Raw genomic sequence first — 1,153,433 nt, 5'->3', positions numbered from 1 at the left:
GCTATCTGTATGCACATGGAAATATCTACACCGCTATCTGTTTGAACATGGAAATATCTAAACCGCTATCTGCATGAAAATGGAAATATCTACACATCTATCTGCATATACATGGAAATATCTACACAGCTATCTCTTTACACGTGGAAATAACTACAGCGCTATCTGTATGAACATGGAAATATCTTCACCGCCATCTGTATGAACATGGATATATCTACACAGCCATCTGTATGAACATGGAAATATCTACACCGCTATCTGTATGAACATGGAAATATCTACACCGCTATCTGTATGAACATGGAAATATCTTCACCGCCATCTGTATGAACATGGATATGTCTACACATCCATCTGGATGAACATGGAAAAATCTACACCGCGATCTGTATGAACATGGGAATATCTACACCGCTATCTGTGTAAACATGCATACACCTCCACCGCTATCTCTATAAACATGGAAATATCTACACCGCTATCTGTATGAACATGGAAATATCTACACCGCTATCTGTTTGAACATGGAAATATCTAAACCGCTATCTGCATGAAAATGGAAATATCTACACAGCTATCTGCGTATACATGGAAATATCTACACAGCTATCTGTGTAAACATGCATAGATCTTCACCGCTATCTGTATAAACATGGAAATATCTACACCGCTATCTGTATGAACATGGAAATATCTTCACCGCCATCTGTATGAACATGGATATATCTACACAGCCATCTGGATGAACATGGAAATATCTACACCGCTATCTGTATGAAGATGGAAATATCTACACCGCTATCTGTGTAAACATGCATACATCTTCACCGCTATCTGTATAAACATGGAAATAACTACACCGCTATCTGTATGAACATGGAAATATCTACACCGCCATCTGTATGAACCTGGAAATATCTGCACCGCTATCTGTATGAACATATAAATATCTACACCGCCATCTGTATGAACATATAAATATCTACGCCGCCATCTATATTAAGAAGGAAATATCTAAACCGCTATCTGTATAAACATGGAAATATCTACAACGCTACCTGTATAAACATGGAAATAGCTACACCGCTATCTGTATGAACATGGATATATCTACACAGCCATCTGGATGAACATGGAAATATCTACACCGCTATCTGTGTAAACATGCATAAAACTTCACCGCTATCTGTATAAACATGGAAATATCAACACCGCTATCTTTATGAACATGGAAATATCTACACCGCTATCTGTATGAACATGGAAATATCTACACCGCTATCTGTATGAACATGGATATAACTACACAGCCACCTGGATGAACATGGAAATATCTACACCGCTATCTGTATGAACATGGAAATATCTACACCGCAATCTGTTTGAACATGGAAATATCTACACCGCTATCTGCATGAAAATGGAAATATCTACACTGCTATCTGCATATACACTTAAATACCAACACAGCTATCTCTTTACACATGGAAATAACTACACCGCTATCTCTATAAACATACAAATATCTACACCGCCATCTGTATGAACATGGAAATATCTGCACCGCCATCTGTATGAACATATAAATATCTACACCGCCATCTATATTAAGATGGAGATATCTACACCGCTATCTGTAAAAACTTGGAAATATCTACACTGCTATCTGTATAAACATGGAAATATCTACACCGCAGTCTGTATAAACATGGAAATATCCACACCGCTACCTGTATAAACATGGAAATATCAGCACCGCTATCTGTATGAACATGGAAATATCTACACCGCTATCTCAACATGGAAATATCTACACCACTATCTGCATGAAAATGGAAATATCTACACAGCTATCTGCATATACATGGAAATATCTACGCAGCTATCTCTTTACACATGGAAATAACTACACCGCTATCTCTATAAACATGGAAATATCTACACCGCCATCTGTATGAACATGGAGATATCGGCAACGCCATCTGTATGAACATATAAATATCTACACGGCCATCTGCATTAAGAAGGAGATATCTACACCGCTATCTGTATAAACATGGAAATATTTACACCGCTATCTGTATAAACATGGAAATATCTACACCGCTATCTGTATAAACATGGAAATATCTACACCGCTACCTGTACAAACATGGAAATATCAGCACCGCTATCGGTATGAACATGGAAATATCTACACCGCTATCTGTATGAACATGGAAATAGCTACACCGCTATCTGTATGAACATGGAAATATCTTCAACGCCATCTGTATGAACATGGATATATCTACACAGCCATCTGTATGAACATGGAAATATCTACACCGCTATCTGTATGAACATGGAAATATCTACACCGCTATCTGTATGAACATGGAAATATCTTCACCGCCATCTGTATCAACATGGATATGTCTACACATCCATCTGGATGAACATGGAAAAATCTACACCGCGATCTGTATGAACATGGGAATATCTACACCGCTATCTGTGTAAACATGCATACACCTCCACCGCTATCTCTATAAACATGGAAATATCTACACCGCTATCTGTATGAACATGGAAATATCTACACCGCTATCTGTTTGAACATGGAAATATCTAAACCGCTATCTGCATGAAAATGGAAATATCTACACAGCTATCTGCGTATACATGGAAATATCTACACAGCTATCTGTGTAAACATGCATAGATCTTCACCGCTATCTGTATAAACATGGAAATATCTACACCGCTATCTGTATGAACATGGAAATATCTTCACCGCCATCTGTATGAACATGGATATATCTACACAGCCATCTGGATGAACATGGAAATATCTACACCGCTATCTGTATGAAGATGGAAATATCTACACCGCTATCTGTGTAAACATGCATACATCTTCACCGCTATCTGTATAAACATGGAAATAACTACACCGCTATCTGTATGAACATGGAAATATCTACACCGCCATCTGTATGAACCTGGAAATATCTGCACCGCTATCTGTATGAACATATAAATATCTACACCGCCATCTGTATGAAAATATAAATATCTACGCCGCCATCTATATTAAGAAGGAAATATCTAAACCGCTATCTGTATAAACATGGAAATATCTACAACGCTACCTGTATAAACATGGAAATATCAGAACCGCTATCTGAATGAACATGGAAATTTCTACACCGCTATCTGTATGAACATGGAAATAGCTACACCGCTATCTGTATGAACATGGATATATCTACACAGCCATCTGGATGAACATGGAAATATCTACACCGCTATCTGTGTAAACATGCATAAAACTTCACCGCTATCTGTATAAACATGGAAATATCTACACCGCTATCTTTATGAACATGGAAATATCTACACCGCTATCTGTATGAACATGGAAATATCTACACCGCTATCTGTTTGAACATGGAAATATCTACACCACTATCTGCATGAAAATGGAAATATCTACACTGCTATCTTCATATACATTTAAATATGTACACTGCTATCTCTTTACACATGGAAATAACTACACCGTTACCTGTATGAACATGGAAATATCTACACCGCCATCTGTATGAACTTGGAAATATCTGCACCACCATCTGTATGAACATATAAATATCTACACCGCCATCTGTATTAAGATAGAGATATCTCCACTGCTATTTGTATAAACATGGAAATATCTACACCGCTATCTGTATAAACATGGAAATATCTACACCGCTATCTGTATAAACATGGAAATATCTACACCACTACCTGTATAAACATGGAAATATCAGCACCGCTATCTATATGAACATGGAAATATCTTCACCGATATCTGTATGAACATGGAAATATCTACACCGCTATCTGTATGAACATGGAAATATCTACACCGCTATCTGTATGAATATGGAAATATCTACACCGCTATCTGTTTGAACATGGAAATATCTATACCGCTGTCTGCATGAAAATGGAAATATCTACACAGCTATCTGCATATACATGGAAATATCTACACAGCTATCTCTTTACACATGGAAATAACTACACCGCTATCTCTATAAACATGGAAATATCTACACCGCCATCTGTATGAACATGGAAATATCTGCACCGCCATCTGTATGAACATATAAATATCTACACCGCCATCTGTATTAAGAAGGAGATATCTACACCGCTATCTGTATAAAGATGGAAATACCTACACCGCTATCTGTATGAACATGGAAATATCTACACAGCTATCTCTATAAACATGGAAATATCTACACCGCTACCTGTATAAACATGGAAATATCAGCACCGCTATTGGTATGAACATGGAAATATCTACACCGCTATCTGTATGAACATGGATATATCTACACCGCTATCTGTATGAACCTGGAAATATCTTTACCGCCCTCTGTATGAACATGGATATATCTACACAGCCATCTGTATGAACATGGAAATATCTACACCGCTATCTGTATGAACATGGAAATATCTACACCGCTATCTCTTTAAACATGGAAATATCTACACCGCAATCTGTATAAACATGGATATATCTACACCTCTACCTGTATAAACATGGAAATATCAGCACCGCTATCTGTATGAACATGGAAATATCTACACCGCTATCTGAACATGGAAATATCTACACCGCTATCTGCATGAAAATGCAAATATCTACACAACTATCTGCATATACATGGAAATATCTATACAGCTATCTCTTTACACATGGAAATAACTACACCGCTATCTCTATAAACATGGAAATATCTACTCCGCCATCTGTATGAACATGGAAATATCGGCACCTCCATCTGTATGAACATGGAAATATCTACACCGCTACCTGTATGAACATGGAAATATCTTCACCGCCATCTGTATGAACATGGATATGTCTACACATCCACCTGGTTTAACATGGAAAAATCTACACCGCGATCTGTATGAACATGGGAATATCTACACCGCTATCTGTGTAAACATGCATACAACTTCACCGCTATCTGTATAAACATGGAAATATCTACACCGCTATCTGTATGAACATGGAAATATCTACACCGCTATCTGTTTGAACATGGAAATATCTAAACCGCTATCTGCATGAAAATGGAAATATCTACACATCTATCTGCATATACATGGAAATATCTACACAGCTATCTCTTTACACGTGGAAATAACTACAGCGCTATCTGTATGAACATGGAAATATCTTCACCGCCATCTGTATGAACATGGATATATCTACACAGCCATCTGTATGAACATGGAAATATCTACACCGCTATCTGTATGAACATGGAAATATCTACACCGCTATCTGTATGAACATGGAAATATCTTCACCGCCATCTGTATGAACATGGATATGTCTACACATCCATCTGGATGAACATGGAAAAATCTACACCGCGATCTGTATGAACATGAGAATATCTACTCCGCTATCTGTGTAAACATGCATACACCTCCACCGCTATCTCTATAAACATGGAAATATCTACACCGCTATCTGTATGAACATGGAAATATCTACACCGCTATCTGTTTGAACATGGAAATATCTAAACCGCTATCTGCATGAAAATGGAAATATCTACACAGCTATCTGCGTATACATGGAAATATCTACACAGCTATCTGTGTAAACATGCATAGATCTTCACCGCTATCTGTATAAACATGGAAATATCTACACCGCTATCTGTATGAACATGGAAATATCTTCACCGCCATCTGTATGAACATGGATATATCTACACAGCCATCTGGATGAACATGGAAATATCTACACCGCTATCTGTATGAAGATGGAAATATCTACACCGCTATCTGTGTAAACATGCATACATCTTCACCGCTATCTGTATAAACATGGAAATAACTACACCGCTATCTGTATGAACATGGAAATATCTACACCGCCATCTGTATGAACCTGGAAATATCTGCACCGCTATCTGTATGAACATATAAATATCTACACCGCCATCTGTATGAACATATAAATATCTACGCCGCCATCTATATTAAGAAGGAAATATCTAAACCGCTATCTGTATAAACATGGAAATATCTACAACGCTACCTGTATAAACATGGAAATAGCTACACCGCTATCTGTATGAACATGGATATATCTACACAGCCATCTGGATGAACATGGAAATATCTACACCGCTATCTGTGTAAACATGCATAAAACTTCACCGCTATCTGTATAAACATGGAAATATCTACACCGCTATCTTTATGAACATGGAAATATCTACACCGCTATCTGTATGAACATGGAAATATCTACACCGCTATCTGTTTGAACATGGAAATATCTACACCACTATCTGCATGAAAATGGAAATATCTACACTGCTATCTTCATATACATTTAAATATGTACACTGCTATCTCTTTACACATGGAAATAACTACACCGTTACCTGTATGAACATGGAAATATCTACACCGCCATCTGTATGAACTTGGAAATATCTGCACCGCCATCTGTATGAACATATAAATATCTACACCGCCATCTGTATTAAGATAGAGATATCTCCACTGCTATTTGTATAAACATGGAAATATCTACACCGCTATCTGTATAAACATGGAAATATCTACACCGCTATCTGTATAAACATGGAAATATCTACACCACTACCTGTATAAACATGGAAATATCAGCACCGCTATCTATATGAACATGGAAATATCTTCACCGATATCTGTATGAACATGGAAATATCTACACCGCTATCTGTATGAACATGGAAATACATACACCGCTATCTGTATGAACATGGAAATATCTACACCGCTATCTGTTTGAACATGGAAATATCTATACCGCTGTCTGCATGAAAATGGAAATATCTACACAGCTATCTGCATATACATGGAAATATCTACACAGCTATCTCTTTACACATGGAAATAACTACACCGCTATCTCTATAAACATGGAAATATCTACACCGCCATCTCTATAAACATGGAAATATCTACACCGCCATCTGTATGAACATGGAAATATCTGCACCGCCATCTGTATGAACATATAAATATCTACACCGCCATCTGTATTAAGAAGGAGATATCTACACCGCTATCTGTATAAAGATGGAAATACCTACACCGCTATCTGTATGAACATGGAAATATCTACACAGCTATCTCTATAAACATGGAAATATCTACACCGCTACCTGTATAAACATGGAAATATCAGCACCGCTATTGGTATGAACATGGAAATATCTACACCGCTATCTGTATGAACATGGATATATCTACACCGCTATCTGTATGAACCTGGAAATATCTTTACCGCCCTCTGTATGAACATGGATATATCTACACAGCCATCTGTATGAACATGGAAATATCTACACCGCTATCTGTATGAACATGGAAATATCTACACCGCTATCTCTTTAAACATGGAAATATCTACACCGCAATCTGTATAAACATGGATATATCTACACCTCTACCTGTATAAACATGGAAATATCAGCACCGCTATCTGTATGAACATGGAAATATCTACACCGCTATCTGAACATGGAAATATCTACACCGCTATCTGCATGAAAATGGAAATATCTACACAACTATCTGCATATACATGGAAATATCTATACAGCTATCTCTTTACACATGGAAATAACTACACCGCTATCTCTATAAACATGGAAATATCTACACCGCCATCTGTATGAACATGGAAATATTGGCACCTCCATCTGTATGAACATGGAAATATCTACACCGCTACCTGTATGAACATGGAAATATCTTCACAGCCATCTGTATGAACATGGATATGTCTACACATCCACCTGGTTTAACATGGAAAAATCTACACCGCGATCTGTATGAACATGGGAATATCTACACCTCTATCTGTGTAAACATGCATACAACTTCACCGCTATCTGTATAAACATGGAAATATCTACACCGCTATCTGTATGAACATGGAAATATCTACACCGCTATCTGTTTGAACATGGAAATATCTAAACCGCTATCTGCATGAAAATGGAAATATCTACACATCTATCTGCATATACATGGAAATATCTACACAGCTATCTCTTTACACGTGGAAATAACTACAGCGCTATCTGTATGAACATGGAAATATCTTCACCGCCATCTGTATGAACATGGATATATCTACACAGCCATCTGTATGAACATGGAAATATCTACACCGCTATCTGTATGAACATGGAAATATCTACACCGCTATCTGTATGAACATGGAAATATCTTCACCGCCATCTGTATGAACATGGATATGTCTACACATCCATCTGGATGAACATGGAAAAATCTACACCGCGATCTGTATGAACATGGGAATATCTACACCGCTATCTGTGTAAACATGCATACACCTCCACCGCTATCTCTATAAACATGGAAATATCTACACCGCTATCTGTATGAACATGGAAATATCTACACCGCTATCTGTTTGAACATGGAAATATCTAAACCGCTATCTGCATGAAAATGGAAATATCTACACAGCTATCTGCGTATACATGGAAATATCTACACAGCTATCTGTGTAAACATGCATAGATCTTCACCGCTATCTGTATAAACATGGAAATATCTACACCGCTATCTGTATGAACATGGAAATATCTTCACCGCCATCTGTATGAACATGGATATATCTACACAGCCATCTGGATGAACATGGAAATATCTACACCGCTATCTGTATGAAGATGGAAATATCTACACCGCTATCTGTGTAAACATGCATACATCTTCACCGCTATCTGTATAAACATGGAAATAACTACACCGCTATCTGTATGAACATGGAAATATCTACACCGCCATCTGTATGAACCTGGAAATATCTGCACCGCTATCTGTATGAACATATAAATATCTACACCGCCATCTGTATGAACATATAAATATCTACGCCGCCATCTATATTAAGAAGGAAATATCTAAACCGCTATCTGTATAAACATGGAAATATCTACAACGCTACCTGTATAAACATGGAAATATCAGAACCGCTATCTGAATGAACATGGAAATTTCTACACCGCTATCTGTATGAACATGGAAATAGCTACACCGCTATCTGTATGAACATGGATATATCTACACAGCCATCTGGATGAACATGGAAATATCTACACCGCTATCTGTGTAAACATGCATAAAACTTCACCGCTATCTGTATAAACATGGAAATATCTACACCGCTATCTTTATGAACATGGAAATATCTACACCGCTATCTGTATGAACATGGAAATATCTACACCGCTATCTGTTTGAACATGGAAATATCTACACCACTATTTGCATGAAAATGGAAATATCTACACTGCTATCTTCATATACATTTAAATATGTACACTGCTATCTCTTTACACATGGAAATAACTACACCGTTACCTGTATGAACATGGAAATATCTACACCGCCATCTGTATGAACTTGGAAATATCTGCACCGCCATCTGTATGAACATATAAATATCTACACCGCCATCTGTATTAAGATAGAGATATCTCCACTGCTATTTGTATAAACATGGAAATATCTACACCGCTATCTGTATAAACATGGAAATATCTACACCGCTATCTGTATAAACATGGAAATATCTACACCACTACCTGTATAAACATGGAAATATCAGCACCGCTATCTATATGAACATGGAAATATCTTCACCGATATCTGTATGAACATGGAAATATATACACCGCTATCTGTATGAACATGGAAATATCTACACCACTATCTGTATGAACATGGAAATATCTACACCGCTATCTGTTTGAACATGGAAATATCTATACCGCTGTCTGCATGAAAATGGAAATATCTACACAGCTATCTGCATATACATGGAAATATCTACACAGCTATCTATTTACACATGGAAATAACTACACCGCTATCTCTATAAACATGGAAATATCTACACCGCCATCTGTATGAACATGGAAATATCTGCACCGCCATCTGTATGAACATATAAATATCTACACCGCCATCTGTATTAAGAAGGAGATATCTACACCGCTATCTGTATAAAGATGGAAATACCTACACCGCTATCTGTATGAACATGGAAATATCTACACAGCTATCTCTATAAACATGGAAATATCTACACCGCTACCTGTATAAACATGGAAATATCAGCACCGCTATTGGTATGAACATGGAAATATCTACACCGCTATCTGTATGAACATGGATATATCTACACCGCTATCTGTATGAACCTGGAAATATCTTTACCGCCCTCTGTATGAACATGGATATATCTACACAGCCATCTGTATGAACATGGAAATATCTACACCGCTATCTGTATGAACATGGAAATATCTACACCGCTATCTCTTTAAACATGGAAATATCTACACCGCAATCTGTATAAACATGGATATATCTACACCTCTACCTGTATAAACATGGAAATATCAGCACCGCTATCTGTATGAACATGGAAATATCTACACCGCTATCTGAACATGGAAATATCTACACCGCTATCTGCATGAAAATGGAAATATCTACACAACTATCTGCATATACATGGAAATATCTATACAGCTATCTCTTTACACATGGAAATAACTACACCGCTATCTCTATAAACATGGAAATATCTACACCGCCATCTGTATGAACATGGAAATATCGGCACCTCCATCTGTATGAACATGGAAATATCTACACCGCTACCTGTATGAACATGGAAATATCTTCACCGCCATCTGTATGAACATGGATATGTCTACACATCCATCTGGTTTAACATGGAAAAATCTACACCGCGATCTGTATGAACATGGGAATATCTACACCGCTATCTGTGTAAACATGCATACAACTTCACCGCTATCTGTATAAACATGGAAATATCTACACCGCTATCTGTATGAACATGGAAATATCTACACCGCTATCTGTTTGAACATGGAAATATCTAAACCGCTATCTGCATGAAAATGGAAATATCTACACATCTATCTGCATATACATGGAAATATCTACACAGCTATCTCTTTACACGTGGAAATAACTAAAGCGCTATCTGTATGAACATGGAAATATCTTCACCGCCATCTGTATGAACATGGATATATCTACACAGCCATCTGGATGAACATGGAAATATCTACACTGCTCTCTGTATGAAGAAGAAAAATATCTACAACGCTATCTGTGTAAACATACATACATCTTCACCGCTATCAATATAAGCATGGAAATATCTACACTGCTCTCTGTATGAACATGGAAATATCTCCACCGCAATCTGTTTGGACATGGAAATATCTACACCACTATCTGCATGAAAATGGAAATATCTACACAGCGATCTGCATATACATGGAAATATCTACAAAGCTATCTCTTTACACATGGAAATAACTACAGCGCTATCTCTATAAACATACAAATATCTACACCGCCATCTGTATGAACATGGAAATATCTGCACCGCCATCTGTATGAACATATAAATATCTACACCGCCATCTATATTAAGATGGCGATATCTACACTGCTATCTGTATAAACTTGGAGATATCTACACCGCTATCTGTATAAACATGGAAATATCAACACCGCAATCTGTATAAACATGGAAATATCTACACCGCTACCTGTATAAACATGGAAATATCAGCACCGCTATCTGTATGAACATGGAAATATCTACACCGCTATCTGAACATGGAAATATCTACACCGCTATCTGAACATGGAAATATCTACACCGCTATCTGCATGAAAATGGAAATATCTACACAGCTATCTGCATATACATGGAAATATCTATGCAGCTATCTCTTTACACATGGAAATAACTACACCGCTATCTCTATAAACATGGAAATATCTACACAGCCATCTGTATGAACATGGAAATATCAGCACCGCCATCTGTATGAACATGGAAATATCTACACCGCTATCTGTATGAACATTCAAATATCTTCACCGCCATCTGTATGAACATGGATATGTCTACACATCCATCTGGATGAACATGGAAAAATATACACCGCTATCCGTATGAACATGGGAATATCTACACCGCTATCTGTATAAACATGGAAATATCTACACCTCTATCTGTATACACATGGAAATATCTACACCACTACCTGTATAAAAATGGAAATATCAGCACCGCTATCTATATGAACATGGAAATATCTACACCGCTATCTCTATAAACATGGAAATATCTACACCGCTATCTGTATGAACATGGAAATATCTGCACCACCATCTGTATGAACATATAAATATCTACACCGCCATCTGTATTAAGAAGGAGATATCTACACCGCTACCTGTATAAACATGGAAATATCAGCACCGCTATCGGTATGAACATGGAAATATCTACACCGCCATCTGTATGAACATGGAAATAGCTACACCGCTATCTGTATGAACATGGAAATATCTTCAACGCCATCTGTATGAACATGGATATATCTACACAGCCATCTGTATGAACATGGAAATATCTACACCGCTATCTGTATGAACATTGAAATATCTACACCGCTATCTGTATGAACATGGAAATATCTTCACCGCCATCTGTATGAACATGGATATGTCTACACATCCATCTGGATGAACATGGAAAAATCTACACCGTGATCTGTATGAACAAGGGAATATCTTCTCCGCTATCTGTGTAAACATTCATACACCTTCACCGCTATCTGTATAAACATGGAAATATCTACACCGCTATCTGTATGAACATGGAAATATCTACACCGCTATGTGTTTGAACATGGAAATATCTAAACCGCTATCTGCATGAAAATGGAATTATCTACACAGCAATCTGCATATACATGGAAATATCTACACAGCTATCTCTTTACACATGGAAATAACTACACCGCTATCTGTATGAACATGGAAATATCTTCACCGCCATCTGTATGAACATGGATATATCTACACAGCCATCTGGATGAACATGGAATTATCTACACCGCTATCTGTATGTAGATGGAAATATCTACACCGCTATCTGTGTAAACATGCATTCATCTTCACCGCTATCTGTATAAACATGGAAATATCTACACTGCTATCTGTATGAAAATGGAAATATCTACACCGCTATCTGTTTGAACATGGTAATATCTACACCGCTATCTGCATGAAAATGGAAATATCTACACTGCTATCTGCATATACATTTAAATATCTACACAGCTATCTCTTTACACATGGAAATACCTACACCGCTATCTGTATGAACATGGAAATATCTACACCGCCATCTGTATGAACATGGAAATATCTGCACCGCCATCTGTATGAACATATAAATATCTACACTGCCATCTGTATTAAGATGGAGATATCTACACTGCTATCTGTATAAACATGGAAATATCTACACCGCCATCTGTATGAACATATAAATATCTACACCGCCATCTGTATTAAGAAGGAAATATCTAAACCCCTATCTGAATAAACATGGAAATATCTACACCGCTGCCTGTATAAACATGGAAATATCAGCACCGCTATCTGTATGAACATGGAAATATCTACACCGCTATCTGTATGAACATGGAAATAGCTACACCGCTATCTGTATGAACATGGAAATAGCTACACCGCTATCTGTATGAACATGGAAATATCTACACCGCTATCTGTTTGAACATGGAAATATCTAAACCGCTATCTGCATGAAAATGGAAATATCTACACATCTATCTGCATATACATGGAAATATCTACACAGCTATCTCTTTACACGTGGAAATAACTAAAGCGCTATCTGTATGAACATGGAAATATCTTCACCGCCATCTGTATGAACATGGATATATCTACACAGCCATCTGGATGAACATGGAAATATCTACACTGCTCTCTGTATGAAGAAGAAAAATATCTACAACGCTATCTGTGTAAACATACATACATCTTCACCGCTATCAATATAAACATGGAAATATCTACACTGCTCTCTGTATGAACATGGAAATATCTCCACCGCAATCTGTTTGAACATGGAAATATCTACACCACTATCTGCATGTAAATGGAAATATCTACACAGCGATCTGCATATACATGGAAATATCTACAAAGCTATCTCTTTACACATGGAAATAACTACAGCGCTATCTCTATAAACATACAAATATCTACACCGCCATCTGTATGAACATGGAAATATCTGCACCGCCATCTGTATGAACATATAAATATCTACACCGCCATCTATATTAAGATGGCGATATCTACACTGCTATCTGTATAAACTTGGAGATATCTACACCGCTATCTGTATAAACATGGAAATATCAACACCGCAATCTGTATAAACATGGAAATATCTACACCGCTACCTGTATAAACATGGAAATATCAGCACCGCTATCTGTATGAACATGGAAATATCTACACCGCTATCTGAACATGGAAATATCTACACCGCTATCTGAACATGGAAATATCTACACCGCTATCTGCATGAAAATGGAAATATCTACACAGCTATCTGCATATACATGGAAATATCTATGCAGCTATCTCTTTACACATGGAAATAACTACACCGCTATCTCTATAAACATGGAAATATCTACACAGCCATCTGTATGAACATGGAAATATCAGCACCGCCATCTGTATGAACATGGAAATATCTACACCGCTATCTGTATGAACATTCAAATATCTTCACCGCCATCTGTATGAACATGGATATGTCTACACATCCATCTGGATGAACATGGAAAAATATACACCGCTATCTGTATGAACATGGGAATATCTACACCGCTATCTGTATAAACATGGAAATATCTACACCTCTATCTGTATACACATGGAAATATCTACACCACTACCTGTATAAAAATGGAAATATCAGCACCGCTATCTATATGAACATGGAAATATCTACACCGCTATCTCTATAAACATGGAAATATCTACACCGCTATCTGTATGAACATGGAAATATCTGCACCACCATCTGTATGAACATATAAATATCTACACCGCCATCTGTATTAAGAAGGAGATATCTACACCGCTACCTGTATAAACATGGAAATATCAGCACCGCTATCGGTATGAACATGGAAATATCTACACCGCCATCTGTATGAACATGGAAATAGCTACACCGCTATCTGTATGAACATGGAAATATCTTCAACGCCATCTGTATGAACATGGATATATCTACACAGCCATCTGTATGAACATGGAAATATCTACACCGCTATCTGTATGAACATTGAAATATCTACACCGCTATCTGTATGAACATGGAAATATCTTCACCGCCATCTGTATGAACATGGATATGTCTACACATCCATCTGGATGAACATGGAAAAATCTACACCGTGATCTGTATGAACAAGGGAATATCTTCTCCGCTATCTGTGTAAACATTCATACACCTTCACCGCTATCTGTATAAACATGGAAATATCTACACCGCTATCTGTATGAACATGGAAATATCTACACCGCTATGTGTTTGAACATGGAAATATCTAAACCGCTATCTGCATGAAAATGGAATTATCTACACAGCAATCTGCATATACATGGAAATATCTACACAGCTATCTCTTTACACATGGAAATAACTACACCGCTATCTGTATGAACATGGAAATATCTTCACCGCCATCTGTATGAACATGGATATATCTACACAGCCATCTGGATGAACATGGAATTATCTACACCGCTATCTGTATGTAGATGGAAATATCTACACCGCTATCTGTGTAAACATGCATTCATCTTCACCGCTATCTGTATAAACATGGAAATATCTACACTGCTATCTGTATGAAAATGGAAATATCTACACCGCTATCTGTTTGAACATGGTAATATCTACACCGCTATCTGCATGAAAATGGAAATATCTACACTGCTATCTGCATATACATTTAAATATCTACACAGCTATCTCTTTACACATGGAAATACCTACACCGCTATCTGTATGAACATGGAAATATCTACACCGCCATCTGTATGAACATGGAAATATCTGCACCGCCATCTGTATGAACATATAAATATCTACACTGCCATCTGTATTAAGATGGAGATATCTACACTGCTATCTGTATAAACATGGAAATATCTACACCGCCATCTGTATGAACATATAAATATCTACACCGCCATCTGTATGAAGAAGGAAATATCTAAACCCCTATCTGAATAAACATGGAAATATCTACACCGCTGCCTGTATAAACATGGAAATATCAGCACCGCTATCTGTATGAACATGGAAATATCTACACCGCTATCTGTATGAACATGGAAATAGCTACACCGCTATCTGTATGAACATGGAAATAGCTACACCGCTATCTGTATGAACATGGATATATCTACAGAGCCATCTGGATGAACATGGAAATATCTACACAGCTATCTGTATGAACATGGAAATATATACACCGCTATCTGTGTAAACATGCATACATCTTCACCGCTATCTGTATAAACATGGAAATATCTACACCGCTATCTTTATAAACATGGAAATATCTACACCGCTATCTGTATAAACATGGAAATTTCTAAACCGCTACCTGTATAAACATGGAAATATCAGCACCGCTATCGGTAGGAACATGGAAATATCTACACCGCTATCTGTACGAACATGGAAATATCTACACCGCTGTCTATATGAACATGGAAATAGCTACATCGCTGTCTGTATGAACATGGAAATATCTACACCACTATCTGTATGAACATGGAAATATCTACACCGCTATCTGTATGAACATGGATATATCTACACAGCAATCTGGATGAACATGGAAATATCTACACCGCTATCTGTATGAACATGGAGATATCTACACCGCTATCTGTGTAAACATGCATACATCTTCACCGCTATCTGTATAAACATGGAAATATCTACACCGCTATCTGTATGAACATGGAAATAGCTACACCGCTATCTGTATGAACATGGAAATATCTACACCGCTATCTGTATGAACATGGATATATCTACACAGCCATCTGGATGAACATGGAAATATCTACAGCGCTATCTGTGTAAACTTGCATACATCTTCACCGCTATCTGTATAAACATGGAAATATCTACACCGCTATCTGTATGAACATGGAAATATCTACACCGCTATCTGTATGAACATGGAAATATCTACACCGCTATCTGAACATGGAAATATCTACACCGCTATCTGTATGAAGATGGAAATATCTAAAACCCTATCTGTGTAAACATGCACACATCTTCACCGCCATCTATATAAACATGGAAATATCTACACTGCTATCTGTATGAACGTGGAAATATCTAAACCGCTATCTGTTTGAACATGGAAATATCTACACCGCTATCTGCATGAAAATGGAAATATCTACACAGCTATCTGCATATACATGGAAATATCTACACAGCTATCTCTTTACACATGGAAATAACTACACCGTTATCTGTATGAACATGGAAATATCTACACCGCCATGTGTATGAACATGGAAATATCTGCACCGCCATCTGTATGAAAATATAAATATCTACACCGCCATCTGTATTAAGATAGAGATAACTACACTGCTATCTGTATAAACATGGAAATATCTACACCGCTATCTGTATAAACATGGAAATATCTACACCGCTATCTGTATATACATGGAATTATCTACACCACTACCTGTATAAAAATGGAAATATCAGCACCGCTATCTATATGAACATGGAAATATCTACACCGCTATCTGTATGAACATGGAAATATCTACACCGCTATCAATATGAACATGAAAATATCTACACCGCTATCTGTATGAACATGGAAATATCTACACCGCTCTCTGTTTGAACATGGAAATATCTACACCGCTGTCTGCATGAAAATGGAAATATCTACACAGCTATCTGCATATACATGGAAATAACTACACAGCTATCTCTTTACACATGGAAATAACCACACCGCTATCTCTATAAACATGGAAATATCTACACCGCCATCTGTATGAACATGGAAATACCTGCACCACCATCTGTATGAACATATAAATATCTACACCGCCATCTGTATTAAGAAGGAGATATCTACACCACTACCTGTATAAACATGGAAATATCAGCACCGCTATCGGTATGAACATGGAAATATCTACACCGCCATCTGTATGAACATGGAAATAGCTACACCGCTATCTGTATGAACATGGAAATATCTTCAACGCCTTCTGTATGAACATGGATATATCTACACAGCCATCTGTATGAACATAGAAATATCTACACCGCTATCTGTTTGAACATGGAAATATCTAAACCGCTATCTGCATGAAAATGGAAATATCTACACATCTATCTGCATATACATGGAAATATCTACACAGCTATCTCTTTACACGTGGAAATAACTACAGCGCTATCTGTATGAACATGGAAATATCTTCACCGCCATCTGTATGAACATGGATATATCTACACAGCCATCTGGATTAACATGGAAATATCTACACTGCTCTCTGAATGAAGAAGAAAAATATCTACTACGCTATCTGTGTAAACATACATACATCTTCACCGCTATCAATATAAACATGGAAATATCTACACTGCTATCTGTATGAACATGGAAATATCTCCACCGCAATCTGTTTGAACATGGAAATATCTACACCACTATCTGCATGAAAATGGAAATATCTACACAGCGATCTGCATATACATGGAAATATCTACAAAGCTATCTCTTTACACATGGAAATAACTACAGCGCTATCTCTATAAACATACAAATATCTACACCGCCATCTGTATGAACATGGAAATATCTGCACCGCCATCTGTATGAACATATAAATATCTACACCGCCATCTATATTAAGATGGCGATATCTACACTGCTATCTGTATAAACTTGGAAATATCTACACCGCTATCTGTATAAACATGGAAATATCAACACCGCAATCTGTATAAACATGGAAATATCTACACCGCTACCTGTATAAACATGGAAATATCAGCACCGCTATCTGTATGAACATGGAAATATCTACACCGCTATCTGAACATGGAAATATCTACACCGCTATCTGAACATGGAAATATCTACACCGCTATCTGCATGAAAATGGAAATATCTACACAGCTATCTGCATATACATGGAAATATCTATGCAGCTATCTCTTTACACATGGAAATAACTACACCGCTATCTCTATAAACATGGAAATATCTACACAGCCATCTGTATGAACATGGAAATATCAGCACCGCCATCTGTATGAACATGGAAATATCTACACCGCTATCTGTATGAACATTCAATTATCTTCACCGCCATCTGTATGAACATGGATATGTCCACACATCCATCTGGATGAACATGGAAAAATCTACACCGCTATCTGTATGAACATGGGAATATCTACACCGCTATCTGTATAAACATGGAAATATCTACACCGCTATCTGTATATACATGGAAATATCTACACCACTACCTGTATAAAAATGGAAATATCAGCACCGCTATCTATATGAACATGGAAATATCTACACCGCTATCTCTATAAACATGGAAATATCTACACCGCCATCTGTATGAACATGGAAATATCTGCACCACCATCTGTATGAACATATAAATATCTACACCGCCATCTGTATTAAGAAGGAGATATCTACACCGCTGCCTGTATAAACATGGAAATATCAGCACCGCTATCGGTATGAACATGGAAATATCTACACCGCCATCTGTATGAACATGGAAATAGCTACACCGCTATCTGTATGAACATGGAAATATCTTCAACGCCGTCTGTATGAACATGGATATATCTACACAGCCATCTGTATGAACATGGAAATATCTACACCGCTATCTGTATGAACATGGAAATATCTACACCGCTATCTGTATGAACATGGAAATATCTTCACCGCCATCTGTATGAACATGGATATGTCTACACATCTATCTGGATGAACATGGAAAAATCTACACCGTGATCTGTATGAACAAGGGAATATCTTCTCCGCTATCTGTGTAAACATTCATACACCTTCACCGCTATCTGTATAAACATGGAAATATCTACACCGCTATCTGTATGAACATGGAAATATCTACACCGCTATCTGTTTGAACATGGAAATATCTAAACCGCTATCTGCATGAAAATGGAATTATCTACACAGCAATCTGCATATACATGGAAATATCTACACAGCTATCTCTTTACACATGGAAATAACTACACCGCTATCTGTATGAACATGGAAATATCTTCACCGCCATCTGTATGAACATGGATATATCTACACAGCCATCTGGATGAACATGGAATTATCTACACCGCTATCTGTATGTAGATGGAAATATCTACACCGCTATCTGTGTAAACATGCATTCATCTTCACCGCTATCTGTATAAACATGGAAATATCTACACTGCTATCTGTATGAAAATGGAAATATCTACACCGCTATCTGTTTGAACATGGAAATATCTACACCGCCATCTGCATGAAAATGGAAATATCCACACAGCGATCTGCATATACATGGAAATATCTACAAAGCTATCTCTTTACACATGGAAATAACTACAGCGCTATCTCTATAAACATACAAATATCTACACCGCCATCTGTATGAACATGGAAATATCTGCAATGCCATCTGTATGAACATATAAATATATACACCGCCATCTATATTAAGATGGAGATATCTACACCGCTATCTACATGAAAATGGAAATATCTACACTGCTATCTGCATATACATTTAAATATCTACACAGCTATCTCTTTACACATGGAAATAACTACACCGTTATCTGTATGAACATGGAAATATCTACACCGCCATCTGTATGAACATGGAAATATCTGCACCGCCATCTGTATGAAAATATAAATATCTACACCGCCATCTGTATTAAGATAGAGATAACTACACTGCTATCTGTATAAACATGGAAATATCTACACCGCTATCTGTATAAACATGGAAATATCTACACCGCTATCTGTATATACATGGATATATCTACACCACTACCTGTATAAAAATGGAAATATCAGCACCGCTATCTATATGAACATGGAAATATCTACACCGCTATCTGTATGAACATGGAAATATCTACACCGCTATCCATATGAACATGAAAATATCTACACCGCTATCTGTATGAACATGGAAATATCTACACCGCTATCTGTTTGAACATGGAAATATCTACACCGCTGTCTGCATGAAAATGGAAATACCTACACAGCTATCTGCATATACATGGAAATATCTACACAGCTATCTCTTTACACATGGAAATAACTACACCGCTATCTCTATAAACATGGAAATATCTACACCGCCATCTGTATGAACATGGAAATATCTGCACCGCCATCTGTATGAACATATAAATATCTACACCGCCATCTGTATTAAGAAGGAGATATCTACTCCGCTATCTGTATAAAGATGGAAATATCTACACCGCTATCTGTATGAACATGGAAATATCTACACAGCTATCTCTATAAACATGGAAATATCTACACCGCTACCTGTATAAACATGGAAATATCAGCACCGCTATTGGTATGAACATGGAAATATCTACACCGCTATCTGTATGAACATGGATATATCTACACCGCTATCTGTATGAACATGGAAATATCTTTACCGCCCTGTGTATGAACATGGATATATCTACACAGCCATCTGTATGAACATGGAAATATCTACACCGCTATCTGTATGAACATGGAAATATCTACACCGCTATCTCTTTAAACATGGAAATATCTACACCGCAATCTGTATAAACATGGATATATCTACACCTCTACCTGTATAAACATGGAAATATCAGCACCGCTATCTGTATGAACATGGAAATATCTACACCGCTATCTGAACATGGAAATATCTACACCGCTATCTGCATGAAAATGGAAATATCTACACAACTATCTGCATATACATGGAAATATCTATACAGATATCTCTTTACACATGGAAATAACTACACCGCTATCTCTATAAACATGGAAATATCTAGACGGCCATCTGTATGAACATGGAAATATCGGCACCGCCATCTGTATGAACATGGAAATATCTACACCGCTACCTGTATGAACATGGAAATATCTTCACCGCCATCTGTATGAACATGGATATGTCTACACATCCATCTGGTTTCACATGGAAAAATCTACACCGCGATCTGTATGAACATGGGAATATATACACCGCTATCTGAGTAAACATGCATACAACTTCACCGCTATCTGTATAAACATGGAAATATCTACACTGCTATCTGTATGAACATGGAAATATCTACACCGCTATCTGTTTGAACATGGAAATATCTAAACCGCTATCTGCATGAAAATGGAAATATCTACACATCTATCTGCATATACATGGAAATATCTACACAGCTATCTCTTTACACGTGGAAATAACTACAGCGCTATCTGTATGAACATGGAAATATCTTCACCGCCATCTGTGTGAACATGGATATATCTACACAGCCATCTGGATGAACATGGAAATATCTACACTGCTCTCTGTATGAAGAAGAAAAATATCTACAACGCTATCTGTGTAAACATACATGCATCTTCACCGCTATCAATATAAACATGGAAATATCTACACTGCTATCTGTATGAACATGGAAATATCTCCACTGCAATCTGTTTGAACATGGAAATATCTACACCACTATCTGCATGAAAATGGAAATATCTACACTGCTATCTGCATATACATGGAAATATCTACAAAGCTATCTCTTTACACATGGAAATAACTACAGCGCTATCTCTATAAACATACAAATATCTACACCGCCATCTGTATGAACATGGAAATATCTGCACCGCCATCTGTATGAACATATAAATATCTACACCGCCATCTATATTAAGATGGCGATATCTACACTGCTATCTGTATAAACTTGGAAATATCTACACCGCTATCTGTATAAACATGGAAATATCAACACCGCAATCTGTATAAACATGGAAATATCTACACCGCTACCTGTATAAACATGGAAATATCAGCACCGCTATCTGTATGAACATGGAAATATCTACACCACTATCTGAAAATGGAAATATCTACACCGCTATCTGCATGAAAATGGAAATATCTACACAGCTATCTGCATATACATGGAAATATCTATGCAGCTATCTCTTTACACATGGAAATAACTACACCGCTATCTCTATAAACATGGAAATATCTACACAGCCATCTGTATGAACATGGAAATATCAGCACCGCCATCTGTATGAACATGGAAATATCTACACCGCTATCTGTATGAACATTCAAATATCTTCACCGCCATCTGTATGAACATGGATATGTCTACACATCCATCTGGATGAACATGGAAAAATCTACACCGCGATCTGTATGAACATGGGAATATCTACACCGCTATCTGTGTAAACATGCATACACCTTCACCGCTATCTGTATAAACATGGAAATATCTACACCGCTATCTGTATGAACATGGAAATATCTACACTGCTATCTGTTTGAACATGGAAATTTCTAAACCGCTATCTGCATGAAAATGGAAATATCTACACATCTATCTGCATATACATGGAAATATCTACACAGCTATGTCTTTACACATGGAAATAACTACAGCGCTATCTCTATAAACATACAAATATCTACACCGCCATCTGTATGAACATGGAAATATCTGCAATGCCATCTGTATGAACATATAAATATATACACCGCCATCTGTATTAAGATGGAGATATCTACACCGCTATCTACATGAAAATGGAAATATCTACACTGCTATCTGCATATACATTTAAATATCTACACAGCTATCTCTTTACACATGGAAATAACTACACCGTTATGTGTATGAACATGGAAATATCTACACCGCCATCTGTATGAACATGGAAATATCTGCACCGCCATCTGTATGAAAATATAAATATCTACACCGCCATCTGTATTAAGATAGAGATAACTACACTGCTATCTGTATAAACATGGAAATATCTACACCGCTATCTGTATAAACATGGAAATATCTACACCGCTATCTGTATATACATGGAAATATCTACACCACTACCTGTATAAAAATGGAAATATCAGCACCGCTATCTATATGAACATGGAAATATCTACACCGCTATCTGTATGAACATGGAAATATCTACACCGCTATCCATATGAACATGAAAATATCTACACCGCTATCTGTATGAACATGGAAATATCTACACCGCTATCTGTTTGAACATGGAAATATCTACACCGCTGTCTGCATGAAAATGGAAATATCTACACAGCTATCTGCATATACATGGAAATAACTACACAGCTATCTCTTTACACATGGAAATAACCACACCGCTATCTCTATAAACATGGAAATATCTACACCGCCATCTGTATAAACATGGAAATATCTGCACCACCATCTGTATGAACATATAAATATCTACACCGCCATCTGTATTAAGAAGGAGATATCTACACCGCTACCTGTAAAAACATGGAAATATCAGCACCGATATCGGTATGAACATGGAAATATCTACATCGCCATCTGTATGAACATGGAAATAGCTACACCGCTATCTGTATGAACATGGAAATATCTTCAACGCCATCTGTATTAACATGGATATATCTACACAGCCATCTGTATGAACATGGAAATATCTACACCGCTATCTGTATGAACATGGAAATATCTACACCGCTATCTGTATGAACATGGAAATATCTTCACCGCCATCTGTATGAACATGGATATGTCTACACATCCATCTGGATGAACATGGAAAAATCTACACCGTGATCTGTATGAACAAGGGAATATCTTCTCCGCTATCTGTGTAAACATTCATACACCTTCACCGCTATCTGTATAAACATGGAAATATCTACACCGCTATCTGTATGAACATGGAAATATCTACACCGCTATCTGTTTGAACATGGAAATATCTAAACCGCTATCTGCATGAAAATGGAATTATCTACACAGCAATCTGCATATACATGGAAATATCTACACAGCTATCTCTTTACACGTGGAAATAACTACACCGCTATCTGTATGAACATGGAAATATCTTCACCGCCATCTGTATGAACATGGATATATCTACACAGCCATCTGGATGAACATGGAATTATCTACACCGCTATCTGTATGTAGATGGAAATATCTACACCGCTATCTGTGTAAACATGCATTCATCTTCACCGCTATCTGTATAAACATGGAAATATCTACACTGCTATCTGTATGAAAATGGAAATATCTACACCGCTATCTGTATGAACATGGAAATATCTACACCGCTATCTGCATGAAAATGGAAATATCCACACAGCGATCTGCATATACATGGAAATATCTACAAAGCTATCTCTTTACACATGAAAATATCTACAGCGCTATCTCTATAAACATACAAATATCTACACCGCCATCTGTATGAACACGGAAATATCTGCAATGCCATCTGTATGAACATATAAATATATACACCGCCATCTATATTAAGATGGAGATATCTACACCGCTATCTACATGAAAATGGAAATATCTACACTGCTATCTGCATATACATTTAAATATCTACACAGCTATCTCTTTACACATGGAAATAACTACACCGTTATCTGTATGAACATGGAAATATCTACACCGCCATCTGTATGAACATGGAAATATCTACACCGCCATCTGTATGAAAATATAAATATCTACACCGCCATCTTTATTAAGATAGAGATAACTACACTGCTATCTGTATAAACATGGAAATATCTACACCGCTATCTGTATAAACATGGAAATATCTACAACGCTATCTGTATATACATGGAAATATCTACACCACTACCTGTATAAAAATGGAAATATCAGCACCGCTATCTATATGAACATGGAAATATCTACACCGCTATCTGTATGAACATGGAAATATCTACACCGCTATCCATATGAACATGAAAATATCTACACCGCTATCTGTATGAACATGGAAATATCTACATAGCTATCTGTTTGAACATGGAAATATCTACACCGCTGTCTGCATGAAAATGGAAATATCTACACAGATATCTGCATATACATGGAAATAACTACACAGCTATCTCTTTACACATGGAAATAACCACACCGCTATCTCTATAAACATGGAAATATCTACACCGCCATCTGTATGAACATGGAAATATCTGCACCACCATCTGTATGAACATATAAATATCTACACCGCCATCTGTATTAAGAAGGAGTTATCTACACCGCTACCTGTATAAACATGGAAATATCAGCACCGCTATCGGTATGAACATGGAAATATCTACACCGCCATCTGTATGAACATGGAAATAGCTACACCGCTATCTGTATAAACATGGAAATATCTACACCGCTATCTGTATATACATGGAAATATCTACACCACTACCTGTATAAAAATGGAAATATCAGCACCGCTATCTATATGAACATGGAAATATCTACACCGCTATCTGTATGAACATGGAAATATCTACACCGCTATCCATATGAACATGAAAATATCTACACCGCTATCTGTATGAACATGGAAATATCTACACCGCTATCTGTTTGAACATGGAAATATCTACACCGCTGTCTGCATGAAAATGGAAATATCTACACAGCTATCTGCATATACATGGAAATATCTACACAGCTATCTCTTTACACATGGAAATAACTACACCGCTATCTCTATAAACATGGAAATATCTACACCGCCATCTGTATGAACATGGAAATATCTGCACCGCCATCTGTATGAACATATAAATATCTACACCGCCATCTGTATTAAGAAGGAGATATCTACACCGCTATCTGTATAAAGATGGAAATATCTACACAGCTATCTCTATAAACATGGAAATATCTACACCGCTACCTGTATAAACATGGAAATATCAGCACCGCTATTGGTATGAACATGGAAATATCTACACCGCTATCTGTATGAACATGGATATATCTACACCGCTATCTGTATGAACATGGAAATATCTTTACCGCCCTGTGTATGAACATGGATATATCTACACAGCAATCTGTATGAACACGGAAATATCTACACCGCTATCTATATGGACATGGAAATATCTACACCGCTATCCCTTTAAACGTGGAAATATCTACACCGCAATCTGTATAAACATGGATATATCTACACCTCTACCTGTATAAACATGGAAATATCAGCACCGCTATCTGTATGAACATGGAAATATCTACACCGCTATCTGAACATGGAAATATCTACACCGCTATCTGCATGAAAATGGAAATATCTACACAACTATCTGCATATACATGGAAATATCTATACAGCTATCTCTTTACACATGGAAATAACTACACCGCTATATCTATAAACATGGAAATATCTACACCGCCATCTGTATGAACATGGAAATATCTGCACCGCCATCTGTATGAACATATAAATATCTACACCGCCATCTGTATTAAGAAGGAAATATCTAAACCGCTATCTGTATAAACATGGAAATATCTACACCGCTGCCTGTATAAACATGGAAATATCAGCACCGATCTCGGTACGAAAATGGAGATATCTACACCGCAATCTGTATGAACATGGAAATAGCTACACAGCTATCTGTATGAACATGGAAATAGCTACACCGTTATCTGTATGAACATGGAAATAGCTACACCGCTATCTGTAAGAACATGGAAATATCTACACCACTATCTGTATGAACATGGATATATCTACACAGCCATCTGGATGAACATGGAAATATCTACACCGCTATCTGTATGAACATGGAAATATCTACACCACTATCTGTATGAACATGGATATATCTACACAGCCATCTGGATGAACATGGAAATATCTACACCGCTATCTGTCTAAACATGCATACATCTTCACCACTATCTGTATAAACATGGAAATATCTACACCGCTATCTGTATGAACATGGAAATATCTACACCGCTATCTGTATGAACATGGAAATATCTACACTGCTATCTGTTTGAACATGGAAATATCTACACCGCTATCTGCATGAAAATGGAAATATCTACACTGCTATCTGCATATACATTTAAATATCTACACAGCTATCTCTTTATACATGGAAATAACTACACCGTTATCTGTATGAACATGGAAATATCTACACCGCCATCTGTATGAACATGGAAATATCTGCACCGCCATCTGTATGAAAATATAAATATCTACACCGCCATCTGTATTAAGATAGAGATAACTACACTGCTATCTGTATAAACATGGAAATATCTACACCGCTATCTGTATAAACATGGAAATATCTACACCGCTATCTGTATATACATGGAAATATCTACACCACTACCTGTATAAAAATGGAAATATCAGCACCGCTATCTATATGAACATGGAAATATCTACACCGCTATCTGTATGAACATGGAAATATCTACACCGCTATCCATATGAACATGAAAATATCTACACCGCTATCTGTATGAACATGGAAATATCTACATAGCTATCTGTTTGAACATGGAAATATCTACACAGCTATCTGCATGAAAATGGAAATATCTACACAGCTATCTGCATATACATGGAAATAACTACACATCTATCTCTTTACACATGGAAATAACCACACCGCTATCTCTATAAACATGGAAATATCTACACCGCCATCTGTATGAACATGGAAATATCTGCCCCACCATCTGTATGAACATATAAATATCTACACCGCCATCTGTATTAAGAAGGAGATATCTACACCGCTACCTGTATAAACATGGAAATATCAGCACCGCTATCGGTATGAACATGGAAATATCTACACCGCCATCTGTATGAACATGGAAATATCTACACCGCTATCTGGATGAACATGGAAATATCTACACCGCTATCCATATGAACCTGAAAATATCTACACCGCTATCTGTATGAACATGGAAATATCTACACCGCTATCTGTTTGAACATGGAAATATCTACACAGCTATCTCTTTACACATGGAAATAACTACACTGCTATCTCTATAAACATGGAAATATCTACACCGCCATCTGTATGAACATGGAAATATCTGCACCGCCATCTGTATGAACATATAAATATCTACACCGCCATCTGTATTAAGAAGGAGATATCTACACCGCTATCTGTATAAAGATGGAAATATCTACACCGCTATCTGTATGAACATGGAAATATCTACACAGCTATCTCTATAAACATGGAAATATCTACACCGCTACCTGTACAAACATGGAAATATCAGCACCGCTATTGGTATGAACATGGAAATATCTACACTGCTATCTGTATGAACATGGATATATCTACACCGCCATCTGTATGAACATGGAAATATCTGCACCGCCATCTGTATGAACATATAAATATCTACACCGCCATCTATATTAAGATGGCGATATCTACACTGCTATCTGTATAAACTTGGAAATATCTACACCGCTATCTGTATAAACATGGAAATATCAACACCGCAATCTGTATAAACATGGAAATATCTACACCGCTACCTGTATAAACATGGAAATATCAGCACCGCTATCTGTATGAACATGGAAATATCTACACCGCTATCTGAACATGGAAATATCTACATCGCTATCTGCATGAAAATGGAAATATCTACACAGCTATCTGCATATACATGGAAATATCTATGCAGCTATCTCTTTACACATGGAAATAACTACACCGCTATCTCTATAAACATGGAAATATCTACACAGCCATCTGTATGAACATGGAAATATCAGCACCGCCATCTGTATGAACATGGAAATATCTACACCGCTATCTGTATGAACATTCAAATATCTTCACCGCCATCTGTATGAACATGGATATGTCTACACATCCATCTGGATGAACATGGAAAAATCTACACCGCGATCTGTATGAACATGGGAATATCTACACCGCTATCTGTGTAAACATGCATACACCTTCACCGCTATCTGTATAAACATGGAAATATCTACACCGCTATCTGTATGAACATGGAAATATCTACACCGCTATCTGTTTGAACATGGAAATATCTAAACCGCTATCTGCATGAAAATGGAAATATCTACACATCTATCTGCATATAGATGGAAATATCTACACAGCTATCTCTTTACACATGGAAATAACTACAGCGCTATCTCAATAAACATACAAATATCTACACCGCCTTCTGTATGAACATGGAAATATCTGCAATGCCATCTGTATGAACATATAAATATATACACCGCCATCTATATTAAGATGGAGATATCTACACCGCTATCTACATGAAAATGGAAATATCTACACTGCTATCTGCATATACATTTAAATATCTACACAGCTATCTCTTTACATATGGAAATAACTACACCATTATCTGTATGAACATGGAAATATCTACACCGCCATCTGTATGAACATGGAAATATCTGCACCGCCATCTGTATGAAAATATAAATATCTACACCGCCATCTGTATTAAGATAGAGATAACTACACTGCTATCTGTATAAACATGGAAATATCTACACCGCTATCTGTATGAACATGGAAATGTCTACACCGCTATCTGTTTGAACATGGAAATATCTACACCGCTGTCTGCATGAAAATGGAAATATCTACACAGCTATCTGCATATACATGGAAATAACTACACAGCTATCTCTTTACACATGGAAATAACCACACCGCTATCTCTATAAACATGGAAATATCTACACCGCCATCTGTATGAACATGGAAATATCTGCACCACCATCTGTATGAACATATAAATATCTACACCGCCATCTGTATTAAGAAGGAGATATCTACACCGCTACCTGTATAAACATGGAAATATCAGCACCGCTATCGGTATGAACATGGAAATATCTACACCGCCATCTGTATGAACATGGAAATAGCTACACCGCTATCTGTATGAACATGGAAATATCTTCAACGCCATCTGTATGAACATGGAATTATCTACACCGCTATCTGTATGAACATGGAAATATCTTCACCGCCATCTGTATGAACATGGATATGTCTACACATCCATCTGGATGAACATGGAAAAATCTACACCGTGATCTGTATGAACAAGGGAATATCTTCTCCGCTATCTGTGTAAACATTCATACACCTCCACCGCTATCTGTATGAACATGGAAATATCTACACCGCTATCTGTTTGAACATGGAAATATCTAAACCGCTATCTGCATGAAAATGGAATTATCTACACAGCAATCTGTATATACATGGAAATATCTACACAGCTATCTCTTTACACATGGAAATAACTACACCACTACCTGTATGAACATGGAAATATCTTCACCGCCATCTGTATGAACATGGATATATCTACACAGCCATCTGGATGAACATGGAATTATCTACACCGCTATCTGTATGTAAATGGAAATATCTACACCGCTATCTGTGTAAACATGCATTCATCTTCACCGTTATCTGTATAAACATGGAAATATCTACACCGCTATCTGTTTGAACATGGAATTATCTACTCCGCTGTCTGCATGAAAATGGAAATATCTACACAGCTATCTGCATATACAAGGAAATATCTACACAGCTATCTCTTTACACATGGAAATAACCACACCGCTATCTCTATAAACATGGAAATAACTACACCGCCATCTGTGTGAACATGGAAATATCTGCACCGCCATCTGTATGAACATATAAATATCTACACCGCCATCTGTATTAAGAAGGAGATATCCACACCGCTATCTGTATAAACCTGGAAATATCTACACCGCTATCTGTATAAACAGGGAAATATCTACACCGCTATCTGTATAAACATGGAAATATCTACACCGCTACCTGTATAAACATGGAAATATCAGCACCGCTATCTGTATGAACATGGAAATATCTACACCGCTATATGAACATGGAAATATGTACACCGCTATCTGCATGAAAATGGAAATATCTACACAGCTATCTGCATATACATGGAAATATCTACGCAGCTATCTCTTTACACATGGAAATAACTACACCGCTATCTCTATAAACATGGAAATATCTACACCGCCATCAGTATGAACATGGAAATATCGGCACCGCCATCTGTATGAACATATAAATATCTACACCACCATCTGCATTAAGAAGGAGATATCTACACCGCTATCTGTATAAACATGGAAATATTTACACTGCTATCTGTATAAACATGGAAATATCTACACCGCTATCTGAATAAACATGGAAATATCTACACCGCTACCTGTATAAACATGGAAATATCATCACCGCTATCGGTATGAACATGGAAATATCTACACCGATATCTGTATGAACATGGAAATAGCTACACCGCTATCTGTATGAACATGGAAATATCTTCAACGCCATCTGTATGAACATGGATATATCTACACAGCCATCTGTATGAACATGGAAATATCTACACCGCTATCTGTATGAACATGGAAATATCTACACCGCTATCTGTACGATCATGGAAATATCTTCACCGACATCTGTATGAACATGGATATTTCTACACATCCATCTGGATGAACATGGAAAAATCTACACCGTGATCTGTATGAACATGGGAATATCTACACCGCTATTTGTGTAAACATGCATACATCTTCACCGCTATCTGTATAAACATGGAAATATCTACACTGCTATCTGTATGAAAATGGAAATATCTACACCGCTATCTGTTTGAACATGGAAATATCTACACCGCTATCTGCATGAAAATGGAAATATCTACACAGCGATCTGCATATACATGGAAATATCTACAATGCTATCTCTTTACACATGGAAATAACTACAGCGCTATCTCTATAAACATACAAATATCTTCACCGCCATCTGTATGAACATGGAAATATCTGCAATGCCATCTGTATGAACATATAAATATCTACACTGCCATCTATAATGAGATGGAGATATCTACACCGCTATCTACATGAAAATGGAAATATCTACACTGCTATCTGCATATACATTTAAATATCTACACAGCTATCTCTTTACACATGGAAGTAACTACACCGTTATCTGTATGAACATGGAGATATCTACACCGCCATCTGTATGAACATGGAAATATCTGCACCGCCATCTGTATGAAAATATAAATATCTACACCGCCATCTGTATAAAGATAGAGATATCTCCACTGCTATCTGTATAAACATGGAAAAATCTACACCGCTATCTGTATGAACATGGAAATATCTACACCGCTATCTGTATGAACATGGAAATATGTACAACGCTATCTGTATGAACATGGAAATATCTACACCGCTATCTGTTTGAACATGGAAATATCTACAACGCTACCTGTATAAACATTTAAATATCAGCACCGCTATCTGTATGAACATGGAAATATCTACACCGCTATCTGTATGAACATGGAAATAGCTACACCTCTATCTGTATGAACATGGAAATATCTTCAACGCCATCTGTATGAACATGGATATATCTACACAGCCATCTGTATGAACATGGAAATATCTACACAGCTATCTGTATGAACATGGAAATATCTACACCGATATCTGTATGAACATGGAAATATCTTCACCGCCATCTGTATGAACATGGATATGTCTACACATCCATCTGGATGAACATGGAAAAATCTACACCGTGATCTGTATGAACATGGGAATATCTACACCGCTATCTGTACGAACATGGAAATATCTACACCGCTATTTGTTTGAACATGGAAATATCTAAACCGCTATCTGCATGAAAATGGATATATCTACACAGCTATCTGCATATACATGGAAATATCTACACAGCTATCTCTTTACACATGGAAATAACTACACCGCTATCTGAATGAACATGGAAATATCTTCACCGCCATCTGTATGAACATGGATATATCTACACAGCAGTCTGGATGAACATGGAAATATCTACACCGCTATCTGTATGAACATGGAAATATCTACACCGCTATCTGTATGAACATGGATATATCTACACCGCTATCTGTATAAACATAGAAATACCTACACCGCTATCTGTATAAACATAGAAATACCTACACCGCTATCTGTATAAACATGGAAATATCAGCACCGCTATCTGTATAAACTTGGAAATATCTACACCGCTATCTGTATAAACATAGAAATACCTACACCGCTATCTGTATAAACATGGAAATATCAGCACCGCTCACTGTATGAACATGGAAATATCAGCCCCTCTATCTGTATGAACAATGAAGTATCTACACCGCTATCTCTATGAACATGGAAATATCTACACCGCTATCTGTTTGAACATGGAAATATCTATACCACTATCTGCATGAAAATGGAAATACATACACAGCTATCTGCATATACATGGAAATATCTACACAGCTATCTCTTTACACATGGAAATAACGACACCGCTATCTGTATGAACATGGAATTATCTTCACCGCCATCTGTAGGAAGATGGATATACCTACACAGCCATCTGGATGAACATGGAAATATCTACACAGCTATCTGTTTGAACATGGAAATATCTACACCGCTATCTGTGTAAACATGCATACATCTTCACCGCTATCTCTATAAACATGGAAATATCTACACTGCTATCTGTATGAACATGGAAATATCTACACCGCTATCTGTTTGAACATGGAAATATCTACACCGCTATCTGCATGAAAATGGAAATATCTACACAGCGATCTGCATATACATGGAAACATCTACACAGCTATCTCTTTTCACATGGAAATAACTACAGCTCTATCTCTATAAACATACAAATATCTACACCGCCATCTGTATGAACATGGAAATATCTGCAATGCCATCTGTATGAACATATAAATATCTACACCGCCTTCTATATTAAGATGGAGATATCTACACCGCTATCTACATAAAAATGGAAATATCTACACTGCTCTCTGCATATACATTTAAATATCTACGCAGCTATCTCTTTACACATGGAAATAACTACACCGTTATCTGTATGAACATGGAGATATCTACACCGCTACCTGTATAAACAAGGAAATAGCACCGCTATCTGTTTGAACATGGAAATAACAGCCCCTCTATCTGTATGAACATGGAGATATCTACACCGCTATCTGTATGAACATGGAAATATCTTCACTGCCATCTGTATGAAGATGGATATAACTACAGAGCCATCTGGAAGAACATGGAAATATCTACACTCCTATCTGTATGAACATGGAAATAGCTACACCGCTATCTGTATGAACATGGAAATATCTTCACCGCCATCTGTATGAACATGGATATACCTACACAGCCATCTGGATGAACATGGATATATCTGCACCACTATCTGTATGAACATGGAAATAGCTACACCGCTATCTGTATGAACATGGAAATATCTACACAGCCATCTGTATGAACATGGAAATATCTACACCGCTATCTGCATGAACATGGAAATAGCTACACCGCTATCTGTATGAACATCGAAATATCTACACAGCCATCTGGATGAACATGGAAATATCTACTCCGCTATCTGTGTAAACATGCATAGATCTTCACCGCCTTCTGTATAAACATGGAAATATCTACACCGCTATCTGTATGAACATGGAAATATCTACACCGCTATCTGTTTGAACATGGAAATATCTACACCGCTATCTGCATGAAAATGGAAATATCTACACTGCTATCTGCATATACATGGAAATATCTACAGAGCTATCTCTTTACACATGGAAATAACTACACAGCTATCTGTATGAACATGGAAATATCTACACCGCCATCTGTATGAACATATAAATATCTACACCACCATCTGTGTTAAGATGGAGATATCTACACTTCTATCTGTATAAACATGGAAATATCTACACCGCTATCTGTATAATCATGGAAATATCTACACAGCTATCTGTATAAACATGGAAATATCTACACCGCTATCTGTATAAACATGGAAATATCAGCACCGCTATCTGTATGAACATGGAAATATCTACACCGCTATCTGTATGAACATGGAAATATATACACCGCTATCTGAACTTGGAAATATCTACACCGCTGTCTGCATGAAAATGGAAATATCTACACAGCTATCTGCATATACATGGAAATATCTAGACAGCTATCTCTTTACACATGGAAATAACTACACCGCTATCTCTATAAACATGGAAATATCTACACCGCCATCTGTATGAACATGGAAATATCCGCACCGCCATCTGTATGAACATATAAATATCTACACTGCCATCTGTATTAATAAGGAGATATCTACACCGCTATCTGTATAAACATGGAAATATCTACACCGCTATCTGCATAAACATGGAAATATCTACACCGCTATCTGTATAAACATGGAAATATCTACAACGCTCCCTGTATAAACATGGAAATATCAGCACTGCTATCTGTATGAACATGGAAATATATACACAGCTATCTGTATGAACATGGAAATATCTACACTGCTATCTGTATGCACATGGAAATATCTACACCGCTATCTGTACTAACATGGAAATATCTAAACCGTTATCTGCATGAAAATAGAAATATCCACACAGCTATCTGCATATACATGGAAATATCTACAAAGCTATCTGTTTACACATGGAAATAACTACACCGCTATCTCTATAAACACGGAAATATCTACACCGCCATCTGTATGAACATGGAAATATCTGCACCGCCATCTGTATAAACATATAAATATCTACACCGCCATCTGTATTATGATGGAGATATCTACACCGCTATCTGTATAAACTTGGAAATATCTACACCGCTATCTGTATAAACATAGAAATACCTACACCGCTATCTGTATAAACATGGAAATATCAGCACCGCTCACTGTATGAACATGGAAATATCAGCCCCTCTATCTGTATGAACAATGAAGTATCTACACCGCTATCTCTATGAACATGGAAATATCTACACCGCTATCTGTTTGAACATGGAAACATCTATACCACTATCTGCATGAAAATGGAAATAAATACACAGCTATCTGCATATACATGGAAATATCTACACAACTATCTCTTTACACATGGAAATATCGACACCGCTATCTGTATGAACATGGAAATATCTTCACCGCCATCTGTAGGAACATGGATATATCTACACAGCCATCTGGATGAACATGGAAATATCTACACAGCTATCTGTATGAACATGGAAATATCTACACCGCTATCTGTTTGAACATGGAAATATCTACACCGCTATCTGCATGAAAATGGAAATATCTACAAAGCTATCTGCATATACATGGAAACATCTACACAGCTATCTCTTTACACGTGGAAATAACTAAACCGCTAAATCTATAAACATGGAAATATCTACACCGCCATCTGTATGAACATGGAAATATCTGCACCACCATCTGTATGAACATATAAATATCTACACCGCCATCTGTATTAAGAAGGAAATATCTAAACCGCTATCTGTATGAACATTGAAATATCTACACCGCTATCTGTATGAACATGGAAATATCTACACCACTATCTGTGTAAACATGCATATATCTTCACCGCTATCTGTATAAACATGGAAATATCTACAACGCTATCTGTATGAACATGGAAATATCTACACCGCTATCTGTACGAACATGGAAATATCTAAACCGCTATCTTCATGAAAATAGAAATATCTACACAGCTATCTGCATATACATGGAAATATCTACAAAGCTATCTCTTTGCACATGGAAATAACTACACCGCTATCTCTATAAACACGGAAATATCTACACTGCCTTCTGTACGAACATGGAAATATCTGCACCGCCATCTGTGTAAACATATAAATATCTACACCGCCATCTGTATTTTGATGGAGATAACTACACCGCTATCTGTATAAACTTGGAAATATCTACACCGCTATCTGTATAAACATGGAAATACCTACACCGCTATCTGTATAAACATGGAAATACCTACACCGCAACCTGTATAAACATGGAAATATCAGCACCGCTATCTGTATGAACATGGAAATATCTACACCGCTATCTCTATGAACATGGAAATATCTACACCGCTATCTGTATGAACATGGAAATAGCTACACCGCTATCTGTATGAACGTGGAAATATCTACACCACTATCTGTAGGAACATGGAAATATCTACACCGCTATCAGCATGAACATGGATATATCTACACAGCCATCTGGATGAACATGGAAATATCTACACCGCTATCTGTATGAACATGGAAATATCTACACCACTATCTGTGAAAACATGCATACATCTTCACCGCTATCTGTATAAACATGGAAATATCTACACCGCTATCTGTATGAACATGGAAATATCTACACCGCTATCTGTTTGAGAATGGAAATATCCACACCGCTATCTGTGTAAACATGCATACATCTTCACCGCTATCTGTATAAACATGGAAATATCTACACCGCTATCTGTATGAACATGGAAATACCTACACCGCAATCTGTTTGAAGATGGAAATATATACACCGCTATCTGCATGAAAATGGAAATATCTACACAGCTATCTGCATGAAAATGGAAATATCTACACAGCTATCTGCATATAGATGGAAATATCTACACAGCTATCTCTTTAAACATGTAAATAACTTCACCGCTATCTGTATGAACATGGAAATATCTACACCGCCATCTATATGAACATGGAAATATCTGCACCGCCATCTGTATGAACATATAAATATCTACACTGCCATCTGTATTAAGATGGGGATATCTACACCGCTATCTGAATAAACATGGAAATATCTACACCGCTATCTGTTTGAACATGTAAATATCTACACCGCTATCTGCATGAAAATGGAAATATCTACAAAGCTATCTGCATATACATGGAAATATCTACACAGCTATCTCTTTACACATGGAAATAACTACACCGCTATATCTATAAACATGGAAATATCTACACCGCCATCTGTATGAACATGGAAATATCTGCACCGCCATCTGTATGAACATATAAATATCTACACCGCCATCTGTATTAAGAAGGAAATATCTAAACCTCTATCTGTATAAACATGGAAATATCTACACCGCTGCCTGTATAAACATGGAAATATCAGCACCGATCTCGGTATGAAAATGGAGATATCTACACCGCAATCTGTATGAACATGGAAATAGCTACACAGCTATCTGTATGAACATGGAAATAGCTACACCGTTATCTGTATGAACATGGAAATAGCTACACCGCTATCTGTAAGAACATGGAAATATCTACACCGCTATCTGTATGAACATGGATATATCTACACAGCCATCTGGATGAACATGGAAATATCTACACCGCTATCTGTATGAACATGGAAATATCTACACCACTATCTGTATGAACATGGATATATCTACACAGCCATCTGGATGAACATGGAAATATCTACACCGCTATCTGTCTAAACATGCATACAACTTCACCACTATCTGTATAAACATGGAAATATCTACACCGCTATCTGTATGAACATGCAAATATCTACACCGCCATCTGTATGAACATGGAAATATCTACACTGCTATCTGTTTGAACATGGAAATATCTACACCGCTATCTGCATGAAAATGGAAATATCAACACTGCTATCTGCATATACATTTAAATATCTACACAGCTATCTCTTTACACATGGAAATAACTACACCGATATCGGTATGAACATGGACATATCTACACTGGAATCCGTATGAACATGGAAATATCTGCACCGCCATCTGTATGAACATATAAATATCTACACCGCCATCTGTATTAAGATGGAGATATCTATACTGCTATCTGTATAAACATGGAAATATCTACACCGCCATCTGTATGAACATATAAATATCTACACTGCCATCTGTATTAAGAAGGAAATATCTAAACCGCTATCTGTATAAACATGGAAATATCTACACCGCTGCCTGTACAAACATGGAAATATCAGCACCACTTTCTGTATGAACATGGAAATATCTACACCGCAATCTGTATGAACATCGATATATCTACACAGCCATCTGGATGAACATGGAAATATCTACACCGCTATCTGAATGAACATGGAAATATCTACACCGCTATCTGTGTAAACATGCAGAAATCTTCACCGCTATCAGTATAAACATGGAAATATATACACCGCTATCTGTATGAACATGGAAATAGCTACACAGCTATCTGTATGAACATGGAAATATCTACACCGCTATCTATATGAACATGGATATATCTACACAGCCATCTGGATGAACATGGAAATATGTACACCGCTATCTGTGTAAACATGCGTAGATATTCACCGCTATCTGCATAAACATGGAAATATCTACACCGCTATCTGTATGAACATGGAAATATCTGCACCGCTATCTGTATGAACATGGAAATATCTACACAACTACCTGTATGAACATGGAAATATCTACACCGCTATTTGTATGAACATGGATATATCTACACAGCCATGTGGATGAACACGGAAATATCTACAGCACTATCTGTATGAACATGGAAATATCTACACCGCTATCTGTGTAAATATGCATACATCTTCACCGCAATCTGTATAAAGATGGAAATATCAACACCGCTCTCTGTATGAACATGGAAATATCTACACCGCTATCTATTTGAACATGGAAATATCTACACCGCTATCTGCATGAAAATGTAAATATCTACACAGCTATCTGCATATACATTTAAATATCTACACAGCTATCTCTTTCCACATGGAAATAACTACACCGCTATCTGTATGAACATGGAAATATCTTCACCGCCATCTGTATGAACATGGAAATAGCTGCACCGACATCTGTATGAACATATACATATCTACACGGCCATCTGTATTAAGATGGAGATATCTACACCGATATTTGTATAAACATGGAAATATCTACACCGCTATCTGTATAAACATGGCAATATCTACACCGCTATCTGTATAAACATGGAAATATCTACACCGCTACCTGTATAAACATGGAAATATCAGCACCGCTGTCTGTTTGAACATGGAAATATCAGCCCCTCTATGTGTATGAACATGGAGATATCTACACCGCTATCTGTATGAACATGGAAATATCTAGACCGCTATCTGAATGAACATGGAAATACCCTCACCGCCATCTGTATGAACTTGGATATATCTACACAGCCATCTGGATGAACATGGATATATCTACACAGCCCTCTGGATGAACTTGGAAATATCCACACCGCTATCTGTTTAAACATGCATACATCTTCACCGCTATCTGTATAAACATGGAAATATCTACACCGCTATCTGTATGAACATGGAAATATCTACACCGCTATCTGTTTGAAGATGGAAATATATACACCGCTATCTGCACGAAAATGGAAATATCTACACAGCTATCTGCATGAAAATGGAAATATCTACACAGCTATCTGCATATACATGGAAATATCTACACAGCTATCTCTTTACACATGTAAATAACTACACCGCTATCTGTATGAACATGGAAATATCTACACCGCCATCTGTATGAACTTGGAAATATCTGCACCGCCATCTGTATGAACATATAGATATCTACACTGCCATCTGTATTAAAATGGAGATATCTACACCGCTATCTGAATAAACATGGAAATATCTACACCGCTATCTGTATAAACATGGAAATATCAGCACCGCTATCTGTATGAACATGGAAATAGCAGCCCCTCTATCTGTACGAACGTGGAGATATCTACACCGCCATCTGTATGAACATGGATATATCTACACAGCCATCTGGAGGAACATGGAAATATCTACACCGCTATCTGTATGAACATGGAAATAGCTACACCGCTATCTGTATGAACATGGAAATATCTACACCGCTATCTGTATGAACATGGAAATATCTACACCGCTATCTGTATGAACAAGGAAATATCTTCACCGCCATCTGTACGAACATGGATATATCTACAGAGCCATCTGGATGAACATGGAAATATCTACACCGCCATCTGTATGAACATATAAATATCTACAACGCCATCTGTATTAAGATGGAGATATGTACACCGCTATCTGTATAAACCTGGAAATATCTACACCGCTATCTATATAAACATGGAAATATCTACACCTCTATCTGGAAAAACATGGAAATTTCTACACCGCTACCTGTATAAACATGGAAATATCAGCACCGCTATCTGTAGGACGATGGAGATATCTACACCGCCATCTGTATGAACATGGATATATCTACACATCCATCCGGAGGAACATGGAAATATCTACAACGCTATCTGTACGAACATGGAAATATCTACACCGCTATCTGTATGAACATGGAAATAGCTACACCGCAATCTGTATGAACATGGAAATATCTACACCACTATCTGAATGAACATGGAAATATCTACACCGCTATCTGTATGAACATGGATATATCTACACAGCCATATGGATGAACATGGAAATATCTACACCGCCATCTGTATGAACATATAAATAAACCGCCATCTGTATTAAGAAGGAAATATCTAAACCGCTTTCTGTATAAACATGGAAATATCTACACCGCTGCCTGTATAAACATGTAAATATCAGCACCGCTATCTGTATGAACATGGAAATATCTACACCGCTATCTGTAGGAACATAGATATATCTACACAGCCATGTGGATGAACATGGAAATATCTTCACCGCTATCTGTGTAAACAGGCATACATCTTCACCGCTATCGGTATAAACAAGGAAATATCTACACTGCTATCTGTATGAACATGGAAATATCTACTCCGCTATCTGTATGAACATGGAAATATCTACACCGCTATCTGCATGAAAATGGATATATCTACACTGCTATCTGCATATACAAGGAAATATCTACAAAGCTATCTCTTTACACATGGAAATAACTACACCGCTATCTGTATGAACATGGAAATAACCACACCACCATCTGTATGAACATGGAAATATCTGCAGCGCCATCTGTATGAACATATAAATATCTACACCGCCATCTGTATTAAGATGGAGATATCTACACTGCTATCTGTATAAACATGGAAATATCTACACCGCTATCTGAATAAACATGGAAATATCTACACCGCTATCTGTATAAACGTGGAAATATCTACACCGCTACCTGTATAAACATGGAAATATCAGCACCAATATATGTATGAACATGGAAATATCTACACCGCTATCTGTATGAACATGGAAGTATCTACACCGCTATCTTTATGAACATGGAAATATCTACACCGCTATCTGTACGAACATGGAAATACCTAAACCGCTATCTTAATGAAAATGGAAATATCTACACAGCTATCTGCATATTCATGGAAATATCTACACAGCTATCTCTTTACACATGGAAATAACTACACCGCTATCTGTATGAACATGGAAATATCTGCACCGCCATCTGTATGAACACATAAATATCTACACCGCCATCTGTATTAAGATGGAGATAACTACACCGCTATCTGTATAAACATGGAAATATCTACACCGCTATCTGTATAAACATGGAAATATCTACACCGCTATCTGTATGAACATGGAAATATCTACACCGCTATCTGTATGAACATGGAAATAGCTACACCGCTATCTGTATGAACATGGATATATCTACACAGCCATCTGGATGAACATGGAAATATCTACACCGCTATCTGTGTAAACATGCATAGATCTTCACCGCTATCTGTATAAACATGGAAATATCTAAACCGCTATTTGTATGAACATGGAAATATCTACACCGCTATCTGTATGAACATGGAAATATCTACACTGCTATCTGTTTGAACATGGAAATATCTACACCGCTATCTGCATGAAAATGGAAATATCTACACTGCTATCTGTATATACATTTAAATATCTACACAGCTATCTCTTTACACATGGAAATAACTACACCGCTATCTGTATGAACATGGAAATATCTACACCGCTATCTGTATGAACATGGAAATATCTGCACCGCCATCTGTATAAACATATAAATATTTACAACGCCATCTGTATTAAGATGGAGTTATCTACACTGCTATCTGTATAAATATGGAAATATCTACACCGCTTTCTGAATAAACATGGAAATATCTACACCGCTATCTGTATAAACATGGAAATATCTACACCACTACCTGTATAAACATGGAAATATCAGCACCGCTATCTGTATGAACATGGAAATATCTACACCGCCATCTGTATGAACACGGAAATATCTACACCACTATCTGTTTGAACATGGAAATATCTACACCGCTATCTGTATGAACACGGAAATATCTACACCGCTATCTGTTTGAACATGGAAACAACTAAACCGCTATCTGCATGAAAATGGAAATATATACACAGCTATCTGCATATACATGGAAAAACCTTCACAGCTATCTCTTTACACATGGAAATAACTACACCGCTATCTGTATGAACATGGAAATATCTTCACCGCCATCTGTATGAACATGGATATATCTACACAGCCATCTGGATGAACATGGAAATATCTACACCGCTATCTGTATAAACATGCATACATCTTCACCGCTATCTGTATAAACATGGAAATATCGACACTGCTATCTGTATGAACATGGAAATATCTACACCGCTATCTGTTTGAACATGGAAATATCTACACCGCTATCTGCATGAAAATGGAAATATGTACACAGCGATCTGCATATACAAGGATATATCTACAAAGCTATCTCTTTACACATGGAAATAAGTTCAGCGCTATCTCTATAAACATGGAAATAGCTACACTGCCATCTGTATGAACATGGAAATATCTGCACCGCCATCTGTATGAACATTTAAATATCTACACCGCCATCTATATTAAGATGGAGATATCTACACCGCTATCTGTATAAACTTGGAAATATCTACACCGCTATCTGTATAAACATGGAAATATCTACACCGCAATCTGTATAAACATGGAAATATCTACACCGCTACCTGTATAAACATGGAAATATCAGCCCCGCTATCTGTAAGAACATGGAAATATCTACACCGCTATATCTATGAACATGGAAATATCTACACCGCTATCTGTATGAACATGGAAATATCTACACCGCTATCTGTATGAACATGGGAATATCTACACCGCTATCTGTATGAACATGGATATATCTACAGAGCCCTCTGGATGAACATGGAAATATCCACACCGCTATCTGTGTAAACATGCATACATCTTCACCGCTATCTGTAGAAACATGGAAATATCTACACCGCTATCTGTATGAACATGGAAATATCAACACCGCTATCTGTTTGAAGATGGAAATATCTACACAGCTATCTGCATATACATGGAAATATCTACACAGCTATCTCTTTACACATGGAAATAACTACACCACTATCTGTATGAACATGGAAATATCTACACCGCTATCTGTATGAACATGGAAATATCTACACCGCTATCTGTATGAACATGGAAATATCTACAAAGCTATCTGAATGAACATGGTAATATCTACACCGCTATCTGTTTGAACATGTACATATCTACACCACTATCTGCATGAAATTGGAAATATCTACAAAGCTATCTCCATATACAATGAAATATCTACACAGCTATCTCTTTACACATGGAAATAACTACACCACTATATCTATAAACATGGAAATATCTACACCGCCATCTGTATGAACATGGAAATATCTGCACCGCCATCTGTATGAACATATAAATATCTACACCGCCATCTGTATTAAGAAGGAAATATCTAAACCGCTATCTGTATAAACATGGAAATATCTACACCGCTATCTGTATGAACATGGAAATATCTACACCGCTATCTGTATGAACATATAAATATCTACACCGCCATCTGTATTAAGAAGGAAATATCTAAATCGCTATCTGTATAAACCTGGAAATATCTACACCGCTATCTGTATAAACATGGAAATATCAGCACCGCTATCTGTATGAACATGGAAATATCTACACCGCTATCTGTATGAAGATGGAAATATCTACACTGCTATCTGTATGAACATGGAAATAGCTACACCGTTATCTGTATGAACATGGAAATAGCTACACCGCTATCTGTATGAACATGGATATATCTACACAGCCATCTGGATGAACATGGAAATATCTACACCGCTATCTGTGTAAACATGCATAGATCTTCACCGCTATCTGTATAAACATGGAAATATCTACACCGCTATCTGTATGAACATGGAAATATCTACACCGCTATCTGAATGAACATGTAAATATCTACACTGCTGTCTGTTTGAACATGGAAATATCTACACCGCTATCTGCATGAAAATGGAAATATCTACACTGCTATCTGTATACACATTTAAATATCTACCCAGCTATCTCTTTACACATGGAAATAACTACACCGCTATCTGTATGAACATGGAAATAACTACAAAGCTATCTGTATGAACATGGAAATATCTGCACCGCCATCTGTATGAACATATAAATATCTACACGACCATCTGTATTAAGATGGGGTTATCTACACTGCTATCTGTATAAACATGGAAATATCTACACCGCTATCTGTATAAACATGGAAATATCTACACCGCTATCTGTATAAACATGGAAATATCTACACCGCTATCTGTATAAACATGGAAATATCTACACCACTACCTGTATAAACATGGAAAAATCAGCACCGCTATCTGTATGAACCTGGAAATATCTACACCGCCATCTGTATGAACATGGAATTATCTACACCGCTATCTGTATGAAGATGGAAATATCTACACCGCTATCTGTATGAACATGGAAATATCTACACCGCTATCTGTTTGAACATGGAAATATCTACACCGTTGTCTGCATGAAAATGGAAATATCTACACAGCAATCTGCATATACATGGAAATATCTACACAGCTATCTCTTAACACATGGAAATAACTACACCGCTATCTCTATAAACATAGAAATATCTACACCACCATCTGTATGAACATGGAAATATCTGCACCGCCATCTGTATGAACATATAAATATCTACACCGCCATCTGTATTAAGAAGGAAATATCTAAACCGCTATCTGTATGAACACTGAAATATCTACACCGCTATCTGTATGAACATGGAAATATCTACACCGCTATCTGTGTAAACATGCATACATCTTCACCGCTATCTGTATAAACATGGAAATGTCTACAAGGCTATCTTTATGAACATGGAAATATCTACACCGCTATCTGTACGAACATGGAAATACCTAAACCGCTATCTTCATGAAAATGGAAATATCTACACAGCTATCTGCATATACATGGAAATATCTACACAGCTATCTCTTTACACATGGAAATAACTACACCGCTATCTGTATGAACATGGAAATATCTGCACCGCCATCTGTATGAACACATAAATATCTACACCGCCATCTGTATAAAGATGGAGATAACTACACCGATATCTGTATAAACATGGAAATATCTACACCGCTATCTGTATAAACATGGAAATATCTACACCGCTATCTGTATGAACATGGAAATATCTACACCGCTATCTGTATGAACATGGAAATAGTTACACCGCTATCTGTATGAACATGGATATATCTACACAGCCATCTGGATGAACATGGAAATATCTACACCGCTATCTGTGTAAACATGCATAGATCTTCACCGCTATCTGTATAAACATGGAAATATCTACACCGCTATCTGTATGAACATGGAAATATCTACACCGCTATCTGTATGAACATGGAAATATCTACACTGCTATCTGTTTGAACATGGAAATATCTACACCGCTATCTGTATAAACTTGGAAATATCTACACCGCTATCTGTATAAACATAGAAATACCTACACCGCTATCTGTATAAACATGGAAATATCAGCACCGCTCACTGTATGAACATGGAAATATCAGCCCCTCTATCTGTATGAACAATGAAGTATCTACACCGCTATCTCTATGAACATGGAAATATCTACACCGCTATCTGTTTGAACATGGAAACATCTATACCACTATCTGCATGAAAATGGAAATAAATACACAGCTATCTGCATATACATGGAAATATCTACACAACTATCTCTTTACACATGGAAATATCGACACCGCTATCTGTATGAACATGGAAATATCTTCACCGCCATCTGTAGGAACATGGATATATCTACACAGCCATCTGGATGAACATGGAAATATCTACACAGCTATCTGTATGAACATGGAAATATCTACACCGCTATCTGTTTGAACATGGAAATATCTACACCGCTATCTGCATGAAAATGGAAATATCTACAAAGCTATCTGCATATACATGGAAACATCTACACAGCTATCTCTTTACACGTGGAAATAACTAAACCGCTAAATCTATAAACATGGAAATATCTACACCGCCATCTGTATGAACATGGAAATATCTGCACCACCATCTGTATGAACATATAAATATCTACACCGCCATCTGTATTAAGAAGGAAATATCTAAACCGCTATCTGTATGAACATTGAAATATCTACACCGCTATCTGTATGAACATGGAAATATCTACACCACTATCTGTGTAAACATGCATATATCTTCACCGCTATCTGTATAAACATGGAAATATCTACAACGCTATCTGTATGAACATGGAAATATCTACACCGCTATCTGTACGAACATGGAAATATCTAAACCGCTATCTTCATGAAAATAGAAATATCTACACAGCTATCTGCATATACATGGAAATATCTACAAAGCTATCTCTTTGCACATGGAAATAACTACACCGCTATCTCTATAAACACGGAAATATCTACACTGCCTTCTGTACGAACATGGAAATATCTGCACCGCCATCTGTGTAAACATATAAATATCTACACCGCCATCTGTATTTTGATGGAGATAACTACACCGCTATCTGTATAAACTTGGAAATATCTACACCGCTATCTGTATAAACATGGAAATACCTACACCGCTATCTGTATAAACATGGAAATACCTACACCGCAACCTGTATAAACATGGAAATATCAGCACCGCTATCTGTATGAACATGGAAATATCTACACCGCTATCTCTATGAACATGGAAATATCTACACCGCTATCTGTATGAACATGGAAATAGCTACACCGCTATCTGTATGAACGTGGAAATATCTACACCACTATCTGTAGGAACATGGAAATATCTACACCGCTATCAGCATGAACATGGATATATCTACACAGCCATCTGGATGAACATGGAAATATCTACACCGCTATCTGTATGAACATGGAAATATCTACACCACTATCTGTGAAAACATGCATACATCTTCACCGCTATCTGTATAAACATGGAAATATCTACACCGCTATCTGTATGAACATGGAAATATCTACACCGCTATCTGTTTGAGAATGGAAATATCCACACCGCTATCTGTGTAAACATGCATACATCTTCACCGCTATCTGTATAAACATGGAAATATCTACACCGCTATCTGTATGAACATGGAAATACCTACACCGCAATCTGTTTGAAGATGGAAATATATACACCGCTATCTGCATGAAAATGGAAATATCTACACAGCTATCTGCATGAAAATGGAAATATCTACACAGCTATCTGCATATAGATGGAAATATCTACACAGCTATCTCTTTAAACATGTAAATAACTTCACCGCTATCTGTATGAACATGGAAATATCTACACCGCCATCTATATGAACATGGAAATATCTGCACCGCCATCTGTATGAACATATAAATATCTACACTGCCATCTGTATTAAGATGGGGATATCTACACCGCTATCTGAATAAACATGGAAATATCTACACCGCTATCTGTTTGAACATGTAAATATCTACACCGCTATCTGCATGAAAATGGAAATATCTACAAAGCTATCTGCATATACATGGAAATATCTACACAGCTATCTCTTTACACATGGAAATAACTACACCGCTATATCTATAAACATGGAAATATCTACACCGCCATCTGTATGAACATGGAAATATCTGCACCGCCATCTGTATGAACATATAAATATCTACACCGCCATCTGTATTAAGAAGGAAATATCTAAACCTCTATCTGTATAAACATGGAAATATCTACACCGCTGCCTGTATAAACATGGAAATATCAGCACCGATCTCGGTATGAAAATGGAGATATCTACACCGCAATCTGTATGAACATGGAAATAGCTACACAGCTATCTGTATGAACATGGAAATAGCTACACCGTTATCTGTATGAACATGGAAATAGCTACACCGCTATCTGTAAGAACATGGAAATATCTACACCGCTATCTGTATGAACATGGATATATCTACACAGCCATCTGGATGAACATGGAAATATCTACACCGCTATCTGTATGAACATGGAAATATCTACACCACTATCTGTATGAACATGGATATATCTACACAGCCATCTGGATGAACATGGAAATATCTACACCGCTATCTGTCTAAACATGCATACAACTTCACCACTATCTGTATAAACATGGAAATATCTACACCGCTATCTGTATGAACATGCAAATATCTACACCGCCATCTGTATGAACATGGAAATATCTACACTGCTATCTGTTTGAACATGGAAATATCTACACCGCTATCTGCATGAAAATGGAAATATCAACACTGCTATCTGCATATACATTTAAATATCTACACAGCTATCTCTTTACACATGGAAATAACTACACCGATATCGGTATGAACATGGACATATCTACACTGGAATCCGTATGAACATGGAAATATCTGCACCGCCATCTGTATGAACATATAAATATCTACACCGCCATCTGTATTAAGATGGAGATATCTATACTGCTATCTGTATAAACATGGAAATATCTACACCGCCATCTGTATGAACATATAAATATCTACACTGCCATCTGTATTAAGAAGGAAATATCTAAACCGCTATCTGTATAAACATGGAAATATCTACACCGCTGCCTGTACAAACATGGAAATATCAGCACCACTTTCTGTATGAACATGGAAATATCTACACCGCAATCTGTATGAACATCGATATATCTACACAGCCATCTGGATGAACATGGAAATATCTACACCGCTATCTGAATGAACATGGAAATATCTACACCGCTATCTGTGTAAACATGCAGAAATCTTCACCGCTATCAGTATAAACATGGAAATATATACACCGCTATCTGTATGAACATGGAAATAGCTACACAGCTATCTGTATGAACATGGAAATATCTACACCGCTATCTATATGAACATGGATATATCTACACAGCCATCTGGATGAACATGGAAATATGTACACCGCTATCTGTGTAAACATGCGTAGATATTCACCGCTATCTGCATAAACATGGAAATATCTACACCGCTATCTGTATGAACATGGAAATATCTGCACCGCTATCTGTATGAACATGGAAATATCTACACAACTACCTGTATGAACATGGAAATATCTACACCGCTATTTGTATGAACATGGATATATCTACACAGCCATGTGGATGAACACGGAAATATCTACAGCACTATCTGTATGAACATGGAAATATCTACACCGCTATCTGTGTAAATATGCATACATCTTCACCGCAATCTGTATAAAGATGGAAATATCAACACCGCTCTCTGTATGAACATGGAAATATCTACACCGCTATCTATTTGAACATGGAAATATCTACACCGCTATCTGCATGAAAATGTAAATATCTACACAGCTATCTGCATATACATTTAAATATCTACACAGCTATCTCTTTCCACATGGAAATAACTACACCGCTATCTGTATGAACATGGAAATATCTTCACCGCCATCTGTATGAACATGGAAATAGCTGCACCGACATCTGTATGAACATATACATATCTACACGGCCATCTGTATTAAGATGGAGATATCTACACCGATATTTGTATAAACATGGAAATATCTACACCGCTATCTGTATAAACATGGCAATATCTACACCGCTATCTGTATAAACATGGAAATATCTACACCGCTACCTGTATAAACATGGAAATATCAGCACCGCTGTCTGTTTGAACATGGAAATATCAGCCCCTCTATGTGTATGAACATGGAGATATCTACACCGCTATCTGTATGAACATGGAAATATCTAGACCGCTATCTGAATGAACATGGAAATACCCTCACCGCCATCTGTATGAACTTGGATATATCTACACAGCCATCTGGATGAACATGGATATATCTACACAGCCCTCTGGATGAACTTGGAAATATCCACACCGCTATCTGTTTAAACATGCATACATCTTCACCGCTATCTGTATAAACATGGAAATATCTACACCGCTATCTGTATGAACATGGAAATATCTACACCGCTATCTGTTTGAAGATGGAAATATATACACCGCTATCTGCACGAAAATGGAAATATCTACACAGCTATCTGCATGAAAATGGAAATATCTACACAGCTATCTGCATATACATGGAAATATCTACACAGCTATCTCTTTACACATGTAAATAACTACACCGCTATCTGTATGAACATGGAAATATCTACACCGCCATCTGTATGAACTTGGAAATATCTGCACCGCCATCTGTATGAACATATAGATATCTACACTGCCATCTGTATTAAAATGGAGATATCTACACCGCTATCTGAATAAACATGGAAATATCTACACCGCTATCTGTATAAACATGGAAATATCAGCACCGCTATCTGTATGAACATGGAAATAGCAGCCCCTCTATCTGTACGAACGTGGAGATATCTACACCGCCATCTGTATGAACATGGATATATCTACACAGCCATCTGGAGGAACATGGAAATATCTACACCGCTATCTGTATGAACATGGAAATAGCTACACCGCTATCTGTATGAACATGGAAATATCTACACCGCTATCTGTATGAACATGGAAATATCTACACCGCTATCTGTATGAACAAGGAAATATCTTCACCGCCATCTGTACGAACATGGATATATCTACAGAGCCATCTGGATGAACATGGAAATATCTACACCGCCATCTGTATGAACATATAAATATCTACAACGCCATCTGTATTAAGATGGAGATATGTACACCGCTATCTGTATAAACCTGGAAATATCTACACCGCTATCTATATAAACATGGAAATATCTACACCTCTATCTGGAAAAACATGGAAATTTCTACACCGCTACCTGTATAAACATGGAAATATCAGCACCGCTATCTGTAGGACGATGGAGATATCTACACCGCCATCTGTATGAACATGGATATATCTACACATCCATCCGGAGGAACATGGAAATATCTACAACGCTATCTGTACGAACATGGAAATATCTACACCGCTATCTGTATGAACATGGAAATAGCTACACCGCAATCTGTATGAACATGGAAATATCTACACCACTATCTGAATGAACATGGAAATATCTACACCGCTATCTGTATGAACATGGATATATCTACACAGCCATATGGATGAACATGGAAATATCTACACCGCCATCTGTATGAACATATAAATAAACCGCCATCTGTATTAAGAAGGAAATATCTAAACCGCTTTCTGTATAAACATGGAAATATCTACACCGCTGCCTGTATAAACATGTAAATATCAGCACCGCTATCTGTATGAACATGGAAATATCTACACCGCTATCTGTAGGAACATAGATATATCTACACAGCCATGTGGATGAACATGGAAATATCTTCACCGCTATCTGTGTAAACAGGCATACATCTTCACCGCTATCTGTATAAACAAGGAAATATCTACACTGCTATCTGTATGAACATGGAAATATCTACTCCGCTATCTGTATGAACATGGAAATATCTACACCGCTATCTGCATGAAAATGGATATATCTACACTGCTATCTGCATATACAAGGAAATATCTACAAAGCTATCTCTTTACACATGGAAATAACTACACCGCTATCTGTATGAACATGGAAATAACCACACCACCATCTGTATGAACATGGAAATATCTGCAGCGCCATCTGTATGAACATATAAATATCTACACCGCCATCTGTATTAAGATGGAGATATCTACACTGCTATCTGTATAAACATGGAAATATCTACACCGCTATCTGAATAAACATGGAAATATCTACACCGCTATCTGTATAAACGTGGAAATATCTACACCGCTACCTGTATAAACATGGAAATATCAGCACCAATATATGTATGAACATGGAAATATCTACACCGCTATCTGTATGAACATGGAAGTATCTACACCGCTATCTTTATGAACATGGAAATATCTACACCGCTATCTGTACGAACATGGAAATACCTAAACCGCTATCTTAATGAAAATGGAAATATCTACACAGCTATCTGCATATTCATGGAAATATCTACACAGCTATCTCTTTACACATGGAAATAACTACACCGCTATCTGTATGAACATGGAAATATCTGCACCGCCATCTGTATGAACACATAAATATCTACACCGCCATCTGTATTAAGATGGAGATAACTACACCGCTATCTGTATAAACATGGAAATATCTACACCGCTATCTGTATAAACATGGAAATATCTACACCGCTATCTGTATGAACATGGAAATATCTACACCGCTATCTGTATGAACATGGAAATAGCTACACCGCTATCTGTATGAACATGGATATATCTACACAGCCATCTGGATGAACATGGAAATATCTACACCGCTATCTGTGTAAACATGCATAGATCTTCACCGCTATCTGTATAAACATGGAAATATCTAAACCGCTATTTGTATGAACATGGAAATATCTACACCGCTATCTGTATGAACATGGAAATATCTACACTGCTATCTGTTTGAACATGGAAATATCTACACCGCTATCTGCATGAAAATGGAAATATCTACACTGCTATCTGTATATACATTTAAATATCTACACAGCTATCTCTTTACACATGGAAATAACTACACCGCTATCTGTATGAACATGGAAATATCTACACCGCTATCTGTATGAACATGGAAATATCTGCACCGCCATCTGTATAAACATATAAATATTTACAACGCCATCTGTATTAAGATGGAGTTATCTACACTGCTATCTGTATAAATATGGAAATATCTACACCGCTTTCTGAATAAACATGGAAATATCTACACCGCTATCTGTATAAACATGGAAATATCTACACCACTACCTGTATAAACATGGAAATATCAGCACCGCTATCTGTATGAACATGGAAATATCTACACCGCCATCTGTATGAACACGGAAATATCTACACCACTATCTGTTTGAACATGGAAATATCTACACCGCTATCTGTATGAACACGGAAATATCTACACCGCTATCTGTTTGAACATGGAAACAACTAAACCGCTATCTGCATGAAAATGGAAATATATACACAGCTATCTGCATATACATGGAAAAACCTTCACAGCTATCTCTTTACACATGGAAATAACTACACCGCTATCTGTATGAACATGGAAATATCTTCACCGCCATCTGTATGAACATGGATATATCTACACAGCCATCTGGATGAACATGGAAATATCTACACCGCTATCTGTATAAACATGCATACATCTTCACCGCTATCTGTATAAACATGGAAATATCGACACTGCTATCTGTATGAACATGGAAATATCTACACCGCTATCTGTTTGAACATGGAAATATCTACACCGCTATCTGCATGAAAATGGAAATATGTACACAGCGATCTGCATATACAAGGATATATCTACAAAGCTATCTCTTTACACATGGAAATAAGTTCAGCGCTATCTCTATAAACATGGAAATAGCTACACTGCCATCTGTATGAACATGGAAATATCTGCACCGCCATCTGTATGAACATTTAAATATCTACACCGCCATCTATATTAAGATGGAGATATCTACACCGCTATCTGTATAAACTTGGAAATATCTACACCGCTATCTGTATAAACATGGAAATATCTACACCGCAATCTGTATAAACATGGAAATATCTACACCGCTACCTGTATAAACATGGAAATATCAGCCCCGCTATCTGTAAGAACATGGAAATATCTACACCGCTATATCTATGAACATGGAAATATCTACACCGCTATCTGTATGAACATGGAAATATCTACACCGCTATCTGTATGAACATGGGAATATCTACACCGCTATCTGTATGAACATGGATATATCTACAGAGCCCTCTGGATGAACATGGAAATATCCACACCGCTATCTGTGTAAACATGCATACATCTTCACCGCTATCTGTAGAAACATGGAAATATCTACACCGCTATCTGTATGAACATGGAAATATCAACACCGCTATCTGTTTGAAGATGGAAATATCTACACAGCTATCTGCATATACATGGAAATATCTACACAGCTATCTCTTTACACATGGAAATAACTACACCACTATCTGTATGAACATGGAAATATCTACACCGCTATCTGTATGAACATGGAAATATCTACACCGCTATCTGTATGAACATGGAAATATCTACAAAGCTATCTGAATGAACATGGTAATATCTACACCGCTATCTGTTTGAACATGTACATATCTACACCACTATCTGCATGAAATTGGAAATATCTACAAAGCTATCTCCATATACAATGAAATATCTACACAGCTATCTCTTTACACATGGAAATAACTACACCACTATATCTATAAACATGGAAATATCTACACCGCCATCTGTATGAACATGGAAATATCTGCACCGCCATCTGTATGAACATATAAATATCTACACCGCCATCTGTATTAAGAAGGAAATATCTAAACCGCTATCTGTATAAACATGGAAATATCTACACCGCTATCTGTATGAACATGGAAATATCTACACCGCTATCTGTATGAACATATAAATATCTACACCGCCATCTGTATTAAGAAGGAAATATCTAAATCGCTATCTGTATAAACCTGGAAATATCTACACCGCTATCTGTATAAACATGGAAATATCAGCACCGCTATCTGTATGAACATGGAAATATCTACACCGCTATCTGTATGAAGATGGAAATATCTACACTGCTATCTGTATGAACATGGAAATAGCTACACCGTTATCTGTATGAACATGGAAATAGCTACACCGCTATCTGTATGAACATGGATATATCTACACAGCCATCTGGATGAACATGGAAATATCTACACCGCTATCTGTGTAAACATGCATAGATCTTCACCGCTATCTGTATAAACATGGAAATATCTACACCGCTATCTGTATGAACATGGAAATATCTACACCGCTATCTGAATGAACATGTAAATATCTACACTGCTGTCTGTTTGAACATGGAAATATCTACACCGCTATCTGCATGAAAATGGAAATATCTACACTGCTATCTGTATACACATTTAAATATCTACCCAGCTATCTCTTTACACATGGAAATAACTACACCGCTATCTGTATGAACATGGAAATAACTACAAAGCTATCTGTATGAACATGGAAATATCTGCACCGCCATCTGTATGAACATATAAATATCTACACGACCATCTGTATTAAGATGGGGTTATCTACACTGCTATCTGTATAAACATGGAAATATCTACACCGCTATCTGTATAAACATGGAAATATCTACACCGCTATCTGTATAAACATGGAAATATCTACACCGCTATCTGTATAAACATGGAAATATCTACACCACTACCTGTATAAACATGGAAAAATCAGCACCGCTATCTGTATGAACCTGGAAATATCTACACCGCCATCTGTATGAACATGGAATTATCTACACCGCTATCTGTATGAAGATGGAAATATCTACACCGCTATCTGTATGAACATGGAAATATCTACACCGCTATCTGTTTGAACATGGAAATATCTACACCGTTGTCTGCATGAAAATGGAAATATCTACACAGCAATCTGCATATACATGGAAATATCTACACAGCTATCTCTTAACACATGGAAATAACTACACCGCTATCTCTATAAACATAGAAATATCTACACCACCATCTGTATGAACATGGAAATATCTGCACCGCCATCTGTATGAACATATAAATATCTACACCGCCATCTGTATTAAGAAGGAAATATCTAAACCGCTATCTGTATGAACACTGAAATATCTACACCGCTATCTGTATGAACATGGAAATATCTACACCGCTATCTGTGTAAACATGCATACATCTTCACCGCTATCTGTATAAACATGGAAATGTCTACAAGGCTATCTTTATGAACATGGAAATATCTACACCGCTATCTGTACGAACATGGAAATACCTAAACCGCTATCTTCATGAAAATGGAAATATCTACACAGCTATCTGCATATACATGGAAATATCTACACAGCTATCTCTTTACACATGGAAATAACTACACCGCTATCTGTATGAACATGGAAATATCTGCACCGCCATCTGTATGAACACATAAATATCTACACCGCCATCTGTATAAAGATGGAGATAACTACACCGATATCTGTATAAACATGGAAATATCTACACCGCTATCTGTATAAACATGGAAATATCTACACCGCTATCTGTATGAACATGGAAATATCTACACCGCTATCTGTATGAACATGGAAATAGTTACACCGCTATCTGTATGAACATGGATATATCTACACAGCCATCTGGATGAACATGGAAATATCTACACCGCTATCTGTGTAAACATGCATAGATCTTCACCGCTATCTGTATAAACATGGAAATATCTACACCGCTATCTGTATGAACATGGAAATATCTACACCGCTATCTGTATGAACATGGAAATATCTACACTGCTATCTGTTTGAACATGGAAATATCTACACCGCTATCTGCATGAAAATGGAAATATCTACACTGCTATCTGTATATACATTTAAATATCTACACAGCTATCTCTTTACACATGGAAATAACTACACCGCTATCTGTATGAACATGGAAATATCTACACCGCTATCTGTATGAACATGGAAATATCTGCACCGCCATCTGTATAAACATATAAATATTTACAACGCCATCTGTATTAAGATGGAGTTATCTACACTGCTATCTGTATAAACATGGAAATATCTACACCGCTTTCTGAATAAACATGGAAATATCTACACCGCTATCTGTATAAACATGGAAATATCTACACCACCACCTGTATAAACATGGAAATATCAGCACCACTATCTGTATGAACATGGAAATATCTACACCGCCATCTGTATGAACACGGAAATATCTACACCACTATCTGTTTGAACATGGAAATATCTACACCGCTATCTGTTTGAACACGGAAATATCTACACCGCTATCTGTTTGAACATGGAAACATCTAAACCGCTATCTGCATGAAAATGGAAATATATACACAGCTATCTGCATATACATGGAAAAACCTTCACAGCTATCTCTTTACACATGGAAATAACTACACCGCTATCTGTATGAACATGGAAATATCTTCACCGCCATCTGTATGAACATGGATATATCTACACAGCCATCTGGATGAACATGGAAATATCTACACCGCTATCTGTATAAACATGCATACATCTTCACCGCTATCTGTATAAACATGGAAATATCGACACTGCTATCTGTATGAACATGGAAATATCTACACCGCTATCTGTTTGAACATGGAAATATCTACACCGCTATCTGCATGAAAATGGAAATATGTACACAGCGATCTGCATATACAAGGATATATCTACAAAGCTATCTCTTTACACATGGAAATAAGTTCAGCGCTATCTCTATAAACATGGAAATAGCTACACCGCCATCTGTATGAACATGGAAATATCTGCACCGCCATCTGTATGAACATTTAAATATCTACACCGCCATCTATATTAAGATGGAGATATCTACACCGCTATCTGTATAAACTTGGAAATATCTACACCGCTATCTGTATAAACATGGAAATATCTACACCGCAATCTGTATAAACATGGAAATATCTACACCGCTACCTGTATAAACATGGAAATATCAGCCCCGCTATCTGTAAGAACATGGAAATATCTACACCGCTATATCTATGAACATGGAAATATCTACACCGCTATCTGTATGAACATGGAAATACCTACACCGCTATCTGTATGAACATGGGAATATCTACACCGCTATCTGTATGAACATGGATATATCTACAGAGCCCTCTGGATGAACATGGAAATATCCACACCGCTATCTGTGTAAACATGCATACATCTTCACCGCTATCTGTAGAAACATGGAAATATCTACACCGCTATCTGTATGAACATGGAAATATCAACACCGCTATCTGTTTGAAGATGGAAATATCTACACAGCTATCTGCATATACATGGAAATATCTACACAGCTATCTCTTTACACATGGAAATAACTACACCACTATCTGTATGAACATGGAAATATCTACACCGCTATCTGTATGAACATGGAAATATCTACACCGCTATCTGTATGAACATGGAAATATCTACAAAGCTATCTGAATGAACATGGTAATATCTACACCGCTATCTGTTTGAACATGTACATATCTACACCACTATCTGCATGAAATTGGAAATATCTACAAAGCTATCTCCATATACAATGAAATATCTACACAGCTATCTCTTTACACATGGAAATAACTACACCACTATATCTATAAACATGGAAATATCTACACCGCCATCTGTATGAACATGGAAATATCTGCACCGCCATCTGTATGAACATATAAATATCTACACCGCCATCTGTATTAAGAAGGAAATATCTAAACCGCTATCTGGATGAACATGGAAATATCTACACCGCTATCTGTATGAACATGGAAATATCTACACCGCTATCTGTATGAACATGGATATATCTACACAGCCATCTGGATGAACATGGAAATATCTACACCGCTATCTGTGTAAACATGCATAGATCTTCACCACTATCTGTATAAACATGGAAATATCTACACCGCAATCTGTATGAACATGGAAATATCTACACCGCTATCTGTATGAACATGGAAATATCTACACCGCTATCTGTTTGAACATGGAAATATCAACACCGCTATCTGCATGAAAATGGAAATATCTACATTGCTATCTGCATATACATTTAAATATCTACACAGCTATCTCTTTACACATGGAAATAACTACACCGCTATCTGTATGAACATGGAAATATCTACACCGCCATCTGTATGAACATGGAAATATCTGCACCGCCATCTGTATGAACATATAAATATCTACACCGCCATCTGTATTAAGATGGAGATATCTACACTGCTATCTGTATAAACATGGAAATATCTGCACCGCCATCTGTACGAACATGTAGATATCTACACCGCCATCTGCATTAAGAAGGAAATATCTAAACCGCTATCAGTATAAACATGGAAATATCTACACCGCTGCCTGTATAAATATGGAAATATCAGAACCGCTATCTGTATGAACATGGAAATACCTACACCGCTATCTGTATGAACATGGAAATAGCTACACTGCTATCTGCATGAACATGGAAATAGCTACACTGCTATCTGTATGAACATGGATATATCTACAGATCCATCTGGATGAACATGGAAATATCTACACAGCTATCTGTATGAACATGGAAATATATACACCGCTATCTGTGTAAACATGCATACATCCTCACCGCTATCTGTATAAACATGGAAATATCTACACCGCTATCTGTATAAACATGGAAATATCTACACCGCCATCTGTACGAACATATAAATATCTACACCGCCATCTGTATTAAGAAGGAAATATCTAAACCGCTATCTGAATATACATGGAAATATCTACACCGCTGCCTGTATAAACATGGAAATATCAGCACCGCTATCTGTATGAACATGGAAATATCTACACCGCTATCTGTACGAACATGGAAATATCTAAACCGCTATCTGCATGAAAATGGAAATATCTACACAGCTATCTGCATATACATTTAAATATCTACACAGCTATCTCTTTACACATGGAAATAACTACACCGCTATCTGTATGAACATGGAAATATCTGCACCGCCATCTGTATGAACACATAAATATCTACACCGCCATCTGTATTAAGATGGAGATACCTACACCGCTATCTGTATAAACATGGAAATATCTACACCGCTATCTGTATAAACATGGAAATATCTACACCGCTGTCTGTATAAACATGGAAATATCAGCACCGCTATCTGTATGAACATGGAAATAACAGCCCCTCTATCTGTATGAACATGGAAGTATCTACACCGCTATCTGTATGAACATGGAAATATCTACACCGCTATCTGTATGAACACGGAAATATCTACACCGCTATCTGTTTGAACATGGAACTATCTTCACCGCTATCTGTATGAACACGGAAATATCTACACCGCTATCTGTTTGAACATGGAAATATCTAAACCGATATCTGCATGAAAATGGAAATATATACACAGCTATCTGCATATACATGGAAAAATCTACACAGCTATCTCTTTACACATGGAAATAACTTCACCGCTATCTGTATGAACATGGAAATATCTTCACCGCCATCTGTATGAACATGGATATATCTACACAGCCATCTGGATGAACATGGAAATATCTACACCGCTATCTGTATGAACATGGAAATATCTACACCCCTATCTGTGTAAACATGCATACATCTTCACCGCTATCTGTATAAACATGGAAATATCAACACTGCTATCTGTATTAACATGGAAATATGTACACCGCTATCTGTTTGAACATGGAAATATCTACACCGCTATCTGCATGAAAATGGAAATATCTACACAGCGATCTGTATATACAAGGATATATCTACAAAGCTATCTCTTTACACATGGAAATAAGTACAGCGCTATCTCTATAAATATGGAAATAGCTACACCGCCATCTGTATGAACATGGAAATATCTGCACCGCCATCTGTATGAACATTTAAATATCTACACCGCCATCTACATTAAGATGGAGATATCTACACCGCTATCTGTCTAAACTTGGAAATATCTACACCGCTATCTGTATAAACATGGAAATATCTACACCGCAATCTGTATAAACATGGAAATATCTACACCGCTACCTGTATAAACATGGAAATATCAGCACCGCTATCTGTATGAACATGGAAATATCTACACCGCTATCTCTATGAACATGGAAATATCTACACCGCTATCTGTATGAACATGGAAATATCTACACCGCTATCTGTATGAACATGGGAATATCTACACCGCTGTCTGTATGAACATGGATATATCTACAGAGCCCTCTGGATGAACATGGAAATATCCACACAGCTATCTGTGTAAACATGCATACATCTTCACCGCTATCTGTAGAAACATGGAAATATCTACACCGCTATCTGTATGAACATGGAAATATCTAAACCGCTATCTGTTTGAAGATGGAAATATCTACACAGCTATCTGCATATACATGGAAATATCTACACAGCTATCTCTTTACACATGGAAATAACTACACCTCTATCTGTATGAACATGGAAATATCTACACCGCTATCAGTATGAACATGGAAATATCTACACCGCTATCTGTATGAACATGGAAATATCTACAAAGCTATCTGAATGAACATGGAAATATCTGCACCGCCATCTGTATGAACATATAAATATCTACACAGCCATCTGTATTAAGAAGGAAATATCTAAACCGCTATCAGTATAAACATGGAAATATCTACACCGCTATCTGTATGAACATGGAAATATCTACACCGCTATCTGTATGAACATAGAAATAGCTACACCGTTATCTGTATGAACATGGAAATAGCTACACCGCTCTCTGTATGAACATGGATATATCTACACAGCCATCTGGATGAACATGGAAATATCTACACCGCTATCTGTATGAACATGGAAATATCTACACCGCTATCTGTATGAACATGGATACATCTACACAGCCATCTGGATGAACATGGAAATATCTACACCGCTATCTGTGTAAACATGCATAGATCTTCACCACTATCTGTATCAACATGGAAATATCTACACCGCTATCTGTATGAACATGGAAATATCTACACCGCTATCTGTATGAACATGGAAATATCTACACCGCTATCTGTTTGAACATGGAAATATCTACACCGCTATCTTCATGAAAATGGAAATATCTATACTGCTATCTGCATATACATTTAAATATCTACACAGCTATCTCTTTACACATGGAAATAACTACACCGCTATCTGTATGAACATGGAAATATCTACACCGCCATCTGTATGAACATGGAAATATCTGCACCGCCATCTGTATGAACATATAAATATCTACACCGCCATCTGTATTAAGATGGAGATATCTACACTGCTATCTGTATAAACATGGAAATATCTGCACCGCCATCTGTACGAACATGTAAATATCTACACCGCGATCTGTATTAAGAAGGAAATATCTAAACCGCTATCTGTATAAACATGGAAATATCTACACCCGCTGCCTGTATAAACATGGAAATATCAGAACCGCTATCTGTATGAACATGGAAATACCTACACCACTATCTGTATGAACATGGAAATAGCTACACCGCTATCTGCATGAACATGGAAATAGCTACACCGCTATCTGTATGAACATGGATATATCTACAGAGCCATCTGGATGAACATGGAAATATCTACACCGCTATCTGTGTAAACATGCATAGATCTTCACCACTATCTGTATAAACATGGAAATATCTGCACCGCTATCTGTATGAACATGGAAATATCTACACCGCTATCTGTTTGAACATGGAAATATCTACACCGCTATCTGCATGAAAATGGAAATATCTACACAGCGATCTGCATATACAAGGATATATCTAAAAAGCTATCTCTTTACACATGGAAATAAGTTCAGTGCTATCTCTATAAACATGGAAATAGCTACACCGCCATCTGTATGAACATGGAAATATCTGCACCGCCATCTGTATGAACATTTAAATATCTACACCGCCATCTATATTAAGATGGAGATATCTACAACGCTATCTGTATAAACTTGGAAATATCTACACCGCCATCTGTATGAACATGGAAATATCTGCACCGCCATCTGTATGAACATATAAATATCTACACCGCCATCTGTATTAAGATGGAGATATCTACACTGCTATCTGTATAAACATGGAAATATATACAACGCCATCTGTACGAACATATAAATATCTACACCGCCATCTGTATTAAGAAGGAAATATCTAAACCGCTATATGAATAAACATGGAAATATCTACACCGCTGCCTGTATAAACATGGAAATATCAGCACCGCTATCTGTATGAACATGGAAATATCTACACCGCTATCTGTACGAACATGGAAATATCTAAACCGCTATCTGCATGAAAATGGAAATATCTACACAGCTATCTGCATATACATGGAAATATCTACACAGCTATCTCTTTACACATGGAAATAACTACACCGCTATCTGTATGAACATGGAAATATCTGCACCGCCATCTGTATGAACACATAAATTTCTACACAGCCATCTGTATTAAGATGGAGATACCTACACCGCTATGTGTATAAACATGGAAATATCTACACCGCTATCTGTATAAACATGGAAATATCTACACCGCTATCTGTATAAACATGGAAATATCAGCACCGCTATCTGTATGAACATGGAAATATCAGCCCCTCTATCTGTATGAACATGGAAGTATCTACACCGCTATCTGTATGAACATGGAAATATCTACACCGCCATCTGTATGAACATGGAAATATCTGCACCGCCATCTGTATGAACATATAAATATCTACACCGCCATCTGTATTAAGATGGAGATATCTACACTGCTATCTGTATCAACATGGAAGTATCTGCACCGCCATCTGTACGAACATGTAAATATCTACACAGCCATCTGTATTAAGAAGGAATTATCTAAACCGCTATCTGTATAAACATGGAAATATCTACACCGCTGCCTGTATAAACATGGAAATATCAGCACCGCTATCTGTATGAACATGGAAATATCTACACCGCTATCTGTATGAACATGGAAGTAGCTACACCGCTATCTGTATGAACATGGAAATAGCTACACCGCTATCTGTATGAACATGGATATATCTACAGAGCCATCTGGATGAACATGGAAATATCTACACAGCTATCTGTATGAACATGGAAATATGTACACCGCTATCTGTGTAAAAATGCATACATCTTCACCGCTATCTGTATAAACATGGAAATATCTACACCGCTATCTGTATGAACATGGAAATATCTACACCGCTATCTGTATAAACATGGAAATTTCTACACCGCTACCTGTATAAACATGGAAATATCAGCACCTCTATCGGTAGGAACATGGAAATATCTACACCGCTATCTGTACGAACATGGAAATATCTACACCGCTATCTGTACGAACATGGAAATATCTACACCGCTATCTGTATGAACATGGAAATAGCTACACCGCTATCTCTATGATCATGGTAATATCTACACCACTATCTGTATGAACATGGAAATATCTACACCGCTATCTGTACGAACATGGATATATCTACACAGCCACCTGGATGAACATGGAAATATCTACACCGCTATCTGTATGAACATGGAAATATCTACACCGCTATCTGTATGAACATGGAAATATCTTCACCGCCATCTGTATGAACATGGATATATCTTCACAGCCATCTGGATGAACATGGAAATATCTACACCGCTAACAGTATGTAGATGGAATTATCTACACCGCTATCTGTGTAAACATGCATACATCTTCACCGCTATCTGTATAAACATGGAAATATCTACACTGCTATGTGTATGAAAATGGAAATATCTACACCGCTATCTGTTTGAACATGGAAATATCTACACCGCTATCTGCATGAAAATGGAAATATCTACACAGCGATCTGCATATACTTGGAAATATTTACAAAGCTATCTCTTTACACATGGAAATAACTACAGCGCTATCTCTATAAACATACAAATATCTAACCGCCATCTGTATGAACATGGAAATATCTGCAATGCCATCTGTATGAACATATAAATATATACACCGCCATCTATATTAAGATGGAGATATCTAAACCGCTATCTACATGAAAATGGAAATATCTACACTGCTATCTGCATATACATTTAAATATCTACACAGCTATCTCTTTACACCTGGAAATAACTACACCGTTATCTGTATGAACATGGAAATATCAACACCGCCATCTGTATGAACATGGAAATATCTGCACCGCCATCTGTATGAAAATAAAAATATCTAAACCGCCATCTGTATTAAGATAGAGATATCTACACTGCTATCTGTATAAACATGGAAATATCTACACCACTATCTGTATAAACATGGAAATATCTACACCGCTATCTGTATGAACATGGAAATATCTACACCGCTATCCGTATGAACATGAAAATATCTACACCGCTATCTGTATGAACATGGAGATATCTACACCGCTATCTGTTTGAACATGGAATTATCTACTCCGCTGTCTGCATGAAAATGGAAATATCTACACAGCTACCTGCATACACATGGAAATATCTACACAGCTATTTCTTTACACATGGAAATAACCACACCGCTATCTCTATAAACATGGAAATATCTACACCGCCATCTCTATGAACATGGAAATATCTGCACCGCCATCTGTATGAACATATAAATATCTACACCGCCATCTGTATTAAGAAGGAGATATCTACACCGCTATCTGTATAAACCTGGAAATATCTACACCGCTATCTGTATAAACATGGAAATATCTACACCGCTATCTGTATAAACATGGAAATATCTACACCGCTACCTGTATAAACATGGAAATATCAGCACCGCTATCGGTATGAACATGGAAATATCTACACCGATATCTGTATGAACATGGATATATCTACACCGCTATCTGTATGAACATGGAAATATCTTTACCGCCATCTGTATGAACATGGATATATCTACACAGCCATCTGTATGAACATGGAAATATCTACACCGCTATCTGTATGAACATGGAAATATCTACACAGCTATCTGTACGAACATGGAAATATCTTCACCGCCATCTGTATAAAAATGGATATGGCTACACAGCCATCTGGATGAACATGGAAATATCTACACCGCTATCTGTTTGAACATGGAAATATCTAAACCGCTATCTGCATGAAAATGGAAATATCTACACAGTTATCTGCATATACATGGAAATATCTACACAGCTATCACTTTAAACGTGGAAATAACTACACCGCTATCTGTATGAACATGGAAATATCTTCACCGCCATCTGTATGAGCATGGATATATCTACACAGCCATCTGGATGAACATGGAAATATCTACACAGCTATCTGTATGAAGATGGAAATATCTACAACGCTATCTGTGCAAACATGCATACATCTTCACCGCTATCTATATAAACACGGAAATATCTACACTGCTATCTGTATGAACATGGAAATATCTACACCGCTATCTGAACATGGAAATATCTACACCGCTATCTGCATGAAAATGGAAATATCTAAACAGCTATCTGCATATACATGGAAATATCCACAAAGCTATCTCTTTACACATGGAAATAACTACAACGCTATCTCTATAAACATAGAAATATCTACACCGCCATCTGTATGAACATGGAAATATCTGCACCGCCATCTGTATGAACATATAAATATCTACACGGCAATCTATATTAAGATGTAGATATCTACACCGCTATCTGTATAAACTTGGAAATATCTACACCGCTATCTGTATAAACATGGAAATATCTACACCGCTATCTGTATAAACATGGAAATATCTACACCGCTACCTGTATAAACATGGAAATATCAGCACCGCTATCTGTATGAACATGGAAATATCTACACCGCTATATGAACATGGAAATATCTACACCGCTATCTGCATGAAAATGGAAATATCTACACAGCTATCTGCATATATATGGAAATATCTACGCAGCTATCTCTTTACACATGGAAATAACTACACCGCTATCTCTATAAACATGCAAATATCTACACCGCCATCAGTATGAACATGGAAATATCGGCACCGCCATCTGTATGAACATATAAATATCTACACCACCATCTGCATTAAGAAGGAGATATCTACACCGCTATCTGTATAAACATGGAAATATTTACACTGCTATCTGTATAAACATGGAAATATCTACACCGCTATCTGAATAAACATGGAAATATCTACACCGCTACCTGTATAAACTTGGAAATATCAGCACCGCTATCGGTATGAACATGGAAATATCTACACCGCTATCTGTATGAACATGGAAATAGCTACACCGCCATCTGTATGAACATGGAAATATCTTCAACGCCATCTGTATGAACATGGATATATCTACACAGCCATCTGTATGAACATGGAAATATCTACACCGCTATCTGTATGAACATGGAAATATCTACACCGCTATCTGTATGAACATGGAAATATCTTCACCGCCATCTGTATGAACATGGATATTTCTACACATCCATCTGGATGAACATGGAAAAATCTACACCGTGATCTGTTTGAACATGGGAATATCTACACCGCTATTTGTGTAAACATGCATACATCTTCACCGCTATCTGTATAAACATGGAAATACCTACACTGCTATCTGTATGAAAATGGAAATATCTACACCGCTATCTGTTTGAACAATGAAATATCTACACCGCTATCTGCATGAAAATGGAAATATCTACACAGCGATCTGCATATACATGGAAATATCTACAAAGCTATCTCTTTACACATGGAAATAACTACAGCGCTATCTCTATAAACATACAAATATCTTCACCGCCATCTGTATGAACATGGAAATATCTGCAATGCCATCTGTATGAACATATAAATATCTACACCGCCATCTATACTAAGATGGAGATATCTAAACCGCTATCTACATGAAAATGGAAATATCTACACTGCTATCTGCATATACATTTAAATATCTACAGAGCTATCTCTTTACACATGGAAATAACTACACCGTTATCTGTATGAACATGGAGATATCTACACCGCCATCTGTATGAACATGGAAATATCTGCACCGCCATCTGTATGAAAATATAAATATCTACACCTCCATCTGTATTAAGATAGAGATATCTCCACTGCTATCTGTATAAACACGGAAATATCTACACCGCTATCTGTATAAACATGGAAATATCTACACCGCTATCTGTATATACATGGAAATATCTACACCACTACCTGTATAAACATGGAAATATCAGCACCGCTATCTCTATAAACATGGAAATATCTACACCGCCATCAGTATGAGCATGGAAATATCGGCACCGACATCTGTATGAACATATAAATATCTACACCACCATCTGCATTAAGGAGATATCTACACCGCTACCTGTATAAACATGGAAATATCAGCACCGCTATCTTTATGAACATGGAAATATCTACACCGCTATCTGTATGAACATGGAAATAGCTACACCTCTATCTGTATGAACATCGAAATATCTTCAACGCCATCTGTATGAACATGGATATAACTACAAAGCCATCTGTATGAACATGGAAATATCTACACCGCTATCTGTATGAACATGGAAATATCTACACCGATATCTGTATGAACATGGAAATATCTTCACCGCCATCTGTATGAACATGGATATGTCTACACATCCATCTGGATGAACATGGAAAAATCTACACCGTGATCTGTATGAACATGGGAATATCTACACCGCTATCTGTATGAACATGGAAATATCTACACCGCTATCTGTTTGAACATGGAAATATCTAAACCGCTATCTGTATGAACATGGAAATATCTACACCGCTATCCGTATGAACATGAAAATATCTACACCGCTATCTGTATGAACATGGAAATATCTACACCGCTATCTGTTTGAACATGGAATTATCTACTCCGCTGTCTGCATGAAAATGGAAATATCTACACAGCTACCTGCATATACATGGAAATATCTACACAGCTATCTCTATACACATGGAAATAACCACACCGCTATCTCTATAAACATGGAAATATCTACACCTCCATCTGTATGAACATGGAAATATCTGCACCGCCATCTGTATGAACATATAAATATCTACACCGCCATCTGTATTAAGAAGGAGATATCTACACCGCTATCTGTATAAACCTGGAAATATCTACACCGCTATCTGTATAAACATGGAAATATCTACACCGCTATCTGTATAAACATGGAAATATCTACACCGCTACCTGTATAAACATGGAAATATCAGCACCGCTATCGGTATGAACATGGAAATATCTACACCGATATCTGTATGAACATGGATATATCTACACCGCTATCTGTATGAACATGGAAATATCTTTACCGCAATGTGTATGAACATGGATATATCTACACAGCCATCTGTATGAACATGGAAATATCTACACCGCTATCTGTATGAACATGGAAATATCTAAACCGCTATCTGTATGAACATGGAAATATCTACACCGCTATCCGTATGAACATGAAAATATCTACACCGCTATCTGTATGAACATGGAAATATCTACACCGCTATCTGTTTGAACATGGAATTATCTACTCCGCTGTCTGCATGAAAATGGAAATATCTACACAGCTACCTGCATATACATGGAAATATCTACACAGCTATCTCTTTACACATGGAAATAACCACACCGCTATCTCTATAAACATGGAAATATCTACACCGCCATCTGTATGAACATGGAAATATCTGCACCGCCATCTGTATGAACATATAAATATCTACACCGACATCTGTATTAAGAAGGAGATATCTACACCGCTATCTGTATAAACCTGGAAATATCTACACCGCTATCTGTATAAACATGGAAATATCTACACCGCTATCTGTATAAACATGGAAATATCTACACCGCTACCTGTATAAACATGGAAATATAAGCACCGCTATCGGTATGAACATGGAAATATCTACACCGATATCTGTATGAACATGGATATATCTACACCGCTATCTGTATGAACATGGAAATATCTTTACCGCAATGTGTATGAACATGGATATATCTACACAGCCATCTGTATGAACATGGAAATACCTACACCGCTATCTGTATGAACATGGAAATATCTACACAGCTATCTGTACGAACATGGAAATATCTTCACCGCCATCTGTATGAAAATGGATATGGCTACACAGCCATCTGGATGAACATGGAAATATCTACACCGCGATCTGTATGAACATGGAAATATCTCCACCGCTATCTGTGTAAACTTGCATACACCTTCACCGCTATCTGTATAACCATGGAAATATCTACACCGCTATCTGTATGAACATGGAAATATCTACACCGCTATCTGTTTGAACATGGAAATATCTAAACCGCTATCTGCATGAAAATGGAAATATCTACACAGTTATCTGCATATACATGGAAATATCTACACAGCTATCTCTTTAAACTTGGAAATAACTACACCGCTATCTGTATGAACATGGAAATATCTTCACCGCCATCTGTATGAGCATGGATATATCTACACAGCCATCTGGATGAACATGGAAATATCTACACAGCTATCTGTATGAAGATGGAAATATCTACAACGCTATCTGTGCAAAGATGCATACATCTTCACCGCTATCTATATAAACACGGAAATATCTACACTGCTATCTGTATGAACATGGAAATATCTACACCGCTATCTGAACATGGAAATATCTACACCGCTATCTGCATGAAAATGGAAATATCTAAACAGCTATCTGCATATACATGGAAATATCTACAAAGCTCTCTCTTTACACATGGAAATAACTACAGCGCTATCTCTATAAACATAGAAATATCTACACCGCCATCTGTATGAACATGGAAATATCTGCACCGCCATCTGTATGAACATATAAATATCTACACCGCAATCTATATTAAGATGGAGATATCTACACCGCTATCTGTATAAACTTGGAAATATCTACACCGCTATCTGTATAAACATGGAAATATCTACACCGCTATCTGTATAAACATCGAAATATCTACACCGCTACCTGTATAAACATGGAAATATCTACACTGCTATCTGTATGAACTTGGAAATATCTACACCGCTATCTGTTTGAACAAGGAAATATCTACACCGCTATCTGCATGAAAATGGAAATATCTACAAAGCGATCTGCATATACATGGAAATACCTACAAAGCTATCACTTTACACATGGAAATAACTACAGCGCTATCTCTATAAACATACAAATACCTACACCGCTATCTGTATGAACATGGAAATATCTACACCGCCATGTGTATGAACATGGAAATATCAGCACCGCCATCTGTATGAACCTATAAATATCTACACCGCCATCTGTATTAAGATGGAGATATCTACACCGCTATCTGTATAAACATGGAAATATCTACACGGCTATCTGTATAAACATGGAAAAATCTACACCGCTATCTGTATAAACATGGAAATATCTACACCGCTACCAGTATAAACATGGAAATATCTTCACCGCTATCTTTATGAACATGGAAATATCAACACCGCTATCTGTATGAACATGGAAATATCTACACCGCTATCTGTATGAACATGGATATATCTAAACAGCCCTCTGGATGAACATGGAAATATCCAAACCGCTATCTGTGTAAACATGCATACACCTTCACCGCTATCTGAATAAACACGGAAATATCTACACCGCTATCTGTATGAACATGGAAATATCTACACCGCTATCTGTTTGAAGATGGAAATATATACACCGCTACCTGCATGAAAATGGAAATATCTTCACAGCTATCTGCATATACATGGCAATATCTTATCAGCTATAACTTTACACATGGAAATAACTACACCGTTATCTGTATGAACATGGAAATATCTACACCGCCATCTGCATGAATATGGAAATATCTGCACCGCCATCTGTATGAAAATATAAATATCTACACCGCCATCTGTATTAAGAAGGAGATATCTACACTGCTATCTGTATAAAGATGGAGATATCTACACGGCTATCTGTATAAACTTGGAAATATCTACACCGCTATCTGTATAAACATGGAAATATCTACACCGCAATCTGTATAAACATGGAAATATCTACACCGCTACCTGTATAAACATGGAAAAATCAGCACCGCTATCTGTATGAACATGGAAATATCTACACAGCTATCTGAACATGGAAATATCTACACCGCTATCTGCATGAAAATGGAAATATCTACACAGCTATCTGCATATACATGGAAATATCTATGCAGCTATCTCTTTACACATGGAAATAACTACACCGCTATCTCTATAAACATGGAAATATCTACACCGCCATCTGTAGGAACATGGAAATATCGGCACCGCCATCTGTAAGAACATATAAATATCTACACCGCCATCTGCATTAAGAAGGAGATATCTACACCGCTATCTGTATAAACATGGAAATATCTACACCGCTATCTGTATAAACATGGAAATAACTACACCGCTATCTGTATGAACATGGAAATATCTTCACCGCCATCTGTATGAACATGGATATATCTACACAGCCATCTGGATGAACATGGAAATATCTACACCGCTATCTGTATGAAGATGGAAATATCTACACCGCTATCTGTGTAAACATGCATACATCTTCACCGCTATCTGTATAAACATGGAAATATCTACACCGCTATCTGTATGAAAATGGAAATATCTAAACTGCTATCTGTTTGAACATGGAAATATCTACACCGCTATCTGCATGAAAATGGAAATATCTACACAGTGATCTGCATATACATGGAAATATCTACAAAGCTATCTCTTTACACATGGAAATAACTACAGCGCTATCTCTATAAACATACAAATATCTACACCGCCATCTGTATGAACATGGAAATATCTGCAATGCCATCTGTATGAACATATAAATATCTACACCGCCATCTATATTAAGATGGAGATATCTACAACGCTATCTGCATGAAAATGGAAATATCTACACTGCTATCTGCATATACATTTAAATATCTACACAGCTATCTCTTTTCACATGGAAATAACTACACCGTTATCTGTATGAACATGGAAATATCTACACCGCCATCTGTATGAACATGGAAATATCTTCACCGCCATCTGTATGAACATGGATATATCTACACAGCCATCTGTATGAACATGGAAATATCTACACCGCTATCTGTATGAACATGGAAATATCTTCACCGCTATCTGTATGAACATGGAAATATCTTCACCGCCATCTGTGTAAACATGCATACACCTTCACCGCTATCTGTATAACCATGGAAATATCTACACCGCTATCTGTATGAACATGGAAATATCTACACCGCTATCTGTTTGAACATGGAAATATCTTAACCGCTATCTGCATGAAAATGGAAATATCTACACAGCTATCTGAATGTACATGGAAATATCTACACAGCTATCTCTTCACACGTGGAAATAATTACACCGCTATCTGTATGAACATGGAAATATCTTCACCGCCATCTCTATGAACATGGATATATCTACACAGCCATCTGGATGAACATGGAAATATCTACACCGCTATCTGTATGAAGATGGAAATATCTACAATGCTATCTGTGTAAACATGCATACATCTTCACCGCTATCTATATAAACATGGAAATATCTACACTGATATCTGTATGAACTTGGAAATATCTACACCGTTACCTGTTTGAACAAGGAAATATCTACACCGCTATCTGCATGAAAATGGAAATATCTACACAGCGATCTGCATATACATGGAAATACCTACAAAGCTATCACTTTACACATGGAAATAACTACAGCGCTATCTCTATAAACATACAAATACCTACACCGCCATCTGTATGAACATGGAAATATCTGCACCGCCATCTATATGAACATATAAATAACTACACCGCCATCTATATTAAGATGGAGATATCTACACCGCTTTCTGTATAAACATGGAAATATCTACACCGCTATCTGTATAAACATGGAAATATCTACACCGCTACCTGTATAAACATGGAAATATCAGCACCGCTATCTCTATGAACATGGAAATATCTACACCGCTATCTGTATGAACATGGAAATATCTACATCGCAGTCTGTATGAACATGGAAATATCTACACCGCTATCTGTATGAACATGGAAATATCTACACCGCTATCTGTTTGAAGATGGAAATATATACACCGCTATTTGCATGAAAATTTAAATTTCTACACAGCTATCTGCATATACATGGCAATATCCACACAGCTATCTCTTTACCCATGGAAATAACTACAACGCTAGCTGTATGAACATGGAAATATCTACACCACCATCTGAATGAACATGGAAATATCTGCACCGCCATCTGTATGAACATATAAATATCTACACCGCCATCTGTATTAAAATGGAGATATCTACACCGCTATCTGTATAAACATGGAAATATCTACACCGCTATCTGTATAAACATGGAAATATCTACACCGCTATCTGTATAAACATGGAAATATCAGCACCTCTATCTGTATGATGATGGAAATATCTACACCGCTATCTTTATGAACATGGAAATATCTACACCGCTATCTGTATGAACATGGAAATGTCAACAAAGCTATCTGAATGAACATGGAAATATCTACACCGCTATCTCTTTGAACATGTAAATATCTACACCGCTATCTGCATGAAAATGGAAATATCTACAAAGCTATCAGCATATACATGGAAATATCTACAAAACTATCTCTTTACACATGGAAATAACTACACCGCTATATCTATAAACATGGAAATATCTACACCGCCATCTGTATGAACATGGAAATATCTGCACCCCTATCGGTATGAACATGGAAATATCTACACCGCTATCTGTATGAACATGGAAATAGCTACAACGCTATCTGTATGAACATGGAAATATCTTCAACGCCATCTGTATGAACATGGATATATCTACACAGCCATCTGTATGAACATGGAAATATCTACACCGCTATCTGTATGAACATGGAAATATCTTCACCGCTATCTGTATGAACATGGAAATATCTTCACAGCCATCTGTATGAACATGGATATGTCTACACATCCATCTGCATGAACATGGAAAAATCTACACCGCGATCTGTATGAACATGGGAATATCTACACCTCTATCTGTGTAAACATGCATACACCTTCACCGCTATCTGTATAAACATGGAAATATCTACACCGCTATCTGTATGAACATGGAAATATCTACACCGCTATCTGTTTGAACATGGAAATATCTAAACCGCTATCTGCATGAAAATGGAAATATCTACACAGCTATCTGCATATACATGGAAATATCTACACAGCTATCTCTTTACACATGGAAATAACTACACCGCTATCTGTATGAACATGGAAATATCTTCACCGCCATCTGTATGAACATGGATATATCTACACAGCCATCTGGATGAACATGGAAATATCTACACCGCTATCTGTATGAAGATGGAAATATCTACACCGCTATCAGTGTAAACATGCATACACCTTCACCGCTATAAGTATAAACATGGAAATATCTACACCGCTATCTGTATGAAAATGGAAATATCTAAACTGCTATCTGTTTGAACATGGAAATATCTACACCGCTATCTGCATGAAAATGGAAATATCTACACAGCGATCTGCATATACATGGAAATATCTACAAAGCTATCTCTTTACACATGGAAATAACTACAGCGCTATCTCTATAAACATACAAATATCTACACCGCCATCTGTATGAACATGGAAATATCTGCAATGCCATCTGTATGAACATATAAATATCTACACCGCCATCTATATTAAGATGGAGGTATCTACACCGCTATCTGCATGAAAATGGAAATATCTACACTGCTATCTGCATATACATTTAAATATCTACACAGCTATCTCTTTTCACATGGAAATAACTACACCGTTATCTGTATGAACATGGAAATATCTACACCGCCATCTGTATGAACATGGAAATATCTTCACCGCCATCTGTATGAACATGGATATATCTACACAGCCATCTGTATGAACATGGAAATATCTACACCGCTATCTGTATGAACATGGAAATATCTTCACCGCCATCTGTGTAAACATGCATACACCTTCACCGCTATCTGTATAACCATGGAAATATCTACACCGCTATCTGTATGAACATGGAAATATCTACACCGCTATCTGTTTGAACATGGAAATATCTTAACCGCTATCTGCATGAAAATGGAAATATCTACACAGCTATCTGAATGTACATGGAAATATCTACACAGCTATCTCTTCACACGTGGAAATAATTACACCGCTATCTGTATGAACATGGAAATATCTTCACCGCCATCTGTATGAATATGGATATATCTACACAGCCATCTGGATGAACATGGAAATATCTACACCGCTATCTGTATGAAGATGGAAATATCTACAATGCTATCTGTGTAAACATGCATACATCTTCACCGCTATCTATATAAACATGGAAATATCTACACTGCTATCTGTACGAACTTGGAAATATCTACAGCGCTATCTGTTTGAACAAGGAAATATCTACACCGCTATCTGCATGAAAATGGAAATATCTACACAGCGATCTGCATATACATGGAAATACCTACAAAGCTATCACTTTACACATGGAAATAACTACAGCGCTATCGCTATAAACATACAAATACCTACACCGCCATCTGTATGAACATGGAAATATCTGCACCGCCATCTATATGAACATATAAATAACTACACCGCCATCTATATTAAGATGGAGATATCTACACCGCTTTCTGTATAAACATGGAAATATCTACACCGCTATCTGTATAAACATGGAAATATCTACACCGCAATCTGTATAAACATGGAAATATCTACACCGCTACCTGTATAAACATGGAAAAATCAGCACCGCTATCTGTATGAACATGGAAATATCTACACCGCTATCTGAACATGGAAATATCTACACCACTATCTGCATGAAAATGGAAATATCTACACAGCTATCTGCATATACATGGAAATATCTATGCAGCTATCTCTTTACACATGGAAATAACTACACCGCTATCTCTATAAACATGGAAATATCTACACCGCCATCTGTAGGAACATGGAAATATCGGCACCGCCATCTGTAAGAACATATAAATATCTACACCGCCATCTGCATTAAGAAGGAGATATCTACACCGCTATCTGTATAAACATGGAAATATCTACACCGCTAACTGTATAAACATGGAAATATCTACACCGCTATCTGTATAAACATGGAAATATCTACACCGCTACCTGTATAAACATGGAAATATCAGCACCCCTATCGGTATGAACATGGAAATATCTACACCGCTATCTGTATGAACATGGAAATAGCTACACCGCTATCTGTATGAACATGGAAATATCTTCAACGCCATCTGTATGAACATGGATATATCTACACAGCCATCTGTATGAACATGGAAATATCTACACCGCTATCTGTATGAACTTGGAAATATCTACACCGCTATCTGTATGAACATGGAAATATCTTCACAGCCATCTGTATGAACATGGATATGTCTACACATCCATCTGGATGAACATGGAAAAATCTACACCGCGATCTGTATGAACATGGGAATATCTACACCGCTATCTGTTTGAACATGGAAATATCTAAACCGCTATCTGCATGAAAATGGAAATATCTACACAGCTATCTGCATATACATGGAAATATCTACACAGCTATCTCTTTACACATGGAAATAACTACACCGCTATCTGTATGAACATGGAAATATCTTCACCGCCATCTGTATGAACATGGATATATCTACACAGCCATCTGGATGAACATGGAAATATCTACACCGCTATCTGTATGAAGATGGAAATATCTACACCGCTATCTGTGTAAACATGCATACACCTTCACCGCTATCTGTATAAACATGGAAATATCTACACCGCTATCTGTATGAACATGGAAATATCTACACCGCTATCTGTTTGAACATGGAAATACCTAAACCGCTATCTGCATGAAAATGGAAATATCTACACAGCTATCTGCATATACATGGAAATATCTACACAGCTATCTCTTTACACATGGAAATAACTACACCGCTATCTGTATGAACATGGAAATATCTTCACCGCCATCTGTATGAACATGGATATATCTACACAGCCATCTGGATGAACATGGAAATATCTACACCGCTATCTGTATGAAGATGGAAATATCTACACCGCTATCTGTGTAAACATGCATACATCTTCACCGCAATCTGTATAAACATGGAAATATCTACACCGCTATCTGTATGAAAATGGAAATATCTAAACTGCTATCTGTTTGAACATGGAAATATCTACACCGCTATCTGCATGAAAATGGAAATATCTACACAGCGATCTGCATATACATGGAAATATCTACAAAGCTATCTCTTTACACATGGAAATAACTACAGCGCTATCTCTATAAACATACAAATATCTACACCGCCATCTGTATGAACATGGAAATATCTGCAATGCCATCTGTATGAACATATAAATATCTACACCGCCATCTATATTAAGATGGAGATATCTACAACGCTATCTGCATGAAAATGGAAATATCTACACTGCTATCTGCATATACATTTAAATATCTACACAGCTATCTCTTTTCACATGGAAATAACTACACCGTTATCTGTATGAACATGGAAATATCTACACCGCCATCTGTATGAACATGGAAATATCTTCACCGCCATCTGTATGAACATGGATATATCTACACAGCCATCTGTATGAACATGGAAATATCTACACCGCTATCTGTATGAACATGGAAATATCTACACCGCTATCTGTATGAACATGGAAATATCTTCACCGCCATCTGTGTAAACATGCATACACCTTCACCGCTATCTGTATAACCATGGAAATATCTACACCGCTATCTGTATGAACATGGAAATATCTACACCGCTATCTGTTTGAACATGGAAATATCTTAACCGCTATCTGCATGAAAATGGAAATATCTACACAGCTATCTGAATGTACATGGAAATATCTACACAGCTATCTCTTCACACGTGGAAATAATTACACCGCTATCTGTATGAACATGGAAATACCTTCACCGCCATCTGTATGAACCTGGATATATCTACACAGCCATCTGGATGAACATGGAAATATCTACACCGCTATCTGTATGAAGATGGAAATATCTACAATGCTATCTGTGTAAACATGCATACATCTTCACCGCTATCTATATAAACATGGAAATATCTACACTGCTATCTGTATGAACTTGGAAATATCTACACCGCTACCTGTTTAAACAAGGAAATATCTACACCGCTATCTGCATGAAAATGGAAATATCTACACAGCGATCTGCATATACATGGAAATACCTACAAAGCTATAACTTTACACATGGAAATAACTACAGCCCTATCTCTATAAACATATAAATAACTACACCGCCATCTGTATGAACATGGAAATATCTGCACCGCCATCTATATGAACATATAAATAACTACACCGCCATCTATATTAAGATGGAGATATCTACACCGCTTTCTGTATAAACATGGAAATATCTACACCGCTATCTGTATAAACATGGAAATATCTACACCGCTACCTGTATAAACATGGAAATATCAGCACCGCTATCTTTATGAACATGGAAATATCTACACCGCTATCTGTATGAACATGGAAATATCTACACCGCAGTCTGTATGAACATGGAAATATCTACACCGCTATCTGTATGAACATGGAAATATCTACACCGCTATCTGTTTGAAGTTGGAAATATATACACCGCTATTTGCATGAAAATGGAAATTTCTACACAGCTATCTGCATATACATGGAAATATCCACACAGCTATCTCTTTACACATGGAAATAACTACAACGCTAGCTGTATGAACATGGAAATATCTACACCACCATCTGAATGAACATGGAAATATCTGCACCGCCATCTGTATGAACATATAAATATCTACACCGCCATCTGTATTAAAATGGAGATATCTACACCGCTATCTGTATAAACATGGAAATATCTACACCGCTATCTGTATAAACATGGAAATATCTACACCGCTATCTGTATAAACATGGAAATATCAGCACCTCTATCTGTATGATGATGGAAATATCTACACCGCTATCTTTATGAACATGGAAATATCTACACCGCTATCTGTATGAACATGGAAATGTCAACAAAGCTATCTGAATGAACATGGAAATTTCTACACCGCTATCTCTTTGAACATGTAAATATCTACACCGCTATCTGCATGAAAATGGAAATATCTACAAAGCTATCAGCATATACATGGAAATATCTACAAAGCTATCTCTTTACACATGGAAATAACTACACCGCTATATCTATAAACATGGAAATATCTACACCGCCATCTGTATGAACATGGAAATATCTGCACCCCTATCGGTATGAACATGGAAATATCTACACCGCTATCTGTATGAACATGGAAATAGCTACAACGCTATCTGTATGAACATGGAAATATCTTCAACGCCATCTGTATGAACATGGATATATCTACACAGCCATCTGTATGAACATGGAAATATCTACACCGCTATCTGTATGAACATGGAAATATCTACACCGCTATCTGTATGAACATGGAAATATCTTCACAGCCATCTGTATGAACATGGATATGTCTACACATCCATCTGGATGAACATGGAAAAATCTACACCGCGATCTGTATGAACATGGGAATATCTACACCTCTATCTGTGTAAACATGCATACACCTTCACCGCTATCTGTATAAACATGGAAATATCTACACCGCTATCTGTATGAACATGGAAATATCTACACCGCTATCTGTTTGAACATGGAAATATCTAAACCGCTATCTGCATGAAAATGGAAATATCTACACAGCTATCTGCATATACATGGAAATATCTACACAGCTATCTCTTTACACATGGAAATAACTACACCGCTATCTGTATGAACATGGAAATATCTTCACCGCCATCTGTATGAACATGGATATATCTACACAGCCATCTGGATGAACATGGAAATATCTACACCGCTATCTGTATGAAGATGGAAATATCTACACCGCTATCAGTGTAAACATGCATACATCTTCACCGCTATCTGTATAAACATGGAAATATCTACACCGCTATCTGAATGAAAATGGAAATATCTAAACTGCTATCTGTTTGAACATGGAAATATCTACACCGCTATCTGCATGAAAATGGAAATATCTACACAGCGATCTGCATATACATGGAAATATCTACAAAGCTATCTCTTTACACATGGAAATAACTACAGCGCTATCTCTATAAACATACAAATATCTACACCGCCATCTGTATGAACATGGAAATATCAGCAATGCCATCTGTATGAACATATAAATATCTACACCGCCATCTATATTAAGATGGAGATATCTACACCGCTATCTGCATGAAAATGGAAATATCTACACTGCTATCTGCATATACATTTAAATATCTACACAGCTATCTCATTTCACATGGAAATAACTACACCGTTATCTGTATGAACATGGAAATATCTACACCGCCATCTGTATGAACATGGAAATATCTTCACCGCCATCTGTATGAACATGGATATATCTACACAGCCATCTGTATGAACATGGAAATATCTACACCGCTATCTGTATGAACATGGAAATATCTACACCGCTATCTGTATGAACATGGAAATATCTTCACCGCCATCTGTGTAAACATGCATACACCTTCACCGCTATCTGTATAACCATGGAAATATCTACACCGCTATCTGTATGAACATGGAAATATCTTAACCGCTATCTGCATGAAAATGGAAATATTTACACAGCTATCTGAATGTACATGGAAATATCTACACAGCTATCTCTTCACACGTGGAAATAATTACACCGCTATCTGTATGAACATGGAAATATCTTCACCGCCATCTGTATGAACATGGATATATCTACACAGCCATCTGGATGAACATGGAAATATCTACACCGCTATCTGTATGAAGATGGAAATATCTACAATGCTATCTGTGTAAACATGCATACATCTTCACCGCTATCTATATAAACATGGAAATATCTACACTGCTATCTGTATGAACTTGGAAATATCTACACCGCTATCTGTTTGAACAAGGAAATATCTACACCGCTATCTGCATGAAAATGGAAATATCTACACAGCGATCTGCATATACATGGAAATATCTACACAGCTATCTCTTTACACATGGAAATAACTACACCAGTATATCTATAAACATGGAAATATCTACACCGCCATCAGTATGAACATGGAAATATCTACACCGCTATCTGTAAGAACATGGAAATATCTACACCGCTATCTGTGTAAACATGCATACATCTTCACAGCTATCTGTATAAACATGGAAATATCTACAACGCTATCTGTATGAACATGGAAATATCTACACCGCTATCTGTTTGAACATGGAAATATCTTAACCGCTATCTGCATGAAAATAGAAATATCTACACAGCTATCTGCATATACATGGAAATACCTACAAAGATATCACTTTACACATGGAAATAACCACACCGCTATCTCTATAAACATACAAATACCTACACCGCCATCTGTATGAACATGGAAATATCTGCACCGCCATCTATATGAACATATAAATAACTACACCGCCATCTATATTAAGATGGAGATATCTACACCGCTTTCTGTATAAACTTGGAAATATCTACACCGCTATCTGTATAAACATGGAAATATCTACACTGCAATCTGTATAAACATGGAAAAATCTACACCGCTACCTGTATAAACATGGAATATCAGCACCGCTATCTGTATGAACATGGAAATATCTACACCGCTATCTCTATGAACATGGAAATTTCTACACCACTATCTATATGAACATGGAAATAGCTGCACCGCTATCTGTATGAACATGGAAATATCTACACCACTACCTGTATGAACATGGAAATATCTACACCGCTATCTGTATGAACATGGATATATCTACACAGCCATCTGGATGAACACGGAAATATCTAAACCGCTATCCGTATGAACACGGAAATATCTACACCGCTATCTGTGTAAATATGCATACACCTTCACCGCAATCTGTATAAACATGCAAATATCTACACCGCTATCTGAACATGGAAATATCTACACCGCTATCTGTATAAACATGGAAATATCTACACCGCTACCTGTATAAACATGGAAATATCAGCACCGCTATCTGTATGAACATGGAAATATCAGCCGCTCTATCTCTATGAACTTGGAAATTACTACACCGCCGTCTGTATGAACATGGAAATATCTACACCGCTATCTGTATGAACATGGAAATATCTTCACCGCCATCTGTATGAACATGGATATATCTACTCAGCCATCTGGATGAACATGGAAATATCTACAACGCTATCAGTACGAACATGGAAATATCTACACCGCTATCTGTGTAAACATGTATACATCTTCAACGCTATCTGCATGAAAATGGAAATATCTACACAGCTATCTGCATATACATGGAAATATCTACAAAGCTATCTCTTTACACATGGAAATAACTACACTGCTATCTCTATAAACATGGAAATATCTACACCGCCATCTGAATGAACATGGAAATATCTGCACCACCATCTGTATGAACATATAAATATCTACACCGCCATCTGTATTAAGAAGGAGATATCTACACCGCTACCTGTATAAACATGGAAATATCAGCACCGCTATCGGTATGAACATGGAAATATCTACACTACCATCTGTAAGAACATGGAAATAGCTACACCGCTATCTGTATGAAAATGAAAATATCCACACACAACACTGCTATCTGTATAAACATGGAAATATCTACACCGCTACCTGTATAAACATGGAAATATCTACACCGCTACCTGTATAAACATGGAAATATCAGCACCACTATCTGTATGAACATGGAAATATCTACACCGCTATCTGTATGAACATGGAAATATCTACACCGCAGTCTGTATGAACATGGAAATATCTACACCGCTATCTGTATGCACATGGAAATATCTACTCCGCTATCAGTTTGAAGATGGAAATATATACACCGCTATCTGCATGAAAATGGAAATATCAACACAGCTATCTGCATATACATGGAAATATCCACACAGCTATCTCTTTACACATGGAAATAACTACAACGCTAGCTGTATGAACCTGGAAATATCTACACCACCATCTGTATGAACATGGAAATATCTGCACCGCCATCTGTATGAACATATAAATATCTACACCGCCATCTGTATTAAGATGGAGATATCTACACCGCTATCTGAATAAACATGGAAATATCTACACCGCTATCTGTATAAACATGGAAATATCTACACCGCTATCTGTATAAACATGGAAATATCAGCACCGCTAACTGTATGAAGATGGAAATATCTACACCGCTATCTTTATGAACATGGAAATATCTGCACCGCTATCTGTATGAACATGGAAATGTCTACAACGCTATATGAATGAACATGGAAATATCTACACCGCTATCTGTTTGAACATGTAAATATCTACACCGCAATCTGTATGAACATGGAAATATCTACACAGCTAACTGTATGAACTTGGAAATATCTACACCGCTATCTGTATGAATATGGAAATATCTACACCGCTATCTGTACGAACATGGAAATATATACACCGCTATCTGTATGAACATGCAAATATCTACACAGGTATCTGTATATCAATGGAAATATCTACACTGCTATCTCTATAAACATGGAAATATCTACACTGCCATCTGTATAAACATGGAAATATCTACACCGCCACCTGTAGGAACATGGAAATATCTGCACGGACATCAGTATGAACATATACATATCTAGACGGCCATCTGTATTAAGATGGAGATATCTTCACCGCAATCTGTATAAGCATGGAAATATCAACACCGCTATCTGTATAAACATGGAAATATCTACACCGCTATCTGTATAAACATGGATATATCTACACCGCTACCTGTATAAACAAGGAAATATCAGCACCGCTATCTGTTTGAACATGGAAATATCAGCCCCTCTATCTCTATGAACATGGAGATATCAACACCGCTATCTGTATGAACATGGAAATATCTTCACTGCCATCTGTATGAACATGGATATATCTACAAAGCCATCTGGATGAACAGGGAAATACCTACACCGCTATCTGTATGAACATGGAAATACCTTCACCGCCATCTGTATGAACATGGATATATCTACACAGCCATCTGGATTAACATGGAAATATCTACACCGCTATCTGTATGAACATGGAAATAGCTACACCGCTATCTGTATGAACATGGAAATATCTACACCGCTATCTGTGTAAACATGCATACATCTTCACCGCTATCTCTATAAACATGGAAATATCTACACCGCTATCTGTATGAACATGGAAATATCTACACCGCTATCTGTTTGAACATGGAAATATCTACACCGCTATCTGCATGAAAATGGAAATATCTACACAGCTATCTGCATATACATGGAAATATCTTCAAAGCTATCTCTTTACACATGGAAATAACTACACGGCTATCTCTATAAACATGGAAATATCTACACCGCCATCTGTATGAACATGGAAATATCTGCACCGCCATCTGTATTAACATACAAATATCTACACCGCCGTCTGTATTAAGATGGAGATATCTACACCGCTATCTGTATAAACATGGAAATATCTACACTGCTATCTGTTTGAACATGGAAATATCTACACCGATATCTGTATGAACATGGAAATATCTTCACCGCCATCTGTATAAACATAGATATATCTACACAGCCATCTGGATGAACATGGAAATATCAGCACCGCTGTCTCTATGAACATGGAAATATCTACACCGCTATCTGTATGAACATATAAATATCTACACCGCCATCTATATTAAGATGGAGATATCTACACCGCTATCTGCATGAAAATGGAAATATCTACACTGCTATCTGCGTATACATTTAAATATCTACACAGCTATCTCTTTACACATGGAAATAACTACACCGTTATCTGTATGAACATGGAAATATCTACACCGCCATCTGTATGAACATGGAAATATCTTCACCGCCATCTGTATGAACATGGATATATCTACACAGCCATCTGTATGAACATGGAAATATCTACACCGCTATCTGTATGAACATGGAAATATCTTCACCGCCATCTGTGTAAAAACGCATACACCTTCACCGCTATCCGTTTAACCATGGAAATATCTACACCGCTATCTGTATGAACATGGAAATATCTACACCGCTATCTGTATAAACATGGAAATATCTACACCGCTATCTGTATAAACATGGAAATATCTACACCGCTACCTGTATAAACATGGAAATACCTACACCGCTATCTGTATGAACATGGAAATAGCTACACCGCTATCTGTATGAACATGGAAATATCTACACCACTATCTGTATGAACATGAAAATATCTACACCGCTATTTGTATGAATATGGAAATATCTACACCGCTATCTGTTTGAACGTGGAAATATCTACACCGCTATCTGCATGAAAATTGAAATATCTACACAGCGATCTGCATATACATGGAAATATCTACAAAGCTATCTCTTTACACATGGAAATAACTACACCGCTATCTCTATAAACATGGAAATATCTACACCGCCATCTGTATGAACATGGAAATATCTGCAACGCCATCTGTATGAACATATAAATATCTACACCACCATCTATATTAAGATGGAGATATCTACACCGCTATCTGTATAAACTTGGAAATATCTACACCGCTATCTGTATAAACATGGAAATATCTACACCGCAATCTGTATAAACATGGAAATATCTACACCGCTACTTGTATAAACATGGAAATATCAGCACCGCTATCTGTATGAACATGGTAATATCTACACCGCTATCTCTATGAACATGGAAATTTCTACACCGCTATCTGTATGAACATGGAAATAGCTACACCGCTATCTGTATGAACATGGAAATATCTACACCACTACCTGTATGAACATGGAAATATCTACACTGCTATCTGTATGAACATGGATATACCTACACTGCCATCTGGATGAACACGGAAATATCTACACCGCTATCTGTATGAACATGGAAATATCTACACCGCTATCTGTGTAAATATGCATATATCTTCACCGCAATCTGTATAAACATGGAAATATCTACACCGCTATCTGTTTCAACATGGAAATTTCTACACCGCTATCTGTTTCAACATGGAAATATCTACACCGCTGTCTGCATGAAAATGGAAATAACTACACAGCTATCTGCATATACATGGAAATATCTACTCAGCTATCTCTTTACACATGGAAATAACTACACCGCTATCTCTATAAACATGGAAATATCTACACTGGAATCTGTATGAACATGGAAATATCTGCACCGCCATCTGTATGAACATATAAATATCTACACCGCCATCTGTATTAAGAAGGAGATATCTACACCACTATTTGTATAAACATGGAAATATCTACACCGCTATCTGTATAAACATAGAAATATCTACACAGCTATCTGTATAAACATGGAAATATCTACACCGCTACCTGTAAAAACATGGAAATATCAGCACAGCTAACGGTATGAACATGTAAATATGTACACCGCTATCTGTATGAACATGTAAATATCTACACCGCTATCTGTATGAACATGGAAATAACTTCACAGCCATCTGTATGAACATGCATATATCAACACAGCCATCTGTATGAACATGGAAATTTCTACACCGCTATCTGTATGAACATGGAAATATCTACACCGCTATCTCTATGAACATGGAAATATCTTCACCGCCATCTGTATGAACATGGATATGTCTACACAGCCATCTGGATGAACATGGAAATATCTACACCGCTATCTGTATGAACATGGAAATATCTACACCGCTATCTGTTTGAACATGGAAATATCTAAACCGCTATCTGCATGAAAATAGAATTATCTACACAGCTATCTGCATATACATGGAAATATCTACAAAGCTATCTCTTTACACAAGGATATAACTACACCGCTATCTCTATAAACACGGAAATATCTACACCGCCATCTGTATGAACATGGAAATATCTCCACCGGCATCTGTATGAACATATAAATATCTACACCGCCATCTGTATTAAGAATGGAGATATCTACACCGCTCTCTGTATAAACACGGAAATATCTACACCGCTACCTGTATAAACATGGAAATATCAGCACCGCTATCTGTATGAACATGGAAATGTCTACACCGCTATCTCTATGAACATGGAAATACCTACACCGCTATCTGTATGAACATGGAAATAGCTACACTGCTATCTGTATGAACATGGAAATATCTACACCACTATCTGTAGGAACATGGAAATATCTACACCGCTATCTGTATGAACATGGATATATCTACACAGCCATCTGGATGAACATGGAAATATCTACACCGCTATCTGCATGAACATGGAAATATCTACACCGCTATCTGTGTAAAGAAGCATACATCTTCACCGCAATCTGTATAAGCATGGAAATATCAACACCGCTTTCTGTATGAACGTGGAAATATCTACACCTCTATCTGTTTGAACATGGAAATATCTAAACCGCTTTGAGCATGAAAATGGAAATATCTACACAGCTATCTGCATATACATGGAAATATCTACACAGCTATCTCTTTACACATGGAAATAACTACACCGCTATCTCTATAAACATGGAAATATCTACACCGCCATCTGTATGAACATGGAAATAACTGCACCGCCATCTGTATGAACATATAAATATCTACACCGCCATCTGTATTAAGATGGAGATATCTACACCGCTATCTGTATAAACATGGAAATATTTACACCGCTATCTGTATAAACCTGGAAATATCTACACCGCTATCTCTATAAACATGGAAATATCAGCACCGCTATCTGTATGAACATGGAAATATCAGCCCCTCTATCTGTATGAACACGGAAGTATCTACACCGATATCACTATGAACATGGAAATATCTACACCGCTATCTGTTTGAACATGGAAATATCTACACCGCTACCTGTATAAACATGGAAATATAAGCACCGCTATCTGCATATACATGGAAATATCTACACAGCTATCTCTTTACACATGGAAATCACTACACCACTATCTGTATGAACATGGAAATATCTTCACTGCCATCTGTATGAAGATGGATATATCTACACAGCCATCTGGATGAACATGGAAATATCTACACAGCTATCGGTATAAACATGGAAATATCTACACCGCTATCTGTATAAACATGGAAATATCTACACCGCTACCTGTATAAACATGGAAATATAAGCACGGCTATCTGTATGAACATGGAAATATCTACACCGCTATCTGTTTGAACATGGATATATCTACACCGCTATCTGTATGAACATGGAAATAGCTACACCGCTATCTGTATGAACATGGAAATATCTACAGCACTATCTGTATGAACATGGAAATATCTACACCGCTATCTGTATGAACATGGATATATCTACACAGCCATCTGGATTAACATGGAAATATCTTCACCGCTATCTGTATGAACATGGAAATATCTGCACCGCTATCTGTGTAAACATGCATACATCTTCACCGCTATCTGTATGAACATGGAAATATCTACACCACTATCTGTATGAACATGGAAATATCTACACCGCTATCTGTATGAACATGGAAATATCTTCACCGCCATCTGTATGAACATGGATGTATCTACACAGCCATATGGATGAACATGGAAATATCTACACCGCTATGTGCATGAACATGGAAATAGCCACACCGCCATCTGTATGAACATGGAAATATCTGCACCGCCATCTGTATGAACATATACATATCTACACCGCCATCTGTATTAAGGTGGAGATATCTACACCGCTATCTGTATAAACCTGGAAATAACTACACCGCTATCTGTATAAACATGGAAATATCCACACCGCTATCTGTTTAAACATGGAAATATCTACACCGCTATCTGTACGAACATGGAAATATCTTCACCGCTATCTGTATGAACATGGAAGTAGCTACACCGCTATCGGTATGAACATGGAAATATCTACAACACTATCTGGACATGGATATATCTACACCGCTATCTGTATGAACATGGATATATCTACACAGCCTTCTGGATGAACATTTAAATATCTACACCGCTATCTCTATGAACATGGAAATCTCTACACGGCTATCTGTGTAAACTTGCATACAACTTCACCCCTATCTGTATAAACATGGAAAAATCTACACCGCTATCTGTATGAACATGGAAATATCTACACCGCTATCTGTTTGAACATGGAAATATCTAAACCACTATCTGCATGAAAATGGAAATATCTACACAGCTATCTGCATATACATGGAAATATCTACACAGCTATCTGTTTACACATGGAAATATCTACACCGCTATCTGTATGAACATGGAAATATCTGCACCGCCATCTGTATGAACATATAAATATCTACACCGCCAACTGTATTAAGATGGAGATATCTACACCACTCTCTGTATAAACACGGAAATATCTACACCGCTACCGGTATAAACATGGAAATATCAGCACCGCTATTTGTATGAACATGGAAATGTCTACACCGCTATCTCTATGAACATGGAAATACCTACACCGCTATCTGTATGAACATGGAAATAGCTACACCGCTATCTGTATGAACATGGAAATATCTACACCACTATCTGTAGGAACATGGAAATATCTACACCGCTCTCTGTATGAACATGGATATATCTACACAGCCATCTGGATGAACATGGAAATATCTACACCGCTATCTGCTTGAACATGGAAATATCTACACCACTATCTGTGTAAAGAAGCATACATCTTCACCGCAATCTGTATAAGCATGGAAATATCAACACCGCTTTCTGTATGAACGTGGAAATATCTACACTGCTATCTGTTTGAACATGGAAATATCTAAACCGCTTTGAGCATGAAAATGGAAATATCTACACAGCTATCTGCATATACATGGAAATATCTACACAGCTATCTCTTTACACATGGAAATAACTACACCGCTATCTCTATAAACATGGAAATATCTACACCGCCATCTGTATGAACATGGAAATAACTGCACCGCCATCTGTATGAACATATAAATATCTACACCGCCATCTGTATTAAGATGGAGATATCTACACCGCTATCTGTATAAACATGGAAATATTTACACCGCTATCTGTATAAACCTGGAAATATCTACACCGCTATCTGTATAAACATGGAAATATCAGCACCGCTATCTTTATGAACATGGAAATATCAGCCCCTCTATCTGTATGAACATGGAAGTATCTACACCGATATCACTATGAACATGGAAATATCTACACCGCTATCTGTTTGAACATGGAAATATCTAAACCGCTATCTGCATGAAAATGGAAATATATACACAGCTATCTGCATATACATGGAAATATCTACACAGCTATCTCTTTACACATGGAAATCACTACACAACTATCTGTATGAACATGGAAATATCTTCACTGCCATCTGTATGAAGATGGATATATCTACACAGCCATCTGGATGAACATGGTAATATGTATACCGCTATCTGCATGGCCATGGAAATATCTACACCGCTATCTGTGTAAACATGCATACATCTTCACCGCTATCTGTATAAACATGGAAATATCTACACTGCTATCTGTATGAACGTGGAAATATCTACACCGCTATCTGTTTGAACATGGAAATATCTACACCGCTATCTGCATGAAAACGTAAATATCTACACAGCGATCTGCATTTACATGGAAATATCTACAAAGCTATCCCTTTACACATGGAAATAACTACAGCGCCATCTCTATAAACATGGAAATAGCTAAACCGCTATCTGTATGAACATGGAAATATCTACACCACTATCTGTATGAACATGGAAATATCTACACCGCTATCTGTATGAACATGGAAATATCTTCACCGCCATCTGTATGAACATGGATATATCTACACAGCCATCTGGATGAACATGGAAATATCTACACCGCTATCGGTATAAACATGGAAATATCTACACCGCTATCTGTATAAACATGGAAATATCTACACCGCTACCTGTATAAACATGGAAATATAAGCACCGCTATCTGTATGAACATGGAAATATCTACACCGCTATCTGTTTGAACATGGAAATATCTACACCGCTATCTGTATGAACATGGAAATAGCTACAACGCTATCTGTATGAACATGGAAATATCTACAGCACTATCTGTATGAACATGGAAATATCTACACCGCTATCTGTATGAACATGGATATATCTACACCGCCATCTGTATTTAGATGGAGCTATCTACACTGCTATCTGTATTAACCTGGAAATATCTACCCCGCTATCTGGATTAACACGGAAATATCTACACCACTATCAGTATGAACATGGAAATATCTACACCGCTATCTGTATGAACATGGAAATATCTTCACCGCCATCTGTATGAACATGGATGTATCTACACAGCCATATGGATGAACATGGAAATATCTACACCGCTATGTGCATGAACATGGAAATAGCCACACCGCCATCTGTATGAACATGGAAATATCTGCACCGCCATCTGTATGAACATATACATATCTACACTGCCATCTGTATTAAGGTGGAGATATCTACACCGCTATCTGTATAAACCTGGAAATAACTACACCGCTATCTGTATAAACATGGAAATATCCACACCGCTATCTTTATGAACATGGAAATATCTACACAGCTATCTGTACGAACATGGAAATATCTACACCACTATCTGTATGAACATGGAAGTAGCTACACCGCTATCTGTATGAACATGGAAATATCTACAACACTATCTGTATGGACATGGAAATATCTACACCGCTATCTGTATGAACATGGATATATCTACACAGCCTTCTGGATGAACATTTAAATATCTACACCGCTATCTCTATGAACACGGAAATATCTACACGGCTATCTGTGTAAACTTGAATACAACTTCACCCCTATCTGTATAAACATGGAAAAATCTACACCACTATCTGTATGAACATGGAAATATCTACACCGCTATCTGTTTGAACATGGAAATATCTAAACCACTATCTGCATGAAAATGGAAATATCTACACAGCTATCTGCATATACATGGAAATATCTACACAGCTATCTCTTTACACATGGAAATAACTACACCGCTATCTCTATAAACATGGAAATATCTACACCGCCATCTGTATGAACATGGAAATATCTGCACCGCCATCTGTATGAACATATAAATATCTACACAGCCAACTGTATTAAGATGGAGATATCTACACCGCTATCTGTATAAACACGGAAATATCTACACCGCTACCTTTATAAACATGGAAACATCAGCACTGCTATCTGTATGAACATGGAAATGTCTACACCGCTATCTCTATGAACATGGAAATACCTACACCGCTATCTGTATGAACATGGAAATAGCTACACCGCTATCTGTATGAACATGGAAATATCTACACCACTATCTGTAGGAACATGGAAATATCTACACCGCTATCTGTATGAACATGGATATATCTACACAGCCATCTGGATGAACATGGAAATATCTACACCGCTATCTGCATGAACATGGAAATATCTACACCACTATCTGTGTAAAGAAGCATACATCTTCACCGCAATCTGTATAAGCATGGAAATATCAACACCGCTTTCTGTATGAACGTGGAAATATCTACACCGCTATCTGTTTGAACATGGAAATATCTAAACCGCTTTGAGCATGAAAATGGAAATATCTACACAGCTATCTGCATATACATGGAAATATCTACACAGCTATCTCTTTACACATGGAAATAACTACACCGCTATCTCTATAAACATGGAAATATCTACACCGCCATCTGTATGAACATGGAAATAACTGCACCGCCATCTGTATGAACATATAAATATCTACACCGCCATCTGTATTAAGATGGAGATATCTACACCGCTATCTGTATAAACATGGAAATATTTACACCGCTATCTGTATAAACCTGGAAATATCTACACCGCTATCTGTATAAACATGGAAATATCAGCACCGCTATCTGTATGAACATGGAAATATCAGCCCCTCTATCTGTATGAACATGGAAGTATCTACACCGCTATCACTATGAACATGGAAATATCTACACCGCTATCTGTTTGAACATGGAAATATCTAAACCGCTATCTGCATGAAAATGGAAATATATACACAGCTATCTGCATATACATGGAAATATCTACACAGCTATCTCTTTACACATGGAAATCACTACACCACTATCTGTATGAACATGGAAATATCTTCACTGCCATCTGTATGAAGATGGATATATCTACACAGCCATCTGGATGAACATGGTAATATGTATACCGCTATCTGCATGACCATGGAAATATCTACACTGCTATCTGTGTAAACATGCATACATCTTCACCGCTATCTGTATAAACATGGAAATATCTACACTGCTATCTGTATGAACGTGGAAATATCTACACCACTATCTGTTTGAACATGGAAATATCTACACCGCTATCTGCATGAAAACGTAAATATCTACACAGCGATCTGCATTTACATGGAAATATCTACAAAGCTATCCCTTTACACATGGAAATAACTACAGCGCCATCTCTATAAACATGGAAATAGCTACACCGCTATCTGTATGAACATGGAAATATCTACACCACTATCTGTATGAACATGGAAATATCTACACCGCTATCTGTATGAACATGGAAATATCTTCACCGCCATCTGTATGAACATGGATATATCTACACAGCCATCTGGATGAACATGGAAATATCTACACCGCTATCGGTATAAACATGGAAATATCTACACCACTATTTGTATAAACATGGAAATATCTACACCGCTACCTGTATAAACATGGAAATATAAGCACCGCTATCTGTATGAACATGGAAATATCTACACCGCTATCTGTTTGAACATGGAAATATCTACACCGCTATCTGTATGAACATGGAAATAGATACACCGCTATCTGTATGAACATGGAAATATCTACAGCACTATCTGTATGAACATGGAAATATCTACACCGCTATCTGTATGAACATGGATATATCTACACAGCCATCTGGATTAACATGGAAATATCTACACCGCTATCTGTATGAACATGGAAATATCTACACCGCTATCTGTGTAAACATGCATACATCTTCACCGCTATCTGTATGAACATGGAAATATCTGCACCACTATCTGTATGAACATGGAAATATCTACACCGCTATCTGTATGAACATGGAAATATCTTCAACGCCATCTGTATGAACATGGATGTATCTACACAGCCATATGGATGAACATGGAAATATCTACACCGCTATGTGCATGAACATGGAAATAGCCACACCGCCATCTGTATGAACATGGAAATATCTGCACCGCCATCTGTATGAACATGGAAATATCTGCACCGCCATCTGTATGAACATATACTTATCTACACCGCCATCTGTATTAAGGTGGAGATATCTACACCGCTATCTGTATAAACCTGGAAATAACTACACCACTATCTGTATAAACATGGAAATATCCACACCGCTATCTGTATGAACATGGAAATACCTACACCGCTATCTGTACGAACATGGAAATATCTACACCGCTATCTGTATGAACATGGAAGTAGCTACACCGCTATCAGTATGAACATGGAAATATCTACAACACTATCTGTATGGACATGGAAATATCTAAACCGCTATCTGTATGAACATGGATATATCTACACAGCCTTCTGGATGAACATTTAAATATCTACACTGCTATCTCTATGAAGATGGAAATATCTACAAGGCTATCTGTGTAAACTTGCATACAACTTCACCCCTATCTGTATAAACATGGAAAAATCTACACCACTATCTGTATGAACATGGAAATATCTACACCGCTATCTGTTTGAACATGGAAATATCTAAACCACTATCTGCATGAAAATGGAAATATCTACACAGCTATCTGCATATACATGGAAATATCTACACAGCTATCTCTTTACACATGGAAATAACTACATCGCTATCTCTATAAACATGGAAATATCTACACCACCATCTGTATGAACATGGAAATATCTGCACCGCCATCTGTATGAACATATAAATATCTACACCGCCAACTGTATTAAGATGGAGATATCTACACCGCTATCTGTATAAACATGGAAATATCTACACCGCTATCTGTATAAACATGGAAATATCTACACCGCTATCTGTATAAACATGGAAATATGTACATCGCTATCTGTATGAACATACAAATATCTACACCGCCATCTGTATTTAGATGGAGATATCTACACTGCTATCTGTATAAACCTGGAAATATCTACACCGCTATCTGGATTAACATGGAAATATCTACACCACTATCTGTATGAACATGGAAATATCTACACCGCTATGTGCATGAACATGGAAATAGCCACACCGCCATCTGTATGAACATGGAAATATCTGCACCGCCATCTGTATGAACATATACATATCTACACCGCCATCTGTATTAAGGTGGAGATATCTACACCGCTATCTGTATAAACCTGGAAATAACTACACCGCTATCTGTATAAACATGGAAATATCCACACCGCTATCTTTATGAACATGGAAATATCTACACAGCTATCTGTACGAACATGGAAATATCTACACCACTATCTGTATGAACATGGAAGTAGCTACACCGCTATCTGTATGAACATGGAAATATCTACAACACTATCTGTATGGACATGGAAATATCTACACCGCTATCTGTATGAACATGGATATATCTACACAGCCTTCTGGATGAACATTTAAATATCTACACCGCTATCTCTATGAACACGGAAATATCTACACGGCTATCTGTGTAAACTTGAATACAACTTCACCCCTATCTGTATAAACATGGAAAAATCTACACCACTATCTGTATGAACATGGAAATATCTACACCGCTATCTGTTTGAACATGGAAATATCTAAACCACTATCTGCATGAAAATGGAAATATCTACACAGCTATCTGCATATACATGGAAATATCTACACAGCTATCTCTTTACACATGGAAATAACTACACCGCTATCTCTATAAACATGTAAATATCTACACCGCCATCTGTATGAACATGGAAATATCTGCACCGCCATCTGTATGAAGATATAAATATCTACACAGCCAACTGTATTAAGATGGAGATATCTACACCGCTATCTGTATAAACGCGGAAATATCTACACCGCTACCTTTATAAACATGGAAACATCAGCACTGCTATCTGTATGAACATGGAAATGTCTACACCGCTATCTGTATGAACATGGAAATATCTACACCGCTATCTGTGTAAATATGCATATATCTTCACCGCAATCTGTATAAACATGGAAATATCTACACCGCTATCTGTTTCAACATGGAAATTTCTACACCGCTATCTGTTTCAACATGGAAATATCTACACCGCTGTCTGCATGAAAATGGAAATAACTACACAGCTATCTGCATATACATGGAAATATCTACTCAGCTATCTCTTTACACATGGAAATAACTACACCGCTATCTCTATAAACATGGAAATATCTACACTGGAATCTGTATGAACATGGAAATATCTGCACCGCCATCTGTATGAACATATAAATATCTACACCGCCATCTGTATTAAGAAGGAGATATCTACACCACTATTTGTATAAACATGGAAATATCTACACCGCTATCTGTATAAACATAGAAATATCTACACAGCTATCTGTATAAACATGGAAATATCTACACCGCTACCTGTAAAAACATGGAAATATCAGCACAGCTAACGGTATGAACATGTAAATATGTACACCGCTATCTGTATGAACATGTAAATATCTACACCGCTATCTGTATGAACATGGAAATAACTTCACAGCCATCTGTATGAACATGCATATATCAACACAGCCATCTGTATGAACATGGAAATTTCTACACCGCTATCTGTATGAACATGGAAATATCTACACCGCTATCTCTATGAACATGGAAATATCTTCACCGCCATCTGTATGAACATGGATATGTCTACACAGCCATCTGGATGAACATGGAAATATCTACACCGCTATCTGTATGAACATGGAAATATCTACACCGCTATCTGTTTGAACATGGAAATATCTAAACCGCTATCTGCATGAAAATAGAATTATCTACACAGCTATCTGCATATACATGGAAATATCTACAAAGCTATCTCTTTACACAAGGATATAACTACACCGCTATCTCTATAAACACGGAAATATCTACACCGCCATCTGTATGAACATGGAAATATCTCCACCGGCATCTGTATGAACATATAAATATCTACACCGCCATCTGTATTAAGAATGGAGATATCTACACCGCTCTCTGTATAAACACGGAAATATCTACACCGCTACCTGTATAAACATGGAAATATCAGCACCGCTATCTGTATGAACATGGAAATGTCTACACCGCTATCTCTATGAACATGGAAATACCTACACCGCTATCTGTATGAACATGGAAATAGCTACACTGCTATCTGTATGAACATGGAAATATCTACACCACTATCTGTAGGAACATGGAAATATCTACACCGCTATCTGTATGAACATGGATATATCTACACAGCCATCTGGATGAACATGGAAATATCTACACCGCTATCTGCATGAACATGGAAATATCTACACCGCTATCTGTGTAAAGAAGCATACATCTTCACCGCAATCTGTATAAGCATGGAAATATCAACACCGCTTTCTGTATGAACGTGGAAATATCTACACCTCTATCTGTTTGAACATGGAAATATCTAAACCGCTTTGAGCATGAAAATGGAAATATCTACACAGCTATCTGCATATACATGGAAATATCTACACAGCTATCTCTTTACACATGGAAATAACTACACCGCTATCTCTATAAACATGGAAATATCTACACCGCCATCTGTATGAACATGGAAATAACTGCACCGCCATCTGTATGAACATATAAATATCTACACCGCCATCTGTATTAAGATGGAGATATCTACACCGCTATCTGTATAAACATGGAAATATTTACACCGCTATCTGTATAAACCTGGAAATATCTACACCGCTATCTCTATAAACATGGAAATATCAGCACCGCTATCTGTATGAACATGGAAATATCAGCCCCTCTATCTGTATGAACACGGAAGTATCTACACCGATATCACTATGAACATGGAAATATCTACACCGCTATCTGTTTGAACATGGAAATATCTACACCGCTACCTGTATAAACATGGAAATATAAGCACCGCTATCTGCATATACATGGAAATATCTACACAGCTATCTCTTTACACATGGAAATCACTACACCACTATCTGTATGAACATGGAAATATCTTCACTGCCATCTGTATGAAGATGGATATATCTACACAGCCATCTGGATGAACATGGAAATATCTACACAGCTATCGGTATAAACATGGAAATATCTACACCGCTATCTGTATAAACATGGAAATATCTACACCGCTACCTGTATAAACATGGAAATATAAGCACGGCTATCTGTATGAACATGGAAATATCTACACCGCTATCTGTTTGAACATGGATATATCTACACCGCTATCTGTATGAACATGGAAATAGCTACACCGCTATCTGTATGAACATGGAAATATCTACAGCACTATCTGTATGAACATGGAAATATCTACACCGCTATCTGTATGAACATGGATATATCTACACAGCCATCTGGATTAACATGGAAATATCTTCACCGCTATCTGTATGAACATGGAAATATCTGCACCGCTATCTGTGTAAACATGCATACATCTTCACCGCTATCTGTATGAACATGGAAATATCTACACCACTATCTGTATGAACATGGAAATATCTACACCGCTATCTGTATGAACATGGAAATATCTTCACCGCCATCTGTATGAACATGGATGTATCTACACAGCCATATGGATGAACATGGAAATATCTACACCGCTATGTGCATGAACATGGAAATAGCCACACCGCCATCTGTATGAACATGGAAATATCTGCACCGCCATCTGTATGAACATATACATATCTACACCGCCATCTGTATTAAGGTGGAGATATCTACACCGCTATCTGTATAAACCTGGAAATAACTACACCGCTATCTGTATAAACATGGAAATATCCACACCGCTATCTGTTTGAACATGGAAATATCTACACCGCTATCTGTACGAACATGGAAATATCTTCACCGCTATCTGTATGAACATGGAAGTAGCTACACCGCTATCTGTATGAACATGGAAATATCTACAACACTATCTGGACATGGATATATCTACACCGCTATCTGTATGAACATGGATATATCTACACAGCCTTCTGGATGAACATTTAAATATCTACAACGCTATCTCTATGAACATGGAAATCTCTACACGGCTATCTGTGTAAACTTGCATACAACTTCACCCCTATCTGTATAAACATGGAAAAATCTACACCGCTATCTGTATGAACATGGAAATATCTACACCGCTATCTGTTTGAACATGGAAATATCTAAACCACTATCTGCATGAAAATGGAAATATCTACACAGCTATCTGCATATACATGGAAATATCTACACAGCTATCTGTTTACACATGGAAATATCTACACCGCTATCTGTATGAACATGGAAATATCTGCACCGCCATCTGTATGAACATATAAATATCTACACCGCCAACTGTATTAAGATGGAGATATCTACACCACTCTCTGTATAAACACGGAAATATCTACACCGCTACCGGTATAAACATGGAAATATCAGCACCGCTATTTGTATGAACATGGAAATGTCTACACCGCTATCTCTATGAACATGGAAATACCTACACCGCTATCTGTATGAACATGGAAATAGCTACACCGCTATCTGTATGAACATGGAAATATCTACACCACTATCTGTAGGAACATGGAAATATCTACACCGCTCTCTGTATGAACATGGATATATCTACACAGCCATCTGGATGAACATGGAAATATCTACACCGCTATCTGCTTGAACATGGAAATATCTACACCACTATCTGTGTAAAGAAGCATACATCTTCACCGCAATCTGTATAAGCATGGAAATATCAACACCGCTTTCTGTATGAACGTGGAAATATCTACACTGCTATCTGTTTGAACATGGAAATATCTAAACCGCTTTGAGCATGAAAATGGAAATATCTACACAGCTATCTGCATATACATGGAAATATCTACACAGCTATCTCTTTACACATGGAAATAACTACACCGCTATCTCTATAAACATGGAAATATCTACACCGCCATCTGTATGAACATGGAAATAACTGCACCGCCATCTGTATGAACATATAAATATCTACACCGCCATCTGTATTAAGATGGAGATATCTACACCGCTATCTGTATAAACATGGAAATATTTACACCGCTATCTGTATAAACCTGGAAATATCTACACCGCTATCTGTATAAACATGGAAATATCAGCACCGCTATCTGTATGAACATGGAAATATCAGCCCCTCTATCTGTATGAACATGGAAGTATCTACACCGATATCACTATGAACATGGAAATATCTACACCGCTATCTGTTTGAACATGGAAATATCTAAACCGCTATCTGCATGAAAATGGAAATATATACACAGCTATCTGCATATACATGGAAATATCTACACAGCTATCTCTTTACACATGGAAATCACTACACAACTATCTGTATGAACATGGAAATATCTTCACTGCCATCTGTATGAAGATGGATATATCTACACAGCCATCTGGATGAACATGGTAATATGTATACCGCTATCTGCATGGCCATGGAAATATCTACACCGCTATCTGTGTAAACATGCATACATCTTCACCGCTATCTGTATAAACATGGAAATATCTACACTGCTATCTGTATGAACGTGGAAATATCTACACCGCTATCTGTTTGAACATGGAAATATCTACACCGCTATCTGCATGAAAACGTAAATATCTACACAGCGATCTGCATTTACATGGAAATATCTACAAAGCTATCCCTTTACACATGGAAATAACTACAGCGCCATCTCTATAAACATGGAAATAGCTAAACCGCTATCTGTATGAACATGGAAATATCTACACCACTATCTGTATGAACATGGAAATATCTACACCGCTATCTGTATGAACATGGAAATATCTTCACCGCCATCTGTATGAACATGGATATATCTACACAGCCATCTGGATGAACATGGAAATATCTACACCGCTATCGGTATAAACATGGAAATATCTACACCGCTATCTGTATAAACATGGAAATATCTACACCGCTACCTGTATAAACATGGAAATATAAGCACCGCTATCTGTATGAACATGGAAATATCTACACCGCTATCTGTTTGAACATGGAAATATCTACACCGCTATCTGTATGAACATGGAAATAGCTACAACGCTATCTGTATGAACATGGAAATATCTACAGCACTATCTGTATGAACATGGAAATATCTACACCGCTATCTGTATGAACATGGATATATCTACACCGCCATCTGTATTTAGATGGAGCTATCTACACTGCTATCTGTATTAACCTGGAAATATCTACACCGCTATCTGGATTAACACGGAAATATCTACACCACTATCAGTATGAACATGGAAATATCTACACCGCTATCTGTATGAACATGGAAATATCTTCACCGCCATCTGTATGAACATGGATGTATCTACACAGCCATATGGATGAACATGGAAATATCTACACCGCTATGTGCATGAACATGGAAATAGCCACACCGCCATCTGTATGAACATGGAAATATCTGCACCGCCATCTGTATGAACATATACATATCTACACCGCCATCTGTATTAAGGTGGAGATATCTACACCGCTATCTGTATAAACCTGGAAATAACTACACCGCTATCTGTATAAACATGGAAATATCCACACCGCTATCTTTATGAACATGGAAATATCTACACAGCTATCTGTACGAACATGGAAATATCTACACCACTATCTGTATGAACATGGAAGTAGCTACACCGCTATCTGTATGAACATGGAAATATCTACAACACTATCTGTATGGACATGGAAATATCTACACCGCTATCTGTATGAACATGGATATATCTACACAGCCTTCTGGATGAACATTTAAATATCTACACCGCTATCTCTATGAACACGGAAATATCTACACGGCTATCTGTGTAAACTTGAATACAACTTCACCCCTATCTGTATAAACATGGAAAAATCTACACCACTATCTGTATGAACATGGAAATATCTACACCGCTATCTGTTTGAACATGGAAATATCTAAACCACTATCTGCATGAAAATGGAAATATCTACACAGCTATCTGCATATACATGGAAATATCTACACAGCTATCTCTTTACACATGGAAATAACTACACCGCTATCTCTATAAACATGGAAATATCTACACCGCCATCTGTATGAACATGGAAATATCTGCACCGCCATCTGTATGAACATATAAATATCTACACAGCCAACTGTATTAAGATGGAGATATCTACACCGCTATCTGTATAAACACGGAAATATCTACACCGCTACCTTTATAAACATGGAAACATCAGCACTGCTATCTGTATGAACATGGAAATGTCTACACCGCTATCTCTATGAACATGGAAATACCTACACCGCTATCTGTATGAACATGGAAATAGCTACACCGCTATCTGTATGAACATGGAAATATCTACACCACTATCTGTAGGAACATGGAAATATCTACACCGCTATCTGTATGAACATGGATATATCTACACAGCCATCTGGATGAACATGGAAATATCTACACCGCTATCTGCATGAACATGGAAATATCTACACCACTATCTGTGTAAAGAAGCATACATCTTCACCGCAATCTGTATAAGCATGGAAATATCAACACCGCTTTCTGTATGAACGTGGAAATATCTACACCGCTATCTGTTTGAACATGGAAATATCTAAACCGCTTTGAGCATGAAAATGGAAATATCTACACAGCTATCTGCATATACATGGAAATATCTACACAGCTATCTCTTTACACATGGAAATAACTACACCGCTATCTCTATAAACATGGAAATATCTACACCGCCATCTGTATGAACATGGAAATAACTGCACCGCCATCTGTATGAACATATAAATATCTACACCGCCATCTGTATTAAGATGGAGATATCTACACCGCTATCTGTATAAACATGGAAATATTTACACCGCTATCTGTATAAACCTGGAAATATCTACACCGCTATCTGTATAAACATGGAAATATCAGCACCGCTATCTGTATGAACATGGAAATATCAGCCCCTCTATCTGTATGAACATGGAAGTATCTACACCGCTATCACTATGAACATGGAAATATCTACACCGCTATCTGTTTGAACATGGAAATATCTAAACCGCTATCTGCATGAAAATGGAAATATATACACAGCTATCTGCATATACATGGAAATATCTACACAGCTATCTCTTTACACATGGAAATCACTACACCACTATCTGTATGAACATGGAAATATCTTCACTGCCATCTGTATGAAGATGGATATATCTACACAGCCATCTGGATGAACATGGTAATATGTATACCGCTATCTGCATGACCATGGAAATATCTACACTGCTATCTGTGTAAACATGCATACATCTTCACCGCTATCTGTATAAACATGGAAATATCTACACTGCTATCTGTATGAACGTGGAAATATCTACACCACTATCTGTTTGAACATGGAAATATCTACACCGCTATCTGCATGAAAACGTAAATATCTACACAGCGATCTGCATTTACATGGAAATATCTACAAAGCTATCCCTTTACACATGGAAATAACTACAGCGCCATCTCTATAAACATGGAAATAGCTACACCGCTATCTGTATGAACATGGAAATATCTACAGCACTATCTGTATGAACATGGAAATATCTACACCGCTATCTGTATGAACATGGAAATATCTTCACCGCCATCTGTATGAACATGGATATATCTACACAGCCATCTGGATGAACATGGAAATATCTACACCGCTATCGGTATAAACATGGAAATATCTACACCACTATTTGTATAAACATGGAAATATCTACACCGCTACCTGTATAAACATGGAAATATAAGCACCGCTATCTGTATGAACATGGAAATATCTACACCGCTATCTGTTTGAACATGGAAATATCTACACCGCTATCTGTATGAACATGGAAATAGATACACCGCTATCTGTATGAACATGGAAATATCTACAGCACTATCTGTATGAACATGGAAATATCTACACCGCTATCTGTATGAACATGGATATATCTACACAGCCATCTGGATTAACATGGAAATATCTACACCGCTATCTGTATGAACATGGAAATATCTACACCGCTATCTGTGTAAACATGCATACATCTTCACCGCTATCTGTATGAACATGGAAATATCTGCACCACTATCTGTATGAACATGGAAATATCTACACCGCTATCTGTATGAACATGGAAATATCTTCAACGCCATCTGTATGAACATGGATGTATCTACACAGCCATATGGATGAACATGGAAATATCTACACCGCTATGTGCATGAACATGGAAATAGCCACACCGCCATCTGTATGAACATGGAAATATCTGCACCGCCATCTGTATGAACATGGAAATATCTGCACCGCCATCTGTATGAACATATACTTATCTACACCGCCATCTGTATTAAGGTGGAGATATCTACACCGCTATCTGTATAAACCTGGAAATAACTACACCACTATCTGTATAAACATGGAAATATCCACACCGCTATCTGTATGAACATGGAAATACCTACACCGCTATCTGTACGAACATGGAAATATCTACACCGCTATCTGTATGAACATGGAAGTAGCTACACCGCTATCTGTATGAACATGGAAATATCTACAACACTATCTGTATGGACATGGAAATATCTAAACCGCTATCTGTATGAACATGGATATATCTACACAGCCTTCTGGATGAACATTTAAATATCTACACTGCTATCTCTATGAAGATGGAAATATCTACAAGGCTATCTGTGTAAACTTGCATACAACTTCACCCCTATCTGTATAAACATGGAAAAATCTACACCACTATCTGTATGAACATGGAAATATCTACACCGCTATCTGTTTGAACATGGAAATATCTAAACCACTATCTGCATGAAAATGGAAATATCTACACAGCTATCTGCATATACATGGAAATATCTACACAGCTATCTCTTTACACATGGAAATAACTACATCGCTATCTCTATAAACATGGAAATATCTACACCACAATCTGTATGAACATGGAAATATCTGCACCGCCATCTGTATGAACATATAAATATCTACACCGCCAACTGTATTAAGATGGAGATATCTACACCGCTATCTGTATAAACATGGAAATATCTACACCGCTATCTGTATAAACATGGAAATATCTACACCGCTATCTGTATAAACATGGAAATATGTACATCGCTATCTGTATGAACATACAAATATCTACACCGCCATCTGTATTTAGATGGAGATATCTACACTGCTATCTGTATAAACCTGGAAATATCTACACCGCTATCTGGATTAACATGGAAATATCTACACCACTATCTGTATGAACATGGAAATATCTACACCGCTATGTGCATGAACATGGAAATAGCCACACCGCCATCTGTATGAACATGGAAATATCTGCACCGCCATCTGTATGAACATATACATATCTACACCGCCATCTGTATTAAGGTGGAGATATCTACACCGCTATCTGTATAAACCTGGAAATAACTACACCGCTATCTGTATAAACATGGAAATATCCACACCGCTATCTTTATGAACATGGAAATATCTACACAGCTATCTGTACGAACATGGAAATATCTACACCACTATCTGTATGAACATGGAAGTAGCTACACCGCTATCTGTATGAACATGGAAATATCTACAACACTATCTGTATGGACATGGAAATATCTACACCGCTATCTGTATGAACATGGATATATCTACACAGCCTTCTGGATGAACATTTAAATATCTACACCGCTATCTCTATGAACACGGAAATATCTACACGGCTATCTGTGTAAACTTGAATACAACTTCACCCCTATCTGTATAAACATGGAAAAATCTACACCACTATCTGTATGAACATGGAAATATCTACACCGCTATCTGTTTGAACATGGAAATATCTAAACCACTATCTGCATGAAAATGGAAATATCTACACAGCTATCTGCATATACATGGAAATATCTACACAGCTATCTCTTTACACATGGAAATAACTACACCGCTATCTCTATAAACATGTAAATATCTACACCGCCATCTGTATGAACATGGAAATATCTGCACCGCCATCTGTATGAACATATAAATATCTACACAGCCAACTGTATTAAGATGGAGATATCTACACCGCTATCTGTATAAACGCGGAAATATCTACACCGCTACCTTTATAAACATGGAAACATCAGCACTGCTATCTGTATGAACATGGAAATGTCTACACCGCTATCTCTATGAACATGGAAATACCTACACCGCTATCTGTATGAACATGGAAATAGCTACACCGCTATCTGTATGAACATGGAAATATCTACACCACTATCTGTAGGAACATGGAAATATCTACACCGCTATCTGTATGAACATGGATATATCTACACAGCCATCTGGATGAACATGGAAATATCTACACCGCTATCTGCATGAACATGGAAATATCTACACCACTATCTGTGTAAAGAAGCATACATCTTCACCGCAATCTGTATAAGCATGGAAATATCAACACCGCTTTCTGTATGAACGTGGAAATATCTACACCGCTATCTGTTTGAACATGGAAATATCTAAACCGCTTTGAGCATGAAAATGGAAATATCTACACAGCTATCTGCATATACATGGAAATATCTACACTGCTATCTCTTTACACATGGAAATAACTACACCGCTATCTCTATTAACATGGAAATATCTACACCGCCATCTGTATGAACATGGAAATAACTGCACCGCCATCTGTATGAACATATAAATATCTACACCGCCATCTGTATTAAGATGGAGATATCTACACCGCTATCTGTATAAACATGGAAATATTTACACCGCTATCTGTATAAACCTGGAAATATCTACACCGCTATCTGTATAAACATGGAAATATCAGCACCGCTATCTGTATGAACATGGAAATATCAGCCCCTCTATCTGTATGAACATGGAAGTATCTACACCGCTATCACTATGAACATGGAAATATCTACACCGCTATCTGTTTGAACATGGAAATATCTAAACCGCTATCTGCATGAAAATGGAAATATATAAACAGCTATCTGCATATACATGGAAATATCTACACAGCTATCTCTTTACACATGGAAATCACTACACCACTATCTGTATGAACATGGAAATACCTTCACTGCCATCTGTATGAAGATGGATATATCTACACAGCCATCTGGATGAACATGGTAATATGTATACCGCTATCTGCATGACCATGGAAATATCTACACTGCTATCTGTGTAAACATGCATACATCTTCACCGCTATCTGTATAAACATGGAAATATCTACACTGCTATCTGTATGAACGTGGAAATATCTACACCAATATCTGTTTGAACATGGAAATATCTACACCGCTATCTGCATGAAAACGTAAATATCTACACAGCGATCTGCATTTACATGGAAATATCTACAAAGCTATCCCTTTACACATGGAAATAACTACAGCGCCATCTCTATAAACATGGAAATAGCTACACCGCTATCTGTATGAACATGGAAATATCTACACCACTATCTGTATGAACATGGAAATATCTACACCGCTATCTGTATGAACATGGAAATATTTTCACCGCCATCTGTATGAACATGGATATATCTACACAGCCATCTGGATGAACATGGAAATATCTACACCGCTATCGGTATAAACATGGAAATATCTACACCACTATTTGTATAAACATGGAAATATCTACACCGCTACCTGTATAAACATGGAAATATAAGCACCGCTATCTGTATGAACATGGAAATATCTACAGCACTATCTGTATGAACATGGAAATATCTACACCGCTATCTGTATGAACATGGATATATCTACACAGCCATCTGGATTAACATGGAAATATCTACACCGCTATCTGTATGAACATGGAAATATCTACACCGCTATCTGTGTAAACATGCATACATCTTCACCGCTATCTGTATGAACATGGAAATATCTGCACCACTATCTGTATGAACATGGAAATATCTACACCGCTATCTGTATGAACATGGAAATATCTTCACCGCCATCTGTATGAACATGGATGTATCTACACAGCCATATGGATGAACATGGAAATATCTACACCGCTATGTGCATGAACATGGAAATAGCCACACCGCCATCTGTATGAACATGGAAATATCTGCACCGCCATCTGTATGAACATGGAAATATCTGCACCGCCATCTGTATGAACATATACTTATCTACACCGCCATCTGTATTAAGGTGGAGATATCTACACCGCTATCTGTATAAACCTGGAAATAACTACACCACTATCTGTATAAACATGGAAATATCCACACCGCTATCTGTATGAACATGGAAATACCTACACCGCTATCTGTACGAACATGGAAATATCTACACCGCTATCTGTATGAACATGGAAGTAGCTACACCGCTATCTGTATGAACATGGAAATATCTACAACACTATCTGTATGGACATGGAAATATCTAAACAGCTATCTGTATGAACATGGATATATCTACACAGCCTTCTGGATGAACATTTAAATATCTACACTGCTATCTCTATGAAGATGGAAATATCTACAAGGCTATCTGTGTAAACTTGCATACAACTTCACCCCTATCTGTATAAACATGGAAAAATCTACACCACTATCTGTATGAACATGGAAATATCTACACCGCTATCTGTTTGAACATGGAAATATCTAAACCACTATCTGCATGAAAATGGAAATATCTACACAGCTATCTGCATATACATGGAAATATCTACACAGCTATCTCTTTACACATGGAAATAACTACATCGCTATCTCTATAAACATGGAAATATCTACACCGCCATCTGTATGAACATGGAAATATCTGCACCGCCATCTGTATGAACATATAAATATCTACACCGCCAACTGTATTAAGATGGAGATATCTACACCGCTATCTGTATAAACATGGAAATATCTACACCGCTATCTGTATAAACATGGAAATATCTACACCGCTATCTGTATAAACATGGAAATATGTACATCGCTATCTGTATGAACATACAAATATCTACACCGCCATCTGTATTTAGATGGAGATATCTACACTGCTATCTGTATAAACCTGGAAATATCTACACCGCTATCTGGATTAACATGGAAATATCTACACCACTATCTGTATGAACATGGAAATATCTACACCGCTATGTGCATGAACATGGAAATATCTTCACCGCCATCTGTTTGAACATGGATATATCTACACAGCCATCTGGATGAACATGGAAATATCTACACCGCTATCGGTATAAACATGGAAATATCTACACCGCTATCTGTATAAACATGGAAATATCTACACCGCTACCTGGATAAACATGGAAATATAAGCACCGCTATCTGTATGAACATGGAAATATCTACACCGCTATGTGCATGAACATGGAAATAGCCACACCGCCATCTGTATGAACATGGAAATATCTGCACCACCATCTGTATGAACATATACATATCTACACCGCCATCTGTATTAAGGTGGAGATATCTACACTGCTATCTGTATAAACCTGGAAATAACTACACCGCTATCTGTATAAACATGGAAATATCCACACCGCTATCTGTATGAACATGGAAATATCTACACCGCTCTCTGTACGAACATGGAAATATCTACACCGCTATCTGTGTAAACATGTATACATCTTCACCGCTATCTGTATGAACATGGAAATATCTACACCACTATTTGTATGAACATGGAAATATCTACACCGCTATCTGTATGAACATGGAAATACCTTCACCGCCATCTGTATGAACATGGATATATCTACACAGCCATATGGATGAACATGGAAATATCTACACCGCTATGTGCATGAACATGGAAATAGCTACACCGCTATCTGTATGAACATGGAAATAGCCACACCGCCATCTGTATGAACATGGAAATATCTGCACCGCCATCTGTATGAACATATGCATATCTACACCGCCATCTGTATTAAGATGGAGATATCTACACCGCTATCTGTATAAACCTGGAAATAACTACACCGCTATCTGTATAAACATGGAAATATCCACACCGCTATCTGTATGAACATGGAAATATCTACACCGCTATCTGTCCTAACATGGAAATATCTACACCGCTATCTGTATGAACATGGAAGTAGCTACACCGATATCTGTATGAACATGGAAATATCTACAACACTATCTGTATGGACATGGAAATATCTACAGCGCTATCTGTATGAACATGGATATATCTACACAGCCTTCTGGATGAACATTTAAATATCTACACCGCTATCTCTATGAACATGGAAATATCTACACCGCTATCTGTGTAAACTTGCATACAACTTCACCCCTATGTGTATAAACATGGAAATATCTACACCGCTATCTGTATGAACATGGAAATATCTACACCGCTATCTGTTTGAACATGGAAATATCTAAACCACTATCTGCATGAAAATGGAAATATCTACACAGCTATCTGCATATACATGGAAATATGTACACAGCTATCTTTTTACACATGGAAATAACTACACCGCTATCTCTATAAACATGGAAACATCTACACCGCCATCTGTATGAACATGGAAATATCTGCACCGCCATCTGTATTAACATATAAATATCTACACCGCCAACTGTATTAAGATGGAGATATCTACACCGCTATCTGTATAAACATGGAAATATCTACACCGCTATCTGTATAAACATGGAAATATCTACACCGCTATCTGTATAAACATGGAAATATCAGCACCGCTATCTGTATGAACATGGAAATAACATCCACTCTATCTGTATGAACATGGAAGTATCTACACCGCTATCTCTATGAACATGGAAATATCTACACCGCTATCTGTGTAAACTTGCATACAACTTCACCGCTATCTGTATAAACATGGAAATATGTACATCGCTATCTGTATGAACATGGAAATATCTACTCCGCCATCTGTATGAACATGGAAATATCTGCACCGCCATCAGTATTAACATACAAATATCTACACCGCCGTCTGTATTTAGATGGAGATATCTACACTGCTATCTGTATAAACCTGGAAATATCTACACCGCTATCTGTATAAACATGGAAATATCTACACCGCCATCTGTATGAACGTGGAAATGTCTAAACCGCCATCTGTATAAACATGTAAATATCTACACCCCCCTCTGTAGGAACATGGAAATATCTACAATGCTATCTGCTTAAACATTGAAATATCTACTCCGCTATCTGCCTAAAAGTGGAAATATCTACACCGCTATCTGCATAAACTTGGAAATATCTACACCGCTGTCTGTGTAAACATGGAAATATCTAAACCACAAACTGTAGGAACATGGAAATATCTACACGACTTTCTCCATAAACATGGAAATATCTACACCGCTATCTGTATAAACATGGAAATATCTACAAAGCCATCTGTAGGAACATGTAAATATCTACACCACTCTCTCTATAAACATGGAAATATCTACACTGCTATCTGTATAAACATGGAAATATCTACACCGCTATCTGTGTAAACATGGAAAGATCTACACCGCTATCTCTGAAAACATGGAAAGATCTACACCATTATGTGTATAAAGACGTAAATATCTACACCGCTATCTGTATAAACATGGAAATATCTACACAGCTATCTGTATGAACATGGAAATATCTACACCGCTATCTGTATAAACATGGAAATATCTACACAGCCATCTGTAGGAACATGTAAATATCTACCCCACTATCTCTATAAACATGGAAATATCTACACTGCTATCTGTATAAATATGGAAATATCTACACCGCTATCTGTGTAAACATGGAAATATCTACACCGCTATCTGTATGAACATGGATATATCTACACAGCCATCTGGATTAACATGGAAATATCTACACCGCTATCTGTATGAACATGGAAATATCTACACCGCTATCTGTGTAAACATGCATACATCTTCACCGCTATCTGTATGAACATGGAAATATCTGCACCACTATCTGTATGAACATGGAAATATCTACACCGCTATCTGTATGAACATGGAAATATCTTCACCGCCATCTGTATGAACATGGATATATCTACACAGCCATATGGATGAACATGGAAATATCTACACCGCTATGTGCATGAACATGGAAATAGCCACACCGCCATCTGTATGAACATGGAAATATCTGCACCGCCATCTGTATGAACATGGAAATATCTGCACCGCCATCTGTATGAACATATACTTATCTACACCGCCATCTGTATTAAGGTGGAGATATCTACACCGCTATCTGTATAAACCTGGAAATAACTACACCACTATCTGTATAAACATGGAAATATCCACACCGCTATCTGTATGAACATGGAAATACCTACACCGCTATCTGTACGAACATGGAAATATCTACACCGCTATCTGTATGAACATGGAAGTAGCTACACCGCTATCTGTATGAACATGGAAATATCTACAACACTATCTGTATGGACATGGAAATATCTAAACAGCTATCTGTATGAACATGGATATATCTACACAGCCTTCTGGATGAACATTTAAATATCTACACTGCTATCTCTATGAAGATGGAAATATCTACAAGGCTATCTGTGTAAACTTGCATACAACTTCACCCCTATCTGTATAAACATGGAAAAATCTACACCACTATCTGTATGAACATGGAAATATCTACACCGCTATCTGTTTGAACATGGAAATATCTAAACCACTATCTGCATGAAAATGGAAATATCTACACAGCTATCTGCATATACATGGAAATATCTACACAGCTATCTCTTTACACATGGAAATAACTACATCGCTATCTCTATAAACATGGAAATATCTACACCGCCATCTGTATGAACATGGAAATATCTGCACCGCCATCTGTATGAACATATAAATATCTACACCGCCAACTGTATTAAGATGGAGATATCTACACCGCTATCTGTATAAACATGGAAATATCTACACCGCTATCTGTATAAACATGGAAATATCTACACCGCTATCTGTATAAACATGGAAATATGTACATCGCTATCTGTATGAACATACAAATATCTACACCGCCATCTGTATTTAGATGGAGATATCTACACTGCTATCTGTATAAACCTGGAAATATCTACACCGCTATCTGGATTAACATGGAAATATCTACACCACTATCTGTATGAACATGGAAATATCTACACCGCTATGTGCATGAACATGGAAATATCTTCACCGCCATCTGTTTGAACATGGATATATCTACACAGCCATCTGGATGAACATGGAAATATCTACACCGCTATCGGTATAAACATGGAAATATCTACACCGCTATCTGTATAAACATGGAAATATCTACACCGCTACCTGGATAAACATGGAAATATAAGCACCGCTATCTGTATGAACATGGAAATATCTACACCGCTATGTGCATGAACATGGAAATAGCCACACCGCCATCTGTATGAACATGGAAATATCTGCACCACCATCTGTATGAACATATACATATCTACACCGCCATCTGTATTAAGGTGGAGATATCTACACTGCTATCTGTATAAACCTGGAAATAACTACACCGCTATCTGTATAAACATGGAAATATCCACACCGCTATCTGTATGAACATGGAAATATCTACACCGCTCTCTGTACGAACATGGAAATATCTACACCGCTATCTGTGTAAACATGTATACATCTTCACCGCTATCTGTATGAACATGGAAATATCTACACCACTATTTGTATGAACATGGAAATATCTACACCGCTATCTGTATGAACATGGAAATACCTTCACCGCCATCTGTATGAACATGGATATATCTACACAGCCATATGGATGAACATGGAAATATCTACACCGCTATGTGCATGAACATGGAAATAGCTACACCGCTATCTGTATGAACATGGAAATAGCCACACCGCCATCTGTATGAACATGGAAATATCTGCACCGCCATCTGTATGAACATATGCATATCTACACCGCCATCTGTATTAAGATGGAGATATCTACACCGCTATCTGTATAAACCTGGAAATAACTACACCGCTATCTGTATAAACATGGAAATATCCACACCGCTATCTGTATGAACATGGAAATATCTACACCGCTATCTGTCCTAACATGGAAATATCTACACCGCTATCTGTATGAACATGGAAGTAGCTACACCGATATCTGTATGAACATGGAAATATCTACAACACTATCTGTATGGACATGGAAATATCTACAGCGCTATCTGTATGAACATGGATATATCTACACAGCCTTCTGGATGAACATTTAAATATCTACACCGCTATCTCTATGAACATGGAAATATCTACACCGCTATCTGTGTAAACTTGCATACAACTTCACCCCTATGTGTATAAACATGGAAATATCTACACCGCTATCTGTATGAACATGGAAATATCTACACCGCTATCTGTTTGAACATGGAAATATCTAAACCACTATCTGCATGAAAATGGAAATATCTACACAGCTATCTGCATATACATGGAAATATGTACACAGCTATCTTTTTACACATGGAAATAACTACACCGCTATCTCTATAAACATGGAAACATCTACACCGCCATCTGTATGAACATGGAAATATCTGCACCGCCATCTGTATTAACATATAAATATCTACACCGCCAACTGTATTAAGATGGAGATATCTACACCGCTATCTGTATAAACATGGAAATATCTACACCGCTATCTGTATAAACATGGAAATATCTACACCGCTATCTGTATAAACATGGAAATATCAGCACCGCTATCTGTATGAACATGGAAATAACATCCACTCTATCTGTATGAACATGGAAGTATCTACACCGCTATCTCTATGAACATGGAAATATCTACACCGCTATCTGTGTAAACTTGCATACAACTTCACCGCTATCTGTATAAACATGGAAATATGTACATCGCTATCTGTATGAACATGGAAATATCTACTCCGCCATCTGTATGAACATGGAAATATCTGCACCGCCATCAGTATTAACATACAAATATCTACACCGCCGTCTGTATTTAGATGGAGATATCTACACTGCTATCTGTATAAACCTGGAAATATCTACACCGCTATCTGTATAAACATGGAAATATCTACACCGCCATCTGTATGAACGTGGAAATGTCTAAACCGCCATCTGTATAAACATGTAAATATCTACACCCCCCTCTGTAGGAACATGGAAATATCTACAATGCTATCTGCTTAAACATTGAAATATCTACTCCGCTATCTGCCTAAAAGTGGAAATATCTACACCGCTATCTGCATAAACTTGGAAATATCTACACCGCTGTCTGTGTAAACATGGAAATATCTAAACCACAAACTGTAGGAACATGGAAATATCTACACGACTTTCTCCATAAACATGGAAATATCTACACCGCTATCTGTATAAACATGGAAATATCTACAAAGCCATCTGTAGGAACATGTAAATATCTACACCACTCTCTCTATAAACATGGAAATATCTACACTGCTATCTGTATAAACATGGAAATATCTACACCGCTATCTGTGTAAACATGGAAAGATCTACACCGCTATCTCTGAAAACATGGAAAGATCTACACCATTATGTGTATAAAGACGTAAATATCTACACCGCTATCTGTATAAACATGGAAATATCTACACAGCTATCTGTATGAACATGGAAATATCTACACCGCTATCTGTATAAACATGGAAATATCTACACAGCCATCTGTAGGAACATGTAAATATCTACCCCACTATCTCTATAAACATGGAAATATCTACACTGCTATCTGTATAAATATGGAAATATCTACACCGCTATCTGTGTAAACATGGAAAGATCTACACCGCTATCTCTGAAAACATGGAAAGATCTACAGCATTATGTGTATAAAGACGTAAATATCTACACTGCTATCTGTATAATCATGGAAATATCTACGCAGCCATCTGTAGGAACATGTAAATATCTACACAGTTATCTGTATACACATGGAAATATCTACACCGCTATCTGTATAAACATGGAAATATCTACACCGCTATCTGTGTAAACATGGAAATATCTACACCGCTATCTGTGTAAACATGGAAATATCTACACCACTATCTGTGTAAACATGGAAATATCTACACCGCTATCTGTACAAACATGGAAATATCTACACAGCCATCTGTAGGAATATGTAAATATCTACACCGTTATCTGTATACACATGGAATTATCTACACCGCTATCTGTATGAACATGGAAATATCTACACCGCTATCTGTGTAAACATGGAAATATCTACACCGATATCTGTGTAAACATGGAAATATCTACACCGCTATCTCTGTAAACATGGAAATATCTACAGAGTCATCTGTATACATCTGTATAAACATGGAAATATCTACACCATTATCTGTGTAAACATGGAAATATCTACACCGCTACCTGGATAAACATGGAAATATAAGCACCGCTATCTGTATGAACATGGAAATATCTACACAGCCATCTGGATGAACATGGAAATATCTACACCGCTATCTGTATGAACATGGAAATATCCACACCGCTATCTGTATGAACATGGAAATATCTACATCGCTATCTGTACGAACATGGAAATATCTACACCGCTATCTGTATGAACATGGATATATCTACACAGCCATCTGGATGAACATGGAAATATCTACACCGCTATCTGTACGAACATGGAAATATCTACACCGCTATCTGTGTAAACATGCATACATCTTCACCGCTATCTGTATGAACATGGAAATATCTACACCACTATTTGTATGAACATGGAAATATCTACACCGCTATCTGTATGAACATGGAAATATCTTCACCGCCATCTGTATGAACATGATTATATCTACACAGCCATATGGATGAACATGGAAATATCTACACCGCTATGTGCATGAACATGGAAATAGCTACACCGCTATCTGTATGAACATGGAAATAGCCACACCGCCATCTGTATGAACATGGAAATATCTGCCCCGCCGTCTGTATGAACATATGCATATCTACACCGCCATCTGTATTAAGATGGAGATATCTACACCTCTATCTGTATAAACCTGGAAATAACTACACCGCTATCTGTATAAACATGGAAATATCCACACCGCTATCTGTATGAACATGGAAATATCTACACCGCTATCTGTCCGAACATGGAAATATCTACACCGCTATCTGTATGAACATGGAAGTAGCTACACCGCTATCTGTATGAACATGGAAATATCTACACCACTATCTGTATGGACATGGAAATATCTACAGCGCTATCTGTATGAACATGGATATATCTACACAGCCTTCTGGATGAACATTTAAATATCTACACCGCTATCTCTATGAACATGGAAATATCTACACCGCTATCTGTGTAAACTTGCATACAACTTCACCCCTATGTGTATAAACATGGAAATATCTACACCGCTATCTGTATGAACATGGAAATATCTACACCGCAATCTGTTTGAACATGGAAATATCTAAACCACTCTCTGCATGAAAATGGAAATATCTACACAGCTATCTGCATATAAATGGAAATATCTACACAGCTATCTCTTTACACATGGAAATAACTACACCGCTATCTCTATAAACATGGAAATATCTACACCGCCATGTGTATGAACATGGAAATATCTGCACCGCCATCTGTATGAACATATAAATATCTACACCGCCAACTGTATTAAGATGGAGATATCTACACCGCTATCTGTATAAACATGGAAATATCTACACCGCTATCTGTATAAACATGGAAATATCTACACCGCTATCTGTATAAACATGGAAATATCAGCACCGCTATCTGTATGAACATGGAAATAACATCCCCTCTATCTGTATGAACATGGAATTATCTACACCGCTATCTCTATGAACATGGAAATATCTACACCGCTATCTGTGTAAACTTGCATACAACTTCACAGCTATCTGTATAAACATGGAAATATGTACATCGCTATCTGTATGAACATGGAAATATCTACTCCGCCATCTGTATGAACATGGAAATATCTGCACCGCCATCAGTATTAACATACAAATATCTACACCGCCATCTGTATTTAGATGGAGATATCTACACTGCTATCTGTATAAACCTGGAAATATCTACACCGCTATCTGTATAAACATGGAAATATCTACACCGCCATCTGTATGAACGTGGAAGTGTCTAAACCGCCATCTCTATAAACATGTAAATATCTACACCCCCCTCTGTAGGAACATGGAAATATCTACAACGCTATCTGCTTAAACATTGAAATATCTACTCCGCTATCTGCCTAAAAGTGGAAATATCTACACCGCTATCTGCATAAACTTGGAAATATCTACACCGCTGTCTGTGTAAACATGGAAATATCTAAACCACAAACTGTAGGAACATGGAAATATCTACACGACTTTCTCCATAAACATGGAAATATCTACACCGCTATCTGTATAAACATGGAAATATCTACAAAGCCATCTGTAGGAACATGTAAATATCTACACCATTATCTCTATAAACATGGAAATATCTACACTGCTATCTGTATAAACATGGAAATATCTACACCGCTATCTGTGTAAACATGGAAAGATCTACACCACTATCTCTGAAAACATGGAAAGATCTACGCCATTATGTGTATAAAGACGTAAATATCTACACCGCTATCTGTATAAACATGGAAATATCTACACAGCTATCTGTATGAACATGGAAATATCTACACCGCTATCTGTACAAACATGGAAATATCTACACAGCCATCTGTAGGAATATGTAAATATCTACACCGTTATCTGTATACACATGGAATTATCTACACCGCTATCTGTATGAACATGGAAATATCTACACCGCTATCTGTGTAAACATGGAAATATCTACACCGATATCTGTGTAAACATGGAAATATCTACACCGCTATCTCTGTAAACATGGAAATATCTACAGAGTCATCTGTATACATCTGTATAAACATGGAAATATCTACACCATTATCTGTGTAAACATGGAAATATCTACACCGTTATCTGTGTAAACATGAAAATATCTACATCGCTATCTCTAAAAACATGGAAAGACCTACACCATTATGTGTATAGAGACGGAAATATCTACACCGCTATCTGTATAAACATGGAAATATCTACACCGCCATCTGTATGAACGTGGAAATGTCTAAACCGCCATCTCTATAAACATGTAAATATCTACACCCCCCTCTGTAGGAACATGGAAATATCTTCAACGCTATCTGCTTAAACATTGAAATATCTACACCGCTATCTGCCTAAAAGTGGAAATATCTACACCGCTATCTGCATAAACTTGGAAATATCTACACCGCTGTCTGTGTAATCATGGAAATATCTAAACCAAAAACTGTAGGAACACGGAAATATCTACACGACTATCTCCATAAACATGGAAATATCTACACCGCTATCTGTATAAACATGGAAATATCTACACAGCCATCTATAGGAACATGTAAATATCTACACCACTATCTCTATAAACATGGAAATATCTACACTGCTATCTGTATAAACATGGAAATATCTACACCGCTATCTGTGTAAACATGGAAAGATCTACACCGCTATCTCTGAAAACATGGAAAGATCTACACCATTATGTGTATAAAGACGTAAATATCTACACCGCTATCTGTATAAACATGGAAATATCTACACAGCTATCTGTATGAACATGGAAATATCTACACCGCTATCTGTATAAACATGGAAATTTCTACACAGCCATCTGTAGGAACATGTAAATATCTACACCACTATCTCTATAAACATGGAAATAACTACACTGCTATCTGTATAAATATGGAAATATCTACACCGCTATCTGTGTAAACATGGAAAGATCTACACCGCTATCTCTGAAAACATGTAAAGATCTACTGCATTATGTGTATAAAGACGTAAATATCTGCACTGCTATCTGTATAAACATGGAAATATCTACGCAGCCATCTGTAGGAACATGTAAATATCTACACAGTTGTCTGTATACACATGGAATTATCTACACCACTATCTGTATGAACATGGAAATATCTACACCGCTATCTGTGTAAACATGGAAATATCTACACCGCTATCTGTGTAAACATGGAGATATCTGCACCGCTATCTCTATAAACATGGAAATATCCACACAGCCATCTATATAAAGATGGAAATATCTACACTACGCTCTGTATAAACCTGGAAATATCTACACTGATATCTCTATAAACATGGAAACATCTACACCGCTATCTCTATAAACATGGAATTATCTACACCGCTATCTGTGTAAACATGGAAATATCTACACCGCTGTCTGTGTAAACATGGAAATACCTACACCGCTATATCTATAAACATGGAAATATCTACACCGCCATCTGTATGGGTATGGAAATATCTACACCGCCATCTGTATAAACATGGAAATATCTACACCGTTATCTGTGTACACATGGAATTATCTACACCGCTGTCTGTATAAACATGGACATATCTACAATGCTATCTGCGTAAACATGGAAATATCCTCACCGCTATCTCTATATACATGCAAATACCTACACCGCTATCTGTGTAAACATGGAAATATCTACACCGATATCTCTGTAAACTTGGAAATATCTACAGCGCTATCTCTGTAAAGATGGAAATATCTACAGAGTCTTCTGTATAAACATGGAAATATCTACACCGCTATCTGTGTAAACATGGAATTATCTACACCGCTATCTCTAAAAACATGGAAAGATCTACACCATTATGTGTATAAAGACGGAAATATCTACACCGCTATCTGTATAAACATGGAAATATCTACACCGCCATCTGTATGAACGTGGAAATGTCTAAACCGCCTTCTCTATAAACATGTAAATATCTACACCGCCCTCTGTAGGAACATGGAAATATCTACAACGCTATCTGTTTAAACATTGAAATATCTACACCGCTATCTGCCTAAAAGTGGAAATATCTACACCGCTATCTGCATAAACTTGGAAATACCTACACCGCTATCTGTGTACACATGGAAATATCTACACCACCAACTGTAGGAACATGAAAATATCTACACCGCCAACTCTATAAACATTGAAATATCTACACCGCTATCTGTATAAACATGGAAATATCTACACCGCTATCTGTGTAAACATGGAAATATCTACACCGCCTTCTGTGTAAACATGGAAATATCTACACCGCCATATCTATAAACATGGACATATCTTCAACTCCATCTGTATGAACATGGAATTATCTACACTGCCATCTGTATGAACATGGATACATCTACACCGCTATCTGTATAAACATGGAAATATCTACACCGCCATTGGTAGGAAAATGAAAATATCTACACCGCCATCTGTATGAACAGGGAACTATGTACACCACCATCTGTATCAACATGAAAATGCCTACACCGCCATCTGTATCACAATGGAAATATCTGCACCGCCATCTCTATAACAATGGAAATTTCTAAACCGCCGTCTGTATGGAAATGGAAAAATCTACACCACCATCTGTATAAAGGTGGAAATATCTACACCGCTATCTGTGTGAACATGGAAATATCTACAATGCTATCTGTAAAAACATGGAAATATCTACACCACCATCTGTATAAACATGGAAATATCTACACCGCCATCTGTAGAAACATGGAAATATCTACACCGCCATCTCTATAAACATGGAAATATCTACACAGCTATCTGTATAAACATTTAAATATCTACACCGCCATCTCTATAAACATAGAAATATCTACACCGCCATCTGTATGAACATGGAAATATGTACACCGCCATCTGTATAAATGTGGAAATATCTACACCGCTATCTGTATGAACATGGCAATATGTATACCGCTACCTGTATTAACATGGAAATATCTACACTGCTATCTGTATAAACATGGAAATATCTACACCGCTGTCTCTATAAACATGGAAATATGTGCGCCGCTATCTCTATAAATATAGAAATATATACAGCTCTGTCTCTATAAACATGGAAATATCTACAATGCTATCTGTATAAACATGGAAATATCTACACCGCTATCTGTATAAACATGGAAATATCTACACCGCTATCTCTATAAACATGGATATATCTACACCACTATCTCTATAAACATGGAAATATCTACACCACTATCTGTATGAACATGGAAATATCCACACCGCTATCTGTATAGACATGGAAGTATCTACACCGGTAACTGTATAAACATGGAAATATCTACACCGCTATCGGTATAAATGTCTGTATTTGCTCTTAATTTATACCCAAGGCTGGGATGTTTCATATGATAAAAAGACCAAATACAGAAATAGACTATATTTGGTCTGGCAATTGATCTCTGCAATAATCAAACCTCAAAGACATTCAAACCTGAAATCTAAGCTACATGTTAAATAGCTTGGTTTTTAGGTTGCACGTTGCTGTGTATGCTGGCTTCATAGAAAATGCAAGTAGCAATGGCCATTTTTTAATAGTCATTAGCCTTGAAGCTCTCCTACTTTTGAATCACATAGAAATAGAAATCAAATCTCACTAGATTTTTTTTTTTGAAACAGGGTCTGGCTTGGTTGCCCAGGCTGAAGAGCAGGGCATGATCTTGGCTCACACCTCTGCCTCTCGGACTCAAGCCATCCTCCCACCTCAGCCTTGGAGTAGCTGGGACCACAGGCATGTGCCACCATATCCAGCTAATATTTTTATTTTTGTACAAATGGGGTTTGTCATCTTTCCCAGGCAGGCCTCAAACTCCAAGACTCAAGCAATACACCTGCCTTGAATTCCCAAAGTACTGGGTTTACAGGCGACAGCCACTACGCCCAGCAACTAAACTTCTAAAAATCAATTTTACATAAAATTATCTAAGCGTGCAAGGAAAGATAAGAAGCCTAAGGAACCAGTGAGCTGAAGAATAAATGCAGTTTAAATCATACATGTAAACAACATGATGTGATGTGGTAGGAATCATCTAACATGCTTTAAAGCATGAGTAAAAGGTCTTTACTTAGAAAACTGGATCTTAGTTTAGGATATCTTTAGATAAGAGTATGAAAAGTCATATCATATTGATAAGTAAAGTGCTTCCTTTGGCTAATTTTAAGGATAGGACATTTACTTTCATATAATTCATAGGAATCTTAGACTTAAAAATAAAATTTCCCTTCTCAAATCCTTACTTTTATACTTTTTTGCATTTCTTTCACTTTTGTGTTAATGGCCTATGTCTCAACATATTCTATTAAGCCTTCTGGAAACACATACTTTGTTTCCAGCCTCTTCAGAGAACCATCACTCCAATTCCTAGGCTTCTGAAGAAGCAGACCCAAGCTTATAATTATTACATATTTCCAAATCTAGGTGACCAACAAAAATTGATACTTTTCCCATCATACCTTTAAGTTAATAATCAGGTGTATGCTGAGAGGTAAAGACCCAAGAGTGTTGGTTGTCTAATTGTGCAGCTGTATAAACAAATCTTAATGCTTGAAAATATTCAAAGGTTATTCTCACGTTGATTTTGGTAACTATGTGTAACAACATGAAAAGAAAAAAAAAATCAAAGAATTACGTCTGAGGATAATACACAATCTCTAAGGGTAAGAAGAGCAACAAAAATTCTGCTTCAATTACCACTGAAATAATATATTTATCCTGTAAAATCTATGGTGGCTGGTTGTAAAAATTAGGCATTAGCAAACTGATAAAGACTTTTTAATGAAAACATTATGAAACATAGTTTTTAAAAAGTTAAATACACCCACACCAGTTTTTCACATTCTTTGGGCTGCTTTAATGCTGCCATTAAATAATTGATTTAGTTGTGACATAGATCCTATGTTCCATGGAGTCTACCATTCATAAAGATGCAATGTAAGGTAACAAAAATATAAATTGTGTGTGTGGGGAGGAGAAGTCAAGAGTATTTTTATGTGACAGAAGTTAATTTGTTATCAGTGTAAAATAGTCTGTTACAAATACCGGACTCTGTATGTTAGTTTCACTAACCAGAAAGAAAGAAATTACAGCAGATACACACACACACACCAAAAAAGGGAAAAGAAACAAAGCTTAGCACCACAGAAAACCACCAAACTAGAGGGATAAACAATAAGAAAGGAAGAAGTGAACAAGTAATCTAAAAAACAACTAATGAAATGGTAGAAGGAAGTCCTAATTTATCAATAATAAACTTCAATAGAAGTGGATTAAACTCTACTTAAAAGATATAAAGTGGATGAATGGATTCGGATAGCAAAACCCACCTATGTGCTGCCTACATGATACTTACCTCACTATTAAAGACAAATAGACTGAAAGTGAAGAGATGGAAAAATATATTTTATGCAAACAAATGAAAAGCAAGCAGGAGTAGCCACAGTCATGTCATATTTTAAAAGGCTTTAAATAAAAAAAACTATATAAAAAAAGAATGTCACTGTATAATGAAATGATAAAAGGCCCAATTCAATAAGAGGACATAACATATATATTACTTAGGTGTAACTATATATGTACCCAACACCAGAACAACCAGATATATAAAGCAAATATTAGATTTAAAGGTAGAGATAGACTGCAATACAATATTAGTAGGAAATTTCAACACTCCACTTTAAAAATGGACAGATTCTATGAAGAGAAAATCAACCAAAAAATGACAGACTCAAACTATACCATAGACCAAATGGACCTAGCAGGTAAAGAAGATCTCACCTGATATGGTTTGGCTGTATATCCCCACCCAAATCTCATCTTGATTATAGCTCCCATAATTCATACATGTTGTGGGAGGGAACCAGTGGGAGATAATTGAATCATGGGGGTGGTTCCCCCATACTGTTCTTGTGGTAGTGAATACGTCTAACAAGATCTGAGGTTTTATAAGGGGGAACCCTTTCACTTGGTTCTCAATTCTATTTTGTTTGCTACCATGTAAGATGTGTCTTTCGCCTTCCATCATGATTGGGAGACCTCCCCAGCCACGTGGAACTATGAGTCCACTAAACCTCTTTTTCTCTGTAAATTACCCAGTCTCGGGTATGTCTTTATCAGCAGTATGAAAACAGACTAATACATCATCCAACAGCTGCAGAATACAAATTATTCTCAACTGTACACCAAACATTCTCTAGGACCAATCATACATTATGACACATAATAAGTCTTAACAAACTTAAGAAGACAGATATCATATGAAGTATCTTTTCTGATTCCAGGGATATAAAGCCAGAAATCAACAACAGGAAAGCCCTTGGAAATTTTATAAAAACATGGAAATTAAATAGCACGCACCCAAGAAATCAATAGGTCTCATTAAGACATTAATAGGAAAATTTCAAAAGTCACTGAGACAAGTAAGAATGAAAATCCAACATACCCAAACCTATGGAACGTAGCAAAAGCAGTTCTAAGAGGGAAATTTATAGCAATAAAAGCCTACACCAAAAAAGAAGAAAGATTTTCAAATCACAAAGCAAAATTATACACTTCAAGTAACTAGAACATCAAAAACAAACTAAACCCAAAATTGGTAGAAGGAAGGAAATAATAAAGCTCACAGCAGATATAAATGAAACGGACACTAAAAAATATTTCAAAAGATAAATAAGACAAAGTGTAAAGGTAAAACTGAGAAACCTTTAGCTAAACTAAGACAAAAGGAGAGAAAATTCAAATAAATAAAAGATGAAAAAGGAGACATTACAACTGATACACCACAGAAATAGAAGGGATTGTAAGACATTACTCATAACTATATGCCAACAAATTTGATAGTGTAGAATAAAATGAATAAATTTCTGCACACATACAACTACCCAGATTAAATTGTGAGGAAATATAACATCTGAACACATCAATAATGAGTTTGGAAATTGAATCAATAATAAAACATCTTCCATCAAAACAACAACAACAACAACCAACACCCAGGACCTGATGTCTTCACTGCTGAATTCTACCAAACAGTTAAAGAATAACTACCAATTCTCCACAAACTTTTCCACAAAAGTAATGAGGAAGGAATACTTCCATACTCATCTTATGAGGCTCGCAATATCCTGATTCTAAAACCAGACAAAGACACGCACAAAATGAAAATAACAGGCCAATATTCCTGAAGAACATAGATACAAAAATTCTCAACAAGATACAAGTGAACTGACTTCGACAGCACACTAAAAAGAGTATTCACTATAATCAAGTGGGGTTCATCCCAGGGATGAAAGGATGGCTTAACATGCACAAATCAGTAAATATGATACACCACCACAATAGAAAGAAGAACAAAAACCATGTGATCATTTCAACAGATGCAAAAAGAACACTTGACAAAAGTCAACATTCCTTTATGATAAAAACTGTCAAGAAAGTAGGTATAGGAGTGTACCTCAACGCAGTAAAGGCCATAGGTGACAAACCCACAGCTAACATCTTATTTATGGTGAATAGTTAAATGCTTTTCCTCTTTGATGTGGAGGAAGACAAGGATGTCAACTTCTACCACTTCTATTTAGCATAGTACTGGAGGTCAGAGCCAGAGCAATTAGACAAAAGAAATAAATAAGAGGGATCCAAACTGGAAAGAAGGAAGTCAGATTGTTTCTGTTTGTAGAAAATGTGATCTCACATACATATGTATACATCTATATATATGATCATATAGATATATATGATCTCTCTCTCTTTAGGGTTCTTTCTATATATACTTATATAGAGTGAGAACCCTAAAGACTTGACCAAAAACTACTAGAAATCATAAATAAATTCAGTAAAGTTGTAGTATACAAAATCAACACAGAAAATTCAGTGGTGTTTCTATACACTAATAGTGAACTATCTGAAAAAGTCATCAAGAAAGGAATTCCATTTACAATAGCTACCAAGAAATCTGCAGATAAATTTAATCAAGGTCGTGAAAGATCTCTACAACGAAAACTATAACACACTGATGGAAAAATTTACGATCCACAAAAAATGGACACTATATACTCATGGAATGGAAGAACTGATACTATTGAAATGACCATACTAACAAAATGTCCTACAGATTCAATGCAATCCCTATCAAAATACCAATGAAATTCTTCACAGAAATAGAAAAAAATACCCTAAAATTTGTATGAAACCAGAAAAGACCCCAAATAACCAAAGCAATCCTGTGCAAAAATAACAAAGCTGGAGGCACCACACTACCTGACTTCAAAATATACTACAAAGCCATAGTAAGCAAAACAGCATGGCACTGCCATAAAGCAAACACATAGACCAATGGAAGAGAATATACAGCTCAGAAATAAATTCTCATACCTAAAGTCAACTGATTTTCCAAAAAGGAGTCAAGAGCACACACAGGGGTAAAGACAGTCTCTTCATTAAATGGTACTGAGAAGATTGGATATCTACATGTGGGATAATGAAATTAGACCCCTATCTTTTACCTTATACAAAAATCAACTCAAATGCGATTAAAGACCTAAAGGTAAGATTGAAAACTATGAAAAACTACTAGAAGATAACATGTGGGAAATTCTCTATAACTTTGGGTTCTACAAGGATTTTTTAAATGAGACGTCAAAAGCACAGGCAACAAAAGCAAAAAGAGATAAATGGGGTTTCATCAAACTAAAATGCTTTTGCACAGCAAAGGAAACTTAACAGAGTGAAAAAACAACTTACAGAATGGGATACAATATTTGCAAACTATACATCTGCTAAGGAGTTAATGCCCAGATTATATAACAAACTTAAACAACTCAACAGCAAAAACATAAATAACTTATTTAAAAATGGGCAAAACTGGGAGGCTGAGGCAGGCGGATTGCCTGAGGTCAGGAGTTTGAGACCAGCCTGACCAATATGGTGAAATCATTTCTCTACTAAAAATACAAAAATTTAGCCAAACATGATGGCGTGTGCCTGTAACCCCAGCTACTCAGCAGGCTGAGGCAGGCGAATTGCTTGAACCAGGGAGATGGAGGTTGCCGTGAGCCCCGATTGCACCACTGCACTCCAGCTTGGGCAAGAGAGCAAGACTCCTTCGCAAAAAAAAAAAAAAAAAAAAGGACAAAATAAACTAAAAGAAATGCCACAAGAGAAAATATAGAAAGGGTCAAGACGAATATATAATAAAATCATGTTCAACATCACTAACCATCAGGGAAATGCAAATCAAAACCGCAATGAGATACCAGTTCACCCATTAGAATGGCTATTAGCAAAAAGGTAAAAGATAACAAGAGTTGGCAAGGAAGTGGAGAAAACGGAACACTTACGCACTGTTGATGGGGTTGTAAACTAGTACAACCATTAAGCAAAACTTTATGGAAGTTCGCTAAAAAATAAAAAAAAAAAAAAAAAAACAATCATTCGATCACATAACCCAGCAATCCCACTACTGGGTATATATCCATAGGAAATGAAATCATTGTGTTTGAAAAATATCTGCACTCTTATGTTTACTGTAGCACTATTTCTAATAATCAGATATGGAATCAACCTATGTGTATAAAAACAAACAAGTGAATTATATATATATAATATATATTATGTATATTATATATAATACATATTATGTATATTATATATAATATATTATGTATAATATATAATATATTATATATTAATATATTATTAATATTAATGTATTATATATTAATATTAATAATATTAATAAATAATAATAATTATTAATTAATAATAATTAATAATAATTAATAATTAATAATAATTAATAATAATTAATAATTAATAATAATTAATATTAATATTAATTATTATTAATATATAATATATATTATATGTATAATATACATTATATATTATGTATATTTTATATATAATACATATTATGTATATTATATACATAATATATATTATGTGTATTATAATATATATAATGTATAATGTATATAATATACGTTATGTATATTATATATAATATACATTATGTATGTTATGTATATTATATATTACATATAATATATATATATTATTATATATAATTATATATAATTATAATTATAATTATATATAATTTTATGTGTAATTATAATTATGCATAAAATTAATTATAATTATATATAATTTTATGTGTAATTATAATTACACATACAATTATATATGTATATATATATATATATATATGGACACACACACAATGAAATACTATTCAGCCATAAAAAAAGAATGAAATTCTGCCAGTTGCAACAACATGGATGACCCTGTAGGATACAATGTTAAGTGAAATAAGCCAGACACAGAAAGCAAATACCGCATGATCTCGCTCATATGTGGAATCTTAAAAAAAAAAATGTTAATAGAGAAGTAGAGTAGAATAGTGGTTACCAAACAGTGAGGAAGAAGTGGGGAGGGCAAAATGGAGATAGATTGGTTAACAGTTATGAAATCACAATTATATAGGAAGAATAAGTTGTAGTGTTCTTTGCAAAGCAGGGTGACTATAGTTAAAAGTAAAGTATTGTATATTACAAAGTATCTAGAAGAAAGGATTTTGAAATTTCTTATTAAAAAGAAATGATGAATGCATGAGGTAATTAATACACTAACTATCCTTATTGGATCATTAGACAACATACATATTCATTGAAACATCAAATTGTATCCTATAAATCTATATAATTACAATGTGAAAATTTTTTAAAAATAAATTAATGAATTAAATAACAATTTTAAAATGTTCTCAATCACCAATGCAAAGTTTAGGAGCTTTGTTCTTGACTCAGCCTTAAGACTCAAAACTAATGTGTTAGAAATATTTGTAGATCCTCTCAATTTTGAAAGAATCCTAGCTAAACTACTGAAATATAAAATATATTCTATGTAATATGCTCTTAGGTATATTCTTAGGTGAACTCTGCTTTTAGATGAAGCTTATAAAAATGAAAAACGTATCTGAAATAAAATTTTAAAGTATTTGGAAAATTACAGCTTAATCTCTTAAAGACAAATTTTCTATACAGTAACCTTTTTATGTGCTTTTGAAATGGGGTATACAATTATTTTCCCTGATGTGAGACAAAATATAGAATGTTGGCATTTTATCTAAGAAGTTAACTTAGGAAGAAAGAGTGAGAGGCAGAGGAATGAGGGAAGAAAGGAAGGCTGATGATGGGATACCTTATCAAGTTGCCTAATGCTGTATTGGAACCTAATAGGCCTTCTAAGGAGTTTTATTACATAATGCAAGACTCCTCAATCTGGGAGGAGGAAAGGGCTTTATTTTTGAGTGGTCACAGGTTGCCCCATGGGCATAAACTCTACCAAGCTGCTAGGTTACACCTACATGAGCATCCCACCTGCTTAAGTAAGAGCAGCCACAAACTGTGGGCCATTCCAGGTAAGTGTCATATCACACCTGCACCAACTAGTCAAAGCCTGGGTCAAAGCCTGTGCAGAACTGATCGCTACAGCAGAGGCTAAAATAAGAAATGGGGCTAAGAGAGTGAAAAGCAGTGCCCATATGTATCCAAAAACAGGTTGAAGATATCTTTAGGAAGGAACAGATAATTTTTTTTATTCATACAATAACAGATGCATATGAACTCCTCGACTAGTCACCCATTCCTGTCAGCCCTTGGGCTTCATAACTAAATCATTCTTCCTTTGTAATCCAGTCCCACATTTTCAGCTATCTCTATATGTTTATTATCTTAAATATTTCTTTGCTCTATACTCTTCCCCTAGTCTTCAACCAATTTCTTTCTTTATTGTCCCAACCCACAGACTGTTATTTCCACTTCGATGTCCCATAGAAGCTTCAAGGGTTTGAAATACCTAAAAAAACAACTCATCTTTCTCCCTAAAACTCCCTCTCCTTCTCCCACTTCAAAATTTCAACTAATGGCTCCCCCTGTTATTCCCACCAGAATCCTGAATGATCCCTGTTTCCCCTCATTCACTCCATACATGTAAATCTCATTAACGTTACTTTCTAGATATTTCATGAATCCTTTCCATTCATTCTGTACTAGAAAGTGTTCCCAGTTTAGACCCTGGTGGTTGGTGGCCTCTTACCTAGGCGCGCTCTCTCTCTCTCTCTCTCTCTCTCTCTCTCTGTGGGTGTGGGTGTGGGTGTGTGTGTCCTGAGAATTTATTTACTTCTGGTTTTTGTTTGTTTTTTAGTATCCAGAATCTACAGGGAACTTAAATCAATTAGAAAAAAAAATAACCCAATTAAAAAATGGGCAAAGGACATGAACAAACACTTCTCAAAAGAACACATACAAATGGCCAACAAATACACGAAAAAAAATGCTTAGAATCACTAATCATCAGAAAAATGCAAATCAAAACACAATGAGATACCATTTCATACCGGTTGGAATGGCTATTATTAAAAAGTCAAAATACAACAGATGCCAGCAGGGCTGTAGACAAGAGGAAGTGTCTGTATATTTTTAGCTATAGCCCTACTTCAAACGTGTCCCCATTACAGCCAAAAGAGCGGCCTATCTAAAGGACTGTTCTGATCAGCTCACTTACCTGACTGAAACCTTCAGTGACTCCCATGGCCTGCAGGTCAATGCACTAATTCATGACTATAACATCTGAGATATCCTTGATCTGGCTACTGGTCTAGCCCTCTCTGACTCACGCTTTATAAACCATGCATTCTGGAACTTTTTAGTTGTTTCCCACATCAGCATGCTACTTCCCATCCATGTAGATTTGCAGAGACCTCCTCATCTTTTTAATTCCCAGTTCCCACTCTCAACATGGGCCATCTGCTACCCACACTTCAAAACCTAAGCAAAACAACACCTTCCGTGACACCTCCATGCTGAGTCAGATGCCATCCCCTTTGTATTGCAGTTCTTTGCTTGTGTGCCTTTGTCTCACTTTGTTCTCTTTAAAATAAACTCCATGAGGACAATGATCACCTGCTATTTGTGTTAATATCTGCACCTAGTGGCATAGTGTCTGGAGTATAGTAGGATCTATTTTCAAGGAAAAAAAGATTATATCTATACCAATAGACATGAATTAGCGCTTTTTTTTTAAAGATAAGCTCCCTTTGAACTAAGTCAATGTTTACAAGAAGAGTTATACTAAAAAGTTCACTTTTGCTGCTTATGTTTCATTTATTTCAGGCAATTAATTCATTGTTATTGGTAAATCGATACTTTTTATTGATACTGAAAAGAGAGAAATAAACTAATGACTATCTCTGTTAGAGTAGATTTGTTCATATCTATCAGTAAAATGTTAATTATCTGAAAGTCAATAATAAAACATAAACTGTGATCTTAAATGTTTTTTAGGGGCTCAAAAATAATTAGAATTCGTGTCAGCATATAAAAAAAGATCAGAGTATTTTTAAGATATGATAAAATTTTATTTTAGTTTCTTAATAGGGATTTTTGTGACCTTATAGAGTTCAACTAATTATAATTTTAAAAATAGGATTGATAGAGTTTTAGAATTAGAAACAATTTATAGATTATTTTATTTTTCTTTTGAGGAATCAGGTCATCAGAAGATCAAGGAACACCTATAATGTCACTAGATCCTAATTTAATTTAAATTTTAGAATCCAGGTATTCTAACTCCTGTCTTGATACTATTTCTACTTTATTATGTTGCTTCCCAGGGCTTTAAAAAATAAAAGCTGGGAAATTACATTTGCTTTGCATATACAGCACCAATTATCAAATTCAGCATAAAAGCATAACATGTATACATCAAAAAGAAAACATAAAAACTTCAAATTAAAAGCATCTCAAAACAATTGAATATAATAGGGAAACCTTATACAAATGCAACACTCACCCATTAATAAAAAGAAACCAATTGGAGAAAAAAGAAATTCAATATAAACATGTTGGAATATAACCTAATTCATTTTAATCCAATGCTTCAAATTGAAAAAAATTAGCACTAGTGTTATTTTCCTTTATCATTACAATCTTGCTTTTCATTACATTATGCTATGTTTTGTATTAAACATAAAATCAATTTTTCACCTTAACACATGCTAGAAATACAGAGTCACCATATTGGAAATCAGTAGAAAGTGTCTTTGTTTCTACTTTTTTTTCTTTGAAAAAGCTTTGGGAAAAAAAATCATTTACAATGTTTAATTTTAATAACTTAAAGAATGTAATTGATTTTTGTTTGTTTTTGACATGGAGTTTCACTCTTGTCACTCAGGCTGGAGTACAATGGCATGATCTCGGCTCACTGTAACCTCCACCTCCCAGGTTCAAATGATTCTCCTGTCTCAGCCTCCCGAGTAGCTGGGATGACAGGCACTCGCCACCACACCCGGCTAATTTTTGTATTTTTAGTAGAGATGGGGTTTCATCATGTTGGCCAGGCTGGTCTCAAACTCCTGACCTCAGGCGATCTGCCAACCTCGGCCTCCCAAAGAGCTGGGACTACAGGCGTGAGCCACCATGCCCAGCCAATTGAATAGTTTTTAACTCAGAGGATAAATGCTTGAGGGGATGGAAAGCCCATTCCTCATGACGTGATTATTTCACACTGCATGCCTGTATCAAAACATCTCATGTACCCCACAAATATATAAACCTCCTATGTACCCACAAAAATTTTATAAAATAATGAAAATATTTTAAAACTAAAAAAATTGTTTTTTAATTAAGCAACTTTATTTAAATAAAATCATTCTTCCTCATCCTCAGTCCTGGGATCTACCAGAAAGAATTAGCAACATCTTAAAGATGACAAAGTGTTAAAGATAAGCTGCTATTAAGTAAAAGTGTGAAGTGTGGAGGGGACAAGCTGGATGCCTGAACCATTTTGTTCTATCTTTAGGACAGTGAAAGAGCAAGAAGCAGGGTTGGGTGGGGGACACATATTCTGTTGAGCATTGTCACCACTATATTCACTGAAATTCATCTGCATGCTTGTATGTATACTTTTGATTCGCCTGATACACTGAAAATTATATGAAATTGTTCTCTATTCTTTAGATAATTATAATCTAAGTGCTAATATGAAGCTTAGAATTTATATGAAATATGTATGCCCACAACAAGACATTTCAGCTATTTCCTAGATAATAATCTCACTTCACCCTGCACAAAACAGGCACATGATCATGTCACTCTGACCTGGTTTGAGTCCAAGGAGGCTTTTGTTTTTAAAATAATTTAGGTTAGTAGTTAAAATATGAACTTTGGGCCAGGAGTGGGAGCTCATGCCTATAATCCCAGCACTTCGGGAGGCTGAGGCGGGCAGATGACTTGAAGTCAGGAGTAGGAGACTGGACTGGCCAACATGCTGAAACCCCATCTCTACTAAAAAAAAAAAAATAGAAAACTTAGCTGGGTGTGGTGGCGGGCACCTATAATCCCAGCTACTTGGGAGACTGAGGCAGGAGAATTGCTTGAGCCTGGGAAGTGGAGGTTGCAGTGAGCAGAGATCTTACCACTACACTCCAAAACAAACAACAAACAAAAAAATTCTAGAGTCACACTGAAAATCTTAACAACCTGCTTCTACTACCCATTTTTTTAATTTTTATTTTGACCTGATTTTAGATTGATAGCAAAATGCACAAATAACACAAAGTGCCCCCTATGTCCCTCACCCTACTTCCCCTAATGCTAACATTTTCAGAGCCATCCTTATTTTCTCTATAAAAGAGCAGAGTTCTCCTTTTAGAGATTTGGAAAGATTATTAAAAGATAAGTTACAAAATACAGTACCTGACACGTATAAAATATTAAATAAATACTAGCCATGCTTAATTATTTTGTTTTAAGTCTATATGAGTCAAGTTTTAGTAGAAATATGGGCTAGAAAAAAAAACAGAAAGCGGGACTCTGTGATCCGACTTGGGCTTATAGAACAGACTGCACTAGTTTGTTCTCATGCTGCTAATAAAGTCATACCCAAGACCGGGTAATTTAGAAAGGAAAGAGGTTTAAGGAACTCACAATTCCACATGGCTGGGGAGGCCTCACAGTCACGGCAGAAGGCAAAAAAGAAGCAAAGGCACATCTTAAATGGTAGCAGAGAAGAAAGCTTGTGTAGGGAAGCTCCCATTTTAAAAGCATCAGATCTCGTGAGACTTATTCGCTACCAGGAGAACAGTAGGGGGAACCCGCCCCTATGATTCAATGATCTCCACCTGACTCCATCCTTGACATGCGGGGATAATTACAATCAAGGTGAGATTCGGATGGAGACACAGCCGAATCATATCAATGACTAATGAGAGTTACGTCCAGAACCTAATGAAAACCTGTCTGAGGCCACATTCCCTGTAAAGCAGATTTGAGATAGAGATTTGTGTAGAGAATATTTAACTGGGTAAAATCCTAGGAACCAACAACTGTGGCGAAAAAGCTGAATTGGATAAAGGGAGTTGAGATGTGAGGCAGTCACAACAAATACCTCAGCTAATCTCAAGGGGGAGCTGAGAAGCTGGGGCGACCCTTCAGAGTTGCCCTAAATTGAGGCAGGAGTATGGAGTTTTAATACCTTTCACTGGCCATTCTTCAGATACGAGTTGTCCCCAAGGATGGACATCAGCTTGACAAGTTATTAATTAGATCTCCTGAGAATAAATTCTAGAGAGAATCAGCTGAGAGGCATGATTTGCCAACACTCCCAATAGCTGGGCAAACTTCAGTTTTGAGGGAGGATTTGGGTCACACACAAAAGTCTCCACAACCAATTATTCATGGGAAATTCTATGTAGGCAGAGCTATTTCATGGCCAGTTAATCAAAACTACATAATCTATTTGGTTAAGCAAAAGAAATTAAAAAGATAAAATAAAATCTATGTATTAACACTCAAAAGTTTTTTAATGCATTTGCCTTGCATTTCGTATGTTTTGCCTTGCCTTTTATATGTTTTGCCTTGCATTTGCTTATTTGCTTTTAAGAACCTTTAGAGAACAATAATTACTAATATAATATGGAGTAGCACAGCATAGACGAGGGAAGCTAACTCTCTCCCTTTTCCCAGAACCTGGAACAGCTAAAGATCCTAAGCATTGTCAGCTTTGGTATCTGACATAGTTTGGATGTTTGTCCCCTTCAAATCTCACGTTAAAATGTGATCCCCAATGTTGGAGAGAGATGCCTCCTGAATGGCTTGGTGCTGTCCTCTTGGTAATGAATGAGTTCTTACCCTGTGAGTTCATGCGATATCTGGTTGTTTAAAAGAGACTGACACCTCCTCCCTGTCTCTCTTGCTTCCTCTCTCACCATGTGATATGCTGGTTTCCCTTCACCTTCCACCATGATTCGAAGGTTCCTGAGGCCCTCCCTGGAAGCAGGTGCCAGTACTATGCTTCATGTACAGCCTTCACAACAAGGAGCCAAATAAACCGCATTTCTTTATAAATTACCCAGCCTCAGGTATTTCTTTATAACAATGCAAATGGGCTAACAGAGTATCATTCATGGACAGTGAGTGTATTAGTCAATTTTCATGCTGCTGATAAAGACATACCCAAGACTGGGTCATTTATAAAGAAAAAGAGGTTTAATGAATTCACAGTTCCACATGGCTGAGGAGGCCTCACAGTTATGGCAGAAGGCGAAAGGCGCATCTTACATGGCAGCAGGCAAACAGCAAATGAGAACCAAGTGAAAGGCGAAAGGGGTTTCCCCTTATAAAACCATCAGATCTCATGAGACTTATTCACTACCACTAGAACAGTGTGGGGAAAACTGCCCCCATGATCCACTTACCTCTCACTGGGTCCCTCCCACAACATGTGAATTATGGGAGCTACAGTGCAAGATGAGATTTCAGTGGGGACACAGCCAAACCATATCAGACAGTAATAACTTTCAATTAAATATAGCTAGACTTTCTGTCAGTGGGTCACAGCAGTCTAGAGAACACATTGAAAAACTCTGGGAACAGCAGATATAGAGGTCAGATCTAGAGATTTTGAACAAAGTTTAGTGCTACAATGCATTGGTGACCACAGACAAAAGGTGTCTGTTGTTGTTATAGTTTGTTTTCTGTCTTGTTTTTCATCATGGGAGGACAAAAAGAAAAAATGGGGGCAATGGTGAAGGAGAAATGAAAAAGACCTGCTTTTCTATGGGTGGAAGCGACTAAACGAGAGAATAAATTTGGATCACACAACAAATGCAAATCAAGTTAGAAGCATGAAAGGCATGATTAAGGCCATGGTTCTAATAGAGATCAGCCAGCGGAACCAGGATCATGCCACACCGAGAGAGGCTGCAGAGCCATTGCCTTCTCTCCTGTCAAAGCTAAATTAATGAAATGGAACTCACAGAAGCACTATGTAATCAAATATTGGTGGGACACAAGCAAATTCTTAAAAAGTTTCATTGATCAGTGATAATATCTTTTGGTGTAAATATCTCCTCAAAACATTTCAGGAAAAAAAAAATAAAGCTATAATTTTCCTTTAGGAATATTTAACTTTGTTATACTAGTTTACTTATTTTTTACCTAATACTTCTGATATATTGTTATGTAGGTTAAAGATGCTCGATTCATGCCACTGTGGAAACCACACATAATTTAGGCAATAATGCAAATTCTTTTCAAATTCTTTTATCAGTGTATTCACTTTATTTTTATTTCAAACACAATACAAAATTACAGGATGCTATCAAAGTGATGCTACAAAACCCCACTAAAATTTTTTCAATTCTTCAAATCACACACTTACACACACACACACACACACACACACCACATGCATTCCCCGTACAGACCTTTTTTTGGGGGGCCTGAGTAAATAATTGCATTTTATTTTCAATTTTTCATTTTGAAATAATTAAAGACTTACCAAAAATGTTGCAAAACTACGTGCCTTTTTGAAGTAAAGTCTTGAAAAAGTTGTTTGGTATATCCTTTATAGTAATAAAAGAAAACACGTGTATATTCTGTTGATTAAAGGCATGCTGAGATCGTCAGACATGTGATTTCATCAGAGACTCCAATATAGAGCGCAGCTGTAACGACATCCTAAGAGTGTTCTAACTGAAATGTGTTGGAAGAAGGTTCTAATTTTTTTCAACCCTTCTCAAGTTGGCACTCAGCAGATTTCCACTCTATAAAAGTAACTCCTGCTCTGCAACTAATGTTCACAGATAAGCTCCAAACATATTTACAGCTCCATTTAAGTATAATGTACACACAGTAAAATTCACCCTTTTCAATGTGCAATTTAATGGGTTATGGCAGATGAATATCATAATTTGACCACAATCATGATCAAGATACAGAAAATCTGCATCATCACAAAACGTTTTCTTTTGCTGTTTTGCATTTGATCTTTTCTCCATTCCTGAACACAGGCAACCACTAATCTGCTTCTGTTTCTACAGTTTGCATTTTCTAGAGTATCCTATTAGTGGAATGATACATTGGTGTCTTTCATGTCTAGCTTCTTTCACTGAGCATAATGCTTTTGATATTCATTTATATTGCTGTTGTATCAGTTTGCTCCTTTTTATTGTTGAGTGGTACTCCATCTACAACTGGTTTATCCATTTACAAGTTGATGGACACATCTGCTATGAACTTCAAGGATGAGGCTTGGTACGGATATGTTTTTATTTATTTTGAGTCGCAGTGGGATTATTTGGCTATATGATCAGTACTAAGTTTAACATTAAAAGAAACTGCCAAACTGCTTTCCAAAATGTCTGTACCATTTTGAAGTCCCACTAGCCAGGTGTGAATAGCAATTCTTCACATCATGTGGTATGGTCAGTTCTGCTCGTGTCAGCCACTCCAGTGGGTGTACAGTGGTACCTCAATGTGGTTTTAACTTGCATTTCCCTGATGACGGGTAATGTTAAGTATCTTTTCATTTGTGTATTGGACATCATCTCTTTTTAAATTAAAATATCTGTACAAATATTTGGCCCATTTAGGTCAAAATATTACGTTAAATGAGTTATTTGTGTTTTGTTATTTAGTTTTTTAGTTATGTGTACATTCTAGATGAAAGTTCTTTATCAGACATATTTAAAATTATTCTGTCCCAATCTGTGGTTTGCCTTTTCATTTTTTGATGCTATGTTTTAAGTTGCAAAAGTCTTAATTTCATGAAGTCCAACTTACTATTTTTTTCCATTTTCATCCATCCTTTTCTTATCTAAAAAGTTTTTAGCTATAGTAAGATTATTAAAAATTTTTCCTATTCAGTAAGCTTTATACATTTTATATTTACATTATGTATAAAATACATGTTGAGTTAATTTGAGGATATGGTGTGAGGTAATTCTGAAGTTCATATTCTCCATTTAATATCCAATTTTAATAGTACCATCTTTATAAAGACATTGATTTCCTTATTGAAATATTTTGGCAACTTTGGCCATGTAAGGCAGGATATATTTCTAAATTATTTATTCTGTTTCACTGATATATATGTCTTCTTCATGCCAGTAAGTTTACTGTACTGTTTAGTGCAGCTTTACAATATGTCTTGAAATTTGGAAAGTTTTCCAACTTTATTCTTCTTTCTAAAACATGCTCTGGCTATTCTAGGACTTCTGCATTTAAAAAAAAAATTAGAATCAGCTTTGTAATTTCTCCAAAAAGGCCTATAGGTTTGACTGGGATTGTGCCAAATCTGGAGATCAGTTTCAGAAGAATTATCATCTAATAAGTATGACATGTATATTTACCAATGAACTTGATACATATTTCTACCTATTCAATCTCTCGTATTAGTGATTTAGAAATTTTGGATCAGCATACCTTTTATTAAATTTATTCTGAATTATTTTATTACTTTTGAGGCTATTATAAGTTAAATTGCTTACATAATTTTATTTTCTAATTGGTGTTGATTGTGTATAGAAACACAATTGATTTTATTTATTGATCTTTCATCCTACAACTTTGTTAAATTCACTTCATACCTCTAGCACACTTCTGCAGATGCCTAAGGATTTTCTATGTATATGTTTACATCACGTGAGAATAGTATTTTTCTTTCTTCCCAACTTGGGTGTCACTTATTTCTTATTTTCTTTTCTTTTCTCTTTATTTCTTTCTTCTTTCTGTCCATTCCTCCTTCCTTCCCTTCTTTCTTTCTCCCTGTTTTAGAATCAGTTTTGTAATTTATCCAAAAGGACCTATAAGGTTTCATGGGAATTCCACTGAATCTAGAGATCAATTTCAGGAGAATTATCATCTCATAAGTATTAAATATTTATCAATGAACTTGGTATATATTTCCACTTATTTAATATTGAATGCAATACTTTAAAGAACTAGGGAGAGAGGACATCATTGCATTTTTCATAATCTTATGTAGAAAGTATTAAGGCTTTCACCATTTTAAGTAAGATGTTTGCTATAGATTTTTTGTAAACACATAATCAGTTTGAAAATGTACTTTTCTATCCTCAGTTTGCTGGGAGTTTTTAATTTAAAAAATGTGTTACATTTTGTAAATTCCTTTTTTGCATCTATTGAGAGTGTCACGTGATTTTTCTTTTTTCTGTCAGCATGGTAGATTTTCAGTTGTTGAAACCAACTTGAGATAAACCCCACTTGGTTAAAACACATTATCATTTTTAAATATTCCTAGACTCAATTTGCTAATATTGTATTAAGAATGTTGCATCTAAGTTCATAATGGTTATCAGTCTGTCATTTTTGAGTTGTGATATCTGTATTTGTTTCTGATATCGAGAGAATCCACGTAAAACATCTACTTCTGTCATCAGTAATAATCTGACCAGGGATAACACCAACAGTTAGAGAGGAACCTGTCATTACCTGTGGCAGCAGAGATATCAGAGATTCCAAAAAGAAAAGCAAGGTTAAAATTTCAAATATAATCACATGAAATATCAGAAAGCCAGGGGATAGAAATATAGGAGAGCAAAATCTTAGAGGTCAAAACAAGTAGTTAAGTACTGCACATGATAATAAAAAGTAAAATCTATTCCTAAGGCAGAGCCTGGCTGCTGCCTAGCTTCTTTGACAATTCTTGGTAGGCTTTCATGGCTTTATAAGGGCTTATACTTTAGGTAAAGTTATAGTCAGGGAAACGGTGGGTGTAGGTTGGCTCTGTAGAAATGAAGCATTACAGGAGCACTGCAGTGAGAAAGAAACTGATACTGATGATACTTCGGTCACACTAATAATACATGCTAATGATAATCATAGCAATCATGGTAATGACAGAAAATATATATATAATATTAACATGCTTCTATTTGCACATATACATATGTGAATAGAAACATTGATTTAAAGACATGAAAGTATAGAAATAGCCTACACCTGATAAAGATATGCTCATACACAATAACAAACCTCAGTATAAACAGAGATTTTGATGTATCACAGAATTCTGCAATAGATCACAATTTTGACACTATGGGAAGTGTCATTTTCAGAACTTTTCTTTATCTCCATTATCTCCATTCTCTATTTCCAACATTCCTGGAGACTGAACTCAAGGATCAGTAAATATTCTCAACCTTAACCATAGCAGACTTCATTCATCCCATATATGCTTGTTATTTTTCCCCATTGACAGAAGGCATTGTACCATGAAATATACAACATATCTCTGACACACCTGACGAAAACAAACAATGGGGAAAGATTGACTATTTAATAAATGGTGATGGGAAAACTGGCTAGCCATATGAAGAAAGCTGAAAGTGGACCCCTTCCTTACACCTTATAAAATAATTAACTCAAGATGGATTAAAGACTTAAACATAAGATCTAAAACCATAAAAACTCTAGAAGACAACCTAGCCAATACCATTCAGAACATAGGCATAGGCAAAGACTTCACGACTAAAACACCAAAAGCAGTGGCAACAAAAGCCAAAATTGAGAAATGGGATCTAATTAAACTAAAGATAGCTTCTGCACAGCAAAAGACACTATCATCGGAGTGAACACACAACCTACAGAGTGGGAGAAAATTTTTGCAATCTATCCATCTAACAAAGGGCTAATATCCAGAATCTACAAGGAACTTAAACAAATTTACAAGAAAAAAACAACCCCATCAAAAAGTGGGAAAAGGATATGAACAGACACTTCTCAAAAGAAGACATTTATGCGGCCAATAAACACATGAGAAAAAGCTCATCATAGGCTGGGCGTGGTGGCTCACGCCTGTAATCCCATCACTTTGGGAGGCCAAGGCGAGTGGATCACAAGGTCAGGAGTTTGAGACTTGCCTGGCCACTATGGTGAAACTCTGTCTCTACCAAAAACACACAAAAAAACTTTAGCCAGGCGTGGTGGTATATATCTGTAATCCCAGCTACTCAAGAGGCTAAGGCAGGAGAATTGCTTGAACCCATTAGGTGGAGGTTGCAGTGAGCCGAAATTGTGCCACTGCACTCCACCCTGGGTGACAGAGTGAGGCTGTCTCGAAGAAAAAAAAAAAAAAAAGCTCATCACCCCTGGTCCAATGAGATACCATCTCGCGCCAGTTAGAATGGCAATCATTAAAAAGTCAGGAAACAACAGGTGCTAGAGAGGATGTGGAGAAATAGGAATGCTTTTACACTGTTGGTGGGAGTGTAAATTAGTTCAACCATTGTGGAAGACAGTGTAGCAATTCCTCAAGGATCCAGAACTGGAAATATCATTTGACCTAACAGTCTCATTACTAGGTACACATCCAAAGGATTATAAATCATTCTACTATAAAGACACATTCACACATATGTTTATTGCAGCACTATTCACAAGAGCAAAGACTAGGAACCAACCCAAATGCCCATCAACGATAGACTGGATAAAGAATATGTGGCACATATACACCATGGAATACCATGCAGCTATAAAAAAGGATGGATTAATGTCTTTTGCAGAGACATGGATGAAGCTGGAAACCATCATTCTCAGCAAACTATCACAAGAACAGAAAACCAAACACCACATGTTCTCACTCATAAGTGGGAGTTGAACAATGAGAACACATAGACACAGGGAGGGGAACATCACACACTGGGGCCTGTCAGTGGGTAGGAAGGAAAGAGGAGGGATAGCATTAGGAGAAATACTTAATGTAGATGACGAGTTGATGGGTGCAGCAAACCACGACAGCACATGTATACCTATTTCACAAAACTGCAAGTTCTGCAAATGTATCCCAGAACTTAAAGTGTATGTATGTGTGTATATATATATATACACACAAATGTAAATGTAAATGTAAATAAATTGAAAATGGTAAAAATAGAAATATGTTTCCTACACAAATAGTGACATAATAAAGCAAGATAGAATGTATGTTTGAGTTAAAAAAAATTGCTTAGAAGACAACTTGAATTCCATTCCAAGGAACTAGTTTTCAAAAGTTTACAACCAGATTTCAGTTTGGCAAAAGGCAACAATGCTGTTTTGAAAATAATTTCTGAAAAGAGCTTCCCCAGCAGTTCCAAATGGCAGTCCTGATACAAGGAAGTAGGGGCAATTTTGTTACCACCAGGAACACTGAATTTATTTTCAGACCTTGAAATTCTGGGAGGCCCTCGAATAATAATCAACTACAATATTTTACTTTACATAGAAATATTGTTTTAATGTTAATATAAAAGCTTGTATATGAACTAAAATTGTCAATCTGCCACTTTTAAGAAAGAAGAATCCATTATGTCCCTAATCTATAGTGAGTTGATATGTTCCATAAGCAGTTCTGGAAGGAGGCTACACTTAGAGCATAAATTGGTATAGATCGCTTTGCTCTCACAGATAGCGACACAATATTTTCTGCTGAATGGGAAAAAGTTTGAAGGCATAAATCAAGATAAAGCAATCATCTGACAAAGAATTACAAAGAGGCCCCATACCTTTTTCTTAGTGAACGCCATGTGACACATTGATTTTCCACTGAAGATAAAAGCCAAAATCATGTGTCATCAATAGAAAGCAAGCAAAACTATTTGGTTCAATATGTTATGGTACTTAACAAAAAAAAACTTGCAGAGAAAAGACAAATCTAAAACGTTGCACATGATTCAAACAAGTCTGGATCAGAAGAGACATTTCAGAGGTCACCGCTAGAGAGTCAAGGATACATTAGAGAGAAATAAACTCCTGCTTTTTTGTTTATCTACTTACATACACAGATACTGTCTGATGAAGATGATTGATATCAGGTATGGTATTTGATGGTATAGTCATTTACAAAATAATTCATCCCTTATGATCTAATGCAATTTTCTTCATATTACACGTGTATATTTAAATACTTCCTTGTGAAGTGGAGGCTAGCCAGGCTGCTGTTAGCATATCCAGTACATTTCTGCAAATTCCAAAATGGCAAATCCCACAGTTGAAATTTCAACCTCTCTAGCGTCCCTCGGCTGGAGTGCATAATCACGGCAAAAGTCTGCAACATCAGAGGTGGCCGCCACAGACACAAAGTCTATGTTTCTCATTCCATTCTACCAAATCTATTCAGCAGTCTGGGTGAGGGGGCTTGGCAGTATCTATGAGCAGAAAGCATTCAAATGGCTGGTATATGTGCTTCTGGGGAAACTAAGGGGAAAAAAGAGAGAGGGAGGGAGGGAGGGAACAAGAAAGAAGAAGGAAACTCAAGGAGAGAGGAAGGGAAGGAGGCTGGCAAGAAGGGATGGAGGGAGCAAGGGAGGGAGGAATAAAGGAAGGAAGTTACACCAAGTTTCAAAACTGGCCACGGACTGAGAAGGATTAAGAGACAAACGGAATTGAAAGCATTTATGTTCATACTCGGTATTTTTCTTACCCATTCTTGCAAATTAGTAATTTAAAAATTTTCATTTCCACAAATCCACGTGTTTTCTTGTTCCTCTCTCTCCGCTCTTTTTCCTTCTTTCCTTCCTGCCTTTCTTCTTTCTTTTCAACATAGGTTATATAAATGTGTGAGAGCTATCACTAGTCTACATTAATCATCAGGATTTTCCTGTATATTTCCAATTAAGATGACCCATAATAATATTCTACTGTAATTTTGGAGGGTCCAAAATACTAGATGGCATTTAGTGTTTTGGAAATCATGACAAGTCTAACAGGACTTTAAAAAACCTATCAAGACATCTGATGTGTTTTCTTGCCCATACACTCTTTAATGAGGTCTGCTTGACCCTTTCTTCTTCCCTTCTCTAGTCATGGGTTCTTCACACTGAAAACTAAGCTTTGCATCAGTGTTTGACGAACAGGTGACATAATAAACTGCAGTTACATTTTAAATTCAGCTCAAGATGGTAGATGAGAAATCTAAGATTGTGAAGTGAGATTTAGCATGCTGTTCAGTATGCAACAAATCTGAGTGTTGCTCACACAGGATTCATACCAACAGGCTCCTTCCAAAGCCTTTCAATGCAAATTCTAGCAAATGCACACTTGGAAGAAAAATGTTCCATGAAGTTGTATATGTAAATTTATACTTTCAGCATTTATGTATATAATTTCAGGGGAAGTGGGATCAACTTAACATTATTAAACATAGTCCAATGATATTTACAACATAACTTCAGAAACATTTTATTACTAGAAGTATTTTAAAAAGGATGTACCATTTAGGATTTAAGACACACCCCACAAATGAAAAAACAAATGAGATTATAAACAACATTTTTAAAAAAATTATGCCATCTTTTCACTACAAAATCCTCCTGGGGGAAAAATATCTTTTCCTTCATTATTAAAGGATGTTATCAGAGCACAGTGGAATTCTTTCAGATTTAGTCAGAAGGTTCTCTGGAGTTGAGAGATCTATTGGAGAATATTTTCTTTGAAAGTCCATGTCCTTTCCCCAGGCCTACATCATATATAAATAAACATTTCAGAAAAGGGGCCATGTTAAGAAAAAGTGGGTTGAAGATTGTAAGACCTGGTTCCTGGGTGCCAAATAATTCACAAGTTGGAATAAGCTGGGTTTCTGTAACACTTCTCTATGACTGCCATTGATACTGAACTATGCCAAGGAACTAAGTCCTACCAAGGAAAAGCAGGAGGAAAACAGGTGTAAGAAAACATTTCCTGTCAGTGTGTCCAGAGATAGCATGAGTCAACAGCGGCTCCTCATGAAGCCATCGATTCGTAACACTGGAGAATCTAGAATGCATCTGGGTCGAATTATTAAAAAGAAAGTTCTTCTCAAGCTAGTTGTAATGGTAGCTAATTTAAAAAATTAATGTTCTGCGATTCTGATAAAAACCTATGTGGTGAACCAACAATAAAGGCGGCTGGAGATATTGGTATGAAATAGTTATTTTTCCTTATATACCTGGACGTTCATGTAAGAAATTATACTTTTGGAAGGTCTGTCATATTCTCAGTGTATAAGAGTTGAATCATTTTTAGAAGTTATTGTCAGAATTTTGCTTTAATAGTGCAGTAAAGTGTGCATTCTCTCTCTCTCATTTTCATTCAACAGCCTCTACAAATTGAGCCTGGCTCAAAGGTCTTTCCCTCTTGGAATATGACTCCTCCCCTGTCCCTCTACATAGGCTGTTCTATAACAAATTATTTTGCTGTCTTGATTTTTCAGAGACCTCATGCTAGTAGTAGAGAGTCAGGAGAAAGTGAGATGTCCTATATAAAAGGCCTGCTAGAAAAAGAAATCAGCACTGAGTTCTAAGGATACTGAACAACTTTTTAAAAAACAAGCAAGCCATATTAAACACATTAGTTACAACCAAATTAGATAAAACCATGAAAATTATCCAAGAAGAAAAAGTACATCACCTGTCTAGGTTTAAAATTGCTTAAGGCTGCCATCCAAGGACCATCTATGATAACAAATACAGTAGTCTGTATTGACACAAAGTTTTAGTGATAGACGTAATTACATTCTTCTGCTGGTGGTGTTCTAGAATAAATGGAATATCTGCTGATCAAATCTGAATGCATCCCATAATATTAGCATGTAGGATCCCAGATCTGCAGGCACTATCTCTTTCTCAGATCTACACTTTGAATATTATGTTAGTTAAAATGAGAAGTATGTTAGAAAATGTCTTTTACAAAAGAAATATTGGCTGAGTATGGTGGCTCATGCCTGTAATCCCAACACTCTGGGAGGCCAAGGTGAGAAGATCTCTTGAGCTCAAGAATTTGAGACCAGCTTGGGCAACATATCTATAAAAAATTTTAAAACTTAGCCGGTGTGGTGGTGCACACCTATAGGCACAGCTACTTCAGAGGCTGAATCAAGAGGATCACTTGAGCTTGGGAGTTTGAGGTTGCAGTGAACTATGAACATGGCACTGAACTCCAGTCTGGGCAACAGAGTGAGAACTTGTCTTCAAAAAAATAAAAAAGAAGAAAAAAATAGGAAATATTGTGTTCACATCTGCTATGGTACTCTTTCTTATATAAACTATTTCTTTGCAGTATTCTAGAGGATTTAAGACAAATTTACCACTGAATAATTTCATATGGTATATTATTGCATTAGTATAGTATGTTATTATATAATTAGTATAAGTGACCAGTGCTGCAACAACCACATTCCAAAAAGTATTGTGATCCTCCAAAATTACAATGTCTAAATGACATTATTCTCCTTCATGAGACCATTATACCTTAATTTTTCAGCACCATGAAAATCTACAAATGCCCTCTAAAATATATTTAGAAAACGTGGGGAAAAAATAGATACAGTTTCAGAAGATACATATATTTTGAAAATTAGCCTTTTTGGAATAAATTATTCTTTATGACATATAAATAAACACATTTTTCAGACTGGCGGGGTAACATTTGCATCAGTCAAAATAATTAGATTACTAAAACCTGTAATCTTATTAGAAAAATGGTTTATTCAGAGAATCATTGGAATTATTAGCCTTCAAGCTGCTATAGATTGAATCTGATCAAAATAATTAAGATAATATTATTTCATTTTTCAGTATAATATCTCCTTAGTATTTTTGTTTCTTATTTAATATGTGATTATATTTACTTCTGTGAATAATATGGATGAAGATCATTACAGTGTCAAGATCACTGGGTTCAGAGCACAGAAACCTCAAGTCTATTCTTTTTTCTTAAATACCTGTAAGACTTTAAAGAAGACAGAGTTTCTGGACTCTAATTTCTCTATCTGTAGAATAAATGGGTTAGACCAAATAACTCCTTTCTGCTTATAAATTTTCTAATTATATGACTGAGCTTACACCTGGAAAACAGTCTATCTCCTGTATAAATTAATGATAGAAATGAAAACCACCACGTTTCATGAAATTAACCACATAAATATCAACATCAACTGCTCAGAAGGACTTAAGTGCAAGTATCACAGGAATTCTGAAGCACAGAGAACTAAATACAAGAAATGTAACACTCTTCGTATTTTCAAAGAAGATTTTAATAATATATGTAAACACAGTAGCCTGTTCATAAGAAAAAAGAAAAGGGACGTCTTAGCATATTCAGGGTTCAACCAAAACTACTACTGGAATGTAAATCAAAGTAATATTCACCTAACTGTCATAATTGGCATGAATAATTTTAAGTAAAACACTTTTATTTGATATTAAATGTGAACAATAAGCCAAAACAGAGAAAATTAATAAATTGATCATTTATTGAAACTGAAATAAAAATATATAATTATTGAAGCCTCTTATATACATAAACCAATCATTGCTTAAATGAGCTGACATACTAGCTCCATAGTTTTATGTCACTAAGGAACTCTTTTGAACACAATAAAGAAACCAGAATTGAGCACAAAGAATGATGAACTGGGAAGTTCATGGCTTTCTATCTACTAATTAGGAGTACAATCATTCAGTCAAACAGCCACTCAACAAACATTTAGCATACAGCTTCTGGATACCAGGTACTGGTGTAGGTGCTAGAGCAACAAGGAAATATTCCCTGCATTCAGTGAGCTCACAGGCAAGTAAACAAGTAAGTATAAAGACTGCATGACTGATTGGGAGCGGTGGTTCATGCCTGTAATCCCAGCACTTTGGGAGGCCATCGTGGGCAGATCACGAGGTCAAGAGATCGAGACCATCCTGGCCAACATAGTGAAACCCCGTCTCTACTAAAAATACAAAAATTAGCTGGGCACGGTGGTGCACGCCTGTAGTTACTTGGGAGGCTGAGGCAAGAGAATCAGTTGAACCTGGAAGGTAAAGGTTGCAGTGAGCTGAGATCACACCACTGCACTCCAGCCTGGTGACAGAGTGAGACTCTGTCTCAAAAAAAAAAAAAAAAAGACTCCATGATAAATGTGTATCTACAAAGGGCACAAAGGAATGAGTAGCTAATCCCCAAAGCCATATGGAGCAGTCAGTATAAGCTTCAGGAAAAGAAACTGAAGTAAAAAGCTAACCTGAATCTGAAAAAAATGAGTAGGTATTTTCCAAGCACGTTTCAGGGGAAAAGTTGCAGGATGCAGAAGTCCTCCCAAGTACAAAAAGAGAATGAACTCTGGACAACTGGCAATTTATGGCACACAGGAATCAGTAAATGTAGGGATGAGAGGCACACAGAAACATGGGCAAAAACAGGAATTTTGACTTTATTCCATAAATCATGGAAAGCCACCAATGGGTTTTAAGTAATAAAATACTAAGACCAGGTTTGCATTTTAGAAAGATCAATTTGATTTCAGTGAGGAGGTCCAAAAATGAGAGCAGCAAGGCCAGATAGAAGTCCTGCTGCAACTAGCTATGGTTAGAGATGCAGACCAAAACTAAGGTGAAATCATTTAGAAGAAAGAACGTGGATATAAGAGCCATTGGTTTGGCCTCTCCACATCATTTTTTTTATTTTATTTTCATTTATTTATTTATTTATTTTTTGAGACAGAGTCTCGCTCTGTCACCCAGGCTGGAGTGCAGTGGCGTGATCTTGGCTCACTGCAAGTTCTGCCTCCCGGGTTCACACTATTCTCCTGCCTCAGCCTCCCGAGTAGCTGGGACTACAGGCACACGCCACCACGCCCAGCTAATTTTTTCTATTTTTTAGTAGAGATGGGGTTTCACCGTGTTAGCCAGGACGGTCTCGATCTCCTGACCTCGTGATCCACCCACCTCGGCCTCCCAATGTGCTGGGATTACAGGCTTGAGCCACCATGCCCAGCTGGCCTCTCCACATCTTTACTGTTATACTGATAACATGGGGATGAAAATAAATATTATTTGTATTTAAACTATTATTGTTATGTGAAAATTAAACAAATAACATACTATGATAACATCGGAGGTTCAAGAAATATTAAGTCTTGAAAATAGGAAAGATGAAAGGAAGGAAACACGGAGTGGGGAGGAAAGTAGGAGAAAGGAGAGAATATAGGAATGAGAGAGGAGGAAAATAATAAGAAAGAAGTAGAAAGCTAGGTACGGTGGCTCATGACTGTAATCCCAGCGCTTTGGGAGGCCGAGTCAGGCAGATCACAAGGTCAGGAGTTCAAGACCAGCCTGGCCAATATGGTGAAACCTTGTCTCCACTAAAAATACAAAAATTAGCTGGGTGTGGTGGCAGGCACCTATAGTCCCAGCTACTCGGGAGGCTGAGGCAGGAGAATCACTTGACCCTGGGAGGCAGAGGTTGCAGTGAGCTGAGATCACACCACTGCACTCCAGCCTGGGTGACAGAGAAAGATGCTGTCTCAAAAAAAAAAAAAAAAAAGAAAAAAAAAAAAAGAAAGAAGTAGAAAAAGATATAGTATTTCTTAATCAGCAGAAGCTACTCTTATTTTTCAATACTCTACCTTTCTAATGTATCACTGACAAGGAAAGGTCTTGAATAATTGACTGAAGTCAGAATAGGTAAGGCACTCTACCTGTGGATACATGAGAGGCCTTAAAAAGTTCATGGAAAATGTATATTATGAAAAAAACTATGCAAAGGTTTCAATTTTGGCAGCAAAATAAACTCATACTAATTTATTATAGCATGTTTGAACAGGATCTAGTTTGAGACAGTAAGAAGGAGTAGACATTAGTTTGAAAAGAGCCCCTAGCAGAGCAATGTAAATTCTGCTAAAATTGAAGCAAGAACAAACATTAGATTATGATGAAGCTTGGGTGAAAGAATGGTGAAATCACTGATGCTTTACAAGAAGCTTGAGGGGACACTGCACCAAAGAAATCAGTAGTTCACAAGCGGACAGCTTTTTTAAAGAAGAAACGAGATGATGTGGAAGATGAAGTCCACAGGGACAGATCATCCATATCAATTTGCAAGGAAAAAAATTAATCTTGTTTGTGCCCTAATTGAAGAGGACTGATAATCAACAGCACAAACAATAGCCAACATCGTAGACATCTTAATTGGTTCAGCTTACACAGTTCTGACTAAAAAATTAAAGTTGAACCAACTTTCCACTGCATGGGTGCCAAAAGTGTTGTGCTCAGATCAGCTGCAGACAAGAGGAGAGCTCTCAATGGAAATTTTAAAGAACTAGGGTCAAGATCCTGAAGGATTTCTTTGAAGAATTGTAACAGAAGATAAAACATGGCTTTCCCAGTATGATCCTGAGGGCAAAACACAATCAAAGCAATGGCTACCAAAGGTGGAAGTGGTCCAGTCAAAGCTAAAGGGGATCACTCAAGAGCAAAGGTCACGGCAACAGTTTTTTGGGGACATTCCAGGCATTTTGCTTGTTGACTTTGTGGAAGGTCAAAGAACAATAATATCTGCATATCATGAGAGTGTTTTGAATAAGTTAGCCAAAGTTTTAGGGCAAAATACCTGGGAAAGCTTTAGCAGACAGTCCTCTAACACCACAATGTTTCTGCTCATTCCTGTCATCAAGCAAAGGCAATTTTGTGAGAGTCTCAATGGGAAATTGTCAGGCATCCACCTTACAGCTCTGATTTGGCTCCTTCTGACTTCTTTTTGTTTCCCAATCTCAACAAATGTGGAAAGGGCACCCATTTTTCTTAAGTTAATAATGTATAAGAGACTGCATTGACATTGTTAAGTTCCCAGGACCATCAGTTCTTTAGGGATGAAAACCGAAGATCACATTTTCAATGTTTATCTTGTAACTTCATTTTTCCACAAACTTTTTGAAGTTTCTCCATACAAATGTCTCCATACAAATGAGCACTTGCAAAATAAGCAGAGAGTCTCATTCAATGGACAGAAAGTTCTGTGCCATCTAAAAATTATCTTAAGCAAGTTCAATGTGTAGCAACAGACTGTATTGATAAATATCAGTTAGTTTGACTTCTGCAATGACCATGATGGAGTAACAAGAACTAGACTTTCTCTCCCTCCTGAAACAACCAAAAAAATGGCCAAAATGTATGCCACAAAAGTTTGCAAGACCCTGTAAAGTCAGTCTCAAACAAGGTGAGCCTATCAACTGCCCTAATTTATGCCTGGAGAAAGTTTTCCAGCCCACTACTCCAGGAGAAAAGCCCAAGAGGAGCCCATTGTTCTCCCTGAGCTGAGGGGACAGAGCTGAGAGTCCACAGAAACCATGTTGACATGAGCTCTCAGGACAAGGTTTCCGAGAAGAAGGGGCTGCACAGAAAGAGAACTCCAGAGCTCTGCAAAGGGTCCCCCTAAAGTACATAGCTAAGTAATTGTTAGGACACGCCTAGAGAAAAGTACCTACGGTTGGGGAAACAACACCCAGATAAGATGAAAAGTAACAGTACACATGCTCACCAAGGTCCAGTAATAGTGCTTATTTTATCAGCCAAACCAGAAACACCTCAAGATTCCCAGGGATACCCAGAAGGATCTTGCCTCACTAGTTGGGAGTGATTAGCTCTAAAATGAGAACTGGTCTGATCCCACCTAATGAATTTTTAAAGCAAGACCAAAAAGAGTCAAACTCTTTCCAACTAAACTTAAATACATACCAATACAAAGATCAAGAATATTTATATATGCTTCCAGCACTCAATAAGATAAAAGTCACCATATCTGACATCCAGACACAGTTTAGCAGAGACACAACAGTAACAACAAAAGACAGAAGAACGTGGCTCATAATAAGGAGAAAAATCACTGAGTCAGAACTGATCCAGAGTAAATCAAGGTGCCAGAGTTATCAGTTAAGAACATTCAAATGCTTATTGAAACAGTATTCTATATGTTCTAAAATAGAGACATGCAAGATACACTAAAGGAGGCTGGGCGCAGTGGCTCACGCCTGTAATCTCAGCATTTTGCGAGGCCGAGGCAGGTGGATCACGAAGTCAGGAGTTCAGGACCAGCCTGACCAATATGGTGAAATCCCATCTCTACTAAAAATACAAAAATTAGCGGGGCATAGTAGCATGCGGCTGTAGTCCCAGCTACATGGTAGGCTGATAGCACATTAGTCATTAAAGAAGAAAAGATAGACACCTCTCAAAATAAAATAGAGAGAGAAAATAAATTTTTAAAAAACATGAACAGAGCAATAGTAGACAGTAAATTTCAAGTAACTGAATTTACGTGTAATCTCAGTTCCCAAAGGAGAGGAGAGGGAAGATGTGAAAACATTTGGGACTTTGAGTCAGGCAAAGCTTTCTTTGATATGACCCCACAGCATGATTTATATAATAATATATTGATAAGAAGAACTCATCAAATTTAAAAAAAAGAATCTGCTCTTCAAAAGAATCTATTAAGAGACTGAAAAGACAAGCTGCAGGCTGGGAGAAAATATTTGCAATTCATATATCTGATGAAAGGCTTGCATCAAAAATATATTTTAAAAGCTGAAAATTTAATAATGAAAAACAAACAACCCCATTTAAAACTTGGGTGAAAGACTGGAACAGACATTACAAAGTAGACATTTGTTTGGTAAATAAGCACATATGCTCAACATAATTAATGCTTAGGGCAATGCAAATTAAAACCAAAATGAGACGCCACTATCTATTTTTAAATAGCTAAGATTAGCATGACTGATAACAGCCAAGCACTGGCTTGGATGTGGAGAAGCTGAAACTCTCATACACTGCTGATGGGAATACAAAAAAGTGTAACCTTTGAAAAACAGTTTAAGAGTCCCTTAAAAAGTTAAACATACTTCTGCCGTAAGACTCAGCCATTGCACTCCTGGGTATTTACCCAAGAGAGATAAAAGTAGGTGTTCATATAATGATATCAACACAAATGTTCATAGCACATGTATTCATAATAGCCCAAACTAGAAACAGTCTAAATATCAATCAATACATTAATGAATTAACTTGCTTTATCCGAATTAATTATGGATACATACTATAACATGAATGAATCTCAAAATAACTATACTAAGTGAAACAAGGCAGACTCTAGAGGTAAAACATGCAGAGAAAAAAAACATAAAATGTCAGACAAAAAAGTGCATAGTGTAAAATTGTATTTATATACATTTTTTGACTGTATAAATTACTGTCCAGTGACAGAAAGCAGTTTGGTGGTTTTTAAGGGCCAGGAATGAGGGGCCAGAGAAATGTATTATAAAGAGGCATCAGGAAACTGGAGGTGAAGTATATTTCCATCACCTCGATTGCGTACTGATGGTTTCTAAACTTTCAATATTTTTAGTTTATTATATGTTATACAAAATAAAGCTTGTAATAAAAATCAAAAGATTGAGCCATCCTTATTTTCTCTATAAAAGAGCAGAATTATCCTTTTAGAGATTTGGAAAGATTATTAAAAGATAAGTTACAAAATACAGTACCTGACACGTATAAAATATTAAATAAATACTAGCCATGCTTAATTATTTTGTTTTAAGTCTATATGAGTCAAGTTTTAGTAGAAATATGGGCTAGAAAAAAAAAACAGAAAGCGGGACTCTGTGATCCGACTTGGGCTTATAGAACAGACTGCACTAGTTTGTTCTCATGCTGCTAATAAAGTCATACCCAAGACCGGGTAATTTAGAAAGGAAAGAGGTTTAATGAACTCACAATTCCACATGGCTGGGGAGGCCTCACAGTCACGGCAGAAGGCAAAAAAGAAGCAAAGGCACATCTTAAATGGTAGCAGAGAAGAAAGCTTGTGTAGGGAAACTCCCATTTTAAAAGCATCAGATCTCGTGAGACTTATTCGCTACCAGGAGAACAGTAGGGGGAACCCGCCCCTATGATTCAATGATCTCCACCTGACTCCATCCTTGACATGCGGGGATAATTACAATCAAGGTGAGATTCGGGTGGAGACACAGCCGAATCATATCAATGACTAATGAGAGTTATGTCCAGAACCTAATGAAAACCTGTCTGAGGCCACATTCCCTGTAAAGCAGATTTGAGATAGAGATTTGTGTAGAGAACATTTAACTGGGTAAAATCCTAGGAGCCAACAACTGTGGCGAAAAAGCTGAATTGGACAAAGGGAGTTGAGATGTGAGGCAGTCACAACAAATACCTCAGCTAATCTCAAGGGGGAGCTGAGAAGCAGGGGTGACCCTTCAGAGTTGCCCTAAATTGAGGCAGGAGTATGGAGTTTTAATACCTTTCACTGGCCATTCTTCAGATACGAGTTGTCCCCAAGGATGGACATCAGCTTGACAAGTTATTAATTAGATCTCCTGAGAATAAATTCTAGAGAGAATCAGCTGAGAGGCATGATTTGCCAACACTCCCAATAGCTGGGCAAACTTCAGTTTTGAGGGAGGATTTGGGTCACACACAAAAGTCTCCACAACCAATTATTCATGGGAAATTCTATGTAGGCAGAGCTTTTTCATGGCCAGTTAATCAAAACTACATAATCTATTTGGTTAAGCAAAAGAAATTAAAAAGATAAAATAAAACCTATATATTAACACTCAAAAGTTTTTAATGCATTTGCCTTGCATTTCATATGTTTTGCCTTGCATTTCATATGTTTTGCCTTGCATTTGTTTATTTGCTTTCAAGAACCTTTAGAGAACAATAATTACTAATATAATATGGAGTAGCACAGCATAGACGAGGGAAGCTAACTCTCTCCCTTTTCCCAGAACCTGGAACAGCTAAAGATCCTAAGCATTGTCAGCTTTGGTATCTGACATAGTTTGGATGTTTGTCCCCTTCAAATCTCACGTTAAAATGTGATCCCCAATGTTGGAGAGAGATGCCTCCTGAATGGCTTGGTGCTGTCCTCTTGGTAATGAATGAGTTCTTACCCTGTGAGTTCATGCGATATCTGGTTGTTTAAAAGAGACTGACACCTCCTCCCTGTCTCTCTTGCTTCCGCTCTCACCATGTGATATGCTGGTTTCCCTTCACCTTCCACCATGATTGGAAGGTTCCTGAGGCCCTCCCTGGAAGCAGGTGCCAGTACTATGCTTCACGTACAGCCTTCAGAACAAGAAGCCAAATAAACCTCATTTCTTTATTAATTACCCCACCTCAGGTATTTCTTTATAACAATGCAAATGGGCTAACAGAGTATCATTCATGGACAGTGAGTGTATTAGTCAATTTTCATGCTGCTGATAAAGACATACCCAAGACTGGGTAATTTATAAAGAAAAAGAGGTTTAATGAATTCACATATCTGCACCGCTAGCTGTATAAATATGGAAATATCTTCACTGCTACGTGTACAAATATGGAAATATCTACAGCGCTACCTGTATAAACATGTAAATATCTACACCGCTATCTGTATAAACATAGAAATATCTACACCGCTATCTCTATAAACATGGAAATATCTACAGCGCTATCCGTATGAACATGGAAATATCTACACCGCCATCTGTTTAAACATGGAAATATCTACACCTCTATCTGTATTAAGATGGTAATACCTACACTGCCATCTCTATAAAGATGGAAATACCTATAATGCCATCCCTATGAACATGGAAATATCTACACCACCATCTGTATAAACATGGAAATATCTACACAGCTATCTGTAAAAACATGGAAATATCTACAGCGTAATGTGTATAAACATGGAAATACCTACCCCGGTATCTGTATTAACATGGAAATATCTACACCGCCATCTGTATGAACGTGGAAATATCTACACCGCCAACTCTGTAAACATGGAAATATCTACACCGCCATCTGTAGGAACATGGAAATATCTACAATGCTATCTCTATAAACATGGAAATGTCTACAACGCCATCTGTATATACATGGAAATTCGTACACCGCTATCTGTATAAATATGGAAATATTTACACCGCTTTATCTATAAACATGGAAATATCTACACCGCCATTTGTATGCATATGGAAATATCTACAGCACCATCTGTAGGAACATGGAAATGTCTAAACCGCTATCTCTATAAACTTGGAAATACCTACACCGCTATCTGTATAAACATGGAAATATCTACACAACTATTTCTATAAACGTGGAAATGTCTATACCGATATCTGTATAAACAAGGAAATACATACAAAGCTATCTGAATAAACATGGAACTATCTACTCCGCTATCTGTGTAAACATGGAAATATCTACACCGCTATGAGTATAAACATGGAAATATCTACAATGCTATCTGTATAAACATGGAAATATCTACACCGCTGTCAGTGTAAACATGGAAATATCTACACCGCTATCTCTTAAAACATGGAAATATCTACACCGTAATGTGTACAAACATGGAAATACCTACACCGCTATCTGTATAAACATGGAAATATCTACACCGCCATCTGTAGGAACATGTACATATCTAAACCGCCAACTCTATAAACATGGAAATATCTACACCACCATCTGTAGGAATATGGAAATATCTACACCGCTTTCTCTATAAACATGGAAATATCTTCACCGCCATCTGTATAAATATGGAAATACGTACACCGCTATCTGGATAAACATGGAAATATCTACACTGCTATATCTATAAACATGGAAATATCTACACCGCCATCAGTATGAACATGGATATATCTACACCGATATCTGAATAAACATGGAAATATCTACAACGCTATCTGTGTAAACATGGAAATATCTACACCGCTATCTCTTAAAACATGGAGATATTTAAACCGATACCTTTATAAACATCGAAATATCTACACTGCTATCTGCATAAAAGTGGAAATATCTACACCGCTATCTGCATAAACTTGGAAATATCTACACCGCTGTCTGTGTAATCATGGAAATATCTACACCACCAACTGGAGGAACATGGAAATATCTACACCGCTATGTGTATAAACATGGAAATACCTAGACCGCCTTCTTTATAAACAAAGAAATATCTACACCGCCATCTCTAAAAACATGGCAATATCTAAACCGCCATCTGCATGAACATGGAAATATCTACACCACCGTCTCTATAAAGATGGAAATATCTACACCGCCATGTGTATAAACATCGAAATTTCTACACCGCTATCTACATAAAGATGGACATATCTACGACGCTTTCTGAATAAACATGGAAATATCTACACAGCCTCTGTATAAACATGGAAATATCTACACCGCCATCTGTATAAACATGGAAATATCTACACTGCCAACCGTATAAACATGGAAATATCTACACCGCTACCTGTATAAACATGGAAATATCAGCACCGCTATCTGTATGAACATGGAAATATCTACACAGCCGTCTGTAAAAACATGGAAATATCTGCACCGCTATCTGCATGAACATATAAATATCTACACGGCCAACTGTATTAAGAAGGAGATATCTACACCGCTATCTGTATAAACATGGAAATATCTACACCGCTATCTCTATGAACATGGAAATATCTACACCGCTATCTGTATAAACATGGAAATATGTACACCATAACCTGTATAAACATGGAAGTATCAGCACCGCTATCGGTACGAACATGGCAATATCTACACGGCTATCTGTATGAACATGGAAATATCTACACCGCTATCTGTATGAACATGGAACAATCTTCACCGCCATCTGTATGAACATGGATATATCTACACAGCCATCTGGATGAACATGGAAATATCTACACCGCTATCTGTATGAACATGGAAATATCTACACCGCTATCTGTATGAACATGGAAATATCTACACCGCTATCTGTATGAACATGGAAGTATCTACACCGCTATCTGTAGGAACATGGAAATGTCTAAACCGCTATCTCTATAAACTTGGAAATACCTACACCGCTATCTGTATAAACATGGAATTATCTACACAACTATATCTATAAACGTGGAAATATCTACACCGCTATCTGTATAAACAAGGAAATACATACACCGCTATCTGTATAAACATGGAAATATCTACACCGCTATCTGTATAAACATGGAAATATCTACACCGCTATCTGTGTATACATGGAAATATCTACACTGCTATCTGTATAAACATGGAAATATCTACACCACTGTCTGGGTAAACATGGAAATATCTACACCGCTATCTCTTAAAACATGGAAATATCTACACCGTAATGTGTATAAACATGGAAATACCTACCCCGCTATCTTTATAAACATGGAAATCTCTACAACACCATCTGTAGGAACATGTAAATATCTAAACCGCCAACTCTATAAAAATGGAAATATCTACAGCGCCATCTGTAGGAACATGGAAATATCTACACCGCTTTCTCTACAAACATGGAAATATTTTCACCGCCATCTGTATAAATATGGAAATACGTACACCGCTATCTGGATAAACATGGAAATATCTACACTGCTATATCTATAAACATGGAAATATCTACACCGCCATCTGTATGAACATGGAAATATCTACTCCGCTCTCTGTATAAACATGGAAATATCTACAACACTATCTGTGTAAACATGGAAATATCAACACCGCTATCTCTTAAAACATGGCGATATCTACACCGCTATCTGTATAAACATGGAAATATCTACACCGCTATCTTCATAAAAGTGGAAATATCTACACCGCTATCCGCATAATCTTGGAAATATCTACACCGCTGTCTGTGTAATCATGGAAATATCTACACCACCAACTGTAGGAACATGGAAATATCTACAGCGTTCTCTCTATAAACATGCAAATATCTACACAGCCATCTGTATAAACATGGAAATATCTACCTTGCGATCTGTATAAATATGGAAATATCTACACCGATATCTCTATAAATATGTAAATATCTACACCGCTATCTATAAACATGGAAATAACCACACTGCTATCTCTATAGACATGGAAATATCTAGACCGTCATCTCTATAAACATGGAAATATCTACACCGCCATCGGTATGAACATGGAAATATCTACACTGACAACCGTATAAAGATGGAAATATCTACACCGCTATCAGTATGAACATGGAAATATCTACACCGCTATCTGAACAAACGTGGAAATATCTACACCACCATCTCTATAAACATGGAAATATCTAAACCGCCATCTGTATGAACATGGAAATATCTACACCGCCTTCTTTATAAAGATGGAAATATCTACAAGGCCATCTGGATAAACATGGAAATATCTACATCGCCATCTGTGTAGAGATGGAAATATCTACACAGCCATATGAATAAACATGGAAATATCTACACCACCATCTGTGTAAACATGGAAATATCTACACCGCCAACTGGATGAACATGGAAATAACTACACCACGATCTGTATGAACATGGAAATATATACACCGCTATGTCTATAAACATGGAAATATCTACACCGCTATCTGTGTAAGCAAGGAAATATCTACACTGCCATCTCTATAAGCATGGAAATATCTACACCGCCATCTGTATGAACATGGAAATATCTACACCGCTATCCGTATAAACATGCAAATATCTACACAGCCATGTGTATAAACATGGAAATATCTACACCGCTATCTGTTTAAACATGGAAATATCTACAGGGCCATCTGTATAAACATGGAAATAACTACACCGCTATCGGTATATACATGGAAATATCTACACCGCTCTCTCTATAAACATGGATATATCTACACCGTTATCTGTATAAACATGGAAATAACTACACCGCTATCACTATAAACATGGAAATAACTACACCGCTATCACTATAAACATGGAAATATCTACACTGCTATCTGCATAAACACGGAAATATCTAAACTGCTACCTGTAAAACAGGGAAATATCTACACCGCTATCTCTATAAACATGGAAATAACTACACTGCTATCTTCACAAACATTGAAATACCTACAATGCTATTTGTATAAACATGGAAATATCTACAACGCTATCTCTACAAACATGGAAATAACTGCACCGCTATCTCTACAAACGTGGAAATATCTAAAACGCCATCTGTATGAACACTGAAATATCTACACAGCTATCTGTATAAACATGGAAATATCTACACCGCTATCAGTATATACATGGAAACATCTACACCGCTATCTCTATAAACATGGAAATACCTACAACGCCATCTCTATAAACATGGAAATACCTACACCGCCATCTCTATAAACATGGAAATACCTACACTGCCATTTGTAACGAAATGAAAATATCTACTCCGCCATCTGTATAAACATGGAAATATCTACACCGTTATCTGTATTAAGATGGAAATATCTACACCGCCATCTATATGAACATGGAAATATCTACACCACCATCTGTAGGAACATGGAAATATCTGCAGCGCAATCTCTATATAGATGGAAATATCTACACAACCAACTGTTTAAACATGGAAATACCTACACCTCTATCTGTATTAAGATGGAAATATCTACAATGCCATCTCTATAAAGATGGAAATATCTACTCCGCCATCTGTATGAACGTGGAAATATCTACAGCACAATCTCTATAAAGATGGAAATATCTACACTGTCATCTGTAGGAACATGGAAATATCTACACGGCCAACTCTGTAAACATGGAAATATCTACACTGCCATCTGTAGGAACATGGAAATATCTACACCGCCAACTCAGTAAACATGGAAATATCTACACCGCCATCTGTAGGAACAAGGAAATATCTACAACGCGATCTCTTTAAACATGGAAATATCTACAACGCCATCTGTATAAACATGGAAATACCTACACCGCTATCTGGACAAACATGAAAATATCTACACCGCTATATCTATAAACATGGAAATATCTACACCGCCATTTGTATGTACATGGAAATATCTACAGCACCATCTGTATTAACATGGAAATATCTACACTGCCATCTGTAGGAACATGGAAATGTCTAAACTGCTATCTCTATAAACCTGGAAATACCTACACCGCTATCTGTATAAACATGGAAATATCTACACCAGTATCTCTATAAACGTGGAAATATCTACACCGCTATCTGTATAAACATGTAATTATCTACACTGCTATGCCTATTAACATGTAAATAACTACACCGCTATCCCTATAAACATGGAAATATCTACACCGCCATCTCTATAAACATGGAAATAACTACACCGCCATCTGTATAAAGATGGAAATATCTACACCGCCATCTATATAAACAAGGAAATATCTACACCGCCATTTGTATAAAGATGTATATATCTACACAGCAATCTGTATTAACATGGAAATACCTACACCGCCATCTGTATAAACATGGAAATATCTACACCGCTATCTGTATAAGGGTGGAAATATCTACACCACTATCTGTATGAACATGGATATAGAACACCGCTTACTGTATAAACGTGGAAATGTCTACACAGCTATCTCTATAAACATGGCAATATCTACACAGCTATCTGTATAAACATGGAAATATCCACACCGATCTCTATAAACGTGGAAATAACTACTCTGCTACCTCTATAGACATGGAAATATCTACACCGCCATCTCTATAAACATGGAAATATCTACACCGCCATCTGTATGAACATGGAAATATCTACAACGACAACCGTATAAAGATGGAAATATCTACACCGCTATCAGTATGAACATGGAAATATCTACACCGCTATCTGTATAAACATGGAAATATCTACACCACCTTCTCTATAAACATGTAAATATCTAATACGCCATCTGTATGAACATGGAAATATCTACACCACCTTCTTTATAAAGATGGAAATATCAACAAGGCCATCTGTATAAACATGGAAATATCTACACCGCCATCTTTATAAACACGGAAATATCTACACTGTCAAATGAACAAACATGGAATTATCTACACCACCATCTGTATAAACATGGAACTATCTACACAGCCATCTGTATAAACATGGAAATACATACACCGCCATATGTATGAAGATGGAAATAGCCACACAGCCATGTGTATAAAGATGGAAATACATACACAGCTATCTGTATGAACATGGAAATATCTACACCGCCATCTGTATAAACACAGAAATATCTATACCGCCATCTGTATACACATGGAAATATCTACACCGCTATCTGTATAAACACGGAAATATCTACACCGCTATCTGTATAAACATAGAAATATCTACACCGCTATCTGTATAAAGATGGAAACATCTACATCGCTATCTGAATAAACATGGAAATATCTACACCGACATCTTTATAAACATGGAAATATCTACACCGCCATCTCTATAAACATAGACATACCTACAACGCCATCTGTATGAACATGGAAATATCTACACAGCCATCTGTATAAACATGGAAATATATACACCGCCATATGTATGAAGATGGTAATAGCTACACTGCCATGTGTATAAAGATGGAAATATCTACACCGCTATCTGTATGAACATGGAAATATCTACACCGCCATCTGTATAAACAAAGAAATATCTATACCGCCATCTATATACACATGGAAATATCTACACCGCAATCTGTATAAACATGGAAATATCTACACCGCTATCTGTATAAACATAGAAATATCTACACCGATATCTGTACAAAGATGGAAACATCTACATCGCTATCTGAATAAACATGGAAATATCTATATCTCCATCTTAATAAACATGGAAATATCTACACCGCCCTCTCTATAAACATAGAAATATCTACACCGCCATCTGTATGAACATGGAAATATCTACAACGCCATCTGTATAAAGATGGAAATGTCTACACCACCGTCTGTATAAACATGGAAATATCTACACCACCATCTGCATAAAATTGGAAATATCTAAACCGCCATCCGTATGAACATGGAAATATGTACACCGCCATCTTTATACAGATGGAAATATCTACACCGCCATCTGTATAAACATGGAAATATCTACACCGCCATCTGTATAAAGATGGAAATTTCTGCACCGTCATCTGAATAAACGTGGAAATATCTACACCACCATGTGTATGAACATGGAAATATCTACATCGCGGTCTGTATGAACAAGGAAATACCTACACTGCCATCTGTATGAACATGGAAATATCTACACCGCCATCTGTATGAACATGGAAATATCTACACAGCCATCTGGATGCACATGCAGATATCAGCACCGCTATCTGTAGGAACATGGAAATATCTGCATCGCTATCTGTATGAACATGGAAACATCTACACCGCTATCGGTATGAACATGGAAATATCTTCACCGCCATCTGTATGAACATGGATATACCTACATAGCCATCTGGATGAACATGGAAATATCTACACCGCTATCTGTATGAACATGGAAATATCTACACCGCTATCTGTATAAACATGGAAATATCTACACCGCTCTGTGTATGAACAAGGAAATATCTACACCGCTATCTGTTTGAACATGGAAATATCTACACTGCTATCTGCATGAAAATGGAAATATCTACACAGCTATCTGCATATACATGGAAATATCTACAGCTATCTCTTTACACATGGAAATAACTACATCGCTATCTCTATAAACATGGAAATATCAGCACCGCTATCTGTTTGAACATGGAAATATCTACACAGCCATCTGGAATAACATGGAAATATCTACACCGCTATCTGTATGAACATGGAAATAGCTACACTGCTATCTGTATTAAGATGGAGATATCTACACCGCTATCTGTATAAACATGGAAATATCTACACCGCTATCCGTATAAACATGGAAATATCTACACCGCTATCTGTATAAACATGGAAATATCTACACCGCTACCTGTATAAACATGGAAATATCAGCACCGCAATCTGTATGAACATGGAAATATCTACACAGCCATCTGGATGACCATGGAAATATCTACACCGCTATCTGTATGAACATGGAAATAGCTACACCGCTATCTGTATGAACATGGAAATATCTACACCGCTATCTGTATGAACATGGAAAGATCTACACCGCTATCAGTATGAACATGGAAATATCTTCACCGCCATCTGGATGAACATGGATATATCTACACAGCCATCTGGATGAACATGGAAATATCTACACCGCTATCTGTATGAACATGGAAATATCTACACTGCTATCTGTATGAACATGGAAGTATCTACACCGCTATCTGTATGAACATGGAAATATCTACAGCGCTATCTGTGTAAACATGCATACATCTTCACCGCTATCCGCATGAAAATGGAAATTTCTACACAGCTATCTGCATGTACGTATTAATATCTACCAAGATATCTCTTTACACATGGAAATAAATACACTGCTATCTCTATAAACATGGAAATATCTACACCGCCATCTGTATGAACATGGATATATCTACACAGCCATCTGGATGAACATGGAAATATCTACACCGCTATCTGTATGAACATGGAAATATCTACACTGCTATCTGTATGAACATGGAAGTATCTACACCGCAATCTGTATGAACATGGAAATATCTACAGCGCTATCTGTGTAAACATGCATACATCTTCACCGCTATCCGCATGAAAATGGAAATTTCTACACAGCTATCTGCATATACGTATTAATATCTACAAAGATATCTCTTTACACATGGAAATAAATACACTGCTATCTCTATAAACATGGAAATATCTACACCGCCATCTGTATGAACATGGAAATATCTGCACCACCATCTGTATGAACTTACAAATATCTACACCGCCATCTGTATTAAGATGGATATATCTACACCGCTATCTGTATAAACTTGGAAATATCTACACCGCTATCTGTATAAACATGGAAATATCTACACCGCTATCTGTGTAAACATGGAAATATCTACACCGTTATGTGTGTAAACATGGAAATATCTTCACCGCCATCTGTATGAACATGGAAATATCTACACCGCCATCTGTATAAGCATGGAAATATCTACACTGCCAACCGTATAAACATGGAAATATCTACACCGCTATCAGTATGAACATGGAAATATCTACACCACTATCTGTATAAACGTGGAAATATCTACACCACTATCTGTGTAAACATGGAAATATCTACACAACAATCTGTTAAAACTTGGAAATATCTACACCGTTATGTGTGTAAACATGGAAATATCTTCACCGCCATCTATATGAACATGGAATTATCTACACTGCCATCTATATAAATATGGAAATTTCTACACCGCCATCTGTAGGAACATGGAAATATCTACACCACCTTCTGAATGAACATGCAAATATCTTCACCGCCTTCTGTATGAACATGGAAATATCTATACAGCCATCTGTATGAATTTGGAAATATCTACACCGCTAACTGTATGAACATGGAAATACCTGCACCGCTATCTATATGAACATGGAAATATCTACACCGCTATCTGTATAAACAAGGAAATATCTACACTGCCATCTCTATAAACATGGAAATATCTACACTTCCATCTGTATAAAGATGGAAATATATACACCGTTATCCGTAAAAACATGGAAATATCTACAGCGTTATCTGTATAAACATGAAAAGATCTACACCGCCATCTCTATAAACATGGAAAATCTACACCGCTATCTGAATAAACATGTAAATATCTACACCGGTATCTGTATAAACATGGAAATATATACACAGCTATCTGTATAAACATGGAAATATCTACACCGCCATCTGTATGAATATGGAAATATCTACACCGCTATCTGTATAATCATGGAAATATCTGCACCGATATCTCTATAAACATGGAAATATCTACACCACTTTCTGTGTAAACATGGAAATATCTACAACACCAACTGTAGGAACATGGAAATATCTACACCGCTATCTCTATAAACGTTGAAATATCTACAGAACTATGTGTACACACATGGAAATAAATACACCGCTATCTGTATAAACATGGAAATATCTACACCGCTATCTGTGTAAACATGGAAATATCTACACGGCTATCTCTATAAACATGGAAATATCTACACCGCTATCTGTATAAACATGGAAATATCTACACCGCTATCCGTATAAACATGCAAATATCTATACAGCCATGTGTATAAACATGGAATTATCTACACCACTATCTGTATAAACATGGAAATATCTACAGGGCCATCTCTATAAACATGGAAATATCTACACTGCTATCAGAATAAACATGGAAATATCTAAACTGCTACCTGTAAAACAGGGAAATATCTACACCGCTATCTCTATAAACATGGAAATATCTACACTGCTATCTTTAGAAACATTGAAATACCTACACTGCTATTTGTATAAACATGGAAATATCTACAACGCTATCTCCATAAACATGGAAATAACTACACCGCTATCTCTATAAACTTGGAAATATCTACACCGCCATCTGTATGAACATGGAAATATCTACAACGCCATCTGTATGAACATGGAAATATCTACACCGCTATCTGCATAAACATGGAAATATATACACAGCTATCTGTATATACATGGAAATATCTACACCGCTATCTCTATAAACATGGAAATATCTACACCGCCATCTCTATAAACATGGAAATACCTACACTGCCATCTGTATCGACATGAAAATATCTACACCGCTATCTGAATAAACATGGAAATATCTACACCGCTATCTGTATTAAGATGGAAATATCTACACCGCCATCTATATGAACATGGAAATATCTACACCGCCATCTGTATGAACATGGAAATATCTAAAGCGCAATCTCTATAAAGATGGAAATATCTACACCGCCAACTGTTTAAACATGGAAATATCTACACCTCTATGTGTTAAGATGCAAATACCTACACAGCCATCTCTATAAAGATGGAAATATCTACACCACCATCTGTATGAATGTGGAAATATCTACAGCGCAATCTCTATAAAGTTGGAAATATCTACAACGCCATCTGTAGGAACACGGAAATATCTACACAGCCAACTCTGTGAACATGGAAATATCTACACCGCCATCTGTAGGAACATGGAAATATCTACACCGCCAACTCTGTAAACATGGAAATATCTACACTGCCATCTGAAGGAACATGGAAATATCTACAACGCGATCTCTATAAACATGGAAATATCTACAACGCCATCTGTATAAACATGGAAATACGTACACCGCTATCTGGATAAACATGGAAATATCAACACCGCTATATCTATAAACATGGAAATATCTACACCGCCATTTGTATGTACATGGAAATATCTACAGCACCATCTGTATTAACATGGAAATATCTACACAGCCATCTGTAGGAACATGGAAATGTCTAAACCGCTATCTCTATAAACTTGGAAATAACTACACCGCTATCTGTATAAACATGGAATTATCTACACCGCTATATCTATAAACGTGGAAATATCTACACCGCTATCTGTATAAACAAGGAAATACATACACCGCTATCTATATAAACATGGAAATATCTACACCGCTATCTGTATAAACATGGAAATATCTACACCGCTATCTGTGTATACATGGAAATATCTACACTGCTATCTGTATAAACATGGAAATATCTACACCACTGTCTGTGTAAACATGGAAATATCTACACCGCTATCTCTTAAAACATGGAAATATCTACACCGTAATGTGTATAAACATGGAAATACCTACCCCGCTATCTTTATAAACAGGGAAATCTCTACAACACCATCTGTAGGAACATGTAAATATCTAAACCGCCAACTCTATAAAAATGGAAATATCAACACCGCCATCTGTAGGAACATGGAAATATCTACACCGCTTTTTCTACAAACATGGAAATATCTTCACCGCCATCTGTATAAATATGGAAATACGTACACCGCTATCTGGATAAACATGGAAATATCTACACTGCTATATGTATAAACATGGAAATATATACACCGCCATCTGTATGAACATGGAAATATCTACTCCGCTCTCTGTATAAACATGGAAATATCTACAACGCTATCTGTGTAAACATGGAAATATCTACACCGCTATCTCTTAAAACATGGCGATATCTACACCGCTATCTGTATAAACATGGAAATATCTACACCGCTATCTTCATAAAAGTGGAAATATCTACACCGCTATCCGCATAATCTTGGAAATATCTACACCGCTGTCTGTGTAATCATGGAAATATCTACACCACCAACTGTAGGAACATGGAAATATCTACAGCGTTCTCTCTATAAACATGCAAATATCTACACAGCCATCTGTATAAACATGGAAATATCTACCTTGCGATCTGTATAAATATGGAAATATCTACACCGATATCTCTATAAATATGTAAATATCTACACCGCTATCTATAAACATGGAAATAACCACACTGCTATCTCTATAGACATGGAAATATCTAGACCGTCATCTCTATAAACATGGAAATATCTACACCGCCATCGGTATGAACATGGAAATATCTACACTGACAACCGTATAAAGATGGAAATATCTACACCGCTATCAGTATGAAGATGGAAATATCTACACCGCTATCTGTACAAACGTGGAAATATCTACACCACCATCTCTATAAACATGGAAATATCTAAACCGCCATCTGTATGAACATGGAAATATCTACACCGCCTTCTTTATAAAGATGGAAATATCTACAAGGCCATCTGGATAAACATGGAAATATCTACATCGCCATCTGTGTAGAGATGGAAATATCTACACAGCCATATGAATAAACATGGAAATATCTACACCACCATCTGTGTAAACATGGAAATATCTACACCGCCAACTGGATGAACATGGAAATAACTACACCACGATCTGTATGAACATGGAAATATATACACCGCTATGTCTATAAACATGGAAATATCTACACCGCTATCTGTGTAAACAAGGAAATATCTACACTGCCATCTCTATAAGCATGGAAATATCTACACCGCCATCTGTATGAACATGGAAATATCTACACCGCTATCCGTATAAACATGCAAATATCTACACAGCCATGTGTATAAACATGGAAATATCTACACCGCTATCTGTTTAAACATGGAAATATCTACAGGGCCATCTGTATAAACATGGAAATAACTACACCGCTATCGGTATATACATGGAAATATCTACACCGCTCTCTCTATAAACATGGATATATCTACACCGTTATCTGTATAAACATGGAAATAACTACACCGCTATCACTATAAACATGGAAATAACTACACCGCTATCACTATAAACATGGAAATATCTACACTGCTATCTGCATAAACACGGAAATATCTAAACTGCTACCTGTAAAACAGGGAAATATCTACACCGCTATCTCTATAAACATGGAAATAACTACACTGCTATCTTCACAAACATTGAAATACCTACAATGCTATTTGTATAAACATGGAAATATCTACAACGCTATCTCTACAAACATGGAAATAACTGCACCGCTATCTCTACAAACGTGGAAATATCTAAAACGCCATCTGTATGAACATTGAAATATCTACACAGCTATCTGTATAAACATGGAAATATCTACACCGCTATCAGTATATACATGGAAACATCTACACCGCTATCTCTATAAACATGGAAATACCTACAACGCCATCTCTATAAACATGGAAATACCTACACCGCCATCTCTATAAACATGGAAATACCTACACTGCCATTTGTAACGAAATGAAAATATCTACTCCGCCATCTGTATAAACATGGAAATATCTACACCGTTATCTGTATTAAGATGGAAATATCTACACCGCCATCTATATGAACATGGAAATATCTACACCGCCATCTGTAGGAACATGGAAATATCTGCAGCGCAATCTCTATATAGATGGAAATATCTACACAACCAACTGTTTAAACATGGAAATACCTACACCTCTATCTGTATTAAGATGGAAATATCTACAATGCCATCTCTATAAAGATGGAAATATCTACTCCGCCATCTGTATGAACGTGGAAATATCTACAGCACAATCTCTATAAAGATGGAAATATCTACACTGTCATCTGTAGGAACATGGAAATATCTACACGGCCAACTCTGTAAACATGGAAATATCTACACTGCCATCTGTAGGAACATGGAAATATCTACACCGCCAACTCAGTAAACATGGAAATATCTACACCGCCATCTGTAGGAACAAGGAAATATCTACAACGCGATCTCTTTAAACATGGAAATATCTACAACGCCATCTGTATAAACATGGAAATACCTACACCGCTATCTGGACAAACATGAAAATATCTACACCGCTATATCTATAAACATGGAAATATCTACACCGCCATTTGTATGTACATGGAAATATCTACAGCACCATCTGTATTAACATGGAAATATCTACACTGCCATCTGTAGGAACATGGAAATGTCTAAACTGCTATCTCTATAAACCTGGAAATACCTACACCGCTATCTGTATAAACATGGAAATATCTACACCAGTATCTCTATAAACGTGGAAATATCTACACCGCTATCTGTATAAACATGTAATTATCTACACTGCTATGCCTATTAACATGTAAATAACTACACCGCTATCCCTATAAACATGGAAATATCTACACCGCCATCTCTATAAACATGGAAATAACTACACCGCCATCTGTATAAAGACGGAAATATCTACACCGCCATCTATATAAACAAGGAAATATCTACACCGCCATTTGTATAAAGATGTATATATCTACACAGCAATCTGTATTAACATGGAAATACCTACACCGCCATCTGTATAAACATGGAAATATCTACACCGCTATCTGTATAAGGGTGGAAATATCTACACCGCCATCTGTATGAACATGGATATAGCTACACCGCTTACTGTATAAACGTGGAAATGTCTACACCGCTATCTCTATAAACATGGCAATATCTACACCGCTATCTGTATAAACATGGAAATATTCACACCGATCTCTATAAACGTGGAAATAACTATTCTGCTACCTCTATAGACATGGAAATATCTACACCGCCATCTCTATAAACATGGAAATATCTACAACGCCATCTGTATGAACATGGAAATATCTACAACGACAACCGTATAAAGATGGAAATATCTACACCGCTATCAGTATGAACATGGAAATATCTACACCGCTATCTGTATAAACATGGAAATATCTACACCACCTTCTCTATAAACATGTAAATATCTAAAACGCCATCTGTATGAACATGGAAATATCTACACCACCTTCTTTATAAAGATGGAAATATCAACAAGGCCATCTGTATAAACATGGAAATATCTACACCGCCATCTTTATAAACACGGAAATATCTACACTGTCAAATGAACAAACATGGAATTATCTACACCACCATCTGTATAAACATGGAAATATCTACACAGCCATCTGTATAAACATGGAAATACATACACCGCCATATGTATGAAGATGGAAATAGCCACACAGCCATGTGTATAAAGATGGAAATACATACACAGCTATCTGTATGAACATGGAAATATCTACACCGCCATCTGTATAAACACAGAAATATCTATACCGCCATCTGTATACACATGGAAATATCTACACCGCTATCTGTATAAACACGGAAATATCTACACCGCTATCTGTATAAACATAGAAATATCTACACCGCTATCTGTATCAAGATGGAAACATCTACATCGCTATCTGAATAAACATGGAAATATCTACACCGACATCTTTATAAACATGGAAATATCTACACCGCCATCTCTATAAACATAGAAATACCTACAACGCCATCTGTATGAACATGGAAATATCTACACAGCCATCTGTATAAACATGGAAATATATACACCGCCATATGTATGAAGATGGTAATAGCTACACCGCCATGTGTATAAAGAAGGAAATATCTACACCGCTATCTGTATGAACATGGAAATATCTACACCGCCATCTGTATAAACAAAGAAATATCTCTACCGCCATCTATATACACATGGAAATATCTACACCGCAATCTGTATAAACATGGAAATATCTACACCGCTATCTGTATAAACATAGAAATATCTACACCGCTATCTGTACAAAGATGGAAACATCTACATCGCTATCTGAATAAACATGGAAATATCTATACCGCCATCTTAATAAACATGGAATTATCTACACCGCCCTCTCTATAAACATAGAAATATCTACACCGCCATCTGTATGAACATGGAAATATCTACAACGCCATCTCTATAAAGATGGAAATGTCTACACCACCGTCTGTATAAACATGGAAATATCTACACCACCATCTGCATAAAATTGGAAATATCTAAACCGCCATCCGTATTAACATGGAAATATGTACACCGCCATCTTTATACAGATGGAAATATCTACACCGCCATCTGTATAAACATGGAAATATCTACACTGCCATCTGTATAAAGATGGAAATTTCTGCACAGTCATCTGAATAAACGTGGAAATATCTACACCACCATGTGTATGAACATGGAAATATTTACATCGCCATCTGTATGAACAAGGAAATACCTACACTGCCATCTGTATGAACATGGAAATATCTACACCGCCATCTGTATGAACATGCAAATATCTTCACTGCCATCTGTAAAAACATGGAAATATCTACACTGTCATCTGTATGAACATGTAAATATACACACCGCTATCTGTTTGAAAATGGAAATATCTACTACGCTATCTCTTTAAACATGGAAATGTCTACACCGCTATCTGTGTAAACAAGGAAATATCTACACTGCCATCTCTATAAACATGGAAATATCTACACTGCCATCTGTACAAACACGGAAATATCTACACAGCCATGTGTATATACATGGAAATATTTACACCGCTATCCGTATAAACATGGAAATATCTACAGCGCTATCTATATAAACATGGAAATAACTACAACGCTATCTCTATAAACATGGATATATCTACACCGCTATCTGTATAAACATGGAAATATCTACACCGCTATCTGTATGAACATGGATATATCTACACAGCCATCTGGATGAACATGGAAATATCTACACCGCTATCTGTATGAACATGGAAATATGTACACCGCTATCTGTGTAAACATGCATACATCTTCACCGCAATCTGTATAAGCATGAAAATATCTACACCGCGATCTGTATGAACATGGAAATATCTACAGCGCTATCTGTTTGAACATGGAAAGATCTACACAGCTATCTGCATATACATGGAAATATCTACGAAGCTATCTCTTTACCCATGGAAATAACTACACAACTATCTCTATAAACATGTTACTATCTACACCGCCATCTGTATGAACATGGAAATATCTGCACCGCCATCTGTATGAACATATATATATCTACACCGCCATCTGTATTAAGATGGAGATATCTACACCGCTATCTGTATAAACTTGGAAATACCTACACCGCTATCTGTATAAACATGGAAATATATACACCGCTATCTGTATAAACATGGAAATATCTACACCGCTACCTGTATAAACATGGAAATAACAGCACCGCTATCTGTATGAACATGGAAATATCTACACTTCTATCTCTATGAACATGGAAATATCTACACCGCTATCTGTACGAACATGGAAATAGCTACACCACTATCTGTATGAACATGGAAATATCTACACCGCTATCTGTATGAACATGGAAATATCTTCACCGCCATCTGTATGAACATGGAAATATCTAAACAGCCATCTGGATGCACATGGAGATATCAGCACCGCTATCTGTAGGAACATGGAAATATCTGCATCGCTATCTGTATGAACATGGAAACATCTACACCGCTATCGGTATGAACATGGAAATATCTTCACCGCCATCTGTATGAACATGGATATACCTACACAGCCATCTGGATGAACATGGATATATCTACACCGCTATCTGTATGAACATGGAAATATCTACACCGCTATCTGTGTAAACATGCATACATCTTCACCGCTATCTGTATAAACATGGAAATATCTACACCGCTCTGTGTATGAACATGGAAATATCTACACCGCTATCTGTTTGAACATGGAAATATCTACACTGCAATCTGCATGAAAATGGAAATATCTACACAGCTATCTGCATATACATGGAAATATCTACAGCTATCTCTTTACACTTGGAAATAACTACATCGCTATCTCTATAAACATGGAAATATCAGCACCGCTATCTGTTTGAACATGGAAATATCTACACAGCCATCTGGAAGAACATGGAAATATCTACACCGCTATCTGTAAGAAAATGGAAATAGCTAAACTGCTATCTGTATGAACATGGAAAGATCTACACCGCTATCTGTATGAACATGGAAATATCTACACAGCTATCTGTATAAACATGGAAATTTCTACACCGCTATCTGTATAAACATGGAAATATCTACACCGCTATCTGTATAAACATGGAAATATCTACACCGCTATCTGTGAGAACATGGAAATATCTACACCGCTATCTGTATGAACATGGAAATGTCTACACAGCCATCTAGATGAACATGGAAATATCTACTCAGCCATCTGGATAAACATGGAAATATCTACACCGCTACCTGTATGAACATGGAAATAGCTACACCGCTATCTGTATGAACATGGAAATATCTACACCACTATCTGTATGAACATGGAAATATCTACACCGCTATCTGTATGAAGATGGAAATATCTTCACCGCCATCGGTATGAACATGGATATATCTACACAGCCATCTGGATGAACATGGAAATATTTACACCGCTATCTGTATGAACATGGAAATATCTACACTGCTATCTGTGTAAACATGCTTACATCTTCACCGCTATCTGCATGCAAATGGAAATATCTACACCGCTATCTGTATGAACATGGAAATATCTACACTGCTATCTGTTTGAACATGGAAATATCTGCACCGCCATCTGTATGAACATACAAATATCTACACCGCCATCTGTATTAAGATGGAGATATCTACACCGCTATCTGTATAAACATGGAAATATCTACACCGCTATCCGTATAAACATGGAAATATCTACACCGCTACCTGTATAAACATGGAAATATCAGCACCGCTATCTGTATGAACATGGAAATATCTACAAAGCCATCTGGATGAACATGGAAATATCTACACCGCTATCTGTATGAACATGGAAATAGCTACACCGCTATCAGTAGGAACATAGAAATATCTACACCGCTATCTGCATGAACATGGAAATATCTACACCGCTATATGTACGAAAATGGAAGTATCTTCACCGCCATCTGTATGAACATGGATATATCTACACAGCCATCTGGATGAACATGGAAATATCTACACTGCTATCTATATGAACATGGATATATCTACACCGCTATTTGTGTAAACATGCACACATCTTCACCGCTATCTGTGTAAACATGGAAATATCAGCACCGCTATCTGTATCAACATGGAAATATCTACACAGCCATCTGTATAAACATGGAAATATCTGCACCGCCATCTGCATGAACATATAAATATCTACACGGCCGTCTGTATTAAGGAGGAGATATCTACACCGCTATATGTATAAACATGGAAATATCTACACCGCTATGTGTATGAACATGGAAATATCTACACCGCTATCTGTATGAACAGGGAAATAGCTACACCACTATCTGAATGAACATGGAAATATCTACACCGCTATCTGCATGAAAATGGAAATATCTACACAGCTATCTGCATATACATGGAAATATCTACAAAGCTATCTCTTTACACATGGAAATAACTACACCGCTATCTTTATAAATATGGAAATATCTACACCGCCATCTGAATGAACATGGAAATATCTGCACCGCCATCTGTATGAACATACAAATATCTACACCGCCATCTGTATTAAGAAGGAGATATCTACACCGCTATCTGTATAAACATGGAAATATCTACACCGCTATCCGTATAAACATGGAAATATCTACACCGTTATCTGTATAAACATGGAAATATCTACACCGCTACCTGTATAAACATGGAAATATCAGCACCGCTATCTGTGTGAACATGGAAATATCTACACAGCCATCTGGATGAACATGGAAATATCTACACCGCTATCTGTATGAACATTGAAATAGCTACACCGCTATCTGTATGAACATGGAAATATCTACACCGCTATCTGTATGAACATGGAATGATCTACACCGCTATCTGTATGAACATGGAAATATCTTCACCGCCATCTGGATGAACATGGATATATCTACACAGCCATCTGGATGAACATGGAGATATCTACACCGCTATCTGTATGAACATGGAAATATCTACACCGCTATCTGTGTAAACATGCATACAACTTCACCGCTATCTGTATAAACATGGAAATATCTACACCGCTATCTGTATGAACATGGAAATATCTACACCGCTATCTCTTTGAACATGGAAATATCTACAGCGCTATCAGCATGAAAATGGAAATATCTACAGAGCTATCTGCATACATGGAAATATCTACAAAGCTATATCTTTACACATGGAAATATCTACACCGCTATCTCTATAAACATGGAAATATCTATAACGCCATCTGTATGAACATGGAAATATCTGCACCGCCATCTGTATTAACATACAAATATCTACACCGCCATCTGTATTAAGATGGAGATATCTACACCGCTATCTGTATAAACTTGGAAATATCTACACCGCTATCTGTATAAACATGGAAATATCTACACCGCTATCAGTATAAACATGGAAATATCTACACCACTACCTGTATAAACATGGAAATATCAGCACCGCTATCTGTATGAACATGGAAATATCTACACAGCCATCTGGATGAACATGGAAATATCTACACCGCTATGTGTATGAACATGGAAATAGCTACACCGCTATCTGTATGAAAATGGAAATATCTACACCACTATCTGTACGAACATGGAAATATCTACACCTCTATCAGTGTAAACATGCATACAACTTCACCGCTATCTGTATAAACATGGAAATATCTACACCGCTATCTGTATGAACATGGAAATATCTACACCGCTATCTGTTTGAACATGGAAATAACTTAACCGCCATCTGTATGAACATGGATATATCTACACAGCCATCTGGATGAACATGGAAATATCTTCACCGCTATCTGGACGAACATGGAAATATGTACACCGCTATCTGTGTAAACATGCATACATCTTCACCGCTATCTGTATAAACATGGAAATATCTACAGCGCTATCTGTATAAACATGGAAATATCTACACTGCTACCTGTATAAACATGGAAATATAAGCACAGCTATCTGTATGAACATGGAAATGTCTACACAGCCATCTAGATGAACATGGAAATATGTACACAGCCATCTGGATAAACATGGAAATATCTACACCGCTATCTGTATAAACATGGAAATAGCTACACCGCTATCTGTATGAACATGGAAATATCTACACCACTATCTGTATGAACATGGAAATATCTACACCGCTATCTGTATGAACATGGAAATATCTTCACTGCTATCTGTGCAAACATGCATACATCTTCACTGCTATCTGTATAAACATGGAAATATCTACAACGCTCTGTGTATGAACATGGAAATATCTACACCGCTATCTGTTTGAGCAGGGAAATATCTACACTGCTATCTGCATGAAAATGGAAATATCTACACAGCTATCTTCATATACATGGAAATATCTACAGCTATCTCTTTACACATGGAAATAACTACATCGCTATCTCTATAAACATGGAAATATCTACACCGCCATCTGTATGAACATGGAAATATCTGCACCGCCATCTGTATGAACATATAAATATCTACGCCACCATCTGTATTAAGATGGAGATAACTACACCGCTATCTGTATAAACCTAGAAATATCTACACCGCTATCTGTATAAACATGGAAATATCTACACCGCTATCTGTATAAGCATGGAAATATCTAAACGGCTACCTGTATAAACATGGAAATATCAGCACCGCTAGCTGTAAGAACATATAAATATCTACACCGCCATCTGTATTAAGATGGAGATATCTACACCGCTATCTGTATAAACATGGAAATATCTATGCCGCTATCTGTATAAACATGGACATATCTACACCGGTATCTGTATGAACATGGAAATATCTACACCGCTACCTGTATAAACATGGAAATATCAGCACCGCTATCTGTATGAACATGGAAATATCTACACAGCCATCTGTATAAACATGGAAATATCTGCACCGCCATCTGCATGAACATATAAATATCTACACGGCCAACTGTATTAAGAAGGAGATATCTACACCGCTATCAGTATAAACATGGAAATATCTACACCGCTATCTCTATGAACATGGAAATATCTACACCGCTATCTGTATAAACATGGAAATATGTACACCGCAACCTGTATAAACATGGAAGTATCAGCACCGCTATCGGTATGAACATGGCAATATCTACACGGCTATCTGTATGAACATGGAAATATCTACACCGCTATCTGTATGAACATGGAACAATCTTCACCGCCATCTGTATGAGCATGGATATATCTACACAGCCATCTGGATGAACATGGAAATATCTACACCGCTATCTGTATGAACATGGAAATATCTACACCGCTATCTGTATGAACATGGAAATATCTACACAGCTATCTGTATGAACATGGAAGTATCTACACCGCTATCTGTATGAACATGGAAATATCTACACCGCTATCTGTATGAACATGGAAATAAATACAGCGCTATCTGTGTAAACATGCATACATCTTCACCGCTATCTGCATGAAAATGGAAATATCTACACAGCTATCTGCATATACGTGGAAATATGTACAAAGATATCTCTTTACACATGGAAATAAATACACTGCTATCTCTATAAAGATGGAAATATCTACACCGCCATCTGTATGAACATGGAAATATCTGCACTACCATCTGTATGAACTTACAAATATCTATACCGCCATCTGTATTAAGATGGAGATATCTACACCGATATCTGTATAAACTTGGACATATCTACACTGCTATCTGTATAAACATGGAAATATCTACATCGCTATCTGTATAAACATGGAAATATCTACACCGCTACCTGTATAAACATGGAAATATCAGCACCGCTATCTGTTTGAACATGGAAATATCTACACAGCCATCTGGAAGAACATGGAAATATCTACACCGCTATCTGTATGAACATGGAAATAGCTACACTGCTATCTGTATGAACATGGAAATATCTAAACCACTATCTGTATGAACATGGAAATATCTACACCGCTATCTGTATGAACATGGAAATATCTTCACCGCCATCTGTATGAACATGGATATATCTACACAGCCATCTGGATGAACATGGAAATATCTACACCGCTATCTGTATGAACAGGGAAATAGCTACACCACTATCTGTATGAACATGGAAATATCTACACCGCTATCTGTATGAACATGGAAATATCTACACCGCTATCTGTATGAACATGGAAATATCTTCACCGCCGTCTGTATGAACATGGAAATATCTACACAGCCATCTGGATGAACATGGAAATATCTACACCGCTATCTGTATGAACATGGAAATATCTTCACCGCCATCTGTATGAACATGGATATATCTACTCAGCCATCTGGATGAACATGGAAATATCTACACCGCTATCTGTATGAACATGGAAATATCTACACCGCTATCTTTGTAAACATGCATACATCTTCACCGCTATCTGTATAAACATGGAAATATCTACACCGCTATCTGTATGAACATGGAAATATCTACACCGCTATCTGTTTGAACATGGAAATATCTACACCGCTATCAGCATGAAAATGGAAATATCTGCAGAGCTATCTGCATATACATGGAAATATCTACAAAGCTTTCTCTTTACCCATGGAAATAACTACACGGCTATCTCTCTAAACATGGAAATATCTATAACGCCATCTGTATGAACATGGAAATATCTGCACCGCCATCTGTATTAACATACAAATATCTACACTGCCATCTGTATTAAGATGGAGATATCTATACCGCTATCTGTATAAACTTGGAAATATCAGCACCGCTATCTGTATAAACATGGAAATATCTACACCGCTATCAGTATAAACATGGAAATATCTACACCGCTACATGTATAAACATGGAAATATCAGCACCGCTATCTGTATGAACATGGAAATATCTACACCGCCATCTGGATGAACATGGAAATATCTACACCGCTATGTGTATGAACATGGAAATAGCTCCACCGCTATCTGTATGAAAATAGAAATATCTACACCACTATCTGTACGAACATGGAAATATCTACACCTCTATCAGTGTAAACATGCATACATCTTCACCGCTATCTGTATAAACATGGAAATATCTACACCGCTATCTGTATGAACATGGAAATATCTACACCGCTATCTGTTTGAACATGGAAATATCTTAACCGCCATCTGTATGAACATGGATATATCTACACAGCCATCTGGATGAACATGGAAATATCTTCACCGCTATCTGGACGAACATGGAAATATCTACACCGCTATCTGTGTAAACATGCATACGTCTTCACCGCTATCTGTATAAACATGGAAATATCTACAGCGCTATCTGTATAAACATGGAAATATCTACACTGCTACCTGTATAAACATGGAAATATAAGCAGCGCTATCTGTATGAACATGGAAATGTCTACACAGCCATCTAGATGAACATGGAAATATCTACACAGCCATCTGGATAAACATGGAAATATCTACACCGCTACCTGTATGAACATGGAAATAGCTACACCGCTATCTGTATGAACATGGAAATATCTACACCACTATCTGTATGAACATGGAAATATCTACACCGCTATCTGTATGAAGATGGAAATATCTTCACCGCCATCTGTATGAACATGGATATATCTACACAGCCATCTGGATGAACATGGAAATATTTACACCGCTATCTGTATGAACATGGAAATATCTACACCGCTATCTGTGTAAACATGCTTACATCTTCACCGCTATCTGCATGCAAATGGAAATATCTACACCGCTATCTGTATGAACATGGAAATATCTACACTGCTATCTGTTTGAACATGGAAATATCTGCACCGCCATCTGTATGAACATACAAATATCTACACCGCCATCTGTATTAAGATGGAGATATCTACACCGCTATCTGTATAAACATGGAAATATCTACACCGCTATCCGTATAAACATGGAAATATCTACACCGCTATCTGTATAAACATGGAAATATCTACACCGCTACCTGTATAAACATGGAAATATCAGCACCGCTATCTGTATGAACATGGAAATATCTACAAAGCCATCTGGATGAACATGGAAATATCTACACCGCTATCTGTATGAACATGGAAATAGCTACACCGCTATCAGTATGAACATAGAAATATCTACACCGCTATCTGCATGAACATGGAAATATCTACACCGCTATATGTACGAAAATGGAAGTATCTTCACCGCCATCTGTATGAACATGGATATATCTACACAGCCATCTGGATGAACATGGAAATATCTACACTGCTATCTATATGAACATGGATATATCTACACCGCTATTTGTGTAAACATGCACACATCTTCACCGCTATCTGTGTAAACATGGAAATATCAGCACCGCTATCTGTATCAACATGGAAATATCTACACAGCCGTCTGTATAAACATGGAAATATCTGCACCGCCATCTGCATGAACATATAAATATCTACACGGCCGTCTGTATTAAGGAGGAGATATCTACACCGCTATATGTATAAACATGGAAATATCTACACCGCTATCTGTATGAACATGGAAATAACTACACAGCTATCAGCATGAACATGGAAATATCTACACGGCTATCTGTATGAACATGGAAATAGCTACACCTCTATCTGTATGAACATGGAAATATCTACACCGCTATCTGTATGAACATGGAAATATCTACACCGCTATCTGTATGAACATGGAAATATCTTCACCGCTTTCTGTATGAACATGGATATATCTACACAGCCACCTGGATGAACATGGAAATATCTACACCGCTATCTGTACGAACATGAAAATATCTACACCGCTATCTGTGTAAACATGCATACACCTTCACCGCTATCTGTATAAACATGGAAATATCTACACCGCTATCTGTATGATCATGGAAATATCTAAACCGCTATCTGTTTGAACATGGAAATATCTACACAGCTATCAGCATGAAAATGGAAATATCTACACAGCTATCTGCATATACATGGAAATATCTACAAAGCTATTTCTTTGCACATGGAAATAACTACACCGCTATCTCTATCAACATGGAAAAATCTACACCGCCATCTGTATGAACATGGAAATATCTGCACCGCCATCTGTATGAACATATAAATATCTACACCTCCATCTGTATTAAGATGGAGATATCTACACCGCTATCTGTATAAACATGGAAATATCTACACCGCTATCAGAATAAACATGGAAATATCTACACCGCTATCTGTATGAACATGGAAATATCTACACCGCTATCTGTATGAACATGGAAGTATCTTAACCGCCATCTGTATGAACATGGATATATCTGCACAGCCATCTGGATGAACATGGAAATATCTACACCGCTATCTATATGAACATGGAAATATCTACACCGCTATTTGTGTAACCATGCACACATCTTCACCGCTATCTGTGTAAACATGGAAATATCAGCACCGCTATCTGTATGAACATGGAAATATCTACACAGCCATCTGTATAAACATGGAAATATCTGCACCGCCATCTGCATGAACATATAAATATCTACACGGCCATCTGTATAAAGAAGGAGATATCTACGCCGCTATACGTATAAACATGTAAATATCTACACCGCTATCTGTATGAACATGGAAATATCTACACCGCTATCTGTAAGAACATGGAAATAGCTACACCGGTATCTGTATGGACTTGGAAATATCTACACCACTATCTGTGTGAACATGGAAATACCAACACCGCTATCTGTATGAACATGGAAATATCTTCACCGCCATCTGTATGAACATGGATATATCTACACAGCAATCTGGATGAACATGGAAATATCTACACGGCTATCTGTATGAACATGGAAATAGCTACACCTCTATCTGTATGAACATGGAAATATCTACACCGCTATCGGTATGAACATGGAAAGATCTACACCGCTATCTGTATGAACATGGAAATATCTTCACCGCCTTCTGTATGAACATGGATATATCTACACAGCCACCTGGATGTACAAGGAAATATCTACACCGCTGCCTGTTCGAACATGGAAATATCTACACCGCTATCTGTGTAAACATGCATACATCTTCACCGCTATCTGTATAAACATGGAAATATCTACACCGCTATCTGTATGAACATGGAAATATCTACACCGCTATCTGTTTGAACATGGAAATATCTACACAGCTATCAGCATGAAAATGGAAATATCTACACAGCTATCTGCATATACATGGAAATATCTACAAGCTATTTCTTTGCACATGGAAATAACTACACCACTATCTCTATAAACATGGAAAAATCTACACGGCCATCTGTATGAACATGGAAATATCTGCACCGCCATCTGTATGAACATATAAATATCTACACGGCCATCTGTATTAAGATGGAGATATCTACACCGCTATCTGTACAAACATGGAAATATGTACACCGCTATCAGAATAAACATGGAAATATCTCCACCGCTATCTGTATGAACATGGAAATATCTACACCGCTACTTGTATAAACATGGAAATATCAGCACCGCTATCTGTATGAACATGGAAATATCTACACAGCCATCTGGATGAACATGGAAATATCTACACCGCTATCTCTATGAACATGGAAATAGCTAAACAGCTATCTGTATGAACATGGAAATATCTACACAGCTATCTGTATGAACATGGAAATATCTACACCTCTATCTGTATGAACATGGAAATATCTGCACCGCCATCGATATGAACATATAAATATCTACACCGCCATCTGTATTAAGATGGAGATATCTACACCACTATCTGTATAAACATGGAAATATCTACACCGCTATCTGTATAAACATGGAAATATCTACACCGCTATCTGTATAAACATGGAAATATCTACACCGCTATCTGTATAAACTTGGAAATATCTACACCGCTATCTGTATAAACATGGAAATATCTACACCGCTATCTGTATGAACATGGAAATATCAGCACCGCTATCTGTATGAAAAAGGAAATATCAACACCGCTATCTCTATGAACATGGAAATATCTACACCGATATCTGTATGAATATGGAAATATCTTCACCTCCATCTGTATGAATATGGATATATCTACACAGCCATCTGGATGAACATGGAAATATCAGCACCGCTGTCTGTATGAACATGGAAATATCTACACTGCTATCTGTATGAACATGGAAATATCTACACCGCTATCTGTATGAACACGGAAATGACTACACCGCTATCTGTATGAACATGGAAATATCCACACCGCTATCTGTATGAACATGGAAATATCTTCACCGCTATCTGTATGAACATGGAAATATCTACACCGCTATCAGTATGAACATGGAAATATCTACACCACTATCTGTGTAAACATGCATACATCTTCACCGCTATCTTTATAAACATGGAAATATCAGCACCGCTATCTGTATGAACATGGAAATATATACACTGCTATCTGGATGAACATGGAAATATCTACAACGCTATCTGTATAAACATGGAAATATCTTCACCGCCATCAGTATGAACATGGATATATCTAGACAGCCATCTGGATGAACATGGAAATATCTACACCGCTATCTGTATGAACATGGAAATAGCTACACAGCTATCTGTATGAACATGGAAATATCTACACAGCTATCAGTATGAACATGGAAATATCTACACCGCCTTCTGTATGAACATGGAAATATCTTCACCGCCATCTGTATGAACATGGATATATCTACACAGCCATCTGGATGAACATGGAAATATCTACACCGCTATCTGTATGAACATGGAAATATCTACACCGCTTTCTGTGTAAACATGCATACATCTTCATCGCTATCTGTATAAACATGGAAATATCTACACCGCTATCTGTATGAACATGGAAATATCTACACCGCTATCTGTTTGAACATGGAAATATCTAAACAGCTATCAGCATGAAAATGGAAATATCTACACAGCTATCTGCATATACATGGAAATATCTACAAAGCTATTTCTTTGCACATGGAAATAACTACACCGCTATCACTATAAACATGGAAAAATCTACACCGCCATCTGTATGAACATGGAAATGTCTGCACCGCCATCTGTATGAAGATATAAATATCTACAACGCCATCTGTATTAAGATGGAGATATCTACACCGCTATCTGTATAAACATGGAAATATCTACACCGCTACCTGTATAAACATGGAAATATCAGCACCGCTATCTGTATGAACATGGAAATATCTACACAGCCATCTGGATGAACATGGAAATATCTACACCGCTATTTCTATGAACATGGAAATAGCTACACCGCTATCTGTATGAACATGGAAATATCTACACAGCTATCTGTATGAACATGGAAATATCTACACCGCTATCTGTATGAACATGGAAATATCTGCACCGCCATCGATATGAACATATAAATATCTACACCGCCATCTGTATTAAGATGGAGATATCTACACCACTATCTGTATAAACATGGAAATATCTACACCGCTATCTGTATAAACATGGAAATATCTACACCGCTATCTGTATAAACATGGAAATATCTACACCGCTATCTGTATGAACATGGAAATATCAGCACCGCTATCTGTATGAACATGGAAATATCTACACCGCTATCTCTATGAACATGGAAATATCTACACTGATATCTGTATGAACATGGAAATATCTTCACCGCCATCTGTATGAATATGGATATATCTACAGAGCCATCTGGATGAACATGGAAATATCAGCACCGCTGTCTGTATGAACATGGAAATATCTACACCGCTATCTGTATGAACATGGAATTATCTACACCGCTATCTGTATGAACATGGAAATGTCTACACCGCTATCTGTATGAACATGGAAATATCCACACCGCTATCTGTATGAACATGGAAATATCTTCACCACCATCTGTATCAGCATGGATATATCTACACAGCCATCTGGATGAACATGGAAATATCTACACCGCTATATGTATGAACAGGCAAATAGCTACACCGCTATCTCTATGATCATGGAAATATCTACACCGCTATCTGTATGAACATGGAAATATCCACACCGCTATCAGTATGAACATGGAAATATCTACACCACTATCTGTGTAAACATGCATACATCTTCACCGCTATCTGTATAAACATGGAAATATCAGCACCGCTATCTGTATGAACATGTAAATATCTACACCGCTATCTGGATGAACATGGAAATATCTACAACGCTATCTGTATGAACATGGAAATATCTTCACCGCCATCAGTATGAACATGGAAATATCTACACAGCCATCTGGATGAATATGGAAATATCTACAGCGCTATCTGTATGAACATGGAAATAGCTTCACCGCTATCTCTATGAACATGGAAATATCTACACAGCTATCAGTATGAACATGGAAATATCTACACCGCCTTCTGTATGAACATGGAAATATCTTCACCGCCATCTGTATGAACATGGATATATCTACACAGCCATCTGGATGAACATGGAAATATCTACTCCGCTATCTGTATGAACATGGAAATATCTACACCTCTTTCTGTGTAAACATGCATACATCTTCACCGCTATCTGTATAAACATGGAAATATCTACACCGCTATCTGTATAAACATAGAAATATCTACACCGCTATCTGTATAAACATGGAAATATCTTCACCACTACCTGTATAAACATGGAAATATCAGCACCGCTATCTGCATGAACATGGAAATATCTACACCGCTATCTGTATGAACATGGAAATATATACACCGATATCTGTATGAACAGGGAAATATCTTCACTGCCATCTGTTTGAACATGGATATATCTACACAGCCATCTGGATGAACTTGGAAATATCAGCACCGCTGTCTGTATGAACATGGAAATATCTACACCACTATCTGTATGAACATGGAAATATCTTCACCGCTATCTGTATGAACATGGAAATATCTTCACCGCCATCTGCATGAACATGGATATATCTACACAGACATCAGGATGAACATGGAAATATCTACACCGCTATCTGTATGAACATGGAAATATCTACAACGCTTTCTGTGTAAACATGCATACATCTTCACTGCTATCTGTATAAACATGGAAATATCTACACCGCTATCTGTATAAACTTGGAAATATCTACACTGCTACCTGTATAAACATGGAAATATTAGCACCGCTATCTGTATGAACATGGAAATATCTACACAGCCATCTGGATGAACATGGAAATATCTACACCACTATCTGTATGAACATGGAAATATCTACACCACTACCTGTATGAACATGGAAATATCTTCACCGCCATCTGGATGAACATGGATATATCAACACAGCCATCTGGATGAACATGGAAATATCTACACCGCTATCTGTATGAACATGGAAATATCTACACCGCTATCTGTATGAACGTGGAAATATCTACACCGCCATCTGTATGAACATGGAATTATCTACACCACTATCTGTATGAACATGGAAATATCTTCACCGCCATCTGTATCAATATGGATATATCAACACAGCCATCTGGATGAACATGGAAATATCTACACCGCTATATGTATGAACATGGAAATAGCTACACCGCTATCTGAATGAACATGGAAATATCTACACCGCTATCTGAATGAACATGGAAATATCTAAACCGCTATCTGTATGAACATGGAAATACCTTCACCGCCTTCTGTATGAACATGGATATATCTACACAGCCATCTGGATGAACATGGAAATATCTACACCGCTCTCTGAATGATCATGGAAATATCTACACGGCTATCTGTGTAAACATGCATACATCTTCACCGCTGTCTGTATAAACATGGAAATATCTACACCGCTATCTGTACGAACATGGAAATATCTTCACCGCTATCTGTTTGAACATGGAAATATCTACACCGCTATCTGCATGAAAATGGAAATATCTACACAGCTATCTGCATATACATGGAAATATCTACAAAGCAATCTCTTTACACATGGAAATAACTACACCGCTATCTCTATAATCATGGAAATATCTACACCGCCATCTGTATGAACATGGAAATATCTGCACCGCCATCTGTATGAACATATAAATATCTGCACCGCCATCTGTATTAAGATGGAGATATCTACACCGCTATCTGTATAAACCTGGAAATATCTACACCGCTATCTGTATAAACATGGAAATATCTACACCGCAATCTGTATAAACATGGAAATATCTACACCGCTACCTGTATAAACATGGATATATCAGCACCGCAATCTTTATGAACATGGAAATATCTACACAGCCATCTGGATGAACATGGAAATATCTATACCGCTATCTGTATGAACATGGAAATAGCTACACCGCTATCTGTATGAACATGGAAATATCTACACCACTATCTGTATGAACATGGAAATATCTACACCGCTATCTGTACGAACATGGAAATATTTTCACCGCCATCTGTATGAACATGGATATATCTACACAGCCATCTGGATGAACATGGAAATATCTACACAGCTATCTGTATGAACATGGAAATATCTACACCGCTACCTGTATAAACATGGAAATATCAGCACCGCTATCTGTATCAACATGGAAATATCTACACCGCTATCTGTATGAACATGGAAATATCTACAACGATATCTGTATGAACATGGAAATATCTTCACCGCCATCTGTATGAACATAGATATATCTACACAGCCATCTGGATGAACATGGAAATATCTACACTGCTATCTGTGTAAACATGCAAACATCTTCACCGCTATCTGTATAAACATGGAAATATCTTCACCGCTATCTGTATGAACATGGAAATATCTACACCGCTATCTCCATAAACATGGAAATATCTATACCGCCATCTGTATGAACATGGAAATATCTGCACCGCCATCTGTATTAACATACAAATATCTACACCGCCATCTGTATTAAGATGGAGATATCTACACCGCTATCTGTATAAACTTGGAAATATCTACACCGCTATCTGTATAAACATGGAAATATCTACACCGCAATCTGTATAAACATGGAAATATCAGCACCGCTATCTGTATGAATATGGAAATATCAACACTGCCATCTGTATTAAGATGGAGATATCTACACCGCTATCTCTATAAACATGGAAATATCTACACCGCTATCTGTATGAACATGGCAATAGCTACACCGCTATCTCTATGAAAATGGAAATAACTACACCGATATCTGTATGAACTTGGAAATATCTTCACCACCATCTGTATGAACATAGATATATCTACACAGCCATCTGGATGAACATGGAAATAGCACCGCTGTCTGTATGAACATGGAAATATCTACACCGCTATCTGTATGAACATGGAAATATCTACACGGCTATCTGTATGAACATGGAAATATCTTCACCGCCATCTGTATGAACATGGATATATCTACACAGCCATCTGGATGAACATGGAAATATCTACACCGCTATCTGTATGAACATGGAAATATCTACACCGCTATCTGTGTAAACTTGTATACATCTTCACCACTATCGGTTTAAACATGGAAATATTTACACTGCTATCTGTATGAACATGGAAATATCTACACTGCTATCTGTTTGAACATGGAAATATCTACACCGCTATCTGTATGAAAATGGAAATATCTACAAAGCTATCTGCATGTAAATGGAAATAATTATACAGCTATCTCTTTACACATGGAAATAACTACACCGCTATCTCTATAAACATGGAAATATCTACACCGCCATCTGTATGAACATGGAAATATCTGCACCGCCATCTATATGAGCATATAAATATCTAAACCAACATCTGTATTAAGATGGAGATATCTACACCGCTATCAGTATAAACATGGAAATATCTACACCGCTATCTGTATAAACATGGAAATATCTACACCGCTATCTGTATAAACATGGAAATATCTACACAGCTACCTGTATAAACATGGAAATATCAGCACCGCAATCTGTATGAACATGGAAATATCTACACCGCTATCTGTATGAACATGGAAATATCTACACCACTATCTGTATGAACATGGAAATAGCTACACAGCCATCTGGATGAACATGGAAATATCTACACCGCTATCTGTATGAACATGGAAACATCTACACCGCTATCTGTATGAACATGGAAATATTTGCACCGCTATCTGCGTAAACATGCATACATCTTCACCGCTATCTGTATAAACATGGAAATATCTACACCGCTATCTGTATGAACATGGAAATATCTACACCGCTATCTGTTTGAGCATGGAAATATCTAAACCGCTATCAGCATTAAAATGGAAATATCTACACAGCTATCTGCATATACATGGAAATATCTACACAGCTATCTCTTTACACATGGAAATAACTACACCGCTATATGTATGAACATGGAAATATCTACACCGCCATCTGTATGAACATGGAAATATCTGCACCGCCATCTGTATGAACATATAAATATCTACACCGCCATCTGTATTAAGATGTAGATATCTACACCGCTATCTGTATAAACATGGAAATATCTACACTGCTATCTGTATAAACATGGAAATATCTACACTGCTATCTGTATAAACATGGAAATATCTACACCGCTATCTGTATAAACATGGAAATATCAGCACCGCTGTCTGTATGAACATGGAAATATCAGCCCCTCTATCTGTATGAACATGGAAATATCTACACCGCTATCTCTATGAACACGGAAATATCTACACCGCTATCTGTTTGAACATGGAAATATCTAAACCGCTATCTGCATGAAAATGGAAACATCTACACAGCTATCTGCATATACATGGAAATATCTACACAGCTATCTCTTTACATATGGAAATAACTACACCGCTATCTGTATGAACATGGAAATATCTTCAACGCCATCTGTATGAACATGGAAATATATACACCGCTATCTGTGTAAACATGCAGACATCTTCACCGCTATCTGTATAAACATGGAAATATCTACACCGCTACCTGTATAAACATGGAAATATCAGCACCGCTATCTGTATGAACATGGAAATATCAGCCCCTCTATCTGTATGAACATGGAAATAACTACACCACTATCTGTATGAACATGGAAATATCTACACCACTATCTGTATGAACATGGAAATATCTACACCGCTATCTGTATGAACATGGAAATATCTTCACCGCCATCTGTATGAACATGGATATATCTACACAGCCATCTGGATGAACATGGAAATATCTACACCGCTATCTGTAAGAACATGGAAATAGCTACACCGCTATCTGTATGAACATGGAAATAGTTACACTGCTATCAGTATGAACATGGAAATATCTACACCAGTATCTGTATGAACATGGAAATATCTTGCCCGCCATCTGTATGAACATGGATATATCTACACAGCCATCTGGATGAACATGGAAATATCTACACAGCTATCTGTATGAACATGGAAATATATACACCGCTATCTGTGTAAACATGCATACATCTTAACCGCTATCTGTATAAACATGGAAATATCTACACCGCTAGCCGTATGAACATGGAAATATCTACACCGCTATCTGTTTGAACATGGAAATATCTACACCGCTATCTGCATGAAAATGGAAATATCTACACAGCTATCTGCATATACATGGAAATATCTACAAAGCTATCCCTTTACACATGGAAATAACTACACCGCTATCTCTATAAACATGGAAATATCTACACTGACATCTGTATGAACATGGAAATATCTGCACCGCCATCTGTATGAACATATAAATATCTACACCGCCATCTGCATTAAGATGGAGATATCTACACCGCAATCTGTATAAACCTGGAAATATCTACACCGCTATCTGTATAATCATGGAAATATCTACACCGCTATCTGTATAAACATGGAAATATCTACACCGCTACCTGTATAAACATGGAAAAATCAGTACCGCTATCTGTATGAGCATGGAAATATCTACACCGCTATCTGTATGAACATGGATATATCTACACAGCCATCTGGATGAACATGGAAATATCTACACAGCTATCTGTATGAACACGGAAATATATACACCGCTATCTGTGTAAACATGCATACACCTTCACCGCTATCTGTATAAACATGGAAATATGTACACCGCTATCCGTATGAACATGGAAATATCAACATCGCTATCTGTTTGAACATGGAAATATCTACACCGCTATCTGCATGAAAATGGAAATATCTACACAGCTATCTGCATATACATGGAAATATCTACAAAGCTATCCCTTTACACATGGAAATAACTACACCGCTATCTCTATAAACATGGAAATATCTACACCGACATCTGTATGAACATGGAAATATCTGCACCGCCATCTGTATGAACATATTAATATCTACAATGCCATCTGCATTAAGATGGAGATATCTACACCGCTATCTGTATAAACCTGAAAATATCTACACCGCTATCTGTATAATCATGGAAATATCTACACCGCTATCTGTATAAACATGGAAATATCTACACCGCTACCTGTATAAACATGGAAATATCAGCACCGCTATCTGTATGAACATGGAAATATCTACACAGCTATATGTACGAACACGGAGATATCTACACCGCTATCTGTATGAACATGGATATATCTACACAGCCATCTGGATGAACATGGAAATATCTACACCGCTATCTGTATGAACATGGAAATATCTACACCGCTATCTGTATGAACATGGAAATATCTTCACCGCCATCTGTATGAACATGGATATATCTATACAGCCATCTGGATGAACATGGAAATATCTACACCGCTCTCTGTATGAACATGGAAATAGCTACACCGCTATCTGTATGAACATGGAAATATCTTCACCGCTATCAGTATGAACATGGAAATATCTACACCGGTATCTGTATGAACATGGAAATATCTTCACCGCCATCTGTATGAACATGGATATATCTACACAGCCATCTGGATGAACATGGAAATATCTACACAGCTATCTGTATGAACATTGAAATATATACACCGCTATCTGTGTAAACATGCATACATCTTCACCGCTATCTGTATAAACATGGAAATATCTACACCGCTCTCCGTATGAACATGGAAATATCTACACCGCTATCTGTTTGAACATGGAAATATCTACAACGCTATCTGCATGAAAATGGAAATATCTACACAGCTATCTGCATATACATGGAAATGTCTACAAAGCTATCCCTTTACACATGGAAAGAACTACACCGCTATCTCTATAAACATGGAAATATCTACACCGACATCTGTATGAACATGGAAATATCTGCACCGCCATCTGAATGAACATATAAATATCTACACCGACATCTGCATTAAGATGGAGATATCCACACCGCTATCTGAATAAACATGGAAATATCTACACCGCTATCTGTATAAACATGGAAATATCTACACCGCTATCTGTATAAACATGGAAATATCTACACTGCTCCCTGTATAAACATGGAAATATCAGCACCGCTCTCTGTATGAACATGGAAATATCTACACCGCTATCTGTATGAACATGGAAATATCTACACCGCTATCTGTATGAACATGGAAATATCTACACCGCTATCTGTTTGAACATGGAAATATCTAAACCGCTATCTGCATGAAAATGGAAATATCTACACAGCTATCTGCATATACATGGAAATATCTACACAGCTATCTCTTTACACGTGGAAATAACTACACCGCTATCTGTATGAACATGGAAATACCTTCACCGCCATCTGTATGAACATGGATATATCTACACAGCCATGTGGATGAACATAGAAATATCTACACCGCTATCTGTATGAAGATGGAAATATCTGCACCGCCATCTGTATGAACATATAAATATCTACACCGCCATCTATATTAAGATGGAGATATCTACACCGCTATCTGTATAAACTTGGAAATATCTACACCGCTATCTGTATAAACATGGAAATATCTACACCGCAATCTGTATAAACATGGAAATATCTACACCGCTACCTGTATAAAGATGGAAATATCAGCACCGCTATCTGTATGAACATGGAAATATCTACACCGCTATCTTAACATGGAAATATCTACACCGCTATCTGCATGAAAATGGAAATATCTACACAGCTATCTGCATATACATGGAAATATCTATGCAGCTATCTCTTTACACATGGAAATAACTACACCGCTATCTCTATAAACATGGAAATATCTACACCGCCATCAGTATGAACATGGAAATATCGGCACCGCCATCTGTATGAACATATAAATATCTACACCGCCATCTACATTAAGAAGGAGATAACTACACCGCTATCTGTATAAACATGGAAATATTTACACCGCTATCTGTATAAACATGGAAATATCTACACCGCTATCTTTATAAACATGGAAATATCTACACCGCTACCTGTATATACATGGAAATATCAGCACCGCTATTGGTATGAACATGGAAATATCTACACCGCTATCTGTATGAACATGGAAATATCTACACCGCTATCTGTATGAACATGGATATATCTACACAGCCATCTGGATGAACATGGAAATATCTACACTGCTATCTGTGTAAACATGCATACATCTTCACCGCAATCTGTATAAAAATGGAAATATCTACACCGCTATCTGTATGAACATGGAAATATCTACACTGCTATCAGTATGAACATGGAAATATCTACACCGCTATCTGCATGAAAATGGGAATAACTACACTGCTATCTGCATATACATGGAAATATCTACACAGCTATCACTTTACACATGGAAATAACCACACCGCTATCTGTATGAACATGGAAATATCGACACCGCCATCTGGATGAACACGGAAATATCTACACCGATATCTGTATGAACATGGAAATATATACACCGCTATCTCTGTAAACATGCATACATCTTCACCGCTATCTGTATAAACATGGAAATATCTACACCGCTACCTGTATAAACATGGAAATTTCAGCACCGCTATCTGTATGAACATGGAAATATCAGCCCCTCTATCTGTATGAACATGGAAATACCTACACCACTATCTGTATGAACATGGAAATATCTACACCACTATCTGTATGAACACGGAAATATCTACACGGTTATCTGTATGAACATGGAAATATCTTCACCGCCATCTGTATGAACATGGATATATCTACACAGCCATCTGGATGAACATGGAAATATCTACACCGCTATCTGTATGAACATGGAAATAACTACACCGCTATCTGTATGAACATGGAAATATCTACACCGCTATCAGTATGAACATGGAAATATCTACACTGGTATCTGTATGAACATGGAAATATCTTCACCGCCATCTGTATGAACATGGATATATCTACACAGCCATCTGGATGAACATGGAAATATCTACACAGCTATATGTATGAACATGAAATATCTACAACGCTATCTGTGTAAACATGCATACATCTTCACCGCTATCTTTATAAACATGGAAATATCTACACCGCTATCAGTATGAACATGGAAATATCTACACAGCTATCTGTTTGAACATGGAAATATCTACACCGCTATCTGCATGAAAATGGAAATATCTACACAGCTATCTGCATATTTATGGAAATATCTACAAAGCTATCTCTTTACACATGGAAATAACTACACCGCTATCTGTATGAACATGGAAATATCTACACCGCCATCTGTATGAACATGGAAATATCTGCACCGCCATCTGTATGAACATATAAATATCTACACAGCCATCTGTATTAAGATGGGGATATCTACACCGCTATCTGTATAAACCTGGAAATATCTACACCGCTATCTGTATAATCATGGAAATATCTACACCGCTATCTGTATAAACGTGGAAATATCTACACCGCTACCTGTATAAACATGGAAATATCAGCAAGGCTATCTGTATGAACATGGAAATACCTACACCGCTATCTGTACGAACATGGAAATATCTACACCGCTATCTGTATGAACATGGATATATCTACACAGCCATCTGGATGAACATGGAAATATCTACACCGCTATCTGTGTAAACATGCATACATCTTCACCGCTATCTGTATAAACATGGAAATATCTACACCGCTATCTGCATGAACATGGAAATATCTACACCGCTATCTGTATGAACATGGAAATATCTACACCGCTATCTGTTTGAACATGGAAATATCTTCACCACTATCTGCATGAAAATGGAAATATCTACACTGCTATCTGCATTTACATGGAAATATCTTCAAAGCTATCCCTTTACACATGGAAATAACTACACCGCGATCTCTATAAACATGGAAATATCTACACTGCCACCTGTATGAACATGGAAATATCTGCACCGCCATCTGTATGAACATATAAATATCTACACCACCATCTGTATTAAGATGGGGGTATCTACACCGCTATCTGTATAAACCTGGAAATATCTACAGCGCTATCTGTATAATCATGGAAATATCTAAACCACTATCTGTATAAGCATGGAAATATCTACACCGCTACCTGTATAAACATGGAAATATCTACACCGCTATCTGTATAAACATGGAAATATCTACACCGCTACCTGTATAAACATTTAAATATCAGCACCGCTATCTGTATGAAGATGGAAATATCTACACCGGTATCTGTATGAACATGGAAATACCTACACCGCTATCTGTATGAACATGGAAATATTTACACCGCTATCTGTATGAACATGGAAATACCTACACCGCTATCTGTTTGAACATGGAAATATCTACACCGCTGTCTGCATGAAAATGGAAATATCTACACAGCTATCTGCGTATACATGGAAATATCTGCACAGCTATCTCTTTTCACATGGAAATAACTACACCGCTATCTCTATAAACATGGAAATATATACACCGCCATCTGCATGAACATGGAAATATCTGCACCGCCATCTGTATGAACATATAAATATCCACACCGCCATCTGCATTTGGAAGGAGATATCTACACCGCTATCTGTATAAACATGGAAATATCTACACCGCTGTCTGTATAAACACGGAAATATCTACAACGCTATCTGTATAAACATGGAAATATCTACACGGCTACCTGTATAAACATGGAAATATCAGCACCGCTATCGGTATGAACATGGAAATATCTACACCGCTATCTCTATGAACATGGAAATATATACACCGCTATCTGTATGAACATGGAAATATCTTCACCGCCATCTGTATGAGCATGGATATATCTACACAGCCATCTGTATGAACATGGAAATATCTACACCGCTATCTGTATGAACATGGAAATATCTACACAGCCATCTGGATGAACATGGAAATATCTAAACCGCTATCTGCATGAAAATAGAAATATCTACACAGCTATCTGCATATACATGGAAATATCTACAAAGCTATTTCTTTACACATGGAAATAACAACACCGCTATCTCTATAAACATGGAAATATCTACACCGCCATCTGTATGAACATGGATATATCTACACAGCCATCTGGATGAACATGGAATTATCTACACCGCTATCTGTGTAAACATGCATACATCTTCACCGCTATCTCTATAAAAATGGAAATATCTACACCGCTATCTGTATGAACATGGAAATATCTACACCGCTATCAGTATGAACATGGAAATATCTACACCGCTATCTGCATGAAAATGGAAATAACTACACTGCTATCTGCATATACATGGAAATATCTACACAGCTATCACTTTACACATGGAAATAACCACACCGCTATCTGTATGAACATGGAAATATCGACACCGCCATCTGGATGAACATGGAAATATCTACACCGATATCTGTATGAACATGGAAATATATACACCGCTATCTGTGTAAACATGCATACATCTTCACCGCTATCTGTATAAACATGGAAATAACTACACCGCTACCTGTATAAACATGGAAATATCAGCACCGCTATCTGTATGAACATGGAAATATCAGCCCCTCTATCTGTATGAACATGGAAATACCTTCACCACTATCTGTATGAACATGGAAATATCTACACCACTATCTGTGTGAACATGGAAATATCTACACGGCTATCTGTATGAACATGGAAATATCTTCACCGCCATCTGTATGAACATGGATATATCTACACAGCCATCTGGATGAACATGGAAATATCTACACCGCTATCTGTATGAACATGGAAATATCTACACCGCTATCTGTATGAACATGGAAATATCTACACCGCTATCTGTATGAACATGGAAATATCTTCACCGCCATCTGTATGAACATGGATATATCTACACAGCCATCTGGATGAACATGGAAATATCTACACAGCTATATGTATGAACATGGAAATATCTACACCTCTATCTGTTTAAACATGCATACATCTTCACCGCTATCTGTATAAACATGGAAATATCGACACCGCTATCTGTACAAACATGCAAATATCTCCACCGCTACCTGTATAAACATGGTAATATCAGCACCACTATCTGTATGAACATGGAAATATCTACACCGCTGTCTCTATGAACATGGAAATATCTACAACGCTATCTGTATGAACATGGAAATAGCTACACCGCTATCTGTATGAACATGGAAATATCTACACCGCCATCTGTATGAACATGGAAATATCTGCACCGCCATCTGTATGAACATATAAATATCTACACGGCAATCTGTATTAAGATGGAGATATCTACACCGCAATCAGTATAAACATGGAAATATCTACACCGCTATCTGTACAAACATGGAAATATCTACACCGCTATCTGTATAAACATGGAAATATCTACACCGCTACCTGTATAAACATGGAAATGTCAGCACCGCTATCTGTATGAACACGGAAATATCAGCCCCTCTATCTGTATGAACATGGAAATACCTACACCGCTATCTGTATGAACATGGAAATATCTACACCGCCATCTGTATGAACATGGAAATATCTGCACCGCCATCTGTATGAACATATAAATATCTACACGGCAATCTGTATTAAGATGGAGATATCTGCACCGCAATAAGTATAAACATGGAAATATCTACACCGCTATCTGTACAAACATGGAAATATCTACACCGCTATCTGTATAAACATGGAAATATCTACACCGCTACCTGTATAAACATGGAAATATCAGCACCGCTATCTGTATGAACACGGAAATATCAGCCCCTCTATCTGTATGAACATGGAAATACCTACACCGCTATCTGTATGAACATGGAAATATCTACACCGCTCTCTGTACGAACATGGAAATATCTACACCGCTATCTGTATGAACATGGATATATCTACACAGCCATCTGGATGAACATGTAAATATCTACACCGCTTTCGCTGTAAACATGCATACATCTTCACCGCTATCTGTATAAACATGGAAATATCTACACCGCTATCTGTATGAACATGGAAATAACTACACCGCTATCTGTATGAACATGGAAATATCTACACCGCTATCTGTTTGAACATGGAAATATCTTCACCGCTATCTGCATGAAAATGGAAATATCTACACTGCTATCTACATATACATGGAAATATCTACACAGCTATCTCTTTACACATGGAAATAACCACACCGCTATCTGTGTGAACATGGAAATATCTACACGGCCATCTGGATGAACATGGAAATATCTACACCGCTATCTGTATGAACATGGAAATATATAAACCGCTATCTGTGTAAACATGCATACATCTTCACCGCTATCTGTATAAACATGGAAATATCTACAACGCTACCTGTATAAACATGGAAATATCAGCACCGCTATCTGTATGAACATGGAAATATCAGCCCCTCTATCTGTATGAACATGGAAATATCTACACCGCTATCTGTATGAACATTTAAAGACCTACACCACTATCTGTATAATCATGGAAATATCTAAACCTCTATCTGTATAAACATGGAAATATCTACACCGCTACCTGTATAAACATGGAAATATCAGCACCGCTATCTGTATGAACATGGAAATATCTACACCGCTATATGTACGAACATGGAGATATCTACACCGCTATCTGTATGAACATGGATATATCTACACAGCCATCTGGATGAACATGGAAATATCTACACCGCTATCTGTGTAAACATGCATATATCTTCACCGCTATCTGTAAAAACATGGAAATATCTACACCGCTATCTGTATGAACATGGAAATATCTACACCGCTATCTGTATGAACATGGAAATATCTACACCGCTATCTGTTTGAACATGGAAATATCTTCACCGCTATCTGCATGAAAATGGAAATATCTACACTGCTATCTGCATATACATGGAAATATCTACACAGCTATCACTTTACACATGGAAATAACCACACCGCTATCTGTATGAACATGGAAATATCGACACCGCCATCTGGATGAACATGGAAATATCTACACCGCTATCTGTATGAACATGGAAATATATACACCGCTATCTGTGTAAACATGCATACATCTGCACCGCTATCTGTATAAACATGGAAATATCTACACCGCTACCTGTATAAACATGGAAATATCAGCACCGCTATCTGTATGAACATGGAAATATCAGCCCCTCTATCTGTATGAACATGGAAATACCTACACCACTATCTGTATGAACATGGAAATATCTACACCACTATCTGTATGAACATGAAAATATCTACACCGCTATGTGTATGAACATGGAAATATCTTCACCGCCATCTGTATGAACATGGATATATCTACACAGCCATCTGGATGAACATGGAAATATCTACACCGCTATCTGTATGAACATGGAAATAGCTACACCGCTATCTGTATGAACATGGAAATATCTACACCGGTATCTGTATGAACATGGAAATATCTTCACCGCCATCTGTATGAACAAGGATATATCTACACAGCCATCTGTATGAACATGGATATATCTACACAGCCATCTGGATGAACATGGAAATATCTACACCGCTATCTGTATGAACATGGAAATATCTTCACCGCCATCTGTATGAACATGGATATATCAACACAGCCATCTGTATGAACATGGAAATATCTACACCGCTATCTGTATGAACATGGAAATATCTACACAGCCATCTGGATGAACATGAAAATATCTAAACCGCTATCTGCATGAAAATAGAAATATCTACACAGCTATCTGCATATACATGGAAATATCTACAAAGCTATTTCTTTACAAATGGAAATAACAACACCGCTATCTCTATAAACATGGAAATATCTACACCGCCATCTGTATGAACTTGGAAATATCTGCACCGCCATCTGTATGAACTTATAAATATCCACACCGCCATCTGTATGAAGATGGAGATATCTTCACCGCTATCTGTATAAACTTGGAAATATCGACACCGCTATCTGTATAAACATGGAAATATCTACACTGCTATCTGTATAAACATGCAAATATCTCCACCTCTACCTGTATAAACATGGAAATATCAGCACCACTATCTGTATGAACATGGAAATATCTACACCGCTATCTCTATGAACATGGAAATATCTACACCGCTATCTGTATGAACATGGAAATAGCTACACCGCTATCTGTATGAACATGGAAATATCTACACCGCCATCTGTATGAACATGGAAATATCTGCACCGCCATCTGTATGAACATATAAATATCTACACGGCAATCTGTATTAAGATGGAGATATCTACACAGCAATCAGTATAAACATGGAAATATCTACACCGCTATCTGTACAAACATGGAAATATCTACACCGCTATCTGTATAAACATGGAAATATCTACACCGCTACCTGTATAAACATGGAAATATCAGCACCGCTATCTGTATGAACACGGAAATATCAGCCCCTCTATCTGTATGAACATGGAAATACCTACACCGCTATCTGTATGAACATGGAAATATCTACACCGCTATCTGTACGAACATGGAAATATCTACACCGCTATCTGTATGAACACGGATATATCTACACAGCCATCTGGATGAACATGTAAATATCTACACCGCTTTCTGTGTAAACATGCATACATCTTCACCGCTATCTGTATAAACATGGAAATATCTACACCGCTATCTGTATGAACATGGAAATAACTACACCGCTATCTGTATGAACATGGAAATATCTACACCGCTATCTGTTTGAACATGGAAATCTCTTCACCGCTATCTGCATAAAAATGGAAATATCTACACTGCTATCTGCATATACATGGAAATATCTACACAGCTATCTCTTTACACATGGAAATAACCACACCGCTATCTGTGTGAACATGGAAATATCTACACGGCCATCTGGATGAACATGGAAATATCTACACCGCTATCTGTATGAACATGGAAATATATACACCGCTATCTGTGTAAACATGCATACATCTTCACCGCTATCTGTATAAACATGGAAATATCTACAACGCTACCTGTATAAACATGGAAATATCAGCACCGCTATCTGTATGAACATGGAAATATCTGCCCCTCTATCTGTATGAACATGGAAATATCTACACGGCTATCTGTATGAACATAGAAAGACCTACACCGCTATCTGTATAATCATGGAAATATCTACACCGCTATCTGTATAAACATGGAAATATCTACACCGCTACCTGTATAAACATGGAAATATCAGCACCGCTATCTGTATGAACATGGAAATATCTACACCGCTACCTGTATAAACATGGAAATATCTACACCGCTATCTGTATGAACATGGATATATCTACACAGCCATCTGGATGAACATGGAAATATCTACACCGCTATCTGTGTAAACATGCATATATCTTCACCGCTATCTGTATAAACATGGAAATATCTACACCGCTATCTGTATGAACATGGAAATATCTACACCGCTATCTGTATGAACATGGAAATATCTACACCGCTATCTGTTTCAACATGGAAATATCTTCACAGCTATCTGCATGAAAATGGAAATATCTACACTGCTATCTGCATATACATGGAAATATCTACACAGCTATCACTTTACTCATGGAAATAACCACACCGCTATCTGTATGAACATGGAAATATCGACACCGCCATCTGGATGAACATGGAAATATCTACACCGCTATCTGTATGAACATGGAAATATATACACCGCTATCTGTGTAAACATGCATACATCTGCACCGCTATCTGTATAAACATGGAAATATCTACACCGCTACCTGTATAAACATGGAAATATCAGCACCGCTATCTGTATGAACATGGAAATATCTACACCGCTATCTGTATGAACATGGAAATATCTTAACCGCCATCTGTATGAACATGGATATATCTACACAGCCATCTGGATGAACATGGAAATATCTACACCGCTATCTGTATGAACATGGAAATATCTACACCGCTAACTGTATGAACATGGAAATATCTAGACCGCTATCTGTATGAACATGGAAATATCTACACCGCTTTCTGTATGAACATGGGAATATCTACACCGCTATCTGTTTGAACATGGAAATATCTTCACCACTATCTGCATGAAAATGGAAATATCTACACTGCTATCTGCATTTACATGGAAATATCTTCAAATCTATCCCTTTACACATGGAAATAACTACACCGCTATCTCTATAAACATGGAAATATCTACACCGCCACCTGTATGAACATGGAAATATCTGCACCGCCATCTGTATGAACATATAAACATCTACACGGCAATCTGTATTAAGATGGAGATATCTACACCGCAATCAGTATAAACATGGAAATATCTACACCGCTATCTGTACAAACATGGAAATATCTACACCGCTATCTGTATAAACATGGAAATATATACACCGCTACCTGTATAAACATGGAAATATCAGCACCGCTATCTGTATGAACACGGAAATATCAGCCCCTCTATCTGTATGAACATGGAAATACCTACACCGCTATCTGTATGAACATGGAAATATCTACACCGCCATCTGTATGAACATGGAAATATCTGCACCGCCATCTGTATGAACATATAAATATCTACACGGCAATCTGTATTAAAATGGAGATATCTACACCGCAATCAGTATAAACATGGAAATATCTACACCGTTATCTGTACAAACATGGAAATATCTACACCGCTATCTGTATAAACATGGAAATATCTACACCGCTACCTGTATAAACATGGAAATATCAGCACCGCTATCTGTATGAACACGGAAATATCAGCCCCTCTATCTGTATGAACATGGAAATACCTACACCGCTATCTGTATGAACATGGAAATATCTACACCGCTATCTGTACGAACATGGAAATATCTACACTGCTATCTGTATGAACATGGATATATCTACACAGACATCTGGATGAACATGTAAATATCTACACCGCTTTCTGTGTAAACATGCATACATCTTCACCGCTATCTGTATAAACATGGAAATATCTACACCGCTATCTGTATGAACATGGAAATAACTACACCGCTATCTGTATGAACATGGAAATATCTACACCGCTATCTGTTTGAACATGGAAATATCTTCACCGCTATCTGCATGAAAATGGAAATATCTACACTGCTATCTGCATATACATGGAAATATCTACACAGCTATCTCTTTACACATGGAAATAACCACACCGCTATCTGTGTGAACATGGAAATATCTACACGGCCATCTGGATGAACATGGAAATATCTACACCGCTATCTGTATGAACATGGAAATATATACACCGCTATCTGTGTAAACATGCATACATCTTCACCGCTATCTGTATAAACATGGAAATATCTACAACGCTACCTGTATAAACATGGAAATATCAGCAACACTATCTGTATGAACATGGAAATATCAGCCCCTCTATCTGTCTGAACATGGAAATATCTACACCGCTATCTGTATGAACATTGAAAGACCTACACCGCTATCTGTATAATCATGGAAATATCTACACCACTATCTGTATAAACATGGAAATATCTACACCGCTACCTGTATAAACATGGAAATATCAGCACCGCTATCTGTATGAACATGGAAATATCTACACCGCTATCTGTATGAACATGGAAATATCTACACCGCTATCTGTATGAACATGGAAATATCTTCACCGCCATCTGTATGAACATGGATATATCTACACAGCCATCTGGATGAACATGGAAATATCTACACAGCTATATGTATGAACATGGAAATATCTACACCTCTATCTGTGTAAACATGCATACATCTTCACCGCTATCTGTATAAACATGGAAATATCGACACCGCTATCTGTATAAACATGCAAATATCTCCACCGCTACCTGTATAAACATGGTAATATCAGCACCACTATCTGTATGAACATGGAAATATCTACACCGCTGTCTCTATGAACATGGAAATATCTACAACGCTATCTGTATGAACATGGAAATAGCTACACCGCTATCTGTATGAACATGGAAATATCTACACCGCCATCTGTATGAACATGGAAATATCTGCCCCGCCATCTGTATGAACATATAAATATCTACACGGCAATCTGTATTAAGATGGAGATATCTACACCGCAATCAGTATAAACATGGAAATATCTACACCGCTATCTGTACAAACATGGAAATATCTACACCGCTATCTGTATAAACATGGAAATATCTACACCGCTACCTGTATAAACATGGAAATGTCAGCACCGCTATCTGTATGAACACGGAAATATCAGCCCCTCTATCTGTATGAACATGGAAATACCTACACCGCTATCTGTATGAACATGGAAATATCTACACCGCCATCTGTATGAACATGGAAATATCTGCACCGCCATCTGTATGAACATATAAATATCTACACGGCAATCTGTATTAAGATGGAGATATCTGCACCGCAATAAGTATAAACATGGAAATATCTACACCGCTATCTGTACAAACATGGAAATATCTACACCGCTATCTGTATAAACATGGAAATATCTACACCGCTACCTGTATAAACATGGAAATATCAGCACCGCTATCTGTATGAACACGGAAATATCAGCCCCTCTATCTGTATGAACATGGAAATACCTACACCGCTATCTGTATGAACATGGAAATATCTACACCGCTCTCTGTACGAACATGGAAATATCTACACCGCTATCTGTATGAACATGGATATATCTACACAGCCATCTGGATGAACATGTAAATATCTACACCGCTTTCGCTGTAAACATGCATACATCTTCACCGCTATCTGTATAAACATGGAAATATCTACACCGCTATCTGTATGAACATGGAAATAACTACACCGCTATCTGTATGAACATGGAAATATCTACACCGCTATCTGTTTGAACATGGAAATATCTTCACCGCTATCTGCATGAAAATGGAAATATCTACACTGCTATCTACATATACATGGAAATATCTACACAGCTATCTCTTTACACATGGAAATAACCACACCGCTATCTGTGTGAACATGGAAATATCTACACGGCCATCTGGATGAACATGGAAATATCTACAACGCTATCTGTATGAACATGGAAATATATAAACCGCTATCTGTGTAAACATGCATACATCTTCACCGCTATCTGTATAAACATGGAAATATCTACAACGCTACCTGTATAAACATGGAAATATCAGCACCGCTATCTGTATGAACATGGAAATATCAGCCCCTCTATCTGTATGAACATGGAAATATCTACACCGCTATCTGTATGAACATTTAAAGACCTACACCACTATCTGTATAATCATGGAAATATCTAAACCTCTATCTGTATAAACATGGAAATATCTACACCGCTACCTGTATAAACATGGAAATATCAGCACCGCTATCTGTATGAACATGGAAATATCTACACCGCTATATGTACGAACATGGAGATATCTACACCGCTGTCTGTATGAACATGGATATATCTACACAGCCATCTGGATGAACATGGAAATATCTACACCGCTATCTGTGTAAACATGCATATATCTTCACCGCTATCTGTAAAAACATGGAAATATCTACACCGCTATCTGTATGAACATGGAAATATCTACACCGCTATCTGTATGAACATGGAAATATCTACACCGCTATCTGTTTGAACATGGAAATATCTTCACCGCTATCTGCATGAAAATGGAAATATCTACACTGCTATCTGCATATACATGGAAATATCTACACAGCTATCACTTTATACATGGAAATAACCACACCGCTATCTGTATGAACATGGAAATATCGACACCGCCATCTGGATGAACATGGAAATATCTACACCGCTATCTGTATGAACATGGAAATATATACACCGCTATCTGTGTAAACATGCATACATCTGCACCGCTATCTGTATAAACATGGAAATATCTACACCGCTACCTGTATAAACATGGAAATATCAGCACCGCTATCTGTATGAACATGGAAATATCAGCCCCTCTATCTGTATGAACATGGAAATACCTACACCACTATCTGTATGAACATGGAAATATCTACACCACTATCTGTATGAACATGAAAATATCTACACCGCTATGTGTATGAACATGGAAATATCTTCACCGCCATCTGTATGAACATGGATATATCTACACAGCCATCTGGATGAACATGGAAATATCTACACCGCTATCTGTATGAACATGGAAATAGCTACACCGCTATCTGTATGAACATGGAAATATCTACACCGGTATCTGTATGAACATGGAAATATCTTCACCGCCATCTGTATGAACAAGGATATATCTACACAGCCATCTGTATGAACATGGATATATCTACACAGCCATCTGGATGAACATGGAAATATCTACACCGCTATCTGTATGAACATGGAAATATCTTCACCGCCATCTGTATGAACATGGATATATCAACACAGCCATCTGTATGAACATGGAAATATCTACACCGCTATCTGTATGAACATGGAAATATCTACACAGCCATCTGGATGAACATGAAAATATCTAAACCGCTATCTGCATGAAAATAGAAATATCTACACAGCTATCTGCATATACATGGAAATATCTACAAAGCTATTTCTTTACAAATGGAAATAACAACACCGCTATCTCTATAAACATGGAAATATCTACACCGCCATCTGTATGAACTTGGAAATATCTGCACCGCCATCTGTATGAACTTATAAATATCCACACCGCCATCTGTATGAAGATGGAGATATCTTCACCGCTATCTGTATAAACTTGGAAATATCGACACCGCTATCTGTATAAACATGGAAATATCTACACTGCTATCTGTATAAACATGCAAATATCTCCACCTCTACCTGTATAAACATGGAAATATCAGCACCACTATCTGTATGAACATGGAAATATCTACACCGCTATCTCTATGAACATGGAAATATCTACACCGCTATCTGTATGAACATGGAAATAGCTACACCGCTATCTGTATGAACATGGAAATATCTACACCGCCATCTGTATGAACATGGAAATATCTGCACCGCCATCTGTATGAACATATAAATATCTACACGGCAATCTGTATTAAGATGGAGATATCTACACAGCAATCAGTATAAACATGGAAATATCTACACCGCTATCTGTACAAACATGGAAATATCTACACCGCTATCTGTATAAACATGGAAATATCTACACCGCTACCTGTATAAACATGGAAATATCAGCACCGCTATCTGTATGAACACGGAAATATCAGCCCCTCTATCTGTATGAACATGGAAATACCTACACCGCTATCTGTATGAACATGGAAATATCTACACCGCTATCTGTACGAACATGGAAATATCTACACCGCTATCTGTATGAACACGGATATATCTACACAGCCATCTGGATGAACATGTAAATATCTACACCGCTTTCTGTGTAAACATGCATACATCTTCACCGCTATCTGTATAAACATGGAAATATCTACACCGCTATCTGTATGAACATGGAAATAACTACACCGCTATCTGTATGAACATGGAAATATCTACACCGCTATCTGTTTGAACATGGAAATCTCTTCACCGCTATCTGCATAAAAATGGAAATATCTACACTGCTATCTGCATATACATGGAAATATCTACACAGCTATCTCTTTACACATGGAAATAACCACACCGCTATCTGTGTGAACATGGAAATATCTACACGGCCATCTGGATGAACATGGAAATATCTACACCGCTATCTGTATGAACATGGAAATATATACACCGCTATCTGTGTAAACATGCATACATCTTCACCGCTATCTGTATAAACATGGAAATATCTACAACGCTACCTGTATAAACATGGAAATATCAGCACCGCTATCTGTATGAACATGGAAATATCTGCCCCTCTATCTGTATGAACATGGAAATATCTACACGGCTATCTGTATGAACATAGAAAGACCTACACCGCTATCTGTATAATCATGGAAATATCTACACCGCTATCTGTATAAACATGGAAATATCTACACCGCTACCTGTATAAACATGGAAATATCAGCACCGCTATCTGTATGAACATGGAAATATCTACACCGCTACCTGTATAAACATGGAAATATCTACACCGCTATCTGTATGAACATGGATATATCTACACAGCCATCTGGATGAACATGGAAATATCTACACCGCTATCTGTGTAAACATGTATATATCTTCACCGCTATCTGTATAAACATGGAAATATCTACACCGCTATCTGTATGAACATGGAAATATCTACACCGCTATCTGTATGAACATGGAAATATCTACACCGCTATCTGTTTCAACATGGAAATATCTTCACAGCTATCTGCATGAAAATGGAAATATCTACACTGCTATCTGCATATACATGGAAATATCTACACAGCTATCACTTTACTCATGGAAATAACCACACCGCTATCTGTATGAACATGGAAATATCGACACCGCCATCTGGATGAACATGGAAATATCTACACCGCTATCTGTATGAACATGGAAATATATACACCGCTATCTGTGTAAACATGCATACATCTGCACCGCTATCTGTATAAACATGGAAATATCTACACCGCTACCTGTATAAACATGGAAATATCAGCACCGCTATCTGTATGAACATGGAAATATCTACACCGCTATCTGTATGAACATGGAAATATCTTAACCGCCATCTGTATGAACATGGATATATCTACACAGCCATCTGGATGAACATGGAAATATCTACACCGCTATCTGTATGAACATGGAAATATCTACACCGCTAACTGTATGAACATGGAAATATCTAGACCGCTATCTGTATGAACATGGAAATATCTACACCGCTTTCTGTATGAACATGGGAATATCTACACCGCTATCTGTTTGAACATGGAAATATCTTCACCACTATCTGCATGAAAATGGAAATATCTACACTGCTATCTGCATTTACATGGAAATATCTTCAAATCTATCCCTTTACACATGGAAATAACTACACCGCTATCTCTATAAACATGGAAATATCTACACCGCCACCTGTATGAACATGGAAATATCTGCACCGCCATCTGTATGAACATATAAACATCTACACGGCAATCTGTATTAAGATGGAGATATCTACACCGCAATCAGTATAAACATGGAAATATCTACACCGCTATCTGTACAAACATGGAAATATCTACACCGCTATCTGTATAAACATGGAAATATATACACCGCTACCTGTATAAACATGGAAATATCAGCACCGCTATCTGTATGAACACGGAAATATCAGCCCCTCTATCTGTATGAACATGGAAATACCTACACCGCTATCTGTATGAACATGGAAATATCTACACCGCCATCTGTATGAACATGGAAATATCTGCACCGCCATCTGTATGAACATATAAATATCTACACGGCAATCTGTATTAAAATGGAGATATCTACACCGCAATCAGTATAAACATGGAAATATCTACACCGTTATCTGTACAAACATGGAAATATCTACACCGCTATCTGTATAAACATGGAAATATCTACACCGCTACCTGTATAAACATGGAAATATCAGCACCGCTATCTGTATGAACACGGAAATATCAGCCCCTCTATCTGTATGAACATGGAAATACCTACACTGCTATCTGTATGAACATGGAAATATCTACACCGCTATCTGTACGAACATGGAAATATCTACACTGCTATCTGTATGAACATGGATATATCTACACAGACATCTGGATGAACATGTAAATATCTACACCGCTTTCTGTGTAAACATGCATACATCTTCACCGCTATCTGTATAAACATGGAAATATCTACACCGCTATCTGTATGAACATGGAAATAACTACACCGCTATCTGTATGAACATGGAAATATCTACACCGCTATCTGTTTGAACATGGAAATATCTTCACCGCTATCTGCATGAAAATGGAAATATCTACACTGCTATCTGCATATACATGGAAATATCTACACAGCTATCTCTTTACACATGGAAATAACCACACCGCTATCTGTGTGAACATGGAAATATCTACACGGCCATCTGGATGAACATGGAAATATCTACACCGCTATCTGTATGAACATGGAAATATATACACCGCTATCTGTGTAAACATGCATACATCTTCACCGCTATCTGTATAAACATGGAAATATCTACAACGCTACCTGTATAAACATGGAAATATCAGCAACACTATCTGTATGAACATGGAAATATCAGCCCCTCTATCTGTATGAACATGGAAATATCTACACCGCTATCTGTATGAACATTGAAAGACCTACACCGCTATCTGTATAATCATGGAAATATCTACACCACTATCTGTATAAACATGGAAATATCTACACCGCTACCTGTATAAACATGGAAATATCAGCACCGCTATCTGTATGAACATGGAAATATCTACACCGCTTTATGTACGAACATGGAGATATCTACACCGCTATCTGTATGAACATGGATATATCTACACAGCCATCTGGATGAACATGGAAATATCTACACCGCTATCTGTGTAAACATGCATATATCTTCACCGCTATCTGTAAAAACATGGAAATATCTACACCGCTATCTGTATGAACATGGAAATATCTACACCGATATCTGTATGAACATGGAAATATCTACACCGCTATCTGTTTGAACATGGAAATATCTTCACCGCTATCTGCATGAAAATGGAAATATCTACACTGCTATCTGCATATACATGGAAATATCTACACAGCTATCACTTTACACATGGAAATAACCACACCGCTATCTGTATGAACATGGAAATATCGACACCGCCATCTGGATGAACATGGAAATATCTACACCGCTATCTGTATGAACATGGAAATATATACACCGCTATCTGTGTAAACATGCATACATCTGCACCGCTATCTGTATAAACATGGAAATATCTACACCGCTACCTGTATAAACATGGAAATATCAGCACCGCTATCTGTATGAACATGGAAATATCAGCCCCTCTATCTGTATGAACATGGAAATACCTACACCACTATCTGTATGAACATGGAAATATCTACACCACTATCTGTATGAACATGAAAATATCTACACCGCTATGTGTATGAACATGGAAATATCTTCACCGCCATCTGTATGAACATGGATATATCTACACAGCCATCTGGATGAACATGGAAATATCTACACCGCTATCTGTATGAACATGGAAATATCTTCACCGCCATCTGTATGAACATGGATATATCAACACAGCCATCTGTATGAACATGGAAATATCTACACCGCTATCTGTATGAACATGGAAATAACTACACAGCCATCTGGATGAACATGGAAATATCTAAACCGCTATCTGCATGAAAATAGAAATATCTACACAGCTATCTGCAGATACATGGAAATATCTACAAAGCTATTTCTTTACACATGGAAATAACAACACCGCTATCTCTATAAACATGGAAATATCTACACCGCCATCTGTATGAACATGGAAATATCTGCACCGCCATCTGTATGAACTTATAAATATCCACACCGCCATCTGTATGAAGATGGAGATATCTTCACCGCTATCTGTATAAACTTGGAAATATCGACACCGCTATCTGTATAAACATGGAAATATCTACACCGCTATCTGTATAAACATGCAAATATCTCCACCGCTACCTGTATAAACATGGAAATATCAGCACCACTATCTGTATGAACATGGAAATATCTACACCGCTATCTCTATGAACATGGAAATATCTACACCGCTATCTGTATGAACATGGAAATAGCTACACCGCTATCTGTATGAACATGGAAATATCTACACCGCCATCTGTATGAACATGGAAATATCTGCACCGCCATCTGTATGAACATATAAATATCTACACGGCAATCTGTATTAAGATGGAGATATCTACACAGCAATCAGTATAAACATGGAAATATCTACACCGCTATCTGTACAAACATGGAAATATCTACACCGCTATCTGTATAAACATGGAAATATCTACACCGCTACCTGTATAAACATGGAAATATCAGCACCGCTATCTGTATGAACACGGAAATATCAGCCCCTCTATCTGTATGAACATGGAAATACCTACACCGCTATCTGTATGAACATGGAAATATCTACACCGCTATCTGTACGAACATGGAAATATCTACACCGCTATCTGTATGAACACGAATATATCTACACAGCCATCTGGATGAACATGTAAATATCTACACCGCTTTCTGTGTAAACATGCATACATCTTCACCGCTATCTGTATAAACATGGAAATATCTACACCGCTATCTGTATGAACATGGAAATAACTACACCGCTATCTGTATGAACATGGAAATATCTACACCGCTATCTGTTTGAACATGGAAATATCTTCACCGCTATCTGCATGAAAATGGAAATATCTACACTGCTATCTGCATATACATGGAAATATCTACACAGCTATCTCTTTACACATGGAAATAACCACACCGCTATCTGTGTGAACATGGAAATATCTACACGGCCATCTGGATGAACATGGAAATATCTACACCGCTATCTGTATGAACATGGAAATATATACACCGCTATCTGTGTAAACATGCATACATCTTCACCGCTATCTGTATAAACATGGAAATATCTACAACGCTACCTGTATAAACATGGAAATATCAGCACCGCTATCTGTGTGAACATGGAAATATCAGCCCCTCTATCTGTATGAACATGGAAATATCTACACCGCTATCTGTATGAACATAGAAAGACCTACACCGCTATCTGTATAATCATGGAAATATCTACACCGCTATCTGTATAAACATGGAAATATCTACACCGCTACCTGTATAAACATGGAAATATCAGCACCGCTATCTGTATGAACATGGAAATATCTACACCGCTACCTGTATAAACATGGAAATATCTACACCGCTATCTGTATGAACATGGATATATCAACACAGCCATCTGGATGAACATGGAAATATCTACACCGCTATATGTATGAACATGGAAATAGCTACACCGCTATCTGAATGAACATGGAAATATCTAAACCGCTATCTGTATGAACATGGAAATACCTTCACCGCCTTCTGTATGAACATGGATATATCTACACAGCCATCTGGATGAACATGGAAATATCTACACCGCTCTCTGAATGATCATGGAAATATCTACACGGCTATCTGTGTAAACATGCATACATCTTCACCGCTGTCTGTATAAACATGGAAATATCTACACCGCTATCTGTAAGAACATGGAAATATCTTCACCGCTATCTGTTTGAACATGGAAATATCTACACCGCTATCTGCATGAAAATGGAAATATCTACACAGCTATCTGCATATACATGGAAATATCTACAAAGCAATCTCTTTACACATGGAAATAACTACACCGCTATCTCTATAATCATGGAAATATCTACACCGCTATCTGTATGAACATGGAAATATCTGCACCGCCATCTGTATGAACATATAAATATCTGCACCGCCATCTGTATTAAGATGGAGATATCTACACCGCTATCTGTATAAACCTGGAAATATCTACACCGCTATCTGTATAAACATGGAAATATCTACACCGCAATCTGTATAAACATGGAAATATCTACACCGCTACCTGTATAAACATGGATATATCAGCACCGCAATCTTTATGAACATGGAAATATCTACACAGCCATCTGGATGAACATGGAAATATCTATACCGCTATCTGTATGAACATGGAAATAGCTACACCGCTATCTGTATGAACATGGAAATATCTACACCACTATCTGTATGAACATGGAAATATCTACACCGCTATCTGTACGAACATGGAAATATTTTCACCGCCATCTGTATGAACATGGATATATCTACACAGCCATCTGGATGAACATGGAAATATCTACACAGCTATCTGTATGAACATGGAAATATCTACACCGCTACCTGTATAAACATGGAAATATCAGCACCGCTATCTGTATCAACATGGAAATATCTACACCGCTATCTGTATGAACATGGAAATATCTACAACGATATCTGTATGAACATGGAAATATCTTCACCGCCATCTGTATGAACATAGATATATCTACACAGCCATCTGGATGAACATGGAAATATCTACACTGCTATCTGTGTAAACATGCAAACATCTTCACCGCTATCTGTATAAACATGGAAATATCTTCACCGCTATCTGTATGAACATGGAAATATCTACACCGCTATCTGTTTGAACATGGAAATATCTACACCGCTATATGCATATACATGGAAATATCTACAAAGCTATCTCTTTACACATGGAAATAACTACACCGCTATCTCCATAAACATGGAAATATCTATACCGCCATCTGTATGAACATGGAAATATCTGCAACGCCATCTGTATTAACATACAAATATCTACACCGCCATCTGTATTAAGATGGAGATATCTACACCGCTATCTGTATAAACTTGGAAATATCTACACCGCTATCTGTATAAACATGGAAATATCTACACCGCAATCTGTATAAACATGGAAATATCAGCACCGCTATCTGTATGAATATGGAAATATCAACACTGCCATCTGTATTAAGATGGAGATATCTACACCGCTATCTGTATAAACATGGAAATATCTACACCGCTATCTGTATGAACATGGCAATAGCTACACCGCTATCTCTATGAAAATGGAAATAACTACACCGATATCTGTATGAACTTGGAAATATCTTCACCACCATCTGTATGAACATAGATATATCTACACAGCCATCTGGATGAACATGGAAATAGCACCGCTGTCTGTATGAACATGGAAATATCTACACCGCTATCTGTATGAACATGGAAATATCTACACGGCTATCTGTATGAACATGGAAATATCTTCACCGCCATCTGTATGAACATGGATATATCTACACAGCCATCTGTATGAACATGGAAATATCTACACCGCTATCTGTGTAAACTTGTATACATCTTCACCACTATCTGTTTAAACATGGAAATATCTACACTGCTATCTGTATGAACATGGAAATATCTACACTGCTATCTGTTTGAACATGGAAATATCTACACCGCTATCTGTATGAAAATGGAAATATCTACAAAGCTATCTGCATGTAAATGGAAATATCTATACAGCTATCTCTTTACACATGGAAATAACTACACCGCTATCTCTATAAACATGGAAATATCTACACCGCCATCTGTATGAACATGGAAATATCTGCACCGCCATCTATATGAGCATATAAATATCTAAACCAACATCTGTATTAAGATGGAGATATCTACACCGCTATCAGTATAAACATGGAAATATCTACACCGCTATCTGTATAAACATGGAAATATCTACACCGCTATCTGTATAAACATGGAAATATCTACACAGCTACCTGTATAAACATGGAAATATCAGCACCGCAATCTGTATGAACATGGAAATATCTACACCGCTATCTGTATGAACATGGAAATATCTACACCACTATCTGTATGAACATGGAAATAGCTACACAGCCATCTGGATGAACATGGAAATATCTACACCGCTATCTGTATGAACATGGAAATATCTACACCGCTATCTGTATGAACATGGAAATATTTGCACCGCTATCTGCGTAAACATGCATACATCTTCACCGCTATCTGTATAAACATGGAAATATCTACACCGCTATCTGTATGAACATGGAAATATCTACACCGCTATCTGTTTGAGCATGGAAATATCTAAACCGCTATCAGCATTAAAATGGAAATATCTACACAGCTATCTGCATATACATGGAAATATCTACACAGCTATCTCTTTACACATGGAAATAACTACACCGCTATATGTATGAACATGGAAATATCTACACCGCCATCTGTATGAACATGGAAATATCTGCACCGCCATCTGTATGAACATATAAATATCTACACCGCCATCTGTATTAAGATGTAGATATCTACACCGCTATCTGTATAAACATGGAAATATCTACACTGCTATCTGTATAAACATGGAAATATCTACACTGCTATCTGTATAAACATGGAAATATCTACACCGCTATCTGTATAAACATGGAAATATCAGCACCGCTGTCTGTATGAACATGGAAATATCAGCCCCTCTATCTGTATGAACATGGAAATATCTACACCGCTATCTCTATGAACACGGAAATATCTACACCGCTATCTGTTTGAACATGGAAATATCTAAACCGCTATCTGCATGAAAATGGAAACATCTACACAGCTATCTGCATATACATGGAAATATCTACACAGCTATCTCTTTACATATGGAAATAACTACACCGCTATCTGTATGAACATGGAAATATCTTCAACGCCATCTGTATGAACATGGAAATATATACACCGCTATCTGTGTAAACATGCAGACATCTTCACCGCTATCTGTATAAACATGGAAATATCTACACCGCTACCTGTATAAACATGGAAATATCAGCACCGCTATCTGTATGAACATGGAAATATCAGCCCCTCTATCTGTATGAACATGGAAATAACTACACCACTATCTGTATGAACATGGAAATATCTACACCGCTATCTGTATGAACATGGAAATATCTTCACCGCCATCTGTATGAACATGGATATATCTACACAGCCATCTGGATGAACATGGAAATATCTACACCGCTATCTGTAAGAACATGGAAATAGCTACACCGCTATCTGTATGAACATGGAAATAGCTACACTGCTATCAGTATGAATATGGAAATATCTACACAAGTATCTGTATGAACATGGAAATATCTTGCCCGCCATCTGTATGAACATGGATATATCTACACAGCCATCTGGATGAACATGGAAATATCTACACAGCTATCTGTATGAACATGGAAATATATACACCGCTATCTGTGTAAACATGCATACATCTTAACCGCTATCTGTATAAACATGGAAATATCTACACCGCTAGCCGTATGAACATGGAAATATCTACACCGCTATCTGTTTGAACATGGAAATATCTACACCGCTATCTGCATGAAAATGGAAATATCTACACAGCTATCTGCATATACATGGAAATATCTACAAAGCTATCCCTTTACACATGGAAATAACTACACCACTATCTCTAAAAACATGGAAATATCTACACCGACATCTGTATGAACATGGAAATATCTGCACCGCCATCTGTATGAACATATAAATATCTACACCGCCTCTGCATTAAGATGGAGATATCTACACCGCAATCTGTATAAACCTGGAAATATCTACACCGCTATCTGTATAATCATGGAAATATCTACACCGCTATCTGTATAAACATGGAAATATCTACACCGCTACCTGTATAAACATGGAAATATCAGTACCGCTATCTGTATGAACATGGAAATATCTACACCGCTATCTGTATGAACATGGATATATCTACACAGCCATCTGGATGAACATGGAAATATCTACACAGCTATCTGTATGAACACGGAAATATATACACCGCTATCTGTGTAAACATGCATACACCTTCACCGCTATCTGTATAAACATGGAAATATTTACACCGCTATCCGTATGAACATGGAAATATCTACATCGCTATCTGTTTGAACATGGAAATATCTACACCGCTATCTGCATGAAAATGGAAATATCTACACAGCTATCTGCATATACATGGAAATATCTACAAAGCTATCCCTTTACACATGGAAATAACTACACCGCTATCTCTATAAACATGGAAATATCTACACCGACATCTGTATGAACATGGAAATATCTGCACCGCCATCTGTATGAACATATTAATATCTACAATGCCATCTGCATTAAGATGGAGATATCTACACCGCTATCTGTATAAACCTGGAAATGTCTACACCGCTATCTGTATAATCATGGAAATATCTACACCGCTATCTGTATAAACATGGAAATATCTACACCGCTACCTGTATAAACATGGAAATATCAGCACCGCTATCTGTATGAACATGGAAATATCTACACAGCTATATGTACGAACACGGAGATATCTACACCGCTATCTGTATGAACATGGATATATCTACACAGCCATCTGGATGAACATGGAAATATCTACACCGCTATCTGTATGAACATGGAAATATCTACACCGCTATCTGTATGAACATGGAAATATCTTCACCGCCATCTGTATGAACATGGATATATCTATACAGCCATCTGGATGAACATGGAAATATCTACACCGCTCTCTGTATGAACATGGAAATAGCTACACCGCTATCTGTATGAACATGGAAATATCTTCACCGCTATCAGTATGAACATGGAAATATCTACACCGGTATCTGTATGAACATGGAAATATCTTCACCGCCATCTGTATGAACATGGATATATCTACACAGACATCTGGATGAACATGGAAATATCTACACAGCTATCTGTATGAACATTGAAATATATACACCGCTATCTGTGTAAACATGCATACATCTTCACCGCTATCTGTATAAACATGGATATATCTACACCGCTCTCCGTATGAACATGGAAATATCTACACCGCTATCTGTTTGAACATGGAAATATCCACAACGCTATCTGCATGAAAATGGAAATATCTACACAGCTATCTGCATATACATGGAAATGTCTACAAAGCTATCCCTTTACACATGGAAAGAACTACACCGCTATCTCTATAAACATGGAAATATCTACACCGACATCTGTATGAACATGGAAATATCTGCACCGCCATCTGAATGAACATATAAATATCTACACCGACATCTGCATTAAGATGGAGATATCCACACCGCTCTCTGAATAAACATGGAAATATCTACACCGCTATCTGTATAAACATGGAAATATCTACACCGCTATCTGTATAAACATGGAAATATCTACACTGCTCCCTGTATAAACATGGAAATATCAGCACCGCTCTCTGTATGAACATGGAAATATCTACACCGCTATCTGTATGAACATGGAAATATCTACACCGCTATCTGTATGAACATGGAAATATCTACACCGCTATCTGTTTGAACATGGAAATATCTAAACCGCTATCTGCATGAAAATGGAAATATCTACACAGCTATCTGCATATACATGGAAATATCTACACAGCTATCTCTTTACACGTGGAAATAACTACACCGCTATCTGTATGAACATGGAAATACCTTCACCGCCATCTGTATGAACATGGATATATCTACACAGCCATGTGGATGAACATAGAAATATCTACACCGCTATCTGTATGAAGATGGAAATATCTGCACCGCCATCTGTATGAACATATAAATATCTACACCGCCATCTATATTAAGATGGAGATATCTACACCGCAATCTGTATAAACTTGGAAATATCTACATCGCTATCTGTATAAACATGGAAATATCTACACCGCAATCTGTATAAACATGGAAATATCTACACCGCTACCTGTATAAAGATGGAAATATCAGCACCGCTATCTGTATGAACATGGAAATATCTACACCGCTATCTTAACATGGAAATATCTACACCGCTATCTGCATGAAAATGGAAATATCTACACAGCTATCTGCATATACATGGAAATATCTATGCAGCTATCTCTTTACACATGGAAATAACTACACCGCTATCTCTATAAACATGGAAATATCTACACCGCCATCAGTATGAACATAGAAATATCGGCACCGCCATCTGTATGAACATATAAATATCTACACCGCCATCTACATTAAGAAGGAGATAACTACACCGCTATCTGTATAAACATGGAAATATTTACACCGCTATCTGTATAAACATGGAAATATCTACACCGCTATCTTTATAAACATGGAAATATCTACACCGCTACCTGTATATACATGGAAATATCAGCACCGCTATTGGTATGAACATGGAAATATCTACACCGCTATCTGTATGAACATGGAAATATCTACACCGCTATCTGTATGAACATGGATATATCTACACAGCCATCTGGATGAACATGGAAATATCTACACCGCTATCTGTGTAAACATGCATACATCTTCACCGCAATCTGTATAAAAATGGAAATATCTACACCGCTATCTGTATGAACATGGAAATATCTACACCGCTATCAGTATGAACATGGAAATATCTACACCGCTATCTGCATGAAAATGGGAATAACTACACTGCTATCTGCATATACATGGAAATATCTACACAGCTATCACTTTACACATGGAAATAACCACACCGCTATCTGTATGAACATGGAAATATCGACACCGCCATCTGGATGAACAGGGAAATATCTACACCGATATCTGTATGAACATGGAAATATATACACCGCTATCTGTGTAAACATGCATACATCTTCACCGCTATCTGTATAAACATGGAAATATCTACACCGCTACCTGTATAAACATGGAAATTTCAGCACCGCTATCTGTATGAACATGGAAATATCAGCCCCTCTATCTGTATGAACATGGAAATACCTACACCACTATCTGTATGAACATGGAAATATCTACACCACTATCTGTATGAACACGGAAATATCTACACGGCTATCTGTATGAACATGGAAATATCTTCACCGCCATCTGTATGAACATGGATATATCTACACAGCCATCTGGATGAACATGGAAATATCTACACCGCTATCTGTATGAACATGGAAATAACTACACCGCTATCTGTATGAACATGGAAATCTCTACACCGCTATCAGTATGAACATGGAAATATCTACACTGGTATCTGTATGAACATGGAAATATCTTCACCGCCATCTGTATGAACATGGATATATCTACACAGCCATCTGGATGAACATGGAAATATCTACACAGCTATATGTATGAACATGAAATATCTACAACGCTATCTGTGTAAACATGCATACATCTTCACCGCTATCTTTATAAACATGGAAATATCTACACTGCTATCAGTATGAACATGGAAATATCTACACAGCTATCTGTTTGAACATGGAAATATCTACACCGCTATCTGCATGAAAATGGAAATATCTACACAGCTATCTGCATATTTATGGAAATATCTACAAAGCTATCTCTTTACACATGGAAATAACTACACCGCTATCTGTATGAACATGGAAATATCTACACCGCCATCTGTATGAACATGGAAATATCTGCACCGCCATCTGTATGAACATATAAATATCTACACAGCCATCTGTATTAAGATGGGGATATCTACACCGCTATCTGTATAAACCTGGAAATATCTACACCGCTATCTGTATAATCATGGAAATATCTACACCGCTATCTGTATAAACGTGGAAATATCTACACCGCTACCTGTATAAACATGGAAATATCAGCAAGGCTATCTGTATGAACATGGAAATATCTACACCGCAATCTGTATGAACATGGATATATCTACACAGCCATCTGGATGAACATGGAAATATCTACACCGCTATCTGTGTAAACATGCATACATCTTCACTGCTATCTGTATAAACATGGAAATATCTACACCGCTATCTGCATGAACATGGAAATATCTACACCGCTATCTGTATGAACATGGAAATATCTACACCGCTATCTGTTTGAACATGGAAATATCTTCACCACTATCTGCATGAAAATGGAAATATCTACACTGCTATCTGCATTTACATGGAAATATCTTCAAAGCTATCCCTTTACACATGGAAATAACTACACCGCTATCTCTATAAACATGGAAATATCTACACTGCCACCTGTATGAACATGGAAATATCTGCACCGCCATCTGTATGAACATATAAATATCTACACCACCATCTGTATTAAGATGGGGGTATCTACACCGCTATCTGTATAAACCTGGAAATATCTACACCGCTATCTGTATAATCATGGAAATATCTAAACCACTATCTGTATAAGCATGGAAATATCTACACCGCTACCTGTATAAACATGGAAATATCTACACCGCTATCTGTATAAACATGGAAATATCTACACCGCTACCTGTATAAACATTTAAATATCAGCACCGCTATCTGTATGAAGATGGAAATATCTACACCGCTATCTGTATGAACATGGAAATACCTACACCGCTATCTGTATGAACATGGAAATATTTACACCGCTATCTGTATGAACATGGAAATACCTACACCGCTATCTGTTTGAACATGGAAATATCTACACCGCTGTCTGCATGAAAATGGAAATATCTACACAGCTATCTGCGTATACATGGAAATATCTGCACAGCTATCTCTTTTCACATGGAAATAACTACACCGCTATCTCTATAAACATGGAAATATATACACCGCCATCTGCATGAACATGGAAATATCTGCACCGCCATCTGTATGAACATATAAATATCCACACCGCCATCTGCATTTGGAAGGAGATATCTACACCGCTATCTGTATAAACATGGATATATCTACACCGCTGTCTGTATAAACATGGAAATATCTACACCGCTATCTGTATAAACATGGAAATATCTACACCGCTACCTGTATAAACATGGAAATATCAGCACCGCTATCGGTATGAACATGGAAATATCTACACCGCTATCTCTATGAACATGGAAATATATACACCGCTATCTGTATGAACATGGAAATATCTTCACCGCCATCTGTATGAGCATGGATATATCTACACAGCCATCTGTATGAACATGGAAATATCTACACCGCTATCTGTATGAACATGGAAATATCTACACAGCCATCTGGATGAACATGGAAATATCTAAACCGCTATCTGCATGAAAATAGAAATATCTACACAGCTATCTGCATATACATGGAAATATCTACAAAGCTATTTCTTTACACATGGAAATAACAACACCGCTATCTCTATAAACATGGAAATATCTACACCGCCATCTGTATGAACATGGATATATCTACACAGCCATCTGGATGAACATGGAATTATCTACACCGCTATCTGTGTAAACATGCACACATCTTCACCGCTATCTCTATAAAAATGGAAATATCTACACCGCTATCTGTATGAACATGGAAATATCTACACCGCTATCAGTATGAACATGGAAATATCTACACCGCTATCTGCACGAAAATGGAAATAACTACACTGCTATCTGCATATACATGGAAATATCTACACAGCTATCACTTTACACATGGAAATAACCACACCGCTATCTGTATGAACATGGAAATATCGACACCGCCATCTGGATGAACATGGAAATATCTACACCGATATCTGTATGAACATGGAAATATATACACCGCTATCTGTGTAAACATGCATACATCTTCACCGCTATCTGTATAAACATGGAAATAACTACACCGCTACCTGTATAAACATGGAAATATCAGCACCGCTATCTGTATGAACATGGAAATATCAGCCCCTCTATCTGTATGAACATGGAAATACCTTCACCACTATCTGTATGAACATGGAAATATCTACACCACTATCTGTATGAACATGGAAATATCTACACGGCTATCTGTATGAACATGGAAATATCTTCACCGCCATCTGTATGAACATGGATATATCTACACAGCCATCTGGATGAACATGGAAATATCTACACCGCTATCTGTATGAACATGGAAATATCTACACCGCTATCTGTATGAACATGGAAATATCTACACCGCTATCTGTATGAACATGGAAATATCTTCACCGCCATCTGTATGAACATGGATATATCTACACAGCCATCTGGATGAACATGGAAATATCTACACAGCTATATGTATGAACATGGAAATATCTACACCTCTATCTGTGTAAACATGCATACATCTTCACCGCTATCTGTATAAACATGGAAATATCTACACCGCTATCTGTATGAACATGGAAATATCTACACAGCTATCTGTTTGAACATGGAAATATCTACACAGCTGTCTGCATGAAAATGGAAATATCTACACAGCTATCTGCATATACATGGAAATATCTGCACAGCTATCTCTTTTCACATGGAAATAACTACACCGCTATCTCAATAAACATGGAAATATCTACACCGCCATCTGTATGAACATGGAAATATCTGCACCGCCATCTGTATGAACTTATAAATATCCACACCGCCATCTGTATGAAGATGGAGATATCTTCACCGCTATCTGTATAAACTTGGAAATATCGACACCGCTATCTGTATAAACATGCAAATATCTCCACCGCTACCTGTATAAACATGGTAATATCTGCACCACTATCTGTATGAACATGGAAATATCTACACCGCTGTCTCTATGAACATGGAAATATCTACAACGCTATCTGTATGAACATGGAAATAGCTACACCGCTATCTGTATGAACATGGAAATATCTACACCGCCATCTGTATGAACATGGAAATATCTGCACCGCCATCTGTATGAACATATAAATATCCACACCGCCATCTGCATTTGGAAGGAGATATCTACACCGCTATCTGTATAAACATGGATATATCTACACCGCTGTCTGTATAAACATGGAAATATCTACACCGCTATCTGTATAAACATGGAAATATCTACACCGCTACCTGTATAAACATGGAAATATCAGCACCGCTATCGGTATGAACATGGAAATATCTACACCGCTATCTCTATGAACATGGAAATATATACACCGCTATCTGTATGAACATGGAAATATCTTCACCGCCATCTGTATGAGCATGGATATATCTACACAGCCATCTGTATGAACATGGAAATATCTACACCGCTATCTGTATGAACATGGAAATATCTACACAGCCATCTGGATGAACATGGAAATATCTAAACCGCTATCTGCATGAAAATAGAAATATCTACACAGCTATCTGCATATACATGGAAATATCTACAAAGCTATTTCTTTACACATGGAAATAACAACACCGCTATCTCTATAAACATGGAAATATCTACACCGCCATCTGTATGAACATGGATATATCTACACAGCCATCTGGATGAACATGGAATTATCTACACCGCTATCTGTGTAAACATGCACACATCTTCACCGCTATCTCTATAAAAATGGAAATATCTACACCGCTATCTGTATGAACATGGAAATATCTACACCGCTATCAGTATGAACATGGAAATATCTACACCGCTATCTGCACGAAAATGGAAATAACTACACTGCTATCTGCATATACATGGAAATATCTACACAGCTATCACTTTACACATGGAAATAACCACACCGCTATCTGTATGAACATGGAAATATCGACACCGCCATCTGGATGAACATGGAAATATCTACACCGATATCTGTATGAACATGGAAATATATACACCGCTATCTGTGTAAACATGCATACATCTTCACCGCTATCTGTATAAACATGGAAATAACTACACCGCTACCTGTATAAACATGGAAATATCAGCACCGCTATCTGTATGAACATGGAAATATCAGCCCCTCTATCTGTATGAACATGGAAATACCTTCACCACTATCTGTATGAACATGGAAATATCTACACCACTATCTGTATGAACATGGAAATATCTACACGGCTATCTGTATGAACATGGAAATATCTTCACCGCCATCTGTATGAACATGGATATATCTACACAGCCATCTGGATGAACATGGAAATATCTACACCGCTATCTGTATGAACATGGAAATATCTACACCGCTATCTGTATGAACATGGAAATATCTACACCGCTATCTGTATGAACATGGAAATATCTTCACCGCCATCTGTATGAACATGGATATATCTACACAGCCATCTGGATGAACATGGAAATATCTACACAGCTATATGTATGAACATGGAAATATCTACACCTCTGTGTAAACATGCATACATCTTCACCGCTATCTGTATAAACATGGAAATATCTACACCGCTATCTGTATGAACATGGAAATATCTACACAGCTATCTGTTTGAACATGGAAATATCTACACAGCTGTCTGCATGAAAATGGAAATATCTACACAGCTATCTGCATATACATGGAAATATCTGCACAGCTATCTCTTTTCACATGGAAATAACTACACCGCTATCTCAATAAACATGGAAATATCTACACCGCCATCTGTATGAACATGGAAATATCTGCACCGCCATCTGTATGAACTTATAAATATCCACACCGCCATCAGTATGAAGATGGAGATATCTTCACCGCTATCTGTATAAACTTGGAAATATCGACACCGCTATCTGTATAAACATGCAAATATCTCCACCGCTACCTGTATAAACATGGTAATATCTGCACCACTATCTGTATGAACATGGAAATATCTACACCGCTACCTGTATAAACATGGAAATATCAGCACCGATATCTGTATGAACATGGAAATATCTACTCCGCTATCTCTATGAACATGGAAATATCTACACCACTATCTGTATGAACATGGAAATAGCTACACCGCTATCTGTATGAACATGGAAATATCTACACCACTATCTGTATGAACATGGATATATCTACACAGCCATCTGGATGAACATGGAAATATCTACACCGCTATCTGCATGAACATGGAAATATCTACACCGCTATCTGTGTGAACATGCATACATGTTCACCGCAATCTGTATAAACATGGAAATATCTACACCGCTATCTGTATGAACATGGATATATCTACACAGCCCTCTGCATGAACATGGAAATATCCACACCGCTATCTGTGTAAACATGCATACATCTTCACCGCTATCTGTATAAACATGGAAATATCTACACCGCTATCTGTATGAACATGGAAATATCTGCACCGCCATCTGTATGAACATATAAATATCTTCAACGCCATCTGTATTAAGATGGAGATATCTACACCGCTATCTGAATAAACATGGAAATATCTACACCGCTATTTGTATAAACATGGAAATATCTACACCGCTATCTGTATAAACATGGAAATATCTACACCGCTACCTGTATAAACATGGAAATATCAGCACCGCAATCTGTATGAACATGGAAATATCTACACCGCTATCTGTATGAACATGGAAATATCTACACCGCTCTCTGTATGAACACGGAAATATCTGCACCGCTATCTGTATGAACATGGAAATATCTACACCGCTATCTGTTTGAACATAGAAATATCTACACCGCTGTCTGCATGAAAATGGAAATATCTACACAGCTATCTGCATACACATGGAAATATCTACACAGCTATCTCTTAACACATGGAAATAAGTACACCGCTATATCTATAAACATGGAAATGTCTACACCGCCATCTGTATGAACTTGGAAATATCTGCACCACCATCTGCATGGACATATAAGTATCCACACGGCCATCTGTATTAAGAAGGAAATATCTAAACCGCTATCTCTATGAACATTGAAATATCTTCACCGCTATCTGTATGAACATGGATATATCTACACAGCCATCTGGATTAACATGGAAATATCTACACAGCTATCTGTATGAACATGGAAATATATACACAGCTATCTGTGTAAACATGCATACATCTTCACCGCTATCTGTATAAACATGGAAATATCTACACCGCTATCTGTGTAAACATGCATACATCTTCACCGCTATCTGTATAAACATGGAAACATCTACACCGCTATCTGCATGAAAATAGAAATATCTACACAGCTATCTGCTTATACGTGGAAATATCTACAAAACTATCTCTTTACACATGGAAATAACTACACCGCTATCTCTATAAACACGGAAATATCTACACCGCCATCTGTTTGAACATGTAAATATCTGCACAGCCATCTGTATGAACATATAAGTATCTACACCGCCATCTGTAGTAAGATGGAGATATCTACATCGCTATCTGTATAAACTTGGAAATATCGACACCGCTATCAGTATAAACATGGAAATACCAACACCACTATCTGTATAAACATGGAAATATCTACACCGCTACCTGTATAAACATGGAAATATCAGCACCGATATCTGTATGAACATGGAAATATCTACTCCGCTATCTCTATGAACATGGAAATATCTACACCACTATCTGTATGAACATGGAAATAGCTACACCGCTATCTGTATGAACATGGAAATATCTACACCACTATCTGTATGAACATGGATATATCTACACAGCCATCTGGATGAACATGGAAATATCTACACCGCTATCTGCATGAACATGGAAATATCTACACCGCTATCTGTGTGAACATGCATACATGTTCACCACAATCTGTATAAACATGGAAATAGCTACACCGCTATCTGTATGAACATGGATATATCTACACAGCCCTCTGCATGAACATGGAAATATCTACACCGCTATCTGTATGAACATGGATATATCTACACAGCCATCTGGATGAACATGGAAACATCTACACCGCTATCTGTGTAAACATGCATAGATCTTCACCGCTATCTGTATAAACATGGAAATATCTACACCGCTATATGTATGAACATGGAAATATCTACACTGCTATCTGTATGAACATGGAAATATCTACACCGCTATCTGTTTGAACATGGAAATATCTACACCGCTATCTGCATGAAAATGGAAATATCTACACTACTATCTGCATATACATTTAAATATCTACACAGATATCTCTTTACACTTGGAAATAACTACACCGCTATCTGCATGAACATGGAAATATCTACACCGCCATCTGTATGAACATGGAAATATCTGCACCGCCATCTGTATGAACATATGAATATCTACACCGCCATCTGTATTAAGATGGAGATATCTACACTGCAATCTGTATAAACATGGAAATATCTACTCCGCCATCTCTATGGACATATACATATCTACACCGCCATCTGTATTAAGAAGGAAATATCTAAACCGCTATCTGTATAAACATGGAAATACCTACACCGCTGCCTGTATAAACATGGAAATATCAGCACCGCTATCTGTATGAACATGGAAATATCTACACCGCTATCTGTATGAACATGGAAATATCTACACCGCTATCTGTTTGAACATGGAAATATCTACACCTCTATCTGCATGAAAATGGAAACATCTACACTGCTATCTGCATATACATTTAAATAGCTACACAGCTATCTCTTTACACATGGAAATATCTACACCGCTATCTGTATGAACTTGGAAATATCTACACCGCCATCTGTATGAACATGGAAATATCTGCACCTCCATCTGTATGAACATATAAATATCTACACCGCCATCAGTATTAAGAAGGAAATATCTAAACCGCTATCTGTATAAACATGGAAATATCTACACCGCTGCCTGTATAAACATGGAAATATCAGCACCGCTATCTGTATGAACATGGAAATATCTACACCGCTATCTGTATGAACATGGAAATATCTACACCTCTATCTTTATGAACATGGAAACAGCTACACCACTATCTGTGTGAACATGGATATATCTACACAGCCATCTGGATGAAGATGGAAATATCTACACCGCTATCTGTGTAAACATGCATACATCTTCACCGCTATCTGTATAAACATGGAAATATCTACACCGCTATCTGTATGAACATGGAAATATCTACACCGCTATCTGTTTGAACATGGAAATATCTACACCGCTATCTGCATGAAAATGGAAATATCTACACTGCTATCTGCATATACATTTAAATATCTACACAGCTATCTCTTTACACATGGGAATAACTACACCGCTATCTGTATGAACATGGAAATATCTACACCGCCATCTGTATGAACATGGAAATATCTGCACCGCCATCTGTATGAACATATGAATATCTACACCGCCGTCTGTATTAAGATGGAGATATCTACACTGCAATCTGTATAAACATGGAAATATCTACACCGCCATCTGTATGAACATATAAATATCTACACCGCCATCTGTATTAAGAAGGAAATATCTAAACCGCTATCTCTATAAACATGGAAATACCTACACCGCTGCCTGTATAAACATGGAAATATCAGCACCGCTATCTGTATGAACATGGAAATATCTACACCGCTATCTGTTTGAACATGGAAATATCTACACCGCTATCTGCATGAAAATGGAAACATCTACACTGCTATCTGCATATACATTTAAATAGCTACACAGCTATCTCTTTACACATGGAAATAACTACACCGCTATCTGTATGAACATGGAAATATCTACACCGCCATCTGTATGAACATGGAAATATCTGCACCGCCATCTGTATGAACATATAAATATCTACACCGCGATCAGTATTAAGAAGGAAATATCTAAACCGCTATCTGTATAAACATGGAAATATCTACACCGCTGCCTGTATAAACATGGAAATATCAGCACCGCTATCTGTATGAACATGGAAATATCTACACCGCTATCTGTATGAACATGGAAATATCTACACCTCTATCTTTATGAACATGGAAATAGCTACACCGCTATCTGTGTGAACATGGATATATCTACACAGCCATCTGGATGAAGATGGAAATATCTACACCGCTATCTGTGTAAACATGCATACATCTTCAACGCTATCTGTATAAACATGGAAATATCTACAAGGCTATCTGTATGAACATGGAAATATCTACACCGCTATCTGCATGAAAATAGAAATATCTACACAGCTATCTGCTTATACATGGAAATATCTACAAACCTATCTCTTTACACATGGAAATAACTACACCGCTATCTCTATAAACACGGAAATATCTACACCGCCATCTGTTTGAACATGGAAATATCTGCACAGCCATCTGTTTGAACATATAAGTATCTACACCGCCATCTGTAGTAAGAAGGAGATATCTACATCCCTATCTGTATAAACTTGGAAATATCGACACCGCTATCTGTATAAACATGGAAATACCAACACCACTGTCTGTATAAACATGGAAATATCTACACCGCTACCTGTATAAACATGGAAATATCAGCACCGATATCTGTATGAACATGGAAATATCTACTCCGCTATCTCTATGAACATGGAAATATCTACACCACTATCTGTATGAACATGGAAATAGCTACACCGCTATCTGTATGAACATGGAAATATCTACACCACTATCTGTATGAACATGGATATATCTACACAGCCATCTGGATGAACATGGAAATATCTACACCGCTATCTGCATGAACATGGAAATATCTACACCGCTATCTGTGTGAACATGCATACATGTTCACCGCAATCTGTATAAACATGGAAATATCTACACCGCTATCTGTATGAACATGGATATATCTACACAGCCCTCTGCATGAACATGGAAATATCCACACCGCTATCTGTGTAAACATGCATACATCTTCACCGCTATCTGTATAAACATGGAAATATCTACACCGCTATCTGTATGAACATGGAAATATCTGCACCGCCATCTGTATGAACATATAAATATCTTCAACGCCATCTGTATTAAGATGGAGATATCTACACCGCTATCTGAATAAACATGGAAATATCTACACCGCTATTTGTATAAACATGGAAATATCTACACCGCTATCTGTATAAACATGGAAATATCTACACCGCTACCTGTATAAACATGGAAATATCAGCACCGCTATCTGTATGAACATGGAAATATCTACACCGCTATCTGTATGAACATGGAAATATCTACACCGCTATCTGTATGAACACGGAAATATCTGCACCGCTATCTGTATGAACATGGAAATATCTACACCGCTATCTGTTTGAACATGGAAATATCTACACCGCTGTCTGCATGAAAATGGAAATATCTACACAGCTATCTGCATACACATGGAAATATCTACACAGCTATCTCTTAACACATGGAAATAAGTACACCGCTATATCTATAAACATGGAAATGTCTACACCGCCATCTGTATGAACATGGAAATATCTGCACCACCGTCTGCATGGACATATAAGTATCTTCACGGCCATCTGTATTAAGAAGGAAATATCTAAACCGCTATCTGTATGAACATTGAAATATCTTCACCGCTATCTGTATGAACATGGATATATCTACACAGCCATCTGGATTAACATGGAAATATCTACACAGCTATCTGTATGAACATGGAAATATATACACCGCTATCTGTGTAAACATGCATACATCTTCACCGCTATCTGTATAAACATGGAAATATCTACAAGGCTATCTGTATGAACATGGAAATATCTACACCGCTATCTGTTTGAAAATGGAAATATCTACACCGCTATCTGCATGAAAATGGAAACATCTACACTGCTATCTGCATATACATTTAAATAGCTACACAGCTATCTCTTTACACATGGAAATAACTACACCTCTATCTGTATGAACATGGAAATATCTACACCGCCATCTGTATGAACATGGAAATATCTACACCGCCATCTGTATGAACATATAAATATCTACACCGCGATCAGTATTAAGAAGGAAATATCTAAACCGCTATCTGTATAAACATGGAAATATCTACACCGCTGCCTGTATAAACATGGAAATATCAGCACCGCTATCTGTACGAACATGGAAATATCTACACCGCTATCTGTTTGAACATGGAAATATCTACACCGCTGTCTGCATGAAAATGGAAATATCTACACAGCTATCTGCATACACATGGAAATATCTACACAGCTATCTCTTAACACATGGAAATAAGTACACCGGTATATCTATAAACATGGAAATGTCTACACCGCCATCTGTATGAACATGCAAATATCTGCACCACCATCTGCATGGACATATAAGTATCTACACGGCCATCTGTATTAAGAAGGAAATATCTAAACCGCTATCTGTATGAACATTGAAATATCTTCACCGCTATCTGTATGAACATGGATATATCTACACAGCCATCCGGATGAACATGGAAATATCTACACAGCTATCTGTATGAACATGGAAATATATACAACGCTATCTGTGTAAACATGCATACATCTTCACCGCTATCTGTATAAACATGGAAATATCTACAAGGCTATCTGTATGAACATGGAAATATCTACACCGCTATCTGCATGAAAATAGAAATATCTACACAGCTATCTGCTTATACATGGAAATATCTACAAACCTATCTCTTTACACATGGAAATAACTACACCGCTATCTCTATAAACACGGAAATATCTACACCGCCATCTGTTTGAACATGGAAGTATCTGCACAGCCATCTGTATGAACATATAAGTATCTACACCGCCATCTGTAGTAAGAAGGAGATATCTACATCCCTATCTGTATAAACTTGGAAATATCGACACCGCTATCTGTATAAACATGGAAATACCAACACCACTATCTGTATAAACATGGAAATATCAACACCGCTACCTGTATAAACATGGAAATATCAGCACCGATATCTGTATGAACATGGAAATATCTACTCCGCTATCTCTATGAACATGGAAATATCTACACCACTATCTGTATGAACATGGAAATAGCTACACCGCTATCTGTATGAACATGGAAATATCTACACCACTATCTGTATGAACATGGATATATCTACACAGCCATCTGGATGAACATGGAAATATCTACACCGCTATCTGCATGAACATGGAAATATCTACACCGCTATCTGTGTGAACATGCATACATGTTCACCGCAATCTGTATAAACATGGAAATATCTACACCGCTATCTGTATGAACATGGATATATCTACACAGCCCTCTGCATGAACATGGAAATATCCACACCGCTATCTGTGTAAACATGCATACATCTTCACCGCTATCTGTATAAACATGGAAATATCTACACCGCTATCTGTATGAACATGGAAATATCTGCACCGCCATCTGTATGAACATATAAATATCTTCAACGCCATCTGTATTAAGATGGAGATATCTACACCGCTATCTGAATAAACATGGAAATATCTACACCGCTATGTGTATAAACATGGAAATATCTACACCGCTATCTGTATAAACATGGAAATATCTACACCGCTACCTGTATAAACATGGAAATATCAGCACCGCTATCTGTATGAACATGGAAATATCTACACCGCTATCTGTATGAACATGGAAATATCTACACCGCTATCTGTATGAACACGGAAATATCTGCACCGCTATCTGTATGAACATGGAAATATCTACACCGCTATCTGTTTGAACATAGAAATATCTACACCGCTGTCTGCATGAAAATGGAAATATCTACACAGCTATCTGCATACACATGGAAATATCTACACAGCTATCTCTTAACACATGGAAATAAGTACAACGCTATATCTATAAACATGGAAATGTCTACACCGCCATCTGTATGAACATGGAAATATCTGCACCACCATCTGCATGGACATATAAGTATCCACACGGCCATCTGTATTAAGAAGGAAATATCTAAACCGCTATCTCTATGAACATTGAAATATCTTCACCGCTATCTGTATGAACATGGATATATCTACACAGCCATCTGGATTAACATGGAAATATCTACACAGCTATCTGTATGAACATGGAAATATATACACAGCTATCTGTGTAAACATGCATACATCTTCACCGCTATCTGTATAAACATGGAAATATCTACACCGCTATCTGTATGAACATGGAAATATCTGCACCGCCATCTGTATGAACATATAAATATCTTCAACGCCATCTGTATTAAGATGGAGATATCTACACCGCTATCTGAATAAACATGGAAATATCTACACCGCTATTTGTATAAACATGGAAATATCTACACCGCTATCTGTATAAACATGGAAATATCTACACCGCTACCTGTATAAACATGGAAATATCAGCACCGCTATCTGTATGAACATGGAAATATATACACCGCTATCTGTATGAACATGGAAATATCTACACCGCTATCTGTATGAACATGGAAATATCTACAAAGCTATCTGAATGAACATGGAAATAACTACACTGCTATCTGTTTGAACATGTAAATATCTACACCACTGTCTGCATGAAAATGGAAATATCTACAAAGCTATCTGCATATACATGGAAATATCTACACAGCTATCTCTTTACACATGGAAATAACTACACCGCTATATCTATAAACAGGGAAATATCTACACCGCCATGTGTATGAACATGGAAATATCAGCACCGCCACCTGTATGAACATATAAATATCTACACCGCCATCTGTATTAAGAAGGAAATATCTAAACCGCTATCTGTATAAACATGGAAATATCTACACCGCTGCCTGTATAAACATGGAAATATCAGCACCGCTATCTGTATGAACATGGAAATATCTACACCGCTATCTGTATCAACATGGAAATATCTACACCGCTATCTGTATGAAGCTGGAAATAGCTACACCGTTATCTGTATGAACATGGAAATAGCTACACCGCTATCTGTATGAACATGGAAATATCTACACCGCTATCTGTATGAACATCGATATATCTACACAGCCATATGGATGAACATGGAAATATCTACACCGCTATCTGTATGAACATGGATTTATCAACACAGCCATCTGGATGAACATGGAAATATCTACACCGCTATCTGTGTAAACATGCATAGACCTTCTCCGCTATCTGTATAAACATGGAAATATCTACACCGCTATCTGTATGAACTTGGAAATATCTACACCGCTATCTGTATGAACATGGAAATATCTACACCGCTATCTGTTTGAACATGGAAATATCTACATCGCTATCTGCATGAAAATGGAAATATCTACACTGCTATCTGCATATACATTTAAATATCTACACAGCTATCTCTTTACACATGGAAATAACTACACCGCTATCTGTATGAACATGGAAATACCTACACCGCCATCTGTATGAACATGTAAATATCTACACCGCCATCTGCATTAAGATGGAGATATCTACACTGCTATCTCTATAAACATGGAAATAACTACACCGCCATCTGTACGAACATATAAATATCTACACCGCCATCTGTATTAAGAAGGAAATATCTAAACCGCTATCTGTATAAACATGGAAATATCTATACCGCTGCCTGTATAAACATGGAAATATCAGCACCGCTATCTGTATGAACATGGAAATATCTACACCGCTATCTGTATGAACATGGAAATATCTACACCGCTATCTGTATGAATATGGAAATAGCTACACCGCTATCTGTATGAACATGGAAATATCTACAAAGCCATCTGGATGAATATGGAAATATCTACACAGCCATCTGGATGAACATGGAAATATCTACGCCGCTATCTGTGTAAACATGCATAGACCTTCACCGCTATCTGTATAAACATGGAAATATCTACACCGCTATCTGTATGAACATGGAAATATCTACACCGCTATCTGCATGAACATGGAAATATCTACACCACTATCTGTATGAACATGGATATATCTACACAGCCATCTGGATGAACATGGAAATATCTACACCGCTATCTGCATGAACATGGAAATATCTACACCGCTATCTGTGTGAACATGCATACATGTTCACCGCAATCTGTATAAACATGGAAATATCTACACCGCTATCTGTATGAACATGGATATATCTACACAGCCCTCTGCATGAACATGGAAATATCCACACCGCTATCTGTGTAAACATGCATACATCTTCGCCGCTATCTGTATAAACATGGAAATATCTACACCGCTATCTGTATGAACATGGAAATATCTGCACCGCCATCTGTATGAACATATAAATATCTTCAACGCCATCTGTATTAAGATGGAGATATCTACACCGCTATCTCAATAAACATGGAAATATCTACACCGCTATTTGTATAAACATGGAAATATCTACACCGCTATCTGTATAAACATGGAAATATCTACACCGCTACCTGTATAAACATGGAAATATCAGCACCGCTATCTGTATGAACATGGAAATATCTACACCGCTATCTGTATGAACATGGAAATATCTACACCGCTATCTGTATGAACACGGAAATATCTGCACCGCTATCTGTATGAACATGGAAATATCTACACCGCTATCTGTTTGAACATGGAAATATCTACACCGCTGTCTGCATGAAAATGGAAATATCTACACAGCTATCTGCATACACATGGAAATATCTACACAGCTATCTCTTAACACATGGAAATAAGTACACCGCTATATCTATAAACATGGAAATGTCTACACCGCCATCTGTATGAACATGGAAATATCTGCACCACCATCTGCATGGACATATAAGTATCCACACGGCCATCTGTATTAAGAAGGAAATATCTAAACCGCTATCTGTATGAACATTGAAATATCTTCACCGCTATCTGTATGAACATGGATATATCTACACAGCCATCTGGATTAACATGGAAATATCTACACAGCTATCTGTATGAACATGGAAATATATACACAGCTATCTGTGTAAACATGCACACATCTTCACCGCTATCTGTATAAACATGGAAATATCTACAAGGCTATCTGTATGAACATGGAAATATCTACACCGCTATCTGTTTGAACATGGAAATATCTACACCGCTATCTGCATGAAAATGGAAACATCTACACTGCTATCTGCATATACATTTAAATAGCTACTCAGCTATCTCTTTACACATGGAAATAACTACACCGCTATCTGTATGAACATGGAAATATCTACACCGCCATCTGTATGAACATGGAAATATCTGCACCGCCATCTGTATGAACATATAAATATCTACACCGCGATCAGTATTAAGAAGGAAATATCTAAACCGCTATCTGTATAAACATGGAAATATCTACACCGCTGCCTGTATAAACATGGAAATAACAGCACCGCTATCTGTACGAACATGGAAATATCTACACCGATATCTGTTTGAACATGGAAATATCTACACCACTGTCTGCATGAAAATGGAAATATCTACACAGCTATCTGCATACACATGGAAATATCTACACAGCTATCTCTTAACACATGGAAATAAGTACACCGGTATATCTATAAACATGGAAATGTCTACACCGCCATCTGTATGAACATGCAAATATCTGCACCACCATCTGCATGGACATATAAATATCTACACGGCCATCTGTATTAAGAAGGAAATATCTAAACCGCTATCTGTATGAATATTGAAATATCTTCACCGCTATCTGTATGAACATGGATATATCTACACAGCCATCTGGATGAACATGGAAATATCTACACAGCTATCTGTATGAACATGGAAATATATACACCGTTATCTGTGTAAACATGCATACATCTTCACCGTTATCTGTATAAACATGGAAATATCTACAAGGCTATCTGTATGAACATGGAAATATCTACACCGCTATCTGCATGAAAATAGAAATATCTACACAGCTATCTGCTTATACATGGAAATATCTACAAACCTATCTCTTTACACATGGAAATAACTACACCGCTATCTCTATAAACACGGAAATATCTACACCGCCATCTGTTTGAACATGGAAATATCTGCACAGCCATCTGTATGAACATATAAGTATCTACACCGCCATCTGTAGTAAGAAGGAGATATCTACATCCCTATCTGTATAAACTTGGAAATATCGACACCGCTATCTGTATAAACATGGAAATACCAACACCACTATCTGTATAGACATGGAAATATCTACACCGCTACCTGTATAAACATGGAAATATCAGCACCGATATCTGTATGAACATGGAAATATCTACTCCGCTATCTCTATGAACATGGAAATATCTACACCACTATCTGTATGAACATGGAAATAGCTACACCGCTATCTGTATGAACATGGAAATATCTACACCACTATCTGTATGAACATGGATATATCTACACAGCCATCTGGATGAACATGGAAATATCTACACCGCTATCTGCATGAACATGGAAATATCTACACCGCTATCTGTGAGAACATGCATACATGTTCACCGCAATCTGTATAAACATGGAAATATCTACACCGCTATCTGTATGAACATGGATATATGTACACAGCCCTCTGCATGAACATGGAAATATCCACACCGCTATCTGTGTAAACATGCATACATCTTCACCGCTATCTGTATAAACATGGAAATATCTACACCGCTATCTGTATGAACATGGAAATATCTGCACCGCCATCTGTATGAACATATAAATATCTTCAACGCCATCTGTATTAAGATGGAGATATCTACACCGCTATCTGAATAAACATGGAAATATCTACACCGCTATTTGTATAAACATGGAAATATCTACACCGCTATCTGTATAAACATGGAAATATCTACACCACTACCTGTATAAACATGGAAATATCAGCACCGCTATCTGTATGAACATGGAAATATATACACCGATATCTGTATGATCATGGAAATATCTACACCGCTGTCTGTATGAACATGGAAATATCTACAAAGCTATCTGAATGAACATGGAAATAACTACACCGCTATCTGTTTGAACATGTAAATATCTACACCACTATCTGCATGAAAATGGAAATATCTACAAAGCTATCTGCATATACATGGAAATATCTACACAGCTATCTCTTTACACATGGAAATAACTACACCGCTATATCTATAAACAGGGAAATATCTACACCGCCATGTGTATGAACATGGAAATATCAGCACCGCCACCTGTATGAACATATAAATATCTACACCGCCATCTGTATTAAGAAGGAAATATCTAAACCGATATCTGTATAAACATGGAAATATCTACACCGCTGCCTGTATAAACATGGAAATATCAGCACCGTAATCTGTATGAACATGGAAATATCTACACCGCTATCTGTATCAACATGGAAATATCTACACCGCTATCTGTATGAAGCTGGAAATAGCTACACCGTTATCTGTATGAACATGGAAATAGCTACACCGCTATCTGTATGAACATGGAAATATCTACACCGCTATCTGTATGAACAGGGATATATCTACACAGCCATATGGATGAACATGGAAATATCTACACCGCTATCTGTGTAAACATGCATAGACCTTCTCCGCTATCTGTATAAACATGGAAATATCTACACCGCAATTTGTATGAACTTGGAAATATCTACACCGCTATCTGTATGAACATGGAAATATCTACACCGCTATATGTTTGAACATGGAAATATCTACATCGCTATCTGCATGAAAATGGAAATATCTACACTGCTATCTGCATATACATTTAAATATCTACACAGCTATCTCTTTACACATGGAAATAACTACACCGCTATCTGTATGACCATGGAAATATCTACACTGCCATCTGTATGAACATGGAAATATCTGCACCGCCATCTGTATGAACATATAAATATCTACACCGCCATCTGCATTAAGATGGAGATATCTACACTGCTATCTCTATGAACATGGAAATAACTACACCGCCATCTGTACGAACATATAAATATCTACACCGCCATCTGTATTAAGAAGGAAATATCTAAACCGCTATCTGTATAAACATGGAAATATCTATACCGCTGCCTGTATAAACATGGAAATATCAGCAGCGCTATCTGTATGAACATGGAAATATCTACACCGCTATCTGTATGAACATGGAAATATCTACACCGCTATCTGTATGAATATGGAAATAGCTACACCGCTATCTGTATGAACATGGAAATATCTACAAAGCCATCTGGATGAACATGGAAATATCTACACAGCCATCTGGATGAACATGGAAATATCTACACCGCTATCTGTGTAAACATGCATAGACCTTCACCGCTATCTGTATAAACATGGAAATATCTACACCGCTATCTGTATGAACATGGAAATATCTACACCTCTATCTGTATGAACATGGAAATATCTACACAGCTATCTGCATACACATGGAAATATCTACACAGCTATCTCTTAACACATGGAAATAAGTACACCGCTATATCTATAAACATGGAAATGTCTACACCGCCATCTGTATGAACATGGAAATATCTGCACCACCGTCTGCATGGACATATAAGTATCTTCACGGCCATCTGTATTAAGAAGGAAATATCTAAACCGCTATCTGTATGAACATTGAAATATCTTCACCGCTATCTGTATGAACATGGATATATCTACACAGCCATCTGGATTAACATGGAAATATCTACACAGCTATCTGTATGAACATGGAAATATATACACCGCTATCTGTGTAAACATGCATACATCTTCACCGCTATCTGTATAAACATGGAAATATCTACAAGGCTATCTGTATGAACATGGAAATATCTACACCGCTATCTGTTTGAAAATGGAAATATCTACACCGCTATCTGCATGAAAATGGAAACATCTACACTGCTATCTGCATATACATTTAAATAGCTACACAGCTATCTCTTTACACATGGAAATAACTACACCTCTATCTGTATGAACATGGAAATATCTACACCGCCATCTGTATGAACATGGAAATATCTACACCGCCATCTGTATGAACATATAAATATCTACACCGCGATCAGTATTAAGAAGGAAATATCTAAACCGCTATCTGTATAAACATGGAAATATCTACACCGCTGCCTGTATAAACATGGAAATATCAGCACCGCTATCTGTACGAACATGGAAATATCTACACCGCTATCTGTTTGAACATGGAAATATCTACACCGCTGTCTGCATGAAAATGGAAATATCTACACAGCTATCTGCATACACATGGAAATATCTACACAGCTATCTCTTAACACATGGAAATAAGTACACCGGTATATCTATAAACATGGAAATGTCTACACCGCCATCTGTATGAACATGCAAATATCTGCACCACCATCTGCATGGACATATAAGTATCTACACGGCCATCTGTATTAAGAAGGAAATATCTAAACCGCTATCTGTATGAACATTGAAATATCTTCACCGCTATCTGTATGAACATGGATATATCTACACAGCCATCCGGATGAACATGGAAATATCTACACAGCTATCTGTATGAACATGGAAATATATACAACGCTATCTGTGTAAACATGCATACATCTTCACCGCTATCTGTATAAACATGGAAATATCTACAAGGCTATCTGTATGAACATGGAAATATCTACACCGCTATCTGCATGAAAATAGAAATATCTACACAGCTATCTGCTTATACATGGAAATATCTACAAACCTATCTCTTTACACATGGAAATAACTACACCGCTATCTCTATAAACACGGAAATATCTACACCGCCATCTGTTTGAACATGGAAGTATCTGCACAGCCATCTGTATGAACATATAAGTATCTACACCGCCATCTGTAGTAAGAAGGAGATATCTACATCCCTATCTGTATAAACTTGGAAATATCGACACCGCTATCTGTATAAACATGGAAATACCAACACCACTATCTGTATAAACATGGAAATATCAACACCGCTACCTGTATAAACATGGAAATATCAGCACCGATATCTGTATGAACATGGAAATATCTACTCCGCTATCTCTATGAACATGGAAATATCTACACCACTATCTGTATGAACATGGAAATAGCTACACCGCTATCTGTATGAACATGGAAATATCTACACCACTATCTGTATGAACATGGATATATCTACACAGCCATCTGGATGAACATGGAAATATCTACACCGCTATCTGCATGAACATGGAAATATCTACACCGCTATCTGTGTGAACATGCATACATGTTCACCGCAATCTGTATAAACATGGAAATATCTACACCGCTATCTGTATGAACATGGATATATCTACACAGCCCTCTGCATGAACATGGAAATATCCACACCGCTATCTGTGTAAACATGCATACATCTTCACCGCTATCTGTATAAACATGGAAATATCTACACCGCTATCTGTATGAACATGGAAATATCTGCACCGCCATCTGTATGAACATATAAATATCTTCAACGCCATCTGTATTAAGATGGAGATATCTACACCGCTATCTGAATAAACATGGAAATATCTACACCGCTATGTGTATAAACATGGAAATATCTACACCGCTATCTGTATAAACATGGAAATATCTACACCGCTACCTGTATAAACATGGAAATATCAGCACCGCTATCTGTATGAACATGGAAATATCTACACCGCTATCTGTATGAACATGGAAATATCTACACCGCTATCTGTATGAACACGGAAATATCTGCACCGCTATCTGTATGAACATGGAAATATCTACACCGCTATCTGTTTGAACATAGAAATATCTACACCGCTGTCTGCATGAAAATGGAAATATCTACACAGCTATCTGCATACACATGGAAATATCTACACAGCTATCTCTTAACACATGGAAATAAGTACAACGCTATATCTATAAACATGGAAATGTCTACACCGCCATCTGTATGAACATGGAAATATCTGCACCACCATCTGCATGGACATATAAGTATCCACACGGCCATCTGTATTAAGAAGGAAATATCTAAACCGCTATCTCTATGAACATTGAAATATCTTCACCGCTATCTGTATGAACATGGATATATCTACACAGCCATCTGGATTAACATGGAAATATCTACACAGCTATCTGTATGAACATGGAAATATATACACAGCTATCTGTGTAAACATGCATACATCTTCACCGCTATCTGTATAAACATGGAAATATCTACACCGCTATCTGTATGAACATGGAAATATCTGCACCGCCATCTGTATGAACATATAAATATCTTCAACGCCATCTGTATTAAGATGGAGATATCTACACCGCTATCTGAATAAACATGGAAATATCTACACCGCTATTTGTATAAACATGGAAATATCTACACCGCTATCTGTATAAACATGGAAATATCTACACCGCTACCTGTATAAACATGGAAATATCAGCACCGCTATCTGTATGAACATGGAAATATATACACCGCTATCTGTATGAACATGGAAATATCTACACCGCTATCTGTATGAACATGGAAATATCTACAAAGCTATCTGAATGAACATGGAAATAACTACACTGCTATCTGTTTGAACATGTAAATATCTACACCACTGTCTGCATGAAAATGGAAATATCTACAAAGCTATCTGCATATACATGGAAATATCTACACAGCTATCTCTTTACACATGGAAATAACTACACCGCTATATCTATAAACAGGGAAATATCTACACCGCCATGTGTATGAACATGGAAATATCAGCACCGCCACCTGTATGAACATATAAATATCTACACCGCCATCTGTATTAAGAAGGAAATATCTAAACCGCTATCTGTATAAACATGGAAATATCTACACCGCTGCCTGTATAAACATGGAAATATCAGCACCGCTATCTGTATGAACATGGAAATATCTACACCGCTATCTGTATCAACATGGAAATATCTACACCGCTATCTGTATGAAGCTGGAAATAGCTACACCGTTATCTGTATGAACATGGAAATAGCTACACCGCTATCTGTATGAACATGGAAATATCTACACCGCTATCTGTATGAACATCGATATATCTACACAGCCATATGGATGAACATGGAAATATCTACACCGCTATCTGTATGAACATGGATTTATCAAAACAGCCATCTGGATGAACATGGAAATATCTACACCGCTATCTGTGTAAACATGCATAGACCTTCTCCGCTATCTGTATAAACATGGAAATATCTACACCGCTATCTGTATGAACTTGGAAATATCTACACCGCTATCTGTATGAACATGGAAATATCTACACCGCTATCTGTTTGAACATGGAAATATCTACATCGCTATCTGCATGAAAATGGAAATATCTACACTGCTATCTGCATATACATTTAAATATCTACACAGCTATCTCTTTACACATGGAAATAACTACACCGCTATCTGTATGAACATGGAAATACCTACACCGCCATCTGTATGAACATGTAAATATCTACACCGCCATCTGCATTAAGATGGAGATATCTACACTGCTATCTCTATAAACATGGAAATAACTACACCGCCATCTGTACGAACATATAAATATCTACACCGCCATCTGTATTAAGAAGGAAATATCTAAACCGCTATCTGTATAAACATGGAAATATCTATACCGCTGCCTGTATAAACATGGAAATATCAGCACCGCTATCTGTATGAACATGGAAATATCTACACCGCTATCTGTATGAACATGGAAATATCTACACCGCTATCTGTATGAATATGGAAATAGCTACACCGCTATCTGTATGAACATGGAAATATCTACAAAGCCATCTGGATGAATATGGAAATATCTACACAGCCATCTGGATGAACATGGAAATATCTACGCCGCTATCTGTGTAAACATGCATAGACCTTCACCGCTATCTGTATAAACATGGAAATATCTACACCGCTATCTGTATGAACATGGAAATATCTACACCGCTATCTGCATGAACATGGAAATATCTACACCACTATCTGTATGAACATGGATATATCTACACAGCCATCTGGATGAACATGGAAATATCTACACCGCTATCTGCATGAACATGGAAATATCTACACCGCTATCTGTGTGAACATGCATACATGTTCACCGCAATCTGTATAAACATGGAAATATCTACACCGCTATCTGTATGAACATGGATATATCTACACAGCCCTCTGCATGAACATGGAAATATCCACACCGCTATCTGTGTAAACATGCATACATCTTCGCCGCTATCTGTATAAACATGGAAATATCTACACCGCTATCTGTATGAACATGGAAATATCTGCACCGCCATCTGTATGAACATATAAATATCTTCAACGCCATCTGTATTAAGATGGAGATATCTACACCGCTATCTCAATAAACATGGAAATATCTACACCGCTATTTGTATAAACATGGAAATATCTACACCGCTATCTGTATAAACATGGAAATATCTACACCGCTACCTGTATAAACATGGAAATATCAGCACCGCTATCTGTATGAACATGGAAATATCTACACCGCTATCTGTATGAACATGGAAATATCTACACCGCTATCTGTATGAACACGGAAATATCTGCACCGCTATCTGTATGAACATGGAAATATCTACACCGCTATCTGTTTGAACATGGAAATATCTACACCGCTGTCTGCATGAAAATGGAAATATCTACACAGCTATCTGCATACACATGGAAATATCTACACAGCTATCTCTTAACACATGGAAATAAGTACACCGCTATATCTATAAACATGGAAATGTCTACACCGCCATCTGTATGAACATGGAAATATCTGCACCACCATCTGCATGGACATATAAGTATCCACACGGCCATCTGTATTAAGAAGGAAATATCTAAACCGCTATCTGTATGAACATTGAAATATCTTCACCGCTATCTGTATGAACATGGATATATCTACACAGCCATCTGGATTAACATGGAAATATCTACACAGCTATCTGTATGAACATGGAAATATATACACAGCTATCTGTGTAAACATGCATACATCTTCACCGCTATCTGTATAAACATGGAAATATCTACAAGGCTATCTGTATGAACATGGAAATATCTACACCGCTATCTGTTTGAACATGGAAATATCTACACCGCTATCTGCATGAAAATGGAAACATCTACACTGCTATCTGCATATACATTTAAATAGCTACTCAGCTATCTCTTTACACATGGAAATAACTACACCGCTATCTGTATGAACATGGAAATATCTACACCGCCATCTGTATGAACATGGAAATATCTGCACCGCCATCTGTATGAACATATAAATATCTACACCGCGATCAGTATTAAGAAGGAAATATCTAAACCGCTATCTGTATAAACATGGAAATATCTACACCGCTGCCTGTATAAACATGGAAATAACAGCTCCGCTATCTGTACGAACATGGAAATATCTACACCGATATCTGTTTGAACATGGAAATATCTACACCACTGTCTGCATGAAAATGGAAATATCTACACAGCTATCTGCATACACATGGAAATATCTACACAGCTATCTCTTAACACATGGAAATAAGTACACCGGTATATCTATAAACATGGAAATGTCTACACCGCCATCTGTATGAACATGCAAATATCTGCACCACCATCTGCATGGACATATAAATATCTACACGGCCATCTGTATTAAGAAGGAAATATCTAAACCGCTATCTGTATGAATATTGAAATATCTTCACCGCTATCTGTATGAACATGGATATATCTACACAGCCATCTGGATGAACATGGAAATATCTACACAGCTATCTGTATGAACATGGAAATATATACACCGTTATCTGTGTAAACATGCATACATCTTCACCGTTATCTGTATAAACATGGAAATATCTACAAGGCTATCTGTATGAACATGGAAATATCTACACCGCTATCTGCATGAAAATAGAAATATCTACACAGCTATCTGCTTATACATGGAAATATCTACAAACCTATCTCTTTACACATGGAAATAACTACACCGCTATCTCTATAAACACGGAAATATCTACACCGCCATCTGTTTGAACATGGAAATATCTGCACAGCCATCTGTATGAACATATAAGTATCTACACCGCCATCTGTAGTAAGAAGGAGATATCTACATCCCTATCTGTATAAACTTGGAAATATCGACACCGCTATCTGTATAAACATGGAAATACCAACACCACTATCTGTATAGACATGGAAATATCTACACCGCTACCTGTATAAACATGGAAATATCAGCACCGATATCTGTATGAACATGGAAATATCTACTCCGCTATCTATATGAACATGGAAATATCTACACCACTATCTGTATGAACATGGAAATAGCTACACCGCTATCTGTATGAACATGGAAATATCTACACCACTATCTGTATGAACATGGATATATCTACACAGCCATCTGGATGAACATGGAAATATCTACACCGCTATCTGCATGAACATGGAAATATCTACACCGCTATCTGTGAGAACATGCATACATGTTCACCGCAATCTGTATAAACATGGAAATATCTACACCGCTATCTGTATGAACATGGATATATGTACACAGCCCTCTGCATGAACATGGAAATATCCACACCGCTATCTGTGTAAACATGCATACATCTTCACCGCTATCTGTATAAACATGGAAATATCTACACCGCTATCTGTATGAACATGGAAATATCTGCACCGCCATCTGTATGAACATATAAATATCTTCAACGCCATCTGTATTAAGATGGAGATATCTACACCGCTATCTGAATAAACATGGAAATATCTACACCGCTATTTGTATAAACATGGAAATATCTACACCGCTATCTGTATAAACATGGAAATATCTACACCACTACCTGTATAAACATGGAAATATCAGCACCGCTATCTGTATGAACATGGAAATATATACACCGATATCTGTATGATCATGGAAATATCTACACCGCTGTCTGTATGAACATGGAAATATCTACAAAGCTATCTGAATGAACATGGAAATAACTACACCGCTATCTGTTTGAACATGTAAATATCTACACCACTATCTGCATGAAAATGGAAATATCTACAAAGCTATCTGCATATACATGGAAATATCTACACAGCTATCTCTTTACACATGGAAATAACTACACCGCTATATCTATAAACAGGGAAATATCTACACCGCCATGTGTATGAACATGGAAATATCAGCACCGCCACCTGTATGAACATATAAATATCTACACCGCCATCTGTATTAAGAAGGAAATATCTAAACCGATATCTGTATAAACATGGAAATATCTACACCGCTGCCTGTATAAACATGGAAATATCAGCACCGTAATCTGTATGAACATGGAAATATCTACACCGCTATCTGTATCAACATGGAAATATCTACACCGCTATCTGTATGAAGCTGGAAATAGCTACACCATTATCTGTATGAACATGGAAATAGCTACACCGCTATCTGTATGAACATGGAAATATCTACACCGCTATCTGTATGAACAGGGATATATCTACACAGCCATATGGATGAACATGGAAATATCTACACCGCTATCTGTGTAAACATGCATAGACCTTCTCCGCTATCTGTATAAACATGGAAATATCTACACCGCAATTTGTATGAACTTGGAAATATCTACACCGCTATCTGTATGAACATGGAAATATCTACACCGCTATATGTTTGAACATGGAAATATCTACATCGCTATCTGCATGAAAATGGAAATATCTACACTGCTATCTGCATATACATTTAAATATCTACACAGCTATCTCTTTACACATGGAAATAACTACACCGCTATCTGTATGACCATGGAAATATCTACACTGCCATCTGTATGAACATGGAAATATCTGCACCGCCATCTGTATGAACATATAAATATCTACACCGCCATCTGCATTAAGATGGAGATATCTACACTGCTATCTCTATGAACATGGAAATAACTACACCGCCATCTGTACGAACATATAAATATCTACACCGCCATCTGTATTAAGAAGGAAATATCTAAACCGCTATCTGTATAAACATGGAAATATCTATACCGCTGCCTGTATAAACATGGAAATATCAGCAGCGCTATCTGTATGAACATGGAAATATCTACACCGCTATCTGTATGAACATGGAAATATCTACACCGCTATCTGTATGAATATGGAAATAGCTACACCGCTATCTGTATGAACATGGAAATATCTACAAAGCCATCTGGATGAACATGGAAATATCTACACAGCCATCTGGATGAACATGGAAATATCTACACCGCTATCTGTGTAAACATGCATAGACCTTCACCGCTATCTGTATAAACATGGAAATATCTACACCGCTATCTGTATGAACATGGAAATATCTACACCTCTATCTGTATGAACATGGAAATATCTACACCGCTATCTGTTTGAACATGGAAATATCTACACCGCTATCTGCATGAAAATGGAAATATCTACACTGCTATCTGCATATACAAGAAAATATCTACACAGCTATCTCTTTACACATGGAAATAACTACACCGCTATCTGTATGAACATGGAAATATCTACACCGCCATCTGTATGAACATGGAAATATCTGCACCGCAATCTGTATGAACATATAAATATCTACACCGCAATCTGTATTAAGATGGAGATATCTACACCACTATCTGTATAAACATGGAAATTTCTACACCGCTATCTGTATAAACATGGAAATATCTACACCGTTATCTTTATAAACATGGAAATATCAGCACTGCTCTCTGTATGAACATGGAAATATCAGCCCCTCTATCTGTATGAACATGGAAGTATCTACACCGCTATCTCTATGAACATGGAAATATCTACACCGCTATCTGTTTGAACATGGAAATATCTAAACCGCTATCTGCATGAAAATGGAAATACATTCACAGCTATCTGCATATACATGGAAATATCTACACAGCTATCTCTTTACACATGGAAATAACTACACCGCTATCTGTGTGAACATGGAAATATCTTCAACGCCATCTGTAGGAACATGGATATATCTACACAGCCATCTGGATGAACATGGAAATATCTACACCGCTATCTGTATGAACATGGAAATATCTACACCGATATCTGTGTAAACATGCATACATCTTCACCGCTATCTGTATAAACATGGAAATATCTACAACGCTATCTGTATGAACATGCAAATATCTACACCGCTATCTGTACGAACATGGAAATATCTAAACCGCTATCTGCATGAAAATAGAAATATCTACACAGCTATCTGCATATGCATGGAAATATCTACAAAGCTATCTCTTTACACATGGAAATAACTACACCGCTATCTCTATAAACACGGAAATATCTACACCGCCATCTGTATGAACATGGAAATATCTGCACCTCCATCTGTATAAACATATAAATATCAACCCTGCCATCTGTATTAAGATGGAGATATCTACACCGCTATCTGTATAAACTTGGAAATATCTACAACGCTATCTGTTTAAACATGGAAATACCTACACCGCTATCTGTATAAACATGGAAATATCTACACCGCTACCTGTATAAACATGGAAATATCAGCACCGCTATCTGTATGAACATGGAAATATCTACACCGCTATCTCTATGAACATGGAAATATCAACACCGCTATCTGTATGAACATGGAAATATGTACACTGCTATCTGTATGAACATTGAAATATCTGCACCACTTTCTGTATGAACATGGAAATATCTACACCGCTATCTGTATGAACATGGATATATCTACACAGCCATCTGGATGAACATGGAAATATCTACACCGCTATCTGCATGAACATGGAAATATCTACACCGCTATCTGTGTAAACATGCATACATCTTCACCGCAATCTGTATAAGCATGGAAATATCAACACCGCTATCTGTATGAACGTGGAAATATCTCCACCGCTATCTGTTTGAACATGGAAATATCTAAACCGCTATCAGCATGAAAATGGAAATATCTACACAGCTATCTGCATATACATGGAAATATCTACACATCTATCTCTTTTCACGTGGAAATAACTGCACCGCTATCTGTATGAACGTGGAAATATCTCCACCGCTATCTGTTTGAACATGGAAATATCTACACCGCTATCTGCATGAAAATGGAAATATCTACACAGCGATCTGCATATACATGGAAATATCTACAAAGCTATCTCTTTCCACGTGGAAATAAGTACAGCGCTATCTCTATAAACATGGAAATAGCTACATCGCCATCTGTATGAACAAGGAAATATCTGCACCGCCGTCTGTATGAACATATAAATATCTACACCGCCATCTATATTAAGATGGAGATATCTACACCGCTATCTGTATAAACTTGGAAACGTCTACACTGCTATCTCTATGAACATGGAAATTTCTACACCGCTATCTGTATGAACATGGAAATAGCTACACCGCTATCTGTATGAACATGGAAATATCTACACCACTACCTGTATGAACATGGAAATATCTACACCGCTATCTGTATGAACATGGATATATCTACACAGCCATCTGGATGAACACGGAAATATCTACACCGCTATCTGTATGAACATGGAAATATCTACACTGCTGTCTGTGTAAATATGCATACATCTTCACCGCAATCTGTATAAACATGGAAATATCTACACCGCTATCTGTATGAACATGGAAATATCTACACCGCTATCTGTTTGAACATGGAAATATCTACACCGCAATCTGCATGAAAATGGAAATATCTACACAGCTATCTGCATATACATGGAAATATCTACACAGCTATCTCTTTACACATGGAAATAACTACACCGCTATCTGTATGAACATGGAAATATCTACACCGCGATCTGTATGAACATGGAAATAGCTGCACCGACATCTGTATGAACATATACATATCTACACGGCCATCTGTATTAAGATGGAGATATCTACACCGCTATCTGTATAAACAAGGAAATATCTACACCGCTATCTGTATGAACATCGAGATATCTACACCGCTATCAGTATGAACATGGACATATCTACACCGCTATCTGTATGAACATGTAAATACATTCACCGCCATCTGTACGAACATGGATATATCTACACAGCCATCTGGATGAACATGGATATATCTAAACAGCCCTCTGGATGAACAAGGAAATATCCACACCGCTATCTGTGTAAACATGCATACATCTTCACCGCTATCTGTATAAACATGGAAATATCTACACCGCTATCTGTATGAACATGGAAATATCTACACTGCTATCTGTTTGAAGATGGAAATATATACACCGCTATCTGCATGAAAATGGAAATATCTACACAGCTATCTGCATGAAAATGGAAATATCTACACAGCTCTCTGCATATACATAGAAATATCTACACAGCTATCTCTTTACACATGGAAATAACTACACCGCTATCTGTATGAACATGGAAATATCTACACCGCCATCTGTATGAACATGGAAATATCTGCACCGCCATCTGTATGAACATATAAGTATCTTCACCGCCATCTGTATTAAGATAGAGATAACTACACCGCTATCTGAATAAACATGAAAATATCTACACCGCTATCTGTATAAACATGGAAATAACAGCACCGCTATCTGTGTGAACATGGAAATATCAGCCCTTCTATCTGTATGAACATGGAGATATCTACACCGCCATCTGTATGAACACGGAAATAGCTACACCGCTATCTGTATGAACATGGAAATATCTACACAGCTATCTGTATGAACACGGAAATATCTACACCGCTATCTGTATGAACATGGAAATGTCTTCACCGCCATATGTATGAACATGGATATATCTACAGAGCCATCTGGATGAACATGGAAATATCTACACAGCTATCTGTATGAACAAGGAAATATATACACCGCTATCTGTGTAAACATGCATACATCTTCACCACTATCTGTATAAACATGGAAATATCTACATCGCTATCTGTATGAACATGGAAATATCTACACCGCTATCTGCATGAAAATGGAAATACCTACACAGCTATCTGCATATACATGGAAATATCTACAAAGCTATCTCTTTACACATGGAAATAACTACACCGCTATCTCTACAAACATGGAAATATCTACACCGCCATCTGTATGAACATGGAAATATCTGCACCGCCATCTGCATGAACATATAAATATCTACACCGCCATCTGTATTAAGATGGAGATATCTACACCGCTATCTGTGTAAACCTGGAAATATCTACACCGTTATCTGTATAAACATGGAAATATCTACACCGCTATCTGCATAAACATGGAAATTTCTACACCGCTACCTGTATAAACATGGAAATATCAGCACTGCTATCTGTATGAACATGGAAATATCTACACGGCTATCTGTACGAATGTGGAAATATCTACACCGCTATCTGTATTAACATGGAAATATCTACACCGCTATCTGTATGAACATGGAAATATCTACACCACTATCTGTATGAACATGGAAATATCTACACCGCTATCTGTATGAACATGGATATATCTACACAGCCATCTGGATGAACATGGAAATATCTACACCGATATCTGTATGAACATGGAAATATCTACACCGCTATCTGTGTAAACATGCATACATGTTCACCGCTATCTGTATAAACATGGAAATATCTACACCGCTCTCTGTATGAAAATGGAAATAGCTACACCACAATCTGTATGAACATGGAAATATCTGCACCGCTATCTGTATGGACATGGAAATATCTACACCGCTATCTGTTTGAACATGGAAATATCTACACCGCTATCTGCATGAAAATGGAAATATCTGAACTGCTGTCTGCATATACATGGAAATACCTACACACCTATCTCTTTACACATGGAAATAACTACACCGCTATCTGTATGAACATGGAAATATCTGCACCGCCATCTGAATGAACATATAAATATCTACACCGCCATCTGTATTAAGATGGAGATATCTAAACCGCTATCTGTATAAACATGGAAATATCTACACCGCTATCTGTATAAACATGGAAATATCCACACAACTCTCTGTATAAACATGGAAATATCTACACCGCTACCTGTATAAACTTGGAAATATCAGCACCGCTATCTGTATGAACATGGAAATATCTACACCGCTATCTGTATGAACATGGAAATATCTACACCGCTATCTGTATGAACATGGATATATCTACACAGCCCTCTGAATGAACATGGAAATATCCACACCGCTATCTGTGTAAACATGCATACATCTTCACCGCTATCTGTATAAACATGGAAATATCTACACCGCTATCTGTATGAACATGGAAATATCTACAGCCCTATCAGTTTGAAGATGGAAATATATACACCGCTATCTGCATGAAAATGGAAATATCTACACAGCTATCTGCATATAGATGGAAATATCTACACCGCTATCTGTTTGAACATGTAAATATCTACACCGCTATCTGCATGAAAATGGAAATATCTACAAAGCTATCTGCATATTCATGGAAATATCTACACAGCTATCTCTTTACACATGGAAATAACTACACCGCTATATCTATAAACATGGAAATATCTACACCGCCATCTGTATGAACATGGAAATATCTGCACCCCCATCTGTATGAACAAATAACTACAACGCCATCTGTATTAAGAAGGAAATATCTAAACCGCTATCTGTATAAACATGGAAATAAGTACACCGCTGCCTGTATAAACATGGAAATATCAGCACCGCTCTCAGTATGAAAATGGAAATATCCACACCGCTATCAGTATGAACATGGAAATATCTACACTGCTATCTGTATGAACATGCAAATAGCTACACCGTTATCTGTATGAACATGGAAATAGCTACACAGCCATGTGGATGAACATGGAAATATCTACACCGCTATCTGTGTAAACATGCATACATCTTCACCGCTATCTGTATAAACATGGAAATATCTACACCGCTATCTGTATGAAGATGGAAATACATACACCGCTATCTGTATAAACACGGAAATATCTACACCGCTATCTGTATGAACATGGAAATATCTACACCGCTATCTGTATTAACATGGAAGTATCTACACCGCTATCTGTGTAAACATGCATACATCTTCACCGCTATCTGCATAAACATGGAAATATCTACACCGCTATCTGTATGAACATGGAAATATCTACACCGCTATCTCTTTGAAGATGGAAATATATACACCGCTATCTGCATGAAAATGGAAATATCTACCTAGCTATGTGCGTATACATGGAAATATCTACACAGCTATCTCTTTACACATGGAAATAACTACACCGCTATCTGTATGAACATGGAAATATCTACACCGCCATCTGTATGAACATGGAAATATCTGCATTGCCATCTGTATGAACATATAAATATCTACACCGCCATCTGTATTAATATGGAGATATCTACACCGCTATCTGAATAAACATGGAAATATCTACACCGCTATCTGTATAAACATGGAAATATCTACACCGCTATCTGTATAAACATGGAAATATCTACACCGCTATCTGTATAAACATGGAAATATAAGCACCGCTATCTCTATGAACATGGAAATATCTACACCGCTATCTGTATGAACATGGAAATATCTACACCGCTATCTGTATGAACATGGAAGTATCTACACCGCTATCTGTGTAAATATGCATACATCTTCACAGCTATCTGTATAAAGATGGAAATATCTACACCTCTACCTTTATGAACATGGAAATATCTACACCGTTATCTGTATGAACATGGAAATATCTACACCGCTATCTGTTTGAACATGGAAATGTCTACACCGCTATCTGCATGAAAATGGAAATATCTACACTGCTCTCTGCATATACATGGAAATATCTACACAGCTATCTCTTTACACATGGAAATAACCACACCGCTATCTGTATGAACATGGAAATAACTAAACCGCCATCTGTATGAACATGGAAATATCTGCACCGCCATCTGTATGAACATATAAATATCTACACCGCCATCTGTATTAAGATGGAGATATGTACACCGCTATCTGTATAAACATGGAAATATCTACACCGCTACCTGTATAAACATGGAAATATCTACACCGCTACCTGTATAAACATGGAGATATCAATACCTCTATCTGTATAAAAATGGAAATATCTACACCGCTACCTGTATAAGCATGGAAATATCAGCACCACTATCTGTATGAACATGGAAATATCTACACCGATATCTGTATGAACATGGAAATAGCTACACCGCTATCTGTATGAACATGGAAATACCTACACCGCTATCTGTATGAACATGGATATATCTACACAGCCCTCTGGATGAACATGGAAATATCCACACCGCTGTCTGTGTAAACATGCATACCTCTTCACCGCTAGCTGTATAAACATGGAAATATCTACACCGCTATCTGTATGAACATGGAAATATCTACACCGCTATCTGTTTGAAGATGGAAATATATACACCGCTAACTGCATGAAAATGGAAATATCTACACAGCTGTCTGCATATACATGGAAATATCTACACTGCTATCTCTTTACACATGGAAATATCTACACCGCCATCTGTATGAACATGGAAATATCTGCACCGCCATCTGTATGAACATATAAATATCCACACCGCCATCTGTATTAAGATGGAGATATCTACACCGCTATCTGAATAAACATGGAAATATCTTTACCGCTATCTGTATAAACATGGAAATATATACACCGCTATCTGTATAAACATGGAAATATCTACACCGCTACCTGTATAAACATGGAAATATCAGCACCGCTATCTGTATGAACATGGAAATATCTACACCGCTATCTGTATGACCATGGAAATATCTACACCGCTATCTGTTTGAACATGGAAATATCTACACCGCTATCTGCATGAAAATGGAAATATCTACAAAGCTATCTGCATATACATGGAAATATCTACACAGCTATCTCTTTACACATGGAAATAACGACACCGCTATATCTATAAACATGGAAACATCTACGCCGCCATCTGTATGAACATGGAAATAACTGCACCGCCATCTATATGAACATATAAATATCTACACCACCATCTGTATTAAGAAAGAAATATCTAAACCGCTATCTGTATGAACATGGAAATATCTACACCGCTACCTGTATGAACATGGAAATATCTACACCGCTATCTGTGTAAACATGCATACATCTTCACCGCTATCTGTATAAACATGGAAATATTTACAACGCTATCTGTATGAACATGGAAATATCTACACCGCTATCTGTTTGAACATGGAAATATCTACACCGCTATCTGCATGAAAATGGAAAAATCTACACAGCGGTCTGCATATACATGGAAGTATCTACAAATCTATCTCTTTACACGTGGAAATAACTACAGCGATATCTCTATAAACATGGAAATAGCTACACCGCCATCTGTATGAACATGGAAATATCTGCACCGCCATCTGTATGAACATATAAATATCTACACCGCCATCTATATTAAGATGGAGATATCTACACCGCTATCTGTATAAACTTGGAAATATCTACACCGCTATCTGTATAAACATGGAAATATCTACACCGCAATCTGTATAAACATGGAAATATCTACACCGCTACCTGTATAAACATGGAAATATCAGCACCGCTATCTGTATGAACATGGAAATATCTACACCGCTATCTCTATGAACATGGAAATTTCTACCCCGCTATCTGTATGAACATGGAAATAGCTACACTCCTATCTGTATGAACATGGAAATATCTTCACCACTACCTGTATGAACATGGAAATATCTACACCGCTATCTGTTTGAACATGGATATATCTACAAAGCCATCTGGATGAACACTGAAATAACTACACCGCTATCTGTATGAACATGGAAATATCTACACCGCTATCTGTGTAAATATGCATACATCTTCACCGCAATCTGTATAAACATGGAAATATCTACACCGCTATCTGTATGAACATGGAAATATCTATACAGCTATCTCTTTACACATGGAAATAACTACACCGCTATCTGTATGAACATGGAAATATCTACACCGCCATCTGTATGAACATGGAAATAGCTGCACCGACATCTGTATGAACATATACATATCTACAGAGCCATCTGTATTAACATGGAGATATCTACACCGATATCTGTATAAACATGGAAATATCTACATCGCTATCTGTACGAACATGGAAATATCTACACTGCTATCCGTATGAACATGGAAATAGCTACACCGTTATCTGTATGAACATGGAAATAGCTACACCACTATCTGTATGAACATGGAAATATCTACACCGCTATCTGCATGAACATGGATATATCTACACAGCCATGTGGATGAACATGGAAATATCTACACCGCTATCTGTATCAACATGGAAATATCTACACCGCTATCTGTATGAACATGGATATATCTACACAGACATCTGGATGAACATGGAAATATCTACACCGCTATCTGTGTAAACATGCATAGATCTTCACCGCTATCTGTATAAACGTGGAAATATCTACACCGCTATATGTATGAACACGGAAATATCTACACCGCTATCTGTATGAACATGGAAATATCTACACCGCTATCAGTTTGAACATGGAAATATCTACACCGCTATCTGCATGAAAATGGAAATATCTACACTACTATCTGCAAATACATTTAAATATCTACACAGCTATCTCTTTACACTTGGAAATAACTACACCGCTATCTGTATGAACATGGAAATATCTACACCGCCATCTGTATGAACATGGAAATATCTGCACCGCCATCTGTATGAACATAAGAATATCTACACCGCCATCTGTATTAAGATGGAGATATCTACACTGCAATCTGTATAAACATGGAAATATCTACACCGCCATCTGTATGAACATATAAATATCTACACCGCCATCTGTATTAAGAAGGAAATATCTAAACCGCTATCTGTATAAACATGGAAATACCTAAACCGCTGCCTGTATAAACATGGAAATATCAGCACCGCTATCTGTATGAACATGGAAATATCTACACCGCTATCTGAATGAACATGAAAATATCTACACCGCTATCTGTTTGAACATGGAAATATCTACACCGCTATCTGTATGAACATGGAAATATCTACAACTCTATCTTTATGAACATGGAAATAGCTACACCGCTATCTGTGTGAACATGGATATATCTACACAGCCATCTGGATGAAGATGGAAATATCTACACTGCTATCTGTGTAAATATGCATACATCTTCATCGCTATCTGTATAAACATGGAAATATCTACACCGCTATCTGTATGAACATGGAAATATCTACACCGCTATCTGTTTGAACATGGAAATATCTACACCGCTATCTGCATGAAAATGGAAATATCTACACTGCTATCTGCATATACATTTAAATATCTACACAGCTATCTCTTTACACATGGAAATAACTACACCGCTATCTGTATGAACATGGAAATATCTTACCGCCATCTGTGTGAACATGGAAATATCTGCACCGCCATCTGTATGAACATATAAATATCTACACCGCCATCTCTATTAAGATGGAGATTTCTACACTGCTATCTGTATAAACATGGAAATATCTACACCGCTATCTGAATAAACATGGAAATATCTACACCGCTATCTGTATAAACATGGAAATATCTACACCGCTACCTGTATAAACATGGAAATATCAGCACCGCTATCTGTATGAACATGGAAATATCTACACCGCTATCTGTATGAACACGGAAATATCTACACCGCTGTCTGCATGAAAATGGAAATATCTACACAGCTATCTGCATACACATGGAAATATCTACACAGCTATCTCTTAACACATGGAATAATACACCGCTATATCTATAAACATGGAAGTGTCTACACCGCCATCTGTATGAACATGGAAATATCTGCACCACCATCTGTATGGACATATAAGTATCTACACCACCATCTGTATGAAGAAGGAAATATCCAATCCGCCATCTGTATGAACATTGAAATATCTACACCGCTGTCTGTATGAACATGGAAATATCTACAAAGCCATCTGGATGAACACGGAAATAACTACACCGCCATCTGTATGAACATGGAAATATCTACACCGCTATCTGTGTAAATATGCATACATCTTCACCGCAATCTGTATAAACATGGAAATATCTACACCGCTATCTGTAAGAACATGGAAATATCTACACAGCTATCTCTTTACACATGGAAATAACTACACCGCTATCTGTATGAACATGGAAATATCTACACCGCCATCTGTATGAACATGGAAATAGCTGCACCGACATCTGTATGAACATATACATATCTACACAGCCATCTGTATTAAGTTGGAGATATCTACACCGATATCTGTATAAACATGGAAATAACTACACCGCTATCTGTTCGAACATGGAAATATCTACACTGCTATCCGTATGAACATGGAAATAGCTACACTGCCATCTGTATGAACATGGAAATATCTACACCGCTATCTGTATGAACATGGAAATATCTACACCACTATCTGTATGAACATGGAAATATCTACACCGCTATCTGTATGAACATGGAAATATCTACACCGCTATCTGTATGAACATGGAAATATATACACCGCTATCTGTTTGAAAATGGAAATATCTACACCGCTATCTACATGAAAATGGAAATATCTACACTGCTATCTGCATATGCATGGAAATACCTACACAGCTATCTCTTTACACATGGAAATAACTACATTGCTATCTGTATGAACATGGAAATATCTACACCGCCATCTGTATGAACATGGAAATATCTGCACCGCCATCTGTATGAACATATAAATATCTACACCGCCATCTGTATTAAGATGGAGATATCTACACCGCTATCTGTATAAACCTGGAAATATCTACACCGCTATCTGTATAAACATGGAAATATCTACACCGCTATCTGTATAAACATGGAAATATCTACAACGCTACCTGTATAAGCATGGAAATAACAGCACCGCTATCTGTATGAACATGGAAATATCTACACCAATATATGTATGAACATGGAAATATCTACACCGCTATCTGTATGAACATGGAAATATCTACACCGCTATCTATATGAACATGGAAATATCTACACCACTATCTGTATGAACATGGATATATCTACACAGCCCTCTGGATGAACATGGAAATATCCACACCGCTACCTGTGTAAACATGCATACATCTTCACCGCTAGCTGTATAAACATGGAAATATCTACACCGCTATCTGTATGAACATGGAAATATCTACACCGCTATCTGTTTGAACATGGAAATACCTACACCGCTATCTGCATGAAAATGGAAATATCTACACAGCTGTCTGCATATACATGGAAATATCTACACTGCTATCTCTTTACACATGGAAATAACTACACCGCTATCTGTATGAACATGGAAATATCTACACCGCCATCTGTATGAACATGGAAATATCTGCACCGCCATCTGTATGAACATATAAATATCTACACCGCCATCAGTATTAAGAAGGAAATATCTAAACCGCTATCTGTATAAACATGGAAATATCTACACCGCTGCCTGTATAAACATGGAAATATCAGCACCGCTATCTGTATGAACATGGAAATATCTACACCGCTATCTGTATGAACATGGAAATATCTACACCTCTATCTTTATGAACATGGAAATAGCTACACCGCTATCTGTGTGAACATGGATATATCTACACAGCCTTCTGGATGAAGATGGAAATATCTACACTGCTATCTGTGTAAACATGCATACATCTTCACCGCTATCTGTATAAACATGGAAATATCTACACCGCTATCTGTATGAACATGGAAATATCTACACCGCTATCTGTTTGAACATGGAAATATCTACACCGCTATCTGCATGAAAATGGAAATATCTACACTGCTATCTGCATATACATTTAAATATCTACACAGCTATCTCTTTACACATGGAAATAACTACACCGCTATCTGTATGAACATGGAAATATCTACACCGCCATCTGTATGAACATGGAAATATCTGCACCGCCATCTGTATGAACATATAAATATCTACACCGCCATCTCTATTAAGATGGAGATTTCTACACTGCTATCTGTATAAACAAGGAAATATCTACACCGCTATCTGAATAAACATGGAAATATCTACACCGCTACCTGTATAAACATGGAAATATCAGCACCGCTATCTGTATGAACATGGAAATATCTACACCGCTATCTGTATGAACATGGAAATATCTACACCGCTATCTGTATGAACACGGAAATATCTGCACCGCTATCTGTATGAATATGGAAATATCTACACCGCTATCTGTTTGAACATGGAATTATCTACACCGCTGTCTGCATGAAAATGGAAATATCTACACAGCTATCTGCATACACATGGAAATATCTACACAGCTATCTCTTAACACATGGAATAAGTACACCGCTATATCTATAAACATGGAAATGTCTACACCGCCATCTGTATGAACATGGAAATATCTGCACCACCATCTGTATGGACATATAAGTATCTACACCGCCATCTGTATTAAGAAGGAAATATCCAAACCGCTATCTGTATGAACATTGAAATATCTACACCGCTATCTGTATGAACATGGAAATATCTACAAAGCCATCTGGATGAACACGGAAATAACTACACCGCTATCTGTATGAACATGGAAATATCTACACCGCTATCTGTGTAAATATGCATATATCTTCACCGCAATCTGTATAAACATGGAAATATCTACACCGCTATCTGTAAGAACATGGAAATATCTACACAGCTATCTCTTTACACATGGAAATAACTACACCGCTATCTGTATGAACATGGAAATATCTACACTGCCATCTGTATGAACATGGAAATAGCTGCACAGACATCTGTATGAACATATACATATCTACACAGCCATCTGTATTAAGATGGAGATATCTACACCGATATCTGTATAAACATGGAAATATCTACACCGCTATCTGTTCGAACATGGAAATATCTACACTGCTATCCGTATGAACATGGAAATAGCTACACTGCCATCTGTATGAACATGGAAATATCTACACCGCTATCTGTATGAACATGGAAATATCTACACCGCTATCTGTATGAACATGGATATATCTACACAGCCATCTGGATGAACATGGAAATATCTACACTGTTATCTGTGTAAACATGCATACATCTTCACCGCTATCTCTATAAACATGGAAATATCTACACCGCTATCTGTATGAACATGGAAATATCTACACCACTGTCTGTATGAACATAGAAATATCTACACCGCTATCTGTATGAATATGGAAATAACTACACCGCTATCTGTATAAACATGGATATATATACACAGCCATCTGGATGAACATGGAAATATCTACACCGCTACCTGTGTAAGCATGCATACATCTTCACAGCTATCTGTATAAACATGGAAATATCTACACCGCTATCTGTATGAACATGGAAATATCTACACCGCTATCTGTATGAACATGGAAATATATACACCGCTATCTGTTTGAAAATGGAAATATCTACACCGCAATCTGCATGAAAATGGAAATATCTACACTGCTATCTGCATATGCATGGAAATATCTACACAGCTATCTCTTTACACATGGAAATAACTACACTGCTATCTGTATGAACATGGAAATATCTTCACCGCCATCTGTATGAACATGGAAATATCTGCACCGCTATCTGTATGAACATATAAATATCTACACCTCCATCTGTATTAAGATGGAGATATCTACACCGCTATCTGTATAAACCTGGAAATATCTACACCGCTATCTGTATAAACATGGAAATATCTACACCGCTATCTGTATAAACATGGAAATATCTACACCGCTACCTGTATAAGCATGGAAATAACAGCACCGCTATCTGTATGAACTTGGAAATATCTACACCGATATCTGTATGAACATGGAAATATCTACACCGCTATCTGTATGAACATGGAAATATCTACACAGCTATCTGTATGAACATGGATATATGTACACAGCCCTCTGGATGAACATGGAAATATCCACACCGCTACCTGTGTAAACATGCATACATCTTCACCGCTAGCTGTATAATCATGGAAATATCTACATCGCTATCTGTATGAACATGGAAATATGTACACCGCTATCTGTTTGAACATGGAAATACCTACACCGCTATCTGCATGAAAATGGAAATATCTACACAGCTGTCTGCATATACATGGAAATATCTACACAGCTATCTCTTTACACATGGAAATAACTACACCGCTATCTGTATGAACATGGAAATATCTACACCGCCATCTGTATGAACATGGAAATATCTGCACCACCATCTGAATGAACATATAAATATCTACACCGCCATCTATATTAAGATGGACATATCTACACCGGTATCTGAATAAACCTGGAAATATCTACACCGCTATCTGTATAAACATGGAAATATCTACACCGCAATCTGTATAAACATGGAAATATCTACACCGCTACCTGTATAAACATGGAAATATCAGTAACGCTATCTGTATGAACATGGAAATATCTACACCGCTATCTCTATGAACATGGAAATTTCTACACCGCTATCTGTATGAACATGGAAATAGCTACTCTGCTATCTGTGTGAACATGGAAATATCTTCACCTCTACCTGTATGAACATGGAAATATCTACACCGCTATCTGTTTGAACATGGATATAACTACAAAGCCATCTGGATGAACACGGAAATAACTACACCGCTATCTGTATGAACATGGAAATATCTACACCGCTATCTGTGTAAATATGCATACATCTTCACCGCAATCTGTATAAACATGGAAATATCTACACCGCTATCTGTATGAACATGGAAATATCTACACAGCTATCTCTCTACACATTGAAATAACTACACCGCTATCTGTATGAACATGGAAATATCTACACCGCCATCTGTATGAACATGGAAATAGCTGCACCGACATCTGTATGAACATATACATATCTACACGGCCATCTGTATTAAGATGGAGACATCTGCACCGATATCTGTATAAACATGGAAATATCTACACCGCTATCTGTATAAACATGGAAATATCTACACCGCTATCTGTATAAACATGGAAATATCTACAACGCTACCTGTATAAGCATGGAAATAACAGCACCGCTATCTGTATGAACATGGAAATATCTACACCGATATCTGTATGAACATGGAAATATCTACACCGCTATCTGTATGAACATGGAAATATCTACACCGCTATCTATATGAACATGGAAATATCTACACCACTATCTGTATGAACATGGATATATCTACACAGCCCTCTGGATGAACATGGAAATATCCACACCGCTACCTGTGTAAACATGCATACATCTTCACCGCTAGCTGTATAAACATGGAAATATCTACACCGCTATCTGTATGAACATGGAAATATCTACACCGCCATCTGTATGAACATGGAAATATCTGCACCGCCATCTGTATGAACATATAAATATCTACACCGCAATCAGTATTAAGAAGGAAATATCTAAACCGCTATCTGTATAAACATGGAAATATCTACACCGCTGCCTGTATAAACATGGAAATATCAGCACTGCTATCTGTATGAACATGGAAATATCTACACCGCTATCTGTATGAACATGGAAATATCTACACCTCTATCTTTATGCACATGGAAATAGCTACACCGCTATCTGTGTGAACATGGATATATCTACACAGCCTTCTGGATGAAGATGGAAATATCTACACTGCTATCTGTGTAAACATGCATACATCTTCACCGCTATCTGTATAAACATGGAAATATCTACACCGCTATCTGTATGAACATGGAAATATCTACACCGCTATCTGTTTGAACATGGAAATACCTACACCGCTATCTGCATGAAAATGGAAATATCTACACTGCTATCTGCATATACATTTAAATATCTACACAGCTATCTCTTTACACATGGAAATAACTACACCGCTATCTGTATGAACATGGAAATATCTACACCGCCATCTGTATGAACATGGAAATATCTGCACCGCCATCTGTATGAACATATAAATATCTACACCGCCATCTCTATTAAGATGGAGATTTCTACACTGCTATCTGTATAAACAAGGAAATATCTACACCGCTATCTGAATAAACATGGAAATATCTACACCGCTACCTATATAAACATGGAAATATCAGCACCGCTATCTGTATGAACATGGAAATATCTACACCGCTATCTGTATGAACATGGAAATATCTACACCGCTATCTGTATGAACACGGAAATATCTGCACCGCTATCTGTATGAACATGGAAATATCTACACCGCTATCTGTTTGAACATGGAAATATCTACACCGCTGTCTGCATGAAAATGGAAATATCTACACAGCTATCTGCATACACATGGAAATATCTACACAGCTATCTCTTAACACATGGAATAAGTACACCGCTATATCTATAAACATGGAAATGTCTACACCGCCATCTGTATGAACATGGAAATATCTGCACCACCATCTGTATGGACATATAAGTATCTACACCGCCATCTGTATTAAGAAGGAAATATCCAAACCGCTATCTGTATGAACATTGAAATATCTACACCGCTATCTGTATGAACATGGAAATATCTACAAAGCCATCTGGATGAACACGGAAATAACTACACCGCTATCTGTATGAACATGGAAATATCTACGCCGCTATCTGTGTAAATATGCATACATCTTCACCGCAATCTGTATAAACATGGAAATATCTACACCGCTATCTGTAAGAACATGGAAATATCTACACAGCTATCTCTTTACACATGGAAATAACTACACCGCTATCTGTATGAACATGGAAATATCTACACCGCCATCTGTATGAACATGGAAATAGCTGCACAGACATCTGTATGAACATATACATATCTACACAGCCATCTGTATTAAGATGGAGATATCTACACCGATATCTGTATAAACATGGAAATATCTACACCGCTATCTGTTCGAACATGGAAATATCTACACTGCTATCCGTATGAACATGGAAATAGCTACACTGCCATCTGTATGAACATGGAAATATCTACACCGCTATCTGTATGAACATGGAAATATCTACACCGCTATCTGTATGAACATGGATATATCTACACAGCCATCTGGATGAACATGGAAATATCTACACTGCTATCTGTGTAAACATGCATACATCTTCACCGCTATCTCTATAAACATGGAAATATCTACACCGCTATCTGTATGAACATGGAAATATCTACACCACTGTCTGTATGAACATAGAAATATCTACACCGCTATCTGTATGAATATGGAAATAACTACACCGCTATCTGTATAAACATGGATATATATACACAGCCATCTGGATGAACATGGAAATATCTACACCGCTACCTGTGTAAGCATGCATACATCTTCACAGCTATCTGTATAAACATGGAAATATCTACACCGCTATCTGTATGAACATGGAAATATCTACACCGCTATCTGTATGAACATGGAAATATATACACCGCTATCTGTTTGAAAATGGAAATATCTACACCGCAATCTGCATGAAAATGGAAATATCTACACTGCTATCTGCATATGCATGGAAATATCTACACAGCTATCTCTTTACACATGGAAATAACTACACTGCTATCTGTATGAACATGGAAATATCTTCACCGCCATCTGTATGAACATGGAAATATCTGCACCGCTATCTGTATGAACATATAAATATCTACACCTCCATCTGTATTAAGATGGAGATATCTACACCGCTATCTGTATAAACCTGGAAATATCTACACCGCTATCTGTATAAACATGGAAATATCTACACCGCTATCTGTATAAACATGGAAATATCTACACCGCTACCTGTATAAGCATGGAAATAACAGCACCGCTATCTGTATGAACTTGGAAATATCTACACCGATATCTGTATGAACATGGAAATATCTACACCGCTATCTGTATGAACATGGAAATATCTACACCGCTATCTGTATGAACATGGAAATATCTACACAGCTATCTGTATGAACATGGATATATCTACACAGCCCTCTGGATGAACATGGAAATATCCACACCGCTACCTGTGTAAACATGCATACATCTTCACCGCTAGCTGTATAATCATGGAAATATCTACATCGCTATCTGTATGAACATGGAAATACCTACACCGCTATCTGTTTGAACATGGAAATACCTACACCGCTATCTGCATGAAAATGGAAATATCTACACAGCTGTCTGCATATACATGGAAATATCTACACAGCTATCTCTTTACACATGGAAATAACTACACCGCTATCTGTATGAACATGGAAATATCTACACCGCCATCTGTATGAACATGGAAATATCTGCACCACCATCTGAATGAACATATAAATATCTACACCGCCATCTATATTAAGATGGACATATCTACACCGGTATCTGAATAAACCTGGAAATATCTACACCGCTATCTGTATAAACATGGAAATATCTACACCGCAATCTGTATAAACATGGAAATATCTACACCGCTACCTGTATAAACATGGAAATATCAGTAACGCTATCTGTATGAACATGGAAATATCTACACCGCTATCTCTATGAACATGGAAATTTCTACACCGCTATCTGTATGAACATGGAAATAGCTACACTGCTATCTGTGTGAACATGGAAATATCTTCACCTCTACCTGTATGAACATGGAAATATCTACACCGCTATCTGTGTAAATATGCATACATCTTCACCGCAATCTGTATAAACATGGAAATATCTACACCGCTATCTGTATGAACATGGAAATATCTACACAGCTATCTCTCTACACATTGAAATAACTACACCGCTATCTGTATGAACATGGAAATATCTACACCGCCATCTGTATGAACATGGAAATAGCTGCACCGACATCTGTATGAACATATACATATCTACACGGCCATCTGTATTAAGATGGAGACATCTGCACCGATATCTGTATAAACATGGAAATATCTACACCGCTATCTGTATAAACATGGAAATATCTACACCGCTATCTGTATAAACATGGAAATATCTACAACGCTACCTGTATAAGCATGGAAATAACAGCACCGCTATCTGTATGAACATGGAAATATCTACACCGATATCTGTATGAACATGGAAATATCTACACCGCTATCTGTATGAACATGGAAATATCTACACCGCTATCTATATGAACATGGAAATATCTACACCACTATCTGTATGAACATGGATATATCTACACAGCCCTCTGGATGAACATGGAAATATCCACACCGCTACCTGTGTAAACATGCATACATCTTCACCGCTAGCTGTATAAACATGGAAATATCTACACCGCTATCTGTATGAACATGGAAATATCTACACCGCCATCTGTATGAACATGGAAATATCTGCACCGCCATCTGTATGAACATATAAATATCTACACCGCAATCAGTATTAAGAAGGAAATATCTAAACCGCTATCTGTATAAACATGGAAATATCTACACCGCTGCCTGTATAAACATGGAAATATCAGCACTGCTATCTGTATGAACATGGAAATATCTACACCGCTATCTGTATGAACATGGAAATATCTACACCTCTATCTTTATGCACATGGAAATAGCTACACCGCTATCTGTGTGAACATGGATATATCTACACAGCCTTCTGGATGAAGATGGAAATATCTACACTGCTATCTGTGTAAACATGCATACATCTTCACCGCTATCTGTATAAACATGGAAATATCTACACCGCTATCTGTATGAACATGGAAATATCTACACCGCTATCTGTTTGAACATGGAAATACCTACACCGCTATCTGCATGAAAATGGAAATATCTACACTGCTATCTGCATATACATTTAAATATCTACACAGCTATCTCTTTACACATGGAAATAACTACACCGCTATCTGTATGAACATGGAAATATCTACACCGCCATCTGTATGAACATGGAAATATCTGCACGGCCATCTGTATGAACATATAAATATCTACACAGCCATCTCTATTAAGATGGAGATTTCTACACTGCTATCTGTATAAACAAGGAAATATCTACACCGCTATCTGAATAAACATGGAAATATCTACACCGCTACCTATATAAACATGGAAATATCAGCACCGCTATCTGTATGAACATGGAAATATCTACACCGCTATCTGTATGAACATGGAAATATCTACACCGCTATCTGTATGAACACGGAAATATCTGCACCGCTATCTGTATGAACATGGAAATATCTACACCGCTATCTGTTTGAACATGGAAATATCTACACCGCTGTCTGCATGAAAATGGAAATATCTACACAGCTATCTGCATACACATGGAAATATCTACACAGCTATCTCTTAACACATGGAATAAGTACACCGCTATATCTATAAACATGGAAATGTCTACACCGCCATCTGTATGAACATGGAAATATCTGCACCACCATCTGTATGGACATATAAGTATCTACACCGCCATCTGTATTAAGAAGGAAATATCCAAACCGCTATCTGTATGAACATTGAAATATCTACACCGCTATCTGTATGAACATGGAAATATCTACAAAGCCATCTGGATGAACACGGAAATAACTACACCGCTATCTGTATGAACATGGAAATATCTACACCGCTATCTGTGTAAATATGCATACATCTTCACCGCAATCTGTATAAACATGGAAATATCTACACCGCTATCTGTAAGAACATGGAAATATCTACACAGCTATCTCTTTACACATGGAAATAACTACACCGCTATCTGTATGAACATGGAAATATCTACACCGCCATCTGTATGAACATGGAAATAGCTGCACAGACATCTGTATGAACATATACATATCTACACAGCCATCTGTATTAAGATGGAGATATCTACACCGATATCTGTATAAACATGGAAATATCTACACCGCTATCTGTTCGAACATGGAAATATCTACACTGCTATCCGTATGAACATGGAAATAGCTACACTGCCATCTGTATGAACATGGAAATATCTACACCGCTATCTGTATGAACATGGAAATATCTACACCGCTATCTGTATGAACATGGATATATCTACACAGCCATCTGGATGAACATGGAAATATCTACACTGCTATCTGTGTAAACATGCATACATCTTCACCGCTATCTCTATAAACATGGAAATATCTACACCGCTATCTGTATGAACATGGAAATATCTACACCACTGTCTGTATGAACATAGAAATATCTACACCGCTATCTGTATGAATATGGAAATAACTACACCGCTATCTGTATAAACATGGATATATATACACAGCCATCTGGATGAACATGGAAATATCTACACCGCTACCTGTGTAAGCATGCATACATCTTCACAGCTATCTGTATAAACATGGAAATATCTACACCGCTATCTGTATGAACATGGAAATATCTACACCGCTATCTGTATGAACATGGAAATATATACACCGCTATCTGTTTGAAAATGGAAATATCTACACCGCAATCTGCATGAAAATGGAAATATCTACACTGCTATCTGCATATGCATGGAAATATCTACACAGCTATCTCTTTACACATGGAAATAACTACACTGCTATCTGTATGAACATGGAAATATCTTCACCGCCATCTGTATGAACATGGAAATATCTGCACCGCTATCTGTATGAACATATAAATATCTACACCTCCATCTGTATTAAGATGGAGATATCTACACCGCTATCTGTATAAACCTGGAAATATCTACACCGCTATCTGTATAAACATGGAAATATCTACACCGCTATCTGTATAAACATGGAAATATCTACACCGCTACCTGTATAAGCATGGAAATAACAGCACCACTATCTGTATGAACTTGGAAATATCTACACCGATATCTGTATGAACATGGAAATATCTACACCGCTATCTGTATGAACATGGAAATATCTACACCGCTATCTGTATGAACATGGAAATATCTACACAGCTATCTGTATGAACATGGATATATCTACACAGCCCTCTGGATGAACATGGAAATATCCACACCGCTACCTGTGTAAACATGCATACATCTTCACCGCTAGCTGTATAATCATGGAAATATCTACATCGCTATCTGTATGAACATGGAAATACCTACACCGCTATCTGTTTGAACATGGAAATACCTACACCGCTATCTGCATGAAAATGGAAATATCTACACAGCTGTCTGCATATACATGGAAATATCTACACAGCTATCTCTTTACACATGGAAATAACTACACCGCTATCTGTATGAACATGGAAATATCTACACCGCCATCTGTATGAACATGGAAATATCTGCACCACCATCTGAATGAACATATAAATATCTACACCGCCATCTATATTAAGATGGACATATCTACACCGGTATCTGAATAAACCTGGAAATATCTACACCGCTATCTGTATAAACATGGAAATATCTACACCGCAATCTGTATAAACATGGAAATATCTACACCGCTACCTGTATAAACATGGAAATATCAGTAACGCTATCTGTATGAACATGGAAATATCTACACCGCTATCTCTATGAACATGGAAATTTCTACACCGCTATCTGTATGAACATGGAAATAGCTACACTGCTATCTGTGTGAACATGGAAATATCTTCACCTCTACCTGTATGAACATGGAAATATCTACACCGCTATCTGTGTAAATATGCATACATCTTCACCGCAATCTGTATAAACATGGAAATATCTACACCGCTATCTGTATGAACATGGAAATATCTACACAGCTATCTCTCTACACATTGAAATAACTACACCGCTATCTGTATGAACATGGAAATATCTACACCGCCATCAGTATGAACATGGAAATAGCTGCACCGACATCTGTATGAACATATACATATCTACACGGCCATCTGTATTAAGATGGAGACATCTGCACCGATATCTGTATAAACATGGAAATATCTACACCGCTATCTGTATAAACATGGAAATATCTACACCGCTATCTGTATAAACATGGAAATATCTACAACGCTACCTGTATAAGCATGGAAATAACAGCACCGCTATCTGTATGAACATGGAAATATCTACACCGATATCTGTATGAACATGGAAATATCTACACCGCTATCTGTATGAACATGGAAATATCTACACCGCTATCTATATGAACATGGAAATATCTACACCACTATCTGTATGAACATGGATATATCTACACAGCCCTCTGGATGAACATGGAAATATCCACACCGCTACCTGTGTAAACATGCATACATCTTCACCGCTAGCTGTATAAACATGGAAATATCTACACCGCTATCTGTATGAACATGGAAATATCTACACCGCCATCTGTATGAACATGGAAATATCTGCACCGCCATCTGTATGAACATATAAATATCTACACCGCAATCAGTATTAAGAAGGAAATATCTAAACCGCTATCTGTATAAACATGGAAATATCTACACCGCTGCCTGTATAAACATGGAAATATCAGCACCGCTATCTGTATGAACATGGAAATATCTACACCGCTATCTGTATGAACATGGAAATATCTACACCTCTATCTTTATGAACATGGAAATAGCTACACCGCTATCTGTGTGAACATGGATATATCTACACAGCCTTCTGGATGAAGATGGAAATATCTACACTGCTATCTGTGTAAACATGCATACATCTTCACCGCTATCTGTATAAACATGGAAATATCTACACCGCTATCTGTATGAACATGGAAATATCTACACCGCTATCTGTTTGAACATGGAAATATCTACACCGCTATCTGCATGAAAATGGAAATATCTACACTGCTATCTGCATATACATTTAAATATCTACACAGCTATCTCTTTACACATGGAAGTAACTACACCGCTATCTGTATGAACATGGAAATATCTACACCGCCATCTGTATGAACATGGAAATATCTGCACCGCCATCTGTATGAACATATAAATATCTACACCGCCATCTCTATTAAGATGGAGATTTCTACACTGCTATTTGTATAAACAAGGAAATATCTACACCGCTATCTGAATAAACATGGAAATATCTACACCGCTACCTATATAAACATGGAAATATCAGCACCGCTATCTGTATGAACATGGAAATATCTACACCGCTATCTGTATGAACATGGAAATATCTACACCGCTATCTGTATGAACACGGAAATATCTGCACCGCTATCTGTATGAACATGGAAATATCTACACCGCTATCTGTTTGAACATGGAAATATCTACACCGCTGTCTGCATGAAAATGGAAATATCTACACAGCTATCTGCATACACATGGAAATATCTACACAGCTATCTCTTAACACATGGAATAAGTACACCGCTATATCTATAAACATGGAAATGTCTACACCGCCATCTGTATGAACATGGAAATATCTGCACCACCATATGTATGGACATATAAGTATCTACACCGCCATCTGTATTAAGAAGGAAATATCCAAACCGCTATCTGTATGAACATTGAAATATCTACACCGCTATCTGTATGAACATGGAAATATCTACAAAGCCATCTGGATGAACACGGAAATAACTACACCGCTATCTGTATGAACATGGAAATATCTACACCGCTATCTGTGTAAATATGCATACATCTTCACCGCAATCTGTATAAACATGGAAATATCTACACCGCTATCTGTAAGAACATGGAAATATCTACACAGCTATCTCTTTACACATGGAAATAACTACACCGCTATCTGTATGAACATGGAAATATCTACACCGCCATCTGTATGAACATGGAAATAGCTGCACAGACATCTGTATGAACATATACATATCTACACAGCCATCTGTATTAAGATGGAGATATCTACACCGATATCTGTATAAACATGGAAATATCTACACCGCTATCTGTTCGAACATGGAAATATCTACACTGCTATCCGTATGAACATGGAAATAGCTACACTGCCATCTGTATGAACATGGAAATATCTACACCGCTATCTGTATGAACATGGAAATATCTACACCGCTATCTGTATGAACATGGATATATCTACACAGCCATCTGGATGAACATGGAAATATCTACACTGCTATCTGTGTAAACATGCATACATCTTCACCGCTATCTCTATAAACATGGAAATATCTACACCGCTATCTGTATGAACATGGAAATATCTACACCACTGTCTGTATGAACATAGAAATATCTACACCGCTATCTGTATGAATATGGAAATAACTACACCGCTATCTGTATAAACATGGATATATATACACAGCCATCTGGATGAACATGGAAATATCTACACCGCTACCTGTGTAAGCATGCATACATCTTCACAGCTATCTGTATAAACATGGAAATATCTACACCGCTATCTGTATGAACATGGAAATATATACACCGCTATCTGTTTGAAAATGGAAATATCTACACCGCAATCTGCATGAAAATGGAAATATCTACACTGCTATCTGCATATGCATGGAAATAACTAAACAGCTATCTCTTTACACATGGAAATAACTACACTGCTATCTGTATGAACATGGAAATATCTTCACCGCCATCTGTATGAACATGGAAATATCTGCACCGCTATCTGTATGAACATATAAATATCTACACCTCCATCTGTATTAAGATGGAGATATCTACACCGCTATCTGTATAAACCTGGAAATATCTACACCGCTATCTGTATAAACATGGAAATATCTACACCGCTATCTGTATAAACATGGAAATATCTACACCGCTACCTGTATAAGCATGGAAATAACAGCACCGCTATCTGTATGAACTTGGAAATATCTACACCGATATCTGTATGAACATGGAAATATCTACACCGCTATCTGTATGAACATGGAAATATCTACACCGCTATCTGTATGAACATGGAAATATCTACACAGCTATCTGTATGAACATGGATATATCTACACAGCCCTCTGGATGAACATGGAAATATCCACACTGCTACCTGTGTAAACATGCATACATCTTCACCGCTAGCTGTATAATCATGGAAATATCTACATCGCTATCTGTATGAACATGGAAATATCTACACCGCTATCTGTTTGAACATGGAAATACCTACACCGCTATCTGCATGAAAATGGAAATATCTACACAGCTGTCTGCATATACATGGAAATATCTACACAGCTATCTCTTTACACATGGAAATAACTACACCGCTATCTGTATGAACATGGAAATATCTACACCGCCATCTGTATGAACATGGAAATATCTGCACCACCATCTGAATGAACATATAAATATCTACACCGCCATCTATATTAAGATGGACATATCTACACCGGTATCTGAATAAACCTGGAAATATCTACACCGCTATCTGTATAAACATGGAAATATCTACACCGCAATCTGTATAAACATGGAAATATCTACACCGCTACCTGTATAAACATGGAAATATCAGTAACGCTATCTGTATGAACATGGAAATATCTACACCGCTATCTCTATGAACATGGAAATTTCTACACCGCTATCTGTATGAACATGGAAATAGCTACACTGCTATCTGTGTGAACATGGAAATATCTTCACCTCTACCTGTATGAACATGGAAATATCTACACCGCTATCTGTTTGAACATGGATATAACTACAAAGCCATCTGGATGAACACGGAAATAACTACACCGCTATCTGTATGAACATGGAAATATCTACACCGCTATCTGTGTAAATATGCATACATCTACACCGCAATCTGTATAAACATGGAAATATCTACACCGCTATCTGTATGAACATGGAAATATCTACACAGCTATCTCTCTACACATTGAAATAACTACACCGCTATCTGTATGAACATGGAAATATCTACACCGCCATCTGTATGAACATGGAAATAGCTGCACCGACATCTGTATGAACATATACATATCTACACGGCCATCTGTATTAAGATGGAGACATCTGCACCGATATCTGTATAAATATGGAAATATCTACACCGCTATCTGTATAAACATGGAAATATCTACACCGCTATCTGTATAAACATGGAAATATCTACAACGCTACCTGTATAAGCATGGAAATAACAGCACCGCTATCTGTATGAACATGGAAATATCTACACCGATATCTGTATGAACATGGAAATATCTACACCGCTATCTGTATGAACATGGAAATATCTACACCGCTATCTATATGAACATGGAAATATCTACACCACTATCTGTATGAACATGGATATATCTACACAGCCCTCTGGATGAACATGGAAATATCCACACCGCTACCTGTGTAAACATGCATACATCTTCACCGCTAGCTGTATAAACATGGAAATATCTACACCGCTATCTGTATGAACATGGAAATATCTACACCGCCTTCTGTATGAACATGGAAATATCTGCACCGCCATCTGTATGAACATATAAATATCTACACCGCTATCAGTATTAAGAAGGAAATATCTAAACCGCTATCTGTATAAACATGGAAATATCTACACCGCTGCCTGTATAAACATGGAAATATCAGCACCGCTATCTGTATGAACATGGAAATATCTACACCGCTATCTGTATGAACATGGAAATATCTACACCTCTATCTTTATGAACATGGAAATAGCTACACCGCTATCTGTGTGAACATGGATATATCTACACAGCCTTCTGGATGAAGATGGAAATATCTACACTGCTATCTGTGTAAACATGCATACATCTTCACCGCTATCTGTATAAACATGGAAATATCTACACCGCTATCTGTATGAACATGGAAATATCTACACCGCTATCTGTTTGAACATGGAAATATCTACACCGCTATCTGCATGAAAATGGAAATATCTACACTGCTATCTGCATATACATTTAAATATCTACACAGCTATCTCTTTACACATGGAAATAACTACACCGCTATCTGTATGAACATGGAAATATCTACACCGCCATCTGTATGAACATGGAAATATCTGCACCGCCATCTGTATGAACATATAAATATCTACACCGCCATCTCTATTAAGATGGAGATTTCTACACTGCTATCTGTATAAACAAGGAAATATCTACACCGCTATCTGAATAAACATGGAAATATCTACACCGCTACCTATATAAACATGGAAATATCAGCACCGCTATCTGTATGAACATGGAAATATCTACACTGCTATCTGTATGAACATGGAAATATCTACACCGCTATCTGTATGAACACGGAAATATCTGCACCGCTATCTGTATGAACATGGAAATATCTACACCGCTATCTGTTTGAACATGGAAATATCTACACCGCTGTCTGCATGAAAATGGAAATATCTACACAGCTATCTGCATACACATGGAAATATCTACACAGCTATCTCTTAACACATGGAATAAGTACACCGCTATATCTATAAACATGGAAATGTCTACACCGCCATCTGTATGAACATGGAAATATCTGCACCACCATCTGTATGGACATATAAGTATCTACACCGCCATCTGTATTAAGAAGGAAATATCCAAACCGCTATCTGTATGAACATTGAAATATCTACACCGCTATCTGTATGAACATGGAAATATCTACAAAGCCATCTGGATGAACACGGAAATAACTACACCGCTATCTGTATGAACATGGAAATATCTACACCGCTATCTGTGTAAATATGCATACATCTTCACCGCAATCTGTATAAACATGGAAATATCTACACCGCTATCTGTAAGAACATGGAAATATCTACACAGCTATCTCTTTACACATGGAAATAACTACACCGCTATCTGTATGAACATGGAAATATCTACACCGCCATCTGTATGAACATGGAAATAGCTGCACAGACATCTGTATGAACATATACATATCTACACAGCCATCTGTATTAAGATGGAGATATCTACACCGATATCTGTATAAACATGGAAATATCTACACCGCTATCTGTTCGAACATGGAAATATCTACACTGCTATCCGTATGAACATGGAAATAGCTACACTGCCATCTGTATGAACATGGAAATATCTACACCGCTATCTGTATGAACATGGAAATATCTACACCGCTATCTGTATGAACATGGATATATCTACACAGCCATCTGGATGAACATGGAAATATCTACACTGCTATCTGTGTAAACATGCATACATCTTCACCGCTATCTCTATAAACATGGAAATATCTACACCGCTATCTGTATGAATATGGAAATATCTACACCACTGTCTGTATGAACATAGAAATATCTACACCGCTATCTGTATGAATATGGAAATAACTACACCGCTATCTGTATAAACATGGATATATATACACAGCCATCTGGATGAACATGGAAATATCTACACCGCTACCTGTGTAAGCATGCATACATCTTCACCGCTATCTGTATAAACATGGAAATATCTACACCGCTATCTGTATGAACATGGAAATATCTACACCGCTATCTGTATGAACATGGAAATATATACACCGCTATCTGTTTGAAAATGGAAATATCTACACCGCTATCTGCATGAAAATGGAAATATCTACACTGCTATCTGCATATGCATGGAAATATCTACACAGCTATCTCTTTACTCATGAAAATAACTACACTGCTATCTGTATGAACATGGAAATATCTTCACCGCCATCTGTATGAACATGGAAATATCTGCACCGCCATCTGTATGAACATATAAATATCTACACCGCCATCTGTATTAAGATGGAGATATCTACACCGCTATCTGTATAAACCTGGTAATATCTACACCGCTATCTGTATAAACATGGAAATATCTACACCGCTATCTGTATAAACATGGAAATATCTACACCGCTACCTGTATAAGCATGGAAATAACAGCACCGCTATCTGTATGAACTTGGAAATATCTACACCGATATCTGTATGAACATGGAAATATCTACACCGCTATCTGTATGAACATGGAAATATCTACACCGCTATCTGTATGAACATGGAAATATCTACACAGCTATCTGTATGAACATGGATATATCTACACAGCCCTCTGGATGAACATGGAAATATCCACACGGCTACCTGTGTAAACATGCATACATCTTCACCGCTAGCTGTATAATCATGGAAATATCTACATCGCTATCTGTATGAACATGGAAATATCTACACCGCTATCTGTTTGAACATGGAAATACCTACACCGCTATCTGCATGAAAATGGAAATATCTACACAGCTGTCTGCATATACATGGAAATATCTACACAGCTATCTCTTTACACATGGAAATAACTACACCGCTATCTGTATGAACATGGAAATATCTACACCGCCATCTGTATGAACATGGAAATATATGCACCACCATCTGAATGAACATATAAATATCTAAACCGCCATCTATATTAAGATGGACATATCTACACCGGTATCTGAATAAACCTGGAAATATCTACACCGCTATCTGTATGAACATGGAAATATCTACACCGCAATCTGTATAAACATGGAAATATCTACACCGCTACCTGTATAAACATGGAAATATCAGTAACGCTATCTGTATGAACATGGAAATATCTACACCGCTATCTCTATGAACATGGAAATTTCTACACCGCTATCTGTATGAACATGGAAATAGCTACACTGCTATCTGTGTGAACATGGAAATATCTTCACCTCTACCTGTATGAACATGGAAATATCTACACCGCTATCTGTTTGAACATGGATATAACTACAAAGCCATCTGGATGAACACGGAAATAACTACACCGCTATCTGTATGAACATGGAAATATCTACACCGCTATCTGTGTAAATATGCATACATCTTCACCGCAATCTGTATAAACATGGAAATATCTACACCGCTATCTGTATGAACATGGAAATATCTACACCGCTATCTGTGTAAATATGCATACATCTTCACCGCAATCTGTATAAACATGGAAATATCTACACCGCTATCTGTATGAACATGGAAATATCTACACAGCTATCTCTCTACACATTGAAATAACTACACCGCTATCTGTATGAACATGGAAATATCTACACAGCCATCTGTATGAACATGGAAATAGCTGCACCAACATCTGTATGAACATATACATATCTACACGGCCATCTGTATTAAGATGGAGACATCTTCACCGATATCTGTATAAACATGGAAATATCTACACCGCTATCTGTATAAAAATGGAAATACCTACACCGCTATCTGTAAGAACATGGAAATATCTACACCGCTACCTGTATAAACATGGAAATATCAGCACCGCTATCTGTATGAACATGGAAATATCAACCCCTCTATCTGTATGAACATGGAGATATCTACTCCGCTATCTGTATGAACATGGAAATAACTACACCGCTATCTGTATGAACATGGAAATACCTTCACCGACATCTGTATGAACATGGATATATGTACACAGCCATCTGGGTGAGCATGGAAATATCTACACCGCTATCTGTATGAACATGGAAATAGCTACACCGCTATCTGTATAAACATGGAAATATCTACACCACTATCTGTATGAACATAGAAATATCTACACTGCTATCTGTATGAACATGGAAATATCTTCACCGCCATCTGTATGAACATGGATATATCTACAGAGCCATCTGGATGAACATGGAAATATCTACACCGCTATCTGTACGAACATGGAAATAGCTACACCGCTATCTGTATGAACATGGAAATATCTACACCGCTATTTGTATGAACATGGATATATCTACACAGCCATCTGTATGAACATGGAAATATCTACACCGCTATCTGTGTAAACATGCATACATCTTCACCGCTATCTGTATAAACATGGAAATATCTACACCGCTATCTGTATGAACATGGAAATAGCTACACTGCTATCTGTTTGAACATGGAAATATCTACACCGCTATCTGCATAAAAATGGAAAAATCTACACAGCGGTCTGAATATACATGGAAATATCTACAAATCTATCTCTTTACACGTGGAAATAACTGCAGCACTATCTCTATAAACATGGAAATAGATACAACGCCATCTATATGAACATGGAAATATCTGCACCGCCATCTTTATGAACATATAAATATCTACACCACCATCTATATTAAGATGGAGATATCTACACCGGTATCTGTGTAAACCTGGAAATATCTACACCGCTATCTGTATAAACATGGAAATATCTACACCGCAATCTGTATAAACATGGAAATATCTACACCGCTACCTGTATAAACATGGAAATATCAGCACCGCTATCTGTATGAACATGGAAATATCTACACCGCTATCTCTATGAACATGGAAATATCTACACCGATATCTGTATGAACATGGAAATATCTTCACCGCCATCTGTATGAACATGGATATATCTACACAGCCATATGGACGATCATGGAAATACCAGCATCGCAGTCTGTATGAACATGGAAATATCTACACCGCTATCTGTATGAACATGGAAATATCTACACCGCTATCTGTATGAACATGGAAATATCTTCACCGACATCTGTATGAACATGGATATATCTACACAGCCATCTGGATGAACATGGAAATATCTACACCGCTATCTGTATGAACATGGAAATATCTACACCGCTATCTCTATGAACATGGAAATTTCTACACCGCTATCTGTATGAACATGGAAATAGCTACACTGCTATCTGTCTGAACATGGAAATATCTTCACCTCTACCTGTATGAACATGGAAATATCTACACCGCTATCTGTTTGAACATGGATATAACTACTAAGCCATCTGGATGAACACGGAAATATCTACACCGCTATCTGTATGAACATGGAAATATCTACACCGCTATCTGTGTAAATATGCATACATCTTCACCGCAATCTGTATAAACATGGAAATATCTACACCGCTATCTGTATGAACATGGAAATATCTACACAGCTATCTCTCTACACATGGAAATAACTACACCGCTATCTGTATGAACATGGAAATATCTACACCGCCATCTGTATGAACATGGAAATAGCTGCACCGACATCTGTATGAACATATACATATCTACACGGCCATCTGTATTAAGATGGAGACATCTGCACCGATATCTGTATAAACATGGAAATATCTACACCGCTATCTGTATAAACATGGAAATACCTACACCGCTATCTGTATAAACATGGAAATATCTACACCGCTACCTGTATAAACATGGAAATATCAGCACCGCTATCTGTATGAACATGGAAATATCATCCCCTCTATCTGTATGAACATGGAGATATCTACACCGCTATCTGTATGAACATGGAAATATCTACACCGCTATCTGTATGAACATGGAAATACCTTCACCGACATCTGTATGAATATGGATATATCTACACAGCCGTCTGGGTGAGCATGGAAATATCTACACCGCTATCTGTATGAACATGGAAATAGCTACACCGCTATCTGTATAAACATGGAAATATCTACACCAGTATCTTTATGAACATAGAAATATCTACACCGCTATCTGTATGAACATGGAAATATCTTCACCGCCATCTGTATGAACATGGATATATCTACAGAGCCATCTGGATGAACATGGAAATATCTACACCGCTATCTGTGTAAACATGCATACATCTTCACCGCTATCTCTATGAACATGGAAATATCTACACCGCTATCTGTATGAACATGGAAATAGCTACACTGCTATCTGTTTGAACATGGAAATATCTGCAGCGCTATCTGTATGAAAATGGAAATATCTACACAGCTATCTACATATACATGGAAATATCTACAAAGCTATCTCTTTACACATGGAAATAACTACACCGCTATCTCTATAAACATGGAAATATCTACACCACCATCTGTATGAACATGGAAATTTCTGCACCGCCACCTGTATGAACATATAAATATCTACACCACCCTCAGTCTTAAGATGGAGATATCTACACCGCTATCTTTATAAAACTGGAAATATCTACATCGCTATCTGTATAAACATGGAAATATCTACACAGCTATCTGTATAAACATGGAAATATCAACACCACTACCTGTATAATCATGGAAATATCAGCACCGCTATCTGTATGAACATGGAAATATCTACACCGCTATCTGTACGAACATGGAAATATCTACACCGCTATCTGTATGAACATGGAAATAGCTACACAGCGATCTGTATGAACATGGAAATATCTACACCACTATCTGTATGAACATGGAAATATCTACACCGCTATCTGTATGAATATGGACATATCTACACAGCCATCTGGATGAACATGGAAATATCTACACCGCTATCTGTATGAACATGGATATATCTACACAGCCATCTGGATGAACATGGAAATATCTACACCGCTATCTGTATGAACATGGACATATCTACACAGCCATCTGGATGAACATGGAAATATCTACACCGCTATCTGTATGAACATGGATATATCTACACAGCCATCTGGATGAACATGGAAATATCTACACCGCTATCTGTGTAAACATGCATACAACTTCACCGCTATCTGTATAAACATGGAAATATCTACACCGCCATCTTTATGATCATGGAAATATCTACACCGCTATCTGTATGAACATGGAAATAGCTACAGCGCTATCAGTTTGAACATGGAAAAATCTACACCGCTATCTGCATGAAAATGGAAATATCTACACTGCTATCTGCATATACATGGAAATATCTACACAGCTATCTCTTTACACATGGAAAAAACAACACTGCTATCTGTATGAACATGGAAATATCTTCACCGCCATCTGTATGAACATGGAAATATCTGCACCGCCATCTGTATGAACATATAAATATCTACACCGCCATCTGTATTAAGATGGTGATATGTACAGCGCTATCTGTATAAACATGGAAATATCTACACCGTTATTTGTATAAACATGGAAATATCTACACCGCTATCTGTATAAACATGGAAATCTCTACACCGCTACCTGTATAAGCATGGAAATATCAGCACCGCTATCTGTATGAACATGGAAATATCTACACCGATATCTGTATGAACATGGAAATATCCACACCTCTATCTGTATGAACATGGAAATATCTACACCGCTATCTGTATGAACATGGAAATACCTACTCCGCTATCTGTTTGAACATTGATATATCTACACAGCCCTCTGGATGAACATGGAAATATCCACACCGCTATCTGTGTAAACATGCATACACCTTCACCGCTAGCTGTATAAACATGGAAATATCTACACCGCTATGTGTATGAACATGGAAATATCTACACCGCTATCTGTTTGAAGATGGAAATATATACACCGCTATCTGCATGAAAATGGAAATATCTACACAGCTATCTGCATATACATGGAAATATCTACACAGCTATCTCTTTACACATGGAAATAACTACACCGCTATCTGTATGAACATGGAAATATCTACACCGCCATCTGTATGAACATGGAAATATCTGCACCGCCATCTGTATGAACATATAAATATCTACACCGCCATCTGTATTAAGATGGAGATATCTACACCGCTATCTGAATAAACATGGAAATATGTACACCGCTATCTGTATAAACATGGAAATATCTACACCGCTATATGTATAAACATGGAAATATCTACACCGCTACCTGTATAAACATGGAAATATCAGCACCGCTATCTGTAGAACATGGAAATATCTACACCGCTATCTGTATGAACATGGAAATATCTACACCGCTATCTGTATGAACCTGGAAATATCTACAAAGCTATCTGAATGAACATGGAAATATCTACACCGCAATCTGTTTGAACATGGAAATATCTTCACCGCTATCTGCATGAAAATGGAAATATCTACAAAGCTATCTGCATATACATGGAATTATCTACACAGCTATCTCTTTACACATGGAAATAACTACACCGCTATATCTATAAAGATGGAAACATCTACACCGCCATCTGTATGAACATGGAAATATCTGCACCGCCATCTGTATGAACATATAAATATCTACACCGCCATCTGTATTAAGAAGGAAATATCTAAACCGCTATCTGTATGAACATGGAAATATCTACACCGCTGTCGGTATGAACATGGAAATATCTACACCGCTATCTGTGTAAACATGCATACATCTTCACTGTTATCTGTATAAACATGGAAATATCTACAATGCTACCTGTATGAACATATAAATATCTACTCCGCTATCTGTTTGAACATGGAAATATCTACACCGCTATCTGCATGAAAATGGAAATATCTACACAGCGATCTGCATATACATGGAAATATCTACAAAGCTATCTCTTTACACATGGAAATAACTACAGCGCTATCTCTATAAACATGGAAATAGATACACCGCCATCTGTATGAACAAGGAAATATCTGCACCACAATCTGTATGAACATATAAATATCTACACCGCCATCTATATTAAGATGGAGATATCTACACCGCTATCTGTATAAACTTGGAAATATCTACACCGCTATCTGTATAAACATGGAAATATCTACACCGCAATCTGTATAAACATGGAAATATCTACACCGCTACCTGTATAAACATGGAAATATCAGCACCGCTATCTGTATGAACATGGAAATATCTACACCGCTATCTCTATGAACATGGAAATTTCCACACCGCTATCTGTATGAACATGGAAATAGCTACACTGCAATCTGTATGAACATGGAAATACTTACAACACTACCTGTATGAACATGGAAATATCTACACCGCTATCTGTTTGAACATGGATATACCTACACAGCCATCTGGATGAACACGGAAATAACTACACCGCTATCTGTATGAACATGGAAATATCTACACCGCTATCTGTGTAAATATGCATACATCTTCACCGCAATCTGTATAAACATGGAAATATCTACACCGCTATCTGTATGAACATGGAAATATCTACCCGCCATCTGTATGAACATGGAAATAGCTGCACCGACATCTGTATGAACATATACATATCTACACAGCCATCTGTTTTAAGATGGAGATATCTACACCGATATCTGTATAAACATGGAAATATCTACACCGCTATCTGTACGAACATGGAAATATCTACACTGCTATCTGTATGAACATGGAAATAGCTACACCGCTATCTGTATGAACATGGAAATATCTACCCCACTATCTGTATGAACATGGAAATATCTACACCGCTATCTGTATGAACATGGATATATCTACACAGCCATCTGGATGAACATGGAAATATCTGCAGCGCTATCTGTATGAACATGGAAATATCTACACCGCTATCTGTGTAAACATGCATACATCTTCACTGCTATCTCTATAAACATGGAAATATCTACACAGCCATCTGGATGAACATGGAAATATCTACACCGCTATCTGTGTAAACATGCATACATCTTCACCGCTATCTGTATAAACATGGAAATATCTACACCGCTATCTGCATTAAAATGGAAATATCTACACCGCTATCTGTATGAACATGGAAATATCTACACCGCTATCTGTTTGAACATGGAAATATCTACACCGCTATCTGCATGAAAATGGAAATAACTACACTGCTATCAGCATATACATGGAAATATCTAGAGAGCTATCTCTTTACACATGGAAGTAACTAGACTGCTATCTGTATGAACATGGAAATATCTACACCGCCATCTGTATGAACATGGAAATATCTGCACCGCCATATGTATGAACATATAAATATCTACACCGCCATCTGTATTAAGATGGTGATATCTACACCGCAATCTGTATACACCTGGAAATATCTACACCGCTATCTGTATAAACATGGAAATATCTACACCGCTATCTGTATAAACATGGAAATATCTACACCGCTACCTGAATAAGCATGGAAATATCAGCACCGCTATCTGTATGAACATGGAAATATCTACACCGATATCTGTATGAACATGGAAATATCTACAATGCTATCTGTATGAACATGGAAATATCTACACCGCTATCTGTATAAACATGGAAATATCTACACCGCTATCTGTATGAACATGGATATATCTACAAAGCCCTCTGGATGAACATGGAAATATCCACACCGCTACCTGTGTAAACATGCATACATCTTCACCGCTAGCTGAATAAACATGGAAATATCTACACCGCTATCTGTTTGAAAATGGAAATATCTACACCGCTATCTGTTTGAACATGGAAATATCTACACCGCTAACTGCATGAAAATGGAAATATCTACACAGCTGTCTGCACATACATGGAAATATCTACACAGCTATCTCTTTACACATGGAAATAACTTCACCGCTATCTGTATGAACATGGAAATACCTACACCGCCATCTGTATGAACATGGAAATATCTACAAAGCTATCTGAATGAAGATGGAAATATCTACACCGCTATCTGTTTGAACATGTAAATATCTACACCGCTAACTGCATGAAAATGGAAATATCTACAAAGCTATCTGCATATACATGGAAATATCTACACAGCTATCTCTTTACACATGGAAATAACTACAGCGCTATCTGTATGAACATGGAAATATCTACACCGCCATCTGTATAAAGATGGAATTATCTACACCGCTATCTGTGTGGACATGGAAATATCTACACCGCTACCTGTATGAACATGGAAATATCTACACCGCTATCTGTTTGAACATGGATATATCTACAGAGGCATCTGGATGAACTCGGAAATAAGTACACCACTATCTGTATGAACATGGAAATATCTACACCGCTATCTGTGTAAATATGCATACATCTTCACCACTATCTCTATAAACATGGAAATATCTACACCGCTATCTGTATGAACATGGAAATATCAACACCGCTATCTGTATGAACATGGATATATCTACGCAGCCATCAGGATGAACATGGAAATATCTACACCGCTATCTGTATGAACATGGATATATCTACACAGCCATCTGGATGAACATGGAAATATCTACACCGCTATCTGTATGAACATGGATATATCTACACAGCCATCTGGATGAACATGGAAATATCTACACCGCTATCTGTGTAAACATGCATACATCTTCACCGCTAACTGTATAAACATGGAAATATCTACACCGCTATCTGCATGAACATGGAAATATCTACACCGCTATCTGTATGAACATGGAAATATCTACACCGCTATCTGTATGAACATGGAAATATCAGCAAAGCTATCTGAATGAAGATGGAAATATCTACACCGCTATCTGTTTGAACATGTAAATATCTACACCGCTATCTGCATGAAAATGGAAATATCTACAAAGCTATCTGCATATACATGGAAATATCTACAGAGCTATCTCTTTACACATGGAGATAACTACAGCGCTATCTGTATGAACATGGAAATATCTACACCGCCATCTGTATAAAAATGGAATTATCTACACCGCTATCTGTATGGAAATGGAAATATCTACACCGCTACCTGTATGTACATGGAAATATCTACACCGCTATCTGTTTGAACATGGATATATCTACACAGCCATCTGGATGAACACGGAAATAACTACACCGCTATCTGTATGAACATGGAAATATCTACACCGCTATCTGTGCAAATATGCATACATCTTCACCGCAATCTGTATAAACATGGACATATCTACACCGCTATCTGTATGAATATGGAAATATCTACACAGCTATCTCTTTACACATGGAAATAACTACACCGCTATCTGTATGAACATGGAAATATCTACACCGCCATCTGTATGAACATGGAAATAGCTGCACCGACATCTGTATGCACATATACATATCTACACGGCCATCTGTATTAAGATGGAGATATCTACACCGATATCTGTATAAACATGGAAATATCTACACCACTGCCTGTACAAAAATGGAAATATCAGCACCGCTATCTGTATGAACATGGAAATATCTACACCGCTATCTGTACGAACATGGAAATATCTACACTGCTATCTGTATGAACATGGAAATAGCTACACCGCTATCTGTATGAACATGGAAATATCTACACCACTATCTGTATGAACACGGAAATATCTACACCGCTATCTGTATGAACATGCATATATCTACGCAGCCATTAGGATGAACATGGAAATATCTACACCGCTATCTGTATGAACATAGATATATCTACACAGCCATCTGGATGAACATGGAAATATCTACACCGCTATCTGTATGAACATGGATATATCTACACAGCCATCTGGATGAACATGGAAATATCTACACCGCTATCTGTGTAAACATGCATACATCTTCTCCGCTAACTGTATAAACATGGAAATATCTACACCGCTATCTGTATGAACATGGAAATACCTACACCGCTATCTGTATGAACATGGAAATATCTACACCGCTACCTCTATAAGCATGGAAATATCAGCACCGCTATCTGTATGAACATGGAAATATCTACACCGATATCTGTGTGAACATGGAAATATCTACACCGCTGTCTGTATGAACTTGGAAATATCTACGCCGCTATCTGTATGAACATGGAAATACCTACACCGCTATCTGTATGAACATGGATATATCTACACAGCCCTCTGGATGAACATGGAAATATCCCCACCGCTATCTGTGTAAACATGCATACATCTTCACCGCTAACTGTATAAACATGGAAATATCTACACCGCTATCTGTATAAACATGGAAATATCTACACCGCTATCTGTTTGAAGATGGAAATATATACACCGCTATCTGCATGAAAATGGAAATATCTACACAGCTATCTGCATATACATGGAAATATCTACACAGCTATATCTTTACACATGGAAATAACTACACCGCTATCTGTATGAACATGGAAATATCTACACCGCCATCTGTATGAACATGGAAATATCTGCAACGCCATCTGTATGAACATATAAATATGTACACCGCCATCTGTATTAAGATGGAGATATCTACACCGCTATCTGAATAAACATGGAAATATCTACACCGCTATCTGTATAAACATGGAGATATCTACACCGCTATCTGTATAAACATGGAAATATCTACACCACTACCTGTATAAACATGGAAATATCAGCGCCGCTATCTGTATGAACCTGGAAATATATAAACCGCTATCTGTATGAACATGGAAATATTTACACCGCTATCTGTATGAACATGGAAATATCTACAAAGCTATCTGAATGAACATGGAAATATATACACCTCTATCTGTTTGAACATGGAAATATCTACACTGCTATCTGCATGAAAAAGGAAATATCTACAATGCTACCTGCATATACATGGAAATATCTACACAGCTATCTCTTCACACAAGGAAATAACTACAACGCTATATCTATAAACATGGAAACATCTACACCGCCATCTGTATGAACATGGAGGTATCTGCACCGCCATGTGTATGAACATATAAATATGTACACCGCCATCTGTATTAAGAAGGAAATATCTACACCGCTATCAGTATGAACATGGAAATATCTACACCGCTATCTGGAAGAACATGGAATTATCTACACCGCTATCTGTGTAAACATGCATACATCTTCACCACTATCTCTATAAACATGGAAATATCTACAACGCTATCTGTATGAACATGGAAATATCTACACCGCTATCTGTACGAACATGGAAATATCTACACTGCTATCTGTATGAACATGGAAATAGCTACACCGCTATCTGTATGAACATGGAAATATCTACACCACTATCTGTATGAACACGGAAATATCTACACCGCTATCTGTATGAACATGCATATATCTACGCAGCCATTAGGATGAACATGGAAATATCTACACCGCTATCTGTATGAACATAGATATATCTACACAGCCATCTGGATGAACATGGAAATATCTACACCGCTATCTGTATGAACATGGATATATCTACACAGCCATCTGGATGAACATGGAAATAACTACACCGCTATCTGTACGAACATGGAAATATCTACACTGCTATCTGTATGAACATGGAAATAGCTACACCGCTATCTGTATGAACATGGAAATATCTACACCACTATCTGTATGAACACGGAAATATCTACACCGCTATCTGTATGAACATGCATATATCTACGCAGCCATTAGGATGAACATGGAAATATCTACACCGCTATCTGTATGAACATAGATATATCTACACAGCCATCTGGATGAACATGGAAATATCTACACCGCTATCTGTATGAACATGGATATATCTACACAGCCATCTGGATGAACATGGAAATATCTACACCGCTATCTGTGTAAACATGCATACATCTTCTCCGCTAACTGTATAAACATGGAAATATCTACACCGCTATCTGTATGAACATGGAAATACCTACACCGCTATCTGTATGAACATGGAAATATCTACACCGCTACCTCTATAAGCATGGAAATATCAGCACCGCTATCTGTATGAACATGGAAATATCTACACCGATATCTGTGTGAACATGGAAATATCTACACCGCTGTCTGTATGAACTTGGAAATATCTACGCCGCTATCTGTATGAACATGGAAATACCTACACCGCTATCTGTATGAACATGGATATATCTACACAGCCCTCTGGATGAACATGGAAATATCCCCACCGCTATCTGTGTAAACATGCATACATCTTCACCGCTAACTGTATAAACATGGAAATATCTACACCGCTATCTGTATAAACATGGAAATATCTACACCGCTATCTGTTTGAAGATGGAAATATATACACCGCTATCTGCATGAAAATGGAAATATCTACACAGCTATCTGCATATACATGGAAATATCTACACAGCTATATCTTTACACATGGAAATAACTACACCGCTATCTGTATGAACATGGAAATATCTACACCGCCATCTGTATGAACATGGAAATATCTGCAACGCCATCTGTATGAACATATAAATATGTACACCGCCATCTGTATTAAGATGGAGATATCTACACCGCTATCTGAATAAACATGGAAATATCTACACCGCTATCTGTATAAACATGGAGATATCTACACCGCTATCTGTATAAACATGGAAATATCTACACCACTACCTGTATAAACATGGAAATATCAGCGCCGCTATCTGTATGAACCTGGAAATATATAAACCGCTATCTGTATGAACATGGAAATATTTACACCGCTATCTGTATGAACATGGAAATATCTACAAAGCTATCTGAATGAACATGGAAATATATACACCTCTATCTGTTTGAACATGGAAATATCTACACTGCTATCTGCATGAAAAAGGAAATATCTACAATGCTACCTGCATATACATGGAAATATCTACACAGCTATCTCTTCACACAAGGAAATAACTACAACGCTATATCTATAAACATGGAAACATCTACACCGCCATCTGTATGAACATGGAGGTATCTGCACCGCCATGTGTATGAACATATAAATATGTACACCGCCATCTGTATTAAGAAGGAAATATCTACACCGCTATCAGTATGAACATGGAAATATCTACACCGCTATCTGTAAGAACATGGAATTATCTACACCGCTATCTGTGTAAACATGCATACATCTTCACCACTATCTCTATAAACATGGAAATATCTACAACGCTATCTGTATGAACATGGAAATATCTACACCGCTATCTGTACGAACATGGAAATATCTACACTGCTATCTGTATGAACATGGAAATAGCTACACCGCTATCTGTATGAACATGGAAATATCTACACCACTATCTGTATGAACACGGAAATATCTACACCGCTATCTGTATGAACATGCATATATCTACGCAGCCATTAGGATGAACATGGAAATATCTACACCGCTATCTGTATGAACATAGATATATCTACACAGCCATCTGGATGAACATGGAAATATCTACACCGCTATCTGTATGAACATGGATATATCTACACAGCCATCTGGATGAACATGGAAATATCTACACCGCTATCTGTGTAAACATGCATACATCTTCTCCGCTAACTGTATAAACATGGAAATATCTACACCGCTATCTGTATGAACATGGAAATACCTACACCGCTATCTGTATGAACATGGAAATATCTACACCGCTACCTCTATAAGCATGGAAATATCAGCACCGCTATCTGTATGAACATGGAAATATCTACACCGATATCTGTGTGAACATGGAAATATCTACACCGCTGTCTGTATGAACTTGGAAATATCTACGCCGCTATCTGTATGAACATGGAAATACCTACACCGCTATCTGTATGAACATGGATATATCTACACAGCCCTCTGGATGAACATGGAAATATCCCCACCGCTATCTGTGTAAACATGCATACATCTTCACCGCTAACTGTATAAACATGGAAATATCTACACCGCTATCTGTATAAACATGGAAATATCTACACCGCTATCTGTTTGAAGATGGAAATATATACACCGCTATCTGCATGAAAATGGAAATATCTACACAGCTATCTGCATATACATGGAAATATCTACACAGCTATATCTTTACACATGGAAATAACTACACCGCTATCTGTATGAACATGGAAATATCTACACCGCCATCTGTATGAACATGGAAATATCTGCAACGCCATCTGTATGAACATATAAATATGTACACCGCCATCTGTATTAAGATGGAGATATCTACACCGCTATCTGAATAAACATGGAAATATCTACACCGCTATCTGTATAAACATGGAGATATCTACACCGCTATCTGTATAAACATGGAAATATCTACACCACTACCTGTATAAACATGGAAATATCAGCGCCGCTATCTGTATGAACCTGGAAATATATAAACCGCTATCTGTATGAACATGGAAATATTTACACCGCTATCTGTATGAACATGGAAATATCTACAAAGCTATCTGAATGAACATGGAAATATATACACCTCTATCTGTTTGAACATGGAAATATCTACACTGCTATCTGCATGAAAAAGGAAATATCTACAATGCTACCTGCATATACATGGAAATATCTAGACAGCTATCTCTTCACACAAGGAAATAACTACAACGCTATATCTATAAACATGGAAACATCTACACCGCCATCTGTATGAACATGGAGGTATCTGCACCGCCATGTGTATGAACATATAAATATGTACACCGCCATCTGTATTAAGAAGGAAATATCTACACCGCTATCAGTATGAACATGGAAATATCTACACCGCTATCTGTAAGAACATGGAATTATCTACACCGCTATCTGTGTAAACATGCATACATCTTCACCACTATCTCTATAAACATGGAAATATCTACAACGCTATCTGTATGAACATGGAAATATCTACACCGCTATCTGTTTGAACATGGAAATATCTAAACCGCTATCTGCATGAAAATAGAAATATCTACACAGCTATCTGCATATACATGGAAATATCTACAAAGCTATCTCTTTACACATGGAAATAACTACACCGCTATCTCTATAAACATGGAAATATCTGCACCGCCATCTGTATGAACATATAAATATCTACACCGCCATCAGTATTAAGATGGAGATATCCACACCGCTATCTGAATAAACATGGAAATATCTACACCGCTATCTGTATAAACATAGAAATATCTACACCGCTATCTGCATGAAAATGGAAATATCTACACTGCTGTCTGCATATACATGGAAATATCTACACAGCTATCCCTTTACACATGGAAATAACTTCACCGCTATCTGTATGAACATGGAAATATCTACACCGCCATCTGTATGAACATGGAAATATCTGCACCGCCATCTGTATGAACATGGAAATATCTACACCGCTATCTGTATGAACATGGAAATATCTTCACCGCCATCTCTATGAACATGGATATATCTACACCGCTATCTGTATGAACATGGAAATATCTACACAGCTATCTCTCTACACATGGAAATAACTACACCGCTATCTGTATGAACATGGAAATATCTACACCGCCATCTGTATGAACATGGAATTAGCTGCACCGACATCTGTATGAACATATACATATCTACACGGCCATCTGTATTAAGATGGAGACATCTGCACCGATATCTGTATAAACATGGAAATATCTACACCGCTATCTGTGCAAATATGCATACATCTTCACCGCAATCTGTATAAACATGGACATATCTACACCGCTATCTGTATGAATATGGAAATATCTACACAGCTATCTCTTTACACATGGAAATAACTACACCGCTATCTGTATGAACATGGAAATATCTACACCGCCATCTGTATGAACATGGAAATAGCTGCACCGACATCTGTATGCACATATACATATCTACACGGCCATCTGTATTAAGATGGAGATATCTACACCGATATCTGTATAAACATGGAAATATCTACACCACTGCCTGTACAAAAATGGAAATATCAGCACCGCTATCTGTATGAACATGGAAATATCTACACCGCTATCTGTACGAACATGGAAATATCTACACTGCTATCTGTATCAACATGGAAATAGCTACACCGCTATCTGTATGAACATGGAAATATCTACACCACTATCTGTATGAACACGGAAATATCTACACCGCTATCTGTATGAACATGCATATATCTACGCAGCCATTAGGATGAACATGGAAATATCTACACCGCTATCTGTATGAACATAGATATATCTACACAGCCATCTGGATGAACATGGAAATATCTACACCGCTATCTGTATGAACATGGATATATCTACACAGCCATCTGGATGAACATGGAAATATCTACACCGCTATCTGTGTAAACATGCATACATCTTCTCCGCTAACTGTATAAACATGGAAATATCTACACCGCTATCTGTATGAACATGGAAATACCTACACCGCTATCTGTATGAACATGGAAATATCTACACCGCTACCTCTATAAGCATGGAAATATCAGCACCGCTATCTGTATGAACATGGAAATATCTACACCGCTATCTGTTTGAACATGGAAATATCTACACCGCTGTCTGCATGAAAATGGAAATATCTACACAGCTATCTGCATACACATGGAAATATCTACACAGCTATCTCTTAACACATGGAATAAGTACACCGCTATATCTATAAACATGGAAATGTCTACACCGCCATCTGTATGAACATGGAAATATCTGCACCACCATCTGTATGGACATATAAGTATCTACACCGCCATCTGTATTAAGAAGGAAATATCCAAACCGCTATCTGTATGAACATTGAAATATCTACACCGCTATCTGTATGAACATGGAAATATCTACAAAGCCATCTGGATGAACACGGAAATAACTACACCGCTATCTGTATGAACATGGAAATATCTACACCGCTATCTGTGTAAATATGCATACATCTTCACCGCAATCTGTATAAACATGGAAATATCTACACCGCTATCTGTAAGGACATGGAAATATCTACACAGCTATCTCTTTACACATGGAAATAACTACACCGCTATCTGTATGAACATGGAAATATCTACACCGCCATCTGTATGAACATGGAAATAGCTGCACAGACATCTGTATGAACATATACATATCTACACAGCCATCTGTATTAAGATGGAGATATCTACACCGATATCTGTATAAACATGGAAATATCTACACCGCTATCTGTTCGAACATGGAAATATCTACACTGCTATCCGTATGAACATGGAAATAGCTACACTGCCATCTGTATGAACATGGAAATATCTACACCGCTATCTGTATGAACATGGAAATATCTACACCGCTATCTGTATGAACATGGATATATCTACACAGCCATCTGGATGAACATGGAAATATCTACACTGCTATCTGTGTAAACATGCATACATCTTCACCGCTATCTCTATAAACATGGAAATATCTACACCGCTATCTGTATGAACATGGAAATATCTACACCACTGTCTGTATGAACATAGAAATATCTACACCGCTATCTGTATGAATATGGAAATAACTACACCGCTATCTGTATAAACATGGATATATATACACAGCCATCTGGATGAACATGGAAATATCTACACCGCTACCTGTGTAAGCATGCATACATCTTCACAGCTATCTGTATAAACATGGAAATATCTACACCGCTATCTGTATGAACATGGAAATATCTACACCGCTATCTGTATGAACATGGAAATATATACACCGCTATCTGTTTGAAAATGGAAATATCTACACCGCAATCTGCATGAAAATGGAAATATCTACACTGCTATCTGCATATGCATGGAAATATCTACACAGCTATCTCTTTACACATGGAAATAACTACACTGCTATCTGTATGAACATGGAAATATCTTCACCGCCATCTGTATGAACATGGAAATATCTGCACCGCTATCTGTATGAACATATAAATATCTACACCTCCATCTGTATTAAGATGGAGATATCTACACCGCTATCTGTATAAACCTGGAAATATCTACACCGCTATCTGTATAAACATGGAAATATCTACACCGCTATCTGTATAAACATGGAAATATCTACACCGCTACCTGTATAAGCATGGAAATAACAGCACCACTATCTGTATGAACTTGGAAATATCTACACCGATATCTGTATGAACATGGAAATATCTACACCGCTATCTGTATGAACATGGAAATATCTACACCGCTATCTGTATGAACATGGAAATATCTACACAGCTATCTGTATGAACATGGATATATCTACACAGCCCTCTGGATGAACATGGAAATATCCACACCGCTACCTGTGTAAACATGCATACATCTTCACCGCTAGCTGTATAATCATGGAAATATCTACATCGCTATCTGTATGAACATGGAAATAACTACACCGCTATCTGTTTGAACATGGAAATACCTACACCGCTATCTGCATGAAAATGGAAATATCTACACAGCTGTCTGCATATACATGGAAATATCTACACAGCTATCTCTTTACACATGGAAATAACTACACCGCTATCTGTATGAACATGGAAATATCTACACCGCCATCTGTATGAACATGGAAATATCTGCACCACCATCTGAATGAACATATAAATATCTACACCGCCATCTATATTAAGATGGACATATCTACACCGGTATCTGAATAAACCTGGAAATATCTACACCGCTATCTGTATAAACATGGAAATATCTACACCGCAATCTGTATAAACATGGAAATATCTACACCGCTACCTGTATAAACATGGAAATATCAGTAACGCTATCTGTATGAACATGGAAATATCTACACCGCTATCTCTATGAACATGGAAATTTCTACACCGCTATCTGTATGAACATGGAAATAGCTACACTGCTATCTGTGTGAACATGGAAATATCTTCACCTCTACCTGTATGAACATGGAAATATCTACACCGCTATCTGTGTAAATATGCATACATCTTCACCGCAATCTGTATAAACATGGAAATATCTACACCGCTATCTGTATGAACATGGAAATATCTACACAGCTATCTCTCTACACATTGAAATAACTACACCGCTATCTGTATGAACATGGAAATATCTACACCGCCATCAGTATGAACATGGAAATAGCTGCACCGACATCTGTATGAACATATACATATCTACACGGCCATCTGTATTAAGATGGAGACATCTGCACCGATATCTGTATAAACATGGAAATATCTACACCGCTATCTGTATAAACATGGAAATATCTACACCGCTATCTGTATAAACATGGAAATATCTACAACGCTACCTGTATAAGCATGGAAATAACAGCACCGCTATCTGTATGAACATGGAAATATCTACACCGATATCTGTATGAACATGGAAATATCTACACCGCTATCTGTATGAACATGGAAATATCTACACCGCTATCTATATGAACATGGAAATATCTACACCACTATCTGTATGAACATGGATATATCTACACAGCCCTCTGGATGAACATGGAAATATCCACACCGCTACCTGTGTAAACATGCATACATCTTCACCGCTAGCTGTATAAACATGGAAATATCTACACCGCTATCTGTATGAACATGGAAATATCTACACCGCCATCTGTATGAACATGGAAATATCTGCACCGCCATCTGTATGAACATATAAATATCTACACCGCAATCAGTATTAAGAAGGAAATATCTAAACCGCTATCTGTATAAACATGGAAATATCTACACCGCTGCCTGTATAAACATGGAAATATCAGCACCGCTATCTGTATGAACATGGAAATATCTACACCGCTATCTGTATGAACATGGAAATATCTACACCTCTATCTTTATGAACATGGAAATAGCTACACCGCTATCTGTGTGAACATGGATATATCTACACAGCCTTCTGGATGAAGATGGAAATATCTACACTGCTATCTGTGTAAACATGCATACATCTTCACCGCTATCTGTATAAACATGGAAATATCTACACCGCTATCTGTATGAACATGGAAATATCTACACCGCTATCTGTTTGAACATGGAAATATCTACACCGCTATCTGCATGAAAATGGAAATATCTACACTGCTATCTGCATATACATTTAAATATCTACACAGCTATCTCTTTACACATGGAAGTAACTACACCGCTATCTGTATGAACATGGAAATATCTACACCGCCATCTGTATGAACATGGAAATATCTGCACCGCCATCTGTATGAACATATAAATATCTACACCGCCATCTCTATTAAGATGGAGATTTCTACACTGCTATTTGTATAAACAAGGAAATATCTACACCGCTATCTGAATAAACATGGAAATATCTACACCGCTACCTATATAAACATGGAAATATCAGCACCGCTATCTGTATGAACATGGAAATATCTACACCGCTATCTGTATGAACATGGAAATATCTACACCGCTATCTGTATGAACACGGAAATATCTGCACCGCTATCTGTATGAACATGGAAATATCTACACCGCTATCTGTTTGAACATGGAAATATCTACACCGCTGTCTGCATGAAAATGGAAATATCTACACAGCTATCTGCATACACATGGAAATATCTACACAGCTATCTCTTAACACATGGAATAAGTACACCGCTATATCTATAAACATGGAAATGTCTACACCGCCATCTGTATGAACATGGAAATATCTGCACCACCATATGTATGGACATATAAGTATCTACACCGCCATCTGTATTAAGAAGGAAATATCCAAACCGCTATCTGTATGAACATTGAAATATCTACACCGCTATCTGTATGAACATGGAAATATCTACAAAGCCATCTGGATGAACACGGAAATAACTACACCGCTATCTGTATGAACATGGAAATATCTACACCGCTATCTGTGTAAATATGCATACATCTTCACCGCAATCTGTATAAACATGGAAATATCTACACCGCTATCTGTAAGAACATGGAAATATCTACACAGCTATCTCTTTACACATGGAAATAACTACACCGCTATCTGTATGAACATGGAAATATCTACACCGCCATCTGTATGAACATGGAAATAGCTGCACAGACATCTGTATGAACATATACATATCTACACAGCCATCTGTATTAAGATGGAGATATCTACACCGATATCTGTATAAACATGGAAATATCTACACCGCTATCTGTTCGAACATGGAAATATCTACACTGCTATCCGTATGAACATGGAAATAGCTACACTGCCATCTGTATGAACATGGAAATATCTACACCGCTATCTGTATGAACATGGAAATATCTACACCGCTATCTGTATGAACATGGATATATCTACACAGCCATCTGGATGAACATGGAAATATCTACACTGCTATCTGTGTAAACATGCATACATCTTCACCGCTATCTCTATAAACATGGAAATATCTACACCGCTATCTGTATGAACATGGAAATATCTACACCACTGTCTGTATGAACATAGAAATATCTACACCGCTATCTGTATGAATATGGAAATAACTACACCGCTATCTGTATAAACATGGATATATATACACAGCCATCTGGATGAACATGGAAATATCTACACCGCTACCTGTGTAAGCATGCATACATCTTCACAGCTATCTGTATAAACATGGAAATATCTACACCGCTATCTGTATGAACATGGAAATATATACACCGCTATCTGTTTGAAAATGGAAATATCTACACCGCAATCTGCATGAAAATGGAAATATCTACACTGCTATCTGCATATGCATGGAAATAACTAAACAGCTATCTCTTTACACATGGAAATAACTACACTGCTATCTGTATGAACATGGAAATATCTTCACCGCCATCTGTATGAACATGGAAATATCTGCACCGCTATCTGTATGAACATATAAATATCTACACCTCCATCTGTATTAAGATGGAGATATCTACACCGCTATCTGTATAAACCTGGAAATATCTACACCGCTATCTGTATAAACATGGAAATATCTACACCGCTATCTGTATAAACATGGAAATATCTACACCGCTACCTGTATAAGCATGGAAATAACAGCACCGCTATCTGTATGAACTTGGAAATATCTACACCGATATCTGTATGAACATGGAAATATCTACACCGCTATCTGTATGAACATGGAAATATCTACACCGCTATCTGTATGAACATGGAAATATCTACACAGCTATCTGTATGAACATGGATATATCTACACAGCCCTCTGGATGAACATGGAAATATCCACACTGCTACCTGTGTAAACATGCATACATCTTCACCGCTAGCTGTATAATCATGGAAATATCTACATCGCTATCTGTATGAACATGGAAATATCTACACCGCTATCTGTTTGAACATGGAAATACCTACACCGCTATCTGCATGAAAATGGAAATATCTACACAGCTGTCTGCATATACATGGAAATATCTACACAGCTATCTCTTTACACATGGAAATAACTACACCGCTATCTGTATGAACATGGAAATATCTACACCGCCATCTGTATGAACATGGAAATATCTGCACCACCATCTGAATGAACATATAAATATCTACACCGCCATCTATATTAAGATGGACATATCTACACCGGTATCTGAATAAACCTGGAAATATCTACACCGCTATCTGTATAAACATGGAAATATCTACACCGCAATCTGTATAAACATGGAAATATCTACACCGCTACCTGTATAAACATGGAAATATCAGTAACGCTATCTGTATGAACATGGAAATATCTACACCGCTATCTCTATGAACATGGAAATTTCTACACCGCTATCTGTATGAACATGGAAATAGCTACACTGCTATCTGTGTGAACATGGAAATATCTTCACCTCTACCTGTATGAACATGGAAATATCTACACCGCTATCTGTTTGAACATGGATATAACTACAAAGCCATCTGGATGAACACGGAAATAACTACACCGCTATCTGTATGAACATGGAAATATCTACACCGCTATCTGTGTAAATATGCATACATCTACACCGCAATCTGTATAAACATGGAAATATCTACACCGCTATCTGTATGAACATGGAAATATCTACACAGCTATCTCTCTACACATTGAAATAACTACACCGCTATCTGTATGAACATGGAAATATCTACACCGCCATCTGTATGAACATGGAAATAGCTGCACCGACATCTGTATGAACATATACATATCTACACGGCCATCTGTATTAAGATGGAGACATCTGCACCGATATCTGTATAAATATGGAAATATCTACACCGCTATCTGTATAAACATGGAAATATCTACACCGCTATCTGTATAAACATGGAAATATCTACAACGCTACCTGTATAAGCATGGAAATAACAGCACCGCTATCTGTATGAACATGGAAATATCTACACCGATATCTGTATGAACATGGAAATATCTACACCGCTATCTGTATGAACATGGAAATATCTACACCGCTATCTATATGAACATGGAAATATCTACACCACTATCTGTATGAACATGGATATATCTACACAGCCCTCTGGATGAACATGGAAATATCCACACCGCTACCTGTGTAAACATGCATACATCTTCACCGCTAGCTGTATAAACATGGAAATATCTACACCGCTATCTGTATGAACATGGAAATATCTACACCGCCTTCTGTATGAACATGGAAATATCTGCACCGCCATCTGTATGAACATATAAATATCTACACCGCTATCAGTATTAAGAAGGAAATATCTAAACCGCTATCTGTATAAACATGGAAATATCTACACCGCTGCCTGTATAAACATGGAAATATCAGCACCGCTATCTGTATGAACATGGAAATATCTACACCGCTATCTGTATGAACATGGAAATATCTACACCTCTATCTTTATGAACATGGAAATATCTACACCGCTATCTGTGTGAACATGGATATATCTACACAGCCTTCTGGATGAAGATGGAAATATCTACACTGCTATCTGTGTAAACATGCATACATCTTCACCGCTATCTGTATAAACATGGAAATATCTACACCGCTATCTGTATGAACATGGAAATATCTACACCGCTATCTGTTTGAACATGGAAATATCTACACCGCTATCTGCATGAAAATGGAAATATCTACACTGCTATCTGCATATACATTTAAATATCTACACAGCTATCTCTTTACACATGGAAATAACTACACCGCTATCTGTATGAACATGGAAATATCTACACCGCCATCTGTATGAACATGGAAATATCTGCACCGCCATCTGTATGAACATATAAATATCTACACCGCCATCTCTATTAAGATGGAGATTTCTACACTGCTATCTGTATAAACAAGGAAATATCTACACCGCTATCTGAATAAACATGGAAATATCTACACCGCTACCTATATAAACATGGAAATATCAGCACCGCTATCTGTATGAACATGGAAATATCTACACTGCTATCTGTATGAACATGGAAATATCTACACCGCTATCTGTATGAACACGGAAATATCTGCACCGCTATCTGTATGAACATGGAAATATCTACACCGCTATCTGTTTGAACATGGAAATATCTACACCGCTGTCTGCATGAAAATGGAAATATCTACACAGCTATCTGCATACACATGGAAATATCTACACAGCTATCTCTTAACACATGGAATAAGTACACCGCTATATCTATAAACATGGAAATGTCTACACCGCCATCTGTATGAACATGGAAATATCTGCACCACCATCTGTATGGACATATAAGTATCTACACCGCCATCTGTATTAAGAAGGAAATATCCAAACCGCTATCTGTATGAACATTGAAATATCTACACCGCTATCTGTATGAACATGGAAATATCTACAAAGCCATCTGGATGAACACGGAAATAACTACACCGCTATCTGTATGAACATGGAAATATCTACACCGCTATCTGTGTAAATATGCATACATCTTCACCGCAATCTGTATAAACATGGAAATATCTACACCGCTATCTGTAAGAACATGGAAATATCTACACAGCTATCTCTTTACACATGGAAATAACTACACCGCTATCTGTATGAACATGGAAATATCTACACCGCCATCTGTATGAACATGGAAATAGCTGCACAGACATCTGTATGAACATATACATATCTACACAGCCATCTGTATTAAGATGGAGATATCTACACCGATATCTGTATAAACATGGAAATATCTACACCGCTATCTGTTCGAACATGGAAATATCTACACTGCTATCCGTATGAACATGGAAATAGCTACACTGCCATCTGTATGAACATGGAAATATCTACACCGCTATCTGTATGAACATGGAAATATCTACACCGCTATCTGTATGAACATGGATATATCTACACAGCCATCTGGATGAACATGGAAATATCTACACTGCTATCTGTGTAAACATGCATACATCTTCACCGCTATCTCTATAAACATGGAAATATCTACACCGCTATCTGTATGAATATGGAAATATCTACACCACTGTCTGTATGAACATAGAAATATCTACACCGCTATCTGTATGAATATGGAAATAACTACACCGCTATCTGTATAAACATGGATATATATACACAGCCATCTGGATGAACATGGAAATATCTACACCGCTACCTGTGTAAGCATGCATACATCTTCACCGCTATCTGTATAAACATGGAAATATCTACACCGCTATCTGTATGAACATGGAAATATCTACACCGCTATCTGTATGAACATGGAAATATATACACCGCTATCTGTTTGAAAATGGAAATATCTACACCGCTATCTGCATGAAAATGGAAATATCTACACTGCTATCTGCATATGCATGGAAATATCTACACAGCTATCTCTTTACTCATGAAAATAACTACACTGCTATCTGTATGAACATGGAAATATCTTCACCGCCATCTGTATGAACATGGAAATATCTGCACCGCCATCTGTATGAACATATAAATATCTACACCGCCATCTGTATTAAGATGGAGATATCTACACCGCTATCTGTATAAACCTGGTAATATCTACACCGCTATCTGTATAAACATGGAAATATCTACACCGCTATCTGTATAAACATGGAAATATCTACACCGCTACCTGTATAAGCATGGAAATAACAGCACCGCTATCTGTATGAACTTGGAAATATCTACACCGATATCTGTATGAACATGGAAATATCTACACCGCTATCTGTATGAACATGGAAATATCTACACCGCTATCTGTATGAACATGGAAATATCTACACAGCTATCTGTATGAACATGGATATATCTACACAGCCCTCTGGATGAACATGGAAATATCCACACGGCTACCTGTGTAAACATGCATACATCTTCACCGCTAGCTGTATAATCATGGAAATATCTACATCGCTATCTGTATGAACATGGAAATATCTACACCGCTATCTGTTTGAACATGGAAATACCTACACCGCTATCTGCATGAAAATGGAAATATCTACACAGCTGTCTGCATATACATGGAAATATCTACACAGCTATCTCTTTACACATGGAAATAACTACACCGCTATCTGTATGAACATGGAAATATCTACACCGCCATCTGTATGAACATGGAAATATATGCACCACCATCTGAATGAACATATAAATATCTAAACCGCCATCTATATTAAGATGGACATATCTACACCGGTATCTGAATAAACCTGGAAATATCTACACCGCTATCTGTATGAACATGGAAATATCTACACCGCAATCTGTATAAACATGGAAATATCTACACCGCTACCTGTATAAACATGGAAATATCAGTAACGCTATCTGTATGAACATGGAAATATCTACACCGCTATCTCTATGAACATGGAAATTTCTACACCGCTATCTGTATGAACATGGAAATAGCTACACTGCTATCTGTGTGAACATGGAAATATCTTCACCTCTACCTGTATGAACATGGAAATATCTACACCGCTATCTGTTTGAACATGGATATAACTACAAAGCCATCTGGATGAACACGGAAATAACTACACCGCTATCTGTATGAACATGGAAATATCTACACCGCTATCTGTGTAAATATGCATACATCTTCACCGCAATCTGTATAAACATGGAAATATCTACACCGCTATCTGTATGAACATGGAAATATCTACACCGCTATCTGTGTAAATATGCATACATCTTCACCGCAATCTGTATAAACATGGAAATATCTACACCGCTATCTGTATGAACATGGAAATATCTACACAGCTATCTCTCTACACATTGAAATAACTACACCGCTATCTGTATGAACATGGAAATATCTACACAGCCATCTGTATGAACATGGAAATAGCTGCACCAACATCTGTATGAACATATACATATCTACACGGCCATCTGTATTAAGATGGAGACATCTTCACCGATATCTGTATAAACATGGAAATATCTACACCGCTATCTGTATAAAAATGGAAATACCTACACCGCTATCTGTAAGAACATGGAAATATCTACACCGCTACCTGTATAAACATGGAAATATCAGCACCGCTATCTGTATGAACATGGAAATATCAACCCCTCTATCTGTATGAACATGGAGATATCTACTCCGCTATCTGTATGAACATGGAAATAACTACACCGCTATCTGTATGAACATGGAAATACCTTCACCGACATCTGTATGAACATGGATATATGTACACAGCCATCTGGGTGAGCATGGAAATATCTACACCGCTATCTGTATGAACATGGAAATAGCTACACCGCTATCTGTATAAACATGGAAATATCTACACCACTATCTGTATGAACATAGAAATATCTACACTGCTATCTGTATGAACATGGAAATATCTTCACCGCCATCTGTATGAACATGGATATATCTACAGAGCCATCTGGATGAACATGGAAATATCTACACCGCTATCTGTACGAACATGGAAATAGCTACACCGCTATCTGTATGAACATGGAAATATCTACACCGCTATTTGTATGAACATGGATATATCTACACAGCCATCTGTATGAACATGGAAATATCTACACCGCTATCTGTGTAAACATGCATACATCTTCACCGCTATCTGTATAAACATGGAAATATCTACACCGCTATCTGTATGAACATGGAAATAGCTACACTGCTATCTGTTTGAACATGGAAATATCTACACCGCTATCTGCATAAAAATGGAAAAATCTACACAGCGGTCTGAATATACATGGAAATATCTACAAATCTATCTCTTTACACGTGGAAATAACTGCAGCACTATCTCTATAAACATGGAAATAGATACAACGCCATCTATATGAACATGGAAATATCTGCACCGCCATCTTTATGAACATATAAATATCTACACCACCATCTATATTAAGATGGAGATATCTACACCGGTATCTGTGTAAACCTGGAAATATCTACACCGCTATCTGTATAAACATGGAAATATCTACACCGCAATCTGTATAAACATGGAAATATCTACACCGCTACCTGTATAAACATGGAAATATCAGCACCGCTATCTGTATGAACATGGAAATATCTACACCGCTATCTCTATGAACATGGAAATATCTACACCGATATCTGTATGAACATGGAAATATCTTCACCGCCATCTGTATGAACATGGATATATCTACACAGCCATATGGACGATCATGGAAATACCAGCATCGCAGTCTGTATGAACATGGAAATATCTACACCGCTATCTGTATGAACATGGAAATATCTACACCGCTATCTGTATGAACATGGAAATATCTTCACCGACATCTGTATGAACATGGATATATCTACACAGCCATCTGGATGAACATGGAAATATCTACACCGCTATCTGTATGAACATGGAAATATCTACACCGCTATCTCTATGAACATGGAAATTTCTACACCGCTATCTGTATGAACATGGAAATAGCTACACTGCTATCTGTCTGAACATGGAAATATCTTCACCTCTACCTGTATGAACATGGAAATATCTACACCGCTATCTGTTTGAACATGGATATAACTACTAAGCCATCTGGATGAACACGGAAATATCTACACCGCTATCTGTATGAACATGGAAATATCTACACCGCTATCTGTGTAAATATGCATACATCTTCACCGCAATCTGTATAAACATGGAAATATCTACACCGCTATCTGTATGAACATGGAAATATCTACACAGCTATCTCTCTACACATGGAAATAACTACACCGCTATCTGTATGAACATGGAAATATCTACACCGCCATCTGTATGAACATGGAAATAGCTGCACCGACATCTGTATGAACATATACATATCTACACGGCCATCTGTATTAAGATGGAGACATCTGCACCGATATCTGTATAAACATGGAAATATCTACACCGCTATCTGTATAAACATGGAAATACCTACACCGCTATCTGTATAAACATGGAAATATCTACACCGCTACCTGTATAAACATGGAAATATCAGCACCGCTATCTGTATGAACATGGAAATATCATCCCCTCTATCTGTATGAACATGGAGATATCTACACCGCTATCTGTATGAACATGGAAATATCTACACCGCTATCTGTATGAACATGGAAATACCTTCACCGACATCTGTATGAATATGGATATATCTACACAGCCGTCTGGGTGAGCATGGAAATATCTACACCGCTATCTGTATGAACATGGAAATAGCTACACCGCTATCTGTATAAACATGGAAATATCTACACCAGTATCTTTATGAACATAGAAATATCTACACCGCTATCTGTATGAACATGGAAATATCTTCACCGCCATCTGTATGAACATGGATATATCTACAGAGCCATCTGGATGAACATGGAAATATCTACACCGCTATCTGTGTAAACATGCATACATCTTCACCGCTATCTCTATGAACATGGAAATATCTACACCGCTATCTGTATGAACATGGAAATAGCTACACTGCTATCTGTTTGAACATGGAAATATCTGCAGCGCTATCTGTATGAAAATGGAAATATCTACACAGCTATCTACATATACATGGAAATATCTACAAAGCTATCTCTTTACACATGGAAATAACTACACCGCTATCTCTATAAACATGGAAATATCTACACCACCATCTGTATGAACATGGAAATTTCTGCACCGCCACCTGTATGAACATATAAATATCTACACCACCCTCAGTCTTAAGATGGAGATATCTACACCGCTATCTTTATAAAACTGGAAATATCTACATCGCTATCTGTATAAACATGGAAATATCTACACAGCTATCTGTATAAACATGGAAATATCAACACCACTACCTGTATAATCATGGAAATATCAGCACCGCTATCTGTATGAACATGGAAATATCTACACCGCTATCTGTACGAACATGGAAATATCTACACCGCTATCTGTATGAACATGGAAATAGCTACACAGCGATCTGTATGAACATGGAAATATCTACACCACTATCTGTATGAACATGGAAATATCTACACCGCTATCTGTATGAATATGGACATATCTACACAGCCATCTGGATGAACATGGAAATATCTACACCGCTATCTGTATGAACATGGATATATCTACACAGCCATCTGGATGAACATGGAAATATCTACACCGCTATCTGTATGAACATGGACATATCTACACAGCCATCTGGATGAACATGGAAATATCTACACCGCTATCTGTATGAACATGGATATATCTACACAGCCATCTGGATGAACATGGAAATATCTACACCGCTATCTGTGTAAACATGCATACAACTTCACCGCTATCTGTATAAACATGGAAATATCTACACCGCCATCTTTATGATCATGGAAATATCTACACCGCTATCTGTATGAACATGGAAATAGCTACACCGCTATCAGTTTGAACATGGAAAAATCTACACCGCTATCTGCATGAAAATGGAAATATCTACACTGCTATCTGCATATACATGGAAATATCTACACAGCTATCTCTTTACACATGGAAAAAACAACACTGCTATCTGTATGAACATGGAAATATCTTCACCGCCATCTGTATGAACATGGAAATATCTGCACCGCCATCTGTATGAACATATAAATATCTACACCGCCATCTGTATTAAGATGGTGATATGTACAGCGCTATCTGTATAAACATGGAAATATCTACACCGTTATTTGTATAAACATGGAAATATCTACACCGCTATCTGTATAAACATGGAAATCTCTACACCGCTACCTGTATAAGCATGGAAATATCAGCACCGCTATCTGTATGAACATGGAAATATCTACACCGATATCTGTATGAACATGGAAATATCCACACCTCTATCTGTATGAACATGGAAATATCTACACCGCTATCTGTATGAACATGGAAATACCTACTCCGCTATCTGTTTGAACATTGATATATCTACACAGCCCTCTGGATGAACATGGAAATATCCACACCGCTATCTGTGTAAACATGCATACACCTTCACCGCTAGCTGTATAAACATGGAAATATCTACACCGCTATGTGTATGAACATGGAAATATCTACACCGCTATCTGTTTGAAGATGGAAATATATACACCGCTATCTGCATGAAAATGGAAATATCTACACAGCTATCTGCATATACATGGAAATATCTACACAGCTATCTCTTTACACATGGAAATAACTACACCGCTATCTGTATGAACATGGAAATATCTACACCGCCATCTGTATGAACATGGAAATATCTGCACCGCCATCTGTATGAACATATAAATATCTACACCGCCATCTGTATTAAGATGGAGATATCTACACCGCTATCTGAATAAACATGGAAATATGTACACCGCTATCTGTATAAACATGGAAATATCTACACCGCTATATGTATAAACATGGAAATATCTACACCGCTACCTGTATAAACATGGAAATATCAGCACCGCTATCTGTAGAACATGGAAATATCTACACCGCTATCTGTATGAACATGGAAATATCTACACCGCTATCTGTATGAACCTGGAAATATCTACAAAGCTATCTGAATGAACATGGAAATATCTACACCGCAATCTGTTTGAACATGGAAATATCTTCACCGCTATCTGCATGAAAATGGAAATATCTACAAAGCTATCTGCATATACATGGAATTATCTACACAGCTATCTCTTTACACATGGAAATAACTACACCGCTATATCTATAAAGATGGAAACATCTACACCGCCATCTGTATGAACATGGAAATATCTGCACCGCCATCTGTATGAACATATAAATATCTACACCGCCATCTGTATTAAGAAGGAAATATCTAAACCGCTATCTGTATGAACATGGAAATATCTACACCGCTGTCGGTATGAACATGGAAATATCTACACCGCTATCTGTGTAAACATGCATACATCTTCACTGTTATCTGTATAAACATGGAAATATCTACAATGCTACCTGTATGAACATATAAATATCTACTCCGCTATCTGTTTGAACATGGAAATATCTACACCGCTATCTGCATGAAAATGGAAATATCTACACAGCGATCTGCATATACATGGAAATATCTACAAAGCTATCTCTTTACACATGGAAATAACTACAGCGCTATCTCTATAAACATGGAAATAGATACACCGCCATCTGTATGAACAAGGAAATATCTGCACCACAATCTGTATGAACATATAAATATCTACACCGCCATCTATATTAAGATGGAGATATCTACACCGCTATCTGTATAAACTTGGAAATATCTACACCGCTATCTGTATAAACATGGAAATATCTACACCGCAATCTGTATAAACATGGAAATATCTACACCGCTACCTGTATAAACATGGAAATATCAGCACCGCTATCTGTATGAACATGGAAATATCTACACCGCTATCTCTATGAACATGGAAATTTCCACACCGCTATCTGTATGAACATGGAAATAGCTACACTGCAATCTGTATGAACATGGAAATACTTACAACACTACCTGTATGAACATGGAAATATCTACACCGCTATCTGTTTGAACATGGATATACCTACACAGCCATCTGGATGAACACGGAAATAACTACACCGCTATCTGTATGAACATGGAAATATCTACACCGCTATCTGTGTAAATATGCATACATCTTCACCGCAATCTGTATAAACATGGAAATATCTACACCGCTATCTGTATGAACATGGAAATATCTACCCGCCATCTGTATGAACATGGAAATAGCTGCACCGACATCTGTATGAACATATACATATCTACACAGCCATCTGTTTTAAGATGGAGATATCTACACCGATATCTGTATAAACATGGAAATATCTACACCGCTATCTGTACGAACATGGAAATATCTACACTGCTATCTGTATGAACATGGAAATAGCTACACCGCTATCTGTATGAACATGGAAATATCTACCCCACTATCTGTATGAACATGGAAATATCTACACCGCTATCTGTATGAACATGGATATATCTACACAGCCATCTGGATGAACATGGAAATATCTGCAGCGCTATCTGTATGAACATGGAAATATCTACACCGCTATCTGTGTAAACATGCATACATCTTCACTGCTATCTCTATAAACATGGAAATATCTACACAGCCATCTGGATGAACATGGAAATATCTACACCGCTATCTGTGTAAACATGCATACATCTTCACCGCTATCTGTATAAACATGGAAATATCTACACCGCTATCTGCATTAAAATGGAAATATCTACACCGCTATCTGTATGAACATGGAAATATCTACACCGCTATCTGTTTGAACATGGAAATATCTACACCGCTATCTGCATGAAAATGGAAATAACTACACTGCTATCAGCATATACATGGAAATATCTAGAGAGCTATCTCTTTACACATGGAAGTAACTAGACTGCTATCTGTATGAACATGGAAATATCTACACCGCCATCTGTATGAACATGGAAATATCTGCACCGCCATATGTATGAACATATAAATATCTACACCGCCATCTGTATTAAGATGGTGATATCTACACCGCAATCTGTATACACCTGGAAATATCTACACCGCTATCTGTATAAACATGGAAATATCTACACCGCTATCTGTATAAACATGGAAATATCTACACCGCTACCTGAATAAGCATGGAAATATCAGCACCGCTATCTGTATGAACATGGAAATATCTACACCGATATCTGTATGAACATGGAAATATCTACAATGCTATCTGTATGAACATGGAAATATCTACACCGCTATCTGTATAAACATGGAAATATCTACACCGCTATCTGTATGAACATGGATATATCTACAAAGCCCTCTGGATGAACATGGAAATATCCACACCGCTACCTGTGTAAACATGCATACATCTTCACCGCTAGCTGAATAAACATGGAAATATCTACACCGCTATCTGTTTGAAAATGGAAATATCTACACCGCTATCTGTTTGAACATGGAAATATCTACACCGCTAACTGCATGAAAATGGAAATATCTACACAGCTGTCTGCACATACATGGAAATATCTACACAGATATCTCTTTACACATGGAAATAACTTCACCGCTATCTGTATGAACATGGAAATACCTACACCGCCATCTGTATGAACATGGAAATATCTACAAAGCTATCTGAATGAAGATGGAAATATCTACACCGCAATCTGTTTGAACATGTAAATATCTACACCGCTAACTGCATGAAAATGGAAATATCTACAAAGCTATCTGCATATACATGGAAATATCTACACAGCTATCTCTTTACACATGGAAATAACTACAGCGCTATCTGTATGAACATGGAAATATCTACACCGCCATCTGTATAAAGATGGAATTATCTACACCGCTATCTGTGTGGACATGGAAATATCTACACCGCTACCTGTATGAACATGGAAATATCTACACCGCTATCTGTTTGAACATGGATATATCTACAGAGGCATCTGGATGAACTCGGAAATAAGTACACCACTATCTGTATGAACATGGAAATATCTACACCGCTATCTGTGTAAATATGCATACATCTTCACCACTATCTCTATAAACATGGAAATATCTACACCGCTATCTGTATGAACATGGAAATATCAACACCGCTATCTGTATGAACATGGATATATCTACGCAGCCATCAGGATGAACATGGAAATATCTACACCGCTATCTGTATGAACATGGATATATCTACACAGCCATCTGGATGAACATGGAAATATCTACACCGCTATCTGTATGAACATGGATATATCTACACAGCCATCTGGATGAACATGGAAATATCTACACCGCTATCTGTGTAAACATGCATACATCTTCACCGCTAACTGTATAAACATGGAAATATCTACACCGCTATCTGCATGAACATGGAAATATCTACACCGCTATCTGTATGAACATGGAAATATCTACACCGCTATCTGTATGAACATGGAAATATCAGCAAAGCTATCTGAATGAAGATGGAAATATCTACACCGCTATCTGTTTGAACATGTAAATATCTACACCGCTATCTGCATGAAAATGGAAATATCTACAAAGCTATCTGCATATACATGGAAATATCTACAGAGCTATCTCTTTACACATGGAGATAACTACAGCGCTATCTGTATGAACATGGAAATATCTACACCGCCATCTGTATAAAAATGGAATTATCTACACCGCTATCTGTATGGAAATGGAAATATCTACACCGCTACCTGTATGTACATGGAAATATCTACACCGCTATCTGTTTGAACATGGATATATCTACACAGCCATCTGGATGAACACGGAAATAACTACACCGCTATCTGTATGAACATGGAAATATCTACACCGCTATCTGTGCAAATATGCATACATCTTCACCGCAATCTGTATAAACATGGACATATCTACACCGCTATCTGTATGAATATGGAAATATCTACACAGCTATCTCTTTACACATGGAAATAACTACACCGCTATCTGTATGAACATGGAAATATCTACACCGCCATCTGTATGAACATGGAAATAGCTGCACCGACATCTGTATGCACATATACATATCTACACGGCCATCTGTATTAAGATGGAGATATCTACACCGATATCTGTATAAACATGGAAATATCTACACCACTGCCTGTACAAAAATGGAAATATCAGCACCGCTATCTGTATGAACATGGAAATATCTACACCGCTATCTGTACGAACATGGAAATATCTACACTGCTATCTGTATGAACATGGAAATAGCTACACCGCTATCTGTATGAACATGGAAATATCTACACCACTATCTGTATGAACACGGAAATATCTACACCGCTATCTGTATGAACATGCATATATCTACGCAGCCATTAGGATGAACATGGAAATATCTACACCGCTATCTGTATGAACATAGATATATCTACACAGCCATCTGGATGAACATGGAAATATCTACACCGCTATCTGTATGAACATGGATATATCTACACAGCCATCTGGATGAACATGGAAATATCTACACCGCTATCTGTGTAAACATGCATACATCTTCTCCGCTAACTGTATAAACATGGAAATATCTACACCGCTATCTGTATGAACATGGAAATACCTACACCGCTATCTGTATGAACATGGAAATATCTACACCGCTACCTCTATAAGCATGGAAATATCAGCACCGCTATCTGTATGAACATGGAAATATCTACACCGATATCTGTGTGAACATGGAAATATCTACACCGCTGTCTGTATGAACTTGGAAATATCTACGCCGCTATCTGTATGAACATGGAAATACCTACACCGCTATCTGTATGAACATGGATATATCTACACAGCCCTCTGGATGAACATGGAAATATCCCCACCGCTATCTGTGTAAACATGCATACATCTTCACCGCTAACTGTATAAACATGGAAATATCTACACCGCTATCTGTATAAACATGGAAATATCTACACCGCTATCTGTTTGAAGATGGAAATATATACACCGCTATCTGCATGAAAATGGAAATATCTACACAGCTATCTGCATATACATGGAAATATCTACACAGCTATATCTTTACACATGGAAATAACTACACCGCTATCTGTATGAACATGGAAATATCTACACCGCCATCTGTATGAACATGGAAATATCTGCAACGCCATCTGTATGAACATATAAATATGTACACCGCCATCTGTATTAAGATGGAGATATCTACACCGCTATCTGAATAAACATGGAAATATCTACACCGCTATCTGTATAAACATGGAGATATCTACACCGCTATCTGTATAAACATGGAAATATCTACACCACTACCTGTATAAACATGGAAATATCAGCGCCGCTATCTGTATGAACCTGGAAATATATAAACCGCTATCTGTATGAACATGGAAATATTTACACCGCTATCTGTATGAACATGGAAATATCTACAAAGCTATCTGAATGAACATGGAAATATATACACCTCTATCTGTTTGAACATGGAAATATCTACACTGCTATCTGCATGAAAAAGGAAATATCTACAATGCTACCTGCATATACATGGAAATATCTACACAGCTATCTCTTCACACAAGGAAATAACTACAACGCTATATCTATAAACATGGAAACATCTACACCGCCATCTGTATGAACATGGAGGTATCTGCACCGCCATGTGTATGAACATATAAATATGTACACCGCCATCTGTATTAAGAAGGAAATATCTACACCGCTATCAGTATGAACATGGAAATATCTACACCGCTATCTGGAAGAACATGGAATTATCTACACCGCTATCTGTGTAAACATGCATACATCTTCACCACTATCTCTATAAACATGGAAATATCTACAACGCTATCTGTATGAACATGGAAATATCTACACCGCTATCTGTACGAACATGGAAATATCTACACTGCTATCTGTATGAACATGGAAATAGCTACACCGCTATCTGTATGAACATGGAAATATCTACACCACTATCTGTATGAACACGGAAATATCTACACCGCTATCTGTATGAACATGCATATATCTACGCAGCCATTAGGATGAACATGGAAATATCTACACCGCTATCTGTATGAACATAGATATATCTACACAGCCATCTGGATGAACATGGAAATATCTACACCGCTATCTGTATGAACATGGATATATCTACACAGCCATCTGGATGAACATGGAAATAACTACACCGCTATCTGTACGAACATGGAAATATCTACACTGCTATCTGTATGAACATGGAAATAGCTACACCGCTATCTGTATGAACATGGAAATATCTACACCACTATCTGTATGAACACGGAAATATCTACACCGCTATCTGTATGAACATGCATATATCTACGCAGCCATTAGGATGAACATGGAAATATCTACACCGCTATCTGTATGAACATAGATATATCTACACAGCCATCTGGATGAACATGGAAATATCTACACCGCTATCTGTATGAACATGGATATATCTACACAGCCATCTGGATGAACATGGAAATATCTACACCGCTATCTGTGTAAACATGCATACATCTTCTCCGCTAACTGTATAAACATGGAAATATCTACACCGCTATCTGTATGAACATGGAAATACCTACACCGCTATCTGTATGAACATGGAAATATCTACACCGCTACCTCTATAAGCATGGAAATATCAGCACCGCTATCTGTATGAACATGGAAATATCTACACCGATATCTGTGTGAACATGGAAATATCTACACCGCTGTCTGTATGAACTTGGAAATATCTACGCCGCTATCTGTATGAACATGGAAATACCTACACCGCTATCTGTATGAACATGGATATATCTACACAGCCCTCTGGATGAACATGGAAATATCCCCACCGCTATCTGTGTAAACATGCATACATCTTCACCGCTAACTGTATAAACATGGAAATATCTACACCGCTATCTGTATAAACATGGAAATATCTACACCGCTATCTGTTTGAAGATGGAAATATATACACCGCTATCTGCATGAAAATGGAAATATCTACACAGCTATCTGCATATACATGGAAATATCTACACAGCTATATCTTTACACATGGAAATAACTACACCGCTATCTGTATGAACATGGAAATATCTACACCGCCATCTGTATGAACATGGAAATATCTGCAACGCCATCTGTATGAACATATAAATATGTACACCGCCATCTGTATTAAGATGGAGATATCTACACCGCTATCTGAATAAACATGGAAATATCTACACCGCTATCTGTATAAACATGGAGATATCTACACCGCTATCTGTATAAACATGGAAATATCTACACCACTACCTGTATAAACATGGAAATATCAGCGCCGCTATCTGTATGAACCTGGAAATATATAAACCGCTATCTGTATGAACATGGAAATATTTACACCGCTATCTGTATGAACATGGAAATATCTACAAAGCTATCTGAATGAACATGGAAATATATACACCTCTATCTGTTTGAACATGGAAATATCTACACTGCTATCTGCATGAAAAAGGAAATATCTACAATGCTACCTGCATATACATGGAAATATCTACACAGCTATCTCTTCACACAAGGAAATAACTACAACGCTATATCTATAAACATGGAAACATCTACACCGCCATCTGTATGAACATGGAGGTATCTGCACCGCCATGTGTATGAACATATAAATATGTACACCGCCATCTGTATTAAGAAGGAAATATCTACACCGCTATCAGTATGAACATGGAAATATCTACACCGCTATCTGTAAGAACATGGAATTATCTACACCGCTATCTGTGTAAACATGCATACATCTTCACCACTATCTCTATAAACATGGAAATATCTACAACGCTATCTGTATGAACATGGAAATATCTACACCGCTATCTGTACGAACATGGAAATATCTACACTGCTATCTGTATGAACATGGAAATAGCTACACCGCTATCTGTATGAACATGGAAATATCTACACCACTATCTGTATGAACACGGAAATATCTACACCGCTATCTGTATGAACATGCATATATCTACGCAGCCATTAGGATGAACATGGAAATATCTACACCGCTATCTGTATGAACATAGATATATCTACACAGCCATCTGGATGAACATGGAAATATCTACACCGCTATCTGTATGAACATGGATATATCTACACAGCCATCTGGATGAACATGGAAATATCTACACCGCTATCTGTGTAAACATGCATACATCTTCTCCGCTAACTGTATAAACATGGAAATATCTACACCGCTATCTGTATGAACATGGAAATACCTACACCGCTATCTGTATGAACATGGAAATATCTACACCGCTACCTCTATAAGCATGGAAATATCAGCACCGCTATCTGTATGAACATGGAAATATCTACACCGATATCTGTGTGAACATGGAAATATCTACACCGCTGTCTGTATGAACTTGGAAATATCTACGCCGCTATCTGTATGAACATGGAAATACCTACACCGCTATCTGTATGAACATGGATATATCTACACAGCCCTCTGGATGAACATGGAAATATCCCCACCGCTATCTGTGTAAACATGCATACATCTTCACCGCTAACTGTATAAACATGGAAATATCTACACCGCTATCTGTATAAACATGGAAATATCTACACCGCTATCTGTTTGAAGATGGAAATATATACACCGCTATCTGCATGAAAATGGAAATATCTACACAGCTATCTGCATATACATGGAAATATCTACACAGCTATATCTTTACACATGGAAATAACTACACCGCTATCTGTATGAACATGGAAATATCTACACCGCCATCTGTATGAACATGGAAATATCTGCAACGCCATCTGTATGAACATATAAATATGTACACCGCCATCTGTATTAAGATGGAGATATCTACACCGCTATCTGAATAAACATGGAAATATCTACACCGCTATCTGTATAAACATGGAGATATCTACACCGCTATCTGTATAAACATGGAAATATCTACACCACTACCTGTATAAACATGGAAATATCAGCGCCGCTATCTGTATGAACCTGGAAATATATAAACCGCTATCTGTATGAACATGGAAATATTTACACCGCTATCTGTATGAACATGGAAATATCTACAAAGCTATCTGAATGAACATGGAAATATATACACCTCTATCTGTTTGAACATGGAAATATCTACACTGCTATCTGCATGAAAAAGGAAATATCTACAATGCTACCTGCATATACATGGAAATATCTAGACAGCTATCTCTTCACACAAGGAAATAACTACAACGCTATATCTATAAACATGGAAACATCTACACCGCCATCTGTATGAACATGGAGGTATCTGCACCGCCATGTGTATGAACATATAAATATGTACACCGCCATCTGTATTAAGAAGGAAATATCTACACCGCTATCAGTATGAACATGGAAATATCTACACCGCTATCTGTAAGAACATGGAATTATCTACACTGCTATCTGTGTAAACATGCATACATCTTCACCACTATCTCTATAAACATGGAAATATCTACAACGCTATCTGTATGAACATGGAAATATCTACACCGCTATCTGTTTGAACATGGAAATATCTAAACCGCTATCTGCATGAAAATAGAAATATCTACACAGCTATCTGCATATACATGGAAATATCTACAAAGCTATCTCTTTACACATGGAAATAACTACACCGCTATCTCTATAAACATGGAAATATCTGCACCGCCATCTGTATGAACATATAAATATCTACACCGCCATCAGTATTAAGATGGAGATATCCACACCGCTATCTGAATAAACATGGAAATATCTACACCGCTATCTGTATAAACATAGAAATATCTACACCGCTATCTGCATGAAAATGGAAATATCTACACTGCTGTCTGCATATACATGGAAATATCTACACAGCTATCCCTTTACACATGGAAATAACTTCACCGCTATCTGTATGAACATGGAAATATCTACACCGCCATCTGTATGAACATGGAAATATCTGCACCGCCATCTGTATGAACATGGAAATATCTACACCGCTATCTGTATGAACATGGAAATATCTTCACCGCCATCTCTATGAACATGGATATATCTACACCGCTATCTGTATGAACATGGAAATATCTACACAGCTATCTCTCTACACATGGAAATAACTACACCGCTATCTGTATGAACATGGAAATATCTACACCGCCATCTGTATGAACATGGAATTAGCTGCACCGACATCTGTATGAACATATACATATCTACACGGCCATCTGTATTAAGATGGAGACATCTGCACCGATATCTGTATAAACATGGAAATATCTACACCGCTATCTGTGCAAATATGCATACATCTTCACCGCAATCTGTATAAACATGGACATATCTACACCGCTATCTGTATGAATATGGAAATATCTACACAGCTATCTCTTTACACATGGAAATAACTACACCGCTATCTGTATGAACATGGAAATATCTACACCGCCATCTGTATGAACATGGAAATAGCTGCACCGACATCTGTATGCACATATACATATCTACACGGCCATCTGTATTAAGATGGAGATATCTACACCGATATCTGTATAAACATGGAAATATCTACACCACTGCCTGTACAAAAATGGAAATATCAGCACCGCTATCTGTATGAACATGGAAATATCTACACCGCTATCTGTACGAACATGGAAATATCTACACTGCTATCTGTATGAACATGGAAATAGCTACACCGCTATCTGTATGAACATGGAAATATCTACACCACTATCTGTATGAACACGGAAATATCTACACCGCTATCTGTATGAACATGCATATATCTACGCAGCCATTAGGATGAACATGGAAATATCTACACCGCTATCTGTATGAACATAGATATATCTACACAGCCATCTGGATGAACATGGAAATATCTACACCGCTATCTGTATGAACATGGATATATCTACACAGCCATCTGGATGAACATGGAAATATCTACACCGCTATCTGTGTAAACATGCATACATCTTCTCCGCTAACTGTATAAACATGGAAATATCTACACCGCTATCTGTATGAACATGGAAATACCTACACCGCTATCTGTATGAACATGGAAATATCTACACCGCTACCTCTATAAGCATGGAAATATCAGCACCGCTATCTGTATGAACATGGAAATATCTACACCGATATCTGTGTGAACATGGAAATATCTACACCGCTGTCTGTATGAACTTGGAAATATCTACGCCGCTATCTGTATGAACATGGAAATACCTACACCGCTATCTGTATGAACATGGATATATCTACACAGCCCTCTGGATGAACATGGAAATATCCCCACCGCTATCTGTGTAAACATGCATACATCTTCACCGCTAACTGTATAAACATGGAAATATCTACACCGCTATCTGTATAAACATGGAAATATCTACACCGCTATCTGTTTGAAGATGGAAATATATACACCGCTATCTGCATGAAAATGGAAATATCTACACAGCTATCTGCATATACATGGAAATATCTACACAGCTATATCTTTACACATGGAAATAACTACACCGCTATCTGTATGAACATGGAAATATCTACACCGCCATCTGTATGAACATGGAAATATCTGCAACGCCATCTGTATGAACATATAAATATGTACACCGCCATCTGTATTAAGATGGAGATATCTACACCGCTATCTGAATAAACATGGAAATATCTACACCGCTATCTGTATAAACATGGAGATATCTACACCGCTATCTGTATAAACATGGAAATATCTACACCACTACCTGTATAAACATGGAAATATCAGCGCCGCTATCTGTATGAACCTGGAAATATATAAACCGCTATCTGTATGAACATGGAAATATTTACACCGCTATCTGTATGAACATGGAAATATCTACAAAGCTATCTGAATGAACATGGAAATATATACACCTCTATCTGTTTGAACATGGAAATATCTACACTGCTATCTGCATGAAAAAGGAAATATCTACAATGCTACCTGCATATACATGGAAATATCTACACAGCTATCTCTTCACACAAGGAAATAACTACAACGCTATATCTATAAACATGGAAACATCTACACCGCCATCTGTATGAACATGGAGGTATCTGCACCGCCATGTGTATGAACATATAAATATGTACACCGCCATATGTATTAAGAAGGAAATATCTACACCGCTATCAGTATGAACATGGAAATATCTACACCGCTATCTGTAAGAACATGGAATTATCTACACCGCTATCTGTGTAAACATGCATACATCTTCACCACTATCTCTATAAACATGGAAATATCTACAACGCTATCTGTATGAACATGGAAATATCTACACCGCTATCTGTACGAACATGGAAATATCTACACTGCTATCTGTATGAACATGGAAATAGCTACACCGCTATCTGTATGAACATGGAAATATCTACACCACTATCTGTATGAACACGGAAATATCTACACCGCTATCTGTATGAACATGCATATATCTACGCAGCCATTAGGATGAACATGGAAATATCTACACCGCTATCTGTATGAACATAGATATATCTACACAGCCATCTGGATGAACATGGAAATATCTACACCGCTATCTGTATGAACATGGATATATCTACACAGCCATCTGGATGAACATGGAAATATCTACACCGCTATCTGTGTAAACATGCATACATCTTCTCCGCTAACTGTATAAACATGGAAATATCTACACCGCTATCTGTATGAACATGGAAATACCTACACCGCTATCTGTATGAACATGGAAATATCTACACCGCTACCTCTATAAGCATGGAAATATCAGCACCGCTATCTGTATGAACATGGAAATATCTACACCGATATCTGTGTGAACATGGAAATATCTACACCGCTGTCTGTATGAACTTGGAAATATCTACGCCGCTATCTGTATGAACATGGAAATACCTACACCGCTATCTGTATGAACATGGATATATCTACACAGCCCTCTGGATGAACATGGAAATATCCCCACCGCTATCTGTGTAAACATGCATACATCTTCACCGCTAACTGTATAAACATGGAAATATCTACACCGCTATCTGTATAAACATGGAAATATCTACACCGCTATCTGTTTGAAGATGGAAATATATACACCGCTATCTGCATGAAAATGGAAATATCTACACAGCTATCTGCATATACATGGAAATATCTACACAGCTATATCTTTACACATGGAAATAACTACACCGCTATCTGTATGAACATGGAAATATCTACACCGCCATCTGTATGAACATGGAAATATCTGCAACGCCATCTGTATGAACATATAAATATGTACACCGCCATCTGTATTAAGATGGAGATATCTACACCGCTATCTGAATAAACATGGAAATATCTACACCGCTATCTGTATAAACATGGAGATATCTACACCGCTATCTGTATAAACATGGAAATATCTACACCACTACCTGTATAAACATGGAAATATCAGCGCCGCTATCTGTATGAACCTGGAAATATATAAACCGCTATCTGTATGAACATGGAAATATTTACACCGCTATCTGTATGAACATGGAAATATCTACAAAGCTATCTGAATGAACATGGAAATATATACACCTCTATCTGTTTGAACATGGAAATATCTACACTGCTATCTGCATGAAAAAGGAAATATCTACAATGCTACCTGCATATACATGGAAATATCTACACAGCTATCTCTTCACACAAGGAAATAACTACAACGCTATATCTATAAACATGGAAACATCTACACCGCCATCTGTATGAACATGGAGGTATCTGCACCGCCATGTGTATGAACATATAAATATGTACACCGCCATCTGTATTAAGAAGGAAATATCTACACCGCTATCAGTATGAACATGGAAATATCTACACCGCTATCTGTAAGAACATGGAATTATCTACACCGCTATCTGTGTAAACATGCATACATCTTCACCACTATCTCTATAAACATGGAAATATCTACAACGCTATCTGTATGAACATGGAAATATCTACACCGCTATCTGTACGAACATGGAAATATCTACACTGCTATCTGTATGAACATGGAAATAGCTACACCGCTATCTGTATGAACATGGAAATATCTACACCACTATCTGTATGAACACGGAAATATCTACACCGCTATCTGTATGAACATGCATATATCTACGCAGCCATTAGGATGAACATGGAAATATCTACACCGCTATCTGTATGAACATAGATATATCTACACAGCCATCTGGATGAACATGGAAATATCTACACCGCTATCTGTATGAACATGGATATATCTACACAGCCCTCTGGATGAACATGGAAATATCCCCACCGCTATCTGTGTAAACATGCATACATCTTCACCGCTAACTGTATAAACATGGAAATATCTACACCGCTATCTGTATAAACATGGAAATATCTACACCGCTATCTGTTTGAAGATGGAAATATATACACCGCTATCTGCATGAAAATGGAAATATCTACACAGCTATCTGCATATACATGGAAATATCTACACAGCTATATCTTTACACATGGAAATAACTACACCGCTATCTGTATGAACATGGAAATATCTACACCGCCATCTGTATGAACATGGAAATATCTGCAACGCCATCTGTATGAACATATAAATATGTACACCGCCATCTGTATTAAGATGGAGATATCTACACCGCTATCTGAATAAACATGGAAATATCTACACCGCTATCTGTATAAACATGGAGATATCTACACCGCTATCTGTATAAACATGGAAATATCTACACCACTACCTGTATAAACATGGAAATATCAGCGCCGCTATCTGTATGAACCTGGAAATATATAAACCGCTATCTGTATGAACATGGAAATATTTACACCGCTATCTGTATGAACATGGAAATATCTACAAAGCTATCTGAATGAACATGGAAATATATACACCTCTATCTGTTTGAACATGGAAATATCTACACTGCTATCTGCATGAAAAAGGAAATATCTACAATGCTACCTGCATATACATGGAAATATCTACACAGCTATCTCTTCACACAAGGAAATAACTACAACGCTATATCTATAAACATGGAAACATCTACACCGCCATCTGTATGAACATGGAGGTATCTGCACCGCCATGTGTATGAACATATAAATATGTACACCGCCATCTGTATTAAGAAGGAAATATCTACACCGCTATCAGTATGAACAGGGAAATATCTACACCGCTATCTGTAAGAACATGGAATTATCTACACCGCTATCTGTGTAAACATGCATACATCTTCACCACTATCTCTATAAACATGGAAATATCTACAACGCTATCTGTATGAACATGGAAATATCTACACCGCTATCTGTACGAACATGGAAATATCTACACTGCTATCTGTATGAACATGGAAATAGCTACACCGCTATCTGTATGAACATGGAAATATCTACACCACTATCTGTATGAACACGGAAATATCTACACCGCTATCTGTATGAACATGCATATATCTACGCAGCCATTAGGATGAACATGGAAATATCTACACCGCTATCTGTATGAACATAGATATATCTACACAGCCATCTGGATGAACATGGAAATATCTACACCGCTATCTGTATGAACATGGATATATCTACACAGCCATCTGGATGAACATGGAAATATCTACACCGCTATCTGTGTAAACATGCATACATCTTCTCCGCTAACTGTATAAACATGGAAATATCTACACCGCTATCTGTATGAACATGGAAATACCTACACCGCTATCTGTATGAACATGGAAATATCTACACCGCTACCTCTATAAGCATGGAAATATCAGCACCGCTATCTGTATGAACATGGAAATATCTACACCGATATCTGTGTGAACATGGAAATATCTACACCGCTGTCTGTATGAACTTGGAAATATCTACGCCGCTATCTGTATGAACATGGAAATACCTACACCGCTATCTGTATGAACATGGATATATCTACACAGCCCTCTGGATGAACATGGAAATATCCCCACCGCTATCTGTGTAAACATGCATACATCTTCACCGGTATCAGCATAAACATGGAAATATCTACACCGCTATCTGTATGAACATGGAAATAGCTACACCGCTATCTGTATGAACATGGAAATATCTACACCGCTATCTGTATGAACATGGATATATCTACACAGCCATCTGGATGAACATGGAAATATCTACACCGCTATCTTTGTAAACATGCATATATCTTCACCGATATCTGTACAAATATGGAAATATCTACACCCCTATCTGTATGAACATGGAAATGTCTACACCGCTATCTCTATGAACATGGAAATATATACACCGCTATCTGTTTGAACATGGAAATATCTACACCGCTATCTGCATTAAAATGGAAATATCTACACTGCTATCAGCAAATACATGGAAATATCTACACAGCTATCTCTTTACACATGGAAATAACTACACCCCTATCAGTATGAACATGGAAATATCCAAACCGCCATCTGTATGAACATGGAAATATCTGCACCGCCATCTGAATGAACATATAAATATCTACACCACCATCTGTATTACGATGGAGATATCTACACCGTTATCTGCATAAACATGGAAATATCTACACCGCTATCTGTATAAACATGGAAATATCTACACCGCTATCTGTATAAACATGGAAATATCTACACCGCTACCTGTATAAACAAGGAAATATCTGCACCGCTATCTGTATGAACATGGAAATATCTACAATGCTATCTGTATGAACATGGAAATATCTACACCGCTATCTGTATGAACATGGAAATATCTACACCGCTATCAGTATGAACATGGAAATATCTACACCGCTATCTGTTTGAATATTGATATATCTACACAGCCCTCTGGATGAACATGGAAATATCCACACCGCTATCTGTGTAAACATGCATACATCTTCACCGCTATCTGTATAAACATGGAAATATCTACACCGCTATCTGTATGAACATGGAAATATCTACACCGCTATCTCTTTGAAGATGGAAATATATACACCGCTATCTGCATGAAAATGGAAATATCTACAGAGCTATCTGCGTATACATGGAAATATCTACACAGCTATCTCTTTACACATGGAAATAACTACACCGCTATCTGTACGAACATGGAAATATCTGCACCGCCATCTGTATGAACATGGAAATATCTGCATTGCCATCTGTATGAACATAAAAATATCTACACCGCCATCTGTATTAATATGGAGATATCTACACCGCCATCTGAATAAACATGGAAATATCTACACCGCTATCTGTATAAACATGGAAATATCTACACCGCTATCTGTATAAACATGGAAATATCTACACCGCTATCTGTATAAACATGGAAATATCAGCACCGCTATCTCTATGACCATGGAAATATCTACACCGCTATCTGTATGAACATGGAAATATCTACACCGCTATCTGTATGAACATGGAAGTATCTTCACCGCTATCTGTGTAAATATGCATACATCTTCACAGCTATCTGTATAAACATGGAAATATCTACAACACTATCTTTATGAACATGGAAATATCTACACCGCTATCTGTATGAACATGGAAATATCTACACCGCTATCTGTTTGAACATGGAAATATCTACACCGCTATCTGCATGAAAATGGAAATATCTACACTGCTATCTGCAAATACATGGAAATATCTACACAGCTATCTCTTTACACATGGAAATAACCACACCGCTATCTGTATGAACATGGAAATAACTACACCGCCATCTGTATGAGCATGGAAATATCTGCACCGCCATCTGTATGAACATATAAATATCTACACCGCCATCTGTATTAAGATGGAGATATGTACACCGCTATCTGTATAAACATGGAAATATCTACACCGCTACCTGTATAAACATGGAGATATCAATACCGCTATCTGTATAAACATGGAAATATCTACACCGCTACCTGTATAAGCATGGAAATATCAGCACCACTATCTGTATGAACATGGAAATATCTACACCGATATCTGTATGAACATGGAAATATCTACACCGCTATCTGTATGAACATGGAAATATCTACACCTCTATCTGTATGAACATGGAAATATCTACACCGCCATCTGTATGAACATGGAAATATCTGCATTGCCATCTGTATGAACATAAAAATATCTACACCGCCATCTGTATTAATATGGAGATATCTACACCGCTATCTGAATAAACATGGAAATATCTACACCGCTATCTGTATAAACATGGAAATATCTACACCGCTATCTGTATAAACATGGAAATATCTACACCGCTATCTGTATAAACATGGAAATATCAGCACCGCTATCTCTATGACCATGGAAATATCTACACCGCTATCTGTATGAACATGGAAATATCTACACTGCTATCTGTATGAACATGGAAGTATCTACACCGCTATCTGTGTAAATATGCATACATCTTCACAGCTATCTGTATAAACATGGAAATATCTACACCACTATCTTTATGAACATGGAAATATCTACACCGCTATCTGTATGAACATGGAAATATCTACACCGCTATCTGTTTGAACATGGAACTATCTACACCGCTATCTGCATGAAAATGGAAATATCTACACTGCTATCTGCATATACATGGAAATATCTACACAGCTATCTCTTTACACATGGAAATAACCACACCGCTATCTGTATGAACATGGAAATAACTACACCGCCATCTGTATGAGCATGGAAATATCTGCACCGCCATCTGTATGAACATATAAATATCTACACCGCCATCTGTATTAAGATGGAGATATGTACACCGCTATCTGTATAAACATGGAAATATCTACACTGCTACCTGTATAAACATGGAGATATCAATACCGCTATCTGTATAAACATGGAAATATCTACACCGCTACCTGTATAAGCATGGAAATATCAGCACCACTATCTGTATGAACATGGAAATATCTACACCGATATCTGTATGAACATGGAAATATCTACACCGCTATCTGTATGAACATGCAAATATCTACACCGCTATCTGTATGAACATGGAAATATCTACACCGCTATCTGTATGAACATGGATATATCTACACAGCCCTATGGATGAACATGGAAATATCCACACCGCTGTCTGTGTAAACATGCATACCTCTTCACCGCTAGCTGTATAAACATGGAAATATCTACACCGCTATCTGTATGAACATGGAAATATCTACACCGCTATCTGTTTGAAGATGGAAATATATACACCGCTAACTGCATGAAAATGGAAATATCTACACAGCTGTCTGCATATACATGGAAATATCTACACAGCTATTTCTTTACACATGGAAATATCTACACCGCCATCTGTATGAACATGGAAATATCTGCACCGCCATCTGTATGAACATATAAATATCTACACCGCCATCTGTATTAAGATGGAGATATCTACACCGCTATCTGAATAAACATGGAAATATCTATACCGCTATCTGTATAAACATGGAAATATATACACCGCTATCTGTATAAACATGGAAATATCTACACCGCTACCTGTATAAACATGGAAATATCAGCACCGCTATCTGTATGAACATGGAAATATCTACACCGCTGTCTGTATGACCATGGAAATATCTACACCGCTATCTGTATGAACATGGAATTATCTACAAAGCTATCTGAATGAACATGGAAATATCTACACCGCTATCTGTTTGAACATGGAAATATCTACACCGCTATCTGCATGAAAATGGAAATATCTACAAAGCTATCTGCATATACACGGAAATATCTACACAGCTATCTCTTTACACATGGAAATATCGACACTGCTATATCTATAAACATGGAAACATCTACACCGCCATCTGTATGAACATGGAAATATCTGCACCGCTATCTGTATGAACATAGAAATATCTACACCGCTATCTGTTTGAACATGGAAATATCTACACTGCTATCTGCATGAAAATGGAAATATCTGCACTGCTATCTGCATATACATGGAAATATCTACACAGCTATCTCTTTACACATGGAAATAACTACACCGCTAGCTGTATGAACATGGAAATATCTACATCGCCATCTGTATGAACATGGAAATATCTGCACCGCCATCTGTATGAACATATAAATATCTACACCGCCATCTGTATTAACATGGAGATATCTACACCGCTATCTGTATAAACATGGAAATATCTACACCGCTATCTGTATGAACATGGATATATCTACACAGCCCTCTGGATGAACATGGAAATATCCAAACCGCTATCTGTGTAAACATGCATACATATTCACTGCTATCTGTATAAACATGGAAATATCTACACCGCTATCTGTATGAACATGGAAATATCTACACCGCTATCTGTTTGAACATGGAAATATCTACACCGCTATCTGCATGAAAATGGAAAAATCTACACAGCGGTCTGCATATACATGGAAATATCTACAAATCTATCTCTTTACACGTGGAAATAACTACAGAGCTATCTCTATAAACATGGAAATAGCTACACCGCCATCTGTATGAACATGGAAATATCTGCACCGCCATCTGTATGAACATATAAATATCTACACCGCCATCTATATTAAGATGGAGATATCTACACCGGTATCTGTATAAACTTGGAAATATCTACACCGCTATCTGTATAAACATGGAAATATCTACACCGCAATCTGTATAAACATGGAAATATCTACACCGCTACCTGTATAAACATGGAAATATCAGCACCGCTATCTGTATGAACATGGAAATATCTACACCGCTATCTCTATGAACATGGAAATTTCTACACCGCTATCTGTATGAACATGGAAATAGCTACACTCCTATCTGTATGAACATGGAAATATCTTCACCACTACCTGTATGAACATGGAAATATCTACACCGCTATCTGTTTGAACATGGATATATCTACAAAGCCATCTGGATGAACACTGAAATAACTACACCGCTATCTGTATGAACATGGAAATATCTACACCGCTATCTGTGTAAATATGCATACATCTTCACCGCAATCTGTATAAACATGGAAATATCTACACCGCTATCTGTATGAACATGGAAATATCTACACAGCTATCTCTTTACACATGGAAATAACTACACCGCTATCTGTATGAACATGGAAATATCTACACCGCCATCTGTATGAACATGGAAATAGCTGCACCGACATCTGTATGAACATATACATATCTACAGAGCCATCTGTATTAAGATGGAGATATCTACACCGATATCTGTATAAACATGGAAATATCTACACCGCTATCTGTACGAACATGGAAATATCTACACTGCTATCTGTATAAACATGGAAATATCTACACCGCTACCTGTATAAGCATGGAAATAACAGCACCGCTATCTGTATGAACATGGAAATATCTACACCGATATCTGTATGAACATGGAAATATCTACACCGCAATCTGTATGAACATGGGAATATCTACACCGCTATCTGTATGAACATGGAAATATCTACACCACTATCTGCATGAACATGGATATATCTACACAGCCCTCTGGATGAACATGGAAATATCCACACCGCTACCTGTGTAAACATGCATACATCTTCACCGCTTGCTGTATAAACATGGAAATATCTGCACCGCTATCTGTATAAACATAGAAATATCTACACCGCTATCTGTATAAACATGGAAATATCTACACCGCTGCCTGTATATACATGGAAATATCAGCACCGCTATCTGCATGAACATGGAAATATCTACACCGCTATCTGTATGAACATGGAAATATCTACACCGCTATCTCTTTGAACATGGAAATACCTACACCGGTATCTGCATGAAAATGGAAATATCTACACAGCTGTCTGCATATACATGAAAATATCTACACAGCTATCTCTTTACACATGGAAATAACTACACCGCTATCTGTATGAACATGGAAATATCTACACCGCCATCTGTATGAACATGGAAATATCTGCACCGCCATCTGTATGAACATATAAATATCTACACCGCCATCTGCATTAAGATGGAGATATCTACACCGCTATCTGAATAAACATGGAAATATCTATACCGCTATCTGTATAAACATAGAAATATCTACACCGCTATCTGTATAAACATGGAAATATCTACACCGCTACCTGTATAAACATGCAAATATCAGCACCGCTATCTGTATGAACATGGAAATATCTACACCGCTATCTGTATGAACATGGAAATATCTACACCGCTATCTGTATGAACATGGAAATATCTACAAAGCTATCTGAATGAACATGGAAATATCTACACCGCTATCTGTTTGAACATGTAAATATCTACTCCGCTATGTGCATGAAAATGGAAATATCTACAAAGCTATCTGCATATACATGGAAATATCTACACAGCTATCTCTTTACACATGGAAATAACTACACCGCTATATCTATAAAAATGGAAATATCTAAACCGCCAATTTTAGGAACTTGGAAATATCTGCACCGCCATCTGTATGAACATATAAATATCTACACCGCCATCTGTATTAAGAAGGAAATATCTAAAGCGCTATCTGTATAAACATGGAAATATCTACACCGCTGCCAGTATAAACATGGAAATATCAGCACCACTATCTGTATGAACTTGGAAATATCTACACCGCTATCTGTATGAACATGGAAATATCTACACTGCTATCCGTATGAACATGGAAATAGCTACACCGCCATCTGTATGAACATGGAAATATCTACACCACGATCTGTATGAACATGGAAATATCTACACCGCTATCTGTATGAACATGGATATATCTACACCGCTATCTGTGTAAACATGCATACATCTTCACCGGTATCAGCATAAACATGGAAATATCTACAACGCTATCTGTATGAACATGGAAATATCTACACCGCTATCTGTATGAACATGGAAATATCTACACCGCTATCTGTATGAACATGGATATATCTTCACAGCCATCTGGATGAACATGGAAATATCTACACCGCTATCTTTGTAAACATGCATATATCTTCACCGATATCTGTATAAATATGGAAATATCTACACCCCAATCTGTATGAACATGGAAATATCTACACCGCTGTCTCTATGAACATGGAAATATATACACCGCTATCTGTTTGAACATGGAAATATCTACACCGCAATCTGCATGAAAATGGAAATATCTACACTGCTATCTGCAAATACATGGAAATATCTACACAGCTATCTCTTTACACATGGAAATAACTACACCCCTATCAGTATGAACATGGAAATATCCAAACCGCCATCTGTATGAACATGGAAATATCTGCACCGCCATCTGAATGAACATATAAATATATACACCACCGTCTGTATTACGATGGAGATATCTACACCGCTATCTGCATAAGCATGGAAATATCTACACCGCTATCTGTATAAACATGGAAATATCTACACCGCTATCTGTATAAACATGGAAATATCTACACCGCTACCTGTATAAACAAGGAAATATCTGCACCGCTATCTGTATGAACATGGAAATATCTACAATGCTATCTGTATGAACATGGAAATATCTACACCGGTATCTGTATGAACATGGAAATATCTACACCGCTATCAGTATGAACATGGAAATATCTACACCGCTATCTGTATGAATATTGATATATCTACACAGCCCTCTGGATGAACATGGAAATATCCACACCGCTATCTGTGTAAACATGCATACATCTTCACCGCTATCTGCATAAACATGGAAATATCTACACCGCTATCTGTATGAACATGGAAATATCTACACCGCTATCTCTTCGAAGATGGAAATATATACACCGCTATCTGCATGAAAATGGAAATATCTACAGAGCTATCTGCGTATACATGGAAATATCTACACAGCTATCTCTTTACACATGGAAATAACTACACCGCTATCAGTATGAACATGGAAATATCTACACCGCCATCTGTATGAACATGGAAATATCTGCATTGCCATCTGTATGAACATATATATATCTACACCGCCATCTGTATTGATATGGAGATATCTACACCGCTATCTGAATAAACATGGAAATATCTACACCGCTATCTGTATAAACATGGAAATATCTACACCGCTATCTGTATAAACATGGAAATATCTACACCGCTATCTGTATAAACATGGAAATATAAGCACCGCTATCTCTATGAACATGGAAATATCTACACCGCTATCTGTATGAACATGGAAATATCTACACCGCTATCTGTATGAACATGGAAGTATCTACACCGCTATCTGTGTAAATATGCATACATCTTCACAGCTATCTGTATAAACATGGAAATATCTACACCACTACCTTTATGAACATGGAAATATCTACACCGTTATCTGTATGAACATGGAAATATCTACACCGCTATCTGTTTGAACATGGAAATATCTACACCGCTATCTGCATGAAAATGGAAATATCTACACTGCTATCTGCATATTCATGGAAATATCTACACAGCTATCTCTTTACACATGGAAATAACCACACAGCTATCTGTATGAACATGGAAATAACTAAACCGCCATCTGTATGAACATGGAAATATCTGCACCGCCATCTGTATGAACATATAAATATCTACACAGCCATCTGTATTAAGATGGAGATATCTACACCGCTATCTGTATAAACATGGAAATATCTACACCGCTACCTGTATAAACATGGAAATATCTACACCGCTACCTGTATAAACATGGAGATATCAATACCGCTATCTGTATAAACATGGAAATATCTACACCGCTAGCTGTATAAGCATGGAAATATCAGCACCACTATCTGTATGAACATGGAAATATCTACACCGATATCTGTATGAACATGGAAATAGCTACACCGCTATCTGTATGAACATGGAAATACCTACACCGCTATCTGTATGAACATGGATATATCTACACAGCCCTCTGGATGAACATGGAAATATCCACACCGCTGTCTGTGTAAACATGCATACCTCTTCACCGCTAGCTGTATAAACATGGAAATATCTACACCGCTATCTGTATGAACATGGAAATATCTACACCGCTATCTGTATGAACATGGAAATATCTACACCGCTATCTGTTTGAAGATGGAAATATATACACCGCTAACTGCATGAAAATGGAAATATCTACACAGCTGTCTGCATATACATGGAAATATCTACACAGCTATCTCTTTACACATGGAAATATCTACACCGCCATCTGTATGAACATGGAAATATCTGCACCGCCATCTGTATGAACATATAAATATCCACACCGCCATCTGTATTAAGATGGAGATATCTACACCGCTATCTGAATAAACATGGAAATATCTTTACCGCTATCTGTATAAACATGGAAATATATACACCGCTATCTGTAAAAACATGGAAATATCTACACCGCTACCTGTATAAACATGGAAATATCAGCACCGCTATCTGTATGAACATGGAAATATCTACACCGCTATCTGTATGACCATGGAAATATCTACACCGCTATCTGTTTGAACATGGAAATATCTACACCGCTATCTGCATGAAAATGGAAATATCTACAAAGCTATCTGCATATACAAGGAAATATCTACACAGCTATCTCTTTACACATGGAAATAACGACACCGCTATATCTATAAACATGGAAACATCTACACCGCCATCTGTATGAACATGGAAATAACTGCACCGCCATCTGTATGAACATATAAATATCTACACCACCATCTGTATTAAGAAAGAAATATCTAAACCGCTATCTGTATGAACATGGAAATATCTACACCGCTACCTGTATGAACATGGAAATATCTACACCGCTATCTGTGTAAACATGCATACATCTTCACCGCTATCTGTATAAACATGGAAATATTTACAACGCTATCTGTATGAACATGGAAATATCTACACCGCTATGTGTTTGAACATGGAAATATCTACACCGCTATCTGCATGAAAATGGAAAAATCTACAAAGCGGTCTGCATATACATGGAAGTATCTACAAATCTATCTCTTTACACGTGGAAATAACTACAGCGCTATCTCTATAAACATGGAAATAACTACACCGCCATCTGTATGAACATGGAAATATCTGCACCGCCATCTGTATGAACATATAAATATCTACACCGCCATCTATATTAAGATGGAGATATCTACACCGGTATCTGTATAAACTTGGAAATATCTACACCGCTATCTGTATAAACATGGAAATATCTACACCGCAATCTGTATAAACATGGAAATATCTACACCGCTACCTGTATAAACATGGAAATATCAGCACCGCTATCTGTATGAACATGGAAATATCTACACCGCTATCTCCATGAACATGGAAATTTCTACACCGCTATCTGTATGAACATGGAAATAGCTACACTCCTATCTGTATGAACATGGAAATATCTTCACCACTACCTGTATGAACATGGAAATATCTACACCGCTATCTGTTTGAACATGGATATATCTACAAAGCCATCTGGATGAACACTGAAATAACTACACCGCTATCTGTATGAACATGGAAATATCTACACAGCTATCTCTTTACACATGGAAATAACTACACCGCTATCTGTATGAACATGGAAATATCTACACCGCCATCTGTATGAACATGGAAATAGCTGCACCGACATCTGTATGAACATATACATATCTACAGAGCCATCTGTATTAAGATGGAGATATCTACACCGATATCTGTATAAACATGGAAATATCTACACCGCTATCTGTACGAACATGGAAATATCTACACTGCTATCCGTATGAACATGGAAATAGCTACACCGTTATCTGTATGAACATGGAAATAGCTACACCACTATCTGTATGAACATGGAAATATCTACACCGCTATCTGTATGAACATGGATATATCTACACAGCCATGTGGATGAACATGGAAATATCTACACCGCTATCTGTATCAACATGGAAATATCTACACCGCTATCTGTATGAACATGGATATATCTACACAGCCATCTGGATGAACATGGAAATATCTACACCGCTATCTGTGTAAACATGCATAGATCTTCACCGCTATCTGTATAAACGTGGAAATATCTACACCGCTATATGTATGAACACGGAAATATCTACACCGCTATCTGTATGAACATGGAAATATCTACACCGCTATCAGTTTGAACATGGAAATATCTACACCGCTATCTGCATGAAAATGGAAATATCTACACTACTATCTGCAAATACATTTAAATATCTACACAGCTATCTCTTTACACTTGGAAATAACTACACCGCTATCTGTATGAACATGGAAATATCTACACCGCCATCTGTATGAACATGGAAATATCTGCACCGCCATCTGTATGAACATAAGAATATCTACACCGCCATCTGTATTAAGATGGAGATATCTACACTGCAATCTGTATAAACATGGAAATATCTACACCGCCATCTGTATGAACATATAAATATCTACACCGCCACCTGTATTAAGAAGGAAATATCTAAACCGCTATATGTATAAACATGGAAATACCTAAACCGCTGCCTGTATAAACATGGAAATATCAGCACCGCTATCTGTATGAACATGGAAATATCTACACCGCTCTCTGAATGAACATGAAAATATCGACACCGCTATCTGTTTGAACATGGAAATATCTACACCGCTATCTGCATGAAAATGGAAACATCTACACTGCTATCTGCATATACATTTAAATAGCTACACAGCTATCTCTTTACACATGGAAATAACTACACTGCTATCTGTATGAACATGGAAATATCTACAACGGCATCTGTATGAACATGGAAATATCTGCACCGCCATCTGTATGAACATATAAATATCTACACCGCCATCAGTATTAAGAAGGAAATATCTAAACCGCTATCTGTATAAACATGGAAATATCTACACCGCTGCCTGTATAAACATGGAAATATCAGCACCGCTATCTGTATGAACATGGAAATATCTACACCGCTATCTGTATGAACATGGAAATATCTACAACTCTATCTTTATGAACATGGAAATAGCTACACCGCTATCTGTGTGAACATGGATATATCTACACAGCCATCTGGATGAAGATGGAAATATCTACACTGCTATCTGTGTAAACATGCATACATCTTCATCGCTATCTGTATAAACATGGAAATATCTACACCGCTATCTGTATGAACATGGAAATATCTACACCGCTATCTGTTTGAACATGGAAATATCTACACCGCTATCTGCATGAAAATGGAAATATCTACACTGCTATCTGCATATACATTTAAATATCTACACAGCTATCTCTTTACACATGGAAATAACTACACCGCTATCTGTATGAACATGGAAATATCTACACCGCCATCTGTGTGAACAGGGAAATATCTGCACCGCCATCTGTATGAACATATAAATATCTACACCGCCATCTCTATTAAGATGGAGATTTCTACACTGCTATCTGTATAAACATGGAAATATCTACACCGCTATCTGAATAAACATGGAAATATCTACACCGCTATCAGTATAAACATGGAAATATCTACACCGCTACCTGTATAAACATGGAAATATCAGCACCGCTATCTGTATGAACATGGAAATATCTACACCGCTATCTGTATGAACACGGAAATATCTACACCGCTGTCTGCATGAAAATGGAAATATCTACACAGCTATCTGCATACACATGGAAATATCTACACAGCTATCTCTTAACACATGGAATAAGTACACCGCTATATCTATAAACATGGAAATGTCTACACCGCCATCTGTATGAACATGGAAATATCTGCACCACCATCTGTATGGACATATAAGTATCTACACCACCATCTGTATGAAGAAGGAAATATCCAAACCGCCATCTGTATGAACATTGAAATATCTACACCGCTGTCTGTATGAACATGGAAATATCTACAAAGCCATCTGGATGAACACGGAAATAACTACACCGCAATCTGTATGAACATGGAAATATCTACACCGCTATCTGTGTAAATATGCATACATCTTCAACGCAATCTGTATAAACATGGAAATATCTACACCGCTATCTGTAAGAACATGGAAATATCTACACAGCTATCTCTTTACACATGGAAATAACTACACCGCTATCTGTATGAACATGGAAATATCTACACCGCCATCTGTATGAACATGGAAATAGCTGCACCGACATCTGTATGAACATATACATATCTACACAGCCATCTGTATTAAGTTGGAGATATCTACACCGATAACTGTATAAACATGGAAATATCTACACCGCTATCTGTTCGAACATGGAAATATCTACACTGCTATCCGTATGAACATGGAAATAGCTACACTGCCATCTGTATGAACATGGAAATATCTACACCGCTATCTGTATGAACATGGAAATATCTACACCGCTATCTGTATGAACATGGAAATATCTACACCGCTATCTGTATGAACATGGAAATATCTACACCGCTATCTGTATGAACATGGAAATATATACACCGCTATCTGTTTGAAAATGGAAATATCTACACCGCTATCTACATGAAAATGGAAATATCTACACTGCTATCTGCATATGCATGGAAATACCTACACAGCTATCTCTTTACACATGGAAATAACTACATTGCTATCTGTATGAACATGGAAATATCTACACCGCCATCTGTATGAACATGGAAATATCTGCACCGCCATCTGTATGAACATATAAATATCTACACCGCCATCTGTATTAAGATGGAGATATCTACACCGCTATCTGTATAAACCTGGAAATATCTACACCGCTATCTGTATAAACATGGAAATATCTACACCGCTATCTGTATAAACATGGAAATATCTACAACGCTACCTGTATAAGCATGGAAATAACAGCACCGCTATCTGTATGAACATGGAAATATCTACACCGATATCTGTATGAACATGGAAATATCTACACCGCTATCTGTATGAACATGGAAATATCTACACCGCTATCTATATGAACATGGAAATATCTACACCACTATCTGTATGAACATGGATATATCTACACAGCCCTCTGGATGAACATGGAAATATCCACACCGCTACCTGTGTAAACATGCATACATCTTCACCGCTAGCTGTATAAACATGGAAATATCTACACCGCTATCTGTATGAACATGGAAATATCTACACCGCTATCTGTTTGAACATGGAAATACCTACACCGCTATCTGCATGAAAATGGAAATATCTACACAGCTGTCTGCATATACATGGAAATATCTACACAGCTATCTCTTTACACATGGAAATAACTACACCGCTATCTGTATGAACATGGAAATATCTACACCGCCATCTGTATGAACATGGAAATATCTGCACCGCCATCTGTATGAACATATAAATATCTACACCGCCATCAGTATTAAGAAGGAAATATCTAAACCGCTATCTGTATAAACATGGAAATATCTACACCGCTGCCTGTATAAACATGGAAATATCAGCACCGCTATCTGTATGAACATGGAAATATCTACACCGCTATCTGTATGAACATGGAAATATCTACACCTCTATCTTTATGAACATGGAAATAGCTACACCGCTATCTGTGTGAACATGGATATATCTACACAGCCTTCTGGATGAAGATGGAAATATCTACACTGCTATCTGTGTAAACATGCATACATCTTCACCGCTATCTGTATAAACATGGAAATATCTACACCGCTATCTGTATGAACATGGAAATATCTACACCGCTATCTGTTTGAACATGGAAATATCTACACCGCTATCTGCATGAAAATGGAAATATCTACACTGCTATCTGCATATACATTAAAATATCTACACAGCTATCTCTTTACACATGGAAATAACTACACCGCTATCTGTATGAACATGGAAATATCTACACCGCTATCTGTATGAACATGGAAATATCTGCACCGCCATCTGTATGAACATATAAATATCTACACCGCCATCTCTATTAAGATGGAGATTTCTACACTGCTATCTGTATAAACAAGGAAATATCTACACCGCTATCTGAATAAACATGGAAATAACTACACCGCTACCTGTATAAACATGGAAATATCAGCACCGCTATCTGTATGAACATGGAAATATCTACACCGCTATCTGTATGAACATGGAAATATCTACACCGCTATCTGTATGAACATAGAAATATCTACACCGCTATCTGTTTGAACATGGAAATATCTACACCGCTGTCTGCATGAAAATGGAAATATCTACACAGCTATCTGCATACACATGGAAATATCTACACAGCTATCTCTTAACACCTGGAATAAGTACACCGCTATATCTATAAACATGGAAATGTCTACACCGCCATCTGTATGAACATGGAAATATCTGCACCACCATCTGTATGGACATATAAGTATCTACACCGCCATCTGTATTAAGAAGGAAATATCCAAACCGCTATCTGTATGAACATTGAAATATCTACACCGCTATCTGTATGAACATGGAAATATCTACAAAGCCATCTGGATGAAAACGGAAATAACTACACCGCTATCTGTATGAACATGGAAATATCTACACCGCTATCTGTGTAAATATGCATACATCTTCACCGCAATCTGTATAAACATGGAAATATCTACACCGCTATCTGAAAGAACATGGAAATATCTACACAGCTATCTCTTTACACATGGAAATAACTACACCGCTATCTGTATGAACATGGAAATATCTACACCGCCATCTGTATGAACATGGAAATAGCTGCACAGACATCTGTATGAACATATACATATCTACACAGCCATCTGTATTAAGATGGAGATATCTACACCGATATCTGTATAAACATGGAAATATCTACACCGCTATCTGTTCGAAAATGGAAATATCTACACTGCTATCCGTATGAACATGGAAATAGCTACACTGCCATCTGTATGAACATGGAAATATCTACACCGCTATCTGTATGAACATGGAATTATCTACACCGCTATCTGTATGAACATGGATATATCTACACAGCCATCTGGATGAACATGGAAATATCTACACTGCTACCTGTGTAAACATGCATACATCTTCACCGCTATCTCTATAAACATGGAAATATCTACACCGCTATCTGTATGAACATGGAAATATCTACACCACTGTCTGTATGAACATAGAAATATCTACACCGCTATCTGTATGAATATGGAAATAACTACACCGCTATCTGTATAAACATGGATATATATACACAGCCATCTGGATGAACATGGAAATATCTACACCGCTACCTGTGTAAGCATGCATACATCTTCACCGCTATCTGTATATACATGGAAATATCTACACCGCTATCTGTATGAACATGGAAATATCTACACCGCTATCTGTATGAACATGGAAATATATACACCGCTATCTGTTTGAAAATGAAAATATCTACACCGCTATCTGCATGAAAATGGAAATATCTACACTGCTATCTGCATATGCATGGAAATATCTACACAGCTATCTCTTTACACATGGAAATAACTACACTGCTATCTGTATGAACATGGAAATACCTTCACCGCCATCTGTATGAACATGGAAATATCTGCACCGCCATCTGTATGAACATATAAATATCTACACCGCCATCTGTATTAAGATGGAGATATCTACACCGCTATCTGTATAAACCTGGAAATATCTACACCGCTATCTGTATAAACATGGAAATATCTACACCGCTATCTGTATAAACATGGAAATATCTACACCGCTACCTGTATAAGCATGGAAATAACAGCACCGCTATCTGTATGAACTTGGAAATATCTACACCGATATCTGTATGAACATGGAAATATCTACACCGCTATCTGTATGAACATGGAAATATCTACACCGCTATCTGTATGAACATGGATATATCTACACAGCTATCTGTATGAACATGGATATATCTACACAGCCCTCTTGATGAACATGGAAATATCCACACCGCTACCTGTGTAAACATGCATACATCTTCACCGCTAGCTGTATAATCATGGAAATATCTACATCGCTATCTGTATGAACATGGAAATATCTACACCGCTATCTGTTTGAACATGGAAATACCTACACCGCTATCTGCATGAAAATGGAAATACCTACACAGCTGTCTGCATATACATGGAAATATCTACACAGCTATCTCTTTACACATGGAAATAACTACACCGCTATCTGTATGAACATGGAAATATCTGCACCACCATCTGAATGAACATATAAATATCTACACCGCCATCTATATTAAGATGGACATATCTACACCGGTATCTGAATAAACCTGGAAATATCTACACCGCTATCTGTATAAACATGGAAATATCTACACCGCAATCTGTATAAACATGGAAATATCTACAACGCTACCTGTATAAACATGGAAATATCAGTAACGCTATCTGTATGAACATGGAAATATCTACACCGCTATCTCTATGAACATGGAAATTTCTACACCGCTATCTGTATGAACATGGAAATAGCTACACTGCTATCTGTGTGAACATGGAAATATCTTCACCTCTACCTGTATGAACATGGAAATATCTACACCGCTATCTGTTTGAACATGGATATAACTACAAAGCCATCTGGATGAACACGGAAATAACTACACCGCTATCTGTATGAACTTGGAAATATCTACACCGCTATCTGTGTAAATATGCATACATCTTCACCGCAATCTGTATAAACATGGAAATATCTACACCGCTATCTGTATGAACATGGAAATATCTACACAGCTATCTCTCTACACATTGAAATAACTACACCGCTATCTGTATGAACATGGAAATATCTACACCGCCATCTGTATGAACATGGAAATAGCTGCACCGACATCTGTAAGAACATATACATATCTACACGGCCATCTGTATTAAGATGGAGACATCTGCACCGATATCTGTATTAACATGGAAATATCTACACCGCTATCTGTATAAACATGGAAATATCTACACCGCTATCTGTATAAACATGGAAATATCTACAACGCTACCTGTATAAGCATGGAAATAACAGCACCGCTATCTGTATGAACATGGAAATATCTACACCGATATCTGTATGAACATGGAAATATCTACACCGCTATCTGTATGAACATGGAAATATCTACACCGCTATCTATATGAACATGGAAATATCTACACCACTATCTGTATGAACATGGATATATCTACACAGCCCTCTGGATGAACATGGAAATATCCACACCGCTACCTGTGTAAACATGCATACATCTTCACCGCTAGCTGTATAAACATGGAAATATCTACACCGCTATCTGTATGAACATGGAAATATCTACACCGCTATCTGTTTGAACATGGAAATACCTACACCGCTATCTGCATGAAAATGGAAATATCTACACAGCTGTCTGCATATACATGGAAAAATCTACACAGCTATCTCTTTACACATGGAAATAACTACACCGCTATCTGTATGAACATGGAAATATCTACACCGCCATCTGTATGAACATGGAAATATCTGCACCGCCATCTGTATGAACATATAAATATCTACACCGCCATCAGTATTAAGAAGGAAATATCTAAAACGCTATCTGTATAAACATGGAAATATCTACACCGCTGCCTGTATAAACATGGAAATATCAGCACCGCTATCTGTATGAACATGGAAATATCTACACCGCTATCTGTATGAACATGGAAATATCTACACCTCTATCTTTATGAACATGGAAATAGCTACACCGCTATCTGTGTGAACATGGATATATCTACACAGCCTTCTGGATGAAGATGGAAATATCTACACTGCTATCTGTGTAAACATGCATACATCTTCACCGCTATCTGTATAAACATGGAAATATCTACACCGCTATCTGTATGAACATGGAAATATCTACACCGCTATCTGTTTGAACATGGAAATATCTACACCGCTATCTGCATGAAAATGGAAATATCTACACTGCTATCTGCATATACATTTAAATATCTACACAGCTATCTCTTTACACATGGAAATAACTACACCGCTATCTGTATGAACATGGAAATATCTACACCGCCATCTGTATGAACATGGAAATATCTGCACCGCCATCTGTATGAACATATAAATATCTACACCGCCATCTCTATTAAGATGGAGATTTCTACACTGCTATCTGTATAAACAAGGAAATATCTACACCGCTATCTGAATAAACATGGAAATATCTACACTGCTACCTGTATAAACATGGAAATATCAGCACCACTATCTGTATGAACATGGAAATATCTACACCGCTATCTGTATGAACATGGAAATATCTACACCGCTATCTGTATGAACACGGAAATATCTGCACCGCTATCTGTATGAACATGGAAATATCTACACCGCTATCTGTTTGAACATGGAAATATCTACACCGCTGTCTGCATGAAAATGGAAATATCTACACAGCTATCTGCATACACATGGAAATATCTACACAGCTATCTCTTAACACATGGAATAAGTACACCGCTATATCTATAAACATGGAAATGTCTACACCGCCATCTGTATGAACATGGAAATATCTGCACCACCATCTGTATGGACATATAAGTATCTACACGGCCATCTGTATTAAGAAGGAAATATCCAAACCGCTATCTGTATGAACATTGAAATACCTACACCGCTATCTGTATGAACATGGAAATATCTACAAAGCCATCTGGATGAACACGGAAATAACTACACCGCTATCTGTATGAACATGGAAATATCTACACCGCTATCTGTGTAAATATGCATACATCTTCACCGCAATCTGTATAAACATGGAAATATCTACACCGCTATCTGTAAGAACATGGAAATATCTACACAGCTATCTCTTTACACATGGAAATAACTACACCGCTATCTGTATGAACATGGAAATATCTACACCGCCATCTGTATGAACATGGAAATAGCTGCACAGACATCTGTATGAACATATACATATCTACACAGCCATCTGTATTAAGATGGAGATATCTACACCGATATCTGTATAAACATGGAAATATCTACACCGCTATCTGTTCGAACATGGAAATATCTTCACTGCTATCCGTATGAACATGGAAATAGCTACACTGCCATCTGTATGAACATGGAAAAATCTACACCGCTATCTGTATGAACATGGAAATATCTACACCGCTATCTGTATGAACATGGATATATCTACACAGCCATCTGGATGAACATGGAAATATCTACACTGCTATCTGTGTAAACATGCATACATCTTCACCGCTATCTCTATAAACATGGAAATATCTACACCGCTATCTGTATGAACATGGAAATATCTACACCACTGTCTGTATTAACATAGAAATATCTACACCGCTATCTGTATGAATATGGAAATAACTACACCGCTATCTGTATAAACATGGATATATATACACAGCCATCTGGATGAACATGGAAATATCTACACCGCTACCTGTGTAAGCATGCATACATCTTCACCGCTATCTGTATAAACATGGAAATATCTACACCGCTATCTGTATGAACATGGAAATATCTACACCGCTATCTGTATGAACATGGAAATATATAAACCGCTATCTGTTTGAAAATGGAAATATCTACACCGCTATCTGCATGAAAATGGAAATATCTACACTGCTATCTGCATATGCATGGAAATATCTACACAGCTATCTCTTTACACATGGAAATAACTACACTGCTATCTGTATGAACATGGAAATATCTTCACCGCCATCTGTATGAACATGGAAATATCTGCACCGCCATCTGTATGAACATATAAATATCTACACCGCCATCTGTATTAAGATGGAGATATCTACACCGCTATCTGTATAAACCTGGAAATATCTACACCGCTATCTGTATAAACATGGAAATATCTACACCGCTATCTGTATAAACATGGAAATATCTACACCGCTACCTGTATAAGCATGGAAATAACAGCACCGCTATCTGTATGAACTTGGAAATATCTACACCGATATCTGTATGAACATGGAAATATCTACACCGCTATCTGTATGAACATGGAAATATCTACACAGCTATCTGTATGAACATGGATATATCTACACAGCCCTCTGGATGAACATGGAAATATCCACACCGCTACCTGTGTAAACATGCATACAACTTCACCGCTAGCTGTATAATCATGGAAATATCTACATCGCTATCTGTATGAACATGGAAATATCTACACCGCTATCTGTTTGAACATGGAAATATCTACACCGCCATCTGTATGAACATGGAAATATCTGCACCACCATCTGAATGAACATATAAATATCTACACCGCCATCTATATTAAGATGGACATATCTACACCGGTATCTGAATAAACCTGGAAATATCTACACCGCTATCTGTATAAACATGGAAATATCTACACCGCAATCTGTATAAACATGGAAATATCTACACCGCTACCTGTATAAACATGGAAATATCAGTAACGCTATCTGTATGAACATGGAAATATCTACACCGCTATCTCTATGAACATGGAAATTTCTACACCGCTATCTGTATGAACATGGAAATAGCTACACTGCTATCTGTGTGAACATGGAAATATCTTCACCTCTACCTGTATGAACATGGAAATATCTACACCGCTATCTGTTTGAACATGGATATAACTACAAAGCCATCTGGATGAACACGGAAATAACTACACCGCTATCTGTATGAACATGGAAATATCTACACCGCTATCTGTGTAAATATGCATACATCTTCACCGCAATCTGTATAAACATGGAAATATTTACACCGCTATCTGTATGAACATGGAAATATCTACACAGCTATCTCTCTACACATTGAAATAACTACACCGCTATCTGTATGAACATGGAAATATCTACACCGCCATCTGTATGAACATGGAAATAGCTGCACCGACATCTGTATGAACATATACATATCTACACGGCCATCTGTATTAAGATGGAGACATCTGCACCGATATCTGTATAAACATGGAAATATCTACACCGCTATCTGTATAAACATGGAAATACCTACACCGCTATCTGTATAAACATGGAAATATCTACACCACTACCTGTATAAACATGGAAATATCAGCACCGCTATCTGTATGAACATGGAAATATCAACCCCTCTATCTGTATGAACATGGAGATATCTACTCCGCTATCTGTATGAACATGGAAATAACTACACCGCTATCTGTATGAACATGGAAATACCTTCACCGACATCTGTATGAACATGGATATATGTACACAGCCATCTGGGTGAGCATGGAAATATCTACACCGCTATCTGTATGAACAAGGAAATAGCTACACCGCTATCTGTATAAACATGGAAATATCTACACCACTATCTGTATGAACATAGAAATATCTACACCGCTATCTGTATGAACATGGAAATATCTTCACCGCCATCTGTATGAACATGGATATATCTACAGAGCCATCTGGATGAACATGGAAATATCTACACCGCTATCTGTACGAACATGGAAATAGCTACACCGCTATCTGTATGAACATGGAAATATCTACACCGCTATCTGTATGAACATGGATATATCTACACAGCCATCTGTATGAACATGGAAATACCTACACCGCTATCTGTGTAAACATGCATACATCTTCACCGCTATCTGTATAAACATGGAAATATCTACACCGCTATCTGTATGAACATGGAAATAGCTACACTGCTATCTGTTTGAACATGGAAGTATCTACACCGCTATCTGCATGAAAATGGAAAAATCTACACAGCGGTCTGAATATACATGGAAATATCTACAAATCTATCTCTTTACACGTGGAAATAACTGCAGCACTATCTCTATAAACATGGAAATAGCTACAACGCCATCTATATGAACATGGAAATATCTGCACCGCCATCTGTATGAACATATAAATATCTACACCGCCATCTATATTAAGATGGAGATATCTACACCGGTATCTGTATAAACCTGGAAATATCTACACCGCTATCTGTATAAACATGGAAATATCTACACCGCAATCTGTATAAACATGGAAATATCTACACCGCTACCTGTATAAACATGGAAATATCAGCACCGCTATCTGTATGAACATGGAAATTTCTACACCGCTATCTCTATTAACATGGAAATTTCTACACCGCTATCTGTATGAACATGGAAATAGCTACACTGCTATCTGTCTGAACATGGAAATATCTTCACCTCTACCTGTATGAACATGGAAATATCTACACCGCTATCTGTTTGAACATGGATATAACTACAAAGCCATCTGGATGAACACGGAAATAACTACACCGCTATCTGTATGAACATGGAAATATCTACACCGCTATCTGTGTAAATATGCATACATCTTCACCGCAATCTGTATAAACATGGAAATATCTACACCGCTATCTGTATGAACATGGAAATATCTACACAGCTATCTCTCTACACATGGAAATAACTACACCGCTATCTGTATGAACATGGAAATATCTACACCGCCATCTGTATGAACATGGAAATAGCTGCACCGACATCTGTATGAACATATAGATATCTACACGGCCATCTGTATTAAGATGGAGACATCTGCACCGATATCTGTATAAACATGGAAATATCTACACCGCTATCTGTATAAACATGGAAATACCTACACCGCTATCTGTATAAACATGGAAATATCTACACCGCTACCTGTATAAACATGGAAATATCAGCACCGCTATCTGTATGAACATGGAAATATCATCCCCTCTATCTGTATGAACATGGAGATATCTACACCGCTATCTGTATGAACATGGAAATATCTACACCGCTATCTGTATGAACATGGAAATACCTTCACCGACATCTGTATGAACATGGATATATCTACACAGCCATCTGGGTGAGAATGGAAATATCTACACCGCTATCTGTATGAACATGGAAATAGCTACACCGCTATCTGTATAAACATGGAAATATCTACACCACTATCTGTATGAACATAGAAATATCTACACCGCTATCTGTATGAACATGGAAATATCTTCACCGCCATCTGTATGAACATGGATATATCTACAGAGCCATGTGGATGAACATGGAAATATCTACACCGCTATCTCTGTAAACATGCATACATCTTCACCGCTATCTCTATGAACATGGAAATATCTACACCGCTATCTGTATGAACATGGAAATAGCTACACTGCTATCTGTTTGAACATGGAAATATCTGCAGCGCTATCTGTATGAAAATGGAAATATCTACACAGCTATCTACATATACATGGAAATATCTACAAAGCTATCTCTTTACACATGGAAATAACTACACCGCTATCTCTATAAACATGGAAATATCTACACCACCATCTGTATGAACATGGAAATTTCTGCACGGCCACCTGTATGAACATATAAATATCTACACCACCCTCAGTCTTAAGATGGAGATATCTACACCGCTATCTGTATAAAACTGGAAATATCTACATCGCTATCTGTATAAACATGGAAATATCTACACAGCTATCTGTATAAACATGGAAATATCAACACCACTACCTGTATAATCATGGAAATATCAGCACCGCTATCTGTATGAACATGGAAATATCTACACCGCTATCTGTACGAACATGGAAATATCTACACCGCTATCTGTATGAACATGGAAATAGCTACACAGTGATCTGTATGAACATGGAAATATCTACACCGCTATCTGTACGAACATGGAAATATCTACACCGCTATCTGTATGAATATGGACATATCTACACAGCCATCTGGATGAACATGGAAATATCTACACCGCTATCTGTATGAACATGGATATATCTACACAGCCATCTGGATGAACATGGAAATATCTACACCGCTATCTGTATGAACATGGACATATCTACACAGCCATCTGGATGAACATGGAAATATCTACACAGCTATCTGTATGAACATGGATATATCTACACAGCCATCTGGATGAACATGGAAATATCTACACCGCTATCTGTATGAACATGGATATATCTACACAGCCATCTGGATGAGCATGGAAATATCTACACCGCTATCTGTGTAAACATGCATACATCTTCACCGCTATCTGTATAAACATGGAAATATCTACACCGCCATCTTTATGATCATGGAAATATCTACACCGCTATCTGTATGAACATGGAAACATCTACACCGCTATCAGTTTGAACATGGAAATATCTACACCGCTATCTGCATGAAAATGGAAATATCAACACTGCTATCTGCATATACATGGAAATATCTACACAGCTATCTCTTTACACATGGAAAAACTACACTGCTATCTGTATGAACATGGAAATATCTTCACCGCCATCTGTATGAACATGGAAATATCTGCACCGCCATCTGTATGAACATATAAATATCTACACCGCCATCTGTATTAAGATGGTGATATGTACAGGGCTATCTGTATAAACATGGAAATATCTACACCGCTATTTGTATAAACATGGAAATATCTACACCGCTATCTGTATAAACATGGAAATCTCTACACCGCTACCTGTATAAGCATGGAAATATCAGCACCGCTATCTGTATGAACATGGAAATATCTACACCGATATCTGTATGAACATGGAAATATCCACACCGCTATCTGTATGAACATGGAAATATCTACACCGCTATCTGTATGAACATGGAAATACCTACACCGCTATCTGTTTGAACATTGATATATCTACACAGCCCTCCGGATGAACATGGAAATATCCACACCGCTATCTGTGTAAACATGCATACACCTTCACCGCTAGCTGTATAAACATGGAAATATCTACACCGCTATGTGTATGAACATGGAAATATCTACACCGCTATCTGTTTGAAGATGGAAATATATACACCGCTATCTGCATGAAAATGGAAATATCTACACAGCTATCTGCATATACATGGAAATATCTACACAGCTATCTCTTTACACATGGAAATAACTACACCGCTATCTGTATGAACATGGAAATATCTACACCGCCATCTGTATGAACATGGAAATATCTGCACCGCCATCTGTATGAACATGGAAATATCTGCACCGCCATCTGTATGAACATATAAATATCTACACCGCCATCTGTATTAAGATGGAGATATCTACACCGCTATCTGAATAAACATGGAAATATGTACACCGCTATCTGTATAAACATGGAAATATCTACACCGCTATCTGTATAAACATGGAAATATCTACACCGCTACCTGTATAAACATGGAAATATCAGCACCGCTATCTGTAGAACATGGAAATATCTACACCGCTATCTGTATGAACATGGAAATATCTACGCCGCTATCTGTATGAACCTGGAAATATCTACAAAGCTATCTGAATGAACATGGAAATATCTACACCGCTATCTGTTTGAACATGGAAATATCTTCACCGCTATCTGCATGAAAATGGAAATATCTACAAAGCTATCTGCATATACATGGAATTATCTACACAGCTATCTCTTTACACATGGAAATAACTACACCGCTATATCTATAAAGATGGAAACATCTACACCGCCATCTGTATGAACATGGAAATATCTGCACCGCCATCTGTATGAACATATAAATATCTACACCGCCATCTGTATTAAGAAGGAAATATCTAAACCGCTATCTGTATGAACATGGAAATATCTACACCGCTGTCTGTATGAACATGGAAATATCTACACCGCTATCTGTGTAAACATGCATACATCTTCACTGTTATCTGTATAAACATGGAAATATCTACAATGCTACCTGTATGAACATATAAATATCTACTCCGCTATCTGTTTGAACATGGAAATATCTACACCGCTATCTGCATGAAAATGGAAATATCTACACAGCGATCTGCATATACATGGAAATATCTACAAAGCTATCTCTTTACACATAGAATAACTACAGCGCTATCTCTATAAACATGGAAATAGATACACCGCCATCTGTATGAACAAGGAAATATCTGCACCACAATCTGTATGAACATATAAATATCTACACCGCCATCTATATTAAGATGGAGATATCTACACCGCTATCTGTATAAACTTGGAAATATCTACACCGCTATCTGTATAAACATGGAAATATCTACACCGCAATCTGTATAAACATGGAAATATCTACACCGCTACCTGTATAAACATGGAAATATCAGCACCGCTATCTGTATGAACATGGAAATATCTACACCGCTATCTCTATGAACATGGAAATTTCCACACCGCTATCTGTATGAACATGAAAATAGCTACACTGAAATCTGTATGAACATGGAAATACTTACACCACTACCTGTATGAACATGGAAATATCTACACCGCTATCTGTTTGAACATGGATATACCTACACAGCCATCTGGATGAACACGGAAATAACTACACCGCTATCTGTATGAACATGGAAATATCTACACCGCTATCTGTGTAAATATGCATACATCTTCACCGCAATCTGTATAAACATGGAAATATCTACACCGCTATCTGTATGAACATGGAAATATCTACCCGCCATCTGTATAAACATGGAAATAGCTGCACCGACATCTGTATGAACATATACATATCTACACAGCCATCTGTTTTAAGATGGAGATATCTACACCGATATCTGTATAAACATGGAAATATCTACACCGCTATCTGTACGAACATGGAAATATCTACACTGCTATCTGTATGAACATGGAAATAGCTACACCGCTATCTGTATGAACATGGAAATATCTACCCCACTATCTGTATGAACATGGAAATATCTACACCGCTATCTGTATGAACATGGATATATCTACACAGCCATCTGGATGAACATGGAAATATCTGCACCGCTATCTGTATGAACATGGAAATATCTACACCGCTATCTGTGTAAACATGCATACATCTTCACTGCTATCTCTATAAACATGGAAATATCTACACAGCCATCTGGATGAACATGGAAATATCTACACCGCTATCTGTGTAAACATGCATACATCTTCACCGCTATCTGTATAAACATGGAAATATCTACACCGCTATCTGCATTAAAATGGAAATATCTACACCGCTATCTGTATGAACATGGAAATATCTACACCGCTATCTGTTTGAACATGGAAATATCTACACCGCTATCTGCATGAAAATGGAAATATCTACACTGCTATCAGCATATACATGGAAATATCTAGACAGCTATCTCTTTACACATGGAAGTAACCACACTGCTATCTGTATGAACATGGAAATATCTACACCGCCATCTGTATGAACATGGAAATATCTGCACCGCCATATGTATGAACATATAAATATCTACACCGCCATCTGTATTAAGATGGAGATATCTACACCGCTATCTGTATAAACCTGGAAATATCTACACCGCTATCTGTATAAACATGGAAATATCTACACCGCTATCTGTATAAACATGGAAATATCTACACCGCTACCTGTATAAGCATGGAAATATCAGCACCGCTATCTGTATGAACTTGGAAATATCTACACCGATATCTGTATGAACATGGAAATATCTACAATGCTATCTGTATGAACATGGAAATATCTACACCGCTATCTGTATAAACATGGAAATATCTACACCGCTATCTGTATGAACATGGATATATCTACAAAGCCCTCTGGATGAACATGGAAATATCCACACCGCTACCTGTGTAAACATGCATACATCTTCACCGCTAGCTGAATAAACATGGAAATATCTACACCGCTATCTGTTTGAAAATGGAAATATCTACACCGCTATCTGTTTGAACATGGAAATATCTACACCGCTATCTGCATGAAAATGGAAATATCTAAACAGCTGTCTACACATACATGGAAATATCTACACAGCTATCTCTTTACACATGGAAATAACTTCACCGCTATCTGTATGAACATGGAAATACCTACACCGCCATCTGTATGAACATGGAAATATCTACAAAGCTATCTGAATGAAGATGGAAATATCTACACCGCTATCTGTTAGAACATGTAAATATCTACACCGCTAACTGCATGAAAATGGAAATATCTACAAAGCTATCTGCATATACATGGAAATATCTACACAGCTATCTCTTTACACATGGAAAAAACTACAGCGCTATCTGTATGAACATGGAAATATCTACACCGCCATCTGTATAAAGATGGAATTATCTACACCGCTATCTGTGTGGACATGGAAATATCTACACCGCTATCTGTATGAACATGGAAATATCCACACCGCTATCTGTTTGAACATGGATATATCTACACAGGCATCTGGATGAACTCGGAAATAAGTACACCGCTATCTGTATGAACATGGAAATATCTACACCGCTATCTGTGTAAATATGCATACATCTTCACCGCAATCTGTATAAACATGGAAATATCTACACCGCTATCTGTATGAACATGGAAATATCTACACAGCTATCTCTTTCACATGGAAATAACTACACCGCTATCTGTATGAACATGGAAATATCTACACCGCCATCTGTATGAACATGGAAATAGCTGCACCGACATCTGTATGCACATATACATAACTACACGGCCATCTGTATTAAGATGGAGATATCTACACCGATATCTGTATAAACATGGAAATATCTACACCACTGCCTGTATAAACATGGAAATATCAGCACTGCTATCTGTATGAACATGGAAATATCTACACCGCTATCTGTACGAACATGGAAATATCTACACTGCTATCTGTATGAACATGGAAATAGCTACACCGCTATCTGTGTGAACATGGATATATCTACACAGCCTTCTGGATGAAGATGGAAATATCTACACTGCTATCTGTGTAAACATGCATACATCTTCACCGCTTTCTGTATAAACATGGAAATATCTACACCGCTATCTGTATGAACATGGAAATATCTACACCGCTATCTGTTTGAACATGGAAATATCTACACCGCTATCTGCATGAAAATGGAAATATCTACACTGCTATCTGCATATACATTTAAATATCTACACAGCTATCTCTTTACACATGGAAATAACTACACCGCTATCTGTATGAACATGGAAATATCTACACCGCCATCTGTATGAACATGGAAATATCTGCACCGCCATCTGTATGAACATATAAATATCTACACCGCCATCTCTATTAAGATGGAGATTTCTACACTGCTATCTGTATAAACAAGGAAATATCTACACCGCTATCTGAATAAACATGGAAATATCTACACCGCTACCTGTATAAACATGGAAATATCAGCACCGCTATCTGTATGAACATGGAAATATCTACACCGCTATCTGTATGAACATGGAAATATCTACACCGCTATCTGTATGAACACGGAAATATCTGCACCGCTATCTGTATGAACATGGAAATATCTACACCGCTATCTGTTTGAACATGGAAATATCTACACCGCTGTCTGCATGAAAATGGAAATATCTACACAGCTATCTGCATACACATGGAAATATCTACACAGCTATCTCTTAACACATGGAATAAGTACACCGCTATATCTATAAACATGGAAATGTCTACACCGCCATCTGTATGAACATGGAAATATCTGCACCACCATCTGTATGGACATATAAGTATCTACACCGCCATCTGTATTAAGAAGGAAATATCCAAACCGCTATCTGTATGAACATTGAAATATCTACACCGCTATCTGTATGAACATGGAAATATCTACAAAGCCATCTGGATGAACACGGAAATAACTACACCGCTATCTGTATGAACATGGAAATATCTACACCGCTATCTGTGTAAATATGCATACATCTTCACCGCAATCTGTATAAACATGGAAATATCTACACCGCTATCTGTAAGAACATGGAAATATCTACACAGCTATCTCTTTACACATGGAAATAACTACACCGCTATCTGTATGAACATGGAAATATCTACACCGCCATCTGTATGAACATGGAAATAGCTGCACAGACATCTGTATGAACATATACATATCTACACAGCCATCTGTATTAAGATGGAGATATCTACACCGATATCTGTATAAACATGGAAATATCTACACCGCTATCTGTTCGAACATGGAAATATCTACACTGCTATCCGTATGAACATGGAAATAGCTACACTGCCATCTGTATGAACATGGAAATATCTACACCGCTATCTGTATGAACATGGAAATATCTACACCGCTATCTGTATGAACATGGATATATCTACACAGCCATCTGGATGAACATGGAAATATCTACACTGCTATCTGTGTAAACATGCATACATCTTCACCGCTATCTCTATAAACATGGAAATATCTACACCGCTATCTGTATGAACATGGAAATATCTACACCACTGTCTGTATGAACATAGAAATATCTACACCGCAATCTGTATGAATATGGAAATAACTACACCGCTATCTGTATAAACATGGATATATATACACAGCCATCTGGATGAACATGGAAATATCTACACCGCTACCTGTGTAAGCATGCATACCTCTTCACCGCTATCTGTATAAACATGGAAATATCTACACCGCTATCTGTATGAACATGGAAATATCTACACCGCTATCTGTATGAACATGGAAATATCTACACCGCTATCTGTTTGAACATGGAAATATCTACACCGCTATCTGCATGAAAATGGAAATATCTACACTGCTATCAGCATATACATGGAAATATCTAGACAGCTATCTCTTTACACATGGAAGTAACTACACTGCTATCTGTATGAACATGGAAATATCTACACCGCCATCTGTATGAACATGGAAATATCTGCACCGCCATATGTATGAACATATAAATATCTACACCGCCATCTGTATTAAGATGGTGATATCTACACCGCTATCTGTATAAACCTGGAAATATCTACACCGCTATCTGTATAAACATGGAAATATCTACACCGCTATCTGTATAAACATGGAAATATCTACACCGCTACCTGTATAAGCATGGAAATATCAGCACCGCTATCTGTATGAACATGGAAATATCTGCACCGATATCTGTATGAACATGGAAATATCTACAATGCTATCTGTATGAACATGGAAATATCTACACCGCTATCTGTATAAACATGGAAATATCTACACCGCTATCTGTATGAACATGGATATATCTACAAAGCCCTCTGGATGAACATGGAAATATCCACACCGCTACCTGTGTAAACATGCATACATCTTCACCGCTAGCTGAATAAACATGGAAATATCTACACCGCTATCTGTTTGAAAATGGAAATATCTACACCGCTATCTGTTTGAACATTGAAATATCTACACCGCTATCTGCATGAAAATGGAAATATCTAAACAGCTGTCTACACATACATGGAAATATCTACACAGCTATCTCTTTACACATGGAAATAACTTCACCGCTATCTGTATGAACATGGAAATACCTACACCGCCATCTGTATGAACATGGCAATATCTACAAAGCTATCTGAATGAAGATGGAAATATCTACACCGCTATCTGTTAGAACATGTAAATATCTACACCGCTAACTGCATGAAAATGGAAATATCTACAAAGGTATCTGCATATACATGGAAATATCTACACAGCTATCTCTTTACACATGGAAAAAACTACAGCGCTATCTGTATGAACATGGAAATACCTACACCGCCATCTGTATAAAGATGGAATTATCTACACCGCTATCTGTGTGGACATGGAAATATCTACACCGCTACCTGTATGAACATGGAAATATCTACACCGCTATCTGTTTTAACATGGATATATCTACACAGGCATCTGGATGAACTCGGAAATAAGTACACCGCTATCTGTATGAACATGGAAATATCTACACCGCTATCTGTGTAAATATGCATACATCTTCACCGCAATCAGTATAAACATGGAAATATCTACACCGCTATCTGTATGAACATGGAAATATCTACACAGCTATCTCTTTCACATGGAAATAACTACACCGCTATCTGTATGAACATGGAAATATCTACACCGCCATCTGTATGAACATGGAAATAGCTGCACCGCCATCTGTATGAACATATAAATATCTACACCGCCATCTCTATTAAGATGGAGATTTCTACACTGCTATCTGTATAAACAAGGAAATATCTACACCGCTATCTGAATAAACATGGAAATATCTACACCGCTACCTGTATAAACATGGAAATATCAGCACCGCTATCTGTATGAACATGGAAATATCTACACCGCTATCTGTATGAACATGGAAATATCTACACCGCTATCTGTATGAACACGGAAATATCTGCACCGCTATCTGTATGAACATGGAAATATCTACACCGCTATCTGTTTGAACATGGAAATATCTACACCGCTGTCTGCATGAAAATGGAAATATCTACACAGCTATCTGCATACACATGGAAATATCTACACAGCTATCTCTTAACACATGGAATAAGTACACCGCTATATCTATAAACATGGAAATGTCTACACCGCCATCTGTATGAACATGGAAATATCTGCACCACCATCTGTATGGACATATAAGTATCTACACCGCCATCTGTATTAAGAAGGAAATATCCAAACCGCTATCTGTATGAACATTGAAATATCTACACCGCTATCTGTATGAACATGGAAATATCTACAAAGCCATCTGGATGAACACGGAAATAACTACACCGCTATCTGTATGAACATGGAAATATCTACACCGCTATCTGTGTAAATATGCATACATCTTCACCGCAATCTGTATAAACATGGAAATATCTACACCGCTATCTGTAAGAACATGGAAATATCTACACAGCTATCTCTTTACACATGGAAATAACTACACCGCTATCTGTATGAACATGGAAATATCTACACCGCCATCTGTATGAACATGGAAATAGCTGCACAGACATCTGTATGAACATATACATATCTACACAGCCATCTGTATTAAGATGGAGATATCTACACCGATATCTGTATAAACATGGAAATATCTACACCGCTATCTGTTCGAACATGGAAATATCTACACTGCTATCCGTATGAACATGGAAATAGCTACACTGCCATCTGTATGAACATGGAAATATCTACACCGCTATCTGTATGAACATGGAAATATCTACACCGCTATCTGTATGAACATGGATATATCTACACAGCCATCTGGATGAACATGGAAATATCTACACTGCTATCTGTGTAAACATGCATACATCTTCACCGCTATCTCTATAAACATGGAAATATCTACACCGCTATCTGTATGAACATGGAAATATCTACACCACTGTCTGTATGAACATAGAAATATCTACACCGCAATCTGTATGAATATGGAAATAACTACACCGCTATCTGTATAAACATGGATATATATACACAGCCATCTGGATGAACATGGAAATATCTACACCGCTACCTGTGTAAGCATGCATACCTCTTCACCGCTATCTGTATAAACATGGAAATATCTACACCGCTATCTGTATGAACATGGAAATATCTACACCGCTATCTGTATGAACATGGAAATATCTACACCGCTATCTGTTTGAACATGGAAATATCTACACCGCTATCTGCATGAAAATGGAAATATCTACACTGCTATCAGCTTATACATGGAAATATCTAGACAGCTATCTCTTTACACATGGAAGTAACTACACTGCTATCTGTATGAACATGGAAATATCTACACCGCCATCTGTATGAACATGGAAATATCTGCACCGCCATATGTATGAACATATAAATATCTACACCGCCATCTGTATTAAGATGGTGATATCTACACCGCTATCTGTATAAACCTGGAAATATCTACACCGCTATCTGTATAAACATGGAAATATCTACACCGCTATCTGTATAAACATGGAAATATCTACACCGCTACCTGTATAAGCATGGAAATATCAGCACCGCTATCTGTATGAACATGGAAATATCTGCACCGATATCTGTATGAACATGGAAATATCTACAATGCTATCTGTATGAACATGGAAATATCTACACCGCTATCTGTATAAACATGGAAATATCTACACCGCTATCTGTATGAACATGGATATATCTACAAAGCCCTCTGGATGAACATGGAAATATCCACACCGCTACCTGTGTAAACATGCATACATCTTCACCGCTAGCTGAATAAACATGGAAATATCTACACCGCTATCTGTTTGAAAATGGAAATATCTACACCGCTATCTGTTTGAACATTGAAATATCTACACCGCTATCTGCATGAAAATGGAAATATCTAAACAGCTGTCTACACATACATGGAAATATCTACACAGCTATCTCTTTACACATGGAAATAACTTCACCGCTATCTGTATGAACATGGAAATACCTACACCGCCATCTGTATGAACATGGCAATATCTACAAAGCTATCTGAATGAAGATGGAAATATCTACACCGCTATCTGTTAGAACATGTAAATATCTACACCGCTAACTGCATGAAAATGGAAATATCTACAAAGGTATCTGCATATACATGGAAATATCTACACAGCTATCTCTTTACACATGGAAAAAACTACAGCGCTATCTGTATGAACATGGAAATACCTACACCGCCATCTGTATAAAGATGGAATTATCTACACCGCTATCTGTGTGGACATGGAAATATCTACACCGCTACCTGTATGAACATGGAAATATCTACACCGCTATCTGTTTTAACATGGATATATCTACACAGGCATCTGGATGAACTCGGAAATAAGTACACCGCTATCTGTATGAACATGGAAATATCTACACCGCTATCTGTGTAAATATGCATACATCTTCACCGCAATCAGTATAAACATGGAAATATCTACACCGCTATCTGTATGAACATGGAAATATCTACACAGCTATCTCTTTCACATGGAAATAACTACACCGCTATCTGTATGAACATGGAAATATCTACACCGCCATCTGTATGAACATGGAAATAGCTGCACCGCCATCTGTATGAACATATAAATATCTACACCGCCATCTCTATTAACATGGAGATTTCTACACTGCTATCTGTATAAACAAGGAAATATCTACACCGCTATCTGAATAAACATGGAAATATCTACACCGCTACCTGTATAAACATGGAAATATCAGCACCGCTATCTGTATGAACATGGAAATATCTACACCGCTATCTGTATGAACATGGAAATATCTACACCGCTATCTGTATGAACACGGAAATATCTGCACCGCTATCTGTATGAACATGGAAATATCTACACCGCTATCTGTTTGAACATGGAAATATCTACACCGCTGTCTGCATGAAAATGGAAATATCTACACAGCTATCTGCATACACATGGAAATATCTACACAGCTATCTCTTAACACATGGAATAAGTACACCGCTATATCTATAAACATGGAAATGTCTACACCGCCATCTGTATGAACATGGAAATATCTGCACCACCATCTGTATGGACATATAAGTATCTACACCGCCATCTGTATTAAGAAGGAAATATCCAAACCGCTATCTGTATGAACATTGAAATATCTACACCGCTATCTGTATGAACATGGAAATATCTACAAAGCCATCTGGATGAACACGGAAATAACTACACCGCTATCTGTAGGAACATGGAAATATCTACACCGCTATCTGTGTAAATATGCATACATCTTCACCGCAATCTGTATAAACATGGAAATATCTACACCGCTATCTGTAAGAACATGGAAATATCTACACAGCTATCTCTTTACACATGGAAATAACTACACCGCTATCTGTATGAACATGGAAATATCTACACCGCCATCTGTATGAACATGGAAATAGCTGCACAGACATCTGTATGAACATATACATATCTACACAGCCATCTGTATTAAGATGGAGATATCTACACCGATATCTGTATAAACATGGAAATATCTACACCGCTATCTGTTCGAACATGGAAATATCTACACTGCTATCCGTATGAACATGGAAATAGCTACACTGCCATCTGTATGAACATGGAAATATCTACACCGCTATCTGTATGAACATGGAAATATCTACACCGCTATCTGTATGAACATGGATATATCTACACAGCCATCTGGATGAACATGGAAATATCTACACTGCTATCTGTGTAAACATGCATACATCTTCACCGCTATCTCTATAAACATGGAAATATCTACACCGCTATCTGTATGAACATGGAAATATCTACACCACTGTCTGTATGAACATAGAAATATCTACACCGCTATCTGTATGAATATGGAAATAACTACACCGCTATCTGTATAAACATGGATATATATACACAGCCATCTGGATGAACATGGAAATATCTACACCGCTACCTGTGTAAGCATGCATACCTCTTCACCGCTATCTGTATAAACATGGAAATATCTACACCGCTATCTGTATGAACATGGAAATAGCTACACTGCTATCTGTTTGAACATGGATATATCTACACCGCTATCTGTTTGAACATGGAAATATCTACACCGCTATCTGCATGAAAATGGAAATATCTACAAAGCTATCTGCATATACGTGGAAATATCTACACAGCTATCACTTTACACATGGAAATAACTACACCGCTATCTGTATGAACATGGAAATATCTACACCGCCATCTGTATGAACATGGAAATATCTTCACCGCCATCTGTATGAACATGGAAATATCTGCACCGCCATCTGTATGAACATATAAATATCTACACCGCCATCTGTATTAAGATGGTGATATGTACAGGGCTATCTGTATAAACATGGAAATATCTACACCGCTATTTGTATAAACATGGAAATATCTACACCGCTATCTGTATAAACATGGAAATCTCTACACCGCTACCTGTATAAGCATGGAAATATCAGCACCGCTATCTGTATGAACATGGAAATATCTACACCGATATCTGTATGAACATGGAAATATCCACACCGCTATCTGTATGAACATGGAAATATCTACACCGCTATCTGTATGAACATGGAAATACATACACCGCTATCTGTTTGAACATTGATATATCTACACAGCCCTCCGGATGAACATGGAAATATCCACACCGCTATCTGTGTAAACATGCATACACCTTCACCGCTAGCTGTATAAACATGGAAATATCTACACCGCTATGTGTATGAACATGGAAATATCTACACCGCTATCTGTTTGAAGATGGAAATATATACACCGCTATCTGCATGAAAATGGAAATATCTACACAGCTATCTGCATATACATGGAAATATCTACACAGCTATCTCTTTACACATGGAAATAACTACACCGCTATCTGTATGAACATGGAAATATCTACACCGCCATCTGTATGAACATGGAAATATCTGCACCGCCATCTGTATGAACATATAAATATCTACACCGCCATCTGTATTAAGATGGAGATATCTACACCGCTATCTGAATAAACATGGAAATATGTACACCGCTATCTGTATAAACATGGAAATATCTACACCGCTATCTGTATAAACATGGAAATATCTACACCGCTACCTGTATAAACATGGAAATATCAGCACCGCTATCTGTAGAACATGGAAATATCTACACCGCTATCTGTATGAACATGGAAATATCTACACCGCTATCTGTATGAACCTGGAAATATCTACAAAGCTATCTGAATGAACATGGAAATATCTACACCGCTATCTGTTTGAACATGGAAATATCTTCACCGCTATCTGCATGAAAATGGAAATATCTACAAAGCTATCTGCATATACATGGAATTATCTACACAGCTATCTCTTTACACATGGAAATAACTACACCGCTATATCTATAAAGATGGAAACATCTACACCGCCATCTGTATGAACATGGAAATATCTGCACCGCCATCTGTATGAACATATAAATATCTACACCGCCATCTGTATTAAGAAGGAAATATCTAAACCGCTATCTGTATGAACATGGAAATATCTACACCGCTGTCTGTATGAACATGGAAATATCTACACCGCTATCTGTGTAAACATGCATACATCTTCACTGTTATCTGTATAAACATGGAAATATCTACAATGCTACCTGTATGAACATATAAATATCTACTCCGCTATCTGTTTGAACATGGAAACATCTACACCGCTATCTGCATGAAAATGGAAATATCTACACAGCGATCTGCATATACATGGAAATATCTACAAAGCTATCTCTTTACACATGGAAATAACTACAGCGCTATCTCTATAAACATGGAAATAGATACACCGCCATCTGTATGAACAAGGAAATATCTGCACCACAATCTGTATGAACATATAAATATCTACACCGCCATCTATATTAAGATGGAGATATCTACACCGCTATCTGTATAAACTTGGAAATATCTACACCGCTATCTGTATAAACATGGAAATATCTACACCGCAATCTGTATAAACATGGAAATATCTACACCGCTACCTGTATAAACATGGAAATATCAGCACCGCTATCTGTATGAACATGGAAATATCTACACCGCTATCTCTATGAACATGGAAATTTCCACACCGCTATCTGTATGAACATGAAAATAGCTACACTGAAATCTGTATGAACATGGAAATACTTACACCACTACCTGTATGAACATGGAAATATCTACACCGCTATCTGTTTGAACATGGATATACCTACACAGCCATCTGGATGAACACGGAAATAACTACACCGCTATCTGTATGAACATGGAAATATCTACACCGCTATCTGTGTAAATATGCATACATCTTCACCGCAATCTGTATAAACATGGAAATATCTACACCGCTATCTGTATGAACATGGAAATATCTACCCGCCATCTGTATAAACATGGAAATAGCTGCACCGACATCTGTATGAACATATACATATCTACACAGCCATCTGTTTTAAGATGGAGATATCTACACCGATATCTGTATAAACATGGAAATATCTACACAGCTATATGTACGAACATGGAAATATCTACACTGCTATCTGTATGAACATGGAAATAGCTACACCGCTATCTGTATGAACATGGAAATATCTACCCCACTATCTGTATGAACATGGAAATATCTACACCGCTATCTGTATGAACATGGATATATCTACACCGCCATCTGGATGAACATGGAAATATCTGCACCGCTATCTGTATGAACATGGAAATATCTACACCGCTATCTGTGTAAACATGCATACATCTTCACTGCTATCTCTATAAACATGGAAATATCTACACAGCCATGTGGATGAACATGGAAATATCTACACCGCTATCTGTGTAAACATGCATACATCTTCACCGCTATCTGTATAAACATGGAAATATCTACACCGCTATCTGCATTAAAATGGAAATATCTACACCGCTATCTGTATGAACATGGAAATATCTACACCGCTATCTGTTTGAACATGGAAATATCTACACCGCTATCTGCATGAAAATGGAAATATCTACACTGCTATCAGCATATACATGGAAATATCTAGACAGCTATCTCTTTACACATGGAAGTAACTACACTGCTATCTGTATGAACACGGAAATATCTACACCGCCATCTGTATGAACATGGAAATATCTGCACCGCTATCTGTATGAACATGGAAATATCATCCCCTCTATCTGTATGAACATGGAGATATCTACACCGCTATCTGTATGAACATGGAAATATCTACACCGCTATCTGTATGAACATGGAAATACCTTCACCGACATCTGTATGAACATGGATATATCTACACAGCCATCTGGGTGAGCATGGAAATATCTACACCGCTATCTGTATGAACATGGAAATAGCTACACCGCTATCTGTATAAACATGGAAATATCTACACCACTATCTGTATGAACATAGAAATATCTACACCGCTATCTGTATGAACATGGAAATATCTTCACCGCCATCTGTATGAACATGGATATATCTACAGAGCCATCTGGATGAACATGGAAATATCTACACCGCTATCTGTGTAAACATGCATACATCTTCACCGCTATCTCTATGAACATGGAAATATCTACACCGCTATCTGTATGAACATGGAAATAGCTACACTGCTATCTGTTTGAACATGGAAATATCTGCAGCGCTATCTGTATGAAAATGGAAATATCTACACAGCTATCTACATATACATGGAAATATCTACAAAGCTATCTCTTTACACATGGAAATAACTACACCGCTATCTCTATAAACATGGAAATATCTACACCACCATCTGTATGAACATGGAAATTTCTGCACCGCCACCTGTATGAACATATAAATATCTACACCACCCTCAGTCTTAAGATGGAGATATCTACACCGCTATCTGTATAAAACTGGAAATATCTACATCGCTATCTGTATAAACATGGAAATATCTACACAGCTATCTGTATAAACATGGAAATATCAACACCACTACCTGTATAATCATGGAAATATCAGCACCGCTATCTGTATGAACATGGAAATATCTACACCGCTATCTGTACGAACATGGAAATATCTACACCGCTATCTGTATGAACATGGAAATAGCTACACAGCGATCTGTATGAACATGGAAATATCTACACCACTATCTGTATGAACATGGAAATATCTACACCGCTATCTGTATGAATATGGACATATCTACACAGCCATCTGGATGAACATGGAAATATCTACACCGCTATCTGTATGAACATGGATATATCTACACAGCCATCTGGATGAACATGGAAATATCTACACCGCTATCTGTATGAACATGGACATATCTACACAGCCATCTGGATGAACATGGAAATATCTACACCGCTATCTGTATGAACATGGATATATCTACACAGCCATCTGGATGAACATGGAAATATCTACACCGCTATCTGTATGAACATGGATATATCTACACAGCCATCTGGATGAGCATGGAAATATCTACACTGCTATCTGTGTAAACATGCATACATCTTCACCGCTATCTGTATAAACATGGAAATATCTACACCGCCATCTTTATGATCATGGAAATATCTACACCGCTATCTGTATGAACATGGAAATATCTACACCGCTATCAGTTTGAACATGGAAATATCTACACCGCTATCTGCATGAAAATGGAAATATCTACACTGCTATCTGCATATACATGGAAATATCTACACAGCTATCTCTTTACACATGGAAAAAACTACACTGCTATCTGTATGAACATGGAAATATCTTCACCGCCATCTGTATGAACATGGAAATATCTGCACCGCCATCTGTATGAACATATAAATATCTACACCGCCATCTGTATTAAGATGGTGATATGTACAGGGCTATCTGTATAAACATGGAAATATCTACACCGCTATTTGTATAAACATGGAAATATCTACACCGCTATCTGTATAAACATGGAAATCTCTACACCGCTACCTGTATAAGCATGGAAATATCAGCACCGCTATCTGTATGAACATGGAAATATCTACACCGATATCTGTATGAACATGGAAATATCCACACCGCTATCTGTATGAACATGGAAATATCTACACCGCTATCTGTATGAACATGGAAATACATACACCGCTATCTGTTTGAACATTGATATATCTACACAGCCCTCCGGATGAACATGGAAATATCCACACCGCTATCTGTGTAAACATGCATACACCTTCACCGCTAGCTGTATAAACATGGAAATATCTACACCGCTATGTGTATGAACATGGAAATATCTACACCGCTATCTGTTTGAAGATGGAAATATATACACCGCTATCTGCATGAAAATGGAAATATCTACACAGCTATCTGCATATACGTGGAAATATCTACACAGCTATCTCTTTACACATGGAAATAACTACACCGCTATCTGTATGAACATGGAAATATCTACACCGCCATCTGTATGAACATGGAAATATCTGCACCGCCATCTGTATGAACATATAAATATCTACACCGCCATCTGTATTAAGATGGAGATATCTACACCGCTATCTGAATAAACATGGAAATATGTACACCGCTATCTGTATAAACATGGAAATATCTACACCGCTATCTGTATAAACATGGAAATATCTACACCGCTACCTGTATAAACATGGAAATATCAGCACCGCTATCTGTAGAACATGGAAATATCTACACCGCTATCTGTATGAACATGGAAATATCTACACCGCTATCTGTATGAACCTGGAAATATCTACAAAGCTATCTGAATGAACATGGAAATATCTACACCGCTATCTGTTTGAACATGGAAATATCTTCACCGCTATCTGCATGAAAATGGAAATATCTACAAAGCTATCTGCATATACATGGAATTATCTACACAGCTATCTCTTTACACATGGAAATAACTACACCGCTATATCTATAAAGATGGAAACATCTACACCGCCATCTGTATGAACATGGAAATATCTGCACCGCCATCTGTATGAACATATAAATATCTACACCGCCATCTGTATTAAGAAGGAAATATCTAAACCGCTATCTGTATGAACATGGAAATATCTACACCGCTGTCTGTATGAACATGGAAATATCTACACCGCTATCTGTGTAAACATGCATACATCTTCACTGTTATCTGTATAAACATGGAAATATCTACAATGCTACCTGTATGAACATATAAATATCTACTCCGCTATCTGTTTGAACATGGAAATATCTACACCGCTATCTGCATGAAAATGGAAATATCTACACAGCGATCTGCATATACATGGAAATATCTACAAAGCTATCTCTTTACACATGGAAATAACTACAGCGCTATCTCTATAAACATGGAAATATATACACCGCCATCTGTATGAACAAGGAAATATCTGCACCACAATCTGTATGAACATATAAATATCTACACCGCCATCTATATTAAGATGGAGATATCTACACCGCTATCTGTATAAACTTGGAAATATCTACACCGCTATCTGTATAAACATGGAAATATCTACACCGCAATCTGTATAAACATGGAAATATCTACACCGCTACCTGTATAAACATGGAAATATCAGCACCGCTATCTGTATGAACATGGAAATATCTACACCGCTATCTCTATGAACATGGAAATTTCCACACCGCTATCTGTATGAACATGAAAATAGCTACACTGAAATCTGTATGAACATGGAAATACTTACACCACTACCTGTATGAACATGGAAATATCTACACCGCTATCTGTTTGAACATGGATATACCTACACAGCCATCTGGATGAACACGGAAATAACTACACCGCTATCTGTATGAACATGGAAATATCTACACCGCTATCTGTGTAAATATGCATACATCTTCACCGCAATCTGTATAAACATGGAAATATCTACACCGCTATCTGTATGAACATGGAAATATCTACCCGCCATCTGTATAAACATGGAAATAGCTGCACCGACATCTGTATGAACATATACATATCTACACAGCCATCTGTTTTAAGATGGAGATATCTACACCGATATCTGTATAAACATGGAAATATCTACACCGCTATATGTACGAACATGGAAATATCTACACTGCTATCTGTATGAACATGGAAATAGCTACACCGCTATCTGTATGAACATGGAAATATCTACCCCACTATCTGTATGAACATGGAAATATCTACACCGCTATCTGTATGAACATGGATATATCTACACAGCCATCTGGATGAACATGGAAATATCTGCACCGCTATCTGTATGAACATGGAAATATCTACACCGCTATCTGTGTAAACATGCATACATCTTCACTGCTATCTCTATAAACATGGAAATATCTACACAGCCATGTGGATGAACATGGAAATATCTACACCGCTATCTGTGTAAACATGCATACATCTTCACCGCTATCTGTATAAACATGGAAATATCTACACCGCTATCTGCATTAAAATGGAAATATCTACACCGCTATCTGTATGAACATGGAAATATCTACACCGCTATCTGTTTGAACATGGAAATATCTACACCGCTATCTGCATGAAAATGGAAATATCTACACTGCTATCAGCATATACATGGAAATATCTAGACAGCTATCTCTTTACACATGGAAGTAACTACACTGCTATCTGTATGAACACGGAAATATCTACACCGCCATCTGTATGAACATGGAAATATCTGCACCGCCATATGTATGAACATATAAATATCTACACCGCCATCTGTATTAAGATGGTGATATCTACACCGCTATCTGTATAAACCTGGAAATATCTACACCGCTATCTGTATAAACATGGAAATATCTACACCGCTATCTGTATAAACATGGAAATATCTACACCGCTACCTGTATAAGCATGGAAACATCAGCACCGCTATCTGTATGAACATGGAAATATCTACACCGATATCTGTATGAACATGGAAATATCTACAATGCTATCTGTATGAACATGGAAATATCTACACCGCTATCTGTATAAACATGGAAATATCTACACCGCTATCTGTATGAACATGGATATATCTACAAAGCCCTCTGGATGAACATGGAAATATCCACACCGCTACCTGTGTAAACATGCATACATCTTCACCGCTAGCTGAATAAACATCGAAATATCTACACCGCTATCTGTTTGAAAATGGAAATATCTACAAAGCTATCTGAATGAAGATGGAAATATCTACACCGCTATCTGTTTGAACATGGAAATATCTACACCGCTATCTGCATGAAAATGGAAATATCTACACTGCTATCTGCATATACATGGAAATATCTACACAGCTATCCCTTTACACATGGAAATAACTACACCGCTATCTGTATGAACATGGAAATATCTACACCGCCATCTGTATGAACATGGAAATATCTGCACCGCCATCTGTATGAACATGGAAATATCTACACCGCTATCTGTATGAACATGGAAATATCTTCACCGCCATCTCTATGAACATGGATATATCTACACCGCTATCTGTATGAACATGGAAATATCTACACAGCTATCTCTCTACACATGGAAATAACTACACCGCTATCTGTATGAACATGGAAATATCTACACCGCCATCTGTATGAACATGGAATTAGCTGCACCGACATCTGTATGAACATATACATATCTACACGGCCATCTGTATTAAGATGGAGACATCTGCACCGATATCTGTATAAACATGGAAATATCTACACCGCTATCTGTATAAACATGGAAATACCTACACCGCTATCTGTATAAACATGGAAATATCTACACCACTACCTGTATAAACATGGAAATATCAGCACCGCTATCTGTATGAACATGGAATTATCAGCCCCTCTATCTGTACGAACATGGAGATATCTACACCGCTATCTGTATGAACATGGAAATATCTACACCGCCATCTGTATGAACATGGAAATACCTTCACCGACTTCTGTATGAACATGGAAATATCTACACCGCTATCTGTATGAACATGGAAATATCTGCACCGCCATCTGTATGAACATATAAATATCTACACCACCATCTGTATTAAGAAGGAAATATCTAAACCGCTATCTGTATGAACATGGAAATATCTACACCGCTATCTCTATGAACATGGAAATATCTACACCGCTATCTGTGTAAACATGCATACATCTTCACCGCTATCTGTATAAACATGGAAATATTTACAACGCTATCTGTATGAACATGGAAATATCTACACCGCTATCTGTTTGAACATGGAAATATCTACACCGCTATCTGCATGAAAATGGAAAAATCTACACAGCGGTCTGCATATACATGGAAATATCTACAAATCTATCTCTTTACACATGGAAATAACTACAGCGCTATCTCTATAAACATGGAAATAGCTACACCGCCATCTGTATGAACATGGAAATATCTGCACCGCCATCTGTATGAACATATAAATATCTACACCGCCATCTATATTAAGATGGAGATATCTACACCGGTATCTGTATAAACTTGGAAATATCTACACCGCTATCTGTATAAACAAGGAAATATCTACACCGCAATCTGTATAAACATGGAAATATCTACACCACTACCTGTATAAACATGGAAATATCAGCACCGCTATCAGGATGAACATAGAAATATCTACACCGCTATCTCTATGAACATGGAAATTTCTACACCGCTATCTGTATTAACATGGAAATAGCTACACTCCTATCTGTATGAACATGGAAATATCTTCACCACTACCTGTATGAACATGGAAATATCTACACCGCTATCTGTTTGAACATGGATATATCTACACAGCCATCTGGATGAACACGGAAATATCTACACCGCTATCTGTATGAACATGGAAATATCTACACCGCTATCTGTGTAAATATGCATACATCTTCACCGCTATCTGTATAAACATGGAAATATTTACAATGCTATCTGTATGAACATGGAAATATCTACACCGCTATCTGTTTGAAAATGGAAATATCTACACCGCTATCTGCATGAAAATGGAAATATCTACACTGCTATCTGCATATGCATGGAAATATCTACACAGCTATCTCTTTACACATGGAAATAACTATACTGCTATCTGTATGAACATGGAAATATCTACACCGCCATCTGTATGAACATGGAAATATCTGCAGCGCCATCTGTATGAACATATAAATATCTACAACGCCATCTGTATTAAGATGGAGATATCTACACCGCTATCTGTATAAACCTGGAAATATCTACACCGCTATCTGTATAAACATGGAAGTATCTACACCGCTATCTGTATAAACATGGAAATATCTACACCGCTACCTGTATAAGCATTGATATAACAGCACCGCTATCTGTATGAACATGGAAATATCTACACCGATATCTGTATGAACATGGAAATATCTACACCGCTATCTGTATGAACATGGAAATATCTACACCGCTATCTGTATGATCATGGAAATATCTACACCACTATCTGTATGAACATGGATATATCTACACAGCCCTCTGGATGAACATGGAAATATCCACACCGCTACCTGTGTAAACATGCATACATCTTCACCGCTAGCTGTATAAACATGGAAATATCTACACCGCTATCTGTATGAACATGGAAATATCTACACCGCTGTCTGTTTGAACATGGAAATGCCTACACCGCTATCTGCATGAAAATGGAAATATCTACACAGCTGTCTGCATATACATGGAAATATCTACACAGCTATCTCTTTACGCATGGAAATAACTACACCGCTATCTGTATGAACATGGAAATATCTACACCGCCATCTGTATGAACATGGAAATATCTGCACCGCCATCTGTATGAACATATAAATATCTACACCGCCATCAGTATTAAGATGGAGATATCTACACCGCTATCTGAATAAACATGGAAATATCTACACCGCTATCTGTATAAACATAGAAATATCTACACCGCTATCTGCATGAAAATGGAAATATCTACACTGCTATCTGCATATACATGGAAATATCTACACAGCTATCCCTTTACACATGGAAATAACTACACCGCTACCTGTATGAACATGGAAATATCTACACCGCCATCTGTATGAACATGGAAATATCTGCACCTCCATCTGTATGAACATGGAAATATCTACACCGCTATCTGTATGAACATGGAAATATCTTCACCGCCATCTCTATGAACATGGATATATCTACACCACTACCTGTATGAACATGGAAATATCTACACCGCTATCTGTTTGAACATGGATATACCTACACAGCCATCTGGATGAACACGGAAATAACTACACCGCTATCTGTATGAACATGGAAATATCTACACCGCTATCTGTGTAAATATGCATACATCTTCACCGCAATCTGTATAAACATGGAAATATCTACACCGCTATCTGTATGAACATGGAAATATCTACCCGCCATCTGTATAAACATGGAAATAGCTGCACCGACATCTGTATGAACATATACATATCTACACAGCCATCTGTTTTAAGATGGAGATATCTACACCGATATCTGTATAAACATGGAAATATCTACACCGCTATATGTACGAACATGGAAATATCTACACTGCTATCTGTATGAACATGGAAATAGCTACACCGCTATCTGTATGAACATGGAAATATCTACCCCACTATCTGTATGAACATGGAAATATCTACACCGCTATCTGTATGAACATGGATATATCTACACAGCCATCTGGATGAACATGGAAATATCTGCACCGCTATCTGTATGAACATGGAAATATCTACACCGCTATCTGTGTAAACATGCATACATCTTCACTGCTATCTCTATAAACATGGAAATATCTACACAGCCATGTGGATGAACATGGAAATATCTACACCGCTATCTGTGTAAACATGCATACATCTTCACCGCTATCTGTATAAACATGGAAATATCTACACCGCTATCTGCATTAAAATGGAAATATCTACACCGCTATCTGTATGAACATGGAAATATCTACACCGCTATCTGTTTGAACATGGAAATATCTACACCGCTATCTGCATGAAAATGGAAATATCTACACTGCTATCTGCATATACATGGAAATATCTACACAGCTATCCCTTTACACATGGAAATAACTACACCGCTATCTGTATGAACATGGAAATATCTACACCGCCATCTGTATGAACATGGAAATATCTGCACCACCATCTGAATGAACATATAAATATCTACACCGCCATCTATATTAAGATGGTGATATCTACACCGCTATCTGTATAAACCTGGAAATATCTACACCGCTATCTGTATAAACATGGAAATATCTACACCGCTATCTGTATAAACATGGAAATATCTACACCGCTACCTGTATAAGCATGGAAACATCAGCACCGCTATCTGTATGAACATGGAAATATCTACACCGATATCTGTATGAACATGGAAATATCTACAATGCTATCTGTATGAACATGGAAATATCTACACCGCTATCTGTATAAACATGGAAATATCTACACCGCTATCTGTATGAACATGGATATATCTACAAAGCCCTCTGGATGAACATGGAAATATCCACACCGCTACCTGTGTAAACATGCATACATCTTCACCGCTAGCTGAATAAACATCGAAATATCTACACCGCTATCTGTTTGAAAATGGAAATATCTACAAAGCTATCTGAATGAAGATGGAAATATCTACACCGCTATCTGTTTGAACATGGAAATATCTACACCGCTATCTGCATGAAAATGGAAATATCTACACTGCTATCTGCATATACATGGAAATATCTACACAGCTATCCCTTTACACATGGAAATAACTACACCGCTATCTGTATGAACATGGAAATATCTACACCGCCATCTGTATGAACATGGAAATATCTGCACCGCCATCTGTATGAACATGGAAATATCTACACCGCTATCTGTATGAACATGGAAATATCTTCACCGCCATCTCTATGAACATGGATATATCTACACCGCTATCTGTATGAACATGGAAATATCTACACAGCTATCTCTCTACACATGGAAATAACTACACCGCTATCTGTATGAACATGGAAATATCTACACCGCCATCTGTATGAACATGGAATTAGCTGCACCGACATCTGTATGAACATATACATATCTACACGGCCATCTGTATTAAGATGGAGACATCTGCACCGATATCTGTATAAACATGGAAATATCTACACCGCTATCTGTATAAACATGGAAATACCTACACCGCTATCTGTATAAACATGGAAATATCTACACCACTACCTGTATAAACATGGAAATATCAGCACCGCTATCTGTATGAACATGGAATTATAAGCCCCTCTATCTGTACGAACATGGAGATATCTACACCGCTATCTGTATGAACATGGAAATATCTACACCGCCATCTGTATGAACATGGAAATACCTTCACCGACTTCTGTATGAACATGGAAATATCTACACCGCTATCTGTATGAACATGGAAATATCTGCACCGCCATCTGTATGAACATATAAATATCTACACCACCATCTGTATTAAGAAGGAAATATCTAAACCGCTATCTGTATGAACATGGAAATATCTACACCGCTATCTCTATGAACATGGAAATATCTACACCGCTATCTGTGTAAACATGCATACATCTTCACCGCTATCTGTATAAACATGGAAATATTTACAACGCTATCTGTATGAACATGGAAATATCTACACCGCTATCTGTTTGAACATGGAAATATCTACACCGCTATCTGCATGAAAATGGAAAAATCTACACAGCGGTCTGCATATACATGGAAATATCTACAAATCTATCTCTTTACACATGGAAATAACTACAGCGCTATCTCTATGAACATGGAAATAGCTACACCGCCATCTGTATGAACATGGAAATATCTGCACCGCCATCTGTATGAACATATAAATATCTACACCGCCATCTATATTAAGATGGAGATATCTACACCGGTATCTGTATAAACTTGGAAATATCTACACCGCTATCTGTATAAACAAGGAAATATCTACACCGCAATCTGTATAAACATGGAAATATCTACACCACTACCTGTATAAACATGGAAATATCAGCACCGCTATCAGGATGAACATAGAAATATCTACACCGCTATCTCTATGAACATGGAAATTTCTACACCGCTATCTGTATTAACATGGAAATAGCTACACTCCTATCTGTATGAACATGGAAATATCTTCACCACTACCTGTATGAACATGGAAATATCTACACCGCTATCTGTTTGAACATGGATATATCTACACAGCCATCTGGATGAACACGGAAATATCTACACCGCTATCTGTATGAACATGGAAATATCTACACCGCTATCTGTGTAAATATGCATACATCTTCACCGCTATCTGTATAAACATGGAAATATTTACAATGCTATCTGTATGAACATGGAAATATCTACACCGCTATCTGTTTGAAAATGGAAATATCTACACCGCTATCTGCATGAAAATGGAAATATCTACACTGCTATCTGCATATGCATGGAAATATCTACACAGCTATCTCTTTACACATGGAAATAACTATACTGCTATCTGTATGAACATGGAAATATCTACACCGCCATCTGTATGAACATGGAAATATCTGCAGCGCCATCTGTATGAACATATAAATATCTACAACGCCATCTGTATTAAGATGGAGATATCTACACCGCTATCTGTATAAACCTGGAAATATCTACACCGCTATCTGTATAAACATGGAAGTATCTACACCGCTATCTGTATAAACATGGAAATATCTACACCGCTACCTGTATAAGCATTGAAATAACAGCACCGCTATCTGTATGAACATGGAAATATCTACACCGATATCTGTATGAACATGGAAATATCTACACCGCTATCTGTATGAACATGGAAATATCTACACCGCTATCTGTATGATCATGGAAATATCTACACCACTATCTGTATGAACATGGATATATCTACACAGCCCTCTGGATGAACTTGGAAATATCCACACCGCTACCTGTGTAAACATGCATACATCTTCACCGCTAGCTGTATAAACATGGAAATATCTACACCGCTATCTGTATGAACATGGAAATATCTACACCGCTGTCTGTTTGAACATGGAAATGCCTACACCGCTATCTGCATGAAAATGGAAATATCTACACAGCTGTCTGCATATACATGGAAATATCTACACAGCTATCTCTTTACGCATGGAAATAACTACACCGCTATCTGTATGAACATGGAAATATCTACACCGCCATCTGTATGAACATGGAAATATCTGCACCGCCATCTGTATGAACATATAAATATCTACACCGCCATCAGTATTAAGATGGAGATATCTACACCGCTATCTGAATAAACATGGAAATATCTACACCGCTATCTGTATAAACATAGAAATATCTACACCGCTATCTGCATGAAAATGGAAATATCTACACTGCTATCTGCATATACATGGAAATATCTACACAGCTATCCCTTTACACATGGAAATAACTACACCGCTACCTGTATGAACATGGAAATATCTACACCGCCATCTGTATGAACATGGAAATATCTGCACCTCCATCTGTATGAACATGGAAATATCTACACCGCTATCTGTATGAACATGGAAATATCTTCACCGCCATCTCTATGAACATGGATATATCTACACCGCTATCTGTATGAACATGGAAATATCTACACGGCTATCTGTATAAACATGGAAATATCTACACCGCAATCTGTATAAACATGGAAACATCTACACCGCTACCTGTATAAACATGGAAATATCAGCACCGCTATCTGGATGAACATGGAAATATCTACACCGCTATCTCTATGAACATGGAAATTTCTACACCGCTATCTGTATGAACATGGAAATAGCTACACTGCTATCTGTATGAACATGGAAATATCTTCACCACTACCTGTATGAACATGGAAATATCTACACCGCTATCTGTTTGAACATGGATATATCTACAAAGCCATCTGGAAGAACACGGAAATAACTACACCGCTATCTGTATGAACATGGAAATATCTACACCGCTATCTGTGTAAATATGCATTCATCTTCACCGCAATCTGTATAAACATGGAAATATCTACACCGCTATCTGTATGAACATGGAAATATCTACACAGCTATCTCTTTACACATGGAAATAACTACACCGCTATCTGTATGAACATGGAAATATCTACACCGCCATCTGTATGAACATGGAAATAGCTGCACCGACATCTGTATGAACATATACATATCTACACAGCCATCTGTATTAAGATGGAGATATCTAAACCGATATCTGTATAAACATGGAAATATCTACACCGCTATCTGTACGAACATGGAGATATCTACACTGCTATCCGTATGAACATGGAAATAGCTACACTGCCATCTGTATGAACATGGAAATATCTACACCGCTATCTGTATGAACATGGAAATATCTTCACCGCTATCTGTATGAACATGGATATATCTACACAGCCATCTGGATGAACATGGAAATATCTACACCGCTGTCTGTATGAACATGGAAATATCTACACTGCTATCTGTGTAAACATGCATACATCTTCACCGCTGTCTCTATAAACATGGAAATATCTACACCGCTATCTGTATGAACATGGAAATAGCTACACCGCTATCTGTATGAACATGGAAATTTCTACACCGCTATCTGTATGAACATGGATATATCTACCCAGCCATCTCGATGAACATGGAAATATCTACACCGCTACCTGTGTAAGCATGCATACATCTTCACCGCTATCTGAATAAACATGGAAATATCTACACCGGTATCTGTATGAACATGGAAATATCTATACTTCTATCTGTATGAACATGGAAATATCTACACCGCTATCTGTTTGAAAATGGAAATATCTACACCGCTATCTGCATGAAAATGGAAATATCTTCACTGCTATCTGCATATACATGGAAATATCTACACCACTATCTGTATGAACATAGAAATATCTACACCGCTATCTGTATGAACATGGAAATATCTTCACCGCCATCTGTATGAACATGGATATATCTACAGAGCCATCTGGATGAACATGGAAATATCTACACCGCTATCTGTATGAACATGGAAATAGCTACACCGCTATCTGTATGAACATGGAAATATCTACACCGCTCTCAGTATGAACATGGATATATCTACACTGCCATCTGTATGAACATGGAAATATCTACACCGCTATCTGTGTAAACATGCATACATCTTCACCGCTATCTGTATAAACATGGAAATATCTACACTGCTATCTGTATGAACATGGAAATAGCTACCCCGCTATCTGTTTGAACATGGAAATATCTACAGCGATATCTGCATGAAAATGGAAATATCTACACAGCTATCTACATATACATGGAAATATCTACAAAGCTATCTCTTTACACATGGAAATATCTACACCGCTATCTGTATGAACATGGAAATATCTACACCACTATCTGTAGGAACATGGAAATATCAGCACCGCTATCTGTATGAACATGGAAATATCTACACCGCTATCTGTACCAACATGGAAATATCTACACCGCTCTCTGTATGAACATGGAAATAGCTACACAGCGATCTGTATGAACATGGAAATATCTACACCACTATCTGTATGAACATGGAAATATCTACACCGCTATCTGTATGAACATGGAAATATCTACACAGCCATCTGGATGAACATGGATATATCTACACCGCCATCTGTATGAACATGGAAATATCTACACCGCTATCTGTATAAACATAGAAATATCTACACCGCTATCTGTATAAACATGGAAATATCTACACCACTATCTGTATAAACATAGAAACATCTACACCGCTATCTGTATGAACATGGAAATAGCCCCTCTATCTGTATGAACATGGAGATATCTACACCGCTATCTGTATGAACATGGATATATCTACACCGCTATCTGTATGAACATGGAAATAAATTCACCGCCATCTGTACGAACATGGATATATCTAAACAGCCCTCTGGATGAACAAGGAAATATCCACACCGCTATCTGTGTAAACATGCATACATCTTCACCGCTATCTGTATAAACATGGAAATATCTACACCGCTAACTGTATGAACATGGAAATATCTACACCGCTATCTGTTTGAAGATGGAAATATATACACCGCTATCTGCATGAAAATGGAAATATCTACACAGCTATCTGCATGAAAATGGAAATATCTACACAGCTATCTTCATATACATGGAAATATCTACACAGCTATCTCTTTACACATGGAAATAACTTCACCGCTATCTGTATGAACATGGAAATATCTACACCGCCATCTGTATGAACTTGGAAATATCTGCACCACCATCTGTATGAACATATAAATATCTACACCGCCATCTGTGTTAAGATGGAGATATCTACACCGCTATCTGAATAAACATGGAAATATCTACACCGCTATATGTATAAACATGGAAATATCAGCACCGCTATCTGTATGAACATGGAAATATCTACACCGCCATCTTTATGATCTTGGAAATATCTACACCGCTATCTGTATGAACATGGAAATATCTACACAGCTATCTGTTTGAACATGGAAATATCTACACCGCTATCTGCATGAAAATGGAAATATCTACACTGCTATCTGTATGAACATGGAAATATCTACACCGCTATCTGTATGAACATGGAAATATGTACACTGCTATCTGTATGAACATGGATATAACTACACCGCAATCTGGATGAACACGGAAATATCTACACCGCTATCTGTACGAACATGGAAATATCTACACCGCTATCTGTGTAAATATGCATACATCTTCACCGCTATCTGTATAAACATGGAAATATCTACACCACTATCTTTATGAACATGGAAATGTCTACACCGCTGTCTGTATGAACATGGAAATATCTACACCGCTATCTGTTTGAACATGGAAATATCTACAACGCTATCTGCATGAAAATGGAAATATCTACACTGCTATCTGCATATACATGGAAATATCTACACAGCTATCTCTTTACACATGGAAATAACCAAACTGCTATCTGTATGAACATGGAAATAACAACACCGCCATCTGTATGAACATGGAAATATCTGCACCGCCATCTGTATGAACATATAAATATCTTCTCCGCCATCTGTATTAAGATGGAGATATGTACACCGCTATCTGTATAAACATGGAAATATCTACACCGCTATCTGTATAAACATGGAAATATCAATACCGCTATCTGTATAAACATGGAAATATCTACACCGCTATCTGTATGAACATGGAAATACCTTCACTGACATCTGTATGAACATGGATATATCTACACAGCCATCTGGATGAACATGGAAATATCTACACCGCTATCTGTATGAACATGGAAATAGCTACACCGCTTTCTGTATGAACATGGAAATATCTACACCACTGTCTGTATGAACATAGAAATATCTACACCGCTATCTGTATGAATATGGAAATAACTTCACTGCCATCTGTATGAACATGGATATATCTACACAGCCATCTGGATGAACATGGAAATATCTACACCGCTATCCGTATGAACATGGAAATAGCTACACCGCTATCTGTATGAACTTGGAAATATCTACACCGCTATCTGTATGAACATGGATATATCTACACAGCCATCTGCATGAAGATGGAAATATCTACTCCGCTATCTGTGTAAACATGCATACATCTTCAACGCTATCTGTATAAACATGGAAATATCTACACCGCTATCTGTATGAACATGGAAATATCTACACCACTATCTGTTTGAACATGGAAATATGTACACCGCTATCTGCATGAAAATGGAAATATCTACACAGCTATCTGCATATACATGGAAATATACACAAAGCTATCTCTTTACACATGGAAATAACTACACCGCTATCTCTATAAACATGGAAATATCTACACCACCATCTGTATGAACATGGAAATTTCTGCACCGCCATCTGTATGAACATATAAATATCTACACCACCATATGTATTAAGATGGAGATATCTACACCGCTATCTGTATAAACCTGGAAATATCTACACCGCTATCTGTATAAACATGGAAATATCTACACCGCTATCTGTATAAACATGGAAATATCTACACCGCTACCTGTATAAACATGGAAATATCAGCACCGCTATCTGTATGAACATGGAAATATCTACACCGCTATCTGTACGAACATGGAAATATCTACACCGCTATCTGTACGAACATGGAAATAGCTACACCGCTATCTCTATGAACATGGAAATATCTACACCGCTATCTGTGTAAACATGCATACATCTTCACCGCTATCTGTATAAACATGGAAATATTTACAACGCTATCTGTATGAACATGGAAATATCTACACCGCTATCTGTTTGAACATGGAAATATCTACACCGCTATCTGCATGAAAATGGAAAAATCTACACAGCGGTCTGCATATACATGGAAATATCTACAAATCTATCTCTTTACACGTGGAAATAACTACAGCGCTATCTCTATAAATATGGAAATAGCTACACCGCCATCTGTATGAACACGGAAATATCTGCACCGCCATCTGTATGAACATATAAATATCTACACCGCCATCTATATTAAGATGGAGATATCTACACCGGTATCTGTATAAACTTGGAAATATCTACACCGCTATCTGTATAAACATGGAAATATCTACACCGCAATCTATATAAACATGGAAACATCTACACCACTACCTGTATAAACATGGAAGTATCAGCACCGCTATCTGGATGAACATGGAAATATCTACACTGCTATCTCTATGAACATGGAAATTTCTACACCGCTATCTGTATGAACATGGAAATATCTACACCGCTATCTGTTTGAACATGGATATATCTACAAAGCCATCTGGATGAACACTGAAATAACTACACCGCTATCTGTATGAACATGGAAATATCTACACAGCTATCTCTTTACACATGGAAATAACTACACCACTATCTGTATGAACATGGAAATATCTACACCGCCATCTGTATGAACATGGAAATAGCTGCACCGACATCTGTATGAACATATACATATCTACACAGCCATCTGTATTAAGATGGAGATATCTACACCGATATCTGTATAAACATGGCAATATCTACACCGCTATCTGTACGAACATGGAAATATCTACACTGCTATCCGTATGAACATGGAAATAGCTACACCGCCATCTGTATGAACATGGAAATAACTACACCACGATCTGTATGAACATGGAAATATCTACACCGCTATCTGTATGAACATGGATATATCTACACAGCCATCTGGATTAACATGGAAATATCTACACCGCTATCTGTATGAACATGAAAATATCTACACTGCTATCTGTGTAAACATGCATACATCTTCACCGCTATCTCTATAAACATGGAAATATCTACACCGCTATCTGTATGAACATGGAAATAGCTACACCGCTATCTCTATGAACATGGAAATATCTACACCGCTATCTGTATGAACATGGATATATCTACACAGCCATCTGGATGAACATGGAAATATCTACACCGCTACCTGTGTAAGCATGCATACATCTTCACCGCTATCTGTATAAACATGGAAATATCTACACCGCTATCTGTATGAACATGGAAATATCTACACCGCTATCTGTATGAACATGGAAATATCTACACCGCTATCTGTTTGAAAATGGAAATATCTACACCGCTATCTGCATGAAAATGGAAATATCTACACTGCTATCTGCATATGCATGGAAATATCTACACAGCTATCTCTTTACACATGGAAATAACTACACTGCTATCTGTATGAACATGGAAATATCTACACCGCCATCTGTATGAACATGGAAATATCTGCACCGACATCTGTATGAACATATAAATATCTACACCGCCATCTGTATTAAGATGGAGATATCTCCACCGCTATCTGTGTAAACCTGGAAATATCTACACCGCTATCTGTAGAAACATGGAAATATCTACACCGCTATATGTATAAACATGGAAATATCTACACCGCTACCTGTATAAGCATGGAAATAACAGCACCGCTATCAGTATGCACATGGAAATATCTACACCGATATCTGTATGAACATGGAAATATCTACACCGCTATCTGTATGAACATGGAAATATCTAAACCGCCATCTGTATGATCATGGAAATATCTACACCACTATCTGTATGAACATGGATATATCTACACAGCCCTCTGGATGAACATGGAAATATCCACACCGCTACCTGTGTAAACATGCATACATCTTCACCGCTAGCTGTATAAACATGGAAATATCTACACCGCTATCTGTATGATCATGGAAATATCTACACCGCTATCTGTTTGAACATGGAAATACCTACACCGCTATCTGCATGAAAATGGAAATATCTACACAGCTGTCTGCATATACATGGAAATATCTACACAGCTGTCTCTTTACACATGGAAATAACTACACCGCTATCTGTATGAACATGGAAATATCTACACCGCCATCTGTATGAACATGGAAATATCTGCACCGCCATCTGTATGAACATATAAATATCTACACCGCCATCAGTATTAAGATGGAGATATCTACACCGGTATCTGTATAAACTTGGAAATATCTACACCGCTATCTGTATAAACATGGAAATATCTACACCGCAATCTGTATAAACATGGAAATATCTACACCGCTACCTGTATAAACATGGAAATATCAGCACCGCTATCTGTATGAACATGGAAATATCTACACCGCTATCTCTATGAACATGGAAATTTCTACACCGCTATCTGTATGAACATGGAAATAGCTACACTCCTATCTGTATGAACATGGAAATATCTTCACCACTACCTGTATGAACATGGAAATATCTACACCGCTATCTGTTTGAACATGGATATATCTACAAAGCCATCTGGATGAACACTGAAATAACTACACCGCTATCTGTATGAACATGGAAATATCTACACCGCTATCTGTGTAAATATGCATACATCTTCACCACAATCTGTATAAACATGGAAATATCTACACCGCTATCTGTATGAACATGGAAATATCTACACAGCTATCTCTTTACACATGGAAATAACTACACCGCTATCTGTATGAACATGGAAATATCTACACCGCCATCTGTATGAACATGGAAATAGCTGCACCGACATCTGTATGAACATATACATATCTACAGAGCCATCTGTATTAAGATGGAGATATCTACACCGATATCTGTATAAACATGGAAATATCTACACCGCTATCTGTACGAACATGGAAATATCTACACTGCTATCCGTATGAACATGGAAATAGCTACACCGTTATCTGTATGAATATGGAAATAGCTACACCACTATCTGTATGAACATGGAAATATCTACACCGCTATCTGTATGAACATGGAAATATCTACACAGCTATCTCTTTACACATGGAAATAACTACACCACTATCTGTATGAACATGGAAATATCTACACCGCCATCTGTATGAACATGGAAATAGCTGCACCGACATCTGTATGAACATATACATATCTACACAGCCATCTGTATTAAGATGGAGATATCTACACCGATATCTGTATAAACATGGCAATATCTACACCGCTATCTGTACGAACATGGAAATATCTACACTGCTATCCGTATGAACATGGAAATAGCTACACCGCCATCTGTATGAACATGGAAATAACTACACCACGATCTGTATGAACATGGAAATATCTACACCGCTATCTGTATGAACATGGATATATCTACACAGCCATCTGGATTAACACGGAAATTTCTACACCGCTATCTGTATGAACATGAAAATATCTACACTGCTATCTGTGTAAACATGCATACATCTTCACCGCTATCTCTATAAACATGGAAATATCTACACCGCTATCTGTATGAACATGGAAATAGCTACACCGCTATCTCTATGAACATGGAAATATCTACACCGCTATCTGTATGAACATGGATATATCTACACAGCCATCTGGATGAACATGGAAATATCTACACCGCTACCTGTGTAAGCATGCATACATCTTCACCGCTATCTGTATAAACATGGAAATATCTACACCGCTATCTGTATGAACATGGAAATATCTACACCGCTATCTGTATGAATATGGAAATATCTACACCGCTATCTGTTTGAAAATGGAAATATCTACACCGCTATCTGCATGAAAATGGAAATATCTACACCGGTATCTGTTTGAACATGGAAATATCTACACCGCTATCTGTTTGAACATGGAAATATCTACACTGCTATCTGCATGAAAATGGAAATACCTACACTGCTATCTGCATATACATTTAAATATCTACACAGCTATCTCTTTACACATGGAAATAACTACACCGCTATCTGTATGAACATGGAAATATCTACACCGCCATCTGTATGAACATGGAAATATCAGCAGCGTCATCTGTATGAACATATAAATATCTTCACCGCCATCTGTATTAAGATGGAGATATCTACACTGCTATCCGTATAAACATGGAAATAACTACACCGCCATCTGTACGAACATATAAATATCTACACCGCCATCTGTATGAAAATATAAATATCTACACCGACATCTGTATTTAGATAGAGATATCTCCACTGCTATCTGTATAAACATGGAAATATCTACACCGCTATCTGTATAAACATGGAAATATCTACACCACTATCTGTATAAACATGGAAATATCTACACCACTACCTGTATAAACATGGAAATATCAGCACCGCTATCTATATGAACATGGAAATACCTACACCGCTATCTGTATGAGCATGGAAATATCTCCACCGCTATCTGTATGAACATGGAAATATCTACACCGCTATCTGTATGAACATGGAAATATCTTCACCACTATCTGTTTGAACATGGAAATATCTACACCGCTGTCTGCATGAAAATGGAAATATCTACACAGCTATATGCAAATACATGGAAATATCTACACAGCTATCTCTTTACACATGGAAGTAACTACACCGCTATCTCTATAAACATGGAAATATCTACACAGCCATCTGTATGAACATGGAAATATCTGCACCGCCATCTGTATTAACATAAATATCTACTCCGCCATCTGTATTAAGAAGGAGATATCTACACCGCTATCTGTATAAAGATGGAAATATCTACACCGCTATCTGTATAAACATGGAAATACCTACACCGCTACCTGTATAAACATGGAAATATCTACACCGCTACCTGTATAAACATGGAAATATCAGCACCGCTATCTGTATGAACATGGAAATATCTACACAGCCATCTGGATGAATATGGAAATATCTACACCGCTATCTGTATGAACATGGAAATAGCTACACCGCTATCTGTATGAACATGGAAATATCTACAGCACTATCTGTATGAACATGGAAATATCTTCACCGCCATCTGTATGAACATGGATATATCTACACAGCCATCTGGATGAACATGGAAATATCTACACCGCTATCTATATGAACATGGAAACATCTACAACGCTATCTGTGTAAACATGCATACATCTTAACAGCTATCTGTATAAACATGGAAATATCTACACCGCTATCTGTATGAACATGGAAATATCTACACCGCTATCTGTATGAACATGGAAATATCTACACCGCTATCAGTACGAACATGGAAATATCTTCACCGCCACCTGTATGAAAATGGATATGGCTACACAGCCATCTGGATGAACATGGAAATATCTACACCGCGATCTGTATGAACATGGAAATATCTACACCGCTCTCTGGGTAAACATGCCTACACCTTCACCGCTATCTGTAAAACCATGGAAATATCTACACCGCTATCTGTATGAACATGGAAATATCTACACCGCTATCTGTATGAACATGGAAATATCTACACCGCTATCTGTTTGAGCATGGAAATATCTACACAGCTATCTGCATGAAAATGGAAATATCTACACAGCTATCTGCATATACATAGAAATATCTACAAAGCTATCTCTTTACACATGGAAATAACTACACCGATATCTCTATAAACATGGAAATGTCTACACCGCCATCTGTATGAACATGGGAATAACTGCACCGTCATCTGTAATAAGATGGAGATATCTACACCGCTATCTGTATAAACATGGAAATATCTACACTGCTATCTGTATGAGCATGGAAATATCTACACCGCCATCTGTATGAAGATATAAATATCTTCACCGACATCTGTATGAACATGGATTTATCTACACAGCCATCTGGATGAACATGGAAATATCTACACCGCTATCTGTATGAACATGGAAATATCTACACCGCTATCTGTGTAAACATGCATACATCTTCACCGCTATCTGTATAAACATGGAAATACCTACACCGCAATCTGTATGAACATTGAAATATCTACACCGCTATCTGTTTGAACATGGAAGTATCTACACTGCTATCTGCATGAAAATGGAAATATCTACACAGCTATCTGCATATACATGGAAATATCTACAAAGCTATCTCCTTACACATGGAAATAACTACACCACTATCTCTATAAACATGGAAATATCTACACCGCCATCTGTATGAACACGGAATTATCTGAATCGCCATCTCTATGAACATATAAATATCTGCACCGCCATCTGTATTAAGATGGAGATATCTACACCGCTATCTGTATAAACATGGAAATATCTACACCGCTATCTGTATAAACATGGAAATATCTACACCGGTATCTGTATAAACATGGAAATATCTGCACCGCTACCTGTATAAACATGGAAATATCAGCACCGCTATCTGTATAAACATGGAAATTCCTACACTGCTATCTGTATGAACATGGAAATATCTACACCGATATCTGTATGAACATGGAAATATCTACACCGCTATCTGTATAAACATGGAAATATCTACTCCGCTATCTGTATAAACATGGAAATATCTACACCGCTATCAGTATAAAGATGGAAATATCAGCACCGCTATCTGTATGAACATGGAAATATCTACACCGCTATCTGTATGAACATGGAATTATCTACACCGATATCTGTATGAACATGGAAATATCTTCACCGCCATCTGTATGAACATGGATATATCTACACAGCCATCTGGATGAACATGGAAATATCTACACCACTATCTGTATGAACATGGAAATATCTACACCGCTATCTGTGTAAACATGCATACATCTTCACCGCTATCTGTATAAACATGGAAATATCTACACCGCAATCTGAATAAGCATGGAAATATGTACACCACTACCTGTATAAACATGGAAATATCAGCACCGCTATCTGTATGAACATGGAAATATCTACACAGCCATCTGGATGAATATGGAAATATCAGCACCGCTATCTGTATGAACATGGATATGTCTACACAGCCATCTGGATGAACATGGAAATATCTACTCCGCTATCTGTATGAACATGGAAATATCTACACCGCTATCTGTTTGACCATGGAAATATCTACAGCGCTATCTGCATGAAAATGGAAATATCTACACAGCTATCTGCATATACATGGAAATATCTACAAAGCTATCTCTTTACACATGGAAATAACTACAAAGATATCTCTATTAACATGGAAATATCTACACCGCTATCTGTATGAACATGGAAATATCTACACCGCTATCTGATTGAGCATGGAAATATCTACACCGCTATCTGCATGAAAATGGAAATATCTACACAGCTATCTGCATATACATGGAAATATCTACGCAGCTATCTCTTTACACATGGAAATAACTACACCGCTATCTCTATAAACATGGAAATATCTACACCGCCATCAGTATGAACATGGAAATATCGGCACCGCCATCTGTATGAACATATAAATATCTACACCACCATCTGCATTAAGAAGGAGATATCTACACCGCTATCTGTATAAAAATGGAAATATTTACACTGCTATCTGTATAAACATGGAAATATCTACACCGCTATCTGAATAAACATGGAATTATCTACACCGCTACCTGTATAAACTTGGAAATATCAGCACCGCTATCGGTATGAACATGGAAATATCTACACCGCTATCTGTATGAACATGGAAATAGCTACACCGCCATCTGTATGAACACGGAAATATCTTCAACGCCATCTGTATGAACATGGATATATCTACACAGCCATCTGTATGAACATGGAAATATCTACACCGCTATCTGTATGAAGATGGAAATATCTACACCGCTATCTGTATGAACATGGAAATATCTTCACCGCCATCTGTATGAACATGGATATTTCTACACATCCATCTGGATGAACATGGAAAAATCTACACCGTGATCTGTATGAACATGGGAATATCTACACCGCTATTTGTGTAAACATGCATACACCTTCACCGCTATCGGTATAAACATGGAAATACCTACACTGCTATCTGCATGAAAATGGAAATATCTACACTGCTATCTGTTTGAACATGGAAATATCTACACCGCTATCTGCATGAAAATGGAAATATCTACACAGCGATCTGCATATACATGGAAATATCTACAAAGCTATCTCTTTACACATGGAAATAACTACAGCGCTATCTCTATAAACATACAAATATCTTCACCGCCATCTGTATGAACATGGAAATATCTGCAATGCCATCTGTATGAACATATAAATATCTACACCGCCATCTATACTAAGATGGAGATATCTAAACCGCTATCTACATGAAAATGGAAATATCTACACTGCTATCTGCATATACATTTAAATATCTACAGAGCTATCTCTTTACACATGGAAATAACTACACCGTTATCTGTATGAACATGGAGATATCTACACCGCCATCTGTATGAACATGGAAATATCTGCACCGCCATCTGTATGAAAATATAAATATCTACACCGCCATCTGTATTAAGATAGAGATATCTCCACTGCTATCTGTATAAACACGGAAATATCTACACCGCTATCTGTATAAACATGGAAATATCTACACCACTATCTGTATATACATGGAAATATCTACACCACTACCTGTATAAACATGGAAATATCAGCACCGCTATCTCTATAAACATGGAAATATCTACACCGCCATCAGTATGAACATGGAAATATCGGCACCGCCATCTGTATGAACATATAAATATCTACACCACCATCTGCATTAAGGAGATTTCTACACCGCTACCTGTATAAACATGGAAATATCAGCACCGCTATCGGTATGAACATGGAAATATCTACACCGCTATCTGTATGAACATGGAAATAGCTACACCTCTATCTGTATGAACATCGAAATATCTTCAACGCCATCTGTATGAACATGGATATATCTACACAGCCATCTGTATGAACATGGAAATATCTACACCGCTATCTGTATGAACATGGAAATATCTACACCGATATCTGTATGAACCTGGAAATATCTTCACCGCCATCTGTATGAACATGGATATGTCTACACATCCATCTGGATGAACATGGAAAAATCTACACCGTGATGTGTATGAACATGGGAATATCTACACCGCTATCTGTATGAACATGGAAATATCTACACCGCTATCTGTTTGAACATGGAAATATCTAAACCGCTATCTGCATGAAAATGGAAATATCTACACATCTATCTGCATATACATGGAAATATCTACACAGCTATCTCTTTACACATGGAAATAACTACACCGCTATCTGTATGAACATGGAAATATCTTCACCGCCATCTGTATGAACATGGATATATCTACACAGCAGTCTGGATGAACATGGAAATATCTACACCGCTATCTGTATGAAGACGGAAATATCTTCACCGCTATCTGAGTAAACATGCATACATCTTCACCGCTATCTGTATAAACATGGAAATATCTACACTATCTGTATGAAAATGGAAATATCTACACCGCTATCTGTTTGAACATGGAAATATCTACACCGCTATCTGCATGAAAATGGAAATATCTACAAAGCGATCTGCATATAAATGGAAATATCTACAAAGCTATCTCTTTACACATGGAATTAACTACAGCGCTATCTCTATAAACATACAAATATTTACACAGCCATCTGTATGAACATGGAAATATCTGCAATGCCATCTGTATGAACATATAAATATCTACACCGCCATCTATATTAAGATGGAGATATCTACACCGCTATCTACATGAAAATGGAAATATCTACACTGCTATCTGCATATACATTTAAATATCTACACAGCTATCTCTTTACACATGGAAATAACTACACCGTTATCTGTATGAACATGGAGATATCTACACCGCCATCTGTATGAACATGGAAATATCTGCACCGCCATCTGTATGAAAATATAAATATCTACACTGCCATCTGTATTAAGATAGAGATACCTCCACTGCTATCTGTATAAACATGGAAATATCTACACCGCTATCTGTATAAACATGGAAATATCTACACAGCTATCTGTATATACATGGAAATATCTACACCACTACCTGTTTAAACATGGAAATATCAGCACCGATATCTATATGAACATGGAAATATCTACACCGCTATCTGTATGAACATGGAAATATTTACACCGCTATCTGTATGAACATGGAAATATCTACACCGCTATCTGTATGAACATGGAAATATCTACACCGCTATCTGTTTGAACATGGAAATATCTACACCTCTGTCTGCATGAAAATGGAAATATCTACACAGCTATCTGCATATACATGGAAATATCTACACAGCTATCTCTTTACACATGGAAATAACTACACCGCTATCTCTATAAACATGGAAATATCTACACCGCCATCTGTATGGTCATGGAAATATCTGCACCGCCATATGTATGAACATATAAATACCTACACCGCCATCTGTATTAAGAAGGAGATATCTACACTGCTATCTGTATGAAGATGGAAATATCTACACCGCTATCTGTATAAACATGGAAATATCTACACCGCTATCGGTATAAACATGGAAATATCTACACCGCTACCTGTATAAACATGGAAATATCAGCACCGCTATCGGTATGAACATGGAAATATCTACACCGCTATCTATATGAACATGGATATATCTACACCGCTATCTGTATAAACATGGAAATATCTTCACCGCCGTCTGTATGAACATGGATATATCTACACAGCCATCTGTATGAAGATGGAAATATCTACACCGCTATCTGTATGAACATGGAAATATCTACACCGCTATCTGTATGAACATGGAAATATCTTCACCGCCATCTGTGTAAACATGCATAAACCTTCACCGCTATCTGTATAACCATGAAAATATGTACACCGCTATCTGTATGAACATGGAAATATCTACACCGCTATCTGTTTGAACATGGAAATATCTAAACCGCTATCTGCATGAAAATGGAAATATCTACACAGCTATCTGCATGTACAGGGAAATATCTACACAGCTATCTCTTTGCACGTGGAAATAACTACACCGCTATCTGTATGAACATGGAAATATCTTCACCGCCATCTGTATGAACATGGATATATCTACACAGCCATCTGGATGAACATGGAAATATCTACACAGCTATCTGTAAGAAGATGGAAATATCTACAACGCTATCTGTGTAAACTTGCATACATGTTCACCGCTATCTATATAAACATGGAAATATCTACACTGCTATCTGTATGAACATGGAAATATCTACACCGCTATCTGTTTCAACATGGAAATATCTACACCGCTATCTGCATGAAAATGGAAATATTTACACAGCGATCTGCATATACATGGAAATGTCTACAAAGCTATCTCTTTACACATGGAAATAACTACAGCGCTATCTCTATAAACATACAAATATCTACACTGCCATCTGTATGAACATGGAAATATCTGCACCGCCATCTGTATGAACATATAAATATCTACATATCCATCTATATTAAGATGGAGATATCTACACCGGTGTCTGTATAAACTTGGAAATATCTACACCGCTATCTGTATAAACATGGAAATATCTACACCGCAATCTGTATAAACATGGAAATATCTACACCGCCACCTGTATAAACATAGAAATATCAGCACCGCTATCTGTATGAACTTGGAAATATCTACACCGCTATCTCCATGAACATGAAAATAGCTACACCACTATCTATATGAACATGGAAATAGCTGCACCGCTATCTATATGAACATGGTAATATGTACACCACTACCTGTATGAACATGGAAATATCTTCACCGCCATCTGTATGAACATGGATATATCTACACAGCCATCTGAATGAACATGGAAATATCTACACTGCTATCTGTATGAAGATGGTAATATCTACAACGCTCTCTGTGTAAACATGCATACATCTTCCCCGTTATCTATATAAACATGGAAATATCTATACTGCTATCTGTATGAACATGGAAATATCTACACCGCTATCTGAACATGGAAATATCTACACCGCTATCTGCATGAAAATGGAAATATATACACCGCGATCTGCATATACATTTAAATATCTACAAAGCTATCTCTTTACACATGGAAATAACTACAGCGCTATCTCTATAAACATACAAATATCTACACCACCATCTGTATCAATATGGAAATATCTGCACCGCCATCTGTATGAACATATAAATATCTACACCGCCATCTATATTAAGATGAAGATATCTACACCGCTATCTGTATAAACTTGGAAATATCTACACCGCTATCTGTATAAACATGGAAATATCTACACCGCAATCTGTATAAACATGGAAATATCTAAACCACTACCTGTATAAACATGGAAATATCAGCACCGCTATCTGCATGAACATGGAAATATCTACACCGCTATCAGAACATGGAAATATCTACACCGCTATCTGCATGAAAATGGAAATCTCTACACAGCTATCTGCATATACATGGAAATATCTACGCAGCTATCTCTTTACACATGGAAATAACTACACCGCAATCTCTATAAACATGGAAATATCTACACCGCCATCTGTATGAACATGGAAATATCGGCACCGCCATCTGTATGAACATATAAATATCTACACCGCCATCTGTATTAAGATGGAGATATCTACACCGCTATCTGTATAAACATGGAAATATCTACACGGCTATCTGTATAAACATGGAAAAATCTACACCGCTATCTGTATAAACATGGAAATATCTACACCGCTACCAGTATAAACATGGAAATATCTTCACCGCTATCTTTATGAACATGGAAATATCTACACCACTATCTGTATGAACATGGAAATATCTACACCACTATCTGTATGAACATGGATATATCTAAACAGCCCTCTGGATGAACATGGAAATATCCAAACCGCTATCTGTGTAAACATGCATACACCTTCACCGCTATCTGAATAAACACGGAAATATCTACACCGCTATCTGTATGAACATGGAAATATCTACACCGCTATCTGTTTGAAGATGGAAATATATACACCGCTACCTGCATGAAAATGGAAATATCTTCACAGCTATCTGCATATACATGGCAATATCTAATCAGCTATAACTTTACACATGGAAATAACTACACCGTTATCTGTATGAACATGGAAATATCTACACCGCCATCTGCATGAATATGGAAATATCTGCACCGCCATCTGTATGAAAATATAAATATCTACACCGCCATCTGTATTAAGAAGGAGATATCTACACTGCTATCTGTATAAAGATGGAGATATCTACACGGCTATCTGTAGAAACTTGGAAATATCTACACCGCTATCTGTATAAACATGGAAATATCTACACCGCAATCTGTATAAACATGGAAATATCTACACCGCTACCTGTATAAACATGGAAAAATCAGCACCGCTATCTGTATGAACATGGAAATATCTACACCGCTATCTGAACATGGAAATATCTACACCGCTATCTGCATGAAAATGGAAATATCTACACAGCTATCTGCATATACATGGAAATATCTATGCAGCTATCTCTTTACACATGGAAATAACTACACCGCTATCTCTATAAACATGGAAATATCTACACCGCCATCTGTAGGAACATGGAAATATCGGCACCGCCATCTGTAAGAACATATAAATATCTACACCGCCATCTGCATTAAGAAGGAGATATCTACACCGCTATCTGTATAAACATGGAAATATCTACACCGCTATCTGTATAAACATGGAAATATCAACACCGCTATCTGTATAAACATGGAAATATCTACACCGCTACCTGTATAAACATGGAAATATCAGCACCCCTATCGGTATGAACATGGAAATATCTACACCGCTATCTGTATGAACATGGAAATAGCTACACCGCTATCTGTATGAACATGGAAATATCTTCAACGCCATCTGTATGAACGTGGATATATCTACACAGCCATCTGTATGAACATGGAAATATCTACACCGCTATCTGTATGAACTTGGAAATATCTACACCGCTATCTGTAGGAACATGGAAATATCTGCACCGCCATCTGTTTGAACATATAAATATCTGCACCGCCATCTGTATTAAGATGGAGATATCTACACCGCTATATGTATAAACATGGAAATATCTACACCGCTATCTGTATGAGCATGGAAATATCTACACCGCCATCTGTATGAAGATATAAATATCTTCACCGCCATCTGTATGAACATGGATATATCTACACAACCATCTGGATGAACATGGAAATATCTACACCGCTATCTGTATGAACATGGAAACATCTACAACGCTATCTGTGTAAACATGCATACATCTTAACCGCTATCTGTATAAACATGGAAATATCTACACCGCTATCTGTATGAACATGGAAATATCTACACCGCTATCTGTTTGAACATGGAAATATCTACACCGCTATCTGCATGAAAATGGAAATATCTACATAGCTATCTGCATATACATGGAAATATCTACAAAGCTATCTCTTTACACATGGAAATAACTACACCGCTATCTCTATAAACATGGAAATATCTACACTGCCATCTGTATGAACATGGAAATATCAGAACCGCCATCTCTATGAACATATAAATATCTGCACCGCCATCTGTATTAAGATGGAGATATCTTCACCGCTATCTGTATAAACATGGAAATATCTACACCGCTATCTGTATAAACATGGAAATATCTACACCGCTATCTGTATAAACATGGAAATATCTACAACGCTACCTGTATAAACATGGAAATATCAGCACCGCTATCTGTATGAACATGGAAATACCTACACTGCTATCTGTATGAACATGGAAATATCTACACCGATATCTGTATGAAGATGGAAATATCTTCACCACCTTCTGTATGAACATACATATATCTACACAGCCATCTGGATGAACATGGAAAAATCAGCACCGCTGTCTGTATGAACTTGGAAATATCTACACCGCTCTCTGTATGAACATGGAAATATCTACACCGCTATCTGAACATGGAAATATCTTCACCGCCATCTGTATGAACATGGATATATCTACACAGCCATCTGGATGAACATGAAAATATCTACACCGCTAACTGTATGAACATGGAAATATCTACACCGCTATCTGTGTAAACATGCATACATCTTAACCGCTATCTGTATAAACATGGAAATATCTACACCGCTATCTCTATGAACATGGAAATATCTTCACTGCTATCTGTTTGAACATGGAAATATCTAAACAGCTATCTGCATGAAAATGGAAATATCTACACAGCGATCTGCATATACATGGAAATATCTACAAAGCTATCTCTTTACACATGGAAATAACTACAGCGCTATCTCTATAAACATACAAATATCTACACCGCCATCTGCATGAACATGGAAATATCTGAACCGCCATCTCTATGAACATATAAATATCTGCACCGCCATCTATATTAAGATGCAGATATCTACACCGCTATCTGTATAAACTTGGAAATATCTACACCGCTATCTGTATAAACATGGAAATATCTACACCGCAATCTGTATAAACATGGAAATATCTACACCGCTACCTGTATAAACATGGAAATATCAGCACCGCTATCTGTATGAACATGGAAATATCTACACCGCTATCTCTATGAACATGGAAATTTCTACACCGCTATCTGTATGAACATGGAAATAGCTACACCGCTATCTGTACGAACATGGAAATATCTACACCACTACCTGTATGAACATGGATATATCTACACAGCCATCTGGATGAACATGGAAATATCTACACCGCTATCTGTATGAACATGGAAATATCTACACCGCTATCCGTGTAAATATGCATACATCTTCACCGCAATCTGTATAAACATGGAAATATCTGCACCGCTATCTGTATGAACATGGAAATATCTACACCGCTATCTGTTTGAACATGGAAATATCTACACCGCTGTCTGCATGAAAATGGAAATATCTACACAGCTATCTGCATATACATGGAAATATCTACAAAGCTATCTCTTTACACATGGAAATAACTACACCGCTATCTTTATAAACATGGAAATATCTACACCCCCATCTGTATGAACATGGAAATATCTGCACCGCCATCTGTATGAACATATAAATATCTACACCGCCATCTGTATTAAGAAGGAGATATCTACACCGCTATCTGTATAAACTTATAAATATCTACACCGCTATCTGTATAAACATGGAAATATCTACACCGCTATCTGTATAAACATAGAAATATCTACACAGCTATCAGTATAAACATGGAAATATCTACACCGCTACCTGTATAAACATGGAAATGTCAGCACAGCTAACGGTATGAACATGGAAATATCTACACCGCAATCTGTATGAACATGGAAATATCTACACCGCTATCTGTATGAACATGGAAATAACTTCACCGCCATCTGTATGAACATGCATATATCAACACAGCCATCTGTATGAACATGGAAATATCTACACCGCTATCTGTATGAACATGGAAACATCTTCACCGCCATCTGTATGAACATGGATATGTCTACACAGCCATCTGGATGAACATGGAAATATCTACACTGCGATCTGTATGAACATGGAAATATCTACACTGCTATCTGTGTAAACATGCATACCTCTTCACCGCTATCTGTATAAACATGGAAATATCTACAACGCTATCTGTATGAACATGGAAATATCTACACCGCTATCTGTTTGAACATGGAAATATCTAAACCGCTATCTGCATGAAAATAGAAATATCTACACAGCTATATGCATATACATGGAAATATCTACAAAGCTATCTCTTTACACAAGGATATAATTAGACCGCTATCTCTATAAACACGGAAATATCTACACCGCCATCTGTATGAACATGGAAATTTCTCCACCGCCATCTGTATGAACATATATATATCTACACCGCCATCTGTATTAAGATTGGAGATATCTACACCGCTCTCTGTATAAACATGGAAATATCTACACCGCTACCTGTATAAACATGGAAATATCAGCACCGCTATCTGTATGAACATGGAAATGTCTACACCGCTATCTCTATGAACATGGAAATACCTACACCGCTATCTGTATGAACATGGAAATAGCTACACCGCTATCTGTATGAACATGGAAATATCTACACCACTATCTGTAGGAACATTGAAATATCTACACCGCTATCTGTATGAACATGGATATATCTACACAGCCATCTGGATGAACATGGAAATATCTACACCGCTATCTGCATGAACTTGGAAATATCTACACCGCTATCTGTGTAAAGAAGCATACATCTTCACCGCAATCTGTATAAGCATGGAAATATCAACACCGCTTTCTGTATGAACGTGGAAATATCTACACCGCTATCTGTTTGAACATGGAAATATCTAAACCGCTATGAGCATGAAAATGGAAATATCTACACAGCTATCTGCATATACATGGAAATATCTACACAGGTATCTCTTTACACATGGAAATAACTGCACCACTATCTCTATAAACATGGAAATATCTACACCGCCATCTGTATGAACATGGAAATATCTGCACCGCCATCTGTATGAACATATACATATCTACACCGCCATCTGTATTAAGATGGAGATATCTACACCGCTATCTGTATAAACCTGGAAATAACTACACCGCTATCTGTATAAACATGGAAATATCTACACCGCTATCTGTATGAACATGGAAATATCTGCACCGCCATCTGTATGAACATATAAATTTCTACACCACCAACTGTATTAAGATGGAGATACCTACACCGCTATCTCTATAAACATGGAAATATCTACACCGCTATCTGTATAAACCTGGAAATAACTACACCGCTACCTGTATAAACATGGAAATATCCACACCGCTATCTGTATGAACATGGAAATATCAGCACCGCTATCTGTACGAACATGGAAATATCTACACCGCTATCTGTATGAACATGGAAATATCTACACCGCTATCTGTATGAACATGGATATATCTACACAGCCTTCTGGATGAACATTTAAATATCTACACCGCTATCTCTATGAACATGGAAATATCTACACCGCTATCTGTGTAAACTTGCATACAACTTCACCCCTATCTGTATAAACATGGAAATATCTACACCGCTATCTGTATGAACATGGAAATATCTACACGGCTATCTGTTTGAAAATGGAAATATCTAAACCACTATCTGCATGAAAATGGAAATATCTACACAGCTATCTGCGTATACATGGAAATATCTACACCGCTATCTCTTTACACATGGAAATAACTACACCGCTATCACTATAAACATGGAAATATCTACACCGCCATCTGTATGAACATGGAAATATCTACACCGCTATCTGTATAAACATGGAAATATCTACACAGCCATCTGTAGGAACATGTAAATATCTACACCACTGTCTCTATAAACATGGAAATATCTACGCTGCTATCTGTATAAATATGGAAATATCTACACCGCTATCTGTGTAAACATGGAAAGATCTACACCGCTATCTCTGAAAACATGTAAAGATCTACAGCATTATGTGTATAAAGACGTAAATATCTACACTGCTATCTGTATAAACATGGAAATATCTACGCAGCCATCTGTAGGAACATGTAAATATCTACACAGTTATCTGTATACACATGGAATTATCTACACCGCTATCTGTATGAACATGGAAATATCTACACCGCTATCTGTGTAAACATGGAAATATCTACACCGCTATCTGCATGAAAATGGAAATATCTACACAGCGATCTGCATATACATGGAAATATCTACAAAGCTATCTCTTTACACATGGAAACAACTACACCGATATCTCTATAAAGATGGAAATGTCTACACCGCCATCTGTATAAACATGGAAATATCTGCACCGCCATCTGTATGAACATATAAATATCTGCACCGCCATCTGTATTAAGATGGAGATATCTACACCGCTATCTGTATAAACATGGAAATATCTACACCGCTATCTGTATGAGCATGGAAATATCTACACCGCCATCTCTATGAACATGGAAATTTCTACAACACTATCTATATGAACATGGAAATAGCTGCACTTCTATCTGTATGAACATGGAAATATCTAAACCACTACCTGTATGAACATGGAAATATCTACACCGCTATCTGTATGAACATGGATATACCTACACAGCCATCTGGATGAACACGGAAATATCTACACCGCTATCCGTATGAACATGGAAATATCTACACTGCTATCTGTGTAAATATGCATACATCTTCACCGCAATCTGTATAAACATGGAAATATCTACACCGCTATCTGTATGAACATGGAAATATCTACACCGCTATCTGAACATGGAAATATCTACACCGCTACCTGTATAAACATGGAAATATCAGCACCGCTATCTATATGAACATGGAAATATCTACACAGCCATCTGGATGAATATGGAAATATCTACACCACTATCTGTATGAACATGGAAATAGCTACACCGCTATCTGTATGAACATGGAAATATCTACACCACTATCTGTATGAACATGGAAATATCTTCACCGCCATCTGTATGAACATGGATATATCTACACAGCCATCTGGATGAACATGGAAATATCTACACCGCTATATGTATGAACATGGAAATACCTACACCGCTATCTGTACGAACATGGAAATAGCTACACCGCTATCAGTATGAACATGGAAATATCTACACCGCTATCTGTATGAACATGGAAATATCTTCACCGCCATCTGAACGAACATGGGTATGTCTACACAGCCATCTGGATGAACATGGAAATATCTACACCGCTATCTGTATGAAAATTGAAATATCTACACCGCTATCTGTGTAAACAGGCATACATCTTCACCGCTGTCTGTATAAACATGGAAATATCTACACCGCTATCTGTATGAACATGGAAATATCTACACCGCTATCTGTTTCAGCATGGAAATATCTACACCGCTGTCTGCATGAAAATGGAAATATCTACACAGCTATCTGCATATACATGGAATTATCTACAAAGCTATCTCTTTACACATGGAAATAACTACACCGCTATCTCTATAAACATGGAAATATCTACACCGCCATCTGTATGAACTTGGAAATATCTGCACCGCCATATGTATGAACATAAAAATATCTGCACCGCCATCTGTATTAAGATGGAGATATCTACACCGCTATCTGTATAAACATGGAAATATCTACACAGGTATCTGTATAAACATGGAAATATCTACACCGCTATCCGTATAAACATGGAAATATCAACACCGCTATCTGTATAAACATGGAAATATCAGCACGGCTATCTGTATGAACATGGAAATATCTACACCGCTATCTGTATGAACATGGAAATATCTACACCGATATCTGTATGAACATGGAAACATCTTCACCGCCATCTGTATGAACATAGATATATCTACACAGCCATCTGTATGAACATGGAAATATCAGCACCGCTGTCTGTATGAACATGGAAATATCTACACCGCTATCTGTATGAACATGGAAATATCTACACCGCTATCTGTATGAACATGGAAATATCTTCACCGCCACCTGTGAGAACATGGATATATCTACACAGCCATCTGGATGAACATGGAAATATCTACACCGCTATCTGGATTAACATGGAAATATCTACACCGCTATCTGTGTAAACATACATGCATCTTCACCACTATCTGTATAAACATGGAAATATCTACACTGCTATCTGTATGAACATGGAAATATCTACACCACTATCTGTTTGAACATGGAAATATCTACACCGGTATCAGCATGAAAATGGAAATATCTACAAAGCTATCTGCATATACATGGAAATATCTATACAGCTATCTATTTACACATGGAAATAACTACACCGCTATCTCTATAAACATGGAAATATCTACACCGCCATCTGTATGAACATGGAAATATCTACACTGCCGTCTGTATGAACATATAAATATCTACACCGCCATCTGTATTAAGATGAAGATATCTACACCGGTATCTGTATAAACATGGAAATATCTACACCGCTATCTGTATAAACATGGAAATATCTACACCGCTATCTGTATAAACATGGAAATATCTACACCGCTACCTGTATAAACATGGAAATATCAGCACCGCAATCTCTATGAACTTGGAAATATCTACACCGCTATCTGCATGAACATGGAAATATCTACACCGCTATCTGTATGAACAAGGAAATATCTACACCGCTATCTGTATGAACATGGAAATATCTACACCGCTCTCTGTATGAACATTAAAATATCTACACCGCTATCTGTTTGAACATGGAAGTATCTACACCGCTATCTGCATGAAAATGGAAATGTCTACGCAGCTATCTGCATATACATGGAAATATCTACAAAGCTATCTCTTTACACATGGAAATATCTACACCGCTATCTCTATAAACATGGAAATATCTACACTGCCATCTGTATGAACATGGAAATATCTGAACCGCCATCTCTATGAACATATAAATATCTGCACCGCCATTTGTAGTAAAATGGATATATCTACACCGCTATCTGTATAAACATGGAAATATCTACACCGCTATCTGTATAAACATGGAAATATCAGCACCGCTATCTGTATGAACATGGAAACATCTACACCGCTATCTTTATGAACATGGAAATATCTACACTGATATCTGTATGAACATGGAAATATCTTCACCGCCATCTGTATGAACATGGATATATCTACACAGCCATCTGGATGAACATGGAAATATCTACACCACTATCTGTATGAACATGGAAATATCTACACCGCTATCTGTGTAAACATGCATACATCTTCACTGCTATCTGTAAAAACATGGAAATATCTACACCGCTATCTGTATAAGCATGGAAATATGTACACCACTTCCTGTATAAACATGGAAATATCATCACCGCTATCTGTATGAACATGGAAATATCTACACAGCCATCTGGATGAATATGGAAATATCAGCACCGCTATCTGTATGAACATGAATATGTCTACACAGCCATCTGGATGAACATGGAAATATCTACACCGCTATCTGTATGAACATGGAAATATCTACACCGCTATCTGTGTAAACAAGCATACATCTTCACCGCTATCTGTATAAACATGGAAATATCTACACCGCTATCTGTATGAACATGGAAATATCTACACCGCTATCTGTTTGAGCATGGAAATATCTACACCGCTATCTGCATGAAAATGGAAATATCTACACAGCTATCTGCATATATGTGGAAATATCTACAAAGCTATCTCTTTGCACATGGAAATAACTACACCGATATCTCTATAAACATGGAAATAACTACACCGCCATCTGTATGAACATGGAAATATCAGCACCGCTATCTGTATGAACAAAGACATGTCTACACAGCCATCTGGATGAGCATGGAAATATCTACACCGCTATCTGTATGAACATGGAAATATCTACACCGCTATCTGTATAAACATGGAAATATCTACACCGCAATCTGTATAAACATGGAAATATCAGCACCGCTATCTGTATGAACATGGAAATATCTACACCGCTATCCTTATGAACATGGAAATATCTACACCGATATCTGTATGAACATGGAAATATCTTCACCGCCATCTGTATGAACATGGATATATCTACACAGCCATCTGGATGAACATGGAAATATCTACACCGCTATCTGTATGAACATGGAAATATCTACACCGCTATCTGTGTAAACATGCATACATCTTCACCGCTATCTGTATAAACATGGAAATATCTGCACTGCTATCTGTATGAACATTGAAATATCTACACCGCTATCTGTTTGAACATGGAAGTATCTACACCGCTATCTGCATGAAAATGGAAATATCTACACAGATATCTGCATATACATGGAAATATCTACAAAGCTATCTCTTTACACATGGAAATAACTACACAGCTATATCTATAAACATGGAAATATCTACACCGCCATCTGTATGAACATGGAAATATCTGAACCGCCATCTCTATGAACATATAAATATCTGCACCGCCATCTGTATTAAGATGGAGATATCTACACCGCTATCTGTATAAACATGGAAATATCTACACCGCTATCTGTATAAACATGGAAATATCAGCACCGCTATCTGTATGAACCTGGAAATATCTACACCGCTATCTGTATAAACATGGAAATATCTACACCGCTATCTGTATAAACATGGAAATATCAGCACCGCTATCTGTATGAATATGGAAATATCTACACCGCTATCTGTATGAACATGGAAATATCTACACCGATATCTGTATGAACATGGAAATATCTTCACCGCCATCTGTATGAACATGGATATATCTACAGAGCCATCTGGATGAACATGGAAATATCTACACCACTATCTGTATGAACATGGAAATATCTACACCGCTATCTGTGTAAACAAGCATACATCTTCACCGCTATCTGTATAAACATGGAAATATCTACACCGGTATCTGTATGAACATGGAAATATCTACACCGCTATCTGTTTGAGCATGGAAATATATACACCGCTATCTGCATGAAAATGGAAATATCTACACAGCTATCTGCATATACATGGAAATATCTACAAAGCTATCTCTTTACACATGGAAATAACTACACCGATACCTCTATAAACATGGAAATATCTACACCGCCATCTGTATGAACATGGAAATATCAGCACCGCTATCTGTATGAACATGGAAATAGCTACACAGCCATCTGGATGAACATGGAAATATCTACACCGCTATCTGTATGAACATGGAAATAGCTACACCGCTATCTGTATGAACATGGAAATATCTACACCACTATCTGTATGAACATGGAAATATCTACTCCGCTATCTGTATGAACATGGAAATATCTACACCGCTATCTGTATAAACATGGAAATATCTACACCGCTATTTGTATAAACATGGAAATATCTACACGGCTATCTGTATGAACATGGAAATATCTACACCGCTATCTGTTTGAGCATGGAAATATCTACACAGCTATCTGCATGAAAATGGAAATATCTACACAGCTATCTGCATATACATGGAAATATCTACAAAGCTATCTCTTTACACATGGAAATAACTACACCGATATCTCTATAAACAAGGAAATGTCTACACCGCCATCTGTATGAACATGGGAATATCTGCACCGTCATCTGTAATAAGATGGAGATATCTACACCGCTATCTGTATAAACATGGAAATATCTACACCGCTACCTGTATAAACATGGAAATATCTACACCGGTATCTGTATAAACATGGAAATATCTGCACCGCTACCTGTATAAACATGGAAATATCATCACCGCTATCTGTATGAACATGGAAATTCCTACACTGCTATCTATATGAACATGGAAATATCTACACCGCTATCTGTATGAACATGGAAATATCTACACCGCTATCTGTATAAACATGGAAATATCTACACCGCTATCTGTATAAACATGGAAATATCTACACCGCTATCTGTATAAACATGGAAATATCAGCACCGCTATCTGTATGAACATGGAAATATCTACACCGCTATCTGTATGAACATGGAAATATCTACACCGATATCTGTATGAACATGGAAATATCTTCACCGCCATCTGTATGAACATGGATATATCTACACAGTCATCTGGATGAACATGGAAATATCTACACCACTATCTGTATGAACATGGAAATATCTACATCGCTATCTGCGTAAACATGCTTACATCTTCACCGCTATCTGTATAAACATGGAAATATCTACACCGCAATCTGAATAAGCATGGAAATATGTACACCACTACCTGTATAAACATGGAAATATCAGCACCGCTATCTGTATGAACATGGAAATATCTACACAGCCATCTGGATGAATATGGAAATATCAGCACCGCTATCTGTATGAACATGGATATGTCTACACAGCCATCTGGATGAACATGGAAATATCTACACCGCTATCTGTATGAACATGGAAATATCTACACCGCTATCTGTTTGACCATGGAAATATCTACAGCGCCATCTGCATGAAAATGGAAAATCTACACAGCTATCTGCATGTACATGGAAATATCTACAAAGCTATCTCTTTACACATGGAAATAACTACACCGATATCTCTATAAACATGGAAATATCTACACCGCCATCTGTATGAACATGGAAATATCATCACCGCTATCTGTATGAACATGGATATGTCTACACAGCCATCTGGATGAACATGGAAATATCTACACCGCTATCTGTATGAACATGGAAATATCTACACCGCTATCTGTGTAAAGAAGCATACATCTTCACCGCTATCTGTATAAACATGGAAATATCTACACCGCTATCTGTATGAACATGGAAATATCTACACCGCTATCTGTTTGAGCATGGAAATATCTACACAGCTATCTGCATGAAAATGGAAATATCTACACAGCTATCTGCATATACATGGAAATATCTACAAAGCTATCTCTTTACACATGGAAATAACTACACCGATATCTCTATAAACATGGAAATATCTACACCGCCATCTGTATGTACATGGAAATATCAGCACCGCTATCTGTATGAACATGGAAATATCTACACAGCCATCTGGATGAACATGGAAATATCTACACCGCTATCTGTATGAACATGGAAATAGCTACACCGCTATCTGTATGAACATGGAAATATCTACACCACTATCTGTATGAACATGGAAATATCTACACCGCTATCTGTATGAACATGGAAATAGCTACACCGCTATCTGTATGAACATGGAAATATCTACACCGCTATCTGTATAAACATGGAAATATCTACACCGCTATCTGTATGAACATGGAAATATCTACACCACTATCTGTTTGAGCATGGAAATATCTGCACCGCTATCTGCATGAAAATGGAAATATCTACACAGCTATCTGCATATACATGGAAATATCTACAAAGCTATCTCTTTACACATGGAAATAACTACACCGATATCTCTATAAACATCGAAATATTTACACCGCCATCTGTATGAACATGGAAATATCTGCACCGCCATCTGTTTGAACATATAAATATCTGCACCGCCATCTGTATTAAAATGGAGATATCTACACCGCTATATGTATAAACATGGAACTATCTACACCGCTATCTGTATGAGCATTGAAATATCTACACCGCTATCTGTATGAACATGGAAATATCTACACCGCTATCGGTGTAAACATTCATACACCTTCACCGCTATCTGTATAAACATGGAAATATCTACACCGCTATCTCTATAAACATGGAAATATCTTCACCGCTATCTGTTTGAACATGGAAATATCTAAACCGCTATCTGCATGAAAATGGAAATATGTACACAGCGATCTGCATATACATGGAAATATATACAAAGCTATCTCTTTACACATGGAAATAACTACAGCGCTATCTCTATAAACATACAAATATCTACACCGCCATCTGCATGAACATGGAAAAATCTGAACCGCCATCTCTATGAACATATAAATATCTGCACCGCCATCTATATTAAGATGCAGATATCTACACCGCTATCTGTATAAACTTGGAAATATCTACACCGCTATCTGTATAAACATGGAAATATCTACACCGCAATCTGTATAAACATGGAAATATCTACACCGCTACCTGTATAAACATGGAAATATCAGCACCGCTATCTGTATGAACATGGAAATATCTACACCGCTATCTCTATGAACATGGAAATTTCTACACCGCTATCTGTATGAACATGGAAATAGCTACACCGCTATCTGTACGAACATGGAAATATCTACACCACTACCTGTATGAACATGGATATATCTACACAGCCATCTGGATGAACATGGAAATATCTACACCGCTATCTGTATGAACATGGAAATATCTACACCGCTATCTGTGTAAATATGCATACATCTTCACCGCAATCTGTATAAACATGGAAATATCTACACCGCTATCTGTTTGAACATGGAAATATCTACACCGCTGTCTGCATGAAAATGGAAATATCTACACAGCTATCTGCATATACATGGAAATATCTACAAAGCTATCTCTTTACACAGGGAAATAACTACACCGCCATCTTTATAAACATGGAAATATCTACACCGCCATCTGTATGAACATGGAAATATCTGCACCGCCATCTGTATGAACATATAAATATCTACACCGCCATCTGTATTAAGAAGGAGATATCTACACCGCTATCTGTACAAACTTATAAATATCTACACCGCTATCTGTATAAACATGGAAATATCTACACCACTATCTGTATAAACATGGAAATATCTACGCCGCTACCTGTGTAAACATGGAAATACCAGCACAGCTATCGGTATGAACATGGAAAAATCTTCACCGCTATCTCTATGAACATGGAAATATCTACACCGCTATCTGTATGAAGATGGAAATATCTTCACCGCCATCTGTATGAACATGGATATATCTACACAGCCATCTGTATGAACATGGAAATATCTACACTGCTATCTGTATGAACATGGAAATATCTACACCGCTATCTGTATGAACATGGAAATACCTTCACCGCCATCTGTATGAACATGGATATGTCTACACAGCCATCTGGATGAACATGGAAATATCTACACCACGATCTGTATGAACATGGAAATATCTACACCGCTATCTGTGTAAACATGCATACATCTTCACCGCTATCTGTATAAACATGGAAATATCTACACCGCTATCTTTATGAACATGGAAATATCTACACCGCTATCTGTTTGAACATGGAAATATCTACAACGCTATCTGCATGAAAATAGAAATATCTACACTGCTATCTGCATATACGTGAAAATATCTACAAAGCTATCTCTTTACACAAGGAAATAACTACACCGCTATCTCTATAAACATGGAAATATCAACACCGCCATCCGTATGAACATGGAAATATCTGCACCGCCATATGTATGAACCTATAAATATCCACACAGCCATCAGTATTAAGATGGAGATATCTTCACCGCTATCTGTATAAACATGGAAATATCTACACCGCTATCTGTATAAACATGGAAATATCTGCGCCGCTACCTGTATAAACATGGAAATATCAGCACCGCTCTCTGTATGAACATGGAAACACCTACACCGCTATATGTATGAACATGGAAATATCTACACCGCTATCTGTATGAACATGGAAATATCTTCACCGCCATCTGTATGAACATGGATATATCTACACAGCCATCTGGATGAACATGGAAATACCTACACCGCTATCTGTATGAACATGGAAATAGCTACACTGCTATCTGTATGAACATGGAAATATCTACACCGCTATCTGCATGAACATGGAAATATCTACACCGCTATTTGTATGAACATGGAAATATCTACACCGCTATCTGTTTGAACATGGAAATATCTACACCGCTATCTGCATGAAAATTGAAATATCTACACAGCGATCAGCATATATATGGAAATATCTACAAAGCTATCTCTTTTCACATGGAAATAACTACAGCGCTATCTCTATAAACATGGAAATATCTACACCGCCATCTGTATGAACATGGAAATATCTGCAACGCCATCTGTATGAACATATAAATATCTACACCGCCATCTATATTAAGATGGAGATATCTACAACGCTATCTGTATAAACTTGGAAATATCTACACCGCTATCTGTATAAACATGGAAACATCTACACCGCAATCTGTATAAACATGGAAATATCTACACCGCTACCTGTATAAACATGGAAATATCAGCACCGCTATCTGTATGAACATGGAAATATCTACACCGCTATCTCTATGAACTTGGAACTTTCTACACCGCTATCTGTATGAACATGGAGATAGCTACACCGCTATCTGTATGAACATGGAAATACCTACACCACTACCTGTATGAACATGGAAATATCTACACTGCTATCTGTATGAACATGGATATATCTACACCGCCATCTGGATGAACACGGAAATATCTACACCGCTATCTGTATGAACATGGAAATATCTATACCGCTATCTGTGTAAATATGCATACATCTTCACCGCAATCTGTATAAACATGGAAATATCTACACCGCTATCTGTTTCAACATGGAAATATCTACACCGCTATCTGTTTCAACATGGAAATATCTACACCGCTGTCTGCATGAAAATGGAAATAACTACACAGCTATCTGCATATACATGGAAATATCTACTCAGCTATCTCTTTACACATGGAAATAACTACACCGCTATCTCTATAAACACTGAAATATCTACACCAGAATCTGTATGAATATGGAAATATCTGCACCGCCATCTGTATGAACATATAAATATCTACACCGCCATCTGTATTAAGAAGGAGATATCAACACCGCTATCTGTATAAACATGGAAATATCTACACTGCTATCTGTATAAACATAGAAATATCTACACAGCTATCAGTATAAACATGGAAATATCTACACCGCTACCTGTATAAACATGGAAATATCAGCACAGCTGACGGTATGAACATGGAAATATCTACACCGCTATCTGTATGAACATGGAAATATCTACACCGCTATCTGTATGAACATGGAAATAACTTCACGCCATATGTATGAACATGCATATATCAACACAGCCATCTGTATGAACATGGAAATATCTACACCGCTATCTGTATGAACATGGAAACATCTTCACCGCCATCTGTATGAACATGGATATGTCTACACAGCCATCTGGATGAACATGGAAATATCTACACTGCGATCTGTATGAACATGGAAATATCTACACTGCTATCTGTGTAAACATGCATACCTCTTCACCGCTATCTGTATAAACATGGAAATATATACAACGCTATCTGTATGAACATGGAAATATCTACACCGCTATCTATTTGAACATGGAAATATCTAAACCGCTATCTGCATGAAAATAGAAATATCTACACAGCTATATGCATATACATGGAAATATCTACAAAGCTATCTCTTTACACAAGGATATAACTACACCGCTATCTCTATAAACACGGAAATATCTACACCGCCATCTGTATGAACATGGAAATTTCTCCACCGCCATCTGTATGAACATATAAATATCTACACCGCCATCTGTATTAAGATTGGAGATATCTACACCGCTCTCTGTATAAACATGGAAATATCTACACCGCTACCTGTATAAACATGGAAATATCAGCACCGCTATCTGTATGAACATGGAAATGTCTACACCGCTATCTCTATGAACATGGAAATACCTACACCGCTATCTGTATGAACATGGAAATAGCTACACCGCCATCTGTATGAAGATATAAATATCTTCACCGACATCTGTATGAACATGGATTTATCTACACAGCCATCTGGATGAACATGGAAATATCTACACCGCTATCTGTATGAACATGGAAATATCTACACCGCTATCTGTGTAAACATGCATACATCTTCACCGCTATCTGTATAAACATGGAAATACCTACACCGCAATCTGTATGAACATTGAAATATCTACACCGCTATCTGTTTGAACATGGAAGTATCTACACTGCTATCTGCATGAAAATGGAAATATCTACACAGCTATCTGCATATACATGGAAATATCTACAAAGCTATCTCCTTACACATGGAAATAACTACACCACTATCTCTATAAACATGGAAATATCTACACCGCCATCTGTATGAACATGGAAATATCTGAATCGCCATCTCTATTAACATATAAATATCTGCACCGCCATCTGTATTAAGATGGAGATATCTACACCGCTATCTGTATAAACATGGAAATATCTACACCGCTATCTGTATAAACATGGAAATATCTACACCGGTATCTGTATAAACATGGAAATATCTGCACCGCTACCTGTATAAACATGGAAATATCAGCACCGCTATCTGTATAAACATGGAAATTCCTACACTGCTATCTGTATGAACATGGAAATATCTACACCGATATCTGTATGAACATGGAAATATCTACACCGCTATCTGTATAAACATGGAAATATCTACACCGCTATCTGTATAAACATGGAAATATCTACACCGCTATCAGTATAAAGATGGAAATATCAGCACCGCTATCTGTATGAACATGGAAATATCTACACCGCTATCTGTATGAACATGGAATTATCTACACCGATATCTGTATGAACATGGAAATATCTTCACCGCCATCTGTATGAACATGGATATATCTACACAGCCATCTGGATGAACATGGAAATATCTACACCACTATCTGTATGAACATGGAAATATCTACACCGCTATCTGTGTAAACATGCATACATCTTCACCGCTATCTGTATAAACATGGAAATATCTACACCGCAATCTGAATAAGCATGGAAATATGTACACCACTACCTGTATAAACATGGAAATATCAGCACCGCTATCTGTATGAACATGGAAATATCTACACAGCCATCTGGATGAATATGGAAATATCAGCACCGCTATCTGTATGAACATGGATATGTCTACACAGCCATCTGGATGAACATGGAAATATCTACTCCGCTATCTGTATGAACATGGAAATATCTACACCGCTATCTGTTTGACCATGGAAATATCTACAGCGCTATCTGCATGAAAATGGAAATATCTACACAGCTATCTGCATATACATGGAAATATCTACAAAGCTATCTCTTTACACATGGAAATAACTACAAAGATATCTCTATTAACATGGAAATATCTACACCGCCATCTGTATGAACAAGGAAATATCAGCACCGCTATCTGTATGAACATGGATATGTCTACACAGCCATCTGGATGAACATGGAAATATCTACACCGCTATCTGTATGAACATGGAAATATCTACACCGCTATCTGTGTAAACAAGCATACATCTTCACCGCTATCAGTATAAACATGGAAATATCTACACCGCTATCTGTATGAACATGGAAATATCTACACCGCTATCTGTAAGAACATGGAAATATCTACACTGCTATCTGTATAAACATGGAAATATCTACACCGCTATCTGTATGAACATGGAAATATCTACACCGCTATCTGATTGAGCATGGAAATATCTACACCGCTATCTGCATGAAAATGGAAATATCTACACAGCTATCTGCATATACATGGAAATATCTACAAAGCTATCTCTTTACACATGGAAATAAATACACCGATATCTCTATAAACATCGAAATATCTACACCGCCATCTGTATGAACATGGAAATATCTGCACCGCCATCTGTTTGAACATATAAATATCTGCACCGCCATCTGTATTAAGATGGAGATATCTACACCGCTATATGTATAAACATGGAAATATCTACACCGCTATCTGTATGAGCATGGAAATATCTACACCGCCATCTGAATGAAGATATAAATATCTTCACCGCCATCTGTATGAACATGGATATATCTACACAACCATCTGGATGAACATGGAAATATCTACACCGCTATCTGTATGAACATGGAAACATCTACAACGCTATCTGTGTAAACATGCATACATCTTAACCGCTATCTGTATAAACATGGAAATATCTACACCGCTATCTGTATGAACATGGAAATATCTACACCGCTATCTGTTTGAACATGGAAATATCTACACCGCTATCTGCATGAAAATGGAAATATCTACATAGCTATCTGCATATACATGGAAATATCTACAAAGCTATCTCTTTACACATGGAAATAACTACACCGCTATCTCTATAAACATGGAAATATCTACACTGCCATCTGTATGAACATGGAAATATCAGAACCGCCATCTCTATGAACATATAAATATCTGCACCGCCATCTGTATTAAGATGGAGATATCTTCACCGCTATCTGTATAAACATGGAAATATCTACACCGCTATCTGTATAAACATGGAAATATCTACACCGCTATCTGTATAAACATGGAAATATCTACAACGCTACCTGTATAAACATGGAAATATCAGCACCGCTATCTGTATGAACATGGAAATACCTACACTGCTATCTGTATGAACATGGAAATATCTACACCGATATCTGTATGAAGATGGAAATATCTTCACCACCTTCTGTATGAACATAGATATATCTACACAGCCATCTGGATGAACATGGAAAAATCAGCACCGCTGTCTGTATGAACTTGGAAATATCTACACCGCTCTCTGTATGAACATGGAAATATCTACACCGCTATCTGAACATGGAAATATCTTCACCGCCATCTGTATGAACATGGATATATCTACACAGCCATCTGGATGAACATGAAAATATCTACACCGCTAACTGTATGAACATGGAAATATCTACACCGCTATCTGTGTAAACATGCATACATCTTAACCGCTATCTGTATAAACATGGAAATATCTACACCGCTATCTCTATGAACATGGAAATATCTTCACTGCTATCTGTTTGAACATGGAAATATCTAAACAGCTATCTGCATGAAAATGGAAATATCTACACAGCGATCTGCATATACATGGAAATATCTACAAAGCTATCTCTTTACACATGGAAATAACTACAGCGCTATCTCTATAAACATACAAATATCTACACCGCCATCTGCATGAACATGGAAATATCTGAACCGCCATCTCTATGAACATATAAATATCTGCACCGCCATCTATATTAAGATGCAGATATCTACACCGCTATCTGTATAAACTTGGAAATATCTACACCGCTATCTGTATAAACATGGAAATATCTACACCGCAATCTGTATAAACATGGAAATATCTACACCGCTACCTGTATAAACATGGAAATATCAGCACCGCTATCTGTATGAACATGGAAATATCTACACCGCTATCTCTATGAACATGGAAATTTCTACACCGCTATCTGTATGAACATGGAAATAGCTACACCGCTATCTGTACGAACATGGAAATATCTACACCACTACCTGTATGAACATGGATATATCTACACAGCCATCTGGATGAACATGGAAATATCTACACCGCTATCTGTATGAACATGGAAATATCTACACCGCTATCTGTGTAAATATGCATACATCTTCACCGCAATCTGTATAAACATGGAAATATCTGCACCGCTATCTGTATGAACATGGAAATATCTACACCGCTATCTGTTTGAACATGGAAATATCTACACCGCTGTCTGCATGAAAATGGAAATATCTACACAGCTATCTGCATATACATGGAAATATCTACAAAGCTATCTCTTTACACATGGAAATAACTACACCGCTATCTTTATAAACATGGAAATATCTACACCCCCATCTGTATGAACATGGAAATATCTGCACCGCCATCTGTATGAACATATAAATATCTACACCGCCATCTGTATTAAGAAGGAGATATCTACACCGCTATCTGTATAAACTTATAAATATCTACACCGCTATCTGTATAAACATGGAAATATCTACACCGCTATCTGTATAAACATAGAAATATCTACACAGCTATCAGTATAAACATGGAAATATCTACACCGCTACCTGTATAAACATGGAAATGTCAGCACAGCTAACGGTATGAACATGGAAATATCTACACCGCAATCTGTATGAACATGGAAATATCTACACCGCTATCTGTATGAACATGGAAATAACTTCACCGCCATCTGTATGAACATGCATATATCAACACAGCCATCTGTATGAACATGGAAATATCTACACCGCTATCTGTATGAACATGGAAACATCTTCACCGCCATCTGTATGAACATGGATATGTCTACACAGCCATCTGGATGAACATGGAAATATCTACACTGCGATCTGTATGAACATGGAAATATCTACACTGCTATCTGTGTAAACATGCATACCTCTTCACCGCTATCTGTATAAACATGGAAATATCTACAACGCTATCTGTATGAACATGGAAATATCTACACCGCTATCTGTTTGAACATGGAAATATCTAAACCGCTATCTGCATGAAAATAGAAATATCTACACAGCTATATGCATATACATGGAAATATCTACAAAGCTATCTCTTTACACAAGGATATAATTAGACCGCTATCTCTATAAACACGGAAATATCTACACCGCCATCTGTATGAACATGGAAATTTCTCCACCGCCATCTGTATGAACATATATATATCTACACCGCCATCTGTATTAAGATTGGAGATATCTACACTGCTCTCTGTATAAACATGGAAATATCTACACCGCTACCTGTATAAACATGGAAATATCAGCACCGCTATCTGTATGAACATGGAAATGTCTACACCGCTATCTCTATGAACATGGAAATACCTACACCGCTATCTGTATGAACATGGAAATAGCTACACCGCTATCTGTATGAACATGGAAATATCTACACCACTATCTGTAGGAACATTGAAATATTTACACCGCTATCTGTATGAACATGGATATATCTACACAGCCTTCTGGATGAACTTTTAAATATCTACACCGCTATCTCTATGAACATGGAAATATCTACACCGCTATCTGTGTAAACTTGCATACAACTTCACCCCTATCTGTATAAACATGGAAATATCTACACCGCTATCTGTATGAACATGGAAATATCTACACGGCTATCTGTTTGAAAATGGAAATATCTAAACCACTATCTGCATGAAAATGGAAATATCTACACAGCTATCTGCGTATACATGGAAATATCTACACCGCTATCTCTTTACACATGGAAATAACTACACCGCTATCACTATAAACATGGAAATATCTACACCGCCATCTGTATGAACATGGAAATATCTACACCGCTATCTGTATAAACATGGAAATATCTACACAGCCATCTGTAGGAACATGTAAACATCTACACCACTGTCTCTATAAACATGGAAATATCTACGCTGCTATCTGTATAAATATGGAAATATCTACACCGCTATCTGTGTAAACATGGAAAGATCTACACCGCTATCTCTGAAAACATGTAAAGATCTACAGCATTATGTGTATAAAGACGTAAATATCTACACTGCTATCTGTATAAACATGGAAATATCTACGCAGCCATCTGTAGGAACATGTAAATATCTACACAGTTATCTGTATACACATGGAATTATCTACACCGCTATCTGTATGAACATGGAAATATCTACACCGCTATCTGTGTAAACATGGAAATATCTACACCGCTATCTGCATGAAAATGGAAATATCTACACAGCGATCTGCATATACATGGAAATATCTACAAAGCTATCTCTTTACACATGGAAACAACTACACCGATATCTCTATAAAGATGGAAATGTCTACACCGCCATCTGTATAAACATGGAAATATCTGCACCGCCATCTGTATGAACATATAAATATCTGCACCGCCATCTGTATTAAGATGGAGATATCTACACCGCTATCTGTATAAACATGGAAATATCTACACCGCTATCTGTATGAGCATGGAAATATCTACACCGCCATCTCTATGAACATGGAAATTTCTACAACACTATCTATATGAACATGGAAATAGCTGCACTTCTATCTGTATGAACATGGAAATATCTAAACCACTACCTGTATGAACATGGAAATATCTACACCGCTATCTGTATGAACATGGATATACCTACACAGCCATCTGGATGAACACAGAAATATCTACACCGCTATCCGTATGAACATGGAAATATCTACACTGCTATCTGTGTAAATATGCATACATCTTCACCGCAATCTGTATAAACATGGAAATATCTACACCGCTATCTGTATGAACCTGGAAATATCTACACCGCTATCTGAACATGGAAATATCTACACCGCTACCTGTATAAACATGGAAATATCAGCACCGCTATCTATATGAACATGGAAATATCTACACAGCCATCTGGATGAATATGGAAATATCTACACCACTATCTGTATGAACATGGAAATAGCTACACCGCTATCTGTATGAACATGGAAATATCTACACCACTATCTGTATGAACATGGAAATATCTTCACCGCCATCTGTATGAACATGGATATATCTACACAGCCATCTGGATGAACATGGAAATATCTACACCGCTATATGTATGAACATGGAAATACCTACACCGCTATCTGTACGAACATGGAAATAGCTACACCGCTATCAGTATGAACATGGAAATATCTACACCGCTATCTGTATGAACATGGAAATATCTTCACCGCCATCTGAACGAACATGGGTATGTCTACACAGCCATCTGGATGAACATGGAAATATCTACACCGCTATCTGTATGAAAATTGAAATATCTACACCGCTATCTGTGTAAACAGGCATACATCTTCACCGCTGTCTGTATAAACATGGAAATATCTACACCGCTATCTGTATGAACATGGAAATATCTACACCGCTATCTGTTTCAGCATGGAAATATCTACACCGCTGTCTGCATGAAAATGGAAATATCTACACAGCTATCTGCATATACATGGAATTATCTACAAAGCTATCTCTTTACACATGGAAATAACTACACCGCTATCTCTATAAACATGGAAATATCTACACCGCCATCTGTATGAACTTGGAAATATCTGCACCGCCATATGTATGAACATAAAAATATCTGCACCGCCATCTGTATTAAGATGGAGATATCTACACCGCTATCTGTATAAACATGGAAATATCTACACAGGTATCTGTATAAACATGGAAATATCTACACCGCTATCCGTATAAACATGGAAATATCAACACCGCTATCTGTATAAACATGGAAATATCAGCACGGCTATCTGTATGAACATGGAAATATCTACACTGCTATCTGTATGAACATGGAAATATCTACACCGATATCTGTATGAACATGGAAACATCTTCACCGCCATCTGTATGAACATAGATATATCTACACAGCCATCTGTATGAACATGGAAATATCAGCACCGCTGTCTGTATGAACATGGAAATATCTACACCGCTATCTGTATGAACATGGAAATATCTACACCGCTATCTGTATGAACATGGAAATATCTTCACCGCCACCTGTGAGAACATGGATATATCTACACAGCCATCTGGATGAACATGGAAATATCTACACCGCTATCTGGATTAACATGGAAATATCTACACCGCTATCTGTGTAAACATACATGCATCTTCACCACTATCTGTATAAACATGGAAATATCTACACTGCTATCTGTATGAACATGGAAATATCTACACCACTATCTGTTTGAACATGGAAATATCTACACCGGTATCAGCATGAAAATGGAAATATCTACAAAGCTATCTGCATATACATGGAAATATCTATACAGCTATCTATTTACACATGGAAATAACTACACCGCTATCTCTATAAACATGGAAATATCTACACCGCCATCTGTATGAACATGGAAATATCTACACTGCCGTCTGTATGAACATATAAATATCTACACCGCCATCTGTATTAAGATGAAGATATCTACACCGGTATCTGTATAAACATGGAAATATCTACACCGCTATCTGTATAAACATGGAAATATCTACACCGCTATCTGTATAAACATGGAAATATCTACACCGCTACCTGTATAAACATGGAAATATCAGCACCGCAATCTCTATGAACTTGGAAATATCTACACCGCTATCTGTATGAACATGGAAATATCTACACCGCTATCTGTATGAACAAGGAAATATCTACACCGCTATCTGTATGAACATGGAAATATCTACACCGCTCTCTGTATGAACATTAAAATATCTACACCGCTATCTGTTTGAACATGGAAGTATCTACACCGCTATCTGCATGAAAATGGAAATGTCTACGCAGCTATCTGCATATACATGGAAATATCTACAAAGCTATCTCTTTACACATGGAAATATCTACACCGCTATCTCTATAAACATGGAAATATCTACACCGCCATCTGTATGAACATGGAAATATCTGAACCGCCATCTCTATGAACATATAAATATCTGCACCGCCATTTGTAGTAAAATGGATATATCTACACCGCTATCTGTATAAACATGGAAATATCTACACCGCTATCTGTATAAACATGGAAATATCAGCACCGCTATCTGTATGAACATGGAAACATCTACACCGCTATCTTTATGAACATGGAAATATCTACACTGATATCTGTATGAACATGGAAATATCTTCACCGCCATCTGTATGAACATGGATATATCTACACAGCCATCTGGATGAACATGGAAATATCTACACCACTATCTGTATGAACATGGAAATATCTACACCGCTATCTGTGTAAACATGCATACATCTTCACTGCTATCTGTAAAAACATGGAAATATCTACACCGCTATCTGTATAAACATGGAAATATGTACACCACTTCCTGTATAAACATGGAAATATCAGCACCGCTATCTGTATGAACATGGAAATATCTACACAGCCATCTGGATGAATATGGAAATATCAGCACCGCTATCTGTATGAACATGAATATGTCTACACAGCCATCTGGATGAACATGGAAATATCTACACCGCTATCTGTATGAACATGGAAATATCTACACCGCTATCTGTGTAAACAAGCATACATCTTCACCGCTATCTGTATAAACATGGAAATATCTACACCGCTATCTGTATGAACATGGAAATATCTACACCGCTATCTGTTTGAGCATGGAAATATCTACACCGCTATCTGCATGAAAATGGAAATATCTACACAGCTATCTGCATATATGTGGAAATATCTACAAAGCTATCTCTTTGCACATGGAAATAACTACACCGATATCCCTATAAACATGGAAATAACTACACCGCCATCTGTATGAACATGGAAATATCAGCACCGCTATCTGTATGAACAAAGACATGTCTACACAGCCATCTGGATGAACATGGAAATATCTACACCGCTATCTGTATGAACATGGAAATATCTACACCGCTTTCTGTATAAACATGGAAATATCTACACCGCAATCTGTATAAACATGGAAATATCAGCACCGCTATCTGTATGAACATGGAAATATCTACACCGCTATCCTTATGAACATGGAAATATCTACACCGATATCTGTATGAACATGGAAATATCTTCACCGCCATCTGTATGAACATGGATATATCTACACAGCCATCTGGATGAACATGGAAATATCTACACCGCTATCTGTATGAACATGGAAATATCTACACCGCTATCTGTGTAAACATGCATACATCTTCACCGCTATCTGTATAAACATGGAAATATCTGCACTGCTATCTGTATGAACATTGAAATATCTACACCGCTATCTGTTTGAACATGGAAGTATCTACACCGCTATCTGCATGAAAATGGAAATATCTACACAGATATCTGCATATACATGGAAATATCTACAAAGCTATCTCTTTACACATGGAAATAACTACACAGCTATATCTATAAACATGGAAATATCTACACCGCCATCTGTATGAACATGGAAATATCTGAACCGCCATCTCTATGAACATATAAATATCTGCACCGCCATCTGTATTAAGATGGAGATATCTACACCGCTATCTGTATAAATATGGAAATATCTACACCGCTATCTGTATAAACATGGAAATATCAGCACCGCTATCTGTATGAACCTGGAAATATCTACACCGCTATCTGTATAAACATGGAAATATCTACACCGCTATCTGTATAAACATGGAAATATCAGCACCGCTATCTGTATGAATATGGGAATATCTACACCGCTATCTGTATGAACATGGAAATATCTACACCGATATCTGTATGAACATGGAAATATCTTCACCGCCATCTGTATGAACATGGATATATCTACAGAGCCATCTGGATGAACATGGAAATATCTACACCACTATCTGTATGAACATGGAAATATCTACACCGCTATCTGTGTAAACAAGCATACATCTTCACCGCTATCTGTATAAACATGGAAATATCTACACCGGTATCTGTATGAACATGGAAATATCTACACCGCTATCTGTTTGAGCATGGAAATATATACACCGCTATCTGCATGAAAATGGAAATATCTACACAGCTATCTGCATATACATGGAAATATCTACAAAGCTATCTCTTTACACATGGAAATAACTACACCGATACCTCTATAAACATGGAAATATCTACACCGCCATCTGTATGAACATGGAAATATCAGCACCGCTATCTGTATGAACATGGAAATAGCTACACAGCCATCTGGATGAACATGGAAATATCTACACCGCTATCTGTATGAACATGGAAATAGCTACACCGCTATCTGTATGAACATGGAAATATCTACACCACTATCTGTATGAACATGGAAATATCTACTCCGCTATCTGTATGAACATGGAAATATCTACACGGCTATCTGTATGAACATGGAAATATCTACACTGCTATCTGTTTGAGCATGGAAATATCTACACAGCTATCTGCATGAAAATGGAAATATCTACACAGCTATCTGCATATACATGGAAATATCTACAAAGCTATCTCTTTACACATGGAAATAACTACACCGATATCTCTATAAACAAGGAAATGTCTACACCGCCATCTGTATGAACATGGGAATATCTGCACCGTCATCTGTAATAAGATGGAGATATCTACACCGCTATCTGTATAAACATGGAAATATCTACACCGCTATCTGTATAAACATGGAAATATCTACACCGGTATCTGTATAAACATGGAAATATCTGCACCGCTACCTGTATAAACATGGAAATATCATCACCGCTATCTGTATGAACATGGAAATTCCTACACTGCTATCTATATGAACATGGAAATATCTACACCGCTATCTGTATGAACATGGAAATATCTACACCGCTATCTGTATAAACATGGAAATATCTACACCGCTATCTGTATAAACATGGAAATATCTACACCGCTATCTGTATAAACATGGAAATATCAGCACCGCTATCTGTATGAACATGGAAATATCTACACCGCTATCTGTATGAACATGGAAATATCTACACCGATATCTGTATGAACATGGAAATATCTTCACCGCCATCTGTATGAACATGGATATATCTACACAGCCATCTGGATGAACATGGAAATATCTACACCACTATCTGTATGAACATGGAAATATCTACATCGCTATCTGCGTAAACATGCTTACATCTTCACCGCTATCTGTATAAACATGGAAATATCTACACCGCAATCTGAATAAGCATGGAAATATGTACACCACTACCTGTATAAACATGGAAATATCAGCACCGCTATCTGTATGAACATGGAAATATCTACACAGCCATCTGGATGAATATGGAAATATCAGCACCGCTATCTGTATGAACATGGATATGTCTACACAGCCATCTGGATGAACATGGAAATATCTACACCGCTATCTGTATGAACATGGAAATATCTACACCGCTATCTGTGTAAACAAGCATACATCTTCACCGCTATCTGTATAAACATGGAAATATCTACACCGCTATCTGTATGAACATGGAAATATCTACACCGCTATCTGTTTGACCATGGAAATATCTACAGCGCCATCTGCATGAAAATGGAAATATCTACACAGCTATCTGCATGTACATGGAAATATCTACAAAGCTATCTCTTTACACATGGAAATAACTACACCGATATCTCTATAAACATGGAAATATCTACACCGCCATCTGTATGAACATGGAAATATCATCACCGCTATCTGTATGAACATGGATATGTCTACACAGCCATCTGGATGAACATGGAAATATCTACACCGCTATCTGTATGAACATGGAAATATCTACACCGCTATCTGTGTAAAGAAGCATACATCTTCACCGCTATCTGTATAAACATGGAAATATCTACACCGCTATCTGTATGAACATGGAAATATCTACACCGCTATCTGTTTGAGCATGGAAATATCTACACAGCTATCTGCATGAAAATGGAAATATCTACACAGCTATCTGCATATACATGGAAATATCTACAAAGCTATCTCTTTACACATGGAAATAACTACACCGATATCTCTATAAACATGGAAATATCTACACCGCCATCTGTATGTACATGGAAATATCAGCACCGCTATCTGTATGAACATGGAAATATCTACACAGCCATCTGGATGAACATGGAAATATCTACACCGCTATCTGTATGAACATGGAAATAGCTACACCGCTATCTGTATGAACATGGAAATATCTACACCACTATCTGTATGAACATGGAAATATCTACACCGCTATCTGTATGAACATGGAAATAGCTACACCGCTATCTGTATGAACATGGAAATATCTACACCGCTATCTGTATAAACATGGAAATATCTACACCGCTATCTGTATGAACATGGAAATATCTACACCACTATCTGTTTGAGCATGGAAATATCTGCACCGCTATCTGCATGAAAATGGAAATATCTACACAGCTATCTGCATATACATGGAAATATCTACAAAGCTATCTCTTTACACATGGAAATAACTACACCGATATCTCTATAAACATCGAAATATTTACACCGCCATCTGTATGAACATGGAAATATCTGCACCGCCATCTGTTTGAACATATAAATATCTGCACCGCCATCTGTATTAAAATGGAGATATCTACACCGCTATATGTATAAACATGGAACTATCTACACCGCTATCTGTATGAGCATTGAAATATCTACACCGCTATCTGTATGAACATGGAAATATCTACACCGCTATCGGTGTAAACATTCATACACCTTCACCGCTATCTGTATAAACATGGAAATATCTACACCGCTATCTCTATAAACATGGAAATATCTTCACCGCTATCTGTTTGAACATGGAAATATCTAAACCGCTATCTGCATGAAAATGGAAATATGTACACAGCGATCTGCATATACATGGAAATATATACAAAGCTATCTCTTTACACATGGAAATAACTACAGCGCTATCTCTATAAACATACAAATATCTACACCGCCATCTGCATGAACATGGAAAAATCTGAACCGCCATCTCTATGAACATATAAATATCTGCACCGCCATCTATATTAAGATGCAGATATCTACACCGCTATCTGTATAAACTTGGAAATATCTACACCGCTATCTGTATAAACATGGAAATATCTACACCGCAATCTGTATAAACATGGAAATATCTACACCGCTACCTGTATAAACATGGAAATATCAGCACCGCTATCTGTATGAACATGGAAATATCTACACCGCTATCTCTATGAACATGGAAATTTCTACACCGCTATCTGTATGAACATGGAAATAGCTACACCGCTATCTGTACGAACATGGAAATATCTACACCACTACCTGTATGAACATGGATATATCTACACAGCCATCTGGATGAACATGGAAATATCTACACCGCTATCTGTATGAACATGGAAATATCTACACCGCTATCTGTGTAAATATGCATACATCTTCACCGCAATCTGTATAAACATGGAAATATCTACACCGCTATCTGTTTGAACATGGAAATATCTACACCGCTGTCTGCATGAAAATGGAAATATCTACACAGCTATCTGCATATACATGGAAATATCTACAAAGCTATCTCTTTACACATGGAAATAACTACACCGCCATCTTTATAAACATGGAAATATCTACACCGCCATCTGTATGAACATGGAAATATCTGCACCGCCATCTGTATGAACATATAAATATCTACACCGCCATCTGTATTAAGAAGGAGATATCTACACCGCTATCTGTACAAACTTATAAATATCTACACCGCTATCTGTATAAACATGGAAATATCTACACCACTATCTGTATAAACATGGAAATATCTACGCCGCTACCTGTGTAAACATGGAAATACCAGCACAGCTATCGGTATGAACATGGAAAAATCTTCACCGCTATCTCTATGAACATGGAAATATCTACACCGCTATCTGTATGAAGATGGAAATATCTTCACCGCCATCTGTATGAACATGGATATATCTACACAGCCATCTGTATGAACATGGAAATATCTACACTGCTATCTGTATGAACATGGAAATATCTACACCGCTATCTGTATGAACATGGAAATACCTTCACCGCCATCTGTATGAACATGGATATGTCTACACAGCCATCTGGATGAACATGGAAATATCTACACCACGATCTGTATGAACATGGAAATATCTACACCGCTATCTGTGTAAACATGCATACATCTTCACCGCTATCTGTATAAACATGGAAATATCTACACCGCTATCTTTATGAACATGGAAATATCTACACCGCTATCTGTTTGAACATGGAAATATCTACAACGCTATCTGCATGAAAATAGAAATATCTACACTGCTATCTGCATATACGTGAAAATATCTACAAAGCTATCTCTTTACCCAAGGAAATAACTACACCGCTATCTCTATAAACATGGAAATATCAACACCGCCATCCGTATGAACATGGAAATATCTGCACCGCCATATGTATGAACCTATAAATATCCACACAGCCATCAGTATTAAGATGGAGATATCTTCACCGCTATCTGTATAAACATGGAAATATCTACACCGCTATCTGTATAAACATGGAAATATCTGCGCCGCTACCTGTATAAACATGGAAATATCAGCACCGCTCTCTGTATGAACATGGAAACACCTACACCGCTATATGTATGAACATGGAAATATCTACACCGCTATCTGTATGAACATGGAAATATCTTCACCGCCATCTGTATGAACATGGATATATCTACACAGCCATCTGGATGAACATGGAAATACCTACACCGCTATCTGTATGAACATGGAAATAGCTACACTGCTATCTGTATGAACATGGAAATATCTACACCGCTATCTGCATGAACATGGAAATATCTACACCGCTATTTGTATGAACATGGAAATATCTACACCGCTATCTGTTTGAACATGGAAATATCTACACCGCTATCTGCATGAAAATTGAAATATCTACACAGCGATCAGCATATATATGGAAATATCTACAAAGCTATCTCTTTTCACATGGAAATAACTACAGCGCTATCTCTATAAACATGGAAATATCTACACCGCCATCTGTATGAACATGGAAATATCTGCAACGCCATCTGTATGAACATATAAATATCTACACCGCCATCTATATTAAGATGGAGATATCTACAACGCTATCTGTATAAACTTGGAAATATCTACACCGCTATCTGTATAAACATGGAAACATCTACACCGCAATCTGTATAAACATGGAAATATCAGCACCGCTATCTGTATGAACATGGAAATATCTACACCGCTATCTCTATGAACTTGGAACTTTCTACACCGCTATCTGTATGAACATGGAGATAGCTACACCGCTATCTGTATGAACATGGAAATACCTACACCACTACCTGTATGAACATGGAAATATCTACACTGCTATCTGTATGAACATGGATATATCTACACCGCCATCTGGATGAACACGGAAATATCTACACCGCTATCTGTATGAACATGGAAATATCTATACCGCTATCTGTGTAAATATGCATACATCTTCACCGCAATCTGTATAAACATGGAAATATCTACACCGCTATCTGTTTCAACATGGAAATATCTACACCGCTATCTGTTTCAACATGGAAATATCTACACCGCTGTCTGCATGAAAATGGAAATAACTACACAGCTATCTGCATATACATGGAAATATCTACTCAGCTATCTCTTTACACATGGAAATAACTACACCGCTATCTCTATAAACACTGAAATATCTACACCAGAATCTGTATGAATATGGAAATATCTGCACCGCCATCTGTATGAACATATAAATATCTACACCGCCATCTGTATTAAGAAGGAGATATCAACACCGCTATCTGTATAAACATGGAAATATCTACACTGCTATCTGTATAAACATAGAAATATCTACACAGCTATCAGTATAAACATGGAAATATCTACACCGCTACCTGTATAAACATGGAAATATCAGCACAGCTGACGGTATGAACATGGAAATATCTACACCGCTATCTGTATGAACATGGAAATATCTACACCGCTATCTGTATGAACATGGAAATAACTTCACCGCCATATGTATGAACATGCATATATCAACACAGCCATCTGTATGAACATGGAAATATCTACACCGCTATCTGTATGAACATGGAAACATCTTCACCGCCATCTGTATGAACATGGATATGTCTACACAGCCATCTGGATGAACATGGAAATATCTACACTGCGATCTGTATGAACATGGAAATATCTACACTGCTATCTGTGTAAACATGCATACCTCTTCACCGCTATCTGTATAAACATGGAAATATCTACAACGCTATCTGTATGAACATGGAAATATCTACACCGCTATCTATTTGAACATGGAAATATCTAAACCGCTATCTGCATGAAAATAGAAATATCTACACAGCTATATGCATATACATGGAAATATCTACAAAGCTATCTCTTTACACAAGGATATAACTACACCGCTATCTCTATAAACACGGAAATATCTACACCGCCATCTGTATGAACATGGAAATTTCTCCACCGCCATCTGTATGAACATATAAATATCTACACCGCCATCTGTATTAAGATTGGAGATATCTACACCGCTCTCTGTATAAACATGGAAATATCTACACCGCTACCTGTATAAACATGGAAATATCAGCACCGCTATCTGTATGAACATGGAAATGTCTACACCGCTATCTCTATGAACATGGAAATACCTACACCGCTATCTGTATGAACATGGAAATAGCTACACCGCTATCTGTATGAACATGGAAATATCTACACCACTATCTGTAGGAACATGGAAATATCTACACTGCTATCTGTATGAACATGGATATATCTACACAGCCATCTGGATGAACATGGAAATATCTACACCGCTATCTGCATGAACATGGAAATATCTACACCGCTATCTGTGTAAAGAAGCATACATCTTCACCGCAATCTGTATAAGCATGGAAATATCAACACCGCTTTCTGTATGAACGTGGAAATATCTACACCGCTATCTGTTTGAACATGGAAATATCTAAACCGCTATGAGCATGAAAATGGAAATATCTACACAGCTATCTGCATATACATGGAAATATCTACACAGCTATCTCTTTACACATGGAAATAACTACACCGCTATCTCTATAAACATGGAAATATCTACACCGCCATCTGTATGAACATGGAAATATCTGCACCGCCATCTGTATGAACATATAAATATCTACACCGCCAACTGTATTAAGATGGAGACATCAACACCGCTATCTGTATAAACATGGAAATATTTACACCGCTATCTGTATAAACGTGGAAATATCTACACCACTATCTGTATAAACATGGAAATATCAGCACCGCTATCTGTATGAACATGGAAATATCAGCCCCTCTATCTGTATGAACATGGAAGTATCTATACCGCTATCTCTATGAACATGGAAATATCTACACCGCTATCGGTATGAACATGGAAATATCTACACCGCTACCTGTATGAACATGGAAATATCTTCACCGCCATCTGTATGAACATGGATATATCTACACAGCCATACGGATGAACATGGAAATATCTACACCGCTATATGCATGAACATGGAAATAGCTACACCGCTATCTGTATGAACATGGAAATATCCACACCGCCATCTGTATGAACATGGAAATATCTGCACCGCCATCTGTATGAACATATACATATCTACATCGCCATCTGTATTAAGATGGAGATATCTACACCGCTATCTGTATAAACCTTGAAATAACTACACCGCTATCTGTATAAACATGGAAATATCCACACCGCTATCTGTATGAACATGGAAATATCTGCACCGCCATCTGTATGAACATATAAATATCTACACCGCCAACTGTATTAAGATGGAGATATCTACACCGCTATCTCTATAAACATGGAAATATCTACACTGCTGTCTGTGTAAACATGGAAATACCTACACCGCTATATCTATAAACATGGAAATATCTACACCGCCATCTGTATGGGTATGGAAATATCTACACCGCCATCTGTATAAACATGGAAATATCTACACCGTTATCTGTGTACACATGGAATTATCTACACCGCTATCTGTATAAACATGGACATATCTACAATGCTATCTGCGTAAACATGGAAATATCCTCACCGCTATCTCTATATACATGCAAATATCTACACCGCTATCTGTGTAAACATGGAAATATCTACACCGATATCTCTGTAAACTTGGAAATATCTACACCACTATCTCTGTAAACATGGAAATATCTACAGAGTCATCTGTATAAACATGGAAATATCTACACCGCTATCTGTGTAAACATGGAAATATCTACACCGCTATCTCTAAAAACATGGAAAGATCTACACCATTATGTGTATAAAGACGGAAATATCTACACCGCTATCTGTATAAACATGGAAATATCTACACCGCCATCTGTATGAACGTGGAAATGTCTAAACCTCCATCTCTATAAACATGTAAATATCTACACCGCCCTCTGTAGGAACATGGAAATATCTACAACGCTATCTGTTTAAACATTGAAATATCTACACCGCTATCTGCCTAAAAGTGGAAATATCTACACCGCTATCTGCATAAACTTGGAAAGACCTACACCGCTATCTGTGTACACATGGAAATATCTACACCACCAACTGTAGGAACATGAAAATATCTACACCGCCAACTCTATAAACATTGAAATATCTACACCGCTATCTGTATAAACATGGAAATATCTACACCGCTATCTGTGTAAACATGGAAATATCTACACCGCCTTCTGTGTAAACAGGGAAATATCTACACCGCCATATCTATAAACATGGAAATATCTTCAACTCCATCTGTATGAACACGGAATTATCTACACTGCCATCTGTATGAACATGGATACATCTACACCGCTATCTGTATAAACATGGAAATATCTACACCGCCATCGGTAGGAAAATGAAAATATCTACACCGCCATCTGTATGAACAGGGAACTATGTACACCACCATCTGTATCAACATGAAAATGCCTACACCGCCATCTGTATCACAATGGAAATATCTGCACCGCCATCTTTATAACAATGGAAATATCTAAACCGCCGTCTGTATGGAAATGGAAAAATCTACACCACCATCTGTATAAAGGTGGAAATATCTACACCGCTATCTGTGTGAACATGGAAATATCTACAACACTATCTGTAAAAACATGGAAATATCTACACCTCCATCTGTATAAACATGGAAATATCTACACCGCCATCTGTAGAAACATGGAAATATCTACACCGCCATCTCTATAAACATGGAAATATCTACACAGCTATCTGTATAAACATTTAAATATCTACACCGCCATCTCTATAAACATAGAAATATCTACACCGCCATCTGTATGAACATGGAAATATCTACACCGCTATCTCTATAAACATGGATATATCTACACCACTATCTCTATAAACATGGAGATATCTACACCACTATCTGTATGAACATGGAAATATCCACACCGCTATCTGTATAGACATGGAAGTATCTACACCGGTAACTGTATAAACATGGAAATATCTACACCGCTATCGGTATAAATGTCTGTATTTGCTCTTAATTTATACCCAAGGCTGGGATGTTTCATATGATAAAAAGACCAAATACAGAAATAGACTATGTTTGGTCTGGCAATTGATCTCTGCAATAATCAAACCTCAAAGACAATCAAACCTGAAATCTAAGCTACATATTAAATAGCTTGGTTTTTAGGTTGCACTTTGCTGTGTATGCTGGCTTCATAGAAAATGCAAGTAGCAATGGCCATTTTTTAATTGTCATTAGCATTGAAGCTCTCCTACTTTTGAATCACATAGAAATAGAAATCAAATCTCACTAGATTTTTTTTTTTTGAAACAGGGTCTGGCTTGGTTGCCCAGGCTGAAGAGCAGGGCATGATCTTGGCTCACACCTCTGCCTCTCGGACTCAAGCCATCCTCCCACCTCAGCCTTGGAGTAGCTGGGACCACAGGCATGTGCCACCATATCCAGCTAATATTTTTATTTTTGTACAAATGGGGTTTGTCATCTTTCCCAGGCAGGCCTCAAACTCCAAGACTCAAGCAATACACCTGCCTTGAATTCCCAAAGTACTGGGTTTACAGGCGACAGCCACTACGCCCAGCAACTAAACTTCTAAAAATCAATTTTACATAAAATTATCTAAGCGTGCAAGGAAAGATAAGAAGCCTAAGGAACCAGTGAGTTGAAGAATAAATGCAGTTTAAATCATACATGTAAACAACATGATGTGATGTGGTAGGAATCATCTAACATGCTTTAAAGCATGAGTAAAAGGTCTTTACTTAGAAAACTGGATCTTAGTTTAGGATATCTTTAGATAAGAGTATGAAACGTCATATCATATTGATAAGTAAAGTGCTTCCTTTGGCTAATTTTAAGGATAGGACATTTACTTTCATATAATTCATAGGAATCTTAGACTTAAAAATAAAATTTCCCTTCTCAAATCCTTACTTTTATACTTTTTTGCATTTCTTTCACTTTTGTGTTAATGGCCTATGTCTCAACATATTCTATTAAGCCTTCTGGAAACACATACTTTGTTTCCAGCCTCTTCAGAGAACCATCACTCGAATTCCTAGGCTTCTGAAGAAGCAGACCCAAGCTTATAATTATTACATATTTCCAAATCTAGGTGACCAACAAAAATTGATACTTTTCCCATCATACCTTTAAGTTAATAATCAGGTGTATGCTGAGAGGTAAAGACCCAAGAGTGTTGGTTGTCTAATTGTGCAGCTGTATAAACAAATCTTAATGCTTGAAAATATTCAAAGGTTATTCTCACGTTGATTGTTGGTAACTATGTGTAACAACATGAAAAGAAAAAAAAAATCAAAGAATTACGTCTGAGGATAATACACAATCTCTAAGGGTAAGAAGAGCAACAAAAATTCTGCTTCAATTACCACTGAAATAATATATTTATCCTGTAAAATCTATGGTGGCTGGTTGTAAAAATTAGGCATTAGCAAACTGATAAAGACTTTTTAATGAAAACATTATGAAACATAGTTTTTAAAAAGTTAAATACACCCACACCAGTTTTTCACATTCTTTGGGCTGCTTTAATGCTGCCATTAAATAATTGATTTAGTTGTGACATAGATCCTATGTTCCATGGAGTCTACCATTCATAAAGATGCAATGTAAGGTAACAAAAATATAAATTGTGTGTGTGGGGAGGAGAAGTCAAGAGTATTTTTATGTGACAGAAGTTAAGTTGTTATCAGTGTAAAATAGTCTGTTACAAATACCGGACTCTGTATGTTAGTTTCAATAACCAGAAAGAAAGAAATTACAGCAGATACACACACACACACCAAAAAAGGGAAAAGAAACAAAGCTTAGCACCACAGAAAACCACCAAACTAGAGGGATAAACAATAAGAAAGGAAGAAGTGAACAAGTAATCTAAAAAACAACTAATGAAATGGTAGAAGGAAGTCCTAATTTATCAATAATAAACTTCAATAGAAGTGGATTAAACTCTACTTAAAAGATATAAAGTGGATGAATGGATTCGGATAGCAAAACCCACCTATATGCTGCCTACATGATACTTACCTCACTATTAAAGACAAATAGACTGAAAGTGAAGAGATGGAAAAATATATTTTATGCAAACAAATGAAAAGCAAGCAGGAGTAGCCACAGTCATGTCATATTTTAAAAGGCTTTAAATAAAAAAAACTATATAAAAAAAGAATGTCACTGTATAATGAAATGATAAAAGGCCCAATTCAATAAGAGGACATAACATATATATTACTTAGGTGTAACTATATATGTACCCAACACCAGAACAACCAGATGTATAAAGCAAATATTAGATTTAAAGGTAGAGATAGACTGCAATACAATATTAGTAGGAAATTTCAACACTCCACTTTAAAAATGGACAGATTCTATGAAGAGAAAATCAACCAAAAAATGACAGACTCAAACTATACCATAGACCAAATGGACCTAGCAGGTAAAGAAGATCTCACCTGATATGGTTTGGCTGTATATCCCCACCCAAATCTCATCTTGATTATAGCTCCCATAATTCATACATGTTGTGGGAGGGAACCAGTGGGAGATAATTGAATCATGGGGGCGGTTCCCCCATACTGTTCTTGTGGTAGTGAATACGTCTAACAAGATCTGAGGTTTTATAAGGGGGAACCCTTTCACTTGGTTCTCAATTCTATTTTGTTTGCTACCATGTAAGATGTGTCTTTCGCCTTCCATCATGATTGGGAGACCTCCCCAGCCACGTGGAACTATGAGTTCACTAAACCTCTTTTTCTCTGTAAATTACCCAGTCTCGGGTATGTCTTTATCAGCAGTATGAAAACAGACTAATACATCATCCAACAGCTGCAGAATACAAATTATTCTCAACTGTACACCAAACATTCTCTAGGACCAATCATACATTATGACACATAATAAGTCTTAACAAACTTAAGAAGACAGATATCATATGAAGTATCTTTTCTGATTCCAGGGATATAAAGCCAGAAATCAACAACAGGAAAGCCCTTGGAAATTTTATAAAAACATGGAAATTAAATAGCACGCACCCAAGAAATCAATAGGTCTCATTAAGACATTAATAGGAAAATTTCAAAAGTCACTGAGACAAGTAAGAATGAAAATCCAACATACCCAAACCTATGGAACGTAGCAAAAGCAGTTCTAAGAGGGAAATTTATAGCAATAAAAGCCTACACCAAAAAAGAAGAAAGATTTTCAAATCACAAAGCAAAATTATACACTTCAAGTAACTAGAACATCAAAAACAAACTAAACCCAAAATTGGTAGAAGGAAGGAAATAATAAAGCTCACAGCAGATATAAATGAAACGGACACTAAAAAATATTTCAAAAGATAAATAAGACAAAGTGTAAAGGTAAAACTGAGAAACCTTTAGCTAAACTAAGACAAAAGGAGAGAAAATTCAAATAAATAAAAGATGAAAAAGGAGACATTACAACTGATACACCACAGAAATAGAAGGGATTGTAAGACATTACTCATAACTATATGCCAACAAATTTGATAGTGTAGAATAAAATGAATAAATTTCTGCACACATACAACTACCCAGATTAAATTGTGAGGAAATATAACATCTGAACACATCAATAATGAGTTTGGAAATTGAATCAATAATAAAACATCTTCCATCAAAACAACAACAACAACAACCAACACCCAGGACCTGATGTCTTCACTGCTGAATTCTACCAAACAGTTAAAGAATAACTACCAATTCTCCACAAACTTTTCCACAAAAGTAATGAGGAAGGAATACTTCCATACTCGTCTTATGAGGCTCGCAACATCCTGATTCTAAAACCAGACAAAGACACGCACAAAATGAAAATAACAGGCCAATATTCCTGAAGAACATAGATACAAAAATTCTCAACAAGATACAAGTGAACTGACTTCGACAGCACACTAAAAAGAGTATTCACTATAATCAAGTGGGGTTCATCCCAGGGATGAAAGGATGGCTTAACATGCACAAATCAGTAAATATGATACACCACCACAATAGAAAGAAGAACAAAAACCATGTGATCATTTCAACAGATGCAAAAAGAACACTTGACAAAAGTCAACATTCCTTTATGATAAAAACTGTCAAGAAAGTAGGTATAGGAGTGTACCTCAACGCAGTAAAGGCCATAGGTGACAAACCCACAGCTAACATCTTATTTATGGTGAATAGTTAAATGCTTTTCCTCTTTGATGTGGAGGAAGACAAGGATGTCAACTTCTACCACTTCTATTTAGCATAGTACTGGAGGTCAGAGCCAGAGCAATTAGACAAAAGAAATAAATAAGAGGGATCCAAACTGGAAAGAAGGAAGTCAGATTGTTTCTGTTTGTAGAAAATGTGATCTCACATACATATGGATACATCTATATATATGATCATATAGATATATATGATCTCTCTCTCTTTAGGGTTCTTTCTATATATACTTATATAGAGTGAGAACCCTAAAGACTTGACCAAAAACTACTAGAAATCATAAATAAATTCAGTAAAGTTGTAGTATACAAAATCAACACAGAAAATTCAGTGGTGTTTCTATACACTAATAGTGAACTATCTGAAAAAGTCATCAAGAAAGGAATTCCATTTACAATAGCTACCAAGAAATCTGCAGATAAATTTAATCAAGGTCGTGAAAGATCTCTACAACGAAAACTATAACACACTGATGGAAAAATTTACGATCCACAAAAAATGGACACTATATACTCATGGAATGGAAGAACTGATACTATTGAAATGACCATACTAACAAAATGTCCTACAGATTCTATGCAATCCCTATCAAAATACCAATGAAATTCTTCACAGAAATAGAAAAAAATACCCTAAAATTTGTATGAAACCAGAAAAGACCCCAAATAACCAAAGCAATCCTGTGCAAAAATAACAAAGCTGGAGGCACCACACTACCTGACTTCAAAATATACTACAAAGCCATAGTAAGCAAAACAGCATGGCACTGCCATAAAGCAAACACATAGACCAATGGAAGAGAATATACAGCTCAGAAATAAATTCTCATACCTAAAGTCAACTGATTTTCCAAAAAGGAGTCAAGAGCACACACAGGGGTAAAGACAGTCTCTTCATTAAATGGTACTGAGAAGATTGGATATCTACATGTGGGATAATGAAATTAGACCCCTATCTTTTACCTTATACAAAAATCAACTCAAATGCGATTAAAGACCTAAAGGTAAGATTGAAAACTATGAAAAACTACTAGAAGATAACATGTGGGAAATTCTCTATAACTTTGGGTTCTACAAGGATTTTTTAAATGAGACGTCAAAAGCACAGGCAACAAAAGCAAAAAGAGATAAATGGGGTTTCATCAAACTAAAATGCTTTTGCACAGCAAAGGAAACTTAACAGAGTGAAAAAACAACTTACAGAATGGGATACAATATTTGCAAACTATACATCTGCTAAGGAGTTAATGCCCAGATTATATAACAAACTTAAACAACTCAACAGCAAAAACATAAATAACTTATTTAAAAATGGGCAAAACTGGGAGGCTGAGGCAGGCGGATTGCCTGAGGTCAGGAGTTTGAGACCAGCCTGACCAATATGGTGAAATCATTTCTCTACTAAAAATACAAAAATTTAGCCAAACATGATGGCGTGTGCCTGTAACCCCAGCTACTCAGCAGGCTGAGGCAGGCGAATTGCTTGAACCAGGGAGATGGAGGTTGCTGTGAGCCCCGATTGCACCACTGCACTCCAGCTTGGGCAAGAGAGCAAGACTCCTTCGCAAAAAAAAAAAAAAAAAAAAGGACAAAATAAACTAAAAGAAATGCCACAAGAGAAAATATAGAAATTGTCAAGACGAATATATAATAAAATCATGTTCAACATCACTAACCATCAGGGAAATGCAAATCAAAACCACAATGAGATACCAGTTCACCCATTAGAATGGCTATTAGCAAAAAGGTAAAAGATAACAAGAGTTGGCAAGGAAATGGAGAAAACGGAACACTTACGCACTGTTGATGGGGTTGTAAACTAGTACAACCATTAAGCAAAACTTTATGGAAGTTCGCTAAAAAATAAAAAATAAAAAAAAAAACAATCATTCGATCACATAACCCAGCAATCCCACTACTGGGTATATATCCATAGGAAATGAAATCATTGTGTTTGAAAAATATCTGCACTCTTATGTTTACTGTAGCACTATTTCTAATAATCAGATATGGAATCAACCTATGTGTATAAAAACAAACAAGTGAATTATATATATATAATATATAATGTATATTATATATAATACATATTATGTATATTATATATAATATATTATGTATAATATATAATATATTATATATTAATATATTATTAATATTAATGTATTATATATTAATATTAATAATATTAATATAAATAATAATTATTAATTAATAATTATTAATAATTATTAATAATTAATAATAATTAATATTAATATGAATATGTTATTAATATATAATATATATTATATGTATAATATACATTATATATTATGTATATTTTATATATAATACATATTATGTATATTATATACATAATATATATTATGTGTATTATAATATATATAATGTATAATGTATATAATATACGTTATGTATATTATATATAATATACATTATGTATGTTATGTATATTATATATTACATATAATATATATATTATTATATATAATTATATATAATTATAATTATAATTATATATAATTTTATGTGTAATTATAATTATGCATAAAATTAATTATAATTATATATAATTTTATGTGTAATTATAATTACACATAAAATTATATATGTATATATATATATATATATGGACACACACACAATGAAATACTATTCAGCCATAAAAAAAGAATGAAATTCTGCCAGTTGCAACAACATGGATGACCCTGTAGGATACAATGTTAAGTGAAATAAGCCAGACACAGAAAGCAAATACCGCATGATCTCGCTCATATGTGGAATCTTAAAAAAAAAAATGTTAATAGAGAAGTAGAGTAGAATAGTGGTTACCAAACAGTGAGGAAGAAGTGGGGAGGGCAAAATGGAGATAGATTGGTTAACAGTTATGAAATCACAATTATATAGGAAGAATAAGTTGTAGTGTTCTTTGCAAAGCAGGGTGACTATAGTTAAAAGTAAAGTATTGTATATTACAAAGTATCTAGAAGAAAGGATTTTGAAATTTCTTATTAAAAAGAAATGATGAATGCATGAGGTAATTAATACACTAACTATCCTTATTGGATCATTAGACAACATACATATTCATTGAAACATCAAATTGTATCCTATAAATCTATATAATTACAATGTGAAAATTTTTTAAAAATAAATTAATGAATTAAATAACAATTTTAAAATGTTCTCAATCACCAATGCAAAGTTTAGGAGCTTTGTTCTTGACTCAGCCTTAAGACTGAAAACTAATGTGTTAGAAATATTTGTAGATCCTCTCAATTTTGAAAGAATCCTAGCTAAACTACTGAAATATAAAATATATTCTATGTAATATGCTCTTAGGTATATTCTTAGGTGAACTCTGCTTTTAGATGAAGCTTATAAAAATGAAAAACGTATCTGAAATAAAATTTTAAAGTATTTGGAAAATTACAGCTTAATCTCTTAAAGACAAATTTTCTATACAGTAACCTTTTTATGTGCTTTTGAAATGGGGTATACAATTATTTTCCCTGATGTGAGACAAAATATAGAATGTTGGCATTTTATCTAAGAAGTTAACTTAGGAAGAAAGAGTGAGAGGCAGAGGAATGAGGGAAGAAAGGAAGGCTGATGATGGGATACCTTATCAAGTTGCCTAATGCTGTATTGGAACCTAATAGGCCTTCTAAGGAGTTTTATTACATAATGCAAGACTCCTCAATCTGGGAGGAGGAAAGGGCTTTATTTTTGAGTGGTCACAGGTTGCCCCATGGGCATAAACTCTACCAAGCTGCTAGGTTACACCTACATGAGCATCCCACCTGCTTAAGTAAGAGCAGCCAGAAACTGTGGGCCATTCCAGGTAAGTGTCATATCACACCTGCACCAACTAGTCAAAGCCTGGGTCAAAGCCTGTGCAGAACTGATCGCTACAGCAGAGGCTAAAATAAGAAATGGGGCTAAGAGAGTGAAAAGCAGTGCCCATATGTATCCAAAAACAGGTTGAAGATATCTTTAGGAAGGAACAGATAATTTTTTTTATTCATACAATAACAGATGCATATGAACTCCTCGAGTAGTCACCCATTCCTGTCAGCCCTTGGGCTTCATAACTAAATCATTCTTCCTTTGTAATCCAGTCCCACATTTTCAGCTATCTCTATATGTTTATTATCTTAAATATTTCTTTGCTCTATACTCTTCCCCTAGTCTTCAACCAATTTCTTTCTTTATTGTCCCAACCCACAGACTGTTATTTCCACTTCGATGTCCCATAGAAGCTTCAAGGGTTTGAAATACCTAAAAAAACAACTCATCTTTCTCCCTAAAACTCCCTCTCCTTCTCCCACTTCAAAATTTCAACTAATGGCTCCCCCTGTTATTCCCACCAGAATCCTGAATGATCCCTGTTTCCCCTCATTCACTCCATACATGTAAATCTCATTAACGTTACTTTCTAGATATTTCATGAATCCTTTCCATTCATTCTGTACTAGAAAGTGTTCCCAGTTTAGACCCTGGTGGTTGGTGGCCTCTTACCTAGGCGCTCTCTCTCTCTCTCTCTCTCTCTCTGTGGGTGTGGGTGTGGGTGTGTGTGTCCTGAGAATTTATTTACTTCTGGTTTTTGTTTGTTTTTTAGTATCCAGAATCTACAGGGAACTTAAATCAATTAGAAAAAAAAATAACCCAATTAAAAAATGGGCAAAGGACATGAACAAACACTTCTCAAAAGAACACATACAAATGGCCAACAAATACACGAAAAAAAAATGCTTAGAATCACTAATCATCAGAAAAATGCAAATCAAAACACAATGAGATACCATTTCATACCGGTTGGAATGGCTATTATTAAAAAGTCAAAATACAACAGATGCCAGCAGGGCTGTAGACAAGAGGAAGTGTCTGTATATTTTTAGCTATAGCCCTACTTCAAACGTGTCCCCATTACAGCCAAAAGAGCGGCCTATCTAAAGGACTGTTCTGATCAGCTCACTTACCTGACTGAAACCTTCAGTGACTCCCATGGCCTGCAGGTCAATGCACTAATTCATGACTATAACATCTGAGATATCCTTGATCTGGCTACTGGTCTAGCCCTCTCTGACTCACGCTTTATAAACCATGCATTCTGGAACTTTTTAGTTGTTTCCCACATCAGCATGCTACTTCCCATCCATGTAGATTTGCAGAGACCTCCTCATCTTTTTAATTCCCAGTTCCCACTCTCAACATGGGCCATCTCCTACCCACACTTCAAAACCTAAGCAAAACAACACCTTCCGTGATACCTCCATGCTGAGTCAGATGCCATCCCCTTTGTATTGTAGTTCTTTGCTTGTGTGCCTTTGTCTCACTTTGTTCTCTTTAAAATAAACTCCATGAGGACAATGATCACCTGCTATTTGTGTTAATATCTGCACCTAGTGGCATAGTGTCTGGAGTATAGTAGGATCTATTTTCAAGGAAAAAAAGATTATATCTATACCAATAGACATGAATTAGCGCTTTTTTTTTTTAAAGATAAGCTCCCTTTGAACTAAGTCAATGTTTACAAGAAGAGTTATACTAAAAAGTTCACTTTTGCTGCTTATGTTTCATTTATTTCAGGCAATTAATTCATTGTTATTGGTAAATCGATACTTTTTATTGATACTGAAAAGAGAGAAATAAACTAATGACTATCTCTGTTAGAGTAGATTTGTTCATATCTATCAGTAAAATGTTAATTATCTGAAAGTCAATAATAAAACATAAACTGTGATCTTAAATGTTTTTTAGGGGCTCAAAAATAACTAGAATTCATGTCAGCATATAAAAAAAGATCAGAGTATTTTTAAGATATGATAAAATTTTATTTTAGTTTCTTAATAGGGATTTTTGTGACCTTATAGAGTTCAACTAATTATAATTTTAAAAATAGGATTTATAGAGTTTTAGAATTAGAAACAATTTATAGATTATTTTATTTTTCTTTTGAGGAATCAGGTCATCAGAAGATCAAGGAACACCTATAATGTCACTAGATCCTAATTTAATTTAAATTTTAGAATCCAGGTATTCTAACTCCTGTCTTGATACTATTTCTACTTTATTATGTTGCTTCCCAGGGCTTTAAAAAATAAAAGCTGGGAAATTACATTTGCTTTGCATATACAGCACCAATTATCAAATTCAGCATAAAAGCATAACATGTATACATCAAAAAGAAAACATAAAAACTTCAAATTAAAAGCATCTCAAAACAATTGAATATAATAGGGAAACCTTATACAAATGCAACACTCCCCCATTAATAAAAAGAAACCAATTGGAGAAAAAAGAATTTCAATATAAACATGTTGGAATATAACCTAATTCATTTTAATCCAATGCTTCAAATTGAAAAAAATTAGCACTAGTGTTATTTTCCTTTATCATTACAATCTTGCTTTTCATTACATTATGCTATGTTTTGTATTAAACATAAAATCAATTTTTCACCTTAACACATGCTAGAAATACAGAGTCACCATATTGGAAATCAGTAGAAAGTGTCTTTGTTTCTACTTTTTTTTCTTTGAAAAAGCTTTGGGAAAAAAAATCATTTACAATGTTTAATTTTAATAACTTAAAGAATGTAATTGATTTTTGTTTGTTTTTGACATGGAGTTTCACTCTTGTCACTCAGGCTGGAGTACAATGGCATGATCTCGGCTCACTGTAACCTCCACCTCCCAGGTTCAAATGATTCTCCTGTCTCAGCCTCCCGAGTAGCTGGGATGACAGGCACTCGCCACCACACCCGGCTAATTTTTGTATTTTTAGTAGAGATGGGGTTTCATCATGTTGGCCAGGCTGGTCTCAAACTCCTGACCTCAGGCGATCTGCCAACCTCGCCCTCCCAAAGAGCTGGGACTACAGGCGTGAGCCACCATGCCCAGCCAATTGAATAGTTTTTAACTCAGAGGATAAATGCTTGAGGGGATGGAAAGCCCATTCCTCATGACGTGATTATTTCACACTGCATGCCTGTATCAAAACATCTCATGTACCCCACAAATATATAAACCTCCTATGTACCCACAAAAATTTTATAAAATAATGAAAATATTTTAAAACTAAAAAAATTGTTTTTTAATTAAGCAACTTTATTTAAATAAAATCATTCTTCCTCATCCTCAGTCCTGGGATCTACCAGAAAGAATTAGCAACATCTTAAAGATGACAAAGTGTTAAAGATAAACTGCTATTAAGTAAAAGTGTGAAGTGTGGAGGGGACAAGCTGGATGCCTGAACCATTTTGTTCTATCTTTAGGACAGTGAAAGAGCAAGAAGCAGGGTTGGGTGGGGGACACATATTCTGTTGAGCATTGTCACCACTATATTCACTGAAATTCATCTGCATGCTTGTATGTATACTTTTGATTCGCCTGATACACTGAAAATTATATGAAATTGTTCTCTATTCTTTAGATAATTATAATCTAAGTGCTAATATGAAGCTTAGAATTTATATGAAATATGTATGCCCACAACAAGACATTTCAGCTATTTCCTAGATAATAATCTCACTTCACCCTGCACAAAACAGGCACATGATCATGTCACTCTGACCTGGTTTGAGTCCAAGGAGGCTTTTGTTTTTAAAATAATTTAGGTTAGTAGTTAAAATATGAACTTTGGGCCAGGAGTGGGAGCTCATGCCTATAATCCCAGCACTTCGGGAGGCTGAGGCGGGTGGATGACTTGAAGTCAGGAGTAGGAGACTGGACTGGCCAACATGCTGAAACCCCATCTCTACTAAAAAAAAAAAAAATAGAAAACTTAGCTGGGTGTGGTGGCGGGCACCTATAATCCCAGCTACTTGGGAGACTGAGGCAGGAGAATTGCTTGAGCCTGGGAAGTGGAGGTTGCAGTGAGCAGAGATCTTACCACTACACTCCAAAACAAACAACAAACAAAAAAATTCTAGAGTCACACTGAAAATCTTAACAACCTGCTTCTACTACCCATTTTTTTAATTTTTATTTTGACCTGATTTTAGATTGATAGCAAAATGCACAAATAACACAAAGTGCCCCCTATGTCCCTCACCCTACTTCCCCTAATGCTAACATTTTCAGAGCCATCCTTATTTTCTCTATAAAAGAGCAGAGTTCTCCTTTTAGAGATTTGGAAAGATTATTAAAAGATAAGTTACAAAATACAGTACCTGACACGTATAAAATATTAAATAAATACTAGCCATGCTTAATTATTTTGTTTTAAGTCTATATGAGTCAAGTTTTAGTAGAAATATGGGCTAGAAAAAAAAAAACAGAAAGCGGGACTCTGTGATCCGACTTGGGCTTATAGAACAGACTGCACTAGTTTGTTCTCATGCTGCTAATAAAGTCATACCCAAGACCGGGTAATTTAGAAAGGAAAGAGGTTTAAGGAACTCACATTTCCACATGGCTGGGGAGGCCTCACAGTCACGGCAGAAGGCAAAAAAGAAGCAAAGGCACATCTTAAATGGTAGCAGAGAAGAAAGCTTGTGTAGGGAAGCTCCCATTTTAAAAGCATCTGATCTCGTGAGACTTATTCGCTACCAGGAGAACAGTAGGGGGAACCCGCCCCTATGATTCAATGATCTCCACCTGACTCCATCCTTGACATGCGGGGATAATTACAATCAAGGTGAGATTCGGATGGAGACACAGCCGAATCATATCAATGACTAATGAGAGTTACGTCCAGAACCTAATGAAAACCTGTCTGAGGCCACATTCCCTGTAAAGCAGATTTGAGATAGAGATTTGTGTAGAGAATATTTAACTGGGTAAAATCCTAGGAACCAACAACTGTGGCGAAAAAGCTGAATTGGATAAAGGGAGTTGAGATGTGAGGCAGTCACAACAAATACCTCAGCTAATCTCAAGGGGGAGCTGAGAAGCTGGGGCGACCCTTCAGAGTTGCCCTAAATTGAGGCAGGAGTATGGAGTTTTAATACCTTTCACTGGCCATTCTTCAGATACGAGTTGTCCCCAAGGATGGACATCAGCTTGACAAGTTATTAATTAGATCTCCTGAGAATAAATTCTAGAGAGAATCAGCTGAGAGGCATGATTTGCCAACACTCCCAATAGCTGGGCAAACTTCAGTTTTGAGGGAGGATTTGGGTCACACACAAAAGTCTCCACAACCAATTATTCATGGGAAATTCTATGTAGGCAGAGCTATTTCATGGCCAGTTAATCAAAACTACATAATCTATTTGGTTAAGCAAAAGAAATTAAAAAGATAAAATAAAATCTATGTATTAACACTCAAAAGTTTTTTAATGCATTTGCCTTGCATTTCGTATGTTTTGCCTTGCCTTTTATATGTTTTGCCTTGCATTTGCTTATTTGCTTTTAAGAACCTTTAGAGAACAATAATTACTAATATAATATGGAGTAGCACAGCATAGACGAGGGAAGCTAACTCTCTCCCTTTTCCCAGAACCTGGAACAGCTAAAGATCCTAAGCATTGTCAGCTTTGGTATCTGACATAGTTTGGATGTTTGTCCCCTTCAAATCTCACGTTAAAATGTGATCCCCAATGTTGGAGAGAGATGCCTCCTGAATGGCTTGGTGCTGTCCTCTTGGTAATGAATGAGTTCTTACCCTGTGAGTTCATGCGATATCTGGTTGTTTAAAAGAGACTGACACCTCCTCCCTGTCTCTCTTGCTTCCTCTCTCACCATGTGATATGCTGGTTTCCCTTCACCTTCCACCATGATTGGAAGGTTCCTGAGGCCCTCCCTGGAAGCAGGTGCCAGTACTATGCTTCATGTACAGCCTTCACAACAAGGAGCCAAATAAACCGCATTTCTTTATAAATTACCCAGCCTCAGGTATTTCTTTATAACAATGCAAATGGGCTAACAGAGTATCATTCATGGACAGTGAGTGTATTAGTCAATTTTCATGCTGCTGATAAAGACATACCCAAGACTGGGTCATTTATAAAGAAAAAGAGGTTTAATGAATTCACAGTTCCACATGGCTGAGGAGGCCTCACAGTTATGGCAGAAGGCGAAAGGCGCATCTTACGTGGCAGCAGGCAAACAGCAAATGAGAACCAAGTGAAAGGCGAAAGGGGTTTCCCCTTATAAAACCATCAGATCTCATGAGACTTATTCACTACCACTAGAACAGTGTGGGGAAAACTGCCCCCATGATCCACTTACCTCTCACTGGGTCCCTCCCACAACATGTGAATTATGGGAGCTACAGTGCAAGATGAGATTTCAGTGGGGACACAGCCAAACCATATCAGACAGTAATAACTTTCAATTAAATATAGCTAGACTTTCTGTCAGTGGGTCACAGCAGTCTAGAGAACACATTGAAAAACTCTGGGAACAGCAGATATAGAGGTCAGATCTAGAGATTTTGAACAAAGTTTAGTGCTACAATGCATTGGTGACCACAGACAAAAGGTGTCTGTTGTTGTTATAGTTTGTTTTCTGTCTTGTTTTTCATCATGGGAGGACAAAAAGAAAAAATGGGGGCAATGGTGAAGGAGAAATGAAAAAGACCTGCTTTTCTATGGGTGGAAGCGACTAAACGAGAGAATAAATTTGGATCACACAACAAATGCAAATCAAGTTAGAAGCATGAAAGGCATGATTAAGGCCATGGTTCTAATAGAGATCAGCCAGCGGAACCAGGATCATGCCACACCGAGAGAGGCTGCAGAGCCATTGCCTTCTCTCCTGTCAAAGCTAAATTAATGAAATGGAACTCACAGAAGCACTATGTAATCAAATATTGGTGGGACACAAGCAAATTCTTAAAAAGTTTCATTGATCAGTGATAATATCTTTTGGTGTAAATATCTCCTCAAAACATTTCAGGAAAAAAATAAAGCTATAATTTTACTTTAGAAATATTTAACTTTGTTATACTAGTTTACTTATTTTTTACCTAATACTTCTGATATATTGTTATGTAGGTTAAAGATGCTCGATTCATGCCACTGTGGAAACCACACATAATTTAGGCAATAATGCAAATTCTTTTCAAATTCTTTTATCAGTGTATTCACTTTATTTTTATTTCAAACACAATACAAAATTACAGGATGCTATCAAAGTGATGCTACAAAACCCCACTAAAATTTTTTCAATTCTTCAAATCACACACTTACACACACACACACACACACACACACACACCACATGCATTCCCCGTACAGACCTTTTTTTGGGGGGCCTGAGTAAATAATTGCATTTTATTTTCAATTTTTCATTTTGAAATAATTAAAGACTTACCAAAAATGTTGCAAAACTACGTGCCTTTTTGAAGTAAAGTCTTGAAAAAGTTGTTTGGTATATCCTTTATAGTAATAAAAGAAAACACGTGTATATTCTGTTGATTAAAGGCATGCTGAGATCGTCAGACATGTGATTTCATCAGAGACTCCAATATAGAGCGCAGCTGTAACGACATCCTAAGAGTGTTCTAACTGAAATGTGTTGGAAGAAGGTTCTAATTTTTTTCAACCCTTCTCAAGTTGGCACTCAGCAGATTTCCACTCTATAAAAGTAACTCCTGCTCTGCAACTAATGTTCACAGATAAGCTCCAAACATATTTACAGCTCCATTTAAGTATAATGTACACACAGTAAAATTCACCCTTTTCAATGTGCAATTTAATGGGTTATGGCAGATGAATATCATCATTTGACCACAATCATGATCAAGATACAGAAAATCTGCATCATCACAAAACGTTTTCTTTTGCTGTTTTGCATTTGATCTTTTCTCCATTCCTGAACACAGGCAACCACTAATCTGCTTCTGTTTCTACAGTTTGCATTTTCTAGAGTATCCTATTAGTGGAATGATACATTGGTGTCTTTCATGTCTAGCTTCTTTCACTGAGCATAATGCTTTTGATATTCATTTATATTGCTGTTGTATCAGTTTGCTCCTTTTTATTGTTGAGTGGTACTCCATCTACAACTGGTTTATCCATTTACAAGTTGATGGACACATCTGCTATGAACTTCAAGGATGAGGCTTGGTACGGATATGTTTTTATTTATTTTGAGTCGCAGTGGGATTATTTGGCTATATGATCAGTACTAAGTTTAACATTAAAAGAAACTGCCAAACTGCTTTCCAAAATGTCTGTACCATTTTGAAGTCCCACTAGCCAGGTGTGAATAGCAATTCTTCACATCATGTGGTATGGTCAGTTCTGCTCGTGTCAGCCACTCCAGTGGGTGTACAGTGGTACCTCAATGTGGTTTTAACTTGCATTTCCCTGATGACGGGTAATGTTAAGTATCTTTTCATTTGTGTATTGGACATCATCTCTTTTTAAATTAAAATATCTGTACAAATATTTGGCCCATTTAGGTCAAAATATTACGTTAAATGAGTTATTTGTGTTTTGTTATTTAGTTTTTTAGTTATGTGTACATTCTAGATGAAAGTTCTTTATCAGACATATTTAAAATTATTCTGTCCCAATCTGTGGTTTGCCTTTTCATTTTTTGATGCTATGTTTTAAGTTGCCAAAGTCTTAATTTCATGAAGTCCAACTTACTATTTTTTTCCATTTTCATCCATCCTTTTCTTATCTAAAAAGTTTTTAGCTATAGTAAGATTATTAAAAATTTTTCCTATTCAGTAAGCTTTATACATTTTATATTTACATTATGTATAAAATACATGTTGAGTTAATTTGAGGATATGGTGTGAGGTAATTCTGAAGTTCATATTCTCCATTTAATATCCAATTTTAATAGTACCATCTTTATAAAGACATTGATTTCCTTATTGAAATATTTTGGCAACTTTGGCCATGTAAGGCAGGATATATTTCTAAATTATTTATTCTGTTTCACTGATATATATGTCTTCTTCATGCCAGTAAGTTTACTGTACTGTTTAGTGTAGCTTTACAATATGTCTTGAAATTTGGAAAGTTTTCCAACTTTATTCTTCTTTCTAAAACATGCTCTGGCTATTCTAGGACTTCTGCATTTAAAAAAAAAATTAGAATCAGCTTTGTAATTTCTCCAAAAAGGCCTATAGGTTTGACTGGGATTGTGCCAAATCTGGAGATCAGTTTCAGAAGAATTATCATCTAATAAGTATGACATGTATATTTACCAATGAACTTGATACATATTTCTACCTATTCAATCTCTCGTATTAGTGATTTAGAAATTTTGGATCAGCATACCTTTTATTAAATTTATTCTGAATTATTTTATTATTTTTGAGGCTATTATAAGTTAAATTGCTTACATAATTTTATTTTCTAATTGGTGTTGATTGTGTATAGAAACACAATTGATTTTATTTATTGATCTTTCATCCTACAACTTTGTTAAATTCACTTCATACCTCTAGCACACTTCTGCAGATGCCTAAGGATTTTCTATGTATATGTTTACATCACGTGAGAATAGTATTTTTCTTTCTTCCCAACTTGGGTGTCACTTATTTCTTATTTTCTTTTCTTTTCTCTTTATTTCTTTCTTCTTTCTGTCCATTCCTCCTTCCTTCCCTTCTTTCTTTCTCCCTGTTTTAGAATCAGTTTTGTAATTTATCCAAAAGGACCTATAAGGTTTCATGGGAATTCCACTGAATCTAGAGATCAATTTCAGGAGAATTATCATCTCATAAGTATTAAATATTTATCAATGAACTTGGTATATATTTCCACTTATTTAATATTGAATGCAATACTTTAAAGAACTAGGGAGAGAGGACATCATTGCATTTTTCATAATCTTATGTAGAAAGTATTAAGGCTTTCACCATTTTAAGTAAGATGTTTGCTATAGATTTTTTGTAAACACATAATCAGTTTGAAAATGTACTTTTCTATCCTCAGTTTGCTGGGAGTTTTTAATTTAAAAAATGTGTTACATTTTGTAAATTCCTTTTTTGCATCTATTGAGAGTGTCACGTGATTTTTCTTTTTTCTGTCAGCATGGTAGATTTTCAGTTGTTGAAACCAACTTGAGATAAACCCCACTTGGTTAAAACACATTATCATTTTTAAATATTCCTAGACTCAATTTGCTAATATTGTATTAAGAATGTTGCATCTAAGTTCATAATGGTTATCAGTCTGTCATTTTTGAGTTGTGATATCTGTATTTGTTTCTGATATCGAGAGAATCCACGTAAAACATCTACTTCTGTCATCAGTAATAATCTGACCAGGGATAACACCAACAGTTAGAGAGGAACCTGTCATTACCTGTGGCAGCAGAGATATCAGAGATTCCAAAAAGAAAAGCAAGGTTAAAATTTCAAATATAATCACATGAAATATCAGAAAGCCAGGGGATAGAAATATAGGAGAGCAAAATCTTAGAGGTCAAAACAAGTAGTTAAGTACTGCACATGATAATAAAAAGTAAAATCTTTTCCTAAGGCAGAGCCTGGCTGCTGCCTAGCTTCTTTGACAATTCTTGGTAGGCTTTCATGGCTTTATAAGGGCTTATACTTTAGGTAAAGTTATAGTCAGGGAAACGGTGGGTGTAGGTTGGCTCTGTAGAAATGAAGCATTACAGGAGCACTGCAGTGAGAAAGAAACTAATACTGATGATACTTCGGTCACACTAATAATACATGCTAATGATAATCATAGCAATCATGGTAATGACAGACAATATATATATAATATTAGCATGCTTCTATTTGCACATATACATATGTGAATAGAAACATTGATTTAAAGACATGAAAGTATAGAAATAGCCTACACCTGATAAAGATATGCTCATACACAATAACAAACCTCAGCATAAACAGAGATTTTGATGTATCACAGAATTCTCCAATAGATCACAATTTTGACACTATGGGAAGTGTCATTTTCAGAACTTTTCTTTATCTCCATTATCTCTATTCTCTATTTCCAACATTCCTGGAGACTGAACTCAAGGATCAGTAAATATTCTCAACCTTAACCATAGCAGACTTCATTCATCCCATATATGCTTGTTATTTTTCCCCATTGACAGAAGGCATTGTACCATGAAATATACAACATATCTCTGACACACCTGACGAAAACAAACAATGGGGAAAGATTGACTATTTAATAAATGGTGATGGGAAAACTGGCTAGCCATATGAAGAAAGCTGAAAGTGGACCCCTTCCTTACACCTTATAAAATAATTAACTCAAGATGGATTAAAGACTTAAACATAAGATCTAAAACCATAAAAACTCTAGAAGACAACCTAGCCAATACCATTCAGAACATAGGCATAGGCAAAGACTTCACGACTAAAACACCAAAAGCAGTGGCAACAAAAGCCAAAATTGAGAAATGGGATCTAATTAAACTAAAGATAGCTTCTGCACAGCAAAAGACACTATCATCGGAGTGAACACACAACCTACAGAGTGGGAGAAAATTTTTGCAATCTATCCATCTAACAAAGGGCTAATATCCAGAATCTACAAGGAACTTAAACAAATTTACAAGAAAAAAACAACCCCATCAAAAAGTGGGAAAAGGATATGAACAGACACTTCTCAAAAGAAGACATTTATGCGGCCAATAAACACATGAGAAAAAGCTCATCATAGGCTGGGCGTGGTGGCTCACGCCTGTAATCCCATCACTTTGGGAGGCCAAGGCGAGTGGATCACAAGGTCAGGAGTTTGAGACTTGCCTGGCCACTATGGTGAAACTCTGTCTCTACCAAAAGCACACAAAAAAACTTTAGCCAGGCGTGGTGGTATATATCTGTAATCCCAGCTACTCAAGAGGCTAAGGCAGGAGAATTGCTTGAACCCATTAGGTGGAGGTTGCAGTGAGCCGAAATTGTGCCACTGCACTCCACCCTGGGTGACAGAGTGAGGCTGTCTCGAAGAAAAAAAAAAAAAAGCTCATCACCCCTGGTCCAATGAGATACCATCTCGCGCCAGTTAGAATGGCAATCATTAAAAAGTCAGGAAACAACAGGTGCTAGAGAGGATGTGGAGAAATAGGAATGCTTTTACACTGTTGGTGGGAGTGTAAATTAGTTCAACCATTGTGGAAGACAGTGTAGCAATTCCTCAAGGATCCAGAACTAGAAATATCATTTGACCTAACAGTCTCATTACTAGGTACACATCCAAAGGATTATAAATCATTCTACTATAAAGACACATTCACACATATGTTTATTGCAGCACTATTCACAAGAGCAAAGACTAGGAACCAACCCAAATGCCCATCAATGATAGACTGGATAAAGAATATGTGGCACATATACACCATGGAATACCATGCAGCTATAAAAAAAGATGGATTAATGTCTTTTGCAGAGACATGGATGAAGCTGGAAACCATCATTCTCAGCAAACTATCACAAGAACAGAAAACCAAACACCACATGTTCTCACTCATAAGTGGGAGTTGAACAATGAGAACACATAGACACAGGGAGGGGAACATCACACACTGGGGCCTGTCAGTGGGTAGGAAGGAAAGAGGAGGGATAGCATTAGGAGAAATACTTAATGTAGATGACGAGTTGATGGGTGCAGCAAACCACGACAGCACATGTATACCTATTTCACAAAACTGCAAGTTCTGCATATGTATCCCAGAACTTAAAGTGTATGTATGTGTGTATATATATATACACACAAATGTAAATGTAAATGTAAATAAATTGAAAATGGTAAAAATAGAAATATGTTTCCTACACAAATAGTGACATAATAAAGCAAGATAGAATGTATGTTTGAGTTAAAAAAAATTGCTTAGAAGACAACTTGAATTCCATTCCAAGGAACTAGTTTTCAAAAGTTTACAACCAGATTTCAGTTTGGCAAAAGGCAACAATGCTGTTTTGAAAATAATTTCTGAAAAGAGCTTCCCCAGCAGTTCCAAATGGCAGTCCTGATACAAGGAAGTAGGGGCAATTTTGTTACCACCAGGAACACTGAATTTATTTTCAGACCTTGAAATTCTGGGAGGCCCTCAAATAATAATCAACTACAATATTTTACTTTACATAGAAATATTGTTTTAATGTTAATATAAAAGCTTGTATATGAACTAAAATTGTCAATCTGCCACTTTTAAGAAAGAAGAATCCATTATGTCCCTAATCTATAGTGAGTTGATATGTTCCATAAGCAGTTCTGGAAGGAGGCTACACTTAGAGCATAAATTGGTATAGATCGCTTTGCTCTCACAGATAGCGACACAATATTTTCTGCTGAATGGGAAAAAGTTTGAAGGCATAAATCAAGATAAAGCAATCATCTGACAAAGAATTACAAAGAGGCCCCATACCTTTTTCTTAGTGAACTCCATGTGACACATTGATTTTCCACTGAAGATAAAAGCCAAAATCATGTGTCATCAATAGAAAGCAAGCAAAACTATTTGGTTCAATATGTTATGGTACTTAACAAAAAAAACTTGCAGAGAAAAGACAAATCTAAAATGTTGCACATGATTCAAACAAGTCTGGATCAGAAGAGACATTTCAGAGGTCACTGCTAGAGAGTCAAGGATACATTAGAGAGAAATAAACTCCTGCTTTTTTGTTTATCTACTTACATACACAGATACTGTCTGATGAAGATGATTGATATCAGGTATGGTATTTGATGGTATAGTCATTTACAAAATAATTCATCCCTTATGATCTAATGCAATTTTCTTCATATTACACGTGTATATTTAAATACTTCCTTGTGAAGTGGAGGCTAGCCAGGCTGCTGTTAGCATATCCAGTACATTTCTGCAAATTCCAAAATGGCAAATCCCACAGTTGAAATTTCAACCTCTCTAGCGTCCCTCGGCTGGAGTGCATAATCACGGCAAAAGTCTGCAACATCAGAGGTGGCCGCCACAGACACAAAGTCTATGTTTCTCATTCCATTCTACCAAATCTATTCAGCAGTCTGGGTGAGGGGGCTTGGCAGTATCTATGAGCAGAAAGCATTCAAATGGCTGGTATATGTGCTTCCGGGGAAACTAAGGGGAAAAAAGAGAGAGGGAGGGAGGGAGGGAACAAGAAAGAAGAAGGAAACTCAAGGAGAGAGGAAGGGAAGGAGGCTGGCAAGAAGGGATGGAGGGAGCAAGGGAGGGAGGAATAAAGGAAGGAAGTTACACCAAGTTTCAAAACTGGCCACGGACTGAGAAGGATTAAGAGACAAACGGAATTGAAAGCATTTATGTTCATACTCGGTATTTTTCTTACCCATTCTTGCAAATTAGTAATTTAAAAATTTTCATTTCCACAAATCCACGTGTTTTCTTGTTCCTCTCTCTCCGCTCTTTTTCCTTCTTTCCTTCCTGCCTTTCTTCTTTCTTTTCAACATAGGTTATATAAATGTGTGAGAGCTATCACTAGTCTACATTAATCATCAGGATTTTCCTGTATATTTCCAATTAAGATGACCCATAATAATATTCTACTGTAATTTTGGAGGGTCCAAAATACTAGATGGCATTTAGTGTTTTGGAAATCATGACAAGTCTAACAGGACTTTAAAAAACCTATCAAGACATCTGATGTGTTTTCTTGCCCATACACTCTTTAATGAGGTCTGCTTGACCCTTTCTTCTTCCCTTCTCTAGTCATGGGTTCTTCACACTGAAAACTAAGCTTTGCATCAGTGTTTGACGAACAGGTGACATAATAAACTGCAGTTACATTTTAAATTCAGCTCAAGATGGTAGATGAGAAATCTAAGATTGTGAAGTGAGATTTAGCATGCTGTTCAGTATGCAACAAATCTGAGTGTTGCTCACACAGGATTCATACCAACAGGCTCCTTCCAAAACCTTTCAATGCAAATTCTAGCAAATGCACACTTGGAAGAAAAATGTTCCATGAAGTTGTATATGTAAATTTATACTTTCAGCATTTATGTATATAATTTCAGGGGAAGTGGGATCAACTTAACATTATTAAACATAGTCCAATGATATTTACAACATAACTTCAGAAACATTTTATTACTAGAAGTATTTTAAAAAGGATGTACCATTTAGGATTTAAGACACACCCCACAAATGAAAAAACAAATGAGATTATAAACAACATTTTTAAAAAAATTATGCCATCTTTTCACTACAAAATCCTCCTGGGGGAAAAATATCTTTTCCTTCATTATTAAAGGATGTTATCAGAGCACAGTGGAATTCTTTCAGATTTAGTCAGAAGGTTCTCTGGAGTTGAGAGATCTATTGGAGAATATTTTCTTTGAAAGTCCATGTCCTTTCCCCAGGCCTACATCATATATAAATAAACATTTCAGAAAAGGGGCCATGTTAAGAAAAAGTGGGTTGAAGATTGTAAGACCTGGTTCCTGGGTGCCAAATAATTCACAAGTTGGAATAAGCTGGGTTTCTGTAACACTTCTCTATGACTGCCATTGATACTGAACTATGCCAAGGAACTAAGTCCTACCAAGGAAAAGCAGGAGGAAAACAGGTGTAAGAAAACATTTCCTGTCAGTGTGTCCAGAGATAGCATGAGTCAACAGCGGCTCCTCATGAAGCCATCGATTCGTAACACTGGAGTATCTAGAATGCATCTGGGTCGAATTATTAAAAAGAAAGTTCTTCTCAAGCTAGTTGCAATGGTAGCTAATTTAAAAAATTAATGTTCTGCGATTCTGATAAAAACCTATGTGGTGAACCAACAATAAAGGCGGCTGGAGATATTGGTATGAAATAGTTATTTTTCCTTATATACCTGGACGTTCATGTAAGAAATTATACTTTTGGAAGGTCTGTCATATTCTCAGTGTATAAGAGTTGAATCATTTTTAGAAGTTATTGTCAGAATTTTGCTTTAATAGTGCAGTAAAGTGTGCATTCTCTCTCCCTCATTTTCATTCAACAGCCTCTACAAATTGAGCCTGGCTCAAAGGTCTTTCCCTCTTGGAATATGACTCCTCCCCTGTCCCTCTACATAGGCTGTTCTATAACAAATTATTTTGCTGTCTTGATTTTTCAGAGACCTCATGCTAGTAGTAGAGAGTCAGGAGAAAGTGAGATGTCCTATATAAAAGGCCTGCTAGAAAAAGAAATCAGCACTGAGTTCTAAGGATACTGAACAACTTTTTAAAAAACAAGCAAGCCATATTAAACACATTAGTTACAACCAAATTAGATAAAACCATGAAAATTATCCAAGAAGAAAAAGTACATCACCTGTCTAGGTTTAAAATTGCTTAAGGCTGCCATCCAAGGACCATCTATGATAACAAATACAGTAGTCTGTATTGACACAAAGTTTTAGTGATAGACGTAATTACATTCTTCTGCTGGTGGTGTTCTAGAATAAATGGAATATCTGCTGATCAAATCTGAATGCATCCCATAATATTAGCATGTAGGATCCCAGATCTGCAGGCACTATCTCTTTCTCAGATCTACACTTTGAATATTATGTTAGTTAAAATGAGAAGTATGTTAGAAAATGTCTTTTACAAAAGAAATATTGGCTGAGTATGGTGGCTCATGCCTGTAATCCCAACACTCTGGGAGGCCAAGGTGAGAAGATCTCTTGAGCTCAAGAATTTGAGACCAGCTTGGGCAACATATCTATAAAAAATTTTAAAACTTAGCCGGTGTGGTGGTGCACACCTATAGGCACAGCTACTTCAGAGGCTGAATCAAGAGGATCACTTGAGCTTGGGAGTTTGAGGTTGCAGTGAACTATGAACATGGCACTGAACTCCAGTCTGGGCAACAGAGTGAGAACTTGTCTTCAAAAAAATAAAAAAGAAGAAAAAAATAGGAAATATTGTGTTCACATCTGCTATGGTACTCTTTCTTATATAAACTATTTCTTCGCAGTATTCTAGAGGATTTAAGACAAATTTACCACTGAATAATTTCATATGGTATATTATTGCATTAGTATAGTATGTTATTATATAATTAGTATAAGTGACCAGTGCTGCAACAACCACATTCCAAAAAGTATTGTGATCCTCCAAAATTACAATGTCTAAATGACATTATTCTCCTTCATGAGACCATTATACCTTAATTTTTCAGCACCATGAAAATCTACAAATGCCCTCTAAAATATATTTAGAAAACGTGGGGAAAAAATAGATACAGTTTCAGAAGATACATATATTTTGAAAATTAGCCTTTTTGGAATAAATTATTCTTTATGACATATAAATAAACACATTTTTCAGACTGGCGGGGTAACATTTGCATCAGTCAAAATAATTAGATTACTAAAACCTGTAATCTTATTAGAAAAATGGTTTATTCAGAGAATCATTGGAATTATTAGCCTTCAAGCTGCTATAGATTGAATCTGATCAAAATAATTAAGATAATATTATTTCATTTTTCAGTATAATATCTCCTTAGTATTTTTGTTTCTTAGTTAATATGTGATTATATTTACTTCTGTGAATAATATGGATGAAGATCATTACAGTGTCAAGATCACTGGGTTCAGAGCACAGAAACCTCAAGTCTATTCTTTTTTCTTAAATACCTGTAAGACTTTAAAGAAGACAGAGTTTCTGGACTCTAATTTCTCTATCTGTAGAATAAATGGGTTAGACCAAATAACTCCTTTCTGCTTATAAATTTTCTAATTATATGACTGAGCTTACACCTGGAAAACAGTCTATCTCCTGTACAAATTAATGATAGAAATGAAAACCACCACGTTTCATGAAATTAACCACATAAATATCAACATCAACTGCTCAGAAGGACTTAAGTGCAAGTATCACAGGAATTCTGAAGCACAGAGAACTAAATATAAGAAATGTAACACTCTTCGTATTTTCAAAGAAGATTTTAATAATATATGTAAACACAGTAGCCTGTTCATAAGAAAAAAGAAAAGGGACGTCTTAGCATATTCAGGGTTCAACCAAAACTACTACTGGAATGTAAATCAAAGTAATATTCACCTAACTGTCATAATTGGCATGAATAATTTTAAGTAAAACACTTTTATTTGATATTAAATGTGAACAATAAGCCAAAACAGAGAAAATTAATAAATTGATCATTTATTGAAACTGAAATAAAAATATATAATTATTGAAGCCTCTTATATACATAAACCAATCATTGCTTAAATGAGCTGACATACTAGCTCCATAGTTTTATGTCACTAAGGAACTCTTTTGAACACAATAAAGAAACCAGAATTGAGCACAAAGAATGATGAACTGGGAAGTTCATGGCTTTCTATCTACTAATTAGGAGTACAATCATTCAGTCAAACAGCCACTCAACAAACATTTAGCATACAGCTTCTGGATACCAGGTACTGGTGTAGGTGCTAGAGCAACAAGGAAATAGTCCCTGCATTCAGTGAGCTCACAGGCAAGTAAACAAGTAAGTATAAAGACTGCATGACTGATTGGGAGCGGTGGTTCATGCCTGTAATCCCAGCACTTTGGGAGGCCAACGTGGGCAGATCACGAGGTCAAGAGATCGAGACCATCCTGGCCAACATAGTGAAACCCCGTCTCTACTAAAAATACAAAAATTAGCTGGGCACGGTGGTGCACGCCTGTAGTTACTTGGGAGGCTGAGGCAAGAGAATCAGTTGAACCTGGAAGGTAAAGGTTGCAGTGAGCTGAGATCACACCACTGCACTCCAGCCTGGTGACAGAGTGAGACTCTGTCTCAAAAAAAAAAAAAAAGACTCCATGATAAATGTGTATCTACAAAGGGCACAAAGGAATGAGTAGCTAATCCCCAAAGCCATATGGAGCAGTCAGTATAAGCTTCAGGAAAAGAAACTGAAGTAAAAAGCTAACCTGAATCTGAAAAAAATGAGTAGGTATTTTCCAAGCACGTTTCAGGGGAAAAGTTGCAGGATGCAGAAGTCCTCCCAAGTACAAAAAGAGAATGAACTCTGGACAACTGGCAATTTATGGCACACAGGAATCAGTAAATGTAGGGATGAGAGGCACACAGAAACATGGGCAAAAACAGGAATTTTGACTTTATTCCATAAATCATGGAAAGCCACCAATGGGTTTTAAGTAATAAAATACTAAGACCAGGTTTGCATTTTAGAAAGATCAATTTGATTTCAGTGAGGAGGTCCAAAAATGAGAGCAGCAAGGCCAGATAGAAGTCCTGCTGCAACTAGCTATGGTTAGAGATGCAGACCAAAACTAAGGTGAAATCATTTAGAAGAAAGAACGTGGATATAAGAGCCATTGGTTTGGCCTCTCCACATCATTTTTTTTATTTTATTTTCATTTATTTATTTATTTATTTATTGAGACAGAGTCTCGCTCTGTCACCCAGGCTGGAGTGCAGTGGCGTGATCTTGGCTCACTGCAAGTTCTGCCTCCCGGGTTCACACTATTCTCCTGCCTCAGCCTCCCGAGTAGCTGGGACTACAGGCACGCGCCACCACGCCCAGCTAATTTTTTCTATTTTTTAGTAGAGATGGGGTTTCACCGTGTTAGCCAGGATGGTCTCGATCTCCTGACCTCGTGATCCACCCACCTCGGCCTCCCAATGTGCTGGGATTACAGGCTTGAGCCACCATGCCCAGCTGGCCTCTCCACATCTTTACTGTTATACTGATAACATGGGGATGAAAATAAATATTATTTGTATTTAAACTATTATTGTTATGTGAAAATTAAACAAATAACATACTATGATAACATCGGAGGTTCAAGAAATATTAAGTCTTGAAAATCGGAAAGATGAAAGGAAGGAAACAGGGAGTGGGGAGGAAAGTAGGAGAAAGGAGAGAATATAGGAATGAGAGAGGAGGAAAATAATAAGAAAGAAGTAGAAAGCTAGGTACGGTGGCTCATGACTGTAATCCCAGCGCTTTGGGAGGCCGAGTCAGGCAGATCACAAGGTCAGGAGTTCAAGACCAGCCTGGCCAATATGGTGAAACCTTGTCTCCACTAAAAATACAAAAATTAGCTGGGTGTGGTGGCAGGCACCTATAGTCCCAGCTACTCGGGAGGCTGAGGCAGGAGAATCACTTGACCCTGGGAGGCAGAGGTTGCAGTGAGCTGAGATCACACCACTGCACTCCAGCCTGGGTGACAGAGAAAGATGCTGTCTCAAAAAAAAAAAAAAGAAAAAAAAAAAAAAGAAAGAAGTAGAAAAAGATATAGTATTTCTTAATCAGCAGAAGCTACTCTTATTTTTCAATACTCTACCTTTCTAATGTATCACTGACAAGGAAAGGTCTTGAATAATTGACTGAAGTCAGAATAGGTAAGGCACTCTACCTGTGGATACATGAGAGGCCTTAAAAAGTTCATGGAAAATGTATATTATGAAAAAAACTATGCAAAGGTTTCAATTTTGGCAGCAAAATAAACTCATACTAATTTATTATAGCATGTTTGAACAGGATCTAGTTTGAGACAGTAAGAAGGAGTAGACATTAGTTTGAAAAGAGCCCCTAGCAGAGCAATGTAAATTCTGCTAAAATTGAAGCAAGAACAAACATTAGATTATGATGAAGCTTGAGTGAAAGAATGGTGAAATCACTGATGCTTTACAAGAAGCTTGAGGGGACAATGCACCAAAGAAATCAGTAGTTCACAAGCGGACAGCTTTTTTAAAGAAGAAACGAGATGATGTGGAAGATGAAGTCCACAGGGACAGATCATCCATATCAATTTGCAAGGAAAAAAATTAATCTTGTTTGTGCCCTAATTGAAGAGGACTGATAATCAACAGCACAAACAATAGCCAACATCATAGACATCTTAATTGGTTCAGCTTACACAGTTCTGACTAAAAAATTAAAGTTGAACCAACTTTCCACTGCATGGGTGCCAAAAGTGTTGTGCTCAGATCAGCTGCAGACAAGAGGAGAGCTCTCAATGGAAATTTTAAAGAACTAGGGTCAAGATCCTGAAGGATTTCTTTGAAGAATTGTAACAGAAGATAAAACATGGCTTTCCCAGTATGATCCTGAGGGCAAAACACAATCAAAGCAATGGCTACCAAAGGTGGAAGTGGTCCAGTCAAAGCTAAAGGGGATCACTCAAGAGCAAAGGTCACGGCAACAGTTTTTTGGGGACATTCCAGGCATTTTGCTTGTTGACTTTGTGGAAGGTCAAAGAACAATAATATCTGCATATCATGAGAGTGTTTTGAATAAGTTAGCCAAAGTTTTAGGGCAAAATACCTGGGAAAGCTTTAGCAGACAGTCCTCTAACACCACAATGTTTCTGCTCATTCCTGTCATCAAGCAAAGGCAATTTTGTGAGAGTCTCAATGGGAAATTGTCAGGCATCCACCTTACAGCTCTGATTTGGCTCCTTCTGACTTCTTTTTGTTTCCCAATCTCAACAAATGTGGAAAGGGCACCCATTTTTCTTAAGTTAATAATGTATAAGAGACTGCATTGACATTGTTAAGTTCCCAGGACCATCAGTTCTTTAGGGATGAAAACCGAAGATCACATTTTCAATGTTTATCTTTTAACTTCATTTTTCCACAAACTTTTTGAAGTTTCTCCATACAAATGTCTCCATACAAATGAGCACTTGCAAAATAAGCAGAGAGTCTCATTCAATGGACAGAAAGTTCTGTGCCATCTAAAAATTATCTTAAGCAAGTTCAATGTGTAGCAACAGACTGTATTGATAAATATCAGTTAGTTTGACTTCTGCAATGACCATGATGGAGTAACAAGAACTAGACTTTCTCTCCCTCCTGAAACAACCAAAAAAATGGCCAAAATGTATGCCACAAAAGTTTGCAAGACCCTGTAAAGTCAGTCTCAAACAAGGTGAGCCTATCAACGGCCCTAATTTATGCCTGGAGAAAGTTTTCCAGCCCACTACTCCAGGAGAAAAGCCCAAGAGGAGCCCATTGTTCTCCCTGAGCTGAGGGGACAGAGCTGAGAGTCCACAGAAACCATGTTGACATGAGCTCTCAGGACAAGGTTTCCGAGAAGAAGGGGCTGCACAGAAAGAGAACTCCAGAGCTCTGCAAAGGGTCCCCCTAAAGTACATAGCTAAGTAATTGTTAGGACAGGCCTAGAGAAAAGTACCTACGGTTGGGGAAACAACACCCAGATAAGATGAAAAGTAACAGTACACATGCTCACCAAGGTCCAGTAATAGTGCTTATTTTATCAGCCAAACCAGAAACACCTCAAGATTCCCAGGGATACCCAGAAGGATCTTGCCTCACTAGTTGGGAGTGATTAGCTCTAAAATGAGAACTGGTCTGATCCCACCTAATGAATTTTTAAAGCAAGACCAAAAAGAGTCAAACTCTTTCCAACTAAACTTAAATACATACCAATACAAAGATCAAGAATATTTATATATACTTCCAGCACTCAATAAGATAAAAGTCACCATATCTGACATCCAGACACAGTTTAGCAGAGACACAACAGTAACAACAAAAGACAGAAGAACGTGGCTCATAATAAGGAGAAAAATCACTGAGTCAGAACTGATCCAGAGTAAATCAAGGTGCCAGAGTTATCAGTTAAGAACATTCAAATGCTTATTGAAACAGTATTCTATATGTTCTAAAATAGAGACATGCAAGATACACTAAAGGAGGCTGGGCGCAGTGGCTCACGCCTGTAATCTCAGCATTTTGCGAGGCCGAGGCAGGTGGATCACGAAGTCAGGAGTTCAGGACCAGCCTGACCAATATGGTGAAATCCCATCTCTACTAAAAATACAAAAATTAGCGGGGCATAGTAGCATGCGGCTGTAGTCCCAGCTACATGGTAGGCTGATAGCACATTAGTCATTAAAGAAGAAAAGATAGACACCTCTCAAAATAAAATAGAGAGAGAAAATAAATTTTTAAAAAACATGAACAGAGCAATAGTAGACAGTAAATTTCAAGTAACTGAATTTACGTGTAATCTCAGTTCCCAAAGGAGAGGAGAGGGAAGATGTGAAAACATTTGGGACTTTGAGTCAGGCAAAGCTTTCTTTGATATGACCCCACAGCATGATTTATATAATAATATATTGATAAGAAGAACTCATCAAATTTAAAAAAAAGAATCTGCTCTTCAAAAGAATCTATTAAGAGACTGAAAAGACAAGCTGCAGGCTGGGAGAAAATATTTGCAATTCATATATCTGATGAAAGGCTTGCATCAAAAATATATTTTAAAAGCTCAAAATTTAATAATGAAAAACAAACAACCCCATTTAAAACTTGGGTGAAAGACTGGAACAGACATTACAAAGTAGACATTTGTTTGGTAAATAAGCACATATGCTCAACATAATTAATGCTTAGGGCAATGCAAATTAAAACCAAAATGAGACGCCACTATCTATTTTTAAATAGCTAAGATTAGCATGACTGATAACAGCCAAGCACTGGCTTGGATGTGGAGAAGCTGAAACTCTCATACACTGCTGATGGGAATACAAAAAAGTGTAACCTTTGAAAAACAGTTTAAGAGTCCCTTAAAAAGTTAAACATACTTCTGCCGTAAGACTCAGCCATTGCACTCCTGGGTATTTACCCAAGAGAGATAAAAGTAGGTGTTCATATAATGATATCAACACAAATGTTCATAGCACATGTATTCATAATAGCCCAAACTAGAAACAGTCTAAATATCAATCAATACATTAATGAATTAACTTGCTTTATCCGAATTAATTATGGATACATACTATAACATGAATGAATCTCAAAATAACTATACTAAGTGAAACAAGGCAGACTCTAGAGGTAAAACATGCAGAGAAAAAAACATAAAATGTCAGACAAAAAAGTGCATAGTGTAAAATTTTATTTATATACATTTTTTGACTGTATAAATTACTGTCCAGTGACAGAAAGCAGTTTGGTGGTTTTTAAGGGCCAGGAATGAGGGGCCAGAGAAATGTATTATAAAGAGGCATCAGGAAACTGGAGGTGAAGTATATTTCCATCACCTCGATTGCGTGCTGATGGTTTCTAAACTTTCAATATTTTTAGTTTATTATATGTTATACAAAATAAAGCTTGTAATAAAAATCAAAAGATTGAGCCATCCTTATTTTCTCTATAAAAGAGCAGAATTATCCTTTTAGAGATTTGGAAAGATTATTAAAAGATAAGTTACAAAATACAGTACCTGACACGTATAAAATATTAAATAAATACTAGCCATGCTTAATTATTTTGTTTTAAGTCTATATGAGTCAAGTTTTAGTAGAAATATGGGCTAGAAAAAAAAAACAGAAAGCGGGACTCTGTGATCCGACTTGGGCTTATAGAACAGACTGCACTAGTTTGTTCTCATGCTGCTAATAAAGTCATACCCAAGACCGGGTAATTTAGAAAGGAAAGAGGTTTAATGAACTCACAATTCCACATGGCTGGGGAGGCCTCACAGTCACGGCAGAAGGCAAAAAAGAAGCAAAGGCACATCTTAAATGGTAGCAGAGAAGAAAGCTTGTGTAGGGAAACTCCCATTTTAAAAGCATCAGATCTCGTGAGACTTATTCGCTACCAGGAGAACAGTAGGGGGAACCCGCCCCTATGATTCAATGATCTCCACCTGACTCCATCCTTGACATGCGGGGATAATTACAATCAAGGTGAGATTCGGGTGGAGACACAGCCGAATCATATCAATGACTAATGAGAGTTACGTCCAGAACCTAATGAAAACCTGTCTGAGGCCACATTCCCTGTAAAGCAGATTTGAGATAGAGATTTGTGTAGAGAACATTTAACTGGGTAAAATCCTAGGAACCAACAACTGTGGCGAAAAAGCTGAATTGGATAAAGGGATTTGAGATGTGAGGCAGTCACAACAAATACCTCAGCTAATCTCAAGGGGGAGCTGAGAAGCAGGGGTGACCCTTCAGAGTTGCCCTAAATTGAGGCAGGAGTATGGAGTTTTAATACCTTTCACTGGCCATTCTTCAGATACGAGTTGTCCCCAAGGATGGACATCAGCTTGACAAGTTATTAATTAGATCTCCTGAGAATAAATTCTAGAGAGAATCAGCTGAGAGGCATGATTTGCCAACACTCCCAATAGCTGGGCAAACTTCAGTTTTGAGGGAGGATTTGGGTCACACACAAAAGACTCCACAACCAATTATTCATGGGAAATTCTATGTAGGCAGAGCTATTTCATGGCCAGTTAATCAAAACTACATAATCTATTTGGTTAAGCAAAAGAAATTAAAAAGATAAAATAAAACCTATATATTAACACTCAAAAGTTTTTAATGCATTTGCCTTGCATTTCATATGTTATGCCTTGCATTTCATATGTTTTGCCTTGCATTTGTTTATTTGCTTTCAAGAACCTTTAGAGAACAATAATTACTAATATAATATGGAGTAGCACAGCATAGACGAGGGAAGCTAACTCTCTCCCTTTTCCCAGAACCTGGAACAGCTAAAGATCCTAAGCATTGTCAGCTTTGGTATCTGACATAGTTTGGATGTTTGTCCCCTTCAAATCTCACGTTAAAATGTGATCCCCAATGTTGGAGAGAGATGCCTCCTGAATGGCTTGGTGCTGTCCTCTTGGTAATGAATGAGTTCTTACCCTGTGAGTTCATGCGATATCTGGTTGTTTAAAAGAGACTGACACCTCCTCCCTGTCTCTCTTGCTTCCTCTCTCACCATGTGATATGCTGGTTTCCCTTCACCTTCCACCATGATTGGAAGGTTCCTGAGGCCCTCCCTGGAAGCAGGTGCCAGTACTATGCTTCACGTACAGCCTTCAGAACAAGAAGCCAAATAAACCTCATTTCTTTATTAATTACCCCACCTCAGGTATTTCTTTATAACAATGCAAATGGGCTAACAGATAATCATTCATGGACAGTGAGTGTATTAGTCAATTTTCATGCTGCTGATAAAGACATACCCAAGATTGGGTAATTTATAAAGAAAAAGAGGTTTAATGAATTCACATATCTGCACCGCTAGCTGTATAAATATGGAAATATCTTCACTGCTACCTGTACAAATATGGAAATATCTACAGCGCTACCTGTATAAACATGGAAATATCTACACCGCTATCTGTATAAACATAGAAATATCTACACCGCTATCTCTATAAACATGGAAATATCTACAGCGCTATCCGTATGAACATGGAAATATCTACACCGCTATCTGTATAAACAAGGAAATAACTACACCGCCATCTCTATAAACATGGATATATCTACAGGGCCATCTGTATAAACACGGAAATAACTACACCGCTATCTGTATATACATGGAAATATATACACCGCTATCTCTATAAACATGGAAATATCTACACCATTATCTTTATAAACATGGAAATAACTACACCTCTATCTCTATAAACATGGAAATATCTACACTGCTATCTGCATAAACATCGAAATATCTAAACCGCTACCTGTAAAACAGGGAAATATCTACACCGCTATCTCTATAAACATTGAAACATCTACACTGCTATCTTTATAAACATTGAAATACCTACACTGCTATTTGTATAAACATGGAAATATCTACAACGCTATCTCTATAAACATGGAAATAACTACACCGCTATCTCTATAAACGTGGAAATATCTACACCACCATCTGTATGAACATGGAATTATCTACAACGCCATCTGTATGAACATTGAAATATCTTCACCGCTATCTGTATAAACATGGAAATATCTACACCGCTATCTGTATATACATGGAAATATCAACACCGCTATCTCTATCAACATGGAAATATCTACACCGCTATCTCTATAAACATGGAAATACCTACACCGCCATCTGTATCGACATGAAAATATCTACACCGCCATCTGTATAAACATGGAAATATCTACACTGCTATCTGTATTAAGATGGAAATATCTACACCGCCATCTATATAAACATGGAAATATCTACACCGCCATCTGTATGAACATGGAAATATCTACAGTGCAATTTCTATAAAGATGGAAATATCTACACCGCAATCTGTTTAAACATGGAAATATCTACACCTCTATCTGTATTAAGATGGAAATATCTACACTGCCATCTCTATAAAGATGGAAATATCTACACCGCCATCTGTATGAACATGGAAATATCTACACCGCTATCTGTATATACATGGAAATATCTACACCGCAATCTCTATAAACATGGAAATATCTAAACTGCTACCTGTAAAACAGGGAAATATCTACACCGCTATCTCAATAAACATTGAAATATCTACACTGCAATCTTTATAAACATTGAAATATCTGCACTGCTATTTGTATAAACATGGAAATATCTACAACGCTATCTCTATAAACATGGAAATAACTACACCGCTATCTCTATAAACGTGGAAATATCTACACTGCCAACTGTATGAACATGGAAATATCTAGAACGCCATCTGTATGAACATTGAAATATCTACACCGCTATCTGTATAAACATGGAAATATCTACACCGCTATCTGTATATAAATGGAAATATCTACACCGCTATCTCTATCAACATGGAAATATCTACACCGCTTTCTCTATAAACATGGAAATACCTACACCGCCATCTGTATCGACATGAAAATATCTACACCGCCATCTGCATAAACATGGAAATATCTACACCGCTATCTGTATTAAGATGGAAATATCTACACCGCCATCTATATAAACATGGAAATATCTACACCGCCATCTGTATGAATATGGAAATATCTACAGCACAATCTCTATAAAGATGGAAATATCTACACCTCCATCTGTTTAAACATGGAAATATCTACACCTCTATCTGTATAAAGATGGAAATATCTACACTGCCATCTCTATAAAGATGGAAATACCTACAACGCCATCCCTATGAACATGGAAATATCTACACCGCCATCTGTATAAACATGGAAATATCTACAGAGCTATCAGTAAAAACATGGAAATATCTACAGCGTAATGTGTATAAACATGGAAATACCTACCCCGGTATCTGTATTAACATGGAAATATCTACACCGCCATCTGTATGAACTTGGAAATATCTACACCGCCAACTCTGTAAACATGGAAATATCTACACCGCCATATGTAGGAACATGGAAATATCTACAACGCTATCTCTATAAACATGGAAATGTCTACAACGCCATCTGTATATACATGGAAATTCGTACACCGCTATCTGGATAAACATAGAAATATCTACACCGCTATATCTATAAACATGGAAATATCTACACCGCCATTTGTATGCACATGGAAATATCTACAGCACCATCTGTAGGAACATGGAAATGTCTAAACCGCTATCACTATAAACTTGGAAATACCTACACCGCTATCTGTATAAACATGGAAATATCTACACAACTATTTCTATAAACGTGGAAATGTCTACACCGATATCTGTATAAACAAGAAATACATAGAAAGCTATCTGTATAAACATGGAAATATCTACTCCGCTATCTGTGTAAACATGGAAATAACTACACCGCTATCAGTATAAACATGGAAATATCTACAATGCTATCTGTATAAACATGGAAATATCTACACCGCTGTCTGTGTAAACATGGAAATATCTACACGGCTATCTCTTAAAACATGGAAATATCTACACCGTAATGTGTACATACATGGAAATACCTACACCGCTATCTGTATAAACATGGAAATATCTACACCGCCATCTGTAGGAACAAGTACATATCTAAACCGCCAACTCTATAAACATGGAAATATCTACACCACCATCTGTAGGAATATGGAAATATCTACACCGATTTCTCTATAAACATGGAAATATCTTCACCGCCATCTGTATAAATATGGAAATACGTACACCGCTATCTGGATAAACATGGAAATATCTACACTGCTATATCTATAAACATGGAAATATCTACACCGCTATCTGCATGAAAATGGAAATATCTACAAAGCTATCTACATATACATGGAAATATCTACACAGCTATCTCTTTACACATGGAAATAACTACACCGCTATATCTATAAACATGGAAATATCTACACCACAATCTGTATGAACATGGAAATATCTGCACCGCCATCTGTATGAACATATAAATATCTACACCGCCATCTGTATGAAGAAGGAAATATCTAAACCGCTATCTGTATAAACAAGGAAATATCTACACCGCTGCCTGTATAAACATGGAAATATCAGCACTGCTCTATGTATGAAAATGGAAATATCTACACCGCTATCTGTATGAACATGCAAATATCTACACTGCTATCTGTATGAACATGGAAATAGCTACAACGTTATCTCTATGAAAATGGAAATAGCAACACCGCTATCTGTATGAACCTGGAAATATCTACACCGATATCTGTATGAACATGGATATATATACACAGACATCTGGATGAACATGGAAATATCTACACCGCTATCTGTATGAACATGGAAATATCTACACCGCTATCTGTATGAACATGGATATATCTACACAGCCATCTGGATGAACATGGAAATATCTACACCGCTATCTGTGTAAACATGCTTACATCTTCACCACTATCTGTATAAACATGGAAATATCTGCACCGCTATCGGTATGAACTTGGAAATATCTACACCGCTATCTGTATGAACATGGAAATACCTACACCGCTATCTGTTTGGACATGGAAATATCTACACCGCTATCTGCATGAAATTGGAAATATCTACACTGCTATCGGCATATACATTTAAATATCTACACAGCTATCTCTTTACACATGGAAATAACTACACCACTATCTGTATGAACATGGAAATAACTACACCGCCATCTGTATGAACATGGAAGTATCTGCACCGCCATCTGTATGAACATATAAATATCTACACCACCATCTGTATTAAGATGGAGATATCTACACTGCTATCTGTATAAACATGGAAATATATACACCGCCATCTGTATGAACATATAAATAAACCACCATCTGTATTAAGAAGGAAATATCTAAACCGCTATCTGTATAAACATGGAAATATCTACACCGCTGCCTGTATAAACATGGAAATATCAGCACAGCTATCTGTATGAACATGGAAATATCTACACCGCTATCTGAAGGAACATGGAAATAGCTACACCGCTGCCTGTATAAACATGGAAATATCAGCACCGCTATCTGTATGAACATGGAAATATCTACACCACTATCTGTATGAACATGGATATATTTACACAACCATCTGGATGAACATGGAAATATCTACACCACTATCTGTATGAACATGGAAATATCTACACCGCTATCTCTGTAAACATGCATACATCTTCACCGCTATCAGTATAAACATGGAAATATCTACACCGCTATCTGTATGAACATGGAAATAGCTACACCGCTATCTTTATGAACATGGAAATATCTACACCGCTCTCTGTATGAACATGGATATATCTACACAGCCATCTGGATGAACATGGAAATATCTACACCGCTATCTGTGTAAACATGCACACATCTTCACCGCTATCTGTATAAACATGGAAATATCTACACCGCTATCTGTATGAACATGGAAATATCTACACCGCTATCTGTATGAACATGGAAATATCTACACCGCTATCTGTTTGAACATGGAAATATCTACACCGCTATCTGCATGAAAATGGAAATATCTACACTGCTAGCAGCATATACATGGAAATATCTACACAGCTATCTCTATACACATGGAAATAACTACACCGCTATCTGTATAAACATGGAAATATCCACACCGCCATCTGTATGAACATGGAAATATCTGCACCGCCATCTGTATGAACATATAAATATCTACACCGCCATCTGTATTAAGATGGAGATATCTACACCGCTAGCTGTATAAACATGGAAATATCTACACCGCTATCTGTATAAACATGGAAATATCTACACCGCTACCTGTATAAACATGGAAATATCAGCACCGCTTTCTGTATTAACATGGAAATATCTACACCGATATCTGTATGAACATGGAAATATCTACACCGCTATCTGTATGAACATGGAAATATCTACACCGCTATCAGTATGAACAAGGAAATATCTACACCGCTATCCGTATGAACATGGATATATCTACACAGCCCTCTGGATGAACATGGAAATATCCACACTGCTATCTGTGTAAACATGCATACATCTTCACCGCTATCTGTATAAACATGGAAATATCTACACCGCTATCTGTATGAACATGGAAATATCTACACCGCTATCTGTTTGAAGATGGAAATATATACACCGCTATCTGCATGAAAACGGAAATATCTACACAGCTATCTGCATATACATGGAAATATCTACACAGCTATCTCTTTACACATGGAAATAACTACACCGCTATCTATATGAACATGGAAATATCTACACCGCCATCTGTATGAACATGGAAATATCTACACCGATATCTGTATGAACATGGAAATAGCTACACCGTTATCTGTATGAAAATGGAAATACCTACACTGCTCTCTGTATGAACATGGAAATATCTACACCGCTATTTGTATGAACATGGATATATCTACACAGCCATCTGTCTGAACATGGAAATATCTACACCGCTATCTGTATGAACATGGAAATATCTACACCGCTATCTGTATGAACATGGATATATCTACACAGCCATCTGGAAGAACATGGAAATATCTGCACCGCTATCTGTGTAAACATGCATACATCTTCACCACTATCGGTATAAACATGGAAATATCTGCACCGCTATCGGTGTGAACATGGAAATATCTACACCGCTATCTGTATGAACATGGAAATACCTACACCGCTATCAGTTTGGACATGGAAATATCTATACCGCTATCTGCATGAAATTGGAAATATCTACACTGCTATCTGCATATACATTTAAATATCTACACAGCTATCTCTTTACACATGGAAAAATCAACACCACTATCTGTATGAACATGGAAATAACTACACCGCCATCTGTATGAACTTGGAAGTATCTGCACCGCCATCTGTATGAACATATAAATATATACACCGCCATCTGTATTAAGATGGAGATATCTACACTGCTATCTGTATAAACATGGAAATATCTACAACACCATCAGTATGAACATATGAATACACCGCCATCTGTATTAAGAAGGAAATACCTAAACCGCTATCTGTATAAACATGGAAATATCTACACCGCTGCCTGTATAAACATGGAAATATCAGCACCGCTATCTGTATGAACATGGAAATATCTACACCGCTATCTGTAGGAACATGGAAATAGCTACACCGCTGCCTGCATAAACATGGAAATATCAGCACCGCTATCTGTATGAACATGGAAATATCTACACCACTATCTGTATGAACATGGATATATCTACACAGCCATCTGGAAGAACATGGAAATATCTACACCGCTATCTGTGTAAACATGCATACATCTTCACCACTATCTGTATAAACATGGAAATATCTGCACTGCTATCGGTATGAACATGGAAATATCTACACCGCTATCTGTATGAACATGGAAATACCTACACCGCTATCTGTTTGGACATGGAAATATCTATACCGCTATCTGCATGAAATTGGAAATATCTACACTGCTATCTGCATATACATTTAAATATCTACACAGCTATCTCTTTACACATGGAAAAAACTACACCACTATCTGTATGAACATGGAAATATCCACACCGCCATCTGTATGAACATGGAAGTATCTGCACCGCCATCTGTATGAACATATAAATATCTACACCGCCATCTGTATTAAGATGGAGATATCTACACTGCTATCTGTATAAACATGGAAATATCTACAACGCCATCAGTATGAACATATAAATACACCGCCATCTGTATTAAGAAGGAAATATCTACACCGCTATCTGTATAAACATGGAAATATCTACACCGCTATCTGTAGGAACATGGAAATAGCTACACCGCTGCCTGTATAAACATGGAAATATCAGCACCGCTGTCTGTATGAACATGGAAATATCTACACCACTATCTGTATGAACATGGATATATCTACACAGCCATCTGGATGAACATGGAAATATCTACACCACTATCTGTATGAACATGGAAATATCTACACCGCTATCTGTGTAAACATGCATACATCTTCACCGCTATCAGTATAAACATGGAAATATCTACACCACTATCTGTATGAACATGGAAATAGCTACACCGCTATCTGTATGAACATGGAAATATCTACACCGCTATCTGTATGAACATGGATATATCTACACAGCCATCTGGATGAACATGGAAATATCTACACCGCTATCTGTGTAAACATGCATACATCTTCACCGCTATCTGTATAAACATGGAAATATCTACACCGCTATCTGTATGATCATGGAAATATCTACACCGCTATCTGTATGAACATGGAAATATCTACACCGCTATCTGTTTGAACATGGAAATATCTACACCGCTATCTGCATGAAAATGGAAATATCTACACTGCTATCTGCATATACATGGAAATATCTACACAGCTATCTCTTTACACATGGAAATAGCTACACCGCTATCTGTATGAACATGGAAATATCCACACTGCCATCTGTATGAACATGGAAATATCTGCACGGCCATCTGTATGAACATACAAATATCTACACCGCCATCTGTATTAAGATGGAGATATCTACACTTCTATCTGCATAAACATGGAAATATCTACACCGCTATCTGTATAAACATGGAAATATCTACACCGCTATCTGTATAAACATGGAAATATCTACACCGCTACCTGTATAAACATGGAAATATCAGCACCGCTTTCTGTATGAACATGGAAATTTCTACACCGCTATCTGTATGAACATGGAAATATCTACAGCGCTATCTGTATGAACATGGAAATATCTACACCGCTATCAGTATGAACAAGGAAATATCTACACCGCTATCTGTATGAACATGGATATATCTACACAGCCCTCTGGATGAACATGGAAATATCCACACCGCTATCTGTGAAAACATGCATACATCTTCACCGCTATCGGTATAAACATGGAAATATCTACGCCGCTATCTGAATGAACATGGAAATATCTACACCGCTATCTGTTTGAAGATGGAAATATATTCACCGCTATCTGCATGAAAACGGATATATCTACACAGCTATCTGCATATACATGGAAATATCTACACAGCTATCTCTTTACACATGGAAATAACTACACCGCTATCTGTATGAACATGGAAATATCTACACCGCCATCTGTCTGAACATGGAAATATCTACACCGCTATCTGTATGAACATGGAAATATCTACACCGCTATCTGTATGAACATGGAAATATCTACACCGCTATCTGTATGAACATGGAAATATCTACACCGCTATCTGTTTGAACATGGAAATATCTACACCGCTATCTGCATGAAAATGGAAATATCTACACTGCTATCTGCATATACATGGAAATATCTACACAGCTATCTCTTTACACATGGAAATAGCTACACCGCTATCTGTATGAACATGGAAATATCTACACCGCTATCAGTATGAACAAGGAAATATCTACACCTCTATCCGTATGAACAAGGATATATCTACACAGCCCTCTGGATGAACATGGAAATATCCACACCGCTATCTGTGTAAACATGCATACATCTTCTCCGCTATCTGTATAAACATGGAAATATCTACACCGCTATCTGTATGAACATGGAAATATCTACACCGCTATCTGTTTGAAGATGGAAATATATACACCGCTATCTGCATGAAAACGGAAATATCTACACAGCTATCTGCATATACATGGAAATATCCACACAGCTATCTCTTTACACATGGAAATAACTACACCGCTATCTGTATGAACATGGAAATATCTACACTGCCATCTGTATGAACATGGAAATATCTGCACCGCCATCTGTATGAACATATATATATCTACACAGCCATCTGTATTAAAACGGAGATATCTACACTGCTATCTGAATAAACATGGAAATATCTACACCGCTATCTGTATAAACATGGAAATATCTACACCGCTATCTGTATAACCATGGAAATATCTACACCGCTACCTGTATAAACATGGAAATATCAGCACCGCTACCTGTATGAACATGGAAATATCTACACCGCTGCCTGTATAAACATGGAAATATCAGCACGGCTATCTGTAGGAACATGGAAATATCTACACCGCTATCTGTATGGACATGGAAATATCTACACCGCTATTTGTATGAACATGGATATATCTACACAGCCATCTGTCTGAACATGGAAATATCTACACCGCTATCTGTATGAAGATGGAAATATCTACACCGCTATCTGTATGAACATGGATATAACTACACAGCCATCTGGAAGAACATGGAAATATCTACACCGCTATCTGTGTAAACATGCATACATCTTCACCACTATCTGTATAAACATGGAAATATCTGCACCGCTATCGGAATGAACATGGAAATATCTACACCGCTATCTGCATGAACATGGAAATACCTACACCGCTATCTGTTTGGACATGGAAATACCTATACCGCTATCTGCGTGAAATTGGAAATATCTACACTGCTATCTGCATATACATTTAAATATCTACACAGCTATCTCTTTACACTTGGATAAAACTACACCACTATCTGTATGAACATGGAAATAACTACACCGCCATCTGTATGAACATGGAAGTATCTGCACCGCCATCTGTATGGACATATAAATATCTACACAGCCATCTGTATTAAGATGGAGATATCTACACTGCTATCTGTATAAACATGGAAATATCTACAACGCCATCAGTATGAACATATAAATACACCGCCATCTGTATTAAGAAGGAAATATCTAAACCGCTATCTGTATAAACATGGAAATATCTACACCGCTATCTGTAGGAACATGGAAATAGCTACACCGCTGCCTGTATAAACATGGAAATATCAGCACCGCTATCTGTATGAACATGGAAATATCTACACCGCTATCTGTAGGAACATGGAAATAGCTACACCGCTGCCTGTATAAACATGGAAATATCAGCACCGCTATCTGTATGAACATGGATATATCTACACAGCCATCTGGATGAACATGGAAATATCTACACCACTATCTGTATGAACATGGAAATATCTACACCGCTATCTGTGTAAACATGCATACATCTTCACCGCTATCAGTACAAACATGTAAATATCTACACCGCTATCTGTATGAACATGGAAATAGCTACACCGCTATCTGTATGAACATGGAAATATCTACACCGCTATCTGTATGAACATGGATATATCTACACAGCCATCTGGATGAACATGGAAATATCTACACCGCTATCTGTGTAAACATGCATACATCTTCACCGCTATCTGTATAAAAATGGAAATATCTACACCGCTATCTGTATGAACATGGAAATATCTACACCGCTATCTGTATGAACATGGAAATATCTACACCGCTATCTGTTTGAACATGGAAATATCTACACCGCTATCTGCATGAAAATGGAAATATCTACACTGCTATCTGCATATACATGGAAATATCTACACAGCTATCTCTTTACACATGGAAATAGCTACACCGCTATCTGTATGAACATGGAAATAACCACACCGCCATCTGTATGAACATGGAAATATCTGCACCGCCATCTGTATGAACATACAAATATCTACACCGCCATCTGTATTAAGATGGAGATATCTACACCGCTATCTGCATAAACATGGAAATATCTACACCGCTATCTGTATAAACATGGAAATATCTACACCGCTATCTGTATGAACATGGAAATATCAGCACCGCCATCTGTATGAACATGGAAATATCTAAACCGCTATCAGTATGAACAAGGAAATATCTACACCGCTATCTGTATGAACATGGATGTATCTACACAGCCCTCTGGATGAACATGGAAATATCCACACCGCTATCTGTGAAAACATGCATACATCTTCACCGCTATCGGTATAAAAATGGAAATATCTACGCCGCTATCTCAATGAACATGGAAATATCTACAACGCTATCTGTTTGAAGATGGAAATATATTCACCGCTATCTGCATGAAAACGGAAATATCTACACAGCTATCTGCATATACATGGAAATATCTACACAGCTATCTCTTTACACATGGAAACAACTACACCGCTATCTGTATGAACATGGAAATATCTACACCGCCATCTGTCTGAACATGGAAATATCTACACCGCTATCTGTATGAACATGGAAATATCTACACCGCTATCTGTATGAACATGGATATATCTATAGAGCCATCTGGATGAACATGGAAATATCTACACCGCTATCTGTGTAAACATGCATACATCTTCACCACTATCTGTATAAACAAGGAAATATCTGCACCGCTATCGGTATGAACTTGGAAATATCTACACCGCTATCTGTATGAACATGGAAATACATACACGGATATCTGTTTGGACATGGAAATATCTACACCGCTATCTGCATGAAATTGGAAATATCTACACTGCTATCTGCATATACATTTAAATATGTACACAGCTATCTCTTTACACATGGAAATAACTACACCGCTATCTGTATGAACATGGAAATAACTACACCGCCATCTGTATGAACATGGAAATATCTGCACCGCCATCTGTATGAACATATAAATATCTACACCGCCATCTGTATTAAGATGGAGATATCTACACTGCTATCTGTATAAACATGGAAATATCTGCACCGCCATCTGTATGAACATATAAACACGCCGCCATCTGTATTAAGAAGGAAATATCTAAACCGCTATCTGTATAAACATGGAAATATCTACACCGCTGCCGGTATAAACTTGGAAATATCAGCACCGCTATCTGTATGAACATGGAAATATCTACACCGCTATCTGTAGGAACATGGAAATAGCTACACCGCTGCCTGTATAAACATGGAAATATCAGCACCGCTATCTGTATGAACATGGAAATATCTACACCACTATCTGTATGAACATGGATATATCTACACAGCCATCTGGATGAACATGGAAATATCTACACCACTATCTGTATGAACATGGAAATATCTACACCGCTATCTGTGTAAACATGCATACATCTTCACCGCTATCAGTATAAACATGGAAATATCTACACCGCTATCTGTATGAACATGGAAATAGCTACACCGCTATCTGTATGAACATGGAAATATCTACACCGCTATCTGTATGAACATGGATATATCTACACAGCCATCTGGATGAACATGGAAATATCTACACCGGTATCTGTGTAAACATGCATACATCTTCGCCGCTATCTGTATAAACATGGAAATATCTACACCGCTATCTGTATGAACATGGAAATATCTACACCGCTATCGGTATGAACATGGAAATATCTACACCGCTATCTGTTTGAACATGGAAATATCTACACCGCTATCTGCATGAAAATGGAAATATCTACACTGCTATCTGCATATACATGGAAATATCTACACAGCTATCTCTTTACACATGGAAATAGCTACACCGCTATCTGTATGAACATGGAAATATCTACACCGCTATCAGTATGAACAAGGAAATATCTACACCGCTATCCGTATGAACATGGATATATCTACACAGCCCTCTGGATGAACATGGAAATATCCACACCGCTATCTGTGTAAACATGCATACATCTTCTCCGCTATCTGTATAAACATGGAAATATCTACACCGCTATCTGTATGAACATGGAAATATCTACACCGCTATCTGTTTGAAGATGGAAATATATACACCGCTATCTGCATGAAAACGGAAATATCTACACAGCTATCTGCATATACATGGAAATATCCACACAGCTATCTCTTTACACATGGAAATAACTACACCGCTATCTGTATGAACATGGAAATATCTACACCGCCATCTGTATGAACATGGAAATATCTGCACCGCCATCTGTATGAACATATAAATATCTACACCGCCAACTGTATTAAGACGGAGATATCTATACTGCTATCTGAATAAACAAGGAAATATCTACACCGCTATCTGTATAAACATGGAAATATCTACACCGCTATCTGTATAACCATGGAAATATCTACACCGCTACCTGTACAAACATGGAAATATCAGCACCGCTACCTGTATGAACATGGAAATATCTACACCGCTGCCTGTATAAACATGGAAATATCAGCACCGCTATCTGTATGAACATGGAAATATCTACACCGCTATCTGTATGGACATGGAAATAACTACACTGATATCTGTATGAACATAGAAATAGCTACACCGTTATCTGAATGAACATGGAAATAGCTACACCACTATCTGTATGAACATGGAAATATCTACACCGCTATCTGTATGAACATGGATATATCTACACAGCCATCTGGATGAACATGGAAATATCTACACCGCTATCTGTATGAACATGGAAATATCTACACCACTATCTGTATAAACATGGATATATCTACACAGCCATCTGGATGAACATGGAAATATCTACACCGCTATCTGTGTAAACATGCATAGATCTTCACCGCTACCTCTATAAACATGGAAATATCTACACCGCTATCTGTATGAACATGGAAATATCCACACCGCTATCTGTATGAAAATGGAAATATCTACACCGCTATCTGTTTGAACATGGAAATATCTACACCGCTATCTGCATGAAAATGGAAATATCTACACTGCTATCTGCATATAGATTTAAATATCTACACAGCTATCTCTTTACACATGGAAATAACTACACCGCTATCTGTATGACCATGGAAATATCTACACCGCCATCTGTATGAACATGGAAATATCTGCATCGCCATCTGTATGAACATATAAATATCTACACCGCCATCTGTATTAAGATGGAGATATCTACACTGCTATCTGTATAAACATGGAAATATCTACACCGCCATCTTTATGAACATATAAATATCTACACAGCCATCCGTATTAAGAAGGAAATACCTAAACCGCTATCTGTATAAAAATTGAAATATCTACACCGCTGCCTGTATAAACAAGGAAATATCAGCACCGCTCTCTGTATGAACATGGAAATATCTACACTGCTATCTGTATGAACATGGAAATATCTACTCCGCTATCTGTATGAACATGGAAATAGCTACACCGCTATCTGTATGAAAATGGATATATCTTCACAGCCATCTGGATGAACATGGGAATATCTACACCGCTATATGTATAAACATGGAAATATCTACACCGCTATCTGTATGAACATGGAATTATCTACACCGCTATCTGTATGAACATAGAAATATCTACACCGCTATCTGTTTCAAAACGGAAATATCTGCACCGCTATCTGCATGAAAATGGAAATATCTACACTGCTATCTGCATATACATTTAAATATCTACACAGCTATCTCTTTACACATGGAAATAACTACACTGCTATCCGCATGAACATGGACATATCTACACCGCCATCTGTATGAACATGGAAATATCTGCACTGCCATCTGTATGAACATATAAATATCTACACCGCAATCTGTATTAAGATAGAGATATCCCCACTGCTATCTGTATAAACATGGAAATATCTACACAGCTATCTGTATAAACATGGAAATATCTACACCGCTATCTGTATAAACATGGAAATATCTACACAACTACCTGTATAAACATGGAAATATCTAAACCGCTATCTGTATGAACATGGAAATATCTACACAGCCATCTGTATGAACATGGAAATATCTACACCGCTATCTCTATGAACATGGAAATATCTAAACCGCTATCTGTATGAACATGGAAATATCTACACCGCTATCTGTTTGAACATGGAAATATCCACACCGCTATCTGTATAAACATGGAAATATCTACACCGCTATCTGTATGAACATGGAAATATCTACACCGCTATCTGTGTAAACATGCATACATCTTCACCGCTATCTGTATAAACATGGAAATGTCTACAAGGCTATCTGTATGAACATGGAAATATCTACACCGCTATCTGTACGAACATGGAAATATCTAAACCGCTATCTGCATGAAAATAGAAATACCTACACAGCTATCTGCATATACTTGGAAATATTTACACAGCTATCTCTTTACACATGGAAATAACTACACCGCTATCTGTATGAACATGGAAATATCTGCACCGCCATCTGTAAGAGCACATAAATATCTACACCGCCATCTGTATTAAGATGGAGATACCTACACCGCTATCTGTATACACATGGAAATATCTACACCGCTATCTGTATAAACATGGAAATATCTACACCGCTATCTGTATAAACATGGAAATATCAGCACCGCTATCTGTATGAACATGGAAATATCAGCCCCTCTATCTGTATGAACATGGAAGTATCTACACCGCTATCTGTATGAACATGGAAATATCTACACCGCTATCTGTATTAACACGGAAATATCTACACCGCTATCTGTTTGAACATGGAAATATCTACACCGCTATCTGTATGAACACGGAAATATCTACACCGCTATCTGTTTGAACATGGAAATATCTACACCGCTATCTGCATGAAAATGGAAATGTATACACAGCTATCTGCATATACATGGAAATATCTACACAGCTATCTCTTTACACATGGAAATAACTACACCGCTATCTGTATGAACATGGAAATATCTTCACCGCCATCTTTATGAACATGGATATATCTACACAGCCATCTGGATGAACATGGAAATATCTACACCGCTATCTGTATGAACATGGACATATCCACACTGCTATCTGTGTAAACATGCATACATCTTCACCGCTATCTGTAGAAACATGGAAATATCTACACCGCTATCTGTATGAACATGGAAATATCTACACAGCTATCTGTTTGAAGATGGAAATATATACACCGCTATCTGCATGAAAATGGAAATATCTACACAGCTATCTGCATGTAGATGGAAATATCTACACAGCTATCTCTTTACACATGGAAATAACTACACCACTATCTGTATGAACATGGAAATATCTTCACCGCCATCTGTATTAACATGGAAATATCTGCACCGCCATCTGTATGAACATATAAATATCTACACAGCCATCTGTATTAAGATGGAGATATCTAAACAGCTATCTGAATAAACATGGAAATATCTACACCGCTATCTGTATAAACATGGAAATATCTACACCGCTATGTGTATAAATATGGAAATATCTACACTGCTACCTGTATAAACATGGAAATATCAGCACCGCTATCTGTATGAACATGGAAATATCTACACCGCTATCTGTATGAACATGGAAATATCTACAGCGCTATCTGTATGAACATGGAAATATCTACAAAGCTATCTGAATGAACATGGAAAAATCTACACTGCTATCTGTTTGAACATGTAAATATCTACACCGCTATCTGCATGAAAATGGAAATAACTACAAAGCTATCTGCATATACATGGAAATATCTACACAGCTATCTCTTTACACATGGAAATAACTACACCGCTATCTCTATAAACATGGAAATATCTACAACGCCATCTGTATGAACATGGAAATATCTGCACCGCCATCTGTATGAACATATAAATATCTACACCGCCATCTGTATTAAGAAGGAAATATCTAAACCGCTATCTGTATAAACCTGGAAATATCTACACCGCTGTCTGTATAAAAATGGAAATATCAGCACCGCTATCTGTATGAACATGGAAATAGCTACACCGTTATCTGTATGAACATGGAAATAGCTACACCACTATCTGTATGAACATGGAAATATCTACACCGCTATCTGTATGAACATGGATATATCTACACAGCCATCTGGATGAACATGGAAATATCTACACCGCTTTCTGTATGAACATGGAAATATGTACACCGCTATCTGTATGAACATGGATATATCTACACAGCCATCTGGATGAACATGGAAATATCTACACCGCTATCTGTGTAAACATGCATAGATCTTCACTGCTATCCCTATAAACATGGAAATATCTACACCGCTATCTGTATGAACATGGAAATATCCACACCGCTATCTGTATGAACATGGAAATATCTACACCGCTATCTGTATGAAAATGGAAATATCTACACTGCTATCTGCATATACATTTAAATATCTACACAGCTATCTCTTTACACATGGAAATAACTACACCGCTATCTCTATGAACATGGAAATATCTACACCGCCATCTGTATGAACACGGAAATATCTGCACGGCCATCTGTAAGAACATATAAATATCTACACCGCCATCTGTATTAAGATGGAGATATCTACACTGCTATCTATATAAACATGGAAATATCTACACCGCCATCTGTATGAACATATAAATATCTACACTGCCATCTGTATTAAGAAGGAAATATCTAAACCGCTATCTGTATAAGCATGGAAATATCTACACCGCTGCCTGTATAAACAAGGAAATATCAGCACCGGTATCTGTATGAACATGGAAATATCTACACCGCTATCTGTATGAACATGGAAATATCTACACCACTATCTGTATGAACATGGAAATAGCTACACCGCTATCTCTATGAACATGGATATATCTACACAGCCATCTGGATGAACATGGAAATATCTACACTGCTATGTGTGTAAACATGCATAGATCTACACCGCTATCTGTTTAAACATGGAAATATCTACACCGCTATCTGTATGAACATGGAAATATCTACACCGCTATCTGTATGAACATGGAAATATCTACACCGCTATCTGTTTCAACATGGAAATATCTACACCGCTATCTGCATGAAAATGGAAATATCTACACTGCTATCTGTATATACATTTAAATATCTACACAGCTATCTCTTTACACATGGAAATAACTACACCGCTATCTGTATGAACATGGAAATATCTACACTGCTATCTGTATGAACATGGGAATATCTGCACCGCCATCTGTTTGAACATATAAATATCTACACCGCCATCTGTATTAAGATGGAGATATCTACACTGCTATCTGTTTAAACATAGAAATATCTACACCGCTATCTGTAAAAACATGGAAATATCTACACCGCTATCTGTATAAACATGGAAATATCTACACCACTACCTGTATAAACATGGAAATATCAGCACCGCTATCTGTTTCAACATGGAAATATCTACAAAGCTATGTGAATGAACATGGAAAAATCTACACCGCTATCTGTTTGAACATGGAAATATCTACACCGCTATCTGCATGAAAATGGAAATATCTACAAAGCTATCTGCATATACATGGAAATATCTACACAGCTATCTCTTTACACATGGAAATAACTACACCGCTATCTCTATGAACATGGAAATATCTACACCGCCATCTGTATGAACACGGAAATATCTGCACGGCCATCTGTAAGAACATATAAATATCTACACCGCCATCTGTATTAAGATGGAGATATCTACACTGCTATCTATATAAACATGGAAATATCTACACCGCCATCTGTATGAACATATAAATATCTACACTGCCATCTGTATTAAGAAGGAAATATCTAAACCGCTATCTGTATAAGCATGGAAATATCTACACCGCTGCCTGTATAAACAAGGAAATATCAGCACCGGTATCTGTATGAACATGGAAATATCTACACCGCTATCTGTATGAACATGGAAATATCTACACCACTATCTGTATGAACATGGAAATAGCTACACCGCTATCTCTATGAACATGGATATATCTACACAGCCATCTGGATGAACATGGAAATATCTACACTGCTATGTGTGTAAACATGCATAGATCTACACCGCTATCTGTTTAAACATGGAAATATCTACACCGCTATCTGTATGAACATGGAAATATCTACACCGCTATCTGTATGAACATGGAAATATCTACACCGCTATCTGTTTCAACATGGAAATATCTACACCGCTATCTGCATGAAAATGGAAATATCTACACTGCTATCTGTATATACATTTAAATATCTACACAGCTATCTCTTTACACATGGAAATAACTACACCGCTATCTGTATGAACATGGAAATATCTACACTGCTATCTGTATGAACATGGGAATATCTGCACCGCCATCTGTTTGAACATATAAATATCTACACCGCCATCTGTATTAAGATGGAGATATCTACACTGCTATCTGTTTAAACATAGAAATATCTACACCGCTATCTGTAAAAACATGGAAATATCTACACCGCTATCTGTATAAACATGGAAATATCTACACCACTACCTGTATAAACATGGAAATATCAGCACCGCTATCTGTTTCAACATGGAAATATCTACAAAGCTATGTGAATGAACATGGAAAAATCTACACCGCTATCTGTTTGAACATGGAAATATCTACACCGCTATCTGCATGAAAATGGAAATATCTACAAAGCTATCTGCATATACATGGAAATATCTACACAGCTATCTCTTTACACATGGAAATAACTACACCGCTATATCTATAAACATGGAAATATCTACACCGCCATCTGTATGAACATGGAAATATCTGCACCGCCATCTGTATGAACATATAAATATCTACACCGCCATCTGTTAAGAAGGAAATATCTAAACCGCTATCTGTATAAACCTGGAAATATTTACACCGCTGCCTGTAAAAACATGGAAATATCAGCACCGCTATCTGTATGAACATGGAAATATATACACCGCTATCTGTATGAACATGGAAATATCTACACTGCTATCTGTATGAACATGGAAATAGCTACACCGTCATCTGTATGAACATGGAAATAGCTACACCAATATCTGTATGAACATGGAAATATCTATACCGCTATCTGTATGAACATGGATATATCTACACAGCCATCTGGATGAACATGGAAATATCTACAGCGCTATCCGTATGAACATGGAACTATCTACACCGCTATCTGTATAAACAAGGAAATAACTACACCGCCATCTCTATAAACATGGATATATCTACAGGGCCATCTGTATAAACACGGAAATAACTACACCGCTATCTGTATATACATGGAAATATATACACCGCTATCTCTATAAACATGGAAATATCTACACCATTATCTTTATAAACATGGAAATAACTACACCTCTATCTCTATAAACATGGAAATATCTACACTGCTATCTGCATAAACATCGAAATATCTAAACTGCTACCTGTAAAACAGGGAAATATCTACACCGCTATCTCTATAAACATTGAAACATCTACACTGCTATCTTTATAAACATTGAAATACCTACACTGCTATTTGTATAAACATGGAAATATCTACAACGCTATCTCTATAAACATGGAAATAACTACACCGCTATCTCTATAAACGTGGAAATATCTACACCACCATCTGTATGAACATGGAATTATCTACAACGCCATCTGTATGAACATTGAAATATCTTCACCGCTATCTGTATAAACATGGAAATATCTACACCGCTATCTGTATATACATGGAAATATCAACACCGCTATCTCTATCAACATGGAAATATCTACACCGCTATCTCTATAAACATGGAAATACCTACACCGCCATCTGTATCGACATGAAAATATCTACACCGCCATCTGTATAAACATGGAAATATCTACACTGCTATCTGTATTAAGATGGAAATATCTACACCGCCATCTATATAAACATGGAAATATCTACACCGCCATCTGTATGAACATGGAAATATCTACAGTGCAATTTCTATAAAGATGGAAATATCTACACCGCAATCTGTTTAAACATGGAAATATCTACTCCTCTATCTGTATTAAGATGGAAATATCTACACTGTAATCTCTATAAAGATGGAAATATCTACACCGCCATCTGTATGAACATGGAAATATCTACACCGCTATCTGTATATACATGGAAATATCTACACCGCAATCTCTATAAACATGGAAATATCTAAACTGCTACCTGTAAAACAGGGAAATATCTACACCGCTATCTCAATAAACATTGAAATATCTACACTGCAATCTTTATAAACATTGAAATATCTGCACTGCTATTTGTATAAACATGGAAATATCTACAACGCTATCTCTATAAACATGGAAATAACTACACCGCTATCTCTATAAACGTGGAAATATCTACACTGCCAACTGTATGAACATGGAAATATCTAGAACGCCATCTGTATGAACATTGAAATATCTACACCGCTATCTGTATAAACATGGAAATATCTACACCGCTATCTGTATATAAATGGAAATATCTACACCGCTATCTCTATCAACATGGAAATATCTACACCGCTTTCTCTATAAACATGGAAATACCTACACCGCCATCTGTATCGACATGAAAATATCTACACCGCCATCTGCATAAACATGGAAATATCTACACCGCTATCTGTATTAAGATGGAAATATCTACACCGCCATCTATATAAACATGGAAATATCTACACCGCCATCTGTATGAATATGGAAATATCTACAGCACAATCTCTATAAAGAGGGAAATATCTACACCGCCATCTGTTTAAACATGGAAATATCTACACCTCTATCTGTATAAAGATGGAAATATCTACACTGCCATCTCTATAAAGATGGAAATACCTACAACGCCATCCCTATGAACATGGAAATATCTACACCGCCATCTGTATAAACATGGAAATATCTACAGAGCTATCAGTAAAAACATGGAAATATCTACAGCGTAATGTGTATAAACATGGAAATACCTACCCCGGTATCTGTATTAACATGGAAATATCTACACCGCCATCTGTATGAACTTGGAAATATCTACACCGCCAACTCTGTAAACATGGAAATATCTACACCGCCATATGTAGGAACATGGAAATATCTACAACGCTATCTCTATAAACATGGAAATGTCTACAACGCCATCTGTATATACATGGAAATTCGTACACCGCTATCTGGATAAACATAGAAATATCTACACCGCTATATCTATAAACATGGAAATATCTACACCGCCATTTGTATGCACATGGAAATATCAGCACCGCTATCTGTATGAACATGGAAATATCTACACCACTATCTGTATGAACATGGATATATTTACACAGCCATCTGGATGAACATGGAAATATCTACACCACTATCTGTATGAACATGGAAATATCTACACCGGTATCTCTGTAAACATGCATACATCTTCACCGCTATCAGTATAAACATGGAAATATCTACACCGCTGTCTGTGTAAACATGGAAATATCTATACCGCTATCTCTTAAAACATGGAAATATCTACACCGTAATGTGTACATACATGGAAATACCTACACCGCTATCTGTATAAACATGGAAATATCTACACCGCCATCTGTAGGAACAAGTACATATCTAAACCGCCAACTCTATAAACATGGAAATATCTACACCACCATCTGTAGGAATATGGAAATATCTACACCGATTTCTCTATAAACATGGAAATATCTTCACCGCCATCTGTATAAATATGGAAATACGTACACCGCTATCTGGATAAACATGGAAATATCTACACTGCTATATCTATAAACATGGAAATATCTACACCGCTATCTGCATGAAAATGGAAATATCTACAAAGCTAGCTACATATACATGGAAATATCTACACAGCTATCTCTTTACACATGGAAATAACTACACCGCTATATCTATAAACATGGAAATATCTACACCACAATCTGTATGAACATGGAAATATCTGCACCGCCATCTGTATGAACATATAAATATCTACACCGCCATCTGTATGAAGAAGGAAATATCTAAACCGCTATCTGTATAAACAAGGAAATATCTACACCGCTGCCTGTATAAACATGGAAATATCAGCACTGCTCTATGTATGAAAATGGAAATATCTACACCGCTATCTGTATGAACATGCAAATATCTACACTGCTATCTGTATGAACATGGAAATAGCTACACCGTTATCTCTATGAAAATGGAAATAGCTACACCGCTATCTGTATGAACCTGGAAATATCTACACCGCTATCTGTATGAACATGGATATATATACACAGACATCTGGATGAACATGGAAATATCTACACCGCTATCTGTATGAACATGGAAATATCTACACCGCTATCTGTATGAACATGGATATATCTACACAGCCATCTGGATGAACATGGAAATATCTACACCGCTATCTGCGTAAACATGCTTACATCTTCACCACTATCTGTATAAACATGGAAATATCTGCACCGCTATCGGTATGAACTTGGAAATATCTACACCGCTATCTGTATGAACATGGAAATACCTACACCGCTATCTGTTTGGACATGGAAATATCTACACCGCTATCTGCATGAAATTGGAAATATCTACACTGCTATCGGCATATACATTTAAATATCTACACAGCTATCTCTTTACACATGGAAATAACTACACCACTATCTGTATGAACATGGAAATAACTACACCGCCATCTGTATGAACATGGAAGTATCTGCACCGCCATCTGTATGAACATATAAATATCTACAACACCATCTGTATTAAGATGGAGATATCTACACTGCTATCTGTATAAACATGGAAATATATACACCGCCATCTGAATGAACGTATAAATAAACCACCATCTGTATTAAGAAGGAAATATCTAAACCGCTATCTGTATAAACATGGAAATATCTACACCGCTGCCTGTATAAACATGGAAATATCAGCACCGCTATCTGTATGAACATGGAAATATCTACACCGCTATCTGAAGGAACATGGAAATAGCTACACCGCTGCCTGTATAAACATGGAAATATCAGCACCGCTATCTGTATGAACATGGAAATATCTACACCACTATCTGTATGAACATGGATATATTTACACAGCCATCTGGATGAACATGGAAATATCTACACCACTATCTGTATGAACATGGAAATATCTACACCGCTATCTCTGTAAACATGCATACATCTTCACCGCTATCAGTATAAACATGGAAATATCTACACCGCTATCTGTATGAACATGGAAATAGCTGCACCGCTATCTTTATGAACATGGAAATATCTACACCGCTCTCGGTATGAACATGGATATATCTACACAGCCATCTGGATGAACATGGAAATATCTACACCGCTATCTGTGTAAACATGCACACATCTTCACCGCTATCTGTATAAACATGGAAATATCTACACCGCTATCTGTATGAACATGGAAATATCTACACCGCTATCTGTATGAACATGGAAATATCTACACCGCTATCTGTTTGAACATGGAAATATCTACACCGCTATCTGCATGAAAATGGAAATATCTACACTGCTATCAGCATATACATGGAAATATCTACACAGCTATCTCTATAAACATGGAAATAACTACACCGCTATCTGTATGAACATGGAAATATCCACACCGCCATCTGTATGAACATGGAAATATCTGCACCGCCATCTGTATGAACATATAAATATCTACACCGCCATCTGTATTAAGATGGAGATATCTACACCGCTAGCTGTATAAACATGGAAATATCTACACCGCTATCTGTATAAACATGGAAATATCTACACCGCTACCTGTATAAACATGGAAATATCAGCACCGCTTTCTGTATGAACATGGAAATATCTACACCGATATCTGTATGAACATGGAAATATCTACACCGCTATCTGTATGAACATGGAAATATCTACACCGCTATCAGTATGAACAAGGAAATATCTACACCGCTATCCGTATGAACATGGATATATCTACACAGCCCTCTGGATGAACATGGAAATATCCACACTGCTATCTGTGTAAACATGCATACATCTTCACCGCTATCTGTAGAAACATGGAAATATCTACACCGCTATCTGTATGAACATGGAAATATCTACACCGCTATCTGTTTGAAGATGGAAATATATACACCGCTATCTGCATGAAAACGGAAATATCTACACAGCTATCTGCATATACATGGAAATATCTACACAGCTATCTCTTTACACATGGAAATAACTACACCGCTATCTATATGAACATGGAAATATCTACACAGCCATCTGTATGAACATGGAAATATCTACACCGATATCTGTATGAACATGGAAATAGCTACACCGTTATCTGTATGAAAATGGAAATACCTACACCGCTCTCTGTATGAACATGGAAATATCTACACCGCTATTTGTATGAACATGGATATATCTACACAGCCATCTGTCTGAACATGGAAATATCTACACCGCTATCTGTATGAACATGGAAATATCTACACCGCTATCTGTATGAGTATGGATATATCTACACAGCCATCTGGAAGAACATGGAAATATCTGCACCGCTATCTGTGTAAACATGCATACATCTTCACCACTATCGGTATATACATGGAAATATCTGCACCGCTATCGGTGTGAACATGGAAATATCTACACCGCTATCTGTATGAACATGGAAATACCTACACCGCTATCTGTTAGGACATGGAAATATCTATACCGCTATCTGCATGAAATTGGAAATATCTACACTGCTATCTGCATATACATTTAAATATCTACACAGCTATCTCTTTACACATGGAAAAATCTACACCGCTATCTGTATGAACATGGAAATAACTACACCGCCATCTGTATGAACATGGAAGTATCTGCACCGCCATCTGTATGAACATATAAATATATACACCGCCATCTGTATTAAGATGGAGATATCTACACTGCTATCTGTATAAACATGGAAATATCTACAACGCCATCAGTATGAACATATGAATACACCGCCATCTGTATTAAGAAGGAAATACCTAAACCGCTATCTGTATAAACATGGAAATATCTACACCGCTGCCTGTATAAACATGGAAATATCAGCACCGCTATCTGTATGAACATGGAAATATCTACACCGCTATCTGTAGGAACATGGAAATAGCTACACCGCTGCCTGCATAAACATGGAAATATCAGCACCGCTATCTGTATGAACATGGAAATATCTACACCACTATCTGTATGAACATGGATATATCTACACAGCCATCTGGAAGAACATGGAAATATCTACACCGCTATCTGTGTAAACATGCATACATCTTCACCACTATCTGTATAAACATGGAAATATCTGCACCGCTATCGGTATGAACATGGAAATATCTACACCGCTATCTGTATGAACATGGAAATACCTACACCGCTATCTGTTTGGACATGGAAATATCTATACCGCTATCTGCATGAAATTGGAAATATCTACACTGCTATCTGCATATACATTTAAATATCTACACAGCTATCTCTTTACACATGGAAAAAACTACACCACTATCTGTATGAACATGGAAATATCCACTCCGCCATCTGTATGAACATGGAAGTATCTGCACCGCCATCTGTATGAACATATAAATATCTACACCGCCATCTGTATTAAGATGGAGATATCTACACTGCTATCTGTATAAACATGGAAATATCTACAACGCCATCAGTATGAACATATAAATACACCGCCATCTGTATTAAGAAGGAAATATCTACACCGCTATCTGTATAAACATGGAAATATCTACACCGCTATCTGTAGGAACATGGAAATAGCTACACCGCTGCCTGTATAAACATGGAAATATCAGCACCGCTATCTGTAAGAACATGGAAATACCTACACCGCTATCTGTAGGAACATGGAAATAGCTACACCGCTGCCTGTATAAACATGGAAATATCAGCACCGCTGTGTGTATGAACATGGAAATATCTACACCACTATCTGTATGAACATGGATATATCTACACAGCCATCTGGATGAACATGGAAATATCTACACCACTATCTGTATGAACATGGAAATATCTACACCGCTATCTGTGTAAACATGCATACATCTTCACCGCTATCAGTATAAACATGGAAATATCTACACCACTATCTGTATGAACATGGAAATAGCTACACCGCTATCTGTATGAACATGGAAATATCTACACCGCTATCTGTATGAACATGGATATATCTACACAGCCATCTGGATGAACATGGAAATATCTACACCGCTATCTGTGTAAACATGCATACATCTTCACCGCTATCTGTATAAACATGGAAATATCTACACCGCTATCTGTATGAACATGGAAATATCTACACCGCTATCTGTATGAACATGGAAATATCTACACCGCTATCTGTTTGAACATGGAAATATCTACACCGCTATCTGCATGAAAATGGAAATATCTACACTGCTATCTGCATATACATGGAAATATCTACACAGCTATCTCTTTACACATGGAAATAGCTACACCACTATCTGTATGAACATGGAAATATCCACACCGCCATCTGTATGAACATGGAAATATCTGCACGGCCATCTGTATGAACATACAAATATCTACACCGCCATCTGTATTAAAATGGAGATATCTACACTTCTATCTGCATAAACATGGAAATATCTACACCGCTATCTGTATAAACATGGAAATATCTACACCGCTATCTGTATAAACATGGAAATATCTACACCGCTACCTGTATAAACATGGAAATATCAGCACCGCTTTCTGTATGAACATGGAAATTTCTACACCGCTATCTGTATGAACATGGAAATATCTACAGCGCTATCTGTATGAACATGGAAATATCTACACCGCTATCAGTATGAACAAGGAAATATCTACACCGCTATCTGTATGAACATGGATATATCTACACAGCCCTCTGGATGAACATGGAAATATCCACACCGCTATCTGTGAAAACATGCATACATCTTCACCGCTATCGGTATAAACATGGAAATATCTACGCCGCTATCTGAATGAACATGGAAATATCTACACCGCTATCTGTTTGAAGATGGAAATATATTCACCGCTATCTGCATGAAAACGGATATATCTACACAGCTATCTGCATATACATGGAAATATCTACACAGCTATCTCTTTACACATGGAAATAACTACACCGCTATCTGTATGAACATAGAAATATCTACACCGCCATCTGTCTGAACATGGAAATATCTACACCGCTATCTGTATGAACATGGAAATATCTACACCGCTATCTGTATGAACATGGAAATATCTACACCGCTATCTGTATGAACATGGAAATATCTACACCGCTATCTGTTTGAACATGGAAATATCTACACCGCTATCTGCATGAAAATGGAAATATCTACACTGCTATCTGCATATACATGGAAATATCTACACAGCTATCTCTTTACACATGAAAATAGCTACACCGCTATCTGTATGAACATGGAAATATCTACACCGCTATCAGTATGAACAAGGAAATATCTACACCTCTATCCGTATGAACAAGGATATATCTACACAGCCCTCTGGATGAACATGGAAATATCCACACCGCTATCTGTGTAAACATGCATACATCTTCTCCGCTATCTGTACAAACATGGAAATATGTACACCGCTATCTGTATGAACATGGAAATATCTACACCGCTATCTGTTTGAAGATGGAAATATATACACCGCTATCTGCATGAAAACGGAAATATCTACACAGCTATCTGCATATACATGGAAATATCCACACAGCTATCTCTTTACACATGGAAATAACTACACCGCTATCTGTATGAACATGGAAATATCTACACTGCCATCTGTATGAACATGGAAATATCTGCACCGCCATCTGTATGAACATATATATATCTACACAGCCATCTGTATTAAAACGGAGATATCTACACTGCTATCTGAATAAACATGGAAATATCTACACCGCTATCTGTATAAACATGGAAATATCTACACCGCTATCTGTATAACCATGGAAATATCTACACCGCTACCTGTATAAACATGGAAATATCAGCACCGCTACCTGTATGAACATGGAAATATCTACACCGCTGCCTGTATAAACATGGAAATATCAGCACGGCTATCTGTATGAACATGGAAATATCTACACCGCTATCTGTATGGACATGGAAATATCTACACCGCTATTTGTATGAACATGGATATATCTACACAGCCATCTGTCTGAACATGGAAATATCTACACCGCTATCTGTATGAAGATGGAAATATCTACACCGCTATCTGTATGAACATGGATATATCTACACAGCCATCTGGAAGAACATGGAAATATCTACACCGCTATCTGTGTAAACATGCATACATCTTCACCACTATCTGTATAAACATGGAAATATCTACACCGCTATCGGTATGAACATGGAAATATCTACACCGCTATCTGTATGAACATGGAAATACCTACACCGCTATCTGTTTGGACATGGAAATACCTATACCGCTATCTGCGAGAAATTGGAAATATCTACACTGCTATCTGCATATACATTTAAATATCTACACAGCTATCTCTTTACACTTGGAAAAAACTACACCACTATCTGTATGAACATGGAAATAACTACACCGCCATCTGTATGAACATGGAAGTATCTGCACCGCCATCTGTATGGACATATAAATATCTACACAGCCATCTGTATTAAGATGGAGATATCTACACTGCTATCTGTATAAACATGGAAATATCTACAACGCCATCAGTATGAACATATAAATACTCCGCCATCTGTATTAAGAAGGAAATATCTAAACCGCTATCTGTATAAACATGGAAATATCTACACCGCTATCTGTAGGAACATGGAAATAGCTACACCGCTGCCTGTATAAACATGGAAATATCAGCACCGCTATCTGTATGAACATGGAAATATCTACACCGCTATCTGTAGGAACATGGAAATAGCTACACCGCTGCCTGTATAAACATGGAAATATCAGCACCGCTATCTGTATGAACATGGAAATATCTACACCGCGATCTGTATGAACATGGATATATCTACACAGCCATCTGGATGAACATGGAAATATCTACACCACTATCTGTATGAACATGGAAATATCTACACCGCTATCTGTGTAAACATGCATACATCTTCACCGCTATCAGTATAAACATGTAAATATCTACACCGCTATCTGTATGAACATGGAAATAGCTACACCGCTATCTGTATGAACATGGAAATATCTACACCGCTATCTGTATGAACATGGATATATCTACACAGCCATCTGGATGAACATGGAAATATCTACACCGCTATCTGTGTAAACATGCATACATCTTCACCGCTATCTGTATAAACATGGAAATATCTACACCGCTATCTGTATGAACATGGAAATATCTACACCGCTATCTGTATGAACATGGAAATATCTACACCGCTATCTGTTTGAACATGGAAATATCTACACCGCTATCTGCATGAAAATGGAAATATCTACACTGCTATCTGCATATACATGGAAATATCTACACAGCTATCTCTTTACACATGGAAATAGCTACACCGCTATCTGTATGAACATGGAAATAACCACACCGCCATCTGTATGAACATGGAAATATCTGCACCGCCATCTGTATGAACATACAAATATCTACACCGCCATCTGTATTAAGATGGAGATATCTACACCGCTATCTGCATAAACATGGAAATATCTACACCGCTATCTGTATAAACATGGAAATATCTACACCGCTATCTGTATGAACATGGAAATATCAGCACCGCCATCTGTATGAACATGGAAATATCTACACCGCTATCAGTATGAACAAGGAAATATCTACACCGCTATCTGTATGAACATGGATGTATCTACACAGCCCTCTGGATGAACATGGAAATATCCACACCGCTATCTGTGAAAACATGCATACATCTTCACCGCTATCGGTATAAAAATGGAAATATCTACGCCGCTATCTGAATGAACATGGAAATATCTACAACGCTATCTGTTTGAAGATGGAAATATATTCACCGCTATCTGCATGAAAACGGAAATATCTACACAGCTATCTGCATATACATGGAAATATCTACACAGCTATCTCTTTACACATGGAAACAACTACACCGCTATCTGTATGAACATGGAAATATCTACACCGCCATCTGTCTGAACATGGAAATATCTACACCGCTATCTGTATGAACATGGAAATATCTACACCGCTATCTGTATGAACATGGATATATCTATACACCCATCTGGATGAACATGGAAATATCTACACAGCTATCTGTGTAAACATGCATACATCTTCACCACTATCTGTATAAACAAGGAAATATCTGCACCGCTATCGGTATGAACTTGGAAATATCTACACCGCTATCTGTATGAACATGGAAATACATACACCGCTATCTGTTTGGACATGGAAATATCTACACCGCTATCTGCATGAAATTGGAAATATCTACACTGCTATCTGCATATACATTTAAATATGTACACAGCTATCTCTTTACACATGGAAATAACTACACCGCTATCTGTATGAACATGGAAATAACTACACCGCCATCTGTATGAACATGGAAATATCTGCACCGCCATCTGTATGAACATATATATATCTACACAGCCATCTGTATTAAAACGGAGATATCTACACTGCTATCTGAATAAACATGGAAATATCTACACCGCTATCTGTATAAACATGGAAATATCTACACCGCTATCTGTATAACCATGGAAATATCTACACCGCTAACTGTATAAACATGGAAATATCAGCACCGCTACCTGTATGAACATGGAAATATCTACACCGCTGCCTGTATGAACAAGGAAATATCAGCACGGCTATCTGTATGAACATGGAAATATCTACACCGCTATCTGTATGGACATGGAAATATCTACACCGCTATTTGTATGAACATGGATATATCTACACAGCCATTTGTCTGAACATGGAAATATCTACACCGCTATCTGTATGAAGATGGAAATATCTACACCGCTATCTGTATGAACATGGATATATCTACACAGCCATCTGGAAGAACATGGAAATATCTACACCGCTATCTGTGTAAACATGCATACATCTTCACCACTATCTGTATAAACATGGAAATATCTGCACCGCTATCGGTATGAACATGGAAATATCTACACCGCTATCTGTATGAACATGGAAATACCTACACCGCTATCTGTTTGGACATGGAAATACCTATACCGCTATCTGCGTGAAATTGGAAATATCTACACTGCTATCTGCATATACATTTAAATATCTACACAGCTATCTCTTTACACTTGGAAAAAACTACACCACTATCTGTATGAACATGGAAATAACTACACCGCCATCTGTATGAACATGGAAGTATCTGCACCGCCATCTGTATGGACATATAAATATCTACACAGCCATCTGTATTAAGATGGAGATATCTACACTGCTATCTGTATAAACATGGAAATATCTACAACGCCATCAGTATGAACATATAAATACACCGCCATCTGTATTAAGAAGGAAATATCTAAACCGCTATCTGTATAAACATGGAAATATCTACACCGCTATCTGTAGGAACATGGAAATAGCTACACCGCTGCCTGTATAAACATGGAAATATCAGCACCGCTATCTGTATGTACATGGAAATATCTACACCGCTATCTGTAGGAACATGGAAATAGCTACACCGCTGCCTGTATAAACATGGAAATATCAGCACCGCTATCTGTATGAACATGGAAATATCTACACCGCAATCTGTATGAACATGGATATATCTACACAGCCATCTGGATGAACATGGAAATATCTACACCACTATCTGTATGAACATGGAAATATCTACACCGCTATCTGTGTAAACATGCATACATCTTCACCGCTATCAGTATAAACATGTAAATATCTACACCGCTATCTGTATGAACATGGAAATAGCTACACCGCTATCTGTATGAACATGGAAATATCTACACCGCTATCTGTATGAACATGGATATATCTACACAGCCATCTGGATGAACATGGAAATATCTACACCGCTATCTGTGTAAACATGCATACATCTTCACCGCTATCTGTATAAACATGGAAATATCTACACCGCTATCTGTATGAACATGGAAATATCTACACCGCTATCTGTATGAACATGGAAATATCTACACCGCTATCTGTTTGAACATGGAAATATCTACACCGCTATCTGCATGAAAATGGAAATATCTACACTGCTATCTGCATATACATGGAAATATCTACACAGCTATCTCTTTACACATGGAAATAGCTACACCGCTATCTGTATGAACATGGAAATAACCACACCGCCATCTGTATGAACATGGAAATATCTGCACCGCCATCTGTATGAACATACAAATATCTACACCGCCATCTGTATTAAGATGGAGATATCTACACCGCTATCTGCATAAACATGGAAATATCTACACCGCTATCTGTATAAACATGGAAATATCTACACCGCTATCTGTATGAACATGGAAATATCAGCACCGCCATCTGTATGAACATGGAAATATCTACACCGCTATCAGTATGAACAAGGAAATATCTACACCGCTATCTGTATGAACATGGATGTATCTACACAGCCCTCTGGATGAACATGGAAATATCCACACCGCTATCTGTGAAAACATGCATACATCTTCACCGCTATCGGTATAAAAATGGAAATATCTACGCCGCTATCTGAATGAACATGGAAATATCTACAACGCTATCTGTTTGAAGATGGAAATATATTCACCGCTATCTGCATGAAAACGGAAATATCTACACAGCTATCTGCATATACATGGAAATATCTACACAGCTATCTCTTTACACATGGAAACAACTACACCGCTATCTGTATGAACATGGAAATATCTACACCGCCATCTGTCTGAACATGGAAATATCTACACCGCTATCTGTATGAACATGGAAATATCTACACCGCTATCTGTATGAACATGGATATATCTATACACCCATCTGGATGAACATGGAAATATCTACACAGCTATCTGTGTAAACATGCATACATCTTCACCACTATCTGTATAAACAAGGAAATATCTGCACCGCTATCGGTATGAACTTGGAAATATCTACACCGCTATCTGTATGAACATGGAAATACATACACCGCTATCTGTTTAAACATGGAAATATCTACACCGCTATCTGTATGAACATGGATATATCTACACAGCCATCTGGATGAACATGGAAATATCTACACCGCTATCTGTATGAACATGGAAATATCTACACCACTATCTGTATAAACATGGATATATCTACACAGCCATCTGGATGAACATGGAAATATCTACACCGCTATCTGTGTAAACATGCATAGATCTTCACCGCTACCTCTATAAACATGGAAATATCTACACCGCTATCTGTATGAACATGGAAATATCCACACCGCTATCTGTATGAACATGGAAATATCTACACCGCTATCTGTTTGAACATGGAAATATCTACACCGCTATCTGCATGAAAATGGAAATATCTACACTGCTATCTGCATATAGATTTAAATATCTACACAGCTATCTCTTTACACATGGAAATAACTACACCGCTATCTGTATGACCATGGAAATATCTACACCGCCATCTGTATGAACATGGAAATATCTACACCGCCATCTGTATTAAGATGGAGATATCTACACTGCTATCTGTATAAACATGGAAATATCTACACCGCCATATTTATGAACATATAAATATCTACACAGCCATCCGTATTAAGAAGGAAATATCTAAACCGTTATCTGTATAAACATGGAAATATCTACACCGCTGCCTGTATAAACAAGGAAATATCAGCACCGCTATCTGTATGAACATGGAAATATCTACACTGCTATCTGTATGAACATGGAAATATCTACTCCGCTATCTGTATGAACATGGAAATAGCTACACCGCTATCTGTATGAAAATGGATATATCTACACAGCCATCTGGATGAACATGGGAATATCTACACCGCTATATGTATAAACATGGAAATATCTACACCGCTATCTGTATGAACATGGAATTATCTACACCGCTATCTGTATGAACATGGAAATATCTACACCGCTATCTGTTTCAAAATGGAAATATCTGCACCGCTATCTGCATGAAAATGGAAATATCTACACTGCTATCTGCATAGACATTTAAATATCTACACAGCTATCCCTTTACACATGGAAATAACTACACTGCTATCCGCATGAACATGGACATATCTACACCGCCATCTGTATGAACATGGAAATATCTGCACTGCCATCTGTATGAACATATAAATATCTACACCGCAATCTGTATTAAGATAGAGATATCTCCACTGCTATCTGTATAAACATGGAAATATCTACACAGCTATCTGTATAAACATGGAAATATCTACACCGCTATCTGTATAAACATGGAAATATCTACACAACTACCTGTATAAACATGGAAATATCTAAACCGCTATCTGTATGAACATGGAAATATCTACAACGCCATCTGTATGAACATGGAAATATCTACACCGCTATCTCTATGAACATGGAAATATCTAAACCGCTATCTGTATGAACATGGAAATATCTACACCGCTATCTGTTTGAACATGGAAATATCCACACCGCTATCTGTATAAACATGGAAATATCTACACCGCTATCTGTATGAACATGGAAATATCTACACCGCTATCTGTGTAAACATGCATACATCTTCACCGCTATCTGTATAAACATGGAAATGTCTACAAGGCTATCTGTATGAACATGGAAATATCTACACCGCTATCTGTACGAAAATGGAAATATCTAAACCGCTATCTGCATGAAAATAGAAATACCTACACAGCTATCTGCATATACTTGGAAATATTTACACAGCTATCTCTTTACACATGGAAATAACTACACCTCTATCTGTATGAACATGGAAATATCTGCACCGCCATCTGTAAGAACACATAAATATCTACACCGCCATCTGTATTAAGATGGAGATACCTACACCGCTATCTGTATACACATGGAAATATCTACACCGCTATCTGTATAAACATGGAAATATCTACACCGCTATCTGTATAAACATGGAAATATCAGCACCGCTATCTGTATGAACATGGAAATATCAGCCCCTCTATCTGTATGAACATGGAAGTATCTACACCGCTATCTGTATGAACATGGAAATATCTACACCGCTATCTGTATTAACACGGAAGTATCTACACCGCTATCTGTTTGAACATGGAAATATCTACACCGCTATCTGTATGAACACGGAAATATCTACACCGCTATCTGTTTGAACATGGAAATATCTACACCGCTATCTGCATGAAAATGGAAATGTATACACAGCTATCTGCATATACATGGAAATATCTACACAGCTATCTCTTTACACATGGAAATAACTACACCGCTATCTGTATGAACATGGAAATATCTTCACCGCCATCTTTATGAACATGGATATATCTACACAGCCATCTGGATGAACATGGAAATATCTACTCCGCTATCTGTATGAACATGGAAATATCTTCACCGATATCTGTGTAAACATGCATACATCTTCACCACTATCTGTATGAACATGGAAATATCTACACTGCTATCTGTATGAACATGGAAATATCTACACCGCTATCTGTTTGAACATGGAAATATCTACACCGCTATCTGCATGAAAATGGAAATATCTACACAGCGATCTGCATATACATGGAAATATCTACAAAGCTATCTCTTTACACATGGAAATAAGTACAGCGCTATTTCTATAAACATGGAAATAGCTACACCGCCATCTGTATGAACATGGAAATATCTACACCGCTATCTGTATGAACATGGGAATATCTACACCGCTATCTGTATGAACATGGATATATCTACACAGCCCTCTGGATGAACATGGACATATCCACACCGCTATCTGTGTAAACATGCATACATCTTCACCGTTATCTGTAGAAACATGGAAATATCTACACCGCTATCTGTATGAACATGGAAATATCTACACCGCTATCTGTTTGAAGGTGGAAATATATACACCGCTATCTGCATGAAAATGGAAATATCTACTCAGCTATCTGCATGTAGATGGAAATATCTACACAGCTATCTCTTTACACATGGAAATAACTACACCACTATCTGTATGAACATGGAAATATCTACACCGCCATCTGTATGAACATGGAAATATCTGCACCGCCATCTGTATGAACATATAAATATCTACACCGCCATCTGTATTAAGATGGAGATATCTAAACAGCTATCTGAATAAACATGGAAATATCTACACCGCTATCTGCATAAACATGGAAATATCTACACCGCTATGTGTATAACCATGGAAATATCTACACCGCTACCTGTATAAACATGGAAATATCAGCACCGCTATCTGTATGAACATGGAAATATCTACACCGCTATCTGTATGAACATGGAAATATCTACAGCGCTATCTGTATGAACATGGAAATATCTACAAAGCTATCTGAATGAACATGGAAAAATCTACACTGCTATCTGTTTGAACATGTAAATATCTACACCGCTATCTGCATGAAAATGGAAATAACTACAAAGCTATCTGCACATACATGGAAATATCTACACAGCTATCTCTTTACACATGGAAATAACTACACCGCTATCTCTATAAACATGGAAATATCTACAACGCCATCTGTATGAACATGGAAATATCTGCACCGCCATCTGTATGAACATATAAATATCTACACCGCCATCTGTATTAAGAAGGAAATATCTAAACCGCTATCTGTATAAACCTGGAAATATCTACACCGCTGCCTGTATAAACATGGAAATATCAGCACCGCTATCTGTATGAACATGGAAATAGCTACACCGTTATCTGTATGAACATGGAAATAGCTACACCACTATCTGTATGAACATGGAAATATCTACACCGCTATCTGTATGAACATGGATATATCTACACAGCCATCTGGATGAACATGGAAATATCTACACCGCTATCTGTATGAACATGGAAATATGTACACCGCTATCTGTATGAACATGGATATATCTACACAGCCATCTGGATGAACATGGAAATATCTACACCGCTATCTGTGTAAACATGCATAGATCTTCACCGCTATCCCTATAAACATGGAAATATCTACACTGCTATCTGTATGAACATGGAAATATCCACACCGCTATCTGTTTGAACATGGAAATATCTACACCGCTATCTGTATGAAAATGGAAATATCTACACTGCTATCTGCATATACATTTAAGTATCTACACAGCTATCTCTTTACACATGGAAATAACTACACCGCTATCTCTATGAACATGGAAATATCTACACCGCCATCTGTATGAACACGGAAATATCTGCACGGCCATCTGTAAGAACATATAAATATCTACACCGCCATCTGTATTAAGATGGAGATATCTACACTGCTATCTGTATAAACATGGAAATATCTACACCGCCATCTGTATGAACATATAAATATCTACACTGCCATCTGTATTAAGAAGGAAATATCTAAACCGCTATCTGTATAAGCATGGAAATATCTACACCGCTGCCTGTATAAACAAGGAAATATCAGCACCGGTATCTGTATGAACATGGAAATATCTACACCGCTATCTGTATGAACATGGAAATATCTACACCAGCATCTGTATGAACATGGAAATAGCTACACCGCTATCTCTATGAACATGGATATATCTACACAGCCATCTGGATGAACATGGAAATATCTACACCGCTATGTGTGTAAACATGCATAGATCTTCACCGCTATCTGTATAAACATGGAAATATCTACACTGCTATCTGTATGAACATGGAAATATCTACACCGCTATCTGTATGAACATGGAAATACCTACACGGCTATCTGTTTCAACATGGAAATATCTACACCGCTATCTGCATGAAAATGGAAATATCTACACTGCTATCTGTATATACATTTAAATATCTACACAGCTATCTCTTTACACATGGAAATAACTACACCGCTATCTGTATGAACATGGAAATATCTACACTGCTATCTGTATGAATATGGGAATATCTTCACCGCCATATGTTTGAAGATATAAATATCTACACAGCCATCTGTATTAAGATGGAGATATCTACACTGCTATCTGTTTAAACATGGAAATATCTACACCGCTATCTGTAAAAACATGGAAATATCTACACCGCTATCTGTATAAAGATGGAAATATCTACACCACAACCTGAATAAACATGGAAATATCAGCACCACTATCTGTTTCAACATGGAAATATCTACAAAGCTATCTGAATGAACATGGAAAAATCTACACCGCTATCTGTTTGAACATGGAAATATCTACACTGCTATCTGCATGAAAATGGCAATATCTACAAAGCTATCTGCATAAACATGGAAATATCTACACAGCTATCTCTTTACACATGGAAATAACTACACCGCTATATCTATAAACATGGAAATATCTACACCGCCATCTGTATGAACATGGAAATATCTGCACCGCCATCTGTATGAACATATAAATATCTACACCGCCATCTGTTAAGAAGGAAATATCTAAACCACTATCTGTATAAACCTGGAAATATCTACACCGCTGCCTGTAAAAACATGGAAATATCAGCACCGCTATCTGTATGAACATGGAAATATCTACAGCGCTATCTGTATGAACATGGAAATATCTACACTGCTATCTGTATGAACATGGAAATAGCTACACCGTCATCTGTATGAACATGGAAATAGCTACACCACTATCTGTATGAACATGGAAATATCTATACCGCTATCTGTATGAACATGGATATATCTACACAGCCATCTGGATGAACATGGAAATATCTACACCGCTATCTGTATGAACATGGAAATATGTACACCGCTATCTGTATGAACATGGATATATCTACACAGCCATCTGGATGAACATGGAAATATCTACACCGCTATCTGTGTAAACATGCATAGACCTTCACTGCTATCTCTATAAACATGGAAATATCTACACCGCTATCTGTATGAACATGGAAATATCCACACCGCTATCTGTATGAACATGGAAATATCTACACCTCTATCTGTTTGAACATGGAAATATCTACACCGCTATCTGCATGAAAATGGAAATATCTACACTGCTATCTGCATATACATTTAAATATCTACACAGCTATCTCTTTACACATGGAAATAACTACACCGCTATCTGTATGAGCATGGAAATATCTACACCGCCATCTGTATGAACACGGAAATATCTGCACGGCCATCTGTAAGAACATATAAATATCTACACCGCCATCTGTATTAAGATGGAGATATCTACACTGCTATCTGTATAAACATGGAAATATCTACACCGCCATCTGTATGAACATATAAATATCTACACTGCCATCTGTATTAAGAAGGACATATCTAAACCGCTATCTGTATAAACATGGAAATATCTACACCGCTGCCTGTATAAACAAGGAAATATCAGCACCGCTATCTGTATGAACATGGAAATATCTACACCGCTATCTGTATGAATATGGAAATATCTACACCGCTATCTGTATGAACATGGAAATAGCTGCACCGCTATCTGTATGAACGTGGATATACCTACACAGCCATCTGGATGAACATGGAAATATCTACACCGTTATCTGTATGAACATGGAAATATCTACACCACTATCTGTATAAACATGGATATATCTACACAGCCATCTGGATGAACTTGGAAATATCTGCACCGCTATCTGTGTAAACATGCATAGATCTTCACCGCTACCTCTATAAACATGGAAATATCTACACCGCTATCTGTATGAACATGGAAATATCCACACCGCTATCTGTATGAACATGGAAATATCTACACCGCTATCTGTTTGAACATGGAAATATCTACACCGCTATCTGCATGAAAATGGAAATATCTACACTGCTATCTGCATATACATTTAAATATCTACACAGCTATCTCTTTACACATGGAAATATCTACACCGCTATCTGTATGAACATGGAAATATCTACACCGCCATCTGTATGAACATGGAAATATCTGCACCGCCATCTGTATGAACATATAAATATCTACACCGCCATCTGTATTAAGATGGAGATATCTACACTGCTATCTGTATAAACATGGAAATATCTACACCGCCATTTTATGAACATATAAATATCTACACAGCCATCCGTATTAAGAAGGAAATATCTAAACCGCTATCTGTATAAACATGGAAATATCTACACCGCTGCCTGTATAAACAAGGAAATATCAGCACCGCTATATGTATGAACATGGAAATATCAGCACCGCTATCTGTATGAACATGGAAATAGCTACACCGCTGCCTGTATAAACAAGGAAATATCAGCACCGCTATCTGTATGAACATGGATATATCTACACAGCCATCTGGATGAACATGGGAATATCTACACCGCTATATCTATAAACATGGAAATATCTACCCCGCTATCTGTATGAACATGGAATTATCTACACCGCTATCTGTATGAACATGGAAATATCTACACCGCTATCTGTTTGAACATGGAAATATCTGCACCGCTATCTGCATGAAAATGGAAATATCTACACTGCTATCTGCATATACATTTAAATATCTACACAGCTATCTCTTTACACATGGAAATAACTACACTGCTATCCGCATGAACATGGAAATATCTACACCGCCATCTGTATGAACATGGAAATATCTGCACTGCCATCTGTATGAACATATAAATATCTACACCGCAATCTGTATTAAGATAGAGATATCAGCACCGCTATCTGTATAAACATGGAAATATCTAGACCGCTACCTGTATAAACATGGAAATATCAGCACTGCTATCTGTATGACCATGGAATTATCTACACCGCTATCTCTATGAACATGGAAATATCTACACTGCTATCTGTATGAACATGGAAATATCTACACCGCTATCTGTGTAAACATGCATACATCTTCACCGCTATCAGTATAAACATGGAAATATCTACACCGCTATCTGTATGAACATGGAAATAGCTACACCGCTATCTGTATGAACATGGAAATATCTACACCGCTATCTGTATGAACATGGATATATCTACACAGCCATCTGGATGAACATGGAAATATCTACACCGGTATCTGTGTAAACATGCATACATCTTCGCCGCTATCTGTATAAACATGGAAATATCTACACCGCTATCTGTATGAACATGGAAATATCTACACCGCTATCTGTATGAACATGGAAATATCTACACCGCTATCTGTTTGAACATGGAAATATCTACACCGCTATCTGCATGAAAATGGAAATATCTACACTGCTATCTGCATATACATGGAAATATCTACACAGCTATCTCTTTACACATGGAAATAGCTACACCGCTATCTGTATGAACATGGAAATATCTACACCGCTATCAGTATGAACAAGGAAATATCTACACCGCTATCCGTATGAACATGGATATATCTACACAGCCCTCTGGATGAACATGGAAATATCCCCACCGCTATCTGTGTAAACATGCATACATCTTCTCCGCTATCTGTATAAACATGGAAATATCTACACCGCTATCTGTATGAACATGGAAATATCTACACCGCTATCTGTTTGAAGATGGAAATATGTACACCGCTATCTGCATGAAAACGGAAATATCTACACAGCTATCTGCATATACATGGAAATATCCACACAGCTATCTCTTTACACATGGAAATAACTACACCGCTATCTGTATGAACATGGAAATATCTACACCGCCATCTGTATGAACATGGAAATATCTGCACCGCCATCTGTATGAACATATAAATATCTACACCGCCAACTGTATTAAGACGGAGATATCTATACTGCTATCTGAATAAACATGGAAATATCTACACCGCTATCTGTATAACCATGGAAATATCTACACCGCTATCTGTATAACCATGGAAATATCTACACCGCTACCTGTATAAACATGGAAATATCAGCACCGCTACCTGTATGAACATGGAAATATCTACGCCGCTGCCTGTATAAACATGGAAATATCAGCACGGCTATCTGTATGAACATGGAAATATCTACACCGCTATCTGTATGGACATGGAAATAACTACACTGCTATCTGTATGAACATAGAAATAGCTACACCGTTATCTGAATGAACATGGAAATAGCTACACCACTATCTGTATGAACATGGAAATATCTACACCGCTATCTGTATGAACATGGATATATCTACACAGCCATCTGGATGAACATGGAAATATCTACACCACTATCTGTATGAACATGGAAATATCTACACCACTATCTGTATAAACATGGATATATCTACACAGCCATCTGGATGAACATGGAAATATCTACACCGCTATCTGTATGAACATGGAAATATCTTCACCGATATCTGTGTAAACATGCATACATCTTCACCACTATATGTATGAACATGGAAATATCTACACTGCTATCTGTATGAACATGGAAATATCTACACCGCTATCTGTTTGAACATGGAAATATCTACACCGCTATCTGCATGAAAATGGAAATATCTACACAGCGATCTGCATATACATGGAAATATCTACAAAGCTATCTCTTTACACATGGAAATAAGTACAGCGCTATTTCTATAAACATGGAAATAGCTACACCGCCATCTGTATGAACATGGAAATATCTACACCGCTATCTGTATGAACATGGGAATATCTACACCGCTATCTGTATGAACATGGATATATCTACACAGCCCTCTGGATGAACATGGACATATCCACACCGCTATCTGTGTAAACATGCATACATCTTCACCGCTATCTGTAGAAACATGGAAATATCTACACCGCTATCTGTATGAACATGGAAATATCTACACCGCTATCTGTTTGAAGATGGAAATATATACACCGCTATCTGCATGAAAATGGAAATATCTACACAGCTATCTGCATGTAGATGGAAATATCTACACAGCTATCTCTTTACACATGGAAATAACTACACCACTATCTGTATGAACATGGAAATATCTACACCGCCATCTGTATGAACATGGAAATATCTGCACCACCATCTGTATGAACATATAAATATCTACACCGCCATCTGTATTAAGATGGAGATATCTAAACAGCTATCTGAATAAACATGGAAATATCTACACCGCTATCTGCATAAACATGGAAATATCTACACCGCTATGTGTATAACCATGGAAATATCTACACCGCTACCTGTATAAACATGGAAATATCAGCACCGCTATCTGTATGAACATGGAAATATCTACACCGCTATCTGTATGAACATGGAAATATCTACAGCGCTATCTGTATGAACATGGAAATATCTACAAAGCTATCTGAATGAACATGGAAAAATCTACACTGCTATCTGTTTGAACATGTAAATATCTACACCGCTATCTGCATGAAAATGGAAATAACTACAAAGCTATCTGCATATACATGGAAATATCTACACAGCTATCTCTTTACACATGGAAATAACTACACCGCTATCTCTATAAACATGGAAATATCTACAACGCCATCTGTATGAACATGGAAATATCTGCACCGCCATCTGTATGAACATATAAATATCTACACCGCCATCTGTATTAAGAAGGAAATATCTAAACCGCTATCTGTATAAACCTGGAAATATCTACACCGCTGCCTGTATAAACATGGAAATATCAGCACCACTATCTGTATGAACATGGAAATAGCAACACCGTTATCTGTATGAACATGGAAATAGCTACACCACTATCTGTATGAACATGGAAATATCTACACCGCTATCTGTATGAACATGGATATATCTACACAGCCATCTGGATGAACATGGAAATATCTACACAGCTATCTGTATGAACATGGAAATATGTACACCGCTATCTGTATGAACATGGATATATCTACACAGCCATCTGGATGAACATGGAAATATCTACACCGCTATCTGTGTAAACATGCATAGATCTTCACCGCTATCCCTATAAACATGGAAATATCTACACTGCTATCTGTATGAACATGGAAATATCCACACCGCTATCTGTTTGAACATGGAAATATCTACACCGCTATCTGTATGAAAATGGAAATATCTACACTGCTATCTGCATATACATTTAAATATCTACACAGCTATCTCTTTACACATGGAAATAACTACACCGCTATCTCTATGAACATGGAAATATCTACACCGCCATCTGTATGAACACGGAAATATCTGCACGGCCATCTGTAAGAACATATAAATATCTACACCACCATCTGTATTAAGATGGAGATATCTACACTGCTATCTGTATAAACATGGAAATATCTACACCGCCATCTGTATGAACATATAAATATCTACACTGCCATCTGTATTAAGAAGGAAATATCTAAACCGCTATCTGTATAAGCATGGAAATATCTACACCGCTGCCTGTATAAACAAGGAAATATCAGCACCGGTATCTGTATGAACATGGAAATATCTACACCGCTATCTGTATGAACATGGAAATATCTACACCACTATCTGTATGAACATGGAAATAGCTACACCGCTATCTCTATGAACATGGATATATCTACACAGCCATCTGGATGAACATGGAAATATCTACACCGCTATGTGTGTAAACATGCATAGATCTTCACCGCTATCTGTATAAACATGGAAATATCTACACTGCTATCTGTATGAACATGGAAATATCTACACCGCTATCTGTATGAACATGGAAATACCTACACGGCTATCTGTTTCAACATGGAAATATCTACACCGCTATCTGCATCAAAATGGAAATATCTACACTGCTATCTGTATATACATTTAAATATCTACACAGCTATCTCTTTACACATGGAAATAACTACACCGCTATCTGTATGAACATGGAAATATCTACACTGCTATCTGTATGAATATGGGAATATCTGCACCGCCATCTGTTTGAACATATAAATATCTACACAGCCATCTGTATTAAGATGGAGATATCTACACTGCTATCTGTTTAAACATGGAAATATCTACACCGCTATCTGTAAAAACATGGAAATATCTACACCGCTATCTGTATAAACATGGAAATATCTACACCACTACCTGAATAAACATGGAAATATCAGCACCACTATCTGTTTCAACATGGAAATATCTACAAAGCTATCTGAATGAACATGGAAAAATCTACACCGCTATCTGTTTGAACATGGAAATATCTACACCGCTATCTGCATGAAAATGGAAATATCTACAAAGCTATCTGCATAAACATGGAAATATCTACACAGCTATCTCTTTACACATGGAAATAACTACACCGCTATATCTATAAACATGGAAATATCTACACCGCCATCTGTTAGAACATGGAAATATCTGCACCGCCATCTGTATGAACATATAAATATCTACACCGCCATCTGTTAAGAAGGAAATATCTAAACCACTATCTGTATAAACCTGGAAATATCTACACCGCTGCCTGTAAAAACATGGAAATATCAGCACCGCTATCTGTATGAACATGGAAATATCTACAGCGCTATCTGTATGAACATGGAAATATCTACACTGCTATCTGTATGAACATGGAAATAGCTACACCGTCATCTGTATGAACATGGAAATAGCTACACCACTATCTGTATGAACATGGAAATATCTATACCGCTATCTGTATGAACATGGATATATCTACACAGCCATCTGGATGAACATGGAAATATCTACACCGCTATCTGTATGAACATGGAAATATGTACACCGCTATCTGTATGAACATGGATATATCTACACAGCCATCTGGATGAACATGGAAATATCTACACCGCTATCTGTGTAAACATGCATAGATCTTCACCGCTATCTCTATAAACATGGAAATATCTACACCGCTATCTGTATGAACATGGAAATATCCACACCGCTATCTGTATGAACATGGAAATATCTACACCTCTATCTGTTTGAACATGGAAATATCTACACCGCTATCTGCATGAAAATGGAAATATCTACACTGCTATCTGCATATACATTTAAATATCTACACAGCTATCTCTTTACACATGGAAATAACTACACCGCTATCTGTATGAACATGGAAATATCTACACCGCCATCTGTATGAACACGGAAATATCTGCACGGCCATCTGTAAGAACATATAAATATCTACACCGCCATCTGTATTAAGATGGAGATATCTACACTGCTATCTGTATAAACATGGAAATATCTACACCGCCATCTGTATGAACATATAAATATCTACACTGCCATCTGTATTAAGAAGGACATATCTAAACCGCTATCTGTATAAACATGGAAATATCTACACCGCTGCCTGTATAAACAAGGAAATATCAGCACCGCTATCTGTATGAACATGGAAATATCTACACCGCTATCTGTATGAATATGGAAATATTTACACCGCTATCTGTATGAACATGGAAATAGCTGCACCGCTATCTGTATGAACGTGGATATATCTACACAGCCATCTGGATGAACATGGAAATATCTACACCGCTATCTGTATGAACATGGAAATATCTACACCACTATCTGTATAAACATGGATATATCTACACAGCCATCTGGATGAACATGGAAATATCTACACCGCTATCTGTGTAAACATGCATAGATCTTCACCGCTACCTCTATAAACATGGAAATATCTACACCGCTATCTGTATGAACATGGAAATATCCACACCGCTATCTGTATGAACATGGAAATATCTACACCGCTATCTGTTTGAACATGGAAATATCTACACCGCTATCTGCATGAAAATGGAAATATCTACACTGCTATCTGCATATACATTTAAATATCTACACAGCTATCTCTTTACACATGGAAATATCTACACCGCTATCTGTATGAACATGGAAATATCTACACCGCCATCTGTATGAACATGGAAATATCTGCACCGCCATCTGTATGAACATATAAATATCTACACCGCCATCTGTATTAAGATGGAGATATCTACACTGCTATCTGTATAAACATGGAAATATCTACACCGCCATTTTATGAACATATAAATATCTACACAGCCATCCGTATTAAGAAGGAAATATCTAAACCGCTATCTGTATAAACATGGAAATATCTACACCGCTGCCTGTATAAACAAGGAAATATCAGCACCGCTATCTGTATGAACATGGAAATATCTACACCGCTATCTGTATGAACATGGAAATATCTACTCCGCTATCTGTATGAACATGGAAATAGCTACACCGCTATCTGTATGAACATGGATATATCTACACATCCATCTGGATGAACATGGGAATATCTACACCGCTATATCTATAAACATGGAAATATCTACCCCGCTATCTGTATGAACATGGAATTATCTACACCGCTATCTGTATGAACATGGAAATATCTACACCGCTATCTGTTTGAACATGGAAATATCTGCACCGCTATCTGCATGAAAATGGAAATATCTACACTGCTATCTGCATATACATTTAAATATCTACACAGCTATCTCTTTACACATGGAAATAACTACACTGCTATCCGCATGAACATGGAAATATCTACACCGCCATCTGTATGAACATGGAAATATCTGCACTGCCATCTGTATGAACATATAAATATCTACACCGCAATCTGTATTAAGATAGAGATATCTCCACTGCTATCTGTAAAAACATGGAAATATCTACACCGCTATCTGTATAAAGATGGAAATATCTACACCACAACCTGAATAAACATGGAAATATCAGCACCACTATCTGTTTCAACATGGAAATATCTACAAAGCTATCTGAATGAACATGGAAAAATCTACACCGCTATCTGTTTGAACATGGAAATATCTACACTGCTATCTGCATGAAAATGGCAATATCTACAAAGCTATCTGCATAAACATGGAAATATCTACACAGCTATCTCTTTACACATGGAAATAACTACACCGCTATATCTATAAACATGGAAATATCTACACCGCCATCTGTATGAACATGGAAATATCTGCACCGCCATCTGTATGAACATATAAATATCTACACCGCCATCTGTTAAGAAGGAAATATCTAAACCACTATCTGTATAAACCTGGAAATATCTACACCGCTGCCTGTAAAAACATGGAAATATCAGCACCGCTATCTGTATGAACATGGAAATATCTACAGCGCTATCTGTATGAACATGGAAATATCTACACTGCTATCTGTATGAACATGGAAATAGCTACACCGTCATCTGTATGAACATGGAAATAGCTACACCACTATCTGTATGAACATGGAAATATCTATACCGCTATCTGTATGAACATGGATATATCTACACAGCCATCTGGATGAACATGGAAATATCTACACCGCTATCTGTATGAACATGGAAATATGTACACCGCTATCTGTATGAACATGGATATATCTACACAGCCATCTGGATGAACATGGAAATATCTACACCGCTATCTGTGTAAACATGCATAGATCTTCACTGCTATCTCTATAAACATGGAAATATCTACACCGCTATCTGTATGAACATGGAAATATCCACACCGCTATCTGTATGAACATGGAAATATCTACACCTCTATCTGTTTGAACATGGAAATATCTACACCGCTATCTGCATGAAAATGGAAATATCTACACTGCTATCTGCATATACATTTAAATATCTACACAGCTATCTCTTTACACATGGAAATAACTACACCGCTATCTGTATGAACATGGAAATATCTACACCGCCATCTGTATGAACACGGAAATATCTGCACGGCCATCTGTAAGAACATATAAATATCTACACCGCCATCTGTATTAAGATGGAGATATCTACACTGCTATCTGTATAAACATGGAAATATCTACACCGCCATCTGTATGAACATATAAATATCTACACTGCCATCTGTATTAAGAAGGACATATCTAAACCGCTATCTGTATAAACATGGAAATATCTACACCGCTGCCTGTATAAACAAGGAAATATCAGCACCGCTATCTGTATGAACATGGAAATATCTACACCGCTATCTGTATGAATATGGAAATATCTACACCGCTATCTGTATGAACATGGAAATAGCTGCACCGCTATCTGTATGAACGTGGATATACCTACACAGCCATCTGGATGAACATGGAAATATCTACACCGTTATCTGTATGAACATGGAAATATCTACACCACTATCTGTATAAACATGGATATATCTACACAGCCATCTGGATGAACTTGGAAATATCTGCACCGCTATCTGTGTAAACATGCATAGATCTTCACCGCTACCTCTATAAACATGGAAATATCTACACCGCTATCTGTATGAACATGGAAATATCCACACCGCTATCTGTATGAACATGGAAATATCTACACCGCTATCTGTTTGAACATGGAAATATCTACACCGCTATCTGCATGAAAATGGAAATATCTACACTGCTATCTGCATATACATTTAAATATCTACACAGCTATCTCTTTACACATGGAAATATCTACACCGCTATCTGTATGAACATGGAAATATCTACACCGCCATCTGTATGAACATGGAAATATCTGCACCGCCATCTGTATGAACATATAAATATCTACACCGCCATCTGTATTAAGATGGAGATATCTACACAGCTATCTGTATAAACATGGAAATATCTACACCGCCATTTTATGAACATATAAATATCTACACAGCCATCCGTATTAAGAAGGAAATATCTAAACCGCTATCTGTATAAACATGGAAATATCTACACCGCTGCCTGTATAAACAAGGAAATATCAGCACCGCTATCTGTATGAACATGGAAATATCAGCACCGCTATCTGTATGAACATGGAAATAGCTACACCGCTATCTGTATGAACATGGATATATCTACACAGCCATCTGGATGAACATGGGAATATCTACACCGCTATATCTATAAACATGGAAATATCTACCCCGCTATCTGTATGAACATGGAATTATCTACACCGCTATCTGTATGAACATGGAAATATCTACACCGCTATCTGTTTGAACATGGAAATATATGCACCGCTATCTGCATGAAAATGGAAATATCTACACTGCTATCTGCATATACATTTAAATATCTACACAGCTATCTCTTTACACATGGAAATAACTACACTGCTATCCGCATGAACATGGAAATATCTACACCGCCATCTGTATGAACATGGAAATATCTGCACTGCCATCTGTATGAACATATAAATATCTACACCGCAATCTGTATTAAGATAGAGATATCAGCACCGCTATCTGTATAAACATGGAAATATCTAGACCGCTACCTGTATAAACATGGAAATATCAGCACCGCTATCTGTATGACCATGGAAATATCTACACCGCTATCTCTATGAACATGGAAATATCTACACTGCTATCTGTATGAACATGGAAATATCTACACCGCTATCTGTGTAAACATGCATACATCTTCACCGCTATCAGTATAAACATGGAAATATCTACACCGCTATCTGTATGAACATGGAAATAGCTACACAGCTATCTGTATGAACATGGAAATATCTACACCGCTATCTGTATGAACATGGATATATCTACACAGCCATCTGGATGAACATGGAAATATCTACACCGGTATCTGTGTAAACATGCATACATCTTCGCCGCTATCTGTATAAACATGGAAATATCTACACCGCTATCTCTATGAACATGGAAATATCTACACCGCTATCTGTATGAACATGGAAATATCTACACCGCTATCTGTTTGAACATGGAAATATCTACACCGCTATCTGCATGAAAATGGAAATATCTACACTGCTATCTGCATATACATGGAAATATCTACACAGCTATCTCTTTACACATGGAAATAGCTACACCGCTATCTGTATGAACATGGAAATATCTACACCGCTATCAGTATGAACAAGGAAATATCTACACCGCTATCCGTATGAACATGGATATATCTACACAGCCCTCTGGATGAACATGGAAATATCCCCACCGCTATCTGTGTAAACATGCATACATCTTCTCCGCTATCTGTATAAACATGGAAATATCTACACCGCTATCTGTATGAACATGGAAATATCTACACCGCTATCTGTTTGAAGATGGAAATATGTACACCGCTATCTGCATGAAAACGGAAATATCTACACAGCTATCTGCATATACATGGAAATATCCACACAGCTATCTCTTTACACATGGAAATAACTACACCGCTATCTGTATGAACATGGAAATATCTACACCGCCATCTGTATGAACATGGAAATATCTGCACCGCCATCTGTATGAACATATAAATATCTACACCGCCAACTGTATTAAGACGGAGATATCTATACTGCTATCTGAATAAACATGGAAATATCTACACCGCTATCTGTATAACCATGGAAATATCTACACCGCTATCTGTATAACCATGGAAATATCTACACCGCTACCTGTATAAACATGGAAATATCAGCACCGCTACCTGTATGAACATGGAAATATCTACGCCGCTGCCTGTATAAACATGGAAATATCAGCACGGCTATCTGTATGAACATGGAAATATCTACACCGCTATCTTTATGGACATGGAAATAACTACACTGCTATCTGTATGAACATAGAAATAGCTACACCGTTATCTGAATGAACATGGAAATAGCTACACCACTATCTGTATGAACATGGAAATATCTACACCGCTATCTGTATGAACATGGATATATCTACACAGCCATCTGGATGAACATGGAAATATCTACACCACTATCTGTATGAACATGGAAATATCTACACCACTATCTGTATAAACATGGATATATCTACACAGCCATCTGGATGAACATGGAAATATCTACACCGCTATCTGTATGAACATGGAAATATCTTCACCGATATCTGTGTAAACATGCATACATCTTCACCACTATATGTATGAACATGGAAATATCTACACTGCTATCTGTATGAACATGGAAATATCTACACCGCTATCTGTTTGAACATGGAAATATCTACACCGCTATCTGCATGAAAATGGAAATATCTACACAGCGATCTGCATATACATGGAAATATCTACAAAGCTATCTCTTTACACATGGAAATAAGTACAGCGCTATTTCTATAAACATGGAAATAGCTACACCGCCATCTGTATGAACATGGAAATATCTACACCGCTATCTGTATGAACATGGGAATATCTACACCGCTATCTGTATGAACATGGATATATCTACACAGCCCTCTGGATGAACATGGACATATCCACACCGCTATCTGTGTAAACATGCATACATCTTCACCGCTATCTGTAGAAACATGGAAATATCTACACCGCTATCTGTATGAACATGGAAATAACTACACCGCTATCTGTTTGAAGATGGAAATATATACACCGCTATCTGCATGAAAATGGAAATATCTACACAGCTATCTGCATGTAGATGGAAATATCTACACAGCTATCTCTTTACACATGGAAATAACTACACCACTATCTGTATGAACATGGAAATATCTACACCGCCATCTGTATGAACATGGAAATATCTGCACCACCATCTGTATGAACATATAAATATCTACACCGCCATCTGTATTAAGATGGAGATATCTAAACAGCTATCTGAATAAACATGGAAATATCTACACCGCTATCTGCATAAACATGGAAATATCTACACCGCTATGTGTATAACCATGGAAATATCTACACCGCTACCTGTATAAACATGGAAATATCAGCACCGCTATCTGTATGAACATGGAAATATCTACACCGCTATCTGTATGAACATGGAAATATCTACAGCGCTATCTGTATGAACATGGAAATATCTACAAAGCTATCTGAATGAACATGGAAAAATCTACACTGCTATCTGTTTGAACATGTAAATATCTACACCGCTATCTGCATGAAAATGGAAATATCTACAAAGCTATCTGCATATACATGGAAATATCTACACAGCTATCTCTTTACACATGGAAATAACTACACCGCTATCTCTATAAACATGGAAATATCTACAACGCCATCTGTATGAACATGGAAATATCTGCACCGCCATCTGTATGAACATATAAATATCTACACCGCCATCTGTATTAAGAAGGAAATATCTAAACCGCTATCTGTATAAACCTGGAAATATCTACACCGCTGCCTGTATAAACATGGAAATATCAGCACCGCTATCTGTATGAACATGGAAATAGCTACACCGTTATCTGTATGAACATGGAAATAGCTACACCACTATCTGTATGAACATGGAAATATCTACACCGCTATCTGTATGAACATGGATATATCTACACTGCCATCTGGATGAACATGGAAATATCTACACAGCTATCTGTATGAACATGGAAATATGTACACCGCTATCTGTATGAACATGGATATATCTACACAGCCATCTGGATGAACATGGAAATATCTACACCGCTATCTGTGTAAACATGCATAGATCTTCACCGCTATCCCTATAAACATGGAAATATCTACACTGCTATCTGTATGAACATGGAAATATCCACACCGCTATCTGTTTGAACATGGAAATATCTACACCGCTATCTGTATGAAAATGGAAATATCTACACTGCTATCTGCATATACATTTAAATATCTACACAGCTATCTCTTTACACATGGAAATAACTACACCGCTATCTCTATGAACATGGAAATATCTACACCGCCATCTGTATGAACACGGAAATATCTGCACGGCCATCTGTAAGAACATATAAATATCTACACCACCATCTGTATTAAGATGGAGATATCTACACTGCTATCTGTATAAACATGGAAATATCTACACCGCCATCTGTATGAACATATAAATATCTACACTGCCATCTGTATTAAGAAGGAAATATCTAAACCGCTATCTGTATAAGCATGGAAATATCTACACCGCTGCCTGTATAAACAAGGAAATATCAGCACCGGTATCTGTATGAACATGGAAATATCTACACCGCTATCTGTATGAACATGGAAATATCTACACCACTATCTGTATGAACATGGAAATAGCTACACCGCTATCTCTATGAACATGGATATATCTACACAGCCATCTGGATGAACATGGAAATATCTACACCGCTATGTGTGTAAACATGCATAGATCTTCACCGCTATCTGTATAAACATGGAAATATCTACACTGCTATCTGTATGAACATGGAAATATCTACACCGCTATCTGTATGAACATGGAAATACCTACACGGCTATCTGTTTCAACATGGAAATATCTACACCGCTATCTGCATGAAAATGGAAATATCTACACTGCTATCTGTATATACATTTAAATATCTACACAGCTATCTCTTTACACATGGAAATAACTACACCGCTATCTGTATGAACATGGAAATATCTACACTGCTATCTGTATGAATATGGGAATATCTGCACCGCCATCTGTTTGAACATATAAATATCTACACCGCCATCTGTATTAAGATGGAGATATCTACACTGCTATCTGTTTAAACATGGAAATATCTACACCGCTATCTGTAAAAACATGGAAATATCTACACCGCTATCTGTATAAACATGGAAATATCTACACCGCTGCCTGTAAAAACATGGAAATATCAGCACCGCTATCTGTATGAACATGGAAATATCTACAGCGCTATCTGTATGAACATGGAAATATCTACACTGCTATCTGTATGAACATGGAAATAGCTACACCGTCATCTGTATGAACATGGAAATAGCTACACCACTATCTGTATGAACATGGAAATATCTATACCGCTATCTGTATGAACATGGATATATCTACACAGCCATCTGGATGAACATGGAAATATCTACACCGCTATCTGTATGAACATGGAAATATGTACACCGCTATCTGTATGAACATGGATATATCTACACAGCCATCTGGATGAACATGGAAATATCTACACCGCTATCTGTGTAAACATGCATAGATCTTCACCGCTATCTCTATAAACATGGAAATATCTACACCGCTATCTGTATGAACATGGAAATATCCACACCGCTATCTGTATGAACATGGAAATATCTACACCTCTATCTGTTTGAACATGGAAATATCTACACCGCTATCTGCATGAAAATGGAAATATCTACACTGCTATCTGCATATACATTTAAATATCTACACAGCTATCTCTTTACACATGGAAATAACTACACCGCTATCTGTATGAACATGGAAATATCTACACCGCCATCTGTATGAACACGGAAATATCTGCACGGCCATCTGTAAGAACATATAAATATCTACACCGCCATCTGTATTAAGATGGAGATATCTACACTGCTATCTGTATAAACATGGAAATATCTACACCGCCATCTGTATGAACATATAAATATCTACACTGCCATCTGTATTAAGAAGGACATATCTAAACCGCTATCTGTATAAACATGGAAATATCTACACCGCTGCCTGTATAAACAAGGAAATATCAGCACCGCTATCTGTATGAACATGGAAATATCTACACCGCTATCTGTATGAATATGGAAATATTTACACCGCTATCTGTATGAACATGGAAATAGCTGCACCGCTATCTGTATGAACGTGGATATATCTACACAGCCATCTGGATGAACATGGAAATATCTACACCGCTATCTGTATGAACATGGAAATATCTACACCACTATCTGTATAAACATGGATATATCTACACAGCCATCTGGATGAACATGGAAATATCTTCACCGCTATCTGTGTAAACATGCATAGATCTTCACCGCTACCTCTATAAACATGGAAATATCTACACCGCTATCTGTATGAACATGGAAATATCCACACCGCTATCTGTATGAACATGGAAATATCTACACCGCTATCTGTTTGAACATGGAAATATCTACACCGCTATCTGCATGAAAATGGAAATATCTACACTGCTATCTGCATATACATTTAAATATCTACACAGCTATCTCTTTACACATGGAAATATCTACACCGCTATCTGTATGAACATGGAAATATCTACACCGCCATCTGTATGAACATGGAAATATCTGCACCGCCATCTGTATGAACATATAAATATCTACACCGCCATCTGTATTAAGATGGAGATATCTACACTGCTATCTGTATAAACATGGAAATATCTACACCGCCATTTTATGAACATATAAATATCTACACAGCCATCCGTATTAAGAAGGAAATATCTAAACCGCTATCTGTATAAACATGGAAATATCTACACCGCTGCCTGTATAAACAAGGAAATATCAGCACCGCTATCTGTATGAACATGGAAATATCTACACCGCTATCTGTATGAACATGGAAATATCTACTCCGCTATCTGTATGAACATGGAAATAGCTACACCGCTATCTGTATGAACATGGATATATCTACACATCCATCTGGATGAACATGGGAATATCTACACCGCTATATCTATAAACATGGAAATATCTACCCCGCTATCTGTATGAACATGGAATTATCTACACCGCTATCTGTATGAACATGGAAATATCTACACCGCTATCTGTTTGAACATGGAAATATCTGCACCGCTATCTGCATGAAAATGGAAATATCTACACTGCTATCTGCATATACATTTAAATATCTACACAGCTATCTCTTTACACATGGAAATAACTACACTGCTATCCGCATGAACATGGAAATATCTACACCGCCATCTGTATGAACATGGAAATATCTGCACTGCCATCTGTATGAACATATAAATATCTACACCGCAATCTGTATTAAGATAGAGATATCTCCACTGCTATCTGTATAAACATGGAAATATCTACACAGCTATCTGTATAAACATGGAAATATCTACACAGCTATCTGTATAAACATGGAAATATCTACACCACTACCTGTATAAACATGGAAATATCAGCACCGCTATCTGTATGAACATGGAAATATCTACACCGCCATCTGTATGAACATGGAAATATCTACACCGCTATCTCTATGAACATGGAAATATCTAAACTGCTATCTGTATGAACATGGAAATATCTACACCGCTATCTGTTTGAACATGGAAATATCCACACCGCTATCTGTATAAACATGGAAATATCTACACCGCTATCTGTATGAACATGGAAATATCTACACCGCTATCTGTGTAAACATGCATACATCTTCACCGCTATCTGTATAAACATGGAAATGTCTACAAGGCTATCTGTATGAACATGGAAATATCTACACCGCTATCTGTACGAACATGGAAATATCTAAACCGCTATCTGCATGAAAATAGAAATACCTACACAGCTATCTGCATATACTTGGAAATATTTACACAGCTATCTCTTTACACATGGAAATAACTACACCGCTATCTGTATGAACATGGAAATATCTGCACCGCCATCTGTAAGAACACATAAATATCTACACCGCCATCTGTATTAAGATGGAGATTCCTACACCGCTATCTGTATACACATGGAAATATCTACACCGCTATCTGTATAAACATGGAAATATCTACACCGCTATCTGTATAAACATGGAAATATCAGCACAGCTATCTGTATGAACATGGAAATATCAGCCCCTCTATCTGTATGAACATGGAAGTATCTACACCGCTATCTGTATGAACATGGAAATATCTACACCGCTATCTGTATTAACACGGAAATATCTACACCGCTATCTGTTTGAACATGGAAATATCTACACCGCTATCTGTATGAACACGGAAATATCTACACCGCTATCTGTTTGAACATGGAAATATCTACACCGCTATCTGCATGAAAATGGAAATGTATACACAGCTATCTGCATATACATGGAAATATCTACACAGCTATCTCTTTACACATGGAAATAACTACACCGCTATCTGTATGAACATGGAAATATCTTCACCGCCATCTTTATGAACATGGATATATCTACACAGCCATCTGGATGAACATGGAAATATCTACACCGCTATCTGTATGACCATGGAAATATCTTCACCGATATCTGTGTAAACATGCATACATCTTCACCACTATCTGTATGAACATGGAAATATCTACACTGCTATCTGTATGAACATGGAAATATCTACACCGCTATCTGTTTGAACATTGAAATATCTACACCGCTATCTGCATGAAAATGGAAATATCTTCACAGCGATCTGCATATACATGGAAATATCTACAAAGCTATCTCTTTACACATGGAAATAAGTACAGCGCTATTTCTATAAACATGGAAATAGCTACAACGCGATCTGTATGAACATGGAAATATCTACACCGCTATCTGTATGAACATGGGAATATCTACACCGCTATCTGTATGAACATGGATATATCTACACAGCCCTCTGGATAAACAGGGACATATCCACACCGCTATCTGTGTAAACAGGCATACATCTTCACCGCAATCTGTAGAAACATGGAAATATCTACACCGCTATCTGTATGAACATGGAAATATCTACACCGCTATCTGTTTGAAGATGGAAATATATACACCGCTATCTGCATGAAAATGGAAATATCTACACAGCTATCTGCATGTAGATGGAAATATCTACACAGCTATCTCTTTACACATGGAAATAACTACACCACTATCTGTATGAACATGGAAATATCTTCACCGCCATCTGTATGAACATGGAAATATCTGCACCGCCATCTGTATTAAGAAGGAAATATCTAAACCGCTATCTGTATAAACATGGAAATATCAGCACCGCTATCTGTTTCAACATGGAAATAGCTACAAAGCTATCTGAATGAACATGGAAAAATCTACACCGCTATCTGTTTGAACATGGAAATATCTACACTGCTATCTGCATGAAAATGGAAATATCTACAAAGCTATCTGCATATACATGGAAATATCTACACAGCTATCTCTTTACACATGGAAATAACTACACCGCTATATCTATAAACATGGAAATATCTACACCGCCATCTGTATGAACATGGAAATATCTGCACCGCCATCTGTATGAACATATAAATATCTACACCGCCATCTGTTAAGAAGGAAATATCTAAACCGCTATCTGTATAAACCTGGAAATATTTACACCGCTGCCTGTAAAAACATGGAAATATCAGCACCGCTATCTGTATGAACATGGAAATATCTACAGCGCTATCTGTATGAACATGGAAATATCTACACTGCTATCTGTATGAACATGGAAACAGCTACACCGTCATCTGTATGAACATGGAAATAGCTACACCACTATCTGTATGAACATGGAAATATCCACACCGCTATCTGTGTAAACATGCATAGATCTTCACAGCTATCTGTATAAACATGGAAATATCTACACCGCTATCTGTTTGAACATGGAAATATCCACACCGCTATCTGTATGAACATGGAAATATCTACACCGCTATCTGTTTGAAAATGGAAATATATACACCGCTATCTGCATGAAAATGGAAATATCTACACTGCTATCTGCATATACATGGAAATATCTACACAGCTATCTCTTTACACATGGAAATAACTACACCGCTATCTGTATGAACATGGAAATATCTACACCACTATCTGTATGAACATGGAAATATCTGCACCGCCATCTGTATGAACATATAAATATCTACACCGCCATCTGTATTAAGACGGAGATATCTACACTGCTATCTGAATAAACATGGAAATATCTACACCGCTATCTGTATAAACATGGAAATATCTACACCGCTATCTGTATAACCATGGAAATATCTACAACGCTACCTGTATAAATATGGAAATATCAGCACCGCTACCTGTATGAACATGGAAATATCTACACCGCAGCCTGTATAAACATGGAAATATCAGCAAGGCTATCTGTATGAACATGGAAATATCTACATCGCTATCTGTATGGACATGGAAATAACTACACTGCTATCTGTATGAACATGGAAATAGCTACACCGTTATCTGTATGAACATGGAAATAGCTACACCACTATCTGTATGAGCATGGAAATATCTACACCGCTATCTGTATGAACATGGATATATCTACACAGCCATCTGGATGAACATGGAAATATCAACACCACTATCTGTATGAACATGGAAATATCTACACCACTATCTGTATGAACTTGGATATATCTTCACAGCCATCTGGATGAACATGGAAATATCTACACCGCTATCTGTGTAAACATGCATAGATCTTCACCGCTACCTCTATAAACATGGAAATATCTACACCGCTATCTGTATGAACATGGAAATATCCACACCGCTATCTGTATGAACATGGAAATATCTACACCGCTATCTGTTTGCACATGGAAATATCTACACTGCTATCTGCATGAAAATGGAAATATCTACACTGCTATCTGCATATACATTTAAATATCTACACAGCTATCTCCTTACACATGGAAATAAATACATCGCTTTCTGTATGAACATGGAAATATCTACACCGCCATCTGTATGAACACGGAAATATCTGCACCGCCATCTGTATGAACATATAAATATCTACACCGCCATCTGTATTAAGATGGAGATATCTACACTGCTATCTGTATACACATGGAAATATCTACACCGCCATCTGTATGAACACGGAAATATCTGCACCGCCAGCTGTATGAACATATAAATATCTACACCGCCATCTGTATAAAGATGGAGATATCTACACTGCTATCTGTATAAACATGGAAATATCTACACCGCCATCTGTATGAACATATAAATATCTACACAGCCATCCGTATTAAGAAGGAAATATCTAAACCGCTATCTGTATAAACATGGAAATATCTACACCGCTGCCTGTATAAACAAGGAAATATCAGCACCGCCATCTGTATGAACATGGAAATATCTACACCGGTATCTGCATGAACATGGAAATATCTACTCCGCTATCTGTATGAACATGGAAATAGCTACACCGCTATCTGTATGAACATGGATATATCTACACAGCCATCTGGATGAACATGGAAATATCTACACCGCTATATGTATAAACATGGAAATATCTACACCGCTATCTGTACGAACATGGAAATATCTACACCGCTATCTGTATGAACTTGGAAATATCTACACCGCTATCTGTTTGAACATGGAAATATCTACACCGCTATCTGCATGAAAATGGAAATATCTACACTGCTATCTGCATATACATTTAAATAGCTACACAGCTATCTCTTTACACATGGAAATAACTACACTGCTATCTGCATGAACATGGAAATATCTACACCGCCATCTGTATGAACATGGAAATATCTGCACTGCCATCTGTATGAACATATAAATATCTACACCGCAATCTGTATTAAGATAGAGATATCTCCACTGCTATCTGTATAAACATGGAATTATCTACACCGCTATCTGTATAAACATGGAAATATCTACACCGCTATCTGTATGAACATGGAAATATCTACACCGCTATCTCTATGAACATGGAAATGTCTAAACCGCTATCTGTATGAACATGGAAATATCTACACCGCTATCTGTTTCAACATGGAAATATCTACACCGCTATCTGCATGAAAAAGGAAATATCTACACAGCTATCTGCATATACATGGAAATATCTACACAGCCATCTCTTAACACATGGAAATAACTACACCGCTATCTCTATAAACATGGAAATATCTACACCGCCATCTGTAAGAACATGGAAATATCTGCACCGCCATCTGTATGAACATATAAATATCTACACCGCCATCTGTATTAAGATGGAGATACCTACACCGCTATCTGTATAAACATGGAAATATCTACACCGCTATCTGTATAAACTTGGAAATATCTACACCGCTATCTGTATAAACATGGAAATATCAGCACCGCTATCTGTATGAACATGGAAATATCAGCCCCTCTATTTGTATGAACATGGAAGTATCTAAACCGCTATCTGTATGAACATGGAAATATCTACACAGCTATCTGTATGAACACGGAAATATCTACACCGCTATCTGTTTGAACATGGAAATATCTACACCGCTATCTGTATGAACAAGGAAATATCTACACCGCTATCTGTTTGAACATGGAAATATCTACACCGCTATCTGCATGAAAATGGAAAAATATACACAGCTATCTGCATATACATGGAAATATCTACACAGCTATCTCTTTACACATGGAAATAACTACACCGCTATCTCTATAAACATGGAAATATCTGCACCGCCATCTGTATGAACATATAAATATCTACACCGCTATCTGTATGAACATGGAAATATCTACACCGATATCTGTGTAAACATGCATACATCTTCACCGCTATCTGTATAAACACGGAAATATCTACACTGCTATCGGTATGAACATGGAAATATCTACACCGCTATCTGTATAAACATGGAAATATCTACACCACTACCTGCATAAACATGGAAATATCAGTACCGCTATCTGTATGAACATGGAAATATCTACACCGCCATCTGTATGAACATGGAAATATCTACACCGCTATCTGTATGAACATGGAAATATCTACACCGCTATCTGTATGAACATGGAAATATCCACACTGCTATCTGTATGAACATGGAAATAGCTACACCGTTATCTTTATGAAAATGGAAATAGCTACACCGCTATCTGTATGAACATGGAAATATCTACACCGCTATCTGTATGAACATGGAAATATCTACACCGCTATCTGTTTGAAGATGGAAATATCTACACCGCTATCTGCATGAAAATGGAAATATCTACACTACTATCTGCATATACATTTAAATATCTACACAGCTATCTCTTTACACATGGAAGTAACTACACCACTATCTGTATGAACATGGAAATAACTACACCGCCATCACTATGAACATGGAAATATCTGCACCGCCATCTGTATGAACATATAAATATCTACACCACCATCTGTATTAAGATTGAGATATCTACACTGCTATCTGTATAAACATGGAAATATCTACACCGCCATCTGTATGAACATATAAATACACCGCCATCTGTATTAAGAAGGAAATATCTAAACCGCTTTCTGTATAAACATGGAAATATCTACACCGCTGCCTGTATAAACATGGAAATATCAGCACCGCTATCTGTATGAAAATGGAAATATCTACACCGCTATCTGCAGGAACATGGAAATAGCTACACCGCTGCCTGTATAAACACGGAAATATCAGCACCGCTATCTGTATGAACATGGAAATATCTACACCACTATCTGTATGAACATGGATATATCTACACAGCCATCTGGATGAACATGAAAATGTCTACACCACTATCTGTATGAACATGGAAATATCTACACCGCTATCTGTGTAAACATGCATACATCTTCACCGCTATCAGTATAAACATGGAAATATCTACACCGCTATCTGTATGAACATGGAAATAGCTACACTGCTATCTGTATGAACATGGATATATCTACACAGCCATCTGGATGAACATGGAAATATCTACACCGCTATCTGTGTACACATGCATACATCTTCACCGCTATCTGTATAAACATGGAAATATCTACACCGCTATCTGTATGAACATGGAAATATCCACACCGCTATCTGTATGAACATGGAAATATCTACACCGCTATCTGTTTGAAAATGGAAATATATACACCGCTATCTGCATGAAAATGGAAATATCTACACTGCTATCTGCATATACTTGGAAATATCTACACAGCTATCTCTTTACACATGGAAATAACTACACCGCTATCTGTATGAACATGGAAATATCTGCACCGCCATCTGTATGAACATATAAATATCTACACCGCCATCTGTATTAAGAAGGAAATATCTAAACAGCTATCTGTATAAACCTGGAAATATCTACACCGCTGCCTGTATGAACATGGAAATATCAGCACCGCTATCTGTATGAACATGGAAATATCTACACAGCTATCTGTACCAACATGGAAATATCTACACCGCCATCTGTATGAACATAAAATATCTACACCGCCATCTGTATTAAGAAGGAAATATCTAAACCTCTATCTGTATGAACATTGAAATATCTACAAAGCTATCTGTATGAACATGGAAATATCTACACCGCTATCTGTGTAAACATGCATACATCTTCACCGCTATCTGTATAAACATGGAAATGTCTACAAGGCTATCTGTACGAACATTGAAATATCTAAACCGCTATCTGCATGAAAATAGAAATATCTACACAGCTATCTGCATATACATGGAAATATCTACACAGCTATCTCTTTACACATGGAAATAACTACACCGCTATCTGTATGAACATGGAAATATCTTCACCGCCATCTGTATGAACATATAAATATCTACACCGCCATCTGTATTAAGATGGAGATATCTACACCGCTATCTGTATAAACATGGAGATATCTACACCGCTATCTGTATGAACATGGAAATATCTACACCGCTATCTGTATGAACATGGAAATATCTTCACCGCCATCTGTTTGAACATGGAAATATCTTCACCGCCATCTGTATGAACATATAAATATCTACACCGCCATCAGTATTAAGATGGAGATATCTACACCGCTATCTGTATAAACATGGAGATATCTACACCGCTATCTGTATGAACATGGAAATATCTACACCGCTATCTGTATGAACATGGAAATATCTACACCGCTATCTGTATGAACATGGAAATATCTTCACCGCTATCTGTATGAACATGGAAATATCTTCAACGCCATCTGTATGAACATGGATATATCTACACAGCCATCTGTATGAACATGGAAATATCTACACCGCTATCTGTATGAACATGGAAATATCTACACCGCTATCTGTATGAACATGGAAATATCTTCACCGCCATCTGTATGAACATGGATATGTCTACACATCCATCTGGATGAACATGGAAAAATCTACACCGCGATCTGTATGAACATGGGAATATCTACACCGCTATCTGTGTAAACATGCATACACCTCCACCGCTATCTGTATAAACATGGAAATATCTACACCGCTATCTGTATGAACATGGAAATATCTACACCGCTATCTGTTTGAACACGGAAATATCTAAACCGCTATCTGCATGAAAATGGAAATATCTACACAGCTATCTGCATATACATGGAAATATCTACACAGCTATCTCATTACACATGGAAATAACTACACCGCTATCTGTATGAACATGGAAATATCTTCACCGCCATCTGTATGAACATGGATATATCTACGCAGCCATCTGGATGAACATGGAAATATCTACACCGCTATCTGTATGAAGATGGAAATATTTACACCGCTATCTGTGTAAACATGCATACATCTTCACCGCTATCTGTATAAACTTGGAAATAACTACACCGCTATCTGTATGAACATGGAAATATCTGCACAGCCATCTGTAAGAACACATAAATATCTACACCGCCATCTGTATTAAGATGGAGATACCTAAACCGCTATCTGTATAAACTTGGAAATATCTACACCGCTATCTGTATAAACATGGAAATATCAGCACCGCTATCTGTATGAACATGGAAATATCATCCCCTCTATTTATATGAACATGGAAGTATCTACACCGCTATCTGTATGAACATGGAAATATCTACACAGCTATCTGTATGAACACGGAAATATCTACACCGCTATCTGTTTGAACATGGAAATATCTACACCGCTATCTGTATGAACAAGGAAATATCTACACCGCTATCTGTTTGAACATGGAAATATCTACACCGCTATCTGCATGAAAATGGAAAAATATACACAGCTATCTGCATATACTTGGAAATATCTACCCAGCTATCTCTTTACACATGGCAATAACTACACCGCTATCTGTATGAACATGGAAATATCTTCAACGCCATCTTTATGAACAGGGATATACCTACACAGCCATCTGGATGAACATGGAAATATCTACACCGCTATCTGTATGAACATGGAAATATCTACACCGATATCAGTGTAAACATGCATACATCTTCACCGCTATCTGTATAAACATGGAAATATCTACACTGCTATCTGTATGAACATGGAAATATCTACACCGCTATCTGTATAAACATGGAAATATCTACACCACTACCTGCATAAACATGGAAATATCAGTACCGCTATATGTATGAACATGGAAATATCTACACCGCCATCTGTATGAACATGGAAATATCTACACCGCTATCTGTATGAACATGGAAATATCTACACCGCTATCTGTTTGAACATGGAAATATCTACACCGCTGTCTGCATGAAAATGGAAATATCTACACAGCTATCTGCATATACATGGAAATATCTACACAGCTATCTCTTAACACAAGGAAATAACTACACTGCTATCTCTATAAAGATGGAAATATCTACACCGCTATCTGTATGAACATGGAAATATCTACACTGCTATCTGTATGAACATGGAAATAGCTACACCGTTATCTGTATGAAAATGGAAATAGCTACACCGCTATCTGTATGAACATGGAAATATCTACACCGCTATCTGTATGAACATGGATATATCTACACAGCCATCTGGATGAACATGGAAATATCTACACCGCTATCTGTGTAAACATGCATACATCTTCACCGCTATCTGTATAAACATGGAAATATCTGCACCGCTATCGGTATTAACGTGGAAATATCTACACCGCTATCTGTATGAAGATGGAAATACCTACACCGCTATCTGTTTGAAGATGGAAATATCTACACCGCTATCTGCATGAAAATGGAAATATCTACACTGCTATCTGCATATACATTTAAATATCTACACAGCTATCTCTTTACACATGGAAGTAACTACACCACTATCTGTATGAACATGGAAATAACTACACCGCCATCACTATGAACATGGAAATATCTGCACCGCCATCTGTATGAGCATATAAATATCTATACCGCCATCTGTATTAAGATGGAGATATCTACACTGCTATCTGTATAAACATGGAAATATCTACACCGCCATCTGTATGAACATATAAATACACCGCCATCTGTATTAAGAAGGAAATATCTAAACCGCTTTCTGTATAAACATGGAAATATCTACACCGCTGCCTGTATAAACATGGAAATATCAGCACCGCTATCTGTATGAAAATGGAAATATCTACACCGCTATCTGCAGGAACATGGAAATAGCTACACCGCTGCCTGTATAAACACGGAAATATCAGCACCGCTATCTGTATGAACATGGAAATATCTACACCACTATCTGTATGAACATGGACATATCTACACAGCCATCTGGATGAACATGAAAATATCTACACCACTATCTGTATGAACATGGAAATATCTACACCGCTATCTGTGTAAACATGCATACATCTTCACCGCTATCAGTATAAACATGGAAATATCTAGACCGCTATCTGTATGAACATGGAAATAGCTACACTGCTATCTGTATGAACATGGATATATCTACACAGCCATCTGGATGAACATGGAAATATCTACACCGCTATCTGTGTAAACATGCATACATCTTCACCGCTATCTGTATAAACATGGAAATATCTACATCGCTATCTGTATGAACATGGAAATATCTACACCGCTATCTGTATGAACATGGAAATATCTACACCGCTATCTCTTTGAACATGGAAATATCTAAACCGCTATCTGCATGAAAATGGAAATATCTACACTGCTATCTGCATATACATGGAAATATCTACACAGCTATCTCTTTACACATGGAAATAACTACACCGCTATCTGTATGAACATGGAAATATCCACACCGCCATCTGTATGAACATGGAAATATCTGCAGCGCCATCTGTATGAACATATAAATATCTACACCGCCATCTGTATTAAGATGGAGATATCTACACCGCTATCTGTATAAACATGGAAATATCTACACCGCTATCTGTATAAACATGGAAATATCTACACCACTATCTGTATAAACATGGAAATATCTACACCGCTACCTGTATAAACATGGAAATATCAGCACCGCTATCTGTATGAACATGGAAATATCTACACCACTATCTGTATGAACATGGAAATATCTACACCGCTATCTGTATGAACATGGAAATATCTACACCGCTATCAGTATGAACAAGGAAATATCTACACCGCTATCTGTATGAACATGGATATATCTACACAGCCCTCTGGATGAACTTGGAAATATCCAAACCGCTATCTGTGTAAACATGCATACATCTTCACCACTATCTGTATAAACATGGAAATATCTACACCGCTATCTGAATGAACATGGAAATATCTACACCGCTATCTGTTTGAAGATGGAAATATATACACCGCTATCTGCATGAAAACGGAAATATCTACACAGCTATCTGCATATACATGGAAATATCTACAGAGCTATCTCTTAACACATGGAAATAACTACACCGCTATCTGCATGAACATGGGAATATCTACACCGCCATCTGTATGAACATGGAAATATCTTCACCGCCATCTGTATTAACATATAAATATCTACACCGCCATCTGTATTAACATGGAGATATCTACACCGCTATCTGAATAAACATGGAAATATCTACACCGCTATCTGTATAAACATGGAAATATCTACACCGCTATCTGTATACCCATGGAAATATCTACACCGCTACCTGTATAAACATGGAAATATCAGCACCGCTATCTGTATGAAGATGGAAATATCTACACCGCTATCTGTATGAACATGGAAATATCTACAAAGCTATCTGAATGAACATGGAAAAATCTACACCGCTATCTGTTTGAACATGTAAATATCTACACCGCTATCTGCTTAAAAATGGAAATATCTACAAAGCTATCTGCATATACATGGAAATATCTACACAGGTATCTCTTTACACATGGAAATAACTACACCGCTATCTGTAAGAACATGGAAATATCTACACCGCCATCTGTATGAACATATAAATATCTACACCGCCATCTGTATTAAGAAGGAAATATCTAAACAGCTATCTGTATTAACCTGGAAATATCTACACCGCTGCCTGTATGAACATGGAAATATCAGCACCGCTATCTGTATGAACATGGAAATATCTACACCGCTATCTGTATGAACATGGAAATATCTACACCGCCATCTGTATGAACATAAAATATCTACACCGCCATCTGTATTAAGAAGGAAATATCTAAACATCTATCTGTATGAACATTGAAATATCTACAAAGCTATCTGTATGAACATGGAAATATCTACACCGCTATCTGTGTAAACATGCATACATCTTCACCGCTATCTGTATAAACATGGAAATGTCTACAAGGCTATCTGTACGAACATTGAAATATCTAAACCGCTATCTGCATGAAAATGGAAATATCTACACAGCTATCTGCATATACATGGAAATATCTACACAGCTATCTCTTTACACATGGAAATAACTACACCGCTATCTGTATGAACATGGAAATATCTTCACCGCCATCTGTATGAACTTATAAATATCTACACCGCCATCTGTATTAAGATGGAGATACCTACACCGCTATCTGTATAAACATGGAAATAACTACACCTCTATCAGTATACACATGGAAATATCTAAACCGCTATCTGTATAAACATGGAAATATCTACACAGCTATCTGTATAAACATGGAAATATGAGCACCGCTATCTGTATGAACATGGAAATATCAACACCGCTATCTAAACATGGAAATATCTACACCACTATCTGCATGAAAATGGAAATATCTTCACAGCTATCTGCATATACATGGAAATATCTACACAGCTATCTCTTTACACATGGAAATAACTACACCGCTATCTCTATAAACATGGAAATATCTACACCTCCATCTGTATGAACATGGAAATATCGGCACCGCCATCTGTATGAACATATAAATATCTATACCGCCATCTGCATTAAGAAGGAGATATCTACACCGCTATCTGTATAAACATGGAAATATTTACACCGCTATCTGTATAAACATGGAAACATCTACACCGCTATCTGTATAAACATGGAAATATCTACACCGTTACCTGTACAAACATGGAAATATCAGCACCGGTATCGTTATGAACATGGAAATGTCTACACCGCTATCTGTATGAACATGGAAATAGCTACACCGCTATCTGTATGAACATGGAAATATCTTCAACGCCATCTGTATGAACTTGGATATATCTACACAGCCATCTGTATGAACATGGAAATATCTACACCGCTATCTGTATGAACATGGAAATATCTACACCGCTATCTGTATGAACATGGAAATATCTTCACCGCCATCTGTATGAACATGGATATGTCTACACATCCATCTGGATGAACATGGAAATATCTACACCGCTATCTGTATGAACATGGAAATATCTGCAATGCCATCTGTATGAACATATAAATATATACACTGCCATCTATATTAAGATGGAGATATCTACACCGCTATCTACATGAAAATGGAAATATCTACACTGCTATCTGCATATACATTTAAATATCTACACAGCTATCTCTTTACACATGGAAATAACTACACCGTTATCTGTATGAACATGGAAATATCTACACCGCCATCTGTATGAACATGGAAATATCTGCACCGACATCTGTATGAAAATATAAATATCTACACCGCCATCTGTATTAAGATAGAGATATCTACACTGCTATCTGTATAAACATGGAAATATCTACAACGCTATCTGTATAAACATGGAAATATCTACACCGCTATCTGTATATACATGGAAATATCTACACCACTACCTGTATAAAAATGGAAATATCAGCACCGCTATCTATATGAACATGGAAATATCTACACCGCTATCTGTATGAACATGGAAATATCTGCACCGCCATCTGTATGAACATATAAATATATACACCGCCATCTGTATTAAGAAGGAGATATCTACACCGCTATCTGTATAAACATGGAAATATCTACTAAGCTATCTGTATAAACATGGAAATATCTACACCGCTATCTGTATAAACATGGAAATATCTACACCGCTGCCTGTATAAACATGGAAATATCAGCACCGCTATCGGTATGAACATGGAAATATCTACACCGATATCTGTATGAACATGGATACATCTACACCGCTATCTGTTTGAACATGGAAATATCTTTACCGCCATCTGTATTAACATGGATATATCTAAACAGCCATCTGTATGAACATGGAAATATCTACACCGCTATCTGTATGAACATGGAAATATCTACACCGCTATCTGTACGAACATGGAAATATCTTCACCACCATCTGTATGAAAATGGATATGGCTACACAGCCATCTGGATGAACATGGAAATATCTACACCGCGATCTGTATGAACATGGAAATATCTACACCGCTATCTGTGTAAACATGCATACACCTTCACCGCTATCTGTATAACCATGGAAATATCTACACCGCTATCTGTATGAACATGGAAATATCTACACCGCTATCTGTTTGAACATTTAAATATCTAAACCGCTATCTGCATGAAAATGGAAATATCTACACAGTTATCTGCATATACATGGAAATATCTACACAGCTATCTCTTTACACGTGGAAATTACACCGCTATCTGTATGAACATGGAAATATCTTCACCGCCATCTGTATGAACATGGATATATCTACACAGCCATCTGGATGAACATGGAAATATCTACACCGCTATCTGTATGAAGTTGGAAATATCTGCAACGCTATTTGTGTAAACATGCATACATCTTCACCGCTATCTATATAAACATGGAAATATCTTCACTGCTATCTGTATGAACATGGAAATATCTACACCGCTATCTGAACATGGAAACATCTACACCGCTATCTGCATGAAAATGGAAATATCTACACAGCGATCTGCATATAGATGGAAATATCTACAAAGCTATTTCTTTACACATGGAAATAACTACAGCGCTATCTCTATAAACATACAAATATCTAAACCGCCATCTGTATGAACATGGAAATATCTGCAACACCAAATGTATGAACATATAAATATCTACACCGTCATCTATATTAAGATGGAGATATCTACACCGCTATCTGTATAAACTTGGAAATATCTACACCGCTATCTGTATAAACATGGAAATATCTACACCGCAATCTGTATAAACATGGAAGTATCTACACCGCTACCTGTATAAACATGGGAATATCAGCACCGCTATCTGTATGAACATGGAAATATCTACACCGCTATCTGAACTTGGAAATATCTACACCGCTATCTGCATGAAAATGGAAATATGTGCACAGCTATCTGCATATACATGGAAATATCTACGCAGCTATCTCTTTACACATGGAAATAACTACACCGCTATCTCTATAAACATGGAAGTATCTACACCACGATCTGTATGAACATGGAAATATCTGCACCGCCATCTGTATGAACATATAAATATCTACACCGCCATCTGCATTAAGAAGGAGATATCTACACCACTATATGTATAAACATGGAAATATTTACACCGCTATCTGTATAAGCATGGAAATATCCACACCGCTATCTGTATAAAGATGGAAATATCTACACCGCTACCTGTATAAACATGGAAATATCAGCACCGCTATCGGTATGAACATGGAAATATCTACACCGCTATCTGTATGAACATGGGAATAGCTACAACGCTATCTGTATGAACATGGAAATATCTTCAACGCCATCTGTATGAACATGGATATATCTACACAGCCATGTGTATGAACATGGAAATATCTACACCGCTATCTGTATGAACATGGAAATAGCTACACCGCTATCTGTGTGAACATGGAAATATCTTCACCGCCATCTGTAGGAACATGGATATATCTACACAGCCATCTGGATGAACATGGAAATATCTACACCGCTATCTGTATGAACATGGAAATATCTACACCGCTATCTGTATAAACATGGAAATATCTACACCGCTATCTGAATAAACATGGAAATATCTACACCGCTCTCTGTATAAACATGGAGATATCAGCACCCCTATCTGAATGAACATGGAAATATCAGCCCCTCTATCTGTATGAACATGGAAGTATCTACACCGCTATCTCTATGAACATGGAAATATCTACACCGCTATCTGTTTGAACATGGAAATATCTAAACCGCTATCTGCATGAAAATGGAAATATATACACAGCTATCTGCATATACATGGCAATATCTACACAGCTATCTCTTTACACATGGAAAAAACTACACCGCTATCTGTATGAACATGGAAATACCTTCACCGCCATCTGTAGGAACATGGATATATCTACATAGCCATCTGGATGAACATGGAAATATCTACACCGCTATCTGTATGAACATGGAAATATCTACACCGCTACCTGTGTAAACATGCATACATCTTCACCGCTATCTCTATAAACATGGAAATAACTACACCGCTATCTGTATGAACATGGAAATATCTACCACGCCATCTGTATGAACATGGAAATATCTGCACCGCCATCTGTATGAACATATAAATATCTACACCGCCATCTGTATTAAAATGGAGATATCTACACTGCTATCTGTATAAACATGGAAATATCAACACTGCCATCTGTATGAACATATAAATATCTACGCCGCCATCTGTATTTAGAAGGAAATATCTAAACCTCTTTCTGTATAAACATGGAAATATCTACAACGCTGCCTGTATAAACATCGAAATATCAGAACCGCTATCTGAATGAACATGGAAATATCTACACCGCTATCTGTATGAACATGGAAATAGCTACACCGCTATCTGTATGAACATGGATATATCTACACAGCCATCTGGATGAACACGGAAATATCTACACCGCTATCTGTGTAAACATGCATACATCTTCACCGCTATCTGTATGAACATGGAAATATCTACACCGCTATCTGTATAAACATGGAAATATCTACACAGCTATCTGTATGAACATGGAAATATCTACACCGCTATCTGTATGAACATGGAAATATCTACAACGCTATCTGTTTGAACATGGAAATATCTACAACGCTGTCTGCATGAAAATGGAAATATCTACACAGCTATCTGCATATACATGGAAATATCTACACAGCTATCTCTTTACACATGGAAATAACTACACCGCTATCTCTATAAACATGGAAATATCTACACCGCCATCTGTATGAACATGGAAATATCTGCACCGCCATCTGTATGAACATATAAATATCTACACCGCCATCTGTATTAAGAAGGAGATATCTACACCGCTATCTGTATAAAGATGGAAATATCTACACCGCTATCGGTATAAACATGGAAATATCTACACAGCTATCTGTATAAACATGGAAATATCTACACCGCTACCTGTATAAACATGGAAATATCAGCACCGCTATCGGTATGAACATGGAAATATCTACACCGCTATCTGTATGAACATGGAAATATCTACACCGCTATCTGTATGAACATGGAAATATCTTCACCGTCATCTGTATGAAAATGGATATGGCTACACAGCCATCTGGATGAACATGGAAATATCTACACCGCGATCTGTATGAACATGGAAATATCTACACCGCTATCTGTGTAAACATGCATACCCCTTCACCGCTATCTGTATAACCATGGAAATATCTACACCGCTATCTGTATGAACATGGAAATATCTACACCGCTATCTGTTTGAACATAGAAATATCTAAAGCGCTATCTGCATGAAAATGGAAATATCTACACAGCTATCTGCATATACATGGAAATATCTACACAGCTATCTCTTTACCCGTGGAAATAACTACACCGCTATCTGTATGAACATGGAAATATCTTCACCGCCATCTGTATGAACATGGATATATCTACACAGCCATGTGGATGAACATGGAAATATCTACACCGCTATCTGTATGAAGATGGAAATATCTACAACGCTATATGTGTAAACATGCATACATCTTCACCGCTATCTGTATAAACATGGAAATATCTACACTGCTATCTGTATGAACATGGAAATACCTACACCGCTGTCTGTTTGAACATGGAAATATCTACACCACTATCTGCATGAAAATGGAAATATCTACACCTCTATCTGCATGAAAATGGAAATATGTACACAGCGATCTGCATATACATGGAAATATCTACAAAGCTATCTTTTACACATGGAAATAACTACAGCGCTATCTCTATAAACATACAAATATCTACACCGCCATATGTATGAACATGGAAATATCTGCACCGCCATCTGTATGAACATATAAATATCTACACCGCCATCTATATTAAGATGGAGATATCTACACTGCTATCTGTATAAACATGGAAATATCTACAACGCTATCTGTATAAACATGGAAATATCTACACCGCTATCTGTACAAACATGGAAATATCTACACCGCAATCTGTATAAACATGGAAATATCTACACCGCTACCTGTATAAACATGGAAATATCAGCACCGCTATCTGTATGAACATGGAAATATCTACACCGCTATCTGAACATGGAAATATCTACACCGCTATCTGTATGAACATGGAAATATCTGCAATGCCATCTGTATGAACATATAAATATATACACTGCCATCTATATTAAGATGGAGATATCTACACCGCTATCTACATGAAAATGGAAATATCTACACTGCTATCTGCATATACATTTAAATATCTACACAGCTATCTCTTTACACATGGAAGTAACTACACCACTATCTGTATGAACATGGAAATAACTACACCGCCATCACTATGAACATGGAAATATCTGCACCGCCATCTGTATGAACATATAAATATCTACACCACCATCTGTATTAAGATTGAGATATCTACACTGCTATCTGTATAAACATGGAAATATCTACACCGCCATCTGTATGAACATATAAATACACCGCCATCTGTATTAAGAAGGAAATATCTAAACCGCTTTCTGTATAAACATGGAAATATCTACACCGCTGCCTGTATAAACATGGAAATATCAGCACCGCTATCTGTATGAAAATGGAAATATCTACACCGCTATCTGCAGGAACATGGAAATAGCTACACCGCTGCCTGTATAAACACGGAAATATCAGCACCGCTATCTGTATGAACATGGAAATATCTACACCACTATCTGTATGAACATGGATATATCTACACAGCCATCTGGATGAACATGAAAATATCTACACCACTATCTGTATGAACATGGAAATATCTACACCGCTATCTGTGTAAACATGCATACATCTTCACCGCTATCAGTATAAACATGGAAATATCTAGACCGCTATCTGTATGAACATGGAAATAGCTACACTGCTATCTGTATGAACATGGATATATCTACACAGCCATCTGGATGAACATGGAAATATCTACACCGCTATCTGTGTAAACATGCATACATCTTCACCACTATCTGTATAAACATGGAAATATCTACACCGCTATCTGTATGAACATGGAAATATCCACACCGCTATCTGTATGAACATGGAAATATCTACACCGCTATCTGTTTGAAAATGGAAATATATACACCGCTATCTGCATGAAAATGGAAATATCTACACTGCTATCTGCATATACATGGAAATATCTACACAGCTATCTCTTTACACATGGAAATAACTACACCGCTATCTGTATGAACATGGAAATATCTGCACCGCCATCTGTATGAACATATAAATATCTACACCGCCATCTGTATTAAGAAGGAAATATCTAAACAGCTATCTGTATAAACCTGGAAATATCTACACCGCTGCCTGTATGAACATGGAAATATCAGCACCGCTATCTGTATGAACATGGAAATATCTACACAGCTATCTGTATCAACATGGAAATATCTACACCGCCATCTGTATGAACATAAAATATCTACACCGCCATCTGTATTAAGAAGGAAATATCTAAACCTCTATCTGTATGAACATTGAAATATCTACAAAGCTATCTGTATGAACATGGAAATATCTACACCGCTATCTGTGTAAACATGCATACATCTTCACCGCTATCTGTATAAACATGGAAATGTCTACAAGGCTATCTGTACGAACATTGAAATATCTAAACCGCTATCTGCATGAAAATAGAAATATCTACACAGCTATCTGCATATACATGGAAATATCTACACAGCTATCTCTTTACACATGGAAATAACTACACCGCTATCTGTATGAACATGGAAATATCTTCACCGCCATCTGTATGAACATATAAATATCTACACCGCCATCTGTATTAAGATGGAGATATCTACACCGCTATCTGTATAAACATGGAGATATCTACACCGCTATCTGTATGAACATGGAAATATCTACACCGCTATCTGTATGAACATGGAAATATCTTCACCGCCATCTGTTTGAACATGGAAATATCTTCACCGCCATCTGTATGAACATATAAATATCTACACCGCCATCTGTATTAAGATGGAGATATCTACACCGCTATCTGTATAAACATGGAGATATCTACACCGCTATCTGTATGAACATGGAAATATCTACACCGCTATCTGTATGAACATGGAAATATCTACACCGCTATCTGTATGAACATGGAAATATCTTCACCGCTATCTGTATGAACATGGAAATATCTTCAACGCCATCTGTATGAACATGGATATATCTACATAGCCATCTGTATGAACATGGAAATATCTACACCGCTATCTGTATGAACATGGAAATATCTACACCGCTATCTGTATGAACATGGAAATATCTTCACCGCCATCTGTATGAACATGGATATGTCTACACATCCATCTGGATGAACATGGAAAAATCTACACCGCGATCTGTATGAACATGGGAATATCTACACCGCTATCTGTGTAAACATGCATACACCTCCACCGCTATCTGTATAAACATGGAAATATCTACACCGCTATCTGTATGAACATGGAAATATCTACACCGCTATCTGTTTGAACACGGAAATATCTAAACCGCTATCTGCATGAAAATGGAAATATCTACACAGCTATCTGCATATACATGGAAATATCTACACAGCTATCTCATTACACATGGAAATAACTACACCGCTATCTGTATGAACATGGAAATATCTTCACCGCCATCTGTATGAACATGGATATATCTACGCAGCCATCTGGATGAACATGGAAATATCTACACCGCTATCTGTATGAAGATGGAAATATTTACACCGCTATCTGTGTAAACATGCATACATCTTCACCGCTATCTGTATAAACTTGGAAATAACTACACCGCTATCTGTATGAACATGGAAATATCTGCACAGCCATCTGTAAGAACACATAAATATCTACACCGCCATCTGTATTAAGATGGAGATACCTACACCGCTATCTGTATAAACTTGGAAATATCTACACCGCTATCTGTATAAACATGGAAATATCAGCACCGCTATCTGTATGAACATGGAAATATCATCCCCTCTATTTATATGAACATGGAAGTATCTACACCGCTATCTGTATGAACATGGAAATATCTACACAGCTATCTGTATGAACACGGAAATATCTACACCGCTATCTGTTTGAACATGGAAATATCTACACCGCTATCTGTATGAACAAGGAAATATCTACACCGCTATCTGTTTGAACATGGAAATATCTACACCGCTATCTGCATGAAAATGAAAAAATATACACAGCTATCTGCATATACTTGGAAATATCTACCCAGCTATCTCTTTACACATGGAAATAACTACACCGCTATCTGTATGAACATGGAAATATCTTCAACGCCATCTTTATGAACAGGGATATATCTACACAGCCATCTGGATGAACATGGAAATATCTACACCGCTATCTGTATGAACATGGAAATATCTACACCGATATCAGTGTAAACATGCATACATCTTCACCGCTATCTGTATAAACATGGAAATATCTACACTGCTATCTGTATGAACATGGAAATATCTACACCGCTATCTGTATAAACATGGAAATATCTACACCACTACCTGCATAAACATGGAAATATCAGTACCGCTATATGTTTGAACATGGAAATATCTACACCGCCATCTGTATGAACATGGAAATATCTACACCGCTATCTGTATGAACATGGAAATATCTACACCGCTATCTGTATGAACATGGAAATATCTACACCGCTATCTGTTTGAACATGGAAATATCTACACCGCTGTCTGCATGAAAATGGAAATATCTACACAGCTATCTGCATATACATGGAAATATCTACACAGCTATCTCTTAACACAAGGAAATAACTACACTGCTATCTCTATAAAGATGGAAATATCTACACCGCTATCTGTATGAACATGGAAATATCTACACTGCTATCTGTATGAACATGGAAATAGCTACACCGTTATCTGTATGAAAATGGAAATAGCTACACCGCTATCTGTATGAACATGGAAATATCTACACCGCTATCTGTATGAACATGGATATATCTACACAGCCATCTGGATGAACATGGAAATATCTACACCGCTATCTGTGTAAACATGCATACATCTTCACCGCTATCTGTATAAACATGGAAATATCTGCACCGCTATCGGTATTAACGTGGAAATATCTACACCGCTATCTGTATGAAGATGGAAATACCTACACCGCTATCTGTTTGAAGATGGAAATATCTACACCGCTATCTGCATGAAAATGGAAATATCTACACTGCTATCTGCATATACATTTAAATATCTACACAGCTATCTCTTTACACATGGAAGTAACTACACCACTATCTGTATGAACATGGAAATAACTACACCGCCATCACTATGAACATGGAAATATCTGCACCGCCATCTGTATGAGCATATAAATATCTATACCGCCATCTGTATTAAGATGGAGATATCTACACTGCTATCTGTATAAACATGGAAATATCTACACCGCCATCTGTATGAACATATAAATACACCGCCATCTGTATTAAGAAGGAAATATCTAAACCGCTTTCTGTATAAACATGGAAATATCTACACCGCTGCCTGTATAAACATGGAAATATCAGCACCGCTATCTGTATGAAAATGGAAATATCTACAGCGCTATCTTCAGGAACATGGAAATAGCTACACCGCTGCCTGTATAAACACGGAAATATCAGCACCGCTATCTGTATGAACATGGAAATATCTACACCACTATCTGTATGAACATGGACATATCTACACAGCCATCTGGATGAACATGAAAATATCTACACCACTATCTGTATGAACATGGAAATATCTACACCGCTATCTGTGTAAACATGCATACATCTTCACCGCTATCAGTATAAACATGGAAATATCTAGACCGCTATCTGTATGAACATGGAAATAGCTACACTGCTATCTGTATGAACATGGATATATCTACACAGCCATCTGGATGAACATGGAAATATCTACACCGCTATCTGTGTAAACATGCATACATCTTCACCGCTATCTGTATAAACATGGAAATATCTACATCGCTATCTGTATGAACATGGAAATATCTACACCGCTATCTGTATGAACATGGAAATATCTACACCGCTATCTCTTTGAACATGGAAATATCTAAACCGCTATCTGCATGAAAATGGAAATATCTACACTGCTATCTGCATATACATGGAAATATCTACACAGCTATCTCTTTACACATGGAAATAACTACACCGCTATCTGTATGAACATGGAAATATCCACACCGCCATCTGTATGAACATGGAAATATCTGCAGCGCCATCTGTATGAACATATAAATGTCTACACCGCCATCTGTATTAAGATGGAGATATCTACACCGCTATATGTATAAACATGGAAATATCTACACCGCTATCTGTATAAACATGGAAATATCTACACCGCTATCTGTATAAACATGGAAATATCTACACCGCTACCTGTATAAACATGGAAATATCAGCACCGCTATCTGTATGAACATGGAAATATCTACACCACTATCTGTATGAACATGGAAATATCTACACCGCTATCTGTATGAACATGGAAATATCTACACCGCTATCAGTATGAACAAGGAAATATCTACACCGCTATCTGTATGAACATGGATATATCTACACAGCCCTCTGGATGAACTTGGAAATATCCACACCGCTATCTGTGTAAACATGCATACATCTTCACCACTATCTGTATAAACATGGAAATATCTACACCGCTATCTGAATGAACATGGAAATATCTACACCGCTATCTGTTTGAAGATGGAAATATATACACCGCTATCTGCATGAAAACGGAAATATCTACACAGCTATCTGCATATACATGGAAATATCTACAGAGCTATCTCTTAACACATGGAAATAACTACACCGCTATCTGCATGAACATGGGAATATCTACACCGCCATCTGTATGAACATGGAAATATCTTCACCGCCATCTGTATTAACATATAAATATCTACACCGCCATCTGTATTAACATGGAGATATCTACACCGCTATCTTAATAAACATGGAAATATCTACACCGCTATCTGTATAAACATGGAAATATCTACACCGCTATCTGTATACCCATGGAAATATCTACACCGCTACCTGTATAAACATGGAAATATCAGCACCGCTATCTGTATGAAGATGGAAATATCTACACCGCTATCTGTATGAACATGGAAATATCTACAAAGCTATCTGAATGAACATGGAAAAATCTACACCGCTATCTGTTTGAACATGTAAATATCTACACCGCTATCTGCTTAAAAATGGAAATATCTACAAAGCTATCTGCATATACATGGAAATATCTACACAGGTATCTCTTTACACATGGAAATAACTACACCGCTATCTGTAAGAACATGGAAATATCTACACCGCCATCTGTATGAACATATAAATATCTACACCGCCATCTGTATTAAGAAGGAAATATCTAAACAGCTATCTGTATAAACCTGGAAATATCTACACCGCTGCCTGTATGAACATGGAAATATCAGCACCGCTATCTGTATGAACATGGAAATATCTACACCGCTATCTGTATGAACATGGAAATATCTACACCGCCATCTGTATGAACATAAAATATCTACACCGCCATCTGTATTAAGAAGGAAATATCTAAACATCTATCTGTATGAACATTGAAATATCTACAAAGCTAACTGTATGAACATGGAAATATCTACACCGCTATCTGTGTAAACATGCATACATCTTCACCGCTATCTGTATAAACATGGAAATGTCTACAAGGCTATCTGTACGAACATTGAAATATCTAAACCGCTATCTGCATGAAAATGGAAATATCTACACAGCTATCTGTATATACATGGAAATATCTACACAGCTATCTCCTTACACATGGAAATAACTACACCGCTATCTGTATGAACATGGAAATATCTTCACCGCCATCTGTATGAACATATAAATATCTACACCGCCATCTGTATTAAGATGGAGATACCTACACCGCTATCTGTATAAACATGGAAATATCTACACCTCTATCAGTATACACATGGAAATATCTAAACCGCTATCTGTATAAACATGGAAATATCTACACAGCTATCTGTATAAACATGGAAATATGAGCACCGCTATCTGTATGAACATGGAAATATCAACACCGCTATCTAAACATGGAAATATCTACACCACTATCTGCATGAAAATGGAAATATCTACACAGCTATCTGCATATACATGGAAATATCTACACAGCTATCTCTTTACACATGGAAATAACTACACCGCTATCTCTATAAACATGGAAATATCTACACCTCCATCTGTATGAACATGGAAATATCGGCACCGCCATCTGTATGAACATATAAATATCTATACCGCCATCTGCATTAAGAAGGAGATATCTACACCGCTATCTGTATAAACATGGAAATATTTACACCGCTATCTGTATAAACATGGAAACATCTACACCGCTATCTGTATAAACATGGAAATATCTACACCGTTACCTGTACAAACATGGAAATATCAGCACCGGTATCGGTATGAACATGGAAATGCCTACACCGCTATCTGTATGAACATGGAAATAGCTACACCGCTATCTGTATGAACATGGAAATATCTTCAACGCCATCTGTATGAACATGGATATATCTACACAGCCATCTGTATGAACATGGAAATATCTACACCGCTATCTGTATGAACATGGAAATATCTACACCGCTATCTGTATGAACATGGAAATATCTTCACCGCCATCTGTATGAACATGGATATGTCTACACATCCATCTGGATGAACATGGAAAAATCTACACCGCGATCTGTATGAACATGGGAATATCTACACCGCTATCTGTGTAAACATGCATACACCTCCACCGCTATCTGTATAAACATGGAAATATCTACACCGCTATCTGTATGAACATGGAAATATCTACACCGCTATCTGTTTGAACACGGAAATATCTAAACCGCTATCTGCATGAAAATGGAAATATCTACACAGCTATCTGCATATACATGGAAATATCTACACAGCTATCTCATTACACATGGAAATAACTACACCGCTATCTGTATGAACATGGAAATATCTTCACCGCCATCTGTATGAACATGGATATATCTACACAGCCATCTGGATGAACATTGAAATATCTACACCGCTATCTGTATGAAGATGGAAATATTTACACCGCTATCTGTGTAAACATGCACACATCTTCACCGCTATCTGTATAAACTTGGAAATAACTACACCGCTATCTGTATGAACATGGAAATATCTACACCGCCATCTGTATGAACATGGAAATATCTGCACCGCCATCTGTATGAACATATAAATATCTACACCGCCATCTGTATTAAAATGGAGATATCTACACTGCTATCTGTATAAACATGGAAATATCTACACCGCCATCTGTATGAACATATAAATATCTACGCTGCCATCTGTATTAAGAAGGAAATATCTAAACCGCTATCTGTATAAACATGGAAATATCTACAACGCTGCCTGTATAAACATGGAAATATCAGAACCGCTATCTGAATGAACATGGAAATATCTACACCGCTATCTGTATGAACATGGAAATAGCTACACTGCTACCTGTATGAACATGGATATATCTACACAGCCATCTGGATGAACATGGAAATATCTACACCGCTATCTGTGTAAACATGCATACATCTTCACCGCTGTCTGTATAAACATGGAAATATCTACACCGCTATCTTTATGAACATGGAAATATCTACACCGCTATCTGTATGAACATGGAAATATCTACACCGCTATCTGTTTGAAAATGGAAATATCTACACCACTATCTGCATGAAAATGGAAATAACTACACTGCTATCTGCATATACATTTAAATATGTACACTGCTATCTCTTTACACATGGAAATAACTACACCGTAACCTGTATGAACATGGAAATATCTACACCGCCATCTGTATGAACATAGAAATATCTGCAACGCCATCTGTATGAAAATACAAATATATACACCACCATCAGTATTAAGATAGAGATATCTCCACTGCTATCTGTAAAAACATGGAAATATCTACACCGCTATCTGTATAAACATGGAAATATCTACACCGCTATCTGTATAAACATGGAAATATCTACACCACTACCTGTATAAACATGGAAATATCAGCACCGCTATCTATATGAACATGGAAATATCTTCACCGCTATCTGTATTAACATGGAAATATCTACACCGCTATCTGTATGAACATGGAAATATCTACACCGCTATCTGTATGAACATGGAAATATCTACACCGCTATCTGTTTGAACATGGAAATATCTACACCGCTGTCTGCATGAAAATGGAAATATCTACACAGCTATCTCTTTACACATGGAAATAACTACACCGCTATCTCTATAAACATGGAAATATCTACACCGCCATCTGTATGAACATGGAAATATCTGCACCGCCATCTGTATGAACATATAAATATCTACACCGCCATCTGTATTAAGAAGGAGATATCTACACCGCTATCTGCATAAAGATGGAAATATCTACACCTCTATCTGTATAAACATGGAAATATCTACACAGCTATCTGTATAAACATGGAAATATCTACACTGCTACCTGTATAAACATGGAAATATCAGCACCGCTATCGGTATGAACATGGAAATATCTACACCGCTATCTGTATGAACATGGATATATCTACACCGCTATCTGTATGAACATGGAAATACCTTTACCGCAATCTGTATGAACATGGATATATCTACACAGCCATCTGTATAAACATGGAAATATCTACACCGCTATCTGTATGAACATGGAAATATCTACACCGCTATATGTATGAACATGGAAATATCTACACCGCCATCTGCATGAAAATGGAAATGGCTACACAGCCATCTGGATGAACATGGAAATATCTACACCGCGATCTGTATGAACATGGAAATATCTACACCGCTATCTGTGTAAACATGCATACACCTTCACCGCTATCTGTATAACCATGGAAATATCTACACTGCTAACTGTATGAACATGGAAATATCTACACCGCTGTCTGTTTGAACATGCATAGATCTTCACCGCTATCTGTATAAACATGGAAATATCTACACCGCTATCTGTATGAACATGGAAATATCTATACCGCTATCTGTATGAACATGGAAATATCTACACCGCTATCTGTATGAACATGGAAATATCTACACCGCCATCTGTATGAACATATAAATATCTACACCGCCATCTGTATTAAGAAGGAAATATCTAAACCGCTATCTGTATAAACATGGAAATATCTACAACGCTGCCTGTATAAACATGGAAATATCAGAACCGCTATCTGAATGAACATGGAAATATCTACACCGCTATCTGTATGAACATGGAAATAGCTACACCGCAATCTGTATGAAAATGGATATATCTACAGAGACATCTGGATGAACATGGAAATATCTACAAAGCTATCTGTATGAACATGGAAATATATACACCGCTGTCTGTTTGAACATGCATAGATCTTCACCGCTATCTGTATAAACATGGAAATATCTACACCGCTATCTGTATGAACATGGAAATATCTACACCGCTATCTGTTTGAACATGGAAATAGCTACACCGCTATCTGTATGAACATGGAAATAGCTACACCGCAATCTGTATGAAAATGGATATATCTACAGAGCCATCTGGATGAACATGGAAATATCTACAAAGCTATCTGTATGAACATGGAAATATATACACCGCTATCTGTGTAAACATGCATACATCTTCACCGCTATCTGTATAAACATAGAAATATCTACACCGCTATCCGTATGAACATGGAAATATCTACACCGCTATCTGTATTAACATGGAAATTTCTACACTGCTACCTGTATAAACATTGAAATATCAGCACCGCTATCGGTAGGAACATGGAAATATCTTCACCGCTATGTGTACGAACATGGAAATATCTACACCGCTATCTGTATAAACATGGAAATAGCTACACCGCTATCTGTATGAACATGGATATATCTACACAGCCATCTGGATGAACATGGAAATATCTACACCGCTATCTGTATGAACATGGAAATATCTACATCACTATCTGTGTAAACATGCATACATCTTCACCGCTGTCTGTATAAACATGGAAATATCTACACCACTATCTGTATGAACATGGAAATATCTACACCGCTATCTGTATTAACATGGAAATATCTACACCGCTATCTGTTTGAAAATGGAAATATCTACACCACTATCTGCATGAAAATGGAAATAACTACACTGCTATCTGCATATACATTTAAATATATACACTGCTATCTCTTTACACATGGAAATAACTACACCGTAACCTGTATGAAAATGGAAATATCTACACCGCCATCTGTATGAACATGGAAATATCTGCAACGCCATCTGTATGAAAATAAAAATATCTACACCGCCATCTGTATTAAGATAGAGATATCTCCACTGCTATCTGTAAAAACATGGAAATATCTACACCGCTATCTGTATAAACATGGAAATATCTACACCGCTATCTGAATAAACATGGAAATATCTACACCGCTCTCGGTATAAACATGGAGATATCAGCACCGCTATCTGAATGAACATGGAAATATCAGCCCCTCTATCTGTATGAACATGGAAGTATCTACACCGCTATCTCTATGAACATGGAAATATCTACACCGCTATCTGTTTGAACATGGAAATATCTAAACCGCTATCTGCATGAAAATGGAAATATATACACAGCTATCTGCATATACATGGCAATATCTACACAGCTATCTCTTTACACATGGAAAAAACTACACCGCTATCTGTATGAACATGGAAATACCTTCACCGCCATCTGTAGGAACATGGATATATCTACATAGCCATCTGGATGAACATGGAAATATCTACACCGCTATCTGTATGAACATGGAAATATCTACACCGCTACCTGTGTAAACATGCATACATCTTCACCGCTATCTCTATAAACATGGAAATAACTACACCGCTATCTGTATGAACATGGAAATATCTACCACGCCATCTGTATGAACATGGAAATATCTGCACCGCCATCTGTATGAACATATAAATATCTACACCGCCATCTGTATTAAAATGGAGATATCTACACTGCTATCTGTATAAACATGGAAATATCAACACTGCCATCTGTATGAACATATAAATATCTACGCCGCCATCTGTATTTAGAAGGAAATATCTAAACCGCTTTCTGTATAAACTTGGAAATATCTACAACGCTGCCTGTATAAACATCGAAATATCAGAACCGCTATCTGAATGAACATGGAAATATCTACACCGCTATCTGTATGAACATGGAAATAGCTACACCGCTATCTGTATGAACATGGATATATCTACACAGCCATCTGGATGAACACGGAAATATCTACACCGCTATCTGTGTAAACATGCATACATCTTCACCGCTATCTGTATGAACATGGAAATATCTACACCGCTATCTGTATAAACATGGAAATATCTACACAGCTATCTGTATGAACATGGAAATATCTACACCGCTATCTGTATGAACATGGAAATATCTACAACGCTATCTGTTTGAACATGGAAATATCTACAACGCTGTCTGCATGAAAATGGAAATATCTACACAGCTATCTGCATATACATGGAAATATCTACACAGCTATCTCTTTACACATGGAAATAACTACACCGCTATCTCTATAAACATGGAAATATCTACACCGCCATCTGTATGAACATGGAAATATCTGCACCGCCATCTGTATGAACATATAAATATCTACACCGCCATCTGTATTAAGAAGGAGATATCTACACCGCTATCTGTATAAAGATGGAAATATCTACACCGCTATCGGTATAAACATGGAAATATCTACACAGCTATCTGTATAAACATGGAAATATCTACACCGCTACCTGTATAAACATGGAAATATCAGCACCGCTATCGGTATGAACATGGAAATATCTACACCGCTATCTGTATGAACATGGAAATATCTACACCGCTATCTGTATGAACATGGAAATATCTTCACCGTCATCTGTATGAAAATGGATATGGCTACACAGCCATCTGGATGAACATGGAAATATCTACACCGCGATCTGTATGAACATGGAAATATCTACACCGCTATCTGTGTAAACATGCATACCCCTTCACCGCTATCTGTATAACCATGGAAATATCTACACCGCTATCTGTATGAACATGGAAATATCTACACCGCTATCTGTTTGAACATGGAAATATCTAAAGCGCTATCTGCATGAAAATGGAAATATCTACACAGCTATCTGCATATACATGGAAATATCTACACAGCTATCTCTTTACCCGTGGAAATAACTACACCGCTATCTGTATGAACATGGAAATATCTTCACCGCCATCTGTATGAACATGGATATATCTACACAGCCATGTGGATGAACATGGAAATATCTACACCGCTATCTGTATGAAGATGGAAATATCTACAACGCTATATGTGTAAACATGCATACATCTTCACCGCTATCTGTATAAACATGGAAATATCTACACTGCTATCTGTATGAACATGGAAATACCTACACCGCTGTCTGTTTGAACATGGAAATATCTACACCACTATCTGCATGAAAATGGAAATATCTACACCTCTATCTGCATGAAAATGGAAATATGTACACAGCGATCTGCATATACATGGAAATATCTACAAAGCTATCTTTTACACATGGAAATAACTACAGCGCTATCTCTATAAACATACAAATATCTACACCGCCATATGTATGAACATGGAAATATCTGCACCGCCATCTGTATGAACATATAAATATCTACACCGCCATCTATATTAAGATGGAGATATCTACACTGCTATCTGTATAAACATGGAAATATCTACAACGCTATCTGTATAAACATGGAAATATCTACACCGCTATCTGTACAAACATGGAAATATCTACACCGCAATCTGTATAAACATGGAAATATCTACACCGCTACCTGTATAAACATGGAAATATAAGCACCGCTATCTGTATGAACATGGAAATATCTACACCGCTATCTGAACATGGAAATATCTACACCGCTATCTGTATGAACATGGAAATATCTGCAATGCCATCTGTATGAACATATAAATATATACACTGCCATCTATATTAAGATGGAGATATCTACACCGCTATCTACATGAAAATGGAAATATCTACACTGCTATCTGCATATACATTTAAATATCTACACAGCTATCTCTTTACACATGGAAATAACTACACCGTTATCTGTATGAACATGGAAATATCTACACCGCCATCTGTATGAACATGGAAATATCTGCACCGACATCTGTATGAAAATATAAATATCTACACCGCCATCTGTATTAAGATAGAGATATCTACACTGCTATCTGTATAAACATGGAAATATCTACAACGCTATCTGTATAAACATGGAAATATCTACACCGCTATCTGTATATACATGGAAATATCTACACCACTACCTGTATAAAAATGGAAATATCAGCACCGCTATCTATATGAACATGGAAATATCTACACCGCTATCTGTATGAACATGGAAATATCTGCACCGCCATCTGTATGAACATATAAATATATACACCGCCATCTGTATTAAGAAGGAGATATCTACACCGCTATCTGTATAAACATGGAAATATCTACTAAGCTATCTGTATAAACATGGAAATATCTACACCGCTATCTGTATAAACATGGAAATATCTACACCGCTGCCTGTATAAACATGGAAATATCAGCACCGCTATCAGTATGAACATGGAAATATCTACACCGATATCTGTATGAACATGGATACATCTACACCGCTATCTGTTTGAACATGGAAATATCTTTACCGCCATCTGTATTAACATGGATATATCTAAACAGCCATCTGTATGAACATGGAAATATCTACACCGCTATCTGTATGAACATGGAAATATCTACACCGCTATCTGTACGAACATGGAAATATCTTCACCACCATCTGTATGAAAATGGATATGGCTACACAGCCATCTGGATGAACATGGAAATATCTACACCGCGATCTGTATGAACATGGAAATATCTACACCGCTATCTGTGTAAACATGCATACACCTTCACCGCTATCTGTATAACCATGGAAATATCTACACCGCTATCTGTATGAACATGGAAATATCTACACCGCTATCTGTTTGAACATTTAAATATCTAAACCGCTATCTGCATGAAAATGGAAATATCTACACAGTTATCTGCATATACATGGAAATATCTACACAGCTATCTCTTTACACGTGGAAATAACTACACCGCTATCTGTATGAACATGGAAATATCTTCACCGCCATCTGTATGAACATGGATATATCTACACAGCCATCTGGATGAACATGGAAATATCTACACCGCTATCAGTATGAAGTTGGAAATATCTGCAACGCTATTTGTGTAAACATGCATACATCTTCACCGCTATCTATATAAACATGGAAATATCTTCACTGCTATCTGTATGAACATGGAAATATCTACACCGCTATCTGAACATGGAAATATCTACACCGCTATCTGCATGAAAATGGAAATATCTACACAGCGATCTGCATATAGATGGAAATATCTACAAAGCTATCTCTTTACACATGGAAATAACTACAGCGCTATCTCTATAAACATACAAATATCTAAACCGCCATCTGTATGAACATGGAAATATCTGCAACACCAAATGTATGAACATATAAATATCTACACCGTCATCTATATTAAGATGGAGATATCTACACCGCTATCTGTATAAACTTGGAAATATCTACACCGCTATCTGTATAAACATGGAAATATCTACACCGCAATCTGTATAAACATGGAAGTATCTACACCGCTACCTGTATAAACATGGGAATATCAGCACCGCTATCTGTATGAACATGGAAATATCTACACCGCTATCTGAACATGGAAATATCTACACCGCTATCTGCATGAAAATGGAAATATGTGCACAGCTATCTGCATATACATGGAAATATCTACGCAGCTATCTCTTTACACATGGAAATAACTACACCGCTATCTCTATAAACATGGAAGTATCTACACCGCGATCTGTAAGAACATGGAAATATCTGCACCGCCATCTGTATGAACATATAATTATCTACACCGCCATCTGCATTAAGAAGGAGGTATCTACACCACTATCTGTATAAACATGGAAATATTTACACCGCTATCTGTATAAGCATGGAAATATCTACACCGCTATCTGTATAAAGATGGAAATATCTACACAGCTACCTGTATAAACATGGAAATATCAGCACCGCTATCGGTATGAACATGGAAATATCTACACCGCTATCTGTATGAACATGGGAATAGCTACAACGCTATCTGTATGAACATGGAAATATCTTCAACGCCATCTGTATGAACATGGATATATCTACACAGCCATGTGTATGAACATGGAAATATCTACACCGCTATCTGTATGAACATGGAAATAGCTACACCGCTATCTGTGTGAACATGGAAATATCTTCACCGCCATCTGTAGGAACATGGATATATCTACACAGCCATCTGGATGAACATGGAAATATCTACACCGCTATCTGTATGAACATGGAAATATCTACACCGCTATCTGTGTAAACATGCATACATCTTCACCGCTATCTGTATAAACATGGAAATATCTACACCGCTATCTGTATGAACATGGAAATATCTACACCGCTATCTGTTTGAACATGGAAATATCTACACCTCTATCTGCATGAAAATGGAAATATCTACACAGCGATCTGCATATACATGGAAATATCTACAAAGCTATCTCTTTACACGTGGAAATAAGTACAGCGCTATCTCTATAAACATGGAAATAGCTACACCGGCATCTGTATGAACATGGAAATACCTGCACCGCCATCTGTATGAACATATAAATATCTACACCGCCATCTATATTAAAATGGAGATATGTACACCGCTATCTGTATAAACTTGGAAATATCTACATTGCTATCTCTATGAACATGGAAATTTCTACACCGCTATCTGTATGAACATGGAAATAGCTACACCGCTTTCTGTATGTACATGGAAATTTCTACACCACTACCTGTATGAACATGGAAATATCTACACCGCTATTTTTATGAACATGGATATATCTACACAGCCATCTGGATGAACACGGAAATATCTACACCACTATCTGTATGAACATGGAAATATCTACACCGCTATCTGTGTAAATATGCATACATCTCCACCGCAATCTGTATAAAGATGGTAATATCTACACCGCTCTCTGTATGAACATGGAAATATCTACACCGCTATCTGTTTGAACATGGAAATACCTACACCGCTATCTGCTTGAAAATGGAAATATCTACACAGCTATCTGCATATACATGGAAATATCTACACAGCTATCTCTTTACACTTGGAAATAACTACACCGCTATCTGTATGAACATGGAAATATCTTCACCGCCATCTGTATGAACATGGAAATAGCTGCACCGACTTCTGTATGAACATATACATATCTACACGGCCATCTGTATTAAGATGGAGATATCTACACCGATATCTGTATAAACATGGAAATATCTACACCGCTACCTATATAAACATGGAAATATCAGCACCGCTATATGTATGAACATGGAAATATCAGCCCCTGTATCTGTATGAACATGGAGATATCTACACCGCTATCTGTATGAACATGGAAATACCTAGACCGCTATCTGAATGAACATGGAAATAACTTCACCGCCATCTGTATGAACATGGATATATCTACACAGCCATGTGGATGAACATGGATATTTCTACACAGCCCTCTGGATGAACATGGAAATATCCACAGCGCTATCTGTGTAAACATGCATACATCTTCACCGCTATCTGTATAAACATGGAAATATCTACACCGCTATCTGTATGAACATGGAAATATCTACACCGCTATCTGTTTGAAGATGGAAATATATACACCGCTATCTGCATGAAAATGGAAATATCTACACAGCTATCTGCATGAAAATGGAAATATCTACACAGCTATCTGCATATACATGGAAATATCTACACAGCTATCTCTTTACACATGGAAATATCTACACCGCCATCTGTATGAACATGGAAATATCTGCACCGCCATCTGAATGAACATATAAATATCTACACTGCCATCTGTATTAAGATGGAGATATCTATACCGCTATCTGAATAAACATGGAAATATCTACACCGCTATCTGTATAAACATGGAAATATCAGCACCGCTATCTGTATGAACATGGAAATATCAGCCCCTCTATCTGTATGAACATGGAGATATCTACACCGCCATCTGTATGAACATGGATATATCTACACAGCCATCTGGAGGAATATGGAAATATCTACACCGCTACCTGTATGAACATGGAAATAGCTACACCGCTATCTGTATGAACATCGAAATATCTACACCGCTATCTGTATGAACATGGAAATATCTACACCGCTATCTGTATGAACAGGGAAATAACTTCATCGCCATCTGTACGAACATGGATATATCTACAGAGTCATCTGGATGAACATGGAAATATCTACACCGCCATCTGTATGAACATATAAATATCTACACCGCCATCTGCATTAAGATGGAGATATCTACACCGCTATCTGTATAAACCTGGAAATACCTACACCGCTATCTGTATAAACATGGAAATATCTACACCGCTATCTGGATAAACATGGAAATTTCTACACCGCTACCTGTATAAACATGGAAATATCAGCACCGCTATCTCTAGGAACATGGAGATATCTACACCACCATCTGTATGAACATGGATATATCTACACAGCCATCTGGAGGAACATGGAAATATCTACAACGCTATCTGTACGAACATGGAAATATCTACACCGCTATCTGTATGAACATGGAAATAGCTACACCGCTATCTGTATGAACATGGAAATATCTACACCACTATCTGAATGAACATGGAAATATCTACACCGCTATCTGTTTGAACATGGATATTTCTACACAGCCATCTGGATGAACATGGAAATATCTACACAGCTATCTGTATTAACATGCAAATATCTACACCGCTATCTGTGTAAACATGCATACATCTTCAACACTATCTGTATAAACATGGAAATATCTACACCGCTATCTGAATGAACATGGAAATAGCTACACAGCTATCTGTATGTACATGGAAATATCTACACCGCTATCTGTATGAACATGGATATATCTACACAGCCATCTGGATGAACATGGAAATATCTACACCGCTATCTGTGTAAACATGCATACATCTTCACCGCTATCTGTATAAACATGGAAATATGTACACCGCTATCTGTATGAACATGGAAATATCTGCACCGCTATCTATATGAACATGGAAATATCTACACCGCTATCTGTTTGAACATGGAAATATCTACACGGCTATCTGCATGAAAATGGAAATATCTACACTGCTCTCTGCATATACATGGAAATAGCCTTACAGCTATCTCTTTACACATTGAAATAACTACACCGCTATCTGTATGAACATGGAAATATCTACACCGCCATCTGTATGAACATGGAAATATCTGCACCGCCATCTGTATGAACATATAAATATCTACACCGCCATCTGTATTAAGATGGAGATATCTACACCGCTATCTGTATAAACATGGAAATATCTACACTGCTATCTGTATAAACATGGAAATATCTACACCGCTACCTGTATAAACATGGAAATATCAGCACCGCTATCTGTATGAACATGGAAATATCTACACCGCTATCTGTAGGAACATGGAAATATCTACACCGCCATCTGTATGAACATGGAAATATCTGCACCGCCATCTGTATGAACATATAAATATCTACACCGCCATCTGTATTAAGATGGAGATATCTACACCGCTATCTGAATAAACATGGAAATATCTACACCGCTATCTGTATGAACATGGAAATATCAGACCCTCTATCTGTATGAACATGGAGATATCTACACCGCCACCTGTATGAACATGGATATATCTTCACAGCCGTCTGGATGAACATGGAAATATCTACACCGCTATCTGAATGAACATGGAATTAGCTACACTGCTATCTGTATGAACATGGAAATATCTACACCGCTATCTGTATGAACATGGAAATATCTACACCGCTATCTGTATGAACATGGAAATATCTTCACCGCCATCTGTACGAACATGGATATATCTACAGAGCCATCTGGATGAACATGGAAATATCTACAACGCCATCTGTATGAACATATAAATATCTACACCGCCATCAGTATTAAGATGGAGATATCTACACCGCTATCTGTATAAACATGGAAATATCAACACCGCTATCTGTATAAACATGGAAATATCTACACCGCTATCTGTATGAACATGGAAATATCTACACCGCTATCTGTATGAACATGGAAATATCTACACCGCTATCTGTTTGAAAATGGAAATATCTACACCACTATCTGCATGAAAATGGAAATAACTACACTGCTATCTGCATATACATTTAAATATGTACACTGCTATCTCTTTACACATGGAAATAACTACACCGTAACCTGTATGAAAATGGAAATATCTACACCGCCATCTGTATGAACATGGAAATATCTGCAACGCCATCTGTATGAAAATAAAAATATCTACACCGCCATCTGTATTAAGATAGAGATATCTCCACTGCTATCTGTAAAAACATGGAAATATCTACACCGCTATCTGTATAAACATGGAAATATCTACACCGCTATCTGAATAAACATGGAAATATCTACACCGCTCTCTGTATAAACATGGAGATATCAGCACCGCTATCTGAATGAACATGGAAATATCAGCCCGTCTATCTGTATGAACATGGAAGTATCTACACCGCTATCTCTATGAACATGGAAATAACTACACCGCTATCTGTTTGAACATGGAAATATCTAAACCGCTATCTGCATGAAAATGGAAATATATACACAGCTATCTGCATATACATGGCAATATCTACACAGCTATCTCTTTACACATGGAAAAAACTACACCGCTATCTGTATGAACATGGAAATACCTTCACCGCCATCTGTAGGAACATGGATATATCTACATAGCCATCTGGATGAACATGGAAATATCTACACCGCTATCTGTATGAACATGGAAATATCTACACCGCTATCTGTGTAAACATGCATACATCTTCACCGCTATCTCTATAAACATGGAAATAACTACACCGCTATCTGTATGAACATGGAAATATCTACCACGCCATCTGTATGAACATGGAAATATCTGCACCGCCATCTGTATGAACATATAAATATCTACACCGCCATCTGTATTAAAATGGAGATATCTACACTGCTATCTGTATAAACATGGAAATATCAACACTGCCATCTGTATGAACATATAAATATCTACGCCGCCATCTTTATTTAGAAGGAAATATCTAAACCGCTTTCAGTATAAACATGGAAATATCTACAACGCTGCCTGTATAAACATCGAAATATCAGAACCGCTATCTGAATGAACATGGAAATATCTACACCGCTATCTGTATGAACATGGAAATAGCTACACCGCTATCTGTATGAACATGGATATATCTACACAGCCATCTGGATGAACATGGAAATATCTACACCGCTATCTGTGTAAACATGCATACATCTTCACCGCTATCTGTATGAACATGGAAATATCTACTCCGCTATCTGTATAAACATGGAAATATCTACACCGCTATCTGTATGAACATGGAAATATCTACACCGCTATCTGTATGAACATGGAAATATCTACAACGCTATCTGTTTGAACATGGAAATATCTACAACGCTGTCTGCATGAAAATGGAAATATCTACACAGCTATCTGCATATACATGGAAATATCTACACAGCTATCTCTTTACACATGGAAATAACTACACCGCTATCTCTATAAACATGGAAATATCTACACCGCCATCTGTATGAACATGGAAATATCTGCACCGCCATCTGTATGAACATATAAATATCTACACCGCCATCTGTATTAAGAAGGAGATATCTACACCGCTATCTGTATAAAGATGGAAATATCTACACCGCTATCGGTATAAACATGGAAATATCTACACAGCTATCTGTATAAACATGGAAATATCTACACCGCTACCTGTATAAACATGGAAATATCAGCACCGCTATCGGTATGAACATGGAAATATCTACACCGCTATATGTATGAACATGGAAATATCTACACCGCTATCTGTATGAACATGGAAATATCTTCACCGTCATCTGTATGAAAATGGATATGGCTACACAGCCATCTGGATGAACATGGAAATATCTACACCGCGATCTGTATGAACATGGAAATATCTACACCGCTATCTGTGTAAACATGCATACCCCTTCACCGCTATCTGTATAACCATGGAAATATCTACACCGCTATCTGTATGAACATGGAAATATCTACACCGCTATCTGTTTGAACATGGAAATATCTAAAGCGCTATCTGCATGAAAATGGAAATATCTACACAGCTATCTGAATATACATGGAAATATCTACACAGCTATCTCTTTACACGTGGAAATAACTACACCGCTATCTGTATGAACATGGAAATATCTTCACCGCCATCTGTATGAACATGGATATATCTACACAGCCATGTGGATGAACATGGAAATATCTACACCGCTATCTGTATGAAGATGGAAATATCTACAACGCTATCTGTGTAAACATGCATACATCTTCACCGCTATCTGTATAAACATGGAAATATCTACACTGCTATCTGTATGAACATGGAAATACCTACACCGCTGTCTGTTTGAACATGGAAATATCTACACCACTATCTGCAAGAAAATGGAAATATCTACACCTCTATCTGCATGAAAATGGAAATATCTACACAGCGATCTTCATATACATGGAAATATCTACAAAGCTATCTTTTACACATGGAAATAACTACAGCGCTATCTCTATAAACATACAAATATCTACACCGCCATATGTATGAACATGGAAATATCTGCACCGCCATCTGTATGAACATATAAATATCTACACCGCCATCTATATTAAGATGGAGATATCTACACCGCTATCTGTATAAACTTGGAAATATCTACACCGCTATCTGTACAAACATGGAAATATCTACACCGCAATCTGTATAAACATGGAAATATCTACACCGCTACCTGTATAAACATGGAAATATCAGCACCGCTATCTGTATGAACATGGAAATATCTACACCGCTATCTGAACATGGAAATATCTACACCGCTATCTGTATGAACATGGAAATATCTGCAATGCCATCTGTATGAACATATAAATATATACACTGCCATCTATATTAAGATGGAGATATCTACACCGCTATCTACATGAAAATGGAAATATCTACACTGCTATCTGCATATACATTTAAATATCTACACAGCTATCTCTTTACACATGGAAATAACTACACCTTTATCTGTATGAACATGGAAATATCTACACCGCCATCTGTATGAACATGGAAATATCTGCACCGACATCTGTATGAAAATATAAATATCTACACCGCCATCTGTATTAAGACAGAGATATCTACACTGCTATCTGTATAAACATGGAAATATCTACAACGCTATCTGTATAAACATGGAAATATCTACACCGCTATCTGTATATACATGGAAATATCTACACCGCTACCTGTATAAAAATGGAAATATCAGCACCGCTATCTATATGAACATGGAAATATCTACACCGCTATCTGTATGAACATGGAAATATCTACACCGCTGTCTCTTTGAACAAGGAAATATCTACACTGCTGTCTGCATGAAAATGGAAATATATACACAGCTATCTGCATATACATGGAAATATCTACACAGCTATCTGTTTACCCATGGAAATAACTACACCGCTATCTCTATAAACATGGAAATATCTACACCGCCATCTGTATGAACATGGAAATATCTGCACCGCCATCTGTATGAACATATAAATATATACACCGCCATCTGTATTAAGAAGGAGATATCTACACCGCTATCTGTATAAACATGGAAATATCTACTAAGCTATCTGTATAAACATGGAAATATCTACACCGCTATCTGTATAAACATGGAAATATCTACACCGCTACCTGTATAAACATGGAAATATCAGCACCGCTATCGGTATGAACATGGAAATATCTACACCGATATCTGTATGAACATGGATACATCTACACCGCTATCTGTTTGAACATGGAAATATCTTTACCGCCATCTGTATTAACATGGATATATCTAAACAGCCATCTGTATGAACATGGAAATATCTACACCGCTATCTGTATGAACATGGAAATATCTACACCGCTATCTGTACGAACATGGAAATATCTTCACCACCATCTGTATGAAAATGGATATGGCTACACAGCCATCTGGATGAACATGGAAATATCTACACCGCGATCTGTATGAACATGGAAATATCTACACCGCTATCTGTGTAAACATGCATACACCTTCACCGCTATCTGTATAACCATGGAAATATCTACACCGCTATCTGTATGAACATGGAAATATCTACACCGCTATCTGTTTGAACATTTAAATATCTAAACCGCTATCTGCATGAAAATGGAAATATCTACACAGTTATCTGCATATACATGGAAATATCTACACAGCTATCTCTTTACACGTGGAAATAACTACACCGCTATCTGTATGAACATGGAAATATCTTCACCGCCATCTGTATGAACATGGATATATCTACACAGCCATCTGGATGAACATGGAAATATCTACACCGCTATCTGTATGAAGTTGGAAATATCTGCAACGCTATTTGTGTAAACATGCATACATCTTCACCGCTATCTATATAAACATGGAAATATCTTCACTGCTATCTGTATGAACATGGAAATATCTACACCGCTATCTGAACATGGAAATATCTACACCGCTATCTGCATGAAAATGGAAATATCTACACAGCGATCTGCATATAGATGGAAATATCTACAAAGCTATCTCTTTACACATGGAAATAACTACAGCGCTATCTCTATGAACATACAAATATCTAAACCGCCATCTGTATGAACATGGAAATATCTGCAACACTAAATGTATGAACATATAAATATCTACACCGCCATCTATATTAAGATGGAGATATCTACACCGCTATCTGTATAAACTTGGAAACATCTACACCGCTATCTGTATAAACATGGAAATATCTACACCGCAATCTGTATAAACATGGAAATATCTACACCGCTACCTGTATAAACATGGGAATATCAGCACCGCTATCTGTATGAACATGGAAATATCTACACCGCTATCTGAACATGGGAATATCTACACCGCTATCTGCATGAAAATGGAAATATGTGCACAGCTATCTGCATATACATGGAAATATCTACACCGCTATCTGTATGAACATGGAAATAGCTACACCGCTATCTGTGTGAACATGGAAATATCTTCACCGCCATCTGTAGGAACATGGATATATCTACTCAGCCATCTGGATGAACATGGAAATATCTACACCGCTATCTGTATGAACATGGAAATATCTACACCGCTATCTGTGTAAACATGCATACATCTTCACCGCTATCTGTATAAACATGGAAATATCTACACCGCTATCTGTATGAACATGGAAATATCTACACCGCTATCTGTTTGAACATGGAAATATCTACACCTCTATCTGCATGAAAATGGAAATATCTACACAGCGATCTGCATATACATGGAAATATCTACAAAGCTATCTCTTTACACGTGGAAATAAGTACAGCGCTATCTCTATAAACATGGAAATAGCTACACCGGCATCTGTATGAACATGGAAATACCTGCACCGCCATCTGTATGAACATATAAATATCTAAACCGCCATCTATATTAAAATGGAGATATGTACACCGCTATCTGTATAAACTTGGAAATATCTACATTGCTATCTCTATGAACATGGAAATTTCTGCACCGCTATCTGTATGAACATGGAAATAGCTACACCGCTTTCTGTATGTACATGGAAATATCTACACCACTACCTGTATGAACATGGAAATATCTACACCGCTATTTTTATGAACATGGATATATCTACACAGCCATCTGGATGAACACGGAAATAGCTACACCACTATCTGTATGAACATGGAAATATCTACACCGCTATCTGTGTAAATATGCATACATCTTCACCGCAATCTGTATAAAGATGGTAATATCTACACCGCTCTCTGTATGAACATGGAAATATCTACACCTCTATCTGTTTGAACATGGAAATACCTACACCGCTATCTGCTTGAAAATGGAAATATCTACACAGCTATCTGCATATACATGGAAATATCTACACAGCTATCCCTTTACACATGGAAATAACTACACCGCTATCTGTATGAACATGGAAATATCTTCACCGCCATCTGTATGAACATGGAAATAGCTGCACCGACTTCTGTATGAACATATACATATCTACACGGCCATCTGTATTAAGATGCAGATATCTACACCGATATCTGTATAAACATGGAAATATCTACACCGCTACCTGTATAAACATGGAAATATCAGCACCGCTATCTGTATGAACATGGAAATATCAGCCCCTGTATCTGTATGAACATGGAGATATCTACACCGCTATCTGTATGAACATGGAAATACCTAGACCGCTATCTGAATGAACATGGAAATACCTTCACCGCCATCTGCATGAACATGGATATATCTACACAGCCATGTGGATGAACATGGATATTTCTACACAGCCCTCTGGATGAACATGGAAATATCCACAGCGCTATCTGTGTAAACATGCATACATCTTCACCGCTATCTGTATAAACATGGAAATATCTACACCGCTATCTGTATGAACATGGAAATATCTACACCGCTATCTGTTTGAAGATGGAAATATATACACCGCTATCTGCATGAAAATGGAAATATCTACACAGCTATCAGCATGAAAATGGAAATATCTACACAGCTATCTGCATATACATGGAAATATCTACACACCTATCTCTTTACACATGTAAATAACTACACCGCTATCTGTATGAACATGGAAATATCTACACCGCCATCTGTATGAACATGGAAATATCTGCACCGCCATCTGAATGAACATATAAATATCTACACTGCCATCTGTATTAAGATGGAGATATCTATACCGCTATCTGAATAAACATGGAAATATCTGCCCCGCCATCTGTATGAATATATAAATATCTACACCGACATCTCTTTTAAGATGGAGATATCTACACCGCTATCTGAATAAACATGGAAATATCTACACCGCTATCTGTATAAACATGGAAATATCTACACCGCTCTCTGTATAAACATGGAAATATCTACACCGCTACCTGTATAAACATGGAAATATCAGCACCGCTATCTGTATGAACCTGGAAATATCTACACCGCTATCTGTATGAACATGGAAATATCTACACCGCTATCTGTATGAACATGGAAATATATACAAAGCTATCTGAATGAACATGGAAATATCTACACCGCTTTCTGTTTCAACATGTAAATATCTACACCGCTATCTGCATGAAAATGGAAATATCTACAAAGCTATCTGCATATACATGGAAATATCTACACAGATATCTCTTTACACATGGAAGTAACTACACCGCTATGTCTATAAACATGGAAATATCTACACCACCATCTGTATGAACATGGAAATATCTGCACAGCCATCTCTTTGAACATATAAATATCTACACCGCCATCTGTATTAAGAAGGAAATATCAAAACCGCTATCTGTATAAACATGGAAATATCAGCACCGCTCTCTGTATGAAAATGGAAATATCTAAACCGCTATCTGTATGAACATGGAAATATCTACACTGCTATCTGTAGGAACATGGAAATAGCTACACCGTTATGTGTATGAAAATGGAAATAGCTACACCGCTATCTGTATGAACATGGAAATATCTACACCGCTATCTGTATGAACATGGATATATCTACACAGCCATCTGGATGAACATGGAAATATCTACACCGCTATCTGTACGAACATGGAAATATCTACACCGCTATCTGTATGAACATGGATATACCTACACAGCCATCTGTATGAACATGGAAATACCTACACAGCTATCTGTTTGGACATGGAAGTATCTACACCGCTATCTGCATGAAAATGGAAATATCTTCACTGCTATCTGCATATACATTTAAATATCTACACAGCTATCTCTTTACACATGGAAATAACTACACCACCATCTGTATGAACATGGAAATAACTACACCGCCATCTGTATGAACATGGAAATATCTGCACCGCCATCTGTATGAACATATAAATATCAACACCGCCATCTGTATTAAGATGGAGATATCTACACTGCTATCTGTATAAACATGGAAATATCTACACCGCCATCTGCATGAACATATAAATACACCACCATCTGTATTAAGAAAGAAATATCTAAACCGCTATCTGTATAAACATGGAAATACCTACACCGCTGCCTGTATAAACATGGAAATATCAGCACCGCTATCTGTATGAACATGGAAATATCTACACCGCTATCTGTAGGAACATGGAAATAGCTACACCACTGCCTGTATAAACATGGAAATATCAGCACCGCTATCTGTATGAACATGGAAATATCTACACCAATATCTGTATGAACATGGATATATCTACACAGCCATCTGGAGGAACATGGAAATATCTACACCACTATCTGTATGAACATGGATATATCTACACCGCTATCTGTGTAAACATGAATACATCTTCACCGCTATCTGTATAAACATGGAAATATCTACACCGCTATCTGTATGAACATGGAAATATCTACACCGCTATCTGTATGAACATGGAAATATCTACACCGCTATCTGTTTGAACATGGAAATATCTACACCACTATCTGCATGAAAATGGAAATATCTACACTGCTATCTGCATATACATGGGAATATCTACACAGCTATATCTTTACACATGGAAATAACTACACCGCTATCTGTATGAACATGGAAATATCCACACCGCCATCTGTATGAACATGGAAATATCTGCACCGCCATCTGTATGAACATATAAATATCTACACCACCATCTGTATTAAGATGGAGATATCTACACCGCAATCTGTATAAACATGGAAATATCTACACCGCTATCTGTATAAACATGGAAATATCTACACCGCTACCTGTATAAACATGGAAATATCTACACCGCTACCTTTATAAACATGGAAATATCAGCACCGCTAGCTGTATGAACATGGAAATATCTACACCGCTATCTGTATGAACATGGAAATATCTACACCGCTATCTGTATGAACATGGAAATATCTACACCGCTATCTGTATGAACATGGATATATCTACACAGCCCTCTGGATGAACATGGAAATATCCACACCGCTATCTGTGTAAACATGCATACATCTTCACCGATATCTGTATAAGCATGGAAATATCTACACCGCTATCTGTATGAACATGGAAATATCTACACCGCTATCTGTTTGAAGATGGAAATACATACACCGCTATCTGCATGAAAATGGAAATATCTACACAGCTATCTGCATATACATGGAAATATCTACACAGCTATCTCTTTACACATGGAAATAACTACACCGCTATCTGTATGAACATGGAAATATCTACACGGCCATCTGTATGAACATGGAAATATCTGCACCGCCATCTGTATGAACATATAAATATCTACACCGCCATCTGTATTAAGATGGAGATATCTACACCGCTATCTGAATAAACATGGAAATATCTACACCGCTATCTGTACGAACATGGAAATATCTAAACCGCTATCTGCATGAAAATAGAAATATCTACACAGCTATCTGCATATACATGGAAATATCAACAAAGCTATCTCTTTACACACGGAAATAACTACACCGCTATCTCTATAAACATGGAAATATCTACACCGCCATCTGTATGAACATGGAAATATCTGCACCGCCATCTGTATGAATATATAAATATCTACACTGCCATCTCTTTTAAGATGGAGATATCTACACCGCTATCTGAATAAACATGGAAATATCTACACCGCTATCTGTATAAACATGGAAATATCTACACCGCTCTCTGTATAAACATGGAAATATCTACACCGCTACCTGTATAAACATGGAAATATCAGCACCGCTATCTGTATGAACCTGGAAATATCTACACCGCTATCTGTATGAACATGGAAATATCTACACCGCTATCTGTATGAACATGGAAATATCTACAAAGCTATCTGAATGAACATGGAAATATCTACACCGCTATCTGTTTGAACATGTAAATATCTACACCGCTATCTGCATGAAAATGGAAATATCTACAAAGCTATCTGCATATACATGGAAATATCTACACAGCTATCTCTTTACACATGGAAGTAACTACACCGCTATGTCTATAAACATGGAAATATCTACACCACCATCTGTATGAACATGGAAATATCTGCACAGCCATCTCTTTGAACATATAAATATCTACACCGCCATCTGCATTAAGAAGGAAATATCAAAACCGCTATCTGTATAAACATGGAAATATCAGCACCGCTCTCTGTATGAAAATGGAAATATCTAAACCGCTATCTGTATGAACATGGAAATATCTACACTGCTATCTGTAGGAACAAGGAAATAGCTACACCGTTATGTGTATGAAAATGGAAATAGCTACACCGCTATCTGTATGAATATGGAAATATCTACACCGCTATCTGTATGAACATGGATATATCTACACAGCCATCTGGATGAACATGGAAATATCTACACCGCTATCTGTATGAACATGGAAATATCTACACCGCTATCTGTATGAACATGGATATATCTACACAACCATCTGGATGAACATGGAAATATCTACACCGCTATCTGTGTAAACATGCATACATCTTCACCACTATCTGTATAAACATGGAAATATCTGCACCGCTATCGGTATTAACATGGAAATATCTACACCGCTATCTGTATGAACATGGAAATACCTACACAGCTATCTGTTTGGACATGGAAGTATCTACACCGCTATCTGCATGAAAATGGAAATATCTACACTGCTATCTGCATATACATTTAAATATCTACACAGCTATCACTTTACACATGGAAATAACTACACCACCATCTGTATGAACATGGAAATAACTACACCGCCATCTGTATGAACATGGAAATATCTGCACCGCAATCTGTATGAACATATAAATATCTACACAGCCATCTGTATTAAGATGGAGATATCTACACTGCTATCTGTATAAACATGGAAATATCTACACCGCCATCTGTATGAACATGTAAATACACCGCCATCTGTATTAAGAAGGAAATATCTAAACCGCTATCTGTATAAACATGGAAATATCTACACCGCTGCCTGTATAAACATGGAAATATCAGCACCGCTATCTGTATGAACATGGAAATATCTACACCGCTATCTGTAGGAACATGGAAATAGCTACACCGCTGCCTGTATAAACATGGAAATATCAGCACCGCTCTCTGTATGAACATGGAAATATCTACAACGCTATCTGTATGAACATGGAAACATCTACACTGCTATCTGTATGAACATGGAAATAGCTACACCGTTATCTGTATGAACATGGAAATAGCTACACCGCTATCTGTATGAACATGGAAATATCTACACCGCTATCTGTATGAACATGGATATATCTACACAGCCATCTGGATGAACATGGAAATATCTAAACCGCTATCTGTATGAACATGGAAATATCTACACCGCTATCTGTATGAACATGGATATATCTACACAGCCATCTGGATGAAGATGGAAATATCTACACCGCTGTCTGTTTAAACATGCATACATCTTCTCCGCTATCTGTATAAACATGGAAATATCTACACTGCTATCTGTATGAACATGGAAATATCTGCACCGCTATCTGTATGAACATGGAAATATCTACACCGCTATCTGTTTGAACATGGAAATATCTACACCGCTATCTGCATGAAAATGGAAATATCTACACTGCTATCTGCATATGCATGGAAATATCTACACAGCTATCTCTTTACACATGGAAATTACTACACCGCTATCTGTATGAACATGGAAATATCTACACCGCCATCCGTTTTAACATGGAAATATCTGTACCGCCATCAGTATGAACATATAAATATCTACACTGCCATCTGTATTAAGATGGAGATATCTACACCGCTATCTGTATAAACATGGAAATATCTACACCGCTATCTGTATAAACATGGAAATATCTGCACCGCTATCTGTATAAACATGGAAATATCTACACCGCTACCTGTATAAACATGGAAATATCAGCACCGCTATCTGTATGAACATGGAAATATCTACACTGCTATCTGTATGAACATGGAAATATCTACACCGCTATCTGTATGAACATGGATATATCTACACAGCCCTCTGGATGAACATGGAAATATCCACACCGCTATCTTTGTAAACATGCATACATCTTCACCGCTATCTGTATAAACATGGAAATATCTACACCGCTATCTCTATGAACATGGAAATATCCACACCGCTATCTGTTTGAAGATGGAAATATATACACCGCTATCTGCATGTAAATGGAAATACCTACACAGCAATCTCCATATAGATGGAAATATCTACACAGCTATCTCTTTACACGTGGAAATAACTACACCGCTATCTGTATGAACATGGAAATATCTACAACGCCATCTGTATGAACATGGAAATATCTGCACCGCCACCTGTATGAATATATAAATATCTACACCGCCATCTCTTTTAAGATGGAGATATCTACACCGCTATCTGAATAAACATGGAAATATCTACACCGCTATCTGTATAAACATGGAAATATCTACACCGCTCTCTGTATAAACATGGAAATATCTACACCGCTACCTGTATAAACATGGAAATATCAGCACCGCTATCTGTATGAACCTGGAAATATCTACACCGCTATCTGAATGAACATGGATATATCTACACAGCCATCTGGATGAACATGGAAATATCTACACCGCTATCTGTAGGAACATGGAAATAGCTACACCACTGCCTGTATAAACATGGAAATATCAGCACCGCTATCTGTATGAACATGGAAATATCTACACCAATATCTGTATGAACATGGATATATCTACACAGCCATCTGGAGGAACATGGAAATATCTACACCACTATCTGTATGAACATGGATATATCTACACCGCTATCTGTGTAAACATGAATACATCTTCACCGCTATCTGTATAAACATGGAAATATCTACACCGCTATCTGTATGAACATGGAAATATCTACACCGCTATCTGTATGAACATGGAAATATCTACACCGCTATCTGTTTGAACATGGAAATATCTACACCACTATCTGCATGAAAATGGAAATATCTACACTGCTATCTGCATATACATGGGAATATCTACACAGCTATATCTTTACACATGGAAATAACTACACCGCTATCTGTATGAACATGGAAATATCCACACCGCCATCTGTATGAACATGGAAATATCTGCACCGCCATCTGTATGAACATATAAATATCTACACCACCATCTGTATTAAGATGGAGATATCTACACCGCTATCTGTATAAACATGGAAATATCTACACCGCTATCTGTATAAACATGGAAATATCTACACCGCTACCTGTATAAACATGGAAATATCTACACCGCTACCTTTATAAACATGGAAATATCAGCACCGCTAGCTGTATGAACATGGAAATATCTACACCGCTATCTGTATGAACATGGAAATATCTACACCGCTATCTGTATGAACATGGAAATATCTACACCGCTATCTGTATGAACATGGATATATCTACACAGCCCTCTGGATGAACATGGAAATATCCACACCGCTATCTGTGTAAACATGCATACATCTTCACCGATATCTGTATAAGCATGGAAATATCTACACCGCTATCTGTATGAACATGGAAATATCTACACCGCTATCTGTTTGAAGATGGAAATACATACACCGCTATCTGCATGAAAATGGAAATATCTACACAGCTATCTGCATATACATGGAAATATCTACACAGCTATCTCTTTACACATGGAAATAACTACACCGCTATCTGTATGAACATGGAAATATCTACACGGCCATCTGTATGAACATGGAAATATCTGCACCGCCATCTGTATGAACATATAAATATCTACACCGCCATCTGTATTAAGATGGAGATATCTACACCGCTATCTGAATAAACATGGAAATATCTACACCGCTATCTGTACGAACATGGAAATATCTAAACCGCTATCTGCATGAAAATAGAAATATCTACACAGCTATCTGCATATACATGGAAATATCAACAAAGCTATCTCTTTACACACGGAAATAACTACACCGCTATCTCTATAAACATGGAAATATCTACACCGCCATCTGTATGAACATGGAAATATCTGCACCGCCATCTGTATGAATATATAAATATCTACACTGCCATCTCTTTTAAGATGGAGATATCTACACCGCTATCTGAATAAACATGGAAATATCTACACCGCTATCTGTATAAACATGGAAATATCTACACCGCTCTCTGTATAAACATGGAAATATCTACACCGCTACCTGTATAAACATGGAAATATCAGCACCGCTATCTGTATGAACCTGGAAATATCTACACCGCTATCTGTATGAACATGGAAATATCTACACCGCTATCTGTATGAACATGGAAATATCTACAAAGCTATCTGAATGAACATGGAAATATCTACACCGCTATCTGTTTGAACATGTAAATATCTACACCGCTATCTGCATGAAAATGGAAATATCTACAAAGCTATCTGCATATACATGGAAATATCTACACAGCTATCTCTTTACACATGGAAGTAACTACACCGCTATGTCTATAAACATGGAAATATCTACACCACCATCTGTATGAACATGGAAATATCTGCACAGCCATCTCTTTGAACATATAAATATCTACACCGCCATCTGCATTAAGAAGGAAATATCAAAACCGCTATCTGTATAAACATGGAAATATCAGCACCGCTCTCTGTATGAAAATGGAAATATCTAAACCGCTATCTGTATGAACATGGAAATATCTACACTGCTATCTGTAGGAACAAGGAAATAGCTACACCGTTATGTGTATGAAAATGGAAATAGCTACACCGCTATCTGTATGAATATGGAAATATCTACACCGCTATCTGTATGAACATGGATATATCTACACAGCCATCTGGATGAACATGGAAATATCTACACCGCTATCTGTATGAACATGGAAATATCTACACCGCTATCTGTATGAACATGGATATATCTACACAACCATCTGGATGAACATGGAAATATCTACACCGCTATCTGTGTAAACATGCATACATCTTCACCACTATCTGTATAAACATGGAAATATCTGCACCGCTATCGGTATTAACATGGAAATATCTACACCGCTATCTGTATGAACATGGAAATACCTACACAGCTATCTGTTTGGACATGGAAGTATCTACACCGCTATCTGCATGAAAATGGAAATATCTACACTGCTATCTGCATATACATTTAAATATCTACACAGCTATCACTTTACACATGGAAATAACTACACCACCATCTGTATGAACATGGAAATAACTACACCGCCATCTGTATGAACATGGAAATATCTGCACCGCAATCTGTATGAACATATAAATATCTACACAGCCATCTGTATTAAGATGGAGATATCTACACTGCTATCTGTATAAACATGGAAATATCTACACCGCCATCTGTATGAACATGTAAATACACCGCCATCTGTATTAAGAAGGAAATATCTAAACCGCTATCTGTATAAACATGGAAATATCTACACCGCTGCCTGTATAAACATGGAAATATCAGCACCGCTATCTGTATGAACATGGAAATATCTACACCGCTATCTGTAGGAACATGGAAATAGCTACACCGCTGCCTGTATAAACATGGAAATATCAGCACCGCTCTCTGTATGAACATGGAAATATCTACAACGCTATCTGTATGAACATGGAAACATCTACACTGCTATCTGTATGAACATGGAAATAGCTACACCGTTATCTGTATGAACATGGAAATAGCTACACCGCTATCTGTATGAACATGGAAATATCTACACCGCTATCTGTATGAACATGGATATATCTACACAGCCATCTGGATGAACATGGAAATATCTAAACCGCTATCTGTATGAACATGGAAATACCTACACCGCTATCTGTATGAACATGGATATATCTACACAGCCATCTGGATGAAGATGGAAATATCTACACCGCTGTCTGTTTAAACATGCATACATCTTCTCCGCTATCTGTATAAACATGGAAATATCTACACTGCTATCTGTATGAACATGGAAATATCTGCACCGCTATCTGTATGAACATGGAAATATCTACACCGCTATCTGTTTGAACATGGAAATATCTACACCGCTATCTGCATGAAAATGGAAATATCTACACTGCTATCTGCATATGCATGGAAATATCTACACAGCTATCTCTTTACACATGGAAATTACTACACCGCTATCTGTATGAACATGGAAATATCTACACCGCCATCCGTTTTAACATGGAAATATCTGTACCGCCATCAGTATGAACATATAAATATCTACACTGCCATCTGTATTAAGATGGAGATATCTACACCGCTATCTGTATAAACATGGAAATATCTACACCGCTATCTGTATAAACATGGAAATATCTGCACCGCTATCTGTATAAACATGGAAATATCTACACCGCTACCTGTATAAACATGGAAATATCAGCACCGCTATCTGTATGAACATGGAAATATCTACACTGCTATCTGTATGAACATGGAAATATCTACACCGCTATCTGTATGAACATGGATATATCTACACAGCCCTCTGGATGAACATGGAAATATCCACACCGCTATCTTTGTAAACATGCATACATCTTCACCGCTATCTGTATAAACATGGAAATATCTACACCGCTATCTCTATGAACATGGAAATATCCACACCGCTATCTGTTTGAAGATGGAAATATATACACCGCTATCTGCATGTAAATGGAAATACCTACACAGCAATCTCCATATAGATGGAAATATCTACACAGCTATCTCTTTACACGTGGAAATAACTACACCGCTATCTGTATGAACATGGAAATATCTACAACGCCATCTGTATGAACATGGAAATATCTGCACCGCCACCTGTATGAATATATAAATATCTACACCGCCATCTCTTTTAAGATGGAGATATCTACACCGCTATCTGAATAAACATGGAAATATCTACACCGCTATCTGTATAAACATGGAAATATCTACACCGCTCTCTGTATAAACATGGAAATATCTACACCGCTACCTGTATAAACATGGAAATATCAGCACCGCTATCTGTATGAACCTGGAAATATCTACACCGCTATCTGAATGAACATGGATATATCTACACAGCCATCTGGATGAACATGGAAATATCTACACCGCTATCTGTATAAACATGGAAATATCTACACCGCTACCTGCATAAATATGGAAATATCAGCACCGCTATCTGTATGAACATGGAAATATCTACACTGCTATCTGTATGAACATGGAAATATCTACACCGCTATCTGTATGAACATGGATATATCTACACAGCCATCTGGAGGAACATGGAGATATCTACACCACTATCTGTATGAACATGGATATATCTACACCGCTATCTGTGTAAACATGAATATATCTTCACCGCTATCTGTATAAACATGGAAATATCTACACCACTATCTGTATGAACATGGATATATCTACACAGCCCTCTGGATGAACATGGAAATATCCACACCGCTATCTTTGTAAACATGCATACTTCTTCACCACTATCTGTATAAACATGGAAATATCTACACCGCTATCTCTATGAACATGGAAATATCCACACCGCTATCTGTTTGAAGATGGAAATATATACACCGCTATCTGCATGTAAATGGAAATATCTACACAGCAATCTCCATATAGATGGAAATATCTACACAGCTATCTCTTTACACATGGAAATAACTACACCGCTATCTGTATGAACATGGAAATATCTACACCGCCATCTGTATGAACATGGAAATATCTGCACCGCCATCTGTATGAATATATAAATATCTACACCGCCATCTCTTTTAAGATGGAGATATCTACACCGCTATCTGAATAAACATGGAAATATCTACACCGCTATCTGTATAAACATGGAAATATCTACACCGCTCTCTGTATAAACATGGAAATATCTACACCGCTACCTGTATAAACATGGAAATATCAGCACCGCTATCTGTATGAACCTGGAAATATCTACACCGCTATCTGTATGAACATGGAAATATCTACACCGCTATCTGTATGAACATGGAAATATATACAAAGCTATCTGAATGAACATGGAAATATCTACACCGCTTTCTGTTTGAACATGTAAATATCTACACCGCTATCTGCATGAAAATGGAAATATATACAAAGCTATCTGCATATACATGGAAATATCTACACAGCTATCTCTTTACACATGGAAGTAACTACACCGCTATGTCTATAAACATGGAAATATCTACACCACCATCTGTATGAACATGGAAATATCTGCACAGCCATCTCTTTGAACATATAAATATCTACACCGCCATCTGTATTAAGAAGGAAATATCAAAACCGCTATCTGTATAAACATGGAAATATCAGCACCGCTCTCTGTATGAAAATGGAAATATCTAAACCGCTATCTGTATGAACATGGAAATATCTACACTGCTATCTGTAGGAACATGGAAATAGCTACACCGTTATGTGTATGAAAATGGAAATAGCTACACCGCTATCTGTATGAACATGGAAATATCTACACCGCTATCTGTATGAACATGGATATATCTACACAGCCATCTGGATGAACATGGAAATATCTACACCGCTATCTGTATGAACATGGAAATATCTACACCGCTATCTGTATGAACATGGATATATCTACACAGCCATCTGGATGAACATGGAAATATCTACACCGCTATCTGTGTAAACATGCATACATCTTCACCACTATCTGTATAAACATGGAAATATCTGCACCGCTATCGGTATTAACATGGAAATATCTACACCGCTATCTGTATGAACATGGAAATACCTACACAGCTATCTGTTTGGACATGGAAGTATCTACACCGCTATCTGCATGAAAATGGAAATATCTACACTGCTATCTGCATATACATTTAAATATCTACACAGCTATCTCTTTACACATGGAAATAAGTACACCACCATCTGTATGAACATGGAAATAAATACACCGCCATCTGTATGAACATGGAAATATCTGCACCGCCATCTGTATGAACATACAAATATCTACACCGCCATCTGTATTAAGATGGAGATATCTACACTGCTATCTGTATAAACATGGAAATATCTACACCGCCATCTGTATGAACATATAAATACACCGCCATCTGTATTAAGAAGGAAATATCTAAACCGCTCTCTGTATAAACATGGAAATATCTACACCGCTGCCAGTATAAACATGGCAATATCAGCACCGCTATCTGTATGAACATGGAAATATCAACACCGCTATCTGTAGGAACATGGAAATAGCTACACCGCTGCCTGTATAAACATGGAAATATCAGCACCGCTATCTGTATGAACATGGAAATATCGACACCACTATCTGTATGAACATGGATATATCTACACAGCCATCTGGAGGAACATGGAAATATCTACACCACTATCTGTATGAACATGGATATATCTACACCGCTATCTGTGTAAACATGAATACATCTTCACCGCTATCTGTATAAACATGGAAATATCTACACCGCTATCTGTATGAACATGGAAATATCTACACCGCTATCTGTATGAACATGGAAATATCTACACCGCTATCTGTTTGAACATGGAAACATCAACACCGCTATCTGCATGAAAATGGAAATATCTACACTGCTATCTGCATATACATGGAAATATCTACACAGCTATATCTTTACACATGGAAATAACTACACCGCTATCTGTATGAACATGGAAATATCTGCACCGCCATCTGTATGAACATATAAATATCTACACCACCATCTGTATTAAGATGGAGATTTCTACACCGCTATCTGTATAAACATGGAAATATCTACACCGCTATCTGTATAAACATGGAAATATCTACACCGATATCTGTATAAACATGGAAATATCTACACCGCTACCTGTATAAACATGGAAATATCAGCACCGCTAGCTGTATGAACATGGAAATATCTACACCGCTATCTGTATGAACATGGAAATATCTACACCGCTATCTGTATGAACATGGAAATATCTACACCTCTATCTGTATGAACATGGATATATCTACACAGCCCTCTGGATGAACATGGAAATATCCACACCGCTATCTGTGTAAACATGCATACATCTTCACCGATATCTGTATAAACATGGAAATATCTACACCGCTATCTGTATGAACATGGAAATATCTACACTGCTATCTGTATGAACATGGATATATCTACACAGCCATCTGGATGAACATGGAAATATCTACACCGCTATCTGTGTAAACATGCATACATCTTCACCACTATCTGTATAAACATGGAAATATCTGCACCGCTATCGGTATTAACATGGAAATATCTACACCGCTATCTGTATGTACATGGAAATACCTACACAGCTATCTGTTTGGACATGGAAGTATCTACACCGCTATCTGCATGAAAATGGAAATATCTACACTGCTATCTGCATATACATTTAAATATCTACACAGCTATCTCTTTACACATGGAAATAACTACACCACCATCTGTATGAACATGGAAATAACTACACCGCCATCTGTATGAACATGGAAATATCTGCACCGCCATCTGTATGAACATATAAATATCTACACCGCCATCTGTATTAAGATGGAGATATCTACACTGCTATCTGTATAAACATGGAAATATCTACACCGCCATCTGTATGAACAGATAAATACACCGCCATCTGTATTAAGAAGGAAATATCTAAACCGCTATCTGTATAAACATGGAAATATCTACACCGCTGCCTGTATAAACATGGAAATATCAGCACCGCTATCTGTATGAACATGGAAATATCTACACCGCTATCTGTAGGAACATGGAAATAGCTACACCGCTGCCTGTATAAACATGGAAATATCAGCACCGCTATCTGTATGAACATGGAAATATCTACACCAATATCTGTATGAACATGGATATATCTACACAGCCATCTGGAGGAACATGGAAATATCTACACCACTATCTGTATGAACATGGATATATCTACAGCGCTATCTGTGTAAACATGAATATATCTTCACCGCTATCTGTATAAACATGGAAATATCTACACCGCTATCTGTATGAACATGGATATATCTACACAGCCCTCTGGATGAACATGGAAATATCCACACCGCTATCTTTGTAAACATGCATACATCTTCACCGCTATCTGTATAAACATGGAAATATCTACACCGCTATCTCTATGAACATGGAAATATCCACACCGCTATCTGTTTGAAGATGGAAATATATACACCGCTATCTGCATGTAAATGGAAATATCTACACAGCAATCTCCATATAGATGGAAATATCTACACAGCTATCTCTTTACACATGGAAATAACTACACCGCTATCTGTATGAACATGGAAATATCTACACTGCCATCTGTATGAACATGGAAATATCTGCACCGCCATCTGTATGAATATATAAATATCTACACCGCCATCTCTTTTAAGATGGAGATATCTACACCGCTATCTGAATAAACATGGAAATATCTACACCGCTATCTGTATAAACATGGAAATATCTACACCGCTCTCTGTATAAACATGGAAATATCTACACCGCTACCTGTATAAACATGGAAATATCAGCACCGCTATCTGTATGAACCTGGAAATATCTACACCGCTATCTGTATGAACATGGAAATATCTACACCGCTATCTGTATGAACATGGAAATAAATACACCGCCATCTGTATGAACATGGAAATATCTGCACCGCCATCTGTATGAACATATAAATATCTACACCGCCATCTGTATTAAGATGGAGATATCTACACTGCTATCTGTATAAACATGGAAATATCTACACTGCCATCTGTATGAACATATAAATACTCCGCCATCTGTATTAAGAAGGAAATATCTAAACCGCTATCTGTATAAACATGGAAATATCTACACCGCTGCCTGTATAAACATGGAAATATCAGCACCGCTATCTGTATGAACATGGAAATATCTACACCGCTATCTGTAGGAACATGGAAATAGCTACACCGCTGCCTGTATAAACAAGGAAATATCAGCACCGCTATCTGTATGAACATGGAAATATCTACACCAATATCTGTATGAACATGGATATATCTACACAGCCATCTGGAGGAACATGGAAATATCTACACCACTATCTGTATGAACATGGATATATCTACACCGCTATCTGTGTAAACATGAATATATCTTCACCGCTATCTGTATAAACATGGAAATATCTACACCACTATCTGTATGAACATGGATATATCTACACAGCCCTCTGGATGAACATGGAAATATCCACACCGCTATCTTTGTAAACATGCATACATCTTCACCGCTATCTGTATAAACATGGAAATATCTACACCGCTATCTCTATGAACATGGAAATATCCACACCGCTATCTGTTTGAAGATGGAAATATATACACCGCTATCTGCATGTAAATGGAAATATCTACACAGCAATCTCCATATAGATGGAAATATCTACACAGCTATCTCTTTACACATGGAAATAACTACACCGCTATCTGTATGAACATGGAAATATCTACACCGCCATCTGTATGAACATGGAAATATCTGCACCGCCATCTGTATGAATATATAAATACCTACACCGCCATCTCTTTTAAGATGGAGATATCTACACCGCTATCTGAATAAACATGGAAATATCTACACCGCTATCTGTATAAACATGGAAATATCTACACCGCTCTCTGTATAAACATGGAAATATCTACACCGCTACCTGTATAAACATGGAAATATCAGCACCGCTATCTGTATGAACCTGGAAATATCTACACCGCTATCTGTATGAACATGGAAATATCTACACCGCTATCTGTATGAACATGGAAATATCTACAAAGCTATCTGAATGAACATGGAAATATCTACACCGCTTTCTCTTTGAACATGTAAATATCTACACCGCTATCTGCATGAAAATGGAAATATCTACAAAGCTATCTGCATATACATGGAAATATCTACACAGCTATCTCTTTACACATGGAAGTAACTACACCGCTATGTCTATAAACATGGAAATATCTACACCACCATCTGTATGAACATGGAAATATCTGCACAGCCATCTCTTTGAACATATAAATATCTACACCGCCATCTGTATTAAGAAGGAAATATCAAAACCGCTATCTGTATAAACATGGAAATATCAGCACCGCTCTCTGTATGAAAATGGAAATATCTAAACCGCTATCTGTATGAACATGGAAATATCTACACTGCTATCTGTAGGAACATGGAAATAGCTACACCGTTATGTGTATGAAAATGGAAATAGCTACACCGCTATCTGTATGAACATGGAAATATCTACACCGCTATCTGTATGAACATGGATATATCTACACAGCCATCTGGATGAACATGGAAATATCTACACCGCTATCTGTATGAACATGGAAATATCTACACCGCTATCTGTATGAACATGGATATATCTACACAGCCATCTGGATGAACATGGAAATATCTACACCGCTATCTGTGTAAACATGCATACATCTTCACCACTATCTGTATAAACATGGAAATATCTGCACCGCTATCGGTATTAACATGGAAATATCTACACCGCTATCTGTATGAACATGGAAATACCTACACAGCTATCTGTTTGGACATGGAAGTATCTACACCGCTATCTGCATGAAAATGGAAATATCTACACTGCTATCTGCATATACATTTAAATATCTACACAGCTATCTCTTTACACATGGAAATAACTACACCACCATCTGTATGAACATGGAAATAAATACACCGCCATCTGTATGAACATGGAAATATCTGCACCGCCATCTGTATGAACATATAAATATCTACACCGCCATCTGTATTAAGATGGAGATATCTACACTGCTATCTGTATAAACATGGAAATATCTACACCGCCATCTGTATGAACATATAAATACACCGCCATCTGTATTAAGAAGGAAATATCTAAACTGCTATCTGTATAAACATGGAAATATCTACACCGCTGCCTGTATATACATGGCAATACCAGCACCGCTATCTGTATGAACATGGAAATATCTACACCGCTATCTGTAGGAACATGGAAATAGCTACACCGCTGCCTGTATAAACATGGAAATATCAGCACCGCTATCTGTATGAACATGGAAATATTGACACCACTATCTGTATGAACATGGATATATCTACACAGCCATCTGGAGGAACATGGAAATATCTACACCACTATCTGTATGAACATGGATATATCTACACCGCTATCTGTGTAAACATGAATACATCTTCACCGCTATCTGTATAAACATGGAAATATCTACACCGCTATCTGTATGAACATGGAAATATCTACACCACTATCTGTATGAACATGGAAATATCTACACCGCTATCTGTATGAACATGGAAATATCTACACCGCTATCTGCATGAAAATGGAAATATCTACACTGCTATCTGCATATACATGGAAATATCTACACAGCTATATCTTTACACATGGAAATAACTACACCGCTATCTGTATGAACATGGAAATATCCACACCGCCATCTGTATGAACATGGAAATATCTGCACCGCCATCTCTATGAACATATAAATATCTACACCACCATCTGTATTAAGATGGAGATATCTACACCGCTATCTGTATAAACATGGAAATATCTACACCGCTATCTGTATAAACATGGAAATATCTACACCGCTATCTGTATAAACATGGAAATATCTACACCACTACCTGTATAAACATGGAAATATCAGCACCGCTAGCTGTATGAACATGGAAATATCTACACCGCTATCTGTATGAACATGGAAATATCTACACGGCTATCTGTATGAACATGGAAATATCTACACCGCTATCTGTATGAACATGGATATATCTACACAGCCCTCTGGATGAACATGGAAATATCCACACCGCTATCTGTGTAAACATGCATACATCTTCACTGATATCTGTATAAACATGGAAATATCTACACCGCTACCTGTATAAACATGGAAATATCAGCACCGCTATCTGTATGAACCTGGAAATATCTACACCGCTATCTGTATGAACATGGAAATATCTACACCGCTATCTGTATGAACATGGAAATATCTACAAAGCTATCTGAATGAACATGGAAATATCTACACCGCTTTCTGTTTGAACATGTAAATATCTACACCGCTATCTGCATGAAAATGGAAATATCTACAAAGCTATCTGCATATACATGGAAATATCTACACAGCTATCTCTTTACACATGGAAGTAACTACACCGCTATGTCTATAAACATGGAAATATCTACACCACCATCTGTATGAACATGGAAATATCTGCACAGCCATCTCTTTGAACATATAAATATCTACACCGCCATCTGTATTAAGAAGGAAATATCAAAACCGCTATCTGTATAAACATGGAAATATCAGCACCGCTCTCTGTATGAAAATGGAAATATCTAAACCGCTATCTGTATGAACATGGAAATATCTACACTGCTATCTGTAGGAACATGGAAATAGCTACACCGTTATGTGTATGAAAATGGAAATAGCTACACCGCTATCTGTATGAACATGGAAATATCTACACCGCTATCTGTATGAACATGGATATATCTACACAGCCATCTGGATGAACATGGAAATATCTACACCGCTATCTGTATGAACATGGAAATATCTACACCGCTATCTGTATGAACATGGATATATCTACACAGCCATCTGGATGAACATGGAAATATCTACACCGCTATCTGTGTAAACATGCATACATCTTCACCACTATCTGTATAAACATGGAAATATCTGCACCGCTATCGGTATTAACATGGAAATATCTACACCGCTATCTGTATGAACATGGAAATACCTACACAGCTATCTGTTTGGACATGGAAGTATCTACACCGCTATCTGCATGAAAATGGAAATATCTACACTGCTATCTGCATATACATTTAAATATCTACACAGCTATCTCTTTACACATGGAAATAACTACACCACCATCTTTATGAACATGGAAATAAATACACCGCCATCTGTATGAACATGGAAATATCTGCACCGCCATCTGTATGAACATATAAATATCTACACCGCCATCTGTATTAAGATGGAGATATCTACACTGCTATCTGTATAAACATGGAAATATCTACACCGCCATCTGTATGAACATATAAATACACCGCCATCTGTATTAAGAAGGAAATATCTAAACTGCTATCTGTATAAACATGGAAATATCTACACCGCTGCCTGTATAAACATGGCAATACCAGCACCGCTATCTGTATGAACATGGAAATATCTACACCGCTATCTGTAGGAACATGGAAATAGCTACACCGCTGCCTGTATAAACATGGAAATATCAGCACCGCTATCTGTATGAACATGGAAATATCTACACCACTATCTGTATGAACATGGATATATCTACACAGCCATCTGGAGGAACATGGAAATATCTACACCACTATCTGTATGAACATGGATATATCTACACCGCTATCTGTGTAACATGAATACATCTTCACCGCTATCTGTATAAACATGGAAATATCTACACCGCTATCTGTATGAACATGGAAATATCTACACCACTATCTGTATGAACATGGAAATATCTACACCGCTATCTGTATGAACATGGAAATATCTACACCGCTATCTGCATGAAAATGGAAATATCTACACTGCTATCTGCATATACATGGAAATATCTACACAGCTATATCTTTACACATGGAAATAACTACACCGCTATCTGTATGAACATGGAAATATCCACACCGCCATCTGTATGAACATGGAAATATCTGCACCGCCATCTCTATGAACATATAAATATCTACACCACCATCTGTATTAAGATGGAGATATCAACACCGCTATCTGTATAAACATGGAAATATCTACACCGCTATCTGTATAAACATGGAAATATCTACACCGCTATCTGTATAAACATGGAAATATCTACACCGCTACCTGTATAAACATGGAAATATCAGCACCGCTAGCTGTATGAACATGGAAATATCTACACCGCTATCTGTATGAACATGGAAATATCTACACCGCTATCTGTATGAACATGGAAATATCTACACCGCTATCTGTATGAACATGGATATATCTACACAGCCCTCTGGATGAACATGGAAATATCCACACCGCTATCTGTGTAAACATGCATACATCTTCACCGATATCTGTATAAACATGGAAATATCTACACCGCTATCTGTATGAACATGGAAATATCTACACCGCTATCTGTATGAACATGGATATATCTACACAGCCATCTGGATGAACATGGAAATATCTACACCGCTATCTGTGTAAACATGCATACATCTTCACCACTATCTGTATAAACATGGAAAAATCTGCACCGCTATCGGTATTAACATGGAAATATCTACACCGCTATCTGTATGAACATGGAAATACCTACACAGCTATCTGTTTGGACATGGAAGTATCTACACCGCTATCTGCATGAAAATGGAAATATCTACACTGCTATCTGCATATACATTTAAATATCTACACAGCTATCTCTTTACACATGGAAATAACTACACCACCATCTGTATGAACATGGAAATAACTACACCGCCATCTGTATGAACATGGAAATATCTGCACCGCCATCTGTATGAACATATAAATATCTACACCGCCATCTGTATTAAGATGGAGATATCTACACTGCTATCTGTATAAACATGGAAATATCTACACCGCCATCTGTATGAACATATAAATGCACCGCCATCTGTATTAAGAAGGAAATATCTAAACCGCTATCTGTATAAACATGGAAATATCTACACCGCTGCCTGTATAAACATGGCTATATCAGCACCGCTATCTGTATGAACATGGAAATATCTACACTGCTATCTGTAGGAACATAGAAATAGCTACACCGCTGCCTGTATAAACATGGAAATATCAGCACCGCTATCTGTATGAACATGGAAATATCTACACCAATATCTGTATGAACATGGATATATCTACACAGCCATCTGGAGGAACATGGAAATATCTACACCACTATCTGTATGAACATGGATATATCTACACCGCTATCTGTGTAAACATGAATATATCTTCACCGCTATCTGTATAAACATGGAAATATCTACACCGCTATCTGTATGAACATGGAAATATCAGCACCGCTCTCTGTATGAACATGGAAATATCAGCCCCTCCATCTATATGAACATGGAAGTATCTACACTGCTATCTCTATGAACATGGAAATATCTACACCGCTATCTGTTTGAACATGGAAATATCTATACCGCTATCTGCATGAAAATGGAAATATCTACACCACTATCTGTAGGAACATGGATATATCTACACAGCCATCTGGATGAACATGGAAATATCTACACCGCTATCTGTTTGAACATGGAAATATCTACACCGCTATCTGTGTAAACATGCATACATCTTCACCGCTATCTCTATAAACATGGAAATATCTACACTGCTATCTGTATGAACATGGAAATATCTTCACCGATATGTGTTTGAACATGGAAATATCTACACCGCTATCTGCATGAAAATGGAAATATCTACAAAGCTATCTGCATATACATGGAAACATCTACACAGCTATCTCTTTACACATGGAAATAACTACACCGCTAAATCTATAAACATGGAAATAACTACACCGCCATCTGTATGAACATGGAAATCTCTGCACCACCATCTGTATGAACATATAAATATCTACACCGCCATCTGTATTAAGAAGGAAATATCTAAACCGCTATCTGTATGAACATTGAAATATCTACACCGCTATCTGTATGAACATGGAAATATCTACACTGCTATCTGTGTAAACATGCATATATCTTCACCGCTATCTGTATAAACATGGAAATATCTACAACGCTATCTGTATGAACATGGAAATATCTACACCGCTATCTGTACGAACATGGAAATATCTAAACCGCTATCTGAATGAAAATAGAAATATCTACACAGCTATCTGCATATACATGGAAATATCTACAAAGCTATCTCTTTACACATGGAAATAACTACACCGCTATCTCTATAAACACGGAAATATCTACACTGCCATCTGTATGAACATGGAAATATCTGCACCGCCATCTGTATAAACATATAAATATCTACACCGCCATCTGTATTTAGATGGAGATATCTACACCGCTATCTGTATAAACTTGGAAATATCTACACCGCTATCTGTATAAACATGGAAATACCTACACCGCTATCTGTATAAACATGGAAATACCTACACCGCTACCTGTATAAACCTGGAAATATCAGCACCGCTATCTGTATGAACATGGAAATATCTACACCGCTATCTCTATGAACATGGAAATATCTACACCGCTATCTGTATGAACATGGAAATAGCTACACTGCTATCTGTATGAACATGGAAATATCTACACCACTATCTGTAGGAACATGGAAATATCTACACCGCTGTCAGCATGAACATGGATGTATCTACACAGCCATCTGGATGAACATGGAAATATCTGCACCGCTATCTGCATGAACTTGGAAATATCTACACCGCTATCTGTGTAAACATGCATACATCTTCACCGCAATCTGTATAAGCATGGAAATATCAACTCCGCTATCTGTATGAACGTGGAATTATCTACACCGCTATCTGTTTGAACATGGAAATATCTAAACCGCTATCAGCATGAAAAGGGAAATATCTACACAGCTATCTGCATATACATGGAAATATCTACACATCTATCTCTTTACACATGTAAATAACTACACCGCTATCTGTATGAACATGGAGATATCTGCACCGCCATCTGTATGAACATATAAATATCTACACCGCCATCTGTATTAAGATGGAGATATCTACACCGCTATCTGTATAAACATGGAAATATCTACACCGCTATCTGAATAAACATGGAAATATCTACACCGCTCTCTGTATAAACATGGAGATATTAGCACCGCTATCTGAATGAACATGGAAATATCAGCCCCTCTATCTGTATGAACATGGAAGTATCTACACCACTATCTCTATGAACATGGAAATATCTACACCGCTATCTGTTTGAACATGGAAATATCTAAACCGCTATCTGCATGAAAATGGAAATATATACACAGCTATCTGCATATACATGGAAATATCTACACAGCTATCTCTTTACACATGGAAAAAACTACTCCGCTATCTGTATGAACATGGAAATACCTTCACCGCCATCTGTAGGAACATGGATATATCTACATAGCCATCTGGATGAACATGGAAATATCTACACCGCTATCTGTATGAACATGGAAATATCTACACCGCTATCTATGTAAACATGCATACATCTTCACCGCTATCTCTATAAACATGGAAATAACTACACCGCTATCTGTATGAACATGGAAATATCTACCACGCCTTCTGTATGAACATGGAAATATCTGCACCGCCATCTGTATGAACGTATAAATATCTACACCGCCATCTGTATTAAAATGGAGATATCTATACTGCTATCTGTATAAACATGGAAATATCAACACTGCCATCTATATGAACATATAAATATCTACGCCGCCATCTGTATTTAGAAGGAAATATCTAAACCGCTTTCTGTATAAACATGGAAATATCTACAATGCTGCCCGTATAAACATCGAAATACCAGAACCGCTATCTGAATGAACATGGAAATATCTACACCGCTCTCTGTATGAACATGGAAATAGCTACACCGCTATCTGTATGAACATGGATATATCTACACAGCCATCTGGATGAACATGGAAATATCTACACCGCTATCTGTGTAAACATGCATACATCTTCACCGCTATCTGTATAAACATGGAAATATCTACACCGCTATCTTTATGAACATGGAAATATCTACACCGCTATCTGTATGAACATGGAAATATCTATACCGCTATCTGTTTGAATGTGGAAATATCTACACCACTATCTGCATGAAAATGGAAATATCTACACTGCCATCTGCATATACATTTAAATATGTACACTGCTATCTCTTTACACATGGAAATAACTACACCGTTACCTGTATGAACATGAAATATCTACACCGCCATCTGTATGAACATGGAAATATCTGCACCGCCATCTGTATGAAAATATAAATATCTACACCGCCATCTGTATTCAGATGGAGATATCTACACTGCTATCTGTATAAACATGGAAATATCTACAACACTACCTGTATAAACATGGAAATATCTACACCGCTATCTGTATAAACATGGAAATATCTGCACCGCTATCTGTATGAACATGGAAATATCTCCACTGCTATCTGTATAAACATGGAAATATCTACACCGCTATCTGTATAAACATGGAAATATCTACACCGCTATCTGTATAAACATGGAAATAACTACAACACTACCTCTATAAACATGGAAATATCAGCACCGCTATCTATATGAACATGGAAATATCTTCACCGCTATCTGTATGAACATGGAAATATCTACACCGCAATCTGTATGAACATGGAAATATCTACACCGCTATCTGTATGAACATGGAAATATCTACACCGCTATCTGTTTGAACATGGAAATATCTACACCGCTGTCTGCATGAAAATGGAAATATCTACACAGCTATCTGCATATACATGGAAATATCTACACAGCTATCTCTTTACACATGGAAATAGCTACACCGCTATCTCTATAAACATGGAAATATCTACACCGCCATCTGTATGAACATGGAAATATCTGCACCGCCATCTGTATGAACATATAAATATCTACAGCGCCATCTGTATTAAGAAGGAGATAACTACACTGCTATCTGTAAAGAGATGGAAATATCTACACCGCTATCTGTATAAACATGGAAATATCTACACAGCTATCTGTATAAACATGGAAATATCTACACCGCTACCTGTATAAACATGGAAATATCAGCACCGCTATCGGTATGAACATGGAAATATCTACACCGCTATCTGTATGAACATGGATATATCTACACCGCTATCTGTATGAACATGGAAATGTCTTTACCGCCATCTGTATGAACATGGATATATCTACACAGCCATCTGTATGAAGATGGAAATATCTACACCGCTATCTGTATGAACATGGAAATATCTTCACCGCCATCTGTATGAAAATGGATATGGCTTCACAGCCATCTGGATGAACATGGAAATATCTACACCGCGATCTGTATGAACATGGAAATATCTACACCACTATCTGTGTAAACATGCTTACACCTTCACCGCTATCTGTATAACCATGGAAATATCTACACCGCTATCTGTATGAACATGGAAATATCTACACTGCTATCTGTTTGAACATGGAAATATCTTAACCGCTATCTGCATGAAAATGGAAATATCTACACAGCTATCTGCATATACATGGAAATATCTACACAGCTATCTCTTTACACGTGGAAATAACTACACCGCTATCTGTATGAACATGGAAATATCTTCACCGCCATCTGTATGAACATGGATATATCTACACAGCCATCTGGATGAACATGGAAATATCTACACCGCTATCTGTATGAAGATGGAAATATCAACAACGCTATCTGTGTAAACATGCTTACATCTTCACCGCTATCTCTATAAACATGGAAATATCTACACTGCTATCTGTATGAACATGGAAATACCTACACCGCTATCTGTTTGAACATGGAAATATCTACACCACTATCTGCATGAAAATGGAAATATCTACACAGCGATCTGCATATACATGTAAATATCTACAAAGCTATCTCTTTACACATGGAAATAACTACAGCGCTATCTCTATAATCATACAAATATCTACACCGACATCTGTATGAACATGGAAATATCTGCACCGCCATCTGTATGAACATATAAATATCTACACCGCCATCTATATTAAGATGGAGATATCTACACCGCTATCTGTACAAACTTGGAAATATCTACACCGCTATCTGTATAAACATGGAAATATCTACACCGCAATCTGTATAAACATGGAAATATCTACACCGCTACCTGTATAAACATGGAAATATCAGCACCGCTATCTGTATGAACATGGAAATATCTACACCGCTATCTGAAAATGGAAATATCTACACAGCTATCTGTATGAACATGGAAATAGCTACACCGCTATCTGTATGAACATGGAAATATCTTCAACGCCATCTGTATGAACATGGATATATCTACACAGCCATCTGTATAAACATGGAAATATCAGAACCGCTATCTCAATGAACATGGAAATATCTCCACCGCTATCTGTATGAACATGGAAATATCTACACCGCTATCTTTATGAACATGGATATATCTACACAGCCATCTGGATGAACATGGAAATATCTACACCGCTATCTGTGTAAACATTCATACATCTTCACCGCTATCTGTATAAACATGGAAATATCTACACCGCTATCTTTATGAACATGGAAATATCTACACCGCTATCAGTATGAACATGGAAATATCTACACCGCTATCTGTTTGAACATGGAAATATCTACACCACTATCTGCATGAAAATGGAAATATCTACACTGCTATCTGCATAAACATTTAAATATGTACACTGCTATCCCTTTACACATGGAAATAACCACACCGTTACATGTATGAACATGGAAATATCTGCACCGCCATCTGTATGAACATGGAAATATCTGCACCGCCATCTGTATGAAAATATAAATATCTACACCGCCATCTGTATTAAGATAGAGATATCTCCACTGCTCTCTGTATAACCATTGAAATATCTACACCGCTATCTGTATAAACATGGAAATATCTACACCGCTATCTGTATAAACATGGAAATATCTACACCACTACCAGTATAAACATGGAAATATCAGCACCGCTATCTATATGAACATGGAAATATCTTCACCGCTACCTGTATGAACATGGAAATACCTACACCGCTATCTGTATGAACATGGAAATATCTACACCGCTATCTGTATGAACATGGAAATATCTACACCGATATCTGTTTGAACATGGAAATATCTACACCGTTGTCTCCATGAAAATGGAAATATCTAAACAGCTATCTGCATATACATGGAAATATCTACACAGCTATCTCTTTACACATGGAAATAACTACACCGCTATCTCTATAAACATGGAAATATCTACACCGCCATCTGTATGAACATGGAAATATTTGCACCGCCATCTGTATGAACATATAAATATCTACACCGCCATCTGTATTAAGAAGGAGATATCTACACCGCTATCTGTATAAAGATGGAAATATCTACACCGCTATCTCTATAAACATGGAAATATCTACACAGCTATCTGTATAAACATGGAAATATCTACACCGCTACCTGTATAAACATGGAAATATCAGCACCGCTATCGGTATGAACATGGAAATATCTACACCGCTATCTGTATGAACATGGATATATCTACACCGCTATCTGTATGAACATGGAAATATCTTTACCGCCATCTGTATGAACATGGATATATCTACACAGCCATCTGTACGAACATGGAAATATCTACACAGCTATCTGTATGAACATGGAAATATCTACACCGCTATCTGTATGAACATGGAATTAACTTCACCGCCATCTATATGAAAATGGATATGGCTACACAGCCATCTGGATGAACATGGAAATATCTACACCGCGATCTGTATGAACATGGAAATATGTACACCGCTATCTGTGTAAACATGCATACACCTTCACCGCTATCTGTATAACCATGGAAATATCTACACCGCTATCTGTATGAACATGGAAATATCTACACCGCTATCTGTTTGAACATGGAAATATCTAAAGCGCTATCTGCATGAAAATGTAAATAACTACACAGCTATCTGCATATACATGGAAATATCTACACAGCTATCTCTTTACACGTGGAAATAACTACACCGCTATCTGTATGAACATGGAAATATCTTCACTGCCATCTGTATGAACATGGATATATCTACACAGCCAACTGGATGAACATGGAAATATCTACACCGCTATCTGTATGAAGATGGAAATATCTACAACGCTATCTGTGTAAACATGCATACATCTTCACCGCTATCTATATAAATATGGAAATATCTACACTGCTATCTGTATGAACATGGAAATAACTACACCGCTATCTGTTTGAACATGGAAATATCTACACCACTATCTGCATGAAAATGGAAATATCTACAAAGCGATCTGCATATACATGGAAATATCTACAAAGCTATCTCTTTACACATGGAAATAACTACAGCGCTATCTCTAAACATACAAATATCTACACCGCCATCTGTATGAACATGGAAATATCTGCACCGCCATCTGTATGAACATATAAATATCTACACCGCCATCTATATTAAGATGGAGATATCTACACCGCTATCTGTATATACTAGGAAATATCTACACCGCTATCTGTATATACATGGAAATATCTACACCGCAATCTGTATAAACATGGAAATATCTACACCGCTACCTGTATAAACATGGAAATATCAGCACCGCTATCTGCATGAACATGGAAATATCTACACCGCTATCTGAACATGGAAATATCTACACCGCTATCTGCATGAAAATGGAAATATCTACACAGCTATCTGCATATACATGGAAATATCCATGCAGCTATCTCTTTACACATGGAAATAACTACACCGCTATCTCTATAAACATGGAAATATCTACACCGCCATCTCTATGAACATGGAAATATCTGCACCGCCATCTGTATGAACATATAAATATCTACACCGCCATCTGCATTAAGAAGGAGATATCTACACCGCTATCTGTATAAACATGGAAATATCTACACCGCTATCTGTATAAACATGGAAATATCTACACCGCTATCAGAATAAAGATGGAAATATCTACACCGCTACCTGTATAAACATGGAAATATCAGCACCGCTATCGGTATGAACATGGAAATATCTACACCGCTATCTGTATGAACATGGAAATAGCTACACCGCTATCTGTATGAACATGGAAATATCTTCAACGCCATCTGTATGAACATGGATATATCTTCACAGCCATCTGTATGAACATGGAAATATCTACACCGCTATCTGTATGAACATGGAAATATCTACACCGCTATCTGTATGAACATGGAAATATCTTCACCGCCATCTGTATGAATATGGATATGTCTACACATCCATCTGGATGAACATGGAAAAATCTACACCGTGATCTGTATGAACATGGGAATATCTACACCGCTATCTGTGTAAACTTGCATACACCTTCACCGCTATCTGTATAAACATGGAAATATCTACTCCGCTATCTGTATGAACATGGAAATATCTACACCACTATCTGTTTGAACATGGAAATATCTAAACCGCTATCTGCATGAAAATGGAAATATCTACACAGCTATCTGCATATACATGGAAATATCCACAGGTATCTCTTTACACATGGAAATAACTACACCGCCATCTGTATGAACATGGAAATATCTTCACCGCCATCTGTATGAACATGGATATATCTACACAGCCATCTGGATGAACATGGAAATATCTACACCGCTATCTGTATGAAGATGGAAATACCTACACCGCTATCTGTGTAAACATGCATACATCTTCACCGCTATCTGTATGAACATGGAAATATCTACACCGCTATCTGTTTGAACATGGAAATATCTACACCGCTATCTGCATGAAAATGGAAATATCTACACAGCGATCTGCATATACATGGAAATATCTACAAAGCTATCTCTTTACACATGGAAATAACTACAGCCCTATATCTATAAACATACAAATATCTACACCGCCATCTGTATGAACATGGAAATATCTGCAATGCCATCTGTATGAACATATAAATATCTACACCGCCATCTATATTAAGATGGAGATATCTACACTGCTATCTACATGAAAATGGAAATATCTACACTGCTATCTGCATATACATTTAAATATCTACACAGCAATCTCTTTACACATGGAAATAACTACACCGTTATCTGTATGAACATGGAGATATCTGCACCGCCATCTGTATGAACAAGGAAATATCTGCACCGTCATCTGTATGAAAATTTAAATATCTACACTGCCATCTGTATTAAGATAGAGACATCTCCACTGCTATCTGTATAAACATGGAAATATCTACACCGCTATCTGTATAAACATGGAAATATCTACACCGCTATCTGTATATACATGGAAATATCTACACCACTACCTGTATAAACATGGAAATATCAGCACCGATATCTATATGAACATGGAAATATCTACACCGCTATCTGTATGAACATGGAAATATTTACACCGCTATCTGTATGAACATGGAAATATCTACACCGCTATCTGTATGAACATGGAAATATCTACACCGCTATCTGTTTGAACATGGAAATATCTACACCGCTGTCTGCATGAAAATGGAAATATCTACACAGCTATCTGCATATACATGGAAATATCTACACAGCTATCTCTTTACACACGGAAATAACTACACCGCTATCTCTATAAACATGGAAATATCTACACCGCCATCTGTATGGACATGGAAATATCTGCACCGCCATCTGTATGAACATATAAATATCTACAAAGCCATCTGTATTAAGAAGGAGATATCTACACCGCTATCTGTATAAAGATGGAAATATCTACACCGATATCTGTATAAACATGGAAATATCTACACCGGTATCTGTATAAACATGGAAATATCTACACCGCTACCTGTATAAACATGGAAATATCAGCACCGCTATCGGTATGAACATGGAAATATCTACACCGCTATCTGTATGAACATGGATATATCTACACCGCTATCTGTATGAACATGGAAATATCTTCACCGCCATCTGTATGAACATGGATATATCTACACAGCCATCTGTACGAACATGGAAATATCTACACCACTATCTGTATGAACATGGAAATATCTACACCGCTATCTGTATGAACATGGAAATATCTTCACCGCCATCTGTGTAAACATGCATACACCTTCACCGCTATCTGTATAACCATGGAAATATCTACACCGCTATCTGTATGAACATGGAAATATCTACACCGCTATCTGTTTGAACATGGAAATATCTAAACCGCTATCTGCATGAAAATGGAAATATCTACACAGCTATCTGCATGTACATGCAAATATCTACACAGCTATCTCTTTACACTTGGAAATAACTACACCGCTATCTGTATGAACATGGAAATATCTTCACCGCCATCTGTATGAAAAGGATATATCTACACAGCCATCTGGATGAACATGGAAATATCTACACCGCTATCTGTATGAACATGGAAATATCTACACCGCTATCTGTGTAAACATGCATACATCTTCACTGCTATCTGTATAAACATGGAAATATCTACACCGCTATCTGTATGAACATGGAAATAGCTACACCGCTATCTGTGTGAACATGGAAATATCTACACCGCTATCTGTATGAACATGGATATACCTACACAGCCATCTGGATGAACATGGAAATATCTACACCGCTATCTGTGTAAACATGCATACATCTTCACCGCTATCTGTATAAACATGGAAATATCTACACCGCTATCTGTATGAACATGGAAATATCTGCACCGCTATCTATATGAACATGGAAATATCTACACCGCTATCTGTTTGAACATGGAAATATCTACACGGCAATCTGCATGAAAATGGAAATATCTACACTGCTATCTGCATATACATGGAAATAGCTACACAGCTATCTCTTTACACATGGAAATAACTACACCGTTATCTGTATGAACATGGAAATATCTACACCGCCATGTGTATGAACATGGAAATATCTGCACCGCCATCTGTATGAACATATAAATATCTACACCGCCATCTGTATTAAGATGGAGATATCTACACCGCTATCTGTATAAACATGGAAATATCTACACCGCTATCTGTATAAACATGGAAATATCTACACCGCTATCTGTATAAACATGGAAATATCTACACCGCTACCTGTATAAACATGGAAATATCAGCACCGCTATCTGTATGAACATGGAAATATCTACACCGCTATCTGTAGGAACATGGAAATATCTACACCGCCATCTGTATGAACATGGAAATATCTGCACCACCATCTGTATGAACATATAAATATCTACACCGCCATCTGTATTAAGATGGAGATATCTACACCGCTATCTGAATAAACATGGAAATATCTACACCACTATCTGTATAAACATGGAAATATAAGCACCGCTATCTGTATGAACATGGAAATATCAGCCCCTCTATCTGTATGAACATGGAGATATCTACACCGCCACCTGTATGAACATGGATATATCTTCACAGCCATCTGGATGAACATGGAAATATCTACACCGCTATCTGAATGAACATGGAAATAGCTACACCGCTATCTGTATGAACATGGAAATATCTACACCGCTATCTGTATGAACATGGAAATATCTTCACCGCCATCTGTACGAACATGGATATATCTACAGAGCCATCTGGATGAACATGGAAATATCTACAACGCCATCTGTATGAACATATAAATATCTACACCGCCATCTGTATTAAGATGGAGATATCTACACCGCTATCTGTATAAACATGGAAATATCAACACCGCTATCTGTATAAACATGGAAATATCTACACCGCTATCTGTATAAACATGGAAATATCTACACCGCTGCCTGTATAAACATGGAAATATCAGCACCGCTATCTGTATGAACATGGAAATATCTACACCGCTATCTGTTTGAACATGGAAATATCTACAACGCTATCTGTATGAACATGGATATATCTACACAGCCCTCTGGATGAACATGGAAATCTCTACACCGCTATCTGTGTAAACGTGCATACGTCTTCACCGCTATCTGTATAAACATGGAAATATCTACACCGCTATCTCTATGAACATGGAAATATCTACACCGCTATCTGTTTGAAGATGGAAATATATACACAGCTACCTGCATGAAAATGGTAATATCTACACAGCTATCTGCATATAGATGGAAATATCTACACAGCTATCTCTTTACACCTTGAAATATCTACACCGCTATCTGTATGAACATGGAAATATCAGCACCGCTATCTGTATGAACATGGAAATATCTACACCGCTATCTGTATGAACATGGAAATATCTACACCGCTATCTGTATGAACATGGATATATCTACACAGCCCTCTGGATGAACATGGAAATATCCACACCGCTATCTGTGTAAACATGCATACATCTTCACCGCTATCTGTATAAACATGGAAATATCCACACCGCTATCTGTATGAACATGGAAATATCTACACCGCTATCTGTTTGAAGATGGAAATATATACATCGCTATCTGCATGAAAATGGAAATATCTACACAGCTATCCGCATATAGATGGAAATATCTACACAGCAATCTCTTTACACATGGAAATAACTACACCGCTATCTGTATGAACATGGACATATCTTCACCGCCATCTGAATGAACATGGAAATATCTGCACGTCCATCTGTATGAACATATAAATAACTACACCGCCATCTGTATTAAGATGGAGATATCTACACCGCTATCTGAATAAACATGGAAATATCTACACCGCTATCTGTATAAACATGGAAATATCAGCACCGCTATCTGTATGAACATGGAAATATCAGCCCCTCTATCTGTATGAACATGGAGATATCTACACCGCCACCTGTATGAACATGGATATATCTTCACAGCCATCTGGATGAACATGGAAATATCTACACCGCTATATGAATGAACATGGAAATATCTACACTGCTATCTGTATAAACATGGATATATCTACACTGCTATCTGTATAAACATGGAAATATATACACCACTATCTGTATAAACATGGAAATATCTATACCGCTACCTGTATAAACATGGAAATATCAGCACCGCTATCTCTATGAACCTGGAAATGTCTACACCGCTATCTGAATGAACATGGAAATATCTACACCGCTATCTGTTTGAACATGTAAATATCTACACCGCTATCTGCATGAAAATGGAAATATCTACAAAGATATCCGCATATACATGGAAATATCTACACAGCTATCTCTTTACACATGGAAATAACTACACAGCTATCTCTATAAACATGGAAATATCTACACCGCCATCTGTATGAACATGGAAATATCTGCACCGCCATCTGTATTAACATATAAATATCTACACCGCCATCTGTATTAAGAAATAAATATCAAAACCGCTATCTGTACAAACATGGAAATATCTACACCGCTGCCTGTATAAACATGGAAATATCAGCACCGCTCTCTGTATGAAAATGGAGATATCTACACCGCTATCTGTATGAACATGGAAATATCTACACCGCTATCTGTATGAACATGGAAATAGCTACACCGTTATCTGTATGAACATGGAAATAGCTACACCGCTATCTGTATGAACATGGAAATATCTACACCGCTATCTGTATGAACATGGATATATCTACACAGCCATCTGGATGAACATGGAAACATCTAAACCGCTATCTGTATGAACATGGAAATATCTACACCGCTATCTGTATGAACATGGATATATCTACACAGCCATCTGGATGAACATGGAAATATCTACACCGCTATCTGTGTAAACATGCATACATCTTCTCCGATCTCTGTATAAACATGGAAATATCTACACTGCTATCTGTATGAACATGGAAATATCTGCACCGCTATCTGTATGAACATGGACATATCTACACCGCTATCTGTTTGAACATGGAAATATCTACACCGCTATCTGCATGAAAATGGAAATATCTATACTGCTATCTGCATATACATGGAAATATCTACACAGCTATCTCTTTACACATGGAAATTACTACACCGCTATCTGTATGAAAATGGAAATATCTACACCGCCATCTGTTTGAACATGGAAATATCTGCACCGCCATCTGTATGAACATATAAATATCTACACTGCCATCTGTATTAAGATGGAGATATCTACACCGCTATCTGTATAAACATGGAAATATCTACACCGCTATCTGTATAAACATGGAAATATCTACACCGCTATCTCTATAAACATGGAAATATCTACACCGCTACCTGTATAAACATGGAAATATCATCACCGCTATCTGTATGAACATGGAAATATCTACACTGCTATCTGTATGAACATTGAAATATCTACACCGCTATCTGTATGAACATGGATATATCTACACAGCCCACTGGATGAACATGGAAATATCCACACCGCTATCTTTGTAAACATGCATACATCTTCACCGCTATCTGTATAAACATGGAAATATCTACACAGCTATCTCTATGAACATGGAAATATCCACACCGCTATCTGTTTGAAGATGGAAATATATACACCGCTATCTGCATGTAAATGGAAATATCTACACAGCAATCTCCATATAGATGGAAATATCTACACAGCTATCTCTTTACAGATGGAAATAACTACACCGCTATCTGTATGAACATGGAAATATCTACACCGCCATCTGTATGAACATGGAAATATCTGCACCGCCATCTGTATGAACATATAAATATCTACACCGCCATCTCTTTTAAGATGGAGATATCTACACCGCTATCTGAATAAACATGGAAATATCTACACCGCTATCTGTATTAACATGGAAATATCAGCACAGCTATCTGTATGAACCTGGAAATATCTACACCGCTATCTGTATGAACATGGAAATATCTACACCGCTATCTGTATGAACATGGAAATATCTACAAAGCTATCTGAATGAACATGGAAATATCTATACCGCTATCTGTTTGAACATGTAAATATCTACACCGCTATCTGCATGAAAATGGAAATATCTACAAAGCTATCTGCATATACATGGAAATATCTACACAGCTATCTCTTTACACATGGAAGTAACTACACCGCTATGTCTATAAACATGGAAATATCTACACCACCATCGGTATGAACATGGAAATATCTGCACAGCCATCTGTTTGAACATATAAATATCTACACCGCCATCTGTATTAAGAAGGAAATATCTAAACCGCTATCTGTATAAACATGGAAATATCAGCACCGCTCTCTGTATGAAAATGGAAATATCTAAACCGCTATCTGTATGAACATGGAAATATCTACACTGCTATCTGTAGGAACATGGAAATAGCTACATCGTTATGTGTATGAAAATAGAAATAGCTACACCGCTATCTGTATGAACATGGAAATATCTACACCGCTATCTGTATGAACATGGATATATCTACACAGCCATCTGTATGAACATGGAAATATCTACACCGCTATCTGTATGAACATGGAAATTTCTACACCGCTATCTGTATGAACATGGATATATCTACACAGCCATCTGGATGAACATGGAAATATCTACACCGCTATCTGTGTAAACATGCATACATCTTCACAACTATCTGTATAAACATGGAAATAACTGCACCGCTATCGGTATTAACATGGAAATATCTACACCGCTATCTGTATGAACATGGAAATACCTACACAGCTATCTGTTTGGACATGGAAGTATCTACACCGCTATCTGCATGAAAATGGAAATATCTACACTGGTATCTGCATATACATTTAAATATCTACACAGCTATCTCTTTACACATGGAAATAACTACACCACCATCTGTATGAACATGGAAATAACTACACCGCCATCTGTATGAAGATGGAAATATCTGCACCGCCATCTGTATGAACATATAAATATCTACACCGCCATCTGTATTAAGATGGAGATATCTACACTGCTATCTGTATAAACATGGAAATATCTACACCGCCATCTGTATGAACATATAAATACACCGCCATCTGTATTAAGAAGGAAATATCTAACCCGCTATCTGTATAAACATGGAAATATCTACACCGCTGCCTGTATAAACATGGAAATATCAGCACCGCTATCTGTATGAACATGGAAATATCTACACCGCTATCTGTAGGAACATGGAAATAGCTACACCGCTGCCTGTATAAACATGGAAATATCAGCACCGCTATCTGTATGAACATGGAAATATCTACACCACTATCTGTATGAACATGGATATATCTACACAGCCATCTGGAGGAACATGGAAATATCTACACCACTATTTGTATGAACATGGATATATCTACACCGCTATCTGTGTAAACATGAATACATCTTCACCGCTATCTGTATAAACATGGAAATATCTACACCGCTATCTGTATGAACAAGGAAATATCTACACCGCTATCTGTATGAACATGGATATATCTACACCGCTATCTGTTTGAACATGGAAATATCTACACCGCTATCTGCATGAAAATGGAAATATCTACACTGCTATCTGCATATACATGGAAATATCTACACAGCTATATCTTTACACATGGAAATAACTACACCGCTATCTGTATGAACATGGAAATATCCACACAGCCATCTGTATGAACATGGAAATATCTGCACCGCCATCTGTATGAACATATAAATATCTACACCACCATCTGTATTAAGATGGAGATATCTACACCGCTATCTGTATAAACATGGAAATATCTACACCGCTATCTGTATAAACATGGAAATATCTACACCGCTATCTGTATAAACATGGAAATATCTACACCGCTACCTGTATAAACATGGAAATATCAGCACCGCTAGCTGTATGAACATGGAAATATCTACACCGCTATCTGTATGAACATGGAAATATCTACACCGCTATCTGTATGAACATGGAAATATCTACACCGCTATCTGTATGAACATGGATATATCTACACAGCCCTCTGGATGAACATGGAAATATCCACACCGCTATCTGTGTAACCATGCATACATCTTCACCGATATCTGTATAAACATGGAAATATCTACACTGCTATCTGTATGAACATGGAAATATCTACACCGCTATCTGTATGAACATGGAAATATCTACACCGCTATCTGTATGAACATGGAAATATCTACACCGCTATCTGTATGAAAATGGATATATCTACACAGCCCTCTGGATGAACATGGAAATATCCACACCGCTATCTGTGTAAACATGCATACATCTTCACCGATATCTGTATAAACATGGAAATATCTACACCGCTATCTGTATGAACATGGATATATCTACACAGCCATCTGGATGAACATGGAAATATCTACACCGCTATCTGTTAGAACATGGAAATATCTACACCGCTATCTGTGTAAACATGCATACATCTTCACCGCTATCTCTATAAACATGGAAATATCTACACTGCTATCTGTATGAACATGGAAATTTCTACACCGCTATCTGTTTGAACATGGAAATATCTACACCGCTATCTGCATGAAAATGGAAATATCTACAAAGCTATATGCATATACATGGAAACATCTACACAGCTATCTCTTTACACATGGAAATAACTACACCGCTAAATCTATAAACATGGAAATATCTACACCGCCATCTGTATGAACATGGAAATATCTGCACCACCATCTGTATGAACTTATAAATATCTACACCGCCATCTGTATTAAGAAGGAAATATCTAAACCGCTATCAGTATGAACAATGAAATATCTACACCGCTATCTGTATGAACATGGAAATATCTACACCGCTATCTGTGTAAACATGCATATATCTTCACCGCTATCTGTATAAACATGGAAATATCTACAACGCTATCTGTATGAACGTGGAAATATCTACACCGCTATCTGTACGAACATGGAAGTATCTAAACCGCTATCTGCATGAAAATAGAAATATCTACACAGCTATCTGCATATACATGGAAATATCTACAAAGCTATCTCTTTACACATGGAAATAACTACACCGCTATCTCTATAAACACGGAAATATCTACACTGCCATCTGTATGAACATGGAAATATCTGCACCGCCATCTGTATAAACATATAAATATCTACACCGCCATCTGTATTTAGATGGAGATATCTACACCGCTATCTGTATAAACTTGGAAATATCTACACCGCTATCTGTATAAACATGGAAATAACTACACCGCTATCTGTATAAACATGGAAATACCTACACCGCTACCTGTATAAACAGGGAAATATCAGCACCGCTATCTGTATGAACATGGAAATATCTACACCGCTATCTGTATGAACATGGAAATAGCTACACTGATATCTGTATGAACATGGAAATATCTACACCAATATCTGTAGGAACATGGAAATATCTACACCGCTGTCAGCATGAACAAGGATGTATCTACACAGCCATCTGGATGAACATGGAAATATCTGCACCGCTATCTGCATGAACTTGGAAATATCTACACCGCTATCTGTGTAAATATGCATACATCTTCACCGCAATCTGTATAAGCATGGAAATATCAACTCTGCTATCTGTATGAACGTGGAATTATCTACACCGCTATCTGTTTGAACATGGAAATATCTAAACCGCTATCAGGATGAAAATGGAAATATCTACACAGCTATCTCCATATACATGGAAATATCTACACATCTATCTCTTTACACATGTAAATAACTACACCGCTATCTGTATGAACATGGAAATGTCTGCACCGCCATCTGTATGAACATATAAATATCTACACCGCCATCTGTATTAAGATGGAGATATCTACACCGCTATCTGTATAAACATGGAAATATCTACACCGCTATCTGAATAAACATGGAAATATCTACACCGCTCTCTGTATAAACATGGAGATATCAGCACCGCTATCTGAATGAACATGGAAATATCAGCCCCTCTATCTGTATGAACATGGAAGTATCTACACCGCTATCTCTATGAACATGGAAATATCTACACCGCTATCTGTTTGAACATGGAAATATCTAAACCGCTATCTGCATGAAAATGGAAATATATACACAGCTATCTGCATATACATGGAAATATCTACACAGCTATCTCTTTACACATGGAAAAAACTACACCGCTATCTGTATGAACATGGAAATACCTTCACCGCCATCTGTAGGAACATGGATATATCTACATAGCCATCTGGATGAACATGGAAATATCTACACCGCTATCTGTATGAACATGGAAATATCTACACCGCTATCTGTGTAAACATGCATACATCTTCACCGCTATCTCTATAAACATGGAAATAACTACACCGCTATCTTTATGAACATGGAAATATCTACACCGCTATCTGTATGAACATGGAAATATCTATACCGCTATCTGTATGAACATGGAAATATCTATACCGCTATCTGTTTGAATGTGGAAATATCTACACCACTATCTGCATGAAAATGGAAATATCTACACTGCCATCTGCACATACATTTAAATATGTACACTGCTATCTCTTTACACATGGAAATAACTACACCGTTACCTGTATGAACATGAAATATCTACACCGCCATCTGTATGAACATGGAAATATCTGCACCGCCATCTGTATGAAATATAAATATCTACACCGCCATCTGTATTAAGATGGAGATATCTACACTGCTATCAGTATAAACATGGAAATATCTACAACACTACCTGTATAAACATGGAAATATCTACACCGCTATCTGTATAAACATGGAAATATCTGCACCACTATATGTATGAACATGGAAATATCTCCACTGCTATCTGTATAAACATGGAAATATCTACACCGCTATCTGTGTAAACATGCATACACCTTCACTGCTATATCTATAAACATGGAAATAACTACACCGCCATCTGTATGAACATGGAAATATCTGCACCGCCATCTGTATGAACATATAAATATCTACACCGCCATCTGTATTAAAATGGAGATATCTATACTGCTATCTGTATAAACATGGAAATATCAACACTGCCATCTGTATGAACATATAAATATCTACGCAGCCATCTGTATTTAGAAGGAAATATCTAAACCGCTTTCTGTATAAACATGGAAATATCTACAACGCTGCCTGTATAAACATCGAACTATCAGAACCGCTATCTGAATGAACATGGAAATATCTACACCGCTATCTGTAAGAACATGGAAATAGCTACACCGCTATCTGTATGAACATGGATATATCTACACAGCCATCTGGATGAACATGGAAATATCTACACCGCTATCTGTGTAAACATGCATACATCTTCACCGCTGTCTGTATAAACATGGAAATATCTACACCGCTATCTTTATGATCATGGAAATATCTACACCGCTATCTGTATGAACATGGAAATATCTATACCGCTATATGTTTGAATGTGGAAATATCTACACCACTATCTGCTTGAAAATGGAAATATCTACACTGCCATCTGCATATACATTTAAATATGTACACTGCTATCTCTTTACACATGGAAATAACTACACCGTTACCTGTATGAACATGAAATATCTACACCGCCATCTGTAAGAACATGGAAATATCTGCACCGCCATCTGTATGAAAATATAAATATCTACACCGCCATCTGTATTAAGATGGAGATATCTACACTGCTATCTGTATAAACATGGAAATATCTACAACACTACCTGTATAAACATGGAAATATCTACACCGCTATCTGTATAAACATGGAAATATCTGCACCGCTATATGTATGAACATGGAAATATCTCCACTGCTATCTGTATAAACATGGAAATATCTACACCGCTATCTGTATAAACATGGAAATATCTACACCGCTATCTGTATAAACATGGAAATAACTACAACACTACCTGTATAAACATGGAAATATCAGCACCGCTATCTATATGAACATGGAAATATCTTCACCGCTATCTGTATGAACAAGGAAATATCTACACCGCAATCTGTATGAACATGGAAATATCTACACCGCTATCTGTATTAACATGGAATTATCTACACCGCTATCTGTTTGAACATGGAAATATCTACACCGCTGTCTGCATGAAAATGGAAATATCTACACAGCTATCTGCATATACATGGAAATATCTACACAGCTATCTCTTTACACATGGAAATAGCTACACCGCTATCTCTATAAACATGGAAATATCTACACCGCCATCTGTATGAACATGGAAATATCTGCACCGCCAACTGTATGAACATATAAATATCTACACCGCCATCTGTATTAAGAAGGAGATATCTACACCACTATCTGTAAAGAGATGGAAATATCTACACCGCTATCTGAATAAACATGGAAATATCTACACAGCTATCTGTATAAACATGGAAATATCTACACCGCAACCTGTATAAACATGGAAATATCAGCACCGCTATCGGTTTGAACATGGAAATATCTACACCGCTATCTGTATGAACATGGATATATCTACACCGCTATCTGTATGAACATGGAAATATCTTTACCGCCATCTGTATGAACATGGATATATCTACACAGCCATCTGTATGAACATGGAAATATCTACACCGCTATCTGTATGAACATGGAAATATCTTCACCGCCATCTGTATGAAAATGGATATGGCGACACAGCCATCTGGATGAACATGGAAATATCTACACCGCGATCTGTATGAACATGGAAATATCTACACCACTATCTGTGTAAACATGCATACCCCTTCACCGCTATCTGTATAACCATGGAAATATCTACACCGCTATCTATATGAACATGGAAATATCTACACTGCTATCTGTTTGAACATGGAAATATCTAAAGCGCTATCTGCATGAAAATGGAAATATCTACACAGCTATCTGCATATACATGGAAATATCTACACAGCTATCTCTTTACACGTGGAAATAACTACACCGCTATCTGTATGAACATGGAAATATCTTCACCGCCATCTGTATGAACATGGATATATCTACACAGCCATCTGGATGAACATGGAAATATCTACACCGCTATCTGTATGAAGATGGAAATATCAACAACGCTATCTGTGTAAACATGCTTACATCTTCACCGCTATCTCTATAAACATGGAAATATCTACACTGCTATCTGTATGAACATGGAAATATCTACACCGCTATCTGTTTGAACATGGAAATATCTACACCACTATCTGCATGAAAATGTATATATCTACACAGCTATCTGCATATACATGGAAATATCTACAAAGCTATCTCTTTACACATGGAAATAACTACAGTGCTATCTCTATAAACATACAAATATCTACACCGACATCTGTATGAACATGGAAATATCTGCACCGCCATCTGTATGAACATATAAATATCTACACCGCCATCTATATTAAGATGGAGATATCTACACCGCTATCTGTATAAACTTGGAAATATCTACACAGCTATCTGTATAAACATGGAAATATCTACACCGCAATCTGTATAAACATGGAAATATCTACACCGCTACCTGTATAAACATGGAAATATCAGCACCGCTATCTGTATGAACATGGAAATATCTACACCGCTATCTGAACATGGAAATATCTACACCGCTATCTGTATGAACATGGAAATAGCTACAGCGCTATCTGTATGAACATGGAAATATCTTCAACGCCATCTGTATGAACATCGATATATCTACACAGCCATCTGTATAAACATGGAAATATCAGAACCGCTATCTCAATGAACATGGAAATATCTACACCGCTATCTGTATGAACATGGAAATAGCTACACCGCTATCTGTATGAACATGGATATATCTACACAGCCATCTGGATGAACATGGAAATATCTACACCGCTATCTGTGTAAACATTCATACATCTTCACCGCTATCTGTATAAACATGGAAATATCTACACCGCTATCTTTATGAACATGGAAATATCTACACCGCTATCTGTATGAACATGGAAATATCTACACCGCTATCTGTTTGAACATGGAAATATCTACACCACTATCTGCATGAAAATGGAAATATCTACACTGCTATCTGCATAAACATTTAAATATGTACACTGCTATCCCTTTACACATGGAAATAACTACACCGTTACATGTATGAACATGGAAATATCTGCACCGCCATCTGTATGAACATGGAAATATCTGAACCGCCATCTGTATGAAAATATAAATATCTACACCGAAATCTGTATTAAGATAGAGATATCTCCACTGCTCTCTGTATAACCATTGAAATATCTACACCGCTATCTGTATAAACATGGAAATATCTACACCGCTATCTGTATAAACATGGAAATATCTACACCACTACCAGTATAAACATGGAAATATCAGCACCGCTATCTATATGAACATGGAAATATCTTCACCGCTACCTGTATGAACATGGAAATGTCTACACCGCTATCTGTATGAACATGGAAATATCTACACCGCTATCTGTATGAACATGGAAATATCTACACCGATATGTGTTTGAACATGGAAATATCTACACCGCTGTCTCCATGAAAATGGAAATATCTAAACAGCTATCTGCATATACATGGAAATATCTACACAGCTATCTCTTTACACATGGAAATAACTACACCGCTATCTCTATAAACCTGGAAATATCTACACCGCCATCTGTATGAACATGGAAATATCTGCACCGCCATCTGTATGAACATATAAATATCTACACCGCCATCTGTATTAAGAAGGAGATATCTACACCGCTATCTGTATAAAGATGGAAATATCTACACCGCTATCTCTATAAACATGGAAATATCTACACAGCTATCTGTATAAACATGGAAATATCTACACCGCTATCTGTATGAACATGGAAATAGCTACACCGCTATCTGTATGAACATGGATATATCTACACAGCCATCTGGATGAACATGGAAATATCTACACCGCTATCTGTGTAAACATTCATACATCTTCACCGCTATCTGTATAAACATGGAAATATCTACACCGCTATCTTTATGAACATGGAAATATCTACACCGCTATCTGTATGAACATGGAAATATCTACACCGCTATCTGTTTGAACATGGAAATATCTACACCACTATCTGCATGAAAATGGAAATATCTACACTGCTATCTGCATAAACATTTAAATATGTACACTGCTATCCCTTTACACATGGAAATAACTACACCGTTACATGTATGAACATGGAAATATCTGCACCGCCATCTGTATGAATATGGAAATATCTGAACCGCCATCTGTATGAAAATATAAATATCTACACCGCCATCTCTATTAAGATAGAGATATCTCCACTGCTCTCTGTATAACCATTGAAATATCTACACCGCTATCTGTATAAACATGGAAATATCTACACCGCTATCTGTATAAACATGGAAATATCTACACCACTACCAGTATAAACATGGAAATATCAGCACCGCTATCTATATGAACATGGAAATATCTTCACCGCTACCTGTATGAACATGGAAATGTCTACACCGCTATCTGTATGAACATGGAAATATCTACACCGCTATCTGTATGAACATGGAAATATCTACACCGATATCTGTTTGAACATGGAAATATCTACACCGCTGTCTCCATGAAAATGGAAATATCTAAACAGCTATCTGCATATACATGGAAATATCTACACAGCTATCTCTTTACACATGGAAATAACTACACCGCTATCTCTATAAACCTGGAAATATCTACACCGCCATCTGTATGAACATGGAAATATCTGCACCGCCATCTGTATGAACATATAAATATCTACACCGCCATCTGTATTAAGAAGGAGATATCTACACCGCTATCTGTATAAAGATGGAAATATCTACACCGCTATCTCTATAAACATGGAAATATCAACACAGCTATCTGTATAAACATGGAAATATCTACACCGCTATCTGTATGAACATGGAAATAGCTACACCGCTATCTGTATGAACATGGATATATCTACACAGCCATCTGGATGAACATGGAAATATCTACACCGCTATCTGTGTAAACATGCATACATCTTCACCGCTATCTGTATAAACATGGAAATATCTACACCGCTATCTTTATGAACATGGAAATATCTACACCGCTATCTGTATGAACATGGAAATATCTACACCGCTATCTGTTTGAACATGGAAATATCTACACCACTATCTGCATGAAAATGGAAATATCTACACTGCTATCTGCATAAACATTTAAATATGTACACTGCTATCCCTTTACACATGGAAATAACTACACCGTTACATGTATGAACATGGAAATATCTGCACCGCCATCTGTATGAACATGGATATATCTACACAGCCATCTGTACGAACATGGAAATATCTACACAGCTATCTGTATGAACATGGAAATATCTACACCGCTATCTGTATGAACATGGAAATAACTTCACCGCCATCTATATGAAAATGGATATGGCTACACAGCTATCTGGATGAACATGGAAAGATCTACACCGCGATCTGTATGAAGATGGAAATATCTACAACGCTATCTGTGTAAACATGCATACGTCTTCACCGCTATCTATATAAACATGGAAATATCTACACTGCTATCTGTATGAACATGGAAATAACTACACCGCTATCTGTTTGAACATGGAAATATCTACACCACTATCTGCATGAAAATGGAAATATCTACACAGCGATCTGCATATACATGGAAATATCTACACTGCTATCTCTTTACACATGGAAATAACTACAGCGCTATCTCTATAAACATAAAAATATCTACACTGCCATCTGTATGAACATGGAAATATCTGCACCGCCATCTGTATGAACATATAAATATCTACACCGCCATCTGCATTAAGAAGGAGATATCTACACCGCTATCTGTATAAAAATGGAAATATTTACACCGCTATCTGTATAAACATGGAAATATCTACACCGCTATCAGTATAAACATGGAAATATCTAAAACGCTACCTGGATAAACATGGAAATATCAGCACCGCTATCGGTATGAACATGGAAATATCTACACCGCTATCTGTATGAACATGGAAATAGCTACACCGCTATCTGTATGAACATGGAAATATCTTCAACGCCATCTGTATGAACATGGATATACCTTCGCAGCCATCTGTATGAACATGGAAATATCTACACCGCTATCTGTATGAACATGGAAATATCTACACCGCTATCTGTATGAACATGGAAATATCTTCACCGCCATCTGTATGAACATGGATATGTCTACACATCCATCTGGATGAACATGGAAAAATCTACACCGTGATCTGTATGAACATGGGAATATCTACACCGCTATCTGTGTAAACATGCATACACCTTCACCGCTATCTGTATAAACATGGAAATATCTACACCGCTATCTGTATGAACATGGAAATATCTACACCGCTATCTGTTTGAACATGGAAATATCTAAACCGCTATCTGCATGAAAATGGAAATATCTACACAGCTATCTGCATATACATGGAAATATCCACAGCTATCTCTTTACACATGGAAATAACTACACCGCCATCTGTATGAACATGGAAATATCTTCACCGCCATCTGTATGAACATGGATATATCTACACAGCCATCTGGATGAACATGGAAATATCTACACCGCTATCTGTATGAAGATGGAAATATCTACACCGCTATCTGTGTAAACATGCATACATCTTCACCGCTATCTGTATGAACATGGAAATATCTACACAGCTATCTGTTTGAACATGGAAATACCTACACCGCTATCTGCATGAAAATGGAAATATCTACACAGCGATCTGCATATACATGGAAATATCTACAAAGCTATCTCTTTACACTTGTAAATAACTACAGCGCTATATCTATAAACATACAAATATCTACACCGCCATCTGTATGAACATGGAAATATCTGCAATGCCATCTGTATGAACATATAAATATCTACACCGCCATCTATATTAAGATGGAGATATCTACACTGCTATCTACATGAAAATGGAAATATCTACACTGCTATCTGCATATACATTTAAATATCTACACAGCAATCTCTTTACACATGGAAATAACTACACCGTTATCTGTATGAACATGGAGATATCTACACCGCCATCTGTATGAACATGGAAATATCTGCACCGCCATCTGTATGAAAATATAAATATCTACACTGCGACCTGTATTAAGATAGAGATATCTCCACTGCTATCTGTATAAACATGGAAATATCTACACCGCTATCTGTATAAACATGGAAATATCTACACCGCTATCTGTATATACATGGAAATATCTACACCACTACCTGTATAAACATGGAAATATCAGCACCGATATCTATATGAACATGGAAATATCTACACAGCTATCTGTATGAACATGGAAATATCTACACCGCTATCTGTATGAACATGGAAATATCTACACCGCTATCTGTATGAACATGGAAATATCTACACCGCTATCTGTTTGAACATGGAAATATCTACACCGCTGTCTGCATGAAAATGGAAATATCTACACAGCTATCTGCATATACATGGAAATATCTACACAGCTATCTCTTTACACACGGAAATAACTACACCGCTATCTCTATAAACATGGAAATATCTACACCGCCATCTGTATGGACATGGAAATATCTGCACCGCCAACTGTATGAACATATAAATATCTACAAAGCCATCTGTATTAAGAAGGAGATATCTACACCGCTATCTGTATAAACATGGAAATATCTACACCGATATCTGTATAAACATGGAAATATCTACACCGGTATCTGTATAAACATGGAAATATCTACACCGCTACCTGTATAAACATGGAAATATCAGCACCGCTATCGGTATGAACATGGAAATATCTACACCGCTATCTGTATGAACATGGAAATATCTTCACCGCCATCTGTATGAACATGGATATATCTACACAGCCATCTGTACGAACATGGAAATATCTACACCACTATCTGTATGAACATGGAAATATCTACACCGCTATCTGTATGAACATGGAAATATCTTCACCGCCATCTGTGTAAACATGCATACACCTTCACCGCTATCTGTATAACCATGGAAATATCTACACCGCTATCTGTATGAACATGGAAATATCTACACCGCTATCTGTTTTAACATGGAAATATCTAAACCGCTATCTGCATGAAAATGGAAATATCTACACAGCTATCTGCATGTACATGGAAATATCTACACAGCTATCTCTTTACACTTGGAAATAACTAAACCGCTATCTGTATGAACATGGAAATATCTTCACCGACATCTGTATGAAAAGGATATGTCTACACAGCCATCTGGATGAACATGGAAATATGTACACCGCGATCTGTATGAAGATGGAAATATCTACAACGCTATCTGTGTAAACATGCATACATGTTCACCACTATCTATAAAAACATGGAAATATCTACACTGCTATCTGTATCAACATGGAAATATCTACACCGCTATCTGTTTGAACATGGAAATATCTACACCGCTATCTGCAAGAAAATGGAAATCTCTACACAGCGATCTGCATATACATGGTAATATCTACCAAGATATCTCTTTATGAATGGAAATAACTACAGCGCTATCTCTATAAACATACAAATATCTACACCGCCATCTGTATGAACATGGAAATATCTGCACCGCCATCTGTATGAACATATAAATATCTACACCGCCATCTATATTAAGATGGAGATATCTACACCGCTATCTGTATAAACATGGAAATATCTACACCGCAATCTGTATAAACATGGAAATATCTACACCGCTACCTGTATAAACATGGAAATATCAGCACCGCTATCTGTATGAACTTGGAAATATCTACACCGCTATCTCCATGAACATGAAAATAGCTACACCACTATCTATATGAACATGGAAATAGCTGCACCGCTAACTGTATGAACATGGAAATATCTACACCACTACCTGTATGAACATGGAAATATCTACACCGCTATCTGTATGAACATGGATAAATCTACACAGCCATCTGGATGAACACGGAAATATCTACACCGCTATCTGTATGAACATGGAAATATCTACACCGCTATCTGTGTAAATATGCATACATCTTCACCGCAATCTGTATAAACATGGAAATATCTACACCGCTATCTGTATGAACATGGAAATATCTACACCGCTATCTGAACATGAAAATATCTCCACCGCTATCTGCATGAAAATGGAAATATCTACACAGCTATCTGCATACACATGGAAATATCTACACAGCTATCTCTTTACACGTGGAAATAACTACACCGCTATCTGTATGAACATGGAAATATCTTCACCGCCATCTGTATGAACATGGATATATCTACACAGCCATCTGGATGAACATGGAAATATCTACACCGCTATCTGTATGAAGATGGAAATATCAACAACGCTATCTGTGTAAACATGCTTACATCTTCACCGCTATCTCTATAAACATGGAAATATCTACACTGCTATCTGTATGAACATGGAAATATCTACACCGCTATCTGTTTGAACATGGAAATATCTACACCTCTATCTGCATGAAAATGGAAATATCTACACAGCGATCTGCATATACATGGAAATATCTACAAAGCTATCTCTTTACACATGGAAATAACTACAGCGCTATCCCTATAAACATACAAATATCTACACCGACATCTGTATGAACATTAAATATCTTCACCGCCATCCGTATGAACATATAAATATCTACACCACCATCTATATTAAGATGGAGATATCTACACCGCTATCTGTATAAACTTGGAAATATCTACACCGCTATCTGTATAAACATGGAAATATCTACACCGCAATCTCTATAAACATGGAAATATCTACACCGCTACCTGTATAAACATGGAAATATCAGCACCGCTATCGGTATGAACATGGAAATATCAACACCGCTATCTGAACATGGAAATATCTACACCGCTATCTGTATGAACATGGAAATAGCTACATCGCTATCTGTATGAACATGGAAATATCTTCAACGCCATCTGTATGAACATGGATATATCTACACAGCCATCTGTATAAACATGGAAATATCAGAACCGCTATCTCAATGAACATGGAAATATCTACACCGCTATCTGTATGAACATGGAAATATCTATACCGCTATCTGTTTGAATGTGGAAATATCTACACCACTATCTGCATGAAAACGGAAATATCTACACTGCCATCTGCATATACATTTAAATATGTACACTGCTATCTCTTTACACATGGAAATAACTACACCGTTACCTGTATGAAGATGAAATATCTACACCGCCATCTGTATGAACATGGAAATATCTGCACCGCCATCTTTATGAAAATATAAATATCTACACCGCCATCTGTATTAAGATGGAGATATCTACACTGCTATCTGAATAAACATGGAAATATCTACAACACTACCTGTATAAACATGGAAATATCTACACCGCTATCTGTATAAACATGGAAATATCTGCACCACTATATGTATGAACATGGAAATATCTCCGCTATCTGTATAAACATGGAAATATCTACACCGCTATCTGTGTAAACAAGCATACATCTTCACCGCTATCTCTATAAACATGGAAATAACTACACCGCTATCTGTATGAACATGGAAATATCTACCACGCCATCTGTATGAACATGGAAATATCTGCACCGCCATCTGTATGAACATATAAATATCTACACCGCCATCTGTATTAAAATGGAGATATCTATACTGCTATCTGTATAAACATGGAAATATCAACACTGCCATCTGTATGAACATATAAATATCTACGCCGCCATCTGTTTTTAGAAGGAAATATCTAAACCGCTTTCTGTATAAACATGGAAATATCTACAACGCTGCCTGTATAAACATCGAAATATCAGAACCGCTATCTGAATGAACATGGAAATATCTACACCGCTATCTGTATGAACATGGAAATAGCTACACCGCTATCTGTATGAACATGGATATATCTACACAGCCCTCTGGATGAACATGGAAATATCTACACCGCTATCTGTGTAAACATGCATACACCTTCACCGCTATCTGTATAAACATGGAAATATCTACACCGCTATCTTTATGAACATGGAAATATCTACACCGCTATCTGTATGCACATGGAAATATCTATACCGCTATCTGTTTGAATGTGGAAATATCTACACCACTATCTGCATGAAAATGGAAATATCTACACTGCCATCTGCATATACATTTAAATATGTACACTGCTATCTCTTTACACATGGAAATAACTACACCGTTACCTGTATGAACATGAAATATCTACACCGCCATCTGTATGAACATGGAAATATCTGCACCGCCATCTGTATGAAAATATAAATATCTACACCGCCATCTGTATTAAGATGGAGATATCTACACTGCTATCTGTATAAACATGGAAATATCTACAACACTACCTGTATAAACATGGAAATATCTACACCGCTATCTGTATAAACATGGAAATATCTGCACCGCTATATGTATGAACATGGAAATATCTCCACTGCTATCTATATAAACATGGAAATATCTACACCGCTATCTGTAAAGAGATGGAAATATCTACACCGCTATCTGTATAAACATGGAAATATCTACACAGCTATCTGTATAAACATGGAAATATCTACACCGCTACCTGTATAAACATGGAAATATCAGCACCGCTATCGGTTTGAACATGGATATATCTACACCGCTATCTGTATGAACATGGAAATATCTTTACCGCCATCTGTATGAACATGGATATATCTACACAGCCATCTGTATGAACATGGAAATATCTACACCGCTATCTGTATGAACATGGAAATGTCTTCACCGCCATCTGTATGAAAATGGATATGGCTACACAGCCATCTGGATGAAGATGGAAATATCTACACCGCGATCTGTATGAACATGGAAATATCTACACCACTATCTGTGTAAACATGCATACCCCTTCACCTCTATCTGTATAACCATGGAAATATCTACACCGCTATCTGTATGAACATGGAAATATCTACACTGCTATCTGTTTGAACATGGAAATATCTAAAGCGCTATCTGCATGAAAATGGAAATATCTACACAGCTATCTGCATATACATGGAAATATCTACACAGCTATCTCTTTACACGTGGAAATAACTAAACCGCTATCTGTATGAACATGGAAATATCTTCACCGCCATCTGTATGAACATGGATATATCTACACAGCCATCTGGATGAACATGGAAATATCTACACCGCTATCTGTATGAAGATGGAAATATCAACAACGCTATCTGTGTAAACATGCTTACATCTTCACCGCTATCTCTATAAACATGGAAATATGTACACTGCTATCTGTATGAACATGGAAATATCTACACCGCTATCTGTTTGAACATGGAAATATCTACACCACTATCTGCATGAAAATGGAAATATCTACACAGCTATCTGCATATACATGGAAATATCTACAAAGCTATCTCTTTACACATGGAAATAACTACAGTGCTATCTCTATAAACATACAAATATCTACACCGACATCTGTATGAACATGGAAATATCTGCACCGCCATCTGTATGAACATATAAATATCTACACCGCCATCTATATTAAGATGGAGATATCTACACCGCTATCTGTATAAACTTGGAAATATCTACACCGCTATCTGTATAAACATGGAAATATCTAAACCGCAATCTGTATAAACATGGAAATATCTACACCGCTACCTGTATAAACATGGAAATATCAGCACCGCTATCTGTATGAACATGGAAATATCTACACCGCTATCTGAACATGGAAATATCTTCACCGCTATCTGTATGAACATGGAAATAGCTACAGTGCTATCTGTATGAACATGGAAATATCTTCAACGCCATCTGTATGAACATGGATATATCTACACAGATATCTGTATAAACATGGAAATATCAGAACCGCTATCTCAATGAACATGGAAATATCTACACCGCTATCTGTATGAACATGGAAATAGCTACACCGCTATCTGTATGAACATGGATATATCTACACAGCCATCTGGATGAACATGAAATATCTACACCGCTATCTGTGTAAACATTCATACATCTTCACCGCTATCTGTATAAACATGGAAATATCTACACCGCTATCTTTATGAACATGGAAATATCTACACCGCTATCTGTATGAACATGGAAATATCTACACCGCTATCTGTTTGAACATGGAAATATCTACACCACTATCTGCATGAAAATGGAAATATCTACACTGCTATCTGCATAAACATTTAAATATGTACACTGCTATCCCTTTACACATGGAAATAACTGCACCGTTACATGTATGAACATGGAAATATCTGCACCGCCATCTGTATGAACATGGAAATATCTGCACCGCCATCTGTATGAAATTATAAATATCTACACCGCCATCTGTATTAAGATGGAGATATCTACACCGCTATCTGAATAAACATGGAAATATCTACACCGCTACCTGTATAAACATAGAAATATCAGCACCGCTATCGGTATGAACATGGAAATATCTACACCGCTATCTGTATGAACATGGATATATCTACACCGCTATCTGTATGAACATGGAAATATCTTCACCGCCATCTGTATGAACATGGATATATCTACACAGCCATCTGTACGAACATGGAAATATGTACACCACTATCTGTATGAACATGGAAATATCTACACCGCTATCTCTATGAACATGGAAATATCTTCACCGCCTTCTGTGTAAACATGCATACACCTTCACCGCTATCTGTATAACCATGGAAATATCTACACCGCTATCTGTATGAACATGGAAATATCTACACCGCTATCTGTTTGAACATGGAAATATCTAAACCGCTATCTGCATGAAAATGGAAATATCTACACAGCTATCTGCATGTACATGGAAATATCTACACAGCTATCTCTTTACACGTGGAAATAACTACACCGCTATCTGTATGAACATGGAAATATCTTCACCGACATCTGTATGAAAAGGATATATCTACACAGCCATCTGGATGAACATGGAAATATGTACACCGCGATCTGTATGAAGATGGAAATATCTACAACGCTATCTGTGTAAACATGCATACATCTTCACCGGTATCTATAGAAACATGGAAATATCTACACTGCTATCTGTATGAACATGGAAATATCTACACCGCTATCTGTTTGAACATGGAAATATCTACACCGCTATCTGCATGAAAATGGAAATCTCTACACAGCAATCTCTTTACACATGGAAATAACTACACCGCTATCTGTATGAACATGGACATATCTACACCGCCATCTGTATGAACATGGAAATATCTGCACGGCCATCTGTATGAACATATAAATATCTACACCGCCATCTGTATTAAGATGGAGATATCTACACCGCTATCTGAATAAACATGGAAATATCTACACCGCTATCTGTATAAACGTGGAAATATCTACACCACTATCTGTATAGACATAGAAATATCTACACCGCTACCTGTATAAAGATGGAAATATCAGCACCGCTATCTCTATGAACCTGGAAATGTCTACACCGCTATCTGAATGAACATGGAAATATCTACACCGCTATCTGTGTAAACATGCATACATCTTCACCGCTATCTGTATAAACATGGAAATATCTACACCGCTATCTGTATGAACATGGAAATAGCTACACCGCTATCTGTATGAACATGGAAATATCTACACCGCTATCTGTATGAACATGGATAAATCTACACAGCCATCTGGATGAACATGGAAATATCTACACCGCTAACTGTGTAAACATGCATACATCTTCACCGCTATCTGTATAAACATGGAAATATATACATCGCTATCTGTATGAACATGGAAATATCTGCACCGCTATCTGTATGAACATGGAAATATCTACACCGCTATCTGCATGAAAATGGAAATATCTACACTGCTATCTGCATATACATGGAAATATCTACACAGCTATCTCTTTACACATGGAAATAACTACACCGCTATCTGTATGAACATGGAAATATCTACACCGCCATCTGTATGAACATGGAAATATCTGCACCACCATCTGAATGAACATATAAATATCTACACCGCCATCTGTATTAAGATGGAGATATCTACACCGCTATCTGGATAAACATGGAAATATCTACACCGCTAACTGTAAAAACATGGAAATATCTAAACCGCTATCTGTATAAACATGGAAATATCTACACCGCTACCTGTATAAACATGGAAATATCAGCACCGCTATCTGTATGAACCTGGAAATATCTACACCGCTATCTGTATGAACATGGAAATAGCTACACCGCTATCTGTATGAACATGGAAATATCTACACCGCTATCTGTATGAACATGGAAATATCTACACCGCTATCAGTATGAACATGGAAATATCTTCACCGCCATCTGTACGAACATGGATATATCTACAGAGCCATGTGGATGAACATGGAAATATCTACAACGCCATCTGTATGAACATATAAATATCTACACCGCCATCTGTATTAAGATGGAGATATCTACACCGCTATCTGTATAAACATGGAAATATCAACACGGCTATCTGTATAAACATGGAAATATCTACACCGCTATCTGTATAAACATGGAAATATCTACACCGCTACCTGTATAAACATGGAAATATCAGCACCGCTATCTGTATGAACATGGAAATATCTACATCGCTATCTGTATGAACATGGAAATATCTACACCGCTATCTGTATGAACATGGATATATCTACACAGCCCTCTGGATGAACATGGAAATCTCTACACCGCTATCTGTGTAAACATGCATACATCTTCACCGCTATCTGTATAAACATGGAAATATCTACACCGCTATCACTATGAACATGGAAATATCTACACCGCTATCTGTTTGAAGATGGAAATATATACACAGCTATCTGCATGAAAATGGAAATATCTACTCAGATATCTGCATATAGATGGAAATATCTACACAGCAATCTCTTTACACATGGAAATAACTAGACCGCTATCTGTATGAACATGGACATATCTACACCTCCATCTGTATGAACATGGAAATATCTGCACGGTCATCTGTATGAACATATAAATATCTACACCGCCATCTGTATTAAGATGGAGATATCTAAACCGCTATCTGAATAAACATGGAAATATCTACACCGCTATCTGTATAAACATGGAAATATCTACACCACTATCTGTATAAACATGGAAATATCTACACCGCTACCTGTATAAACATGGAAATATCAGCACCGCTATCTCTATGAACCTGGAAATGTCTACACCGCTATCTGAATGAACATGGAAATATCTACACCGCTATCTGTTTGAACATGTAAATATCTACACCGCTATCTGCTTGAAAATAGAAATATCTACAAAGCTATCTGCATATACATGGAAATATCTACACAGCTATCTCTTTACACATGGAAATAACTACACGGCTATCTCTATAAACATGGAAATATCTACACCGCCATCTGTAGGAACATGGAAATATCTGCACCGCCATCTGTATGAACATATAAATATCTACACCGCCATCTGTATTAAGAATGAAATATCTACACCGCTATCTGTATGAACAGGGAAATATCTACACTGCTATCTGTAGGAACATGGAAATAGCTACACCGTTATCTGTATGAACATGGAAATAGCTACACCGCTATCTGTATGAACATGGAAATATCTACACCGCTATCTGTATGAACATGGATATATCTACACAGCCATCTGGATGAAAATGGAAATATATACACCGCTATCTGTATGAACATGGATATATCTACACAGCCATCTGGATGAAAATGGAAATATCTACACCGGTATCTGTATGAACATGGAAATATCTACACCGCTATCTGTATGAACATGGATATATCTACACAGCCATCTGGATGAACATGGAAATATCTACACCGCTATCTGTGTAAACATGCATACATCTTCACCGCTGTCTGTATAAACATGGAAATATCTACACTGCTATCTGTATGAACAGGGAAATATCTGCACCGCTATCTGTATGAACATGGAAATATCTACACCGCTATCTGTTTGAACATGGAAATATCTACACCGCTATCTGCATGAAAATGGAAATATCTACACTGCTATCTGCATATACATGGAAATATCTACACAGCTATCTCTTTACACATGGAAATAACTACACCGCCATCTGTATTAACATGGAGATATCTACACCGCTATCTGTATAAACATGGAAATATCTACACCGCTATCTGTATAAACATGGAAATATCTACACCGCTATCTGTATAAACATGGAAATATCTACACCGCTACCTGTATAAACATGGAAATAACAGCACCGCTATCTGTATGAACAAGGAAATATCTACACTGCTATCTGTATGAACATGGAAATATCTACACCGCTATCTGTATGAACATTTATATATCTACACAGCCCTCTGGATGAACATGGAAATATCCACACCGCTTTCTGTGTAAACATGCATACATCTTCACCGCTATCTGTATAAACATGGAAATATCTGCACCGCTATCTCTATTAACATGGAAATATCTACACCGCTATCTGTTTGAAGATGGAAATATATACACCGCTATCTGCATGAAAATGGAAATATCTACACAGCTATCTGCATATAGATGGAAATATCTACACAGCTATCCCTTTACACATGGAAATAACTACACCGCTATCTGTATGAACATGGAAATGCCTACACCGCCACCTGTATGAACATGGAAATATCTGCACCGCTGTCTGTATGAACATATAAATATCTACACCGCCATCTCTATTAAGATGGAGATATCTACACCGCTATCTGAATAAACATGGAAATATCTACACCGCTATCTGTATAAACATGGAAATATCTACACCGCTATCTGTATAAACATGGAAATATCTAAACCGCTACCTGTATAAACATGGAAATATCAGCACCGCTATCTGTATGAACCTGGAAATATCTACACCGCTATCTGTATGAACATGGAAATATCTACACCGCTATCTGTATGAACATGGAAATATCTACAAAGCTATCTGAATGAACATGGAAATATCTACACCACTATCTGTTTGAACATGTAATATCTACACCGCTATCTGCATGAAAATGGAAATATCTACACAGCTATCCGCATGAAAATGGAAATATCTACACAGCTATCTGCATATACATGGAAATATCTACACAGCTATCTCTTTACACATGGAAATAACTACACCGCTATATCTATAAACATGGAAATATCTACACCGCTACCTGTTTGAACATGCAAATATCTATACCGCTATCTGCATGAAAATGGAAATACATACACAGCTATCTGCATATACATGGAAATATCTACACAGCTATCTCTTTACACATGGAAATAACTACACCGCTATCTGTATGAACATGGAAATATCTTCACCGCCATCTGTAGGAACATGGATATATCTACACAGCCATCTGGATGAACATGGAAATATCTACACCGCTATCTGTTTGAACATGGAAATATCTACACCGCTATCTGTGTAAACATGCATACATCTTCAAAGCTATCTCTATAAACATGGAAATATCTACACTGCTATCTGTATGAACATGGAAATATCTACACCGCTATCTGTTTGAAGATGGAAATATATACACAGCTATCTGCATGAAAATGGAAATATCTACACAGCTATCTGCATATAGATGGAAATATCTACACAGCTATCCCTTTACACATGGAAATAACTACACCGCTATCTGTATGAACATGGAAATGTCTACACCGCCACCTGTATGAACATGGAAATATCTGCACCGCCGTCTGTATGAACATATAAATATCTACACCGCCATCTCTATTAAGATGGAGATATCTACACCGCTATCTGAATAAACATGGAAATATCTACACCGCTATCTGTATAAACATGGAAATATCTACACCGCTATCTGTATAAACATGGAAATATCTAAACCGCTACCTGTATAAACATGGAAATATCAGCACCGCTATCTGTATGAACCTGGAAATATCTACACCGCTATCTGTATGAACATGGAAATATCTACACCGCTATCTGTATTAACATGGAAATATCTACAAAGCTATCTGAATGAACATGGAAATATCTACACCACTATCTGTTTGAACATGTAAATATCTACACCGCTATCTACATGAAAATGGAAATATCTACACAGCTATCTGCATGAAAATGGAAATATCTACACAGCTATCTGCATATACATGGAAATATCTACACAGCTATCTCTTTACACATGGAAATAACTACACCGCTATCTGAATGAACATGGAAATACCTTCATCGCCATCTGTATGAACATGGATATATCTACACAGCCATCTGGATGAACATGGATATATCTACACAGCCCTCTGGATGAACATGGAAATAACTACACCGCTATCTGTATGAACATGGAAATATGTACACCGCCATCTGTATCAAAATGGAAATATCTGCACCTCCATCTGTATGAACATATAAATATCTACACCGCCATCTGTATTAAGATGGAGATATCTACACCGCTATCTGTATAAACATGGAAATATCTACACCGCTATCTGTATAAACATGGAAATATCTACACCGCTATCTGTATAAACATGGAAATATCTACACCGCTACCTGTATAAACATGGAAATATCAGCACCGCTATCTGTAAGAACATGGAAATATCTACACTGCTATCTGTATGAACATGGAAATATCTACACCGCTATCTGTATGAACATGGATATATCTACACAGCCCTCTGGATGAACATGGAAATATCCACACCGCTATCTGTGTAAACATGCATACATCTTCACCGCTATCTGTATAAACATGGAAATAACTACACCGCTATCTGTATGAACATGGAAATATCTACACCGCTATCTGTTCAAACATGGAAATACCTACACCGCTATCTGTATAAACATGGAAATATCAGCACCGCTCTCTGTATGAACATGGAAATATCAGCCCCTCTATCTGTATGAACATGGAAGTATCTACACCGCTATCTCTATGAACATGGAAATATCTACACCGCTATCTGTGTAAACATGCATACATCTTCACCGCTATCTGTATAAACATGGAAATATCTACACTGCTATCTGTATGAATATGGAAATATCTACACCGCTATCTGTATGAACATGGAAATATCTACACCGCTATCTGTTCAAACATGGAAATATCTACACCGCTATCTGCATGAAAATGGAAATATCTACACTGCTATCTGCATATACATGGAAATATATACACAGCTATCTCTTTACACATGGAAATAACTACACCGCTATCTGTATGAACATGGAAATATCCACACCGCCATCTGCATGAACATGGAAATGTCTGCTCCGCCATCCGTACGAACATATAAATATCTACACCGCCATCTGTATTAAGATGGAGATATCTACACCACTATCTGTATAAACATAGAAATAACTACACCGCTATCTGTATAAACATGGAAATATCTACACCGCTATCTGTATAAACATGGAAATATCTACACCGCTACCTGTATAAACATGGAAATATCAGCACAGCTATCTGTATGAACATGGAAATTTCTACACCGCTATCTTTATGAACATGGAAATATCTACACCGCTATCTGTATGAACATGGAAATATCTACACCGCTATCTGTATGAACATGGATATATCTACACAGCCCTCTGGATGAACATGGAAATATCCACACCGCTATCTGTGTAAACACGCATACATCTTCACCGCTATCTGTATAAACATGGAAATATCTACACAGCTATCTGTATTAAAATGGAAATATCTACACCGCTATCTGTTTGAAGATGGAAATACATACACCGCTATCTGCATGAAAATGGAAATATCTACACAGCTATCTGCATATACATGGAAATATCTACACAGCTATCTCTTTACACATGGAAATAACTACACCGCTATCTGTATGAACATGGAAATATCTACACCGCCATCTGTATGAACATGGAAATATCTGCAACACCATCTGTATGAACATATAAATATCTACACCGCCATCTGTATTAAGATGGAGATATCTACACCGCTATCTGAATAAACATGGAAATATCTACACCGCTATCTGTACGAACATGGAAATATCTAAACCGCTATCTGCATGAAAATAGAAATATCTACACACCTATCGGCATATACATGGAAATATCTACAAAGCTATCTCTTTACACATGGAAATAACTACACCGCTATCTCTATAAATACGGAAATATCTACACCGCCATCTGTATGAACATGGAAATATCTGCACCGCCATCTGTATAAACATATAAATATCTGCACCGCCATCTGTATTATGATGGAGATATCTAAACCGCTATCTGTATAAACTTGGAAATATCTACACCGATATCTGTACAAACATGGAAATACCTACACCGCTATCTGTATATACATGGAAATTTCAGCACCGCTCTCTGTAAGAACATGGAAATATCAGCCCCTCTATCTGTATGAACATGGAAGTATCTACACCGCTATCTGTACGAACATGGAAATATCTACACCTCTATCTGTATGAACATGGAAATAGCTACACCGCTATCTGTATGAACATGGAAATATCTACACCGCTATCTCTATGAACATGGAAATATCTACACCGCTATCTGTTTGAACATGGAAATATCTATACCGCTATCTGCATGAAAATGGAAATACATACACAGCTATCTGCATATACATGGAAATATCTACACAGCTATCTCTTTACACATGGAAATAACTACACCGCTATCTGTATGAACATGGAAATATCTTCACCGCCATCTGTAGGAACATGGATATATCTACACAGCCATCTGGATGAACATGGAAATATCTACACCGCTATCTGTTTGAGCATGGAAATATCTACACCGCTATCTCTGTAAACTTGCATACGTCTTAACCGCTATCTCCATAAACATGGAAATATCTACACTGCTATCTGTATGAACATGGAAATATCTACACCGCTATCTGTTTGAACATGGAAATATCTACACCGCTATCTGCATGAAAATGGAAATATCTACAAAGCTATCTGCATATACAAGGAAACATCTACACAGCTATCTCTTTACACATGGAAATAACTACACCGCTAAATCTATAAACATGGAAATATCTACACCGCCATCTGTATGAACATGGAAATATCTGCACCACCATCTGTATGAACATATAAATATCTACACCGCCATCTGTATTAAGAAGGAAATATCTAAACCGCTATCTGTATGAACATTGAAATATCTTCACCGCTATCTGTATGAACATGGAAATATCTACACCGCTATCTGTGTAAACATGCACATATCTTCACCGCTATCTGTATAAACATGGAAATATCTACAACGCTATCTGTACGAACATGGAAATATCTAAACCGCTATCTGCATGAAAATAGAAATATCTACACAGCTATCTGCATATACATGGAAATAACTACAAAGCTATCTCTTTACACATGGAAATAACTACACCGCTATCTCTATAAACACGGAAATATCTACACTGCCATCTGTATGAACATGGAAATATCTGCACCGCCATCTGTATAAAAATATAAATGTCTATACCGCAATCTGTATTTAGATGGAGATATCTACACCGCTATCTGTATAAACTTGGAAATATCTACACCGCTATCTGTATAAACATGGAAATACCTACACCGCTATCTGTATAAACATGGAAATACCTACACCGCTACCTGTATAAACATGGAAATATCAGCACCGCTATCTGTATGAACATGGAAATATCTACACCGCTATCTCTATGAACATGGAAATATCTACACCGCTATCTGTATGAACAAGGAAATAGCTACACTGCTATCTGAATGAACATGGAAACATCTACACCACTATCTGTAGGAACATGGAAATATCTACACCGCTATCAGCATGAACATGGATATATCTACACAGCCATCTGGATGAACATGGAGATATCTACACCGCTATCTGCATGAACATGGAAATATCTACACTGCTATCTGTGTAAACATGCATACATCTTCACCGCAATCTGTATAAGCATGGAAATATCAACACTGCTTTCTGTATGAACGTGGAAATATCTACACCGCTATCTGTTTGAACATGGAAATATCTAAACCGCTATCAGCATGAAAATGGAAATATCTACACAGCTATCTGCATATACATGGAAATATCTACACATCTATCTCTTTACACATGTAAATAACTACACTGCTATCTGTATGAACATGGAAATGTCTGCACCGCCATCTGTATGAACATATAAATATCTACACCGCCATCTGTATTAAGATGTAGATATCAACACCGCTATCTGTATAAACATGGAAATATCTACACCGCTATCTGAATAAACATGGAAATATCTACACCGCTCTCTGTATAAACATGGAAATATCAGCACCGCTATCTGTATGAACATGGAAATATCTACACCGCTATCTGCATGAAAATGGAAATATCTACACAGCGATCTGCATATACATGGAAATATCTGCAAAGCTATCTCTTTACACGTGGAAATAAGTACAGCGCTATCTCTATAAACATGGAAATAGCTACACCGCCATCTGTATGAACATGGAAATATCTGCACCGCCATCTGTATGAACATATAAATATCTACACCGCCATCTATATTAAAATGGAGATATCTACACCGCAATCTGTATAAACTTGGAAATATCTACACTGCTATCTCTATGAACATGGAAAGTTCTACACCGCTATCTGTATGAACATGGAAATAGCTACACCGCTATATGTATGAACATGGATATATCTACACAGCCATCTGGATGAACACGGAAATATCTACACCACTATCTGTATGAACATGGAGATATGTACACCGCTATCTGTATGAACATGGAAATATCTAGACCGCTATCTGAATGAACATGGAAATACCTTCACCGCCATCTGTATGAACATGGATATATCTACACAGCCATCTGGATGAACATGGATATATCTACACAGCCCTCTGGATGAACATGGAAATATCCACACCGCTATCTGTGTAAACATGCATACATCTTCACCGCTATCTGTATAAACATGGAAATATCTACACCGCTATCTGTATGAACATGGAAATATCTACACCGCTATCTGTATGAACATGGAAATATCTACACCGCTGTCTGTTGGAAGATGGAAATATATACACCGCAATCTGCATGAAAATGGAAATATCTACACAGCTATCTGCATGAAAATGGAAATATCTACACAGCTATCTGCATATACATGGAAATATCTACACAGCTATCTCTTTACACATGTAAATACCTACACAACTATCTGTATAAACATGGAAATATCAGCACCGCTATCTGTATAAACATGGAAATATCAGCACCGCTATCTGTATGAACATGGAAGTATCAGCCCCTCTATCTGTATGAACATGGAAATAGCTACACTGCTATCTGTATGAACATGGAAATATCTACACCGCTATCTGTATGAACATGGAAATATCTACACCGCTATCTGTATGAACATGGAAATATCTTCACCGCCATAAGTATGAACATGGATATATCTACAGAGACATCGAGATGAACATGGAAATATCTACACAGCTATCTGTATGAACATGGAAATATATACACAGCTATCTGTGTAAACATGCATACATCTTCACCGCTATCAGTATAAACATGGAAATATCTACACCACTATCTGTATGAACATGGAAATATCTACACAGCTATCTCTTTACACATGGAAATAACTACACCGCTATCTGTATGAACATGGAAATATCTACACCGCCATCTGTATGAACATGGAAATATCTGCACCACCATCTGAATGAACATATAAATATCTACACCGCCATCTGTATTAAGATGGAGATATCTACACCGCTATCTGTATAAACATGGAAATATCTACACCGCTATCTGTATAAACATGGAAATATCTAAACCGCTATCTGTATAAACATGGAAATATCTACACCGCTACCTGTATAAACATGGAAATATCAGCACCGCTATCTGTATGAACCTGGAAATATCTTCACCGCTATCTGTATGAACATGGAAATAGCTACACCGCTATCTGTATGAACATGGAAATACCTACACCGCTATCTGTATGAACATGGAAATATCTACACCGCTATCAGTATGAACATGGAAATATCTTCACCGCCATCTGTACGAACATGGATATATCTACAGAGCCATGTGGATGAACATTGAAATATCTACAACGCCATCTGTATGAACATATAAATATCTACACCGCCATCTGTATTAAGATGGAGATATCTACACCGCTATCTGTATAAACATGGAAATATCAACACGGCTATCTGTATAAACATGGAAATATCTACACCGCTATCTGTATAAACATGGAAATATCTACACCGCTACCTGTATAAACATGGAAATATCAGCACCGCTATCTGTATGAACATGGAAATATCTACATCGCTATCTGTATGAACATGGAAATATCTACACCGCTATCTGTATGAACATGGATATATCTACACAGCCCTCTGGATGAACATGGAAATCTCTACACCGCTATCTGTGTAAACATGCATACATCTTCACCGCTATCTGTATAAACATGGAAATATCTACACCGCTATCACTATGAACATGGAAATATCTACACCGCTATCTGTTTGAAGATGGAAATATATACACAGCTATCTGCATGAAAATGGAAATATCTACTCAGATATCTGCATATAGATGGAAATATCTACACAGCAATCTCTTTACACATGGAAATAACTAGACCGCTATCTGTATGAACATGGACATATCTACACCGCCATCATTATGAACATGGAAATATCTGCACGGTCATCTGTATGAACATATAAATATCTACACCGCCATCTGTATTAAGATGGAGATATCTAAACCGCTATCTGAATAAACATGGAAATATCTACACCGCTATCTGTATAAACATGGAAATATCTACAACACTATCTGTATAAACATGGAAATATCTACACCGCTACCTGTATAAACATGGAAATATCAGCACCGCTACCTCTATGAACCTGGAAATGTCTACACCGCTATCTGAATGAACATGGAAATATCTACACCGCTATCTGTTTGAACATGTAAATATCTACACCGCTATCTGCTTGAAAATAGAAATATCTTCAAAGCTATCTGCATATACATGGAAATATCTACACAGGTATCTCTTTACACATGGAAATAACTACACGGCTATCTCTATAAACATGGAAATATCTACACCGCCATCTGTAGGAACATGGAAATATCTGCACCGCCATCTGTATGAACATATAAATATCTACACCGCCATCTGTATTAAGAAGGAAATATCTAAACCACTATCTGTATAAACATGGAAATATCTACACCGCTGCCTGTATAAACATGGAAATATCAGCACCGCTCTCTGTATGAAAATGGAGATATCTACACCGCTATCTGTATGAACATGGAAATATCTACACTGCTATCTGTAGGAACATGGAAATAGCTACACCGTTATCTGTATGAACATGGAAATAGCTACACCGCTCTCTGTATGAACATGGAAATATCTACACCGCTATCTGTATGAACATGGATATATCTACACAGCCATCTGGATGAAAATGGAAATATATACACCGCTATCTGTATGAACATGGATATATCTACACAGCCATCTGGATGAAAATGGAAATATCTACACCGGTATCTGTATGAACATGAAAATATCTACACCGCTATCTGTATGAACATGGATATATCTACATAGCCATCTGGATGAACATGGAAATATCTACACCGCTATCTGTGTAAACATGCATACATCTTCACCGCTGTCTGTATAAACATGGAAATATCTACACTGCTATCTGTATGAACAGGGAAATATCTGCAACGCTATCTGTATGAACATGGAAATATCTACACCGCTATCTGTTTGAACATGGAAATATCTACACCGCTATCTGCATGAAAATGGAAATATCTACACTGCTATCTGCATATACATGAAAATATCTACACAGCTATCTCTTTACACATGGAAATAACTACACCGCCATCTGTATGAACATGGAAATATCTACACCGCAATCTGTATGAACATGGAAATATCTGCACAGCCATCTGTATGAACATATAAATATCTACACTGCCATCTGTATTAACATGGAGATATCTACACCGCTATCTGTATAAACATGGAAATATCTACACCGCTATCTGTATAAACATGGAAATATCTACACCGCTATCTGTATAAACATGGAAATATCTACACCGCTACCTGTATAAACATGGAAATATCAGCACCGCTATCTGTATGAACAAGGAAATATCTACACTGCTATCTGTATGAACATGGAAATATCTACACCGCTATCTGTATGAACATTTATATATCTACACAGCCCTCTGGATGAACATGGAAATATCCACACCGCTGTCTGTGTAAACATGCATACATCTTCACCGCTATCTGTATAAACATGGAAATATCTGCACCGCTATCTCTATTAACATGGAAATATCTACACCGCTATCTGTTTGAAGATGGAAATATATACACCGCTATCTGCATGAAAATGGAAATATCTACACAGCTATCTGCATATAGATGGAAATATCTACACAGCTATCCCTTTACACATGGAAATAACTACCCCGCTATCTGTATGAACATGGAAATGCCTACACCGCCACCTGTATGAACATGGAAATATCTGCACCGCCGTCTGTATGAACATATAAATATCTACACCGCCATCTCTATTAAGATGGAGATATCTACACCGCTATCTGTATAAACATGGAAATATCTACACCGCTATCTGTATAAACATGGAAATATCTAAACCGCTACCTGTATAAACATGGAAATATCAGCACCGCTATCTGTATGAACCTGGAAATATCTACACCGCTATCTGTATGAACATGGAAATATCTACACCGCTATCTGTATGAACATGGAAATATCTACAAAGCTATCTGAATGAACATGGAAATATCTACACCACTATCTGTTTGAACATGTAAATATCTACACCGCTATCTGCATGAAAATGGAAATATCTACACAGCTATCTGCATGAAAATGGAAATATCTACACAGCTATCTGCATATACATGGAAATATCTACACAGCTATCTCTTTACACATGGAAATAACTACACCGCTATATCTATAAACATGGAAATATCTACACCGCTACCTGTTTGAACAAGCAAATATCTATACCGCTATCTGCATGAAAATGGAAATACATACACAGCTATCTGCATATACATGGAAATATCTACACAGCTATCTCTTTACACATGGAAATAACTACACCGCTATCTGTATGAACATGGAAATATCTTCACCGCCATCTGTAGGATATGGATATATCTACACAGCCATCTGGATGAACATGGAAATATCTACACCGCTATCTGTTTGAACATGGAAATATCTACACCGCTATCTGTGTAAACATGCATACATCTTCAAAGCTATCTCTATAAACATGGAAATACCTACACTGCTATCTGTATGAAAATGGAAATATCTACACCGCTTTCTGTTTGAAGATGGAAATATATACACAGCTATCTGCAAGAAAATGGAAATATCTACACAGCTATCTGCATATAGATGAAAATATCTACACAGCTATCCCTTTACACATGGAAATAACTACACCGCTATCTGTATGAACATGGAAATGTCTACACCGCCACCTGTATGAACATGGAAATATCTGCACCGCCGTCTGTATGAACATATATATATCTACACCGCCATCTCTATTAAGATGGAGATATCTACACCGCTATCTGAATAAACATGGAAATATCTACACCGCTATCTGTATAAACATGGAAATATCTACACCGCTATCTGTATAAACATGGAAATATCTAAACCGCTACCTGTATAAACATGGAAATATCAGCACCGCTATCTGTATGAACATGGAAATATCTACACCGTTATCTGTATGAACATGGAAATATCTACACCGCTATCTGTTTGAAGATGGAAATATATACACCGCTATCTGCATGAAAATGGAAATATCTACACAGCTATCTGCATGAAAATGTAAATATCTACACAGCTATCTGCATATACATGGAAATATCTACACAGCTATCTCTTTACACATGGAAATAACTACACCGCTATCTGTATGAACATGGAAATATCTACACCGCCATCTCTATGAATATGGAAATATCTGCACCGCCATCTGCATGAACATATAAATATCTACACCGCCATCTGTATTAAGATGGAGATATCTACACCGCTATCTGTATAAACATGGAAATATCTACACCGCTATCTGTATAAGCATGGAAATATGTACACCGCTATCTGTATAAACATGGAAATATCTACACCGCTACCTGTATAAACATGGAAATATCAGCACCGCTATCTGTATGAAGATGGAAATATCTACATCGCTATCTGTATGAACATGGAAATACCTACACCGCCATCTGTATGAACATGGAAATATCTGCACCACCATCAGTATGAACATATAAATATCTACACCGCCATCTGTATTAAGATGGAGATATCTAATCCGCTATCTGAATAAACATGGAAATATCTACACCGCTATCTGTATAAACATGGAAATATCAGCACCGCTATCTGTATGAACATGGAAATATCAGCCCCTCTATCTGCATGAACATGGAGATATCTTCACCGCCCCCTGCATGAACATGGATATATCTACACAGCCATCTGGATGAACATGGAAATATCTACACCGCTATCTGTATGAACATGGAAATGGCTACACCGCTATCTGTATGAACATGGAAATATCTACACCGCTATCTGTATGAACATGGAAATATCTACACCGCTATCTGCATGAACATGGAAATCTCTTCACCGCCATTTGTACGAACATGGATATATCTACAGAGCCATCTGGATGAACATGGAAATATCTACAACGCCATCTGTTTGAACATATAAATATCTACACTGCCATCTGCATTAAGATGGAGATATCTACACCGCTATCTGTATAAACATGGAAATATCAACACCGCTATCTGTATAAACATGGAAATATCTTAACCGCTATCTGGATAAACATGGAAATTTCTACACGGCTACCTGTATAAACATGGAAATATCAGCACCGCTATCTGTAGGAACATGGAGATATCTACACCGCCATCTGTATGAACATGGATATGTCTACACAGCCATCTGGAGGAACATGGAAATATCTACAACGCTATCTGTACGAACATGGAAATATCTACACCGCTATCTGTATGAATATGGAAATATCTACACCACTATCTGAATGAACATGGAAATATCTACACCGCTATCTGTATGAACGTGGATATATCTACACAGCCATCTGGATGAACATGGAAATATCTACACCGCTATCTGTATGAACATGGAAATGTCTACACCGCTATCTGTGTAAACATGCATACATCTTCACCGCTATCTGTATAAACATGGAAATAACTACACCGCTATCTGTATGAACATGGAAATAGCTACACCGCTATCTGTATGAACATGGAAATATCTACACCGCTATCTGTATGAACATGGAAAAATCTTCACAGCCATCAGGATGAACATGGAAATATCTACACCGCTATCTGTGTAAACATGCATACATCTTCACCGCTATCTGTATAAACATGGAAATATCTACACCGCTATCTGTATGAACATGGAAATATCTGCACCGCTATCTGTATGAACATGGAAATACCTACACTGCTCTCTGTATAAACATGGAAATATCAGCACCGCTATCTGTATAAACATGGAAATATCAGCACCGCTATCTGTATGAACATGGAAATATCAGCGCCTCTATCTGTATGAACATGGAAATAGCTACACTGCTATCTGTATGAACATGGAAATATCTACACCGCTATCTGTATGAACATGGAAATATCTACACCGCTATCTGTATGAACAAGGAAATATCTTCACCGCCATCTGTACGAACATGGATATATCTACAGAGCCATCTGGATGAACATGGAAATATCTACACCGCCATCTGAATGAACATATAAATATCTACACCGCCATCTGTATTAAGATGGAGATATCTACACCGCTATCTGTATAAACCTGAAAATATCTACACCGCTATCTGTATAAACATGGAAATATCTACACCGCTATGTGGATAAACATGGAAATTTCTACACCGCTACCTGTATAAACATGGAAATATCAGCACCGCTATCTGAAGGAACATGGAGATATCTACACCGCCATCTGTATGAACATGGATATATCTACACAGCCATCTGGAGGAACATGGAAATATCTACAACGCTATCTGTACGAACATGGAAATATCTACACTGCTATCTGTATGAACATGGAAATAGCTACACCGCTATCTGTATGAAGATGGAAATATCTACACCACTATCTGAATGAACATGGAAATATCTACACCGCTATGTGTATGAACATGGATATATCTACACAGCCATCTGGATGAACATGGAAATATCTACACCGCTATCTGTATGAACATGGAAATATCTACACCGCTATCTGTGTAAACATGCATACTTCTTCACCGCTATCTGTATAAACATGGAAATATCTACTCCGCTATCTGTATGAACGTGGAAATAGCTACACCGCTTTCTGTATGAACATGGAAATATCTACACCACTATCTGTATGAACATGGATATATCTACACAGCCATCTGGATGAACATGGAAGTATCTGCACCGCCATCTGTATGAACATATAAATATCTACACTACCATCTGTATTAAGATGGAGATATCTACAAAGCTATCTGAATAAACATGGAAATATCTACACCGCTATCTGTATAAACATGGAAATATCAGCACCGCTACCTGTATGAACATGGAAATATCAGCCCCTCTATCTGTATGAACATGGAGATATCTACACCGCCATCTGTATGAACATGGATATATCTACACAGCCATCTGGAGGAACATGGAAATATCTACACCGCTATCTGTATGAACATGGAAATAGCTACACCGCTATCTGTATGAACATGGAAATATCTACACCGCTATCTGTATGAACATGGAAATATCTACACCGCTATCTGTATGAACAAGGAAGTATCTTTACCGCCATCTGTACGAACATGGATATATCTACAGAGCCATCTGTATGAACATGGAAATATCTACACCGCCATCTGTATGAACATATAAATATCTACACCGCCATCTGTATTAAGATGGAGATATCTACACCGCTATCTGTATAAACCTGAAAATATCTACACAGCTATCTCTTTACACATGTAAATAACTACACCGCTATCTGTATGAACATGGAAATATCTACACCACCATCTGTATGAACATGGAAATATCTGCACCGCCATCTGTATGAACATATAAATATCTACACTGCCATCTGTATTAATATGGATATATCTACACCGCTATCTGAATAAACATGGAAATATCTACACCGCTATCTGTATAAACATGGAAATATCAGCACCGCTATCTGTATGAACATGGAAATAACAGCCCCTCTATCTGTATGAACATGGAGATATCTACACCGCCATCTGTATGAACATGGAAATAGCTACACCGCTATCTGTATAAACATGGATATATCTACACCGCTATCTGTATGAACATGGAAATATCTACACCGCTATCTGTATGAACAAGGAAATATCTTCACTGCCATCTGTACGAACATGGATATATCTACAGAGCCATCTGGATGAACATGGAAATATCTACACCGCCATCTGTATGAACATATAAATATCTGCACCGCCATCTGTATTAAGATGGAGATATCAACACCGCTATCAGGATAAACCTGGAAATATCTACACTGCTATCTGTATAAACATGGAAATATCTACACCGCTATCTGGACAAACATGGAAATTTCTACACCGCTACCTGTATAAACATGGAAATATCAGCACCGCTAACTGTAGGAACATGGAGATATCTACACCGCCATCTGTATGAACATGGATATATGTACACAGCCATCTGGAGGAAAATGGAAATATCTACAACGCTATCTGTACGAACATGGAAATATCTACACCGCTATCTGTATGAACATGGAAATAGCTACACCGCTATCTGTATGAACATGGAAATATCTACACCACTATCTGAATGAACATGGAAATATCTACACCGCTATCTGTATGAACATGGATATATCTACACAGCCATCTGGATGAACATGGAAATATCTACCCCGCTATCTGTATGAACATGGAAATATATACACCGCTATCTTTGTAAACATGCATACATCTTCACCGCTATCTGTATAAACATGGAAATATCTACACCGCTATCTGTATGAACATGGAAATAGCTACACCGCTATCTGTATGAACATGAAAATATCTACACCGCTATCTGTATGAACATGGATATATCTACACAGCCATCTGGATGAAGGTGGAAATATCTACACCGCTATCTGTGTAAACATGCATACATCTTCACCGCTATCTGTATAAACATGGAAATATCTACAGTGCTACCTGTATGAACATGGAAATATCTGCACCGCTAACTGTATGAACATGGAAATATCTACACCGCTATCTGTTTGAACATGGAAATATCTACACCGCTATCTCCATGAAAATGGAAATATCTACACTGCTATCTGCATATACATGGAAATATCTACACAGCTATCTCTTTACACATGGAAATAACTACACCGCTATCTGTATGAACATGGAAATATCTACACCGCCATCTGTATGAACATGGAAATATCTGCACCGCCATCTGTATGAACATATAAATACCTACACCGCCATCTGTATTAAGATGGAGATATCTACACCGCTATCTGAATAAACATGGAAATATCTACACCGCTATCTGTATAAACATGGAAATATCTACACCACTATCTGTATAAACATGGAAATATCTACACCGCTACCTGTATAAACATGGAAATATCAGCACCGCTATCTGTATGAACCTGGAAATGTCTACACCACTATCTGAATGAACATGGAAATATCTACACCACTATCTGTTAGAACATGTAAATATCTACACAGCTGTCTGCATGAAAATGGATATATCTACAAAGCTATCTGCATATACATGGAAATATCTACACAGCTATCTCTTTACACATGGAAATAACTACACCGCTATCTCTATAAACATGGAAATATCTACACCGCCATCTGTATGAACATGGAAATATCTGCACCGCCATCTGTATGAACATATAAATATCTACACTGCCATCTGTGTTAAGAAGGAAATATCTAAACCGCTATCTGTATAAACATGGAAATATCTACACCGCTGCCTGTATAAACATGGAAATTTCAGCACCGCTCTCTGTATGAAAATGGAGATATCTACACCGCTATCTGCATGAACATGGAAATATCTACACTGCTATCTGTATGAACATGGAAATAGCTACACCGTTATCTGTATGAACATGGAAATAGCTACACCGCTATCTGTATGAACATGGAAATATCTACACCGCTATCTGTATGAACATGGATATATCTACACAGCCATCTGGATGAACATGGAAATATCTACACCGCTATCTGTATTAACATGGAAATATCTACACCGCTATCTGTATGAACATGGATATATCTACACAGCCATCTGGATGAACATGGAAATATCTACACCGCTATCTGTGTAAACATGCATATATCTTCACCGCTATCTGTATAAACATGGAAATATCTACAGTGCTACCTGTATGAACATGGAAATATCTGCACCGCTAACTGTATGAACATGGAAATATCTACACCGCTATCTGTTTGAACATGGAAATATCTACACCGCTATCTGCATGAAAATGGAAATATCTACACTGCTATCTGCATATACATGGAAATATCTACACAGCTATCTCTTTACACATGGAAATAACTACACCGCTATCTGTATGAACATGGAAATATCTACACCGCCATCTGTATGAACATGGAAATATCTGCACCACCATCTGTATGAACATATAAATACCTACACCGCCATCTGTATTAAGATGGAGATATCTACACCGCTATCTGTATAAACACGGAAACATCTACACCGCTATCTGTATAAACATGGAAATATCTACACCGCTATCTGTATAAACATGGAAATATCTACACCGCTACCTGTATAAACATGGAAATATCAGCACCGCTATCTGTATGAACATGGAAATATCTACACTGCTATCTGTATGAACATGGAAATATCTACACCGCTATCTGTATGAACATGTATAAATCTACACAGCCCTCTGGATGAACATGGAAATATCCACACCACTCTCTGTGTAAACATGCATACATCTTCACCGCTATCTGTATAAACATGGAAATATCTACAGCGCTATGTGTATGAACTTGGAAATATCTACAAAGCTATCTGAATGAACATGGAAATATCTACAAAGCTATCTGAATGAACATGGAAATATCTACACCGCTATCTGTTTGAACATGTAAATACCTACACCGCTATCTGCATGAAAATGGAAATATCTACAAAGCTATCTGCATACACATGGAAATATCTACAAAGCTATCTCTTTACACATGGAAATAACTACACCGCCATCTCTATAAACATGGAAATATCTACACCGATATCTGTATGAACATGGAAATATCTGCACCGCTATCTGTATGAACATGGAAATATCTACCCCGCTATCTGTTTGAACATGGAAATATCTACACGGCTATCTGCATGAAAATGGAAATATCTACACTGCTATCTGTATAAACATGGAAATATCTACACCGCCATCTGTATGAACATATAAATACACCGCCATCTGTATTAAGAAGGAAATATCTAAACCGCTATCTGTATAAACATGGAAATATCTACACCACTATCTGTATAAACCTGGAAATAACTACACCGCTATCTGTATAAACATGGAAATATCCACACCGCTATCTGTATGAACATGGAAATAACTACACCGCTTTCTGTATAAACATGGAAATATCCACACCGCTATCTGTATGAACATGGAAATATCAGCACCGCTATCTGTACCAACATGGAAGTATCTACACCGCTATCTGTATGAACATGGAAGTAGCTACATCGCTATCTGTATGAACATGGAAATATCTACACCACTATCTGTATAGACATGGAAATATCTACACCGCTATCTGTATGAACATGGATATATCTACACAGCCTTCTGGATGAACATTTAAATATCTACACCGCTATCTCTATGAAGATGGAAATATCTACACCGCTATCAGTGTAAACTTGCATACAACTTCACCCCTATCTGTATAAACATGGAAATATATACACCGCTATCTGTATGAACATGGAAATATCTACACGGCTATCTGTTTGAACATGGAAATATCTAAACCACTATCTGCATGAAAATCGAAATATCTACACAGCTATCTGCATATACATGGAAATATCAGCCCCTCTATCTGTATGAACATGGAAGTATCTACACCGCTATCTCTATGAACATGGAAATATCTACACCGCTATCTGTGTAAACTTGCATACAACTTCACCGCTATCTGTGTAAACATGGAATTATGTACATCGCTATCTCTATGAACATGGAAATATCTACACCGCCATCTGTATGAACATGGAAATAACTGCACCGCCATCAGTATTAACATACAAATATCTACACCGCCATCTGTATTTAGATGGAGATATCTACACTGCTATCTGTATAAACCTGGAAATATCTACACCGCTATCTGTATAAACATGGAAATATCTACACCGCCATCTGTATGAACGTGGAAATGTCTAAACCGCCATCTCTATAAACATGTAAATATCTACACCCCCCTCTGTAGGAACATGGAAATATCTACAACGCTATCTGCTTAAACATTGAAATATCTACACCGCTATCTGCCTAAAAGTGGAAATATCTACACTGCGATCTGCATAAACTTGGAAATATCTACACCGCTGTCTGTGTAAACATGGAAATATCTAAACCACAAACTGTAGGAACATGGAAATATCTACACGACTATCTCCATAAACATGGAAATATCTACCACGCTATCTGTATAAACATGGAAATATCTACACAGCCATCTGTAGGAACATGTAAATATCTACACCACTATCTCTATAAACATGGAAATATCTACACTGCTATCTGTATAAACATGGAAATATCTACACCGCTATCTGTGTAAACATGGAAAGATCTACACCGCTATCTCTGAAAACATGGAAAGATCTACACCATTATGTGTATAAAGACGTAAATATCTACACCGCTATCTGTATAAACATGGAAATATCTACACAGCTATCTGTATGAACATGGAAATATCTACACCGCTATCTGTATAAACATGGAAATATCTACACAGCCATCTGTAGGAACATGTAAATATCTACCCCACTATCTCTATAAACATGGAAATATCTACACTGCTATCTGTATAAATATGGAAATATCTACACCGCTATCTGTGTAAACATGGAAAGATCTACACCGCTATATCTGAAAACATGGATAGATCTACAGCATTATGTGTATAAAGACGTAAATATCTACACTGCTATCTGTATAAACATGGAAATATCTACGCAGCCATCTGTAGGAACATGTAAATATCTACACAGTTATCTGTATACACATGGAAATATCTACACTGCTATCTGTATAAACATGGAAATATCTACACCGCTATCTGTGTAAACATGGAAATATCTACACTGCTATCTGTGTAAACATGGAAATATCTACACCACTATCTGTGTAAACATGGAAATATCTACACCGCTATCTGTACAAACATGGAAATATCTACACAGCCATCTGTAGGAATATGTAAGTATCTACACCGTTATCTGTATACACATGGAATTATCTACACCGCTATCTGTATTAACATGGAAATATCTACACCGCTATCTGTGTAAACATGGAAATATCTACACCGATATCTGTGTAAACATGGAAATATCTACACCGCTATCTCTGTAAACATGGAAATATCTACAGAGCCATCTGTACACATCTGTATAAACATGGAAATATCTACACCGTTATCTGTGTAAACACGGAAATATCTACACCGTTATCTGTGTAAACATGGAAATATCTACATCGCTATCTCTAAAAACATGGAAAGACCTACACCATTATGTGTCTAAAGACGGAAATATCTACACCGCTATCTGTATAAACATGGAAATATCTACACCGCCATCTGTATGAACGTGGAAATGTCTAAACCGCCATCTCTATAAACATGTAAATATCTACACCCCCCTCTGTAGGAACATGGAAATATCTACAACGCTATCTGCTTAAACATTGAAATATCTACACCGCTATCTGCCTAAAAGTGGAAATATCTACACCGCTATCTGCATAAACTTGGAAATATCTACACCGCTGTCTGTGTAAACATGGAAATATCTAAACCAAAAACTGTAGGAACATGGAAATATCTACACGACTATCTCCATAAACATGGAAATATTTACACCGCTATCTGTATAAACATGGAAATATCTACACAGCCATCTGTAGGAACATGTAAATATCTACACCACTATCTCTATAAACATGGAAATATCTACACTGCTATCTGTATAAACATGGATGTATCTACACCGCTATCTGTGTAAACATGGAAAGATCTACACCGCTATCTCTGAAAACATGGAAAGATCTACACCATTATGTGTATAAAGACGTAAATATCTACACCGCTATCTGTATAAACATGGAAATATCTACACAGCTATCTGTATGAACATGGAAATATCTACACCGCTATCTGTATAAACATGGAAATATCTACACAGCCATCTGTAGGAACATGTAAATATCTACACCACTATCTCTATAAACATGGAAATATCTACACTGCTATCTGTATAAATATGGAAATATCTACACCGCTATCTGTGTAAACATGGAAAGATCTACACCGCTATCTCTGAAAACATGTAAAGATCTACAGCATTATGTGTATAAAGACGTAAATATCTACACTGCTATCTGTATAAACATGGAAATATCTACGCAGCCATCTGTAGGAACATGTAAATATCTACACAGTTATCTGTATACACATGGAATTATCTACACCGCTATCTGTATGAACATGGAAATATCTACACCGGTATCTGTATAAACATGGAAATATCAGCTCCGCTATCTATATGAACATGGAAATACCTACACCGCTATCTGTATGAACATGGAAATATCTACACCGCTATCTGTATGAACATGGAAATATCTACACCGCTATCTGTATGAACATGGAAATATCTTCACCACTATCTGTTTGAACATGGAAATATCTACACCGCTGTCTGCATGAAAATGGAAATATCTACACAGCTATCTGCATATACATGGAAATATCTACACAGCCATCTGTAGGAACATGTAAATATCTACCCCACTATCTCTATAAACATGGAAATATCTACACTGCTATCTGTATAAATATGGAAATATCTACACCGCTATCTGTGTAAACATGGAAAGATCTACACCGCTATCTCTGAAAACATGGAAAGATCTACAGCATTATGTGTATAAAGACGTAAATATCTACACTGCTATCTGTATAAACATGGAAATATCTACGCAGCCATCTGTAGGAACATGTAAATATCTACACAGTTATCTGTATACACATGGAAATATCTACACTGCTATCTGTATAAACATGGAAATATCTACACCGCTATCTGTACAAACATGGAAATATCTACACAGCCATCTGTAGGAATATGTAAGTATCTACACCGTTATCTGTATACACATGGAATTATCTACACCGCTATCTGTATTAACATGGAAATATCTACACCGCTATCTGTATGAACATGGAAATATCTACACGGCTATCTGTTTGAAAATGGAAATATCTAAACCACTATCTGCATGAAAATGGTAATATCTACACAGCTATCTGCGTATACATGGAAATATCTACACCGCTATCTCTTTACACATGGAAATAACTACACCGCTATCACTATAAACATGGAAATATCTACACCGCCATCTGTATGAACATGGAAATATCTACACCGCTATCTGTATAAACATGGAAATATCTACACAGCCATCTGTAGGAACATGTAAATATCTACACCACTGTCTCTATAAACATGGAAATATCTACGCTGCTATCTGTATAAATATGGAAATATCTACACCGCTATCTGTGTAAACATGGAAAGATCTACACCGCTATCTCTGAAAACATGTAAAGATCTACAGCATTATGTGTATAAAGACGTAAATATCTACACTGCTATCTGTATAAACATGGAAATATCTACGCAGCCATCTGTAGGAACATGTAAATATCTACACAGTTATCTGTATACACATGGAATTATCTACACCGCTATCTGTATGAACATGGAAATATCTACACCGCTATCTGTGTAAACATGGAAATATCTACACCGCTATCTGTGTAAACATGGAGATATCTGCACCGCTATCTCTATAAACATGGAAATATCCACACAGCCATCTATATAAACATGGAAATATCTACACTACGCTCTGTATAAACCTGGAAATATCTACCCTGATATCTCTATAAACATGGAAATATCTACACCGCTATCTGTGTAAACATGGAAATATCTACACCGCTGTCTGTGTAAACATGGAAATACCTACACCGCTATATCTATAAACATGGAAATATCTACACCGCCATCTGTATGGGTATGGAAATATCTACACCGCCATCTGTATAAACATGGAAATATCTACACCGTTATCTGTGTACACATGGAATTATCTACACCGCTATCTGTATAAACATGGACATATCTACAATGCTATCTGCGTAAACATGGAAATATCCTCACCACTATCTCTATATACATGCAAATATGTACACCGCTATCTGTGTAAACATGGAAATATCTACACCGATATCTCTGTAAACTTGGAAATATCTACACCGCTATCTCTGTAAACATGGAAATATCTACAGAGTCATCTGTATAAACATGGAAATATCTACACCGCTATCTGTGTAAACATGGAAATATCTACACCGCTATCTCTAAAAACATGGAAAGATCTACACCATTATGTGTATAAAGACGGAAATATCTACACCGCTATCTGTATAAACATGGAAATATCTACACCGCCATCTGTATGAATGTGGAAATGTCTGAACCGCCATCTCTATAAACATGTAAATATCTACACCGCCCTCTGTAGGAACATGGAAATATCTACAACGCTATCTGTTTAAACATTGAAATATCTACACCGCTATCTGCCTAAAAGTGGAAATATCTGCACCGCTATCTGCATAAACTTGGAAATACCTACACCGCTATCTGTGTACACATGGAAATATCTACACCACCAACTGTAGGAACATGAAAATATCTACACCGCCAACTCTATAAACATTGAAATATCTACACCGCTATCTGTATAAACATGGAAATATCTACACCGCTATCTGTGTAAACATGGAAATATCTACACCGCCTTCTGTGTAAACATGGAAATATCTACACCGCCATATCTATAAACATGAAAATATCTTCAACTCCATCTGTATGAACATGGAATTATCTACACTGCCATCTGTATGAACATGGATACATCTACACCGCTATCTGTATAAACATGGAAATATCTACACCGCCATCGGTAGGAAAATGAAAATATCTACACCGCCATCTGTATGAATAGGGAACTATGTACACCACCATCTGTATCAACATGAAAATGCCTACACCGCCATCTGTATCACAATGGAAATATCTGCACCGCCATCTTTATAACAATGGAAATATCTAAACCGCCGTCTGTATGGAAATGGAAAAATCTACACCACCATCTGTATAAAGGTGGAAATATCTACACCGCTATCTGTGTGAACATGGAAATATCTACAACGCTATCTGTAAAAACATGGAAATATCTACACCTCCATCTGTATAAACATGGAAATATCTACACCGCCATCTGTAGAAACATGGAAATATCTACACCGCCATCTCTATAAACATGGAAATATCTACACAGCTATCTGTATAAACATTTAAATATCTACACCGCCATCTCTATAAACATAGAAATATCTACACCGCCATCTGTATGAACATGGAAATATGTACACCGCCATCTGTATAAATGTGGAAATATCTACACCGCTATCTGTATGAACATGGCAATATGTACACCGCTACCTGTATTAACATGGAAATATCTACACCGCTATCTGTATAAACATGGAAATATCTACACCGCTGTCTCTATAAACATGGAAATATGTGCGCCGCTATCTCTATAAATATAGAAATATATACACCTCTGTCTCTATAAACATGGAAATATCTACAATGCTATCTGTATAAACATGGAAATATCTACACCGCTATCTGTATGAACATGGAAATATCTACACCGCTATCTCTATAAACATGGATATATCTACACCACTATCTCTATAAACATGGAAATATCTACACCACTATCTGTATGAACATGGAAATATCCACACCGCTATCTGTATAGACATGGGAGTATCTACACCGGTAACTGTATAAACATGGAAATATCTACACCGCTATCGGTATAAATGTCTGTATTTGCTCTTAATTTATACCCAAGGCTGGGATGTTTCATATGATAAAAAGACCAAATACAGAAATAGACTATGTTTGGTCTGGCAATTGATCTCTGCAATAATCAAACTTCAAAGACAATCAAACCTGAAATCTAAGCTACATATTAAATAGCTTGGTTTTTAGGTTGCACTTTGCTGTGTATGCTGGCTTCATAGAAAATGCAAGTAGCAATGGCCATTTTTTAATAGTCATTAGCCTTGAAGCTCTCCTACTTTTGAATCACATAGAAATAGAAATCAAATCTCACTAGATTTTTTTTTTTGAAACAGGGTCTGGCTTGGTTGCCCAGGCTGAAGAGCAGGGCATGATCTTGGCTCACACCTCTGCCTCTCGGACTCAAGCCATCCTCCCACCTCAGCCTTGGAGTAGCTGGGACCACAGGCATGTGCCACCATATCCAGCTAATATTTTTATTTTTGTACAAATGGGGTTTGTCATCTTTCCCAGGCAGGCCTCAAACTCCAAGACTCAAGCAATACACCTGCCTTGAATTCCCAAAGTACTGGGTTTACAGGCGACAGCCACTACGCCCAGCAACTAAACTTCTAAAAATCAATTTTACATAAAATTATCTAAGCGTGCAAGGAAAGATAAGAAGCCTAAGGAACCAGTGAGTTGAAGAATAAATGCAGTTTAAATCATACATGTAAACAACATGATGTGATGTGGTAGGAATCATCTAACATGCTTTAAAGCATGAGTAAAAGGTCTTTACTTAGAAAACTGGATCTTAGTTTAGGATATCTTTAGATAAGAGTATGAAACGTCATATCATATTGATAAGTAAAGTGCTTCCTTTGGCTAATTTTAAGGATAGGACATTTACTTTCATATAATTCATAGGAATCTTAGACTTAAAAATAAAATTTCCCTTCTCAAATCCTTACTTTTATACTTTTTTGCATTTCTTTCACTTTTGTGTTAATGGCCTATGTCTCAACATATTCTATTAAGCCTTCTGGAAACACATACTTTGTTTCCAGCCTCTTCAGAGAACCATCACTCGAATTCCTAGGCTTCTGAAGAAGCAGACCCAAGCTTATAATTATTACATATTTCCAAATCTAGGTGACCAACAAAAATTGATACTTTTCCCATCATACCTTTAAGTTAATAATCAGGTGTATGCTGAGAGGTAAAGACCCAAGAGTGTTGGTTGTCTAATTGTGCAGCTGTATAAACAAATCTTAATGCTTGAAAATATTCAAAGGTTATTCTCACGTTGATTGTTGGTAACTATGTGTAACAACATGAAAAGAAAAAAAAAATCAAAGAATTACGTCTGAGGATAATACACAATCTCTAAGGGTAAGAAGAGCAACAAAAATTCTGCTTCAATTACCACTGAAATAATATATTTATCCTGTAAAATCTATGGTGGCTGGTTGTAAAAATTAGGCATTAGCAAACTGATAAAGACTTTTTAATGAAAACATTATGAAACATAGTTTTTAAAAAGTTAAATACACCCACACCAGTTTTTCACATTCTTTGGGCTGCTTTAATGCTGCCATTAAATAATTGATTTAGTTGTGACATAGATCCTATGTTCCATGGAGTCTACCATTCATAAAGATGCAATGTAAGGTAACAAAAATATAAATTGTGTGTGTGGGGAGGAGAAGTCAAGAGTATTTTTATGTGACAGAAGTTAAGTTGTTATCAGTGTAAAATAGTCTGTTACAAATACCGGACTCTGTATGTTAGTTTCACTAACCAGAAAGAAAGAAATTACAGCAGATACACACACACACACCAAAAAAGGGAAAAGAAACAAAGCTTAGCACCACAGAAAACCACCAAACTAGAGGGATAAACAATAAGAAAGGAAGAAGTGAACAAGTAATCTAAAAAACAACTAATGAAATGGTAGAAGGAAGTCCTAATTTATCAATAATAAACTTCAATAGAAGTGGATTAAACTCTACTTAAAAGATATAAAGTGGATGAATGGATTCGGATAGCAAAACCCACCTATATGCTGCCTACATGATACTTACCTCACTATTAAAGACAAATAGACTGAAAGTGAAGAGATGGAAAAATATATTTTATGCAAACAAATGAAAAGCAAGCAGGAGTAGCCACAGTCATGTCATATTTTAAAAGGCTTTAAATAAAAAAAACTATATAAAAAAAGAATGTCACTGTATAATGAAATGATAAAAGGCCCAATTCAATAAGAGGACATAACATATATATTACTTAGGTGTAACTATATATGTACCCAACACCAGAACAACCAGATATATAAAGCAAATATTAGATTTAAAGGTAGAGATAGACTGCAATACAATATTAGTAGGAAATTTCAACACTCCACTTTAAAAATGGACAGATTCTATGAAGAGAAAATCAACCAAAAAATGACAGACTCAAACTATACCATAGACCAAATGGACCTAGCAGGTAAAGAAGATCTCACCTGATATGGTTTGGCTGTATATCCCCACCCAAATCTCATCTTGATTATAGCTCCCATAATTCATACATGTTGTGGGAGGGAACCAGTGGGAGATAATTGAATCATGGGGGCGGTTCCCCCATACTGTTCTTGTGGTAGTGAATACGTCTAACAAGATCTGAGGTTTTATAAGGGGGAACCCTTTCACTTGGTTCTCAATTCTATTTTGTTTGCTACCATGTAAGATGTGTCTTTCGCCTTCCATCATGATTGGGAGACCTCCCCAGCCACGTGGAACTATGAGTCCACTAAACCTCTTTTTCTCTGTAAATTACCCAGTCTCGGGTATGTCTTTATCAGCAGTATGAAAACAGACTAATACATCATCCAACAGCTGCAGAATACAAATTATTCTCAACTGTACACCAAACATTCTCTAGGACCAATCATACATTATGACACATAATAAGTCTTAACAAACTTAAGAAGACAGATATCATATGAAGTATCTTTTCTGATTCCAGGGATATAAAGCCAGAAATCAACAACAGGAAAGCCCTTGGAAATTTTATAAAAACATGGAAATTAAATAGCACGCACCCAAGAAATCAATAGGTCTCATTAAGACATTAATAGGAAAATTTCAAAAGTCACTGAGACAAGTAAGAATGAAAATCCAACATACCCAAACCTATGGAACGTAGCAAAAGCAGTTCTAAGAGGGAAATTTATAGCAATAAAAGCCTACACCAAAAAAGAAGAAAGATTTTCAAATCACAAAGCAAAATTATACACTTCAAGTAACTAGAACATCAAAAACAAACTAAACCCAAAATTGGTAGAAGGAAGGAAATAATAAAGCTCACAGCAGATATAAATGAAACGGACACTAAAAAATATTTCAAAAGATAAATAAGACAAAGTGTAAAGGTAAAACTGACAAACCTTTAGCTAAACTAAGACAAAAGGAGAGAAAATTCAAATAAATAAAAGATGAAAAAGGAGACATTACAACTGATACACCACAGAAATAGAAGGGATTGTAAGACATTACTCATAACTATATGCCAACAAATTTGATAGTGTAGAATAAAATGAATAAATTTCTGCACACATACAACTACCCAGATTAAATTGTGAGGAAATATAACATCTGAACACATCAATAATGAGTTTGGAAATTGAATCAATAATAAAACATCTTCCATCAAAACAACAACAACAACAACCAACACCCAGGACCTGATGTCTTCACTGCTGAATTCTACCAAACAGTTAAAGAATAACTACCAATTCTCCACAAACTTTTCCACAAAAGTAATGAGGAAGGAATACTTCCATACTCATCTTATGAGGCTCGCAATATCCTGATTCTAAAACCAGACAAAGACACGCACAAAATGAAAATAACAGGCCAATATTCCTGAAGAACATAGATACAAAAATTCTCAACAAGATACAAGTGAACTGACTTCGACAGCACACTAAAAAGAGTATTCACTATAATCAAGTGGGGTTCATCCCAGGGATGAAAGGATGGCTTAACATGCACAAATCAGTAAATATGATACACCACCACAATAGAAAGAAGAACAAAAACCATGTGATCATTTCAACAGATGCAAAAAGAACACTTGACAAAAGTCAACATTCCTTTATGATAAAAACTGTCAAGAAAGTAGGTATAGGAGTGTACCTCAACGCAGTAAAGGCCATAGGTGACAAACCCACAGCTAACATCTTATTTATGGTGAATAGTTAAATGCTTTTCCTCTTTGATGTGGAGGAAGACAAGGATGTCAACTTCTACCACTTCTATTTAGCATAGTACTGGAGGTCAGAGCCAGAGCAATTAGACAAAAGAAATAAATAAGAGGGATCCAAACTGGAAAGAAGGAAGTCAGATTGTTTCTGTTTGTAGAAAATGTGATCTCACATACATATGGATACATCTATATATATGATCATATAGATATATATGATCTCTCTCTCTTTAGGGTTCTTTCTATATATACTTATATAGAGTGAGAACCCTAAAGACTTGACCAAAAACTACTAGAAATCATAAATAAATTCAGTAAAGTTGTAGTATACAAAATCAACACAGAAAATTCAGTGGTGTTTCTATACACTAATAGTGAACTATCTGAAAAAGTCATCAAGAAAGGAATTCCATTTACAATAGCTACCAAGAAATCTGCAGATAAATTTAATCAAGGTCGTGAAAGATCTCTACAACGAAAACTATAACACACTGATGGAAAAATTTACGATCCACAAAAAATGGACACTATATACTCATGGAATGGAAGAACTGATACTATTGAAATGACCATACTAACAAAATGTCCTACAGATTCTATGCAATCCCTATCAAAATACCAATGAAATTCTTCACAGAAATAGAAAAAAATACCCTAAAATTTGTATGAAACCAGAAAAGACCCCAAATAACCAAAGCAATCCTGTGCAAAAATAACAAAGCTGGAGGCACCACACTACCTGACTTCAAAATATACTACAAAGCCATAGTAAGCAAAACAGCATGGCACTGCCATAAAGCAAACACATAGACCAATGGAAGAGAATATACAGCTCAGAAATAAATTCTCATACCTAAAGTCAACTGATTTTCCAAAAAGGAGTCAAGAGCACACACAGGGGTAAAGACAGTCTCTTCATTAAATGGTACTGAGAAGATTGGATATCTACATGTGGGATAATGAAATTAGACCCCTATCTTTTACCTTATACAAAAATCAACTCAAATGCGATTAAAGACCTAAAGGTAAGATTGAAAACTATGAAAAACTACTAGAAGATAACATGTGGGAAATTCTCTATAACTTTGGGTTCTACAAGGATTTTTTAAATGAGACGTCAAAAGCACAGGCAACAAAAGCAAAAATAGATAAATGGGGTTTCATCAAACTAAAATGCTTTTGCACAGCAAAGGAAACTTAACAGAGTGAAAAAACAACTTACAGAATGGGATACAATATTTGCAAACTATACATCTGCTAAGGAGTTAATGCCCAGATTATATAACAAACTTAAACAACTCAACAGCAAAAACATAAATAACTTATTTAAAAATGGGCAAAACTGGGAGGCTGAGGCAGGCGGATTGCCTGAGGTCAGGAGTTTGAGACCAGCCTGACCAATATGGTGAAATCATTTCTCTACTAAAAATACAAAAATTTAACCAAACATGATGGCGTGTGCCTGTAACCCCAGCTACTCAGCAGGCTGAGGCAGGCGAATTGCTTGAACCAGGGAGATGGAGGTTGCCGTGAGCCCCGATTGCACCACTGCACTCCAGCTTGGGCAAGAGAGCAAGACTCCTTCGCAAAAAAAAAAAAAAAAAAAAAGGACAAAATAAATAAAAAGAAATGCCACAAGAGAAAATATAGAAATGGTCAAGACGAATATATAATAAAATCATGTTCAACATCACTAACCATCAGGGAAATGCAAATCAAAACCGCAATGAGATACCAGTTCACCCATTAGAATGGCTATTAGCAAAAAGGTAAAAGATAACAAGAGTTGGCAAGGAAGTGGAGAAAACGGAACACTTACGCACTGTTGATGGGGTTGTAAACTAGTACAACCATTAAGCAAAACTTTATGGAAGTTCGCTAAAAAATAATAAATAAAAAAAAAAAACAATCATTCGATCACATAACCCAGCAATCCCACTACTGGGTATATATCCATAGGAAATGAAATCATTGTGTTTGAAAAATATCTGCACTCTTATGTTTACTGTAGCACTATTTCTAATAATCAGATATGGAATCAACCTATGTGTATAAAAACAAACAAGTGAATTATATATATATTATATATTATGTATATTATATATAATACATATTATGTATATTATATATAATATATTATGTATAATATATAATATATTATATATTAATATATTATTAATATTAATGTATTATATATTAATATTAATAAAAATAATAATTAATAATTAATAATAATTAATAATAATTAATAATTAATAATAATTAATATTAATATTAATATATTATTAATATATAATATATATTACATGTATAATATACATTATATATTATGTATATTTTATATATAATACATATTATGTATATTATATACATAATATATATTGTGTATTATAATATATATAATGTATAATGTATATAATATACGTTATGTATATTATATATAATATACATTATGTATGTTATGTATATTATATATTACATATAATATATATATATTATTATATATAATTATATATAATTATAATTATAATTATATATAATTTTATGTGTAATTATAATTATGCATAAAATTAATTATAATTATATATAATTTTATGTGTAATTATAATTACACATACAATTATATATGTATATATATATATATATATATGGACACACACACAATGAAATACTATTCAGCCATAAAAAAAGAATGAAATTCTGCCAGTTGCAACAACATGGATGACCCTGTAGGATACAATGTTAAGTGAAATAAGCCAGACACAGAAAGCAAATACCGCATGATCTCGCTCATATGTGGAATCTTAAAAAAAAAAATGTTAATAGAGAAGTAGAGTAGAATAGTGGTTACCAAACAGTGAGGAAGAAGTGGGGAGGGCAAAATGGAGATAGATTGGTTAACAGTTATGAAATCACAATTATATAGGAAGAATAAGTTGTAGTGTTCTTTGCAAAGCAGGGTGACTATAGTTAAAAGTAAAGTATTGTATATTACAAAGTATCTAGAAGAAAGGATTTTGAAATTTCTTATTAAAAAGAAATGATGAATGCATGAGGTAATTAATACACTAACTATCCTTATTGGATCATTAGACAACATACATATTCATTGAAACATCAAATTGTATCCTATAAATCTATATAATTACAATGTGAAAATTTTTTAAAAATAAATTAATGAATTAAATAACAATTTTAAAATGTTCTCAATCACCAATGCAAAGTTTAGGAGCTTTGTTCTTGACTCAGCCTTAAGACTGAAAACTAATGTGTTAGAAATATTTGTAGATCCTCTCAATTTTGAAAGAATCCTAGCTAAACTACTGAAATATAAAATATATTCTATGTAATATGCTCTTAGGTATATTCTTAGGTGAACTCTGCTTTTAGATGAAGCTTATAAAAATGAAAAACGTATCTGAAATAAAATTTTAAAGTATTTGGAAAATTACAGCTTAATCTCTTAAAGACAAATTTTCTATACAGTAACCTTTTTATGTGCTTTTGAAATGGGGTATACAATTATTTTCCCTGATGTGAGACAAAATATAGAATGTTGGCATTTTATCTAAGAAGTTAACTTAGGAAGAAAGAGTGAGAGGCAGAGGAATGAGGGAAGAAAGGAAGGCTGATGATGGGATACCTTATCAAGTTGCCTAATGCTGTATTGGAACCTAATAGGCCTTCTAAGGAGTTTTATTACATAATGCAAGACTCCTCAATCTGGGAGGAGGAAAGGGCTTTATTTTTGAGTGGTCACAGGTTGCCCCATGGGCATAAACTCTACCAAGCTGCTAGGTTACACCTACATGAGCATCCCACCTGCTTAAGTAAGAGCAGCCAGAAACTGTGGGCCATTCCAGGTAAGTGTCATATCACACCTGCACCAACTAGTCAAAGCCTGGGTCAAAGCCTGTGCAGAACTGATCGCTACAGCAGAGGCTAAAATAAGAAATGGGGCTAAGAGAGTGAAAAGCAGTGCCCATATGTATCCAAAAACAGGTTGAAGATATCTTTAGGAAGGAACAGATAATTTTTTTTATTCATACAATAACAGATGCATATGAACTCCTCGAGTAGTCACCCATTCCTGTCAGCCCTTGGGCTTCATAACTAAATCATTCTTCCTTTGTAATCCAGTCCCACATTTTCAGCTATCTCTATATGTTTATTATCTTAAATATTTCTTTGCTCTATACTCTTCCCCTAGTCTTCAACCAATTTCTTTCTTTATTGTCCCAACCCACAGACTGTTATTTCCACTTCGATGTCCCATAGAAGCTTCAAGGGTTTGAAATACCTAAAAAAACAACTCATCTTTCTCCCTAAAACTCCCTCTCCTTCTCCCACTTCAAAATTTCAACTAATGGCTTCCCCTGTTATTCCCACCAGAATCCTGAATGATCCCTGTTTCCCCTCATTCACTCCATACATGTAAATCTCATTAACGTTACTTTCTAGATATTTCATGAATCCTTTCCATTCATTCTGTACTAGAAAGTGTTCCCAGTTTAGACCCTGGTGGTTGGTGGCCTCTTACCTAGGCGCTCTCTCTCTCTCTCTCTCTCTCTCTGTGGGTGTGGGTGTGGGTGTGTGTGTCCTGAGAATTTATTTACTTCTGGTTTTTGTTTGTTTTTTAGTATCCAGAATCTACAGGGAACTTAAATCAATTAGAAAAAAAAATAACCCAATTAAAAAATGGGCAAAGGACATGAACAAACACTTCTCAAAAGAACACATACAAATGGCCAACAAATACACGAAAAAAAAATGCTTAGAATCACTAATCATCAGAAAAATGCAAATCAAAACACAATGAGATACCATTTCATACCGGTTGGAATGGCTATTATTAAAAAGTCAAAATACAACAGATGCCAGCAGGGCTGTAGACAAGAGGAAGTGTCTGTATATTTTTAGCTATAGCCCTACTTCAAACGTGTCCCCATTACAGCCAAAAGAGCGGCCTATCTAAAGGACTGTTCTGATCAGCTCACTTACCTGACTGAAACCTTCAGTGACTCCCATGGCCTGCAGGTCAATGCACTAATTCATGACTATAACATCTGAGATATCCTTGATCTGGCTACTGGTCTAGCCCTCTCTGACTCACGCTTTATAAACCATGCATTCTGGAACTTTTTAGTTGTTTCCCACATCAGCATGCTACTTCCCATCCATGTAGATTTGCAGAGACCTCCTCATCTTTTTAATTCCCAGTTCCCACTCTCAACATGGGCCATCTCCTACCCACACTTCAAAACCTAAGCAAAACAACACCTTCCGTGACACCTCCATGCTGAGTCAGATGCCATCCCCTTTGTATTGTAGTTCTTTGCTTGTGTGCCTTTGTCTCACTTTGTTCTCTTTAAAATAAACTCCATGAGGACAATGATCACCTGCTATTTGTGTTAATATCTGCACCTAGTGGCATAGTGTCTGGAGTATAGTAGGATCTATTTTCAAGGAAAAAAAGATTATATCTATACCAATAGACATGAATTAGCGCTTTTTTTTTTTAAAGATAAGCTCCCTTTGAACTAAGTCAATGTTTACAAGAAGAGTTATACTAAAAAGTTCACTTTTGCTGCTTATGTTTCATTTATTTCAGGCAATTAATTCATTGTTATTGGTAAATCGATACTTTTTATTGATACTGAAAAGAGAGAAATAAACTAATGACTATCTCTGTTAGAGTAGATTTGTTCATATCTATCAGTAAAATGTTAATTATCTGAAAGTCAATAATAAAACATAAACTGTGATCTTAAATGTTTTTTAGGGGCTCAAAAATAACTAGAATTCATGTCAGCATATAAAAAAAGATCAGAGTATTTTTAAGATATGATAAAATTTTATTTTAGTTTCTTAATAGGGATTTTTGTGACCTTATAGAGTTCAACTAATTATAATTTTAAAAATAGGATTTATAGAGTTTTAGAATTAGAAACAATTTATAGATTATTTTATTTTTCTTTTGAGGAATCAGGTCATCAGAAGATCAAGGAACACCTATAATGTCACTAGATCCTAATTTAATTTAAATTTTAGAATCCAGGTATTCTAACTCCTGTCTTGATACTATTTCTACTTTATTATGTTGCTTCCCAGGGCTTTAAAAAATAAAAGCTGGGAAATTACATTTGCTTTGCATATACAGCACCAATTATCAAATTCAGCATAAAAGCATAACATGTATACATCAAAAAGAAAACATAAAAACTTCAAATTAAAAGCATCTCAAAACAATTGAATGTAATAGGGAAACCTTATACAAATGCAACACTCCCCCATTAATAAAAAGAAACCAATTGGAGAAAAAAGAAATTCAATATAAACATGTTGGAATATAACCTAATTCATTTTAATCCAATGCTTCAAATTGAAAAAAATTAGCACTAGTGTTATTTTCCTTTATCATTACAATCTTGCTTTTCATTACATTATGCTATGTTTTGTATTAAACATAAAATCAATTTTTCACCTTAACACATGCTAGAAATACAGAGTCACCATATTGGAAATCAGTAGAAAGTGTCTTTGTTTCTACTTTTTTTTCTTTGAAAAAGCTTTGGGAAAAAAAATCATTTACAATGTTTAATTTTAATAACTTAAAGAATGTAATTGATTTTTGTTTGTTTTTGACATGGAGTTTCACTCTTGTCACTCAGGCTGGAGTACAATGGCATGATCTCGGCTCACTGTAACCTCCACCTCCCAGGTTCAAATGATTCTCCTGTCTCAGCCTCCCGAGTAGCTGGGATGACAGGCACTCGCCACCACACCCGGCTAATTTTTGTATTTTTAGTAGAGATGGGGTTTCATCATGTTGGCCAGGCTGGTCTCAAACTCCTGACCTCAGGCGATCTGCCAACCTCGGCCTCCCAAAGAGCTGGGACTACAGGCGTGAGCCACCATGCCCAGCCAATTGAATAGTTTTTAACTCAGAGGATAAATGCTTGAGGGGATGGAAAGCCCATTCCTCATGACGTGATTATTTCACACTGCATGCCTGTATCAAAACATCTCATGTACCCCACAAATATATAAACCTCCTATGTACCCACAAAAATTTTATAAAATAATGAAAATATTTTAAAACTAAAAAAATTGTTTTTTAATTAAGCAACTTTATTTAAATAAAATCATTCTTCCTCATCCTCAGTCCTGGGATCTACCAGAAAGAATTAGCAACATCTTAAAGATGACAAAGTGTTAAAGATAAACTGCTATTAAGTAAAAGTGTGAAGTGTGGAGGGGACAAGCTGGATGCCTGAACCATTTTGTTCTATCTTTAGGACAGTGAAAGAGCAAGAAGCAGGGTTGGGTGGGGGACACATATTCTGTTGAGCATTGTCACCACTATATTCACTGAAATTCATCTGCATGCTTGTATGTATACTTTTGATTCGCCTGATACACTGAAAATTATATGAAATTGTTCTCTATTCTTTAGATAATTATAATCTAAGTGCTAATATGAAGCTTAGAATTTATATGAAATATGTATGCCCACAACAAGACATTTCAGCTATTTCCTAGATAATAATCTCACTTCACCCTGCACAAAACAGGCACATGATCATGTCACTCTGACCTGGTTTGAGTCCAAGGAGGCTTTTGTTTTTAAAATAATTTAGGTTAGTAGTTAAAATATGAACTTTGGGCCAGGAGTGGGAGCTCATGCCTATAATCCCAGCACTTCGGGAGGCTGAGGCGGGCGGATGACTTGAAGTCAGGAGTAGGAGACTGGACTGGCCAACATGCTGAAACCCCATCTCTACTAAAAAAAAAAAATAGAAAACTTAGCTGGGTGTGGTGGCGGGCACCTATAATCCCAGCTACTTGGGAGACTGAGGCAGGAGAATTGCTTGAGCCTGGGAAGTGGAGGTTGCAGTGAGCAGAGATCTTACCACTACACTCCAAAACAAACAACAAACAAAAAAATTCTAGAGTCACACTGAAAATCTTAACAACCTGCTTCTACTACCCATTTTTTTAATTTTTATTTTGACCTGATTTTAGATTGATAGCAAAATGCACAAATAACACAAAGTGCCCCCTATGTCCCTCACCCTACTTCCCCTAATGCTAACATTTTCAGAGCCATCCTTATTTTCTCTATAAAAGAGCAGAGTTCTCCTTTTAGAGATTTGGAAAGATTATTAAAAGATAAGTTACAAAATACAGTACCTGACACGTATAAAATATTAAATAAATACTAGCCATGCTTAATTATTTTGTTTTAAGTCTATATGAGTCAAGTTTTAGTAGAAATATGGGCTAGAAAAAAAAAACAGAAAGCGGGACTCTGTGATCCGACTTGGGCTTATAGAACAGACTGCACTAGTTTGTTCTCATGCTGCTAATAAAGTCATACCCAAGACCGGGTAATTTAGAAAGGAAAGAGGTTTAAGGAACTCACAATTCCACATGGCTGGGGAGGCCTCACAGTCACGGCAGAAGGCAAAAAAGAAGCAAAGGCACATCTTAAATGGTAGCAGAGAAGAAAGCTTGTGTAGGGAAGCTCCCATTTTAAAAGCATCAGATCTCGTGAGACTTATTCGCTACCAGGAGAACAGTAGGGGGAACCCGCCCCTATGATTCAATGATCTCCACCTGACTCCATCCTTGACATGCGGGGATAATTACAATCAAGGTGAGATTCGGATGGAGACACAGCCAAATCATATCAATGACTAATGAGAGTTACGTCCAGAACCTAATGAAAACCTGTCTGAGGCCACATTCCCTGTAAAGCAGATTTGAGATAGAGATTTGTGTAGAGAATATTTAACTGGGTAAAATCCTAGGAACCAACAACTGTGGAGAAAAAGCTGAATTGGATAAAGGGAGTTGAGATGTGAGGCAGTCACAACAAATACCTCAGCTAATCTCAAGGGGGAGCTGAGAAGCTGGGGCGACCCTTCAGAGTTGCCCTAAATTGAGGCAGGAGTATGGAGTTTTAATACCTTTCACTGGCCATTCTTCAGATACGAGTTGTCCCCAAGGATGGACATCAGCTTGACAAGTTATTAATTAGATCTCCTGAGAATAAATTCTAGAGAGAATCAGCTGAGAGGCATGATTTGCCAACACTCCCAATAGCTGGGCAAACTTCAGTTTTGAGGGAGGATTTGGGTCACACACAAAAGTCTCCACAACCAATTATTCATGGGAAATTCTATGTAGGCAGAGCTATTTCATGGCCAGTTAATCAAAACTACATAATCTATTTGGTTAAGCAAAAGAAATTAAAAAGATAAAATAAAATCTATGTATTAACACTCAAAAGTTTTTTAATGCATTTGCCTTGCATTTCGTATGTTTTGCCTTGCCTTTTATATGTTTTGCCTTGCATTTGCTTATTTGCTTTTAAGAACCTTTAGAGAACAATAATTACTAATATAATATGGAGTAGCACAGCATAGACGAGGGAAGCTAACTCTCTCCCTTTTCCCAGAACCTGGAACAGCTAAAGATCCTAAGCATTGTCAGCTTTGGTATCTGACATAGTTTGGATGTTTGTCCCCTTCAAATCTCACGTTAAAATGTGATCCCCAATGTTGGAGAGAGATGCCTCCTGAATGGCTTGGTGCTGTCCTCTTGGTAATGAATGAGTTCTTACCCTGTGAGTTCATGCGATATCTGGTTGTTTAAAAGAGACTGACACCTCCTCCCTGTCTCTCTTGCTTCCTCTCTCACCATGTGATATGCTGGTTTCCCTTCACCTTCCACCATGATTGGAAGGTTCCTGAGGCCCTCCCTGGAAGCAGGTGCCAGTACTATGCTTCATGTACAGCCTTCACAACAAGGAGCCAAATAAACCGCATTTCTTTATAAATTACCCAGCCTCAGGTATTTCTTTATAACAATGCAAATGGGCTAACAGAGTATCATTCATGGACAGTGAGTGTATTAGTCAATTTTCATGCTGCTGATAAAGACATACCCAAGACTGTTTCATTTATAAAGAAAAAGAGGTTTAATGAATTCACAGTTCCACATGGCTGAGGAGGCCTCACAGTTATGGCAGAAGGCGAAAGGCGCATCTTACATGGCAGCAGGCAAACAGCAAATGAGAACCAAGTGAAAGGCGAAAGGGGTTTCCCCTTATAAAACCATCAGATCTCATGAGACTTATTCACTACCACTAGAACAGTGTGGGGAAAACTGCCCCCATGATCCACTTACCTCTCACTGGGTCCCTCCCACAACATGTGAATTATGGGAGCTACAGTGCAAGATGAGATTTCAGTGGGGACACAGCCAAACCATATCAGACAGTAATAACTTTCAATTAAATATAGCTAGACTTTCTGTCAGTGGGTCACAGCAGTCTAGAGAACACACTGAAAAACTCTGGGAACAGCAGATATAGAGGTCAGATCTAGAGATTTTGAACAAAGTTTAGTGCTACAATGCATTGGTGACCACAGACAAAAGGTGTCTGTTGTTGTTATAGTTTGTTTTCTGTCTTGTTTTTCATCATGGGAGGACAAAAAGAAAAAATGGGGGCAATGGTGAAGGAGAAATGAAAAAGACCTGCTTTTCTATGGGTGGAAGCGACTAAACGAGAGAATAAATTTGGATCACACAACAAATGCAAATCAAGTTAGAAGCATGAAAGGCATGATTAAGGCCATGGTTCTAATAGAGATCAGCCAGCGGAACCAGGATCATGCCACACCGAGAGAGGCTGCAGAGCCATTGCCTTCTCTCCTGTCAAAGCTAAATTAATGAAATGGAACTCACAGAAGCACTATGTAATCAAATATTGGTGGGACACAAGCAAATTCTTAAAAAGTTTCATTGATCAGTGATAATATCTTTTGGTGTAAATATCTCCTCAAAACATTTCAGGAAAAAAAAATAAAGCTATAATTTTACTTTAGAAATATTTAACTTTGTTATACTAGTTTACTTATTTTTTACCTAATACTTCTGATATATTGTTATGTAGGTTAAAGATGCTCGATTCATGCCACTGTGGAAACCACACATAATTTAGGCAATAATGCAAATTCTTTTCAAATTCTTTTATCAGTGTATTCACTTTATTTTTATTTCAAACACAATACAAAATTACAGGATGCTATCAAAGTGATGCTACAAAACCCCACTAAAATTTTTTCAATTCTTCAAATCACACACTTACACACACACACACACACACACACACCACATGCATTCCCCGTACAGACCTTTTTTTGGGGGGCCTGAGTAAATAATTGCATTTTATTTTCAATTTTTCATTTTGAAATAATTAAAGACTTACCAAAAATGTTGCAAAACTACGTGCCTTTTTGAAGTAAAGTCTTGAAAAAGTTGTTTGGTATATCCTTTATAGTAATAAAAGAAAACACGTGTATATTCTGTTGATTAAAGGCATGCTGAGATCGTCAGACATGTGATTTCATCAGAGACTCCAATATAGAGCGCAGCTGTAACGACATCCTAAGAGTGTTCTAACTGAAATGTGTTGGAAGAAGGTTCTAATTTTTTTCAACCCTTCTCAAGTTGGCACTCAGCAGATTTCCACTCTATAAAAGTAACTCCTGCTCTGCAACTAATGTTCACAGATAAGCTCCAAACATATTTACAGCTCCATTTAAGTATAATGTACACACAGTAAAATTCACCATTTTCAATGTGCAATTTAATGGGTTATGGCAGATGAATATCATCATTTGACCACAATCATGATCAAGATACAGAAAATCTGCATCATCACAAACTGTTTTCTTTTGCTGTTTTGCATTTGATCTTTTCTCCATTCCTGAACACAGGCAACCACTAATCTGCTTCTGTTTCTACAGTTTGCATTTTCTAGAGTATCCTATTAGTGGAATGATACATTGGTGTCTTTCATGTCTAGCTTCTTTCACTGAGCATAATGCTTTTGATATTCATTTATATTGCTGTTGTATCAGTTTGCTCCTTTTTATTGTTGAGTGGTACTCCATCTACAACTGGTTTATCCATTTACAAGTTGATGGACATATCTGCTATGAACTTCAAGGATGAGGCTTGGTACGGATATGTTTTTATTTATTTTGAGTCGCAGTGGGATTATTTGGCTATATGATCAGTACTAAGTTTAACATTAAAAGAAACTGCCAAACTGCTTTCCAAAATGTCTGTACCATTTTGAAGTCCCACTAGCCAGGTGTGAATAGCAATTCTTCACATCATGTGGTATGGTCAGTTCTGCTCGTGTCAGCCACTCCAGTGGGTGTACAGTGGTACCTCAATGTGGTTTTAACTTGCATTTCCCTGATGACGGGTAATGTTAAGTATCTTTTCATTTGTGTATTGGACATCATCTCTTTTTAAATTAAAATATCTGTACAAATATTTGGCCCATTTAGGTCAAAATATTACGTTAAATGAGTTATTTGTGTTTTGTTATTTAGTTTTTTAGTTATGTGTACATTCTAGATGAAAGTTCTTTATCAGACATATTTAAAATTATTCTGTCCCAATCTGTGGTTTGCCTTTTCATTTTTTGATGCTATGTTTTAAGTTGCAAAAGTCTTAATTTCATGAAGTCCAACTTACTATTTTTTTCCATTTTCATCCATCCTTTTCTTATCTAAAAAGTTTTTAGCTATAGTAAGATTATTAAAAATTTTTCCTATTCAGTAAGCTTTATACATTTTATATTTACATTATGTATAAAATACATGTTGAGTTAATTTGAGGATATGGTGTGAGGTAATTCTGAAGTTCATATTCTCCATTTAATATCCAATTTTAATAGTACCATCTTTATAAAGACATTGATTTCCTTATTGAAATATTTTGGCAACTTTGGCCATGTAAGGCAGGATATATTTCTAAATTATTTATTCTGTTTCACTGATATATATGTCTTCTTCATGCCAGTAAGTTTACTGTACTGTTTAGTGTAGCTTTACAATATGTCTTGAAATTTGGAAAGTTTTCCAACTTTATTCTTCTTTCTAAAACATGCTCTGGCTATTCTAGGACTTCTGCATTTAAAAAAAAAATTAGAATCAGCTTTGTAATTTCTCCAAAAAGGCCTATAGGTTTGACTGGGATTGTGCCAAATCTGGAGATCAGTTTCAGAAGAATTATCATCTAATAAGTATGACATGTATATTTACCAATGAACTTGATACATATTTCTACCTATTCAATCTCTCGTATTAGTGATTTAGAAATTTTGGATCAGCATACCTTTTATTAAATTTATTCTGAATTATTTTATTATTTTTGAGGCTATTATAAGTTAAATTGCTTACATAATTTTATTTTCTAATTGGTGTTGATTGTGTATAGAAACACAATTGATTTTATTTATTGATCTTTCATCCTACAACTTTGTTAAATTCACTTCATACCTCTAGCACACTTCTGCAGATGCCTAAGGATTTTCTATGTATATGTTTACATCACGTGAGAATAGTATTTTTCTTTCTTCCCAACTTGGGTGTCACTTATTTCTTATTTTCTTTTCTTTTCTCTTTATTTCTTTCTTCTTTCTGTCCATTCCTCCTTCCTTCCCTTCTTTCTTTCTCCCTGTTTTAGAATCAGTTTTGTAATTTATCCAAAAGGACCTATAAGGTTTCATGGGAATTCCACTGAATCTAGAGATCAATTTCAGGAGAATTATCATCTCATAAGTATTAAATATTTATCAATGAACCTGGTATATATTTCCACTTATTTAATATTGAATGCAATACTTTAAAGAACTAGGGAGAGAGGACATCATTGCATTTTTCATAATCTTATGTAGAAAGTATTAAGGCTTTCACCATTTTAAGTAAGATGTTTGCTATAGATTTTTTGTAAACACATAATCAGTTTGAAAATGTACTTTTCTATCCTCAGTTTGCTTGGAGTTTTTAATTTAAAAAATGTGTTACATTTTGTAAATTCCTTTTTTGCATCTATTGAGAGTGTCACGTGATTTTTCTTTTTTCTGTCAGCATGGTAGATTTTCAGTTGTTGAAACCAACTTGAGATAAACCCCACTTGGTTAAAACACATTATCATTTTTAAATATTCCTAGACTCAATTTGCTAATATTGTATTAAGAATGTTGCATCTAAGTTCATAATGGTTATCAGTCTGTCATTTTTGAGTTGTGATATCTGTATTTGTTTCTGATATCGAGAGAATCCACGTAAAACATCTACTTCTGTCATCAGTAATAATCTGACCAGGGATAACACCAACAGTTAGAGAGGAACCTGTCATTACCTGTGGCAGCAGAGATATCAGAGATTCCAAAAAGAAAAGCAAGGTTAAAATTTCAAATATAATCACATGAAATATCAGAAAGCCAGGGGATAGAAATATAGGAGAGCAAAATCTTAGAGGTCAAAACAAGTAGTTAAGTACTGCACATGATAATAAAAAGTAAAATCTTTTCCTAAGGCAGAGCCTGGCTGCTGCCTAGCTTCTTTGACAATTCTTGGTAGGCTTTCATGGCTTTATAAGGGCTTATACTTTAGGTAAAGTTATAGTCAGGGAAACGGTGGGTGTAGGTTGGCTCTGTAGAAATGAAGCATTACAGGAGCACTGCAGTGAGAAAGAAACTGATACTGATGATACTTCGGTCACACTAATAATACATGCTAATGATAATCATAGCAATCATGGTAATGACAGACAATATATATATAATATTAGCATGCTTCTATTTGCACATATACATATGTGAATAGAAACATTGATTTAAAGACATGAAAGTATAGAAATAGCCTACACCTGATAAAGATATGCTCATACACAATAACAAACCTCAGCATAAACAGAGATTTTGATGTATCACAGAATTCTCCAATAGGTCACAATTTTGACACTATGGGAAGTGTCATTTTCAGAACTTTTCTTTATCTCCATTATCTCTATTCTCTATTTCCAACATTCCTGGAGACTGAACTCAAGGATCAGTAAATATTCTCAACCTTAACCATAGCAGACTTCATTCATCCCATATATGCTTGTTATTTTTCCCCATTGACAGAAGGCATTGTACCATGAAATATACAACATATCTCTGACACACCTGACGAAAACAAACAATGGGGAAAGATTGACTATTTAATAAATGGTGATGGGAAAACTGGCTAGCCATATGAAGAAAGCTGAAAGTGGACCCCTTCCTTACACCTTATAAAATAATTAACTCAAGATGGATTAAAGACTTAAACATAAGATCTAAAACCATAAAAACTCTAGAAGACAACCTAGCCAATACCATTCAGAACATAGGCATAGGCAAAGACTTCACGACTAAAACACCAAAAGCAGTGGCAACAAAAGCCAAAATTGAGAAATGGGATCTAATTAAACTAAAGATAGCTTCTGCACAGCAAAAGACACTATCATCGGAGTGAACACACAACCTACAGAGTGGGAGAAAATTTTTGCAATCTATCCATCTAACAAAGGGCTAATATCCAGAATCTACAAGGAACTTAAACAAATTTACAAGAAAAAAACAACCCCATCAAAAAGTGGGAAAAGGATATGAACAGACACTTCTCAAAAGAAGACATTTATGCGGCCAATAAACACATGAGAAAAAGCTCATCATAGGCTGGGCGTGGTGGCTCACGCCTGTAATCCCATCACTTTGGGAGGCCAAGGCGAGTGGATCACAAGGTCAGGAGTTTGAGACTTGCCTGGCCACTATGGTGAAACTCTGTCTCTACCAAAAACACACAAAAAAACTTTAGCCAGGCGTGGTGGTATATATCTGTAATCCCAGCTACTCAAGAGGCTAAGGCAGGAGAATTGCTTGAACCCATTAGCTGGAGGTTGCAGTGAGCCGAAATTGTGCCACTGCACTCCACCCTGGGTGACAGAGTGAGGCTGTCTCGAAGAAAAAAAAAAAAAAAGCTCATCACCCCTGGTCCAATGAGATACCATCTCGCGCCAGTTAGAATGGCAATCATTAAAAAGTCAGGAAACAACAGGTGCTAGAGAGGATGTGGAGAAATAGGAATGCTTTTACACTGTTGGTGGGAGTGTAAATTAGTTCAACCATTGTGGAAGACAGTGTAGCAATTCCTCAAGGATCCAGAACTAGAAATATCATTTGACCTAACAGTCTCATTACTAGGTACACATCCAAAGGATTATAAATCATTCTACTATAAAGACACATTCACACATATGTTTATTGCAGCACTATTCACAAGAGCAAAGACTAGGAACCAACCCAAATGCCCATCAATGATAGATTGGATAAAGAATATGTGGCACGTATACACCATGGAATACCATGCAGCTATAAAAAAGGATGGATTAATGTCTTTTGCAGAGACATGGATGAAGCTGGAAACCATCATTCTCAGCAAACTATCACAAGAACAGAAAACCAAACACCACATGTTCTCACTCATAAGTGGGAGTTGAACAATGAGAACACATAGACACAGGGAGGGGAACATCACACACTGGGGCCTGTCAGTGGGTAGGAAGGAAAGAGGAGGGATAGCATTAGGAGAAATACTTAATGTAGATGACGAGTTGATGGGTGCAGCAAACCACGACAGCACATGTATACCTATTTCACAAAACTGCAAGTTCTGCAAATGTATCCCAGAACTTAAAGTGTATGTATGTGTGTATATATATATACACACAAATGTAAATGTAAATGTAAATAAATTGAAAATGGTAAAAATAGAAATATGTTTCCTACACAAATAGTGACATAATAAAGCAAGATAGAATGTATGTTTGAGTTAAAAAAAATTGCTTAGAAGACAACTTGAATTCCATTCCAAGGAACTAGTTTTCAAAAGTTTACAACCAGATTTCAGTTTGGCAAAAGGCAACAATGCTGTTTTGAAAATAATTTCTGAAAAGAGCTTCCCCAGCAGTTCCAAATGGCAGTCCTGATACAAGGAAGTAGGGGCAATTTTGTTACCACCAGGAACACTGAATTTATTTTCAGACCTTGAAATTCTGGGAGGCCCTCGAATAATAATCAACTACAATATTTTACTTTACATAGAAATATTGTTTTAATGTTAATATAAAAGCTTGTATATGAACTAAAATTGTCAATCTGCCACTTTTAAGAAAGAAGAATCCATTATGTCCCTAATCTATAGTGAGTTGATATGTTCCATAAGCAGTTCTGGAAGGAGGCTACACTTAGAGCATAAATTGGTATAGATCGCTTTGCTCTCACAGATAGCGACACAATATTTTCTGCTGAATGGGAAAAAGTTTGAAGGCATAAATCAAGATAAAGCAATCATCTGACAAAGAATTACAAAGAGGCCCCATACCTTTTTCTTAGTGAACTCCATGTGACACATTGATTTTCCACTGAAGATAAAAGCCAAAATCATGTGTCATCAATAGAAAGCAAGCAAAACTATTTGGTTCAATATGTTATGGTACTTAACAAAAAAAACTTGCAGAGAAAAGACAAATCTAAAATGTTGCACATGATTCAAACAAGTCTGGATCAGAAGAGACATTTCAGAGGTCACTGCTAGAGAGTCAAGGATACATTAGAGAGAAATAAACTCCTGCTTTTTTGTTTATCTCCTTACATACACAGATACTGTCTGATGAAGATGATTGATATCAGGTATGGTATTTGATGGTATAGTCATTTACAAAATAATTCATCCCTTATGATCTAATGCAATTTTCTTCATATTACGCGTGTATATTTAAATACTTCCTTGTGAAGTGGAGGCTAGCCAGGCTGCTGTTAGCATATCCAGGACATTTCTGCAAATTCCAAAATGGCAAATCCCACAGTTGAAATTTCAACCTCTCTAGCGTCCCTCGGCTGGAGTGCATAATCACGGCAAAAGTCTGCAACATCAGAGGTGGCCGCCACAGACACAAAGTCTATGTTTCTCATTCCATTCTACCAAATCTATTCAGCAGTCTGGGTGAGGGGGCTTGGCAGTATCTATGAGCAGAAAGCATTCAAATGGCTGGTATATGTGCTTCCGGGGAAACTAAGGGGAAAAAAGAGAGAGGGAGGGAGGGAGGGAACAAGAAAGAAGAAGGAAACTCAAGGAGAGAGGAAGGGAAGGAGGCTGGCAAGAAGGGATGGAGGGAGCAAGGGAGGGAGGAATAAAGGAAGGAAGTTACACCAAGTTTCAAAACTGGCCACGGACTGAGAAGGATTAAGAGACAAACGGAATTGAAAGCATTTATGTTCATACTCGGTATTTTTCTTACCCATTCTTGCAAATTAGTAATTTAAAAATTTTCATTTCCACAAATCCACGTGTTTTCTTGTTCCTCTCTCTCCGCTCTTTTTCCTTCTTTCCTTCCTGCCTTTCTTCTTTCTTTTCAACATAGGTTATATAAATGTGTGAGAGCTATCACTAGTCTACATTAATCATCAGGATTTTCCTGTATATTTCCAATTAAGATGACCCATAATAATATTCTACTGTAATTTTGGAGGGTCCAAAATACTAGATGGCATTTAGTGTTTTGGAAATCATGACAAGTCTAACAGGACTTTAAAAAACCTATCAAGACATCTGATGTGTTTTCTTGCCCATACACTCTTTAATGAGGTCTGCTTGACCCTTTCTTCTTCCCTTCTCTAGTCATGGGTTCTTCACACTGAAAACTAAGCTTTGCATCAGTGTTTGACGAACAGGTGACATAATAAACTGCAGTTACATTTTAAATTCAGCTCAAGATGGTAGATGAGAAATCTAAGATTGTGAAGTGAGATTTAGCATGCTGTTCAGTATGCAACAAATCTGAGTGTTGCTCACACAGGATTCATACCAACAGGCTCCTTCCAAAACCTTTCAATGCAAATTCTAGCAAATGCACACTTGGAAGAAAAATGTTCCATGAAGTTGTATATGTAAATTTATACTTTCAGCATTTATGTATATAATTTCAGGGGAAGTGGGATCAACTTAACATTATTAAACATAGTCCAATGATATTTACAACATAACTTCAGAAACATTTTATTACTAGAAGTATTTTAAAAAGGATGTACCATTTAGGATTTAAGACACACCCCACAAATGAAAAAACAAATGAGATTATAAACAACATTTTTAAAAAAATTATGCCATCTTTTCACTACAAAATCCTCCTGGGGGAAAAATATCTTTTCCTTCATTATTAAAGGATGTTATCAGAGCACAGTGGAATTCTTTCAGATTTAGTCAGAAGGTTCTCTGGAGTTGAGAGATCTATTGGAGAATATTTTCTTTGAAAGTCCATGTCCTTTCCCCAGGCCTACATCATATATAAATAAACATTTCAGAAAAGGGGCCATGTTAAGAAAAAGTGGGTTGAAGATTGTAAGACCTGGTTCCTGGGTGCCAAATAATTCACAAGTTGGAATAAGCTGGGTTTCTGTAACACTTCTCTATGACTGCCATTGATACTGAACTATGCCAAGGAACTAAGTCCTACCAAGGAAAAGCAGGAGGAAAACAGGTGTAAGAAAACATTTCCTGTCAGTGTGTCCAGAGATAGCATGAGTCAACAGCGGCTCCTCATGAAGCCATCGATTCGTAACACTGGAGTATCTAGAATGCATCTGGGTCGAATTATTAAAAAGAAAGTTCTTCTCAAGCTAGTTGTAATGGTAGCTAATTTAAAAAATTAATGTTCTGCGATTCTGATAAAAACCTATGTGGTGAACCAACAATAAAGGCGGCTGGAGATATTGGTATGAAATAGTTATTTTTCCTTATATACCTGGACGTTCATGTAAGAAATTATACTTTTGGAAGGTCTGTCATATTCTCAGTGTAGAAGAGTTGAATCATTTTTAGAAGTTATTGTCAGAATTTTGCTTTAATAGTGCAGTAAAGTGTGCATTCTCTCTCCCTCATTTTCATTCAACAGCCTCTACAAATTGAGCCTGGCTCAAAGGTCTTTCCCTCTTGGAATATGACTCCTCCCCTGTCCCTCTACATAGGCTGTTCTATAACAAATTATTTTGCTGTCTTGATTTTTCAGAGACCTCATGCTAGTAGTAGAGAGTCAGGAGAAAGTGAGATGTCCTATATAAAAGGCCTGCTAGAAAAAGAAATCAGCACTGAGTTCTAAGGATACTGAACAACTTTTTAAAAAACAAGCAAGCCATATTAAACACATTAGTTACAACCAAATTAGATAAAACCATGAAAATTATCCAAGAAGAAAAAGTACATCACCTGTCTAGGTTTAAAATTGCTTAAGGCTGCCATCCAAGGACCATCTATGATAACAAATACAGTAGTCTGTATTGACACAAAGTTTTAGTGATAGACGTAATTACATTCTTCTGCTGGTGGTGTTCTAGAATAAATGGAATATCTGCTGATCAAATCTGAATGCATCCCATAATATTAGCATGTAGGATCCCAGATCTGCAGGCACTATCTCTTTCTCAGATCTACACTTTGAATATTATGTTAGTTAAAATGAGAAGTATGTTAGAAAATGTCTTTTACAAAAGAAATATTGGCTGAGTATGGTGGCTCATGCCTGTAATCCCAACACTCTGGGAGGCCAAGGTGGGAAGATCTCTTGAGCTCAAGAATTTGAGACCAGCTTGGGCAACATATCTATAAAAAATTTTAAAACTTAGCCGGTGTGGTGGTGCACACCTATAGGCACAGCTACTTCAGAGGCTGAATCAAGAGGATCACTTGAGCTTGGGAGTTTGAGGTTGCAGTGAACTATGAACATGGCACTGAACTCCAGTCTGGGCAACAGAGTGAGAACTTGTCTTCAAAAAAATAAAAAAGAAGAAAAAAATAGGAAATATTGTGTTCACATCTGCTATGGTACTCTTTCTTATATAAACTATTTCTTTGCAGTATTCTAGAGGATTTAAGACAAATTTACCACTGAATAATTTCATATGGTATATTATTGCATTAGTATAGTATGTTATTATATAATTAGTATAAGTGACCAGTGCTGCAACAACCACATTCCAAAAAGTATTGTGATCCTCCAAAATTACAATGTCTAAATGACATTATTCTCCTTCATGAGACCATTATACCTTAATTTTTCAGCACCATGAAAATCTACAAATGCCCTCTAAAATATATTTAGAAAACGTGGGGAAAAAATAGATACAGTTTCAGAAGATACATATATTTTGAAAATTAGCCTTTTTGGAATAAATTATTCTTTATGACATATAAATAAACACATTTTTCAGACTGGCGGGGTAACATTTGCATCAGTCAAAATAATTAGATTACTAAAACCTGTAATCTTATTAGAAAAATGGTTTATTCAGAGAATCATTGGAATTATTAGCCTTCAAGCTGCTATAGATTGAATCTGATCAAAATAATTAAGATAATATTATTTCATTTTTCAGTATAATATCTCCTTAGTATTTTTGTTTCTTAGTTAATATGTGATTATATTTACTTCTGTGAATAATATGGATGAAGATCATTACAGTGTCAAGATCACTGGGTTCAGAGCACAGAAACCTCAAGTCTATTCTTTTTTCTTAAATACCTGTAAGACTTTAAAGAAGACAGAGTTTCTGGACTCTAATTTCTCTATCTGTAGAATAAATGGGTTAGACCAAATAACTCCTTTCTGCTTATAAATTTTCTAATTATATGACTGAGCTTACACCTGGAAAACAGTCTATCTCCTGTATAAATTAATGATAGAAATGAAAACCACCACGTTTCATGAAATTAACCACATAAATATCAACATCAACTGCTCAGAAGGACTTAAGTGCAAGTATCACAGGAATTCTGAAGCACAGAGAACTAAATATAAGAAATGTAACACTCTTCGTATTTTCAAAGAAGATTTTAATAATATATGTAAACACAGTAGCCTGTTCATAAGAAAAAAGAAAAGGGACGTCTTAGCATATTCAGGGTTCAACCAAAACTACTACTGGAATGTAAATCAAAGTAATATTCACCTAACTGTCATAATTGGCATGAATAATTTTAAGTAAAACACTTTTATTTGATATTAAATGTGAACAATAAGCCAAAACAGAGAAAATTAATAAATTGATCATTTATTGAAACTGAAATAAAAATATATAATTATTGAAGCCTCTTATATACATAAACCAATCATTGCTTAAATGAGCTGACATACTAGCTCCATAGTTTTATGTCACTAAGGAACTCTTTTGAACACAATAAAGAAACCAGAATTGAGCACAAAGAATGATGAACTGGGAAGTTCATGGCTTTCTATCTACTAATTAGGAGTACAATCATTCAGTCAAACAGCCACTCAACAAACATTTAGCATACAGCTTCTGGATACCAGGTACTGGTGTAGGTGCTAGAGCAACAAGGAAATAGTCCCTGCATTCAGTGAGCTCACAGGCAAGTAAACAAGTAAGTATAAAGACTGCATGACTGATTGGGAGCGGTGGTTCATGCCTGTAATCCCAGCACTTTGGGAGGCCAACGTGGGCAGATCACGAGGTCAAGAGATCGAGACCATCCTGGCCAACATAGTGAAACCCCGTCTCTACTAAAAATACAAAAATTAGCTGGGCACGGTGGTGCACGCCTGTAGTTACTTGGGAGGCTGAGGCAAGAGAATCAGTTGAACCTGGAAGGTAAAGGTTGCAGTGAGCTGAGATCACACCACTGCACTCCAGCCTGGTGACAGAGTGAGACTCTGTCTCAAAAAAAAAAAAAAAGACTCCATGATAAATGTGTATCTACAAAGGGCACAAAGGAATGAGTAGCTAATCCCCAAAGCCATATGGAGCAGTCAGTATAAGCTTCAGGAAAAGAAACTGAAGTAAAAAGCTAACCTGAATCTGAAAAAAATGAGTAGGTATTTTCCAAGCACGTTTCAGGGGAAAAGTTGCAGGATGCAGAAGTCCTCCCAAGTACAAAAAGAGAATGAACTCTGGACAACTGGCAATTTATGGCACACAGGAATCAGTAAATGTAGGGATGAGAGGCACACAGAAACATGGGCAAAAACAGGAATTTTGACTTTATTCCATAAATCATGGAAAGCCACCAATGGGTTTTAAGTAATAAAATACTAAGACCAGGTTTGCATTTTAGAAAGATCAATTTGATTTCAGTGAGGAGGTCCAAAAATGAGAGCAGCAAGGCCAGATAGAAGTCCTGCTGCAACTAGCTATGGTTAGAGATGCAGACCAAAACTAAGGTGAAATCATTTAGAAGAAAGAACGTGGATATAAGAGCCATTGGTTTGGCCTCTCCACATCATTTTTTTTATTTTATTTTCATTTATTTATTTATTTATTTATTGAGACAGAGTCTCGCTCTGTCACCCAGGCTGGAGTGCAGTGGCGTGATCTTGGCTCACTGCAAGTTCTGCCTCCCGGGTTCACACTATTCTCCTGCCTCAGCCTCCCGAGTAGCTGGGACTACAGGCACGCGCCACCACGCCCAGCTAATTTTTTCTATTTTTTAGTAGAGATGGGGTTTCACCGTGTTAGCCAGGATGGTCTCGATCTCCTGACCTCGTGATCCACCCACCTCGGCCTCCCAATGTGCTGGGATTACAGGCTTGAGCCACCATGCCCAGCTGGCCTCTCCACATCTTTACTGTTATACTGATAACATGGGGATGAAAATAAATATTATTTGTATTTAAACTATTATTGTTATGTGAAAATTAAACAAATAACATACTATGATAACATCGGAGGTTCAAGAAATATTAAGTCTTGAAAATAGGAAAGATGAAAGGAAGGAAACAGGGAGTGGGGAGGAAAGTAGGAGAAAGGAGAGAATATAGGAATGAGAGAGGAGGAAAATAATAAGAAAGAAGTAGAAAGCTAGGTACAGTGGCTCATGACTGTAATCCCAGCGCTTTGGGAGGCCGAGTCAGGCAGATCACAAGGTCAGGAGTTCAAGACCAGCCTGGCCAATATGGTGAAACCTTGTCTCCACTAAAAATACAAAAATTAGCTGGGTGTGGCGGCAGGCACCTATAGTCCCAGCTACTCGGGAGGCTGAGGCAGGAGAATCACTTGACCCTGGGAGGCAGAGGTTGCAGTGAGCTGAGATCACACCACTGCACTCCAGCCTGGGTGACAGAGAAAGATGCTGTCTCAAAAAAAAAAAAAAAAAGAAAAAAAAAGAAAGAAGTAGAAAAAGATATAGTATTTCTTAATCAGCAGAAGCTACTCTTATTTTTCAATACTCTACCTTTCTAATGTATCACTGACAAGGAAAGGTCTTGAATAATTGACTGAAGTCAGAATAGGTAAGGCACTCTACCTGTGGATACATGAGAGGCCTTAAAAAGTTCATGGAAAATGTATATTATGAAAAAAACTATGCAAAGGTTTCAATTTTGGCAGCAAAATAAACTCATACTAATTTATTATAGCATGTTTGAACAGGATCTAGTTTGAGACAGTAAGAAGGAGTAGACATTAGTTTGAAAAGAGCCCCTAGCAGAGCAATGTAAATTCTGCTAAAATTGAAGCAAGAACAAACATTAGATTATGATGAAGCTTGAGTGAAAGAATGGTGAAATCACTGATGCTTTACAAGAAGCTTGAGGGGACAATGCACCAAAGAAATCAGTAGTTCACAAGCGGACAGCTTTTTTAAAGAAGAAACGAGATGATGTGGAAGATGAAGTCCACAGGGACAGATCATCCATATCAATTTGCAAGGAAAAAAATTAATCTTGTTTGTGCCCTAATTGAAGAGGACTGATAATCAACAGCACAAACAATAGCCAACATCATAGACATCTTAATTGGTTCAGCTTACACAGTTCTGACTAAAAAATTAAAGTTGAACCAACTTTCCACTGCATGGGTGCCAAAAGTGTTGTGCTCAGATCAGCTGCAGACAAGAGGAGAGCTCTCAATGGAAATTTTAAAGAACTAGGGTCAAGATCCTGAAGGATTTCTTTGAAGAATTGTAACAGAAGATAAAACATGGCTTTCCCAGTATGATCCTGAGGGCAAAACACAATCAAAGCAATGGCTACCAAAGGTGGAAGTGGTCCAGTCAAAGCTAAAGGGGATCACTCAAGAGCAAAGGTCACGGCAACAGTTTTTTGGGGACATTCCAGGCATTTTGCTTGTTGACTTTGTGGAAGGTCAAAGAACAATAATATCTGCATATCATGAGAGTGTTTTGAATAAGTTAGCCAAAGTTTTAGGGCAAAATACCTGGGAAAGCTTTAGCAGACAGTCCTCTAACACCACAATGTTTCTGCTCATTCCTGTCATCAAGCAAAGGCAATTTTGTGAGAGTCTCAATGGGAAATTGTCAGGCATCCACCTTACAGCTCTGATTTGGCTCCTTCTGACTTCTTTTTGTTTCCCAATCTCAACAAATGTGGAAAGGGCACCCATTTTTCTTAAGTTAATAATGTATAAGAGACTGCATTGACATTGTTAAGTTCCCAGGACCATCAGTTCTTTAGGGATGAAAACCGAAGATCACATTTTCAATGTTTATCTTTTAACTTCATTTTTCCACAAACTTTTTGAAGTTTCTCCATACAAATGTCTCCATACAAATGAGCACTTGCAAAATAAGCAGAGAGTCTCATTCAATGGACAGAAAGTTCTGTGCCATCTAAAAATTATCTTAAGCAAGTTCAATGTGTAGCAACAGACTGTATTGATAAATATCAGTTAGTTTGACTTCTGCAATGACCATGATGGAGTAACAAGAACTAGACTTTCTCTCCCTCCTGAAACAACCAAAAAAATGGCCAAAATGTATGCCACAAAAGTTTGCAAGACCCTGTAAAGTCAGTCTCAAACAAGGTGAGCCTATCAACGGCCCTAATTTATGCCTGGAGAAAGTTTTCCAGCCCACTACTCCAGGAGAAAAGCCCAAGAGGAGCCCATTGTTCTCCCTGAGCTGAGGGGACAGAGCTGAGAGTCCACAGAAACCATGTTGACATGAGCTCTCAGGACAAGGTTTCCGAGAAGAAGGGGCTGCACAGAAAGAGAACTCCAGAGCTCTGCAAAGGGTCCCCCTAAAGTACATAGCTAAGTAATTGTTAGGACAGGCCTAGAGAAAAGTACCTACGGTTGGGGAAACAACACCCAGATAAGATGAAAAGTAACAGTACACATGCTCACCAAGGTCCAGTAATAGTGCTTATTTTATCAGCCAAACCAGAAACACCTCAAGATTCCCAGGGATACCCAGAAGGATCTTGCCTCACTAGTTGGGAGTGATTAGCTCTAAAATGAGAACTGGTCTGATCCCACCTAATGAATTTTTAAAGCAAGACCAAAAAGAGTCAAACTCTTTCCAACTAAACTTAAATACATACCAATACAAAGATCAAGAATATTTATATATACTTCCAGCACTCAATAAGATAAAAGTCACCATATCTGACATCCAGACACAGTTTAGCAGAGACACAACAGTAACAACAAAAGACAGAAGAACGTGGCTCATAATAAGGAGAAAAATCACTGAGTCAGAACTGATCCAGAGTAAATCAAGGTGCCAGAGTTATCAGTTAAGAACATTCAAATGCTTATTGAAACAGTATTCTATATGTTCTAAAATAGAGACATGCAAGATACACTAAAGGAGGCTGGGCGCAGTGGCTCACGCCTGTAATCTCAGCATTTTGCGAGGCCGAGGCAGGTGGATCACGAAGTCAGGAGTTCAGGACCAGCCTGACCAATATGGTGAAATCCCATCTCTACTAAAAATACAAAAATTAGCGGGGCATAGTAGCATGCGGCTGTAGTCCCAGCTACATGGTAGGCTGATAGCACATTAGTCATTAAAGAAGAAAAGATAGACACCTCTCAAAATAAAATAGAGAGAGAAAATAAATTTTTAAAAAACATGAACAGAGCAATAGTAGACAGTAAATTTCAAGTAACTGAATTTACGTGTAATCTCAGTTCCCAAAGGAGAGGAGAGGGAAGATGTGAAAACATTTGGGACTTTGAGTCAGGCAAAGCTTTCTTTGATATGACCCCACAGCATGATTTATATAATAATATATTGATAAGAAGAACTCATCAAATTTAAAAAAAAGAATCTGCTCTTCAAAAGAATCTATTAAGAGACTGAAAAGACAAGCTGCAGGCTGGGAGAAAATATTTGTAATTCATATATCTGATGAAAGGCTTGCATCAAAAATATATTTTAAAAGCTCAAAATTTAATAATGAAAAACAAACAACCCCATTTAAAACTTGGGTGAAAGACTGGAACAGACATTACAAAGTAGACATTTGTTTGGTAAATAAGCACATATGCTCAACATAATTAATGCTTAGGGCAATGCAAATTAAAACCAAAATGAGACGCCACTATCTATTTTTAAATAGCTAAGATTAGCATGACTGATAACAGCCAAGCACTGGCTTGGATGTGGAGAAGCTGAAACTCTTATACACTGCTGATGGGAATACAAAAAAGTGTAACCTTTGAAAAACAGTTTAAGAGTCCCTTAAACAGTTAAACATACTTCTGCCGTAAGACTCAGCCATTGCACTCCTGGGTATTTACCCAAGAGAGATAAAAGTAGGTGTTCATATAATGATATCAACACAAATGTTCATAGCACATGTATTCATAATAGCCCAAACTAGAAACAGTCTAAATATCAATCAATACATTAATGAATTAACTTGCTTTCTCCGAATTAATTATGGATACATACTATAACATGAATGAATCTCAAAATAACTATACTAAGTGAAACAAGGCAGACTCTAGAGGTAAAACATGCAGAGAAAAAAACATAAAATGTCAGACAAAAAAGTGCATAGTGTAAAATTTTATTTATATACATTTTTTGACTGTATAAATTACTGTCCAGTGACAGAAAGCAGTTTGGTGGTTTTTAAGGGCCAGGAATGAGGGGCCAGAGAAATGTATTATAAAGAGGCATCAGGAAACTGGAGGTGAAGTATATTTCCATCACCTCGATTGCGTGCTGATGGTTTCTAAACTTTCAATATTTTTAGTTTATTATATGTTATACAAAATAAAGCTTGTAATAAAAATCAAAAGATTGAGCCATTCTTATTTTCTCTATAAAAGAGCAGAATTATCCTTTTAGAGATTTGGAAAGATTATTAAAAGATAAGTTACAAAATACAGTACCTGACACGTATAAAATATTAAATAAATACTAGCCATGCTTAATTATTTTGTTTTAAGTCTATATGAGTCAAGTTTTAGTAGAAATATGGGCTAGAAAAAAAAAAACAGAAAGCGGGACTCTGTGATCCGACTTGGGCTTATAGAACAGACTGCACTAGTTTGTTCTCATGCTGCTAATAAAGTCATACCCAAGACCGGGTAATTTAGAAAGGAAAGAGGTTTAAGGAACTCACAATTCCACATGGCTGGGGAGGCCTCACAGTCACGGCAGAAGGCAAAAAAGAAGCAAAGGCACATCTTAAATGGTAGCAGAGAAGAAAGCTTGTGTAGGGAAACTCCCATTTTAAAAGCATCAGATCTCGTGAGACTTATTCGCTACCAGGAGAACAGTAGGGGGAACCCGCCCCTATGATTCAATGATCTCCACCTGACTCCATCCTTGACATGCGGGGATAATTACAATCAAGGTGAGATTCGGGTGGAGACACAGCCGAATCATATCAATGACTAATGAGAGTTACGTCCAGAACCTAATGAAAACCTGTCTGAGGCCACATTCCCTGTAAAGCAGATTTGAGATAGAGATTTGTGTAGAGAACATTTAACTGGGTAAAATCCTAGGAGCCAACAACTGTGGCGAAAAAGCTGAATTGGACAAAGGGATTTGAGATGTGAGGCAGTCACAACAAATACCTCAGCTAATCTCAAGGGGGAGCTGAGAAGCAGGAGTGACCCTTCAGAGTTGCCCTAAATTGAGGCAGGAGTATGGAGATTTAATACCTTTCACTGGCCATTCTTCAGATACGAGTTGTCCCCAAGGATGGACATCAGCTTGACAAGTTATTAATTAGATCTCCTGAGAATAAATTCTAGAGAGAATCAGCTGAGAGGCATGATTTGCCAACACTCCCAATAGCTGGGCAAACTTCAGTTTTGAGGGAGGATTTGGGTCACACACAAAAGTCTCCACAACCAATTATTCATGGGAAATTCTATGTAGGCAGAGCTATTTCATGGCCAGTTAATCAAAACTACATAATCTATTTGGTTAAGCAAAAGAAATTAAAAAGATAAAATAAAACCTATATATTAACACTCAAAAGTTTTTAATGCATTTGCCTTGCATTTCATATGTTATGCCTTGCATTTCATATGTTTTGCCTTGCATTTGTTTATTTGCTTTCAAGAACCTTTAGAGAACAATAATTACTAATATAATATGGAGTAGCACAGCATAGACGAGGGAAGCTAACTCTCTCCCTTTTCCCAGAACCTGGAACAGCTAAAGATCCTAAGCATTGTCAGCTTTGGTATCTGACATAGTTTGGATGTTTGTCCCCTTCAAATCTCACGTTAAAATGTGATCCCCAATGTTGGAGAGAGATGCCTCCTGAATGGCTTGGTGCTGTCCTCTTGGTAATGAATGAGTTCTTACCCTGTGAGTTCATGCGATATCTGGTTGTTTAAAAGAGACTGACACCTCCTCCCTGTCTCTCTTGCTTCCTCTCTCACCATGAGATATGCTGGTTTCCCTTCACCTTCCACCATGATTGGAAGGTTCCTGAGGCCCTCCCTGGAAGCAGGTGCCAGTACTATGCTTCACGTACAGCCTTCAGAACAAGAAGCCAAATAAACCTCATTTCTTTATTAATTACCCCACCTCAGGTATTTCTTTATAACAATGCAAATGGGCTAACAGAGTATCATTCATGGACAGTGAGTGTATTAGTCAATTTTCATGCTGCTGATAAAGACATACCCAAGACTGGGTAATTTATAAAGAAAAAGAGGTTTAATGAATTCACATATCTGCACCGCTAGCTGTATAAATATGGAAATATCTTCACTGCTACCTGTACAAATATGGAAATATCTACAGCGCTACCTGTATAAACATGGAAATATCTACACCGCTATCTGTATAAACATAGAAATATCTACACCGCTATCTCTATAAACATGGAAATATCTACAGCGCTATCTGTATGAACATGGAAATATCTACACCGCTATCTGTATAAACAAGGAAATAACTACACCGCCATCTCTATAAACATGGATATATCTACAGGGCCATCTGTATAAACATGGAAATAACTACACCGCTATCTGTATATACATGGAAATATATACACCGCTATCTCTATAAACATGGAAATATCTACAGCATTATCTGTATAAACATGGAAATAACTACACCTCTATCTCTATAAACATGGAAATATCTACACTGCTATCTGCATAAACATCGAAATATCTAAACCGCTACCTGTAAAACAGGGAAATATCTACACCGCTATCTCTATAAACATTGAAACATCTACACTGCTATCTTTATAAACATTGAAATACCTACACTGCTATTTATATAAACATGGAAATATCTACAACGCTATCTCTATAAACATGGAAATAACTACACCGCTATCTCTATAAACGTGGAAATATCTACACCACCATCTGTATGAACATGGAATTATCTACAACGCCATCTGTATGAACATTGAAATATCTTCACCGCTATCTGTATAAACATGGAAATATCTACACCGCTATCTGTATATACATGGAAATATCAACACCGCTATCTCTATCAACATGGAAATATCTACACCGCTATCTCTATAAACATGGAAATACCTACACCGCCATCTGTATCGACATGAAAATATCTACACCGCCATCTGTATAAACATGGAAATATCTACAATGCTATCTGTACTAAGATGGAAATATCTACACCGCCATCTATATAAACATGGAAATATCTACACCGCCATCTGTATGAACATGGAAATATCTACAGTGCAATTTCTATAAAGATGGAAATATCTACACCGCAATCTGTTTAAACATGGAAATATCTACACCTCAATCTGTATTAAGATGGAAATATCTACACCGCTATCTGTATGAACATGGAAATATCTACACTGCTATCTGTATGAACATGGAAATATCTACACCGCTACCTATATAAACATGGAAATATCAGCACCGCTATCTCTATGAACATGGAAATATCTACACCGCTATCTGTATGAACATGGAAATATCTACACCGCTATCTGTATGAACATGGAAGTATCTAAAAAGCTATCTGAATGAACATGGAAATATCTACACCGCTTTTTGTTTGAACATGAAATATCTACACCGCTATCTGCATGAAAATGGAAATATCTACAAAGCTATCTGCATATACATGGAAATATCTACACAGCTATCTCTTTACACATGGAAATAACTACACCACTATCTGTATGAACATGGAAATATCTACACCGCCATCTGTATGAACATGGAAATATCTGCACCGCCCTCTGTATGAACATATAAATATCTACACCGCCATCTGTATTAAGATGGAGATATCTACACCGCTATCTGAATAAACATGGAAATATCTACACCGCTATCTGTATAAACATGGAAATTTCTACAACGCTATCTGTATAACCATGGAAATATCTACACCGCTATCTGTATGAACATGGAAATATCTACACTGCTATCTGTATGAACATGGAAATATCTGCACCGCCATCTGTATGAACATATAAATATCTACGCCGCCATCTGTATTAAGAAGGAAATATCTAAACCGCTATCTGTATAAACATGGAAATATCTACACCGCTATCTGTATGAACATGGAAATATCTACACCGCTATCTGTATGAACATGGAAATATCTACACAGCTATCTGTTTGAACATGGAAATATCTACACCAGTATCTGCATGAAAATGGAAATATCTACACTGCTATCTGCATATACTTTTATATATCTACACACCTATCTCTTTACACATGGAAATAACTACACCGTTATCTGTATGAACATGGAAATATCTGCTCCGCCATCTGTATGAACATGGAAATAGCTACACCGCTATCTGTATGAACATGGAAATATCTACACCACTATCTGTATGAACATGGAAATATCTACACTGCTATCTGTATGTTCATGGATATATCTACACAGCCATCTGGATGAACATGGAAATATCTACACCGCTATCTGTATGAACATGGAAATATCTACACCGCTATCTGTGTAAACATGCATACATCTTCACCGCTATCTGTATAAACATGGAAATAGCTACACCGCTATCTGTATGAACATGGAAATATCTACACCGCTATCTGTATGAACATGGATATATCTACACAGCCATCTGGATGAACATGGAAATAATTACACCGCTATCTGTGTAAACATGCATACAGCTTCACCGCTATCTGTATAAACATGGAAATATCTACACCGCTATCTGTATGAACATGGAAATGTCTGCACCGCTATCTGTATGAACATGGAAATACCTACACCGCTATCTGTTTGAACATGGAAATATCTACACCGCTATCTGCATGAAAATGGAAATATCTACACTGCTATCTGCATATACATGGAAATATCTACACAGCTATCTCTTTGCACATGGAAATAACTACACCGCTATCTGAATGAACATGGAAATATCAGCACGGCTATCTGTATGAACATGGAAATATCTACACCGCCATCTGTATGAACATATAAATATCTACACCGCCATCTGTATTAAGATGGAGATATCTACACCGCTATCTGTATAAACATGGAAATATCTACACTGCTATCTGTATAAACATGGAAATATCTACACCGCTATCTGTATAAACATGGAAATATCTACACCGCTACCTGTATAAACATGGAAATATCAGCACCGCTATCTGTATGAACATGGAAATATCTACACCGCTATCTGTATGAACATGGAAATATCTACACCGCTATCTGTATGAACATGGATATATCTAAACAGCCCTCTGGATGAACATGGAAATATCCACACCGCTATCTGTGTAAACATGCATACATCTTCACCTCTGTCTGAATAAACATGGAAATATCTACACCGCTGCCTGTATAAACATGGAAATATCAGCACCGCTATCTGTATGAACATGGAAGTATCTACACCGCTATCTGTATGAACATGGAAATATCTACAACGCTATCTGTATGAACATGGAAATATCTACACCGCTATCTGTATGAACATGGAAATATCTACACCGCTATCTGTTTGAACATGGAAATATCTACACAGCCATCTGGATGAAGATGGAAATATCTACACCGCTATCTGTGTAAACATGCATACATCTTCACAGCTATCTGTATAAACATGGAAATATCTACACCGCTCTCTGTATAAACATGGAAATATCTACACTGCTATCTGTATAAACATGGAAATATCTACACCGCTGCATGTATAAACATGGAAATATCAGCACCGCTATCTGTATGAACATGGAAATATCTACACCGCTATCTGTATGAACATGGAAATATCTACACCGCTATCTGTATGAATATGGAAATATCTACACCGCTATCTGTATGAACATGGATATATCTACACAGCCCTCTGGATGAACATGGAAATATCCACATCTTTATCTGTGTAAACATGCATACATCTTCACCGCTATCTGTATAAACATGGAAATATCTACACCGCTATCTGTATGAACATGGAAATATCTACACCGCTATCTGTTTGAAGATGGAAATACATACACCGCAATCTGCATGAAAATGGAAATATCTACACTGCTATCTGCATATACATGGAAATATCTACACAGCTATCTCTTTACACATGGAAATAACTACACCGCTATCTGTATGAATATGGAAATATCTACACCGCCATCTGTATGAACATGGAAATATCTGCACCGCCCTCTGTATGAACATATAAATATCTACACCGCCATCTGTATTAAGATGGAGATATCTACACCGCTATCTGAATAAACATGGAAATATCTACACCGCTATCTGTATAAACATGGAAATTTCTACAACGCTATCTGTATAACCATGGAAATATCTACACCGCTATCTGTATGAACATGGAAATATCTACACTGCTATCTGTATGAACATGGAAATATCTGCACCGCCATCTGTATGAACATATAAATATCTACGCCGCCATCTGTATTAAGAAGGAAATATCTAAACCGCTATCTGTATAAACATGGAAATATCTACACCGCTATCTGTATGAACATGGAAATATCTACACCGCTATCTGTATGAACATGGAAATATCTACACAGCTATCTGTTTGAACATGGAAATATCTACACCACTATCTGCATGAAAATGGAAATATCTACACTGCTATCTGCATATACTTTTAAATATCTACACACCTATCTCTTTACACATGGAAATAACTACACCGCTATCTGTATGAACATGGAAATATCTGCTCCGCCATCTGTATGAACATGGAAATAGCTACACCGCTATCTGTATGAACATGGAAATATCTACACCACTATCTGTATGAACATGGAAATATCTACACTGCTATCTGTATGTTCATGGATATATCTACACAGCCATCTGGATGAACATGGAAATATCTACACCGCTATCTGCATGAACATGGAAATATCTACACCGCTATCTGTGTAAACATGCATACAGCTTCACCGCTATCTGTATAAACATGGAAATATCTACACCGCTATCTGTATGAACATGGAAATGTCTGCACCGCTATCTGTATGAACATGGAAATACCTACACCGCTATCTCTTTGAACATGGAAATATCTACACCGCTATCTGCATGAAAATGGAAATATCTACACTGCTATCTGCATATACATGGAAATATCTACACAGCTATCTCTTTGCACATGGAAATAACTACACCGCTATCTGAACGAACATGGAAATATCAGCACGGCTATCTGTATGAACATGGAAATATCTACACCGCCATCTGTATGAACATATAAATATCTACACCGCCATCTGTATTAAGATGGAGATATCTACACCGCTATCTGTATAAACATGGAAATATCTACACCGCTATCTGTATAAACATGGAAATATCTACACCGCTACCTGTATAAACATGGAAATATCAGCACCACTATCTATATGAACATGGAAATATCTACACCGATATCTGTATGAACATGGAAATATCTACACCGCTATCTGTATGAACATGGATATATCTAAACAGCCCTCTGGATGAACATGGAAATATCCACACCGCTATCTGTGTAAACATGCATACATCTTCACCTCTATCTGAATAAACATGGAAATATCTACACCGCTGCCTGTATAAACATGGAAATATCAGCACCGCTATCTGTATGAACATGGAAGTATCTACACCGCTATCTGTATGAACATGGAAATATCTACAACGCTATCTGTATGAACATGGAAATATCTACACCGCTATCTGTATGAACATGGAAATATCTACACCGCTATCTGTTTGAACATGGAAATATCTACACAGCCATCTGGATGAAGATGGAAATATCTACACCGCTATCTGTGTAAACATGCATACATCTTCACAGCTATCTGTATAAACATGGAAATATCTCCACCGCTATCTGAATGAACATGGAAATATCTACACCGCTATCTGTTTGAACATGGAAATATCTACACCGCTATCTGCATGAAAATGGAAATATCTACACTGCTATCTGCATATACATTTAAATATCTACACAGCTATCTCTTTACACATGGAAATAACTACACCGCTATCTCTATGAACATGGAAATATGTACACCGCCATCTGTATGAACATGGAAATATCTGCACCGCCATCTGTATGAACATATAAATATCTACACCGCCATCTGTATTAAGATGGAGATTTCTACACTGCTATCTGTTTGAAGATGGAAATATCTACACAGCTACATGTATAAACATGGAAATATCTACACCGCTATCTGTATAAACATGGAAATATCTACACCACTACCTGTATAAACATGGAAATATCAGCACCGCTATCTGTATGAACATGGAAATATCTACACCGCTATCTGTATGAACATGGAAATATCTACACCGCTATGTGTGTGAACATGGAAATATCTACACCGCTATCTGTATGAACATGGAAATATCTACACCACTATCTGTTTGATCATGGAAATATCTACACCGCTGTCTGCATGAAAATGGAAATATCTACACAGATATCTTCATACACATGGAAATATCTACACAGCTATCTCTTAACACATGGAAATAAGTACTCCGCTATATCTATAAACATGGAAATGTCTACACCGCCATCTGTATGAACATGGAAATATCTGCACCACCATCTGTATGGACATATAAATATCTACACCGCCATCTGTATTAAGAAGGAAATATCTAAACCGCTATCTGTATGAACATTGAAATATCTACACCGCTATCTGTATGAACATGGAATTATCTACACCGGTATCTGTGTAAACATGCATACATCTTCACCGCTATCTGTATAAACATGGAAATATCTACAACGCTATCTGTATGAACATGGATATATCTACACAGCCCTCTGGATGAACATGGAAATATCCACACCGCTATCTGCATGAACTTGGAAATATCTACACCGCTATCTGTGTGAACATGCATTCATGTTCACCGCAATCTGTATAAACATGGAAATATCTACACCGCTATCTGTATGAACATGGATATATCTACACAGCCCTCTGGATGAACATGGAAATATCTACACCGCTATCTGTATGAACATGGATATATCTACACAGCCCTCAGGATGAACATGAAAATATCCACACCGCTATCTGTGTAAACATGCATACATCTTCACTGCTATCTGTATAAACATGGAAATATCTACACCGCTACCTGTATAAACATGGAAATATCAGCACCGCTATCTGTATGACCATGGAAATATCTACACCGCTATCTGTATGAACATGGAAATATCTACACCGCTATCTGTATGAACATGGAAATATCTACAAAGCTATCTGAATGAACATGGAAATATCTACACCGCTATCTGTTTGAATATGTAAATATCTACACTGCTATCTGCATGAAAATGGAAATATCTACACTGCTATCTGCATATACATGGAAATATCTACACAGCTATCTCTTTACACATGGAAATAACTACACCGCTATTTCTATAAACAGGGAAATATCTACACCGCCATGTGTATGAACATGGAAATATCAGCACCGCCATCTGTATGAACATATAAATAGCTACTCCGTCATCTGTATTAAGAAGGAAATATCTAAACCGCTATCTGTATAAACATGGAAATATCTACACCGCTGCCTGTATAAACATGGAAATATCAGCACCGCTATCTGTATGAACATGGAAATATCTACACCGCTATCTGTATCAACACGGAAATATCTACACCGTTATCTGTATGAACATGTAAATATCTACACCGCTATCTGCATTAAAATGGAAATATCTACAAAGCTATCTGCATATACATGGAAATATCTACACAGGTATCTCTTTACACATGGAAATAACTACACTGCTATATCTATAAACATGGAAATATCTACACCACCATCTGTATGAACATGGAAATATCTGCACCGCCATCTGTTTGAACATATAAATATCTACACCGCCATCTGTATTAAGAAGGAAATATCTAAACCGCTATCTGTATAAACATGGAAATATCAGCACCGCTCTCTGTATGAAAATGGAAATATCTACACCGCTATCTGTATGAACATGGAAATATCTACACTGCTATCTGTATGAACATGGAAATAGCTACCCCGTTATGTGTATGAAAATGGAAATAGCTACACCGCTATCTGTATGAACATGGAAATATCTACACCGCTATTTGTATGAACATGGATATATCTACACAGCCATCTGGATGAACATGGAAATATCTACACCGCTATCTGTATGAACATGGAAATATCTACAACGCTATCTGTATGAACATGGATATATCTACACAGCCATCTGGATGAACATGGAAATCTCTACACCGCTATCTGTGTAAACATGCATACATCTTCACCACTATCTGTATAAACATGGAAATATCTGCACCGCTATCAGTATGAACATGGAAATATCTACACCGCTATCTGTATGAAAATGGAAATGCATACACCGTTATCTGTTTGGACATGGAAATATCTACACCGCTATCTGCATGAAAATGGAAATATCTACACTGCTATCTGCATATACATTTAAATATCTACACAGCTATCTCTTTACACATGGAAATAACTACACCACTATCTGTATGAACATGGAAATAACTACACCGCCATCTGTATGAACATGGAAATATCTGCACCGCCATCTGTATGAACATATAAATATCTACACCGCCATCTGTATTAAGATGGAGATATCTACACTGCTATCTGTATAAACATGGAAATATCTACACAGCCATCTGTATGAACATATAAATACACCGCCATCTGTATTAAGAAGGAAATATCTAAACCGCTATCTGTATAAACATGGAAATATCTACACCGCTGCCTGTATAAACATGGAAATATCAGCACCGCTATCTGTACGAACATGGAAATATCTACACCGCTATCTGTAGGAACATGGAAATAGCTACACCGCTGCCTGTATAATCATGGAAATATCAGCACCGCTATCTGTATGAACATGGAAATATCTACACCACTATCTGTATGAACATGGATATATCTACACAGCCATCTGGATGAACATGGAAATATCTACACCACTATCTGTATGAACATGGAAATATCTACACCGCTATCTGTGTAAACATGCATACATCTTCACCGCTATCTGTATAAACATGGAAATATCTACACCGCTATCTGTATGAACATGGAAATATCTACACCGCTATCTGTATGAACATGGAAATATCTACTCCGCTATCTGTTTGAACATGGAAATATCTACACCGCTATCTGCATGAAAATGGAAATATCTACACTGCTATATGCATATACACGGAAATATCTACACAGCTATATCTTTACACATGGAAATAACTACACCGCTATCTGTATGAACATGGAAATATGCACACCGCCATCTGTATGAACATGGAAATATCTGCACCGCCATCTGTATGAACATATAAATATCTACACCGCCATCTGTATTAAGATGGAGATATCTACACCGCTATCTGTATAAACATGGAAATATCTACATCGCTATCTGTATAAACATGGAAATATCTACACCGCTATCTGTATAAACATGGAAATATCTACACTGCTGCCTGTATAAACATGGAAATATCAGCACCGCTATCTGTATGAACATGGAAATATCTACACCGCTATCTGTATGAACATGGAAATATCTACACCGCTATCTGTATGAATATGGAAATATCTACACCGCTATCTGTATGAACATGGATATATCTACACAGCCCTCTGGATGAACATGGAAATATCTACACCGCTATCTGTATGAACATGGAAATATCTACACCGCTATCTGTTTAAACATGCATACATCTTCACCGCTATCTGTATAAACATGGAAATAGCTACACCGCTATCTGTATGAACATGGAAATATCTACACCGCTATCTGTATGAACATGGATATATCTACACAGCCATCTGGATGAACATGGAAATATCTACAGCGCTATCTGTGTAAACATGCATACATCTTCACCGCTATCTGTATAAACATGGAAATAACTACACCGCTATCTGTATGAGCATGGAAATGACTGCACCGCTATCTGTATGAACATGGAAATACCTACACCGCTATCTGTTTGAACATGGAAATATCTACACCGCTATCTGCATGAAAATGGAAATATCTACACTGCTATCTGCATATACATGGAAGTATCTACACAGCTATCTCTTTGCACATGGAAATAACTACACCGCTATCTGAATGAACATGGAAATATCAGCACCGCTATCTGTATGAACATGGAAATATCTACACCGCCATCTGTATGAACATATAAATATCTACACCGCCATCTGTATTAAGATGGAGATATCTACACCGCTATCTGTATAAACATGGAAATATCTACACTGCTATCTGTATAAACATGGAAATATCTACACCGCTATCTGTATAAACATGGAAATATCTACACCGCTACCTGTATAAACATGGAAATATCAGCACCGCTATCTGTATGAACATGGAAATATCTACACCGCTATCTGTATGAACATGGAAATATCTACACCGCTATCTGTATGAACATGGATATATCTAAACAGCCCTCTGGATGAACATGGAAATATCCACACGGCTATCTGTGTAAACATGCATACATCTTCACCTCTATCTGAATAAACATGGAAATATCTATACCGCTGCCTGTATAAACATGGAAATATCAGCACCGCTATCTGTATGAACATGGAAGTATCTACACCGCTATCTGTATGAACATGGAAATATCTACAACGCTATCTGTATGAACATGGAAATATCTACACCGCTATCTGTACGAACATGGAAATATCTAAACCGCTATCTGCATGAAAATAGAAATATCTACACAGCTATCTGCATATACATGGAAATATCTACACAGCTATCTCTTTACACATGGAAATAACTACACCGCTATCTGTATGAACATGGAAATATCTGCACCGCCATCTGTATGAACACATAAATATCTACACCGCCATCTGTATTAAGATGGAGATACCTACACCGCTATCTGTATAAACATGGAAATATCTACACCGCCTTCTGTATGAACATGGAAATATCAGCCCCTCTATCTGTATGAACATGGAAGTATCTACACCACAATCTGTATGAACATGGAAATATCTACACCGCTATCTGTATGAACACGGAAATATCTACACCGCTATCTGTTTTACCATGGAAATATCTACACCGCTATCTGTATGAACACGGAAATATCTACACCGCTATCTGTTTGAACATGGAAATATCTACACCGCTATCTGTATGAACACGGAAATATCTACACCGCTATCTGTTTAAACATGGAAATATCTAAACCGCTATCTGCATGAAAATGGAAATACATACACAGCTATCTGCATATACATGGAAATATCTACACAGCTATCTCTTTACACATGGAAATAACTACACCACTATCTGTATGAACATGGAAATATCTTCACCGCCATCTGTATGAACATGGATATATCTACACAGCCATCTGGATGAACATGGAAATATCTACACAGCTATCTGCATGAACATGGAAATATCTACACCGCTATCTGTGTAAACATGCATATATCTTCACCGCTATCTGTAAAAACATGGAAATATCTACACTGCTATCTGTATGAACATGGAAATATCTACACCGCTATCTGTATGAACATGGAAATATCTACACCGCTATCTGTATGAACATGGAAATATCTACACCGCTATCTGTTTGAACATGGAAATATCTACACCACTATCTGCATGAAAATGGAAATATCTACACTGCTATCTGCATATACTTTTAAATATCTACACACCTATCTCTTTACACATGGAAATAACTACACCGCTATCTGTATGAACATGGAAATATCTACACCACTATCTGTGTAAACATGGAAATAGCTACACCGCTATCTGTATGAACATGGAAATATCTACACCGCTATCTGTATGAACATGGATATATCTACACAGCCATCTGGATGAACATGGAAATATCTACAGCGCTATCTGTGTAAACATGCATACATCTTCACCGCTATCTGTATAAACATGGAAATATCTACACCACTATCTGTATGAACATGGAAATGTCTGCACCGCTATCTGTATGAACATGGAAATACCTACACCGCTATCTGTTTGAACATGGAAATATCTACACCGCTATCTGCATGAAAATGGAAATATCTACACTGCTATCTGCATATACATGGAAGTATCTACACAGCTATCTCTTTGCACATGGAAATAACTACACCGCTATCTGAATGAACATGGAAATATCAGCACCGCTATCTGTATGAACATGGAAATATCTACACCGCCATCTGTATGAACATATAAATATCTACACCGCCATCTGTATTAAGATGGAGATATCTACACCGCTATCTGTATAAACATGGAAATATCTACACTGCTATCTGTATAAACATGGAAATATCTACACCGCTATCTGTATAAACATGGAAATATCTACACCGCTACCTGTATAAACATGGAAATATCAGCACCGCTATCTGTATGAACATGGAAATATCTACACCGCTATCTGTATGAACATGGAAATATCTACACCGCTATCTGTATGAACATGGATATATCTAAACAGCCCTCTGGATGAACATGGAAATATCCACACGGCTATCTGTGTAAACATGCATACATCTTCACCTCTATCTGAATAAACATGGAAATATCTATACCGCTGCCTGTATAAACATGGAAATATCAGCACCGCTATCTGTATGAACATGGAAGTATCTACACCGCTATCTGTATGAACATGGAAATATCTACAACGCTATCTGTATGAACATGGAAATATCTACACCGCTATCTGTACGAACATGGAAATATCTAAACCGCTATCTGCATGAAAATAGAAATATCTACACAGCTATCTGCATATACATGGAAATATCTACACAGCTATCTCTTTACACATGGAAATAACTACACCGCTATCTGTATGAACATGGAAATATCTGCACCGCCATCTGTATGAACACATAAATATCTACACCGCCATCTGTATTAAGATGGAGATACCTACACCGCTATCTGTATAAACATGGAAATATCTACACCGCCTTCTGTATGAACATGGAAATATCAGCCCCTCTATCTGTATGAACATGGAAGTATCTACACCACAATCTGTATGAACATGGAAATATCTACACCGCTATCTGTATGAACACGGAAATATCTACACCGCTATCTGTTTTAACATGGAAATATCTACACCGCTATCTGTATGAACACGGAAATATCTACACCGCTATCTGTTTGAACATGGAAATATCTACACCGCTATCTGTATGAACACGGAAATATCTACACCGCTATCTGTTTAAACATGGAAATATCTAAACCGCTATCTGCATGAAAATGGAAATACATACACAGCTATCTGCATATACATGGAAATATCTACACAGCTATCTCTTTACACATGGAAATAACTACACCACTATCTGTATGAACATGGAAATATCTTCACCGCCATCTGTATGAACATGGATATATCTACACAGCCATCTGGATGAACATGGAAATATCTACACAGCTATCTGCATGAACATGGAAATATCTACACCGCTATCTGTGTAAACATGCATATATCTTCACCGCTATCTGTAAAAACATGGAAATATCTACACTGCTATCTGTATGAACATGGAAATATCTACACCGCTATCTGTATGAACATGGAAATATCTACACCGCTATCTGTATGAACATGGAAATATCTACACCGCTATCTGTTTGAACATGGAAATATCTACACCACTATCTGCATGAAAATGGAAATATCTACACTGCTATCTGCATATACTTTTAAATATCTACACACCTATCTCTTTACACATGGAAATAACTACACCGCTATCTGTATGAACATGGAAATATCTACACCACTATCTGTGTAAACATGGAAATAGCTACACCGCTATCTGTATGAACATGGAAATATCTACACCGCTATCTGTATGAACATGGATATATCTACACAGCCATCTGGATGAACATGGAAATATCTACAGCGCTATCTGTGTAAACATGCATACATCTTCACCGCTATCTGTATAAACATGGAAATATCTACACCACTATCTGTATGAACATGGAAATGTCTGCACCGCTATCTGTATGAACATGGAAATACCTACACCGCTATCTGTTTGAACATGGAAATATCTACACCGCTATCTGCATGAAAATGGAAATATCTACACTGCTATCTGCATATACATGGAAATATCTACACAGCTATCTCTTTGCACATGGAAATAACTACACCGCTATCTGAATGAACATGGAAATATCAGCACCGCTATCTGTATGAACATGGAAATATCTACACCGCCATCTGTATGAACATATGAATATCTACACTGCCATCTGTATTAAGATGGAGATATCTACACCGCTATCTGTATAAACATGGAAATATCTACACTGCTATCTGTATAAACATGGAAATATCTACACCGCTATCTGTATAAACATGGAAATATCTACACCGCTACCTGTATAAACATAGAAATATCAGCACCGCTATCTGTATGAACATGGAAATATCTTCACCGCTATCTGTATGAACATGGAAATATCTACACCGCTATCTGTATGAACATGGATATATCTAAACAGCCCTCTGGATGAACATGGAAATATCCACACCGCTATCTGTTTAAACATGCATACATCTTCACCTCTATCTGAATAAACATGGAAATACCTACACCGCTGCCTGTATAAACATGGAAATATCAGCACCGCTATCTGTATGATCATGGAAGTATCTACACCGCTATCTGTATGAACATGGAAATATCTACAAATCTATCTGTATGAACATGGAAATATCTACACCGCTATCTGTACGAACATGGAAATATCTAAACCGCTATCTGCATGAAAATAGAAATATCTACACAGCTATCTGCATATACATGGAAATATCTACACAGCTATCTCTTTACACATGGAAATAACTACACCGCTATCTGTATGAACATGGAAATATCTGCACCGCCATCTGTATGAACACATAAATATCTACACCGCCATCTGTATTAAGATGGAGATACCTACACCGCTATCTGTATAAACATGGAAATATCTACACCGCTATCTGTATAAACATGGAAATATCTACACCGCTATCTGTATAAACATGGAAATATCAGCACCGCTATCTGTATGAACATGGAAATATCAGCCCCTCTATCTGTATGAACATGGAAGTATCTACACCGCAATCTGTATGAACATGGAAATATCTACACCGCTATCTGTATGAACACGGAAGTATCTACACCGCTATCTGTTTGAACATGGAAATATCTACACCGCTATCTGTATGAACACGGAAATATCTACACCGCTATCTGTTTAAACATGGAAATATCTTAACCGCTATCTGCATGAAAATGGAAATATATACACAGCTATCTGCATATACATGGAAATATCTACACAGCTATCTCTTTACACATGGAAATAACTACACCACTATCTGTATGAACATGGAAATATCTTCACCGCCATCTGTATGAACATGGATATATCTACACAGCCATCTGGAAGAACATGGAAATATCTACACCGCTATCTGTATGAACATGGAAATATCTACACCGCTATCTGTGTAAACATGCATACATCTTCACCGCTATCTGTAAAAACATGGAAATATCAACACTGCTATCTGTATGAACATGGAAATATCTACACCGCTATCTGTTTGAACATGGAAAAATCTACACGGCTATCTGCATGAAAATGGAAATATCTACACAGCGATCTGCATATACATGGAAATATCTACAAAGCTATCTCTTTACACATGGAAATAAGTACAGCGCTATCTCTATAAACATGGAAATAGCTACACCACCATCTGTATGAACATGGAAATATCTGCACCGCCATCTGTATGAACATTTAAATATCTACACCGCCATCTATATTAAGATGGAGATATCTACACCTCTATCTGTATAAACTTGGAAATATCTACACCGCTATCTGTATAAACATGGAAATATCTACACCGCAATCTGTATAAACATGGAAATATCTACACCGCTACCAGTACAAACATGGAAATATCAGCACCGCTATCTGTATGAACATGGAAATATCTACACCGCTATCTCTATGAACATGGAAATATCTACACCGGTATCTGTATGAACATGGGTATATCTAAACAGCCCTCTGGATGAACATGGAAATATCCACACCGCTATCTGTGTAAACATGCATACATCTTCACCTCTATCTGAATAAACATGGAAATATCTACACCGCTGCCTTTATAAACATGGAAATATCAGCACCGCTATCTGTATGAACATGGAAGTATCTACACCGCTATCTGTATGAACATGGAAATAACTACAACGCTATCTGTATGAACATGGAAATATCTACACCGCTATCTGTACGAACATGGAAATATCTAAACCGCTATCTGCATGAAAATAGAAATATCTACACACCTATCTGCATATACATGGAAATATCTACACAGCTATCTCTTTACACATGGAAATAACTACACCGCTATCCGTATGAACATGGAAATATCTGCACCGCCATCTGTATGAACACATGAATATCTACACCGCCGTCTGTATTAAGATGGAGATACCTACACTGCTATCTGTATAAACATGGAAATATCTACACCGCTATCTGTATAAACATGGAAATATCTACACCGCTATCTGTATAAACATGGAAATATCAGCACCACTATCTGTATGAACATGGAAATATCAGCCCCTCTATCTGTATGAACATGGAAGTATCTACACCGCAATCTGTATGAACATGGAAATATCTACACCGCTATCTGTATGAACACGGAAATATCTACACCGCTATCTGTTTGAACATGGAAATATCTACACCGCTATCTGTATGAACACGGAAATATCTACACCGCTATCTGTTTAAACATGGAAATATCTAAACCGCTATCTGCATGAAAATGGAAATACATACACAGCTATCTGCATATACATGGAAATATCTACACAGCTATCTCTTTACACATGGAAATAACTACACCAATATCTGTATGAACATGGAAATATATTCACCGCCATCTGTATGAACATGGATATATCTACACAGCCATCTGGATGAACATGGAAATATCTACACAGCTATCTGTATGAACATGGAAATATCTACACCGCTATCTGTGTAAACATGCATACATCTTCACCGCTATCTGTAAAAACATGGAAATATCTACACTGCTATCTGTATGAACATGGAAATATCTACACCGCTATCTGTTTGAACATGGAAATATCTACACGGCTATCTGCATGAAAATGGAAATATCTACACAGCGATCTGCATATAAATGGAAATATCTACAAAGCTATCTCTTTACACATGGAAATAAGTACAGCGCTATCTCTATAAACATGGAAATAGCTACACCGCCATCTGTATGAACATGGAAATATCTGCCCCGCCATCTGTATGAACATTTAAATATCTACACCGCCATCTATATTAAGATGGAGATATCTACACCTCTATCTGTATAAACTTGGAAATATCTACACCGCTATCTGTATAAACATGGAAATATCTACACCGCAATCTGTATAAACATGGAAATATCTACACCGCTACCTGTACAAACATGGAAATATCAGCACCGCTATCTGTATGAACATGGAAATATCTACACCGCTATCTCTATGAACATGGAAATATCCACACCGGTATCTGTAGGAACATGGAAATATCTACACCGCTATCTGTTTGAACATGGAAATATCTACACCATTATCTGCATGAAAATGGAAATATCTACACTGCTATCTGTATATACATTTAAATATCTACACAGCTATCTCTTTACACATGGAAATAACTACACCGCTATCTGTATGAACATGGAAATATCTACACCGCTATCTGTATGAACATGGAAATATCTACAATGCTATCTGTATGAACATGAAAATAGCTACACCGTTATCTGTATGAACATGGAAATAGCTACACCACTATCTGTAGGAACATGGAAATATCTACACCGCTATCTGTATGAACATGGATATATCTACACAGCCATCTGGATGAACATGGAAATATCTTCATCGCCATCTGTATGAACATGGAAATATCTGCACCGCCATCTGTATGAACATATAAATATCTACACCGCCATCTGTATTAAGATGGAGATATCTACACTGCTATCTGTATAAACATGGAAATATCTACACCGCCATCTGTATGAACATATAAATATCTACACCGCCATCTGTATGAAAATATAAATATCTACACCGCCACCTGTATTTAGATAGAGATATCTCCACTGCTATCTGTATAAACATGGAAATATCTACACCGCTATCTCTATAAACATGGAAATATCTACACCGCCATCTGTATGAACATGGAAATATCTGCACCGCCATCTGTATGAACATATAAATATCTACACCGCCATCTGTATTAAGAAGGAAATATCTAAACGGCTATCTGTATGAACATGGAAATATCTACACCGCTATCTGTATGAACATGGAAATATCTACACCGCTATCTGTGTAAACATTCATACATCTTCACCGCTATCTGTATAAACATGGAAATGTCTACAAGGCTATCTGTATGAACATGGAAATATCTACACCGCTATCTGTACGAACATGGAAATATCTAAACCGCTATCTGCATGAAAATAGAAATATCTACACAGCTATCTGCATATACATGGAAATATCTACACAGCTATCTCTTTACACATGGAAATAACTACACCGCTATCTGTATGAACATGGAAATATCTGCACCGCCATCTGTATGAACACATAAATATCTACACCGCCATCTGTATTAAGATGGAGATACCTACAGCGCTATCTGAATAAACATGGAAATATCTACACCGCTATCTGTATAAAGATGGAAATATCAGCACCGCTATCTGTATGAACATGGAAATATCAGCCCCTCTATCTGTATGAACATGGAAGTATCTACACCGCTATCTGTATGAACACGGAAATATCTACACCGCTATCTATTTGAACATGGAAATATCTACATCGCTATCTGTATGAACACGGAAACATCTACACCGCTATCTGTTTGAACATGGAAATATCTAAACCGCTATCTGAATGAAAATGGAAATATATAGAGAGCTATCTGCATATTCATGGAAATATCTACACAGCTATCTCTTTACACATGGAAATAACTACACCGCTATCTGTATGAACATGGAAATATCTTCAATGCCATCTGTATGAACATGGATATATCTACACAGCCATCTGGATGAACATGGAAATATCTACACTGCTATCTGTGTAAACATGCATACATCTTCACCGCTATCTGTATAAACATGGAAATATCTACACCGCTATCTGTATGAACATAGATATATCTACACAGCCATCTGGATGAACATGGAAATATCTACAACCGCTATCTATATGAACATGGAAATATCTACACCGCTATCTGTATGAACATGGAAATATCTACACCGCTATCTGTATGAGCATGGAAATATCTACACCGCTATCTGTATGAACATGGAAATATCTTCACCGCTATCTGTTTGAACATGGAAATATCTACACCGCTATCTGTATGAAGATGGAAATATCTACACTGCTATCTGTGTAAACATGCATACAAATTCACCGCTATCTGTATAAACATTGAAATATCTACACTGCTATCTGTATGAAAATGGAAATATCTATAATGCTATCTGTTTGAACATGGAAATATCTACACTGCTATCTGCATGAAAATGGAAATATCTACACAGCGATCTGCATATACATGGAAATATCAACAAAGCTATCTCTTTACACATGGAAATAACTACAGCGCTATCTCTATAAACATACAAATATCTACACCGCCATCTGTATGAACATGGAAATATCTGCAATGCCAGCTGTATGAACATATAAATATCTACACCGCCATCTATATTAAGATGGAGATATCTACACCGCTATCTGCATGAAAATGGAAATATCTACACTGCTATCTGCATATACATTTAAATATCTACACAGCTATCTCTTTACACATGGAAATAACTACACCGTTATCTGTATGAACATGGAAATATCTACACCGCCATCTGTATGAACATGGAAATATCTTCACTGCCATCTGTATGAACATGGATATATCTACACAGCCATCTGTATGAACATGCAAATATCTACACCGCTATCTGAATGAACATGGAAATATCTACACCGCTATCTGTATGAACATGGAAATATCTTCACCGCCATCTGTGTAAACATGCATACACCTTCACCGCTATCTGTATAACCATGGAAATATCTACACCGCTATCTGTATGAACATGGAAATATCTACACCGCTATCTGTTTGAACATGGAAATATCTTAACCGCTATCTGCATGAAAATGGAAATATCTACACAGCTATCTGCATGTACATGGAAATATCTACACAGCTATCTCCTTACACGTGGAAATAATTACACAGCTATCTGTATGAACATGGAAATATCTTCACCGCCATCTGTATGAACATGGATATATCTACACAACCATCTGGATGAACATGGAAATAACTACACCGCTATCTGTATGAAGATGGAAATATCTACAACGCTATCTGTGTAAACAGGCATACATCTTCACCGCTATCTATATAAACATGGAAATATCTACACAGCTATCTGTATGAACTTGGAAATATCTACACTGCTATCTGTTTGAACAAGGGAATATCTACACCGCTATCTGCATGAAAATGGAAATATCTACACAGCGATCTGCATATACATGGAAATATCTACAAAGCTATCTCTTTACACATAGAAATAACTACAGCGCTATCTCTATAAACATACAAATACCTACACCTCCATCTGTATGAACATGGAAATATCTGCACTGCCATCTGTAAGAACATATAAATATCTACACCGCCATCTATATTAAGATGGAGATATCTACACCGCTATCTGTATAAACTTGGAAATATCTACACCGCTATCTGTATAAACATGGAAATATCTACACTGCAATCTGTATAAACATGGAAATATCTACACCGCTACCTGTATAAACATGGAAATATCAGCACCGCTATCCGTATGAACATGGAAATATCTACACCGCTATCTCTATGAACATGGAAATTTCCACACCACTATCTATATGAACATGGAAATAGCTGCACCGCTATCTGTATGAACATGGAAATATCTACACCACTACCTGTATGAACATGCAAATATCTACACTGCTATCTGTATGAACATGGATATATCTACACAGCCATCTGGATGAACACGGAAATATCTACACCGCTATCCGTATGAACATGGAAATATCAACACTGCTATCTGTGTAAATATGCATACATCTTCACCGCAATCTGTATAAACATGGAAATATCTACACCGCTATCTGTATGAACATGGTAATATCTACACCGCTATCTGAACATGGAAATATCTACACCGCTATCTGCATGAAAATGGAAATATCTACACAGCTATCTGCATATACATGGAAATATCTACACAGCTATCTCTTTACACATGGAAATAACTACACCGCTATCAGTATGAACATGGAAATATCTACACCGCCATCTGTATGAACACGGAAATATCTGCACCGCCATCTGTATGAACATATAAATATCTACACAGTCATCTGGATGAATATGGAAATATCTACACCGCTATCTGTATGAACATGGAAATAGCTGCACCGCTATCTGTATGAACATGGAAATATCTGCACCACTACCTGTATGAACATGGAAATATCTACACCGCTATCTGTATGAACATGGAAATATCTACACCGCTCTCTGTGTAAACATGCATACATCTTCACCGCTATCTGTATAAACATGGAAATACCTACACCGCAATCTGTATGAACATTGAAATATCTACACCGCTATCTGTTAGAACATGGAAGTATCTACACCGCTATCTGCATGAATATGGAAATATCTACACAGCTATCTGCATATACATGGAAATATCTACAAACCTATCTCTTTACACATGGAAATAACTACACCGCTATCTGTATGAAAATGGAAATATCTGCACCGCCATCTGTATGAACACATAAATATCAACACCGCCATCTGTATTAAGATGGAGATACCTACACTGCTATCTGTATAAACATGGAAATATCTACACCGCTATCTGTATAAACATGGAAATATCTACACCGCTATCTGTATAAACATGGAAATATCAGCACCGCTATCTGTATGAACATGGAAATATCAGCTCCTCTATCTGTATGAACATGGAAGTATCTACACCGCAATCTGTATGAACATGGAAATATCTACACCGCTCTCTGTATGAACACGGAAATATCTACAACGCTATCTGTTTGAACATGGAAATATCTACACCGCTATCTGTATGAACACGGAAATATCTACACCGCTATCTGTTTATACATGGAAATATCTAAACCGCTATCTGCATGAAAATGGAAATATATACACAGCTATCTGCATATACATGGAAATATCTACACAGCTATCTCTTTACACATGGAAATAACTACACCGCTATCTGTATGAACATGGAAATATCTTCACCGCCATCTGTATGAACTTGGATATATCTACACAGCCATCTGGATGAACATGGAAATATCTACACCGCTATCTGTATGAACATGGAAATATCTACACCGCTATCTGTGTAAACATGCATACATCTTCACCGCTATCTGTAAAAACATGGAAATATCGACACTGCTATCTGTATGAACATGGAAATATCTACACCGCTATCTGTGTAAACAAGCATACATCTTCACCGCTATCTGTATAAACATGGAAATATCTACACCGCTATCTGTATAAACATGGAAATATCTACACCGCTACCTGTATAAACATGGAAATATCAGCACCGCTATCTGAATGAACATGGAAATATCAGCCCTTCTATCTGTATGAACATGGAAATATCTTCACCGCCATCTTTATGAACATGGAAATATCTACACCACTATCTGTATAAACATGGAAATATCAGCACCGCTATCTGTATGAACATGGAAATATCAGCCCCTCTATCTGTATGAAAATGGAAGTATCTACACCGCAATCTGTATGAACATGGAAATATCTACACCGCTATCTGTATGAACACGGAAATATCTACACCGCTATCTGTATGAACATGGAAATATCTACACCGATACCTGTATAAACATGGAAATATCAGCACCGCTATCTGTATGAACATGGAAATATCTACACAGCCATCTGGATGAATATTGAAATATCTACACCGCTATCTGTATGAACATGGAAATAGCTACACCGCTATCTGTATGAACATGGAAATATCTACAACACTATCTGTATGAACATGGAAATATCTTCACCGCCATCTGTATGAACATGGATATATCTACACAGCCATCTGGATGAACACGAAATATCTACACCGCTATATGTATGAACATGGAAATAGCTACACCGCTATCTGTATGAAAATGGAAATGTCTACACCGCTATCTGTGTAAACATGCATACATTTTCTCCGCTATCTGTATAAACATGGAAATATCTACACCGCTATCTGTATGAACATGGAAATATCTACACCGCTATCTGTTTCAGCATGGAAATATCTACACCGCTGTCTGCATGAAAATGGAAATATCTACACAGCTATCTGCATATACATGGAAATATCTAAAAAGCTATCTCTTTACACATGGAAATAACTACACCGCTATCTCTATAAACATGGAAATATCTACACCGCCATCTGTATGAACTTGGAAATATCTGCACCGCCATCTGTATGAACATAAAAATATCTGCACCGCCATCTGTATTAAGATGGAGATATCTACACCGCTATCTGTATAAACATGGAAATATCTACACCGCTATCTGTATAAACATGGAAATATCTACACCGCTATCTGTATAAACATGGAAATATCTACACCGTTATCTGTATAAACATGGAAATATCAGCACCGCTATCTGTATGAACATGGAAATATCTACACCGCTATCTATATGAACATGGAAATAACTACACCGATATCTGTATGAACATGGAAACATCTTCACCGCCATCTGTATGAACATAGATATATCTACACAGCCATCTGGATGAACATGGAAATATCAGCACCGCTGTCTGTATGAACATGGAAATATCTACACCGCTATCTGTATAAACATGGAAATATCTACACCGCAATCTGTATAAACATGGAAATATCTACACAGCTACCTGTATAAACATGGAAATATCAGCACCGCTATCAGTATGAACATGGAAATATCTTCACCGCTATCTCTATGAACATGGAAATTTCTACACCGCTATCTGTATGAACATGGAAATAGCTACACCGCTATCTGTACGAACATGGAAATATCCACACCACTACCTGTATGAACATGGAAATATCTACTCCGCTATCTGTATGAACACGGATATATCTACACAGCCATCTGGATGAACACGGAAATATCTACACCGCTATCTGTATGAACATGGAAATATCTACACCGTTATCTGTGTAAATATGCATACATCTTCACCGCAATCTGTATAAACATGGAAATATCTACACCGCTATCTGTATGAACATGGAAATATCTACACCGCTATCTGTTTGAACATGGAAATATCTACACCGCTGTCTGCATGAAAATGGAAATATCTACACAGCTATCTGCATATACATGGAAATATCTACAAAGCTATCTCTTTACACATGGAAATAACTACACCGCTATCTTTATAAACATGGAAATATCTACACCGCCATCTGTATGAACATGGATATATCTACACAGCCATCTGGATGAACATGGAAATAACTACACCGCTATCTGTATGAAGATGGAAATATCTACAACGCTATCTGTGTAAACAGGCATACATCTTCACCGCTATCTATATAAACATGGAAATATCTACACAGCTATCTGTATGAACTTGGAAATATCTACACTGCTATCTGTTTGAACAAGGGAATATCTACACCGCTATCTGCATGAAAATGGAAATATCTACACAGCGATCTGCATATACATGGAAATATCTACAAAGCTATCTCTTTACACATAGAAATAACTACAGCGCTATCTCTATAAACATACAAATACCTACACCTCCATCTGTATGAACATGGAAATATCTGCACCGCCATCTGTAAGAACATATAAATATCTACACCGCCATCTATATTAAGATGGAGATATCTACACCGCTATCTGTATAAACTTGGAAATATCTACACCGCTATCTGTATAAACATGGAAATATCTACACTGCAATCTGTATAAACATGGAAATATCTACACCGCTACCTGTATAAACATGGAAATATCAGCACCGCTATCCGTATGAACATGGAAATATCTACACCGCTATCTCTATGAACATGGAAATTTCCACACCACTATCTATATGAACATGGAAATAGCTGCACCGCTATCTGTATGAACATGGAAATATCTACACCACTACCTGTATGAACATGCAAATATCTACACTGCTATCTGTATGAACATGGATATATCTACACAGCCATCTGGATGAACACGGAAATATCTACACCGCTATCCGTATGAACATGGAAATATCAACACTGCTATCTGTGTAAATATGCATACATCTTCACCGCAATCTGTATAAACAAGGAAATATCTACACCGCTATCTGTATGAACATGGAAATATCTACACCGCTATCTGAACATGGAAATATCTACACCGCTATCTGCATGAAAATGGAAATATCTACACAGCTATCTGCATATACATGGAAATATCTACACAGCTATCTCTTTACACATGGAAATAACTACACCGCTATCAGTATGAACATGGAAATATCTACACCGCCATCTGTATGAACACGGAAATATCTGCACCGCCATCTGTATGAACATATAAATATCTACACAGTCATCTGGATGAATATGGAAATATCTACACCGCTATCTGTATGAACATGGAAATAGCTGCACCGCTATCTGTATGAACATGGAAATATCTGCACCACTACCTGTATGAACATGGAAATATCTACACCGCTATCTGTATGAACATGGAAATATCTACACCGCTCTCTGTGTAAACATGCATACATCTTCACCGCTATCTGTATAAACATGGAAATACCTACACCGCAATCTGTATGAACATTGAAATATCTACACCGCTATCTGTTTGAACATGGAAGTATCTACACCGCTATCTGCATGAATATGGAAATATCTACACAGCTATCTGCATATACATGGAAATATCTACAAACCTATCTCTTTACACATGGAAATAACTACACCGCTATCTGTATGAAAATGGAAATATCTGCACCGCCATCTGTATGAACACATAAATATCAACACCGCCATCTGTATTAAGATGGAGATACCTACACTGCTATCTGTATAAACATGGAAATATCTACACCGCTATCTGTATAAACATGGAAATATCTACACCGCTATCTGTATAAACATGGAAATATCAGCACCGCTATCTGTATGAACATGGAAATATCAGCTCCTCTATCTGTATGAACATGGAAGTATCTACACCGCAATCTGTATGAACATGGAAATATCTACACCGCTCTCTGTATGAACACGGAAATATCTACAACGCTATCTGTTTGAACATGGAAATATCTACACCGCTATCTGTATGAACACGGAATTATCTACACCGCTATCTGTTTATACATGGAAATATCTAAACAGCTATCTGCATGAAAATGGAAATATATACACAGCTATCTGCATATACATGGAAATATCTACACAGCTATCTCTTTACACATGGAAATAACTACACCGCTATCTGTATGAACATGGAAATATCTTCACCGCCATCTGTATGAACTTGGATATATCTACACAGCCATCTGAATGAACATGGAAATATCTACACCGCTATCTGTATGAACATGGAAATATCTACACCGCTATCTGTGTAAACATGCATACATCTTCACCGCTATCTGTAAAAACATGGAAATATCGACACTGCTATCTGTATGAACATGGAAATATCTACACCGCTATCTGTGTAAACAAGCATACATCTTCACCGCTATCTGTATAAACATGGAAATATCTACACCGCTATCTGTATAAACATGGAAATATCTACACCGCTACCTGTATAAACATGGAAATATCAGCACCGCTATCTGAATGAACATGGAAATATCACCCTTCTATCTGTATGAACATGGAAATATCTTCACCGCCATCTTTATGAACATGGAAATATCTACACCACTATCTGTATAAACATGGAAATATCAGCACCGCTATCTGTATGAACATGGAAATATCAGCCCCTCTATCTGTATGAAAATGGAAGTATCTACACCGCAATCTGTATGAACATGGAAATATCTACACCGCTATCTGTATGAACACGGAAATATCTACACCGCTATCTGTATGAACATGGAAATATCTACACCGATACCTGTATAAACATGGAAATATCAGCACCGCTATCTGTATGAACATGGAAATATCTACACAGCCATCTGGATGAATATTGAAATATCTACACCGCTATCTGTATGAACATGGAAATATCTACAACACTATCTGTATGAACATGGAAATATCTTCACCGCCATCTGTATGAACATGGATATATCTACACAGCCATCTGGATGAACACGAAATATCTACACCGCTATATGTATGAACATGGAAATAGCTACACCGCTATCTGTATGAAAATGGAAATGTCTACACCGCTATCTGTGTAAACATGCATACATCTTCACCGCTATCTGTATAAACATGGAAATATCTACACCGCTATCTGTATGAACATGGAAATATCTACACCGCTATCTGTTTCAGCATGGAAATATCTACACCGCTGTCTGCATGAAAATGGAAATATCTACACAGCTATCTGCATATACATGGAAATATCTAAAAAGCTATCTCTTTACACATGGAAATAACTACACCGCTATCTCTATAAACATGGAAATATCTACACCGCCATCTGTATGAACTTGGAAATATCTGCACCGCCATCTGTATGAACATAAAAATATCTGCACCGCCATCTGTATTAAGATGGAGATATCTACACCGCTATCTGTATAAACATGGAAATATCTACACCGCTATCTGTATAAACATGGAAATATCTACACCGCTATCTGTATAAACATGGAAATATCTACACCGTTATCTGTATAAACATGGAAATATCAGCACCGCTATCTGTATGAACATGGAAATATCTACACCGCTATCTATATGAACATGGAAATAACTACACCGATATCTGTATGAACATGGAAACATCTTCACCGCCATCTGTATGAACATAGATATATCTACACAGCCATCTGGATGAACATGGAAATATCAGCACCGCTGTCTGTATGAACATGGAAATATCTACACCGCTATCTGTATAAACATGGAAATATCTACACCGCAATCTGTATAAACATGGAAATATCTACACAGCTACCTGTATAAACATGGAAATATCAGCACCGCTATCAGTATGAACATGGAAATATCTACACCGCTATCTCTATGAACATGGAAATTTCTACACCGCTATCTGTATGAACATGGAAATATCCACACCACTACCTGTATGAACATGGAAATATCTACTCCGCTATCTGTATGAACACGGATATATCTACACAGCCATCTGGATGAACACGGAAATATCTACACCGCTATCTGTATGAACATGGAAATATCTACACCGTTATCTGTGTAAATATGCATACATCTTCACCGCAATCTGTATAAACATGGAAATATCTACACCGCTATCTGTATGAACATGGAAATATCTACACCGCTATCTGTTTGAACATGGAAATATCTACACCGCTGTCTGCATGAAAATGGAAATATCTACACAGCTATCTGCATATACATGGAAATATCTACAAAGCTATCTCTTTACACATGGAAATAACTACACCGCTATCTTTATAAACATGGAAATATCTACACCGCCATCTGTATGAACATGGATATATCTACACAGCCATCTGGATGAACATGGAAATAACTACACCGCTATCTGTATGAAGATGGAAATATCTACAACGCTATCTGTGTAAACAGGCATACATCTTCACCGCTATCTATATAAACATGGAAATATCTACACAGCTATCTGTATGAACTTGGAAATATCTACACTGCTATCTGTTTGAACAAGGGAATATCTACACCGCTATCTGCATGAAAATGGAAATATCTACACAGCGATCTGCATATACATGGAAATATCTACAAAGCTATCTCTTTACACATAGAAATAACTACAGCGCTATCTCTATAAACATACAAATACCTACACCTCCATCTGTATGAACATGGAAATATCTGCACCGCCATCTGTAAGAACATATAAATATCTACACCGCCATCTATATTAAGATGGAGATATCTACACCGCTATCTGTATAAACTTGGAAATATCTACACCGCTATCTGTATAAACATGGAAATATCTACACTGCAATCTGTATAAACATGGAAATATCTACACCGCTACCTGTATAAACATGGAAATATCAGCACCGCTATCCGTATGAACATGGAAATATCTACACCGCTATCTCTATGAACATGGAAATTTCCACACCACTATCTATATGAACATGGAAATAGCTGCACCGCTATCTGTATGAACATGGAAATATCTACACCACTACCTGTATGAACATGCAAATATCTACACTGCTATCTGTATGAACATGGATATATCTACACAGCCATCTGGATGAACACGGAAATATCTACACCGCTATCCGTATGAACATGGAAATATCAACACTGCTATCTGTGTAAATATGCATACATCTTCACCGCAATCTGTATAAACATGGAAATATCTACACCGCTATCTGTATGAACATGGAAATATCTACACCGCTATCTGAACATGGAAATATCTACACCGCTATCTGCATGAAAATGGAAATATCTACACAGCTATCTGCATATACATGGAAATATCTACACAGCTATCTCTTTACACATGGAAATAACTACACCGCTATCAGTATGAACATGGAAATATCTACACCGCCATCTGTATGAACACGGAAATATCTGCACCGCCATCTGTATGAACATATAAATATCTACACAGTCATCTGGATGAATATGGAAATATCTACACCGCTATCTGTATGAACATGGAAATAGCTGCACCGCTATCTGTATGAACATGGAAATATCTGCACCACTACCTGTATGAACATGGAAATATCTACACCGCTATCTGTATGAACATGGAAATATCTACACCGCTCTCTGTGTAAACATGCATACATCTTCACCGCTATCTGTATAAACATGGAAATACCTACACCGCAATCTGTATGAACATTGAAATATCTACACCGCTATCTGTTTGAACATGGAAGTATCTACACCGCTATCTGCATGAATATGGAAATATCTACACAGCTATCTGCATATACATGGAAATATCTACAAACCTATCTCTTTACACATGGAAATAACTACACCGCTATCTGTATGAAAATGGAAATATCTGCACCGCCATCTGTATGAACACATAAATATCAACACCGCCATCTGTATTAAGATGGAGATACCTACACTGCTATCTGTATAAACATGGAAATATCTACACCGCTATCTGTATAAACATGGAAATATCTACACCGCTATCTGTATAAACATGGAAATATCAGCACCGCTATCTGTATGAACATGGAAATATCAGCTCCTCTATCTGTATGAACATGGAAGTATCTACACCGCAATCTGTATGAACATGGAAATATCTACACCGCTCTCTGTATGAACACGGAAATATCTACAACGCTATCTGTTTGAACATGGAAATATCTACACCGCTATCTGTATGAACACGGAAATATCTACACCGCTATCTGTTTAAACATGGAAATATCTAAACCGCTATCTGCATGAAAATGGAAATATATACACAGCTATCTGCATATACATGGAAATATCTACACAGCTATCTCTTTACACATGGAAATAACTACACAGCTATCTGTATGAACATGGAAATATCTTCACCGCCATCTGTATGAACTTGGATATATCTACACAGCCATCTGGATGAACATGGAAATATCTACACCGCTATCTGTATGAACATGGAAATATCTACACCGCTATCTGTGTAAACATGCATACATCTTCACCGCTATCTGTAAAAACATGGAAATATCGACACTGCTATCTGTATGAACATGGAAATATCTACACCGCTATCTGTGTAAACAAGCATACATCTTCACCGCTATCTGTATAAACATGGAAATATCTACACCGCTATCTGTATAAACATGGAAATATCTACACCGCTACCTGTATAAACATGGAAATATCAGCACCGCTATCTGAATGAACATGGAAATATCAGCCCTTCTATCTGTATGAACATGGAAATATCTTCACCGCCATCTTTATGAACATGGAAATATCTACACCACTATCTGTATAAACATGGAAATATCAGCACCGCTATCTGTATGAACATGGAAATATCAGCCCCTCTATCTGTATGAAAATGGAAGTATCTACACCGCAATCTGTATGAACATGGAAATATCTACACCGCTATCTGTATGAACACGGAAATATCTACACCGCTATCTGTATGAACATGGAAATATCTACACCGATACCTGTATAAACATGGAAATATCAGCACCGCTATCTGTATGAACATGGAAATATCTACACAACCATCTGGATGAATATTGAAATATCTACACCGCTATCTGTATGAACATGGAAATAGCTACACCGCTATCTGTATGAACATGGAAATATCTACAACACTATCTGTATGAACATGGAAATATCTTCACCGCCATCTGTATGAACATGGATATATCTACACAGCCATCTGGATGAACACGAAATATCTACACCGCTATATGTATGAACATGGAAATAGCTACACCGCTATCTGTATGAAAATGGAAATGTCTACACCGCTATCTGTGTAAACATGCATACATCTTCACCGCTATCTGTATAAACATGGAAATATCTACACCGCTATCTGTATGAACATGGAAATATCTACACCGCTATCTGTTTCAGCATGGAAATATCTACACCGCTGTCTGCATGAAAATGGAAATATCTACACAGCTATCTGCATATACATGGAAATATCTAAAAAGCTATCTCTTTACACATGGAAATAACTACACCGCTATCTCTATAAACATGGAAATATCTACACCGCCATCTGTATGAACTTGGAAATATCTGCACCGCCATCTGTATGAACATAAAAATACCTGCACCGCCATCTGTATTAAGATGGAGATATCTACACCGCTATCTGTATAAACATGGAAATATCTACACCGCTATCTGTATAAACATGGAAATATCTACACCGCTATCTGTATAAACATGGAAATATCTACACCGTTATCTGTATAAACATGGAAATATCAGCACCGCTATCTGTATGAACATGGAAATATCTACACCGCTATCTATATGAACATGGAAATAACTACACCGATATCTGTATGAACATGGAAACATCTTCACCGCCATCTGTATGAACATAGATATATCTACACAGCCATCTGGATGAACATGGAAATATCAGCACCGCTGTCTGTATGAACATGGAAATATCTACACCGCTATCTGTATAAACATGGAAATATCTACACCGCAATCTGTATAAACATGGAAATATCTACACAGCTACCTGTATAAACATGGAAATATCAGCACCGCTATCAGTATGAACATGGAAATATCTACACCGCTATCTCTATGAACATGGAAATTTCTACACCGCTATCTGTATGAACATGGAAATAGCTACACCGCTATCTGTACGAATATGGAAATATCCACACCACTACCTGTATGAACATGGAAATATCTACTCCGCTATCTGTATGAACACGGATATATCTACACAGCCATCTGGATGAACACGGAAATATCTACACCGCTATCTGTATGAACATGGAAATATCTACACCGCTATCTGTGTAAATATGCATACATCTTCACCGCAATCTGTATAAACATGGAAATATCTACACCGCTATCTGTATGAACATGGAAATATCTACACCGCTATCTGTTTGAACATGGAAATATCTACACCGCTGTCTGCATGAAAATGGAAATATCTACACAGCTATCTGCATATACATGGAAATATCTACAAAGCTATCTCTTTACACATGGAAATAACTACACCGCTATCTTTATAAACATGGAAATATCTACACCGCCATCTGTATGAACATGGAAATATCTGCACCGCCATCTGTATGAACATATAAATATCTACACCGCCATCTGTATTAAGAAGGAGTTATCTACACCGCTATCTGTATAAACATGGAAATATCTACACCACTATCTGTATAAACTTGGAAATATCTACGCCGCTACCTGTATAAACATGGAAATATCAGCACAGCTATCGGTATGAACATGGAAATATCTTCACCGCTATCTCTATGAACATGGAAATATCTACACCGCTATCTGTATGAACATGTAAATATCTTCACCGCCATCTGTATGAACATGGATATATCTACACAGCCATCTGTATGAACATGGAAATATCTACACTGCTATCTGTATGAACATGGAAATATCTACACCGCTATCTGTATGAACATGGAAATATCTTCACCGTGATCAGTATGAACATGGATATGTCTACACAGCCATCTGTATGAACATGGAAATATCTACACCGCGATCTGTATGAACATGGAAATATCTACACCGCTATCTGTGTAAACATGCATATATCTTCACCGCTATCTGTATAAACATGGAAATATCTACACCGCTATCTTTATGAACATGGAAATATCTACACCGCTATCTGTTTGAACATGGAAATATCTACACCGCTATCTGCATGAAAATAGAAATATCTACACTGCTATCTGCATATACATGGAAATATCTACAAAGCTATCTCTTTACACATGGAAATAACTACACCGCTATCTCTATAAAGATGGAAATATCAACACCGCCATCCGTATGAACATGGAAATATCTGCACCGCCATCTGTATGAACTTATAAATATCCACACCGCCATCTGTATTAAGATGGAGATATCTTCACCGCTCTCTGTATAAACATGGAAATATCTACACCGCTATCTGTATAAACATGGAAATATCTACGCCGCTACCGGTATAAACATGGAAATATCAGCACCGCTATCTGTATGATCATGGAAACACCTACACCGCTATATGTATGAACATGGAAATATCTACACCGCTATCTGTATGAACATGGAAATATCTTCACCGCCATCTGTATGAACATGGATATATCTACACAGGCATCTGGATGAACATGGAAATACCTACACCGCTATCTGTATGAACATGGAAATATCTACACCACTATCTGTATGATCATGGAAATATCTACACCGCTATTTGTATGAACATGGAAATATCTACACCACTATCTGTTTGAACATGGAAATATCTACACCGCTATCTGTATGAAAATTGAAATATCTACACAGCCATCTGCATATACATGGAAATATCTACAAAGCTATCTCTTTACACTTGGAAATAACTACAGCGCTATCTCTATAAACATGGAAATATCTACACCGCCATCTGTATGAACATGGAAATATCTGCAACGCCATCTGTATGAACATATAAATATCTACACCGCCATCTATATTAAGATGGAGATATCTACACCGCTATCTGTATAAACTTGGAAATATCTAAACCGCTATCTGTATAAACATGGAAATATCTACACCGCAATCTGTATAAACATGGAAATATCTACACCGCTACCTGTATAAACATGGAAATATCAGCACCGCTATCTGTATGAACATGGAAATATCTACACCGCTATCTCTATGAACTTGGAAATTTCTACACCGCTATCTGTATGAACATGGAAATACCTACACCGCTATCTGTATGAACATGGAAATATCTTCACCGCCATCTTTATGAACATGGAAATATCTACACCACTATCTGTATAAACATGGAAATATCAGCACCGCTATCTGTATGAACATGGAAATATCAGCCCCTCTATCTGTATGAAAATGGAAGTATCTACACCGCAATCTGTATGAACATGGAAATATCTACACCGCTATCTGTATGAACACGGAAATATCTACACCGCTCTCTGTATGAACATGGAAATATCTACACCGATACCTGTATAAACATGGAAATATCAGCACCGCTATCTGTATGAACATGGAAATATCTACACAGCCATCTGGATGAATATTGAAATATCTACACCGCTATCTGTATGAACATGGAAATAGCTACACCGCTATCTGTATGAACATGGAAATATCTACAACACTATCTGTATGAACATGGAAATATCTTCACCGCCATCTGTATGAACATGGATATATCTACACAGCCATCTGGATGAACACGAAATATCTACACCGCTATATGTATGAACATGGAAATAGCTACACCGCTATCTGTATGAAAATGGAAATGTCTACACCGCTATCTGTGTAAACATGCATACATCTTCACCGCTATCTGTATAAACATGGAAATATCTACACCGCTATCTGTATGAACATGGAAATATCTACACCGCTATCTGTTTCAGCATGGAAATATCTACACCGCTGTCTGCATGAAAATGGAAATATCTACACAGCTATCTGCATATACATGGAAATATCTAAAAAGCTATCTCTTTACACATGGAAATAACTACACCGCTATCTCTATAAACATGGAAATATCTACACCGCCATCTGTATGAACTTGGAAATATCTGCACCGCCATCTGTATGAACATAAAAATATCTGCACCGCCATCTGTATTAAGATGGAGATATCTACACCGCTATCTGTATAAACATGGAAATATCTACACCGCTATCTGTATAAACATGGAAATATCTACACCGCTATCTGTATAAACATGGAAATATCTACACCGTTATCTGTATAAACATGGAAATATCAGCACCGCTATCTGTATGAACATGGAAATATCTACACCGCTATCTATATGAACATGGAAATAACTACACCGATATCTGTATGAACATGGAAACATCTTCACCGCCATCTGTATGAACATAGATATATCTACACAGCCATCTGGATGAACATGGAAATAACAGCACCGCTGTCTGTATGAACATGGAAATATCTACAGCGCTATCTGTATAAACATGGAAATATCTACACCGCAATCTGTATAAACATGGAAATATCTACACAGCTACCTGTATAAACATGGAAATATCAGCACCGCTATCAGTATGAACATGGAAATATCTACACCGCTATCTCTATGAACATGGAAATTTCTACACCGCTATCTGTATGAACATGGAAATAGCTACACCGCTATCTGTACGAACATGGAAATATCTACACCACTACCTGTATGAACATGGAAATATCTACTCCGCTATCTGTATGAACACGGATATATCTACACAGCCATCTGGATGAACACGGAAATATCTACACCGCTATCTGTATGAACATGGAAATATCTACACCGCTATCTGTGTAAATATGCATACATCTTCACCGCAATCTGTATAAACATGGAAATATCTACACCGCTATCTGTATGAACATGGAAATATCTACACCGCTATCTGTTTGAACATGGAAATATCTACACCGCTGTCTGCATGAAAATGTAAATATCTACACAGCTATCTGCATATACATGGAAATATCTACAAAGCTATCTCTTTACACATGGAAATAACTACACCGCTATCTTTATAAACATGGAAATATCTACACCGCCATCTGTATGAACATGGAAATATCTGCACCGCCATCTGTATGAACATATAAATATCTACACCGCCATCTGTATTAAGAAGGAGTTATCTACACCGCTATCTGTATAAACATGGAAATATCTACACCACTATCTGTATAAACTTGGAAATATCTACGCCGCTACCTGTATAAACATGGAAATATCAGCACAGCTATCGGTATGAACATGGAAATATCTTCACCGCTATCTCTATGAACATGGAAATATCTACACCGCTATCTGTATGAACATGTAAATATCTTCACCGCCATCTGTATGAACATGGATATATCTACACAGCCATCTGTATGAACATGGAAATATCTACACTGCTATCTGTATGAACATGGAAATATCTACACCGCTATCTGTATGAACATGGAAATATCTTCACCGCGATCTGTATGAACATGGATATGTCTACACAGCCATCTGTATGAACATGGAAATATCTACACCGCGATCTGTATGAACATGGAAATATCTACACCGCTATCTGTGTAAACATGCATATATCTTCACCGCTATCTGTATAAACATGGAAATATCTACACCGCTATCTTTATGAACATGGAAATATCTACACCGCTATCTGTTTGAACATGGAAATATCTACACCGCTATCTGCATGAAAATAGAAATATCTACACTGCTATCTGCATATACATGGAAATATCTACAAAGCTATCTCTTTACACATGGAAATAACTACACCGCTATCTCTATAAAGATGGAAATATCAACACCGCCATCCGTATGAACATGGAAATATCTGCACCGCCATCTGTATGAACTTATAAATATCCACACCGCCATCTGTATTAAGATGGAGATATCTTCACCGCTCTCTGTATAAACATGGAAATATCTACACCGCTATCTGTATAAACATGGAAATATCTACGCCGCTACCTGTATAAACATGGAAATATCAGCACCGCTATCTGTATGATCATGGAAACACCTACACCGCTATATGTATGAACATGGAAATATCTACACCGCTATCTGTATGAACATGGAAATATCTTCACCGCCATCTGTATGAACATGGATATATCTACACAGGCATCTGGATGAACATGGAAATACCTACACCGCTATCTGTATGAACATGGAAATATCTACACCACTATCTGTATGATCATGGAAATATCTACACCGCTATTTGTATGAACATGGAAATATCTACACCACTATCTGTTTGAACATGGAAATATCTACACCGCTATCTGTATGAAAATTGAAATATCTACACAGCCATCTGCATATACATGGAAATATCTACAAAGCTATCTCTTTACACTTGGAAATAACTACAGCGCTATCTCTATAAACATGGAAATATCTACACCGCCATCTGTATGAACATGGAAATATCTGCAACGCCATCTGTATGAACATATAAATATCTACACCGCCATCTATATTAAGATGGAGATATCTACACCGCTATCTGTATAAACTTGGAAATATCTAAACCGCTATCTGTATAAACATGGAAATATCTACACCGCAATCTGTATAAACATGGAAATATCTACACCGCTACCTGTATAAACATGGAAATATCAGCACCGCTATCTGTATGAACATGGAAATATCTACACCGCTATCTCTATGAACTTGGAAATTTCTACACCGCTATCTGTATGAACATGGAAATAGCTACACCGCTATCTGTATGAACATGGAAATATCTACACCACTACCTGTATGAACATGGAAATATCTACATGGCTATCTGTATGAACATGGATATACCTACACCGCCATCTGGATGAACACGGAAATATCTACACCGCTATCTGTATGAACATGGAAATATCTACACCGCTATCTGTTTCAACATGGAAATATCTACACCGCTATCTGTTTCAACATGGAAATATCTACACCGCTGTCTGCATGAAAATGGAAATAACTACACAGCTATCTGCATATACATGGAAATATCTACTCAGCTATCTCTTAACACATGGAAATAACTTCACCGCTATCTCTATAAACATGGAAATATCTACACCGGAATCTGTGTGAACATGGAAATATCTGCACCGCCATCTGTATGAACATATAAATATCTCCACCGCCATCTGTATTAAGAAGGAGATATCTACACCACTATTTGTATAAACATGGAAATATCTACACCGCTATCTGTATAAACATGGAAATATCTACACAGCTATCTGTATAAACATGGAAATATCTACACCGCTACCTGTATAAACATGGAAATATCAGCACAGTTAACGGTATGAACATGGAAATATCTACACCGCTATCTGCATGAACATGGAAATATCTACACCGCTATCTGTATGAACATGGAAATAACTTCACCGCCATCTGTATGAACATGCATATATCAACACAGCCATCTGTATGAACATGGAAATATCTACACCGCTATCTGTATGAACATGGAAATATATACACCGCTATCTGTATGAACATGGAAATATCTTCACCGCCATCTGTATGAACATGGATATGTCTACACAGCCATCTGGATGAACATGGAAATATCTACACCGCAATCTGTATGAACATGGAAATATCTACACTGCTATCTGAGTAAACATGCATACATCTTCACCGCTATCTGTATAAACATGGAAATGTCTACAACGCTATCTGTATGAACATGGAAATATCTACACCGCTATCTGTTTGAACATGGAAATATCTAAACCGCTATCTGCATGAAAATAGAAATATCTACACAGCTATCTGCATATACATGGAAATATCTACAAAGCTATCTCTTTACACAAGGATATAACTACACCGCTATCTCTATTAACACGGAAATATCTACACCGCCATCTGAATGAACATGGAAATATCTCCACCGCCATCTGTATGAACATATAAATATCTACACCGCCATCTGTATTAAGATTGGAGATATCTACATCGCTCTCTGTATAAACATGGAAATATCTACACCGCTACCTGTATAAACATGGAAATATCAGCACCGCTATCTGTATGAACATGGAAATGTCTACACCGCTATCTCTATGAACATGGAAATACCTACACCGCTATCTGTATGAACATGGAAATAGCTACACCGCTATCTGTATGAACATGGAAATATCTACACCATTATCTGTAGGAACATGGACATATCTACACCGCTATCTGTGTAAAGAAGCATACATCTTCACCGCAATCTGTATAATCATGGAAATATCAACACCGCTTTCTGTATGAACGTGGAAATATCTACACCGATATCTGTTTGAACATGGAAATATCTAAACCGCTATGAGCATGAAAATGGAAATATCTACACAGCTATCTGCATATACATGGAAATATCTACACAGCTATCTCTTTACACATGGAAATAACTACACCGCTATCTCTATAAACATGGAAATATCTACACCGCCATCTGTATGAACATGGAAATATCTGCACCGCCATCTGTATTAACATATAAATATCTACACCGCCAACTGTATTAAGATGGAGATATCTACACTGCTATCTGTATAAACATGGAAATATTTACACCGCTATCTGTATAAACATGGAAATATCTACACCGCTATCTGTATAAACATGGAAATATCAGCACCGCTATCTGTATGAACATGGAAATATCAGCCCCTCCATCTGTATGAAGATGGAAGTATCTACACCGCTATCACTATGAACATGGAAATATCTACACCGCTATCTGTTTGAACATGGAAATATCTAAACCGCTATCTGCATGAAAATGGAAATATATACACAGCTATCTGCATATACATGGAAATATCTACACACCTATCTCTTTACACATGGAAATAACTACACCGCTATCTGTATTAAAATGGAAATATCTGCACCGCCATCTGTATGAACACATAAATATCAACACCGCCATCTGTATTAAGATGGAGATACCTACACTGCTATCTGTATAAACATGGAAATATCTACACCGCTATCTGTATAAACATGGAAATATCTACACCGCTATCTGTATAAACATGGAAATATCAGCACCGCTATCTGTATGAACATGGAAATATCAGCTCCTCTATCTGTATGAACATGGAAGTATCTACACCGCAATCTGTATGAACATGGAAATATCTACACCGCTCTCTGTATGAACACGGAAATATCTACAACGCTATCTGTTTGAACATGGAAATATCTACACCGCTATCTGTATGAACACGGAAATATCTACACCGCTATCTGTTTAAACATGGAAATATCTAAACCGCTATCTGCATGAAAATGGAAATATATACACAGCTATCTGCATATACATGGAAATATCTACACAGCTATCTCTTTACACATGGAAATAACTACACCGCTATCTGTATGAACATGGAAATATCTTCACCGCCATCTGTATGAACTTGGATATATCTACACAGCCATCTGGATGAACATGGAAATATCTACACCGCTATCTGTATGAACATGGAAATATCTACACCGCTATCTGTGTAAACATGCATACATCTTCACCGCTATCTGTAAAAACATGGAAATATCGACACTGCTATCTGTATGAACATGGAAATATCTACACCGCTATCTGTGTAAACAAGCATACATCTTCACCGCTATCTGTATAAACATGGAAATATCTACACCGCTATCTGTATAAACATGGAAATATCTACACCGCTACCTGTATAAACATGGAAATATCAGCACCGCTATCTGAATGAACATGGAAATATCAGCCCTTCTATCTGTATGAACATGGAAATATCTTCACCGCCATCTTTATGAACATGGAAATATCTACACCACTATCTGTATAAACATGGAAATATCAGCACCGCTATCTGTATGAACATGGAAATATCAGCCCCTCTATCTGTATGAAAATGGAAGTATCTACACCGCAATCTGTATGAACATGGAAATATCTACACCGCTATCTGTATGAACACGGAAATATCTACACCGCTATCTGTATGAACATGGAAATATCTACACCGATACCTGTATAAACATGGAAATATCAGCACCGCTATCTGTATGAACATGGAAATATCTACACAGCCATCTGGATGAATATTGAAATATCTACACCGCTATCTGTATGAACATGGAAATAGCTACACCGCTATCTGTATGAACATGGAAATATCTACAACACTATCTGTATGAACATGGAAATATCTTCACCGCCATCTGTATGAACATGGATATATCTACACAGCCATCTGGATGAACACGAAATATCTACACCGCTATATGTATGAACATGGAAATAGCTACACCGCTATCTGTATGAAAATGGAAATGTCTACACCGCTATCTGTGTAAACATGCATACATCTTCACCGCTATCTGTATAAACATGGAAATATCTACACCGCTATCTGTATGAACATGGAAATATCTACACCGCTATCTGTTTCAGCATGGAAATATCTACACCGCTGTCTGCATGAAAATGGAAATATCTACACAGCTATCTGCATATACATGGAAATATCTAAAAAGCTATCTCTTTACACATGGAAATAACTACACCGCTATCTCTATAAACATGGAAATATCTACACCGCCATCTGTATGAACTTGGAAATATCTGCACCGCCATCTGTATGAACATAAAAATATCTGCACCGCCATCTGTATTAAGATGGAGATATCTACACCGCTATCTGTATAAACATGGAAATATCTACACCGCTATCTGTATAAACATGGAAATATCTACACCGCTATCTGTATAAACATGGAAATATCTACACCGTTATCTGTATAAACATGGAAATATCAGCACCGCTATCTGTATGAACATGGAAATATCTACACCGCTATCTATATGAACATGGAAATAACTACACCGATATCTGTATGAACATGGAAACATCTTCACCGCCATCTGTATGAACATAGATATATCTACACAGCCATCTGGATGAACATGGAAATATCTACACCGCTATCTGTATGAACATGGAAATATCTTCACCGCGATCTGTATGAACATGGATATGTCTACACAGCCATCTGTATGAACATGGAAATATCTACACCGCGATCTGTATGAACATGGAAATACCTACACCGCTATCTGTATGAACATGGAAATGTCTACACCGCTATCTCTATGAACATGGAAATACCTACACCGCTATCTGTATGAACATGGAAATAGCTACACCGCTATCTGTATGAACATGGAAATATCTACACCATTATCTGTAGGAACATGGACATATCTACACCACTATCTGTGTAAAGAAGCATACATCTTCACCGCAATCTGTATAATCATGGAAATATCAACACCGCTTTCTGTATGAACGTGGAAATATCTACACCGATATCTGTTTGAACATGGAAATATCTAAACCGCTATGAGCATGAAAATGGAAATATCTACACAGCTATCTGCATATACATGGAAATATCTACACAGCTATCTCTTTACACATGGAAATAACTACACCGCTATCTCTATAAACATGGAAATATCTACACCGCCATCTGTATGAACATGGAAATATCTGCACCGCCATCTGTATGAACATATAAATATCTACACCGCCAACTGTATTAAGATGGAGATATCTACACTGCTATCTGTATAAACATGGAAATATTTACACCGCTATCTGTATAAACATGGAAATATCTACACCGCTATCTGTATAAACATGGAAATATCAGCACCGCTATCTGTATGAACATGGAAATATCAGCCCCTCCATCTGTATGAACATGGAAGTATCTACACCGCTATCACTATGAACATGGAAATATCTACACCGCTATCTGTTTGAACATGGAAATATCTAAACCGCTATCTGCATGAAAAGGAAATATATACACAGCTATCTGCATATACATGGAAATATCTACACAGCTATCTCTTTACACATGGAAATCACTACACAGCTATCTGTATGAACATGGAAATATCTTCACCGCGATCTGTATGAACATGGATATATCTACACAGCCATCTGGATGAACATGGAAATATCTACACCGCTATCTGTTTGAACATGGAAATATCTACACCGATATCTGTATGAACATGGAAATAGCTACACCGCTATCTGTATGAACATGGAAATATCTACAGCACTATCTGTATGAACATGGAAATATCTACACCGCTATCTGTATGAACATGGATATATCTACACATCCATCTGGATTAACATGGAAATATCTACACCGCTATGTGTATGAACATGGAAATATCTACACCGCTATCTGTGTAAACATGCATACATCTTCACCGCTATCTGTATGAACATGGAAATATCTACACCACTATCTGTATGAACATGGAAATATCTACACCGCTATCTGTATGAACATGGAAATATCTTCACTGCCATCTGTATGAACATGGATATATCTACACAGCCATATGGATGAACATGGAAATATCTACACCGCTATATGCATGAACATGGAAATAGCTACACCGCTATCTGTATGAACGTGGAAATAGCCACACCGCCATCTGTATGAACATGGAAATATCTGCACCGCCATCTGTATGAACGTATACATATCTACACCGCCATCTGTATTAAGATGGAGATATCTACACTGCTATCTGTATAAACCTGGAAATAGCTACACCGCTATCTGTATAAACATGGAAATATCCACACCGCTATCTGTATGAACATGGAAATATCAGCACCGCTATCTGTGTAAACATGGAAATATCTACATCGCTATCTCTAAAAACATGGAAAGACCTACACCATTATGTGTATAAAGACGGAAATATCTACACCGCTATCTGTATAAACATGGAAATATCTACACCGCCATTTGTATGAACGTGTAAATGTCTAAACCGCCATCTCTATAAACATGTAAATATCTACACCCCCCTCTGTAGGAACATGGAAATATCTACAACGCTATCTGCTTAAACATTGAAATATCTACACCGCTATCTGCCTAAAAGTGGAAATATCTACACTGCTATCTGCATAAACTTGGAAATATCTACACCGCTGTCTGTGTAAACATGGAAATATCTAAACCAAAAACTGTAGGAACATGGAAATATCTACACGACTATCTCCATAAACATGGAAATATCTACACCGCTATCTGTATAAACATGGAAATATCTACACAGCCATCTGTAGGAACATGTAAATATCTACACCACTATCTCTATAAACATGGAAATATCTGCACTGCTATCTGTATAAACATGGAAATATCTACACCGCTATCTGTGTAAACATGGAAAGATCTACACCGCTATCTCTGAAAACATGGAAAGATCTACACCATTATGTGTATAAAGACGTAAATATCTACACCGCTATCTGTATAAACATGGAAATATCTACACAGCTATCTGCATGAACATGGAAATATCTACACCGCTATCTGTATGAACATGGAAATAACTTCACCGCCATCTGTATGAACATGCATATATCAACACAGCCATCTGTATGAACATGGAAATATCTACACCGCTATCTGTATGAACATGGAAATATATACACCGCTATTTGTATGAACATGGAAATATCTTCACCGCCATCTGTATGAACATGGATATGTCTACACAGCCATCTGGATGAACATGGAAATATCTACACCGCGATCTGTATGAACATGGAAATATCTACACTGCTATCTGAGTAAACATGCATACATCTTCACCGCTATCTGTATAAACATGGAAATGTCTACAACGCTATCTGTATGAACATGGAAATATCTACACCGCTATCTGTTTGAACATGGAAATATCTAAACCGCTATCTGCATGAAAATAGAAATATCTACACAGCTATCTGCATATACATGGAAATATCTACAAAGCTATCTCTTTACACAAGGATATAACTACACCGCTATCTCTATTAACACGGAAATATCTACACCGCCATCTGAATGAACATGGAAATATCTCCACCGCCATCTGTATGAACATATAAATATCTACACCGCCATCTGTATTAAGATTGGAGATATCTACATCGCTCTCTGTATAAACATGGAAATATCTACACCGCTACCTGTATAAACATGGAAATATCAGCACCGCTATCTGTATGAACATGGAAATGTCTACACCGCTATCTCTATGAACATGGAAATACCTACACCGCTATCTGTATGAACATGGAAATAGCTACACCGCTATCTGTATGAACATGGAAATATCTACACCATTATCTGTAGGAACATGGACATATCTACACCGCTATCTGTGTAAAGAAGCATACATCTTCAACGCAATCTGTATAATCATGGAAATATCAACACCGCTTTCTGTATGAACGTGGAAATATCTACACCGATATCTGTTTGAACATGGAAATATCTAAACCGCTATGAGCATGAAAATGGAAATATCTACACAGCTATCTGCATATACATGGAAATATCTACACAGCTATCTCTTTACACATGGAAATAATTACACCGCTATCTCTATAAACATGGAAATATCTACACCGCCATCTGTATGAACATGGAAATATCTGCACCGCCATCTGTATTAACATATAAATATCTACACCGCCAACTGTATTAAGATGGAGATATCTACACTGCTATCTGTATAAACATGGAAATATTTACACCGCTATCTGTATAAACATGGAAATATCTACACCGCTATCTGTATAAACATGGAAATATCAGCACCGCTATCTGTATGAACATGGAAATATCAGCCCCTCCATCTGTATGAACATGGAAGTATCTACACCGCTATCACTATGAACATGGAAATATCTACACCGCTATCTGTTTGAACATGGAAATATCTAAACCGCTATCTGCATGAAAATGGAAATATATACACAGCTATCTGCATATACATGGAAATATCTACACACCTATCTCTTTACACATGGAAATAACTACACCGCTATCTGTATGAAAATGGAAATATCTGCACCGCCATCTGTATGAACACATAAATATCAACACCGCCATCTGTATTAAGATGGAGATACCTACACTGCTATCTGTATAAACATGGAAATATCTACACCGCTATCTGTATAAACATGGAAATATCTACACCGCTATCTGTATAAACATGGAAATATCAGCACCGCTATCTGTATGAACATGGAAATATCAGCTCCTCTATCTGTATGAACATGGAAGTATCTACACCGCAATCTGTATGAACATGGAAATATCTACACCGCTCTCTGTATGAACACGGAAATATCTACAACGCTATCTGTTTGAACATGGAAATATCTACACCGCTATGTGTATGAACACGGAAATATCTACACCGCTATCTGTTTAAACCTGGAAATATCTAAACCGCTATCTGCATGAAAATGGAAATATATACACAGCTATCTGCATATACATGGAAATATCTACACAGCTATCTCTTTACACATGGAAATAACTACACCGCTATCTGTATGAACATGGAAATATCTTCACCGCCATCTGTATGAACTTGGATATATCTACACAGCCATCTGGATGAACATGGAAATATCTACACCGCTATCTGTATGAACATGGAAATATCTACACCTCTATCTGTGTAAACATGCATACATCTTCACCGCTATCTGTAAAAACATGGAAATATCGACACTGCTATCTGTATGAACATGGAAATATCTACACCGCTATCTGTGTAAACAAGCATACATCTTCACCGCTATCTGTATAAACATGGAAATATCTACACCGCTATCTGTATAAACATGGAAATATCTACACCGCTACCTGTATAAACATGGAAATATCAGCACCGCTATCTGAATGAACATGGAAATATCAGCCCTTCTATCTGTATGAACATGGAAATATCTTCACCGCCATCTTTATGAACATGGAAATATCTACACCACTATCTGTATAAACATGGAAATATCAGCACCGCTATCTGTATGAACATGGAAATATCAGCCCCTCTATCTGTATGAAAATGGAAGTATCTACACCGCAATCTGTATGAACATGGAAATATCTACACCGCTATCTGTAGGAACACGGAAATATCTACACCGCTATCTGTATGAACATGGAAATATCTACACCGATACCTGTATAAACATGGAAATATCAGCACCGCTATCTGTATGAACATGGAAATATCTACACAGCCATCTGGATGAATATTGAAATATCTACACCGCTATCTGTATGAACATGGAAATAGCTACACCGCTATCTGTATGAACATGGAAATATCTACAACACTATCTGTATGAACATGGAAATATCTTCACCGCCATCTGTATGAACATGGATATATCTACACAGCCATCTGGATGAACACGAAATATCTACACCGCTATATGTATGAACATGGAAATAGCTACACCGCTATCTGTATGAAAATGGAAATGTCTACACCGCTATCTGTGTAAACATGCATACATCTTCACCGCTATCTGTATAAACATGGAAATATCTACACCGCTCTCTGTATGAACATGGAAATATCTACACCGCTATCTGTTTCAGCATGGAAATATCTACACCGCTGTCTGCATGAAAATGGAAATATCTACACAGCTATCTGCATATACATGGAAATATCTAAAAAGCTATCTCTTTACACATGGAAATAACTACACCGCTATCTCTATAAACATGGAAATATCTACACCGCCATCTGTATGAACTTGGAAATATCTGCACCGCCATCTGTATGAACATAAAAATATCTGCACCGCCATCTGTATTAAGATGGAGATATCTACACCGCTATCTGTATAAACATGGAAATATCTACACCGCTACCTGTATAAACATGGAAATATCAGCACCGCTATCTGAATGAACATGGAAATATCAGCCCTTCTATCTGTATGAACATGGAAATATCTTCACCGCCATCTTTATGAACATGGAAATATCTACACCACTATCTGTATAAACATGGAAATATCAGCACCACTATCTGTATGAACATGGAAATATCAGCCCCTCTATCTGTATGAAAATGGAAGTATCTACACCGCAATCTGTATGAACATGGAAATATCTACACCGCTCTCTGTATGAACACGGAAATATCTACACCGCTATCTGTATGAACATGGAAATATCTACACCGATACCTGTATAAACATGGAAATATCAGCACCGCTATCTGTATGAACATGGAAATATCTACACAGCCATCTGGATGAATATTGAAATATCTACACCGCTATCTGTATGAACATGGAAATAGCTACACCGCTATCTGTATGAACATGGAAATATCTACAACACTATCTGTATGAACATGGAAATATCTTCACCGCCATCTGTATGAACATGGATATATCTACACAGCCATCTGGATGAACACGAAATATCTACACCGCTATATGTATGAACATGGAAATAGCTACACCGCTATCTGTATGAAAATGGAAATGTCTACACCGCTATCTGTGTAAACATGCATACATCTTCACCGCTATCTGTATAAACATGGAAATATCTACACCGCTCTCTGTATGAACATGGAAATATCTACACCGCTATCTGTTTCAGCATGGAAATATCTACACCGCTGTCTGCATGAAAATGGAAATATCTACACAGCTATCTGCATATACATGGAAATATCTAAAAAGCTATCTCTTTACACATGGAAATAACTACACCGCTATCTCTATAAACATGGAAATATCTACACCGCCATCTGTATGAACTTGGAAATATCTGCACCGCCATCTGTATGAACATAAAAATATCTGCACCGCCATCTGTATTAAGATGGAGATATCTACACCGCTATCTGTATAAACATGGAAATATCTACACCGCTATCTGTATAAACATGGAAATATCTACACCGCTATCTGTATAAACATGGAAATATCTACACCGTTATCTGTATAAACATGGAAATATCAGCACCGCTATCTGTATGAACATGGAAATATCTACACCGCTATCTATATGAACATGGAAATAACTACACCGATATCTGTATGAACATGGAAACATCTTCACCGCCATCTGTATGAACATAGATATATCTACACAGCCATCTGGATGAACATGGAAATATCTACACCGCTATCTGTATGAACATGGAAATATCTTCACCGCGATCTGTATGAACATGGATATGTCTACACAGCCATCTGTATGAACATGGAAATATCTACACCGCGATCTGTATGAACATGGAAATACCTACACCGCTATCTGTATGAACATGGAAATGTCTACACCGCTATCTCTATGAACATGGAAATACCTACACCGCTATCTGTATGAACATGGAAATAGCTACACCGCTATCTGTATGAACATGGAAATATCTACACCATTATCTGTAGGAACATGGACATATCTACACCGCTATCTGTGTAAAGAAGCATACATCTTCACCGCAATCTGTATAATCATGGAAATATCAACACCGCTTTCTGCATGAACGTGGAAATATCTACACCGATATCTGTTTGAACATGGAAATATCTAAACCGCTATGAGCATGAAAATGGAAATATCTACACAGCTATCTGCATATACATGGAAATATCTACACAGCTATCTCTTTACACATGGAAATAACTACACCGCTATCTCTATAAACATGGAAATATCTACACCGCCATCTGTATGAACATGGAAATATCTGCACCGCCATCTGTATGAACATATAAATATCTACACCGCCAACTGTATTAAGATGGAGATATCTACACTGCTATCTGTATAAACATGGAAATATTTACACCGCTATCTGTATAATCATGGAAATATCTACACCGCTATCTGTATAAACATGGAAATATCAGCACCGCTATCTGTATGAACATGGAAATATCAGCCCCTCCATCTGTATGAACATGGAAGTATCTACACAGCTATCACTATGAACATGGAAATATCTACACCGCTATCTGTTTGAACATGGAAATATCTAAACCGCTATCTGCATGAAAAGGAAATATATACACAGCTATCTGCATATACATGGAAATATCTACACAGCTATCTCTTTACACATGGAAATCACTACACAGCTATCTGTATGAACATGGAAATATCTTCACCGCGATCTGTATGAACATGGATATATCTACACAGCCATCTGGATGAACATGGAAATATCTACACCGCTATCTGTTTGAACATGGAAATATCTACACCGATATCTGTATGAACATGGAAATAGCTACACCGCTATCTGTATGAACATGGAAATATCTACAGCACTATCTGTATGAACATGGAAATATCTACACCGCTATCTGTATGAACATGGATATATCTACACATCCATCTGGATTAACATGGAAATATCTACACCGCTATGTGTATGAACATGGAAATATCTACACCGCTATCTGTGTAAACATGCATACATCTTCACCGCTATCTGTATGAACATGGAAATATCTACACCACTATCTGTATGAACATGGAAATATCTACACCGCTATCTGTATGAACATGGAAATATCTTCACTGCCATCTGTATGAACATGGATATATCTACACAGCCATATGGATGAACATGGAAATATCTACACCGCTATATGCATGAACATGGAAATAGCTACACCGCTATCTGTATGAACGTGGAAATAGCCACACCGCCATCTGTATGAACATGGAAATATCTGCACCGCCATCTGTATGAACGTATACATATCTACACCGCCATCTGTATTAAGATGGAGATATCTACACCGCTATCTGTATAAACCTGGAAATAGCTACACCGCTATCTGTATAAACATGGAAATATCCACACCGCTATCTGTATGAACATGGAAATATCAGCACCGCTATCTGTGTAAACATGGAAATATCTACATCGCTATCTCTAAAAACATGGAAAGACCTACACCATTATGTGTATAAAGACGGAAATATCTACACCGCTATCTGTATAAACATGGAAATATCTACACCGCCATTTGTATGAACGTGTAAATGTCTAAACCGCCATCTCTATAAACATGTAAATATCTACACCCCCCTCTGTAGGAACATGGAAATATCTACAACGCTATCTGCTTAAACATTGAAATATCTACACCGCTATCTGCCTAAAAGTGGAAATATCTACACTGCTATCTGCATAAACTTGGAAATATCTACACCGCTGTCTGTGTAAACATGGAAATATCTAAACCAAAAACTGTAGGAACATGGAAATATCTACACGACTATCTCCATAAACATGGAAATATCTACACCGCTATCTGTATAAACATGGAAATATCTACACAGCCATCTGTAGGAACATGTAAATATCTACACCACTATCTCTATAAACATGGAAATATCTGCACTGCTATCTGTATAAACATGGAAATATCTACACCGCTATCTGTGTAAACATGGAAAGATCTACACCGCTATCTCTGAAAACATGGAAAGATCTACACCATTATGTGTATAAAGACGTAAATATCTACACCGCTATCTGTATAAACATGGAAATATCTACACAGCTATCTGTATGAACATGGAAATATCAACACCGCTATCTGTATAAACATGGAAATATCTACACAGCCATCTGTAGGAACATGTAAATATCTACACCACTATCTCTATAAACATGGAAATATCTACACTGCCATCTGTATAAATATGGAAATCTCTACACCGCTATCTGTGTAAACATGGAAAGTTCTACACCGCTATCTCTGAAAACATGTAAAGATCTACAGCATTATGTGTATAAAGACGTAAATATCTACACTGCTATCTGCATAGACATGGAAATATCTACGCAGCCATCTGTAGGAACATGTAAATATCTACACAGTTATCTGTATACACATGGAATTATCTACACCGCTATCTGTATGAACATGGAAATATCTACACCGCTATCTGTGTAAACATGGATATATCTACACCGCTATCTGTGTAAACATGGAGATATCTGCACGGCTATCTCTATAAACATGGAAATATCCACACAGCCATCTATATAAACATGGAAATATCTACACTACGCTCTGTATAAACCTGGAAATATCTACACTGATATCTCCATAAACATGGAAATATCTACACCGCTATCTGTGTAAACATGGAAATATCTACACCGCTGTCTGTGTAAACATGGAAATACCTACACCGCTATATCTATAAACATGGAAATATCTACACCGCCATCTGTATGGGTATTGAAATATCTACACCACCATCTGTATAAACATGGAAATAACTACACCGTTATCTGTGTACACATGGAATTATCTACACCGCTATCTGTATAAACATGGACGTATCTACACCGCTATCTGCGTAAACATGGAAATATCCTCACCGCTATCTCTATATACTTGCAAATATCTACACCGCTATCTGTGTAAACATGGAAATATCTAGACCGATATCTCTGTAAACTTGGAAATATCTACACCGCTATCTCTGTAAACACGGAAATATCTACAGAGTCATCTGTATAAACATGGAAATATCTACACCGCTATCTGTGTAAACATGGAAATATCTACACCGCTATCTGTACGAACATGGAAATATCTAAACCGCTATCTGCATTAAAATAGAAATATCTACACAGCTATCTGCATATACATGGAAATATCTACAAAGCTATCTCTTTACACATGGAAATAACTACACCGCTTTCTCTATAAACACGGAAATATCTACACCGCCATCTGTATGAACACGGAAATATCTGCACCGCCATCTGTATAAACATATAAATATCTACACCGACATCTGTATTATGATGGAGATATCTACACCGCTATCTGTATAAACTTGGAAATATCTACACCGCTATCTGTATAAACATGGAAATACCTACACCGCTATCTGTATATACATGGAAATATCAGCACCGCTCTCTGTATGAACATGGAAATATCAGCCCCTCTATCTGTATGAACATGGAAGTATCCACACCGCTATCTCTATCAACATGGAAATATCTACACCGCTATATGTTTGAACATTGAAATATCTATACCGCTATCTGCATGAAAATGGAAATACATACACAGCTATCTGCATATACATGGAAATATCTACACAGCTATCTCTTTACACATGGAAATAACTACACCGCTATCTGTATGAACATGGAAATATCTTCACCGCCATCTGTAGGAACATGCATATATCTACACAACCATCTGGATGAACATGGAAATATCTACACCGCTATCTGTTTGAACATGGAAATATCTACACCGCTATCTGTGTAAACATGCATACATCTTCACCGCTATCTCTATAAACATGGAAATATCTACACTGCTATCTGTATGAACATGGAAATATCTACACCGCTATCTGTTTGAACATGGAAATATCTACACCGCTATCTGCATGAAAATGGAAATATCTACAAATCTATCTGCATATATATGGAAACATCTACACAGCTATCTCTTTACACATGGAAATAACTACACCGCTAAATCTATAAACATGGAAATATCTACACCGCCATCTGTATGAACATGGAAATATCTGCACCACCATCTGTATGAACATATAAATATCTACACCGCCATCTGTATTAAGAAGGAAATATCTAAACCGCTATCTGTATGAACATTGAAATATATACACCGCTATCTGTATGAACATGGAAATATCTACACCGCTATCTGTGTAAACATGCAAATATCTTCACCGCTATCTGTATAAACATGGAAATATCTACAACGCTATCTGTATGAACATGGAAATATCTAAACCGCTATCTGTACGAACATGGAAATATCTAAACCGCTATCTGCATGAAAATAGAAATATCTACACAGCTATCTGCATATACATGGAAATATCTACAAAGCTATCTCTTTACACATGGAAATAACTCACCGCTATCTCTACAAACACGGAAATATCTACACTGCCATCTGTATGAACATGGAAATATCTGCACCGCCATCTGTATAAACATATAAATATCTACACTGCCATCTGTATTTAGATGGAGATATCTACACCGCTATCTGGATGAACTTGGAAATATCTACACCGCTATCTGTATGAACATGGAAATACCTGCACCGCTATCTGAATAAACATGGAAATATCTACACCGCTATCTGTATAAACATGGAAATATCAGCACCGCTATCTGTATGAACATGGAAATATCAGCCCCTCTATCTGTATGAACATGGTGATATCTGCACCGCCATCTGTATGAACATGTATATATCTACACAGCCATCTGGATGAACATGGAAATATCTACACCGCTATCTGTATGAACATGGAAATAGCTACACAGCTATCTGTATATACATGGAAATACCTACACCGCTATCTGTATGAACATGGAAATATCTACACCGCTATCTGTATGAACATGGAAATACCTTCACCGCCATCTGTACGAACATGGATATATCTACAGAGCCATCTGGATGAACATGGAAATATCTACAACGCCATCTGTATGAACATATAAATATCAACACCGCCATCTGTATTAAGATGGAGATATCTACACCGCTATCTGTATAAACATGGAAATATCAACACCGCTATCTGTAAAAACATGGAAATATTTACACCGCTATCTGTATAAACATGGAAATATCTACACCGCTACCTGTATAAACAAGGAAATATCAGCACCGCTATCTGTATGAACATGGAAATATCTACACCGCTATCTTTATGAACATGGAAATATCTACACCGCTATCTGTATGAACATGGATATATCTACACAGCCCTCTGGATGAACATGGAAATCTCTACACCGCTATCTGTGTAAACATGCATACATCTTCACCGCTATCTGTATAAACATGGAAATATCTACACCGCTATCTCTATGAACATGGAAATATCTACACCGCTATCTGTTTGAAGATGGAAATATATACACAGCTATCTGCATGGAAATGGAAATATCTACACCACTATCTGCATATAGATGGAAATATCTACACAGCTATATCTTTACACATTGAAATATCTACACCGCTATCTGTATGAACATGGAAATATCAGCACCGCTATCTGTATGAACATGGAAATATCTACACTGCTATCTGTATGAACATGGAAATATCTACACCGCTATCTGTATGAACATGTATATATCTACACAGCCCTCCGGATGAACATGGAAATATCCACACCGCTATCTGTGTAAACATGCATACATCTTCACCGCTATCTGTATAAACATGGAAATATTTACACCGCTATCTGTATGAACATGGAAATATCTACACCGCTATCTGTTTGAAGATGGAAAAATATACATCGCTATCTGCATGAAAATGGAAATATCTACACAGCTATCTGCATATAGATGGAAATATCTACACAGCAATCTCTTTACACATGGAAATAACTACACCGCTATCTCTATAAACATGGAAATATCTACACCGCCATCTGTGTGAACATGGAAATATCTGCACCGCCATCTGTATGAACATATAAATATCTACACCGCCATCTGTATTAAGATGGAGATATCTACACCGCTATCTGTATAAACATGGAAATATCTACACCGCTATCTTTATAAACATGGAAATATCTACACCGCTATCAGTATAAACATGGAAATATCTACACCGCTACCTGTATAAACATGGAAATATCAGCACCGCTATCTGTATGAACATGGAAATATCTACACCGCTATCTGTATGAACATGGAAATATCTACACCGCTATCTGTATGAACATGGAAATATCTACACCGCAATCTGAATGAACATGGATATATCTACACAGCCCTCTGGATGAACATGGATATATCCACACCGATATCTGTGAAAACATGCATACATCTTCACCGCTATCTGTATAAACATGGAAATATCTACACCGCTATCTGTATGAACATGGAAATGTCTACACCGCTATCTGTTTGAAGATGGAAATACATACACTGCTATCTGCATGAAAATGGAAATATCTACACAGCTATCTGCATATACATGGAAATATCTACACAGCTATCTCTTTACACATGGAAATAACTACACCGCTATCTGTATGAACATGGAAATATCTACACCGCCTTCTGTATGAACATGGAAATATCTGCACCGCCATCTGTATGAACATATAAATATCTATACCGCCATCTGTATTAAGATGGAGATATCTACACCGCTATCTGTATAAACATGGAAATATCTATACTGCTACCGGTACGAACATGGAAATATCTAAACCGCTATCTGCATGAAGATAGAAATATCTACACAGCTATCTGCATATACATGGAAATATCTACAAAGCTATCCCTTTACACATGGAAATAACTACACCGCTATCTCTATAAACACGGAAATATCTACACCGCCATCTGTATGAACATGGAAATATCTGCACCGCCATCTGCATAAACATATAAGTATCTACACCGCCATCTGTGTTATGATGGAGATATCTACACCGCTATCTGTATAAACTTGGGAATATCTACACCGCTATCTGTATAAACATGGAAATAACTACACCGCTTTCTGTATATACATGGAAATATCAGCACCGCTCTCTGTATGAAAATGGAAATATCAGCCCCTCTATCTGTATGAACATGGAAGTATCTACACCGCTATCTCTATGAACATGGAAATATCTACACCGCTATCTGTTTGAACATGGAAATATCTATACCGCTATCTGCATGAAACTGGAAATACATACACAGCTATCTGCATATACATGGAAATATCTACACAGCTATCTCTTTACACATGGAAATAACTACACCGCTATCTGTATGAACATGGAAATATCTTCACCGCCATCTGTAGGAACATGGATATATCTACACAGCCATCTGGATGAACATGGAAATATCTACACCGCTATCTGTTTGAACATGGAAATATCTACACCGCTATCTGTGTAAACATGCATACATCTTCACCGCTATCTCTATAAACATGGAAATATATACACTGCTATCTGTATGAACATGGAAATACCTACACCGCTATCTGTTTGGACATGGAAATATCTACACCGCTATCTGCATGAAAATGGAAATATCTACACTGCTATCTGCATATACATTTAAATATCTACACAGCTATCTCTTTTCACATGGAAATAACTACACCACTATCTGTATGAACATGGAAATAACTACACAGCCATCTGTATGAACATGGAAATATCTGCACCGCCATCTGTATGAACATATAAATATCTACACCGCCATCTGTATTAAGATGGAGATATATACACTGCTATCTGTATAAACATGGAAATATCTACACCGCCATCTGTATGAACATATAAATACACCGACATCTGTATTAAGAAGGAAATATCTAAACCGCTATCTGTATAAACATGGAAATATCTACACCGCTGCCTGTATAAACATGGAAATATCAGCACCGCTATCTGTATGAACATGGAAATATCTACACTGCTATCTGTAGGAACATGGAAATAGCTACACCGCTGCCTGTATAAACATGGAAATATCAGCACCGCTATCTGTATGAACATGGAAATATCTACACCACTATCTGTATGAACATGGATATATCTACACAGCCATCTGGATGAACATGGAAATATCTACACCACTATCTGTATGAACATGGAAATATCTACACCGCTATCTGTGTAACATGCATACATCTTCACCGCTATCTCTATAAACATGGAAATATCTACACCGCTATCTGTATGAACATGGAAATATCTACACCGCTATCTGTATGAACATGGAAATATCTACACCGCTATCTGTTTGAACATGGAAATATCTACACCGCTATCTGCATGAAAATGGAAATATCTACACTGCTATCTGCATATACATGGAAATATCTACACAGCTATATCTTTACACATGGAAATAACTACACCGCTATCTGTATGAACATGGAAATATCCACACCGCCATCTGTATGAACATGGAAATACCTGCACAGCCATCTGTATGAACATATAAATATCTTCACCGCCATCTGTATTAAGATGGAGATATCTATACAGCTTTCTGTATAAACATGCAAATATCTACACCGCTATCTGTATAAACATGGAAATATCTACACCGCTATCTGTATAAACATGGAAATATCTACACCGCTACCTGTATAAACATGGAAATATCAGCACCGCTATCTGTATGGACATGGAAATATCTACACCGCTATCTGTATAAACATGGAAATATCTACACCGCTACCTGTATAAACATGGAAATATCAGCACCGCTATCTGTATGGACATGGAAATATCTACACCGCTATCTGTATAAACATGGAAATATCTACACCGCTATCTGTATAAACATGGAAATATCTACACCGCTACCTGTATAAACATGGAAATATCTACACCGCTATCTGTATGAACATGGAAATATCTACACCGCTATCTGTATGAACATGGATATATCTACACAGCCCTCTGGATGAACATGGAAATCTCTACACCGCTATCTGTGTAAACATGCATACATCTTCACCGCTATCTGTATAAACATGGAAATATCTACACCGCTATCTCTATGAACATGGAAATATCTACACCGCTATCTGTTTGAAGATGGAAATATATACACAGCTATCTGCATGGAAATGGAAATATCTACACCACTATCTGCATATAGATGGAAATATCTACACAGCTATATCTTTACACATTGAAATATCTACACCGCTATCTGTATGAACATGGAAATATCAGCACCGCTATCTGTATGAACATGGAAATATCTACACTGCTATCTGTATGAACATGGAAATATCTACACCGCTATCTGTATGAACATGTATATATCTACACAGCCCTCCGGATGAACATGGAAATATCCACACCGCTATCTGTGTAAACATGCATACATCTTCACCGCTATCTGTATAAACATGGAAATATTTACACCGCTATCTGTATGAACATGGAAATATCTACACCGCTATCTGTTTGAAGATGGAAAAATATACATCGCTATCTGCATGAAAATGGAAATATCTACACAGCTATCTGCATATAGATGGAAATATCTACACAGCAATCTCTTTACACATGGAAATAACTACACCGCTATCTCTATAAACATGGAAATATCTACACCGCCATCTGTGTGAACATGGAAATATCTGCACCGCCATCTGTATGAACATATAAATATCTACACCGCCATCTGTATTAAGATGGAGATATCTACACCGCTATCTGTATAAACATGGAAATATCTACACCGCTATCTTTATAAACATGGAAATAACTACACCGCTATCAGTATAAACATGGAAATATCTACACCGCTACCTGTATAAACATGGAAATATCAGCACCGCTATCTGTATGAACATGGAAATATCTACACCGCTATCTGTATGAACATGGAAATATCTACACCGCTATCTGTATGAACATGGAAATATCTACACCGCAATCTGAATGAACATGGATATATCTACACAGCCCTCTGGATGAACATGGATATATCCACACCGATATCTGTGTAAACATGCATACATCTTCACCGCTATCTGTATAAACATGGAAATATCTACACCGCTATCTGTATGAACATGGAAATGTCTACACCGCTATCTGTTTGAAGATGGAAATACATACACTGCTATCTGCATGAAAATGGAAATATCTACACAGCTATCTGCATATACATGGAAATATCTACACAGCTATCTCTTTACACATGGAAATAACTACACCGCTATCTGTATGAACATGGAAATATCTACACCGCCTTCTGTATGAACATGGAAATATCTGCACCGCCATCTGTATGAACATATAAATATCTATACCGCCATCTGTATTAAGATGGAGATATCTACACCGCTATCTGTATAAACATGGAAATATCTATACCGCTACCGGTACGAACATGGAAATATCTAAACCGCTATCTGCATGAAGATAGAAATATCTACACAGCTATCTGCATATACATGGAAATATCTACAAAGCTATCCCTTTACACATGGAAATAACTACACCGCTATCTCTATAAACACGGAAATATCTACACCGCCATCTGTATGAACATGGAAATATCTGCACCGCCATCTGCATAAACATATAAGTATCTACACCGCCATCTGTGTTATGATGGAGATATCTACACCGCTATCTGTATAAACTTGGGAATATCTACACCGCTATCTGTATAAACATGGAAATAACTACACCGCTTTCTGTATATACATGGAAATATCAGCACCGCTCTCTGTATGAAAATGGAAATATCAGCCCCTCTATCTGTATGAACATGGAAGTATCTACACCGCTATCTCTATGAACATGGAAATATCTACACCGCTATCTGTTTGAACATGGAAATATCTATACCGCTATCTGCATGAAACTGGAAATACATACACAGCTATCTGCATATACATGGAAATATCTACACAGCTATCTCTTTACACATGGAAATAACTACACCGCTATCTGTATGAACATGGAAATATCTTCACCGCCATCTGTAGGAACATGGATATATCTACACAGCCATCTGGATGAACATGGAAATATCTACACCGCTATCTGTTTGAACATGGAAATATCTACACCGCTATCTGTGTAAACATGCATACATCTTCACCGCTATCTCTATAAACATGGAAATATATACACTGCTATCTGTATGAACATGGAAATACCTACACCGCTATCTGTTTGGACATGGAAATATCTACACCGCTATCTGCATGAAAATGGAAATATCTACACTGCTATCTGCATATACATTTAAATATCTACACAGCTATCTCTTTTCACATGGAAATAACTACACCACTATCTGTATGAACATGGAAATAACTACACAGCCATCTGTATGAACATGGAAATATCTGCACCGCCATCTGTATGAACATATAAATATCTACACCGCCATCTGTATTAAGATGGAGATATATACACTGCTATCTGTATAAACATGGAAATATCTACACCGCCATCTGTATGAACATATAAATACACCGACATCTGTATTAAGAAGGAAATATCTAAACCGCTATCTGTATAAACATGGAAATATCTACACCGCTGCCTGTATAAACATGGAAATATCAGCACCGCTATCTGTATGAACATGGAAATATCTACACTGCTATCTGTAGGAACATGGAAATAGCTACACCGCTGCCTGTATAAACATGGAAATATCAGCACCGCTATCTGTATGAACATGGAAATATCTACACCACTATCTGTATGAACATGGATATATCTACACAGCCATCTGGATGAACATGGAAATATCTATACCACTATCTGTATGAACATGGAAATATCTACACCGCTATCTGTGTAACATGCATACATCTTCACCGCTATCTCTATAAACATGGAAATATCTACACTGCTATCTGTATGAACATGGAAATATCTACACCGCTATCTGTATGAACATGGAAATATCTACACCGCTATCTGTTTGAACATGGAAATATCTACACCGCTATCTGCATGAAAATGGAAATATCTACACTGCTATCTGCATATACATGGAAATATCTACACAGCTATATCTTTACACATGGAAATAACTACACCGCTATCTGTATGAACATGGAAATATCCACACCGCCATCTGTATGAACATGGAAATACCTGCACAGCCATCTGTATGAACATATAAATATCTTCACCACCATCTGTATTAAGATGGAGATATCTATACAGCTTTCTGTATAAACATGCAAATATCTACACCGCTATCTGTATAAACATGGAAATATCTACACCGCTATCTGTATAAACATGGAAATATCTACACCGCTACCTGTATAAACATGGAAATATCAGCACCGCTATCTGTATGGACATGGAAATATCTACACCGCTATCTGTATGAACATGGAAATATCTACACTGCTATCTGTATGAACATGGAAATACCTACACCGCTATCTGTATGAACATGGATATATCTACACAGCCCTCTGGATGAACATGGAAATATCCACACCGATATCTGTGTAAACATGCATACATCTTCACCGCTATCTGTATAAACATGGAAATATCTACACCGCTGTCTGTATGAACATGGAAATATCTACACCGCTATCTGTTTGAAGATGGAAATACATACACCGCTATCTGCATGAAAATGGAAATATCTACACAGCTATCTGCATATACATGGAAATATCTACACAGCTATCTCTTTACATATGGAAATAACTACACCGCTATCTGTATGAACATGGAAATATCTACACCGCCATCTGTATGAACATGGAAATATCTGCACCGCCATCTGTATGAACATATAAATATCTACACCGCCATCTGTATTAAGATGGAGATATCTACACCGCTATCTGAATAAACATGGAAATATCTACACCGCTATCTGTACGAACATGGAAATATCTAAACCGCTATCTGCATGAAAATAGAAATATCTACACAGCTATCTGCATATACATGGAAATATCTACAAAGCTATCTCTTTACACATGGAAATAACTACACCGCTATCTCTATAAACACGGAAATATCTACACCGCCATCTGTATGAACATGGAAATATCTGCACCGACATCTGTATAAACATATAAATATCTACACCGCCATCTGTATTATGATGGAGATATCTACACCGCTATCTGTATAAACTTGGAAATATCTACACCGCTATCTGTATAAACATGGAAATACCTACACCGCTATCAGTATAAACATGGAAATATCAGCACCGCTCTCTGTATGAACATGGAAATATCAGCCCCTCTATCTGTATGAACATGGAAGTATCTACACAGCCATCTGGATGAACATGGAAATATCTACACCGCTATCTGTTTGAACATGGAAATATCTACACCGCTATCTGTGTAAACATGCATACATCTTCACCGCTATCTCTATAAACATGGAAATATCTACACCGCTATCTGTATGAACATGGAAATATCTACACCGCTATCTGTATGAACATGGAAATATCTACACCGCTATCTGTTTGAACATGGAAATATCTACACCGCTATCTGCATGAAAATGGAAATATCTACACTTCTATCTGCATATACATGGAAATATCTACACAGCTATATCTTTACACATGGAAATAACTACACCGCTATCTGTATGAACATGGAAATATCCACACCGCCATCTGTATGAACATGGAAATACCTGCACAGCCATCTGTATGAACATATAAATATCTTCACCGCCATCTGTATTAAGATGGAGATATCTATACAGCTTTCTGTATAAACATGCAAATATCTACACCGCTATCTGTATAAACATGGAAATATCTACACCGCTATCTGTATAAACATGGAAATATCTACACCGCTACCTGTATAAACATGGAAATATCAGCACCGCTATCTGTATGGACATGGAAATATCTACACCGCTATCTGTATGAACATGGAAATATCTACACTGCTATCTGTATGAACATGGAAATATCTACACCGCTATATGTATGAACATGGATATATCTACACAGCCCTCTGGATGAACATGGAAATATCCACACCGATATCTGTGTAAACATGCATACATCTTCACCGCTATCTGTATAAACATGGAAATATCTACACCGCTGTCTGTATGAACATGGAAATATCTACACCGCTATCTGTTTGAAGATGGAAATACATACACCGCTATCTGCATGAAAATGGAAATATCTACACAGCTATCTGCATATACATGGAAATATCTACACAGCTATCTCTTTACATATGGAAATAACTACACCGCTATCTGTATGAACATGGAAATATCTACACCGCCATCTGTATGAACATGGAAATATCTGCACCGCCATCTGTATGAACATATAAATATCTACACCGCCATCTGTATTAAGATGGAGATATCTACACCGCTATCTGAATAAACATGGAAATATCTACACCGCTATCTGTACGAACATGGAAATATCTAAACCGCTATCTGCATGAAAATAGAAATATCTACACAGCTATCTGCATATACATGGAAATATCTACAAAGCTATCTCTTTACACATGGAAATAACTACACCGCTATCTCTATAAACACGGAAATATCTACACCGCCATCTGTATGAACATGGAAATATCTGCACCGCCATCTGTATAAACATATAAATATCTACACCGCCATCTGTATTATGATGGAGATATCTACACCGCTATCTGTATAAACTTGGAAATATCTACACCGCTATCTGTATAAACATGGAAATACCTACACCGCTATCAGTATAAACATGGAAATATCAGCACCGCTCTCTGTATGAACATGGAAATATCAGCCCCTCTATCTGTATGAACATGGAAGTATCTACACAGCCATCTGGATGAACATGGAAATATCTACACCGCTATCTGTTTGAACATGGAAATATCTACACCGCTATCTGTGTAAACATGCATACATCTTCACCGCTATCTCTATAAACATGGAAATATCTACACCGCTATCTGTATGAACATGGAAATATCTACACCGCTATCTGTATGAACATGGAAATATCTACACCGCTATCTGTTTGAACATGGAAATAGCTACACCGCTATCTGCATGAAAATGGAAATATCTACACTGCTATCTGCATATACATGGAAATATCTACACAGCTATATCTTTACACATGGAAATAACTACACCGCTATCTGTATGAACATGGAAATATCTACACCGCTATCTGTATGAACATGGAAATACCTTCACCGCCATCTGTACGAACATGGATATATCTACAGAGCCATCTGGATGAACATGGAAATATCTACAACGCCATCTGTATGAACATATAAATATCAACACCGCCATCTGTATTAAGATGGAGATATCTACACCGCTATCTGTATAAACATGGAAATATCAACACCGCTATCTGTAAAAACATGGAAATATTTACACCGCTATCTGTATAAACATGGAAATATCTACACCGCTACCTGTATAAACAAGGAAATATCAGCACCGCTATCTGTATGAACATGGAAATATCTACACCGCTATCTTTATGAACATGGAAATATCTACACCGCTATCTGTATGAACATGGATATATCTACACAGCCCTCTGGATGAACATGGAAATCTCTACACCGCTATCTGTGTAAACATGCATACATCTTCACCGCTATCTGTATAAACATGGAAATATCTACACCGCTATCTCTATGAACATGGAAATATCTACACCGCTATCTGTTTGAAGATGGAAATATATACACAGCTATCTGCATGGAAATGGAAATATCTACACCACTATCTGCATATAGATGGAAATATCTACACAGCTATATCTTTACACATTGAAATATCTACACCGCTATCTGTATGAACATCGAAATATCAGCACCGCTATCTGTATGAACATGGAAATATCTACACTGCTACCTGTATGAACATGGAAATATCTACACCGCTATCTGTATGAACATGTATATATCTACACAGCCCTCCGGATGAACATGGAAATATCCACACCGCTATCTGTGTAAACATGCATACATCTTCACCGCTATCTGTATAAACATGGAAATATTTACACCGCTATCTGTATGAACATGGAAATATCTACACCGCTATCTGTTTGAAGATGGAAAAATATACATCGCTATCTGCATGAAAATGGAAATATCTACACAGCTATCTGCATATAGATGGAAATATCTACACAGCTATCTACACATGGAAATAACTACACCGCTATCTCTATAAACATGGAAATATCTACACCGCCATCTGTGTGAACATGGAAATATCTGCACCGCCATCTGTATGAACATATAAATATCTACACCACCATCTGTATTAAGATGGAGATATCTACACCGCTATCTGTATAAACATGGAAATATCTACACCGCTATCTTTATAAACATGGAAATATCTACACCGCTATCAGTATAAACATGGAAATATCTACACCGCTACCTGTATAAACATGGAAATATCAGCACCGCTATCTGTATGAACATGGAAATATCTACACCGCTATCTGTATGAACATGGAAATATCTACACCGCTATCTGTATGAACATGGAAATATCTACACCGCAATCTGAATGAACATGGATATATCTACACAGCCCTCTGGATGAACATGGATATATCCACACCGATATCTGTGTAAACATGCATACATCTTCACCGCTATCTGTATAAACATGGAAATATCTACACCGCTATCTGTATGAACATGGAAATGTCTACACCGCTATCTGTTTGAAGATGGAAATACATACACTGCTATCTGCATGAAAATGGAAATATCTACACAGCTATCTGCATATACATGGAAATATCTACACAGCTATCTCTTTACACATGGAAATAACTACACCGCTATCTGTATGAACATGGAAATATCTACACCGCCTTCTGTATGAACATGGAAATATCTGCACCGCCATCTGTATGAACATATAAATATCTATACCGCCATCTGTATTAAGATGGAGATATCTACACCGCTATCTGTATAAACATGGAAATATCTATACCTCTATCGGTACGAACATGGAAATATCTAAACCGCTATCTGCATGAAGATAGAAATATCTACACAGCTATCTGCATATACATGGAAATATCTACAAAGCTATCCCTTTACACATGGAAATAACTACACCGCTATCTCTATAAACACGGAAATATCTACACCGCCATCTGTATGAACATGGAAATATCTGCACCGCCATCTGCATAAACATATAAGTATCTACACCGCCATCTGTGTTATGATGGAGATATCTACACCGCTATCTGTATAAACTTGGGAATATCTACACCGCTATCTGTATAAACATGGAAATAACTACACCGCTTTCTGTATATACATGGAAATATCAGCACCGCTCTCTGTATGAAAATGGAAATATCAGCCCCTCTATCTGTATGAACATGGAAGTATCTACACCGCTATCTCTATGAACATGGAAATATCTACACCGCTATCTGTTTGAACATGGAAATAACTATACCGCTATCTGCATGAAACTGGAAATACATACACAGCTATCTGCATATACATGGAAATATCTACACAGCTATCTCTTTACACATGGAAATAACTACACCGCTATCTGTATGAACATGGAAATATCTTCACCGCCATCTGTAGGAACATGGATATATCTACACAGCCATCTGGATGAACATGGAAATATCTACACCGCTATCTGTTTGAACATGGAAATATCTACACCGCTATCTGTGTAAACATGCATACATCTTCACCGCTATCTCTATAAACATGGAAATATATACACTGCTATCTGTATGAACATGGAAATACCTACACCGCTATCTGTTTGGACATGGAAATATCTACACCGCTATCTGCATGAAAATGGAAATATCTACACTGCTATCTGCATATACATTTAAATATCTACACAGCTATCTCTTTTCACATGGAAATAACTACACCACTATCTGTATGAACATGGAAATAACTACACAGCCATCTGTATGAACATGGAAATATCTGCACCGCCATCTGTATGAACATATAAATATCTACACCGCCATCTGTATTAAGATGGAGATATATACACTGCTATCTGTATAAACATGGAAATATCTACACCGCCATCTGTATGAACATATAAATACACCGACATCTGTATTAAGAAGGAAATATCTAAACCGCTATCTGTATAAACATGGAAATATCTACACCGCTGCCTGTATAAACATGGAAATATCAGCACCGCTATCTGTATGAACATGGAAATATCTACACTGCTATCTGTAGGAACATGGAAATAGCTACACCGCTGCCTGTATAAACATGGAAATATCAGCACCGCTATCTGTATGAACATGGAAATATCTACACCACTATCTGTATGAACATGGATATATCTACACAGCCATCTGGATGAACATGGAAATATCTACACCACTATCTGTATGAACATGGAAATATCTACACCGCTATCTGTGTAACATGCAAACATCTTCACCGCTATCTCTATAAACATGGAAATATCTACACCGCTATCTGTATGAACATGGAAATATCTACACCGCTATCTGTATGAACATGGAAATATCTACACCGCTATCTGTTTGAACATGGAAATATCTACACCGCTATCTGCATGAAAATGGAAATATCTACACTGCTATCTGCATATACATGGAAATATCTACACAGCTATATCTTTACACATGGAAATAACTACACCGCTATCTGTATGAACATGGAAATATCCACACCGCCATCTGTATGAACATGGAAATACCTGCACAGCCATCTGTATGAACATATAAATATCTTCACCGCCATCTGTATTAAGATGGTGATATCTATACAGCTATCTGTATAAACATGCAAATATCTACACCGCTATCTGTATAAACATGGAAATATCTACACCGCTATCTGTATAAACATGGAAATATCTACACCGCTACCTGTATAAACATGGAAATATCAGCACCGCTATCTGTATGGACATGGAAATATCTACACCGCTATCTGTATGAACATGGAAATATCTACACTGCTATCTGTATGAACATGGAAATATCTACACCGCTATCTGTATGAACATGGATATATCTACACAGCCCTCTGGATGAACATGGAAATATCCACACCGATATCTGTGTAAACATGCATACATCTTCACCGCTATCTGTATAAACATGGAAATATCTACACCGCTGTCTGTATGAACATGGTAATATCTACACCGCTATCTGTTTGAAGATGGAAATACATACACCGCTATCTGCATGAAAATGGAAATATCTACACAGCTATCTGCATATACATGGAAATATCTACACAGCTATCTCTTTACATATGGAAATAACTACACCGCTATCTGTATGAACATGGAAATATCTACACCGCCATCTGTATGAACATGGAAATATCTGCACCGCCATCTGTATGAACATATAAATATCTACACCGCCATCTGTATTAAGATGGAGATATCTACACCGCTATCTGAATAAACATGGAAATATCTACACCGCTATCTGTACGAACATGGAAATATCTAAACCGCTATCTGCATGAAAATAGAAATATCTACACAGCTATCTGCATATACATGGAAATATCTACAAAGCTATCTCTTTACACATGGAAATAACTACACCGCTATCTCTATAAACACGGAAATATCTACACCGCCATCTGTATGAACATGGAAATATCTGCACCGCCATCTGTATAAACATATAAATATCTACACCGCCATCTGTATTATGATGGAGATATCTACACCGCTATCTGTATAAACTTGGAAATATCTACACCGCTATCTGTATAAACATGGAAATACCTACACCGCTATCAGTATAAACATGGAAATATCAGCACCGCTCTCTGTATGAACATGGAAATATCAGCCCCTCTATCTGTATGAACATGGAAGTATCTACACAGCCATCTGGATGAACATGGAAATATCTACACCGCTATCTGTTTGAACATGGAAATATCTACACCGCTATCTGTGTAAACATGCATACATCTTCACCGCTATCTCTATAAACATGGAAATATCTACACTGCTATCTGTATGAACATAGAAATATCTACACTGCTATCTGTTTGAACATGGAAATATCTGCACTGCTATCTGCATGAAAATGGAAATATCTACAAAGCTATCTGCATATACATGGAAACATCTACACAGCTATCTCTTTACACATGGAAATAACTACACCGCTAAATCTATAAACATGGAAATATCTACACCGCCATCTGTATGAACATGGAAATATCTGCACCTCCATCTGTATGAACATATAAATATTTACACCGCCATCTGTATTAAGAAGGAAATATCTAAACCGCTATCTGTATGAACATTGAAATATCTACACCGCTATCTGTATGAACATGGAAATACCTACACTGCTATCTGTGTAAACATGCATATATCTTCACCGCTATCTGTATAAACATGGAAATATCTACAACGCTATCTGTATGAACATGGAAATATCTACACCGCTATCTGTACGAACATGGAAATATCTAAACCGCTATCTGCATTAAAATAGAAATATCTACACAGCTATCTGCATATACATGGAAATATCTACAAAGCTATCTCTTTACACATGGAAATAACTACACCGCTATCTCTATAAACACGGAAATATCTACACCGCCATCTGTATGAACATGGAAATATCTGCACCGCCATCTGTATAAACATATAAATATCTACACCGCAATCTGTATTTAGATGGAGATATCTACACCACTATCTGTATAAACTTGGAAATATCTACACCGCTATCTGAATAAACATGGAAATATCTACACCGCTATCTGTGTAAACATGGAAATATCTACACCACTATCTGTATAAACATGGAAATATCTACACCGCTACCTGTATAAACACGGAAATATCAGCACCGCTATCTGTATGAACCTGGAAATGTCTACACCGCTATCTGTATGAACATGGAAATATCTTCACCGCCATCTGTAGGAACATGGATATATCTACACAGCCATCTGGATGAACATGGAAATATCTACACCGCTATCTCTTTGAACATGGAAATATCTACACCGCTATCTGTGTAAACATGCATACATCTTCACCGCTATCTCTATAAACATGGAAATATCTACACTGCTATCTGTATGAACATGGAAATATCTACACCGCTATCTGTTTGAACATGGAAATATCTACACCGCTATCTGCATGAAAATGGAAATATCTACAAAGCTATCTGCATATACATGGAAACATCTACACAGCTATCTCTTTACACATGGAAATAACTACACCGCTAAATCTATAAACATGGAAATACCTACACCGCCATTTGTATGAACATGGAAATATCTGCACCAGCATCTGTATGAACATATAAATATCTACACCGCCATCTGTATTAAGAAGGAAATATCTAAACCGCTATCTGTATGAACATTGAAATATCTACACCGCTATCTGTATGAACATGGAAATATCTACTCCGCTATCTGTGTAAACATGCATATATCTTCACCGCTGTCTATATAAACATGGAAATATCTACAACGCTCTCTGTATGAACATGGAAATATCTACACCGCTATCTGTATGAACATGGAAATATCTAAACCGCTATCTGCATGAAAATAGAAATATCTACACAGCTATCTGCATATACATGGAAATATCTACAAAGCTATCTCTTTACACATGGAAATAACTACACCGCTATCTCTATAAACACGGAAATATCTACACTGCCATCTGTATGAACATGGAAATATCTGCACCGCCATCTGTATAAACATATAAATATCTACACCGCCATCTGTATTAAGAAGGAAATATCTAAACCGCTATCTGTATAAACATGGAAATATCTTCACTGCTGCCTGTATAAACATGGAAATTTCAGCACCGCTCTCTGTATGAAAATGGAGATATCAACACCGCTATCTGCATGAACATGGAAATATCTACACTGCTATCTGTATGAACATGGAAATAGCTACACCTTTATCTGTATGAACATGGAAATAGCTACACCGCTATCTGTATGAACATGGAAATATCTACACCGCTATCTGTATGAACATGGATATATCTACACAGCCATCTAGAAGAACATGGAAATATCTACACCGCTATCTGTATGAACATGGAAATACCTACACCGCTATCTGTATGAACATGGATATATCTACACAGCCATCTGGATGAACATGGAAATATCTACACCGCTATCTGTGTAAACATGCATACATCTTCACCGCTATCTGTATAAACATGGAAATATCTACACTGCTATCTGTATGAACATGGAAATATCTGCTCCGCTATCTGTATGAACATGGAAATAACTGCACCGCTTTCTCTATGAACATGGAAATATCTACACCGCTATCTGTATGAACATGGAAATCTCTGCACCGCCATCTGTATGAACATATAAATATCTAAATCGCCATCTGTATTAAGATGGAGATACCTACACCGCTATCTGTATAAACATGGAAATATCTACACCGCTATGTGTATAAACATGGAAATATCTACACCGCTATGTGTATAAACATGGAAATATCTACACCGCTACCTGTATAAACATGGAAATATCAGCACCGCTATCTGTATGAACATGGAAATATCTACACTTCTATCTGTATGAACATGGAAATATCTACACCGCTATCTGTCTGAACATGTATATATCTACACAGCCCTCTGGATGAACATGGAAATATCCACACCGCTATCTGTGTAAACATGCAAACATCTTCACCGCTATCTGTATAAACATGGAAATATCTACACCGCTATCTCTATGAACATGGAAATATCTACACCGCTATCTGTTTGAAGATGGAAATATCTACACCGCCATCTGTATGAAAATGGAAATATCTACACCACTATCTGTATGAACATGGAAATATCTACACCGCTATCTGTATGAACATGGAAATATCTGCAAAGCTACCTGAATGAACATGGAAATATCTACACCGCTATCTGTTTGAACATGGAAATATCTACACCGCTATCTGAATGAAAATGGAAATATCTACAAAGCTATCTGCATATACATGGAAATATCTACACAGCTATCTCTTTACACATGGAAATAACTACACCGCTATATCTATAAACATGGAAATATCTACACCACAATCTGTATGAACATGGAAATATCTGCACCGCCATCTGTTTGAACATATAAATATCTACACCGCCATCTGTATTAAGAAGGAAATATCTAAACCGATTTCTGTATAAACATGGAAATATCAGCACCGCTCTCTGTATGAAAATTGAAATATCTACACCGCTATCTGTATGAACATGGAAATATCTACACTGCTATCTGTATGAACATGGAAATAGCTACCCCGTTATGTGTATGAAAATGGAAATAGCTACACCGCTATCTGTATGAACATGGAAATATCTACACCGCTATCTGTATGAACATGGATATATCTACACAGCCATCTGGATGAACATGGAAATATCTACACCGCTATCTGTATGAACATGGAAATAGCTACACCGCTATCTGTATGAACATGGAAATATCTACACCGCTATCTGTATGAACATGGAAATATCTACACCGCTATCTGTATGAACAAGGAAATATCTTCACTGCCATCTGTACGAACATGGATATATCTACAGAGCCATCTGGATGAACATGGAAATATCTACACCGCCATCTGTATGAACATATAAATATCTACACCGCCATCTGTATTAAGATGGAGATATCTACACCGCTACCTGTATAAACCTGGAAATATCTACACCGCTATCTGTATAAACATGGAATTATTTACACCGCTATCTGGATAAACATGGAAATTTCTACACAGCTACCTGTATAAACATGGAAATATCAGCACCGCTATCTGTAGGAACATGGAGATATCTACACCGCCATCTGTATGAACATGGATATATCTACACAGCCATCTGGAGGAACATGGAAATATCTACAACGCTATCTGTATGAACATGGAAATATCTACACCGCTATCTGTATGAACATGGAAATAGCTACACCACTATCTGAATGAACATGGAAATATCTACACCGCTATCTGTATGAACATGGATATATCTACACAGCCATCTGGATGAACATGGAAATATCTACACCGCTATCTGTATGAACATGGATATATCTACACCGCTATCTGTGTAAACATGCATACATTTTCACCGCTATCTGTAAAAACATGGAAATATCTACACCACTATCTGTACGAACATGGAAATATCTGCACCACTATCTGTATGAACATGTAAATATCTACACCGCTATCTCTTTGAACATGGAAATATCTACACGGCTATCTTCGTGAAAATGGAAATATCTACACTGCTATCTGCATATACATGGAAATATCTACACAGCTATCTCTTTACACATGGAAATAACTACACCGCTATCTGTATGAACATGGAAATATCTACACCGCCATCTGTATGAACATGGAAATATCTGCACCGCCATCTGTATGAACATATAAATATCTACACCGCCATCTGTATTAAGATGGAGATATCTACACCGCTATCTGTATAAACATGGAAATATCAGCACCGCTATCTGTATGAACCTGGAAATGTCTACACCGCTATCTGAATGAACATGGAAATATCTACACCGCTATCTGTTTGAACATGTAAATATCTACACCGCTATCTGCATGAAAATGGAAATATCTACAAAGCTATCTGCATATACACGGAAATATCTACACAGCTATCTCTTTACACATGGAAATAACTACACCGCTATCTCTATAAACATGGAAATATCTACACCGCCATCTGTATGAACATGGAAATATCTGCACCGCCATCTGTATGAACATATAAGTATCTACACCGCCATCTGTATTAAGAAGGAAATATCTAAACCGCTATCTGTATAAACATGGAAATATCTACACTGCTGCCTGTATAAACATGGAAATTTCAGCACCGCTCTCTGTATGAAAATGGAGATATCAACACCGCTATCTGCATGAACATGGAAATATCTACACTGCTATCTGTATGAACATGGAAATAGCCACACCTTTATCTGTATGAACATGGAAATAGCTACACCGCTATCTGTATGAACATGGAAATATCTACACCGCTATCTGTATGAACATGGATATATCTACACAGCCATCTAGATGAACATGGAAATATCTACACCGCTATCTGTATGAACATGGAAATATCTACACCGCTATCTGTATGAACATGGATATATCTACACAGCCATCTGGATGAACATGGAAATATCTACACCGCTATCTGTGTAAACATGCATACATCTTCACCGCTATCTGTATAAACATGGAAATATCTACACTGCTATCTGTATGAACATGGAAATATCTGCTCCGCTATCTGTATGAACATGGAAATAACTGCACCGCTATCTCTATGAACATGGAAATATCTACACCGCTATCTGTATGAACATGGAAATCTCTGCACCGCCATCTGTATGAACATATAAATATCTAAACCGCCATCTGTATTAAGATGGAGATATCTACACCGCTATCTGTATAAACATGGAAATATCTACAACGCTATCTGTATAAACATGGAAATATCTACACCGCTATCTGTATAAACATGGAAATATCTACACCGCTACCTGAATAAACATGGAAATATCAGCACCGCTATCTGTATGAACATGGAAATATCTACACTTCTATCTGTATGAACATGGAAATATCTACACCCCTATCTGTCTGAACATGTATATATCTACACAGCCCTCTGGATGAACATGGAAATATCCACACCGCTATCTGTGTAAACATGCATACATCTTCACCGCTATCTGTATAAACATGGAAATATCTACACCGCTATCTGTATGAACATGGAAATATCTACACCGCTATCTGTTTGAAGATGAAAATATATACACCGCTATCTGCATGAAAATGGAAATATCTACACAGCTATCTGCATGAAAATGGAAATATCTACACAGGTATCTGCATATACATGGAAATATCTACACAGCTATCTCTTTACACATGTAAATAACTACACCGCTATCTGTATGAACATGGAAATATCTACACGGCCATCTGTATGAACATGGAAATATCTGCACCGCCATCTGTATGAACATATAAATATCTACACTGCCATCTGTATTAAGATGGAGATATCTACACCGCTATCAGAATAAACATGGAAATATCTACACCGCTATCTGTATAAACATGGAAATATCAGCACCGCTATCTGTATGAACATGGAAATATCAGCCCCTCTATCTGTATGAACATGGAGATATCTACACCGCCATCTGTATGAACATGGGTATATCTACACAGCCATCTGGAGGAACATGGAAATATCTACACCGCTATCTGTATGAAGATGGAAATAGCTACACCGCTATCTGTATGAACATGGAAATATCTACACCGCTATCTGTATGAACATGGAAATATCTACACCGCAATCTGTATGAACAAGGAAATATCTTCACTGCCATCTGTACGAAAATGGATATATCTACAGAGCCATCTGGATGAACATGGAAATATCTACACCGCCATCTGTATGAACATATAAATATCTACACCGCCATCTGTATTAAGATGGAGATATCTACACCGCTACCTGTATAAACCTGGAAATATCTACACCGCTATCTGTATAAACATGGAAATATCTACACCGCTATCTGGATAAACATGGAAATTTCTACACCGCTACCTGTATAAACATGGAAATATCAGCACCGCTATCTGTAGGAACATGGAGATATCTACACCGCCATCTGTATGAACATGGATATATCTACACAGCCATCTGGAGGAACATGGAAATATCTACAACGCTATCTGTACGAACATGGAAATATCTACACCGCTATCTGTATGAACATGGAAATAGCTACACCACTATCTGAATGAACATGGAAATATCTACACCGCTATCTGTATGAACATGGATATATCTACACAGCCATCTGGATGAACATGGAAATATCTACACCGCTATCTGTATGAACATGGATATATCTACACCGCTATCTGTGTAAACATGCATACATTTTCACCGCTATCTGTAAAAACATGGAAATATCTACACCGCTATCTGTACGAACATGGAAATATCTGCACCGCTCTCTGTATGAACATGGAAATATCTACACCGCTATCTCTTTGAACATGGAAATATCTACACGGCTATCTGCATGAAAATGGAAATATCTACACTGCTATCTGCATATACATGGAAATATCTACACAGCTATCTCTTTACACATGGAAATAACTACACCGCTATCTGTATGAACATGGAAATATCTACACCGCCATCTCTATGAACATGGAAATATCTGCACCGCCATCTGTATTAAGATGGAGATATCGAAACCGCTATCTGTATAAACATGGAAATATCTACACCGCTATCTGTATAAACATGGAAATATCTACACCGCTATCTGTATAAACATGGAAATATCTACACCGCTACCTGTATAAACATGGAAATATCAGCACCGCTTTCTGTATGAACATGGAAATATCTACACCGCTATCTGTATGAGCATGGAAATATCAACACCGCCATCTGTATGAACATGGAAATATCTGCACCGCCATCTGTATGAACATATAAATATCTACACCGCCATCTGTATTAAGATGGAGATATCTACACCGCTATCTGAATAAACATGGAAATATCTACACCGCTCTCTGTATAAACATGGAAATATCAGCACCGCTATCTGTATGAACATGGAAATATCAGCCCCTCTATCTGTATGAACATGGAGATATCTACACCGCCATCTGTATGAACATGGATATATCTACACAGCCATCTGGATGAACATGGAAATATCTACACCGCTATCTGTATGAACATGGAAATAGCTACACAGCTATCTGTTTGAACATGGAAATAGCTACACTGCTATCTGTATGAACATGGAAATATCTACACCGCTATCTGTATGAACATGGAAATATCTTCACCGCCATCTGTACGAACATGGATATATCTACAGAGCCATCTGGATGAACATGGAAATATCTACAACGAAATCTGTATGAACATATAAATATCTACACCGCCATCTGTATTAAGATGGAGATATCGAAACCGCTATCTGTATAAACATGGAAATATCAACACCGCTATCTGTATAAACATGGAAATATCTACACCGCTATCTGTATATACATGGAAATATCTACACCGCTACCTGTATAAACTTGGAAATATCAGCACCGCTATCTGTATGAACATGGAAATCTCTACACCGCTATCTGTATGAACATGGAAATATCTACACCGCTATCTGTATGATCATGGATATATCTACACAGCCCTCTGGATGAACATGGAAATATCCACACCGCTATCTGTGTAAACATGCATACATCTTCACCGCTATCTGTATAAACATGGAAATATCTACACCGCTATCTGTATGAACATGGAAATATCTACACCGCTATCTGTTTGAAGATGGAAATATATACATCGCTATCTGCATGAAAATGGAAATATCTACACAGCTATCTGCATATAGATGGAAATATCTACACAGCAATCTCTTTACACATGGAAATAACTAGACCGCTATCTGTATGAACATGGACATATCTACACCGCCATCTGTATGAACATGGAAATATCTGCACCGCCATCAGTATGAACATATTAATATCTACACCGCCATCTGTATTAAGATGGAGATATCTACACCGCTATCTGAATAAACATGGAAATATCTACACCGCTATCTGTGTAAACATGGAAATATCAGCACCGCAATCTCTATGAACATGGAAATATCAGCCCCTCTATCTGTATGAACATGGAGATATCTACACCGCCATCTGTATGAACATGGGTATATCTACACAGCCATCTGGAGGAACATGGAAATATCTACACCGCTATCTGTATGAACATGGAAATAGCTACACCGCTATCTGTATGAACATGGAAATATCTACACCGCTATCTGTATGAACATGGAAATATCTACACCGCTATCTGTATGAACAAGGAAATATCTTCACTGCCATCTGTACGAACATGGATATATCTACAGAGCCATCTGGATGAACATGGAAATATCTACACCGCCATCTGTATGAACATATAAATATCTACACCGCCATCTGTATTAAGATGGAGATATCTACACCGCTACCTGTATAAACCTGGAAATATCTACACCGCTATCTGTATAAACATGGAAAGATCTACACCGCAATCTGGATAAACATGGAAATATCTACACCACTATCTGTATAAACATGGAAGTATCTACACCGCTACCTGTATAAACATGGAAATATCAGCACCGCTATCTGTATGAACCTGGAAATGTCTACACCGCTATCTGAATGAACATGGAAATATCTACACCGCTATCTGTTTGAACATGTAAATATCTACACCGCTATCTGCATGAAAATGGAAATATCTACAAAGCTATCTGCATATACATGGAAATATCTACACAGCTATCTCTTTACACATGGAAATAACTACACCGCTATCTCTATAAACATGGAAATATCTACACCGCCATCTGTATGAACATGTAAATATCTGCACCACCATCTGTATGAACATATAAGTATCTACACCGCCATCTGTATTAAGAAGGAAATATCTAAACCGCTATCTGTATAAACATGGAAATATCTACACTGCTGCCTGTATAAACATGGAAATTTCAGCACCGCTCTCTGTATGAAAATGGAGATATCAACACGGCTATCTGCATGAACATTGAAATATCTACACTGCTATCTGTATGAACATGGAAATAGCTACACCTTTATCTGTATGAACATGGAAATAGCTACACCGCTATCTGTATGAAAATGGAAATATCTACACCGCTATCTGTATGAACATGGATATATCTACACAGCCATCTAGATGAACATGGAAATATCTACACCGCTATCTGTATGAACATGGAAATATCTACACCACTATCTGTATGAACATGGATATATCTACATAGCCATCTGGATGAACATGGAAATATCTACACCGCTATCTGTGTAAACATGCATACATCTTCACCGCTATCTGTATAAACATGGAAATATCTACACTGCTATCTGTATGAACATGGAAATATCTGCTCCGCTATCTGTATGAACATGGAAATAACTGTACCGCTATCTCTATGAACATGGAAATATCTACACCGCCATCTGTATGAACATGGAAATCTCTGCACCGCCATCTGTATGAACATATAAATATCTAAACCGCCATCTGTATTAAGATGGAGATATCTACACCGCTATCTGTATAAACATGGAAATATCTACAAAGCTATCTGTATAAACATGGAAATATCTACACCGCTATCTGTATAAACATGGAAATATCTACACCGCTACCTGTATAAACATGGAAATATCAGCACCGCTATCTGTATGAACATGGAAATATCTACACTTCTATCTGTATGAACATGGAAATATCTACACCGCTATCTGTATGAACATGTATATATCTACACAGCCCTCTGGATGAACATGGAAATATCCACACCGCTATCTGTGTAAACATGCATACATCTTCACCGCTATCTGTATAAACATGGAAATATCTAAACCGCTATCTCTATGAACATGGAAATATCTACACCGCTATCTGTTTGAACATGGAAATATCTACACCGCTATCTGCATGAAAATGGAAATATCTACACAGCTATCTGCATATAGATGGAAATATCTACACAGCTATCTCTTTACACATGGAAATAACTACACCGCTATCTGTATGAATATGGAAATATCAACACCGCCATCTGTATGAACATGGAAATATCTGCACCGCCATCTGTATGAACATATAAATATCTACACCGCCATCTGTATTAAGATGGAGATATCTACACCGCTATCTGAATAAACAAGGAAATATCTACACCGCTATCTGTATAAACATGGAAATATCAGCACCGCTATCTTTATGAACATGGAAATATCAGCCCCTCTATCTGTATGAACATGGAGATATCTACACCGCCATCTGTATGAACATGGATATATCTACACAGCCATCTGGATGAACATGGAAATATCTACACCGCTATCTGTATGAACATGGAAATAGCTACACAGCTATCTGTTTGAACATGGAAATATCTACACTGCTATCCGTATGAACATGGAAATATCTACACCGCTATCTGTATGAGCATGGAAATATCTTCACCGCCATCTGTACGAACATGGATATATCTACAGAGCCATCTGGATGAACATGGAAATATCTACAACGCCATCTGTATGAACATATAAATATCTACACCGCCATCTGTATTAAGATGGAGATATCTACACCGCTATCTGTATAAACATGGAAATATCAACACCGCTATCTGTATAAACATGGAAATATCTACACTGCTATCTGTATAAACATGGAAATATCTACACCGCTACCTGTATAAACATGGAAATATCAGCACCGCTATCTGTATGAACATGGAAATATCTACACCGCTATCTGTATGAACATGGAAATATCTACACCGCTATCTGTATGAACATGGATATATCTACACAGCCCTCTGGATGAACATGGAAATATCCACACATCTATCTGTGTAAACATGCATACATCTTCACCGCTATCTGTATAAACATGGAATTATCTACACCGCTATCTGTATAAACATGGAAATATCTACACCGCTATCTGTTTGAAGATGGAAATATATACATCGCTATCTGCATGAAAATGGAAATATCTACACAGTTATCTGCATATAGATGGAAATATCTACACAGCAATCTCTTTAAACATGGAAATATCTACACCGCTATCTGTATGAACATGGACATATCTACACCGCCATCTGTATGAACATGGAAATATCTGCACCGCCATCTGTATGAACATATAAATATCTACACCGCCATCTGTATTAAGATGGAGATATCTACACCGCTATCTGAATAAACATGGAAATATCAACACCGCTATCTGTATAAACATGGAAATATCTACACCACTATCTGTATAAACATGGAAGTATCTACACCGCTGCCTGTATAAACCTGGAAATATCAGCACCGCTATCTGTATGAACCTGGAAATGTCTACAGCGCTATCTGAATGAACATGGAATTATCTACACCGCTATCTGTTTGAACATGGAAATATCTACACCGCTATCTTCATGAAAATGGAAATATCTACAAAGCTATCTGCATATACATGGAAATATCTACACAGCTATCTCTTTACACATGGAAATAACTACACCGCTATCTCTATAAACATGGAAATATCTACACCGCCATCTGTATGAACATGGAAATATCTGCACCGCCATCTGTATGAACATATAAGTATCTACACCGCCATCTGTATTAAGAAGGAAATATCTAAACCGCTATCTGTATAAACATGGAAATATCTACACTGCTGCCTGTATAAACATGGAAATTTCAGCACCGCTCTCTGTATGAAAATGGAGATATCAACACCGCTATCTGCATGAACATGGAAATATCTACACTGCTATCTGTATGAACATGGAAATAGCTACACCTTTATCTGTATGAACATGGAGATAGCTACACCGCTATCTGTATGAACATGGAAATATCTACACCGCTATCTGTATGAACATGGATATATCTACACAGCCATCTAGATGAACATGGAAATATCTACACCGCTATCTGTATGAACATGGAAATATCTACACCGCTATCTCTATGAACATGGATATATCTACACAGCCATCTGGATGAACATGGAAATATCTACACCGCTATCTGTGTAAACATGCATACATCTTCACCGCTATCTGTATAAACATGGAAATATCTACACTGCTATCTGTATGAACATGGAAATATCTGCTCCGCTATCTGTATGAACATGGAAATAACTGCACCGCTATCTCTATGAACATGGAAATATCTACACCGCTATCTGTATCAACATGGAAATCTCTGCACCGCCATCTGTATGAACATATAAGTATCTAAACCGCCATCTGTATTAAGATGGAGATATCTACACCGCTATCTGTATAAACATGGAAATATCTACACCGCTATCTGTATGAACATGTATATATCTACACAGCCCTCTGGATGAACATGGAAATATCCACACCGCTATCTGTGTAAACATGCATACATCTTCACCGCTATCTGTATAAACATGGAAATATCTACACCGCTATCTCTATGAACATGGAAATATCTAAACCGCTATCTGTTTGAAGATGGAAATATCTACACCGCCATCTGTATGAACATGGAAATATCTATACCGCTATCTGTATGAACATGGAAATATCTACACCGCTATCTGTATGAACATGGAAATATCTACAAAGCTACCTGAATGAACATGGAAATATCTACACCGCTATCTGTTTGAACATGTAAATATCTACACCGCTATCTGCATGAAAATGGAAATATCTACAAAGCTATCTGCATATACATGGAAATATCTACACAGCTATCTCTTTACACATGGAAATAACTACACCGCTATATCTATAAACATGGAAATATCTACACCACTATCTGTATGAACATGGAAATATCTGCACCGCCATCTGTTTGAACATATAAATATCTACACCGCCATCTGTATTAAGAAGGAAATATCTAAACCGCTTTCTGTATAAACATGTAAATATCAGCACCGCTCTCTGTATGAAAATGGAAATATCTACACCGCTATCTGTATGAACATGTAAATATCTACACCGCTATTTGCATGAAAATGGAAATATCTACAAAGCTATCTGCATATACATGGAAATATCTACACAGCTATCTCTTTACACATGGAAATAACTACACCGCTATCTCTATAAACATGGAAATATCTACACCGCCATCTGTATGAACATGTAAATATCTGCACCACCATCTGTATGAACATATAAGTATCTACACCGCCATCTGTATTAAGAAGGAAATATCTAAACCGCTATCTGTATAAACATGGAAATATCTACACTGCTGCCTGTATAAACATGGAAATTTCAGCACCGCTCTCTGTATGAAAATGGAGATATCAACACGGCTATCTGCATGAACATTGAAATATCTACACTGCTATCTGTATGAACATGGAAATAGCTACACCTTTATCTGTATGAACATGGAAATAGCTACACCGCTATCTGTATGAACATGGAAATATCTACACCGCTATCTGTATGAACATGGATATATCTACACAGCCATCTAGATGAACATGGAAATATCTACACCGCTATCTGTATGAACATGGAAATATCTACACCGCTATCTGTATGAACATGGATATATCTACACAGCCATCTGGATGAACATGGAAATATCTACACCGCTATCTGTGTAAACATGCATACATCTTCACCGCTATCTGTATAAACATGGAAATATCTACACTGCTATCTGTATGAACATGGAAATATCTGCTCCGCTATCTGTATGAACATGGAAATAACTGTACCGCTATCTCTATGAACATGGAAATATCTACACCGCCATCTGTATGAACATGGAAATCTCTGCACCGCCATCTGTATGAACATATAAATATCTAAACCGCCATCTGTATTAAGATGGAGATATCTACACCGCTATCTGTATAAACATGGAAATATCTACAAAGCAATCTGTATAAACATGGAAATATCTACACCGCTATCTGTATAAACATGGAAATATCTACACCGCTACCTGTATAAACATGGAAATATCAGCACCGCTATCTGTATGAACATGGAAATATCTACACTTCTATCTGTATGAACATGGAAATATCTACACCGCTATCTGTATGAACATGTATATATCTACACAGCCCTCTGGATGAACATGGAAATATCCACACCGCTATCTGTGTAAACATGCATACATCTTCACCGCTATCTGTAGAAACATGGAAATATCTAAACCGCTATCTCTATGAACATGGAAATATCTACACCGCTATCTGTTTGAACATGGAAATATCTACACCGCTATCTGCATGAAAATGGAAATATCTACACAGCTATCTGCATATAGATGGAAATATCTACACAGCTATCTCTTTACACATGGAAATAACTACACCGCTATCTGTATGAATATGGAAATATCAACACCGCCATCTGTATGAACATGGAAATATCTGCACCGCCATCTGTATGAACATATAAATATCTACACCGCCATCTGTATTAAGATGGAGATATCTACACCGCTATCTGAATAAACAAGGAAATATCTACACCGCTATCTGTATAAACATGGAAATATCAGCACCGTTATCTTTATGAACATGGAAATATCAGCCCCTCTATCTGTATGAACATGGAGATATCTACAACGCCATCTGTATGAACATGGATATATCTACACAGCCATCTGGATGAACATGGAAATATCTACACCGCTATCTGTATGAACATGGAAATAGCTACACAGCTATCTGTTTGAACATGGAAATATCTACACTGCTATCTGTATGAACATGGAAATATCTACACCGCTATCTGTATGAGCATGGAAATATCTTCACCGCCATCTGTACGAACATGGATATATCTACAGAGCCATCTGGATGAACATGGAAATATCTACAACGCCATCTGTATGAACATATAAATATCTACACCGCCATCTGTATTAAGATGGAGATATCTACACCGCTATCTGTATAAACATGGAAATATCAACACCGCTATCTGTATAAACATGGAAATATCTACACTGCTATCTGTATAAACATGGAAATATCTACACCGCTACCTGTATAAACATGGAAATATCAGCACCGCTATCTGTATGAACATGGAAATATCTACACCGCTATCTGTATGAACATGGAAATATCTACACCGCTATCTGTATGAACATGGATATATCTACACAGCCCTCTGGATGAACATGGAAATATCCACACAGCTATCTGTGTAAACATGCATACATCTTCACCGCTATCTGTATAAACATGGAATTATCTACACCGCTATCTGTATAAACATGGAAATATCTACACCGCTCTCTGTTTGAAGATGGAAATATATACATCGCTATCTGCATGAAAATGGAAATATCTACACAGTTATCTGCATATAGATGGAAATATCTACACAGCAATCTCTTTAAACATGGAAATATCTACACCGCTATCTGTATGAACATGGACATATCTACACCGCCATCTGTATGAACATGGAAATATCTGCACCGCCATCTGTATGAACATATAAATATCTACACCGCCATCTGTATTAAGGTGGAGATATCTACACCGCTATCTGAATAAACATGGAAATATCTACACCGCTATCTGTATAAACATGGAAATATCTACACCACTATCTGTATAAACATGGAAGTATCTACACCGCTACCTGTATAAACATGGAAATATCAGCACCGCTATCTGTATGAACCTGGAAATGTCTACAGCGCTATCTGAATGAACATGGAAATATCTACACCGCTATCTGTTTGAACATGGAAATATCTACACCGCTATCTGCATGAAAATGGAAATATCTACAAAGCTATCTGCATATACATGGAAATATCTACACAGCTATCTCTTTACACATGGAAATAACTACACCGCTATCTCTATAAACATGGAAATATCTACACCGCCATCTGTATGAACATGGAAATATCTGCACCGCCATCTGTATGAACATATAAGTATCTACACCGCAATGAGTATTAAGAAGGAAATATCTAAACCGCTATCTGTATAAACATGGAAATATCTACACTGCTGCCTGTATAAACATGGAAATTTCAGCACCGCTCTCTGTATGAAAATGGAGATATCAACACCGCTATCTGCATGAACATGGAAATATCTACACTGCTATCTGTATGAACATGGAGATAGCTACACCGCTATCTGTATGAACATGGAAATATCTACACCGCTATCTGTATGAACATGGATATATCTACACAGCCATCTAGATGAACATGGAAATATCTACACCGCTATCTGTATGAACATGGAAATATCTACACCGCTATCTGTATGAACATGGATATATCTACACAGCCATCTGGATGAACATGGAAATATCTACACCGCTATCTGTGTAAACATGCATACATCTTCACCGCTATCTGTATAAACATGGAAATATCTACAATGCTATCTGTATGAACATGGAAATATCTGCTCCGCTATCTGTATGAACATGGAAATAACTGCACCGCTATCTCTATGAACATGGAAATATCTACACCGCTATCTGTATGAACATGGAAATCTCTGCACCGCCATCTGTATGAACATATAAGTATCTAAACCGCCATCTGTATTAAGATGGAGATATCTACACCGCTATCTGTATAAACATGGAAATATCTACACCGCAATCTGTATGAACATGTATATATCTACACAGCCCTCTGGATGAACATGGAAATATCCACACCGCTATCTGTGTAAACATGCATACATCTTCACCGCTATCTGTATAAACATGGAAATATCTACACCGCTATCTCTATGAACATGGAAATATCTAAACCGCTATCTGTTTGAAGATGGAAATATCTACACCGCCATCTGTATGAACATGGAAATATCTACACCGCTATCTGTATGAACATGGAAATATCTACACCGCTATCTGTATGAACATGGAAATATCTACAAAGCTACCTGAATGAACATGGAAATATCTACACCGCTATCTGTTTGAACATGTAAATATCTACACCGCTATCTGCATGAAAATGGAAATATCTACAAAGCTATCTGCATATACATGGAAATATCTACACAGCTATCTCTTTACACATGGAAATAACTACACCGCTATATATATAAACATGGAAATATCTACACCACAATCTGTATGAACATGGAAATATCTGCACCGCCATCTGTTTGAACATATAAATATCTACACCGCCATCTGTATTAAGAAGGAAATATCTAAACCGCTTTCTGTATAAACATGGAAATATCAGCACCGCTCTCTGTAGGAAAATGGAAATATCTACACCACTATCTGTATGAACATGGAAATATCTACACTGCTATCTGTATGAACATGGAAATATCTACCCCGTTATGTGTATGAAAATGGAAATAGCTACACCGCTATCTGTATGAACATGGAAATATCTACACCGCTATCTGTATGAACATGGATATATGTACACAGCCATCTGGATGAACATGGAAATATCTACACCGCTATCTGTATGAACATGGAAATAGCTACACTGCTATCTGTATGAACATGGAAAAATCTACACCGCTATCTGTATGAACATGGAAATATCTACACCGCTATGTGTATGAACAAGGAAATATCTTCACTGCCATCTGTACGAACATGGATATATCTACAGAGCCATCTGGATGAACATGGAAATATCTACACCGCCATCTGTATGAACATATAAATATCTACACCGCCATCTGTATTAAGATGGAGATATCTACACCGCTACCTGTATAAACCTGGAAATATCTACACCGCTATCTGTATAAACATGGAAATATCTACAACGCTATCTGGATAAACATGGAAATTTCTACACCGCTACCTGTATAAACATGGAAATATCAGCACCGCTATCTGTAGGAACATGGAGATATCTGCACCGCCATCTTTGTGAACATGGATGTATCTACACAGCCATCTGGAGGAACATGGAAATATCTACAACGCTATCTGTACGAACATGGAAATATCTACACCGCTATCTGTTTGAACATGGAAATAGCTACACCACTATCTGAATGAACATGGAAATACCTACACCGCTATCTGTATGAACATGGATATATCTACACAGCCATCTGGATCAACATGGAAATATCTACACCGCTATCTGTATGAACATGGATATATCTACACCGCTATCTGTTTAAACATGCATACATTTTCACCGCTATCTGTAAAAACATGGAAATATCTACACCGCTATCTGTACGAACATGGAAATATCTGCACCGCTATCTGTATGAACATGGAAATATCTACACCGCTATCTCTTTGAACATGGAAATATCTACACGGCTATCTGCATGAAAATGGAAATATCTACACTGCTATCTGCATATACATGGAAATATCTAAACAGCTATCTCTTTACACATGGAAATAACTACACCGCTATCTGTATGAACATGGAAATATCTACACCGCCATCTGTATGAACATGGAAATATCTGCACCGCCATCTGTATGAACATATAAATATCTACACCGCCATCTGTATTAAGATGGAGATATCTACACCGCTATCTGTATAAACATGGAAATATCTACACCGCTATCTGTATAAACATGGAAATATCTACATCGCTATCTGTATAAACATGGAAATATCTACACCGCTACCTGTATAAACATGGAAATATCAGCACCGCTTTCTGTATGAACATGGAAATATCTACACCGCTATCTGTATGAACATGGAAATATCAACACCGCCATCTGTATGAACATGGAAATATCTGCACCGCCATCTGTATGAACATATAAATATCTACACCGCCATCTGTATTAAGATGGAGATATCTACACCGCTATCTGAATAAACATGGAAATATCTACACCGCTCTCTGTATAAACATGGAAATATCAGCACCGCTATCTGTATGAACATGGAAATATCAGCCCCTCTATCTGTATGAACATGGAGATATCTACACCGCCATCTGTATGAACATGGATATATCTACACAGCCATCTGGATGAACATGGAAATATCTACACCGCTATCTGTATGAACATGGAAATAGCTACACAGCTATCTGTTTGAACATGGAAATATCTACACTGCTATCTGTATGAACATGGAAATATCTACCTCGCTATCTGTATGAACATGGAAATATCTTCACCGCCATCTGTACGAACATGGATATATCTACAGAGCCATCTGGATGAACATGGAAATATCTACAACGCCATCTGTATGAACAGATAAATATCTACACCGCCATCTGTATTAAGATGGAGATATCTACACCGCTATCTGTATAAACATGGAAATATCAACACCGCTATCAGTATAAACATGGAAATATCTACACCGAATATCTGTATAAACATGGAAATATCTACACCGCTACCTGTATAAACATGGAAATATCAGCACCGCTATCTGTATGAACATGGAAATATCTACACCGCTATCTGTATGAACATGGAAATATCTACACCGCTATCTGTATGAACATGGATATATCTACACAGCCCTCTGGATGAACATGGAAATATCCACACAGCTATCTGTGTAAACATGCATACATCTTCACCGCTATCTGTATAAACATGGAAATATCTACACCGCTATTTGTATGAACATGGAAATATCTACACCGCTATCTGTTTGAAAATGGAAATATATACATCGCTATCTGCATGAAAATGGAAATATCTACACAGTTATCTGCATATAGATGGAAATATCTACACAGCAATCTCTTTAAACATGGAAATATCTACACCGCTATCTGTATGAACATGGACATATCTACACCGCCATCTGTATGAACATGGAAATATCTGCACCGCCATCTGTATGAACATATAAATATCTACACCGCCATCTGTATTAAGATGGAGATATCTACACCGCTATCTGAATAAACATGGAAATATCTACACCGCTATCTGTATAAACATGGAAATATCTACACCACTATCTTTATAAACATGGAAGTATCTACACCGCTACCTGTATAAACATGGAAATATCAGCACCGCTATCTGTATGAACCTGGAAATGTCTACAGCGCTATCTGAATGAACATGGAAATATCTACACCGCTATCTGTTTGAACATGGAAATATCTACACCGCTATCTGCATGAAAATGGAAATATCTACAAAGCTATCTGCATATACATGGAAATATCTACACAGCTATCTCTTTACACATGGAAATAACTACACCGCTATCTCTATAAACATGGAAATATCTACACCGCCATCTGTATGAACATGGAAATATCTGCACCGCCATCTGTATGAACATATAAGTATCTACACCGCCATCTGTATTAAGAAGGAAATATCTAAACCGCTATCTGTATAAACATGGAAATATCTACACTGCTGCCTGTATAAACATGGAAATTTCAGCACCGCTCTCTGTATGAAAATGGAGATATCAACACCGCTATCTGCATGAACATGGAAATATCTACACTGCTATCTGTATGAACATGGAAATAGCTACACCTTTATCTGTATGAACATGGAGATAGCTACACCGCTATCTGTATGAACATGGAAATATCTACACCGCTATCTGTATGAACATGGATATATCTACACAGCCATCTAGATGAACATGGAAATATCTACACCGCTATCTGTATGAACATGGAAATATCTACACCGCTATCTCTATGAACATGGATATATCTACACAGCCATCTGGATGAACATGGAAATATCTACACCGCTATCTGTGTAAACATGCATACATCTTCACCGCTATCTGTATAAACATGGAAATATCTACAATGCTATCTGTATGAACATGGAAATATCTGCTCCGCTATCTGTATGAACATGGAAATAACTGCACCGCTATCTCTATGAACATGGAAATATCTACACCGCTATCTGTATGAACATGGAAATCTCTGCACCGCCATCTGTATGAACATATAAGTATCTAAACCGCCATCTGTATTAAGATGGAGATATCTACACCGCTATCTGTATAAACATGGAAATATCTACACCGCAATCTGTATGAACATGTATATATCTACACAGCCCTCTGGATGAACATGGAAATATCCACACCGCTATCTGTGTAAACATGCATACATCTTCACCGCTATCTGTATAAACATGGAAATATCTACACCGCTATCTCTATGAACATGGAAATATCTAAACCGCTATCTGTTTGAAGATGGAAATATCTACACCGCCATCTGTATGAACATGGAAATATCTACACCGCTATCTGTATGAACATGGAAATATCTACACCGCTATCTGTATGAACATGGAAATATCTACAAAGCTACCTGAATGAACATGGAAATATCTACACCGCTATCTGTTTGAACATGTAAATATCTACACCGCTATCTGCATGAAAATGGAAATATCTACAAAGCTATCTGCATATACATGGAAATATCTACACAGCTATCTCTTTACACATGGAAATAACTACACCGCTATATCTATAAACATGGAAATATCTACACCACAATCTGTATGAACATGGAAATATCTGCACCGCCATCTGTTTGAACATATAAATATCTACACCGCCATCTGTATTAAGAAGGAAATATCTAAACCGCTTTCTGTATAAACATGGAAATATCAGCACCGCTCTCTGTATGAAAATGGAAATATCTACACCACTATCTGTATGAACATGGAAATATCTACACTGCTATCTGTATGAACATGGAAATATCTACCCCGTTATGTGTATGAAAATGGAAATAGCTACACCGCTATCTGTATGAACATGGAAATATCTACACCGCTATCTGTATGAACATGGATATATCTACACAGCCATCTGGATGAACATGGAAATATCTACACCGCTATCTGTATGAACATGGAAATAGCTACACTGCTATCTGTATGAACATGGAAAAATCTACACCGCTATCTGTATGAACATGGAAATATCTACACCGCTATGAGTATGAACAAGGAAATATCTTCACTGCCATCTGTACGAACATGGATATATCTACAGAGCCATCTGGATGAACATGGAAATATCTACACCGCCATCTGTATGAACATATAAATATCTACACCGCCATCTGTATTAAGATGGAGATATCTACACCGCTACCTGTATAAACCTGGAAATATCTACACCGCTATCTGTATAAACATGGAAATATCTACAACGCTATCTGGATAAACATGGAAATTTCTACACCGCTACCTGTATAAACATGGAAATATCAGCACCGCTATCTGTAGGAACATGGAGATATCTGCACCGCCATCTTTGTGAACATGGATGTATCTACACAGCCATCTGGAGGAACATGGAAATATCTACAACGCTATCTGTACGAACATGGAAATATCTACACCGCTATCTGTTTGAACATGGAAATAGCTACACCACTATCTGAATGAACATGGAAATACCTACACCGCTATCTGTATGAACATGGATATATCTACACAGCCATCTGGATGAACATGGAAATATCTACACCGCTATCTGTATGAACATGGATATATCTACACCGCTATCTGTTTAAACATGCATACATTTTCACCGCTATCTGTAAAAACATGGAAATATCTACACCGCTATCTGTACGAACATGGAAATATCTGCACCGCTATCTGTATGAACATGGAAATATCTACACCGCTATCTCTTTGAACATGGAAATATCTACACGGCTATCTGCATGAAAATGGAAATATCTACACTGCTATCTGCATATACATGGAAATATCTACACAGCTATCTCTTTACACATGGAAATAACTACACCGCTATCTGTATGAACATGGAAATATCTACACCGCCATCTGTATGAACATGGAAATATCTGCACCGCCATCTGTATGAACATATAAATATCTACACCGCCATCTGTATTAAGATGGAGATATCTACACCGCTATCTGTATAAACATGGAAATATCTACACCGCTATCTGTATAAACATGGAAATATCTACATCGCTATCTGTATAAACATGGAAATATCTACACCGCTACCTGTATAAACATGGAAATATCAGCACCGCTTTCTGTATGAACATGGAAATATCTACACCGCTATCTGTATGAACATGGAAATATCAACACCGCCATCTGTATGAACATGGAAATATCTGCACCGCCATCTGTATGAACATATAAATATCTACACCGCCATCTGTATTAAGATGGAGATATCTACACCGCTATCTGAATAAACATGGAAATATCTACACCGCTCTCTGTATAAACATGGAAATATCAGCACCGCTATCTGTATGAACATGGAAATATCAGCCCCTCTATCTGTATGAACATGGAGATATCTACACCGCCATCTGTATGAACATGGATATATCTACACAGCCATCTGGATGAACATGGAAATATCTACACCGCTATCTGTATGAACATGGAAATAGCTACACAGCTATCTGTTTGAACATGGAAATATCTACACTGCTATCTGTATGAACATGGAAATATCTACACAGCTATCTGTATGAACATGGAAATATCTTCACCGCCATCTGTACGAACATGGATATATCTACAGAGCCATCTGGATGAACATGGAAATATCTACAACGCCATCTGTATGAACAGATAAATATCTACACCGCCATCTGTATTAAGATGGAGATATCTACACCGCTATCTGTATAAACATGGAAATATCAACACCGCTATCAGTATAAACATGGAAATATCTACACCGAATATCTGTATAAACATGGAAATATCTACACCGCTACCTGTATAAACATGGAAATATCAGCACCGCTATCTGTATGAACATGGAAATATCTACACCGCTATCTGTATGAACATGGAAATATCTACACCGCTATCTGTATGAACATGGATATATCTACACAGCCCTCTGGATGAACATGGAAATATCCACACAGCTATCTGTGTAAACATGCATACATCTTCACCGCTATCTGTATAAACATGGAAATATCTACACCGCTATTTGTATGAACATGGAAATATCTACACCGCTATCTGTTTGAAAATGGAAATATATACATCGCTATCTGCATGAAAATGGAAATATCTACACAGTTATCTGCATATAGATGGAAATATCTACACAGCAATCTCTTTAAACATGGAAATATCTACACCGCTATCTGTATGAACATGGACATATCTACACCGCCATCTGTATGAACATGGAAATATCTGCACCGCCATCTGTATGAACATATAAATATCTACACCGCCATCTGTATTAAGATGGAGATATCTACACCGCTATCTAAATAAACATGGAAATATCTACACCGCTATCTGTATAAACATGGAAATATCTACACCACTATCTGTATAAACATGGAAATATCTACACCGCTACCTGTATAAACATGGAAATATCAGCACCGCTATCTGTATTAACCTGGAAATGTCTACACCGCTATCTGAATGAACATGGAAATATCTACACCGCTATCTGTTTGAACATGTAAATATCTACACCGCTATCTGCATGAAAATGGAAATATCTACAAAGCTATCTGCATATACATGGAAATATCTACACAGATATCTCTTTACACATGGAAATAACTACACCGCTATCTCTATAAACATGGAAATATCTACACCGCCATCTGTATGAACATGGAAATATCTGCACCGCCATCTTTATGAACATATAAATATCTACACCGCCATCTGTATTAAGAAGGAAATATCTAAACCGCTATCTGTATAAACATGGAAATATCTACACTGCTGCCTGTATAAACATGGAAATTTCAGCACCGCTCTCTGTATGAAAATGGAGATATCAACACCGCTATCTGCATGAACATGGAAATATCTACACTGCTATCTGTATGAACATAGATATAGCTACACCTTTATCTGTATGAACATGGAAATAGCTACACCGCTATCTGTATGAACATGGAAATATCTACACCGCTATCTGTATGAACATGGATATATCTACACAGCCATCTGGATGAACATGGAAATATCTACACCGCTATCTGTGTAAACATGCATACATCTTCACCGCTATCTGTATAAACATGGAAATATCTACACTGCTATCTGTATGAACATGGAAATATCTGCTCCGCTATCTATATGAACATGGAAATAACTACACCGCTATCTCTATGAACATGGAAATATCTACACCGCCATCTGTATGAACATGGAAATCTCTGCACCGCCATCTGTATGAACATATAAATATCTAAACCGCCATCTGTATTAAGATGGAGATATCTACACCGCTATCTGTATAAACATGGAAATATCTACACCGCTATATGTATAAACATGGAAATATCTACACCGCTATCTGTATAAACATGGAAATATCTACACCTCTACCTGTATAAACATGGAAATATCAGCACCGCTATCTGTATGAACATGGAAATATCTACACTTCTATCTGTATGAACATTGAAATATCTACACCGCTATCTGTATGAACATGTATATACCTACACAGCCCTCTGGATGAACATGGAAATATCCACACCGCTATCTGTGTAAACATGCATACATCTTCACCGCTATCTGTATAAACATGGAAATATCTACACCGCTATCTGTATGAACATGGAAATATCTACACCGCTATCTGTTTGAAGATGGAAATATATACACCGCTATCTGCATGAAAATGGAAATATCTACACCGCTATCTGCATGAAAATGGAAATATCAACAAAGCTATCTGCATATACATGGAAATATCTACACAGGTATCTCTTTACACATGGAAATAACTACACCGCTATATCTATAAACATGGAAATATCTACACCACCATCTGTATGAACATGGAAATATCTGCACCGCCATCTGTTTGAACATATAAATATCTACACCGCCATCTGTATTAAGAAGGAAATATCTAAACCGCTTTCTGTATAAACATGGAAATATCAGCACCGCTCTCTGTATGAAAATGGAAATATCTACACCGCTATCTGTATGAACATGGAAATATCTACACTGCTATCTGTATGAACATGGAAATAGCTACCCCGTTATGTGTATGAAAATGGAAATAGCTACACCGCTATCTGTATGAACATGGAAATATCTACACCGCTATCTGTATGAACATGGATATATCTACACAGCCATCTGGATGAACATGGAAATATCTACACCGCTATCTGTATGAACATGGAAATACCTACACCGCTATCTGTATGAACATGGATATATCTACACAGCCATCTGGATGAACATGGAAATATCTACACCGATATCTGTGGAAACATGCATACATCTTCACCACTATCTGTATAAACATGGAAATATCTGCACCGCTATTGGTATGAACATGGAAATATCTACACCGCTATCTGTATGAACATGGAAATACATACACCGCTATCTGTTTGGACATGGAAATATCTACACCGCTATCTGCATGAAAATGGAAATATCTACACTGCTATCTGCATATACATTTAAATATCTACACAGCTATCTCTTTACACATGGAAATAACTACACCACTCTCTGTATGAACATGGAAATAACTACACCACCCTCTGTATGAACATGGAAATATCTGCACCGCCATCTGTATGAACATATAAATATCTACACCGCCATCTGTATTAAGATGGAGATATATACACTGCTATGTGTATAAACATGGACATATCTATACCGCCATCTGTATGAACATATAAATACACCGCCATCTGTATTAAAAAGGAAATATCTAAACCGCTATCTGTATAAACAGGGAAATTTCTACACCGCTGCCGGTATAAACATGGAAATATCAGCACCGCTATCTGTATGAACATGGAAATATCTACACCACTATGTGTAGGAACATGGAAATAGCTACACCGCTGCCAGTATAAACATGGAAATATCAGCACCGCTATCTGTATGAACATGGAAATATCTACACCACTATCTGTATGAACATGGATATATCTACACAGCCATCTGGATGAACATGGAAATATCTACACCACTATCTGTATAAACATGAAAATATCTACACCGCTATCTGTGTAAACATGCATACATCTTCACCGCTATCTGTATAAACATGGAAATATCTACACCGCTATCTGTATGAACATGGAAATATTTACGCCGCTATCTGTATGAACACGGAAATATCTACTCCGCTATCTGTTTGAACATGGAAATATCTACACTGCTATCTGCATGAAAATGGAAATATCTACACTGCTATCTGCATATACATGGAAATATCTACACAGCTATTTCTCTACACAGGGAAATAACTACACCGCTATCTGTATGAACATGGAAATATCCACACCGCCATCTGTATGAACATGGAAATATCTGCACCGCCATCTGTATGAACATATAAATATCTACACCGCCATCTGTATTAAGAAGGAAATATCTAAACCGCTATCTGTATAAACATGGAAATATCTACACTGCTGCCTGTATAAACATGGAAATTTCAGCACCGCTCTCTGTATGAAAATGGAGATATCAACACCGCTATCTCCATGAACATGGAAATATCTACACTGCTATCTGTATGAACATGGAAATAGCTACACCTTTATCTGTATGAACATGGAAATAGCTACACCGCTATCTGTATAAACATGGAAATATCTACACCGCTATCTGTATGAACATGGATATATCTACACAGCCATCTAGATGAACATGGAAATATCTACACCGCTATCTGTATGAACATGGAAATATCTACACCGCAATCTGTATGAACATGGATATATCTACACAGCCATCTGGATGAACATGGAAATATCTACACCGCTATCTGTGTAAACATGCATACATCTTCACCGCTATCTGTATAAACCTGGAAATATCTACACTGCTATCTGTATGAACATGGAAATACCTGCACCGCTATCTGTATGAACATGGAAATAACTACACCGCTATCTCTATGAACATGGAAATATCTACACCGCCATCTGTATGAACATGGAAATCTCTGCACCGCCATCTGTATGAACATATAAATATCTAAACCGCCATCTGTATTAAGATGGAGATATCTACACCGCTATCTGAATAAACATGGAAATATCTACACCGCTATCTGCATAAACATTGAAATATCTACACCGCTATCTGTATAAACATGGAAATATCTACACCGCTACCTGTATAAACATGGAAATATCAGCACCGCTATCTGTATGAACATGGAAATATCTACACTTCTATGTGTATGAACATGGAAATATCTACACCGCTATCTGTATGAACATGTATATATCTACACAGCCCTCTGGATGAACATGGAAATATCCACACCGCTATCTGTGTAAACATGCATACATCTTCACCGATACCTGTATAAACATGGAAATATCTACACCGCTATCTCTATGAACATGGAAATATCTACACCGCTATCTGTTTGAAGATGGAAATATATACACCGCTATCTTCATGAAAATGGAAATATCTACACAGCTATCTGCATCTAGATGGAAATATCTACACAGCTATCTCTTTACACATGGAAATAACTACACCGCTATCTGTATGAACATGGAAATATCTACACCGCCATCTGTATGAACATGGAAATATCTGCACCGCCCTCTGTATGAACATATAAATATCTACACCGCCATCTCTATTAAGATGGAGATATCTACACCGTTATCTGAATAAACATGGAAATATCTACGCCGCTATCTGTATAAACATGGAAATACCTACACCGCTATCTGTATAAACATGGAAATATCAGCACCGCTATCTGTATGAACCTGGAAATATCTACACCGCTATCTGTATGAACATGGAAATATCTACACCGCTATCTGTATGAACATGGAAATATCTACAAAGCTACCTGAATGAACATGGAAATATCTACACCGCTATCTGTTTGAACATGTAAATATCTACACCGCTATCTGCATGAAAATGGAAATATCTACAAAGTTATCTGCATATACATGGAAATATCTACACAGCTTTCTCTTTACACATGGAAATAACTACACCGCTATATCTATAAACATGGAAATATCTACACCACCATCTGTATGAACATGGAAATATCTGCACCGCCATCTGTTTGAACATATAAATATCTACACCGCCATCTGTATTAAGAAGGAAATATCTAAAACGCTTTCTGTATAAACATGGAAATATCAGCACCGCTCTCTGTATGAAAATGGAAATATCTACACCGCTATCTGTATGAACATGGAAATATCTACACTGCTATCTGTATGAACATGGAAATAGCTACCCCGTTATGTGTATGAAAATGGAAATAGCTACACCGCTATCTGTATGAACATGGAAATATCTACACCGCTATCTGTATGAACATGGATATATCTACACAGCCATCTGGATGAACATGGAAATATCTACACCGCTATCTGTATGAACATGGAAATACCTACACCGCTATCTGTATGAACATGGATATATCTACACCGCTATCTGTTTGAACATGGCAATATCTACACCGCTATTTGCATGAAAATGGAAATATCTACACTGCTATCTGCATATACATGGAAATATCTACACAGCTATCTCTTTACACATGGAAATAACTACACCGCTATCTGTATGAACATGGAAATATCCACACCGCCATCTGTATGAACATGGAAATATCTGCACCGCCATCTGTATGAACATATAAATATCTACACCGCAATCTGTATTAAGATGGAGATATCTACACCGCTATCTGTATAAACATGGAAATATCTACACCGCTATCTGTATAAACATGGAAATATCTACTCCGCTATCTGTATAAACATGGAAATATCTACACCGTTACCTGTATAAATATGGAAATATCAGCACCGCTATCTGTATGATCATGGAAATATCTACACCGCTATCTGTATGAACATGGAAATATCTACACCGCTATCTGTATGAACATGGAAATATCTACACCGATATCTGTATGAACATGGATATATCTACACAGCCCTCTGGATGAACATGGAAATATCCACACCGCTATCTGTGTAAACATGCATACATCTTCACCGCTATCTGTATAAACATGGAAATATCTACACCGCTATCTGTATGAACATGGAAATATCTACACCGCTATCTGTTTGAAGATGGAAATACATACACCGCAGTCTGCATGAAAATGGAAATATCTACACAGCTATCTGCATATACTTGGAAATATCTACACAGCTATCTCTTTACACATGGAAATAACTACACCGCTATCTGTATGAACATGGAAATATCTACACCGCCATCTGTATGAACATGGAAATATCTGCACCGCCATCTGTATGAACATATAAATATCTACACCGCCATCTGTATTAAGATGGAGATATCTACACCGCTATCTGAATAAACATGGAAATATCTACACGGCTATCTGTATAAACATGGAAATATCTACAACGCTATCTGTATAACCATGGAAATATCTACACCGCTGTCTGTATGAACATGGAAATATCTACACCGCTACCTGTATAAACATGGAAATATCAGCACCGCTATCTGTATGAACATGGAAATATCTACACTTCTATCTGTATGAACATGGAAATATCTACACCGCTATCTGTATGAACATGTATATATCTACACAGCCCTCTGGATGAACATGGAAATATCCACACCGCTATCTGTGTAAACATGCATACATCTTCACCGCTATCTGTATAAACATGGAAATATCTACACCGCTATCTCTATGAACATGGAAATATCTACACCGCTATCTGTTTGAAGATGGAAATATATACACCGCTATCTGCATGAAAATGGAAATATCTACACAGCTATCTGCATCTAGATGGAAATATCTACACAGCTATCTCTTTACACATGGAAATAACTACACCGCTGTCTGTATGAACATGGAAATATCTACACCGCTATCTGTATAAACATGGAAATATCTACACCGCTATCTGTATGAACATGGAAATAACTGCACTGCTATCTCTATGAACATGGAAATATCTACACCGCGATCTGTATGAACATGGAAATCTCTGCACCGCCATCTGTATGAACATATAAATATCTAAACCGCCATCTGTATTAAGATGGAGATGTCTACACCGCTATCTGTATAAACATGGAAATATCTACACCGCTAACTGTATAAACATGGAAATATCTACACCGCTATCTGTATAAACATGGAAATATCTACACCGCTACCTGTATAAACATGGAAATATCAGCACCGCTATCTGTATGAACATGGAAATATCTACACTTCTATCTGTATGAACATGGAAATATCTACACCGCTATCTGTCTGAACATGTGTATATCTACACAGCCCTCTGGATGAACATGGAAATATCCACACCGCTATCTGTGTAAACATGCATACATCTTCACCGCTATCAGTATAAACAAGGAAATATCTACACTGCTATCTCTATGAACATGGAAATATCTACACCGCTATCTGTTTGAAGATGGAAATATCTACACCGCCATCTGTATGAACATGGAAATATCTACACCGCTATCTGTATGAACATGGAAATATCTACACCGCTATCTGTATGAACATGGAAATATCTACAAAGCTACCTGAATGAACATGGAAATATCTACACCGCTATCTGTTTGAACATGTAAATATCTACACCGCTATCTGCATGAAAATGGAAATATCTACAAAGCTATCTGCATATACATGGAAATATCTACACAGCTATCTCTTTACACATGGAAATAACTACACCGCTATATCTATAAACATGGAAATATCTACACCACAATCTGTATGAACATGGAAATATCTGCACCGCCATCTGTTTGAACATATAAATATCTACACCGCCATCTGTATTAAGAAGGAAATATCTAAACCGCTTTCTGTATAAACATGGAAATATCAGCACCGCTCTCTGTATGAAAATGGAAATATCTACACCGCTATCTGTATGAACATGGAAATATCTACACTGCTATCTGTATGAACATGGAAATAGCTACCCCGTTATGTGTATGAAAATGGAAATAGCTACACCGCTATCTGTATGAACATGGAAATATCTACACCGCTATCTGTATGAACATGGATATATCTACACAGCCATCTGGATGAACATGGAAATATCTACACCGCTATCTGTATGAACATGGAAATACCTACACCGCTATCTGTATGAACATGGATATATCTACACAGCCATCTGGATGAACATGGAAATATCTACACCGATATCTGTGGAAACATGCATACATCTTCACCACTATCTGTATAAACATGGAAATATCTGCACCGCTATTGGTATGAACATGGAAATATCTACACCGCTATCTGTATGAGCATGGAAATACATACACCGCTATCTGTTTGGACATGGAAATATCTACACCGCTATCTGCATGAAAATGGAAATATCTACACTGCTATCTGCATATACATTTAAATATCTACACAGCTATCTCTTTACACATGGAAATAACTACACCACTATCTGTATGAACATGGAAATAACTACACCACCATCTGTATGAACATGGAAATATCTGCACCGCCATCTGTATGAACATATAAATATCTACACCGCCATCTGTATTAAGATGGAGATATCTACACTGCTATCTGTATAAACATGGACATATCTATACCGCCATCTGTATAAACATGGAAATAACTACACCGCTATCTGTATAAACATGGAAATATCTACACCGCTGCCGGTATAAACATGGAAATATCAGCACCGCTATCTGTATGAACATGGAAATATCTACACCGCTATTTGTAGGAACATGGAAATAGCTACACCGCTGCCTGTATAAACATGGAAATATCAGCACCGCTATCTGTATGAACATGGAAATATCTACACCACTATCTGTATGAACATGGATATATCTACACAGCCATCTGGATGAACATGGAAATATCTACACCACTATCTGTAAGAACATGAAAATATCTACACCGCTATCGGTGTAAACATGCATACATCTTCACTGCTATCTGTATAAACATGGAAATATCTACACCGCTATCTGTATGAACATGGAAATATCTACACCGCTATCTGTATGAACATGGAAATATCTACTCCGCTATCTGTTTGAACATGGAAATATCTACACTGCTATCTGCATGAAAATGGAAATATCTACACTGCTATCTGCATATACATGGAAATATCTAAACAGCTATATCTTTACACATGGAAATAACTACACCGCTATCTGTATGAACATGGAAATATCCACACCGCCATCTGTATGAACATGGAAATATCTGCACCGCCATCTGAATGAACATATAAATATCTACACCGCCATCTGTATTAAGATGGAGATATCTACACCGCTATCTGTATAAACATGGAAATATCTACACCGCTATCTGTATAAACATGGAAATAACTACACCGCTATCTGTATAAACATGGAAATATCTACACCGCTACCTGTATAAACATGGAAATATCAGCACCGCTTTCTGTATGAACATGGAAATATCTACACCGCTATCTGTATGAACATGGAAATATCAACACCGCCATCTGTATGAACATGGAAATATCTGCACCGCCATCTGTATGAACATATAAATATCTACACCGCCATCTGTATTAAGATGGAGATATCTACACGGCTATCTGAATAAACATGGAAATATCTACACCGCTATCTGTATAAACATGGAAATTTCAGCACCGCTATCTGTATGAATATGGAAATATCAGCCCCTCTATCAGTATGAACATGGATATATCTACATAGCCATCTGGATGAACATGGAAGTATCTACACCGCTATCTGTATGAACATGGAAATAGCTACACAGCTATCTGTTTGAACATGGAAATATCTACACTGCTATCTGTATGAACATGGAAATATCTAAACCGCTATCTGTATGAACATGGAAATATCTTCACCGCCATCTGTACGAACATGGATATATCTACAGAGCCATATGGATGAACATGGAAATATCTACAACGCCATCTGTATGAACATATAAATATCTACACCGCCATCTGTATTAAGATGGAGATATCTACACCGCTATCTGTATAAACATGGAAATATCAACACCGCTATCTGTATAAACATGGAAATATCTACACCGAATATCTGTATAAACATGGAAATATCTACACCGCTACCTGTATAAACATGGAAATATCAGCACCGCTATCTGTATGAACATGGAAATATCTACACCGCTATCTGTATGAACATGGAAATATCTACACCGCTATCTGTATGAACATGGATATATCTACACAGCCCTCTGGATGAACATGGAAATATCCACACAGCTATCTGTGTAAACATGCATACATCTTCACCGCTATCTGTATAAACATGGAAATATCTACACCGCTATCTGTATGAACATGGAAATATCTACACCGCTATCTGTTTGAAGATGGAAATATATACATCGCTATCTGCATGAAAATGGAAATATCTACACAGCTATCTGAATATAGATGGAAATATCTACACAGCAATCTCTTTAAACATGGAAATAACTACACCGCTATCTGTATGAACATGGACATATCTACACCGCCATCTGTATGAACATGGAAATATCTGCACCGCCATCTGTATGAACATATAAATTTCTACACCGCCATCTGTATTACGATGGAGATATCTACACCGCTATCTGAATAAACATGGAAATATCTACACCGCTATCTGTATAAACATGGAAATATCTACACCACTATCTGTATAAACATGGAAATATCTACACCGCTACCTGTATAAACATGGAAATATCAGCACCGCTATCTGTATTAACCTGGAAATGTCTACACCGCTATCTGAATGAACATGGAAATATCCACACCGCTATCTGTTTGAACATGTAAATATCTACACCGCTATCTGCATGAAAATGGAAATATCTACAAAGCTATCTGCATATACATGGAAATATCTACACCGCTATCTGTATGAACCTGGAAATATCTACACCGCTATCTGTATGAACATGGAAATATCTACACCGCTATCTGTATGAACATGGAAATATCTACGAAGCTACCTGAATGAACATGGAAATATCTGCACCGCTATATGTATGAACATGGAAATAACTACACCGCTATCTGTATGAACATGGAAATATCTTCACCGCCATCTGTATGAACATGGAAATAGCTGCACCGACATCTGTATGAACATATACATATCTACACGGCCATCTGTATTAAAATGGAGATATATACACCGATATCTGTATAAACATGGAAATATCTACACCGCTATCTGTATAAACATGGGAATATCTACACAGCTATCTGTATAAACATGGAAATATCTACACCGCTACCTGTATAAACATGGAAATATCAGCATCGCTATCTGTATGAACATGGAAATATCAGCCCCTCTATCAGTATGAACATGGAGATATCTACACCGCTATCTGTATGAACATGGAAATATCTAGACCGCTATCTGAATGAACATGCAAATACCTTCACCGCCATCTGTATGAACATGGATATATCTACACAGCCATCTGGATGAACATGGATATATCTACACAGCCCTCTGGATGAACATGGAAATATCCACACCGCTATCTGTGTAAACATGCATACATCTTCACCGCTATCTGTATAAACATGGAAATATCTACACCGCTATCTGTATGAACATGGAAATATCTACACCGCTATCTGTTTGAAGATGGAAATATATACACCGCTATCTCCATGAAAATGGAAATATCTACACAGCTATCTGCATGAAAATGGAATTATCTACACCACTATCTGCATATACATGGAAATATCTACACAGCTATCTCTTTACACATGTAAATAACTACACCGCTATCTGTATGAACATGGAAATATCTACACCGCCATCTGTATGAACATGGAAATATCTGCACCGCCTTCTGTATGAACATATAAATATCTACACTGCCATCTGTATTAAGATGGAGATATCTACACCGCTATCTGAATAAACATGGAAATATCTACACCGCTATCTGTATAAACATGGAAATATCAGCACCGCTATCTGTATGAACATGGAAATATCAGCCCCTCTATCTGTATGAACATGGAGATATCTACACCGCCATCTGTATGAACATGGATATATCTACACAGCCTTCTGGAGGAACATGGAAATATCTACACCGCTATCTGTATGAACATGGAAATAGCTACACCGCTATCTGTATGAACATGGAAATATCTACACCGCTATCTGTATGAACATGGAAATATCTACACCGCTATCTGTATGAAAAAGGAAATATCTTCACCGCCATCTGTACGAACATGGATATATCTACAGAGCCATCTGGATGAACATGGAAATATCTACACCGCCATCTGTATGAACATATAAATATCTACACCGCCATCTGTATTAAGATGGAGATATCTACACCGCTATCTGTATAAACCTGGAAATATCTACACCGCTATCTGTATAAACATGGAAATATCTACACCGCTATCTGGATAAACATGGAAATTTCTACACCGCTACCTGTATAAACATGGAAATATCAGCACCGCTATCTGTAGGAACATGGAGATATCTACACCGCCATCTGTATGAACATGGATATATCGACACAACCATCTGGAGGAACATGGAAATATCTACAACGCTATCTGTACGAACATGGAAATATCTACACCGCTATCTGTATGAACTTGGAAATAGCTACACCGCTATCTGAATGAACATGGAAATATCTACACCACTATCTGAATGAACATGGAAATCTCTACACCGCTATCTGTATGAACATGGATATATCTACACAGCCATCTGGATGAACATGGAAATATCTACACCGCTATCTGTATGAACATGGAAATATCTACACCGCTATCTGTGTAAATATGCATACATCTTCACCGCTATCTGTATAAACATGGAAATATCTACACCGCTATCTGCATGAAAATGGAAATATCTACACAGCGATCTGCATATACATGGAAATATCTACAAAGCTATCTCTTTACACGTGGAAATAAGTACAGCGCTATCTCTATAAACATGGAAATAGCCACACCGCCATCTGTATCAACATGGAAATATCTGCACCGCCATCTGTATGAACATATAAATATCTACACTGCCATCTATATTAAAATGGAGATATCTACACAGCTATCTGTATAAACTTGGAAATATCTACACTGCTATCTCTATGAACATGGAAATTTCTACACCGCTATCTGTATGAACATGGAAATAGCTACACCGCTATCTGTATGAACATGGAAATATCTACACCACTACCTGTATGAACATGGAAATATCTACACCGCTATTTGTATGAACATGGATATATCTACACAGCCATCTGGATGAACACGGAAATATCTACACCACTATCTGTATGAACATGGAAATATCTACACCGCTATCTGTGTAAATATGCATACATCTTCACCGCAATCTTTATAAACATGGTAATATCTACACCGCTCTCTGTATGAACATGGAAATATCTACACCGCTATCTGTTTGAACATGGAAATATCTACAACGCTATCTGCATGAAAATGGAAATATCTACACAGCTATCTGCATATACATGGAAATATCTACACAGCTATCTCTTTACACATGGAAATAACTACACCGCTATCTGTATGAACATGGAAATAGCTGCACCGACATCTGTATGAACATATACATATCTACACGGCCATCTGTATTAAGATGGAGATATCTACACTGATATCTGTATAAACATGGAAATATCTACACTGCTATCTGTATAAACATGGCAATATCTACACCGCTATCTGTAGAAACATGGAAATATCTACACCGCTACCTGTATAAACATGGAAATATCAGCACCGCTATCTGTATGAACATGGAAATATCAGCCCCTCTATCAGTATGAACATGGAGATATCTACACCGCTATCTGTATGAACATGGAAATATCTAGACCGCTATCTGAATGAACATGGAAATACCTTCACCGCCATCTGTATGAACATGGATATATCTACACAGCCATCTGGATGAACATGGATATATCTACACAGCCCTCTGGATGAACATGGAAATATCCACACCGCTATCTGTGTAAACATGCATACATCTTCACTGCTATCTCTATGAACATGGAAATATCTACACCGCTATCTGTATGAACATGGAAATATCTACACCGCTATCTGTATGAACAAGGAAATATCTTCACCGCCATCTGTACGAACATGGATATATCTACAGAGCCATCTGGATGAACATGGAAATATCTACACCGCCATCTGTATGAACATATAAATATCTACACCGCCATCTGTATTAAGATGGAGATATCTACACCGCTATCTGTATAAACCTGGAAATATCTACACCGCTATCTGTATAAACATGGAAATTTCTACACCGCTATCTGGATAAACATGGAAATTTCTACACCGCTACCTGTATAAACATGGAAATATCAGCACTGCTATCTGTAGGAACATGGAGATATCTACACCGCCATCTGTATGAACATGGATATATCTACACAGCCATCTGGAGGAACATGGAAATACCTACAACGCTATCTGTACGAACATGGAAATATGTACACCGCTATCTGTATGAACATGGAAATAGCTACACCGCTATCTGTATGAACATGGAAATATCTACACCACTATCTGAATGAACATGGAAATATCTACACCGCTATCTCTATGAACATGGATATATCTACACAGCCATCTGGATGAACATGGAAATATCTACAAAGCTACCTGAATGAACATGGAAATATCTACACCGCTATCTGTTTGAACATGTAAATATCTACACCGCTATCTGTATGAAAATGGAAATATCTACAAAGCTATCTGCATATACATGGAAATATCTACACAGCTATCTCTTTACACATGGAAATAACTACACCGCTATATCTATAAACATGGAAATATCTACAACACCATCTGTATTAACATGGAAATATCTGCACCGCCATCTGTTTGAACATATAAAAATCTACACCGCCATCTGTATTAAGAAGGAAATATCTGAACCGCTATCTGTATAAACATGGAAATATCAGCACCGCTCTCTGTATGAAAATGGAAATATCTACACCGCTATCTGTATGAACATGGAAATATCGACACTGCTATCTGTATGAACATGGAAATAGCTACCCCGTTATGTGTATGAAAATGGAAATAGCTACACCGCTATCTGTATGAACATGGAAATATCTACACCGCTATCTGTATGAACATTGATATATCTACACAGCCATCTGGATGAACATGGAAATATCTACACCGCTTTCTGTATGAACATGGAAATATCTACATCGCTATCTGTATGAACATGGAAATATCTACACTGCTATCTGTATGAACATGGGAATAGCTACACCGTTATCTGTATGAACATGGAAATAGCTACACCACTATCTGTATGAACATGGAAATATCTACACCGCTATCTGTATGAACATGGATATATCTACACAGCCATCTGGATGAACATGGAAATATCTACACCGCTATCTGTATGAACATGGAAATATCCACACCGCTATCTGTATGAACATGGAAATATCTACACCGCTATCTGTTTGAACATGGAAATATCTACACCGCTATCTGCATGAAAATGGAAATATCTACACTGCTATCTGCATATTCATTTAAATATCTGCACAGCTATCTCTTTACACATGGAAATCACTACACCACTATCTGTTTGAACATATAAATATCTACACCGCCATCTGTATGAACACGGAAATATCTGCACCGCCATCTGTATGAACATATAAATATCCACACCGCCATCTGTATTAAGATGGAGATATCTACACTGCTATCAGTATCAACATGGAAATATCTACACCACCATCTGTATGAACATATAAATATCTACACCGCCATCTGTATTAAGAAGGAAATATCTAAACCGCTATCTGTATAAACATGGAAATATCTACACCGCTGCCTGTATAAACAAGGAAATATCAGCACCGCTATCTGTATGTACATGGAGATATCTACACCGCTATGTGTATGAACATGGAAATAGCTACACCGCTATCGTTATGAACATGGATATATCTACACAGCCTTCTGGATGAACATGGAAATATCTACACCGCTATCTGCATGAACATGGAAATATCTACACTGCTATCTGTGTAAACATGCATACATCTTCACCGCAATCTGTATAAGCATGGAAATATCTAAACAGCTATCTGCATATACATGGAAATATCTACACATCTATCTCTTTACACATGGAAATAACTACACCGCTATCTGTATGTAAATGGAAATGTCTGCACCGCCATCTGTATGAACATATAAATATCTACACCGCCATCTGTATTAAGATGGAGATATCTACACCGCTATCTGTATAAACATGGAAATATCTACACCGCTATCTGAATAAACATGGAAATATCTACACCACTCTCTGTATAAACATGGAAATATCAGCACCGCTATCTGTATGAAGATTGAAATATCAGCCCCTCTATCTGTATGAACATGGAAGTATCTACACCGCTATCTCTATGAACATGGAAATATCTACACCGCTATCTGTTTGAACATGGAAATATCTAAACCGCTATCTGCATGAAAATGGAAATATATACACAGCTATCTGAATATACATGGAAATATCTACACAGCTGTCTCTTTACACATGGAAATAACTACACCGCTATCTGTATGAACATGGAAATATCTTCACCGCCATCTGTAGGAACATGGATATATCTACACAGCCATCTGGATGAACATGGAAATATCTACACCGCTTTCTGTATGAACATGGAAATATCTACACCGCTATCTGTGTAAACATGCATACATCTTCACCGCTATCTGTATAAACATGGAAATATCTACACTGCTATCTGTATGAACATGGAAATATCTACACCGCTATCTGTTTGAACATGGAAATATCTACACCGCTATCTGCATGAAAATGGAAATATCTACACAGCGATCTGCATATACATGGAAATATCTACAAAGCTATCTCTTTACACGTGGAAATAAGTACAGCGCTATCTCTATAAACATGGAAATAGCTACACCGCCATCTGTATGAACATGGAAATATCTGCACCGCCATCTGTATGAACATATAAATATCTACACCGCCATCTATATTAAAATGGAGATATCTACACCGCTATCTGTATAAACTTGGAAATATCTACACTGCTATCTCTATGAACATGGAAATTTCTACACCGCTATCTGTATGAACATGGAAATAGCTACACCGCTATCTGTATGAACATGGAAATATCTACACCACTACCTGTATGAACATGGAAATATCTACACCGCTATTTGTATGAACATGGATATATCTACACAGCCATCTGGATGAACACGGAAATATCTACACCACTATCTGTATGAACATGGAAATATCTACACCGCTATCTGTGTAAATATGCATACATCTTCACCGCAATCTGTATAAACATGGTAATATCTACACCGTTCTCTGTATGAACATGGAAATATCTACACCGCTATCTGTTTGAACATGGAAATATCTTCACCGCCATCTGTACGAACATGGATATATCTACAGAGCCATCTAGATGAACATGGAAATATCTACAACGCCATCTGTATGAACATATAAATATCTACACCGCCATCTGTATTAAGATGGAGATATCTACACCGCTATCTGTATAAACATGGAAATATCAACACCGCTATCTGTATAAACATGGAAATATCTACACCGCTATCTGTATAAACATGGAAATATCTACACCTCTACCTGTATAAACATGGAAATATCAGCACCGCTATCTGTATGAACATGGAAATATCTACACCGCTATCTGTATGAACATGGAAATCTCTACACCGCTATCTGTATGAACATGGATATATCTACACAGACCTCTTAATGAAAATGGAAATCTCTACACCGCTATCTGTGTAAACATGCATACATCTTCACCGCTATCTGTATAAACATGGAAATATCTACACCGCTATCTCTATGAACATGGAAATATCTACACTGCTATCTGTTTGAAGATGGAAATATATACAAAGCTATCTGCATGGAAATGGAAATATCTACACAGCTATCTGCATACAGATGGAAATATCTACACAGCTATCTCTTTACACATTGAAATATCTACACCGCTATCTGTATGAACATGGAAATATCAGCACCGCTATCTGTATGAACATGGAAATATCTAAACCGCTATCTGTATTAACATGGAAATATCTACACCGCTATCTGTATGAACATGGATATATCTACACAGCCCTCTGGATGAACATGGAAATATCCACACCGCTGTCTGTGTAAACATGCATACATCTTCACCGCAATCTGTATAAACATGGAAATATCTACACCGCTATCTGTATGAACATGGAAATATCTACACCGCTATCTGTTTGAAGATGGAAATACATACACCCCAATCTGCATGAAAATGGAAATATCTACACAGCTATCTGCATATGCACGGAAATATCTACACAGCTATCTCTTTACACATGGAAATAACTACATCGCTATCTGTATGAACATGGAAATATCTACACCGCCATCTGTATGAACATGGAAATATCTGCACCGCCATCTGTATGAACATATAAATATCTACACCGCCATCTGTATTAAGATGGAGATATCTACACCGCTATATGTATAAACATGGAAATATCTACACCGCTATCTGTATAAACATGGAAATATCTACAACGCTATCTGTATAAACATGGAAATATCTACAACGCTATCTGTATAACCATGGAAATATCTACACCGCTATCTGTATGAACATGGAAATATCTTCACTGCTATCTGTATGAACATGGAAATATCTGCACCGCCATCTGTATGAACATATAAATATCTACACCGCCATCTGTATTAAGATGGAGATATCTACACCGCTATCTGAATAAACATGGAAATATCTACACCGCTATCTGTATAAACATGGAAATATCTACACCGCTGCCTGTATAAACATGGAAATATCAGCACTGCTATCTGTATGAACATGGAAATATCTACACTGCTATCTGTATGAACATGGGAATAGCTACACCGTTATCTGTATGAACATGGAAATAGCTACACCACTATCTGTATGAACATGGAAATATCTACACCGCTATCTGTATGAACATGGATATATCTACACAGCCATCTGGATGAACATGGAAATATCTACACCGCTATCTGTATGAACATGGAAATATCCACACCGCTATATGTATGAACATGGAAATATCTACACAGCTATCTGTTTGAACATGGAAATATCTACACCGCTATCTGCATGAAAATGGAAATATCTACACTGCTATCTGCATATTCATTTAAATATCTGCACAGCTATCTCTTTACACATGGAAATAACTACACCACTATCTGTTTGAACATGGAAATATCTACACCGCCATCTGTATGAACACGGAAATATCTGCACCGCCATCTGTATGAACATATAAATATCTACACCGCCATCTGTATTAAGATGGAGATATCTACACTGCTATCTGTATAAACATGGAAATATCTACACCACCATCTGTATGAACATATGAATATCTACACCGCCATCTGTATTAAGAAGGAAATATCTAAACCGCTATCTGTATAAACATGGAAATATCTACACCGCTGCCTGTATAAACAAGGAAATATCAGCACCGCTATCTGTATGTACATGGAGATATCTACACCGCTATCTGTATGAACATGGAAATATCTACACCGCTATCTGTATGAACATGGAAATAGCTACACCGCTATCGTTATGAACATGGATATATCTACACAGCCTTCTGGATGAACATGGAAATATCTACACCGCTATCTGCATGAACATGGAAATATCTACACTGCTATCTGTGTGAACATGCATACATCTTCACCGCAATCTGTATAAGCATGGAAATATCTACACTGCTATCTGCATATACATGGAAATATCTACACATCTATCTCTTTACACATGTAAATAACTACACAGCTATCTGTATGTACATGGAAATGTCTGCACCGCCATCTGTATGAACATATAAATATCTACACCGCCATCTGTATTAAGATGGAGATATCTACACCGCTATCTGTATAAACATGGAAATATCTACACCGCTATCTGAATAAACATGGAAATATCTACACCGCTCTCTGTATAAACATGGAAATATCAGCACCGCTATCTGTATGAACATTGAAATATCAGCCCCTCTATCTGTATGAACATGGAAGTATCTACACCGCTATCTCTATGAACATGGAAATATCTACACCGCTATCTGTTTGAACATGGAAATATCTAAACCGCTATCTGCATGAAAATGGAAATATATACACAGCTATCTGCATATACATGGAAATATCTACACAGCTGTCTCTTTACACATGGAAATAACTACACCGCTATCTGTATGAACATGGAAATATCTTCACCGCCATCTGTAGGAACATGGATATATCTACACAGCCATCTGGATGAACATGGAATTATCTACACTGCTATCTGTATGAACATGGAAATATCTACACCGCTATCTGTGTAAACATGCATACATCTTCACCGCTATCTGTATAAACATGGAAATATCTACACTGCTGTCTGTATGAACATGGAAATATCTACACCGCTATCTGTTTGAACATGGAAATATCTACACCGCTATCTGCATGAAAATGGAAATATCTACACAGCGATCTGCATATACATGGAAATATCTACAAAGATATCTCTTTACACGTGGAAATAAGTACAGCGCTATCTCTATAAACATGGAAATAGCTACACCGCCATCTGTATTAACATGGAAATATCTGCACCGCCATCTGTATGAACATATAAATATCTTCACCGCCATCTATATTAAAATGGAGATATCTACACCGCTATCTGTATAAACTTGGAAATAACTACACTGCTATCTCTATGAACATGGAAATTTCTACACCGCTATCTGTATGAACATGGAAATAGCTACACCGCTATCTGTATGAACATGGAAATATCTACACCACTACCTGTATGAACATTGAAATATCTACACCGCTATTTGTATGAACATGGATATATCTACACAGCCATCTGGATGAACACGGAAATATCTACACCACTATCTGTATGAACATGGAAATATCTACACCGCTATCTGTGTAAATATGCATACAACTTCACCGCAATCTGTATAAACATGGTAATATCTACACCGCTCTCTGTATGAACATGGAAATATCTACACCGATATCTGTATTAACATGGAAATATCTACACCGCTATCTGTATGAACATGGATATATCTACACAGCCCTCTGGATGAACATGGAAATATCCACACCGCTGTCTGTGTAAACATGCATACATCTTCACCGCAATCTGTATAAACATGGAAATATCTACACCGCTATCTGTATGAACATGGAAATATCTACACCGCTATCTGTATGAACATGGATATATCTACTCAGCCATCTGGATGAACATGGAAATATCTACACCGCTATCTGTATGAACATGGAAATATCCACACCTCTATCTGTATGAACATGGAAATATCTACACCGCTATCTGTTTGAACATGGAAATATCTACACCGCTATCTGCATGAAAATGGAAATATCTACACTGCTATCTGCATATTCATTTAAATATCTGCACAGCTATCTCTTTACACATGGAAATAACTACACCACTATCTGTTTGAACATGGAAATATCTACACCGCCATCTGTATGAACACGGAAATATCTGCACCGCCATCTGTATGAACATATAAATATCTAAACCGCCATCTGTATTAAGATGGAGATATCTACACTGTTATCTGTATCAACATGGAAATATCTACACCACCATCTGTATGAACATATGAATATCTACACCGCCATCTGTATTAAGAAGGAAATATCTAAACCGCTATCTGTATAAACATGGAAATATCTACACCGCTGCCTGTATAAACAAGGAAATATCAGCACCGCTATTTGTATGTACATGGAGATATCTACACCGCTATCTGTATGAACATGGAAATATCTACACCGCTATCTGTATGAACATGGAAGTAGCTACCCCGCTATCGTTATGAACATGGATATATCTACACAGCCTTCTGGATGAACATGGAAATATCTACACCGCTATCTGCATGAACATGGAAATATCTACACTGCTATCTGTGTAAACATGCATACATCTTCACCGCAATCTGTATAAGCATGGAAATATCTACACAGCTATCTGCATATACATGGAAATATCTACACATCTATCTCTTTACACATGTAAATAACTACACCGCTATCTGTATGTACATGGAAATGTCTGCACCGCCATCTGTATGAACATATAAATATCTACACCGCCATCTGCATTAAGATGGAGATATCTACACCACTATCTGTATAAACATGGAAATATCTACACCGCTATCTGAATAAACATGGAAATATCTACACCGCTCTCTGTATAAACATGGAAATATCAGCACCGCTATCTGTATGAACATTGAAATATCAGCCCCTCTATCTGTATGAACATGGAAGTATCTACACCGCTATCTCTATGAACATGGAAATATCTACACCGCTATCTGTTTGAACATGGAAATATCTAAACCGCTATCTGCATGAAAATGGAAATATATACACAGCTATCTGCATATACATGGAAATATCTACACAGCTGTCTCTTTACACATGGAAATAACTACACCGCTATCTGTATGAACATGGAAATATCTTCACCGCCATCTGTAGGAACATGGATATATCTACACAGCCATCTGGATGAACATGGAAATATCTACACCGCTATCTGTATGAACATGGAAATATCTACACCGCTATCTGTGTAAACATGCATACATCTTCACCGCTATCTGTATAAACATGGAAATATCTACACTGCTATCTGTATGAACATGGAAATATCTACACCGCTATCTGTTTGAACATGGAAATATCTACACCGCTATCTGCATGAAAATGGAAATATCTACACAGCGATCTGCATATACATGGAAATATCTACAAAAGCTATCTCTTTACACGTGGAAATAAGTACAGCGCTATCTCTATAAACATGGAAATAGCTACACCGCCATCTGTATGAACATGGAAATATCTGCACCGCCATCTGTATGAACATATAAATATCTACACCGCCATCTATATTAAAATGGAGATATCTACACCGCTATCTGTATAAACTTGGAAATAACTACACTGCTATCTCTATGAACATGGAAATTTCTACACCGCTATCTGTATGAACATGGAAATAGCTACACCGCTATCTGTATGAACATGGAAATATCTACACCACTACCTGTATGAACATGGAAATATCTACACCGCTATTTGTATGAACATGGATATATCTACACAGCCATCTGGATGAACACGGAAATATCTACACCACTATCTGTATGAACATGGAAATATCTACACCGCTATCTGTGTAAATATGCATACATCTTCACCGCAATCTGTATAAACATGGTAATATCTACACCGCTCTCTGTATGAACATGGAAATATCTACACCGCTATCTGTTTGAACATGGAAATATCTACACCGCTATCTGCATGAAAATGGAAATATCTACACAGCTATCTGCATATACATGGAAATATCTACACAGCTATCTCTTTACACATGGAAATAACTACACCGCTATCTGTATGAACATGGAAATATCTTCACCGCCATCTGTATGAACGTGGAAATAGCTGCACCGACATCTGTATGAACATATACATATCTACACGGCCATCTGTATTAAGATGGAGATAACTACACCGATATCTGTATAAACATGGAAATATCTACACCGCTATCTGTATAAACATGGCAATATCTACACCGCTACCTGTATAAACATGGAAATATCTACACCGCTACTTGTATAAACATGGAAATATCAGCACCGCTATCTCTATGAGCATGGAAATATCAGCCCCTCTATCTGTATGAACATGGAGATATCTACACCGCTATCTGTATGAACATGGAAATATCTAGACCGCTATCTGAATGTACATGGAAATACCTTCACCGCCATCTGTATGAACATGGATATATCTACACAGCCATCTGGATGAACATGGATATATCTACACAGCCCTCTGGATGAACATGGAAATATCCACACCGCTATCTGTGTAAACATGCATACATCTTCACAGCTATCTGTATAAACATGGAAATATCTACACAGCCATCTGGATGAACATGGAAATATCTACACCGCTATCTGTATGAACATGGAAATACCTACACCGCTATCTGTATGAACAAGGAAATATCTTCACCGCCATCTGTACGAACATGGATATATCTACAGAGCCATCTGGATGAACATGGAAATATCTACACCGCCATCTGTATGAACATATAAATATCTACACCGCCATCTGTATTAAGATGGAGATATCTACACCGCTATCTGTATAAACCTGAAAATATCTACACCGCTATCTGTATAAACATGGAAATATCTACACCGCTATCTGGATAAACATGGAAATTTCTACACCGCTACCTGTATAAACATGGAAATATCAGCACCGCTATCTGTAGGAACATGGAGATATCTACACCGCCATCTGTATGAACATGGATATATCTACACAGCCATCTGGAGGAACATGGAAATATCTACAACGCTATCTGTACGAACATGGAAATATCAACACCGCTATCTGTATGAACATGGAAATAGCTACACCGCTATCTGTATGAACATGGAAATATCTACACGACTATCTGAATCAACATGGAAATATCTACACCGCTATCTGTATGAACATGGATATATCTACACAGCCATCTGGATGAACATGGAAATATCTACACCGCTATCTGTATGAACATGGAAATATCTACACCGCTATCTGTGTAAACATGCATACATCTTCACCGCTACCTGTATAAACATGGAAATATCTACACCGCTATCTGTATGAACATGGAAATATCTGCACCGCTATCTGTATGAACATGGAAATATCTACACCGCTATCTCTTTGAACATGGAAATATCTACACGGCTATCTGCATGAAAATGGAAATATCTACACTGCTATCTGCATATACATGGAAATATCTACACAGCTATCTCTTTACACATGGAAATAACTACACCGCTATAAGTATGAACATGGAAATATCTACACCGCCATCTGTATGAACATGGAAATATCTGCACCGCCATCTGTATGAACATATAAATATCTACACCGCCATCTGTATTAAGTTGGAGATATCTACACCGCTATCTGTATAAACATGGAAATATCTACACCGCTATCTGTATAAACATGGAAATATCTACACCGCTATCTGTATAAACATGGAAATATCTACACCGCTACCTGTATAAACATGGAAATATCAGCACCGCTATCTGTATGAACATGGAAATATCTACACCGCTATCTGTATGAACATGGAAATATCTACACTGCCATGTGTATGAACATGGAAATATCTGCACCGCCATCTGTATGAACAAATAAATATCTACACCGCCATCTGTATTAAGATGGAGATATCTACACCGCTATCTGAATAAACATGGAAATATCTACACCGCTATCTGTATAAACATGGAAATATCAGCACCGCTATCTGTATGTACATGGAAATATCCGCCCCTCTATCTGTATGAACATGGAGATACCTACTCCTCCATCTGTAAGAACACGGATATATCTACACAGCCATCTGGATGAACATGGAAATATCTACACCGCTATCTGTATGAACATGGAAATAGCTACACCGCTATCTGTATGAACATGGAAATATCTTCACCGCCATCTGTACGAACATGGATATATCTACAGAGCCATCTAGATGAACATGGAAATATCTACAACGCCATCTGTATGAACATATAAATATCTACACCGCCATCTGTATTAAGATGGAGATATATACACCGCTATCTGTATAAACATGGAAATATCAACACCGCTATCTGTATAAACATGGAAATATCTACACCGCTATCAGTATAAACATGGAAATATCTACACCGCTACCTGTATAAACATGGAAATATCAGCACCGCTATCTGTATGAACATGGAAATATCTACACCGCTATCTGTATGATCATGGAAATCTCTACACCGCTATCTGTATGAACATGGATATATCTACACAGACCTCTGGATGAAAATGGAAATCTCTACACCGCTATCTGTGTAAACATGCATACATCTTCACCGCTATCTGTATAAACATGGAAATATCTACACCGCTATCTCTATGAACATGGAAATATCTACACCGCTATCTGTTTGAAGATGGAAATATATACAAAGCTATCCGCATGGAAATGGAAATATCTACACAGCTATCTGCATATAGATGGAAATATCTACACAGCTATCTCTTTACACATTGAAATATCTACACCGCTATCTGTATGAACATGGAAATATCAGCACCGCTATCTGTATGAACATGGAAATATCTACACCGCTATCTGTATGAACATGGAAATATCTACACCGCTATCTGTATTAACATGGAAATATCTACACCGCTATCTGTATGAACATGGATATATCTACACAGCCCTCTGGATGAACATGGAAATATCCACACCGCTGTCTGTGTAAACATGCATACATCTTCACCGCAATCTGTATAAACATGGAAATATCTACACCGCTATCTGTATGAACATGGAAATATCTACACCACTATCTGTTTGAAGATGGAAATACATACACCGCAATCTGCATGAAAATGGAAATATCTACACAGCTATCTGCATATACATGGAAATATCTACACAGCTATCTCTTTACACATGGAAATAACTACACCGCTATGTGTATGAACATGGAAATATCTACACCGCCATCTGTATGAACATGGAAATATCTGCACCGCCATCTGTATGAACATATAAATATCTACACCGCCATCTGTATTAAGATGGAGATATCTACACCGCTATCTGTATAAACATGGAAATATCTACACCGCTATCTGTATAAACATGGAAATATCTACAACGCTATCTGTATAACCATGGAAATATCTACACCGCTATCTGTATGAACATGGAAATATCTTCACTGCTATCTGTATGAACATGGAAATATCTGCACCGCCATCTGTATGAACATATAAATATCTACACCGCCATCTGTATTAAGATGGAGATATCTACACCGCTATCTGTATAAACATGGAAATATCTACACCGCTATCTGTGTAAACATGCATACATCTTCACCGCTACCTGTATAAACATGGAAATATCTACACAGCTATCTGTATGAACATGGAAATATCTGCACCGCTATCTGTATGAACATGGAAATATCTACACCGCTATCTGTTTGAACATGGAAATATCTACACGGCTATCTGCATGAAAATGGAAATATCTACACTGCTATCTGCATATACATGGAAATATCTACACAGCTATCTCTTTACACATGGAAATAACTACACCGCTATAAGTATGAACATGGAAATATCTACACCGCCATCAGTATGAACATGGAAATATCTGCACCGCCATCTGTATGAACATATAAATATCTACACCGCCATCTGTATTAAGTTGGAGATATCTACACCGCTATCTGTATAAACATGGAAATATCTACACCGCTATCTGTATAAACATGGAAATATCTACACCGCTATCTGTATAAACATGGAAATATCTACACCGCTACCTGTATAAACATGGAAATATCAGCACCGCTATCTGTATGAACATGGAAATATCTACACTGCTATCTGTATGAACATGGAAATATCTACACCGCCATGTGTATGAACAAGGAAATATCTGCACCGCCATCTGTATGAACAAATAAATATCTACACCGCCATCTGTATTAAGATGGAGATATCTACACCGCTATCTGAATAAACATGGAAATATCTACACCGCTATCTGTATAAACATGGAAATATCAGCACCGCTATCTGTATGAACATGGAAATATCAGCCCCTCTATCTGTATGAACATGGAGGTATCTACTCCGCCATCTGTATGAACACGGATCTATCTACACAGCCATCTGGATGAACATGGAAATATCTACACCGCTATCTGTATGAACATGGAAATAGCTACACCGCTATCTGTATGAACATGGAAATATCTACACCGCTATCTGTATGAACATGGAAATATCTACACCGCTATCTGTATGAACATGGAAATATCTTCACCGCCATCTGTACGAACATGGATATATCTACAGAGCCATCTAGATGAACATGGAAATAACTACAACGCCATCTGTATGAACATATAAATATCTACACCGCCATCTGTATTAAGATGGAGATATCTACACCGCTATCTGTATAAACATGGAAATATCAACACCGCTATCTGTATAAACATGGAAATATCTACAAGGCTATCTGTATAAACATGGAAATATCTACACCGCTACCTGTATAAACATGGAAATATCAGCACCGCTATCTGTATGAACATGGAAATATCTACACCGCTATCTGCATGAACATGGAAATCTCTACACCGCTATCTGTATGAACATGGATATATCTACACAGACCTCTTAATGAAAATGGAAATCTCTACACCGCTACCTGTGTAAACATGCATACATCTTCACCGCTATCTGTATAAACATGGAAATATCTACACCGCTATCTCTATGAACATGGAAATATCTACACCGCTATCTGTTTGAAGATGGAAATATATACAAAGCTATCTGCATGGAAATGGAAATATCTACACAGCTATCTGCATATAGATGGAAATATCTACACAGCTATCTCTTTACACATTGAAATATCTACACCGCTATCTGTATGAACATGGAAATATCAGCACCGCTATCTGTATGAACATGGAAATATCTACACCGCTATCTGTATGAACATGGAAATATCTACACCGCTATCTGTATTAACATGGAAATATCTACACCGCTCTCTGTATGAACATGGATATATCTACACAGCCCTCTGGATGAAAATGGAAATATCCACACCGCTGTCTGTGTAAACATGCATACATCTTCACCGCAATCTGTATAAACATGGAAATATCTACACCGCTATCTGTATGAACATGGAAATATCTACACCGCTATCTGTATGAACATGGATATATCTACACAGCCATCTGGATGAACATGGAAATATCTACACCGCTATCTGTATGAACATGGAAATATCCACACCGCTATCTGTATGAACATGGAAATATCTACACCGCTATCTGTTTGAACATGGCAATATCTACACCGCTATCTGCATGAAAATGGAAATATCTACACTGCTATCTGCATATTCATTTAAATGTCTGCACAGCTATCTCTTTACACATGGAAATAACTACACCACTGTCTGTTTGAACATGGAAATATCTACACCGCCATCTGTATGAACACGGAAATATCTGCACCGCCATCTGTATGAACATATAAATATCTACACCGCCATCTGTATTAAGATGGAGATATCTACACTGCTATCTGTATAAACATGGAAATATCTACACCACCATCTGTATGAACATATAAATATCTACACCGCCATCTGTATTAAGAAGGAAATATCTAAACCACTATCTGTATAAACATGGAAATATCTACACCGCTGCCTGTATAAACAAGGAAATATCAGCACCGCTATCTGTATGTACATGGAGATATCTACACCGCTATCTGTATGAACATGGAAATATCTACACCGCTATCTGTATGAACATGGAGATAGCTACACCGCTATCGTTATGAACATGGATATATCTACACAGCCTTCTGGATGAACATGGAAATATCTACACCGCTATCTGCATGAACATGGAAATATCTACACTGCTATCTGTGTAAACATGCATACATCTTCACCGCAATCTGTATAAGCATGGAAATATCTACACAGCTATCTGCATATACATGGAAATATCTACACATCTATCTCTTTACACATGTAAATAACTACACCGCTATCTGTATGTACATGGAAATGTCTGCACCGCCATCTGTATGAACATATAAATATCTACACCGCCATCTGTATTAAGATGGAGATATCTACACCGATATCTGTATAAACATGGAAATATCTACACCGCTATCTGAATAAACATGGAAATATCTACACCGCTCTCTGTATAAACATGGAAATATCAGCACCGCTATCTGTATGAACATTGAAGTATCAGCCCCTCTATCTGTATGAACATGGAAGTATCTACACCGCTATCTCTATGAACATGGAAATATCTACACCGCTATCTGTTTGAACATGGAAATATCTAAACCGCTATCTGCATGAAAATGGAAATATATACACAGCTATCTGCATATACATGGAAATATCTACACAGCTGTCTCTTTACACATGGAAATAACTACACCGCTATCTGTATGAACATGGAAATATCTTCACCGCCATCTGTAGGAACATGGATATATCTACACAGCCATCTGGATGAACATGGAAATATCTACACCGCTATCTGTATGAACATGGAAATATCTACACCGCTATCTGTGTAAACATGCATACATCTTCACCGCTATCTGTATAAACATGGAAATATCTACACTGCTATCTGTATGAACATGGAAATATCTACACCGCTATCTGTTTGAACATGGAAATATCTACACCGCTATCTGCATGAAAATGGAAATATCTACACAGCGATCTGCATATACATGGAAATATCTACAAAGCTATCTCTTTACACGTGGAAATAAGTACAGCGCTATCTCTATAAACATGGAAATAGCTACACCGCCATCTGTATGAACATGGAAATATCTGCACCGCCATCTGTATGAACATATAAATATCTACACCGCCATCTATATTAAAATGGAGATATCTACACCGCTATCTGTGTAAACTTGGAAATATCTACACTGCTATCTCTATGAACATGGAAATTTCTACACCGCTATCTGTATGAACATGGAAATAGCTACACCGCTATCTGTATGAACATGGAAATATCTACACCACTACCTGTATGAACATGGAAATATCTACACTGCTATTTGTATGAACATGGATATATCTAAACAGCCAACTGGATGAACACGGAAATATCTACACCACTATCTGTATGAACATGGAAATATCTACACCGCTATCTGTGTAAATATGCATACATCTTCACCGCAATCTGTATAAACATGGTAATATCTATACCGCTCTCTGTATGAACATGGAAATATCTACACGGCTATCTGTTTGAACATGGAAATATCTACACCGCTATCTGCATGAAAATGGAAATATCTACACAGCTATCTGCATATACATGGAAATATCTACACAGCTATCTCTTTACACATGGAAATAACTACACCGCTATCTGTATGAACATGGAAATATCTTCACCGCCGTCTGTATGAACATGGAAATAGCTGCACCGACATCTGTATTAACATATACATATCTACACGGCCATCTGTATTAAGATGGAGATATCTACACCGATATCTGTATAAACATGGAAATATCTACACCGCTATCTGTATAAACATGGCAATATCTACACCGCTATCTGTATAAACATGGAAATATCTACACCGCTACTTGTATAAACATGGAAATATCAGCACCGCTATCTGTATGAGCATGGAAATATCAGCCCCTCTATCTGTATGAACATGGAGATATCTACACCGCTGTCTGTATGAACATGGAAATATCTAGACCGCTATATGAACATGGAAATACCTTCACCGCCATCTGTATGAACATGGATATATCTACACAGCCATCTGGATGAACATGGATATATCTACACAGCCCTCTGGATGAACTTGGAAATATCCACACCACTATGTGTGTAAACATGCATACATCTTCACCGCTATCTGTATAAACATGGAAATATCTACACAGCCATCTGGATGAACATGGAAATATCTACACCGCTATCTGTATGAACATGGAAATATCTACACCGCTATATGTATGAACAAGGAAATATCTTCACCGCCATCTGTACGAACATGGATATATCTACAGAGCCATCTGGATGAACATGGAAATATCTACACCGCCATCTGTATGAACATATAAATATCTACACCGCCATCTGTATTAAGATGGAGATATCTACACCGCTATCTGTATAAACCTGAAAATATCTACACCGCTATCTGTATGAACATGGAAATATCTACACCGCTATCTGTATGAACATGGAAATCTCTACACCGCTATCTGTATGAACATGGATATATCTACACCGCTATCTGTTTGAAGATGGAAATATATACACCGCTATCTGCATGAAAATGGAAATATCTACACCGCTATCTGTATGAACATGGATATATCTACACCGCTATCTGTATTAACATGGAAATATCTTCACCGCCATCTGTATGCACATGGATATATCTACACCGCTATCTGTATGAACATGGAAATATCTACACCGCTATCTGTGTAAACATGCATACATCTTCACCGCTACCTGTATAAACATGGAAATATCTACACCGCTATCTTTATGAACATGGAAATATCTGCACCGCTATCTGTATGAACATGGAAATATCTACACCGCTATCTGTTTGAACATGGAAATATCTACACGGCTATCTGCATGAAAATGGAAATATCTACACTGCTATCTGCATATACATGGAAATATCTACACAGCTATCTCTTTACACATGGAAATAACCACACCGCTATAAGTATGAACATGGAAATATCTACACCGCCATCTGTATGAACATGGAAATATCTGCACCGCCATCTGTATGAACATATAAATATCTACACCGCCATCTGTATTAAGTTGGAGATATCTACACCGCTATCTCTATGAACATGGAAATATCTACACCGCTATCTGTTTGAACATGGAAATATCTAAACCGCTATCTGCATGAAAATGGAAATATATACACAGCTACCTGCATATACATGGAAATATCTACACAGCTATCTCTTTACACATGGCAATAACTACACCGCTATCTGTATGAACATGGAAATATCTTCACCGCCATCTGTAGGAACATGGATATATCTACACAGCCATCTGGATGAACATGGAAATATCTACACCGCTATCTGTATGAACATGGAAATATCTACACCGCTATCTGTATAAACTTGGAAATATCTACACTGCTATCTCTATGAACATGGAAATTTCTACACCGCTATCGGTATGAACATGGAAATATCTACACCGCTATCTGTATGAACATGGAAATATCTACACCACTACCTGTATGAACATGGAAATATCTACACCGCTATTTGTATGAACATGGATATATCTACACAGCCATCTGGATGAACACGGAAATATCTACACCACTATCTGTATGAACATGGAAATATCTACACCGCTATCTGTGTAAATATGCATACATCTTCACCGCAATCTGTATAAACATGGTAATATCTACACCGCTCTCTGTATAAACATGGAAATATCTACACCGCTATCTGTTTGAACATGGAAATATCTACACCGCTATCTGCATGAAAATGGAAATATCTACACAGCTATCTGCATATACATGGAAATATCTACACAGCTATCTCTTTACACATGGAAATAACTACACCGCTATCTGTATGAACATGGAAATATCTTCACCGCCATCTGTATGAACATGGAAATAGCTGCACCGACATCTTTATGAACATATACATATCTACACGGCCATCTGTATTAAGATGGAGATATCTACACCGATATCTGTATAAACATGGAAATATCTACACCGCTATCTGTATAAACATGGCAATATCTACACCGCTATCTGTATAAACATGGAAATATCTACACCGCTACTTGTATAAACATGGAAATATCAGCACAGCTATCTGTATGAGCATGGAAATATCAGCCCCTCTATCTGTATGAACATGGAGATATCTACACCGCTATCTGTATGAACATGGAAATATCTAGACCGCTATCTGAATGAACATGGAAATACCTTCACCGCCATCTGTATGAACATGGATATATCTACACAGCCATCTGGATGAACATGGATATATCTACACAGGCCTCTGGATGAACATGGAAATATCCACACCGCTATCTGTGTAAACATGCATACATCTTCACCGCTATCTGTATAAACATGGAAATATCTACACAGCCATCTGGATGAACATGGAAATATCTACACCGCTATCTGTATGAACATGGAAATATCTACACCGCTATCTGTATGAACAAGGAAATATCTTCACCGCCATCTGTACGAACATGGATATATCTACAGAGCCATCTGGATGAACATGGAAATATCTACACCGCCATCTGTATGAACATATAAATATCTACACCGCCATCTGTATTAAGATGGAGATATCTACACCGCTATCTGTATAAAACTGAAAATATCTACACCGCTATCTGTATAAACATGGAAATATCTACACCGCTGTCTGGATAAACATGGAAATTTCTACACCGCTACCTGTATAAACATGGAAATATCAGCACCGCTATCTGTAGGAACATGGAGATATCTACACCGCCATCTGTATGAACATGGATATATCTACACAGCCATCTGGAGGAACATGGAATTATCTACAACGCTATCTGTACGAACATGGAAATATCTACACCGCTATCTGTATGAACATGGAAATAGCTACACCGCTATCTGTATGAACATGGAAATACCTACACCACTATCTGAATGAACATGGAAATATCTACACCGCTATCTGTATGAACATGGATATATCTACACAGCCATCTGGATGAACATGGAAATATCTACACCGCTATCTGTATGAACATGGAAATATCTACACCGCTATCTGTGTAAACATGCATACATCTTCACCGCTACCTGTATAAACATGGAAATATCTACACCGCTATCTGTATGAACATGGAAATATCTGCACCGCTATCTGTATGAACATGGAAATATCTACAGCGCTATCTGTTTGAACATGGAAATATCTACAAGGCTATCTGCATGAAAATGGAAATATCTACACTGCTATCTGCACATACATGGAAATATCTACACAGCTATCTCTTTACACATGGAAATAACTACACCGCTATAAGTATGAACATGGAAATATCTACACCGCCATCTGTATGAACATGGAAATATCTGCACCGCCATCTGTATGAACATATAAATATCTACACCGCCATCTGTATTAAGTTGGAGATATCTACACTGCTATCTGTATAAACATGGAAATATCTACACCGCTATCTGTATAAACATGGAAATATCTACACCGCTATCTGTATAAACATGGAAATATCAGCACCGCTCTCTGTATGAACATGGAAATATCAGCCCCTCTATCTGTATGAACATGGAGATATCTACACTGCCATCTGTATGAATACGGATATATCTACACAGCCATCTGGATGAACATGGAAATATCTACACCGCTATCTGTATGAACATGGAAATAGCTACACCGCTATCTGTATGAACATGGAAATATCTACACCGCTATCTGTATGAACATGGAAATATCTACACCGCTATCTGTATGAACATGGAAATATCTTCACCGCCATCTGTACGAACATGGATATATCTACAGAGCCATCTAGATGAACATGGAAATATCTACAACACCATCTGTATGAACATATAAATATCTACACCGCCATCTGTATTAAGATGGAGATATCTACACCGCTATCTGTATAAACATGGAAATATCAACACCGCTATCTGTATAAACATGGAAATATCTACACCGCTACCTGTATAAACATGGAAATATCAGCACCGCTATCTGTATGAACATGGAAATATCTACACCGCTATCTGTATGAACATGGAAATCTCTACACCGCTATCTGTATGAACATGGATATATCTACACAGACCTCTGGATGAAAATGGAAAACTCTACACCGCTATCTGTTTAAACATGCATACATCTTCACCGCTATCTGTATAAACATGGAAATATCTACACCACTATCTCTATGAACATGGAAATATCTACACCGCTATCTGTTTGAAGATGGAAATATATACAAAGCTCTCTGCATGGAAATGGAAATATCTACGCAGCTATCTGCATATAGATGGAAATATCTACACAGCTATCTCTTTACACATTGAAATATCTACACCGCTATCTGTATGAACATGGAAATATCAGCACCGCTATCTGTATGAACATGGAAATATCTACACCGCTATCGGTATGAACATGGAAATATCTACACCGCTATCTGTATGAACATGGATATATCTACACAGCCCTCTGGATGAACATGGAAATATCCACACCGCTATCTGTGTAAACATGCATACATCTTCAAAGCTATCTGTATAAACATGGAAATATCTACACCGCTATCTGTATGAACATGGAAATATCTGCACCGCTATCTGTATGAACATGGAAATATCTACACCGCTATCTGTTTGAACATGGAAATATCTACACGGCTATCTGCATGAAAATGGAAATATCTACACTGCTATCTGCATATACATGGAAATATCTACACAGCTATCTCTTTACACATTGAAATAACTACACCGCTATCTGTATGAACATGGAAATATCTACACCGCCATCTGTATGAACATGGAAATATCTGCACCGCCATCTGTATGAACATATAAATATCTACACCGCCATCTGTATTAAGATGGAGATATCTACACCGCTATCTGTATAAACATGGAAATATCTACACCGCTATCTGTATAAACATGGAAATATCTACGCCGCTATCTGTATAAACATGGAAATATCTACACCGCTACCTGTATAAACATGGAAATATCAGCACCGCTATCTGTATGAACATGGAAATATCAGCCCCTCTATCTGTATGAACATGGAAGTATCTACACCGCTATCTGTATGAACATGGAAATATCTACACCGCGATCTGTATGAACACGGAAATATCTACACCGCTATCTGTTTGAACATGGAAATATCTAAACCGCTATCTGCATGAAAATGGAAATATATACACAGCTATCTGCATATACATGGAAATATCTACACAGCTATCTCTTTACACATGGAAATAACTACACCGCTATCTGTATGAACATGGAAATATCTTCACCGCCATCTGTATGAACATGGATATATCTACACAGCCATCTGGATGAACATGGAAATATCTACACCGCTATCTGTATGAACATGGAAATATCTACACCGCTATCTGTGTAAACATGCATACATCTTCACCGCTATCTGTAAAAACATGGAAATATCTACACTGCTATCTGTATGAACATGGAAATATCTAGACCGCTATCTGAATGAACATGGAAATACCTTCACCGCCATCTGTATGAACATGGATATATCTACACAGCCATCTGGATGAACATGGATATAACTACACAGCCCTCTGGATGAACATGGAAATATCCACACCGCTATCTGTGTAAACATGCATACATCTTCACCGCTATCTGTATAAACATGGAAATATCTACACCGCTATCTGTATGAACATGGAAATATCTACATCGCTATCTGTTGGAAGATGGAAATATATACACCGCTATCTGCATGAAAATGGAAATATCTACACAGCTATCTGCATGAAAATGGAAATATCTACACAGCTATCTGCATATTCATGGAAATATCTACACAGCTATCTCTTTACACATGTAAATAACTACACCGCTATCTGTATGAACATGGAAATATCTACACCGCCATCTGTATGAACATGGAAATATCTGCACCGCCATCTGTATGAACATATAAATATCTACACCGCCATTTGTATTAAGATGGAGATATCTGCACCGCTATCTGAATAAACATGGAAATATCTACACCGCTATCTGTATAAACATGGAAATATCAGCACCGCTATCTGTATGAACATGGAAATATCAGCCCCTCTATCTGTATGAACATGGAGATATCTACACCGCCATGTGTATGAACATGGATATATCTACACAGCCATCTGGAGGAACATGGAAATATCTACACCGCTATCTGTATGAACATAGATATATCTACACAGCCATCTGGATGAACATGGAAATATCTACACCGCTATATGTATGAACATGGAAATATCTACACCGCTATCTGTGTAAACATGCATACATCTTCACCGCTATCTGTATAAACATGGAAATATCTACACCGATATCTGTATGAACATGGAAATATCTGCACCGCTATCTGTATGAACATGGAAATATCTACACCGCTATCTGTTTGAACATGGAAATATCTACACGGTTATCTGCATGAAAATGGAAATATCTACACAGCTATCTGCATATACATGGAAATATCTACACAGCTATCTCTTTACACATGGAAATAACTACACCGCTATCTGTATGAACATGGAAATATCTACACCGCCATCTGTATGAACATGGAAATATCTGCACCGCCATCTGTATGAACATATAAATATCTACACCGCCATCTGTATTAAGATGGAGATATCTACACCGCTATCTGTATAAACATGGAAATATCTACACCGCTATCTGTATAAACATGGAAATATCTACGCCGCTATCTGTATAAACATGGAAATATCTACACCGCTACCTGTATAAACATGGAAATATCAGCACCGCTATCTGTATGAACATGGAAATATCAGCCCCTCTATCTGTATGAACATGGAAGTATCTACACCGCTATCTGTATGAACATGGAAATAACTACACCGCGATCTGTATGAACACGGAAATATCTACACCGCTATCTGTTTGAACATGGAAATATCTACACCGCTATCTGTATAAACACGGAAATATCTACTCCGCTATCTGTTTGAACATGGAAATATCTACACCGCTATCTGCATGAAAATGGAAATATCTACAAAGCTATCTGCATATACATGGAAATATCTACACAGCTATCTCTTTACACATGGAAATAACTACACCGCTATCTCTATAAACATGGAAATATCTACACCGCCATCTGTATGAACATGGAAATATCTGCACCGCCATCTGTATGAACATATAAATATCTACACCGCCATCTGTATTAAGAAGGAAATATCTAAACCGCTATCTGTATAAACATGGAAATATCTACACCGCTGCCTGTATAAACATGGAAATATCAGCACCGCTCTCTGTATGGAAATGGAGATATCTACACCGCTATCTGTATGAACATGGAAATATCAAAACTGCTATCTGTATGAACATGGAAATAGCTACACCGTTATCTGTATGAACATGGAAATAGCTACACCGCTATCTGTATGAACATGGAAATATCTACACCGCTATCTGTATGAACATGGATATATCTACTCAGCCATCTGGATGAACATGGAAATATCTACACCGCTATCTGTATGAACATGGAAATATCTACACCGCTATCTGTATGAACTTGGATATATCTACACAGCCACCTGGATGAACATGGAAATATCTACACCGGTATCTGTGTAAACATGCATACATCTTCACCGCTATCTGTATAAACATGGAAATATCTACACTGCTATCTGTATGAACATGGAAATATCTGCACCGCTGCCTGTATAAACATGGAAATATCAGCACCGCTATCTGTATGAACATGGAAATATCTACACCACTATATGTATGAACATGGATATATCTACACAGCCAACTGGATGAACATGGAAATATCTACACCACTATCTGTATGAACATGGAAATATCTACACTGCTATCTGTGTAAACATGCATACACCTTCACCGCTATCTGTATAAACATGGAAATATCTACACCGCTATCTGTATGAACATGGAAATATCTACACCGCTATCTGTATGAACATGGAAATATCTACTCCGCTATCTGTTTGAACGTGGAAATATCTACACTGCTATCTGCATGAAAATGGAAATATCTACACTGCTATCTGCATATACATGGAAATATCTACACAGCTATCTCTTTACACATGGAAATAACTACACCGCTATATCTATAAACATGGAAATATCTACACCGCCATCTGTATGAACATGGAAATATCTGCACCGCCATCTGTTTGAACATATAAATATCTACACCGCCATCTGTATTAAGAAGGAAATATCTAAACCGCTATCTGTATAAACATGGAAATATCAGCACCACTCTCTGTACGAAAATGGAAATATCTACATGGCTATCTGTATGAACATGGAAATATCTACACTGCTATCTGTAAGAACTTGGAAATAGCTACACCGTTATGTGTATGAATATGGAAATAGCTACACCGCTATCTGAATGAACATGGATATATCTACACAGCCATCTGGATGAACATGGAAATATCTACACCGCTATCTGTATGAACATGGAAATATCTACACCGCTATCTGTATAAACGTGGCAATGTCTACACCGCTATCTCTATAAACATGGAAATATCTACACCGCTATCTGTATAAACAAGGAAATATCTACACCTCTATCTCTATAAACATGGAAATATCTGCACCGCTATGCCTTTTAACATGTAAATAAATACACCGCTATCTCTATAAACATGGAAATATCTACACCGCTATCTGTATGAACATGGAAATATCTACACCGCTATCTGTATGAACATGGATATATCTACACAGCCATCTGGATGAACATGGAAATATCTACACCGCTATCTGTGTAAACATGCATACATCTTCACCACTATCTGAATAAACATGGAAATATCTGCACCGCTATCTGTATGAACATGGAAATATCTACACCGCTATCTGTATGAACATGGAAATAGCTACACGGCTATCTGTATAAACATGGAAATATCTACACCGCTACCTGTATAAACATGGAAATATCTACACCGCTATCTGTATAAACATGGAAATATCTACACTGCTATCTGCATATACATTTAAATAACTACAAAGCTATCTCTTTACCCATGGAAATTACTACACCACTATCTGTATGAACATGGAAATAACTACTCCGCAATCTGTATGAACATGGAAATATCTGCACCGCCATCTGTATGAACATATAAATATCTACACCGCCATCTGTATTAAGATGGAGATATCTACACTGCTATCTGTATAAACATGGAAATATCTAAACCGCCATCTGTATGAACATATAAATACACCGCCATCTGTATTAAGAAGGAAATATCTAAACCGCTATCTGTATAAACATGGAAATATCTCCACCGCTGCCTGTATAAACATGGAAATATCAGCACCGCTATCTGTATGAACATGGAAATATCTACACCGCTATCTGTAGGAACATGGAAATAGCTACACGGCTGCCTGTATAAATATGGAAATATCAGCACCGCTATCTGTATGAACATGTAAATATCTACACCACTATCTGTAAGAACATGGATATATCTACACAGCCATCTGGATGAACATGGAAATATCTACACCACTATCTGTATGAACATGGAAATATCTACAGCGCCATCTGTATGAACACGGAAATATCTGCACCGCCATCTGTATGAACATATAAATATCTACACTGCCATCTGTATTAAGAAGGAAATATCTAAACCGCTATCTGTATAAACATGGAAATATCTACACCGCTGCCTGTATAAACAAGGAAATATCAGCACCGCTGTCTGTATGAACATGGAAATATCTACACCGCTATCTGTATGAACATGGAAATATCTACACCGCTATCTGTATGAACATGGAAATAGCTACACCGCTATCTGTATGAACATGGATATATCTACAAAGCCATCTGGATGAACATGGAAATATCTACACCGCTATCTCTGTAAACATGCATAGATCTTCACCGCTATCTGTATAAACATGGAAATATATACACCGCTATCTGTATGAACATGGAAATATCTACACCGCTATCTGTATGAACATGGAAATGTCTACACCGCTATCTGTTTGAACATGGAAATATCTACAGCGCTATCGGCATGAACATGGAAATATCTACACAGCTATCTGCATATACATGGAAATATCTACACAGCTATCTCTTAACACATGGAAATAACTACACCGCTATCTCTATAAACATGGAAATATCTACACCGCCATCTGTATGAACATGGAAATATCTGCACCGCCATCTGTATGAACATATAAATATCTACACCGCCATCTGTATTAAGAAGGAAATATCTAAACCGCTGTCTGTATGAACTTTGAAATATCTACACCGCTATCTGTATGAACATGGAAATATCTACACTGCTATCTGTGTAAACATGCATACATCTTCACCGCTATCTGTATAAACATGGAAATGTCTAAAAGGCTATCTGTATGAACATGGAAATATCTACACCGCTATCTGTACGAACATGGAAATATCTAAACCGCTATCTGCATGAAAATAGAAATATCTACACAGCTATCTGCATATACATGGAAATATCTACACAGCTATCTCTTTACACATGGAAATAACTACACCGCTATCTGTATGAACATGGAAATATCTGCACCGCCATCTGTATGAACACATAAATATCTACACCGCCATCTGTATTAAGATGGAGATAGCAACACCGCTATCTGTATAAACATGGAAATATCTACACCGCTATCTGTATAAACATGGAAATATCTACACCGCTATCTGTATAATCATGGAAATATCAGCACCGCTATCTGTATGAATATGGAAATATCAGCCCCTCTATCTGTATGAACATGGAAGTATCTACACCGCTATCTGTATGAACATGTAAATATCTACACCGCGATCTGTATGAACACGGAAATATCTACACCGCTATCTGTTTGAACATGGAAATATCTACACAGCTATCTGTATGAACACCGAAATATCTACACCGCTATCTGTTTGAATATGGAAATATCTAAACCGCTATCTGCATGAAAATGGAAATATATACACAGCTATCTGCATATACATGGAAATATCTACACAGCTATCTCTTTACACATGGAAATAACTACACCGCTATCTGTATGAACATGGAAATATCTTCACCGCCCTCTGTATGAGCATGGATATATCTACACATCCATCTGGATGAACATGGAAATATCTATACCGCTATCAGTATGAACATGGAAAAATCTACACCGCTATCTGTGTAAACATGCATACATCTTCACCGCTATCTGTAAAAACATGGAAATATCTACACTGCTATCTGTATGACCATGGAAATATCTACACCGCTATCTGTTTGAACATGGAAATATCTACACGGCTATCTGCATGAAAATGGAAATATCTACACAGCGATCTGCATATACACGGAAATATCTACAAAGCTATCTCTTTGCACATGGAAATAAGTACAGCGATATCTCTATAAACATGGAAATAGCTAAACCGCCATCTGTACGAACATGGAAATATCTGCACCGCCATCTGTATGAACATATAAATATATACACCGCAATCTGTATTAAGATGGAGATATCTACACCGCTATCTGTATAAACATGGAAATATCTACACCGCTATCTGTATAAACATGGAAATATCTACACCGCTATCTGTATAAACATGGAAATATCTACACCGCTATCTGCATGAACATGGAAATATCTACACCGCTATCTGTTTGAAGATGGAAATACATACACCGCCATCTGCATGAAAATGGAAATATCTACACAGCTCTCTGCATATACATGGAAATATCTACACAGCTATCTCTTTACACATGGAAATAACTACACCGCTATCTGTATGAACATGGAAATATCTACACCGCCATCTGTATGAACATGGAAATATCTGCACCGCCATCTGTATGAACATATAAATATCTACACCGCCATCTGTATTAAGATGGAGTTATCTACACCGCTATCTGAATAAACATGGAAATATCTACATCGCTATCTGTATAAACATGGAAATATCTACAACGCTATCTGTATAACCATGGAAATATCTACACCGCTATCTGTATGAAGATGGAAATATCTACACTGCTATCTGTATGAACATGGAAATATCTGCACCGCCATCTGTATGAACATATAAATATCTACACCGCCATCTGTATTAAGATGGAGATATCTACACCGCTATCTGAATAAACATGGAAATATCTACACCGCTATCTGTATAAACATGGAAATATCTACACCGCTACCTGTATAAACATGGAAATATCAGCACCGCTATCTGTATGAACATGGAAATATCTACACCGCTGTCTGTATGAACATGGAAATATCTACACCGCTATCTGTATGAAAATGGAAATATCTACACCGCTATCTGTATGAACATGGATATATCTACACAGCCCTCTGGATGAACATGGAAATATCCACACCGCTATCTGTGTAAACATGCATACATCTTCACCGCTATCTGTATAAACATGGAAATATCTACACCGCTATCTGTATGAACATGGAAATATCTACACCGCTATCTGTTTGAAGATGGAAATACATACACAGCCATCTGCATGAAAATGGAAATATCTACACAGCTATCTGCATATACATGGAAATATCTACACAGCTATCTCTTTACACATGGAAATAATTACACCGCTATCTGTATGAACATGGAAATATCTACACCGCCATCTGTATGAACATGGAAATATCTGCACCGCCATCTGTATGAACATATAAATATCTACACCGCCATGTGTATTAAGATGGAGATATCTACACCGCTATCTGAATAAACATGGAAATATCTACATCGCTATCTGTATAAACATGGAAATATCTACAACGCAATCTGTATAACCATGGAAATATCTACACCGCTATCTGTATGAACATGGAAATATCTACACTGCTATCTGTATTTACATGAAAATATCTGCACCGCCATCTGTATGAACATATAAATATCTACACCGCCATCTGTATTAAGATGGAGATATCTACACCGCTATCTGAATAAACATGGAAATATCTACACCGCTATCTGTATGAACATGGAAATATCTACACCGCTATCTGTATGAACATGGAAATATCTACACCGCTATCTGTATAAACATGGAAATATCTACACCGCTATCTGTATGAACATGGAAATATCCACACCGCTATCTGTATGAATATGGAAATATCTACACCGCTATCTGTTTGAACATGGAAATATCTACACCTCTATCTGCATGAAAATGGAAATATCTACACTGCTATCTGCATATTCATTTAAATATCTGCACAGCTATCTCTTTACACATGGAAATAACTACACCGCTATCTGTTTGAACATGGAAATATCTACACCGCCATCTGTATGAACACGGAAATATCTGCACCGCCATCTGTATGAACATATAAATATCTACACTGCCATCTGTATTAAGATGGAGATATCTACACTGCTATCTGTATAAACATGGAAATATCTACACCACCATCTGTATGAACATATAAATATCTACACCGCCATCTGTATTAAGAAGGAAATATCTAAACCGCTATCTGTATAAACATGGAAATATCTACACCGCTGCCTGTATAAACAAGGAAATATCAGCACCGCTATCTGTATGAACATGGAAATATCTACACCGCTATCTGTATGAACATGGAAATATCTGCACCGCTATCTGTAAGAACATGGAAATAGCTACAGCGCTATCTGTATGAACATGGATATATCTACAAAGCCATCTGGATGAACATGGAAATATCTACACCGCTATCTCTGTAAACATGCATAGATCTTCACCGCTATCTGTATAAACATGGAAATATATACACCGCTATCTGTATGAACATGGAAATATCTACACCGCTATCTGTATGAACATGGAAATGTCTACACCGCTATCTGTTTGAACATGGAAATATCTACACCGCTATCTGCATGAAAATGGAAATATCTACACTGCTATCTGCATATACATTTAAATATCTACACAGGTATCTCTTTACACATGGAAATAACTACACCGCTATCTGTATGAACGTGGAAATATCTACACCGCCATCTGTATGAACATGGAAATATCTGCACCGCCATCTGTATGAACATATAAATATCTACACCGCCATCTGTATTAAGATGGAGATATCTACACTGCTATCTGTATAAACATGGAAATATCTACACCGCTATCTGTATAAACATGGAAATATCTACACCGCGATCTGTATAAACATGGAAATATCTACACCACTACCTGTATAAACACGGAAATATCAGCACCGCTATCTGTATGAACATGGAAATATATACACCGCCATCTCTATGAACATGGAAATATCTACACCACTATCTGTATGAACATGGAAATATCTACACCGCTATCTGTATGAACATGGAAATAGCTACACCACTATCTGTATGAACATGGAAATACCTACACCACTATCTGAATGAACATGGAAATATCTACACCGCTATCTGTACGAAGATGGATATATCTACACAGCCATCTGGATGAACATGGAAATATCTACACCGCTATCTGTATGAACATGGAAATATATACACCGCTATCTGTGTAAACATGCATACATATTCACCGCTACCTGTATAAACATGGAAATATCTACACCGCTATCTGTATGAACATGGAAATATCTGCACCGCTATCTGTATGAACATGGAAATATCTACACAGCTATCTGTTTGTACATGGAAATATCTACACGGCTATCTGCATGAAAATGGAAATATCTACACTGCTATCTGCATATACATGGAAATATCTACACAGCTATCTCTTTACACATGGAAATAACTACACCGCTATAAGTATGAACATGGAAATATCTACACCGCCATCTGTATGAACATGGAAATATCTGCACCGCCATCTGTGTGAACATAGAAATATCTACACCGCCATCTGTATTAACTTGGAGATATCTACACCGCCATCTGTATTAAGATCGAGATATCTACACCGCTATCTGAAAAAACATGGAAATATCTACACCGCTATCTGTATAAACATGGAAATATCAGCACCGCTCTCTGTATGAACATGGAAATATCAGCCCCTCTATCTGTATGAACATGGAGATATCTACACCACCATCTGTATGTACACGGATATATCTACACAGCCATCTGGATGAACATGGAAATATCTACACCGCTATCTGTATGAACATGGAAATAGCTACACCGCTATCTGTATGAACATGGAAATATCTACACCGCTATCTGTATGAACATGGAAATATCTACACCGCTATCTGTATGAACATGGAAATATCTTCACCGCCATCTGTACGAACATGGATATATCTACAGAGCCATCTAGATGAACATGGAAATATCTACAACGCCATCTGTATGAACATATAAATATCTACACCGCCATCTGTATTAAGATGGAGATATCTACACCGCTATCTGTATAAACATGGAAATATCAACACCGCTATCTGTATAAACATGGAAATATGTACACCGCTATCTGTATAAACATGGAAATATCTACACTGCTACCTGTATAAACATGGAAATATCAGCACCGCTATCTGTATGAACATGGAAATATCTACACCGCTATATGTATGAACATGGAAATCTCTACGCCGCTATCTGTATGAACATGGATATATCTACACAGACCTATGAATGAAAATGGAAATCTCTACATCGCTATCTGTGTAAACATGCATACATCTTCACCGCTCTCTGTATAAACATGGAAATATCTACACCGCTATCTCTATGAACATGGAAATATCTACACCGCTATCTGTTTGAAGATGGAAATATATACAAAGCTATCTGCATGGAAATGGAAATATCTACACAGCTATCTGCATATAGATGGAAATATCTACACAGCTATCTCTTTACACATTGAAATATCTACACCGCTATCTGTATGAACATGGAAATATCAGCACCGCTATCTGTATGAACATGGAAATATCTACACCGCTATCGGTATGAACATGGAAATATCTACACCGCTATCTGTATGAACATGGATATATCTACACAGCCCTCTGGATGAACATGGAAATATCCACACCGCTATCTGTGTAAACATGCATACATCTTCACCGCTATCTGTATAAACATGGAAATATCTACACCGCTCTCTGTATGAACATGGAAATATCTACACCGCTATCTGTTTGAAGATGGAAATATATACATCGCTATCTGCATGAAAATGGAAATACCTACACAGCTATCTGCATATAGATGGAAATATCTACACAGCAATCTCTTTACACATGGAAATAACTACACCGCTATCTGTATGAACATGGACATATCTACACCGCCATCTGTATGAACATGGAAATATCTGCACCGCCATCTGTATGAACATATAAATATCTACACCGCCATCTGTATTAAGATGGAGATATCTACACCGCTATCTGAATAAACATGGAAATATCTACACCGCTATCTGTATAAACATGGAAATATCTACACCACTATCTGTATAAACATGGAAATATCTACACCGCTACCTGTATAAACACGGAAATATCAGCACCGCTATCTGTATGAACCTGGAAATGTCTACACCGCTATCTGAATGAACATGGAATTATCTACACCGCTATCTGTTTGAACATGTAAATATCTACACCGCTATCTGCATGAAAATGGAAATATCTACAAAGCTATCTGCATATACATGGAAATATCTACACAGCTATCTCTATACACATTGAAATAACTACACCGCTATCTCTATAAACATGGAAATATCTACACCGCCAACTGTATGAACATGGAAATATCTGCACCGCCATCTGGATGAACATATAAATATCTACACTGCCATCTGTATTAAGAAGGAAATATCTAAACCGCTATCTGTATAAACATGGAAATATCTACACCGCTGCCAGTATAAACATGGAAATATCAGCACCGCTCTCTATATGAAAATGGAGATATCTACACCGCTATCTGTATGAACATGGAAATATCTACACTGCTATCTGTATGAACATGGAAATAGCTACACCGTTATCTGTATGAACATGGAAATAGCTACACCGCTATCTGTATGAACATGGAAATATCTACACCGCTATCTGTATGAACATGGATATATCTACACAGCCATCTGGATGAACATGGAAATATCTACACCGCTATCTGTATGAACATGGAAATATCTACACCGCTCTCTGTATGAACTTGGATATATCTAAACAGCCATCTGGATGAACATGGAAATATCTACACCGCTATTGGTGTAAATATGCATACATCTTCACCGCTATCTGTATAAACATGGAAATATCTACACTGCTATCTGTATGAACATGGAAATATCTACACCACTATCTGTATGAACATGGATATATCTACACAGCCATCTGGATGAACACGGAAATATCTACACCACTATCTGTATGAACATGGAGATATCTACACCGCTATCTGTGTAAACATGCATACATCTTCACCGCTATCTGTATAACCATGGAAATATCTACACCGCTATCTGTATGAACATGGAAATACCTACACCGCTATATGTATGAACATGGAAATATCTACTCCGCTATCTGTTTGAACATGGAAATATCTACACCGCTATCTGTATGAAAATGGAAATATCTGCACTGCTATCTGCATATACATGGAAATATCTACACAGCTATATCTTTACACATGGAAATAACTACACCGCTATCTGTATGAACATGGAAATATCCACACCGCCATCTGTATGAACATGGAAATATCTGCACCGCCATCTGTATGAACATATAAATATCTACACCGCAATCTGTATTAAGATGGAGATATCTACACCGCTATCTGTATAAACATGGAAATATCTACACCGCTATCTGTTTGAAGATGGAAATATCTACACCGCTATCTGCATGAAAATGGAAATATCTACACAGCTATCTGCATATACATGGAAATATCTACACAGCTATCTCTTTACACATGGAAATAACTACACCGCTATCTGTATGAACATGGAAATATCTTCACCGCCATCTGTATGAACATGGAAATAGCTGCAACGACATCTGTATGAACATATATATATCTACACGGCCATTTGTATTAAGATGGAGATATCTACACCGATATCTGTATAAACATGGAAATATCTACACCGCTATCTGTATAAACATGGCAATATCTACACCGCTATCTGTATAAACATGGAAATATCCACACCGCTACCTGTATAAACATGGAAATATCAGCACAGCTATCTGTATGAACATGGAAATATCATCCACTCTATCTGTATGAACATGGAGATATCTACACCGCTATCTGTATGAACATGGAAATATCTAGACCGCTATCTGAATGAACATGGAAATACCTTCACCGCCATCTGTATGAACATGGATATATCTACACAGCCATCTGGTTGAACATGGATATAACTACACAGCCCTCTGGATGAACATGGAAATATCCACACCGCTATCTGTGTAAACATGCATACATCTTCACCGCTATCTGTATAAACATGGAAATATCTACACCGCTATCTGAATGAACATGGAAATATCTACACCGCTATCTGTTAGAAGATGGAAATATATACACCGCTATCTGCATAAAAATGGAAATATCTACACAGCTATCTGCATGAAAATGGAAATATCTACACAGCTATCTGCATATTCATGGAAATATCTACACAGCTATCTCTTTACACATGTAAATAACTACACCGCTATCTGTATGAACATGGAAATATCTACACCGCCATCTGTATGAACATGGAAATATCTGCACCGCCATCTGTATGAACATATAAATATCTACACTGCCATCTGTATTAAGATGGAGATATCTACACCGCTGTCTGAATAAACATGGAAATATCTACACCGCTATCTGTATAAACATGGAAATATCAGCACCGATATCTGTATTAACATGGAAATATCAGCCCCTCTATCTGTATGAACATGGAGATATGTACACCGCCATCTGTATGAACATGGATATATCTACACAGCCATCTGGAGGAACATGGAAATATCTACACCGCTATCTGTATGAACATGGAAATAGCTACACCGCTATCTGTATGAACATGGAAATATCTACACCGCTATCTGTATGAACATGGAAATATCTACACCGCTATCTGTATGAACAAGGAAATATCTTCACCGCCATCTGTACGAACATGGATATATCTACAGAGCCATCTGGATGAACATGGAAATATCTACACCGCCATCTGTATGAACATATAAATATCTACACCGCCATCTGTATTAAGATGGAGATATCTACACCGCTATCTGTATAAACCTGAAAATATCTACACCGCTATCTGTATAAACATGGAAATATCTACACCGCTATCTGGATAAACATGGAAATTTCTACACCGCTACCTGTATAAACATGGAAATATCAGCACCGCTATCTGTAGGAACATGGAGATATCTACACCGCCATCTGTAAGAACATGGATATATCTACACAGCCATCTGGAGGAACATGGAAATATCTACAACGCTATCTGTACGAACATGGAAATATCTACACCGCTATCTGTATGAAGATGGAAATAGCTACACCGCTATCTGTATGAACATGGAAATATCTACACCACTATCTGAATGAACATGGAAATATCTACACCGCTATCTGTATGAACATGGATATATCTACACAGCCATCTGGATGAACATGGAAATATCAGCACCGCTATCTGTATGAACATGGAAATATCTACACCACTATCTGTATGAACATGGATATATCTACACAGCCATCTGGATGAACATGGAAATATCTATACCACTATCTGTATGAACATGAAAATATCTACACCGCTATCTGTGTAAACATGCATACATCTTCACCGCTATCTGTATAAACATGGAAATATCTACACCGCTATCTGTATGAACATGGAAATATCTACACCGCTATCTGTATGAACATGGAAATATCTGCACCGCTATCTGTATGAACATGGAAATATCTACACGGCTATCTGCATGAAAATGGAAATATCTACACTGCTATCTGCATATACATGGAAATATCTACACAGCTATCTCTTTACACATGGAAATAACTACACCGCTATCTGTATGAACATGGAAATATCTACACCGCCATCTGTATGAACATGGAAATATCTGCACCGCCATCTGTATGAACATATAAATATCTACACCGCCATCTGTATTAAGATGGAGATATCTACCCTGCTATCTGTATAAACATGGAAATATCTACACCGCCATCTGTATGAAAATATAAATACACTGCCATATGTATTAAGAAGGAAATATCTAAACCGCTATCTGTATAAACATGGAAATATCTACACCGCTGCCAGTATAAACATGGAAATATCAGCACCGCTATCTGTATGAACATGGAAATATCTACACCGCTATGTGTAGAAACATGGAAATAGCTACACCGCTGCCTGTATAAACATGGAAATATCAGCACCGCTATCTGTATGAGCATGGAAATATCTACACCACTATCTGTATGAACATGGATATATCTACACAGCCATCTGGATGAACATGGAAATATCTACACCACTATCTGTATGAACATGAAAATATCTACACCGCTATCTGTGTAAACATGCATACATCTTCACCGCTATCTGTATAAACATGGAAATATCTACACCGCTATCTGTATGAACATGGAAATATCTACACCGCTATCTGTATGAACATGGAAATATCTACTCCGCTATCTGTTTGAACATGGAAATATCTACACTGCTATCTGCATGAAAATGGAAATATATACACTGCTATCTGCATATACATGGAAATATCTACACAGCTATATCTTTAGACATGGAAATAACTACACCGCTATCTGTATGAACATGGAAATATCCACACCGCCATCTGTATGAACATGGAAATATCTGCACCGCCATCTGTATGAACATATAAATATCTACACCGCAATCTGTATTAAGATGGAGATATCTACACCGCTATCTGTATAAACATGGAAATATCTACACCGCTATCTGTACAAACATGGAAATATCTACACCGCTATCTGTGTAAACATGGAAATATCTACACCGCTACCTGTATAAACATGGAAATATCAGCACCGCTATCTGTATGAACATGGAAATATCTACACCGCTATCTGTATGAACATGGAAATATCTACACCGCTATCTGTATGAACATGGAAATATCTACACCGCTATCTGTATGAACATGGATATATCTACACAGCCCTCTGGATGAACATGGAAATATCCACACGGCTATCTGTGTAAACATGCATACATCTTCACCGCAATCTGTATAAACATGGAAATATCTACACCGCTATCTGTATGAACATGGAAATATCTACACCGCTATCTGTTTGAAGATGGAAATACATACACCGCAATCTGCATGAAAATGGAAATATCTACACAGCTATCTGCATATACATGGAAATATCTACACAGCTATCTCTTTACACATGGAAATAACTACACCGCTATCTGTATGAACATGGAAATATCTACACCGCCATCTGGATGAACATGGAAATATCTGCACCGCCATCTGTATGAACATATAAATATCTAAACCGCCATCTGTATTAAGATGGAGATATCTACACCGCTATCTGAATAAACATGGAAATATCTACACCGCTATCTGTATAAACATGGAAATATCTACAACGCTATCTGTATAACCATGGAAATATCTACACCGCTATCTGTATGAACATGGAAATATATTCACTGCTATCTGTATGAAGATGGAAATATCTGCACCGCCATCTGTATGAACATATAAATATCTACACCGCCATCTGTATTAAGATGGAGATATCTACACCGCTATCTGAACAAACTTGGAAATACCTACACCGCTATCTGTATAAACATGGAAATATCTACACCGCTGCCTGTATAAACATGGAAATATCAGCACTGCTATCTGTATGAACATGGAAATATCTAAATCGCTATCTTTATGAACATGGAAATATCTACACTGCTATCTGTATGAACATGGAAATAGCTACACCGTTATCTGTATGAACATGGAAATAGCTACACCACTATCTGTATGAACATGGAAATATCTACACCGCTATCTGTATGAACATGGATATATCTACACAGCCATCTGGATGAACATGGAAATATCTACACCGCTATCTGCATGAAAATGGAAATATCTACACTGCTATCTGCATATTCATTTAAATATCTGCACAGCTATCTCTTTACACATGGAAATAACTACACCGCTATCTGTTTGAACATGGAAATATCTACACCGCCATCTGTATGAACACGGAAATATCTGCACCGCCATCTGTATGAACATATAAAAATCTACACCACCATCTGTATTAAGATGGAGATATCTACACTGCTATCTGTATAAACATGGAAATATCTACACCACCATCTGTATGAACATATAAATATCTACACCGCCATCTGTATTAAGAAGGAAATATCTAAACCGCTATCTGTATAAACATGGAAATATCTACACCGCTGCCTGTATAAACAAGGAAATATCAGCACCGCTATCTGTATGAACATGGAGATATCTACACCGCTATCTGTATGAACATGGAAATATCTACACAGCTATCTGTATGAACATGGAAATAGCTACACCGCTATCGTTATGAACATGGATATATCTACACAGCCTTCTGGATGAACATGGAAATATCTATACCGCTATCTGCATGAACATGGAAATATCTACACTGCTATCTGTGTAAACATGCATACATCTTCACCGCAATCTGTATAAGCATGGAAATATCTACACAGCTATCTGCATATACATGGAAATATCTACACATGTATCTCTTTACACATGTAAATAACTACTCCGCTATCTGTATGTACATGGAAATGTCTGCACCGCCATCTGTATGAACATATAAATATCTACACATCTATCTCTTTACACTTGTAAATAACTACACCGCTATCTGTATGTACATGGAAATGTCTGCACCGCCATCTGTATGAACATATAAATATCTACTCAGCCATCTGTATTAAGATGGAGATATCTACACCGCTATCTGTATAAACATGGAAATATCTACACCGCTATCTGAATAAACATGGAAATATCTACACCGCTCTCTGTATAAACATGGAAATATCAGCACCGCTATCTGTATGAACATGGAAATATCAGCCCCTCTATCTGTATGAACATGGAAGTATCTACACCGCTATCTCTATGAACATGGAAATATCTACACCGCTATCTGTTTGAACATGGAAATATCTAAACCGCTATCTGCATGAAAATGGAAATATATACACAGCTATCTGCATATACATGGAAATATCTACACAGCTATCTCTTTACACATTGAAATAACTACACCGCTATCTGTATGAACATGGAAATATCTTCACCGCCATCTGTAGGAACATGGATATATCTACACAGCCATCTGGATGAACATGGAAATATCTACACCGCTATCTGTATGAACATGGAAATATCTACACCGCTATCTGTGTAAACATGCATACATCTTCACCGCTATCTGTATAAACATGGAAATATCTACACTGCTATCTGTATGAACATGAAAATATCTACACCGCTATCTGTTTGAACATGGAAATATCTACACCGCTATCTGCATGAAAATGGAAATATCTACACAGCGATCTGCATATACATGGAAATATCTACAAAGCTATCTCTTTACACGTGGAAATAAGTACAGCGCTATCTCTATAAACATGGAAATAGCTACACCGCCATCTGTATGAACATGGAAATATCTGCACCGCCATCTGTATGAACTTATAAATATCCACACCGCCATCTATATTAAAATGGAGATATCTACACCGCTATCTGTATAAACTTGGAAATATCTACACTGCTATCTCTATGAACATGGAAATTTCTACACCGCTATCTGTATGAACATGGAAATAGCTACACCGCTATCTATATGAACATGGAAATATCTACACCACTACCTGTATGAACATGGAAATATCTACACCGCTATCTGTATGAACATGGATATATCTACACAGCCATCTGGATGAACACGGAAATATCTACACCACTATCTGTATGAACATGGAAATATCTACACCGCTATCTGTGCAAATATGCATACATCTTCACCGCAATCTGTATAAACATGGTAATATCTACACCGCTCTCTGTATGAACATGGAAATATCTACACCGCTATCTGTTTGAACATGGAAATATCTACACCGCTATCTGCATGAAAATGGAAATATCTACACAGCTATCTGCATATACATGGAAATATCTACACAGCTATCTGCATGAAAATGGAAATATCTACACAGCTATCTGCATATACATGGAAATATCTAAACAGCTATCTCTTTACACATGGAAATAACTACACCGCTATCTGTATGAACATGGAAATATCTTCACCGCCATCTGTATGAACATGGAAATAGCTGCACCGACATCTGTATGAACATATACATATCTACACGGCCATCTGTATTAAGATGGAGATATCTACACCAATATCTGTATAAACATGGAAATATCTACACCGCTATCTGTATAAAAATGGCAATATCTACACCGCTATCTGTATAAACATGGAAATATCTAAACCGCTACCTGTATAAACATGGAAATATCAGCACCGCTATCTGTATGAACATGGAAATATCAGCCCCTCTATCTGTATGAACATGGAGATATCTACACCGCTATCTGTATGAACATGGAAATATCTAGACCGCTATCTGAATGAACATGGAAATACCTTCACCGCCATCTGTATGAACATGGATATATCTACACAGCCATCTGGATGAACATGGATATATCTACACAGCCCTCTGGATGAACATGGAAATATCCACATCGCTATCTGTGTAAACATGCATACATCTTCACCGCTATCTGTATAAACATGGAAATATCTACACCGCTATCTGTATGAACATGGAAATATCTGCACCGCTATCTGTATGAGCTTGGAAATATCTACACCGCTATCTGTTTGAACATGGAAATATCTACACGGCTATCTGCATGAAAATGGAAATATCTACACTGCTATCTGCATATACATGGAAATATCTACACAGCTATCTCTTTACACATTGAAATGACTACACCGCTATCTGTATGAACATGGAAATATCTACACCGCCATCTGTATGAACATGGAAATATCTGCACCGCCATCTGTATGAACATATAAATATCTACACCGCCATCTGTATTAAGATGGAGATATCTACACCGCTATCTGTATAAACATGGAAATATCTACACCGCTATCTGTATAAACATGGAAATATCTACGCAGCTATCTGTATAAACATGGAAATATCTACACCGCTACCTGTGTGAACATGGAAATATCAGTACCGCTATCTGTATGAACATAGAAATAACAGCCGCTCTATCTGTATGAACATGGAAGTATCTACACCGCTATCTGTATGAACATGGAAATATCTACACCGCGATCTGTATGAACACGGAAATATCTACACCGCTATCTGTTTGAACATGGAAACATCTACACTGCTATCTGTATGAAAACGGAAATATCTACTCCGCTATCTGTTTGAACATGGAAATATCTAAACCGCTATCTGCATGAAAATGGAAATATATACACAGCTATCTGCATATACATGGAAATATCTACACAGCTATCTCTTTACACATGGAAATAACTACACCGCTATCTGTATGAACATGGAAATATCTTCACCGCCATCTGTATGAACATGGATATATCTACACAGCCATCTGGATGAACATGGAAATATCTACACCGCTATCTGTACGAACATGAAAATATCTACACCGCTATCTGTGTAAACATGCATACATCTTCACCGCTATCTGTAAAAACATGGAAATATCTACACTGCTATCTGTATGAACATGGAAATATCTAGACCGCTATCTGAATGAACATGGAAATACCTTCACCGCCATCTGTATGAACATGGATATATCTACACAGCCATCTGGATGAACATGGAAATATCTACACCGCCATCTGTATGAACACGGAAATATCTGCACCGCCATCTGTATGAACATATAAATATCTACACCACCATCTGTATTAAGATGGAGATATCTACACTGCTATCTGTATAAACATGGAAATATCTACACCACCATCTGTATGAACATATAAATATCTACACCGCCATCTGTATTAAGAAGGAAATATCTAAACCGCTATCTGTATAAACATGGAAATATCTACACCGCTGCCTGTATAAACAAGGAAATATCAGCACCGCTATCTGTATGAACATGGAGATATCTACACCGCTATCTGTATGAACATGGAAATATCTACACAGCTATCTGTATGAACATGGAAATAGCTACACCGCTATCGTTATGAACATGGATATATCTACACAGCCTTCTGGATGAACATGGAAATATCTATACCGCTATCTGCATGAACATGGAAATATCTACACTGCTATCTGTGTAAACATGCATACATCTTCACCGCAATCTGTATAAGCATGGAAATATCTACATAGCTATCTGCATATACATGGAAATATCTACACATCTATCTCTTTACACATGTAAATAACTACACCGCTATCTGTATGTACATGGAAATGTCTGCACCGCCATCTGTATGAACATATAAATATCTACACATTTATCTCTTTACACTTGTAAATAACTACACCGCTATCTGTATGTACATGGAAATGTCTGCACCGCCATCTGTATGAACATATAAATATCTACACAGCCATCTGTATTAAGATGGAGATATCTACACCGCTATCTGTATAAACATGGAAATATCAGCACCGCTATCTGAATAAACATGGAAATATCTACACCGCTCTCTGTATAAACTTGGAAATATCAGCACCGCTATCTGTATGAACATGGAAATATCAGCCCCTCTATCTGTATGAACATGGAAGTATCTACACTGCTATCTCTATGAACATGGAAATATCTACACCGCAATCTGTTTGAACATGGAAATATCTAAACCGCTATCTGCATGAAAATGGAAATATATACACAGCTATCTGCATATACATGGAAATATCTACACAGCTATCTCTTTACACATTGAAATAACTACACCGCTATCTGTATGAACATGGAAATATCTTCACCGCCATCTGTAGGAACATGGATATATCTACACAGCCATCTGGATGAACATGGAAATATCTACACCGCTATCTGTATGAACATGGAAATATCTACACCGCTATCTGTGTAAACATGCATACATCTTCACCGCTATCTGTATAAACATGGAAATATCTACACTGCTATCTGTATGAACATGAAAATATCTACACCGCTATCTGTTTGAACATGGAAATATCTACCCCGCTATCTGCATGAAAATGGAAATATCTACACAGCGATCTGCATATACATGGAAATATCTACAAAGCTATCTCTTTACACGTGGAAATAAGTACAGCGCTATCTCTATAAACATGGAAATAGCTACACCGCCATCTGTATGAACATGGAAATATCTGCACCGCCATCTGTATGAACATATAAATATCTACACCGCCATCTATATTAAAATGGAGATATCTACACCGCTATCTGTATAAACTTGGAAATATCTACACTGCTATCTCTATGAACATGGAAATTTCTACACCGCTATCTGTATGGACATGGAAATAGCTACACCGCTATCTGTATGAACATGGAAATATCTACACCACTACCTGTATGAACATGGAAATATCTACACCGCTATCTGTATGAACATGGATATATCTACACAGCCATCTGGATGAACACGGAAATATCTACACCACTATCTGTATGAACATGGAAATATCTACACCGCTATCTGTGTAAATATGCATACATCTTCACCGCAATCTGTATAAACATGGTAATATCTACACCGCTCTCTGTATGAACATGGAAATATCTACACCGCTATCTGTTTGAACATGGAAATATCTACACCGCTATCTGCATGAAAATGGAAATATCTACACAGCTATCTGCATATACATGGAAATATCTACACAGCTATCTCTTTACACATGGAAATAACTACACCGCTATCTGTATGAACATGGAAATATCTTCACCGCCATCTGTATGAACATGGAAATAGCTGCACCGACATCTGTATGAACATATACATATCTACACGGCCATCTGTATTAAGATGGAGATATCTACACCGATATCTGTATAAACATGGAAATATCTACACCGCTATCTGTATAAACATGGCAATATCTACACCGCTATCTGTATAAACATGGAAATATCTAAACCGCTACCTGTATAAACATGGAAATATCAGCACCGCTATCTGTATGAACATGGAAATATCAGCCCCTCTATCTGTATGAACATGGAGATATCTACACCGCTATCTGTATGAACATGGAAATATCTAGACCGCTATCTGAATGAACATGGAAATACCTTCACCGCCATCTGTATGAACATGGATATATCTACACAGCCATCTGGATGAACATGGATATATCTACACAGCCCTCTGGATGAACATGGAAATATCCACATCGCTATCTGTGTAAACATGCATACATCTTCACCGCTATCTGTATAAACATGGAAATATCTACACCGCTATCTGTATGAACATGGAAATATCTGCACCGCTATCTGTGTGAGCTTGGAAATATCTACACCGCTATCTGTTTGAACATGGAAATATCTACACGGCTATCTGCATGAAAATGGAAATATCTACACTGCTATCTGCATATACATGGAAATATCTACACAGCTATCTCTTTACACATTGAAATAACTACACCGCTATCTGTATGAACATGGAAATATCTACACCGCCATCTGTATGAACATGGAAATATCTGCACCGCCATCTGTATGAACATATAAATATCTACACCGCCATCTGTATTAAGATGGAGATATCTACACCGCTATCTGTATAAACATGGAAATATCTACACCGCTATCTGTATAAACATGGAAATATCTACGCCGCTATCTGTATAAACATGGAAATATCTACACCGCTACCTGTGTGAACATGGAAATATCAGCACCGCTATCTGTATGAACATAGAAATATCAGCCGCTCTATCTGTATGAACATGGAAGTATCTACACCGCTATCTGTATGAACATGGAAATATCTACACCGCGATCTGTATGAACATGGAAACATCTACACCGCTATCTGTTTGAACATGGAAACATCTACACTGCTATCTGTATGAAAACGGAAATATCTACTCCGCTATCTGTTTGAACATGGAAATATCTAAACCGCTATCTGCATGAAAATGGAAATATATACACAGCTATCTGCATATACATGGAAATATCTACACAGCTATCTCTTTATACATGGAAATAACTACACCGCTATCTATATGAACATGGAAATATCTTCACCGCCATCTGTATGAACATGGATATATCTACACAGCCATCTGGATGAACATGGAAGTATCTACACCGCTATCTGTATGAACATGAAAATATCTACACCGCTATCTGTGTAAACATGCATACATCTTCACCGCTATCTGTAAAAACATGGAAATATCTACACTGCTATCTGTATGAACATGGAAATATCTAGACCGCTATCTGAATGAACATGGAAATACCTTCACCGCCATCTGTATGAACATGGATATATCTACACAGCCATCTGGATGAACATGGATATAACTACACAGCCCTCTGGATGAACATGGAAATATCCACACCGCTATCTGTGTAAACATGCATACATCTTCACCTCTATCTGTATAAACATGGTAATATCTACACCGCTATCTGTATGAACATGGAAATATCTGCACCGCTATCTGTATGAGCTTGGAAATATCTACACCGCCAACTGTTTGAACATGGAAATATCTACACGGCTATCTGCATGAAAATGGAAATATCTACACTGCTATCTGCATATACATGGAAATATCTACACAGCTATCTCTTTACACATTGAAATAACTACACCGCTATCTGTATGAACATGGAAATATCTACACCGCCATCTGTATGAACATGGAAATATCTGCACCGCCATCTGTATGAACATGGAAATATCTACACCGCCATCTGTATTAAGATGGAGATATCTACACCGCTATCTGTATAAACATGGAAATATCTACACCGCTATCTGTATAAACATGGAAATATCTACGCCGCTATCTGTATAAACATGGAAATATCTACACCGCTACCTGTATAAACATGGAAATATCAGCACCGCTATCTGTATGAACATGGAAATATCAGCCTCTCTATCTGTATGAACATGGAAGTATCTACACCGCTATCTGTATGAACATGGAAATATCTACACCGCGATCTGTATGAACACGGAAATATCTACACCGCTATCTGTTTGAACATGGAAATATCTACACCGCTATCTGTATGAACACGGAAATATCTACTCCGCTATCTGTTTGAACATGGAAATATCTAAACCGCTATCTGCATGAAAGTGGAAATATATACACAGCTATCTGCATATACATGGAAATATCTACACAGCTATCTCTTTACACATGGAAATAACTACACCGCTATCTGTATGAACATGGAAATATCTTCACCGCCGTCTGTATGAACATGGATATATCTACACAGCCATCTGGATGAACATGTAAATATCTACACCGCTATCTGTATGAACATGGAAATATCTACACCGCTATCTGTGTAAACATGCATACATCTTCACCGCTATCTGTAAAAACATGGAAATATCTACACTGCTATCTGTATGAACATGGAAATATCTAGAGCGCTATCTGAATGAACATGGAAATACCTTCACCGCCATCTGTATGAACATGGATATATCTACAAAGCCATCTGGATGAACATGGATATAACTACACAGCCCTCTGGATGAACATGGAAATATCCACACCGCTATCTGTGTAAACATGCATACATCTTCACCGCTATCTGTATAAACATGGAAATATCTACACCGCTATCTGTATGAACACGGAAATATCTACACCGCTATCTGTTGGAAGATGGAAATATATACACCGCTATCTGCATGAAAATGGAAATATCTACACAGCTATCTGCATGAAAATGGAAATATCTACACAGCTATCTGCATATTCATGGAAATAACTACACAGCTATCTCTTTACCCATGTAAATAACTACACCGCTATCTGTATGAACATGGAAATATCTACACCACTATCTGAACGAACATGGAAATATCTACACCGCTATCTGTATGAACATGGATATATCTACACAGCCATCTGGATGAACATGGAAATATCTACACCGCTATCTGTATGAACATGGAAATATCTTCACCGCTATCTGTGTAAACATGCATACATCTTCACCGCTATCTGTATAAACATGGAAATATCTACACCGCTATCTGTATGAACATGGAAATAGCTACACCGCTATCTGTATGAACATGGAAATAGCTACACCGCTATCTGTATGAACATGGATATATCTACACAGCCATCTGGATGAACATGGAAATATCTGCACCGCCATCTGTATGAACATGTAAATACATACACTGCCATCTGTATTAAGATGGAGATATCTACACCGCTATCTGAATAAACATGGAAATATCTACACCGCTATCTGTATAAACATGGAAATATCAGCACCGCTATCTGTATGAACATGGAAATATCAGCCCCTCTATCTGTATGAACATGGAGATATCTACACCGCTATCTGTATGAAAATGGATATATCTACACAGCCATCTGGAGGAACATGGAAATATCTACACCACTATCTGTATGAACATGGAAATAGCTACACCGCTATCTGTATGAACATGGAAATATCTACACCGCTATCTGTATGAACATGGAAATATCTACACCGCTATCTGTATGAACAAGGAAATATCTTCACCGCCATCTGTACGAACATGGATATATCTACAGAGCCATCTGGATGAACATGGAAATATCTACACCGCCATCTGTACGAACATATAAATATCTACACCGCCATCTGTATTAAGATGGAGATATCTACACCGCTATCTGTATAAACCTGAAAATATCTACACCGCTATCTGTATGAACATGGAAATATCTACACCGCTATCTGGATAAACATGGAAATTTCTACACCGCTACCTGTATAAACATGGAAATATCAGCACCGCTATCTGTAGGAACATGGAGATATCTACACCGCCATCTGTATGAACATGGATATATCTACACAGCCATCTGGAGGAACATGGAAATATCTACAACGCTATCTGTACGAACATGGAAATATCTACACCGCTATCTGTATGAACATGGAAATAGCTACACCGCTATCTGTATGAACATGGAAATATCTACACCACTATCTGAATGAACATGGAAATATCTACACCACTATCTGTATGAACATAGATATATCTACACAGCCATCTGGATGAACATGGAAATATCTACACCGCTATATGTATGAACATGGAAATATCTACACCGCTATCTGTGTAAACATGCATACAACTTCACCGCTATCTGTATAAACATGGAAATATCTACACCGATATCTGTATAAACATGGAAATATCTGCACCGCTATCTGTATGAACATGGAAATATCTACACCGCTATCTCTTTGAACATGGAAATATCTACACGGCTATCTGCATGAAAATGGAAATATCTACACTGCTATCTGCATATACATGGAAATATCTACACAGCTATCTCTTTACACATGGAAATAACTACACCGCTATCTGTATGAACATGGAAATATCTACACCGCCATCTGTATGAACATGGAAATATCTGCACCGCCATCTGTATGAACATATAAATATCTACACCTCCATCTGTATTAAGATGGAGATATCTTCACCGCTATCTGTATAAACATGGAAATATCTACACCGCTATCTGTATAAACATGGAAATATCTACGCCGCTATCTGTATAAACATGGAAATATCTACACCGCTACCTGTATAAACATGGAAATATCAGCACCGCTATCTGTATGAACATGGAAATATCAGCCCCTCTATCTGTATGAACATGGAAGTATCTACACCGCTATCTGTATGAACATGGAAATAACTACACCGCGATCTGTATGAATACGGAAATAACTACACCGCTATCTGTTTGAACATGGAAATATCTACACCGCTATCTGTATGAACACGGAAATATCTACTCCGCTATCTGTTTGAACATGGAAATATCTACATCGCTATCTGCATGAAAATGGAAATATCTACAAAGCTATCTGCATATACATGGAAATATCTACACAGCTATCTCTTTACACATGGAAATAACTACACCGCTATCTCTATAAACATGGAAATATCTACACCGCCATCTGTATGAACATGGAAATATCTACACCGCTATCTGTATGAACATGGATATATCTACACAGCCCTCTGGATGAACATGGAAATATCCACACCGCTATCTGCGTAAACATGCATACAACTTCACCGCTATCTGTAAAAACATGGAAATATCTACACCGCTATCTGTATGAACATGGAAATATCTACACCGCTATCTGTTTGAAGATGGAAATATATACATCGCTATCTGCATGAAAATGGAAATATCTACACAGCTATCTGCATATAGATGGAAATATCTACACAGCAATCTCTTTACACATGGAAATAACTACACCGCTATCTGTATGAACATGGACATATCTACACCACCATCTGTATGAACATGGAAATATCTGCACCGCCATCTGTATGAACATCTAAATAACTACACCACCATCTGTATTAAGATGGAGATATCTACACCGCTATCTGAATAAACATGGAAATATCTACACCGCTATCTGTATAAACATGGAAATATCTACACCACTACCTGTATAAGCATGGAAATATCTACACCGCAACCTGTATAAACACGGAAATATCAGCAGCGCTATCTGTATGAACCTGGAAATGTCTACACCGCTATCTGTTTGAACATGTAAATATCTACACCGCTATCTGCATGAAAATGGAAATATCTACAAAGCTATCTGCATATACATGGAAATATCTACACAGCTATCTCTTTACACATGGAAATAACTACACCGCTATCTCTATAAACATGGAAATATCTACACCGCCATCTGTATGAACATGGAAATAGCTGCACCGCCATCTGTATGAACATATAAATATCTACACCGCCATCTGTATTAAGAAGGAAATATGTAAACCGCTATCTGTATAAACATTTAAATATCTACACCGCTGCCTGTATAAACATGGAAATATCAGCACCACTCTCTGTATGAAAATGGAGATATCTACACCGCTATCTGTATGAACATGGAAATATCTAAACTGCTATCTGTATGAACATGGAAATAGCTACACCGTTATATGTATGAACATGGAAATAGCTACACGGCTATCCGTATGAACATGGATATATCTACACCGCTATCTGTATGAACATGGATATATCTACTCAGCCATCTGGATGAACATGGAAATATCTACACCATTATCTGTATGAACATGGAAATATCTACACCGCTATCTGTATGAACTTGGATATATCTACACAGCCACCTGGATGAACATGGAAATATCTACACCGGTATCTGTGTAAACATGCATTCATCTTCACCGCTATCTGTATAAACATGGAAATATCTACACTGCTATCTGTATGAACATGGAAATATCTGCACCGCTGCCTGTATAAACATGGAAATATCAGCACCGCTATCTGTATGAACATGGAAATATCTACACCACTATCTGTATGAACATGGATATATCTACACAGCCAACTGGATGAACATGGAAATATCTACACCACTATCTGTATGAACATGGAAATATCTACACCGCTATCTGTGTAAACATGCATACATCTTCACCGCTATCTGTATAAACATGGAAATATCTACACCGCTATCTTTATGAACATGGAAATATCTACACCGCTATCTGCATGAACATGGAAATATCTACTCCGCTATCTGTTTGAACGTGGAAATATCTACACTGCTATCTGCATGAAAATGGAAATATCTACACTGCTATCTGCATATACATGGAAATATCTACACAGCTATATCTTTACACATGGAAATAACTACACCGCTATCTGTATGAACATGGAAATATCCACACCACCATCTGTATGAACATGGAAATATCTGCACCGCCATCTGTATGAACATATAAATATCTACACCGCAATCTGTATTAAGATGGAGATATCTACACCGCTATCTGTATAAACATGGAAATATCTACACCGCTATCTGTATAAACATGGAAATATCTACACCGCTATCTATATAAACATGGAAATATCTACACCGCTACCTGTATAAACATGGAAATATCAGCACCGATATCTGTATGAACCTGGAAATATCTACACCGCTATCTGTATGAACATGGAAATATCTACACCGCTATCTGTATGAACATGGAAATATCTACACCGCTATCTGTATGAACATGGATATATCTACACAGCCCTCTGGATGAACATGGAAATATCCACACCGCTATCTGTGTAAACATGCATACATCTTCACCGCTATCTGCATAAACATGGAAATATCTACACCGCTATCTGTATGAACATGGAAATATCTACACCGCTCTCTGTTTGAAGATGGAAATACATACACCGCAATCTGCATGAAAATGGAAATATCTACACAGCTATCTGCATATACATCCAAATATCTACACAGCTATTTCTTTACACTTGGAAATAACTACACCGCTATCTGTATGAACATGGAAATATCTACACCGCCATCTGTATGAGCATGGAAATATCTGCACCGCCATCTGTATGAACATATAAATATCTACACCGCCATCAGTATTAAGATGGAGATATCTACACCGCTATCTGTATAAACATGGAAATATCTACACCGCTATCTGAATAAACATGGAAATATCTACACCGCTATCTGTATAAACATGGAAATATCTACACCGCTACCTGTATAAACATGGAAATATCAGCACCGCTATCTGTATGAACATGGAAATATCTACACTGCTATCCGTATGAACATGGAAATATCTACACTGCTATCTGAATGAACATGGATATATCTACACAGCCCTCTGGATGAACATGGAAATATCCACACAGCTATCTGTGTAAACATGCATACATCTTCACCGCTATCTGTATAAACATGGAAATATCTTCACTGCTATCTCTATGAACATGGAAATATCTACACCGCCATCTGTATGAACATGGAAATATCTGCACCGCCATCTGTTTGAACATATAAATATCTACACCGCCATCTGTATTAAGAAGGAAATATCTAAACCGCTATCTGTATAAACATGGAAATATCAGCACCACTCTCTGTATGAAAAGGGAAATATCTACACCGCTATCTGTATGAACATGGAAATATCTACACTGCTATCTGTATGAACTTGGAAATAGCTACACCGTTATGTGTATGAAAATGGAAATAGCTACACCGCTATCTGAATGAACATGGATATATCTACACAGCCATCTGGATGAACATGGAAATATCTACACCGCTATCTGTATGAACATGGAAATATCTACACCGCTATCTGTATGAACATGGATATATCTACACAGCCATCTGCATGAACATGGAAATATCTACACCGCTATCTGTGTAAGCATGCATACATCTTCACCACTATCTGTAAAAACATGGAAATATCTGCACCGCTATCTGTATGAACATGGAAATATCTACACCGCTATCTGTATGAACATGGAAATATCTACACGGCTATCTGTATAAACATGGAAATATCTACACCGCTACCTGTATAAACATGGAAATATCTACACCGCTATCTGTATAAACATGGAAAAATCTACACTGCTATCTGCATATACATTTAAATATCTACAAAGCTATCTCTTTACACATGGAAATTACTACAACACTATCTGTATGAACATGGAAATAACTACACCGCCATCTGTATGAACATGGAAATATCTGCACCGCCATCTGTATGAACATATAAATATCTACACCACCATCTGTATTAAGATGGAGATATCTACACTGCTATCTGTATAAACATGGAAATATCTAAACCGCCATCTGTATGAACATATAAATACACCGCCATCTGTATTAAGAAGGAAATATCTAAACCGCTATCTGTATAAACATGGAAATATCTCCACCGCTGCCTGTATAAACATGGAAATATCAGCACCGCTATCTGTATGAACATGGAAATATCTACACCGCTATCTGTAGGAACATGGAAATAGCTACACCGCTGCCTGTATAAACATGGAAATATCAGCACCGCTATCTGTATGAACATGTAAATATCTACACCACTATCTGTATGAACATGGATATATCTACACAGCCATCTGGATGAACATGGAAATATCTACACCACTATCTGTATGAACATGGAAATATCAACACCGCTATCTGTGTAAACATGCATACATCTTCACCGCTATCTGTATAAACATGGAAATATCTACACCGCTATCTGTATGAACATGGAAATATCTACACCGCTATCTGTATGAACATGGAAATATCTACTCCGCTATCTGTTTGAACATGGAAATATCTACACCGCTATCTGCATGAAAATGGAAATATCTACACTGCTATCTGCATATACATGGAAATATCTACACAGCTATATCTTTACGCATGGAAATAACTACACCACTATCTGTATGAACATGGAAATATCCACACCGCCATCTGTATGGACATGGAAATATCTGCACCGCCATCTGTTTGAACATATAAATATCTACACCGCAATCTGTATTAAGATGGAGATATCTACACCGCTATCTGTATAAACATGGAAATATCTACACCGCTATCTGTATAAACATGGAAATATCTACACCGCTATCTGTATAAACATGGAAATATCTACACCGCTACATGTATAAACATGGAAATATCAGCACCGCTATCTGTATGAACATGGAAATATCTACACAGCTATCTGTATGAACATGGAAATATCTACACCGCTATCTGCATATACATGGAAATATCTACACAGCCTTCTGAAAGAACATGGAAATATCCACACCGCTATCTGTGTAAACATGCATACGTCTTCACCGATATCTGTATAAACATGGAAATATCTACACCGCTATCTGTATGAACATGGAAATATCTACACCGCTATCTGTTTGAAGATGGAAATACATACACCGCAATCTGCATGAAAATGGAAATATCTACACAGCTATCTGCATATACATGGAAATATCTACACAGCTATCTCTTTACACATGGAAATAACTACACCGCTATCTGTATGAACATGGAAATATCTACACCGCCATCTGTATGAACATGGAAATATCTGCACCGACATCTGTATGAACATATAAATATCTACACCGCCATCTGTATTAAGATGGAGATATCTACACCGCTATCTGAATAAACATGGAAATATCTACATCGCTATCTGTATAAACATGGAAATATCTACAACGCTATCTGTATAACGATGGAAATATCTACACAGCAATCTGTATGAACTTGGAAATATCTACACTGCTATCTGTATGAACATGGAAATATCTACACGGCTATCTGCATGAAAATGGAAATATCTACACAGCGATCTGCATATACACGGAAATATCTACAAAGCTATCTCTTTACACATGGAAATAAGTACAGCGATATCTCTATAAACATGGAAATAGCTACACCGCCATCTGTTTGAACATGGAAATATCTGCACCGCCATCTGTATGAACATATAAATATCTACACCGCAATCTGTATTAAGATGGAGATATCTACACCGCTATCTGTATAAACATGGAAATATCTACACCGCTATCTGTATAAACATGGAAATATCTACACCGCTATCTGTATAAACATGGAAATATCTACACCGCTACCTGTATAAACATGGAAATATCAGCACCGCTATCTGTATGAACATGGAAATATCTACACCGCTATCTGTATGAACATGGAAATATCTACACCGCTATCTGTATGAACATGGATATATCTACACAGCCCTCTGGATGAACATGGAAATATCCACACCGCTATCTGTGTAAACATGCATACATCTTCACCGCTATCTGTATAAACATGGAAATATCTACACCGCTATCTGTATGAACATGGAATTATCTACACCGCTATCTGTTTGAAGATGGAAATACATACATCGCAATCTGCATGAAAATGGAAATATCTACACAGCTATCTGCATATACATGGAAATATCTACACAGCTATCTCTTTACACATGAAAATAACTACACCGCTATCTGTATGAACATGGAAATATCTACACCGCCCTCTGTATGAACATGGAAATATCTGCACCGCCATCTGAATGAACATATATATATCTACACCGCCATCTGTATTAAGATGGAGATATCTACACCGGTATCTGAATAAACATGGAAATATCTACATCGCTATCTGTATAAACATGGAAATATCTACAACGCTATCTGTATAAACATGGAAATATCTACACCGCTATCTGTATGAACATGGAAATATCTACACTGCTATCTGTATGAACATGGAAATATCTGCACCGCCATCTGTATGAACATATAAATATCTACACCGCCATCTGTATTAAGATGGAGATATCTACACCGCTATCTGAATAAACATGGAAATATCTACACCGCTATCTGTATAAACATGGAAATATCTACACCGCTGCCTGTATAAACATGGAAATATCAGCACTGCTATCTGTATGAACATGGAAATATCTACATCGCTATCTGGATGAACATGGAAATATCTACACTGCTATCTGTATGAACATGGAAATAGCTACACCGTTATCTGTATGAACATGGAAATAGCTACACCACTATCTGTATGAACATGGAAATATCTACACTGCTATCTGTATAAACATGGAAATATCTACACCGCTATCTGCATGAAAATGGAAATATCCACACCGCTATCTGTATGAACATGGAAATATCTACACCGCTATCTGTATGAACATGGAAATATCTACACCGCTATCTGTATGAACATGGAAATATCTACACCGCTATCTGTATAAACATGGAAATATCTACACCGCTATCTGTATGAACATGGAAATATCCAAACCGCTATCTGTATGAATATGGAAATATCTACACCGCTATCTGTTTGAACATGGAAATATCTACACCGCTATCTGCATGAAAATGGAAATATCTACACTGCTATCTGCATATTCATTTAAATATCTGCACAGCTATCTCTTTACACATGGAAATAACTACACCGCTATCTGTTTGAACATGGAAATATCTACACCGCCATCTGTATGAACACGGAAATATCTGCACCGCCATCTGTATGAACATTTAAATATCTACACTGCCATCTGTATTAAGATGGAGATATCTACAATGCTATCTGTATAAACATGGAAATATCTACACCACCATCTGTATGAACATATAAATATCTACACCGCCATCTGTATTAAGAAGGAAATATCTAAACCGCTATATGTATAAACATGGAAATATCTACACCGCTGCCTGTATAAACAAGGAAATATCAGCACCGCTATCTGTATGAACATGGAAATATCTACACCGCTATCTGTATGAACATGGAAATATCTACACCGCTATCTGTATGAACATGGAAATAGCTACCCCGCTATCTGTATGAACATGGATATATCTACAAAGCCATCTGGATGAACATGGAAATATCTACACCGCCATCTCTGTAAACATGCATAGATCTTCACCGCTATCTGTATAAACATGGAAATATCTACAGCGCCATCTGTGTGAACATGGAAATATCTGCACCGCCATCTGTATGAACATATAAATATCTACACCGCCATCTGTATTAAGATGGAGATATCTAAACTGCTATCTGTATAAACATGGAAATATCTACACCGCTATCTGTATAAACATGGAAATATCTACACCGCTATCTGTATAAACATGGAAATATCTACACCACTACCTGTATAAACATGGAAATATCAGCACCGCTATCTGTATGAACATGGAAATATCTACACCGCCATCTCTATGAACATGGAAATATCTACACCACTATCTGTATGAACATGGAAATATCAGCACCGCTATCTGTATGAACATGGAAATAACTACACCGCTATCTCTATAAACATGGAAATATCTACACCGCCATCTGTATGAACATGGAAATATCTGCACCGCCATCTGTATGAACATATAAATATCTACACCGCCATCTGTATTAAGAAGGAAATATCTAAACCGCTGTCTGTATGAACTTTGAAATATCTACACCGCTATCTGTATGAACATGGAAATATCTACACTGCTATCTGTGTAAACATGCATACATCTTCACCGCTATCTGTATAAACATGGAAATATCTACACCGCTATCTCTATGAACATGGAAATATCTACACCGCTATCTGTTTGAAGATGGAAATATCTACACCGCTATCTGTATAAACATGGAAATATCTACACCGCTATCTGTATGAACATGGAAATATGTACACCGCTATCTGTATGAACATGGAAATCTCTACACCGCTATCTGTATGAACATGGAAATCTCTACACCGCTATCTGTGTAAACATGCATACATCTTCACCGCTATCTGTATGAACATGGAAATATCTACACAGCCATCTGGATGAACATGGAAATATCTGCACCACTATCTGTATGAACATGGAAATATCTTCACCGCCATATGTATAAACATGGATATATCTACACAGCAATCTGGATGAACATGGATATATCTTCACAGCCATCTGGATGAACATGGAAATAACTACACCGCTATCTGAATGAACATGGAAATATCTACACCGCTATCTGTATGAACATGGAAATAACTACACCGCTATCTCTATTAACATGGAAATATCTTCACCGCCATCTGTATGAACATGGAAATATCTGCACCGCCATCTGTATGAACATATAAATATCTACACCGCAATCTGTATTAAGATGGAGATATCTACACCGGTATCTGTATGAACATGGAAATATCTACACCGCTATCTGTATGAACATGGAAATAGCTACTCCGCTATCTGAACACGGAAATATCTACACCGCTATCTGTATGAACATGGATATATCTACAGAGCCATCTGGATGAACATGGAAATATCTACACAGCTATCTGTATGAACATGGAAATATATACACCGCTATCTGTGTAAACATGCATACAACTTCACCGCTATCTGTATAAACATGGAAATATCTACACCGCTATCTGTATGAACATGGAAATATCTACAGCGCTATCTGTATAAACATGGAAATTTCTACCCCGCTACCTGTATAAACATGGAAATATCAGCACCGCTATCTGTAGGAACATGGAAATATCTACACCGCTATCTGTACGAACATGGAAATATCTACACCGCTATCTGTATGAACATGGAAATATCTACACCGCTATCTGTATGAACATGGATATATCTACACAGCCATCTGGATGAACATGGAAATATCTACACCGCTATCTGTATGAACATGGAAATATCTACACCGCTATCTGTGTAAACATGCACACATCTTCACCGCTATCTGTATAAACATGGAAATATCTACACCGCTATCTGTATGAACATGGAAATAGCTACACCGCTATCTGTATGAACATGGAAATATCTACACCGCTATCTGTATGAACATGGATATATCTACACAGCCATCTGGATGAACATGGAAATATCTACAGCGCTATCTGTGTAAACATGCATACATCTTCACCGCTATCTGTATAAACATGGAAATATCTACACCGCTATCTGTATGAACATGGAAATGTCTGCACCGCTATCTGTATGAACATGGAAATATCTACACCGCTATCTGTTTGAACATGGAAGTATCTACACCGCTATCTGCATGAAAATGGAAATATCTACACTGCTATCTGCATATACATGGAAATATCTACACAGCTATCTCTTTACACATGGAAATAACTAAACCGCTATCTGTATGAACATGGAAATATCTAAACCGCCATGTGTATGAACATGGAAATATCTGCACCGCCATCTGTATGAACATATAAATATCTACACCGCCATCTGTATTAAGAAGGAAATATCTAAAACGCTGTCTGTATGAACTTTGAAATATCTACACCGCTATCTGTATGAACATGGAAATATCTACACCGCTATCTGTGTAAACATGCATACATCTTCACCGCTATCTGTATAAACATGGAAATGTCTACAAGGCTATCTGTATGAACATGGAAATATCTACACCACTATCTGTACGAACATGGAAATATCTAAACCGCTATCTGCATGAAAATAGAAATATCTACACAGCTATCTGCATATACATGGAAATATCTACACAGCTATCTCTTTACACATGGAAATAACTACACCGCTATCTGTATGAACATGGGAATATCTGCACCGCCATCTGTATGAACACATAAATATCTACACCGCCATCTGTATTAAGATGGAGATAGCAACACCGCTATCTGTATAAACATGGAAATATCTACACCGCTATCTGTATAATCATGGGAATATCAGCACCGCTATCTGTATGAATATGGAAATATCAGCCCCTCTATCTGTATGAACATGGAAGTATCTACACCGCTATCTGTATGAACATGGAAATATCTACACAGCATTCTGTATGAACACGGAAATATCGACACCGCTATCTGTTTGAACATGGAAATATCTACACCGCTATCTGTATGAACACGGGAATATCTACACCGCTATCTGTTTGAACATGGAAATATCTAAACCGCTATCTGCATGAAAATGGAAATATATACACAGCTATCTGCATATACATGGAAATATCTACACAGCTATCTCTTTACACATGGAAATAACTCCACCGCTATCTGTATGAACATGGAAATATCTTCACCGCCCTCTGTATGAACATGGATATATCTACACAGCCATCTGGATGAACATGGCAATATCTATACCGCTATCTGTATGAACATGGAAATATCTACACCGCTATCTGTGTAAACATGCATACATCTTCACTGCTATCTGTAAAAACATGGAAATATCCACACTGCTATCTGTATGAACATGGAAATATCTACACCGCTATCTGTTTGAACATGGAAATATCTACACGGCTATCTGCATGAAAATGGAAATATCTACACAGCGATCTGCATATACATGGAAATATCTACAAAGCTATCTCTTTACACATGGAAATAAGTACAGCGATCTCTCTATAAACATGGAAATAGCTACACTGCCATCTGTATGAACAGGGAAATATCTGCACCGACATCTGTATGAACATTTAAATATCTACACTGCCATCTATATTAAGATGGAGATATCTACACCGCTATCTGTATAAACCTGGAAATATCTACACCGCTATCTGTATAAACATGGAAATATCTACACCGCAATCTGTATGAACATGGAAATATCTACAACGCTACCTGTATAAACATGGAAATATCAGCACTGCTATCTGTATGAACATGGAAATATCTACACCGCTATCTCTATGAACATGGAAATATCTACACCGCTATCTGTATGAACATGGGAATATCTACACCGCTATCTGTTTGAACATGGAAATATCTACACCGCTATGTGCATGAAAATAGAAATATCTACACTGCTATCTACATATACATTTAAATATCTACACAGCTATCTCTTTACACATGGAAAAAACTACACCACTATCTGTATGAACATGGAAATATCTACACCGCCATCTGTATGAACATGGAAATATCTGCACCGCCATCTGTATGAACATATATATATCTACACCGCCATCTGTATTAAGATGGAGATATCTACACTGCTATCTGTATAAACATGGAAATATCTACACCACCATATGTACGAACATATAAATATCTACACCGCCATCTGTATTAAGAAGGAAATATCTAAACCGCTATCTGTATAAACGTGGAAATATCTACACAGCTGCCTGTATAAACATGGAAATATCAGCACCGCTATCTGTATGAACATGGAAATATCTACACCGCTATCTGTATGAACATGGAAATAGCTACACCGCTATCTGTATGAACATGGAAATAGCTACACCGCTATCTGTATGAACATGGATATATCTAGAGAGCCATCTGGATGAACATGGAAATATCTACACAGCTATCTGTACGAACATGGAAATATATACACCGCTATCTGTGTAAACATGCATACATCTTCACCGCTATCTGTATAAACATGGAAATATCTACACCGCTATCTGTATGAACATGGAAATATCTACACCGCTATCTGTAGGAACATGGAAATATCTACACCGCTATCTGTACGAACATGGAAATATCTACACCGCTATCTGTATGAACATGGAAATAGCTACACCGCTATCTCTATGAACATGGAAATATCTACACCACTACCTGTATGAACATGGAAATATCTACACCGCTATCTGTATGAACATGGATATATCTATACAGCCATCTGGATGAACATGGAAATATCTACACCGCTATCTGTATGAACATGGAAATATCTACACCGCTATCTGTGTAAACATGCACACATCTTCACCGCTATCTGTATAAATATGGAAATATCTACACCGCTATCTGTATGAACATGGAAATAGCTACACCGCTATCTGTATGAACATGGAAATATCTACACCGCTATCTGTATGAACATGGATATATCTACACAGCCATCTGGATGAACATGGAAATATCTACAGCACTATCTGTGTAAACATGCATACATCTTCACCGCTATCTGTATAAACATGGAAATATCTACACCGCTATCTGTATGAACATGGAAATGTCTGCACCGCTATCTGTATGAACATGGAAATATCTACACCGCTATCTGTTTGAACATGGAAATATCTACACCGCTATCTGTATGAACATGGAAATAGCTACACCGCTATCTCTATGAACATGGAAATATCTACACCACTACCTGTATGAACATGGAAATATCTACACCGCTATCTGTATGAACATGGATATATCTATACAGCCATCTGGATGAACATGGAAATATCTACACCGCTATCTGTATGAACATGGAAATATCTACACCGCTATCTGTGTAAACATGCACACATCTTCACCGCTATCTGTATAAATATGGAAATATCTACACCGCTATCTGTATGAACATGGAAATAGCTACACCGCTATCTGTATGAACATGGAAATATCTACACCGCTATCTGTATGAACATGGATATATCTACACAGCCATCTGGATGAACATGGAAATATCTACAGCGCTATCTGTGTAAACATGCATACATCTTCACCGCTATCTGTATAAACATGGAAATATCTACACCGCTATCTGCATGAAAATGGAAATATCAACACTGCTATAGGCATATACATGGAAATATCTACACAGCTATCTCTTTACACATGGAAATAACACCGCTATCTGTATGAACATGGAAATATCTACACCGCCATGTGTATGAACATGGAAATATCTGCAACGCCATCTGTATGAACATATAAATATCTACACCGCCATCTGTATTAAGAAGGAAATATCTAAACCTCTGTCTGTATGAACATGGAAATATCTACACCGCTATCTGTATGAACATGGAAATATCTACACCGCTATCTGTGTAAACATGCATACATCTTCACCGGTATCTGTATAAACATGGGAATGTCTACAAGGCTATCTGTATGAACATGGAAATATCTACACCGCTATCTGTATGAACATGGAAATATCTAAACCGCTATCTGCATGAAAATAGAAATATCTACACAGCTATCTGCATATACATGGAAATATCTACACAGCTATCTCTTTACACATGGAAATAACTACACCGCTATCTGTATGAACATGGAAATATCTGCACCGCCATCTGTATGAACACATAAATATCTACACCGCCATCTGTATTAAGATGGAGATAGCAACACCGCTATCTGTATAATCATGGAAATATCAGCACCGCTATCTGAATGAATATGGAAATATCAGCCCCTCTATCTGTATGAACATGGAAGTATCTACACCGCTATCTGTATGAACATGGAAATATCTACACCGCGATCTGTATGAACACGGAAATATCTACACTGCTATCTGTTTGAACATGGAAATATCTACACCGCTATCTGTATGAACACGGAAATATCTACACCGCTATCTGTTAGAACATGGAAATATCTAAACCGCTATCTGCCTGAAAATGGAAATATATGCACAGCTATCTGCATATACATGGAAATATCAACACAGCTATCTCTTTACACATGGAAATAACTACACCGCTATCTGTATGAACATGGAAATATCTTCACCGCCCTCTGTATTAACATGGATATATCTACACAGCCATCTGGATGAACATGGAAATATCTATACCGCTATCTGTATGAACATGGAAATATCTACACCGCTATCTGTGTAAACATGCATACATCTTCACCGCTATCTGTAAAAACATGGAAATATCTACACTGCTATCTGTATGAACATGGAAATATCTACACCGCTATCTGTTTGAACATGGAAATATCTACACGGCTATCTGCATGAAAATGGAAATATCTACACTGCTATCTGCATATACATGGAAATATCTACACAGCTATCTCTTTACACATGGAAATAACTACACCGCTATCTGTATGAACATGGAAATATCTACACCGCCATCTGTATGAACATGGAAATATCTGCACCGACATCTGCATGAACATATAAATATCTACACCGCCATCTGTATTAACAAGGAAATATCTAAACCGCTATCTGTATGAACTTGGAAATATCTACACCGCTATCTGTATGAACATGGAAATATCTACACCGCTATCTGTGTAAACATGCATACATCTTCCTCGCTATCTGTATAAACATGGAAATGTCTACAAGGCTATCTGTATGAACATGGAAATATCTACACCGCTATCTGTACGAACATGGAAATATCTAAACCGCTATCTGCATGAAAATAGAAATATCTACACAGCTATCTGCATATACATGGAAATATCTACACAGCTATCCCTTTACACATGGAAATAACTACACCGCTATCTGTATGAACATGGAAATATCTGCACCGCCATCTGTATGAACACATAAATATCTACACCGCCATCTGTATTAAGATGGAGATACCTACACCGCTATCTGTATAAACATGGAAATATCTACACCGCTATCTGTATAAACATGGAAATATCAGCACCGCTATCTGTAAGAACATGGAAATATCAGCCCCTCTATCTGTATGAACACGGAGGTATCTACACCGCTATCTGTATGAACATGGAAATATCTACACAGCTATCTGTATGAACACGGAAATATCTACACCGCTATCTGTTTGAACATGGAAATATCTACACCGCTATCTGTACGAACATGGAAATATCTAAACCGCTATCTGCATGAAAATGGAAATATCTACACAGCTATCTGAATATACATGGAAATATCTACACAGCTATCTCTTTACACATGGAAATAACTACACCGCTATCTGTATGAACATGGAAATATCTTCACCGCCATCTGTATGAACATGGATATATCTACACAGCCATCTGGATGAACATGGAAATATCTACACCGCTATCTGTATGAACATGGAAATATCTACACCGCTATCTGTGTAAACATGCATACATCTTCACCGCTATCTGTAAAAACATGGAAATATCTACATTGCTATCTGTATGAACATGGAAATATCTACACCGCTATCTGTTTCAACATGGAAATATCTACACGGCTATCAGCATGAAAATGGAAATATCTTCACAGCTATCTGCATATACATGGAAATATCTAGAAAGCTATCTCTTTACACATGGTAATAAGTACAGCGCTATCTCTATAAACATGGAAATAGCTACACCGCCATCTGTATGAACATGGAAATATCTGCACCGCCATCTGTATGAACATTTAAATATCTACACCGCTATCTATATTAAGATGGAGATATCTACACCTCTATCTTTATAAACATGGAAATATCTACACCGCTATCTGTATAAACATGGAAATATCTACACCGCAATCTGTATTCACATGGAAATATCTACACCGCTACCTGTACAAACATGGAAATATCAGCACCGCTATCTGTATGAACATGGAAATATCTACACCGCTATCTCTATGAACATGGAAATATCTACACCGATATCTGTTTGAACATGGAAATATCTACACCGCTGTCTGCATGAAAATGGAAATATCTACACAGCTATCTGCATATACATGGAAATATCTACACAGCTATCTCTTTACACATGGAAATAACTACACCGCTATCTCTATAAACATGGAAATATCTACACTGCCATCTGTATGAACATGGAAATATCTGCACCGCCATCTGTATGAACATATAAATATCTACTCCGCCATCTGTATTAAGAAGGAGATATCTACACCGCTATCTGTATAAAGATGGAAATATCTACACCGCTATCTGTAAAAACATGGAAATATCTACACCGCTATCTGTATAAACTGGAAATATCTACACCGCTACCTGTATAAACATGGAAATATCAGCACCGCTATCGGTATGAACATGGAAATATCTACACCGCTATCTGTGTGAACAAGGATATATCTACACCGCTATCTGTAAGAACATGGAAATATCTTTACCGCCATCTGTATGAACATGGATATATCTACACAGCCATCTGTATGAACATGGAAATATCTACACCGCTATCTGTATGAACATGGAAATATCTTCACCGCTATCAGTACGAACATGGAAATATATTCACCGCCATCTGTATGAAAATCGATATGGCTACACAGCCATCTGGATGAACATGGAAATATCTACACCGCGATCTGTATGAACATGGAAATATCTACACCGCTATCTGTGTAAACATGCATACACCTTCACCGCTATCTGTATAACCATGGAAATATCTACACCGCTATCTGTATGAACATGGAAATATATACACCGCTATCTGTTTGAACATGGAAATATCGAAACTGCTATCTGCATGAAAATGGAAATATCTACCCAGCTATCTGCATATACATGGAAATATCTACACAGCTAACTCTTTACGTGTGGAAATAAATACACCGCTATCTGTATGAACATGGAAATATCTTCACCGCCATCTGTATGAACATGGATATATCTACACAGCCATCTGGATGAACATGGAAATATCTACACCGCTATCTGTATGAAGATGGAAATATCTACAACGCTATCTGTGTAAACATGCATACATCTTCACCGCTATCTACATAAACATGGAAATATCTACACTGCTATCTGTATGAACATGGAAATATCTACACCGCTATATGTTTGAACATGGAAATATCTACACCGCTATCTGCATGAAAATGGAAATATCTACAAAGCTATCTGCATATACATGGAAATATCTACACAGCTATCTCTTTACACATGGAAATAACTACACCGCTATCTCTATAAACATGGAAAGATCTACACCGCCATCTGTATGAACATGGAAATATCTGCACCGCCATCTGTATGAACATATAAATATCTACACCGCCATCTGTATTAAGAAGGAAATATCTAAACCGCTATCTGTATAAACATGGAAATGTCTACACCGCTGCCTGTATAAACATGGAAATATCAGCACCGATCTCTGTATGAAAATGGAGATATCTACACCACTATCTGTATGAACATGGAAATATATAAACTGCTATCTGTATGAACATGGAAATAGCTACACCGTTATCTGTATGAACATGGAAATAGCTACACCGCTATCTGTATGAACATGGAAATATCTACACCGCTATCTGTATGAACAAGGATATATCTACTCAGCCATCTGGATGAACATGGAAATATCTACACCGCTATCTGTATGAACATGGAAATATCTACACCGCTATCTGTATGAACTTGGATATATCTACACAGCCACCTGGATGAACATGGAAATATCTACACCGGTATCTGTGTAAACATGCATACATCTTCACCGCTATCTGTATAAACATGGAAATATCTACACTGCTATCTGTATGAACATGGAAATATCTGCACCGCTGCCTGTATAAACATGGAAATATCAGCACCGCTATCTGTATGAACATGGAAATATCTACACCACTATCTGTATGAACATGGATATATCTACACAGCCAACTGGATGAACATGGAAATATCTACACCACTATCTGTATGAACATGGAAATATCTACACCGCTATCTGTGTAAACATGCATACATCTTCACCGCTATCTGTATAAACATGGAAATATCTACACCGCTATCTGTATGAACATGGAAATATCTACACCGCTATCTGTATGAACATGGAAATATCTACTCCGCTATCTGTTTGAACGTGGAAATATCTACACTGCTATCTGCATGAAAATGGAAATATCTACACTGCTATCTGCATATACATGGAAATATCTACACAGCTATATCTTTACACATGGAAATAACTACACCGCTATCTGTATGAACATGGAAATATCCACACCGCCATCTGTATGAACATGGAAATATCTGCACCGCCATCTGTATGAACATATGAATATCTACACCGCAATCTGTATTAAGATGGAGATATCTACACCGCTATCTGTATATACATGGAAATATCTACACCGCTATGTGTATAAACATGGAAATATCTACACCGCTATCTATATAAACATGGAAATATCTACACCGCTACCTGTATAAACATGGAAATATCAGCACCGCTATCTGTATGAACATGGAAATATATACACCGCTATCTGTTTGAACATGGAAATATCGAAACTGCTATCTGCATGAAAATGGAAATATCTACCCAGCTATCTGCATATACATGGAAATATCTACACAGCTAACTCTTTACGTGTGGAAATAAATACACCGCTATCTGTATGAACATGGAAATATCTTCACCGCCATCTGTATGAACATGGATATATCTACACAGCCATCTGGATGAACATGGAAATATCTACACCGCTATCTGTATGAAGATGGAAATATCTACAACGCTATCTGTGTAAACATGCATACATCTTCACCGCTATCTACATAAACATGGAAATATCTACACTGCTATCTGTATGAACATGGAAATATCTACACCGCTATATGTTTGAACATGGAAATATCTACACCGCTATCTGCATGAAAATGGAAATATCTACAAAGCTATCTGCATATACATGGAAATATCTACACAGCTATCTCTTTACACATGGAAATAACTACACCGCTATCTCTATAAACATGGAAAGATCTACACCGCCATCTGTATGAACATGGAAATATCTGCACCGCCATCTGTATGAACATATAAATATCTACACCGCCATCTGTATTAAGAAGGAAATATCTAAACCGCTATCTGTATAAACATGGAAATGTCTACACCGCTGCCTGTATAAACATGGAAATATCAGCACCGATCTCTGTATGAAAATGGAGATATCTACACCACTATCTGTATGAACATGGAAATATATAAACTGCTATCTGTATGAACATGGAAATAGCTACACCGTTATCTGTATGAACATGGAAATAGCTACACCGCTATCTGTATGAACATGGAAATATCTACACCGCTATCTGTATGAACAAGGATATATCTACTCAGCCATCTGGATGAACATGGAAATATCTACACCGCTATCTGTATGAACATGGAAATATCTACACCGCTATCTGTATGAACTTGGATATATCTACACAGCCACCTGGATGAACATGGAAATATCTACACCGGTATCTGTGTAAACATGCATACATCTTCACCGCTATCTGTATAAACATGGAAATATCTACACTGCTATCTGTATGAACATGGAAATATCTGCACCGCTGCCTGTATAAACATGGAAATATCAGCACCGCTATCTGTATGAACATGGAAATATCTACACCACTATCTGTATGAACATGGATATATCTACACAGCCAACTGGATGAACATGGAAATATCTACACCACTATCTGTATGAACATGGAAATATCTACACCGCTATCTGTGTAAACATGCATACATCTTCACCGCTATCTGTATAAACATGGAAATATCTACACCGCTATCTGTATGAACATGGAAATATCTACACCGCTATCTGTATGAACATGGAAATATCTACTCCGCTATCTGTTTGAACGTGGAAATATCTACACTGCTATCTGCATGAAAATGGAAATATCTACACTGCTATCTGCATATACATGGAAATATCTACACAGCTATATCTTTACACATGGAAATAACTACACCGCTATCTGTATGAACATGGAAATATCCACACCGCCATCTGTATGAACATGGAAATATCTGCACCGCCATCTGTATGAACATATGAATATCTACACCGCAATCTGTATTAAGATGGAGATATCTACACCGCTATCTGTATATACATGGAAATATCTACACCGCTATGTGTATAAACATGGAAATATCTACACCGCTATCTATATAAACATGGAAATATCTACACCGCTACCTGTATAAACATGGAAATATCAGCACCGCTATCTGTATGAACATGGAAATATCTACACCGCTATCTGTATGAACATGGAAATATCTACACCGCTATCTGTATGAACATGGAAATATCTACACCTCTATCTGTATGAACATGGATATATCTACACAGCCCTCTGGATGAACATGGAAATATCCACACCGCTATCTGTGTAAACATGCATACATCTTCACCGCTATCTGTATAAACATGGAAATATCTACACCGCTATCTGAATAAACATGGAAATATCTACACCGCTATCTGTATAAACATGGAAATATCTACACCGCTACCTGTATAAACATGGAAATATCAGCACCGGTATCTGTATGAACATGGAAATATCTACACTGCTATCTGTATGAACATGGAAATATCTACAACGCTATCTGAATGAACATGGATATATCTACACAGCCCTCTGGATGAACATGGAAATATCCACACAGCTATCTGTGTAAACATGCATACATCTTCACCGCTATCTGTATAAACATGGAAATATCTACACTGCTATCTCTATGAACATGGAAATATCTACACCGCTATCTGTTTGAAGATGGAAATATATACACCGCTATCTGCATGAAAATGGAAATATCTACACAGCTATCTGCATATAGATGGAAATATCTACACAGCTATCTCTTTACACTTGGAAATAACTACACCGCTATCTGTATGAACATGGAAATATCTACACCGCCATCTGTATGAACATGGAAATATCTGCACCACCATCTGTATGAACATATAAATATCTACTCCGCCATCTCTATTAAGATGGAGATATCTACACCGCTATCTGAATAAACATGGAAATATCTACACTGCTATCTGTATAAACATGGAAATATCTACACCGCTATCTGTATAAATATGGAAATATCTACACCGCTACCTGTATAAACATGGAAATATCAGGACCGCTATCTGTATGAACCTGGAAATATCTACACGGCTATGTGTATGAACATGGAAATATCTACACCGCTATCTGTATGAACATGGAAATATCTACAAAGCTATCTGAATGAACGTGGAAATATCTACACCGCTATCTGTTTGAACATGTAAATATCTACACCGCTATCTGCAAGAAAATTTAAATATCTACACAGCTATCTGCATATTCATGGAAATATCTACACAGCTATCTCTTTACACATGGAAATAACTACACCGCTATATCTATAAACATGGAAATATCTACACCGCCATCTGTATGAACATGGAAATATCTGCACCGCCATCTGTTTGAACATATAAATATCTACACCGCCATCTGTATTAAGAAGGAAATATCTACACCGCTATCTGTATGAACATGGAAATATCTACACTGCTATCTGTATGAACTTGGAAATAGCTACACCGTTATGTGTATGAAAATGGAAATAGCTACACCGCTATCTGAATGAACATGGATATATCTACACAGCCAACTGGATGAACATGGAAATATCCACACCGCTATCTGTATGAACATGGAAATATCTACACCGCTATCTGTATGAACATGGATATATCTACACAGCCATCTGGATGAACATGGAAATATCTACACCGCTATCTGTGTAAACATGCATACATCTTCACCACTATCTGTATAAACATGGAAATATCTGCACCGCTATCTGTATGAACATGGAAATATCTACACCGCTATCTGTATGAACATGGAAATATCTACACGGCTATCTCTATAAACATGGAAATATCTACACCGCTACCTGTATAAACATGGAAATATCTACACCGCTATCTGTATAAACATGGAAATATCTACACTGCTATCAGCATATACATTTAAATATCTACAAAGCTATCTCTTTACACATGGAAATTACTACACCACTATCTGTATGAACATGGAAATAACTACACCGCCATCTGTATGAACATGGAAATATCTGCACCGCCATCTGTATGAACATATAAATATCTACACCGCCATCTGTATTAAGATGGAGATATCTACACTGCTATCTGTATAAACATGGAAATATCTAAACCGCCATCTGTATGAACATATAAATACACCGCCATCTGTATTAAGAAGGAAATATCTAAACCGCTATCTGTATAAACATGGAAATATCTCCACCGCTGCCTGTATAAACATGGATATATCAGCACCGCTATCTGTATGAACATGGAAATATCTACACCGCTATCTGTAGGAACATGGAAATAGCTACACCGCTGCCTGTATAAACATGGAAATATCAGCACCGCTATCTGTATGAACATGTAAATATCTACACCACTATCTGTATGAACATGGATATATCTACACAGCCATCTGGATGAACATGGAAATATCTACACCACTATCTGTATGAACATGGAAATATCTACACCGCTATCTGTGTAAACATGCATACATCTTCACCGCTATCTGTATAAACATGGAAATATCTACACCGCTATCTGTATGAACATGGAAATATCTACACCGCTATCTGTATGAACATGGAAATATCTACTCCGCTATCTGTTTGAACATGGAAATATCTACACCGCTATCTTCATGAAAATGGAAATATCTACACTGCTATCTGCATATACATGGAAATATCTACACAGCTATATCTTTACACATGGAAATAACTACACCGCTATCAGTATGAACATGGAAATATCCACACCGCCATCTGTATGAACATGGAAATATCTGCACCGCCATCTGTATGAACATATAAATATCTACACCGCAATCTGTATTAAGATGGAGAGATCTACACCGCTATCTGTATAAACATGGAAATATCTACACCGCTATCTGTATAAACATGGAAATATCTACACCGCTATCTGTATAAACATGGAAATATCTAGACCGCTACATGTATAAACATGGAAATATCAGCACCGCTATCTGTATGAACATGGAAATATCTACACAGCTATCTGTATGAACATGGAAATATCTACACCGCTATCTGCATATACATGGAAATATCTACACAGCCTTCTGGAAGAACATGGAAATATCCACACCGCTATCTGTGTAAACATGCATACATCTTAACCGATATCTGTATAAACATGGAAATATCTAAACTGCTATCTGTATGAACATGGAAATATCTACACCGCTATCTGTTTGAAGATGGAAATACATACACCGCAATCTGCATGAAAGTGGAAATATCTACACAGCTATCTGCATATACATGGAAATATCTACACAGCTATCTCTTTACACATGGAAATAACTACACCGCTATCTGTATGAATATGGAAATATCTACACCGCCATCTGTATGAACATGGAAATATCTGCACCGCCATCTGTATGAACATATAAATATCTACACCGCCATCTGTATTAAGATGGAGATATCTACACCGCTATCTGAATAAACATGGAAATATCTACATCGCTATCTGTATAAACATGGAAATATCTACAACGCTATCTGTATAACCATGGAAATATCTACAACGCTATCTGTATGAACATGGAAATATCTACACTGCTATCTGTATGAACATGGAAATATCTGCACCGCCATCTGTATGAACATATAAATATCTACACCGCCATCTGTATTAAGATGGAGATATCTACACCGCTATCTGAATAAACATGGAAATATCTACACCGCTATCTGTATAAACATGGAAATATCTAAACCGCTGCCTGTATAAACATGGAAATATCAGCACTGCTATCTGTATGAACATGGAAATATCTACATCGCTATCTGTATGAACATGGAAATATCTACACTGCTATCTGTATGAACATGGAAATAGCTACACCGTTATCTGTATGAACATGGAAATAGCTACACCACTATCTGTATGAACATGGAAATATCTACACCGCTATCTGTATGAACATGGAAATATCCACACCGCTATCTGTATGAACATGGAAATATCTACACCGCTATCTGTTTGAACATGGAAATATCTACACCGCTATCTGCATGAAAATGGAAATATCTACACTGCTATCTGCATATTCATTTAAATATCTGCACAGCTATCTCTTTACACATGGAAATAACTACACCGCTATCTGTTTGAACATGGAAATATCTACAGCGCCATCTGTATGAACACGGAAATATCTGCACCGACATCTGTATGAACATATAAATATCTACACTGCCATCTGTATTAAGAAGGAAATATCTAAACCGCTATCTGTATGAACATGGAAATATCTACACGGCTGCCTGTATAAACAAGGAAATATCAGCACCGCTATCTGTATGAACATGGAAATATCTACACCGCTATCTGTATGAACATGGAAATATCTACACCGCTATCTGTATGAACATGGAAATAGCTACACCGCTATCTGTATGAACATGGATATATCTACAAAGCCATCTGGATGAACATGGAAATATCTTCACCGCTATCTCTGTAAACATGCATAGATCTTCACCGCTATCTGTATAAACATGGAAATATATACACCGTTATCTGTATGTACATGGAAATTTCTACACCGCTATCTGTATGAACATGGTAATGTCTACACCGCTATCTGTTTGAACATGGAAATATCTACACCGCTATCTGCATGAAAATGGAAATATCTACACAGCTATCTGCATATACATGGAAATATCTACACAGCTATCTCTTAACACATGGAAATAACTACACCGCTATCTCTATAAACATGGAAATATCTACACCGCCATCTGTATGAACATGGAAATATCTGCACCGCCATCTGTATGAACATATAAATATCTACACCGCCATCTGTATTAAGAAGGAAATATCTAAACCGCTGTCTGTATGAACTTTGAAATATCTACACCGCTATCTGTATGAACATGGAAATATCTACACCGCTATCTGTGTAAACATGCATGCATCTTCACCGCTATCTGTATAAACATGGAAATGTCTAAAAGGCTATCTGTATGAACATGGAAATATCTACACCGCTATCTGTACGAACAAGGAAATATCTAAACCGCTATCTGCATGAAAATAGAAATATCTACACAGCTATCTGCATATACATGGAAATATCTACACAGCTATCTCTTTACACATGGAAATAACTACACCGCTATCTGTATGAACATGGAAATATCTGCAACGCCATCTGTATGAACACATAAATATCTACACCGCCATCTGTATTAAGATGGAGATAGCAACACCGCTATCTGTATAAACATGGAAATATCTACACCGCTATCTGTATAAACATGGAAATATCTACACCGCTATCTGTATAATCATGGAAATATCAGCACCGCTATCTGTATGAATAAGAAATATCAGCCCCTCTATCTGTATGAACATGGAAGTATCTACACCGCTATCTGTATGAACATTGAAATATCCACACCGCGATCTGTATGAACACGGAAATATCTACACCGCTATCTGTTTGAACATGGAAATATCTACACAGCTATCTCTATGAACACCGAAATATCTACACCGCTATCTGTTTGAATATGGAAATATCTAAACCGCTATCTGCATGAAAATGGAAATATATACACAGCTATCTGCATATACATGGAAATATCTACACAGCTATCTCTTTACACATGGAAATAACTACACCGCTATCTGTATGAACATGGAAATATCTTCACCGCCCTCTGTATGAACATGGATATATCTACACAGCCATCTGGATGAACATGGAAATATCTATACCGCTATCTGCATGAACATGGAAAAATCTACACCGCTATCTGTGTAAACATGCATACATCTTCACCGCTATCTGTAAAAACATGGAAATATCTACACTGCTATCTGTATGACCATGGAAATATCTACACCGCTATCTGTTTGAACATGGAAATATCTACACGGCTATCTGCATGAAAATGGAAATATCTACACAGCGATCTGCATATACACGGAAATATCTACAAAGCTATCTCTTTACACATGGAAATAAGTACAGCGATATCTCTATAAACATGGAAATAGCGACACCGCCATCTGTATGAACATGGAAATATCTGCACCGCCATCTGTTTGAACATATAAATATCTACACCGCAATCTGTATTAAGATGGAGATATCTACACCGCTATCTGTATAAACATGGAAATATCTACACCGCTATCTGTATAAACATGGAAATACCTACACGGCTATCTGTATAAACATGGAAATATCTACACCGCTACCTGTATAAACATGGAAATATCAGCACCGCTATCTGTATGAACATGGAAATATCTACACCGCTATCTGTATGAACATGGAAATATCTACACCGCTATCTGTATGATCATGGAAATATCTACACCGCTATCTGTATGAACATGGATATATCTACACAGCCCTCTGGATGAACATGGAAATATCCACACCGCTATCTGTGTAAACATGCATACATCTTCACCGCTATCTGTATAAACATGGAAATATCTACACCGCTATCTGTATGAACATGGAAATATCTACACCGCTATCTGAAGATGGAAATACATACACCGCCATCTGCATGAAAATGGAAATAACTACACAGCTATCTGCATATACATGGAAATATCTACACAGCTATCTCTTTACACATGGAAATAACTACACCGCTATCTGTATGAACATGGAAATATCTACACCGCCATCTGTATGTACATGGAAATATCTGCACCGCCATCTGTATGAACATATAAATATCTACACCGCCATCTGTATTAACATGGAGATATCTACACCGCTATCTGAATAAACATGGAAATAACTACATCGCTATCTGTATAAACATGGAAATATCTACAACGTTATCTGTATAACCATGGAAATATCTACACCGCTATCTGTATGAACATGGAAATATCTACACTGCTATCTGTATGAACATGGAAATATCTGCACTGCCATCTGTATGAACATATAAATATCTACACCGCCATCTGTATTAAGATGGAGATATCTACACCGCTATCTGAATAAACATGGAAATATCTACACCGCTATCTGTATAAACATGGAAATATCTACACCGCTGCCTGTATAAACATGGAAATATCAGCACTGCTATCTGTATGAACATGGAAATATCTACATCGCAATCTGTATGAACATGGAAATATCTACACTGCTATCTGTATGAACATGGAAATAGCTACACCGATATCTGTATGAACATGGAAATAGCTACACCACTATCTGTATGAACATGGAAATATCTACACCGCTATCTGTATGAACATGGAAATATCTACACCGCTATCTGTATAAACATGGAAATATCTACACCGCTATCTGCATGAAAATGGAAATATCCACACCGCTATCTGTATGAACATGGAAATATCTACACCGCTATCTGTATGAACATGGAAATATCTACACCGCTATCTGTATGAACATGGAAATATCTACACCGCTATCTGTATAAACATGGAAATATCTACACCGCTATCTGTATGAACATGGAAATATCCACACCGCTATCTGTATGAATATGGAAATATCTACACCGCTATCTGTTTGAACATGGAAATATCTACACCGCTATCTGCATGAAAATGGAAATATCTACACTGCTATCTGCATATTCATTTAAATATCTGCACAGCTATCTCTTTACACATGGAAATAACTACACCGCTATCTGTTTGAACATGGAAATATCTACACCGCTATCTGTATGAACATGGAAATATCTACTCCGCTATCTGTTTGAACATGGAAATATCTACACCGATATCTTCATGAAAATGGAAATATCTACACTGCTATCTGCATATACATGGAAATATCTACACAGCTATATCTTTACACATGGAAATAACTACACCGCTATCTGTATGAACATGGAAATATCCACACCGCCATCTGTATGAACATGGAAATATCTGCACCGCCATCTGTATGAACATATAAATATCTACACCGCAATCTGTATTAAGATGGAGAGATCTACACCGCTATCTGTATAAACATGGAAATATCTACACCGCTATCTGTATCAACATGGAAATATCTACACCGCTATCTGTATAAACATGGAAATATCTAGACCGCTACATGTATAAACATGGAAATATCAGCACCGCTATCTGTATGAACATGGAAATATCTACACAGCTATCTGTATGAACATGGAAATATCTACACCGCTATCTGCATATACATGGAAATATCTACACAGCCTTCTGGAAGAACATGGAAATATCCACACCGCTATCTGTGTAAACATGCATACATCTTAACCGATATCTGTATAAACATGGAAATATCTAAACTGCTATCTGTATGAACATGGAAATATCTACACCGCTATCTGTTTGAAGATGGAAATACATACACCGCAATCTGCATGAAAGTGGAAATATCTACACAGCTATCTGCATATACATGGAAATATCTACACAGCTATCTCTTTACACATGGAAATAACTACACCGCTATCTGTATGAATATGGAAATATCTACACCGCCATCTGTATGAACATGGAAATATCTGCACCGCCATCTGTATGAACATATAAATATCTACACCGCCATCTGTATTAAGATGGAGATATCTACACCGCTATCTGAATAAACATGGAAATATCTACATCGCTATCTGTATAAACATGGAAATATCTACAACGCTATCTGTATAACCATGGAAATATCTACAACGCTATCTGTATGAACATGGAAATATCTACACTGCTATCTGTATGAACATGGAAATATCTGCACCGCCATCTGTATGAACATATAAATATCTACACCGCCATCTGTATTAAGATGGAGATATCTACACCGCTATCTGAATAAACATGGAAATATCTACACCGCTATCTGTATAAACATGGAAATATCTAAACCGCTGCCTGTATAAACATGGAAATATCAGCACTGCTATCTGTATGAACATGGAAATATCTACATCGCTATCTGTATGAACATGGAAATATCTACACTGCTATCTGTATGAACATGGAAATAGCTACACCGTTATCTGTATGAACATGGAAATAGCTACACCACTATCTGTATGAACATGGAAATATCTACACCGCTATCTGTATGAACATGGAAATATCCACACCGCTATCTGTATGAACATGGAAATATCTACACCGCTATCTGTTTGAACATGGAAATATCTACACCGCTATCTGCATGAAAATGGAAATATCTACACTGCTATCTGCATATTCATTTAAATATCTGCACAGCTATCTCTTTACACATGGAAATAACTACACCGCTATCTGTTTGAACATGGAAATATCTACAGCGCCATCTGTATGAACACGGAAATATCTGCACCGACATCTGTATGAACATATAAATATCTACACTGCCATCTGTATTAAGAAGGAAATATCTAAACCGCTATCTGTATGAACATGGAAATATCTACACGGCTGCCTGTATAAACAAGGAAATATCAGCACCGCTATCTGTATGAACATGGAAATATCTACACCGCTATCTGTATGAACATGGAAATATCTACACCGCTATCTGTATGAACATGGAAATAGCTACACCGCTATCTGTATGAACATGGATATATCTACAAAGCCATCTGGATGAACATGGAAATATCTTCACCGCTATCTCTGTAAACATGCATAGATCTTCACCGCTATCTGTATAAACATGGAAATATATACACCGTTATCTGTATGTACATGGAAATTTCTACACCGCTATCTGTATGAACATGGAAATGTCTACACCGCTATCTGTTTGAACATGGAAATATCTACACCGCTATCTGCATGAAAATGGAAATATCTACACAGCTATCTGCATATACATGGAAATATCTACACAGCTATCTCTTAACACGTGGAAATAACTACACCGCTATCTCTATAAACATGGAAATATCTACACCGCCATCTGTATGAACATGGAAATATCTGCACCGCCATCTGTATGAACATATAAATATCTACACCGCCATCTGTATTAAGAAGGAAATATCTAAACCGCTGTCTGTATGAACTTTGAAATATCTACACCGCTATCTGTATGAACATGGAAATATCTACACCGCTATCTGTGTAAACATGCATACATCTTCACCGCTATCTGTATAAACATGGAAATGTCTAAAAGGCTATCTGTATGAACATGGAAATATCTACACCGCTATCTGTACGAACATGGAAATATCTAAACCGCTATCTGCATGAAAATAGAAATATCTACACAGCTATCTGCATATACATGGAAATATCTACACAGCTATCTCTTTACACATGGAAATAACTACACCGCTATCTGTATGAACATGGAAATATCTGCAACGCCATCTGTATGAACACATAAATATCTACACCGCCATCTGTATTAAGATGGAGATAGCAACACCGCTATCTGTATAAACATGGAAATATCTACACCGCTATCTGTATAAACATGGAAATATCTACACCGCTATCTGTATAATCATGGAAATATCAGCACCGCTATCTGTATGAATAAGAAATATCAGCCCCTCTATCTGTATGAACATGGAAGTATCTACACCGCTATCTGTATGAACATTGAAATATCTACACCGCGATCTGTATGAACACGGAAATATCTACACCGCTATCTGTTTGAACATGGAAATATCTACACAGCTATCTGTATGAACACCGAAATATCTACACCGCTATCTGTTTGAATATGGAAATATCTAAACCGCTATCTGCATGAAAATGGAAATATATACACAGCTATCTGCATATACATGGAAATATCTACACAGCTATCTCTTTACACATGGAAATAACTACACCGCTATCTGTATGAACATGGAAATATCTTCACCGCCCTCTGTATGAACATGGATATATCTACACAGCCATCTGGATGAACATGGAAATATCTATACCGCTATCTGCATGAACATGGAAAAATCTACACCGCTATCTGTGTAAACATGCATACATCTTCACCGCTATCTGTAAAAACATGGAAATATCTACACTGCTATCTGTATGACCATGGAAATATCTACACCGCTATCTGTTTGAACATGGAAATATCTACACGGCTATCTGCATGAAAATGGAAATATCTACACAGCGATCTGCATATACACGGAAATATCTACAAAGCTATCTCTTTACACATGGAAATAAGTACAGCGATATCTCTATAAACATGGAAATAGCTACACCGCCATCTGTATGAACATGGAAATATCTGCACCGCCATCTGTTTGAACATATAAATATCTACACCGCAATCTGTATTAAGATGGAGATATCTACACCGCTATCTGTATAAACATGGAAATATCTACACCGCTATCTGTATAAACATGGAAATACCTACACGGCTATCTGTATAAACATGGAAATATCTACACCGCTACCTGTATAAACATGGAAATATCAGCACCGCTATCTGTATGAACATGGAAATATCTACACCGCTATCTGTATGAACATGGAAATATCTACACCGCTATCTGTATGATCATGGAAATATCTACACCGCTATCTGTATGAACATGGATATATCTACACAGCCCTCTGGATGAACATGGAAATATCCACACCGCTATCTGTGTAAACATGCATACATCTTCACCGCTATCTGTATAAACATGGAAATATCTACACCGCTATCTGTATGAACATGGAAATATCTACACCGCTATCTGAAGATGGAAATACATACACCGCCATCTGCATGAAAATGGAAATAACTACACAGCTATCTGCATATACATGGAAATATCTACACAGCTATCTCTTTACACATGGAAATAACTACACCGCTATCTGTATGAACATGGAAATATCTACACCGCCATCTGTATGTACATGGAAATATCTGCACCGCCATCTGTATGAACATATAAATATCTACACCGCCATCTGTATTAAGATGGAGATATCTACACCGCTATCTGAATAAACATGGAAATAACTACATCGCTATCTGTATAAACATGGAAATATCTACAACGTTATCTGTATAACCATGGAAATATCTACACCGCTATCTGTATGAACATGGAAATATCTACACTGCTATCTGTATGAACATGGAAATATCTGCACTGCCATCTGTATGAACATATAAATATCTACACCGCCATCTGTATTAAGATGGAGATATCTACACCGCTATCTGAATAAACATGGAAATATCTACACCGCTATCTGTATAAACATGGAAATATCTACACCGCTGCCTGTATAAACATGGAAATATCAGCACTGCTATCTGTATGAACATGGAAATATCTACATCGCAATCTGTATGAACATGGAAATATCAGCACCGCTATCTGTATGAACATGGAAATATCTACACCGCTATCTGTAGGAACATGGAAATAGCTACACCGCTGCCTGTATAAACATGGAAATATCAGCACCGCTATCTGTATGAACATGTAAATATCTACACCACTATCTGTATGAACATGGATATATCTACACAGCCATCTGGATGAACATGGAAATATCTACACCACTATCTGTATGAACATGGAAATATCTACACCGCTATCTGTGTAAACATGCATACATCTTCACCGCTATCTGTATAAACATGGAAATATCTACACCGCTATCTGTATGAACATGGAAATATCTACACCGCTATCTGTATGAACATGGAAATATCTACTCCGCTATCTGTTTGAACATGGAAATATCTACACCGCTATCTTCATGAAAATGGAAATATCTACACTGCTATCTGCATATACATGGAAATATCTACACAGCTATATCTTTACACATGGAAATAACTACACCGCTATCTGTATGAACATGGAAATATCCACACCGCCATCTGTATGAACATGGAAATATCTGCACCGCCATCTGTATGAACATATAAATATCTACACCGCAATCTGTATTAAGATGGAGAGATCTACACCGCTATCTGTATAAACATGGAAATATCTACACCGCTATCTGTATAAACATGGAAATATCTACACCGCTATCTGTATAAACATGGAAATATCTAGACCGCTACATGTATAAACATGGAAATATCAGCACCGCTATCTGTATGAACATGGAAATATCTACACAGCTATCTGTATGAACATGGAAATATCTACACCGCTATCTGCATATACATGGAAATATCTACACAGCCTTCTGGAAGAACATGGAAATATCCACACCGCTATCTGTGTAAACATGCATACATCTTAACCGATATCTGTATAAACATGGAAATATCTAAACTGCTATCTGTATGAACATGGAAATATCTACACCGCTATCTGTTTGAAGATGGAAATACATACACCGCAATCTGCATGAAAGTGGAAATATCTACACAGCTATCTGCATATACATGGAAATATCTACACAGCTATCTCTTTACACATGGAAATAACTACACCGCTATCTGTATGAATATGGAAATATCTACACCGCCATCTGTATGAACATGGAAATATCTGCACCGCCATCTGTATGAACATATAAATATCTACACCGCCATCTGTATTAAGATGGAGATATCTACACCGCTATCTGAATAAACATGGAAATATCTACATCGCTATCTGTATAAACATGGAAATATCTACAACGCTATCTGTATAACCATGGAAATATCTAAACCGCTGCCTGTATAAACATGGAAATATCAGCACTGCTATCTGTATGAACATGGAAATATCTACATCGCTATCTGTATGAACATGGAAATATCTACACTGCTATCTGTATGAACATGGAAATAGCTACACCGTTATCTGTATGAACATGGAAATAGCTACACCACTATCTGTATGAACATGGAAATATCTACACCGCTATCTGTATGAACATGGAAATATCCACACCGCTATCTGTATGAACATGGAAATATCTACACCGCTATCTGTTTGAACATGGAAATATCTACACCGCTATCTGCATGAAAATGGAAATATCTACACTGCTATCTGCATATTCATTTAAATATCTGCACAGCTATCTCTTTACACATGGAAATAACTACACCGCTATCTGTTTGAACATGGAAATATCTACAGCGCCATCTGTATGAACACGGAAATATCTGCACCGACATCTGTATGAACATATAAATATCTACACTGCCATCTGTATTAAGAAGGAAATATCTAAACCGCTATCTGTATGAACATGGAAATATCTACACGGCTGCCTGTATAAACAAGGAAATATCAGCACCGCTATCTGTATGAACATGGAAATATCTACACCGCTATCTGTATGAACATGGAAATATCTACACCGCTATCTGTATGAACATGGAAATAGCTACACCGCTATCTGTATGAACATGGATATATCTACAAAGCCATCTGGATGAACATGGAAATATCTTCACCGCTATCTCTGTAAACATGCATAGATCTTCACCGCTATCTGTATAAACATGGAAATATATACACCGTTATCTGTATGTACATGGAAATTTCTACACCGCTATCTGTATGAACATGGAAATGTCTACACCGCTATCTGTTTGAACATGGAAATATCTACACCGCTATCTGCATGAAAATGGAAATATCTACACAGCTATCTGCATATACATGGAAATATCTACACAGCTATCTCTTAACACGTGGAAATAACTACACCGCTATCTCTATAAACATGGAAATATCTACACCGCCATCTGTATGAACATGGAAATATCTGCACCGCCATCTGTATGAACATATAAATATCTACACCGCCATCTGTATTAAGAAGGAAATATCTAAACCGCTGTCTGTATGAACTTTGAAATATCTACACCGCTATCTGTATGAACATGGAAATATCTACACCGCTATCTGTGTAAACATGCATACATCTTCACCGCTATCTGTATAAACATGGAAATGTCTAAAAGGCTATCTGTATGAACATGGAAATATCTACACCGCTATCTGTACGAACATGGAAATATCTAAACCGCTATCTGCATGAAAATAGAAATATCTACACAGCTATCTGCATATACATGGAAATATCTACACAGCTATCTCTTTACACATGGAAATAACTACACCGCTATCTGTATGAACATGGAAATATCTGCAACGCCATCTGTATGAACACATAAATATCTACACCGCCATCTGTATTAAGATGGAGATAGCAACACCGCTATCTGTATAAACATGGAAATATCTACACCGCTATCTGTATAAACATGGAAATATCTACACCGCTATCTGTATAATCATGGAAATATCAGCACCGCTATCTGTATGAATAAGAAATATCAGCCCCTCTATCTGTATGAACATGGAAGTATCTACACCGCTATCTGTATGAACATTGAAATATCTACACCGCGATCTGTATGAACACGGAAATATCTACACCGCTATCTGTTTGAACATGGAAATATCTACACAGCTATCTGTATGAACACCGAAATATCTACACCGCTATCTGTTTGAATATGGAAATATCTAAACCGCTATCTGCATGAAAATGGAAATATATACACAGCTATCTGCATATACATGGAAATATCTACACAGCTATCTCTTTACACATGGAAATAACTACACCGCTATCTGTATGAACATGGAAATATCTTCACCGCCCTCTGTATGAACATGGATATATCTACACAGCCATCTGGATGAACATGGAAATATCTATACCGCTATCTGCATGAACATGGAAAAATCTACACCGCTATCTGTGTAAACATGCATACATCTTCACCGCTATCTGTAAAAACATGGAAATATCTACACTGCTATCTGTATGACCATGGAAATATCTACACCGCTATCTGTTTGAACATGGAAATATCTACACGGCTATCTGCATGAAAATGGAAATATCTACACAGCGATCTGCATATACACGGAAATATCTACAAAGCTATCTCTTTACACATGGAAATAAGTACAGCGATATCTCTATAAACATGGAAATAGCTACACCGCCATCTGTATGAACATGGAAATATCTGCACCGCCATCTGTTTGAACATATAAATATCTACACCGCAATCTGTATTAAGATGGAGATATCTACACCGCTATCTGTATAAACATGGAAATATCTACACCGCTATCTGTATAAACATGGAAATACCTACACGGCTATCTGTATAAACATGGAAATATCTACACCACTACCTGTATAAACATGGAAATATCAGCCCCGCTATCTGTATGAACATGGAAATATCTACACCGCTATCTGTATGAACATGGAAATATCTACACCGCTATCTGTATGATCATGGAAATATCTACACCGCTATCTGTATGAACATGGATATATCTACACAGCCCTCTGGATGAACATGGAAATATCCACACCGCTATCTGTGTAAACATGCATACATCTTCACCGCTATCTGTATAAACATGGAAATATCTACACCGCTATCTGTATGAACATGGAAATATCTACACCGCTATCTGAAGATGGAAATACATACACCGCCATCTGCATGAAAATGGAAATAACTACACAGCTATCTGCATATACATGGAAATATCTACACAGCTATCTCTTTACACATGGAAATAACTACACCGCTATCTGTATGAACATGGAAATATCTACACCGCCATCTGTATGTACATGGAAATATCTGCACCGCCATCTGTATGAACATATAAATATCTACACCGCCATCTGTATTAAGATGGAGATATCTACACCGCTATCTGAATAAACATGGAAATAACTACATCGCTATCTGTATAAACCTGGAAATATCTACAACGTTATCTGTATAACCATGGAAATATCTACACCGCTATCTGTATGAACATGGAAATATCTACACTGCTATCTGTATGAACATGGAAATATCTGCACTGCCATCTGTATGAACATATAAATATCTACACCGCCATCTGTATTAAGATGGAGATATCTACACCGCTATCTGAATAAACATGGAAATATCTACACCGCTATCTGTATAAACATGGAAATATCTACACCGCTGCCTGTATAAACATGGAAATATCAGCACTGCTATCTGTATGAACATGGAAATATCTACATCGCAATCTGTATGAACATGGAAATATCTACACTGCTATCTGTATGAACATGGAAATAGCTACACCGATATCTGTATGAACATGGAAATAGCTACACCACTATCTGTATGAACATGGAAATATCTACACCGCTATCTGTATGAACATGGAAATATCTACACCGCTATCTGTATAAACATGGAAATATCTACACCGCTATCTGCATGAAAATGGAAATATCCACACCGCTATCTGTATGAACATGGAAATATCTACACCGCTATCTGTATGAACATGGAAATATCTACACCGCTATCTGTATGAACATGGAAATATCTACACCGCTATCTGTATAAACATGGAAATATCTACACCGCTATCTGTATGAACATGGAAATATCCACACCGCTATCTGTATGAATATGGAAATATCTACACCGCTATCTGTTTGAACATGGAAATATCTACACCGCTATCTGCATGAAAATGGAAATATCTACACTGCTATCTGCATATTCATTTAAATATCTGCACAGCTATCTCTTTACACATGGAAATAACTACACCGCTATCTGTTTGAACATGGAAATATCTACACCGCCATCTGTATGAACACGGAAATATCTGCACCGCCATCTGTATGAACATATAAATATCTACACTGCCATCTGTATTAAGATGGAGATATCTACACTGCTATCTGTATAAACATGGAAATATCTACACCACCATCTGTATGAACATATAAATATCTACACCGCCATCTGTATTAAGAAGGAAATATCTAAACCGCTATCTGTATAAACATGGAAATATCTACACCGCTGCCTGTATGAACATGGAAATATATACACCGCTATCTGTTTGAACATGGAAATATCGAAACTGCTATCTGCATGAAAATGGAAATATCTACCCAGCTATCTGCATATACATGGAAATATCTACACAGCTAACTCTTTACGTGTGGAAATAACTACACCGCTATCTGTATGAACATGGAAATATCTTCACCGCCATCTGTATGAACATGGATATATCTACACAGCCATCTGGATGAACATGGAAATATCTACACCGCTATCTGTATGAAGATGGAAATATCTACAACGCTATCTGTGTAAACATGCATACATCTTCACCGCTATCTACATAAACATGGAAATATCTACACTGCTATCTGTATGAACATGGAAATATCTACACCGCTATATGTTTGAACATGGAAATATCTACACCGCTATCTGCATGAAAATGGAAATATCTACAAAGCTATCTGCATATACATGGAAATATCTACACAGCTATCTCTTTACACATGGAAATAACTACACCGCTATCTCTATAAACATGGAAAGATCTACACCGCCATCTGTATGAACATGGAAATATCTGCACCGCCATCTGTATGAACATATAAATATCTACACCGCCATCTGTATTAAGAAGGAAATATCTAAACCGCTATCTGTATAAACATGGAAATGTCTACACCGCTGCCTGTATAAACATGGAAATATCAGCACCGATCTCTGTATGAAAATGGAGATATCTACACCACTATCTGTATGAACATGGAAATATATAAACTGCTATCTGTATGAACATGGAAATAGCTACACCGTTATCTGTATGAACATGGAAATAGCTACACCGCTATCTGTATGAACATGGAAATATCTACACCGCTATCTGTATGAACATGGATATATCTACTCAGCCATCTGGATGAACATGGAAATATCTACACCGCTATCTGTATGAACATGGAAATATCTACACCGCTATCTGTATGAACTTGGATATATCTACACAGCCACCTGGATGAACATGGAAATATCTACACCGGTATCTGTGTAAACATGCATACATCTTCACCGCTATCTGTATAAACATGGAAATATCTACACTGCTATCTGTATGAACATGGAAATATCTGCACCGCTGCCTGTATAAACGTGGAAATATCAGCACCGCTATCTGTATGAACATGGAAATATCTACACCACTATCTGTATGAACATGGATATATCTACACAGCCAACTGGATGAACATGGAAATATCTACACCACTATCTGTATGAACATGGAAATATCTACACCGCTTTCTGTGTAAACATGCATACATCTTCACCGCTATCTGTATAAACATGGAAATATCTACACCGCTATCTGTATGAACATGGAAATATCTACACCGCTATCTGTATGAACATGGAAATATCTACTCCGCTATCTGTTTGAACGTGGAAATATCTACACTGCTATCTGCATGAAAATGGAAATATCTACACTGCTATCTGCATATACATGGAAATATCTACACAGCTATATCTTTACACATGGAAATAACTACACCGCTATCTGTATGAACATGGAAATATCCACACCGCCATCTGTATGAACATGGAAATATCTGCACCGCCATCTGTATGAACATATAAATATCTACACCGCAATCTGTATTAAGATGGAGATATCTACACCGCTATCTGTATATACATGGAAATATCTACACCGCTATGTGTATAAACATGGAAATATCTACACCGCTATCTATATAAACATGGAAATATCTACACCGCTACCTGTATAAACATGGAAATATCAGCACCGCTATCTGTATGAACATGGAAATATCTACACCGCTATCTGTATGAACATGGAAATATCTACACCGCTATCTGTATGAACATGGAAATATCTACACCGCTATCTGTATGAACATGGATATATCTACACAGCCCTCTGGATGAACATGGAAATATCCACACCGCTATCTGTGTAAACATGCATACATCTTCACCGCTATCTGTATAAACATGGAAATATCTACACCGCTATCTGAATAAACATGGAAATATCTACACCGCTATCTGTATAAACATGGAAATATCTACACCGCTACCTGTATAAACATGGAAATATCAGCACCGCTATCTGTATGAACATGGAAATATCTACACTGCTATCTGTATGAACATGGAAATATCTACAACGCTATCTGAATGAACATGTAAATATCTACACCGCTATCTGCAAGAAAATTTAAATATCAACACAGCTATCTGCATATTCATGGAAATATCTACACAGCTATCTCTTTACACATGGAAATAACTACACCGCTATATCTATAAACATGGAAATATCTACACCGCCATCTGTATGAACATGGAAATATCTGCACCGCCATCTGTTTGAACATATAAATATCTACACCGCCATCTGTATTAAGAAGGAAATATCTACACCGCTATCTGTATGAACATGGAAATATCTACACTGCTATCTGTATGTACTTGTAAATAGCTACACCGTTATGTGTATGAAAATGGAAATAGCTACACCGCTATCTGAATGAACATGGATATATCTACACAGCCAACTGGATGAACATGGAAATATCCACACCGCTATCTGTATGAACATGGAAATATCTACACCGCTATCTGTATGAACATGGATATATCTACACAGCCATCTGGATGAACATGGAAATATCTACACCGCTATCTGTGTAAACATGCATACATCTTCACCACTATCTGTATAAACATGGAAATATCTGCACCGCTATCTGTATGAACATGGAAATATCTACACCGCTATCTGTATGAACATGGAAATATCTACACGGCTATCTCTATAAACATGGAAATATCTACACCGCTACCTGTATAAACATGGAAATATCTACACCGCTATCTGTATAAACATGGAAATATCTACACTGCTATCAGCATATACATTTAAATATCTACAAAGCTATCTCTTTACACATGGAAATTACTACACCACTATCTGTATGAACATGGAAATAACTACACCGCCATCTGTATGAACATGGAAATATCTGCACCGCCATCTGTATGAACATATAAATATCTACACCGCCATCTGTATTAAGATGGAGATATCTACACTGCTATCTGTATAAACATGGAAATATCTAAACCGCCATCTGTATGAACATATAAATACACCGCCATCTGTATTAAGAAGGAAATATCTAAACCGCTATCTGTATAAACATGGAAATATCTCCACCGCTGCCTGTATAAACATGGAAATATCAGCACCGCTATCTGTATGAACATGGAAATATCTACACCGCTATCTGTAGGAACATGGAAATAGCTACACCGCTGCCTGTATAAACATGGAAATATCAGCACCGCTATCTGTATGAACATGTAAATATCTACACCACTATCTGTATGAACATGGATATATCTACACAGCCATCTGGATGAACATGGAAATATCTACACCACTATCTGTATGAACATGGAAATATCTACACCGCTATCTGTGTAAACATGCATACATCTTCACCGCTATCTGTATAAACATGGAAATATCTACACCGCTATCTGTATGAACATGGAAATATCTACACCGCTATCTGTATGAACATGGAAATATCTACTCCGCTATCTGTTTGAACATGGAAATATCTACACCGCTATCTTCATGAAAATGGAAATATCTACACTGCTATCTGCATATACATGGAAATATCTACACAGCTATATCTTTACACATGGAAATAACTACACCGCTATCTGTATGAACATGGAAATATCCACACCGCCATCTGTATGAACATGGAAATATCTGCACCGCCATCTGTATGAACATATAAATATCTACACCGCAATCTGTATTAAGATGGAGAGATCTACACCGCTATCTGTATAAACATGGAAATATCTACACCGCTATCTGTATAAACATGGAAATATCTACACCGCTATCTGTATAAACATGGAAATATCTAGACCGCTACATGTATAAACATGGAAATATCAGCACCGCTATCTGTATGAACATGGAAATATCTACACAGCTATCTGTATGAACATGGAAATATCTACACCGCTATCTGCATATACATGGAAATATCTACACAGCCTTCTGGAAGAACATGGAAATATCCACACCGCTATCTGTGTAAACATGCATACATCTTAACCGATATCTGTATAAACATGGAAATATCTAAACCGCTATCTGTATGAACATGGAAATATCTACACCGCTATCTGTTTGAAGATGGAAATACATACACCGCAATCTGCATGAAAGTGGAAATATCTACACAGCTATCTGCATATACATGGAAATATCTACACAGCTATCTCTTTACACATGGAAATAACTACACCGCTATCTGTATGAATATGGAAATATCTACACCGCCATCTGTATGAACATGGAAATATCTGCACCGCCATCTGTATGAACATATAAATATCTACACCGCCATCTGTATTAAGATGGAGATATCTACACCGCTATCTGAATAAACATGGAAATATCTACATCGCTATCTGTATAAACATGGAAATATCTACAACGCTATCTGTATAACCATGGAAATATCTACAACGCTATCTGTATGAACATGGAAATATCTACACTGCTATCTGTATGAACATGGAAATATCTGCACCGCCATCTGTATGAACATATAAATATCTACACCGCCATCTGTATTAAGATGGAGATATCTACACCGCTATCTGAATAAACATGGAAATATCTACACCGCTATCTGTATAAACATGGAAATATCTACAACGCTATCTGTATAACCATGGAAATATCTACAACGCTATCTGTATGAACATGGAAATATCTACACTGCTATCTGTATGAACATGGAAATATCTGCACCGCCATCTGTATGAACATATAAATATCTACACCGCCATCTGTATTAAGATGGAGATATCTACACCGCTATCTGAATAAACATGGAAATATCTACACCGCTATCTGTATAAACATGGAAATATCTAAACCGCTGCCTGTATAAACATGGAAATATCAGCACTGCTATCTGTATGAACATGGAAATATCTACATCGCTATCTGTATGAACATGGAAATATCTACACTGCTATCTGTATGAACATGGAAATAGCTACACCGTTATCTGTATGAACATGGAAATAGCTACACCACTATCTGTATGAACATGGAAATATCTACACCGCTATCTGTATGAACATGGAAATATCCACACCGCTATCTGTATGAACATGGAAATATCTACACCGCTATCTGTTTGAACATGGAAATATCTACACCGCTATCTGCATGAAAATGGAAATATCTACACTGCTATCTGCATATTCATTTAAATATCTGCACAGCTATCTCTTTACACATGGAAATAACTACACCGCTATCTGTTTGAACATGGAAATATCTACAGCGCCATCTGTATGAACACGGAAATATCTGCACCGACATCTGTATGAACATATAAATATCTACACTGCCATCTGTATTAAGAAGGAAATATCTAAACCGCTATCTGTATGAACATGGAAATATCTACACGGCTGCCTGTATAAACAAGGAAATATCAGCACCGCTATCTGTATGAACATGGAAATACCTACACCGCTATCTGTATGAACATGGAAATATCTACACCGCTATCTGTATGAACATGGAAATAGCTACACCGCTATCTGTATGAACATGGATATATCTACAAAGCCATCTGGATGAACATGGAAATATCTTCACCGCTATCTCTGTAAACATGCATAGATCTTCACCGCTATCTGTATAAACATGGAAATATATACACCGTTATCTGTATGTACATGGAAATTTCTACACCGCTATCTGTATGAACATGGAAATGTCTACACCGCTATCTGTTTGAACATGGAAATACCTACACCGCTATCTGCATGAAAATGGAAATATCTACACAGCTATCTGCATATACATGGAAATATCTACACAGCTATCTCTTAACACGTGGAAATAACTACACCGCTATCTCTATAAACATGGAAATATCTACACCGCCATCTGTATGAACATGGAAATATCTGCACCGCCATCTGTATGAACATATAAATATCTACACCGCCATCTGTATTAAGAAGGAAATATCTAAACCGCTGTCTGTATGAACTTTGAAATATCTACACCGCTATCTGTATGAACATGGAAATATCTACACCGCTATCTGTGTAAACATGCATACATCTTCACCGCTATCTGTATAAACATGGAAATGTCTAAAAGGCTATCTGTATGAACATGGAAATATCTACACCGCTATCTGTATGAACATGGAAATATCTGCAACGCCATCTGTATGAACACATAAATATCTACACCGCCATCTGTATTAAGATGGAGATAGCAACACCGCTATCTGTATAAACATGGAAATATCTACACCGCTATCTGTATAAACATGGAAATATCTACACCGCTATCTGTATAATCATGGAAATATCAGCACCGCTATCTGTATGAATAAGAAATATCAGCCCCTCTATCTGTATGAACATGGAAGTATCTACACCGCTATCTGTATGAACATTGAAATATCTACACCGCGATCTGTATGAACACGGAAATATCTACACCGCTATCTGTTTGAACATGGAAATATCTACACAGCTATCTGTATGAACACCGAAATATCTACACCGCTATCTGTTTGAATATGGAAATATCTAAACCGCTATCTGCATGAAAATGGAAATATATACACAGCTATCTGCATATACATGGAAATATCTACACAGCTATCTCTTTACACATGGAAATAACTACACCGCTATCTGTATGAACATGGAAATATCTTCACCGCCCTCTGTATGAACATGGATATATCTACACAGCCATCTGGATGAACATGGAAATATCTATACCGCTATCTGCATGAACATGGAAAAATCTACACCGCTATCTGTGTAAACATGCATACATCTTCACCGCTATCTGTAAAAACATGGAAATATCTACACTGCTATCTGTATGACCATGGAAATATCTACACCGCTATCTGTTTGAACATGGAAATATCTACACGGCTATCTGCATGAAAATGGAAATATCTACACAGCGATCTGCATATACACGGAAATATCTACAAAGCTATCTCTTTACACATGGAAATAAGTACAGCGATATCTCTATAAACATGGAAATAGCTACACCGCCATCTGTATGAACATGGAAATATCTGCACCGCCATCTGTTTGAACATATAAATATCTACACCGCAATCTGTATTAAGATGGAGATATCTACACCGCTATCTGTATAAACATGGAAATATCTACACCGCTATCTGTATAAACATGGAAATACCTACACGGCTATCTGTATAAACATGGAAATATCTACACCGCTACCTGTATAAACATGGAAATATCAGCACTGCTATCTGTATGAACATGGAAATATCTACACCGCTATCTGTATGAACATGGAAATATCTACACCGCTATCTGTATGATCATGGAAATATCTACACCGCTATCTGTATGAACATGGATATATCTACACAGCCCTCTGGATGAACATGGAAATATCCACACCGCTATCTGTGTAAACATGCATACATCTTCACCGCTATCTGTATAAACATGGAAATATCTACACCGCTATCTGTATGAACATGGAAATATCTACACCGCTATCTGAAGATGGAAATACATACACCGCCATCTGCATGAAAATGGAAATAACTACACAGCTATCTGCATATACATGGAAATATCTACACAGCTATCTCTTTACACATGGAAATAACTACACCGCTATCTGTATGAACATGGAAATATCTACACCGCCATCTGTATGTACATGGAAATATCTGCACCGCCATCTGTATGAACATATAAATATCTACACCGCCATCTGTATTAAGATGGAGATATCTACACCGCTATCTGAATAAACATGGAAATAACTACATCGCTATCTGTATAAACATGGAAATATCTACAACGTTATCTGTATAACCATGGAAATATCTACACCGCTATCTGTATGAACATGGAAATATCTACACTGCTATCTGTATGAACATGGAAATATCTGCACCGCCATCTGTATGAACATATAAATATCTACACCGCCATCTGTATTAAGATGGAGATATCTACACCGCTATCTGAATAAACATGGAAATATCTACACCGCTATCTGTATAAACATGGAAATATCTACACCGCTGCCTGTATAAACATGGAAATATCAGCACTGCTATCTGTATGAACATGGAAATATCTACATCGCAATCTGTATGAACATGGAAATATCTACACTGCTATCTGTATGAACATGGAAATAGCTACACCGTTATCTGTATGAACATGGAAATAGCTACACCACTATCTGTATGAACATGGAAATATCTACACCGCTATCTGTATGAACATGGAAATATCTACACCGCTATCTGTATAAACATGGAAATATCTACACCGCTATCTGCATGAAAATGGAAATATCCACACCGCTATCTGTATGAACATGGAAATATCTACACCGCTATCTGTATGAACATGGAAATATCTACACCGCTATCTGTATGAACATGGAAATATCTACACCGCTATCTGTATAAACATGGAAATATCTACACCGCTATCTGTATGAACATGGAAATATCCACACCACTATCTGTATGAATATGGAAATATCTACACCGCTATCTGTTTGAGCATGGAAATATCTACACCGCTATCTGCATGAAAATGGAAATATCTACACTGCTATCTGCATATTCATTTAAATATCTGCACAGCTATCTCTTTACACATGGAAATAACTACACCGCTATCTGTTTGAACATGGAAATATCTACACCGCCATCTGTATGAACACGGAAATATCTGCACCGCCATCTGTATGAACATATAAATATCTACACTGCCATCTGTATTAAGATGGAGATATCTACACTGCTATCTGTATAAACATGGAAATATCTACACCACCATCTGTATGAACATATAAATATCTACACCGCCATCTGTATTAAGAAGGAAATATCTAAACCGCTATCTGTATAAACATGGAAATATCTACACCGCTGCCTGTATAAACAAACAAATATCAGCACCGCTATCTGTATGAACATGGAAATATCTACACCGCTATCTGTACGAACATGGAAATATCTAAACCGCTATCTGCATGAAAATAGAAATATCTACACAGCTATCTGCATATACATGGAAATATCTACACAGCTATCTCTTTACATATGGAAATAACTACACCGCTATCTGTATGAACATGGAAATATCTGCACCGCCATCTGTATGAACACATAAATATCTACACCGCCATCTGTATTAAGATGGAGATAGCAACACCGCTATCTGTATAAACATGGAAATATCTACACCGCTATCTGTATAAACATGGAAATATCTACACCGCTATCTGTATAATCATGGAAATATCAGCACCGCTATCTGTATGAATAAGAAATATCAGCCCCTCTATCTGTATGAACATGGAAGTATCTACACCGCTATCTGTATGAACATGGAAGTATCTACACCGCGATCTGTATGAACACGGAAATATCTACACCGCTATCTGTTTGAACATGGAAATATCTACACAGCTATCTGTATGAACACCGAAATATCTACACCGCTATCTGTTTGAATATGGAAATATGTAAACCGCTATCTGCATGAAAATGGAAATATATACACAGCTATCTGCATATACATGGAAATATCTACACAGCTATCTCTTTACACATGGAAATAACTACACCGCTATCTGTATGAACATGGAAATATCTTCACCGCCCTCTGTATGAACATGGATATATCTACACAGCCATCTGGATGAACATGGAAATATCTATACCGCTATCTGTATGAACATGGAAAAATCTACACCGCTATCTGTGTAAACATGCATACATCTTCACCGCTATCTGTAAAAACATGGAAATATCTACACTGCTATCTGTATGACCATGGAAATATCTACACCGCTATCTGTTTGAACATGGAAATATCTACACGGCTATCTGCATGAAAATGGAAATATCTACACAGCGATCTGCATATACACGGAAATATCTACAAAGCTATCTCTTTACACATGGAAATAAGTACAGCGATATCTCTATAAACATGGAAATAGCTACACCGCCATCTGTATGAACATGGAAATATCTGCACCGCCATCTGTATGAACATATAAATATCTACACCGCAATCTGTATTAAGATGGAGATATCTACACCGCTATCTGTATAAACATGGAAATATCTACACCGCTATCTGTATAAACATGGAAATACCTACACCGCTATCTGTATAAACATGGAAATATCTACACTGCTACCTGTATAAACATGGAAATATCAGCACCGCTATCTGTATGAACATGGAAATATCTACACCGCTATCTGTATGAACATGGAAATATCTACACCGCTATCTGTATGATCACGGAAATATCTACACCGCTATCTGTATGAACATGGATATATCTACACAGCCCTCTGGATGAACATGGAAATATCCACACCGCTATCTGTGTAAACATGCATACATCTTCACCGCTATCTGTATAAACATGGAAATATCTACACCGCTATCTGTATGAACATGGAAATATCTACACCGCTATCTGTTTGAAGATGGAAATACATACACCGCCATCTGCATGAAAATGGAAATAACTACACAGCTATCTGCATATACATGGAAATATCTACACAGCTATCTCTTTACACATGGAAATAACTACACCGCTATCTGTATGAACATGGAAATATCTACACCGCCATCTGTATGAACATGGAAATATCTGCACCGCCATCTGTATGAACATATAAATATCTACACCGCCATCTGTATTAAGATGGAGATATCTACACCGCTTTCTGAATAAACATGGAAATAACTACATCGCTATCTGTATAAACATGGAAATATCTACAACGCTATCTGTATAACCATGGAAATATCAACACCGCTATCTGTATGAACATGGAAATATCTACACTGCTATCTGTATGAACATGGAAATATCTGCACCGCCATCTGTATGAACATATAAATATCTACACCGCCATCTGTATTAAGATGGAGATATCTACACCGCTATCTGAATAAACATGGAAATATCTACACCGCTATCTGTATAAACATGGAAATATCTACACCGCTGCCTGTATAAACATGGAAATATCAGCACTGCTATCTGTATGAACATGGAAATATCTACATCGCTATCTGTATGAACCTGGAAATATCTACACTGCTATCTGTATGAACATGGAAATAGCTACACCGTTATCTGTATGAACATGGAAATAGCTACACCACTATCTGTATGAATATGGAAATATCTACACCGCTATCTGTATGAACATGGAAATATCTACACCGCTATCTGTATAAACATGGAAATATCTACACCGCTATCTGCATGAAAATGGAAATATCCACACCGTTATCTGTATGAACATGGAAATATCTACACCGCTATCTGTATGAACATGGAAATATCTACACCGCTATCTGTATGAACATGGAAATATCTACACCGCTATCTGTATGAACCTGGAAATATCCACACCGCTATCTGTATGAATATGGAAATATCTACACCTCTATCTGTTTGAACATGGAAATATCTACACCGCTATCTGCATGAAAATGGAAATATCTACACTGCTATCTGCATATTCATTTAAATATCTGCACAGCTATCTCTTTACACATGGAAATAACTACACCGCTATCTGTTTGAACATGGAAATATCTACACCGCCATCTGTATGAACACGGAAATATCTGCACCGCCATCTGTATGAACATATAAATATCTACACTGTCATCTGTATTAAGATGGAGATATCTACACTGCTATCTGTATAAACATGGAAATATCTACACCACCATCTGTATGAACATATAAATATCTACACCGCCATCTGTATTAAGAAGGAAATATCTAAACCGCTATCTGTATAAACATGGAAATATCTACACCGCTGCCTGTATAAACAAACAAATATCAGCACCGCTATCTGTATGAACATGGAAATATCTACACCGCTATCTGTACGAACATGGAAATATCTAAACCGCTATCTGCATGAAAATAGAAATATCTACACAGCTATCTGCATATACATGGAAATATCTACACAGCTATCTCTTTACATATGGAAATAACTACACTGCTATCTGTATGAACATGGAAATATCTGCACCGCCATCTGTATGAACACATAAATATCTACACCGCCATCTGTATTAAGATGGAGATAGCAACACCGCTATCTGTATAAACATGGAAATATCTACACCGCTATCTGTATAAACATGGAAATATCTACACCGCTATCTGTATAATCATGGAAATATCAGCACCGCTATCTGTATGAATAAGAAATATCAGCCCCTCTATCTGTATGAACATGGAAGTATCTACACCGCTATCTGTATGAACATGGAAGTATCTACACCGCGATCTGTATGAACACGGAAATATCTACACCGCTATCTGTTTGAACATGGAAATATCTACACAGCTATCTGTATGAACACCGAAATATCTACACCGCTATCTGTTTGAATATGGAAATATGTAAACCGCTATCTGCATGAAAATGGAAATATATACACAGCTATCTGCATATACATGGAAATATCTACACAGCTATCTCTTTACACATGGAAATAACTACACCGCTATCTGTATGAACATGGAAATACCTTCACCGCCCTCTGTATGAACATGGATATATCTACACAGCCATCTGGATGAACATGGAAATATCTATACCGCTATCTGTATGAACATGGAAAAATCTACACCGCTATCTGTGTAAGCATGCATACATCTTCACCGCTATCTGTAAAAACATGGAAATATCTACACTGCTATCTGTATGACCATGGAAATATCTACACCGCTATCTGTTTGAACATGGAAATATCTACACGGCTATCTGCATGAAAATGGAAATATCTACACAGCGATCTGCATATACACGGAAATATCTACAAAGCTATCTCTTTACACATGGAAATAAGTACAGCGATATCTCTATAAACATGGAAATAGCTACACCGCCATCTGTATGAACATGGAAATATCTGCACCGCCATCTGTATGAACATATAAATATCTACACAGCAATCTGTATTATGATGGAGATATCTACACCGATATCTGTGTAAACATGGAAATATCTACACCGCTATCTGTATAAACACGGAAATATCTACACCGCTATCTGTATAAACATGGAAATATCTCCACCGCTACCTGTATAAACATGGAAATATCAGCACCGCTATCTGTATGAACATGGAAATATCTACACCGCTATCTGTATGAACATGGAAATATCTACACCGCTATCTGTATGAACATGGAAATATCTACACCGCTATCTGTATGAACATGGATATATCTACACAGCCCTCTGGATGAACATGGAAATATCCACACCGCTATCTGTGTAAACATGCATACATCTTCACCGCTATCTGTATAAACATGGAAATATCTACACCGCTATCTGTATGAACATGGAAATATCTACACCGCTATCTGTTTGAAGATGGAAATACATACACCGCCATCTGCATGAAAATGGAAATATCTACACAGCTATCTGCATATACATGGAAATATCTACACAGCTATCTCTTTACACATGGAAATAACTACACCGCTATCTGTATGAACATGGAAATATCTACACCGACATCTGTATGAACATGGAAATATCTGCACCGCCATCTGTATGAACATATAAATATCTACACCGCCATCTGTATTAAGATGGAGATATCTACACCGCTATCTGAATAAACATGGAAATATCTACATCGCTATCTGTATAAACATGGAAATATCTACAACGCTATCTGTATAACCATGGAAATATCTACACCGCTATCTGTATGAACATGGAAATATCTACACTGCTATCTGTATGAACATGGAAATATCTGCACCGCCATCTGTATGAACATATAAATATCTACACCGCCATCTGTATTAAGATGGAGATATCTACACCGCTATCTGAATAAACATGGAAATATCTACACCGCTATGTGTATAAACATGGAAATATCTACACCGCTGCCTGTATAAACATGGAAATATCAGCACTGCTATCTGTATGAACATGGAAATATCTACATCGCTATCTGTATGAACATGGAAATATCTACACTGCTATCTGTATGAACATGGAAATAGCTACACCGTTATCTGTATGAACATGGAAATAGCTACACCGCTATCTGTATGAACATGGAAATATCTACACCGCTATCTGTATGAACATGGAAATATCTACACCGCTATCTGTATAAACATGGAAATATCTACACCGCTATCTGCATGAAAATGGAAATATCCATACCGCTATCTGTATGAACATGGAAATATCTACACCGCTATCTGTATGAACATGGAAATATCTACACCGCTATCTGTATGAACATGGAAATATCTACACCGCTATCTGTATAAACATGGAAATATCTACACCGCTATCTGTATGAACATGGAAATATCCACACCGCTATCTGTATGAATATGGAAATACCTACACCGCTATCTGTTTGAACATGGAAATATCTACACCGCTATCTGCATGAAAATGGAAATATCTACACTGCTATCTGCATATTCATTTAAATATCTGCACAGCTATCTCTTTACACATGGAAATAACTACACCGCTATCTGTTTGAACATGGAAATATCTACACCGCCATCTGTATGAACACGGAAATATCTGCACCGCCATCTGTATGAACATATAAATATCTACACTGCCATCTGTATTAAGATGGAGATATCTACACTGCTATCTGTATAAACATGGAAATATCTACACCACCATCTGTATGAACATATAAATATCTACACCGCCATCTGTATTAAGAAGGAAATAACTAAACCGCTATCTGTATAAACATGGAAATATCTACACCGCTGCCTGTATAAACAAGGAAATATCAGCACCGCTATCTGTATGAACATGGAAATATCTAAACCGCTATCTGTATGAACATGGAAATATCTACACCGCTATCTGTATGAACATGGAGATAGCTACACCGCTATCTGTATGAACATGGATATATCTACAAAGCCATCTGGATGAACATGGAAATATCTACACCGCTATCTCTGTAAACATGCATAGATCTTCACCGCTATCTGTATAAACATGTAAATATATACACCGCTATCTGTATGAACATGGAAATATCTACACCGCTATCTGTATGAACATGGAAATGTCTACACCGCTATCTGTTTGAACATGGAAATATCTACACCGCTATCTGCATGAAAATGGAAGTATCTACACTGCTATCTGCATATACATTTAAATATCTACACAGGTATCTCTTTACACATGGAAATAACTACACCGCTATCTGTATGAACGTGGAAATATCTACACCGCCATCTGTATGAACATGGAAATATCTGCACCGCCATCTGTATGAACATATAAATATCTACACCGCCATCTGTATTAAGATGGAGATATCTACACTGCTATCTGTATAAACATGAAAATATCTACACCGCTATCTGTATAAACATGGAAATATCTACACCGCTATCTGTATAAACATGGAAATATCTACACCACTACCTGTATAAACATGGAAATATCAGCACCGCTATCTGTATGAACATGGAAATATCTACACCGCCATCTCTATGAACATGGAAATATCTACACCACTATCTGTATGAACATGGAAATATCTACACCGCTATCTGTATGAACATGGAAATATCTACACCGCTATCTGTTTGAACATGGAAATATCTACACCGCTGTGTGCATGAAAATGGAAATATCTACACAGCTATCTGCATATACATGGAAATATCTACACAGCTATCTCTTAACACATGGAAATAACTACACCGCTATCTCTATAAACATGGAAATATCTACACCGCCATCTGTATGAACATGGAAATATCTGCACCGCCATCTGTATGAACATATAAATATCTACACCGCCATCTGTATTAAGAAGGAAATATCTAAACCGCTGTCTGTATGAACTTTGAAATAACTACACCGCTATCTGTATGAACATGGAAATATCTACACTGCTATCTGTGTAAACATGCATACATCTTCACCGCTATCTGTATAAACATGGAAATGTCTACAAGGCTATCTGTATGAACATGGAAATATCTACACCGCTATCTTTACGAACATGGAAATATCTAAACCGCTATCTGCATGAAAATAGAAATATCTACGCTGCTATCTGCATATACATGGAAATAACTACACAGCTATCTCTTTACACATGGAAATAACTACACCGCTATCTGTATGAACATGGAAATATCTGCACCGCCATCTGTATGAACACATAAATATCTACACCGCCATGTGTATTAAGATGGAGATAGCAACACCGCTATCTGTATAAACATGGAAATATCTACACCGCTATCTGTCTAAACATGGAAATATCTACAACGCTATCTGTATAATCATGGAAATATCAGCACCGCTATCTGTATGAATATGGAAATATCAGCCCCTCTATCTGTATGAACATGGAAGTGTCTACACCGCTATCAGTATGAACATGGAAATATCTACACCGCGATCTGTATGAACATGGAAATATCTACACCGCTATCTGTATGAACATGGAAATATCTACACCGCTATCTGTATGAACATGGAAATATCTACACCGCTATCTGTATGAACATGGAAATATCTACACCGCTATCTGTTTGAACATGGAAATATCTACACCGCTATCTGTATGAACACGGAAATATCTACACCGCTATCTGTTTGAACATGGATATATCTAAACCGCTATCTGCATGAAAATGGAAATATATACACAGCTATCTGCATATGCATAGAAATATCTACACAGCTATCTCTTTACACATGGAAATAACTACACCGCTATCTGTATGAATATGGAAATATCTTCACCGCCCTCTGTATGAACATGGATATATCTACACAGCCATCTGGATGAACATGGAAATATCTGTACCGCTATCTGTATGAACATGGAAATATCTACACCGCTATCTGTATGAACATGGAAATATCTACACCGCTATCTGTATAAACATGGAAATATCTACACCGCTATCTGCATGAAAATGGAAATATCCACACCGCTATCTGTATGAACATGGAAATATCTACACCGCTATCTGTATGAACATGGAAATATCTACACCGCTATCTGTATGAACATGGAAATATCTACACCGCTATCTGTATAAACATGGAAATATCTACACCGCTATCTGTATGAACATGGAAATATCCACACCGCTATCTGTATGAGTATGGAAATATCTACACCGCTATCTGTTTGAACATGGAAATATCTACACCGCTATCTGCATGAAAATGGAAATACCTACACTGCTATCTGCATATTCATTTAAATATCTGCACAGCTATCTCTTTACACATGGAATTAACTACACCGCTATCTGTTTGAACATGGAAATATCTACACCGCCATCTGTATGAGCACGGAAATATCTGCACCGCCATCTGTATGAACATATAAATATCTACACTGCCATCTGTATTAAGATGGAGATATCTACACTGCTATCTGTATAAACATGGAAATATCTACACCACCATCTGTATGAACATATAAATATCTACACCGCCATCTGTATTAAGAAGGAAGTATCTAAACCGCTATCTGTATAAACATGGAAATATCTACACCGCTGCCTGTCTAAACAAGGAAATATCAGCACCGCTATCTGTATGAACATGGAAATATCTACACCGCTATCAGTATGAACATGGAAATATCTACACCGCTATCTGTATGAACATGGAAATAGCTACACCGCTATCTGTATGAACATGGATATATCTACAAAGCCATCTGGATGAACATGGAAATATCTACACCGCTATCTCTGTAAACATGCATAGATCTTCACCGCTATCTGTATAAACATGGAAATATATACACCGCTATCTGTAAGAACATGGAAATATCTACACCGCTATCTGTATGAACATGGAAATGTCTACACCGCTATCTGTTTGAACATGGAAATATCTACACCGCTATCTGCATGAAAATGGAAGTATCTACACTGCTATCTGCATATACATTTAAATATCTACACAGGTATCTCTTTACACATGGAAATAACTACACCGCTATCTGTATGAACGTGGAAATATCTACACCGCCATCTGTATGAACATGGAAATATCTGCACCGCCATCTGAATGAACATATAAATATCTACACCGCCATCTGTATTAAGATGGAGATATCTACACTGCTATCTGTATAAACATGAAAATATTTACACCGCTATCTGTATAAACATGGAAATATCTACACCGCTATCTGTATAAACATGGAAATATCTACACCACTACCTGTATAAACATGGAAATATCAGCACCGCTATCTGTATGAACATGGAAATATCTACACCGCCATCTCTATGAACATGGAAATATCTACACCACTATCTGTATGAACATGGAAATATCTACACCGCTATCTGTATGAACATGGAAATATCTACACCGCTATCTGTTTGAACATGGAAATATCTACACCGCTGTCTGCATGAAAATGGAAATATCTACACAGCTATCTGCATATACATGGAAATATCTACACAGCTATCTCTTAACACATGGAAATAACTACACCGCTATCTCTATAAACATGGAAATATCTACACCGCCATCTGTATGAACATGGAAATATCTGCACCGCCATCTGTATGAACATATAAATATCTACACCGCCATCTGTATTAAGTAGGAAATATCTAAACCGCTGTCTGTATGAACTTTGAAATAACTACACCGCTATCTGTATGAACATGGAAATATATACACTGCTATTGGTGTAAACATGCATACATCTTCACCGCTATCTGTATAAACATGGAAATGTCTACAAGGCTATCTGTATGAACATGGAAATATCTACACCGCTATCTTTACGAACATGGAAATATCTAAACCGCTATCTGCATGAAAATAGAAATATCTACGCTGCTATCTGCATATACATGGAAATATCTACACAGCTATCTCTTTACACATGGAAATAACTACACCGCTATCTGTATGAACATGGAAATATCAGCACCGCCATCTGTATGAACCCATAAATATCTACACCGCCATCTGTATTAAGATGGAGATAGCAACACCGCTATCTGTATAAACATGGAAATATCTACACCGCTATCTGTCTAAACATGGAAATATCTACACCGCTATCTGTATAATCATGGAAATATCAGCACCGCTATCTGTATGAATATGGAAATATCAGCCCCTCTATCTGTATGAACATGGAAGTGTCTACACCGCTATCTGTATGAACATGGAAATATCTACACCGCGATCTGTATGAACACGGAAATATCTACACCGCTATCTGTTTGAACATGGAAATATCTAAACCGCTATCTGCATGAAAATGGAAATATATACACAGCTATCTGCATATGCATGGAAATATCTACACAGCTATCTCTTTACACATGGAAATAACTACACCGCTATCTGTATGAACATGGAAATATCTTCACGGCCCTCTGTATGAACATGGATATATCTACACAGCCATCTGGATGAACATGGAAATATCTGTACCGCTATCTGTATGAACATGGAAATATCTACACCGCTATCTGTGTAAACATGCATACATCTTCACCGCTATCTGTAAAAACATGGAAATATCTACACTGCTATATGTATGAACATGGAAATATCTACACCGCTATCTGTTTGAACATGGAAATATCTACACGGCTATCTGCATGAAAATGGAAATATCTACACAGCGATCTGCATATACATGGAAATATCTACAAAGCTATCTCTTTACACATGGAAATAAGTACAGCGATATCTCTATAAACATGGAAATAGCTACAACGCCATCTGTATGATCTTGGTAATATCTGCACCGCCATCTGTATGAACATTTAAATATCTACACTGCCATCTATACTAAGATGGAGATATCTACACCGCTATCTGTATAAACCTGGAAATATCTACACCGCTATCTGTATAAACATGGAAATATCTACACCACAATCTGTATGAACATGGAAATATCTACACCGCTACCTGTATAAACATGGAAATATCAGCACCGCTATCTGTATGAACATGGAAATATCTACACCGCCATCTCTATGAACATGGAAATATCTACACCACTATCTGTATGAACATGGAAATATCTACACCGCTATCTTTACGAACATGGAAATATCTAAACCGCTATCTGCATGAAAATAGAAATATCTACGCTGCTATCTGCATATACATGGAAATAACTACACAGCTATCTCTTTACACATGGAAATAACTACACCGCTATCTGTATGAACATGGAAATATCTGCACCGCCATCTGTATGAACACATAAATATCTACACCGCCATGTGTATTAAGATGGAGATAGCAACACCGCTATCTGTATAAACATGGAAATATCTACACCGCTATCTGTCTAAACATGGAAATATCTACAACGCTATCTGTATAATCATGGAAATATCAGCACCGCTATCTGTATGAATATGGAAATATCAGCCCCTCTATCTGTATGAACATGGAAGTGTCTACACCGCTATCAGTATGAACATGGAAATATCTACACCGCGATCTGTATGAACATGGAAATATCTACACCGCTATCTGTATGAACATGGAAATATCTACACCGCTATCTGTATGAACATGGAAATATCTACACCGCTATCTGTATGAACATGGAAATATCTACACCGCTATCTGTTTGAACATGGAAATATCTACACCGCTATCTGTATGAACACGGAAATATCTACACCGCTATCTGTTTGAACATGGATATATCTAAACCGCTATCTGCATGAAAATGGAAATATATACACAGCTATCTGCATATGCATAGAAATATCTACACAGCTATCTCTTTACACATGGAAATAACTACACCGCTATCTGTATGAATATGGAAATATCTTCACCGCCCTCTGTATGAACATGGATATATCTACACAGCCATCTGGATGAACATGGAAATATCTGTACCGCTATCTGTATGAACATGGAAATATCTACACCGCTATCTGTATGAACATGGAAATATCTACACCGCTATCTGTATAAACATGGAAATATCTACACCGCTATCTGCATGAAAATGGAAATATCCACACCGCTATCTGTATGAACATGGAAATATCTACACCGCTATCTGTATGAACATGGAAATATCTACACCGCTATCTGTATGAACATGGAAATATCTACACCGCTATCTGTATAAACATGGAAATATCTACACCGCTATCTGTATGAACATGGAAATATCCACACCGCTATCTGTATGAGTATGGAAATATCTACACCGCTATCTGTTTGAACATGGAAATATCTACACCGCTATCTGCATGAAAATGGAAATACCTACACTGCTATCTGCATATTCATTTAAATATCTGCACAGCTATCTCTTTACACATGGAATTAACTACACCGCTATCTGTTTGAACATGGAAATATCTACACCGCCATCTGTATGAGCACGGAAATATCTGCACCGCCATCTGTATGAACATATAAATATCTACACTGCCATCTGTATTAAGATGGAGATATCTACACTGCTATCTGTATAAACATGGAAATATCTACACCACCATCTGTATGAACATATAAATATCTACACCGCCATCTGTATTAAGAAGGAAGTATCTAAACCGCTATCTGTATAAACATGGAAATATCTACACCGCTGCCTGTCTAAACAAGGAAATATCAGCACCGCTATCTGTATGAACATGGAAATATCTACACCGCTATCAGTATGAACATGGAAATATCTACACCGCTATCTGTATGAACATGGAAATAGCTACACCGCTATCTGTATGAACATGGATATATCTACAAAGCCATCTGGATGAACATGGAAATATCTACACCGCTATCTCTGTAAACATGCATAGATCTTCACCGCTATCTGTATAAACATGGAAATATATACACCGCTATCTGTAAGAACATGGAAATATCTACACCGCTATCTGTATGAACATGGAAATGTCTACACCGCTATCTGTTTGAACATGGAAATATCTACACCGCTATCTGCATGAAAATGGAAGTATCTACACTGCTATCTGCATATACATTTAAATATCTACACAGGTATCTCTTTACACATGGAAATAACTACACCGCTATCTGTATGAACGTGGAAATATCTACACCGCCATCTGTATGAACATGGAAATATCTGCACCGCCATCTGAATGAACATATAAATATCTACACCGCCATCTGTATTAAGATGGAGATATCTACACTGCTATCTGTATAAACATGAAAATATTTACACCGCTATCTGTATAAACATGGAAATATCTACACCGCTATCTGTATAAACATGGAAATATCTACACCACTACCTGTATAAACATGGAAATATCAGCACCGCTATCTGTATGAACATGGAAATATCTACACCGCCATCTCTATGAACATGGAAATATCTACACCACTATCTGTATGAACATGGAAATATCTACACCGCTATCTGTATGAACATGGAAATATCTACACCGCTATCTGTTTGAACATGGAAATATCTACACCGCTGTCTGCATGAAAATGGAAATATCTACACAGCTATCTGCATATACATGGAAATATCTACACAGCTATCTCTTAACACATGGAAATAACTACACCGCTATCTCTATAAACATGGAAATATCTACACCGCCATCTGTATGAACATGGAAATATCTGCACCGCCATCTGTATGAACATATAAATATCTACACCGCCATCTGTATTAAGTAGGAAATATCTAAACCGCTGTCTGTATGAACTTTGAAATAACTACACCGCTATCTGTATGAACATGGAAATATATACACTGCTATTGGTGTAAACATGCATACATCTTCACCGCTATCTGTATAAACATGGAAATGTCTACAAGGCTATCTGTATGAACATGGAAATATCTACACCGCTATCTTTACGAACATGGAAATATCTAAACCGCTATCTGCATGAAAATAGAAATATCTACGCTGCTATCTGCATATACATGGAAATATCTACACAGCTATCTCTTTACACATGGAAATAACTACACCGCTATCTGTATGAACATGGAAATATCAGCACCGCCATCTGTATGAACCCATAAATATCTACACCGCCATCTGTATTAAGATGGAGATAGCAACACCGCTATCTGTATAAACATGGAAATATCTACACCGCTATCTGTCTAAACATGGAAATATCTACACCGCTATCTGTATAATCATGGAAATATCAGCACCGCTATCTGTATGAATATGGAAATATCAGCCCCTCTATCTGTATGAACATGGAAGTGTCTACACCGCTATCTGTATGAACATGGAAATATCTACACCGCGATCTGTATGAACACGGAAATATCTACACCGCTATCTGTTTGAACATGGAAATATCTAAACCGCTATCTGCATGAAAATGGAAATATATACACAGCTATCTGCATATGCATGGAAATATCTACACAGCTATCTCTTTACACATGGAAATAACTACACCGCTATCTGTATGAACATGGAAATATCTTCACGGCCCTCTGTATGAACATGGATATATCTACACAGCCATCTGGATGAACATGGAAATATCTGTACCGCTATCTGTATGAACATGGAAATATCTACACCGCTATCTGTGTAAACATGCATACATCTTCACCGCTATCTGTAAAAACATGGAAATATCTACACTGCTATATGTATGAACATGGAAATATCTACACCGCTATCTGTTTGAACATGGAAATATCTACACGGCTATCTGCATGAAAATGGAAATATCTACACAGCGATCTGCATATACATGGAAATATCTACAAAGCTATCTCTTTACACATGGAAATAAGTACAGCGATATCTCTATAAACATGGAAATAGCTACAACGCCATCTGTATGATCTTGGTAATATCTGCACCGCCATCTGTATGAACATTTAAATATCTACACTGCCATCTATACTAAGATGGAGATATCTACACCGCTATCTGTATAAACCTGGAAATATCTACACCGCTATCTGTATAAACATGGAAATATCTACACCACAATCTGTATGAACATGGAAATATCTACACCGCTACCTGTATAAACATGGAAATATCAGCACCGCTATCTGTATGAACATGGAAATATCTACACCGCCATCTCTATGAACATGGAAATATCTACACCACTATCTGTATGAACATGGAAATATCTACACCGCTATCTGTATGAACATGGAAATATCTACACCGCTATCTGTTTGAACATGGAAATATCTACACCGCTGTCTGCATGAAAATGGAAATATCTACTCAGCTATCTGCATATACATGGAAATATCTACACAGCTATCTCTTAACACATAGAAATAACTACACCGCTATCTCTATAAACATGGAAATATCTACACCGCCATCTGTATGAACATGGAAATATCTGCACCGCCATCTGTATGAACATATAAATATATACACTGCCATCTGTATTAAGAAGGAAATATCTAAACCGCTGTCTGTATGAACTTTGAAATAACTACACCGCTATCTGTATGAACATGGAAATATCTACACTGCTATCTGTGTAAACATGCATACATCTTCACCGCTATCTGTATGAACATGGAAATGTCTACAAGGATATCTGTATGAACATGGATATATCTACACCGCTATCTTTACGAACATGGAAATATCTAAACCGCTATCTGCATGAAAATAGAAATATCTACGCTGCTATCTGCATATACATGGAAATATCTACACAGCTATCTCTTTACACATGGAAATAACTTCACCGCTATCTGTATGAACATGGAAATATCTGCACCGCCATCTGTATGAACACATAAATATCTACACCGCCATCTGTATTAAGATGGAGATAGCAACACCGCTATCTGTATAAACATGGAAATATCTACACCGCTATCTGTCTAAACATGGAAATATCTACACCGCTATCTGTATAATCATGGAAATATCAGCACCGCTATCTGTATGAATATGGAAATATCAGCCCCTCTATCTGTATGAACATGGAATTTTCTACACCGCTATCTGTATGAACATGGAAATATCTACACCGCGATCTGTATGAACACGGAAATATCTACACCGCTATCTGTTTGAACATGGAAATATCTACACCGCTATCTGTATGAACACAGAAATAACAACACCGCTATCTGTTTGAACATGGAAATATCTAAACCGCTATCTGCATGAAAATGGAAATATATACACAGCTATCTGCATATGCATGGAAATATCTACACAACTATCTCTTTACACTTGGAAATAACTATACCGCTATCTGTATGAACATGGAAATATCTTCACCGCCCTCTGTATGAGCATGGATATATCTACACAGCCATCTGGATGAACATGGAAATATCTGTACCGCTATCTGTATGAACATGGAAATATCTACACCGCTATCTGTATGAACATGGAAATATCTACACCGCTATCTGTATAAACATGGGAATATCTACACCGCTATCTGCATGAAAATGGAAATATCCACACCGCTATCTGTATGAACATGGAAATATCTACACCGCTATCTGTATGAACATGGAAATATCTACACCGCTATCTGTATAAACATGGAAATATCTACACCGCTATCTGTATGAACATGGAAATATCCACACCGCTATCTGTATGAGTATGGAAATATCTACACCGCTATCTGTTTGAACATGGAAATATCTACACCGCTATCTGCATGAAAATGGAAATATCTACACTGCTATCTGCATATTCATTTAAATATCTGCACAGCTATCTCTTTACACATGGAAATAACTACACCGCTATCTGTTTGAACATGGAAATATCTACACCGCCATCTGTATGAACACGGAAATATCTGCACCGCCATCTGTATGAACAGATAAATATCTACACTGCCATCTGTATTAAGATGGAGATATCTACACTGCTATCTGTATAAACATGGAAATATCTACACCACCATCTGTATGAACATATAAATATCTACACCGCCATCTGTATTAAGAAGGAAATATCTAAACCGCTATCTGTATAAACATGGAAATATCTAAACCGCTGCCTATATAAACAAGGAAATATCAGCACCGCTATCTGTATGAACATGGAAATATCTACACCGCTATCTGTATGAACATGGAAATATCTACACCGCTATCTGTATGAACATGGAAATAGCTACACCGCTATCTGTATGAACATGGATATATCTACAAAGCCATTTGGATGAACATGGAAATATCTACACCGCTATCTCTGTAAACATGCATAGATCTCCACCGCTATCTGTATAAACATGGAAATATATACACCGCTATCTGTATGAACATGGAAATATCTACACCGCTATCTGTATGAACATGGAAATGTCTACACCGCTATCTGTTTGAACATGGAAATATCTACACCGCTATCTGCATGAAAATGGAAGTATCTACACTGCTATCTGCATATACATTTAAATATCTACACAGGTATCTCTTTACACATGGAAATAACTACACCGCTATCTGTATGAACGTGGAAATATCTACACCGCCATCTGTATGAACATGGAAATATCTGCACCGCCATCTGTATGAACATATAAATATCTACACCGCCATCTGTATTAAGATGGAGATATCTACACTGCTATCTGTATAAACATGGAAATATCTACACCGCTATCTGTATAAACATGGAAATATCTACACCGCTATCTGTATAAACATGGAAATATCTACACCACTACCTGTATAAACATGGAAATATCAGCACCGCTATCTGTATGAACATGGAAATATCTACACCGCCATCTCTATGAACATGGAAATATCTACACCACTATCTGTATGAACATGGAAATATCTACACCGCTATCTGTATGAACATGGAAATATCTACACCGCTATCTGTTTGAACATGGAAATATCTACACCGCTGTCTGCATGAAAATGGAAATATCTACACAGCTATCTGCATATACATGGAAATATCTACACAGCTATCTCTTAACACATGGAAATAACTACACCGCTATCTCTATAAACATGGAAATATCTACACCGCCATCTGTATGAACATGGAAATATCTGCACCGCCATCTGTATGAACATATAAAAATATACACCGCCATCTGTATTAAGAAGGAAATATCTAAACCGCTGTCTGTATGAACTTTGAAATAACTACACCGCTATCTGTATGAACATGGAAATATCTACACTGCTATCTGTGTAAACATGCATACATCTTCACCGCTATCTGTATGAACATGGAAATGTCTACAAGGATATCTGTATGAACATGGAAATATCTACACCGCTATCTTTACGAACATGGAAATATCTAAACCGCTATCTGCATGAAAATAGAAATATCTACGCTGCTATCTGCATATACATGGAAATATCTACACAGCTATCTCTTTACACATGGAAATAACTTCACCGCTATCTGTATGAACATGGAAATATCTGCACCGCCATCTGTATGAACACATAAATATCTACACCGCCATCTGTATTAAGATGGAGATAGCAACACCGCTATCTGTATAAACATGGAAATATCTACACCGCTATCTGTCTAAACATGGAAATATCTACACCGCTATCTGTATAATCATGGAAATATCAGCACCGCTATCTGTATGAATATGGAAATATCAGCCCCTCTATCTGTATGAACATGGAATTTTCTACACCGCTATCTGTATGAACATGGAAATATCTACACCGCGATCTGTATGAACACGGAAATATCTACACCGCTATCTGTTTGAACATGGAAATATCTACACCGCTATCTGTATGAACACAGAAATAACAACACCGCTATCTGTTTGAACATGGAAATATCTAAACCGCTATCTGCATGAAAATGGAAATATATACACAGCTATCTGCATATGCATGGAAATATCTACACAACTATCTCTTTACACATGGAAATAACTATACCGCTATCTGTATGAACATGGAAATATCTTCACCGCCCTCTGTATGAACATGGATATATCTACACAGCCATCTGGATGAACATGGAAATATCTACACCGCTATCTGTATAAACATGGAAATATCTACACCGCTATCTGCATGAAAATGGAAATATCCGCACCGCTATCTGTATGAACATGGAAATATCTACACCGCTATCTGTATGAACATGGAAATATCTACACCGCTATCTGTATAAACATGGAAATATCTACACCGCTATCTGTATGAACATGGAAATATCCACACCGCTATCTGTATGAGTATGGAAATATCTACACCGCTATCTGTTTGAACATGGAAATATCTACACCGCTATCTGCATGAAAATGGAAATATCTACACTGCTATCTGCATATTCATTTAAATATCTGCACAGCTATCTCTTTACACATGGAAATAACTACACCGCTATCTGTTTGAACATGGAAATATCTACACGGCTATCTCTATAAACATGGAAATATCTACACCGCTACCTGTATAAACATGGAAATATCTACACCGCTATCTGTATAAACATGGAAATATCTACACTGCTATCAGCATATACATTTAAATATCTACAAAGCTATCTCTTTACACATGGAAATTACTACACCACTATCTGTATGAACATGGAAATAACTACACCGCCATCTGTATGAACATGGAAATATCTGCACCGCCATCTGTATGAACATATAAATATCTACACCGCCATCTGTATTAAGATGGAGATATCTACACTGCTATCTGTATAAACATGGAAATATCTAAACCGCCATCTGTATGAACATATAAATACACCGCCATCTGTATTAAGAAGGAAATATCTAAACCGCTATCTGTATAAACATGGAAATATCTCCACCGCTGCCTGTATAAACATGGAAATATCAGCACCGCTATCTGTATGAACATGGAAATATCTACACCGCTATCTGTAGGAACATGGAAATAGCTACACCGCTGCCTGTATAAACATGGAAATATCAGCACCGCTATCTGTATGAACATGTAAATATCTACACCACTATCTGTATGAACATGGATATATCTACACAGCCATCTGGATGAACATGGAAATATCTACACCACTATCTGTATGAACATGGAAATATCTACACCGCTATCTGTGTAAACATGCATACATCTTCACCGCTATCTGTATAAACATGGAAATATCTACACCGCTATCTGTATGAACATGGAAATATCTACACCGCTATCTGTATGAACATGGAAATATCTACTCCGCTATCTGTTTGAACATGGAAATATCTACACCGCTATCTTCATGAAAATGGAAATATCTACACTGCTATCTGCATATACATGGAAATATCTACACAGCTATATCTTTACACATGGAAATAACTACACCGCTATCTGTATGAACATGGAAATATCCACACCGCCATCTGTATGAACATGGAAATATCTGCACCGCCATCTGTATGAACATATAAATATCTACACCGCAATCTGTATTAAGATGGAGAGATCTACACCGCTATCTGTATAAACATGGAAATATCTACACCGCTATCTGTATAAACATGGAAATATCTACACCGCTATCTGTATAAACATGGAAATATCTAGACCGCTACATGTATAAACATGGAAATATCAGCACCGCTATCTGTATGAACATGGAAATATCTACACAGCTATCTGTATGAACATGGAAATATCTACACCGCTATCTGCATATACATGGAAATATCTACACAGCCTTCTGGAAGAACATGGAAATATCCACACCGCTATCTGTGTAAACATGCATACATCTTAACCGATATCTGTATAAACATGGAAATATCTAAACCGCTATCTGTATGAACATGGAAATATCTACACCGCTATCTGTTTGAAGATGGAAATACATACACCGCAATCTGCATGAAAGTGGAAATATCTACACAGCTATCTGCATATACATGGAAATATCTACACAGCTATCTCTTTACACATGGAAATAACTACACCGCTATCTGTATGAATATGGAAATATCTACACCGCCATCTGTATGAACATGGAAATATCTGCACCGCCATCTGTATGAACATATAAATATCTACACCGCCATCTGTATTAAGATGGAGATATCTACACCGCTATCTGAATAAACATGGAAATATCTACATCGCTATCTGTATAAACATGGAAATATCTACAACGCTATCTGTATAACCATGGAAATATCTACAACGCTATCTGTATGAACATGGAAATATCTACACTGCTATCTGTATGAACATGGAAATATCTGCACCGCCATCTGTATGAACATATAAATATCTACACCGCCATCTGTATTAAGATGGAGATATCTACACCGCTATCTGAATAAACATGGAAATATCTACACCGCTATCTGTATAAACATGGAAATATCTAAACCGCTGCCTGTATAAACATGGAAACATCAGCACTGCTATCTGTATGAACATGGAAATATCTACATCGCTATCTGTATGAACATGGAAATATCTACACTGCTATCTGTATGAACATGGAAATAGCTACACCGTTATCTGTATGAACATGGAAATAGCTACACCACTATCTGTATGAACATGGAAATATCTACACCGCTATCTGTATGAACATGGAAATATCCACACCGCTATCTGTATGAACATGGAAATATCTACACCGCTATCTGTTTGAACATGGAAATATCTACACCGCTATCTGCATGAAAATGGAAATATCTACACTGCTATCTGCATATTCATTTAAATATCTGCACAGCTATCTCTTTACACATGGAAATAACTACACCGCTATCTGTTTGAACATGGAAATATCTACAGCGCCATCTGTATGAACACGGAAATATCTGCACCGACATCTGTATGAACATATAAATATCTACACTGCCATCTGTATTAAGAAGGAAATATCTAAACCGCTATCTGTATGAACATGGAAATATCTACACGGCTGCCTGTATAAACAAGGAAATATCAGCACCGCTATCTGTATGAACATGGAAATATCTACACCGCTATCTGTATGAACATGGAAATATCTACACCGCTATCTGTATGAACATGGAAATAGCTACACCGCTATCTGTATGAACATGGATATATCTACAAAGCCATCTGGATGAACATGGAAATATCTTCACCGCTATCTCTGTAAACATGCATAGATCTTCACCGCTATCTGTATAAACATGGAAATATATACACCGTTATCTGTATGTACATGGAAATTTCTACACCGCTATCTGTATGAACATGGAAATGTCTACACCGCTATCTGTTTGAACATGGAAATATCTACACCGCTATCTGCATGAAAATGGAAATATCTACACAGCTATCTGCATATACATGGAAATATCTACACAGCTATCTCTTAACACGTGGAAATAACTACACCGCTATCTCTATAAACATGGAAATATCTACACCGCCATCTGTATGAACATGGAAATATCTGCACCGCCATCTGTATGAACATATAAATATCTACACCGCCATCTGTATTAAGAAGGAAATATCTAAACCGCTGTCTGTATGAACTTTGAAATATCTACACCGCTATCTGTATGAACATGGAAATATCTACACCGCTATCTGTGTAAACATGCATACATCTTCACCGCTATCTGTATAAACATGGAAATGTCTAAAAGGCTATCTGTATGAACATGGAAATATCTACACCGCTATCTGTACGAACATGGAAATATCTAAACCGCTATCTGCATGAAAATAGAAATATCTACACAGCTATCTGCATATACATGGAAATATCTACACAGCTATCTCTTTACACATGGAAATAACTACACCGCTATCTGTATGAACATGGAAATATCTGCAACGCCATCTGTATGAACACATAAATATCTACACCGCCATCTGTATTAAGATGGAGATAGCAACACCGCTATCTGTATAAACATGGAAATATCTACACCGCTATCTGTATAAACATGGAAATATCTACACCGCTATCTGTATAATCATGGAAATATCAGCACCGCTATCTGTATGAATAAGAAATATCAGCCCCTCTATCTGTATGAACATGGAAGTATCTACACCGCTATCTGTATGAACATTGAAATATCTACACCGCGATCTGTATGAACACGGAAATATCTACACCGCTATCTGTTTGAACATGGAAATATCTACACAGCTATCTGTATGAACACCGAAATATCTACACCGCTATCTGTTTGAATATGGAAATATCTAAACCGCTATCTGCATGAAAATGGAAATATATACACAGCTATCTGCATATACATGGAAATATCTACACAGCTATCTCTTTACACATGGAAATAACTACACCGCTATCTGTATGAACATGGAAATATCTTCACCGCCCTCTGTATGAACATGGATATATCTACACAGCCATCTGGATGAACATGGAAATATCTATACCGCTATCTGCATGAACATGGAAAAATCTACACCACTATCTGTGTAAACATGCATACATCTTCACCGCTATCTGTAAAAACATGGAAATATCTACACTGCTATCTGTATGACCATGGAAATATCTACACCGCTATCTGTTTGAACATGGAAATATCTACACGGCTATCTGCATGAAAATGGAAATATCTACACAGCGATCTGCATATACACGGAAATATCTACAAAGCTATCTCTTTACACATGGAAATAAGTACAGCGATATCTCTATAAACATGGAAATAGCTACACCGCCATCTGTATGAACATGGAAATATCTGCACCGCCATCTGTTTGAACATATAAATATCTACACCGCAATCTGTATTAAGATGGAGATATCTACACCGCTATCTGTATAAACATGGAAATATCTACACCGCTATCTGTATAAACATGGAAATACCTACACGGCTATCTGTATAAACATGGAAATATCTACACCGCTACCTGTATAAACATGGAAATATCAGCACCGCTATCTGTATGAACATGGAAATATCTACACCGCTATCTGTATGAACATGGAAATATCTACACCGCTATCTGTATGATCATGGAAATATCTACACCGCTATCTGTATGAACATGGATATATCTACACAGCCCTCTGGATGAACATGGAAATATCCACACCGCTATCTGTGTAAACATGCATACATCTTCACCGCTATCTGTATAAACATGGAAATATCTACACCACTATCTGTATGAACATGGAAATATCTACACCGCTATCTGAAGATGGAAATACATACACCGCCATCTGCATGAAAATGGAAATAACTACACAGCTATCTGCATATACATGGAAATATCTACACAGCTATCTCTTTACACATGGAAATAACTACACCGCTATCTGTATGAACATGGAAATATCTACACCGCCATCTGTATGTACATGGAAATATCTGCACCGCCATCTGTATGAACATATAAATATCTACACCGCCATCTGTATTAAGATGGAGATATCTACACCGCTATCTGAATAAACATGGAAATAACTACATCGCTATCTGTATAAACATGGAAATATCTACAACGTTATCTGTATAACCATGGAAATATCTACACCGCTATCTGTATGAACATGGAAATATCTACACTGCTATCTGTATGAACATGGAAATATCTGCACCGCCATCTGTATGAACATATAAATATCTACACCGCCATCTGTATTAAGATGGAGATATCTACACCGCTATCTGAATAAACATGGAAATATCTACACCGCTATCTGTATAAACATGGAAATATCTACACCGCTGCCTGTATAAACATGGAAATATCAGCACTGCTATCTGTATGAACATGGAAATATCTACATCGCAATCTGTATGAACATGGAAATATCTACACTGCTATCTGTATGAACATGGAAATAGATACACCGTTATCTGTATGAACATGGAAATAGCTACACCACTATCTGTATGAACATGGAAATATCTACACCGCTATCTGTATGAACATGGAAATATCTACACCGCTATCTGTATAAACATGGAAATATCTACACCGCTATCTGCATGAAAATGGAAATATCCACACCGCTATCTGTATGAACATGGAAATATCTACACCGCTATCTGTATGAACATGGAAATATCTACACCGCTATCTGTATGAACATGGAAATATCTACACCGCTATCTGTATAAACATGGAAATATCTACACCGCTATCTGTATGAACATGGAAATATCCACACCGCTATCTGTATGAATATGGAAATATCTACACCGCTATCTGTTTGAACATGGAAATATCTACACCGCTATCTGCATGAAAATGGAAATATCTACACTGCTATCTGCATATTCATTTAAATATCTGCACAGCTATCTCTTTACACATGGAAATAACTACACCGCTATCTGTTTGAACATGGAAATATCTACACCGCCATCTGTATGAACACGGAAATATCTTCACCGCCATCTGTATGAACATATAAATATCTACACTGCCATCTGTATTAAGATGGAGATATCTACACTGCTATCTGTATAAACATGGAAATATCTACACCACCATCTGTATGAACATATAAATATCTACACCGCCATCTGTATTAAGAAGGAAATATCTAAACCGCTATCTGTATAAACATGGAAATATCTACACCGCTGCCTGTATGAACATGGAAATATATACACCGCTATCTGTTTGAACATGGAAATATCGAAACTGCTATCTGCATGAAAATGGAAATATCTACCCAGCTATCTGCATATACATGGAAATATCTACACAGCTAACTCTTTACGTGTGGAAATAACTACACCGCTATCTGTATGAACATGGAAATATCCTCACCGCCATCTGTATGAACATGGATATATCTACACAGCCATCTGGATGAACATGGAAATATCTACACCGCTATCTGTATGAAGATGGAAATATCTACAACGCTATCTGTGTAAACATGCATACATCTTCACCGCTATCTACATAAACATGGAAATATCTACACTGCTATCTGTATGAACATGGAAATATCTACACCGCTATATGTTTGAACATGGAAATATCTACACCGCTATCTGCATGAAAATGGAAATATCTACAAAGCTATCTGCATATACATGGAAATATCTACACAGCTATCTCTTTACACATGGAAATAACTACACCGCTATCTCTATAAACATGGAAAGATCTACACCGCCATCTGTATGAACATGGAAATATCTGCACCGCCATCTGTATGAACATATAAATATCTACACCGCCATCTGTATTAAGAAGGAAATATCTAAACCGCTATCTGTATAAACATGGAAATGTCTACACCGCTGCCTGTATAAACATGGAAATATCAGCACCGATCTCTGTATGAAAATGGAGATATCTACACCACTATCTGTATGAACATGGAAATATATAAACTGCTATCTGTATGAACATGGAAATAGCTACACCGTTATCTGTATGAACATGGAAATAGCTACACCGCTATCTGTATGAACATGGAAATATCTACACCGCTATCTGTATGAACATGGATATATCTACTCAGCCATCTGGATGAACATGGAAATATCTACACCGCTATCTGTATGAACATGGAAATATCTACACCGCTATCTGTATGAACTTGGATATATCTACACAGCCACCTGGATGAACATGGAAATATCTACACCGGTATCTGTGTAAACATGCATACATCTTCACCGCTATCTGTATAAACATGGAAATATCTACACTGCTATCTGTATGAACATGGAAATATCTGCACCGCTGCCTGTATAAACATGGAAATATCAGCACCGCTATCTGTATGAACATGGAAATATCTACACCACTATCTGTATGAACATGGATATATCTACACAGCCAACTGGATGAACATGGAAATATCTACACCACTATCTGTATGAACATGGAAATATCTACACCGCTATCTGTGTAAACATGCATACATCTTCACCGCTATCTGTATAAACATGGAAATATCTACACCGCTATCTGTATGAACATGGAAATATCTACACCGCTATCTGTATGAACATGGAAATATCTACTCCGCTATCTGTTTGAACGTGGAAATATCTACACTGCTATCTGCATGAAAATGGAAATATCTACACTGCTATCTGCATATACATGGAAATATCTACACAGCTATATCTTTACACATGGAAATAACTACACCGCTATCTGTATGAACATGGAAATATCCACACCGCCATCTGTATGAACATGGAAATATCTGCTCCGCCATCTGTATGAACATATAAATATCTACACCGCAATCTGTATTAAGATGGAGATATCTACACCGCTATCTGTATATACATGGAAATATCTACACCGCTATGTGTATAAACATGGAAATATCTACACCGCTATCTATATAAACATGGAAATATCTACACCGCTACCTGTATAAACATGGAAATATCAGCACCGCTATCTGTATGAACATGGAAATATCTACACCGCTATCTGTATGAACATGGAAATATCTACACCGCTATCTGTATGAACATGGAAATATCTACACCGCTATCTGTATGAACATGGATATATCTACACAGCCCTCTGGATGAACATGGAAATATCCACACCGCTATCTGTGTAAACATGCATACATCTTCACCGCTATCTGTATAAACATGGAAATATCTACACCGCTATCTGAATAAACATGGAAATATCTACACCGCTATCTGTATAAACATGGAAATATCTACACCGCTACCTGTATAAACATGGAAATATCAGCACCGCTATCTGTATGAACATGGAAATATCTACACTGCTATCTGTATGAACATGGAAATATCTACAACGCTATCTGAATGAACATGGATATATCTACACAGCCCTCTGGATGAACATGGAAATATCCACACAGCTATCTGTGTAAACATGCATACATCTTCACCGCTATCTGTATAAACATGGAAATATCTACACTGCTATCTCTATGAACATGGAAATATCTACACCGCTATCTGTTTGAAGATGGAAATATATACACCGCTATCTGCATGAAAATGGAAATATCTACACAGCTATCTGCATATAGATGGAAATATCTACACAGCTATCTCTTTACACTTGGAAATAACTACACCGCTATCTGTATGAACATGGAAATATCTACACCGCCATCTGTATGAACATGGAAATATCTGCACCACCATCTGTATGAACATATAAATATCTACTCCGCCATCTCTATTAAGATGGAGATATCTACACCGCTATCTGAATAAACATGGAAATATCTACACTGCTATCTGTATAAACATGGAAATATCTACACCGCTATCTGTATAAATATGGAAATATCTACACCGCTACCTGTATAAACATGGAAATATCAGGACCGCTATCTGTATGAACCTGGAAATATCTACACGGCTATGTGTATGAACATGGAAATATCTACACCGCTATCTGTATGAACATGGAAATATCTACAAAGCTATCTGAATGAACGTGGAAATATCTACACCGCTATCTGTTTGAACATGTAAATATCTACACCGCTATCTGCAAGAAAATTTAAATATCTACACAGCTATCTGCATATTCATGGAAATATCTACACAGCTATCTCTTTACACATGGAAATAACTACACCGCTATATCTATAAACATGGAAATATCTACACCTCCATCTGTATGAACATGGAAATATCTGCACCGCCATCTGTTTGAACATATAAATATCTACACCGCCATCTGTATTAAGAAGGAAATATCTACACCGCTATCTGTATGAACATGGAAATATCTACACTGCTATCTGTATGTACTTGGAAATAGCTACACCGTTATGTGTATGAAAATGGAAATAGCTACACCGCTATCTGAATGAACATGGATATATCTACACAGCCAACTGGATGAACATGGAAATATCCACACCGCTATCTGTATGAACATGGAAATATCTACACCGCTATCTGTATGAACATGGATATATCTACACAGCCATCTGGATGAACATGGAAATATCTACACCGCTATCTGTGTAAACATGCATACATCTTCACCACTATCTGTATAAACATGGAAATATCTGCACCGCTATCTGTATGAACATGGAAATATCTACACCGCTATCTGTATGAACATGGAAATATCTACACGGCTATCTCTATAAACATGGAAATATCTACACCGCTACCTGTATAAACATGGAAATATCTACACCGCTATCTGTATAAACATGGAAATATCTACACTGCTATCAGCATATACATTTAAATATCTACAAAGCTATCTCTTTACACATGGAAATTACTACACCACTATCTGTATGAACATGGAAATAACTACACCGCCATCTGTATGAACATGGAAATATCTGCACCGCCATCTGTATGAACATATAAATATCTACACCGCCATCTGTATTAAGATGGAGATATCTACACTGCTATCTGTATAAACATGGAAATATCTAAACCGCCATCTGTATGAACATATAAATACACCGCCATCTGTATTAAGAAGGAAATATCTAAACCGCTATCTGTATAAACATGGAAATATCTCCACCGCTGCCTGTATAAACATGGAAATATCAGCACCGCTATCTGTATGAACATGGAAATATCTACACCGCTATCTGTAGGAACATGGAAATAGCTACACCGCTGCCTGTATAAACATGGAAATATCAGCACCGCTATCTGTATGAACATGTAAATATCTACACCACTATCTGTATGAACATGGATATATCTACACAGCCATCTGGATGAACATGGAAATATCTACACCACTATCTGTATGAACATGGAAATATCTACACCGCTATCTGTGTAAACATGCATACATCTTCACCGCTATCTGTATAAACATGGAAATATCTACACCGCTATCTGTATGAACATGGAAATATCTACACCGCTATCTGTATGAACATGGAAATATCTACTCCGCTATCTGTTTGAACATGGAAATATCTACACCGCTATCTTCATGAAAATGGAAATATCTACACTGCTATCTGCATATACATGGAAATATCTACACAGCTATATCTTTACACATGGAAATAACTACACCGCTATCTGTATGAACATGGAAATATCCACACCGCCATCTGTATGAACATGGAAATATCTGCACCGCCATCTGTATGAACATATAAATATCTACACCGCAATCTGTATTAAGATGGAGAGATCTACACCGCTATCTGTATAAACATGGAAATATCTACACCGCTATCTGTATAAACATGGAAATACATACACGGCTATCTGTATAAACATGGAAATATCTACACCGCTACCTGTATAAACATGGAAATATCAGCACCGCTATCTGTATGAACATGGAAATATCTACACCGCTATCTGTATGAACATGGAAATATCTACACCGCTATCTGTATGATCATGGAAATATCTACACTGCTATCTGTATGAACATGGATATATCTACACAGCCCTCTGGATGAACATGGAAATATCCACACCGCTATCTGTGTAAACATGCATACATCTTCACCGCTATCTGTATAAACATGGAAATATCTACACCACTATCTGTATGAACATGGAAATATCTACACCGCTATCTGAAGATGGAAATACATACACCGCCATCTGCATGAAAATGGAAATAACTACACAGCTATCTGCATATACATGGAAATATCTACACAGCTATCTCTTTACACATGGAAATATCTACACCGCTATCTGTATGAACATGGAAATATCTACACCGCCATCTGTATGTACATGGAAATATCTGCACCGCCATCTGTATGAACATATAAATATCTACACCGCCATCTGTATTAAGATGGAGATATCTACACCGCTATCTGAATAAACATGGAAATAACTACATCGCTATCTGTATAAACATGGAAATATCTACAACGTTATCTGTATAACCATGGAAATATCTACACCGCTATCTGTATGAACATGGAAATATCTACACTGCTATCTGTATGAACATGGAAATATCTGCACCGCCATCTGTATGAACATATAAATATCTACACCGCCATCTGTATTAAGATGGAGATATCTACACCGCTATCTGAATAAACATGGAAATATCTACACCGCTATCTGTATAAACATGGAAATATCTACACCGCTGCCTGTATAAACATGGAAATATCAGCACTGCTATCTGTATGAACATGGAAATATCTACATCGCAATCTGTATGAACATGGAAATATCTACACTGCTATCTGTATGAACATGGAAATAGATACACCGTTATCTGTATGAACATGGAAATAGCTACACCACTATCTGTATGAACATGGAAATATCTACACCGCTATCTGTATGAACATGGAAATATCTACACCGCTATCTGTATAAACATGGAAATATCTACACCGCTATCTGCATGAAAATGGAAATATCCACACCGCTATCTGTATGAACATGGAAATATCTACACCGCTATCTGTATGAACATGGAAATATCTACACCGCTATCTGTATGAACATGGAAATATCTACACCGCTATCTGTATAAACATGGAAATATCTACACCGCTATCTGTATGAACATGGAAATATCCACACCGCTATCTGTATGAATATGGAAATATCTACACCGCTATCTGTTTGAACATGGAAATATCTACACCGCTATCTGCATGAAAATGGAAATATCTACACTGCTATCTGCATATTCATTTAAATATCTGCACAGCTATCTCTTTACACATGGAAATAACTACACCGCTATCTGTTTGAACATGGAAATATCTACACCGCCATCTGTATGAACACGGAAATATCTTCACCGCCATCTGTATGAACATATAAATATCTACACTGCCATCTGTATTAAGATGGAGATATCTACACTGCTATCTGTATAAACATGGAAATATCTACACCACCATCTGTATGAACATATAAATATCTACACCGCCATCTGTATTAAGAAGGAAATATCTAAACCGCTATCTGTATAAACATGGAAATATCTACACCGCTGCCTGTATGAACATGGAAATATATACACCGCTATCTGTTTGAACATGGAAATATCGAAACTGCTATCTGCATGAAAATGGAAATATCTACCCAGCTATCTGCATATACATGGAAATATCTACACAGCTAACTCTTTACGTGTGGAAATAACTACACCGCTATCTGTATGAACATGGAAATATCCTCACCGCCATCTGTATGAACATGGATATATCTACACAGCCATCTGGATGAACATGGAAATATCTACACCGCTATCTGTATGAAGATGGAAATATCTACAACGCTATCTGTGTAAACATGCATACATCTTCACCGCTATCTACATAAACATGGAAATATCTACACTGCTATCTGTATGAACATGGAAATATCTACACCGCTATATGTTTGAACATGGAAATATCTACACCGCTATCTGCATGAAAATGGAAATATCTACAAAGCTATCTGCATATACATGGAAATATCTACACAGCTATCTCTTTACACATGGAAATAACTACACCGCTATCTCTATAAACATGGAAAGATCTACACCGCCATCTGTATGAACATGGAAATATCTGCACCGCCATCTGTATGAACATATAAATATCTACACCGCCATCTGTATTAAGAAGGAAATATCTAAACCGCTATCTGTATAAACATGGAAATGTCTACACCGCTGCCTGTATAAACATGGAAATATCAGCACCGATCTCTGTATGAAAATGGAGATATCTACACCACTATCTGTATGAACATGGAAATATATAAACTGCTATCTGTATGAACATGGAAATAGCTACACCGTTATCTGTATGAACATGGAAATAGCTACACCGCTATCTGTATGAACATGGAAATATCTACACCGCTATCTGTATGAACATGGATATATCTACTCAGCCATCTGGATGAACATGGAAATATCTACACCGCTATCTGTATGAACATGGAAATATCTACACCGCTATCTGTATGAACTTGGATATATCTACACAGCCACCTGGATGAACATGGAAATATCTACACCGGTATCTGTGTAAACATGCATACATCTTCACCGCTATCTGTATAAACATGGAAATATCTACACTGCTATCTGTATGAACATGGAAATATCTGCACCGCTGCCTGTATAAACATGGAAATATCAGCACCGCTATCTGTATGAACATGGAAATATCTACACCACTATCTGTATGAACATGGATATATCTACACAGCCAACTGGATGAACATGGAAATATCTACACCACTATCTGTATGAACATGGAAATATCTACACCGCTATCTGTGTAAACATGCATACATCTTCACCGCTATCTGTATAAACATGGAAATATCTACACCGCTATCTGTATGAACATGGAAATATCTACACCGCTATCTGTATGAACATGGAAATATCTACTCCGCTATCTGTTTGAACGTGGAAATATCTACACTGCTATCTGCATGAAAATGGAAATATCTACACTGCTATCTGCATATACATGGAAATATCTACACAGCTATATCTTTACACATGGAAATAACTACACCGCTATCTGTATGAACATGGAAATATCCACACCGCCATCTGTATGAACATGGAAATATCTGCTCCGCCATCTGTATGAACATATAAATATCTACACCGCAATCTGTATTAAGATGGAGATATCTACACCGCTATCTGTATATACATGGAAATATCTACACCGCTATGTGTATAAACATGGAAATATCTACACCGCTATCTATATAAACATGGAAATATCTACACCGCTACCTGTATAAACATGGAAATATCAGCACCGCTATCTGTATGAACATGGAAATATCTACACCGCTATCTGTATGAACATGGAAATATCTACACCGCTATCTGTATGAACATGGAAATATCTACACCGCTATCTGTATGAACATGGATATATCTACACAGCCCTCTGGATGAACATGGAAATATCCACACCGCTATCTGTGTAAACATGCATACATCTTCACCGCTATCTGTATAAACATGGAAATATCTACACCGCTATCTGAATAAACATGGAAATATCTACACCGCTATCTGTATAAACATGGAAATATCTACACCGCTACCTGTATAAACATGGAAATATCAGCACCGCTATCTGTATGAACATGGAAATATCTACACTGCTATCTGTATGAACATGGAAATATCTACAACGCTATCTGAATGAACATGGATATATCTACACAGCCCTCTGGATGAACATGGAAATATCCACACAGCTATCTGTGTAAACATGCATACATCTTCACCGCTATCTGTATAAACATGGAAATATCTACACTGCTATCTCTATGAACATGGAAATATCTACACCGCTATCTGTTTGAAGATGGAAATATATACACCGCTATCTGCATGAAAATGGAAATATCTACACAGCTATCTGCATATAGATGGAAATATCTACACAGCTATCTCTTTACACTTGGAAATAACTACACCGCTATCTGTATGAACATGGAAATATCTACACCGCCATCTGTATGAACATGGAAATATCTGCACCACCATCTGTATGAACATATAAATATCTACTCCGCCATCTCTATTAAGATGGAGATATCTACACCGCTATCTGAATAAACATGGAAATATCTACACTGCTATCTGTATAAACATGGAAATATCTACACCGCTATCTGTATAAATATGGAAATATCTACACCGCTACCTGTATAAACATGGAAATATCAGGACCGCTATCTGTATGAACCTGGAAATATCTACACGGCTATGTGTATGAACATGGAAATATCTACACCGCTATCTGTATGAACATGGAAATATCTACAAAGCTATCTGAATGAACGTGGAAATATCTACACCGCTATCTGTTTGAACATGTAAATATCTACACCGCTATCTGCAAGAAAATTTAAATATCTACACAGCTATCTGCATATTCATGGAAATATCTACACAGCTATCTCTTTACACATGGAAATAACTACACCGCTATATCTATAAACATGGAAATATCTACACCTCCATCTGTATGAACATGGAAATATCTGCACCGCCATCTGTTTGAACATATAAATATCTACACCGCCATCTGTATTAAGAAGGAAATATCTACACCGCTATCTGTATGAACATGGAAATATCTACACTGCTATCTGTATGTACTTGGAAATAGCTACACCGTTATGTGTATGAAAATGGAAATAGCTACACCGCTATCTGAATGAACATGGATATATCTACACAGCCAACTGGATGAACATGGAAATATCCACACCGCTATCTGTATGAACATGGAAATATCTACACCGCTATCTGTATGAACATGGATATATCTACACAGCCATCTGGATGAACATGGAAATATCTACACCGCTATCTGTGTAAACATGCATACATCTTCACCACTATCTGTATAAACATGGAAATATCTGCACCGCTATCTGTATGAACATGGAAATACCTACACCGCTATCTGTATGAACATGGAAATATCTACACGGCTATCTCTATAAACATGGAAATATCTACACCGCTACCTGTATAAACATGGAAATATCTACACCGCTATCTGTATAAACATGGAAATATCTACACTGCTATCAGCATATACATTTAAATATCTACAAAGCTATCTCTTTACACATGGAAATTACTACACCACTATCTGTATGAACATGGAAATAACTACACCGCCATCTGTATGAACATGGAAATATCTGCACCGCCATCTGTATGAACATATAAATATCTACACCGCCATCTGTATTAAGATGGAGATATCTACACTGCTATCTGTATAAACATGGAAATATCTAAACCGCCATCTGTATGAACATATAAATACACCGCCATCTGTATTAAGAAGGAAATATCTAAACCGCTATCTGTATAAACATGGAAATATCTCCACCGCTGCCTGTATAAACATGGAAATATCAGCACCGCTATCTGTATGAACATGGAAATATCTACACCGCTATCTGTAGGAACATGGAAATAGCTACACCGCTGCCTGTATAAACATGGAAATATCAGCACCGCTATCTGTATGAACATGTAAATATCTACACCACTATCTGTATGAACATGGATATATCTACACAGCCATCTGGATGAACATGGAAATATCTACACCACTATCTGTATGAACATGGAAATATCTACACCGCTATCTGTGTAAACATGCATACATCTTCACCGCTATCTGTATAAACATGGAAATATCTACACCGCTATCTGTATGAACATGGAAATATCTACACCGCTATCTGTATGAACATGGAAATATCTACTCCGCTATCTGTTTGAACATGGAAATATCTACACCGCTATCTTCATGAAAATGGAAATATCTACACTGCTATCTGCATATACATGGAAATATCTACACAGCTATATCTTTACACATGGAAATAACTACACCGCTATCTGTATGAACATGGAAATATCCACACCGCCATCTGTATGAACATGGAAATATCTGCACCGCCATCTGTATGAACATATAAATATCTACACCGCAATCTGTATTAAGATGGAGAGATCTACACCGCTATCTGTATAAACATGGAAATATCTTCACCGCTATCTGTATAAACATGGAAATATCTACACCGCTATCTGTATAAACATGGAAATATCTAGACCGCTATATGTATAAACATGGAAATATCAGCACCGCTATCTGTATGAACATGGAAATATCTACACAGCTATCTGTATGAACATGGAAATATCTACACCGCTATCTGCATATACATGGAAATATCTACACAGCCTTCTGGAAGAACATGGAAATATCCACACCGCTATCTGTGTAAACATGCATACATCTTAACCGATATCTGTATAAACATGGAAATATCTAAACCGCTATCTGTATGAACATGGAAATATCTACACCGCTATCTGTTTGAAGATGGAAATACATACACCGCAATCTGCATGAAAGTGGAAATATCTACACAGCTATCTGCATATACATGGAAATATCTACACAGCTATCTCTTTACACATGGAAATAACTACACCGCTATCTGTATGAATATGGAAATATCTACACCGCCATCTGTATGAACATGGAAATATCTGCACCGCCATCTGTATGAACATATAAATATCTACACCGCCGTCTGTATTAAGATGGAGATATCTACACCGCTATCTGAATAAACATGGAAATATCTACATCGCTATCTGTATAAACATGGAAATATCTACAACGCTATCTGTATAACCATGGAAATATCTACAACGCTATCTGTATGAACATGGAAATATCTACACTGCTATCTGTATGAACATGGAAATATCTGCACCGCCATCTGTATGAACATATAAATATCTACACCGCCATCTGTATTAAGATGGAGATATCTACACCGCTATCTGAATAAACATGGAAATATCTACACCGCTATCTGTATAAACATGGAAATATCTAAACCGCTGCCTGTATAAACATGGAAATATCAGCACTGCTATCTGTATGAACATGGAAATATCTACATCGCTATCTGTATGAACATGGAAATATCTACACTGCTATCTGTATGAACATGGAAATAGCTACACCGTTATCTGTATGAACATGGAAATAGCTACACCACTATCTGTATGAACATGGAAATATCTACACCGCTATCTGTATGAACATGGAAATATCCACACCGCTATCTGTATGAACATGGAAATATCTACACCGCTATCTGTTTGAACATGGAAATATCTACACCGCTATCTGCATGAAAATGGAAATATCTACACTGCTATCTGCATATTCATTTAAATATCTGCACAGCTATCTCTTTACACATGGAAATAACTACACCGCTATCTGTTTGAACATGGAAATATCTACAGCGCCATCTGTATGAACACGGAAATATCTGCACCGACATTTGTATGAACATATAAATATCTACACTGCCATCTGTATTAAGAAGGAAATATCTAAACCGCTATCTGTATGAACATGGAAATATCTACACGGCTGCCTGTATAAACAAGGAAATATCAGCACCGCTATCTGTATGAACATGGAAATATCTACACCGCTATCTGTATGAACATGGAAATATCTACACCGCTATCTGTATGAACATGGAAATAGCTACACCGCTATCTGTATGAACATGGATATATCTACAAAGCCATCTGGATGAACATGGAAATATCTTCACCGCTATCTCTGTAAACATGCATAGATCTTCACCGCTATCTGTATAAACATGGAAATATATACACCGTTATCTGTATGTACATGGAAATTTCTACACCGCTATCTGTATGAACATGGAAATGTCTACACCGCTATCTGTTTGAACATGGAAATATCTACACCGCTATCTGCATGAAAATGGAAATATCTACACAGCTATCTGCATATACATGGAAATATCTACACAGCTATCTCTTAACACGTGGAAATAACTACACCGCTATCTCTATAAACATGGAAATATCTACACCGCCATCTGTATGAACATGGAAATATCTGCACCGCCATCTGTATGAACATATAAATATCTACACCGCCATCTGTATTAAGAAGGAAATATCTAAACCGCTGTCTGTATGAACTTTGAAATATCTACACCGCTATCTGTATGAACATGGAAATATCTACACCGCTATCTGTGTAAACATGCATACATCTTCACCGCTATCTGTATAAACATGGAAATGTCTAAAAGGCTATCTGTATGAACATGGAAATATCTACACCGCTATCTGTATGAACATGGAAATATCTGCAACGCCATCTGTATGAACACATAAATATCTACACCGCCATCTGTATTAAGATGGAGATAGCAACACCGCTATCTGTATAAACATGGAAATATCTACACCGCTATCTGTATAAACATGGAAATATCTACACCGCTATCTGTATAATCATGGAAATATCAGCACCGCTATCTGTATGAATAAGAAATATCAGCCCCTCTATCTGTATGAACATGGAAGTATCTACACCGCTATCTGTATGAACATTGAAATATCTACACCGCGATCTGTATGAACACGGAAATATCTACACCGCTATCTGTTTGAACATGGAAATATCTACACAGCTATCTGTATGAACACCGAAATATCTACACCGCTATCTGTTTGAATATGGAAATATCTAAACCGCTATCTGCATGAAAATGGAAATATATACACAGCTATCTGCATATACATGGAAATATCTACACAGCTATCTCTTTACACATGGAAATAACTACACCGCTATCTGTATGAACATGGAAATATCTTCACCGCCCTCTGTATGAACATGGATATATCTACACAGCCATCTGGATGAACATGGAAATATCTATACCGCTATCTGCATGAACATGGAAAAATCTACACCGCTATCTGTGTAAACATGCATACATCTTCACCGCTATCTGTAAAAACATGGAAATATCTACACTGCTATCTGTATGACCATGGAAATATCTACACCGCTATCTGTTTGAACATGGAAATATCTACACGGCTATCTGCATGAAAATGGAAATATCTACACAGCGATCTGCATATACACGGAAATATCTACAAAGCTATCTCTTTACACATGGAAATAAGTACAGCGATATCTCTATAAACATGGAAATAGCTACACCGCCATCTGTATGAACATGGAAATATCTGCACCGCCATCTGTTTGAACATATAAATATCTACACCGCAATCTGTATTAAGATGGAGATATCTACACCGCTATCTGTATAAACATGGAAATATCTACACCGCTATCTGTATAAACATGGAAATACCTACACGGCTATCTGTATAAACATGGAAATATCTACACCGCTACCTGTATAAACATGGAAATATCAGCACCGCCATCTGTATGAACATGGAAATATCTACACCGCTATCTGTATGAACATGGAAATATCTACACCGCTATCTGTATGATCATGGAAATATCTACACCGCTATCTGTATGAACATGGATATATCTACACAGCCCTCTGGATGAACATGGAAATATCCACACCGCTATCTGTGTAAACATGCATACATCTTCACCGCTATCTGTATAAACATGGAAATATCTACACCGCTATATGTATGAACATGGAAATATCTACACCGCTATCTGAAGATGGAAATACATACACCGCCATCTGCATGAAAATGGAAATAACTACACAGCTATCTGCATATACATGGAAATATCTACACAGCTATCTCTTTACACATGGAAATAACTACACCGCTATCTGTATGAACATGGAAATATCTACACCGCCATCTGTATGTACATGGAAATATCTGCACCGCCATCTGTATGAACATATAAATATCTACACCGCCATCTGTATTAAGATGGAGATATCTACACCGCTATCTGAATAAACATGGAAATAACTACATCGCTATCTGTATAAACATGGAAATATCTACAACGTTATCTGTATAACCATGGAAATATCTACACCGCTATCTGTATGAACATGGAAATATCTACACTGCTATCTGTATGAACATGGAAATATCTGCACCGCCATCTGTATGAACATATAAATATCTACACCGCCATCTGTATTAAGATGGAGATATCTACACCGCTATCTGAATAAACATGGAAATATCTACACCGCTATCTGTATAAACATGGAAATATCTACACCGCTGCCTGTATAAACATGGAAATATCAGCACTGCTATCTGTATGAACATGGAAATATCTACATCGCAATCTGTATGAACATGGAAATATCTACACTGCTATCTGTATGAACATGGAAATAGCTACACCGTTATCTGTATGAACATGGAAATATCTACACCACTATCTGTATGAACATGGAAATATCTACACCGCTATCTGTATGAACATGGAAATATCTACACCGCTATCTGTATAAACATGGAAATATCTACACCGCTATCTGCATGAAAATGGAAATATCCACACCGCTATCTGTATGAACATGGAAATATCTACACCGCTATCTGTATGAACATGGAAATATCTACACCGCTATCTGTATGAACATGGAAATATCTACACCACTATCTGTATAAACATGGAAATATCTACACCGCTATCTGTATGAACATGGAAATATCCACACCACTATCTGTATGAATATGGAAATATCTACACCGCTATCTGTTTGAACATGGAAATATCTACACCGCTATCTGCATGAAAATGGAAATATCTACACTGCTATCTGCATATTCATTTAAATATCTGCACAGCTATCTCTTTACACATGGAAATAACTACACCGCTATCTGTTTGAACATGGAAATATCTACACCGCCATCTGTATGAACACGGAAATATCTGCACCGCCATCTGTATGAACATATAAATATCTACACTGCCATCTGTATTAAGATGGAGATATCTACACTGCTATCTGTATAAACATGGAAATATCTACACCACCATCTGTATGAACATATAAATATCTACACCGCCATCTGTATTAAGAAGGAAATATCTAAACCGCTATCTGTATAAACATGGAAATATCTACACCGCTGCCTGTATAAACAAACAAATATCAGCACCGCTATCTGTATGAACATGGAAATATCTACACCGCTATCTGTACGAACATGGAAATATCTAAACCGCTATCTGCATGAAAATAGAAATATCTACACAGCTATCTGCATATACATGGAAATATCTACACAGCTATCTCTTTACATATGGAAATAACTACACCGCTATCTGTATGAACATGGAAATATCTGCACCGCCATCTGTATGAACACATAAATATCTACACCGCCATCTGTATTAAGATGGAGATAGCAACACCGCTATCTGTATAAACATGGAAATATCTACACCGCTATCTGTATAAACATGGAAATATCTACACCGCTATCTGTATAATCATGGAAATATCAGCACCGCTATCTGTATGAATAAGAAATATCAGCCCCTCTATCTGTATGAACATGGAAGTATCTACACCGCTATCTGTATGAACATGGAAGTATCTACACCGCGATCTGTATGAACACGGAAATATCTACACCGCTATCTGTTTGAACATGGAAATATCTACACAGCTATCTGTATGAACACCGAAATATCTACACCGCTATCTGTTTGAATATGGAAATATGTAAACCGCTATCTGCATGAAAATGGAAATATATACACAGCTATCTGCATATACATGGAAATATCTACACAGCTATCTCTTTACACATGGAAATAACTACACCGCTATCTGTATGAACATGGAAATATCTTCACCGCCCTCTGTATGAACATGGATATATCTACACAGCCATCTGGATGAACATGGAAATATCTATACCGCTATCTGTATGAACATGGAAAAATCTACACCGCTATCTGTGTAAACATGCATACATCTTCACCGCTATCTGTAAAAACATGGAAATATCTACACTGCTATCTGTATGACCATGGAAATATCTACACCGCTATCTGTTTGAACATGGAAATATCTACACGGCTATCTGCATGAAAATGGAAATATCTACACAGCGATCTGCATATACACGGAAATATCTACAAAGCTATCTCTTTACACATGGAAATAAGTACAGCGATATCTCTATAAACATGGAAATAGCTACACCGCCATCTGTATGAACATGGAAATATCTGCACCGCCATCTGTATGAACATATAAATATCTACACCGCAATCTGTATTAAGATGGAGATATCTACACCGCTATCTGTATAAACATGGAAATATCTACACCGCTATCTGTATAAACATGGAAATACCTACACCGCTATCTGTATAAACATGGAAATATCTACACTGCTACCTGTATAAACATGGAAATATCAGCACCGCTATCTGTATGAACATGGAAATATCTACACCGCTATCTGTATGAACATGGAAATATCTACACCGCTATCTGTATGATCACGGAAATATCTACACCGCTATCTGTATGAACATGGATATATCTACACAGCCCTCTGGATGAACATGGAAATATCCACACCGCTATCTGTGTAAACATGCATACATCTTCACCGCTATCTGTATAAACATGGAAATATCTACACCGCTATCTGTATGAACATGGAAATATCTACACCGCTATCTGTTTGAAGATGGAAATACATACACCGCCATCTGCATGAAAATGGAAATAACTACACAGCTATCTGCATATACATGGAAATATCTACACAGCTATCTCTTTACACATGGAAATAACTACACCGCTATCTGTATGAACATGGAAATATCTACACCGCCATCTGTATGAACATGGAAATATCTGCACCGCCATCTGTATGAACATATAAATATCTACACCGCCATCTGTATTAAGATGGAGATATCTACACCGCTATCTGAATAAACATGGAAATAACTACATCGCTATCTGTATAAACATGGAAATATCTACAACGCTATCTGTATAACCATGGAAATATCAACACCGCTATCTGTATGAACATGGAAATATCTACACTGCTATCTGTATGAACATGGAAATATCTGCACCGCCATCTGTATGAACATATAAATATCTACACCGCCATCTGTATTAAGATGGAGATATCTACACCGCTATCTGAATAAACATGGAAATATCTACACCGCTATCTGTATAAACATGGAAATATCTACACCGCTGCCTGTATAAACATGGAAATATCAGCACTGCTATCTGTATGAACATGGAAATATCTACATCGCTATCTGTATGAACATGGAAATATCTACACTGCTATCTGTATGAACATGGAAATAGCTACACCGTTATCTGTATGAACATGGAAATAGCTACACCACTATCTGTATGAACATGGAAATATCTACACCGCTATCTGTATGAACATGGAAATATCTACACCGCTATCTGTATAAACATGGAAATATCTACACCGCTATCTGCATGAAAATGGAAATATCCACACCGTTATTTGTATGAACATGGAAATATCTACACCGCTATCTGTATGAACATGGAAATATCTACACCGCTATCTGTATGAACATGGAAATATCTACACCGCTATCTGTATGAACATGGAAATATCCACACCGCTATCTGTATGAATATGGAAATATCTACACCGCTATCTGTTTGAACATGGAAATATCTACACCGCTATCTGCATGAAAATGGAAATATCTACACTGCTATCTGCATATTCATTTAAATATCTGCACAGCTATCTCTTTACACATGGAAATAACTACACCGCTATCTGTTTGAACATGGAAATATCTACACCGCCATCTGTATGAACACGGAAATATCTGCACCGCCATCTGTATGAACATATAAATATCTACACTGTCATCTGTATTAAGATGGAGATATCTACACTGCTATCTGTATAAACATGGAAATATCTACACCACCATCTGTATGAACATATAAATATCTACACCGCCATCTGTATTAAGAAGGAAATATCTAAACCGCTATCTGTATAAACATGGAAATATCTACACCGCTGCCTGTATAAACAAACAAATATCAGCACCGCTATCTGTATGAACATGGAAATATCTACACCGCTATCTGTACGAACATGGAAATATCTAAACCGCTATCTGCATGAAAATAGAAATATCTACACAGCTATCTGCATATACATGGAAATATCTACACAGCTATCTCTTTACATATGGAAATAACTACACTGCTATCTGTATGAACATGGAAATATCTGCACCGCCATCTGTATGAACACATAAATATCTACACCGCCATCTGTATTAAGATGGAGATAGCAACACCGCTATCTGTATAAACATGGAAATATCTACACCGCTATCTGTATAAACATGGAAATATCTACACCGCTATCTGTATAATCATGGAAATATCAGCACCGCTATCTGTATGAATAAGAAATATCAGCCCCTCTATCTGTATGAACATGGAACTATCTACACCGCTATCTGTATGAACATGGAAGTATCTACACCGCGATCTGTATGAACACGGAAATATCTACACCGCTATCTGTTTGAACATGGAAATATCTACACAGCTATCTGTATGAACACCGAAATATCTACACCGCTATCTGTTTGAATATGGAAATATGTAAACCGCTATCTGCATGAAAATGGAAATATATACACAGCTATCTGCATATACATGGAAATATCTACACAGCTATCTCTTTACACATGGAAATAACTACACCGCTATCTGTATGAACATGGAAATATCTTCACCGCCCTCTGTATGAACATGGATATATCTACACAGCCATCTGGATGAACATGGAAATATCTATACCGCTATCTGTATGAACATGGAAAAATCTACACCGCTATCTGTGTAAGCATGCATACATCTTCACCGCTATCTGTAAAAACATGGAAATATCTACACTGCTATCTGTATGACCATGGAAATATCTACACCGCTATCTGTTTGAACATGGAAATATCTACACGGCTATCTGCATGAAAATGGAAATATCTACACAGCGATCTGCATATACACGGAAATATCTACAAAGCTATCTCTTTACACATGGAAATAAGTACAGCGATATCTCTATAAACATGGAAATAGCTACACCGCCATCTGTATGAACATGGAAATATCTGCACCGCCATCTGTATGAACATATAAATATCTACACCGCAATCTGTATTATGATGGAGATATCTACACCGATATCTGTGTAAACATGGAAATATCTACACCGCTATCTGTATAAACACGGAAATATCTACACCGCTATCTGTATAAACATGGAAATATCTCCACCGCTACCTGTATAAACATGGAAATATCAGCACCGCTATCTGTATGAACATGGAAATATCTACACCGCTATCTGTATGAACATGGAAATATCTACACCGCTATCTGTATGAACATGGAAATATCTACACCGCTATCTGTATGAACATGGATATATCTACACAGCCCTCTGGATGAACATGGAAATATCCACACCGCTATCTGTGTAAACATGCATACATCTTCACCGCTATCTGTATAAACATGGAAATATCTACACCGCTATCTGTATGAACATGGAAATATCTACACCGCTATCTGTTTGAAGATGGAAATACATACACCGCCATCTGCATGAAAATGGAAATATCTACACAGCTATCTGCATATACATGGAAATATCTACACAGCTATCTCTTTACACATGGAAATAACTACACCGCTATCTGTATGAACATGGAAATATCTACACCGACATCTGTATGAACATGGAAATATCTGCACCGCCATCTGTTTGAACATATAAATATCTACACCGCCATCTGTATTAAGATGGAGATATCTACACCGCTATCTGAATAAACATGGAAATATCTACATCGCTATCTGTATAAACATGGAAATATCTACAACGCTATCTGTATAACCATGGAAATATCTACACCGCTATCTGTATGAACATGGAAATATCTACACTGCTATCTGTATGAACATGGAAATATCTGCACCGCCATCTGTATGAACATATAAATATCTACACCGCCATCTGTATTAAGATGGAGATATCTACACCGCTATCTGAATAAACATGGAAATATCTACACCGCTATGTGTATAAACATGGAAATATCTACACCGCTGCCTGTATAAACATGGAAATATCAGCACTGCTATCTGTATGAACATGGAAATATCTACATCGCTATCTGTATGAACATGGAAATATCTACACTGCTATCTGTATGAACATGGAAATAGCTACACCGTTATCTGTATGAACATGGAAATAGCTACACCGCTATCTGTATGAACATGGAAATATCTACACCGCTATCTGTATGAACATGGAAATATCTACACCGCTATCTGTATAAACATGGAAATATCTACACCGCTATCTGCATGAAAATGGAAATATCCATACCGCTATCTGTATGAACATGGAAATATCTACACCGCTATCTGTATGAACATGGAAATATCTACACCGCTATCTGTATGAACATGGAAATATCTACACCGCTATCTGTATAAACATGGAAATATCTACACCGCTATCTGTATGAACATGGAAATATCCACACCGCTATCTGTATGAATATGGAAATACCTACACCGCTATCTGTTTGAACATGGAAATATCTACACCGCTATCTGCATGAAAATGGAAATATCTACACTGCTATCTGCATATTCATTTAAATATCTGCACAGCTATCTCTTTACACATGGAAATAACTACACCGCTATCTGTTTGAACATGGAAATATCTACACCGCCATCTGTATGAACACGGAAATATCTGCACCGCCATCTGTATGAACATATAAATATCTACACTGCCATCTGTATTAAGATGGAGATATCTACACTGCTATCTGTATAAACATGGAAATATCTACACCACCATCTGTATGAACATATAAATATCTACACCGCCATCTGTATTAAGAAGGAAATAACTAAACCGCTATCTGTATAAACATGGAAATATCTACACCGCTGCCTGTATAAACAAGGAAATATCAGCACCGCTATCTGTATGAACATGGAAATATCTAAACCGCTATCTGTATGAACATGGAAATATCTACACCGCTATCTGTATGAACATGGAGATAGCTACACCGCTATCTGTATGAACATGGATATATCTACAAAGCCATCTGGATGAACATGGAAATATCTACACCGCTATCTCTGTAAACATGCATAGATCTTCACCGCTATCTGTATAAACATGTAAATATATACACCGCTATCTGTATGAACATGGAAATATCTACACCGCTATCTGTATGAACATGGAAATGTCTACACCGCTATCTGTTTGAACATGGAAATATCTACACCGCTATCTGCATGAAAATGGAAGTATCTACACTGCTATCTGCATATACATTTAAATATCTACACAGGTATCTCTTTACACATGGAAATAACTACACCGCTATCTGTATGAACGTGGAAATATCTACACCGCCATCTGTATGAACATGGAAATATCTGCACCGCCATCTGTATGAACATGGAAATATCTGCACCGCCATCTGTATGAACATATAAATATCTACACCGCCATCTGTATTAAGAAGGAAATATCTAAACCGCTGTCTGTATGAACTTTGAAATAACTACACCGCTATCTGTATGAACATGGAAATATCTACACTGCTATCTGTGTAAACATGCATACATCTTCACCGCTATCTGTATAAACATGGAAATGTCTACAAGGCTATCTGTATGAACATGGAAATATCTACACCGCTATCTTTACGAACATGGAAATATCTAAACCGCTATCTGCATGAAAATAGAAATATCTACGCTGCTATCTGCATATACATGGAAATAACTACACAGCTATCTCTTTACACATGGAAATAACTACACCGCTATCTGTATGAACATGGAAATATCTGCACCGCCATCTGTATGAACACATAAATATCTACACCGCCATGTGTATTAAGATGGAGATAGCAACACCGCTATCTGTATAAACATGGAAATATCTACACCGCTATCTGTCTAAACATGGAAATATCTACAACGCTATCTGTATAATCATGGAAATGTCAGCACCGCTATCTGTATGAATATGGAAATATCAGCCCCTCTATCTGTATGAACATGGAAGTGTCTACACCGCTATCAGTATGAACATGGAAATATCTACACCGCGATCTGTATGAACATGGAAATATCTACACCGCTATCTGTATGAACATGGAAATATCTACACCGCTATCTGTATGAACATGGAAATATCTACACCGCTATCTGTATGAACATGGAAATATCTACACCGCTATCTGTTTGAACATGGAAATATCTACACCGCTATCTGTATGAACACGGAAATATCTACACCGCTATCTGTTTGAACATGGATATATCTAAACCGCTATCTGCATGAAAATGGAAATATATACACAGCTATCTGCATATGCATAGAAATATCTACACAGCTATCTCTTTACACATGGAAATAACTACACCGCTATCTGTATGAATATGGAAATATCTTCACCGCCCTCTGTATGAACATGGATATATCTTCACAGCCATCTGGATGAACATGGAAATATCTGTACCGCTATCTGTATGAACATGGAAATATCTACACCGCTATCTGTATGAACATGGAAATATCTACACCGCTATCTGTATAAACATGGAAATATCTACACCGCTATCTGCATGAAAATGGAAATATCCACACCGCTATCTGTATGAACATGGAAATATCTACACCGCTATCTGTATGAACATGGAAATATCTACACCGCTATCTGTATGAACATGGAAATATCTACACCGCTATCTGTATAAACATGGAAATATCTACACCGCTATCTGTATGAACATGGAAATATCCACACCGCTATCTGTATGAGTATGGAAATATCTACACCGCTATCTGTTTGAACATGGAAATATCTACACCGCTATCTGCATGAAAATGGAAATACCTACACTGCTATCTGCATATTCATTTAAATATCTGCACAGCTATCTCTTTACACATGGAATTAACTACACCGCTATCTGTTTGAACATGGAAATATCTACACCGCCATCTGTATGAGCACGGAAATATCTGCACCGCCATCTGTATGAACATATAAATATCTACACTGCCATCTGTATTAAGATGGAGATATCTACACTGCTATCTGTATAAACATGGAAATATCTACACCACCATCTGTATGAACATATAAATATCTACACCGCCATCTGTATTAAGAAGGAAATATCTAAACCGCTATCTGTATAAACATGGAAATATCTACACCGCTGCCTGTCTAAACAAGGAAATATCAGCACCGCTATCTGTATGAACATGGAAATATCTACACCGCTATCAGTATGAACATGGAAATATCTACACCGCTATCTGTATGAACATGGAAATAGCTACACCGCTATCTGTATGAACATGGATATATCTACAAAGCCATCTGGATGAACATGGAAATATCTACACCGCTATCTCTGTAAACATGCATAGATCTTCACCGCTATCTGTATAAACATGGAAATATATACACCGCTATCTGTAAGAACATGGAAATATCTACACCGCTATCTGTATGAACATGGAAATGTCTACACCGCTATCTGTTTGAACATGGAAATATCTACACCGCTATCTGCATGAAAATGGAAGTATCTACACTGCTATCTGCATATACATTTAAATATCTACACAGGTATCTCTTTACACATGGAAATAACTACACCGCTATCTGTATGAACGTGGAAATATCTACACCGCCATCTGTATGAACATGGAAATATCTGCACCGCCATCTGTATTAAGATGGAGATATCTACACTGCTATCTGTATAAACATGGAAATATCTACACCGCTATGTGTATAAACATGGAAATATCTACACCGCTATCTGTATAAACATGGAAATATCTACACCACTACCTGTATAAACATGGAAATATCAGCACCGCTATCTGTATGAACATGGAAATATCTACACCGCCATCTCTATGAACATGGAAATATCTACACCACTCTCTGTATGAACATGGAAATATCTACACCGCTATCTGTATGAACATGGAAATATCTACACCGCTATCTGTTTGAACATGGAAATATCTACACCGCTGTCTGCATGAAAATGGAAATATCTACACAGCTATCTGCATATACATGGAAATATCTACACAGCTATCTCTTAACACATGGAAATAACTACACCGCTATCTCTATAAACATGGAAATATCTACACCGCCATCTGTATGAACATGGAAATATCTGCACCGCCATCTGTATGAACATATAAATATATACACCGCCATCTGTATTAAGAAGGAAATATCTAAACCGCTGTCTGTATGAACTTTGAAATAACTACACCGCTATCTGTATGAACATGGAAATATCTACACTGCTATCTGTGTAAACATGCATACATCTTCACCGCTATCTGTATAAACATGGAAATGTCTACAAGGCTATCTGTATGAACATGGAAATATCTACACCGCTATCTTTACGAACATGGAAATATCTATACCGCTATCTGCATGAAAATAGAAATATCTACGCTGCTATCTGCATATACATGGAAATATCTACACAGCTATCTCTTTACACATGGAAATAACTACATCGCTATCTGTATGAACATGGAAATATCTGCACCGCCATCTGTATGAACACATAAATATCTACACCGCCATCTGTATTAAGATGGAGATAGCAACACCGCTATCTGTATAAACATGGAAATATCTACACCGCTATCTGTCTAAACATGGAAATATCTACACCGCTATCTGTATAATCATGGAAATATCAGCACCGCTATCTGTATGAATATGGAAATATCAGCCCCTCTATCTGTATGAACATGGAAGTGTCTACACCGCTATCTGTATGAACATGGAAATATCTACACCGCGATCTGTATGAACACGGAAATATCTACACCGCTATCTGTTTGAACATGGAAATATCTACACCGCTATCTGTATGAACACGGAAATATCTACACCGCTATCTGTTTGAACATGGAAATATCTAAACCGCTATCTGCATGAAAATGGAAATATATACACAGCTATCTGCATATGCATGGAAATATCTACACAGCTATCTCTTTACACATGGAAATAACTACACCGCTATCTGTATGAACATGGAAATATCTTCACCGCCCTCTGTATGAACATGGATATATCTGCACCGCCATCTGGATGAACATGGAAATATCTGTACCGCTATCTGTATGAACATGGAAATATCTACACCGCTATCTGTGTAAACATGCATACATCTTCACCGCTATCTGTAAAAACATGGAAATATCTAAACTGCTATCTGTAAACACATGGAAATATCTACACCGCTATCTGTTTGAACATGGAAATATTTACACGGATATCTGCATGAAAATGGAAATATCTACACAGCGATCTGCATATACATGGAAATATCTACAAAGCTATCTCTTTACACATGGAAATAAGTACAGCGATATCTCTATAAACATGGAAATAGCTACTCCGCCATCTGTATGAACATGGAAATATCTGCACCGCCATCTGCATGAACATTTAAATATCTACACTGCCATCTATATTAAGATGGAGATATCTACACCGCTATCTGTATAAACCTGGAAATATCTACACCGCTATCTGTACAAACATGGAAATATCTACACCACAATCTGTATGAACATGGAAATATCTACACCGCTACCTGTATAAACATGGAAATATCAGCACCGCTAAATGTATGAACATGGAAATATCTACACCGCTATCCCTATGAACATGGAAATATCTACCCCGCTATCTGTATGAACATGGGAATATCTACACCGCTATCTGTTTGAACATGGAAATATCTACACCGCTATGGGCATGAAAATGGAAATACCTACACTGCTATCTGCATATACATTTAAATATCTACACAGCTATCTCTTTACACATGGAAAAAACTACACCGCTATCTGTATGAACATGGAAATATCTACACCGCCATCTGTATGAACATGGAAATATCTGCACCGCCATCTGTATGAACATATAAATATCTACACCGCCATCTGTATTAAGATGGAGATATCTACACTGCTATCTGTATAAACATGTAAATATCTACACCGCCATCTGTACGAACATATAAATATCTACACCGCCATCTGTATTAAGAAGGAAATATCTAAACCGCTATCTGTATAAACATGGAAATATCTACACAGCTGCCTGTATAAACATGGAAATATCAGCACCGCTATCTGTATGAACATGGAAATGTCTACACCGCAATCTGTATGAACATGGAAATATCTACACCGCTATCTGTATGAACATGGAAATAGCTACACCGCTATCTGTATGAACATGGATATATCTACAGAGCCATCTGGATGAACATGGAAATATCTACACAGCTCTCTGTATGAACATGGAAATATATACACCGCTATCTGTGTAAACATGCATACATCTTCACCGCTATCTGTATAAACATGGAAATATCTACACCGCTATCTGTATGAACATGGAAATATCTACACCGCTATCTGTATAAACATGGAAATTTCTACACCGCTACCTGTATAAACATGGAAATATCAGCACCGCTATCTGTAGGAACATGGAAATATCTACACCGCTATCTGTACGAACATGGAAATATCTACACCGCTATCTGTATGAACATGGAAATATCTACACCGCTATCTGCATGAAAATGGAAATATCTACACTGCTATCTGCATATACATTTAAATATCTACACAGCTATCTCTTTACACATGGAAATAACTACACCGCTATCTGTATGAACATGGAAATATCTGCACCGCCATCTGTATGAACATATAAATATCTACACCGCCATCTGTATTAAGATGGAGATATCTACACCGCTATCTGTATAAACATGGAAATATCTACACCGCTATCTGTATAAACATGGAAATATCTACACCACTACCTGTATAAACATGGAAATATCAGCACCGCCATCTGTATGAACATGGAAATATCTACACCGCCATCTGTATGAACATGGAAATATCTACACCGCTATCTGAACATTGAAATATCTACACCGCTATCTGCATGAAAATGGAAATATCTACACAGCTATCTGCATATACATGGAAATATCTACACAGCTATCTCTTTACACATGGAAATAACTACACCGCTATCTGTATGAACATGGAAATATCTACACCGCCATCTGTACGAACATATAAATATCTACACCGCCATCTGTATGAAAATATAAATATCTACACCGACATCTGTATTTAGATAGAGATATCTCCACTGCTATCTGTATAAACATGGAAATATCTACACCGCTATCTGTATAAACATGGAAATATCTACACCACTACCTGTATAAACATGGAAATATCAGCACCGCTATCTATATGAACATGGAAATACCTACACCGCTATCTGTATGAACATGGAAATATCTACACCGCTATCTGTATGAACATGGAAATATCTACACCGCTATCTGTATAAACATGGAAATATCTACACCGCATTCTGTATAAACATGGAAATATCTACACCGCTACCTGTACAAACATGGAAATATCACCACCGCTATCTGTATAAACATGGAAATATCTACACCGCTGTCTCTATGAACATGGAAATATCTACACCGGTATCTGTATGAACATGGAAATATCTACACCGCTATCTGTTTGAACATGGAAATATCTACACCGCTATCTGCATGAAAATGGAAATATCTACACTGCTATCTGCATATACATTTAAATATCTACACAGCTATCTCTTTACACATGGAAATAACTACACCGCTATCTGTATGAATATGGAAATATCTACACCGCCATCTGTATGAACATGGAAATATCTGCACCGCCATCTGTATGAGCATAAAAATATCTACACCGCCATCTGTATTAAGATGGAGATATCTACACTGCTATCTGTATAAACATAGAAATATCTACACCGCCATCTGTACGAACATATAAATATCTACACGACCATCTGTATGAAAATATCAATATCTACACCGCCATCTGTATTTAGATAGAGATATCTCCACTGCTATCTGTATAAACATGGAAATATCTACACCGCTATCTCTATAAACATGGAAATATCTACACCGCCATCTGTATGAACATGGAAATATCTGCACCGCCATCTGTATGAACATATAAATATCTACACCGCCATCTGTATTAAGATGGAGATATCTACACTGCTATCTGTATAAACATGGAAATATCTACACCGCCATCTGTAGGAACATATAAATATATACGCCGCCATCTGTATTTAGAAGGAAATATCTAAACCGCTATCTGTATAAACATGGAAATATCTACACCGCTGCCTGTATAAACAAGGAAATATCAGCACCGCTATCTGTATGAACATGGAAATATCTACACCGCTATCTGTATGAACATGGAAATATCTACACCGCTATCTGTATGAACATGGAAATAGGTACACCGCTATCTGTATGAACATGGATATATCTACACAGCCATCTGTATGAACATGGAAATATCTACACCGATATCTGTATGAACATGGAAATATCTACACCGCTATCTGTATGAATATGGAAATATCTACACCGCTATCTGTATGAACATGGAAATATCTACAACGCTATCTGTTTGAACATGGAAATATCTACACCGCTATCTGAATGAAAATGGAAATATCTACACTGCTATCTGCATATACATTTAAATATCTACACAGCTATCTCTTTACACATGGAAATAACTACACCGCTATCTGTATGAACATGGAAATATCTGCACCGCCATCTGTATGAACATATAAATATCTACACCGCCATCTGTATTAAGATGGAGATATCTACACTGCTATCTGTATAAACATGGAATTATCTACACCGCTATCTGTATAAACATGGAAATATCTACACCGCTATCTGTATAAACATGGAAATATCTACACCACTACCTGTATAAACATGGAAATATCAGCACCGCCATCTGTATGAACATGGAAATATCTACACCGCCATCTGTATGAACATGGAAATATCTACACCGCTATCTGTATGAACATGGAAATATCTACATCGTTATCTGTATGAACATGGAAATATCTACACCGCTATCTGTTTGAACATGGAAATATCTACACCGCTGCCTGCATGAAAATGGAAATATCTACAAAGCTATCTGCAAATACATGGAAATATCTACACATCTATCTCTTAACACATGGAAATAACTACACCGCTATCTCTATAAACATGGAAATATCTACACCGCCATCTGTATGAACATGGAAATATCTTCACCGCCATCTGTATGAACATGGATATATCTACACAGCCATATGGATGAACATGGAGATACATACACCGCTATATGCATGAACATGGAAATAGCTACACCGCTATCTGTATGAACATGGAAATAGCCACACCGCCATCTGTATGAACATGGAATTATCTGCACCGCCATCTGTATGAACATATACATATCTACACCGCCATCTGTATTAAGATGGAGATATCTACACCGCTATCTGTATAAACCTGGAAATAACTACACCGCTATCTCTATGAAAATGGAAATATCTACACCTGTATCTGTATGAACATGGAAATATCTACACCGCTATCTGTTTGAATATGGAAATATCTACACTGCTATCTGCATGAAAATGGAAATATCTACACCGGTATCTGTATGAACATGGAAATATATACACCACTATCTGTTTGAACATGGAAATATCTACACTGCAATCTGCATGAAAATGGAAATATCTAAACTGCTATCTGCATATACATTTAAATATGTACACAGCTATCTCTTTACACATGGAAATAACTACACCGCTATCTGTATGAACATGGAAGTATCTACACCGCCATCTGTATGAACATGGAAATATCTGCAGCGTCATCTGTATGAACATATAAATATCTTCACCGCCATCTGTATTAAGTTGGAGATATCTACACTGCTATCTGTATAAACATGGAAATAACTACACCGCCATCTGTACGAACATATAAATATCTACACCGCCACCTGTATGAAAATATAAATATCTACACCGACATCTGTATTTAGATAGAGATATCTCCACTGCTATCTGTATAAACATGGAAATATCTACACCGCTATCTGTATAAACATGGAAATATCTACACCGCTATCTGTATAAACATGGAAATATCTACACCACTACCTGTATAAACATGGAAATATCAGCACCGCTATCTATATGAACATGGAAATACCTACACCGCTATCTGTATGAACATGGAAATATCTACACCGCTATCTGTATGAACATGGAAATATCTACACCGCTATCTGTATGAACATGGAAATATCTTCACCACTATCTGTTTGAACATGGAAATATCTACACCGCTGTCTGCATGAAAATGGAAATATCTACAGAGCTATCTGCATATACATGGAAATATCTACACAGCTATCTCTTTACACATGGAAATAACTACACCGCTATCTGTATGAACATGGAAATATCTACACCGACATCTGTATGTACATGGAAATATCTGCACGGCCATCTGTATGAACATGGATATATCTACACAGCCATCTGTATGAGCATGGAAATATCTACACCGCTATCTGTATGAACATGGAAATATCTTCACCGCTATCAGTACGAACATGGAAATATCTTCACCGCCATCTGTATGAACATGGATATGGCTACACAGCCATCTGGATGAACATGGAAATATCTGCACAGCGATCTGTATGAACATGGAAATATCTACACCGCTATCTGTGTAAACATGCATACTCCTTCACCGCTATCTGTATAACCATGGAAATATCTACACCGCTATCTGTATGAACATGGAAATATCTACACCGCTATCTGTTTGAACATGGAAATATCTAAACCGCTGTCTGCATGAAAATGGAAATATCTACACAGCTATCTGCATATACATGGAAATATCTACACAGCTATCTCTTTACATTTGGAAATAACTACACCGCTATCTGTATGAACATGGAAATATCTACACCGCCATCTGTATGAACACGGAAATATCTGCACCGCCATCTGTATGAACATACAAATAACTACACGGCCATCTGTATTAAGATGGAGATATCTACACCGGTATCTGTATAAACATGGAAATATCTACACCGCTATCTGTATAAACATGGAAATATCTACACCGCTATCTGTATAAACATGGAAATATCTACACCGCTACCTGTATAAACATGGAAATATCTACACCGCTACCTGTATAAACATGGAAATATCTACACCGCTATCTGTATGAACATGGAAATATCTACACAGCCCTCTGGATGAATATGGAAATATCTACACCGCTATCTGTATGAACATGGAAATAGCTACACCGCTATCTGTATGAACATGGAAATATCTACACCACTATCTGTATGAACATGGAAATATCTTCACCGCCATCTGTATGAACATGGATATATCTACACAGCCATCTGGATGAACATGGAAACATCTACACCGCTATATGTATGAACATGGAAATAGCTACACCGCTATCTGTACGAACATGGAAATATCTACACCGCTATCTGTGTAAACATGCATACATATTCACCGCTATCTGTAAAAACAAGGAAATATCTAAACTGCTATCTGTATGAACATGGAAATATCTACATCGCTGTCTGTTTGAACATGGAAATATCTACACGGATATCTGCATGAAAATGGAAATATCTACAAAGCGATCTGCATATACATGGAAATATCTACAAAGCTATCTCTTTACACATGGAAATAAGTACAGCACTATCTCTATAAACATGGAAATAGCTACACCGCCATCTGTATGAACATGGAAATATCTGCACCGCCATCTGTATGAACATTTAAATATCTACACCTCCATCTATATTAAGATGGAGATATCTACAACTCTATCTGTATAAACATGGAAATATCTACACCGCTATCTGTATAAACATGGAAATATCTACACCGCATTCTGTATAAACATGGAAATATCTACACCGCTACCTGTACAAACATGGAAATATCACCACCGCTATCTGTATAAACATGGAAATATCTACACCGCTGTCTCTATGAACATGGAAATATCTACACCGGTATCTGTATGAACATGGAAATATCTACACCGCTATCTGTTTGAACATGGAAATATCTACACCGCTATCTGCATGAAAATGGAAATATCTACACTGCTATCTGCATATACATTTAAATATCTACACAGCTATCTCTTTACACATGGAAATAACTACACCGCTATCTGTATGAATATGGAAATATCTACACCGCCATCTGTATGAACATGGAAATATCTGCACCGCCATCTGTATGAACAAAAAAATATCTACACCTCCATCTGTATTAAGATGGAGATATCTACACTGCTATCTGTATAAACATAGAAATATCTACACCGCCATCTGTACGAACATATAAATATCTACACGACCATCTGTATGAAAATATCAATATCTACACCACCATCTGTATTTAGATAGAGATATCTCCACTGCTATCTGTATAAACATGGAAATAACTACACCGCTATCTGTGTACACATGGAAATATCTACACCACCAACTGTAGGAACATGAAAATATCTACACCGCCAACTCTATAAACATTGAAATATCTACACCGCTATCTGTATAAACATGGAAATATCTACACCGCTATCTGTGTAAACATGGAAATATCTACACCGCCTTCTGCGTAAACATGGAAATATCTACACCGCCATATCTATAAACATGGAAATATCTTCAACTCCATCTGTATGAACATGGAATTATCTACACTGCCATCAGTATGAACATGGACACATCTACACAGCTATCTGTATAAACATGGAAATATCTACACCGCCATCGGTAGGAAAATGAAAATATCTACACCGCCATCTGTATGAACAGGGAACTATGTGCACCACCATCTGTATCAACATGAAAATGCCTACACCGCCATCTGTATCACAATGGAAATATCTGCACCGCCATCTCTATAACAATGGAAATATCTAAACCGCCGTCTGTATGGAAATGGAAAAATCTACACCACCATCTGTATAAAGGTGGAAATATCTACACCGCTATCTGTGTGAACATGGAAATATCTACAACGCTATCTGTAAAAACATGGAAATATCTACACCTCCATCTGTATAAACATGGAAATATCTACACCGCCATCTGTAGAAACATGGAAATATCTACACCGCCATCTCTATAAACATGGAAATATCTACACAGCTATCTGTATAAACATTTAAATATCTACACCACTATCTGTATGAACATGGAAATATCCACACCGCTATCTGTATAGACATGGAATTATCTACACCGGTAACTATATAAACATGGAAATATCTACACCGCTATCTGTATGAATATGGAAATAGCTACACCGCTATCTGTATGAACATGGAAATATCTACACCTCTATCTGTAATGAACATGGAAATATCTACACCGCTATCTGTATGAACATGAAAATATCTTCACCTCCATCTGTACGAACATGGATATATGTACAGAGCCATCTGGATGAACATGGAAATATCTACACCGCCATCTGTATGAACATATAAATATCTACACCGCCATCTGTATTAAGATGGAGATATCTACTCCGCTATCTGTATAAACCTGGAAATATCTACACCGCTATCTGTATAAACATGGAAATATCTACACCGCTATCTGTATAAACATGGAAATTTCTACACCGCTACCTGTATAAACATGGAAATATCAGCACCGCTATCTGTAGGAACATGGAAATATCTACACCGCTATCTGTATGAACATGGAAATATCTACACTGCTATCTGTATGAACATGGAAATAGCTACACCGATATCTGTATGAACATGGAAATATCTACACCACTATCTGTATGAACATGGAAATATCTAAACCGCTATCTGTATGAACATGGATATATCTCCACAGCCATCTGGATGAACATGGAAATATCTACACCGCTATCTGTATGAACATGGAAATATCTACACCGCTATATGTGTAAACATGCATACTTCTTCACCGCTATCTGTACAAACATGGAAATATCTACACCGATATCTGTAAGAACATGGAAATAGCTACACCGCTATCTGTATGAACATGGAAATATCTACACCGCTATCTGTATGAACATGGATATATCTCCACAGCCATCTGGATGAACATGGAAATATCTACACCGCTATCTGTATGAACATGGAAATATCTACACCGCTATATGTGTAAACATGCATACTTCTTCACCGCTATCTGTACAAACATGGAAATATCTACACCGATATCTGTAAGAACATGGAAATAGCTACACCGCTATCTGTATGAACATGGAAATATCTACACCGCTATCTGTATGAACATGGATATATCTACACAGCCATCTGGATGAACATGGAAATATCTACACCGCTATCTGTGTAAACATGCATACATCTTCACCGCTATCTGTATAAATATGGAAATATCTACACCGCTATCTGTATGAACATGGAAATGTCTGCACCGCTATCTGTATGAACATGGAAATATCTACACCGCTGTCTGTTTGAACATGGAAATATCTACACCGCTATCTGCATGAAAATGAAAATATCTACACTGCTATCTGCATATAAATGGAAATATCTACACAGCTATCTCTTTACACATGGAAATAACTACACCGCTATCTGTATGAACTCGGAAATATCTACACCGCCATCTCTATGAACATGGAAATATCTGCACCGCCATCTGTATGAACATATAAATATCTACACCGCCATCTGCATTAAGATGGAGATATCTTCACCGCTATCTGTATAAACATGGAAATATCTACACCGCTATCTGTATAAACATGGAAATATCTACACCGCTACCTGTATAAACATGGAAATATCAGCACCGCTATCTGTATGAACATGGAAATATCTACACCGCTATCTGTATGAACATGGAAATATATACACCGCTATCTGTATGAAAATGGATATATCTACACAGCCCTCTGGATGAACATGGAAATATCCACACCGCTATCTGTGTAAACATGCATACATCTTCACCGCTATCTGTATAAACATGGAAATATCTACACCGCTACTTGTATAAACATGGAAATATCAGCACCGCTATCTGTATGAACATGGAAATATCTACACCGCTATCTGTATGAACATGGAAATATCTACACCGCTATCTGTATAAACATGGAAATATCTACACCGCTATCTGTATAAACATGGAAATTTCTTCACCGCTACCTGTATAAACATGGAAATATCAGCACCGCTATCTATAGGAACATGGTAATATCTACACCGCTATCTGTATGAACATGGAAATATCTACACCGCTATCTGTATGAACATGGAAATAGCTACACCACTATCTGTATGAACATGGAAATATCCACACCACTATCTGTATGAACATGGAAATATCTACACCGCTATCTGTATGAACATGGATATATCTACACAGCCATCTGGATGAACATGGAAATAACTACACCGCTATCTGTATGAACATGGAAATATCTACACCGCTATCTGTGTAAACATGCATACATCTTCACCGCTATCTGTATAAACAAGGAAATATCTACACCGCTATCTGTATGAACATGGAAATATCTACACCGCTATCTGTATGAACATGGAAATATCTTCACCGCTATCTGTATGAACATGGATATATCTACACAGCCATCTGGATGAACATGGAAATATCTACACCGCTATCTGTGTAAACATGCATACATCTTCACCGCTATCTGTATAAACATGGAAATATCTACACCGCTATCTGTATGAACATGGAAATATCTGCACCGCTATCTGTATGAACATGGAAATATCTACACCGCTATCTGTTTGAACATGGAAATATCCACACCGCTATCTGCATGAAAATGGAAATATCTACACTGCTATCTGCATATACATGGAAATATCTGCACAGCTATCTCTTTACACTTGGAAATAACTACACCGCTATCTGTATGAACATGGAAATATCTACACCGCCATCTGTATGAACATGGAAATATCTGCACCGCCATCTGTACGAACATATAAATATCTACACCGCCATCTGTATTAAGATGGAGATATCTACACCACTATCTGTATAAACATGGAAATATCTACACCGCTATCTGTATAAACATGGAAATATCTACACCGCTATCTGTATAAACATGGAAATATCTACACCGCTACATGTATAAACATGGAAATATCAGCACCGCTATCTGTATGAATATGGAAATATCTACACCGCTATATGTATGAACATGGAAATATCTACACCGCCATCTGTATGAACATGGAAATATCTGCACCGCCATCTGTATGAACATATAAATATCTCCACCGCCATCTGTATTAAGATGGAGATATCTACACCGATATCTGAACAAACATGGAAATATCTAAACCGCTATCTGTATAAACATGGAAATATCAGCACCGCTATCTGTATGAACATGGAAATATCAGCCCCTCTATCTGTATGAACATGGAGATATCCACACCGCCATCTGTATGAACATGGATATATCTACACAGCCATCTGGATGAACATGGAAATATCTACACCGCTATCTGTATGAACATGGAAATAGCTACACCGCTATCTATATGAAAATGGAAATAACTACACCGCTATCTGTATGAACATGGAAATATCTGCACCGCCATCTGTATGAACATATAAATATCTCCACCGCCATCTGTATTAAGATGGAGATATCTACACCGATATGTGAATAAACATGGAAATATCTAAACCGCTATCTGTATAAACATGGAAATATCAGCACCGCTATCTGTATGAACATGGAAATATCAGCCCCTCTATCTGTATGAACATGGAGATATCCACACCGCCATCTGTATGAACTTGGATATATCTACACAGCCATCTGGATGAACATGGAAATATCTACACCGCTATCTGTATGAACATGGAAATAGCTACACCGCTATCTATATGAACATGGAAATAACTACACCGCTATCTGTATGAACATGGAAATATCTACACCGCTATCTGTATGAACATGGAAATAACTTCACCGCCATCTGTACGAACATGGATATATCTACAGAGCCATCTGGATGAGCATGGAAATATCTACACCGCCATCTGTATGAACATATAAATATATACACCGCAATCTGTATTAAGATGGAGATATCTACACCGCTATCTGTATAAACCTGGAAATATCTACACCGCTATCTGTATAAACATGGAAATATCTACACCGCTATCTGTATAAACATGGAAATTTCTACACCGCTACCTGTATAAACATGGAAATATCAGCAGCGCTATCTGTAGGAACCTGGAAATATCTACACCGCTATCTGTACGAACAAGGAAATATCTACAGCACTGTCTGTTTGAACATGGAAATAGCTACACCGCTATCTGTATGAACATGGAAATATCTACACCACTATCTGTATGAACATGGAAATATCTACACCACTATCTGTATGAACATGGATATATCTACACAGCCATCTGGATGAACATGGAAATATCTATACCGCTATCTGTATGAACATGGAAATATCTACACCGCAATCTGTGTAAACATGCATACATCTTCACCGCTATCTGTACAAACATGGAAATATCTACACCGCTATCTGTATGAACATGGAAATAGCTACACCGCTATCTGTATGAACATGGAAATATCTACACCGATATCTGTATGAACATGGATATATCTACACAGCCCTCTGGATGAACATGGAAATATCCACACCACTATCTGTGTAAACATGCATACATCTTCACCGCTATCTGTATAAACATGGAAATATCTACACCGCTACCTGTATAAACATGGAAATATCAGCACCTCTATCTGTATGAACATGGAAATATCTACAACGCTTTCTGTATGAACATGGAAATATCTACACCGCTCTCTGTATGAACATGGATATATCTACACAGCCCTCTGGATGAACATGGAAATATCCACACCGCTATCTGTGTAAACATGCATACATCTTCACCGCTATCTGTATAAACATGGAAATATCTACACTGCTATCTGTATGAACATGGAAATATCTACACCACTATCTGTTTGAAGATGCAAATATACACACCGCTATCTGCATGAAAATGGAAATATCTACACAGCTATCTGCATATAGATGGAAATATCTACACAGCTATCTCTTTACACATGAAAATAACTACACCGCTATCTGAATGAACATGGAAATATCTACACCGCCATCTGTATGAACATGGAAATATCTGCACCGCCATCTGTATGAACATATAAATATCTACACCGCCATCTATATGAAGATGGAGATATCTACACCGCTATCTGAATAAACATGGAAATATCTACACCGCTATCTGTATAAACATGGAAATATCTACACCACTATCTGTATAAACATGGAAATATCTACACCGCTACCTGAATAAACATGGAAATATCAGCACCGCTATCTGTATGAACCTGGAAATATCTACACCGCTATCTGTATGAACATGGAAATATCTACACCGCTATCTGTATGAACAAGGAAATATCTACAAAGCTATCTGAATGAACATGGAAATATCTACACCGCTATCTGTTTGAACATGTAAATATCTACACCGCTATCTGCATGAAAATGGAAATATCTACAAAGCTATCTGCATATACATGGAAATATCTACACAGCTATCTCTTTACACATGAAAATAACTACACCGCTATATCTATAAACATGGAAATATCTACAACGCCATCTGTATGAACATGGAAATATCTGCACCGCCATCCGTATGAACATATAAATATCTACACCGCCATCTGTATTAAGAAGGAAATATCTAAACCGCTATCTGTATAAACATGGGAATATCTGCACCGCAGCCTGTATAAACATGGAAATATCAGCACCGCGCTCTGTATGAAAATGGAGATATCTACACCGCTATCTGTATGAACATGGAAATATCTACACTGCTATCTCTATGAACATGGAAATAGCTACACCGTTATCTGTATGAACATGGAAATAGCTACACCGCTATCTGTATGAACATGGAAATATATACACCGCTATCTGTATGAACATGGATATATCTACACAGCCATCTGGATGAACATGGAAATATCTACACCGCTATCTGTTTGAACATGGAAATATCTACACCGCTATCTGCATGAAAATGGAAATATCTACACTGCTATCTGCATATACATTTAAATATCTACACAGCTATCTCTTTACACATGGAAATAACTACACCGATATCTGTATGAACATGGAAATATCTACACCGCCATCTGTATGAACATGGAAATATCTGCACCGCCATCTGTATGAACATATAAATATCTACACCGCCATCTGTATTAAGATGGAGATATCTACACTGCTATCTGTATAAACATGGAAATATCTACACCGCCATCTGTATGAACATATAAATATCTACACCGCCATCTGTATTAAGAAAGAAATATCTAAACCGCTATCTGTATAAACATGGAAATATCTACACTGCTGCCTGTATAAACATGGAAATATCAGCACCACTATCTGTATGAACATGGAAACATCTACACAGCTATCTGTATGAACATGGATATATCTACACAGCCATCTGGATGAACATGGAAATATCTACACTGCTATCTGTATGAACATGTAAATATCTACACCGCTATCTGTGTAAACATGCATACTTCTTCACCACTATCAGTATAAACATGGAAATATCTACACCGCTATCTGTATGAACATGGAAATAACTACACCGCTATCTGTATGAACATGGAAATATCTACACCGCTAACTGTATGAACATGGATATATCTACACAGCCATCTGGATGAACATGGAAATATCTACACCGCTATCTGTGTAAACATGCATACATCTTCACCGCTATCTGTATAAACATGGAAATATCTACACCGCTATCTGTATGAACATGGAAATATCTGCACCGCTATCTGTATGAACATGGAAATATCTACACCACTATCTGTATGAACATGGAAATATCAACACCGCTATCTGTATGAACATGGAAATATCTTCACCGCTATCTGTATGAACATGGATATATCTACACAGCCATCAGGATGAACATAGAAATATCTACACCGCTATCTGTATGAACATGGAAATAGCTACAGCGCTATCTGTATGAACATGGAAATATCTACACCGCTATCTGTATTAACATGGAAATATCTACACCGCTATCTGTATGAACATGGAAATATCTTCACCGCCATTTGTGTGAACATAGATATATCTACAGAGCCATCTTGATGAACATGGAAATATCTACACTGCTATCTGTATGAACATGGAAATATATACACCGCTGTCAGTGTAAACATGCATACATCTTCACCGCTATCTGTATAAACATGGAAATATCTAAACCGCTATCTGTATGAACATGGAAATATCTACACCGCTATCTGTTTGAACATGGAAATATCTACACCGCTTTCTGCATGAAAATGGAAATATCTACACAGCTATCTGCATATACATGGAAATATCTTCAAAGCTATCTCTTTACACATGGAAATAACTACACCGCTATCTCTATAAACATGGAAATATCTACACCGCCATCTGTATGAACATGGAAATATCTGCATCGCCATCTGTATGAACATATAAATATCTACACCGTCATCTGTATTAAGATGGAGATATCTACACCGCTATCTGTATAAACCTGGAAATATCTACACCGCTACCTGTATAAACATGGAAATATCAGCACCGCTCTCTGTATGAACTCGGAAATATCTACACCGCTATCTGTACGAACATGGAAATATCTACACCGCTATCTGTATGAACATGGAAATAGCTACACCGCTATCAGTATGAACAAGGAAATATCTACACCACTATCTGTATGAACATGGAAATATCTACACCGCTATCTGTGAAAACATGCATATATCTTCACCGCTATCTGTATAAACATGGAAATATCTACACCGCTATCTGTATGAACATGGAAATAGCTACACCGCTATCTGTATGAACATGGAAATATCTACACCGCTATCTGTATGAACATGGATATATCAACACAGCCATCTGCATTAACATGGAAATATCTACACCGCTATCTGTGTAAACATGCATACATCTTCACCGCTATCTATATAAACATGGAAATATCTACACCACTATCTGTATGAACATGCAAATATCTACACCGCTGCCTGTATAAACATGGAAATATCAGCACCGCTATCTGTATGAACATGGAAATAGCTACACCGCTATCTGTATGAACATGCAAATATCTACACCACTATCTGTATGAACATGGAAATATCTACACCACTATCTGTATGAACATGAATATATCTACACAGCCATCTGGATGAACATGGAAATATCTACACCGCTATCTGTATGAACATGGAAATATCTACACCGCTATCTGTGTAAACATGCATACATCTTCACCGCTATTAGTATAAACATGGAAATATCTACACCGCTATATGTATGAACATGGAAATAGCTACACCGCTATCTGTATGAACATGGAAATATCTACTCCGCTGTCTGTATGAACATGGATATATCTACACAGCCATCTGGATGAACATGGAATATCTGCACCGCCATCTGTATGAACATATAAATATCAACACCGCCATCTGTATTAAGATGGAGATATCTACACCGCTATCTGTATAAACATGGAAATATCTACACCGCTATCTGTATAAACATGGAAATATCTACACCGATATCTGTATAAACATGGAAATATCTACACCGCTACCTGTATAAACATGGAAATATCAGCACCGCTATCTGTATGAACATTGAAATATCTACACCGCTATCTTTATGAAAATGGAAATATCTACACCGCTATCTGTGTGAACATGGATATATCTACACAGCCATCTGGATGAACATGGAAATATCTACACCGCTATCTGTGTAAACATGCATACATCTTCACCGCTATCTGTATAAACATGGAAATATCTACACCGCTATCTGTTTGAACATGGAAATATCTACACCGCTATCTACATGAAAATGGAAATATCTACACAGCTATCTGCATATAAATGGAAATATCTACACAGCTATCTCTTTACACATGGAAATAACTACACCGCTATCTGTTTGAACATGGAAATATCTACACCGCTATCTGTATGAACATGGAAATACCTTCACCGCCATCTGTATGAACATGGATATATCTACACAGCCATCTGGATGAACATGGAAATATCTACACCGCTATCTGTATGAACATGGAAATAGCTACACCGCTATCTGTATGAACATGGAAATATCTACCCCGCTATCTGTATGAACATAGAAATATCTACACCGCTATCTGTATGAACATGGAAATATCTTCACCGCCATCTGTATGAACATAGATATATCTACAGAGCCATCTTGATGAACATGGAATTATCTACACAGCTATCTGTATGAACATGGAATTTTATACACCGCTATCAGTGTAAACATGCAAACAACTTCACCGCTATCTGTATAAACATGGAAATATCTACACCGCTATCTGTATGAACATGGAAATATCTACACCACTATCTGTATGAACATGGATATATCTACACCACTATCTGTATGAACATGGAAATATCTACACCGCTATCTGTATGAACATGGAAATATCTACACCGCTATCTGTGTAAACATGCATACATCTTCACCGCTATCAGTATAAACATGGAAATATCTACACCGCTATCTGTATGAACATGGAAATAGCTACACCGCTATCTGTATGAACATTGAAATATCTACTCCGCTATCTGTATGAACATGGATATATCTACACAGCCATCTGGATGAACATGGAAATATCTACACCGCTATCTGTGTAAACATGCATACATCTTCACCGCTATCTGTATAAACATGGAAATATATACACCGCTATCTGTATGAACATTGAAATATCTACACCGCTCTCTGTATGAGCATGGAAATATCTACACCGCTGCCTGTATAAACATGGAAATATCAGCACGGCTATCTGAATGAACATGGAAATATCTACACCGCTATCTGTTTGAACATGTAAATATCTACACCGCTATCTGCATGAAAATGGAAATATCTACACTGCTATCTGCATATACATTTAAATATCTACAGAGCTATCTCTTTACACATGGAAATAACTACACCACTATCTGTATGAACATGGAAATATCTACACCGCCATCTGTATGAACATGGAAATATCTGCACCGCCATCTGTATGAACATATAAATATCTACACCGTCATCTGTATTAAGATGGAGATATCTACACTGCTATCTGTATAAACATGGAAATATCAACACCGCCATCTGTATGAACACATAAATATCTACACCGCCATCTGTATTAAGAAGGAAATATCTAAACCGCTATCTGTATGAACATGGAAATATCTACAATGCTATCTGTATTAACATGGAAATATCTACACTGCCATCTGTATGAACATGGAAATATCTACACCGTTCTCCGTATGAACATGGAAATATCTACACCGCTATCTGTATGAACATGGAAATATCTACAAAGCTATCTGAATGAACATGGTAATATCTACACCGCTATCTGTTTGAACATGTAAATATCTACACCGCTATCTGCATGAAAATGGAAATATCTGCAAAGCTATCTGCATATTCATTGAAATATCTACACAGCTATCTCTTTACACATGGAAATAACTACACCGCTATCTATAAACATGGAAATATGTACACCGCCATCTGTATGAACATGGAAATATCTGCACCGCCATCTGTATGAACATATAAATATCTACACCGCCATCTGTATTAAGAAGGAAATATCTAAACCGCTGTTTAAACATGGAAATATCTACACCGCTGCCTGTATAAACATGGAAATATCAGCACAGCTCTCTGTAACAGAATGGAAATATCTACACCGCTATCTGTATGAACATAGAAATATCTACACTGCTATCTGTATGAACATGGTAACAGCTACACCGTTATCTGTATGAACATGGAAATAGCTACACCGCTATCTGTATGAACATGGAAATAACTACACCGCTATCTGTATGAACATGGAAATAGCTACACCGTTATCTGTATCAACATGGAAATAGCTACACCGCTATCTGTATGAACATGGAAGTATCTACACCACTATCTGTATTAACATGGATATATCTACACAGCCATCTGGATGAACATGGAAATATCTACACCGCTATCTGGATGAACATGGAAATATCTACACCGCTATCTGTGTGAACATGTATATATCTACACAGCCATCTGGATGAACATGGAAATATCTACACCGCTATCTGTTTAAACATGCATACATCTTCACCGCTATCTGTAAAAACATGGAAATATCTACACCGCTATCTGTATGAACATGGAAATATCTACACCACTATCTGTATGAACATGGAAATATCTACACCGCTATCTGTATAAACAGGGAAATATCTACACCACTATCTGTATAAACATGGAAATATCAGCACCGCTATCTTTATGAACAGGGAAATATCAGCCCCTCTATCTGTAAGAACAAGGAATTATGTACACCGCTATCAGTATGAACATGGAAATATCTACACTGCTATCTGTATGAACATGGAAATAACTTCACCGCCATCTGTATGAAAATGGATATATCTACACAGCCATCTGGATGAACATGGAAATATCTACACCGCTATCTGTATGAACATGGAAATAGCTACACCGCTATCTGTATGAACATGGAAATATCTACACCGCTTTCTTTATGAACATGGAAATATCTACACCGCTATCTGTATGAACATGGAAATATCTTCACCGCTATCAGTATGAACATGGATATATCTACACAGCCATCTGGATGAACATGGAAATATCTACACCGCTATCTGTATGAACATGGAAATAGCTACACCGCTATCTGTATGAACATGGAAATATCTACACCGCTATCTGTAAGAACATGGAAATATCTACACCGCTATCTGTATGAACATGGAAATATCTTCACCGCCATCTGTATGAACATGGATATATCTACAGAGCCATCTTGATGAACATGGAAATATCTACACAGCTATCTGTATGAACATGGAAATTTATACACCGCTATCTGTGTAAACATGCATACATCTTCACCGCTATCTGTATAAACATGGAAATATCTACACCGCTATCTGTATGAACATGGAAATATCTACACCGCTATCTGTTTGAACATGGAAATATCTACACCGCTATCTGCATGAAAATGGAAATATCTACACAGCTATCTGCATATATGTGGAAATATCTACAAAGCTATCTCTTTACACATGGAAATAACTACACCGATATCTCTATAAACATGGAAATATCTACACCGCCATCTGTATGAACATGGAAATATCTGCATTGCCATCTGTATGAACATATAAATAACTACACCGCCATCTGTATTAAGATGGAGATATCTACACCGCTATCTGCATAAACCTGGAAATATCTACACCGCTACCTGTATAAACATGGAAATATCAGCACCGCTCTCTGTATGAACTCGGAAATATCTACATCGCTATCTGTACGAACATGGAAATATATACACTGCTATCTGTATGAACATGGAAATAGCTACACCGCTATCTGTATGAACAAGGAAATATCTACACCACTATCTGTGTGAACATGGAAATATCTACTCCGCTATCTGTGAAAACATGCATATATCTTCACCGCTATATGTATAAACATGGAAATATCTACACCGCTATTTGTATGAACATGGAAATAGCTACACCGCTATCTGTATGAACATGGAAATACTACACCGCTATCTGTATGAACATGGATATATCTACACAGCCATCCGGATGAACATGGAAATATCTCCACCGCTATCTGTGTTAACATGCATACATCTTCACCGCTATCTATATAAACATGGAAATATCTACACCACTATCTGTATGAACATGCAAATATCTACACCGCTACCTGTATAAACATGGAAATATCAGCACCGCTATCTGTATGAACATGGAAATAGCTACACCGTTATCTGTCTGAACATGGAAATACCTACACCGCTATCTGTTTGAACATGGAAATATCTACACCGCTATCTGCATGAAAATGGAAATATCTACACTGCTATCTGCATATACATGGAAATATCTACACAGCTATCTCTTTACACATGGAAATAACTACACCGCTATCTGTATGAACATGGAAATATCCACACCGCCATCTGTATGAACATGGAAATATCTGCACCGCCATCTGTATGAACATATAAATATCTACACCGCCATCTGTATTAAGATGGAGATATCTACACCGCTATCTGTATAAACATGGAAATATCTAAACTGCTATCTGTAAAAACATGGAAATATCTACACCGCTGCCTGTATAACCATGGAAATATCAGCACCGCTATCTGTATGAACATGGAAATATCTACACCGCTATCTGTATTAACATGGAAATATCTACACTGCTATCTGTATGAACATGGAAATATCTACACCGTTCTCCGTATGAACATGGAAATATCTACACCGCTATCTGTATGAAAATGGAAATATCTACAAAGCTATCTGAATGAACATGGAAATATCTACACCGCTATCTGTTTGAACATGTAAATATCTACACCGCTATCTGCATGAAAATGGAAATATCTACAAGCTATCTGCATATTCATGGAAATATCTACACAGCTATCTCTTTACACATGGAAATATCTACACCGCTATATCTATAAACATGGAAATATGTACACCGCCATCTGTATGAACATGGAAATATCTGCACCGCCATCTGTATGAACATATAAATATCTACACCGCCATCTGTATTAAAAAGGAAATATCTAAACCGCTGTTTAAACATGGAAATATCTACACCGCTGCCTGTATAAACATGGAAATATCAGCAGCGCTCTCTGTAAGAGAATGGAAATATCTACACCGCTATCTGTATGAACATGGAAATATCTACACTGCTATCTGTATGAACATGGAAATAGCTACACCGTTATCTGTATGAACATGGAAATAGCTACGCCGCTACCTGTATGAACATGGAAATATCTACACCGCTATCTGTATGAACATGGAAATAGCTACACTGTTATCTGTATCAACATGGAAATAGCTACACCGCTATCTGTATGAACATGGAAGTATCTACACCGCTATCTGTATTAACATGGATATATCTACACAGACATCTAGATGAACATGGAAATATCTACACCGCTATCTGTATGAACATGGAAATATCTACACCGCTATCTGTGTGAACATGGATATATCTACACAGCCATCTGGATGAACATGGAAATATCTACACCGCTATCTGTGTAAACATGCATACATCTTCACCGCTATCTGTAAAAACATGGAAATATCTACACCGCTATCTGTATGAACATGGAAATATCTACACCGCTATCTGTATGAACATGGAAATATCTACATCGCTATCTGTTTGAACATGGAAATATCTACACCGCTATCTGCATGAAAATGGAAATATCTACACAGCTATCTGCATATACATGGAAATATCTACACAGCTATCTCTTTACACATGGAAATAACTACAACGCTATCTGTATGAACATGGAAATATCTACACCGCCATCTGTATGAACATGGAAATATCTGCACCGCCATCTGTATGAACATATAAATATCTACACCGCCATCTGTATTAAGATGGAGATAACTACACCGCTATCTGTATAAACTTGGAAATATCTACACCGATATCTGTATAAACAGGGAAATATCTACACCACTATCTGTATAAACATGGAAATATCAGCACCGCTATCTTTATGAACATGGAAATATCAGCCCCTCTATCTGTAAGAACATGGAAGTATCTACACCGCTATCAGTATGAACATGGAAATATCTACACCGCTATCTGTATGAACATGGAAATACCTTCACCGCCATCTGTATGAACATGGATATATCTACACAGCCATCTGGAGGAACTTGGAAATATCTACACCGCTATCTGTATGAACATGGAAATAGCTACACCGCTATCTGGATGAACATGGAAATATCTACACCGCTATCTGTATGAACATGGAAATAGCTACACCGCTATCTGTTTGAACATGGAAATATCTACACCGCTTTCGGCATAAAAATGGAAATATCTACACAGCTATCTGCATATACATGGAAATATCTTCAAAGCTATCTCTTTACACATGGAAATAACTACACCGCTATCTCTATAAACATGGAAATATCTACACCGCCATCTGTATGAACATGGAAATATCTGCATTGCCATCTGTATGAACATATAAATTCCTACACCGCCATCTGTATTAAGATGGAGATATCTACACCGCTATCTGCATAAACCTGGAAATATCTACACCACTACCTGTATAAACATGGAAATATCAGCACCGCTCTCTGTATGAACTCGGAAATATCTACACCGCTATCTGTACGAACATGGAAATATTTACACCGCTATCTGTATGAACATGGAAATAGCTACACCGCTATCTGTATGAACAAGGAAATATTTACACCACTATCTGTATGAACATGGAAATATCTACACCCCTATCTGTGAAAACATGCATATATCTTCACCGCTATCTGTATAAACATGGAAATATCTACACCGCTATCTGTATGAACATGGAAATAGCTACACCGCTATCTGTATGAACATGGAAATATCTACAACGCTATCTGTATGAACATGCATATATCTACACAGCCATCTGGATGAACATGGAAATATCTCCACCGCAATCTGTGTAAACATGCATACATCTTCACCGCTATCTATATAAACATGGAAATATCTACACCACTATCTGTATGAACATGCAAATATCTACACCGCTAAATGTATAAACATGGAAATGTCAACACCGCTATCTGTATGAACATGGAAATAGCTACACCGCTATCTGTATGAACATGCAAATATCTACACTGCTATCTGTATGAACATGGAAATATCTACACCACTATCTGTGTGAACATGGATATATCTACACAGCCATCTGGATGAACATGGAAATATCTACACCACTGTCTGTATGAACATGGAAATATCTACACCGCTATCTGTGTAAACATGCATACATCTTCACCGCTATCAGTATAAACATGGAAATATCTACACCGCTATCTGTATGAACATGGAAGTATCTACACCGCTATCTGTATTAACATGGATATATCTACACAGCCATCTGGATGAACATGGAAATATCTACACCACTATCTGTATGAAAATGGAAATATCTACACCGCTATCTGTGTGAACATGGATATATCTACACAGCCATCTGGATGAACATGGAAATATCTACACCGCTATCTGTGTAAACATGCATACATCTTCACTGCTATCTGTAAAAACATGGAAATATCTACACCGCTATCTGTATGAACATGGAAATATCTACACCGCTATCTGTATGAACCTGGAAATATCTACACCGCTATCTGTTTGAACATGGAAATATCTACACCGCTATCTGCATGAAAATGGAAATATCTACACAGCTATCTGCATGAAAATGGAAATATCTACACAGCTATCTGCATATACATGGAAATATCTACACAGCTATCTCTTTACACATGGAAATAACTACACCGCTATCTGTATGAACATGGAAATATCTACACCGCCATCTGTATGAACATGGAAATATCTGCACCGCCATCTGTATGAACATATAAATATCTACACCGCCATCTGTATTAAGATGGAGATAACTACACCGCTATCTGTATAAACTTGGAAATATCTACACCGCTATCTGTATAAACAGGGAAATATCTACACCACTATCTGTATAAACATGGAAATATCAGCACCGCTATCTTTATGAACATGGAAATATCAGCCCCTCTATCTGTAAGAACATGGAAGTATCTACACCGCTATCAGTATGAACATGGAAATATCTACACCGCTATCTGTATGAACATGGAAATACCTTCACCGCCATCTGTATGAACATGGATATATCTACACAGCCATCTGGAGGAACATGGAAATATCTACACCGCTATCTGTATGAACATGGAAATAGCTACACCGCTATCTGTATGAACATGGAAATATCTACACCGCTATCTGTATGAACATGGAAATATCTACACCACTATCTGTATGAACATGGAAATATCTTCACCGCTATCAGTATGAACATGGATATATCTAAACAGCCATCTGGATGAACATGGAAATATCTACACCGCTATCTGTATGAACATGGAAATAGCTACACCGCTATCTGTATGAACATGGAAATATCTACACCGCTATCTGTATGAACATGGAAATATCTACACCGCTATCTGTATGAACATGGAAATATCTTCACCGCCATCTGTATGAACATGGATATATCTACAGAGCCATCTTGATGAACATGGAAATATATACACAGCTATCTGAATGAACATGGAAATTTATACACCGCTATCTGTGTAAACATGCATACATCTTCACCGCTATCTGTATAAACATGGAAATATCTACACCGCTATCTGTATGAACATGGAAATATCTACACCGCTATCTGTTTGAACATGGAAATATCTACACCGCTTTCGGCATAAAAATGGAAATATCTACACAGCTATCTGCATATACATGGAAATATCTTCAAAGCGATCTCTTTACACATGGAAATAACTACACCGCTATCTCTATAAACATGGAAATATCTACACCGCCATCTGTATGAACATGGAAATATCTGCATTGCCATCTGTATGAACATATAAATTCCTACACCGCCATCTGTATTAAGATGGAGATATCTACACCGCTATCTGCATAAACCTGGAAATATCTACACCACTACCTGTATAAACATGGAAATATCAGCACCGCTCTCTGTATGAACTCGGAAATATCTACACCGCTATCTGTACGAACATGGAAATATTTACACCGCTATCTGTATGAACATGGAAATAGCTACACCGCTATCTGTATGAACAAGGAAATATTTACACCACTATCTGTATGAACATGGAAATATCTACACCTCTATCTGTGAAAACATGCATATATCTTCACCGCTATCTGTATAAACATGGAAATATCTACACCGCTATCTGTATGAACATGGAAATAGCTACACCGCTATCTGTATGAACATGGAAATATCTACACCGCTATCTGTATGAACATGCATATATCTACACAGCCATCTGGATGAACATGGAAATATCTCCACCGCAATCTGTGTAAACATGCATACATCTTCACCGCTATCTATATAAACATGGAAATATCTACACCACTATCTGTATGAACATGCAAATATCTACACCGCTAAATGTATAAACATGGAAATATCAACACCGCTATCTGTATGAACATGGAAATAGCTACACCGCTATCTGTATGAACATGCAAATATCTACACTGCTATCTGTATGAACATGGAAATATCTACACCACTATCTGTGTGAACATGGATATATCTACACAGCCATCTGGATGAACATGGAAATATCTACACCACTGTCTGTATGAACATGGAAATATCTACACCGCTATCTGTGTAAACATGCATACATCTTCACCGCTATCAGTATAAACATGGAAATATCTACACCGCTATCTGTATGAACATGGAATTATCTACACCGCTATCTGTATTAACATGGATATATCTACACAGCCATCTGGATGAACATGGAAATATCTACACCACTATCTGTATGAACATGGAAATATCTACACCGCTATCTGTGTGAACATGGATATATCTACACAGACATCTGGATGAACATGGAAATATCTACACCGCTATCTGTGTAAACATGCATACACCTTCACTGCTATCTGTAAAAACATGGAAATATCTACACCGCTATCTGTATGAACATGGAAATATCTACACCGCTATCTGTATGAACCTGGAAATATCTACACCGCTATCTGTTTGAACACGGAAATATCTACACCGCTATCTGCATGAAAATGGAAATATCTACACAGCTATCTGCATATACATGGAAATATCTACACAGCTATCTCTTTACATATGGAAATAAGTACACCGCTATCTGTATGAAAATGGAAATATCTACACCGCCATCTGTATGAACATGGAAATATCTGCACCGCCATCTGTATGAACATATAAATATCTACACCGCCATCAGTATTAAGATGGAGATATCTACAAAGCTATCTGTATAAACATTGAAATATCTACACCGCTATCTATATGAACATGGAAATAGCTACACCGCTATCTGTATGAACATGGAAATATCTACACCACTATCTGTATGAATATGGAAATATCTTCACCGCTATCAGTATGAACATGGATATATCTACACAGCCATCTGGATGAACATGGAAATATCTACACCGCTATCTGTATGAACATGGAAATAGCTACACCGCTATCTGTATGAACATGGAAATATCTACACCGCTATCTGTATGAACATGGAAATATCTACACCGCTATCTGTATGAACATGGAAATATCTACACCGCTATCTGTATGAACATGGAAATATCTACACCGCTATCTGTATGAACATGGAAATATCTTCACCGCCATCTGTATGAACATGGATATATCTAGAGAGCCATCTTGATGAACATGGAAATATCTACACAGCTATCTGTATGAACATGGAAATTTATACACCGCTATCTGTGTAAACATGCATACATCTTCACCGCTATCTGTATAAACATGGAAATATCTACACCGCTATCTGTATGAACATGGAAATATCTACACCGCTATCTGTTTGAACATGGAAATATCTACACCGCTTTCTGCACAAAAATGGAAATATCTACACAGCTATCTGCATATACATGGAAATATCTTCAAAGCTATCTCTTTACACATGGAAATAACTACACCGCTATCTCTATAAACATGGAAATATCTACACCGCCATCTGTATGAACATGGAAATATCTGCATTGCCATCTGTATGAATATATAAATACCTACACCGCCATCTGTGTTAAGATGGAGATATCTACACCGCTATCTGCATAAACCTGGAAATATCTACACCGCTACCTGTATAAACATGGAAATATCAGCACCGCTCTCTGTATGAACTCGGAAATATCTACACCGCTATCTGTACGAACATGGAAATATCTACACCGCTATCTGTATGAACATGGAAATAGCTAAACCGCTATCTGTATGAACAAGGAAATATTTACACCACTATCTGTATTAACATGGAAAAATCTACACTTCTATCTGTGAAAACATGCATATATCTTCACCGCTATCTGTATAAACATGGAAATATCTACACCGCTATCTGTATGAACATGGAAATAGCTACACCGCTATCTGTATGAACATGGAAATATCTACACCGCTATCTGTATGAACAGGGATATATCTACACAGCCATCTGGAAGAACATGGAAATATCTCCACCGCTATCTGTGTAAACATGCATACATCTTCAACGCTATCTATATAAACATGGAAATATCTACACCACCATCTGTATGAACATGCAAATACCTACACCGCTACCTGTATAAACATGGAAATATCAGCACCGCTATCTGTATGAACATGGAAATAGCTACACCGCTATCTGTATGAACATGCAAATATCTACACCACTATCTGTATGAACATGGAAATATCTACACCACTATCTGTATGAGCATGGATATATCTACACAGCCATCTGGATGAACATGGAAATATCTACACCACTATCTGTATGAACATGGAAATATCTACACCGCTATCTGTGTAAACATGCATACATCTTCACCGCTATCAGTATAAACATGGAAATATCTACACCGCTATCTGTGTGAACATGGAAATAGCTACACCGCTATCTGTATGAACATGGAAATATCTACTCAGCTATCTGTATGAACATGGATATATCTACACAGCCATCTGGATGAACATGGAAATATCTACACCGTTATCTGTGTAAACATGCATACATCTTCACTGCTATCTTTATAAACATGGAAATATCTACACCGCTATCTGTATGAACATTGAAATATCTACACCGCTATCTGTATGAACATGGAAATACCTACACCGCTATCTGTTTGAACATGGAAATACCTACACCGCAATCTGCATGAAAATGGAAATATCTACACTGCTATCTGCATATACATGGAAATATCTACACAGCTATCTCTTTACACGTGGAAATAACTACACCGCTATCTGTATGAACATGGAAATATCCACACCGCCATCTGTATGAACATAAAATATCTACACCGCCATCTGTATTAAGAAGGAAATATCTAAACCGCTATCTGTAAACGTGGAAATATCTACACCGCTGCCTTTATAAACATGGAAATATCAGCACCGCTATCTGTATGAACATGGAAATATCTACACCGCTATCTGTATGTACATGGAAATATCTACACCGCTATCTGTATGAACATGGAAATATCTACACCGCTATCTGTATGAACATGCATATATCTACACAGCCATCTGGATGAACATGGAAATATCTCCACCGCAATCTGTGTAAACATGCATACATCTTCACCGCTATCTATATAAACATGGAAATATCTACACCACTATCTGTATGAACATGCAAATATCTACACCGCTAAATGTATAAACATGGAAATATCAACACCGCTATCTGTATGAACATGGAAATAGCTACACCGCTATCTGTATGAACATGCAAATATCTACACTGCTATCTGTATGAACATGGAAATATCTACACCACTATCTGTGTGAACATGGATATATCTACACAGCCATCTGGATGAACATGGAAATATCTACACCACTGTCTGTATGAACATGGAAATATCTACACCGCTATCTGTGTAAACATGCATACATCTTCACCGCTATCAGTATAAACATGGAAATATCTACACCGCTATCTGTATGAACATGGAATTATCTACACCGCTATCTGTATTAACATGGATATATCTACACAGCCATCTGGATGAACATGGAAATATCTACACCACTATCTGTATGAACATGGAAATATCTACACCGCTATCTGTGTGAACATGGATATATCTACACAGACATCTGGATGAACATGGAAATATCTACACCGCTATCTGTGTAAACATGCATACACCTTCACTGCTATCTGTAAAAACATGGAAATATCTACACCGCTATCTGTATGAACATGGAAATATCTACACCGCTATCTGTATGAACCTGGAAATATCTACACCGCTATCTGTTTGAACACGGAAATATCTACACCGCTATCTGCATGAAAATGGAAATATCTACACAGCTATCTGCATATACATGGAAATATCTACACAGCTATCTCTTTACATATGGAAATAAGTACACCGCTATCTGTATGAAAATGGAAATATCTACACCGCCATCTGTATGAACATGGAAATATCTGCACCGCCATCTGTATGAACATATAAATATCTACACCGCCATCAGTATTAAGATGGAGATATCTACAAAGCTATCTGTATAAACATTGAAATATCTACACCGCTATCTATATGAACATGGAAATAGCTACACCGCTATCTGTATGAACATGGAAATATCTACACCACTATCTGTATGAATATGGAAATATCTTCACCGCTATCAGTATGAACATGGATATATCTACACAGCCATCTGGATGAACATGGAAATATCTACACCGCTATCTGTATGAACATGGAAATATCTACACCGCTATCTGTATGAACATGGAAATATCTACACCGCTATCTGTATGTACATGGAAATATCTACACCGCTATCTGTATGAACATGGAAATATCTACACCGCTATCTGTATGAACATGGAAATATCTACACCGCCATCTGTATGAACATGGAAATATCCGCACTGCCATCTGTATGAACATATAAATATCTACACCGCCATCTGTATTAAGAAGGAGATATCTACACCGCTATCTGTATGAACATGGAAATATCTGCACCGCCATCTGTATAAACATATAAATATATACACCGCCATCTGTATTAAGATGGAGATATCTACACCGCTATCTGTATAAACTTGGAAATATCTACACCGCAATCTGTATAAACATGGAAATACCTACACCGCTCTCTGTATAAACATGGAAATATCTACACCGCTACCTGTATAAACATGGAAATAGCACCGCTATCTGTATGACCATGGAAATATCTACACCGCTATCTCTATGAACATGGAAATATCTACACTGCTATCTGTATGAACATGGAAATAGCTACACTGCTATCTGTATGAACATGGAAATATCTACACCACTATCTGTATGAACATGGAAATATCTACACCGCTATCTGTATGAACATGGATATATCTACACAGCCATCTGGATGAACATGGAAATATCTACACCGCTATCTGTTTTAACATGGAAATATCTAAACCGCTATCTGCATGAAAATGGAAATATATACACAGTTATCTGCATATACATGGAAATATCTACACAGCTATCTGCATGAAAATGGAAATATCTACACTGCTATCTGCATATACATGGAAATATGTACACAGCTATCTCTTTACACATGGAAATAACTACACCGCTATCTGTATAAACATGGAAATATCTACACCGCCATCTGTATGAACATGGAAATATCTGCACCGCCATCTGTATGAACATATAAATATCTACACCGCCATCTGTATTAAGATGGATATATCTACACCGCTATCTGTATGAACATGGAAATATCTACACCGCTATCTGTATGAACATGGAAATATCTACAAAGCTATCTGAATGAACATGGAAATATCTACACCGCTATCTGTTTGAACATGTAAATATCTACACCGCTATCTGCATGAAAATGGAAATATCTACAAAGCTATCTGCATATACATGGAAATATCTACACAGCTATCTCTTAACACATGGAAATAAGTACTCCGCTATCTCTATAAACATGGAAATATCTACACCGCCATCTGTATGAACATGGAAATATCTGCACCGCCATCTGTATAAACATATAAATATCTACACCGCCATCTGTATTAAGAAAGAAATGTCTAAACAGCTTTCTGTATGAACATTGAAATATCTACACCGCTATCTGTATGAACATTGAAATATCTACACCGCTGCCTGTATAAACATGGAAATATCAGCACCGCTATCTGTATGAACATGGAAATATCTACACCGCTATCTGTATGAACATGGAAATATCTACACCGCTATCTGTATGAACATGGAAATAGGTACACCGCTATCTGTATGAACATGGAAATATCTACACAGCCATCTGGATGAACATGGAAATATCTACTCCGCTATCTGTGTAAACATGCATAGATCTTCACCGCTATCTGTATGAACATGGAAATATCTACACCGCTATCTGTATGAACATGAAAATATCTACACCGCTATCTGTATGAACATGGAAATATCTACACCGCTATCTGTTTGAACATGGAAATATCTACACCGCTGTCTGCATGAAAATGGAAATATCTACACAGCTATCTGCATATACATGGAAATATCTACACAGCTATCTCTTTACACATGGAAATAACTACACCTCTATCTCTGTAAACATGGAAATATCTACACCGCCATCTGTGTGAACATGGAAATATCCGCACCGCCATCTGTATGAACATATAAATATCTACACCGCCATCTGTATTAAGAAGGAGATATCTAACCGCTATCTGTATGAACATGGAAATATCTACACCGCCATCTGTATGAACATAAAATATCTACACCGCCATCTGTATTAAGAAGGAAATATCCAATCCACTATCTGTAAACGTGGAAATATCTACACCGCTGCCTTTATAAACATGGAAATATCAGCACCGCTATCTGTATGAACATGGAAATATCAACACCGCTATCTGTATGTACATGGAAATATCTACACCGCTATCTGTATGAACATGGAAATATCTACACTGCTATCTGTATGAACATGGAAATATCTACACCGCTATCTGTTTGAACATGGAAATATCTACACCGCTGTCTGCATGAAAATGGAAATATCTACACAGCCATCTGCATATACATGGAAATATCTACACAGCTATCTCTTTACACATGGAAATAACTACACCACTATCTCTGTAAACAGGAAAATATCTACACCGCCATCTGTATGAACATGGAAATATCCGCACTGCCATCTGTATGAACATATAAATATCTACACCGCCATCTGTATTAAGAAGGAGATATCTACACCGCTATCTGTATGAACATGGAAATATCTGCACCGCCATCTGTATAAACATATAAATATCTACACCGCCATCTGTATTAAGATGGAGATATCTACACCGCTATCTGTATAAACTTGGAAATATCTACACCGCAATCTGTATAAACATGGAAATACCTACACCGCTATCTGTATAAACATGGATTATCTACACCGCTACTTGTATAAACATGGAAATATCAGCACCGCTATCTGTATGACCATGGAAATATCTACACCGCTATCTCTATGAACATGGAAATATCTACACTGCTATCTGTATGAACATGGAAATAGCTACACCGCTATCTGTATGAACATGGAAATATCTACACCACTATCTGTATGAACATGGAAATATCTACACCGCTATCTGTATGAACATGGATATATCTACACAGCCATCTGGATGAACATGGAAATATCTACACCGCTATCTGTTTGAACATGGAAATATCTAAACCGCTATCTGCATGAAAATGGAAATATATACACAGTTATCTGCATATACATGGAAATATCTACACAGCTATCTGCAAGAAAATGGAAATATCTACACTGCTATCTGCATATACATGGAAATATGTACACAGCTATCTCTTTATACATGGAAATAACTACACCGCTATCTGTATAAACATGGAAATATCTACACCGCCATCTGTATGAACATGGAAATATCTGCACCGCCATCTGTATGAACATATAAATATCTACACCGCCATCTGTATTAAGATGGATATATCTACACCGCTATCTGTATGAACATGGAAATATCTACACCGCTATCTGTATGAACATGGAAATATCTACAAAGCTATCTGAATGAACATGGAAATATCTACACCGCTATCTGTTTGAACATGTAAATATCTACACCGCTATATGCATGAAAATGGAAATATCTACAAAGCTATCTGCATATACATGGAAATATCTACACAGCTATCTCTTAACACATGGAAATAAGTACTCCGCTATCTCTATAAACATGGAAATATCTACACCGCCATCTGTATGAACATGGAAATATCTGCACCGCCATCTGTATGAACATATAAATATCTACACCGCCATCTGTATTAAGAAAGAAATGTCTAAACAGCTTTCTGTATGAACATTGAAATATCTACACCGCTATCTGTATGAACATTGAAATATCTACACCGCTGCCTGTATAAACATGGAAATATCAGCACCGCTATCTGTATGAACATGGAAATATCTACACCGCTATCTGTATGAACATGGAAATATCTACACCGCTATCTGTATGAACATGGAAATAGCTACACCGCTATCTGTATGAACATGGAAATATCTACACAGCCATCTGGATGAACATGGAAATATCTACTCCGCTATCTGTGTAAACATGCATAGATCTTCACCGCTATCTGTATGAACATGGAAATATCTACACCGCTATCTGTATGAACATGAAAATATCTATACCGCTATCTGTATGAACATGGAAGTATCTACACCGCTATCTGTTTGAACATGGAAATATCTACACCGCTGTCTGCATGAAAATGGAAATATCTACACAGCTATCTGCATATACATGGAAATATCTACACAGCTATCTCTTTACACATGGAAATAACTACACCTCTATCTCTGTAAACATGGAAATATCTACACCGCCATCTGTGTGAACATGGAAATATCCGCACCGCCATCTGTATGAACATATAAATATCTACACCGCCATCTGTATTAAGAAGGAGATATCTAACCGCTATGTGTATGAACATGGAAATATCTACACCGCCATCTGTATGAACATAAAATATCTACACCGCCATCTGTATTAAGAAGGAAATATCCAATCCACTATCTGTAAACGTGGAAATATCTACACCGCTGCCTTTATAAACATGGAAATATCAGCACCGCTATCTGTATGAACATGGAAATATCAACACCGCTATCTGTATGTACATGGAAATATCTACACCGCTATCTGTATGAACATGGAAATATCTACACTGCTATCTGTATGAACATGGAAATATCTACACCGCTATCTGTTTGAACATGGAAATATCTACACCGCTGTCTGCATGAAAATGGAAATATCTACACAGCCATCTGCATATACATGGAAATATCTACACAGCTATCTCTTTACACATGGAAATAACTACACCACTATCTCTGTAAACAGGAAAATATCTACACCGCCATCTGTATGAACATGGAAATATCCGCACTGCCATCTGTATGAACATATAAATATCTACACCGCCATCTGTATTAAGAAGGAGATATCTACACCGCTATCTGTATGAACATGGAAATATCTGCTCCGCCATCTGTATAAACATATAAATATCTACACCGCCATGTGTATTAAGATGGAGATATCTACACCGCTATCTGTATAAACTTGGAAATATCTACACCGCAATCTGTATAAACATGGAAATACCTACACCGCTATCTGTATAAACATGGATTATCTACACCGCTACTTGTATAAACATGGAAATATCAGCACCGCTATCTGTATGACCATGGAAATATCTACACCGCTATCTCTATGAACATGGAAATATCTACACTGCTATCTGTATGAACATGGAAATAGCTACACCGCTATCTGTATGAACATGGAAATATCTACACCACTATCTGTATGAACATGGAAATATCTACACCGCTATCTGTATGAACTTGGATATATCTACACAGCCATCTGGATGAACATGGAAATATCTACACCGCTATCTGTTTGAACATGGAAATATCTAAACCGCTATCTGCATGAAAATGGAAATATATACACAGTTATCTGCATATACATGGAAATATCTACACAGCTATCTGCAAGAAAATGGAAATATCTACACTGCTATCTGCATATACATGGAAATATGTACACAGCTATCTCTTTATACATGGAAATAACTACACCGCTATCTGTATAAACATGGAAATATCTACACCGCCATCTGTATGAACATGGAAATATCTGCACCGCCATCTGTATGAACATATAAATATCTACACCGCCATCTGTATTAAGATGGATATATCTACACCGCTATCTGTATGAACATGGAAATATCTACACCGCTATCTGTATGAACATGGAAATATCTACAAAGCTATATGAATGAACATGGAAATATCTACACCGCTATCTGTTTGAACATGTAAATATCTACACCGCTATATGCATGAAAATGGAAATATCTACAAAGCTATCTGCATATACATGGAAATATCTACACAGCTATCTCTTAACACATGGAAATAAGTACTCCGCTATCTCTATAAACATGGAAATATCTACACCGCCATCTGTATGAACATGGAAATATCTGCACCGCCATCTGTATGAACATATAAATATCTACACCGCCATCTGTATTAAGAAAGAAATGTCTAAACAGCTTTCTGTATGAACATTGAAATATCTACACCGCTATCTGTATGAACATTGAAATATCTACACCGCTGCCTGTATAAACATGGAAATATCAGCACCGCTATCTGTATGAACATGGAAATATCTACACCGCTATCTGTATGAACATGGAAATATCTACACCGCTATCTGTATGAACATGGAAATAGCTACACCGCAATCTGTATGAACATGGAAATATCTACACAGCCATCTGGATGAACATGGAAATATCTACTCCGCTATCTGTGTAAACATGCATAGATCTTCACCGCTATCTGTATGAACATGGAAATATCTACACCGCTATCTGTATGAACATGAAAATATCTACACCGCTATCTGTATGAACATGGAAATATCTACACCGCTATCTGTTTGAACATGGAAATATCTACACCGCTGTCTGCATGAAAATGGAAATATCTACACAGCTATCTGCATATACATGGAAATATCTACACAGCTATCTCTTTACACATGGAAATAACTACACCTCTATCTCTGTAAACATGGAAATATCTACACCGCCATCTGTGTGAACATGGAAATATCCGCACCGCCATCTGTATGAACATATAAATATCTACACCGCCATCTGTATTAAGAAGGAGATATCTAACCGCTATGTGTATGAACATGGAAATATCTACACCGCCATCTGTATGAACATAAAATATCTACACCGCCATCTGTATTAAGAAGGAAATATCCAATCCACTATCTGTAAACGTGGAAATATCTACACCGCTGCCTTTATAAACATGGAAATATCAGCACCGCTATCTGTATGAACATGGAAATATCAACACCGCTATCTGTATGTACATGGAAATATCTACACCGCTATCTGTATGAACATGGAAATATCTACACTGCTATCTGTATGAACATGGAAATATCTACACCGCTATCTGTTTGAACATGGAAATATCTACACCGCTGTCTGCATGAAAATGGAAATATCTACACAGCCATCTGCATATACATGGAAATATCTACACAGCTATCTCTTTACACATGGAAATAACTACACCACTATCTCTGTAAACAGGAAAATATCTACACCGCCATCTGTATGAACATGGAAATATCCGCACTGCCATCTGTATGAACATATAAATATCTACACCGCCATCTGTATTAAGAAGGAGATATCTACACCGCTATCTGTATGAACATGGAAATATCTGCACCGCCATCTGTATAAACATATAAATATCTACACCGCCATCTGTATTAAGATGGAGATATCTACACCGCTATCTGTATAAACTTGGAAATATCTACACCGCAATCTGTATAAACATGGAAATACCTACACCGCTATCTGTATAAACATGGATTATCTACACCGCTACTTGTATAAACATGGAAATATCAGCACCGCTATCTGTATGACCATGGAAATATCTACACCGCTATCTCTATGAACATGGAAATATCTACACTGCTATCTGTATGAACATGGAAATAGCTACACCGTTATCTGTATGAACATGGATATATCTACACCGCTATCTGTATGAACATAGAAATATCTACACCGCTATCTGTATGAACATGGAAATATCTACACCGCTATCTGTATGAACATGGATATATCTACACAGCCATCTGGATGAACATGGAAATATCTACACCGCTATCTGTTTGAACATGGAAATATCTAAACCGCTATCTGCATGAAAATGGAAATATATACACAGTTATCTGCATATACATGGAAATATCTACACAGCTATCTGCAAGAAAATGGAAATATCTACACTGCTATCTGCATATACATGGAAATATGTACACAGCTATCTCTTTATACATGGAAATAACTACACCGCTATCTGTATAAACATGGAAATATCTACACCGCCATCTGTATGAACATGGAAATATCTGCACCGCCATCTGTATGAACATATAAATATCTACACCGCCATCTGTATTAAGATGGATATATCTACACCGCTATCTGTATGAACATGGAAATATCTACACCGCTATCTGTATGAACATGGAAATATCTACAAAGCTATCTGAATGAACATGGAAATATCTACACCGCTATCTGTTTGAACATGTAAATATCTACACCGCTATATGCATGAAAATGGAAATATCTACAAAGCTATCTGCATATACATGGAAATATCTACACAGCTATCTCTTAACACATGGAAATAAGTACTCCGCTATCTCTATAAACATGGAAATATCTACACCGCCATCTGTATGAACATGGAAATATCTGCACCGCCATCTGTATGTACATATAAATATCTACACCGCCATCTGTATTAAGAAAGAAATATCTAAACAGCTTTCTGTATGAACATTGAAATATCTACACCGCTATCTGTATGAACATTGAAATATCTACACCGCTGCCTGTATAAACATGGAAATATCAGCACCGCTATCTGTATGAACATGGAAATATCTACACCGCTATCTGTATGAACATGGAAATAACTACACCGCTATCTGTATGAACATGGAAATACCTACACCGCTATCTGTATGAACATGGAAATATCTACACAGCCATCTGGATGAACATGGAAATATCTACTCCGCTATCTGTGTAAACATGCATAGATCTTCACCGCTATCTGTATGAACATGGAAATATCTACACCGCTATCTGTATGAACATGGAAATATCTACACCGCTATCTGTATGAACATGCAAATATCTACACCGCTATCTGTTTGAACATGGAAATATCTACACCGCTATCTGCATGAAGATGGAAATATCTACACTGCTATCTGCATATACATGGAAATATCTACACAGCTATCTCTTTACTAATGGAAATAACTACACCGCTATCTGTATGAACATGGAAATATCTACACCGCCATCTGTATGATCATGGAAATTTGTGCACCGCCATCTGTATGAACATATAAATATCTACACCGCCATCTGTATTAAGATGGAGATTTCTACACTGCTATCTGTATAAAGATGGAAATATCTACACCGCTATCTGTATAAACATGGAAATATCTACACCGCTATCTGTATAAACATGGAAATATCTACACCACTACCTGTATAAACATGGAAATATCAGCACCGCTATCTGTATGAACATGGAATTATCTACACCGCTATCAGTATGAACATGGAAATATCTACACCGCTATCTGTATGAACATGGAAATATCTACACCGCTATCTGTATGAACATTGAAATATCTACACCGCTATCTGTTTGAACATGGAAATATATACACCGCTGTCTGCATGAATGTGGAAATATCTACACAGCTATCTGCCTACACAAGAAAATATCTACACAGCTATCTCTTAACACATGGAAATAAGTACTCTGCTATCTCTATAAAGATGGAAATATCTACACCGCCATCTGTATGAACATGGAAATATCTCCACCGCCATCTGTATGAACATATAAATATCTACACCGCCATCTGTATTAAGAAGGAAATATCTAAACTGCTATCTGTATGAACATTGAAATATGTACACCGCAATCTGTATGAACATTGAAATATCTACACCGCTGCCTGTATAAACATGGAAATATCAGCACCGCTATCTGTATGAACATGGAAATATCTACACCGCTATCTGTACGAACATGGAAATATCTACACCGCTATCTGTATGAACATGCAAATAGCTACACCGCTATCTGTATGAACAAGGAAATATCTACACCACTATCTGTATGAACATGCAAATATCTACACCGCTATCTGTGAAAACATGCATATATCTTCACCGCTATCTGTATAAACATGGAAATATCTACACCGCTATCTGTATGAACATGGAAATATCTACACCGCTATCTGTATGAACATGGAAATATCTACACCGCTATCTGTATGAACAGGGATATATCTAGACAGCCATCTGGATGAACATGGAAATATCTGCACCGCTATCTGTGTAAACATGCATACATCTTCACCGCTATCTCTATAAAGATGGAAATATCTACACCACTATCTGTATGAACATGCAAATATCTACACCGCTACCTGTATAAACATGGAAATATCAGCACCGCTATCTGTATGAACATGGAAATAGCTACACCGCTATCTGTATGAACATGCAAATATCTACACCACTATCTGTATGAACATGGAAATATCTACACCACTATCTGTAGGAACATGGATATATCCACACAGCCATCTGGATGAACATGGAAATATCTACACCACTAACTGTATGAACATGGAAATATCTACACCGCTATCTGTGTAAACATGCATACATCTTCACCGCTATCAGTATAAACATGGAAATATCTACACCGCTATCTGTATGAACGTGGAAATAGCTACACCACTATCTGTATGAACACGGAAATATCTACACCGCTATCTGTATGAACATGGATATATCTACACAGCCATCTGGATGAACATGGAAATATCTACACCGCTATCTGTGTAAACATTGATACATCTTCACTGCTATCTGTATAAACATGGAAATATCTACACTGCTATCTGTATGAACATTGAAATATCTACACCGCTATCTGTATGAACATGGAAATACCTACACCGCTATCTGTTTGAACATGGAAATATCTACACCGCTCTCTGCATGAAAATGGAAATATCTACACTGCAATATGCATATACATGGAAATATCTACACAGCTATCTCTTTACACATGGAAATAACTACACCGCTATCTGTATGAACATGGAAATATCCACACCGCCAACTGTATGAACATGGAAATATCTGCACCGCCTTCTGTATGAACATATAAATATCTACACCGCCATCTGTATTAAGATGGAGATATCTACACCGCTATCTGTATAAAAATGGAAATATCTACACCGCTATCTGTATAAACATGGAAATATCTACACCGCTATCTGTATAAACATGGAAATATCTACACCACTACCTGTATAAACATGGAAATATCAGCACCGCTATCTGTATGAACATGGAAATATCTACACCGCTATCTGTATGAACATGGAAATATCTACACCGCTATCTGTATGAACATGGAAATATCTACACCGCTATCTGTATAAACATGGAAATATCTACACCGCTACCTGTATAAACATGGAAATATCAGCACCGCTATCTGTATGAACATGGAAATATCTACACCGCTATCTGTATGAACATGGAAATATCTACACCGCTATCTACATGAACATGGAACTATCTACACGGCTACCTGTATAAACATGGAAATATCAGCACCGCTATCTGTATGAACATGGAAATATCTACACCGCTATCTGTATGAACATGGAAATATCTACACCGCTATCTGTATGAACATGGAAATATCTACAAAGCTATCTGAATGAACATGGAAATATCTACACCGCTATCTGTTTGAACATGTAAATATCTACACCGCTATCTGCATGAAAATGGAAATATCTACAAAGCTATCTGCATATACATAGTAATATCTACACAGCTATCTCTTAACACATGGAAATAACTACACCGCTATATCTATAAACATGGAAATATCTACACCGCCATCTGTATGAACATGGAAATATGTGCACCGCCATCTGTATGAACATATAAATATCTACACCGCCATCTGTATTAAGAAGGAAATATGTAAACCGCTATCTGTATGAACATTGAAATATGTACACCGCAATCTGTATGAACATTGAAATATCTACACCGCTGCCTGTATAAACATGGAAATATCAGCACCGCTATCTGTATGAACATGGAAATATCTACACCGCTATCTGTATGAACATGGAAATATCTACACCGCTATCTGTATGAACATGTAAATAGCTACACCGCTGTCTGTATGAACATGGAAATATCTACACAGCCATCTGGATGAACATGGAAATATCTACTCCGCTATCTGTGTAAACATGCATAGATCTTCACAGCTATCTGTATAAACATGGAAATATCTACACCGCTATCTGTATGAACATGGAAATATCTACACTGCTATCTGTATGAACATGGAAATATCTACACCGCTATCTGTTTGAACCTGGAAATATCTACACCGCTATCTGCATGAAAATGGAAATATCTACACAGCTATCTGCATATACATGGAAATATCTACACAGATATCTCTTTACACATGGAAATAACTACACCGCTATCTGTATAAACATGGAAATATCTACACCGCCATCTGTATGAACTTGGAAATTTGTGCACCGCCATCTGTATGAACATATAAATATCTACACCGCCATCTATATTAAGATGGATATATCTACACCGCTATCTGAACAAACATGGAAATATCTACACCGCTATCTGTATAAACTGGGAAATATCCACACCGCTATCTGTATAACCATGGAAATATCTACACCGCTACCTGTATAAACATGGAAATATCAGCACCGCTATCTGTATGAACATGGAAATATCTACACCGCTATCTGTATGAACATGGAAATATCTACACCGCTATCTGTATGAACATGGAAATATCTACACCGCTATCTGTATGAACATGGAAATATCTACAAAGCTATCTGAATGAACATGGAAATATCTACACCGCTATCTGTTTGAACATGTAAATATCTACACCGCTATCTGCATGAAAATGGAAATATCTACAAAGCTATCTGCATATACATGGAAATATCTACACAGCTATCTCTTTACTCATGGAAATAACTACCCCGCTATATCTATAACCATGGAAATATCTACACCGCCATCAGTATGAACAAGGAAATATCTGCACCGCCATCTGTATGAACAAATAAATATCTACACCGCCATCTGTATTAAGAAGGAAATATCTAAACCGCTATTTGTAATCGTGGAAATATCTACACCGCTGCCTGTATAAACATGGAAATATCAGCACCGCTATCTGTATGAACATGGAAATATCTACACCGCTATCTGTATGTACATGGAAATATCTACACCGCTATCTGTATGAACATGGAAATATCTACACTGCTATCTGTATGAACATGGAAATATCTACACCGCTATCTGTTTGAACATGGAAATATCTACACCGCTGTCTGCATGAAAATGGAAATATCTACACAGCTATCTGCATATACATGGAAATATCTACACAGCTATCTCTTTACACATGGAAATAACTACACCGCTATCTCTGTAAACATGGAAATATCTACACCGCCATCTGTGTGAACATGGAAATATCCGCACCGCCATCTGTATGAACATATAAATATCTACACCGCCATCTGTATTAAGAAGGAGATATCTAACCGCTATCTGTATGAACATGGAAATATCTACACCGCCATCTGTATGAACATAAAATATCTACACCGCCATCTGTATTAAGAAGGAAATATCTAAACCGCTATCTGTAAACGTGGAAATATCTACACCGCTGCCTTTATAAACATGGAAATATCAGCACCGCTATCTGTATGAACATGGAAATATCTACACCGCTATCTGTATGTACATGGAAATATCTACACCGCTATCTGTATGAACATGGAAATATCTACACCGCTATCTCTATGAACATGGAAATATCTACACCGCCATCTGTATGAACATGGAAATATCCGCACTGCCATCTGTATGAACATATAAATATCTACACCGCCATCTGTATTAAGAAGGAGATATCTACACAGCTATCTGTATGAACATGGAAATATCTGCACCGCCATCTGTATAAACATATAAATATCTACACCGCCATCTGTATTAAGATGGAGATATCTACACCGCTATCTGTATAAACTTGGAAATATCTACACCGCAATCTGTATAAACATGGAAATACCTACACCGCTCTCTGTATAAACATGGAAATATCTACACCGCTACCTGTATAAACATGGAAATATCAGCACCGCTATCTGTATGACCATGGAAATATCTACACCGCTATCTCTATGAACATGGAAATATCTACACTGCTATCTGTATGAACATGGAAATAGCTACACCGCTATCTGTATGAACATGGAAATATCTACACCACTATCTGTATGAACATGGAAATATCTACACCGCTATCTGTATGAACATGGATATATCTACACAGCCATCTGGATGAACATGGAAATATCTACACCGCTATCTGTTTGAACATGGAAATATCTAAACCGCTTTCTGCATGAAAATGGAAATATATACACAGTTATCTGCATATACATGGAAATATCTACACAGCTATCTGCATGAAAATGGAAATATCTACACTGCTATCTGCATATACATGGAAATATGTACACAGCTATCTCTTTACACATGGAAATAACTACACCGCTATCTGTATAAACATGGAAATATCTACACCGCCATCTGTATGAACATGGAAATATCTGCACCGCCATCTGTATGAACATATAAATATCTACACCGCCATCTGTTTTAAGATGGATATATCTACACCGCTATCTGTATGAACATGGAAATATCTACACCGCTATCTGTATGAACATGGAAATATCTACAAAGCTATCTGAATGAACATGGAAATATCTACACCGCTATCTGTTTGAACATGTAAATATCTACACCGCTATCTGCATGAAAATGGAAATATTTACAAAGCTATCTGCATATACATGGAAATATCTACACAGCTATCTCTTAACACATGGAAATAAGTACTCCGCTATCTCTATAAACATGGAAATATCTACACCGCCATCTGTATGAACATGGAAATATCTGCACCGCCATCTGTATGAACATATAAATATCTTCACCACCATCTGTATTAAGAAAGAAATATCCAAACAGCTTTCTGTATGAACATTGAAATATCTACACCGCTATCTGTATGAACATTGAAATATCTACACCGCTGCCTGTATAAACATGGAAATATCAGCACCGCTATCTGTATGAACATGGAAATATCTACACCGCTATCTGTATGAACATGGAAATATCTACACCGCTATCTGTATGAACATGGAAATAGCTACACCGCTATCTGTATGAACATGGAAATATCTACACAGCCATCTGGATGAACATGGAAATATCTACTCCGCTATCTGTGTAAACATGCATAGATCTTCACCGCTATCTGTATGAACATGGAAATATCTACACCGCTATCTGTATGAACATGAAAATATCTACACCGCTATCTGTATGAACATGGAAATATCTACACCGCTATCTGTATGAACATGGAAATATCTACACCGCCATCTGTATGAACATGGAAATTTGTGCACCGCCATCTGTATGAACATATAAATATCTACACCGCCATCTGTATTAAGATGGAGATATCTACACTGCTATCTGTATAAAGATGGAAATATCTACACCGCTATCTGAATAAACATGGAAATATCTACACCGCTATCTGTATAAACATGGAAATATTTACACCACTACCTGTATAAACATGGAAATATCAGCACCGCTATCTGTATGAACATGGGATTATCTACACCGCTATCTGTATGAACATGGAAATATCTACACCGCTATCTGTATGAACATGGAAATATCTACACCGCTATCTGTATGAACATGGAAATATCTACACCGCTATCTGTTTGAACATGGAAATATATACACCGCTGTCTGCATGAATATGGAAATATCTACACAGATATCTGCCTACACATGGAAATATCTACACAGCTATCTCTTAACACATGCAAATAAGTACTCTGCAATCTCTATAAACATGGAAATATCTACACCGCCATCTGTATGAACATGGAAATATCTGCACCGCCATCTGTATGAACATATAAATATCTACACCGCCATCTGTATTAAGAAGGAAATATCTAAACTGCTATCTGTATGAACATTGAAATATGTACACCGCAATCTGTATGAACATTGAAATATCTACACCGCTGCCTGTATAAACATGGAAATATCAGCACCGCTATCTGTATGAACATGGAAATATCTACACCGCTATCTGTATGAACATGGAAATATCTACACCGCTATCTGTATGAACATGGAAATAGCTACACCGCTATCTGTATGAACATGGAAATATCTACACAGCCATCTAGATGAACATGGAAATATCTACTCCGCTATCTGTGTAAACATGCATAGATCTTCACCGCTATCTGTATAAACATGGAAATATCTACACCGCTATCTGTATGAACATGGAAATATCTACACCGCTATCTGTATGAACATGGAAATATCTACACCGCTATCTGTTTGAACATGGAAATATCTACACCGCTATCTGCATGAAAATGGAAATATCTACACTGCTATCTGCATATACATGGAAATATCTACACAGCAATCTCTTTACACATGGAAATAACTACACCGCTATCTGTATAAACATGGAAATATCTACACCGCCATCTGTATGAACATGGAAATATCTGCACCACCATCTGTATGAACATATAAATATCTACACCGCCATCTGTATTAAGATGGATATATCTACACCGCTATCTCAACAAACATGGAAATATCTACACTGCTATCTGTATAAACAGGGAAATATCTACACCGCTATCAGTATAACCTTGGAAATATCTACACTGCTACCTGTATAAACATGGACATATCAGCACCGCTATCTGTATGAACATGGAAATAACTACACCGCTATCTGTATGAACATGGAAATATCTACACCGCTATCTGTATGAACATGGAAATATCTACACTGCTATCTGTATGAACATGGAAATATCTACAAAGCTATCTGAATGAACATGGAAATATCTACACCGCTATCTGTTTGAACATGTAAATGTCTACACCGCTATCTGCATGAAAATGGAAATATCTACAAAGCTATCTGCATATACATGGAAATATCTACACAGCTATCTCTTTACACATGGAAATAACTACACCGCTATATCTATAACCATGGAAATATCTTCACCGCCATCCGTATGAACAAGGAAATATCTGCACCGCCATCTGTATGAACAAATAAATATCTACACCGCCATCTGTATTAAGAAGGAAATATCTAAACTGCTATTTGTAATCGTGGAAATATCTACACCGCTGCCTGTATAAACATGGAAATATCAGCACCGCTATCTGTATGAACATGGAAATATCTACACCGCTATCTGTATGTACATGGAAATATCTATACCGCTATCTGTATGAACATGGAAATATCTACACCGCTATCTGTATGAACATGGAAATATCTACACCGCTATCTGTTTGAACATGGAAATATCTACACCGCTGTCTGCATGAAAATGGAAATATCTACACAGCTATCTGCATATACATGGAAATATCTACACAGCTATCTCTTTACACATGGAAATAACTACACCGCTATCTCTGTAAACATGGAAATATCTACACCGCCATCTGTGTGAACATGGAAATATCCGCACCGCCATCTGTATGAACATATAAATATCTACACCGCCATCTGTATTAAGAAGGAGATATCTAACCGCTATCTGTATGAACATGGAAATATATACACCGCCATCTGTATGAACATAAAATATCTACACCGCCATCTGTATTAAGAAGGAAATATCTAAACCGCTATCTGTAAACGTGGAAATATCTACACCGCTGCCTTTATAAACATGGAAATATCAGCACCGCTATCTGTATGAACATGGAAATATCTACACTGCTATCTGTATGTACATGGAAATATCTACACCGCTATCTGTATGAACATGGAAATATCTACACCGCTATCTGTATGAACATGGAAATATCTACACCGCTACCTGTTTGAACATGGAAATATCTACACCGCTGTCTGCATGAAAATGGAAATATCTACACAGCTATCTGCATATACATGGAAATATCTACACAGCTATCTCTTTACACATGGAAATAACTACACCACTATCTCTGTAAACATGAAAATATCTACACCGCCATCTGTATGAACATGGAAATATCCGCACTGCCATCTGTATGAACATATAAATATCTACACCGCCATCTGTATTAAGAAGGAGATATCTACACCGCTATCTGTATGAACATGGAAATATCTGCACCGCCATCTGTATAAACATATAAATATCTACACCGCCTTCTGTATTAACATGGAGATATCTACACCGCTATCTGTATAAACTTGGAAATATCTACACCGCAATCTGTATAAACATGGAAATACCTACACCGCTATCTGTATAAACATGGAAATATCTACACCGCTACCTGTATAAACATGGAAATATCAGCAACGCTATCTGTATGACCATGGAAATATCTACACCGCTATCTCTATGAACATGGAAATATCTGCACTGCTATCTGTATGAACATGGAAATAGCTACACCGCTATCTGTATGAACATGGAAGTATCTACACCACTATCTGTATGAACATGGAAATATCTACACCGCTATCTGTATGAACATGGATATATCTACACAGCCATCTGGATGAACATGGAAATATCTACACCGCTATCTGTTTGAACATGGAAATATCTAAACCGCTATCTGCATGAAAATGGAAATATATACACAGTTATCTGCATATACATGGAAATATCTACACAGCTATCTGCATGAAAATGGAAATAACTACACTGCTGTCTGCATATACATGGAAATATCTACACAGCTATCTCTTTACACATGGAAATAACTACACCGCTATCTGTATAAACATGGAAATAACTACACCGCCATCTGTATGAACATGGAAATATCTGCACCGCCATCTGTATGAACATATAAATATCTACACCGCCATCTGTATTAAGATGGATATATCTACACCGCTATCTGTATGAACATGGAAATATCTACACCGCTATCTGTATGAGCATGGAAATATCTACAAAGCTATCTGAATGAACATGGAAATATCTACACCGCTATCTGTTTGAACATGTAAATATCTACACCGCTATCTGCATGAAAATGGAAATATCTACAAAGCTATCTGCATATACATGGAAATATCTACACAGCTATCTCTTAACACATGGAAATAAGTACTCCGCTATCTCTATAAACATGGAAATATCTACACCGCCATCTGTATGAACATGGAAATATCTGCACCGACATCTGTATGAACATATAAATATCTACACCGCCATCTGTATTAAGAAAGAAATATCTAAACAGCTTTCTGTATGAACATTGAAATATCTACACCGCTATCTGTATGAACATTGAAATATCTACACCGCTGCCTGTATAAACATGGAAATATCAGCACCGCTATCTGTATGAACATGGAAATATCTACACCGCTATCTGTATGAACATGGAAATATCTACACCGCTATCTGTATGAACATGGAAATAGCTACACCGCTATCTGTATGAACATGGAAATATCTACACCGCTATCTGTTTGAACATGGAAATATCTACACCGCTATCTGCATGAAGATGGAAATATCTACACTGCTATCTGCATATACATGGAAATATCTACACAGCTATCTCTTTACTAATGGAAATAACTACACCGCTATCTGTATGAACATGGAAATATCTACACCGCCATCTGTATGAACATGGAAATTTGTGCACCGCCATCTGTATGAACATATAAATATCTACACCGCCATCTGTATTAAGATGGAGATATCTACACTGCTATCTGTATAAAGATGGAAATATCTACACCGCTATCTGTATAAACATGGAAATATGTACACCGCTATCTGTATAAACATGGAAATATCTACACCACTACCTGTATAAACATGGAAATATCAGCACCGCTATCTGTATGAACATGGAATTATCTACACCGCTATCTGTATGAACATGGAAATATCTACACCGCTATCTGTATGAACATGGAAATATCTACACCGCTATCTGTATGAACATGGAAATATCTACACCGCTATCTGTTTGAACATGGAAATATATACACCGCTGTCTGCATGAATATGGAAATATCTACACAGCTATCTGCCTACACATGGAAATATCTACACAGCTATCTCTTAACACATGGAAATAAGTACTCTGCTATCTCTATAAACATGGAAATATCTACACCGCCATCTGTATGAACTTGGAAATATCTGCACCGCCATCTGTATGAACATATAAATATCTACACCGCCATCTGTATTAAGAAGGAAATATCTAAACTGCTATCTGTATGAACATTGAAATATGTACAACGCAATCTGTATGAACATTGAAATATCTACACCGCTGCCTGTATAAACATGGAAATATCAGCACCGCTATCTGTATGAACATGGAAATATCTACACCGCTATCTGTATGTACATGGAAATATCTACACCGCTATCTGTATGAACATGGAAATATCTACACCGCTATCTGTATGAACATGGAAATATCTACACCGCTATCTGTTTGAACATGGAAATATCTACACCGCTTTCTGCATGAAAATGGAAATATCTACACAGCTATCTGCATATACATGGAAATATCTACACAGCTATCTCTTTACATATGGAAATAACTACACCGCTATCTCTGTAAACATGGAAATATCTACACCGCCATCTGTGTGAACATGGAAATATCCGCACCGCCATCTGTATGAACATATAAATATCTACACCGCCATCTGTATTAAGAAGGAGATATCTAACCGCTATCTGTATGAACATGGAAATATCTACACCGCCATCTGTATGAACATAAAATATCTACACCGCCATCTGTATTAAGAAGGAAATATCTAAACCGCTATCTGTAAACGTGGAAATATCTACACCGCTGCCTTTATAAACATGGAAATATCAGCACCGCTATCTGTATGAACATGGAAATATCTACACCGCTATCTGTATGTACATGGAAATATCTACACCGCTATCTGTATGAACATGGAAATATCTACACCGCTATCTGTATGAACATGGAAATATCTACACCGCTATCTGTTTGAACATGGAAATATCTACACCGCTGTCTGCATGAAAATGGAAATATCTACACAGCTATCTGCATATACATGGAAATATCTACACAGCTATCTCTTTACACATGGAAATAACTACACCACTATCTCTGTAAACATGAAAATATCTACACCGCCATCTGTATGAACATGGAAATATCCGCACTGCCATCTGTATGAACATATAAATATCTACACCGCCATCTGTATTAAGAAGGAGATATCTACACCACTATCTGTATGAACATGGAAATATCTGCACCGCCATCTGTATAAACATATAAATATCTACACCGCCATCTGTATTAAGATGGAGATATCTACACCGCTATCTGTATAAACTTGGAAATATCTACACCGCAATCTGTATAAACATGGAAATACCTACACCGCTATCTGTATAAACATGGAAATATCTACACCGCTACCTGTATAAACATGGAAATATCAGCAACGCTATCTGTATGACCATGGAAATATCTACACCGCTATCTCTATGAACATGGAAATATCTACACTGCTATCTGTATGAACATGGAAATAGCTGCACCGCTATCTGTATGAACATGGAAATATCTACACCACTATCTGTATGAACATGGAAATATCTACACCGCTATCTGTATGAACATGGATATATCTACACAGCCATCTGGATGAACATGGGAATATCTACACCGCTATCTGTTTGAACATGGAAATATCTAAACCGCTATCTGCATGAAAATGGAAATATATACACAGTTATCTGCATATACATGGAAATATCTACACAGCTATCTGCATGAAAATGGAAATATCTACACTGCTGTCTGCATATACATGGAAATATCTACAGAGCTATCTCTTTACACATGGAAATAACTACACCGCTATCTGTATAAACATGGAAATATCTACACCGCCATCTGTATGAACATGGAAATATCTGCACCGCCATCTGTATGAACATATAAATATCTACACCGCCATCTGTATTAAGATGGATATATCTACACCGCTATCTGTATGAACATGGAAATATCTACACCGCTATCTGTATGAACATGGAAATATCTACAAAGCTATCTGCATATACATGGAAATATCTACACAGCTATCTCTTAACACATGGAAATAAGTACTCCGCTATCTCTATAAACATGGAAATATCTACACCGCCATCTGTATGAACATGGAAATATCTGCACCGCCATCTGTATGAACATATAAATATCTACACCGCCATCTGTATTAAGAAAGAAATATCTAAACAGCTTTCTGTATGAACATTGAAATATCTACACCGCTATCTGTATGAACATTGAAATATCTACACCGCTGCCTGTATAAACATGGAAATATCAGCACGGGTATCTGTATGAACATGGAAATATCTACACCGCTATCTGTATGAACATGGAAATATCTACACCGCTATCTGTATGAACATGGAAATAGCTACACCGCTATCTGTATGAACATGGAAATATCTACACCGCTATCTGTATGAACATGGAAATATCTACACCGCTATCTGTGTAAACATGCATAGATCTTCACCGCTATCTGTTTGAACATGGAAATATCTACACCGCTATCTGCATGAAGATGGAAATATCTACACTGCTATCTGCATATACATGGAAATATCTACACAGCTATCTCTTTACTAATGGAAATAACTACACCACTATCTGTATGAACATGGAAATATCTACACCGCCATCTGTATGAACATGGAAATTTGTGCACCGCCATCTGTATGAACATATAAATATCTACACCGCCATCTGTATTAAGATGGAGATATCTACACCGCTATCTGTATAAACTTGGAAATATCTACACCGCAATCTGTATAAACATGGAAATACCTACACCGCTAACTGTATAAACATTTAAATATATACACCGCTACCTGTATAAACTTGGAAATATCAGCACCGCTATCTGTATGACCATGGAAATATCTACACCGCTATCTCTATGAACATGGAAATATCTACACTGCTATCTGTATGAACATGGAAATAGCTACACCGCTATCTGTATGAACATGGAAATATCTACACCACTATCTGTATGAACATGGAAATATCTACACCGCTATCTCTATGAACATGGATATATCTACACAGCCATCTGGATGAACATGGAAATATCTACACCGCTATCTGTTTGAACATGGAAATATCTAAACCGCTATCTGCATGAAAATGGAAATATATACACAGTTATCTGCATATACATGGAAATATCTACACAGCTATCTCTTTACACATGGAAATATCTATACCGCTATCTGTATGAACATGGAAATATCTTCACGGCCATCTGTAGGAACATGGATATATCTACACAGCCATCTGGATTAACATGGAAATATCTACACCGCTATCTGTATGAACATGGAAATATCTACACCGCTATCTGTGTAAACATGCATACATCTTCATCGCTATCTGTATAAACATGGAAATATCTACAGTGCTATCTGTATGAACATGGAAATATCTACACCGCTATCTGTTTGAACATGGAAATATCTACACCGCTATCTGCATGAAAATGGAAATATCTACAAAGCTATCTGCATATACATGGAAATATCTACACAGCTATCTCTTTACACATGGAAACAACAATACCGCCATCTGTATGAACATGGAAATATCTGCACCACCATCTATATAAACATATAAATATCTACACCGCCATCTGTATTAAGATGGAGATATCTACACCGCTATCTGTATAAACTTGGAAATATCTACACCGCTATCTGTATAAACATGGAAATACCTACACCGCTATCTGTATAAACATGGAAATACCTACACCGCTACCTGTATAAACATGGAAATATCAGCACCGCTATCTGTATGAATATGGAAATATCTACACCGCTATCTCTATTAACATGGAAATATCTACACCGCTATCTGTATGAACATGGAAATAGCTACACTGCTATCTGTATGAACATGGAAATATCTACACCACTACCTGTAGGAACATGGAAATATCTACACCGCTATCTCTATGAACTTGGATATAACTACACAGCCATCTGGATGAACATGGAAATATCTACACCGCTATCTGCATGAACATGGAAATATCTACACCGCTGTCTGTGTAAACATGCATACATCTTCAACGCAATCTGTATAAGCATGGAAATATCAACACCGCTATCTGTATGAACTTGGAAATATCTACACCGCTATCTGTTTGAACATGGAAATATCTAAACCGCTATCTGTATAAACATGGAAATATCTACACCGCTATCTGTATGAACATGGAGATATCTACACTGCTATCTGTATGAACATGGAAATATCTACACCGCTATCTGTTTGAACATGGAAATGTCTAAACCGCTATCTGTATGAACATGGAAATATCTACACCGCTATCTGTTTGAACATGGAAATGTCTAAACCGCTATCTGTTTGAACATGGAAATATCTACACCGCCATCTGTATGAAAATGGAAATATCTACAAAGCTATCTGCATATACATGGAAATATCTACACAGCTATCTCTTAACACATGGAAATAACTACACCGCTATATCTATAAACATGGAAATATCTACACCGCCATCTGTATGAACATGGAAATATCTACACAGCGATCTGCATATACATGGAAATATCTAAAAAGCTATCACTTTACACGTGGAAATAAGTACAGCGCTATCTCTATAAACATGGAAATAGCTACACCGCCATCTGTATGAACATGGAAATATCTGCACCGCCATCTGTATGAACACATAAATATCTACACCGCCATCTATATTAAGATGGAGATAACTACACCGCTATCTGTATAAACTTGGAAATATCTACACTGCTATCTCTATGAACATGGAAATTTCTACACCGCTATCTGCACGAACATGGAAATAGCTATACCGCTATCTGTATGAACATGGAAATATCTACACCGCTACCTGTATTAACATGGAAATATCTACACCGCAATCTGTATGAACATGGATATACCTACCCAGCCATCTGGATGAACATGGAAATATCTACACCGCTATCTGTATGAACATGGAAATATCTACACGGCTATCTGTGTAAATATGCATACATCTTCACCGCAATCTGTATAAACATGGAAATATCTACAAGGCTATCAGTATGAACATGGAAATATCTACACCGCTATCTGTTTGAAGATGGAAATATATACACCGCTATCTGCATGAAAATGGAAATATCTACACTGCTATCTGCATATACATGGAAATATCTACACAGCTATCTCTTTACACATGGAAATAACTACACCGCTATATCTATAAACATGGAAATATCTACACCGCCATCTGTATGAACATGGAAATATCTGCACCACCATCTCTATGAACATATAAATATCTGCACCGCCATCTGTATTAAGAAGGAAATATCTAAACCGCTATCTGTATGAACATTGAAGTATCTACACCGCTATCTGTATGAACATGGAAATATCTACCCCGCTATCTGTGTTAACATGCATACATCTTCACCGCTATCTGTATAAACATGGAAATATCTACAATGATATCTGTATGAACATGGAAATATCTACACCGCTATCTGCATGAACATGGAAATATCTAAACCGCTATCAGCATGAAAATAGAAATATCTACACTGCTATCTGCATATACATGGAAATATCTACAAAGCTATCTCTTTACACATGGAAATAACTACACCGCTATCTCTATAAGCACGGAAATATCTACACCGCCATCTGTATGAACATGGAAATATCTGCACCGCCATCTGTATAAACATATAAATATCTACACCGCCATCTGTATTAAGATGGAGATATCTACACCGCTATCTGTAGGAACATGGAAATATCTACACCGCTATCTGTATGAACATGGATATATCTACACTGCCATCTGGATGAACATGGAAATATCTACACCGCTATCTGCATGAACATGGAAATATCTACACCGCTATCAGTGTAAACATGCATACATCTTCACCGCAATCTGTATAAGTATGGAAATATCAACACCGATTTCTGTATGAACTTGGAAATATCTACACCGTTATCTGTTTGAACATGGAAATATCTAAACCGCTATCAGCATGAAAATGGAAATATCTACACAGCTATCTGCATATACATGGAAATATCTACACATCTATCTCTTTACACATGGAAATAACTACACCGCTGTCAGTATGAACATGGAAATGTCTGCAACGCCGTCTGTATGAACATATGAATATCTACACCGCCATCTGTATTAAGATGGAGATATCTACACTGCTATCTGTATAAACATGGAAATATCTAAACCGCTATCTGTATAAACATGGAAATATCTACACCGTTCTCTGAATAAAAATGGAAATATCAGCACCGCCGTCTGTATGAACATGGAAATATCAGCCCCTCTATCTTTATGAACATGGAAGTATCTACACCGCTATCTCTATGAACATGGAAATATCTACACCGCTATCTGTATGAACATGGAAATAGCTACACCGCTATCTGTATGAACATGGAAATATATACACAGCTATCTGCATATACATGGAAATATCTACACAGCTATCTCTTTACACATGGAAATAACTGCACCTCTATCTGTATGAACATGGAAATATCTTCACCGCCATCTGTAGGAACATGGATATATCTACACAGCCATCTGGATGAACATGGAAATATCTACACCGCTATCTGTATGAACATGGAAATATCTACACCGCTATCTGTGAAAACATGCATACATCTTCACCGCTATCTGTATAAACATGGAAATATCTACACTGCTATCTTTATGAACATGGAAATATCTAAACCGCTATCTGTTTGAACATGGAAATATCTACACCGCTGTCTGCATGAAAATGGAAATATCTACACAACTATCTGCATATACATGGAAATATCTACACAGATATCTCTTTACACATGGAAATAACTACACCGCTATCTGTATGAACATGGAAATATCTAAACGGCCATCTGTATTAAGATGGAGATATCTACACCGCTATCTGTATAAACATGGACATATCTACACCGCTATCTGTATAAACAGGGAAATATCTACACCACTATCTGTATAAACATGGAAATATCAGCACCGCTATCTTTATGAACATGGAAATATCAGCCCCTCTATCTGTATGAACATGGAAATAGCTACACCGCTATCTGTATGAACATGGAAATATCTACACCGCTATCTGTATGAACATGGAAATAGCTACACCGTTATCTGTATCAACATGGAAATAGCTACACCGCTATCAGTATGAACATGGAAGTATCTACACCGCTATCTGTATGAACATGGATATATCTACACAGCCATCTGGATGAACATGGAAATATATACACCGCTATCTGTATGAACATGGAAATATCTACACCGCTATCTGTGTGAACATGGATATATCTACACAGCCATCTGGATGAACATGGAAACATCTACACCGCTATCTGTGTAAACATGCATACATCTTCACCGCTATCTGTAAAAACATGGAAATATCTACACCGCTATCTGTATGAACATGGAAATATCTACACCACTATCTGTATGAACATGGAAATATCTACACCGCTATCTGTTTGAACATGGAAATATCTACACCGCTATCTGCATGAAAATGGAAATATCTACACAGCTATGTGCATATACATGGAAATATCTACACAGCTATCTCTTTACACATGGAAATAACTACACCGCTATCTGTATGAACATGGAAATATCTACACCGCCATCTGTATGAACATGGAAATATCTGCACCGCCATCTGAATGAACATATAAATATCAACACCGCCATCTGTATTAAGATGGAGATATCTACACCGCTATCTGTATAAACATGGAAATATCTACACCGCTATCTGTATAAACAGGGAAATATCTACACCACTATCTGTATAAACATGGAAATATCAGCACCGCTACCTTTATGAACATGGAAATAGCCCCTCTATCTGAATGAACATGGAAGTATCTACACCGCTATCAGTATGAACATGGAAATATCTACACCGCTATCTGTTTGAACATGGAAATATCTACACCACTATCTGTATGAAAATGGAAATTTCTACACCGCTTTCGGCATAAAAATGGAAATATCTACACAGCTATCTGTATATACATGGAAATATCTTCAAAGCTATCTCTTTACACATGGAAATAACTACACCGGTATCTCTATAAACATGGAAATATCTACACCGCCATGTGTATGCACATGGAAATATCTGCATTGCCATCTGCATGAACATATAAATACCTACACCGCCATCTGTATTAAGATGGAGATATCTACACCGCTATCTGTATAAACCTGGAAATATCTACATCGCTACCTGTATAAACATGGAAATATCAGCACCGCTCTCTGTAAGAACTCGGAAATATCTACACCGCTATCTGTACGAACATGGAAATATCTACACCGCTATCTGTATGAACATGGAAATAGCTACACCGCTATCTGTATGAACAAGGAAATATCTACACCACTATCTGTATGAACATGGAAATATCTACACCGCTATCTGTGAAAACATGCATATATCTTCACCGCTATCTGTATAAACATGGAAATATCTACACCGCTATCTGTATGAACATGGAAATAGCTACACCGCTATCTGAATGAACATGGAAATATCTACACCGCTATCTGTATGAACAGGGATATATCTACACAGCCATCTCGATGAACATGGAAATATCTGCACGGCTATCTGTGTAAACATGCATACATCTTCACCGCTATCTATATAAACATGGAAATATCTACACCACTATCTGTATGAACATGCAAATATCTACACCGCTACCTGTATAAACATGGAAATATCAGCACCGCTATCTGTATGAACATGGAAATAGCTACACCGCTATCTGTATGAACATGCAAATATCTACACCACTATCCGTATGAACATGGAAATATCTACACCACTATCTGTATGAACATGGAAATATCTACACAGCCATCTGGATGAACATGGAAATATCTACACCACTATCTGTATGAACATGGAAATATCTGCACCGCCATCTGTGTAAACATGCATACATCTTCACCGCTATCAGTATAAACATGGAAATATCTACACCGCTATCTGTATGAACATGGAAATAGCTACACCGCTATCTGTATGAACATGGAAATATCTACACTGCTATCTGTATGAACATGGAGATATCTACACAGACATCTGGATGAACATGGAAATATCTACACCGCTATCTGTGTAAACATTGATACATCTTCACCGCTATCTGTATAAACATGGAAATATCTACACCGCTAACTGTATGAACATTGAAATATCTACACCGCTATCTGTATGTACATGGAAATACCTACACCGCTATCTGTTTGAACATGGAAATATCTACACAGCTATCTGCATGAAAATGGAAATATTTACACTGCTATCTGCATATACATGGAAATATCTACACAGCTATCTCTTTACAAATGGAAATAACTACACCGCTATCTGTATGAACATGGAAATATCCACACCGCCATCTGTAAGAACATGGAAATATCTGCACCGCCATCAGTATGAACATATAAATATCTACACCGCCATCTGTATTAAGATGGAGATATCTACACCGCTATCTGTATAAACATGGAAATATCAGCACCGCTACCTTTATGAACATGGAAATATCAGCCCCTCTATCTGTATGAACATGGAAGTATCTACACCGCTATCAGTATGAACATGGAAATATCTACACCGCCATCTGTATGAACATGGAAATACCTTCACCGCCATCTGTATGAACATGGATATATCTACACAGCCATCTGGATGAACATGGAAATATCTACACCGCTATCTGTGTGAACATGGAAATAGCTACACCGCTATCTGTATGAACATGGAAATATCTACACCACTATCTGTATGAACATGGAAATATCTACACCGCTATCTGTATGAACATGGAAATATCTTCACCGCTATCAGTATGAACATGGATATATCTACACAGCCATCTGGATGAACATGGAAATATCTACACCGCTATCTGTATGAACATGGAAATAGCTACACCGCTATCTGTATGAACATGGAAATATCTACACCGCTATCTGTATGAACATGGAAATATCTACACCGCTATCTGTATGAACATGGAAATATCTTCACCGCCATCTGCATGAACATGGATATATCTACAGAGCCATCTTGATGAACATGGAAATATCTACACAGCTATCTGTATGAACATGGAAATTTATACACCGCTATCTGTGTAAACATGCATACATCTTCACCGCTATCTGTATAAACATGGAAATATCTACACCGCTATCTGTATGAACATGGAAATATCTACACCGCTATCTGTTTGGACATGGAAATATCTACACCGCTTTCTGCATAAAAATGGAAATATCTACACAGCTATCTGCATATACATGGAAATATCTTCAAAGCTATCTCTTTACACATGGAAATAACTACACCGGTATCTCTATAAACATGGAAATATCTACACCGCCATCTGTATGAACATGGAAATATCTGCATTGCCATCTGTATGAACATATAAATTCCTACACCGCCATCTGTATTAAGATGGAGATATCTACACCGCTATCTGTATAAACCTGGAAATATCTACACCGCTACCTGTATAAACATGGAAATATCAGCTCCGCTCTCTGTATGAACTCGGAAATAGCTACACCGCTATCTGTACGAACATGGAAATATCTACACCGCTATCTGTATGAACATGGAAATAGCTACACCACTATCTGTATAAACAAGGAAATATCTACACCACTATCTGTATGAACATGGAAATATCTACACCGCTATCTGTGAAAACATGCATATATCTTCACCGCTATCTGTATAAACATGGAAATATCTACACCGCTATCTGTATGAACATGGAAATAGCTACACCGCTATCTGTATGAACATGGAAATATCTACACCGCTATCTGTATGAACAGGGATATATCTACACAGCCATCTGGATGAACATGGAAATATCTGCACCGCTATCTGTGTAAACATGCATACATCTTCACCGCTATCTCTATAAAGATGGAAATATCTAAACCACTATCTGTATGAACATGCAAATATCTACACCGCTACCTGTATAAACATGGAAATATCAGCACCGCTATCTGTATGAACATGGAAATAGCTACACCGCTATCTGTATGAACATGCAAATATCTACAACACTATCTGTATGAACATGGAAATATCTACACAGCTATCTGTAGGAACATGGATATATCTACACAGCCATCTGGATGAACATGGAAATATCTACACCACTATCTGTATGAACATGGAAATATCTACACCGCTATCTGTGTAAACATGCATACATCTTCACCGCTATCAGTATAAACATGGAAATATCTACACCGCTATCTGTATGAACGTGGAAATAGCTACACCGCTATCTGTATGAACATGGAAATATCTACACCGCTATCTGTATGAACATGGATATATCTACACAGCCATCTGGATGAACATGGAAATATCTACACCGCTATCTGTGTAAACATTGATACATCTTCACCGCTATCTGTATAAACATGGAAATATCTACACCGCTGTCTGTATGAACATTGAAATATCTACACCGCTATCTGTAAGTACATGGAAATACCTACACCGCTATCTGTTTGAACATGGAAATATCTACACTGCTCTCTGCATGAAAATGGAAATATCTACACTGCTATATGCATATACATGGAAATATCTACACAGCTATCTCTTTATACATGGAAATAACTACACCGCTATCTGTATGAACATGGAAATATCCACACCGCCAAGTGTATGAACATGGAAATATCTGTACCTCCTTCTGTATGAACATATAAATATCTACCCCGCCATCTGTATTAAGATGGAGATATCTACACCGCTATCTGTATAAAAATGGAAATATCTACACCGCTATCTGTATAAACATGGAAATATGTACACCGCTATCTGTATAAACATGGAAATATCTACACCACTACCTGTATAAACATGGAAATATCAGCACCGCTATCTGTATGAACATGGAAATATCTACAAGGCTATCAGTATGAACATGGAAATATCTACACCGCTATCTGTTTGAAGATGGAAATATATACACCGCTATCTGCATGAAAATGGAAATATCTACACTGCTATCTGCATATACATGGAAATATCTACACAGCTATCTCTTTACACATGGAAATAACTACACCGCTATATCTATAAACATGGAAATATCTACACCGCCATCTGTATGAACATGGAAATATCTGCACCACCATCTCTATGAACATATAAATATCTGCACCGCCATCTGTATTAAGAAGGAAATATCTAAACCGCTATCTGTATGAACATTGAAGTATCTACACCGCTATCTGTATGAACATGGAAATATCTACCCCGCTATCTGTGTTAACATGCATACATCTTCACCGCTATCTGTATAAACATGGAAATATCTACAATGATATCTGTATGAACATGGAAATATCTACACCGCTATCTGCACGAACATGGAAATATCTAAACCGCTATCAGCATGAAAATAGAAATATCTACACTGCTATCTGCATATACATGGAAATATCTACAAAGCTATCTCTTTACACATGGAAATAACTACACCGCTATCTCTATAAGCACGGAAATATCTACACCGCCATCTGTATGAACATGGAAATATCTGCACCGCCATCTGTATAAACATATAAATATCTACACCGCCATCTGTATTAAGATGGAGATATCTACACCGCTATCTGTAGGAACATGGAAATATCTACACCGCTATCTGTATGAACATGGATATATCTACACTGCCATCTGGATGAACATGGAAATATCTACACCGCTATCTGCATGAACATGGAAATATCTACACCGCTATCAGTGTAAACATGCATACATCTTCACCGCAATCTGTATAAGTATGGAAATATCAACACCGATTTCTGTATGAACTTGGAAATATCTACACCGTTATCTGTTTGAACATGGAAATATCTAAACCGCTATCAGCATGAAAATGGAAATATCTACACAGCTATCTGCATATACATGGAAATATCTACACATCTATCTCTTTACACATGGAAATAACTACACCGCTGTCAGTATGAACATGGAAATGTCTGCAACGCCGTCTGTATGAACATATGAATATCTACACCGCCATCTGTATTAAGATGGAGATATCTACACTGCTATCTGTATAAACATGGAAATATCTAAACCGCTATCTGTATAAACATGGAAATATCTACACCGTTCTCTGAATAAAAATGGAAATATCAGCACCGCCGTCTGTATGAACATGGAAATATCAGCCCCTCTATCTTTATGAACATGGAAGTATCTACACCGCTATCTCTATGAACATGGAAATATCTACACCGCTATCTGTATGAACATGGAAATAGCTACACCGCTATCTGTATGAACATGGAAATATATACACAGCTATCTGCATATACATGGAAATATCTACACAGCTATCTCTTTACACATGGAAATAACTGCACCTCTATCTGTATGAACATGGAAATATCTTCACCGCCATCTGTAGGAACATGGATATATCTACACAGCCATCTGGATGAACATGGAAATATCTACACCGCTATCTGTATGAACATGGAAATATCTACACCGCTATCTGTGAAAACATGCATACATCTTCACCGCTATCTGTATAAACATGGAAATATCTACACTGCTATCTTTATGAACATGGAAATATCTAAACCGCTATCTGTTTGAACATGGAAATATCTACACCGCTGTCTGCATGAAAATGGAAATATCTACACAACTATCTGCATATACATGGAAATATCTACACAGATATCTCTTTACACATGGAAATAACTACACCGCTATCTGTATGAACATGGAAATATCTAAACGGCCATCTGTATTAAGATGGAGATATCTACACCGCTATCTGTATAAACATGGACATATCTACACCGCTATCTGTATAAACAGGGAAATATCTACACCACTATCTGTATAAACATGGAAATATCAGCACCGCTATCTTTATGAACATGGAAATATCAGCCCCTCTATCTGTATGAACATGGAAATAGCTACACCGCTATCTGTATGAACATGGAAATATCTACACCGCTATCTGTATGAACATGGAAATAGCTACACCGTTATCTGTATCAACATGGAAATAGCTACACCGCTATCAGTATGAACATGGAAGTATCTACACCGCTATCTGTATGAACATGGATATATCTACAGAGCCATCTGGATGAACATGGAAATATATACACCGCTATCTGTATGAACATGGAAATATCTACACCGCTATCTGTGTGAACATGGATATATCTACACAGCCATCTGGATGAACATGGAAACATCTACACCGCTATCTGTGTAAACATGCATACATCTTCACCGCTATCTGTAAAAACATGGAAATATCTACACCGCTATCTGTATGAACATGGAAATATCTACACCACTATCTGTATGAACATGGAAATATCTACACCGCTATCTGTTTGAACATGGAAATATCTACACCGCTATCTGCATGAAAATGGAAATATCTACACAGCTATGTGCATATACATGGAAATATCTACACAGCTATCTCTTTACACATGGAAATAACTACACCGCTATCTGTATGAACATGGAAATATCTACACCGCCATCTGTATGAACATGGAAATATCTGCACCGCCATCTGAATGAACATATAAATATCAACACCGCCATCTGTATTAAGATGGAGATATCTACACCGCTATCTGTATAAACATGGAAATATCTACACCGCTATCTGTATAAACAGGGAAATATCTACACCACTATCTGTATAAACATGGAAATATCAGCACCGCTACCTTTATGAACATGGAAATAGCCCCTCTATCTGAATGAACATGGAAGTATCTACACCGCTATCAGTATGAACATGGAAATATCTACACCGCTATCTGTTTGAACATGGAAATATCTACACCACTATCTGTATGAAAATGGAAATTTCTACACCGCTTTCGGCATAAAAATGGAAATATCTACACAGCTATCTGTATATACATGGAAATATCTTCAAAGCTATCTCTTTACACATGGAAATAACTACACCGGTATCTCTATAAACATGGAAATATCTACACCGCCATCTGTATGCACATGGAAATATCTGCATTGCCATCTGCATGAACATATAAATACCTACACCGCCATCTGTATTAAGATGGAGATATCTACACCGCTATCTGTATAAACCTGGAAATATCTACATCGCTACCTGTATAAACATGGAAATATCAGCACCGCTCTCTGTAAGAACTCGGAAATATCTACACCGCTATCTGTACGAACATGGAAATATCTACACCGCTATCTGTATGAACATGGAAATAGCTACACCGCTATCTGTATGAACAAGGAAATATCTACACCACTATCTGTATGAACATGGAAATATCTACACCGCTATCTGTGAAAACATGCATATATCTTCACCGCTATCTGTATAAACATGGAAATATCTACACCGCTATCTGTATGAACATGGAAATAGCTACACCGCTATCTGAATGAACATGGAAATATCTACACCGCTATCTGTATGAACAGGGATATATCTACACAGCCATCTCGATGAACATGGAAATATCTGCACGGCTATCTGTGTAAACATGCATACATCTTCACCGCTATCTATATAAACATGGAAATATCTACACCACTATCTGTATGAACATGCAAATATCTACACCGCTACCTGTATAAACATGGAAATATCAGCACCGCTATCTGTATGAACATGGAAATAGCTACACCGCTATCTGTATGAACATGCAAATATCTACACCACTATCCGTATGAACATGGAAATATCTACACCACTATCTGTATGAACATGGAAATATCTACACAGCCATCTGGATGAACATGGAAATATCTACACCACTATCTGTATGAACATGGAAATATCTGCACCGCCATCTGTGTAAACATGCATACATCTTCACCGCTATCAGTATAAACATGGAAATATCTACACCGCTATCTGTATGAACATGGAAATAGCTACACCGCTATCTGTATGAACATGGAAATATCTACACTGCTATCTGTATGAACATGGAGATATCTACACAGACATCTGGATGAACATGGAAATATCTACACCGCTATCTGTGTAAACATTGATACATCTTCACCGCTATCTGTATAAACATGGAAATATCTACACCGCTAACTGTATGAACATTGAAATATCTACACCGCTATCTGTATGTACATGGAAATACCTACACCGCTATCTGTTTGAACATGGAAATATCTACACAGCTATCTGCATGAAAATGGAAATATTTACACTGCTATCTGCATATACATGGAAATATCTACACAGCTATCTCTTTACAAATGGAAATAACTACACCGCTATCTGTATGAACATGGAAATATCCACACCGCCATCTGTAAGAACATGGAAATATCTGCACCGCCATCAGTATGAACATATAAATATCTACACCGCCATCTGTATTAAGATGGAGATATCTACACCGCTATCTGTATAAACATGGAAATATCAGCACCGCTACCTTTATGAACATGGAAATATCAGCCCCTCTATCTGTATGAACATGGAAGTATCTACACCGCTATCAGTATGAACATGGAAATATCTACACCGCCATCTGTATGAACATGGAAATACCTTCACCGCCATCTGTATGAACATGGATATATCTACACAGCCATCTGGATGAACATGGAAATATCTACACCGCTATCTGTGTGAACATGGAAATAGCTACACCGCTATCTGTATGAACATGGAAATATCTACACCACTATCTGTATGAACATGGAAATATCTACACCGCTATCTGTATGAACATGGAAATATCTTCACCGCTATCAGTATGAACATGGATATATCTACACAGCCATCTGGATGAACATGGAAATATCTACACCGCTATCTGTATGAACATGGAAATAGCTACACCGCTATCTGTATGAACATGGAAATATCTACACCGCTATCTGTATGAACATGGAAATATCTACACCGCTATCTGTATGAACATGGAAATATCTTCACCGCCATCTGCATGAACATGGATATATCTACACAGCCATCTTGATGAACATGGAAATATCTACACAGCTATCTGTATGAACATGGAAATTTATACACCGCTATCTGTGTAAACATGCATACATCTTCACCGCTATCTGTATAAACATGGAAATATCTACACCGCTATCTGTATGAACATGGAAATATCTACACCGCTATCTGTTTGGACATGGAAATATCTACACCGCTTTCTGCATAAAAATGGAAATATCTACACAGCTATCTGCATATACATGGAAATATCTTCAAAGCTATCTCTTTACACATGGAAATAACTACACCGGTATCTCTATAAACATGGAAATATCTACACCGCCATCTGTATGAACATGGAAATATCTGCATTGCCATCTGTATGAACATATAAATTCCTACACCGCCATCTGTATTAAGATGGAGATATCTACACCGCTATCTGTATAAACCTGGAAATATCTACACCGCTACCTGTATAAACATGGAAATATCAGCTCCGCTCTCTGTATGAACTCGGAAATAGCTACACCGCTATCTGTACGAACATGGAAATATCTACACCGCTATCTGTATGAACATGGAAATAGCTACACCACTATCTGTATAAACAAGGAAATATCTACACCACTATCTGTATGAACATGGAAATATCTACACCGCTATCTGTGAAAACATGCATATATCTTCACCGCTATCTGTATAAACATGGAAATATCTACACCGCTATCTGTATGAACATGGAAATAGCTACACCGCTATCTGTATGAACATGGAAATATCTACACCGCTATCTGTATGAACAGGGATATATCTACACAGCCATCTGGATGAACATGGAAATATCTGCACCGCTATCTGTGTAAACATGCATACATCTTCACCGCTATCTCTATAAAGATGGAAATATCTAAACCACTATCTGTATGAACATGCAAATATCTACACCGCTACCTGTATAAACATGGAAATATCAGCACCGCTATCTGTATGAACATGGAAATAGCTACACCGCTATCTGTATGAACATGCAAATATCTACAACACTATCTGTATGAACATGGAAATATCTACACAGCTATCTGTAGGAACATGGATATATCTACACAGCCATCTGGATGAACATGGAAATATCTACACCACTATCTGTATGAACATGGAAATATCTACACCGCTATCTGTGTAAACATGCATACATCTTCACCGCTATCAGTATAAACATGGAAATATCTACACCGCTATCTGTATGAACGTGGAAATAGCTACACCGCTATCTGTATGAACATGGAAATATCTACACCGCTATCTGTATGAACATGGATATATCTACACAGCCATCTGGATGAACATGGAAATATCTACACCGCTATCTGTGTAAACATTGATACATCTTCACCGCTATCTGTATAAACATGGAAATATCTACACCGCTGTCTGTATGAACATTGAAATATCTACACCGCTATCTGTAAGTACATGGAAATACCTACACCGCTATCTGTTTGAACATGGAAATATCTACACTGCTCTCTGCATGAAAATGGAAATATCTACACTGCTATATGCATATACATGGAAATATCTACACAGCTATCTCTTTATACATGGAAATAACTACACCGCTATCTGTATGAACATGGAAATATCCACACCGCCAAGTGTATGAACATGGAAATATCTGTACCTCCTTCTGTATGAACATATAAATATCTACCCCGCCATCTGTATTAAGATGGAGATATCTACACCGCTATCTGTATAAAAATGGAAATATCTACACCGCTATCTGTATAAACATGGAAATATGTACACCGCTATCTGTATAAACATGGAAATATCTACACCACTACCTGTATAAACATGGAAATATCAGCACCGCTATCTGTATGAACATGGAAATATCTACACCGCTATCTGTATGAACATGGAAATATCTACACTGCTATCTGTATAAACATGGAAATATCTACACCGCTATCTGTATAAACGTGGAAATATCTACACCGCTACCTGTATAAACATGGATATATCTACACAGCCATCTGGATGAACATGGAAATAACTACACCGCTATCTGTATGAACATGGAAATATCTACACCGCTATCTACATGAACATGGAAATATCTACACCGCTACCTGTATAAACATGGAAATATCAGCACAGCTATCTGTATGAACATGGAAATATCTACACCGCTATCTGTATGAACATGGAAATATCTACACCGCTATCTGTATGAACATGGAAATATCTACAAAGCTATCTGAATGAACATGGAAATATCTACACCGCTATCTGTTTGAACATGTAAATATCTACACCGCTATCTGCATGAAAATGGAAATATCTACAAAGCTATCTGCATATACATGGAAATATCTACACAGCTATCTCTTTACACATGGAAATAACTACACCGCTATATCTATAAACATGGAAATATCTACACCGCCATCTGTATGAACATGGAAATATCTGCACCGCCATCTGTATGAACATATAAATATCTACACCGCCATCTGTATTAAGAAGGAAATATCTAAACCGCTATCTGTATAAACATGGAAATATCTACACCTCTGCCTGTATAAACATGGAAATATCAGCACCGATATCTGTATGAACATGGAAGTATCTACACCGCTATCTGTATCAACATGGAAATATCTACACTGCTGTCTGTATGAACATGGAAATATCTACACCGTTATCTGTATGAACATGGAAATAGCTACACCACTATCTGTATGAACATGGAAATATCTACACCGCTATCTGTATGAACATGGATATATCTACACAGCCATCTGGATGAACATGGAAATATCTACACCGCTATCTGTGTAAACATGCATAGATTTTCACCGCTATCTGTATAAACATGGAAATATCTACACCGCTATCTGTATGAACGAGGAAATATCTACAGCGCTATCTGTATGAACATGGAAATATCTACACCGCTATCTGTTTGAACATGGAAATATCTACAGCGCTATCTGCATGAAAATGGAAATATCTACACTGCTATCAGCATATACATGGAAATATGTACACAGCTATCTCTTTACACATGGAAATAACTACACCGCTATCTGTATGAACATGGAAATATCCACACCGCCATTTGTATGAACATGGAAATATCTGCACCGCCATCTGTATGAACATATAAATATCTGCACCGCCATCTGTATTAAGATGGAGATATCTACACCGCTATCTGCATAAACATGGAAATATCTACACCGCTATCTGTATAAACATGGAAATGTATACACCGCTATCTGTATAAACATGGAAATATCTACACCACTACCTGTATAAACATGGAAATATCAGCACCGCTATCTGTATGAACATGGAATTATCTACACCGCTATCTGTATGAAGATGGAAATATCTACAAAGCTATCTGAATGAACATGGAAATATCTACACCGCTATCTGTGTTAACATGCATAGATCTTCACCGCTATCTGTATAAACATGGAAATATCTACACCGCTATCTGTATGAACATGGAAATATCTACACCGCTATCTGTTTGAACATGAAAATATCTACACCGCTAACTGCATGAAAATGGAAATATCTACACTGCTATCTGCATATACATGGGAATATCTACACAGCTATCTCTTTACACATGGAAATAACTACACCGCTATCTGTATGAACATGGAAATATCTACACCGCCATCTGTATCAACATGGAAATTTGTGCACCGCCATCTGTATGAACATATAAATATCTACACCACCATCTGTATTAAGATGGAGATATCTACACTGCTATCTGTATAAACTTGGAAATATCTACACCGCTATCTGTATAAACATGGAAATATCTACACCGCTATCTGTTTAAACATGGAAATATCTACACCGCTGCCTGTATAAACATGGAAATATCAGCACCGATATCTGTATGAACATGGATGTATCTACACCGCTATCTGTATCAACATGGAAATATCTACACTGCTCTCTGTATGAACATGGAAATAGCTACACCGTTACCTGTATGAACATGGAAATAGCTACACGACTATCTGTATGAACATGGAAATATCTACACCGCTATCTGTATGAACATGGATATATCTTCACAGCCATCTGGATGAACATGGAAATATCTACACCGCTATCTGTATAAACATGGAAATATCTACAACGCTATCTGTATGAACATGGATATATCTACACAGCCATCTGGATGAACATGGAAATATCTGCACCGCTATCTGTCTAAACATGCATAGATCTTCACCGCTATCTGTTTGAACATGGAAATATCTACACCGCTATCTGCATGAAAATGGAAATATCTACACTGCTATCAGCATATACATGGAAATATCTACACAGCTATCTCTTTACACATGGAAATAACTACACCGCTATCTGTATGAACATGTAAATATCCACACCGCCATCTGTATGAACATGGAAATATCTGCACCGCCATCTGTATGAACATATAAATATCTACACCGCCATCTGTATTAAGATGGAGATATCTACACTGCTATCTGTATAAACATGGAAACATCTACACCGCTATCTGTATAAACATGGAAATATCTACACCGCTATCTGTATAAACATGGAAATATCTACACCACTACCTGTATAAACATGGAAATATCAGCACCGCTATCTGTATGAACATGGAATTATCTACACCGCTATCTGTATGAACATGGAAATATCTACACCGCTATCTGTATGAACATGGAAATATCTACACCGCTATCTGTATGAACATGGAAATATCTACACCGCTATCTGTTTGAACATGGAAATATCTACACCGCTGTCTGCATGAATATGGAAATATCTACACAGCTATCTGCATACACATGGAAATATCTACACAGCTATCTCTTAACACATGGAAATAAGTACTCCGCTATCTGTGTAAACATGCATAGATCTTCACCGCTATCTGTATAAACATGGAAATATCTACACCGCTATCTGTATGAACATGGAAATATCTACACCGCCATCTGTATTAAGAAGGAAATATCTAAACCGCTATCTGTATAAACATGGAAATATCTACACCGCTGCCTGTATAAACATGGAAATATCAGCACAGATATCTGTATGAACATGGAAGTATCCACACCGCTATCTGTATCAACATGGAAATATCTACACTGCTATCTGTATGAACATGGAAATAGCTACACCGTTATCTGTATGAACATGGAAATAGCTACACCACTATCTGTATGAACATGGAAATATCTACACCGCTATCTGTATGAACATGGATATATCTTCACAGCCATCTGGAAGAACATGGAAATATCTACACCGCTATCTGTATAAACATGGAAATATCTACACCGCTATCTGTATGAACATGGATATATCTACACAGCCATCTGGATGAACATGGAAATATCTACACCGCTATCTGTGTAAACATGCATAGATCTTCACCGCTATCTGTATAAACATGGAAATATCTACACCGCTATCTGTATGAACTTGGAAATATCTACACCGCTATCTGTTTGAACATGGAAATATCTTCACCGCTATCTGCATGAAAATGGAAATATCTACACTGCTATCAGCATATACATGGAAATATCTACACAGCTATCTCTTTACACGAGGAAATAACTACACCGCTATCTGTATGAACATGGAAATATCCACAACGCCATCTGTATGAACATGGAAATATCTGCACCGCCATCTGTATGAACATATAAATATCTGCACCGCCATCTGTATTAAGATGGAGATATCTACACCGCTATCTGCATAAACATGGAAATATCTACACCACTATCTGTATAAACATGGAAATGTATACACCGCTATATGTATAAACATGGAAATATCTACACCGCTACCTGTATAAGCATGGAAATATCAGCACCGCTATCTGTATGAACATGGAAATATCTACACCGCTATCTGTATGAACATGGAAATATCTACACCGCTATCTGTATGAACATGGAAATGTCTACACCGCTATCAGTATGAACATGGAAATATCTACACCGCTATCTGTATGAACATGGATATATCTACACAGCCCTCTGGATGAATATGGAAATATCCACACCGCTATCTGTGTAAACATGCATACATCTTCACCGCTATCTGTATAAACATGGAAATATCTACATTGTTATCTGTATGAACATGGAAATATCTACACCGCTATCTGTTTGAAGACGGAAATATCTACACCGCTATCTGCATGAAAATGGAAATATCTACACAGCTATCTGCATATACATGGAAATATCTACACAGGTATCTCTTTACACATGGAAATAACTACACCGCTATCTGTATGAACATGGAAATATCTACACCGCTATCTGTATAAACATGGAAATATCTACACCGCTATCTGTATAAACATGGAAATATCTACAATGCTACCTGTATATACATGGAAATATCAGCACCGCTATCTGTATGAACATGGAAATATCTACACCGCTATCTGTATGAACATGGAAATATCTACACCGATATCTGTATGAACATGGAAATATCTACAAAGCTATCTGAATGAACATGGAAATATCTACACCGCTATCTGTTTGAACATGTAAATATCTACACCGCTATCTTCATGAAAATGGAAATATCTACAAAGCTATCTGCATATACATGGAAATATCTACACAGCTATCTCTTTACACATGGAAATAACTACACCGCTATATCTATAAACATGGAAATATCTACACCGCTATCTGTATAAACATGGAAATATCTACACCACTACCTCTATAAACATGGAAATATCAGCACCGCTATCTGTATGAACATGGAATTATCTACACCGCTATCTGTATGAACATGGAAATATCTACAAAGCTATCTGAATGAACATGGAAATATCTACACCGCTATCTGTTTGAACATGTAAATATCTACACCGCTATCTGCATAAAAATGGAAATATCTACAAAGCTATCTGCATATACATGGAAATATCTACACAGCTATCTCTTTACACATGGAAAAAACTACACCATGTGTATGAACATGGAAAAACTACACCGCCATCTGTATGAACATGGAAGTATCTGCACCGCCATCTGTATGAACATATAAATATCTACACCGCCATCTGTATTAAGATGGAGATATCTACACTGATATCTGTATAAACATGGAAATATCTACACCGCCATCTGTATGAACATATAAATACACCGCCATCTGTATTAAGAAGGAAATATCTAAACCGCTATCTGTATAAACATGGAAATATCTACACCGCTGCCTGTATAAACATGGAAATATCAGCACCGCTATCTGTATGACATGGAAGTATCTACACCGCTATCTGTATCAACATGGAAATATCTACACTGCTATCTGTATCAACATGGAAATAGCTACACCGTTATCTGTATGAACATGGAAATAGCTACACCACTATCTGTATGAACATGGAAATATCTACACCGCTATCTGTATGAACATGGATATATCTACACAGCCATCTGGATGAACATGGAAATATCTACACCGCTCTCTGTATGAACATGGAAATATCTACACCGCTATCTGTATGAACATGGATATATCTACACAGCCATCTGGATGAACATGGAAATAACTACACCGCTATCTGTGTAAACATGCATAGATCTTCACCGCTATCTGTATAAACATAGAAATATCTACACCGCTATCTGTATGAACATGGAAATATCTACACCACTACCTGTATAAACATGGAAATATCAGCACCACTATCTGTTTGAACATGGAAATATCTACACCGCTATCTGTATGAACATGGAAATATCTACAAAGCTATCTGAATGAACATGGAAATATCTACACCGCTATCTGTATGAAGATGGAAATATCTACACCGCTATCTGCATGAAAATGGAAATATCTACAAAGCTATCTGCATATACATGGAAATATCTACACAGCTATCTCTTTACACATGGAAATAACTACACCGCTATATCTATAAACATGGAAATATCTACACCGCCATCTGTATGAACATGGAAATATCTGCACCGACATCTGTATGAACATATAAATATCTACACCGCCATCTGTATTAAGAAGGAAATATCTAAACCGCTATCTGTATAAACATGGAAATATCTACACCGCTGCCTGTATAAACATGGAAATATCAGCACCGCTATCTGTATGAACATGGAAGTATCTACACCGCTATCTGTATCAACATGGAAATATCTACACTGCTATCTGTATCAACATGGAAATAGCTACACCGTTATCTGTATGAACATGGAAATAGCTACACCACTATCTGTATGAACATGGAAATGTCTACACCGCTATCTGTATGAACATGGATATATCTACACAGCCATCTGGATAAACGTGGAAATATCTACACCGCTCTCTGTATGAACATGGAAATATCTACACCGCTATCTGTATGAACATGGATATATCTACACCGCCATCTGGATGAACATGGAAATATCTACACCTCTATCTGTGTTAACATGCATAGATCTTCACCGCTATCTGTATAAACATGGAAATATCTACACCGCTATCTGTATGAACATGGAAATATCTCCACCACTATCTGTTTGAACATGGAAATATCTACACGGCTATCTGCATGAAAATGGAAATATCTACACTGCCATCTGCATATACATGGAAATATATACACAGCTATCTCTTTACACATGGAAATAACTACACCGCTATCTGTATGAACATGGAAATATCCACACCGCCATCTGTATGAACATGGAAATATCTGCACCGCCATCTGTATGAACATATAAATATCTGCACCGCCATCTGTATTAAGATGGAGATATCTACACCGCTATCTGCATAAACATGGAAATATCTACACCGCTATCTGTATAAACATGGAAATGTATACACCGATATCTGTATAAACATGGAAATATCTACACCGCTACCTGTATAAGCATGGAAATATCAGCACCGCTATCTGTATGAACATGGAAATATCTACACCGCTATCTGTATGAACATGGAAATATCTACACCGCTATCTGTATGAACATGGAAATGTCTACACCGCTATCAGTATGAACATGGAAATATCTACACCGCTATCTGTATGAACATGGATATATCTACACAGCCCTCTGGATGAACATGGAAATATCCACACCGCTATCTGTGTAAACATGCATACATCTTCACCGCTATCTGTATAAACATGGAAATATCTACATTGCTATCTGTATGAACATGGAAATATCTACACCGCTATCTGTTTGAAGATGGAAATATCTACACCGCTTTCTGCATGAAAATGGAAATATCTACACAGCTATCTGCATATACATGGAAATATCTACACAGCTATCTCTTTACACATGGAAATAACTACACCGCTATCTGTATGAACATGGAAATATCTACACCGCTATCTGTATAAACATGGAAATATCTACACCGCTATCTGCATAAACATGGAAATATCTACAATGCTACCTGTATAAACATGGAAATATCAGCACCGCTATCTGTATGAACATGGAAATATCTACACCGCTATCTGTATGAACATGGAAATATCTACAGAGCTATCTGAATGAACATGGAAATATCTACACCGCTATCTGTTTGAACATGTAAATATCTACACCGCTATCTTCATGAAAATGGAAATATCTACAAAGGTATCTGCATATACATGGAAATATCTACACAGCTATCTGTTTACACATGGAAATAACTACACCGCTATATCTATAAACATGGAAATATCTACACCACTACCTCTATAAACATGGAAATATCAGCACCGCTATCTGTATGAACATGGAATTATCTACACCGCTATCTGTATGAACATGGAAATATCTACAAAGCTATCTGAATGAACATGGAAATATCTACACCGCTATCTGTTTGAACATGGAAATATCTACACCGCTATCTACATAAAAATGGAAATATCTACAAAGCTATCTGCATATACATGGAAATATCTACACAGCTATCTCTTTACACATGGAAATAACTACTCCGCTATATCTATAAACATGGAAATATCTACACCGCCATCTGTATGAACATGGAAATATCTGCACCGCCATCTGAATGAACATATAAATATCTACACCACCATCTGTATTAAGAAGGAAATATCTAAACCGCTATCTGTATAAACATGGAAATATCTACACCGCTGCCTGTATAAACATGGAAATATCAGCACCGCTATCTGTATGACATGGAAGTATCTACACCGCTATCTGTATCAACATGGAAATATCTACACTGCTATCTGTATCAACATGGAAATAGCTACACCGTTATCTGTATGAACATGGAAATAGCTACACCACTATCTGTATGAACATGGAAATATCTACACCGCTATCTGTATGAACATGGATATATCTACACAGCCATCTGGATGAACATGGAAATATCTACACCGCTCTCTGTATGAACATGGAAATATCTACACCGCTATCTGTATGAACATGGATATATCTACACAGCCATCTGGATGAACATGGAAATAACTACACCGCTATCTGTGTAAACATGCATAGATCTTCACCGCTATCTGTATAAACATGGAAATATCTACACCGCTATCTGTATGAACATGGAAATATCTACACCACTACCTGTATAAACATGGAAATATCAGCACCACTATCTGTTTGAACATGGAAATATCTACACCGTTATCTGTATGAACATGGAAATATCTACAAAGCTATCTGAATGAACATGGAAATATCTACACCGCTATCTGCTTGAACATGTAAATATCTACACCGCTATCTGCATGAAAATGGAAATATCTACAAAGCTATCTGCATATACATGGAAATATCTACACAGCTATCTCTTTAAACATGGAAATAACTACACCGCTATATCTATAAACATGGAAATATCTACACCGCCATCTGTATGAACATGGAAATATCTGCACCGCCATCTGTATGAACATATAAATATCTACACCGCCATCTGTATTAAGAAGGAAATATCTAAACCGCTATCTGTATAAACATGGAAATATCTACACCGCTGCCTGTATAAACATGGAAATATCAGCACCGCTATCTGTATGAACATGGAAGTATCTACACCGCTATCTGTATCAACATGGAAATATCTACACTGCTATCTGTATCAACATGGAAATAGCTACACCGTTATCTGTATGAACATGGAAATAGCTACACCACTATCTGTATGAACATGGAAATGTCTACACCGCTATCTGTATGAACATAGATATATCTACACAGCCATCTGGATAAACGTGGAAATATCTACACCGCTCTCTGTATGAACATGGAAATATCTACACCGCTATCTGTATGAACATGGATATATCTACACCGCCATCTGGATGAACATGGAAATATCTACACCGCTATCTGTGTTAACATGCATAGATCTTCACCGCTATCTGTATAAACATGGAAATATCTACACCGCTATCTGTATGAACATGGAAATATCTCCACCACTATCTGTTTGAACATGGAAATATCTACACGGCTATCTGCATGAAAATGGAAATATCTACACTGCCATCTGCATATACATGGAAATATCTACACAGCTATCTCTTTACACATGGAAATAACTACACCGCTATCTGTATGAACATGGAAATATCCACACCGCCATCTGTATGAACATGGAAATATCTGCACCGCCATCTGTATGAACATATAAATATCTGCACCGCCATCTGTATTAAGATGGAGATATCTACACCGCTATCTGCATAAACATGGAAATATCTACACCGCTATCTGTATAAACATGGAAATGTATACACCGCTATCTGTATAAACATGGAAATATCTACACCGCTACCTGTATAAGCATGGAAATATCAGCACCGCTATCTGTATGAACATGGAAATATCTACACCGCTATCTGTATGAACATGGAAATATCTACACCGCTATCTGTATGAACATGGAAATGTCTACACCGCTATCGATATGAACATGGAAATATCTACACCGCTATCTGTATGAACATGGATATATCTACACAGCCCTCTGGATGAACATGAAAATATCCACACCGCTATCTGTGTAAACATGCATACATCTTCACCGCTATCTGTATAAACATGGAAATATCTACATTGCTATCTGTATGAACATGGAAATATCTACACCGCTATCTGTTTGAAGATGGAAATATCTACACCGCTATCTGCATGAAAATGGAAATATCTACACAGCTATCTGCATATACATGGAAATATCTACACAGCTATCTCTTTACACATGGAAATAACTACACCGCTATCTGTATGAACATGGAAATATCTACACCGCTATCTGTATAAACATGGAAATATCTACACCGCTATCTGCATAAACATGGAAATATCTACAATGCTACCTGCATAAACATGGAAATATCAGCACCGCTATCTGTATGAACATGGAAATATCTACACCGCTATCTGTATGAACATGGAAATATCTACACCGATATCTGTATGAACATGGAAATATCTACAGAGCTATCTGAATGAACATGGAAATATCTACACCGCTATCTGTTTGAACATGTAAATATCTACACCGCTATCTTCATGAAAATGGAAATATCTACAAAGGTATCTGCATATACATGGAAATATCTACACAGCTATCTGTTTACACATGGAAATAACTACACCGCTATATCTATAAACATGGAAATATCTACACCGCTATCTGTATAAACATGGAAATATCTACACCACTACCTCTATAAACATGGAAATATCAGCACCGCTATCTGTATGAACATGGAATTATCTACACCGCTATCTGTATGAACATGGAAATATCTACAAAGCTATCTGAATGAACATGGAAATATCTACACCGCTATCTGTTTGAACATGTAAATATCTACACCGCTATCTGCATAAAAATGGAAATATCTACAAAGCTATCTGCATATACATGGAAATATCTACACAGCTATCTCTTTACACATGGAAATAAGTACACCGCTATATCTATAAACATGGAAATATCTACACCGCCATCTGTATGAACATGGAAATATCTGCACCGCCATCTGAATGAACATATAAATATCTACACCGCCATCTGTATTAAGAAGGAAATATCTAAACCGCTATCTGTATAAACATGGAAATATCTACACCGCTGCCTGTATAAACATGGAAATATCAGCACCGCTATCTGTATGACATGGAAGTATCTACACCGCTATCTGTATCAACATGGAAATATCTACACTGCTATCTGTATCAACATGGAAATAGCTACACCGTTATCTGTATGAACATGGAAATAGCTACACCACTATCTGTATGAACATGGAAATATCTACACCGCTATCTGTATGAACATGGATATATCTACACAGCCATCTGGATGAACATGGAAATATCTACACCGCTCTCTGTATGAACATGGAAATATCTACACCGCTATCTGTATGAACATGGATATATCTACACAGCCATCTGGATGAACATGGAAATAACTACACCGCTATCTGTGTAAACATGCATAGATCTTCACCGCTATCTGTATAAACATGGAAATATCTACACCGCTATCTGTATGAACATGGAAATATCTACACCACTACCTGTATAAACATGGAAATATCAGCACCACTATCTGTTTGAACATGGAAATATCTACACCGCTATATGTATGAACATGGAAATATCTACAAAGCTATCTGAATGAACATGGAAATATCTACACCGCTATCTGCTTGAACATGTAAATATCTACACCGCTATCTGCATGAAAATGGAAATATCTACAAAGCTATCTGCATATACATGGAAATATCTACACAGCTATCTCTTTACACATGGAAATAACTACACCGCTATATCTATAAACATGGAAATATCTACACCGCCATCTGTATGAACATGGAAATATCTGCACCGCCATCTGTATGAACATATAAATATCTACACCGCCATCTGTATTAAGAAGGAAATATCTAAACCGCTATCTGTATAAACATGGAAATATCTACACCGCTGCCTGTATAAACATGGAAATATCAGCACCGCTATCTGTATGAACATGGAAGTATCTACACCGCTATCTGTATCAACATGGAAATATCTACACTGCTATCTGTATCAACATGGAAATAGCTACACCGTTATCTGTATGAACATGGAAATAGCTACACCACTATCTGTATGAACATGGTAATGTCTACACCGCTATCTGTATGAACATAGATATATCTACACAGCCATCTGGATAAACGTGGAAATATCTACACCGCTCTCTGTATGAACATGGAAATATCTACACCGCTATCTGTATGAACATGGATATATCTACACCGCCATCTGGATGAACATGGAAATATCTACACCGCTATCTGTGTTAACATGCATAGATCTTCACCGCTATCTGTATAAACATGGAAATATCTACACCGCTATCTGTATGAACATGGAAATATCTCCAACACTGTCTGTTTGAACATGGAAATATCTACACGGCTATCTGCATGAAAATGGAAATATCTACACTGCCATCTGCATATACATGGAAATATCTACACAGCTATCTCTTTACACATGGAAATAACTACACCGCTATCTGTATGAACATGGAAATATCCACACCGCCATCTGTATGAACATGGAAATATCTGCACCGCCATCTGTATGAACATATAAATATCTGCACCGCCATCTGTATTAAGATGGAGATATCTACACCGCTATCTGCATAAACATGGAAATATCTACACCGCTATCTGTATAAACATGGAAATGTATACACCGCTATCTGTATAAACATGGAAATATCTACACCGCTACCTGTATAAGCATGGAAATATCAGCACCGCTATCTGTATGAACATGGAAATATCTACACCGCTATCTGTATGAACATGGATATATCTACACAGCCCTCTGGATGAACATGGAAATATCCACACCGCTATCTGTGTAAACATGCATACATCTTCACCGCTATCTGTATAAACATGGAAATATCTACATTGCTATGTGTATGAACATGGAAATATCTACACCGCTATCTGTTTGAAGATGGAAATATCTACACCGCTATCTGCATGAAAATGGAAATATCTACACAGCTATCTGCATATACATGGAAATATCTACACAGCTATCTCTTTACACATGGAAATAACTACACCGCTATCTGTATGAACATGGAAATAACTACACCGCCATCTGTATGTACATGGAAATTTGTGCACCGCCATCTGTATGAACATATAAATATCTGCACCGCCATCTGTATTAAGATGGAGATATCTACACCGCTATCTGCATAAACATGGAAATATCTACACCGCTATCTGTATAAACATGGAAATATCTACACCGCTATCTGTATAAACATGGAAATATCTACACCACTACCTGTATAAACATGGAAATATCAGCACAGCTATCTGTATGAACATGGAAATATCTACACCGCTATCTGTATGAACATGGAAATATCTACACCGCTATCTGTATGAACATGGAAATATCTACACCGCTTTCTGTTTGAACATGGAAATATCTACACTGCTGTATGCATGAATATGGAAATATCTACACAGATATCTGCATACACATGGAAATATCTACACAGCTATCTCTTAACACATGGAAATATGTACTCCGCTATCTCTATAAACATGGAAATATCTACACCGCCATCTGTATGAACATGGAAATATCTGCACCGCCATCTGTATGAACATATAAATATCTACACCGCCATCTGTATTAAGAAGGAAATATCTAAACCGCTATCTGTATGAACATTGAAATATGTACACCGCAATCTGTATGAACATTGAAATATCTACACCGCTGCCTGTATAAACATGGAAATATCAGCAGCGCTATCTATATGAACATGGAAATATCTACACCGCTATCTGTATGAACATGGAAATATCTACACCGCTATCTGTATGAACATGGAAATATCTACAAAGCTATCTGAATGAACATGGAAATATCTACACCGCTATCTGTTTGAACATGTAAATATCTACACCGCTCTCTGCATGAAAATGGAAATATCTACAAAGCTATCTGCATATAGATGGAAATATCTACACAGCTATCTCTTTACACATGGAAATAACTACACCGCTATCTCTATAAACATGGAAATCTCTACACCGCTATCTGTATAAACATGGAAATATCTACACCGCTATCTGTATAAACATGGAAATATCTACACCACTACCTGTATAAACATGGAAATATCAGCACCGCTATCTGTATGAACATGGAATTATCTACACCGCTATCTGTATGAACGTGGAAATATCTACACCGCTATCTGTATGAACATGGAAATATCTACACCGCTATCTGTATGAACATGGAAATATCTACACCGCTATCTGTTTGAAAAAGGAAATATCTACAACGCTGTCTGCTTGAAAATGGAAATATCTACACAGCTATCTGCATACACATGGAAATATCTACACAGCTATCTCTTAACACATGGAAATAAGTACTCCGCTATCTCTATAAACATGGAAATATCTACACCGCCATCTGTATGAATATGGAAATATCTGCACCGCCATCTGTATGAACATATAAATATCTACACCGCCATCTATATTAAGAAAGAAATATCTAAACTGCTGTCTGTATGAACATTGAAATATCTACACCGCTATCTGTATGAACATTGAAATATCTACACCGCTGCCTGTATAAACATGGAAATATCAGCACCGCTATCTGTATGAACATGGAAATATCTACACCGCTATCTGTATGTACATGGAAATATCTACACCGCTATCTGTATGAACTTGGAAATAGCTACACCGCTATCTGTATGAACATGGAAATTTCTACACCGCTATCTGTTTGAACATGGAAATTTCTACACCGCTATCTGCATGAAAATGGAAATATCTACACTGCTATCTGGATATACATGGAAATATCTACACAGCTATCTCTTTACACATGGAAATAACTACACCGCTATCTGTATGAACATGGAAATATCTACACCGCCATCTGTATGAACATGGAAATTTGTGCACCGCCATCTGTATGAACATATAAATATCTGCACCGCCATCTGTATTAAGATGGAGATATCTACACCGCTATCTGCATAAACATGGAAATATCTACACCGCTATCTTTATAAACATGGAAATATCTACACCGCTATCTGTATAAACGTGGAAATATCTACACCACTACCTGTATAAACATGGAAATATCAGCACAGCTATCTGTATGAACATGGAATTATCTACACCGCTATCTGTATGAACATGGAAATATCTACACCGCTATCTGTATGAACATGGAAATATCTACACCGCTATCTGTATGAACATGGAAATATCTACACCGCTATCTGTTTGAACATGGAAATATCTACACCGCTGTCTGCATGAATATGGAAATATCTACACAGCTATCTGCATACACATGGAAATATCTACACAGCTATCTCTTAACACATGGAAATATGTACTCCGCTATCTCTATAAACATGGAAATATCTACACCGCCATCTGTATGAACATGGAAATATCTGCACCGCCATCTGTATGAACATATAAATATCTACACCGCCATCTGTATTAAGAAGGAAATATCTAAACCGATATCTGTATGAACATTGAAATATGTACACCGCAATCTGTATGAACATTGAAATATCTACACCGCTGCCTGTATAAACATGGAAATATCAGCAGCGCCATCTATATGAACATGGAAATATCTACACCGCTGTCTGTATGAACATGGAAATATCTACACCGCTATCTGTATGAACATGGAAATAGCTACACCGCTATGTGTATGAACATGGAAATATCTACACAGCCATCTGGATGAACATGGAAATATCTACTCCGCTATCTGTGTAAACATGCATAGATCTTCACCGCTATCTGTATAAACATGGAAATATCTACACCGCTATCTGTATGAACATGGAAATATCTACACCGCTATCTGTATAAACATGGAAATATCTACACCGGTATCTGTATAAACATGGAAATATCTACACCGCTACCTGTATAAACATGGAAATATCAGCACCGCTATCTGTATGAACATGGAAATATCTACACCGCTATCTGTATGAACATGGAAATATCTACACCGCTATCTACATGAACATATAAATATCTACACTGCTACCTGTATAAACATGGAAATATCAGCACCGCTATCTGTGTGAACATGGAAATATCTACACCGCTATCTGTATGAACATGGAAATATCTACACCGCTATCTGTATGAACATGGAAATATCTACAAAGTTATCTGAATGAACATGGAAATATCTATACCGCTATCTGTTTGAACATGTAAATATCTACACCGCTATCTGCATGAAAATGGAAATATTTACAAAGCTATCTGCATATACATGGAAATATCTACACAGCTATCTGTATCAACATGGAAATAGCTACACCGTTATCTGTATGAACATGGAAATAGCTACACCACTATCTGTATGAACATGGAAATGTCTACACCGCTATCTGTATGAACATAGATATATCTACACAGCCATCTGGATAAACGTGGAAATATCTACACCGCTCTCTGTATGAACATGGAAATATCTACACCGCTATCTGTATGAACATGGATATATCTACACCGCCATCTGGATGAACATGGAAATATCTACACCGCTATCTGTGTTAACATGCATAGATCTTCACCGCTATCTGTATAAACATGGAAATATCTACACCGCTATCTGTATGAACATGGAAATATCTCCAACACTATCTGTTTGAACATGGAAATATCTACACGGCTATCTGCATGAAAATGGAAATATCTACACTGCCATCTGCATATACATGGAAATATCTACACAGCTATCTCTTTACACATGGAAATAACTACACCGCCATCTGTATGAACATGGAAATATCTGCACCGCCATCTGTATGAACATATAAATATCTGCACCGCCATCTGTATTAAGATGGAGATATCTACACCGCTATCTGCATAAACATGGAAATATCTACACCGCTATCTGTATAAACATGGAAATGTATACACCGCTATCTGTATAAACATGGAAATATATACACCGCTACCTGTATAAGCATGGAAATATCAGCACCGCTATCTGTATGAACATGGAAATATCTACACCGCTATCTGTATGAACATGGAAATATCTACACCGCTATCTGTATGAACATGGAAATGTCTACACCGCTATCGATATGAACATGGAAATATCTACACCGCTATCTGTATGAACATGGATATATCTACACAGCCCTCTGGATGAACATGGAAATATCCACACCGCTATCTGTTTGAAGATGGAAATATCTACACCGCTATCTGCATGAAAATGGAAATATCTACACAGCTATCTGCATATACATGGAAATATCTACACAGCTATCTCTTTACACATGGAAAAAACTACACCGCTATCTGTATGAACATGGAAATATCTACACCGCCATCTGTATGTACATGGAAATTTGTGCACCGCCATCTGTATGAACATATAAATATCTGCACCGCCATCTGTATTAAGATGGAGATATCTACACCGCTATCTGCATAAACATGGAAATATCTACACCGCGATCTGTATAAACATGGAAATATCTACACCGCTATCTGTATAAACATGGAAATATCTACACCACTACCTGTATAAACATGGAAATATCAGCACAGCTATCTGTATGAATATGGAAATATCTACACCGCTATCTGTATGAACATGGAAATATCTACACCGCTATCTGTATGAACATGGAAATATCTACACCGCTATCTGTTTGAACATGGAAATATCTACACCGCTGTCTGCATGAATATGGAAATATCTACACAGATATCTGCATACACATGGAAATATCTACACAGCTATCTCTTAACACATGGAAATATGTACTCCGCTATCTCTATAAACATGGAAATATCTACACCGCCATCTGTATGAACATGGAAATATCTGCACCGCCATCTGTATGAACATATAAATATCTACACCGCCATCTGTATTAAGAAGGAAATATCTAAACCGCTATCTGTATGAACATTGAAATATGTACACCGCAATCTGTATGAACATTGAAATATCTACACCGCTGCCTGTATAAACATGGAAATATCAGCAGCGCTATCTATATGAACATGGAAATATCTACACCGCTATCTGTATGAACATGGAAATATCTACACCGCTATCTGTATGAACATGGAAATATCTACAAAGCTATCTGAATGAACATGGAAATATCTACACCGCTATCTGTTTGAACATGTAAATATCTACACCGCTATCTGCATGAAAATGGAAATATCTACAAAGCTGTCTGCATATAGATGGAAATATCTACACAGCTATCTCTTTACACATGGAAATAACTACACCGCTATCTCTATAAACATGGAAATCTCTACACCGCTATCTGTATAAACATGGAAATATCTACACCGCTATCTGTATAAACATGGAAATATCTACACCACTACCTGTATAAACATGGAAATATCAGCACCGCTATCTGTATGAACATGGAATTATCTACACCGCTATCTGTATGAACGTGGAAATATCTACACCGCTATCTGTATGAACATGGAAATATCTACACCGCTATCTGTATGAACATGGAAATATCTACACCGCTATCTGTTTGAACATGGAAATATCTACAACGCTGTCTGCTTGAAAATGGAAATATCTACACAGCTATCTGCATACACATGGAAATATCTACACAGCTATCTCTTAACACATGGAAATAAGTACTCCGCTATCTCTATAAACATGGAAATATCTACACCGCCATCTGTATGAATATGGAAATATCTGCACCGCCATCTGTATGAACATATAAATATCTACACCGCCATCTATATAAAGAAAGAAATATCTAAACTGCTATCTGTATGAACATTGAAATATCTACACCGCTATCTGTATGAACATTGAAATATCTACACCGCTGCCTGTATAAACATGGAAATATCAGCACCGCTATCTGTATGAACATGGAAATATCTACACCGCTATCTGTATGTACATGGAAATATCTACACCGCTATCTGTATGAACTTGGAAATAGCTACACCGCTATCTGTATGAACATGGAAATTTCTACACCGCTATCTGCATGAAAATGGAAATATCTACACTGCTATCTGGATATACATGGAAATATCTACACAGCTATCTGCATGAAAATGGAAATATCTACACTGCTATCTGGATATACATGGAAATATCTACACAGCTATCTCTTTACACATGGAAATAACTACACCGCAATCTGTATGAACATGGAAATATCTACACCGCCATCTGTATGAACATGGAAATTTGTGCACCGCCATCTGTATGAACATATAAATATCTGCACCGCCATCTGTATTAAGATGGAGATATCTACACCGCTATCTGCATAAACATGGAAATATCTACACCGCTATCTTTATAAACATGGAAATATCTACACCGCTATCTGTATAAACATGGAAATATCTACACCACTACCTGTATAAACATGGAAATATCAGCACAGCTATCTGTATGAACATGGAATTATCTACACCGCTATCTGTATGAACATGGAAATATCTACACCGCTATCTGTATGAACATGGAAATATCTACACCGCTATCTGTATGAACATGGAAATATCTACACCGCTATCTGTTTGAACATGGAAATATCTACACCGCTGTCTGCATGAATATGGAAATATCTACACAGCTATCTGCATACACATGGAAATATCTACACAGCTATCTCTTAACACATGGAAATATGTACTCCGCTATCTCTATAAACATGGAAATATCTACACCGCCATCTGTATGAACATGGAAATATGTGCACCGCCATCTGTATGAACATATAAATATCTACACCGCCATCTGTATTAAGAAGGAAATATCTAAACAGCTATCTGTATGAACATTGAAATATGTACACCGCAATCTGTATGAACATTGAAATATCTACACCGCTGCCTGTATAAACATGGAAATATCAGCAGCGCTATCTATATGAACATGGAAATATCTACACCGCTGTCTGTATGAACATGGAAATATCTACACCGCTATCTGTATGAACATGGAAATAGCTACACCGCTATGTGTATGAACATGGAAATATCTACACAGCCATCTGGATGAACATGGAAATATCTACTCCGCTATCTGTGTAAACATGCATAGATCTTCACCGCTATCTGTATAAACATGGAAATATCTACACCGCTATCTGTATGAACATGGAAATATCTACACCGCTATCTGTATAAACATGGAAATATCTACACCGGTATCTGTATAAACATGGAAATATCTACACCGCTACCTGTATAAACATGGAAATATCAGCACCGCTATCTGTATGAACATGGAAATATCTACACCGCTATCTGTATGAACTTGGAAATATCTACACCGCTATCTACATGAACATGGAAATATCTACACCGCTAACTGTATAAACATGGAAATATCAGCACCGCTATCTGTGTGAACATGGAAATATCAACACCGCTATCTGTATGAACATGGAAATATCTACACCGCTATCTGTATGAACATGGAAATATCTACAAAGCTATCTGAATGAACATGGAAATATCTATACCGCTATCTGTTTGAACATGTAAATATCTACACCGCTATCTGCATGAAAATGGAAATATTTACAAAGCTATCTGCATAGACATGGAAATATCTACACAGCTATCTCTTAACACATGGAAATAACTACACCGCTATATCTATAAACATGGAAATATCTACACCGCCATGTGTATGAACATGGAAATATCTGCACCGCCATCTGTATGAACATATAAATATCTACACCGCCATCTGTATTAAGAAGGAAATATCTAAACCGCTATCTGTATAAACACGGAAATATCTACACCGCTGCCTGTATAAACATGGAAATATCAGCACCGATATCTGTATGAACATGGAAGTATCCACACCGCTATCTGTATCAACATGGAAATATCTACACTGCTATCTGTATGAACATGGAAATAGCTACACCGTTATCTGTATGAACATGGAAATAGCCTCACCACTATCTGTATGAACATGGAAATATCTACACCGCTATCTGTATGAACATGGATATATCTTCACAGCCATCTGGATGAACATGGAAATATCTACACCGCTATCTGTATAAACATGGAAATATCTACACCGCTATCTGTATGAACATGGATATATCTACACAGCCATCTGGATGAACATGGAAATATCTACACCGCTATCTGTGAAAACATGCATAGATCTTCACCGCTATCTGTATAAACATGGAAATATCTACACCGCTATCTGTATGAACATGGAAATATCTACACCGCTATCTGTATGAACTTGGAAATATCTACACCGCTATCTGAATGAACATGGAAATATCTACACCGCTATCTGCATGAAAATGGAAATATCTACACTGCTATCAGCATATACATGGAACTATCTACACAGCTATCTCTTTACACGTGGAAATAACTACACCGCTATCTGTATGAACAAGGAAATATCCACAACGCCATCTGTATGAACATGGAAATATCTGCACCGCCATCTGTATGAACATATAAATATCTGCACCGCCATCTGTATTAAGATGGAGATATCTACACCGCTATCTGCATAAACATGGAAATATCTACACCGCTATCTGTATAAACATGGAAATGTATACACCGCTATATGTATAAACATGGAAATATCTACACTGCTACCTGTATAAGCATGGAAATATCAGCACCGCTATCTGTATGAACATGGAAATATCTACACCGCTATCTGTATGAACATGGAAATATCTACACCGCTATCTGTATGAACATGGAAATGTCTACACCGCTATCAGTATGAACATGGAAATATCTACACCGCTATCTGTATGAACATGGATATATCTACACAGCCCTCTGGATGAACATGCAAATATCCACACCGCTATCTGTGTAAACATGCATATATCTTCACCGCTATCTGTATAAACATGGAAATATCTACATTGCTATCTGTATGAACATGGAAATATCTACACCGCTATCTGTTTGAAGATGGAAATATCTACACCGCTATCTGCATGAAAATGGAAATATCTACACAGCTATCTGCATATACATGGAAATATCTACACAGGTATCTCTTTACACATGGAAATAACTACACCGCTATCTGTTTGAACATGGAAATATCTACACCGCTATCTGTATAAACATGGAAATATCTACAATGCTACCTGTATAAACATGGAAATATCAGCACCGCTATCTGTATGAACATGGAAATATCTACACCGCTATCTGTATGAACATGGAAATATCTACACCGATATCTGTATGAACATGGAAATATCTACAAAGCTATCTGAATGAACAAGGAAATATCTACACCGCTATCTGTTTGAACATGTAAATATCTACACCCCTATCTTCATGAAAATGGAAATATCTACAAAGCTATCTGCATATACATGGAAATATCTACACAGCTATCTCTTTACACATGGAAATAACTACACCGCTATATCTATAAACATGGAAATATCTACACCGCTATCTGTATAAACATGGAAATATCTACACCGCTATCTGTATAAACATGGAAATATCTACACCACTACCTCTATAAACATGGAAATATCAGCACCGCTATCTGTATGAACATGGAATTATCTACACCGCTCTCTGTATGAACATGGAAATATCTACAAAGCTATCTGAATGAACATGGAAATATCTACACCGCTATCTGTTTGAACATGTAAATATCTACACCGCTATCTGCATAAAAATGGAAATATCTACAAAGCTATCTGCATATACATGGAAATATCTACACAGCTATCTCTTTACACATGGAAATAACTACACCGCTATATCTATAAACATGGAAATATCTACACCGCCATCTGTATGAACATGGAAATATCTGCACCGCCATCTGAATGAACATATAAATATCTACACCGCCATCTGTATTAAGAAGGAAATATCTAAACCGCTATCTGTATAAACATGGAAATATCTACACCGCTGCCTGTATAAACATGGAAATATCAGCACCGCTATCTGTATGACATGGAAGTATCTACACCGCTATCTGTATCAACATGGAAATATCTACACTGCTATCTGTATCAACATGGAAATAGCTACACCGTTATCTGTATGAACATGGAAATAGCTACACCACTATCTGTATGAACATGGAAATATCTACACCGCTATCTGTATGAACATGGATATATCTACACAGCCATCTGGATGAACATGGAAATATCTACACCGCTCTCTGTATGAACATGGAAATATCTACACCGCTATCTGTATGAACATGGATATATCTACACAGCCATCTGGATGAACATGGAAATAACTACACCGCTATCTGTGTTAACATGCATAGATCTTCACCGCTATCTGTATAAACATGGAAATATCTACACCGCTATCTGTATGAACATGGAAATATCTCCACCACTACCTGTTTGAACATGGAAATATCTACACGGCTATCTGCATGAAAATGGAAATATCTACACTGCCATCTGCATATACATGGAAATATCTACACAGCTATCTCTTTACACATGGAAATAACTACACCGCTATCTGTATGAACATGGAAATATCCACACCGCCATCTGTATGAACATGGAAATATCTGCACCGCCATCTGTATGGACATATAAATATCTGCACCGCCATCTGTATTAAGATGGAGATATCTACACCGCTATCTGCATAAACATAGAAATATCTACACCGCTATCTGTATAAACATGGAAATGTATACACCGCTATCTGTATAAACATGGAAATATCTACACCGCTACCTGTATAAGCATGGAAATATCAGCACCGCTATCTGAATGAACATGGAAATATCTACACCGCTATCTGTATGAACATGGAAATATCTACACCGCTATCTGTATGAACATGGAAATGTCTACACCGCTATCGATATGAACATGGAAATATCTACACCGCTATCTGTATGAACATGGATATATCTACACAGCCCTCTGGATGAACATGGAAATATCCACACCGCTATCTGTGTAAACATGCATACATCTTCACCACTATCTGTATAAACATGGAAATATCTACATTGCTATGTGTATGAACATGGAAATATCTACACCGCTATCTGTTTGAAGATGGAAATATCTACACCGCTATCTGCATGAAAATGGAAATATCTACACAGCTATCTGCATATACATGGAAATATCTACACAGCTATCTCTTTACACATGGAAATAACTACACCGCTATCTGTATGAACATGGAAATATCTACACCGCCATCTGTATGTACATGGAAATTTGTGCACCGCCATCTGTATGAACATATAAATATCTGCACCGCCATCTGTATTAAGATGGAGATATCTACACCGCTATCTGCATAAACATGGAAATATCTACACCGCTATCTGTATAAACATGGAAATATCTACACCGCTATCTGTATAAACATGGAAATATCTACACCACTACCTGTATAAACATGGAAATATCAGCACAGCTATCTGTATGAACATGGAAATATCTACACCGCTATCTGTATGAACATGGAAATATCTACACCGCTATCTGTATGAACATGGAAATATCTACACCGCTATCTGTTTGAACATGGAAATATCTACACCGCTGTCTGCATGAATATGGAAATATCTACACAGATATCTGCATACACATGGAAATATCTACACAGCTATCTCTTAACACATGGAAATATGTACTCCGCTATCTCTATAAACATGGAAATATCTACACCGCCATCTGTATGAACATGGAAATATCTGCACCGCCATCTGTATGAACATATAAATATCTACACCGCCATCTGTATTAAGAAGGAAATATCTAAACCGCTATCTGTATGAACATTGAAATATGTACACCGCAATCTGTATGAACATTGAAATATCTACACCGCTGCCTGTATAAACATGGAAATATCAGCAGCGCTATCTATATGAACATGGAAATATCTACACCGCTATCTGTATGAACATGGAAATATCTACACCGCTATCTGTATGAACATGGAAATATCTACAAAGCTATCTGAATGAACATGGAAATATCTACACCGCTATCTGTTTGAACATGTAAATATCTACACCGCTATCTGCATGAAAATGGAAATATCTACAAAGCTATCTGCATATAGATGGAAATATCTACACAGCTATCTCTTTACACATGGAAATAACTACACCGCTATCTCTATAAACATGGAAATCTCTACACCGCTATCTGTATAAACATGGAAATATCTACACCGCTATCTGTATAAACATGGAAATATCTACACCACTACCTGTATAAACATGGAAATATCAGCACCGCTATCTGTATGAACATGGAATTATCTACACCGCTATCTGTATGAACGTGGAAATATCTACACCGCTATCTGTATGAACATGGAAATATCTACACCGCTATCTGTATGAACATGGAAATATCTACACCGCTATCTGTTTGAACATGGAAATATCTACAACGCTGTCTGCTTGAAAATGGAAATATCTACACAGCTATCTGCATACACATGGAAATATCTACACAGCTATCTCTTAACACATGGAAATAAGTACTCCGCTATCTCTATAAACATGGAAATATCTACACCGCCATCTGTATGAATATGGAAATATCTGCACCGCCATCTGTATGAACATATAAATATCTACACCGCCATCTATATTAAGAAAGAAATATCTAAACTGCTATCTGTATGAACATTGAAATATCTACACCGCTATCTGTATGAACATTGAAATATCTACACCGCTGCCTGTATAAACATGGAAATATCAGCACCGCTATCTGTATGAACATGGAAATATCTACACCGCTATCTGTATGTACATGGAAATATCTACACCGCTATCTGTATGAACTTGGAAATAGCTACACCGCTATCTGTATGAACATGGAAATTTCTACACCGCTATCTGTTTGAACATGGAAATATCTACACCGCTATCTGCATGAAAATGGAAATATCTACACTGCTATCTGGATATACATGGAAATATCTACACAGCTATCTCTTTACACATGGAAATAACTACACCGCTATCTGTATGAACATGGAAATATCCACACCGCCATCTGTATGAACATGGAAATATCTGCACCGCCATCTGTATGAACATATAAATATCTGCACCGCCATCTGTATTAAGATGGAGATATCTACACCGCTATCTGCATAAACATGGAAATATCTACACCGCTATCTGTATAAACATGGAAATATCTACACCGCTATCTGTATAAACATGGAAATATATACACCGCTACCTGTATAAGCATGGAAATATCAGCACCGCTATCTGTATGAACATGGAAATATCTACACCGCTATCTGTATGAACATGGAAATATCTACACCGCTATCTGTATGAACATGGAAATGTCTACACCGCTATCGATATGAACATGGAAATATCTACACCGCTATCTGTATGAACATGGATATATCTACACAGCCCTCTGGATGAACATGGAAATATCCACACCGCTATCTGTGTAAACATGCATACATCTTCACCGCTATCTGTATAAACATGGAAATATCTACATTGCTATGTGTATGAACATGGAAATATCTACACCGCTATCTGTTTGAAGATGGAAATATCTACACCGCTATCTGCATGAAAATGGAAATATCTACACAGCTATCTGCATATACATGGAAATATCTACACAGCTATCTCTTTACACATGGAAATAACTACACCGCTATCTGTATGAACATGGAAATATCTACACCGCCATCTGTATGTACATGGAAATTTGTGCACCGCCATCTGTATGAACATATAAATATCTGCACCGCCATCTGTATTAAGATGGAGATATCTACACCGCTATCTGCATAAACATGGAAATATCTACACCGCTATCTGTATAAACATGGAAATATCTACACCGCTATCTGTATAAACATGGAAATATCTACACCACTACCTGTATAAACATGGAAATATCAGCACAGCTATCTGTATGAACATGGAAATATCTACACCGCTATCTGTATGAACATGGAAATATCTACACCGCTATCTGTATGAACATGGAAATATCTACACCGCTATCTGTTTGAACATGGAAATATCTACACCGCTGTCTGCATGAATATGGAAATATCTACACAGATATCTGCATACACATGGAAATATCTACACAGCTATCTCTTAACACATGGAAATATGTACTCCGCTATCTCTATAAACATGGAAATATCTACACCGCCATCTGTATGAACATGGAAATATCTGCACCGCCATCTGTATGAACATATAAATATCTACACCGCCATCTGTATTAAGAAGGAAATATCTAAACCGCTATCTGTATGAACATTGAAATATGTACACCGCAATCTGTATGAACATTGAAATATCTACACCGCTGCCTGTATAAACATGGAAATATCAGCAGCGCTATCTATATGAACATGGAAATATCTACACCGCTATCTGTATGAACATGGAAATATCTACACCGCTATCTGTATGAACATGGAAATATCTACAAAGCTATCTGAATGAACATGGAAATGTCTACACCGCTATCTGTTTGAACATGTAAATATCTACACCGCTATCTGCATGAAAATGGAAATATCTACAAAGCTATCTGCATATAGATGGAAATATCTACACAGCTATCTCTTTACACATGGAAATAACTACACCGCTATCTCTATAAACATGGAAATCTCTACACCGCTATCTGTATAAACATGGAAATATCTACACCGCTATCTGTATAAACATGGAAATATCTACACCACTACCTGTATAAACATGGAAATATCAGCACCGCTATCTGTATGAACATGGAATTATCTACACCGCTATCTGTATGAACGTGGAAATATCTACACCGCTATCTGTATGAACGTGGAAATATCTACACCGCTATCTGTATGAACATGGATATATCTACACCGCTATCTGTTTGAACATGGAAATATCTACAACGCTGTCTGCATGAATATGGAAATATCTACACAGCTATCTGCATACACATGGAAATATCTACACAGCTATCTCTTAACACATGGAAATATGTACTCCGCTATCTCTATAAACATGGAAATATCTACACCGCCATCTGTATGAACATGGAAATATCTGCACCGCCATCTGTATGAACATATAAATATCTACACCGCCATCTGTATTAAGAAGGAAATATCTAAACTGCTATCTGTATGAACATTGAAATATGTACACCGCAATCTGTATGAACATTGAAATATCTACACCGCTGCCTGTATAAACATGGAAATATCAGCAGCGCTATCTATATGAACATGGAAATATCTACACCGCTGTCTGTATGAACATGGAAATATCTACACCGCTATCTGTATGAACATGGAAATAGCTACACCGCTATGTGTATGAACATGGAAATATCTACACAGCCATCTGGATGAACATGGAAATATCTACTCCGCTATCTGTGTAAACATGCATAGATCTTCACCGCTATCTGTATAAACATGGAAATATCTACACCGCTATCTGTATGAACATGGAAATATCTACACCGCTATCTGTATAAACATGGAAATATCTACACCGGTATCTGTATAAACATGGAAATATCTACACCGCTACCTGTATAAACATGGAAATATCAGCACCGCTATCTGTATGAACATGGAAATATCTACACCGGTATCTGTATGAACATGGAAATATCTACACCGCTATCTACATGAACATGGAAATATCTACACCGCTACCTGTATAAACATGGAAATATCAGCACCGCTATCTGTGTGAACATGGAAATATCTACACCGCTATCTGTATGAACATGGAAATATCTACACCGCTATCTGTATGAACATGGAAATATCTACAAAGCTATCTGAATGAACATGGAAATATCTATACCGCTATCTGTTTGAACATGTAAATATCTACACCGCTATCTGCATGAAAATGGAAATATTTACAAAGCTATCTGCATATACATGGAAATATCTACACAGCTATCTCTTAACACATGGAAATAACTACACCGCTATATCTATAAACATGGAAATATCTACACCGCCATCTGTATGAACATGGAAATATCTGCACCGCCATCTGTATGAACATATAAATATCTACACCGCCATCTGTATTAAGAAGGAAATATCTAAACCGCTATCTGTATAAACACGGAAATATCTACACCGCTGCCTGTATAAACATGGAAATATCAGCACCGATATCTGTATGAACATGGAAGTATCCACACCGCTATCTGTATCAACATGGAAATATCTACACTGCTATCTGTATGAACATGGAAATAGCTACACCGTTATCTGTATGAACATGGAAATAGCCTCACCACTATCTGTATGAACATGGAAATATCTACACCGCTATCTGTATGAACATGGATATATCTTCACAGCCATCTGGATGAACATGGAAATATCTACACCGCTATCTGTATAAACATGGAAATATCTACACCGCTATCTGTATGAACATGGATATATCTACACAGCCATCTGGATGAACATGGAAATATCTACACCGCTATCTGTGAAAACATGCATAGATCTTCACCGCTATCTGTATAAACATGGAAATATCTACACCGCTATCTGTATGAACATGGAAATATCTACACCGCTATCTGTATGAACTTGGAAATATCTACACCGCTATCTGAATGAACATGGAAATATCTACACCGCTATCTGCATGAAAATGGAAATATCTACACTGCTATCAGCATATACATGGAAATATCTACACAGCTATCTCTTTACACGTGGAAATAACTACACCGCTATCTGTATGAACAAGGAAATATCCACAACGCCATCTGTATGAACATGGAAATATCTGCACCGCCATCTGTGTGAACATATAAACATCTGCACCGCCATCTGTATTAAGATGGAGATATCTACACCGCTATCTGCATAAACATGGAAATATCTACACCGCTATCTTTATAAACATGGAAATGTATACACCGCTATATGTATAAACATGGAAATATCTACACCGCTACCTGTATAAGCATGGAAATATCAGCACCGCTATCTGTATGAACATGGAAATATCTACACCGCTATCTGTATGAACATGGAAATATCTACACCGCTATCTGTATGAACATGGAAATGTCTACACCGCTATCAGTATGAACATGGAAATATCTACACCGCTATCTGTATGAACATGGATATATCTACACAGCCCTCTGGATGAACATGGAAATATCCACACCGCTATCTGTGTAAACATGCATATATCTTCACCGCTATCTGTATAAACTTGGAAATATCTACATTGCTATCTGTATGAACATGGAAATATCTACACCGCTATCTGTTTGAAGATGGAAATATCTACACCGCTATCTGCATGAAAATGGAAATATCTACACAGCTATCTGCATATACATGGAAATATCTACACAGGTATCTCTTTACACATGGAAATAACTACACCGCTATGTGTTTGAACATGGAAATATCTACACCGCTATCTGTATAAACATGGAAGTATCTACAATGCTACCTGTATAAACATGGAAATATCAGCACCGCTATCTGTATGAACATGGAAATATCTACACCGCTATCTGTATGAACATGGAAATATCTACACCGATATCTGTATGAACATGGAAATATCTACAAAGCTATCTGAATGAACAAGGAAATATCTACACCGCTATCTGTTTGAACATGTAAATATCTACACCGCTATCTTCATTGAAATGGAAATATCTACAAAGCTATCTGCATATACATGGAAATATCTACACAGCTATCTCTTTACACATGGAAATAACTACACCGCTATATCTATAAACATGGAAATATCTACACCGCTATCTGTATAAACATGGAAATATCTACACCGCTATCTGTATAAACATGGAAATATCTACACCACTACCTCTATAAACATGGAAATATCAGCACCGCTATCTGTATGAACATGGAATTATCTACACCGCTATCTGTATGAACATGGAAATATCTACAAAGCTATCTGAATGAACATGGAAATATCTACACCGCTATCTGTTTGAACATGTAAATATCTACACCGCTATCTGCATAAAAAAGGAAATATCTACAAAGCTATCTGCATATACATGGAAATATCTACACAGCTATCTCTTTACACATGGAAATAACTACACCGCTATATCTATAAACATGGAAATATCTACACCGCCATCTGTATGAACATGGAAATATCTGCACCGCCATCTGAATGAACATATAAATATCTACACCGCCATCTGTATTAAGAAGGAAATATCTAAACCGCTATCTGTATAAACATGGAAATATCTACACCGCTGCCTGTATAAACATGGAAATATCAGCACCGCTATCTGTATGACATGGAAGTATCTACACCGCTATCTGTATCAACATGGAAATATCTACACTGCTATCTGTATCAACATGGAAATAGCTACACCGTTATCTGTATGAACATGGAAATAGCTACACCACTATCTGTATGAACATGGAAATATCTACACCGCTATCTGTATGAAGATGGATATATCTACACAGCCATCTGGATGAACATGGAAATATCTACACCGCTCTCTGTATGAACATGGAAATATCTACACCGCTATCTGTATGAACATGGATATATCTACACAGCCATCTGGATGAACATGGAAATAACTACACCGCTATCTGTGTAAACATGCATAGATCTTCACCGCTATCTGTATAAACATGGAAATATCTACACCGCTATCTGTATGAACATGGAAATATCTACACCACTACCTGTATAAACATGGAAATATCAGCACCACTATCTGTTTGAACATGGAAATATCTACACTGCTATCTGTATGAACATGGAAATAGCTACACCGTTATCTGTATGAACATGGAAATAGCCTCACCACTATCTGTATGAACATGGAAATATCTACACCGCTATCTGTATGAACATGGATATATCTTCACAGCCATCTGGATGAACATGGAAATATCTACACCGCTATCTGTATAAACATGGAAATATCTACACCGCTATCTGTATGAACATGGATATATCTACACAGCCATCTGGATGAACATGGAAATATCTACACCGCTATCTGTGAAAACATGCATAGATCTTCACCGCTATCTGTATAAACATGGAAATATCTACACCGCTATCTGTATGAACATGGAAATATCTACACCGCTATCTGTATGAACTTGGAAATATCTACACCGCTATCTGAATGAACATGGAAATATCTACACCGCTATCTGCATGAAAATGGAAATATCTACACTGCTATCAGCATATACATGGAAATATCTACACAGCTATCTCTTTACACGTGGAAATAACTACACCGCTATCTGTATGAACAAGGAAATATCCACAACGCCATCTGTATGAACATGGAAATATCTGCACCGCCATCTGTGTGAACATATAAATATCTGCACCGCCATCTGTATTAAGATGGAGATATCTACACCGCTATCTGCATAAACATGGAAATATCTACACCGCTATCTTTATAAACATGGAAATGTATACACCGCTATATGTATAAACATGGAAATATCTACACCGCTACCTGTATAAGCATGGAAATATCAGCACCGCTATCTGTATGAACATGGAAATATCTACACCGCTATCTGTATGAACATGGAAATATCTACACCGCTATCTGTATGAACATGGAAATGTCTACACCGCTATCAGTATGAACATGGAAATATCTACACCGCTATCTGTATGAACATGGATATATCTACACAGCCCTCTGGATGAACATGGAAATATCCACACCGCTATCTGTGTAAACATGCATATATCTTCACCGCTATCTGTATAAACTTGGAAATATCTACATTGCTATCTGTATGAACATGGAAATATCTACACCGCTATCTGTTTGAAGATGGAAATATCTACACCGCTATCTGCATGAAAATGGAAATATCTACACAGCTATCTGCATATACATGGAAATATCTACACAGGTATCTCTTTACACATGGAAATAACTACACCGCTATGTGTTTGAACATGGAAATATCTACACCGCTATCTGTATAAACATGGAAGTATCTACAATGCTACCTGTATAAACATGGAAATATCAGCACCGCTATCTGTATGAACATGGAAATATCTACACCGCTATCTGTATGAACATGGAAATATCTACACCGATATCTGTATGAACATGGAAATATCTACAAAGCTATCTGAATGAACAAGGAAATATCTACACCGCTATCTGTTTGAACATGTAAATATCTACACCGCTATCTTCATTGAAATGGAAATATCTACAAAGCTATCTGCATATACATGGAAATATCTACACAGCTATCTCTTTACACATGGAAATAACTACACCGCTATATCTATAAACATGGAAATATCTACACCGCTATCTGTATAAACATGGAAATATCTACACCGCTATCTGTATAAACATGGAAATATCTACACCACTACCTCTATAAACATGGAAATATCAGCACCGCTATCTGTATGAACATGGAATTATCTACACCGCTATCTGTATGAACATGGAAATATCTACAAAGCTATCTGAATGAACATGGAAATATCTACACCGCTATCTGTTTGAACATGTAAATATCTACACCGCTATCTGCATAAAAAAGGAAATATCTACAAAGCTATCTGCATATACATGGAAATATCTACACAGCTATCTCTTTACACATGGAAATAACTACACCGCTATATCTATAAACATGGAAATATCTACACCGCCATCTGTATGAACATGGAAATATCTGCACCGCCATCTGAATGAACATATAAATATCTACACCGCCATCTGTATTAAGAAGGAAATATCTAAACCGCTATCTGTATAAACATGGAAATATCTACACCGCTGCCTGTATAAACATGGAAATATCAGCACCGCTATCTGTATGACATGGAAGTATCTACACCGCTATCTGTATCAACATGGAAATATCTACACTGCTATCTGTATCAACATGGAAATAGCTACACCGTTATCTGTATGAACATGGAAATAGCTACACCACTATCTGTATGAACATGGAAATATCTACACCGCTATCTGTATGAAGATGGATATATCTACACAGCCATCTGGATGAACATGGAAATATCTACACCGCTCTCTGTATGAACATGGAAATATCTACACCGCTATCTGTATGAACATGGATATATCTACACAGCCATCTGGATGAACATGGAAATAACTACACCGCTATCTGTGTAAACATGCATAGATCTTCACCGCTATCTGTATAAACATGGAAATATCTACACCGCTATCTGTATGAACATGGAAATATCTACACCACTACCTGTATAAACATGGAAATATCAGCACCACTATCTGTTTGAACATGGAAATATCTACACCGCTATCTGTATGAACACGGAAATATCTACAAAGCTATCTGAATGAACATGGAAATATCTACACCGCTATCTGCTTGAACATGTAAATATCTACACCGCTATCTGCATGAAAATGGAAATATCTACAAAGCTATCTGCATATACATGGAAATATCTACACAGCTATCTCTTTACACATGGAAATAACTACACCGCTATATCTATAAACATGGAAATATCTACACCGCCATCTGTATGAACATGGAAATATCTGCACCGCCATCTGTATGAACATATAAATATCTACACCGCCATCTGTATTAAGAAGGAAATATCTAAACCGCTATCTGTATAAACATGGAAATATCTACACCGCTGCCTGTATAAACATGGAAATATCAGCACCGCTATCTGTATGAACATGGAAGTATCTACACCGCTATCTGTATCAACATGGAAATATCTACACTGCTATCTGTATCAACATGGAAATAGCTACACCGTTATCTGTATGAACATGGAAATAGCTACACCACTATCTGTATGAACATGGAAATGTCTACACCGCTATCTGTATGAACATAGATATATCTACACAGCCATCTGGATAAACGTGGAAATATCTACACCGCTCTCTGTATGAACATGGAAATATCTACACCGCTATCTGTATGAACATGGATATATCTACACCGCCATCTGGATGAACATGGAAATATCTACACCGCTATCTGTGTTAACATGCATAGATCTTCACCGCTATCTGTATAAACATGGAAATATTTACACCGCTATCTGTATGAACATGGAAATATCTCCACCACTATCTGTTTGAACATGGAAATATCTACACGGCTATCTGCATGAAAATGGAAATATCTACACTGCCATCTGCATATACATGGAAATATCTACACAGCTATCTCTTTACACATGGAAATAACTACACCGCTATCTGTATGAACATGGAAATATCCACACCGCCATCTGAATGAACATGGAAATATCTGCACCGCCATCTGTATGAACATATAAATATCTGCACCGCCATCTGTATTAAGATGGAGATATCTACACCGCTATCTGCATAAACATGGAAATATCTACACCGCTATCTGTATAAACATGGAAATGTATACACCGCTATCTGTATAAACATGGAAATATCTACACCGCTACCTGTATAAGCATGGAAATATCAGCACCGCTATCTGTATGAACATGGAAATATCTACACCGCTATCTGTATGAACATGGAAATATCTACACCGCTATCTGTATGAACATGGAAATGTCTACACCGCTATCGATATGAACATGGAAATATCTACACCGCTATCTGTATGAACATGGATATATCTACACAGCCCTCTGGATGAACATGGAAATATCCACACAGCTATCTGTGTAAACATGCATACATCTTCACCGCTATCTGTATAAACATGGAAATATCTACATTGCTATGTGTATGAACATGGAAATATCTACACCGCTATCTGTTTGAAGATGGAAATATCTACACCGCTATCTGCATGAAAATGGAAATATCTACACAGCTATCTGCATATACATGGAAATATCTACACAGCTATCTCTTTACACATGGAAATAACTACACCGATATCTGTATGAACATGGAAATATCTACACCGCCATCTGTATGTACATGGAAATTTGTGCACCGCCATCTGTATGAACATATAAATATCTGCACCGCCATCTGTATTAAGATGGAGATATCTACACCGCTATCTGCATAAACATGGAAATATCTACACCGCTATCTGTATAAACATGGAAATATCTACACCGCTATCTGTATAAACATGGAAATATCTACACCACTACCTGTATAAACATGGAAATATCAGCACAGCTATCTGTATGAACATGGAAATATCTACACCGCTATCTGTATGAACATGGAAATATCTACACCGCTATCTGTATGAACATGGAAATATCTACACCGCTATCTGTTTGAACATGGAAATATCTACACCGCTGTCTGCATGAATATGGAAATATCTACACAGCTATCTGCATACACATGGAAATATCTACACAGCTATCTCTTAACACATGGAAATATGTACTCCGCTATCTCTATAAACATGGAAATATCTACACCGCCATCTGTATGAACATGGAAATATCTGCACCGCCATCTGTATGAACATATAAATATCTACACCGCCATCTGTATTAAGAAGGAAATATCTAAACCGCTATCTGTATGAACATTGAAATATGTACACCGCAATCTGTATGAACATTGAAATATCTACACCGCTGCCTGTATAAACATGGAAATATCAGCAGCGCTATCTATATGAACATGGAAATATCTACACCGCTATCTGTATGAACATGGAAATATCTACACCGCTATCTGTATGAACATGGAAATATCTACAAAGCTATCTGAATGAACATGGAAATATCTACACCGCTATCTGTTTGAACATGTAAATATCTACACCGCTATCTGCATGAAAATGGAAATATCTACAAAGCTATCTGCATATAGATGGAAATATCTACACAGCTATCTCTTTACACATGGAAATAACTACACCGCTATCTCTATAAACATGGAAATCTCTACACCGCTATCTGTATAAACATGGAAATATCTACACCGCTATCTGTATAAACATGGAAATATCTACACCACTACCTGTATAAACATGGAAATATCAGCACCGCTATCTGTATGAACATGGAATTATCTACACCGCTATCTGTATGAACGTGGAAATATCTACACCGCTATCTGTATGAACGTGGAAATATCTACACCGCTATCTGTATGAACATGGAAATATCTACACCGCTATCTGTTTGAACATGGAAATATCTACAACGCTGTCTGCTTGAAAATGGAAATATCTACACAGCTATCTGCATACACATGGAAATATCTACACAGCTATCTCTTAACACATGGAAATAAGTACTCCGCTATCTCTATAAACATGGAAATATCTACACCGCCATCTGTATGAATATGGAAATATCTGCACCGCCATCTGTATGAACATATAAATATCTACACCGCCATCTATATTAAGAAAGAAATATCTAAACTGCTATCTGTATGAACATTGAAATATCTACACCGCTATCTGTATGAACATTGAAATATCTACACCGCTGCCTGTATAAACATGGAAATATCAGCACCGCTATCTGTATGAACATGGAAATATCTACACCGCTATCTGTATGTACATGGAAATATCTACACCGCTATATGTATGAACTTGGAAATAGCTACACCGCTATCTGTATGAACATGGAAATATCTACACAGCCATCTGGATGAACATGGAAATATCTACTCCGCTATCAGTGTAAACATGCATAGATCTTCACCGCTATCTGTATAAACATGGAAATATCTACACCGCTATCTGTATGAACATGGAAATTTCTACACCGCTATCTGTTTGAACATGGAAATATCTACACCGCTATCTGCATGAAAATGGAAATATCTACACTGCTATCTGGATATACATGGAAATATCTACACAGCTATCTCTTTACACATGGAAAGAACTACACCGCTATCTGTATGAACATGGAAATATCTACACCGCCATCTGTATGAACATGGAAATTTGTGCACCGCCATCTGTATGAACATATAAATATCTGCACCGCCATCTGTATTAAGATGGAGATATCTACACCGCTATCTGCATAAACATGGAAATATCTACACCGCTATCTTTATAAACATGGAAATATCTACACCGCTATCTGTATAAATATGGAAATATCTACACCACTACCTGTATAAACATGGAAATATCAGCACAGCTATCTGTATGAACATGGAATTATCTACACCGCTTTCTGTATGAACATGGAAATACCTACACCACTATCTGTATGAACATGGAAATATCTACACCGCTATCTGTATGAACATGGAAATATCTACACCGCTATCTGTTTGAACATGGAAATATCTACACCGCTGTCTGCATGAATATGGAAATATCTACACAGCTATCTGCATACACATGGAAATATCTACACAGCTATCTCTTAACACATGGAAATAAGTACTCCGCTATCTCTATAAACATGGAAATATCTACACCGCCATCTGTATGAACATGGAAATATCTGCACCGCCATCTGTATGAACATATAAATATCTACACCGCCATCTGTATTAAGAAGGAAATATCTAAACCGCTATCTGTATGAACATTGAAATATGTACACCGCAATCTGTATGAACATTGAAATATCTACACCGCTGCCTGTATAAACATGGAAATATCAGCAGCGCTATCTATATGAACATGGAAATATCTACACCGCTATCTGTATGAACATGGAAATATCTACACCGCTATCTGTATGAACATGGAAATAGCTACACCGCTATGTGTATGAACATGGAAATATCTACACAGCCATCTGGATGAACATGGAAATATCTACTCCGCTATCTGTGTAAACATGCATAGATCTTCACCGCTATCTGTATAAACATGGAAATATCTACACCGCTATCTGTATGAACATGGAAATAACTACACCGCTATCTGTATAAACATGGAAATATCTACACCGGTATCTGTATAAACATGGAAATATCTACACCGCTACCTGTATAAACATGGAAATATCAGCACCGCTATCTGTATGAACATGGAAATATCTACACCGCTATCTGTATGAACATGGAAATATCTACACCGCTATCTGTATAAACATGGAAATATCAGTACCGCTATCTGTATGAACATGGAAATATCTACACCGCTATCTGTATGAACATGGAAATATCTACACCGCTATCTACATGAACATGGAAATATCTACACCGCTACCTGTATAAACATGGAAATATCAGCACCGCTATCTGTGTGAACATGGAAATATCTACACCGCTATCTGTATGAACATGGAAATATCTGCACCGCTATCTGAATGAACATGGAAATATCTACAAAGCTATCTGAATGAACATGGAAATATCTATACCGCTATCTGTTTGAACATGTAAATATCTACACCGCTATCTGCATGAAAATGGAAATATTTACAAAGCTATCTGCATATACATGGAAATATCTACACAGCTATCTCTTAACACATGGAAATAACTACACCGCTATATCTATAAACATGGAAATATCTACACCGCCATCTGTATGAACATGGAAATATCTGCACCGCCATCTGTATGAACATATAAATATCTACACCGCCATCTGTATTAAGAAGGAAATATCTAAACCGCTATCTGTATAAACATGGAAATATCTACACCGCTGCCTGTATAAACATGGAAATATCAGCACCGATATCTGTATGAACATGGGAGTATCCACACCGCTATCTGTATCAACATGGAAATATCTAAACTGCTATCTGTATGAACATGGAAATAGCTACACCGTTATCTGTATGAACATGGAAATAGCTACACCACTATCTGTATGAACATGGAAATATCTACACCGCTATCTGTATGAACATGGATATATCTTCACAGCCATCTGGATGAACATGGAAATATCTACACCGCTATCTGTATAAACATGGAAATATCTACACCGCTATCTGTATGAACATGGATATATCTACACAGCCATCTGGATGAACATGGAAATATCTACACCGCTATCTGTGAAAACATGCATAGATCTTCACCGCTATCTGTATAAACATGGAAATATCTACACCGCTATCTGTATGAAGATGGAAATATCTACACCGCTATCTGCATGAACTTGGAAATATCTACACCGCTATCTGTTTGAACATGGAAATATCTACACCGCTATCTGCATGAAAATGGAAATATCTACACTGCTATCAGCATATACATGGAAATATCTACACAGCTGTCTCTTTACACGTGGAAATAACTACACCGCTATCTGTATGAACAAGGAAATATCCACAACGCCATCTGTATGAACATGGAAATATCTGCACCGCCATCTGTATGAACATATAAATATCTGCACCACCATCTGTATTAAGATGGAGATATCTACACCGCTATCTGCATAAACATGGAAATATCTACACCGCTATCTGTATAAACATGGAAATATCTACAACGCTATCTGTATGAACATGGAAATATCTACACCGCTATCTGTATGAACATGGAAATATCTACACCGCTATCTGTATGAACATGGAAATGTCTACACCGCTATCAGTATGAACATGGAAATATCTACACCGCTATCCGTATGAACATGGATATATCTACACAGCCCTCTGGATGAACATGGAAATATCCACACCGCTATCTGTGTAAACATGCATACATCTTCACCGCTATCTGTATAAACATGGAAATATCTACATTGCTATCTGTATGAACATGGAAATATCTACACCGCTATCTGTTTGAAGATGGAAATATCTACACCGCTATCTGCATGAAAATGGAAATATCTACACAGCTATCTGCATATACATGGAAATATCTACACAGGTATCTCTTTACAAATGGAAATAACTACACCGCTATCTGTATGAACATGGAAATATCTACACCGCTATCTGTATAAACATGGAAATATCTACAATGCTACCTGTATAAACATGGAAATATCAGCACCGCTGTCTGTATGAACATGGAAATATCTACACCGCTATCTGTATGAACATGGAAATATCTACACCGATATCTGTATGAACATGGAAATATCTACAAAGCTATCTGAATGAACAAGGAAATATCTACACCGCTATCTGTTTGAACATGTAAATATCTACACCGCTATCTTCATGAAAATGGAAATATCTACAAAGCTATCTGCATATACATGGAAATATCTACACAGCTATCTCTTTACACATGGAAATAACTACACCGCTATATCTATAAACATGGAAATATCTACACCGCTATCTGTATAAACATGGAAATATCTACACCGCTATCTGTATAAACATGGAAATATCTACACCACTACCTCTATAAACATGGAAATATCAGCACCGCTATCTGTATGAACATGGAATTATCTACACCGCTATCTGTATGAACATGGAAATATCTACAAAGCTATCTGAATGAACATGGAAATATCTACACCGCTATCTGTTTGAACATGTAAATATCTACACCGCTATCTGCATGAAAATGGAAATATCTACAAAGCTATCTGCATATACATGGAAATATCTACACAGCTATCTCTTTACACATGGAAATAACTACACCGCTATATCTATAAACATGGAAATATCTACACCGCCATCTGTATGAACATGGAAATATCTGCACAGCCATCTGAATGAACATATAAATATCTACACCGCCATCTGTATTAAGAAGGAAATATCTAAACCGCTATCTGTATAAACATGGAAATATCTACACCGCTTCCTGTATAAACATGGAAATATCAGCACCGCTATCTGTATGACATGGAAGTATCTACACCGCTATCTGTATCAACATGGAAATATCTACACTGCTATCTGTATCAACATGGAAATAGCTACACCGTTATCTGTATGAACATGGAAATAGCTACACCACTATCTGTATGAACATGGAAATATCTACACCGTTATCTGTATGAACATGGATATATCTACACAGCCATCTGGATGAACATGGAAATATCTACACCGCTCTCTGTATGAACATGGAAATATCTACACCGCTATCTGTATGAACATGGATATATCTACACAGCCATCTGGATGAACATGGAAATAACTACACCGCTATCTGTGTTAACATGCATAGATCTTCACCGCTATCTGTATAAACATGGAAATATCTACACCGCTATCTGTATGAACATGGAAATATCTCCACCACTATCTGTTTGAACACGGAAATATCTACACCGCTATCTGCATGAAAATGGAAATATCTACACTGCCATCTGCATATACATGGAAATATCTACACAGCTATCTCTTTACACATGGAAATAACTACACCGCTATCTGTATGAACATGGAAATATCCACACCGCCATCTGTATGAACATGGAAATATCTGCACCGCCATCTGTATGAACATATAAATATCTGCACCGCCATCTGTATTAAGATGGAGATATCTACACCGCTATCTGCATAAACATGGAAATATCTACACCGCTATCTGTATAAACATGGAAATGTATACACCGCTATCTGTTTAAACATGGAAATATCTACACCGCTACCTGTATAAGCATGGAAATATCAGCACCGCTATCTGTATGAACATGGAAATATCTACACCGCTATCTGTATGAACATGGAAATATCTACACCGCTATCTGTATGAACATGGAAATGTCTACACCGCTATCGATATGAACATGGAAATATCTACACCGCTATCTGTATGAACATGGATATATCTACACAGCCCTCTGGATGAACATGGAAATATCCACACCGCTATCTGTGTAAACATGCATACATCTTCACCGCTATCTGTATAAACATGGAAATATCTACATTGCTATCTGTATGAACATGGAAATATCTACACCGCTATCTGTTTGAAGATGGAAATATCTACACCGCTATCTGAATGAAAATGGAAATATCTACACAGCTATCTGCATATACATGGAAATATCTACACAGCTATCTCTTTACACATGGAAATAACTACACCGCTATCTGTATGAACATGGAAATATCTACACCGCCATCTGTATGAACATGGAAATATCTGCACCGCTATCTGTATGAACATATAAATATCTACACCGCCATCTGTATTAAGATGGAGATATCTACACCGCTATCTGAATAAACATGGAAATATCTAAACAGCTATCTGTAAAAACATGGAAATATCTACACCGCTATCTGTATGAACATGGAAATATCTACACCACTACCTGTATAAACATGGAAATATCAGCACCACTATCTGTTTGAACATGGAAATATCTACGCCGCTATCTGTATGAACCTGGAAATATCTACAAAGCTATCTGAATGAACATGGAAATATCTACACCGCTATCTGCTTGACCATGTAAATATCTACACCGCTATCTGCATGAAAATGGAAATATCTACACAGCTATCTGCATATACATGGAAATATCTACACAGCTATCTCTTTACACATGGAAATAACTACACCGCTATCTGTATGAACATGGAAATATCTACACCGCCATCTGTATGAACATGGAAATATCTGCACCGCTATCTGTATGAACATATAAATATCTACACCGCCATCTGTATTAAGATGGAGATATCTACACCGCTATCTGAATAAACATGGAAATATCTAAACAGCTATCTGTAAAAACATGGAAATATCTACACCGCTATCTGTATGAACATGGAAATATCTACACCACTACCTGTATAAACATGGAAATATCAGCACCACTATCTGTTTGAACATGGAAATATCTACGCCGCTATCTGTATGAACCTGGAAATATCTACAAAGCTATCTGAATGAACATGGAAATATCTACACCGCTATCTGCTTGACCATGTAAATATCTACACCGCTATCTGCATGAAAATGGAAATATCTACACAGCTATCTGCATATACATGGAAATATCTACACAGCTATCTCTTTACACATGGAAATAACTACACCGCTATCTGTATGAACATGGAAATATCTACACCGCCATCTGTATGAACATGGAAATATCTGCACCGCTATCTGTATGAACATATAAATATCTACACCGCCATCTGTATTAAGATGGAGATATCTACACTGCTATCTGAATAAACATGGAAATATCTACACAGCTATCTGTATAAACATGGAAATATCTACACCGCTATCAGTATAAACTTGGAAATATCTACACGGCTACCTGTATAAACATGGAAATATCAGCACCGCTATCTGTATGAACCTGGAAATATCTACACTGATATCTGTATGAACATGGAAAAATCTACACCGCTATCTGTATGAACATGGAAATATCTACAAAGCTATCTGAATGAACATGGAAATATCTACACCGCTATCTGTTTGAACATGTAAATATCTACACCGCTATCTGCATGAAAATGGAAATATCTACAAAGCTATCTGCATATACATGGAAATATCTACACAGCTATCTCTTTACACAAGGAAATAACTACACCGCTATATCAATAAACATGGAAATCTCTACACCGCTATCTGTATAAACAAGGAAATATCTACACCGCTATCTGTATAAACATGGAAATATCTACACCACTACCTGTATAAACATGGAAATATCAGCACCGCTATCTGTATGAACATGGAATTATCTACGCCGCTATCTGTATGAACATGGAAATATCTACACCGCTATCTGTATGAACATGGAAATATCTACACCGCTATCTGTATGAACCTGGAAATATCTACACCGCTATCTCTTTGAACATGGAAATATCTACAACGCTGTCTGCTTGAAAATGGAAATATCTACACAGCTATCTTCATACACATGGAAATATCTACACAGATATCTCTTAACACATGGAAATAAGTACTCCGCTATCTCTATAAACATGGAAATATCTACACCGCCATCTGTATGAACATGGAAATATCTGCACCGCCATCTGTATGAACATATAAATATCTACACCGCCATCTGTATTAAGAAAGAAATATCTAATTCGCTTTGTGTATGAACATTGAAATATCTACACCGCTATCTGTATGAACATTGAAATATCTACACCGCTGCCTGTATAAACATGGAAATATCAGCACCGCTATCTGTATGAACATGGAAATATCTACACCGCTATCTGTATGAACATGGAAATAGCTACACCGCTATCTGTATGAACATGGAAATATCTACACAGCCATCTGGATGAACATGGAAATATCTACTCCGCTATCTGTGTAAACATGCATAGATCTTCACCGCTATCTGTATGAACATGGAAATATCTGCACCGCTATCTGTATGAACATGGAAATATCTACACCGCTATCTGTATGAACATGGAAATAACTACACCGCTATCTGTTTCAACATGGAAATATCTACACCGCTATCTGCATGAAGATGCAAATATCTACACTGCTATCTGCATATACATGGAAATATCTACACAGCTATCTCTTTACTAATGGAAATAACTACACCGCTATCTGTATGAACATGGAAATATCTACACCGCCATCTGTATGAACATGGAAATTTGTGCACCGCCATCTGTATGAACATATAAATATCTACACCGCCATCTGTATTAAGATGGAGATATCTACACTGCTATCTGTATAAACATGGAAATATCTACACCGCTATCTGTATAAACATGGAAATATCTACACCGCTATCTGTATAAACATGGAAATATCTACACCACTACCTGTATAAACATGGAAATATCAGCACCGCTATCTGTATGAACATGGAATTATCTACACCGCTATCTGTATGAACATGGAAATATCTACACCGCTATCTGTATGAACATGGAAATATCTACACCGCTATCTGTATGAACATGGAAATATCTACACCGCTATCTGTTTGAACATGGAAATATCTACACCGCTGTCTGCATGAATATGGAAATATCTACACAGCTATCTGCATACACATAGAAATATCTACACAGCTATCTCTTAACACATGGAAATAAGTACTCTGCTATCTCTATAAACATGGAAATATCTACACCGCCATCTGTATGAACATGGAAATATATGCACCGCCATCTGTATGAACATATAAATATCTACACCGCCATCTGTATTAAGAAGGAAATTTCTAAACCGCTATTTGTAAACGTGGAAATATCTGCACCGCTGCCTGTATAAACATGGAAATATCAGCACCGCTATCTGTATGAACTTGGAAATATCTACACCGCTATCTGTATGTACATGGAAATATCTACACCGCTATCTGTATGAACATGGAAACATCTACACCGCTATCTGTATGAACATGGAAATATCTACACCGCTATCTGTTTGAACATGGAAATATCTACACCGCTGTCTGCATGAAAATGGAAATATCTACACAGCTATCTGCATATGCATGGAAATATCTACACAGCTATCTCTTTACACATGGAAATAACTACACCGCTATCTCTGTAAACATGGAAATATCTACACCGCCATCTGTATGAACATGGAAATATCCGCACCGCCATCTGTATGAACATATAAATATCTACACCGCCATCTGTATTAAGAAGGAGATATCTAACCGCTATCTGCATGAACATGGAAATATCCACACCGCCATCTGTATGAACATAAAATATCTACACCGCCATCTGTATTAAGAAGGAAATATCTAAACCGCTATGTGTAAACGTGGAAATATCTACACCGCTGCCTTTATAAACATGGAAATATCAGCACCGCTATCTGTATGAACATGGAAATATCTACACCGCTATCTGTATGTACATGGAAATATCTACACCGCTATCTGTATGAACATGGAGATATCTACACCGCTATCTGTATGAACATGGAAATATCTACACCGCTATCTGTTTGAACATGGAAATATCTACACCGCTTGTGCATGAAAATGGAAATATCTACACAGCTATCTGCATATACATGGAAATATCTACACAGCTATCTCTTTACACATGGAAATATCTACACCGCTATCTGTATGAACATGGAAATATCTACATCGCTATCTGTATGAACATGGAAATACCTTCACCGCCATCTGTATGAACATGGATATATCTACACAGCCGTCTGGATGAACATGGATATATCGACACAGCCCTCTGGATGACCATGGAAATATCCACACCGCTATCTGTGTAAACATGCATACATCTTCACCGCTATCTGTATAAACATGGAAATATCTACACCGCTATCTGTATGAACATGGAAATATCTACACAGCTATCTGTTTGAAGATGGAAATATATACACCGCTATCTGCATGAAAATGGAAATATCTACACAGCTATCTGCATGAAAATGGAAATACCTACACAGCTATCTGCATATACATGGAAATATCTACACAGCTATCTCTTTACACATGGAAATAACTTCACCGCTATCTGTATGAACATGGAAATATCTACACCGCCATCTGTATGAACATGGAAATATCTGCACCGCCATCTGTATGAACATATAAATATCTACACTGCCGTCTGTATTTAGAAGGAGATATCTACACTGCTATCTGTATGAACATGGAAATATCTACACCGCTATCTGTTTGAACATGGAAATATCTACACCGCTTGTGCATGAAAATGGAAATATCTACACAGCTATCTGCATATACATGGAAATATCTACACAGCTATCTCTTTACACATGGAAATATCTACACCGCTATCTGTATGAACATGGAAAAATCCACACCGCCATCTGTATGAACATGGAAATATCTGCACAGCCATCTGTATGAACATATAAATATCTGCACCGCCATCTGTATTAAGATGGAGATATCTACACTGCTATCTGCATAAACATGGAAATATCTACACCGCTATCTGTATAAACATGGAAATGTATACACCGCTATCTGCATAAACATGGAAATATCAGCACCGCTATCTGTATGAACTTGGAAATATCTACACCGCTATCTGTATGTACATGGAAATATCTACACCGCTATCTGTATGAACATGGAAACATCTACACCGCTATCTGTATGAACATGGAAATATCTACACCGCTATCTGTTTGAACATGGAAATATCTACACCGCTGTCTGCATGAAAATGGAAATATCTACACAGCTATCTGCATATGCATGGAAATATCTACACAGCTATCTCTTTACACATGTTAATAACTACACCGCTATCTGTATGAACATGGAAATATCTACACCGCCATCTGTATGAACATGGAAATATCTGCACCGCTATCTGTATGAACATATAAATATCTACACCGCCATCTGTATTAAGATGGAGATATCTACACTGCTATCTGAATAAACATGGAAATATCTACACAGCTATCTGTATAAACATGGAAATATCTACACCGCTATCAGTATAAACTTGGAAATATCTACACGGCTACCTGTATAAACATGGAAATATCAGCCCCGCTATCTGTATGAACCTGGAAATATCTACACTGATATCTGTATGAACATGGATATATCTACACCGCTATCTGTATGAACATGGAAATATCTACAAAGCTATCTGAATGAACATGGAAATATCTACACCGCTATCTGTTTGAACATGTAAATATCTACACCGCTATCTGCATGAAAATGTAAATATCTACAAAGCTATCTGCATATACATGGAAATATCTACACAGCTATCTCTTTACACATGGAAATAACTACACCGCTATATCAATAAACATGGAAATCTCTACACCGCTATCTGTATAAACAAGGAAATATCTACACCGCTATCTGTATAAACATGGAAATATCTACACCACTACCTGTATAAACATGGAAATATCAGCACCGCTATCTGTATGAACATGGAATTATCTACGCCGCTATCTGTATGAACATGGAAATATCTACACCGCTATCTGTATGAACATGGAAATATCTACACCGCTATCTGTATGAACCTGGAAATATCTACACCGCTATCTGTTTGAACATGGAAATATCTACAACGCTGTCTGCTTGAAAATGGAAATATCTACACAGCTATCTTCATACACATGGAAATATCTACACAGCTATCTCTTAACACATGGAAATAAGTACTCCGCTATCTCTATAAACATGGAAATATCTACACCGCCATCTGTATGAACATGGAAATATCTGCACCGCCATCTGTATGAACATATAAATATCTACACCGCCATCTGTATTAAGAAAGAAATATCTAATTCGCTTTGTGTATGAACATTGAAATATCTACACCGCTATATGTATGAACATTGAAATATCTACACCGCTGCCTGTATAAACATGGAAATATCAGCACCGCTATCTGTATGAACATGGAAATATCTACACCGCTATCTGTATGAACATGGAAATAGCTACACCGCTATCTGTATGAACATGGAAATATCTACACAGCCATCTGGATGAACATGGAAATATCTACTCCGCTATCTGTGTAAACATGCATAGATCTTCACCGCTATCTGTATGAACATGGAAATATCTGCACCGCTATCTGTATGAACATGGAAATATCTACACCGCTATCTGTATGAACATGGAAATATCTACACCGCTATCTGTTTCAACATGGAAATATCTACACCGCTATCTGCATGAAGATGCAAATATCTACACTGCTATCTGCATATACATGGAAATATCTACACAGCTATCTCTTTACTAATGGAAATAACTACACCGCTATCTGTATGAACATGGAAATATCTACACCGCCATCTGTATGAACATGGAAATTTGTGCACCGCCATCTGTATGAACATATAAATATCTACACCGCCATCTGTATTAAGATGGAGATATCTACACTGCTATCTGTATAAACATGGAAATATCTACACCGCTATCTGTATAAACATGGAAATATCTACACCGCTATCTGTATAAACATGGAAATATCTACACCACTACCTGTATAAACATGGAAATATCAGCACCGCTATCTGTATGAACATGGAATTATCTACACCGCTATCTGTATGAACATGGAAATATCTACACCGCTATCTGTATGAACATGGAAATATCTACACCGCTATCTGTATGAACATGGAAATATCTACACCGCTATCTGTTTGAACATGGAAATATCTACACCGCTGTCTGCATGAATATGGAAATATCTACACAGCTATCTGCATACACATGGAAATATCTACACAGCTATCTCTTAACACATGGAAATAAGTACTCTGCTATCTCTATAAACATGGAAATATCTACACCGCCATCTGTATGAACATGGAAATATCTGCACCGCCATCTGTATGAACATATAAATATCTACACCGCCATCTGTATTAAGAAGGAAATTTCTAAACCGCTATTTGTAAACGTGGAAATATCTACACCGCTGCCTGTATAAACATGGAAATATCAGCACCGCTATCTGTATGAACTTGGAAATATCTACACCGCTATCTGTATGTACATGGAAATATCTACACCGCTATCTGTATGAACATGGAAACATCTACACCGCTATCTGTATGAACATGGAAATATCTACACCGCTATCTGTTTGAACATGGAAATATCTACACCGCTGTCTGCATGAAAATGGAAATATCTACACAGCTATCTGCATATGCATGGAAATATCTACACAGCTATCTCTTTACACATGGAAATAACTACACCGCTATCTCTGTAAACATGGAAATATCTACAAAGCCATCTGTATGAACATGGAAATATCCGCACCGCCATCTGTATGAACATATAAATATCTACACCGCCATCTGTATTAAGAAGGAGATATCTAACCGCTATCTGCATGAACATGGAAATATCTACACCGCCATCTGTATGAACATAAAATATCTACACCGCCATCTGTATTAAGAAGGAAATATCTAAACCGCTATCTGTAAACGTGGAAATATCTACACCGCTGCCTTTATAAACATGGAAATATCAGCACCGCTATCTGTATGAACATGGAAATATCTACACCGCTATCTGTATGTACATGGAAATATCTACACCGCTATCTGTATGAACATGGAAATATCTACACCGCTATCTGTATGAACATGGAAATATCTACACCGCTATCTGTTTGAACATGGAAATATCTACACCGCTTGTGCATGAAAATGGAAATATCTACACAGCTATCTGCATATACATGGAAATATCTACACAGCTATCTCTTTACACATGGAAATATCTACACCGCTATCTGTATGAACATGGAAATATCTACATCGCTATCTGTATGAACATGGAAATACCTTCACCGCCATCTGTATGAACATGGATATATCTACACAGCCATCTGGATGAACATGGATATATCGACACAGCCCTATGGATGACCATGGAAATATCCACACCGCTATCTGTGTAAACATGCATACATCTTCACCGCTATCTGTATAAACATGGAAATATCTACACCGCTATCTGTATGAACATGGAAATATCTACACCGCTATCTGTTTGAAGATGGAAATATATACACCGCTATCTGCATGAAAATGGAAATATCTACACAGCTATCTGCATGAAAATGGAAATACCTACACAGCTATCTGCATATACATGGAAATATCTACACAGCTATCTCTTTACACATGGAAATAACTTCACCGCTATCTGTATGAACATGGAAATATCTACACCGCCATCTGTATGAACATGGAAATATCTGCACCGCCATCTGTATGAACATATAAATATCTACACCGCCATCTGTATTAAGAAGGAGATATCTACACCGCTATCTGTATGAACATGGAAATATCTGCACCGCCATCTGTATAAACATATAAATATCTACACCGCCATCTGTATAAAGATGGAGATATCTACACCGCTATCTGTATAAACTTGGAAATATCTACACCGCAATCTGTATAAACATGGAAATACCTACACCGCTATCTGTATAAACATGGAAATATCTACACTGCTACCGGTATAAACATGGAAATATCAGCACCGCTCTCTGTATGACCATGGAAATATCTACACAGCTATCTCTATGAACATGGAAATATCTACACTGCTATCTGTATGAACATGGAAATAGCTACACCGCTATCTGTATGAACATGGAAATATCTACACCACTATCTGTATGAACATGGAAATATCTACACCGCTATCTGTATGAACATGGATATATCTACACAGCCATCTGGATGAACATGGAAATATCTACACCGCTATCTGTTTGAACATGGAAATATCTAAACCGCTATCTGCATGAAAATGGAAATATATACACAGTTATCTGCATATACATGGAAATATCTACACAGCTATCTCTTTACACATGGAAATAACTATACCGCTATCTGTATGAACATGGAAATATCTTCACGGCCATCTGTAGGAACATGGATATATCTACACAGCCATCTGGATTAACATGGAAATATCTACACCCCTATCTGTATGAACATGGAAATATCTACACCGCTATCTGTGTAAACATGCATACATCTTCACCGCTATCTGTATAAACATGGAAATATCTACACTGCTATCTGTATGAACATGGAAATATCTACACCGCTATCTGTTTGAACATGGAAATATCTACACCGCTATCTGCATGAAAATGGAAATATCTACAAAGCTATCTGCATATACATGGAAATATCTACACAGCTATCTCTTTACACATGGAAATAACTACACCGCTATATCCATAAACATGGAAATATCTACACCGCCATCTGTATGAAAATGGAAATATGTGCACCACCATCTGTTTGAACATATATATATCTACACCGCCATCTGTATTAAGAAGGAAATATCTAAACCGCTATCTGTATGAACATTGAAATATCTACACCGCTATCTGTATGAACATGGAAATATCTACACCGCTATCTGTGTAAACATGCATACATCTTCACCGCTATCTGTATAAACATGGAAATATCTACAACGCTATCTGTATGAACATGGAAATATCTACACCGCTAACCGTACGAACATGGAAATATCTAAACCTCTATCTGCATGAAAATAGAAATATCTACACAGCTATCTGCATATACATGGAAATATCTACACAGCTATCTCTTTACACATGGAAATAACTACACCGCTATCTGTATGAACATGGAAATATCTACACCGCCATCTGTATGAACATGGAAATATCTGCACCGCCATCTATATAAACATATAAATATCTACACCGCCATCTGTATTAAGATGGAGATATCAACACCGTTATCTGTATAAACATGGAAATATCTACACCGCTATCTGTATGAACAAGGAAATATCTGCACCGCCATCCGTATGAACAAATAAATACCTACACCGCCATCTGTATTAAGAAGGAAATATCTAAACCGCTATCTGTATAAACATGGAAATATCTACACCGCTGCCTGTATAAACATGGAAATATCAGCACCACTATCTGTATGAACATGGAAATATCTACACCGCTATCTGTATCAACATGGAAATATCTACACCGCCATCTGTATGAACATAAAATATCTACACCGCCATCTGTATTAAGAAGGAAATATCTCAACCGCTATCTGTAAACGTGGAAATATCTACACCGCTGCCTGTATAAACATGGAAATATCAGCACCGCTATCTGTATGAACATGGAAATATCTTCACCGCTATCTGTATGCACATGGAAATATCTACACCGCTATCTGTATGAACATGGAAATATCTACACCGCTATCTGTATGAACATGGAAATATCTACACCGCTATCTGTTTGAACATGGAAATATCTACACCGCTGTCTGCATGAAAATGGAAATATCTACACAGCTATCTGCATATACATGGAAATATCTACACAGCTATCTCTTTACACATGGAAATAACTACACCGCTATCTCTGTAAACATGGAAATATCTACACCGCAATCTGTATGAACATGGAAATATCCGCACCGCCATCTGTATGAACTTATAAATATCTACACTGCCATCTGTATTAAGAAGGAGATATCTACACCGCTATGTGTATAAACATGGAAATATCTACACCGCTATCTGTATAAACATGGAAATATCTACACCGCTATCTGTATAAACATGGAAATATCAGCACTGCTATCTGTATGAACATGGAAATATCTACACAGCTATCTGTATGAACATGGAAATATCTACACCGCTATCAGTATCAACATGGAAATATCTACACCACTATCTGTACGAACATGGAAATATCTAAACAGCTATCTGCATGAAAATAGAAATATCTACACAGCTATCTGCATATACATGGAAATATCTACAAAGCTATCTCTTTACACATGGAAATAACTACACCGCTATCTCTATAAACACGGAAATATCTACACCGCCATCTGTATGAACATGGAAATATGTGCACCGCCATCTGTATAAACATATAAATATCTACACCGCCATCTGTATTAAGATGGAGATATCTACACCGCTATCTGTATAAACTTGGAAATATCTACACCGCTATCTGTATAAACATGGAAATACCTACACCGCTATCTGTATAAACATGGAAATATCTACACTGCTACCTGTATAAACATGGAAATATCAGCACCGCTATCTGTAAGAACATGGAAATTGCTACACCGCTATCTCTATGAACATGGAAATATCTACACTGCTATCTGTATGAACATGGAAATAGCTACACCGCTATCTGTATGAACATGGAAATATCTACAACACTATCTGTATGAACATGGAAATATCTACACCGCTATCTGTATGAACATGGATATATCTACACAGCCATCTGGATGAACATGGAAATATCTACATCGCTATCTGTTTGAACATGGAAATATCAGCCCCTCTATCTGTATGAACATGGAGATATCTACACCGCCATCTGTATAAACATGGATATATCTACACAGCCATCTGGAGGAACATGGAAATATCTACACCGCTATCTGTATGAACATGGGAATATCTCCACCGCTATCTGTATGTACATGGAAATATCTACACCGCTATCTGTATGAACAAGGAAATATCTTCACCGCTATCTGTATGAACATGGATATATCTACAGAGCCATCTGGATGAACATGGATATATCTACACCGCCATCTGTATGAACATATAAATATCTACACCGCCATCTGTATTAAGATGGAGATATCTACACCGCTATATGTATAAACCTGGAAATATCTACACCGCTATCTGTTTAAACATGGAAATATCTACACCGCTGTCAGGATTAACATGGAAATTTCTACACCGCTACCTGTATAAACATGGAAATATCAGCACCGTAATCTGTAGGAACATGGAAATATCTACACCGCTATCTGTACGAACATGGAAATACCTACACCGCTATCTGTATGAACATGGAAATAGCTACACCTCTATCTGTATGAACATGGAAATATCTAAACCGCTATCTGAATGAACATGGATATATCTACACAGCCATCTGGATGAACATGGAAATATCTACAACGCTATCTGTGTAAACATGCATACATCTTCACCGCTATCTGTATAAACATGGTAATATCTACACCGCTATCTGTATGAACATGGAAATATCTGCACCGCTATCTGTATGAACATGGAAACATCTACACCACTATCTGTTTGAACATGGAAATATCTACACCGCTATCTGCATGAAAATGGAAATATCTAAACTGCTATCTGCATATACATGGAAATATCTACACAGCTATCTCTTTAAACATGGAAATAACTACACCGCTATCTGTATGAACATGGAAATATCTACACCGCCATCTGTATGAACATGGAAATGTCTGCACTGCCATCTGTATGAACATATAAATATCTACACCGCCATCTGTATTAAGATGGAGATATCTACACCGCTATCTGTATAAACATGGAAATATCTACACCGCTATCTGTATAAACATGGAAATATCTACACCGCTATCTGTATAAACATGGAAATATCTACACTGCTACCTGTATAAACATGGAAATATCAGCACCGCTATCTGTATGAACATGGAAATATCTACACCGCTATCTGTATGAACATGGAAATATCTACACCGCCATCTGTATGAACATGGAAATATCTGCACCGCCATCTGAATGAACATATAAATATCTACACCGCCATCTGTATTAAGTTGTAGATATCTACACCGCTATCTGAATAAACGTGGAAATATCTACACCGCTATCTGTATAAACATGGAAATATCAGCACCGCTATCTGTATGAACATGGAAATATCAGCCCCTTTATCTGTATGAACATGGAGATATCTACACCGCCATCTGTATGAACATGGATATATCTACACAGCCATCTGGATGAACATGGAAATATCTACACCGCTATCTGTATGAACATGGAAATAGCTACACCGCTATCTGTATGAACATGGAAATATCTACACCGCTATCTGTATGAACATGGAAATATCTACACCGCTATCTGTATGAACATGGAAATATCTTCACCGCCATCTGTACGAACATGGATATATCTACAGAGCCATCTGGATGAACATGGAAATATCTACACCGCCATCTGTATGAACATATAAATATCTACACCGCCATCTGTATTAAGATGGAGATATCTACACTGCTATCTGTATAAACCTCGAAATATCTACACCGCTATCTGTATAAACATGGAAATATGTACACCGCTATCTGTATAAACATGGAAATTTCTACACCGCAACCTGTATAATCATGGAAATATCAGCACCGCTATCTGTAGGAACATGGATATATCTACACAGCCATCTGGATGAACATGGAAATATCTACACCGCTATCTGTGTAAACATGCATACATCTTCACCGCTATCTGTATAAACATGGAAATATCTACACAGCCCTCTGGAAGAACATGCAAATATAAACACCACTATCTGTGTAAACATGCATACATCTTCACCGCTATCTGTATAAACATGGAAATATCTACACCGCTATCTGTATGAACATGGAAATAGCTACACCGCTATCTGTATGAACATGGAAATAGCTACACCGCTATCTGTATGAACATGGAAATATCTACACAGCCATCTGGATGAACATGGAAATATCTACTCCGCTATCTGTGTAAAAATGCATAGATCTTCACCGCTATCTGTATAAACATGGAAATATCCACACCGCTATCTGCATGAACATGGAAATATCTACACCGCTATCTGTATGAACATGGAAATATCTACACCGCTATCTGTTTGAACATGGAAATATCTACACCGCTATCTGCATGAAAATGGAAATATCTACACTGCTATCTGCATATAGATGGAAATATCTACACAGCTATCTCTTTACACATGGAAATACCTACACCGCTATCTGTATGAACATGGAAATAGCTACACCTCTATCTGTATGAACATGGAAATATCTAAACCGCTATCTGAATGAACATGGATATATCTACACAGCCATCTGGATGAACATGGAAATATCTACACCGCTATCTGTGTAAACATGCATACATCTTCACCGCTATCTGTATAAACATGGTAATATCTACACCGCTATCTGTATGAACATGGAAATATCTGCACCGCTATCTGTATGAACATGGAAACATCTACACCACTATCTGTTTGAACATGGAAATATCTACACCGCTATCTGCATGAAAATGGAAATATCTAAACTGCTATCTGCATATACATGGAAATATCTACACAGCTATCTCTTTAAACATGGAAATAACTACACCGCTATCTGTATGAACATGGAAATATCTACACCGCCATCTGTATGAACATGGAAATGTCTGCACTGCCATCTGTATGAACATATAAATATCTACACCGCCATCTGTATTAAGATGGAGATATCTACACCGCTATCTGTATAAACATGGAAATATCTACACCGCTATCTGTATAAACATGGAAATATCTACACCGCTATCTGTATAAACATGGAAATATCTACACTGCTACCTGTATAAACATGGAAATATCAGCACCGCTATCTGTATGAACATGGAAATATCTACACCGCTATCTGTATGAACATGGAAATATCTACACCGCCATCTGTATGAACATGGAAATATCTGCACCGCCATCTGAATGAACATATAAATATCTACACCGCCATCTGTATTAAGTTGTAGATATCTACACCGCTATCTGAATAAACGTGGAAATATCTACACCGCTATCTGTATAAACATGGAAATATCAGCACCGCTATCTGTATGAACATGGAAATATCAGCCCCTTTATCTGTATGAACATGGAGATATCTACACCGCCATCTGTATGAACATGGATATATCTACACAGCCATCTGGATGAACATGGAAATATCTACACCGCTATCTGTATGAACATGGAAATAGCTACACCGCTATCTGTATGAACATGGAAATATCTACACCGCTATCTGTATGAACATGGAAATATCTACACCGCTATCTGTATGAACATGGAAATATCTTCACCGCCATCTGTATGAACATGGATATATCTACAGAGCCATCTGGATGAACATGGAAATATCTACACCGCCATCTGTATGAACATATAAATATCTACACCGCCATCTGTATTAAGATGGAGATATCTACACCGCTATCTGTATAAACCTCGAAATATCTACACCGCTATCTGTATAAACATGGAAATATGTACACCGCTATCTGTATAAACATGGAAATTTCTACACCGCAACCTGTATAATCATGGAAATATCAGCACCGCTATCTGTAGGAACATGGATATATCTACACAGCCATCTGGATGAACATGGAAATATCTACACCGCTATCTGTGTAAACATGCATACATCTTCACCGCTATCTGTATAAACATGGAAATATCTACACAGCCCTCTGGAAGAACATGCAAATATAAACACCACTATCTGTGTAAACATGCATACATCTTCACCGCTATCTGTATAAACATGGAAATATCTACACCGCTATCTGTATGAACATGGAAATAGCTACACCGCTATCTGTATGAACATGGAAATAGCTACACCGCTATCTGTATGAACATGGAAATATCTACACAGCCATCTGGATGAACATGGAAATATCTACTCCGCTATCTGTGTAAAAATGCATAGATCTTCACCGCTATCTGTATAAACATGGAAATATCCACACCGCTATCTGCATGAACATGGAAATATCTACACCGCTATCTGTATGAACATGGAAATATCTACACCGCTATCTGTTTGAACATGGAAATATCTACACCGCTATCTGCATGAAAATGGAAATATCTACACTGCTATCTGCATATAGATGGAAATATCTACACAGCTATCTCTTTACACATGGAAATAACTACACCGCTATCTGTATGAACATGGAAATATCTACACCGCCATCTGTATGGACATGGAAATATCTGCTCCGCCATCTGTATGAACATATAAATATCTACACCGCCATCTGTATTAAGATGGAGATATCTATACTGCTATCTGTATAAACATGGAAATATCTACACCGCTATCTGTATAAACATGGAAATATCTACACCGCTATCTGTATAAACATGGAAATATCTACAACACTACCTGTATAAACATGGAAATATCAGCACCGCTATCTGTATGAACATGGAAATATCTACACCGCTATCTGTATGAACATGGAAATATCTACACCGCTATCTGTATGAACATGGAAATATCTACACCGCTATCTGTATGAACATGGAAATATCTACACCGCTATCTGTTTGAACATGGAAATATCCACACCTCTGTCTGCATGAAAATGGAAATATCTACACAGCTATCTGCATATACGTGGAAATATCTACACAGCTATCTCTTTACACATGGAAATAACTACACCGCTATCTCTATAAACATGGAAATATCTACACCGCCATCTGTATGAACATGGAAATATCCGCACCGCCATCTGTATGAACATATAAATATCTACACCGCCATCTGTATTAAGAAGGAGATATCTACACCGCTATCTGTATAAACATGGAAATATCTACACCGCTATCTGTATAAACATGGAAATATCTACACCGCTATCTGTATAAACATGGAAATATCTACACCGCTCCCTGTATAAACATGGAAATATCAGCACTGCTATCTGTATGAACATGGAAATATCTACACAGCTATCTGTATGAACATGGAAATATCTACACTGATATCTGTGTAAACATGCATACATCTTCACCGCTATCTGTATAAACATTTAAATATCTACAACGCTATCTGTATGAACATGGAAATATCTACACCACTATCTGTACGAACATGGAAATATCTAAACCGCTATCTACATGAAAATACAAATATCTACACAGCTATCTGCATATACATGGAAATATCTACAAAGCTATCTCTTTACACATGGAAATACCTACACCGCTATCTCTATAAACACGGAAATATCTACACCGCCATCTGTATGAACATGGAAATATCTGCCCCGCCATCTGTATAAACATATAAATATCTACACCGCCATCTGTATTAAGTTGGAGATATCTACACCGCTATCTGTATAAACTTGGAAATATCTACACCGCTATCTGTATAAACATGGAAATACCTACACCGCTATCTGTATAAACATGGAAATATCTACACCGCTACCTGTATAAACATGGAAATATCAGCAATGCTATCTGTATGAACATGGAAATATCTACACCGCTATCTCTATGAACATGGAAATAGCTACACTGCTATCTGTATGAACATGGAAATACCTACACCGCTATCTGTATGAACATGGAAATATCTACACCGCTATCTCTATGAACATGGAAATAGCTACACTGCTATCTGTATGAACATGGAAATACCTACACCGCTATCTTTATGAACATGGAAATATCTACACCACTATCTGTATGAACATGGAAATATCTACACCGTTATCTGTATGAACATGGATATATCTACACAGCCATCTGGATGTACATGGAAATATCTACACCGCTATCTGCATGAACATGGAAATATCTACACCGCTATCTGTTTGAACATGGAAATATCTAAACCGCTATAAGCATGAAAATGGAAATATCTACACAGCTATCTGCATATAAATGGAAATATCTACACAGCTATCTCTTTACACATGGAAATAACTACACCGCTATCTGTATGAACATGGAAATATCTGCACCGCCATCTGTATGAACATATAAATATCTACACCGCCATCTGTATTAAGTTGTAGATATCTACACCGCTATCTGAATAAACGTGGAAATATCTACACCGCTATCTGTATAAACATGGAAATATCAGCACCGCTATCTGTATGAACATGGAAATATCAGCCCCTTTATCTGTATGAACATGGAGATATCTACACCGCCATCTGTATGAACATGGATATATCTACACAGCCATCTGGATGAACATGGAAATATCTACACCGCTATCTGTATGAACATGGAAATAGCTACACCGCTATCTGTATGAACATGGAAATATCTACACCGCTATCTGTATGAACATGGAAATATCTACACCGCTATCTGTATGAACATGGAAATATCTTCACCGCCATCTGTACGAACATGGATATATCTACAGAGCCATCTGGATGAACATGGAAATATCTACACCGCCATCTGTATGAACATATAAATATCTACACCGCCATCTGTATTAAGATGGAGATATCTACACCGCTATCTGTATAAACCTCGAAATATCTACACCGCTATCTGTATAAACATGGAAATATGTACACCGCTATCTGTATAAACATGGAAATTTCTACACCGCAACCTGTATAATCATGGAAATATCAGCACCGCTATCTGTAGGAACATGGATATATCTACACAGCCATCTGGATGAACATGGAAATATCTACACCGCTATCTGTGTAAACATGCATACATCTTCACCGCTATCTGTATAAACATGGAAATATCTACACAGCCCTCTGGAAGAACATGCAAATATAAACACCACTATCTGTGTAAACATGCATACATCTTCACCGCTATCTGTATAAACATGGAAATATCTACACCGCTATCTGTATGAACATGGAAATAGCTACACCGCTATCTGTATGAACATGGAAATAGCTACACCGCTATCTGTATGAACATGGAAATATCTACACAGCCATCTGGATGAACATGGAAATATCTACTCCGCTATCTGTGTAAAAATGCATAGATCTTCACCGCTATCTGTATAAACATGGAAATATCCACACCGCTATCTGCATGAACATGGAAATATCTACACCGCTATCTGTATGAACATGGAAATATCTACACCGCTATCTGTTTGAACATGGAAATATCTACACCGCTATCTGCATGAAAATGGAAATATCTACACTGCTATCTGCATATAGATGGAAATATCTACACAGCTATCTCTTTACACATGGAAATAACTACACCGCTATCTGTATGAACATGGAAATATCTACACCGCCATCTGTATGGACATGGAAATATCTGCTCCGCCATCTGTATGAACATATAAATATCTACACCGCCATCTGTATTAAGATGGAGATATCTATACTGCTATCTGTATAAACATGGAAATATCTACACCGCTATCTGTATAAACATGGAAATATCTACACCGCTATCTGTATAAACATGGAAATATCTACAACACTACCTGTATAAACATGGAAATATCAGCACCGCTATCTGTATGAACATGGAAATATCTACACCGCTATCTGTATGAACATGGAAATATCTACACCGCTATCTGTATGAACATGGAAATATCTACACCGCTATCTGTATGAACATGGAAATATCTACACCGCTATCTGTTTGAACATGGAAATATCCACACCTCTGTCTGCATGAAAATGGAAATATCTACACAGCTATCTGCATATACGTGGAAATATCTACACAGCTATCTCTTTACACATGGAAATAACTACACCGCTATCTCTATAAACATGGAAATATCTACACCGCCATCTGTATGAACATGGAAATATCCGCACCGCCATCTGTATGAACATATAAATATCTACACCGCCATCTGTATTAAGAAGGAGATATCTACACCGCTATCTGTATAAACATGGAAATATCTACACCGCTATCTGTATAAACATGGAAATATCTACACCGCTATCTGTATAAACATGGAAATATCTACACCGCTCCCTGTATAAACATGGAAATATCAGCACTGCTATCTGTATGAACATGGAAATATCTACACAGCTATCTGTATGAACATGGAAATATCTACACTGATATCTGTGTAAACATGCATACATCTTCACCGCTATCTGTATAAACATTTAAATATCTACAACGCTATCTGTATGAACATGGAAATATCTACACCACTATCTGTACGAACATGGAAATATCTAAACCGCTATCTACATGAAAATACAAATATCTACACAGCTATCTGCATATACATGGAAATATCTACAAAGCTATCTCTTTACACATGGAAATACCTACACCGCTATCTCTATAAACACGGAAATATCTACACCGCCATCTGTATGAACATGGAAATATCTGCCCCGCCATCTGTATAAACATATAAATATCTACACCGCCATCTGTATTAAGTTGGAGATATCTACACCGCTATCTGTATAAACTTGGAAATATCTACACCGCTATCTGTATAAACATGGAAATACCTACACCGCTATCTGTATAAACATGGAAATATCTACACCGCTACCTGTATAAACATGGAAATATCAGCAATGCTATCTGTATGAACATGGAAATATCTACACCGCTATCTCTATGAACATGGAAATAGCTACACTGCTATCTGTATGAACATGGAAATACCTACACCGCTATCTGTATGAACATGGAAATATCTACACCGCTATCTCTATGAACATGGAAATAGCTACACTGCTATCTGTATGAACATGGAAATACCTACACCGCTATCTTTATGAACATGGAAATATCTACACCACTATCTGTATGAACATGGAAATATCTACACCGTTATCTGTATGAACATGGATATATCTACACAGCCATCTGGATGTACATGGAAATATCTACACCGCTATCTGCATGAACATGGAAATATCTACACCGCTATCTGTTTGAACATGGAAATATCTAAACCGCTATAAGCATGAAAATGGAAATATCTACACAGCTATCTGCATATAAATGGAAATATCTACACAGCTATCTCTTTACACATGGAAATAACTACACCGCTATCTGTATGAACATGGAAATATCTGCACCGCCATCTGTATGAACATATAAATATCTACACCACCATCTGTATTAAGATGGAGATATCTACACCGCTATCTGTATAAACATGTAAATATCTACACCGCTATCTGTATGAACATGGAAATATCTACACCGCTATCTATATAAACATGGAAATATCAGCACCGCTCTCTGTATGAACATGGAAATATCAGCCCCTCTATCTGTATGAACATGGAAGTATCTACACCGCTATCTCTATGAAGATGGAAATATCTGCACCGATATCTGTTTGAACATGGAAATATCTAAACCGCTATCTGCATGAAAATGGAAATATATACACAGCTATCTGCATATACATGGAAATATCTACACAGCTATCTCTTTACACATGGAAATAACTACACCGCTATCTGTATGAACATGGAAATATCTTCACCGCCATCTGTATGAACATGGATATATCTACACATTCATCTGGATGAACATGGAAATATCTACACCGCTATCTTTATGAACATGGAAATATCTACACCGCTATCTGTGTAAACATGCATACATCTTCACCGCTATCTGTATAAACATGGAAATATCTACACTGCTATCTGTATGAACATGGAAATATCTACACCGCTATCTGTTTGAACATGGAAATATCTACACCGCTATGTGCATGAAAATGGAAATATCTACAAAGCTATCTGCATATACACAGAAATATCTACACAGCTATCTCTTTACACATGGAAATAACTACACCGCTATATCTATAAACATGGAAATATCTACACCACCATCTGTATGAACATGGAAATATCTGCACCACCATCTCTATGAACATATAAATATCTACACCGCCATCTGTATTTAGAAGGAAATATCTAAACCGCTATCTGTATGAACATTGAAGTATCTACACCGCTATCTGTATGAACATAGAAATATCTACACCGCTATCTGTGTTAACATGCATACATCTTCACCGCTATCTGTATAAACATGGAAATATCTACAACGCTATCTGTATGAACATGGAAATATCTACACCGCTATCTGCACGAACATGGAAATATCTAAACCGCTATCAGCATGAAAATAGAAATATCTACCCTGCTATCTGCATATACATGGAAATATCTACAAAGCTATCTGTTTACACATGGAAATAACTACACCGCTATCTCTATAAGCACGGAAATATCTACACCGCCATCTGTATGAACATGGAAATATCTGCACCGCCATCTGTATAAACATATAAATATCTACACCGCCATCTGTATTAAGATGGAGTTATCTACACCGATATCTGTATAAACATGGAAATACCTACACCGCTATCTGTAGGAACATGGAAATATCTACACCGCTATCTGTATGAACATGGAAATATCTACACCGCTATCAGTGTAAACATGCATACATCTTCACCGCAATCTGTATAAGTATGGAAATATCAACACCGCTATCTGTATGAACTTGGAAATATCTACACCGCTATCTGTTTGAACATGGAAATATCTAAACCGCTATCAGCATGAAAATGGAAATATCTACACAGCTATCTGCATATACATGGAAATATCTACACATCTATTTCTTTACACATGGAAATAACTACACCGATATCTCTATAAACATGGAAATATCTACACCGCCATCTGTATGAACATATAAATATCTACACCGCCATCTGTATTAAGAAGGAGATATCTACACCGCTATCTGTATAAACATGGAAATATCTACACCGCTATCTGTATAAACATGGAAATATCTACACCGCTATCTGTATAAACATGGAAATATCTACACCGCTCCCTGTATAAACATGGAAATATCAGCACTGCTATCTGTATGAACATGGAAATATCTACACAGCTATCTGTATGAACATGGAAATACCTACACTGATATCTGTGTAAACATGCATACATCTTCACCGCTATCTGTATAAACATTTAAATATCTACAACGCTATCTGTATGAACATGGAAATATCTACACTGCTATCTGTACGAACATGGAAATATCTAAACCGCTATCTACATGAAAATACAAATATCTACACAGCTATCTGCATATACATGGAAATATCTACAATGCTATCTCTTTACACATGGAAATACCTACACCGCTATCTCTATAAACACGGAAATATCTACACCGCCATCTGTATGAACATGGAAATATCTGCACCGCCATCTGTATAAACATATAAATATCTACACCGCCATCTGTATTAAGTTGGAGATATCTACACCGCTATCTGTATAAACTTGGAAATATCTACACCGCTATCTGTATAAACATGGAAATACCTACACCACTATCTGTATAAACATGGAAATATCTACACCGCTACCTGTATAAACATGGAAATATCAGCACCGCTATCTGTATGAACATGGAAATATCTACACCGCTATCTCTATGAACATGGAAATAGCTACACTGCTATCTGTAAAAACATGGAAATAGCTACACCGCTATCTGTATGAACATGGAAATATCTACACCGCTATCTGTATGAACATGGAAATATCTACACCACTACCTGTATGAACATGGAAACATCTACACCGCTATCTGTATGAACATGGAAATATCTACACCGCTATCTGTTTAAACATGGAAATATCTACATCGCTCCCTGTATAAACATGGAAATATCAGCACTGCTATCTGTATGAACATGGAAATATCTACACCGCCATCTGTATGAACATGGAAATATCTGCACCGCCATCTGAATGAACATATAAATATCTACACCGCCATCTGTATTAAGTTGGAGATATCTACACCGCTATCTGAATAAACATGGAAATATCTACACCGCTATCTGTATAAACATGGAAATATCTACACCGCTCCCTGTATAAACATGGAAATATCAGCACTGCTATCTGTATGAACATGGAAATATCTACACAGCTATCTGTATGAACATGGAAATATCTACACTGATATCTGTGTAAACATGCATACATCTTCACCGCTATCTGTTTAAACATTTAAATATCCACAACGCTATCTGTATGAACATGGAAATATCTACACCGCTATCTGTACGAACATGGAAATATCTAAACCGCTATCTACATGAAAATACAAATATCTACACAGCTATCTGCATATACATGGAAATATCTACAAAGCTATCTCTTTACACATGGAAATACCTACACCGCTATCTCAATAAACACGAAAATATCTACACCGCCATCTGTATGAACATGGAAATATCTGCACCGCCATCTGTATAAACATATAAATATCTACACCGCCATCTGTATTAAGTTGGAGATATCTACACCGCTATCTGTATAAACTTGGAAATATCTACACCGCTATCTGTAGAAACATGGAAATACCTACACCGCTATCTGTATAAACATGGAAATATCTACACCGCTACCTGTATAAACATGGAAATATCAGCACTGCTATCTGTATGAACATGGAAATACCTACACCGCTATCTGTATGAACATGGAAATAGCTACACTGCTATCTGTATGAACATGGAAATACCTACACCGCTATCTGTATGAACATGGAAATATCTACACCACTATCTTTATGAACATGGAAATATCTACACCGCTATCTGTATGAACATGGATATATCTACACAGCCATCTGGATGTACATGGAAATATCTACACCGCTATCTGCATGAACATGGAAATATCTACACCGCTATCAGTGTAAACATGCATACATCTTCACCGCAATCTGTATAAGCATGGAAATATCAACACCACAATCTGTATGAACGTGGAAATATCTACACCGCTATCTGTTTGAACATGGAAATATCTAAACCGCTATAAGCATGAAAATGGAAATATCTACACAGCTATCTGCATATACATGGAAATATCTACACAGCTATCTCTTTACACATGGAAATAACTACACCACTCTCTGTATGAACATGGAAATATCTAAACCGCCATCTGTATGAACATGGAAATATCTGCACCGCCATCTGTATGAACATATAAATATCTACACCGCCATCTGTATTAAGATGGAGATATCTACACCGCTATCTGTATAAACATGGAAATATCTACACCGCTATCTGTATAAACATGGAAATATCTACACCGCTATCTGTATAAACATGGAAATATCAGCACCGCTCTCTGTATGAACATGGAAATATCATCCCCTCTATCTGTATGAACATGGAAGAATCTACACCGCTATCTCTATGAACATGGAAATATCTACACCGCTATCTGTTTGAACATGGAAATATCTAAACCGCTATCTGCATGAAAATGGAAATATATACACAGCTATCCGCATATACATGGAAATATCAACACAGCTATCTCTTTACACATGGAAATAACTACACCGCTATCTGTATGAACATGGAAATATCTACACCGCCATTTGTCTGAACATGGAAATATCTACACCGCTATCCCTATGAACATGGAAATATCTACACGGCTATCTGTATGAACATGGATATATCTACACAGCCATCTGGATGAACATGGAAATATCTACACCGCTATCTGTGTAAACATGCATATATCTTCACCACTATCTGTATAAACATGGAAATATCTGCACCGCTATCGGTATGAACATGGAAATATCTACACCGCTATCTGTATGAACATGGAAAAACCTACACCGCTATCTGTTTGGACATGGAAATATCTACACCTCTATCTGCATGAAATTGGAAATATCTACACTGCTATCTGCATATACATTTAAATATCTACACAGCTATCTCTTTACACATGGAAATAACTACACCACTATCTGTATGAACATGGAAATAACTACACCGCCATCTGTATGAACATGGAAATATCTGCACCGCCATCTGTATGAACATATAAATATGCCGCCATCTCTTTTAAGAAGGAAATATCTAAACCGCTATCTGTATAAACATGGAAATATCTACACCGCTGCCTGGATAAACATGGAAATATCAGCACCGCTATCTGTATGAACATGGAAATATCTACAAGGCTATCTGTAGGAACATGGAAATAGCTACACCGCTGCCTGTATAAACATGGAAATATCAGCACCGCTATCTGAATGAACATGGATATATCTACACCACTATCTGTATGAACATGGATATATCTACACAGCCATCTGGATGAACATGGAAATATCTACACCACTATCTGTATGAACATGGAAATATCTACACCGCTATCTGTGTAAACATGCATACATCTTCACCGCTATCAGTATAAACATGGAAATAGCTACACCTCTATCTGTATGAACATGGAAATAGCTACACCGCTATCTGAATGAACATGGAAATATCTACACCGCTATCTGTATGAACATGGATATATCTACACAGCCCTCTGGATGAACATGGAAATATCTACACCGGTATCTGTGTAAACATGCATATATCTTCACCGCTATCTGTATAAACATGGAAATATCTACACCGCTAACTGTATGAATATGGAAATATCTACACCGCTATCTGTATGAACATGGAAATATCTACACCGCTATCTGTTTGAACATGGAAATATCTACACCGCTATCTGCATGAAAATGGAAATATCTACACTGCTATCTGCATATACATGGAAATATCTACACAGCTATCTCTTTACACATGGAAATAACTACACCGCTGTCTGTATGAACATGGAAATATCCACACCGCCATCTGTATGAACATGGAAATATCTGCACCGCCATCTGTATGAACATATAAATATCTACACCGCCATCTGTATTAAGATGGAGATATCTACACCGCTATCTGTATAAACATGGAAATATCTACACCGCTATCTGTATAAACATGGAAATATCTACACCGCTATCTGTATAAACATGGAAATATCTACACCGCTACCTGTATAAACATGGAAATATCAGCACCGCTATCTGTATGAACATGGAAATATCTACACCGCTATCTGTATGAACATGGAAATATCTACACCGCTATCTGTATGAACATGGAAATATCTACACCGCTATCAGTATGAACAAGGAAATATCTACACCGCTATCTGTATGAACATGGATATATCTACACAGCCCTCTGGATGAACATGGAAATATCCACACCGCTATCTGTGTAAACATGCTTACATCTTCACCGCTATCTGCATAAACATGGAAATATCTACACCGCTTTCTGTATGAACATGGAACTATCTACACCGCTATCTGTTTGAAGATGAAAATATATACACCGCTATCTGCATGAAAACCGAAATATCTACATAGCTATCTGCATATACATGGAAATATCCACACAGCTATCTCTTTACACACGGAAATAACTACACCGCTATCTGTATGAACATGGAAATATCTACACCGCCATCTGTATGAACTAGGAAATATCTACACCGCCATCTGTATGAACATATAAATATCTACACCGTCATCTGTATTAAGTCGGAGATATCTACACTGCTATCTGAATAAACATGGATATATCTACACCGCTATCTGTATAAACATGGAAATATCTACACCGCTATCTGTTTGAAGATGGAAATATATACACCGCTATCTGCATGAAAACCGAAATATCTACATAGCTATCTGCATATACATGGAAATATCTACACAGCAATCTCTTTACAAATGGAAATAACTACACCGCTATCTGTATGAACATGGAAATATCTGCACCGCTATCTGTATGAACATGGAAATATCTACACCGCTGTCTGTTTGAACATGGAAATATCTACACCGCTATCTGCATGAAAATGGAAATATCTACACTGCTATCTGCGTATACATGGAAATATCTACACAGCTATCTCTTTACACATGGAAATAACTACCCCGCTATCTGTATGAACACGGAAATATCTACACCGCCATCTGTATGAACATGGAAATATCTGCACCGCCATCTGTATGAACATATAAATATCTACACCGCCATCTGCATTAAGATGGAGATATCTTCACCGCTATCTGTATAAACATGGAAATATCTACACCGCTATCTGTATAAACATGGAAATATCAACACCGCTACCTGTATAAACATGGAAATATCAGCACCGCTATCTGTATGAACATGGAAGTATCTACACCGCTATCTGTATGAACATGGAAATGTCTACACCGCTATCTGTATGAACATGGATATATCTACACAGCCCTCTGGATGAACATGGAAATATCCACACCGCTATCTGTGTAAACATGCATACATCTTCACCGCTATCTGTATAAACATGGAAATATCTACACCGCTGCCTGTATAAACATGGAAATATCAGCACCGCTATCTGAATGAACATGGAAATATCTACACCGCTATCTGTATGAACATGGAAATATCTACACCGCTATCTGTATAAACACGGAAATATCTACACCGCTATCTGTATAAACATGGAAATTTCTACACCGCTACCTGTATAAACATGGAAATATCAGCACCGCTATCTATAGGAACATGGAAATATCTACACCGCTATCTGTAAGAACATGGAAACATCTACACCGCTATCTGTATGAACATGGAAATAGCTACACCACTATCTGTATGAACATGGAAATATCTACACCACTATCTGTATGAACGTGGAAATATCTACACCGCTATCTGTATGAACATGGATATATCTACACAGCCATCTGGATGAACATGGAAATAACTACACCGCTATCTGTATGAACATGGAAATATCTACACCGCTATCTGTGTAAACATGCATACATCTTCACCGCTATCTGCATAAACATGGAAATATCTACACCATTATCTGTATGAACATGGAAATAGCTACACCGCTATCTGTATGAACATGGAAATATCTTCACCGCTATCTGTATGAACATGGATATATCTATACAGCCATCTGGATGAACATGGAAATATCTACACCGCTATCTGTGTAAACATGCATACATCTTCACCGCTATCTGTATAAACATGGAAATATCTACACCGCTATCTGTATGAACATGGAAATATCTACACCACTATCTGTTTGAAGATGGAAATATATACACCGCTATCTGCATGCAAATGGAAATATCTACACAGCTATCTGCATATAGATGGAAATATCTACACAGCTATCTCTTTAAACATGGAAATAACTACACCGCTATCTGAATGAACATGGAAATATCTACACCGCCATCTGTATGACCATGGAAATAACTGCACCGCAATCTGTATGAACATATAAATATCTACACCGCCATCTGTATGAAGATGGAGATATCTACACCGCTCTCTGAATAAACATGGAAATATCTACACCGCTATCTGTATAAACATGGAAATATCTACACCACTACCTGAATAAACATGGAAATATCAGCACCGCTATTTGTATGAACCTGTAAATATCTACACCGCTATCTCTATGAACATGGATATATCTGCACCGCTATCTGTATGAACATGGAAATATCTACACCGCTGTCTGTTTGAACATGGAAATATCTACACCGCTATCTGCATGAAAATGGAAATATCTACACTGCTATCTGCATATACATGGAAATATCTACACAGTTATCTCTTTACACATGGAAATAACTACACCGATATCTGTATGAACACGGAAATATCTACACCGCCATCTGTATGAACATGGAAATATCTGCACCGCCATCTGTATGAACATATAAATATCTACACCACCATCTGCATTAAGATGGAGATATCTTCACCGCTATCTGTATAAACATGGAAATATCTACACCGCTATCTGTATAAACATGGAAATATCTACACAGCCATCTGGATGAACATGGAAATATCTACACCGCTATCTGTGTAAACATGCATACATCTTCACCGCTATCAGTATAAACATGGCAATATCTACACCGCTATCTGAATGAACATGGAAATATCTGCACCGTTATCTGTATGAACATGGAAATATCTACACCGCTATATGTTTGAACATGGAAATATCTACACCGCTATCTGCATGAAAATGGAAATATCTACACTGCTATCTGCATATACATGGAAATATCTACACAGCTATCTCTTTACACATGGAAATAACTACAACGCCATCTGTATGAACATATAAATATCTACACCGCCATCTGTATAAAGATGGAGATATCTACACCGCTATCTGTATAAAAATGGAAATATCTACACCGCTATCTGTATGAACACTGAAATATCTACACGGCTATCTGTGTAAATATGCATACATCTTCACCGCAATCTGTATAAACATGGAAATATCTACACCGCTGTCTGTATGAAAATGGAAATATCTACACCGCTGTCTGCATGAAAATGGAAATATCTACACAACTATCTGCATATACATGGAAATATCTACAGAGCTATGTCTTAACACATGGAAATAACTACACCGCTATCTCTATAAACATGGAAATATCTACACCGCCATCTGTATGAACATGGAAATATCTGCACCGCCATCTGTATGAGCATATAAATATCTACACCGCCACCTGTATTAAGAAGGAAATATCTAAACCGCTATATGTATGAACATTGAAATATCTACACCGCTATCTGTATGAACATGGAAACATCTACACCGGTATCTGTGTAAACATGCATACATCTTCACCGCTATCTGTATAAATATGGAAATGTGTACAAGGCTATCTGTATGAACATGGAAATATCTACACCGCCATCTGTATGAACATGGAAATAGCTGAACCGACATCTGTATGAACATATACATATCTACACGGCCATCTGTATTAAGATGGAGATATCTACACCGATATCTGTATAAACATGGAAATATCTACACCGCTATCTGTATAAACATGGAAATATCTACACCGCTATCTCTATAAACATGGATATATCTACACCGCAACCTGTATAAACATGGAAATATCAGCACCGCTATCTGTATGAACATGGAAATATCATCCCCTCTATCTGTATGAACATGGAGATATCTACACCGCTATCTGTATGAACATGGAAATATCTACACCGCTATCTGTATGAACATGGAAATACCTTCACCGCCATCTGTATGAACATGGATATATCTACACAGCCATCTGGATGAACATGGATATATCTACACAGCCCTCTGGATGAACATGGAAATATCCACACCGCTATCTGTGTAAACATGCATACATCTTCACCGCTATCTGTACAAACATGGAAATATCTACACCGGTATCTGTATGAACATGGAAATATCTGCACCGCTATCTGTATGAACATGGAACTATCTACACCGCTATCTGTTTGAACATGGAAATATCTACACCGCTATCTGCATGAAAATGGAAATATCTACACAGCTATCTGCATATACATGGAAATATCTACACAGCTATCTCTTTACACATGGAAATAACTACACCGCTATCTGTATGAACATGGAAATATCTACACCGCCATCTGTATGAACATGGAAATATCTGCACCGCCATCTTTATGAACATATAAATATCTACACTGCCATCTGTATTAAGATGGAGATATCTACACCGCTATCTGAATAAACATGGAAATATCTACACCGCTATCTGTATAAACATGGGAATATCAGCACCGCTATCTGTATGAACATGGAAATATCAGCCCCTCTATCTGTATGAACATGGAGATATCTACACCGCCATCTGTATGAACATGGATATATCTACACAGCCATCTGGAGGAACATGGAAATATCTACACCGCTATCTGTATGAACATGGGAATAGCTACACCGCTATCTGTAAGAACATGGATATATCTACACCACTATCTGTATGAACATGGATATATCTACACCGCTATCTGTATGTACAAGGAAATATCTTCACCGCCATCTGCACGAACATGGATATATCTACAGTGCCATCTGGATGAACATGGAAATATCTACACCGCCATCTGTATGAACATATAAATATCTACACCGCCATCTGTATTAAGATGGAGATTTCTACACCGCTATCTTTATAAACCTGGAAATATCTACACCGCTATCTGTATAAACATGGAAATATCTACACCGCTATCTGGATAAACCTGGAAATTTCTACACCGCTACCTGTAGAAACATGGAAATATCAGCACCGCTATCTGTAGGAACATGGAAATATCTACACCGCTATCTGTACGAACATGGAAATATCTACACCGCTATCTGTATGAACATGGAAATAGCTACACCGCTATCTGTATGAACATGGAAATAACTACACCGCTATCTGTATGAACATCGATATATCTACACAGCCATCTGGATGAACATGGATATATATACACCGCTATCTGTATGAACATGGAAATATCTACACCGCTATCTGTATAAACATGGAAATATCTACACCGCTATCTGTATGAACATGGAAATAGCTACACCGCTATCTGTATGAACATGGAAATAGCTACACCGCTATCTGTATGAACATGTAGATATCTACACAGCCATCTGGATGAAAATGGAAATATCTGCACCGCTATCTGTGTAAACATGAATACATCTTCACCGCTATCTGTATAAACATGGAAATATCTACACCGCTATCTGAATGAACATGGAAATATCTGCACCGCTATCTGTATGAACATGGAAATATCTACACCGCTATATGTTTGAACATGGAAATATCTACAGCGCTATCTGCATGAAAATGGAAATATCTACACTGCTATCTGCATATACATGGAAATATCTACACAGCTATCTCTTTACACATGGAAATAACTACACCGCTATCTGTATGAACATGGAAATATCAACACCGCCATCTGTATGAACATGGAAATATCTGCACCGCCATCTGTATGAACATATAAATATCTACACCGCCATCTGTATAAAGATGGAGATATCTACAACGTTATCTGTATAAACATGGAAATATCTACACCGCTATCTGTATAAACATGGAAATATCTACACCGCTATCTGTGTAAACATGGAAATATCTACACCGCTACCTGTATAAACATGGAAATATCAGCACCGCTATCTGTATGAACATGGAAATATCTACACCGCTATCTGTATGAACATGGAAATATCTACACCGCCATCTGTATGAACATGGAAATATCCGCACCGCCATCTATATGAACATATAAATATCTACACCGCCATCTGTATTAAGATGGAGATATCTACACCGCTATCTGAATAAACATGGAAATATCTACACCGCTATCTGTATAAACATGGAAATATCAGCACCGCTATCTGTATGAACATGGAAATATCAGCCCCTCTATCTGTATGAACATGGAGATATCTACACGGCCATCTGTATGAACATGGATATATCTACACAGCCATCTGGATGAACATGGAAATATCTGCACCGCTATCTGTATGAACATGGAAATAGCTACACCGCTATCTGTATGAACATGGAAATATCTACACCGCTATCTGCATGAACATGGAAATATCTACACCGCTATCTGTATGAACATGGAAATATCTTCACCGCCATCTTTACGAACATGGATATATCTACAAAGCCATCTGGATGAACATGGAAATATCTACACCGCCATCTGTATGAACATATAAATATCTGCACCGCCATCTGTATTAAGATGGAGATATCTACACCGCTATCTGTATAAACCTGGAAATATCTACACTGCTATCTGTATAAAAATGGAAATATCTACACCGCTACCTGTATAAACATGGAAATATCAGCACCGCTATCTGTAGGAACATGGAAATATCTACAGCGCTATCTGCATGAAAATGGAAATATCTACAGTGTTATCTGCATATACATGGAAATATCTACACAGCTATCTCTTTACACATGGAAATAACTACACCACTATCTGTATGAACATGGATATATCTACACAGCCCTCTGGATGAACATGGAAATATCCACACCGCTTTCTGTGTAAACATGCATACATCTTCACCGCTATCTGTATAAACTTGGAAATATATACACCGCTATCTGAATGAACATGGAAATATCTACACCGCTATCTGTTTGAAGATGGAAATATCTACACCGCTATCTGCATGAAAATGGAAATATCTACAAAGCTATCTGCATATACATGGAAATATCTACACAGCTATCTCTTTACACATGGAAATAACTAAACCGCTCTATCTATAAACATGGAAATATCTACACCGCCATCTGTATGAACATGGAAATATCTGCACCGCCATCTGTATGAACATACAAATATCTACACCGCCATCTGTATTAAGAAGGAAATATCTAAACCGCTATCTGTATAAACATGGAAATATCTATACCGGTGCCTGTATAAACTTGGAAATATCAGCACCGCACTCGGTATGAAAATGGAGATATCTACACCGCTATCTGTATGAACATGGAAATATCTACACTGCTATCTGTATGAACATGGAGATAGCTGCACCGTTATCTGTATGAACATGGAAATAGCTACACCTCTATCTGTATGAACATGGAAATATCTACACCGCCATCTGTATGAACATGGAAATATCTGCATCGCCATCTGTATGAACTTATAAATATCTACACCGCCATCTGTATTAAGACGGAGATATCTACACCGCTATCTGAATAAACATGGAAATATCTACACCGCTATCTGTATAAACATGGAAATATCTACACCGCTATCTGTATAAACATGGAAATATCTACACCGCTACCTGAATAAGCATGGAAATATCAGCACCACTATCTGTATGAACATAGAAATATCTACACCGCTATCTGTATGAACATGGAAATATCTACACCGCTACCTGTATGAACATGGAAATGTCTACACCGCTATCAGTATGAACATGGAAATATCTACACCGCTATCTGTATGAACATGGATATATCTACACAGCTCTCTGGAAGAACATGGAAATATCCACACCGCTATCTGTGTAAACATGCATACATCTTCACAGCTATCTGTATAAACATGGAAATATCTACACCGCTATCTGTATGAACATGGAAATATCTACACCGCTATCTGTTTGAACATGGAAATATCTACACCGCTATCTGCATGAAAATGGAAATATCTACACTGCTATCTGCATATACATTGAAATATCTACACAGCTATCTCTTTACACATGGAAATAACTACACCGCTATCTGTATGAACATGGAAATATCTACACCGCCATCTGTATGAACATGGAAATATCTGCTCCGCCATCTGTATGAACATATAAATATCTACACCGCCATCTGTATTAAGATGGTTATATCTACACCGCTATCTGAATAAACATGGAAATATCTACACCGCTATCTGTATAAACAGGGAAATATCTACACAGCTATCTGTATAACCATGGAAATATCTACACTGCTACCTGTATAAACATGGAAATATCAGCACCGCTATCTGTATGAACATGGAAATATCTACACCGCTATCTGTATGAACATGGAAATATCTACACCGCTATCTGTATGAACATGGAAATATCTACAAAGCTATCTGAATGAACATGGAAATATCTACACCGCTATCTGTTTGAACATGTAAATATCTACACTGCTATCTGCATGAAAATGGAAATATCTACAAAGCTATCTGCATATACATGGAAATATCTACACAGCAATCTCTTTACACATTGAAATAACTACACCGCTATATCTATAACCATGGAAATATCTACACCGCCATCTGTATGAACAAGGAAATATCTGCACCGCCATCCGTATGAACAAATAAATACCTACACCGCCATCTGTATTAAGAAGGAAATATCTAAACCGCTATCTGTATAAACATGGAAATATCTACACCGCTGCCTGTATAAACATGGAAATATCAGCACCGCTATGTGTATGAACATGGAAATATCTACACCGCTATCTGTATCAACATGGAAATATCTACACCGCCATCTGTATGAACATAAAATATCTACACCGCCATCTGTATTAAGAAGGAAATATCTCAACCGCTATCTGTAAACGTGGAAATATCTACACCGCTGCCTGTATAAACATGGAAATATCAGCACCGCTATCTGTATGAACATGGAAATATCTTCACCGCTATCTGTATGCACATGGAAATATATACACCGCTATCTGTATGAACATGGAAATATCTACACCGCTATCTGTATGAACATGGAAATATCTACACCGCTATCTGTTTGAACATGGAAATATCTACACCGCTGTCTGCATGAAAATGGAAATATCTACACAGCTATCTGCATATACATGGAAATATCTACACAGCTATCTCTTTACACATGGAAATAACTACACCGCTATCTCTGTAAACATGGAAATATCTACACCGCAATCTGTATGAACATGGAAATATCCGCACCGCCATCTGTATGAACATATAAATATCTACACCGCCATCTGTATTAAGAAGGAGATATCTACACCGCTATGTGTATAAACATGGAAATATCTACACCGCTATCTGTATAAACATGGAAATATCTACACCGCTATCTGTATAAACATTGAAATATCTACACCGCTCCCTGTATAAACATGGAAATATCAGCACTGCTATCTGTATGAACATGGAAATATCTACACAGCTATCTGTATGAACATGGAAATATCTACACCGCTATCAGTATCAACATGGAAATATCTACACCACTATCTGTACGAACATGGAAATATCTAAACAGCTATCTGCATGAAAATAGAAATATCTACACAGCTATCTGCATATACATGGAAATATCTACAAAGCTATCTCTTTACACATGGAAATAACTACACCGCTATCTCTATAAACACGGAAATATCTACACCGCCATCTGTATGAACATGGAAATATGTGCACCGCCATCTGTATAAACATATAAATATCTACACCGCCATCTGTATTAAGATGGAGATATCTACACCGCTATCTGTATAAACTTGGAAATATCTACACCGCTATCTGTATAAACATGGAAATACCTACACCGCTATCTGTATAAACATGGAAATATCTACACTGCTACCTGTATAAACATGGAAATATCAGCACCGCTATCTGTAAGAACATGGAAATTGCTACACCGCTATCTCTATGAACATGGAAATATCTACACTGCTATCTGTATGAACATGGAAATAGCTACACCGCTATCTGTATGAACATGGAAATATCTACAACACTATCTGTATGAACATGGAAATATCTACACCGCTATCTGTATGAACATGGATATATCTACACAGCCATCTGGATGAACATGGAAATATCTACACCGCTATCTGTTTGAACATGGAAATATCAGCCCCTCTATCTGTATGAACATGGAGATATCTACACCGCCATCTGTATAAACATGGATATATCTACACAGCCATCTGGAGGAACATGGAAATATCTACACCGCTATCTGTATGAACATGGGAATATCTCCACCGCTATCTGTATGAACATGGAAATATCTACACAGCTATCTGTATGAACAAGGAAATATCTTCACCGCTATCTGTATGAACATGGATATATCTACAGAGCCATCTGGATGAACATGGATATATCTACACCGCCATCTGTATGAACATATAAATATCTACACCGCCATCTGTATTAAGATGGAGATATCTACACCGCTATATGTATAAACCTGGAAATATCTACACCGCTATCTGTTTAAACATGGAAATATCTACACCGCTGTCAGGATTAACATGGAAATTTCTACACCGCTACCTGTATAAACATGGAAATATCAGCACCGTAATCTGTAGGAACATGGAAATATCTACACCGCTATCTGTACGAACATGGAAATACCTACACCGCTATCTGTATGAACATGGAAATAGCTACACCTCTATCTGTATGAACATGGAAATATCTAAACCGCTATCTGAATGAACATGGATATATCTACACAGCCATCTGGATGAACATGGAAATATCTACACCGCTATCTGTGTAAACATGCATACATCTTCACCGCTATCTGTATAAACATGGAAATATCTACACCGCTATCTGTATGAACATGGAAATATCTGCACCGCTATCTGTATGAACATGGAAACATCTACACCACTATCTGTTTGAACATGGAAATATCTACACCGCTATCTGCATGAAAATGGAAATATCTAAACTGCTATCTGCATATACATGGAAATATCTACACAGCTATCTCTTTAAACATGGAAATAACTACACCGCTATCTGTATGAACATGGAAATATCTACACCGCCATCTGTATGAACATGGAAATGTCTGCACTGCCATCTGTATGAACATATAAATATCTACACCGCCATCTGTATTAAGATGGAGATATCTACACCGCTATCTGTATAAACATGGAAATATCTACACCGCTATCTGTATAAACCTGGAAATATCTACACCGCTATCTGTATAAACATGGAAATATCTACACTGCTACCTGTATAAACATGGAAATATCAGCACCGCTATCTGTATGAACATGGAAATATCTACACCGCTATCTGTATGAACATGGAAATATCTACACCGCCATCTGTATGAACATGGAAATATCTGCACCGCCATCTGAATGAACATATAAATATCTACACCGCCATCTGTATTAAGTTGTAGATATCTACACCGCTATCTGAATAAACGTGGAAATATCTACACCGCTATCTGTATAAACATGGAAATATCAGCACCGCTATCTGTATGAACATGGAAATATCAGCCCCTTTATCTGTATGAACATGGAGATATCTACACCGCCATCTGTATGAACATGGATATATCTACACAGCCATCTGGATGAACATGGAAATATCTACACCGCTATCTGTATGAACATGGAAATAGCTACACCGCTATCTGTATGAACATGGAAATATCTACACCGCTATCTGTATGAACATGGAAATATCTACACCGCTATCTGTATGAACATGGAAATATCTTCACCGCCATCTGTACGAACATGGATATATCTACAGAGCCATCTGGATGAACATGGAAATATCTACACCGCCATCTGTATGAACATATAAATATCTACACCGCCATCTGTATTAAGATGGAGATATCTACACCGCTATCTGTATAAACCTCGAAATATCTACACCGCTATCTGTATAAACATGGAAATATGTACACCGCTATCTGTATAAACATGGAAATTTCTACACCGCAACCTGTATAATCATGGAAATATCAGCACCGCTATCTGTAGGAACATGGATATATCTACACAGCCATCTGGATGAACATGGAAATATCTACACCGCTATCTGTGTAAACATGCATACATCTTCACCGCTATCTGTATAAACATGGAAATATCTACACAGCCCTCTGGATGAACATGCAAATATAAACACCACTATCTGTGTAAACATGCATACATCTTCACCGCTATCTGTATAAACATGGAAATATCTACACCGCTATCTGTATGAACATGGAAATAGGTACAACGCTATCTGTATGAACATGGAAATAGCTACACCGCTATCTGTATGAACATGGAAATATCTACACAGCCATCTGGATGAACATGGAAATATCTACTCCGCTATCTGTGTAAAAATGCATAGATCTTCACCGCTATCTGTATAAACATGGAAATATCCACACCGCTATCTGCATGAACATGGAAATATCTACACCGCTATCTGTATGAACATGGAAATATCTACACCGCTATCTGTTTGAACATGGAAATATCTACACCGCTATCTGCATGAAAATGGAAATATCTACACTGCTATCTGCATATAGATGGAAATATCTACACAGCTATCTCTTTACACATGGAAATAACTACACCGCTATCTGTATGAACATGGAAATATCTACACCGCCATCTGTATGGACATGGAAATATCTGCTCCGCCATCTGTATGAACATATAAATATCTACACCGCCATCTGTATTAAGATGGAGATATCTATACTGCTATCTGTATAAACATGGAAATATCTACACCGCTATCTGTATAAACATGGAAATATCTACACCGCTATCTGTATAAACATGGAAATATCTACAACACTACCTGTATAAACATGGAAATATCAGCACCGCTATCTGTATGAACATGGAAATATCTACACCGCTATCTGTATGAACATGGAAATATCTACACCGCTATCTGTATGAACATGGAAATATCTACACCGCTATCTGTATGAACATGGAAATATCTACACCGCTATCTGTTTGAACATGGAAATATCCACACCGCTGTCTGCATGAAAATGGAAATATCTACAAAGCTATCTGCATATACGTGGAAATATCTACACAGCTATCTCTTTACACATGGAAATAACTACACCGCTATCTCTATAAACATGGAAATATCTACACCGCCATCTGTATGAACATGGAAATATCCGCACCGCCATCTGTATGAACATATAAATATCTACACCGCCATCTGTATTAAGAAGGAGATATCTACACCGCTATCTGTATAAACATGGAAATATCTACACCGCTATCTGTATAAACATGGAAATATCTACACCGCTATCTGTATAAACATGGAAATATCTACACCGCTCCCTGTATAAACATGGAAATATCAGCACGGCTATCTGTATGAACATGGAAATATCTACACAGCTATCTGTATGAACATGGAAACATCTACACTGATATCTGTGTAAACATGCATACATCTTCACTGCTATCTGTATAAACATTTAAATATCTACAACGCTATCTGTATGAACATGGAAATATCTACACCACTATCTGTACGAACATGGAAATATCTAAACCGCTATCTACATGAAAATACAAATATCTACACAGCTATCTGCATATACATGGAAATATCTACAAAGCTATCTCTTTACACATGGAAATACCTACACCGCTATCTCTATAAACACGGAAATATCTACACCGCCATCTGTATGAACATGGAAATATCTGCCCCGCCATCTGTATAAACATATAAATATCTACACCGCCATCTGTATTAAGTTGGAGATATCTACACCGCTATCTGTATAAACTTGGAAATATCTACACCGCTATCTGTATAAACATGGAAATACCTACACCGCTATCTGTATAAACATGGAAATATCTACACCGCTACCTGTATAAACATGGAAATATCAGCAATGCTATCTGTATGAACATGGAAATATCTACACCGCTATCTCTATGAACATGGAAATAGCTACACTGCTATCTGTATGAACATGGAAATACCTACACCGCTATCTGTATGAACATGGAAATATCTACACCGCTATCTCTATGAACATGGAAATAGCTACACTGCTATCTGTATGAACATGGAAATACCTACACCGCTATCTTTATGAACATGGAAATATCTACACCACTATCTGTATGAACATGGAAATATCTACACCGTTATCTGTATGAAGATGGATATATCTACACAGCCATCTGGATGTACATGGAAATATCTACACCGCTATCTGCATGAACATGGAAATATCTACACCGCTATCTGTTTGAACATGGAAATATCTAAACCGCTATAAGCATGAAAATGGAAATATCTACACAGCTATCTGCATATACATGGAAATATCTACACAGCTATCTCTTTACACATGGAAATAACTACACCGCTATCTGTATGAACATGGAAATATCTGCACCGCCATCTGTATTAACATATAAATATCTACACCACCATCTGTATTAAGATGGAGATATCTACACCGCTATCTGTATCAACATGGAAATATCTACACCGCTATCTGTATGAACATGGAAATATCTACACCGCTATCTATATAAACATGGAAATATCAGCACCGCTCTCTGTATGAACATGGAAATATCAGCCCCTCTATCTGTATGAACATGGAAGTATCTACACCGCTATCTCTATGAAGATGGAAATATCTGCACCGATATCTGTTTGAACATGGAAATATCTAAACCGCTATCTGCATGAAAATGGAAATATATACACAGCTATCTGCATATACATGGAAATATCTACACAGCTATCTCTTTACACATGGAAATAACTACACCGCTATCTGTATGAACATGGAAATATCTTCACCGCCATCTGTATGAACATGGATATATCTACACATTCATCTGGATGAACATGGAAATATCTACACCGCTATCTTTATGAACATGGAAATATCTACACCGCTATCTGTGTAAACATGCATACATCTTCACCGCTATCTGTATAAACATGGAAATATCTACACTGCTATCTGTATGAACATGGAAATATCTACACCGCTATCTGTTTGAACATGGAAATATCTACACCGCTATGTGCATGAAAATGGAAATATCTACAAAGCTATCTGCATATACACAGAAATATCTACACAGCTATCTCTTTACACATGGAAATAACTACACCGCTATATCTATAAACATGGAAATATCTACACCACCATCTGTATGAACATGGAAATATCTGCACCACCATCTCTATGAACATATAAATATCTACACCGCCATCTGTATTTAGAAGGAAATATCTAAACCGCTATCTGTATGAACATTGAAGTATCTACACCGCTATCTTTCTGAACATAGAAATATCTACACCGCTATCTGTGTTAACATGCATACATCTTCACCGCTATCTGTATAAACATGGAAATATCTACAACGCTATCTGTATGAACATGGAAATATCTACACCGCTATCTGCACGAACATGGAAATATCTAAACCGCTATCAGCATGAAAATAGAAATATCTACCCTGCTATCTGCATATACATGGAAATATCTACAAAGCTATCTGTTTACACATGGAAATAACTACACCGCTATCTCTATAAGCACGGAAATATCTACACCGCCATCTGTATGAACATGGAAATATCTGCACCGCCATCTGTATAAACATATAAATATCTACACCGCCATCTGTATTAAGATGGAGTTATCTACACCGATATCTGTATAAACATGGAAATACCTACACCGCTATCTGTAGGAACATGGAAATATCTACACCGCTATCTGTATGAACATGGAAATATCTACACCGCTATCAGTGTAAACATGCATACATCTTCACCGCAATCTGTATAAGTATGGAAATATCAACACCGCTATCTGTATGAACTTGGAAATATCTACACCGCTATCTGTTTGAACATGGAAATATCTAAACCGCTATCAGCATGAAAATGGAAATATCTACACAGCTATCTGCATATACATGGAAATATCTACACATCTATCTCTTTACACATGGAAATAACTACACCGCTATCTCTATAAACATGGAAATATCTACACCGCCATCTGTATGAACATATAAATATCTACACCGCCATCTGTATTAAGAAGGAGATATCTACACCGCTATCTGTATAAACATGGAAATATCTACACCGCTATCTGTATAAACATGGAAATATCTACACCGCTATCTGTATAAACATGGAAATATCTACACCGCTCCCTGTATAAACATGGAAATATCAGCACTGCTATCTGTATGAACATGGAAATATCTACACAGCTATCTGTATGAACATGGAAATACCTACACTGATATCTGTGTAAACATGCATACACCTTCACCGCTATCTGTATAAACATTTAAATATCTACAACGCTATCTGTATGAACATGGAAATATCTACACTGCTATCTGTACGAACATGGAAATATCTAAACCGCTATCTACATGAAAATACAAATATCTACACAGCTATCTGCATATACATGGAAATATCTACAATGCTATCTCTTTACACATGGAAATACCTACACCGCTATCTCTATAAACACGGAAATATCTACACCGCCATCTGTATGAACATGGAAATATCTGCACCGCCATCTGTATAAACATATAAATATCTACACCGCCATCTGTATTAAGTTGGAGATATCTACACCGCTATCTGTATAAACTTGGAAATATCTACACCGCTATCTGTATAAACATGGAAATACCTACACCACTATCTGTATAAACATGGAAATATCTACACCGCTACCTGTATAAACATGGAAATATCAGCACCGCTATCTGTATGAACCTGGAAATATCTACACCGCTATCTCTATGAACATGGAAATAGCTACACTGCTATCTGTAAAAACATGGAAATAGCTACACCGCTATCTGTATGAACATGGAAATATCTACACCGCTATCTGTATGAACATGGAAATATCTACACCACTACCTGTATGAACATGGAAATATCTACACCGCTATCTGTATGAACATGGAAATATCTACACCGCTATCTGTTTAAACATGGAAATATCTACACCGCTCCCTGTATAAACATGGAAATATCAGCACTGCTATCTGTATGAACATGGAAATATCTACACCGCCATCTGTATGAACATGGAAATATCTGCACCGCCATCTGAATGAACATATAAATATCTACACCGCCATCTGTATTAAGTTGGAGATATCTACACCGCTATCTGAATAAACATGGAAATATCTACAACGCTATCTGTATAAACATGGAAATATCAGCACCGCTATCTGAATGAACATGGAAATATCAGCCCCTCTATCTGTATGAACATGGAGATATCTACACCGCCATCTGTATGAACATGGATATATCTACACAGCCATCTGGATGAACATGGAAATATCTACACCGCTATCTGTATGAACATGGAAATAGCTACACCGCTATCTGTATGAACATGGAAATATCTACACCGCTATCTGTATGAACATGGAAATATCTACACCTCTATCTGTATGAACATGGAAATATCTTCACCGCCATCTGTACGAACATGGATATATCTACAGAGCCATCTGGATGAACATGGAAATATCTACACCGCCATCTGTATGAACATATAAATATCTACACCGCCATCTGTTTTAAGATGGAGATATCTACACCGCTATATGTATAAACCTTGAAATATCTACACCGCTATCTGTATAAACACGGAAATATCTACACCGCTATCTGTATAAACATGGAAATTTCTACACCGCAACCTGTATAATCATGGAAATATCAGCACCGCTATCAGTAGGAACATGGATATATCTACACAGCCATCTGGATGAACATGGATATATCTACACAGCCATCTGGATGAACATGGAAATATCTACACCGCTATCTGTATGAACATGGAAATATCTACACCGCTATCTGTGTAAACATGCATATATCTTCACCGCTATCTGTATGAACATGGAAATATCTACACCGCTATCTGTATGAACATGGAAATAGCTACACCGCTATCTGTATGAACATGGAAATATCTACACCGATATCTGTATGAACATGGATATATCTACACAGCCATCTGGATGAACAAGGAAATATCTACACCGCTATCTGTGTAAACATGCATACATCTTCACCGCTATCTGTATAAACATGGAAATATCTACACAGCCCTCTGGATGAACATGGAAATATAAACACCGCTATCTGTGTAAACATGCATACATCTTCACCGCTATCTGTATAAACATTGAAATATCTACACCGCTATCTGTATGAACATGGAAATAGCTACACCGCTATCTGTATGAACATGGAAATAGCTACACCGCTATCTGTATGAACATGGAAATATCTACACAGCCATCTGGATGAACATGGAAATATCTACTCCGCTATCTGTGTAAAAATGCATAGATCTTCACCGCTATCTGTATAAACATGGAAATATCCACACCGCTATCTGTATGAACATGGAAATATCTACACCGCTATCTGTATAAACATGGAAATATCTACACCACTACCTGTATAAACATGGAAATATCAGCACCGCTATCTGTATGAACATGGAAATATCTACACCGCTATCTGTATGAACATGGAAATATCTACACCGCTATCTGTATGAACATGGAAATATCTACACGGCTATCTGTATGAACATGGAAATATCTACACCGCTATCTGTTTGAACATGGAAATATCCACACCGCTGTCTGCATGAAAATGGAAATATCTACACAGCTATCTGCATATACATGGAAATATCTACACAGCTATCTCTTTACACATGGAAATAACTACACCGCTATCTCTATAAACATGGAAATATCTACACCGCCATCTGTATGAACATGGAAATATCCGCACCGCCATCTGTATGAACATATAAATATCTAAACCGCCATCTGTATTAAGAAGGAGATATCTACACCGCTATCTGTATAAACATGGAAATATCTACACCGCTGTCTGTATAAACATGGAAATATCTACACCGCTATCTGTATAAACATGGAAATATCTACACCGCTCCCTGTATAAACATGGAAATATCAGCACTGCTATCTGTATGAACATGGAAATATCTACACAGCTATCTGTATGTACATGGAAATATCTACACTGATATCTGTGTAAACATGCATACATCTTCACCGCTATCTGTATAAACATTTAAATATCCACAACGCTATCTGTATGAACATGGAAATATCTACACCGCTATCTGTACGAACATGGAAATATCTAAACCGCTATCTACATGAAAATACAAATATCTACACAGCTATCTGCATATACATGGAAATATCTACAAAGCTATCTCTTTACACATGGAAATACCTACACCGCTATCTCAATAAACACGAAAATATCTACACCGCCATCTGTATGAACATGGAAATATCTGCACCGCCATCTGTATAAACATATAAATATCTACACCGCCATCTGTATTAAGATGGAGATATCTACACCGCTATCTGTATAAACTTGGAAATATCTACACCGCTATCTGTAGAAACATGGAAATACCTACACCGCTATCTGTATAAACATGGAAATATCTACACCGCTACCTGTATAAACATGGAAATATCAGCACTGCTATCTGTATGAACATGGAAATACCTACACCGCTATCTCTATGAACATGGAAATAGCTACACTGCTATCTGTATGAACATGGAAATACCTACACCGCTATCTGTATGAACATGGAAATATCTACACCACTATCTTTATGAACATGGAAATATCTACACCGCTATCTGTATGAACATGGATATATCTACACAGCCATCTGGATGTACATGGAAATATCTACACCGCTATCTGCATGAACATGGAAATATCTACACCGCTATCAGTGTAAACATGCATACATCTTCACCGCAATCTGTATAAGCATGGAAATATCAACACCACAATCTGTATGAACGTGGAAATATCTACACCGCTATCTGTTTGAACATGGAAATATCTAAACCGCTATAAGCATGAAAATGGAAATATCTACACAGCTATCTGCATATACATGGAAATATCTACACAGCTATCTCTTTACACATGGAAATAACTACACCACTCTCTGTATGAACATGGAAATATCTAAACCGCCATCTGTATGAACATGGAAATATCTGCACCGCCATCTGTATGAACATATAAATATCTACACCGCCATCTGTATTAAGATGGAGATATCTACACCGCTATCTGTATAAACATGGAAATATCTACACCGCTATCTGTATAAACATGGAAATATCTACACCGCTATCTGTATAAACATGGAAATATCAGCACCGCTCTCTGTATGAACATGGAAATATCATCCCCTCTATCTGTATGAACATGGAAGAATCTACACCGCTATCTCTATGAACATGGAAATATATACACCGCTATCTGTTTGAACATGGAAATATCTAAACCGCTATCTGCATGAAAATGGAAATATATACACAGCTATCCGCATATACATGGAAATATCAACACAGCTATCTCTTTACACATGGAAATAACTACACCGCTATCTGTATGAACATGGAAATATCTACACCGCCATCTGTCTGAACATGGAAATATCTACACCGCTATCCCTATGAACATGGAAATATCTACACGGCTATCTGTATGAACATGGATATATCTACACAGCCATCTGGATGAACATGGAAATATCTACACCGCTATCTGTGTAAACATGCATATATCTTCACCACTATCTGTATAAACATGGAAATATCTGCACCGCTATCGGTATGAACATGGAAATATCTACACCGCTATCTGTATGAACATGGAAATACCTACACCGCTATCTGTTTGGACATGGAAATATCTACACCTCTATCTGCATGAAATTGGAAATATCTACACTGCTATCTGCATATACATTTAAATATCTACACAGCTATCTCTTTACACATGGAAATAACTACACCACTATCTGTATGAACATGGAAATAACTACACCGCCATCTGTATGAACATGGAAATATCTGCACCGCCATCTGTATGAACATATAAATATGCCGCCATCTCTTTTAAGAAGGAAATATCTAAACCGCTATCTGTATAAACATGGAAATATCTACACCGCTGCCTGGATAAACATGGAAATATCAGCACCGCTATCTGTATGAACATGGAAATATCTACAAGGCTATCTGTAGGAACATGGAAATAGCTACACCGCTGCCTGTATAAACATGGAAATATCAGCACCGCTATCTGAATGAACATGGATATATCTACACCACTATCTGTATGAACATGGATATATCTACACAGCCATCTGGATGAACATGGAAATATCTACACCACTATCTGTATGAACATGGAAATATCTACACCGCTATCTGTGTAAACATGCATACATCTTCACCGCTATCAGTATAAACATGGAAATAGCTACACCTCTATCTGTATGAACATGGAAATAGCTACACCGCTATCTGAATGAACATGGAAATATCTACACCGCTATCTGTATGAACATGGATATATCTACACAGCCCTCTGGATGAACATGGAAATATCTACACCGCCATCTGCATTAAGATGGAGATATCTTCACCGCTATCTGTATAAACATGGAAATATCTACACCGCTATCTGTATAAACATGGAAATATCAACACCGCTACCTGTATAAACATGGAAATATCAGCAACGCTATCTGTATGAACATGGAAGTATCTACACCGCTATCTGTATGAACATGGAAATGTCTACACCGCTATCTGTATGAACATGGATATATCTACACAGCCCTCTGGATGAACATGGAAATATCCACACCGCTATCTGTGTAAACATGCATACATCTTCACCGCTATCTGTATAAACATGGAAATATCTACACCGCTGCCTGTATAAACATGGAAATATCAGCACCGCTATCTGAATGAACATGGAAATATCTACACCGCTATCTGTATGAACATGGAAATATCTACACCGCTATCTGTATAAACACGGAAATATCTACACCGCTATCTGTATAAACATGGAAATTTCTACACCGCTACCTGTATAAACATGGAAATATCAGCACCGCTATCTATAGGAACATGGAAATATCTACACCGCTATCTGTAAGAACATGGAAACATCTACACCGCTATCTGTATGAACATGGAAATAGCTACACCACTATCTGTATGAACATGGAAATATCTACACCACTATCTGTATGAACATGGAAATATCTACACCGCTATCTGTATGAACATGGATATATCTACACAGCCATCTGGATGAACATGGAAATAACTACACCGCTATCTGTATGAACATGGAAATATCTACACCGCTATCTGTGTAAACATGCATACATCTTCACCGCTATCTGTATAAACATGGAAATATCTACACCATTATCTGTATGAACATGGAAATAGCTACACCGCTATCTGTATGAACATGGAAATATCTTCACCGCTATCTGTATGAACATGGATATATCTATACAGCCATCTGGATGAACATGGAAATATCTACACCGCTATCTGTGTAAACATGCATACATCTTCACCGCTATCTGTATAAACATGGAAATATCTACACCGCTATCTGTATGAACATGGAAATATCTACACCACTATCTGTTTGAAGATGGAAATATATACACCGCTATCTGCATGAAAATGGAAATATCTACACAGCTATCTGCATATAGATGGAAATATCTACACAGCTATCTCTTTAAACATGGAAATAACTACACCGCTATCTGAATGAACATGGAAATATCTACACCGCCATCTGTATGACCATGGAAATAACTGCACCGCCATCTGTATGAACATATAAATATCTACACCGCCATCTGTATGAAGATGGAGATATCTACACCGCTCTCTGAATAAACATGGAAATATCTACACCGCTATCTGTATAAACATGGAAATATCTACACCACTACCTGAATAAACATGGAAATATCAGCACCGCTATCTGTATGAACCTGTAAATATCTACACCGCTATCTCTATGAACATGGATATATCTGCACCGCTATCTGTATGAACATGGAAATATCTACACCGCTGTCTGTTTGAACATGGAAATATCTACACCGCTATCTGCATGAAAATGGAAATATCTACACTGCTATCTGCATATACATGGAAATATCTACACAGTTATCTCTTTACACATGGAAATAACTACACCGATATCTGTATGAACACGGAAATATCTACACCGCCATCTGTATGAACATGGAAATATCTGCACCGCCATCTGTATGAACATGGAAATATCTACTCCACTATCTGTATGAACATGGAAATATCTACACCGCTATCTGTATGAACATAGATATATCTACAGAGCCATCTTGATGAACATGGAAATATCTACACTGCTATCTGTATGAACATGGAAATATCTACACCGCTATCTGTTAGAACATGGAAATATCTACACCGCTATCTGTATGAACATGGAAATATCTACACCGCTATCTGTTAGAACATGGAAATATCTACACCGCTTTCTGCATGAAAATGGAAATATCTACACAGCTATCTGCATATACATGGAAATATCTTCAAAGCTATCTCTTTACACATGGAAATATCTACACCGCTATCTCTATAAACATGAAATATCTACACCGCCATCTGTATGAACATGGAAATATCTGCATCGCCATCTCTATGAACATATAAATATCTACACCGCCATCTGTATTAAGATGGAGATATCTACACCGCTATCTGTATAAACCTGGAAATAACTACACCGCTACCTGTATAAACATGGAAATATCAGCACCGCTCTCTGTATGAACTAGGAAATATCTACACCGCTTTCTGTACGAACATGGAAATATCTACACCGCTATCTGTATGAACATGGAAATAGCTACACCGCTATCTGTATGAACAAGGAAATATCTACACCACTATCTGTATGAACATGGAAATATCTACACCTCTATTTGTGACAACATGCATATATCTTCACCGCTATCTGTATAAACATGGAAATATCTACACCGCTATCTGTATGAACATGGAAATAGCTACACCGCTATCTGTATGAACATGGAAATATCTACACCGCTATCTGTATGAACATGGATATATCTACACAGCCATCTGGATGAACATGGAAATATCTACACCGCGATCTGTGTAAACATGCATACATCTTCACCGCTATCTATATAAACATGGAAATATCTACACCACTATCTGTATGAACATGCAAATATGTACACCGCTACCTGTATAAACATGGAAATATCAGCACCGCTATCTGTATGAACATGGAAATAGCTACACCGCTATCTGTATGAACATGGAAATATCTACACCACTATCTGTATGAACATGGAAATATCTACACCACTATCTGTATGAACATGGATATATCTACACAGCCATCTGGATGGACATGGAAATATCTACACCGCTATCTGTATGAACATGGAAATATCTACACCGCTATCTGTGTAAACATGCATACATCTTCACCGCTATCAGTATAAACATGGAATTATCTACACCGCTATCTGTATGAACATGGAAATAACTACACCGCTATCTGTATGAACATGGAAATATCTACTCCACTATCTGTATGAACATGGATATATCTACACAGCCATCTGGATGAACATGGAAATATCTACACCGCTATCTGTGTAAACATGCATACATCTTCACCGCTATCTGTATAAACATGGAAATATATAAACCGCTATCTATATGAACATTGAAATATCTACACCGCTATCTGTATGAACATGGAAATATCTACACTGCTATCAGTTTGAACATGGAAATATCTACACCGCTATCTGCATGAAAATGGAAATATGTACACTGCTATCTGCATATACATGGAAATATCTACACAGCTATCTCTTTACACATGGAAATAACTACACCGCTATCTGTATGAACATGGAAATATATACACCGCCATCTGTATGAACATGGAAATATCTGCACCGCCATCTGTATGAACATATAAATATCTACACCGCCATCTGTATTAAGATGGATATATCTACACCGCTATCTGTATAAACATGGAAATATCTACACTGCTATCTGTATAAACAGGGATATATCTACAACACTATCTAAATAAACATGGAAATATCAGCACCGCTATCTTTATGAACATGGAAATATCAGCCCCTCTATCTGTATGAACATGGAAGTATCTACACCGCTATCAGTATGAACATGGAAATATCTACACCGCTATCTGTATGAATATGGAAATATCTTCACTGCCATCGGTATGAACATGGATATATCTACACAGCCATCTGGATGAACATGGAAATATCTACACCGCTATCTGTATGCACATGGAAATAGCTACACCGCTATCTGTATGAACATGGAAATATCTACACCACTATCTGTATGAACATGGAAATATCTACACCGCTATCTGTATGAACATGGAAATATCTTCACCGCTATCTGTATGAACATGGATATATCTACACAGCCATCAGGATGAACATGGAAATATCTACACCGCTATCTGTATGAACATGGAAATAGCTACACCGCTATCTGTATGGACATGGAAATAGCTACACTGCTATCTGTATGAACATGGAAATATCTACACCGCTATCTGTATGAACACGGAAATATCTTCACCGCCATCTGTATGAACATAGATATATCTACAGAGCCATTTTGATGAACATGGAAATATCTACACAGCTATCTGTATGAACATGGAAATTTATACAACGCTATCAGTGTAAACATGCAAACATCTTCACCGCTATCTGTATAAACATGGAAATATCTACACCGCTATCTGTATAAACATGGAAATATCTACACCGCCATCTGTATGAACATGGAAATATCTGCGTCGCCATCTCTATGAACATATAAATATCTACACCGCCATCTGTATTAAGATGGAGATATCTACACCGCTATCTGTATAAACCTGGAAATATCTACACCGCTACCTGTATAAACATGGAAATATCAGCACCGCTCTCTGTATGAACTCGGAAATATCTACACCGCTTTCTGTACGAACATGGAAATATCTACACCGCTATCTGTATGAACATGGAAATAGCTACACCGCTATCTGTATGAACAAGGAAATATCTACACCGCTATCTGTATGAACATGGAAATATCTACACCGCTATCTGTGAAAACATGCATATATCTTCACCGCTATCTGTATAAACATGGAAATATCTACACCGCTACCTGTATGAACATGGAAATAGCTACACCGCTATCTATATGAACATGGAAATATCTACACCGCTATCTGTATGAACATGGATATATCTACACAGCCATCTGGATGAACATGGAAATATCTGCACCGCTATCTGTGTAAACATGCATACATCTTCACCGCTATCTATATAAAGATGGAAATATCTACACCACTATCTGTATGAACATGCAAATATCTACACCGCTACCTGTATAAACATGGAAATATCAGCACCGCTATCTGTATGAACATGGAAATAGCTACACCGCTATCTGTATGAACATGCAAATATCTACACCACTATCTGTATGAACATGGAAATATCTACACCGCTATCTGTATGAACATGGATATATCTACACAGCCATCTGGATGAACATGGAAATATCTACACCGCTATCTGTGTAAACATGCATACATCTTCACCGCTATCTGTATAAACATGGAAATATATACACCTCTATCTGTATGAACATTGAAATATCTACACCGCAATCTGTATGAACATGGAAATATCTACACTGCTATCTGTTTGAACATGGAAATATCTACACCGCAAGCTGCATGAAAATGGAAATATCAACACTGCTATCTGCATATACATGGAAATATCTACACAGCTATCTCTTTACACATGGAAATAACTACACCGCTATCTGTATGAACATGGAAATATCCACACCGCCATCTGTATGAACATGGAAATATCTGCACCGCCATCTGTATGAACATATAAATATCTACACCGCCATCTGTATTAAGATGGAGATATCTACACCGCTATCTGTATAAACATGTAAATATCTACACCGCTATCTGTATAAACATGGAAATATCTACACCGCTATCTGTATAAACATGGAAATATCTACACCGCTACCTGTATAAACATGGAAATATCAGCACCGCTATCTGTATGAACATGGAAATATTACACCGCTATCTTTATGAACATGGAAATATCTACACCGCTATCTGTATGAACATGGAAATATCTACACCGCTATCTGTATAAACATGGAAATATCTACACCGCTACCTGTATAAACATGGAACTATCAGCACCGCTATTTGTATGAACATGGAAATATCTTCACCGCTATCTGTATGAACATGGAAATATCTACACCGCTATCTGTATGAACATGGAAATATCTACACCGCTACCTGTATAAACATGGAAATATCAGCACCTCTATCTGTACGAAGATGGAAATATCTACACCGCTATCTGTATGAACATGGAAATATCTACACCGCTATCTGTATGAACATGGAAATATCTACAAAGCTATCTGAATGAACATGGAAATATCTACACCGCTATCTGTTTGAACATGTAAATATCTACACTGCTATCTGCATGAAAATGGAAATATCTACACTGCTATCTGCATATACATTTAAATATCTACACAGCTATCTCTTTACACATGGAAATAACTACACCATTATCTGTATGAACATGGAAATATCTACACCGCCATCTGTATGAACATGGAAATATCTTCACCGCCATCTGTATGAACATATAAATATCTACACCGCCATCTGTATTAAGATGGAGATATCTACACTGCTATCTGTATAAACATGGAAATATCAACACCGCCATCTGTATGAACACATAAATATCTACACCGCCATCTGTATTAAGAAGGAAATAACTAAACCGCTATGTGTATAAACATGGAAATATCTACACCGCTGCCTGTATAAACATGGAAATATCAGCACCGCTATCTGTTTGAACATGGAAATATATACACCGCTATCTGTAGGAACATAGAAATAGCTACACCGCTGCCTGTATAAAAATGGAAATATCAGCACCGCTATCTGTATGAACATGGAAATATCTACACCACTATCTGTATGAACATGGATATATCTACACAGCCATCTGGATGAACATGGAAATATCTACACTGCTATCTGTATGAATATGGAAATATCTACACCGCTATCTGTATGAACATGGAAATATCTACACCGCTATCTGTGTAAACATGCATACATATTCACCGCTATCAGTATAAACATGGAAATATCTACACCGCTATCTGTATGAACATGGAAATAGCTACACTTCTATCTGAATGAACATGGAAATATCTACACCGCTACCTGTATTAACATGGAAATATCAGCACCGCTATCTGTATGAACATGGAAATATCTACACCGCTATCTGTATGAACATGTATATAGCTACACCGCTATCTGTATGAACATGGAAATATCTACAAACCTATCTGAATGAACATGGAAATATCTACACCGCTATCTGTTTGAACATGTAAATATCTACACCGCTATCTGCATGAAAATGGAAATATCTACACTGCTATCTGCATATACATTTAAATATCTACACAGCTATCTCTTTACACATGGAAATAACTACACCACTATCTGTATGAACATGGAAATATCTACACCGCCATCTGTATGAACATGGAAATATCTGCACCGCCATCTGTATGAACATATAAATATCTACACCGCCATCTGTATTAAGATGGAGATATCTACACTGCTATCTGTATAAACATGGAAATATCAACACCGCCATCTGTATGAACACATAAATATCTACACCGCCATCTGTATTAAGAAGGAAATATCTAAACCGCTATCTGTATAAACATGGAAATATCTACACCACTGCCTGTATAAACATGGAAATATCAGCACCGCTATCTGTTTGAACATGGAAATATCTACACCGCTATCTGTAGGAACATAGAAATAGCTACACCGCTGCCTGTATAAACATGGAAATATCTACACCGCTATCTGTGTAAACATGCATACATCTTCACCGCTATCTGTATAAACATGGAAATATCTACACCGCTATCTGTATGAACATGGAAATATCTACACCGCCATCTGTATGAACATGGAAATAACTGCACCGCCATCTGTATGAACATATAAATATCGACACCGCCATCTGTATTAAGATGGAGATATCTACACCGCTATCTGTATAAACATGGAAATATCTACACCGCTATCTGTATAAACATGGAAATATCTACACCGCTATCTGTATAAACATGGAAATATCTACACCGCTACCAGTATAAACATGGAAATATCAGCACCGCTATCTGTATGAACATGGAAGTATCTACACCGCTATCTGTATGAACATGGAAATATCTTCACCGCCATCTGTATGAACATAGATATATCTACAGAGCCATCTTGATGAACATGGAAATATCTACACTGCTATCTGTATGAACATGGAAATTTATACACCGCTATCAGTGTAAACATGCAAACAACTTCACCGCTATCTGTATAAACATGGAAATATCTACACCGCTATCTGTATGAACATGGAAATATCTACACCGCTATCTGTTTGAACATGGTAATATCTACACCGCTTTCTGCATGAAAATGGAAATATCTACACAGCTATCTGCATATACATGGAAATATCTTCAAAGCTATCTCTTTACACATGGAAATAACTACACCGCTATCTCTATAAACATGGAAATATCTACACCGCCATCTGTATGAACATGGAAATATCTGCATCGCCATCTCTATGAACATATAAATATCTACACCGCCATCTGTATTAAGATGGAGATATCTACACCGCTATCTGTATAAACCTGGAAATATCTACACCGCTACCTGTATAAACATGGAAATATCAGCACCGCTCTCTGTATGAACTCGGAAATATCTACACCGGTTTCTGTACGAACATGGAAATATCTACACGGCTATCTGTATGAACATGGAAATAGCTACACCGCTATCTGTATGAACAAGGAAATATCTACACCACTATCTGTATGAACATGGAAATATCTACACCGCTATCTGTGAAAACATGCATATATCTTCACCGCTATCTGTATAAACATGGAAATATCTACACCGCTATCTGTATGAACATGGAAATAGCTACACCGCTATCTGTATGAACATGGAAATATCTACACCGCAATCTGTATGAACATGGAAATAGCTACACCGCTATCTGTATGAACATGGAAATATCTACTCCGCTATCTGTATGAACATGGATATATCTACACAGCCATCTGGATGAACATGGAAATATCTACACCGCTATCTGTGTAAACATGCATACATCTTCACCGCTATCTGTATAAACATGGAAATATCTACACCGCTATCTGTATGAACATTGAAATATCTACACCGCTATCTGTATGAACATGGAAATATCTACACTGCTATCTGTTTGAACATGGATATATCTACGCCGCTATCTGCATGAAAATGGAAATATCTACACTGCTATCTGCATATACATGGAAATATCTACACAGCTATCTCTTTACACATGGAAATAACTACACCGCTATCTGTATGAACATGGAAATATCTACACCGCCATCTGTATGAACATGGAAATATCTGCACCGGCATCTGTATGAACATATAAATATCTACACCGCCATCTGTATTAAGATGGAGATATCTACACCGCTATCTTTATAAACATGGAAATATCTACACCGCTATCTGTATAAACAAGGATATATCTACAACACTATCTGTATAAACATGGAAATATCAGCACCGCTATCTTTATGAACATGGAAATATCAGCCCCTCTATCTGTATGAACATGGAAGTATCTACACCGCTATCAGTATGAACATGGAAATATCTACACCGCTATCTGTATGAACATGGAAATATCTTCACTGCCATCTGTATGAACATGGATATATCTACACAGCCATCTGGAGGAACATGGAAATATCTACACCGCTATCTGTATGAACATGGAAATAGCTACACCGCTATCTGTATGAACATGGAAATATCTACACCACTATCTGTATGAACATGGAAATATCTACACCGCTATCTGTATGAACATGGAAATATCTTCACCGCTATCTGTATGAACATGGATATATCTACACAGCCATCAGGATGAACATGGAAATATCTACACCGCTATCTGTATGAACATGGAATTAGCTACACCGCTATCTGTATGAACATGGAAATATCTACACCGCTATCTGTATGAACATGGAAATATCTACACCGCTATCTGTATGAACATGGAAATATCTTCACCGCCATCTGTATGAACATAGATATATCTACAGAGCCATCTTGATGAACATGGAAATATCTACACAGCTATCTGTATGAACATGGAAATTTATACACCGCTATCAGTGTAAACATGCAAACAACTTCACCGCTATCTGTATAAACATGGAAATATCTACACCGCTATCTGTATGAACATGGAAATATCTACACCGCTATCTGTTTGAACATGGAAATATCTACACCGCTTTCTGCATGAAAATGGAAATATCTACACAGCTATCTGCATATACATGGAAATATCTTCAAAGATATCTCTTTACACATGGAAATAACTACACCGCTATCTCTATAAACATGGAAATATCTACACTGCCATCTGTATGAACATGGAAATATCTGCGTCGCCATCTCTATGAACATATAAATAACTACACCGCCATCTGTATTAAGATGGAGATATCTACACCGCTATCTGTATAAACCTGGAAATATCTACACCGCTACCTGTATAAACATGGAAATATCAGCACCGCTCTCTGTATGAACTCGGAAATATCTACACCGCTTTCTGTACGAACACGGAAATATCTACACCGCTATCTGTATGAACATGGAAATAGCCACACCGCTATCTGTATGAACAAGGAAATATCTATACCACTATCTGTATGAACATGGAAATATCTACACCGCTATCTGTGAAAACATGCATATATCTTCACCGCTATCTGTATAAACATGAAAATATCTACACCGCTACCTGTATGAACAAGGAAATAGCTACACCGCTATCTGTATGAACATTGAAATATCTACACCGCTATCTGTATGAACATGGATATATCTACACAGGCATCTGGATGAACATGGAAATATCTACACCGCTATCTGTGTAAACATGCATACATCTTCACCGCTATCTATATAAAGATGGAAATATCTACACCACTATCTGTATGAACATGCAAATATCTACACCGCTACCTGTATAAACATGGAAATATCAGCACCGCTATCTGTATGAACATGGAAATAGCTACACCGCTATCTGTATGAACATGCAAATATCTACACAACTATCTGAATGAACATGGAAATATCTACACCGCTATCTGTATGAACATGGATATATCTACACAGCCATCTGGATGAACATGGAAATATCTACACAGCTATCTGTGTAAACATGCATACATCTTCACCGCTATCTGTATAAACATGGAAATATATACACCGCTATCTGTATGAACATTGAAATATCTACACCGCTATCTGTATGAACATGGAAATATCTACACTGCTATGTGTTTGAACATGGAAATATCTACACCGCTAGCTGCATGAAAATGGAAATATCTACACTGCTATCTGCAAATACATGGAAATATCTACACAGCTATCTCTTTACACATGGAAATAACTACACCGCTATCTGTATGAACATGGAAATATCCACACCGCCATCTGTATGAACATGGAAATATCTGCACCGCCATCTGTATGAACATATAAATATCTACACTGCCATCTGTATTAAGATGGAGATATCTACACCGCTATCTGTATAAACATGGAAATATCTACACCGCTATCTGTATAAACATGGAAATATCTACACCGCTATCTGTATAAACATGGAAATATCTACACCGCTACCTGTATAAACATGGAAATATCAGCACCGCTATCTGTATGAACATGGAAATATCTACACCGCTATCTTTATGAACATGGAAATATCTACTCTGCTATCTGTATGAACATGGAAATATCTACACCGCTATCTGTATAAACATGGAAATATCTACACCCCTACCTGTATAAACATGGAAATATCAGCACCGCTATCTGTATTAACATGGAAATATCTACACCGCTATCTGTATAAACATGGAAATATCTACACCGCTACCTGTATAAACATGGAAATAACAGCACCGCTATCTGTATGAACATGGAAATACCTACACCGCTATCTGTATGAACATGGAAATATCTACACCGCTATCTGTATGAACATGGAAATATCTACACCGCTACCTGTATAAACATGGAAATATCAGCACCGCTCTCTGTATGAAGATGGAAATATCTACACCGCTATCTGTATGAACATGGAAATATCTACACCGCTATCTGTATGAACATGGAAATATCTACAAAGCTATCTGAATGAACATGGAAATATCTACACCGCTATCTGTTTGAACATGTAAATATCTACACCGCTATCTGCATGAAAATGGAAATATCTACACTGCTATCTGCATACACATTTAAATATCTACACAGCTATCTCTTTACACATGGAAATAACTACACCACTATCTGTATGAACATGGAAATATCTACACCGCCATCTGTATGAACATGGAAATATCTGCACCGCCATCTGTATGAACATATAAATATCTACACCGCCATCTGTATTAAGATGGAGATATCTACACTGCTATCAGTATAAACATGGAAATATCAACACCGCCATCTGTATGAACACATAAATATCTACACCGCCATCTGTATTAAGAAGGAAATATCTAAACCGCTATCTGTATAAACATGGAAATATCTACACCGCTGCCTGTATAAACATGGAAATATCAGCACCGCTATCTGTTTGAACATGGAAATATCTACACCGCTATCTGTAGGAACATAGAAATAGCTACACCGCTGCCTGTATAAAAATGGAAATATCAGCACCGCTATCTGTATGAACATGGAAATATCTACACCATTATCTGTATGAACATGGATAAATCTACACAGCCATCTGGATGAACATGGGAATATCTACACTGCTATCTGTATGAATATGGAAATATCTACACCGCTATCTGTATGAACATGGAAATATCTACACCGCTATCTGTGTAAACATGCATACATATTCACCGCTATCAGTATAAACATGGAAATATCTACACCGCTATCTGTATGAACATGGAAATAGCTACACCGCTATCTGAATGAACATGGAAATATCTACACCGCTACCTGTATTAACATGGAAATATCAGCACCGCTATCTGTATGAACATGGAAATATCTACACCGCTATCTGTATGAACATGGAAATATCTGCACCGCCATCTGTATGAACATATAAATATCTACACCGCCATATGTATTAAGATGGAGATATCTACACCGCTATCTGTATAAACATGGAAATATCTACACTGCTATCTGTATGAACATGGAAATATCTACACCGCTATCTGTTTGAACATGGAAATATCTACACCGCTATCTGCATGAAAATGAAAATATCTACAATGCTATCTGCATATACATGGAAATATCTACCCAGCTATCTCTTTACACATGGAAATAACTACACCGCTATCTGTATGAACATGGAAATATCCACACCGCCATCTGTATGAACATGGAAATATCTGCACCGCCATCTGTATGAACATATAAATATCTACACCGCCATATGTATTAAGATGGAGATATCTACACCGCTATCTGTATAAACATGGAAATACCTACACCGCTATCTGTATAAAAATGGAAATATCTACACCGCTATCTGTATAAACATGGAAATATCTACACCGCTATCTGTATGAACATGGAAATATCTACACCGCTATCAGTATGAACAAGGAAATATCTACACGGCTATCTGTAAGAACATGGATATATCCACACAGCCCTCTGGATGAACATGGAAATATCCACACCGCTATCTCTGTAAACATGCATACATCTTCACCGCTATCTGTATAAACATGGAAATATCTACACCGATATCTGAATGATCATGGAAATATCTACACCTCTATCTGTTTGAAGATGGAAATATATACACAGCTATCTGCATGAAAATGGAAATATCTACACAGCTATCAGCATATACATGGAAATATCTACACAGCTATCTCTTTACACATGGAAATAACTACACCGCTATCTGTATGAACATGGAAATATCTACACCGCCATCTGTATGAACATGGAAATATCTGCACCGCCATCTGTATGAACATATAAATATCTACACCGCCATCTGTATTAAGATGGAGATATCTACACCGCTATCTGAATAAACATGGAAATATCTACACCGCTATCTGTATAAACATGGAAATATCTACACCGCTATCTGTATAACCATGGAAATATCTTCACCGCTACATGTATAAACATGGAAATATCAGCACCGCTATCTGTATGAACCTGGAAATATCTACACCGCTATCTGTGTGAACATGGAAATATCTACACCACTATCTGTATGAACATGGAAATATCTACACCGCTATCTGTATAAACATGGAAATATCTACAACGCTCTCTGTATAAACATGGAAATATCTACACCGCTACCTGTAGAAACATGGAAATATCAGCAACGCTATCTGTATGAACATGGAAATATCTACACCGCTATCTGTATGAACATGGAAGTATCTACACCGCTATATATATGAACATGGAAATATCTACACCGCTACCTGTATAAACATGGAAATATCAGCACCGCTATCTGTTTGAACATGGAAATATCTACACCGCTATCTGCATGGAAATGGAAATATCTACAAAGCTATCTGCATATACATGGAAATATCTACACAGCTATCTCTTTACACATGGAAATAACTACACCGCTATATCTATAAACATGGAAATATCTACACCGCCATCTGTATGAACATGGAAATGTCTGCACCGCCATCTGTATGAACATATAAATATCTACACCGCCATCTGTATTAAGAAGGAAATATCTAAACCGCTGTTTAAACATGGAAATATCTACACCGCTGCCTGTATAAACATGGAAATATCAGCACCGCTCTCTGTAAGAGAATGGAAATATCTACACCGCTATCTGTATGAACATGGAAATATCTACACTGCTATCTGTATGAACATGGAAATAGCTACACCGTTATCTGTATGAACATGGAAATAGCTACACCGCTATCTGTATGAACATGGAAATATCTACACCGCTATCTGTATGAACATGGAAATAGCTACACCGTTATCTGTATCAACATGGAAATAGCTACACCCTATCAGTATGAACATGGAAGTATCTACACCGCTATCTGTATGAACATGGATTTATCTACACAGCCATCTGGATGAACATGGAAATATCTACACCGCTATCTGTATGAACATGGAAATATCTACAACGCTATCTGTGTAAACATGCATACATCTTCACCGCTATCTGTAAAAACATGGAAATATCTACACCGCTATCTGTATGAACATGGAAATAACTACACCGCTATCTGTATGAACATGGAAATAACTACACCGCTATCTGAATGAACAAGGAAATATCTACACCGCTATCTGTTTGAACATGTAAATATCTACACCGCTATCTGCATGAAAATGGAAATATCTACACTGCTATCTGCATACACATTTAAATATCTACACAGCTATCTCTTTACACATGGAAATAACTACACCACTATCTGTATGAACATGGAAATATCTACACCGCCATCTGAATGAACATGGAAATATCTGCACCGCCGTCTGTATGAACATATAAATATCTACACCGCCATCTGTATTAAGATGGAGATATCTACACTGCTATCTGTATAAACATGGAAATATCAACACCGCCATCTGTATGAACACATAAATATCTACACCGCCATCTGTATTAAGAAGGAAATATCTAAACCGCTATCTGTATAAACATGGAAATATCTACACCGCTGCCTGTATAAACATGGAAATATCAGCACCGCTATCTGTTTGAACATGGAAATATCTACACCGCTATCTGTAGGAACATAGAAATAGCTACACCGCTGCCTGTATAAAAATGGAAATATCAGCACCGCTATCTGTATGAACATGGAAATATCTACACCATTATCTGTATGAACATGGATATATCTACACGGCCATCTGGATGAACATGGGAATATCTACACTGCTATCTGTATGAATATGGAAATATCTACACCGCTATCTGTATGAACATGGAAATATCTACACCGCTATCTGTGTAAACATGCATACATATTCACCGCTATCAGTATAAACATGGAAATATCTACACCGCTATCTGTATGAACATGGAAATAGCTACACCGCTATCTGAATGAACATGGAAATATCTACACCGCTACCTGTATTAACATGGAAATATCAGCACCGCTATCTGTATGAACATGGAAATATCTACACCGCTATCTGTATGAACATGGATATAGCTACACAGCTATCTGTATGAACATGGAAATATCTACAAAGCTATCTGAATGAACATGGAAATATCTACACCGCTATCTGTTTGAACACGTAAATATCTACACCGCTATCTGCATGAAAATGGTAATATCTACACTGCTATCTGTATATACATTTAAATATCTACACAGCTATCTCTTTACACATGGAAATAACTACACCACTATCTGTATGAACATGGAAATATCTACACCGCCATCTGTATGAACATGGAAATATCTGCACCGCCATCTGTATGAACATATAAATATTTACACCGCCATCTGTATTAAGATGGAGATATCTACACTGCTATCTGTATAAACATGGAAATATCAACACCGCCATCTGTATGAACACATAAATATCTACACCGCCATCTGTATTAAGAAGGAAATATCTAAACCGCTATCTGTATAAACATGGAAATATCTACACCACTGCCTGTATAAACATGGAAATATCAGCACCGCTATCTGTTTGAACATGGAAATATCTACACCGCTACCTGTAGGAACATGGAAATAGCTACACCGCTGCCTGTATAAACATGGAAATATCTACACCGCTATCTGTGTAAACATGCATACATCTTCACCGCTATCTGTATAAACATGGAAATATCTACACCGCTATCTGTATGAACATGGAAATATCTACACTGCTATCTGTATGAACATGGAAATATCTACACCGCTATCTGTTTGAACATGGAAATATCTACACCGCTATCTGCATGAAAATGAAAATATCTACAATGCTATCTGCATATACATGGAAATATCTACCCAGCTATCTCTTTACACATGGAAATAACTACACCGCTATCTGTATGAACATGGAAATATCCACACCGCCATCTGTATGAACATGGAAATATCTGCACCGCCATCTGTATGAACATATAAATATCTACACCGCCATCTGTATTAAGATGGAGATATCTACACCGCTATCTGTATAAACATGGAAATATCTACACCGCTATCTGTATAAACATGGAAATATCTACACCGCTATCTGTATAAACATGGAAATATCTAGACCGCTACCAGTATAAACATGGAAATATCAGCACCGCTATCTGTATGAACATGGAAGTATCTACACCGCTATCTGTATGAACATGGTAATATCTACACTGCTATCTGTATGAACATGGAAATATCTACACCGCTATCAGTATGAACAAGGAAATATCTACACGGCTATCTGTAAGAACATGGATATATCCACACAGCCCTCTGGATGAACATGGAAATATCCACACCGCTATCTCTGTAAACATGCATACATCTTCACCGCTATCTGTATAAACATGGAAATATCTACACCGATATCTGAATGATCATGGAAATATCTACACCTCTATCTGTTTGAAGATGGAAATATATACACCGCTATCTGCATGAAAATGGAAATATCTACACAGCTATCAGCATATACATGGAAATATCTACACAGCTATCTCTTTACACATGGAAATAACTACACCGCTATCTGTATGAACATGGAAATATCTACACCGCCATCTGTATGAACATGGAAATATCTGCACCGCCATCTGTATGAACATATAAATATCTACACCGCCATCTGTATTAAGATGGAGATATCTACACCGCTATCTGAATAAACATGGAAATATCTACACCGCTATCTGTATAAACATGGAAATATCTACACCGCTATCTGTGTAACCATGGAAATATCTACACCGCTACATGTATAAACATGGAAATATCAGCACCGCTATCTGTATGAACCTGGAAATATCTACACCGCTATCTGTATGAACATGGAAATATCTACACCGCTATCTGTATGAACATGGAAATATCTACACCGCTATCTGTATAAACATGGAAATATCTACACCGCTACCTGTAGAAACATGGAAATATCAGCAACGCTATCTGTATGAACATGGAAATATCTACACCGCTATCTGTATGAACATGGAAATATCTACACCGCTACCTGTATAAACATGGAAATATCAGCACCGCTATCTGTTTGAACATGGAAATATCTACACCGCTATCTGCATGAAAATGGAAATATCTACAAAGCTATCTGCATATACATGGAAATATCTACACAGCTATCTCTTTACACATGGAAATAACTACACCGCTATATCTATAAACATGGAAATATCTACACCGCCATCTGTATGAACATGGAAATGTCTGCACCGCCATCTGTATGAACATGTAAATATCTACACCGCCATCTGTATTAAGAAGGAAATATCTAAACCGCTGTTTAAACATGGAAATATCTACACCGCTGCCTGTATAAACATGGAAATATCAGCACCGCTCTCTGTAAGAGAATGGAAATATCTACACCGCTATCTGTATGAACATGGAAATATCTACACTGCTATCTGTATGAACATGGAAATAGCTACACCGTTATCTGTATGAACATGGAAATAGCTACACCGCTATCTGTATGAACATGGAAATATCTACACCGCTATCTGTATGAACATGGAAATAGCTACACCGTTATCTGTATCAACATGGAAATAGCTACACCCTATCAGTATGAACATGGAAGTGTCTACACCGCCATCTGTATGAACATGGATTTATCTACACAGACATCTGGATGAACATGGAAATATCTACACCGCTATCTGTATGAACATGGAAATATCTACACCGCTATCTGTGTAAACATGCATACATCTTCACCGCTATCTGTAAAAACATGGAAATATCTACACCGCTATCTGTATGAACATGGAAATAACTACACCGCTATCTGTATGAACATGGAAATAACTACACCGCTATCTGTTTGAACATGGAAATATCTACACCGCTATCTGCATGAAAATGGAAATATCTACACAGCTATCTGCATATACATGGAAATATCTACACAGCTATCTCTTTACACATGGAAATAACTACACCGCTATCTGTATGAACATGGAAATATCTACACCTCCATCTGTATGAACATGGAAATATCTGCACCGCCATCTGTATGAACATATAAACATCTACACCGCCATCTGTATTAAGATGGAGATATCTACACCTCTATCTGTATAAACATGGAAATATCTACACCGCTATCTGTATAAACAGGGAAATATCTACACCACTATCTGTATAAACATGGAAATATATACACCGCTACCTTTATGAACATGGAAATATCAGCCCCTCTATCTGAATGAACATGGAAATATCTACACCGCTATCAGTATGAACATGGAAATATCTACACCGCTATCTGTATGAACATGGAAATATCTACACCGCTATCTCTTTGAACATGGAAATATCTACACCGCTATCTGCATGAAAATGGAAATATCTACACTGCTATCAGCATATACATGGAAATATCTACAAAGCTATCTCTTTACACATGGAAATAACTACACCGCCATCTGTATGAACATGGAAATATCTGCACCGCCATCTGTATGAACATATAAATATCTGCACCGCCATCTGTATTAAGATGGAGATATCTACACCGCTATCTGCATAAACATGGAAATGTCTACACCGCTATCTGTATAAACATGGAAATGTATACACCGCTATCTGTATAAACATGGAAATATCTACACCGCTACCTGTATAAGCTTGGAAATATCAGCACCGCTATCTGTATGAACATGGAAATATCTTCACCGCTATCTGTATGAACATTGAAATATCTACACCGCTATCTGTATGAACATGGAAATGTCTACACCGCTATCAGTATGAACATGGAAATATCTACACCGCTATCTGTATGAACATGGATATATCTACACAGCCCTCTGGATGAACATGGAAATATCCACACCGCTATCTGTGTAAACATGCATACATCTTCACCGCTATCTGTATAAACATGGAAATATCTACATTGCTATCTGTATGAACATGGAAATATCTACACCGCTATCTGTTTGAAGATGGAAATATATACACCGCTATCTGCATGAAAATGGAAATATCTACACTGCTATCTGCATATACATGGAAATATCTACACAGCTATCTCCTTACACATGGAAATAACTACACCGCTATCTGTATGAACATGGAAATATCTACACCTCCATCTGTATGAACATGGAAATATCTGCACCGCCATCTGTATGAACATATAAATATCTACACCGCCATCTGTATTAAGATGGAGATATCTACACCGCTATCTGAATAAACATGGAAATATCTACACCGCTATCTGTATAAACATGGAAATATCTACACCACTATCTGTATAAACATGGAAATATGTACACTGCTACCTGTATAAACATGGAAATATCAGCACCGCTATCTGTATGAACATGGAAATATCTACACCGCTATCTGTATGAACATGGAAATATCTACACCGCTATCTGTATGAACATGGAAATATCTACAAAGCTATCTGAATGAACATGGAAATATCTACACCGCTATCTGTTTGAACATGTAAATATCTACACCGCTATCTGCATGAAAATGGAAATATCTACAAAGCTATCTGCATATACATGGAAATATCTACACAGCTATCTCTTTACACATGGAAATAACTACACCGCTATATCTATAAACATGGAAATATCTACACCGCTATCTGTATAAACATGGAAGTATCTACACCACTATCTGTATAAACATGGAAATATCTACACCACTACCTGTATAAACATGGAAATATCAGCACCGCTATCTGTATGAACATGGAATTATCTTCACCGCTATCTGTATGAACATGGAAATATCTACAAAGCTATCTGAATGAACATGGAAACATCTACACCGCTATCTGTTTGAAGATGTAAATATCTACACCGCTATCTGCATGAAAATGGAAATATCTACAAAGCTATCTGCATATACATGGAAATATCTACACAGCTATCTCTTAACACATGGAAATAACTACACCACTATATCTATAAACATGGAAATATCTACACCGCCATCTGTATGAACATGGAAATATCTGCACCGCCATCTGTATGAACATATAAATATCTACACCGCCATCTGTATTAAGAAGGAAATATCTAAACCGCTATCTGTATAAACATGGAAATATCTACACCGCTGCCTGTATAAACATGGAAATATCAGCACCTCTATCTGTATGAACATGGAACTATCTACACCGCTATCTGTATCAACATGGAAATATCTACACCGCTGCCTGTATAAACATGGAAATATCAGCACCTCTATCTGTATGAACATGGATATATCTACACAGCCATCTGGATGAACATGGAAATATCTACACCGCTATCTGTATGAACATGGAAATATCTACACCGCTATCTGTATGAACATGGAAATATCTACACCGCTATCTGTATGAACATGGATATATCTACACAGCCATCTGGATGAACATGGAAATATCTACACCGCTATCTGTGTAAACATGCATAGATCTTCACCGCTATCTGTATAAACATGGAAATATCTACACCGCTATCTGTATGAACATGGAAATATCTACACCGCTATCTGTATGAACATGGAAATATCTACACCGCTATCTGTATGAACATGGAAATATCTACACCACTATCTGCATGAAAATGGAAATATCTACACTGCTATCGGCATATACATGGAAATATCTACACAGCTATCTCTTTACACATGGAAATAACTACACCGCTCTCTGTATGAACATGGAAATATCCACACCGCCATCTGTATGAACATGGAAATATCTGCACCGCCATCTGTATGAACATATAAATATCTGCACCGCCATCTGTATTAAGATGGAGATATCTACACCGCTATCTGCATAAACATTTAAATATCTACACCGCTATCTGTATAAACATGGAAATGTATACACCGCTATCTGTATAAACATGGAAATATCTACACCGCTACCTGTATAAGCATGGAAATATCAGCACCGCTATCTGTATGAACATGGAAATATCAGCACCGCTATCTGTATGAACATGGAAATATCTACACCGCTATCTGTATGAACATGGAAATGTCTACACCGCTATCAGTATGAACATGGAAATATCTACACCACTATCTGTATGAACATGGATATATCTACACAGCCCTCTGGATGAACATGGAAATATCCACACCGCTATCTCTGTAAACATGCATACATCTTCACCGCTATCTGTATAAACATGGAAATATCTACATTGCTATCTGTATGAACATGGAAATATCTACACCGCTATCTGTTTGAAGATGGAAATATATACACCGCTATCTGCATGAAAATGGAAATATCTACACAGCTATCTGCATATACATGGAAATATCTACACAGCTATCTCTTTACACATGGAAATAACTACACCGCTATCTGTATGAACATGGAAATATCTACACCGCCATCTGTATGAACATGGAAATATCTGCACCGCCATCTGTATGAACATATAAATATCTACACCGCCATCTGTATTAAGATGGAGATATCTACACCGCTATCTGAATAAACATGGAAATATCTACACCGCTATCTGTATAAACATGGAAATATCTACACCGCTATCAGTATAAACATGGAAATATCTACAGGGCTACCTGTATAAACATGGAAATATCAGCACCGCTATCTGTATGAACATGGAAATATCTACACCGCTATCTGTATGAACATGGAAATATCTACACCGCTATCTGTATGAACATGGAAATATCTACAAAGCTATCTGAATGAACATGGAAATATCTACACCGCTATCTGTTTGAACATGTAAATATCTACACCGCTATCTGCATGAAAATGGAAATATCTACAAAGCTATCTGCAAATACATGGAAATATCTACACAGCTATCTCTTTACACATGGAAATAACTACACCGCTATATCTATAAACATGGAAATCTCTACACCGCTATCTGTATAAACATGGAAATATCTACACCGCTATCTGTATAAACATGGAAATATATACACCACTACCTGTATAAACATGGAAATATCAGCACCGCTATCTGTATGAACATGGAATTATCTACACCGCTATCTGTATGAACATGGAAATATCTACACCGCTATCTGTATAAACATGGAAATATCTACACCGCTATCTCTATGAACATGGAAACATCTACACCGCTATCTGTTTGAACATGGAAATATCTACAACGCTGTCTGCTTGAAAATGGAAATATCTACACAGCTATCTGCATACACATGGAAATATCTACACAGCTATCTCTTAACACATGGAAATAAGTACCCCGCTATCTCTATAAACATGGAAATATCTACACCGCCATCTGTATGAACATGGAAATATCTGCACCGTCATCTGTATGAACATATAAATATCTACACCGCCATCTGTATTAAGAAAGAAATATCTAAACCGCTATCTGTATGAGCATTGAAATATCTACACCGCTATCTGTATGAACATTGAAATATCAACACCTCTGCCTGTGTAAACATGGAAATATCAGCACCGCTATCTGTATGAACATGGAAATAACTACACCGCTATCTGTATGAACATGGAAATATCTGCACCGCTATCTGTATGAACAAGGAAATAGCTACACCGTTATCTGTATGAACATGGAAATAGCTACACCACTATCTGTATGAACATGGAAATATCTACAACGCTATCTGTATGAACATGGATATATCTACACAGCCATCTGGATGAACATGGAAATATCTACACCACTATCTGTATGAACATGGAAATATCTACACCGCTATCTGTATGAACATGGAAATATCTACACCGCTATCTGTATGAACATGGATATATCTACACAGCCATCTGGATGAACATGGAAATATCTACACCGCTATCTGTGTAAACATGCATAGATCTTCACCGCTATCTGTATCAACATGGAAATATCTACACCGCTATCTGTATGAACATGGAAATATCTACACCGCTATCTGTATGAACATGGAAATATCTACACCGCTATCTGTATGAACATGGAAATATCTACACCACTATCTGCATGAAAATGGAAATATCTACACTGCTATCTGCATATACATGGAAATATCTACACAGCTATCTCTTTACACATGGAAATAACTACACCGCTCTCTGTATGAACATGGAAATATCCACACCGCCATCTGTATGAACATGGAAATATCTGCACCGCCATCTGTATGAACATATAAATATCTGCACCGCCATCTGTATTAAGATGGAGATATCTACACCGCTATCTGCATAAACATTTAAATATCTACACCGCTATCTGTATAAACATGGAAATGTATACACCGCTATCTGTATAAACATGGAAATATCTACACCGCTACCTGTATAAGCATGGAAATATCAGCACCGCTATCTGTATGAACATGGAAATATCAGCACCGCTATCTGTATGAACATGGAAATATCTACACCGCTATCTGTATGAACATGGAAATGTCTACACCGCTATCAGTATGAACATGGAAATATCTACACCACTATCTGTATGAACATGGATATATCTACACAGCCCTCTGGATGAACATGGAAATATCCACACCGCTATCTCTGTAAACATGCATACATCTTCACCGCTATCTGTATAAACATGGAAATATCTACATTGCTATCTGTATGAACATGGACATATCTACACCGCTATCTGTTTGAAGATGGAAATATATACACCGCTATCTGCATGAAAATGGAAATATCTACACAGCTATCTGCATATACATGGAAATATCTACACAGCTATCTCTTTACACATGGAAATAACTACACCGCTATCTGTATGAACATGGAAATATCTACACCGCCATCTGTATGAACATGGAAATATCTGCACCGCCATCTGTATGAACATATAAATATCTACACCGCCATCTGTATTAAGATGGAGATATCTACACCGCTATCTGAATAAACATGGAAATATCTACACCGCTATCTGTATAAACATGGAAATATCTACAGGGCTACCTGTATAAACATGGAAATATCAGCACCGCTATCTGTATGAACATGGAAATATCTACACCGCTATCTGTATGAACATGGAAATATCTACACCGCTATCTGTATGAACATGGAAATATCTACAAAGCTATCTGAATGAACATGGAAATATCTACACCGCTATCTGTTTGAACATGTAAATATCTACACCGCTATCTGCATGAAAATGGAAATATCTACAAAGCTATCTGCAAATACATGGAAATATCTACACAGCTATCTCTTTACACATGGAAATAACTACACCGCTATATCTATAAACATGGAAATCTCTACACCGCTATCTGTATAAACATGGAAATATCTACAACGCTATCTGTATAAACATGGAAATATCTACACCACTACCTGTATAAACATGGAAATATCAGCACCGCTATCTGTATGAACATGGAATTATCTACACCGCTATCTGTATGAACATGGAAATATCTACACCGCTATCTGTATAAACATGGATATATCTACACCGCTATCTGTATGAACATGGAAACATCTACACCGCTATCTGTTTGAACATGGAAATATCTACAACGCTGTCTGCTTGAAAATGGAAATATCTACACAGCTATCTGCATACACATGGAAATAAGTACCCCGCTATCTCTATAAACATGGAAATATCTACACCGCCATCTGTATGAACATGGAAATATCTGCACCGCCATCTGTATGAACATATAAATATCTACACCGCCATCTGTATTAAGAAAGAAATATCTAAACCGCTATCTGTATGAGCATTGAAATATCTACACCGCTATCTGTATGAACATTGAAATATCAACACCTCTGCCTGTGTAAACATGGAAATATCAGCACCGCTATCTGTATGAACATGGAAATATCTACACCGCTATCTGTATGAACATGGAAATATCTGCACCGCTATCTGTATGAACATGGAAATATCTACACCGCTATCTGTATGAACATGGAAATATCTACACCGCTATCTGTTTGAACATGGAAATATCTACACCGCTATCTGCATGAAAATGGAAATATCTACACTGCTATCTGCATATACATGGAAATATCTACACAGCTATCTCTTTACACATGGAAATAACTACACCGCTATCTGTATGAACATGGAAATATCCACACCGCCATCTGTATGCACATGGAAATATCTGCACCGCCATCTGTATGAACATATAAATATCTGCACCGCCATCTGTATTAAGATGGAGATATCTACACCGCTATCTGCATAAACATGGAAATATCTACACCGCTATCTGTATAAACATGGAAATGTATACACCGCTATCTGTATAAACATGGAAATATCTACACCGCTACCTGTATAAGCATGGAAATATCAGCACCGCTATCTGTATGAACATGGAAATATCTACACCGCTATCTGTATGAACATGGAAATATCTACACCGCTATCTGTATGAACATGGAAATGTCTACACCGCTATCAGTATTAACATGGAAATATCTACACCGCTATCTGTATGAACATGGATATATCTACACAGCCCTCTGGATGAACATGGAAATATCCACAGCGCTATCTCTGTAAACATGCATACATCTTCACTGCTATCTGTATAAACATGGAAATATCTACATTGCTATCTGTATGAACATGGAATTATCTACACCGCTATCTGTTTGAAGATGGAAATATATACACCGCTATCTGCATGAAAATGGAAATATCTACACAGCTATCTGCATATACATGGAAATATCTACACAGCTATCTCTTTACACATGGAAATAACTACACCGCTATCTGTATGAACATGGAAAAATCTACACCGCCATCTGTATGAACATGGAAATATCTGCACCGCCATCTGTATGAACATATAAATATCTACACCGCCATCTGTATTAAGATGGAGATATCTACACCGCTATCTGAATAAACATGGAAATATCTACACGACTACCTTTATAAACATGGAAATATCAGCACCGCTATCTGTATGAACATGGAAATATCTACACCGCTATCTGTATGAACATGGAAATATCTACACCGCTATCTGTATGAACATGGAAATATCTACAAAGCTATCTGAATGAACATGGAAATATCTACACCGCTATCTGTTTGAACATGTAAATATCTACACCGCTATCTGCATGAAAATGGAAATATCTACAAAGCTATCTGCATATACATGGAAATATCTACACAGCTATCTCTTTACACATGGAAATAACTACACCGCTATATCTATAAACATGGAAATCTCTACACCGCTATCTGTATAAACATGGAAATATCTACACCGCTATCTGTATAAACATGGAAATATCTACACCACTACCTGTATAAACATGGAAATATCAGCACCGCTGTCTGTATGAACATGGAATTATCTACACCGCTATCTGTATGAACATGGAAATATGTACACCGCTATCTGTATGAACATGGAAATATCTACACCGCTATCTGTATGAACATGGAAATATCTACACCGCTATCTGAACATGGAAATATCTACAATGCTGTCTGCTTGAAAATGGAAATATCTACACAGCTATCTGCATACACATGGAAATATCTACACAGCTATCTCTTAACACATGGAAATAAGTACTCCGCTATCTCTATAAACATGGAAATATCTACACCGCCATCTGTATGAACATGGAAATATCTGCACCGCCATCTGTATGAACATATAAATATCTACACCGCCATCTGTATTAAGAAAGAAATATCTAAACCGCTATCTGTATGAACATTGAAATATCTACACCGCTATCTGTATGAACATTGAAATATCTACACCGCTGCCTGTATAAACATGGAAATATCAGCACCGCTATCTGTAAGAACATGGAAATATCTACACCGCAATCTGTATGAACATGGAAATATCTGCACCGCTATCTGTATGAACATGGAAATATCTACACCGCTATCTGTATAAACATGGAAATATCTACACCGCTATCTGTTTGAACATGGAAATATCTACACCGCTATCTGCATGAAAATGGAAATATCTACACTGCTATCTGCATATACATGGAAATATCTACACAGCTATCTCTTTACACATGGAAATAACTACACTGCTATCTGTATGAACATGGAAATATCTACACCGCCATCTGTATGAACATGGAAATTTGTGCACCGCCATCTGTATGAACATATAAATATCTACACCGCCATCTGTATTAAGATGGAGATATCTACACTGCTATCTGTATAAACATGGAAATGTCTACACCGCTATCTGTATAAACATGGAAATATGTACACCGCTATCTGTATAAACATGGAAATATCTACACCACTACCTGTATAAACATGGAAATATCAGCACCGATATCTGTATGAACATGGAAATATCTACACAGCTATCTGTATGAACATGGAAATATCCACACCGCCATCTGTATGAACATGGAAATATCTGCACCGCCATCTGTATGAACATATAAATATCTGCACCGCCATCTGTATTAAGATGGAGATATCTGCACCGCTATCTGCATAAACATGGAAATATCTACACCGCTATCTGTATAAACATGGAAATGTATACACCGCTATCTGTATAAACATGGAAATATCTACAGCGCTACGTGTATAAGCATGGAAATATCAGCACCGCTATCTGTATGAACATGGAAATATCTACACCGCTATCTGTATGAACATGGAAATGTCTACACCACTATCAGTATGAACATGGAAATATCTACACCGCTATCTGTATGAACATGGATGTATCTACACAGCCCTCTGGATGAACATGGAAATATCCACACCGCTATCTCTGTAAACATGCATACATCTTCACCGCTATCTGTATAAACATGGAAATATCTACATTGCTATCTGTATGAACATGGAAATATCTACACCGCTATCTGTTTGAAGATGGAAATATATACACCGCTATCTGCATGAAAATGGAAATATCTACACAGCTATCTGCATATACATGGAAATATCTACACAGCTATCTCTTTACACATGGAAATAACTACACCGCCATCTGTATGAACATGGAAATATCTACACCGCCATCTGTATGAACATGGAAATATCTGCACCGCCATCTGTATGAACATATAAATATCTACACCGCCATCTGTTTTAAGATGGACATATCTACACCGCTATCTGAATAAACATGGAAATATCTACACCGCTATCTGTATAAACATGGAAATATCTACACCGCTATCAGTATAAACATGGAAATATCTACACGGCTACCTGTATAAACATGGATATATCAGCACCGCTATCTGTATGAACATGGGAATATCTACAAAGCTATCTGAATGAACATGGAAATATCTACACCGCTATCTGTTTGAATATGTAAATATCTACACCGCTATCTGCATGAAAATGGAAATATCTACAAAGCTATCTGCATATACATGGAAATATCTACACAGCTATCTCTTTACACATGGAAATAACTACACCGCTATATCTATAAACATGGAAATCTCTACACCGCTATCTGTATAAACATGGAAATATCTACACCGCTATCTGTATAAACATGGAAATATCTACACCACTACCTGTATAAACATGGAAATATCAGCACCGCTATCTGTATGAAGATGGAATTATCTACACCGCTATCTGTATAAACAAGGAAATATCTACACAACTATCTGTATGAACATGGAAATAGCTACACCGCTATCTGTATGAACATGGAAATATCTACACCGCTATCTGTATGAACATGGAAATAGCTACACCGCTATCTGTATGAACATGGAAATATCTACACAGCCATCTGGATGAACATGGAAATAT

Source organism: Gorilla gorilla, chromosome 22 (genome assembly GCF_029281585.2).
Source record: "Gorilla gorilla gorilla isolate KB3781 chromosome 22, NHGRI_mGorGor1-v2.1_pri, whole genome shotgun sequence".
Lineage (NCBI taxonomy): Eukaryota > Metazoa > Chordata > Mammalia > Primates > Hominidae > Gorilla > Gorilla gorilla.
Note: the sequence above shows the minus strand (reverse complement) of the source record.